At 43.0% G+C, this 1,153,433-nt stretch overlaps 2 protein-coding genes across 5 annotated transcripts; both read right to left on the bottom strand.

Moving 5' to 3' along the window:
- Positions 1–273,078: 273,078 nt before the first annotated feature.
- Positions 273,079–893,871, bottom strand: VPS50 (VPS50 subunit of EARP/GARPII complex). The gene is given in 29 exon segments (XM_029588894.1): positions 273,079–275,144; positions 289,418–289,607; positions 296,257–296,378; positions 309,800–309,958; positions 310,126–310,222; positions 323,376–323,524; positions 415,356–415,436; positions 422,502–422,623; positions 451,865–451,971; positions 456,211–456,256; positions 456,259–456,328; positions 514,588–514,761; positions 530,834–530,924; positions 531,694–531,792; positions 532,139–532,233; positions 545,786–545,889; positions 587,360–587,492; positions 600,057–600,197; positions 610,556–610,654; positions 638,404–638,446; positions 695,728–695,810; positions 708,406–708,441; positions 708,533–708,650; positions 709,132–709,202; positions 744,027–744,080; positions 788,148–788,219; positions 792,012–792,134; positions 870,911–870,979; positions 893,661–893,871. Coding segments are annotated over 29 exon segments (2,901 nt in total). The 5' UTR covers positions 893,694–893,871; the 3' UTR covers positions 273,079–275,024.
- Positions 893,872–934,787: 40,916 nt separating this feature from the next.
- Positions 934,788–1,152,602, bottom strand: HEPACAM2 (HEPACAM family member 2). 4 transcript variants are annotated; one of them, XM_029588890.1, is made up of 10 exons: positions 1,152,396–1,152,602; positions 1,112,572–1,112,922; positions 1,052,449–1,052,733; positions 991,334–991,633; positions 969,032–969,157; positions 968,926–968,950; positions 968,769–968,806; positions 968,175–968,248; positions 964,253–964,368; positions 934,788–935,529 (listed from the first exon to the last, which is right to left on the bottom strand). In XM_029588890.1, exons 1-9 carry the CDS (start codon positions 1,152,472–1,152,474, stop codon positions 964,255–964,257), a joined length of 1,392 nt encoding a protein of 463 aa, XP_029444750.1. In that variant the 5' UTR covers positions 1,152,475–1,152,602; the 3' UTR covers positions 934,788–935,529; positions 964,253–964,254. The 4 variants fall into 4 exon arrangements, with proteins under 4 accessions (XP_029444750.1, XP_029444752.1, XP_029444751.1 ...); XM_029588892.1 differs by having other exon boundaries at positions 964,253–964,326; positions 1,152,396–1,152,601; XM_029588891.1 differs by lacking the exon at positions 934,788–935,529 and adding an exon at positions 943,650–945,079.
- Between the last annotated feature and the right edge of the window lie 831 nt (positions 1,152,603–1,153,433).

The raw sequence follows: 1,153,433 nt of genomic DNA, 5'->3' as shown, positions 1-1,153,433 counted from the left end.
GGGGAAGGTGAGGGGAGGGCGAAAGCGAGTTCCCTCCGAGGCTGTTCCGATTTCGGAGCGGCCTTGGAGGGAATGGAGGCAGGCTGCGCGGCTCGGCGCGCGCCGGCTGCACAAAATTGGCAACCTTGCGCGCGCCGATCCTGGATTTTAGCAGATACGCGCAGCTACGCGCGTATCTGCTAAAATCCAGCGTACTTTTGTTTGCGACTGGTGCGCCAACAAAAGTACGCAAACGCGCATTTTTTGTAAATCTACCCCTAAGAGTAGTAACCATCACACCAGCAAGTTACCTCCATGCACTCTTTTCTTCATTTCCATCCTCTAGCCTTTAGGGATCCACAGTGTTTAACCCATGCCCCTTTGAAATCTTTCTCTGTTTTTGTCTTCACCACCTCCTCCGGAAGGGCATTCCAGGCAGCCATGGAGAGACACCCTCTCTATGAAGAAATATTTCCTGATGCTGGTTCTGAGTCGCCCTCCCTGGAGTTTTATTATGTGACCCCTGTTCACCCAGTTAAGGGGAAAGGACTTCCTTACCCCCCTAGTTAAATAGTATCCCTTTTAGCCTGTTAGCATATGTGATATCTTAGGGAACCAACAAAACAGAACCCCCATTTGCCCTTCTAGTCCATCCTCTGTGCCCCAGCAAGATGAATTATCCCCAAGTTACCCCAACCTGCGGGCATCGGTCAGCCAAATACTGTCACCATCCAAGGCCCCTGCTATACCCCAGCAAGGAACCCCTACCAGGTGCAACTATACCAAATCACACTCAGAAACACCAGAGTCTCCCATAGTCAATTGCTCAGCCAACCTGGCCAATCATTCAACGCTGCTTTTACAAAACGGCTTAGGTATTCCACACACTCCAACTAAAGGAACGACAGCATAACAATAAAATGTAACTATTGCAAACCAATTATCAGAGGCATGGAGCACATTTTAAAACCTGCGCATGCGGCCTACATTTGTGCATGCTACCCATCGTGCACAAATGTTCACCCGATTTTATAACATGAGTGTGCAGCCAAGCGCATGTTATAAAATCCGGGGTTGGCGCACGCAAGGGGGTGCACACTTGTGCACGCCGAGTCCTAGGGAAGCCCCGATGGCTTTCCCCATTCACTCCGAAGCCTGCCTCTGGCAGGCGTAACTTGCACGCGCCGGCCAGCTGCCGGTGCGCGATCCCCCAGCACGGCCGCTGTGCCGGAGGCCTCGGTCCCGCCCCGCCTCACCCCCGCCCCACTGTAACCGTCTCTTTTTAGTCAGTAAGGAGGTCCAGACAACTGATCCGTAAAGATAGACTTTTATTGCCAGCAAGATGCAGCTAAGACAAAGGCTCAGTACAACTGCATGCCACGCCCCCTTAGGAGCAAACCTTTATGCACTTTACAGTTCTTATCTTTCACACATGCGTTCTGGTTTCTGCTGAACAAACAATTTACAAACTGCTGAACAAGCAATAGCTAGCGTGGTCTCTAGTAGGTGTAGCTTAAGATCAGACTATTGTTTCGTCATTTAATTGACGTGTTAGACATTTTACATTGTCATTCGTATTAATACAATACAAAGTATTATTCCAAAATGGAGTTACGTTACGTTACGCTAAAAATTAGTGCGTCACTGCGTCACTACGCATTACGTATCATTTGCGTTGCAAATATTAGTATGTTCAAGATGGCTGTGCGTTTCACTGCTGGCATGATTAGTCGGAGGATGTTCAGCTGCTCGTTCGTACTTCAGGGGGGTCACGAAATTGAACCCCTTCATTCCCCCCTTTGATACTTCAACTTTGAAGAGAAGGCAGAAGTATCACTTTATATCTGAAGAGTAACTGAAACGACAATAAGAGTTAATACCAGTGACATTGAATGTGAGCCCTAATATGTTGTTAGGTCGTTGGTTGCTTCACGGGTTTGAGACGGGTGGACCCTATTGGTGTCACCCCCCTTTGTAGCCCGACTTACCCCAACAACACGTTGGCTCCATTATGGTAATGCTTAGAGGTTAGAGTTTATCAGACTTATAAGTTAGTAGTTAGGTACTCTTTATCAGAATCCGTATCCGAATCATTGTTAGTGTCGTAGTCAGAAGAATCAGATGAAGGAAATGTGGAGACAGACACATACTTATTAATCATCATGACGTGAGCAGCTGCTCGCCGATCAGCAATATGTTCAATCATGGATCGGAGATGTCTAAAAATAAGAGGGAGACAAATAGGAAAAAGAATGCATGTCAAAACAAGAAGTATCAGAGGAAAGAGGAGTTCTTTAAGGCCAGGAATGGAAGTGAGCCAGTTGGGTAAAGAACCTGTCCAGTCAAGAATTCCAGTCCACGTCTGCACGGGTACATGGGCCAGGCGAATCATGCGATCAGTGATCTCTTCAATGACTTTACTCTTGTCATCTACCTGTAAACAACAGTTAGAAAGATTAAATTTGCCACATACACCACCTTCCTGGGCTAGGAGGTAGTCTAAAGCCAATCGGTTTTGGTAAACAGCTGTTAAAATTTTAGTGTTTTGCTTGGCTAAGATGTTGAGAGCCAAGGCAGAATCATTTGTCAGGAGTTCCAGTACTGCTTGGAGTCTTATAATTCGATTGAGCATATAGATAGGTGTTCTATATCCATAAGAACCATCCTCAGCCCAGGTGGCCGGACCATAGTATTGTACAATTCGTTCAGGAGGCCACTCTTGATCTTTCCAATCTCCTATGGATACTTTGGGAGTGCTGCGACGTTTGTTGGGTCTCATGGGACTGTATACTGGAACTCCTAAGGTTTCTCCAGCAGTGATGGGAAGTAGGAAGAAACTTGGCCGAATTGTAGCCAAGAAGCAAGTTCCATACCAGTTTGTTGGTAATTGTTCATAGGCTCTTCGTCCACATACATAATAATAACCATCTGGAGCATTGAAAACGGTAGTGGCAATGCCTGCAGCTGTCCATGTCTTGTTCAAAGTCGAGTCAGTCCAGATGGGAGTTGGCATGGTAAAATTTTCAGTCTGCCACCATGTCTGGGTGGTGAGGTTGGCAGTAAGAACTCCTGTGCATGGAGAATTTCCAACAGGCACGGTATAGATGCGTGAATGTTGTCGAGAGATACATAGTCTGCCAATAACATCAGTCTGGAGTGCCCACTCATATGGATGAGATTTACGGTTATAGGTTACAGTGGTATTCAAGGTGTTAAGATCAGATTGGAAGGTTTCCTTGGCTTCCCATGGCCATTGCTCTCCTGTATCTGTCCCTCCACATACAAAACAGTTCTTGACTTCGAGAGAGAGAGCTATGTTTTCTGCCAAATTGACAAACAGGTTTTTCACTTGTTGAGAAATTGTATGTTTCTTTAATTCCTCAGAGGCATGAGATATTTCATCGAAGAAGGATTGATACCCCACCACAGTAGTCTGGTGAATAATTGGACGAGGTTTGTCTTTTCGCTGGGTGATGGTAATGTAGGTCATGGGGTCTTTTCCAGTTCCGTCGATACCAAATCCCCAAGTATCTTGCCAAGGGATTCCTTCACTTCTTAGAGGCCATTGTATCGATACTGTATTACCATTTACTGCAGTTAACCGTCCTATTCCGTGGCAGCCATGGTAACCTCCACCGGTGTAATCACAAACCAAAGCCCATCCTGACAGTGTCAGGTCCCCTCCGCATGGCAGCCAACTGGATGGATTAGCTGCCCGGTTGTATGGGCAGAGGTATTTGTGATTGTAGACATAGGAATTTCTCCAGGCTTGAGACCCACAGTGAAGTGCATTTGGGTGTTTGTCAATGGCTTCACAGGCATCGAACGTTATTGTGACAATCGTTTCACTTCCCATAAGAACCTTAGTGGAGTTGATGTAGTACAAGATGCCTTTTCCTTCTGGGACAATACTTGATGTGTAGCTCTTTGGTAGACCTGCAGTGAGGGTGATGCTGTAGTACTTAGGAGTGGTTGGGGTATGACATATGACTTTGCCAGTTTCTAAACATCGATGGAAGGACTGATAGCCTTGAGTAGTATTCAGGGCGCAAGCAGGTAGTGTGGCACAGGAAGTTGGTGGTTGAGATTGGTGGATGATTGTTGAGACAACTTGAAATCCAGTTTGAGTGGTAGTACGAATTAGCTTGATACATTCGGTGCAATTCTTGCTCAAGGACAGGAAAACAGATGTAGTCGGTGTACAGAAGAGTAGTAAGTGAATGTAGAAGATGGGTGCAACGTAGATCTTGGAAGTTGGAATCTGTGACATTGCTTTATGACGTAGATGGCTGCATTCATAAGTAATGGATTCTGAAAGGAAGGAAAGAAATGGACACATTAATATTCAGTTGCAGTTACTGATATCGTTTTACTCAGGACTAGCATTGGGCCTGCCTTGGGTGAATCTTAATCTGTGGTCTCCAATCCTGGAGACCTGCCAGTTGGCTGAAGCTGGTTTGAGACGTGTCCAATGAATCCATGAAGAACATCCAAAAACTTTGACAGCTGTCGGAGTAGTTAGCAATACAGTGTACGGCCCTTTCCATCGGGGCTGGAGGGAATCAGACTCATCCCAGTCTTTTATCCACACCGAATTCCCAATCTGGTATGGATGAATCGGGTTTAGCAGGACTAATGGTTCAGTGTCGCAGGTGTATTTTTGAATCGCAATAACTGTGTTATATAGTCCTTTGAGTTGGTTACTGAGAGACATTTCCCCTTGTATTTGCAGCGATTCAGGAAAAGATGGAAGAGGTGGAGGCCTTGCGTACATCATTTCATAAGGTGTTAAACCCGACTTCCGTGGGGTGCATCGGACATGTAGTAGAGCTAATGGCAGGATGTCTGGCCATTTAGTCTTTGTTTCCTGACACAATTTAGCGAGCTGATTTTTTAGTGTCCTGTTAGCTCGTTCAACTGCTCCACTACTTTGAGGTCTCCAGGCGCAGTGCAGGTGCCATTGGATGCCTAGAATTTGACTCAGGCGTCGCGTGACTTCACTGGTGAAAGCTGGTCCATTATCTGAATTTATCTGCCGTGGTAATCCATATCGTGGTAAAATTTTGTGGAGAAGCAATGTTACTACTTCCTTGGCAGTCTCAGTTCGAGTTGGTATGGCTTCGATCCATCCGGTATAAGTACAGACAGCTACCAGCATTGCTTTGTATCTTTTTGAAGCAGTCATGTGGGTGAAGTCGATTTGGCAAACTTGAAACGGAGTTGTTCCTCGCAATATATGTCCAGGAGCTGGACCAGGTCCATTTCTGGGATTGTTCCTTGCACAGGTAACACATTGATTAACAGCGTATTTAGTTAGCTGAAAGAGTCTATTAATGTAGTAAGTTTTTGCCAACAGGGTTGCTAATGCATCTCGGCCGAGATGGGTTTTATTATGGGCTTCCCTGACAACAGTCCATGCCAGGGCGTCGGGTATCCATACCCTATCTTCTTGCACAATCCACCACCCATCCTGCTGATGAAATTGTTCGGTTTGTGCCCAATCATTTTCTTCCGCTGAATAAATGGGGGTTTCATTCGTGAACTGCAGAAGTGGGCAAGTGGGAGTTGAAGTATGTGGTGATTGCACACGTGCTGCTTCTTTCGCAGTCTTATCTGCCCATTGGTTTCCTTTGGCGATGGGATCAGTTCTCCCTGTATGGGCTTTACAATGCATGACAGCTACCTTCTTTGGTGCCCATACAGAGTCTAGCAATTGATGTATCTCCGATGCATTAGCTATTTGTTTCCCTTCTGCAGTTAGGAATCCTCTTTCCTTGTATAAGGCTCCATGTACTTGGATCGTAAGGAAAGCGTACTTTGAATCAGTATAAATATTGACAGTTTTTCCTTCTGCCAACTGCAGAGCCCTTGTGAGCGCAATTAATTCAGCTTTTTGCGCTGATGTCCCTGGGGGTAGGGGCTCGGCTTCAACAATGTCGTCTTCGGAGACTACAGCATACCCAGCGACCCTGATTCCATTTATGACCTGGCTGCTTCCATCAGTGAATAAAGTCCATGCTCCTTGCCAGGGTTGGTCGCGTAAGTCGGGTCGGCTGGAATGTACTGTTGCCATAATTTCCCCACATTTATGAGAAACTGAAGTGGGGGTTGGGAGTAGAGTTGCAGGATTCAGGTTTTTACTGTCCTGTATTTGAATTTCTGGAGTTTCACATAATAACGCTTGGTACTTTACAAGACGTGAATTTGTCATCCATTTTGGTCCATGGGTCTCCAGCAGTCCTTGGATTGTATGAGGAGTTGTTACTTGTAAAGTTTGTCCAAATGTTAGCTTAACAGCTTCGGGTATCAGTAGACATGCAGCAGCAATGCTTCGGAGGCATCCCGGCCATCCTTTTGACACATTGTCCATTCCTTTTGACAGATATGCAACAGGTCGTTCCCATGAGCCTAAGGTTTGAGTCAATACCCCTATGGCCATGCCTTTTTTCTCGTCGACGAATAGATGGAATGGTTTCATCACATCTGGCAATCCTAAGGCAGGTGGTTCAATTAAGGCTTCTTTTAGTTGACGTAAGCTTGCCAGTTCGTTTCCTTCCCATTGGAAGGGTTGAGATTCTGCCTCTTTACCCCGCAGTTTGTCGTACAGGGGTTGGGCAATAACTGCATAGTTAGCAATCCACAGCCTACAGTATCCTGCAGCTCCAAGGAACGCCCGGAGCTCTTTCTTGCAAGTGGGTACAGGTTGATCTCTTATAGAACTGGTGCGAGAAATCCCCAGACATCGGGTTCCTCCACGTATTTGGAAGCCTAAATACTCTACTTCCAATTCACAGATTTGCGCTTTCTTTTTACTTGCACGATACCCTTTTGAGTACAACGTCTTTAGCAGCTGAAGAGTGGATACCGCACATTCGAGGTACGTCTCTCGAAACAACAGAAGGTCATCCACGTATTGTATGACTGGCCCATACTTTACTTGATACATCTTTAAATCTTTTGCCAGTTGCTCACCGAACAGCGTAGGTGAGTGCCTAAACCCTTGAGGCAACCTAGTCCATGTGTACTGCTGCTTTACTCCAGTATCTGCATCTTCCCATGTGAAAGCAAAAATCTTTTGACATTCCTCCGCCACCGGGACGGAGAAGAAGGCATCTTTGAGATCAATGACACTGTACCATTTTGATGCAGGAGAGACTTGAGCCAGGATTGAGTACGGATTTGGGACGAGGGCTACTAGATCTGCTACTTGACTATTCACTTTTCTTAAGTCTTGTACTGGTCGATAGTCATTTGATCCAGGCTTCTTTACTGGCAACAGAGGGGTGTTCCAAGCAGATCGGATTCGCCGGAGAATGCCCAAATCATACAATCTTTGCAGGTGTATCTGAATTCCTTGTCTGGCCATATACGGAATGGGGTATTGAGATTGATTTATCACCTGTGCATTCTGTTTCATCTCGATCCAAATGGGGGTAGCGTTGATGGCTATCCCTCCTGGGTTTTGTTCAGCCCATACTTTAGGTATACTGTCCATTAGCTGTCTGCGCTTTTCGTTGAGGACGGTGTTTCCTCCATATCGGTGCGTAGTAGTATGTTCGACTATGGGGAGATGTAATCTCCATTCTTCTTGGAGTGGACAGATGAGAGAGACTGGGTTATCAGCGAAGGATGCTCTTATTTCTCCTGTCGATTCGAATTGTAAGTTAGCCCTTAACTTACAAAGAAGGTCTCTCCCTATAAGGGGAACTGGGCATCCCGGGACGTAGAGAAACTGATGAGATACTAATTGTCCTCCCACTCGAACTTGTCGTTTCTGAAGAAAGGGAGTGATAAGTGGCTTTCCAGAGGCCCCTACAATAGAAATGTTTTTCGAAGTGGGCGTGGTAATAGCAGTAGTCATGACTGATCTTTGTGCCCCGGTATCTAACAATCCCTTAAATGTCTCAGTTCCTACTTTGATTTCTACTAAGGGATCGAATGGAAGAATTCCCTTCTCTAGTCATGCCTCACTACTGTCTTCACTAGAGATTTCTCCTACAGTCATCTGCCATTCAGCTTCCTTTGGTTTGGACGGAGTATATCCTTCCTGCTTCATTTGCAGGGACTCAGGGCATTCAGACTTCCAGTGTCCTTCTTGTCTACAGAATGCACATTGATTGGCTCCCAACGGCATCCTTCCACCCCTAAACGATCCTCCTCTACTAGCTCGTCCTCTGGGCGGTCCCCTCGAGGGTGACCTGCCCCTTCCTCTCGGCCCAGGATATCCCTGATAGTGCCTGGCCGAGTTTCCGAAATTCGTTTCTTCCAGCGCTGCGGCTAACAAACTAACACTTTCTCTTAACTTTCTACTTTCTTTCTTTTCTTTCTTGTCTCCGTCCGGCTCTCGGTTTACATAAACTCTGTCAGCCATGGCTTTTAACTGGCTAATAGTCATTCCCTCAAATCCCTCTGATTTCTGTAGCTTCCGGCGGATATCGGGACAGGATTGTCCGACAAAGCTCATCACTATGACGGACTGACTCTTGGGGTCCTCTGGGTCGAACGGACTGTATTGCCGATATGCATCCATCAATCTCTCCAAAAAGATTCCAGGAGTCTCGTCTTTTCCTTGCACCACGTCGTGGATCTTCCCCATATTCATGACTTTCTGCTTTCCTTTCTTTAAAGCTCCGAGAAAGGCGACTTGGTATGCAGCAATGCGGGCTCGCCCTGCAGCCGTCTGGAAATCCCAGTTGGGATCGGCGACAGGGGCATGCTCTCTCACTACTTCATCTGGATTACCGTCTGACCCGGCTCCCAGCCGAGCTGCTTCTTCCATGTTTAATTGTATTTGTCGGCGTTCTTCGGTGGTAAAAAGGATGGAGGCGAGATGCCGAATGTCAGCCCAGTTGGGGTTATGGGCTGCAAAAATTCCTCGTAAAAAATCTAGCATCTGATCTGGATTATCAGCGTAAGAGGGACCGAGCTGTTTCCAGTTAAAAAGATCGCTGGAAGTGAAAGGTATGTAAGTAAACAACTTTATAGTTTGCGTAGTATTATACTCGTTTTCTTCAGTAGGGACCACGGGAACTACGGTGGTTGTTTCTCTAATTGGTAGTTGCAAACTTGCGGCTTGGGTTTTACTGCGAGTGCCGCCGGACACGGACGACTCGCCGCCGTCTTCAACTTTTGCCGCCGCCGCTTCCGCTTCAAGCCGTACTTCGGGAATCGGCATTATTTCATGATCAACTTGGGCAGCGGCGGGAGCTGGGGGATCTGGTGGCGCATTATACGATTGAGGGCAGCTAGGGGCATAGGGTGGCGGCAGAAGATCTTCTGCGTCAGGCAGTACTGCAGGCGGCAGGGGTTTAATTTTTTTTTCTTGAGTCCGTGAGTTCCCTTGCACTACAAACATGGCCGCCGCAGATGACGCATGGTCCTTTATTCCTAAGATGGCCGCCCTTCCCTTTCTTTTCCGGTTTGAGGACTTCCGGTCTCCCATTTTGTTTACTTGCGCCACCATTATGAGGGCGGCTCCCTCCACTAATTTCTTTGCCCACTTCGGAGGATTCTCGATAACTGCAATCCAAGCAGTTATGTATGGCTTATCCTCAGGGCAACCCGGATTCTCTTCTTTCTCAACTATTTTCAGGACCCTTGTGGCCGTTTGGAAATTGAAAGTTCCTTCCGGAGGCCAATTTACACACAAACCGGGCCACCTATGGGTGCATCGCTGAACCATTCCGGGCTTCGTACATTTACGTTTATCGAACACTTCACTATAGTGTTCCGTCATAACTTTTAGTGGAGTTGAATAGCCCCCTCCCATTAGGATAGAATTCACAGACAAAGGAGGGAAGGGAAGACGGATAGGTAAGGGGTCCGTATCCGTCAGACACAAAAGGGTCACAATTGCCCCGACTAGAACGCGGTCGCCCGGTCTAGAACTGCGAGGCCATTCACTCTCTTTCACACAACAAGAAACCTATTCCCACTATCGTACGCGTTACTTCTTCTTTTTTTTTTTCCTCTTTTTATGCGCGTGGCTTTCGGAATGCAATTCCTACCAAACCACCGCTTGGGGTGTGATCAAAGCCCCCTCGGTCCCCTCACGGATGGACCGGTTATTTGCTACTCTTTTAGCTATTCTTCACTTTTCCCATCATTCCCATAATACTCGCCTGCAGGGTTCTTCCGATCGTCACGAAAGCCTTCTTCCCAGATCACCAGCCCAGAGGTCTCAGAAGAATTTCTGTGGAACGGTCCCCTCAGAAACCTGATCGCTGAACTCAGCGGTGGCCACTCACCAGGTGCGTCTGGGGGATCGCTCCGCCACCAAACTACCGGACCCACTGGGGGGCTAAAATAGCGTCCCCGGTACCTCCTGGCTGGCTCGCCAAATGTAACCGTCTCTTTTTAGTCAGTAAGGAGGTCCAGACAACTGATCCGTAAAGATAGACTTTTATTGCCAGCAAGATGCAGCTAAGACAAAGGCTCAGTACAACTGCATGCCACGCCCCCTTAGGAGCAAACCTTTATGCACTTTACAGTTCTTATCTTTCACACATGCGTTCTGGTTTCTGCTGAACAAACAATTTACAAACTGCTGAACAAGCAATAGCTAGCGTGGTCTCTAGTAGGTGTAGCTTAAGATCAGACTATTGTTTCGTCATTTAATTGACGTGTTAGACATTTTACATTGTCATTCGTATTAATACAATACAAAGTATTATTCCAAAATGGAGTTACGTTACGTTACGCTAAAAATTAGTGCGTCACTGCGTCACTACGCATTACGTATCATTTGCGTTGCAAATATTAGTATGTTCAAGATGGCTGTGCGTTTCACTGCTGGCATGATTAGTCGGAGGATGTTCAGCTGCTCGTTCGTACTTCAGGGGGGTCACGAAATTGAACCCCTTCACCACCCCTTTCACAAAGCCCCGGGATATACGCACGTCCCGGGGCTTGCTCGCATCGCCGGGCCTATGCAAAATAGGCTCGGCGCGCGTAACCCTTTTAAAATCCGCCCCACGTATTTGTAACAAAAGGAGAAAGAAACCTGTGAATCCCTCCTTTTTCTAGCATACCCCAAGCCCCCATCCTACCAGTGATCCCCCATGGCTCTGAACCAACCTGTAATGAGAGCTTTTCAGCATGTGCTTCAAACTGAAAAGGAGCTTTCCAGCCATCCCATCCCTACACACTCCATAGGACAAATTTAATCTCAAGTGGCAACCCAGGGCCAATTTAGGAGTAGCCTGGGAGGGAACTTCCCTACCCCCTAATCTAACCTTCCTGCCCCCCTAGCCCTATCCTAAACCTTCCCCCAAAATGGTTCTCCTACCTTTTGTACCTGCCTTGAGGGAGGCACAGGTTGTGCGCGCCGGCACCCTGCTGGCACGCAATCCCCCGGCACAGCGGCAAATGGCCACTGTGCCAGGGCCCTCTATCTAGCTCAAGAATTCAAAGTACAAATCTCATCTTTGTGTACCTTTCCTCAGTCCAAATCACATCAAATCTTTACAGATGTGCACTGTGCTGTTCAAAGCTCTGATTCTGCATGTAAAACTGTCCCCCAAACCCTAGACCACCATCAAAACCTCACCTCGAGTTACTAGTTCACCCTCCTACAGTGGAATAATTAGTTTACTTATAGGAGAACCTTATAAAGAGCCTCTCTTGCTAAAATAGCGCATGTTGTGGTATCTCAAAAATTTCTCCAACATTCCCCTTTTTTTATCACGGGAGCTATTCATGTGAAATTTATAGTAAAATGATGAATCTAGTCTTAGATTGTAAGCCTTCTGGGGACAGGTAAATATCTATTGTATCTAAACATAACATGCCTTGAGCTGCTACGGAAAAGCATGTGCTATGTATAAAATACATACATGAGATATTTCAATGCACAGACTTTGGGCTGGATTTTAAAAGGGTTACGCGCATAAGGTACGTGCGTAACCCTTTTAAAATGCCCCTGCACGCGCCGAGCCTATTTTGCATAGGCTTCCGGTGCGCGCAAAGCCCCGGGATGCGCATAAGTCCCGGGGCTTTCCCGGGGTGGGCATGTCGGGGGCGAGCCGCGATCCACGCATCATCGGGGGCGTGTTGGGGGGGGCGTGACGCGGCCGGCGCGTCATCCGGGGGCGTTGCCATGGGCGTGGTTTCGGCCCGGGGGCATTCCTGGAGCATGGCCACAGCCTCCGAACCAGCCCCCGGCCTCCGGACCAGCCCCCGGATCCGATTTCGGAGCGGCCTCGGAGGGAACGGGCAGCACGCGCAGGGCTCGGCGCGCAAGTTGCACAAATGTGTACCCCCTTGCGCACGTCGACCCCGGATTTTATAAGATACACGCGGCCACGGCCTCCGGACCAGCCCCCGGATCAGAACATGGTGCGCGGCAGCTGGCCCGGTGCACGCAATGTTACGCCTGCCTTGAGCAGGCGTAACTTTTGCGACAGAGGTGGGGGGGGGGGGTTAGATAGGACCAGGGGGGTGGATTACATAGGGGAAGGTGGGGGGAGGCGGAAGGAAAGCTCCCTCTGAGGCCGCTCCGATTTCGGAGCGGCCTCGGAGGGAACGGGCAGCGCGCACAGGGCTTGGCGCGCAAGTTGCACAAATGTGCACCCCCTTGCGCGCGTCGACCCCGGATTTTATAAGATACGCGCGGCTACGCGCGTATCTTATAAAATCCAGCATACTTTTGTTTGCGCCTGGTGCGCGAACAAAAGTACGCGCATGCGTAGATTTAAAAAATCTACCCCTTTATGTACATTTTCAAAGGGAAACGATTTTCTTTATGTGTAGTTGGCCAGTTAGGGGCAAAATTGCATGCATACACTTGAAAATGTATCTACATATGTTATTTTCATTCTCCAATATAATGACAGCCCTGGAATACCCCTTTCTAATGTAGCTAAAAGTGTGCATGCTATGGGGCAGATTTTCAAAGGCTACGTGCGTAACCCGAGAAAATCTGCCCCTGCGCGCGCCGAGTCTAAGCCCCGGGACGTGCGTATGTCCCAGGGTTTCGAAAAAGGGGCATTCCGGGGCGGGGCCGGGGGCAGGGTGCCGGCCCGGGGGCGGGACCAATGCCTCCGGAACAGCTGCTGTGCCGGGGAATGGTGCGCCAGCAGCTGGCCGGTGCACGTAAGTTACGCCTGCCCAGAGGCAGGCATAATTTCAACGATAACGGTAGGGGTGGGGTTTAGATATGGCTGGGGGGCGGGTTAGATAGGGGAAGGGAGGGGAAGGTGGGGGGGGAACGGAAGGAAAGTTCCCTCCGAGGCCTGTGCAGCTCGGTGTGCATGAGTTGCAAAATTGTGCACCCCCTTGCGTGCGCTGACCCTGGATTTTATAACATGCGCGTGACAGCGCACGCATGTTATTAAATCGGGCGTAGATTTGTTTGTGCCGGATTGCGCGAACAAATCTACGCCTGCGCGCAGGTTTGAAGATCTGCCCCTATGTGTACTTTTAGCTTTATTTGAGTAGGGAAATGTTCAATCAGATAATTTTACCTGAGAAAATTCCTATTTAACTGGGTAAACTACTTTGAAAATTGCCCTCCTTGATATCACTTAGCATGCAGTGCTATACATTTTTTTTCCAAGTGCACACTAAATATTACTCTCACAATTGTGTGCACGGGATTCATACAAAAACTGTACCACCCATGTGCTGTCTCTCAAAATGCCCTATATTAACCAAATAGCACAAGGATTTCATCACTTTGATACAGCCATCAAGGCTTCCATACCCTGATCATCCCCACCCCCTTTGACATATAGTGGCAAGGGTAATGCAATGCCCCAACACCTTCCCCAATAAGAGCAGAATGTCAGAGAGGGCTCAGTAATACCAAGATTTCCCAACAACAGAATGACAATGAGGGCTTTGCAATCCCAAATTCTACCCCACAATAAGAGCAGAATGACAGCATCTCTTACAGATTCCCCTTTCTGCTCCATGCTCCTGGATTAAAGGTCAAAAGGCCCATATCCAATCATCGCCTTCCTCACCCCAGATATCTGACTCCCTATTCCTTCTGATAAGTACCTCTAATGATCAGGGTAGAAGAGCACATTTAACACTGATGACTATCAAAATCCCACCAACTACATTCTTGTAATACTTTGTCATAGTGGAAGGGTTCTCAACCCAATCCTCAAGATACACCTAGCCTGTCAGGTTTTCAGGTTTTTTAGGCCTAGAAGACTGTGTTCTTCTTTAGCTGACTATAAAGATAAAGTGTCTTGTATGAAGGTTTTCTTTTTGGAACGTAGTTACCCAGTTTTGTGGTCCATAAGGTTTACAAGAGGGCAAGGTGGATCAATAGAGATCTCCTTTCACAACCTCAGGTTAAGGAAGGATGGGATAGGATTACCTGCATTTTGCCTTATTTGCTGGGCATTTATAGGTAAGGTTTCAATGGACCATCTTAAAACATTGGCATATTTTGCAGTCATACTCATTGTTCTGTGAGCATCCTATTTTCGCTTTTACTTGGGGCCATAACATCTGAGACATTGTAGTGAATTCTGAATTTCGGAGTGCCATAGGGCACTCTGAGGAAGTTGAAGCATCATATGGCCATTAACCCTGTGGAAAATGCTTGGTCTGTGCAAAAGTATTTAATGGTTCAGTGATCCCTTTTAAGAATTTATCAAAACATCTTTTGCATGTAAACACATCTTGAGATACAAAAGGGGTTGTGCATGTTATGTGGTGCCCTTGTCATTTGTTGTATTTGGGAAAGACAAGTAGAACTCTTAAGATTAGGATGATAGACCATCGGAGTGCTATTACTCGACATAAATTGGGCGCTCCCTTGGTGTCCCATTGTATCGCCCGTAATCATTCTTTCTCTGATTTGTATTTGCTGTATTAGAAAAGGTTGAACCTCATTCTCAAGGAGGTGATATTGACTCTTTTTTGAGGAGAAAAGAGCAACTTTGGATTTATTATATGAATTCCGTGCATCTGCATGGTTTGAATAAGGAAATTAAATGGTCAGTCTGTTGAGTATTCTGGCTTTGCTTAGAGTTTGATGTGCTGGCGTTAGTGAATACTGTGTGATTTGATTGGATGAATAGAGAAAGGGGTGGAATTATGACTGTATTTAACCATTAGTATTGCTTAGTCACCTTTTGAGCTGGTCACCATTTTTAAATGTCTTGCAAGTATGTTACAGCAAGTTGATAAGTCTGATGTGTTTATATATCATTCTTTTAAGTATATCTGTGGGTGCTTTTGTATTTTTGGGGGTTTAAGGGGGTATTTTTTGATTGTTTTTATCCTTGTGTAGGTAAATCATTCTCCCTGAGGCAGGCTTTTAGGACACTGAAACATGGGCCTGTGTCAGTTGGGTATTACTTTTGAACACAGTTTCGTATATAGTGATCAGATGAATCATTTAAAACTAAGTATTTTTTCACTCGTTTGTTTTTTGAGGGATTCTTAAAATCACTATTTGGATAGGGTTTTGAACCAGCAAATGAATGAGAGCTGTTTGTGCCTTTTGACTGACACCGTTTACAACCCATCGTGAGGCAAGAGACAATAGATTGTATTTGGCATTTTATTTCTTTATTTTTAAATTTTTCTTGACTTTCATAAATCAAAAGAAAACATAAGCAATAACATGAAATAAAATGTTCATATGCAAAGATTTTCACACATTACACACATAATATAATATATCATACTTAAGTTCTCATTATAGTGGGAGAGAGAAATAAGAAACATACATTAAGAATAAACAAAAAAAAAAGAAAAGAGATGAGAGGAGAGGAGAGGAAAAGAGATAAATTAACTATATGTTCGACCTTGACCCTTGACCTTGACCCTCAAACATGGCATTTATTTTCATGAACTATGGACTCTGGTACCTCCAGGTTAAAGCACTTTCAAGTTTTAACCCGTTTCTCTCTATCATATCTTCATAATTAATACTTGCCTTTATCTTCCTTCCAGCTTGTTTTAAGCTTCCAAGTTCTTGACTCCCGTTGATTGTAACTTTGACTTATTCCTATCTATGGTTATTTATTGTTTACCTGAATTGTTCCTTCAGTTATACCCTATGTTAAATGTAAACCGATCCGATATGGTTATTTACTATGAAGGTCGGTATAAAAAACTGTTAAATAAATAAATAAATAAATAAACATAATCAAGAATAATAATTCAAGTTGTAACTGATTTATCTAAAACAAATGTTTCTAAATGTGACGGTCATAGAATACAAATTTACTCTTCTGAAAAGAAATCAGGTATTTACAAGGAAATTTCAAGAAGAAGGTAGCACCCTCTCCTTAAGATTTAGAAATTTCTCTCTTCTCTTTTGTATTTCCCTTGAAACATCAGGAAAGATTTTTATTTTATGGCCACAGAAAGAAAGATGTTTATTCAAACAATATTTCTGAAAAGCAGAATCCCTCTCTGTCGGAAGAGAAAGACAAAACCAAGGTTGCCTTCATAGGAATAAAATCAATACAGGATTCCAAGAAATCAGAAACATCCAAGGTTTCTTGCCTAGTACCCTCTAAAATCCTATTCGAATGTGTTCATTGTTTAAGCAAATAATAAGCATAAGATATACATGGAATCTGCTCATCTGGGAAGCTTAAAATATCTTTCAAGTACTTTCTATATATCATGCTAGGAGGTAAGAGTCCAGTAATAGGACACTTCAGAAATCTCAAATTTTTAATATGAATCAAATTTTCCAAGACCTCTAATCGATTGTGAGTATACAAACTATCTTTTATAGAGAAAATACTAGCTTATTTTTCAACTCTTTATTTATAGAATTTTTTAATTTACAAACATAATTGTTTGTAACAGAAATATGTGGATATTCAAAATTACTGAAAACTACAAAGAAAAACTGTAATAAAATAAAAGTCCACTCCAAGCAGAAATTAAAAGGAAATTAAGGAGAAGAAGGAAATTTTAAGAGAACATACACCAGAAAAACTTTACTAAGAAGTAAAGGCATAATATAGTCCATCCAGCATTTATTACTAATAAATCAAGGAAGCACAGGGGAAGAAGTAAGAGGCATACAGGACTCAACAAAATATTTTAACTGTGTTCAGGAAGAAAAAAAACAAAACATTCATCTCCTTTTTTAATTACACATTTGCATGGAAAATGAAGAACAAAGGAAAAACCTAAAGAAACAACATCCTGGCGGAAAGATAAAAAAACCCCTTTTTGCTGAATTTGAGTAGCAGAAGCTAAATCAGGAAAAATTTTAACAGATGAAGCAAAAAAGATAACAGGATAATTCCTAAAATAATTTCTCATTACAATATTTAAATCTGATCAGGAAGTAAAGGAGACTAATAAAGTACCTCGATCAATAACATCCAAAGAGGAATTTTCAAGGAAATTGGATAAATCATTTGGAAAAGGAACATTAGCAACAGATCCAGAAGATCTAGCTTTTTAGGAAGAAAACAGCATGTATTAACAGATGGTAAAGTTTCAGGTGTAATTCCCAAAACATCTTGGAAACATTTTTTTAAGGTTGTATAGGGAATTTCTCCAGCAGCTCTGGGGAAATTGAGGAACTGCAAATTGAGATGTCTAACGTTATTCTCCAGGAATTCAATTCATCTAGAAAGGGACACACAATCCTTAACAGTGGCTACACTGAATTCCTGGACTGTCTTTACAGTGTCTTCAACAACAGAAACTCTAGAGGACACAGAGTTAACCTGGGTCTGTAAATCCAACAAATTTTGTTGGAAATTAGACGAGAATTGATCCATTATGAAATTTAAAGAGTTAAAGGTACTTTCCAGGTTCTTATGGCCTGGATTGGCCACTGTTGGAAACAGGATGCTGGGCTTGATAGACCCTTGGTCTGACCCAGTATGGCATGTTCTTATGTTCTTAAGTGAGGACCCAAAGCCAGCCACAAGATCCCACAGGGCTTCCAAAGTCACCACCTCTGGGTGAGCTGGTACAGTAAAGAACTCACCGCCTTTGATATTCCCTACAGATCGAGAAGGTAAAGATGGTAACAAAACTGGCCTAGGAGCCAAGGTCAACACTGGAGCCATCGCTCCAATATCCCAGATATAAAAGGGCCATTTTGGTGAGGGATCCCTTTATCCAGCAAAGGACTAGATCCATCAAAATGGAGTGGAGGAGTAGCCTAGTGGTTAGAGCAGTGGGCTTATGAACCAGGAGACCAGGGTTTGAGTCCCACTGTCACTCCTTGTGACCTTGGGTGTCACATTGCCTCAGATACAAAGTTAGGCCTGGATTCATCATTCTTCACAGAAAGGGGGGGGGGGTGAACCTGCAGCCTTTGCATCATGGTGGTGCACTGGCTTTAGCACTACTGTGAAAGGTGGTGATAATGTTAGTAACATTATTGCTGGCAGCAAAGACTCTGCCCCAATCTAATTTGCATGCTATCGCACACAAAAAGGGCCTTTTCATGTGCAATAGAGGCTTATTGCGTGTGATAAACCTTTGAAAAATGACTCCCTGTAGGGGTCATTTATCAAAATGTGCTAAGGCTTTTTTGCATGCGTTAAGGACTTATCACATGCGAAAAGCCCTGTTAATGCATGCGATAGCACCATATCGTATGGAATGGTGCAAATTAGGAAGAGTTAGGGATCATCTGTCTGCAAAGAGCTATTGCACAGACTTCACCTTTTTGGATGGTGTTAAGCTGTACAATAGCTGCTGTGTCTGGGCAGCAAGGTTTTATTGCCTTTAGCAATGTCCCCCGCAAGGCCTATTTTAGGTGAAGTGAAGGGGAAAGAGAGAGAGAGACTAGCCATAATGTCATCCCTTAGATAGGTATTTGTATCCCTATGGGTGGCCCACCTAGTAACTTGAGGTGAGGTTTAGGTATTAGTGTAGGGGCTTAGGGGCCACTCTGACATTCAAAGTGAGACGTACGAACAGAACAGTGGTCTCTTGTGAAGATTTGATGACCTACGGAGAGAGGAAACTCACTCCAAGATGATATTTGTGCAAGGTTCTCTCAACCTAGCTTGATGAACACTCTACCTGGGTAACATCAAGCTAGGTGGAGAGAACATTGCCCAAATATCATCTTTGGGTGAGTTTCCTCTCTCCATAGGTCATCAAATCGTCACAAGAGACCACTGTTCTGTTCGTATGTCTTACGTTGAATGTCAAAGTGGCCCCTAACCCCCTACACTAATACCTAAACCTCACCTCGAGTTACTAGGTGGGCCTCCCATAGGGATACAAATACCCATTTAGGGAGAGGACATTACAGTTACTCTCTTTCTCTCTCTCACTCACTCTCTCAGTATGTCACTTATTGCAAAGTCTGAAAATGTTATTGCAAATTGTGATAAACTGTATATTAGCATAACACACACCCCTTTTGCTATCGCATTTTGATAAATCCAGGCCTCAGTTTGTTAGCAAACGAAGGGCAGGCAAAAATACCAGGATGTCATGAAGTCACTCGAAGAGGATGCCCCAGAGGTTCCCGCCATGACATGGATAAAGACGTGGGTGGCGTGCATGCGCGCACCCTAGGAAGCCCTCAGGAGAAACATGGCGAACACCGTCGCCGTTGCGGGGATGCCGGAGAGAGCGGCATGAAGATGCGGCAGGAGCCATCTTCCCAAGGCTTGAGGAGAGAGAAGGAAGAAAGGTGAGGCACAGAGGTCGAAGCCATCTGAGACCGATGGATGCAACATGAACATAGAAAAGTATATAAAATATTGTGACTGATAATTAAACATAAGGCTGAGTCCTAAAGTTGAAATTATTACACGATGAACCTATTATGAAGGTCATTAACATTCATTATATGCTGTTTGATAATTGATAGTGTGAAGGATGGACTTTTGGGTAGTCTTAAATTGAGCAGCAGGTTAAAAACCTGGGAAACCACAGTTCAAAACCCACTTTGTCACCTTGGGCAGTTACTTTACCTTCTATTACCTAAGGTTCAAACTTAGGACCTGACTTACTAAGGCTTTTCTCTATTCTTGTGTCTGTTGGAAAAATGCTTAGGGGCGGATTTTAAATGCCGGCGCGCCTATTTTGCATAGGCTGCCGGCGCACACAGAGCCCCGGGACGCGCGTAAGTCCCAGGGCTTTTTAAAGGGGGCGTGTCGGGGCGGGCCCGAATGACGCGGCGTTTCAGGGCGGGACCGGGGGCGTGGCGCCGGCCCGGGGGCGTGGTCGAGGCCTCCGGACCAGCCCCCGGGTCGGATGATGGCGAGCCAGCAGTCCGCTGGCGCGCGTAGATTTATGTCCGCTTCTAGCAGGCGTAAATCGAGGAACAAAGGTAAGGGGGGGTTTAGATAGGGCCGGGGGGGTGGGTTAGGTAGGGGAAGGGAGGGGAAGGGGAGGGCGAAAGAAAGTTCCCTCCGAGGCCGCTCCGATTTCGGAGCGGCCTCGGAGGGAACGGAGGCAGGCTGCGCGGCTCGGCACGCGCAGGCTGCCCAAAATCAGCAACCTTGCGCGCGCCGATCCAGGATTTTATAAGATACGCGCGGCTATGCGCGTATCTTATAAAATGCAGCATATTTTTGTTTGCACCTGGTGCACGAACAAAAGTACGCGATCGCGTACTTTTTTAAGATCTACCTCTTAGTATATGAGGCCTGGATTTTCTTATGGTGCAGAGCTCATTGAATCCCACGGTAACATGGGGCGGGGGACAAAGCGGGGAACGGGCCTGCGAAAGCCGGCAGCGATCGCACCACCTTGAAAAGTGGTGCTATTGGGCGCATTACTGGTGGCAATAACGGATCTTACCTTATCGCTGCCAGCGATCTTACCGCCGTGTCCGCCCCGATGCTGCCCCCGACTCCTCCTCTTCCAGTCCCGACTCCGCCCCTATCAAGCTATCGTACACGAAAAGGGATTTTTCATGTGCAATACCGATAGAAAATGACCCCCTTAGATAGTAAGCTCTGTGGGGACAGGGAAATAACCCACTGTACCTGAATGCAACTTGCCTTGAACTACCAATAAAAATGTGTGAACTATAAAATAGCAATATAAAAATAATAAGTACACATTAATTTCAGCATATATACACTAGCACTTTTTCAGACCTATTTAGTGTAAACGTTAAGCTGTTACTGCACAGTTCAACGATTTTAGCTCATGCTAAATGGCTTTAGTATGAATGCCAAAGTTTAATGCATGGGCCACACAGTTACGCAAGATAACAGTGAAATCAAAATATAGAGTTTTACAAGTTAGACATGTATTCAGGAACACACAATTTCCTTGAGCCAGAACATTCATTTCAGTTTTTGAAAGTAATTCCTGTCAATTCACAGCATTATCTTTTATTTTCTTTTGCTTTGGATTAAACTCTCACACCTATGAGGACAAATGCCAGTGGGAGATGGTAATATAATCAGACTGCTTCTGCAGGGCACATTAAACTTTGGCTTCCCATTACATGTTTTAATCCAGCCAGTCGCAGGCTGTTGGACAGGAGATTTCAGTCCTCTAGTTGGAGCATGCATAAATGTTCCTGCTAGCTCAGAAGGAGAATGAGCTTCTCACTGATTTTTTTCTACCATTTTTCTTAGATAACAGGAGCTGCTTCCTGAACATTTCTTTTGCCATGAAGAACGGGTGACTAAACTTTGATTTTCTCAAAGGAAGCAGCCTTCATCTACTACTGCTGTTGTCTTGGTATTTTGACACTTTTTAATTTCTTCTGGTAGAATGTTTTCAAGAGTGAATTTGTGATTTAATAAAAAAGGAAAACAGTGTATAAAACATAGTCTCTAAAGCATAAAAGGAAGAGTAACAGTAACAATCAATAGTTTTTCCCATCTAGCCTGAGAACATAAGAAGTGACATGCGGGACAATGGTCCATCAAGCCCAGCAGCCTATCTCATAGAGTGGTCAATCTGGGTCACTTGCAAGTATGTGGGAGATTGCTTCTCTGTTTCTCATGCCCAGATATAGAAAGAGGCAACCCCCGTGCTTGGCTGGCTAATAAGTGTTAATGGCCTAGTCTTCTGGAAACTGCAACAGATAAGCCTTTCAAAAAATAAATAAGATAACCAAATGTTGTAAAAGTTCTTTTTAGTTATCTCAGCTTTTAGTATGCTCCCTAATTTTCTACTTTTTAATTTTGACAGTGCCAGGTTTTCTTTACCATAAGCAGTGCATATTGTATATTATTTTAAAATGAATAGTAGTGGAAAATAAGACATGCAACAGACCATAATTATAAGCCTAGACTATAAATGATTTATCACTCTATCAAAGATCTTATTTAGAAATGCTCATTTCTTATAAAATAACTTATATTATTAAAGACATGGCTGGTCTTTACAGAATCAATTGCATTCTGAAATCGTAGTGCGTCCGCCATGTCTTTAATAATATCAGTCCAGCAGGTGTGTTGCTGATTAGTTTATAATGTGTCTGCTCGTCATTCCACATTCTATAATAATATACAATATGCACTGCACTGTCAAAATTAATAAGTAGAAAATTTATGTCACTGGTTACACTGGGGCGGATTTTAAAAGCCCTGCTCGCGTAAATCCGCCCGGATTTACGCGAGCAGGGCCTTGCGCGCCGGCGCGCCTATTTTCCATAGGCCTGCCGGCGCGCGCAGAGCCCCGGGACTCGCGTAAGTCCCGGGGTTTTTTGTCGGGGGCGTGTCGGGGGGCGGGGCAGATCGACGCGGCGTTTTGGGGGCGGGAGGGCGGGACGCGGCGTTTCGGGGGCGGGCCCGGGGGCGTGGTTTCGGCCGGGGGCGGTCCGGGGGCGTGGCCGCGCCCTCCGGAACCGCCCCCGGGTCACGTCTCGGCGCGCCAGCAGCCCGCTGGCGCGCGTGGATTTACGTTTCCCTCCGGGAGGTGTAAATCCGTGGACAAAGGTAGGGGGGGGTTTAGATAGGGCCGGGGGGGTGGGTTAGGTAGAGGAAGGGAGGGGAAGGTGAGGGGAGGGCGAAAGAGAGTTCCCTCCGAGGCCGCTCCGATTTTGGAGCGGCCTCGGAGGGAACGGAGGCAGGCTGCGCGGCTCGGCGCGCGCCGGCTGCCCAAAATCGGCAGCCTTGCGCGCGCCGATCCTGGATTTTAGCAGATACGTGCATATCTACTAAAATCCAGCGTACTTTTGTTTGCGACTGGTGCACCAACAAAAGTACGCGAATGCGCATTTTTTTGAAATCTACCCCACTATGAATGCAGCACTATTATAATTGAGAGTGAAAATAAAACTTTTTATGCTCATTCAGCTAAATTGGTGCCAATTGTGCAACGTTGATTTTGGAATACATATGAACATTGCTGTTGATGCAGGTAAAAAACCAAATTTCTTTTTCATATTAAACATTTTTAAAATATAGATCCAATATTGCGTTTGACTATTAACTGCACACCCTTATTTTTCTATAGAATCCATGCATTAAGGGACTCACATTGTTATTGGAACGAATGCTCACGGCATATTGTAATCTAAACTTTATATCCCATTTAACTAAGAAAAATGAATAGAACAATGTCCCCCCCCCTTTTCTTCTTTATCTTTGTACTATATGAAAGGTTGATTTTCTAATTAACACTAATAAGAGTCTATTTCCAATGTATGCATACAATTGTTAATTATTCTCTCTGTACATCGGTGCCTACAACTGTTTTTCTTTCAAAATGTTCTATCTTCACCCATCAGTGAGATTTCTATGTTGTATTACTGTCTGTTTCAAATTGTTTTTATTTTACTTTTGAATAAGACTTTAATAAATGTTTGGTTTAAGTAAGAGTAATATGTAAATGAGATTATACATGATTTGTCGAATGTAATTACAGAATGTATACGATTGTGTATGTAATACCAATTATGAATTTTACTGATCTTTTGTAGCCCCTGATGCAGCCCATGTTATAGGTGAAACTCGGCCAGATTCGGGCGATTTGGATTACCTATTCTTGATTGTTTCATCCTTGATCTCCCTAATAAATATTATTCAAGAACTAAGACAAGTGGTCTACGTTTTCTCATCTGCTTCCTGGCATCTATAGACAGTCTTCCGTACTGTTTTCTAGGCAAACCTTTAGTCATGCACCCACTCCCCCAACTTCCAATTGGTGGAAGATCCAGCACAGTGGGATTGGCTCTGGCACAGCACCCCCTGGGCCTCACATTGGCTGTATTTTGCCACTCTCAAAATATTGGTACTCTAGGTGACTGCCTAGTTTGCATACTGGAAGTACAGGCCCTGATTATTTATTTTCATATTTATTAACTGCGTTTCATCTGAAGCTACAAAGCAGTCAGTCTTCGCCTTCAGTAAGGAGGTGGAAGAGTGAGATGATACTGATGGAACTGAGAATATACTATGTAAATGAGAAAACCAACTCCAAGCCTAAATCCCCAGTCCTTTCCCAAAATGAAGCCATAGGGGACCTACATCAGGCCTCTGCCCTTCCAGGGATTTTCTTTGGCTTCTTCCTAGCCAGGGATATTACTAGCATCAGTAGCATGGGATATACTTAGTTTTTATTTAATTTACAATATTTCTTGGGTCTACATGCTCCTTAGAAATGCTAAACTCTTTTTCTTGGATAGATCCTAACAAATATTTATGTCAGTGAATGCTCAAATCATGTCTTCTATTTACCTTCTTCCAATATAACTGTTAACTTTAATTTGCTTTCACTGAGTATCAAGGGTTTGAATAATCTCATTAAAAGAAAAAATGTATTTGCAAAAAAAAAAAAATCTTCAAGAAATTAATTTGTTTAAACGAGACTCTAAAATTGAATGATATGGGTTTTCAAGTTTTAGCCTTTTCTCCTGCTTTCAAAAAGAAAAATGGTGTAGTTATTCCTGTGAAAAAACATTTTAAGTATCAAACAATTTTTCGAGAAGCTGATATTGAAAGCCAATGGGTTTTGATTGTTTTGAATATTGGTAATCAAACTATTTCGTTTTCGATATTTATATACCCAATACTCTTACACTGAATTTTTTTGGAAATATTGCCCAGATCTTAACAGATCTGGATGACATTCCAATAGTCTTAGGTGGAGATTTAATTTTTATTTTTTTTTGCATAAACATTTTTATTGGTGAACAATAAAAAAATAAAAATACATAACAACTTTGTAAATTACTGGTTACATTTTTATGGAATTTTAAGCTACCAAAAATAGCAATTAAAAAACTCAAATCTTTTAAAGACCAATGAGAAGTCAATTTTCCAGATTTTACTTACTATTATTATTATGCTTCTATCCTGAAACAAGATTACTTATGGTTTCATTAGAATGATAGACTACCTAATTGACTACTAATTGAAGAGAATATTTATATCATTTTCTATTACATCTCCTTCCTGGCATGTACTGTATATACCGGCGTTACAGAATAACTATCCAGTACTGAGTGCTACCCTATTGGCTTTTAAGAAAACTGCAAATTTATTCAAGGTTTTCCTCACTTACAGGTCGATCCAGTAACGTGCAGTTAAAGATTGCCCGTCTGTAACGTGCTGGGAGCGCACAATACAGACGAGTAAGGCCATCCAGCCATACAGTCTCCAGTTTCACGCGTCCTTAGCGCTTCCTAAAATAAACACCTAACCCTTTCCGCACCCAGCATGTAAATGAACGAAAAAGCTGTATAATGAAGGAATTAGCTATTCCCCTCCGATACTGTAACGGGCGCTGATATTATCTCCTTAGGAACGCGCTGTTTTGCCGCGGCCTTAACCTGTTAGTTTACCGCCTCCCCCTAGTAGGAGTTAGGACTGTGTAACAAATCCATCGACACCGCTTAAGATACTCAAACACAATAAAACAATAAGCCTGGCACCTTCCTTGATGTAGTACGTCCCGGATGCCCCCCCCCCCCCCCCCCAGCGCGCCCGCCACTACCCCTTTCATCAGCTGCATCCACCCATTATGCCCCTCACGGGCATGTCCCGCTTCACAGAGCGCTCCCACTCAAATCCGTTCATGGGTATATACCCTTTCGCCCCCCTCACAGCGCCATGCTACCACTGCGACCCGGAGGAGGTGAGGCACAGCGGCGAAGACAGACGGGAGAGGAGAAAAAGCAGAGCCGAGCAAAGCGAAAGCGTGCAGCAAGCCGGCGAAATAGACCTGCGAGCAGAGGCAATAGCAGCGGTTCAGTAAGCCTGGCACCCTCCTTGATGTAGTATGTCCCGGATGCCCCCCCCCCCCCCAGCGCGCCCGCCACTACCCCTTTCATCAGCTGCATCAACTGCGACCCGGCAGTCCCGTGAGGCCTACAAAAAAAAAAATCCCCGGCTCCCGCGCCCCCGCACTGGCCCGCCGACTCTACCCCCCCCCCCCCCTCCTCCCGATCGGGCAGATAGGCGGCGGCGACGAAAACCAAAGCAATTTTTTTTTTTTTCAAAAAGCAACATCACACATTGCATAAAATAATTTCTCCAGCCTTAAAGCGACTTACTTTTGGGATCTGTCAAGATCCCAAAGTAAGTCGCAAAAGTAACTTACTTTTCTGAAGCCATCAGGAACATGATCTTAGCTCCTCCGGACGAAGACGAAGATGGCCGCCTGCACGGGGAAAGCGTGCAATTGGCCGCTGAAGACGTGACCTCACGTCTTCAGCGGCCAATTGCACGCTTTCCCCCGTGCAGGCGGCCATCTTCGTCTTGAGCTACGATCGTGATGGCTTCAGAAAAGTAAGTTACTTTTGCGACTTACTTGACAGATCCCAAAAGTAAGTCGCTTTAAGGCTGGAGAAATTATTTTATGCAATGTGTGATGTTGCTTTTTGAAAAAAAAAAAATTGCTTTGGTTTTCGTCGCCGCCGCCTCCTTGCCCGATCGGGAGGAGGGGGGGGGGGGTAGAGTCGGCGGGCCAGTGCGGGGGCGCGGGAGCCGGGGATTTTTTTTTTTTTTTTGTAGGCCTCACGGGACTGCCGGGTCGCAGTGGATGCAGCTGATGAAAGGGGGTAGTGGCGGGCGCGCTGGGGAGGGGGGGGCATCCGGGACGTACTACATCAAGGAGGGTGCCAGGCTTACCGAACCACTGCTATTGCCTCTGCTCGCAGGTCTATTTCGCCGGCTTGCTGCACGCTTTCGCTTTGCTCGGCTCTGCTTTTTCTCCTCTCCCGTCTGTCTTCGCCGCTGTGCCTCACCTCCTCCCGGAGCAAGGCTGCTTTCGTGCCCTGCTCCGGGAGGAGAGACACAGCGACGAAGCAACAAAGACTTTTCGTGTTTTTTTACACTTCCTGGTTCCTGTCATTCCAAATGCCATTTGAAATGACATTTGAAATGACAGGTACCGTCGCACCCTGGTTACTTTATAGGCGCTGTATTAAGCGCCTATACAGTAAAATGGGTTACCCGGCCATAACCCTTCCCTACCGCTTTAAAGCCGCGGCATGCATTTGCATGCGATTAGAGGAGAGTATCGGGGAGTTAGTGAAGAGAACTGTGGGTGCGGGGAGGAAGGGTGCGCCTGACACTGCCGCACTGTTTCTACCGCGGCCTTACTGGATCGACCTGTTAAAATGCCAATTTTAACCAATTGTAACCAATATTGTAAGATTACTGGTGACGTTGTTTCAAGGAAATCTTGGTCTGATAGAGGTATTTGGTCACTTCATGATTTAATATTTGATAGAAAATTCACACTTTTTGAACAGATCAGCTGAATCTTTAGTCTTACGCTAAACAATATTTTCAATGGTTATATTTAAAACATTGTATAATGAAAAATGGTATTGATCACTTGAAACTCACCAAAGATTTACATTTAGAGGATATATGTGTAAAGTAACTGTCTGGATCTAAACAAATTAAAAAAATTTTAAAATTATTTAAATCCAATGAAATACCAGTATGTAGATGTGATGCCGGAGGTGGACCCTTGGGCTGAGGTGGGGTAGATGCAGGTGGAGAGGGCTGATGGACGGAGGGCTGATGGACGGAGGCTGGATGGCGCTTCATCAATACCAGCCCTCGTTCCCTGCAGGTTGAGTCTTTGGGTACCAGGGCCGGCTGGACTTAGGTGGGCCTCCATATTTTGTCGAAGATGGAAGGATTGAGGTCATCCCAGAGGCAGCTACAGAGGAGAGTAAAAATCTGTACTGGACGAGACGGAGTCCCAGAGACCCGGGCGCCAATAGAACCAATGTCAGACAGTGGGCGCCCGAGCAAGAGTAGGCAGAAGCCTGAATAGTTCAAGACCAGGACATAGACTAAAGAGGCATCATAAGGCAAGCTGGAGTTAGGACCGGTGGCAATCTGGAACTAGTGGCAAGCAAGGCTGAGGTCTGGACGAAGAGAGAGTCAAGAATGTAGTCAAGCAATGCAGAGGTCTGGATCTGGAGAGAGACAACAGAGTAGTCAGGTAATGCAGAGGTCCAGGCTTGGAAAGAGTCAACGGCGTGGTCAGGCAAAGCAGAGGTCCGAGCTTCAAGAGAGTCAACATCATTGTCAGGCAAAGCAGAGGTCAGGGTGCAAGGAGGCAATCCGAGGATAGGTTGAGGATCAGGAACATAGGAATGAGGAAACCAGGAACAGGAGTCAGCGAGGATCAGGAACTAGGAACGAGGAGAATCTCTAGGAGGCAACAAGTACTCAACCAGCGAGGAGACCTGTTGCAAAGACGATCCTAGGGAGCGGAGCCCAGGCTTAAGTACCGGAGCTCCGCTGACATCATCATCCGGGGCCACGGCTTGGTTCCCACCATGGGCCCTACTTAAGACACAGTGATGCGCGTGCATGCCTAGGGAGGGGTACGGCGCTGAGTGGCGGCGTCACTCCGCGGGCCAAGCGGAGAGGCCCGATGCAGAGCACAAGTATCTGTAGCTGAGCTGGAGGCACCAGGGGCGGCCCGAGGATGGATCCAGTAGCCTACTGCCACCAGGGATAAGGGACCAGGCACTGGATTCACTTGAGAGAGGTGAGGGGGCTGATCCATGGGCTGCCGTGGCCAGCACGGATAACAGTACCCCCCCCTTTATGCCCCCCCTTGGAGGTCTGGGTTTGCCCAAATGGGCATGATGAAATTGTAGGAGAAGGGTTTTATCCAGGATGTTATGAGCTGGCTCCCACAAATTTTCTTCAGGGCCATAACCCTCCCAGGAAAGGAGGTATTCCCACCGGCGGCACCTACGGCGAACATCAAGGACTTCATGAACCTTGTAGGTGGTGTCGGTCTCAGCAACCAACGGAGGTGGCTGAGGAGCTTTTCACGAAGGCCAGGATAGGACTACTGGCTTCAGCAGTGATACGTGAAACGTATTGTGGATTCCCAATGTAGCTGGTAGCCGAACCTGATATGTATCTGGTCCAACATGACAAATGATTGGAAAAGGTCCAATACACCTTGGTGCAAACCTTTGGAAAGGTATCTTAAGTCGAATATACCGCGTGCTCAACCAGACATTCTGGCAAGGAAGGAACTCAGGAGCCGAGCGTCAATGCCTGTTCGCAGACTTCTTGGCCCGGGATGCGGCTTGGCGTAAGCAGAGGTTCGTCTGATTCCAGAGTGCCTTGAGGGCATCAGCAGTAGCTTGCACAGCAGGAGAGGGTACCGATAATGGTATGGGCAGTGGTGGTCGTGGTTGCTTCCCATAGATGATGTAAAAGGGAGACATACCTTTGGCAGCGGCAATATGGGAGTTGTGGGAAAACTCCGCCCAAGGAAGGAGTTCAGACCAATTGTCTTGACGATCGCTTATATAGGCATGGAGAAATTACTTTAAGGAGCGGTTCATACGCTTAGCTTGCCCATTGGTGTGTGGATGGTACGCTGTTGTTAAACTGATATTGATGCCAAATTTGCTATAAAGAGTGCGCCAGTATTGGGCAACAAATTGTGGACCCCTGTCAGAGACAATGTCCTTGGGTAAGCCATGCAGTCGAAACATGCGAAGAAAGAACAGGCATGCCAATTTGGGAGCAGATGGTAGGCCCGATAGTGGAACAAAATGGGCCACTTTAGAAAATCTATCTATAGTAACACATATGACCATATGACCCTTAGATGGTAGTAAGTCCATAATGAAATCCATGGAGAGATGCATCCACGGTTCTTCAGGAGCTGGAAGTGGCTGGAGAAGACCCCATGGTCGACCGACCAGGGGTTTTTGTTGAGCGCAAGTGTTGCAGGAATCGACATATGCTTTAGCATCAGAGACCATAGTGGGCCACCAGAAGAGCCGCTGGACCAGGGCTAGGGTTCGCCCTCTCCCTGGGTGATCGGCAAACTTAGAGTCATATGCCCACCGAAGGACTCTTTCAGGGAGTTGACGGGGCACAACAGTCTTCCCAATGGGAACTGGGTGAGTTGCAGACAGACAAATACAAGCTGGGTCAATAATATGACCAGGTTCTTCCAGAGTATCTTCTGGTTCAAAGGAACATGATAGGGCTTCCGCCCAGAGATTTTTTCCAGCTGGATGATAGCGAAGCTCGAAGTTAAATCTAGAAAAAAAAAAAGGCCCATCAAGCTTGACGGGCGTTAAGATGCTGGGTATGGCTCAAGTGTTCCAGATTCTTGTGATATGTGAATACAATGAATTTATGTTGAGCGCCCACCAACCACGGGCGCCACTCCTGTTCCGGAGATGGTTTACAAAGGTGATAAGTCACACAAACTGAACCAAATCACTGTGAACCTGGAAGATGTAGTAGGCCACATTGACAAGCTAAAGAGTAGCAAATCACCTGGACCAGATGGTATGCATCCTAGGGTACTGAAATAACTCAAAAATGAAATTTCTGATCTATTAGTTAAAATGTGTAACCTATCATTAAAATCATCCATTGTAACTGAAGACTGGAGGGTGGAAAATGTAACCGCAATATTTAAAAAGGGCTCCAGGGGTGATCTGGGAAACTATAGACCAGTGAGCCTGACTTCAGTGCCAGGAAAAATAGTATAATCTATTCTAAAGATCAAAATCGTAGAGCATATAGAAAGACATGGTTTAATGGAACACAGTCAACATGGATTTACCCAAGGGAAGTCTTGCCTAACAAATCTGCTTCATTTTTTTGAAGGGCTTAATAAACATATGGATAAAGGTGAACTGGTAGATGTAGTGTATTTGGATTTTCAGAAAGCATTTGACAAAGTCCCTCATGAGAGGTTTCTAAGAAAACTAAAAAGTCATGGGATAGGAGGCAATGTCCTTTCGTGGATTACAAACTGCTTAAAAGACAGAAAACAGAGTAGGATTAAATGATCAATTTTCTCATTGGAAAAGGGTAAACAATGGAGTGCCTCAGAGATCTGTACTTGAGTCAGTGCCTTTCAATATATATATAGAAATAATCTGGAAAGGAATACGACGAGTGAGGTTATCAAATTTGCGGACGATACAAAATTATTCAGAGTAGTTAAATCACAAGCGGATTGTGATAAATTACAGGAGGACCTTGCAAGACTGGAAGACTGGGCATCCAAATGGCAGAAGAAATTTAATGTGGACAAGTGCAAGGTGTTGCATATAGGGAAAAATAACTCTTGCTGTAGTTACACGATGTTAGGTTCCATATTAGGTGCTACTACCCAGGAAAAAGATCTAGGCATCACAGTGGATAATACTTTAAAATTGTCGGCTCATTGTGCTGCAGTAGTCAAAAAAGCAAACAGAATGTTAGGAATTATTAGGAAGGGAAAGGTTAATAAAACGGAAAATGTCATAATGCTTCTCTATCGTTCCATGGTGAGACCACACCTTGAATACTGTGTACAATTCTGGTCGCCGCATCTCAAAAAAGATATAGTTTCGATGGAGAAGGTACAGAGAAGGGCAACCAAAATGATAAAGGGGATGGAGCAGTTCCCCTATGAGGAAAGGCTGAAGAGGTTAGGGCTGTTCAGTTTGGAGAGGAGACGGCTGAGGGGGAGAAATGATAGATGTCTTTAAGATCATGAGAGGTCTTGAATGAGTAGATGTGAATCGGCTATTTAAACTTTCGGATAATAGAAGGACTAAGGGGCATTCCATGAAGTTAGCAAGTAGCACATTTAAGAGTAATCGGAGAAACTTCTTTTCTACTCAATGCACAATTAAGCTCTGGAATTTGTTGCCAGAGGATGTGGTTAGTGCAGTTAGTGTAGCTGGGTTCATAAAAGACTTGGATAAGTTCTTGGAGGAGAAGTCCATTAACTGCTATTAATCAAGTTTACTTAGGGAATAGCCATTGCTATTAATTGTATCAGTAGCATGGGATCTTCTTGGTGTTTGGGTAATTGCCAAGTTCTTGTGGCCTGGTTTGGCCTCTGTTGGAAACAGGATTCTGGGCTTGATGGACCCTCGGTCTGACCCAGCATGGCAATTTCTTATGTTCTTTTTTTCTGGATTCAGGAGCTGTTGGCAACTTCATCATGGAGAATTTGGTTTGCAAGTAAAATCTCCCAACTATCATACTGGCCAGAGCAATTACAATATCATCTGTGCATGGCAAATCATTCCACGGTTGCCTGTCTGTCACCACCTTACCTCTCATACTCCAGACAGGGCTCTTACACAGGGAGAGCATCTCCTTCTATGTACTTCCCCAGGCTGTGAATTGTATCATGCCCTAGCTTAGGTTCCATAATCCATCTCTAGACTGGGAAACTCTATAAATTGCCTGGTTGAGTATAACTTCCCACGAACATTGCCTCTTAGCTGTCTTTCCTCCAGTCTCTGTTATATGAACGTCTACCCCCAGACCTGTCAGGTCTTCCTCCTGAGTACTCAGCCTTTGCCGATATATTTAGTAAATAACAACGATAAACCCTATCACTGATTAGGTCATATGACTGCCTGAGTGACCTGCTCCCAAGCAAGATTCCTCCTCAAGGCTGAGTTTATCCACTTTCTATGAAGTGGAAGCCATGGCTAAAAACATCTACTGTAATGGGGTTTTATCTGCCCTTCCTCATCCCCTGATAAATCAGGATTCTTCTTTGTGGGAAAGAAGGATGGTTCACTCAGGCCATGCATGGACTACTGGGTTCTCAATGTGATTAACTGAAAGAATCGACACCCAATACCCCTCATCATGGAGTAATTCGACTGCTTGTGGGAGATGCAAATCTTCATGAAACTAGACCTCAGAGGGGGCTACAACCTTATATGCATTTATGAGGGTGACAAGTGGAAGATGGTATTCAACACCCGGGATAGCCACAATGAATATCTAGTCATGCCAATTGGCCTTTGCAACACCTCTGCCATCTTCCAACATATGGTCAACGAGATCTTCCAGGACCTCTTGTACTCCCATGTACAACATCCTCAACTTTTCATGTTCCATAGCAGAGCACCATGAGCATGTAAGACAAGTACTGCAGAGACTCCACAAACACCATTTATATGCTAAACTCAAAAAATGTACATTTGAGCATGAAAAATTTCCATTCCTGGGCTATATTGTCTCTCTACACAAATTATTGTCTCTCGGCATGGTCTCGGCATGGTCTACGAATGGAGCTGGTCAAGGGCTTACATCCATGACAATTCACTTCTGCTTACTGGAATACAATTAGAAGAAAACCGAATCTGGTTATTACTGGTCTAAATTAGCTGTCCTTATCAGCATGTCTATTAGCCTAGTTTTTCTCTCACAGCCTTAAGTATTTCTGCAAACTCCCTTTAACTTCTGCATAGTCTCAGTATTGCCAGTAACAAAGCATAACTAATGATGAAAATGTAACCTGAAATTTCCACTTAAGTTCAACAATTTCTTCCTATTTATGTTTTAAATCTAGCAATAATATTTGCCAGATTTAAAACAAGTCCAATTCTTCTTTATTAGTCAAAGGGGTACTCCGCTCTATAGGTAGAAGAGAATGATTAGCATATGTAATCATTGTCATGATGTTGGTAACATTGGAAACATTCTTCCTGCAAAGAGAAAAGAAGCATTCGCCACAGAAACAAAAACATAGTAGTATAACCAGAACAATAAAAATAAGAACAATATACTAAGCAATTTTCTTTCCCAGGCCACCAAACTTGATTCATTTCCCAAAATATCACAATCCAATTGACACCCTCCCTTTTACCACTGGGAGAATGGGCTTGTTTATACAAATCATCTACCTTTAAAATTATTTGTTGAATTTTCCCCAAATTATGACTATAAGAACAACAGGAAGTGTTTATTACTTGACATACCACACCTTTATACACTAGTAACATATCTAGGGCCATTCTGTTATTCAAAATAACTCCAGCTAAGGAAAGGACTTCCTATTGGATTTCTTTGAATACCTTTGCAGTTTCATTGGTCAGGGACTCAATAATAGAGGAAAGATTATTTACAAATTCTTTTAATTCAAAAACTCCTAGTGTGGGAACAGAGTTCAGAGGAATTGATGGAATGCATTATCATCAAGAATACCAACTGTCTTTTTTATTCGATGAGGGGGCCACAGGACATTCTATAGCCAACAAAGTATTCTTATGACTCCAATGGAAAGAGAAGAAGGGGACAACACTAATAAACTATGAAGCAAGTGTTAAATGAAAGCTTTAGGTTCTATCCTTATCATCTTTGACCTGTCTGCTGCTTTTGACACTGTTGATCACCACCTACTCCTTGATACTCTGTCTTCCTCTCCCATCACACTTTTAGCATTTCCTCTGGTGGTTCCTCCTCCAGTGTCATTTCACTATCAATTGGTGTGCCTCAGGGCTCCGTCCTGGACCCTCTTCTCTTCTCACTATATACTAATTCCCTTGGTGCTCTGATTTCCTCTCATGGCTTTCAATACCATTTTTATGCTGATGATTCCCAAATCTACCTATATACATCAGATATTTCACCAGAAATCCAGTCCTGGATCTCGGCCTGCACGTCTGACATTGCTGCCTGGATGTCCCACCGCCACCATAAACTCAACATGGCCAAGACAGAGATCTTTATTTTTCCCCCCAAGCCCACCTCCCCTCTTCCTCCTTTCTCTTTTCTGTGGATAACATGGTCATCGTCCATGTCCCATCAGTTCATAAACCTTGGAGTCCTCTTCGACTCCTGTCTCTCCTCTCTCTCCTTCTCTACTCATATCCAAAACACTGCTAAAACATGTCATTTCTTTCTTTATAACACTGCCAAAATCCATCCTTTTCTTTCTGAAGATACTACCAGAACCCTTATCCACTCTATCATTTCCTCCCACCTAGATTATTGCAACCTGCTCCTCACAGGTCTCCTGTCAAGCCATCTCTCACTACTGCAATCTGTCATAAATTCAGCTGTGCAACTTATCTTTCGCAAAGTCACTGTGCTCACATAACCCCTCTTCTAAAGTCACTGCATTGGCTCCCTATCCACGCCTGCATATATTTCAAGCTCAGCTTTCTCACTTACTTCACTCTGCAGCACCTCACTACCTCTCCTCTCTTATCTCTCTCTACACCCCTCCTCGTGCACTCCGCTCTTTGGAGAAGTCACTCCTATCCATGCCCTTCTCCTTTACTGCCAATTCCAGACTCCGTGCTTTCCACCTGGCTGCCCCGTATGCTTGGCATTGTCTTCCTGAACTGGTGCGTCATGCTCCCTCTCTTGCCATGTTTAAATCCATTCTAAAGACCCACCTTTTTGAAACCGCTTTTAAATCTTATGCCTGATTGTCTGTTTTTAGTCTTGACTAACTTTCATTTTTTTTTAACCAAGTCTCTTGTCCTGTATGTTTGTCTTATTAGATTGTAAGCTCTATTGAGCAGGGACTGTATTTTTGTATGTTTGTACAGCGCTGCATATGTCGTATAGTGCTATAGAAATGCTAAGTAGTAGTAGTAGCAGTATGCCCTAAATATGGGTGGGTGACACCTAGAGGTTTCTTTTTTCTTCCTGCCCCCTAAATATTTGTACCCTAAGCAATAGCCTTGTTCACCTAGGGGCTTATTTTCTAAGGCTATTGCAGCGCAACAGAAATGAATCAGAGCAGAGAGAGGAAAGGAATAAGAGTTATGCACAAATATAAAGTTAAAAGACATTGCATGATCAGTCATCAGTCAATGCCTTTAAGAAGACATAATATTGTACTGCCTTATAAATGATTTTGTACTTACTTAATTCTAGTAAGATGCTACTTGTAAGAGTAGATGGGTTATTAATAATTATGGCACAATGACCCTGTAAGCACTAACTTAAAAACTACTGCTTTGGTAATATTTTAGCTAATTAATACAAACATACTGCATGGATTATGAATTCTCATCCATTTGGGAAATTAATTTGCTCCATAAAATCATGTGGTTTTCCACTCACTGTGTAGCTTTGATTTTTACTTTGCAATCCACGACTTCAAAAATAGAAACTGGGTTTTGAGGGTGGGGGGGTGGGAGGGGAGAGTGCAAAACAGAGAGGTAACTAGAGTTTGTTTTCCATTTGATTTTCATTTACCTTGCTTCCTGCAATTGTAATTTTCTTGTTTCCCTGAAAAACGTATAATCAATCCCAACATGCATTGGTAAACAACAACAGATTCTGTCTTTGAGATGCTACTTGCTCATTTTTTCCAGAAATTAGAGTTCATTGCTAAATCCTATCCAAACTGTGTCTACAAATCATACTCCTTAATTGAAGAACACATAAAAAATATTTAATGACTCCTACAATAATTTTCAACATTTTGAATCCCTTAATGAGATGTTCTTGTATATTTCTGTCCAAGTACATTTTGACATTTTTCTAATAATGTGCTATAGTTGCTAAAACAGCTTTAGAGCATGAAGACTATTAGCTTATTTCTGTGCACATTAGCAGTAGGAGCAGGCATAATTGGCTCTCCCTAGATGTAAAAGATATCTATAGCATATTGCTCATCATGGCTTCATCATATACCTGATTCACTAAAGGTTTTTCCCATAGACACAAAATAAGAGAAGAGCCTTAATGAATCTGGTCCCAAGACTGCTAACTGAAATGGAAATACAAAAAATACTCATAATCATATTTTTGTCTCTGTGTATCAGCAACACCCATGTTACTGTAAAATATGTGTGTATGAAAACCTTGGAGATGGACAAGAATAATCCACACCTAGAAGTTAAATGCTAAAAGAAGATTGATTTTAGGCTCTAGAAAAGGTCACCTTACCTGGATTAATTTAAATGTTGTTTCCTACTATTCAGGTATTATTTCTGTGCAAGAAAAGAAAGCTGCTGGTTAGTTTATCATGAAACCAAATACTCCATAATATCCTTGACATTCAGTACATTGATGAAAGCAAAACTGTATCAAACTGTTTTCCTAAAACAAATCGTATACCATTTCTCTTTTAAATGAAACCAAGATTTCTCAGTGAAATAATGAATTTAGGATTAACCAAGGTATCCATCTCACACTATGTATAGGGGTCTATATGCAAATGAACATTAGCTAAGGTACTTGTAGAAACATTTTTACAGATGGAATTTGCATTATATTAGTATTACCACCAGCATTCCCAATGGTAACCCTAAGGATCATTAGTGCACAGCGGTGCACTGCACCTGCAACACCAACTTGAAAAATACATGTGTATTGTATACCACGTATCACCAGGCTGAGCAGGTCAGATTCTGACAGCCACACAACCTCAAAAGAACTTTCAGCACTTCAAAACATGGATAAAAATAAATAGCTGCACTGCCACTAGATACTGCTTTTTATCATGGTTTTGCTTATTTTTCTGTTTTAGGCTTACAGATTATTTTAAGACATTTAACTAGCTTTGGGGTCGTTTTCCAAAGGTATCACATGCAAAAAGTCCCTTTTCGCGTACGATATCTAAATAGGGGAGGGTTCTGGGCGGCGTCTGCACCAGAAGGGGAGGAGTCAGGGCGGCACCGGGGTGGACACCGCGAAGACATCGCTGACAGTGAAAAGGTAAGGAGCCTTATCGCCATCAGTAACGCGGCCAATAGCACCACCTTTCACGGTGGCGCTATTGGTTTGCGAAAGCCGGCAGCGATGGCACCAATGGTGGTGCCATCGCTGCCAGCTTTCACAGGCCCGCCCCCCGTTACCGCCGGATTTTCTAAGTTCTGCGAACTTAGAAAATCCAGACCTTTGTGTCTATACCTTTGTCAGGACCTGGAACGGGGAAATATACTCAGAACCTCTATATAGCTTCAATGTCTTGGGAGTTAGGGAGTGCATTTAGATTTCCCCTGGAAAGGGTAAGCATAGAAAATGTATAACTGCTAGTTGAAGGACTTATTTCCTTCTTTTCCCTCTGCAAGCTGCAGTCATTGGACAGCGAAAAATCTCAGAAACTGTAGTTCTTTTCCTTTTCAGTTTCTCCTTGCTTGTTTAATGTCTGCTATCCTCTCTGTAACCTTCTTCTTGCCTGACAGTCCTTAACTGCAGCCCCTTTCCTCCTCCTGGCAAAGGTTAGGATTATTTTGTTGCTTTGTTATCTTCTGCTGAAGCCTTGGAGATAAGGTTGCTCAGGGACCTTGATGCATCTACCATTTGCGCTTTTAATTTCCAGCGCCACTATTGATGCTGGCGTTGCTGCTCCAAGCTACACCTGGTACCCTTGGGTGGTCCCTCCTCTATTCTGGTTGTCTTCAATGTTCTTTCCAAATTCCCTTCCCTCACAGAGCGCACTAATTCTTGGTCGTGCATCTGATGCTTTACAGACCTTACCCACTGATCTCTACTGGCCCTCTTGGACTTTTTCTTCAAACTCCCTTTACTTGTGGGGGTTTTTTTTTCCGACTATTGTTCTCATCCAGTATTTAGCCTTCAAACGATTATATCTCAGAAAATAGCAGGGGCGGCAGAAATGCAGAACCTAAAACCTGGATGGTGCTCCTCCATTGTTACTGTGTCTCAGGTAATGGAGGCAATAACTGAAAAGAACTTGTGGCCTCTAGTCAGTAGCATCTTAGCCTCCAGTGAGGAAGTGGAGAAGGCATTGAGATTACACACAGCAAAGGAGAAGACCAGCTCCAAGCCTGAACAGTCATCACCTTCCCCTAAAGATGCTCTGTAGAAGTGACATCAGGCCTCCTCTAGGGATTTCCTATGGCTTCTCTCTGCCTAGGGCTTTGTACCAATTTGGTTAGTGTCCTTTAGCACACATTTGGAGCCTTTGTGGTGTTCTTACCAATGTGAGCTCTGCACCTCTCGTGGTGCTTTGTGGGTCTTCATGGCACTATTTCTGCTGTTTTGATCCTCTATTTCTGCCTTGGGGTATTTTCCTGCCTGTTTTGGTGCTTGTTCCACCTTCATGGTTCTTTGAGCTATTCTTGCCAATGTTATTGGAGCTGCTTTGCCACTCTCATGCAGCCTTGGGGTATTCTAGCCATTCTTGCTGATGCTTTACTCCTCTGATGGTGCCTTGGAAAACTCCTCTCATAGCTGGTAGTGTTGTGCCCCACTGCAGGACCTTGAGCTATTGATGCCACTATTGGTGCCACATTGACATAATCTTGAGGTGTTGGATGGTCTTCACCCTTCTAATGATGTCTAACCACAAGTTTCATTAGAAATGATTAGAAAACCCCAATTTGGGATCTCAAAATAGGCTACACTGCTTCCCTCATCAACTTTAATGGCAAATCAATGAACAAATGAAATTAATAAATTAAAGGTTATTTTGTTTGAAATGAACCAAGTGAATGATGGTGACCTATGAAATGAATAAACAAACCAAAATTAAATTTTTGCCTCTGCACATCCCTATTGTCTGTCTAATGTTTAAACTTTCTTTTCCAACACTCAGCTGATCTTTCATACTTCTTTTTGTTCTTCCTGATCTCAAATGACTGAAACAAGTGATGCAACTTTGTCAGCAACAATCTCTAATTAGTGTCAATGTTTTTTGTTAATTTTTCTGAGTTTTCCAATACCTGCTGAAATGTTCCTTCAATTTCCATAGACAATTCACATAAGTTTCAGTCTTTACCATGTTCCATGTTGCACCTTTCCTGCAAAGCATGTTCCTGTTGGGGAGGTGGACCCTTGGCCACAGGTGGTGTTAGCACCACCTGTGGGGGAAACATCCACAGGTCCGACCATCGGGAGGCGAGGCCGGATGGGAAGTGGAGGCCAGCTGGAGCTTCACCAATACCAGCCCTCGTTCCATGCAGGTTGTGCCCTTGGGTGCCAGGGCCAGCTGGATTTAAGTGGGCCTCCGCATGTATGATCCCATAAGGTTGGCCAAAGGGTGGCACACCAGCGCACAGCAGCTGTCGGAGAGGTCCAGCTGCAGATGTAGCAGATGGCGAGACTGGGAAGCTGATACAGGCGACTGGTGGGAGGCAGGCAACTTGGCACGGAGTCGAGTCCAGGTGAGAAGTCAAAGGCAGGCGGTAAGGCACAAAGTTGAGTCTAGGCAAGAGGTCAGAAACAAGGAAATCCATTCGAAGGGAAGTGGAAGGCAGGAACCGGAACAAGGACTGGAACTGAAGCAGGATCACGAACAGGTACTGGAACTGGAGCAGGATCAGGAACAGGTACTGGAACTGGAGCAGGAACAGGAACACAGGCAACGCAGAGCACAGCTGAACAGCGTGGAGACCTGTTGCCAAGGCAAGCTCTGACTGCCAGAGCCTGCAGATGTCATCAGAAGGGGCTGCGGTCGTGGTCCCTTTAAATCTAGTTGAGGTGCGCATGCCTAAGGCCATTGGGCCAGAAGGGAGATAGCAGCAGCATCTGGCCACGTGGCAGAGGCCTAGCCAGGCCTAGAGGAACTCACTGCCACGCAGGGAGGCCTGGGAGGCAAGGGAGCAGGGTGAGCATGGGAACAGCTGCCCGCCGCCACCGCCAGGGAGGGTGGGCCTAAACCAGAGGGCCGGCATCGGGGATGAGTGAACCCGACCTGTGGCCGCCAGAGAGAGCAACAGTTCCTCCATTCTGTTTAACTTAGCTGTATTCTCTGCCCACGTTTTATGTATAGATTGCCTCACATGTCCTTTAGACATTTTTAATTCCAGGCTCACTGTCAATACATATATGAAAAAACTATATAGTTGTTGGGGCCAACAGGAGCTCCTCTGCCATGCTGCTGCTCAGTCTACTGCATCATGTGATATGCCCCCTCCATTTTTTAGTCATTTTGGTCAATTAAACTTTCTATTTTTATTAAAGTTTATTTTGTAAATTTGTTTTACTTTAGTGTAAGGTTATGATCCTTTATTAACTATTTTGAAATAGATACCTGTGATTGGCTATCTAATAATGACATACTCATCATTGAAAATAGAGAAACAACTGGTTTCCCTCTATGTTTAAAATATGTTTGCATATTTTATTATTTTCTCTCATACTTTACTTTTAAAGCTAAATAGAGACAGTATAAAGTACTATACTTATAAGGTTACCCTATTATTCATATATGTGGAAAAGATCTGTGTCACCTTTCATATAGATTGTATTATTGAAACATTTTATTTTATTTATTTATTTAACACTTTTCTATACCGACCTTCATGGTAGGGACCATATCAGGTCGGTTTACATCAAAAAGGGGGAACTGTAACGAAACCGTAGGTAACAGGAAGAACAAAGTTACATTCAACAAGGGAGGTAAAACTTGGAAGCAAAGACTGCTGGAAAGAAAAGACTAAGGAACGAAGTGCTTAGGATAATAATAACAGCTGTTTTAAGAGTCAGGGTAGGCTCTTATATCGAGCTTGGGGATAGTAAGGGGATCCATTGTTCATGATGGCTTTTCGGTCGTCTAATGAGTGTCTGGCGGATCTGAGAAGGCCTGGCGGAAAAGCCAGGTCTTGAGTTTTTTTCTAAATGTTAAGAGGCAGGGTTCCAGTCTGAGGTCGGATGGGATGTTGTTCCAGATAGCTGGACCTGCTGTAGAAAAGGCTCGGTCTTTGGTCGAGGTGAGAAGTGTAGCTTTTGTAGGTGGGGCCTGTAGGGTTCCTTTATAAACTTCTCTGGTCGGTCTGTTGGTGCTATGGAGATTGAGAGGGAATTTGAGGTCCAGATGCAGATGATTGTAGATGGCTTTGTGAATTAGAGTGAGTGATTTTTGAAGGATTCTGTATTTCACCGGGAGCCAGTGTAAATTACGGAGAATAGGTGATATGTGATCTCCACGGTTGGTGTTAGTCAGAATTCTTGCCGCGGCGTTCTGTATCAATTATAGGGGTTTAGTGGATGAGCTGGGGAGACCCAGGAGGAGAGCGTTGCAGTAGTCTATTTTAGCGAATAGTAAGGCTTGCAGGACTGTCCTGAAGTCGTGGAAGAATAGTAGAGGTTTGAGTCTTTTTAGAACCTGGAGTCTATGGAAACAGTCTTTGGTTGTGGTGTTGATCGTTTTCTTTAAGTTTAGGCAGATGTCGAGTAGAACCCCGAGGTCTCTTACATGGGTGTGCGTGAGCTGGGTATTGAGGATGGTCTGAGGAGGATGGTTGTCTTGATTGGAGGAGATGAGGAGAAGTTCGGTCTTAGATGCGTTCAGAACCAGATTAAGATTGTTGAGAAGGATGGTGATCGATTTTAGGCAGTTGTTCCAGTGCGTGAGTAATTTTGTGATGGATTCTGTTATCGGAATCAGAATCTGCATGTCATCAGCATATAGGTAATGTGTTAGGTTAAGGTCCGTTAGAAGTTGGCAGAGAGGGAGGAGGTAGACGTTGAAGAGAGTAGGTGATAAAGAGGATCCTTGCGGAACGCCTAGTGAGGAACTAGTCGATGCCGACTCTTTATTGTTAATTTTGACTTTGAAGCTTCTATTACTAAGGAATGACGTGAACCAACTGAGGGCTGATCCGGCTATACCTATGTCTGCTAGGCGAGTCAGGAGGATGGAGTGGTTGACGGTATCGAATGCCGCCGAGATGTCTAGGAGTACTAGAAGAAAGGAGTAGCCTTTGTCTAATCCCATAATGATATGGTCTGTTAATGATATGAGAAGCGTTTCTGTACTGCAAGATTTGCGGAATACGTATTGGGATGGGTATAGGATATTGTGTTCTTCTAGATATTCTGAAAGCTGAGTATTAACCAATTTCTCTGTTAGTTTGGCTAAGAAGGGGAGATTTGAGATGGGGCGGAAGTTGGCCAGTTCTTTGGGGTCTAAGTTGTGTTTCTTGAAGAGGGGTTTAAGAGACGCGGTTTTTAGGCTGTCTGGGTACCTCCCTTGGGTTAAAGAGCAGTTTATGATGTTCGCTAAAGGACCAGAGATCTTGTTAGGAATCAGTAGCAGAAGTTTGGAAGGTATGTTATCTGCTGGATGGCTAGCTGGTTTCTGTCTCTTGAGGAGGGATTCGATCTCACTAGAGGACGTTGGTTCGAAATTATTGAGCTTGATTCCAGAGTTGGTGCGAGTGTTGGTGAATGTAGAGCTTGAGGTAGTCTTGGTTGGTAAGAGTGCCAGTGTAGTTGCAATCTTCTGTTGGAAGAAAGAAGCGAGCTCATTGGCCTTCGATTGTGCCTGATCATCGGGTATAGTTGATGGGGAAGGCTTTGTGATTTGAGACACATACGAGAAGAGCGCCTTCGCATCATATTGGAGATGGTGGATTTTGTTTGCATAGTATTCTTTTTTTGACTTTAGGATTGCGGTCCTGTAGTGATGGAGGGTTCCTTTGTATGTTGATAGTGTAGAGGAGTTTGGTGTTTTCCGCCATTTATTTTCTTTGTGACGTAAGACTAGTTTCAGCCGTTTGAGTTCAGAGGAGAACCAAGGTTGATTTCCTTTTTTTTCTGGGTTTATTGTTTTGGAGACTGCGGGGCATAAGTTGTTTGCAACTGCTTCTGTGATGTTGTGCCATGAGAGAACAGCTGAATCGGGGTTGGATAGATCCAAGTTTGAGAGTTCTTTCGCAAGATGGTCGCTGAGGATCTCAGATGCACAAGTTTTCCTGAAATGGATGGTAGATGGGTGCTGTGTGCTGTGAGACTGTTGTATTGTGGAGACCTTGGTGGTTATCAGAAAGTGATCTGACCATGGAACAGGAGTACAGGAGGGTGCTATAGAGCAGGTGAAATTTGAGTTGATAAAGATCAGGTCCAGCGTGTGTCCTGCTTTATGTGTCGGGTTGTTGATGATCTGCGAGAATCCCTTGGCTTTGAGGGAGTTGAGGAGAGCATATATATATATATATGAACATATATATGAGAGAAACATGTAACCGAAACTATATTGGCACTTTATTATTATTATTATTATTATTATTATTATTATTATTATTATTATTTAAAGCTTTTCTATACCGGCATTCATGATACAATCATATCATGCCGGTTTACAAAGAACAGGGGGTGCAATAACTTTGTTCTTTTAACATGTGCAGAGGAAGCAAAAGTTACAATATAACAGGGTTGTTGAAACTGGGGAAGGAAGGAGAGAAGAATAGACATGAATAATAGAATCTTTACAGAAGTAAATTAATTTACTTTGTAAGATAGTATGACCCAAGCTGAACATTAAATATATGTGCCTCTCTGTAAACCATTGTGATGGTGTATGACCAAACGACGGTAAAGAAAAGATTTTAAATAAAATGCAAAATCTGGAAAACTAACTGAGAGTATCAAACTAGCTTAAAGGGAGATTCTAAAAGAGAAGCTAGTTAAAATGTTGATCAGTTTCATATAAGGCAAAACATAAATGATGATTTATATTAGAGCAGTGAATTAACCCTCTCTCTAAAGACAGATTGAACACATCTATCAGTGAACCTACCAGAACTTCTCTCAGCTTGCTTAATATCCTAAGATATAGCCCATTTAACCCTATATCCATGTCTACTTTTAGCTTTGCTAATTCTATGCAAATTCTCTGTTTTGTAATGTTGTGGCAATTCCCCATTACACATATGCAGCCCTACAAATTATCAGTGATCAGTTTCCAATCCATTCTTTGCTGAACATTGAACACAACTATTTGTTCACTGAGTTTTGTATAGATCTTATTGATTGACAGAGGGTAAGAGTAGAGACTTGGGAGGGAGTGGGATAGTGGAATGGTGTGGGGTATGGGGATTTAGTGAATGGTGGGAGGGCAAAGGAAGAGTGGGGAGAAGATAGAGGGGATGCTGGGTGGAGGTTGAATGAGAGCAAGAGAGAAGAATGCCCCTGGGGTAATGCGCAGGAAGGGGAGTAGAGAGAAAGAGGAGGATTTCAGAGCAAAGGTGGCTACTGGCTAGGAGAAAGTGAAAGATATAGATTAGGGAAACTGTAATGGAGTTATCACCACCAAAGGAGGGGGTGTTATGCCAGAGTGGGAACTTGTGTTTTGTTTTGTTTTTAATGGAGGGACACCAATTTAGATTATAAGAACATAAGATATGCCATACTGGGTCAGACCAAGGGTCCATCAAGCACCAGTATCCTGTTTCCAACAGTGGCCAATCCAAGTTACAATTGGCAATTATCCAAACATCAGATAGATCACATGCTACTATTGGTTAGTGCAATTAGTATAGCTGTGTTTAAAAAAGGATTGGATAAATTCTTGAAGGAGAAGTCCATTACCTGCTATTAAGTTCACTTAGAGAATATCCATTGCCATTAGCAATGGTAACATGGAATAGACTTAGTTTTTGGGTACTTGCCAGGTTCTTATGGCCTGGATTGGCCACTGTTGTAAATAGGATGCTGGGCTTGATGGACCCTTGGTCTGACACAGTATGGCATTTTCTTATGTTCTTATGCCTATTAATTACTGTCATAGCAGCTTATGGATTTATCAAAACCTTTTTTAAATGCAGTTACACTAACTGCTGTAACCACATCCTCTGGCAATGAATTCCAGAGCTTAACTAAGCGCTGAGTGAAAAAGAATTTTCTTCAATTTGTTTTCAATGAGCTACTTGCTAACTTCATGGAGTGCACCCTGGTCCTTCTATTATCTGAGAGAGTAAATAACCGATTCACATTTACCCGTTCTAGACCTCTCATGATTTTAAACACCTCTAATATATCCCCCCTCAGCCGTCTCTTCTCCAAGCTGAAAAGTCCTAACCTCTTTAGTCTTTCCTCATAGGAGAGCTGTTCAATCCCCTTTATCATTTTGGTCATCCTTCTCTGTACTTTCTCTATAGCAACTATATCTTTTTTGAGATCGGGCGAGCAGAACTGCACACAGTATTCAAGATGTGGTCTCACCATGGAGCAATACAAAGGCATTATGAAATCCTCCGTTTTATATTCCATTTCCTTCTTAATAATTCCTAACATTCTGTTTGCTATTTTGATCGCCACAGCACACTGGGCCGACAATTTCAATTATTGTCCACTATGACGCCTAGATTTCTTTCCTGGGTGGTAACTCCTAAGATAGAACCTAACATTGTGTAACTGCAGCAAGGGTTATTTTTCCCTATATGCATCACTTTGCACTTCTCCACATTAATTGCATCTGTCATTTGCAAACAATCTTCCAGTCTCGCAAGGACCTCCTGCACTTCATCACAATCTGCTTGAGATTTAACTACTCTGCATAATTTTGTGTCTTCCGCAAATTTGATCACCTCACTCATTGTACCCCTTTCCAGATCATGTATAAATATATTAAAAAGCACTGGTCCAAGTACAGATCCCTGAGGCACTCCTCTGCTAACCTTTTTCCACTGTGAAAACTGACCATTTAATGCTTCTTTCTGTTTCCTGTATTTTAACCTACTTGAAATCCACAAAAGGACATCACTTCCTATCCTGTCGAACACCTTCTGAAAATCCAGATAGACCACATCTACTGGTTCAGCTTTGTCCACATGTTTATTCACCCCTTCAAAAAATGTAGGCGATTCATGAGGCATGACGTCCCTTGGATAAATCCATGCTGGCTGTGTCCCATCAAACCATGTCTATCTAAATGTTTTGTGATTTTATTATTTTTAATAGTTTCCACAATTTTTCCTGGCACTGAAGTCAGGCTCACTGGTCTATAGTTTCCCGGATCACCCTTGGATCCCTTTTTAAATATAGGGGTTACATTGGCCATCTTCCAATCTTCAGATACATCAGATGATTTTAATGATAGGTTACAAATTTTTATTAATAGGTCTGAAATTTCATTTTTTAGTTCTTTCAGAACCCTGGGGTGTATACCATATGGTCCAGGTAATTTACTATTCTTCAGTTTGTCATTCAGGCCTTACATATCTTCCAGGTTCACCGTGATTTGGTTCAGTTGATCTGAATCATCACCCATGAAAACCTTCTCCAGAACAAGTATCTCTCCAATATCCTCTTCAGTAAACACTGAAGCAAAGAAATCATTTACTCTTTCCGCAAAGCCTTATCTTCTCTAAGTGCCCCTATAACCCCTTGATCATCCAACAGTCCAACCAACTCCCTTGCAATCTTTCTACTTCGGACATATTTTAAAAAGATTTTATTGTGAATTTTTGCCTCTATGGCCAACTTCTTTTCACATTTTTTTCTTAGCCTGTCTTATCAATGTCTTAAATTTAACTTGCCAATGCTTTATGCTATTTTCTTCTGAAGGATCCTCCTTCCAATTTTTGAATGAAGATCTAACCTCTTTCACTTCACCTTTTAACCACGCCAGTAATCACTTTGCCTTCCTTCCTCGTTTTTTAATACATGGAATCCATCTGGTCTGTGTTTCTAGGATGGTATTTTTTAACAATGTCCACACCTCATGTTATCAAAGTTTCCCTTTTGAAAGTTTAGTGCTAGAACCATAGATGTATATACTGTCCCCCTTCCAGTCATTAATTCAAATTTGATCATATTATGATCACTGTTGCCAAGCGGCCCCACCACCATTACCTCTCTCACCAAATCCTGTGCTCCATTGAGAATTAGATCTAAAATTGCTCCCTCTCTCATTGGCTCTAGACTTTCTGACTACCTATTTTAACAAAACACACGAACACACTAAACAATATTCCCCAATAGTTTACTTCTCCCCAGTACTTTTAAGTTTAAAAAATGCCTCCAAGCACTACTTACTGATTCTTTCCAGCCACCAGCAAGGTGATCCTCTCCTCTCAGTGCTCCCACTGGATTGTGGGTTACTGAGCTCTTCTTTTTTTTGTGTTCAAAATGTGTTATTGAAGCATTATAAAAACAATATAAAACAACAAAAAAAGTTAACAAATTTAACTAGCACAGAACCAAAATACCAAGAGATATAAGCCAAGCTCTGGATATTACATAATATTAATATTAAAGAAACATGTGTTACTTAGAAGAATAAACTTTCAATGGATCCCATATCTTAAAGTTTTTAAGTAACGTGCCTTTACTTTCTGCAGCCATAAGTTCGTAGTTAGAATTTAAACAAACAGTATTTCACCAAAGGTTGAAATCAAATACTCTTATAATCTTTCCAATTATTTGAGATTTTAATAGCAATTGAGATTAGAAAATCCAAAGATTTTTCTTATAAATAGATAATAAAGAGGTGATGACTAAGGATTTCAAAATAATTATGGGAAATGATAAATCATTCTTAATAGGAACAATATGACAAAATCTATCCCATATCATTGACCAAAATAAATTTACATTAGGACAGAGGTTCCCAAACCTGTCCTAGAGGATCCCCACCCAGCTAGTCAGGTTTTCAGTATATCCATAATGAACATGCATGAGATCAGGGGTGGATTGCAGGAAAGTATCAGCCCGGGGGATTTTTTTCAAAACTGGCCCACATGGTATCTGTCTGATTCCCTTGTGTGCTTTCCTTGCAGGACGTGTTTCAATACTTCCCAAATGGACACCAAACTGACCCTTCAGAGGTACATCATGTGACTAGGAGCCTAGCAGAACTAAGCCAAAAAATCTGCAACATAAATTTCAATTTTTCCTAAATAACTAAGTAGAAGAACATACCCTAGGCCAGAGGTGAACAAATAGAGCTGCGGGCCCTCTTCCATCCATGCAATCAATTACCATCTTCCCCCAAGTCTAGTTAAATCTCTCATATAATTCTTGGATTTATGAGCTGGTATTAAAGCCTCTTGCCAACCAATCAGCTCTTGAATCAGTTGCCAAGTAATGTGCTGTATTTTAGACATTGAGTTGTGGACCCCTGGTCACTACAAGAGATGACTCCTCCCACAGGGCAGAGCCCTTTGGGGACTTGTAGTGATAGGCTGCTTCTTAGCAGTAATACACACAGCGGAGTGATAGACTTTATTATACAGCAATGTAGTTTGTGGCCCGGGGAACGGGCTGTGAACCCAGCCAGAGAAGAGTCTCTGATGGCGTAGTCCAGTCTGTACTCTGCTGCGCAGATAAAGAGACTCACCAGGTCTTGAGAGAATGATGGGTCCGGTAGTGCTCCACAGGGCGGGGTATGCCAAGAACCCAGGTACAGATGATATGCCAGAGAGGGTAGATCCGGTAGTGGTTCGCAATGCGGGGGTAGGCTGAGAATGTACAATAGCGAGGTGAGACAAGGCAGAGATAGACCAAGAGCTGAGATACTCACTCTGAGGCTGGAAGCTGCTGTAGAGAGGAACCCCCAAGGGCGGAGTTTCGGGAACGGAGCAAGATCCCTGAGGAATGGGTACCTTAGGCGTCCTTGCAGAAGCTAGTAACCCCGGAGGGTAGGAAGGAGCGAGGCAAGGTCCCCGAGGAGTGGGTACCTTGAGAATACTTTTGGTAGCTGGTATCCCCGAAGGGAAGGTAGGAGCAAGGCAAGGCCCCCAAGGAGCAGGTACCTAAGTCGTTCCGGAGTGAAGGTACACAGAGCAAAGGTGTCTGGTAGCAGGCAGAGATCAGCAGGGAGATTCCTTGCTAACTCGTAGTTGGAATGGAGAGCGGAGGCTAAATACCTGGAGGTTCCTTCCATGACATATTCAAAAGGAGTGCCGACGCACGCGCGAATGCCCTAGGTGACCTCAGAGGGAAAATGGCGAACGCAATCACCCAATCAGGACCGGGGAGCCGGAGACAGCAGCGAGGAGATGCAAAGGCAGCCACAAGACTTGCCAAAAGTCCAGCGGGGGTCCGGGAACGACCTCTTGCACTCGAGCCGTATTGCAAAATGGCGCTGGCCATATTGCCGTATTGCAAAATGGCGCCGGCCGTTTGGCCGGCGTACGGCCGTATGGCCGCTGGACTTTTGGCAAGTCTTGTGGGGGTCAGGAGGCCCCCCCAAGCTGGCCAAAAGTCCCTGGGGGTCCAGCGGGGGTCCGGGAGCGATCTCCTGGACGCGTGACGTCGGGAGCTAGGAATCAAAATGGTGCCGGCGCTACCTTTGCCCTGTCACATGATAAGGGCAAAGGGCCACCGGCGCCATTTCTCTTCACAGCAGTCGTGGCCAGAGAGCGGGACATCGCGCCGGGATCATCGCGCCGGGACCCCAGGTCATTTAAAACATTTTGGGGGGGTTCGGGAGGGTGGGGGTTTGTTTTAAAGGTTCAGGTGGGTGTTAGGGTTTTTTTGGTGTGCCGGTTTTCCCGCTCCCTGTTTAACGATACAATACAAATGCCCCTGACGATAAATCGTGGGCATTTGTATTGTATCGTGCACTCTAACGATTTTGGAAGATTTTTAAATTATCTGATGATAATTTTAATCGTTCAAAAACGATTCACATCCCTAGTTAATATAGCTGTGTTTAGAAAAGGATTGGATAAGTTCTTGGAGGAGAAGTCCATTACCTGCTATTAAGTTCACTTAGAGAATAGCCACTGCCATTAGCAATGGTAACATGGAATAGACTTAGTTTTTTGGGTACTTGCCAGGTTCTTATGGCCTGGATTGGCCACTGTTGGAAACAGGATGCTGGGCTTGATGGACCCTTGGTCTGACCCAGTATGGCATTTTCTTATGTTCTTATGTACAAGTGCATTCACTCTGCAGTTCCATCCTATCTCTTATCTTCTTTTATGTCTCACCTTCTGACCTCTGTTCATTGGTCAGGCTGCTCCTATCTGTCCTTTTCTTACATTGCTAAATCTGCATTCTACATATATTTGTCTTTCAGCACTATGTGACCTTCATAAGCTGGACTGTCTGGTTCCCACTTAAATACTCACCTCTTTCAGATTAGGTTTGTATCTAAAAATCTTGATTCTCCCTGATCTTTGCCTTCTCTCATTAAACATGCTTTACTATAATAGTTACGTGGTTACTAGAAAATTGTCGTTTGTCTGTCCATGTCCAATGTACACTATGATATAACAACACACAGGTCAATGTAATAGCTCTTCTTTATCGCATTATAGTAGTGAACACAAAAAGAAGAAGAAACACATTTATAGTGCTTTTTGCATTTATTTAACTTCACATATATTAAACACCTGTCTAACACTTAAAATCTCTCCAACACACACATACCTTCCCACACACACCACACATTAAAATATGTACTGCATTCTTATATAGTTTTCACACAATATTTCACAGTATCAATCATAAATACACAAACTTTTAGAAAATTAACATGTAAGTAATAATTATAAATACATATTGAATAATCATAACAGTCCATAAATCCTACAAAGATCTTTGTTTCACCCCCTTTTTTTTTAATGGGCTTCCTCAGGGACGGACTTTACGTTATGTAATCCTCAAGTAGAGGGAAGAGATTTCAATAAACAACAACTTGATTCCCTAATTCCTCTCGACCGTGTAATTTCACCCTTCGGTCAAAAAATCTTCACATGCATAGATGATTCTAAATAGAGAAATTATAAGAAAATATTAAGAAAATATTAAGAAACATGTACTGTATTGAACGAGAATGCACCAATGATTTAAATGACTATATGCACGATGCGACCCACCAGGAATACCAAAGAACCATACCTAAGGTTTATACAATGAGTTACTCCATCTGGACAGAATGTCCCACTCAAGATAAATCCACAACTCGATCATCACCTCATAAACGTTCCCATGATTGATTCTACGAACACAGAAAGATTAGTACATGGAATCAGTCTGAAAAAATTGCTTCAAAGAATCATTTCAAAAAGACAACCCATCACACCAAAGATAATTTGAATTTTATAATACTATACAATATATTCCAAGGGTAAAGATGAATTCACTACACCCTTGTACTTCCTTATAGATCAAATTCCAAAATAAATTCACCATCTAGAAAATGAAAAAATTCCACATAAAATCAGAATTATTTTCAGGACACTTACCCACGCCGTCTTCAAACCGAACTCACTAGTACCTACCCGGAAATGATGTCTACCCCTCAATTGAAAAGAGTGTAATGCTGTATGTCCTAAAGCTGTACCATATATACATACCCAAATCAGAAAATGCCTCCGGTTAATAATTCAATCAGGTAGGACTCCCCAGCTCACCAGATATACTAAACAGGGAGAGCTAAACCTGCTTACCTATTCACCAAGAAGAGAAAGTTATATCAATGCACTCCATTCTACTGGACCATTGAGTCCCTTAGGAGCAGAGGTGGACCAATTAAAAATAAAATGTTGTTCCATTCTCTGCAAAGCTGCTGATAAGTCCCCACTGTTTTTTAAATATACTCTATCACAAAGAACCTAATGTCCTCCCATGAATGTTGTAATTCAATCCATTGATCGACCAAAGGGGCATGTTCTTTTAAAGACCTAACCCGACTATGATGTTTTATAATTTGGGCTCTAATTGATCTACATGTTTGACCAACATAAATTAATTCACAAGGGCATTTGATGATGTATATGACACCACTACTATCACAAGTGAATAACTCTGGTAGCAAGTAAGAATGGTTTGCATTAGGGGGCTGAAATTCCATGCATTGTAGAACATGTCTGCACACCGAGCATGACCCACAGGAGACCTGTCCTCGGATATGATTTGGGTATATATATATGGTACGGCTTTAGGACATACGGCATTACGCTCTTTTCAATTGAGGGGTAGACGTCATTTCCGGGTAGGTGCTAGTGAGTTCGGTTTTAAGATGGCATGGGTAAGTGTGCTGAAAATAATTCTGATTTCTAGATGGTGAATTTATTTTGGAATTTGATCTATAAGGAAGTACAAGGGTGTAGTGAATTCATCTTTACCCTTTGAATATATTGTATAGTATTATAAAATTCAAATTATCTTTGGTGTGATGGGTTTTGTCTTTTTTGAAATGATTCTTTGAAATGATTTTTTCAGACTGATTCCATGTATTAATCTTTCTGTGTTCGTAGAATCAATCATGGGAACATTTGTGAGGTGATGATCGAGTTGTGGATTTATCTTGAGTGGGACATTCTGTCCAGATGGAGTAACTCATTGTATAAACTTTAGGTATGGTTCTTTGGTATTCCTGGTGGGTCGCATCGTGCATATAGTCATTTAAATCATTGGTGCATTCTCGTTCAATACAGTACATGTTTCTTAATATTTTCTTAATATTTTCTTATAATTTCTCTATTTACAATCATCTATGCATGTGAAGATTTTTTGACCGAAGGGTGAAATTACACGGTCAAGTGGAATTAAGGAATCAAGTTGTTGTTTATTGAAATCTCTTCTCTCTACTTGAGGATTACATAAAGTAAAGTCCGTCCCTGAGGAAGCCCATTAAAAAAAGGGGTGAAACAAAGATCTTTGTAGGATTTATGGACTGTTATGATTATTCAATATGTATTTATAATTATTACTTACATGTTAATTTTCTAAAAGTTTGTGTATTTATGATTGATACTGTGAAATATTTTGTGAAAACTATATAAGAATGCAGTATATATTTTAATGTGTGGTGTGTGTGGGAAGGTATGTGTGTGTTAGAGAGATTTTAAGTGTTAGGTGTTTAATATATGTGAAGTTAAATAAATGCAAAAAGCAAGTTACACTATGAGCAGTAATAATGGATTTGAGGTTTACTATGACTTTATCTAATTTGTGAGCTAAATTGTACTTTCTCCTTTGTATTTTTCAAACTGAGCATTAGTGCTGAACTTGGAGATCATGTACCAGGAAGAGGGGTTTGTGGATGCTAGGTTCTTCAGTGGCTCATTTGGGTCAAACGTGTATGACAGCATGTTCTCCATGACCACTCTGTGACTGCTGTCCTTTACATATGTACTTGCATAACCCATGGTTACAAAGAGCATGGTATTCTAGTGGCCCCTAGTGGCAAGTCTTAGAATTTTTGCTGCTATAAAAGATCATGCTCCATTTTGGTGTGAGGTCACTCCATGGAGACCTTGGAACTGGCAACTTCTGTTTCCTCAACATGCAGCCAAACAGGAATCCACCTCCCTGTAGAGCAATTTGAAGGCTCCAGAGAGGATAATGCCATCTATTTTTCTGGGATTCTCTGTTTCAGGCATGGACCAATTATCTATGTGTGAGTACCATGGAGTTGCAGTACTTCCACTGATAGTGAATTCTCACAGTTATGAACAGCATTGCATGTTGCGGGACTGAGTACATTGCATCAGGCAGTAATTTCATCTACTGATGTGCTGGCAGTTTTGGGATTCCTTTGAATATATTCAACTACCTCATATGTGGAAACTGCATTCTCTCTCTGTTAAATCTGTCAAGAAATAAATAAGATAGTTGGACTCAAAGTGAGTGAATCCCATAGTTTTATTTGGAGTTGCATGAGTGCATGGAAGGTAGAAGGACTGGATAGACTGTAAACCCAAAGTCTACCCCCTGTAAAATCCTAGTGATTTGGAAGAATAGTGTACTGGCAGGTTACACTTGAATGTAGCTTGGTGACTTTTGTCTGTGGTTTTTTGTTTTTTTTTTTAATTTGATTTGTCTGTTTATATAGCATGCAAGGGTAATAGGAGCTATTAGCTATTTTCTCTTTGTGTGAACCATAAGTTGCAACTTTTATATACACTGAATACCAACTGCTTGCATCTCTGTCCATTGTGACTGTGAATGTGTATTGTCTCATTTCCAATTCTTAATGTAGGGAGCTCAGCATGTAAATTATACACAACTATTCCCTAAAATCAGCAAGGCACTAGCAACAAATTAACTTTAACTTGCACATTAGTAAGTTAATTGGTCTTATCCGGCTCTCACTAGCTTTAAAAGAAATGCACCAAAGCCTCACCAATGTAGTCTGTGCTGAGAGTCTCAAGCAGGCCGGCTGACACAGGATCTGCTTCTGTTGCTGGCTGCTGGGACATTCAGCTCTGCTTCGCAGGAACAGCACTCAGCTGAGCTAGGGGACCGTGTCCCTAGAGGAGGACAAAGAAGGCTTGGCCCTGAAGGGTGAGGAGTGGCTGGAAGCACGTCTTGCTGCTTCAGATCTTCCAGTGCTCCCCTTTGCTTCCTTGTTCTCTGCATTATAACGGCTTAAATTTGTGTTATTCAGTGACAATGGAAATTACTTAAATCCACTAGTCACCATACAATTGGTCCACCTGGCCCTGTTTCTTTACAATTTTTTCTGAAAACTGTGAGATCGTCTCTTGGGCAGAGAGGCATTGACTAGAGGTTTGAAGCAAACATCTTCCTGATAAATTCATCACTGCTGATTGGTGGGTTTGTGTAGCTAGCCATGCCTAGTTATATCTGTTTTCCACACATTGAGAAGGTAATTTTCAAAGGAGTTACACACAGAAATGAAAGATACTATTGTAGCAATTTTCAAAAGCCATTTACTTGAGTAAAGTGCACTTTCTTGAGTAAATCCTATGGACAATTCAGTGGCATATATTGTAGCAACTTCCAAAAGCCCACTTACTCGAGTAAAGTGCATTTAAATGCGTAAAACCCAGTTTTGCACATGTAAATGCTTTTTAAAATCAGGCTCATGGTCTTTTATTGTTCTTGCTTTTCTGTGTGTGTACAGAGAAGAGTGTGGAGAGAAAAACAAGCTCCAGCATCCATTTTGAAGTTAGGGACTACATTTTGGCTGCATTGATAGTTCATTATAAAGTTTCTGGGTTTTGCTCTTATATTATCTGCAAAACAAGTATCATTCCTAATGTGACTACAGCTTGATGAGTATTTTGTTATATTGTCTTTTTTTTTTGTCTTCTATAGATTCTAACTTTCTGTTTTCATTTTCTAGTCATCTGTGTTATTGTTTCAACCTTATTTTTATTTTCCACTTGCTCTGTTTTGTATTTTCTGGAATGTATAGAGCCTATGCATTTGCCTCTCTAAAGAACTTGATCACTTCACAGTCCAAGTTCACCAGTGGATTCATGCATGCATGCACTAGGGCAATGGTTTTTAAACCTGTCCTGGGAGATTCCCAGTCAGTCAGGTTTTCAGGATATCCATAATGAACATAAGATAGATGTACATTCACTGCTTCCAATGCAAATTTATTTCAAAATATACATTGAAGCTATCCTGACAACCTGAGTCGATGGATAGTCCCCAGGATAGTTTTGAGAACCACAGCACTAATATTTACCTAGAGTGAAAGTGATGGCCGTTTTAGGTATGCAGCAGTTTCTGTTGCCTACTGTCTTACTTTCTATTACCTAAGTTGCCTTTTGTTTGCAGAGAATCCTTTCTGACTTAACTTTTTTATCTTTCAGCCCCACAATGACATGCAGGGGTTATCATGGGAAAAACATCTGTATGAGAACAAAAAGACCTTGAAGGAGGACTACTATATGCCCAAGAGATGCAGAGCAACACCCTGAATCTTTTGCATGGGTCTAGATCCCCAGAGTGGGCAATGAAAAGATGAAACTATAGTTTTTTCCTTATATGCGATAAAGATCTTATTATTAGCAATACTGTTGTATACAGTGTAATTTCATGCAGTTATAGGTGTTTTTTTAGTATGAATGGTGGGTATCAGTGTAAGTGTATGCATGCATGTGTACAATGCGTGTTTAAGTATTGTTTATATGAGATGAAGCATTTTAAGATGAAATATGATTGGATCACAGAAAATGGACATAGATAAGATTGGAAGCGAGATAAACCTCAAACAATTTTAAAAACATTGTGTTTGTGAAGAGCTAGCTAAATATAGATAAAGCGATGGGGTCAGACGGAAGGCAAGTAAGAAAATAAAGGGAACTTAGATAAGTTCTGGCAGCTCTGCTGGCTAACCTTTTCAATGCATCTTTAGAGTTAGGAGAAGGACTGTAGATGGTCAACTGTGGTTTCTCTTTACAAAAAGGAAGTAAGAAGGAGGCTGGAAACTAGAGGCCAGCTAGTCTAACCTCTGTGCTGAGTAAATTAATGGAAGTGCTGCTAAAACAGAGGATATTGCAGTTTCTGAACTCCAGTGCATTACAGCAGGGGTTCTCAATCCAGTCCTCAGGACACACCTAGCCAGTCAGGTTTTCAGGATATTCACAATGAATATGCATGAGTTAAATCTGCATGTACTGTCTCCATTTTATTCAGATCTCTCTCATGCATATTCAGAGGCATCATGGTTTTACCAGAAGTAGGTCTTATATGACAAATCTGACTGTGTTCAGCTTTGTTCTGTGGTCCTTTTCTTCCTTTAATAATAATGTTTTATATCATTAGGAGTTTAAGGAATTGAATAATTAATACTTGCATATGGTGATTTGAGATTTTGGAAAAGCATTTGGTGAATTTATTTGTGTATTCCTCTAGGGTTTTCCACCTGTCCACAATTTTCTTTTATGTTTAATTTGTTTATTGGTATATAAAGAACAGTAATACAGAAACAGTGTTTCCCAATACAGCATGATGTCTGAACATAAACACAGACCAAGTGGCTACTATATTGACAAGCAAGGGCCTCAATGACTACAATGTAATACACTGTGCAAATATGACATCCAGGAATAGACCTGTATTACCTATGAAAGCAGAGTAGAGAAAGAGGAAGGAAAGAAAGGAGAGAAGATATCAGCCAGAAAGTAGAGAACAGAAAAACAGAGGTAAGGTTTACACTTGGGAAATGAGAAGGCAACCAGTACTTAAGAAGTTGAGTTTGTATAATCTTCTAATGGCTTCCACACCCATATCCATTTCCTCAGTCTATTATATTTTATTGCCATGGCCTTCTCATACTTGTAGTACATACAAACTGAATTCCACCAGAGATGATGTAATAGGAAATCACTATGTTTCCAATTAGACATGATATCATGTAAGGAGATGGTAATTAGGAAGTCTAGTTTGGGGAGATGATAACTGGAGAGATGGGTTGGTACCCCATAGCACCACCAGGGAATAGCTAGGCAAATGAGGGATAGGTAATATTTTAGCTAAAGTTACCCAAATTTGTTTGCAAAAGAAGGAGACACTATCACAAGAATATAGCATATGCTCTAACATAGCCTTAGGTGAGTAGCAAGTCCAGCAAGCATGGTCAGAAAGGAGGCCAGCCCTGTATAATTTCCATGGCGTCCACACTGCCCGGTGTAAAAGAAAGAAAGAGGTTTGGGTTAAACTAGCGGAAAGAGAGATGCGAGTAGAGATGAGCCATAGTCTAGTCCACATAGAATCAGTAGGGACTATTCCAATATCTTCTTTCCAAGCTAAAGACAAGGAAATTTAGATTGGGAAATTTTTATTGTTTTATAAATTCTAGAAGCTAAGTGGCCTTTATGCCCATAATTCTGGTATAAATATATTAGATAAGGTTTTGGAGTCATACGAAATTGTAAGAAGGCCTGGGATTGAGTAATAGTACGTAATTGAAGCCATTCATAAAAATGGGATACGGGTAAGTCCCACTTCCTCTGAAAGGTCTCAAAGGAAACAAATTTCGAGTCCTCAAAAAGTTTGGTTAGATGCCAAATATTTTTAGACTTCCAGAAAGACCAATTTAGGGAGTGTCGGGCAATTTTTAGCGAAGGGTTATGCCACAACAGGGCAAATGAAGACAGCTGCCAAGAACCAAGATGGACAAGACGCAGTGAATCAAATTCTTTGAGGGCCCTGTATAGAGACCTTAAGATGGGGTTTGAAGGACATTGAGGCAACAACGTCATACCTGGGAAGCACGATGATGGATAGGGAAAGAGTAAAGGTGTCTCAACCGCTAGCCACCGGGGAGTCTCTCCTAAGGAAATACCGGGAAAAAAATAATGGTAGGCTTGTTGCAAAATAAAAGCCTGATGATATAGATAAAAATCAGGAAAATTAACCCCACCTTCTTCTTTCCTTCTCTTTAATTTGGATAGAGCCTGGGGGCCTTATTCCACCATAAGAACCTTACTAAGAGGTGTTCAACCTGCCTATAAAAGTCATTAGTGAAAAAAAATAGGTAACATAGAGAGAATATAGGTAATTTTAGGAGCAAGTACCATTTTGATCGTTTCCAATCTGCTCCACCATGTAAGGTGAAGGGGGGACCATTGCAAGATACTACTGTGGAGATTATTTAATATATGTAGTTCAGCATTACTAATAGTTTGATGTGGTTCCGGGTAAAATGTGTTCCCAGGTATTTCAGCCCGTGGAGAACTTTCTGAATCGATGGGTAAGAAAGGTCTATCATGGAGCCTAAATAATTTAAAGGGAGACGCTCGGTCTTATGCCAATTGATTTTATATCCTGATAAGGAAAATATATGTCAATTAGGCATAGCAGCTGGGAAAGAGATGATTCAGGATTATGGAGAAAAAGAAGTACATCATCTGCATAGGCTGAGAGTTTAAACACTTCTGATCCCAGTTGTATCCCTTCAATCCGAGAATCTTGCCTAATAGCAAGAAGCAGTGGTTCCAAGGCCAGGTTAAACAGAAGAGGGAAAAGGGGACATCCCTGTCTCGTTCCTCGATGAAGGGAGGAGATATTATATTATTAATATACAAATATGCCATAAGAGCATGATACAGGAGGCGAATCCAGGCTATAAATTGGGGGCCAAAACCAAATCGTTGTAGGGTATGAAAGAGGAAGGCCCACTCAACCCGGTGGAACACTTTTTCGGCATCTAGTGAAACTGCCACAGCAGGGGAAGGATACCTGTCCACAATTTTCAACTTTGTATCATGAAAAGGTTGTGCCGGCTTCTAATCACTTAGAGAGTCACTGAATCATACAATTTGACCACAGTACACACAAATGTAAATTTAGGGACATAAAACCTAGCAAGTACATTTTAAAGGCGCGCGTTTGCACCCATAAACGCGTGTATTGGGCATGTGAGCAAAAATATGCACAATGTTTATATCATGCATGCAACAAGGGAGAGAGAGAGAATGAGAGAGAGAGAGAGAAAAAGAGAGGGTGGGTTTGCAGGGGGGGGGGGCAGAGTTACAAGGGACAACAGGTCCTTGTGCTCTAGGCAGATCAATATAACACCGCCCTCCCCCCCCCAATACCCACCCTAAGTTGAAAGTGCCCCTCTTACAGTGGGAGATATATAGAGTGTCACATTGCCTCTTTAAGAGGCTCTCTCCTCTCTTTCTCTCCCAGTGCTCAGGATCCCTCAAAATCTCCAGACTTGGACCTCATTAGGACCAGTAATAAAGTTACACAAATAACATGGTACACATTACCAGGCTTATTAAAATGTGCATTGCTCACACATGTATGGGGCAGTTTTTGCACAAGCGCAAATCTACCTGTAGGTGCCTAAATTTGGCCGTAATGTTCATTTACCTAGAGTTAGACTCCTAAGTTAGGTGCCTACTGCCAAAAATCAGTACTCAGCACCTAACTTTTTTCTTTCCTTAACTCCACCCCATAGCTACTAGGGATGTGCAATCATTTGGGACGAATTAGGAAATGTCAGTGAAATTGCCTAATTCGTCCTGGTTCGGAGAACCCAAAAACCAAACCAAATTTTCCAGAAATTTCAGGAAAATTCGGTTTTCGGGTTAGTGCGCAGTAACGGGGGTTAGTGCGCAGTAACGGGAGTTAGTGCGCGCTAACTCCTGTTAGCGCGCGCTAACCTGAAATTCAGGTCCCCCGAATTTCAAAGGCCCGAACCACGGGAAATATGAAATTTCCTGCGGCAGGCAGAAAACAAAGCCCGAAACAAAAGGTTCGGGCTTTGCACATCTCTAATACCTAACTACTTGTTATGTCCCTAAATTTAGGTATTTAGTGAAACTGGGATTCTAAGTTTAGGGATTCAATTTTAGTAAATTTTAAAAACAGCCAATTTAGGAGCCAAACTCCAAAAATTAGGAGCATTAATCCTTTGAAAATCAGCATCACTGCCTCTTTAATAGCAGGATTTTTTTTGTCACAAAAACAATGTTGTCAGCCTTTTCCTTTCACAAGCAGTTTGTTGCAATCAGGTTTCCTATTTTTGCCTTAAACAAAGTATTGTAGTACATTGGTCCATTTAAATATGAAGCAATAAAGGTCAACAAATAAATTGCAGTGATTCTTTTTTATTGGACTAATTCAGTACATATGTGATTACCTTTTGAGAGCTATGATCCTTTCATCAGGTCAGTGACCAAACAGCATAGTTAAACTTAGTAGAAACAGTATAGAGTCAGCTAGGCCAACTAATTCAGCTTTACAATTCCCATCACCCCCTCAGAGGTCCCCTACGGTATGTTTATCTCATGCTTTCTTGAATTGAGATACTGTTTTTGCCTCCATCACAACCACAGAGATGCTGTTCCATACATCTACTACCCACTCAGTATATAAATATTTCCTTAGAAATCTATCCCTTTTCACTCTCATTTCATGACCCTTTTGTTCTAGAGCCTCGTTTTAATTAATAGAGGCCCACCTTCCGTGCACTGATATCTTGGAGGTATTTAAAAGTCTCTATCATATCTCCCCTATCTTGATTTTCCTCTAGGGTATACATGTTTAGATCTTTAAGTTTGTGCCTATATGCTTTAGAACGAACACCACTGACCATTTTAATAGCCACTCTCTGTACTGCCTCCAACTGGTTATATCCTTTCAATGGTGCAGCCTCCAGAAGTGCAGGTCTCACCAGAGAAGTATATAGGGCCAATATCACCTCCCTTTTTCTGCTGACCATTCTTCTCCCTCTGCAGCCAAGCATCTCTCTCGCTTTTCCTGTTGCTTTATCCACCTGTTTAGCCACCTTAAGATCATCAGATATGATCATCCCCAGATCCCACTCTTCTTTCATACTTAGAAGAATTTCACCCCTTTACTGTACCTCTCCCTTGGATTTATGCAGCCTAACGGGCAGATTTTCAAAGGATTACGCGCGTAACCGCCAAAAAGCTGCCCATGCCTGCCCCTGCGCGCGCTGAGCCTATCTTGCATAGGCTCGGCGGCGCGCACAAGCCCCGGGATGCGCGTATGCCCTGGGGCTTGCAAAAAGGGGCGGGGCAGGGCATGGCCAGAGCTTCCTGGGATCATGGGCCGGCCATTGGCCGGCGTACGTAACTTACGCCTTCAACAAAAGTAAGGTGGGGTTCTAGGTAGGGCTGGGGGGCAGGTTAGGGAGGGGAAGGTGCGGGGGGGCGGAAGGAAAGTTCCCTCCGAGGCCACTCCAATTGTGCGCCCCCTTGCGCGCGCGCCAACCCTGGATTTTATAACATGCGCGCGGCGTTATAAAATCGGGCGTAGATTTGTTCACGCCAGGTTGCTGATTTTGCACAGCCTTGCGCACGCCGACCCCGGATTTTAAAAGATACACGTGGCTATGCGCGTATCTTTTAAAATCCAGCATACTGTTTTTTAAAATGTACCCCACAGTTTTTTTCCCACGCCCCTTTGAAATCCTTCACAGTTTTGGTCTACACCATTTCCTCCAGAAGGGTGTTCCAGGCATCCACCATCCTCTCCGTGAAGAAATACTTCCTGACATTGGTTCTGAGTCTTCCTCCCTGGAGCTTCAAATTGTGACCCCTGGTTCTTCTGATTTTTTTCCAATGGAAAAGGTTTGTCGTTGTGTTTAGATCATTAAAACCTTTCAAGTATCTGAAAGTCTGTATCATATCATCTCTGCTCCTCCTTTCCTCCAGGGTATACATATTTAGATTCTTCAATATCTCCTCATAAGTCATTCGATGAAAACCATCCATCTTTTTGGTTGCCCTTCTCTGGACCGCCTCCATCCTGTCTCTGTCCCTTCAGAGATACGGTCCGGGTCTCCAGAACTGAGCACAGTACTCCAGGTGAGGCCTCACCAAAGACCTGTACAATGGGATAATCACTACCCTTTTCTTACTCGATATTCCTCTCTCTATGCAGCCCAGCATTCTTCTGGCTTTAGCTATCACCTTGTCACATTGTTTCGCCGACTTCAGATCGTTAGACACCATCACCCCAAGGTCTCTCTCCTCTGCTCCGTGCACATCAGCCCTACTCCCCCCATCGAATACAGTCTGGAGTATGTATAACAAGTGTCCATAAATTTTAACTTTGCAGTTCTTTTAGGTTTTGTTTTGGCATGGCTTTCCAACCAAAAGTCTACTCTTCTGTATGAACTGAAGAAAAATAATTTCACCTTATAGTGCAGCCCTAATACAAGCCTTAAGGGGGTCATTTTCTAGGAAAAAACCATATGGCCCATCTAATCTGCCCATCCATCCAATTTATCTAGCTATTACAATTCCCATCATTCCCTCAGTGATCTCCTGCATTTATCCCATGCTTTCTTGAATTCAGATACCATTTTTATCTCTACCACTGCCACTGGGAGGCCATTCCATGCATCCACTACCCTCTCAGTAAAGAAATATTTCCTAAGATTATGCCTGAGCTTACCCCTTTCACTCTCATGCCATGAGAGGCCTTGTCCTCAGCCTCCTTTCCGTTGAAAGAGGCTAGCCTCCTATGCATGGGAACCTTTAAGATATTTAAATTTTGAAACAGCCTTAGCAGATATGCACATAAAACTGCATAAGCAACATAATTTCACATATACTTTTATGCACATAACAAATAGGCATTTTGAGGGCAGAGTTGGGGGCAGGTTCAGGATTTAATTTTCATAATTTTAATTTTCAAAAATATACATGTAAATACACATAAACAGAGTTACACTTGCTCTCGAGCAGGTGTCACTTTGTGCATATATGTCGTGCACAGTTCTATGCACACCTGCAAATTTTCAAAGCAGATTTATGTGAATAAATGCACATTGAAAATTCTGGCTAAGGTTTGTGGGTAAAAAGTAAGCTGTTTGAAAATTATCCTCTAAGGAGTCAGTTTTTAAAGGGGTTTCACACATAAAAATAGCATATATGTATGTAAGTAGCAAGTATGTGCATGGATGCTATTTTATAAATGTTAAGAGTGCAAGTGTATTTTCCATTTCATGTGAACATTTTACAGGAAGAAAAAAGAGGTGGGCTAGGGGTGTTCCAGGGTGGGGTTTAGAAATGCAGGATAGTTGCAATTTTATAAGACATATACAAATTTACAATACCAAACTTATTCGTGCACTTTTACACCTGCTCATTTGGCGCAAGTGAAACTGGACTTGCCTGTTGTCTGCAGTTTTGTGGTGGTAAGTCTGAGTTAACTAGTGTGGATTCAGATGAAGTTGTAGAGAATCTAGGTGAACTGGAATTGGACTGGGTGAACTGCATGAAAGTATTTTCAAAACAAAGAACGTATATATAAAAATGTATAAATAAATAAATATACTTTATGAAATACCTGCCTCTGCATCTAAATTGGGGTCATTACGTGTGCATGTAATATTTTTTATGCATCATTTTTTTTACAAAATAGATAAAGTATGCATTTTCTTGCATTAGAAATATTTGTGCAAACTGAAATATGCACACCTACTTTCAGAGCAGAAATATACTGTATTTTATAAACAGTGACGCTCCCACCACACACTATATAAAATAATCTCTGCTCATCCACTTAAGTGTTAAATGCTGTACCATGGATAAGTTGAAAGTTAGGCTCCCTGCTAGAAAACCTAGCACAGAATTGTCTGTTAAATAGTATAGGTTTTCATCTCATGTATTCAAACTGACCAATTCACACTAATTGTAATGCATAAAAAATCCTTTTAACTACCTAACCCTGTTTCATTTGTGGTTTCTTTGAAGCGTAATTTTTCATTATTCCAGAGATCCATACTATAAAGAAAGCCAGTAGCTGGATATGCTATGCATGACATCTTAAAGTTAGAATTGTTTAACACCCCAACAGCTCAATAAAGACCTTTAAAACTGGCATGTAACACCCTCAGAGAGAAGATTTATACATTTTAAAAAGGTCAAATTGGACATCTGGATTACTTCCGTCTTTTTTTTTTCTCTTGCTTAAATCCCCTTTATTTGGGAGATTAATGTTGAACCATAAGGGCCTGATCTATAGAGAACATTATTCAGAGAGTACTTTGTACTGTCAAACCCCTGTAAAATATGTGGTTGAAACAATAAAGAAGTCAATCTCATTATCCACATCCTTGTTTTCAGCTACATAAAATACTCCATGTGGCTGAAAATATCTGCCTGGTTCAAGAACAATTCATTTAATATAAAATTAAAGCAATACCTGTCATATAAAATTAACAGTATATTTCAGTTTAAAAAATGTATTTTCCTACAATCTTAAATGGATTAGAGTTTAAAGTTACCCAAATTAAACGAAACAGAAATATTGATTGAGTTTACAATCTCTACTGTAAACTTTCATGGTAATAATGTTAAATGTTCTTTTGCTATCATATACTTCTATTCAATTACATGATATAAAACTATTTAGATAGACAGTTCCTAATTTCAAAATTTAAAAAAGACTTTTTTTCTATCTATCCTGCAAAACAATTAATCCAGTTCAAATTCTTCCAGTGGAGTTTTATGCTTGTCCCTCATTACTATTCCAGAATATTGGCTGGGTAAGTGAACCATCAGGGCAAGCTAGAGAGATAAAGTTCCTGGATGCAATAAAAGACAGTTTTATTGAGCAATAGGTTCAGGAACTGATGAGAGAGGGAGCAATTTTAGATCTAATTCTCAGTGGAGCACAGGATTTGGGACCTCATTTTTTAAAGTATCGCAGGCCTGCGATACTTTAGAAAATTGCGCTACTGGAGGGTGGGGGGTCGACCCGGGGGGGGCGGTCCTGCGCTAGCCGGCAGCGATCACACTGCCGTGGTGCGATCGCTGCCTGTTTCGCACCCAATAGCGCCACCATAGAAGGTGTAGCTATTGGGCGCGAACTAGGATGCGAAAAGGCGCCTACCTTTTCGCCGTCCGTGGCGTCTTTGCGGAGTCGGCCCCGGTGACGCCCCGACTCCTCCTCTTCCAGGGCCGACTCTGCCCCCATCCTGGTATTGCACGCGATAAGGGACTTTTTGCATGCGAAACGTCCCTTATCGCGTGCGAGCCACTTGGAAAATGACCCCCTTGGTGAGAGAGGTAATGGTGGTGAGGCTGCTTGGCAAAAGTGTTCATAATATGAACAAATTTGAATTAATGACTGGAATGGCGACAGTATGTAAATCCACAGCTCTAGCTGGTGAGCCTGACTTCAGTGCCAAGAAAATTCATGGAAAATGTTATAAAGAATAAAATCACAAAACATTTAGGGGGTCATTTATCAAAGTGCTATATGGCGTTTTCGCATGCAAAAAACGCCTTTAATGCATGCGAAAGCACCATAGTGCATGGTGCGATGTAAATGAGAAAAAGGGAAGGACATTGACTCACAGCTGTGTGTGTGTGTGTGTATGTGTGTGAGAGAGAGAGAGAGAGAGAGAGAGAGAGAGACCATGCATAATGCCTGCACACTAGATAGGTATTTATATCTCTATGGGCGGCCCACCTACACTCTCTCTCTCTCTCTCTCTCCCCCCCCCCCCCCCTCCCCCATGAAAGGCCCTGACAGCTAGGCTGGCTCTCCAGGAGCTTAAAACTACTAAACATGGTCCCCCCAGTGGTTGTATGTGGGAAATACGACAATTGTGGCACTTATCACAAAGTGCAAAAAAAGTTACCACAATTTGCGCTACACATTAGAGATGTGAATCGGAACCGGAATCGGTTCGGATTCCGGTTCCGATTCACATGTGGGGTTTTTTCAATCGGGCCCAATCGCAGTTTTGTTTATCGGCTACACCCCAGCCGATAAACAAAAAACCCACCTCGACTCTTTAAAAGTAACCCCTTAGTTTCCCCCACCCTCCCAACCCCCCCCCCCCCCAAAACTTTTTACAGGTACCTGGTGGTCCAGTGGGGGTCCCGGGAGCGATCTCCTGCTCCGGGCCGTCCTCCCGCTCCCGGGTCATCGGCTGCCACTAATCAAAATGGTGCCGATAGCCTTTGCCCTTACTATGTCACAGGGGCTACCGGTGCCATTGGTCAGCCCTTGTCACATGGTAGGAGCACAAGATGGCGCCGGCCATCCAGTGCTCCTACCATGTGACAGGATCCGGCCAATGGCACGGATACTCTGTCACATAGTAAGGGCAAAGGGCCATTGGCACCATTTTGATTAGTGGCAGCCAACGGCCCAGGAGCGGGAGGACAGCCCGGAGCGGGAGATCACTCCCGGGACCTCCACTGGACCACCAGGTACCTGTAAAAGGTTTTTGGGGGGGTCGGGAGGGTGGGGGAAGCTAAGGGGTTACTTTTAAAGGGTCGGGGTGGGTTTAGGGGTTATTTTTGAGTGCCGTTTTTCCTGCCCTCCCCCAAAACAATAAGGGAACCCCCACAATCAATATCGTGGGGTTTTCCTATCGTTTTGGGGGAGCCCCGATTTCTGACGATATTTTCAATCGTCCGAAGCCCGATTCACATCCCTACTACACATAGGGGTAGATTTTCAGACGAGCGCGAATAGCCTACTTTTGTTTGCACTCCAGGCGCAAACAAAAGTACGCTGGATTTTAGTAGATACGCGCGTAGTCGCGCGTATCGGCTAAAATCCTGGATCGGCACGCGCAAGGCTATCGATTTCGTATAGCCTGCGCGCGCCGAGCCGCGCAGCCTACCCCCGTTCCCTCCTAGGCCGCTCCGAAATCGGAGCGGCCTAGAAGGGAACTTTCCTTTGCCCTCCCCTCACCTTCCCCTCCCTTCCCCTACCTAACCCACCCGCCCGGCCCTGTCTAAACCCCCATCCTACCTTTGTCGGGGGATTTACGCCTCCCGGAGGGAGGCGTAAATCCCCGCGCGCGAGCGGGACTCCTGCGCGCCGGGCCGCGACCTGGGGGCGGGTACGGAGGGTGCGGCCCCGCCCCCGGGCCGTAGCCACGCCCCCGTACCCGCCCCCAAAACGCTGCCGACACGCCCCCGAAACGCCGCGACGACCGGGCCCGCCCCCCGACACGCCCCCGACACGCCCCCCTCCGAGAACCCCGGGACTTACGCGAGTCCCGGGGCTCTGCGCGCGCCGGGAGGCCTATGTAAAATAGGCTTCCCGGCGAGCAGGGCCCTGCTCGCCTAAATCCGCCCGGTTTTGGGCGGATTTAGGCGAGCAGGGCTCTGAAAATCTACCCCATAGGTATTAGCACAAATTGTGATAAACTGCCTATTACCATAAAAGACACCCATTTTCCTATCGCATGTGATATTTAGTGCATTTTTATAAATCCAGGCCTTAGATAGATATGGTTTGATGGGACACAGCCAACATGGATTTACCCAGGGGAAGTCTTGCCTCACAATCTCATACATTTTTTTGAAGGGGTGGATAAACATGTGGACAAAGGTGAACTGGTAAATGTGGTGTATTTGGATTTTCAGAAAGCATTCGACAAAGTTCCTCATGAGAGGCTTCTAAAAAATCTAAAAAAATCATGTGATAGGAGGTGATGTCCTTTTGTGGATTGCAAATTGGTTAAAAGACAGGAAACAAAGTAGGATTTAATGGTCAGTTTTCACAGTGGAAAAAGGTGAACAGTAAGTGCCTCAGGGATCTGTACTTGGACCGGTGCTTTTTAATAAATTTATAAATGTTCTGGAAATGGGTAACGATGAGCGAAGTGATCAGATTTGCGGATGACACAAAATTATGCAGAGTAGTTAAAACTCAAGTGAATTGTGATGAATTGCAGAAGGACCTTGTGAGACTGTAAGATTGGGCTTCTAAATGGCAGATGAAGTTTAACATGGACAAGTGCAAAGTGTTGCATATAGGGAAAAATAACCCTTGCTGTAGTTACACAATGTTAGGTTCTATCTTGGGAGTTACCACCCAGGAAAGAGATCTAGGCATCATAGTGGATAATATTAGAGATATGATTCAGCCGAACCTTTTGTTTCGGCCTTCGTTATTGGCCCGCCGCGGGAAATTGAAATTTCCCGCGGTTCGGGCCGGTTTTGTTTTGTCTGCCCCCCCCGAAATGGTGCCGAAACTCGCCTCAACCCTTCAGATTAAAAAAAAACAAACCAATGGTGTGGGCCATCCATTGCTCTTACCATGTGACAGGGGCCGACCAATGGCACCGATAGCCCCTATCATATGGTAAGAGCATTTTGATTAGTGGCAGCCAATGGCCTGAGAGGGGGAGATCGCTCCCAGGACCCCACTGGAGCACCAGGGATATTCGGTAAGTCTTGGGGGGTCGGGAGGGTAGGGGATTGCAATTAATTAAATCTGAAGGGTTGGGTTGGGTTTGGGGTCTGTTTGTTTTTTTAATGTGTCCTTTCTCCCCTCCCCAAAAACAATAAGAAAACCACACGAAATTTTGTGGGTTTTCTTATCGTTTCATCGCCCCCCAAAACGCATCGAAATAGGAAATATCGTTTCTATTTCCTATTTCGTCGCAAAACCAATGCACATCCCTAGATAATATATTAAAATCGCTGACCCAGTGTGCTATGGCAAGCAAAAAAGCAAACAGAATGTTAGGAATTATTAGAAAGGGAATGGAAAATAAAACGGAGTATGTCTTAATGCCTCTGTATTTCTCCATCGTGAGACCGCACCTTGAATACTGTGTACAATTCTGGTCACCACATCTCAAAAAGGATATAGCTCACTGGAGAAAGTGCAGAGAAGGGTGACCAAAATTATACGGGGCATGGAATGGCTGCCCTATGAGGAAAGGCTAAAGAAGTTAGGGCCTTTCAGTTTGCAGAAGAGACGACTTAGGGGGGATATGATAGAGGTCTACAAAATCATGAAAGGGCTTGAACAAGTTAATATAAATCGGTTATTTACTCTCAGATAATAGAAGGACCAGGGGGATTCCATGAAGTTAGCAAGTAGCTCATTTAAAACAAATTGAAGAAAATTGTTTTTCACTCAGCGCATAGTTAAACTCTGAAATTTATTGCCAGTGGATGTGGTTTCAGCAGTTAGTGTTACTGGGTTTAAAAAAAGTTTGGATACGTTCCTAGAAGTTAAATCCTTAAACTGCTATTACGGTAATTAATAAGCAATAGTAGATTGTGATCTAATGTTTGGGTACTTACCAGGAACATGTGACTTGGATTGGCCACTGTTGGAAACAGGATGCTGGGCTTGATGGACCCTTGGTCTGACCCAGTATGGAATTTCTTCTGTTCCTATGTTCTTACCTCCTCTGCAAGGAAACCATGAAAGTATTTATATGTCTCTATTATATCTCACCATAATACCTTTCCTCCAAGGTATACATATTTAGCTTGTTTAGTATATCCCCATATGTTTTGGAATGAAGACCATTGATCATTTTACTAGCCATCCTATGGACTGATTCCAGCTGGTTTATAGCCTTTTGAAGACGTGTTCTCCAGTCCAGAATTATTCTCAGTATTCCAAATGAGGTCTCAATAAGGACATATACAAGCAATATCACCTTCTTTTTTTCTGCTGACCATTCCTCTCCCTATGCACCCAAGCATCGTTCGGGCTTTTGCCATCTCCTCATAAACTTGTTTAGCCATCCCAGATCCATTTTTCTATCATGCTTGGAGGAATTTCAAACTTATACTGTTGTTGTTCTTCTTCCTTCAGTTTTTGTAGCCTAAATACATATTCCTGCATTTTTTCAGCATTAAATCTTAGCTGCCAGATTCTAGACCATTCCTCATGCTTCATTAGATCTTTCATGTTTTCCACACTTTCCTGGCTGTCTACCTTGTTTCAAATTTTGGCACCATTAGCAAAAAGACAAACCTTTCTTGATAATCCTCCTCAATATTGCTCATAAAACTAGGTAACCAAGGCCTATTTTTGCTTCATACCATTCATACAAACAAAAAATAACCTCTTTTGCTGCATTTTTGACATTCATTCTAATGAATAAACATCACTAAGAGAGATTATCTGTTTGTTTCTTGCAGAATATGTACTGCTGTGACTAGAAGCAGTTTCTTGCTTTCTCTGTGCCAAAGAGTCAGTGTAACAGTGCACTGATTCTTGTCTGTGTGACTCTTGCATTAAGTTTAGTTTCTTAGGGGAAAATTTTAAATGTGTTGCGTTACAAGGTCGAGCGTGAGCAACTTCTATTTTAAAACCAAGAAATTATTTGCATATGTGCACATTGAAATCGTCGGTTCAGTGTGCTGCGGCAGTCAAAAAAGCAAACAGAATGTTGGGAATTATTAGAAAGGGAATGGTCAATAAAACGGAAAATGTCATAATGCCTCTGTATCGCTCCATGGTGAGACCGCACCTTGAATACTGTGTACAATTCTGGTCGCCGCATCTCAAAAAAGATATAATTGCGATGGAGAAGGTACAGAGAAGGGCTACCAAAATGATAAAGGGACTGGAACAGCTCCCCTATGAGGAAAGACTAAAGAGGTTAGGACTTTTCAGCTTTAAAATCATGAGAGGTCTAGAACTGGTAGATGTGAATCGGTTTTTTACTCTTTCGAATAATAGAAAGACTAGGGGGCACGCCATGAAGTTAGCATGTGGTACATTTAAAATTAATCAGAGAAAGTTCTTTTTCACTCAACGCACAATTAAATTCTGGAATTTGTTGCCAGAGGATGTGGTTAGTGCAGTTAGTGTAGCTGTGTTTAAAAAAGGATTGGATAAGTTCTTGGAGGAGAAGTCCATTACCTGCTATTAATTAAGTTGACTTAGAAAATAGCCACTGCTATTACTAGCAACGGTAACATGGAATAGACTTAGTTTTTGGGTACTTGCCAGGTTCTTATGGCCTGGATTGGCCACTGTTGGAAACAGGATGGTGGGCTTGATGGACCCTTGGTCTGACCCAGTATGGCATATTCTTATATTCTTATGCATGTGCACGTACCAGAGAACGCAAAATAAAAAGGGGCAGATTAGGGATGGGTCAGGGGATTCCGGATAAGGGCAACATTTACATGCATAAATCCCGATTCTAAAACCAGCGCACATATTTACTTCTGTTCTTATTCAGGTGTAAGTCTGTAAAAACTTGTTATAGCCAAAAACTGACTAGGTGAGGGGTCTGGGTAAACTGGGGGAAGTGCAGGCTGAAGATCCAGTGGGATCTTGATGACCTAATGATAGACAGGGCAAACTGGTAGACTTAGTGGTCAATCTGGTTGTTTCCTTCACGCGTACATGTTTTAAAATTTGCTCACATGCAAGTGAAAAAGCCAACAAGTCATGAGGAAAGACTGATGAGAAATGTTTCCTCATGTACTCACTTAAATTAAGGAGCACATATATGTACATTAGGTGTATTTTAAATATTTGTTGACATTTTAAAATCCCAGCGTATGTGGGCGCATGCATGCTCATTTTAAAATTAACGTCCATGTGTATATAGTCATTCAGCAATCATCATCAGTTAATTCACAGTACTTTTCTTTTAACAAAATAGTGGGAAAAATATAGTGGAAACAGTACTTTTCTTTTAACAAAATTCTTTTAAAAAGATAGTGGAAAAAAAATAGTGGAAACTATTCTCAAGATCAAAATCGTAGAGCATATAGAAGGACATGATTTAATGGAACACAGTCCACATGGATTTACCCAAGGGAAGTCTTGCCTAACAACTCTGCTTCATTTTTTTTGAAGGGGTTAATAAACATGTGGATAAAGTTGAACCGGTAGATGTAGTTTATTTGGATTTTCAGAAGGCATTTGACAAAGTCCCTCATGAGAGGCTTCTAAGAAAACTAAAAAGTCATGGGATAGGAGGCGATGTCCTTTCGTGGATTACAAACTGGTTAAAAGACAGGAAACAGAGTGTAGGATTAAATGGTCAATTTTCTCAGTCGAAAAGGGTAAACAGTGGAGTGCCTCAGGGATCTGAACTTGGACTGATGCTTTTCTATATATATATATATATATATATATATATATATATATATATATATATAAATGATCTGGAAAGGAATACGAAGAGTGAGGTTATCAAATTTGCGGACGATTCAAAATTATTCAGAGTAGTTAAATCACAAGCTGATTGTGATACATTACAGGAGGACCTTGCAAGACTGGATGATTGGGCATCCAAATGGCAGATGAAATTTAATGTGGATAAGAACAAGGTGTTGCATTATAGGGAAAAACAACCCTTGCTGTAGTTACACGATGTTAGGTTCCATATTAGGAACTACCATCCAGGAAAAAGATCTAGGCATCATATTGGATAATACTTTAAAATCGTCGGCTCAGTGTGCTGCAGCAGTCAAAAAAGCAAACAGAATGTTAGGAATTATTAGGAAGGGAATGGTTAATAAAACAGAAAATGTCATAATGCTTCTATATCACTCCATGGTGAGACCGCACCTGGAATACTGTGTACAATTCTGGTCGCCGCATCTCAAAAAAGATATAGTTGCGATGGAGAAAGTACAGAGAAGGGCAACCAAAATGATAAAGAGGATGGAACAGCTCCCCTATGAGGAAAGGCTGAAGAGGTTAGGGCTGTTCAGCTTGGAGAAGAGATGGCTGAGGGGGTTATGATAGAGGTCTTTAAGATCATGAGAGGTCTTGAACTAGTAGATGTGAATCGGTTATTTACACTTTCGAATAATAGAAGGACTAGGGGGCATTCCATGAAGTTAGCAAGTAGCACATTTAAGACTAATCGGAGAAAATTATTTTTCACTCAATGCACAATAAAGCTCTGGAATTTGTTGCCAGAGGATGTGGTTAGTGCAGTTAGTATAGCTGGGTTCAAAAAAGGTTTGGATAAGTTTTTGGAGAAGTCAATTAACGGCTATTAATCAAGTTTACTTAGGGAATAGCCACTGCTATTAATTGCATCAGTCACCAACCAACCTCTTTCCCTTTTTAGCAATACACCAACTTACACATACAAGGGAATCCTTGTTTGGTGGTAATTTTGTACGGCGGTTTTTCGGCAAGGGTAACCGATTTGCAGTTATCCTTTCCTTGACCTCCGTCTATTATTCTTTTATTAAGTTTCAAAATATTTCTGAAGACGCTCTTTTTAGTGTGTTTTTTCAATGAATTTTTCTTAAAATCCCTTCTCCCCTGCTGCTTTTCTGACCCACTATAATTTTTATTTCATACTTATCAAGGTCGTCGGCTTTATTGGTGTCTCATGGGTACGGAGCTGCATGTCCGACACGGGCCATGTTTTGGCACTATGTGCCTGCTTCAGGGACTATGGGAGAGTGTGCTGTGTCCTGAACGGGGTTCACAGCATACAGTAGACCTTCAATATATAAAAATGTTAATTTTGAACAAAAAACTCTATTTCACATCCATTACTAGCTTTTAAATTTTTACCCACCTTTTCATTAAAAACGTACTTTTGGAAATTTCTTCTGTCTTACGTGCGACGCCTTCTGTGTTTGCACGGGCGTCTGGTCTATTCTGGCTGCTTTTATAAGCCTGCCTAGGGAGTCTACCTCCTGCTCTCAGCCAGATCGAGGCTATCTCAGTTGTGTACTATGAAACTGATTGGTTTTTTATTAGCTTGTATGTACGATCCAGAACACTGTGTATGACTAATATTGATCGATAATTATCCTTACAAAATATTCCTGCATGCAACCATACCAAATCGTGTTGTTTAGTGTTGTTCTTCTTAATTTTATGTTCTTGGCATAAACGGACCTGATGGTGAACCGCATCTAATTAGCAACGTGTTACCTACTCGTGTTGGGCGGACCTGGTGGGGAACCAGGCCGTACCACGTCCGCTGATCCTGCTTTATTGTTGAGAAACATTGATAGTGAATAGCTAATTTACAGAAAGGCGCGGCCCTATGCCCCACCTGGGAAACGCCTACTGCCAATCATTGTCACCCTAAAGCAGAACTAGCGGACGTGGTACGGACAGGTTCCCCACCAGGTCCGCCTGACATGAGTAGACTACATGCCACTAACCAGACGCAGTCCACCATCAGATCCGGAAATGCCCAGAACTAAAACAATTATGAAAAATAATATAAAACAACATTATTGGGTATGATTTTATATAGAGAATATCATATCACATTGATAAAATTAACACACTATACAAGCGAAAATGAAACGGTCTCCACAGTATTAAAGAGGAGTCTTAAAGAGAGTGCATAGTGAACAGCTAATCTACAGGTAGGCGCGGCTTTGAGCCCCGCCCGGGAAATGCCCACTGTCAATCAAAGACGTTTCTCAACAATAAAGCAGGATCAGCGGACGTGGTACGGCCTGGTTCCCCACCAGGTCCGCCCGACACGAGTAGGTAACACGTTGCTAATTAGATGCGGTTCACCATCAGGTCCGTTTATGCCAAGAACATAAAATTAAGAAGAACAACACTAAACAACACGATTTGGTATGGTTGCATGCAGGAATATTTTGTAAGGATAATTATCGATCAATATTAGTCATACACAGTGTTCTGGATCGTACATACAAGCTAATAAAAAACCAATCAGTTTCATAGTACACAACTGAGATAGCCTCGATCTGGCTGAGAGCAGGAGGTAGACTCCCTAGGCAGGCTTATAAAAGCAGCCAGAATAGACCAGATGCCCGTGCAAACACAGAAGGCGTCGCACGTAAGACAGAAGAAATTTCCAAAAGTAAGTTTTTAATGAAAAGGTGGGTAAAAATTTAAAAGCTAGTAATGGATGTGAAATAGAGTTTTTTGTTCAAAATTAACATTTTTATATATTGAAGGTCTACTGTATGCTGTGAACCCCGTTCAGGACACTGCACACTCTCCCATAGTCCCTGAAGCAGGCACATAGTGCCGAAACATGGCCCGTGTCGGACATGCAGCTCCGTACCCATGAGACACCAATAAAGGCGACGACCTTGATAAGTATGAAATAAAAATTATAGTGGGTTGGAAAAGCAGCAGGGGAGAAGGGATTTTAAGAAAAATTCATTGAAAAAACACACTAAAAAGAGCGTCTTCAGAAATATTTTGAAACTTAATAAAAGAATAATAGACGGAGGTCAAGGAAAGGATAACTGCAAATCGGTTACCCTTGCCGAAAAACCGCTGTACAAAATTACCACCAAACAAGGATTCCCTTGTATGTGTAAGTTGGTGTATTAATTGCATCAGTAGCATAGGATCTTCTTAGTGTTTGGGTAATTGCCAGGTTCTTGTGGCCTGGTTTGGCCTCTGTTGGAAACAGGATGCTGGGCTTGATGGACCCTTGGTCTGACCCAGCATGGCAATTTCTTTTTTTTTTTTTTTAATTCTTTATTTATTGTTTTCAAACATTAATACAATAAATAAAATTTATACTTGGAAATACAACAAAAGACAGGATCTTGGAAACATACATCCAGTTTAAATCCTAAGGTTAATTTATATAAAGAAAATGCCTTTGTTTGATATCTATTTGGGTAAATCATAGTGACAAATCAGCATATATTATAGCGGAGCAAATACTTAAATAAAGTAAAGAAAACAATTTCTAAGGAATGTTTGCATTATTTGATGACCTTCCTTATGCAATAAACCCGCAAACTAAATACCAAGAAGGCTTCTGAGATCCTCTGGCTCTGTAAATATATAGTTCTTCCCTTCCAACTTTACCAAACAACGACAGGGATATCTCAATATAAAGGATACACCCCCTCCCAATAAGTCCTTCCTTAACAATAAGAATTTTTTTCTTCGCAATTGTGTAGTTCTTGCACAGTCTGGAAATATCCAGATCTTCTGTCCATAGAACATTTTTTGATGATTGTGAAAGAAAAACTTCATTATCGTATCTTTATCTGTTATAAAGGCACATTGAACTAGTAAAGTACCTCTTGATGTTATCTCAAGTTCTTCTTGTGACTTTTGTATCAAATCTGAAATGTCCAAAGAACTTTCCTTATCAGTTTTTGGGTCCGAGGATGCATCAATTTTCTCTTTATCATCTATTGATTGTTCCTGTTCTAATTTCTTTTTCTTTTTACCCAAGTAAAAAGCTCTAACAATTATCGGAAGACATTTTTCAGGAATCTCCAGGATTTGCATCAAATAATTTCTAAACAACTCTGTTGGATTCAATTTCCTAATAATAGGAAAGTTGTTAACTCTAAGGTTTAATGATTTAATAGAATTTTCTAATCCTTCCATCCTCTTATATACTTCTGTTTCAACTATTATCTGATGGTTCTGAATTTTTTCTACTTGAGATATTCTCTTATCTAACTCCTTCATATCTTTTTCTTGTTCTACCAGTTTTTCAGAATTTTGCACTGAAATATTTGTGTTCTTCATAACCATTTCGGTTAATTTATTTATTGATGCATCCATCTTAACCAAAAAACTCCAGACATTGTCCAATGTAACATTAGCTGGTTTAGAAATCATTATATCAGAATTAATAACAACTTCAACATTTTTATGAGAATTGTTCTTTTCGTGTTTCCCTACTTTAGGGGTACTACAACTCCTTGGGAGGGGATGTAATTTACTTGAGATACTTTTCTGAGTTGTCCCTTGATCTACATTTACTATCACTTCTACATTTTCTTCCTGGTATAATTTATTGTCCAGAGCAGTGGTTTTCAGAATTGTTCCTTCCTGATTACCTCCTGGGTTCTCTGGGGATATTACTCCCCCTGTCCCAGGTGGAGGTGGTACTTCGGGTGTCCCAGGGCTTAAGGATGTTTCTTCGACCGGAAGGAAAATATCCCGCTCTGATATTACTCCTTCAATGGTCTGCTCTTCTGGGGAATTCTGGGTCATCCATTCAGAGACTGATCTCTGGCCTGAGTCTGCCATTATCACACCAGTTGGAGGCTTTAGTTTTGCCTTCCTCTTAGTGTGTGGCATATATTCAGCCAGATTCTACCACTTCCACATGTAAAAATGTTATTACTAATGTAAATACCTATACCTAATGTTATTCTCTTTCTTTTCTTCTCTCCTCCCAGTTCTATTACCTTGTTATTTGTAACTGCTTCCTTCTACACAAATAGGTTATTGAATTGTTTACTGTACACCCCTGTTATATGTAAACCGGCATGATGTGTTTGCAACATGAATGCCGGTATATAAAAATTTTAAATAAATAAATAAATAAATCATCAATAGGTAAATATATTACAATAGGAAATATAATTTCCCGGACAGGGTAGTATCTGATATGAAATGCAAACTATCGCTGTTGTCACTTGATGGAGGGTGAGATTGAAGTTTAAGGAGAACTAAAGGAGGTTTATATAATAATAAACATACACTTACGCTACAGTCCTCATATATATCCAGCTACATCCGGCTACTCCCGGCGAAGCCCGGCAATGCCCGAAGACGCGCGCCCCTTTAGCGCGCGGGTCTTCAGCGTGCCAGCGGCATCTGCGCGCCACTATAGTTCAAATTTATAATAGGAAAAATCAACTGACTTCCAGGTTTGGCCACGCCCCTCCGGCGGCGTCAGTCGCTGGCTGCAGATCTCACAAACCGTCGGGGCAAGTAAAACAGCTTACCCCCGGGATAATCAGCAAGCGAATAGCAGGAAAAACAGGTATGTCCTCCTTCTCCTCTCACCCTCAAGGAGCGAGAGGGAGAGATTCAATTTATGCAGGCACACTTCCGGGTCCGAGTTCGGCCACGCCCCTCCGGCGGCATCAGTCGCTGGCTGCAGATCTCACAAACCGTCGGGGCAAGTAAAACAGCTTACCCCTGGGATAATCAGCAAGCGAATAGCAGGAAAAACAGGTATGTCCTCCTTCTCCTCTCACCCTCCGCAATTTCTTATGTTCTCTTTTGACTGTGTGCCTACACACTAGGGCATACAAATATTGTAATGCTAAAAGTCCCTACCCAATAATATTATGTTGTATTAAATTCCAACAGTTCACTGGCATCAAGAGGTAAAAATGGCAATGGGTGAACAAGCAGAAAGCCTTCGCCTCCAGAGAGACCTGGGGCCAGTACAAGTAGCAATGAGGAACAGAATGAATGAAGACCAGAAGCCCTCCTACCAAGATCAGAAAGGATATCCTTTTATAAATGTATTATTGATTCATTTTTCCACATAAAGCAAAAATGTTGTTACAGCAACAAAACTGTGACAAATATATCTATATATATGCATATATGTGCCATTTTTGTTTCTGTAACAAAGTTTTTGCTTTGTGTATATATATTCCATATACAAGAGATCACATTAGAAATAAAAAAGAATAACAGGCAGCTAGATTCCCATTTAACATTAGTCCACAAGAGAGTGGAATTAATAAAACAATACTAAAGTAAGCAAATTAAAGGTTTATAGGCAGTAAGCGCTCACATTCGTAAACAAGAAAACAAAAAAAAAGCCATGATCAATTAGACATCCACCTTGATCAGGTAGAGAGTCCATCAAGCTAGGTTGAGAGAATCTTGCACAAATATCATCTTGGAGTGAGTTTCCTCTCTCCGTAGGTCATCAAATCTTCACAAGAGACCACTGTTCTGTTCGTATGTCTCACGCTGAATGTCAAAGTGGCCTCTAACCCCCTACACTAATACCTAAACCTCACCTCGAGTTACTAGCTGGGCCACCCATAGGGATGCAAATACCTATCTAGGGAGAGGACATTATGGCTAGTCTCTCTCTCTCTCAAAACAATGGTCCCCCAGTGGTTTAATGCAGGAAAAACAATAGGTATGGCATATCACAAAGTTTGAAAATGTTATCAGAATTTGCACTAACTTAGCTATTCGCATAGGTAATTAGTGCAAATTGTGATAAACTGTATATTAGCATAAAACACACCCCTTTTACTATCGCATGCGATACTTATTGCATTTTGATAAATCCAGGCCTAAGTTTGTATTAACTCAAAATCCACGAGAATTGATGGCGCTTGGGGATGATAAACTGCTAGGTCACACCATCTGCAGCTCCCACATGGGTAGTAAAACCCAAACCTCTCTTCAGTAGTTTCTGTAATGAGTTTCCCTAGTAAAATGCTATACTCCTGTTAGTGAGGGAAACTAAAGGTTCCCTACATAAGGGCATCAGGCAAAACTAGTACAGCACTGACTGTTCCATTCTGAGTAATGTCTGCAGATGATCTTTGCAGAACTTACTGTTTTAGATGAATCAGGTGAGGGATATGAAGAATTATATGAAGGGAATATTGAAAGTCTAGTAGTTGAGGATTGTTTGGAGAACCTAGCTAGTGGTGTGATACCTATAAGCAATCCTGTAGGGGCCAAGATCACCCACCTGGAACAGAAGGCAGTTCAGATCATGAGAGTGTCCTTGGTCTTTTACTTCTTGATCTGCCTTCAACCCCAGCCTCAGCAGCAGTAGCACTCAAGGATTCAGAGAAGTGATCCCACATAACATCAGAGGTGTGGATGCATTTTACAGTTATGGAGGATCAGATTTTTTCAGAATGCTTTCACTATTGAAAGTCACCAGTAGAAAGAATGTACTGGGACGTCTTTCAAACAGTGTTATGCTCCTTCATGTGCAAAAACAGTACTACTACTCATTAGTGTTGGTTTCAGGGGAGGCTGGCACTAATTTGCGACTCCATTTTCTACTAAAAGCAGCACAAAAGGAGGAAGAGTGCTAGATCAAAGGAGATGTCTACCTTCCAAATTGACTACCAAGCTCTTTCTTCAAGTAAAGTGGCAGGCCAGCAGTCACCACCCCCCGTATTCACAGCAATTCACTTGTTAGGGCAAATTGTGTTACCTTGAACCAGGATCTGCTTAGTTTGAAGCTGGTAGAGCTACAGAATTGCTCTGAGAAGTCCTAGCCCAGACCTCTGATTGCCTGGTGTATAGCCCCTCCATTGAGGATCTGTATTGGTCCTTGGGGGATTTAAGAGGTATACTGGGACACCTGGAATGTATTCCAAGCATTTAGATTGCTAGGAAGCCAAGTGATGTGGGATCCTGGCAGAAGACCCATGAGCTCTTCTCTTTGTGCATGCCTGATATTCCTATGTTCTATTATGTGATGAGAAACCCTTTAAACTCTGTGTTAATCCTGCAAGTAGAAGTAGTGACTCAAGTCTTGCCTGTGTTTGTCTATCAAGAGGAACTACTGTGAAAAATGGCCTGAACTGGATTTAAGCTTTGCCCTAACTATGTGTGTTTGCAAACTTGATTGAAGTTAAATGTTTTATATCTATAATGCATCATGAGTCAGGGAATATTTCTTTATTTATTTGTTTATCTATTTCCTTATCTATTAATAAACCAACATTGAGACCCTATTCGCAGCATGGTTTGTACTTCAGGGCCTTCCAACCTGACTCCGCCATTGAGAAGAAAGGGTGTTGCTCTACTTACTGTCCTGGGCTAGGAGGCAATTAACATCGCAGGTGTGAATATGGGCCATCAAAGAAATGTTTGCCCTGGATGACCAGCCCTAGTAGATGGTTGAGAATGTGAGATTTAAGTAGTTGCTACACATCTTAGTTCCAAATTTTAAAAATTCTCTTCAGGACAACATTTAATAGGCATATGATCCCTACCCTGTACACTCAGTGCTATGCCTGGATGCAGGTACAACTAGCCAAGGCAGAAGGAAGTAAGCGTATCCATTTCACCAGTAACATCTGGACATGCCAGAACACTATGCACATCTACTTGTTCCTGATGGTACCCTGATAGCAACTGGATGAGACAGGATCAGGCAGCAGCTGTAGCAGAGCAGATCAGCCAGGTAAAGGTGGGCTGTGCTGCACACCAAAGTGATGGAATTGAGCTATAGGCTTGCCCATATCTTAGTTATGAGAAGGGTGATGATGGAGGGCTTTTAACTAGGTTGGAAATGCATGACCAGTCTAAATTTGTTTATTACAGGTGGTGGTAGGAATGACCAGGGCAGTAAGCAAAGGGAACCACTAGGAGATCTGATGTTTTTGACTTGTTGTACCTGGCATTAAGGAACTCCCTGGGACTGGGAGCCAGGAAGCAGTAGCTGTGCCCTGTGGGAAATGATGGAGAGGTGCATAAAAATAGCAGGCATTTTAACCAGAGTGTGAAGGGTGGGCAGCAGCTCAATGAGAGACAGGAAGCAGTCGGGGCATCTGGGCACCAGTTAATTCAGTACATATGCACCAGGTAGAATTTCACCTATCTGATGATGCAGATGTTAGTGGAGTAAAAGACACCCCTTCACAGGTTGTCTGAGGATACCAAGATAAGTGTGAATCACCCCTTATAGTGTCAAGATTGGTTACACATGATACCATCAGCACAAGTCCTGAAACCTTCAAGGATGACACGAAGGACCCGAGTTCAACAACAGCCACCCTGGGCTAGGTCATCTCCATATGCATTATCCTGGAGCAGAAGTTATAGGATTTTTGGCAAGAACATGGATTCCTTGCAGCTGCAACTGCAAAATTGGCTCAGCGCCCGCACCTTTCACCCAACTCTGCCTTCTTTACATACCATCATGCAATACTATACAGAAATTCTGCAAGCAGAATTCCAGAAATTATAACAAAATGTCTGCACATTATGCCTCGCCCTTAATACATGAATCCCATAAGTTTTGCATGGGATAATAAATTCCAGTGATAAAATAAATCCAGCCTCCATGATGCAGCACAAAGTAATACAGTGTACTACCTTTACTTCGGAAGACCCATTATACAGTATGTAAAAATCATGGGCTGCAACCCATATTCCATTATCCAGAAAGATTTCTATTATCTGGAAATTGGTAGCTTTATATTTTCCATTATCTGGGACAAATGTCATTATCCAAAAATGCCATTCAACAGAACTTCCATTAGCCAGAAACACGGCATTATCTGGAATGAACTTGGTCCTGTCCATTTTGGATAAAAGATATACTGTACTTACATAGGTCTGCACTATGCATCAGTCCCATAAACTTAAAATCTCACGAGTGCCACATCCAAGGCATTCTGGAAGTTATTAAAATGAATATTAATATACCAAAAGTTCTTAAGTTTTAATTAGATGCATTACAATCTGGCCTTAGTTTTAAAAAGAGTTATTTTTACTTGTGACCTGTTTGATTTTATGTAAACCATTATCTGGAATTTAGGGTGATAATTGCATTAACCTTATGTGTTAAAACTTGAATTGCTATAATAATCTTCATTTATATTTGATCATGTCTCTGCCTATACCTATGACAGCATGAGGCAATAATAAGGATGCATGTCTTTGTGAGTTGTCAGATTTATTAACTCCCCTTGGCTTGCTTGATGAGGTCTGGTAGTACAGAAAATGATGAGGAGCCCACAGAGGATTCAGGATGATGCTGTCACCAGGTCATTCACCTCCATTACAGCATCTCACTCAGGATATCATTTCCACTCTATAGTCACTTCATTGATTCTTGTCAAGCAAAGCAATTATTAAAAAATTGTTTTCTTGACCTGTAAATAATTGTATAGTCTTGAACCGAATTCCTATATGCCTGACCTACTCTCTTCATGCATTTAAGAGGGTTTTTTTTTAATCACACCAGTTCTTTTCTTCCTTATTCCCAAATGCAGTCTATAGTCACAGGGTTAAAACTTGTGTCAGTCAGTTTATCTACTCTTGGGCCTTAAAAATAATTTCCAGTTATAGGGAACAATGGCTTTCAGCTTCTGGATCTTTGTTTCTACATAACTGTGAGTGACCTGGGCTTTATCTCTCTCTTTCTTCAAAAACTGCTGGTTTGGAAATCTAGAATATTATGTAAATTATTTTCCAATGCATTGCTCTCTATCTGAGGTCTGAGGTTAACTTCTGGCTACAATTCATTGTTTATTATTGGTGGCAAGCACTTTCCTTTTATTTTCTCAGACATCATCGTTCCTAGCTGTAAAACACTCAACAAGAAAGAGAAACCTCCAGATTTATTCTGCTTGACTAGTTGATGTCAGACTATGGGTGTTTATTTCCTTAAACTTTGAAACAGCAGCATGGTCACATGTACGCACATGTACGCTTGCTGGATGGGCCGTCTGGTCTTCTTTTTGCCGTCACTTCTATGTTTCTATGTTTCTATGCCAGATCGCACCTAGAGACACGGCCATTTTATAACATACATGTGCATATGCACATATAATATAAAATCGGCTGTATGCACCTACGTGAGCACGTAGTTTTCGATTGACGCGCACTTGTGTGCGCCAATGTCGGCTCTACCACATAAGTGGGGGCAGTTTATTAGATACGTGCGCCAACGCAATTACCAGTTTCCCCAGTCCATTCCCAGGTCACTCAGGTAAAGGATAGGACTTTCTAACTCCGCTACTTAATATGCCTCCCTTTTACTCTTTTAGCCCTAACCTTTAAAACCCCGCTAACCAGCCTAATTTGTTTTGTTTCATTACTTACACGCCATCTGTAGCAGAAGTAAAGTCATGCAGTAGGGGACTCCAGCATACACATTTCATGCTACATACCCGGACCACTCATCCCCCGCCCCTTTTTTACTTTTCCCATTTGTGCACATACCGGGAGATACGTGCGTACTCGGGCGCTTCTTAAAATCCATGGGGCACACACCGGTTCAAGATACTCACATATCTCCCGGCTTAGACGCTTGTAGGGCTTTTAAAATTTGCCTTTTAGTAAGCCCAGAAAAAGAGAGGGTCTATCTCCCCCACAATTCCAGTCATTTAAAATAATAGGTGAACCTACATTGCCAATATGTAGCCAGGAGGTTGAAAGGAGGGGCTGAGATGCAGATCCTAAAAGATGGAAACAGATATAGGTAGATAGAACCCTTTACATCTATATCTATAGATATAGATTGTTGCACTCACCAACCGCGGAACCCCTAGGCCGGCTCCTCTTGTCCGTCAGCACCTCCCTGCCGGTCCCCGGGTCCTTAGCTGCAGCGGCTTGTCTCCTCGGTTCGGCTCCACTCACTCTCTCTGTCGCCGGGGCCTCCCCGGCCTCGCCAGCGCATGGAACGCCGCTGGCTTCCAGCCCTGCCTGGGGTTCCCCTACGTGCACGGATCTAGCCGCAATTAAAAAGAGGCCAAAGGCGGGAAACCGATGCCAGCCCCGGAGGATGACATCATCAACCCGGGCCTATTTAAGGCTTTTCCGGGCTGACCCCAGACAGCTTGGAAATGAGTCTCAGTGTGCTACTTCCTCTTGGGATCCTACGCTACCTTTTCGAAGTACTCCAGTTCCTGGCTCCTGTTCCAATTCCTGACTCCTGTTTCAGTTCCTTGCTCCTCGTGCCTTCGCCCCTCGGACGGATCTCTCTGGCTTCTGAACCTCGGACTGGTCTTCACGTCACCTGCTAGCTGCCTGCCATTTTACCCTGGATTGGAATGCACCTTGCCTGCTAGCCACCTGCCTTTGAACCTCGGACTGGACTTCACCTTGCCTGATAGCTGCCTGCCACCAAACCTTGGACTGGGCTTCACCCTGCCTGGTAGCCGCCTGCCTCTGACCCCTGGGAACCTTGTCTCCGGCACCCCAATCCACTATGCCCCTTCCTGGTAGAAGTTGACGCCTCCTCAGAGGGGGTAGTAGCGGTACTGAGCCAGCATTCCTCCACTGGCACCCTCCACCCATGTTCCTTTTGCTCTAAACAGTTCTCTCCCACGGAACGTAACTACGGGATTGGAGATAAGGAGCTCCTGGCGAACAATCTCGCCTTTGAAGAATGGCGCCCCTGGCTTGAGGGGGCACAACACCCCATCACTGTATACATGGACCATAAAAACATAGAATACTTACACCAAGCTCAGTGGCTGAACCCCAGTCAGGCCCACTGGGCCCTCTCCTTCACCCGCTTCAATTTTACTCTTCACTACCGTCCCGCGGCCAAGAACCTCAAGGCACATGCCCTTTCCCGCTTGTTCATCGCTGAGGATGTCGACAAACCTCTGCGACACATCATAGACCCTGCACAAGTCTTACTTTCCGATCACCACAGCCGTTCCTCTGGGGAAGACGGTTGTTCCTCACAGACTCTGTAACAAGATCCTCCACTGGGCCCACGACTCCCACACTGCAGGTCACCCCAGACGAGCACGCACCCTCACCTCTGTCTACCACCCCTGGTTCAGGACCCCTTAGACAGGCTGGCTGTTGACATAGTGGGACCACTGGAAAGGAGCAGGCGAGGACATCAGTACGTAATTGTGGTTATAGATTATGCCACTCGTTTCCCCTGGGCTGTTCCCTTATGCTCCAGGTAATAGCCCAAGAACTGAATGTAATCCAACAGAGAGCATTTTCGGTTGCAGGACCTATACATTGGAACTCTACCTTATTGTATTTTATTTATATTTTGTTAAATTAGAATTATTTGTAAACTATTTTGATTAAATTTTATTTGCTATGATGGTATAAAAGAAGTTTTAAATAAATAAATATATAAAGAACTAATAAAAATATTCTACCACTTTGAGTTCCCTAAGGAGGACCTCACAGACCATGGGATGAATTTTATGTCCTGGGAGCTAGCCCACCTCTGGAATCAGCTTGGCATCAAACATTTGCACACTGCAGCCTACCATCCACAGACAGATGGGTTGGTAGAAAGGTTTAATCAGACTTTGAAAGCTATGCTGCACAGTTGCTTAGAGGATGATTCCAGTGATTGGGATAAGCTCATCCCCTTCTTGCTCTTTACCATCAGGGAAGTGCCCCAGGCATCCATGGGATTTACCCCCTTTGAATTGTTGTTGGGGCGCCAGCCTAGGGGTCTGTTGGACGTTGTCCGGGAAAGCTGGGGTGGAGAGGAAATGCAGCCCCAGAAGAGGAGGTGCCGCCCCGACTCCTCCTCTTCTGGGGCTGACGCCGCCCTGACTCCGCCCCCATCTTGATATTGCACGCGATAAGGGACTTTTCGCATGTGAAACGTCCCTTATTGCATGTGATCCGCTTGGTAAATGACCCCCATAGTGACTTATGTTAAGAATTTATGCCAGCGAACAAAAGTAGCCCTGAAGGTCGCTAAAGAAAGTTTGCAAAAGGTGCAAGATCATCAACATATGTATTATGACAAAGGAGCAAGGGAGAGACAGTTTCAAGAGGGGGATCAGGTCCTAGTGCTAGTACCCACATCTCCCAATCGACTAGTGGTGAAATGGAAGGGCCAGGCTAATTTAATAAGGCGTTTGGGGCGCCTGAATTATGAGGACAAAGTGGGTGCAGGGCATAACCAGGTATACCATGTGAATCTTCTCAAGCCCTGGATAGACAAGCCCTGATGGCGAACCCTCTTCCCATGGAAGAAGATGATTTGGGATCTCAGGTAATAGAAATGAACCGGGAGGGAGAAGTAGTGATAGGAGAAGAGTTAAGAGTTTCACAAAGCCTACAGGTTGAGACGGTGCTGAGGGATGCTAGAGATGTGTTCTCCCCTTTGCCAGGTCAGACGAAGTTGGTCTCACATAGTATAGTGACTCCCCCTGGGAAGGTAATCTAGAGAAGACCATACCGTCTACCGGAGGCAATGCAGGAAGAGGTCAACCGCTAGGTGGAGGAAATGCTACGACTAGGAGTAATTGAAGAGTCGTGCAGTTCTTGGTGTAGTCCGATAGTTTTAGTTCCCAAGACAGATGGCACATTAAGATTCTGCATAGACTTTAGAATGGTAAATACAGTCTCTAGCTTTGATGCCTATCCCATGCCCCGAGTGGACGAGCTGGTGGAGCGGTTAGGAATGGCGCAATACCTTACCTTACCCAGTATCCAAGGGCTCAACCTGCGGGGAACAAGGGCTGGTAGTGGCGAAGCTCCAGCTGGTCCCTGTCTTCCTCCGGCCTCACCTCCTGACATTGGTGACCTGCAGAGGATACCCCTCTCGGGTAGTGACAACACCAACTCGGGCCAAAGGTCCACAGTCTACGACGAGGTGGCAACATAGATAAAATGAAATTGACAGTAAAAATCAAAAAGTGCATTCCCTGTTAAGGACAAACACCAAAAAATTGAAGAGAACCCTCGATTACTGTAAATGGTGAATTTTAAAAGTCAGGCGCATGCCTAGACTAGGAGATATATGCATATGTCAGGCCTGTGTGCGCCGAGCGGATTTTAAAAGCCACCTGAGTGCGCGCATACTTACTGCTACACGCACAAATGAAAAGTTCCAAAAAAAAGGGGCAGAGCTTTCCTTGATTTCGCCTTGAAATTAGCACATAAATACTTATACACACAGGCATGCACCAGGGTCCCCTGCTGCATAACTTTACTTCTGCTTTGGATGACGTTTAAGTTGTAAAACAAAAAATTCTAGGTAGATCAGCTGGATTTTAAAGGTCAGGGCTAACAGGGTAGAAGGGAGACTATTAAACTAGAGGGCTTGGAAGTAAAAGCAGCATTTCTGCACATTTATTTATTTATTTAGAAGTTTTTATATACCGACATACACTCAGAGTACCACATCGGTTTACATATAACATGAACTTGGCATGTCCACTTAAAATTGCATGAACATGTGTGCACGGCCAGGCTGTTTTAACATGCGTGCATATATGTGCCTAGGTTATAAAATGGCTGCATCCCTGGGCATGGGCAAATGAGCACATGCAGATATGTGTGCCCACGAGCCGTTTTAAAAGTTATCATCCCTATGCATCAAAATATATATAATGAAAAAGTTGTCTTCATAGTGACAATTTATTAATAAACTAGTCCAAATTCTTGTTATGAATGAAAAAAAAAGCCCCTTCATACCATCACCGTAGTAGCTGTCTTACAGTTATATCATTCTGTGACACTGCTACATAAGCAATTATTGTAGTCATTACTAGGGATGTGCAGAGCAAAATTTTATGTTCATATTTTTTATGTCCGAAAGGGGGTCCCACTTGCGGCCAATATGGACATAAAAAAAATCCAATGAGTTGGGTATATGTACATATGTGCAAAAAAAAAATTTAAACCCCCTCACCCTCCTTAATCCCCCCCCCCAGACTTACCACAACTCCCTGGTGATCGAGCGAGGAGTGAGGACGTCATTTCTGCAATCCTTGGCGAGAAGCATGTGACGTCGGTGGCACGTCGAGTGACGCGGCATCACGTGATTCCCGGCGAGTTCGCGCCGGACGGCTCGTTCGGCCCAAAAAGAACTTTTGGCCAGGTTGGACTAGGGGCTTAATCAGAAGTGTTCTGATTAAGCCCCTAGTCCAACCTGGAAATTGTATGGGAAGAAAATGGGACTAGTTGATAAAGTAGGAATAAGAACATAAGAACATAAGAATATTTATTTATGTATTTATTTTATTTATTTAACATTTTTCTATACCGACATTCGCACGAGACATCACATCGGTTTCCAGACAACAGCAAATTCAGCCAACAGGGCTTTACATTGTAACTGATATTATAACTGGGGGGGAGGGGAGGGGAGGGGCAGGGCAGTAACTTGGAACTATATGAGTATGCTGGGAACAGAGGGGGGGAATAAAGGGGTTTATTTACAAAAAGCAGGAGTTATGTACATTCAATATATATTCTATTTTGTACAATCAATATACAAGGTGAGGGAGTGGAGGGGGGGCTAGGTTAGGGAGGGATGGGAATATGCCATACTGGGTCAGACCAAGGGTCCATCAAGCCCAGCATCTGTTTCCAACAGTGGCCAATCCAGGCCATAAGAACCTGGCAAGTACCCAAAAATTAAGTCTATTCCATGTTACCATTGCTAATGGCAGTGGCTATTCTCTAAGTGAACTTAATAGCAGGTAATGGACTTCTCCTCCAAGAACTTATCCAATCCTTTTTTAAACACAGCTATACTAACTGCACTAGCCACATCCTCTGGCAACAAATTCCAGAGTTTAATTGTGCATTGAGTAAAAAAGAACTTTCTCCGATTAGTTTTAAAGGTGCCACATGCTAACTTCATGGAGTGCCCCCTAGTCTTTCTATTATCCGAAAGAGTAAATAACCAATTCACATCTACCCATTCTAGACCTCTCATGATTTTAAACACCTCTATCATATCCCCCCTCAGCCATTTCTTCTCCAAGCTGAAAAGTCCTAACCTCTTTAGTCTTTCCTCATAGGGGTGATGTTCCATTCCCCTTATCATTTTGGTAGCCCTTCTCTGTACCTTCTCCATCGCAATTATATCTTTTTTGAGATGCGGCGACCAGAATTGTACACAGTATTCAAGGTGCGGTCTCACCATGGAGCGATACAGAGGCATTATGATATTTTCCGTTTTATTCACCATTCCCTTTCTAATAATTCCCAACATTCTGTTTGCTTTTTTGACTGCCGCAGCACACTGAACCGACGATTTCAATGTGTTATCCACTATGACGCCTAGATCTCTTTCTTGGGTTGTAGCACTTATTATGGAACCCAACATTGTGTAATTATAGCAAGGGTTATTTTTCCCTATATGCATCACCTTGCACTTATCCACATTAAATTTCATCTGCCATTTGGATGCCCAATTTTCCAGCCTCACAAGGTCTTCCTGCAATTTATCACAATCTGCTTGTGATTTAACTACTTGTTAAATCACAAGCAGATTGTGATTTAACTACTCTGAATTACAGAGAGGTGAAGCTTGCATTTTTAGTAACTGCATTTGTGAAAACTTCACAATGTGCGCGGAAATAAAGTTTAATTGGTTCAGTGGGCATTACAAGTCAAACTGCCAGGGGAAAAGGAATTCATACTGAAGTGCAAGGTAACTAGAGGTGTAACACAAGTGAAGTCTCTACTGAGTGAAATATAATTGCCTGGGTGAAATTGAACTGACAAGACAAGCTGGAGAAAAGCCAGACAAGCCTGCTAGATATGACAGGAGCGGTAAGGCTGCTTTCCTGTTTTAAGCTGATTTGTTTGTTGGTTGAAGACCATATAACAAATACCAGTGAACATGAAAACCTTGATGTAAGCATTTTTTTGTATCTTGAGGCAACTGCAGCAGAGTGGGATTGTCCTTAATTAATAAGTGATTACATCTAAACTTATTCAGAAGAAAAGCTACTTTTATTCAGGAAAAATGTGTTTATGAACTCACAAAGTGAAAATGTGAATGTCCATGGAGAGATAATCCTGTTTGATCAGCCAGCAAGGTGGTTTAAATTAAATGGGTCTTAAATCTGCATTTATTGGCCAATTAAAAGTTCAGGCTTTCACAGAAAAAATACTTTTTTTTTTAATTGAAGGAGAGCTATGGGTATGGGACTGAGCTGTTATAGCTGAGGGAGAAAAAGGAGCTGCCAGTCAAAGAATGTGATCTTATGTGCGGTAGCTGAGACATTACCTAGGAAGAGTATCAGAGGGAATGAGATGTGCTGATTGAATTAATTGAACTCTTGAGCAAAAGGGGAAGAACTGGCCAGACAGGGAATTCTTCTGCGTATGTCTGCACTGGAGATTTTTCTAGGAGCAGTATTAACAGCAGCAAAGTGGCTTTCTTGTTAACTCTAATCAATCCAAATCTTAAAGTCCTAGAGAAAAACTGGCTGTTTTTGTTTTGACTAAATCATTTTTTTGCTTGAAGAATCAACTTGATATCTTGATGAATGAACATTGTACATGTGCAGCTTTGAAAATAAAAACCACTGGGTGAAATATTGTTGCCACTTGGAACTGGTTAAGTCTACAAACTGTCCTACTGATTGCCCCTAACCCCCTACACTAACACCTAAACCTCACCTCGAGTTACTAGGTGGGCCTCCCATAGAGATATAAATACCCATCTGGAGTGCCTTTTTCTAGCACAGGTGATATTTAGTGCATTTTGATAAATCCAGGCCAATATCTCCTTACTGAATCTTTCAATGCACAAAGAAAATCCATATTTAATAGCTTAAAAGCAATCATAATCACCTTAATATGAGCTCTGAAAGTGATGGGCAACCAATGCAGCTCATAAAGTATCTGCGAGATATGATCTGTGAGTGCTACCCCAGACAGCCCATGAGTTGCCATATGTTGCAGTAACTGTAATGCTCCTGACATGCATTTTTGCTGAAGTACAGAGATTATTGCAATAACCAAGTAGTACAAATAAAATAGTAACACAGACCTAAACAATGTTTTAATTAAGATATTTTAGGGATCCTAGCACCTTTAATCTAAAAAAATGCTTTTTTTTCTACCTGATTAATCTGGGACACAAAGGTTAACTTTGAGTCAAATTTTTTGTCAGTCCACAGTATTGTAGTTTTTGCCACACTAAGAATTAAATGATTGGTGAATAAACCACTCAGTGTTAATAATACACTATAGAAAATTGTGTAGGAACGTCACCATCCACAGTAGAAACATAAAAATGTATATCAACTGCATACAGAAAATTTAATATGTTCAAACTCTTAAAAACAAAGCAGAGAGACGATATATATATATATATATATATATATATATTAATATATATATATATATATATATATATATATATATATATATATATATATATTAATCAGAACGGAAAACAAGGGAGATCCTGGTGTTACTCCCACTCCAATTTGTCGACATGTGGATTAATTGAACACACCATCTTCCATTTGATAAAAACAATTGAAACCACTGCAACACAGAGCCTCCTATCCCATTGTAACTGAAATAATCTAATAAGATTTTGTGATTCACAGTATTGAAGGCCACTGTCAAATCTCTATATAAGGCATCTGTTAATGTGTTGCGTCCGTAGGTCTCAAACGGCTTCAACCTCTGTGCCTCACCTTTCTCTCTGCTCTCCCCGCTAGCCTTGGGAAGATGGCTACTGCTGCGTCTGCTTGCCGCTCTCTCTGGTGTCCCTGGAACGGCTATGGCAAGGCTATCTGCCATGTTTCTCCTGAGGTCCTCCTAGGATGCGTATGCCCACGCCACCCACGTCTTTATCCATGTCATGGCGGGAACCTCGGGGGCGTCCCCCTCGAGTGACATCATGCCATCTGGGTATTTAGCCTGCCCTTCGTTTGCTAACAATTCGCGTTAGCAAGGATTGGAATGCCGCTGGAAGCTCTCTCTGCCCTTCGGGATATTTCATCTAACCTGGGTACCCGCTCCTTGGGGGCCCTTTCCTTTTTTTCAGATGCCTATCTGGGATACCAGGTACTCGCTCCTTGAGGGCCTGCACTCCCTTCCTCGGTGCCTGTAATCCAACTACTTCTGACTGCTGGGATCTACATCTATACAGCTACCAACTTACAGGCTGATACAGTAGTGCGCTCCGGCGGAGGACACTGTTAACCCGCGATTGGATGCACGTTTGACGCGCTAGCTTTACCCCTTATTCATTAAGGGGTAATAGTGCGTCGAAAATGTGTGTCCAACCCCACCCCCCCCCCCGAACCTAATAGCGCCCGCAACATGCAAATGCATGTTGATTGCCCTATTAGGTATTCCCGCACGATTCAGTAAGCAAAATGTGCAGCCAAGCCACACATTTTACTTTCAGAAATTAGCGCCTACCCAAAGGTAGGCGTTAATTTCTCCGGGCACTGGGAAAGTGCACAGAAAAGCAGTAAAAACTCCTTTTCTGTGCACCCTCCCACTTAATATCATGGCGATATTAAGTCGGAGGTCCTGAAAGTAAAAAAAAGTTAAAAAAAAATTTTTTTTGAAATCAGCCCGCGGCTCGCGGATTGAAAACTGGTGCTCAATTTTGCCAGCATCCGGTTTCCGAACCCGTGGCTGTTAGCGGGTTTGAGAACTGATGCCGGCAAAATTGAGCGTCAGCTGTCAAACCCACTGACAGCTGCCGCTCCTGTCCAAAAAGAGGTGCTAGGGACGCGCTAGTGTCCCTAGCGCCTCTTTTTGCTGCTGGCCCTCATTTGAATACAGAATTGCACGCACAGGAGAGTGGCCTGTGTGCGTGCCGGAAGAGCGGGCGAACGCGACTTTTACTGTATCGACCTGTTAGTGAGTAATCTAACCTTTATCAGTCTGTCTCATCTATAGCTCCGCACTGGGAACCTGCAACTGGAACTCCCTATACTACCGTGTGCTGCTAATATCTACCATTGCGAAACGGGTCTCCTCTGCCAAGGGTCCCTGGACTGCTACTACTGGATCACCTCACTACTACCACCTCTGGTGGTATCATCCAGCTGTATAATAAAAGACAAATCTCTGTCTTTGCATGTCTCGAGTCTAGCCTAGTACTGCGGCTCCTCACGGGGCTCCTCCCCGTGGGCGTGGTCATCACCGCAGTACCCAAGAATCCACTCCAATACCTCAAAACCATAACAGATTGCTAACTCCATGGATTCGGCTCAGCTCACCACATTGCAGGCCATTCCTGGCCTGGCCCAGCGAATCTCCGAACAACAGAACTCACAGGATAACTTGACTAATGCCTTTAACCAGTTGCATGCACAGATGAATACATTGACCACTGCAGGTAAAGAAGTTACATCGCCAGAAGTGACGGTCAAGACTACTGTACCTCTATCTGCACCAACATGCTTCTCAGGTGAAGTTTGGAAATGTAGAGGTTTCATCAATCAATGTTGCATGCACTTTTCTCTGCAACCTAATCATTTTCCTACAGCTTATGCCAAGACCACTTATATCCTGTCTTCTCTGCACGGAAGAGCGTTGGCTTGGGCCTCTCCGCTGTGGGAGCACAATGAACCTATCCTGAATGATCTTGCCGGTTTCCTTGAACTGTTCAGATTAGTATTCGATGACCCTGCCCGGTACACGACAGCAGGATCTACGTTGGTTCATCTGAAACAAGGCATTAAACCTTTACCAGACTTTGCCATAGAATTCAAGACATTGGCGTCAGAATTAAATTGGGACCCTAGCTGCTTGAAGACCCTCTTCTTTGAAGGCCTGAACTCCCAGCTAAAAGATGAGCTGGCGGCTCAAGAGATGCATGCGATCCTAGCTGAACTAATGAAGTTGGCAACAAGGATTGATCACAGACTTCATGACAAGGTCCAAGAGGCCAAGAGTCCCAGAAGACCACTTGAGGGAGAGACTCGAGTCAAGTCTATACCTAGGCCTATACCCTTGGGTCCTGTGGCTGGCGAAGAAGAACAAATGCAATTAGGCCGCAGCCATTTAACTTCCAAAGAGAGAAGAACGCGAAAGAGGTTGGGACTATGCATGTTTTGTGGACAAGCTGGTCATGCTGTACAAACATGCCCTATATGTCTGGGAAACTGGCAGACCTAAGTCCTGCGGAAGGACTCTTCTTAGATCTAACTGCACTCTCTCCTCCACTCTCGCTACCTGTATCCTTAATCTGCGGACCTCTAGAATATCAGACCCTTGCCTTAGTGGATTCTGGGGCAGGGGGAAATTTCATTTTGAAACGTCTAGTGGAACATTTGTGTATCCCCACCACCTCCATGAAGTCTCTGCTACTTTTGTCTTCTATCCATGGGGAGCCCTTACGAGGTGAAGTAACCCTGCTCACAGAACCAGTGAGCTTGTGTACCGGTGCTCTTCATACGGAGATTATTTCCTTCCTTGTGCTAGAGAAGGCCATGCACCCCTTAGTTCTTGGACTACTGTGGCTGCAGAAACCTATGCCACAATTCAACTGGGTCACTTTGGAGCTTTCACGTTGGGGTCCAGATTGCCATGGCAAGTGCCTGATGGAAGTTTCTCCAATACTCTGCACGCCAACTACCCCGTTACTGCCTGGGTTGCCGCCTCAATATGCATCTTTTCAAGATGTATTTTCCGAAGACGCTGCTGATGTACTGCCTCCACACAGATCTTACCACTGCACCATCAATTTGAAGCCTAACACTGAACCACCCAAAGGAAGGGTTTACCCTCTCTCCGTAGCAGAAAATAAAGCAATGTCAAAGTACATCCAGGAGAATCTTCTAAAAGGCTTCATAAGACCCTCCAAGTCTCCTGCTGGCACAGGCTTCTTCTTCGTGGGGAAGAAGGACATAAGAACATAAGAACATGCCATACTGGGTCAGACCAAGGGTCCATCAAGCCCAGCATCCTGTTTCCAACAGTGGCCAATCCAGGCCATAAGAACCTGGCAAGTACCCATTACGTCCCTGTATTGACTACAGAGGTCTAAACGAGATCACTGTAAAAGATCGCTATCCCTTACCACTCATCTTGGAGCTATTCAATAGACTACAGGGAGTCAAGATATTCTCCAAGCTTGATCTCAAAGGAGCCTATAATCTAGTTTGCATCCACTCTGGTGATGAATGGAAGATGGCTTTTAATACCAGGGATGGGCACTTTGAATACCTGGTGATGCCCTTCGGCCTGTGCAAAGCCCCGGCTGTCTTCCAAAACATGATGAATGACATTCTGCGTGATCTACTCTACAAATATGTCGTTGTATACTTAGAAAACATCTTGATATTTTCCCAGGACCTGAATACCTATCTGGAAGATGTCAAAAGAGTACTGCAGAGACTTCACGAGAATCGCTTATATGCCAAGCTATCTAAATGCAAATTCTACAAGGAATCTGTGCCCTTCTTAGGGTACATTGTTTTGAATAAAGGTTTCCATATGGACCCTCAGAAGCTTGAGAGTATTCAAAAATGGACACAACCCACTGGTCTGAAAGCTCTTAGACAGTTTCTAGGATTCACCAACTACTATAGAACTTTCTTCAAGAATTACTCTTCACTGACAGTTCCATTAACTGCAATGACGAAGAAAGGTGCCAATTGGTCTACGGAGGCTGTGACAGCATTTCAGAAGCTAAAAGTTGCCTTCTCAAGTAAGCCATGCCTCCGCCATCCGAACCCCGCACGGCCCTTCATTGTGGGTCGATGCCTCGGATATAGGCGTGGGAGCCGTGCTAAGCCAGACCAGTGACTCTAAAATTTTGCATCCATGTTCTTTCTTCTCCCGTTTCTTGCCTGCGGAGAAGAACTATGGCATTGGGGATAAAGAACTACTGGCGATAAAGATGGCATTCGAAGAGTGGTGCCCTTGGCTTGAAGGTGCACAACTTCAGATCACAAGAATCTGGAGTACCTCCATCACGCCCAGCGCCTTAACCACAGACAGGCGAGATGGTCCCTGTTATTCAACAGATTTGACTTTGTGCTGAAATACCGCCCTGGAGATAAGAACATCAGAGCAGATGCCCTATCTCGCTCTTTTCTCTCTGAAGACATACCTGATGAACCCCAGCATATCATCAACCCAAAGAGAGTTATTTTATCAGCTACACATCCGCTACCTCTGGGCAAGACCATTGTACCCTGCAATCTAAGACAGAAACTGTTAACATGGGCTCACGACTCAAAACTGGCTGGACATCCTGGTCAACAAGGAACTCTGGCGAAGCTACAGAAGTACTACTGATGGCCCACCATGAAGGAAGACACTTTTGCATATGTAGCTTCTTGCTCCAATTGCGCCAGACATAAACCTCCGCCCGGACGTCCTTGGGGCCTGCTTCATTCTTTACCAGTACCAGATGAGCCCTGGATACACATCGCCACAGACTTTGTGGTGGACTTACCACTTTCTGGAGGTAACAATACCATCTGGGTTACAGTGGATCGGTTCTCGAAGATGGTGCATTTTGTGGCTCTCCCTGGCTTGCCTTCAGCCATGGAGCTTGCTAAACTATTCATCAGCTACATCTTTCGCCTTCACGGCATGCCAAAACACATTGTCTCAGACAGAGTAGTCCAATTTATAGCCAAGTTCTGGAAGGCTTTGTGTAAGAAGTTCGACATCACGCTTGACTTCACCTCCTCATACCATCCTCAGTCAAATGGCCAAACTGAGAGAAAGAATAGAACACTCAAGCAGTTCCTTCATGCCTATGTTGGTTCACGTCAGAATGACTGGGCTGAACTGTTGCCCTAGGCTGAGTTTGCCATTAACTCCCATCCAGCATCATCTACTGAATCTACACCTTTTGAAGTGGTCTACGGATGACAAGCCTTAATACCTTTACCACTTCCACTTTCAGTGTCGTCCCTGGCAGCTCAATCTACTGCCAAAGATATCCAACAACTCTTTAGAAAGACTAAAGAGATGCTCCAAAAAGCTGGACAAATAGCTAAGAAGGGCTATGAAGCTCATCATAGCAAAGCTCCTGAATTCCAGCCTGGTGACAAGGTCTGGCTGTCTACCAAACATCTGAGACTCAAGCTACCATCAGCTCGATTTGCTCCACGCTTTGTCAGACCCTTTCCTATCCTTCGATGATTGGGTACGCTCACTTACAGTCTGAAACTTCCTCCAGCAATGAAGATTCATATTGCTTTCCATGTCTCGCTGCTAAAACTGCTTGTCCTTAGTGAGTTTTCCATCAAGACACCTGAACCTACTCCTGTTGATGCAGAAGAAAACATCGAGTACAAAGTTGATGCCATCCTTGATGAAAGAAAGAGAGGCAGAGTTTGGGAATACCTTCTGTAATGGGAGAGTTACGGACCTGAAGAAAACTCTTGTGAACCTTTGGCTATCATCATGGATAAAGAGATGCTTCGTCAATTCCATCGATCACATCCTCAAAAACCAAGACCAGGTAGGGGGTCTGGAGGGGGCCCTTTGAAAGGAGGTACTGTTGCGTCCATCAGTCTCAGACGGCTTCATCCTCTGTGCCTCATCTTTCTCTCTGCTCTCCCCACTAGCCTTGGGAAGATGGTTACTGCCGTGTCTGCTTGCCACTCTCTCCGGCGTCCCCAGAACGGCTATGGCGAGGCTATCTATCATGTTTCTCCTGAGGGCCTCCTAGGGTGCACGCGCGCATGCCACCCACGTCTTTATCCACGTCATGGCGGGAACCTCGGGGGCGTCCCCCTCGAGTGACATCACACCATCTCGGTATTTAGCCTGCCCTTCATTTGCTAACAATTTGAGTTAGCAAGGATTGGAATGCCTCCAGTCTGAGCTATTCTGCCGCTTCTGTGCTGCCGCTGGAAGCTCTCTCTGCCCTTCGGGGTATTTCATCTAACCTGGGTACCCGCTCCTCGGGGGCCCTTTGCTTTCTTTCAGGTGCCTATCTGGGATACCAGGTACTCGCTCCTCGAGGGCCTGCGCTTCTTGCCTCGGTGCCTGTAATCCAACTACTTCTGCCTGCTGGGATCTACATCTATACAACTACCAACTTACAGGTCGATACTGTAATGTGCGGTTGAAGATTTCCCGTCTGTAACGTGCTGGGAGCGCAAAATTCGGACGCGTAAGGCGATCCAGCGATACAGTCTCCAGTTTCACGCGTCCTTAGCGCTTCTTAAAACAGACGCATAACCCTTTCCGCACGCAGCATGTATATGATATGTAAATGAACGAATTAGCTGTATAATGAAGGAATTAGCTATTCCCCTCCGATACTGTAACGCGCGCCCCGACTATCGCTGCCATTTTGCCCCGCGTTTAACCTGCTAACTTACCGCCTACCCCTACCCCTGCGTTAGAGGCAGGGGTAAGGGTAGGCGGCAAGCTTTCCCCCAGCCCCCTCTCACCTGCCCTGGCCGCGTCCATGGATGCTGGCCTCCGGGGCAGCCCCAGTCCTCCCCCCTCCTCCCGAAGAAAAAAAAAAGCGAAAAAAGTTGCGAGAGAGAGCGAGAGGGGAGAGGACGGCAATCCTATGCTCGGCGACTTACTTTTGCAGCCCCCCTCCTCCGGACATCGTGGCTTCCCCCGTGCCAGTTCCCCCTCCCCTCCTCCCGAAGCAGGGCGCGAAAAGCAGCCTTGCTCCGGGAGGAGGGAAGAAGGGACTGGCAGTGTAAAGCGGCGAAGCGACTTACTTTTTGCAGCCCCCTCCGGACATCGGACGACCTCTCCTGCCTCCAGCTGCTCGCGAAGATGGACGCCTGCACGGCCGCTGAAGACGTGACGTCACGACGTTTGGCGTCAGGCATGTGACGTCACGTCTTCAGCGGCCGTGCAGGCGTCCATCTTCGCGAGCAGCTGGAGGCAGGAGAGGTCGTCCGATGTCCGGAAGGTGCTGCAAAAAGTAAGTCGCTTCGCCGCTTTACACTGCCAGTCATTTCTTCCCTCCTCCCGGAGCAAGGCTGCTTTTCGCGCCCTGCTTCGGGAGGAGGGAAGAAGGGACTGGCAGTGTAAAGCGACGAAGCGACTTACTTTTTGCAGCACCTTCCGGACATCGGACGACCTCTCCTGCCTCCAGCTGCTCGCGAAGATGGACGCCTGCACGGCCGCTGAAGACGTGACGTCACATGCCTGACGCCAAACGTCGTGACGTCACGTCTTCAGCGGCCGTGCAGGCGTCCATCTTCGCGAGCAGCTGGAGGCAGGAGAGGTCGTCCGATGTCCGGAGGGGGGTGCAAAAAGTAAGTCGCTTCGCACTTTTTGCGCCCTGCTTCGGGAAGAAGGGAAGGGGAACTGGCACGGGGGAAGCCACGATGTCCGGAGGGGGGCTGCAAAAGTAAGTCGCCGAGCGTAGGATTGCCGTCTTCTCCCCTCTCTCTCTCGCAACTTTTTTTTTCACTTTTTTTTTCCTTCGGGAGGAGGGGAGAGGGGTCGGCAATCCCGACTTCCTGGTATCTGTCATTTCAAATGACATTTGAAATGACAGATACCAGCGTGGCCGTGAAGCGTTAGGCCCGAGCACCCAGGTTACTGTATAGGTGCTCTATACCGTAAAATGGGTTGCGCGGGCCTAACGCTTCCCTAACACTTCGCAGACGCGGCATGCATTTGCATGCAATTAGAAGAGAGTATCAAGCGGTAGGTGAAGAGAACTGTGCGTGCGGGGAACGAGGGTGCGCCAGGCACTGCCGCACTCTTTCTACCGCGGCCTTAGAGTATCGACCTGTTAGTGAGTAATCTAACCTTTATCAATCTGTCTCATCTACAGCTCCACACTGGGAACCTGCAACCGGAACTCCATATACTACCGTGTGCTGCTAACATCTACCATTGTGAGACGGGTCTCCTCTGCCGAGGGTCCCTGGACTGCTACTACTGGATCACCTCACTACTGCCATCTCTGGTTGTATCATCCAGCTGTATAATAAAAGACAAATCTCTGTGTTTGCGTGTCTCGAGCCTAGCCCAGTACTGCAGCTCCTCACGGGGTTCCTCCCTGTGGGTGTGGTCATCACCGCAGTACCCAAGAATCCACTCCAACACCTCAAACCATAACATAATGAGAGTAATAACATCTCAATCCCATGATTTTTTTCAGAATCCATATTGTTAGAAATCTAAAATGGTGTTATCATCTAGATAATTCACCAACTGCTGTAAAACACACTTTTCGATAATTTTCCCAAGTGTTGGTATATTTGATATAGACATAATAATAGGTGCTATAAGAACTTTTCTGCACTGGTTTAACAACAGTCATTAGTTTCAACTGTCTTGGACATTTTCCTTTCACTAATATTTGATTTACATTACAATGTATAATATTAAAGGTATTTTTATTTAATCCCTTAAAAATAGTGAATGGATAAGGATCCAATAATGAGGTAGAAGCATTAAGACCATTAATCACTGCTGTTAATTCCAAAATGGTTACTTATTGAAACATAATAAACTTGTCTCCCTCTAATGAGATATTCTCTGCGACATTTTCTGACTCAGTAATCCCTAAACATTTTGCTTGCAAATTAGAGATTTTTTTAAATAAAAGAACTCTGCCAAATCATCACAATTGAAAAAAAAAATCGATTCCCCTGATCCTTTTTACTCAGATGGCTGAGACAGGGAGTCTTCAAATCTTTTTGTTAACCTAGACCTTTTATGGTCCTGACACTACTTCTTTTAAGCTTGCAAAGTACTACGCAGATATTGTCGTTTTATTTAATCTTCCTTTGTTTTTCTTAATTTTTCTAATTTTCACAATTTTCTCTTCTGCTCTTGCAAAGAAGTAATATACCACAATTGCTTTTTACAGATACTTCTAAAATGAATTAGTATCTTTGGTGCTACTGCATCATATGCAGCACCCAAAGAGCTGCACCAAATATGACAAAAATCTTGTAATGCTATTGATTCTGATAAACAAAACTGGGGAATACAGTCTCACTCCTTAGCAAATAACTCTAAATCTGCTGCTGAATGAATCTCTTTCTTTTCTTTCTTCATTAAGCAATCTTTACTCATTACACAATTTTTCATTGTAAACTGCAAAAGAACTTGATCAGGCTATTCAAATCCCCAAGTACAAACTTGAGTAATACAGTCCTTCCATTTACTATTGTAATGGCCCCTCCGGATATATTACCAGTAGTGCCCTGCTTGATCTCCTTTGAGCTAGGGATTTATTTATTTATTTATTTTTAGTTTTTATAAACCGACGTTCCTGTATAAAATACATATCACACCGGTGTACAGTGAAGTAAAAAACTGTCGCCACGTGGGCGGCTTACATTATAACAAAGTGATAGTTATACATTATAACAAAGGGATAGTGCAATTAGAGTGAGCAAAGAGATGGGGAGGATCCATTCATTGCAGCTCCTCCTTAAAGGGACCTAGAATGACTATACCCTGTAGAATAATTTATAAGCAGCTCTCTCCTGTGAGCTCTGGGGGCAGTGTTAGTTGAATTTTGCAATCAGAGGAGGGGTTTGGAGCTTTTCCTAAGTTGGATTTTTTTAGGCCTACTCTATGACCTGAGTAACGTTTGCTTGAAGTCTATGAGGCAGGTCGGGGATCTGCCCTGCTTATGCCCTCACTGATGGGTAGGGACTGTATCCCTGGTTTTGGTTTTGGGCTGTTGAGAGACTTTACTTTGTAAGAAGCCTGGTGGGACTCGTAGATACTGCTTTAAAACATAAGAGCAAAAGAAGTTGCAATACTGAGTCAGACCAAGGATCCATCAAGTCCAGCATCTTATTTCCAACAGTGGCTAACCCAGGTTACAAGTACCAGGCAAGTACCCAAACATTAAGCAGATCCCATGATACTGATGCCAGTAATAGCAGTGGCTATTCCCTAAGTCAACTTGATTAATAGCAGTTAATGGACTTCTCCTCCAGGAAATTATCCAAACCTTTTTTAAACCCAGCAACACTATATATCCTAACCACATCCTCTGGAAACAAATTCCAGAGCTTAATTGTGCACTGAGTGAAAAAAATAATTTTCTTTGATATGTTTTAAATGTGCTACTTGCTAACTTCATGGAGTATCCCCTAGTCTTTCTATTGTCCAAAAGACTAAATTTCTAAAGAAGTCTCTCATCAGGAACTTTCTCCAATGCTTTCTGAAAATCCAGATACACTATATCAACTGGCTCACCTTTATCCACATATTTATTTACGCCTTCAAAAAATAAAGCAGATTGATGAGGAAAGACTTCCCGTGGCTAAATCCAGGTTGGCTTTGGACAATTAAATTATGATTTCCTAGATGTTTAGTAATTTTGTTTTTTATGATAGTTTCAACTATTTTGTCCAGCACTGACATTAAGCTCACTGTTCTACAGTTTCCTGGATTAACCTTGGAGTACTTTTTAAAAATTGGAATTACATTGGCAACTCTCCAACCTTCAGGTACTGTAGATGATTCTAAAGATAGTTTACAAATTACTAATAGTATGTGTATAATTTCATTTTTAAGTTATTTCAACACTCCAGAATGTATACCATCTGGTCCAGGTGTTTTGCTATTCTTTAATTTGTCAGTTTGCTTTATTATTTCTTCCAGGTTCAGTAAGATTTGTTACAGTTCCTTTGAATTGTTATCTTTAAATATCATTTCTGGTATGGGTATTTTTCTTATATCTTCCTCAGTAAAGACTGAAGCAAAGAATTAATTTAGTCTTTCTTCAATGGCCTTATGTTTTCTAAATTCACCATTTACCCCTTGATTATCTAGTGAGTCAACTGATTCCCTTGCACACTTTCTGTTTTGAATGTAACTGAAAAAGTTTTATTATGAGTTTTTGCTTCCATGGCAATCTTCTTTTCAAATTCTCTCTTTGCTTTTCTTATTATTGCTTTGCATCTAACTTGCCAGTGCTTATGCTATTTCCTGTTTTCTTCATTTGCATTGATTTTACATTTTTTGAAAGATGTTCTTTTAGCTATAATAGCCTCTCTCACCTCACCATTTAACCGTGCTGGTAGTCATAAGAACATAAGAAATTGCCATGCTGGGTCAGACCAAGGGTCCATCAAGCCTAGAATGCTGTTTCCAACAGAGGCCAAACCACACCACAAGAACCTGGCAATTACCCAAACACCAAGAAGATCCCATGCTACTGATGCAATTAATAGCAGTGGCTATTCCCTAAGCAAACTTGATTAATAGCAGTTAATGGACTTCTCCTCCAAGAACTTATCCAAACCTTTTTTGAACACAGCAACACTAACTGCACTAACCACATCCTCTGGCAACAAATTCCAGAGCTTAACTGTGTGTTGAGTGAAAAAGAATTTTCTCTGATTAGTCTTAAATGTGCTACTTGCTAACTTCATGGAATGCCCCCTAGTCCTTCTATTATTCAAAAGGGTAAATAACCTGTTCACATCTACTCATTCAGGACCTCTCATGATCTTAAAGACCTCTATCATATCCCCCCTCAGCCATCTCTTCTCAAAGCTGAACAGCCCTAACCTCTTCAGCCTTTCCTCATAGGGGAGCTGTTCCATCCCCTTTATCATTTTGGTTGCCCTTCTCTGTACCTTCTCCATTGCAACTATATCTTTCTTGAGATGCGGTGACCAGAATTGTACACAGTATTCAAGGTGTGGTCTCACCATGGAGTGATATAGAGGCATTATGACATTTTCCGTTTTATTAACCATTCCTTTCCTAATAATTCCTAACATTCTGTTTGCTTGTTTGACTGCTGCAGCACTCTGAGCCGATGATTTTAAAGTATTATCCACTATGATGCCTAGATCTTTTTCCTGGGTGGTAGTTCCTAATATGGAACCTAACATCATGTAACAACAGCAAGGGTTATTTTTCCCTATATGCAACACCTTGCACGTCCATATTAAATTTCAACTGCCATTTGGATGCCCAATCTTCCAGTCTTGCAAGGTCCTCCTATAATGTATCATAATCCACTTGTGATTTAACTACTCTGAATAATTTTGTATCATCTGCAAATTTGATAACCTCACTCGTCGTATTCTTTTCCAGATCATTTATATATATATTGAAAAGCACTGGTCCAAATACAGATCCCTGAGGCACTCCACTGTTTACCCTTTTCCACTGAGAAAATTGACCATTTAATCCTACTCTCTGTTTCCTGTCTTTTAACCAGTTTGTAATCCAAGAAAGGTCATCGCCTCCTATCCTATGACTTTTTAGTTTTCTTAGAAGCCTCTCATGAGGGACTTTGTCAAACGCCTTCTAAAAATCCAAATACACTACATCTATCGGTTCACCTTTATCCACATGTTTATTAACCCCTATTGAAGTGTGCATTTCTTATTTTTAAGGGTTTTTTAGTTTTGCAAATAAAAACATGTCAAAAATATCTTGTCAGTATACTGGCAGTGTTCAAGAATCAAGTGCTACAAGTGTGCATCACAACAAATACTCAAGAAGTCCCCATCTTCTATTGTCCTTAGCATATTTTTCCTGTCTGTTACAAAGAAATGGCAGAAGAGTTCTGCCTCTTCAGTATAGCTGCCAACTGTCCAGTATCTTTCTCATGACTGATAGAATATTGCATTACCTGGGTGTGTAGCACAACCCACCTGCTCCCTAATGCTCAGTCCCCGCTGGAGCTGCTCTTTAACTCTGCCTCAGTCAGGTTCTATTAATGTGCCATCAGCGAGAGATAAACATATGTAATATCTGTGCTGGTCCAGATATCATTGGAGAAATGTATATTACGCTCCTCTGCCTTAGCCAGCTGTGCCTGCATGTGACTATGACACTGGTTGTACAGAGTGGGGATAACCTGCCTATTAAAGGAAGGGATTTTGTAATTGTGGGCCATGGATGATCAGCCCATGATCTCCATTATCTGCAGGGGTTGATCATCTATAGCAATCATTTCCCTGATGCACCTTGTTACTACTTTTGATGCTGCCTGCTTCTTGCCCTGGAACAGTGATAAAGAGCACCACCCCATTTCCTCTTTGGTGGGTTGCTGCTGCAGACACAAAGCAGGAGACAGCTGGCCCCGCCACCTGACTTTTGGAAGGGGCCATGAGATTAGCTTGGGAACTAGTCTTCCCCTTTTCAATCCCTTTCCTATTGTTTTAATTTGAGTGACAGAAGCGGTCCCATGAAGCCAATGCTAGCAGGTGCTGCTTCTGAAGGTGATGTTGCATGACAGTGTTTGTCAGATGCCCCACTTGCTTCCCTGGACTGATGTTCTTACTGCAGTGAATATATTGATCAAAACATGGGTCCTCCCTCACTTTAATATGCCTTCAGATCAGGGATAGAAATGACGGCAGAAGAAGACCGAACGGCCCATCCAGTCTGCCCAGCAAGCTACGCACTTTATCCTTTTTTATTTTTTTTTATCTTTTACTCTTTCCCACCTGTTACTATTGGCTTCCAGTACCCTCCAGCCCTAATTCCCCTCCACCCCACCACCAATGTAGAGCAGCGCCGGATCTGCATCCAAGTGAACATCCAGCTCAATTAGGGGTAGCAACCGCAGCAATAAGCAGGCCACACCCCTGCCCCGTACTCTTACCCACCCCTGTTTTTTTTGGGGTTTTTTTGGAGATGGCAGCCCTCCATCCTTCCGCTCCGTGAAGGTGGAACACCAACCACTGGCATCCCGCTCCGTGAATGCCTCTGTGGCTACTGCCGCTCCGTGCAGTGTTTTGCTGCCTCCTCTTTATTCACATCCTCTAGACTTGATGGATCCACAGTGTTTATCCCACACCCCTTTGAGTCCTTCACAGTTTTAGACTTCACCACTTCCTCCGGAAGGGCATTCCAGGCATCCACCACCCTTTCCGTGAAGAAATACTTCCTGACATTGGTTCTTAGTCTTCCTCCCTGGAGCCTCAGCTCGTGACCTCTGGTTCTGCTGATTTTTTTCTGATGGAAAAGGTTTGTCGTAGTCTTTGGATCATTAAAGTTTTTCAAGTATCTGAAAGTCTGAATCATATCACCCCTGCTCCTCCTTTCCTCCAGGGAGTACATATTTAGATTCTTCAATCTCTCCTCGTATGTCATCCAATGAAGACCCTCCACCTTCTTGGTCGCCCTTCTCTGTACTGCTTCCATCTTATCTTTGTACCGCTTCCATCTTATCTTTGTCTTCTGTTATCTCTTTTCTCCATCCTTGTAGGCAAATGCTGGCACTGGAGTTGAGGTTGTGGTGCATACCAGTGCAACAGGTGTGGACAGGTGTGGACATTGTTAAAAAATACCATTCTAGAAGCACAGTCCAGTTGCATCCAACGATTGCCAGCATGGTTAAAAGGTGAAGTAAAAGAGGCTATTTTAGCCAAAAGATCTTCATTCAAAAATTGGAAGAAGGATCCATCAGAAGAAAATAGAATAAAGCATAAGCACTGGCAAGTTAAATGTAAGACATTGATAAGATAGGCTAAGAGAGAATTTAAAAAGAAGTTGGCCATAGAGGCAAAAACTCACATTAAATTCTTTTTTAAATATATCCAAAGCAGAAAGCCTGTGAGGGAGTCTGTTGGACCATTGGATGATTAAAGTGTTAAAGGGGCACTTAGAGAAGATAAGGCCTTTGTGGAAAAATTAAACAATTTCTTTGCTTGGGTGTTCACTGAAGAGGATGTTGGAGAGATATCCATTCTGGAGAAGGTTTTCAGGGGTGATGATTCAGATCAACTGAACCAAGTCACGGTGAACGTGGAAGATTTGGTAAACCTGATGACAAACTGAAGAGTAGTAAATCACTGGATCAGATGGTATACACCCCAGGGTTCTGAAAGAACTAAAAAATGAAATTTCAGACCTATTTCAATTAATTTGTAACCTATCATTAAAATCATCCTATATACCTGAAGATAGGAAGATGGCCAATGAACCCCTATATTTAAAAAGGGATCCAGGGGTGATCCGGGAAACTATAGACCGATGAGCCTGACTTCAGTGCCAGGAAAAATCGTGAAAACTGTTATAAAGAATAAAATCACAAAACATTTAGATAGACATGGTTTGATGGGACACAGCCAACATAGATTTATCCAAGGGAAGTCTTGCCTCACAAATCTACATTTTTTTGAAGGGGTGAATAAACATGTGGACAAAGGTGAACCAGTAGATGTGGTGTATTTGGATTTTCAGAAGGCATTCGACAAAGTCCCACATGAAAGGCTTCTAAGAAAACTAAAAAGCCATGGGATAGGAGGTGATGTCCTTTTGTGGCTTACTAGTTGGTTAAAAGACAGGAAACAGAGAGTAGGATTAAATGATCAGTTTTCATAGTGGAAAAAGGTAAACAGTGGAGAACCTCAGGGATCTGTACTTGCACTGGTGCTTTTTAATATATCTATAAATGATCTGGAAAGGGGTATGACAAGTGAGGTAATCAAATTTGCAGATGACACAAAAATATGCAGATTAGTTAAATCTCAAGCAGATTGTGATGAATTGCAGGAGGACCTTGCAAGACTGGAAGATTGGGCTTCCAAATAGCAGATGAAATTTAATGTGGACAAGTGCAAAGTGATGTATATAGGGAAAAATAACCTTTGCTGTAGTTATACAATGTTAGGTTCTATCTTAGGAGTTACGACTGGGAAAAGAAATCTAGGCATCATAGTGGATAATACATTGAAATCTTCGGCTCAGTGTGCTGTGGCGGTCAAAAAAGGCAAATAGAATGTTAGGAATTATTAGGAAGGGAATGGCAAATAAAACAGAGGATGTCATAAATCTTCTGTATCGCTCCATGGAGAGACCATGGAATACTGTGTGCAGTTCTGTTCACTGCATTTCAAAAAGGTTATAGCTGCACTAGAGAATGTGCAGAGAAGGGCGATCAAAATGATAAGGGTCATGGAATGGCTGCCCTATGAGGAAAGGCTAAAAGAGTTAGGGCTGTTCAGTTTGGAGAAGAGACAACTGGGGGGGGGGGGGGGGGGGGGGGATATGATAGAAGCCTACAAAATAATGAAAGGACATGAACAAGTTAATGTAAATTGGTTATTTACTCTCTCAAAAAATAGAAGGACCAGATGGCACTCCATGAATTTTTTCACTCAGTGCATAGTTAAGCTCTGGAATTCATTGCCAGAGGATATGGTTACAGCAGTTAGTGTAACTTGTTTAAAAAATGTTTGGATGAGTTTCTAGAGGAAAAATCCATAAACTGCTATTACAGTAATTAATTAATAAGCAATATTAGCTTGTGATTTATCTAATGTTTGGGTACTTGCCAGGTCCTTGTGACTTGGATTGGCCACTGTTGGAAACAAGATATTGGGCTTGATGGACCCTTGGTCTGACCCAGTATGTTATGTTATGAGTAAAGTCAATAGTGGACCCTTGGGCCGGCTGAGGTGGACAGCGTCCACAGGAGTTAATAAGCCGGGAGGCGGCACTCAGCTGAAGCGGACTGATGGCGTCTTCACCCTGGAAACCCAAGACCCCCCCAGGAGGAGCCCGTAGGGGTCCGAGTCGCTGGGACTTAGGAGAATCGTGAATGAGTCCAAGGTTCAAGGCTGGCAGAAGACAAAGGAGAATCGTGAAGAAGACCAAGGTTCGTGGCTGGCTGAAGACAAAGGAGAATCGTGAAGAAGACCAAGGTTCGTGGCTGGCTGAAGACAAAGGAGAATCGTGAAGAAGACCAAGGTTCGTGGCTGGCTGAAGACAAGGAGAATCAGGAACCGGAGCTGGAGTCAGGATATGTAGACAGCAAGTAGAGCCCAGAGCTGGAGCCAAGGCACAGCAGGACCAAACAGAACCTGACCTGGAAGCAAGGCACGGCTGGGACAAGCTGGAACCGGAGCTGGAAGCAAGGCACGGCTGGAACAAGCAGGAACCAGGGCTGGAAGCAAGGCACGGCTGGAACAAGCTGGAACCGGAGCTGGAAGCAAGGCACGGCTGGAACAAGCAGGAACCAGGGCTGGAAGCAAGGCACGGCTGGAACAAGCAGGAACCAAGGCTGAAAGCAACGCTGGGAAGCAACTAAGCACACAGTAGAGTGACCCTCGTTGCAAAGGCAAAGCAAGGAAGTCAGACGCTGGTTTAAATAGCCGGCCAGCGTCTGACGTCAGGAACGGGGCGGTTCAGCACTTCCGGGTGCTGGACCTTTAAGAGCCCCCTGCTCGCGCGCGCGCGCGCGTTGCCTGGCAGTGGGAGGAGTCTGAGTCGTCCCTCGGCAGCGTCTCCACGTGGAGAGAGACGCTGCCATGCGGCCCTGCAGGCCCCAGGAGCAACGGAACGCGGCGAGACCGGGAGAGGCAGCAGAAAGGTAAGGACCCGGTCGCTAGCCTAGCGACCGGGACCGCAACAGTACCCCCCCTTTTACGCCCCCTCTTCAGAGGACTAGGCCTGTCAGGATGGTCCAGATGATATTGCTGTAGGAGAGTCTTGTCCAAGATGTTGCGGGCAGGCTCCCACGTATTGTCTTCGTCTCCACAACCTTCCCAGGCCAGCAAATACTCCCAACGTCTGTTGGCGAAACGAGCATCCAGGACCCCTCGTACCTGAAACGTAGGATCCCCATCCGTGGTGGTGGAAGCGTCGTCAAGAGGCCTGGGGTGGAATCTGGAAAGAATTACTGGTTTTAAGAGAGAGACGTGAAAGACATCATGAATGCGTAAAGTGGTTGGGAGTCGTAGACGGTAAGAGACCAACCCTACTCTTTCTGCTACGCGGAAGGGACCACAGAACTTGGGAGAGAGTTTCTTGGAAGGTTGCCTCAAATGAATGTTCTTTGTACTAAGCCACACTCGATCGCCTGGGAGGAAGGTGAATGCAGGTTTTCGGTGTCGATCATAGTAGCGTTTAGCAGTGCGTGCGACCTTCTGAAGACGGTGTTGAGTTGAGGACCACAATTTACTCAATTGGTCCGCGGACAATTGAGCAGCGGGTGAGGAGGTTGGTACAGGTAGAGGTAACGGTGGTTTGAGCTGTTTACCGTACACAATTTGAAAAGGGGATTTCCCCGTCGCCGTATGTATCTGATTATTATAGGCAAATTCAGCCCAAGGCAAAAGCTCCACCCAATTATCTTGTTTGTGGTTAATGAACGCTCGTAGGAACAACTTTAAAGAACGATTCATGCGTTCAGTTTGCCCATTACTTTGCGGGTGAAAAGCGGAAGAGAAACTCAACTGGATCTTAAATTTTTTGCATAAGGCTTTCCAATACCTGGCTGTGAATTGAGGACCTCTGTCTGAAACAATGTCCTGAGGCAGACCATGAATACGGAATACATGGTGTGTGAACAGAGAAGCCAGTTCAGTGGCGGAAGGTAATTTGGGTAAAGGCACAAAGTGAGCCATTTTAGAGAAGCGGTCCACCGTGACCCATACCACAGTCTTGCCTTGCGAAGGCGGGAGTTTCCACCATAAAGTCAGTGGCAATATGTGTCCAGGGTTCCGTGGGTATAGGTAACGGTTGTAGTAACCCTCTCGGGGGGCCATTAAGCGGTTTCTGCAGAGCGCAAGTGGGGCAAGAACTCACGTAAAGGGAAACATCACGTCGAAGACCTGGCCACCAATAGAAACGATTTATAAGATCCAAAGTTCTTAGTCTACCAGCGTGCCCCCGGTCAAGGAGTCGTGGCCCCAAGACAGGACTTCCCTCCGAAGCCTTTTAGGAACCGTAGTCTTACTTGAGGAACAAATGGAAGTAGTAGTTAGTTGAACACAGGCAGGATCCAGGATGGTTCGTGGAGAGTCGTCCTCTTCCTCCGGCTGACAGGTACGAGATAGAGCATCGGCTCGAACGTTCTTCTCCGCTGGTCGAAACTTGAGGATGAAATTGAAACGACTGAAGAAGAGTGACCATCTTGCTTGCCGCGAGTTTAGTCGTTGAGCTCGGGCCAAGTACAATAAATTTTTGTGGTCAGTGTACACTGTCACCGGATGATTAGCCCCCTCCAGCCATTGCCTCCACTCCTCGAAGGCTAACTTAATGGCTAGGAGTTCCTTGTCTCCGATGCCATAGTTACATTCAGCAGGCGAAAACTTTTTTAGAGAAGTAAGAAACATGGCATCAATTTGCCCGAAGTATCGTGTTGACTGAGCACCGCTCCAACAGCCAGATTCGAGGCATCGACCTCCAAGATGAAGGGTCGTTGTGGATCTGGGTGTCGTAGGCAGGAAGCGGCTAGGAATGCTTGTTTTAAGTCTTCAAAGGCAGCCGAGGCGGTAGTGGACCAATCGTGAGCGTTAACCCCTTTGCGAGTAAGCGCCGTGAGAGGAGCTACCTTCTGGAGTAATGTGGTATAAAATGCCTGTAAAAATTGGCGAATCCAAGGAATCGCTGTAGCGCCTTCAGGCCAGACGGGCGAGGCCAATTGACAATGGCCGCCACCTTCTCTGGGTCCATCTGGAAACCGGACGAGGAAACAATATATCCCAAGAACGGAAGCGACTCGCGCTCAAACTGACATTTTTCAAATTTAGCGTATAGATGATTGTCCCTTAGAGCCTGTAAGACTTGTTTGACGTGTTGGCGATGGGAAGAAAGATCTTGGGAATAGATCAGGACGTCATCAAGGTACACTATGACGAAGGAATGAAGCATCTCCCGGAGTACCTCATTCATCAGATTCTGGAAGACAGCAGGGGCATTACATAAGCCGAAAGGCATTACTAAGTATTCGTAATGTCCATCTCGCGTGTTGAACGCTGTCTTCCACTCGTCACCGGGACGAATACGAACCAAATTGTATGCTCCACGTAAATCCAATTTTGTAAAGATCTTGGCCCCCTGAAGTCTATCGAGCAGTTCTGGGATCAGAGGCAAGGGATAGCGATCTTTCTTAGTGATGGAGTTCAGACCTCGATAGTCTATGCACGGCCGGAGGGAGCCATCTTTTTTGGACACAAAAAAGAATCCTGCTCCTGTAGGGGAGTGCGAAGGACGAATGAACCCTTTGGCAAGATTCTCCGTAATGTAGTCTGACATTGCATGGGTTTCTGGCAGAGAAAGAGGGTATACCCTACCCCGCGGAGGAGTGGAACCAGGTAGTAAATCAATGGCACAGTCGAAGGGCCGATGGCATGGAAGCAGTTCAGCCTTTTGTTTGGAGAACACGTCAGCGTAATTCTGGTACGGCAAAGGAAGGTCCAGGGCAGAGTGAGAGAGTAATATCTCCGGTCTAGGAACGGGATCCAGGCAATTCTGGAAACAGGAAGGACTCCATTGCGCAATTTGGAGAGAGTCCCAATGGATCACCGGAGCATGTTGTTGCAACCAAGGGAGTCCCAGGACCACAGGGTGCACCGATTTATCAAGTAGCAAAAAGGAGATTGTCTCAGTGTGAAGCACTCCCGTCCGTAAAGTGAGAGGCATCGTAGTTTCAGAAATGGATCCAGGTAGAGGGGTTCCCTGGATAGAGGTAACCCGTAATGGAGGTATCCGGCGCTTAGTAGGTAGTCCTAATTGGTGTACCAGTTCTCTCCAGATAAAGTTCCCTCCGGCTCCGGAATCAATGAAAGCTAGAGTCTGAAAGGAGCCACCTGGATACTCCAACGTTATAGGAACTGTACATTGAGGAGTAGCATTAACATAGCCTAGGGGAACCTCCTCATCTCTCCCTAGACTTGAGCTTTTCCCGGTCTCGCAGGACACTGACCCAGGAAATGACCCTTAGTGCCGCAGTATAAGCACAGGCCTTGAGTACGGCGACGTGTCTTCTCCTCCTCGGTTAGGGGCGCCCGACCAAGCTGCATAGGTTCCTCAGAGGGGCTGTGGGAGGCTGATGATGTCTTGTGAGATAAAGTCAGAGACCTGGAGAAGGAGGGTGCCAAAGAGACAGGCCGACGAGGAACTCGACCCTCCTTAGCTCGTTGCTGCAATCGCCGGTCAATCCTCCCGGCCAAGTCTATCACCCCGTTCAGAGTGAAGGGCAGGTCGCGAGCCATCAGCTCGTCCTTGATACGGCCTGCAAGGCCTTCCAAGAAAATACCCCGCAAACAGTCATCCTGCCAGCCGAGTTCCATCGCCAGAGTACGAAATTCAATACCGTACTCCGCCAGAGAACGGGATCCTTGTCGTAGCTGTAGAATTTCAGTGGTAGCGGTGGTAGCACGAGCTGGCTCGTCAAAAGTCTGTTTGAAGTGAGTCACGAAAACCTGTAAATTGTGCAGCATGGCGTCCTGTTTCTCCCACATGGGAGAGGCCCATAGCATAGCTCTCCCATCGAGCAGAGACAAAATATATGCTACCTTGACGGCATCAGACGGGAACTGCCCTGGTAGCAAAGTGAAGCGGATGAAACACTGATTCAAAAACGCCCTGCACGATCTGGCATCCCCGGAGTATCGAGTAGGCGCTGGAAGCTGAGTCTGCGCGGGAGCTAGAACCGCCGGTGGAGGCGGGGGTTGTGCCACCGGAGGAGGATTGGCGTCCAAGCGACTGGCTAGGCGATCCACCGTAGCAGCCAAGACTTCCAGACATTGCTGTTGCTGCTGGATTCTTTGGGCCATGCCAGGGATGGCCTGCATAGGAGCGGAGTCCGCCGAGTCCATGGCCTTTGCAAACTGTTATGTTATGAGTAAAGTCAATAGTGGACCCTTGGGCCGGCTGAGGTGGACAGCGTCCACAGGAGTTAATAAGCCGGGAGGCGGCACTCAGCTGAAGCGGACTGATGGCGTCTTCACCCTGGAAACCCAAGACCCCCCCAGGAGGAGCCCGTAGGGGTCCGAGTCGCTGGGACTTAGGAGAATCGTGAATGAGTCCAAGGTTCGAGGCTGGCAGAAGACAAAGGAGAATCGTGAAGAAGACCAAGGTTCGTGGCTGGCTGAAGACAAAGGAGAATCGTGAAGAAGACCAAGGTTCGTGACTGGCTGAAGACAAAGGAGAATCGTGAAGAAGACCAAGGTTTGTGGCTGGCTGAAGACAAGGAGAATCAGGAACCGGAGCTGGAGTCAGGATATGTAGACAGCAAGTAGAGCCCAGAGCTGGAGCCAAGGCACAGCAGGACCAAACAGAACCTGACCTGGAAGCAAGGCACGGCTGGGACAAGCTGGAACCGGAGCTGGAAGCAAGGCACGGCTGGAACAAGCAGGAACCAGGGCTGGAAGCAAGGCACGGCTGGAACAAGCTGGAACCGGAGCTGGAAGCAAGGCACGGCTGGAACAAGCAGGAACCAGGGCTGGAAGCAAGGCACGGCTGGAACAAGCAGGAACCAAGGCTGAAAGCAACGCTGGGAAGCAACTAAGCACACAGTAGAGTGACCTCGTTGCAAAGGCAAAGCAAGGAAGTCAGACGCTGGTTTAAATAGCCGGCCAGCGTCTGACGTCAGGAACGGGGCGGTTCAGCACTTCCGGGTGCTGGACCTTTAAGAGCCCCCTGCTCGCGCGCGCGTTGCCTGGCAGTGGGAGGAGTCTGAGTCGTCCCTCGGCAGCGTCTCCACGTGGAGAGAGACGCTGCCATGCGGCCCTGCAGGCCCCAGGAGCAACGGAACGCGGCGAGACCGGGAGAGGCAGCAGAAAGGTAAGGACCCGGTCGCTAGCCTAGCGACCGGGACCGCAACACAGTATGGCTAACTTAACCGGGATATTCAGTGTTGCGGGAGCACCGCTGATCATACCCAGAAATCCTAAAAGTTAACCAGATAGGTATATCCAGCTAACTTTAGATCTGCCTTCTTCACAGCCAGATTTAGCTGGTTAGGTTTACCAGCTAACACCACTCTTCCCCGAAATGCCTACTGCCAGTCCCAGGAATGCCCCTGATATATATGGCTACATTCTAGCCAGATAAAGAGCTATCCGGCTAGAGTTTAGCCAGATAAATTGCCGAATATCGCAACTAAGTCACTTAGATAACTTTTCAGTTATCCTCTAAATGGCGTTTGAGTATCTATCCTGAAATGTTTAATTAATTGCCTTATTAGCCACTATTCTGCCTCTGCAGCCTTTGCTACAAATTTGAATAGCAATTGTTTTTATTTTCCATCCTGTTGAAATAGCTATTTGCTTCTGGCTGATTTCCAGTGGTGAATCAATCATTTGATATTATTTGATGGGATCTGTGTAACTGGTGCTACTTATTTGTACTCCTCATTCTAAATCTTCCTCTTAGTATCTTTTACATTGTTCTCTTGTCAATCTCTGTGATTCTCTCTCTTTGTCATACTTATGTCCTGTTATATTTGTTACAGTCTCTTCACCTATCATGCTTTCTTTCCTCTCAATCCATTACTACCATCTCCTCCATCTATCTTAGTACCACCCAACCTAATCTATTTTCTTTTCCTCACATCGTTTCTCCATCAGTCCCTTTGTTTTCCAGGCTTGTTTATTCAGAGGTAGAGCAAATGATGCCATTATTCTGGTGTGGCTCCTCATATAGGCCCCTGAGTGGATTTCCTCTGCTGACTCTTCTCTGTTCAGCAGTCTGTGTAAGACTACCACTGCTGCCACCAGCTCATGGTGCCTTGTAGCTTTAGGAACCAGTTTATCACAATTAATGCACCAGAGCTAGTTTTGCCACTGATGAATAGAAAATAGTAGCAGAGGAGATCATGGAACAAACAAAAGTAAGAAATAGTCTAAAAACCTTAGTCTACATTTTGCAGTATTCTCTAAATCAGTTCCTGATGAGAAACACCCTTCATGCTGTGCTGTCACTTACCCTTCGGTGTCTGTTACCTGCAGCTGTTCATTTGCTGAAAGTTTTTTTAAGCTATTTCAAAAAATATCCCTATAGACATTACAGCTGCATCTTAGCATAAATGCACAGCAATTTTAAAGTATATAATTAAATTTCACTAATATGCATTGATTCCATGATCTGCTTGCTAAATGTGTGCATTTTTATGTAGACCTATTTGCAAAGTTTCAGTATCTGACTTGCAATTCATAATTTAGTAATCAACAGGAAATAACACACATTATTTTGCCTTTCTATGGTAAAATGTAAAGGATAAAATTGCAATTCTCTAATATGTACCCATTCTATGATATACTTGCTAAATGTATGCATTTTGTCATGTAGACCCTTCTGCATAGTTTCAATGTTTGTCTTGCAGTTCAGAATTTGGTAATCAAGAAGGAATAACATTTATTATTTTTCTTTCCATGGTAAGATGTAAAGAATGGGAGAAGCTCTGCATCCATTTCTAGACCATTAGAACAGATTATCTACATATATTAATAGTCTAAAACATGCATGCAGTGGAGGAGCAGCCTAGTGGTAGAACAGCAGGCTATAAACCAGGAAACCAGACGTCAAATCCCACTGTTGCTCCTTGTGATCTTGGACAAGTCACTTTATCCTCCATTGCTTCAGGTACCAAATTATAGGGAAATACCTAAATGTAATTTGCTTAAAAAAGTGTAAAAAGCAGAATATAAAAATCTAAATGACAAAAAAGAACCAAGAAGAGAGGGAGCTATTTTAGATTTAATTCTTAGTGGAACGCAGGATTTGGTGAGAGAGGTAACTGTGGTGGGGCCACTTGGCAACAGTGATCATAACATGATCAAATTTAAACTAATAACTGGAAGGGGGACAATAAGTAAATCTACAGCTCTAACACTAAATTTTGAAAAGGGAAACTTTGATAAAATGAGGAAAATAGAAAAAAACTGAAAGGTGCAGCTGCTAAGGTTAAAAGTGTTCAACAGGCTTGGACATTGTTTAAAAATACAATCCTAGAGGTGCAGTCCATATGTATTCCACGCATTAAGAAAGGTGGAAGGAAGGCAAAACGATTACCATCATGGTTAAAAGGTGAGGTGAAAGAGGCTATTTTAGCCAAAAAAACATCCTTCAAAAATTGGAAGAAGGATCCATCTGAAGAAAATAGGATAAAACATAAGCATTGTCAAGTTAAGTGTAAAACATTGATAAGACAGGCAAAGAGAGAATTTGAAATGAAGTTGGCCATAGAGGCAAAAACTCATAATAAAAACTTTTTAAAATATATCCGAAGCAAGAAACCTGTGAGGGAGTCGGTTGTACCATTAGATGACCAAGGGGTTAAAGGGACTCTTAGGAAAGATAAGGCCATTGCAGAAAGACTAAATTAATTCTTTGCTTCCGTGTTTACTAATGAGGATGTTGGGGAGATACCAGTTCTGGAATTGGTTTTCAGCAGTGATGAGTCAAATGAACTGAACAAAATCACTGTGAACCTGGAAGATGTAGTAGGCCAGATTGACAAACTAAAGAGTAACAATTCACCTGGACTGGATGGTATGCATCCTAGGGTACTGAAGGAACTCAAAAATGAAATTTCTGATCTATTAGTTAAAATTTGTAACCTATCATTAAAATCATCCATTGTACCTGAAGACTGGAGGTTGGCCAATGTAACCCCAATATTTAAAAAAGGCTCCAGGGGCAATCCGGGTAACTATAGACCAGTGAACCGACTTCAGTGCTGGGAAAAATAGTGGAAACTATTTTCAAGATCAAAATCGTAGAGCATATAGAAGGACATGATTTAATGGAACACAGTCAACATGGATTTACCCAAGGGAAGTCTTGCCTAACAAATCTGCTTCATTTTTTTGAAGGGGTTAATAAACATGTGGATAAAGGTGAACCGGTAGATGTAGTGTATTTGGATTTTCAGAAGGCGTTTGACAAAGTCCCTCATGAGAAGCTTCTTCGCAAACTAAAAAGTCATGGGATAGGAGGTGATGTCCTTTCATGGATTACAAACTGATTAAAAGACAGGAAACAGAGAGTAGGATTAAATGGTCAATTTTCTCAGTGGAAAAGGGTAAACAGTGGAGTGCCTCAGGGATCTGTACTTGGACCGGTACTTTTCAATATATATATAAATGATCTGGAAAAGAATACGACGAGTGAGGTTATCAAATTTGTGGACGATACAAAATTATTCAGAGTAGTTAAATCATAAGCAGACTGTGATATATTACAGGAGGACCTTGCAAGACTGGAAGATTGGGCATCCAAATGGCAGGTGAAATTTAATGTGGACAAGTGCAAGGTGCTGCCTATAGGGAAAAATAACCCTTGCTGTAGTTACACAATGTTAGGTTCCATATTAGGAGCTACCACCCAGGAAAAAGATCTAGGCATCATAGTGGATAATACTTTAAAATCATCGGTTAAGTGTCCTGCAGCAGTCAAAAAAGCAAACAGAATGTGAGGAATTATTAGGAAGGGAATGGTTAATAGAACGGAAAATGTCATAATGCCTCTATATCGCTCCATGGTGAGACCACACCTTGAATACTGTATATAATTCTGGTCGCCACATCTCAAAAAAGATATAGTTGCGATGGAGAAGGTACAGAGAAGGGCAACCAAAATGATAAAGGGCATGGAACAGCTCCCCTATGAGGAAAGGCTGAAGAGGTTAGGGCTGTTCAGCTTGGAGAAGAGATGGCTGAGGGGGGATATGATAGAGGTCTTTAAGATCATGAGAGGTCTTGAACGAGTAGATGTGACTCGGTTATTTACACTTTTGAATAATAGAAGGACTAGGGGGCATTCCATGACATTAGCAAGTAGCACATTTAAGACTACTCAGAGAAAATTATTTTTCACTCAACGCACAATTAAGCTCTGGAATTTGTTGCCAGAGGATGTGGTTAGTGCAGTTAGTGTAGCTGGGTTCAAAAAAGGTTTGGATAAGTTCTTGGAGGAGAAGTCCATTAACTACTATTAATCAAGCTTGCTTAGGGAATAGCCACTGCTATTAATTGCATCAGTAGCATGGGATCTTCTTGGTATTTGGCTAATTGCCAGGTTCTTATGGCCTGGTTTGGCCTCTGTTGGAAACAGGATGCTGGGCTTGAAGGACCCTTGGTCTGACCCAGTATGGCAATTTCTTATGTTCTTATTCCCTTATTCAAAATAAATGTGTTATGTAACTTATTTAATCAGAACAAAAAGGCACAAGCAGTAAGGTACCAATACAAAATATATATCATGTCATTTCTGGTCAGTTGTATTTTTGAACCTCGTGATATGGGTGATATTGTATTTATTTATTTATTTATTTAATGATTTTTATATACCGAATTTTCATGCGAGCAATTCAAATTGGTTTGCAGTAGTTAGCAAATATTCATTTAAAAATATTTGCATTTCCAAAAGAAGAAAGGAAGTAGATGCATAGTTTCATAATGTAAATAAATAAAATAGTAAACTAAAAATAGTAGGCTAAATAATCATAAAATTTAAACAATTAGAGAGGCAGTATAGTAGGAGTAGAGATAATAAAATCATAAATATATTCATTACCTTTGTATAAAATCAGTAGTTTGAACTCATTATGTTAATAGCTCTTGGAAGGCTTTTTTAAAAAGGCAAGTTTTGATGCCCTTTTTAAATAATTTGATGTCTGCTTCTAATCGTAATGTTTTTTAATTTCATTAAAAAATGCATTTTTCAGTTGGTGGTTCAGGCCTTTGTTTTGCCTCAGATTGATTACTGTTGGTGGAGTTACCGGTTAAGTGTATTCACAGGCTGTAGGTTATGCAAAATATGGCAGCAAGGTTGATTTATGGTTATCCTCAAAGAGTCAGTGCAGCTCCTTTAATAAGGCAGCTATCACTAATTCCTGGTTCAACAAAGAGTCCAATTTAAGATCATGAATTTAAAGTACAACGTGACCAAAGGACAGGGGGCAAAGTACTTACAACAGCTGGAAGAGATTTACAAACCAAGGAGATGTCTCTGTTCAGCATCAGAGATCTTATTTAATGTTCTGACAGTTAAGGAGGTATCAAGAAGCACAATTAGCTGGAGACATTTTTCCTTCATAGGCCCTGAATTATGGAATTCAGCTCCAAAGGAGTTCCAGATGGAGCCAAATTATCTTTGGTTTAGGAAGAGAGTGAAATCTTGACTCTTTGTATGTTAGACCTGTAAGCAGTATATTCTAAATCGCTGGTAATTTAAAATAATTTTATTTTAGGTTTAAGTTTTTATTTAATTTGTATAATTTGTTATTTTTGTTTTATTATTGTTTATTGAGAAATATTGTTTTTGTTCAAACTTGTACACCACACCAACCGAGGATTCCCTCCGTGAACGATTAATAAGAATGAATAATTGAAATGAAATGTGCCTTTTAGGAGTGGGGAAGACAAAAACATTTTGTTTTGTTTCATTTTTTGGTGGGGGATTCCCCCAAATTTTATTTTGTATAATGTTTATTTCATTTATTTAGTTAGAAAAACAACAAAATAAATGTTAAAAAAAAGCCTCCAAAAATGGAAAAACAAAGAAATGGGGATCCCAAGGTCTCCTGTTCCCCCCACCTGCAAAAATGCCAGAGCCAGATCCTCCCCAGCCCTCTTTTACCCAGTTTGGGGGGGGATCCGCAGATAAGGTCTAGGCCCAGCTGAAGACCTAGGTCAAGGCACCAGAGTCATGCTCGGGTTTAGGCCAGGACTCTTGCTTTGGGTCTTGGCCTATTTCATAGACTAGTGACTAATTTTTTTAATTGTTTTTCAGAATTGGAGGTGTTCCAACTTTGCCTTTGCCTGTCTTCCTCAGCTCACTATCTCCAATGCGGGAGCCTGTGCTGCATTCTATTCTGCCGGATTTGTTGCAAATTACCAGCCACAGCAGCACCCCTTAGCCTGGTAGGACTTAACACCAAGCCCCCTATTGACATCACCTTGATGCCAGGATAAGAAGGATGGACAATCACTGGAGGCATTCCAACTTTGCCTGTCTTCCTTAGTTCCCTCCCTCCAATGCAGAAGCCTGTGCTACATTGTATTCTGCCTAATTTGCTGTGAATGACCAGCCACACCAGCATTCCTTAGCCTGGTAAGGCTTGACACCATACCCCCTATTCAGGCCCAGCACCTCTGGGTGTGCAAACCGTGAAATTGCACAGGGTAGCACAGCCGGGTGGGGGCAACATTGGGAACAGGAAGAGACCCGCATGGCAGCCAGTAGACCCCATCCCACTGACAGCAGAAGAAGCAGGAGGTCCACACGCCATATTCCAATGCACAAGAGGAAGCCTGTCCTCAGCTTCTCATGTGCCAGCCCAACAGTATTCAACACTGATAGTGTTAGCACTTCCTTTATGCTCATCTGGTGCAGGTGTCGGCATGCAGGAAGAGCTGGAAAACGCCTACTCTCCCCATTGAATGAGATACATTTCCATGCAGCAGCACAGTGGAGAACGAATAAGAGGCCCCATGGACCCTGCCTGCCTGGAGAAAAAGGCACAAGATGAGTTTTGGAGGTTTGTTTGGTCCCATTTGTGAGACTGACAATTTCTGAATGATTCAGAAACAAAATACTTTTGATGCAACTCCAACAATGCTCTCTGCTTCAACAGCAAGAGGTAACGGGGAATTGGACTCAAACAGCAACCAACCCAGACTTTGACGGTCTGGGAAACTGATAAATATGAGGGTGACTTGTATGGCATGGCAGGTACTACCATAAGCTTGCTGGGCAAACTGGATGGACCGTTTGTCCTTTTCTGCTGTCATTTCTATGTTTCTATGTAAGAAAAATGGCAAAACTGAAAACTGAAGATGGGAAAACAGAAAAACATGTTTTATTTTATGATGGAGAATCAGTTGCAGAAAAGATTGCAAATAAAGGTCAAATGGATGCATATATGTGTGTGTGTGAATGGGAGCCTGTCTGGGATGGATGTCTGTGTGTGAATGAAGGCCTGCCTGGGATAGCCTAGTGGATATGAATAGGAGCCAGACTGGGATGGGTATGATGGGTTTTTGGAATGGGTGGGTTTGTGTATGTGTGCGCACGTGCACATGCATGCATGCATGCATGCATGGGAGGCTTCCTGGTATGGGAGGTATGTGTGTGTGAGAATGGGAGACTGCCTGAGATGGGTCAGTGTGTGTGAATGTGAGCCTGCCTGGGATTTGGGTGGATGTAAATGGGATTCTGCCAGGGATTTAGGTGGGTGTATGTGAATTAGAGTCTACCTGAAATCTGACTAGCTGAGGGTGTGTGAATGGGAGTCTGCTTGCAGGTGTGGGTCTGAATGAGAACTTGCCTGGGTTGTGTGTGTCTGTGAAAGAGAGAGAGAGAATGGGGCTGCAGATGCATCCTAACCTGCCAGCAGGTGAAGAGGATGGCCCAGGACTGCTGGCAGATCCCAATCAAAGAAGAGCTGGAGACACCTGGATGTGTGTGAGAGAAAGAAGCACATGTGTGTGAGCGTTTGTGTATATATACAGTATATAAGAAAGAGAGGAAAAAATTTGTTCAGCCCACTCCCTCTAGTCCATGACAATCTCAGGAGACTAAAAATCAAAAGTTCCCAGGTATGGGGAGTGTGAATTTTTTAAAATCCTTTTTAGTTTTATTTTTTGGGTGTTATTTGACGTCTGTTGTTTTGAAATATTTTATTGGCGTTTGGGACATTTAAAAAAATTGTATGAGGTTTTAATTATTTGATCTTTTGTCATCTGTTTTTGAAATATTATTATTAGGATGTTTTTACTATTATGATTATGTATTTATTATATTTCTTGATTTTGTTTGATATTTGAGGAATGGTGATGGCTCTGGTTTTTTATTGTTGCACTGCATAGAGAGTCTGGCTTCTTGTTCCAGTTCAGGTTTTGTCATGTTTGTATTTCTACATTATGGTTGCTCTGTTATGTATTTGGTAAGGGTCTGTTTATGTTCTGCATTTGTGAATGAGGTGAGGTATTCTCCTAATAGGAAGTATATTAATATCTTAGGTCTTTCAGAGTGTTACGCCCACAGACAACACACAACAGGCATAATACCATATGGATTCCAAGTGGTTTTTTTGCAGGGATTTCTGGTTGGCATCACAGCAGTGCACGTAAATATAATGTAAGTGAGATTTTAATCCTAGAATACTCTACTTTGATATTTTTCATGTAAAATGTTGCTATAAATGCTTAACTCTTAACTGTGTGTGTGGAATGGGCCGGGGGTGGTTGGGTGAAGGGAATGTGTTGTGCAAAGTTACAAGGTTTGCCTAGGGCATCTAATTCCCTTGTACTGGCCATAGATTCTGGGGCAGAGGGTGAAAACCCGGGGGCTGGGGGAGCTGTCGGTTTTTAGAGTTTGTATTGCTGGAAAGAACTGGGCTTTTTTTTTTTTTGTGGACCTAGAACGGAGACTGAATGAACTGGGGGGATGGGGGCAGCACAGTAATTGTTCACACAGGGCAGCAAAAAGGCTAGCACTGGCCCTGCCCCTATTGACATCACCTGGGCACCTGGCTAAGAGGCACACAGGGCTGGTGCAATGTTATTGGACGCCCTTGTGCTGCCCCCCCGCGCCCCCCCCCCCCACCTGTTTCGGCACCGACTGTGTGCTTCTAAGGGCACTGAGCCGCAGGGGGCGCCAAAGAGCAGCCACGTGGTGCCGCAAGCGGGGCCTATCCCGCTCGTGGCAAAGAGAAATAGAAACAATCGGCGCCGAAACAGGTGGGGGGGAGGGGCGAGACACTGTGTGCTTCTCAGGGCCGCGAATGGCATGCTGCTTGTGGCCCTGAGAAGCACACAGTCTCCATTTCTGTTCGCCGCGAGCCAGATAGGTCCCGCTTGCAGCACCACGTGGCTGCTCTTCGGCGCCCGCTACGGCTCGGCACCCTAGGCAACCGCTGAAGTTTGCCTAATGGACGCGTTGGCCCTGGTGGAACGGACCATCATCGGAGGGCTTTCTCCTTTGTGCACCTCTGCGCGCCACAGTGAAAACCTTTTCGTTGAAGTTTGAATTGTTCTGCCGAACACAATCAATAAATCCTCTTTTTTTTTTCCTGGATACATTTTTGGGATGGACATTCATCATCCCTTCCATTGATTTGATCTCTCCACTGCTGTGACATGAATATTTCAACCATCTTAGGAGATATGGCGATATTTGCCACAAACATTACAAGAGAAATCACCATACTCTTCTCGCAAAATATATATTTAAATCCGACTTCTTTTATGGCAGTGATGTGTACGCTCTCTTTGCTAGCTCTTAATGCTCAATCTTTAAAAAATGAAACTCCGATCATTCATGATTTAATTGAATCAACACAACTGAACTGTCTATTAATCTCTGAATCTTGGCTCACTGATATATACACTGTTATACTTAATAAGATATGTCCAAATGATTTCATATCAATATCAGAACCCAGACCTAACCATTGAGGTGGAGGACTATTAGCTGTTATTAAATCTGCTATGCATTCTAGAAAAATACCAATTAACATTAATTGTCTATATGAAATTATACTTATCTCAACCTCATTAGTTAATCTATGTCTGGTTTACTGCCCTCTGGGAGTTTTAAAAACTGACCTCTCTCCACTACTTGAAACAATATCATCTTTACCTGTAGATTTAACAAACATCATTGTTGTAGATGATTTTAATCTGCATATTGATGAAATACCACCCTCTTTCAAAGCACAAACACTTTTAAATGTTATATCAGGACCAGGCTGGGAACAGCTGGTAAACTCAGCCACTCATAAACATGGTAAAGTATTAGACTTGGTTTTTGCAAACTCCAATTTTGTTGAGCAAAAACTACAGTCATAATGACTGACAAAATTCCATGCTCTGACTGTTATGCTTGCCGCCTGCAGCAGCCCCGCGGTATGGCCCTCTCACCTCTCTACACAAGCTTCATGCTCCAGCTCCTCATCGCTGGTGGCGGTGGGCCACCAGTCCTGACCTTGGACTTCCACCAGCACCTCCAGCCCTGCTCAGCTTCCCAGGACCTCCAGTCAGGATGCCTCCATCCGTCAGGCCTCTCCGTGGGGTTCACACAGAGACGTCGCCGGCAGCACGGCACCCCTCCCTAGGCGCGTGCACCAGTGAAACCTTTGAAGGGCCCGCAGCGGGAATCTGACCGCAGACCCGGATGTTGCTGTCAGTTCTCTCAGCATATAAAAGCTCAGGCAGCACTCCTCAGCATTGCCTTTGCAACAGGTCGCCTTGGTCTCCTGTTCCGGTTTCCAAGTTCTAGTTGCCTTGCACTTGTCTTGTTCCTGTGATTCCTGGTTCCTGTTCCTTGTGTTCATCTCATCTGCCTACTGGATCAACAACCTAGTTCTGACCTCTGCTACGCCTGACCTTGCCTGCCTTCTCCGTGCCTTGACCATTGCTATGTATGACTTCGCCTCAGACTTTCTTGAGTCTAGAGTTCCACGTTGCTTGCTACACCTTCCAAGTGCCGCCAGCTTCCATTCAAGCTTGACAGTGACGCCTCTGTCCCTATCCTCTGGACACGGACTATTAAGGCTTCAGCCTTCCTTTGCTCAGGCACCTTCATTTCCTTCTTGTCCCTTGGTGCTTGAGTTCCTGTTCCATAACCCGTCCGGGATAGGACCACGCTACCTGCTGGCTGCTGTCTCTAGGCTGAACCATCTCCTACCTGTACTCAACTTTGAGGCCTGCCTAAGTCCTGCCGGCCCCGGCACCCAAAGGTTCAACCCGAGGAGAACATGGGCTGGTATAGGTGAAGCTCCAGTGGCCTCCAGCTTCAGCCCATTCTGCCTGCTGACGGTGGGGACCCGTAGGTCCTTGCCTACGGGTTGCGTCAACCCCACCTCAGCCCAAGGATCCACCTCCTACACAACATTGACCTCACCTAATTTCACCAAAATGTGTGATTAGAGTAGCCAACTTTGAAGTAACTGAAAATAAGATGAAAATATTAAGAAGTAAGACATCCAATCCCAAACAATGTATTGAAATCTTGTTGCCTATGTTACCTGATACACCAGGCGACAATATTGTTGATGCTCTAAATGAATGGAATAGTTCCATCACAACCATAATGGATTCTATTGTCACAGAAAAACTCATGTTGACCCACATAAAAAACTGTTTTCCTTGGTTCACACCTCACTTAATATATATGAAAAGAATATTAAGACGTCATGAACGTCAATGGCACAAGAATCCACTCCCTGTCTGCAAGAATGCCTTTATGTTGCGTGTGGGAAGCTAGGTAACATCAAGGAGCACCCTGCAGCGCTTCTCACCCCACAGTCATGGGAGGGGAAGTGAGGGAAACAGCTTGGTCTTCACCTGGAACTGGAAAGAAGCAGCGATGTAAGTGCTGCGATCATTAGACCCGCCCCCCCCATGACGTCACTAACATCGGACCGTTAAAACAGCTTCAACACCAGGCGTTGCGCGCCAAAGGGGCTCTCCCCTTTGTGCACCCCTTCGTGCAAACCTTTGTGTATATGTAAAAATTTATATTTATGTTTCCTTTGTTAACTAAGCTGTTTCATTGTATTCGACTAAGGAATTTTTTCCTGTGTTTTCTGTTTCACTGTAAACCGGCATGATTTGCATTTAATGCAAGAATGTTGGTATATAAAAGTTAAAAATAAATAAATAAATAAATTTATCAAAATACAGGAAACAAATAGACACAGCAAAAAAAGCTTATTACTCAAGGAAGTCACATGATGTGGTGAACTTGGGCAGATGTGTGCTTCAGGGCTCTGGGTGTCATCCTCCTGTAATCATTAAGTAAACTATCCATCTGTGGCTTAAGTCAAGTGTTTTCTAGGCAGGGGTAAACTTGTCTATTGCAAGTATATGCAGAAAACACCAATGATTATGCACTTGAAATGGGAGAAAAAGGAGCGAGAGAAGTGAAAAGTACTCAGACAAAATGGCTGCCAATCAGGAACAAGTGAGTAGGCCTGTGCTGGGCAGCGACTCTATCACAGAAATATCTGCAGCAGTAGCAACAGCTTTGGATAGCAAATTAAACTCTATTTCAGAGCAAATCAATGAGTTAAAAGCTTTGATAATGGAATTTGAGCCTCAGCTAGAAACTGTGGAGGGGAGGGTATTCCTCTTAGAGGATGACTCAGTGGTGCTCACAAGTAGTTAAAAAAACAAGTGGATATGCAGGAGGATAAAATTGAAGACCTAGCAAATAGGTCTAAAGAAGTATTATCAGGCTAGTTGGCTTGGAGGAAACAATAGAAAATCACAACAAGCCGGCTTTCTTAAAAAAATGGTTGCCAGAGAAATTAAATTTACCAAAGTTGGTGGGAGACTTCAGGATTGAATGTGCACACCAACTGGGGAGTAAACACAATGGGGAAAGGTGACCTAGAATCACGATAGCTAAAGTGCTCAATTTTATGCACAAACAACTGCTGCAAACTTAGGGGCGGATTTTCAGAGCCCTGCTCGCCTAAATCCGGGCGGATTTAGGCGAGCAGGGCCCTGCGCACCGGTGCGCCTATGTTCAATAGGCCTACCGGCGCGCGCAGACCCCGGGACTCGTGTAAGTCCCGGGGTTTTCCGAGGGGGGCGTGTCGGGGGCGTGTCGAGGGGGCGGGCCCGATCCGCGCGGCGTTTTCGGGGCGGGCTGTGGCATTTCGGGGGCGTGGTTACGGCCCGGGGCGGTCCGGGGGCATGGCCGCGCCCTCCGGACCCGCCCCCAGGTTGCGTCCCGGCGCGCTAGCGACCCGCTGGCGCACAGGGATTTACGTCTCCCTCCAGGAGGCGTAAATCCCCCGACAAAGGTAAGGGGGGGGGTTTAGACAGGGCCGGGCGGGTGGGTTAGGTAGGGGAAGGGAGGGGAAGGTGAGGGGAGGGAACGGAGGTAGGCTGCGCGGCTCGGCGCACGCCGGCTATACGGAATCGATAGCCTTGAGCGCGCCAATCCCGGATTTGCGCGGCTATGCGCGTATCTACTAAAATCCAGCGTACTTTTGTTTTCGCCTGATGCGCCAACAAAAGTACGCCAAATCGCGCTATTTGAAAATCTACCCCATATTGTAAAATTTAGTCAGTGACATACCAAGAAAGACAAGTGCATATCTTCCAAGATTACTCGGCAAGAGTTTCTCTGCAGCATAAAGAATTCAGTCCACTTTGTTATGAGCTGGTAAAAATACAAATCAAATTCGTGCTGCAGCACCCAGCACACCTAAGAATATGGCATGCAGGCACCTTTCAGATATTTGACAAAGTGGAATCAGCAAAGTAATTTATTACTAAGTTACCTTGATTTTCCTAAAGAACTGCAGATTTCAAGTTTTAAAGTTTAAAGAACTCAAGTTACTGCATGTTCTTGTTATTGCCAATTTTATATTCCGGAAGTCTCGCCTCCGGTTAATCTGACAGAACAGTCCAGTTATTTTATCGGAATCACGTTATGGGGCAGACATGAAGCAGTCATTGTGACATACACAACCTCTCCAGTGGGTGGTTTGAAGACTGCTTCCAGTGTCCGTCCACCAGAGCAGGCAGCAGAGGATTAGGAGGAGGTATAAGAAAGGGTTTACAGGTGCTTACTTGATATGTATAGTCCTTTGATCATTTGGGAAGGAAATCCGTGCTGACTTATTCTAGTTCTAAGCAAGAGATAGCTCTATTGAGATGGGATAGTGTAATCTCAGCAGACCATGAAATGTGAAGAGAGTGGGGAAAGGTGATTACATTTCAAAGGGACTCATAGGTACAGAGCTCATACTGGAGACAGCCCCCTAGGACTTGAGGTGTACTTGTGAAACCGGCGGTTTTAACTGCATTAGAGAGCAAATAAAAAGTAACACCTCAAGTCAGAGGCTAACTGAAAGGACCTGGGCTCCTAAGTGGAGTTTCAGCTCTCATCCAAGGCTAAGAAGTTATGAAGCCCTATCGTAGCCGTACTGGAGATGACCTGATAATCCAGCTCTAAGACTTTTTAGGCAATTAACTAGGGGTGTGCATTCGTTTTGAACTTAAATGGAAAACGCAACTTATTTTTTTTTTTAACTTAAAAAAATGATGAGGCGTAAACGATCGGATTTCCAACTTATTCAACATAGCTATGTTGAATACGTTGGAAATCGCGATTGTTGATCTAAATAAAAATTTAAACCCCTCACCCTCCTTAATCCCCCCCCAAGACTTACCAAAACTCCCCAAGCTGGCCAAAAGTTCTGTGAGGGTCCCGGGAGCGGACCCGAGGGGAATCACGTGACGTCCGCGTCACTCCGTCGTGACGCCGACGTCACGTGGTCCATCGCGGTTCCGCTCCCGGAACCCTCGTTGGGCCCAAAAGGAACTTTTGGCCAGCTTGGGGGGGCCTCCTGACCCCCCCAAGCTGGCCAAAAGTTCAGTTTGTTCAAAACGAGGGCTCCGGGAGCGAAATCCCGGTGGACCACGTGACGGCCGCGTCATCGACGTGACGCGGCCGTCACGTGGTCCACCGGGATTTCGCTCCCGGAGCCCTCGTTTTGAACAAACTGAACTTTTGGCCAGCTTGGGGGGGCCTCCTGACCCCCCCAAGCTGGCCAAAAGTTCCTTTTGGGCCCAACGAGGGGTCCGGGAGCGGAACCGTGATGGACCACGTGACGTCGGCGTCACGACGGAGTGACGCCGACGTCACGTGATTCCCCTCGGGTCCGCTCCCGGACCCCTCGTTGGGCCCAAAAGGCACTTTTGGCCAGCTTGGGGGGGTCAGGAGGCCCCCCCAAGCTGGCCAAAAGTGCCTTTTGGGCCCAACGAGGGGTCCGGGAGCGGAACCGCGATGGACCACGTGACGTCGGCGTCACGACGGAGTGACGCGGACGTCACGTGATTCCCCTCGGGTCCGCTCCCGGACCCCTCGTTGGGCCCAAAAGGCACTTTTGGCCAGCTTGGGGGGGGCCTCCTGACCCCCCCCAAGCTGGCCAAAAGTTCAGTTTGTTCAAAATGAGGGCTCCAGGAGCGGAACCCCGGTGGACCACGTGACGGCCGCGTCATCGACGTGACGCAGACGTCACGTGCTCCTCGCAAAACCACTGGGAGGAATGGCTTCCTGACTCCCCGCTGGACCACCAGGGAATTTTGGTAAGTTTTGGGGGGGATTAAGGAGGGTGAGGGGTTTAAATTTTTATTTAAATTTTTATTTGCACATATGGACATAGACTCAACTTATGGAATTCTCCATATGTCCATATTGACCGCAAATGAGCCCCCCATTCGTCTTATGGACTTATGAACATAAACTTTCGGGCTGCACATCCCTTCAATTAACTATGATCTTGCAATGCTATGTTGTTGTTTTTTTAAATTTTGATAATGTTTGTTACTTAACAGTTCTGTGGGTACATTCAGATTTCCTGTGACAAGTTTATAATTTGTAGAAAGCTTAAGATAACATAGGCATTTAATTAAGAAGAGAAATGAGGATGAAACCAGCACACTTCTAAATGTGCCTCCTGCTCGCTGGACAGAATTGATCGTATATAAAGATGGGAGGAGAAGAGAAGGAAGAAAGGACAGGAAGGGAGGAAGGGGAGGGCAAAGTTGTATGACAGAGAGGGAAGCTGAAGGTAGTTTTGAATCTGGAGGGGAAAGGTTTTTATAGAATAACTCTCAGATTCATCAATAAAGGAGGATGCCTGGTGATCCTGTTTCTTGGAGGAGATCTGAGGTAAAAAAAAGACAAAAAAATTGAAAAAAAGAAAAGAACAGCGCTGAAACTGGGAAGAGATGATGAATTTGAAAAGAATAAAAGGTCTGAGGGACCCGCCCCTCCCCCGATGTCATCGCTCAAGGAACTGATCCGTTAAAAGCGTCAAGTCAATAGGCGTTTGTGCACCCCTTCGTGCATCCCCTAGTTTTAATATTCCCCTTGTTATCTTTATTCCCTTGTTAACAATTTCTACTTTATAATTGTTTTACATTTCTGACAAAGGTAATGTATACTTTTAATATAATTTGTTGATTGTTCTATGTAACGCTCACAGGCGAAGTTATGTTTTTATTGTAAACTGGTGTGATTTGTATTTTATACAGGAATGTCGGTATATAAAAGTTAAAAATAAATAAATAAATAAATCAGGTTCTACCTCGAATTGAATTTTGCAGGGATGTGAGGCAAGGCTGGGTGCCTTACATCTTAACATTGATGTTTTTTCTCTGGAGATTGGCAAGTGCAATTCATAAATTAATTATTCATTACAAATTATCTCTTGGAACGTTAATGGGCTGGAAACATTAGTTAAAAGGAAGAAAGTTTTACAAACTTTGAATAGGCACAAGATCTCAATAGCCTGTCTACAGGAAATGTACCTTTCTGAAACAGAAAGTAAAAAACCGGCTAGGGAATGGGTTAACTTGTGCTATTTCTTGGCATCCAGAGGGGAAAATGCGGGAGTGGCCATTCTTATACATAAAAAGGTCCATTTCCAGATGGAACAAAGATATAAGACCCGGAGGGTAGATTCATTATACTGCTTGGGAAAATTCATGGACAAGATATGACCATATGTAATTTATACACCCCTAATGAATATGGCCACCAGTTTAATGAGTTAACTTACTTCTTGTCAATACAAGGGGAGTTTTGTTTATGATCAGGGATTACAACTGTGCTCATGGCCCCTGTTGGACAAGTGGTCACATATCAAAGATCTAGGAAAGACGAGGGGGAGGGGAATTGCTTATCTATGTCAGGAATAATAGCTGTATGATGTTTGGCGAGTGCTGAATCCTGAGGATGTCTGAAGAGCACATGCCTCCCTGTTAAGGATACACTATGTTTTGGTCTTTTCAAAACTTTTTCACAAAGGTAAAAGGGGCAGGAATAGGTCTTCCTGTAATATCAGATCATTCCTTAATTTAGGTGGACTTTAAGCTACTAGAAGAAGAGAGAGGAGAACGACTTTGGAAATTCCCAAGTTATTTAAGGGAGGGATATTGAATTCCAAGCATTCCAATGTAAGAAATGGTCGGGGTTTGAGGGTAATAATGGTAAAAAATACAGAGACCTCAATACTGTATTGGGAAACAAGTAAAGCAGTTTTAAGAGGAGAACTAATTTCATTCGTATTGGGGAGGAATGGTAGATTGAATAAATCTTTCAGTTGAATGGAAACTCAAAATACCAAGAGAAATAAAGATGAGTATGTAAATATATTAGCGAACCTAAATACATACATATACCAAAGGACACAGTGAATGTTGCAATGCATAGAGCACAACTTTTTCTGTTTTGGTAATAAAGGGGGAAAATATTTGGCAAATGTAGTAAAGGTTTGGAAGGTGAAAACATTTATCGAATGGCTTAAGAATAGATGGCGCTATTGTCACAAAAAGTATAGATATTTGTAAAGTTCTGAGAAAATTCTATGAGATACTATACTCAGAAGACAGAGCAGGAGGTCAAATAGAAGAAGAGAATTTCTTTAGGGATTTGTAGTTGCCCCAAGTAAGGGAACAGCAACTGGAATTCTTGAATAGACCTATACAAACCCATGAGATTCTCAGGGTCATTAAATCCAGTAAATTCTGCAAAGCCTCAGGATTGGATGGGTTCACTTATGATTATTAGAAGATCTTAAGTCAATAAATTGTTTGATCTGTGTATAAATTTTCCTGGAGGCACTGAAATGAGATGCCTTCCCCGCAAATTTTAATAAAGTCTATATCACGGTACTGACAGGGAAAGACCCACTGTTACCTGCTTCCTACAGGCTTATCTCCACTGTTTCACCAATCTTCCCACACCACTTCATCACATCGCTCAAATCTTTCTAAATATCTTCCTTAAACCAGTAATATGGTGTTTTAAGCATGCTGTTGTGCTGTGGTATATATACTGCAGTGCATGAATTGGAATTCGGGTGGGGCCAAAAACATTTGGATAGTGATTGATTTAAGGAAGATATTTAGAGAAGATTTGAGCGATGTGAAGAAGCGGTGTCAGAAGATTGGTGAAAACAGTGGTACTTTGATTTAGAAGACAATATTGGAGTTCTGGAGGGATTTTGTCCGAAATTCACTTTGATGAATGTCCCCTGAAGAAGCCTCTTGAGGGTGAAATGAGGGTCTTCGTCAGGAGCCGTATGAGTTATACCCATTGAAGTTGGAAATTCAATCTACTTATACTGTGGGGAGCTGTAAGAGTTAAGCCAATTGAAGTTGGGAATTCAATCTACTGATACTGTGTTGTCATTGTCATTGTTATTATTGAATCTTACTGTGAATGTTGTGGATCCCGGCCACAGCAGACCATGGCCAGCCCCCCTATCTTTCTGTGGCAAGCCAGCACTCCCCCTGGTCGGCGCAGTGTTCCCTGCTACAGGGCCAACCGACTGCAGCCTCCCACGTGGCTCAAAGGCCACCACCATGCTTCCTGCGGAGCTCTCCCTAGGTGCATGCGCACGGGAGGTTCTGCCACTTAAAGGGGCCACGGCGGGAAACTTCGGCCCTGCCTCGACCGATGACATGAGGACTGAGGGGTATTTAAACCCTGCCTCAGTCCCCAGTTCTTCACCTTAGCAACAGGTCGTCTCCTCGGAGTGCTAGTTGTTGCGTTCCTTCGCTTCCTGATCCAGTTCTGATCCAGCTCCTGATCCAGCTCCTGTTCCAGCTCCTGCTCCTGATCCAGTTCCTGACCTTGCCCCTTCCTTCGTACTCCAGTTCCTGAGTTCCTCTTCAGCTTGATCTCCTGGTACTGACCCCTGGCTTGCTCCTCATCTTCGCTTGTCTGCTGCCTGTCTCAACCCCTGGCCTGGTTTCCTCGTCTCTACCCACCTGCTGCCTGCCCCGGATTCTCGGATCGGACTCTCGTTCTGCTTCTCTGCTGCCTGCCCAGACCCAGACTCCTGACCTCGTCTTCATCTCTCTGCTCCTGCTTCGCCGAGGCAACCCACACCTAAGTCGTGCTGGCCCCAGTACCCAAGGGCTCAACCTGCGGGAAACGAGGGCTGATATAGGTGAAGCTCCAGCTGGGTTGACCTCACTTTCACCACCTACCGGCGACGGGAACCACTGAGAGCCTTCCCTCTGTGGTGGCACTAATACTCGTCTCGGCTCAAGGGTCCACAACCATAACAGTGAATTTTGTATTACATGGCACAATTTACTGTAGTGGAAGTTTGTTCTCTTACTACATGTAATTTTATTTGGGATAATGAAACATGTATTAATGAGTGTGTATGAGTGTATTATGGTATGAGTGGTTGGGAATGTGTGAGCGTCAATTGGGGGGCATGATTATGCTTTAATTATTAAGATTGTGGGATAGCTTGTTGTTGAAAACACCACATGATGGGGGCATGAAGAAGATCTTTAAAAAGATAGTTTGTATAAGAATGTTAATAAAAAATGATTAGGTGATTGTGGAAATAAATGTTATTTTAACATATATACCTCTGATCATTTTGATGATGTTTATGTGATATATACAGAGGTTCTGCACTCATTTTGTATTGACCTTACACAGGATATATAGACATCCTTTATTGTTTTGCTAAATTTAGTGCTGCTAGTCCTTCATGTTGAAGGGGTTGTGGTTTGTCAGCTTCCTATTTGCATATGTGGTGGGACTGTCCAATAGTTGTTGATTTTGGTTACAGGTACAAGCTGTTATTCTACAGATAACTCATTTTACATTTCAGCTTATGGCTCCTTTCTGTTTGTTGGGAAGATAAGAGGATGCTCCTGCAAATAAGTGGACCCACAAGCTTGTTGACCATCTACTAAATGCTGCCAGGATAACTATTGCATATTTTTGGAAGTCGAGACCACAGTTTGGGCATTGGAAGCATGTGGTAGCTGATGTTGCCATCATGGAACGTATGTCCCATTCCCTTCATAATACTACATGAAAATATGAGCCCATCTGGAAACTTTATTGGACTTGGAGATTACTTTATTGTGAGGACTAAGTGTTAAGAACATAAGAACATAAGAAAATGCCATACTGGGTCAGACCAAGGGTCCATCAAGCCCAGCATCCTGTTTCCAACAGTGGCCAATCCAGGCCATAAGAACCTGGCAAGCACCCAAAAACTAAGTCTATTCCACGTAACCATTGCTAATGGCAGTGGCTATTCTCTAAGGGGCGGATTTTCAGAGCCCTGCTCGCGTAAATCCGCCCAAAACCGGACGGATTTACGCGAGCAGGGCCCTGCGCGCCGGGAAGCCTATTTTACATAGGCCTCCCGGCGCGCGCAGAGCCCCGGGACTCGCGTAAGTCCCGGGGTTCTCCGAGGGGGGCGTGTCGGGGGCGTGTCGGGGGCGGGCCCAGTCGTCGCGGCGTTTCGGGGGCGTGTCGGCAGCGTTTTGGGGGCGGGTACGGGGGCGTGGCTACGGCCCGGGGCGGTCCGGGGGCGTGGCCGCGCCCTCCGTACCCGCCCCCAGGTCGCGGCCCGGGGCGCAGGAGGCCCGCTGGCGCGCGGGGATTTACGCCTCCCTCCGGGAGGCGTAAATCCCCCGACAAAGGTAAGGGGGGGGTTTAGACAGGGACGGGCGGGTGGGTTAGGTAGGGGAAGGGAGGGGAAGGTGAGGGGAGGGCAAAGGAAAGTTCCCTCCGAGGCCGCTCCGATTTCGGAGCGGCCTTGGAGGGAACGGGGGTAGGCTGCGCGGCTCAGCGCGCGCCGGCTATACAAAATCCATAGCCTTGCGCGCGCCGATCCAGGTTTTTAGCAGATACGCGCGGCTCCGCGCGTATCTACTAAAATCCAGCGTACTTTTGTTTGCGCCTGGAGCGCAAACAAAAGTAGGCTATTCGCGCGCCTTTTAAAATCCGCCCCTAAGTGAACTTAATAGCAGGTAATGGACTTCTCCTCCAAGAACTTATCCAATCCTTTTTTAAACACAGCTATACTAACTGCACTAACCACATTCTCTGGCAACAAATTCCAGAGTTTAATTGTGCGTTGAGTAAAAAAGAACTTTCTCCGATTAGTTTTAAATGTGCCCCATGCTAACTTCATGGAGTGCCCCCTAGTCTTTCTACTATCCGAAAGAGTAAATAACCGATTCACATCTACCCGTTCTAGACCTCTCATGATTTTAAACACCTCTATCATATCCCCCCTCAGTCGTCTCTTCTCCAAGCTGAAAAGTCCTAACCTCTTTAGTCTTTCCTCATAGGGGAGTTGTTCCATTCCCCTTATCATTTTGGTAGCCCTTCTCTGTACCTTCTCCATTGCAATTATATCTTTTTTGAGATGCGGCGACCAGAATTGTACACAGTATTCAAGGTGCGGTCTCACCATGGAGCGATACAGAGGCATTATGACATTTTCCGTTTTATTCACCATTCCTTTTCTAATAATTCCCAACATTCTGTTTGCTTTTTTGACTGCCACAGCACACTGCACCGACGATTTCAATGTGTTATCCACTATGACACCTAGATCTCTTTCTTGGGTTGTAGCACCTAATATGGAACCCAACATTGTGTAATTATAGCATGGGTTATTTTTCCCTATATGCATCACTTTGCACTTATCCACATTAAATTTCATCTGCCATTTGGATGCCCAATTTTCCAGTCTCACAAGGTCTTCCTGCAATTTATCACAATCTGCTTGTGATTTAACTACTCTGAACAATTTTGTGTCATCTGCAAATTTGATTATCTCACTCGTCGTATTTCTTTCCAGATCATTTATAAATATATTGAACAGTAAGGGTCCCAAAACAGATCCCTGAGGCACTCCACTGCCCTCTCCCTTCCACTGAGAAAATTGGCCATTTAATCCTACTCTCTGTTTCCTGTCTTTTAGCCAGTTTGCAATCCATGAAAGGACATCGCCACCTATCCCATGACTTTTTACTTTTCCTAGAAGCCTCTCATGAGGAACTTTGTCAAACGCCTTCTGAAAATCCAAGTATACTATATCTACCAGTTCACCTTTATCCACATGTTTATTAACTCCTTCAAAAAAGTGAAGCAGATTTGTGAGGCAAGACTTGCCCTGGGTAAAGCCATGCTGACTTTGTTCCATTAAACCATGTCTTTCTATATGTTCTGTGATTTTGATGTTTAGAACACTTTCCACTATTTTTCCTGGCACTGAAGTCAGGCTAACTGGTCTGTAGTTTCCCGGATCGCCCCTGGAGCCCTTTTTAAATATTGGGGTTACATTTGCTATCCTCCAGTCTTCAGGTACAATGGATGATTTTAATGATAAGTTACAAATTTTTACTAATAGGTCTGAAATTTCATTTTTTAGTTCCTTCAGAACTCTGGGGTGTATACATTGCTAGAGGACTCACATACTATTGCTTTGTTGTTCTTCTTTTCTTAATTGTTTTTCTTTGTATATTCTGTGTCATTAAATAGAGTTACAAAAAGATAAAACCAGTTATAACAAATATAAAATATACTGACAGTAACTTTAAAACAGCCGTGCAGGCGTACATGCCATGCCCATGGACGCAGCCATTTTATAACATGCATGGGTATATGTGCAAACCTTATAAAATCAGCTGGACTTGTGTAAATATGTGCACCATTTTGTATGGATGTGCGCATGTGCCTTTTCTACTGCATAAGTGGAAGTGGTTTTAATATACATGTGTGCCGATGCAATTACCAGTTAAACCAGTTCCTTCCCACTTTCCCAGTTACAGGATAGGATTTCCTAAAAAACCCCCCAGCTACTAACCTTTCTTTTACTCTATCTGCTCCAACCCTTAAAATCCCACTGACTAGCATTTTTTTTTTTTGGTTTTATAACTTACACACCATCTATAGCAGAAGTAAAGTTACGCGGTAGGGAATACTCGTGCGCACTTGTGCACCTAAATACTTTCACACTGGTTTCCATGTAAATTCCTGGAACGTCCACGCCCTGCCCCTTTTTTTGGTCTTTTTCTTTTGTGCACGTACCGGGAGATACGGGCGTCCATGGACGCTTCTTAAAATACGCAAACCACATGCCAGCCTGAGAGACGTGCGTATCTCACTGATTTGGCACATGTAGGGCTTTTAAAATCTACTCCAGTAATTCAAGTCTCAATTTCCAAGGCATTTCCATAGGTAAACAGATGGGGTGGGTCACCAGAAGTACAGAAGGTGATTTCCTTTTGAAATTCCTATGCCTGCTTTCTTTGGCTTTTTCCTGCATATGCGTGGGGGGGGGGGGGGGGGGGAGCCTCTGCACTGACTGGCCAGCTGGCAAACTGTGAAAGAGAAAGTGGAACCCACACAGACGCAAGCCTTTGGCTGCAGCTGAAAATTGCCTTCCTTATCACTGGTGCTAATTCAAATGAAATGCTGTAAAGTGTTTTGTTAATGATTTTTCAGATGTATTTATTTGATTTATATTCTGCTTTTCAGCACTTCAAAGTAGATTACATTCAGGTACTGTAAGAATCTCTCTATCCACAGAGGGCTCACAATCTAACAAGGTCATTCATCAAATTGCATTATGGCATTATCGCGGGAGTTAGGGCCCTAACGCCCATGATAATGCCAGAACGCATGTGATAAATAACGCAGCGCGAGATGCATATGTAAATTTTAAAAATTTAGTCAAAAGGGAAGAGTTTATGAAAATGAGGGGTGATTAACATTGTGTGCAATAACATAATGCACATTCTCAAATGATTTAACACCGGAAATAACTACACCTTTTTTGGGGCATTATGCTGTACATGATGCCCAAAATGGGATTTGAAATACATATTGCAAATCCCGTTTCGAGGAGGGGAGGGGGACAGAGAGAGCCTTCGGGGAGGCACACATATTAGTCAACTTTTTTATACCACTGTAAGAGGGGCCATTCTGAGCTCAGGGTGAGGTTTTCGTGGTGGCCTAGCTTTTAGGGGTCAGTTTTACATGCACAGTCAGAGGTACGAACAGCACAGTAGACATCAGTGAAGATTTTGTGTGATTTGGAGTGATGACAGGTACCCAAAGATGAGATTTGTACAATGTACTCTCAACCTAGCTTGATACACTCTCTGCCTAGCTGCTATCATGCTAGGTTGAGAGTACAATGTAAAAATATCATCTTTGTGCAGATTTCTACTCTGCTGTTCTTTCCTTTGCTGTGCATGTAAAACTGCCCCCCAAAACCTAGGCCACCACCAAAACCTCACCCCGAGTTACTAATTGTGCCTCTTACAATGGTATAAATAGTTTGCTTATATGAGAGCCTTACAAAGAGTCAGTCTCTCTCTCTTTTTTTCTCTCTCCCTCTCCCTCCAGCAGCCCAAAATATGAAAAAAGCCTATCTGGGCACTTACCCTAACCACACCCCTTTTTTTAAATCATGGGTGCTATTCTCTCAAAATGTATAGCATAATGATGAAACTAAGTCTAAGTTTTTACCTGAGGCAATGGAGTTCTCAGGCATAAAATCATAGAATAATTTCTTAATTGCCAGGCTAATATATACTCGTTCATGACTGTGTGGTGTTTCAAGATAGTGTTCGGTCTTTTCATTTGCATTCAAGAAACCATTTGTTGCATACAGGAAGTCAAATTCACTGGATCAGAAGGCACTTGCTAGCTATGAATAATTATATTAGCAGAATATTTTTTAACATTTTTGAAAGGTTCATTAGCATATCACTGCCTCCCAGCACTAAAGGTTTGTCATGAAACATATGAGGAGACTTAATTATTTTTCCAATATCCATAATACATCCCCAGTAATTTTATAATTTATTACACAAAAGAAAACTATTCACTAACAAAGTTTTTTCAACTGTGTATTTAATCCAGGTCTCTGAATATAACATTTTCTTCATAAAACTTTTCACTTGATCTAGGCAGCAATTATGTTGTATTTTACATTGCATTTTCTTTAGTGCTGCAGCTGTAGGCACAGTATGGGCATTAATGAAGAAATGATTAATACCTGTCAAAGATACTTCTTGGTCTAACTCAGTTTGCCAGAAGCATTTAATTATTTCTAGTACTTCAATTTTGTGTTTATCTTTGCTCAGTTTATATCAGACTTATAGGGTATTCCCTATGTTACCAATTACCTTTAATATCTTGCTTAGCAAAACCTCTTTTAGAAAGCCGAGCAGATGTAAAATAATGAAACCACAGAGAGGACAACTTATATATAGATCTAGCTGCATTAAAATGAATTAATGCAGCAGGTAAAGGCATGCACACTGTTTCACAGATTGAATGCTCTTGCGAGCACTGGAAAGGTGCTGACTCAGGAGTGGGTAAGGTGGAAATGGGAAGGTACACATGGGGTTTTCAATTTGATATCCCCATTACGCTCTTGACCATGCATGCTTCGCATGTCCTGTAAAGCAGGTCATGGCATCGGACCTGGGTCCGGGCTTAGGCCCTGGCACTGGGACCCGGCCTCCGGATCAGGTCACAATAAGGTCCCAACGCGATTCGATGAATGATCCCCTTAGTGTTTTAAGAAATTACCAATCTGGACTAACACAAAAAAGACTAGCCTAAATACTGTTCAAAAACAACAATCTCTCACTAATCAGAAAAATGCATATTTATACACAATTCAAAATTCACTTAATCAATTCTGTTAGAGGAATTTTCAAATAATCTGCCTAGAACATTACATTCAGCTTTAATTAATAATCCCAATGAACAAATTAACCACATGGTAAAACACCACAATTGAAATCAAACTCCCATTGTTTAAAATGCTAAGACACATTAATGCTTGTAAACTTATCTCATGGAAAGTTCAATATTCTGTACTAAAGAATTATAAGAAAATGTTGGAAAATATTCTCCAGTTCTTCAGTGTCTTGCTATGTTACATAAATACTTTAATAAAGAAGAAAGCTCTTTATAATCCAAGAGCCTCTCCAACTTGATCTTTGTTCTCCTCAAAGACAGAAACCAGTTGTTTGCTGTTGAAAAGTGTACTGTATCCAAGCCTTGTTTCACACTTCACAAACAAAAAGGTAGAAAGTTCAATCTCATATTCTTATTTAAAATATCCAATCCCAACTATGGTAAACTGCCTTGAAACAGTTTTCGCTTACATCCTACCATGGTTTCAAACTCGTCCGACATTGCAGCACGTTGGCAACTACTTGCAGGGGCAAATCTTCCTAATTCTTTGGAAATGGCAGACTCTTCAGCCTGGAGAAGAGACGGCTGAGGGGAGATATGATAGAGGTCTATAAAATAATGTGTGGAATGGAACAGGTAAACGTTAGGGGTGTGCATTCGGATTGACCGCATTAGTAAAACGCAACTCATATTTTTTTTTTACTTAAAAAATTGATTCGACATAAACGATCGGATTTCCCACATATCGAACATAGATATGTTCGATATGTGGGAAATCGCGATTGTTGAGCCAAAATAAAAATATAAACCCCCCCCCCCCCCTTAAGCCCCCCCCCCCCCGACTTACCACAACTCCCTGGTGATGGAGCGAGGAGTGAGGACGCCATTTCTGCAATCCTTGGCGAGAAGCATGTGACGTCGGCGGCACGTCGAGTGACGCCGGCGTCACGTGATTCCCGGCTCATTCGCGCCGGACGGCTCGTTCGGCCCAAAAAGAACTTTTGGCCAGCTTGGGGGGGTCAGGAGGTCCCCCCAAGCTGGCCAAAAGTTCTTTTTGGGCCGAACGAGCCGTCCGGCGTGAACGAGCCGGGAATCACGTGACGCCGCGTCACTCGACGTGCCACTGACGTCACATGCTTCTCGCCAAGGATTGCAGAAATGACGTCCTCACTCCTCGCTCGATCACCAGGGAGTTGTGGTAAGTCTGGGGGGGGATTAAGGAGGGTGAGGGGGTTTAAATTTTTTTTTTGCACATATGTACATATACCCAACTCATTGGATTTTTTTTATGTCCATATTGGCCGCAAGTGGGACCCCCTTTCGGACATAAAAAATATGAACATAAAATTTTGCTCTGCACATCCCTAGTAAACGTTAATCAGTTGTTAACTCTTTTGAAAAGTACAAAAACAAGGGGACACACAATGAGGTTACTAGGTAACACATTTAAAACTAATAAAAAATATTTTTTTTACTCAATGCATAATTAAGCTCTGGAATTCATTGCCAGAAGATGTGGTGAAGGCTATTAATGTAGCTGCATTTAAAAAAAGGTTTGGACAAGTTCCTGGAGGAAAAGTCCATTGACCATTGTTAAGGTAGAGATGCAGAAATGCACTGCTTATTCTTGGGATGAGCGGCTTGGAATCCATCTACAAGTACCTTGGGATCCTGCCAAGTACTTGTGACCTGAATTGGCCACTGTTAGAAGCAAGATACTGGGCTTGATGGGCCTTTAGTCTGACTCAGTATGGCATGTTCTTATGTTCTTTTCTCTTTCCTGTGAATAATGCAGGAGATTTCATTTAAAGAATCACACTTTACTAAGAATTTGGTTTCATTGAATATAATGCTAACTCCACATTTAAGAATATCTGTCTGCATTAATATTCTTAAACATAACATCAGTTTGTACTCTTATGGATATGAGAACTGCATCACATCCATTTTTCCCATAATCTTTATAAAGCTATTGTTTATTTATGGTAAGATCTTAGACCTAGGTTACCCCACTACCACAGAGCACATGAAATGATGAGAGGAACTGTCCCAATATGGTAAGGGTCAGGATCTCAAATGTATTTTTGTGGGTTCAAACAATTTGGGTCATTCAGATAGTGAAGTGGATCCTGTTGAAAACAGTGAGGTAGAATAGTTTTCCCTGGCTATTCAGGTAGGGTATTGCCTTCCCTCCCCTCCCCTCTATGAACCTGACCCTATATTTCTCTAATAGTGCTGACATAGATAAAGTCTCAACAAATAAAGTCACATCACTCCAAGGTATTACCAAACTCTTAATTTTATTTCTGGATTGTGCAACCAGCTACTATTATGTACATTTTAGTATAGGATACACACTCACTACTGAATACTCAGAATTAATGGGATTCACAATCAGGGTAAAACCTACACTAAAAACAACCATCTTTTACCCCATGGGGGGAAAGTACCATACTCTCAGTCCACGCCTGAACAGAATTAAGATTCATCAATCCCTCTCCTTATCACCGACTCATTTTTTCATACTCCCTCTTGTTGTGGGACCTGGAGCTCAAAATACCAATTAGTCCTCTGGTCGCTCACACCCAACCTACTCCCACCCCCAGGGCTACTCACAACCTCTCAACTTCAGGCACCTTCTCTCTCATCATCCTGGGCCTCTCCTTCTGGCTTCTCCAGTTTCCTCCAAACTCCAGCTTTCACTGGGTTCCCCTTGACTCAGGGCACCTCTTCGCCGCCTCCTCCTCCTTTGCACTCTCCTAAGGGGTCTTTTCCCTTGAGGGGGAAAAGCCTTACAGGGCCTCGCTATCTTTTGGGAAGAGTCCCCCGAGTCCAGCAGCCTGCAGGCTGGAATCTCCAGTCTCCCTACATCCTGAAGGGTCCTCTCTCTCCCCAAGCTCCAACCTAGAAAGGGTCCCTCCCACCTATTTGCCACAGGATTTATACCTTCCTGGGATGCTTCCCAACCTATCAAAACCTCCCTAAAACACTAACACTCAGAAGCCTATCCTAGTAATCTAGTATCAAGTCAAGTGCCATTCAGTGGTCATTCCATAGTATTGCAATTGTAAACATTAAAACATTTTTTCCAACACCTCAGGCAAATTTATTTATTTTATTTATTTAATAACTTTTATATACCGACGAACGTTGGGAACATCTCGTCGGTTTACATAGAACAGAACTGAAATGAACTAGGTCTCCCCTACCCAAATATCCTGTACTACTAGAATAAAAAAATGATACAAATTTGGGTATCTCCCCACATACATATATAACTGGTCCCAGCATTTTAGATGCCATGATAATTAACATGTTAAATCTACATGTATTTTTCATTATAGATATAAAAACCTTCCCTTTCTGAGTCTGAAAAAGTGCCAAGAAAGATCCATACATGCAATATGATATTGCAGCAAATGCTTCAATACTACACTGAGCAGAATTGCCTGGAAAATTTTAAAGTGATTTTGAACAACTTGAAAGTATATGAAATTGATACAACTGAGAAGGTTTCCCAGCCCATAATTTGCGATAAAAATAGAACAATATGCTCCAATCTCATCTCAACAGAAATTCTAAAAGGTACAGGCGAGGCTATTGTAGGTGATTAACAGTGCACCAAATAAAGTTATGGACCAAGAATAAAATGGGAAAACAAGAAATCATCTGCAAGGGAGTACATTTACCGTATGCAAATCAATTAGGTAATAAAATTTAAGGAAACAGCAAAATGACTGACCACTGGTTACACTGATCTTTACTGAAGTCTCTTAAGTACCATTTTAGTAAACTACTGAACAATATTTGGGATGAAAAGGAACAAAATGTATTTTGATTTCTGTATATGGTGAAGATACATGCAAGTACAAAGTACCATCAGACTCTGTGCCTGTAATCCTTTTCCAACAACTAATCTAAATTGGGGGCTCACTTGAGAGTGCTGGAGAGAAGTTTTGATGAATGCTCTTAGGTTATTTCCAGATAGGGTGCAAAGATGTAGTCTTTCAAGACCCTTAGGCTTTTCGGAGAACTTCTGACAGTTTCCTGCAAAAATAGCCTATTGCCATGCATTCAGGTATCATTCAAAGGAAATCCGTTACAGGGGTATTAATACAGATTAATAAATTCAGTAGATGGTACACTTGAGCATAGTGCAATCCACACAGAAAATGACCTATGGTTACAGTTCAAATATCACAGCCATGGCATAATCTTGACCCACTAGGGGTTTTCTTCATCAACCTACCCCTAGCAAATAGGCACTCTTTGGAATGGAGCTTCCCTGGGTATCTCCTTATTGCTATCTGCCATTTGGTGTGCAGATTTCTGTAATCCAGAAGCTGAACTGGAACACTCTCCTGAACAGATACAGTTGAGCTCCTGCTGATACTTTGTTGAGCAGCAACTCAGAAGTAAATATTCTCAGTCTAGCAGTCCTTATTCTGACTCCAATCAGAAATCCATTTTCTACATTCAAGGAAAATCTTTAATGAAATGCAAGAAATATGGGACTAACTCCCTTTTTTTTTACTATTCTTCACCTCTTTTGGATCTCTCAATGTCAGGATGCTTCTCTTGGATCCCAGAAATCTCCTTCATCCTGGAAGGCATGAGGGATCTGAATCTGAGTCTCGGCAATCTTTCCAGGTTGGAAGACTGGGTGAAAAAACACAAGCCAAAGAAAGCTCATGAGTTTTGTTAAATACACCCTACAAAAGCCACCTCTCACTGGGAAGTGTCAGGAACACTCTACACTCCAACTCTTTGACCTCATACATCTAGTATATGGTGAAGACTCATTCATGTCTGCGGGAAGGGACACTGTGGTGAAACACTTACCACATCAATGCAGGCCGTTACAAAATTACCAAAACCAAATCTAGATAACATCTGACTAGATTACACCAGTCACTGAAACAGACAGACATCTGTTATAATAACGCCACTAAAAAAATAAAACAGTTATGTGGAACAGATGAAATAAAGCCCTCAGGTAAGTATAAGCCTTCAAGTAAAAGAACATTTATATATACGGTATATATAAATGTGAAAAAGGGCAGAATCTGGGAAACTATATATACACTAATGCCCATACTTTGAGAAGGATGAAATAAAGAATAGATGCCTGTAGTCTAAAATCAATCCTTTATTGAAGTGGAGACACAAGGGTAGCCCCCTTGTGTCTCCACTTCAATAAAGGATTGATTTTAGACTACAGGCATCTATTCTTTATTTCATCCTGACGGCTATTATAGATCGCCTTCCTTTGTGCTTTCTGGGTCCATACTTTGAGAAGTCCAGGCTCTAGAGGCATTCATGGAAGAGGCTGAGTTGGATGTAGTGGCTCTCTGAGAAACATAGAATTGAAGGCAGAAAAGACCAAATGGCCCATCCAGTCTGCCCAGCAATCTTAATTTTGAATTTGATTCACAGACCTTTAGTCTGGGCTCTTTCTTTGTCATTAGGCTTTCATTTCCCTTCTTGTGGTTCATAGAAATCCACAACTCGGATATAATTATTCCAGGCCATAAACTACTTAGAAAAGAGAGGGTAGGCAGAAAGAGAAGAGTGGTGCTACACATAAAATGTATTACAGTAGCAGACCTGCAGAGTTTACAAGGTAAGGAGGAGACACTGTGGGTTAATCTGAAAAGAACGAAGAGAAAATCTATCTATATTGGTATGATATAGATATCATACCATAGTATGATATCTATATCATATGATATAGTCATATCATATCATAGTCATATGATATGACTATGGTATGATATAGATATCATACCATAGTCAGAAGAAGTGGATATAAGAACATAAGAAGTTGCCCTACTGGGAGTACTCAAACATTAAATAGATCCCATGCCACTAATGCCAGTAATAGCAGGGACTATTCTCTAACTCAGCCTGATAAATAGCAGTTTATGGACATCTCCTCCAGAAACTTATCCAAATGTTTTTTGAACCCATCTACACTATCTTCCCTAATTACATCCTCCAGCAACAAATTCCATTGCTTGATTGTGCAATGAATGAAAAATAATTTTCTCCAATTTGTTTTAAATGTGCTATTTGCTAACTTCATGAAGTTCTCCCTAGTCCTTCAATTGTCTGAAAGAGTAAATAACAAATTAACATTTACCATATCTAGTCCTCTCATGATTTTATAGACCTCTATCATATCCCCCCTCAGCCATCTCTTCTCCAAGCTAAACATCCCTAACCTCTTTAGCCTTTCCTCATAGGGGAGTTGTTCCATACCTTTTTGGTTGCCCTTCTCTGTAACTTCTCTATTGTAGCTATATCTGTTTTGAGATGTGGCAACCAGAATTGCACAAAGTGTAGTCTCACCATGGAGTGAAACAGAGGCATTATGACATTCACTGTTTTATTCACCATTTCCTTTCTAATAATTCCTAACATTCTATTTGCTTTTTTGAGTGCCACAGCACACTGAGCTGACAATTTCAATATATTATCCACTATGATGACTAAATCTTTTTCCTGGGTGGTAACTCCTAATATGGAACCTAAAATTGTGTAACTAAAGGATGGGTTATTTTTCCCTATTTGCATCACCTTGCACTTGTTCACAAAAATTTCATCTGCCAATTGGAAGCCCAGTCTTCCAGTCTCTTAAGGTCCTTCTGCAATTTATGACAATCCACATGTGATTTAACTACTCTGAATAATTTTGTATTATGTGTAAATGTGATCATCTCACTCATCTATCCCTTTCCAGATCATTCATAAATATATTGAAAATCACAAGTCCAAGTACAGATCCCTGAGACACTCCACAATTTATCTTTTTCCACTGAGAAAACAGACCATTTAATCTAACTCTGTTTCTGATCTTTTAGCCAGTTTGCAATCCACAAAAGAACATTGTCTCTTATCCTATGACTTTTTACTTTTCCTAGAAGCCTCTCATGATTGACTTTGTCAAATGTCTTCTGAAAATGAAAATACACTACATCTAGTGGTTCACTTTTATCCACATGTTTATTAACCCCTTCAAAAAAGTGAAGCAGATTTGTGAGGCAAAACTTGCCTTGGGTAAAGCCATGCTGACTTTGTTCCATTAAACCATGTCTTTCTATATGTTCTGTGATTTTCTTCTTTAGAATATTTTACACTATTTTTTCTGGCACTAAAGTTAGGCTCACCGGTCTATAGGTTCTCGAATCAATATGACCTTTACAGTTACAGAAATGCATGTTCAATTTTGGTTGAGGAATGGGGGGGGGGGGCCTTATTTTGAGGTGGTGATGGGTCAATGTGGATGCTGCTTGGGCTGTGGAACTTCCTGTTGGGCTGTGATAGCGAGATTGTGAGCATAGCAGAAGCCCGCCGGCACAATCTTGGAAGCTGGGGTTGGCTGTAGGTGACGAACGGCTGTATCATGACAATAGCCATCCTCAAGGCTCTTTGGAAGGGGGGGGGTTTGACATTTAGTGAAACTCAGGTTGAATTTACTTAAAGTTGATATTGCTTCTCATGGGGTTCGGGTGGGGTTTCTAATATAAGCTGTGGCCATGTTTGAATCCTGTGGATGCGTTTTGTGTATTCTTTGAGAGAGGGAAACCAGAATCGTCCTGAACGCCCAAGCTATTGGAAGCATGGACAGGCAGAGCCAAACATTATTAATATGGTGTAGGGTCAGTATTCATTTCCATCCATTCAGACCTCTCTCTGGTGTGCTGCAATTTTTTTAATTAGTAGTAGGAAATATTTCTCCTCCCCCCATTTTCTGTTTCCTCATGTGAATTCAAACCAAGCAGAGGAATTGGAGGGACCCCTTGTATGGCTGATTGATATGATCATTTCTCCAGGTGGGGGATACCCCCTCTCTTTTAAATAGGAGGTCATTATTACCTTCTCACTCCCTTTTGAATTTTTGCAGTCCTGGTTTCCTGCCCTCCCTCCCCTGTTTTCTCTCTTTGTAATTTTGCTGGTTTTGATTTGGTATTTATTATCGCAGTGGTAGGTGACCCGGGCCCTGATTGTTTGATGTATAATCGCTGTGAATTTTATGATTACAGAAATGCACATTTGGTTTTGGTGGCGGAAAGGGGGGCCATTTCTTGAGGTAGTGGCAGGTCGGTGTGGATGCTGATCAAGCTGTGGAGCTTCCTGTTGGGCTGTGGTAGCGAGATTGGGAATATAGCCGAGGCTCACCGGCATAACCTTGGAAGCTGGGGTTGCTTGTAGGTGGCGAACTGCTGGGCCATGACAGTAGCCCTGGGGAAGCAATTTGGTGTTTTGCAAAATGCAAGTTGTATTTGGTTAAGGTTGATATTGCAGTTCATGGAACTCAAGTAGGGCTTCAATATACTGCAGCCATGTTTGAATCCAGTGGATGTGTTTTGTGTATTCTTTATGAGAGGGAATGGGAAGGAAACCAGGATCATCCCAAATGCCCATGTTACTGACCTCTGTTCCTTAATTCTGTAATTTCATTACAACAAGTTACAGAGTGCATCTGGGTCATCTTATCTGTCTATACACCGCACAAAGTGTGCTTCTGTTGATTTTTAAACTATAAATAAAAAAGAAAAACTCTAAAACGCACACATGACACCGGTGCTAGTTCAGGGAAAATGAACTGCATTTCAGTTTGTGTGTCCCTCTATTCAATTAATCCCTTGTCATGTGGTTTCAGTGCAAGATCTAATTACTGGTAATAGACTGAGGCACTCATACACAATCTACAAGGTCTGGATTGATCAGAATTTTCAAATGGTAATGGCTGAATTACACAGCTAAGAAATGCCATTTGTATTGTCTTACAAATAACATACATACTTTTCAATAGAAGTAGTTACTCAGTTTAACCAGAAGGTTACCAGTTTAGTCAGGTGTTCCCTTGTTACATATTCTGTTGCAATCTGCCTTGAACTCTTGGAAAGGCAGCATTATAAATTTGATAAATATGAGGTTCATATTCAATCACATTTTCAGATAGCAAAGGAGGGTCAAAGGAGGGTCATGTCCTAAGCATTTTTTCCATAAACACAAAATGGGAGAAAATCCTTAGTAAATAACCCCTTAAGCTAGATAAACTTATCTGGCTAACTTTGGAGGAATACTGAATAATACTGCAGCCATACTATTGAATATAGCCAGATATCTTAAAGCTGGATAACTCCAGGGAATAGAAAGACAGTGTCTACTGTCTATTATTGATAGCCTTTCCCTGTGTTCTCACCACAATCTGGAGAAAGGCTAAAAAGAAAGAAAGATGTCATAGCAGAGATGCCAAAGAGCAAGATTTTTCAGAAAGAGTGGCTGGGGTATAAATATGGAAAGAGCTGAATTTTTTTTGTTGCTTTGCACATGAAAGGAGCAACACAAAATTATTTCTAGCTTTCTTTGGTTTTATCTAAATTGCAGTTCTTTAATCCCATATGAAGAAGAGGATAAGAACTTGTATTTTGATACACAGGCCGCAGAGAATACCAAATTAACATTTGTGGATGCAATATCTTACATTTTATATATAACCAAGTGTTTCGTACATGATAGTTTTAATAAAGACACTTAAAGTAAAAGACTTTTGAAAACAACAACATGGAATAAAAAGGAAAGTTTCTATTTGCCATAAGTTAAATATGCTAAACTGCATTAACATCAGCTATTAAATCATGTAAACATGGTGTTTAATGTGCTTATTAATGGCCAGTGTTAATGGGATGCAAATGAGACATGCATTACCGCAGATGGTAAAGTGCACACATTAATGCAGACAGGGAAAAAAAACTTACCTAAAGGTAAGATTTTTATGTTAATGCATCTGCATTACATTTTGTACATTTTAATACCTATATTTTTGTTCTGCTAATAGGTAAGGAGCTATTTTGCATACTTTGCATCATATTATCCCATTAGCATATATTTGAATTAACACTGACGAAAAATAGTTTATGCACTGTTAAAACACTATAGCACTTGCTTTACAGTTAATATGCTTAAGCATGTTGGCCCCTGAGGGCCTAATTTACTAAAGCTTTTATACCATATTCACAGAATGATAAAAATGCCTTAGCAAATCAGACCCCCAAGGAAAAACTGTAGATAAGCTGTTTCCCAGAAATACAAAATGGCCCTAAATATCAAGACATTTTTAATGTTACACTAGACATACCATACCAATTCAAATAGCCTTAGGCAAGCATTTGATCTGGGATGCAGTGTAATGCTGTGTCTACTGTCTTATAAATTACTTTCCACTAAAAATCAAGGCCTATTTTGGTTTGTTTTTGTTAATTCTAATATATTCTGCTTCACTTTCTATTTTTTTTAAACACAGTTTAATAAGGTGTTAAAAAATTGCTGCTGTCATTCAAAGCAGCCTTAGAAAATACTATGAGGTCAATATTCAGCGAGTCTGTGGGTGAGAAAGGTGTCTGAGTAAAATTACCCAGATAATGTTAAACGGATATTGAGTGGAACATTTTCAAATATGTGTTTTTTGTTGAATACAAATAAATAAAGTTATGTAGGTAAAATTATCTGGATAACTTTAGAACAGGTTTTTTTTCTGACCAGACTTACCCAGCTAAGTATATTCATATATCAGCCCTTACTGGCTAAAATGTAGCCCTGCTTCTGGAATGCCTCCACCATGGGCTATTTTATTCCTACTTATTTTTAATGTGGATAGTGGAGACATTTGCAAAATTTAGCAAGTCCATGGGGGGAATATTCAAATCTCGGTATTTGTCTGGCTAACTCCAAATGTTACCCAGACAGAGCCCTTGAATATCAATCAAAATATTGTTAGTTCTAGCAGGGTCATTTTATAAGTACATTAGCTTAATGAATAATGTGAGATATGCAGCTTGACTTTGTGGGAATGCTTTCCATATGAAAACTCACCATGATTTACTGAGTTTTATAATAACTTTTAAAAATATTTTCAATCTTTAGGTTTTAAGACATAATTGTGTGTTTATGTTGGTAGGGATGTGTTGAGAAGGAGATGTACGTTTAAATGATGGTTTGCTACCTACCGTATATACTCGTGTATAAGTCAATCTCATGTATAAATTGAGGGTATTTTTTGGGCCCCAAAATCAAGATTTATCTACTATCACCCATGTATAAGTCAAGGGTAAAACCTAGGGGGCGTATGCAATAGTGAAATCATACTAAAAAACAAACCAATAACTTAATAAAATCACTTTTTTTTATTTTTTAAAAGCAGAATAAAGTGTCTAATAAGAAACATCATTTAACAACTTAAGAAAATGTCCCTGCTATATGAATCCTTGCCTCCCTTCCCCATGGCTGTCCCTGCTGTTTGAATCCTTCCCTTTTATTCAAATCCTTCCAAGTCCGATTCTTCATCGTTGGAATGTCTGAATAAATCATGGAACTGTTCTTTTTGGGATGCCATCAGCATAAATGTTGTCTCCACTGTCTCCATCTGTTGAATCATTATCCGATGCTGATTCGTCTTTGTCTTCATAGATGGCATCATCTTCTAATCCATCCATATAGCATTGCTAATGCCACATTTCAGGAATGACTTCTTGACCATTTCTGGTGGAATCCACTTCCAGGCATTTTTTACCCAATTCACTAACAAATCAGTGTATGGTTTCATCAGGTTCCCTCCTTTCATTAACTTTGCTTGACCAGAATACATCCATTGTTGCAACATATGCTGCAATTGGTCCTTGAAAGGCTTGTTGAGACGGACATCGAATGGCTGTAGCATTGATATCAGACCTCTTGGAATCACTGCTAATGTGATCGTCATTTTCTTTGCATCGTCCTTTACATCCTCTGTTACATGTGCACAGAACATAACCCACACCAATAGTGATGGTCATTATCTTAGCCCTGCGCCTGGTCACCTACCCCACACATCGCACAGCCACCATTTCATTCCTTCCTCATCCATCCAGCCTTTAGGATGAACCTGAACAGTTACGCCTGCTGGAATTTTTAGGTGCTTCGGCATCGTTTTGCTTTTGATTATAACCACCAGATACAGGTTTGTGCCATCTGCCAGGCAAGACAGGACCACCATGAAGTGGGACTTTTCATGACCAGTTCATTTTACAAGTATGGTCTTCTCACCAACGCCAGTTACAGTGCGATTGCCAGGCATATCAAATGTCATCGGCATTTCATTCATATTACCAATGTTATTCATATCGAAATGATTTTTTATTTTCTGCTGAATTTGTGGAACAAACAGATCTTTTCATCAAGCTGTTTAGGAAGTTTCTGTGAAATCTTTGTGCACTAATAAAAGGCACAATCCATATTTGTTCATGAACCGTGAACACCAACCAGACGATGCTGTGAATTCTTTCAGACTTTTGGTCGCTGAATAATTTTCTTCTTTTGCTATTTGAATCCTAATGCTCGAGTGAGTCACAATGTTGCCATTCTGTCTGCATCCCATTACCCAGTCATTCAAATCCTTTCCCAATCCTTCAAAAGGCTCAATTTTGAAACGTAAGGTTTTGTTTGACTTTGGCATTTCTAGCAGCTTTTCTTCATTTTTTTCACCAATCTCTGACAAGTTTTTCACTAATGTCAAATTCTCTTAGAGTTACACAATTATTGACCTCCTTTACATATTCTGTAATCTTCAGTTTCAGCAATGCAGTGTAAGATGCTCTCTTTTTCTTCCAGGGGTTCATTTTCCTGAGGATAAAATGTCTTTATTCTAATGGCTGTCCCTCCTGTATGAATCCTTCCCTCCCTCCCCTATGGCTGTCCCTCTTTCTGAATCCTTCCCTCCCTCCCCCTTGGCTGCCCCTCATGTTTGAATCCTTCCCTCCTCCTGATTCCTTAACTCACCCGCTGCTATCTGGCCACAACGACACTTGCTCAGGAACATCCTTCCTCCTCCCCCGTGGCCTCCAGTGTAGTGGCAGGACAGTTTCTCCCAAGCAACTCCTCCGGATCCATTGCTACTACTTTGAGGACGACTACAAACCTGCGGTCGTTCAGGCACTTCTTCCCTCCTCCCCCACGGGGTCCCAGTGGCGCGCTTTGAACCACGTCCTAAGTGCGCCAATCAGTCCCTGGCTTGGGACAGGGGAGGACGAGCCTGCTCAATTGCAAGTACAGTCATACCAGCACTTTGTAGTTTGACCCATTGATAAAACGACCACAATTTTAAGGACTGTTTTTGAGGGTAAAATTGTTTATCTTATACACGAGTATATATGGTACATTAGTAACAAAGGCTGAGCAAATAAAAGGAAACTAAAACATAATCAATAAAGTGCATATATCTATCTCTATATTTAGTTAGTTACTTATTTTTTAAATTTTATTACCCATAAAATCTCCATAGTTCAGTGCAGGTAACAATATACATACAAAATTAAAAATATCAAAAACATTAAAACATGTAATTAAAATACAACAAAATAATCATAATACCCTAATCATATACTACTGTAGACCATTCTGGATAAGCCTGCATGAAAGGAAATGCTTTTAATTTCTTTCTGAAAGCCTTGTTGTCATTTTCCATGTGCAATTCCAAGGGAAGCTTGTTCCACATTTCCAGTCCATTAATTGAAAAAGCTTTCTCTCTAGTACACGCCAATCTAAAATCCTTCACAGTAGGAACATCAAGCAATTTCTAAGCTTGCAATCGAAATGATCTTCTTGGTACATAGCCAAATATTCTCTCTGCTAGACAATTATCTTCCTCATAAACAGCTTTATGCAAAGTGATATACATTTTAAACTGTACCCTCTGGGCTATTGTCAGCTAATATAGCTGTTTCATACATGGTTTCAAAGCTATTTCCCATTGTAACCCAAAAGTAACCCTAACCGCCACAGACTGAATCAGGTATAATACGTTTATTAAATACTTCAGTAACCCCATATATAATGCATTACAGTAGTCCACTGCATGCAAAACTAAGATCTGGACAGACCACTAGCCTGAAATACATAGGTGTTAAATAATTACACAGTGGCCTCACCAAATGGAGCTTATAGAAAGCTACCCATAAGACATTTCTAATGTCTCTTAAATGATAGCTTACTATCAACTACTACTCCAAAATTATCTATACGTACAACATGTTTCCGTGACAAAGCATACTAACACAGAACCAAAACTATGACTAACAAAGAATTGTTTTTTGTAATATATTTTTGACTGACAATGAATGCAAATTTACAGACTGAGCACAGTGTAGCAGTGGCTAGGCAGGGGGCAATCTGGGTTGGCAAGGCTTCTTCACTTTGTCTGTTGCTCTTCTGTAGGACTAGGGTTAGGATCCAATTGGCTGCAGGCAGCACATGCACAGTTTGCCCATGTCCTGTGGCCAATTTAATTCTCCAGCTGACCCTAGACATTGGAACGGCCAATTGACCTGGGAGCTCCCCTCAGAAATTGTGGCCAGACTATGAGGTAGATTGTAAAAGCATTGCTCACGCAAAAACAGCCAGGAAGGTGCATGTATGTGCCCAGAATAAGGAGGCAAAAAATGGGCGTTCCAGGAGCAAAAGTATGTTACCTGCATATGAGTATGAGCGAGAGAGAGAGAGAGTGAGAGAGACTCTGTTTAAAAACAGTCTAAGAACATGCCATACTGGGTCAGACCAAGGGTCCATCAAGCCCAGCATCCTGTTTCCAACAGTGGCAATCCAGGCCATAAGAACCTGGTAAGTATCCAAAAACTAAGTCTATTTCATGTTACCGTTGCTAGTAATAGCAGTGGCTATTTTCTAAGTCAACTTAATTAATAGCAGGTAATGAACTTCTCCAAGAACTTCTCCAATCCTTTTTTAAACACAGCTACACTAACTGCATTAACCACATCCTCTCTCAACAAATTCCAGAGTTTAATTGTGCGTTGAGTGAAAAAGAACTTTCTCCGATTAGTTTTAAATGTGCCACATGCTAACTTCATGGAGTGCCCCCCTAGTCTTTCTATTATCTGAAAGAGTAAATAACCGATTCACATCTATCCATTCTTGACCTTATAAGGGTTATAATCCTTTACTGATGTCAATTTTACTATGAATACCTCTGACTGTATCTGTAACAACATCCTCCTAACCCCAACCCACCTCCCGAAACCCCACCCCAATTCAAAGTGTCCCCCTAGAGTAGTGCATGTATAGAGAGTATCAGACTGACTCTAAACAGAGTCTCTCTCTCTCTCTTTCTACTTTAGAAATATGTGCAGTAACAGTATTTTAAATGCCACACATGTACTTTATAAAATTGGTGTATTTCTGCTCATGCGTTTATGAGCACAAGCACATTCCTTTTAAAATTTACCCTTGTGTGAGTTGTCTCCAAAAATGTGAGTTGCGGCTGCCTGGAGGGCCCTACCTCAATGTTGCCACAGCTGACTGGCCTACAATAAATATCAATATTTTAGTGTAGTACACAGGCAAATATAACTACTAATGGGAACCTCAAGATATTAGTACAAAAAGTTATTTGAGATATCTTAAATAGAGAGCATGTGAAATCTCAGTATAGATAAACTGCCCATTTGTTAAACCACCCAAATGATGTACCGCTTAAAACTTAAATAATAGGTCCTTTTTAAATATTTTTAAACTTTTTTTGCGCCTCTAAAAGAGATTCTAAAATAAATAGCACCTATTTTTGTGGATAATCAATTAAGAAAAAACTTCTTGTTAAAATAATGCCAACCCGACATGAGTCTTGTTTCGTTGCTTCATCAGGGACTGGGGTCTGATCAATGGGTGAAATCAGTTATTGATCTCAATCCACATTATCATCTTAATATGAAACTCTTCCCAAATTTCATGATTCAGTATTTTGTTGAGCATGCGTCTCCTGAATCCACCATGGCCTACAATAAAGACAGGGCCATGCAGGAGCACCATTTCTGATTGCCTCTTGAGAAGTCTGTCCCCGTGGATGTCAGCAACATGGGGCCTGGTCAGGAGTCACTGGTCTCACAGGGCAGCTTGCACATATCAGAAAGTGAGTCCATGGATCCTGGCTGAGAGAAGCTGCTCACCATGGCAACATTCCATGGCCAATAAATCAGCACACTCATTGTAATCAGAGCCTCTCATCAAGCACATGACTCCCATAGGCTCTGATGCATGAGAGGAGGGGCTCCTTTATGTGTACTGTGACTGTGACATCTTCCAGCTGCTCAAGTCATACATTTAATGCATGAGACTTGCCGTGTCTTCAAACATTGCTTCCATAGATTACCGAGTTATACAGCTGTGGTTAGCAATCTTCTGGAAATAATCCAGTCCTGTGCAGGTACAAACATATTTGGGCTCTTGGAAATGAATAAAAACAAAGTAAACAGACAGGAGATTATGAATAAAGAGCTTCCTGGGTGCTCTGAATACCTTTGAGTCATGCTAAATATTTTTGAACAACCTATACATCTTTCTAATAGCTCCAATACCCCACCCAATACTATTTCAAGAGCTGTCAGATCCTCAGTGGGTTGGACTCATAGATAATCAAAGGACAAATAGGCAATTCTTACAAGCAGCTCTCTTGATCCACTCATAAGGGGGAAGATTTAGCTACAACTTATCCTCAATCCCTGAAATTAGGCTTGTTAAAGAATAAAGGTTTGGCTTTGACTAACTGTTGTCTTATCGGATATGCACCTCCAGACTTTATTGGTTTACAGGCTGCTTACTAGTTCTGCATTAGAAAATCTAACGGGTTTAATTTTGGAATAAACAGTGGAAACAGAATCAAGTGATTTTTTTTTATTTCTAAATTGAATATTTATTAGATTTTTAAATTTTCACCGTAAGACATAACATCTTAGGGGGTTATTTTTCAACTCGCGTTATGGCCCTTTTGCATACATTAAGGTGTTTTCGCATGCGAAAAATGCCTTAAAGCATGTGAAAAGTACCATAATGCATGGTGTGATACTAATTTTTAAAAGGGGAGGAGTTGGGGTGGAATTTTTGGGAAAAGTGGGCTGGCTTTGTGAAGCCATAGTGCACAGTTTTAATGCTGAAAATAACTACACCTTTTTCATTGGTGTTAAGCTGTGTGATATGCCCATTATGCAAATTGTGATTTTTTTTTTATTTTTTGCAAATTGCATTTGGGCATTTTTGAGATGAGGGGAGAGTTGGAGGAAGGCTCTGAGCTGGGGATCGGGGGGGGGGGGGGGAGGGAAAGCCTCTGAGGATAGTGCCATAGTAAGCAGCTATTTATGATAATATAGGAGGCCCACCTAGTAACTCGAGGTGAGGTTTAGGTAGTAGTGTAGGGGTTAGGGGCCACTTTGACATTCAATGTGAGATGTACGAACAGAACAGTGCTCTCTTCTGAACATTTGATGACCCTCGGAGTGAGGAAACTCACACAAAGATGAGATTTGTACAATGTTCTCTCAACCTAGCTTGATGGACTCTCTGCTAGGTAAAGGGCTTTATAGCTAGTCAGTCTCTCTCTCTCCCCCCCCCCCCCCCCTAAATATTTGGGCTTAAAAAACAATGGTATATCATTTCTCCCATCCCAGTGAAGATACAATGGCTGCCAATTCAGCAAAGGGTGTTATTCAAATTATATGTGATGATCCCTAAGATGTTGTGAGGCGGACCCAGTCCCTGAATAAACTGATTATGAAATATGCTCCAACTCCACCATTAAGGTCAGGCTGCAAGTCACATGAAAACCAGCATTTTCTGTTGCTGACTCTTCATTGTAGAATCCATCGCCAGTGAAACTACAGCCAGAGACTAATTTAATTACTTTTAGGAAATTGATTAAAACTATGTTATTTAAACAAGCTTTTAAATATTTTTAGCTAAGCAATATTAATATGAAGGCTTGAAAGAAAAGAGGTTTTGATATTTTCTTTTATGTTTTATAGTGTGGCTTCAGTATGCATAAATGTATGGATGTACCGTTATAATCTACATCTGGACACTGCAGAATATAAGTATTTTAAAATAAATAAATATACAGGAAAAGAGGGGTTTATGTTAAATACATTTTCAGCATGTGACATAGTAGGGTTTGGCTGCTAGTGTACAGGATTTGGAATTTAAGTATGAAGCCTTATTGCTGGACCAGTTAGTATATGCATATTCTCACATATATTCATTGTGGATATTCTGAAAATCCAGCTGACTGTGGGGTTACCATTACAGCTCTATGAAGCTCAGATCTAGCACCTAACATTATATAGCTGGCCTTAGTAATGAAGTATTGAAGTCACCCTAGATGAACCCACAGACAGGCAGGTACCACCAGTTGCTTCCCATCATGGAGTAACAATGAACAGAGGAATGTATTTCTGATTCTCTATAGGAAAGCAGTTCTGTCACATGGTCCACCTCAACACAGAAAGAAGACTTAATAATATAGTGGATCATGGCAGAAAAAGACTAATTGGCCCATTCAATTTGTCTGGTTATTCCTGCCCACACTGCTAAAGATTTATTGCAGTTGTCAGCCCTAAAGTGTGACCACTTGTATGATATTTCTTCTTATCCAGGAAACGTTGTCGTCTTTTTCATTTGCATTCCACCATCTTGATTACTGAGCATAGAAGAGTCCCAGTTTAGTTTACAGCCAGGACCCCTTCCTTCCCATGTCTATTTGTTTTATTTATTTATTTAAAATTATTTATATCCCGCACTTTCTAAGAATGAAGGCAGGTTACAAAAGTACATTCATAAAGGCACACAAAAACACCACTTCACATCACATAATCAATGGAATTTGACTCTAGATGGACACACCAAATATTTCTTAGCCAGTAAATATCCTTCCCAAAAAACAGGGACAGTGAACAGATCCAACACCAGTTAAGGTACATGTCCCTCAAAAGTCATATTAAACAGCAATGCTTTGAACTACTTTTTAAAAGTCTGAGCGCAAGTTATCAGTCGCAGCTGCTCAGGAAGAGAATCCCAAAATAATGGCCCTGCACTAGAAAACGCTCTATTATGTGTTTCTGTCAATTGTGCCAACCGAGGTGATAGGACCTTTAAAAGGACGTGCTGTGTTGAATGCAAAACTTGCGTTGAGTGGTAAATTTGCAGCCTTGTACAAACCCAATGAGACACATTGTTACTCCTCTACCCAAACCTTCCCACTCAGAAGAGTTGCAAGCATATTTAACTTGAAAGGAAGACCAGATCTTGAGACCACTAATATCTGTTCATCTTTTTCTTCATTTTTTGCTGTCCATTTATTTGTTGAAACATTTTTTATTTGAAAAGTGCACACAAACTACACTTAACAGTATACAGAAACCAAGCACCCAACAGGATGCGATACCAGTAACAAGAAAGAGTTTGGACCATTGCAGAACAATAAAGACATTTTTTTTTTCCCCGTGAAGGACCGCCCTGTAGCCTATAAGAAAGTCCCAACCTTATCATATAGGCCTTAACTAAGAACGCAATATCAAAAACAAAGAAGAAACAATGCCACCACCTGCCTGGCTGCCTCTGGTCCAGGCAGATGCACCTATAATCGTTAATAGCCCCTATGATATGCTAGAAACCTCCCCCCACCCTACCTCTAGCAATAACCCAAGAAACCTAACCCTTTAAGTCAGGAGCAGTTATAACCGTTCAAGACAAAACTCCAACTATAAGGTATTTAAAAATAGCCTCCTAGCCTTGCCAGAAAGACTCTGAATGTATTTGTCCCAAATAAGCAAAAATCATTTCCTAGAGTTGGGGGAAGCTCGTGCGGCTATTGATTCCATAGTTGCCGTACTGTGCAATGCATTCCTCCTTCACCTTTTTCATTTTTAATACTTTAACACAAACTTTCCATGTAAATACTCTCTCAGATATAAATTGCTAACCAGGCTGAAGCCTTTTCAGAAGGATAAAGGAGACCCAATGCAAGCAACCGGAAGAGATACAGGGGATCCTACACAAAAAAAGCCACAGCAGCTTCAAGATCAACTAATTCATTGCTGAAGATCCTCCAGAGAACCAGACTCTCCAGTGCAGCCACCTCAGGGAAGCAACTGAAAGAAGGATAAACAGACCCATGCAGTTCCCCTCTAATTCCAATTAAAAATAAACAAGGTTCCATGTTTATTATTGGAAGAATTATCAATGAAAACACTTCCTTTTTAACAAAGTTGGTTTAGCTTCCCCACCTGGCACCACCATTGTAAATCATTAGGCTCTTATAGCTCCAGAGAAGCACTTTAGCATCCCCATTCCTGGTGACTTAGGCTTTGAGTAATGGCGTTCACAATATGCTACTTGAGTATGGTTTCATTTTTACGTGGATGGAAACAGAATTTGAGGGTAGAGGGGGGAGGGAGATGGTTGCTCGGGAATTGTATTGTCCTTTTGTATGCTGTATTTTATTGATCTATTTTTTCTCTTTTTTTAAAGGACGTTTATTGGAATATAGTACTCCAATAAGCTAACACAACAAATGATAACCAATATTGTATAAAGACCCTCACAAGTATGAAAATGTAAAGTAAAGTTGACAGACATAGGACCTGATTTACATAGGGGTTTTTTTCCCATTCTGCGCCAATGGGAATAAGGTTTGCTAAATCAGATGTATGGAACCTAGCATGCTGAATTTACTTTCTGTTGCAATGACAACCTACAATAGATTTCTGGCTTTCCCTTCACTTTTTTGTGCGTATCCTATGTTTTCTTGAATTCCATGATTGTTTTGGCTTAACTACTTCCACTCAGAGACCATGCCATGCAGCCACTACCCTTTCCATGAAGATATATTTCCTGATGCAACTCCTGAAACTCCTCTTTGGAATTTCATACTGTAGCTTTGTTCTACTGCTGGGGTAGGCAATTCCAGTCCTCGAGTGCCGCAAGCTGGCCAGGTTTTCAGGCTACCCATAATGAATGTGAAAGAGAAGTATTTGCATGCAATGGAGGCAGTGCATGCAAATGCATCTCATGATTATTCAGTATGGATATCTTGAAAACCTGGATGACTTGATGCACTCGAGGACTGGAGTTACCTACCCCTGTTCTAGATCATTTTTTTTCCACTGAAAAAGTTTGTGTCCTGTCATTATTTACACATTTGAGGTATCTGAATGTATCGATTATAGTCTCAGCCCCACCCCACCCCACTCCCATCCCCATCTCTGCTTCTATTCAAGGGTAAACATACTTGGGGTCTTAAGCCTCATCTGATAGGACTTTTGGTGCAAGTCTGATCATTTTGTTACTCCTTCTCTGGACCACCTTTACCCTATCTCAGGGGTGGCCTGCTCCATTTCTCAAGGATCACAAATAGGTCATTTTCAGGATATCCACGGTTTCTGTATCAATGTTATCGGCTTGAATTATTTTACCGTAATCCCTAGTTCTTGGTAATTGTTCGCTGCTGAAGCTCTGTTACTGTTCAATGTAATTGCTTTCATTTTCGGAAGCACTGTTACGGTTACTGTTACTGTTCAATGTAATTGCTTTCATATTCGGAAGCACTGTTACTGTTCAATGTAAACCGAACTGATTTGTAACCTTTTACAAGAATTTCGGTATATAAAACTGTTAAATAAATAAATAAATATCCACAATGAATATGCATGAGATAGATTTGCATGAACTATATCTATTGTATGCAAATATATCTCATGCATATTCAATGTGGATATCTTGAAAACCATGCCTGTTTGGTGGCTCTTGAGCACTAGATTTGGCCACCCTGCTCTATCTATATCCTTTTAAAGCTCTAACCTCCAGAATTGGAAACAATACTTTAACTGAGTTCTCACAATTAACCTGTACAGAGGCATTATCACCTCCTTCTTCCTTCTTGCTATGCCTTTCTCTATCCACCCCAGCATCTTTCTTGCTCTGGCCATAGCTTTTTCACACTGCTTCGTTATCTTGAGATTATCCAATATAATCACCTTGAGGTCTCATACTCCCTCCCTCTCCATCCCTACTAAATATAATTCCCTGGAAAAAGGATTGCTGCTGGGGCTGCTGAGTTATGTACAATATAAGCAGAGTAATGAACAGTAATGCTGCTGAAGGTATTCCCACTGTGCTTTTTTTTCTGTTTCCTCATAACATTCTGCTTAACAGTCCGTAGGTAAGCATATTAAATGCTTGTCTGAACATAAAAGGTTTTTACTTGTTTCTTAAAAGTATCTGTGCATGCAATGAGGCGTAACTGTTCAGTTAGGGAATTCCAAAATATAAGCCCCACAACTGAAAAAGCCCTTTCCTGAGTTTTTGAAAGGGGAGCAAGACAAGGGGAGGGGGATGTCTAATAATGCACAGTGGGGAGACCTCAGTACCAGTGGAGGATTATAAATACATAATATAGCACAAATCCATGGAGAAGTTGTGCTATTCAAATGCTTGTGAATAAGCATGGCCAATTTATATTTAATCCTTCATGGAGCCAGTGAAGTGAGTAAAGAACGTAGTTTAATACGGTCCCATAATCTCGAACCAGAAATGATATGAGCGGCCAAGTTTTGCATGACTTGCAATGCTATTAATACATTTGCTGATAGCTCATATATAAAGAATTATAATAATCGAGGCTTGGCAGCACCAGAGCTTGAATGACAATTCAGAAGTCACATGGGCTCAGTAAAGACTTCAGACTACATAGCATGTGCAGTTTAGAAAATGTTTTCACAATAGCCTTGACTTGAGACCACAATTATATATCGGACTCCAGTTCGCATCTAGCATTCTCACTTGAGAAGCTATCATCATTACGGTACCTTCAAAATTAAAGGTTGAGAGGGAATCATTTATTTATTTATTTATCCTTTTTCTATACCGATGTTCATGACCTGTCACATCACATGGATATGCTGTATACATAGCCAGTAGTAGAAGATAATCTCACATAGAATCTTAAGGAGGCTCAGTAGCTGGAAAGAGTTAGGCCCTCAAGGCGCCAGTACCTGGTTCCAGGGAAAGCTCTGAGAGGGCGGTGGCAACTCACGATTGTCTGTATCTGTAATAGCTTCCAGGCAGTAGAGAATCTTCAGAGTGTTCAGGAACATGGGCCCTCGAGGAGTGAGTACCGGTTCCTATCTGCAATCTGAAATAGAGAAAAGAGAGTGAGGCCCCCGAGGAGCGGGTACCCCTGGTAAGTCCGAGGAGGCAGAGTAGCGTAGAGAGAAACGGGTCCAGATGAATCCCTGCAATCAATCCATATCAATCTCCTTGCTAACTCCAATCGTAAGCGCAAGTGAAGACCTTTTATGTTGGAAGCGGATGACTTCAATACAGGGGGACGCCCCTGAGATTCGCGCCCTTGCTGGTACATACTTCGGAGCGTGCGCACCCTACGTCATCAGGAACATGGCGGATCCGCAGCATCGAGCCGGTCCAGGGACGCCGGGGAGAAGCGGCATGAAGACGCCGCGGCAGCAAGCTTTCCATCAGGCCCGGAGGGAGTCGCCTCAGAGGTAGAGAGGGTGGAGCGAGGGTGAAGAGCAGGCCTGAACGCAACATAAACAACATATGGAAACCAGCATAGAGCTCTTCTTAATGAAGTCAGTTAGCATTTTAAATATGGCACTGTCAATGAGCTTTTCCAGAAATGGCAGTGACAAGATGGGATGATTGCTACCGAAACTCGATGGATCAAACAGCGGTATTCACTTCAAATCCTTGAAGGCATCCAATGGATCAGGTTTTCAGGACATCCCTAATGAATATGCACGAAATAGGTTTGGATGCAATTGAGACAGTGTGCATGCAATGCTGTTTCATGCATATTCTTTAAAGATATCCTGAAAACCCAACCTATTAGCAGCCTTCAAGGACTAGAAGTGAATACCACTGATCTACAACACATTGTGAAGTAAAAGAAGTATTATCATCTGTAAGGAACTGTTTTCTTTTCTTCAACAAATAGAATATTAACAAATATTGCATATAAATATTATAAATAGGTACCAATTTAATTTAAAAATATAAATGACAAGGAATGTAGATTGCATAGTAAATCAATATTACATAAAAGCAACAACTAGCATTAACTGTTTTACGGTGTATTGTCTCTTTTATTCTGATGGGCACGTAACAGATTCTGTGCTATTCACTGAACAATATTCAGTGAAAACTGGAGAAAAATCATTTTCCTGCTGGTTAGAGGTCAGAATACATATACTAAGAGAAATAAAAATGTTAGAAATGTGCTTAACTTGAAGTCACATGGATTAACTAACATTTTACTCTTTTGTATTGACTCTCAAGAGACCTACAGTCTGGGAACAGAATTGTAACTCTGTAATAAAAATGGGTAAACTTTCTATTATTGTTCCTGTTTACTAAGCATGCTCTTGTTCACGACAACTAATTTAGGAGATGGGATTTTCTGTTCCATGTGATGAACTTCGTACCACTCCAGAATTTTAATTCCTCATTTATTCTGTGCAGTTTTGATTTTTCCTCTATATTCTATAATTTGATTAGTCACCTTTTTAAGTGGTGTCCGGTTCAGGGACGCACTTGCCTACATGCACAAGTTAGCAGGTCCAGCAATCTAAAATATGGAACATTTAGATGATGAATGCATGCTATTATCATTTACAAGGTGAATGAAACCATGAATTTTATGAAAAAGACTGAGGAAATATAGCCAGTACATCTATTCTTTTATCCAAGTTTATAATGAGACTTGAAAATGAAGAGAAATTGATTCAACATTATTGTTTGTCAGGTCTCCTCCAGTAATTTTATTTATTTAAAATATTTATTAACCTCCCCTCCATAGTTTGTGGCATGATACATAATTACATACATTTATTAAATATCCATAAACCTGATTGTTTAAATTATCAGTAAAACAACAAAAATGTTATTTTACTTGTATTGTTATAAAAATTTGCTTTAGTTTAGTTGTGTTACGACTGTTGCTGCTCGACGTCTCCACTCTGCCCTCCTTACCTCTCTGGCGACTCCTCCCGCGGTTGATGGACGTTTGGCTGCCGCAGCGTCTGCCTGCTGTCCTCTCCGGCGTCCCCGGTCCGGCTTGGGTGCTGCCTCCCACACGGCCCTGCTTCAAATACTTTCTTTGGCGCGAACCTCAGGGACATCCCCTTATGATGACTTCACGCATCCAGGATACAAAAAGCCTACACTACTGCTAGCTAATCGAGTTAGCAAGGAACTCCTTATGGATGGGATTGCTCTCCATACCTAACTACTCTGCCTCTCCATTATTGGACTTACTCTTTTTGGGGTACCCGCTCCTCGGGGGCCTCTCTCTTCTCTTTCATGTCGCTGTCTGGAACTGGTACTTGCTCCTCGAGGGCCCACTTCTGCCTGGAAGATATCACTGCCTACACCATCAGTGAGTTCCCATCTACTTCTCTCAGAGCTATTCCCTGGAACCAGGTTCTCGCTCCTCGAGGGCCTGCCTCTACTCTAGCTCCTGTGATTCCTACCGAGAGAAACTGCTCTGTGAGTACTCAACCAACGAGGCTCTATTCCAGAACCCTGCATATACTTCATTGTACTCATTATCTCAGTTTCTCTTCACTACAGCACAGCCATTGTGGGATCGCTGTTCCAGAGCCCTGAGGGACTACAATCCCAGCTTGGCTTCATCTCTGCTCACTACTGCCACCTCTGGTAGCTCCTCAATACTGTTAATAAAAGATCTATCTGTGGTGTGTCTCCTAAAGCTGAGCCTGACCTGTGGCCCCTCATGGGACTTCCCCCCGTGGGCGTGGTCTGCAGCCACAGTGTCCAAGGGTCCACCCAAAACCTTACAAGCAATAACAAATTGATACGGAACTAAGTATGAAACAGCAAATATTTCTAAAAGTAAGGGAAGGATACGCCAAACTTATGACTCTTAGAAGACTAAAACCACTGCTAACACCAACAAACTTCCAATCAGTGTTACAAGCTTTAATTTTTGCAAGCACTGACTACTGTAATGCCCTTCTACTGTGTTTACCTTACACCACAATAAGACCAGTCCAGATACTACAAAACACGGCTGCTAGAATTCTGACTGGTAAAAGTAAAAGAGACCATATCACCGAAACCCTAGCTGAGCTACACTGGCTACCCATTGAGCAAAGAATACAATACAAAACACTATGCACCATACATAAATTAATACATAACGAAAAAGCAGAATGGCTGAACATAGCCCTTCGCGTACACGTCTCCCACAGGAACCTGAGATCAGCAAACAAAGCACTGCTCACTATTCCTTCAGTCAAAACAGCAAGACTAACGCAAGTAAGGGAAAGGGCTCTATCCTTAGCAGGACCTATAATACGCCGTTAGAAATCAGATTGCAAAGAGACATCAAAACATTCAGAAAAAGTTTAAAAACATGGCTATAGTATTTAAACAAGCGTACCACAAAGAGCATGGAGAGTAGAATCCAGGAAAGTGTAGTATGCAGTCAGTAGGACACCCACACACATCACCTTGCTCAATATGTCTGTATTTTATTTTACATTCTCGTTTTAACACCAAAGATAAGATTTAACAATTAATTCAGTTTATAGCTGATAAAGATAGAAATGGACATGTTTTATCACACCCAACAATTAGTATTTATTATGAAACTATGTTACTGTACCCTGATGGCACCTGTTTAAGTTGATGTAATTTAAAACATTTAGCAACATTAATTTATGTGCCTTATTGTGATGTATAGAAAAGACTTTAAATAAATAAATCAATAAATCATGATGATATACTTTTGTCAGCTGTGATGCTCCATTTTTGCAGTTTCACAATTTATACTTTGTGAAATTGGCTGGTGCTACATAGAGCTGACCAGTGAAATGAGACAGGAGTCTTCTTCTCTTCCTTTCACTGTTCTCCCTTTTCCTCTCTCCCTTTTACCCCCCATGTTCATTTATTTCCCCTCCATCTATTATTGCCTCCCTCCAACCCTTAGCACCAAAAGGATCAATGGCAGAAAATCAAATAAAAATAAAATAAAGAAGACACAGCAAATGAATGTGCAATTCTGGCCCTACTTCTCTGCCTCCTCCTCCACAGTGGACGTTGTTGCCCCAACCAGGAAAAGCCATCCTTATGCCATTGCCTCATTTGGGAAGTGGAAGAGAGGTATACAGCTCCACCAATTCCTACCTTTTATACTAGGGCTGCATTTCACCTTATTGCTGGTGCCAGCTAGGGGATTGAGGGACATAAAATTGACCTGAAGGACACATAAGAACATTAGCTATGCCATACTTGGTCAGACCAAGGGTCCATCAAACCCAGTAGTATCCTGTTTCCAACAGTGGCCAATCCAAGTCACAAGTTCCTGATAAGTACCCAAACATTAGATAGATCAGAAGCTACTATTCCATATTAATTACAGTAATAGCAGTTTATGGATTTTTCCTCTAGGAACTTATCCAAACTGTTTTTAAACCCAGTTACACTGACTGCTGTAACTACATGCTCTGGCAATGAATTCCAGAGTTAACTATGTGCTGAATGAAAAATAATTTTCTTCAATTTCTTTTAAATGAGCTATTGCTAACTTCATGGAGTGCCCCCTGGTCCTTATATTATCTGAGAGAGTAAATGATTTACATTAACTTGTTCAATTCCTTTCTGATTTTGTAGACTTCTATCTTATCGCCCCCTCAGTCGTCTCTTCTCCAAGCTGAAAAGCCCTAACCTCTTTAGTCTTTCCTCAAAGGGCAGCTGTTCCATCCCCTTTATCATTTTGGACGCCCTTTTCTGTACCTTCTCCATCGCAACTATATACGTTTTGAGATCCGGCGACCAGAATTGTTCACAGTATTCAAGGTGCGGTCTCACCATGGAGTGATACAGAAGCATTTTGACATTTTCCAATTTATTCACCATTCCTTTCTTAATAATTCCTAACATTTTATTTGCTTTTTTGACTGCAGCAGCACACTGGGCCGACGATTTTAATGTATTATCCACTATGATGCCTAGATCTCTTTCCTGGGAGGTAACTCTAACTCCTAAGATAGAACCTAACATTGTGTAACTACAGCAAGGGTTATTTTTCCCTATATGCATCACCTTGCACTTGTCCACATTAAATTTCATCTGCCATTTGGAAACCCAATCATCCAGTCTCGCAAGGTCCCCCTTAGAAATGACGGCAGAAGAAGTTCCTAGGTTCAGTGGTCACCTTGGGAAACAAAATTTCCACAACCTCTCACTGCTGTGGGATCTATCCTGCCAAGCTGGCTATATTCATATCTCTATGGGTGTTGTGGGTGCTTGTGCACCCTGAATATTGTCTCCTACAGTCCTATAGAATGGGAGCTGAGAATTGCATGCTGCAGGGCTGCCAAGGAAGGCAGGAAGGAAATGTTTCTGTCTCCTTGCTATTACTCCTTCCTTCCCCTGTAGCCTGTTAGCTGGCTGTGGAATGTCTGACCAGTGGGCTTCGGTGGAGGACAGGCATTGCACATCTATCTCTCAGATACTGTTCCCGCCTTCCCCTGCAGCCAATGGCGGACCAGAGAGCAGCATCAGCAGTGTAAGACACGCAGACGTTCTGAAGGAGAGCATTAGCACAGGCTGTGGGGCCAGAGAGAGCTGAGAGAGGGGCCATGGGCAATGAGAAGGGGACCACAGCTGAGAGAAGGGAAAAGGGGATACAAGCTGGTGGAGGGAACATGGGCTGTGATAAGAAGAGGAGTATGGGTGAGTGGTTAGGTGAAGGAAATTTTTAAAAGGAAGAGATAGATAAAGACTCAGGAATTGGCAAAGGATCTGTGGATGGGGGGGGGGGGGGGGGGGGGGCGAGGGGGACCGATAGGTAAGGTAAATCAAGAGAAGGGTTGTGAGGAGTGAGGGTATCATAGTAGTAGAGAGAAGGGGGGGGAAGGAGGTTAGGAGAAAGATGGAAGTGGCAGGAGGGGGTGAGACTAGGGTGGAAGTGAGAAAAGATAATGCACTGTGGAGTGACAACCAATGGTTAGAAAAAGTTATACACATGGAAGTAAAATAACAAATGATTAAGAAATGAGAGGAAGGCAAGAAAATAAGCTTTAAAATAAAAAGGAAGGAGAGGAAGCTAGGAAAATCCAAGAGACAGGATAGATTCAAACTACAGACACAACAGTTGGAAAACTGTTTATTTGGTGAAGATTTCTGTGCTAGCTAGGGAGGCTCAAGGGTTGGGGGAGGGGAGGTGGTATCAGCTCTTTGCTTCCAGCCCTGCAGTCAGGAGGGTTAAGGAGGTATTTTACTGGAAAGATGGGGAATGGGAGGGGGGGAGTTGTGGTGGCATGTGGTAACATAGCCTGAGCTGTTTTAAGTCTCCATGAGGCCCTGGGCAAACTTCACTAGGATGGGCCCCTCACCAGATAAACATTTTGCACAATTTATAAACCATGGATTCAGATGATCCTTGTTAAGACCTAAAGAAGATAATATGGCATGTTAATTAGCTAGCTTATTTTATCTTCTCTTCTTTTTACTTTTTTAAACCATTTTTATTCTTTCTTTAATATTTTGGTGGGACCAAGCTGGGCCCCGGGCAAGTGCCCCATTTGCCCTATAGATAAAACGGCTCTGATCATAGGCACCAAAATATCTGTTGAAAATTGGCAGCTCCAGTATTGCGAGTTGCTGTAGTCAGGTCTTGAATTGAAATGAACATCATTCCCCTTGTTACAAAAGTAAACACAACATTCCCCTGCCATATCCCACAGGAGACAGGATTCCAAACTGAGGGCAGGAAGCACCACATGCAGCTGTGGCCCTGGAGCTGGGGAGATATTAACTGCTGGGCTGCTAGGCCTCAGGACATACAAGTAGTGGAGTGTCTCCTGTGGACTCCGCAGGCTTGGGACTGGCTCTGGCCTGCAATCTGTGAGCGCCGAGAGAAGTGCTGCAAGGGATAGAAAGGCAGGAGCGGTTCCAGAAAAAAAAAAGAGTGCCTGGGTTCAGGGAGTGCAGAGGAGAGAAGATGAGCTGAGCCTGTAAATGAATGAAAGCCTAAGAAGCAGATGAGGGGGTGGGAATTAGTGAAGGGATGGCTAAACCAAGCCTGCAGAGGAGGGTAGTTGGCTAAGGAGGAAACTGGTAGGGAGTGGAGGCTTGGGGAAAGGATCTGAAAGGGGAACACGGGGAACAGAGTAAACAGCGAAAGAAACTTGTAGCTACATCGCCATTCAGCACTCCTTGGGCAGAGTTTTAAAAGCGGTGAAGATTATTAAGACCTTGTTCGTGCCCGGGTCTGCATTTACTCTTTCAACAAAGCATCTGTGTTAAGTGCTTCAAAGAACCGCGGGCGGCTCCGCTGACCTGCGGCATAGGATCTCTAACTGCTGCACGTTTACCCCTTACAGATGCTTCTTGCAACACGAATTGGAGCTCAGCGCTTAGTACACTCTGACTCTTATGTCAAGAGTTTCAGTTGATCCCTCAAACTAAATACAATCACCCCATGGTATCCTGTATTGAGACGCCCTAGTCTTTAAGACTTACAGAAGTCTTGGTGCCCCTGACGCAGCCCTGACGCGAGACGAGGCCGTGCCGGGGCCCTCGTTTTTATACTGTTTTTGACTGTGTATTTACAAGCGTGTACCACGTAGGTGACTGTGTTTACAATGAAAATTTCTATGCTGCTAAGAGATATTGATCAGTGTATATTGTCTGCCACACGTTTCTTTTGCTGTATTTTCCCTACATGTGTCAGCTGTTTACTCCGCCCCTCCCTTGTGTGCTTTCGCCCAGGGGAACAGAGTATGCCAGGTCAGTGGGACATGGGAAGCAGGCATCCTAAGGGGATGTAGGGAGTGGAGCTAGAAGAGGGGAATTAAACCTCCCCCCAACCCACCTACCTCACAAATATAAAATTCAAAGTAATCCCCATTCATGAGGGGGAGAATTAAGAGTGTAGAGACAGTAAGGAAAAGAGGCGGAAGAGGAAATTGGGTGAATGAGAGAAAAGGGGGTTTGAGAGAGTGTGGTGATGACAGGAAAGAGTAGGGGAAGAGAATGTGATGTGGATGGGTTGTTGGTTGAGGGTGGGGGAATGGAGCAGGAGGGAGGAGACAGGTGGGCATGAGCTGAGACTGGGGAAATGAATGAATTGTGGAACTTTGAGTGCTGCTCTGGCTTTCCTTCTGGCCACACAATTCTTCATGTTCGCATTACCTGCTTTTCTCTGGCGTTTTGAATACAGGCTGGTCAGTCACACTCACAACCCACAGTGTTCAGGTTTTTTCTTTTTTTTTTTTTTGCTGGAGACGCTGTAATTTGTGTTGAGTTCAGCACCCTTAATCATTTTCAAAAGTTGGCTCCTATGGCTATATTTATTTCACCTAGGGCAACTTGAGTCTTTTGCTCCCTGTCCTATGTTTCCCTTATATACTTTGTTTCCTGTACCTTGCCCTGACTTACATGGGAGTTTAGCATGTCTGAACTGCTACATGACTAAAATACTAACAGAGATTTTGAAGTAACCATTTTATCAATCTGGACAGTGTTTCCTTAAAACAATAGATTAGTATAATTTATGGCACAGCTAGTAGATCAGATTATAAAAAATAGTTTGGTCTGCCTCATGACTCAGGTCATAGTGCTACAATATGGAGGATCCAGGTTCAAATCCCTTACATCTGAGTAGCCAACTCTGGTCCTTAAGAGCCACAAATAGGCCAGGTTTTTCAGTATGACCACGACGAATATGCATGAGATAGATTTGTATACAATTGAGACAGTGCATGCAAATCTATCTCATGCATTTTCATTGTGGATATCCTGAAAGCCTGGCCTCTTTGTGGCTGTCGAGGACAGAAGTTGGCCACCCCTGCACTATAGTTTGAGGCCACGAAGGTAGTATGCTCTGGCAGGGAAGAAATATGGGAAGGGCTACTATGGCAACTCTTTCTGGCCAACAGTCATCATTGATGGAGAAACTTGGAGTACCCAGGAAGGAGAAAAATTAGACAGTGTTTTGGGAGAAAAGGTATAGAAAAATCCAACAAAAATTAGCTATAATTCTGTCTGAAACAACAGAGGCATGGGCAATTGGAAAATGATACCATTCTGAGGGGAGACCTGTAAGGTGCAGCAGATGCTACCATAAGCTTGCTGGGCAGACTGGATGGACTATTTGGTCCTTTTCTGCATCATTTCTATGTTTGACGACATACCTAGAGGCCCACAGCAAAGAGTCCAGGTCTTGCATCAAAGAGCACAGTACCCAATGTAGCGGATGCTGGTAGCACATGGGTCAGAATCCTGGCAAAATGGAATCAAGAGTTGCAGGAGGAGGTAATCGGGGTCAGGACCCAGGGCAGGGACCTGGGATCAGAGTACCAGGAGTCAGGTTCCATGCAAAGACTGGCATCAAAGTTTCAGGAGCCAGCAGAACAACAAGCAGGGATCAAACTTCCTGAAAGCTTAGTTGATCCAGCACATATTTGAGTCTCTGCAGGGTTCAAGTACATGCCTCAATTAGGGCTCCATCCTTGGTTCAGCCAATTCCCTCCTGCTAGAACTGTGGTCTGTGACTGTTGATCTAAAATCATCTTTATGTTGCTGGCTCTACCTCCTGTCTGGTTTCTCTGGCTCATTCTTGGAAGACTGTCTCTGGTCTCACAAGCCACTGGTTCTTGCTGCAGAAGCCTCAACACATTTTTCCTAAACAAACGCTAGAGTTATGTTTAGGGATACTGACCTTGAAAAGTTCAATGCAAATTATTGCCCTTTCCTCTTCACTTATATTTCTTTCAGATTGTTTAGATTTGTAAAATAAGAGCACAAAAGTTAGTAAAAAGTTCATAAACACCTTTCTTTTGGGTCAAAAACACACATGGGGCAGATTTTAAAAGCCTTACACGCGTAGGGGGGTTACGCGTACCGAGCCTATTTTGCATTGGCCCTGGGACGTGCGCATGTCCCGGGGCTTTGTGAAAGGGACGGGGCGGGGGCGGGACCGAAACCTCTGGCACAGCAGCCGTGCCAGGGGATCGCGTGCCGGCACTCGGTCGGACGGCCCGAAGGCAGGCGCAACTTATAGAATAAAGGTTGGGGGGGGTAGGTAGGGCTGGGGGGTGGAAGGAAAGCTCCCTCCAAGGCTGCTCTGATTTTGGAGCGGCCTCGGAGGGAACAGGGAAAGCCATCGGGGCTCCCTTAGGGCTCGGCACACAAGTGTGCACCCCCTTGCACGCGCCGACCCCGGATTTTATAACATGCGAGTGGCTGCGCACACATGTTATAAACTCGGGCGTAGATTTTTGCACGCCAGGTTGCGCGCACAAATCTACGCCCGCGTGTAGGTATTAAAATCCGGCCCATAGTCTATGAAATTTGCATATCTAGAATTGGATGTTAGAAACAATGATAATCAATGAGCATACCCCTTTCACTGGAAGTCACCTTCAGAGGCTCTTGAGCCCTAGCCAACTCATTGCAGCCTCTGGAAAAAAGCAGAATTTATTTAGAGTCCTCATAAACAAATTTCAGTAAAAGGCAGAGAAATCAAAAGTACAAAGTGCACAAATTGCCCCACACCCTGAAGCAGTATCTTAGACAGTTCACAGTTCTTAAAGTCATTATTCATGGTCCTTTCATGCGCCTTGAGCCACCAAACAGAATTTTCCAAAAATCGCCTATGGGGACCTCTTTCTTCCTCATGCCTCAATGACAGATAGGAAACCTTTTCTCCTTTATTCCAAACACTCACTACTAGTTCTAAACTTTCCCAGTCCGAATGGGTTAGAGGATCCTTCTCCTTCCAGATGGTCTGCTACCCTTAACAGAGATAGATTATTCTGTCCAGCTAATCAATAAAACCCATGGCCAAGCACCAACTTGGGCTGCCCCGTCCCCAGAGTGCAAAACAAGACAACTTACTCTCAAACCAGGCTCCTCAAAGCTCCCCCCAGTACCTCATGGAAGCCCCGTATATAGCACCCCACTTTGCCCATCCCCTTAGGTGTAAGAATCCTCCTATCATTCTGACTATAAGCTAACGCCCAATGAACCACCCTGTGAAGGAGTAGCCTTACTACCCCTCCTTAACCTACACAGGCCCAGGCTAGATGCCTGGGCCACTTTAAATCCCACAGAGAGAAAGGGTTCTGTGGTGAGACCCAGCTGGGGATGTTAAGAGACAGATCCCAGTGGGGATCAGGAGACTAGGCCCAGAACTGCAGAAGAAAGCAGTTCCTGTGTAACAATGCTTTCCTAAAAGTGAAGTCTGTATCACTTGGTGATTGGTTCTGTGTTTACTGCTGAAGGTTAGTAGATATGCTGGAATTTGATGTACCCTGTAAATAAAAACATAGAAAGAAGTCTTGACAGATCATTTACAGTTCCACCCTCCCATTGGGGGAAAGTTCTTCATTTTACCAAATATGACATTTTAGTGAACCTAGACAGAGGTCACAAGTGCTTACCAGAAATACATCTTTGGAATCTTCATTTTTTGATAGAAAAAAAGCATATTATGTGGGACAGTCTGAACATCTGAAAAATTACTAGAATTATGTGTTGCTTATGAAATACTAGAGTTATCATCATATGAATTCACTTTGTACTTATGGATACTAGTTATAACACTCACAAAAAGTTTAATAAAGAATTTTAAAAATGTCAATTTGGAATACCAAGCAGTAAATTTTATATTTGGCTTGTCAGTGTCCATGGTACAAACTCTAGTAGCTGTCTTTTCTGTGAATTGTACCAATTTTTATTAGGCTGATGTTTTGGCTTTGATAGAAATTTTTGTACATTTTTCATGTTAAATACAAACTCAACATTGCATTTCATGTTTTGCTAGATAAAAAACTAGCCATCGCAGAAAGATTAAATAATTTCTTTGCTTCAGTGTTTACTGAAAAGGATATTGGAGAGATATCCATTCTGGAGAAGGTATTCATGGGTGATGATTCAGATCAACTGAATCAAATCACAGTGAACCTGGAAGATGTGGTAGGCCTGACTGCAAACTAAAGACTAGTAAATCACCTGGACCAGATGGTATACCTACCAGGGTTCTGAAAGAACTAAAAAAATGAAATTTCAGATCTATTAGTAAAAATTTGTAACCTATCATTAAAATCATCCAATGTACCTGAAGATTGGAAGATGACCAATGTAACCCCGATATATAAAAAAGGATCCAGGGGTGATCTGGGAAACTACAGACCGGTAAGCCTGACTTCACTGCCAGGAAAAGAATAAAATCACAAAACATTTAGATAGACATGGTTTGATGGGACACAGCCAGCATGGATTTACCCAGGGGAAGTCTTGCCTCACAAATCTCCTACATTTTTTTGAAGGGGGTGAATAAACATGTGGACAAAGGTGAACTGGTAGATGTGGTGTATTTGGATTTTCAGAAGGTGTTTGACAATGTCCCACATCAGAGGCTTCTAAGAAAACTAAAAAGTCATGGGATAGGAGGTGATTTCCTTTTATAGACTGCAAGTTGGTTAAAAAACAAGAAACAGAGAGTAGGATTAAAAGGTCAGTTTTCACAGTGGAAAAATGTAAAAAGTGAAGTGCCTCAGGGATCTGTACTTACACCGGTGCTTTTTAATAATTTTATAAATGATCTGGAAAGGGGTACAACAAGTGAAGTGATAAAATGTGTGGATGGTACAAAATTATGCAGAGTAGTTAAATCTCAAGCAGATTGTGATGAATTGCAGGAGGATGTTGCGAGACTGAAAGATTGGGCTTCCAAATGGCAGATGAAAGTTAACGTTGACAAGTGCAAAGTGATGCATATAGGGAAAAATAACCCTTGCTATAGTTTCACAATGTTAGGTTCTATCTTAGGAGTTACCACCCAGGAAAGCGATCTAGGTGTCATAGTAGATAATACATTGAAATCGTCAGCCCAGTGTGCTGTGGTGATCAAAAAAAGCAAACAGAATGTTAGGAATTATTAAGAAGGGAATGGAAAATAAAACGGAGGATGTCATAATGCTTCTGTATCGCTCCATGGTAAGACTGCACCTTGAATACTGTGTGTAGTTCTGATCACCACATCTCAGAAAGGATATAGCTGCACTGGAGAAAGTGCAGAGAAGGGTGACCAAAATGATAAGGGGCATGGAATTGCCCCCATGTGTCTTAACCTCATGTTATTTTATGTCATTCTTTCTACCCTGCTACCATGTGTTTGCAGTGACTCACCTGGCAACTTTATGCAGTTTTAAGAAAGATATTTCCTATCTAACTTCACTTAACTTTGCTATCAACAGTGTGCTATACTGAACCTGACTGTCGGTATTTTATTTAGTTGAGTACCACAAGATTCATCAGCCAATGGCAGCAGCCAAAGAACAAGTATTCTTGAGTTTCAAAAAGGTAATCAAAGTGCTTCTAGTTACATAATTCCTCTGCACTTCTTTTTGCTAGTTTGCTCCCAGTTTTTCAGATAATGGATTTTGTTATGCTGATTGTTCTTATCTATTTGTTCCAGTGTAATGATACTTGAAATTTTGTTTGTATGATTGCTCACACTCTTGTTGTGCTGTTTGCTCTTTTCTACCATCAGTTTCTGACTGTGCTATTTTGTATGCTAATTTGTTATGGCTCTCACTCACCATGCTGACGTCTCCTCCCCTCCCTCTCTAACATTCTCCTACCTCCCTTTATCATTGGCAACTTCCACATACATTTGGACTCCACTGACTCTGTCACCTCACTCCTATCCCTCTTCTTTTCCTTCTGTTATTCTCTGTTCCTTACAATAGGCGTTGCTACAGGATGGCAAGAGGTGGCAAGTGACACCCCAAACCCAAGTTTGGGCAGATTGGGCAGGGATTTGTGTTACTCCCACTCGATCCAATGCAATACAAACACAGTCATTCATAATGACTGTCACATACAGCCCCCTCGCCCCTGATCCAGAAGCAGGATCAGCATTTAAGCGGCGCACGTCATCTCCTGCTGCTGTCGGATCAGTTTCGTGGTGGAAGCTGCATAATTGTCTTGCTGTTACTTCAAGACTGGCACCTCTGCAGTAGCAGGAGTTGAGCTTTGCTGCTCTCGTAGATGCACAAGACCTGGACTCAGTGAGAGAGCAGTGGGAACTAGTGTTGCTTTCCCTACTGCTCCTCTCAATTCTTGCTGGCTGACCGGGCGAGCGTATTCAAAGCTCGCTGTTCAGTGACCCCTCCTGTAGGCTGATCTCATGATGAATGAGATGAGCCTATAAGAAATGAATGTGTTTACCCAACAGCCAGCAGAGACTGAGAGTAGCAAGGGGGATAGCATCAGGGACTAGGAAATTAGTGGGGAGAGAAAAATTGATGGGACTGGGGGAAGGAGGAAGAGAAAAACTGGAGGGGAACTGATGGAACTGGTGGAGGGGGAAAGAAACTAAAGACTGGGGGAGAAGGGAAGAGATAAACTGTTAAGGGGCTGATGGGATTGGGGGAGGGGAACAGAGAAGCATCTGGGGAATTGAGGAGGCCGGGGAAAGAAAAACTGGTGGGAACTGATGGAAGAGGAGTTGAGAAGGGGGAAGAGCCTCTGGGGGATGGAGGGGTGAAAGGGAGGGAAAGCCTCTGCAGAAAGGGGTGAGAAGGAAGAAAGAGCCTCTAAAAGGAAGGAAGTGGGTAAGAACATCTGGGACATGAACAGGATAGAGCCTTTGAAGAGAAGAGAAGAGAATGAGAAGAGGAAGAATGTCTGGAGAGAGGGAGGGATTAAGAGAGTGTGAAGGATCTGGGGGAAGGGGCTCAGAGGCAGTGTAAAGAAACATGCCTGGGAGGGGGTAGGAGACAGAGGAAAGGTACAGGTCTGTGAAGGCTGATAGTGTGTGGAAATGGGCCTGGGATGGAAGTTAAATAGGGGGATAGGAAGCTGGAGAGGAAATAGGAGAAAGAGAAAATGCTTGGAGTGGATGAGTCGGAGTAAAGGAGATTGGGCTAGTGAGGATATGAAAATCTGAGGAAGGTAGATGAGGGCTAGGGAGAGGAAGCCTAAAGAGGGTGGAAATGGAGGATTAAAAACTGGGTGAAAGACAGGAAGATTAGGAGACTAAGGAAAGAGAGATGGGGAAGGGGAGTGGGGCTGGAGGCTGGGGACAGGGTAAGAGTGAAAAGTGAAAAGTGAGAAACTATGGACTGAAGGGTGAGAGAAGGGGAGAATAGGGTATAAAATATAGCAATGGGTGGATAGAGTCTGAAGATGGGGAATAAATGATAGGGAAGGATCAATGTCAGAGAAAAATGTGGAGAAGAAAGAAAAGAAAACAGGAAGAGAAAGAAGAAATGGAAAATGAATAAGAAATCCTGACTGACACAGGAAAGTGGAGAAGAGAGATCAGAGTCAACTAACAGGGTCATTAATCAAAATACTTTATGTCATTAACACACGCATTAACGCCATAACACATGCAATAATTGTACTAGTATGTTGCACTGGAAGTGGAGTCTTGGACTGAGGTGGGGTTGCCGCAACCCATAGGAAGGGTCCTACAGGTCCCCACCATCGGCAGGCAGATACCAGCCTTCGTTCCCCGCAGATTGAGCCTTTGGGTACCGGGGTTGGCTGGGCTTAGGTGGGCCTCCGTATTTCGTCGTCGATGGAAGGATCGAGGTCAGCCCAGAGGCAGCAACAAAGGTATGGTAAAGTATGTACTGGATGAGGCGGAGTCCCGGAAACCCGGGACCAAAGGAACAAAGGTCAGACAGGGGGCGCCCAAGCAAGAGCAGGCCGAAGCCTGAGTAGGCCAAGTCCAGGATGTAGACTGAAGAGGCATCGTAGGGCAAGCTTGAGTCAGGGCTGGCAGCAATCTGGAAGTGGTGGCAAGCAAAGCTGAGGTCTGAGTGAGGAGATAGGCAGTGGTGGCAAGCAAGGCTGAGGATTGAGCGAGGAGATAGGCAGTCAGGCAATGCAGAGGTCTGGGTTTGGAGAGAGGTGACGTAGTCAGGCAATGCAGAGGTCTGGGTCTGGAGAGAGACAATGGCGTGGTCAGGCAAAGCGGAGGTCCGGGCTTGGAGACAGCGGCGTGGTCAGGCAAAGCAGAGGTCCGGGCTTGGAGAGAGTCAATGGCGTGGTCAAGCAAAGCAGAGGTCCGGGCTTGGAGAGAGTCAACGGCGTGGTCAGGCAAAACAGAAGTCCAGGCTTGGAGTCAATGGTATGGTCAGGCAAAGCAGAGGTCAAGGTGCGAGGAAACAATCCGAGGATAGGTTGGAGAACGGGAACAATGGAACGAGGAAACCAGGAACATGAGTCAGCAAGGATCAGGAACACAGGAATGAGGGGAATCTCTCAAGAGGCAACGAGTACTCGGCCAGCGAGGAGACCTTTTGCAAAGGCAATCCTAGGAAGCGGAGCCTGGGCTTAAGTACCGGAGCTCCGCTGACATCATCATCCAGGGCTGCGGCCAAGTTCCCACCATGGACCCTACTTAAGACACAGTGATGCGTGTGCACGCCTAGGGAGGGGCATGGCGCCGAGTAGCAGCATCTCTCCACGGGCCACGCGGAGAGGCCCGACGCAGAGCACTAGGAGCTGTAGCTGAACCGGAGGTACTAGGTCTGTAGCTGAGCCGGAGGCACCAGGGGCAGCCTGAGGAGGGAGCCGGTGGCCTACCGCTGCCAGAAACGAGGGACCAGGCACTGGATTCACTTGAAAGGGGTGAGGGAGATGCGGGTCTGCCGCGGCTGGCACACTTAACATAGTGAATGGCGTGAATGCAAATTTTGTGAAGGGGTGGGATTAGGGAGGAGTTTGGGCTGGATTTATGAAAATGAGGGGCAATATCACACCATGCGATAGTATAACACATGCTATCGCATGGTTTAAACACTGGAAATAACTACATCATTTTTCCTGGCTGCGCAATATGTCCGAAATGGCCATAACGCAATTCGCGAAAAATTTTTCAAATTGTATTCAGCCATTTCTGGGCTTGGAAGGGGAGAGTGAGAGGAGTAGAGAGAGAGAGAAAAAGAGGCCTTCACAGTATGCAACTATTTATATGTCCTAGCTAGGACAAGATAACATAATACAAAATGTCATCTTTGTGAGAATTTCTTCACTCCAAATGACATCAAATCTTCACCGAGGTGTACTTGTTGTAATTATGTGTGTTTGTGGATCCTTGGGTGCTGTGGAGGTGACATGCCCACGGGAAGGAGCCCCGTGAGGAGCCACAGCACTGGGCTAGATTCGTACTACACAAACACAAGAGTTCTTTTATTAAACAGCTTGAATAGAACCACCAGAGGTGGCAGTAGTGAGGCAGTCTCGTAGTTGCAGTCTCACCGACCTCAGCAGAGGGAACCCTTCTCTCCTAGATGACATCAGGAGGTTCCGCAGCAGGTCTTCCAGCAAGGAGATACTGTGGATGAGATAGACTGAGAGTTAGAGTACTCACTAGGGGGTAGATTTTGAAAAACTGCGCGATCGCGTACTTTTGTTTGCGCAGCAGGCGCAAACAAAAGTACGCTGGATTTTATAAGATACGCGCGTAGCCGTGCGTATCTTCTAAAATCCTGGATCGGCGCGCGCAAGGCTGCCGATTTTGGGCAGCCGGCACGCGCCGAGCCACGCAGCCTGCCTCCGTTCCCTCCGAGGCCGCTCCAAAATCGGAGCGGCCTCGGAGGGAACGCTCTTTCGCCCTCCCCTCACCTTCCCCTCCCTTCCTCTACCTAACCCCCCCCCTACCTTTATCCATGGATTTACGCCTCCCGGAGGGAGATGTAAATCCACGCACGCCAGCGGGCTGCTGGCGCGCCGAGACCGGACCCAGGGGCGGTTCCGGAGGGCATGGCTACGCCCCCGGAACGCCCCAGCCCGAAACCACGCCCCCGGGCCCGCCCCCAAAACGCCACGTCGTTCGGCCCCGCCCCCGACACGCCCCCTTCCAAAAACCCCGGGACCTACGCGCGTCCCGGGGTTCTGCGTGCGCCGGTGGCCTATGGAAAATAGGCGCGCCAGCGCGCAAAGCCCTGCTCACGTAAATCCGGGCGGATTTACGCGAGCAGGGCTTTGAAAATCCGCCCGTAGGTGTTTGCTGTTGATATGCGATTCCACCAGGTCGTTGTAGAAGGTACAGGCACCGAGGCAGGGAGAGCAGGCCCACGAGGAGTGAGTACCTGTTCCCTGTAAGGCACCTGAAATAAAGCAGAGGGCCCCCGAGGAGCAGGTACCCAGGTTAGCATACCCCGAAGGGCAGAGAGAGAGAGCTTCCTGCGGCAGCAAGGAAGCGGCAGAGTATCGTAGACAAGAACAGATTTGAGTCCTTGCTAACTTGGGGAGTTGGCAAATGAGTGAAGGTAATATGCCCGGATGGCGTGATGTCAGCATGAGGGAACGCCCTCAAGGTTCGAGCCAAGGGTGGTACAAAGATGTGGGTTGCACGCGCGCACCCTAGTAGGTACCTGGGAGGAACAATGGTGGGAGGCTGCACCATAGCCGTTCCGGGGACTCCAGGAGGTCAGCTTGTAGATGCGGCGGTAGCCATCTTGCCCAGGTAAGCGGGAGAAGCCGTGAATAAGGTGAGGCAAATGGGGTGAAGCCATTGAGGACCGACGGACGCAACAGTACCCCCCTTCAAAGGGCGTCCATGCTGTTTCCTACCAGGTCTTGGTTTTTGAGGATGCAAGTGATGAAAGTCCTGTAGCATCTCTTTATCCAGGATATTAGACATTGACATCCAAGAGTTTTCATCAGGGCCATGCCCATCCCATGGCAGGAGGTATTCCCATACTCTGCCTCATCTTCTCACATCAAGAACTGCATATACTTTATATTCGATGTCTTCTTCTGCTTCTATAGGTGTAACATCAGGTATCTTGTTGGAGAACTCACTAAGGATCAGTGGCTTCAATAGTGAGACGTGGAATGCATTGTGGATCTTTAAAGTAGATGGTAGCTTCAGACTATAGGTGAGATTGCCCAGTCATCAGAGAATGGGAAATAGTTCAACGAAATACGGAGCGAAGCAAACTGAAGGAAGTACTTCGTGGAAAGCCAGACTTTATCACCAGGCTTGAAGTCTGGAGCCTTATGTGATGGGCATCATATCCTTTCTTTGCTCGAAGTCCTGCTTTAACAAGCATCTCTTTAGTCTGAGTCCAAAGTTGTTGGATATCTTTGGCAGTAGATTGAGCTGCCGGGGACGACACTGATAACGGAAGTTGCAGTGGTGGCAGTCATCCATAAACCACTTCGAATGGTGTTGATCCAGTGAATGTTGCTGGATGAGAATTAATGGCAAATTCTGCCCAGGGCAACAATTCATGCCAATCATTCTGGCGAGTCTTCACGTAGGTACGAATGAACTGCTTCAGTGTCCTGTTCATCTTCTCTGTTTGCCCATTAGATTGAGGATGATATGCCGATGTGAAGTCGAGGGACTTCACATCAAACTTCTTACATAGTGCCTTCCAGAAGTTAGCCGTGAATCGGGCTCCTCAATCGGAGATTATGTGCTTAGGCAAGCCATGAGGTGGAAGATGTGCGTAATGAATAGCTTGGTGAGCTCCATGGCAGTAGGTAAGCCTGGGAGAGCCACAAAATGAGCCATCTTCGAGAACCGATCTACAGTTACCCAAATGGTGTTGTTTCCTCCTGAAGATGGTAAATCGAACACGAAGTCTGTGGCAATATGTGTCCATGGTTCTTCTGGCACTGGCAAGGGTTGGAGTAGACCCCATGGTAGCGTCTTCTGTTTAGCGCAGTTAGCGCAGGAAGTGACATAGGAGAACTTGTCTTCCTTCATGGTGGGCCACCAGTAATAGGTCTGAAGTTTAGACAGGGTTCTACGTTGGCCAGGGTGTCCTGAAAGTTTAGAGTCGTGGGCCCAAGCCAATAACTTCTTTCTGAGGTTCTTGGGTACGATGGTTTTTCCTGCAGGTACTGAGTGGGTACTGCCAATATGACCTTCTCTGGGTCAATGATGTGTTGTGGTTCCTCTGGAATGTCCTCAGAGAGGAATGAGCGAGATAGAGCGTCAGTTCTGATATTATTATCTCCAGGGCGGTACTTGAGCACAAAGTTGAATCTGTTGAAAAACAGAGACCATCTCACTTGTCTATGGTTCAGGCGCTGTGCGTGGTGGAGGTACTCCAGAATCTTATGGTCTGTGAAGACCGTTACTTGATGTTGCGCTCCTTAGAGCAAAAGGCGCCATTCTTTGAATGCCATCTTAATAGCCAGAAGCTCCTTATCTCCTATTCCGTAATTTTTCTCTGCAGGAGAAAAGCGACGGGAGAAGAATAAGCAGGGTTGTGGAACTTTTTAATCACCAGCCTGGCTTAATACGGCCCCTATGCCAACGTCTGAGGCAACGACCTCCACGATGAAAGGCTTGGAGGGTTCTGGGTGTCGAAGACATGGCTTGCTTGAAAAGGCATCTTTTAGTTTCTGGAATGCGGCTATAGCCTCTGGAGACCAATTAACAACCTTGGCACCTTTCTTCGTCAAAGCTGTAAGCGGCACTGTAAGTGAAGAGTAATTCTTGATGAAGGTCCTGTAATAGTTGGTGAAACCTAAGAAGCATCTGAGAGCTTTTAACCCAGTGGGTTGTGCCCATTTCTGGATACCCTTCAGCTTCTGTGGATCCATTTGAAAGCCTTGATTGGAGACGATGTAGCCTAAGAAAGGCACTGACTCTGTGTGAAATTCACATTTGGATAGCTTGGCATAGAGATTGTTCTCATGAAGCCTCTGTAGTACTCTCTTAACATCCTCCAAATGAGTGGTCATGTCTTGAGAGAAAATCAAGATGTCGTCCAAGTAAATAACAACACACTTATAGAGGAGATCCTGGAAAATGTCGTTCATTAAATTTTGAAAGACAGCCAGGGCGTTGCACAGGCCGAAGGGCATCACTAGGTATTCAAAGTGGCCATCCCGAATGTCGAAGGCCGTCTTCCACTCATCACCAGCTCAAATGCGAAGTAAATTGTAGGCTCCTTTCAGATCCAATTTGGAAAAGATTTCAGCTACTTGTAGTCTGTCAAATAGCTCTGATATCAGAGGCAGAGGATAATGATCCTTTATTGTTATTTCGTTGAGGCCTCTGTAATCTATACATGGACGTAGTGTACCATCCTTTTTGCCCACAAAGAAAAAGCCTGCACCAGCAGGGGACTTGGATGGTCTTATGAAGTCTTTTTGGAGGTTTCCCTGAATATATTCGGACAAAGTAAATGTACACGTATAAAAACACTTTGAAAATCAGTGTAAATTATGCATGCTATGATAAAATTACCTCTAAAATGTTAGGGTGTTTTTGTTTAGATGCATCTTGGCTCACATCCATGGAAGTATTAGCTCTCAGAAAGCTTGTGAAGACTTGATAAATCTTATACATATTTAATACCCAGGAAAAATATATTGGATTTGGAAAAGTTCATTCTTATAAATAAGTATTAGATATGTGGTTTTATAGAACAGGATCAACCCATTTTTAATAAATCATAACTAATTTTCGTACATAATCCTAGCTTATAGTTGTACATTTTGTAAACCTTTTATAATATTGCTAGAAGTCATTCAGAATCCTAGGTCTTACCCAAGAATATGTAATACTAATTATGCTAACTAAAAAGGATATAACTAATCTTACCCTACTGAATTGCGAACGATAAACTGATGTGCATGCATATTTTATAGAGCTTTGCCACTGTGCACATTGAAGTAACAGAAGATGAATTGCAGGGATACACGCTCAATAGCTCAGAAAAAAACCCTGCAGTCTTAGGATCAGTTTAAGAGGGTCAAATGACTGTAGCAAGTCGCACAGCAAGCGCAAAACAGAGGAATCTGACCAAAGGCATAAGCTAATTGCACTGTCCTCCATTCAGAGGGCTTAAGCCCTAGCATATGAAAACATAGTATAAGAATATACTTAAAATAAAACAAATGGAAATGTGCTATAGTGTGCTACAGGGTTTGTATTCTGTCATTTTCATTTCAAAACCAGGGATGGTAACTTTTAAACAGGTGCTCAGGCTCACATGTGCACGCATTCATCGGCCAGCGCCCAGGGACATGGCCACTTTATAACATACACACATATATGCGTGCATGCTATAACGTAGACAGACCACGCACACACGTACACACAATTTTAAGTGGGTTGTGCTCTTATGCCCGTAAATGCCGCTTCTACTGTAGACATGCATGCCAACGCCATTTCCAGTTTTCCCAGGTTGTTCCCAGTTCGTCCAGGTAAGTTGACAGAAAATAGCAAGTCTTGGGGAGGTCCCCCCCAAGACTTGTCAAAAGTCCCTGGTGGTCCAGCGGGGGTCCTGGAGAGATCTCCTGCACTCGGGCTGTCGGCTGCCGGTATTCAAAATGGCGCCAATAGCCTTTGCCCTTAATATGTCACAGGTAACCCCTGTGACATAGTAAGGACAAAGGCTGTCGGCGCCATTTTGAATACCAGCAGCCAATGGCCCGAGTGTAGAAGATCACTCTGGTACCCCCGCTGGACCACCAGGGACTTTTGGCAAGTCTTGGGGGGGGGTCAGGAGGGTGGGGGGTTGTAGTAAATTAAATTTAAAGGGTTGGGATGGGGGTTTTTTTGGGAAACAAATACATATGTAACTATTGAACGGATCGGGGTCCCCGAGAATGGATGCAACAGATTTGGGTCTTGACGAATACGAATACCGAACGGGATGAATCTGTCCCTGCTGCATCCCTAACATTTCCACTTTAAGAGGGGCACTTTCAACTCAGGATGGATTGGGGGGGGGCGGTGTTACAAGGGTCTACAGACCCTTGTGCCCTAAGCAGACTAATATAACACTGCCCGCGCCCCCCCAAAACCTACCCTGAGTTGAAACTGCCCCTCCAGTGGAAGATATATAGAGTGTCAGATTCTCTCTCTTTCCCAGTATGATCACTTGTGCAAGTACATGCATAAAGGCTGCACACATATGTGTGGCAGGGATATTTTAAATGATACATGTGAACTTGCATACACAATATAAACGAGTGTATATGTGATTATGGGTGCATGCATGCTCCTTTTAAAAATTGGCTGCTAAGCAATATACTTTTCACAAAAGCAATTTTAACTCATTTGAGAAAGGTTATTATGTTGACAATGAAGTGATGTTCATTTTACTTTAGGGTATTTAAACCATCATGTTTTGTGTGTGCAACTGATTTTATAGTGAGCAGTGATACAAAATCCCCAAGGCAGTTGCAATTTAAAACAAGGATGCCATGTTGGGAAGGAGGAAATCAGAAAAGATGGTTTTCCATTTGCACATATGAACATTGAAATTTGAAAACTGCTGAAATGGAGATTCAGATATTCTTCATTACACTGAGATAAATGCTGTTTTTGAGACCATTGATTTAAAAGTATTGGCCAAAAGAATGAAGCAATTACCTTCCAAGGCTATTTAGACTTACGAAGGTCTCTATTTTTTTCATACTTCTGCAAATCAGGAAGATTAGTTTGGGTAGGACTTCGATTTCTTAGATGATACTGTCACATCTACTGATATAGGGGTAGATTTTCAACTTTGCGTGCGCGCACGTCCCGGCGTGCACACACGGATGTACCAATTTTCTACCATGTGCATGCCAGCATGTGTATGACAGAAAATCTGTGGGCCACAGAGTGGACTGGGAGGGAACTTCCCTACCCCTATACCTAACCTCCCGTCCCCTACCCACCCCCTAATCCCTACTTTTTTCTTTTTTCCTTCTTGGTTACACAACTTACTTCAGCTACCGAGCTGCAGAAAGTTACGCGCACTGGCAGCCAGGTCTTCGGGGCAGCAAACAATGGTGCTGTCTAGGCCCATCCCCCACCCAGAACACACCCCCTGGCTCATCCCTTAGACGGGACCCGGCCCTTATTCGCGTACCAGCAGGCCAGGATTTACGTGCACAGGCGGTTGAAAATCTACCCGAGATTTTATAAAGTGCACGTGCTTCCCGGCACGTGTACATGTTATAAAATACGTGAGCTGCACGTACATCCGTGCTCGTATGTATGTATGGGAGGCGTTCGCAGAGGGGGGGATTTTTGCAATTTCCACACGGCGGTGCATTCCAGCCTTCCCCAGTTCCCTCCCAGTCCGCTCCAATTAAAGAGCGGACTGGGAGGGAACTTCCCTACCCCCTACCTAACCTTCCTTCCCCTTCCCCTCTCTTCCCCACCCCCTAAACCCTATATTTTTCTTTTTTCCTTCTTTGTTACTCAACTTACTTCAGCTCCCGAACATGCCCCCCGGCCCGCCCTTCGAAGAGGCCCAGCACTTATTCACATACCAGCATTTATGTGCGTGGCTAGGCCGCTTCAAAAATTCACCCAGCGTGCACACAAGGCCCAGCCACATGTGTAAACAATGGAATTTACTTGCGCGGACAGTTGAAAATCTACCTGTAAGCTTTTAGTATTTATTTATTTAGATGTTTTATATACCATCGTTCCAAAAGAAGATCACAATGGTTTACAAAATCAGCATTCATATTCTTGGATAACATTCATATTTTAGGTCAACACAACAGCAAATACATTTCTAGGTTAGCACATCAGCTTCAGGTACAAGTTAGCTAGAGGGCTATGATCATGGTTAGTAACTCATACACTCTATTTCATTATCCTTCATGTATTAATCAGTAAGTTGTCATGTTCCACTTTACATCGTTCAGTACTTATCTGCTATTAATAAGAAAGGGTGTGAAACAAATTCTGTTTTGTTTTTTTTTTTGTTGTGATATAGATTATTTGACACCTTAGGAGTGTATTATGGAAATGAAAACGGCATATTTGAAATTTGATGAAGTGCAGCATCTCATTTCCAAGCCGGTGTGGAATCGTCAGACAACTGGAAAGATTAGCATCAGAAAGGAGCAAAAATATATTTAATATAATTAACAAAATTTCCCTTGAGGAAGCGAAGAGAGGTCCCCCCATCTCAAAGTCTTAAAGGTCAAGCATCCAATTTTAAATTAGGGAGACTGGGAGCCATTGCAAGACTAGAAGCAGAGGAGTAATATGATCGTACTTTGATGTACCAAAATTAACTTAGCTGCTGTTTTCTGAACTGTTTGAATTTGCCTTAGTTGAATGGAGAAGAGACCATGGAATAAAACGTTACAATAATTCAGTCAAGACAAAATTAGTAAATGATTCAATGTTTTAAAATCAGCAGAATCAAGAAATGGTGGAAGTCAATGAATATATCTTAGAAAAAATAACTTTGCCAAATAGGCAATATGATTGGAAAATCTCAGCAAAGGGTCAATTTTAACACCTAAAATAGTAATGACATTTTTAATCTGTATAGTATTGCTAGCCATGAAAGGAGAAGGAAGCTATCTATCCCCTGTTCAGTTGATCCATGTTACTTCCCTTGTTTAATGTATCCGCATTTTGAGATGCTTGTTACTGTTGTAATGTAAACCGAAGTGATATGTAATTTTGCTACATGAACTCCGGAACATAAAAATGTTAAATAAATAAATAAATAATGAAAGGATTGACTTTAAGTTTGGATGATTTCAGCTAATCAGCAATCTTGGGCCTTGATTCATCAAAATGCTATAAATGTTGCATGAATAATGCCTGTGATACGGAAAAGGGGCATGGTAATTTTTGAGTTACTACAACATGCACTATTTTATTGCTTTGCATAGATATTTTACCACAATGAATTTATTTTGGGCTGCTGTGAGAGAGAAGAGAAAAGAAAAAGAGACTCTTTATAAGAGTTGCATATAGGTCAACTATTTATATCCCTGTAGGAGGGTCAACTAGTAATTTGAGGTGAGGTTTTGGTGGTGGTCTAAGGTTTTGGGGCCAGTTTTACATGAACAGTCAGACATACGAACAACACAGAACACATCAGTGAAGATTTGATGTGATTTGGAATGAGGAAATTTACACATAGATAGGATTTCTACAATGTACTCTTGCCCTAGCTTGATGCACTCTCTACCTGGGTGCTATCAAGCTAGTACGAGGATTTCAACCCATAGCTGTGACACCCTGGAAGAAATGGGGTAAAGTAAAGCTATAGAGACTTTAAACTACTGGGATAACCTTGAACTATGTGTGCTTAAACCCAGCTCATCAACTGGGGTAAGAGAATTTGAAGCAGTAGTTGTGACACCCTGAACATATAGGCAATAGAGACTGGAGTATCTGGCCTGGGAAACCTCTGAGAGTGGAACTGGGAAACTGCAAGGAGGAGTCAGTCAGCAGGACTGTGGCAAAGCATCCCCCAGAGGCTTAATCAGTGGTTCAGTTTCTTATGTAAATAGAGAATTCCAGCTGGAATGGAACTGGGAGCGTGGCTGTGGCACAAACCCAAGACAATGCTAAATATTGAGTTACTGATTACTAATATATATAACCTGAAGTGATATAATGCTAAGTCCTTCCTAATAACGTGAGATTAGCTTGGCTAAGCCTTTCTCCTTACATGCATGCTGCGCTATTAAAGGAAAGTTACCAAATTCACTAGGTGTTTTTTCCTTTGGTACCATTTGGTCTGGGGGATTGGAAGTGCTCCTAAGAGCTCCCGAGTTTTGGGCTTCAATAGTTTTTGGTGCATTGGCCACATGGAGAAGTGTATGGAAGTCAGATGAGTGGTTTTTTTTTTATTGTTTTCAAGCCAGCTGATTTACCAACCTCTTGTCTGTGTCCTGCCTCCTGCCTTCCCTCAATGGCAATGTTTCTTTTCCAGATATTTTTTTGATCTATACCTTCTCCTCATGACTGTCTGACCCCCTCTCTTGTTCTTCCCTTTTTGTTTTGTGTGTTGGCCTCTGCTTTCCTTTCCTCCTGTGATTCCTTCACTCCACATCTGTATTGCTTGGCTTGGGGCTGTGCATCAATCTTCAGTGCAAGGGGGAGTCTGGAGACAGTCTCTGATATATCACATTCTCACTTTGTGTTATTCTTTTTTTGTCACTATACAGCAACTTCTTCTGGCACACAGAAGTGGCTCCACTGGTTAACTGATTATTTCTAACCACTGGAGTACAGTCACAAGGATTTTCTGTGACTAAGAGTCATCTGCAAACGGTTCCAAGTATTGTGTAGACTGGGATTGAGATCTGAAGTTGGAGCGGTAAAGAGCTTCCATTCACTTGTTACTTTTTGTGACTTTGACAGTGGCTATCTGATACAGTAACTGTGTGGAGATATGCTACAGATGTATTTATTTTTGCCTTGGGGAGAAAGGAGTCTGACTGGCTCCCCACCAAAGTTGGGTCTGGCAAAATTCATGTGGGATACTGCCATGAGGATGTTAAATATTTGCATAAATGGAACAATGGGTCGGATCTAACATGCCAGGAACACACTCAAAAAAATGTTACTTTTTTAGGGTCCTCAGATGAGTTTTCAGGTGATGAGAGGGATTCTGGTTTTCAAAATGAGCCAGTGCAAACTTTAGTTTAGATGTTTTGAGCTTACAGTATTGGGGCAAGTTGAATCATGGAGAGAGATTAGCAACTTGAGATATGTGTCAACCTCTTAAGGGTTTCAAAAAGGTCTCAATATGTAGTGCCTTATCAAACAGTGCATCGCTGATTCTTTTAAAGGGCCCGCGGCAGGATGCAAGGCCAGATGCCGATGTCATACTCTTCAGTGTATATAAGCTCAGGCCTTGCTCCATAGCATTGCCTTTGCAACAGGTTTACTTGTACTCCGAGTACTTGTTGCTGATAGATAATCCTTTCTACTTCGTGTTCCTGTCTCCAGTGGTTCCCGGTTCCTGTCTTCCCTGTTCCTGCCTTGTCTATGTGTTGGACTGACTCTCTGGATTTCGACTCTGCTTTGTTTGACAACTCTTCAGCCTATCTCCAGCCCCGGACCTCTGCTACGCCCGACTAGTCTTCAGCCTATCTCCAGCCCCGGACCTCCGCTATGCCCGACTACTCTTCAGCCTATCTCCAGCCCCGGACCTCTGCTACGCCTGACTATGCCTGCCTTCTCCATGCCCTCATCATTGCCTTGACTGACTATGCCTGCCTTCTCCGTGCCCTGACCATTGTCTTGATTGACTACCCTACAGACTTCTCCGTGTCCACAATTCTACATTGCTTGCCACGATCTCCATTTACCGCCGGCCCTGATCTTAGCCTGTCAGTGATGCCTCCTCTAGCCAATTCCCTGGATATGGACTTTCTGTTGTGATTGTCAGTTCACGGCGCCCTCTCTCCGCCCTCCTTGTCTCTTTGGTGCCTCCCTCTTCGTCCATGGGAGGATTGGCTGCCGTGGCGTTCTTCTGCCAAGGTCCTCCAGCGTCCCCGGACCGGCTGGACGCTGCGGACCGCCATGTTTCCTGGAGGCCTGGGGGCGCGCACCCGGCACGGCCCCAACTGGAGTGTCGGCGATGATGCGAGCCTCGGGGGCATCCCCCGGGGATGACGTCACCTGCGACGGATATGTGGGGTTTTGGAGTTTGCTACACATCGAGTTGGCAAGGGTTACTCTACCTAAGCTACTCTGCCTCCTCGGACTTACTAGGGGTACCCGCTCCTCAGGGGCCTCGTTCTCTCCTTTGTTTTTCAGGTGACAGTATGGAACTGGTACTCGCTCCTCGAGGGCCCTCATTCCCAGACTTTCTCGCTACTCTCTTCTGCCTGGAAGCCATCACTGCCAATTACATCAGTGAGTTACCAGCAGTGAGTTACCATCGCTCTCTCAGAGCTTTCCCTGGAACCATATATTCGCTCCTCGACGGCCTATATATTCCAGCTCCTGGGCTTCTATGAGACATTGTGTGAGTGTTACCATCTGGTTCAGTACATGAACTCTGCATACCCTGCCTACTCACTATATTTCAGTTTCTCTACAGCTCTGCCTCCAGGGATCGCTATTCCAGTATCTGAGGTACTACAGCCCAGCCGGGCATTCCAGCTCACTACTGCCACCTCTGGTGGTTCAGTATACTGTCTAATAAAAGAACTAGTGTGTGTCTGTCTCCATACTCTGAGCCTGACCAGTGGTCCCTCTCGGGATCTTCTCCCAGGGGTGTGGTCATCTGCCACCGGTCCAAGGATCCACCCACTACTCTTCTAAATAACAACAGATTCCTAATCCCAAGCAGACTGTTAACTCTGAATTGAACACTTTCAAGGCTCCGGCCTTTCTTTGCTTGAGCGCCTCCAGTTAATCTCTGTTCCATTGGTGCCTGAGTTCCTGTACCGAATCCAGTCCAGGTTAGGACTACACCACCTATCGACTGCTGTTTCTGGGCTGAACTACCTTTCTTCTCAAATCAACCTCGAGGCCCACCTAAGTCCTGCTGGCCCCGGCACACAAAGGCTCAACCTGCTGGGAACAAGGGCTGGTATAGGTGAAGCTCCAGCGGCCTCTACCTTCAGCCCACTCCACCTGCCGACAGTGGGGATCCGTAGGTTCCTACCTATGGGTTGCGTCAACCCCAGTTCGGCCCAAGGGTCCACCTCCAACGCAACAGAATGTTAACCTACAATTCACATACAATGTGAGTTAACGTTTTGGACATCTTAATTAGTTATACAGAAAAGGGCTGTCAGTTTTCTATTTTCCGGAAGGAGACAGATCACAACACAATGCTGCATTATGCTAATTGTCATCCAAACAAGTTATATCAAAATTTACCGGTAGGGCAATTTTTAAGACTAAGAACATTATGTTAGACTTCAACTGACTTTAAGTCTGGGCATTAGAAATGAAGGAAAGATTTAGAGAACATGGTTATACAATCAGTATAAGAGAGGATGGTGGGCTAACCCATACACCACCACCATTTTGGTTCCTATCCCCCGATGTCACGAGCGTAGGAGATCGCTCCCGGACCCCCGCTGGACCCCCAGGGACGTTTGGCCAGCTTGGGGGGGCCTCCTGACCCCCACAAGACTTGCCAAAAGTCCAGCGGGGGTCCGGGAATGACCTCCTGCACTCGAATCGTGTTGCCGTACGGCCGGCGCCATTTTGCAAAATGGCACGCGACCCGAAACTCACTGTCTGCCGAGTGTGCGAGCCCAGCCGGAGGGTGTGCCGCCAAAGCTCTTCCCCCCCCCCCCCTTTTCCTCTTCCATATATAGCCACGACACTCCTCTCCTAAATGCTGGCGGCATGCGGCCCAAAAAACAAACCGGCCTTTCCACAAATGCAGACTCGACGCTCCATTCAAAACCAGCCACCCGCGAAACGATCGCGGGACCCGGCGTGCTCTCCCCCAAATTCGGGCCAGTCACAACCATGAAAGGAAAACCTCTGGAAATCCCGACACCAGCAACCCTGCACCGACCAGTCCGCTCTCCTCCTTAACGCCGATGTAGGTAAGCTGGGGAATGCCGCAAGATAATCTCTGGGTGAGGGGAGAAGAAACAGGGTGGACCTGTAGAACTGCTGCCAAGGATGCCCGCTGTTTGAAAAGGGGTTGATCCCGCCGGTTGGGAGTTTATCAACTCTAGCGGGCATCCAATGGGAGCTTCGGTTCCTTCCCTCTCCTTTTCCTTTTTTATCTTACCTTTCTCCCCCCTCCCCCCATCCCCCCTAGTCTTCTACTCTTCCCCTGCTACTCTGTTCCTCTTGCATAATCTTCTCCCTGCCCTAGCTGATCCCTGTCTCCCCACCCTTCCCCCTCCCCCCTCTATCTAGCCTGTTGTCGGCTGCCCTACACCTATTGTGCCTGCCCACAGACATTCATCTGTTTTCGCTCAGGGGGCTAAAGTCTTAGAAAAGCGCTCAGGCTCTCATGTTTAGAGATGGCTCCTCCAGAGCAGGGTTTAGAGACATTGGCAGGGCAGAGCTGGGGCGCTCGTACTGCTGCTGCCTATTCTGTACCTGCTCTGTGAATAAACAGAGGACTTTGATATCCTGTGCCATCAGTCCAGCACATTTCATAAGCATTATATTTACTAGGGGGCAAAAAATGTTTTAATAAAAGGGATTCTCATATATTCTATTTTAGTCCAGACTAAATTAGGGCTTATAGATTGTATTAAGGTAGAACTGTGTTATAAAATGAATGGTCTTTAAATTAACGAAATTGAATGCATAGGATCTTTCACTGGGATATAATATCAAAAGAAATTCACTAGAGAGCTTCAAAGTGAAAATATCAATTATAAATTGTAGTATACTTATTCAAGACCCTTGTGATATAGGGTGTGCTGGGAAAGCATGAGGAATGTAAGAATATGATTATATGAACACAAGAACACAATTCAGACTTAGAATACTCCTGGGTCTAGATGATTTCTTCTGGAAGACCAATCATTATCACAACAGAGATTTCAACTTATTGACCAAATTAGCTCTTTTAGCAAAGCAGATAATTGAGAAAGGCCTGAAATGAGAGAGAAACTTACATTTGCAATCAGAATACTATGCCCACTGGCAGGAATGAAAAAATGAATTTCAATGTTTTCTTGTCAGTAAAATAATGACTTTGGAGATACTGAGACCTATAAAGATCATTTGTCATTTAATTTCTGAAGCTCTAGCATAATAATTTATAATTTTATGTCCCAATGCCCCTGCTAGGCAGAAAACTGAAGTGGGGGTTTTGTAAATTTGAAGTTTGAAGATCCCGATTTTTGGCAACCCTTAGCATCCAGACTCTGAAGAAGCATGGATATAAAGCAATTCTGTAACGTCACTATTCAGTTTTAGAATATTTTGTTGTTAAAGTTGTTGGGGTTATTATTGCATCCTACGTAAAAGGTTTATGATGGGGGAGGTGAGGGTGGCTGGGTAGAGGGTTGAGCTGTCCTGGTAGCTCGAGTGTCACGAGCTTGTTCAATTTCTGAATTAGGTCCCTCTACTCCCTGGGCCAGTTGGGGCTGGGGATGCCGCAGAGGGAGAGCTTCCACAGCCCCTGGAAGGTTGGGGGGGGGGGGAGGGATTCATGGTCAATGCTTGATTGTAGGATTCTAGAAGGAGCCCTGGTGCTCTATTAGCCAAGGAATGCTACCACAATGGCCAGCCCTGCTAAATAGGGGAGGGGGAAATCCCTGAAAGTTGTGGATGAAGGTTCATCACACCAAATCCCCGGCTCTGGGTCTGACTGAGCTGATCTTACAAAGGAAAAGGAGGAAACTGCTAAAGTCCAAGTAAAAAGAGTATCATGGGGCTGATTCACCCCCTATCTTTTTTTTGGCTCTGGAGGATAAACATCTCAGAAAATTAAAGGTTTCCCCCAAATAGTAACTGTCCTAAAAGAGTTTATTTGGGAAACATGTGGACTGGGAAAAACTTGTTTGGCCTGGCTCCAAAAAGAAACTTGGAGTGTGCAGGAGGCAGAGCCAACACAGATGTTTCATTGATGCCCTCCAATTTGCCCGCAGACAGGTAAACATGGGTTTATTCATTCACATAATTATGTTGTGAATCATTCTCAGTATGCCAGTTAGTAGACAAGTTATCCAGCTAAAGTTAGTTAGATAACTTGGACACTTATCCCTTATATTCAACAGGATAAACATACCTATTTAATATGCTTTCTTAAAATTATCCAGCTACATGTAACTGTCGCTATGGCCACATGGAAACAAGGCAAGGCAAGAAGGCCACGAAGGCCACACAGTAGAAGGAATAAGCGCAAGGTTGACTAGAGGAAGGAGCTGAGGTGACTCGATAATGAAGCCCCAGGAATCTGTGAGGGAGGTTCTTATAGGGCTGAACTTGCTGCGTCATGCAGCCTTCAAGGCAGTGGCTAGAACAGAAGCCCCTGCTGGTGGTGAGGCTGCCCTAGCAGTCGAAATTTTAACACTCACTTCTTGTCACTGTCTGTGCAGTTCATGCAGGTGCTCTCTATGGAGCCCCTTGTAGTTCAAACAACTGCTGTATGAACTTCAGGGACCCCTAACAGGAAGGGAGAAGAAGCCAGCAAGTCAGGAAGAAGCTTCAGTTTTACAATACTCGGGCCCAAACACAGACAAGGTAAGTGAGGGGAAGAAAGGCAGGATTAAGGTCCTAGCTCCTGGGGAGGGGGGGACAGCAGGAGATGAGATATGGAGGAATAGAAAGAAAAGAGTGCTGACTTACAGGGAGGGGGAATGGGTGTGGGTGAGCAGGAAGGGAGTAAGAAAGAAAGAAAGAAAGAGAGCAGGGGCTCCAGATGGTGGGTAGGGGAAGAAGACAACAGGGCATTCCAGACTGAGCACAGAGAATGGAGAATCCCAGCCTGGGTGTTGAACTTGGGTATGGAAAGGGAGGACAGGCACTCGGAGATTGAGTGGGGACTTGGGGGACTAAGGAGAGAGCAGGCATTCAGAGACTGGGTGGGAGAGTGGGGATTAGGGGATTTGGGGGAGAGCAGACATTCAGAGATTGGTCGGGGGAATAGGGATGAGCAGGCACTCAGATTGGGTAGGGGAAATGGGAATTTGGAGACTGAGCAGGGATTGGGGAGACAGAAGGGACTCCGCAGTTTGGTGGGGGTATGAGTGTGGGTGCGTTAGATGAAGATGTATATGAGAGATGAGGCATGAGAAGGGAGGAGTTGAAATATGATATGAAGGACCTGGAGGACTGGGGAGAGTGTGAGAGGCAGTGGAAAGGGATGGGGTGGTGGGGGTGAGATAGGGAAGGGCTGGGCATGTGAAGGGTTTCAGAGAATGAAAATGGGACAAGAGAGGAGGTGAAAGAGAAATAATGGGAGCCTGGGTAGGAGATAAGAGGCTGGAGACAGAGGAGAGGATAACTGAAACAAGAAGCTGGGGCTAATGAGCAGATGAGAGGTAGAGGACAGTAGTTGAGGGCTGAGGAAGGGTTGAGTACAGATGGTGAAAATGGGAGAATAAGGAAGGAATGAGTGAAAGGCAGAGGGGAAAGCAGGCTGAGGAATGAGTGAGAACAGGAGGAATGGAAAAGGGTTTGGAAGAGTGAGAGCGGAGAGATGAGCTGCTAAGTAGGTGAGATGAAAATGGAGAGACCCAGGATTGGAGAATCAGAGAGGGGTGAGAAGGAGTGAAAAGAGATTAAAGGGAAAAATCAATGTCAGAGAAAGGAAGATCAGATAGAGAAGAAGACAGGAGGGGAGAGAAGAAATTAAAAATCTAAAGGAATCCTTGGAAGTTAGGAGAAGATAGCCAAGAGGAAGGCAAAAAGCGACTGGGACTAATGTGATTAGAAAAATAAAATGTCCAGGCCACAAAGGTAGGGAAAAAACACTTTATTTTTACTTTAGTGAATGGAATAAGTCAATTTGGGAATGTGCACTTTTTGTATTGTATTGTGCACATCTTGCATTTTGCCCAGGACAGGAGGAAATGCAAATCTGTTTTGCTTTCTCCAGTATTACACTGCATGCAGAGTTTAATTTTTCAGGGCTTCTATTTCATATTTTGTTTCTATATTTCTAATTTCTAATTTGTGGTCAGATATTCTGCATTTGGTGACCTTCTGTGTTCTGCATGTGTGACTGAGATGCAGGATTCTGCTAGCCTGTAGTTTTTGTGTACGAATCTATAGCAGTCTAACTTGTTTTACCAGTAGGAGGTATATTGGTGTTCTAGGTCCTGGTGTCATATTTGCAGTGCTACTTTATCTTGGGTAGGATTGTTAGTGTTTGAGTCTGACAATTAGTGATGTTTGGGTATGACAGGTTTGACTATGGGATCCAAGTGTATTTTTTTCAAGGTTTTGTATTGCTTCACAATGTGCCTAATAGCAAAGGGAGATTGTTTTGCTGTTACTGTGGTGACACAGAATTTATATGTCGAGTATTCATTGTAATATTTAAAAATGTGAAGTTCAATGATGTGGGTTTTTTTAGGCTTGTTTTTGGGGTGGGAGGGAGAGCTTTGGTGGTGGTGATGGTAGTGGAAGCTAATTTTGATTGAGCTTATTTATTTTGGAAACATTACCCACCTTATTGCTCTATTGCCTGAAGTAAATTACAAAATCTTGGCAGAAGTTGGGGGAGGGGCTCGAAGGTTTATGGGCATGAGTCCTAGGTCTTTTAAGTACTTAACAATACCATTGTCAGTGATACTCAGGAGAGACAATGCTCCCATATGGAAGACACCTCAGTAAATTCAGAGGAAGTTCATTACTAATTCTCATTACTTTTTTCGTACCTGGGAAATACAAATTAATACCCTAAATGAATAAAAAGTACCCCAAACATTTTATTTCTTTATATTATATGCTATAACACAACAGTATGACAAATGATTAAACTCATTACTTTAGAAAATAAATACCCAAGCAAGTTGTAACAACCAAATAGCCCTAGAAAAGTGGGTATATTAATATTTACAAGGCACCCTATAAAGCCCAGAATGCATGTGATCACTAATCAGCAGATCTCGTCTGTAAAGTCGCAAGCAACATGACAGCTAAAGGACCCGGAGGATGCCCTGTGACAATAAAATCAAAAGGCTCTGTCAACACATTGCCATAGTAATTTAAGAAATTCAAACTTCAAACTACCTTCCCTCTGGAAACTTTAATTTTGCAGCTGCCTACATAGATGCAAAGTCAGTTACCCGCGGGCTTTACATCATTTTTCGTAAGTACCTTCCCTTCAAAACATATCACAGCAAAACTACACGCACACATTAACACCTGCTGATTTGTATCTTTTTTGAGGAAAAATACACACATATTTTTGCTTTTTCAAAAGTATGAGCGGAAGTGCAAATCCCTCCCTAATTCCACCTCTGGAAACACCTCTTGTCACTGAGGGTAAAAGTGCTTGCATATAGGTACAATGGATGTACTTATACCCATATATTGGGTAGGAGGTTTTGCAAAAATACATTTTCATGGGTAAAGCAGTGTTTTATCTGTGGAAATGACTTTGAAAACTACCCTCTTATTGAGTTACATGAAAATCAGATGATTTTGTTACCATTTAGTTTTTAAAATGATTGAACTATATGGAAAAGAGAAAATGGGAACAGGTTTTATTGTAGTTGTATGCAAGTATGCAGTTTTTGTATTAGGGAAATCTAGATTTAGAAGCATTCTCAGTATTTTAGAAAAAAAAAACACACGTCATAGTTTTCTGAGAAAAGTGTGTATATTTTTGGAAGTCATATTTCCATCCTATTTATTGTGGAGATTTTGATCGTTTAAAACTTAACATGCCCACATTTTGTTCCTCTGTTTCAGCTTTTCCATTCCAGTCATTCACAGATTTATGCATTTCCCCGGGCGCTGTGCATTGCAACATGCCATAGAATGTATCTGTGATGGGTAACATATTGCTGATTTTTCAAAAGAGTAAACTGAGCTTGAAAAGATGTCAGCAGGGACTGGAGATTAAGTGAGAACAGCACAAGTGCTATTTATTTATCATCTCTTACTTGTTTCTGAACATTTAGGTTAACGTTGTCTGGCTTATGATCATAATGATGGTGGTGATTTTTTAAAATTTCTTTTATAGAATACTTTCACTTCTGGTCGACAGATGATTCCAGGTTACAATGGGCATCATCTTCATGTCCTTTCTCCCTTCAGCCATGTCAGGAGAGACAATCAATTGACTTTTCCGGGCAGAGTCTGACCTTGATTTCAAATTATCTATTTCTATCTATATCTATATATATAATATATATAAATATAGATATGAATCTTTATAACCTATAATCTATATATATATATATCTATCCATCTATCTATGGCCTGGATTTATCAAAATGCACTAAATATCGCATGCGATAGGAAAAGGGGTGTGTTTTATGGTAATAGGCAGTTTATCACAATTTGCGCTAATACCTATATGAAGCGTTACCTTAGCGCAAATTGCGATAACTTTTTTGCACTTTCTGATGTGCCAAAATTGATGTATTTCCTACATACAACCACTGGGGGGGGTGGGGGGGACCATGTTTAGTAGGTTTAAGCTCCTGGAGAGCCAACCTAGCTGGAGGAAGGGGAGGGAGAGAGAGAGAGAGGGAGAGAGCGAGCCTAGCCATAATGCCCTCACACTAGATTGGTATTTATATCTCTATGGGAGGCCCACCTAGTAACTCAAAGTGAGGTTTAGGTATTAGTGTAGGGGTTAGGGGCCACTTTTACATTCAAAGTGAGACGTACAAACAGAACAGTGCTCTCTTGTGAAGATTTGATGACCTTTGGAGTGAGGAAACTCACCCAAAGATGAGATTTGTGCAGTGTTCTCTCAACCTAGCTTTATTTATTTATAACTTTTTATATACCGAGGTTCAATTAACAGGATTAATTATCACTTCGGTTTACATTACAACTAGCGAAATTAACAACGACAGAGTCATGTTTTACAGTGAACAGGGTAGAAATAACTTGGATAACTTGGATTAAAAAAACAATGAACAGGGAAGAAATACTCTGGAATGACATATTCTAGGATACATAGTTGATTGATAATAGCTTGATGTTACCAGGTAGAGAGCCCAGCCCACTTGGCCAAAATTCCCACCCCAATATCCTCCCCTTTTTCTCATTTGCATCGCACCAAACGTTATGGTGCTTTTGCATGCGTTAATGGCATTTTCACATGCATTAAGGCATTTTTGCATTTGTTAAAGGCATTTTTTGCATGCGAAAATGCCTTAACGCATGCGAAAACGCCATATAGCACTTTGATAAATGACCCCCTTAGTCTATCTATCTATCTATCTATCTATAGACAGAAGAGGATTGGAAGCATTATCAGGAAAATCACAGGGAGACAGCAAGGACAGTTAAACTACAACTGCCCAAACAAAAGAAGATATTGTCCAATCCATAAAAAGAAGTGATAAAAGATATATAAGGGCAAAAGAAAAAAACTAAAGAGGAAATAGTTAAGAAAAAGGGAAAGTTTGATTTGAGAAGAGGAAGAGAAGTAGGAGGTGAAATCGTAAACAAGTTAGTTTGCTCTATGTTAACAAAAGGGGAAGATAGCAGACCTAAGGCAGGAAAAGTTATTATTAAACATGAAGAGGTTAATATTCAAAGCTGGCCGTTTAAGTAACTTGCCAACTATAACTTATCTGGTGAAGTTACAAGGTATATTCAGTGCCATGGCTATTTCGCAGAATATATGTATATATATTTGCACTCAGCCATGTAAGTAATAACCCGCTAAGTTTAGACCTTGTCTAGCTTAGCTGGTTAACTTATGCGGCTAAGACCAAATATCGCTAGTTAGCCGCATAACTTGTATGACTAATTCACTCCACACTGATCCACCCACCACATGCCCAAAAGATATGTCTCAAACATTTTAGCCATATAAGTGGCTTACGCAGCTAAGCAGCAGCTGTTGTAGATAGGTGTTGTTATGCTCAGGCTTGTGAACCCTTGGGCTGACGGGAGGATGGAATACCTTAGGAGGAAGATCCGTAGGTTCTCCCGTCGGGTGGCGAGGCAGGAACAGAAGACGTGATCAGCTGACCCTCGGCACTGGGACTGAGGCGACTGTGGAGGCAGACGAAGAGTTGTGACGTCGAGGAAAGGAACTGTGTCTTCGCCCCTGGAAGCCTGCGGTCCCCCCAGAAGGACCCCGTAGGGACCCGAACCACTGGGACTTAGGTGGACCTTTGAGAGGCCAAGGAGTCGAGCGTTCGGTGCAAGGGCTGACTGGAGCTTCACCCCTGGAAGCCCGTGGTCCCCCCAGGAGGAGCCCGTAGGGACCTGGGCCGCTGGGACTTAGGTGGGCCCTTGGAGATGATGGTCAAGAGGAAGTCCAAGGTCAAGTGCCAGAGGGTCGTTGCTTACCAGTCCGAGGTCACACACCAGGAATCACCACTTGCCAGTCCGAAGTCACACACTAGGAATCACCACTAGCCAATCCGAAGTCAGGAACACCAAGACAAGACAGGAACAAGGATCCGAAGTAGAAGAACTCACCGAAGCAAGCAGACCTGACTAACCCAAAAGTTGCCAAGTCAAGGAATGAGCGGAGGAAGCCTCCTTTTATGCTTCCTCTGCTCTGGCTCATAAGGAACAGCTGTGGATAGTTAAAGGGATCAGGTCCCTTTAAATCCATTGAGGGGGCGCGACCTCGCACCTATGTCAGCCATCTTGGATCCGGGCCACGGAGGAAGGCATCCCGACGCGGTGAGGGGAGAGCAAGGCGCTTCCCCTGCCGACAGCCACCATGGAAGCCCGCGCTGGCTTGAGGGTGAGATGGCCCTGACTCTCTCAGCTTCCTCAATGCCGCCGGTGGCAAGGTAGGGGGCATGGCCATGGCTGTCTGCGGCCACGGGACACAACAGGTGTATATTCAGCAGCTATTACTTAGCCATATAAGTTATACACTTGTCTAGATAAATAGCACCAAACACACTTTGAATATTGACCTCTTCATGATTACAAATCCATTTAAAGGTAAGGAAGAATTGAAGTACAGTATTTAAACCAGGATAATCTATTATATTTCTTTTAGAGGGGGTTTTATATTTGTACTACATTCAAGTTCAAGAGTTGGGGCTTCACTCTTCTTAGCCATATAAGTTTTATTTTTTTATTTTATTTTTTATTTAAAAGGGTTTATATACTGCTTTTACAACTAAATTGGTTGGTCAAAATGGTTTACATGTAAAAAAATATACATAGTTAAAATTGAAACATAAAAACACAACAATAAAAATTTTAATTAAAAAGATAATAAACTATATAAATTGAAAAAAAGCTGAGCAGGGGGTCGTGGGAGGAGGATCGGTGATCAGTGAATATCATTGAGATGGGATCTTAAAGGTAAGGGAGTCTTGAAGTACAGTATTTAAACCAGGATAGCCTAATGTATTTCTTTTGGAGGGGGTTTTATATTTGTACTACATTCAAGATTGAGTTGGGGCTCCACTCTTCTTATCAGGAAAATATGCCTGATAGCGAAGAAGGCCAAACTTATGGCTTAGTCTCCGATACTGTCTCTCACGTGCAGCACCATCCCTAGGCACCCCATGGCTAGGTGAGATTTAGGTTTGTCCATAATGAATATATATATATATATATACATATAAATGAGATATATTTGTATACCATGGAGAGCCGGTATATGCAAGTTTGTGTTACGATTCTGCTCACAGCTAGTCCATGAACAGCCTCTCACCTCCAGCTTGCCTGCTCCCTGATGCCATCATCCTGCCCTCGCGGCATGGAGCTGCTCTCGCTACCCACGGCAGGGAGTGCCACCTCCTGCTTCCTCTTCATGGCTAGGCCGCCGCCAGTGTTTCTTCAGCAGCTGGAGCCGCCCCTAGCTTCTTTGCTGCAGCAGGAGCCACCTCTGACACCTCGGGCCTGCTCCTGCTTCACAGCATGGCTGCCGCTGTCCCTGGTCCTGTCTCCTTAGGCGTGGGGCCGCGCCTCTCCTCCGGATTTAAAGGCCAGTTCTCCTGGCTCCTCCTCGTGATGTCATCTTGGGTGTTCCTCTTTAGCTCTACAAAAGGGCTCAGTCTTCAGTCCTTCGTTGCCTTCGCAAGGAGTCAGTCATGGAGCTGGACTGCTCCTGGATCCTCTGTTCCAGCTCTTCGGTCCAGAAATCTCCAATGTCCTCCTCTGCTTCTTCAAGGTACCTTCCCCTCCCTTCCCCTACCTAACCCACCCCCCTCCCCCCGGCCCTATCTAAACCCCCCCCTTACCTTTGTTGCACGATTTACGCCTGCTAAAAGCAGACGTAAATCTGCGCTCAACAGCAGGCTGCTGGCGCGCCATCACCCGACCCAGGGGCTGGTCCGGAGGCCTCGACCCCGCCCCCGGGCCGGCGCCACGCCCCCCAGGCCCGCCCCCGCAACGCGTGTCACGCCCCCGAAACGCCGCATCATTTTAGGACACGCTCCTTTTACAAAGCCCCGGGACTTACGCACGACCCGGGGCTCTGCGTGCGCCGGCGGCCTATGCAAAATAGGCACGCCGGCGCGCGAGGGCCCTGCACGTGTAAATCCGGCCGGATTTACGCGCGCAGGGCATTTAAAATCCTCCCCATAGTGAATTCACTAATAAAGGACATTAATTAGACACATTCCTACTCCCATAGCAACCTAAAACTTAAGTAGGAACTGAACAAATTTGAGATGAAAGCAGCAGTCCAGCAGCAAGAGGGGTGCTTCCCAGTCTTTTGCATCGAGCGTCACATGTATGATTTTTTACCCACTGGTGAGAAGTTGTACATGTGCATGCGATGCAATGAGCTCCTGTCCCATACTCTTTCAGACCTTATGTACAGCGTTATTGAGGTGTTTCCACGGCCTGTTCGTGGTGGTCATTATGCTGAACAGCTTGGTCGCATTGAACAGCGTTGGATTTTTATTTTAGACACTGTTACCCCTAAGGGACTCAATCGGGAGATCGAATGGTTCTTATTTACTTAGATCTGTTATGACTAAGGTTGGTTGTGTATAATGCTGTTTGGGTGCGCTACAGGAACGGGAACCAATGAACGGGGTCCTTTGATCCACGTGATTGGTTCACCTGTAGTTTTGGCGCCATTGTCATTCTTTAAATACCTGTCAGTGTTAAGGGAAAGTGCGCTCCCTGCCAAATTTAAGCATACCAGCTGTCAGGTGATATTGTGGTTTAACTTTTCTGTACTTTTGTTCGGTTATAAGTCCTATATTGTATCCTGATTCTTTATTGATGTATTTCAGTATTTCGTATATGAATTCCTGGTGGCGTGCCCTCCCGATGCAGCCCTAGGCGAAACACGGGACCGTGTCGGGGGACGCCGTAAAGTTCTATGCGGTATAAACCAGTGGAGTTGCCTGATTGAATGAATAAAAACCTCTTTGACCTTTGAAAACTATTGTGAGTACTTTGTCAGGATTGACAACGAATCTGGACTTTTCTGTACTATGAGACTTCAATTACCCCAATATTGACTGGGTAAATGTATCATCGGTACATGCTAGAGATATAAAGTTCCTGGATGGAATAAATGACTTTTTTTTTTTTAATATATTTTATTACATTTTTCAACAGTTTTTACACTTCATGAAAAATAAGAAATTACATTTTTATGGAACAATTGGTTCAGGAACTTACAAGAGAGGGAGCAATTTTAGATCTAATTCTCAGTGGAGCACAGGATTTGGTGAGAGAGGTAACAGTGGTGGGGCTGCTTGGCAATAGCGATCATAATATGATCAAATTTGAATTTATTTATTTATTTGTAGAGTTTTATATACCGTTATTCGGTAGAGCCATCATAACGGTTTACAAAATATGCAATTATCATACAATAAAATGGAGTTAACATAGTAGTTGGGAACAGTAGAGTTTTGTGAACAATATACATTTTTTCTTGGTAGCTGAATAACAGTAGATTGAGGAGAACATTTTCAAAACGAATCAAGTGAGAGAGCAGGGAAGGGTACATGTAAGATATGTGCGCCCCTGAAAACCTACCCCTGCCTCCCCCTGCGAGTGCCGAGCCTATCTTGCATTGGCTCAGCAGCGCGCACAAGCCCTGGGACGCGTGTAAGTTCCAGGGCTTGAAAAAATAGGCGTTCCAGGGGCGGGGCAGTGGGCAGGGCGCCGACCCAGGGGCGTTCCGATGGCAGGACCGAGGCCTCCGGAACAGCCACTGGGCTGGGGGATGGAGAGCCGGCGCACGCAAGTTACACCCAGGGGCGGATTGTGGGAAAATAGTGGCCCAGGGGATTTTTCTCCATACTGGCCCATGGGTACCCAATTACACATACAATTTGGTGAGTCACCAAATATAGAATAAAGGGACCATAAAATATATACAGAAATGCACAGACAAACTGAACTGGAAATCACAAGAAGTTAGACTGTATGTAATGCAGCAATGGAAAAACAGAAAATACCATCATTCCTTATAAAACATCAAACAATAAAATCAAGAACTATAAAACATCACAATATTATTTTTTTTTTATTAAAATTTACTATTTATTATTTATTATTATTTATTATTATTTATTTATTATTATTATTTATTATAAATAGGAAAATCATACTAAAAATATATATTTCAAAACTGCTGATGAATAGAACTTCCAGTAATTTCACTCAGGGAAATTTTCAAAAATGTGTATATAACACCAATAAAATATTTCAAAAAGAACAGACATCAAATAATATTCAATAATTAAAACTAATAAGGATTTTAAAAAGCCCCTGCTTTCCCCTTCTGTGCGAGCTCTTGATTTCCAGCCACCTTGATATTGTCGAGGATTAGGAGGTTATCCTCTCTCTCACACACATACTCACATGTCCATTCTCTCTCACACATACACTGTCACATACTTACACATTCATGCTCTTATATCCATCATAACCTCTCGCTCTCACTGACACTGACACACTCTCAGGCTCTAAGATACTCTCTCCCCCTCCACATACAAACTCTTACTCCCTTGGATTTTCTCATACACAATCATGCTCTCACACTCACTGGCTCCCTCACATACACACAAACACAGAAACACACACACCCAGGCAAGCTCCCAGTCATTCTCACACATAAGACCCCCAGGCAGGCACCCATGCATTCACACACATACACCCCCAGGCAGAGTCCCATTCATACACATGTACACACTAAAGGCAGACCTCCCCCCCTCCCTTTTGCCAGCAACCTCGGAACCTCTCTCATTCCTCTGCTGCCTCTGTCACTGCTGCCACATGGCTATTGGGGAGGTGCCGATTGCTGCTACTGACACTGAAGCCCATTCTGCTGCCTCCTCTGTGCAGGCCCCGTGGGCTTCCACTTTCTCCATGCTGATCTCGTACATTGTGAGATCCGCATAGAGAAAGTGCTATTCTTGCACATTCCCAAAGATTACATGTGCCAATCACTAACAAGTAATTTCTTTTTTTTTCACCTTTGCTGTCTGAGTTTTCTAATTGGTTGGTCACAGGCTTTTTTTTTCCACCTTCCCTTTCTTTTTTTTTTTTTGCCAATTCCTTTTATATTGTCTTTTTTTCTGTTTTCTTTTCTCTCCATCTTCTTCCCTCAAACACAGAGTCAGGTTCTTATTCTCACATGCATTTCTCTCTCTCACACACACACACACAGGCTCTCACTGTCACATGCTCTCATATAAAATCATTCATACACACAGTCTCTCACTGGCACATGCTGTCTGACTCATACACCCAGGCTCTCTCTCACTCCCACAAGCTGTCTTGCTGAAGCACAGGCTCCCACTGTCACATGCTGTCTCTCTCACACACACAGAGGCTCTCACATGCTGTCTCTGCAAACATTCAGGTCCTCACTCCCACACACAATCCCTCAACTTATCTCATATATGCACACACACTCTACAGACCCTCAGCCTCTCTCTCACCTCTGGGCCTCCTCTTCGTGGGTCGCCGCTGGATGGGCTCTGCAGCGGCCCTGATCTTCTCGGGCCGCGGTGGCCCTGCTACTGGGCCTCTTCCTCTTCTCGGGCCGCTGAGACTTGGGATTCGTGGCAGCCCATAAGCGCTGCTCCTCTTCTGCATGCGCTGATGCTCCTCCTCCTTCCTGCCCAAATGGCTCCGGCAACGTTTACTTCCGGGGCCACACAGGCAGGAAGGAGCAGGAGCATCAGCACGTTTAAACGCGATCTTTTTCTTCGGGCCGTGGAGACGTGAGCCTCACCACGGCCCTGCCGATCTGCCTGTCGCAGTGCCACATGAGCCTCCCTGCGCCCGGGGGCATTGGCTCCCCTCAGGATACCACTGCTCGCGGTGCCCCAGGCCCAGGCCTAGTGCTTCCACCGGCCCTGCCCTCAGGTTTCTCTTCGGGCCGCAGCGCCAGCAGACCCTCTTCTTGTCTTTGGCCGGGAAGATTAAAAAAAAAAAATCATGTGATGGGAGCAACCGGCTCACCGGGGGAAGCCCGATCCCCCAATAGGCCAAACCGCCCCTGGTTACACCTGCCCAGAGGCAGGGGTAATGTCTTCAATAAAGGTCAGGGGGGGTTAGTTAGGGCTGGGGGGTGGGTTAGATAGGGGAAGGAAGGGGAAGGAAGGGGGGGGGGGGCGTGCGCCAACCCTGGATTTTATAACATGCACGCGGCAGCGTGTGCATGTTATAAAATCGGGTGTAGATTTGTTCACGCTGGGTTGCGCGAACAAATTTATGCCCGCGCACATGTTATAAAATCTGGCACAATGTTAAGTTTCATATTAGGTGCTACCACCCAAGAAAGAGATCTAGGCGTCATAGTGGATAACACATTGAAATCGTCGGTTCAGTGTGCTGCGGCAGTCAAAAAAGGAAACAGAATGTTGGGAATTATTAGGAAGGGAATGGTGAATAAAACAGAAAATGTCATAATGCCTCTGTATCGCTCCATGGTCAGACCCCACCTTGAATACTGTGTACAATTCTGGTCGCCGCATCTCAAAAAAGATATAATTGCGATGGAGAAGGTACAGAGAAGGGCGACCAAAATGATAAGGGGAATAGAACAACTCCCCTATGAGGAAAGACTAAAGAGGTTAGGCTTTTCAGCTTGGAGAAGAGACGACTGAGGGGGGATATGATAGAGGTGTTTGAAATCATAAGATGTCTAGAATGGGTAGATGTGAATCGGTTATTTAATCTTTCAGATAATAGAAAGACTAGGGGGCACTCCATGAAGTTAGCATGTGGCACATTTAAAACTACCGTATTTCCACGCACATAACCCGCGGGTTATGTGCGTTTTTACCTACCCCGCATGCCCCCCGCGGGGTATAAACGTGGGCGGGTTATCCAGAAAAAATTTTACAGCAGCGGTTAACATCTCTCTCCCCCCGCCCCGGCGGGGGGAGAGAGATGTTAACCGCTGCTGTAAAATTAGGCAATTCAATAAGGCAATTCAATAAGGCAATTCAGGTATTATTATTATTATTTTTTTAAATTTATACGATACCGTAATAGCCCCGAAAGAAATGCTGCTTAGGTAGAAGGACAAACGCCCTGTATCAGGGCCGCCACGCGCACAACTGTAAACGTTGCCAAGGGAGCGCGAGGTACAAATCTCGCAACACTGTAAGAGCTGTGCCATTGGCTGGGAGAGAAGAGAGGGGCGCTGCGGCAAAATCCCTGCAGACGACCGCTGGCAATCGGGACGCTGAAGAAGGAAGGCTGAGTGAAGGCGCGTGCTGAAACAAAAAGGAGAGCACTCAAGCCCTGCAAGGAACACAGCGATGCGCGAGGAGGAAGCCGCAGCAACCCCTACACGCGTCCGGTGGTGTCGAACGTCGCAGGAGCAAGGCAAGAGTGAAAGCACGCGCCGAGCACAAAACTGCAGGTAACCCGGTGATGTCTGGATCGAAAAGGGGAGCTCCGCTGTAGGCTCGCACCCCGGGGCAGGCCATGAAAATGCTGGGCATGGGGCTGTACACGGCGCGCAGAGTGCGCAAGGTCAGTGTGCGGGTTATATGAGGAGGCGGGGTATATAAAAACTTTTTTACATAAATCTTGAAAACCTGCGGGTTATGTGTGTGGGCGGGTTATATACGTGGGCGGGTTATTGTCGTGGAAATACGGTAATCGGAGAAAGATCTTCTTCACTCAATGCACAATTAAACTCTGGAATTTGTTGCCAGAGGATGTGGTTAGTGCAGTTAGTATAGCTGTGTTTAAAAAAGGATTGGATAAGTTCTTGGAGGAGAAGTCCATTACCTGCTATTAATTAAGTTGACTTAGAAAATAGCCACTGCTATTACTAGCAACGGTAACATGAAATAGACTTAGTTTTTGGGTACTTGCCAGGTTCTTTTGGCCTGGATTGGCCACTGTTGGAAACAGGATGCTGGGCTTGATGGACCCTTGGTCTGACCCAGTATGGCATGTTCTTATGTTCTTTCATAAGACCTGAAGAATATTTTAAAGCATAAGAAAACACAAAACCAAATTTGCCATAATCTTCTGTTATCTCATTTCAGGCACTAGGCAGTGACACACTTGGATTATCAGTCACTCTTTCATCACTCGGGCACTAGGATGGGCAAAGACAAGGCCATTGGGGATACATTTGGGTATGGCAATTTATGGGTGGTCTGTGACATGGAAAGGGTGCCCAGGAATGATGTGGGACCAACTGATGCCTTCAATCCTACAAATGATCAGGGATCACCCGCCCCAATGGCATGCATATTGTACCTAGGGGGAAATGACCTGACATCTACACGCAGCATTGAGCTCATACAGAAGGTACAAAAAGATTGCATTCCATTTCCAAATTAATGCCCGGAACATGCATAATATGGTCCTGCATCATCCCCAGGCTAGTCTGAAAGGGCGAATGTTCACACCAAGCCATAGAAAAAACGAAGCAAAAAATAAACAAATGGATGACTCAATTCATGCCAGTTATCGGGGGCTTTAGCATACCACACAATATGATAAAAGAGCAATGCCCAGGATTATTGAGGCCAGATGAGGTCCATTTTTCCGAAATAGGCTTAGATATATTTAACTCCAATTTGCAGGACGCACTCGAAGCTGTTCAACACAGAGTTAGCTGCAGCACAAGCTGGGGAGGGGGGGGGTCCATCCTGGTGATGGAAGCCTCATCACCGGGAGGATAAAAAAGGGAGGACAAAAAAGAGGCTAAGCAGGAGAAGCCCGCAACGTATATTAACTCAAAATGGGGCGCTGCTATAAAGTTCGACAGTTTTCTCCGCTCACTTTAACGGCGAGGGACATATAAAGACAGCAAGCATCGATGTTGGGGTCCCGGACTTCTACGGAACGGGCCCCCAGCCAAGTCACAGGCCCAGAGGCTGCTCCGGATCAATGGCCTAGCTTGATCAAACTAGTCGAGAATACAATGTACAGATCTCATTTTTGTGTACCTTTCCTCACTCCAAATCACATCAAATCTTCACTGATGCATCCTGTGCTGTTCGTTCCTCTGGCTGTGCATGTAAAACTACCCCTCAAAACCTTAGACCACCACCAAAACCTCAACTTCAGCTACTAGTTGACCCTCTTACATTTGTATATTTATTTATTTTATTTATTTATTTAGTAACTTTTATATACCGACGAACGTTGGGAACATCTCGTCGGTTTACATATAACAGAACTGAGCAACAGGCTTTACAATTTTTGCGTAATTAGATAATTAAATAAGGAACATTCAGAGCATACAAATAACAGATTAGATTATATAAGTAAAATTATAAAAGTGTGATACATGAAAGAGGTTATCTAAACGGGGGTGGGGAGGGGGAGATTCTGATATATAGGGGTGGGGAGGGGGGGAGATTCTGATATATAGGAGGGTATCCACAATTAAAGGAGGTAAATATACACGTGATTGGGAACAAATTTTTTTATATAGAAGTTTTTTATATACAATATGTAGTTCTGATAAATTCACTTTATGGGGGGTGAGGGGGAAGAGGTAGTTTAGAGTAGAGGGAGGGGGTGAAAAGGAGGTGGAAAATAGGTGGGGGGAGGGGGAGAGGTTAGGAGTTGTAGGGGGTGGGGTTAGAGTGGTTGTGTGAATATAAGGGGTAGAAGTAATTGAGGAGCTAGGATTGGAGACCCATAAATAGTTTACTTATATCAGAGTCTTATAATCTCTCTCTCTCTCTCAACAGAAGCAGCCCAAACCATGGAAATGCCTGTATGGGCACTTCTGTTGTGTCCGTCGGTTCCCGATGCCCTCTCTCCACCCTCCTCACCTCTTTGGCGCCTCCCTCTTCGCCCACGGGAAGATTGGCTGTCGCGGCATTTCTTTGCCGAGATCCTCCGGCATCCCCAGACTGGCTCCACGCTGCTAACCGCCATGTTTCCTGGAGGCTTGGGGGTGCGCGCGCGGCGCAGCCATGACTAAAGTACCGGCGATGGCGTGAACCTCGGGGGCGTCCCCCGAAGATGACGTCACCAGCGACGGATATTTAAGGTCTTAGAATTTGCTAATACATCAAGTTAGCAAGGATATGGATTTGTTCTATCTATGCTACTCTGCCTCCTCGGACTAACCAGGGGTACCCACTCCTCGGGGGCCTCACCCTCTCTCTCTTCCTTTGTAGATTGCAATCTGGAACCGGTACTCGCTCCTCGAGGACCCTTGTTCCCGGACTTTTTCGAATTCACTTCTGCCAGGAAGTCAGCACTGCCTACTACAGCTGTGAGTTATCATCGCTCTCTCAGAGCTTTCTCTGGAACCAGGTACTCGCTCCTCGAGGCCCTATACATTCCAGCTCCTGGGCTTCTATGAGACATTGTGTGAGTCTTACCATTAGGTTCGGTACATGAACTCTGCTTACCCTGCCTACTCACTAATTTTCAGTTTCTCTTCAGCTCAGCCTCCGGGGATTGCTGTTCCAGCTTCTCAGGGACTACAGCCCAGCCGGGCATTCCAGCTCACTACCTCCACCTCTGGTGGTTCAGTATACTGTCTAATAAAAGAACTAGTGTGTGTCTGTCTCCATACTCTGAGCCTGACCGGTGGTCCCTTTAGGGGGTCTTCCCCGGGGGCGTGGTCATCTGCCACTGGTCCAAGGATCCACCCACAACTCTCCTAAATACTACAGATTGCTAACTACCTAGCAGATTCACAACAACTTCACAGTTTGTGATGTGAAAATATCATGGGTACAATGCTGTAAAATAGCACACGTTATAGTATCTCAAAAATTACCATAATCAAACTCCTTTTTTATCATGGATGCTATTGATGTGAAATTTATAGTAAAATGATGAATCTAGGTTTTAGTTTGCTAGATATGTTCCTTCTTTTGGCTGAGCGCTCCTGTTAGTTGAGAAACACGAATGATTGCCTGTTGCTAATAATGTTTGGGTTTAATCAGGTTTGTCCCCAGTTTGATTTTTCTAGAGAATACTTGCGGGCTGATGTTGGGGGCGGGACTATATAGACGTGATGTCAGCTTTTGCTCTGTCTCCATCTGCTGGCTGAGGTGCATATCCCACTTGTTAGGATTAACCTACCTTTCACTAAAGTAATGGAAATTATAAGGTAAGTGGTAATTTCTTCATTCAAAGTTAAGTCACAGACCATCCTTCTAGATTCAGCATATAACTTTTTTGTGGAATGAATAAAATGCTCCCCATTTTTTTTTAGACCCTATGCATATTTTAAACTAACTTTGAATATAAAGAACAGACTTGTTAAACAATTTCATTGCCTTGACATTGCTGCAAAATTTTTATGGAATCTACCTTCTGAGCAAGTAGTTAGAGCAATTGTTGAGAACAGCTTTAGAGGACCTGTAACATAAAGACTCACATCTTGTGTCTCTTACACAAGCACTTTATTGTCTTGGTTTGTTTTCTTCCATTTTCATTTTTAATATTCTCCATTAAAAAGTACATTTGTTTTACGGACTCATGCCTCCATGAGTTTAATACAATGGTTTGTACCCTATTAGTAACACAGAAGAAGCTTACACAACTATGCAGTAGATTGGAAAGAGTAGTTATTCAAAGCCTTTTCAGTGGTTTTCATTCTGGTTTGTTATAATTTTCATATCAATTAACTAAAATAACTGAAACTTGCAGCAAAGTCACAGTTTGCTGTAAAAAGCATGGATGCCATGACCGCTGTGACAAAGTCTAATATCTAATTACAGGAATAATCTACAAGTGATGTGACAAGAGAACAAATGAGGTCTGAAATGAATCCTAATGCCTTGTTTCTCACACAGTGCTGTGCATATAGATATATCTCCTAGGACAGACAGTCCTGAATTCATGTTAATGTGTACAGTAATAGCCGCGGGCTTATCTGTTTAATCATTACAGCACTCTTTCCTGGCAGACTGCACCACAATTCGGGAAGTAGGCTGTTGTGTAAGAACACAAGTGATTCAGAAGAGGAGTTTTCCCAAAGGAAAAGTTCCTTCTAGCAGATATGCGGCTATGCCTGTTTGTTATTAGTTGCAATCACAAAATTGACAGCTCTCATGCTTATTCCAGCAAAAAAATACTGTCAACCAAAGTTTATGAAACTAAAGATTGACTCGAAGAACAGCAGAACAAACAAAATTCTGAAATCTTAAGTGAAAAGTTAGTCATTGTCTTAGTGAGAAGTTCTGGGAAATACATGCCCAGACGTAAGAAAATAGTGGGAAAATAAAAATTATTGAGCAAGTTTGTCTGATTTTATATTCTTTTTTTTATGCTATGCTTTTATTATGAATGTGTGTGTGTGTGTGTGTACATTGCCTAGAGCCTGGCACCAGGTGACTAATAAATAAATAAATAAATATGTGTGACGTTTACATCCCTGATAGAAGACTTATTATTGACACTTATCAGTTATTTCATTTTTTATTTAAAAAATGACCCTCTAGCTTTATTTTAAAGTAATTTTATTTTTTTGCAAGATCAAATTTGTCTATGTTGTCTACATTGTTGTGATTCTTTCACTTTGTGTAGATACTATAAGTATGTAAATTCCCATGCTCAACCTAATACTTTCCTCCCCAAGCACTTCCCCTCAAATGTATTTTACCTTAACTTTCAAGCTTGTTTCCTACCACTACCCTCCGTATTACTCTCAAGAATGCCAAGAATATGTTAAATAACTGTTGCACTGGAGGTGGATTCTTGGGCTGAGGTGGGGTTGACGCAACCCGCAGGCAAGGGCCTACGGGTCCCCACCATCAGCTGGTGGAGTGAGCTGAAGCTAGAGGCCACTGGAGTTTCACCTAAACCAGCCCACGTTCCCCTAGGGTTGAGCCTTTGGGTGCCGGGGCCGGCAGGACTTAGGCGGGTCTCAAGATTGGACGTCAAAGGTAAATAGTTCAGCCCAGAGACAGCAGTCAGCCAGTGGCTACAGGCATAGTATTATCCTAGACTGGTCCCAGTACAGGAACCCAAGCACCAAGGAACAAGAATTGACTAAAGGTGCTTGAGCAGAGAAAGGCTGGAGCCTTAGGTGTCCAAGTCCAGAGGATAGGGACAGAGGCGTCACTGTCAAACCTGAATGAGAGCTGACAGCAATGGGAAGGTGTAGCAAGCAATGTAGAACTCTGGACATGAAGGAATCTATAGCGTAGTTGTTTATAGCAATGGTCAGGGCACGGAGAAGGCAGGCCTGGTCAGACGTAGCAGTGGTCAAGGCATGGAGAAGGCAGGCATGGTCAGGCATAGCAATGGTCAAGGCACGGAGAAGGCAGGCGTGGTCAGGCGTAGCAAAGGTCAGGCACTCAGGAACACAGATCAAGGAAACACGAAGGCAATGAGTACTCAGAAACAAACAGTGAACCGAGGAGACCTGTTGCAAAGGCAACCCTTCAGCGCGAGGCCTGAGCATTTATACGCTGAAGGATCTGGCGTCAGCATCCGGGTCCACGGCCAGGTTCCCGCCGCAGGCCCTTTAAAAGGTTTACTGATGCCTAGGGAGGGGTACGGTGCTGCTGGCGGCATCTCTCCGCAAACCCCACGGAGAGGCCCAACAGATGGAGGCATCCTGACTGGAAGGCCCGGGAAGTGGAGCAGGGCCGGAGGCGCTGGCAGAGCCCAAGGTCAGAGCCAGCGGCCCACTGCCACAAGCGATGGAGAGCTGAAGCCTGGGAGTTGCTTAGAAAGGTGAGAGGGCTGCTCCGCGTGGCTGTCGTGGGTGGCGAGCGTAACAATAATGGCCTGTACTACCTCTACTGGTAGACTGTTTCAGGTCTTATCTTCTGCTATGATCAAATATTAAATCTTACAAGATCAAATATTAAATCCAACACCCAAATTCCTTTCAGTATCTTATTACCAAGTTTTCTAATAACCCACACATCTAACAAAACTAGTAAAGTCATTGTCTAAAATATTTGATCTCCCCATGATTAGTGACATTTAAGTTTTAGCCATGATCTCTCCATATGAAGAGTGTGCAGACCAAAAAATGTCATTTCATTTCATGTTATTGATTCATTCATTCATTAAGAACATAAGAAATTGCCATGCTGGGTCAGACCAAGGGTCTATCAAACCCAGCATCCTGTTTCAAACAGAGGCCAAACCAGGCCACAAGAACCTGGCAATTACCCAAACACCAAGAAGATCCCATGCTACTGATGTGATTAATAGCAGTGGCTATTCCCTAAGTAAACTTGATTAAGAGCAGTTAATGGACTTCTACTCCAAGAACTTATCCAAACCTTTTTTGAACCCAGCAACACTAACTGCACTAACCACATCCTCTGGCAACAAATTCCAGAGCTTAATTGTGCGTTGAGTGAAAAAGAATTTTCTACAAATTAGCCTTAAATGTGCTACTAGCTAACTTCATGGAATGCCCCCTAGTTCTTCTATTATCCAAAAGTGTAAATAACTGACTCATAGATACTCGCTCAAGACCTCTCATGATCTTAAAGACCTCTATCATATCCCCCCCCCCCCTCAGCCGTCTCTTCTCCAAGCTGAACAGCCCTAACCTCTTCAGCCTTTCCCCATAGGGGAGCTGTTCCATCCCCTTTATCATTTTGGTTGCCCTTCTCTGTGCCTTCTCTATCGCAACTATATCTTTTTTCAGATGCGGTGACCAGAATTGTACACAGTATTCAAGGTGCAGTCTCACCATTGTTAAACGCCAAATTATCCTTTATGACGCTTACCCAGGGATACAAGAACACTTAGATTTTGTAGAAAGTATAATTTTTTATTGATCAATATAAGTATTCTTGGGAGATGCTGATGCCACTTCTCTGACAAAATGACCACGAGCATCTCATTGTATACATGAACTGATCCTTCTTTTATAGGTAAAATACAATATAGTATTAGGTTAGAAATTCTAAAAGTGCGTGATTACCCAGAGAATCATTTACATAGATTGTCATGTCATGAGCATGATAGATTATCCCTAAATTATCCTGATTATTTCTCCAAGGTGGAGCCCATTTACCATCACTCTTTAGATAGTCCTTTTTTTCTGTTGGAATCTTGTTGGTCAGGGCAGTTATTACATCTTAGACTGTGTTTACAGATGCCCCTGTTAATGGTGCCCCTGTAGTGACAGTCTAGCCTGAAGTTCCAACCGTTTCCTTCTGCTTTTGTGACCCTATCATTAGGCATCACAAAGTGTCGCCAGGTTCAACTGCTGTCCAGGTGTCCTTGGAATTCCTGCAGGTCAGGCTCAATAGGACATTTGAATTTCACTAGCCAGAAAGGCTAAGATAGCAGAGGATTCTGGGTCAGTTGCCATCTCCATGTTGGTCTCAAGCTCAGGCACACATATCACCATGGAGCGATACAGAGGCATTATGACATTTTACGTTTTATTAAGCATTCCCTTCCCAGCTGGGACTGAGCTGTTTGGAGGAGGGAGAGATACCTTGGTCTGGAAAAGATATTGCCCTGCTTTCCTGAGCATTGCCATCGCTATCAGAGACCCAGGTACCCGATTCGGAGCACCTGTGACGTCATATCCGGCTGACGCCGGGGAGGAGCCTTAAAAACCGGCTCGCAGCAGCGTGCAGATGCCGCCAGCGTGCAGCTTTATGCAAGAAAATTGCAATATATTTTGATTTCTTTATAGACCTCTCCTACCTACTTTAGCTTCCGGTCCCCACAAGGGGTAAGGTAACAATATTGGTTATTTTAACAGCAAGTCTTTTGGTCTATTCTCCGGGACTGCCTTGTCTAATTTGCTACAGTAATGCCTCATAAAAGGAAGGGTAAAGTGAGAGTTTTTCCTTCAGAACCCTCGCTACCTTTAGACCAAAGGGTCATCACTGACTTTGTTGTTTCCACTCCTGACCCATTGCGTGTAAGCCTCATTGGCGAAATAAGTAAAGGAGGAGCATCTTTTTCACCAGGGGAACTATCACTTATGCCACCAGATCCTAAGACACCACTGCTTGCATATCCTGTTGATGGTTCCACTGCTTGGGGGGGGGGGGGGGGGGCTGCAAATATATCTGCTGACCCCCTGATAGAAGGAGGCACAGAATCAAATCAGGAGGGAGAGACTGATGTTGCAGAGGATTTACATCCATCAGTCTCCCTTGGAGAGGGAGAACAGCATATGGGAAGCGTACCCCCTGGGTCTGCAGATATTCTAGACTCCTCTCAGATATTGGAAAGACCAGCAGTAGTGACATTACATTCTCTCTGGGACTTGACTGCGGGGCTAATGAAGGTCTTCAGGGAACAATCTCAGCAGACAGATGTTGTTTCAACTAAGTTGCATATAGTTGCTAGAGACCATCAAAAAATTCTTGAAGATCATTCCTCTACTATAGAATCAATTGGTTCTGATATAAAAGAATTGAAAAATGTAAACGCCTCGATAATTCGAGAGCATATGGCTATTAGGAGAATAGAATCCTTGGAGAACTATTCTCGTCTATTAAATTTAAGGGTTATAAATTTTCCTAAAATTTTAGGATCACCTATTTCTATTATAGTGAGGAAATATTTCTTGGAAAATTTAAAAATACCAGAGGAAAAACTTCCAGTGCCAAATAGAAGTACATTCCTCCCATTTCAAAAGAAACAAGGTTTCTTTATTTATTTTAACATTTTTCTATACCATCGTTCAGTGGGTACCGTCACAACAGTTTACAGTAAGACACATAAAAATGATGCTCAGGTATATCAAGTTACACAGGTGCCATTAAGGTTCAGTAACATAGTTTGAAAATAAATATTAATTGATAAGTGTATAAATCCTGTCCATTTCTCATTGTAACAGTTTTGGATATGAGATTAGCTTTATCATTGTACTTTTATCCTTTATTGATGAACTAAAAAAAAAAGCTTAAACTAAAATAAATAAAATTACACACATATTGGTTTTGGTTATGTGTGTGGTTGCTCAATTGTTTGTACCTTGCATTCCCCTGGGTACTATTCTCCTTTCTCTTTTTGATAAGCTTGTTTAAAGAGCCAGGTTTTTTAATTTTTTCTAAAGGTTTTGCTGTTACTTTGTAGTCTTAACTCCAAGGGCATGGTGTTCCATAGTATGGGTCCTGCCAAGGATAGTGCTCTTTCTCTTACTTGTGTTAGTCTTGCTGTTTTGATTGATGGCATAGTAAGAAGTAGAGATGAGCTTCGTTTTTTTCTACCGGGTCATTTTTTGAGTCGGACGCTTCTGGGCAAAGTTTGTTTTTCCTAGGTTAGTCTTTTGGAAAAATGAACAAAAACGAAATGGGGAAAAACGAAATGGGCCCAAAAAACAACGCGGGAAAACGAAACTCAAAAAAACCCACCCCAAACATTAAAATTTACTATAATACATTAAATATACCCCCCCATCCCAAACCCTCCCCAAGACTTACTAACATCCCTAGTGGTCCAGCGGGGTCCCATGAGGGATTTCTCCCTCCGTGCAATCAGTCTGTCTGGCCTGCCTAGATCAAAATGGCGCCGATAGCCTTTGACCTACTATGTCACAGGGGCTACTGGTGCCATTGGTCAGCCCCTGTCACATGGCCATCAGTGCCATCTTATGCTCCTACCATGTGACAGGGGCTGACCAATGGCACCGGTAGCCCCTGTGACATAGTAAGGTCAAAGGCTATTGGCGCCATTTTGATTACTGGCAGCCGACGGTCCGAGTGCAGGAGATCGCCCCCGACCCCCGCTGGACTTTTGGCAAGTCTTGTGGGGGTCAGGAGGGTCCCCCCAAGACTTTCCAAAAGTCCCTGGTGGTTCAGTGGGTCCAGGAGCAACCATCTGCACTCGGACCGTTGGCTGCCAGTAATCAAAATGGTGCCGATAACCTTTGCCCTTACTATGTCACAGGGACTACCGGTGCCATTGGTCAACCCCTGTCACATGGTAGGAGCACAAGATGGCACCGATGGCCATGTGACAGGGGCTGACCAATGGCACCGGTAGCCTCTGTGATATAGTGGGTCAAAGGCTATCGGCGCCATTTTGAAGCGAGGCAGGCCCGAAAGTCAGACGGCATGGAGGGAGAAATCCCTCGCGGGACCCCACTGGACCACCAAGGATGATAGTAGTAAGTCTTGGGGAGGGATCGGAATGGTGGGGGGGTCGTATTACAGTAAATTTTAATGCTTGGGGTGGTTTTTTATTTTTAAAAAAATTAAAAATTAAATGTGCCCCTGCCCCCGTACAAACCCGAAAAACTAATTTTCCTCATAGTTCGGGGAAAATGAGTTTCAGGGTTCGGGTCCCCCGACCCACGACGAATTAGGCAATTTCATTGAAATTGCCTAATTCGAGATAAACAAACCACATCTCTAGTAAGAAGTGCTTTGTTGGCTGATCTCAAGTTTCTGTTTGGGATGTGTACACGAAGGGCTGTGTTCAGTCAATCTGCTTTTTCATTATGTATTAATTTATGTATGGTGCATAGTGTTTTGTACTGAATTCTTTGTTCAATGGGTAGCCAGTTGAACTCCGCCAGGATTTCTGTGATGTGTTCTCTTTTGCTTTTGCGAGTCAAGATTCTAACAGCTGTGTTTTGTAATATTTGTAGTGGTCTTAGCGAAGTGTATGTTAGACCTAGTAGAAGGGCGTTACAGTAATCAGTGCTTGCAAAAATCAATGCTTGCAGTACTGATCGAAAGTTGTCAGTTGTTAGAAGTGGCTTAAGTCTTCTAAGCACCATGAGTTTTGCGTATCCTTCCTTTACTTTTAAAGAGATATGTTGTTTTAAGCTTAGTTCTGTCTCAATTATTACTCCTAGATTCCGTATTTTATCTGCTAATTCTATTTTTTGGTTGTTTTTGAGTATAATTGGGTTTTGAATGATCTCAGTATTTTTACGTTCTAAATGTATAAATTCTGTTTTCTCAATATTAATTACTAATTCCATTTGGTTTAGTAGTTGTTTGATGATATCTAGATACATGTTCGCTATCTTTAATGTTTTTTCAATTGTGTCGTCTATGGGTAGTATTAATTGGATATCGTCAGCATATATATAATGTGTGATGCCCAGACCAACCAGCAGGTGACATAACGGTAAGAGATATATGTCGAAGAGTGTGGCCGATAGGGCTGAACCCTGTGGTACTCCTGTTTGAAGGTTTATCTTTTCTGACATTATGGGGGTCATTTATCAAAATGCAATAAGGCGTTTTCGCATGTGTTAAGGGCTTATCGCATGCGAAAAGCCCCGTTAACGCATGCGATAGGCCCTTACCGCATGCAAAAACGTGTTTAATGCATGCTATAGCACCATATCGTATGGTGCAATGCAAATTCAGAAAATAGGAGGAGTTAGGGGCGGAGAGTGAACTGGGTTAGCCTGTCTGCGAAGAGCTATCGCACAGCCGTAATGCCGATTTTAACAACACCTCTTTGAATTGCGTTAGGCTGTGCGATAGCTGCCGTGACCGTGCAGTAAGGTTTCATCGCCTTTTGCGATGTCTCCTGTAAGACCTATTTGAGGTGAATTGAAGGGGAGGGGGAAAGAGAGAGAACCTGGCCATAATGTCATCCCCATAGGTAGGTATTTGAATCCCTATGGTAGGCCCACCTAGTAACTCGAGGTGGGGTTTAGGTATGAGTGTAGGGGGTTAGGGGCCACTTTGACATTCTATGTGACACATACGAACAGTACAGTGGTCTCTTGTGAAGATTTGATGACCTTCAGAGTGAGGAAACTCACTCCAAGATGAGATTTGTGCAGTGTTCTCTCAACCTAGCTTGATGGACTCTCTACCTGGGTAACCCTTTTAACCCCCCCCCCCCCCCCCCCGCCACCGAGCCTATGCAAAATAGGCACGCCGAGCCTATTTTGCATAGGCTCGGTGGCGCGCTGAAGCCCCGGGACGCACATAAGTCCTGGGGCTTCGCTAGGGGGGGCATGTCGGGTGGGCGACGCGACGATCGGGGCGTTCCCGGGGCGTGGTGCCAGCCCAGGGGCATTCCAGGGGTGTGGCTGAGGCCTCCAGAACAGCCCCCGGGTCGGGAGATGGCGCGCCAGTAGCCCGGAGGCAGGCGTAACTTTTAGAATAAAGATGAGGGGGGGTTTTAGATAGGGATGAGGGGGGTGGATTAGGTAGGGGATGGGAGGGGAAGGTGCGGGTGGGTGGAAGGAAAGTTCCCTCCGAGGCCGCTCCGATTTCGGAGCGGTCTCGGAGGGAACGGGCCGCATGCGCTGGGCTCGGCGCGTGCAAGGTGCACAAATATGCACCCCCTTGCGCGTGCTGACCCCGGATTCTATTAGATAAGCGCGTATCTTATAAAATCCAGCATACTTTTGTTCGCGCCTGGTGCGCGAACAAACGTACTCGCGTGCGCTGTTTCTTAAAATGTACCCCAATGGTTTAATGTCATCAAGTAAGGTAAGATTTGCATCAATGATGATCCCCAAACTTTTGTTCCATAGAGGGGGGAGATTTTTTTCTGAATTTCATTTTATTGAAGGGCTTTTTCAGAGGTTGTTTTTTTAATTCGTTTTAGAAAATAATGCACACAATTTGAAAATAAGAGATACAGGTACCCCTATATAGAGCAGAAACTTTAGAATTAAACAATAAATAGAAATTCTGCTAGTGTGGCTCTTATGATATCATATATCAGAGGTGTAAATGACCATCATATATATGTCTGTTATGTTAATGGCTATTTCAGTAAAGCCTATTTTGGCACAGAGACCTGGTATTTATGGTGCAACTGGCTTTTTGGTATCACAGATGGATATTGTGCTCCAAGGCTCTACCAAAAAGCCAGTTGTACCATAAATACCAGGTCTCTGTGCCAAAACAGGCTTTACTGAAATAGCCATTGACACAACAGACATATATGATGGTCATTTACACCTCTGATATATGATATCATAAGAGCCACACTAGCAGAAGTTCTATTTATTGCACAATTTGAAAATAGCATGCACTATTCAAATATCAGGCAAATAACATGCACTATTTGCTGAAATGAATGAAACAAAAAAATCCAAATTTCAGAAGGTTGTTTTGTTTGAAAATTAAACAAGGGTATATCATTGTATTTTTCATTTCATTTTCAAATGAAAGCACATCCTTTTTCCATACAGGTTGTAAGCACTGTGAATCTTTCTGGTTGTGGTGAGGTTGGCACAGCCTATGAGCTGACCCCCATAGGCCCTCACCAACAGCTGGCAGAGGCTGACTAGCAATAGACTGGTCTAGGGCTTCACCTGTACCAGGCCCTTTCTCCGCAGGTTGAGCCCTTGAGTTCTAGGAGCCAGCAGGACTTAGGGAATGGTCTCTTGTGGTATAGCAGAGGCAAAGGTCCAGGGCCAGGCGGCAATCAGAATAGTCAGAATCCAGGCAAGGGATCAGAGGCAGGTGGCAATCAGAATAGACGGAATCCTGGCAAAAGATCAGAACCAGTGGTCAGTCCAAAGGAAGATGAGGAGGAGACAAGGAAATGATCCTATAGCAAGGACCTGCTCTCCAGGTGATGCATTGTCCTCTCACACTAAGGACAAATCTCCCAGGACTTCTGCCCAGGAGGGAAGGGTTATGTCGGTCATCATAGTTGGTGATTCAATTATTAAAAATGTAGTAGGAGCAATGGACGGCCGGCGCCATCTTTTAAAATGGCGCGGGCCATCCAGTGCACTTACCATGTGACAGGGGCCGACCAATGGCACAGATAGCCCCTGTCACATGGTAAGAGCAAAGGGCCATCGGCGCCATTTTGATTAGTGGCAGCCGACAGCCCGAGCGTGGGAGAATGCTCCTGGGACCCCTGCTGGACCACCAGGTATTTAAAAATTTTGGGGGGGAGGGGGTCCGGAGGGTGGGGGAATACTAACAAACTCATTTTAAAGGGTCAGGTTGTGTTTTTAGGTTGTGTCCTTTCTTCCCGCCCCCTCCCATAATGATAAGAAAACCCACTAAATTAATCGTGGGGTTTTCTATCGCTATCGGGGACCCCCCGATATCTGACGATATTGAAAATATCAGACGATATTTTCAATCGTCAGATAAACAATTCACATCCCTAGAGCAGCTTTTAAACTAGAACAAGGGGGAAAGTCGACAGTCACTCAGCAATGCATGGTTCAGAGGAATGTGTCTTTGAAGGATATTAATGAAACAGGGCATCCCAGCAAAGAGGTTCCAATAAAAGCAAAAGTAGTCTATGTGCCTATAAGTAAAGAATCACCTGAGCTAAAGAATTCCAAATTATCCATATTAACTGAAAAGCACTATACTTGGACCGGTGCTTTTCAATATATTTATAAATGATCTGGAAAGGATTACGATGAGTGAGGTGATCAGATTTGCAGTTGACACTAAATTATTCAGAATAGTTAAATCACATGCAGATTGTGATAAATTGCAGGAGGACCTTGAGAGAGTGGAAGATTGGGCATCCAAATGGCAGATGAAATTTATTATGGACAAATGCAAGGTGCTGCATATAGGGAAAAATAACCCTTGCTGTAGTTACACAATGTTAGGTTCCATATTAGGAGCTACCACCCAGGAAAAAGATCTAGGCGTCATAGTGGATTACACATTGAAATCGTCAGCTCAATGTGCTGGGGAAGTCAAAAAAGGAAACAGAATGTTAGGAATTGTTAGGAAGGGGATGGAGAATAAAATAAAAATGTCATAATGCCTCTATATTGCTCCATTGTGAGACCACACCTTGAGTACTGTGTGCAGTTCTGGCTGAGACATCTCAAAAAAGATATAGTTGCACTGGAGAAGATACAGAGAACATATTGAAGAAAATTCTTTACCATTCAGCGCATAATTATGCTCTGGAGTTTGATGCCAGAGGATTTGGTTAAGGTAGTTAGTGTAACTGGGTTTAAAAAAGGTTTGGACAAGTTATTGGAGAAGTCTATAAACTGTTATTTGTCAAGATGACTTAGGAAATAGCACTGTTTATTGCCAGCAACAGTATCATGGGATTTATTTAATGTTTGGGCACTTGCCAGGTAACCTGGATTGGCTACTGTTGGAAACAGGATACTGGGCTTGATGAACCCTCGGTCTAACCTAGGGGGCGATGCAATACAGTGCGTTCAGCCAAGCACACTGTATAACCCGCAATCGGATGTGGATTAAATAGGCGCTAAGCCACCCCCTAATGCAATAGGGGGATTAGCACCTATTTAACGAGCATCCAACACGGAGTGAATGAGATAGCACTCATCACATGTAAATGCATATGAATGAGGCTATTACTCATTCACTCCAAATGCAAAAAAATAAATGTGCGTCTCGAGCAGGCATTAATAGCTGAGCACATTGAAAAAAAGAACAGAAAAGCAGAAAAAACTGCTTTTCTGTACTTTTTTAAAAGTTAAAAAAATAAGAAAAAACCCCTCTGCCGGCCCTTTGAAGACAGATGCCGATATGCTCGGCGTCGGTTTTCATAACCGGCCGGCTGCATTATGAAAACCGACTCTGATAAACTCGGCATCGCCTGCTTTCCGCATTTCATATTGCATCAGCCCCCTAGCATGACAACGTCTTATGTTCAAATCTTTGCATGTGCACAGATATAATTGAAGATGGTATGAGATGCATAAGTATTCCTACAGATCTTGGAGAAAAAACAATTCATGTTATCAACCATATCTTACTAATTTTCCCAAAGAGAATGAATGTTTGGAAAACCCAGCCATTCTCTTTCATTTTTCTATTAAAGCAAATTTTGATGGGTTAAATTTTCTGTTCAAAAATGTTGCATTCCTGTCACTGCAACTAATCTGAAAGAAGCTATGTGGATGATTCGTTTATCAAAAAAGGTGTGCAGGATCGGAAGGCAGTCTCTGAAAAATTGTCTAAACCTGATATTCCTTAGTTCATGTGAAATGTATAGAAAAATTACAATGTTGCAAAAACAGCAAAGCAACTAGATCCATAAGCTGTGACGTTTTTAGTAAATCATGGAAGTAGCATTGAAAGAAACTAGGTTTACCTAACTAACCCCTAGATCAGCGGTTCTCAACCTGTGGGTCGCGACCCCGGAGGGGGTCGAACGACCAAAACACAGGGGTCGCCTAAAGCAGGTCCCCAACCACCGGTCCGCGGACCAGTACCAGGCCGTTGGGGTTTTTTGCCGGTCCGCGGCGCCGCGGCTGCTGCGGGGAGGCGGGACGAAGCTGGAGACCTGCCTCCTCCAACCCCAAAAGGGAAGAGACATGGCCCAAAAAGCTAGCGCGTCGCAGTAAAGTATATTGCTGGAGCCGCGCAGGCAGGAAGGAGGTGTATCAGCCACTGCAGGTGCTCCTCCTACTTCCTTCCTGCCCGCCCTGCCCCGGAAGACAAATGTTGCTGGAGCTGCACGGGCAGGAAGGAGGAGGTGCGTCAGCCGCGTGGGTAGAAGAGGCACTTCAGCCGCGTGCAGAAGAGGAGCAGCGGGGCCAGGAAGACTAGGGCCGCTGCAGAGCCCATCCTGTGGCAACCCGTAAAGAAGAGGCCCAGAGGTGAGAGAGAGGTGTGTGCGAGTATGAGATGAGTTGAGAGATTGTGTGTGAGAGTGAGTTGAGAGACTGTGTGTTTGCAGAGACAGCATGTGAGAGCCTCTGTGTGTGTGAAAGAGACAGCATGTAAGAGTGAGAGCCTGTGCTTGAGCAAGGCAGCATGTGGGGGTGTGAGAGAGCCTGTGTGTGAGACTCAGACAGCCTGTGCCAGTGAGAGACTGTGTGTATGAATGATTTCATGAGAGAGAGAGCATGTGACAGTGAGAGCCTGTGTGTGTATGTGTGTGTGAGAGAGAAATGCACGTGAGAATGAGAACCTGACTGTGTGTTTGAGGGAAGAAGACAGGTGGAGAGAAAAGAAATAGAAAAAAAGGCAATATAAAAGGAAATGGCAAAAAATAAGAAAGGGATGCAGATGTAAAAAAAAAATACTTTTTACTGATTGGTACATGTAATCTTTGGGAATGTGCAAGAGTAGCACTTTCTCTATGGCGGATCTCACAATGTACGAGATCAACATGGAGGAAGTGGAAACCCACGGGGCCTGCACAGAGGAGGCAGCAGAATGGGCTTCAGTGCCAATAGCAGCAATCAGCGCCTCCCCAATAGCCACGTGGCAGCAGTGGCAGTAATTAGATTAATTGTTTGACTCAGCTGGAGGGTGACAAAGTATGAAGTGGGATGTGAAATCAGCTTGATCTGGTGGAGAATTAGGATTGCTGTTACACATGAACTGTATTTGGCAAACATAAAGGGAGCCAGGATAATCAATTGATGCCTGCAGCTGAGGACTGATTCATTATGACTCATGTAGAAATTAGTGCATTTTCCAGATTAGTCTGCATAACACAATTCTCAACATTCAGCATTATTTCTGCTGCATAGAGTTTTATCTGAGAGGCTCTGAGGTTGTGAGGGAGCCAGTAAGAGTGAGAGCATGAGTGTGTATGAGAAAATCCAGGGGAGTAAGAGTGTGTGTGAGTGGGCGGGGGGACGGGGAGAGAGTGTCTTATACCCTGAGAGTGTATCAGTGTCTGTGAGAGTGAGAGGTTATGGTGGGTATAAGAGCATCAATGTGTATGTATGTGACAGTGTATGTGTGAGAGAGAATGGACATGTGAGAGTATGTGTGAGAGAGAGAGGATAACCTCCTAATCCTCGACAATATCAGGGTGACTGGAAATCAAGAGCTCCCATGTATGGACAGCAGGGGCTTTTTAAAATCCTTATTAGTTTTAATTATTGTGTGTTATTTGATATATGTGCTGTTTTGAAATATTGTATTGGTGTTTGGGAAATTATAAAATGTATATGATTTTAATTAATAGAAATTCTATTTATCAGTAATTTTAAAATAATCTTTTATTAGTATGGTTTTACTAGTATAACTGATGCTTTATGTTTAATTTTATTGTTTTATGAGGAATGGTGGTTCTGTTTATAAATGTCATAATAAATAAGTATGCACTAAAATCCAACCCCATCCATAACCCCGCCCCCATATGACCAAAGCCCCACCCTTGCTCCGCCCTCACCCCGCCCTCGTGGGGCGAGGGCAGGGCGAGGGGTCACCGCAACATGAGGAACTGTATTGCGGGGTCACGGCATTAGAAAGGTTGAGAACCACTGCCCTAGATTCATGAAACCGCGATGTATTTTTCACTGGAGGGGGTCCCACTATCATGCAGAAATGCATTGAAGCTGTATGGTGCGTTCTTTTGATTTTGCAGCCAAACACAGCGGCACAAAAGAGTGCGTCGAGCAGCCCTGTACCGTGATGGTGGCCCTAACCTCACGGGACTGCCATCGCCTTAAAGGGCTGCTGGCCTGAAAAAAGAAATGGCTGCAAATGTGGAAGTTGAGCGGGGGTCAGTGCTGACCCCAATCTCAACCCGGAGCCCCAAGTCAAGGAGGCCCCGGCTCCTCCAAAATGTGAAAAAAAAGTTTTATGTATGCGGGGGGCGTACATTTACGTCGCGGTGCCCCTTCTGATACCCACGCACCCAAAGTGCCCACATCTAAACTCTTGCTCCCCTGAAAGCCCAACGCTTAAACCCCCCCCCCCCCCCAACCTCAGCCTCCTGGCAGGCTATCTCCCTCTCGCTGCACCCCAGCCCCCCTGGAAAGCTAGGCCCCCGGCCTTAGGGAGGCAGGGGATGGGGGGTTGATGTAGGCACTTCAGGAGGATGGGTAGCAGAAGGGGGGTAGCAGCCTGAAAGTAATTGTTTGTTGGGGGGTCCACCGCTGCCACCACACACATACTTAAAACTATTTTCCATTTTTTATGGAGTCAGGGCCTCCTCAACCAGCGCTAACCCCCACTCAACCTCTCCATTTGGCCGGGAGTTTATTATTATTTTTATTTTTCTGCCAATTTAAATGTGCGTCCAAAGCCTCCGGGTCCCGGGCCTCCTGCTGCAATCTTCCACTTTTCAATGAGGTGGTGTTATTTTCTCGCAGCTGACCACTTTCTCGGTCAGTTGCAATAAAATATTTACATCAAATTGACTATGTATGACCTTCTTTGCATGCATTTGCGTTATTCATGCATGGAAATTGTGTGCAAAGAAGGTCATTGGAGTAGGGGAGAGGGCATCTGGGAAGGGAGATGCAAAATATTGCTCGTTGGAGCCCTAACATGGCTTGATGAATCATCCAGTAAAGATTGTGATGTTGCCCTTTTAAAGCTGACTTTACTGTGCTGAGAGCACAATAAGGGAAAGAAATCAAAATTGAAAGGAAATTTCCTTGATCTTTGTGATTTCTTTTTGAAGCATAACAAAACTTTTAGGAAACGCAGGCAAGGTATTTCAATTATACAGGCCATGAATTTCAAATTGAAGTCTGAAGATTTGGTTTGGAAAGAAACTGCACAAGCAGTGAATAAGGACCTTTTTTTTTTTTTTTTTGCTGTAACTGCTGATGAGGCCAAGTCATTGAAGACAGAGTAGCTTGGAGTTTTATCCAATACACTGAACATCTAGAGATTAAAGTGAGGTCCCTGTGCGTCATCAATGTTCATCTTTCCTAAATACAAACGGCATTTAGACAGATATGATGAAAGCTTTTCAGACAAGTGGATTGCAGAATGTGCCAATAATTGCTCAGTCTTCTGAGGGCTCCTGTGTGATGTGTCAGGGCACATAGCTCGAGTTCATCAGCAAATGAAAGAAGACCATATGTTTGCAATGCATGCATTTCACGTGCAATGCATGCGTCTCACAAATCTAAGCACCTTTCTTCAGGGCTATAAAGTAAGTCATAAAGCTGAAGGTTTTCTAAGTGAGTTTGAAAATCAGTATTCAGTCTTAGAGGAGCCTGCCACTCAGCAGGTTTTTCTCAGCACTCAGACATTACAGGCCAGTGATACACACTGGGCATGTAAATGGAGATGTGCGTCTTCAGATAAAAGTCAATGTAACTGATTTCAGGGACCGGTATGGAAATTATCTAACTGAAGAGAAAGACGATGGCATTTGTATTAAGGTAAATAAACTATTTCCATATTAATATAATGCTTGTATATCTCTAAAACTAGGGAGATGTGATTCATAGTAACATGAAAGAGCATGGTTCTGTTGATTCAATATTTGGTTTTTATGCCAATTTTGATTTTTAAGTGGTAACTAGTAAATATGTTAAACTTAAAACAAAAAATTAAAGGTGACTAAATAATGAACATAAACTGCATTTACAATGTCAAGAACACTGTAATTTAAATATCACTAGCAACTGTAAACTAGAGAAGTTAATCCTATGCCTATTATTACTGGTATTAAAACCCCTGTCCCCTCAAATACAGAAAGTCAAACTATGCAAAGCTTGAGCAGAGGATGTGTGGGAGGCTAAATAGCAGTAAATAAGCTGATAATGAAGAAATAATGAAGCATTAGAGTAGCATGGGGCAAGTCACAGAATGCATTATCAGCTTCATTGCAATATGCATAAGTCTCATTATGCCTTTTTCGACATGCAAAGTTGCTCCAGTGATATTGGTCTCTTATTTTATTTATTTGTTTATATTCCACTTTTCACACTTTTTTCAGCGCTTCAAAGTGGATTACATTCAGGTACCGTAGGTATCACCCTATCCCCAGAGGGCTTACAATCTAAGGGGGTCATTTTCAAATGCTTATCACGCTGGGGGAGGATTCGGGGCGGCAAGGGGAGGAGTCGGGGCGGTGAGGAGGCGGACTTGGCGCGCACATGTTATAAAATCGGGCATACATGTGTGTGCGCCGGGTAGCGCGCGCACATGTACACCGCACGTACCTCTTAAAATCTACCTCTTTATGTTGAACACCACTTCTGGACGCCAGTGAGTATTTTTCCAGTTGTCTATTCCAGCTAGTGACTGAAAGGAATGGATGGACACTGGGTTGCGTCTATTTTCTACCACTTCTACTCATTTTGTTTTCCTTGCTCCTCTTCTGAACTATAATATTGCACACCTTAGCGAGATTTTCTACCTAGGGTGTGAGATGTGAGTACACCAAAGAATGAATACACCCAGGGCCCCAGAAGAGAATTCTTGCTCCCTGTCCAGACACAAACCCAGACACATGGCACCCCTACTTAAGGATAACACACCAGAAGGGGGACCTACTACACATATATCTGTCCTTTTGATTTCCTTTGATGATGACATTGTCATTGAGGTTCTGAGTGAGATCCTAGTAGTCTGGAGGGCATGTATAAGCATTGCCTTTCTCTAAGATTGGTAGGTCCGTCTCCTCTTAGAGCCTTGAACATCAGTGTTAAAGTTTTGAATTTCATTCTCTATGGTACTGGTAACCAGTATAGTTTGCGTAGGATGGGTGTGATATGGTCACGCAGTCTGCATTCTTCTATTAATAGTATAGTGGAGTTTGTATTATTTGGAGTTTGTGGAGGCCCTTAATCTGTTAGAGCTTTGTAAAATGTTTTGCAGTAGTTCAGCCATGCGGTTACTCTAGCATGACAACTTGGGTGTAAGTTTGTCTTCTGAATGTGCAGGCACAGTTTTTGTAATTTCTGTAATTGAAAATGGTAGCTGTACTCTATTGTCTGGATTTGTGTTAATATGGTAAATTATGAATCCAGTAAGACCCCAAGGCTGTTGATCTGTATTTTTAATGGGAGCTTATAAATTCCAAATGGAATTTTCAGATCAGGGACTTGTCTGTGCATGTTTCATACCCAGAGAATCTCCATTTTGTTGGGATTCGGATGACATTTGTTGTTATTTGCCCCTTGTTGGATGGCTGTAAGGCATCTACTTAGCTTATTTATAGCTGTTTGTGGATCTGGGTCCACATAGATTTAGGAGTAGATTTTCAAAGGGTTACATTCGTAACCCTATAAAAACGCTCCGGCGCTCACCGAGCCTATTTTGCATAGACTCGGCGGCACGCACAAGTTACGCCTGCCTTGGGCATTTACTCTTTCGGATTTATTTACTCTTTCGGATAGTAGAAGATATTTACTCTTTCGGATAGTAGAAGATATTTACTCTTTCGGATAGTAGAAGATATTTACTCTTTCGGATAGTAGAAGGACTAGGGGACACTCCATGAAGTTAGCATGGGGCACATTTAAAACTAATCGGAGAAAGTTCTTTTTTACTCAACGCACAATTAAACTCTGGAATTTGTTGCCAGAGGATGTGGTTAGTGCAGTTAGTATAGCTGTGTTTAAAAAAGGATTGGATAAGTTCTTGGAGGAGAAGTCCATTACCTGCTATTAAGTTCACTTAGAGAATAGCCACTGCCATTAGCAATGGTTACATGGAATAGACTTAGTTTTTGGGTACTTGCCAGGTTCTTATGGCCTGGATTGGCCACTGTTGGAAACAGGATGCTGGGCTTGATGGACCCTTGGTCTGACCCAGTATGGCATTTTCTTATGTTCTTATGTTCTTAGGGGGGATTTAGGTAGGGCTAGGGGGTGGGTTAGATAGGGGAAGGGAGGGGAAGATGGGGGGGGAGCGAAAGGAAAGTTCCCGCCGAGGCCTTGGAGTGCGCACAAATGTGCCCCACGTGCGCTCCTTTAAAAATCTGCCCATTAGGCTTTTTTTGTCAAAGGCTCAGATCAGCTAAGCCAGTAGTTTGAGGTAAATGTTGAAGAACAATAGTAACAATATGAAGTTTTGGGGGACCCCACAGTTAAAGATTCAGGGTGCTGATGTATCAGCAAAATGTACATATTGTTGCTTGTTTCACAGAAAAGACAAAACAGGTTAGGACATTTTCTGCTTAGGCTGGCTTCTGCTTTTTGAGATAACATGATCTTATGTTCTAGGGCAGGAGTCACCAACTTTTCACAAACCAAGAGCCAAGAAACCAGAATGCATAATACTGAAGAGTCATATTTTCAAGAGACAGGAAGGGGGTATGATGGTAGGGAGATACCAACAAGGAACCCTCGTCTTCTCATCTCCACTTGTATCTCTCTCTCTATCTCTCTCAGGATCCCCATCCTGGCCCCGTCAGTCATGCTCATTTCTTCCACCAGGCTCTCTCTCACTTGCTCTCAATTCCATCACCCTGTCCTGACCAGTCTCTCTTTCTCCATCCCCAGCTCTATGATTACTAATCTCTCTCTCTTTTTTTCTGTCCTCCATCTTGCCCTCAACAGTCTCTCTCAATGCCCCACCCTCAATTCTATCATGTCCCCACAAGTTTCAATTCTCTAACTAGTCTGTCAATCTCACCTTGTTTCCACCATTCTCGCTCTCTCTCTTAGAGTACCTCCACCTATACCCACCAGTTTCTTTCAATCCAATCTCTCCTTGTTTCTACCAATCTCTATCTCACTCAGTCACCCCTCCCATCGGTCTCCCAATCTCTCTTTCTCTCTCACTATTCTCCCATCCTGTGCCTAATGATTTTCTCTCAAACACTCAACCTGTTGGGACTGCTAACTTAGCAGTGCTAAACCTCTGTCATTGTTCTTGTGGAGGGTGAAGGAAGTTACGCTGGGACTGTTGAAGGAGAGGCAGGTGGGAAAAGAGTGTCTCTCTCTTTCATTCTCAATTCTCCCACCCTGTGCCTACCAATATCTCTTTCTCTCTCTCAATTCTCCCACCCTGCTCCCACCAGTTTAAATTTTCCCACTAGTCTCTCTCTCTCATTCCGCTATCCTGTTTCCACAAAGCTCTCTATCTTTCCCTCTCTATCAAACCATAGAGGAAGAAATGTGATGGCAGCCAAAGACTGTATGGCCCATCTAGCCTGCCATCCATTTGTCAAAATGGCACTGAGCTGGCCTTACCCCTATCATGTGATAGGGGCAAGGCCCAGGAATCAGACCATCTTTAAAAATGGCACGGGCCATCCAGTGCTCCTACCATGTGACAGGGGCCAGCCAATGGCACGGATACCCTGTCACATGGTAAGGGCAAAGGGCCATCAGTGCCATTTTTATTAGTGGCTGCCGATGGCCCGAGAGCAGGAGATCGCTCCCAGGACACCCACTGGACCACCAGGTAATTTTCAAACATTTGGGGGGGGGGGGGGTCAGGAGGGTGGGGGAAGCTAAGGGAGCTGTTTTAAAGGGTCGGGGTGGGTTTTTTGTTTATCGGCTCAGGCGCAGTCGATAAAAAAAAAACCCGATCGGGCCGCACGAAAAAAATTCACGATGTGAATCGGAACCGATTCCGATTCGCATCCCTACTGTTTAACACATATCACCTTATCATGGCTTAGCAAATCCAGCTATTACATTGTGAGTCCTCTGGGGGACAGAGAAATACTTACAGTACCTGAATGAAATCTGATTTGAAGTACCTGAAAAAGCAGAATATAAATCAATCAATAAATAAAAAAACCTCTCCGTTGGGTTTTTGTATCCTAAATGCATAACTCTGGATTTTTTAGCATTAAATCTTAGCTGCACAACCTAGACCATTCCTCAAGCTTTGCTAGATCCTGTCTCATATTTTACACATCTTTCTAGCTGTCTATTGTGTTGCAGATTTTGTTATCATTGGCAAAAAAGACAAACCTTCCCCTACAATCCTTCTATAATATTGCTGATGAAAATGTTGAAAAGATCCAGTCCAAGGACTGAGCACTAAAAATGACCCCCTCCTCAGAGTGAACTCTGTTTCCCATTACCCTTTGTCGCATCCCAAATGTCTTCCTCTACCAACTACTAAAGAGGAAATACAGAGCTTCCTGCACATGCTCAGAGTTTACAGTGGGAGGAGGTCAGTATCACTTAATCCAGATAGCAGCAATATATTAGTTAAAAAGGTTCTACATTCTGATTTGTCCTCTGTATGGTTTCCATGCTATTTTGTCCTGCCTCAGCTCTGAAAAGGCTGTGAGGTCCCACAGGCAAGAATTGATTGCTATAGATTCCAGATTTTTTTTTTTTTTTTTGCTCAGCAGCACACAACCATAGACTTCAATGGGCCATAAACGCCAATGAGAAACATAAACAAATGAGACAAAAATGTTCATCTTATTTGCGGGACCCCCTCCATATGTTTCAAACAAATGCACATCCTTATTATTATTCACAAGTAGAAATACAAAACAGTGCTTGAAATAATGTGACATTATGTAGCATACTGTGTGTTATGTGAAATCACAAGATTTGAAAAAATAATTGTTCCATTTTTTAAGTATGGAAGTAATTTTGTAATGTATTTGATCAAATGCCCTTGCAATTTGTTTTATTTCACATTGCTTTTTTTATTGACCTTTATTTCTGAGAACTCATTATATCTTTATGAGTTTCAGAAAATAGAAGTGTCATTAGAAGAGGCATAGCATGCCATTGCTGAAGTATTTTAAAGAAAATAGACATATAGGTTAAGATTTGAGGGTCTGGGTGTCAGATGCAATTGTAATTGATTTTGCCAGTACTGGTGTTAATGAACTATTATAAGCACTTACTGATGGAAGCTGTGTTTTTGAAAATGGTTTTAACTTAAAAACTAACAGGGTCATTATTCAAAATGTGTTATGGCGTTAACGCCATAATGCATTTGATAATAATGCTAGTGCATGGCATGAACTCAAATTTTGGGAAGGGGCAGGATTAGGGAGGAGTTTGGGCAGGATTTATGAAAATGAGAGGCAATATCACATGGTTTTAACTGCACCTTTTTTCCTGGCAATAGGCCAAATTATAATAGAAAGAGCACAACGAATTGGGAGATGGCGAGAGGGAGAAATGAGCCCTCGGGTCGTGAATGCAAAATTTTTAAATGTTATGCACAAGCAGAGGATCATTCAGGCATGTTGCAAGTGGCAAAAAATCACTTATGAGACACAGCACATTCAAATTTTTCAGGACTTTTCACTGTAAGTATCTTAACAAAGGAAGGAATTTGCTCAAATATGCACCTCGCTAATTTCAAAACAGATACGATTTGTTCTATAGTTCCCAGCCCACCTGCGCTTTTGGCATGAAGGCACTTCAAAAATGTTTGATACCGCCGAGGCCACCAAAAGGTTTCTGCAAACTATTTAAATGGTGGATTCAGGGGCTATAAGTGATGGCGGGAAACCAGTGTTTGTAAATGCCAGCAAGAATTTTCTCAAAAAGGAATTCTCACATTATAGACCCAAATGGAGATAATTTCAAATAAGTACAAGTTTCTAGGAAGGATTTACTTGCCAGTTTTCATCAGGAGTATTTGCTTGAGACTTAAAGGGAGATCACCAGGAATGGTCTATCATTTCCTGTTTTAATGGAAGTCCTAAGCTATTTTGAATGTTAGGCCTGCAAGAGAACTTTCTATTTTGCCTGGCATTATACATTTTGGTACTATATGCTTGGCGAAGCTTATCAGATGACTACTTTTAAGTTTGATAAATGTTCATCATATGTTCTTTTCAGTGTTACTGAATTAAGTGATACTATGGACTTTAGAAGAGATCACCTGGAATGGTCCTCCTGGGAGATAACTTTGAAGATTGGTTTGTTCATTTTACATTTTTCTGATCCAGAGAGGAACGAGGACTGTCATGGGTCACATATATCTGGGAGTCTAAGTGGACAAATAGAGGCGGATACTCAGCTTGGGATGTTTGCACTGAATCAAATGCAAAGGTTACCCTCTGGCAGGGTTAACATGTCACACAGGTTTAGTTGCATAGTTTTCTGATGATGTTTGATACCTTGAGGGGATTTGTAAAACAGGGGGCTTTGAATGACAGGAGAGGGTGGTGCTCAAACACATTGAAGTGACCTCTAGCTCTTCCATGGAAGAGCAACTTGTAGATGGAGAGGGAGTAGTGAGGAAATTGGGAAGGGGAGGTCAAGGGAGCTTGGGAGAGAGAATTAAAATAAGTTCCTGGGCATCAGGGTCGCTTGAGAATCAGCAAGGGAGAGGGAAGAAGAAACAGGAAAATACAGGTCTGATATTCAAGGTAATAGTCAAATATGGGAAGAGGAGGCTAAAACAGATGAGATAATAAGACAGGTTTTGATTATACAGCGATAATGTCTCACAAGACTATTGGATTGGATTAGAATGGAGATGTTCAGGCTGCGGGGCATCTCCTATAGTATAAAATTGGAGATTCAGTAATACAGCTCACCTTTAAACCTATATAAGGGATGTCTCCAATTAAAGTTTTAATGTGGAATGTCTGAGGGGCGGGCTCTGTGGTAAAGAGATATAAACTATTTCGTGGAATGAAGCGGTTCAAGGAGGATATTGCTTTTCTTCAGGAGACTAGATTATCTGAACAAGAACATGCTAAATTGAAACAACAATGGGTGGGGCAAGTTTTCTCTGCTTCTGCAGATACTTGTTAAAGCGGTGGTTGCCATTCTTATTAATCATTCTCTCTCTTTTCAGCATCGGAAGGTAATACAAGACCCAGAGGGGAGATATCTCATAGTGAAGGGCTTATTGTTTATTTATTTATTTATTTTAAAACTCTTCTATACCTTCGTTAAGTTAATTCACCATCTCAACGGTTTACAGAAAGGCACAATAAGAAAAAAAACAAACTATAATTGGTATAGATTACAAATTATTCATGTGCCAACAGAGTACGGTAACATATTTTAATAAGAAAAGACTGTGTGTTAATTAAGGCTTATATGTCGGTTGAAAAACTGTCAAGCGGTTCAAATCTAGCGTTCATATGCAATTGGAGATATTAGAGGAAAAAAAACTGATTACTTGGTGCGTCCTTATCTTTCAACTGTTTTCCTCCTTCTCTTTGTCTTTATAAAAAGCCTGTTTAAAAAGCTTATATATGGCAACAACCCAGGTAGAGTGATCAATTTGGTTAAACAGAAAACAGGAAAAACCTATATTACTACCGTGTAAGGGGGGGGGGGGGGGGGGGGCAAGAAATTGGTTCATTGTACAGAAGACTATTGTTTGGGAAACAAGTAGTGTTGGGTTCTGTTATTGCTCCTAATATTTACAGATATAAATGTTTTGTCACTTTGCCAAATCTTCTTGCGCAATACTCTGATACCTCTTGCATCGGGAGGAGATTTTAATTATATTTTTGACCCCACCATAGACAAATTACCTGCCAATGTAAAAACCTCTGGCTCACGTACCCAGGGAATGCCCTATCTTGGTGATTCTTTGGATCTGATAGATGTTTGGAGATTGCTTTACATCCAGGTCTTAAAAGTTGAAATTGGGCAGCTACAAAGTTCTGATCATGCCCCGGTATGGATGGATTTAGAAGGTATAATCCCAGGTAATCAATACAAATTGAGGAGATTTCCACTGTATTTGTACAAGGATAACAATTTTGGGACATAGCTTAAAGAGAAATGGGCAGTCTGTAGCACTTTTAATGCTCAACATCAGTCTGAATCCCTTTTATTTTGGGAAACAGCCAAGGCTGTATTAAGAGGAGATATTATAGTGTATCCAGCATATAAAAAGCGGGTGAGAATGAGAGATATTTTAAGATTAAAAAGGTAATTACGGAGAGAGAGGGAGAACCGGCTCAGGAGAAAACGAACCTGCCGTTTCAGCTGAAGGTACCCGGGGCTTGTTGATTGCATAGCCCGACGGAGAACTTTGTCAGCTGAGCCTCCAGTGACATCAGGGGGCGGATCCGGAGTGAAGCCCTATAAGAACGGGACTTGTGCGGCGAACCCTGAGAGAGAGGGAGAACCGGCTCAGGAGAAAACGAACCTGCCGTTTCAGCTGAAGGTACCCGGGTCTTGTTGATTGTATAGCCCGATGGAGAACTTTGTCAGCTGAGCCTCCAGTGACGTCAGAGGGCGGACCCGGAGTGAAGCCCTATAAGAACGAGACTTGTGCGGCGAACCCTGAGAGAGAGGGAGAACCGGCTCAGGAGAAAACGAACCTGCCGTTTCAGCTGAAGGTACCCGGGGCTTGTTGATTGCATAGCCCGACGGAGAACTTTGTCAGCTGAGCCTCCAGTGATGTCAGAGGGCGGACCCGGAGTGAAGCCCTATAAGAACGGGACTTGTGCGGCGCGTAGCAGTCGCCGGTGCGTCGCAAAAGCCACGCGCGCACAAGGGGCACGCACTCACAGGCTTCGCCTGGTCTCGCCTGAATTGCCTGGAGGCCAACCCTTCGAGAAACGGTATTATTATTTTGTAAACTGTAAATGTAAAATTGATCTCCTTACTTATCTCCCTAGAATATCTTGCATATATATCATAATATATTACATAGTGAAGTTAAGAGTGATTTAAAAAAAAAAATTTTTTTCCCTGGTTTAAATGCCTCCAAAAAGAAAGGGAAGGGTGAGGGTTTTTCCGTCCCTCCCCTTACCCTCTCCGATTCAATCTGAAATCACCCAGTTCTTAACTTTGTCTGCTTTTTTAAGGGAGGGTAACGAAGAATCTGGTGTGCTGGAGAGTCGGGGAGGACTCTCCATGCCGACAGAGGAGGCCTCCCTTAGTCCTCATGTAGGACTACCACCTGCACAAAGAAATGGGGAAGGGAGTGTAGGAGAACCTCCTGATCAGAAAATCTCTCCTTCATTAGAAGCGGGATTATCCACTACCCGCAAAGAAGGTTTAGAGTATCAGGAAGTGATAGGCCAAGGGGCAGAAGGAGGGTTGGTGTCATCATACCCTCCCAAATATGGGACACAGCTAATCAATGGAACCCCCCCCCCCTCCCCACTCCCTTAATACGACCTGCAGTTGTTACCTTAGAAAATCTTTGGGAAATGATAGCTGGAGTATCAGAAAAGATAAACGGGCTAGAAACTAAAGTGGATGGGATAACTGCGGGAAATCAAAAAGAATTATATTTAGTAAATAAACAACTCAAAGATTCATCCGAACGTTTAAAAAGGTTAGAATTGAATGAAAAGAAGCACAATGAATTTCATTTAGCGGTGGCTAAAGATGGTAATAATGTTTCTCATAGGTTAGAAAATTTGGAAAATAATGTGAAAAGGTTAAACCTAAGACTTTTGAATTTTCCAAGAATAATTGGGGAAAGTCCACTAACTTCACTTAAAAAGTTTCTAATAGAAACCCTTGGTGTCGAAGATCATTCATTTACCATAATAAATTGTTATTTTCTCCCTAAATCAAAGAATAGAGTTCCGCAGGGTTCAGATCAACTTTTTCAAGGGGACTTAACAAATTTCTTGCAAGATTCAAATGCTCAAGTAATAGATTGGGGAACTTTGCTGGCAATATTTTCTTCTACAAATGATATTAGTTCAATTATGAGGAAATATTTCAGCAAATACCCCATAAATTTTCAAGACAAAATTGTAAAGATATTCCCAGATTTATCCGCATCCACTCAGTTAAGGCGGAAAGCTTTTTTAGAATTCCGCAATGAAGTCATAGCATTAGGTTTTTCCTTTGCCCTAAAGTTTCCATGTAAATGTATGATTAAAAAATTAGATGAATTATATATTTTCTTTACTCCAGATCATCTTAAAACCTTTATTGAACAAAAGAAACTGACTACTTCATCTCCTCTATCTAATGTGTAAATGATTAGTTTGCAGCTATGTATTGTTTCTTAACATTGTAATGGTATTTCCTAATATCTCCCTAATCTGATATTATTATGCAACCTCTCATAGTTGTCTTGTTTAGAAATTGAGTTAGCATAAATTGTTAAAACAATAATTTTTCTTTTTCTTCCCTTAAGGGTTTAAAGTTTTTCTATGTTTAACCAATTTGATTTGTGATTTTCTCTAAATTCATGTTATGTGATTTATGGAAAAATTTATAAATAAATAATTTAAAAAAAAAAAAAAAAAGAAAGGTAATTACATAAAGACAAACCACTTTTTCAGCGGAATCCTACCCCATTACTAAAAGACAATATCTAGCGACATAGATTACATTGAATACTCTATTGTACTAACGTGCAAAAAAGAGTATGCTTTATTATAAACATAACATTTTATATATGGCAACAAACCAGGTAGAATGATGATCAATTTAGTTAAACAAAAAACAGGAAAAACCTATATTACTACCATGTGGGGGAGGGGGCAGGAAATTGGTTCATTGTACAGAAGACATAAGTCAAATGTTTATAAGTATTATCAAGATTTATATACTGCGGAGGTAGGAAACTATGAGGCGACAAGGGAATATCTACAGGCCTCTTCTTTACCAAAATTGTCAGAAGCCCAACTGGCAAGTTTGAACTCCCCTGTTATATCAGAGGAAATTTGGATGGTGATTAAACAGTCCAAATTTTAAATCTCCAGGATTGGATAGATTACCAAGAGATTTTTTATAAGTTGTTGTCTGGTGAGATAAGTAAATCGCTGGTACCGGTCTTTGAAGCCTAAAACAGGATGTGATCTTACATCACTTGGAGCATACTGGCCATTATTGCTGTTGAATTATGATATGAAACTCTTAGGGATGGAAATGGCTGATAGGCTAGCTCCTTTTTTTAAGGATTTGGTAAGCACTGAACAATCGGGTTTTGTGAAGGGAAGGGCCTCTGTCATGAAAGTATGGAAAATATTTGCTACAATGGAGTATGTTTCTAGAAAACAATTAAAATCCCTGCTGATCAGCTTTGATGCCAAAAAGGCATTTGATAGGATAGACTGGCAGTTTTTACTTGAATCCTTAAAAATTTGTGGATTTGAAGGAACATTTATGACATTCTTTAACTTGTTAAATAGTACCCCAAAGGCAAATATCTTAATGGAGTATTGTCTTCTGAATTTGCTCTTAGCCGGGGAACCAGATAGGGTTGCCCAATGTCTCCCCTGCTGTTTGTCTTGACTCTAGATCCTTTGCTTTGGCTATAGGAAGTAATCTTAAAATAAAGGGGATCCACATGCACTCCAGCCAGTTTAAACTCTCAGCCTTTGCTGATGATTTGTTATTATACATTTTGGAAATGGATAGATCCTTGGAAGTCTTATTGAATATGGAAGTTTGGCACGCTTTAAACAAAATCTTGAAAAATCTGAGGCATTAGCAGTAGGTGACTGGTCATTACAGAGCTAGCAAAAGAATTTTCCATTAAAATGGGCAGAGGACAAACTATGCTATCTGGGGATTTATCTCATGAAAGATTTAAATTTACTCTATAAATAGACTTTTAGGAATCACAAACAACATTAGCAGCCTGGACCCCACTCAACATTTCTCTTACAGGTAGAATATATTTATTTAAAATGGTAATTTTGCCCAAATTATTATACGTGTTAGGGCTACTTCCTCTTTATTTAAAAAGACACACCATAAGTTTATATTGGAGGGCAATGAGACAGTACTTGAGGGGAAAGAAACCCTGAATAGTGATGAACCAGCTGAAGATGCCTTGAGGGAAAGGTGGGTTAGGGAACCCAGATCTTAAACACTATAATAAGGCAGTAAATCTGCGTATGTCGGAGATTGGCTTCAGGAGACAGCATATATTTTGGACAATGAATTTGAAGCTAGGCTGATATATCCACTTTCTACAACATATGTGGTACTCCTGCTCAATAGTCCACTGCCTGCTTTTTACGATGTCATTGTCTGATTGAGCCAATCTGTAAGTCATGGCAGTGGTTGCTGGACAGATTGTATTTAAATAAGATTAGATCCCCTTTCTTACCCTGACGGCTGGATTTTAAATGCCTGGCGCGAGTAAATTCCAACCTTTACGTGTGTGGCCGGGATTTATGCGCGCCTGGCGAATTTTCCTTGAGGCCCAGCCACACGCGTAAAAGCCAGTATGCACTCACGTGCCGGACCTCTTGGAAGGGGTGGACCCGGAGCGTGTTTGAGGCGGGGCCAGGCGGGGGGGCTGGAACAACGGCCCTGAAGTAAGTTCAAGGAAAAAAAAACAAAAGGGAGAAAGGGAGGAATTAGGGGTTGGGGAGGAGAAGGGAAGGGAGGTTAGGGTAGTTGGTAGGGAAGTTCCCTCCCAGTTCGCGCCTTAATTGGAGTGGACTGGGAGGGAAGGCCGGGATGTGTCGCCGCATGAAGTTTCCTAAACCTTCTTCCCCTTTCGCGCAAGATTACAAAATCTGGCGCACATGTGCACGCAGCCCAGCAATTTTCTAACATGTGCGCACCGGCATGTGCATGTTGTAAAATCGGCGCGTCCATGTGTGCACGCCGAGTAGCGCGTGCACATGTACGCCCTTAGAAAATCTACCCGTTAGTGGGCAATGGACAATTTATTTCAGGAATGGATCGGGGAAGTTTTACAGAGTGGTAATCCTGCGGGCTGAAGATGGATGGGCAACTGGTGAATGAGCAAGGGGTCATTTATATTTTTGCTGAACTATGAACAGTTTTTGATTTGAAAGAGATTACTTTCCCTATCTCCAGGTTCATCATTTTGTCCGATTTTTGAGCCCATCCAAATTGGCAAAAGAGCGTTGGATACTACTGCAGGAATGATTTGAAACTGAGGATCCCGGAAGACACACCCTGTCTTCTCTTCACACAGAAGCAGACTGGGATCTCCTAAGACTCAAAAATAAATGGGAAATAGAACTACAAGAAACTGGGGGATTACTTACCAACTTGCAGCTGAACTCCCGGCCTTCCACCAGGCACGGAGGAGGACAACCAGGGTCCTGTCCAACAGGATTTAAGCAGCGAGCCTACTCTTCACCTTCGGGGATTACTTACCAACTTGCAGCTGAAACCCCAGGCTTCCACCAGACATGGAAGAGGACAACCGGGGTCCTATCCAACATGATTTAAGTGGTGTACCAGCTGTTCACCTTCGGGGATTACTTACCAACTTGCAGCTGAACCCCTGGCCTTCCACCAGACACGGAGGTCGACAACCAGAGTCCTGTCCAACAGGATGTAAGCGGCAGGCCTGCTGTTCACCTTCGGGGATTACTTACCAACTTGCAGCTGAACCCCTGGCCTTCCACCAGACACGGAGGTCGACAACCAGAGTCCTGTCCAACAGGATGTAAGCGGCAGGCCTGCTGTTCACCTTCGGGGATTACTTACCAACTTGCAGCTAAACCCCCGGCCTTCTACCAGGCACGGAGGAGGACAACCAGGGTCCTGTCTAATAGGATTTAAGCAGCGTGCCTGTGGTGCGCCAAAGCCATGTGCCAAAGGGGCGCGCCCCTTCTGACGATTCTCTCCCTTCATCAATATGAGCAAAAAAAGAAAGGGTAAAGTGATTTCAACCTCCCCTATAAATCCCCCCATAGTCTGACCTATGGATCAACATCTTAGAAGAATATCAGCTCAGAGGGAGAAAAGTGAACTGGAAAAAATTGAAATTTCAGGTGAGCTATCGTTAAGTATGGGTGGTAGGACTCTTCCCCCTGCTCCTCACTTAGAGTTCACCAACGTAAATTCATAGAACTTGATGTTTCAACAGATTGTTCAAGTTGACCTTTGTGCACTAACTTCAACTAGCACTCCAACAGCTGCAGGTCAAGTTTTGGATACTTCAATCAATGTAGGCTTGCATATTGAGAATGAAAACGCTGGATCAAGGGCCCCAATTCCAGAACCTGTCATCATGTTTTCAGAGAATAAATTGTCTGGTGACCCGAAAGAACCTGAGAATGTAACTTTCAGAGACATATGGAGAGTAGTCTCTTGGACTGATACTGCATTATCCGTAACTGTCTCTCAATTATCTGATTATTCTACTAAAGCCTCCAACATGGAGCATAGAATAGCTGCAATAGAGGGACAACTGGTTACTATCAATCAAACCACTAATAATATACAGTCTGTTCTAGAATCTAATATTAAAGATAGTCTATTTTTACATAATAGATTAGAACAGTTAGATAATGTAATGAGATATAAAAACTTAAGGTTTGTGAATTTTCCGAAAACCAGATTATCGTCTTTGGTTGAATTGTTCAGGAAGTATATTAATGAAGTATTACAGATCGCTCAGGATAGATAAATTAAGTTTTCTAAATATTGTCTTCTTCCGGAATTTAAACCTGCACAGGGCACTGAGGGAGGCTTTGATAATGTTGTCTCAAATAATAGTCGATGTATCTGAGTTTCTTCAGGACTCACAGGATACTATATCCAAGAGAGCAATTTTGTTGGTTACCTTTGTAACAGATATAGATAAGGATTTAATCTTTAGACAATACTTTAAATTTAAATCAGTTGAATTTTGCGGTCAAAAGGTTTTCGTTTTTCCAGATGTCTCTCAAGAAATACAATTTCATAGAAGACAGTTTCTTTCTTATAGACAGGGTATGATTTCTCTTGGGGCTACTTTTTTCCTTAAGTTTCCCTCCAAGTGTTTAGTAACTTACCAAGGGAAATCATATGTGTTCCTAGATCCAGCTCATTTGGAGACATTTTTGAATGACAAATCTTCTGTGAACACTGAACATCAAGTTACTTAACAGGGGTTAGTAGTCATATGGAAGAAAAATTCAGCTGCAATGGTTGTGATATTGCTTTCTTTTTATATGCCTCTGAATTCACCCAAGAAGTGGACTTGAAGTCTGCTTATTATAGAAAGGATCATATTAATTTATTTATTTATTTAAACACTTTTCTATACCGACCTTCCTGGTAATGACCATATCAGATCGGTTTACATCGAACAGGGTAGAAAACTGAAACAACAAAAATTAAACATATGAACGGAGGTAGCAAAGTTACATTCAACAAGGAAGGAGAACTTGGAGGCTTAATCAGCTAGAAAGAGAGGCCTAGGGTGACAGAAAAACTAGAAAAATAATACAATAAGGTGAGTGGGCTAGCGCTTGATGAACTTTGAGGTACAAGGTTCCGTCGATCATGAAGGAATTAGGTCATCTAGTGTGTATCCGGGGGATCTGAGAAGGCTTGGTGGAAAAGCCAAGTCTTCAGTTTTTTCCTAAATGTTGGTGTATCCTTGATTTTTTTTTAGTTTCTTTGAATGGGCAGAATATTCTTTTGTTGTTAACATGGGGAGGGAAACACCATGTGCTCGCTTGCCATCCCGTGCAGCCCCCCAATAAACACTCAACAACCTGTTGGCTTTAAAATAGACCGCAGTTTATTAACCAACTAACCCGAGCCCTTACAATAACATAAACTATACAACAACCCCTCCTCCAACGTCCCCTTTCCCCCACCCTTTACCTTGATTCTCCACCACCTTGACCCCAATGGTGGAGCTTCCCCTCCCCCCTTATCCGCTTGCTCTGCCTCGAATCAGTGAGAGCAAGCTCTACCGTGAACCTTAGCCCCATGGTTCTCCGGTCATCCCATGTAACATCCCCCCAAACTACACGGGACACACCACCCCTCCACCAACCAACTCCCCCCTTCAACATTCAAACATAACATGGGCTTGGATTTTCCACCACTACTGCAACAATTACATCATATTGCACATATAACATAACTTTCCGATATATAACCAGGGTGGGCGGGCGGGACAGCAATTCGCGAGCTCCCTTCCTGCCTCGCCACCTTCGAGCTCTGCTGGCTACCTACCCTCGCATCACGGGCTTGGGCCAGTTAGGGAGTAGGGATTCAAATTGCACTGGCAACCACCTGAAATTCTTTTTTTCCCCTCCCCCCCAGTTCTCCTATCCCCTTTCCCGCCTATCTCCCTGCCCCCTCCCCCTTTCCTCTCCCTGCCAGATCCCGCACTCCCATCTCGCGCGCTTTCCCCCATGTTATGGCCGCGGCTCGGGATGAACCCTTGCCGCTTGTCTTTTATTTATGTAAATGACTAATAATTCAAAAAGCTAAAATTAAAAAAAAAAAAAGAACTACAAGAAACTATTCCCATGCTCACATGTAAGGCATGTTTTGCTGGTATATCAAAATTAACGGGAAATGTACAACTCAGAGAGATGCAATTTAGGTTTTGAAATGTGCTTTTCTTTCACAAAGTCAAGCATATTTGGTGTGGTGGGGAGGGGTGTTCCATGGGGCGGGGTGGAGCTGGAGACGGCCTGTACTGTGGCCATTTGCCGCTGTGCCAGGGGATCGCTGGCGTAAGTTCTAAAACAAAACAAAAAAAAAAGATAGGGCCTTTTAAGGGGTCGGGGAGGACAGGAGAAGAGGGAGGGAGTAGAAGCAGGGGGGCAGGGAACTGAGGAAGACTGCGATGCATCGTCGCATGAAAATTGCACTTTTCAACGCACTGCCTTGGATTTTATAACATGCGTGCACCGGTGCACGCATGTTATAAAATTGCGCATATGTTTTAAAAATCTACCCCTAAGTGCACTTTACTCAAGTAAATGGCTTTTGAAAATTGATACAATAGTAGTTACATTTATGAGGATAAATACTTTTTAAAATCAGGCCCTAAGTTCTTTTTTCTCCAGACCCTGTTTGCGAGATAAATCACTTTTAGCTTACATAGAATCTCTCCTCCCTCTGTTCAAGCATAGGAGTAGACTAAACATTCAGAGGAAAAGTTGGATCATTTTTAAGCATAAACAGTGCATAGTTCATCTGTTATGAAGGGAAAGAACAAAATATGGTCATCTTTTTTCAATCAAATACATTACCACGGTAGCTCTAAAATTTGTTAATGTACATATGTTATTATGGTTGTTAACAGCAAGATACAGTACGTTTGCAGAGTGGCCATTTAAACAGAACTGTTAAATTAGGGAAAAGGTTAATAGCTGGCAAAAGTTACATCTGTTGCTTTTTTTCTTCAAGCAACAAAATAGTTGTTTTCAATTTTATTCATTTATATTCTCTCTTTCAAAAACATTTCTCAACCCAGCCAGAATAATATGTTGAAATGGCTGGGAGAATTTCTCTCTTTTTTTTCCCCATGGTACATTATCTAATCACACTCTCAGAACACATACAGCACACGTATCACAACCAGAACAACTCCAGTCAGGCTAGTTCATGAACATGCATAGTGATAATGGCCTTCATATATCAAGCTTGAGTCCATTCTGACTTTTCCTTCAATGTTCACAAACAAAACTAAAAGATTTGCAAGCACTAGTTCTTACGGCAGAAGCAATTCTGGAGTCTTTGGAGTCTCTGAAGACACTGCTTTTACAATTAGGTTAAATAGATTAAAATATTTTAATTAATACTTCAATAGGTTAGTTTGTTTAGCGGCATAACATCTTCCTAATCAGTTAAAATTATGATTTTATCTCATATATGTAAATGGATTCAAATTCTTTTAAATCATGTGATTTCTAAATTAAGCATAAGGCTAAGAGGGTGTGCAGGCACTGACCCTTGCAATGCTTTTTAACCCTTGGCATATATCAGCAATGTAACAGTTAAAGGAAAATACACAAAAGGTTATTGGTACATAGGGAAAGATTTTCTTCCAGGACATAGGGAGGGCATAATCAGACTAATTCCTGAGACTGTAAAAATGATCAGAATCCAAAGAAGGATTTTAAATGGCTCAATCATAAAAAGGTGCAACAGAGAGCATTACTTAGGATAAAAAGAAATTATTTTGTACTCTTCATAGTTTTGAAATAAAAATAGCTATTTTATTTCTTTGAATAAAAATCATGAGTACAGTAAGACATTTGTCTCTACTCTTAAAGATGAATTTTAAAAGCCCTTTGTGTGCCAAAGCTGGGACATATGCACAGAAACGGGCTGGCGCACGCCACACAATTTTTAAAAGGCACAAATCTCCCAGTGCATGCACAAAATGTTTTTTTTTTTAGAAAAAGGGGTGGGGATTAGCTTGGTCTGGGTGAGGCATGGGCATTCCTGGGTTTATGAATGAAACCAGCTCATAAATACTCACACAAAAGTATAGCTTTACTTTTGATATGGATGGCTGGTAAGCAATAAAATAAAAAAAAATCTAGGCTAGTCAGCGGGGTTTCAAGGGTTGGTGCTAAGAGGGTAAAAGGGAGGCTATTTAACTAGGGGGATAGGAAGTCCTATCCCTTACCTGGGTGAACTGGCAATGAAGTTGGGAACTGGTAATTGTGTCGGCATGCATGTCTACTAAAATTCCCCCACTTATGTGGTAGAGATGGCATTTGCATTCATCCATATAAAATTATATGCACATGTACATGCATACAGTCTATTTTATACTATACGTGCATAAAAGCATAACATTTTATACCATATGTGCATAAACTGGCCAAGTATCTCAGCGTGAGCTGGCATACATTTGTACATGTGCGTCCGTGCACCAGTATCAAAGTTATCCTCTATATTTATATCTGTCAATGTGGTTTATGAGAAATTCCAGACAGTTTCTAGTAGTCTTTTCTAATGTCCTATTTCATCCCCCATACAGAAAGCAGATGTGTCAGGCAGTGGAAGGGGCTGAGAAGTGCTTCCTCCCATCTTTAAAATAAAAACTTGGAAAACTGCTATGAAAAAACATAATAAAGAAATTACTCCAACCTAAGAATTGATTCCATCCTAAGAAATTGAAAAGACACACAATAACAAGACAATAACAAAATACACAATAAACATTATCATAAACATGAGCAAAAGAAACTTAATATACATACTATACTGCCCCCTTTTTTTCCAGAAGCTAGATTGTACTGCTGAGGAAAAATCACTTACCAGTTCCAAGCAAGCGCAAAAAGGTGATGACAAAAATATATTAAAACAGACTGACCTTAAATGCATCATTGGCCTGGGGTTTCTGGCATATAATTGTGGATCTTTTTTATCTTTTCCCTCTTATTTGCTCCACAAAAAAATAAACAAGGATATATCTGTTTCAGTACATTGCTACCAAATGAATTTTACATGCAATATTACAATATTACATGGAGAAGGCCACACTTTTTAACAGGCTCTCATTGGGCATTCCAAAATCCATTACATACAGTTGGACTTATATATTGTTTCCACATACAAAGTCAACATGGTAAAGCAAAATATGTTGTCAGCATTTAGTTTGGCTTGACTAACCATAGTCTCATTTCTGCATTTTATTCCAGCAACTTATGGGGTAGATTTTATAAATGTACGCACGGGCGTACTTTTGTTCGTGCACCAGGCGCGAACAAAAGTACGCTGGATTTTATAAGATACGCGCGGATCTTATAAAATCCGGGGTCAGCGCGTGCAAGGGGGTGCACATTTGTGCAACCTGCATGCGCCGAGCCCAGTGCGCGCTGCCTGTTCCCTCCGAGGCCGCTCCGAAATCAGAGCGGCCTTGGAGGGAACTTTCCTTCCACCTCCCCTCACCTTCCCCTCCCCCTTCCCCTACCTAACCCACCCCCCTGGCCCTATCTAAAACCCCCCCTACCTTTGTTGGCAGATTTACGCCTGTGGAAAGCAGGCGTAAATCTGTGCGTGCCAGCGGGCTGCTGGCGTGCCATCACCCTACCCGGGAGTTGGTCCGGAGGCCTCGACCATGCCCCCGGGCCTGCGCCACGCCCCCAGGCCCGCCCCTGAAATGCTGCATCACTTGTGGCCCGCCACCAAAACGCCGTGTCACTCATGGCACGCCCCTGACACGCCCCTCCATACAAGCCCCGGGAATTGCGCGCCGCCGAGCCTATGCAAAATAGGCTCGGCATGCGCAGGGGTGGTTTGGGGTAGGTTTTCTGGGGGTACGCGCGTACCCCTTTGAAAATCTACCCCTATGTCTTAGGTAATGATTAGTGACGACAATAGGAATCGGATGATAACAAGCCCTTTATTAAAATGCCCGACTCTGGCCGAGTTTCACTCCCTTGCTTAGAGCTGCCTCAGGGGCAATTCATTTTACCAGGACTTGATTTGATCAATGCGGAAAATATCGTATTGATTGTGCCTTCGGTGCCGATGTGTTCTCACTCGAATAGACTTTCTCTAATCAGCATTTCTTAGCTCGTCATTTTAAATTTGTCATGTACAGAACGTTTTGACTTCAAAGCAGCTATTACGTAGCAACACTATGCTGATTAGAGAAAGTCTATTCGAGTGAGAACACATCGGCACCGAAGGCACAATCAATACGATATTTTCCGCATTGATCAAATCAAGTCCTGGTAAAATGAATTGCCCCTGAGGCAGCTCTGTGCAAGGGAGCAAAACTCGGCCAGAGTCGGGCATTTTAATAAAGGGCTTGTTATCATCCGATTCCTATTGTCGTCACTGTTACACAGCTCACTGGATCGGCTACCGCTTTGTTTTTTAGGTAATGATTAGCCAGATCAGCATGTCCTAATTTTTTATTCTAATTATCTATAAGCACAGCACATTTTTTACTGATAAGAAAGGATAATACATTTTTGTCAAATTAGGAAACCTTGACTTTTGCTCCTATTTTTTTTCTTGAAAACATAGCAAAAACCAGTCTGATGAGTATAACTTTAAAGAATATTATAAGCCAAATTTGACATAGAGATATAATAAAACTTTATTTTGTCAAATGTCCACAGATACACACCCCAACCCAAACCCCACATACCTATACTCACCACCACAGTCTCTTATACACAAAATTCACTTATACCACCTCATACATCTCTATCCTCTACTACCCCCTCACTGCCCTAATACACACATACAATCTTACTTCCCCAATACCACCAATCCCCTACAATGGGATTGATTAGCCTGAGTCTGACTGCTCTGGCTAAGGATGCATTCAGAATCTAGACCTTTACTGGTCTCGGGGTTCTCACAGTGACACACATCACATGACTGTACAACAGATGTAAGAAGTAAACTCTAGATGTATAGGATCAGTGGTAAGGGAGTTAAAATTTCAAGAAAAAGCCAGTATGTTTTGTGAAGTCATACTTGTTTCTCAAAGCACAGTTTAAGATGCATAGATGAAGAGAGTATAACTAGCAGAGGAAGGGGAGGCAGATAGAAGAAGGACAGACGGTGAGAGAGAACCCTGACCAACAGAAGCAACTGAACTGCCCTAATAACTGTAAAAAAAAGTATTTGTACTATATTATCTTTGCAATTATTGCCTTTTTTGAATCTTTGTATTCTGCCTTGCTTTCTGGAATGTAACCTAGCATTAATAATAATAAACACTGTTATCCCAATATCTATTGTGTGCTGACTCAGAGTGTGAGTGTGGCCTTCTGTTTTTTTAAGTAGCAGATCCTATTGGGGGGGGGGGGGGGGGGGGGGAGGCGGGTGAGAGGCCCATGCATGATACCACTTTGTGTCTTGAAGTGTAGGATCTCACCAGGGGAGTTGCCTGAGGGATACTGTCCTTTGTGCCTTTATAGTTTACAACACTAACACAGTGAACCTACAATACTTCCCCCCCCCCAACACATACAACCCACCCAAACATGCCCATATCACCACCTATCCATATCCATACCCCTATGTTTATAATGTAATACATGATGTTACTAAGATCCCTTCATTAGACAATATCTGACATTGAAAGAAAGGCTGAGCACAAGAAGCCCTGACTAGTTCCAGGTCATACAATGGCAATGGCAATTACAGGATTCAGACTTAAGGTGAAGAAGAAGGAAGGGCTGCAAACCTCAACACACCATTCTTTAAATATTAGGCTGCCCTGCTAGCCATTTAAGGTAGCGAGATTAGTACACTTACCAAAAACATAATTAGATCAGGATGCATCTGTAAACTGATTTTTTTTTTTATTTTCTCTCTTTTGTCTTTTTCCTCAGATGCTGCCTCTTAGAAAATGAGAACCTTGACTACTGTCTTTTTTTTTTTTTTCCAAGGAAAACTCTTTTTATAAGGACATGGTGCTCACAGTAATGGCATGCTGATTCTTGTGGCTGCAATTTCAGTTGTGAGTATTTATCCATGTAGGAAGATCTGAATCTGTTGCTGACTGCTCTTTTAAAAGGAATTCACTGTAGCAATAGATAAGCTGGACTGCCTGCAGGCACAACAGCAATTACATGCTCTCACTTACAGGAAATGTGCCTTTGAACCCACATTTATAATTGTACTCAGAGGATTTCAAGAGATAAAGAGATGTTTGCTCTGCTGGGGTAAGAGTAATGTGCTATTTAAAGGGTTGTCTGGAGACACTTTTTAAAAATGAAACTTTCAGTGTCAGCATGTGACTATTCTGAGGTCCTATCTGCTCAGTTTAGTAATTGGAAATCAAATTTTTTTTTTCACTCAATTGCTGTTCATTCAAATTCAATACCAGCTCAAGGTGAGGTTCTTCTCAGAGTCAAAATCATTAGCCAACAGCAATAATGAATTCAAGTTAGCTTACTAAAGAACACATCCCTAGTTTTCCTTTCCATGTTTTTCTGTACAGTTTCTGTGTTTGAAAGCATTGATGTGACTGTTCAGTATATCGGCAAGCAGCAAAGTTATTGGGATAAAGTTGCCTGGATAACTTTAGTTAAATATTCAATGGAACTTATCTTCTGCCAAATATACTCAGCTCATGTTAGCAGAATACATTTATCCAGGTAACTTTTCCACTTTACTGAATATTTAAAAATAAAGTGCAGGCTGTAGTGGCTCGATTCCTGTTTTCCCCTTCTTAATAAGGACACCACCCTTGACTCCATTCTGAGCAGGGATTGGTCCGACTATCACTGAAGAAACTAATCCTGGCTGGAGTGAAGTGAATACATTAATATTTAAATGCTGGCACCTGTTAGCCGTACCAGAGCTTAGATATTCACCCTATAGGAGGAGGTAAGAGTATCTTCTTCTCCCACTGAGGTACTGGGAGACTTTTGAGGGCTCAGGGGTTAGTACCCTACATTTTTAAGAAGGGGAAGACAGGATCGGGCCCCAGGGCTGCAAATGTTTTTTGTTTTGTTTTTTTAACTTGGGGTTTGGGGTGTTCTCAGGCTACTACATTTCATGGCTATTTTATTTTAAAAAACCCTACTAACTTTGGCTGGGATATTCAAGGGCAAATAAGTCCCATTGAACATATGTGGTTAGATTTAAAGTTATCTGGGTAAACTTACTCAGAGAATTTTAGGCCTGCTCTCTACAATGATCAGACTTTACTGGGTACATTAAAGCCATGCCCACGGATCACCCCACGCTGCCTCTTTAACATCCCAATATTTTTTTTGCCAGGTATACCCAGCTAAAATGTATCCAGTTAGTGGGGAAAGATAGTTAAAACCCCAGGTTTCTTCAGCTAAATCCCAAACTTATCTAAACAAATCCTTTTGCATATCAATGACCTGAAAGCTATTACCCAAAAGCCATAGAAAAGCTTTTGGTGCTTTTCATACTATCAGTTGAGTAACGTTATTACTAAAAATAATTCCATATATTGTTAAACTCCTACAGTCTTTCTCTCCTCGCCCAGTCTGATCGCCCTTGTTCATTGTAACTGCATTTTTCCTTGCACAGGTTCCAGTTGCTAATTTATTTTGCACCCCCTTGTTCAATGTAAACCAGCATGATGGGATTGTATCTTGAATGCCGGTATACAAATAAATAAATAAAAGTAGCCACAAACAAAGTGGTGTTAATTTTACTCATCATCAGTGATGTACTAAGAGGGGTGCTAGAGAGGCAGTCTGCCCCAGGTGGCAGCCAGAAGGGGGATGTCATTGGGAGGGATTAATACTGCCCTCCACTTTTTTTTGTATTCTTTTTCTGCTGTGTGTCTCTGTGGTCAAACAGGAAGTAGCAGCCTGTGGCTGCCTGTTGGCTGCACCCTTGATTGTGGCAGCAAAACCAGAGGGGGCCAATGAGGAGGCAGCCTGCGGTCCACAGAGCAGGTAGGGGGCCTCATTGATGAGGCCAATCATGGAGGCAGGTAAGCAGCAGCGCAGTCTCATTAGACTGACGATTTATAAGTGGAAACACAGCATGGGGTAGAAGGCTTTGGAGGGAAGCAAGATCCTACCGTCTACACCCTCCCCGTGTGAAAAGCAGGCCAGAAGAGAGTGTGGGATCGGGACAAGATCTCTTTGAAACCAGCTTCTGCGCCTGTGTGAATCCAAGGGCAGGTGATGGGAGGAAGTGTGCGCTCTGTGCATCCATTTTTCTTAGGATCGCAGTGCCAGCTCAGCATTTCAGTGGAGCAGAAAAATATGCAGTGAGCATGAGCAGTGACAGTGAGAGAGTATGAGAGGGGAGAGGGGTGGAGGAGCAAGACTGCTGGGGACTGGGAGATCTGGGAAAGGAGAGGTTGCTGGGGAGTGGGGGGGGGGTCTGGGAGGGGAGAGGGGGTGGAGGAGCAAGACTGTGGGGTCTGGGAGGAGGCTGAAAAGCAAGACTGCTGGGAATGAGTGAGTGCAAGATGCCAGAGAGCATGGGAGTGTGTGCACATGTGTTTATGAGAGCCAGACAGCCTGAGAGAGAGTGTGTGTGTGTGTCTAAGCACTAGAGGAGTATAGACATCCATAAGAATGCTATGGAAGGGAAGGTGTAGGGAGAGTTTTATCTGGCAGATATTGACTGCAACATTCCTACTGTAGAATCAGAAGTAGAAAGATTCTGAACTACCTACAAGGGTCACTCCTCAAGCAAATGGTTACAGAATCCGTAAGAGATGGGACAATACCATTTGCTTATCATATATTATACAATGGTTATTCTCCAATAAGCTCATATTAAATATGGAAAAAACTGAGATAATCATCTTGAGCTGTTTACCTCTTCATGAAACTCCATCTACTTTTGAAGACAACACTATTTCACTCACTACATGGGCTCATTATTTATTTATTAAAACATTTATTATCCACCTATTTCATCACAGTCATACCAGGCAAATTTCAGTTACTTGGAAATTAAAACACTACAATATACGATTAGAAACATAAAACAAAATAATCTAGGTGTTATTTTAGACACAAACCTTTCAAGATGACTGCAAATCAAATCTCTAATTCAAATTGCCTTTTACAAATTACAGATGCTGGAGGAGGTTAAAACCATTTTTATGTCCTCATGATTTTCGGGCAGTATTACTCTTATCCTTCCACATCTTGATTACTGTAATTCTGGTTTCCTTGGCTTGCCAGCAGCTACATTTTTGTACACTTCAGATTGTGCAAAATTCTGCTGCACATATATTAATTGGCACATCCATTCATGAACATATTAAACCTGTTTTAGTTCTCTTCACTGGTTGTCAATCCAGTAGACAATTAAATATAATGCGGCTATGTTAATATACAAGTTGCCGAGTTGAAATACCTCTCCCTGGATCAATGCTGTTTTGCATTTATAAATCTACCGTGTGGCTTATTGGAAATACCTTCTACTCATTTAGCTCCTCTGACTGAGACGTACAACATTCCATTTTTTGGAATAGTCTTCCTGATTCTGTACACATGCTTCAAGATACCCAGGCCTTTGGGAAAGCATGCAAAGCTTTCTATTTATGCAGGCCTTTTCATTGGAATCTCACTAGACAGTCTGGCAGCTATTTTGGTGAATTTTAAAACTTTGAACTTGGATAGTTTATTGGAAATATTACATTGATATATTTTGGATATTTCACATCTTTATGCGGGTTGATTAGTACTTATATGGTAGTTTGTTTTTATTGTTGCTAAATTTTTATGTATGTTTGTCTGTTCCCCACTTTGAGCATTGGTCACTTGGGATATAGGTCTTTAATAATAAATACATAAAACTGGACATAGTATTTACAAAAGAGAGAAATGTTTCCCGTGTCACCTGGTCTTCTAAGATCCAGTGATCATCAATGTTGTATAGTATAAGAGAGGGGACACATAAAAAGGTCATAGTCCTGAATTTCAAGAGTAATGCTAGCAAATTTTCTAAAATAGAGGAGTGCCTTATGAAGGCACTGCAAGGATGGGAAGATCTAAGAGAAATAAATGAACAGTGGATTAAAGTAAACTAAAAGGAGTCATTGTAAGGGCAACAAATCTGAACATGAGCATACTTGACTTTCCCATTTTTTCCTCCACCCCTGGGCTATTGCTTTGACATATAAACACATGATGTTTGTTGGAAAATAATAGCTGCTATTCTATTGTATGCATTAATTAAATTATTAATTAATATACCTAAGTCAATATCCTATTGTCAAGTTGGATTGCCTACTTTGAAACAAAGCCAGCTCCCTGCTTGCTTCAAGAAGAAATTGTCCCAGGCCTTCAGTCATATTAAAATTTAGAATGACCTAAGTACCAGAAGGGTTGCACCAAGCTTCCTGCTTGATCAAAGTGTACACTGAAGTCTGCCAAGGGATACACCTCTAGAAGTTATTTCCTGGCCCATAATAGGAACCCACCTACTAAATATTAGGTCTTCAGGCTTATCTTTTTCTCAAAATCCACCCATTAGGTTAGATACTCTACTCCAAGTGTGGCTAATGATGTAAACAGTTGTCATTTGCTAACAGTATGCTACTAATTGATCTATGCTGTCAAAGGTTATTTTCTGACACTGACCTCACCTCAGATGTGATTCAAACATTTGACATTTGCTATAACTATGGTACTAATTGACCAATGCAAACAAAAGTTCTCTTTTGCAACTGTCAATTACAAGTGGAAATCTGGGAGATCGATCTGTACAGTCCATAGTATTAAGACGGCTGAGGGCCATAGCAATGCTTAAATAGCCCTTCCCATAGTCAGATTTGACCTTCTTGACCATATAAGTGTTGTCTGATTTTGTTACTGTAATGATACTAGCAGATAGGCATCCCCCATGCCAGCAGAGGTCCTCACTAGACCACACTCAGACCTGCTCTAGCATTCGCCTTGAAGGCTACTTGATGCTGGGAGGTCAGCCCTATAAACACTCTCAGCTCAGGGCCTTATCATCGAGTTGCCCTGGTTCCTTGTTTTGGCCCTCCTTGAGATTACCTTGCCTTGCCTATGGTTTGCTTTGCCTGTGTGTTCTTGTGTTTCTTTCCTTATTCTTCTGCTCTCTAGGACTCCTGGTGGCCTAGCTTGCCTGTGTATTCCTTGCCCTACTCTTGTCCTTTCTAGGCCTTCCAGTGGCCAGCTTGTCTGTTTAGTCTTTCTTGCTATAATCCTGTTTTGCCTTGCAGTCTGGTTCTGTTTTTCTCTGCCCTTGTCCTACCTTATTCTTTGCTCTACATTAGGTTCTCCAATGGTTTTTCTTGTCTTTGTGCCCTAGCCTCATTCCTTGCTCTAGTTAGACCTTTCAGTGACTGTTTTTTATTTGCTTGGCTTTCCCTTGTGTTGTACCTTGTTTCTGCCTTGCTCTGTGTTTAGCTCCCCTGTTCCTGTATCCTTGCCTGTCCTGTTTCCTTCCTATCCAAATCCTAGTCTGCCTTGTTCCTGACTGAATCTCTTTTCCAAGTTGCCATTCTAGTGAAGTCCTGCCAGCTGCCAGAACCGGTGGGCTCAACCCAAGGGGAGGCAGTTGATCAGGCAGAAGAATCTGCACTGCTCTACCCTTGGGTCCTGTATTGCTCCAGCTGGGGGCACACCTTCAACCAGCCCGCCTTGCCCTGACAGTTACTGCTGAGGCTTGAATTATAACCTGTGACAGGTGTGGGGAAGAAGATGCAGGCAAAGTGGAGAGGGAAAAGAACTGGGGGCATGTCACAATGTTATGGTACTATTCATGTGCACATCAGCACAGGTGTGGGATTATGAGCTTGGCTCCTGACAGTTGGCAGGCCACGTCAGGGGTTAAATCTATCACCACGTCTAACTGTCCTTTTCTTGGGCCTACGCTTAGTGCAGCAGAAATATTCCAACCGCAGTTAGCAATAGCTTGTAAACAACCCCCAACAACCCCCATCTGCCACTAGCTAACAGGAAATCAGTCTGCACGTAGACATATCTAGTGCAAGCTTTTAGCTGCCCCGAAACAGCTCTTGGCCTACTTGCTCTTATGTGGGTTTCACACTTAGGAAAAATAGGTCAACACAGCACAACTGCCTCATGACCAGCTGGTGACCTCCCCACTCCCTGCCAGAATACAGTGACCGCTTGCACCTACTTAGTAAAGGTCAGGAAAGACATTTATGGTAGAATAGAATAGATGCATGTATTTAGAAGAACCAATGAAATAATAACACGTATGTATGCTATGCTATGGAATTATGTACAATAAAAGGGGAGGCTTCCCAGAAGCCGGGAGGACGCTTCACCATGAATACTGTCTGAGGTGTCTTCATTGCTGCTAAACCTTGCTGCTGCTACACACAGGAGCTGTATTTTAATTATATTATTGATAAGACAGGCGAAGAGAGAATTTGAAATGAAGTTGGCAATAGAGGCAAAAACTCATAATAAAAACTTTTTAAAATATATCCAAAGCAAGAAACCTGTGAGGGAGTTGGTTGGACCATTAGATGACAGAGGGGTTTAAAGGGGCTCTTAGGGACGATAAGGCCATTGCGGAAAGACTAAATGAATTCTTTGCCTCAGTGTTTACTAATGAGGATGTTGGGGAGATACCAGTTCCAGAGATGGTTTTCAGGGGTGATGACTCAGACGAACTGAACAAAATCACTGTGAACCTGGAAGATGTAGTAGGCCAGATTGACAAACTAAAGAGTAGCAAATCACCTGGACCGGATGGTATGCATCCTAGGATTCTGAAGGAACTAAAAAATGAAATTTCTGATCTATTAGTTAAAATTTGTAACCTATTATTAAAATCATCCATTGTACCTGAAGACTAGAGGGTGGCCAATGTAACCCCAATATTTAAAAAAGGCTCCAGGGGCGATCCGGGTAACTATAGACCAGTGAGCCTGACTTCAGTGCCGGGAAAAATAGTGGAAACTATTCTCAAGATCAAAATCGTAGAGCATATAGAAAGACATGATTTAATGGGACACAGTCAACATGGATTTACCCAAGGGAAGTCTTGCCTAACAAATCTGCTTCATTTTTTTGAAGGTGTTAATAAACATGTGGATAAAGGTGAACCGGTAGATGTAGTGTATTTGGATTTTCAGAAGGCGTTTGACAAAGTCCCTCATGAGAGACTTCTACGAAAACTAAAAAGTGATGGGATAGGAGGCGATGTCCTTTCGTGGATTACAAACTGGTTAAAAGACAGGAAACAGAGAGTAGGATTAAATGGTCAATTTTCTCACTGTAAAAAGGTAAACAGTGGAGTGCCTCAGGGATCTGTACTTGGACCGGTGCTTTTCAATATATATATAAATGATCTGGAAAGGAATATGACGAGTGAGGTTATCAAATTTGCGGATGATACAAAATTATTCAGAGTAGTTAAATCACAAGCGGATTGTGATACATTACAGGAGGAGCTTGCAAGACTGGAAGATTGGGCATCCAAATGGCAGATGAAATTTAATGTGGACAAGTGCAAGGTGTTGCATATAGGGAAAAATAACCCTTGCTGTAGTTACACGATGTTAGGTTCCATATTAGGAGCTACCACCCAGGAAAAAGATCTAGGCATCATAGTGGATAATACTTTAAAATCGTCGGCTCAGTGTGCTGCAGCAGTCAAGAAAGCAAATAGAATGTTAGGAATTATTAGAAAGGGAATGGTTAATAGAACGGAAAATGTCATAATGCCTCTGTTTCGCTCCATGGTGAGACCGCACCTTGAATACTGTGTACAATTCTGGTTGCCGCATCTCAAAAAAGATATAGTTGCGATGGAGAAGGTCCAGAGAAGGGCAACCAAAATGATAAGGAGGATGGAGCGGCTCCCCTATGAGGAAAGGCTGAAGAGGTTAGGGCTGTTCAGCTTGGAGAAGAGACGGCTGAGGGGGGATATGATAGAGGTCTTTAAGATCATGAGAGGTCTTGAACGAGTAGATGTGACTCGGTTATTTACACTTTCGACTAATAGAAGGACTAGGGGGCATTCCATGAAGTTAGCAAGTAACACATTTAAGACTAATCGGAGAAAATTCTTTTTCACTCAACGCACAATAAAGCTCTGGAATTTGTTGCCAGAGGATGTGGTTAGTGCAGTTAGTGTAGCTGGGTTCAAAAAAGGTTTGGATCAGTTCTTGGAGGAGAAGTCGATTAATGGCTATTAATCAATTATACTTAGGGAATAGCCACTGCTATTAGTTGCATCAGTGGCATGGGTTCTTCTTAGTATTTGGGTAATTGCCAGGTTCTTGTGGCCTGGTTTTGTCCTCTGTTGGAAACAGGATGCTGGGCTTGATGGACCCTTGGTCTGACCTAGCATGGCAATTTCTTATGTTCTTATAAAGGAATCATGCACGGCTCCCAGGATACTGGCCATCAAATCTAGGATGCACATTTGAGCATCACAGACCACTTGCATGTTGTTGGAGTGGAAGAGCTTTCTGTTGCGGTATATCTCTTCCCTGTCATGAGATAGAATGATGGCCACGTGAGTGCAGTCGATAGTTCCCAGAACATTGGGAAAGTGTGAAGGCATAAAAACCTCTCTTCAAGTCCATCAAGTCCTGCCTTTCACGAGGAAATGCTATGTAGCGATTAATATGGTCAGAGACTTCTGTGATGACCTGGTTCAAACAGAGTGGAAAAGTGTTTTGGGACATTCTCCCCATGACCCCTACTATCATTTGGAAGGAGCTGTTTGCCATGAAATGCAAGGTGGCCAACAGTTCGGTGACATCTGGCACAGCGTGGGACTTTTAGGTGGCCGGATCCAAATCCCCTTGGATTTCTTCATATAATTCTAGGATAGCCTGAGAGCTGAGGCGATACCTGCAACCCACATAGTCCTCTGGCATGCCTAGCAAGGATGTTCATGGAGAGAACATATGCTCCCTGCATCTCCTGCGCTGTGGCTGCCTTCTTGCCAGGCGCTGCCCTTGGTCGCAACCCTGCAGGGCCTATGGCTCTGCCTGGAATGCAGGACGTTCCCTAGGAGGACTTGGAACTGTCCTTGCCAGTTCGTAAGGTTGTTGTTTTGCTTGTTGGCATCTGAGGTGAGCCTGCCGACGTATCCAGAATCCCGCAACAATTAAACTCGCCAGAAACATTATGGCTTTAGGAAGGTAGTCCAGGAAAGAACAGGTGTCTTTATTGGGTCTGGAAGGCCTGATAGGTATGTCCATTATCCTTCATCTTGTATTTGCACGTGATAATCAATGCGATAATAATGTGATCTGCGATATCAGCCGCGATAAATACTTTTTTCATTGTATCACAAAAAAAAGTAGTTATTTCCAGTGTTAAATCCCACAATAGTATGCATTACTCTATTGCATGCTCGCTATAAGACCCTAATTTCCATTTACTCCACCCAAACTCCTCCCACTTAAATACTAATTTACATTTGCATATGCATTTTGCGATACGGTATTTATCACGCATGTTAGGGCCCTAACATGCGCAATAAGGCCCTAATGCGAAAAGATAAATTACCCTGTTAGGAGCTGAAAATCACAGCTACGCACCTACCCTTTCCTCCATTCTATGTCTGCCTCCGTAAGTGCCTACTTTTTAGGATCTTAACTTTAGGTGCCCAGGCCTAGGCAATATTCAAAGCAGTCTATTTAGTTTCCTAATTTCCAAACTCAGGTACCTAACCCCTTTCTGATGGATTTTAAAAGTGCTACATGCACCAAAGCTGGGAGATATGCGCGTGATTCAGAAAGGCGTGTGCTGCGCGGATTTTAAAAACCATGCGAGTAAGCACATATCTCCTGGTATCACAAAATAAAAAGTTAAAAAAGGGGCGCAGAATGTGCGGAGTTTGGGTGGGCATGGGAGGGCTGAGTCTGTACCATGAAGTCTGCACATAAGTATATATGCACACAAACGCGTGCCACGGTGCCCTACCACATAATTTTATTTCTGCTATGGACAGCATCTAAATAATAAAATAACAACAATTAGTCAGCAGGGTTTTAAGGGTTGGGGCTAATAGGGTAAAAGGGGGGCAAGTTAGCTAGGAGGTTTAGGAAGTCCTCTCCTTTACTGGGGTGCACTGGGAATGGACTGGGGAAACAGGTAATTGAGTCAGTGTGCGTATGTACTAAAATTCCCCACACTTATGTGCTCAAGTCAGCATTTGCCCACATATGCAAGTGTCGGTTTGAAGTCATGCGCACATGTACGCGCATATAGCTGATTTTATAATATGTGTGTGTATCTTTAATGGATATGAATAATAAGGAAAGAATAATTGAGCCACACAAGATTTATTATATAAGCTTACTAAATTCATTGTTTACCCTGTATAGTTAATCAGATAACCCTAAACAGAAATACTCACTACCATTTGAGAGCTATAATCACCTGAACTGCTTCAAAAGTCATGACAAATTTAATTCTTAGCAGGGTGTTTCTCAGTGCTCTCAGCACTTCTTGTTACAATCATCTTGGTTTGAGCTTCTATGCTTATAGTTTTGTATGTGGTCATCATGAGTGGAGTTTAGCTCATTACCATGTGTATCTGGCTCATTAGTGGCTGGTGTATGATGCTGAGCATCTCATTGGCTAACAAGTTCATAATCAGTGGATTAGACAAAGTTCTTGACCTAAGGCCTACCCTGCTTATGTTAAAATTCATTGTCAAGTCTTATTTAGCTAGAATTTATTTCAAGCTTGATTGGTTGGATAGAGTTCTGAGCTGTTTAGAAAAGGTTAACAGAATTTTCTTTAGGTCTGCATCTGCGGTTAGTTGTCCAGATGCCTTCCTGCAATGTGCTGAGTCCTGTCTGGTACAAGTCCAGCTTGCAATCACTTCATGATGATTACATATATCTCTTGTGATTGATTGCTCTGCTAATTTACCATAAACATTCACAAGCAGCTGAATTCAAATCTGTCCCATCTGGTTTTTCTGCTCTGTGGATTTTAGCTGCTAAGCTTATATGTATGTCTCTCTTTCTCTATGTAACCTAATCTTATCTATAGGATGTGGGCAAAAGACAAAAGTAGTGGTGCATGCAGAACAAGGATGCTCTTAACTCAGGCTGCATAGAAAGCAAAATTCATTCACATTGCCTGGCTGACACATCGAAAAGCAGTATGCCCCAAGTCAAAGAGCTACCCTTATCATATGTGCTAAGGGAAGGGTCCATAGATTCTGTAGTAATAAATTACTTTTAGCATGAGCTTGCAATAGCTGCCAGAGGTTTGACAAGTTATCACAGTAGGCAATGTTACCATGCTGCTGAAAGCTATGGAAGGATATTAAGACCTCCCTTGGTGGATAAAGACCATGAGGTTGCAAGAACAGAGATACACCAGCTGTGAAATCTTAGACCAAGAGATTAGAATGTATGATGGAAGGCCTATGATATACTGAAATACATCTGTCATGTTTTGCATTGCCTTCTAGGATACCTAAGTCTTGCCCATCTGCAACAGTCATGTTCCATGATTGGCCTCCCAAGATACCTGTTTACAGCAAAGCATGAACAACATGAGACTGGTCAAAGAGCATAAACATTGCTACAGGGTATCATCAACAACCAATTAGCACCTCTGCCACCCCATCAGTGTTGAATTTCCAAACAGAAGACCACTGTCATGAGCAGAACCAATTTGGCCAATTAAACAACAAAGCAATCCCATCTGCTGCGCGGAGATGGACCCTTGGGCTGAGGTGGGATTCACGCTACCCATAGGAAGGATCCTACGGGTCCCCATCATCTACAGGTGGAGTGGGCTGAAGGATGGAGGCTGACTGTCGCTTCACCAATACCAGTCCTCATTCCCCACGGGTTGAGCCTTTGAGTACCGGGGCCGGCTGGACTTAGGTGGGCCTCCGTATGTCTTCGCTGATGGAAGGACAGAGAGGTCAGCCCTGAGGAAGCATCAGTGGAATGGAGAAGTCTGTACTGGACGAGGCGGAGTCCCGGAGACCCGGGTGCCAATAGAATCAAAGTCAGTCAGGGGGCGCCCGAGCAAGAACAGGCCGAAGCTTGAATAGGCCAAGTCCAGGACATAGGCTGAAGAGGCATTGTAGAGCAAGCTGGAGTCAGGGCCAGCGGCAATCAAGAAGCAGTGGCAAGACAAGGCTGAGGTCTGGACAAGGAGAGGATCAATAGTGTAGTCAGGCAATGCAGAGGGTCAATGGCGTAGTCAGTCAATGCAGAGGTCCGGGCTTGGAGAGAGTCAATGGCGTAGTCAGGCAATGCAGAGGTCCGGGCTTGGAGAGAGTCAATGGCGTAGTCAGGCAATGTAGAGGTCCGGGCTTGGAGAGAGTCAATGGCGTAGTCAGGCAAGGCAGAGGTTATGTCCAAGAAAGCAATCCGATGAAAGGTTAGGAATCAGGAACGAAGGAGAACAGGAACAGGAACTTGCGAGGATCAGGAACCAGGAACACAGGAGAATCACCAGGAGGCAACGAGTACACAACCAGAATGGAGACCTGTTGCAAAGGCGATCATTGGAAGCCAAGCCCGGCCTTAAGTATCGGAGCTCTGGAGATGTCATCATCCGGGGCTGCGGCCATGTTCCTGCCATGGACCCTTCATAAGAATTAGTGATGCGCGCGCCTAGGCAGGGGCACAGCGCTGGATGGGTGTCTCTCCACAGGCCACGCAGAGAGGCCCGATGTGGAGCACAGGAATCTGTAGCTGAAGTTGAGGCATCGGGGGCAACCCGAGGACGGAGCTGGCGGCCCACCACCGCCAGGAATGAGGAACCAGGCACGGGATTCGCCAGAGAGAGGTGAGGGGGCCGAACCGTGGATCTGCTGTGGCCGGCATTCATAACACCATCTGCCTGCCCGGCTTGTGGCACCCAAATCACACTTCCTTACTGACCCATTTCAGTAAGGAAGTTTGAAATGCCCATGGTAGGTTAAGTGATTCACAAGATTAGATCTACCAATCACATAGGGTTGGTTCTGGATCCTTTCAGTAAGAATTATAATTACTATAATATTGTGCGGGGATACAAGAGCCACAGGGTCTCGCGCAAAACTTATGGCCATATCAACAAATGCAAGGAGATTGTAAATGTATGCGGGGAACTGGGAGATCATGACCTGCCCACAATATTACAGTGTCACTTTTGTTAGGTTCCTCTAAAGCTTGCCTACCTGCATTAGAGGCTAGGCCTGGGGTGCATATAAATCACACAAATTTGCCTGCATTAATGAGATTAACCACAAGGTAGCACCAATGCTGTGCAAGCTATGCCAATGTTTTATTGAATACTTGAAGAAATGTCCTGTCTGGAAAAACAACTGGTCATTAGCTGAAAAGCAGGTCGGGGAAGGGAAATGGGAATGAACAGCAACTACTGCTGGAGGCTGTCAGATAACACATCTATAACGATATGCTATATGTACCACTCTTGCATAAGTAGAATACTATTGGCAAAAGAAAGGAAAATTGGTTCTTTCCTGCTAATTTTCGTCCCTGTAATACCACAGATCAGTCCAGAAAAGTAGGTTTTGCATCCCTACCAGCAGATGGAAGCAGAGAACACAAACTTTGAAGCACTGCTACATAAACGAGAGTGGCACCTGCAGTCCCTCAGTATTGATCTGTTCCCAAGCTAAGACTGGGAGAGATGTTGCTAAATAAGCAAGAACAATTTTGGATATTTACACTTAATTTAGTAATGCTTTATGGACTTGATGAGAGGGTTCAATGGCAAATTATAAGTTGAATAATGAGTGACACTGGTAGTCTAATAGTTAAGATTTGAAGTGATTGGTCCATATAATAAGGTATTGTTAAGTACAAAATGACTACTCTTCTCAATGTATAGGAAACATTGGGACAGAGGCAGTATGAAATACTCCCAATGCAAAGGTGTCCTTGAAACATGAAGCTGTGTCAAGACAGTTTTAATATTTAAGAACAAGATAACTACTGTGAGCATAGACATATTAAGTGTGAGAAGATAATCATGATTTTATTTGCATTGAGAAATTCTAAAAAATAGGATCAAGCGTAAGATCAATGACCCATGATTATAGTGGGGGATCTGCGCTACAGCAAAAAATATTCGCATAAGTAAAATGTCCCATATATGAAAGTCTTTCTCCAATTTTTCAGAAAAGACTGTCTCAATTTGGTTATGATTTAGAAAGATTGGATTATTATATGTTTATATTGTGTTTGGATCATTAGTACCAAGTTAAACACAACATCTTTCTGCAAATGTAAATGCATAATTACTACTTTCTGGGGTTTTTTTTTCACAAATTGAAAATAAAAAACATTGAATATGGCACATGGAAAGATTTGGATACTCTTGTAATTAGTGTGTTAGCAGAAATAAGTTCCAAACATTTCTGGTAGCCAGATGAGTCTTTCTATTCTTGTCTTTGGAATTTTTCCCACTCTTCCATGCAGGACTTTTCTAGCTCATTGATATTCTTGAGTCTCCTTGCATGGACAACATGCTTGAGATCTCCACACAGATTTTTAATAATATTCAAGTCTTGGGACTGTGAAAGCCAAAACCTTCATCTTTCTTTTCTGTAAGTACTTCATGGTTGATTTTGAAGTATGTTTTAGATTGTTGATTTGCTGAAATATCCAGCCTCTTTACAGCTTCATATTCTTCAAGGACTGTGAAAGATTAGTTTCTAGTATATATTGATATTTACTTGAATTCATTCTTCCTTCCATCTGCACAGAATTTCCTGTGCCACTGGCTGTCACACCTCAAAGCATAATAGATTCACCCCCATGCTTAACAGTTGGCAAGGTGTTCTTTTGTTCAAATGCTTCACCCTTTTTTCTCAAAATTCATCTTGTGTTGATGTGGATGAATAGTTTGATTATAGTTTCATCAGTCCAAAGGACATTATTTCACAAAGACTTTTCAGTGTTTTGCTTTGCATGCTTTAGATGATTACTTTTATGATTAAAGAAAATATTTTCTTCAGACAACTTTCCCATGCAGATCATTGTTGTATAAGCAATGCTGTACTGTGAACCTATGAGCAACTATTCCAGTCACAGCTAAACTTTTCAGCAGGAAGTTTGCAGTGATCTAAGGGTCCTCTTTTGCAGATCTGACTAATTTTCAGGCAATTCTATCAGATATTTTTCTTGGTCTTCCAGAACTTGCCCTGACCTCAAAAGTTTCATGTAACTTTCCTTTCTTAACAATGATTCTGATAGTTGAAATTGCTAGCTGGAAGACTTTGGAGGTTTTCCTTTACAACTTTCCCCTGCTTTCAGGCCAATACAGTAAAAGTCGCGGGAGAGCGGGTGAGCACCCACTCTCCTGTGTGCGCAAGTTAGTATTCAAATGAGGACCCACAGTAAAAAGGGGCGCTAGGGACACTAGCGCATCCCTACCGCCTCTTTTTTGCCATGAGCGGCGGCTGTCAGCAAGTTTGACAGCCGACGCTCAATTTTGCTGGCGTCGGTTCTCAAACCTGCTGACAGCCACAGGTTCGGAAACTGGACACCGGCAAAATTGAGCATCCGGTTTTCAACCCGCGAGCCGTGGGCTGATTTTACATTTTTTTAAAAATGTTTAATTATTTTTTACTTTTGGGACCTCCGACTTAATATCGCCATGATATTAGGTCGGAGGGTGTACAGAAAAGCAGTTTTTACTGCTTTTCTGTACACTTTCCCAGTGCCGGCAGAAATTAACACCTACCTTTGGGTAGGTGCTAATTTCTGAAAGTAAAATATATGGTTTGGCTGCACATTTTACTTACTGAATCGCGCGGGAATAACTAATAGGGCCATCAACGTGCATTTGCATGTTGCGGGCGCTATTAGTTTGGGGGGGGGGGAGGGGGTTGGCTGCGTGTTTTCAATGCGCTATAACCCCTTACTGAATAAGGGGTAAAGCTAGCGCGTCCAAACATAGATTAACAGTGTGCTCCGCCGGAGCGCACTGTACTGTATTGGCCTGTAACAGTAAGTGAATAACTCATTTTCAATTGCTCAGATAGCTGCTTAGAGGAACCCATGTTTGTTGAAATTAGGCATAACAGTGGTGTCAAAATATTTGTTCAATCATGAAATTGTCTTCACCTAAATGAAGGCTGAAGAGTTAATTATTTTGGTCCTTATTAACAATTTAAAAAAATAATAATAATAAATTAACTGGAAAAGTGACCAAACTTCTGCGCGTGTAATATTCACTTTTTATATTTTCAAATGAAAAAATAGTAATTTTGATTAAACATTGCAGAAAGATGTTTTCAGTTTTGTATCATGTAGAGATTATGGGCCAGATTTTCGGAGGGCTTACACGCACCGGGCCTATTTTCAAAAGGCGCGGCGACGTGCATAAAGCCCTGGGACGCGTGTAAGTCCTGGGGCTTTACTAAAAGGGCAGGAAGGGGCAGGGCGGTCCAGGTCAGAGGCTCCAGGCACAACGAACATTTGCCACTGGGCCAGGGATCGCGCGCCGGCAGTTGGCCGGCGTGCACAACTAACTTCAGCCCCAGGGCTGAAGTAAGTTTTGAAAGAAAAAAAAGACAAAACAGGTAGGGGGGAAAGGGCGGGGGAGGTAGGGGAAAGAAAGGGAAGGTGGGGTGGTGGGTAGGGAATGGGGAAGGCAGCAGGGCTCGGAATGGGCGCGTGCATGTTATAAAATCAGGTGTACATGTGCGCGCGCACACGTATGCCCGCACACAGCTTTTAAAATCTATCCTTATGTCTGCTTCAGTTCATTTTGAGATTTGTTCAAACAATTTGATGAGGGGTGCCTATACTTTTGCATTCAAATTGTAACTGCTCACCAGGTGGGGTTCTGCTGCTAGGGCTTCCTCCGGTGGTTCCTCGCTGCAATATCCCAACATCTCACGATGTCTGGATGTGGCTTTAAGCAAAGGTGAGTCCATGCACACTTGGGTTGTAAGCAGAACTGTTCAGAAAAAGCAAGGGGTTTCCCAAAATAAAGTCCAGCCAGCTTGTGCTTGGCCATGCACCCCAGCCTAAAGTAGCACTGGCCTTGAACAGTCAAGAGTTCGGCCTTATCTGGGACCAACAGCTCCTTTACAGTCATGCCCTCTGACTGTGCCTGTCTCCGCGGTACAGCCTACACTAGAAAAAGCTTTTAAACTCTGGCGCTAAAGCCAGGCTCTATCCTAGCCCAATGGTTCCTCTGTAACAGAGTTCAGTTCTAGCTGTGCCCGTCCAAGCCATACCACCTATAACAGCCAAGTCCTTAAATATAGTTCCCTGAAGCTTGGCCTGCTTTCAGGGTTCTAATTCAGTCACAATCCCAGCAGTCCCCTTCCCTTCCCCAGTTCAGGTGTCTCCCCAGAGCTGAGGCGGATTGCCTCCTCCCCCCTTCTGTAGGAAAATCCAAAAGCTGAAGAAAACACATTTCAAGCAAAACACATGTACTTCAGTGTTTTCCTACTCCACCCCGAAAATCCACCAGGGCTTACTGCTGCCATTAGTTGCTCTCTTCTCCGCTGTCCTCCTCCTCCTGTCACTCCCACCAGTCTCGTGTATGTGGCTGCTCTCTTTTAATCAGCCCAGCACCTGGATCCTGGCCTTATTTAACTTCCTCTCCCTTCAGTCCCTTTGCCTTCTGGAAGTTGTAATCCTCCTCTCCCCCGGCTGAGCTTTTGTCTAACTCAGCCCTCTTTTGCATTCCATTCCATTTTAGCTGTCATAATGGGACGTATCTCCCATTACAATATTTATGTGTATGCATCTCTGGGAAGGTGAGGTATGTGTGTGTGTGTGTGTGTGTGTGGGGGGGGGGGGGGGGGGGTGTCTGCATTTGTGAAGGGGTGTGCACATGGATTTGGAGGTATATGTAAGAACATGAGAATTTGCCATTCTGGGTCAGACCACGGGTTCATCAAGTCCAACATCCTGTTTCCAACAGTGGCCAATATAGGTTACAATCATCTGGCAAGTACCCAAACAAATAGATCCCATGCTACTAATGCCAGTAATAGCAGTCCCTTAACTTGTTTAATAGCACTATAGAGACTTCTCCTCCAGGAACTTATCCAAACCTTTTTTAAAATCAACTATGCTAATTGCCCTAACCATATCCTCCAGCAATGAATTCCAGAGCTTAATTGTGCATTGAGGGCCGGATTTTAATAGCTAGGTGCTGGCGTAGATTTGTGCGCACATAAATCTACGCCCGATTTTATTACATGCGCGTGCAGCCGCGTGCATGTTATAAAATCCAGGGTCGGTGCGTACACGGGGGTGCACATTAGTGCACCTTGCGTGTGCCGAGCCCTAGGGGAGCCCTGATGGGTTTCCCCGTTCCCTCCGAGGACGCTCCGAAATCGGAGCGTCCTTGGAGGGAACGGGGAAACCCATCAGGGCGCGCGCGCCGGGCCTTTTGAAAAGAAAATAGGCCCGGCGCGCGTAGGCTTTGAAAATCTGCCCGAGTGAACAAGAATTTCTCTGATTTGTTTTATGAAATGCCACCTAGTCCTTCTATTATCTGAAAGAGTAAACAACCGATTCATATTTACCTGTTCTAGTCCTCTTATGATTTTATAGACCTCTTATTTTCCCCCTCAGTTGTCTCTTCTCCAAGCTGAACAGCCCTAATCTCTTCAGCCTTTCCTCACAGGGCAGCTGTTCCATCCCCTTTATTATTTTGGTCACCATTCTCTGTATCTTCTCTAGTGCAACTATATGATTTTTGAAATGCGGAGACCAGAATGGCAGACAGTACTCAAGATGTGGTCTCATCATGGAGCATTACAGAGGAAATAGGACGTGTTATTCACCATTGCTTTCCAAATAATTCCTAACATTTTTTGCTTTTTTGACTGCCACTGCAATCTGAGCTGTCAATTTTAATGTATTATCCATAATGATGCCTAGATCTTTTTCCAAGATGGTAATTCTTAATATGGAAGCATGGGTTACTTTTCCCTATATGCATCACCTTGCACTTGTCCACATTATATTATATCTGCCACATGGACAAAAGCCTTCTGAAAATCCAAATACACATTTATTGGTTCATTTTTATCCACAGGTCAATTAACCCCTTCAAAAGAAAAAAATGTAGCAGATTTGTGAGGCAAGACTTAATTTGGGTAATTCCATACTGACTGTGTTCCATTAAACCATGTCTTTCTAAATGTTATGTGATTTTGTTCTTTAGAATACTTTCCACTATTTTTCCTGGAACTGAAGTCAGGCTCACCAGTCTATAGTTTCCTGGATCACCCTTGAATCTCTTTTTAAATATTGGGGTTACATTAGCTACCCTTCAGTCTTCAGGTAGAATGGATGATTTTAATGATGGGTTATACATTTTTACTTATAGATCTGAAATTTCATTTTTTTAGTTCTTTCAGAACCCTGAGGGATATACCATCTGGTCCAGGTGATTTGCTTCTCTTTAGTTTGTCAATCTGGCCTACTACATCTTCCAGGTTCACTATGATTTGGTAAGTGTGTGGTTTGTCTTGGAGGTATATGTGGATGTATGTGAGATGGTGTGCAATATGTCTGTGTGGTGTGTTGAGGGGTATGTATGTGTATATGGAAATATGTATGGGGAGGGTGTGAGCGGGCTGTAATGTATAAGGGGCAGTTTGCGTTTGGGAGGCATCTTGAGTATATGTGTGGGGTGTGTGAGGGTGTGTGTGTGTGTGTGGCTACATGTGGTACTGAAGTGGGAGGTTGTGAGAGGGTGAATGGTGGTATGGTGTAGTGTTTGTGTATGTGATGTTCATGCAGTCAGGATGTGTGTGTGTATGGAAGCGGTGATATGTGATGTTGTCTGGGAAGGTGGCTTTAATGATGCCATCATTCACCAGCTGCTTCAGTTTTTTTCATTGTCTGTCAACATTTTATACCCTCTACCTATCACAGAAGAGCAATGAGGATTTATTGGAAGGGTTAGTTCTCCAAAAATACTGGCCCAATGTTTCTGAACTAGTTTTTGAACTCCCCCCTTTTTTTCCAGTGAGCCAAATGTAGTGGTTTTCCATTTCTTTTTTTTGTAGAGTTATTTTGCTCTCAGACAGACAGGGGTCTATTTTATATATATTTTTCTAACATTCCATATATTGCAAGACATAAATGAAGTGTATGCAACACCCCAAAGAAATTATTACCATTCTCCCATTTTTAATTTCTATTATACTTTAAAAATTCTAAATTATGCATACATTTAATTCCTTTATTGCTGCACTTTATTTTCAGGCTATGAACAAATATCTTTTAAAAAGTGCACTGGTGTATGAAGTATGACTCCCTCTTCATTTTGGACATTCTATTTATTAGATTCCTTGGCATTCAAATATTAGTGATGTTTTCATTCTGAAATACACTGACTACATGATGCATTTAAGGCTGTTGTTCAAGCAGCTCAATACAATTCTCCCTATTCTGAAATCTCAGAGCTTTTCAGAAACACCTGCATCTATTATTAATATTTAGAGAACTAAAGTTAGCATAATGATAAAAAGCATTGTCTCATTCTTTTACATGTCATACATTATACTGAAATTAGACCTCAAAACAGAAGCAACCATATACCCCAAATGTTCAACAAATGCACAAAAACAGGGATCATGGAAAAAATAAAGCAATAAGCTTCACAATGAGTCAAACGGGAACCTCCAACATATACATACCGTTACCATTAAATATGTCTAAACATTCTCAACATTCTCTTTTGCACTGATGAAGTTGCCTCTCCACATAAATGTATCAAACTATATGGAGTTGTCTCATCCCCAGTGAAGCACTAGGCAAACTAGGTGATTGTCTAGGGCACTATATGTTTGGGGGTAGTCCAGCAGCCACTTATTGCTTCCACCAGACCTGCTCATAATTGTGAAAAAAAATTGTCCTGACTCCCGACACTGGTGGCAGCTTCAGGGTCTAGGCGATTGGACCTCCCTTCTTCCAGCCCTTGGAGACTGGAACAAGAAATGTGTTGTGGGCCCACGTAGGCAGGATGGATGCCCAACCATCACAGCTGGAAGGAGCTGGCCCGGAAGAAAAGAATGTGAGAGTCACACACTGCAGCAGTGAATTGATTGCGTGGCTGAAGAGAGGCAGCAACCATTGTCTGATGACTGAAGGCAGAAACATAAAAATGCCCCCAAAATTTATTCACAAAGTTTCAAACTCAGACTCCATATAAAACAATTTAAAAAATAGTTCAATAACAGTTTAAAAAAGATCCAGAAAAATAGCATATCAAAAGGGTGGAGCTACATCAGTAATGGCCAGGTCCCAATAGCAGATGTAGCAATTCCAGAAATTAGCATCTGTTTTACCATATGAAGGATTTTCCCCAAAGTCTATACGATTTCTATATAAGGATGTACTATTTTTTGAAATGTTTTAAATGGAATGTGAATTAGAAGTTTTAAAAATAAAATTTGGGTACAAATGATTACTTTTTACTAGGCACTGGCCTTGTAGTAGCTGACTTTGCATGATTCCCTCTTTAGTCATCAGACAGTTCCATGTAGTTTGGTACATCAGAGTGTTTGCAATACTAAATGTTAACAACCTGCATATGTTAACAAATTTCACAATGAACCAAACAAGTCTTTAATTTATTTTTTCCATAGATTATACTGAGTCATTCTTACCCAGTGTTTTATCATTAGTGTATTACTTAGTCTAATTTTCTGTTAATTATTGTTCTAAATTCATTTTCAAACAAACCTTTGACATTTACAATTAGATACAAAGCAGAAATGGGTTTCATTTTAGGGACAGGCACACTTTCTTCATGTGTGGGAAGTACATAATTAGAAGACATTTTCCATAATATTATACACCATATGTCCGAAAAGCACAAGCTACAGAACAAGGAAGAGAGACCACTATTCATTTTCTAAGCAAAAAGTCCATCTACATATTTAAAACATAGTGCTTCTTTGACAGAAACCCCATTCATGGAATCATCAACAGAATATTCTCTTGTATAATATACATATAGCAATGGTATGTTGTAACAACATCCTTTAGTAAATAAGTAACAAAGAAAAAGCAAAAAAAAAAAAAAAAAGATATTTATATGATATCTCAAAGAAAGAGAATGACTTTGCCCCTTACTTCAATGAGAAATCACATATACATTGTGTTTTAAAATATATTTCTTTAATAGGAAGCTGGCAGCAGTCCTTAAGAGATTCATTTGAATTTTTGGTCACCGAAGGAAACCGGGCTGCTGTTTTCAGATTATCTTTTAGGCCTGTCTATGTCATCAATAGCAGCAAGTAACTTCTGCCTTGCCTTCTTGTTGATATGCGATCCCAGGCAAACATTCACCAGATTTGTTAGTTGCTTGGTGGAATACTCCTGGCCAAGAGAAACACAATTAGTTTATAACGATAAAAGGAAATGCTACCTACTGATCTAGACAAAGTGAAAAAGTTATGACCAGCTGACTAACGTTCTTGAAAATAAGCAGCTAACCAAGAAGTACAGTGTGGGGTGAATTTTAAAAGCCCGACGCTTGCCAAAACAAGGATATACGTATGTCCTGCCAGTGCACGCCAAGCGGATTTTAAAAGCTGCCAGTATACATGTGTATCTCTCCCAGTATGCGCACAAGTGAGAAAGCCCAAAAAAAGGGGTGGGGCATGGGCATGGTAAGGGCGGGACGTGGGTGCTCTGGGACTTTAACATGAAATGTGTGCACACATATTCACAAGCACAACCTCGCGGGTGGATGGCAGGTAAGTAATAGAATAAAAAAATCTAGGCTAGTCAATGGGGTTTTAAGGGTTGGGGCTAACAGGGGAAAGGGAGACAACAAACTAGGGGAGGTTGGGAAGTCCTATGTCTTAACTGGGCGAACTGGAAACAAACCCTTATCAAATTGCCCCACTTACACAGTAGAGGCGGCATTTGCACGCACATGTGCACGTCCAGATAAAATTGTGCGCACATGAATGTGCATTCAGCCTATTTTATACCATGCGCGCATATACGCGTGAATGTTATAAAATGGCCATGACCTTTGGCACGAACCGGCATACGCATGTACATGTATGCCCGTGCCCTGGTTTCAAAATTACCATCCCTGTGTGTAGATACATATACAACCCTACCAAACTATTCATGTTTAACTACATTAATACCAACCAGGTGTTCAAAGTCACATCATGTATCTGCTTTTTGTAAAAGTAAAAATACACATAGTCAGGAAGCAGCAATTTCAAGGATCATAGACTTTTCAGAACCAGTACACAGTATCGATATGCACAGCGTCCCGTGCTTACATGTTGCTCTGCTGATTAAAATCACTGTGCAAAAATGAGCTATTTAGGTACTGCAATTTGGGGAATTTCATACCTACTCAGTTTACTGCTGATACCGTCTTAGTTCATAGTTTTCTCTGGATTGCAATAGTACACTCTATATTCGGTACAGCGGGAACCCTAGTGCTGGCTGGCTGTGGCAGGCTACCATTTTTTTCTCTGGTCTTATTGTATTTGCTTATTCATGTAGGATGCTTCTATCAATATCTTTGCATATCTACTGAGAACTAGTCATAGAACTGACATTATTCCTCTGCAGAGGGTTAGGCAAATATAGATCCAAAAATAGTGATTTACATCCTCCACAGCCAAGACAATACGTCAATTTGTTAAATAAAATCTGAACATTACAGAGGTAAACTTTTGGATTATATCGTGATTGGTTCAGAAATATTAACCTATAGTGCTCATAATAATTTTTGCTTTATTGTAGGCACTAGACAATAGGTGATATAAATTGGGAAATATGGCAGAACTAGAAAATGCAAAGAGAAAGGCAATATAAATGGTAAAAAGGATGGAGTGACACTCTTATAAAGAAAGGCTCAATAGGTTAGGACTCTTCTGTTTAGAAAAGAGGCTACTGAGAGGGAATATGATAGAGGTTTATAAAATCATGAGTCGTATGGAAGAAGTTAATTTTCTCTTTGAAACTATACTAAGGCTAGGGAACAGTTGATGAAATTAACCGTAGCAGATTTAAACTAATATTATAAAGTATTTTTTTCTGTCAACATTTAAACCTGCACTATTTGTTGTGGTCAAGGAAGTCATAAAGCTGGGTTTAAAAATGGTTTGGACAAGTTTCTGGAAGATAGGGAAATTAACAATTATTAGGTAGATGTGGCGTTCACTATCCCTTGTTTCTGGGAGTGAACAACAGGGAATGGATCTCCACATCAGGATCTTCTGGGAAGAACTGAATTGGCCTTTGTCAGATACTGCATGATGTTCATGATGGTCCACTGGTCTGACAAAGCATGACACTATTTATGCTCTTATATTCTGCTTACCTTCACTAGAACTTGCACAATTCTGATGTCACATGTAAAGAACTCTACTACACTACCAGAAATTGTATAAGTAAATTATTTTTCAAAGCTATGCTGCAGTTTTGTCAGGTAGGAGTGGAGCAGGGAGTTATGGAACAAGCTATAAAATATAGTGACCTGATGACTGAAAATGTTCCTTTCTTATGTAATGCTGTTTGATAATGGATATTGACTGTGTCACTTTGCTAATGTATCTCACTGTGAATGTTCATTTTGTGAGCTGCTGTGGGCCTCAGTATCAGTGGCATATAAATGAGTAAATAAATAAATGCCTGTTTGAAAATGTAAGTGGAGGAGTAGCTTAGTGGTAAGGGCAATAGGCTGTGAACCAGGGTTAAAAATCCCACCATCACTTCTTGTGACTTTGGGCAAGTCACTTCACCCTCAGATGCAAACTTGGACCTAGATTCATCAAAATGCTATGGTTATTGCGCCAATAATGCATTTGATAAAGAAAAGGGGCATATGTATTTAAATTGTCGGCCTCAGCATTGCATAAGTAAATATCGCACGCGGCACTGAGTTATTGCACATGGCGCTGCGGCTTTGCATGCAGTGTTGCGTTGTCATACAGCATGTTGCGTCATCGCGCAGCGTGTTTTGTTTTTTTTTGCTACAATATAAATACTGGCTTCCTGCACATGCCTCTTTGAGGATGGGTCAGGAGTTTGGTTAGAGGAGGTATGTGCTGTTGGTGGGTTCTAAGAGATTTATAGTGATTACTGATTGTGGTGTCTTGTTTGCTGTTGTCCTCTGTTTCCCTTTACTTTTGTCATCTTTGTCGGAGTGAACGTTTTTGTTTGTTAGTCCAATTTGTCAGTCTGCTTTTTGTGTGGATGTGGCGAGGAGGAGTGGAGGTGGTGAGGAGGATGGATAGGTGTTGAGGAGTGGAGGTACTGAGGAGGTGAGTGTGTGTGTGATGGGTGTGTGTGCTGAGGTTGAAGAGATGTGTGGAGGTGGTGTGCTTGGAGGTTGTGGAGAGGATGGAGCATGAGAGGGCTGGGGAGAAAGGAGAGAAGAGGAGATAGGATAGGAGGGGAGGGGGCGGAGAGGGAGAGATGGGATGCAGGCAGGAGTGGCAGGGGAAAGAGTCGGAGTAGGAGTAGAGAGAGGCAGCATGGAAGGGATAGGAGGGTGCGGGAGGGGGAAGGGTCTAGTCAGGTAAGTTCTGGTGAAGAGTCGGGCAGAGAAAGGTTAGACAGAGAGGGGGCAAGGAAAAGGGAAAGGAGTTGGCAGGGCAGATGCGGGGGGGGGGGGGGGGGGGGGGAGGAAGAGAGTGGTATGGAGAGTGAAGAAAGGGAGGACACCTCTCTGGAAGAGAAAGTGGCACCCCCTTCAGACAGCTAGCTCATCTAAGGGCCATAAAGTTCAGCATGCAGGAGAACGACCTGGTGATTGCAGGGGTCCTGCAAAACTATCCTCAGCTGTTTGGCAACTGGGTGGCCATGACGTCTAAGGCAGAGAAGGGGCAGACATGGCACAATCTGGCGCAATCCATCAGCAGGCAGGGCGGCGTGGAAAGAAGTGGGAAGCAGGTTGCCCACCGATACAGGGACATTAAGGCCCAGCTGAAGGCCAAGGTGGTGGCGAGAGTCAAGTACCAACTTGGCTGGAAGAGGAGTGCCCTGTCCAATCCAGCTGACTCAGATGGAGGAGTGACTGATGGAGAGGCTGGGACCAGATGTGTTGGAGGGCATGGCTGAGCAGCTGGACACGATGCGAGCTGCAGCAGGTAAGTTCACCTCACCCATAAATGGGCAGGCTGCAAGGGGGGGGGGCACACATCATTTGGCATAAAATGATCACTATGCAGAAAAGCTAAGTGGACCTCTGATGCCATAAAATAAGGAATACATGCTGGCATATGTATTTACATCTTCTTTTTTGTTTCTTCTCTTTTGTTAACACAGCTCTCGCGCGCCAAGCTCCTGGGCCAGGCATGCCCAGGACCCAACTGGGAAGCTCCCAGGCTGAGCTGGGATGCCCCTGGGAGCATCCACCCACTCACAGTACTCCAGAGGCCCTTACTGATGAATGCGGAAAGTGTAGTGAGGAGGAGTAGCATCCTGTAAAACAGGATTCACAGCCATTGCTGTTGCTATTTATTTATTTATTTTATTTATTTGGAAGCTTTTATATACCGATGAACATTGGGAACATCTCATCGGTTCACAGAAAACAAAAAATTCAGCTAACGAGCTTTACAGAGAACAATGAACAATCCATATAAAGTTGAACATGGCAAGGGGACAATAACATAGAGGCGAATAGAACTGGGGTACATTGAAGACTTAGAACTGAAGAGTATACAATAAGTTTGGGATCAAGCAATGCTTAAATACATAAGATTAAATAAGAAAGAAGGTCATAAGTTAGATTAACTTAGTGTTCAAATATCTAAGTCAGAGTAACATAGGATTAAAAGGGGAGGAAGGCAATTACGAGTAAGCTTGTGTGACAGGGAAGTTGACCTCAACAAGCTGACCTCAACAAGCCCACTTCAGGTATCCCTCAATCTGTTCACATTAATGGAGGAAGGCAACCTTGACCTGCACCCTTCAGAGCCGCATGTACCATAAGCTAGCACCCCATGGCAGCATGTGGATCCATCATCCCCAGGACCAGAAACATTTGTAGCTTTCACTGTAAACCTAATACAATGGGTACTTGCTAAGTCTTGCTACGCTCTGTCAGCTGCTGCGTCACAAGTAGGGATCAGTAGCAAGGGACTACCATCTGCTCTACAATGTCCACAGACAACCACCAGACGGCCTAGAGGGATACTGCTGGAGCTGGGGGCAAGGCTCAGAACCACAGTGGCTCCCACCCAGGTACTTCCATGGCTTGGAGGTCTGTATAATACATGTAAGGTAAGGATGCCTTACAGGTAGCATACAGATCCCAAAGGCAGGCCACTACAGGAATGGTAGTATCTGGAAGTCTGCCTGGAAAATTGGGCATCCAAATGGCAGATGAAATTTAATGTGGATAAGTGCAAGGTGATGCATATAAGGAAAAATAACCCATGCTATAATTACACAATGTTGGGTTCCATATTAGGTGCTACAACCCAAGAAAGAGATCTAGGTGTCATAGTGGATAACACATTGAAATCGTCAGTACAGTGTGCTGCGGCAGTCAAAAAAGCAAACAGAATGTTGGGAATTATTAGAAAGGGAATGATGAATAAAACGGAAAATGTCATAATGCTTCTGTATCGTTCCATGGTGAGACTGCACCTTGAATACTGTGTACAATTCTGGTCGCTGCATCTCAAAAAAGATATAATTGCGATGGAGAAGGTACAGAGAAGGGCTACCAAAATGATAAGGGGAATGGAACAACTCCCCTATGAGGAAAGACTAAAGAGGTTAGGACTTTTCAGCTTGGAGAAGAGACGGCTGAGGGGGGATATGATAGAGGTGTTTAAAACCATGAGAGGTCTAGAATGGGTAGATGTGAATCGGTTATTTACTCTTTTGGATAGTAGAAAGACTAGGGGGCACTCCATGAAGTTAGCATGGGGCACATTTAAAAAAAATCGGAGAAAGTTCTTTTTTACTCAACGCACAATTAAACTCTGGAATTTGTTGCCAGAGGATGTGGTTAGTGCAGTTAGTATAGCTGTGTTTAAAAAAGGATTGGATAAGTTCTTGGAGGAGAAGTCCATTACCTGCTATTAAGTTCACTTAGAGAATAGCCACTGCCATTAGCAATGGTAACATGGAATAGACTTAGCTTTTGGGTACTTGCCAGGTTCTTATGGCCTGGATTGGCCACTGTTGGAAACAGGATGCTGGGCTTGATGGACCCTTGGTCTGACCCAGTATGGCATTTTCTTATGTTCTTATGTTCTTATGGTAAGCAGCACCAGCAGGATCCCTCTATATCCTGAGCTATGCACCTGTGCAGATCGTGTACCACACACTACTCACTCACTCACTCCTCCTCCTTACTTGACACACAGTAGCTGACACATTATTCCAAGAGTCACCAACTACACAGCGTACTGGAAGTCAACGTTTGGTTACTGTAGAAATAAAGCTTGTACAGTGTTTCGGAAATGGTGTCCCTTCCCTTTGTAGACAGATATAGGCACAGCATATCAACTTTTGCATACATAAGGTACTGTCCTTCATATGGATGAAAGACGCTAGACCTATTGTTCCACTGTGTACACAGCACAGACTGAGTGTTAAAAAAATGAGGGCTGGAGGACGGTAAGCGGGTCCTCAGGGCCATACAACTTCCTTGCCCGAGCCCCGGTTAGAAAGAAGAAGAGGGAGGGGGGGGGGGGGGCGGATCCAAGATGGCGATCTTGGGAGACGAGGGTATGTGAATCTCTGGTTAGCATTGCGATTTTTTGGTACCTTTTCCTATTGTTGGCCTTGGAAGATGCCACATACCAAGCGTAAAGACAGTGTAAGAGAGGGTGCCTTGACCCCAGTAAAACCCGTGCTAATTCAAACAACGCTGATGGGCTTCCAATCACAGACGGAGGTTACAGCCCGGGAGAATCCCGCTGAGCAAAGGGACGGAGAGCAAGTGCCATTGGTCCAGGGAGATACTACTCTAAGTCCCGGGGCTCCTACAACTCCTACTCCACCAAGTTATGCTGAGATAGCTGCAGACCCAGACTTACAGCGAGGATAGATGGCGTCGTTTGAAGTAAGCCCTATCGGGGAGGGAGCAGCTGGAACAGCAATGGCGTTAGAGAGGGCGGGAGGCCCCTTCATCTCCTCCCCACAAGTAGAAAGAGGTTTCGGCAAATGAGTCGGTTCTGGCGAGATTGAAGCCAGAACAGTTGTGAAGAAAGCCCAGTCCCAAAGGAACCAAGATACTCAAGGTATATCTCTTTCTCATGCATTAACTTTGTTACCTTTTGAGCCAAGTGAAAAACCAAAGGTTGTTACTATGGATTTAATATGGCAGGCGATAAGGTCGATGCAAAATGCTATAGTAAATTTGTCTACAAATATAAAGAAATGCAAACTGCTCTATATAATCTAACACCAGAAATAAATCAACATACTGTGAATTAGAGTAAAGTGGAAGAAGAAATAAAACAGATAAAAAGTATGCAGTCTTCAATAATTAAAGGAGAAACTATACTTGAGTATAGAAAATTCCATACGATATAATAACTTAAGGATATTAAACTTTCCCAAGTGCAAAATTATCTCTCCAAAGGAACAGTTAAAAAACTACTTTCAAGAAATATTGTTATTAACGCCTTCAATACCAGTGGTATTGAAGGCATATTTTTTATTGAGGAAAAATGAACAACAAAATGAAAATTTACAAGAAGATGGAACCTCATTGAATGTCACAGAATTGATAGACACATCTTATAGCTCCCAAGTTGAAATGCAAGGAACTTTATTGGTGAAATTTAAATTTTCAGAAGACAGAAATAAGGTATTAAAGTTATTTTTAAGTAAAAGCTCTTCTTTATATTTGGGGCAAAAACTATGGGTTTATCCTGATGTCTCTAAGGAGACTCAGTTAAGATGTAAGAAATTTCTAGTGTTGGCTAACCAGGCTAGAATTTTGGAATACAGTTAAATATTAGATTTCCTTGCAAATGTATAATGAAAATTGATGGAACAAGATTTATTTATTATGAACCTGAACAGTTAGAGAAATACTTAGAGATTCGTCGGAACCTTGGAACTGAGCTAGTTACATCTTCTTCTTAGTTGTAAGGAAAAGGAAGTGTACTCCATAATCTCCCAATTGTTTGAATTTGAATTATTTGGTATATTTTGCTCTAAAGAAGGATCCTCTCCCATATTGTTTTGTAACAGGGAGATACAGATATTTATAATTTGTAATGTTGTTATGGTTATAATATTTGTTCCCTTTTAGGGATAATATATGTTCCCTTTTAGGGACAATATATGTAATGATGTGATATGTACTCCTGATTTTTGATTATTTCTATTTGAATTGTATTCAAGTTTGAAATTTGCAAAATTAAAAATTAAAAAAAATAAAATAAAATGAGGGCTGGTGTGGCAACCTCTACATCACCTGTGCATGATACGAGCAATGGAGAGGTGGCAAACGAGAAAACTGAGAGCAAAACAGGACTATGTAATAGGAATGCCATAACACCTGTGGCATATGGTGAGCAAAGCAACAACCACACCCCCACAGACACACAAACCCATGCATCAGGTTTCTCAGTACATGCAGAGTGTAAAATAGGATGATGCAATGTACTCATCTGAATCAGCCCTAAAGAAATAGCATTACCTGCTCCTTTACACTGCCTGTTCAATGCATCACATCATTCAGACATTCACTGGCCAGTTTCTTAACCAGCACTACCTCCCTCCATTAATTTGCAAGCCCCTGGGCCAGTGCTAGGTGTGGGTAGGCAGCACCACCCCATAATAACTGCACTATTTGACCTACTCCGATTAGTTGTTGCTAAAACATCAGTGTGGGGGGGAGGTCAAGCTGAGAACATCAGGCAAATGTTAAGTCTAATATTCAAGTTGTACAACATATTTGATGTTTCACCATGCCCACCTGCACAACTCTGCCCCTGTGTGAAGACTACAGATAAACTGAGAGTATACTTGGGGAGAATGACCATTCCTACAGTTGTCCATATGTTGGCCTGTGAGAGGCACACTTCTCCAGAAGGCAATCAATCAGTGCTGTGTCAAAGCTGTCTGTGCTCACTTTAGGAAACATACTGCCTAAGGGGTATTGGATTGCAGGGCCAAGAGAGCAGCCTCCAAATCCACACCACCCACACACAACCATTGAGCAAACCACACGCAGCAATCAGTCACCGAGTTACACACTCACTTATGTTAGCAGTATGGACTGCATGCCCCTACAGATGGAAGGCCCATATTCCTGCAATGTTTGTCATTAAACAACACAGGGGTGTGCATAACTGCTAATGAAGCTGTGCAAGTCCTTCCTATCCATACATTATCTATAGCTGCCCTCAGGAAAAGCTTCAGTCAGAGGCATATATCACCCCTACTTAGTGTGATGTTCTGACATGGTGGCACAAAATGGGTGTCTGTCAAGCTAGCAACACAAAGCCCATCACCTATCATGGCAAGCACATGAGATGTGTGGGAGCATTAGGCCTATAATTTCTGCACTGTGTGGCGTTTACTATGGAGGCAGCATGTAGGCTCATAACCGGTTCAGCTCAGCAGACTTGGACAACCCAGAATGTAATACACAGAAGACTACATGGACTGTGTAGGAACATACCTGGCCTGATCAGAACTAACATCAGAAGTCTGTGACACCACTTACTGCTGAGGCTACAGCATTTTACCTGTTCAGCATTCCACAGACGTCATCACACGCCTGCGCATCACCAACAGCATGCAACCATGAAAGCATGGAAATCTGTGCAGTGATTTTGGTAACACAACTGTATCCAAACTATTTGGGACAGGAATGCTCTGCCTATGTGCTTTAACATGGCTCGCAGATCACAGCTGCAGCATAACACATAGTAGGTATAGATTAAGGGTGAAGAATGTGGCTATGTTCAGGGTACGTGTATATGGGCCTACTGCGCCACCACATAACTATCGGTGATACATAACACAGTATGACCAGGCAGCAACCTGACATCTTCCAATCAGAGTTAGGCTATGTCTGACAGGACATTTAAAGGCAGGAGGTTCACACACTGAATTTTCTGTGGCAACAACAAAAGAAACGCATGAAGGATAGCATTGTGTCTTACAGATGTGAGTGGCAAACCACAGCATCCAGTAAGACTGTATAAGGTAGCCTGTATCTTTGCTGAGTCTTAAAGGGTGATTACCGTGCCCAAAATGGCTTTCATATTGTTGTTGGCCACTATATGTGCAGGCTAGCTGTAATACCTGTTCTGTGCACTTTATACCATGCAGAAATGTTTCATCAAAAGCTGATTTACTGATCGATTTTAAAAGTCCTCCGCGCGCCAAAGCCAGGAGATATGCGCTTGACTCGGCCTGGCACATGCCACATGAATTTTAAAACCCACACGGATATGCACATAAAATTTTCTCACCAAAAAGGGTGGGGTATGGGCATGGTCTGTACATGGCATAGGCAGGGCCCAAAAAACAGAGAGGAAGTCGGTCTAGGAAAGCCGTGAGGAACAAAACAAAGAGTAGCCGAAGGTCCTTCGAAAATGCTTTATTGATTGCCCGACTCTAGGCCTGAGTTTCGCCCATTAGAGGGCTGCTTCAGGGGCTGAACAGGCTTAAAAATGGCATATTCTTAAGTTGACTCAAACAGTTGGATTGCATCACAGGCTTATCTTACAAGTTTATTCTGTGCACTGATGCAAACAAATGTTGTGTATCCATCGCAAAAGAATCCCTTTTGATTCTTGTGCGATTTCAGATGCATATTGAATTTTAAACTGCTCTTAATTACAATCGAGTGCGTTTCCCGATTGATGGATGGATACACAACATTTGTTTGCATCAATGCACAGAATAAACTTGTAAGATAAGCCTGTGATGCAATCCAACTGTTTGAGTCAACTTAAGAATATGCCATTTTTAAGCCTGTTCAGCCCCTGAAGCAGCCCTCTAATGGGCGAAACTCAGGCCTAGAGTCGGGCAATCAATAAAGCATTTTCGAAGGACCTTCGGCTACTCTGTTTTGTTCCTCATGGCATAGGCAGGACATGGGCGGTCTAGGTCTACACCAGGAAGTTAGCACATAAGTAGTTATGCGCACAAGTGCGCACCAGGGACCCTTACCGTGTAATTTTACTTCTGCTATGGATGGCGTGTAAGTCGTGTTACAAAAAAAACCGAGGTAAAAGGGAAGCAAGTTAGCTAAGGGGTTTAGGAAGAACTGGGGAAAAGGCCTATTGTGTCACCGCGCGTACCTACTAACATTCCCCCCATTTACACGCTCGAGACTGCATTTGCATGCACATGTGCGCATCAATATAAAATTGTGTGCACATGTATGCGCAGATTTTTTAAAATGTGCGCATATACACGCGTTTGTTATAAAACTGATGCATTAGTTTTAAAAATGGGAAAAGTATGTATGTAAGTCCAAATCTTGCCTCAACTCTGGCCCCCAAAATGCCTGCACTCAGACCAGATAAATTTACAGACATAGAGGACAAACATGCGTATGTTTTCCCATATATCGGGCAGACGATTTTATAACAAGCCATTTCCACTCTGGTAAAGCACTTTTACCTTCAAAATTAACCTCATTGCTTGTATATCACACTGGCTGGCATGCTATTTCTACCGTGTAAAGCTGTACCCGTTAGCTTGCCTGCATGTGACTGCTGATGGATCTCCATGTTTCAACTACTCTATCACATTATACACTTGCTGTTGCTGTAGGTCTCTCTCCTGTATCAGGAGCTGCATTTTCTACTCATCCAGAGTCCAAGCATTTCACCTCTAGAACGTGCTTAGGTTAGATGGATAGGAGGAGGACTCAAACCCTAGTTTCCTGTGCTGCAGTGTGCAGTGCTGTAACCAAGTAATGGTACTGACCAAATTTATGACTTCTAAATGTTTTTCTGTGCACTAAGAAAAGTTGAAAACATTTAAAGGTGAACTTTGAAAGTCATAAATGTGCCAAAACCAGGAGATGGGTGTACATTTAGCACATGTACACCTGATTTTATAAGCCACCTACATACACGCATAAGCACCGATGCACAAATATCTCACAGAAAAAAAGGGGCAGAATGTGGGCGGGGCATGGGCATTCGGTGGGGGGGGGGGGAGGATGGGGGCAAGAGATATGCGCGTATGTAGTTATGTGCCTGGGCGCGTGTCCAGGACCATTTCAGCGCAAAAATTACTTTTGCTATGAATGAGGTGCAAATCTGAATAAAACTATTTCTAGGCATCTATGAAGTGTTTGATGGGTCTGAGTATACTCAGGGGAGTGAAGACTAAAGAATCAGGGGGGAGGGGTCTTGATAACCTAGCTATAGACTGAGCAAACTGGTAGATGAACTGGTGAAACTAGTCATCTCAAAGCTGACATTTCCCTGCTATGCGCATATATATTTAAATTAGGGGCACACATACATGCCCTCAGCCTATTTTATAACAAGTGCGCGTACCAGCATGAGGATATAAAATTGAAGCGCATCTGGCTGCACATCCAAACATACACATCCATTTTAAAGTTACCATCCCTTTCTGGATTTTTTGAATTTATTTTGAAGATGCGCCCATGGCATTTTCACCCATATAAAATTCCAACAAAAAAACAAAACTTCACAACACAATGCTTAAGAGAACCTTATATATGATTATTCCCGGATGTTAAAAATCGGAGGAAACAAGACCTTAGCGCCTCATGCTTGTTCTGCATAGAACATTCAGCATGTAAGAGGTAACTTACAATCATGGGTCTTTAAAAAACCTCCAACCTCCAAGATACCCACTGAATCGCCATTAGTGGTTTTGGACCGCAGCAGAAAACAGATTGGATGTTAGATGCCGTGGTTCAGAAGTAAACTGCCTTGATGCAGCCTCACGGCGAAACATCAGCTGAGAACAATGAATGGATTCAGTATACATCCGGCACAGCTATAGCATTCCTGAATGCACCAGTCAGAGAAGTTTAAAGTATTATCGTGTCCGGAAGATTTTCTGAAATTGAGTTTTGAAAGAAATATCATCTTTAACTTTGAGCAACAGTGTTTTCAAACATAGAATATTATGCATAATTGCAATTCAACGTACGAGTTTTAAAGAAAATATTTAAAAAAATGGACTAAAAAAATATTTGGTTAAATAAAAGTCTTGGAGGTTGGAGGTTTTTTAAAGACCCATGATTGTAAGTTACCTCTTACATGCTGAATGTTCTATGCAGAACAAGCATGAGGTGCTGAGGTCTTTTTTCCTCTGATTCTTAACATCCGGGAATAATCATATATAAGGTTCTCTTAAGCATTGTGTTGTGAAGTTTTGTTTTTTTGTTGGATTTTTCAGCTACTTCAAAGTTTCTGTTTCAGTGGGTTAGCCACCGATGGAGGAAGCAACGGGGCTGGAGGGATTTCTAGGCTCCGCCAGCTGAAGAGTGCTCTGGCAGCACTCCCTCTGGTTATCCCACACTAATCTCCTACACCCCTATCCACTCCCTCCCTCCCACCCCACTACAACACCTACGCCCTACCCTCCCAGTCTCTCCAGAACAACTGCAAAGCACACATCTGAGGCTTCTGCAGAACACAGTGAAGGTCAGGGAGTCATAAAATATTCTCTTTTAAATATCTAGGCAATTCTACTTGTCTTTCTATTACTTTTTGTACTGGCAATTTGTACACTGCTGGGGCTGTGGAGCCACAACCATTTCTTTGCAGCTAGGCAGGGTGTTTTCTGCAGCATCTCTAGTCCTGGCTGGCTTAAGAAGACAAAGCTGAGTTCTGGAATCAAGTTAAATCTCCTTCAGGACACTGCCCAGCAGTGCCACTTAGCCAGTGGGCTGACCCCTGGAAGAAATCCTACTGACAAATGGCTTAGAGATAGATTTAAAAGCCTACACATGCCAAATCAGGGAGATATGCACGTTTTTTCGGGCCGGCGCACATATTTTAAGAAGCGTATCTCCCGGTACACGTACAAAAGAAAAGGTTCAAAAAAGGGGCGGAGTGTGGTCTGGGCAGGGCATGGGTGTTTCCCTACCTCGTAACTACTTCTGCTATAGATGGCATGTAATTTATAAAACAAATATAACTAGGCTAGTCAGTGGGGTTTTAAGGGTTAGGGTAGGTAGGGTAAAAGAGAGGTTAGTTAGCCTTATTCTATACCTGGGCAAAGTGGGAACGAAGTGGTTTAACTGGTAATTGCTTTGGCATGCGTGCTTATTAAAATCCCCCCACTTACGCAGTAGATATGCGCATCCATATAAAATGGTGCACACGTTTACGCGCGTCCAATCGGTTGTATAAGAAGCGCGCATATACGCACACATGTTATATAATTGGCTGCATCCATTGCTGTGAGCCGGGATATGTGCATTCATGTACGCCTGCGCGGCTGTTTTAAAGTTACTGTCATAATGTGCATTAAATATACATAGACAAATATAAGTGAACAAAAAATCACCACCATCACCTTTGAAAGTGTACTTTATGCTTTTGTTTTTGGTACTGCCAGGAGTGGGCCTATCACTAAAGAAAAATACAGTTCCAAGAATAACAAATTCAAGGTTAGTATAGGATGAAGAAGAGGGTAAGACAATATATAAACAGTAATAATTAAGTTTCAAAGCTTACTCTGTGCTCCTTGATCCATCGTTCCATGTCATTCTCTGTCAAGTAATAGGCTTTAATGTAGGTCTCCACAAATTCCTTATCAGGAATGGGTCTAATGTCTGTCAGCTTTTCCAGTTTCAATAAAAACTGCTGGAAATCTAACTGCATCAAAGCACGTCCCTCATTGCTGCACTTCTTCACATTAGCGTAACTAGGATGAGTCAAAAAGAGTTAACTCGCTGACATTTAGGCTGTCAAAAATCGGTTTAAGAAGACTCTTTAAGGAAGAAAAACAAATTATGTATTTATTTTAAACTGAAATATTTATTTTACACCACATATAATTCAATTTAACATAGATTCAATTCAGATTAGGATCTGTGTAAAGTGCAGATTTGTTGGAAGGGTCAATTAAAACTTATGATAATGTGAAATAACATTACACTTCAATGGATTTCTATTAAATATTGAATGATAAGAGCTGCATTTTCATTAGAGATTTACATGCATAAAATCTGGTTTTCTCCACATAAATGGGCTTTTGAAAAATGCCCTGGGGAGGCTAAGAGGAGGCATTCCAGGAGGCGATGTTGGGGCAGAGAAACCAATTTAACACATTCTCTCCATTTTCGAAAGTATGCCCATAAATTGACACCTACACTTTCCAGCTGCTAACAAACAGATGTAAACGTATAAGTGTATATTGCCTGGGTTCTCATACCCCTGCTGATTGCATGATTGTGCACATAAGTCCGCTTTGGAAATATTCTGGCTAAAATCTACAAACAGACTTGCCTGACACTGGCTGTTATAACATTTCTTTCCCTATGGGTAACAAGAAACAACAGATTCTGTAACTACACTTCAACTCTGATTCTAACCTTTATCAAGTTCTTTGCAGCTTCAAATCAGTTTAATTTTAAACAATTAATTACATTTAAAACAGTGATTCATCTTTGCCAAAAAGTCAGCTCTGAAAAAGTCTGCTAGGAGTGGATGGAATTACTAAGTGGCACTGACATACAGCCCAAGGGAAATAATCTGATAATATACCAGCATGACAAACTTATTTTTAAATACAAAGAGAGATTTGTAGCTGTATTGTATATGTTTTTCATACGTCTCCACAGAGCCCTTCATCAGATACACATCACAGGTCTGCTATAAATTATATAAGTTGGATACACTTTCAAAAGAGAGCAAGGGCTCTCTCATTTGGGAAATCATGTTGCAGAAAGGCTACTGGAGGAGCAGGGCAATGTTAACAAATTTGTAAATAGAAGAGAAATGGATTATAGTCCATTTTCTGATAGTAGAAGAGACAGAAAATGGACCATAATTCATCTTCCAGGAAAACAATATTCTCAAAAACGTGATCACGCAACTAGAAGTGTTTTATAAAAATTTACATAACTGCTATAGACCCTCAACAGGGAATTTTCAAAAATTGCAGATGGTTGTAAGAAAGCTATTATGCAGAATTTAAGAAGAACTGAGCCTTATACTCCCTTCACTCACTGATAACTAATGAAATAAGCATGTTAATTAACAGTGTATTTATTACAGTTCTAGGAAGATCACAAATTTGTTCTTTTTCATATCATTTGAGAAAATCAGCTTGTAATCACTGTTGCCTGTTAATCATTCAGTTATGTTTACAGTCACCAAAATATACAGATTAACCCAATTCTTAGATCAAATAAAGGCAAATATATTACCAGTGCTAGTTTCCTTTTCTATTTCTGCCACTGTTGGCTTTCTGATCAAGGCTACTGGCCAACACTGGCAGACAAGGAAGCAGTTTAATCATGGGCTACAAAGAGAAAACAATGGCAATTGGACAAAGAAAGGGGTAGACAATTTTCAAAGTCATTTATGTGGGGAAAACAGAGTTGCTTACCTGTAACAGATGTTCTCCGAGGACAGCAGGAAGTTAGTCCTCACACACGGGTGACATCATCAGATGGAGCCCCAATGCGGAAAACAAGTCAAAGTTTCTAGTATGCATATACCTTGTGTCCACGCAGAGTTCCTCTCTAATCTTGTAACATAAGTTTATAATTAAAACAAAAAATAGGAGAAAACTCTCTCCATGGGGTGGCAAGTGGGTTTCGTGAGGACTAACATCCTGCTATCCTTGGAGAACACCTGTTACAGGCAAGCAACTCTGCTTTCTCTGAGGACAAGGAAGATAGTAGTCGTCACACGGGGTGAATCTCTTGCTACAGGCTGCTCCCCAGCACAAAAGGAGACCAACAGTCACCCAACCATGTGCCAACAGGCACAACAAAAACAGTGCTTTTGGTAACAGAAGGGGGAGACAGCTTGAACCCAAACTACGGGCCCTAGGCAGGGAGAGTTGGGTTCTACACCTCAAACAGTTTCCGAAAGACGGACTGGCTGAACCTACAGTTGTGTCAGCCATCCCTATCCAGACAATAGTGAGATATGAATGTGTGGAAAGAACTTCACATCGCAGCCTTGCAGATCTTCTCCATGGGAAGTACTCACAAATAGGCTACTGACACTGCCATTACTCTTGACAGAATGAGCCTTGACATGACCCCCCCAAGATACAGTCCTACCTGGGCATAACAGAAGGAGATGCAATATGCTAGCCAATTGGATAGCATCTGTTTGGCAAAGGCAACGTCCAACCTATTCCGATCAAAAGAAATAAAAAGTTGGGTGGACTGTCTATGGGCTTCTGTCTGCTCCATATAGAAGGCTAAGGCTCGCTTGCAGTCCAAACTGTGCAGTGGTCGTTCACCTTGGTGCGAATGGGGCTTGGGAAAGAATGTTGGAGTGGACTGGTTAAGATGGAAGTCTGTTACCACCTTAGGCAGGAAAGCGAAGTTGCTTACCTGTAACAGGTGTTCTCCTAAGACAGCAAGATGTTAGTTCTCACATGTGGGTGACATCATCTGATAGAGCCTGACATGGAAAACCTTTGTCAAAGTTACTAAAAGCTTTGACCAGCATACTGAGCTTGCCCAGCAGGCCGTTATCCGCACGTCCACGTGAGATCCCTCTTCAGTCTTGTAACATAGATGAAAATACGAGCAAAAAAATAAAACAACAAATCGTAAGGAGAACCCAACTCCATGGGGAAGCAGGTGGGATTCCTGAGGACTAACATCCTGCTGTCCTAGGAGAACACCTGTTACAGATAAGCATAAGAACATGTCAAACTGGGTCAGACCAAGGGTCCATCAAGCCGAGCATCCTGTTTCCAACAGTGGCCAATCCAGGCCATAACAACCTGGCAAGTACCCAAAAACTAAGTCTATTACATGTTACCGTTGCCAGTAATAGCAGTGGTTATTATCTAAGTCAACTTAATTAATAGCAGGTAATAGCAGAACTTATCCAATCCTTTTTTAAACACAGCTATACTAACTGCACTAACCACATCTTCTGGCAACACATTCCAGAGTTTAATTGTGTGTTGAGTGAAAAAGAACTTTCTCTGATTAGTTTTAAATGTGCCACGTGCTAACTTCATGGAGTGCCCCCTAGTCTTTCTATTATCCAAAAGAGTAAAAAACTGATTCACATCTACCCGTTCTAGACCTCTCATGATTTTAAACACCTCTATCATATCCCCCCTCAGCCGCGTCTTCTCGAAGCTGAGAAGTCCTAACCTCTTTAGTCTTTCTTCATAGGGGAGCTGTTCCATTCCCTTTATCATTTTGGTCGCCCTTCTCTGTACCTTCTCCATCGCAATTATATCTTTTTTGAGATGCGGCGACCAGAATTGTACACAGTACTCAAGGTGCGGTCTCACCATGGAGCGATACAGAGGCATTATGACATTTTCCGTTTTATTCACCATTCCCTTTCTACTAATTCTCAACATTCTGTTTGCTTTTTTGACTGCAGCAGCACACTGAACCGATGATTTCAATGTGTTATACACTATGATGCCTAGATCTCTTTCTTGGGTAGTAGCACCTAATATGGAATCTAACATTGTGTAACTATAGCATGTGTTATTTTTCCCTATATGCATCACCTTGCACTTGTCCACATTAAATTTAATCTGCCATTTGGATGCCCAATTTTCCAGTCTCACAAGGTCTTCGTGCAATTTATCACAATCTGTTTGTGATTTAACTACTCTGAACAATTTTGTATCATCTGCAAATTTGATTACCTCACTTGTCGTATTTCTTTCCAGATCATTTATAAATATATTGAAAAGTAAGGGTCCCAATACAGATCCCTGAAGCACTCCACTGCCCACACCCTTCCACTGAGAAAATTGTCCATTTAATCCTACTCTCTGTTTCCTGACTTTTAGCCAGTTTGTAATCCACGAAAGGACATCGCCACCTATCCCATGACTTTTTATTTTTCCTAGAAGCCTCTCATGAGGAACTTTGTCAAATGCCTTCTGAAAATCCAAGTACACTACATCTACAGGTTCACCTTTATCCACATGTTTATTAACTCTTTCAAAAAAGTGAAACAGATTTGTGAGGCAAGACTTGCCTTGGGTAAAACCATGCTGATTTTGTTCCATTAAACCATGTCTTTCTATATGTTCTGTGATTTTGATGTTTAGAACACTTTCCACTATTTTTCCTGGCACTGAAGTCAGGCTACTGGTCTGTAGTTTCCCGGATCCCTTTTTAAATATAGGGGTTACATTAGCTATCCTCCAGTCTTCAGGTACAATGGATGGATTTTAATGACAGGTTACAAATTTTTACTAATAGGTCTGAAATTTCATTTTTTAGTTCCTTCAGAACTCTGGGGTGTATACCATCTGGTCCAGGTGATTTACTACTCTTAAGTTTGTCAATCAGGTCTCCACATCTTCTAGATTCACCGTGATTTGGTTCAGTCCATCTGAATCATTACCCATGAAAACCTTCTCCAGTATGGGTACCTCCCCAACATCCTTTTCAGTAAACATCGAAGAAAAGAAATCATTTAATCTTTCCACGATGGCCTTATCTTCTCTAAGTGCCCCTTTAACCCGATCATCTAACAGTCCAACTGACTCCCTCACGGGCTTTCTGCTTCGGATATATTTAAAAAAGTTTTTACTGTGAGTTTTTGCCTCTACAGCCAACTTCTTTTCAAATTCTCTCTTAGCTTGTCTTATCAATGTCTTACATTTAACTTGCCAATGTTTATGCATTATCCTATTTTCTTCTGTTGGATCCTTCTTCCAATTTTTGAATGAAGATCTTTTGGCTAAAATAGCTTCTTTCACCTCCCCTTTTAACCATGCCGGTAATCGTTTTGCCTTCTTTCCACCTTTCTTAATGTGTGGAATACATCTGGATTGTGCTTCTAGGATGGTATTTTTTAACAATGACCACGCCTCTTGCACACTTTTTACTTTTGTAGCTGCTCCTTTCAGTTTTTTCTATTTTTCTCATTTTATCAAAGTTTCTCTTTTGAAAGTTTAGCACGAGAGCCGTGGATTTGCTTACTGTATCCCTTCCAGTCATTAAATCAAATTTGATCATATTATGATCACTATTGCCAAGCGGCCCCACTACCATTACCTCTCTCACCAATTCCTGTTCTCCACTGAGAATTAGATCTAAAATTGCTCTCTCTCTCATTGGTTCCTGAACCAATTGCTCCAATAAAGCTATCATTTATTCCATCCAGGAACTTCATCTCTCTAGCATATCCCGATGATACATTTACCCAGTCAATATTGGGGTAATTGAAGTCTAACACAAGGTAAAGGAGTCGGTGGAAAACCACAATAATAATCTAATGACAATAATTTGTGGAAATCGAAATATTTATAATTAGTAGCCTAAGAAGGTGTCAGCAAGCCTGACGTTATATGTCTTTATGATAGACACTAACCGGTCTACTCAATCATTCACCTTCATCATTTTTTAATTCTGCAAAAATTATTTTTATAGAAGTTTTTTTCTTTTTAATTTAAAAATCCTCCATCCATGAATTTCAAGATGAAGTAGACTCTTATCAAGCAAAACATTCTTATCGCCCTACACAGGCCGGTGTTTCCCTAACTCAGCTTCATCAGGGGCATTTTCAAAGATTGTTTTAGCAAGAGTCAGTTATCATTCAAACAGGGACGAACGTCTCGACCATCTTGTCAACAGTGAAATAAACAGCTACGAGTTCCTGCTATATATATTATTTATTTATTCATTTTTATTTAATGTGTTTTGTATACCGTCATTCGGTTTCGCCATCAGAACGGTTTACAGAGACATGCAATAAATTTCAACATTATCATCACATAGCCTTATCATGTGGTGTAGGTTAATAGCATCTGCTAGATTCTTGCGCATCAAGTTATTACATACTGCAAGTTGTTACTACAAGTTGTTACATTACTGCAGAGTGTTATATACTGTATAGTGACACATACTGCAAGTTATATCCAACTGTAAAGATATTTCCTACACGCTGTTACATACTGTAAGTTTTTCTTATTGCCAAAGTATTTCCTATGCATTCATATTACTTAGCTGGGGGTGTATCTTTTTTTAAGAGCTATGCTTCAAAGTTGTCTGACCCATTCTTTTTACAAATTTGTTTACTGAAGTTACTAAATAATCCCATTTGTATTTTTTTAAGAAAACCAAAATATTTTCTAAAGAGTATTTAAGATCACGTAAAATATGTTTATTTGATTCTAGAGTGTGACAGGGAAACAGGTAATCCTAGTGATTTATGGGATCTTTAATCCATGTGCTGCTATGCAGAACCAATTTCATAATGTAGCAGGGCTCAATCACATACGTCGTTCTGAGAGTGAGGGCAATATTAAAAAAAAAAACCTGTTAGCATGGTGTTTGTCATATATTGTTTTAAAATGTAAAAATATAATAGAATAGATTTTATTAACAACTTACCCTTCTACAATTGTCCTATTAGCTAGTCGGATGCAGTGCTCCCAAAGAGTATTAGATACTGGCAAGGGTATACGAACTTGTTTGGAAACTTCAGTCAGTCTTTTGTTAAATTGTTCAAATTCCTCGAAAAACACAAATGACATGCATTCTCATGAATACCACAAATGTAATGTCGATCAAACTGTTCACTGTACATTACTGCTGTCTTAGCTACAATTCTCCTATTTAACTAGACTGCGGAAATATATTACAAGCAAATTTATAGGCTACAATATCACATGTAACCAAAAAGGTTACATTCCGTATACTCTTCTATCATGTGCTCTGATTACATATTTTTGAAACAATCAAACATAAGATTTTTCAAGCAGAAATCCTCTCTAAAAGCTGCTAGCAACACTGTTAATGTTGCATGAATCAAGCATTATGGCTCAAATAGGGGATATGAGTTAGTTATTTATCCCCCTTTATGCTTCACATTTTTATACAATTGAGAAGAGGGAGAAGAAATCAATAGTTGATGAACTGAGAGGTTGGCAATTGTGACAGCAGGCTGGAGACTGAAAATAGCAAGCAAGAAAAACTCATATGTGCAAAGTAAGCTGGGTCAATACTTATAAATTATAGTTTTTATTTTAATTTCAAGAGATAAAAATAGTTAAAGCAACCTGAACTCCGTGAACAGTGGTGAACACAATGACAAATAAAAGCACTATGCAAGAGCTACTATATTTGCTTGTCGAAGCATAAAATTAAAAATCTGTATCAGAAAACAAAACAAGTGACATCAAAAACTGCTTAACTCAAAACTTAGATTTGAAATAACATCAGTGAATTCTGAAACACAGAAACATTAATAGTCACTCTACATTCCTAAACAATGATTATTGTAAGCTCGAAAAGCAGGACAGAAGATGGATCACTCTATGCATGCCTTATATCTTTCACCCTTTACTCAAGCACCGCTTGCCACTGTCAGAGACTTGATGCTGGGTTAGATGGAAGGTTTTTGTTTGACTGCTGGAAGCTTTAGTAGGTGACAAGCTGGGTTACTGCCTGAAGCCCCATACTTTAGGGAAGACGTGGGCAAACTATGGCCCACAAGGTCAAACTAGCCCATCATCAATCTTTCTTCCAGCCCGCCTGTCTCTTCTAAAATGTATATTATGTGTGGCCCACGTGACTAATCTCATGCAGGCAGGAAGGTCAAAGGCTACGTCGGTGCTATAAAATGACGTGTTGGTGGGGTTCCCATCCCCCGCCAGCGAGAAGAAGATAGCACACAGTGGAGTGATGTGCTGGTGGGATTCCTGTTACCCGCCAGCAAGACGAGGCCCTGTACAGCGATGGGCCCGAAATTGATCTCCCGGCCAGCACACAGATAGCAGGAAAAAGATGACCTGAAGCCGGCAGGAAGGGTGAGTCACATGGTGGGTTGGACAGGGAAAGGGTATGAGTAAGGACAGGAAACAGGTTGAAGGTGGTGAGTGACAGGAAGAGGAGGGAAGAGAATGAATGGGGTGAGGGAGAGGGTGTGTGACTGAGAAGGCAGGGAAGGGAATGAGTTGGGGAGATCCAGTTACTAAAAGAGAAGACAGTGAGTGGGAAGAGAGAGAGTGACTAAAAGGGAAGAAAGTGAATGAGGGGGGAGTGACTGAGAGGGAAGGGAGTGAGAGAGAAAAAGGGGCGAGTGACAGAGGGAAGGGAGTTAGCGGGAAGGGGGTAACTGACTGCACGGGAAGGGAGTGAACATGAAGGAAGGGTAGGTGACTGGAGAGTGACTGAGTAGGAGAGGTGAGTGGGAAGGAAGGAAGGGTGAGTGACAGAGGGAAAGGAGTGAGGGAAGAAGAGTGAGTGACAGAGGGAAGGGAGTGAGGGGGAAGGATGGATGAGTGATAAGAGGGAAGGGGTAAGAATGAGGGAAAGGAAGGGGATTGCGAGAGTGAGTGACAGAGGGGAAGGAAAGGAGTGAATTGGAGGGAGGGATGAGTGACACAAAGGGGAGGGAATGAGGGGTGAATAACAGAGGGAAGGGAAGAGGGTAAGTGGGTGAGAGTGACAGAGGGGAGGGAAAGGGATTCAGTGGGAGGCTGAGTGTCTGACAGAGGGAAGAGGGTGAATGACTAAACGGTGGGGGAAGGGGAGGGAATAAGTGGAAGAGGGGAGTGAGAAGAGAGGGTAGAAGTGTTTGTTAGTGTATGTGTATATGAGAGAGAGAGAGGAGAAAGTGTGTGTGTTCTCCTACCTCCCCCTTCACTAATCCATTAGAATCTCAGGGTGAATGGAAATCAAAAGTTCATAGGCATGGAGAAGGGGGACATTTTTATTTATTTATTTATTTAAAGGCTTTTATATACCGAAGTTCATGTACTAGTACATACCGCGTCGGTTTACATAGAACCGACATTTTATCCTTATTTCTTTTACATAGAACCTTATTTGTTTTATATAGAATCCTTATTTGTTTAAATAGAACCGACATTTTATCCTTATTTGTTTTAATTATGGGATGTTTGATATGTCTGCTGTTTTGAAATATTTAATTGAGTTTTGGGAAATGTTTAAAGTGTGTATTTTGTCCCTATTAATTATTATATTTCTAGTAAGTATCAGTTTTGAAATATTTTTATTAGTATGGTTTACTTACTATCATGACTGATTTTATATGTCTTGATTTTGTTTATGAGGAATGGTGATACTGCTGTTTTTGCATAATTGCACTGCATATGAGTCTGGCTTGTAGCGGTTTCCAATTTAGGTTTTTCTCAGCACCTTTTTATTTATAGCCTTTTTATTGTGATTTGGTGCGGATCTGTCTATGCTCTGCATTTGTGACCGAGGTGAGGAAGTCTGCGAGTAGGGAAAATGCTTTGTACCTCTTGGGCTGAATGTTTTCCCAATGTTTGGTAGAGGCTGGGATCCATGATTGAAGGGACTCTCTTGGATGCTAAAAATGATGGTCCCTAAGCCTGCTGGATGCTAAAATGCCTGCAACAAGTGCTTAGGGTTTGATTGTTGTGTAGCGGAGCTCCAAGAGGGACCCTCCTCAGCCCTCATTGTGTTTTATAACTTGTAATGTGGCCCTAGCAGAAAAAAGGTTGCTCACCTCTGCTTTAGAGGTCCCAAATTGCCACAATAATTTTTTCTTTTTTTTTGGGGGGGGGGGGGGGGGGGAAGGTGGAGGAAATGAAATTTTTGCAAAGAAGTGATTAGTTTTACTTTTACAAAGTATATAACAAAAACTACAAAGGCAGAGTTAGAACAAATGTAATTCCAGATCTACCCACTACTTTTGATACAAAAACGCAGTGTCATACAAAGTTAATGCTTATATATGAACCTCTGAAGCAGAATTATTTTGGAACACAGCAGTTGTCTTGGGTCACTACAGCTGAATTAATTTAACCTGGACACATTGACTTCTGTCTGAAGATAGCTCCTGTGGATAAGCATTAAGGGGCAGATTTTAATATCTACGCCCAATTTTATAACATGCGCGCGCAGCCGCGCGCATGTTATAAAATCCAGGGTCGGCGCACGCTAGGTGTGCACACTTGTGCACCTTGCGCGCACCGAGCCCTAGGAGAGCCCCGATGGCTTTCCCTGTTCCCTCCCCCCCTAACCTTTGTTTTGCAAGTTGCGCCTGCCTCCGGGCGTAGGTTGCGCGCGCCGGCCGAGTGCCCATTTTATAATCTAGGGCCTGAAGATTCGTTCCAGTCACATCGCTAAGGCCTCCATTGCCGGCTGCTGGGGAAGAAGGATACTGGCACCCAAAACTATCTTTGAAGGCAGATGACTCTTCTCTTTTTGGGCCGGTTTAGCGGCCATCCGGTGCCCTAACTATTGCCCAGGACAAGGAAGGGATGGCGGGCAGGTAGTAGAAGGGTATCTCCCCCAGTCGGCGGTACTAGATCATGTTGAAGCAAACAATTAGGTCAGTGAGGAAGAGTGGGGCCCTGGAGCGAAGCAAGACATATCTTGTCGCTCATGTCACATCACATGACCTCCTTCTCTGATTTGTTTTAAATGAACTACTTGCTAATTTCATGGAGTGCTCCCTAGTCCTTGTATTATCCTATGAGTAAATAACCGATTCCCATTTACCCATTCAAGTCCTTTCATGATTTAATAGGCCTCTATCATATCCCCCCCTTCAACTGTCTCTTCGCCAAGCTGAACAGCCCTAACCTTTTTAGCCGTTTCTCAAAGGGGAGCTGTTCCATCTCCTTTATCATTTTATTCGCCCTACTCTGTACTTTCTCCAGTGCAACTATATCTTTTTTGAGATGCGGCCACCAGAACTGCACACAGTATTCAAGGTGCATTATGACATCCACCATTTTATTTGCCATTCCCTTCCTAATAATTCCTAACATTCTGTTTGCTTTTTGAATGCCACACCACACTGAGCCACCAGTTTAAATGTATTATCCACTATGACGCCTAGATCTCTTTCCTGGTGGTAACGCCTAATGTGGAAGCTAACATCGTGTAACCACAGCAAGGATTATTTTTCCCTATATGCATCACCTTGCACTTGTCCACATTAAATTTCATCTGCCATTTGGATGCCCAATCTTCCAGGCTCATAAGGTCCTCTCTACAATTTATCACAATCCGCTTGAGATTTAACTAATCTGTATAATTTTGTGTCATCCACAAATTTAAGCACCTCACTCGTCGTGCCTCTTTACAGATCATTTATAAATATATTAAAAAGCACCGGTCCTAGTACCGATCCCTGAGGCATTCCACTTTTTACCTTTTCCAGTGTGAAAAAAGACCATTTAATCCTACTCTCTGCTTCCTGTATTTTAACCAATTTGCAATCCACAAAAGTGTATCACCTCCTGTCCCATTACTTTTTAGTTTTCTTAGAAGCTCTCCTGAGGGACTGTTGAATGCCTTCTGAAAATCCAAATACACCACCATCTACTGGTTCACCTTTCTCCACATGTTTATTTACCCCTTCATAAAAATGTAGGAGATTTGTGAAGCACGACTTCCCTTAGGTAAATCCATGCTGGCTGCGCCCATTAAACCATGTCTATCTACATCTTCTGTGATTTCATTCTTTATAACAGTTTCCATGATTTTTCCCAGCACTGAAGTCAGGCCCACCAGTCTATAGTTTCTTGGATCTCTCCTGGAGCCCATTTTAAATATCGGGGTTACACTGGCCACCCTCCAATCTTCAGATACAATAGACGATTTTAATGATAGGCTACAAATTTTTACTAATAGGTCTGAAATTTCATTTTTTACATCTTTCAGAACCCGGTCAAGGTAATGCACTACTCTTCAGTTTGTTAATCTGGCATACTACATCTTCCAGGTTCATCATAATTTGGTTCAGTTCATCTGAATCATCATCCTTGAAAAACGTTTCTGGTATGGGTATATCACCAACATCCTCTTCAGTAAACACTGAAGCAAAGAATTTGTTTAGTCTTTTCGCAATGCCCTTATCTTCCCTAAGTGCTCCTTTAGCCCTTCAATCATCTAACAGTCTAACCGATTCCCTCGTAGGCCAATTTCTTTTCAAATTCTCTCTTAGCCTGTCCTATCAATATCTTATATTTAACTTGACAATGCTTATGTTTTATCCTATTTTCCTCTGATGGATCCTTCTTCCAATTTTTGAATGAAGATCTTTTGCCTAAAATAGCCTCTTTCACCTCACTTTTTAACCATGCTGGCAATCATTTGGCCTTCCTTCCACCTTTACTAATGCATGGAATACATCTGAATTGCGCTTCTAAGATGGTATTTTTAAACAATGTGCACGCCTGTTGCATACACTTTACCTTTGTACCTTTCTTTTTTTTTTTCTAACTATTTTCCTCATTTTGTCAAAGATTCCCTTTTGAAAGTTTAATGCTAGAGCCATGGATTTACTTACTGTTCCCCTTCCTGTCATTAATTCAAATTTGATCATATTATGATCACTATTGCCAAGTGGCCTCACCACTGTTACCTCTCTCATCAGATCCCAGTCTCCACTGAGAATTAGATCTAAAATTGCTCCCTATCTTGTTGGTTCCTGAACCAATTGCTCCATAAAACTTTCATTTATTCCATCCAGGAACTTTATCTCTCTAGCATGTCCTGATGTTACATTTCACCAGTCAATATTGGGGTAATTGAAATCTCCCATTATTATTGCACTGCCAATTTGGTTAGCTTTCCTAATTTCTCTCAGCATTTCACTGTCCATCTTATCATTTTTGGCCAGGTAGACGGTAGTATACCCCTATCGCTTTTCTTCCAACGCACATAAGATTACTCCCCATAAAGATTTGATTATGCATTTAGTCTCTTGCAGGATCTTTTTCTGTTGGACTTTATGCCATCCTGGTCATAAAGCCCACCCTGCCATCAAGTTGCTCCTCTCTATCACTGCAATATAATTTGTACCCTGGTATAGCACTTTCCCATTGATTATCCTCCTTTCAGCATGTCTCTGAGATGCCAATTAAGTCTATGTCATTTACTGTTATATGCACTATCATTAACCCCATATATCTGTATCCAAGTTCCATCTACCTGTTCATTGTAAGACATTAACTTGTCATTGTTTCTGTTTAGAATGTAAACCGAATTGATCAGTAACTCTGTTATTGGAAAGTCGGTATATAAAAGTGCTAAATAAAAAAAAAATAAAAATCTTACTTCTTAGATTTCTGGAACTGGCGTACAGACATTTCAAAGTGTGCTTTTACTTATAATTAACAACCGTTGTGACGGTCCCCACCAAATGACGGTATAGAAAATGTTAAATAAATAAATAAATAAACCTGCTTTTCAGTTGATAGGGATAATTTGGAATCCTTTAGCTCAGGTGATTCTTTACTTATAGGAACATGGACTAATTTTGCTTTTATTGGAATCTCTCTGTTGAGATGCCCTAACTCTCTTGTTTTATTAGTATCCTTCGAAGATACCTTCCTTCAAACCATGCACTACTGAGTGACTATTGGCTTCCACCTTGTTCTAGTTTAAAAGCTGCTCTATCTCCTTTTTAAAGGTTAGCGCCAGCAGCCTGGTTCCACTCTGGTTAAGGTGGAGCACATCCTTTCGGAAAAGACTCTCACTTTTCCAAAAGGTTCCCCAGTTCCTTACAAAACTGAATCCCTCTTCCTTGTACTATTGTCTCATCCATACATTGTGACTCGGGAGATCTCCTGCCTCTGGGGACCTGCACATGGAACAGGAAGCATTTCAGAGAATGCTACCCTGAAGGTTCTGGTTTTCAGCTTTCTTACCTAAGAGCCTAAATTTGGCTTCCAGAACCTTTCCCCCACATTTTCCTATGTTGTTGGTGTCCACATGTACCATGACAGCCGGCTCCTCCTCAGCATTGTCTAAAATCCTATCTAGGTGATGGCGTGAGGTCAGCCACATTCACACTAGGTAGGCATGTTATCAGGCGATCCTCACACCCACCAGCCACCCAACTATCTACATTCCTAATAGGCGATCCATCTTCCTCAAGATATGCCTCTTGACATCCAAGGGCCATAATAAGTGATATTCCTCCACATCTCTTTTCCTGTCCAGAGATGGCAGAGAAATGGACTGATTCAAGTGAAAATACAAGACCACTTTTGGCAAAAAAGAAGGAACAATATATGCAGCTGTATAGCCCCGGAGTCACTCGTAGAAATTGCTCCCGGCAAGACAAAGCCTGCGGTTCGATACTGGACACATAGAACAAATTGCCACAAGAAACACTGTTTTCAAGGTCAGTAACCTCAAGGAAAGGTGATGCATTGGTCAAAAAGTAGAGCCTGCTAAAAAATCCAAAACTAGATTAAGACTCCACTGGTAATCGCAAGAGAGGGTGAAGATGCTTCACTCCTTTCAAGAAGTGGGCCACATCTGGGTGAGCCATCAAGTGTCCACCATTTACCTTACCTCAGAAACAGGCAAGAGCCACCACCTGTACATTTAATGAATTAAGGGCCAACCCTTTACTCAATCCATCCTGCAAAAATTCCAAAATGAGCGAGATCTTAACTGAAAGAGGAAGAACCACTTGATCTTCACACCAAGCCTCAAACGCTCGCCAAACCTGCACATAGTCTAAGGAAGTAGAGAACTTTCCTGCTCGTAGCAACGTGGCAATCATTGCAGTAGAATATCTACGCTTCAGCAACCCAGCCCTCTCAAAGGCTATACCGGATTCAAAATCGAGTTGAATCTTCATGAAGAACAGGTCCTTGCTGTAGCAGATCTCTGTGTGCCAGAAACAGGAGGGGAGAGTCCACCAGGAGCCTTCACAAATCTGCATACTATGGCCTTCAAGCAGCACAAGTTAGAGGGAACACCAGGCTGAGATGCCCGAATATGACAAGCAGCACAGAGGGTAAGGCACTTAGGTTTCTTCACTATAGGCGCCATCAGTCTATCAGTACGCTCTAACAGACTTCTGAAAGTGTATGTCCAGCTGTATTCGTGCTGCAAAAAATAGGTGCCCAAAATTTAGGTTTCCAAAATTTAGGCACTCAACACTGTGCCTCGATGTGCGTCCAAAAACTGAGCTCTCATGAAGCCGCTCAAATTATGTGCATAGATAAGTACATGCATATGAATGACCAGATAGATGCCCTAACCAACTGCATGCCCAACCAGGCGTCCAACTAGGCGAACAAACTGGGCGCACAACTGGATGCACAGCTGGATGCATTAGTATGAACTGACGGAACTGAAGAGGGCAGCCTAACACGCAGGAAAAAACAGGCAAAATGCCAACACGGTATAGCACGTGGTGAACCAGAAAAGCCTGAGAATGGGGCCTAACCAAAACGCTTCTCAACCCGCGGAGCTGTCCACGTCTCCTAAGCTCCCCCGGAAGTGGGAACGAACATCGAATTGGCGCGCTGAGCACGGAGACTGGAGGAAGGAGGAATCCCTACAAAACTCCCCTCCTCAGTTTTGTTTTGTTTTTTTTACCCTTCCCGGCTGAGTACAGAGTCAATCTCCGGCTGTGGAGGTAGAAGGTATATACCTTCACCACCTTGCTCAGCTTCCTGCACCCGCTTGCCTTTCAGCTCTTTTTTTTTTTTTTTTTTTTTTTACAGCTAAGTCCATGCTGGCTGAATACCAGCCACCAGACCAAGGCACACATTGGAGGGAAGGATCAAAAGATATCACCTCAGGAATTCTTGCCTGAGGGAGGGACCATTAGGTATCACCACAGGAGAGCGGGGGGAATAATTTTCCTCCTTTTCTCCTTTTAAATTTTAAGCAATCCCCATTAGGAAGATGCACGTCCACCAACTGCCGGTGAATGAGAATACTGGCAGGCTGATGTCAGTGCAGGGCTACATATACCGTGAAGTTAGCTTTGCACCGTCTCCATCTACTGGTAGAGGTGCATAATCCACTGGATCCACCTGTCTGAATGTTAAGAAATCTGGATTAAAATAAAGTAAGGACCTTGTAGTGCGCACATCGGGAGAGCTGGAAAAGAATGCAGGGGGCTATTTAGATGTGTTGCCAGCAGTGTGAATTGTGCCCACCACCTCTTTTTTTTGGGTGAGAGCCAATGTGGAACAAAAGAGCACCGCTCCCCTCTCTATACCCCTGAACTGCCAGTGATGTCATCAGCCTGAGACTTCCATCTGCTTAAACTAAGGCCCTGTGATGCGCAGCCATTGGTATGCAGCCGAAGTCATGCACCAAAGGGTGCAACCCTAGGCTCTGATGGGAAGGAAAAGAAAGGGCAAAACAATAACATCTTCATCAAATTCTTTAACAACTCTCGGTCCAATGGACGAACATGTCTGACGCTTGATTCAGGCGCATAGTGAGGACTTGAGTTTGGAGAACCCTTCATCTGGGATCTTCTTAAGTCCAGGTGATAACCCACCTTCACCCCAACCACAAGATCAGTTATCTTCTGCACCTGTTTATTTGAATTTGGACATAATGGCACATACATCCACTATACATGTGGCTGAGACACCTGGAGTAGGGAACTTTGAAGGGACTAATAAACCTATCAAGTATAGATAAGTACAAGTAGATTGCTATCAGCCCTTCTTCCATCAGTGATTCCTCCTCCTGTGGTAGTTACAGGAGGGTTAGTTGAACCTGAAAATGTTTCTTTACTGGACGTTTGAAGGTTAGCTGCAAAGTTAGATCATAATTATTCCCAGTCTGTTTCCTAAATTTGCACTTTTCCTTAGAGATGAGATCTAAGATGGAGGAATTTGAGATTAAACTGCATGATTTGGAAGACTCTGTATCAATATTATCACCTCAGGTGGCAACTCTTCAGGCTATATCTGTATCCTATATAAGGATAGTTTATATATCCATAACTACTTAGAATTATTAGAGAATAATCAGTTAGAAAATTTGAGATTTTTGAATTTTCTTGAAACAAGGTTAACGTCAGCACTAGAAATGTTTAAGAAATATATTAATATGAATTTGCATATTTCTGAAGTACCTGTGTTACGAATGATTTACTATCTACCTAAGAAAAAAATAATGAATGAAAGAGAGGGTGGGTTAGATAGATTGGCTTTGGATAGTCTTGGGGTGTCTACTTTTTTAGAGTCTTCTATATATGATATATTGACTAGAGCTACTTTAATTTTGTCTTTCTGCTCTGAAAAAGATAAAGACTGTTTAGTTCTTGGACCCTTAGGCCAAGGTGAGGCTGACACAATCTGCAGGGATGAGCCCTGTACTTCCCCACCATTGGCAGGTGGACCCAGACGAAGCAGAGGCCCAACTGGAGTTTCGCCTTTACCAGCCCACATTCCCCTCAGGTTAAGCCTTTGGGTGCCAGGGCCAGTAGGTCTTAGGTGGGGGCCTCTGCTGATGGTGGTGAGATCCGTTGAGGTCACTTGGTCGGATTAGGCATAAGTGAGGCATATCTAAAGGCAGGCAGCATAGAGTATCTGGTTGTCAGACAGTGGTCAGTGGCAGGCAGTGTTCAAGAGTATCCTGGAGTCAGGCAGTGATCAGTACTGGGTATCCATCTAAAGGAAAAGGAGGGATGGATGGGCAGGACAAGAGAGTAAGGAGAGACCAGGTAGGCAACATAAGACTCAGAGAGGAATGCTGGACCTGAAGGATGAAGAAAATGAGCACTGAAACTGAAGACGAGAGATACTGTGACAACACGCATAACTAGCAAGTAGGAAAAGCTGTTGCTGAAGTGCTAGAGCAGTGACAGGAGAGGCCTTTTATAGGCTGATGAGGTGATGTCATCAGAGAGTGCCTCGAGCCTTTTCCCACCATGGGCCCTTTAAGTAAAGTGTCATTGGGCACACGGTCTAGTAGGAGCGGGGTCAGCTAAGGATGATGGCATCCCACCGAGTGGTTCGTCACCGGCGTCCTGCTGCGTAGAAGTGTGGTGGCCTGCTGTGTAGGTGCCGGGGAGAGTGTTCCGCATCAGAAGCTGGAGGGGCAGGCCCCGCTGGAGCTGTGAGTGCAGCTGTCCATGGGATTAGCCCATGGACCTCCAAACGTAACAAAGACTTGGTCTTCAAGAATATTCTATTGTTGGATTTCCTCTTTTCTGGTCAAAAGTTGGCAACGCAGGCCCGTAGAAAACAATTCCTTTCTTTACGGCAAAAAGTATTAGATAGAGGTGCAACTTTTTTCCTTAAATATCCCTGTAAATGTTTAGTGTCTTATCAAAGTAACCAATTTGTATTCTTTGATCCTGTCCACTTAGATCATTTACTTTTGGATAAGTCCAGGTAAATATAAATTAGGCTGATCTATGAGTAATCCAGTTGGGGGTATAGGTGAGTATTAAAGTTGATTTCCCACCCCCTTAGCCTCTCTGGTAAGTAATCTCTCCTATCAGTTGACTTGTTATGATATATCATTGTTTTCCTTTTCAATGCTTATATAAAATTCATTGGTATTATTCATATATTTTGAATTATTTCATTTGAAGTAAATGAATTCATGAATAAAGATTCAATTGTTAAAAAAAAAAAAAAAAGCTAGGACCTGTATGTCGTCCACACACATGGAACAACTATGTAAATGTAAACCGGAGTGATAATTAACTCTGTTATTTGAACTTCGGTATAGAAAAAGTTATAAATAAATAAATAAATAAATATCCTAGATCTTGGATCAATGTCACCAGCGACACCAGAAATAAACTGAATAGGACCGGAGATAATTCTGATCCCTGTAGCACACCACATGTCATTATTCTGGGTTCTGAATACTTTTGGTCCCAGCTGACTTGAAAGGAACATTCCATTAGAAAAGATTTGAACCATGCTAAAATCTTTCCAGCCAATCCCCATCTCCATAATCCATAATAGTAGCAAATCATGATCTACAATATCAAAAGCTGCACACTCATGTCAATTTTGGCCATGAGTTCATTCGTTCCATTATCCATATTTAATCTTTCTTCTTCCGTTAAGGCCACTAAGGCAGTCTCAGTACTGTACTCTTTGTGAAACTCTGATTGTCTCGGGTGTAGTGCATTAACCGTTATGAAGTCTTCCAAATGTGCAGCAATCACGTTCTCAATAATTTTAATCACAAAAGGTAGATTTGATACAGGATGTTTCATATCTAAGGGATTCTTTTTTTTTTTTTTTTATACAGACCATATCTGGGCTTTCTTAAGGGAGGGCAGCAATTTGGACACTTAATAAATTTATGTTGCCAAGAGGTGACAAAAACTTGGTCAATGCTAATTTCTTGGTTTTAATCAGTTTAGCAGTCATGGAATCCAAGGAAGATATACTATTATTTTTCAAGGATAAAACCTTTTCAAAACCCATCTCCAGCACTGGATTAAAAGAAATCCATATGCTTTCCTCCAGAATCAGCCCCTTATCTGGCTTATTATACTAATCATCTTCCTGCCCCAAATAACAAAAGATGTTCTTATGATGCATCTTCTACATTCTCTCCATACCCAGTACAGATAAGGGTTCTAACAAACTCCAGTCTGATAGTATCAAATTTATTTTGTAAAATAATCAGCAAAACCTCAGCTATTAACCTAGAATCTTCTGGAGCACCATTTCTTTGTATTTCTTCCTCAATGGATATTAAATAACTCAGGTCAATTTTGAAAATGTAGGTAATCCTGCAGGTATTTTCTTATATTAGTGGCTTAGTTATAGGCCCCCCTACGATAGCTGTTAATTAAACAATATGGTAGTTCCCACCAGAGGACAGATAGCTCTCTTAAAAAGAAGATATCAGCATGGTATTTTGATAGGTTTAATTTTCTTTGCTAAATAAGATACTATGAAGAAAGGCATCCATTAAACTTGCATCTAAATGTCATCAAAGAAAAGCTTTATCAACTCGCCAATTTTAAAATGGCTGCTCATCACAAATGAAGTCACATTACTGAAAATCTAACACCTTCTTATTTTTTGGCTACTATTTTCACATAGACTAAGACACCCAAAGAGAATATTATTAGAATTAAACTTAATCATTTTTAAAATGACTATATTGAGATCCAATTTAGATGTTTTTCCTCCCTCTTTTTACACAGCTGCTGGTTTCTTGAAATCTAATTTAAAGTTACCTTTAAAAGGGCATCAATGTACACATTGTGTTGTGACATGATTTCTTTCACATCCCATTTCACATTCGCCATAAGCAGCAGCATCTGCTCATAATCAATGGCTTTAGCTGCTACAATCCAGTACGTTGGTTTACGGAGTTCACTGGCAGTTGACACAGTCTGTAGCAGAAATGGTTAACAAAACTGTTACGACATTTTTTATGACCAAATAACATGATAAAAGTTACTTCAAAGAGAAAGATGTTAGCATTTAAAAATGAAGCACAGTGCAATACTATTATGTTCAAGAATATTCTGCTAAAATAACACACTGGTAGATTTCTGACCTGAGAATAGAACTGCTGGAGGAAAGGTTTCTTGGCTGCTGGCATCACAGCATCAAGATGCATCTGAAGGAATTCAAACTGTTCAGCCAAAAATACCCTAAGAAATAAATAAATACTGCTGTGATATAAATACATTTATTGTATGATATATGAACTGCAACATTTTTTAACATTCTATTATGCTTTTCAACAGCCTGATCAACACAATGGACAAGTTTTGTGCTTATAAAATTGGACAAATAACCCCTTCCCTTTATATTCTTTCCTTTCCTACTATTCACAAAACTTCCAATGTACCTGGTTATTAATCATAAAACTTCACAGAAGATACATGACCATTCTGCACGCGTCTACCCTAGCTCTAAACCATTTGTAGTGATTGAGGTAAGCTTAGATCAGTAATTATTTTTTCTTTGCACTGAAATCTTGCTTAAAACATGCTTGAATGATCTCCAATAAGACAACAATTTTCAAAGGAATCTAGGTGCCTAACAATGGAGTGAGGGACCTCGAGCTCTGGATTTGAAATTTCCCCCAGTCACAATTGCAAATTATAACTGTTTAGTTTCATAACGCAGCTATATTTAGTGGCTGTAAATGTAGGTATTTCTGGGGGCATCTTTTGGTTGGGGGAGCAAAGTATGCGTGAAAACCACTATCATTTATCACCTAGAACCCTAGTCACACAAAGAGCAGGGGCAAAGTAGGCAGGTACTTTGTGCCAGTATAATTTTAAGCCAATTTTCAGAGAAACTATCCGGGTAATTTCTCTTTGAAAATTAGCTAAATATACCTGGGCACAAAAGTACCTGTGTACTTTGCCCCTGTCAACTGAAAAGCAGGTTGTTAGTACAAATAAAAAACACATTTTGAAATGTCAATGCCAGAAGTCTAACAAGTAAGCTGGGGAGAATCAGAGTGCACAGCAGTGAATGATGAAACAGACTTAACTGGCATCTCAGAGACATGGGATAGTGCTGTACCAGGTTATAAATTATATCACAACTAGTGGTACCCGGCCACGCGTTGCAGTGGCAGAGTCAGGTTCTTTACCCTCCCTTCCCCTTCCCCTTGCTCATTTACCTCAGTCACTCATCCTCCTCCCCCTTTGTTCACTCACCCCCCCTTCCCTCCCCTGTCCCCACTTCAACTCTCTCCCCTCAAACTCCCCTCTCCCCTCATTCTTCCTCCCCTGACACTCACCTCCCCCCTCATTCTCCCTCCCCTCACTATCACCTCCCCCCCAGATCAGAAAACCTTTGTCTTTCTATTTCTCTGGGAACCCCCCACCCCAACCCTTTAAATCAAATAATAACCCCCCACCCTCCTGCCCCCTCCCAAGACCTGGGACATTTAAATTGTTGGTGCTACATGTGGTCTGTCCCTGGGCATCTGTGCGCGTTATGTAGCCAAATAGGGGAGTGCCTAACCAAATTTGCACTTCCAAATTTGTTTTGTGGTCTGGGGAGGGCTATTTTGGTGCGTTCCCGAGATTGTGCAAGTTTAGTGTATGTAATTGTGTGTGAACCTCCCCCTTCCCCAAAAAATCAACCCTATGAGAAAAGTTCTCGTAAACTAACCACCCCACACTCTCCTGCCCCTCCTCCCCAGCCCTGCGAAAAACAGTAGCCCACCCCCTGCCCCCCCCAGAGTTGCCAAATTAATGAAACCTGCTCCCCCCTCGTGACCCCTCCCCAAGATGTTCGCAATAAATTCATTACCACCCCCCACCCTCCAGACCCCCCCGAGACCTGATAAAAATGTCAGTCGGTGGAGCGGGCGTTCAGGAGCGGTCCGGGAGTGATGTATTGGCGTTGGTCCATCGGCTGCGAGCACTGAAACGGGTTCAGACGGCCCTTTGCCCTTACTATGTCAGTGGGGTGGAGCAATGGCAGTGGTAGGTCCTCTGACATAGTAAGGGCAAAGGTCCGCCGGCTGCCAGTCCTGAAAATGGCGGCGAGGGGCCCTCGCCCTTACTATGTCACATGGGCTACTGCTGCCACTGGTGTCCCCGAGTGGCATAGTAAGGGAAAGGGCCGTCGGCGCCATGTTGATTGCTGGCAGCCGACGGCCGTAGTGCAGATGTGTCCCGGACCGGTCCTGGCCCCCCGCTGGAGCCTCCCGGACTTCTGTCAGGTTTTGTGTGTGTTGTGAGGGCCAGGGAAGTAAATCAATTTGGCATGTGTGTGGGGGGTGTGAGGAGGGTGGTTTTGTGTGTGTTGGGAGGCTGTGTGAAGTAAATCAATTTGGCATGTGTGTGTGGGGGGTGTGAGGAGGGTGGTGGGTGTATTTTATTTGTAAAGGAAATAGTTATCTTCTGGCGAAAAAAGTGCGCGAATGTGTTAAAATGGAAATGAAACGTGGACCTGGACTGGCAAAATGATTAGTGTAGCGTGTGTTAGTATAAGGTGTAACAGATGGCGCTTACGTCCAGCAGATGTTGCTGTTTTCTCGAAACAATTTTTAAACCTATTTTACCTGTCACAGGTGTGACATATCTGTAATGTAAGTACAGAAGAACCTTCCTGTATGCAAAATGAAGGTTGTGTCCAAATTTGAAAGCAATCGGTTCAGTGGTTTCTAAGATTAGCGATTTTGTCCAAACTATTTAACATTTTTATTTATACAGATGATAGGGTGAAACAGCTTTTGGGGGGGGGGGGGCAGGGGTGGTGCTTTATGTCCAGGATGGCATAGAGTCTAACAGGATAAAGATCCTGCAAGAAATTAAATGCACAATTTAATCTTTATGGGTAGAAATCCTATGTATGTTGGGGAAGAGTATAGCGATAGGAATATATTATCATCCACCTGGCCAAAATGATAAGATGGATGATGAAATGCTGAGAGAAGTTATGGAAGCTAAACAAACTGGTAGTGCAGTAATAATGGGAGATTTCAATTACTCCAATATTGACTGGGTAAATGTAATATCAGGATATGCTAGAGACGTAAAGTTCCTGGATGGAATAAACAACTACTTCATGGAGAAATTGGTTCAGGAACCGACGAGAGAGGGAGCTATTTTAGATTTAATTCTTAGTGGAATGCAGGGTGAGAGAGGTAACAGTGGTGGGGCCACTTGGCAATAGTGAATCAAATTTGAACTAATGACTGGAAGGGGGACAATAGGTAAATCTACAGATCTAATACAATTTTCAAAAGCGAAACTTTGATAAAATGAGGAAAATAGAAAAAACAGAAAGGTGCATCTGCAAACGTTAAAAGTGTACAACGGACATGGACATTGTTTAAAAATACCATCTCAGAAGCACAGTCCAGATATATTCCACGCATTAAAAAAGGTGGAAGGAAGGCAATACGATTACCAGCATGGTTAAAAGGTGAGATGAAAAAGGCTATTTTATCCCAAAAAAAAATCCTTGAAAAATTGGAAGGATCCACCTGAAAAAAATAGGAAAAAGCATAAACATTGGCAAGTTAAATGTAAAACATAGATAAGACAGGCTAAGGTAGAATTTGAAAAGAAATTGGCCACAAAGGAAAAAACTTGTAATAAAACCTTTTTGAAATATATCTGCAGGAAGCCTGTGAGGGAATCAGGTGGACTGTTAGATGATCGAGGAGTTAAAGGTGCATTTAGGAAAGATAAGGCCATCACGGAAAGACTAAATAAATTCTTTGCTCCGGTGATTACTAATGAGGATGTTGGTGAGATACCCATTCTGGAGACGGTTTGCAAGGGTGACAATTCAGATGAATTGAACCAAATCAAGAAGGATCTGGAAGATGTAGTAGGCCAGATTGACAAACTGAAGAGTAGCAAATCCCCTGGGCCAGATGGTATACAACCCAGGCATCTAAAAGAGCTAAAAAATGAAATTTCAGACCTATTACAAGTAATTTGTAACCTATCATTAAAATCATCCATTGTACCAGATGTTTGGAAGGTGGCCAATGTAACCACGATATTTAAAAAGGACTTCAGAGGTGATCTTTTTCCTGGCTGGTGGTTCCTAATATGGAACCTAACATCATGTAACTACAGCAAGGGTTATTTTTCCCTATATGCAACACCTTGCACTTGTCCACATTAAATTTCATCTGCCATTTGGGTGCCCAATTTTCCAGTCTCGCAAGGTCCTCCTGTAATATGTAACCTAACATTGTGTAACTACAGCAAGGGTTATTTTTCCCTATATGCAACACCTTGTACTTGTCCACATTAAATTTCATCTGCCATTTGGATGCCCAATTTTCCAGGCTCGCAAGGTCCTCCTGTAATGTATCACAATCCACTTGTGATTTAACTACTCTGAATAATTTTGTATCATTCGCAAATTTGATAACCTCACTTGTCGTATTCCTTTCCAGATCATTTATCAATATATTGAAAAGCACCGGTCCAAATAAAAATCCCTGAGGTACTCCACTGTTTACCCTTTTCCACTGAGAAAATTGACCATTTAATCCTACTCTCTGTTTCCTGTCTTTTAACCAGTTTGTAATCCATGAAAGGACATCGCCTCCTATCCCATCCCTTGTTTTAGTATTATTTGAAATGGTACATAACCTTCTTCTATTACCTGTTCCATCACACACATGATTTTATAAACCTCTTATCATAATTCCTTCTCTCTCATCTCTTTTCCAAGCTGAACAGGCCTAACCTCTTTAGCCTTTCTTCACAAGGCAGCTTTTCCATCCCCTTTATCATTTTTTGAGCCCTTCTCTGTACTTTTTCTAGTTCTGCTATGTCTTTTTTGAGATGAGGCAATCAGATATGCATGCAGTACTCCAAGTACAGTTGCACCATGGATTGATGCAGTGTTAACATGCCACTGTCCATATTGTCTCCATTCTTCTCCAAATAATTCCATTCTACTTGCTGTTTTGACTGCTATTGCACACTAAGCTGAGCATTTCAAAGTATTGACCACAAGGACTAAGAGGTCCTTTTCCCAAACTGGTGATTTCTAATACTGAACCCAACATTGTGTATTTGTGGTTGGGATTATTTTTCCTTTGTACTTGTCCACATTTTTCCTTTGTACTTGTCCACATTTTTCCTTTGTACTTGTCCACATTTAATTTCATCTGCCATTTAGATGTCCAGTGTCCTAGTCTCAGAAAGGCCTTCTTCAATTTCTCACAATCCATTGCTATTTTAATAATTTTGAATAATTTTGTGTCATCATACTTAACTCGTTGGTCCCTTTTCTAAATTTTTAATGAATATGCGACTTCACAAGTGGTTTGGACAAGTTCCTGCAGGAGAAGTCCATAAAATACTACTAATCAAATTGACTTAGGGAATAGCCACTGCTATTACTGGCATTAGTAGCTTGGGATCTATTTAATGTTTGGATACTTGCCAGGTACTTGCAACCTGGATTGGCCACTGTTGGAAACAGGATACTGGGCTTGATGGACCCTCGATCTGACCCAGTATGGCAACTTCTTATGTTTTTATATAATTTGTAACCTGGTATCACAGTGTCTGATTGCTTATCTTCCTTCTACTAGGTCTCCGAGATGTTTATATACCACACAACCACATTACACTTGTCCTACACAAACTGTGCTGGTTACCAATACCATACAGAACTAAATATTAATCCCAATAAAAAAATCACTAGAAGAAACATACAAATTAACAACAACTTACCTAAACAACATAAAGGAAATACTAATTAACTTAAAACTCATCCTCAACTTCGACAAGACTGAAATGATCTTATTAGACAGAAGGAACAACTCTTCTCAAATACCACCTCTCAGCCTAATGAATCAAAATACAGTTATATCTCCAATCAATCATGCTCGCAACCTCGGAGTAATAATTGACAGGGAACTTTCTATCAAAAACCATATCACAAACATAACAAAAATCAAAGACGGATATCATAAATGTCTTACACTCCGTCATTTAAAACCTTTTCTTTCCAAGAATGATTTCAGATCAGTCCTTCAATTACTAATTTTCTCCAACATAGATTACTGTAACTCACTCCTTTTCAACTTACCCCTACACACTATTCGCCCACTCCAGATCCTACAGAACGCAGCTGCAAGAATCCTCACTGGATCAAAAAAGCACAACCACATCACTCCAACACTTATCTCACTACACTGGCTACCAAAAAGATTCAGGATTGAATACAAAGTACTATCCATCCTACATAAAATTATATATGAAAAACAAGAAAATTGGCTAAGCTCCTCAATAAAACTACATACCCCAAACAGAAACCTCAGATCAGCAAATAAGGGACTTCTAAAAACACCACCCACGCATTCCAATCAACTCAACTCAACACAAAAGAGAGCAATATCTCTAGGTAGCCCAAAACTCTGGAACTCCCTCCCAACTGAACTCAGAACTCAAGAAAACCTAAAATCCTTCAAAAAAGATCTAAAAACATGGTTGTTCAACAAAGCATACCAACTCACCCAATGATCAACACAACAACATCACCCTCCACTCCAACCGGAAGAATAAAATGAATAAAAGAAACTCATCACAACTATGTATTATAACTAAGAAGTGAAACGTAAAACAGAACAGTATCTAACATATGATACCCCTATGTTTAACAACAGTTTGAATCTTGTTGAAACCCTGTTTATCCCCCCTTAACCTTGTAACCTTCATATTTTTGTAAACCATTATGATGGCTTTATGATAATGAATCCGAAAGATGGTATACAAAACTCGATAAATAAATAAAAATAAATAAATCAAAACCTGGTCACTGATGTTCAAGGCTCTAAGAGGAGATGGGGCTATCTATGTCAGCAAAAGGTTATCCTTAATCTTGCACTCCAGACCACAAAGATCCTCACTTGGATCCTCAATGTTAACTCCATCGTTAAAAAGAAATCAAAAGGACACCCACAACAGATCCTTCAAGGGAGCAATACCTGCCCTCTGTAACTTCCTCCTAGAAGAGCTCCAACAAATACATGACTTCTCCCACTTCAGGAAGCAAATAAAAGCCTAGTTCTTCTGTCAGGCTTTTAATGCCAACCTATAACTCAGAGCTGCTAAACTAATTATGGAAACTGAATGGCATCAGCAGTATCTCTACTATGTTGTTGGAAGAGCTGTGTCAGTGTTGGTTGAGCCCTCTAAATCTAGTCCTATTGTACACCTTTTAATTGCCAAACTGAAATGTGATTTTTGTTTCTCTTTCAAATTTGTTATACTCCTTTCTCATTGCGAAGCTGGAAATGACCTCTGTTTATATGCTGCTATTCTATTATGCTGTAAACTACTTTGTGCAAATTTCATATTCTTAAAAGTGGGTAATAAATTCAAATAATCAATTATATGTATATCTTCATTTAATATAATATATTCTAACTCTCCAATTTTTTTCTGACTTTTGGCAGTTTCTTGTAAAGCTGAATACAATACAACAATATAGTTACATGAATTTTTTTTCTACAAATACACACTTGTAACTGTGCTACAGTCATCCTCAGCAGACTCTGCAGTAGCTCAGGTGTAGATTGTGTGGCAAGGGGCAGAACTTCTGTGGCACAGTTTTTGATATTCTGCAGCAATCCTGTGGCATATTTGCATAATTTAACATACATTTCTATACTGTTTAATATATGAAGAGCTGTTTTAAATATCTTTCTATTTTTTAAAATAAAGTACATTTTTAAACTTTGTTGCATGAATTGGTTAATTTCTTTTTTCCCCTTCTCTAATTCCTCTAATTCTCAGGGGAGAAGAGCCAGGAATTGACCAGCAGCAGCTCTCTGCTGCTGTGACATCTGCAGCATGCTCCTCAGAGAAAGGTGGGAGATCGAAAGTGCTGGTTTGACTCTGCTCCACCACAGGGAGAAGAAAAAGTTTATGCCCTGTGGGGGATAAGTAGACAGTGTCACTTATGGGCCTGGCGAAGAAGACAGCATAGGTAGCATCACTTGCTGGCCAGCAGCAAACAAAAGAGTTGGCATCCCATGATCTCAGAAGAAGAGTCAGCCGTGTCCACCGAGATCTGATGGAGGAGGCAGCAATGTCCTGCCAGGTCTAGGCATAGGAAGAGAGAGCAGCACTATGCTCTGTTGGTGTACATTTTTGGTGACGTAATATTTTGGTTGAGAACTGCTGGTGCAGTGAATGCTTTTAGAGTTTGCCTCAGATTCCTGAGCTCTTTAAGAGGTCCTCAATTGACTATCAGGGGACCTTCAAACAGCTCACTAAAGTTCAAATAATGCCCAATTAGATATCATAAGTGATATGCCCTATACCTTGAAAACACCTGTAGTTCAAGTGTGGATCACTAAGGGGTACATTTTAAAACCTGGCACGTGCCAAAACTGGGAGATATGCGAGTATGTCTGGATGGCGTATGCCGAGTGGATTTTAAAAGCAGCCCTGGTATGCGAATCTCCCAGTATGCGCATACGTGAGAAATAACAAAAAAGGGGTGGGGTGTGGTCTGTGTGGGGCAAGGGCGGGGCATAGGCATTCTGGACTGTAACATGGAATGTGCTTGTAAATATTTGTGTGCACAAGCGCACGCTGGGGTCCCCTGCTGTGTAACTTTTCTACTGCTATGGATGGTGTGTAAGTAATAAAATAATAAAATCTAGGCTTGTCAATGGGGTTTTAAGGATCAGGGCTAACAGGGGGAAAGGGAGACTATTAAACTAGGAGTGATGGGAAGTCCTATTCCTTAACTGAGTGAACTGGGAATGAATTGGAAAAACTCCCTATGGCATAAGCACGCATTCCTTAAAAAATTCCCCCACCTACGCAGCTGCGGCGGCATATGCACGCACATGTGCGCGTCCATATAAAATTGTGCGCACATATATGCGCGTACATCCTATTATATACCATACATGCAAATATGTGAGTATGTTATGAAATGGCCATGTCCTTTGGCATGAGCCAACATATGTGCATACATGTGCACCTGCATGTATATGTTACTGCCCCTATGTATAATGTTCATGAAATACAACACTGCCAATGAGTGGTAGTATCCTACTACTAAGATGCCAAAACATTTAGCAAAAAAGGATTATTTTTGTTGTAGCAATCATTTACCTGCACAATATATTGAAAACACGAGTTAGTGAGTGTTAAAACAGAAATACATGTTCTCATGGAGAACGATGTCTTTAACATTAGAATATGTCATATTCCATTAATTTTGCAAGACGTAGGCAATGTTATTAGATATGGACCTGCTTTAAGTTTTAAACAACCAACATGTAAAATAAAACAGTCATATTTTTAATATTAGATCATGGTCAAAGTTTGTATTCTAATTAGGTAATGAATATGATCACCAAATGAAGATCAAGTTGGTCATTTGTTTGGGTGAACAGTACTATATGCTTTTTGAGATCAGACTCACTAGAGATTAGTCTTGTTTAACAATGCTTTCATGCCATAATATTTATAAGGTTAAGGTAAAATGGAAAAAAGATTAAGTGCCTGATTTTAAAAAGCATTTACATGCTCAAAATTGTGTTTTAGACAAGTAAATGCACTTTACACGTGTAAACGGCTTTTGAAAATTGCTACAATAGTGCTTTACATTTATGCGCACAACTCTTTTGGAAATTCACCTGTAAATTTCACTATTATGTCCAAAACAACAAATATGAAATGATAGTCTATATTTAAAACAACATCCTTTTTTGTATTTAGTAAAACATAGCTTAAGAAAATGAAAGAAAAGTCTTGCATTTTCAGTTTGTAGAATTATGCATTATTATTACAATAATGGGATTCTGTGTACCAAGGGGCATTAGCTAAAGTCCATGTAAGATGTGCACTATTTGAATGAGTATTAGTGTTACTGCTGGTTCCTTGATTGTAACGCTAATGTGCCTGTAAATAATTAGCATAAAAACAATTGAAATGTCCTCATTAGGTATTAATATGTAAAAAAGCAAGTGTAGCCTTGGTCCCAATGAGGATAGTTTGAAAACTATCTCCTTTGTACACTATTCAACATTAATAGGTACGAGAGTTAACAGGGGCTACCTAAAGCTGGACAGTTAACTGCAAATTAGGAGGTGTAGTTAACTTACATGTTGATGACTGCATGAATACATGCCTCTGATCCACCAACCTCCCATGTCCCAACCTAAATTAGGGCCTCTGGAGTAGCTCCCCCATCCCCCACCCTCCAATAGCTAAAAGGGCCTCCAGGTACTATAAATACCCCTTCCCTGCAACATCAAGGGTCTTTGGGTTCACCCTCATTACTCGCCATCAACATTAAAAGGCCACCTGGGCCCCCTACAGAATTAAAAGTGCCTTCCAGGCCACCGATCCCTGCCACATAAAAAGGGTTTTCCAAACCCTCCATGTCATAATATAGAAGGTCCAAGAGAGCCCTTTTGATTTCACAAGGGTAGAGGATTGAATGGGTTATGAAAGATACTGTTGATGTTATAGGGGGCCCAGAAGACCATTTGATGTTTGATGGGCAGAGAAGAAAGAGCAGGAAGAGGTTAGGGCCCAGAAGAAAACTGGCACCCTACTGTCAGTAAAGATCCAGAAGACCTTTTGGAAGGGTGCATGGAATCTGGGTTTGGGTGTGTGGCCAGAGACCCTTTTGATGCAACTGGGGCTAGGAGATACGGGCTGAAAAAACCCTTTGGTATTTAGGGATGTTGGGTATGAGAGAAGGAGAGACAGGAGGTTGGACTGGAAGACCCAAATGATGTTCTGGGGCATGTAGGTTCTCCAAACTAACCAGTCCTTTCATTTTGGGCAGGTTAGTACAGGAAAACCTAAGTTGTCTAATGCAACAGTGTTACCATTGCTGAGATGTTTCTGACATGGTCACCATAATGCACTGGGCTGGATTTTAAAAGGGTTACGCGCATAAGGTACGCGCGTAACCCTTTTAAAATGCCCCTGCGCGCCCCGAGCCTATTTTGCATAGGCTTCCGGCGTGAGCAAAGCCCCGGGATGCGCGTTAAGTCCCGGGCTTTCTTGGGGGAAGGCGTGTTGGGGGGGCGTGATGCGGTCGGCGCGTCATCCGGGGGCGGTGCCGCGGACGTGGTTTCGGCCCAGGGGTGTTCTGGGGGCGTGGCCGCGGCCTCCGGACCAGCCCCCAGACCGGAATATGGCGCGCGGCAGCCGGCCCACACAGTTACGCCTGCCTTGAGCAGGCGTAACTTGTGCGACAGAGGTAGGGGGGTTTATATAGGGCCGGGGGGGGGGGGGGGGTGGATTAGGTAGGGGAAGGTGGGGGGAGGCGGAGGGAACGGGCAGCAAGCGCAGGGCTCGGCGTGCGCAAGTTACACAAATGTGCACCCCCTTGCGCGTGCCGACTCCGGATTTTATAAGATACGCGCGGCTACGCACATATCTTATAAAATCTGCCGTACTTTTGTTCGTGCCTGGTGCGCGAACAAAAGTACGTGTGCGTGCTCTTTTTAAAAATGTACCCAACTGTGTTCAGCATTTAATTATTTCTGCATATAGTAAATGATTGCAGATAAAGAGCAAAATGACCCATTTAGTCTGCCTAGTTGAGATTTATCCATCCTGAGTAGATGCACAAAAATTCCCTTATTCAACTCAACACTTTCTCCCACTTCTCCATGTCCTTCATCTGATCTTTAAACCAAAACTGCCCTCCACATCCATCTTAAGAATGCCCAAAATTTGTTACAGTGATGGTCATCACTTCTTCTGCTGGTAGGCCACCTCAAGACCATTGCAACACCAGTGTTAAAACCCAGCAAATAACTTACATTACCATGCTGATTTTAACAGGGGTTAGTACACAGACCCAGATCCCAACTGAGGACCCCATGACAATTGTATGTTTATAGTTAAATATTCCCTTTATTCAACTACCAACACTAGAAAGCTTCTTTAGAAGATCTGTAAATACTGAAAGAGCTGTAATTAATTTGCAATATCCTTTTTATACAGTAGCATGATTGTTCAATGCTTTTAAATTAAATGGAGCAGAAAATGTACAGCGACTCCCATTCTGGAAACTTGCAGACTGAAACTTAAAAGGAAAGAGGACAGTTTCCAAAGATCTCAAAAGTAGTCGGCAATTTTACTCAAATTATGTTGTTTGAAATTCTTTGAACAGTTACCCTGGGAATTGAAATGCTAGTAAGAAGGTCACAAATGATTTCACACTCTTGAGACTAGCTCATAAATGTAAGCAGGAGTATCAAAAAGGCCTGACAGAGACCAGGTGGACAGCACTATGTGCATCTATTCAATTCTTTATAGAATGGCAGCATTGAAGAAAGCTATTAAAAACCTTTAAAAATGTAGACAAAGCAAGATTTTTGACAAAATGGAATGAGAATTTTATATTTAACGTGAATTTTTAAAATGCAGCATGGCACGTGATTTTTGCAATAGTTGTGGAGTTTTCTTTAAACTTACTTTCTTCTTATCTGGCAGCACCAATACATTTATTTTCACTCATATCAACCCAGAGTACGAAAAAACCTAGCAATCTTCATGACAAATGGAAAAATGACTCATGATGATATTTTAAGTTTTTTCAAAATCGAATCTAAGCTTCCAATCACTGCTGAATATATTATACATTGAAAGCTGCATTTTAAAAGCCCGGCATGCGCTGAAAAGGGCAGCGCGTGGATGGGGATTTTAAAACACCCGCAGCCAAGCGCAGATCCTGCCATTCTTCTGCTTTTCAAAAAGCACAAGAATGGCTTTTTGAAAAAGAGGCAGGGAATTGGCAGGCCAGGACAACACCATTAGGCACTGTCCCGCTGAAATGCGTGCCGGGAGCCGACTGGACCGCACAAGTTGCTATTGCTCCAGACCGCGGGTAAGTACAAAAACAAAAAAATCTAGGATAGTTAGCGGGGATTTAGAGGTTGGGGTTAGTAGGGGAAAAGGGAGGCAGGCTAGGTAGGAGGTTTACGAAGTTCCCTCCCAGTCCGCTCCTTTATTGGAGCAGCCTGGGAGGGTACTGGGGAAAAGGCCTATTCCATTGCCGCGCACATCTACTAAATTCCCTCCTACTTATGCTTGCAAGAAGGCACTCGCACGCCAAGATAAAATCCTGCGCATGGGTAGCATATTTTATAACATCCATGTGTCAACACACTCATGTTATAAAATCGGCCGTCCATGTGCGTGCGCCGGCAACCGTGCACACATGAACCTCCGTGTGAACATTTGAAAGTTACCGTCTAAACTAATAAACTATGGGCCAGAAACACTTTCAACAATTTTCTCTTGCTCTTCAACTATTAGACTAACTTTTAGACAATAAGAAAATATGTTTTAAATAACTTACAAAGATTCTGTGGCTACCACTCTTTCTGCAAGGCCAAACAATGTCTCACCAGTTGTCAAATCCACTAGGTGACTGAGATGTGGGCTTGGCACTTTTTCCTTTCTCTCTTCAGAGGCTGTAATAGTGCTAGTGGTATCAGTTGATACTTCCTGAAAGGGAAATGCAATTTTTGAAATCAATATTTGTAATAAATAATCAAACTGTACAAGAATAATTTTTATATATTCATTCTGGGGTAAAGTTTGAAAGCCCTGCGCGCCGGTGCGCCTATGTTGCATAGGCTGCCGGCGCGCGCAAAGCCCCGGGACGCACGTAAGTCACAGGGCTTTGCTTTGGAGGGCGTGTTGGGGCAGCGCGGCATTCGGGGGTGTTCCGGGGGCAGGCCATGGGTGTGGTGCCGGCCTGGGGGCGTTGCAGGGACGTGGCCGAGATCTCCGAAGCAGCCCCCGGGCTGGGGAATGGCGCAGCCAGCAGGCGTAACTTTTTCGACAAAGGTAGGGGGGATTTAGTTAGGGATGGGGGGTGGGATAGATAGGGGAAGGGAGTGGAAGCTGGGGGGGGGGGGGGGGCCGGAAAAACTGTTCCCTTCAAGGCCGCTCCGATTTCGGAGCGGCCTTGAGGGGAACGGGGAAAGCCATCGGGGGTCCCTTCGGGCTTGGCGCACGCAAGGTGCACATGTGTGCACTCCCTTGCACGCGCCGACCCCGGATTTTATAACATGCGCGCGGGTTGCGCGAACAAATCTACGCCCGCGCGTATGTTTTAAGATCTGCCCCTCTGTTTTTCGTATCAGAAGTTCAATGTATAACATTGTTTAACAGGAATATCAGAAAAACATCTATGCCATCTAAACAGATATCGACTTGCTTGCATTTTTTGCCTTAAAACATACCATGAGTGTATGCATAAATTAGGATAGGAGCAGAAATCACATAGAAGAGGAACTAAACCAAATCAAGAAACACTATACCAATTCACAAATGGAAGAATGGAAACATTTTGGTAAAGTTCTCCTGGGCACCTGGAAGCACATATCTATATCCCTTGGAGGTCTATATTCAGATTACTTTGCTCTGATATTTCAAAGTTAGTCGGATAAGTTTATCTGGCTAACTTTAGGACTGCTTTCATTCAGTCCTAAAATTATCGGGTGAACTTAGCCAGGTAACACTGAATATCGGTGTTTATCCAGCTAAGGGGGTCATTTACTAAAGGGTTGATTTTAAGACTCGTGCATGCTGATTTTATAACATGTGTGCGTCGCCGCGCGCATTTTATAAAATACGATATCAGCACACACGCATGTGCAGGCGGGTTCACACACACGCTTCCAATGGGGGAAGATTTTGTAAAGAAATATGTGGTGACGCAATAGGGCCTCCCCCAGTTCTCTCCAATTAAGGAGCGGACTGGGAGGGAACTTCCCTATACCCATACCTATCTTTCCTACCTTTTCCATTCTCCTGCCCGACCTCTATCCCCTACCTAGCTACCGTATTTTTTTGTTTTTGTTTTATAACTTACCTGCTCTGATGAGCAGAAGTTAAGTTACGCACGCTGGCCGGCTGGCCCCCGCCCCTTTAACATAGCCCAGTACTTCGGCGCATATTGAGAGATACATGTGTGGCTGGGCTGTTTGTAAAATGTGCGTATCCCCCAGTTTTTGGGCACGTGGGCTTTTTAAAATTTGGCCCTAAGCATTTTTCCCATAGACACAAAATGGGAGAAAACCTTTAGTAAATGACCCCCTTAATTAGCTAGATTGTTGACTCTGCCTCAACGTATGTTGCTAACTTTTTAGCTAGATAAAAAGAAATTGGCCGGATATTATAATGGCACCATTTATTTGACTAAATCCAAACTTAGCTGGACAAATGTCAACAGATATGGGCCTCTTAATAGTTACTCATTATGCTTTAAAGAAATATTTCAAATAATGGTTATTTCTTCAGAGTACAGTACATACAAACAGGTTTTTCTTCATCATGAATGATAACTGTGTTCCACAGCCCTTCTTTCATGACCAGATCAGTTAATGCAAGAAATAAATTCCATTATTTCATACTTGTGATGTCCCATTTATCTCTACAATCCAACTAAATAGGACATTCAAGAAATAACAGAGTAACATAGACTATTTAAAGGCATTTGTATACCGTTTTTTAAAAATAAATTTTATCAAAACGGTTTACAAGAGTAAAATAAACATAAAATAATCAAAAATAAAATGAGTTTTCAAATATACATAAAATAAACAATAACTAGTCAGAATGCTAGGATTAGAAACTTTTATAAGATAAAAGATTTGATGCCATGAGCTTAATTTTTTTCTAGGTGGAGGGGTGGGGTGGAAATGATAGAAAAAATAAAGATTGTATTAATATTGCAGGGGGAGGGGAGTAGGGAGGGGAATGACAAATTGAAAATATGGAAAATGAGGGTTAAAAAAGGGTACAGATGACTATGCAATTATAGTTTGGCATAAGAGTAATCGTTTAATTAGATGAGATGTTAAATGCAAGTTGAAAAAGGTGGGTTTTGAGAGATTTTTTAAAATGAGAAGGGTTAGATATTGAACGTAGGGGGTTTGGTAAAGAGTTCCAAAGTACTGGCCCGGCTATTGAAAAGGCCCTTTTTCTGGTGAGGTCTAATCTAGCTTGTTTGGGAGAGGGGATATCTAGGAGATTTTGATTAAGTGATCTTAAATGTCGTGTTGGTTTATAAATCCAAAGTAGTGAACAAAGCCAAGTGGATGTATGATTATGAATTAAACTGTGGATAATGGAGAGAATTTTGTATTTTATTCTGAACTTTATGGGTAGCCAATGTAGAGATTGTAAAACAGGGGAGATATGATGACGTGGAGAGGTTCTAGTTAGTATTCGGGCAGCAGTATTCTGAATCAGTTGGAGTGGGTAGAGTGAGGAGTCTGGTAATCCTACATAAAGAGCGTTACAGTAGTCTAAACCAGAGAAAATTAAAGATTGAAGGATGGTTCTATAATCTCGGTAGAAAAGTAAAGGACGGAGGTGTTTTAGAAGTCGTAGCTTGTAGAAAGATTTTTTTGTGAGTGAGGAGATGTGTTGTTTTAGGGAGAGGTCTGAGTTTATGTTTACGCCAAGACTTGTGGCAGAACGTGCTATAGGAATAGAAGTATTATTAATTGTCAGATGTGATGGTGGACCTAATGAAGAATCGGAGATGGAAGTTAAATGTATAAGTTCGGTTTTTGAAGGGTTTAATTTTAATCGATTATGAGAAAACCAGGAGTTAATGGTAGCTAAATAGAGAGAGACTAGGGATAGAGTGGCTGACCATGATATTTTATATGGGACAAAGAATTGGATGTCGTCTGCATATATTTTGAATTGTAAGTTAAGGGAAGATAAAATATTGCATAGAGGGAGAAGATATATATTAAATAGAATGGGAGAACGTGATGAATCTTGAGGAACACCGGAATTAATGGTGTGAGGGGCGGAATGTTGTTGATTATAGTTAACTTGCTGGGGTCGATTGGAAAGGAATGATGAGAACCAATTTAAAACTGTACCTGTGATACCTATGGATTTGAGATCTGAAATGAGAATCTGATGATTAACGGTATCGAATGCAGCTGATATATCTAAAAAGACTATGATGTAGTCTGTATGGCAGACTATGGCAGCAGATAAGGCCTACAAGTCTCATTTAGATTGCCTATTCCCTAATGTAATACCACAGAGTCAACCTGGTTTCAAACTTTATGCTCACATTCTGCAGCTAAAGATGGTCTATGCTTATCTTATGCTTTTTTGAATTCTATTACTATTTTGGCTTTTAGCATTTCTACCAGGAGCCAGTTTTATGTAGTCACAACCCTTTCTCTTATTCTAGAGCTTCCTTTACACTAAAAAAAAATGTACTTGCTTCTTGTACATTATTTATACTTTTGAAAATTCAGACCTGGCTTTTTGAATAGGTCTGTGCTAACTGGGCAACAGCTAAGATGGACCCTCTGATGTCAGAATAATGTCTATCTACAGTCAAATGCAAATATGAGAGAGAGACTTTGCAGTTGCTGTGTATGTGACCAGTTTGACAGATTTGCAGGCCATGCCTGTCTGGATGGAGCCATTGAAGCCAAGAGAAATATAAGAACAATTGGTGCTGTGTGAATCTGTGTAGCCAGAGCACTAGGGGCTTCTTTTTATGGCTCTGGGCCAATCGCAGAACAGGTCTTATCAGTTCATTGTCAGATGTGAACAACTGGTAGTTGCCATTCTGACCGCTCCCTGAACCTGGAGAAAGAAAAAGGACTTGGAAAAGAGCGTGAAAGACAGCCTATCAAAACCTTAATTGTATATTCACCTGACTATGCATGAAATTGCTGAATTATGCATATGTAAACCCTTAAAAGCAGCGGGGAGCAAGCACTCAGAGTTGGTCGATCGTTAACCATCCAGAAGATGACCCATTTGAGTGCTGCTACCTCCCCCCTGTCTTGCCTCTCTGAACCCTGGGCAGAAGCAACTTGCAGAGCCAAGGGTATAGCAGAGCCGGTCCCACACACTACTGGAGAGCCAAACAACCTCTGTTGCTTCAGTGACATAGGCTGCCCTCTCTAGCTCATGCCGAAGACCGGAGAAGGCCCGAGACCACCAGATCAAGGACCCACAGAGCATGAGTCACTGCAAGTTCCATATTGGTGGGAAACTGACGGTTCCAATCCTGGTTTAGTGGGTTATGAAGTTAAGGCTCTTTAGCCCTTTGATATGCAAATCCAGGATAGAGATGTGATGCTAGCATTAATTCTGTAATCTGATAAGCAGCGGATGACAAGCATGCTTTTGTAACTACTGCATTCTTATTTTTTGTTTCCCTAATGATAAGTTCTGTTTCTGTATTAGTGTCCTTATGGAAGCCCTTGAATAAATAAGATTTTCCTCAGATAAACGCTCAGGATCTGTATCTCATATTAATTGGAGGGATTGCTGGAAAAAGGAAGCAGGAAATCCCCCTACAGAATGTCAGGTTTATCTTTGTCTTATTGGTGTTTTTGTTTTTTTTTAATAAACTTATGCACGATGATGTTTTTAATGTTATTGTAATTCACCTTGAACTTTTCAGGGATACAGCAGTACATCAAACTAAATTAAATGATATATTTGAATGCCTCTATTATATCCCCCTTCTTCATACTTAGTTCCCTAAGTCTCACTTCATAGGGTTTATGGTGCAGGTTGCACCAATTTGGTAGCCCTTTCATGGACTGCCTATACTTTGCCTACATTCTTTGGGACAGAGTAGTCAATTCTGGTCTTCAGCATATATCTATAATGAATATGCGTGAGATAAATTTGCAGATAATGAAGGCAGTGCATGCAACTCTATCTCACACATATTCACTGTATATATCCTGGAAACCAGTCCAGTCTCTTACTCTTGAGAACAGGAGTTGGTTGCTCCTACTTTAGGAAATGTGGCTTCAAGAATTGAACCCAATGCTTCAGAGGACATGTCATCAAAGACTTATATAGAAGCATTATCACTTCCTTTTTTGTACTGATATTAGCTCTTCCTATGCACTGTAGCAATTAAAACCCTAGCATGGCAAGCTGCACAGTACTATGCAATATTCATCATTAGCTTGCATTTTCTTAATCCTATAGAAAATAAAAACGTTCGGTTGTATCACATTATGGAATGTCAAAGTTATTTTAAAAATTTCATGATGAGTTTAAATTTAAGTGTCACTTCTTTAGAATCATCAGGGGTTAGAACAATTGACCATACTTTTACCTTTTTTGCAAGTATCCTACTGTACTTTAAGATTCCACTGTTATAGTGATCAAGGACATGATACACCAGAGGTATCTCTTTTAAAGGCTGAAATAAAATACCCCCATCTTAGTTACTATAAATACAGAATTCTCTCTTAGCTCCATGGGATACATTTTCAAAGGCTTAGAGATAGATTTTAAAAGCCTTGTGCGCACAAAAGCGGCCACATAGTGCTTAAGTGGGCCATGCGGGAGCTATGTAAAATTTAAATAGCCGGGAAGGGCAGGGCATGGGCGTTCCAGAGGCAGGGTCAGCAATGACATGCATAATCCCCAATTTTCCTCAGCCAGTGTCAATGTTACCGCCGTAACTTTGCTACAGCTCCTTAGTAGGTGTAGGAATCCAGCAAACAGAGAGTGAGAGAGAGAGCCTCTTTATAAAGCTCAGCCTGGCACTCAATATATGGACCTTTTTAAGGAGGGCACTTTGATTCAGCCAATGTGCATCCTTTTAGTTATAGCAAAAAGAGGAGTTCCCGAGGAGCACAACTTGGTTAATGGATTAGACTATATATGGTATATACAATTTTAAAAAATATATGCAGTAGGCTCTTTGTTGCCCTGTATGTTTGTATCTTATAGATTGCAAGCCTTATTGAGCATGTACTGTCTCTTATGTGTTTTTGTACAGAGCTACAAATGATGAGTAGCACTATAGAAGTAAAAGACCAGCGGAGCAGGCCAGTCCTGCGCCGGTGGCATAACATTGGTAAAATCGCGCGAAAAAGGCAGGCCGGGAATCAGGAGGGGGAGGGGGAAAAGGGGGGATGAGAGACAAGAGGCAGTGAGCGAATAGGAAGGGAAGGGAGGGGTGAGGATTAACAGTTGCGGGAGAGCGGGGTTTCAAACCTTGGCCAGGGATTGGTAAAGGGGGTTGATGACATGGCTGTATTGAGCACCACAACTGCTGGGATCAGCAAGAGAGAGGCGCGCTTGACCAGTTGTTCCCTATTTTAGTGTTCCAGTGTAATCGGGTATACATTGAGGGCGCATATTAAAAAAAAAAAAATGCGGAGGGGCCGTGAGCGAGGCAGGCCTGTAGTGCACAAAGCACCTCAGGGCAAAGGAGGGCGTCATGTGTCGGTAGTGGCGAGATTCGCTAGGCCTGTGTCCGGGGAGGCAGGGCTAGGCGTGCCCAGCCCCCGGCTTCTAGTTTGGGCAAAAGCAGCCCGGAGATAGGGCTAGCCTCCGGGGGAGAGATATCTCGGAGTGAGGAGCAGGTGGCCGCAGGGCTCCCGCTCAACTTATCTTTGAATGCGACAGGGAGGGATTTTCTTACTTCACCTAGACCCCTTCCGCACTACCTCCTCTGCCCTACACACCAGCAGGTCGCAGGCAGGGAGCAGGGGCCCGTGCGAGCATCAGCGAAAGAAGTGCAGGGGGCCAGGTTGTTAGCTGGGCCGAGGCACCTACCCGCTGAGGAAGGGGCAGGACATGCGAGGTGCGAAGAGATGGAGGTCGGGCAGTCCTTCGAAGAGCAAGTGTCAGCAGTGGAAGGCAGCACGCAGGAATGACGGAGGAGGAGAAGAACAGGGGAGGAGCCCGAGGAATTAGAGGTCGCAGCAGAGGCAGGTACATAACAGGTGCCGGGGACGTGTGTAGCCGCTATGGAGAGCGGGGAGCAGCTCAGGAGCCATGCGGTGAGTGCGGTCATCGGCCACAGGGGGGGGAGTGCCATGGGTGAAGGACTGAGGGTTAGTGGATCGGGACTTGGGGGTGCCGCAGCAGGGTCCATGTGGCCCTTCAGGGTTTGGGGGTTGGCCAGATTGATCACAATCAGTGCAGGGGAGAGAGGGAGCAGCCAGAGACGGGGAGAGAGGGAGGGGGGCATGGGGAGAAGTTGGGAGACTTTCTGCAGATATTGGGTGGAAGGGTAGCACAGGAAAAGGGGGTGCAGGGAGGTTGGGGGCCTCGGTATTAGGATGGATCCTGCAGCTGGTGCATTTGCCTTCTCAGGGTATGCGGAATTGGAGTCACCGGGACCATCTACAAGAGAAGCTTGGAGGGAGAAGATGCCGGCATGGATAACAGGATGGGAGAGGCAGATGGTCGCAGAGAAGGCGAAGAGGGAGAGGTCACGTTCGGGTTATGCGGAGCAGCAGCAGGTAAAGAGGTTACGGGGCAGACGCAAAAGGGAACAAAAAAGAGCAGGAAGAGAAAGAAGGAGTCATCGGCAGCGTCGAGCTCTGATTCTAGTTCTTCAGCAACATCCTCCTCGGATTAGAGTGAAGCCGGGGGGGGGGGGGGGGGGAGGGAGTAGGACCTAGCCAGGACATGGGGCACCTGGCCTTGGCATCATTGACGGAGTTATGGGAGGGGGTTCCTCAGAAGTTACGCAGAAGGATTAGGAAACGGAAGTATGTGAATATCTTCCAGTTACTGGAGGGTAGAAGGGGGTAGTAAAGGGAGGAAGAAGAGCAAGAAGAGCAAGAAGAAAAAGAAGGGTGGGAGCGGTGGGGGGGCCCAAGGTTTCCAATAACATTCTGAACTGGGTCAGGAGGTTTTTCCGGCTAGCTAGCATGGTGGGGCATTATCAGCCCGGGCAATATGGGGCGCTTCTTGCATATGGGGACAGTATTGTAGGAGCATTTAAGGATTACAAGGGTTGGGCATGGCTAAATTATGATGAGAAATTCCAAGACAAGATGGCGGGAAATAGGTTAATGTCATGGGGCTCGCAGGATATAAATCTTTGGTTTACGCAGATGACGAACAAGAGTGCAGGGAACGTTAAGCGAGGGGGGACCGGAGTGCAGGGTGGGCTGGGTACAGGGACTGGTGGTGGGAGTGGGACCCTTTTGTGGCACCAGGAACGTCATTAAAGGGAGTGCAGCCCAGAAAGGGGGTGCAGGGAGCGGAGACGTGTGCTGGAGATTCAATAGGGCAACTTGTTTGTTCCCCGATTGTAAGTTCCGGCATGCATGTTCCACATGTAATGGAGCGCACCCTGTGTCCAAGTGCACACAGCTGCTATCCCCACAAAAGGGGGCAAGCACTGAGGGCACATTACAGAAGGAGGATTCCCCGATAGCGTTGGATCAACTGGAGAGATGGTTGCAGTGCTAACGGATAGGGAGGGCTTCTTCCTTTTGGTTTCAGGGATGGCTTCAAGATTCCATAAATAGGACCTGGCCATGGGGGGAGAGTGCGCAATGCTAGGTCGGGATCACAATTGGCAGAGGTGGCAAGAAAAAAGCTGGAGGGGGAATTGAATATGGGGCGTTTTGCAGGGCCTTTTTGGATGCCACCTTTTCAGAAGACACTGAGAAAAAGACCCAATACTATATAACATGTAACCAAATCCAACTAATATTAGACCTGTTATATGTTCCACGAGTCTCTCTTGATAATATTCAGCCCTTGAAGAAGGAGCCTGCCTCCGAAACATTTAGATGTCGGCTGTACAAGATCGACCATAGAACAATACAAGATAAGTGACGTTAAAGGCTTCATTTTTGGCCATTCTAAATGCGTCAATTTTTGAAGTGGACATTTAATCATAAAGAGCTACACCAGACTGAGGTACCTAATGATTTTGAAGCCCAAGGCTCACAGACACGATAGCTAAACTATCTATTAGCATCGTATGAAGGTACACTCGACCTTTTCAGAAGATGCATTTATCGCCGCTGGCGGTTATTCCCAAGAAGGCAGTGGGGAAATTGGAGAAATTACTTACCTGATAATTTCGTTTTCCTTAGTGTAGACAGATGGACTCAGGACCAATGGGTATAGTGTACTCCTGCTAGCAGTTGGAGACGGATCAGATTTCAATCTGACATCAGCCCCTAGTACATATACCCCTGCAGGAAGTGCAGCTCTTCAGTATTCTCCTCGAAAAGCCTTATGGATATATGTGTGACTGACTGATTAACTTAATAATTTGGTTAACTTGGATAACTTCATAACTTGGTTAAACGTTAAACTTGATTAACTTGAACTGGTTGATTGACTATAGCTGAAGACCGCCAGTGTACTCAACCGGAAAGCGTCGACACCCGGCAGGGTGGATGCCCTAGGTAAATGAAAAACATGGCTTACCCTTGAACATTTGAGGGCCCTGCATGAAGGCAGCCAAGGGTGGGATGCTGAGTCCATCTATCTACACTAAGGAAAACGAAATTATCAGGTAAGTAATTTCTCCATTTCCTAGCGTGTAGCAGATGGACTCAGGACCAATGGGATGTATAAAAGCTACTCCCGATCCGGGTGGGAGGCTGCCCATGACCCACTTAGCATTGCCCTTGCAAATGCTGTGTCCTCCCGAGCCTGAACATCCAGATGGTAGAATCTGGAGAAGGTATGGATAGAGGACCATGCAGCTGCCCTGCAGATCTCGGCAGGTGACAGCATTCTAGTTTCTGCCCATGATACTGCCTGGGCTCTGGTAGAATGGGCCTTGACCTGTAGAGCTGGTGGCTTGCCAGGTTCTACGGAGACCACCTTGATGACTTCCTTGATCCAGCGGGCAATGGTTGCCCACGAGGCCGCTTCCCCTTGTCGCTTTCCGCTGTGAAGGACGAAAAGGTGGTCCGTTTTTCGTATGGGCTCGGCCATTTCCCGGTATCTGGATAGGAGTCTGCCGATGTTGAGGTGGCGGAGACTACGGGCTTCTTCCGAATTCTTCCGGCCATCCGTCGTTGGTAGCGAGATGGTCTGGTTAAGGTGGAAGTGTGAGACCACTTTGGGGAGGAAGGAGGGGACCGTGCGTAGTTGGATGTACCCCGGGGTGAGCCTGAGGAACGGCACACGGCAGGACAGTGCTTGTAGTTCCAATATGCAGCGGGCTGAACACACCGCCAGCAAAAACACCGTCTTCGAGGTTAACAGGCGAAGGGACAGGCCTCATAGGGGTCTGAAGGCGGTTCCCGCTAGGAAGTCCAAAATGAAATTAAGATTCCACAGAGGTACCAGCCACTTTAGTGGTGGGCGAATGTGTTTGACTCCTTTCAGGATGCGTGACACGTCCGGGTGAGAGGCTATGCTGTCGCTCTCGCACTTGAGCCGTAGCATGACAGGGCAGCCACCTGTACCTTGATGGAGTTGAGGGACAGGCCTTTCTGTAGTCCGTTCTGTAAGAATTCCAGGATCACGGGAACTGTGAAAGAGCGTGGTTTGATGTCGTGGTCTTCGCACCAGGCTTCAAATACTCTCCAGATCCTTATGTACTTTAGTGATGTGGAGAACTTGCGTGCTCGGAGGAGGGTGTCGATTACCACCCCTGAGTACCCGCTCTTTCTCAGGCGAGCCCTCTCAATGGCCAGACCGTAAGAGAGAATTGAGCTGGATCCTCGTGGAGGATCGGACCTTGTTGTAGCAGGTCCCTGTGTGGGGGGCAGGGGTAGGGGGTTCCCTGCCAGCAGTCTTCTCATGTCTGCGTACCAGGGTCTTCTTGACCAGTCCGGAGCCACCAGAACTAGTCCCTTGTGTAGGTGTATCTTGTGGATGATTGCGCCCAGTAGGGGCCACGGCGGGAAGGCGTATAGTAGAGTCCCCGGGGGCCAGGGCTGTACCAGGGCATCGATCCCTTGGGACTGCGGTTCACAGGATGCAGAGAAGAGCGCTGAAACGCTCTTATGGAGAGCACCTCGATCTAGAGCGTGTGGGTTGGCAACTGGCTTGGTTTAGTAAGAGGGGCATGGGTTGGGATGAACTCTTGCCCTTCCTGCAGGAGAAAGTAGACATGTGGGGAACGCCCAACATCCTACTTATACATCTGGGGGGGAATGATATATGATCCAAATCATGCCAAGAGTTAATAACATGTATGAAGAAAGATTTGTCCCAAGTAATGATTCGGTGGCCGCGGGTGAGTTTAGGATGGTTGGATGTCGTAGTCCGTTTAAAAAATAAAGGGGAGGCGCTGTGGAATAATGGTGTTAAGAAGTTGAACCGGCAGATGGGAAAGAGGATGAGGTGGGAGGGGGAATTTTGGGTGAGGTATCAGTGGGCATGGGAAGTGGAGGCGGGATTGTTTAGTGGGGATGGGGTCCATTTGTTAGATGTGGGGATGGACCTGTTTAATAATTCCCTGCAGGAAGGGTTGGAGAAGGAGATCAGTAGGTGGTAGGAGGCTGCAGTGGGGGAACAAGTCGACATAGGTTGTCTTGTCTGTGGCAAAAACCCGAGTCTAGGTTATATTGGAATGCCTTGGCGTATTGGAGTTGGGGGAGGGGGGAGTATCTCGTGTAGTTTGGGGGGGCTACTACATGGGATGGCCGGTGAATTACGGGGCTAAAGTTCATGGTCAAAGCTTGCTCTCGCTTGTTTGAGGCGGAGTAGGTGGCATTTGGGGAGGGGCAGCGTTTCACCACTAGGGCTAGAATCCCATCCCATTTTCAAATGTTTCAAAAAACTATTTCATGGTCACATTTATGGTTAATATAGAGGTAAAATTAGAAAAAACAATTTATTAAGGTTCAATTTTTATTTTGGCACAAATACACAATGAAAACAAAATTATTTAGGATCAATTTGTACTCAGTATTTTATTTGTTGATTGCTTATGCTCGACCATCCAATGTATTTATTTTATTTAATACTTTTATATTCTGCAATTATTAAGATATACAGTGCAAATTATAAAAATGCATACAAAATACACAATGGGCTAGATTTTAAAAGCCCTGCGCGCGTAAATCCTCCCGGATTTACATGCGCAGGGCACTCGCACACCGGCGCACCTATTTTGCATAGGCCGCCGGTGCACGCAAAGCCCCGGGACGCGCGTAACTCCCGGGGCTTCGTAAAAGGGGCGGGAGGGGGCGTGTCCGGAGTCAGGGGGCGGTCCGGGGCGGGTCCGGGGGCATGGCAACGGTTCGTGGGCAGGCCGGGAGGGCGGTCCCGAGTCCCCCGGCACTGCGGCCTGTGCCGGGGGATGCGAGGTGGCGCGCGCAAGTTACGCCTGCTTCAAGCAGGCGTAACTTGCCCAACAAAGGTAGAGGGGGGTATTTAGGAAGGGCCGGGGGGTGAGTTAGGTAGGGGAAGGGAGGGGAAGGTGGGGGGCCTCGGAGGAAACGGAGGCAGGCTGCGCGGCGCGCGCGCAGGCTGCCGATTCTGCGCAGCCTTGCGCGTGCCGACCCCGGATTTTATAAGATACGCGTGGCTACGCGTGTATCTTATAAAATCCGGCGTACTTTTTAAAGATTTACCTCACTATATACAATACTAATATACAAATTAAAATAAACAAACATTTCTAAAACTCATGCATTAAAAGTTTGCTTAAAAAGGAATGCTTTAAACAACTTCCTGAATTTTAAATAATCTAGCTTGCTGTGAATTTCCAAAGACACGGTATTCCATAATTCAGGGCCATAAACAAAAAAAGCTTTAGATCATGTGGCATGTAATTTATACAACAGAAGGTACAGTAAACAAACACTGTGCCAGAGACTGCAAGATTCATCTAGGAGTATACCACAAAACCTTATGTTTTAAACAAAAAGAATCAGGGATGGTATCTTTCAAAGAGGTGCATGGGATCACAGTGATGCGGCAATTTTATAACATAAGTGCAAACGTTATAAAATACCCTTGGTGCACATATGTGTGTGCCTAATTTTGCAAGTAGGTTTGCACAACCGTGGAAATCGGGTTTTAGCTGTGAAAGTCAGGGAATTTTAGAACCGGCACGTGTCCATGCCAACACCAGTTTCACCAGTTCCCCCACCAGTTCCCCCAGTGAAGAGCTAGATCCTCCAAACCCCCCTGGTTTAATAGCCTGCATGCCCCTCAGTTACCTCAGACCCTTTAAACCCCTCAGGAATGGCTTTTTTTTTTTTTTTTTAAATTACACCTCCTCCATAGCAGAAGTAAAGTTATGTAGCACTAGACCTGTGCACACATCTCTTGGACCTGACCACACCACACCTCTTTTTGATTCTGAGAGAGATGTGCATGCAATGGGAGATATGTGTGCATGTATACAGCAGGCACATGTAAGCCCTACATATGTGCACATCTCCTGATTTTGGAATGCGTTGGGCTTTTAAAATTCATCTTTAAGTGAATAGCTTAATAAAGTAATGTTAAAGACTTAAAATTAACCCTTTGTAAAACAGGCAACCAATGTAAGTCCATTAAAAGTGGAGTAATCAATATATTCCCTCCATTGCTATCATAACAGTTCATACAGCAGCATTTTGGACCAATTGTAAAATATGAAGCAAATATTTAGGAAACTCCATATATAAGAAGCTGCAATAATTTAAATGAGTTAAAATTATAGCTTGCGCTAAGAACCTAAAATCCAAAGAAAAAAGTATATTCTTTAAGGATCTAAGCAAATGCAACTTAAAAAAAAAAAGTTAAGCATTTTGCTCCTTAATATGTCCACAAAAAGAAGTCTTTATGGACTGAACTTATATATACTTTAATAATAATGCAGCAGAAAGAAAATGAACAGTAGGTGGTCTAAACCTTAAAAGCAATGCTATGTAGTGTGAAGAATAAAAGTGATCTACGTTAGTAACCGAAAATAAAATGGAATATGTATTCTTCAAACAACTTTGTGGCATTAATGTATTTGAAGATTAAATTATGAGCCTTATGTGTTTCAAAAGGGAGCAAGGATACCGTACAAAATACACAGTATAATATTTGATCTTCCATATTATACGGTTTCAGAATTATAGGGGATAAAAATTAAGCTCTCCAGCTTCAAGGTTTCTTGAGCTCTATGAATCTCTTTTTCTGTCAGGAACAAGAACTTAACAAGTCAGAATAAAAAAAGAATGAGTAATGCATATTTCAGTATATACCAATATTATATGATTAGCTTGTGGATCAAGATTTCAAGGCTGAGGAATTTCACATTTTTATGGTTAAAAATCTCTTAAGCATGGTATTAGATTTGTGTCCAGTAAGGTACATCCATCTATAAACTGTAGTAATATGGCAACAAATCAGGGCCATCTCTGTACACAAAGAATGATTGCTTACTAATAGTTGTTATCTGAAGAGAGTAATGGATAAATGTTCAAAGTAATTCTAGCCACCTAACTGTGGAGTTAGATGGCTAGAGAATTCCCTGCCAAAGGGTAGATAAATATACCCACCTAGTTTCAATAGGCAGCTATATTTACCCACAGAAAAAAATGGGAATTATGGAAGTAGCACTGGGGCAAGAAATTTACCCGTAGATTCATCAAAATGCTATAATTTTCACAAGGATAACGCCCATGATAAGGAAAACAGGCGTGGCTATGATAATTTTAGAATTACCGCACTGCACACTAAGTGCTTCACATAGGTAGTTTTTGCACCCAGCGATACAGAGAGAGAGAGAGACTCTTTATAAGGCTTTCGTATTAGTCAACTATTTATATCACTACAGGAGGGCCAGCGAGTAACTCAAGGTGAGGTTTTGGTGGTGGTCTGGGGTTTTGGGACCCAGTGAAGTTTTGGGACCTCAGTGAAGATTTGACGTGATTTGGAGTGAGGAAAGTCAAACTAAGATGAGATTACTTCAATGTTTTCTCGCCCTAGCTTGATAGTACCCTGGTAGAGAGTCCCTGGATACAGTAATTTCTTCCTCTCCCACTGGCTCTGATGCTGAAAGTTCTACTCCCTGAAGAAACGGTTCCCTTCCCTTCCAGCCTGATGATAAAAGATCCGCTCTTCTCCAAGGATGACAATCCCTTCCCCTCCTACCCAACATTTTACTGCTGAAACATCTGCCCCTCTCCCACAAAGGTTTCCACGCCTCTCCCTTCCAATCTGGCACACTGAGGTTGAAAGCTCTACCACCTTTCCCAATCAGCAATCCGCCCAACACACTCCAGTACTAAAAGCTTTGCATTTCCAACCAGTAATCTCCTTCCTATTCACCTGGCTCCACAATGCTAAAATCTCTCCCTAAACTTAGACAGTTATAACCAGATAGCTATCTTGGTTGCGCATCTATTTTTTGGATAGTTACACATATGGGTCACATGACTGCATCATGTAATATTTCAGGGAAGCTTCTTCATATTTTAGAACGAGTTGGCCAACTCCAGTCCTCAAGAGCCATAAATAAGCCAGGTTTTTTTTTTTAGGATAACCACAACAAATATGCACGAGATAGATTTGCATGTACCTCCTAATCTTTCTGCATCTGGTGTTTTATTTCCCCCTCTATCTTTGTTTCATCTCTTATTGTCTTTTCTTGCATTCTTGTTTCTCTTGAAACTTATATGTCTGTTTTGCTTTTTCTTGTCATCTCTCCCTCAACTGTCTCCTTTTCTCTCTCCTTCACCAAAACAACCCAACTTCAATTTTTTCCCTTCTCTCCATTTCTTTTTCCTACATAATCCCTTTACGGTTATCTTTTTCTCCCACCCTGCTTTCCAAGACTTTCTTGCACTTGGTCTTCCTTCATGAGTCACCCATAATATTTTCATTCCTACTCTACAACTGTGAAAGGGGCTTGCAGAACAAACTGTGATATGAGCAGTCCATGGCACCAGTGACCTGAAAATCCTGATCTCTGTGACACATCACTGGTATTCCCCTTTTCTCGGAGTGAACTCTGTTTACCACTACCATTTGTTACCTCCTACTCAACCAATTTCTAACCCTTAGTCACTTTATAGCCCATACTAAGGGCAATCAGTTTGTTAAGTTATCAGTGTAGAACCATGTAGTGTACTTGTTAAAACCCAAGTACACTACATCTACCATGTCCTCCTGATCTAATTCTCTAGTATCCAGTCAAATAAATTAGATTCATCTGATAACACCTATGTTTGGTAAAATCATACTGCCTTGGATCCTATAATCCATAATTCTAGAAACTGCATTATCCTCTGTTTTAACAGAGATTCTATTGATTTACTCACCACCAAGGTCAAAATAATCAGCCTGTAGTTGTCAGCCTTTTCATTACTTCCATTTTTGTGAAGAAGAACCATGCCTGCCTGTCTCCAGTTCTTTTCTTCCACTCCCGACTTTAAAGAAGCATTGAAAAGATTAGACAGTGGAGCTGCCAGAACTTCCCTAAATTCCCTTAATACCCTTGGATGCAACTCACTGGCCCCATTGCTTTATCCACTTATAGTATATTTTTAGCTCCTTGTGAACATAGCCTTCTGATATCTATTCTGCCTTTTGTGACTAATCAGCTACTTCTAAGCAGATCACATTCAGGTACCGTAGGTATCTTCCCTATCTCCACCAATATATAGTATTGTCACTTCAGGCCATGGCAGGATGTGCTCCACCACGGCCCAGCCAAGCATCCTGCACTGGAAGGGGGCGAGCTGTGCGCATCCACAGGAAAAGTTGTGCACAAGCTAAAATGCAGCTTAGAGCTGCACATGTGCGTGATCGCAGAACGTTTCCCACGCATGCATGCAGCTTAGAGGGAACATTAGTGATGGGCAACGGCACTTATTGTTTTGGGGAAGAGCCATCTTACATCGGAATTGTTGAAGACTTTTAAAAGCTAAGTAAATTTTGAAAATTTTGAAATTTAAAGCATTACACTGGGCAACAATGAAAGTGTTACTGACCTAAAAAGGTCGTACTCTGTAGTATCTTGATGTGCTGAACACGAATATGACCATGAAAAGTTTTTATTGGCTCTCGTTTTGAAGATATTTAATATAGTTCACTTTCTATGTTTAGTCATGTAAATTTATCCAGTAGGACTGTAAATAAGCCTAGAATGATGTAATATTGCATCATATTGCATAATACCATCATGCACACATCATCCAGAGTTTATTACATCATTTTCTGATGCAATGCAGTTCTACTGCCATGCTGCTGCTGAGTAAGCTGACGTCAGCAGTGTACTATATGAAGCCCAGTCAGAAAGGGTGAGCATCTGAAATATTCATGCTGGCTGACTACTGCTGGACACTCCGCAGAGATGCTCCCGAACAGATGTACAAGAGACGAGCAAAGAAATCTAAGACGTAGTCTATGACTTCATTTTTCAAAAGGTATTAACCGCAGGTCTCCTACTATTGGCATACAATTCAAGATGTAATTATATTATTGCATATAACAAAAAAACTAGAGCCAATTTTGCATTTTCACAGTCACATTCATGTTTAGCACATGGAAATTTATAAGAATTGACTAATTTCATTTCAGTAACATGACTTTTGTGAAAATTTGTTGCCCTGTGAGCTATTGGCATACAGTTCAAGATGTAATTACATTATTGCATATTACAAAAAAACTAGAGCCAATTTTGCATTTTCACAGTCACATTCGTGTTTAGCACATGGAAATTTATAAGAATTGACTAATTTCATTTCTGTAACATGACTTTTGTGAAAATTTGTTGCCCAGTGTTATCATTGCAATATTACCATCGGTGATTTTCAAAGAATGGAACATTGTTACATCATGTTAGGGGACAGAGCGATTTAATATCGGAATTGTCGGAGACTTTTAGAAGCCAAGTAAATTTTGAAATTTAGAGCATTATCATTGCAACATTATCATCTGTGATTTTCAAAGAATATTAGTTAAATATATGAAAAAATTTGGGTCATTTTGACGGTGATAAATTTAGGAGGTGTGCACACACAAATACTTTTTAAAAAAGAAAAAAAAGTTAATAAAATAAAGGTATGAGTAATATACTTGTGTTGAAGCCATACTCAAAATATTAAAAGATTTGTTCTAAAAAATGGAGGTTGGAAGGTAGTTAATGATTAAATTAAAGAAGGCATGATGGTGAGTGCTGTATAAATTTTATGACACTTCCATCCATCCTCATAATAAATTTTTCAAAATCATTTTTTAATAAGTTTGAGTCGGGCAGCAACACTGGTTAGAAAATATATGTGATTCAGGTAACATTGATGGCCTGAAGTGAAGCAGAGGCCAGCTGGGCTGTGGTGAAGCCCATCCTGCCACGGCCCAAATTGAAGAGGCGGCTGGCAGAACCGTGGCAGTGCCCATCCCGCCATGCCCCAAAGAGAAGAGAAGGCCGACGAGGCCATGGTGGAGCCCATCCTACCATGACCTGAAGTGAAGAGGAGGCCAGCGGGACAATGACAGAGTCCATCCCGCCCCAGCCTGAAGCGAAGAGGAGGCTGTGTGTGTGTGTGTATATATATATATGTGTGTGTGAGAGCTTGTATGTTTATGTGAGAGCCTGTGAATGTCTGTATATGTTTGTACGAGAGCCTGTGTGAGATCTTGTGCGCATGTATCTATGCTTGTTTGTGTAAGTGCCTGTGGATGTGTGTATATGTCTGTAAGAGAGCCGGGGAGGCAGATTTTATAAATCTGCGCACACGCGTACTTTTGTTCACGCACCAGGCGCGAACAAGAGAATGCGGGATTTTAATAGATACGCGTGTAGCCGTGCGTATCCATTAAAATCCGGGGTTGGCGCGCGCAAGGCTGCCCAAAATCGGCAGCCTGCGCACGCCGAGCCGCACAGCCTGCCTCCGTTCCCTCCGAGGCCGCTCCAAAATAGAAGCGGTCTCTGAGGAAACTTTCCTTCCACCCCCCCGCACCTTCCCTTCCCTAACCCACCCCCCGGCCCTATCTAAACCCCCCCTACCTTTGTCGGCAAAGTTACGCCTGCTTCCAGCAGGCGTAACTTTGCACGCACCGGCCGGCTGCCCCGCTCCATGGTCCCGGGGGCTGGTCCGGAGGCTGCGGCCACGCCCCAGGAATGTCCCCGGGCCGAAACCACGCCCGCGGCGCCGCCCCCGAAACGCCGCGTCACTCGCGACACGCCCCCTGGCGCGCCCCTCCATGTAAGCCCCGGGGCTTGCGCGTGTCCCGGGGCTTGCGCGTGCCACCGAGCCTATGCAAAATAGGCTCGGCGCGCGTAGGGGGGGGTTTGGGGTAGGTTTTCGGGGGGGTACGCGCGTACCCCTTTGAAAATCTACCCCTATATGTGTGAGAGGCTGTGTGTGTGTGTGTGTTTACAGACTGTGTGTATATTTTGTGTCTATAAGAGCCTGTGTGCAGGTGTTTGTGTGAGTGCATGACTGTGAGAGCCTGTGTGTCATCCACAGGCTCTCATAGGCATATGCATATACACATACAATGTGTGTGTCAGGAAGAGAGAGCCTGTGTGTGTGAAAAAGAGAAAGTGTGTGTGAAAGTATTGGCATGTATATGAGAGAGGGAGAGTCTAAAAGAATGAAAGTGTTAGTAAGCGTATATGTGTGTGTGTGTGTGTGAGTAAGGAAGAAAGAAAAGATACGTTTGTATGGCCCTACCTCCCTAATGCATGATAACCTGAGGATGACTGGACATCAAAAGATCCCAGGTATGAAGAGCAGGAGATTTTTGTAATCCTTATTGATTTGAATTATTGGGATTAATTTGATATTTCTATTGTTTTTACATATATTTTTAAATATTAGAACATTATTTAATTACTGGTTTTATTCATCAGATGGTTTAAAATATTTTATTGGTACTTTTGGGAAATTTCAAACTTTTTACTTATTGGATATTTTATTCATCAGAGATTTTGAAATATTTTATTGGTGTTTAGGAAACAGAAGACATTTATGCAAGTTTTTTTTAAATTATTGGATGTTAGTTGTTTTCACATTTATTCTTTTTATTAGCATGGTTTTAATATTATGAATGTTTTATATCTCTGATTTTATTGCTTGATATTTTGAGAGGAATGATGATGTTTCTGTTTTTCCATTTTGTACTGCATAACACAGTTGGGCTTATGGTTTCCAGTCTAGTTTTTGTTGGCACATTTCTATTCTGTATTTGGTGAGGGTCTGTGTATTTTAAAGGTCCAGTTCTTGAGTAACTTTAATTCTTGTGAAAATGATGGTACTTATCACTGGCTTTTATGCACTATGGTTATCTCTTCCTCATTTCTATTTTAAACAGAAGTTTGCTCTTTATTATTTTCATTTGTATATAGAAAGTGGTTTTGAATGTTCTTGCAGAAAATATTTTTTCATTCACATATTTTACTGTAACTGCTGTTCGTAGATTGGGTGATTAGTTTAAGGGATTAGATAATCTTCCCTTTACAAATGCTGTGAGCATAAATTTGAGCTTTTTGCATCAAAGGAAGTAGTGCTCATAGGGTAATATAGAAGGTGTATTGTGTTCCAGGGCACATAGCAGAAGCAAATTTTCTGGTGCACCACCAACTTCAGCAGTCACCCTTCGCCTCTGAAATTGTAATAAATACAAATCTTAGTTTCATTTATTTAAATGTGTTATAAGTAACATTAACACCAAAAATTTCCTGTCTCCTTTGGTATTTACATCTCTACTCTGCAATTCATACTTGAGATGCTTATGTATTTATTTTTCACAGACTCTTCAAGATGACTAATTCTGCACTACATATGTTATTAGGCATAGACTACTTTCAGAATGATTCGACAAGTTTACCTATTGTGATGAAGCAAAGATGTTGAGTTATGGAAGTTGCATAAACCCAAATTTATATTAATATAATTATTGATATTACTATGTGACTGGAGCTAGCTACAGGAAGCCTATAAGAAGTCTGAAACAAGTACATAAGTAAATAGATTTTTATTTTCCTTTCAACAACAGTTCCTTCTCAAACAGCAGAATTCTATGCTTGTGAGAGTTGAGGGACCAAGATGGCTCACTGAGCAGTCAGCGCTGAGACGCTCACACTGGGTCGCATTGCTCTGACTTGATATGCCCCACTCCGGCAGAAACCGCTGGGCTAGGGAAGGTGGAGTTTTACCTGCTACATCGGAATCTCAGATTTTGGGCCCGATGGACGTCCATGTGCTGCGGGGATCTTTGGCACCGGGAGCCGGCTCGCTGGAGGACTGCTGCGAGGAAGTGGATCCTGATGTCTTCCCTGAGCTTATGACATAATTTTCCCCGGTGCAACGGAGTGCCCCAGGAAACCCCACTGAGACAAGAGCAGTTTTGGCATTTCAAGAATTGGCATCGGTGGACGCTGAAGGAAATAGATTTCAACAGTCTCTAGCTGGTGAGGCTTCAGGAGGGGATTTGAAACCACTTGACGCACTCAGAGATCCTGGGGACTGTGCCAACAATGCTGCAGTGGGGCAATTTGAGAAGAATCTTACAGAAAATACTGGAGCTGCAATTTCTGACTTGATAAGCCCAGTTTCATTTACCTTGGAATCAATTTGGGAGCAATTCAGGAACTGAATACAACTATTTCCAAACAAATAAATCCCTTGGTCACCTCTTTAGGTCTGTTAGACCACCAATTAAAAATGGTTGAAGGTGGGGTATCCACCAATAAAAATTCCTGTTTGAATCTCAAACTGAAAATTGGGAAAGTTTCAGAAATCCAGCATTCTATTACTAAAGGAAATCAAGTCTTAAGTAACAGACTTGAACAACTGGAAAACCAGATACGTGGGAAAAACCTTCATATTATAAATTTTCCAAAAGACTCTACAACACCTCCTAAGGACATGTGGAAAAATATTTATTAGAAGTTCTTAAGATTCCTGAACAAGCTTTGCCCTTAATATCTAGGTCAGGGGTCGGGAACCAATGGCTCGCGAGCCAGATGTGGCTCTTTTGATGGCTGCATCTGGCTCACAGACAAATCTTTAATAAAAAAGTAAAAATCTAATAAAACCCCCCACGACCTCCAAAATTAATTTACTACAACCCCCCACCCTCCTGACCCTCCCCCCCCCCAAGACCTGCCAAAAGTCCCTGGTGGTCCAGCGGGGGTCCAGGAGCGGTCCGGGAGCGATCTCTTGGACTTGGGCTGTCGGCTGCCAGTAGTCAAAATGGCGCCGACAGACCTTTTCCCTCACTATGTCACTGGGGTCGACCAATGGCGGCGGTAGCCCCTGTGACATAGTAAGGGCAAAGGGCCGTCGGCTGCCAGTAATCAAAATGGTTTCGACGGCCCTTTGCCCTTACTATGTCACAGGGGCTACCGCCGCCATTGGTCGACCCCAGTGACATAGTGAGGGCAAAGGGCCATCGGCATCATTTTGACTATTGGCAGCCGACAGTCCAAGTCCAGGAGATCGCTCCCGGACCGCTCCTGGACCCCCGCTGGACCACCAGGGACTTTTGGCAGGTCTTGGGGGGGCCAGGAGGGTGGGGGGTTGTAGTAAATTAATGTTGGAGGTCTTGGGGGGCGTCAGGAGGGTGGGGGTTTTTGTTAGATTTTTACTTTTTTATTAAAGATTTGTCTGCGAGCCCTGGACCCCCGCTGGACAACCAGGGACTTTTGGCAGGTCTTGGGGGGGGGTCAGGAGGGTGGGGGGTTGTAGTAAATTAATTTGGCAGGTCTTGGGGGACGTCAGGAGAGTAGGGGGTTGTAGTAAATTAATTTGGTAGGTCTTGTATGGCTCTCACTGAATTACATTTTAAAATATGTGGCGTTCATGGCTCTCTCAGCCAAAAAGCTTCCCGACCCCTGATCTAGGTTATACTACATCCAACAGTCTAAAAGGGTTTTTTCAGAACAAAAGGGGTTCAATATTATATCCCCAGTGGATTCACCAATCTATTGGGGACAACCCAGAAAGACCTGATTTCTCCAGCACACACTTGTCACCTTTCTACTGGAATCTGAACGGGACTGATTATTAAAATTATTTTTTCGTCATCGTTTGGATACTTTCTTTGATCTTAAAGTAAATGTCTATCCTGATTTAGCAAGACAGACATAAAAGAGAAGGAAACAGTTTTTATTATTGAGGCCAAAGGTATTGGAAATAGGTGCACTATTTTTGTTAAAATTTCCCTGCAAATGTATAATTAAGTACCAGAATGCCTCGTATATCTTCTTTTTACCTTCCCAACTAATTGACAAAAATGCAGTAAGGTCGCATTGCCAATTACTTTATCTTCCTTTCCTATTGCCATAGACTAAGCACAAGAGCTTGGCATAGGTTCCGTTGAAACTAAGTATGATCCCCGATTAGCCAGTCTGTTTCTTATTTGCATTATTTCTTGAGGTTGTGATAGGATCCCTCTTTTAATGGACTAGGATATTGAGAGAATTTTGTTTTTTTTTCTCTATTTCTTTTCTTTCTTAAAATTATAAAGGAAACTGTTTTATCTATTTTTTCCTGTAAAAACTTTCTTCTTTCATAATCATTTATTTAATTTTTGTCTCTGTGTTTACAACTCAAGTGTTTTACTGGAATGTAGTTGGAAAAATCATAAATTAAAAATTAAAAAAAAATAGAATTCTATGCCTGTGAAGTTCCAGTGCACATGTACAGTAGCAATTAAATACAGGTGGGCATAAACCTTATCTATGCCACCACGAAAACACTTTACTCTGCTGTCTCATAATGCTGCTAACCTTCAACAGCATGCTTCTCAGCGTTCTTACATGAATAATCTATACTAGTATGGCAACATTGCTAATCTTTGCCCTGTCTGGTTGAGTCTCTGTCTGCCTCTTCCATTCCAAAAGAGACTTTACTGTTTCTAAGTAAATCTTTAATTAATCTTAACTGTATTGCCCAATTACTTCCATGTTCCCCCATGGTCAGTCCCTTTTCTCCTGATTAGCTTTAGGTGAATGCTTTCTGAGACTCCACTGTCCAGCAGCCTCCTGGTTTTAGTTTCTCTTTCTTAAAGCAGCATTATCTCCGGGATTCTTTTTATAGTGCCCTCTAGGTCTCCTCTGGCTGGCTGGGTACCTCCCAGTATCGGGCTATGTGAGGTACCCACCTCATCATATCCTATTATATTTTCTAATGTCTGCGGACTTTATTATAAGGGGTGCTAATTATTCTACTGTATCAATTTACACATATTAAGACACTTCTCTGTTGGCATGGGAGAGACACTACAGCAGTCTTTTTAAACTGAAGTAATATACTCTATACAGCCAATATTGTTGGTTCCCTTTGCCCCTCTTTTGATGCCTTTTGGGTTTTCAGGCCATTGCCGTTGGTGCCACAGGCTGTTCATGCCACAGTTTGTACTGTATGCCTCTCTCACACTGCTTTGGGATAGTTCATGCCACAGTTTCTGCTGCTTTGCCCCTCTTGCGGTGCCTTAGGGTCTTGTTGCCTCTTCTGTTTATGCCTGCCTACAAGTTTCATAAAACTTGGATGGAAGACCGCAATGTTAGAGTCAAAAATAGGATGCCCTGCTTCCCACACAGACTTTACTGGAAGTGAAAAAAACAACATAAAATAAATAACATAACCTATGAAATGAAACAACATAAAATGGCAAATGAAATGATACGACATTGCTATGCACACCCCTAGTTTTGGAAGGGGTGAACACATGACCTAACTCTTCTTCTCAGATTGCAGCTACAGTGACATTTGCCTATACAGAATTTCAACCATTCATTAATTCCAGTCTAATTTCTTTCTATTACACGTGACAAATTGCTAGCTAAGATGAAAATGTGAATGAAAATGGAATGAAATTTCATTTAAACCCTTTCACCTACAAACAAAAGAAATGAGCCAATAAAAAAAAATATAGGATTTGCTATGAGAGGACAAAGATAAACAGATAGGGCCGGATTTTCAGAGGATTTACGCACGTAACCGGTCTTACGCACGCCGGGCCTGTTTTAAAAAGGCCTGGCGAAGCGCGTAAGTCCCGGGGCTTGCAAAAAGGGGCGGTCCGGGGGCAGGGCGGTCCAGGTGCGGGAGGGGCCAGAGGCCTCTGACACAGCAGCCATTGCCACTGTGTTGGAGGATCGCGTGCCTGCAGGCTGCCGGTGCGCGCAACTTGCGCCTGCCTAGAGGCAGGCGCAAAAGGTTAGATAACAATTTTGGTGGGGTTAGAGTAGGGCTGGGGGGAGAAGGTTAGGGGAAGGGGTGGGAAGGTTAGGTTAGGGGGAGGGAACGGGGGAAGGCAGTGCGGCTCGGCGCGTGCAAGGTGCACAATTGTGCATCCCCTTGCGCGCGCTGACCCCTGATTTTATAACTTGTGTGCACCTGTGCGTGCAAGTTATAAAATCGGGCGTACATGTGTACACAACGGGTAGCGTGAGCACATGTACGCCCACACACTGCTTTGAAAATCTACCCCATATCTAATGTAGTGTCTGTTTTCAAAAATTAATCAGACAACACTTGAACCAAGAAGATTTGGAAGTCGAATAAAAAATAAATAATTCTTACTAGCTTATATTCACAATTTTTTTTTTAAGGAAAACACATGGGAATTCTGTTTAAAATTTAGAAGCTTTTTAGATTGCTTTTTTTCTAATTTGTGATCTTCTTACAGGAAAATTAAATGTATTGACAGGCTTGAGTGCATTCAACAACAAACAGAACAACAGTACACAGGTGCCTGATAGCAATGAAATAGTTAATTTAGTTGTCTTTTTTTGAAAGATTAATAATGGAGCATAATATCAAATACCTCTCCCACTTTCTTTTAATGATTCAAGCTTTGAAGTATTTCAACATTTAATTCCTGTAATTAAATCATTTTTTGAATATCCATCTGCAGAGTATGACAAAGCAGTTATAAAGCAGCACTCAAAGTTAAAGGACATGCATTCAAGGTGAAAAACATGAAAACAAAGATCTATAATAACCATAAAACTGCAGTACTTTGACTCTTAAGTGTTCTCAAAACAGGCAAAAGTAGATGAGTCCAAGAGAAACATCTTTCACTTTAAACTGCTTGCCAAGACAATTGATAAAATGTGCATTTTCAGGGACATCACCCATACAATAGGTATGCACTCCAGAAGCATGCCCAAAATTATTGGAAGAAACACAGATACCCTGGTCTATAATAAGCTGCTGTTATTCTTAATCACTGTACATGTATTTTGTTTTCCATTATTTGAAATGTCCATCCAGGGTTCTGACCAACTTTCAAGTATCAATAATTCATATGTCAAAATAATAAGGCAAGTAGAAATGATATTTAGACCTTGTTTTCAGGGATAAAAACATGTTCCTCTCCTTTGCTGGGCAGCATAGCTCAAGCGTTATCTGTGTTGCTTGGCAATGAGGAACACATTTACCTCCAAAATCAAAATCTAAATAAGTAATTGCTCCAACCTGCCCTTTTTAACGTTACTTTAACAAGAGAACTATTGATTTTTTGAAGATTTGGCCAGAACACTGATTGAAAACTATAAAGCTATAACATTGGAAATATAGTGCTATTTTTCCTACTTCAAAATAAAATGCTACCTTTTCACATTAAACTTTGCTTCCAACAACAACTCCCCCCCCCCAAAAAAAAAAACCAAAACAAAACTTTACTGAATTGGGATTTACAATATCATGGGAAAGCAGTTCCTCACTAATGAATGATAGCAACATGAAACAACAGTTGACAAGTACAAACTGTCTTGCACTAGTGGATTTAGGGATAATTCTCAAAGTCATTTATGCGGATAAATAGCGACTTACATGGTTAAAATTGCCTGGCTGAAGACTGCTGTCAGAGCAGTTTAAAGAATGCATAAACCGAGCACCCTTGGTATGAAACATAGAAATGATGGCAGAAAAAGACCAAACGGCCCATCCAGTCTGCCCAGCAAGCGCCCACACTTATTTTTCCATAATTAGCTGTTTCACCAACCACCAAGCTAAGGGTCCTTGTTGGTAACCTTTTGATTCAAATTTCCTGCCACCCCCTGCCGTTGATGCAGAGAGTAATGTTAGAGTTGAATCAAAGGTGAGGCATAAGGCTTAATGGTTAAGGATGGCCCCTAAAGTGACTAAACTGAGTGGGAGGTAGCAAAGGGTAGTGGTAAATGGAATTCACTCCGAGAAGAGGGGTGTTACTAGAGATTGGTGCTTGGATTGGTTCTTTTCAATATTTTTTGTAAGCAACATCGTGAAAGGACTGTTAAGAAAAGTTTGGCTTTTAGCAGATGATACCAAAATCTGCAACAGGTTAGACAGTGAAGAAGGTATGAAAAACATGAGGAGAGATCTAGCAAAGCTCAAGGAATAGTCTAGAGGTTGGCAGTTAAGATGTAATGCTAAAAAATGCAGAGTGGTACAGTCTATGGGGTGAAATTCTTCTCAGCATAGAAGAAGAGTGGGATCTGGAGGTGATCATATCTGATTATCTAAAGGGGGCCAAACAGGTAGATAAGCTAATGGCAAAAGCTTAAAGGATGCTTGGCTTCATAGAGAAAGGAATGGTTAACAGAAAAAAAGGAGGTGATATTTCCCCTGAATAGGTCCCTGGTTAGACTTCATTTAGAATACTGAGGCCGCCTAGGCCTTCTTAGTGTTAGGCGGTTTATAAATGCAATAAATGTGATTTTGGAGACTGCACCTTCAAAAGTGGTCTTCATGCTAAAGCAGAAAGGGAGAGACTTATAGATCTAAACATATATATGCCCTGGAGAAAAAGGCAGGATAGGAAAGATATAAATATATCAATACCTCCAATGTTTCCATGCAAAAGAGGTGGGTCTCTTTCAGTGGAAAGAAGGCTCTAAAACAGGAGCAAGCAGCTCTGGTTCGGGAATGCCACAAACCGATCTGGTTTTCAGGACATCCTCAATGAATATGCATGAGATATATTTGCATACAATGGAGGCAGTGCATGCAAATATACCTTATGTATATTCTTTGTGGATATTTATTTTAAAAGTTTTATATACTGCACTCTACAACAGGATTTGATATCCTGGAAACCAGACCTGGTTTTGACACTCCAGGATCGACGTTGCCCACCCCAGCTTAAAAACGAGAACACATGGGATGGGGATGAAAGGTGGGAGACTCAGGAGTAATCTAAGGAAACATTTCTTTACAGAGAGGGTGGTAGATGCATGGTACAGCCTCCCTGTGCATGTGGTAGAAACAGGAACAGAAGTAGAATTCAAGAAAGCATGGAACAAACATATAGGATCTCTGCGGGAGTGGTAGGGATTGCAAAGTTGAATAGTTGCTGTGGATGGGCAAACTTTGTCTGCCCTCATGTTTCTATATATAAGGGACATTTTGTTTCCCCTTTCTAAAGTAGTGTACCAATAATCTGGGGAGGTTCTGTGCAGAGATAATTGAGAAAGGTTTGGGTTTTGCTCTCCTATGTGGGAACAAGTAGATGGTGTAACCTAGCTGTTTCTCATCCCAACGCAGTAAAGAAGTTGGAAACCACCATTCTTCTCTGTGTGTTTATTGGATGCAAAGACTGTGTAAATTGGCAGTGCTATGAACCAAAGGATGGAAACAGGGTTTGAGTGCCAAGAAGCAGGCTGTAAGAGCTTGTGAGGGAGTATATAGAAAACTCCTTCGGACTACCTTAAAGGAACAGCCAGAAGCTGGGGGAGGTGGCTGGTCAGGCGGAAGACCATGCCGGCTTTGCCTTAGAGTCTGGCCCTGCTCCAACACCTACTGTGAGCTGAACCAGTCTTTTTACTGAGTGCCATTTTTAGTCAGCATTGATGACAGAAATGTTTGGGCAGAGACCGAGGGTCTTTAGTGCCCAGGGCCAATTAATTTGTGTTGCCTCCCCCACACCCCTTCCTTTCCTCCTTGTAGAAATGCTTAAGGTCACAGTAATAGAAACACCAGAAAAGAAATAAACTGGCAGACTGTTGTGAATAGCCTATGGAGCACAGAAGAATGACTGGATGTAGGAGAGCAGTGAAGCCACCCAGTGGATCAGCTCAGAGTAGTGAAACGTTTCTCAGAAGACATGCGGATGACATTCGGCCTGGATAAATGCACTAAGGCAACTTTCTGAAAAGGAAAATTAAGTAAAACTGAATATCTGGAGACTATAGCCTAAAAACTGTTCAAAATTCAGCTGCAAGAATAGTGGCTGGGATCCCAATTTGTGAACATATATCACCCATGTTGATGACATTACAGAATATCCTTTAAGATTCTAATTATATTTTTTAAGGAGTTAAATGGTTTAATTCCTTTCAGCATTAATACTGCCTTAAAGCTTTACTGCCCAGTAAGAACCCTAAGATCTTCGAGTCAGAATCTTTGAAAGTTCCGTCAATCAAAATCATCCATTTGGATGAAACTCGTGAGAGACTCTTATGTTCAGGAATTATGGATTATGGAATTATGAATTATGGAATACCCTACCTTGAGATTTAAAGGAAGAGTCTTCCCTTTTGAAATTTAGGAAAATGTTAAAGACCTTTTTGTTTTCACAGGCTTTTTCCGAGTAGTGCATTACTGAATAGAAAAAATCAGCCACCATTAAAGACAGCATTTGTGGTTGAGAAGCCACACAACATAAGAATATTTTTACAAATGTCAATATATTGTGAAAGATAAGTGTGATATGAGTAGATAACCACATTAAATAAGATACAGAGTACTTTGTTGGGCTGATAGATGAATTGACTAGTCTGTGTGATTTGTTTCATTTTAAGTATACTGGATTTTATGAACATTTTATTGTAAACCACTTAGAAATTATGATTTGCGGTGTATACGTTTTAAAAAAATAAATAAATACAAATATCTAGGAGTGTATGAAGGTGCACAAATTCAGTACAAGTTACAAGAGAAAAGACCAGTAAAAAATACTATAGGAGAAAGCAGGTAATTTTGAAAAGTGCTTTTAACAAGAAATAAGTGGTTAGAGCTATGGGCTACAAGCCTTGAACAGTTCATGTCAACATCCATTGCCACAGGTACAAACTTAGACCTGGATTTATCAAAATGCACTAAATATCGCATGCGATAGGAAAAGGGGCGTGTTTTATGGTAATAGACAGTTTATCGTTCTCTCAACCTAGCTTGATGGACTCTCTACCTGGGTAATATCTAGCTAGGTTGAGAGAACACTGCACAAATCTCATCTTTGGGTGAGTTTCCTCACTCTGAAGGTCATCAAATCTTCACAAGAGAGCACTGTTCTGTTCGTACGTCTCACTTTGAATGTAAAAATGGTCCCTAACCCCTACAGTAATACCTAAACCTCACCTCGAGTTACTAGGTGGGCCTCCAATAGAGATATAAATACCTACCTAGGATGAGGGCATTACGGCTAGGTTCTCACTCTCTCCCCCCTCCCTCCCTCTCCCCTGTGGTTGTAAGGGCCCTGACAGCTAGGCTGGCTCTCCAGGAGCTTAAAACTACTAAAAACAGCATGCACAAAAACATCACAATGAGCGATAAAGCCCTATCACACAGCTTTACGCAAATGAGAAGTGTGTAGTTAAAATTCACATTACAGCTGTGCGATATGGCTTCGCAAAACTGTGAGCCCAGCCCACTTGGCCACAAATCCTGCCCCAAACTCCTCCTAATTTTCTCATTTGCATTGCACCATGCGTTATAGTGCTTTCGCATGCATTAAAGGCATTTTCACATGCATTAAGGAATTTTCGCATTCGTTAAAGGTGCTTAACGCATGCGAAAATGCCATATAGCACTTTGATAAATGACCCCCATAGATTGTGAGCCCTCTGGGGAAAAGGAACTATCTACAGTAGCTGAATGTAATCTGCTTTGAAATGTCTGAAAGGCAGAACACAAATAAATAAATAAATGAATGAATAAATAGAATATTTTTTCAATTTTACTTGTAATTCTTACTCTTTCCTTTAGTTTTGGAATGGAAGACTTGTCTAAAAAAGATCTTAAATAATTCAACATAAGAACAAGAAAACGTGTCCATGCCCATCAAGAAATCTATAAGACTCAGTGTTTACCGAAACTATACACCCTGAGAGCTGAAGGTAGTATGAGCTTTATACATATGGACCTGCTATTATAGGCCTTCAAGTATACCTAACAGCATCAACAGATCCTAATACTGAAAAAAAGCACTTAAATACAAAAGCGGCAAAAACTGATCTCCATCTGTAAACTTGGACAATCTTTTCGGCAAGTGGAAGAAATAAATGAGACTTTATCACCATATGATAGGAAAGAGTTATGACAATGGAATTTGCAAAATAAGAGAAAAAAATACTCTTGCTGCCTCTCCCCTCTCAGACCCCAGCAGTCTTGCTCCCCTGCCCCGCTTCCCAGACCTCCTAGCCAAATTTATATGCAGCACAATAATGCAAAAACAGAATCATCATCATTCCTCAAACAAAATCAAGAAATATAAATCAATCATAATAGTAAACATACTAATAAAAACAATATTTCAAAACAGATGACAAATAGAGAATCTAATACAGGGATGGCCAACTCTGGTCCTTAGACAGGCCAGGTTTCAAGATATACAGAATGAATATGCATGAGATAGATCTGCACGCAATGGAGGCAGTGCATGCAAATCTATTTCATGCATACTCATGAGGCTATCCTGAAAACCTGGTCTGTTTGTGGCTCTCGAGGACTGGAGTTGACTACCCCATATCTAATAAATAAGAAGGGGATGATAATTTTGAAACATGCATGCATGCGCCCATAAATGCATGTATATGGGCACACACAATTTTACTATAGTATTTTATAACATGCGCATTTCACATACGCATATATTATCTTTATCAAAGATTTATGAATCGCCTGATGCAGTAGACCCTAATAAAAGTAAAATAAAACATATAGAAATAAAATATATTAAAACCAAAATAAAACCGATAAAATACATAGTACAAAAAACAAACAAACCCCAAACTAATAATCAAGCCAACAGACTACAGCAAAGAATGTAATTATAACAAGTCAAGTTTCAAAGACTACAAACAGATAAAGTGCTGCCTGGCTCAGACAATTTTAAAAGTCTATCCGTAAGCCAATTCAAATAGATAAGTCTTTGAAGAAGAAATGGTTAGGGCATATCATAAACCTTAATTTACTGGGTAAATTATTCCAAAATTCAGGAGCAGCAACCTAGAATGCTCTTTCACATATTTCATCTAAACATTCCATCTTATGGAAAGGAACATTCAGTAAACGTCTATGAGCAGAACACAAAGTCTGGGTCGGAATAAAAATTCTCAAAAGGGTATTTTTGCAAGGAAAAGAATCAAGCCTTAAAGGCTGAAAACCATGACTATAATTTTATACAAAACCCATTGTTAATTGGGCAGCCAATGTAAAGACCGCCTCACAGGAGTAATGTTTTCTCGCATGTTTATACTGGTAATAAGACGATCTACCAATTCTGTAATAGTTGTAACGCTTTCAAGGCATAAACTGGTAAACCCAAAAACACAACATTACAGTAATCAAGAAGAGGAAGTATTAAAGCTTGTACAACAGTTCAAAAATCTGAGGCACTGAGTAAAGATTTTAAACCACAACGCATTCTTAATTTAAAAAACCCAGATTTAAAAACTGAATTAATTTGTCATTGAAAGGATAGTCTGGAATCAATCCAGATGCCAAGGCTTTTAACATGTGAAGAAATGGGTAAATCAATATTGTCAATGTGAAGAACATAAGGAAGTAAGCAATTACATGAATGATAAATCGTCAAAAATTCTGTTTTCTTAAAATTTAAAGAAAGTTTGTTGACAACCAAGCTTTAATAGTAGATAGAAAGCTAACATGGCAGATGTATCAGCCCATGAAGACTATACGTTAATAAAAAACTGAATGTTATCCACATAAATGCAATATCCTGCAAAGAGTCCTGCAAGAAACTTTCCAATGGGTGCCAAATAAAAATTAAAAAGCAGAGATAATGCAGAATCCTGGGGGGTACCGGTGGATAACTTATGCCACTGCGAAGATGTACTGACTATTCTTACTTGATATGAGCGATAAGCTAAGTAACAATCAAACCATTTGAGAACATAACAGAAATCAAAATCTGATGATCTAGGGTATTGAAGACAGATATGATATACAAAAACAAGCAGATATTCTTGGCCATTGTCTAGTGCTCTTTATAATGTGCCAGTAGTGGATGTCAGTAACATTTCTGTACCCAAAGCCTTCTGGAACCCAAATTGAAAAAGGTACAGGATACACTGTCTATCAAGAAAATCTGACAACTATTACAAAACTAAACATTCAAGAATCCTGACAACATAGGACAGAAAAGAAATGGGTCTGTAGTTTGCTACACATGTGCGTATATATAGGCCTATGCGCGAAAACATCCAAATGCACTGAAACCAGGTATTTAAATGCATTGAACACGCATGTTTTACCCACCTATTTTAAACACATACACTCATATAACTTACATGTGACAATAAACGAGGACTTACTTTCATAAGTCCTGATTTGCACGTGTAACTCCGCCAATTTTATAACATGTGCATGTCGAGGAAATTACCAGTTTTACCAATTGGACCACCAATTCACCCAGTCCTTCTCTAGGCCATAGAGACTCTCCTGGTTCTTCAGCCTGAGCTCCTCCCAGTTTACCCAGGCCTGTTCCTTAGTCAATAATATTTATTTGTTTTTATTTAACATTTTTTATATACCGAGGTTCTGGTAACAATGTTACTAATCACTTCGGTTTACATATAACTTTGGGGTGACATAACATATGTGTCTTACAGAGAACAAGGATATGAAACTTGGAAATATTAATTTACAAAACAAATTATGAGAAACAACAAATTATGAGAAACAAATTATGAGAAACAACAAATTATGAGGAACAGGGATATGAACTTGGAAATATTAATTTGCAAAAACAAATTATGAGAAACAACATTTGAATTAAAGCATCTAGCGTACTAGCGAATATTATCTGTCAAGTGAAAAAAAAAAGATATGTAACAGGAGGAATAGTAGTTGGCAGGGGAAATTACATTTGATTCTGGATTAAATTAGGCAGTGGAAGATTTGATGTGATGACCATGGTAGGAAAGTGATAGTAAAGTCCAACTCAAGTGAATGCTTGGTTGAATGCTTGGCATAAGTGATAATGCTTGGCATAAGTGATAATCAACAAACATGTTGATTATCACTTATGCCAGATAATTAGCAGGTATAAAAATACAAGGATAAGTTGGAAAAGGTGTCTCAGGATCATTGCTATCATTGCCATGCATAATCTGGCCACTGAGCACTGCAGACAGTCTCAGACTTCATCCTGAAGAGCAGTGTTTGTGGGGGGACCTAGCTCCACCTCTTGACTAATCAAACAGCAGGGGCCTTCTATGCAGAAGGCTCTTCACAAGGGCAAGTAACTAGCCAGTGCCCTCTATGATGAAAAATTTCACAGGATACCAAGCAAGATGGCAGAGACATGGAGCGGGAGAAAGAATGAGAGGAGGAGGTGACAGAGAAGATGCTCTTGAGCACTTCAAAACAAATCTGCCTTACTTTACTCAAGGTAAATGTATTTTCAAGCAACCAAGGAGACCTGTTGCAAAGGCAACACTTAGGAGCGCTGCCCGAGCTTAAGTACGCTGAGGGTGGTGACGTAAGCATCCACGTCCGTGGCCAGGTTCCCGCTGCGGGCCCTTTAAAAGCATTAGAGTTGCTGGTGTGCGCGCCTAGGAGGAGGCGCAGCACCGTCAGTGGCGTCTCTCCTCGGAGCAAGCAGAGAGGCCTGCTTAGAGGAAGAATCCTGGCTGGAGGTCCCGGGCAGCACGGCAGGACCAGGGACACTGGCAGGAGCCCGAGGTTGAAGCCGTCAGCCGACTGCCACCAGCAACGTAGAACTGAGTGCTGAGGTCCATCTGGGAAGGTGAGAAGGCCGCGCTGCGGGCCTCCTGTGGGCGTCAAGCGTAACATTTTTGGGTTTCCATGCAAGGGAATAGCATGAGCATACTACTTCTGACATTTTAGACTACAACCACATTAAAGGTTCTGCATTGCTCCTTAAGTGGCTTTATAAAGTGCCCATTAAATTCTTTTGCAAGCATATGATAAATTTGGTTTTGCTGAGTTTTATTGCAAGGGCTCTTTGGGTAGAAAAATTTCCATATGGGACAGTATTTAAATAATCTATAGTTTGCTTAAAAACTCAAATAAAATAAAATACATACTTTACAAAGCAGATACCAATTTACTAGGAAGGGTGATAAATTGAGATTATATGTTGCATGAGGTAAACAGTGCACTCATAATTACCCAAGATATTATGCCTGGCTAAGGATTATTTTTTCAAGAATTAATTTGCTACAAAGGGAAACGCTTCACAAAGATGCCTTGGCATTTACTGAGCTGTTTGCCATTTTGTTTTTATTATTTTATTTGTAAATTTCATTACTACAGATAAGGATATTATTAACAAAAAAGATTACAATCAATTAAAAAGTTATAAAAATAAAGAGAAAAAATCCTCCTTAAAAACCTAGGCCACTATTTATAGGGAACTCAGGAAGAAAATACAAAAATCTATAACCAAAGAACGTCTACTGCCAAAGTGAAAAAGCCAGACAGAAAAATGAAACAAGAAAAATTATTCTTCATCTATGGATGACTGTAATTCACCCATTTTCATTTTGGAGGCCTGATGGCAGTTCTCAACAAAGATCCAATTGCTCCAGAGTAGTTTGCTAGTTTAATGCATCTAGCCAATGCACTGAAAAATGCTGTCATCACATACCAATTAGATTCATATTGGAAACCAAATATGTGGCTTTTCTGACATATTTTGAGGTGTAATAAAAGATTTTCAAGTAGCAGGTATATTAAAATACCTTTGAAAGGATGAAAAGTAAAAAATTAATTTGACAGGTATTCACAGTTTTCAAAAACTGTAGAATTTAAAAATATATATTTAAACATATCATGCCATTTCTTAATTTCAAGTGTTATTTGTAGCACCAGTTGAAATGTTATGAGGATGTCACAATACTTGATTCATCTGAATTAGGATCTATTTCCTTGTGTTGTTATGAAAAATATAAGGAGAGTTTTTCTTCTTGAAATAGTCAAACTAATTCCTGTTAACTCTTTTCATTTTAGTGATTTTCACCACACATCCTTATGACAGGGCTTCCCAAGGTTGTCCTGGTCTTAACAGGACAGGTTCGGGAAATCTTGTCTGTGCATAAACGGCCAAATTTTAAATCGGCCACGCGAGTAAAAATAGCCACTTACATGCGTGGCCGTGCCCTGCGCGCATTTTCAAAAGGGCCCGGCCACGTGTGTAAGTGGTGATACATGCACAAATGCCGGGTCCTGAGAAAGGGGCGGGCTGAGGGCATGTTCTGGGCGGGGAGGGGTGGGGAGGGGTGGGGCAGGGTGGAGGTTGGCCGGGACAGTGGCTATTAACCATTGTCCCAGGGAAGCACCACCAGAAGTTGGCCAGCGCACGCAAAACACTTCTTCTCCAAGGGAGCAGTAAGTAGTAAAACAAAACAAAAAATGTTAAGTCGCTGGGACAGGTTTAGGGAGTGAGGAGGAGAAGGGAAGAGGGAGTGGACTGGGAGGAAAGTGGAGACAGGCAGATTGTGTCGCTGCTCATCATATGCAAAAATGTAGTCCCGTCTGCACGTGCCACCCACATATGTGCGCGTGGAATGTAAAATCCGGAGCACACGTGTGCGCGGCCAATAGATTTTATATCATGCCAGCGCACGCATGTTATAAAAACGGCGCGTCCATGTGCACGCGCCGGAGACCGCGTATCTTTTAAAAATCTACCCCAAAATGTGCATGTAAGATTGTATCCTGCTTAATACCCTTGCATGAAAATCTCATGCAAATGAAGATATTAACTATTACCTCCCAGGACAGAGAGGTGGTGCCTGCTTAACTCGCATTTTCTTAGCACTGGAAATTTTACTCCTGATCTGAGATAGAGTAAAATTTCCAGTGCTAGTTAAGCTGCCTTATAGCTACATTGTCCTCTTCACCATAGCCATCCACAACACCCCCAAGAAGATCACCCTGAACGGCATCTACCATGGACCATTTCCCCATCTACTGCGAGAACAAGCAAGGATGGCAGAACACCATCATCAAGGTGGAGACCCTCAGCCCAGATGATGGCAACACCATGTGAGGCAGCCCTCTGAGAGCTCCATCCCCGAGGATCACCTGCCCCCTCCCCAGCAATGGCCTGCCAGACTTCAGCGTGGAGAAATCACGACAAGCAGAAGAATATGCAGGCTGTATCACCTGGCTGGAAAGCTGCCTCTGCTACAACAGGATTAGACAGGAGGAGGAAAATGAAGGAAAAATCCTCAGTACAAATGAATGAAGGCTCATGGAACCACAGGCTCAGTAGAAGTCAAATCTAATTGAGCTGAAAGCCCAAACCAACAGGAGGCAGCTTCTGGTTCAAAACCAAATCTAATTTATTTAACAGATATTGATTGAAAAGATACAATGGCATTGTGTGCTTTGTTTGGGCTCCCAAAAGGAGTGGGCACAAGCTTTTAGTTTATGAAATTATGAAAAATTAAATAGGTACAATCAGGTATAAAAAACAGAATGGTGAAAAGAGTTCCCACATTGCTCATAATTCTGCAGGAACTTATATTTCAGCAAATGATTATTTTAAATTAAAAGCTCCACCCAAAAAATATACAAGTTAGCTTACCAGAGAATAAAAGCTCTCTTTAAACATGATAAAATGCATATTTTAAGGTTAGGTAAAACTGATGGGAATTAGCTCATACCTGCTAAATTTGGAACTTGATCCAGTTTAGTGAGCCATTTTCGACAAGATTCACACACATAGGAACATAGTTACACATATAGTGTGAATGGAAAGTCTATACTCATTTCTAAAATGTTCACTGTTTGTTGCCTTATAGCCTGGAAATAAAATGCATTGAAATAGTGTTTGCTCCATTTATCCACATGCAGTATACCCAAAGTGAAAAATAACTCCAGAATTTCTTAGAAAATGTAGAAGCCAACAGATTGGTTTGATAAAGAGCCACCCCCTCTTGTAGCTTAGTAGCTCTGGTGTATCCAATCATCTTCTAAAGCACATACCAAGTGAACTGATCCCACCTGTGTTGAACTGTATTGATTCATATGATAGTATGCATGTAATATTATCTTGAAAACCTTAAACATTCAAGTTCAAATAACTTAAAGGATGGAGTGAAAAAAACGGAACACTCATTCTGCAAAAACATTTAAAAGGTATCACTCATAATTTGAAAGTGACCTTTAGCCCATCATCATGCTCCATAAAATATACTCTATAATCCCTTTATATTATTAATTCCATCTCCAAAACCTACAAATATTTTTTTCAGATTATTAAAACCTATCATATAGGTATTACCTGTCATACAATAATATTAATTCATAATTCAAAGTATCATGCAATAAAATATAGTAACAAATGTTTCACAAATTCCCAGCAGTTTTTCATGTATTTACACGTACTTCAAACACTTACAATAATGCATGCAGTCTTCATGTTTTCCCAATGCTTAATTCTTTCCCAAACTCCTTCGTCTACTAAATTGATGAGACTCTTATAGCTCTTCCTAATTGCTGCAGATCTCATTCATTTCCATTCGTACCAATAATTAACAGATAGGACAGGGAATTAATGGGTTTGAAAAAATCATAAAGAGACAAAGCTAATGCAAGGAAAACAACTTTTCCCTCCTACCCTTACTGAAGACATATGAGGAAATCCCTCATTTTAATGGGGATGGATGCAGTGGGGGATATCACCTTAAGTAATATATGCCTTGGGGGCTTGTAATGTTGAGTACAGAGCTGGATCCCAACTTGAACCTAGAAGTCACGTTGGACTGATTTCTCCAGTAAATGCTCAGTTAAATAAGAGTGTAGTTAAATGTGGGCCCCTCTGGGTTTTATGGCAGGAAGGTAGTGAGCCATGGAAGGGCAATGCTTGGTGGGATATTGACTTTTATATCTTACCTTTATTTACTTCCCTATGGAGTGAACTTTCAAAGGAGTAAGTGCTTATAAAAGAAATTTAGAAAAATCCATTTACACACATATAATACAGTTTTGTGCACGTAAATCTTTTTGAAAATTTCCTTCAAAGTATGAAAATAATAACCACAATAATTTGATAGAGTAGGAGGAAATATCGCAGGCAGATACAGTGCGCAAAATTTCATTCTTGGCCATACTGGGGAGATGGTGCCTTTGCAGCCTCAGCCACGTTACACTAAAGAGGTGGAGCTCCTATGGGCCTCACAGGGCCAAAAATGTAGTTAGTGGAAAACGGGAGGAAGTTTTGGAGGATAGAAGGGAAGGAAAAAAGGGCTGGAAGGAAAGGGGGAGAAAGGAAAGAGAGAGATTGGGGAAAGAAGAAAAAAAAAGAAAAAGGGAAAGGGAGAGGACAAAGCTGGGAGAATGAAGAAATAAAGGGGTAGATCTTTAAAAAGTATGCTGGATTTTATAAGATACGCGTGTAGCCGCGCATATCTTATAAAATCCGGGGTCGGCGCACGCAAGGGGGTGCACATTTGTGCAACCTACGCGCGCCGAGCCCAGCGCACGCTGCCTGTTCCCTCCGAGGCCGCTCCGATTCCTCGGAGGGAACTTTCCTTCGCCCTCCCGGCCCTGTCTAAACGCCCCCTACCTTTGACGGCAGGGGTAACTTTGCACGCGTCGGCCGGCAGCCCCGCTCCGTCCTCCGGTCCCGGGGGCTGGTCCGGAGGCCTCGACCACGCCCCCGGGCCGGCGCCATGCCCCCGGGCCCGCCCCTGAAACGCCGCGGCACGCCCCCGAAACGCCGAGTCCTTTTGGGAACACCCCCGGACATGCCCCCTCCCGCCCCTTTTTGAAAGCCCCGGGACTTAGGCGCGCCGGCGCGTGAGGACCCTGCGCGCGTAAATCCAGAAGGATTTACGCGTGCGGGCCTTTTAAAATCCGCCCCAAAGTGAATTCTATCCTCTCCCCTACCCAAAAAAGAGCAAACTAAGAAACAAAACAGAAGCAGAGTAAAAACAAAGGGCAACATCCCCCTAGAAAAAAAATTATAAATTGGAAAGAAAAAAATGTTTTCTTTAGTTCCTAATAGTGCTTAAGTTTTCTAAATATTTTTACCATGGTTATCTGATAATTCCATGGAGCTATGTATAATTCAAACAGTTATCCTGCAGAATTTGACTGTCTTAAATACATGAACTCTTAAAAGTAATGTCATTGTTTTCTTAATAGTAGTTTGTGCTTGAATGACAGCGGTTCTACCCATTAAACTGAAGAATAAGAGGGGGTGGGACATTTTAATCTCCATCCAAATCTTCTCTGCTACTTATTATGGGTCATCACAGATGTTCATTATAATTTATTCTCAGTCAGCAAGAGGTTGACTTATAAAACATATGCTTGTTAAAACATTAATTCAACAGCTGCTTCTCCACCCATGGATAAAACACCAAACTAAGATACTGTGCAGAACACAGAGAAAAATACATGGCTATGCTTTGTATATGGTTAAAGAAAAAAATTATGGGCACACTTAACCTCTTTCAGACCATAAAGCTTTACAGGTGAAATGGGTCCTACTTTTTCCTCAGAAGAGTTATTTCAAAATGATCAAATATAAAATATGAAAAACACTGAGGAAATATTTTAACATTTTAGATTTGTTGCAACTGAATGAAAAAGCTCTGTATGCATATACATGAAAGCATAAATCATACATGTTTTAAGATTTCAGAGATGAATCAATATGGCTTTAACTGTTCAACTAAACATAGGAATTTCTCTATTAGATATACAGATGAACGTGCCACTTACATTTAAGCGGTAGTTAAAAAAAAAAGTTCCAAACTTTACTGTAAAAGCCTCTGCTACGGGTCTATGCCCTTAGGTACAAAAAACAAATTCAGATTATTTTCTCCCCAAATGATGGCCGAATTTTGGGGTGGATTTTAAAAGGGTTACGCGCGTAAATTCTAAAACAAAAGTAGGGGGGATTTAGATAGGGCTGGGAGGCGGGTTAGATAGGGGAAGGTGGGAGGCGGGGGGGGGGGGGAGGGAACGGGGAAAGCCATCAGGGCTCCCCTAGGGCTCAGCTCGCGCAAGGTGCACAAGTGTGCACCCCCATGCGCTCGCCGACCCCGGATTTTATAACATGCACGCGCATATTATAATATCGGACGTAGATTTGTGCGTGCCGGGTTGTGCGCACAAATCTACGCCCGCGCGTATGTTACAAAATCTGGCCCTTTGTGTTTTATATTTTTAAGGTTGCACAATGAGTTAACCCTTTTCATGCTTTCATACTTGAATTATTATTGAACCATTTTTTGTGACTGTTGTAAAACAGCTTTATCTAAATAATTTTTTACAAACACAGCTTCATTCAAAAGGCAACATAGGTTGCAACCACAAACATCAAATCAATACATGAACATCACAAATCCTCACATTCTGCTTACTCTCTATAGCTGGGGCAGGATTTCCTGCTCCACATCTGATCTCAGGAGAAGAGTCCAAACAGTGTCAGATGAGAGGCCCCATATGTAAAAAAAAAAGGGCAAAAACAGAGACAAGAACCTAGTACAGAATCCCTCCCCAAATAAGGCCAAGAGCATACTCAAGTAATGTGTTTGTTCTAATAATCCCAGAACCGGCCTCACATTTTATCATGCTACACACTTCTGTATGTTTCAGTATGTGAGATAGTTTCTCTATCAATGCTGAGGTGACTTGCCCAAGGACCCTGGTTTCCCTGGGTCATAGACCGCTGCTCTAACCACTAGGCTACCCCTCCACTCCATCTGGAAGCAATCGTGTACCTGCCTGATGCAGCAATTGCTCAACCAGCAACCGTCTGACATTAGTAAATGGCAGCTGCTCCATCTACCCAACAAACAGAGTTCCAGTGTTAGGGAAAGATCAGCACGTACTATTTTAACTATATTTGCTTTAGTACTTCGCCAAAAAAGTGGCCACCAGTGGGCATGTCCACCACATTTGAAGATAGGAACCCTCCAATCCACATCCCCTCCAGCACAAATGAGAAGAGTTGGGAGAGACGATTAAAAAAAAAAAAAAAAAAAAAAAAAAGGACATCTATAGGTGCGATGCAGCAGCTTCAGCATTAGCTCAACTTGTCACCTGCAGATCGAGATAGAATGAAGCTGATCTCCAAATGCTCTTCCAATCTGCTGTCCCCAGTGAGAGCTGGAGGTCATTGTTCCAGCACTCAATAATAGCCAGAGGGGAATCATGCTCAACCAGACACTCCAAGATTGCTTTTATTTATATATTTTTATTTATACAATTTTCAATTATTATTACAAGAATACATCATGCATTGAAAAAAAAAAAAGATAAGAGTGAAATATAAACATAAGAAACAGAATCAGGAAATATCAATTACTCTTACATTTTCAAAGTCTACAAAGGGATATCCCTTCACACAATTTTAAGAAAAAATCCTAAGACAAATAAAGGAAATAGTAGTAGTTATAAACGGAGATTTCAATTATTAGAGAACATTCAGCCAATCGTTGGGGGGGGGGGTACCGACATGCGCATATTATAGAATTGGGAGGCCGCACACAAGGGGGGGGGGGAGACTAATGCAATTTCTGCGTGGCGATGCATCCCGGCCTTCACGAGTTCCCTCCCAGTACAGGACAGTGATCAATGGTGCTGTCCCAGCCCGCCCCCTCCCCACCCACCCCTTCAAAGAGGCCTGGCACTTATGCACGTACCGGGGTTTACATGCGTGGCTGGGCCCCTTTGAAAAAGCACCTGGTGTGCACAAGGCCCGGCTATGCGCATAAACCTTGGGATTTATGCATGCGGCCCTTTGAAAATCTACCCCTTTGTCACACAGGAATTGAGACAATTGAGATGGTAAATAAGAAACATGAGATACCCTTAAATTTTACTAAACATTTACAGGAAAATTTTAGTAGGAAAAATGCACTAATTTCTAAAACTCTGGGTCTCATTAATAGGAACTATTGTATTTTCTTCTGGGTTTGCCTGGAAACATCTGGGTACATCTGACCTTTAACTGTAAAAAGGTATCAAGCCGATGTTTAAAATAGAGCCTTAATACCCAGTTTTGGTCTGGTTTCAAGACAAAAGATACCACCATAGTGTCATTTTCCACCAAAAGACACTCTGATATTTCCAATAGCCCCAAAATATCCATATTAGATCATACTAAAGGCTCCATTTCTTGCAAGCCTACTTGTACTTGGTTGCCCTTTTCAAAGAGCACAAATGCAAAGATTTAGATGTAGGAGGTATCACTTGCTCTGGGACTTTAAGTATATCCATAAGATATCTCTTAAACATGTCTTTAGCAGATATACATGGTAATTTGGGAAAAGTAATAAAACAGAGATTTTTCCCATGAGCAATATTTTCCAAATTCTCTACTTTATTTTGGAGAGATTGATTCTCTTTAATTAAGAGTTCCTGAGTCGATCTTATTCTTTGAACTTCCAGTTTAAATTCTTCAGACTTATGAGCTAAGGATTAAGTAGCAGCTTCGAAATCTGATGGGTTTTTTTCCCATTTTCATTTACTTTCTGTATTAATAGATTCAATTGTAAAGAGAAAGGAATCCCAAGATTTTCTATTGCTTCCCAAACAGTTTATAAGGTAAAATGTTTTGACCTTTCCAAAAGCGGTCAAGTGGTGAACAGCTGAAGCTCACCAAGATTGCTTTATACAACTGAGAGATACCCTCTTCTTTGAGATGTCTTCTTGGAGCAACACCTTCTCCACAAAGGATGAGATCCTGAACTCCCCCCATCCTCTTGTAAACACTCCAATACCTTCAGCATGAAAGGAAGAAGAGTACTCCTAAATCTCAAACTGGAACTGCAGGTCCAAGGATTTAAAAGCAACTCTTCCCCTCCTCCCACCACTGACCCACAAATTTCAACCCCACTTTCCACCAATCATTCCTTGCAAAACGTGTGTGGAGATAGAGAAGGATGCCTCCCTCAAGGGAGAAAGTGAAGATACCAAGCATAGCAGGATATTAATGTTCTCGAGAACTGCTCTTCAAATTTTAAGAGAATGTAATATCAAGGGAGAGTGGTGTGTGGCTGCAATAACAAATAGGAAAGGTCCACTCCCTCAGCCTACTTCAGCTCTAGCGGGTACCAAGAAGTATCCATATCTCAGTGGTAACCCAGACCAAGGCCCCTTGCAGTCTAGCAGCCCAATAGTATACCTGTAATTTAGGAAGATCCAATCCATCTCCTTCCTTTTCCATAGTGTACTTAAATTTTATCCATGGGAGTTTGTCAGGTAAATAGCAAGGGGCATGCTGAAACATGCACATTAACTGATGCTTTTATTGTGGAATGCATTAACCTGGCATCAAAATAATTTTGCAGACTGGGGTACAACTGCAATGAACCTACTAATATGTACTCTTACTCTCAAAAAACTTAAAGTTATGCTTAGTCATACGGTAACAACATTTTTGTCAAAAGTAATCAGTGCACTGCATGATTACAAATGTACTATTAATTTTGCATAACCAATTTTTTTTTCCCCAGAGAGCCATTATGGTTTCTGAAGTTTGTGAGCTGGACTTCTTCATAATTGTAGACTTCACATTTCATATTTTTTAAACTTAAAACTTATTAGTTTAAAATAATGACAATTCATATTTTGTCAAAGCTTATTCTGTGAGTAAAACTGCCATACATCTTACATGCGTCAAAGTATAAAAACAAATGTTTCCTCCCATATTTACTGGCTCTAGCAGAGAGTTGGTACAGAAATATATTATAGTGTGTCTAACAATAATATAATAATGTCTATGTAGTAGAATGTTTGAATTTCTGTAGAACTAATTATTAAAGGTACATTCATTATCCTTTCTACTGATTGAATGGGCTCATTTGTATTAATATTTAGGTTTTAACGAGCATAAAGCAGGAATAATGTTCAGATACATAAATTCTCTTTTAGAGACAGTATGATTATCTATGTAGTAAGACATCATAAAAGAAATTAGTTTTATTTCCTAACATTCAGATGTATTAGCAAAGAGCAGAAAGTATAGCATCCTTCCTTCTTGATTCCTTAAGATGAACTGAACAAAACACAATTTCAATGAGACACACAATAACAGTAATGAAACTGAAGGAAAATGAGTTAATTTATAGGATTTTGGAAGAATCATAGATGTGCTCATTTTTACAGTTCTTTGATTTCTTACGTATAACATAAATTATTACTATATTGAATCTTCTGTGTTCAGTAGCCACAGGGCAATTTACACTGCAACAAGAGCTTGAGGACTTTAACCCATTGGGAGCCGATATATTAGGAGGCAGCAACATTTCATTATGATTTGAACTAGACATGAAGGCCTGGAAGACTGATCCTACCACTCAGATGGGCATACAGGAGCCCAGGAGTAAATGTCAGTGCTGCTAATACCATGGATAGTTCTATAAAAAAGACCATCCCTGGCATTGAGGGCTTCAGCTGTTTTATGGCAGCAGTCAGGAAACGGCTGCTTATTGAATTGCAGAGACCTTAGGATGAAGGTCTTCTGTCATAAGAATTACTTTGTGAATACATTCATGAGGCTGACTGTAAAGGTAGCCATGGAACACTGTAATGGGTATACCAACAGATAATATATTCTATCGATGGTGCATACTATTAAGGGGTGCACAGAATAGCCTGTTGTGTGCTCCTCAGTGAACTGGCTCCAACATTTCATTGTTGTCTACTAACATTATGATCCTCTTTGAACTGGCTGATCAGCCATGAAAGGCAGAATAGAAACCCCAAATTAAATTAAATTAAATCTTTATAGGAGAGTTGTCATACCTGGCTATTAAACAGAGATATGTAATAAACTTTGTGTGGTGTTCCAGGCATCCTGACTAGCCATATACATTCCTGAAACTGAGTTAAGATGATCAAATACAAGCAAATGTCCGAAAGGAAGCTGAGATAAAAGATCAACAAAATTACTACAGCAAATTCAAACTAACACAATTTAATTTATAAAACAAGTTTATCATTCTTTGTCGAGAGCAACTTAAAAAGGAAATAGCTTGCATGTAAAGCGTTCTTTTTCATTATTGATGTTAACTAATAGAATTTATTTAAAATGTGAAAACTGAAAATTAGATATAATAAAAAATACTATCAAATATAATAAAGCAAGTTTGCCTACCTGTAAACAGGGTTCTCTGTAGACAGCAGGATGAATCAGCCAAAATGCATGGGAGATGTCATCTGATGGCTCTGACAAAATCAGCTCTCAGTAAAAGACAGAGTTGCCATGCATGCACACTGCCTCTTGAGCACCTCAATCTCTTCCACAGCTTAAGCTTTAGTGAGGTAGTCAATGCTCCAGGGAGGCAGGTGGATATTAAATATGTCTGATTCATCTTCTGTCTACAGAAAACCCTGTTTTCAGGTAAGCAAACTTGCTTCCTACCTCTTCCATTGACAAGCAGACATGAATCAGCCATAACATTTATTTATTTTTTTAAGAGTTTTTATATACCGTCATTAAGTTATTCACCATCATAACGGTTTACAATAGGGCACCTATATCAAAGAAAACAAATGGGTCGTACATTACATGGATGGTGCCATTAGTTTTCGGTAACAAACAGGAGTTTTATATCCAAAGGTGTTTTATATGGGGGATTGAGTGTTTCATAGCAATTTGTCCTGATGGTTGACTACAGTTAAAAAAAAGTTTGAACTAGTTCAGTTAGGAGCATTAAGTGAGACATTTGGTGCTTTATGCCGCTACTCCTTATTTAATTGCCTCAGGGGAATCTCAAGCTGAGGGGTTGCAATATGGAGCAATTACTGAAAACAGGAACCCTGAATCTCATCAAGTGGAGCATAGATTACTGGGTGAACAGACTTCGCAGAACTTCTTGTCCAAAGTTAGTGTCTCCTTAGGACATACTGTCCAGACAGTAGTGGGATATCAAGGTGTAATGTTTTAAGAATGTTTGTAATTATGATTGTATTAGTGTAATCTGCACTGAACAAGAGGAATTGCAGAATGCAAGATGTTAAATAAAAATAAATACATAAGTAGTGGCTTTGAATAGGACTTCAATGGAAGTAGCCCAGACAGTGAACCACTGAAGTCGCCAAGGCTCTCACTTGAAAAGCCTTGACAGTGCAATCTGTAAGCCAGCCATCGTGTAACAGTGCATTACTCAGATTGCTAACCAGTTAGACAAAGTTTGTTGGGCAACTGCCAAACATGAACAGTTGAGAAACTTGACTATGAGGTTCCGTCCACTTTAGGACCCCAGGGCTTTTTTGCAATCCAAAGACTGAAGAACCCAGTCTGTTACCTGCAGTCTTGGAAAGAATGCTGGCAGCACAATAACTTGTAGGGATGTGCATTTGTTTCTTTTGTTTTTGTTTTAGTGTGCACTAAATTGAATTAGGGTACTTAAAGTGATTTAGTGCACAGTACAAATGAAAATGAACCAAAGAAAAAAGAATAAAAATGAAGAGGGAGTCACGTGATGTGATGAGAGGGGGTAAAGGACATGTTCCTTGCGAGCTCCAGGACCCCACTACTCTATTCTATTAAAAAGTGTCTCAATTCGGATACTTGAGATCCCATAAGGTGATCCAGCAACCAGATCTAACACTGAAGAACGTAAAGGTGATTGCTGATGCCGCAGTAACAACGTATGGCTTCAAAAACAGTGCAAAAAGACAAGACAAAAACAGCGATGGGGAAAATGATGGATGCAGTGAGTAAACCACCTTCCCAAACATAAATGAGGTGGCTAATGCGGTACTATTGGCACTTGAAGATAAATTTGTAAAAATAGATGCTCGGTTTGATGAGACTTATGGAATCGAGTAAATGCCTGCAGGAGCTGGAAACTAATATGACGGGCCTTGACGATCAGGTAGTAAAACTAGAATCAGAAGTGACCATGTGGAAGTCTCTTGCCAAGAAACAATGGGAGCAGTTGGAAGATCTACAGAATAGGTCTCGTAGGAGCAATTTGAAATATATTGGCTTTCCAGAGTCAGAGACAAAGAATTGGTGCATATCTTGGAAATATGGCCTGCCCGGGCCCTCTCTCTGTTGGAACAGCATGGCAACGTGAATGTGGAAAGGGCACACCACCTGGGAGTCCAAGCATCATATAAAAGCCATCCCCAATTAGTCCTAACCAAGTTTTTAAATTCTGCGCACAAGCAGGAAATACTCCAGGCTTATAGGAGGAATTGAGACGTTGCATATGAGAGTTCTGCAATCTTATCTTTCAGGATTTCTTGGTGGAAGTAGCGGTGCAGAGGAAGACTTTTTCCTTGGCCTGTGAAAAACTGGTTAAATTAAATATTCCTTTTTCAATATTGTACCCGGCCAAGTTCCTTGTGATTTGTGGCAATAAATTGATAGTTTACCAGTCAGCTAAAGCCACTGAGGAATTAATCAAGACCCTGCAACTGGCTGAACCAGTTTTACCAGGGTCTGTTGGAAACTAAATCTGGCAAGGGAACAGTAGAGCCATGCGTTACAGATTTAAAAGTTATAGTTGCATTGGTGAGACTCATTAATTTGTTTGTGGGTTCCTGAAAACGAGCACAGGGCTGTGGGTTCAAACACAGTCCCACCAATGGGTTGGCCTCCAAACATCCCCCAAGGACCTCCAGGGTCCTGCACCCCACCTGGGGAGACACAGACCCAAGAAAATATGGATCCAGTTTTTGCTAAGCTGGGATCAGGGCCCAACCTTGTGGCTGGAGCACGACTCATGGATGCAGGAACTGGAGTTGAAGCTGTAGACTGCTGAAGCTGGAGCCATGGATGCAGGAACTGGAACTGAAGTTGTATAGACAGCAAGCACTGATTTCACTAGTGCAGTAATATGCACTGGAGCCATAAAGACAGCTAGTGATGACTTAACTGGTACAAGAACAGGAACCTGGGGTTAAAGAAGCAGCTGACACAGACTTCACCAGAGCAAAAACAGGCACTGGAGCTGTAGAGACACCTGGCACTGACTTTATCGGTGTATGGACAGGAACTGTAACTAAAAAGGTAGCTGACAAGGAATTCACTGTTGTAAAGGCAGGCACTGGAGCTGTAGTGACAGCTGGTACTGATTTCACTGATGTGGAGGCAGGAACTGGAACTGAAGATGTAGCTGATACAGAGTTTACCTGTTGACTGCACCAGTGCATGGAAATGGAGTTGAAGTAACATGCCGTAGCATTCACCAGTGCAAAAGCAGGCACTAGAGCTGTAGAAACAGTTAGAACTGATTTCACCAGTGCAAGGACAATGACTGGAGCAAATGGGACAGCCTGGCATGGAATCTTTAAATCTGTTGGCAAATGAAACTATTAACAAAACAATGAACCTCTGAATCAACCCCTACGAATATAATATAGAACTAGAATATTGGGGGATATGGCTTTTTTGGCAAAAGACAATTTGTCTGGTGCAAAATGTAAGATTATAGCCACAGAAATGTCTTCAGCTAAGACCCAGTTAGTGCACCATGATAGCATATTCTTTCTTATTTTAAATAAATGTATTTGTTCAATTTTATTTCTTTTTCTAATGCAAATAAAATGATAAAATTCAGAGTCTATGATTTGACTTCTCATACCTTTTTTTTCCCCAACAATCCAAATGCTTGGCAGAACCTAAGTACCAGTATGCTTCTAAAGCAGCAGAATGCTGTTTAAACGTTCAAAGCCGGTGTTCTTCTGTAGCCAATGCTGAACTTGTATCTCTTGTAATGAGGTGCTAAGAACAGAGACCAGGCATTGGTCTATATTTGAGCTTCAGATTGCAGTGACGTTTCCATGGCATACCTGATCAAGTCTGAAGTTACACTGCCTGGTCTAGCTCTCCCAGAATACAAGGCAAAAATGCATCTGCAGCAAGTTCCAGGCCTGCAAGTCCCAGGGTCATGAGTTCAAACACAATTGACCATGACATTCTTAAACAATGAATAGTTCAACTCATGCCTCAAAATATGATGTAATTAGAAACAAGATGGCAGAAAAAGACTGTATGGCCCATCCAGTCTGCCCATCTGTCCAATTCATTTAGCATTATAATTCTTATCACTTCTTTAGAGATGCCATGCTTTCTTGAATTCAGATACTGTTTTTGTCTCTATCATTTTCCACTGGGAGGCTGTTCCATACATCCACCACCCTGTCTGTAAAGAAATATTTCCTAAGATTGCTCCTGAGTCTATCCCCTTTCAACCTCATCTCATTATCCCTCATTCTAGAGCCTCCTATCCATTGAAAAAGGCTCACCTCCTGTGCTTGGAAACCTTTGAAGTATTTGAATGTCTCTATCATATCTACCCTGTCTTGTATTTCCTCTAGGGTATACATGTTTAGATCTTTAAACATGGACCGACTCCATCCTGTTAAATCTTTTTGAAGGTGCAGTCTCCAGAATTGTATGCAGCATTCCAAGTGAGGTCTCATCAGGGACCTAAATAGGGGCAATATCACCTCTATTTTTCTGCTGACCATTCCTCTCCCTAGGCACCAAGTATCTTTCTGGCTTTTACCGTCACTTTAGCCACCTGTTTGGCCACCTTAAGGATACAAGTATCCCCAGATGCCGTTCTTCCTTTGTGCTTAGAAGAATTTGATCTCCACACTGTATCTTTCCCTTGGGTATTTGCATTCTAAATGCATTACTCTGTATTTCTTAGCATGAAATCTTAGCTGCCAGACCACAGAACATTCCTTGAGCTTCACTAGATCCCTCATGTTTTCCACTTCTTCCTGGCTATCCACCCTGTTAGATTTTGGTAGCAATGGCAAAAAGACAAACCTTTCCTGACAACCCTTCCATTATGTTGCTCACAAAAATATTGAAAAGAACGGGTCCAAGGTCAGATCTTGAGGCACACCACTAGTAACAACCCCCTTCCCAAAGTAAACTCCATTTACAACTACCCTTTTTCACCTCTCACTCAGCCAATTTCTAACCCATTAAGTCACTCTAAGATCCATACCAAGGGCGCACTCTTTATTTATAAATCTTCTGTGCGGACCCATGTCAAAGGCCTTGCTGAAATCCAAATACACTACATCTAGATCTCTTCCTTGATCCAACTATCCGGACAGCCAATCAAAGAAATTGATTCCACAATGCACAAAATATAAAGTGCTGAAGGGCCTTGACCAGATTTTAACATGCTGCAAGAAATTGTAAGATGGAATTATGCAAGGAAGTTTCCTTACTAGACTGAAGACAGTGTCCTGGATCCTGTCAGCCTGCTTATCCTTTAAATAAGGAGGACAAAATCCATAAAAGATAACACCAATCTTTTAAATCTAATTGTAGTGGATGTAGGCAGCAAACGAAGCTCCAAAAATGAAAGGGTAGCTCTCTCCCTACGATTTTACCCCAAATTATTCTAGCGACCAAGCTCTGGCTAATTTACAACTTCCTAAGCAAACAATCTAACAGATCTATAGAAAAGTCATTATAAAAATTTAATTAGGCAAATTATAATACAGACAGATACTTTTTAGACTGACACTCTCTTTTCAAACGAGTGGAAATTATAATTCAACACTGTAGAAAACTGATTACTGCCTTGGATTGTATTAAAAAGTATAGCCTTCGCTGGCCTGATGCCTCAGTGGAAAGCACTGTGCACTTTCATGCTAAAAATTAACGGCTCAGTTCCCAAATTGGGTCATGCAGCCTGGGTTTGTTGTGGCTGGGCATGCTACAGAAGAAGGAAAACTCTTGAAAGCTAGTAACAAATGTATTAAGCTAGTACAATAAAAATATGTTTAATGAACGTTATTTCTCCATTTTTTAAGTTTAAAAAGAGTATATCAACAGGTAAGTATGAAACAATAACAAACCTCGATTTAATGCTTAAGTATGTGTCCTGCTTTTTGCACAGTACTACAAGAACACTTTGGCAATGAGGGACAAGCAATTCTGCTCCTTAAATTCTTTTAGTTGTAATGCTATGATTATTTAGGCCGTTCTATTTAAAACACAGATTTCATGCTAAGTGAGGAGCCCCTGGCCTTGACAAAAGATTGACAAAGGACTAGGGAGTTAAGTATTAATTATTTTATTTTTAATATTGCAGTGACAACAGGAGTATTCTAGCCATAGTAAAACTACCATGCTACATAATATTGTATTTCTCTATTATCTTCTGTGGTGAGAAACCTATTTCAATTTGTTGCCCCTGTTCTCAGTGTGCGATGAGTATTAGGCAGCACTAATGCTTGAATACTTCAGATATTATGAGTATCTTCATTTAGTATTGCCTGGTCAAGAACACATATATACACACAGATCTACAAGTGCAAGGAATGCTAGTTGCATGAGTCTGTTTTCTTAAAATGCTATATACTGAAGTATGCACCACGTATACTAGTTACACCCTTGAGTTTCTGGCACTTTCTATGTCAGTCATAGATGTCCTGAAGTCTACATCATGCGCTAATCTCAGGCATTTGCTGTGTTGTGCTATCATCCTTTTTTATTTTTGTTGCTATTTTCAAATACTAAGCAAACAAACTCCAAACCCCAAACCTTTGTTTGCAGAAGGAGCAGGAATATCTCCACCAACAAAGACGCAGCGACACAAAGAAGTTGATACTTAAAAGCCAACCGGCTAACTTAGCCGGGATATTCAGTGGCAAGGCTGCACCGCTGAATATACCTGGATAAGTTTAAAGTTAACTGGATAGGTTTATCAGACCCATGCGATAGCAGATCTAACTTATATGGCTAACTTAGCTGGATGAGTCTGAATATTGGCACTTATTTGTTTAAATTAGACAATAAGCAGCTCCTCCCTGTTATGCCCCCAACCCGCCCACTCCTTAGCTGGATAAGTGGCAGCCCCTGAACAGGGCCGGATATCCAGACATCATCACTTAGCCAGATAAGACCCTACTTATCCAGCTAAGTGGCATTGAATATCAACTTCAAAATCGTATAGTAGGTACATATACTAATATAAAAAAAGATCACAAATCCGTGCTTTACATACACATGCACACACAAAGCACACATAACCTGTTTGTACAGATGTTTTATCTACTTGACTGCACATTTAGAAGGAAAAAGAAAACTTGGAACAAGTCCCTCTGGCCAATTCGTTGTAAGATGCCATCTGTAAAACATGATCAAGTTTCTTCTCTGCTCATCAGTCTCACTTTGGTTACTGCTTCAAACTAATTATGGAACAGAAGACCAGTAATGTATGCATGAACAGGGAGGTCTGTTAGTAAAACAGAGGAGTTTAACTAAATAAAATAACTTCCAAGTTATATCCAGTTCCAAACCTGAGAAATCACTACTAGAAATTTGATGGAGATCTTGTACAATTATCTAGGAGTCTTTCACTCTCATCATGCCCTTGCCACAAGAAACCAAACGCAGAGAAATTTGAAAAGTGGACACTCTTATTTACATTCTGTCATTCCCCTTTCATTGTGAATAAGAATTAATTTTTTTTTTTTGCTTAAGGAGACTGTATCAGTGGTTTTTAAACTAAAAATATATATGAAATAAAGGCTTATTATTCCCAAAGGAATGATCCAATAAAGAAAAGTATAACCAAAAGGAAAACAGTGGTGACAATCCCTTTATGCAAATCTCTAGTGAGAGTTCTGAAAGTTGTATTTCTGGAGGCAGTCCAGAATAGATTTCTCAAAGTACTGGATAGTCTGCACCACAAGTCCTACAAGATGAGGCACTGACGAACGAAGTTTATGTATGTGCTGGGACGGGATGTGGGATGGGGAGAGGAGGGGTGGAGGAAGACATGGCAAAAATATAAAAGTACCTCAGCAGTACTGTGCAAAAAGCAGTATAAAGAATACACATTTTTGTAGAAGAGGAAACTTTAGAACAAGGAGTCGTGGTAAGGTGGGAGATACTTTCTTACTGCTGAATCCATGTATTTGCTCACAAAAAAGGGGAGGTGAATGCATGGGACAACTTCACAATGCAGGCGAGAGAGACAAAAATCCAGAGAAAAGTTAGGATATTTCAGTATAAATGGGACATAGGCAGACTAGATAGGCTCTGAGGCTTTTCTATACACCATCAGAGTCTATGTTTTTATGCATGTTTTCAATAGTTATATTAGTACTGGAGAAAACCAAAGACTGCAAGCTCTTCATATAAAGAAGGAACCTGTGTGTGACATTGAAAGCACAGATATGACATCTTTGAATAATTGTTAATTGGCTCAACAATACTTTAAATCTACAGTGTCAATCACAAAGATATCAGAGCTAAATCACATACATAGTCACAATCCACTCTCTTCAAGCCCTGTTCAGTGGATTTGTAATCCAGGGGGAGGATATCTTTCAGGGCCTAAGGTGTTAACTGTGTCAATACTAAGGGCATTTAAAACAACCAGGTGGACACGTGACAGGTGTCCCAACATAAAGTCTTTACTGAAGCATTGGTGTAATAAAATGAACCTGACATAGCACACACTTTTCCTTTGGTAAAGCCACAATCTAGAAATAAATACTTGAATAAGCAACTACATGGTTCCTCCTTTCTGTAATCGGGTTCTTCTTATTCCTTTCTGAAATCTAAGACCTCCATCAACTATTTCAACTGGAATTTAGGGACTTTCAGAACTCTGTACATTAAACACACATTCCCTCTAATTTAGAGTTCTTTATAAATGGTACCTAAGTAATGCTATAGCTCTGGTTGAATCGTTTTGTTCACTTTCACTCTTCTGTTTCTTTTTTGCATTGATATACCTCCTATGAGAAAACTCCTTGTGTCCCTCCTGCTTCCACTGGATACTGGACAAGTTTTCTCAACTTCTCTAAGATTTTTGCCATGTACGAACTGACTCTCTTGGGCTGATGAATCAAATAGGAAATAAACAAGCCTCTAAACAAAAATAGAAAGGAAGGGTGGAAAAATTTCCTTTCAAACTGAAGCTCCAAAATAAAGTTTTTACTAATCTGAAAAGATAAAATCATTAAAAACCTCTTAAATCTCCACAATTCAGTGGCTAATCCCCAGGTCAACCCGATCAAGAGCAATCAATATACCTCTCCTCCAAGAACCTATCCAACCCTTTTTTAAACCCAGCTACACTAACTGCATTAACCAAATTGTCTAGCAACAAATTCCAGAGCTTAATTGTGCATTGAATCAAAAGAATTTTCTCCGATTAGTTTTAAATGTACTACTTGCTAACTTCATGGAGTGCCCCCCTAGTCCTTCTAGTACCCGAAAGAGTAAATAACCAATTTACATCTACCCATTCTAAACCTCTCATGATTTTAAAGACCTCTATCATATCCCCCTCAGCCGTCTCTTCTCCAAGCTGAATAGGCCCAACCTCTCTAGCCTTTCCCCATAGGGGAGCTGTTCCATCCCCTGCAAAGGTGCAGTGTTTGGCTCAGGAATGGACATTGTTCAAAAATATCATCCTGGAAACCCAGACCAGGTGTACTCCACCCACCAGAAAAGGGAAAGGAAGGCCAAACGACTCCTAGCAAGCTTAAAAGGTGAGGTGAGAGAGGCCACAATATTCAAAAGAACATCCCTCAAGAAATGGAAAAGGGATCTGAATGAAGAAAATAGGAAACAGCACAAGCAGTGGCTAGTCAGATGCAAAGCACTCACAAGGCAGGCAAAAAAATCTGAAAAAAACCCTGCCACGGAAGCAAAAACTGACAATAAAAACTCTTCCAGGTACATTTGAAGCAGAAAGCCCACGAGAAAGTCAGTTGGACCACCAAACAACAAAGGGGCACCCAGAGAAGACAAGGCCACAGCGGAGAGACTACATGAATCTCCCGCCTCAGTCTCCACCAAGAAAGACATACGGGAGATACCTACGCCAGAAGGGATATCTATAGGTGACAATTCAGAGGACCTGAAACAAATCCTAGTGAACCCAGAAGAGAAGAGAAGACAAATCCACAAGCCAAAGAACAGAAAACCATGTGGTCCAGATGGTATACATCCCAGTGTTGAAAGAAGTGAAAAAATGAAACTGCAGACATACTATTAGTATCTTGTAACCTATCTTTTTTATTTATTTAAATCTTATTAATCCAAGGATGACAAGGTAACTATCAGCAATTCTAACAATGATAAGATCATCAACAATAGATCAACATTTTTCAGATTTTTATTTTATTTTACAAAACATGCAGAGAAATAATGAATTGCAACTTTGAAAATTTACTTTGAGCATACTGGTTTACAATAAACATACTGGAGCCTATTTAAAATCATATGTGCGCAGGGTACATTTGTGCGCGCTACCCGGCGCACACAAATGTACACCCGATTTTATAACATGTGCGCGCTGCCACGCGCATGTTATAAAATCCGGGGTAGGCGCGCAAGGGGGTGCACACATGTGCACCTTGCATGCGCCAAGCCCGAGGGGAGCCGCGATGGCTTTTCCCGTTCCCTCCGAGGCCGCTCCGATTTCCAATTTGGAGGGAACTTTTCTTTCCGACCTCCCCAACTTCCCCTCCCTTCCCCTATCTAACCCACCCCCCCAGCCCTAACTAAATCCCCCCCCAGAGGACTCAGGACTGCCTCCGGACCACTGCCACACCCCCAGCCCTGCCCATTTTTGAAAGCCCCGGGACATATGCGCGTCCCGGGGCTTGCGCGCACTCCTGAGCCTATGTAAAATAGGCTCAGCATGTGCAGGGGTAGGTTTTCGGGGGTTACGCGCGTAACCCTTTGAAAATCTACCCCACTGTCTGGAACAGGGAGTTGAATACTTTTGTAAGCTACTGTATTTTCACCCTCCATAATCTTCCCATCCAGTTTTCTGCACAATATCTGCTAGTATAGTCTGCAAATATCCAGATATTGGTCTATGTCTTCTCCTTTTATAGATTTCTCTGTTGTATATAATTCCTGATAAAACTGAGCAATTCGATCTCTAATTTCATTATCTATAATTGATCCCCCTACATATTTAATTATCAAAATCAGACTCTGTGACAATTGCCAAGCTAATAATTTACTGGATTTCCTTCCTTCTTCAGAATATTCCTGGCGGGACATATCTACCTTGTACTGAATTTCCTCACATAAGGTAGCATTCAGTTTACCTCTTTTCTCATCCAACTCTTTAAGAATCTTATAACTCCCACTTAGTTTATGCCTATTTTCTAAGTTTTTAATTGAAGTTACTAAATCTAATTTCTCTTTTTGTTTCTTAACGGCCACCACCCTGGAGATCAGTTTAAAACAATCCCAAAGTATCTGCTCTAAACATCACCCATATCATTAAGCTGAAAATAGTCTCGAATATCTTCTCCCACTCCTGCTCAAATATGCTCATCACTCAATAAAGAATTATTGAATCTCTAAAACTGTTGTTCGCTCTCTTTTTGTAATAGCATAAATACACAAAAGATTGTGGAAATGTCGGACCAGGTGATAGGGCCGATTTCAATTCTTTTACAATCTTGTACACACAGTTTATTAATAAGGAATAAATCTATGGGGTGGGGGCACCCCAGTCAGGATCAAAGCATTTCTGAATGGCTTCCAGCATGGGGAAAAAACAAGAGGCTTTATGGAAGGAAACCAAAATAGGATTTCTCTTTACCCAGGAACTCCAAGCATGGTCAAGGTCTGGGAATCAGAGCTGGCAATTCATCTCTGTGAAAGAACCGCAACATAGTTCTATACTGCTCTAAGCCGAGGAAGCCAGAGGACACGCTGCTGCTTGAGAGGCACTCTGACACAGAAAAAAATAGAAGCATCCAGACCGAGAGACACCCGAGGATTACTTACGGAGCCACCTTCCCCTGCTGATGAACAGTTAGGGGACGTCCAAGGACAGGCGCCCCACCTGAGACATCTTCAGGCACACCCCATCCAGCTGAGAAAAAACAGGCTTAGCCAAAAACAAAGGAAGGCAATCACACAGAGCCTCCAAGCAGTGCTGGCACAAATCAGTGGGCACTCCTGGTTGAGATGCCCGAATATGACAGGCAATGCAAAGGTAAGGGGCTGAGGCTTCTTAGGCACATGCGCTATTATGGCCGACAATATGATGAGTGGCGGCCAGAGGTGTGCATCTAGCTGCTTTTAAGCACACTCACTTAGGCACTCAACTATGCGCCCAAAAATTATGCGTCCAAGTCTTAAGCGTGCACACCTAGGTGCTCACCCAGGCAGCCAAAATGAAAGTGCTCAAAAAAACTTAAGTGCGCAGTGCCACTTGTTTGCTGGCATAGCACGCTGCCAATAGGCAGCGCTGAACATGGGTGCTCAGAATTCAAGGTTTTATTGTGCGGCCAAAACTGGGTGCACAACTGGACGTACAGCGAGACTCACACACCGGACTGTCAAGCCTGTAGAATGCAGCTTCAGAAAACGCGCAAAAAGCCACTGTGGCCTATCACACTGCATGCAGCAAAAAGCCTTGGACCAGGGCCTAGCCAACAGAGGCTGCTCAACCTGCCAGGCTGCTTATGCCCCTTGACTTCCCATGGAGTGGGATGGGTGTCGGAATGGTGCGCCAAGCTCGGAGACCGGACAGGACGAAGCCTTGCACAGTAAAACCTCTCACTAAGTTTCTACACATTATTTTTTTATTTTATTGTTTTAAACTTACCGGAGCTCAGCCTTACCTGGCTCAGAACAGAGACAGTTTCTGGCTGCGAGAGGAGAGGGTATATGCTATCACCACTGCGCTTGGCTTCCTGCACCCGCTGCCTTTCAGTTGCATAAGCAGCTAAGTCCACGCCGGCAAAACCAGCTACCGGACCAAGGCACACCTCTGAGGGAACACTGAAATCACCACAGGAATTCTCAGCTGGGGGAGGGACCATTTGGATCACCGCAGGAGAGCGGGGTATTCATTTTCTTTCCAAAATTCTCCTTGTTAAAACTGAAGCAATCCCCACTGGGGAGATGCATGTCCACCATCTGCTGGAGCTGGAAATGGAGAATACTGGCGGGCTGAGGTCACTGCAAGGGTATATACACTGTGACGTCAGCTTGCTCCGTCTCCATTTGCTGGTAGAAGTGCATAACCCATTTGTTCTGGATTCACCTGACTGGATGCTAAGAAATCATGACTTTTTTGTTTCTATTGAATCATATGATTTTTGACTATAGGAAACTAATTAGGTTTTAGATCTCATTAACAGTCAAGCAAACTCCCTCCACTATCCGGCACATTGTGATTTACCATAAAACGCTTCCAAAAACACCCAGAACCTTTACAGAAGATCTGCCATACCATAATAGAGCTAACACCAAGGACTCACCCAGTAAGAACCTTACTTCAGGGCCTGTGGCTCCTGTTAGCTAAAGTCCTTTGCACAACAGTCTCCTGTCCCCACACACCTGGCTGACCCATTTGCCCAATTTCTAAACACTTTTCACTGCTTAGTGGTTTACTAAATTTCTCTGATTGCCATAAGTCTAACAAGTCTTGACAGATGTACTTTTCTCCTTCACAGCTGCTTCATTTTCTAATCAAAACTCTTTTCTCTTCTTTTCATGGATAGGATCAAAATTCCAATCCATGCTATTTGCATATAGTCTGAAACAGCAAACACTTCCTCCAACCCTCCCCCACACAGTCACCTCTCTGTAGATAGAAAGGGAGAGAGGGAGGGAAGGAGTAGTGGAAAACTGGACAGACAATTTTCTGCTAAACATTATCAATTCATAAATCAAAAGACAGAAAAATGAAAAAAAAATAATTCAATATATCAGTATAAAAATTAAAATGAATATATCATGTACATATGAAATAAGAACGTGTGAACTAATACATAAACAATATGGAAAAAAGATATATATACAGTATATAAAAGTCCTGACATGGGATTTATCATGTTTTGGCAGCCAATGCCTGCTTCAGAGGAACATTATAGATATTTAAACTTTCTTTCCAAAGACAAAACATTCTTGTTGTAAAAATTCTTGCTGTAAAACCTAGGAGACACAGAAGAGTGAGAGATCCAATGGAGCTGTTTACTATACATCCATATATTTCTTCAAGCAAGTGATATATCAGTTTCAAACTTTATTTATTTTATTTTATTTATTTTTAATTTTTATATACCGAGGTTCTTATAGAGACTACAAATCACTCCGGTTTACATATAACGATAAACTGCCCAACAGAGATAAGGGGCTTTACATAGAACAGTGGCACATATGGAACAATATAACTGGATGACAATTTAACATAATGATAATAAATAATATAGTATAGTTTAACATTGTAATTAATAGAATTATGTAATATAATCTGTATAATTTAACTATTTAACTTGGATATAGTGACATATTAACCATGCCAAATATAAATAATAAGATTAATTTTTAGAACTCAAAGATTGTTGTCCAGTTGCAGAGACCTGAAGGTAGGACTTGGTATGGTGACCATAATTAGGGGATACTTCTTATTTGGGAAGACTTTCCGTCTTGGTAGGATTGTGAGTCTGGGAAGGATTGTTGGAAAAGAAGAGTCTTTAGTCTTTTTTTGAACTCTTGATGATTGGGTTCAAGTCTTAGATTTGGGGGGAGCATGTTCCACTGGTGGGGGCCTGCTAAGGATAGCGCTCTTTTGCTCAGAGATGATTTTACTTGTTGGGCATGCAGTGATCCTTTGTAAGCGCTTCTGATTGGTCTAGAAGATGTGTGCGGTTGGAGTTGAAAGCTTAACATGATGGGAGCTATTTTGTTTGTCGCTTTGTGGATGATTGTGAGTACCTTATAGAGTATCCTTTGTTTAATGGGAAGCCAATGTAGGTTACTAAGGATTGGGGTGATGTGATCTTTTTTGTTAGTGCTTGTTAGAATTCTGGCAGCAGAATTCTGTACCATCTGTAATGGTTTGATCGTGTTGTTGGGTAGACCTAGTAGCAGGGAGTTGCAATAGTCGAGCTTAGATAATATAATGGATTGAAGTACTAGCCTGAAGTCGGAGAAGTAAAGGAGGGGTTTAAGTTTTTTGAGGACTTGCAGTTTGTAAAAGCAGTCCTTCGTGGTATTGTTTACGAACTTTTTTAGGTTAAGATGATTGTCAAGCCATGCTCCAAGGTCTCTGACGTCCGGTGAGAACATGTTATTAGCGTTTGGTAGAGAGAGGCTAGAAGAGATTGTGAAGGGATCCTGAGAGACAATGAGCATTTCGGTTTTATTGGCATTCAATACTAGGTTGAGGCTTGAGAGTAATTCCTTAATGGGCTGTAGGCATTCGTTCCGGTAAGTGATGGTTTTTTGAAGGGATTCTGTAATCGGGGAAGGATTTGAATGTCGTCTGCATAGAGGTAATGGGTAAGCTTGAGGTTTGAGAGTAGGTGGCAGAGAGGGAGGAGGTAGATATTGAATAGGGTGGGAGAAAGTGAGGATCCTTGCGGGACTCCTTGCTCTGTAAGGATTGGATGCGATTCTTTGTTGTTTATCCTTACTTTGTAGAATCTGTTGCTTAGGAAGGAGTGAAACCATTTGAGAGCTGTGCCTTTGATCCCTATATTAGCTAGTTGGTCTATAAGTGTAGTATGTTTTACCGTATCAAACGCCGCAGAAAGATCAAGTAGAACCAGCAGGTAAGATTGTTTTTTCTCCAGGTTCACGAGGATGGTATCAGTGAGCGATAATAAGAGAGATTCGGTGTTTAGTCGTTTTCAGAAGCCATATTGAGCTGGGGATAGAATGTTATGATCTTCCAGATATTCTGACAGTTGCTTGTTGACAATTTTTTCCATCAGTTTGGCGATGAGTGGTAAGTTTGCAATAGGTCGGAAGTTAGCTGGGTCTGATGGAGAAGCATTTGGTTTCTTTAGTAACGGTTTCAGGATTGCCAATTTTAACTGGTTAGGAACTAAGCCTTGAGACAGGGATGTGTTGATAATTTCTGCTATTGGTTTTGAGATGGTGTTTGGTATGGCAATGAGGAGATTTGTTGGTAATGGGTCTGATGGGTGTGAGGATGGTTTTAGTTTTTTGAGTGTATTTTCAATCTCCAGTGAAGAAGTGAGCTCGAATGAGTCCAAGCTTGTGTTTTGTTGCGGCACTGTTGTTAGATGGTGTGTTAAGGTGGGGCTATTGGATGTAATTGAATGGGTAAGGTTAGTGATTTTTGTCTTGAAGTAGTTGGCTAGTTCGTTAGCTTTGTTGAGCGCTTGGAGGTCTGGGATAGTGGGAGGAGATGGTTTGGTTAAAGAGGAGACGTAAGAAAAAAGAGCCTTTGAGTCGAAAATGAAGTTGTGTATTTTTTTTGCGTAGAATTCTTTCTTTATTCTAAGGATAGTATTCCTGTAGGTGTTGAGGTGGGATTTGTAGATGGTTTGTGTCGAAGTGGATGAGTTTTTTCTCCAGCTTTGTTCTTTTTTTCTAAGAGATTGTTTGAGGGATTTAAGTTCGGCTGTAAACCAAGGTTTTCTATTGTCTAATGTAGGTTGTATGGTTTTGGTTGTAGTTGGGCAGATTTTATCTGCAATTTTATTGTTAATATTGATCCAAGAGGTGGTAGCAGTTGTTGCGTCTGTGAGGTCAAGTTGATTTAAAGCTTCGGACATCTTTTCACTGAGTATGTCTAGAGAGCAAGGTTTCCTGAATTGGATGGTGGATTTGGTAGTGATTTGAGGTGGTGGGTTGTTGATCCTAAGGGTTGTGTGGATGACTCTGTGGTCTGACCATGGAACTGGTAAGCAAGTGGGGTTGGTGTGAATGTTGAAGGGTTCGTTAATAAAGATGAGGTCCAAAGTGTGGCCTGCCTTGTGGGTAGGACTGTTGATAATTTGAGCGAAGCCCAAGTGGTTGAGTAAGGAAAGAAAAGTTTGGCAGTTGATGGATTGTGGAGTAGCGTCTACATGTAAATTAAAGTCTCCAAGGATTATAGCAGGTTTGTCAGTGTTTATGTGTTTGGCTATAAGTTCGATCAGTGGGGAGGGATCCAGTTCTAAGGTACCTGGTAGGGCGTAGACTAAGGCTATTTGGATTTGATCCGATTTAAAGAGGGAGAATTCTAGTTTGGTGGAGGCGTTAGTAAGTTGTAAGGTTATATTAAGTCCTTTTTTTGCTGCAAGGAGGAGTCCCCCACCTCTTTTTTTGGGTCTGGGGACAGAAAATAAGTCATAAGATTGAATGGGCAGCTGATTTGTAAGTACAGTATCTGTGTGTTTTAGCCATGTCTCTGTAATTGCACAGATATCTGGGTTGACTTCTATGAGATAGTCACTGAGGATGTCCATTTTTTTGGAAAGAGACTGAGCGTTGAATAGAGTTAAGGTAAATAAAGAGAGTCCTAGGATTTATGTTATAGGTGATATCATTATTGGTAAAAGCCTTTGTTGTCGTGCGATGTGATGAATTGCAGGTTTTGTGTGCTTTCTGAGATTGTGCCAGATTTTGGGTATGGTGCAGAGGTGCATTGTTGTGGTTCAGTTGGTTGGGAGCAATGTTGCGATATTGAAGATGCTGTGCTAAGTATTGGTGAGGCTGACTGAATGCTGGACTGAATGCTGGAGAATGCTGAGTGAATGCTGGAGAGGCTGACTGAATGCTGGAGAGGCTGGAGGCTGGATGAATGCCGGAGAGGCTGGATGAATGCTGGAGAGGCTGGATGAATGCCGGAGAGGCTGGATGAATGCTGGAGAGGCTGGAGGCTGGGTGAATGCTGGAGAGGCTGGATGAATGCTGGAGAGGCTGGAGGCTGGGTGAATGCTGGAGAGGCTGGGTGAATGCTGGAGGGGCTGGATGAATGCTGGAGAGGCTGGATGAATGCTGGAGAGGCTGGGTGAATGCTGGAGAGGCTGGAGGCTGGGTGAATGCTGGAGAGTCTGATTACATGCTGGAGAAGCTTGTGAGTGTTGGAAAGGCTGTTATGTGTATGGGCCCTGGAGAATTAGGTCGCTGGACGAATGGTTGGATGAAGTTGATGTAGCGTGCTTCGGTAGTGTAGGCTGGGTTGTGTGGCAGAGTCGTTTAGCATAGGTGGTTTCTTGTTGTGCTCAGGTTCACACGAAGGGGCACACAAAGGGGCAAGCCCCTTTGTCGTGCTCCTTCGGCGCGCGACGCCTAGCTGGGTGGGATTTAAAGCTCTGCCGAGCTTTAACTGGTTGGCTGGCTACTTTATTTTTGGGCGGGTCTTAGCGTGTTTCCCTGCTTTTTTAATATTTTAGTTTGTCTTTTTATATCTTTTCGTTGAGTTGTGTCCGCCGGATTGGGCCTCGGCGCGCGCGGCTGGCGTTGGGGTCCCCCGGGTGGGGAGGCCGAGCACTGACCTGACCTTCCCCCGGTGGGGCTCCGGCGCCGGTCGCGCAGGTCTTCGGTCACCGCGTGTAGCAGGAGGAAAAGGCTCCCCTGAAGCAGGCACTAGCTGCTGAAACATGATAATTCATATGTTATCTCTCCAATTTTTCTACCATTCCCTCCCTCTCCTTTTTTCCATTTGTGTGGTAGTTGAGCCTCTATATTTTTTGCACTCCTCTGCAAACGCTGTAGTTGTGAGGAGATCCCTACAGTACACTCCCTGCCTGCTGGGATTTGGCCCCTTTTGGAATCAGAGACTTTGTTGAGATATTTGCTAACTTTTGAGTTTCTGGTGTGAAACCCTGAATCCTTGGGTGAAGGTCATTCCTCAAACTTGAACACCAGGAGATGAAGACCCCTGTGTCTCCCTTCTAGTCCAGAGAAGGGGCAGGAGTGACAGTATCACCCTCGAGTGAGATTTTTGGCTTTGATGAGATTTTTCCTGTTTTGCTCTGTGATGAGGTTTCAATCTACCCCTCCTCACTGGGAAGCTGGGCTGTAGTAGCCTGGTTTCTGTTTCCATCAGACATTCCTTCTAGGGAGGTCATATTCCTGCCTTATCTTCTTTCCAGCTTGTCGCAAGCTTCCAAGTTCTCTTTCCCTGTTGATTGTAACTTTGACCTATTCCTACCTATTGTTATCTTTCGTTTACTTGAATTGTTACTCCAGTTATACCCTTGTTAAATGTAAACCGATCCGATATGGTTATTTACTATGAAGGTCGGTATAAAAAACTGTTAAATAAATAAATAAATAAAATCAGGAAGAAGGAGCAAGATCTGGGAGACCCTCAAGAGGATTTCTCCCTTGGGACACAGGACACAGATTGGGGAGAAGGAAGATCTGGACATTTGGATCTAAGGTAGGATTTTTCCATGATGTGGGATTCCCTCACTTATAGGGCAGCACAACTGGGACAGCTTACACACTCAGCACCGGAGTGTCTAGTGAAATCCCAGAAGTTGAGGTAAAGGACATCTACACAGAGGAAGAGAGTATACAGTCCAATTGTAAAGCACTGGGATTGGACATTTATTTGAGCAGATCAGTAAAATTATTTTGAATACCCAATCTATGTCCCACCTGTCTGTCTGAGTCACAGCACATCATCACAACATCTCACAGAGTTATAGCAGAGCTTACACTTGGGGAAGATACACAACAACGCCTCAGCCAAGAAGGTCTGCCATCAATCCCAGAGAAAGGACTCACACCTTGCGGGAATAAGAGAAGGGAAGAGAAATAACAAAGACAGCTCCAGAGAATAAATACTTTATGGTCCTAGGGCAGGGGTGGGCAATTCCGGTCCTCGAGGGCTGCAAACCAGTCGGGTTTTCAGGATATCCTTAATGAATATGCATGAGAGAGACCTGCATACACACTGCCTCAGTTGTATGCAAATCTATTTCATGCATATTCATTAGGGGTATCCTGAAAACCCGACTGGTTTGCAGCCCTCGAGGACCGGCCTTGCCCACCCCTGTCCTAGGGGAAACATCAAAACCCCAAACAAAGGGTTACATGATAAAGGGGATGGAACAGCACCCCTATGAGGAAAGGCTAAAGAGGTTAGGCCTCTTCAGCTTGGAGAAGAGACAGCTGAGGGGAGACCTGTTAGAGTTGAATAAAATAGTGAGTGGATTGGAATGGGTAAACGTGAATTGGTTGTTTACTGATTCAAAAAGTACAAAGACCAGGGGACATGTAATGAAGTTACTGGGTGATAAATTTAAGACAAATAGGAGAAAATACCTTTTTTACTCAATGCATAATTAAACTCTGGAATTCATTGCTAGAGGATATAGTGAAAGATGTCCGTGTAGCTGGGTAAAAAACAAGTTCCTGGAAGAAAAGTCCATAAACCATTGTTAAGCTGGACTTGGGGAATTTCACTGCTTGTCCTTGGGATAAGCAGCATGGAATCTATCAAACTTAGGAAACCTGCCAGGTACTTGTGACCTAGATCGGCCACTGTTGGAAACAGGATGCTGGGCTTGATGGACTTTTGGAATGATCTAGTATGGTAAATCTTATGTTTTTATGGTTGTCTTCTGCCTGCAATGTCAACCGTCCCCTCAGGTTGAACCCTCAAGTGCTGGTGGTTGGCAGAGTTTAGGTGGTAGGCTCTGAATTAGGACTAAGCAGGAATGCAGTAAGAGGTACAAGTGAACACTGGATTCAGAAAAACCAGATGAGATGAATCATGAGAAGCGAGGAAGCGAGGAATATGCTGGAGTCAATTCAGCAAGACAAACTCTGGAAGCAGGATTTCAATGTGGGAGCTGGAAAATGCAAACCAAGCTTTGGCAACCTGTTGACTGGAAGGCTGGAATATATATGCATCGAGACAGGAAACAAGAAGACTGCCAGCAGGAAGTGTGGGTCAAGGAACTGGGAGAACTGACCAGCTAGTCGCTAAAGCCCACAGAGGCCTCTTGCTAGTGGGAGGTAAGAACTGCCTATTGGGATCGCTCAGGAAGATATTTGAGTGGACATAACAGAAGAAATCAAAGAAGAGCTAATCTGCTCTCTAATACAATCTCTCCCTTCCTGTTTTTTTAATCCCTCTGGACTGTAAAACCTTATCAGTCATCTTAACTATTTACAGCATCAGCAAAGAATAAAATAGAAGAGAAAAAAAAAAAGAAAAATTCATGTCCCTTGAATGATGTCTTGCTTAGAGAGTGATAGTGGGTCCTAAAGAAGAGACACAAAGGCTTTGCAGCCATAGATAAAGGTAAAATTAGTTGAAAATCATGTCATCCTCAATACATTTCATTTCAAAATATTTAATGGACCATTGAGAAAAACAGGATTATCATCTTGATATTTGGAGAGACTCCCAAAACCTTAGAAGCCAGCATCAGTTCCCTCCATGTTTGAACTAAAACAAAAAACAAATGGTAAAGTCTAAAAACCCACAATATTCCAGAAAAACTGCAGCACTGTTTCACACAGAATTTGTATCACAAAAAGTTTTCACATTACTTTGTTGAAATACCGATGTCAAAATTGTCAAGCAAACATGGAATATTTTTTTGTGCAAAGTTAAACTACCCCACAAATTTACAAGTCACTCTACCCCCTCACAATTCTATACATAAAACTATTAAAACCTGGTCAGTGAACCCAAATTAATTCTAAAACTATCAAATGATGTAAACAAAGTACCAAGATTAAATATGAATGAGCATTCTGACATATAAGTATATATATTTTAACTGGAAAAGTAATTTCACATTCACAGCAAAGCTGAGCTGGGGAAAATAATAGATGCTCAGTTTTGCTATGAATGTCAAATTATTTGGTGCCAACAATATTTGAATAACTCTGTTATATATTCAGTGCAACTACTTTTTGTTCAAATTAGTCTGGATAAAAATAGAAAATATATAGCACAGCATACTTTTGAATTTAATTGCAGATTGCTCTCCACAAGGCAGAAAATAAAAGGTGAAAGCATGCATGTTAAGAAGGCAAAATTCTTAAAGTCTGAAATAATTTGAATTATTTTACTTTTATTAATCTAGACTTCTCAAGTGCTCAGTATCATATCACCTGGAAATTATATTTGAAAACTGATGAGTATGTCTTATTTACTTCTGTCACAGTTATTTCAATAAATGAACGGACTCAACAAGAACTTGGGTTATGTGGAATCAAGTATCAGAGATTTTCGGCAGATCTTGTATTGATAATGGAGAAAGGATAACTGCAGACATACAACAATTTCAAACAAGGTGCTCTAAGGTCACAAATATATATAATTAAGGTAACTGACAACTTTGCACTTTATGCAGCAAAATTTTAGAATCAGGGTTAATGCTTAGCACAATTTTTTTTTTAGATAATAGCACTATTTGCCATATTGGACTAAAATGGCCTAGCACTGGCTTTGCACACGGTGTTGCTTTCCATATGGATATAAAAGAATGATTATTCATTATATGATGGAAATAGAGCAAAAATAAGGTTGGAGCTGGTGCAAAATGTGGTATAATAAACTGTGCCAACAAAACAGAGCAGCATTAAGGAGCAAAACAATGGAAAAAGTTGTCCTTTAGGCCAAATGGGTTCCAACTTGCTTATGCAGACCTTATTTACCAGGCATTTTTCCATAGACGCAAAATAGGAGAAAGGCTTTATTAAATTGGCCCCTAAACTTTTGCTTACGACACAATTATGCATTTACATTCAGTATCATAACTGCAGTGACTGCTAGCAGGAAATTTGCATTCATTGGCAACACAAAAAAGAGGGGAGATAATTTTCAGAGCCCAAATGAATGAGGTTTTTTTTTTTATCTGGATAACATATTATTGAAATGACCCTCAGCCTATTTCATGCACACGTGCAGTGCCAGCCATGTAAAATTATTAAGAGGTCAATATATATTTTTAATTCTTTATTTATCATTTTTAAGTTGTTAACAAGTTAAAACAACTTGACAATAGAGATCAAGTTAAATATAATAAGAAAAAAAAAAAAAGGAAATATGAGATCTCGATTAGTACACTGTTAGTCCATAAGAAACAGAGGATCCAATGAAAATAAGAGAGGAAATATTATAAAGAAAAAAAATCCAATCAATGCTAAGGGCAAGAATCTTCTAAAATATTCAAGACGCTATAAATCCCAGAGGTTACTGGCTAGGTGTTAAGGGTACAGTATCCTTTCTGGCTCTATCATTAAAGAAAATATTTAACTGGGAGGGATCAAAGAGGACCTATTTAACTCCTTGAAACTTAACAACACATTTGCATGGAAAACAGAGCCAAAAGAAAGCCCCCCCATATTCAGAGCTGCAGGATGTATCAACAAAAATCATTTCCTCTTAATCCGAGTTATTTTGGACACATCAGGAAACATAAGGATCTTAAGCCCTAAAAAGGGAGTATCTCTCTTACAAATAAACAGTTTCAAAATAAAGTCCTGATCAGAATCCAAGGCAAGGTGACAAGTAAAGTAGAAGGTACAATAACTTCATCCACCGAGTTTTCAAGAAAAGAAGAAAGATGAGAAGAATCACGCAAACCGGGATCAGCAGGAGCATCCCTCACTTGAACAACTTTTGGATTCACGGGAACATAATAGGCTTTGGAAACTGGAGGAAGCAAGCTTTGCTTAATGGAGATATTTTCCATAAAATATCTGCGTAGCATCTCCCCAGGAGTGGTAAGCCTTTTTTAGGAACATTAATGATCCTAATATGCCGGTGATGTACAACATTTTCAAGCTTCTTCTGTAAGTGCAAATGACCAACTGAGATCGTTTCAACAGAATTCTGCAAGGCTGCCTCCTTGCTCTCCCAAGAGTTTACTCGCGGTATAATTTCAAGCAACTGAGAACAAAAAAGCTTGATGTGAAACAAACTGGGAAATTTGATTAGAGAGGTTTGCCATGATACTGTGTGCTGTCAACATCGGCGTCTTAGAGCTTGAGCGGATGCATAAAAGCTCGACTAAACATAACAGCCATTTATAAGGCGTTTTTCAAAAACTGTGAAAGCTTCAAACATTAGAGGTGCATGCGTCAAGATTGATAGATTTTACAAGACATCAAGATAAGTACAGTTATGGACTTCATATTGTGATATTGAAGGAGCATTTTAGCCGAAAGGAATAAGAAGGAATCCTGAGGCTATTTTTGAGAGGAGAATGAAGATATAAAAGGGTTTTTATACAGAAAAATAAACACGGATTTTAAGAAAAAAAAGAAAGAAAAAGAAAAAAAGAAAGGATTAGATACATATCAAGATCAAAGAGAGGATTTTTCAGAACTATGATTGCAATAACTGGTGTGGACTCAATGAAACATTAGGTCTGAACCAGTGCTGAGGTCTTTTCTTCTCTTAAGAACAATAATTTTAAGAAAAAGGTTTCGATGATTGAAAGTTCATAGAAAAGGACATGTATGACATCTGCAGAGTCTGACGCAGAAGAGACCTCATCAAGGTCAGCCTGAACAGCAGCAGCATACTGAGGAAAATAAAATAAAAATGCAGAAAAATTCCCCACCCCTAATCCCAACATAAGCTTGAACTCAAACTCTGCTATCCCCTGCTCTCACTCATGTCAATCTGCAAAAACACATTAAAGTATAAACGTTGTATGTTTGCCTCTCTATACTTAATGGGCCAGATTTAAAATGGGTTATGCGCATAACCGGGTCTACGCGCGCCAGGCCTATTTTAAAAAGGCCCGGCGACACGCGTACGTCCCGGGGCTTTACAAAAGGGGAAGTCCAGGGGTGGGGCGTGGGCAGGGGTCAGGCTCCTGGCACAGCGGCCATATTATTTCTGTTACTCTGTCACAACACTGTCTACTCTACCCTCTGCCTCCCAGCTGTACCAGCATTTGAAATTACTGAAATGGAGTCTCTGAAAATTGCCTACCCTATGTGTGGCTAAAAATATGTGCGTAGTGGCACTTTGTCCATAATTTTGCTTGCATTACGGAGAGGCATTCTGGGGGCGGGGTTAGGTTGAAAAGTACATGCCTGCTTTGGATATTCAAACGTTTGTGCGCAGTTTTACACAGAAAAAGTACAAAAACAGAAAGCAGTTTCATATTTCTGTGTGTACATTTCCTTAAGCAATTTTTAAAAGGAAAGTTGCGGGGCTGCTGTAATCTGGTGAAGGAGCCCCGGGTGAGCTGTCTGCTGCAATTGGAATTTCCCACTTGCCGTACCATCAGTGGGAGGAGCCGCTACAGGACGCCCATAAGGTCGGCGTCAGGAAGGCTCCCAAGTGCTCCTGTAATCTGGTGAAGGAGCCCCGGGTGAGCTGTCTGCTGCAATTGGAATTTCCCGCTTGCCGTACCATCGGTGGGAGGAGCCGCTACAGGACGCCCATAAGGTCGGCGTCCTTAGGCGCGCCACTGCCGCCGGCGCAGCCCGCGTGCCTAAGGGGCGCGCGGCTTTCATCGGCTTAGATCGGATGAGAGAGGGGATCCTTTTGAATTGGATTACAGCCATCACAGAGGTTGAATAAGCATTGCATGAGTGAAAACGGACTGCCTGCAGGTGTGTATAAACTTTTCTTTTTTGACTGGTCATGCCACCTAAACGGAAGGGGAAAGTTAGGGTGTTCCCCTCTCTACCCCTACCTACAGCTACACAGCAGGAAATTGTCCACTTTATGACCTCTCCTGCACTAAAACCAGCAGCCAAAGAAACCGCTAATTCAGGCCAATTGGGAGGTCGGTCTGAATCTTTGGAGGAGGCTTCGCTGAGCCCCAATCTAGGATTACCACCTGAGTGGAGAGCTGTTGAAGGGACTCTGGGAGGCTCACATGTTCAGCCTACCACTTCGAGATCCTTGACATCGTTTGAAAATTGTGTAGGAGACCCAGGTGGAGAAAGATCTAATTTGAGCTTGATAAAAGATCTGAAGGTGCAATCTACTCAGGAAACTGAGTTAGATAAAGAAAATCAAGCTACAGGTGGTGTGGATACCTCAGAGACTCTAACACGTCCCACTGTGGTTACGCTGGAGTTATTGTGGGATATGATGGCATCAATGGCATCCAATTTAAAAGGGCTAGAAAGAAAAATGGACTCACTTGTAGGGAAAAATACTCAGGAAATATCGGATATCCATAATGTTTTAAATAATTCAGAAGCTAGAATTAAATCTTTAGAAGAAATGGGGAAAAAGAATGTAGAATTTCAAGTTGCTGTTGTAAAAGATAGGGATTTTCTCTTAAGACGAATGGAACTGTTTGAGAATAATACTAAACGATTGAATCTTCGTTTATTTAATTTTCCTCGTGTTGCAGGTGAAGTTCCAATTGAAACTTTACAGAGGTTTCTTAAAGAAGTATTGTCCTTTTCTGAAAATGAATTACCTGAGATTAGCTATTGTTATTTCTTACCTAAAAGAAACCCCAATTTGAATACAGAGGAGACTCCCTTTCAAGGGAATCTCACAAACTTTCTAGAAAGTACTAGTAATCAGATTATTGATCGGGGTTTATTATTAGATTCCTTTATGAATTTAATAGATTTGAACAAAGTGATGAAACAATACTTTAATAAATATCCCATCTCTTTTCATGAATCTATGGTTAAGATTTTCCCCGATCTATCAGTAGTCACACAGTCAAGAAGAAAAAGCTTCTTGATGTTTCATCAAGAAGCAATTAATATGGGATATTCGTTTATACTGCGTTATCCCTGTAAGTGTGTAATTAAAAAACAACAAGATGCTTTTATTTTTTTCATGCCTGATCATTTAAAAAATTTTATTGAACAAAGGATAGCCACAGTATCTCCAATACCCAGTGAATACATTGAAAATAGGTGCAGGTATTACAATGCAGAAATGTGAAAAGTTTTTTCCTGTTTATATCTCCCTTTAGTTACTAAACCTCTGGTTTTACAGATTAATAACAAGGAAATTACTATTGATTATAGCATAAATAGTTGAATATACTTTGAAACTGTTTTCATGTAAATTGAAATTTTGAATATGAATATGTTCTGTAATTATATTGGAAAAATCAATAAATATATAATAAAAAAAAAAGGAACGTTGCGGTTTGAAAAACTGGTGCAGACTGTGGAAAAAAAGTACAAATGGACTTTGCACTTAGGCACCCAGTTTGAAAATTGCCCTTTTAAAAGCTACACGGACATCTTTCACTATATCCTCTAGCAATGAATTCCAGAGTTTAATTATGCATTGAGTAAAAAAGGTATTTTCTCCTATTTGCATCCCTCATTTCTACCTCCAAATATCACTCTTAAGTGCTTTTAAATGTTAGCACGTAGAGTAATGCACTTCTAAGTGCTTAAAACAATATCATATTGTTCAGAAAACTAAAATCCATTAAAAACGCATTAAATAATTGCTTGTCACAAAGCTCCATCAAGGCAATGTAAGACAGGTGCAACCATCAGCAAAAGACAATCACAAAATGCAATAGAATAAACTTACAGTTCCCAGTGGTTAAAGAACTAACTTGAAACTATTTATCAGATTAACCAAAGCCTATCTAAGGTCCGATATCTCCCATGACATCATTCTCAATGTTTCCTAGTGAAAGTTCATTAACAGACTAAAAAGTGCTGCTATAAAGTGTTGACCTAGAGGACACAACATAAGTCCATTGCCTCAAATAATACTGTATAAAGATGCATCTATCTGGGTACGGGGGGGGTTACCTACTGACAGTGTAGGTCAAACATCTTACTCTTTACTGAAGACTATTTTGTTCCTACTGCAGCTCTCAAAAAATTGAACTGAAGCTGAACAAGCAAAGAAGATTAGCATCGAGGGCAAAGCATCAAATCTAATTGAACTGGAAAAGTATAATTCTATGTAAAGTTCAAATTCTTTAAGCACAGCAGCTAATGCTCGCAGAGCACAGGATTACTGTATGAATCAGCTTTGAGCTGTTCACCTACAAAACTCCAGAATTATGAGAGTTTATGTGATCAGAAATCTTTGATCCATTAAAACTGCATAAAAACATGACCAGGCATGGCACAGATTATATTCCCGAGATCTGAGCATATCAACTCCATACTGTCATAAATATTAACAGTTTTACTAAAATTGATGCAAAACATAACATTTCAAAGGTGAATATACTAATTTATATAACAGAAGTCAGGGGGAGGGGGGATGTATGTTTGTCCTGGCATTCACTCTGTGCATAAGTCAAAAGGAAATAGCACGCACTGATTGCAAATAGCATGCACTACTTGTATTAAGTGTGTGCTATTTCCTTCTAGAGCAGGGGTGGGCAATTAATTTTCCCATGGGGCCGCATGAGAAATTGGGATGGTTTTAGAGGGCCGGACTAATATAATTAACTCAGTTCTACCCAATACTGTATATAGTATATATACTATCCCTTCATAAACAAACAGTAAGTTAAATACAAAGATTCAATGAAAATATGGAGGACCTAATTACATCATTCCCCCCCAGCACATCTCTGGCCCCCTCCACACTCATTCCCCCCTCCCAGCACATGTCTGGCTCCCCCACACTTTCATTCCCCCCTCCCAGCACATCTCTGGCTCCCCCACACTCTCATTCCCCCCTCCAAGCACATCTCTGGCCCCCATAGTCTCATTCCCCTCTCCCCACCCCATCCAAGCACATCTCTAGCCCCCACATACTCATTCCCCCTCCCAACATACTAATTCCTCCCCTCCTGATACCTGGCTATAGCTGCACACTCTGGATTCCTTTCCTGTTGCGCTCCAATGCCGTGCTCCTGGCCTTCGCGTTCCGCCCACGCGCGATACTGTGCAGTGCTGGCTAGGTCTGCCCACAAAATATGCTCCTGACGTGTGCATCAACAAGGCTTGCAGCTCCTGCTCTGATTGGCTTACTGCTGCAATTATAGGGATAGGGTGCGCCTGCTATGGACAGGCTTCATCGCAGCAGCAGCAGCCAATCACTGTAACATCAGAGCACATGTCCCACCCAACAAGCCCAAAAAAACGCGACTGGCAGAAAAAATAGCCCAATTAAAAGCAACCCACGAATCGGAAAAAAAACCCGCGAATGACTACAAAAAGAAGCCCAATCTCGCGGTAAATGAGCGAGGTTGGCAACACTGGAAGGCAGCGTGCCTTGGCTCGAGTCACTCTCTCCCCCCCCACCGGACGCTATAAAAAAAAGTTCATTCTCCGCTCCCTGCCCCTTTTGCCCAGCACCGGCCAATCGGGGAGTGAGGGAGCGGAGAATGAACTTTTTTTTTTTACAGCGTCCGGTGGGGGGGAGGGAGTGACTCGAGCGAAGGCACGCTGCCCGATTGGCCGGGGCTGGGCAAGACTTGAGCGAAGGCATTTTTTTACAGCTGAGCTCTGTGCTGCTAAATCAGGCGAGCTTCCTGGAACTTAAAGCAAAGGATTCGTAAAGAGGAAAAAGCAGAGGCTGCCCAGCTGAACCCTCCACCATAGCCACGACCTGCACAACTTTCACCGGGTATTAGATAAAGGACCACGAAAGGTGGAACTGTGACGGTACAAGCTTCCTGCTTTTCTTTTATGTAGGAAAGAAACTCGAGCGAAGGCACGCTCCCCGATTGGCCAGCAACGGCCAATCGGGGAGCGAGGGAGTGGAGAATGAACTTTTTTTTTTACAGCGTCTGGTGGGGGGGAGGGAGTGACTCGAGCGAAGGCACGCTGCCCGATTGGCCGGTGCTGGGCAAGGCTTGCCTCATTCTCCGTCTGCTCTCAGCAGTGGGTGGGCCGGTCACAGACAGTAGGTGGGCCGGATTCGGCCCGCGGGCCGCCCCTTGCCCAGGTCTGTTCTAGAGGAACAAGTTACAGTATTTCCATAGCAGCTTGAGGCAGCTAAGATCAAATTCAGCAGTGCCAGACATCTCACTAAGAACATAAGAAATGACCTACTGGGTCAGACCAAAGACCATCAAGCTCAGCATCCTATCTCCAACAGTGGCCAGTCCAAGTCACAAGCAGCTAGCAGTTCCAAAAAGTAGATCTATTTCCTGTTACTCACTCTCAGGGACAGCAATAGCTTTCTCTAGTCTACCTGGCTAATAACGTGGAATGGACCTTTCCTCCAGGAACTTGTCCAAACCTCTTTTAAATCCTGCTAAGTTAGTGACCTTGATCAAATCCCCTGGCAATTGATTCAACAGCTTGATTGTGCGTTGCGTGAAAAAGTACTTTCTATGATGTTTTAAACCTGCTGATTGCTAGTTTATAGTGTCCCCTTGTTCTAGTATTATTTGAAAGGGAAACAACTGTTGTTTATTCACCCCTTCTACCCTTATCATGCCTCTTTTCCCAGCTGATGAGTCCTAACCTGTGTAGCCTCACATTACAGGGCAGCCATTCCAGTCTCTCTGTCATTTGTGATGCCCTCCTCTTCTACTTCCACTATGTCTTCTTTGAGATGGGACAACCAGAACTGTACACAATACAACATGGTGCAGTTACACTATAGATCAATATAGCGGAAATGTAATATTTTCTCCTTTATTCTCCATTCCTTTCGGACCTTTTCTAACATTCTATTTGCTTTATTGACCCCTGCCACATACTGAGTTGAGGATTTCAATGTATTCTCCACAAGGTCTTTTTATTGGATGGGGACTCCTAATATGAAATCCAGCATAGTGCAACTGTAAATTTAGATTATTTTTCTTTATGAACACCACTTAACACTTTTCCACATTAAATGCCATCTGCCATTCAGATGCCCAGCTTTCTAGTCTCGCAAGATCCTTCTGCAGTTCCTAACAATTTGCTGCTGATTTAGCAACTTTGAATAATTTCATATCATCTGCAATGTGATCACCATACTTGTCGATCCCTTTCCAGATTATAAATTCAAGTTGTTTTCCAGAATATACACAAATATAAACTTAGAATTAATTCATTTCTAACTTTAAATTACATAGAGGATTAATTCAAGCTCTATTTCCAAAAACATATTCAAATATGAAATTAGAACTAAATTCTAACCTTAAACTAAACACAGCCGGCCCCAAACACTCTTCCTACTGTGCACAGCAAAACTACGATTTCAGCATTGGAAGGAGGTGGATGAGGAGTATGGCGGAAACGTCTGTGGTAGCTGGATCGGCTCATGTGGGCTGGAAAATGTCCTTAGCCTGAGAGGTATGAGAGGTGAAAGGGGAAAATGCTGCTGGGGTCAGATTGGAGAGATAGGGATTCAGTATGCTGGGGTTAGCTGGGAAGGGACTGAGAGAGAAAAGCTGGGGTCAGATTGGGGGAGGAGGAGAGAGCATTCTGGGGTTGAACAGGGAAAAGGGGAGAGAAGAATAGAGTGTGCTGGGTTTGGGCTAGGGAGAGGAAGGACCGAGGCAGGTTTCGAACTGGGGGAGAGAGAGAGAGAGGAAGAATGCTGGTGTTGGTTGGAGCAAAGAATTGGGGTCAGGGAAGTGGGAAAGGTGCACATTCCTTAGTGTTATCCTGGCAACCGACTGGCTAGGGGCTCTCAAGGACCAGAGTTGCCCACCGTGATCTTGATCACAGCTGCATTATTTTTCCATACCATAAGCCAACCAGAGCAGTAGCAGTAGTATAAATGTTTGTTACCAAGGCAGCTATGATACAATCTGCCACGGTGGGGCCATTCTCATCTCATATTATAGTCACTCACATAGGAATGGTAGCAACTAACTCTGGATGTCGAATGGAATATATATATGGCTGTTTTATTTAATTATACTTGTAAGCTATCAAAGTATCTAGTCTAGTACCTAAGCCTTACTATATTAAAAATATGCCCAACTATGCTCCTCCCATCCCATACTGGAAGGGGTGGGTCTAAGGAGATGCATGGGAGGAGCCTATCCCAAAGCTAACAGGAATCACCTCTGGACCAGTCGACCCACCACAAGCAAGCAAAGTCATAGTCCTTCCAGGAGGCAGTATTGACCAGCCCAGGTGGCAACAAGGCTGCCAGACCTCTGGGTCCTGTAGTGCCCATATTGGGGCCACTGGTCTGTTGACATACAAGGGCCAGGCCAGACAATAGAGAGACTCCAATCATGACTGTAAAGTCCTTAAGTTCAGCCCTTCCCACAACTAAAGCCCTTCCACCCCTAAGCTTGTGTACCCCATCTCCCCAATGCTCTGATTGATAATTCAAACATAACCACCACGATGAATATAGTTAAACAATGTTACAAAGAAAACTTGCAAAGAATAAATTAGCATAACACAACCTACTTAGACTATTCATATCAATCTATAATGCTCAATATATAATAAAAAAAAATAAACCAAAAATAAAAATAGAAAGTCCAAAAAAAGAAAAAAAATAGAGGAAAAATCAGAATAGAAACAAATATCACAGAAATAGAAAAAAATCAGAAAAAAACAGATCATTCTATCTCCCAATTAAGACTTGCAGGGGGACAAAAATCTTAAGTTGAAGATCGAAAGTTGTTCCCTATGAATAAGATATTCCAAAAAATTGCCACAAAGGGTATGAGGGGTATTTTTTTTCTTTTTGATTAGATCCTAGAGGTCTTGTGCGCCTAACATATCATTAAAAATTATTTATTTTCTTTGAGCTTCCCTCTGTTGATTGGCTTTAATCACAATATGTTGATTGGCTTCCTCTCCAGCTGAAACTCCTCTCTGATTGGTTTCTGCTTGGCACGCTTTTCAGTCCGATTTCATATTTTTCAATACCATTCAGCATTTTTCTAGCAGAAGCTGTTTTGAATTGCAGACATGTTTAGCTTTGCTTACTCTGTTTAGACTTCCTTTGATGTTGATCTCTTTTTGACTATTGTAGCTGGTATTGGTCTGAGAGACAATCTGATAAACTTGACATATCCTATTTTTCTTGTTGTAAACTTTATGAGACCTTTGATGATTGGTCTATCCCTCCTGATGCAGCCTTAGGCCAACAGGGGTAAGACATGACCAAATAAGTTCATTAGCCCCCCCCCAACACACACATGCTAGAATGCTCGCTGTGACGGCAGAAATCAAGACTCAGTGATGATGGTAACATATGGATTGGGGGAGGGGGGAGAAGTAGGAGGTGATGTCATGTGGTTGCGCAGTCAGAAGTGTCATAAGCAGTGATACCTCCTCCAACCTTGTGGTCTTGCCCGCCCCAAAGCAGAAAGAAGGCAGTGACCAGGGAAGCCAATCAATGCCACTGGCCCATGTATACGTCAGTGGCTTGGAGGTGAGCAGGGACACCCTCCCCTTTTCCCAGGTTACACAAGGCATCGTTGACCCAATATGTGCTTTTTTTTTTTTTTTTTTTAATAAGAATTCAACTAGGAGTTAATACAGAAAAACATCAAAGTTCTTCTATATTATTTTGGTTTATATTTTAATCCTGAGAAAATATTATTACTTAAAGTTATATACAACACCTTTTTTCTTAGTCATATCACTACTAGAGAACTTAGTAAATACTTATGGCTCATTTGGTCAATGCAGACAAATCATTTTGTCCATGGGCCAGATGGATGGATAAACAAAACATAAAAATGCCATTCTAGCGATACTTTCGCTTCACTACTTTGTAATGATAAATAAAATAATCTTTCAGATAGGTTATTTAAAACATGTTTATATTCCGCTTATATCAAAATATGTACTAAGTGGATTACATGATAAAATTAAATTTATAACATTGTATTACCAAAACACCATAAAAGGCTGCATCAGGAAGGACAGACCGATCATCAAAGGTCTAAAAAATTATGAGGCCAAGACTCAAAATCAAAAGATTATTCTAAAGAAATGCTCCAGGAAAAGCCTAATGTCCAAACTATACAATATCTTGTTGGAAGAACTAAATGATAAAAAAAAACCTCCAAACACTAGGATTTAGAATGAGTTATTCCAAAAAACTAATTGACCCACAGCGATGGAAAACTCTCCATAAGCAGAGTTTCTAATGCTCATTTGCAACTGTCTGTAAATAATGCTAATATAAAGTCCTCCTCAGAATATATTTGATCCTAGAGAAAATGCATCATTTATGCATGTTCCATTCGGCATAAGGCTGGAGAGGTTGCATTGATAATGGAACTTTCATCCACGTGTTAGGAATGCTCAGTCCAAAGATACTGTATTTTTGATCATCTGTTGGAGATAAGTTACAAATTAATGCTGGATCCAAGAAGAGCACTACCTGAATTCACATAAAGGAAAACAAGGTTAAGACCACACACCAAACTGGTCTTACTCTTATTGCAGGCAGTCAGTATGGCACTGACAAAGAAGTGGAAAACACCAAATGGCCCTGAAGTTGACTAGTGGTTAGGAGATACAAGTACTTAAAGGATAATTGCATCACTTACAAACAGGTACACCCAAAATGTAGCTATCTGGACTATCTTTTGCTGGAGTAATGGAGACCATCTTGGAATTTGACACAGGATATCAGAACCTATAACCAAGCCCATCAACAAACGAACCCCAGAAAATGACATTCTGTTAAATAGATTACTTAATATAACTCGATACTTCTCAATGTCTGCTATGACTTAGATGATGAAATCTTATGTCTAAGACACTGTGTTAGCAAACCTATTGTATGTGTAATAACTAAGAACTGGGAGAATAAACACAGAAATATATGTGTGTGTGTGTATATATATATATATATATATATATATATATATATATAAATATATATGCATATATGAGATACTGAATTACATCAATATGTAAAACCCATGCACTGCCTCCATAACATGCATATTTTCTCTCATGTATAGTCATTGTGGATATCCTGAAAACCCGACTGGCTGGGGTGTCCCCAGGACAGGGTTGGTAACCACGGCACTATATTAATACTTCGCACTGGGGATGGCCAAATCTAGACCCCGAATGGGAACCACTGATATAGTGTAAACAGCTCAATAGGGATCTGAGTAAAGGTGATGTTAAAAACAGATTTAAAAATTTAAAACTAAAAGAGAAAAAATATATTAAGACCAAATAATGAACACCTAGGCATAAGAATAACAGACAAATCAACCCAGATAAATCCCAAAGAGATATTTTTGGGAATCCAGCAATGCTGTGTTGTTAAATTGAAGTTTCTTCACATTGGGAAGCTACAATTTTAGTCTTTTATTTTCCTCTATATATTTTCCTTCTTACTTTCCATTTTCCTCTCTCTTTGCAATTTTTTCCTTTACTTTCCTTTCTCTCCCCATTCCAGGCTCTTCTTTCCTCCACCCTATTTCTCTTAAAGTCTCCTTCACTCTTCTTCAAGTTCCTTCCCAGGCTCCTGTTTCCCATCCCCTCCCTTTTCAAGTTTCTCTCCTTCCCACTCTCCCCTCTCATTTCAAGTTCTTCTCTCTCCCCACCTATTCTCCCTTTTCAATCTCATCCCTGCCCTTTCCATATTCCTCTCCTCGCTCCCTTGCCTTTCAGGTTTCTTTCGGCATCCACCCTCCATCAAAGTTTGCTTTCTCGTCCTTCCTCTTCAAGTTTTTCTGCCACTTCATTTTTCATGTTCTTTCCCCTCTGCTTTCTTGAAATGCCGAGGTTCCTTTCCTCACACCCTGATCTAAAGTCGGAGCAGTGGCAGTCACAGACGGGCTGGTATTATGGAGACAGTGCATGCTGCACGTCTCCCTGGTTGTTCCTCCTCTCCCGGTGTGTGTATTATGTTAAAACAGGAGTACAAGGTGGTAGAGGCGTATGTTTACCATGGCTATGCAATACCGACCTGCCTGTAGTCACCAACGCTGCTCTGAGTGGAAATAGATGGAGATTGGGGGGGGGGGGGGGTGTCTGCAGCTAGCAGAATGCTTTGCTGGACTGCAGCTGATCCTTCTCCTCTCCCTGAGTTAAAGTGGACAGAGAAAAATACTAACCCATTCTGAGTCTTGAAATAACAAAGACTATAATCTCTTCTGAACATTTTCATTAGAAACTAGGAATGTTCATTTTAAAGTTTGAAATGGAAAAAATTAATATACTTCACACTAGAAACATATAGGAAGTCGGAAATTTGGTTCCTTTTGCTAACCTTTACTAAGTAGCATTCTAAAATATTATCCAAACCAATTAATTCGCAAAGCTTTCAATTCCTTTGCAGTTAATTCAAGCTCTTTGTTCTTCCTATCATTTTCTCTCTCATTTCTGATAATTCTTGTTATGTTCAATTCCTATGTTTCTTTGATTCTGCAAATTTGATTTTGTCTTCTTCAAGAACATTTATAATATTGTATAAAGCATTTTATATGGTCTAAATTCACACATTTTCATTTGGACTTCATTACATCGATATTCTATATAAAATGTTTTTTGCCATAAAACTTCAATAAAAATTAGTTATTAAAATTGCATTTCTAAGTGCATTCCCCAAAGTGAGGCATAAGTTTCAAAAATTGTAGAAGCATGGACAGCAAAGTAAGGATGATAAAGCAGCCATTCAACTCAATGCCCAGTACTTGTCCTGTTTAATATATTTTTGTACTTCTTTTTTGCAATTAAACTTTTTCCATATGCCACAAATATGGAACTGGATATAACTCATTTGAAACTCCAGCAGACTCCTGTTGAGGTGTGGTGACCTGCAGGTTGAAAAATATGGATGCTAGTCAGCTGGGACATTTTTGAAAGCAATTTAATTTCTTCTTGCATAAATATTTAATTCTCTAGCTACACTGTGCTTGTATTTCTCAGAGCAAATTATTCCTTGCACTTTAGTGGCTATCAAAACTCTTATTAATTCATTTTTAGATGCAAAGGAAAAACTCATATGTATGCAGTATTTTCACTTATTGCTAAACTTTTAATAGTGAAATATTATTTTCCGGTAACTATTTATCATACTTTGGGTTGCCCTGCTTCACCAAACATTTTTCTTGAGGATAAAACCTTTGACCAATCCTACAGCAGAACAAATACTAACATGTCTAGCATTCAGTTGGGAACATGGTTTGGTGTATACATCAAAATTCCCAGTGCACCTTAAATGATCTACATGAGCACATGCAAGTTCAAAATAATAAGATGCAGTGAAATGCTCTGAAGCCGAACACTGTTGAGATCTATGGAGTTGCGACCTATGGATGCCTAGCTGTTGCTTTATGTCTCTCTTGATCAGTGTGAAGACACTTTTACAAAATCACCTCAAGAGGGCCCAGGTGACTTAAGTTCAACCAGGGAGGAAGGTCAGCTCTCCTGGTTTGGTCATTTCGGAGTATGAAGAACCTTGTAATTAAGCTCTTTTGAGCTCAATATAGCAAGGCCTCATTTTATTTATGTATTTATTTAGGGTTTTTATATACCGATTTTCTTGATACAGATCAAATCAACTCGGTTTACATAGAACGATAGTACATTAACAATAACTAGTCAAACCTCAAAAGAGGAGACAGATTGGGAGCAGAAGGTAAAAAGTTACATTATAACAAGGGTGAGTAACTTGGAATTGGAAATGAAGAGAAAGATAATCAAAGTAGAGAGATATAACAGAGAGAAAGGGGCTTGGAGCCAACCTCAGGAGAATAACTCTAGCATTATAACATGATTATATGATATTCTGCTAGTTATTGAAGCACAGCTGATTGGATAATATCTTAGTAGAATATAGTCTAGGAGACAGGAAAGGCTCTACCGAAAAGCCAAGTCTTCAGTTTCTTTTTAAAATTTATGAGGCAGGTTTCCTGTCGGAGGTCTGGGGGTAGTGTATTCCAAATGGTGGGGCCTGCTGTTGAAAAAGCCCGGTCCCTGATTGTTAATCTTTGTACCATTTTGATTGAGGGAACATGAAGGGATCCCTTATAGGCATCTCTCAAAGGTCTAGCTGAAGAGTGTAATTTGAGAGGGTGTAGTAGGTCTAGGGGAGTCTGGTGGTGGATGTTTTTATGGATGATGGTGAGGGATTTGTGAATAATTCTAAAATTAATTGGAAGCCAATGTAGGTCTTTTAGTATAGGCGTGATGTGATCTCTGCGTTTAGTGTTGGTCAAAATCCTTGCAGCTGCATTTTGGAGTAGTTGCAGAGGTTTTAATGTAACAGCTGGTAGACCTTGTAGGATCGAGTTACAATAATCGACCTTAGAGAACAGGATTGCTTGGAGTACAGTCCTGAAGTCATGGTGATATAGGAGAGGCTTAAGTTTTTTGAGCACCTGTAACTTGTAGAAGCATTCCTTTATAGTATAATTTATAAACTTCTTTAAGCTCAGATGATTGTCAATTATAACTCCAAGATCTCTAGCATGAGTGATGTGGGAGGTAGTGTGCAATTGTTGTAAATGTAGACTATTTTCAGGGGTGATAAGCAGGAGTTCAGTCTTAGCAGTATTTAACACCAGGTTGAGGCTGGTAAGGAGATGGTTAATAGTTTGAAGGTGAGATTCCCATGATTTGATTGCTGAGTCCAAGGAGCCTGTTATAGGAATCAAAACTTGGACATCGTCTGCGTATACGTAGAATTTCAAATTTAGCGATGAGAGGAAATGGCAGAGAGGGAGGAGGTATATATTAAATAGGATGGGAGATAAAGAAGAGCCCTGGGGGACTCCATGTGGGGAGTTAGTGTGAGGAGATTCCATGTTATTGATTTTAACTTTATAACCTCGATTACTGAGGAATGAGTCGAACCATCTGAAGACAGATCCTGAGATTCCTATGTCGGATAGCCGGTTTAATAATATAGTATGGTTGACTGTATCGAAGGCTGCAGAGATATCAAGGAGTGCAAGCAGGAAGGAGCATCCTTTGTCAATTCCCAGGTATACTTGATCAAGGAGTGATATGAGGAGTGATTCCGTACTATGTTCTTTCCGAAATCCATATTGTGAAGGATGAAGGATATTATTTTCCTCCAAGTAATTTGATAGTTGATTATTTACTACTTTCTCCATGATTTTGGCTATAAACGGTAAATTAGATATTGGTCGATAGTTGTTTAGATCATCTGGGTCCAGGTTTGGTTTTTTGATGATAGGTTTGAGAGTTGCTAGTTTGAGAGTGTCTGGGAAGATACCTTGTGAAAGTGAGCAGTTAATAATGTCTGCTAGGTATTTAGAGATGGAGTCTGGTATTAGAAGCAGTAATTTAGATGGGATATGATCTTGTGGGTGAGTGGAGGGTTTCATTCTTTTGAGGATAGTTTCCACCTCTGTAGAATAGGTGGGCTCGAATGTTTCCAATGCTGTGAATGAGTTGGGGCGGTAGAGGGGATCTAAAGAAGGTGTGATAGGATTGGAGGGTAATCTAGCCAAGGTATTAGCGATTTTACTCTGGAAGAAAATGGCCAGTTCATTGGCCTTTGATTGTGCTATATCATCAGAAATTGGTGCTGAAGTAATCTTGGTGAGGTCTGAAACATAAGCGAAAAGGGCCTTTGCATCGAAGAACATATCATGGATATGGTGGGCGTAAAAGTCTCTTTTGGTTCGCAGTGTCATGGTTCTGTAATGGTGGAGAGCTGCTTTGTAGATGGCTAGGGATTGAGGGTTGGGGGAGTTCCGCCATTTCTTTTCCTTCTGTCTTAGGCTTTGTTTTAATGTGCGAAGCTCCAAAGAGAACCATGGTTGTTTATGTTTCTGAGATGGATTGATATTCTTTGATGATAGAGGGCATAGATTATTTGCTATGGTTTCAGTAATATTTTGCCAAGAAAATATGGCTGCGTTAGGGTTCGAAAGATCCAAGTTGGGTAGTTCTTTGCATAGAGAATTATCAAGGGCTTCTGAAGGACAGGATTTCCTATAGTGCAGTATTGTTGGTAGCAGGGGTGCAAGGGATCCTGTCGTCGTTTTAAAAGTGGAGGTGATCATAAAGTGGTCTGACCATGGTACTGGAAGGCAGGAAGGGGATGAGAGTTGTATGAGGCTATTATTTGTGAAAATAAGATCAAGGGTGTGACCCCCTTTATGAGTGGGTTGGGTGATAATTTGGGTAAAGCCCATGGCTGAGAGTGAGGAAAGGAGAGCTTCGCAATTAGATGATTGAGGCCTGACGTCAATGTGTAGATTAAAGTCCCCAAGGATGATGGAAGGAGTATCCAAGGTCAAGTATTTAGCTATGATTTCCACTAAAGGCGATACATCGAGGTCTAGCACCCCAGGGGGGGCGTAAATGAGGAGGATCTGGAGAGTTTTTGATTTGAAAAGGCCTGCCTCCAATTCAGATGTTGAATTGATGGGTTGCTGGGTAAGATTAAAATCTTTTTTGGCTGCTAAGAGAAGTCCTCCTCCTTTTTTCTTTTGTCGAGGTATTGAAAAGACGTCATATATCTGGGTGGGAAGTTGATTTATTAAGACTGTGTCTGTCGGCTTCAGCCAGGTCTCTGTGATCGCACAGATGTCTGGTTTGGAATCAAGCAGGTAGTCATGTAGGATATGGGTTTTTTTGGTAATTGATTGCGCATTGAATAGAGTTAGAGAAAATAAGGCTAGCCCGAGGAATTGGGTAAGTGGGGAGATCATGACTGGAATGAGGTTTCTATATGGTTTGAATTGGTATTGCATTGGAAATTTCATCTTAGTAGAGGGACAGTGGTATAGGATGGGTATTGTGTATCCTTGCATCATAGGTGGAATGAGACTCTAACCTCGTCAGATGTTGGCACGTAAATTTATTCTTTAATCTTTGTATGTGTGTGGGAAAGGGAATGTAAGTTTCCTGTGGAGTAGACTGTCAATAGATGAGAGCTGGTCTAGCAAAGGAATGTAATAGAGGATTTTAGTTCCTCTTGGGAATGGTGGAAGGGTCCGCTTTTCAATAGGAAAAGTTGTAGTATCAGGAGGTATTAGGTTAGAACATAGGTGGTCGATTTAGAGAGAATAGAGTATTTCACTGCGGGGCCGCACCACGGGGCTGCACGAAGGGGCGCACAAAGGGGCCAGCCCCTTTGTCGCGCTCCTTCGGCGCGCGACGCCTAGCTGGTAAGAAGATTTAAAAGTCCCGCCGGGCCTCAGCCGATTGGCTGCCCTGTAGCCGTCGCCTGATTGGATGCTTGTGCTGGGGAGGGCGGGGTTCGGGCGCAGCGAAGTCGGGGCCGGGATCCTGCTGTCTTAGCCTCGCGGTCGGCGGCGGCTCTGCCTGGGTGAGGAGCGGTGAACAGAGAAGGCCTTACCCCGGTGGGAACGCCGGCGCCGATTGCGCAGGCCTGACCGCTGGATGAGCCGCTTCTGCAGACGATCCTAGAGGCAGAGAGGGACTTCGCTTGCTGGTAAGAAGATTTAAAAGTCCCGCCGGGCCTCAGCCGATTGGCTGCCCTGTAGCCGTCGCCTGATTGGATGCTTGTGCTGGGGAGGGCGGGGTTCGGGCGCAGCGAAGTCGGGGCCGGGATCCTGTGTCTTAGCCTCGCGGTCGGCGGCGGCTCTGCCTGGGTGAGGAGCGGTGAACAGAGAAGGCCTTACCCCGGTGGGAACGCCGGCGCCGATTGCGCAGGCCTGACCGCTGGATGAGCCGCTTCTGCTCTCATAAAGAGCCTTGGGTCAATGCTGTACCTGGCTCATCAAAGTAGTCGGCTTATGGGAGGAGAATGAGTCTTGCTTCAACCTTGCCTCACACTGAGGCAATGAAGTTGCTGAGGAATGCTTTCAAATGCTACTAACAACAGATCTCATGTCCACTGATCAAAGACACTTGCTTAAAGCAAAAGCAGTTCTGGAAGTTGCTTAAAAAACATGTCAGCTCTGAAAAGTAATGAGTTAAATACAAAGGCATCTTGAAAAATTGTTTCAGCACTGAAATTGAAAACATTTTCCTGAACGCCATTCAAGCAAATGGCTAAGGAGAAAATAATACTGAAGATAAAAATGTTTAAATGACGATAGAAAATATGCATAGAAGCCTGAGAGAGGTAATATTTATGTTGACAAAGACAAAACAGAATCGATGACTGTTTTCTACTAGCTCTAATACTACCTAGTGACATGAATTTTGTGAAAGTTTTAAGACTTTGGAAATGCTAATTTTGTAACCCATCAGTGTGACAATTACTAATACTTAAGCTTACACAAATAGGCAGTGATGCATTTTAAAAACTATGAAGTCCATACTGAAAAAGGTTTGTCTGGGTAACTTTTGACCCTGAGATTTAAACTTGCTGCCATGCTGAACGGTGAAATTTTACTGGGGTAAAAAAGAGGGAAGACAGTAGGCATTCTGGAAGCATGGCGTGAATTTATCCTGGTAGCGCCAATATTCAATATTATCCCGAAAAATGTAGCCGGGTAAATTCTGCTGAGAGAAAATCACTGCCCTGAAGTTGCTCAAGTAAGTTTAGGTGTTTATTATATTCAGTGGCAGACTTAATCTGGGTACCTCCTGCCTACTATCCTAGCAAGAGTTACCTGGGGAACCTTGGGCTCATCGCACCACTCGATATAGACATCTGTGTGGGAGTTGGAAAGAACATGGGTACTTTTCCAGGCAAATCTCCTTTTACCAGTTCTCAAAAGGAAAATGTGTGAGTACTTTCCCTTTCAAACTTCTCAGGAAAATGTAATTGCAGAGATTTGCACTTACTTTTTCTGGCAGAAACCACATATCTTGTTGCCTCTCCCGGCTTAGATCCGTGCCGGGAACATTTCCGCAAAAATGTGGGTAAAAGCATGCACACTGAAATCTTAGTCGCATATAGGATGAGCAATTTTCAAACAGCCATTTTACATGGGAAAATGGCTTGTCAAAATTGCCTTCATAATGGCAAAAAAAGCCATTTTTAAAAAATATATTTCATATTTCAACATTTCGATTACAAACAAATTATACACGCTGGCGGGTCAATAGCAGTAAGCCGGTAAGCAGAGAAGTTATTTGAATAAAGTTACCTGGATAACCTCAGCTGGATATTTAGGGGTGCTCATGTAGGTAAAACTGTCCCTGAATATACTTATACGCCGGAAAATACGGTAATTTAAAATTGTCCTGAATTGAGCAGCATTGATGGCCCCTAATCCATACCTTAAAAAAATGTTGCCAGAAATCCCTACCCCCTAATTCCCAATGCTGTCCGGAAGCGAGGCAGGAGAGGCTGTCACCTGCTCCTTCTCTGCTGAATAAGTGCCGGTAACTTTTCAAGTTATGTGCACAAAACCTGAGCTTTCAATATTCCATCCGCTGACTGCATACATTGTGGATGCATTCCAGGGAGGGACTAAAAACCTAGCTGTTGGCGCACATACAGTATTCAGCACTCTTTGACTAAAGTTATGCACATTAATCTGATCAGAGAAATCAAAGTCAAATTTATCTGGGTAAAGCTGCATGCATAACTTTAGCCATATTCAGTGTGAGACTTATGCACAAGGCCTGCTGAATGTTCAGGAAACATTTTACATTTAGTTTTTCCCAAATAAATTTGTTGCTCGTTGGCCTACTGAATATTGTCCTCTTAGCATTAATTTATTAACTGGCCTTGGGCAATGATTGGTCCCCTTTATTGACAGCTGTCGTGATAATGACTTACCTGGTTAATATTTAACCATTTGGCAGAGCACGAAATTCAGCCTTGGAGTCCGTCTAGCTAATTTGAAAATAACCAATGCTCCCAGTAATGGGATTTATACTTCTAAATCAGTTTACTTGGTACTTGAGCCAGTTAAAATGTAGAAAATTAATATATTGCCTTTTAAGTGTTCCTTTTCAATGCAGCCAGAATCAAATAATCTAATTGCTACAATAGTTTTCTTCCATACAACTGTAAGGAAGAAATCTAAATCACTAAAATTTAATTATCTGCCTAGAGGTATGAGTTCTCAAGGTCACAATGTGTTGCTAATGCCCTCAAACATGCACCAAACAAAGCTAAGAAAATACAGAAGTGATTCTAGAACTGACAACTAATTTTTCATAAATTTAAGAAAATATGAGTTTAAATTGACTCTTGGCAACTTGGTGTGCACTATAAAAACAAGAATTCAATTTACATAAGACAGCATGAAATCTCTTGTGTTATTTATCCAGAACCCTATGATGTCCTGTAAGAGTCTTTCCATGAAAGAAAAACTATGAATTTGTAACACGTTTGTACAGGCAGGTATTTAAATTGTGAAATATCTATGGAGGCTTATCATTTCCTGCCAACCTGGTATCTGTAAAAACATGCTCTGTATCCATTTACCATTTATTGAAGACTCATTGTGCAGTAGTCAATTTCAATAATGATGGTTGTCTTGCAATTCTGACTTTTAATAATAAACACAAACCAAATAGCCTTTATGATGAAATTGCATAGAAGTTAATGTAGAGATTACTTACCTGATAATCTCGTTTTCCTTAGTGTATGCAGATGGACTCAGAACAAGTGGGTATACCATGCTCGTGCTAGCAGTTGGAGACGGATCTGACGTCAGCACGGGTACATATACCCCCACAGGAAGTGAAGCAATTCAGTAATCTTCCTTGCAAAGCTGTCATAGCTCTATGAGTACTGACCGATCGATTAAACAGGATTACCCTGACTGGTTAATAGTAGCTGGGAGACCGCCAGGATTCTCAACCGGAAGGCGTCGACACCCGGCAGGGTGGATGCCCTATGTAGGAAAATAGGGCTTACCTTGAGCCTGTGAAATCCCAGGAATATTGGCAGCCAGGCGGGATGATGAGTCCATCTGCATACACTAAGGAAAACGAGATTATCAGGTAAGTAATCTCTACATTTCCTAGCGTGTACAAGATGGACTCAAAACAAATGGGATGTACAAAAGCTACTCCTGGACTGGGAGGAGGGCTGCCCTAGGTCCGTGCAGGATTGCCCTCGCGAATGCGGTGTCCTCCCGGGCCTGGACATCCAGACGGTAGAATCTGGAGAAGGTATGGAGGGGGACCACGTCGCCGCCTTACAGATCTCAGCCGGCGACAGCATCCGGGTTTCTGCCCAAGAGGCTGCTTGCGCCCTGGTAGAGTGAGCCTTGACCTGTAGAGGCGGTGATTTTCCCGCGTCTACATAGGCTGCCTTGATAACTTCTTTGACCCAGCGGGCGATAGTTGCCCGTGAGGCCGCTTCCCCTTGCTTCTTCCCGCTGTGTAGAACGAACAGATGGTCCGTCTTTCGTATTGCTTCGGACACTTCCAGGTATCTGGACAGTAGCCTGACGATGTCGAGATGTCGTAGAATACGACCTTCTTCTGACTTCTTCAAACCTTCTGTGGTAGGTAAAGAGATGGTTTGGTTGAGGTGGAAGTGCGAGACTACTTTGGGTAAGAAGGAAGGGACTGTGCGAAGATGGATGGCTTCTGGCGTGATTCGGAGAAACGGATCATGGCAAGACAGTGCTTGTAGCTCTGAGACGCATCGTGCGGAGCAAACAGCCAGCAGGAACACCATCTTCAAGGTTAACAAACGGAATTTCGAAGAACGCTCAGCGAGCGTGAAGGAGCTCCAAACTGCTTTGGAGACGGAAATTACTGAATTGCTTCACTTCCTGTGGGGGTATATGTACCCGTGCTGATGTCAGATCCATCTCCAACTGCTAGTACGAGCACAGTATACCCACTTGTTTTGAGTCCATCTGCTACACACTAGGAAAAATTACATTAGTCTCTATTCTCCAATTTTAACATAAATAAGATGGATGATAATTTTTAAAATGTCTGGTGATTATGATGAAGAATATGATAAAAATGAAATGCTGTTATATCATTAAAATTAATGGCTGAAGAGTTGTTGCAAGTTTAATACAGAATGATAGAAGTAGCCAGAAAAAACCTTACTACAACCAAAAAAATGGTCTTGATTCATTGTCATTCATCTCCAAGCCATCAAAGAAAAGGCACAGTTAAGAATTCTTATCTTTCCTGAGCTAAACTCGTTTGATTAAAAAAAAAAAAAAAAAAAAAAAAAGAGCATGGTATGAATTCCATCACTTACCAGATCAATGAGACTCTCCTGTATTCGGTTTAGGGTGGTTCTCAATCTGCTGCTGCTCAAACCCAGTCCAGTGGATTCATACTGAAAGACAGAGGAACACAAGCTAGAAAACCTCAAATTTTCCTTGTTATCTTCTGGTCACCCAGCGCTTTCCATCTACAGGAAGCTTGTTAATAAAGTGTGCATAAACGGAAAAGTTTGCTCTGCTTATTTAGCAACCTTTATGACCCCTGGGCCCTTTGCTCTAGTCAGCTCATGGAAAATGTTCAGTGGAACAGCCTCCCTGTGGAGATGGTAGAGACAAGGACAGTATCTGAATTCAAAAAAACAAGGTATAAACAGAGAAGATCTCTGATAGAGTGATAAGGATTGCAAAGATCAATAGCTAGTGTGGATATGCAGATTAGATAAAAACATGATGCAGAAAAAGACCATACAATTTATGTCCATACTATTCTACAATAACCAAGAAAGATTCCAGAGGACTTTTGTAAGGCTTCCAGTTTGTCAATTTGTGTTTTTTTTTTTTTCCAGCAAAAATTCATCCCTGATCCTGAAATTTAGGAAGAATATTTATACTAAATGAGTGAGAATTACCCTCTTCATGAGTGGTAAAAATTGCCTCTACTCTATTAAGATATGTCACATAATGCTATAGATTATGACTTAATCAATACAGGTGGTTTTATTCTAGGCATGCAGTTGCAATAGCTTGTTCATGAGTCTTTGACATTTTTCAGTGACCAAACAGACCAAATGGGAGTACTGGTAATAAAATGGAAATTATTCTCTTAACTCCTATAGCAGTCAGGGCCTGTGGGGACAACTGCTTGGGGAGTCAAACTGAGACCAGAAGCTTCAAGTTGGAAGCTGCATCATTTTGCTTTCTGTTCTAATTCCTCTCTCTCCTGCAGTTGTGTTTTTTTTGTCCAGTCTGAGCATTTCTCCAGCAATTAATGAACTGAAATGCACATCTCACCTGTGATGTTTAGTTTATCATGTATATCAGTCTACGTACTTTACAGATCATCAGGCCTATATAGTTCAACAGTCTATCAAAAACCTTCATGGAGATTAGATCCTAACTACTGTAGGAATTAACAGAACAGGAAATGACAGAAAGGAAAATTCTCATTCTGTTACACTACCCAGCAGCTACGAATTACAGATGTGGCATAGCAATCTCTCATAAGGTGGGAGGTCAAGGCAGCTTGGAGAACGCGACTCTCAAATACTACGTGTGATATTCCTCCACATCTCTTTCCCTGTCCAGAGATGGCAGGGAAACTGATTGACTCAAATTAAAATCCTAGACCACTTTTGGCAAAAATGAGGGAACATTACACAGCTGTATCGCCACCAGAGTAACCTGTAGAAGATCTCCCAGCAAGGCAAGGTCTGCAGTTTGGATTCTCTACGTGCGGAACAAATTGCCACAAGAAACAAATTGCCACAAGGAGAGGCTACGCATTGGTCGAAAAGTGGGGCCCACTAAAAAATCCAAAACTAGATTAAGACCCCACAAAGACACCGGTAACCGCAAGGGAGGCCAAAGATGCTTCACTCCTTTTAAAAAACGGGTCACATCTGGATGAGCTGACAAGGGTCCACCATTCACCTCACTTCAGAACAGGCAAGAGCCGCTACCTGTACCTTTAATGAATTAAAGGCCAACCGTTAACTCAGTCATCGTGCAAAAAATTCCAAAATGAGCGGGATTTTAACAGAACGAGGAAAAACCACTCGATCTTCACACCAAGCCTCAAACACTCGCCAAACCCACATATAGGCTAAGGAAATGGAGAAATTTCTCGCTTGTAGCAAGGTGGCAATCACTGCAGTAGAATAACCACACCCTCTCACAAGGGTCATAAAGTACGACATAATCCAGTTGGATATTCGTGAAGAATAGGCCCCTGCTGTAGTAGATCCCTTGTGAGCCAGAAACCGGAGAGGAGAGTCCACCAGGAGCCTTCACAAAACTGCATACCATGGCATCCTGGGCCAATCTGTGCCATCAGAAGCACCATTTCTGTGTGACTCTAGATCCTTTGAATCATTCTGCTCAACATGGGCCATGTGGGAAAGGCATACAGCGGCTTCCCTCCAGCCACTTCTGCATGAGGGCATCGATTCCCAAGGACTTTTTATCTCTTCTGTGACTGAAGGATTGTGAGAAGCTACCAAAAGGTCCAGAAACAGAAGGCCCCAGCAATCCACTAAAAGTTGGAACTCCTCATTTGACAATTCCCATTCTCCAGGATCCACTCTGACTGCTGAGAAGGTCGGCTCTTACATTGTCTTTTCCTGCAATGTGTGAGGATGAGATCTCCTGAAGATGCACTTCCGCCCATTCCATATGTTGGGCTATTTCCTGCAACACTTGCTGGCTCTTGGCTCCTCCCTGACGATTGATATAATCCACTGTCATCGCATTGCCTGACATTATCCAGACTGCTCAGCCCTGCAAGCGGTCGCTGAACCGCAAGCATGCCAACTGGACGGCACAGGCTTCCAGCTGACTGATGCTCCAGAGAGACTCCTCTGTACTCCAGCACCCTTGCGTTGTCAACTCCTGACAGTGAGTTCCCCAAACCTAGAGGCTCACATCTTGTCATGAGTACTAGCAAGTCCAGTGATCATAGGGAAAACCCCCTTTCTTAGAAGATCCACCTGTAACCACCACTGCAGTTGTATGCAGGTCTCCATTGGAAGGAGAAGCCGAATCAAATAGTCCTGAGACTGTGGGCTCCAACGAGCATAGCATAGCACACTGAAGGGGGCGCATATGTGCCTTTGCCCACAGCACTGCCTCCAGGGTTTCTGTCATCAATCCGAGTACCCGCAAATAAGACCAGACTGTCGAGCATATATTGTTCGTCAACAGACACACCTGTGCTATCAGCTTCTGAATACAGCCTTCTGGCAGAAACATCCTGCCCTGCTTCATGTTGAACCGAACACCGAGATACTCTAAGGTCTGGGATGGCTGAAGATTGCTCTTGGTCAGGTTCACCATCCAACCTAGCTCCTGCAACAAGGAAATCACCTTGCGCGAGACCTGAAGTCTCTCTTCTAGTCTCTTGGCCCAAATCAGCCAGTGGTCTAATTAGGGGTCCCTCGCTTATATATTCGTGTTCACTGTGGTATTTAATTTCGTGCACAGTGGTTGTGTGCATATGTAAAATAAAAAGAATTTGATTGTAAACTTATTGCTCAGAATAATTTTTTGCCACACATCTTTCTGTTGCTATTTATCTATATGTGTGTGCTATTTACTCCACCCTCTTCCTGTGCTAATTACGGGTGAACCAGAATCCCATCCTTTCTCAACTCTGCCGCTACGACCACCATAATCTTGGAAAAGGATCTGGGCACGGTGGCCAAACCAAAAAGCAGTGCTCGAAACTGCTAATGTCGTCCAAAAATTGCGAAACGCAGAAATCGTTGATGCTCTAGCCAGATGGGAATATGAAGATATGCCTCTGACAAGTCCAGAGACATCAGAAATTTCTCTGACAGTACTGTCATTATCGCTGAGCGTAAGGTTTCCATGCGAAAACAAGTTACTTACAAATGATGGTTGACCCCCTTGAGTTCTAGGATGGGACAAAAAGAGCCCTCCTTTTTGGGCACAATGAAATAAATGGAATATCAGCCCACATTTTCTTGTGACATGGGTACTGGAACTGCAACCCTCAACCTGAAGAGCCTTGAGAATATACACTCCATTACCTGTCTCTTCTGAGGAGTTGCAGGAAAACATATGAAAATGTCCCGTGAACACTGCGAAGCTCCAGAGTACAGTCATCTCTCATCACCTCCAGAACCACTGGTCTGACATGATCTCCACCCACCTCCAATAAAAAGGAGAGAGGCGATTCCCTATCTCCTGCTCCCAGGTGTAGATCAGCACATCTTCATTGGGAGACTCGGGGGGCTCCACTACCCGAGCTTGTGCCCCGTCTGGGCTGCCTGGGACGAAAGGACTGAGACATACCCAAAGGTCAAGCCTTCTGAAAGGTTGCTCCTCTGTAAGGTCAAAAATGTTTGAAACCCCTAGTATGACCTCTCATGCAGGAGAAGCGCAACATCTGTTTCTTATCGTCTAGTAAGCGAGGAACCTGGGACCCACTCTGTTTATTGGCCATTTTTTTTTCAGCTCACTTCCAAACAAGAGTGAACCTTCAAGAGGCAATATTGTAAGGTTAGATTTCAAAATTGCATTTGCCGAACAACTTCTAAGCCATAGCTGAAGCCTGGCTGCTATTACCAAAGTCACCTCTCTGGTCAAAGTGAGGACCAAATTGCAGCCCACATCAGCCAAAAAAGGCAGCTGCTGGATCCATCACTGTCCTGGAACTTACACCAGATTCATTGACCTCCTGAGAGAGAAGTAAACAAGAGCAAGCCGCCAGGGAACAACAAGAAGCTATCTGCAAATTCACTGCCATCGCTTCAAAGGCCTGCTTAAGGATAGCATCAACTCTCTTATCCTGTGCAACCTTCAAGGCTGCTCACCCTTCTATGGGGATAGTCATCCCTTTTGGTAATGGCACACACAAGCATATCCACTTTCAGGAAACGCAATTACTCTCTCGCAATCGGATCCAGGGGTTTCAGTCCTTATAAGGCTCATTCCCCCTTTAAAATTTGGTTCCGGGGTGCCCCATTCAAGATCAATCAATTCTTGAATGGCCGAAACATGAGTCTTTATGCAAGGAAATCAAAATGGGATCTTTTTTTGGCTCTGACATGGATTAAGCCCCCGGTACCCAAGCATCTTTAATGTCTGGGAAATCAGAGCTGGTAACATCTCTATAACAGAAATGCAACATAGTTCTATATGACTCCAATCCTGGAGGAATTTCCACATCCTCATCCGTGCCATCTGGGTTCCTACTGGGGAGACCTGTAGCAGGTCTAGGCATACTCTGACACTTACCCGCAGCACCTGGTGTGCGGGAATCTGCAGACTGCAATCCTGAACTGATAATCAGATCTGGGCCGAAGACTGCACCTGAGCTCCATGCCAAAATCAGGGAGTATCGGTCCTACACCCACTGAACTACCTTCCCCCACAGTTCCAAAATCAAGCGACACCTATGAAAGCTCTTTTTTCCATTCCCGCATCAAGCTGGGAAGAACCAGGCTTAGTAAAATCAGATGGAGGCAATTCTCCCTGAGCCTCCAAACAGCGTTGACACAAGTTAAAGGGAATACCAGGCTGAGATGCCTGAATATAGCAAACAGCCAAAGGGCAAGGCGCTTAGACTTCTTTGCTATTGGCACCATCACGTTGTCAGTACACTCTAACAGGAGTGATAACCGTGCGCCCAGCTGTGTTAGCGCTGCAAAAAATAGGTGCCCAAAATTTATGCACCTAAACATTAGGGGCTTAACACAGTATTCTGATAAGTGCACAAAACTGAGCTTCCACCAGGACGCTTAGAAAGTGCGAGTAAATAAGTGCATGCATGTGAGTGCACGCATAACTACTTGCCCAACTAGGCGCACAAACTGGAAGAACTTCTGCACCCACAACCGGGTGCAAATGCACGAATCGACGTAACTTAAGAGGGCAATCTAATGTGTAAGAAAAACCACACAAAAACTCTACAAAGGCCTACCTAACTCAAGCCTGACAGTGGGGCCTAGAAAAAAAGGTTGCTCAACCTGTCAAGTTGTGCATGTCTCCTAAGCTCCCCTAGAGGCAGGAACGAACATCGGATTGGCATGCCGGGCAAGAAGACCAGAAGGGAGAGGAATCCCTACTAAACTCCCCTTCTTTACTCTTCCTTTTTTTTTTTCTTTTTTAAATTACCTAAGCTCAGCCCATCCAGCTGAGTTCAAGGTCGATCTCCGGCTGCAGGAGCAGCGGGCAAGGACCTTCACCGCTGTGCTCGGCTTCCTGCACCAGCTTGCCTTTCAGATTTTTTTTTTTCTTTTTACAGCTAAGTCCACAAGGGCTGAAAACCAGCTACTGGACTAAAGCACTCATCTGAGGGAGGGATCCAAGGATATTACCTCAGGAATTCTTGACTGAGGGAAAGACCATAAGATATCAGCACAGGAGAGTGAGGCAATTTAATTTTCCTTCTTCTTTTCTCCTATAAATTTTTAAACAATCTCCAGTAGGGAGATGCACGTCCACCATCTGCTGGAGACGGAGAATATTGGCGGGCTGATGTCACTGCAGGGGTATATATATCGTGATGTCAGTGATGCTCTGTCTCCAACTGCTGGTGGAGCTGCTGGTGGTCCTGGAACCACCTGTCCGTATGTTAAGAAAGACAGGGTTAAAACAGATTGTTCAGGAAAGAATATATCAGATACACACATACATAGTTAGAAATGTGTTTAGATTTCTTATGATTATTATTTTAAGTTTCTTATGATGTTTTAATTTATTTTAATTATATTGTTGTGTATGGCATGATATTGATTGTTCATCGCTGTGAGCGATTTTTGATCTGGAAGAGCGATTCATAAATGTTATTAAATTAAATTAAAATTAAATTATTCATAAGAACATAAGATATGCCATAGTGGGTCAGACCAAGGGTCCATCAAGCCCAGTATCCAGTATCCAACAGTAGCCAACCAAGTCGCAAGTACCTGGCAAGTAGCCAAACATTAAATGAATAGATCCCAAGCTACTAATTCTTATTGATTAATAGCAATTTATGAACTTATCAAAACCTTTTTTTAATCCCAGCTACACTACCGTAACCACTCCTCTGGCAATAAATTCCACAGCTTAATTATGCACTGCATGAAAAAGAATTTTCTCCGATTTGTTTTAAATGAGCTACTTGTTACCTTCATGGAGTGCCCTCTAGTCCTTGTATTATCCGAAAGAGAAAATAACCGATTCACATTTACCTGTTCAAGTCCTTTCATGATTTTGTAGAACTCTATCATATCCCCCCTCAGCCATCTCTTCTCCAAGCTGTACAGCCCTAAGCTCTTTAGCCTTTCCTCACAGGGGAGCCATTCCATCCCCTTTATTATTTGTTTGTGTAGACATACAACCTCCCCAGGCAGTTAAATTATTGCCCCTATAAATTATATAACTGCCTGGGGAGATTGCATGCCTACACATACACACACATACACATAGATAAGGAAAATAAATTAACTTACCATATCATTTCGGCCAAAAAATGTATAAACTGCATACAAATAGTAATCAAAGAGCTGGGACATACAGTGAATTACATCAAATGCGATTGGTTTCAGAATGGTCATCATCTGCATGTATTTTCCTTTAAGAAACAAAAGAGTTCATTTTTCATTAGCCAATATCAATAATCACTAGCAATTTTACTGTATAAGATTGCTTAAAAATTAAACAATTAGTACATTAATTTATGAACAGAATGATGCCTTTATTTATAATATATGGTGACAAATATTACAATTCATCAAATACTGTATTATCTCTCAATATTATAAAAATATTAAGGACTCCAGGTGAGCACTGGGGCATGTCTGTGCATGTGTGTGCATGTTGTCACACAGGAGCCTCTAACATTTTTATTGAGTTGGGGAGGAGAGACAGCAGAAGTGAAACAATGGCTGAAAGGGAGCACAGGCCCTGTCAGCAGAGGAAGGGAGCAATGGTGGTGAAGAATTGGCTGACAGGGGAGCTCAGGTCCTGTCAGCCAAAGAAGAGAGGAGCAGCACTGGTGGCAGCAAAGAAATGGCTGATAGGGAGCTCAGGCCTCATCAGCCAACCCCCTGCCGAAGCATGCTACTCTTCTGTTGAGGCAGCTTGGTTCTGTCAGCCAAAGAAGAGAGGAGCAGTATTGGTGGAGGCAAAGAAATGGCTGATAGGAGCCAATGCCTCATCAGCCAAAGAAGGGAGGAGTGCTGGCAGGGAGACCACAACCAGCTGCTGAAGCATGCTGCTCTTCTGTTGCCACAGCTTGCTTCTCCAAAGTCCCTCCTTAACTTGCTGACTGTGTGGTCGAATGCACTGCAGTAAGGTGGGGGGGGGGGGGGGGGGGGGGGGAGAGAAGAGGAAAAGAATACAAGTTGGTGTGGGAGTGGAAGGACGAGTGGGAGTTCACACTTCCACCCACATTCGCACCACAAGTGAATAAGAAGGGAGGGACTGAATGGGAGAGGAGAAAAGGGGAGTTAGTGACTGAGAATGAAAATAGGAAAGGGGATGACTAGGAGGCAAGGGAAAGGAGGAGTGACTGAGGGAGAAGGGAAAGGAGGAGAATCACTAAAATATCACTGACCCAAAAGTTCTCATGTATGTTTCAAATCATGCACATTTTTTTAATGCAGGGATCCATATACTTTATACACATATTTTATAAAAAGTATATGCATATATTTTATGAGTTAAATAACTGTAACATATGTACATAATAATCCTCAGTTTATGCACAGAGGCAGGTATTTTATAAAGTTGGCTGATGAATGCGCATTTCTTGCTTATGAAAACACTTGTTCATATACTTCCAAGTACCAGTGAACAGAGACCTCCACCAGCTGATGCAGACCTTTACCAGTTCACTCATTTGCTCCAGACCTCCTACCCAAAAAGTGCAGATGAAAGTCAGATTTAATATTTGTGACTTGATTAGCAGATGTAAAAGCATGTGTGCAGGTTTGATGGTATATACACGTATTCCATTATTAAAATACATAAACATGTGCATCCATCCAAACCTCACTCCGGAATGCCCTTCTTGTATGTGCATATCTTTCAGCGCAGTAACAATACGTGCGTACTCCCACCTTTCTGAAAATTCAGTTACTGCACACTGAGGCTATTTACAATTGATGCATGATATGCACATTCTATGTGTATTTATATATTTTATGTATGTTTCGATGTATCCTGCAGGCTATAAATCACCATCTTTGTGTAAATCTTTGAAAATTTACTCCTTAATGTTTAATAATGTGGTTGGTATAGGAAGATCAAAGGAGAACAAAGAATATCATCTGATAAGCTCATGAGTACAGCACATCTGGTTGTGAATTTCCCTTAGCCCATGTCTGATCGCATCATTTTGCCGAGCTCATCTAGAGCAGAGGTGAGCAAACTGGGGACAGGCCTCCCCGGGGGGCACACTGGTTGCCCACTCAGGAAAGAAAAACAATGGCTATGTTGTTGAGTCTTGCTGCCATGGAGGTACTGCAAGCTCAGAAGGGAGGTAAGCTGCCAGAAAGTAGTAACATCATTGTAAGCTTGCCATGGCTTAGCCATGCGTCTCTTTTGGTGGGCCAGGAGAGGATCTGCTTTGACTGTGGTGGGCCCAGGTGGGGAAGGAGTGGGGAAAAATTTGGGCAGTTTTCTACTACAAGTGGATGTACTAATTTCACTGTGATGTGCAGGTGGATGTGGACTTTGTAATTATCTCTATGTCTGTAAACAAATCAGACATTGTTGGTACCACAACCAACTTTACTGTTGCTTTGAATTAATCATCTGGAAGTTGAGCCCTCTGTGAAGAGAAAGTACAGTGGTGGCTCAAAGTAAAATCTGTGATCTGTCTCAAAATGAATGGCATGGAGTGTAGACCAAAAGGAAAATTTCAGAGGCAGCAAATAGGGAACCTGAAGAAGTATACGACCGGATTTAAGTATCTGGCATTTTGTAATGATGAATGTTAGTTCTTATTATTTTATTTCAAGTAAATGTTTTTTGGTCATTTAAAAGGATGATTTTCCATTTTTACAGAACAGCATGACATTATAAGATGCAACTTTATCCCTTATGCCTGGTTATTTGAGCATACAATAAGGTAAACTGCATAAAGATGGAGAAAGAAAAAATAACAGTGAACTATATACTAGATGTTTGTTTATTCTAGCTAATAATATCCATAAGTACAAACATTACATGCATGTAGGAAATTTAAAAATATTTAAAACAACAAAGTTACCATATAACATTTTACTCAAGAAGAAACTTGGTTTATTGAAAAATGCTGGTGTTTGTTGAGTAGGGGAGACTCTGATTAATATTAAATGTGCTATCCACTAAACTATCCAAAAAAAAGGTCCAGAAAATGCTAAACACTTGTGTGTAGTGATCCACTAAACTATGACACTTAGATCTCTTTCCTGAGCTACCACCCAGGAAAGAGATCTAAGCTTCACTGTGGATAATACATTGAAACTGTAAGTTCAGTGTGCTGTGGCGATCAAAAAAGCAAACAGAATGTTAGGAATTATTAGGAAGGGAATGGTGAATATTTATTTATTTATTGCTTTTCTATACCGATGTTTGTTGGCACTTCACATCGGTTTACAATAAAATATATAAAGCATAGAAATAAAATACGATACAAAGTTACATTTAAAATTTCAATAGTTAATTAACATATGCAATAAAATAAATTTAAAAGTAACAAAAACATAAAAACTAACAACAATCCTAAATATTAATAGCTTAAAACTATTGTAAATATAAAAACTATATAAAAAGACTCTGCTTTAAGGATTTGAATGCCAATGTAGGTAAATAGGAAAAAGCAGAAGTTGCTTACCTGTAACGTGTTCTCACAAGACAGCAGGATGTTAGTCCTCACATATGGGTGACATCACAGGATGGAGCCCAATCACAGAACACTTTTGTCAAAGTTTCTAGAACTTTGACTGGCACCTACTGGGCATGCCCAGGATGGCACTAACCCTGCAACCAGCAGGGGTCCCCCTTCAGTCTTATTTGAAAGCTACAGGCAGTGCCAAAAAATAAAATAAAACATTACGAACCCAATACCGCGGGGCGGCGGGCGGGTTTCGTGAGGGCTAACATCCAGCTGTCCTGTGAGAACACCTGTTACAGGTAAGCAATTTCTGCTTTCTCACAGGACCAGCAGGATGGTAGTCCTCACATATGGGTGAGTACTGAGCTGAGGATGTCCGAGAAATGCACCAAATGTACCCAAGATGTGCAATAGGCACAAGGACTGGGGTGGAATTTGGTAGAGGGCATCCTGAACCCTAACGGGCAGGCGGAAGGGTGTTGGTACATCAAGTTGCAAAGAGGTTGCACAAGACAGACTGGCCAAAGATGAAATCTTGTCTTCCAGCCTTGTCTAAACAATAATGGGCTGCAAAGGTATGGAGAGAACTCCAGGTAGCAGCCCTACAAATATCAGGAAGCAGCACTGAGCGTAGGTGCGCTACTGAAGTTGCCATGGCCCTGACAGAGTGTGCTTTAACACGGCCTTAAAGTGGAATGCCTGCTTGCTGATAGCAAAAGGATATGCAGTTCACTAACCAGGAGGAGAGAGTCTGCTTACACACAGGTTTACCCAATTTGACGGAATCGAAGGAAACAAACAATTGAGTGGATTTCCTGTGGCCAGCTGTATGGTCTAGATAGAATGCTAGAGCACATTTACAGTCAAAGGTATGCAGAACCTGTTCTCCTGGATTTGAATGGGGCCTGGGAAAGAAGCTGGGTAGTATGATGGATTGATTGATATGAAACTCTGATACTACCTTAGGCAAAAACTTAGGGTGAGTGCGGAGTACTACCCTATCATGCAGAAGTTTAGTGTAAGGCTGGTAGGTGACTAAGGCCTGTAACTCACTAACTCTGCGAGCGAATGTAATCGCCAAAAGAAAAATCACTTTCCAAGTGAGATAGAAGATCACAGAATTGGAGAGGCTCGAACGGCGGTTTCATGAGCCGACCCAAAATCAGGTTGAGGTCCCAAGTAGGGGCCAGAGGGTGCAGTGGAGGTTTAAGGTGGAGCAAGCCCTTCAGAAAACGTGTTACAAGAGGTTGTACTGAAATGGGAACATCCCCAACACCTTTATGGAAGGCAGCTATCGCACTGACATGCATCCTGATGGAAGAAGTTTTTAGCCTGCTTCTGACAAGTGCCAGAGATAGTCTAGAAACTTTGTGGTGGAACAAGTCAAAGGATCAAGGGACAGTGAGAAATACCATGACTTAAACCTGTTCCATTTGTAATAATAAGATTTTCTCGTGGAAGGCTTTCGTGAAGCAATTAGGACATGGGAAACTGGGTCTGAAAGGTTGAGAGGCTGAAGAATTAACCTTTCAACATCCAGGCAGTCAGGGACAAGGCCTGAAGATTGGGGTGGCGTAGGCACCCGTTGTTTTGAGTAATCAGAAGCGGGTCCTTCCCCAGTGGAATGTACCTGTGAATGGAGAGGTCCTGAAGAATCGGAAACCACACTTGGCGTGGCCAGTAAGGGGCCATGCTTCCCTTGTCGTGACGTAATTTCACGAGAGTCTTTGAGAGAAGTGGATGTGGAGGGAATGCATATAGGAGACCGGTTGCCCATGAGAGGGAGAACGCATCTCTTGGTAGTGAGTGTTGGCTGCGAGTGAGAGAGCAAAAGTTCTCTATTTTGTGGTTTTGAGGTAACGCAAAGAGGTCTATGTGAGGGTAACCCCAACATTGGAATACTGAGTCCGCTACTGAGGGGTTGAGGCACCACTCGTGCGGTTGAAAGGTGTGACTCAGCTTGTCTGCCAACACATTGTCCACTCCCGGCAAGTAGGTGGCCTTGAGATACATCGAGTGGGAAAGGGCCTCCGTTCATATCTGTGCAGCTTCCTGACACAGGAGGTAGGAACCCGTTCCACCTTGTTTGTTGATGTACCACATGGCCACCTGGTTGTCTGTCTGAATCAGGATGACCTGGTTGGAAAGGCGATCCTGAAACACCCTGAGAGCATATTTGATTGCTCTTAGTTCCAGGAAATTTATTTGGTGTTTGGCTTCCTCTGGAGACCAGGTGCCTTGAGTTTGCAAATTGGAAACATGTGCTCCTCAGCTGAGGTTGGAGGCATTGGTTGTAAGGGTTATTTGAGGATCTGGAGCCTGGAAAGGAAGGCCTTGGAGGAGATTGGACTGATTCTTCCACCAAGCTAGAGATAAGCGAAGTGGGTTGGTGATGTGGACAATGGCTGACAGTGGTTGAGATGAATGTATCCTCTGAGACCTTAGAGTCCACTGCATGACTCTCATGGCGAGGCGAGCCATTGGAGTGACATGTACCGAGGACGCCATGTGTCCTAGCAACACTAGGAAGTGACGTGCAATTGAGCGTTTTCGAGACTGCAGTTGATGGGCAAGAGAAGTGAGAGTGAGAGCTCGTTCTCGAGGAAGAAATGCTTTTGCTTTGAAGGTGTCCAAGTCTGTTCCTATGAACGACAGGGTTTGTGATGTGACTAAGTTGGACTTTGGGTAATTGATGAGAAACCCTAGGGAAATCAGGGTATGCAAGATGAGATGTAGGGACATCAGAGCAGCTTGCTGGGTGGGAGCTCTGATCAACCAGTCGTCGAGGTAGGGGTAGACATGGACACATTGAGTCCTGAGGAATGCTGCTACTATTACGAGGCACTTGGTGAAGACTCGTGGTGCAGATGCCAGGCCGAATGGTAGCACTCAGTATTGATAGTGCTTTGGGCCTACCAGGAATCACAGAAATTTGCGATGAGACAGAGTTATTACGATGTGTGTGTAAACGTCCTGGAGGTCTAGAGAGCAGAGCCAGCCTTCCCTTTGCAGAAGGGGAAGGAGGGAACCCAAGGTTACCATCTTGAACTTTTCTCTCTGTAGGTACTTGTTTAAGGCATGAAGGTCTAGTATTGGGTGAACGCCACCTAACTTTTTTGGGATTAGAAAGTACCGGGAATAGAAGCCAAGGCCCTGTTGAGAGTAGGGCACTGGATCGAAGGAGGAGGGAGACCTCCTGATCCAGGAGTGGTGAGTGATCGGATGTTCCCCATGTCAGCCGAGGTGGGGAGTCCAGCGGAATGGCGAGAAAGTTGAGATGATAACCTTGAGTGATTATGGCAAGAACCCACTGGTCTGAGGTGATTGTGTTCCAGATGTTGCTGAAGTGGCACAATCGACCTCCCATTGGTATATGCAGTAGTGGAGGCTGAATGCTGCTCTCTAGGAAAGAGTCAAAAACCAGACGCTGAGCCTGGCTGAGGGGTTGTCTATGGTTTTTGCCTGCGAGGTTGCCTGGACTGGCCTTTCTGGTAAGGCTTAGTAGAGCGACCTTTGGATGGTGGAGGATAAGATTTCCTTTGGCGGTAGAAAGACTTTTTGGGATCCTTTCTGAATGTCTGCTTAGCAGGATATTCAAAAGGCAGCAAGGAGAGCTGGCGAAGAGTCTCATGGTAATCTTTGAGCTGTGCCACTGCTTGTTGTATCTGTTCATCAAAAAGATTGTCACCAGTGCAAGGCAAGTCAGATAGTCTGTCCTGGACCTCAGGTCTTAGGTCCGAAGACTTTAGCCAGGCCCACCTCCTCGCAGAAATAGCTGTTGCTGATACCATGGAAGCAGTGTAAAAAATATCATATGCTGATCTTATTTCATGTTTGCCCGCTTCTAATCCTTTTAGAGTCAGGGCATGTAATTGCTCTTGAGACTGCTGAGGCAGGCACTCAGCAAAGTCCTGTATTTGTTTAAAGAGGACCCTGTTGTACTGGGTCATATAGAGTTGGTAAGAGGCAATGTGGGATATAAGCATTGACCCTGAAAGAACGCCGACCTATGGCATCCAGCAAACTTTGCTCTTTCCCTAGAGGGAAAGAAGAGTGAGGCTTGGAGCGTCGGGCTTTCTTTTGGGCTGACTCAACAACCAATGAATGGTGATCCAATTGGGTTTTTTGGAAACCTGGAGTTGACTGGACTAGGTATGTGGTGTCCGCCTTTCGGTTAACTGGTGCCACCGAACCAGGATGCTCCCAATTCCTCTTCAGAAGATCCAAGAGGACATCATGGATAGGGATAGAGGTGATTTCTTTAGGAGCATCCAGAAATTGCAGAAGTTCCATCATCTGGTGTCTATCATCTTGTTCTGACTGAAGTTGAAAAGGAAGCAATTCAGACATTTCCTTCACAAAATTAATGAAGGACATGTCCTCTGGAAGAGAATGCTTCCTGATTTCAGTAGGAGAGGGTGGTGATGGTAAGTCATCAGTATCCTGGGACGAATCATCGGTCCATGTGTCATAGGGTTCATCACCAGCACCCCTAGGATCCTTAGAGGGATGGAATGATGGTATTCCTGAAGGTCCTGGTTGAGGCACCAAAGGCGTCACCGGAGGCATCGATGGGCGGATCAGCGGCATCGATGGTAGCAAAGACGTTATCGGTGACATTGATGGCTGAGGCATCGGTAGGACTCCTGATGGAAGAATTAATGGTGTTTCTCCTTCTTCTGTTGATGAAAGAGGAATTGGGGAGGAGGGCTCCGGGCCCATCGGCGCGGCTACGTACTTTGTGCCTGGTGCACGAACAAAAGTACGTGCGTGCAGAAATTTATAAAATCTACCCCTAGGTGCAGTCTCACCATGGAGCGATATAGAGCCATTGTTACATTTGCCATTTTATTTTCCATGCCTTTCCTAATCATTCTTAATACTCTGCTTTTTTGATAGCTGCCACACACTGAACAGAGGATTTCAAAGTCTTGTCCACTATGAAGCCAAGTTTGGGTGGTAATGCCTAATATGGAGCCTAACATCGTGTAACTAAATGTGGGTTACTTTTCCCCATGTACATCACTTTGCAGTTGTTCACCTTAAATTTCATCAGTCATTTAAATGACCAGTTTTCTAGTCTCGCAAGGTCCTCCTACAATTTTACACAATCAGCTTGTGATTTAAGAACTCGAATAATTTTGGTGTCATCTGCAAATTTGACCATTTTACTTATTGCTCCCCTTTCCAGATCATTTACAAATACATATAAAAAAGAACGTGTCCCAGAATAGATCCCTGAGGCACTCCACTTGTTTAGCTTTCTCCACAAAAAAAACCCCACAGCAAGACTGAAACCTCTTTTGCTGTATCTGCCACAGTTATCAGTTCAAAGCAAGACCTCCAAAACCTCCACGATAGTGCCTCCACAGGAGTTTAAGGAGTTGCTTGCTACTACTATTATCACTGTAAAAACACATACGAGACAGTCCCTGCTTGGTAGAGCCTACAATTTAGTCAAGACAAACATTTAAGACAAAAGAGACATTTGGAATTTTATTTAAGTAAATTGTTAAAATCAATAAGGCTATGTGCAGGATAATCAGAGATTAAGATTTAAAAGTAGATTCAAAAATTGAGTTTTTAAGACCGGACTTGAATAAGGCTAGAGAAAAAGCAAAACGCACCAACTCATAATAACATAGGAATATAAGATATGCCATACGAGGTCACACTAAGGGTCCATCAAGCCCAGTATCCTGTTTCCAAGTCACAAGTACCTAGCAAGTACCCAAACATTAGATAGATCACAAGCTACTATTGCTTATTAATTACTGTCATTGCAGTTTATGGATTTATCCTCTAGGAACTTATCCAAACCTTTTTTAAACCCAGTTACACTAACTGCTGTAACCATATCCTTTGGCAATGAATTCCAGAGCTTAACTATGCACTGAGTGAAAAAAAATTTCTTTTGATTTGTTTTAAATGAGCTACTTGGGGAGCCGGGAATTGGAGAGGAGTGAGAGGCAACCAGGTCCGGTTGGTGAGATATCTGAGAGCCGCCAAAACATCACGGAGTGAGCCACGGAACAGCAGCAGGGCCCCGGTGCCTGGACCCGGAACGAGGCACAGTGAGTGACGTCAGAGGGAGGCGCCCACTGCTATAAATTGAACAGTGGACACAGCCGTACCTTGGGAGCCGGGAATTGGAGAGGAGTGAGAGGCAACCAGGTCCGGTTGGTGAGATATCTGAGAGCCGCCAAAACATCACGGAGTGAGCCACGGAACAGCAGCAGGGCCCCGGTGCCTGGACCCGGAACGAGGCACAGTGAGTGACGTCAGAGGGAGGCGCCCACTGCTATAAATTGAACAGTGGACACAGCCGTACCTTGGGAGCCGGGAATTGGAGAGGAGTGAGAGGCAACCAGGTCCGGTTGGTGAGACATCTGAGAGCCGCCAAAACATCGCGGAGTGAGCCACGGAACAACAGCAGGGCCCCGGTGCCTGGACCCGGAACGAGGCGCAGTGAGTGACGTCAGAGGGAGGCGCCCACTGCTATAAATTGAACAGTGGGCGGCGCACTGCCGCCGCCGGCGTGCTGCCTAAGCTTAGGCCAGCGAAGGTTGGAAGGTTGCCACTGCATTTGACCCAGACCTAGAAGTTTCCTCGTGCTCTCTTTCTCCACTAAATTATGTCTCTTCAGAAGCGTGAGTAGAGCCTTTAACTTGTTTTTTGTAACATTTCCTAAAAATAAATGCCTCACACGAAAAGAAAGGGCAAAGTCAGGCAGGATGCCTGTAAGGCCTGGCCCGGTACAGACAATCTTAACAGGCTACTACTCACATACAGAAAATCTAACCCCGGAGAGTCCCATTGCAATAAGGGATGAGGAGCAAGCATCTTTATTGCTGGGATATACCAGTCTCAGTCCCGGGGCCCCAACAATACCGCCACCACCAACTACCTGTGCAACTACCACTGAGCCAGGTTCATCAATAATACGGAATGCGTCACTAGGGATGAACCCGTTCGAGGAGGTTCAAGGTGTAAGAAACACAGAGTTGGAAGATCTTGGAGGGCAGGTCTCTTCGCAATTGTTGGTGGGGCAAAGAATTGATACTGATAGAAAATCTTTGGTATCTGGGAGAAGTCTGCCGTTCTCCCACCCTGGGACTAGTTCTATACAAGAACTTCAGAATATTTTAAATATGTCTTCTACTACTAGTGCTAGCATTGGTGAATCTAAGCATGTCTCCTTGGAGATGTTATGGAATGCTATATTATCTTTACAAAACAATATTGCTAATTTGAATGTCAATATAAAAGATATGCAGAATGTCTTACTTAATATAAATCCCATGGTTGTAAAAAATGGTGAAACTCTGGTAAAAGTAGAGGAGGACATAAAAATGATAAAAAATGTACAAACATCTATAATTAAAGGGGAAAACATATTACAAAAAAAAGTTGAGAATCTGGAAAATATGGTTCGTTATACAAATCTTAGATTTGTAAACTTTCCTAAATGTAGAATGACTTCTCCTAGAGAACAACTCAAAAATTATTTTATTGAAACCTTGCTATTTTCACCAGAGAATCTCCCTCAAATATTGAATGTGTACTTCTTAAATGAGAGAATTGAAGGAATTGAAAATATGAATAGAGAATCAACACCACAAGAATTAACTCTAAATGTCACAGATTTAATAGAAACCTCATATTCAGCTCAGATAGAAAGTAGGGGAACTTTAATGGTTAAATTTGCCATCTTGTCAGATAGGGATAAGGTATTAAAAATTTTTATGCAAAATAGATCCTTCTTATATCTAGGCCAAAAAATATGGGTGTACCCAGATGTGGCAAAAGAAACTCAAATTAGACGGAAGAAGTTTATTATGTTAGCTAATGTAGCGAGAACATTTGGAATTCAAGCAATTATAAGATTCCCATGTAAATGCATAATGTGAGTAGATCGCATAAGATATGTTTACTATGATCCTGTTGATTTAGAGAAGTTCCTGGAAGAACGTAGATCCCAGAGGGAGGGGGCGGAGGCTTCAACCTAATTCTGTTGGAAGTAAAAATGAATCTGTATTCCTTCTGATCTATTTCATTTTTTTTAGTCTTATTTTTTCTTTAGACTTGTCCACCGGCTCTCCAAACATTTATCTGGTAATAGGAAAGAAGGGAATTATGTTATCTAAGGTTTCGTTATGTAATAATGTATATTAACTCCCTTTTTCCTTCTAAAGAATTCAATGTTAATATTGAATTGCAATTTGAATGGATGTTTTTTTTTTTTAATTATAATCCATAAATAAAGAATTAAACAAAAAATGAGCTACTTGCTTACTTCAAGGAGTGTCCCCTGTTCGTTCTATTATCTGAGAGAGTAAATTATCGATTTACTTAACTTGTTCAAGCCTTTTCATGATTTTGTAGACTTCTATCATATCCCTCCTCAGTCGTCTCTTCTCCAAAATGAACAGTCCTAACTTCTTTAGCCTTTCCTCACAGGGCAGCTGTTCCATGCCCCTTATCATTTTGGTCGCCCTTCTCTGCATTTTTTCCAGTGTAGCTATATCCTTTTTGAGATGCAGTGACCAGAACTGCACACAGTAGTCAAGGTGCGGTCTCACCATGGAGCGATACAGAGGCATTATGACATACTCTGTTTTATTTTCCATTCCCATCTTAATAATTCCTAATATTCTGTTTGATTTTTTTGATCACCACAGCACACTGAGCCAACAATTTCAATGTATTATATATTATTATGCCTAGATCTCTTTCCTGGGTGGTAACTCCTAAGATAAAACCTAACATTGTTTAACTATAGCAAGGGTTATTTTTCCCTACATGCATCACTTTGCACTTGTCCACATTAAATTTCATTTGCCATTTGGAAGCCCAATCTATAAGTTTCGCAAGATCCTCCTGCAATTCATCACAATCTGCTTGAGATTTAACTACTCTGCATAATTCTGTGTCGTCCGCAAATTTGGTCACCTCACTCATTGTACCCCTTTCCAGATCATTTATAAATATATTAAAAAGCACCGGTCCAAGTACAGATACTTGAGGCACTCCATTGTTTACGTTTTTCCACTGTGAAAACTGACCATTGAATCCTAATCTCTGTTTCCTGTCTTTTAACCAACCTGCAATCCAAAAAAAGGACATCACCTCCTATTCCATGACTTTTTAGCTTTCTTAGAAGCTTCTCATTGATTAACCTAGAAGCCTCTCATTGATTAACCTAGTTTCATTCAAGAATTAACTAAGCTAATGGTTTCAGCTGGGGATATTTTTATTATGCTGGATGGAGACTTCACACAACCAATTGATTTACTCATAGACAGTCAATTATTAGATTGTGTCCTTCCAGGTCGCTATGATGTCCCATGATGGATTAGCTGTCCATGGACGATTTTACATACTATGGATAAGGAGTTCACTTTTTGTGAAAGACTTGAATTAACCATAGAAACAAGAACTCAGAAAGGCCCAGCTCAGTTTACTTAACAAATTTAGGCCTAGATTAATCAAACTGCTATAAATAAAGCAGAAATATGGCGAATTAGCATTCCACGATCAGAAAATGGGCATGGTTAGGGAAATTACTGATATACCGTATTGCATATGAAAGTTTTGCAACTCATGACACTTTATCTTGTCGCTCATCATTTTACACGTTGCACATCAGTTTACGTCTGGTGCATTATTTTCTTTGTTTATATATACCTGCTTCCTGCAGCTGCCTCTTTAAGGGTGTGTTAGGTATTGGAGAGAGAGGAGAGGAGGTTTGTTGGTTAGAATTTAGGTGGAGTTTCATAGCAATTTCTGAGTGAGTTGTCCTGTTTTGTGTTCTTATCTGTTTTTCTGTACCTATAACTTTTGTCTTTATCTGTGTGTATTTGGTTTGTCAGTTTGTCCCTTTGTTTGGTGGTGGATTGAGGAGTAAGGAATAGTGGAGGAGTGAGGAGCTGAAGAGAATGGAGCCTGAAAGGCATAGGGAGAGAAGAGAGGTATGAGGAGAGGAGGGAGTAGAGGAGGGAAGGAGAAAGGAGAGGAGGAAGGCAAGAGTGGTAGGAGGAGCAGGAGTAGGAACAGGAGTAGAGATAGGGAGGAAGGAAGGAATAGGAGGCGTTGGGAGGGGGAAGGAGTTAGGCAGTGAGTGTGGTGGAAGGAGAACGGAAAGGTAGGGCAGGACAGAGAGGGCAGGGGAGTGGAGTTGGCAGGGTAGGTGCAGGGTGGGGGGAGTAAGGGAGAGGAGCAGGAAGAGGGAGAGAGAACAAGGAAAGTGTCACCCCTCTGGAAGTGGCAGCTAGTCAGCCTTGACTTTGCACCTACAAGTTCAGTGTCGAGGATAATGAGCTGCTGATCGCTGGGGTCCTGGAACATTACAACCTGCTGTTTGGAAAAATGCAGTGAAGACATCCAGGGCAGCCAAGGGCCAGATATGGCACACCATCACCCGGCACAGAGGAATAAAGAGGATCGGTGAGCAGGTGGCCTACCCCTACTGGGATGTTAATGCCCAGTTGAAAAACAAGGTGGCAAGCCACAACAAATATCTGCACCTGATGGGAGGAGAAGCACCTTGCCTGATAGTTTCGACCCATAGGGAGGAACACCTACTTCAACAGCTGGGACCGGATGTGTTTGAGGGGATGGATGAGGCTCTGCACACAATGTGAGCAGGGGTCGGTAAGTTCACATCACCTGTAAATGTCATGTCTGCTACAGATGTCCATACATTTTGGCATAAGATGTTCACATTGACTGATGCAAATTGCACATCTTATGCCGAACAGTACACGTGCACTTCTTAGAATTCATACTTATGTCTTCTTCTTTTTTTCCACAGCTCTCACCTAGCTGAGAAGCCCCAGGGACTAGCAACATAGCCTTGCAGCTTGATGCACAGACCCAGTGGAGCAAGGAAGAGGAGCAAAAGCAGCAGCCAAGAGAATAGCACCAGCTATTGGCTCAGCACTACATCTTGACACAGGCCTAAATCTCTCTTCCTTTATGAAGGGGACATCCCTGTCATGGGAGGAAGCTGGCCAGTCCCCACCTGCCTCTAGCATGCCATGTAACCAGTGGGATGCACCAGACACCCAGCCAGCTCAGCCCACCAGCCCAGCCATGCCATTACTGGAGCCACAGACCGTGCCTCAGCCACCCCCAACTACTGTACCTGCAGCACCGGACTGTGCAGTCCAGGACACACTTGACCACATCAAAAGGAGACATGGGCTCCATCTGTACCTTATATGGGCAGAGATGGTGTGGTTAAAGAGGACTTAGATCAGCCACAGACAGGCTGAGCCTGCACAGACTGCGGTCCTTCTACAGGGACAAACCAACATCTTCACCTCAATCAACAATTTGACCACAGCACTAACCTAACTCATTCAATGATTGGCAGAGCCTGCACCCATACCATCCCCATCCTCCCAAGAGTTCACTCCGTGCAGCAGTCACGGCTCTCAGGATGGCCCAGGGGTAGGCTGCCCAAAGAAATATCAGCCCCAACCACTCAAAAGCCCCATGGAGTAAAAGACCCATGATGCCCACCATTGTAAAGGCTCCAAAAATTCACTAAAAGATGACATGTCCAAATAAGCCAGGCCAGTCCTCTATAGAGTTCCTGTGCCAGCTACATGGAAGACACCTGCTGGGCCCATCCTGACTAGAGTTCCTGTGGTGGCTAGATGGAAGAAGCCTGCTGGGCCTGTCCTGACTACAGAATTCCTGTGCTGGCTTGCTGATGTGGATGGTCTATCTGCCTGTGCTGTCCTGCCGCTTACTTGTTATGCCCTTCTCTATGATTTGCCCAAAATCCTGCCTCCCTGATGCTGTCTCCAGTCACAGTCCTGCTGCTGGTGTCTCTTCTCATCATGTCTCATATCTCCTGGTCCTGCTGCTGGTATCTCTTCTCATCTCATCCTGTTGCTGGCTACATGCATGCTACATGCTGGTTGCTGATTCCATGCTAGTTTCTCTTCTCATCTCATCCTGCTGCTCCCTCAATACTACTATTTCTTCTTAACTCATCCTGCTGCTGCCTCCATGCTGGAGACTCATCTCTTGGGGCTCCTGCCTCCATGCTGTGCGCTTCAGTCCTAGTGCTGCTGCCTCCATGCTGTTGTCTCAACTCCTGGGGCTCCTGCCTCCATGCTGCACTCTCCGATCCTGGCCCTGCTGCCTGCTATTTTAAATTTGCTGCCATGATCCTATAGGCAATATCCCAATTCATGCTAACAGGGACAAGCAACTAAGATGGACCTTCTGACATTAGTAAAAATTGCCAGTGGCCTATTTGGGCTATGCACAGCTAAATGAAGAGGAAAATGGACTTTGGCATTTGGCTGTGTACAGCCAAACACAGACATGAGAAAGTATTCTCATTACTGTGTATGTGACAAGCCGAAGAATGTATTAGCCTTGCCAATTGGTGCAAAAATAATATTGGGGCCTCTTTTTATGGTCCTAATGTCTATCCGGGATCAGAGTTTATCATAGCTCTGTCAGCCCTGTGAAACTGTTATTCATGAGAACTGACTGCTTGTTGAACTCCACAGTGAACAAAGAACTGAGAGAAAATAGCGGGAAGATGCTAATTAAACTCCTTAATTATGCATTCACCTGACTATGCATGAGTTGCTGAATTTGCATAGATGAGCCCTTAAAAGGGGAAAGTTAACATCCCTCTGGGTCCGCTGGGTGCTGTCCATTCGGAGCCCATTGTTACTCCTCTGAGGAGAAGGAGGCGATCTGTCTGAGTGCTGTGGCCATCTACCCCTGCTTTGCTGTGCATCCTGGGCCAAGGTGACATACAGCGACAAGGTCTAAGAGACTTGATAGTGAACGGTGGCTGAGATTGTCCTCTCTGATTCTGTGCCGGAGACTGGTGAAGGGAGGGACCTCCCCCGACCAGCCCAAGAATGAAGTTACTATCTGTCGCATTTCCTACCCCAGGGGTTAGTAAGGAAGAGTTTATTAGCATTCAAAAGTAAGTTTTGGCTAAGGAGAGGTGAGATCAGCAGAAATTAAGGTAATTTGATATGCACTGGACATTAAATATGCTTTAGTAACTTATAGTCTGTGTCCCTAATTGCCTGTGTGTGTACTGCCTGATGAAGTGTTAAACTTAACCCTGTGTAACCTATAATAAAGGAGACTTGTTTTTATTCAAATAGTTGTGTAAGTTTCTAACAATGAACAAGGAGGGTCGCTGGTAAATAGTAAGTACATATTTTAAGGGAGGTGGGGTTAAAAACCGAATAGTTCTCCCTACAGCCCTTAAGTTAAGTTGTCCACTTTGAGTGCACCCTTGCAACATGGACTGTCTGGGACTTCTGTTGAACTTTGCTGCCATGGCCCTTAGGCTATCCCCTTTGAGTGCACTCTTTCAACAAATTCTTTGGGCCTTCACTTGATATCACTTAGTTGTGTGGGCATCAGCTTTAATTTTAGAGCTATACTGTAGCTATTGGGTTGCCACCTCCACATAAGAACATGCCATACTGGGTCAGACCAAGGGTCCATCAAGCCCAGCATCCTGTTTCCAACAGAGGCCAATCCAGGCCATAAGAACCTGGCAAGTACCCAAAAACTAAGTCTATTCCATGTTACTGCTGCTAGTAATAGCGGTGGTTATTATCTAAGTCAACTTAATTAATAGCAGGTAATGGACTTCTCCTCCAAGAACTTATCCAATCCTTTTTTAAACAAAGCTATACTAACTACACTAACCACATCTTCTGGCAACAAATTCCAGAGTTTAATTGTGCGTTGAGTGAAAAAGAACTTTCTCCGATTAGTTTTAAATGTGCCACATGCTAACTTCATGGAGTGCCCCCTAGTCTTTCTATTATCCGAAAGAGTAAAAAACCGATTCACATCTACCCGTTCTAGACCTCTCATGATTTTTAAACACCTCTATCATATCCCGCCTCAGCCGTCTCTTCTCCAAGCTGAAAAGTCCTAACCTCTTTAGTCTTTCCTCATAGGGGAGCTGTTCCATTCCCTTTATCATTTTGGTCACCCTTCTCTGTACTTTCTCCATCGCAATTATATCTTCTTTACTGTAATCATGATTTTGCAAAGGCATAAGATCATAATATTGTATATGTCATATTGCCATTTGTTACAATGTATACACAGCTCTACTAAAGGTGCTGGTTATTTCAGTTACAATGTCATTTGCTATTTGATATCTTTTCCTTGCAGAATGTGATTTCAAAGACACTGAATTGCTTTGTTTCTGGTGACTACAAATGTTGTTTAATAAAGTGGTCACATACATTGAAACTTAATTTTGTGGCTGTGTCTTTTCATTGTATGGTTTTTGTCTTAAAGGTTCACTAGGTTAAAGGTTTGGGACCCACATTATCTTGTTGCTAGAGTACCATTAGTGATTCTAACTAGGCATATTTCTCACATGCAAAACCATATGGCCTAGGCCATAAAACTGAAAGCTCATTGTATGCTCTCAAGGAAGACAGCAAGAAAAAAATAGGAATTTCATTACTGTGGAGCTTCACAAGTGGCTCATGTTGCCTTCTCCAGAGAGCATGCTATTACATAAGGCAGATTTATCTGAAGGTCTAACCTACCAGTGTGTAGATATGGAAGCGTAAGCTTCGTGATGCGTCCTTGTGTGGCAGTATCACTGTCTAGTTATCAGGATAACTTCTACAGATACGTGGGTAAGTAGGCCTCAGTCTAGAAAAATAGATCATCAAATAGAGGTCTTGGCAGGCTTCCTTCCACTACTCCCCCTGCCCCCATCAACCTGCTGGCCCAGACCTCTCCCCCAACCCATGTAACTGGTGAAAATGAAAGTACCTGGCATGATGGCACCATTTACCTTCCCCCTTCCCTCTATTCCTACATCCTCAAAAGAAGCTGACATCTAAATCCCTCCCCAAACTACCACTGCCTCCTGGCAGCTGAATCTCTTCCAACCAGGCACAACCCCCAATACCAACACAAAGAGGCCCACTCTAGGTACTGGTTGGGAGAGCCTCAGATGTTGGGGGGGGGGGGGGGGAGGAGTATATATTACAGGCAGATAATGAGACTTATGTGGCGAGAATGTAGCCGGAGAAGTGGCTGCATATATCACATTAGTTGTTTACAGTGCTCTTTTTACAGTTGGCCATATAAATTGCAATTGCTGATGGACCTCAGGATATATCATAGAAACATAGAAACACAGAAATGACGGGAGAAGAAGACCAAACGGCCCATCCAGTCTGTATCATTTTGTAATATAGAGAAAGGGGTGTATATCTACCCACATAGCATGTACACTGCTGTCTCTGATGCAGACAAGAATTACAGGCTTTCAACATGTTCCACAGCACCAGTGCACCACACACAATAGTAGCAGGGATATGTGTTCATTGCAATACACTGAAACCTGTATCTACAGGTGTGCCAGTCCCACACAGTATACCTGCATTGCAAAGGAGAAGCTAGGGATATTTGTCCTTGAAAGACAGATACTGGGAGCAAGGTGAGCTTTACTTTGGCAGCACAGTTATAAGGCTACACTGCAGGAGTTACATAACAACAACATAAGATATGCCATACTGGGTCAGACCAAGGGTCCATGAAGTCCAGTATCCTGTTTCCAACAGTGGCCAATCCAAGTCACAAGTATCTGGCAAGAACCCAAACATTAGATAAATCACAAGCTACTATTGCTTATTCATTACCATAACAGCAGTTTATGGGTTTTTTTTCTCTAGGAACTTATCCAAACCTTTTTGCTAATTTTCTGCCAACTACAGGCAGATATCTACTCATCCAGCAAACTGGTACTGTATATCTGAGCTCTTATACTGCCAACTGTCACACCCCTCTCTCAACTGAATGAATATACAGTGTCAGGCGAATTTGGAACATTTGGTTACAATGCATGAGGCCATTTTCTCCCCGCCTACACATTAAGATATCTGTAGCATCCATTGTTAAACGTGGAAGCACAGGATTGCTTGTGTCAAACGATACTTTGTGCTCTAATGTATGTATTGGTGTGGTAAGGAAGATAACTACGAGACCTATATCACCCCCAGACATAGATAAAGACAGAGGCTAACGTAGCACATAATTCACCCAGACACACACACACATCTGTTAGGACATTGTTGTTTATAGATGATGACCAACAGGCAAAGTAACATTATATAACAATTTGCCGAAGCTGGTTGTCAGTCTATGTGGTCTGCCTGGCTTCTGCAGGGGGACATGGGGGTTCCTCAAGTAAATCTGCAAATATAATATACTGCGATGCCATACAGTACTGTAAATGCATAACTGGAGAGGTTTGATGGACAGAAGCACCACTTATCTATGAGCCAACTGTCACTGTAGAGGCCATCTTTAAATTGTTCAAACAGGCCAGATTGCCTAAGTATAAAGGAATGATGCGCAGGTTCCGGGTACCTGACGGCCACGTCAAGGATGTGCAGTCATGAGTCACAGACCACTTGTACATTGTTAGGACCTGATGCAGACAGTGGGAAATAGATGTTTGGGACATTCCCTCAAGGACCCCGACTGTTGTTTGGAATGAGCCAGATGCCATAAAATGTAGGGTGCACAATAGTTTATTGAGGCCTGGTATAGTACAGGACCTTTCTGTGATCCAGATTCCCTCTGAGTTCTTAATATAATTCCATGATAGTATGAGAACTGAGGTGGTACCTCATAGCCACGTTGTCCTTTGGCATCCCCAGCAATGTGGTGCATGGATGAAAGATATGCTCTCTATACCACCTACATACCCTCTTGCGTGGCAAGCCCTGATGTGGGCCAGCACACTCTATCAGTGAAGCTTGCAGCTCTGGCTCCAGTATAGGAACTTCCCTAGGAGGCGTTGGAACCTCCCTTCCATGTTGTAGTAGTTGTTGAGCAGTCTGAAGCAGCCAGTATCCCACCACTAGTGCACTTTCTGCTAATATTGTAGCTTTTGGAAGACAGGGTAGGTAATAAAAGCTGTTTTTACCAGGGCTGTGTAGGTGTGTCTGAGAGCACGACTCAGTTTATCGCTCACGATAATAGCTGTGATCCCCGATAACGGCCGCTATGGTGTGATAAAAACTTTTATCCAACTGTACAGCAAATCAAAAAGGTGTTATTTTCCAAGTTAAATCTCACGTCGTGCGATATTTTTTCACAAAATGCGGTAGGAGTCCCTCATTTACATAATTTTCTAGCTTTTGCATATTCATCAAATTTACATAACACATGACATGATAAACATTGCTTGTCTATCGCACATTAGATCCCGTTTATCACACGATGAGGCCCTAATGTAGCTTGATGAATGTCCCTATTAGATTGCAGCAGTGTGTAGGGTTTTTTCAATTTTAAAATGAGAAGTATCATTAAAGGCTCTCAGGTACTAGTACCCACAATTTCCTCACTAGTATTCAATGCTAGTTCTTCACTGAAGGAAAATAAAATGCTAAGAGCTGGAGTTCCTGGTCTAAAATCCTGCTGAATCTTAACTATTTTATCAGAGATGAAGGATGCAAAGGCCGCAGCCTTGAAATCTATGATAGAAGAAGCAGCAACATCTGTTCTAGCTAAAAAAAATGCTTAATAATCTAGAATAATCTGTCTAGAATGCTTATAATTGGATAGAAGGCTAAATTAAATAAGCAATGTACAAAATTAACTATTATTGCGTTTAAAAAAATTGAAATATCAAGACAATAAATTACTCCATATAAGAGCTAGTTATTCAATCTTTATGCAAAAAGCTGGATATGATGCTAGTAATAATTAAGCATGCCTTCTTCTGCCCTAATACTTAAAAGGGAAGAGTAGAGAGAGAATTAGCATTGTATGTATGAATCAGAATAGGATAATAATACAGGATCCTGATATTTTAAAGGTTTTTGATCCTATTATTCCAAATTATATGTATTCCAGGTTGAGGATAAGGCTGTTCAATATTCAGAATTTTTAGTATCCTGGGAACATAGTTTGTAATATATGTGGCATGGAGGAGTACCCTAGTAGTTGGAGCAGCAGACTTTGAAATGGGGAGACCATGGTTCAAGTCCCACTATCACTCCTTGTGACCTTGGGCAAGTCACGTTACCCTCCATTGCCTCTAGTACAAACTTAGGCCTGGATTCACTAATGCCGCAAGGCTTAGTGAATCCCGGCGCTAACAGGGGGCAGTCCTGCCCTAGCCGGCAGCAATCGCACCGCCGCCGCGCCGAATAACTACACCATAAAAGGTGTAGTTATTCGGTGCGAAATAGGCAGCGAAAAGCCTCCTTACCTTTTCGTCGTCAGCGCAGTCTTTGCAGAGTCAGCCCCGGTGACGCCCTGACTCCTCCTCTTCCGGGACCGACTCCGCCCCGATGTAGCTAGCGCAAGCGTGCGTTAACCTTAGAAAATAAGGCCCTTAGCTTGTAAGCCCTCTGGGGATAGGGAAATACCTGCAGTATCTGAATGTAATCCACTTTGAAGTGCTGAAAAAAGTGCGAAAAGCGGAATATAAAAATCTAAATAAAATGAAATGAAAGAGACATTTAGACTGATTACCAGCCTGCTTAATATGCAAAGGTTCTGGCTTTGAGATTAGGTATGATAGCCCCTCTTCTTAACCATGGGGATCAGTCAGGATTTAGCCCAGGTAGACTCACAGCGAATAATGTGAGGAGAGTTTTGAATTTAATGTGGTGGGTTAAACATCAAAGAATACCAGCGGTCCTGCTGGTGGTGAAGCCAAGAAGGTGTTTGATAGGGTACACTGGCTCTATTTGTTTCAAGTTTTGCTTAAAATGGGATTAGAGCCTTGCTTTTTGTCCTGGATTAATGCACTCTATAACCAGCCAAAGGTAGAGGTATGAGGCAGGGCTGCCTGTTATCTCCTCTATTATTTGCTCTCTCCCTAGAATCATTTGCTGAAAAAATTAGAAGTGATAGCTCCATTAGAGAAGGGTTAGTGGGAATTCATAAAAGGATGACATTATTTACTGATGATCTGATGTTCACACTTACAGAGCCGGAGGGTTCTCTTAATATTCTTTAAGGTTAATGAAGACAAATCAGAGGTTTTAAATCTAATTCTGGGTGTTGACATAGTCGGTAACTTGCAGAAGTGTCTGCTTTTAAGTGGACGAAAGAGTTTTTTCAAATATCTTGGGGTCCATACAGGTACAGATTTGGGGAGTATATGTGATTTAAATTATGGTCCTTTAGTGAAAGGCATTTTTCGTGATTTGGAGAGATGGAATCACATTCCTCCTTCTTGGTTAGATAGAATTTCTCCAATTAAAATGAGTATTCTACAGAGATTTTGCTAGTTTTTTCAAATACTGCTGGTTCTCATCCCAGTGGGAGTAATAAGGAGTTTCCAGAGGAAGCTTTCTCCATTTCATCTGGAGAAGGCGGCCCCCAAGAGTGGCATGGAAGGTCCTATATCAAACTAAGTGTCAGGGTAGTTTGGGGGTCCCGAAATTGGCATTTTATTACGCAGCCTTGCAGTTACGGGCGATATTGGAAGGGCACTATAAGGTGAAATGTAAAGTATGGAGAGATTTAGAACGTGACATGTTAGGGACTCCTTCTATGGAGATATTAATTTGGCCACCTGAGAATACAGAAATTTGGCTAGCAAGGGTTCTCCCTTAACACAACTAACTCTTGAAGTATGGCTGCAATACAGAAAGAGATTGGTTGGGGATAAACTGTTTTGGCACCGTACATCCTTTCTGTTCAATAAGCTTTTTCTTCCTGGAGAGTCAGTATCGACTGCTTCATACTGGATGTGACTGGGTATTGAAATATTAGAGTAAGTCTGGGATGGAAGGGCTTTTTGCTTATTTGAGGTAATGCGGCATACATATCCAATGGAGGAGAAGGATAGATTCTATTACCTGCAGTTGGTACCTCTCGCCAGATCTAAGGGAGTAATGGAGGATCTCCAAACAAATAAGACAATGTTTGAAGTTTATTATGCCAGAGCTGATGGGATTAATAAATTGATCTCTAAAATAAATGAGTTATTAATTGGAGTCCTAGATCAAAAATCAAAACATATTATAGCAGGGGAACAGAACTTTCATACTACTATAAAAGATTCTGCTTGGGACTTGTGCCTTCAGTTGATGGGGAGAAGCTCAGTGCCTTCCTTGGTAGTGGGAAATGGATATAAGATACTATATAGTGGTACCTTACCCTGTCAAAGTAGGCAAGTATGTTCTCAGGTATCTCTGATCGTTGTTGGCGAAACTGTGGGGAGAGAGGTAATATCTATCACATATGGTGGGAATGCGCAACAATGGTTGGCTATCGGGGTATGTTTATTAACTTAATTACGGAGATTACTGGATATAGGGTTCCGAGGAATCCTAAACTTTTATTGGTCACATTACAAACATGCTTTAGGAGAACAGATTAGGTGACTGATGCAACATATCATTGTGTCAGCACGTGAATGTTCCACAGAAAATAAATCTATAACTGAGGCTAGCTCTACCGTTCAATATGTATAAACTAACAGCCTGTTTGTATGATCTCATTCTGAAGTTTGAAAAAATATGTGCACCCTACATTAGTTGGAAGGAAGTTCCAAACTGGGCTTGGCAGATTCAAGTTGAAAAGCAGAATATTGGATAGTCTAATATAAACCTGTTGGAGCAGTATGGAGATTTGGTGATACTGGGGGTGGGATGGGGTATAAGGCGGGGGGGGGGGGCGGTTGGGTGGAATGGGAAGGTGTTGTGCTATAAGGGTTGTGGCAGTTGGGGTTGGAGATGTAAGAGGGGGGAGGGAGAGGATGGAAATGTGAAAAGTGGATGATGCAGCAAACTGATATATTCCTTGTGGTTATTCTTTCTACATTGTATTTTGCAACTATAGTTCTATGTTACGCCTGTGTAGTGCTATTAAGACAATTTGAATAATTTTTGCTAATATGTTTGCATATTGCTAATCCGTAAATTACAAAAAAAAAAAAAAATCCCTCGACTTACGCAGTAGAAGTAACATTTGTGCGCACCCACTTAATATTGGGCACACGTATGCCCGGTCAGTCTATTTTATAACATGCACACATACTAGAAAACCGGTGTCCCTGGGTGTGGGCCCATGTGCTTGTTTAAAAGTTCAATCAACAATGTTCCACAAGTATCCAAAATCTTGTGCTAGGAATGATGGTAACATATGTGCAACCAAAATGTTCATCACAACCTCTTACTTTAATAAAAATTAAAGACCCTTAGACAAATGACCATCATAATAGGCTTCATCGTGTAGTGAGACCACTTTAATGCTCTTTGACGCCGACACGTTCAAAAAATGTTGATACATCAAACGCTTTAAATTAGCCCTTTGAAGAAGGACACACTGTCCGAAACACGGTCCCATGTCGGGCTTTGCATTACGGGCATTGCATCGCTAAGGATATCCGGTATTGTCAATGATGAAGATGAAGATATGAAGAAAATAAGGATTGAAATTTCAGTAATACGAACTCTCTTCTAATTCAGATAAGTGTTGCTATTAACAGACTTATTGAATCATACTCATTGACTTTACACTTTTTGAGAATTTTGATAGTACATCATTTTTTTTACGATTGAAAAAAGTCTTAAACAATTTTGTCTACATACTGTGGATTTCTTGGTGAATATGTTCATCTTCTGATAACCAATGATTATAAATAAGGCCGAGCATTAAAGTGGTCTCACTACACGATGAAGCCTATTATGATGGTCATTTGTCAATTTAAGCATCTTTAATTTTTATTAAAATAAGAGGTTAAGTGGTGTACCATTTTTGTTGCTCATGTTTCAAAGTTACCATTCTTAATTCTCTAGCCAAGAGTTGGCCAACCTTTCACACACCAAGAGCCAAGAAATCATAATACACAGTACCAGAGAGCCTCACATTTGCAAAAGATGAGGGATTGTGGGGAGGGGGAAGCTCTCTGTCCAACAGTATCTTTCCCTCTCTTGATCCACTCACCCTGCCCCCAAGATCTCTCTCCTTCAATTACATACTGTCCCCAGTAGTCTCTCTCTTTCTCAATACCAAATCACATCCCCACCAGTCAACCTCATTCTGTTCCCATTAGCCTCTCTCTTAATCCCCCCACAAGTCTCTCACAATACTTCCACTATGTCCCTCTGAGTTTTTCAATTCTTTCATTCTATTCCCACTAGTCTCTCAATTCCTCAATCTGTCCTCGGTCTTTCAATTCTCCCATCACTCTCTCTCAATCACCACACCCAACTCAGTCCCTTCCTGACCCCAATCCTCCAAAAATCTCTCTCTTAATCCTCCCACTCTTCCCAAAGTCTTTCTCAATCCTCTCGCCTTGTCCTCACCAGTAACTCTCTCAATACTCTTGCCTGTCTCTGACCAGCATTTTCGTTCTCTCCCCCTTTACTGTTAGTGTCTGGTTTTCTCTCATCCCCATCATGCTCTCAATCACCCCAGCATAATATTCCCCAAACCCCACAAGAACAATATCAGGGGCTCAGCAGCTCCAGCATCAATACCACCCATCCCACGTGCTACTCTATCCTCCTCTCCTCATCCTATGTCTACCATCAATAACTTCCCTGTCCCCATCACCTCTTACTCTCTCTCTCCCTCCACTCTTTCCCCCTTCAGTGCTCTCTCTCATACATCCTCCACCATTACCTCTTCTGGTTCTTACACCCACCACCTCTCCCCCCAAATTCACCTCTTTTCAAATTATTCTCCCCAGAAGCATTCACCACCCCCCCCCCGACATATGTCTCTCTCAAATCCATCCCTCTCCAATCACCACTCCTGGTTCTCTCATTCCTCTACCCAATCACACCTCTAGCTTCCCTTTTTGCCTTTGCCCCATCACCCCTTCCGGCTCTGTTATCCCACTTCTCCTTCACTCCCTCTAGCGCTCTCTCTCTCACTCTCCCTTCTACCTTCATTACCTATGATTGTCACTAATCCTCATCCTACCTTCCCTTTGTTATGGTTAAGCGGTGTTTGGGTGGATTCTTAGGTACTGTGGCAGATTACCTCGCCCACAGGGAGGAGCCCCGTGAGGCGCCACAGCACCAGGCTAAACGCAGGATGCACAAACACAGAGCTAGTTCTTTTATTAGACAGCTGAGATGTACCACCAGAGGTGGCAGTAGTGAGGTAGTCTGATATTGCAGTCTCAGGACCTCGGCAGAGGGAGCCCTTCTCACCCTGTTGGTATAGGGAAGTCCGGTGTAGGTTTCCCAGCAAGGCTGCACTGTGGATGAGATAGGCAGAGAGTTAGATTACTCACTAAATGGTTGCTGTAGCTATGCGATTCCACCAGGTCGAAGAAGTTGGTACTTGGGACCGAGGCAGGGAGAGCAGGCCCTCGAGGAGAGAGTACCTGATCCCTCTAAGGCACCTGAAATATAGCAGAGGGCCCCCGTGGAGCAGGTATCCAAGTTAACAATACCCCGAAGGGCAGAGAGAGAGCTTCCAGTGGGAGCACAGAAGCGGCAGAGTAGCATAGACCGGCCGAGACCAATCTGTTGCTAACTCAATGAATTAGCAAATGAGTACAGGCTATATACCTGGATGGCGTGACATCAGTGGAAGGGAACGCCCCCGAGGTTCGCACCATTGCTGGAATAAAGACGTGGGTGGTGTGCGCGCACACACCCTATTAGGCCCTTAGGAGGAGCATGGCTGGAGGCAGCACCATGGCCGTTCCAGGGACGCTGGAGAGTTCGGCTTGTAGACGCGGCGGTAGCCATTTTCCCCGAGGAAGCAGGCGGAGCTGTGAACAAAGTAAGGCAAACGGGGCGAAGCCGTCTAGCACCGACGGACGCAACACCCTTTCACTCCCTCTGGATCTCTCACAAACATATCTTCGTCACCACCTCTGCCTCATCCTGATGCTATTTCTGTTTTTTCACCCTCCCTCTATTCACTACCACTGACTTTCTTGCATACATACCCTCCCCCCCTGGACTTCTTACACCCTCCCACTGACTTCCTTCTTTCTTATGAACCCTTTCTATCGCCATCCCTGGTTCTCATGCCACCTCCACTCTCCCCACATGGCTCTCATATAACACCTTATCCCAGCTATCTCACTCTCTCTCTCACTCCGTTTCCTCTGCCCAAGTTCTGGTCCCCTCCCACCTTCTGCAGAATATGTGGTAGCATGTATCTTAGAGAGGAAAAAGATATCAGTTGGTCCAGTTTCATTGCTAATGTCAGGGAAATAGGGAAGGAAATAATATTCACCTCTCATCCTCTCCACAGCATAAACTCCTCCTTGTGTTGTTCTCCTTAACTGTTGCAACATTCACTCCTTTTTATGTCACTGCCCTTAGAAGATTCTGTACGACTTCTCTATCAAGCATTCATCAACTACATTCACTCCCTTCTCCTCTCATCCCCTTTCAGCATTCATCCCCTTTCTCTTGCCACAAATTATTCTGGCCTGACTGGAGCTTTGGGTGACCTGCTTCTCCTCTCTGCTGTCAGCTGAATCCTAAGTTATGTGGGCAAATTGAGCTGCTGGGCATGGAATTATGTACACTCGAATCCTCCCCCCCCCCCGACAGCAGACCAGAGAAAAGCCCTCTACTCCAGGTAGTAGATGGAGTGGGGGTTTAGACAGGCTGGGAAGAATAAGGAGCTGAACTGTCAGCTCCATCTTCACCCGCTCCTGTCCTCCACTATTGTTGATTGCAGAAAGAGGTGGGGGTGGAGAAGTGAGGTGAGTAGAGGAGCATGGATAAGCAGAGAAAATACTCTGATCCCTTCCTCAGCCCCTCCCTTCTGTCGCTGTAGCAACCAGCAGTACTGTCAGGTCAGGAAGGGAGGGGGAGGGGAGACGAGATTGGAGCAGAATGCCTCTTCTCTGCTCTATTCTATTGTTGTGCTATCTGCTCTAGTCCTTCTCCTCTGTCTTCTGCAGTGCTGCTCAATTGCCATGTGGCCAGGAAGGCAAGAGCTACATTTTCCACATGAGCCACAGGTTGGCCACTTCTGCAATAGCACTACTAGATGTACTCAGAACTTTATAAATGAATATTCAAAAACAAAGATCGTAAATGACCACAAAAGTGTAAACATATGGGTTGAGAACTATGTCCTACAAGTCATGGGGCAGGTTTTCAAACCTGCGCGCGCGGCCTAATTTTTGTGCGCGCTACCCGGCATGCACGAATGTATGCCCGATTTTATAACATGCACGTGCAGCCGCGTGCCTGTTATAAAATCCAGGGTCGGTGCGTGCAAGGGGGTGCACACTAATGCACCTTGCGCGTGCTGAGCCCTAGGGGAGCCCCGATGGCTTTCCCTGTTCCCTCCCAAGTGGCTCTGAAATCAGGGCAGCCTCGGAGGGAACTTTCCTTCCAACCCCCTCCACCTTCCCCTCCCTTCCCCGCCCCCCAGCCCTACCTAACCCCCCAACCTTTATTTCAGAAGAGTTGCGCAGGCCTGCCAAGCTACGGCGCGCGATCCCCCAGCACAGCTGCTGTGCCGGAAGCCTTGGTCCCGCCCCTGCCCCTTTCACAAAGCCCAGGGATATACGTGCATCCCGGGGCTTGCACACATCGCCGGGCCTATGCAAAATAGGCTTTACGTGCATAGCAGTTTTAAAATCCGCCCCCATATTTTCAAAATAACAAAACAAAACAAAACTTTAAGAAGCAAATTTAAAAAGAACATTTAGAGTAATAAGAGGAACATGTCCAAGTTCAATTACTACTAATATAACTTTAAATGTGACCACTGCAGGCAATTCCATGGAATCCATCCACAAAAGTCACGAGGTACTGATAAAATATACATGGGCATTAAACTGAAACTTTTACTTAAAATTCTGTTGCTTAGGATGAGAACAGTACTGCATTTTTAAAACAGTAACAAAGGGCTCTAAATAAAACTGTACAATTAAGGAATAAGACTTTCCATTTCTGCTGATATTTCAGGTTTGGTATAAAACTATTTTGAAGCTGAATGAAATGAATGCATATGACGTATTATAAAGAATCATAAAATAACTCTACTTACCAACAAGTCGTATTACATTCAGTGTAGTGTTGGTTAAGATTGGTGCATTTGCCTTGTTCAGACTATAATCCGATCTCTTCCTGCTTTTTAGGGTTTCTCGAGAAATACTTAATTAAAAAAAAAGATAAAGTTGTTATCCAGAGTAGTCTAATATTGCTCAAATTAAAGTAAAACAATGCATAGTTCATTCAGCTAACATTTAGAGACCACAATAGTGTTACTTGTTGGCTAAACAAACCACTCCTTTACAGGATTTGAAATTACAACATGTCAATGTGTTGTACCTCAGAATTGAACAAATTCATTGATTATGCAAATAGGAATTTGGATTCACGTTCACTGATTCTCTTAAGAACTGGAAGCAATGTATTTATTCTGAGGCCAATATAACTCATAAATTATATAGCTAAATGCACTGTTTTAAAAATTCACAGTACTTATCCAGCTAAACTTTAGCCAGATAGGTCATTATCGGCTAAAAACTAGCCAAAGAAGTAATAAGTGTTACGGGGATGTTCAAGAGTTAGTCAAATATGGTGCTTCTTGCCTGGAAGTGTAAGCTATCAGTATTGCTGTGAATAGGAAATGTGGTAAATTATGCTGCAAGAAGTGCCAGCTGGGATTGCAGTAGCAGCACACCACAATCCCAGCTGAAAACAGAGATTGGCAAAGGTACGGGGAGGATGGGAGAGTTAGGGCTGAGGTGAGGGAGAGAGAGCGCGGAGGGCTCTTTCTTGGGATAATATGTTGAACCAGAGAGTGGGCATGGAGAGGAAGACCGACCCCCGACCCCTTCTACTTTTTGAGTTAAAATCCTCTAGTTGTACTTGGGAGGAGGAAAAAAATCAAGTTCAATGTGTGCCCTGCTTTATGGGTTGGTTCATGAACCCACCAAGTTAAAATTAGATCAGCCATAGATATCAAAAACTGAGACCCTGAAGATTTAGATGGATGATCATATGCATGTATATTGAAGACCCCTAATAATAAAAATTGGGAACTTCTTGCAGAGCACACATTAATAATCTTGGATAACTCTAACAGAGAAGAGTAAGAAGAAGGTAGAAGATGATAAATAAAACAAATATTAAAAATACGCCAACCTTCTTTCTGAAGAAATAAAGATTTCAACCCCGACACAGAGATTAAACTTAACTCATTTGATTTCAAGATTAAAAAAAAAAAATCATGACCACTTGCCCTTCCAATTTATGAAAAAAAAGAATAATTTGGAGGACATGCTTTTTCAAGTAAAGTGCATCCCTTGGTTTTAGTTGGGTTTCAATTATACAATAAATATTAAGTTTGTGATTTAGCATCGAATCATAAATTAAAGGGTATCTAGTCAAAGCTGAATAAGCATTCAACAGACCAAAATTAATCGAGTTGACAGAGGAACCAGACTTTAAAAAACTGGCACTCATATTAAACTCAGGATGAATCACCACTAGAAAACTAGGTCTAAAAGAGGAGGAAGAATAGGACTGTTGTACCTAAGTACTCTACTTAAGCAGACCTCTATATCAGGTCGATACTGTAATGTGCGGTTGAAGATTTCCCGTCTGTAACGTGCTGGGAGCGCCCAATTCGGACGCGTAAGGCGATCCAGCGATACAGTCTCCAGTTTCACGCGTCCTTAGCGCTTCTTAAAACAGACGCATAACCCTTTCCGCACGCAGCATGTATATGATATGTAAATGAACGAATTAGCTGTATAATGAAGGAATTAGCTATTCCCCTCCGATACTGTAACGCGCGCCCCGACTATCGCTGCCATTTTGCCCCGCGTTTAACCTAACTTACCGCCTACCCCTACCCCTGCGTTAGAGGCAGGGGTAAGGGTAGGCGGCAAGCTTTCCCCCAGCCCCCTCTCACCTGCCCTGGCCGCGTCCATGGATGCTGGCCTCCGGGGCAGCCCCAGTCCTCCCCCCTCCTCCCGAAGAAAAAAAAAAAGCGAAAAAAAGTTGCGAGGAGAGAGAGAGAGGGGAGAGGACGGCAATCCTACGCTCGGCGACTTACTTTTGCAGCCCCCCTCCTCCGGACATCGTGGCTTCCCCCGTGCCAGTTTCCCCCTCCCCTCCTCCCGAAGCAGGGCGCGAAAAGCAGCCTTGCTCCGGGAGGAGGAAGAAGGGACTGGCAGTTGTAAAGCGGTGAAGTGACTTACTTTTTGCAGCCCCCTCCGGACATCGGACGACCTCTCCTGCCTCCAGCTGCTCGCGAAGATGGACGCCTGCACGGCCGCTGAAGACGTGACGTCACGACGTTTGGCGTCAGGCATGTGATGTCACGTCTTCAGCGGCCGTGCAGGCGTCCATCTTCGCGAGCAGCGGAGGCAGGAGAGGTCGTCCGATGTCCGGAAGGTGCTGCAAAAATTAAGTCGCTTCGCCGCTTTACACTGCCAGTCCTTTCTTCCCTCCTCCCGGAGCAAGGCTGCTTTTTGCGCCCTGCTTCGGGAGGAGGGAAGAAGGGACTGGAGGTGTAAAGCGACGAAGCGACTCACCATTTGTAGCACCTTCCGGACATCGGACGACCTCTCCTGCTGCTCGCAAAGATGGACGCCTGCACGGCCGCTGAAGACGTGACGTCACATGCCGTGACGCCAAACGTCGTGACGTCACGTCTTCAGCGGCCGTGCAGGCGTCCTTCTTCGCGAGCAGCTGGAGGCAGGAGAGGTCGTCCGATGTCCGGAGGGGGCTGCAAAAGTAAGTCGCTTCGCGCTTTTCGCGCCCTGCTTCGGGAGGAGGGGAAGGGGAACTGGTACGGGGGAAGCCACGATGTCCGGAGGGAGGCTGCAAAAGTAAGTCGCCGAGCGTAGGATTGCCGTCCTCTCCCCTCTCTCTCTCGCAACTTTTTTTTTCACTTTTTTTTTTGCTTCGGGAGGAGGGGGAGAGGGGACGGCAATCCCCGACTTCCTGGTATCTGTCATTTCAAATGACATTTGAAATGACAGATACCAGCGTGGCCGTGAAGCGTTAGGCCCGAGCACCCAGGTTACTGTATAGGCGCTCTATACCGTAAAATGGGTTGCGCGGGCCTAACGCTTCCCTAACACTTCGCAGACGCGGCATGCATTTGCATGCAATTAGAAAAGAGTATTGAGCGGTAGGTGAAGAGAACTGTGCGTGCGGGGAACGAGGGTGCGCCAGGCACTGCCACACTCTTTCTACCGCGGCCTTAGAGTATCGACCTGATTGTTGGTTCGCCATAAAAAGAACAGGAGGATTAAAATCCCTATATTTAGGGTGCAGCCATGATTTTTGTGTCCCCATTTACTAATTATATTATCCCATAAGGGGGTCATAATCCACAATTTGGGAACAATTGCACTTGTTTGAAAAAATGATCATGTCTACCAAATTCTGGGGTGTGTTGTGGTCTAGGTTTTCTGTCTCCTGATACAAGCCCTGTATAACTGAAGAACCTACTCTTCATAAGCTGCACTCTGGGATGGAAACTTCCAAACTGGCTTGTGGGCATCGGCTTGTGTCCAGGGATGTGGCTATTTTATAACTTGTGTGCATATTATAAAATAACTTAGCTGCATACACATGTGCACCCAATTTTAAGTGGACACATGCATGGTGTGCAAATCCCACTTCTACCGTGTAAGTCGGGGGATTTCAAAAGGGGTGTACGTCCACACCATTCTCAATTTACCAGTTTGCCCACCAGTTTACCCAGTTAACAGCTAGGTCCTCCACCCCCCACAGTTTGATAGCCTATACTCCCCCTAGTTACCCCAGACCCTTTAAACCTCTCAGAAATTGCACGATCATTTTATAACTTACACGTTATCCATAGCAGAAGTAAAGTTATGAGGCAGAGGACCTTGGTGCACACTGGAGCGCGTGAGTATTTACATGCACATCTCTTGCCAAGGCTCCAAAATGTCCATGCCCTGCTCATGCCCAACCCACACCACACCCCTTTTTGGAAACTTTTTAGATGTGTGCATTGCAGCATTTACACATGTATCTGGGTGCTTTTTAATATATGGTCCGACTTAATTGCACATTCTACGATTGATGTGCACTGGGCTTTTAAAATTCACTTTTTAAACGATTCTGATTTGAGGTCTGTGACCATAAGAAAACACATAAAAGAGCATAAGTAAATGATAATGTCCAGATATAATTCCAGAAATTTCAGAAAGTGGCTACAATGATCTGCTGTTTTAATAAACACCCAAAATATAAACAAGACACAAATATATAAAGATGCTTTACATTAAGCAAAAACCAAACTCATTTGAAAACATTTTTTTCAATTTAATATGCAATAATACTTATTCATTTCTGATTTAAAGTGTTAACAAATGGAGGCTTTAACAGATTATAAGGGTTTACCTTTTAACAGGAGCATCTCCTGTCTGTTCATCCACATAATCTCTTTGAGTTCTTCAGGAACATCACTATCACTGTCATACTCTTGATAAGCACTCTTATCCAACTCATCAGATTCATACTAAGGAGGGAAAGAAAACAACAAATTTAAGGTCTTAATACATATGCATTCCTATTATAAAAGAATACTGACCCTTTTTGAGACACTAACTCTTAAATCAATCCAGGGTGGCCATAATACAAACCTAGCTCTTAACAAAAGGTGAAATGGAATTTTGTAAGCATGGTGCAAAAGCTCAGACTGAAAAAGCTTATCAAATTGAACGTGTTCAATTTTTTTTTTTTTGGACAGCAAGTCTTTCCCTTGTTAATTTTGTGAGTCTGCCAAATGACAGCATTCTAAGATATGCAAGTCTGTAAACTGTTCTGTTGGTTTAGCAATTGATATTGCTTACTGAAGTTAACAAGCTCTGCAACCAGATGTAAAATCAATTAACAGGGAAACCAATTAACTAATTTTTGTAATTTATTTCCTATACTGTACTTTGATCACAGTTAAATAGAATCAGAAACCAATTTAAACTGAGAACAATTTACTGATATAATTAGCATTTCAATGGAAAGACTAATAACCTGGACAGCCGCAACTGTCCGTTGCTGGGGAGAAGGGGAGGGGTGGGGGTAAAGACGTGGTAATACACACTCAGATATACAAAATACTCTGTAAACCAGATGTGGAATGAAATTGGCCACAATTTTATTACAATAAACAGTATTAACAAGCTTTGTACCTGAGCCATAACATAGGCAAGCTATCTGAGAGTCCTCCACTGTGCAGGCAGCACCTCACTTCCTGCCCAGGCCCACTGCAACCAAACAAGGCCTTTCGCCATCCAGGAAAAAATCATAGGGCGTTCCGGTCACCCACCGCATCCAAGCAAGGCGACTGCCCCATCGAAGGGTGTGGGTGTCCGGTCTGCCACTACACCGGGGCCAGTGGATCCTGGCAACAGACAGTCCCCCTCACATTGATGTTGTTTATCACGTGCTGTGCACTGCCTCTAGCTAGACTCCTCCCCCCCCCCCACCCCCACAAGCTCAGGTACACCCGCCATAGGGCCCGAATAGCCAGAAGGCTTATCTTGGACCCTCTACCTAGCTGCAGCCAATGGCTAGGGACTTTTCAGGCGAGGGCTAGGAACCTGTCAGGACTCTGTGTATGACATAAGTCAAGTTGGCCAAGAACAGGTCCTGCCCATATCTGAAAGGTATATCTTCGGTATGAAACAGTACCAAGCAATCTACGCACATCCAGATATGGTGTCTTATGTGCACACCACCCTGGTGCTCGACAAAATTACCAATTAGCTTGTTTAATTTCTTCATCCAACATGTCCAGAGTGGAGAGTCGAGGAACTAGCGGTGAGGGATGATTTCCGACCAGATGAGCGTGGTGCTGGGCATCAAGGACAGGATGATAGCGATGTCATTCTTCATATTATCTAGGAGCAGGCGTCCAGGCGTGATTCCCAAGTCATTGCCTCCAAGGTGTATGACTATAGTATCTCTGGAGGGGAGAATTTTGTCAATTGCTGCCGTATCAGGGGAACCAGCTGATCCACACAAGCCCCTGCGACCCAGCCATCACACTATGCCATCTTCTCAGCGTTACGCCCAGCTGTTGGCCATGGGTATTTCTCTTTGCTTGCTGCTCCGCCCAAAAAACAAGAGTGATTCATATCACTTGATGCCGCCACTGAATGCCTGAAAGACATAAGGCATTAGCTGCAATGTTGCAAGGGGGGTACAAGAGAATACACTGGTGTAATCCCATGAGTCACCACCAGTGCCTATGGTGCCATTGGATGCCCACCTAATGTAGGATAGATACACCGGGGAGCGCCATCTGTTGATACGCTGAATGGCGGTGCCTGGCAAACCAGATGCCACTGCGCACGAGGCCGCCCCGATTTCGAAGGAGTGAGTCCCGAACTGCTCCGGCTTCAGACTGGCCACATCCAAAGTGTGCTTGAGGATGGCGTTAAACAAGTACGTGTTTAGCGGGAATGAGTTAGCATGCAAAAGAAATTGCGAGTCCCTGGAAGGTCTGCCCACCTTATATCACTCAGTGTTGGCCACCAGGCATGTAGCCAGGGCCAGTACTTGAGTTAATGTGACCGACTGCCCCCTGCCGAGTTGATCGGTCTTGGATCTCCAAATCTTGATATTGAGCTTTCCATTTGCAATGGAAACATCGCAGGTTTGCAGACCGGAGCGATTGTGTTGGGTACTAGCTGCGGCAACAGGCTCGCTCACGTGACACATGACAAAGAATGCAATGCAGAAGGCAGCTCAGAAGAGGACCAGTAACAACTGAAGGTACACAGCACCACAGAGCAAGCAAATGATCGTGGAGAATTGGACAGCGTGCATCCGGAACTCGCGGATTGTGTTTGGCCAAACCCGCAAGGACACGCCTGATGGCAAAGTCCCTAGCCGGGTTGGGCAAACTTTGAGCCTTAATGAAAAAGATGTAATCCACCAAATTGGCTTGAACTGTGCCTCAGGACGCTTGGCCTACACGAGGTATCCCACCAGTTTGTGTGAAAGACCAAGGCTCTTGGGAAAGGAGATGGTTTCCAGAAATTCCACGACGTCGTTGTATCCCCTCAGATATGCTCGCCAAGTTGATGGTGCGATGAACTGCCGCAGCAGGTTGAATGCATCCCGGTCCCAATGCTCCAGAGGTGTGTGGGAATTGGCATCGCCTGCTCCTTGGCGTCCGAAGCAAGTCTCCGGAAGTCTTCCCACTTAGAACAAGACAGTCAGCAATCTCAATGTGAAGGCCGGGGATGTGTTTCTCCCGCACCAACAAGTTTACCTGTTAGCACTTCAAAACCATCTACCTAAGGAGTTCCATGACGGGTGTACACCTAGCGGACTGCCAATTAATTACATGTACGACCGCTTGGTTGTCACACCAAAATATCACCTTTCTGTTCACTAGCCGCTCTTGCCAAAGGTGGAGCACTACCACTATCAGGAAGAATTCCAGGAAGGTGGTATTAGCCATGATCCCCGAGTCTACACAATTGGTAGGCCATGTCTCAGCACACCAGCTCCCTTGACAGTAAAGGCCGAAGCCAATGCCTCCAGAGGCATCTGAGAACAGCTGCAAGTCAGAACTGGATACAGATGGGGGCAACCACATTACTGAGCCACTGAATTTGACCAGGAATTTCTCCCATACTGCGAGATCCTCATGTAAGGCGCGGGTAACTCGCAAGCGGTGGTACTTCTTTGTTACTGTCAAGGAAGCATTAATCAATCGGTATAGGAATGCCCGCCTCATTGGGATGACCCTGCAGGCAAAGTCCAGGCTCCCTGTTAGGGATTGCATGGTGGCCAAGGTCAGTTTGTGAACCAGACAAGCACCTTGGATCAACTCCCAATGTAGGATGGTGCTGAACATCTCGAGGTGCGCACACGAAACCGAACACCCCAAGGGCATTCATTTATCAAAGTAGTAAGCGCCCTTGAAGCAGAACCTTAATAAAGGGAAGTCGTCTGGATGCACTGGCAAGGGCCGGAATACAGACTCTATATCGACCTTCACCATGAGAGCCCCTTCCCCACTGTCCCTGAGGAGGTCAAGTGCACTTCGAAGGAAGCATATTGGACTGTACATGCCTCCTGTGGGATGAAGTCATTCACAGCCCGACCTGCTGGGTAGGAGAGATTGTGTATCAGCCTCAATTTACCCTGCTCTTTATTAGGCACCATCACTAGTGGTGACCAGATCATCTTAAGAACATAAGAACATGCTATACTGGGTCAGACCAAGGGTCCATCAAGCCCAGCATCCTGTCTCCAACAGTGGCCAATCCAGGCCATAAGAACCTGGCAAGTACCCAAAAACTAATTCTATTCCATGTTACCGTTGCTAATGGCAGTGGCTATTCTCTAAGTGAACTTAATAGCAGGTAATGGACTTCTCCTCCAAGAACTTATCCAATCCTTTTTTAAACACAGCTATACTAACTGCACTAACCACATCCTCTGGCAACAAATTCCAGAGTTTAATTGTGCGTTGAGTAAAAAAGAACTTCCTCCGATTAGTTTTAAATGTGCCACATGGTGTGCCCCCTAGTCTTTCTATTATCCGAGAGAGTAAATAGCCGATTCACATCTACCCATTCTAGACCTCTCATGATTTTAAACACCTCTATCATATCCCCCCTCAGCCGTCTCTTCTCCAAGCTGAAAAGTCCTAACCTCTTTAGTCTTTCCTCATAGGGGAGCTGTTCCATTCCCCTTATCATTTTGGTAGCCCTTCTCTGTACCTTCTCCATCGCAATTATATATTTTTTGAGATGCGGCGACCAGAATTGTACACAGTATTCAAGGTGGGGTTTCACCATGGAGCGATACAGAGGCATTATGATATTTTCCGTTTTATTCACCATTCCCTTTCTAATAATTCCCAACATTCTGTTTGCTTTTTTGATTGCTGCAGCACACTGAACCAACGATTTCAATGTGTTATCCACTATGACGCCTAGATCTCCTTCTTGGGTTGTAGCACCTAATATGGAACCCAACATTGTATAACTATAGCATGGGTTATTTTTCCCTATATGCATCACCTTGTGCTTATCCACATTAAATTTTATCTGCCATTTGAATGCCCAATTTTCCAGTCTCACAAGGTCTTCCTGCAATTTATCACAATTTGCTTGTGATTTAACTACTCGGAACAATTTTGTGTCATCTGTAAATTTGATTATCTCACTCGTCGTATTTCTTTCCAGATCATTTATAAATATATTGAAAAGTAAGGGTCCCAATACAGATCCCTGAGGCACTCTACTGCCCACTCCCTTCCACTGAGAAAATTGTCCATTTAATCCTACTCTCTGTTTCCTGTCTTTTAGCCAGTTTGCAATCCACGAAAGGACATCGCCACCTATCCCATGACTTTTTACTTTTCCTAGAAGCCTCTCATGAGGAACTTTGTCAAACGCCTTCTGAAAATCCAAGTATACTACATCTACCGGTTCACCTTTATCCACATGTTTATTAACTCCTTCAAAATGAGCTGAAGATAAGCAGGATACTCTGTTCTTTCCACATTTGTTTTTATAAGACATAAGGCTGATGAAGGCCTGTGTTTGAACCTTTTGAGAATCAGGCAGTACCACTTTCTTTAATTGGCCATAGCTTAATGAGTTGCAGCTGGTCTGGCTAATGTCAGAGTTATAAGTGCAAGTCAGAATATTCAGCACTTACAGATGCTGGATTAGAGCCAGAGAAAAGTAAGAATATAAGGAATTGCATTTGGCAGAGTTCTTTTAATGAGCTGCAGACTTGAAAAGGTAGCCAGTTGATGTAGTCTCCAATGTCGTTACTGCCTTCCATTTTTCATGAAGATATCTAATAGAAAGGAAGGTCTATGAGGAAAATATTTCCTGTACAGAATATTTTTCTTTATTTCTATCTTTGTTACTGCAATAAATAATTGTCTTAATTAATCTATGTAATGCTTATGGCTATGCTGTGTACTTATTACTGATATTCACTTTGATATTGTTTCTCTTTACTGATTTTATACCATATTTTTTATTATATATAGTAAACTAAGTTTTGCTTTTACAAGCTGGTGTATGTGTTCTATGACTTAATATACTACCACTCCTCCAACCTTTCACAAGGGTTAAAAGGGGTACTTAGGGATGTCAAAGCCATAGCAGAGAAACTAAGTGAATTCTTTGCTTCAGTCTTCACTGAGGAAGATATAACTGAGATACCCTTGCCAGATATGATATTCAAAGGTAATGAACAGCAGAACTGAAACAAATCTCAGTTTACCTGGAAGACGTAATAGGGCAAATTGACAAACTAATCAGTAGCAAATCACCTGAACCAACTGGTATACATCCCAGAGTGTTTAAAGAACTGAAAAATGAAATTGTGGACCTGCTTTAGTAATTTGTAAACTATCATTAAAATAATCTATGGTACCTGAAGACTGGAGGATTGTCATTGTAATGTCAATTTTTAAAAAGGAATCCAGGGGTGATCCAGGAAACTACAGACCAGTGAGTCTGACATCTGTGCCAAGAAAAAACAGTTGAAATTATCATAAAGAACAAAACTGCTGAACATATAGATAGGAGTAATTTAATGGGAGAAAGCTAAAATGGATGTAGTCAAAGGAAGTCTTGCCTCACCAATCTGCTATATTATTTGGAGGTGTAAATAAACTTGTGGATAAATGTGAGCCAGGTGATATAGTGTATCTGGATTTCCAGAAAACATCTGACAAAGTCGATCATGAAAGACTTCTTAGGAAATTAAAAAGTATTGGGATAGGGAGTAGTGTCCTATTATGTATTGGAAACTGGTTAAAACAGAGAATAGGGCTAAATGGTAAATTTTCCCAATGGCGAAAGGTAACTAGTGGAGTACCCCAGGAATCTGTTCTGGGACTAATGCTTTTAATATATTTATAAATGACCTGGAAATGGGACTGAGTGAGGTGATGACACAAAATTATTTAAAGTTCTTAAATCACAAGAGAACTGCGAGAAATTGCAAGAGGACCTTACAAAACTGGGAGGCTGGGCATGCAAATGGCAAATGAAATTTAATGTGGACAAATACAAAGTGATGCACTTAGGGAAGAGTAACCCAAATTATAGCTACACAATACAAGGTCCCACACTAAGAGTCAACATTCAGGAAAAGGAGCTAGGCGTCTGTGGGGAATTATGAGCTTTGCTCCTGATGGCCAGCAGGCCATGTCAGGGGTTAACTCTAACTTCCCTTCTCTCTGACCTTTGCACTGAATGCAGCAAGACTAGCACATCTTAAATCTCTAGCTTATAATTAACCCTCACTGCCTAAGGAGAGGATATCTAGCTGCCACGTATTCAGCTGCAGGCAAAAGACAGACACATATATGGTATAGGCTTCAGCAGCCAATGAAATGATCTGTACGCACCCCCTGAGCCAATGGTCTAATGACACGTCTGTATGCTATGGCCAGGAGAGCCAATGATGTGAGGGCACATTTGTATGCTATGGATGTATGTACAATAAAAAGGGACCCACGGGAGTGGTCAGCCCTTTTCCTTTTTGCCATCCTGCCTGATGTGTCTTCATTGCCGCAACAGGCGTCATCATTGATAATATGTTGAAATTTTCTGCTAAGAGTACAGCAGCAGCCAAGAAAGAATGTTAGGAATTATTAGGAAAGGAATGAAGAATAAAACATAGAATCTCATAATGCCTCTGTATCGCTCCATAGTGTGAGTTCATCTTGAATATTATGGGGAAGATTTTAAGAGAAGCGCACGCGGGGTACATTTGTGCACTACCCGGCGACAACAAATGTACACCCAATTATATAACATGCGTGCGCTGCCGCACACGTTATAAAATCCAGGGTCGGCACATGCAAGGGGGTGCACACTTGTGCACCTTGCACGCGCCGAGCCCTAGGGGAGGCCCGATGGCATTCCCCTTTCCCTCCAAGGCCGCTCCAAAATCGAAGCGGCCTCGGAGGGAACTTTTCTTCCACTCCCCCCCACCTTCCACTCCCTTCCCCTATCTAACCCACCCCCCAGCTCTACCTAAATCCCCCCTTCCTTGTTTAACTTTTTATACCTGCCTCTGTCAGGCGTATCTTGCACACCCTGGCTGGCTGCCAGCGCGCCATCCCCCGGCACAGCCGCTGTGCCGGAGGCCTCAGTCCCGCCCCCGGCCCGGCACCACGCCCATGACCCCGCCCCCTTCCGCCCCTTTTTCAAAGCCCCGGGACTTACGCGCATCCCGGGGGGTGTGCGCACTGCCGAGGCTAAGCAAAATAGGCTCAGCGCGCGCAGGGGCAGGTTTTCGGAGTTACGCGCGTAACCCTTTGAAAATTTACCCGAGTGAAATTCTGGTTACCACATCTAAAAAAAATATAGTAATTATCAATATTAGAAAAGGTACAGAGAAGGGCAACCAAAATGATAAAGAGGATGGAATGGCTCCCCTATGAGGAAAAGCTAAAGCAATGAGGACTCTTCAGCTTGGAGAAGAGACAGCTTAGGGGAGATATGACAGAGGTCTATAAAATAATGAGTGGACTGGAATGAGTAAATGTTAATAGGTTGTTTACTCTTTCAAAGAGTATAAAGTTAGGGGACACACAATGAAATTGCTAGGTGATACATTTAAAGCTAATAAAAGAAAATATGTTTTACTCAATGCATAATTAAGCTCTGGAATTCACTGCCAGAGTATTGATGAAAGTTATCAGTGCAGCTGAATTTTAAAAGGTTTGGACAATTTCCTGGAGGAAATGTCCATAAACCTTTATTAGGGTGGAGTTGCAGAAAATCACTGCTTATCCCTGGGATAAGCAGCATACTATCAATCACCTCTGGGGATGCTGCCAGTTACTTTTGACCTGGATTGGCTACTGTTAGAAACAGGATACTGGGTTTGATGAACCTTTGGTCTGACCCAGTATGGAAATCTTAAATTTCAAAAACACTGAACAGGCTTAGAAATATGACACTAAGGAGAACTCAGACTCCTACAAAATTCCCAAGTCCTTTACCACAGATTTTGTTTCACCAACACAGATCCTATATTTATCACCACAGAACAGGAATCAACAACCGATCTTTCTGCCTTCAAAGTTCTGACTTAATATTTAAAATCAATAAATTATTTAAAAAAATAATTGAAAACTTCTAAAAGGCATTGATCTAATTCCAATATGGTCTTCACCCTATCCTTAGAAATTAGAACAATAATTTGTATGTCATCAGCATAAAAATAACCCTTTAAAATTAAGGGTCCGAAGCAGTTTTCCCAAAGGTTGTAAGAAAGCATTGAACAGTGGCGACAAAGGTGATCCTAGAGAGATACCACAGCAAAACTCAACTGGAGACATAAAAATTCCCTTTCACAGCTATCTCTTACACCACTCTAACAGGTTTGAATGATCCACCAGGTCAAAGGCTGAAGAAAGATCTAACAAGATCAAAAGAACCTGAAGACTCCCATCAATCCTACTGAGAATATATTCATTAATAGAAACTAACATTGTCTCTGTACTATGCTGCTTCCATAACCCTGCCTGGTTACCATCTAATCTTCCTGCTCAAGTTCATTTGTACTGCAGTCTTCATTCAAAAGGCTTTCTGCAGTTTTGCTTAGTTTTCCTCTAAGGAAGATCAATTTACTATATTTGTCCAGGCTAAACGTCATCCTGATGTCATCTGAGAAGCTCTGCACAACTTGGAGTAATTCCACTAACTGACGACTGCAGGAGCTGTAAAGCTTCAAGTAATCTACAAAAAAAATTGAGATGTTATCTGTGGGTTATTAGTATCTCTAGAATTATGGCTGAATTCATAGTTTAAGGATTAGTGTTAGAAAGAAGAGTTGGATTCTCCCTGAAATATTCTTAACCAGATCTTGACATTATGAATGACAAATTGTTCATCTTCATAATCCAGATAAACGTTAGCCATATTTTCATGGCAAGCTTGATGTACTCAATTAATACAGGGTTCACGCTGTACATTTTAGAGTAATTTATTTTCCAAGAGCATGGGATGGTATAAAAAGTTTTCTTATAGTTAATCCATGCTATACTAAAGTTTTGATTTTTTTTTTTTTTTACAGCTGGCCATAATGGCTTTATTCAGCATCAACTGATCTTTGGTTCCATATACTTCTCTTCTGTTGCTGTGATGTTATTCAAATGCATGTGATTGCATATTCTATCTATATTTAATGCAGTGAACAATTTGTAGATTGTAGGTAGGCACATTATTAGATTATTGTTTTGGGGGATGCTACTTGGGTCTTCCTTTAGAAGGAGAAACATTTTTCCAGTTATTAGCCATTGCGATGTTAGTCCTGGCTGTCTGATCAATTGATTTTTGCAGTTTGCTAGGTCTTGATGAAGAGATGTTAAACATTTTATCCAAAAACAGGACAATCTGGGCTAGTTCTTCTAATCTGGGTCTCTTTTTAACCTTGTTTCTAGCTGTTTGTTTGTTAATTCAGGCCATTCCATAGTTTAGATGTTTTCCTTTTCCATATTCTGCTGTATACTTAGTAGCCATTTTGCCCATTCTAATGCTGAGGCTAAGGGTGGGCACCTTTTTATCCTAGGCAACGTCCTTCCTTTCATATTTCAATATTAGTGGTTGCCTTGTTGAGATTTGGTCTAGATGTTATACAATGAGGTTACCACATAAAGGCACTCAGCAAGATTTGGTGACAGAAATGCACTCTATTATTCTCTTCCCCTAAGAAATGCACATCAATGATTAATCATGGACATTGACGTTTGGACCTTTGTTTGTCCAACTACGACCCCAGCTTCTTTTTTGTTTATATCTATCTATATAAATAGATACATAAAATTATGTCTACCCTCATCTCCTGGGTTTTATTTTGTATTTTCTGAATGATAGACTCTTTTCTCTTACCATTTCTACTAACTTCAGAAAACCTTGGGCTCTTTTTCCTCTTTCCTAACTTGCTTTCAAAGTCCATGATATGGAAGTCACTTTCATTGACTCCAATCCCTAATAAAACAAAGGGCCATAGACTGTGCATTAGATAACTTTTAAAAAGGACACAGTTTGAATGGGAAAAGATATAAAAAGGATATAGTGACAGATTCTAGGGAAAGTAGCTATCCAGTGACTTAATTTGACTCCCAAATGTTTAGGAGTCAGGAAGGAATTAAATTGGCCACAGAAGATTAGTATGGCTGGGGGGGGGGGGATTTCTAATCATATTCTGAATTACTACATAAAGAAAACAATTAGACAACTACAAATCTGTCTACGTTAGATATTTGATCATCAGTTAATGCATCTAATTATATATTGTCATGGAACAAGACAATTTGATACTGTTTGCCTTTCTCTCATGCCAAATTAAAGCTGATCTGGAGCTATGACCTAGAAATCAAGTACAGCCTACCTTATTCTTAGGATGAATTTTAAAACTATTTTATCATTGACTCAGAATGGGCAAATGAATTTGAAAACAGAGCTTCTGTGTCCACCACCACCACCACCACATGTTCCCACAATTCAATTCTAAATTATCTGTATCTATTTAATTGCAAGGGGGAAAGAACCCATGATTTGCACAGCTGCAACTCTCACAGAAGCCAAAATCTAATATTTAATTAGCTATATTTCATGCAGAGAAGTGAATCTGCACAGGACTTTGCATCTCCTATGCTTATCTTTAAATCAACCCTCTGCCCACTGTGTTTGGGAAAATGTCACAATTTCAAATAAACTGGAATTGTAGCTCACCATAGCCTTTACAATTAATAAAGTAGGACAACAGACAAAATGACAACATGTCAGCATGAGAGCTAGATTTGAAATGGAGGTGACAGAGAATAAGCAACTGATAAATAAGAGTCAGACAGTACACAGGTAGAAAGGCAGAGCCAGTCATGAAAGATCAGAAAGCAAAACAAATCAGCAAAATTCATCCATGAGGGAAAGACATTTTTTGTGCACAGAATATATATATATTTTATTTTTCATTTACTAATATTTATGATAGTAATGCTCATCTTTAAATAAATAAATAAATAAATAAATTTAGGAATCAAATAAAGAATCATTTGAAAATGCAATTAGAAAGGGCTTAAGAACATTATGATCCCCTCTGCTTTATCAATCCATATATTAAGAATAAGTAAACAAAAGACAAAATGTCTTTAAAATTCCCTTTTATAGTAATACAACATGACTTTCTGTTGTTGTGAACTATAGCTTTACAAAGTACATGCACTCAATGATACTGCCAAGTTTTAAATTTATTACATAATCATATTTATAGATCATCCTTCTCTTGTGGGAGACGAGGCAATTTATAAGCAGATTAACATCCTTTATATAATTAGTCAACAAATAAAAGCATCAGAATTCTTAAAGAAATTGCATACATAAAAACTTCCTGTTTACAAACCGAAATAGAACATCAATGGAAACTAATAACCTTTAAAAAAAATTCCCATAATTTGCATCAACCTCCCCCCACAATCCATTACTGGAATTCATATTATACTCATCAAATCACAAGATCTACAACTTCACCTTAAATATAAGCTTAACTACATCTATTTTTTTAAAGCATCATAGAATAAACATGTCTTAACATTAGAAATTCTGCTAATAAAGCAAAGAAAGATGAAATAAGATAGTATATTTCCAGGACATGCCACATATGTAAAGCATGAGTCCATTTAAGTACTGATAAAAGCTCTGAAAAGCACACTAGTTTCCTATATTAATGAACAAGGCTAAGAAAGATTAATTAGGGACTGAGATGGACTCCATTGCTAAAAATATTGTCAGTCAAAACAAAGTAAGGGGCATGAGAAATAACTTTTTACTGCAGAAATATGTCTCTATGGGTCCTGGCTCAGAAGGAGAGAGGACAGCCTGCTGAAAATGGGCAGTGGTGATTGCCCTTCACCCTACTTGCTCTTTGGGACAGAGTGATCACTGACGTCACTGCCCAGGGACATCTGCCTCTCCAAAAAACGCAGTAGCGGTGTGCCCCTTCTGTCGGATTTGTGCTTGAAAAGTTTAGGCTTTCAATGGGCAAGAAAAGGAAGGGAAAATTTTTTCCATCGATATCTTCAGTTCCCATCAAAGGCCCAATGGACTACAGAGAAGGGTGACCAAAATGATAAAGGGGATAGAACAGCTCCCCTATGAGGAAAGGACTAAAGAGGTTAGGACTGTTCACAGCCTGGAGAGGAGATGGCTGAGGGGGGATATGATAGAGGTGTTTAAAATCATGAGAGGTCTAGAACAGGTAAAAGTGAATCAGTTATTTACTCTTTTGGAATATAGAAGGACTAGGGGGGGCACTCCATGAAGTTAGCAAGTAGCACATTTAAAACTAATCGGAGAAAATTCTTTTTCACTCAATGCACAATTAAACTCTGGAATTTGTTGCCAGGGGATGTGGTTAGTGCAGTTAGTCTAGCTGGGTTTAAAAAAGGTTTGGATAAGTTTTGGGGGGAGAAGTCCATAACCTACTATTAATTAAGTTGACTTAGAAAATAGTCACTGCTATTACAGGCATCAGTAGCATGGGATAGACTTAGTTTTTGGGTACTTTCCAGGTTCTTATGGCCTGGATTGGCCACTGTTGGAAACAGGATGCTGGGCTTGATGGACCCTTGGTCTGACCCAGTATGGCATGTTCTTATGTAGTTTGGCAAGAATTAAGTACCAGACTGGACAGAGACTAGGAGACAGGGTTGTCCCTAAAATGGGGGCATACAGCTTGCAAGCCACTGCAACCAAAGAATGGCACCTCTGTTGCGGGGTCCCTCGTCACCCAACTCCCTCAGCCATGGATATGCAATAGGTTGAAAGGCATACTTGCCAATTAGATGGACTAGAACTCTCCTCACTGAGGTAGGGTCCTGCAGGTGGGAATGGCTGGCAATTGTGGTCCTCCACGAAAAATGCCCATTGAGCTGAGCATGTATCAAAGGTTTCTCCCGGATGGGAGAAACCCCTAATCTTCACTGGGGAGCTACCCCAATAAAGAGACTCCTAATATGATGAGGAGACCGAATCTGGAATGGCTCCCTTGTGAACTAGACTTGCTGTACCTTAGGATGACCGAAGAATAGCACTACTGCCCGACCGGTTGTCGGATCCTGTAAGGAACAGAGAGTGACTACCAGTCAGAAGCACTGACATTCCTTCTCCGGGAAACGGACAACGAGGAACATCCCTTGTAGGGGTGGAAAACCAGGCATCCAGACAGGGACCCATATGGATCGCCCCAGAAACTCAGTCGCATCTCCCCCTCCTGAAGCGACAGGAAAGCAATGGGAATTGGGGCCTCATGATCCTGAAAAACCTTTTAACTCTCTAGGTGAGAGTTGAGTTATAGTCACTAATCACTGAGGTTCAGAAGTGACCAATCTGCCACTTGCAGCCACCCTCAGATGGGGTAGGCCACCACAGTAATCAAAGGAGGGACCTCAGCAAAAATGGTCCAATGACCACTGCTGTTTTCACCCAGTCCTTGCCTACATGGAGATGCACCAATTCAAATGAATTGAGGCTCCACTTTGGCGATAAACTTGCCCCAGGGGCTTCTCCACAAAGGGATTTCTAACATGGGAGGGGTCGAAAGACATAGTCCTCCTTCTGAGGAAGGGGAAGACTCTTGATACTACCCTCCTAGTATCTACTCCCATAGGAGTTCGACTAGGGAAGCAGGGAAGCAATGGCTGTGGCGTACAACCTGTTGTGCTCACCATGAGGGAAACACACACATACCCCCCACAGAGTAGAGGGCAACTGGAAGAATAATGCCCTCTGCTGTAAAAGCACACAGACTAGTACTCATACAGTGATATCCCATCCTACGGATGGCGGCACACCTATGAACCCACTTCATTTTTGTGGGTAGAATCCCATTGCACAAAAGGACCGAGAACCACCAGGTAAAGACTCAGTGGCAGCGTGCAGCCAAACAGCAATCACAGACTGTGATGGCAAATTCCTCGCCAGGTACAGAACAGAAGAGGAGCTGAGACCTTGATGTGATGATGGAAGAACCCTGGTATGGCTGTATACTGCACAGACAGGTAGAATGCCACCTGCCAGCACCGAGATGCTTGGAGTAGACACCCTGCCGTACATGACAGTGCATGCTGTGCTCCATTATCACATTAACTCCCAATGGAATGGATAGGAACAGTGTGACAACAGCTCCCAAATACCACTGAGGCTCTAATTATGATGTGGCAGTGGATGACGTTCTATGGCTTCGCCCCCATGGTACCCGAGTACCTGATAACACTCCAAGAGGCTGAACGCAATCCTTGAAATTGTGTCAGGAATGACTCACCGCCGTTTCCTCATGGAACGGCAGTAGTAAAGCCAATTGCGACTGACAGTGCCCCTGGTGCTCTGCGGTTATGTCCTGCAACATCTGATCACGTCTACTGGGGCCCACCAAGGTGACAGCACCCAAAAACCCAATAGGGCTCTCGTGCTCGACAATGGATCGCATCAATGGCACCAAAGGAGGCTGCACCCAGGGCTTCGATGGTGCTTGAACGTGTCTTGATCAATTCGACGGTATACAGCACCATCCCCGGCACCACAAGCGCACACGGACATCAATAGCCCGGCGGCACCCATGGAGACCCCAATGCCTGAATGCATTGATGAACCAGTGGTATTCAAGAATGCCAGGGGTGCCTGCAGGCAGTTGCTCTGCAGCCCCAACATGCTCCTTCAGTGCCCAAAAGAACTAATGACTGTCGGTGCCATTGATGGTTCCCCTTTGCTCAACTATACGTCCAAAGGCATCGATGCGGTGAGCTCAATGGCATCCTCACCAGCGCTTATGGCTGATGATAACCTTGCTAGAGATCATTAGAACCGATGGTGCATAAAGCCAGGTGGGGCCTCTGATGCCCCCCGATCCCAGTGGCTCAGGGTCCCCAAGATCATCCACATCCATGTTGCCTGATAACTGTAGGCCGGAGATGGGACAGCCTGATGCCCCTCGGTGTCCCATCTGGATAGCACAAAGGAGCCTCGAAGGCACTGGAAAACTTTGCCTGGATGCCTTGGTGCTCCAGGGTGCCTTGAGTAGAATGTGATCCCAGCGCTTGATAGCACCAAGTCCGAAATCCTGTCGCTCGAGGGCTTTAGTAGCACTCAAGGGCTCCCAGGCCCCTACGATCCATGACCTAATCGCCCAACCTGATGGGAGATTAGGGTGTTCGATAGCAATCCCAATGTGCCATTGATGGTGCTCAACATCAATAGTGGCAATGAATGGCATCACTGTTTAACACGCCCGATGGCCTCCATGGCGGCCTTGCATATTGAGGGCATCTGCTATCGAGGCTGCTCCGCACTGAGCCGGCCATGAAGCCATGCAGCTCAATGGCCTCAAGGGTGGCCATGGCATTGATGAAACGCCCTTCAACAGAATCAAGAGCGGCCACAGCATCGAGGCCACACACCTCGACAGCATCGAGGGCGGCCATAGCATCGAGGCTACACACCTCGATGGCCCACGCATGCACCTCTATGGGATTGAGGGCATTGATGGCCTTGAAGGTAGCTCCGATGGCATCAAGGGGGACCATGACGCTCAATGATAGTCCTGGTCCTCGACACTTGAGGTCGGTGCTCCTATTCCACCATATCGAGGCCCAATGTGTTTGATGACTCCAGTGCATTAAGTCCACAGATGCCTATGGCACAGAAGGCCCTTATGGCATTGAGGGCAGACATGCACCTCGATGGCATCGAGGGCCTCCCAGCACCTCGGCAGCATCAAGGGTGATCATGATGCTTAATAGCAGTCCTGATCCCCAAAGCAGTCCTGACATCAATGTGTCAGATCATCAGTGCACCGGTCACAGATGCGGTGTGGGCAGGCATTATTGGGCATGGCACCGAAAGTACAGCAGCAAGCTGCTTGCTCAGGCTCCTGCTCACCCTCTCTCACAAGGAGACTGCACTGTTATAACAGGCAAGTAGGAGGGGAGGCAACGTCATCCAGGGCTCCTGCCCTTGCAGACTGTTCCTTTAAATATGGGGAAGATGAGCTCTCCCCCCTACAGGAACGGTGTGGTCCTCGATATCTTCACTTTCAAACACAGATAAACTGCAGATGCAGTATTTATTTAATAAGGGATAGTATTAGACTCTGCCAGGCTGCAGAGCGTCTAAGGCTCGCCATGTGCTTGGCAGACAGTGGAAAGAAGAGGAAAAAAGGAAAAGAAAAAAAGAAAATAAATCTACTGTAAGTTAAGGGAAAGAAAAACATCTGCAGCTCTAAAAAAATCACTTACAAAAACTGTGAGGAGACAGCAAAACTGAATACTGTGACACACATGGCTCCCGCAACCACACAGCTCCATGGAAAAAAAGAGACTGAGGAACTCAGCCTAGGGGGCAGGGTGATAACTACAGTTGAACATGCTCAGTAGGGCATGTTTGAAAGTTCTAGAATCTTTGAGATCAAAGTTCTGGATCGGGGCTCCATCCGATAATGTCACCCATTTATAAGCCATCCTGCTTTTCCTCGGAGAACCTGATTTTTTTTTTTTTATATGCCACTTTTCACACTTTTTTCAGCACTTCAAAGTGGATTACATTCAGCTACTGTAGGTATTTCCCTATCCCTAGAGGGCTTACAATCTAAGGGGGTCATTTACCAAAATGCGATAAGGCGTTTTCGCATGCGTTAAGGGCTTATCGCATGCAAAAAGCCCCGTTAACGCATGCGAAAACGTGTTTAACGCATGCGATCGCACCATATCGTATAGTGCGATGCAAATTCAGAAATAGGAGGAGTTAGGGGCGGAGAGTGAGCTGGGTTAGCCTGTCTGCGAAGAGCTATCGCACAGCCATAACACCGATTTTAACTACACCTCTTTGAATTGCGTTAGGCTGTGCGATAGCTGCCGTGACCGTGCGGTAAGGTTTCATCACCCTTTGCGATGTCTCCCGTAAGGCCTATTTCAGGTGAATTAAAGGGTCTGTCTGTCTGTCTCTCTCTCTCTCTCTCCCCCTCTCTTAACAATGGTCCCCCAGTGGTTGAATGCAGGAAATACAACAGGTCGGCACTTATCGCAGAATCTGAAAAGGGTATCGCAATTTGCGCTAACTTAGCTCTTCGCACAGGTAATTAGCGCAAATTGCGATAAATGCTATATTAGCATAAAACACGCCCCTTTTGCTATTGCATGCGGTACTTACCGCATTTTGATAAATCCAGGCCTAAGTTTGTATCTGAGGCAATGGAGGGTAAAGTGACTTGCCCAAGGTAACAAGGTTCGTAGCCCACTGCTCTAACCACTAGGCTACTCCTCCACTCCTGTACTGCAAAAGTATGTAGAAAGCAGTTTTTGCAATTGAAACAGAAAGTTGTAGCAATGGGAGCTTCTTTTTTCTTCAAATTTCTATGCAAATGCTTGGTAACATATTAAAAAAATATAGTTTTATTTTTGTTAACCCATTGCATCTCGAAACCTTTGTTAAAGATAAGGCTGAGGATTAGGTGTTATTGGGTAGATTAAATTTGTATTAGCTCCTTATTGGTTTAACTAAGATCTAGCTACGGCTGTGTTTCCCTCATAATGTAGAAGATTGGAATTATTGAATACATAATGTCTTTATGTTTATCATTTTCTTTTTGTGTGTGTTTTTTCCTTTTGTAATCAATATTCTTCATTTATTTACTTATTATAAATAAATAAATATAATGAAAACATGTAAATTTAAAAAAAAGTCTCTATGGGGCCATTCATTAAACTACAATCAAACATTTTTGTGCAATGAAACAGTTATCCAATTTCAATAAATATTTTTCACGCACTATATTACATGAAAAAAAAAAGTGTCTAGTCAGAAAGATTCTAAATTAAGTGAAAAGCAGAGTTGCTGACCTGTAATAACTGTTCTTCCAGGACAGCAGGATATAGTCCTCACATGATGTCATCAGACGGAGCCTTGTCACAGAATACTTTTGTCAAAGTTTCTAGAACTTTGACTGGCACACTGAGCATGCCCAGCATGCCATAATCCCTGTGGCCACAGGGGTCTCCCTTCAGTCTCGTTTGTAGCAAAAGGTGCAAGTGAAAAATAAAATAATAAAACGGTTTTGGACCCAACTCCGTGGGGTGGCGGGTGGGTTTCGCGAGGACTACATCCTGCTGTCCTGGGAGAACACCTGTTACAGGAAAGCAACTCTGCTTTTTCCCAGGACAAGCAGGATGGTAGTCCTCACATATGGGTGATTAGCAAGCTACAGGCTGACTCATATTTGTTTGGACCAATAGAGTACAACTGGTGTAACAGGCACAACAACTGGTGTACTTTTGGTAAAAATGAGGCAGCTTGAAAATCACAGCAGATGTATGTGGAAGGAGTTGTGATTATACTGGAAATAAATTCTTCAAGACAGATTGGCCAAAGGCAGAGTCTTGACGTCCTTCCTTGTCCAGGCAGTAATGTGCTGCAAACGTGTGGAGAGATCTCCATATTGCAGCTTTACAGATCTCAGCAATCAGTACTGAACGATAGTGTGCTACTGATGAGGCCATGGCTCTTACGGAGTGTGCCTTCACTCATCCCTGAAGGGGAAGGCCTGCTTTCTCATAGCAGAATTTGATACAGTCTGCTAGCCAGTTGGAGAGAGTTTGTTTGCCCACTGCAACTCCCGGTTTGTTTTTATTGAAAGAAACAAAGAGTTGGGTGGATTTCCTATGGACTGCAGTGCGGTCTAGATAAAATGCAAATGCACGTTTACAGTCCAAGGTGTGTAAAACTCTCTCGCCCTGGTGAGAGTGAGGTTTCAGGGAAAAAGGTGGGCAAGACTGTAGACAGATTTAGGTGAAAGTCGGTTACCACCTTGGGAAGGAATTTAGGGTGAGTACGGAGGACCACTCAGTCATGGAGGAACCTTGTATAGGGTGAGTATTTGACAAGGGCTTGTAACTCACTGACCCTTCGAGCAGATGTAATGGATGGAAGAAATTTAACATCACAGGAGTGCAAAGGCTCAAATGGAGAATGCATGAGTATTGCAAGTACTACGTTTAGGTCCCATTCGGTAACTGGTGGTCTTAGAGGGGGCTTAAGTTGTAGTAGGCCCCTCATAAACTGACTCACAAGAGGTTGCGCTGTTATTGGGGCATCCCCTATTCTCTTGTGGTACACTGAGATGGCACTGAGTTGTACCAGTACCGAGGAAGTCTGGAGACCAAAGTCTGAAAGGTGCCAGAGATAGTCCAATAGAGATGAAGTGGGGCAGGAAAAGGGGTCGATACCTTTTTGCATGCACCACACATTAAATCTGTTCCACTTGGAAAGATAAGATTTCCGTGTGGAAGGCTTTCGTGAAGCTACAAGCACTTGAGAAACCTTAGTTGAAAGATTGAGCGGTTGTAGGATCAGGCTTTCAACATCCAGGCTGTGAGGGATAGGGTCTGAAGGTTCGGGTGGAGTAACATGCCATGGTTTTGAGATTGGGCGCTGTGCCCAGGCGAATGGGTTCTCGGATGGAGAGGTCGAGAAGAATGGGAAACCATACTTGTCGAGGCCAGAATGGGGCTATGAGTATCACTGATCCCTTGTCCTGTTTTAGCTTCACGAGAGTTTTGGCTATTAGTGGTATCGGAGGATACGCATATAGGAGGCTTGTGTTCTAGGGGCAGGCAAAGGCATCCATGGCTAATGTGTTTTGCTGCCTGTGCAAGGCGCAGAATCTGTCCACTTTGTTTCAGTTCGGATGCAAAGAGGTCAATGGTTGGTTGACCCCAGCGTTGGAAGATTTTGCTCGCTACACAGGGTTCCAGAGACCACTCCTGGGAATGGAAATATCGACTGAGGCGATCTGCTACTATGTTCTGTATGCCTGCTAGATAAGTGGCCCGTAGATGCATGGAGTGTGCAAGGGCCCAGGCCCAGATCTGCGCAGATTCTTGGCAGAGCAGATAAGAGCCTGTTCCTCCCTGTTTGTTCAAGTACCACATTGCAACTGTGGTGTCTGTCTGTATGAGATCAGTCTTGTGTGAAAGGCAGTCCTTGAATGCAGATAGAGCATAAAGTATAGCTCGAAGCTCTAGGAAGTTGATTTGATACTTTGCTTCGAGTTGTGTCCTTTGCGTTTGAAGGTTATTCACATGAGCTCCCCAACCCAAGTTGGATGCGTCCGTGGTTAAGGTCAGTTGAGGAACTGGTTGCTGGAAGTGCAGACCTATCAGCAAGTTGGCTCTATTTGTCCACCAGAGAAATGACAGACGCAGTTGGTCGGTTACATAGACCAGGGATGAAAGAGGTTGAGTGGCTTGAAGCCACTGAGATTTCAAAGTCCATTGAGTTATTCTCATGGCTAGCCTGGCCATAGGAGTGACGTGGACCGTGGAAGTCATGTGGCCCAGCAACGTGAGGAATTGATGGGCTGAGGCTGTTTTGTTTGTGCACAGAGATGTAGCCAGTTTGGAGAATATGTCTGCACGGTCATTGGGCAGGAAGGCCTTTGTGACTGTGGTGTCCAACTCTGCTCCGATGAAGGTAAGGAGGTGAGATGGATTCAAGTGGGATTTCTGGTAATTGATCGGAAATCCTAGCAAGTGTAGAAGATTTGTAGTGAGCTTTAGAGAGTTGAGAGCTCCTTGCTTGGATAGACTCTTTATTAGCCAGTCATCCAGGTAAGGAACACATGGACGGTGCTTCTGTGTAGATGTGCGGCAGCCACTGCTAGGCACTGAGGCCAAACCGAATGGCAGAACTCGGTATTGAAAATGTCTGCGACCCACTATGAAGCACAGGTTTTTGCGGTGATGTGGGAATATGGTGATATGTGCGTAGGCATCCTGAAGGTCCAGAGAACAGAGCCAATCTCCTTGCTGTAGTAGGGGAAGCATGGTGCCGAGAGACACCATACTGAATTTTTCTTTTTGAAGGAATTTGTTGAGATTCAAGAGGTCTAGGTTGGGGCAGAGACTGCCCGATTTTTTGGGAATCAGAAAATAACGTGAGTAGAATCCTCTGCCCCTCTGTGTCAGGGGGACGGTTTCAACCAACCCTGGTTCGCAGAAGGGTGGAAAGTTCTGATTCTAGAAGCAATGTCTGGTCTTTTCAGGCCCACAGTGGATTGGGTGGAGAGTCTGGGGGTACTGTGAGGAAGTTTAAACAGTATCCCTGAGCTATGATGGATATTACCCATTTATCTGTTGTTATGAGGTGCCAATTGTGTTGGAAGTGGGGCAATTGGCCTCCTACAGGTATTTCTGGGTTTGGGTTAATTGAGGAGTGGCCGCTGTTCTCTGGAAACGCATCAAAATCTGGAAGCTGGACCAGCTTGTGGGGCTGGTTGTGCTCTGGGTGCTTTGGGCTGGTGTGTATGTCCCCTTTGAGGGGCTCTGACTAGTCTCACTTGAGATGCAGGAGGATAGTATTTGCGTGAGCAATGGAATGGTCTTCTGGGGTCCCTTCTCATGCTTTTGCGGGATGAGGAGGGAGCGTCCATAGTGACGGTAGACAACTGACGTAGGGTCTCATAGTGCTCCTTCAACTGAGCCACTGCATCCTGTATTTTTTCTCCGAAGAGACTGTCTCCAGTGCACGGGAGATTAGTAAGCTTATCTTGGACCTCAGGTCTTAAATCAGAAGCTTTCAGCCAAGCCCATCTTCTAGCACTGATTCCTGTTGCTGACAACCGGGAAGCAGTCTCGAAGGAGTCATATGCCGCTCTTACCTCATGCTTCCCTGCTTCAAACCCGTTTTGGATGATAGCAGTCAGGCTTTCTTGCTGCTGTTAAGGCAAGTAGTCCACGAAATCTAGGATTTGCTTCCATAGATTTCTTTGGTACTGGGTCATATACAGTTGGTAGGCGGCTATACGGGATACCAACATGGAGCCTTGGAAGATTTTTCGACCCAGTCCATCCAGGAACTTCTGGTCTTTACCAAGGGGAGTGGAGGAATGTGGGCGTAATTGCTTAGCCTTCTTCTGTGCGGATTCCACTACAACAGATTGATGAGGCAGTTGTGGTTTCTGAAAACCTGGGGCATGTTGTACCAAGTATGTTGCATCTGTTTTCCTGTTGTCTGGTGGAACAGTGCCAGAATGCTCACATAGGTGGTGCAGGAGGTCCAACAGGACTTTATGTACTGGAATGGCCATAATTTCCTTGGGGGCAACAACAAACTGCAGAACCTCCAATGTCTTGTGATGGGTGTCCTCTTCCGTCACTAGGTTGAAAGGGATGGTTTCAGACATTTCCTTGATAAAGTTGGCGAAGGAAAGGTCTTTGGGAGGAGACCTCCTTCTTTCTTCTGGAGGAGAAGACTCTGAGAGCAAGTCCTCTGATGTAGAAGTATCTGTGTTCACATTCTCCCATGGGTCATAGGGAGTTCCTGAAGGAGGGAGAATGTCCAACATTCCAGGGCACGTAGGCATCGATGGAGGCCTCGATGCCTTCGATGGAGGGTTTACTGGCAACGATGAAAGCTTCGATGGAATCGATGGCATCGAGGGGAACGGAGGCCATTTAGGTCCCCGAGAGCCCCGATGGACCTGGAAGTGGTTCCGGCATTGATAGAGCTGGAGCTGGACTAGAAGTTGTGTCGTCTTCCTCCGAGGAGCCCGGAATAGGTATCGGGAGCTGCGGAGGTCTCAATGGCCGACTCGGTGCCGATGGAACGGGCTGAGTCGGGAAAGCACCAATGAGGGTATCGAGTCGGTCCAACAAAGGTGCAAACATCGATGGTTCCGGGGTCGGTGCTGGTATGGGGCCAGTATTGATGGCGGTTGCAGGTTTTGGAAAGCATCGAGGACTGCCTGGTGGACAAGGATGTCCAGTTCCTCCCTGAAAGCTGGTGTGGATAGCGCAGCTACAGGGGGAGGCAGGTTAGGGGTTACTGGCCAATCCACAGGAATTTGTGGAGGCTCAGTACCCGGCACCGATGTCGGTGGGGAACGCCTCGGGGTCTCAGGTGCAGAGGAGGATGGAGGCTCCTAACCCGGGCCCTCTTCGAAGGCGGCTCAATGGCTATTGATGCCGCTTCAATATCGGTGCTGGCACCGGGTGTTTTCGTCGATGCCAGTGGCGATGCTTCCTTCAGTGCTCAGTCCGGTCTTTTCCTGGCACCGAGGATGATGCTACCGAAGTCCTGGATGGCATCGGTAACAGACGGTCACCGTCTCCCTGCTGCTCCCAGCGAGGTTTGTCGATGGAAGGACATTTACTCGCCGGTGATGCCTGGGCAGAAGTCGATGGAGTTAACTTTAATTTAAAGAGTCTCCATCTTGTCAAGACAGGCACGTCTGCCTTTTGGAGTCATTTGTGCGCATTCGGGACACCGGCGTACATCATGCGATGGGCCCAGGCACAAAACACACACAGTGTGAGGGTCCGTGATCGACATTCTTCGAGGACACTCTGGCCACGTTCTGAACCCGGTTGCCCTGCCGAATAAAAGGGCGCAAAATGGTCGGTGACCTGCAGAAACTGAATGGTAAGGTGGCAGGAACCGACCGGAGACACAGGAAAAGTACTCATTGAGCGTCGGAGGGAATGGAGCGCGATGGAAGACCCCTGTTAGGGAACTTTTAAAGAAGTAAATTTCAAGTTTTTCTGGAGGGAAAAAGGTGAGAGAAATCTCGCAGAGCTCCTAACCCGCGAGGCAAACTGCAATGTGGAAAAAAAGAGACTGAAGGGAGACCCCTGTGGCCACAGGGATTAAGGCATGCTGGGTATGCTCAGTGTGCCAGAAAACGTTCTAGAAACTTTGACAAAAGTATTCCGTGACAGGGCTCCATCTGATGACGTCACCCATATGTGAGGACTACCAACCTGCTTGTCCTGGAAGAAATTAAATGATATTTATATATGTATGGTAATGAAGATTTATTGCAAAGTTACAAAATCAAATGCTATTCATTAAACTGTGATAAGCTCTGAAACCAAAATTATTTGGAAATAATAAGATTGTTAACAATTGCTCCAGCCTCATGATAGAGCCTCGTTGACATTCTATATCAAATACCCAGGAAAAATATGTTTCCCTTTTGCAACAATGGAGTTGTCTGGACCACAGTTGCAACAAATAAATAAAATAAATAAAAGAGCAGGATAAAACTTACTCCTTGCAATGACTACATCGAGTGGTAGGCCTCTGAAACAGGCAAAAGCCGCAACATGCACCTTCAAGGAATTAAGGGCCAATCCTTTATTCAATCCATCCTGCAAAAAGTCCAGAATGAGTGGGATCTTAACTGAATGAGGAAGAACACCATGCTCCTCACACAAGCCTCAAATACTCTCCAAACCTGCACATAGGTTAAGGAAGTGGAGATCTTTTGAGCATGGAGTAAGGTGGCAATCACCGCAGAAGAATATCCATGCTTCAACAGCAGAGTCCTCTCAAAAGCCAAACCGTAAGACAGAACAGAGACAGATCCTTGTGAACAACCGGTTCCTACTGCAACAGATCCATGTGCGGCAGAAGATGAAGGGGAGTCTCCACCAGGAGTCTTTGCAGATCTGCATACCACGGATGCCTGGGACAGCCCGGCGATTTTGAGAATTATCCTGCCCAGCAAAAGCCACGGAGGAAAGGCATACAGCAGCTTGTTCTCTGGGCCAGACCTGCACAAGATCATAGATACCCAAGGACTTTGGATCTCTCCTGCGACTGAAGAATTGAGGAACTTTCTCATTGCGAGTAGTCACCAGCAGGACTAGAAATGGTGGTCCCCAGCGATTCACTATCACCTGAAATGCCTCTTCAGACAATACCCATTCTCCTGGGTCCAGATTCTCCCTGCTGAAAAAGTCTGCTCTTACATTGTCTTTTCCTGCACTGTGCGAGGCCGAGATCTCCTGAAAATGCACTTCTGCCCTTTCCATAAGTTGGTCTGACAAGGTATCTGGGGTCCCCTGTACCTCAAACACAGAAATATGAAAATCATTAACCCCTGTATTATTCTAAACCCTGAGATGACCTGTGTACAAGCCGTTTCTAAATGTAAAGCAGTTTTTAGTTTTAACTTTTTTTTTCTAAAGAATACTTTTTTTTTTTTTTAATTTAGCACCTGCAGTTGCTAGAACTGTGAAATCAGCCAGCCCTGTTAAGATAAAGGACCCTTCTGATTTATGTCTAGTATAGCAGAGTTCCCAGGCATGACAGAGTTCCCAGAGTCTGTCTCTTTAATTAGCATTGGACTCTGAATAAAACTATAATGATGTCTTTTGACCATTTACAATTAAGATGGACATATACCTATTGCATTTAATGTAACATATGCAATTGTTAGAAGTATTATATGCTTAATACATATATATATTAAAATTAGAGAAATGAAATCATGTACTCTTTTGTCAATTAGATAGAATTACTATAATAGATCAAAGCACACAAGTGTCTTAATGTAGTGTTTCTGATGTATTTTATAGCTATAATTTCTTGTACATTTAGTGTTTTAGTAACTTACGAGATTAAAAGATTTCTAAGTTATCCAATCATGGGCTTACTGTAAACTATTAAATGTCCACAGCGAAGAATGGTATATAACGTGTACAGTCCAGGTACTCGGGGCTGCTGCTATCCTATTCTGATCAGAGCATGCCCGAGGCTCTGACAAGAATTTTTAACTTTTTGGTAAGCAATCACTTTGAATTTAATTTTTGTATCATATGACTTGTTCTGACAATTACATTTTATCAACTGAATTTAATTATATACTTTTCTCATGTAAAATAACAATTATATTCTTCTTTTGAGAATATGTCTCTGACTGAGTAACTTGAGTGATTCTGATCTCATAAAAATAATTAACTGAGCTCAATAAATACATTAACTCTTAGGAGCACTAATGTGTTAATTTATGTAAAATGGTTTTCTAATGTCAGGAGAGTAACCTTTAAGGGCAATCCTTAATAATGTCTTTCTTCTTAGAAATACCTATCAGAACAAGAACTGAGCCAGGTCTATCTCTTGCAACACTTGCTGGCTCTTGGTTCCTCCCTGCCAATTGATGTAAGCCCCTGTCATTACTCAGACTGCTCAACCCTACAAACTTCTGCTGAACTGCAAGCAAGCCAACTGGAATGCCTGGGCTTCCAGCTGACTGATGTTCCAGAGAAACTCTTCGTAGTCCAGAGCCCTTGTGCTGTTAGTTCCTGACAGTGAGTTCCCCAGCCCCGGAGGCTTGCATCTGTTGTGAATACCAACTAGTCCGGCGATGTCAGGGAAACACCCTTGCTCAGATGATCTGCTTGCAACCACCACTGGAGGTGAGAGCAGACTTCCATCGGCAGGTGGAGTCGAATCGAATAGTCCTGAGACTGTGGGTTCTAACAAGACAGCAGGGAGTGCTGAAAAGGACGCATATGTGCCCTCACCCATGGCACCACTTCCAGGGGTGCCTCCATCAAACCAATTACCTGTAGACAGGACCATACTGTTGAGTGTATAGTGTTCACCAAAAGACACACCTGTGTCATCAACTTCTGAATATGAGCTTCTGGCAGGAAAACTTTGTCCTGCCTCCTGTTAAATCAAATAACCAGGTATTCCAACAACTGAGCAGGCTGAAAATGCTCTTGGCTAAGTTCTTCACCCAACCGAGCTCCTTCAACAGAGATATTACCTTGCGGATCACTAGGCGGCTCTCTTCCAGAGACTTGGCCTGAATCAGCCAGTCGTCCAAATACGGGTGTACTAGGATTCCATCCTTTCTCAACTCTGCCACCACCACCACCACCATAACCTTGGAAAAGGTTCTGGGAGCGGTGGCCAGATGAAAAAGGCAGCACCCGAAACTGATAATGGCAGCCCAACACTATGAAACACAGAAAACATTGGTGCTCCAATTGGATGGGAATATGGAGGTACACCTTGTATGGAATATCGACCCATATTTTCTTGAGACTGAGCAGCCTTGACAGTGTACACTCCACTGCCCGCTTCTTCTGCGGGGAGTGGCAGGGAGACACCATGAACACGTCCCAAGAAACACTGCGGAAACTCCAGCGCATAGTCCTTCTCATATCATCTCCAGGACCCACTGATCCAATGTGATCTCAACCCACCTCTGATAAACAAGAGAGAGGTGACCCCCTATCGCCTGTTCTCAGGGGTGGGTCAGCCAACCATCATTGGGAGGCTCGGAAGGTTCCACTCACTGAGCCTACGCCTCACTTGAGCTGTTTGGGATGAAATGACTGAGACCTACCAAAATCCTAGTCCTCTGAAAGGTCATTCCTCTGTAGGGAGGAAACTGCTTGGAACCTCTTAGACACCCCCTCATACCAAAGGGACATAACTGTTTCTTATCCTCTGGCAGCCGAGGAACTGTGGATTCGTCCCACTTACTGGCCAGTTTCTCTAACTCACTCCCAAACAAGAACAAGCCCTTAAAAGACAATTTTGTAAGATTAGCTTTGGAGGTTGCATTGGTTGACCAATTTCTCTGCCCAAACTGATGCCTGGCCAGTATTACTGAAGCCACTCCTCTGGCCGAGGTGTGGATCAAATTGTAGCTCACATCTACTAAAAAAAATAAAAGTGGCAGCGGGTTTCATAACTGCCCTGGAATTCACTCCAGGAGGCACTTGTGCAGCGGTCACTAAGCTGCCATCCCTTGCTGAGGAATCAGTCAAGGGAGTTCTGAGGTTAGGCGTCCCTCTTGACATGTCCTTAACCAGACCATCATCAGGCTGGGAAGAACCAGGTTTAGTAAAATCAGAGGAAGATAATTCTCCCTGAGCCTTAAGCACTGTTGGCACAAATTAGAGGGCACTCCAAGCTGAGATGCCTGAATATGACAGACAGCACAGAGGGAAAGGCGCTTAGGTTTCATAGCCACTGGTGCCATTAGTTTATCAGTATGCTTAACAGTCAAATTAATATGTGTGTCTAGCCGAGTTCATGCTGAAAAATGTAGGCGCACAAATATATTATTTATTATTTATATTATTTAAAATTCTTATATACCGCACGATTAGGCAGGTATCTGCCTGTCTAGGCGGTTTACAACATTACGTTCATAAAATTAGGACAAACAATAAATTAAATACATGCACACAAAAGTTAGGTGTCCCAAGTTTATGCACTGCAAAACCAAGTACACTGTCACTGCTCCAAATCTGTATCAGAATGTGCGCACAGGTAGCGTGGCCAAAAAATGCACAGCTGGATGCACTGTGCACACAGACAGTCCTCTAGAGGGCAGCCAAACATGCAGAAAAAAGCGTGCGACAACACCGCCACGACCTACCATTTGGTGCCCAAAAAGAAGCCTAACAGCGGGGCCTAGCCCACTTGGATTGCTCAACCCGCCAGGCTGCCCAGTTCACAAGAGTGTGAACAAACGTAGAAATGGCGCGCCAAGCACAGAGACCAGAGGAAGTCCTAGAACAACCCCTCTTTTCTGCCTCTTACTGTTTTGTTTTAAATATACTTGAGCTCAGCCTTTCCTGGCTGAGTACAGAGATGGTCTCTGACTGCGGGAGGAGAGGGCATATACTGTCACCGCCGTGGTCAGCTTCCTATACCCGCTACCTTTTAGCTGCTTAATTCAGCTAAGTCCATGTTGGCCAAATAACCAACTACTGGACCAAGGCACTCATCTGAGGGACCATGGAAGTCACCTCAGGAATTCTCAACTGAGGGAGGGACCATTAGGTATCACCGCAGGAGAATGGGGCAATGCAAATCTCCAATTAATTCTTCTCTAAATTTTGAAGTAATCCCCAGTACGGAAATGAACGTCCACCATCTGCTGGAGACGGAGAATACTGGCAGGCTGATGTCACTGCAGAAATATATATACTGTGATTTTAGTTTGCTCCATCTCCATCTACTGGTAGAGGTGGTCCTGAATCCACCTGTCTAGATGCTAGGAAAGTGTAAAGGCTAATTCATGCTTGCTTGTCAACAGACAAAGGAAAAGGTACTGCAACTATGTAAACAAAAATAATGTACTCTATTACTGTGCATGATAACATCAAGACCCTTTTCCAGTAGAGGGATTTTCAACTAGCATTTTATATCTCTCTGAATCTTGTACTGTAGTGGAAAGCAAAGTGCTCTTGAACTAAGACTATGTACTTAATTTATTCAGTATTTTATTTCTAATGTGTAAATGATTTTTAAGAATTTCCGAAGAGTGCATCAATGCTTTGGTCATTAAACAACGTTTCATACTATATAATATGTACATTCTAGAATGGAGAAATTACTTACCTGATAATTTCATTTTCCTTAGTGTAGACAAATGTATTCAGGACCAGTGGATTATGCTTCCCTGCCAGCAGATGGAGACGGAGCAAGCCGACGTCACAGTGTATATACTCCTGCAGTGACCCCAGTCTGCCAGTATTTTCTTCAAAAGCAACTGTGGATAGACTAGCAAAAAACTTAAAACAGGCAGGCATAAACTATACTCAACCAACAAGAAACACTGAACTCACTTAAGAACCTAGGTACCCCAATCTAGGGACTGGATGAACATTTGCCACTAATCCCTTGGGACCGAGAGCCCCACAGGAGTGTGTATATATATATCTTGCTCCATCTCCATCTGCTGGCAGGGGAGCATAACCCACTGGTCCTGAGTCCATCTGTCTACATGCTAGGAAATAACATTTAGAAAAACTAGAGGGATCTAAGATGGCAGCCTACAGTGAGTAGCTCACATCTGTGTTCTGCTTTTTCCTGCAGACCTTATTTTCTCATTTAGGCAAGCAAACGGGAAAGCAGTAGACTTACCCCACTGAGTTCAGAATATTTTCTCCTGCCAACCCAATCAACAGGTTCATGGTATGGAGGGACAGTGGCTCCAAACCAGTGTCATTGGGGGAACCCTTGGGGGAAGTGGAGCTGTTGGCTCTCCCAGCTATTAGTGAATCTTTGACTCCAGAATGCAGAGATTCACCACTGGATCCAGCTGCTTGGAAGAACTCTAAAGCATCTGCAGCCAGAGAAGGAAGTGATGACCTAATGGATCAGCAGCAATATGTGAGGAAAACACAGGGAGCAGCCTCAGCATAGAGGCAGGATGGCTTTTTTGTGAGGTTCTCCCATATCTTAGAAACCTGTGGCCTGGACTGTCCGACGGAAGTTGGAGGCATGAAGAAGAGGGCAACTATGGGATTGGTGCGCCTTTCTGCATTAGATCAACCCACTGCCAGAGCTTGGTCTGTTGAGGCCCTGCAACTACTGCCAGGTACTAAAGGTTTCTGATTAGAGAGACCAGCAGAGTTCACTCTAGAATCAATCTGTCTGGCCATTCTGAGCCAAGGGGGTACGTACTCTCACTGAGCAAATTGCTCCATTGTCTGGTGGCTTAAGAGAAGCAGAAGGAAAAATTCCGAACTGTGAATAAGCAATTACTGCAAAACAGTGCCTTGATTAAACACAATTTGTTTTCAGGAATAAAATGGAGAATCTGGAGAATCCTAGTAGGAGTTGTAACTCACATTTGATTCATTTTTCATGGTTGCCTTTGATATATCTATTGGATTTGATTTAAAAAAATACCCTACTGAAGTACTACACATTCCATCATGATCTCTTCCTCCCATTGTCAGGATATACTATCTCACTCTTTCTGGAAAAGGATAGAAGGTGTCAAAGGAGGGCACATGGAATTATCTCAAATCTAGGATAGCTTGGAATTGACAGTCTTACTATAGAGCTTGGAAAAGAACATTGCAATAGCTGCAACACTAATTGTAACTTTTGCAAATCAGGACTGAGTTTAGCATCTATATTTTAAAAATATTGGGGTAGACATTCAAAGCTGGTTAGAATTAATCTGGCTATGTTACGATGTATGTTCAGCGGCACAGCTAAGCTGCTGAATATACGCGCATCTATAAGTCTACCCGGCTAAGTTTAGACCAGCTCTATGGGGCATCTAAACTTATATATGTAAGTTATATGGCTAACTCACTCCGCTCTGCCTCTGATCCACCCAGTGCATGCATACCTTTTTGTGTGTGTAACTTTCAGCTGTAGAAGGGACTTATATGGCTAAGAAGCTGCTGCTGAACGTAGGGGCATATTCAGCAGCCGTTTCTTAGCCACATAAGTCCAGCTTATCTGGCTATATAGTGCTGAACATGTTTTGAATATCAGGCCCATTGTGATGTTATACTTTTGAATATGACAGAGGAAAAGGAAACTTTTTCTATCATTGTGATCCAGAATAGTATATCTTCCTATTTTCTTCAATTCCCATGTAAATGCCAAGTGAAGTATCAAGGATCTAACTCTATTTTCTTTGAGCCATTTCAGCTTATTTTGTTTCTTGGTGATAAGATAGTTCAGGAGGTCTGAAATGCCATACATTTGTTCCAACTGATATCTCTGCTTGAATTGGGTCCATTACGTGCTTCAATGTTCTCTTTTTTTTCTAGGTCTGAATGACTCCAATGTTTTTTTTTTGGCTTCAGGAGTTGAGATCACTGTAATTTGTGGACTGGGTTATTATTTTCATTATTTTCCTACGACTTTTCTTTGACATCCAATATTACTACACCTGTGTTGTTTATCTCAAGAAGTTTTCTTGAGCTCTATTATAAAATTGCATAAATAAAATATTTTACAAAATCCCAAACACTAAAACTAACTTTAGGATTACTTTAGCTCAGGTGAATTATGAAATGTTATGTTTTCTTTGGAAATTTTAACAATCATTACTGATAACAATATATCAATGTTATAAGGGAGGAGGTGAAGTAAACTTTTAGATAAATGTTTTGTAGTGTGAAATTAACATAAGTTTACTAGTAGTAAAAGCCTATTGCATAGGTGTGCCATGTGGTTAGTAGAGATGGGATTGGACAATTCGGAGAGAGGCAGAGCTGGAGGGTATAGCCAGAGAGAGGAGTGGAGCTCAATTTCCATATGTGGTAGAAGATAGTCAATTAGACAATACAGAGAGAAAGGCAGAGCTGGAGTGGGGCGGAGTACAGGGAAGATGGGGACAGAGCTCAATTTAATTTCAGTGATGCAGGTGTGGGGTAACTTTGCTCTTTATGATAGTTAGATAATATGACTCACACATTTTAGTCCTGGGGGAATTCTGCATTACTGCAGAGCACAGAATTTGCGCAGAATTCCCCCCTGCACAGAATTGCCAAATTCTGCACAGAAATGCCAGATTTTGCCAATTCTGCACAGAATTGCCAAATTCTGCGCTGAAAATGGCAGAGGAGACTCAGGCATGCCGCGAACGGAGCACACTGTTTGTGGCGAAGATGAAGAACCCTGGAGTGCCAAATAAGAAGGCCCCGGCATGCCACAAATGGAGTGTGCACACCATTCGCGGTGAACATGAAGGCCCCAGCGTGCCTTGGGACACACTCCATTCACGGCAAAGATGAAGGCCCCGGTGAGCATGAATATATGTAGAGAGGTGTGTGTGTGTGTCTGTGTGTGTGAGGAGGAGGGGGTTGTGAGGGGGGGGGGGGGGGGGGGAGTGAAGGATGAGAGATGAAGAGGGAGTGGAGAAGGGGGAGGGGGTGAGAGACAGACAGCAGGGGGGAGGGGGGAGAGACAGAGAGCAGGGGGGTGAGCAGGAGGGTTTGAGAGAAAGCAGGGAGGTGTTTGAGTGTGGGAGCCTATATGAGGAGATTGTGAAGTAGTGTGTGTGTGAAATTGGGAGCTGGTGTGTATGAAAAAGGGATCGTGTGTATGTGAGGGTGCTAGCCTGTGTGAAGGGATTGTGTATGTGTGAGACAGAGCCTATGTGAAGGGGTGCATGAGAGAGAGACATAGGTAGCCTGTGTGAGGATGTATGTGTGAGAGAGAAAGGGAGCTTGTGTGGGTATGTATGCAAGAGAGAGGGACCCTCTATGAGGGGGGATGTGTGTGTGTGTGTGCGCGAGACAGTGAGGGAGCCTGTATGAGGATATGTGGATGTGCACTAGAGAAAGGGAGCATGTGTGTGAGAGAGGGAGGGACAGAGGGAGCCTGTGTGAGGGGCAGTACTGAGAATGGGGTCAAACTCTGGAAGTGGAGATAAGAGTGGAAGGGGGTGAGCCTAGAGGTGGAGGGGAGAGATACTGGCAGGTGGTGGAGTTGGGGCCTGAGAGGGCAAAGTGGCCAGGGGAGTAGGGAGAGAGAGTGGAAGGGACATTCTTACAGTGTACTTCTAGTATTTCTAGTATTTCTGTATTAATTTAAAATGTTATTACTTAAAAATGTGTTATTTTGACCAATATAAAGTTTGCAGAATTTTGCAGAATTTTAAGTTTTTGTGTGCAGAATTCCCCCAGGAGTAACATCTGAATAGTCAGATATAAAATAATCCTTTATCAGCTTAAAAAGGAATGGGGTGAAATATGATTCTTAAATCCCTCTCAACTGGTTAGTTTTATTTCTTCATGACAGACTCAGATGGTTTCACCTTTGTCCTTAGCTTGTGGAGACTTCTTTTGGTGGGAGAGTAAAGTGCACATTGTAAGCTGCTGCTCAGGGCTTATTGTCTCTTTTTGTTTGAAATCTCATTCAAATAGAGTGAGTTCTTCCTTATAGTGGATTACTGTATGTATTAGAAGTTTATTTTATTCCTTTGGTATTTCTTATGTTTTCAATCTCTAAGCATATTCTGTACAACAATTTTTTCTTGGTTCTTAATTTAAATCAAATAAAAAGTAAAATAAAAAATGTATTAAGCATTCCAAGTTCCCCCGCTATTCCTCATCCTGTTTAATGTCCACCCATCAAGGGAGTCTAGTATCTCTCTACTTCTAACCAAGACTGCTGATGAGATACTGTAATCCACATTTAGCAGGTTAAAACCTCCCACCAGCACTAGGTCCCCTTATTTTCCCACCTTTTGGATGCCTTTGGCCAGACCTCTGTCTAGTTCCTTTTTTTGAGCTGGAGATCTGTAGACTACCCAGTTTGTAAGAGCCACAATGAAGGAGTTTTCTTACACTTATGTACACCATTGGTAGTCATTTTATTTCTCAGATTGCATGATGGCTGCTCTCATAGCTGACAGAGAACAAAAAACAAGACTTTGTATGTACTACTAGTAAAATTGAGCTATATCCATTGTCAGGATGAATAAAGAAGTGTGCAAAAGCTTATGAACTGCAAAAAGGTATTAGGAATCCCTTGATACAATTTGGAGAACAAACTGCTAGCCAAGTTTTGAGGGCTGACTTATCCATCTGACATCTTTACACATAACTGAAAACTTTGTATCTATATCTTGTAGAAATAAACTGCATGAATATAGAGGTGTGCAACATTGATTTATTTGCATTTATTTAATCAATCAAGGCAAAGTTTTTACCAAGGCTTATTTTCTGCAAGGGGCATAAAACCCATCAATTTATGTTGTTGGGGTTTATGCTTTGGTAAACTGACATTCACACTGTGCTCAAGATTCAAGTGTTGTAGATGTGATAAGTTTTCCTTTTAGAGATCGCCTACCGAATTTGTATCATAAAAGCATCTTACACAGCATCTATCAAATTAAAATGAAGTAGACAGTATATTGAAAACAAAATAATAGATAAGAAGTTTTCTCACTTGCAGTTAGAGACAATTAGATCTTTTTTATGATTAAGCAAATGGTTCCACATTTGTAATGAATTGTTTATCCAGATGTAAGCTATTCATAGATCACTTAAACCCAAGTCTTTCATGCAGATGGTTATATAGTAGAATATATGAGACAACATTCTAAATTAAGTAGAACATTAATAAATGTTACATACTGTTGTATGTTACTCTATAGTCTGGTATCTGTCCTGCCCTCCCCTCCCCTTCCCTTCCCCAATGACCTCATCACCGACACTGGCCCCTTTAAGGGGCGAAGACCAAAGCTACCAAGGGAAAAATACCGCAGGCAAGAGCAAGGAAGAGTAAGGAGCCCCAGAGGTTCATTTCCTCCCCCTTCAACAGCTCTCTCTCCAGCTGCAAGAATGAAGCTCATCTACCCCATCCCCCAAGACCTGGTTGCTGTTGCTGGCCCTTTTAAGGGGTTTGGCCTTTGGTGGGTCCAGCATCAAAGGGCCATGCCAAAGGATGTGCCCCTTTGTGCATATCCCTTCATATGCAACTTTGGACAGAATTTCAGGAGGATTAACATTAAAAGGTAGCCTGCAGAAAACTCCCAATGACCAGAAAATGACTGCACCACCAAACCATAAGAAACTATTTTAATACCCAAGCTATAATACAACTCTCATTCAGAGAAATCATCTAAATGAACTATCACTGATACAACCTTCACTCAAAGAAACCATTTAAATGTTATATCCATGATAAAACTGTCACTCAGAGGAACCATTTGAATGTTCTTACTGTGATATAACTTCCACTCAGAGAAAACATTTCATTATTCTGTGACACAATCTTCAAACAGAAAAACCATTTGAATGTTCAGTGATACAATGCTCAACCAAAAAGAAACTTACACTACAACTTCAAAGATTAAGAAAGAAAAGCCAACACTATGAAGCTTCAGATTTGATCAATCTATATAATCAAATACACACTATACACATATAATAACCCCACCCCACAACCACCACTCACACACACAAACACACCCATCCATGTTGAGCATAGTCTTTTCCTCCTGGCTCAGTGACGAAAAATAAGTCAAGACTCCAATCCAGTATAGCCATTTTGCTTATTACGAGTGAATTACAAGGAAAAAAACTGCCTACAGAGAATCTCTCTCATCAGAGTTCTACCATTCGTTACACGCATTACTCCTCATATAAAGGGGAATTTTAAAAGCCCAACATGCATAAAAATTAGAGTATGCGTGAGCAGATTTTAAAAGCTGCCTGTATATACACATACATGCCGCTGTGTGCACAAATGAAAAATTTCCCAAACAAAAGGGGGGCGTGGTCATGGTCTGGGTGAGGCATGGGCATTCCTGGATTTGCACATAAATACTGAACATGCACTGGTGCACACCAGGGTCCCCTGCCTGTAACTTTACTTCGGCTATGGATGACGTATAAGTTAGAAAACAAAACACCTAGGCAGATCAGCAGGGTTTTAAAGGTCCTAGCTAACAATGAGGAAAGGGAGGCTAATAAATTGGGGGGAAGGGGGGGGGTTTGGAAGTCCTATCCCTTAACTAGGCAAACTGGGAACGAACTGGGAAAACTGGCAATAGAGTCAGCATGCGTGCCTTTTAAAATCCTCCCACTTACGCAATAGAAGCAGCATTTGTGCACACAGACGCAGCCCCTTAAAGCTGAGTGCACATGTGTGCAGTCAGGCTATTTTATAACACACCTGCATGTATATGTGAATGTTATAAACTGGCCGTGGGCCGACGAATGCGTGCACACGTGCGCCTGCGTGCTGGTTTAAAAATTATCATACTGTTTTAGACAAAGAAGGCATTCAGCCAAGCTTTAGTCTGGCATTACTTATAAGAAAAAGCATCAAGCTTCAGAAATGTAACAATTTTCTCCACACTTATATGTTTGCTACTGATAAAAAGAACACATAGCTCAACTGAATCATGAAACTCTGAAGCAAAGCAGTTTCTCATAGATATCCTGTCTAGTTAGAAGAAGATATGCTTTTCTAATAACCAGTGACTCATGCTGCTTCCTTTGAGCTGGATCGAAAAGTAAAAGTATAGCTAAATAGAAAAATGTTTTTAACTCTTTCACTTCCATCACCTATGATCACATAAAAGACCAATCATAAACACTCAAAAAGAACACAACCCAAAGACCAGACACCCAATCAATATACCAAACAACCCTACAGCGTCCAACCCTCAAATAACCCAATCAGCATTATCATGTCCCAGGATCAATACTACAACCCTGACTCACCAATGTACAAACTGACTCCCAACCCCCAAAGACCCAGACCGTTTGTCACTATCAGTCACACATTCAACCCAAAGTCATGGGCAGAGTGAAATACGCAGACACTGCCACATCAATGTCAAATCAAACTAGACATAACATAGACAGATTGAATTTAATACCTATCGCACCAGAACAGAATGAGGAAAAACAAATAAAGGAAAACCAAACACATGCAAATACTTCAACGCCAGAAAAAAGAGTTTTCTACTACTATATTGCCCTCCCACAACCCTAAAAAAAAAATTATAAAATTATCAATCAGTTGACCAAATTAGCACTGGAAACATCACACCTCTTGATACTGGGAGATTTTAACTGGCACTTTCAGAAACCAAAACACAGTGCAGCCTCGAATCTATCCTCAACACGTGTACTGTATTAGACCTGCACCAAATGAACTCTGAACCTACCATGCTGGGCACCTCAATGACTAGTGAGAGGATCCAGCCACAAGCTCAAAACAAACCAGTGAGCTGGTCTGATCACTTTGTGATCACATTTGATCTGAACTTATGGTCAGCCAACATAACATCACAAAAACAAACTCGGAAAAAGGGAAGGAAAATCAATACTAATTTAATGAAATTCTAAGCACCAAATTAACAGCCATCTAAAAAGAGCCAATTGATAAATAAGCCATGCCATCCCTCAAATGTCTCAATTAAAAAAAACAACCCACCAAAAAAAAACCCAGAACCAGAGCCTTCAAAGAAGCAGGATCAAAACTATGGAACACATCCCTCTCTAACTGGATAGAATCAAGGACTGCACATATGTCTAATGCCAACTGCAAAAATGGCTATTTATCCAGCAGACTAGCACCTTCTAACAGAATTTTTTTTCAAGGTATTAATAAACATGTAGATAAGGTTAACCAGTTGATATAGTGTATTTGGATTTTTAGAAGGCATTTGACAAAGTCCCCCATGAGAGATTCCTCACAAAATTTGACAAAGTCCCCCATGAGAGATTCCATTTGACAAAGTCCCCCATGAGAGATTCCTCACAAAATTACAAAGTTGTGGGCTAAGGAGGCAGTGTTCCATTGTGGATTGATAACTGATTAAAAGGCCAGAAACAGATGGAAGGACTAAATGGTCAGTTTTCCAGATGGAGAAAGGTTGTTAGTGGAGTACTACAGCAATTGGTACTAGGAGCTGTGCTGTTTAACATATTCATAAATGATCTAGAAAAGGCAACGACGAGTGAAGTAATCAAATTTACAAACAAAAATTATTCAAAATTGTTAAAACAGAAGCAGATTGTGAGGAACTGTAGAAGGATCTTGTGAGACTAGGAGAGTGGGCAACTGAATGGCAGATGAAATTTAATTTAACAGTTACTGTTATTTCTCGTCTATCCTATTTAATTATTGACCCTCCTCCCAGTTTCTAATTCCCTGTTAAAATGTAACTTCCATACTTTACCAGTTTTGATGTAAACCGGCATGATGTCCACAACTAATGCCGGTATATAAAAATGTTTAAATAAAATAAATAAATAAATAATGCAGAAACGTGCGAAGTATTACACATAGGGAGAAATCATCCCACCTACAGGTGTATGACGCTGGGTTCTATATTGGGAGTCGCCACCCAGGAAAGTACCTTGGAGTCATTGAGGACAACATATTGAAATCCTCTGCTCAGTGTGCAGTGGCAGTCAAAAAAAGCAAATAGAATATTAGGAATGATCAGTAAAGGAATGGAGAATAAAATGGAAAATATTATTGCCTCTGTGTCGTGCCTCTATACCCCTACCCTCAAGGCCATACACCTCACCTCCACGAAGGAACGAGCCCTATCTATTGCAGGCCCCGCCCTCTGGAACACCATGCCCCCTGAACTCCGCCTAGAGCCTTGTACACTGAAATTAAAAAAAAAAACAAAAAACTAGACATGGCTTTTTAAACAGGCATATCTGGAATAGGACACCTTTTACCATCTTCCTAGTTCTCCTGTTTAAGGCGAACCCGTTTTATCACCTGATATTACTCCTGCCTTTTCACTGTATTCCAGTCCTCACGCTTTTTAGACACATCCATCACCCTCATTAGACATTTCCTTTATAACAATTACCCCCTTCCTTTTAGAGCCTTACCACCCTTCAATTTAACCTCCTAACTATGCTTTTACCCTGCTCTTTTGTAACTTTTGCCTCTCTCATATTAGAGCCTTAGCAACTCCTTTTTTATCCGTTTAACTATGCCATTTACTATGCTCTATTATATAAGGCACCTCGCCATTAGTACCCATTTAATAGTCTCTCTCCAGTACCCAATTTAATCTCTTAAATATGTTATTGCATGTTATATTGTATATTAGTAAGTTCTTTTCCAAGTTATATTGTTTTTCCTGCAAGGTACGGTTCCTCCAACAGTTAATTTCCTGTTCTTTTTTTTTTTTTTTGTCTCTTTCCTCCTTTGTATTCTTGCTTGGCTTCACCCCCTGCTCCCCTCTCCTCGCCCCTGTTTTTTGTATTTCACTCAGTTATATGTAAACCAATATGATGTATCCACGAATAAGTAGAATTCTGATTGCCCCATCTCAAGAAAGACATAGCAAAACTAGAAAAGGTACAGAGGAGAGTTACAAAAATGATGAAGGGATGGAACATTTCTTCTATTATGAGAGGCTATGCAGGCGAGGGCTCTTCAGCTTGGAAAAGAGACAGCTGAGAGAGAATATGATAGAAGTTTATAAAATTATGAGTAGGGTGGAACAAGTAAAGAATGGCTATTTACCCTTTCAAATAATACTAAAACAATGGGACATTCCATGAAACTAACAACCAGCAGATTCAAAACAGATTGTAGAAAATACTTTTTCACTCAGCACACTGTCAAGATGTGGAATCTGTTTTCAGAAGACATTATCAAGGATAGCAAGGTTCAAAAGAGGTTTGGACAAGTTCCTGGAAGAAAAGTTCATAACACATTATTAGCCAGGTAGACTGAAGATAGCTATTGCTATTCCTGGAAATGAGTAAGAGAAATTAGATTACGTCATGGAATTTGCCAGGTACTTGGGACCTGGATTTACCATTGGTGGAGAAAGGATTCTGGGCTCAATCCAGCATAACAATTCTTATGTTCTGAACTATCATCTACTGTATTAACAGCCTACAATGCAGGCAAACAACCTGAAATATGTTTCCCAATACTTCCTAACCTACAACACAATGCACTCATTTGACTAACCATCCAGTATGTAATTCACTTTGGAGTGGTTATCCAGCAAAGAAAAGCAGAATAAAATTACAAAATTCAATAATTCTAATTCTAATTAATTATAATTCAAAGAGGACAAAAACATCAGCATTATCTTTCTATTTCCAAAGCAGAGTTAGTTTACTACTCACAAAAAGGAACAATCACCAGCAAACTGCAGTTTCCTTTTGTTTTATATTATTTTCCTGTCTTTTTAAATGAAATAGTACTGCATAAGTTAATCACTTTACTTTACTACAACAAACTATAAACTCTGTGAAGTAATAAAGAATGCAAATACTTTGCTCATTACACATACTTCACTTAGATTCTACAGATAATAACCTTTAAAGGGATAATTTTGTAACTGCACTAGCATAAAATCTAAGGGTTCTTTTTACCTGCAGACTTTATACCAGCTTGCAATTATCCCACCAAAACCGCCTGCAGACAGTTACACGAGCTAACGTGTGCATGTGGAAAAATGACATGCATACTTTTGAAAATGCAAACGTTCTGACGGCAATTTTAAAACATGTGCAGGGGGTCATATATATATGCAAATGGACACACAGGCATACATATGTTGGAATTTTAAATCGAGTACATAGTTACACGCATATTATTTAAAATACCCCTAGCGCACGTATGTGTGCTCCTAATTTTAAGCCGTTACTTGAGCAAATGTATTTCACGTATTTTCCTTAGGACTTTGTCGACTTTAACATGCGCAGGTAAGCGGATTTTAAAACATGCTCATGTAGAAGGACAATCCCAGATTTACCAATTGGTCCACCACTTTGCCCAGTCTGTCTCAAGATCATCCAGATTCTTCAGCCTGCCCTCCCCCCAATTGACCCAGACCCCTCACCCATGCATTTTAGGCCTAAACAGAGATTTATGCAGACTTACAACTCATAAACGGCAAGAGTAAACATGTGCGGCTAACAGTCCTCTTTGAGCTTTGGCCACCAGATTTAAAACTGGGATTTACATGCGCCTGGAATGCCCCTACACACACCAACTCCACCCCTTTTTTCTTCTTTACTCGCGCACATGCATATACACACATAATTTGCAGCTTTTAAAATACACGTATATGGGGCTTTTAACATGAGCAACGCCTTTAAAATTCACCCTTATGTGTGTAATTCGAAACCCTACCCACAAGAAAGCTTCTTCAAATTGTAAGTAAAATATGCAAATATAGGCCTTATGCACGTACTTTCACCTACATTAATAGGCAGGCAATTTTGTAAAAGCTTTTTTCCATGCACAAAGCATGGTTTTATTTACAGAAATGGCTTTGAAAATTACCCTCGAAATCAACTGGATCACTTTTACCTTCACAAGCAATGCTATAAAAGTCTGAGCAAACAGCGCAAGCCATTGCCCCTGTCTACCAATGTATTATCACAGACTACTAAATGGATTTGTTTATGGTGGTACTCCGCCTTGAGTGCCCTGGAGAAAGGAAGAATAGAAAAAGAACATTAAAATAAATAAGAATTGATGCTTCCTAGCTTGGTGTACTGACATACAGGCCGATACAGAAAGGTGCGCTCGGCTGAGCGCATCATTTAGCCCCCGTTTGGCTATGCGTTTTAGACGCACTATTATTACTGCTTATACTGTATGGGGTAATAGCGCACGGAAAACGCGCAGCCAACCCCCCCCCGAAACTAATAGCGCTTATCACATGCAAATGCATGTTGTTGAGCCTATTAGTTAGTCACCCGAAATACAGAAAGTAAAATGTGCGGCCAAGCCACACATTTTACTCTCAGAAATTGACACCTGCCCAAAGGCAGGCGTTAACCATAGACAGCACCGGGTAAGTGTACAGAAAAGCAGAAAAAACTGTTTTTCTGTACACCCTCCGACTTAATATCATAGCGATATTAAGTCAGAGGTCCCAAAAATAAAAAAAACCCAAAAGCTTCTTTTAAAAAAAACCTGCGGTTCGAAAACGGATGCTCAATTTTTCCAGCGTCCGTTTTCCGAATCCGTGGCTGTCAGCGGGTTCAAAAACCGACGCCAGTAAAATTAATCGTCGGTTGTCGGACCCACTGACAGCCGCCGCTTCCGCTAAGGAGGTGCTAGGAATGCGCTAGTGTCCCTAGCGCCTCCTTATTAGCGCAGGCCCTAATTTATATAGAGAATCACATGCCCAGGAGAGGTGCCTGGGTGCGCATCGGGAGAGCGGGCGCTCAACACGGAGCGCCGGCTCTCCCGCGGGTTTTTTTTTTTTTTAATCGGCCTGATAGAAAAGGCAAATCCTCAGATACACATTATAAATCTTAAAATGAAGGAAATTTAATGAACAATCATTAGATAATTGTTTCTGCTGTTCACAATTCTGCTTTGTAAAAATGCATTACTTAACATATAGCGAATAAGCAACATGGAGTCAATCTTTGATGGGTTAATGTGCCTAACTTTGGGAGGTAGGCACTTAAAGAAGCATCTTTGAAAATTGACTAGTACTGTTTCACTAGGCTTCTAAATTTAGGTGATTAAAAAGTGAGAGACAACAGGTGGAGTGAGAGTATAAAAAAAATATAGGCACTTAGGTCTAATCTTTGGTACTAGGTATCTAACTTATGCTCCTCTATCTAAGCAAATGAATTACAGGTCTAAATTTAGGTTTTTAAGTATTAGAAGCCCAAACTTAGGGAAATATTTAGCAGAAAAATTAGGCTCCTATGTTTGGATGAAAATCTAACTAAATTTAGAGACTAAGCATTTTTTGAAAATTGATTCATAGAGCATGATGTTCTGTTTACTCATTCATTTTTGGCATCATCTGATGCATAGGACACCTACTTTTTGTTTTTTTGGGGGGGTAGAGGTAGGGGGACAGACATTTCTTCCTGCTCCTTTGGGTTTCCAGCTCATTCAAAACTGAGGCATCTACCTGGAGATTTTTTTTCTCTTATCCTTAATATCCATTCCCAACTCAGCCCATCACAGCAACCATCCAAAGCTAGGAGCCATGAACTAGGGCTTCTTCTAGAACCCTGCAACTGAGGATCCTAAATCTGACCACTAGGTATCACTGCTGCGCAATGATTAGGACTCTCACCCTACAGCAGAGATGGGCAAACTATGGCCCACAGGCCAAATCCGGCCCATCACTAGATTTCATCCATCCCATCTATCTGTAAAAAAAATTAACATTATATGTGGCTCGCGTGTGTGTCAGGCAAAAAAAGAGGGGCTGTCCTGCATTGCAGTGCTGTACACTGACGTGCTGGTGGGGTTCCCAACTTTTGGGAAATGTTTAACCTTTTTTTATCTTTATTCTTAATTATTATATGTTTTATTTTTCATCTGTTTTGAAATATTTTCATTAGTATGATTAATTTTGTATTTCTTGATTTAGTTTTATGAAGAATGGTGATATTTCTATGTTTGCATTATTGCACTGGCTTGTAGTGGTTTCCAGTCTGGTTTTTTGTTTGCATCTTTATTTTTTATACTTTATGGCCTTTTTATTCTAATTTGGTGAGAATCTGTCCATGTTCCACATTTGTGACCGAGGTGAGGTAATCTGCTAACTGGGAAAACATCTTGTACCTCTTGGGTTGAAGGTCTTGCTAATGTTGGGGCCAATGCAATACAGTGCACTCAGCCCAGCAGTCGGACGTGAGTTGAATAGGCGCTAATGAATCCCCTAATGCAATAAGGGGATAAGCGCCAATTCAATGCGCGTCTGACGCGGAGTGAGTCTAATAGCGCTAATCACATGCAAATGCATATGATGAGGCTATTAGCATTCACTTCAGATGCAAAAAAAAAATGTGCAACCCTAGCGCCTCCTTACTAATGTGACCCCCTAATTTAAATATTGCATGGTGTCCCCCTTGGAGACACCTTGGGCACATTAAGAAAGCGGGCGCTGACTGTTCAGCGCCCGCTTTCTGCGCATATTTATTGCATTGGCCCCTAAGTTAGAGACTGGGATCCATGACTGAAGGGGCTCCTTGGGTGCTAAAATGATGGTGTTTAAGCCTGGTGGATACTGAAATGCCTGCAAGCAAGTGCTGGGGGTTTGATTGTTGGAGCTTCAAGGAAGGAACACCCAACCTCCCAGAGCTCTAAGGGGACCCACAGGCTTCGCTGTGGTCGATAACATGCATTGTGGCCCCAGAACAAAAAGGTTTGTCCACCCCTGCCCTAGGGGCTGTGAACCAAGGGACACATATTTGTTGCGTCCAGTTCTGTGTATTTTGTTACTGTCATATTGCCACTTTTCCTTCTCTTATGGGAGGATAATCTCTTGCAGAGAGTGTTCTTTTAAAAGGATGCTATCAAATAATACGAATATTAAACTAAGTAGGTGTCATGCCAAGCTAAAACGTTGCTTCATTGATAGACACTGAATTTTTTTCTGGAGTAAATAACCTTTGTTGTTCAGCAGATAGGCAATTTGAACAAATTAGGGTTTTTACATATTTAACAGTATGCCATTAACAGTGTCATTAATAATGTGATCTTTTACTGTAATTATTAATACTCTTTTAGAAAAAGAATTGCATTCTTATGGGAAATTAGAAGAGATACCCTACAGCTGTCTCTTGCAAATATGGACTTACCTACTTTGCGAAATTTCAAGGGTGACACAGTTGCACTTCTTTTATTTACTATATATATTTATAAAATTTATAACCTGCTCATGTCCATGTGTTCCAGGCAGGTTACATTAAAAACATATATAAAAATATTCAGGGTAATATAAAAAAACATAACCAACCAATAAATTATACATAAAACCCAAACAATATATCGATACAAAAATTAAAAATATCAATAAATACAATACTGACAGCAACAAAAAGTCTAGAATGAAAATATCACAAATTAAATCAATGTTTCAACATCTGGACAATATTCAAGGTTTAAATCATGTTTCAAAATGCAAATCGTGATCCTTATGTGAGGATTCCCGGCCCCCTCACCTGTGCCAGCCAGAGGCCCGGCTTGGCAGCCGCTCCCGTCCACAGACTCCGCTCGAGGCCTGCTCCTGTGGTGCCCCGAATGCGCTGACTCCTGCTCTTCGTGGTCGTCCTCCTAGGACCAGCCTGGCGTTCCCGGGATGGCGTGGGTGCTGCCGACCGCCATCTTGTTTCAGGAATCACCTAGTTGCACGCGTACACCCACGGGCCACCTTTGTACATGTCATGGCGGGAACCTTGGGGGAGTCCCCTTCGGATGACATCATCTATCTGTTGTACTTAAGCAGACTGGCCCTTCGGTTTGACGAGTTAGCAAGGAGTTCCCTCGTTGCTGAATTCCGCTCCATCCTTGGACTTCCGGTTCCAGATTCTACACTTGGCGTGAGACACTCTGGGTATCCGCTCCTCAGGGGCCCTGCCTCGTCTCTGGCTATCTGCTCCTCGGAGGGCCTTCCTGCCTTGGACTTCTATCTGTCCCGCTCCCCGGGACGTCTCCTGGAACTATCTCCTGTGAGTACCTTACTGCTACGGACTTCAACTATACCAAGCCTCGTTGTGGGATCCTCTTCTGTGTACCCCGTACCTCGGGCCACTACCACATCATTCCAGGAGGAACCACTTCGATATACCCTGCACTGCAGGTCATTACCACACCACTGCTACAGGATCCTCATCGGGGTTCCTGCACCTCGGACTACCATCTCATTACCACTACTGAGACACCTCTCCAGCGTACCCCGCTCCGCGGGCCACTACCAGATCTTCATATCAGAGGTATCACCCTTGGGTATTCCCCTCTGCTCAGAACTATACTTATATAGCACCTCCCGCTCCGCAGGCTGTGTCTTTCTCTTCTCTGAATAAAGACTCTTTTCCACAGCTGTGTCTGACACCACTGAGACCGCGCCTACCGACGGTGAGGCTCACAGGGCTCCTCCCTGTGGGCGGAGACACCTCTCACCTCGGTCCAGGGTTCACGCTCTTACAAGTTATAACAATCGGGAGGGAGTGGATGTGTTGAGGTAAATTTTATAACTGTGCGCATTGGTGTAAAGTCTGTGACTTCTTTTTATCCACAGAATATACATGTGCACTTTCCCCTTTAATTACCCATTAATTTGTGCATGGAATTTTTTTCAATGAAAAATGCGTGCAGAGTTTTGAAAATGCAAAACGTGTGTGTATAATTTCAAATCTTGACCACAAGAATGCCTCTTCAAACTGTAGATAGAAGCACGTGTGTACAGGCTCACACATTTTACCCACATATTGGGCGGACAATTTTGAATAAGTCCATTTCTATGAAAAGCATTGTTCTAACCCAGTGGTCCCCAAACCTGTCCTGGAGGGCCACCAGCCAGTCGGTTTTTTGGGATATCCTCAATGAATATGCATGAGAGAAAATTTACATGTTATGGAGGCAGTGCATGCAAATTTTCTCTCATGCATATTCATTGAGGATATCCCAAAAACCCGACTGGCTGGTGGTCCTCCAGGACAGGTTTGGGGACCCCTGTTCTAACCCCAGAAATGGCTTTCATAATTACCCTCTAAAAGATCAGTTCCCTAAATATCTAGGCAAAGGACAGGTAGCTAGTTCTAAAAGAGTGGAACGATTGTGGGAAAAAGAGCTAAGTGGTGCTCTGGAAGCACAAAAATGGACACAATTCTGAGTGAAATCACTATCTATGCCTTTGAAACAAACTCTGTACTTTGTAGCTCATACAACTGTATAAATTCCAGTCAAAGCTTAACAAACAGGGTAATAAATATTAGTTCTGAGGGATGGAAATGGGAACTTTCTGGCATAAAAATGTAATTAATTGCTCCCAATGTAAGAAATATTGGATAGACGTATGGTCAAAAACCAGAGCTATTGTGGGCTTTTAACACTATTTCTCATGTCAAACTAATTTCTGTTTTGCAATAATCTGGGACTGGAGACACTGTGTTAACGATGGTTTCTGTCATTTCTTCAGGAAAAGGAACAACAAGTTCAATATAAAGGGGCTTCTTCAGCTTAGTATGTGTGTATTAATGGCATCCCCCAGGAGTCAGCATTCTCTGCCACTCTATTTAAGGTGTTTATACAACCATTAGTTCAAGCAGGGCGAGCCTGTCTTGCCCTGCGGACATAACTGTAGTCAAGAGAGCGAAAGGAAGGGCGGGACATTAGGTTAAAGGGGAAGGAGGAAAAGGGGGGGGGGAGGGAGAGCGAGGAAGACAGTAGCCAATGGGGGGAGTGGAATTCAAATAAGAGAACGGGATTGGCGGGTAGGGAGGAAAAAGGAAAGGAGGGGGAAATAACTGCCAGTCGGTGAGGAATGACCGAGGCAGCAGGTTGAGGCTTGTTTTGTCTTCAGGTGGGGTAAGCAGAGTAATTAAAAAAAAAAAAAAAAAAACCCATTATTAATTGATTAAGCCCTCATTTAATGTATAAGTAATATGGGGAGCCGTACCTAGGCTACCCTTATCCCATTCCTAGGTTGGTTTGCCAAGTGGAAGTTGTACTGGCGGTAATAAATAAAAAAAAAAAAAAAGTTTGGTTATAAGTTACTTGCCAGCTAGTACTACTAATTCCCTGTAAAATATACATAAATATACTTACCGACTTAATTTTCCACTACTGGTTTGGCCCCCATTTATATCCTCCACTTGTAGTAATTTTCCTGCCAGTGCCTCGGCATGCCTAAAAAGGCCAGGGATCGGGGCCGCGCCCCCGTGGCTCCTGCCTCCCGCCGAGCAGCCAACCCACCCGCCCAGGCCTCTCTCCTGCCTGCTCCGTCTCCTCCTCGCCGGCCCTCGCGCGCTCCCCCCCCTCCTGGCCGGCTCGGCCCCCCCCCCCCTCCCTCGTTCGCCGTTTCCCCCGGCGGTGCCTCCCTCCCACGGCCCCCTGCCGGCGGATTCCGGCGAAAGCGGTCCCGAGTCGGAGGACCCTCCGCCCCCCCCGCCCGGCGCCGATCCCGATGATTTTGCGGCCGAAATTTCGCTCAACGCATCCGCCTTAGAATTCAGTTTCCTGCCATCGGCCAGCCCTTCCCCCCCCCGCTCCCCTGTTGCACCGGTCACACGCGCTTCCTTCCCGCCCCTTCCCCGCCCCCCTGCGCCTGTACCTCGTCGCCGCCCCAGTTTTCGTGTGGCCCATCCCAGCGGCTCGCCCCGCTCATGCCTAGGCACCCCCCGCCCCCCGAGCCCCACGGGAGCGGCCCGCCCTCGCGGCCGCCCCGGCATGCCTGCCCCCCCGCCGCGTCCTCGCCTCCCTCGTCCTTCCGCCCCGGGGAAGCGCAGCGCCAGCGTTGCCTCCGGCTCCATGCCGCGCCCTCGTCTGTCTCGCCCCAGCGCCTTGGGTAAGCGCAGCGCCAGCACTGCCTCCGGCCCCACCCCCCTCCCAGCCAGCTTGCCTCCCCCGGTTGTTCCAAAGGTGAGTATGGGTGGCAATTGGGACGCAGCGGGCCCCAGTGAGAGAGGGGAGGAATTTCACGGGCTTAGCAATGCCCCACCAGTCATTTCCCGGCGCAGGGGTTTCATATCTGGGGATTGCAGCAGGAACTCTATGGCACGGGGTAGGGGGTGGTCGCGGGCTATCCAGGGCGGCACAGGAGTTAGGCACAGTTCACTACCCAGCGCTGCCCACAGAGCACCCGCGCTGCCACAGCGGGGGATCGAGTGTGCCCCCGAGCGGGAGGGATTTGGGGGATGGCCGGCTTGGAGCGAGCGCCCGGCTGCACCTGGTGTGAAGGACGTTCACCCTTCCCCAGGGGTTTCTGTTGTTAGGTACCCTGACCAGGCGGGAAGTAGAGCGAGCAGGGCAGCCGCTATGCCCCCCCGGGGAGAGCAGGGGTTACGAGGAAACGAGGGAGAGGGAGACAGAGGTGGGAGAGAGGTGTGTGTCATTTCAGATCCGGATGATGAAGCGTTTCCAGGAACATCAAGTCAGGAAGCTTGGAGGGAGCGGGAGTTTCCTGGTGGATTACCTCGGCCGGTGCGTAGTAGATCTGGCAGCACCAGGAGGAATCCGGTGGATGAGCAGTGGAGCGGAGAGTCTACTGGCGCAGGTGAGAAGGTGCAGAAGTCTAGCAAGAAAAAAGGGGAGCCCAAACGCAAGAGACCTCTCTCTCCCTCGAGTTCATCTTCTAGTGACTCTGAGTCTTCAGAATTTTCTTCGGATTCGGGCCCCACATATAAGAAAATACTGGAGGAGGGGCCGTTACATGGAGTTGGGCAGACAGCTAGTGCTACGCTGGCCGAATTATGGGAAGGGGTCCCTAGGAAGTTGCGCAGGAAAATTAGGAAGCGACGGTATGTGAACATTTTTAGATTGTTGGAAGGGAGGAGGAGGGCGAAGAGGGGTAAGAAGAAAGATAAGAAGAAGCATTCTAGGCCAAAAGGTGTTAAGGTAGCTAAGAATATAGTGAACTGGGTGCGTGGATTTTTGAGGCTTGCCAGTGTAGTTGGGCACTATGACGCTTCCAAATATGGGGCTTTGCTATCGTACGCCGATAGTATCCTTGGAGCGTTCAGAGATTATGAAGGTTGGGCATGGCTCAACTACGACGAAAAATTTAGAGACAAGATGGCAGGCAACAAAGGGATGTCCTGGGCGGTTCAAGATATTAATTTGTGGTTAACACAAATGACGTACAAAGGGACCAGCGGGAGCAAGGTTATGAGTACAGGAAGTGCAGGTACGAGCGGTAGTGGGGGAGTAGGGTTCAGTAGTGGGTTAGGTCAGTCCTTTCGTACGGGAGGTCAAGCCCTTCGCAACACGTCAGGTGGGAAGGCAAAAGGGGCGGGAAACGATACCTGTTGGCGATTTAACAGGGCAGTTTGCTTGTTTCCCGACTGCAAATTTAGACACGTGTGCTCAATTTGTGGAGGGGGACACTCAGCCCTTAAATGCGGTCAAGGGAGTAGTGGAACTCCAGGTAAAGGGGGAAAAGTGTAATACCTTGCTTAGCGTGGCGGACTCTCCAGTGTCGGTACAGGCAATGACCCCTTGGTTGGAGAGGTATCCGAATAAGCAGGTCGCAAAGTTTTTAAGGGACGGGTTTAGGGCGGGTTTTGTAATTCCTTACGAAGGTCCAGGGTTTGGGGGCACCGGTAAGAACGCGCAGTCGGCTAGTATGCATGCACATTTGGTAAGGGAAAAGATAGAGGCGGAAATCCATATGGGTAGGGTGGGAGGACCTTTTCTTGATCCACCGTTTGTTCACATGCACTTGTCCCCGGTGGCAGTTATACCAAAAAAGGAACATGGGAAGTTCCGTTTTATATTGAATTTATCGCATCCTTCGGGTAGTTCAGTGAATGATTATATCCCGCGGAGTTGTTGTTCAGTTAGTTATGCTTCATTTGATACAGCTGTCAGCTTAGTGTTAGCGGCGGGGAGGGGTGCGTTGCTCGCAAAGGCGGATATTGAAGCAGCGTTTCGCTTACTACCTATTAATCCGGCCTGTTTTCCTTTACTGGGTTTCCGATTCGAGGGGCGGTATTATGTGGATAAATGCTTGCCGATGGGATGCTCGGTGTCTTGTGCTTTTTTCGAAGCATTCAGCACATTCCTGCATTGGGTTGCTGAACAATGCACGGGGGGTGGGGGTATTTTGCATTATCTTGATGATTTTTTATTTGTGGGTGAGGAGGGGACGGAGAGATGTCAGATGCTATTGGATGGTTTCCTACAGGTAGCACGCCAGTTTGGGGTACCGATTGCGGCGCAAAAGACGGAGGGCCCGGTTTCTAGTTTGGTGTTTTTAGGGATAGAACTAGATTCCACAACTTTAGAAGCGCGTTTACCAGCAGATAAGTTGAACACGTTGAAACGGTTAGTAGGGTCTACCAAGCAGTTAAAGAAAGTGACGTTACGTCAGATGCAGTCCCTGATTGGTGTGTTGAATTTCGCTTGTAGGGTGATTCCTATGGGTAGGGCCTTTATTAGACGGTTGTCCTGTGCAACGATTGGCATTAGAAGTGGACATCATTTCATTAGAGTGACGTCTAGAATAAAAGAAGAATTGGGAGTGTGGGAGGCTTTTCTGGCTTCTTTTAATGGAGTTTGCATTATGCAACAGGATGAGGTTTCCAATGCGGAGCTGGAGCTGTATACTGATGCAGCAGGAGGGATTGGATTTGGCGCATATTTTCGGGGACAGTGGTGCGCTGAGCAATGGCCGGAAGAATGGAAGGAGCAGGGCTTAACAAGGAATATTACCTTTTTGGAATTATTTCCAATTGTGGTGGCATTATATTTATGGGGAGGGCAGTTGGCGAACAAAAGAGTGTTGTTTTGGTGTGATAATTTAGGAGTGGTACAGGTAATTAATCGTCAGTCAGCAAAATGCCCTAGGGTATCCGAATTATTACGGGAATTGGTATTTCGGTGTTTACAGTTGAATCTGACAATTCGTGCGCGACATGTGCCGGGGGAACTAAATGTGATAGCTGATGCTCTCTCTCGTTGCAAGTGGCAGGAATTTCGAAGAGCGGCGCCTGGAGCGAAGGACGTGGGAGAGAAGCTGCCAGATCAGCTGTGGCGGTTGGGTCGCAGGCTTGGACGCTAATTCGGAAATCACTGGCGCAGTCCACTTGGAGGGCTTATGTGAGGGGATATGGGGTGGTAGGGAGCTATCTAAAAGGAGAAGGCTGGCACAGTGGAAGGGTACAGGAAGATCAGCTGGTTCAATTTATTTTGTGGGCCAAGAATAGCGGTTATTCTTTGGCGGGGGTACAGGCGCACTTGACTGGATTTTCCTTTTTCCAGAAGTTATATGGATGGGGAAATCCGGGAAATAGTTTTTTGATTAAAAGAATTTTAAGGGGCTGGAAACGGGAGCAAGGCGCGTTGCCTGACATGCGTCTTCCCATAAGGTACAGGGATCTCAAGATGATAGTGGAATGTTTGCCAGAGGTTTGCTGGTCTGAATATGAAGTGCTGTTGTTTCGGACGGCGTTCATATTAGCTTTTTTCGGAGCTATGCGGGTGGGAGAGTTGGTAGCCTCTTCCAAATTTAATACTGGAGGTAGGGGTTTGAAGTTTCAAAATGTCTGGGTAGGTGACGGGATAGTTACACTGTGTATCCATCGGTCCAAGGTGGATCAATATGGTAAGGGCCAATTAGTCAGATTAATTCCGGCAGAAGACGAGTGCGTGTGTCCAGTGGGGTATGTCACGAGCTTCATGGTAGTTAGACCTGTGGTGGATGGGTTATTCTTGGTTCATAGGGATGGATGGCCGGTGACGGTCTATCAGTTCGTTCAAGTTTTGAAGAAAGCGTTGAGGTGTTTAGGTTGGGAGGGACGACATTTCACGTCACACTCGTTCCGGTTAGGGGCAGCGACTTCGGCGGCGGAAGGAGGATTGCCGGATAGAGCGATACAATCCATAGGGAGATGGAAATCAAAGGCTTTTAAGTCTTACGTTCGGCAGGAGAAATAAGGGCGGATGCTTTCAGGTCAAACACTTCAAAAAAAAAAAACAAAAAAAAACCGTTAAAAAAAAAAAAAAAAAAAATATATATATATATATATATATATGACTTAATACCTTTAAGGAAGGGAGGGAGGACATGGATTAAAGGTGTATGTGGATTGGGGTACCGGTATTCATTCTGATGTGTTCTTTTCAGAAAGAAAGTCAGTGCGGGGGCGGCAAGAATGTGTCTGGGTCGTGGGCCATTCTTTTATCCATTGGGCCGCGAATAGAGCGCAACACAGACCGTATGGACTGAACTTGGAGTTGGAAAAGCGGAGTTGGAAAATCTATTGGCTCAGTCATCGAGGGATGAAATGGGACAACTTGTTATCATTTGTGGAACAACGGGCATTACATCTGGAGCATCCCAAAATTGCGCTTATTCATTTGGGGGGAAACGATGTGGGAGTGGGATCTTGCAAGGACTTGATAGTTAAGATTAAGAAGGATTTCGGTACTTTGATGAACGCCATGCCTGATACACATTGGGGGTGGTCGGACATCATTGTTCGTTCCAAATTCTTACAGTCTCATTTATGGTGTAGGGGGGTTAAAAAGTTAAATACGCAGGTTGGTAAGTGGGTTGTCAGGCAAGGGGGTTTTTGGGTGAGACACGAGTGGGCTTGGGAGGTGATCCCAGGGTATTTTCGTTCGGATGGAGTACATCTTTCGGATGTAGGTATCGATTTGTTTAACACTACGATACAAGAGGGTTTAGCACAGTTAATTGGTAATATGAGGACCGCAGTTGGGGGGAAACAATGACAACTAAAGTCGTTATTGTTTTATGGCGGTAAACCCGAGCCTCAAATGTTGTTTATTGCATTGTGTTGTTAAATTTACAAAGGGGGGGGGGGAATCTTGTGCAGTGCGGGGGGGCTGCTGCACGAGATTGCCAAAGAGCAAGAGGGGGGGGCCGATGCTCGGAGGCTTTACAGGGGGATGCTCTACCACTGGAAACGGTGGGGGGCGCTGTTGGACTGTTTACTAGGGGATGCTCTACCACTGGAAACGGTGGGGGGCGCTGTTGGACTGTTATCCGAATTGAGGGGGGGGGGGATTGTTATATGATATTATAAGTACTTGGCGAGGCTCGGGTTAATATAATAAACTGCGGCCTTTATTACTCCAAAGAAAGTGTGATGTGATTTGTGGGAAAGTGTTGAAACAAAAGGGGGGTTATGAGGTGGGGGGGAAAGGAATGAGTGAATCTTGCATCTAGCAGTTAGTTCAAGCAGGGCGAGCCTGTCTTGCCCTGCGGACATAACTGTAGTCAAGAGAGCGAAAGGAAGGGCGGGACATTAGGTTAAAGGGGAAGGAGGAAAGGGGGGGGGGGGAGGGAGAGCGAGGAAGACAGTAGCCAATGGGGGGAGTGGAATTCAAATAAGAGAACGGGATTGGCGGGTAGGGAGGAAAAAGGAAAGGAGGGGGAAATAACTGCCAGTCGGTGAGGAATGACCGAGGCAGCAGGTTGAGGCTTGCCCACCCTCCCACCCGGTACTTTGAAAAGTGTGTTTTCGGGGAATTGTTGTATTCGTCGCAGTGGCGGTAAACCCGAGCCTCAAATGTTGTTTATTGCATTGTGTTGTTAAATTTACAAAGGGGGGGGGGGAATCTTGTGCAGTGCGGGGGGGCTGCTGCACGAGATTGCCAAAGAGCAAGAGGGGGGGCCGATGCTCGGAGGCTTTACAGGGGGATGCTCTACCACTGGAAACGGTGGGGGGCGCTGTTGGACTGTTTACTAGGGGATGCTCTACCACTGGAAACGGTGGGGGGCGCTGTTGGACTGTTATCCGAATTGAGGGGGGGGGGGGATTGTTATATGATATTATAAGTACTTGGCGAGGCTCGGGTTAATATAATAAACTGCGGCCTTTATTACTCCAAAGAAAGTGTGATGTGATTTGTGGGAAAGTGTTGAAACAAAAGGGGGGTTATGAGGTGGGGGGGAAAGGAATGAGTGAATCTTGCATCTAGCAGTTAGGAAGCCTGTTAACCTCCCTAGGGGTGTTTTACTGTATATATGCCGATGATGTAGAATGTTATTTACCTAGAACCATGGTAGTGGAAATTCCAACTGATGAATGTGGTCAGATCACGAATTGTATTAAAAAGTGGATGGTCAATAGTAATCTATGTGTAACTTTAATAAACCTAACTGGTAAATTTTAAAAAGAATGCATGTGTGCCCATAAACATATGTATTGCAGCGCAAGCAAAACTATGCCTCATTTATAAAGTACACGCATAGCATTTAAAATATTGTTGCTATGCATACTTCTACAGCCTTTACACACATACTGAGAGAGACACACACTCTATATAGGGTCAGTCTGATACTCTATATAGAGGTACCATTGTAGAGGGGCACTTTGAATCGGGGTGGGTTTTCGGGAGGTAGCTTTGGGGGATGTTGTTACAGACACATTCAGAGGTGTTCATAGTAAAACTGACAGCACTAAAGAATTATAGTCCTTATAAGTGATGAAAAGTCTAACAAGAGGAAGTGATTTGTACACTGCAGTTCTAGCTGGGTTGTACAAATCTACTCCTTTTCATCACTTATAAGGTCTATAATTCTTTACCAATGTCAATTTTACTATGAATATCTCTCAATATTTCTGTAACAACACCCCCCCAAGCTACCTCCCGAAAACCCACCCTGATTCAAAGTGCCTCTCTAGAGTGGTACCTATATATATATATAGAGAGAGAGAGAGAGAGAGAGGGGTTCTCTCTCGCTCTCCTTTCTAGAGTGGCACCTATATATATATATATAGGTGCCACTCCCTATATATAGGGAGAGGCACCTATATATACGCTCTCCCCCCGCCCCCCCCCAGGTTCCTGCGCCTTGTGAGGAGCAGTAGCAAAGTTATACAGGCAACAAATGCGTGTTGCCTTTGCAAAATTTGTGGTTATATGTGTCAGCCTTGGCCCCAGCACGCCTATGACCTGCCCCTTTTCCGCCTCCTTATTCTGAATGTGCATACATGCATGAACGTGTGTCCTTTCTGGCTTTAAAATTTGCATTGCTCATGCAAAAACGACCACGTACATGCTTTGGTTATGGAAAAAGCCCCTTTCCTTTAATCCCTATAGGGACTACACAGGATGTTTTGTTAGTGGATCTCAAATCAGAAGTACAGAATTTGAGCGTTTGGCTAGACTGTGAGCTTTCTCTTATGTCCCAGCTAAGGAGAGTAGATAAAATGGCATTTTTTAAGTTATATTTACTAAACCTCTTCACCTGCTTCTCTCTCCTCAGGATTTCAGAATGGTAGTTCAGGCAGTTGTGTTTAGCAGTCTGGACTATTGTAATTTCTTGTACTTCGGTGTGCCCAGGTATTTACTAAAGGTGCTACAATTAGTCCAGAATGTGGCAGTTCGAGTTATTTATGATTTGCGTAGGGGAACGAGTACTTCATCTTACACAAAGGAGATACATTGTTTGCCAATTTATCAGAATAGTATTTAAAGTACTCATCTTGGTGCATAAATCAGTATATTTAGAGAATTTATGCCTATCAGACAGAATACACTGGTACTGTCCAGCAGCTCCTCCCAATTCCTCCACCTTCAGTCTTTCATTTAAATAAGACTAGACAAAAAGCTTACTCTATAGCAGCACTGATCTTATGGAATTAGCTAGTATTGGAGTTGTAAATTGAACTAGATCTTATGAATTTCAGGAAAAAGATTAAGGCAGTATTATTTCAGCAAGCATTTACTAAATAATGAAAAGTGACGTGGCAATAATTGAGGAGCAGTTTTGAGAAAAGGACCAGACCTCCAATGACCATGAACAGTAGGAAGGAGAGTCTATTAAAATAGGAGAAACATCTCCAGGTAGTTGTGATTGAAGGCTCATGCCATTAGAATCCCAGTCCTGGTTCCAACTAACAGGGTCATTTATCAAATCGCGTTTCGGCGTTTTCGCATGCGTTATGGCATTTTCGCATGTGAAAAACGCCTTAATGTATCCAATAAGCACCATAACGCAGCTATTTATGCTACTATAGGAGGCCCACCTAGTAACTCAAGGTGAGGTTTAGGTAGTAGTGTAGGGGTTAGAGGCAACCTTTACATGCTGAGTGAGACGTACGAACAGAACAGTACACTCTTGTGAAGATTTGATGGCCTTCGGAGTGAGGAAACTCACCCAGACATGAGATTTGTACAATGTTCTTTCTCTCTCTCTCTTCAGTGATGTGGGCATTTCTGTTTGTACCTCTTACCCCCCCCCCCAAAAAAAAAACAACCCCACTCCACGTCAAAAGTGCCCCCTCTTACAATGGTATAAATAGTAGGGTGATATAATGGTCTCTACAGAAGAGCTCTCTCTCTCCTCCGCCCCAGTGGTGAAATAACCACTTTGCAGGTAGGAAAATGCAATTATGTAGGTATTACCGAAAAGTTAATGCTCTTTGCGGTTATACCTATGCGAAGCGGTAAGATAACGCACATTACAATAAATAGGCTATTACCATAAAACACGACACTTTTCCTATCACATGCGATATTTACAGCTGATTGATAAACCTAGGACTAATGTGCAAATAAAAGGAGAAAGGCCCACCCCTCCTTCAAAATACAATAAAATAAGGAGTTTTTAATGAACCTTGGGAACAAGTAGATTTGTATACATTGCAGACAATATAGACTTTAATTTCCAGACCTGTAATAGGTGATTTAAGTAAAGGCTATTCATAAATTTTTATTATTGTTTCTTTCTTTTTTGTCTGTATGTCACAATGAAAAAAAATAAGAAAAATCTTATACACGCAAAGAAAGTTCAGTACCCACTATACTGGTTTGGTATTAAAATATAAATAAAGACTTTAAAGAAACAGATGACATTTCCAATGTCATAGTTTCATATTGTAATTACAGTAATTTACAGTAATATTCTAAAAAAGCTCTGTGGAAGTCATTTAATTTTTCCCATTGCACTATAGAAATATTTGCCTGGGTACCTCTGTATGAATAAAAAAGAACATTAGTCTGTACGCCTCCTTTAAAATAAAGACACGGTAGATTAACCAAAAGCACACAACAAATGATGCCATAAAAATTCACTATTCATCAATATTGCTGTGCTGTGCAGCAGATAATTATACATTATTAAATTGTCTTAGTAAAAACACTGGAGATTTATATTCTTAATACGATGAAATAAAAATGTTAGCTACATAAATTTTCTCCTGTACTATACACTAAACAATTCATTTTGTGTGGCCCTAAATTAAAAGGTCTTGCATATTTAATAGAGAAAACACCATGTAAATAAATTCCTCCATACCCCATTAGCAGCCAGTACATCTTCTGTCTCATCATCTTTATCGGCTTGAATCTCAAAAGGGTTTCCTCCATTACAATACTGCTCAAACAAGGATGCTGCTGCTGAGACTGCTGAGGAAGGATGCTTACTAGGTGACACGGATGGAGATCGCGATTGTCCCAGGAATTTAAACTCCTATAACAAGAAAGTAGAAAACATTTTACATAATGCAATCCAGTATATGTGCATAATGCTCTCTCTCTGTCTATATATAAATATATAGATATATGAATATTAAGTTAAAGAAACAAGACAGAAAAATTTGCACACAACTAAGCAAATGTTCTGATTAGCTGAGAGCACTCTCAAATACACAGATCAGAATTTTGACTAATCATTGTTAAATCTATACATCAAGGAATGAAAAGGCCCTGTTGGTAAAAGTGGCTCTCAGAAGGGACCAGCCAGATGATACAGCAGCAAGAGATCAAAGTTTGATTCTAAAGCCCAGCTTCTGCTCCTGTTGCGACCGTTGCTGCCCGACGTCTTCACTCTGCCCTCTTTACCTCTGTGGCGACTCCCTCCAGGTCTGAAGGACGGCTGGCTGCAGCAGCGTCTCCCTGCCGTCTCTCTCCAGCGTCCCTGGGCTGGCTCGACGCTGCAGATCCGCCATGTTGCCTGAAGCCTAGGGCGTGCGCTCTCCGAGTGAATTACCAGCAAGGGCGCGAACCTCAGGGGCGTCCCCCTGAGATGACGTCATCCGCTTCCAATATTTAAAGGTCTCTGATATTGCTACTAGTTGAGTTAGCAAGGACTCGAATCCGTTCCTGTCTAAGCCACTTTGCCTCCTTGGACTTACCAGAGGTACCCGCTCCTCGGGGGCCTCGCTCTCTCTCTTTGCCTTTCAGGTTACAGACAGGAACCGGTACTCGCTCCTAGAGGGCCCTCGTCCCTGACTATCTGCTGATTCTCTTCAGCCTGGAAGTCATCATATTCTACATCATTGTGAGTTACCATCGCTCTCTCAGAGCTTTCCCTGAAACCAGGTACTCGCTCCTCGAGGGCCTATCCTTTCCAACTCCTGAGCTCCCTGAGACCAATATGTGAGTGTTGTCATCTAGTTCTGCTCATGAACTCTGCATACCCTGCCTACTCATTGTCTACAGATTCTCAACAGCTCAGCCTTCCAGGGATCGCTGTTACAGTATCTGAGGGACTTCAGCCCTACCGGGCACTTCAGCTCACTACTGCCACCTCTGGTGGTTTCAAGACCTGTTTAATAAAAGAACTAATGTGTGTCTGTCTCCATACTCTAAGCCTAGCTGGTGGTCCCTCTCGGGATCTTCCCCCGGGGGCGTGGTCATCTGCCACCGGCCCAAGGATCCACTTACTACTATCTCCGGCAGTCTATAACAACAGATTGCTAAGTCCGCCTACGGAATACATCAGATTGACACTCCTATCTGATTGCTCCTCCCATCAGCATAGTGGATCATGACAGCTCCTGGGATAATTCAGTAATGTTCACAAGGGTGGTAGAAGGAGACACTGCTTGCTGGGCAGACTGGATGGGCCATTCGGTCTTCTTCTGCCATCATTTCTATGTTTCTATACAGCAGTTCACATCTACTGGCTGGCTGAAGTTGACACTTGAGCCAGGCTCCCAAGAGAACGTGGCCTCTTCCCCTTAATCAGAGATGTATGGCTGCAATGACCAGACTACATGGGAAGGAGTTAAAATGGGGGAAAAAATGTAAGGCTTCATTTACTAAGCATTTTTACCATAAATAAGCATGGGAGAAAAGCGTTAGTAAATCAGGTATTTAGGCAGCAGAAAATGAAGGTTCATGGTGCTGTAGCACTAGCAGGCTTATGACGACATATACGGTACATGTCACTTTTTCTATTTTTTATCATGTTATATTTTTCCATTATGCGTTCATATCTTTTTATGTTATTTATTTATGTATTTATTTATTTATTTAAAACTTTTTATATACCGGTGTTAGTGTGTACATCACATCGGTTTTACATCATAACAAAAGCTGATTTATGTTGAAGGCTATTGTAAAACACGAGCTACATACATTATTTTTTAAATAAATAGGCATCACTGGTTCTAATCAAACTAGAAGCCCAAAAAGAGTAGGAATAAGCAGCCAAACTGAAGAACACCTTTATTCATACTAGCCAAAGTTTATCATAAATTTCAATAAGTAGCTATCTTGCAAAATCGACAAGAGAACAAAACAGTATCAAGAACTTTACTTTTCAATTCTTTTCACATTTTTCCTAAGTGTATTTTTACTATTTTTCTAGAAGTTTGTGGTGGCATCTGAGGGTTTCCTCTAATGTATTCCATTTTTTAATTAATTTTGTATTGCATTTAGCTGTCTTAAGCTTGTGATATATTGTGAACCGTTTGCTGTAGAACCTACTTCAGAAGTCATAACCCGGGTAGCTATGACCAGCTATTTGCACCAAAAAAAAAAAAGGGGGGGGGGGGGGGGGAGAGAGAGTTTGAGATGATAACTTCACCCAACTGACTCTCCATAAACGAGACAGAATACTGACAGAATAAAGATCTAAGTACCCAAGTCATAGCAAGTAGATCTATTAAACACTTCTTTTGGCAGGCAGTGGACCCAAGGCCTGCCGCAGCCAAGCAAAGCCCTGTCCTTCTGAGTGGTGTCCCTTGTGGGTATTCCCAGTCACCCATCACACTCAAGCAAGATAATTGCCCAGCTGATGGGATATCCAGTCTGCAGCCACACTGGGGCCAAATGGAAAACACCCCCTCCCAGCTTGGGTAGCCTTAGGGCTTGCCCAAGACCCTCCTCCAACAAAAACTGCCACCAAAAGACTAATTTCCCAACACCACCTTGTGAATGGCCCATATTAGTACGTTCAGGAAAAGATCCTGCGCCATGTTAGAAAGGTATATCACATCTCCTTGGAAAAGTTGCTAACACACAATGCAGAGCCAGTCATGGTTTATGTGCAGACCCCCATGACATTCTGTAAATTTCCCTATTTACTTATTAAGTTTTGGTATCCATTGCCCCCGCAGCTGTAAATCCTGAAACCGGAGAAGAGGGATGATCTTGGACTACACAGCCCTCATGCAGGGCATTAAGGCCGAGATGCATGCCATGTCATTCCTCAAAGTATTAAGGAGCAACTGGCCAGGAATGTCCCCCAGATCATTTCCTCCCAGGTGGATGAAAAGCACGTCGGGAGGAGCCAACCTGGCCAACTGCTGCGGCAGAAGGCGAATGAGCTGGTTCCAACACATTCCTCTTCTGCCCAGCCATTGCACTACTACGTCACAGGACACAAAACCCAAGTGTGCACCTGCAGCACCTTTCTTTGCGCGGTGCTCAACCCAAACCACGAACAAGTGCCCCGTGAATCATGCCATCCATCGCCACCAGTAAACCCTAGAATGAAATAATCATTAGAACAGTTCGCCATACATCGCTCTCCCCTCATGCTGTGACTCGCTACAGTGCACAATGGCTCAGGAAACTATTCACTTGACTGTTGCATGAAAGCTAAGTAGGGGGCACCACCTGCCAATGAGTTGTATAGCAAAGCCCAGAAATGGCAGTGTTAGAGGTGGCCCCAATTCGGAAGGAGTGCATTCTGAACTGCTATGCCTGCATCCTGGCTGCACCCAAGGCTCACTGTAGAATGGCATAGAATTGGGATCTGCTCAACGGAAGTGAGTCGGCAGGCATTAAGAACTGGATCGCTCTTACATGCCTAACAGAAACATAGCACGAGGTATTCGTTACAGGACATATGGGCAATTCTGGGACTGCAGCCAATGCAACAAAGTCCCGTCCCATCCCATCTGGTCTGTTTTAACCTTCTTATCCACATTAACAATCTGCCCCCGCCAATGGAGGCATACTAGCTCAGAGGCTAGAGCAGTCATGCCTGTGGCTTGCCGCTGCCAACAACTCACTAACTCTAAGAGCGACAAAGAATGCAATAGACAACACTAGATTAAAATGATCTGCCATCACTGAAGGCAAGACCTGCCACAAAGCCAGATAGGTGTTCATGCAGAATTGGCCTGTGCCTATCAGGAACACTGGGCTTTGACCTGTCCCATACTACCAGGACACATCTAACCGCAAAGTCCTTGACTCGGTTAGGTCAGCCCTGTGCTTTGGCAAAAAATATGTATCCTGCCAAGTTGGCCTATACTGTGCCCCGTAATGTGCTGCATTGTCTGACTTGCACTATGTATTGCACTATACTAAGTGGTAAGTCGGGATCCTGAGACTGATCAATAGCATCCAGAAAGTCCAAGACTTTGTTTAAGCTCTTCAGGTTGGCACACTAGTGGATGAGGCGATTGATTGGTGCAGCAGGTCAAGTGCCGACCTCGCTCCAATGATCCAGAGGTGTGCCGGCACAGGCATCCCCGATTTCTCAGCGTCTCGAGCCAATCTCCAGAGTCTTCTCACTTGCAATGAGAAGACAATCAGCAATCTCATTCCGTAGCCTAGGGATATGCCGCACCCACACAACCAGGTTTAACTGCAAGCACCTCAAGACCATCACCCTCAGCAACTCGGAAACTGGAACATGCTCAGTGGACTGCCAATTGATGATCTGTATGATGGCAAGGTGATCACACCAAAATACCACCCTCCAGTTGGCTAGGCGCTCACCCCAAACAGGCACTGACACCACTACTGGGAACAATTCTAGGAAGGTGATATTTGATGCTATCTTGATGCCTCCCAGTTCTCTGGCCAGTCTCTTCACAGCAGGATACTTGCCAATATAAGCCAAAACCAACAGCTCTTCAAGTGTCTGAGAAGAGTTCTAAGTCAGAACTAGACACTGGGGAGGCAACCATCTCACTGTGCCTTTAAAGTTGGCCAGGAATCTTTCCCACACCAGTAAATCCTCCCTCAGTACGTGTGTAACACTCGGACTAATTCTTCTTACATACTCTCATAGAGGCCAGGATCAATCTGTGCAAAAACGCCCTACCCATAGGAATCATGTAGGCAAATATCAGGCTCCTGATGAGGGACTGCGCAAATGCCAGGGTCACTTTGCAGGACTGGCGAGTGTGATGAATGAGAGGTGACAGCTTCTGGGAACTTGTCAGCAGGAAGTCTGGAAACCAAGGAATGTAAGCACCCTGGTTGATGGCTCTAATTTATCTACTGCCAAAGGGACACTGAAATCATACACCATTCTTTGAAAGCCCTGAACAAAGAACTGAGCATGAGCATGAGCAAGAACTAGAAGGGCCGACAAATAGGAAATCATCTAGATAATGCATTATGCTTGTTAAACCTATGCAACAAGACAACTCCCAGTGTAGAAGGTGCTAAAGGCCTCAAAGTAAGAACATGAAAATGGAACAGCCCATTGGCAGATACTTATCAAAGTAGTATGTACCCACAAAGAAAAACCCCAACACAAAGGGAAGCTACCTGGGTGTACAGGTAAGAGCTGGAAGGCAAACTAGATATCTGCTTTCGCCTTGAGGGAACCCTCCACACAGTCCTGGAGGAGGGCAGTGCACTTTTGAACAAAGTGTATTGCACTGTCCAGACCTCATGTGTGATGAAGTCGTTGACTACTGACTGGCCAGGTAAGAAAGGTTATATATTAGCCTATAGTTACACGGCTTCTTCTTTTTTTGTATTTAAAAGCTTTTATTGGCAAGATATCTTACAAGGTCAACAACTCTCAATTACAATACACATTTGCCATTAGTTTCTTATATTCATTTACAATATGTAACATGGTACATCAATTATTTACCTTATACACAGACATAACCATACACATATTGTTCCCCCCCCCCTCCCCCCACCAAGTGCATTACTCTGAATACGTAAGGTATTGTAATAACACAGAAAACATAATAAGCAAGAAAATGAAGTTACTCTCTACTTCACAAGGTACCAGTACCGGGATGCTTGAATTGCGAGATGGCTCTGTAACCCATTCACCATCAGGACTCAACTATCATCTAACAGTGCGGATGGTCTCAACAGTAAGTATAACTCTAGCAATGACCATTAGTGATACACCAGGTTGTGAACGGCCCCCATACATTCTGGTATGCTTTCAGTCAGTTGTAGCGCAATGTTATTATATGTTCCAAATTCTGTAATATTACGCAGGCGTCTAATAATAGTCTGTATCGGGGGAAGATCAGGACGTTTCCAATAGCAAGCTAACTCGATATGGGCGGCTATATATATCTGTTGGCATAGTCGTTGCTGAGGAACTGTCAGCCCTTCAATGGTTTTCCCTAACAGAACAATATGGGGCTCATTAGTGCCCCTTACCTTGACTAGTTGAGCAATCCAGTCTGCAATATTCCTCCAGTATGTTATAACTACTGGGCACTGCCACCAAATATGAAAATAATTGCCTACATGGCCGCAGTTCCTCCAGCAGCTATTAGATATGTCTGGATACATCCTATGCAGTCGGACCAGGGTATAGTGCAACGGATATAATATCTTCAAACAGTATTCCTTTAGATTGGCTGATAAGGAATACTTACGAGCCCTGAGAAATATCTCTTCCCAATCATCAGAGTCAAGGGGTAAATCAAGCTCCGATTCCTAGGTCAGCATGAAGGCAGGTTTACTGGTCGGCTGGCCTTGAAGCAGTTTATAAATTTTTGAAACTGCTCCCTTTACCCCATGGGCTTGCATGCAATAAGACTGAAACTTAGATTTACCCCTAGTAAGGTAGTGTGAGTTTTGCAGAGTGCGAAGAAAGTGGGAAATTTGAGCATACTCCAAAAAATTTAGGGGGGTATGATTATGCGATGTCAGTAAAGCTTCTAGGGATATGACTTCCCCTTGTTGTAAGAAGTGCCCCATCTGGAACAATTCCCAAAGCTTTCCATGCAATAAAGGCATTTCTGGGTAATCCAATAGGAAATGAAGTGTTATAGAATAAGTGGGAAAAGTGATGATATTGTGTATCTCCAACTAGTCTCGCCCGTCACCTTGCCCAAACTTTGAAGGTCATTTGGAGGGATATCGGAATGTCTGATATGTCTCTCCATGTATGTCGTGGTTGCCAAGGCATTGCGGATATTGGCATTTCCCCAATAATATGTTGCTCAATCAGTTGCCAGGGCTTGTCTGGGTATGGTTATGGAGACTCAAGAGGGCCTTTAACTGAGCAGCCGCAAGGTACCAACTAAGATTTGGCACTCTCATGCCTCCACTCACTTTAGAGTGATAGAGAACTGAGTGTGCCATCCTCGGCGGTCTTTTTTTCCAAATGAAATCAAAGATTCTCCATTGTAATTGCCGTAATATGGCAGGCGATGTTGCGAGCATAGCGGTGGACCCTTGGGCCGGCCTAACGGCGTGAGATGGTGTGAGAGGAAGTACACTCCGCTGAAAGACGTAGGCCGGGAGGCGGTGCCAAGCTGAACGTAGAACTGAAGTCTTCAGCCTGGAAGTCCGAGAATCCCCCTGGGAGAAGCCCTTGAGGTCCTGGACCGCTGGGACTTAGGCGATCAGCCTAATCTCATGGTATCTAGCATACTTACTAGAATTATCTAAGGAAAGGTGAGGAAATCCTTATTCAACTCCAGATAGGCAATGCTTTCCACAGCACCTGGATCCACTACTTTTTTCACCCTTACTAAAGAACTCAATCAAGTTTATCTGGAAAAAATCTTCTCTTTGGTGCAATCATTGGGCCCGGATTTTAAAAGGGTTACGCGCATACATATGCATAACATAGCCTATTTTGCATAGGCTCGGCAGCGCGCGCAAGCCCCGGGGCTTCGAAAGGGGGGGTGTCAGGGGAGTGCCGGGGGCGTGCCGGGTGGGCGGCGGCGAATTTCGGGGCGGGGGGCGTGTCAAGGACGTGGACACCGCCCAAGAGGGGCGTGGTCGAGGCCTCCGGATCAGTCCCCGGGTCGAGTGATGAATGACCCCCTTAGTTATGTATCTAAGTCTTGACAGTGCTGGCCAAAAAAATAAGACTCCATGCCCATAGACCAGCTCAAAGCAGAAAATAAATCTGCCGACAACGGTAGGGGGGGGTTTAGATAGGGCCGGGGGGGGGGGGGGGGTGGGTGGGTTAGGTAGGGGAAGGTGCGGGGGGGGGGAGAGAAAGTTCCCTCCAAGGCCGCTCCGACTTCGGAGCGGCCTCGGAGGGAATGGGCAGCGTGCGTAGGGCTCGGCGCGCGCAAGGTGCACAAATGTGCACCCCCTTGCGTGCGCCGACCCCGGATTTTATAAGATACGCGCGGCTACGTGCGTATCTTATAAAATCCGGCGTACTTTTGTTTGCGCCTTGTGCACGAACAAAAGTACGCGCGCGCGTAAGTTTATAAAATTTACCCCATTCTGTCTACACTATCTTTTTCTTTAGCAGTGTTTTCATATTTTTGCCAACTACTGTTAGATTCCTCCCTCTAGCTCCTTTTCTGTAGTGGGATAACAGCTTCTCCCTTATAGCCCTTCAAAACCTCTCTCATCCTCAAGGAAAAGTTGAACAGAAGCATTGTCAGTACAATTGAGTTTATTTAGAATTCCCAGGAGTATATCATTGGAGCCCATGGCTTATCTACTCATTTTCATAAGTATATCAAGTACCTCTACCTCTGCAATTTGGTTAATAATCATTTCACATTGATCAATCTTGTTTTCTACTTTAGATCCATTGCATATCTCTTCTGTAAATATCAAGCAAAATAACTTATTTTGACTATCTGCCAATTCTCCTCTTTGCAAATCTGATTTTCTCCTTTAATCTTCACAATGTTTTTCTATTCATCCTTTCTGTCCTCTTTCATTACTGTGAGGATTTTTTTTTTCTATTTCTTGTCAATGCAGAGCTCAACATTTGGTAAAAGTAGCTAAAGCAAAATGAAAGTTTTCACAGACATAAATAAACCCTTACATACATGACATGTCTGTGAGCAAAAGACTCATAGCTTCTTTAATAGATAGATATTTACACACTCTCTCCAATTCCATATAAAGCTTTTATCAGAAAAAAACAAGCAGGATAGGATTCTATAAAACTAATCAACCCTAGAAAACATGAAAAGGAGCACACACAAATGCTAAGTAAATTAAACCCTGATGTGGCCAAGTTTTGATGAAGTTATCTTTTTCAGGGAGTTTAATCGTCTGCCTACCATAAACATAGCAAACACTCATGCCACCACATTACTGGCTGACTACTGGGAGAAATCAAGCAAATCTTACATGAGTCAGAAACTGCTTCTAAGAAATCAACCTAACATTTTACAGAGACAAAGCTCACAATAACCTTTTAAGAAAACAAAGTAAATAATTACAGTTAGCTTTCTGTTAAAGAGACAGTTAACCTTTTAGGACCAAATAAAACGTATGCTGTTAGTTGGGTCCACCATTTAGCACCACACTCACATTAAGGGCTTTTTTAAAAAATAACTTTTCCTCATTCTGACAATAAGAGAACAATTTTCAAAGCCATTTCCCCGGGTAACTAGCTTTTTAGTTGGGTAAATCGACACAGCTGAAAACTGCCTTCCTCAGTCTGGCTACGAGTACATGCAATTTCTATAGTGCTTCTGCTTGTAGAAGGAGGTGCTCCCAAAGGCATGATTAGGGTCAGGGGAGTAAAACATCGCACTTATATGACATCTTTACAAGTGTGCTATTTTACTTCTCTTGCCATATGCACAACAGCCCTGCAAAGTATGTGGCTTTCTTTTTACATGTGTAAAAACTACCTGCATTGCTTGAAAATTAATGTAAATCTGTGCATCAAAAGAGCCTGTGTATTTTATATCTATGTGGCAATTTCAAAATTGGCCCCTATTTGTTTTGTGTCTGAGAGTCAAATCAGACCTCGCTTGCAGCAACTTGGTATTAGCAATATGCAGGTAAAAGAAAAAAAAAAGGTTTGTTTTTCATTTTGTTTTGGGAGGGGTTGAGTGGGTTAGGGTTTTTTTGTTTCATTTAACATGGACTAAAACCATTCAGAGCTCACTAAATGATTTAGTGCGCAATAAACAAAATAAATCCTTACTTGGAATGATTAACAACTGGTGCGCTTTTATCGTTAGGTCTTAAATTATTTCAGCAAGCACTAAGCAAAACAATTTGCATTTAGCTTCTAGTTTGCTTCCCATGTTGTTATATATTCAAAAGAACTTTTTAAAAATTGTATGCCAGACATGTTTTGTTACCTTTTAATAAACAGTTTTAAATATAAAAATGATTCCCTTAAATTTGTACAAGTAGCCGATTTCTTATGGGAAAGTATTTTAATAAAATATACATGACCAATGTTAAACAGTTTCCAGTGTCAAAGCCTGTATTTGATAAGTACACATAAGCAATGTTTTCCAAGAAATATTAGCATTTCTTAGAAGCAGTGTAATGCATTTGAAGGATTATAATGTTCATTAGATGAGCTCTGCTCTCATGTTTAATTGCTTAAATTCTTAACCTGTGAGCTTGGTGGAAAAAAATGAAAAGAATAAGGGAGAATCCATGACAGGTGAACTCCCCTGCTGAGCTCCATCAATGTTCCAACCTTACCCTCCGTACCCTGTTACTAATGGTTCATCATGCAGAAAAGAAACGGCAAGGATAGGATGTATTCACTTCTACTCTTTCCCTCTATGTGGGGTTTGATGGATCAACATGTTGCTCAGCAGGCAGATAGAAGCTGAGTTTCTGCTGGCAATGTAGTTAGTGGGTAAGCATCTGGCAAGGCCTACTCAGATTTGGAGACATCACTAAGCACTGAATTACAACCCCCTCTCTCCCCTGGTCTTCTATGAAAGTGGTGTAGAGCGGAACACTGGGGAAGGCAGCTTCTTCCAAAATGGTGTAATTATCCTCTCCTACCAGAGATGAAACCCAGGACTAGCAAATCACGGCATAGAAACAATTCATAGAGTTTGCTGGACCTACTACTGTCTTGGTAATACTGGATACAGGGACCCCCCATGGCGGATTGGGAGTCTTGTTTGAGATTTGTGGTACAACCAAGTTAGATAAGAAATGCCTTCTAAAGAAAACTAAACAAACCAGTGCAAGAGCATTTACATGAACAGTACCACAGCACAACTTTTATTAACAACTCAACTCACAGAGAAATAGGAAGCAAGCAAGTAGTATGGAAGCTCTCGTACAGGGTTGGACAACTCTGGTCCTCGAGAGCCACAAACAGATCTGGTTTTCAGTATATCCACAATGAATATGCATGAGATAGAATTAAATACAAGGGAGGCAGTGCATGTACAACGATCTCATGCATATTCAATGTGGATATCCCGAAAATCTTGCCTGTTTGTGGCTGTTGAGGACCGGAGTTGGCCACCCCTGCTCTAGAAGCTCAAAACAGTTCAGTACTAGCCAGGGCTTTTCTTTTTATGGTACATGCCAGTATAAACTACAGGCAACCGTTTCACTTAACTTGCATGCCCTGACAGCAGTGATGATTTGCACATGGTGGTGTCAGTCATTGGGGGAGGAAATAAAAAGCAAGGGCTGCCCCTGCTGAACTGGGGCAGCTTCTCCCTAAGGCAAGGCTTGTAACGGAGGAGGAAGCTAGGGCCCAACAATCATGGCAGTTCCTCACTCCACAAGTCTGCGGCACTCAAACCCTCCCCTCGCCGTATGCCAGAACAAAGGCTCTGAGAAGGAAAAGGAAGCCAGGGGACAGGTTGACTGGAACAATCCCTCTCGGAGACTGTACTGCCTGCCAGCCCACCGAAAGTCTCTGCAGCTCCCAGGACTTGAGGAAGAAGTCAGGACCAGATGATCTTGGCAGTTCCCCCCTTTCATCGAACCTGCACTGCCCACAAACCTAAGGAAAGGTTAGGGCTGCTTCTGCAGAGGAAAAGGAAGCTGGAGAGGGTCAATCACCTGCAGTATTCCCTGGCCTAGGAGCTCTGCTGGGAAGAGCAGGGCCTATCTTAGCTGCCACTTCCTCTCACTTCTCCTACCCCCATGGGACCTAATCAGAGATGAGGAAGTAGGGATGCAAGGCCCATTGTGCCTGCACCATCTTCCTGAAGGAAGAGGAAAGATCTGAGAAGCAACAGCATCAAGCAAAAAGGTGAAAAAAAAATCACAACTACATCTTGATGACTTAGTGAAAGGAGTAAGAGAGTGGGGGATGAACTGGACATAGACAGACTTTGGATAATGGTGTTGCCGTGGTGTGGAGGAAAAATAGATCGCCGCTCCAGGTCTCCAGCAGCTTGGCACCAGTGGCAGGAGCTCTGTCTGGAAAGGAAAATGAGGGAGAGAAGAGGTGTGATGCTAGTGAATCCCCTCTCTTTTCCCAAAACCCAGAATCACCCCTCAGGGGAATACTGGGTCTCAGGGAGAGAAAGAGATGGGCTTCTGCCTGCCTGCCTGCTGGGAGGAGGGAACGGAGAAGAGACAGAAAGGGCATGCTGCTTGCTAGATAGAAGAGTGATCCTGTGTCTAGGGGAATAAGAGAGGGGCTCAGGGATTAGAGGTACTGGGCAGAGGGTGAGAAGAGAGGGAACAACATAGTGGGAGGTAGAGTGGGAGATGTAACTTTAAGGCTGCTGAGCATTAGTCATTGTGGCTGACTGGGGGGAGGTGCTGTTATGTTAAGGGTGTCGAACCTCCATCATTGTCACTTTGATGCCAAGCCTCCGTTTTTATATGTGTATGTTTGTAGGAGATCTTATGTTAGGATTGCCAGTCTCTGTTGTTTTTTTCTTTTTTTTGGGGGGGGGGGGGGGGGGAGGGGGGAAACAATTCTGTTAAGGCTCAAAATATCCAGAATATGAAAACAGAAAAAAAATAGCTTTTTCCTTTTAGTTTAGTGATTTCAATCTGGCAGTTTTTGGAATGTGAATATGTAGCATCTTTGATAGCTTTCTATGTTGCACAGTACAGGAGGAAATGCATTTTAGTTTTTGTTTCTCCACTGTTGAACAATTTGGTTTCTTAGGGAATCCAGTTCAGGTTTTTGTCAGCCCATCTATTTTCAAGTTGCAGATAACTTATTCTGTATTTGATGAAGATCGCTCTATAGTTTGAATGTGTGAGTAAGGTAATGAAGTGTGCTGGCATGTAGTTTCTGTATAGGAAAGGGTTCCATAGTAATCTAGTTTATTTTGTTTTCCTAGTAGGAGGTATATTGGTATTCTAGGGCCTAGTGTAATATTTCAGTGCTGCCTTTAATAATACGGTTGCTATTTGAGTCCTGTGCTTTTATGCTAGGATTTGATGTTTACTAAATAGGTTCTAAGGTTTCCATAAAATTAAGTATTTCAGATTTGGCAACACCGTTCTCCTACTCTCGTGTTTGTGTGCTAAACTGGTTTGTATTATCATACTGGAGATATGATAGAGCATACAATGAAAAAAGTTATTTTTCATCTGCTGTGCTTAAAAAAAAAAAATCAGATGATAATAGATGAGGGTATGTCCTTTTTTGTCTGTATGACCGAGGTGAAATAGTTTACTAGGGGTAGTTTCTGTTTAAGGATCTGTATCATTTGGCATGTTCTGTTTTCCCTCATTGTTGGAGTTAATGTTTTTGTATGACATAAAATGAATAAAAAATATTTGGAATAAAAAGAGATGCACTGGTGTTTTAGGGACCAGTGGAATATTTGCAATGTTAACCTTTCATAGGCTCTATAGCCGGATGCAGGATTGGGGCTACCTTAGGGGATGGGGTCCTGAGTAGTGGCCCCCACCCCAAGAACAGCCCTGCATGTGCTTATCAGCACATTCTTTCCTAGGAAAAAAGTACTGTTGCTATCTAACTCAATACAGTCCAGCACAGTGATATGAGACTTTCAAACAAATCTTCTCCTGGATCATTGCTTAGTGGCCTGGTGCCTGATGGAGGGAGAGCCTGTCCCTCTGCTAATGGTAGGCTTTCCTGCCTACTTTGCTTGGAAAAAGTTGCACAGGAGGGTGCTACTTGCACTTCAGGTAATCACCATTGATGAGATATGGAAGACTATTATCCAGTTAAAAGCATCTTTGGCAGGACATATTAATGATTTGGAGGCTTTATAAAATTGACTAAAGTCAAAATTATATATAAGGAATAAAGTTTAAAGGTCAATGCTAAACACTGGTAAACCTTGTAGGACCAACAGGATCTCCTACTTATTCAAAATAACTGTGTCTTCATAGGAAGATTGAAAACCTGGAAAATGTGATCAGAAAACAATCTTCCTTTTTCTTAAAATGTCTAAAATTTCTATGCAGGAAATGTTTAAATGTTACTTCCAGGAAATACTAAGTTTAAAAGGCATCAGAAAAAGCAGACAGAGGCTGGTCTAAAGGACAGTTTTCAATGGACAGCTGAACCTAACTCAATTTTACGAGTCTTCCTAGAATAAAGGAATTAACAAGGCTACCTTGATAGAAACGTTTGTTTGAGAGCCCGATAAAGAACTGAGTCGGAAAAGTTTATTTCACTGTAAGGATAATGTGATACTAGGTTTCAAAGTTTAGGTTTTCCTTCATGTGCGCCAGATATTCCAAGTTAAGTGTAAAATGTTTTCAGTAAAGCATCAGGAAGCTTTTTCTTTTGTGGGAGGTTCTTAAAATTCCCATGCAAGTGTCTGATTCTATATCAGGAAAATGGCTATGTATATGTGGATCCTCATTTTGAAACTTTTAGAAGGATAAGGTTAGTTGTAGGTTTCTGATGTCTCTTAGGATTTATTTTCTGCTTTGAGCTGGTCAATGGGCATGGAGTCTTATTTTTTTGGCCAGCACTGTCAAGACTTAGATACATAACTAAGGGGGGTCATTTATCAAAGTACTATATGACGTTTCTGCATGCGCTAAGCACCTTTAACGCATGCGAAAACGCCTTTGACGCTTGCGAAAGCACCATAACGCATGGTGCGATGTAAATCAGAAAAAGGGGAGGAGTTTGGGGCAGGATTTGTGGCCAAGTGGGCTGGCTTCACAATTTTGTGAAGCCATATCGCACGGCTTTAATGCGGATTTTAACTACACCTTTTTTAATTGCGTTAAGCTGTGCGATATGGCTTTTTCATGCTTTTCGATGTTTACGCAAATTGCATTTTTAGTATTTTAAGCTTCTGGAGTGACAGCCTAGCTATCAGGGCCCTCAGAGGGAGGGAGGGAGAGGGAGGGAGAGAAGAAGAGAGCGAGCATAGCCATAATGCCCTCACACTAGGTAGGTATTTATACCTCTATATGAGGCCCACCTAGTAACTCGAGGTGAGGTTTAGGTATTAGTGTAGAGGTTAGGGGCCACTTTGACATTTAGAGTGAGACATACGAACAAAACAGTGCTCTCTTATGAAGATATGATGACCTTCGTAGTGAAGAAACTCACCCAAAGCTGAGATTTGTGCAATGTTCTCTCAACCTAGCTTGATGGACTCTCTACCTGGGTAACACTGTACAAATCTCATGAGAGAACACTGTACAAATCTCATCTTTGAGTGAGTTTCCTCACTCCGAAGGTTATCAAATCTTCACAAGAGTGCACTGTTCTGTTCATACGTCTCACTCTGCATGTCAAAGTGGCCCCTAACCCCTACACTAATACTTAAACCTCACCTCGAGTGACTAGGTGGGCCTCATATAGAGGTATAAATACCTACCTAGAGGGCATTATGGCTAGTCTCTCTCTTCCCCCCCCCCCCCCCCCAGTGGTTGTAGGTAGGAATTACAACAATTCTGGCACTTACCGCAAAGTGCGAAAAAGTTTTCGCAATTTGTGGTAATGCCTATGCGAAGTGCTAAGATAGCGCACTTTGCGATAAACAGCCAATTATCATAAAACACACGCGATATTTAGTGCATTTTATTTTATTTTTATTTTCACTTTTTGAAAGAATAGTATTTATTATTTTGCTCATTATTGTAAACCGTTTTTGTTCAAAACTAATTTGCTAAAGACGGTATATAAAAAGTCTCAAATAAAATAAATAAATATATTTTGATAAATCCAGGCTTATGATATTTGGGGCATAGTCAATTTATTAGGACAGTTTTTAATTCCTCTGACATATCTGATGGATTGGATCCTTCCTACAAACTAGGGACTTGAATGATGTAGAAGCTTCCTAATTATTTTCTTCAGTTGTGTTATTTTCCTTTATTAAATATTAATATTATCTTTCTATGGCACTTTACACTATGAGAGATATGTTTCTTGTAATTATTCAATTTAAAAGCAACAAATATAAATAAAACAAACTAAATAAGTTAGAAGAGATAAGAGCATATTAATATTTGAAGGTAGCACTTACATGCAGCTGCAAAATGATAAAGCTCGACTTCACTGGGCAAAGCTCCCAGGTCTCATTCTCTAAGAACATTCTCAGTTCTTCAAGACGTGTTCTAGGGGGAAAGGATAAACTGTTTTTTAAAACTGACTAAGATCATCATAGTAAGCAGCAAACTGTTTAAATCAACTCAATAGTGAACAATAGTGAAACCGCATAATTCAAAAAACATGAAAAAATATTTATTAATGTGAACTATTACTTCTTCAAATAATAACATTAAAATAATCCAACTGAGCTATAAAAATGACAGACTTTGCAAACGCAACTAGATCACATGCCGCTGATGAGCTGATTTTGACTGCTGGCAAGTGGATGGACTAAAGCCGAAGGACCGGCATAGCTAGCTACAGGGAAAATTCCTCCCTTCCCCCCCACCACTGAGCAGAAATAGTATGGCAGAGCCATCTGTGGTAGTGGGAAACACTCAAATGAGGCTAGGAAGCGCCATAAGTGTCTTTGGCCATAACCTGGATTCCGGGGAAGGGGAGGGGAGTTGAGAAATGCATCTTTGAAACAAAATTGAAGCCTAGAAAGCAGCAGCAGGGCTACAGGGAGGAAAGGACTGCAGCAGGAGCTGGGGAGTAAAGTAAACAGGCTAAAGGGCTCAGGAGAGTGTGGAGAGTGAGAAGGATGGGTGGAGTAGGGTGACAGGCCTGCAAGAAAAAGAGAGGAATTGTGAGGGGGGGAGTGGCCGGTAGCATAAACCCATGACAATATTTTTCCATACTACATCAAGGAATCTGAAAGCCCCAATTACTACTAGTTTTCCTTTTTCTCTGATTCTTATAGACTGAGATTCCATTGCCAATCAATAGACTTACCGGTGATAGTTCTTGAAATAATTAACACTTTGCTTTCTTATTGATTCCTGTAAGACTTCAGATTTGCTTCCACAAAACTCTTCTCCAACTTGCATCAGCCTGTGATATGAAAAGCAGTTTCAGGGCAAAGAATTCTATTTAACCTTGGCAAGAAACTTGCAGTTAGAAATTAGGTTCATACCAAAACATCATTCAGAACTGTAGTGTTGCAGTAACTGCAGGCAAATCTGTGGGATATCTTTTGCCTGCTGGAAGTTTGAGCTATTAGCACTATATGGCATCTAAATGAAATACTAATTAATACTCAACAATAAGTAACAAAGATAGGATAATTCACATGAATCAACCCATGCTTACTCATGTTTTAAATACAAGACTCATCAAGATTAAAATGGTTTAATTAAATCAAATGAAAATCAGTTTTAATTGAAATGCTTAAGATTACCTGCTGATTATATCCAGTACAAAGATGAAATCATCATATTTAAAGTTAGACATGTCAGTGCCAAGAAAATATGTTTTCACTTTCAGCTGAACATCCTGTAAAACAAGAAAATTATCAACATCAGTATTAATGTAATACTAAATTTTATTTGGCATCTACGGGTTCAGTTTTTACATATGGTTTCGTTTTATTCTAATCTATGTTAAAATAAAGATAACAGAATGCTTTTATTGACTGTATGCTTCAGTGAGGAGAATTTTTTCTTTTACAATTCTAATATTTAAAGGGCAGAGAGCAAACGTAGAGTAGTACATTCTCATAAAGAGAATTCTAAACAGATTATTTCCTTGCTAGGATTACTTAGAAGCAACTGTACAAATTTAGGGCCAAATCCATACCTTTACTGTAAAAGCATAGAAGGAAAAAGAGAAAAATAATGTTTCTTACTTAGAGATGCAAAGAGGAGGAAAAAATTCTAGGAGGTAAGAAATGAGTCAGGAAACTAAGGAATTTTCATGCATATATGTTTAAAACTTTTCTTAAATATCAAAATACTCACTATATATTTCTCTAGTTTCTTAAAACCAACAGTACAGCTTCAAAAAAATACAACAGTAGTTCAGAATATTCATAAAGTATATGTGATTGCTTTATTGCAGTTTATGCTTTATTATTATACTAGCCGTTAAGCCCTTAACAACAGGCTACATTAAAATGTTTTTTTCTGTCCATTTCCTTCCCCCTCCCCCCTCATTCTCCCCCCTCCCCTCATTCTCCCCTCACCCTCTATTCTCCCTCCCACCTCCCCCCTCTAGTCTCCCTCCTTCCCTCTCACCTTCCCCCTCCCCTCCCTCCCCCCTTCCCTCAGTCACTCCCTCCTCCCTCCCCCATCCCCTCAGTCACTCCCTCCTCTCTCCCCCCTCCTCTCAGTCACTCCCCCTCTCTCAGCTCATTAACAACCTCTTTGGATGGCACAAACGGAAGATCTCTGGGGGAGGTCCCTCCCTCCCTCGCACGCGCCGCTCCTCACCACCGCTACTGCTCCTCCCAGCGCCATTTTTGTTACAGGCAAGCTCTGACCGACGTGCTCGCCCGCGCATGCGCGGTAGAGCTGCTCTCTACTGCACATTTGCGGCACGTCGGTCAAGCTTCATTTATCTAGTACATAATTGTGCTGACTTTTAAGAATGTGCAGTCACTACTGTTATCTGCTGTGAGCACTCTTATCTGTATAGGCAGGCTAAACATTAAAATAAAGTATAGTAATATATTTCAGTAGGGATAGTAGAAGAACAGAGGTAGGATATTCTTAGACAAATCTGATCAATTTCTTTGACGAGAGTTGGATCAGGGGAGAGCACAAGATATAGTGGATTTGGATTTTAATAAGGCCTTTCACATTGTTCGGAATAGGCCAATTTATAAATAAACTGATCACTCTTGGTATGGGCCCTAAAGTAATTAACTGGGTTAGAAACTAGTTGAGTGGGAAGCAACAAAAAGTAATGGTAAATGGAACTGATGCCAAGGAGAGGAGAGTTACCAGTGGTGTGCCATAGGGATTGGCCCTTGAATTGGTTTTTGTATGCAATTTTGCGAAAGGACTATTGAGAAAAGTTTATCTTTTTGCAGATGATACCAAAATCTACAACAGGGTAAACACCCAGGAAAATGTGGAAAACATGAGGATGGATCAAACAAAGTCTGGCAGCTAAAATTTAATGCTAAAAAATGCAGCATCATGAATTTGGGTTGCAAAAGTCCAAGGGAGTAGTACAGTTTAGGCGGTGAAATTCTTCTATGATGAATCAAAAGAAAGATATGGGGTTCATCGTATCTAATAAACACAAGGTGGCCAGAACAGTTGCATAAGGTGATAGAAAAAGTCTGAAAGATGCTTGGGTGCATAGGGAGAGGAATGATCAACAGAAAAAAATGAGGTATTATTGCCTTTTATAAGTCCCTAGTAAGATCTCATCTGGAATACTGTGTACAGTTTTGGAGACTGCACCTTCATAAGGATATAAGCAGGATGGAGTCGGTCCAGAGGGTGGCTATTAAAATGGTTAATGGTCCTCACTGTAAAGCATATGAAGAAAGACAAAGATCTAAACATGTATAGAACAAGTAAGACAGGGGAGATATGTTAAAGACATTTAAAATACCTCAGAGGAATCAATATATAGGAGGCAGGTTTCTTCCAAAAGAAAGGGAGATTCTGAAACAAGGGCTCATGGGATGAGGATGAAAGGAGATAAACTGAGGAGTAATCTAAGGAAATATTCCTTTACAGAAAGGATGGTAGATACATGGAACTGCCTCCCAATGGATGTGGGCTTCAGCCCATGTTTCATTATGCAAAAATTGGCTGGCTTTATATGTTCTGTTATCCAGAAAAATTCCCAATACCTAAATTCTTTTAACTTGAATTTTTATTATTAGCCTGAATTGAAACATTCTGGATAAAAGATGCTCTACTGTATATAGATGAATAAGAAATAAGAAAGTAAACTTGTGATTATATAGATTCATTGATAGGTAGCACTTGGAATATGAACTGAGTTCTGGACTCCACATTTTGGAAAGAATGCCAAAGCATTAGCCAATAATTAATTAGTAACCATATAACCCAGTTTACTGATGATATTCTATTTAAAAAAAAATGTAATATAGAAGTTGATCTTCAAATGGTTTGGCTGGCTAACTGGAGTTAGCCAGGGAAAAACCCAAGATTTCAATATTTCCCACTGTTTCTTTCCTAAATTACATCTGGGCAACTTATTGCCTGGATAAAATGTACGCAGGTAAAACGAGGAGGCACAGGGAGCATTCCTGGGATGCAGTTTCACTTGAATATTAGTATCGTCAGGACAAAGTTAGCAGGGTAAGTCTAGTCAGATAAACAGCTGTCCTAAAATTATATGGGTCACTTTACCTGGATAACTGTAACCTAACGTCATCAGAGTATATTTTGCAGTTATCCATGGAAGTTCTACTGAAAATCTGATTCATGTTATCTGAGTAACTTTTTCCAGAGCTGCCTACCAGCTTTGTCAATATAGACCTCAAAGTTCTTTTACTTAAGTAAGGCAGAAATAAAAAGTTATGAAGCTTCTATGAAATAACTAAATTTCCATCATTTCGGAGGGGCAAAAAAACCTAATAAACTGAACTTTTACATTAAATTTATATACTATCTGAAATAAAAAGTTTTATTAGTAAGTATCCTTCACTCCTTTACTATTCAGATTGTGCAAAGTTGTTGCATTCCTCTCTTCAGTTTCTCTTCTGATTTTTCTTTTTATTATGGTTTGAAGCAAAGAACTGCTTCCAAATTACAATTTCTCATATAGATAAAATTAGGCTTATGTTTGAAGAGAGTTTTTAACCAACTGCTTCCATCCAGGTACAAAAAAAACTTAGATTGTAAGCCCTCTAGGGATAGAGAAATACCTACAGTACCTGAATGTAAACCGATGTGATATCTCAGATTGAATGTCTGTATATAAAAAAAAAATAATAATAAAAAAAAATAAAATCTATGTTATAATATGCAGTTATAACTGAACTTTCTCAGAAACCATAATTCCTGTCATCGAAAATGATATACTAATTTAGAGGTCATGATACATAGATTCTCCATAAAATACCACTTTTTTAAATAAAGCTGAACTAATATAAGAAAATGATAAAACAAAAATATTTGTTATTCAAAAAGCATTGTGGTTTGTCACCGCAGTCTACTGGGAGAGGAGGAGTTCTGGTAACAGCCTGGTTAGAAGAGAGGGGGTGATGGATTACTAGTGGAAATGGGGGGGGGGGGGAGGAGGAATAATGGTGGAGGCACAAAGTGAAGAAGATGAGGAGTGTCAGCTTTTGGGGGGAGGAGATGTGATTGTGGCAGTAGTTAAGAAGTGGAAAGGGGGCCAATGGTGAAAATCCGGGGACAGGATGAGTGATGGTGGCACCAAGAAAGGAGGGAGAGGAAGCAGAAGTGATGGTAGTGGCATGGGGCAGGGAAGGGGAGAGGAAGAGTGATGGTGGCAAGCAACCGGGGACACAGGAGCAAGGATGGGGGTAAGAGTGGAAATGCAGGGCATGTGAGCAGGGTCTGCCTACAGTTCTACAGGATTGCCTTCAAATTAACCCCTAGATTTATCAAAATGCTATAACAACGCATGCGGTAAGAAAAAGGGGCTTGTTTAGGGGTAAATTTTGAATTACTGCACCATGCACTAACATAGCAAGTGCGTGGTGGGGTAACTTTTTACATCCCATGATACTTCTATTTCACAGCTTGCAGAGAGAGAGAGAGAGAGAGAGAGAGACTGACTATTTATAAGGCCTTCATAGTAGTCAATTATAGTAGTCCATCAAGCTAGGGTGAGAGAACATAGTAGAAATCTCATTTTTGTGAGACTTTCCTCACTCAAATGACATCAAATCTTCACCTTGGTGTACTGTGCTGTTCGTATGTCTCACTCCATAACTAAAACTGGCCCCTAAACCACCACCAACACCTCACCTAGAGCTAAATATCTGGCCCTCCTATACAGATATAAATAGTTGAATACTGTAAAGGCCCCCCCAGAGGCTCTCTATCTTCTCTCCCCTCTCAAGCCCAGTAAAGGCTGAAATGCAATTTGCAAAATTTATTGTGAATTGCGTTACGGCCAATACGGGCATATCACACAGCTTAACGCCTCGAAGCCATTAGGTGGTCCTTGCCACTCCATGTTCCTGCCATCCCAGGATACCCACATTCGGAGGTCAGCTTCTTAACATCCACTTCCTCCCTCCCAAAAGTGGCAAGCCTCAGTGACAGTTTAAGCTCTGGGTAGCCTGCACACCTCCAATTAAATGGACTATTAGGCCCTCTCCAAGTTCAAGGTGGAAAAGACTCCATGGTGTGTGTATGTGTGTGTGTGTGTGGGGGGTGCATTACAGGTAAATGTAATTAATATGGACACATGTAAGACAGCATAATTGATGTAGCACACTGTCATGTTTCACACCTCTGCCCCTCTCTCAACGCTAGGTATAAACAGTGAGCAGACTAGAGGGAATTTTAGAGTACAAGGCCTGAGGCCATGCACACTAAAGCACATCCAGTCTATTCTCAAAAGTGCCCCTTCTCAAGAGTGGAAGTACCCGATCACTGCTGTCCAAAAGCAGTGTGTGCAAAATAAATGCGCATACAGGGCCAGACCTGGGGTATGGACAGCTGTGGTAAGTGCAGGACCAACAGGACCCCAGAGTCAGAGCTTGACGGAGGGTAACATAGAACATCACTCACTGAGTCGCACACTGACAGACTTATCTTTTCAGTACGGACTACCTGCAGCACTTCATGCATCTACACATGGGCAATGCGTATGTTCCTGGAATCTTTGTCATCAAACTACATAGTAGTCAGTGGATCCTTGTCCCTAACTGCTAATGAAGTATTCCGAGTCCTTCCTCGGCACTGATTATCTATACATGGTCACATAAAACCCATCTGTCAGAGGCATACATGACACCTATTTTTTCTGAGGTCCTGACATGGGCCTCTCAAGGCCTTATGTAGCAGTAAATGCGTGTCTGGCAAGAGACAAACTCAGTAAAGTCATCATGGCAACCACATGAGACCTCTGGGAGCAGTATTCAATTCTGCCGGGGCTATAACTTCCTGTATTCTCGCGAGAAGAGAATACAGGAAGTGGTAGCTGTTGCGTTCATGCCTCTTCTCGCCCATCGCTCCACCCTCTCTACCTTGGGAGCGACTCCCTTCGGCTCTGACGGACAGATGCAGCCGCGGCTTCTCTCTGCCTCTTGGTCCCAGTGTCCCCAGGCTGGCTTGACGCTACGGGTCCGCCATGTTCCTGATGACATAAGGGCGCACGCGCTTCAGACTTTGTACCAGCAAGGGCGCGAACCTCGGGGGCATCCCCCCGTAGTGATGTCATCCATTTCCACTTTAAAAGGTCTTTGTTTGCTAACCTCTAATGAGTTAGCAGTTGCTTCGGCAGTCCACGATACTTGCAACAACGATCCGAGTCAGCAAGGGGAATCCTTCTCCACTGCTCGGCCTTTTCAAACTTACCAGGAGTACCCGCTCCACGGGGGCTCCACTCTCTCTTCTTGATTTCAGATTGCCAAGACGGGATCCAGTACTCGCTCCTCGAAGGCCTACATCCTTGAATACTCAGAAGACTCCTCATTGCCTGGAAGCGATCGCAGACGTGAACACAGTGAGTTCTATTGTAGATAGGAATCGGTACTCGCTCCACGAGGGCCCATGTTCCTAGAATCCTTTACAGACTCTCTTCTGCTCTAGAAGCCATTCCATATACAGCTATTGTGAGTTCTTATTACAGACTGCTTGTGGGAACCAGTGCTCGCCTACGGCTCCTGTTCCTAAATATACTGAAGACTCTCTGTAGCATAGAGACCATTGCAGACATCTACTATTATGAGTGTACACCATCTTGTATCCAGTATACCCTCACTACTCACTACTTCTAGTCTCTCTCTACAGCTCAGCGACCCAGAGATTATATTCCAGTATCAGAGGGACTTCAGCCCTGCCGAACACATCAACTCACTACTGCCACCTCTGGTGGTCCAGCTTCCAGACTAATAAAGAACTATTTGTGTTTATCTCATATTCTAGCCTAGCTGGTGGTTCCTCTCGGGATCTCCTCCTGGGGGCACTGTCATCTGCCATCAGCCCAGGGATTCACCATTTCCTCCAAGTGGTCATTCCTTACACTACTATCACTCTGGGAGCCAACCACTACCGACCACTAACACCACTTACGGAAGTATTATATAAATAGCTACCTTCTCTTTCTATGGGACTTGCCAGCAGCCTATATATAACAGATTGCTACTCCGTAGCGGAGGCATGATAGATTGCTATCTCTGTAGTGAAGTACAATATACCTATTGTTAGCTCCTCTCCTCAGAAGAGTATCATTGAACAGATTGCCAACTCCTCTTCCCTGGGGAGTTGATCCATAATAGATTGCTATCTCCTTCCTTACAGGAGCAACTAACCGCAGTTTGCTAACAGATTACTAACTCCACCCTCCTGGCAGGGTAAGCATTACAGATAGCTAACTCCTCCCCTCTGGAGGAGCAGATCATGACAGATTGCTAACTCCTCCCCCTTTCTCTGTTATCTTTGACTCCTCCCCCTGCTTCTGTTATCTTTGACTCCTTCCCCTGCTTCTGTTATCTTTGACTCCTTCCCCTGCTTCTCTGTTATCTTTGACTCGCTCCAAGGAATTTGCATCATGTAAATATGTAAATGTTACCTCGCGAGTTATTGTTACTTCTCTAGTTTAATTTTCAGGCTCCCCCTAGAGCCTCCTGCCCTCGAGTTTCTACTATTGTCCCTCTCCCACCCCTGTTCATTGTATTTTCCACCAACTGTTGAGATGTAAACCGATATGATGTGCATTCTAATGTCGGTGTAGAAAAGCTGTTAAACAAACAAATAAATAAATAAATAAATAGATAGATAGATAGATAGATAACTCCACCCTCCTGGCGGGGTGAGCGATAACAGATTGCTAACTCCTCCCCTCTGGAGGAGGAGAGCGTAATAGTAGCACCACGAATGCTGAATTAGCTTGGGGCCAGCACAGGAAGAGGAGCTGCGGAATGGCCGCTCTCCACACAGATGCAACCGGCTGGCAGCAGCTGCACTGGAGGAGGAATAACCCATGGACCCTGCATGTGTGGGTGAGTGAACGGGAGGCTGCCTGTAGCACTGCATCCCGTGTAGTATGGAGGCAGCTTGTAGGCTCATGAAGTCATAAGCTGACAAGTGTTTTGATAGCCTGAATGCTATACACAAAGCAGATCAATGAGAGTGTAGGAGCACTCCTGCCCTGCTCAGCACTAAGTGTAAAAGTTACTTACACCTCACAGGGTGGGTGCTTGGTTTTTAGCTGCCCTGTGGGAGCATTTACTGTGCTACCCCCCACCCTCCTTTTCCACACACACAGTTAAGAGTTATGTGTTTATATTTTACATGAAAATGATGAAAGTACTGTATTTTGAGAACAAAAGAGCACTGACATTACATTTACATGCACTGGTGTGATGACAACCAGAAATCCCTGCAATATTGACTTTTATAACCCTTATGGTATTAGGCCTATTATGAAGTGTGTCCTGTGTGAGCTTCACCCTATGAAAGCTCTAATACTGTTACACGCTTCAGAATTGGAACATGCATCACCTTTGTCACACATGCCGAACATAAACAAAGCCTCACTAAATAGAGAACAGGGTAAGCATTAAGTAGAAACACAAATATGCATACCAAAAACGAACAGGAAACCGCAAGAAGGCACACACTCTATGCAGTGCAATAATGAAGAAACAGAACCAGCACAAATCTTCTAAGAGCTACCTATAAAATCCACCGAAAATTGTAATTCATAACCATAACAACTAAAAACATACAATTATTATCAATTCACACCATTTTTAGGAATAAAAGTTAAAATTTTTAAAAGCTAGTATACAACTTGTTTATATCTTCCCAAACACCCAAAAATGTTTAGCAAACACCTGAGACAGCAAGTAACACCTCAACATTAAAAGTAAAAAGGATTTCACACATTCACCATCTCTATACCTGGACATTTAGGATTATGTTACACAGGGATTATTGTCGAGTAGTGGGAGTGGATTGCACAAGCTTCTCTCTTTCTTATATACAGACATACACACAGGATCCTACACACATACATTCCCCGTCAGACAAACCCACAGGCATCTTGAGCTCTTCTTTGGTTGTGATCAACCAACAGGCCCAGGGAGTCATCTTTATTTCAGCTGCTGGCAGGTTGGGATCCAGCTGCAGCCCAATCTCAATGTCTCTCACACACACTTATACACACACACACACACATCACAGGCAGCCTCCCATTCACTCACACACACATGCAGGGTCCATTGGTTATTCCTTCTTCGGTGCAGTTGCTGCTAGCCTGTTGCATCTGTGTGGAGAGTGGCCATTCTGCAGCTCCTCTTCCTGTGCTGGCCCCAAGCTAATTCAACATTCACGGTGCTACCACCTCCTGTATTCTCTTCTCGCGAGAATACAGGAAGTTATAGCCCCGGCAGAATTAAATACTGCAGGGCCAGCACTGGAGGAGTAGCAGCCAAATGGGCTTCCTCTGCTGAGACCTCCGGCTTCTGCCGACAGTGGGATGGGGTCCACCATTAGTAGCACGGGCTTCTCCATGCTTCCAATGCCATGCCACTGGCTATGCTGGTCTGGTCAATTGCACAGTTTCCACACCCGGTGGCTCCTGCCCTGACACCACATGAAGCACAGCATAGAAGATAGCAGCTGTTCTTGATTCCACACAAGTATTTATTTATTTATTTAGCATTTTTTATATACCGAGGTATAGCAGAGTTGCCTTCACTCCGGTTTACAATTATAACAACATTAAAAAGTAGTGAGATGCATGTGGATGAGCAATGGGCTGCAACCATAAAACCACGGAAAAGTGTGGCTTGACGTTGCAAGCGGAAGTATCTGCAAGATGTTTGGCGCTGGAGTCCTCAGACTATATGCTTTAAGGGTGTTCACAGAATGCACTGCGAACTAGCTATTGTTCAAAGCAAAATACTCTTCTGCATATGTTCAGGGTACATACATACAGCTACATTACATGACTATCAATAAGCCATAATGGTCAAGGGGCTTGCAGCGCCATGACATCTCTATATCTCTGTAAGGCTAGCTGTGACATGTCAGTTGAAGGCAGGAGGTTCAAACACACCTAACAGTTGCCTTCTAGGACATCAACCTTTGCTCAAGAGAAATGTGTGCACTCTTAGAGTCATTAGAAAGTATAAGGTGATGGAGACATCTCAGAGGTCATTGGAAAATGTAAGTGAAGGCAGGATACCATTGGATTCACACTTCTGCCCTCAGAGAGCCAGCTATGCATCCTGGTGCAGGTTTGCCGAGAAGGTAACCAAACCTATATTACATCACAACAGACAAGGTCCTCAACTTTGGCACATTATCATTGACTAAATGTATAGGTAGGTGTAGTACGGTCCATGTGTGTTGGGGTGCATGCTACCACCAACATGTATGCTACCCTGGAAGGACGTGCACATTATGGAATGGCATCAGGTAGCACAGGCGCTTTACCCAAGGCTGTAAGGGAAGGCAAGCTACTAGAGAACTCTGATATCAGCATTAGGGTTGCCAACTGCCTCCAATTTACAGGAGAGGTTAATCTTATCCTGGTTTGGAACACATTACCTGCAGGGATTTCACCTTATTTGCCTATATATTTTCCAAGCAAAAGCCAGACTATCAATATCAGCATACACGTGGGTAAGTCCAGGACTGGAGTTACATATCCAGGAAAGCAGGATCCATTTGGAAAAGGTATTCAACAGTGGTTTGGAAAATGGTGATGCAGTGTTGTCATCTGTGTGTTGGCACACCCATGTGACAGTAAGACAAACCAGTACAGGTGTATAACTTCACATGCACACGTTTCCCAGCAACCGAATAAAGCAGTAAAATGGGAAATATATCATTGAAACCTTTAACTATCTAACTGTACCTTAAGGCTGTGCCTTTATGCTTCAGAGGTATTAGACATTTTATGCATTTCTTGAGCTGTAGCTCTCTATGCTCCTTGAGCAGATGGGGTGCCATTAACACTTGTGCCACTATGTAATCCATGTTAGCGGTACACTAAGGTCCGGTGGGGCAGACCAGCAAGCCACATGGCGCTAGCTAGGCCAAAACTCTCATGCCACATATGCATCTTTTTCTATCACAATCAGGTAGAACAGATAATGGCACCCACATGTATGTGTGATTTTATGTTTACTGCTGCATTGTGAAGAGAAATTGTAAGTAGGCATACATGTTTTCCATTACACAGAGACTTACTCAGAGAAGCAGTGAGAGAAATAAAGCTGACAGCGAGGAGAGCAGCAGCTAACAGTCTTCTGCACTCCCTTCCATGGAAGGGGATGTGGTAGATGAGGGCTGTCAGGAAAAGTAGCATTGTATAAGGTTTTGGCGAATCTGGCTGCCACTTAGCATGCTCTATGGATTACATAGTGGCTGTCAGCTTTATTTCTCTCACTGCTTCTCTGGGTCTGTAATTCGGAAAACCCACTCAGTGGTACAGGCACCTTCTTGTATGCCTGCAGGTATCGGGTGTGGGGAGCAGGGTGAGTCTTTCATGACCCTCAGGTGCTTTGGTAGTTGTCTTGTGAGGTATGGCGTCATGGGTCTGACTGCAGGCCTTCTGGCTGCAGGGATGGCTTTGTAATTCTTTAATGCTGATACCAGAGGATTGACCCTTGGGGCTATTGGAAGATGAAGCTTTTGGAAGACGGGGGAGACAGGGCTGTTGGAAGACGAGGGAGACCCATTAATGCCATGTGGTGGGTTCCCATCAAGGAAGTAGATTGTTGGATCTAGTGCAAATTGGGATTACAGATTAAGTACCTCCTCATCTAAAGGTCTGGAATCTCCCTGTCTGTGGACATGCTGAAGGCAGCAGGCCAAGGCCTTCTGGAGCACTGGTAGCTGCCCTCCCGCCCAACCCTGATCTTGGCAGAAAGGGCTCAGCTGGCCACAGTGGTAGTCATTCAGAATAGAGAGCCTATTCTCTGGCTTATGAGTCTGGTTTGCCCACATGGGGCCTCCCACTCACCAGATCCTTCAAAGCAACAGTATCAGACTTCGTTGCCACAACAAGGTTTATTCCTACAAGGTGGACACATGCAGCAGATGCACGATAGTTAGGGTCAGTAGTCCAACTTACATGGGGGAATGTGGCAGGAGACCATGTATGGCACAGGAATCAACAATGAGGGCAATGGGGAGCAATTAGGCTATTCTAAGGGGCTAAATAGAGCACAGCCTGGAACTCAATGGAACAACAACTGAATGCTTCCTTCTCTGTTCAGCAGTGCTGTCTGTGATGTAGCTGCCACAGGAGGTTCTCAGGTTGATGTATGAAGAGAAGGACATACAGATATTTGAAACAGAGACTTTACTGTAATTATATAAAGTCCTAGAGAAGACCAGTTGATCAGGGATTTGGCTGAAAATAGACTGTACGCATAACTGAAGGCAGCCTTTCCCTTGGGGATTTTTGGTATGGCAAGCCAGTAGGGCTAAGATACCACACTTCTCCTACTCTAGTTAATATAATGTTTGATACTAGGGCTGAGTTCTGATATATATTTAAATTTACTAATCACCTTCTCTACATTCAACTTCAGGTAACTTACAATCCACTTAAAAACAAACAAGTAATTTTCATACACTTTACAAACATAAATGTCATGGGCCAGATATTCAGAGCCACGTAGATGGTTAAGTTCAGACAGCCAGCTGGGTGACATTGTCTGAATATCCGGGCACAGTTGGCAGCTGCCACTTAGCCAGTTAACTTTTAATCCAGCTAAAAAATTAGCCAGATAAGCAAGGAGAAGGGCAGGAGAAGGGCAGGAGCATTCCAGGGCAGGGACACTTATCTGGCTAACTTAACTTAGCCAGATAAGTGCCAATGTTTAGCATTATGCGACTATTATACGCATGAGATTTGTCGTCTAGTTTAATTTAACATTTTTTATTATGTATGTGTTTCTGCAATCTGCTCTGGACAAATTTTCTATTTGGAAGTTGTGGAATATAAGCATTTTAAGTAAGTAAATAAATAAATTAGCTGGATAAGTCTAGGATTGTTATTCAATTGTCTTAAAGTTAGCCAGATAAACTATAAGACAGCTGAATATATTCAACACCATATCTGAATCACTGAATATCTTTGCCAAGTTAGCCAGATAAGATTATCTGTTTAACTTGTGCAGCTGGATAGTACTTATCTGGCTAAGTACTTACCCGGTTAAGTAGCAGCAGCCTGCACCAGATAGTCGGATAAGTACTGACTTATCCAGCTAAGTATCAATGACAAACCTTGCCAGATAGCCGGATAAGTCAATATGGATCTAGCTAAGTGGCGGTGGCTGTCACCACTTACCTGGGCAAGTCAGTACTTATCCACAAAGTGTATTTTAAGTGCCAGCGCAATAGTGCTAGAAATTTTACTCCATCTATGACAATGAGGTTAAGTTTCCAGCGTTAAGAAAATTCTGGCAGGGCTAACGCACCTCTTTACACTGGGAAGAAATGCTTAATGCCCTCATTTGCATGGGATTTCCACTCGAGGGTGCTAAGTGGTACTCCCATTTTAGAACTTCATTTTGAGAGTATAAAGCTCCTTGCTGCATTGGCAGTAAAGTTTACGCTCACAAAATGAGGGTTCAAATGTACGCAAAGCTGTGCATTGTCCAGAAAGCAGCTTTCTGCATTGGTCTGGCTTTGCTTTCTCCCCCTCTCTCAGTTCTTCTTGGCTGTGAGAAATATCCACCTCAACCCAGTCAGATTGAGAAACTGCTGTAAGGTAGCCATAAATTTGTCTCAGACTTTCCCTGCTTCTTTTATTATCTGATGCTGCAACTTGAAACATATCTTGAATTTATTGACTCAAGAGCAATGAAACGGTTATATTTAAGCTATGGCAGGGCTCACTTACAAAAGGAATTTTAAAAGTTTTCTCCCAGGATAACAATAAAACCACAAACCTGCCATATACGTGTTAGTCCATGTTCTAACTTCTTTTTTATGTAATTGCGATCAAAATTTGTTTCTTCATTCCCCACTGTGCTACTGCAATCTGAAATAGAAACTGTAAAACAAACAGGTAGAATTAGATTTGATGTAATTTGTAATTTTATATCTGACATGGACCATTTTGATTTCGTGAACATGAAGCAGGTTGACACTGTTCTAAACAGGATTACTTCAAGGAGAGGCACAATGTAGGGAAACAGTTTAAGAAATCTTAACAGCAGCATCTTTAAAATAAATTGCTTAGTGATGACACGTAAACTTTGGAAACATTATAAAGTGCACAAGTATGTTACTATCTTATATCCAAATAAATATCTTTATACTGAAGAGCTAAGCTTCCTACATGGGTATATGTAGAGTGACGTCAGCTTTGAAATCTGACTCAGTCTCCCATCTGCTGGCAAAAGAGCTCAATACCCATTGGTCCTGAGTCCAACCGGCTACACGCTAGGAAAATATCTTTTTACAATAAAGATGCGGCACCGGGTCAGTGCACAGATGCTGCCGATAACCTGGCGCCGCACCTGGAGCGAGGGAGAGGAACATGGGAGAGTCACTCATTGAGCCAGGCCCGGATGGCTCAGCGGTGTCCACTGTGCATTGGCGGCGCGCGGTGATGGCATTACGAGCTTAAATATGTCGGCTGGCACTGGCATGCGCCAAAGAGTGGTTGGGCCAGCCCAGGCGCATGGGTAGCTGGAAGCAGGACGGACCAAGGCAGGAAAGGACTGTGCCATGGGGGAGGGATCAGACTGAAGGGGCTGACCAGTCTGCATCCAGAAAGCCCACTGGGCAATTTGAAGCTAGAGGCAGGTCATGGGGGCAGAGTCAGCAGCGCAGGGAGGCTAACATGGCGCATGGCTTGTGTTCCGTGCCTTTTGCTCCTGCTCCCCGTGCTGCTGCCTTCTCTGAACTCTACCCACTCACCCAGGTTTAGGACCATTTTGCAAATGGCTAGTCAGATTCTGCTGTTAGCATGTTGTCTTTCATTGTCGCAGCTGGCGCGGGGGTACGTAAGCCAGGAGGGGGGAGGGGGTATCTCTGATGGGACATAGTACATCACATGCGGTTCACTATTTTTAGATACTCTAGGGAGCTATCTGCTGTCAGAGCTGGTTGGCACCGGAGGAGCAGCGGCAGAACATCAGTGGGGCAGTCACCTTGCTTGTGTGACATGGGTTGCCTGGGAATGCCCCGGAGGAAAAACTCTCGATAGGACAGGGCTTTGCTTGGCTGCAGTGAGCTCCGGGTCCTGAGGTGATGCACTGCCTGCCACAGGAGGCGCTCGAGAGAATGTCTTATGTCATGTCTCAGGTACTAAGGGCTTTATCGTACATCTGTTTTACAACAAAAGATGTGGCCAATTTTGTACCAAACCATTATCTGTCTCTATTCTTATGGGACTCTGGGAGCGAAGGGTACCTTCAACCTGCTTTTCGTGACAAGCTAGTCATGGCTACCCCAATTAGAGAATGAAGTATAACTGAATGAAGTGAAAATACATAATTTTCCTTTCCATTTTTGTCACACATATAGGTAAAAATTTTAAAAAGCTGGTGATCTGCAAACAGTTTAGTGGCATATTATTGTCTTGTAGAGCACTATGTTCACCGGATTTACTTTAAGTAATACTTTTATTTTGCTAGCTCTTCAAAATTGTATTAATTATTTTGTATAACTCTCGAAAACTTTCAGCAATAAAATAGGTCCTTGATACCCTCAAAGAAACCCATCACGTTAGAATTAACAAAGGCAGTCATGACACCTTCCTGACAGCTTCTTAAACCCAGTCCTAAGAATTACACATGGACAACAGAAATGCACATATAATTTTTTTTTGGAATAAAGGTCACGGCTTTATTTTAATAAAACAGCAATAGTCTACAGCATATACATGGAGTCCTAATTCCCATTTCCAAATTATCTGCTTATCTTTGGACCAGCTGAGCTGTCTCTACCCTTGTCACCCTACCTGCCATAGAACCAGGTAAGCTTTCAGCTTTCAATACCACCAACTGGGCACCCACCTCTTTACTGACTAGCTACAACTGAATTCAGAATGAGCCATGTGGCTTCCGTGGTCACCAGGCACCATGCAACACACCAGCTGGGCAGGTTAACAACACTAATTCTTGACACTGCTTTGAATGTCCAAGATGAGAAACCTCCCTCCACTGGAGCAGCAGCCCCACAGGACAATCTCTTGTTCATTGTTGGTTTACAGCCACCATAAGACGTTTGGCCTGGGTAATCTGCCACAGGCATGAGGCAGTCTCTGAACTTACCCTGCATTTTCTAACAATAACCTGCAGCCTGGAAAACTTTATACAAACACAAGAGTCCTTTCCAGAGACACTTAGAGGGAATTATTGAATATGTCCAAGTTGCATTTTTTATTTTGTCTGTGCTTGCTGAATACAGGACGTCCATTCATAGTCTGTGTTATGCAGCATATGATGTCCAAGAAATAAGTATAGTTAATATTCACACTGGAGTTGTTTATAAGAAAATCAATGTTTTCATGTACAGTAACTACTTAATTTGTTATTAAGCATGCAAATTAACCGCTTTGTCTACCTCATAAATGAATACTACTGAAACATAAATGTACTACATAATATTTCAGATCATTAAGTAGAAAGGTCTTGTTTTATCACTGATTATTCCCTCAGGCACAAATTAAAAGACTTGATGTGTCAAGTCTTAAATGCTTTAAGCTAATTGCCTCATCTTGAACATTATATACAAATGCAATTTCTTCATTAAATCTTTTTACAGTTAAAGATGTTTGTAGCACGTGGGTCTGGGATAGTGATGTTTGGCAGCTATAGAAGATGAACACTTTTCTTGTATTTGTATACTCTGAATTCATTGACCTGATTAAGGAAGCTTAGCTCTTAAAAGCTAATTATAAATTCATTAAGTTAGTCTAGTGAAAAAGTATTACCTACAACTTATTTAATAACAATTATTTCTATTTATTTCAAATTAAATTTTAAACAGTTCTAGTCGTTTTCATTACTGTAATGGTCATATACAATTTCAACACAGTTGGCAGTAAACAGTGCAAAACATGCTCTGGAAGAAAATTCTTTTTTTAGGCTGAGTAAACAAGTTGTGAGCACCAGCAGCCACGGAAGATGGGGGAACAAGTTCCATCCAGGTTGGGAGCATCTCACTTTTGTAGACAGAGCAGCAGGCTCTCAGAACTGGACACAGAAATTATCTGATATCTAATGTAGCCTGTCCGCAGTACATTCAAAATGTAGAGGCCTCAGAGCATCATCTCCTCATGGTGTGCTCAAGGAGGATCACTGTCTAGGAAGTTGGATTGCATGGTCTGAAAGTCTGAAACAGCAGCTAGGGTGCAGGTAGAGACTGAGGCTGAGGCCAGAGCTCTTTCTCTGGTCCTCTCTTTCCCACAGCTTAGGATGTATTCAAGAAACTTATCTATTTGATGTTAATGACAACTGGATGTTGAAAAATAGCTGCTAAAACAATAGCTCTTTGGTATTTTGGCACACATTAAACAATCAGGGAGAATACACAACAACAAATAGTCTTCAGCCGGCTCTATAGCTCTTGAAGGCTTCTCAGTTTTGAGCTGCTTGGTTATCAGGAACCACAGGGCCCAAATGCAAAACAGAGATGAGGGAAAGGGAAGTATAAAATCACACAAAATTAAGCCTTATCTTCATATTAAAAAGCAATAATATGGGTCAGAATGGTGGCCAAGCAATAGTAAACTCTTGTGCAAATAACATTTAGTATTAAGTGCACAAAAGCTGAGAGAGGGGGGAAGTAACACGTGCACTGTTGAAAATGTCATGTATGCACACTGTTTCCCTTCTATAATCTAAACATGCCCAAAGAAACACCTCTTTTCAATGCAGGTATGTGTGAACCCCACACATACTTTTGGGCAGCAATTTTCGGCCAGGCCAACTTACCAAGGTAAATGACTGAAAATTGTTCTCTACTGCTTATAGTTAATAAATATTTTTGATGTTCACAAATAATTTGAAACCAAAACAACTTAAGTATAGACCTTTCTCAAATGCAATCTTTAACTCATAGCAGCCACGACTGTAGTGTCGTCCTGTCTTCGTCCTCCCACTCCGCAATCTCCTGCCGCCCCCGTTACCGCCGAGTGACCCATAGCCATGCATGGATACATTCTTTAAATCATAGGAACAACAACAGATATGGATATTGGATAAAAAAAGGCCGCAGTTTTATTAACCTTATATAGATACCCCTAGACAAACTGGTACCCGAGCTGATATGTCTGTTGCCAAAGACCTGGCTACACCACCACCTCTGCTGCCTGCCATAGCCATCAAGCAAGGCAGCATCGAACATGGGCCCCTGACCTTGGGTGTATGAAACGCCCTCTGTGCATCACCCAAGGCGCCATTCCACTGCTGACCTGGACTGTGATGCCGCCTGCATCACATCTGAAATGCCCCTACTGGCCCGGGTAACCACCACAGGCATGAGGTGGTTACCCGGGTCATGAGGGCCCGGGTAACCACCACCGGGCCATGAGGTGGTTGCCCCATGCCCCCCACCAACATCTAACCGCGGCCAACTTCAATCCCCAAAACAAACTCTCCATAGCCTCCTGCAGGGTGATGTTGAATATATCATAGCGACTCTGTCTGACCTAAACAAACCTCTACATTGGACATCCACCTTTTCGAGCCTTATCTGGCAAGCACCCAGCTTGCGGTCCATAAACCGATCTGACGGTGACCTTCTTGCATCCCCTCCTCTGACTTCTTAAATGCGGGAACGAAGCCTCTACTTCGGCCAAGTCATTCTCAATCCTCATAATTAGCTGCTTGCTTGATAATTAGTCAAGGCTGTTGCCCCCCAAATGTGTTATGATGGCAACTGGAGCTGCTATCGAATCCCTCAAGCGCTGAAGAAAAGGGAAAGAAATGGTCCCATCGCATCTTACCCATTCATGTTGCGCCAGCCCGCAAGGTGCCAATCCGAAGGGCAGTCCACAGGGGCACTCACCGGCGCAGTTCTGCAAAATACTGTTAGGCATTATGATTAGATGTGCTCGCCCGATCCATCCTATCTTATGTATTGATTGCTGCTGATCTCCATTTTCTCATCTGACATTTGGTGTCCAGAAGAATACCCGCTTGTGCAGAGTTTGTGACCGTTCCAATCCTAAAGGAGTGTGTGGTAAATTTCCTGACATCCAGTTCCATTCTTGTTAATACTTTTTTGAGCACCGCTAAGAACTGATATCTGATTGATGGGACCTGGTCGGCGTGCACCAACCAGTGTACACCCCCAAAAGGTTATTTGCGGCATTTATGGTTTCCAAAAGGAGAAGTAATTTGCCTTTAGTAAACCTTGAGTGGGAACTGATCCCTGGCTTCCCTGGTTCAGGGCCCATTGCTCTGAACAATAGGCTACTACTCCACTCCATGGGATTGCCCGTCTGTACTCTTTCAAAAGAAGGCCAGACATGCTAAATGTCTAACCACCGAGCCTCTGAATGCCCATTTCCTTGGCCAATGATACATACTTACCCTCAGGTCATCATCACTGGGACTGATATCCGAGCCGGTATGGTGATTGCCGTAGACCAGGCTAGAGGTCTGCCCTATATAAATTAAAGAGCACGGACATAAAATGGCGTATATCACTCCTGCTGATTCACAAGTAAATACTTCCGGGAGAGTATATGTATGTTTTAAATTTGGATGTTTGAACTTCTGTATCTGTAAAACATGACAACAAACAGAACATCCCCCACGCTGCAATTGTCCAACCACGTTCTCATCAATATTGCGGGATTTTTTAGATGTTTTTTTTAAATTATCCCATAGATTCTTCCGTTTTTTGATGGCAAAAATAGGGCATTCATCAAAGACTTTTAAAGGGGACAAAATCTTCCAATGTTTTTTTATCAAATCTCTGATTTTTGAGGACTTGGCTGAATATGGAATTGAGCAAATCGTTCTAAGGGGAGTCTCTTTGTGCGCTTTAATTAATAAATTGTCCCTATTAGAATATAGTGCCCTTTTATAGGCTTTTTTAATAATTGATCTTGAATATCCCCGAGTCACAAATTTGTCACTCAAAATTAGAGATTGTTGTTTGAAATCTTCAACAGACGAACAAAGTCGTCTGTATCTCAAAAATTGTCCAGTTGAAATATTATCTTTTAACTGTCTAGAATGAAAACTCCGGGAATGTAACAAATTATTTTTATCTGTGGATTTTCTGTATATCGTAGTTGCAATTTTATTGCCCACAACATATACCTTCATATCTAAAAAAGGTACCAACGTTGAATCTATATTAAAGGTAAACTTTCAATGCGGATTCCCTCCATTCATCTCCTGCCAAAAAACCTTCAAATCATCTATTGTTCCCCTCCAGATTAAGAAAACGTCATCGATGTACCTAGCCCACCAAACCACTTTATTCCACCATAAAGACGTATATACCACTTTACTCTCGAAATCAGCAACATATAAGCAAGCCACCGTAGGTGCAATTGGAGAGCCCATAGGAATTCCTGAAATCTGTAGAAAAAAATGTTTTTTGTAAGAAAAAAAGTTACAAGTTAACACCATCTCAGCAATGTTCATCAAAAACTGTAACTTCCTATCCGAAAACTCCATAGCTGTTAATTCTCCCTTTATCATTTCCAATGCTGCGTTTTGGGGTACATTTGTATAAAGTGCTGTGATATCAGCTGTAGATAATATCTCCTCCGAAAGAATTGAAAACTGTTCTATACGATTAAGAAAATCTATTGAATCTTTAATATATGAAGGTATGGATAACAGTTTCGGTTGTAATATCCTGTCCAAATACTTTGCTAAAGGTTCCAAAATCGAACCAATGCCGGACACTATAGGTCTTCCTGGGGGAGCCGTTAAAGATTTGTGTACTTTGGGGAGAATAAAGAAATGTGGGATGACAGGGTGTATCACAGACAAAAAATTAAACTCTTTCTTAGAAATGAGTTTACTATCATATGCTTCTTGTACAAGTTTGTTCACCTTTTCGTGTACCTGAGACGTAGGGTCACTATTCAGTTCCCGATAAAAATGGTTATCTCTTAACTGTCTCATTATTTCAGTATCATAATCAACTTCATCCATGACTACCACTCCTCCTCCCTTGTCTGCAGAAGTAATAGTGATGGAATCATCATCACGTAAAAGTTTCAAAGCCTGCCATTCATCTTTAGTACGATTATACGAAGGAAACTCAATCATTTGTTCTAATATAGAAAGATCGCTTAAGACTAGAGTCTGGAATGCTTGTAACAAAGCACTTGGGGGAGTGGGAGGTATCCATCGAAATGGTTTATACAATTTATTGTCCCCTGTATCAAAATGTGTATCACCAAAAAACTCTCTAATCTGTACAAGAAGCATATGATGGTAAACTCATTTCTAAGAAAGAGTTTAATTTTTTGTCTGTGATACACCCTGTCACCCCACATTTCTTTATTCTCCCCAAAGTACACAAGTCTTTAACGGCTCCCCCAGGAAGACCTATAGTGTCCGGCATTGGTTCGATTTTGGAACCTTTAGCAAAGTATTTGGACAGGATATTACAACCGAAACTGTTATCCATACCTTCATATATTAAAGATTCAATAGATTTTCTTAATCGTATAGAACAGTTTCCAATTCTTTCGGAGGAGATATTATTATCTACAGCTGATATCACAGCACTTTATACAAATGTACCCCAAAACGCAGCATTGGAAATGATAAAGGGAGAATTAACAGCTATGGAGTTTTCGGATAGGAAGTTACAGTTTTTGATGAACATTGCTGAGATGGTGTTAACTTGTAACTTTTTTTCTTACAAAAAACATTTTTTTCTACAGATTTTTCTACAGAATTTCTACAGATTTCAGGAATTCCTATGGGCTCTCCAATTGCACCACCTACGGTGGCTTGCTTATATGTTGCTGATTTCGAGAGTAAAGTGGTATATACGTCTTTATGGTGGAATAAAGTGGTTTGGTGGGCTAGGTACATTGATGATGTTTTCTTAATCTGGAGGGGAACAATAGATGATTTGAAGGTTTTTTGGCAGGAGATAAATGGAGGGAATCCGCATTTAAAGTTTACCTTTAATATAGATTCAGCATTGGTACCTTTTTTAGATATGAAGGTATATGTTGTGGGCAATAAAATTGCAACTACGATATACAGAAAATCCACAGATAAAAATAATTTGTTACATTCCTGGAGTTTTCATTCTAGACAGTTAAAAGATAATATTCCAACTGGACAATTTTTGAGATACAGATGACTTTGTTCGTCTGTTGAAGATTTCAAACAACAATCTCTAATTTTGAGTGACAAATTTGTGACTCGGGGATATTCAAGATCAATTATTAAAAAAGCCTATAAAAGGGCACTATATTCTAATAGGGACAATTTATTAATTAAAGCGCACAAAGAGACTCCCCTTAGAACGATTTGCTCAATTCCATATTCAGCCAAGTCCTCAAAAATCAGAGATTTGATAAAAAAACATTGGAAGATTTTGTCCCCTTTAAAAGTCTTTGATGAATGCCCTATTTTTGCCATCAAAAAACGGAAGAATCTATGGGATAATTTAAAAAAAACATCTAAAAAATCCCGCAATATTGATGAGAACGTGGTTGGACAATTGCAGCGTGGGGGATGTTCTGTTTGTTGTCATGTTTTACAGATACAGAAGTTCAAACATCCAAATTTAAAACATACATATACTCTCCCGGAAGTATTTACTTGTGAATCAGCAGGAGTGATATACGCCATTTTATGTCCGTGCTCTTTAATTTATATAGGGCAGACCTCTAGATCCATAAGATTGCGCATTATTGAACACAAGAGTAGAATCAGGATGGAGAGAATAAATGCCCCATTGGTAAAGCATTGGATGGATGCTAAGCATGAGATTGAACAACTACGGTTTTTTGTTATCAAAAGGATTGTGTTGCAGTGGGGAGGTGATTTATCGGCAATTTTGGGAAGAGTGGAGCAGAGATTTATTTTTGATTAGCAAACCAGTGCACCTCATGGACTTAATGGTCCAATTGAATGGCAAGCATTTTTGTAAGTGGATGGCTTTGTTAGCAGGATTATGTGGAGGTTCATTGATTTAGGATAGAAATCATTAATTGCAGTGATTCGTAGGGGTTTATGCAATGTCCTATAGATGGTAGTAATTAGGTAAGGTGTCCAATTGAAGTATTACTTATGGTACTAATTGGTGGTCCGATAAAGATGTTGCCAAGTCCTATGGTTTTACATCATGCTTTTGAACGTGATGCCGTCAGTTCCGGAGGAAGCGTGAGTATGCAGTCGGTTGAGCGCCTTGTTCAGGTAACGTTAAGCTGCTGTTATATTGTAGTTTTTTTGTTATTCCTTGGTTGCAGGGTTGGCTACCGGGATTAGCGAAGTGTTGTACTAGATGTGAAGCGACTTTTTCCAGCATTTTGAAAATTGAACGGATTAAAGATTATTTAGACATGACAACGGTGGTTGTATGTTTTAAGCGGTGAAAAGTTGCACTACGTGTGGAGGTAGATTTTTTCTGTTTTTAGCTCTTTTGGTAGGTGTGGGTTAGTTTTTATTGGTTAAAATTGTGGCTTCAACATCTTCATTGATGGGTTTGTTTATACAGAATGAATTAGAAACGAATAGTGGCGAGAATTTCCCTGATGAAGCCCAGATGAGTCGGGTGAAACAAGGAGTCCTTGTCGGGCAGGTCCAGCGGACGGTGTCACCTTTATGGCTGTGATGATTGGAATGGAAAAGTGTTCATTGTCGGAATATGAGTAGAAAAAATGTTGAAGAACTTAATATATCGGCAGGGTTTTAATAAACATAATGTATATTTAAATGTAGATTACATTATACTCTAATAGACACTTTATATTGTTAATCGAATCGAAATTACAATCTGGTGATGGTGCATTACATTATGGTATAATGTTTTTATATGTGTTGAATGATTGAGGTGTGGAGGAATGATTGTGCTAGAGAGCATTTATTGTTTAGATAGGAGTGTTTTTATATATATTTCTATGAATAAACAATGTATTGTTGAAATTGAATGTTGACAGACCTTTGAGTTCTCTTATTGTTCATATAACTATTTAGAGAGAGAGAACTGGAAGTATAAATTACCCTCAGTATAGTGTACCTTACATCTCTCTGTGGCAGGAAAAAAGATCCTAGGTGATAAATTCAAATCCTATGCCATATGGCATTTAAACTAGAGGACAGGGTGGCAGAAGGAAACTGCAATGTCACCCCCCCAAATCTCAAAGTGAAGGGGATAACAAAACTCATCTGAATAAGGCACAAAAGAAGTCAAAGAAGAACAGTAACCTGAAGGAGAAAAGCTGGAAAGCTATGAGCACAAATGCTTGTAGTCTGGGCAATAAAATCTCAGACCCGCAAGTGCTAATGGTGGAAACAGATCTGGAAATTGTTGTTATTACAGAAACATGGTTTTTGGAGTCCATGACTGGGATATAGCTATCCCATCTGGTCCCCCCACGGTTACCTACCCCATAAAATATATCAAATATGCTGCAAATGGTCTTCAGGGAAAAAGCAATCCCTGCAAAGTAGGGCAAAGAAGAACATCATATCAGCTAGCGCCAGTATGATCTCTGGGGTCACCAGGGCATGAGCGAATGGGAAATTCCTCCTACCTTAAAGACCATTTGCAGCACATTCAGTGGGTTAGTTGTTGTTTGAGGTACCTGGATTGGATGGCTCCTACTGGGGTTCGGAGACCCTTTCTAATGAAGGGGGTATTGTTGGACTGCAATGGTCCTTTAATCCATTTGAGGAGGGGGGAAATCGGGACACAGAAAGCCCCTTGAGCACACAGGGAATAAGAGAGGGCAGGCAGACCATCAGCAATTTATAGTAAGCTAACATAATACTAATGAACTGATTTGTATAAATTTGCATGCCACGTAGCTTATTAAAATATTTACTGCATCACAGCCTTTTTTGTGTTAATTGCAGTGCAAGCAATTGTGCTACCATTAAAACATGTTAATGCAAATTTAACATGTTAGATTCTTAAATAAACATTTAGCATGCATTCATGCATTTTCTGAGACAGGTCCCATGGCAGCTTATACAATGCAGTGACATAAGAGCAGTATCTCACTTTTTGCTTGCCTTTCAGTTTCAATGCATGATTTTAATACATCAAGTATATTTTAAATCAATAAATTATGATTTTGTCCATTTCAGGTAGTTTTCAAATATCTGATGAGTACTATATTTGCTGAGCCTTTTAGCACTTTGCAAAATATGTTATATTAATAATTTCAAATGCAAGTATCTGTTGCAGTCTGGGAAGCTGCAGTCCAGGTGTGAACCCTTGAGCCGAACTACCCTGAAGGCAGAGTAGGTCGGGAGGCGGAGCCACAGGCAAAGGTCTTCACCCGGGAACCAGGAACCCCCCAGGAGGAGCCCGTAGGGTCCTAGAACCTTGGGACTTAGGAGACAGTACAGTCTCTATAGAATGAAGGCCTGGGCAATGAGTAAATCACAGAGTCCAGTAAACAGGGAGCTGGAAGGCCCAGCGAGAGCGGGGCGGTCAGAGAGAGTCCCTGGCTTGCTGAATAGAAGCAGTCTGTGAGCAGGCCCGGGGTCTGTAGTATGCCGTGGAGCGGAGCAGATAGATAACAGGAACAGAGTCTGTAGCGTATTGTGGACTGTGACCAGCTGAAGGCAGGACTGGAGTCTGTAGCGTGCAATAGAGCTGGAACGGGTGGTGAGTAGGAACGGAGACGAACCCAAGTCAGGCTGGCAGCCAGTAGAAGCAGTCTCAGGAACAGGCAAAGGTCGGAGGCTGGCGGCAAGCAGGGGCGGAGTCGGGCACAAGCTGAGGTCAATGGCAGGCGGCAGGCAAAAGCGGAGTCAGGAACAAGCTGAGGTCAACCGGGAAGCAGAACAGCAGAAGCGCAACTAAGAACTACTAACAGTAGCGACCCTCGTTGCAAGGCAATGAGAAGGCAGGCGAACGCCGGTTAAATCAGGCTTGGCGTCGTTAACCCAGGCGGGGCCAGACTTCCGGCGGCCGTGCGTCCATAATGCGCGTCCTCGCGCGCGTGGCAGCAGCAAGACGATCTGGCAATGGCGGACGCCCTGGAGGCCTAGCGGAGCCGCGGGAGCAGCGTTCTCCCCATTGGAGGTGAGCACCAAGCACAGCAGATAGAGGGGAAGCGGTGGAGACCGCAACAGTATCTCAGTCTAAATCTACCCATATAAAATGAAAACATGAATACATGATTATAAAACCATATAAACTGCATTATGTATGCAAACTGAAGAGAAAAACGGATTAAATTAAAGGATTAGCAAAAATTATGTTCTTCAACCCACAGTATAACTGCAATCATTAATGAGAATACCAGATATTTCAGTCTTTATTACAAGCAGTATTGCCCAATCAAATTCTACATGCACTGAGCTTTGATAAAACTGAAATTGTACTTTCAATTTTCAACTAATTTTATAGGAAAAAATGGTAATTCTCATAAATCCATATCATAGACTGTGATTTTAACTTCCACAGTGTAAATGTCAAAATTTAGCTAGCAGTAATACTAAACAATATGAACGCTGTGCTCCAGTGACCATGTATGTTCTAAGCTTTCCAAAGTTCTATGTTTTGAAGAGAAAAAGGACAGAATTATTAAAAAAAACTGCTATCTATTGCAGCAAGAATGGCTTTTCTAACAGGAACTCAAACCCTTTGAAGGATTCATGGTTTTCAGCCGATACCTTCCCATGTTAGAAGTAGTTTTGCAGGTAGGGCACAAAGCAGCAAAAGGCCCAGGCTCAAATCTTATTTCTCCCACATAACCCTAAGTTGCCTTTCCTTCCAATTCAAGTTTGGTAAAATGTAGTGAAATAATATCTTTGTTCTACTGCTTTGGGTCTAATGTAACACTGACAAAGTAAAAAAGGAAATAAATATAAAGATTTTTCATGACTATATGAGAATCATCTCCCAGGAATTCTAAATAAAGTTTCAGGAAGAAACAAATATAATAGGGTACCAATTTTTTTTTTTTTACATGGTTAAGAGAAGGTGATGCTTACAAATAATCCCCAGTTTTCAGTAATTGTACCTTCACATTTTTCATTATCTTATCTATAAGACCTGAAATATGCTTTTTTCTAGGAAATTACCAATTATAAAATACAGTCATTGGAAAATTTGGAATGTGAGAGCTGATTCCACCAAAGGGCAACTATGAGAGACAAGTCAGTTCAGGAAAAGATAATCCAATAAAACAGGTGAGTGATAAAAAGAAAAGGTCAAGAGCAATGGAAGCAAGAATGTGGCTTAAATTTAGATGATGGATAAAAAGTAGTGGGCAGAACATGACAAAGACTACAGCAATAGACATGAGAAAGGATTTTGAACCTGTTGTGAATGTGGAAAAGAATCTGTAAAGGTCAGTCTTGCAAAAATAAGACAGTAACGTGTATGGCAGGCAGGTAAGATGAACAGCACAGTTCAAAAGGAAATGAAAAAGGTTGAAGAAGAAAGAAAATTAAACTGAAAGATATATCCATAGGCAAGTATCTTGGCAGCTGGGATAGTGATACCACTAAATTAATTGTAATGAGGTGGCAGTTGAAATTTCAAAAAAGAAGGCAGGATGGCACTGAAGGAGAATGAGAAGTATAGAGAGGAACATTTTCAAAATCCCAACTAGTGTGAAGGTCCACAGGTACTTTTGTATCTGTGGACCTTCAAGTTAGATTTATAAAGAAACTGTCCGGTTTTCCCTTTGAAAACTGGATAGTGTGGTTGCAATGGTAGTCCAGTTCAATTTGTGGAAATAAAAGTTAACAAGCAAAAAAAATAATCAAGATGATACCTTTTTTTCTTTTTTTTTTTTTTTTACTAAAATTATGAGTAAACAAACACTCCCTATATTAGGTTGATGGAGGGGCTTTTATGTTAACAGACTTATAAGAAGGTGACCAAAGCAATAGAATTATACCTGTCAGTGAGTTAAATATGGCAAGCTAATGCTTTTAGGCCAGTTGTGAAGTGTTTCATTATTTTAACATTAAATGTCTTATTTTCCTGCATGGTTCTGAAGCTCCATTCTAGCATTCTAATCAAAAGGTCATTGATGCAATGGTCTGCTCCCAAAAAATGTTCCCCCGTGAAGGTGTTGCCTTGCTTTTTTCAGCAATGCTGCATCCCTCTTCACATTTTCTGTATTGAATTGAATAATACAATATACAAATATAAATCAATATTTAATGTATCAGGAACAGTGACGGATTCACTGATTGAACATGATGTAACCTAAGGGTTTGAATATTAAGAACATAAAAACATAAGATATGCCATTCTGGGTCAGACCAAGGGTCCATCAAGCCCAGTATCCTGTCTCCAATAGTGGCCAACCTAAGTCACAAGTACCTGGCAAGTACCCACACATTAAATAAATCTCAAGCTACTATTGCTTCTTAATTAATAGCAGTTTATGAATTTTTCCTCTAGAAACTTATCCAAACCTTTTTTAAACCCAATTATACTAACTGTGGCAACCACATACTCTGGCAATGAATTTCACAGTTTAAATATGCGTTGAGTGAAAAAAAAAGTATTTTTTTGTTTTAAATGAGCTACTTGCTAACTTCATGGAGTGCCCCCTGGTCCTTCTATTATCTGAGAGAGTAAATAACCAATTTACATTAACTTGTTCAAGTCCTTTCATGATTTTGTAGACTTCAATCTTACCCCCCACTCCCAGTCAACTCTTCTCCAAACTGAACAGCCCTAACTTCCTTAGCCTTTCCTCAAAGGGCAGCCGTTCCATGACACTTATTATTTTGGTCATCCTTCTCTGCACTTTCTCCAGTGCAACGATATCTTTTTTGAGATGTGGTGACCAGAACTGCCACAGTATTCAAGAGGCGGTCTCACTATGAGCGATACAGAGGCATTATGACATCCATTATTTTATTTGCCATTCCCTTCTTAATAATTCCTAACATTGTTGCTTTTTTTGATCACCACAGCACACTGGGCTGACGATTTCAATGTATTATCCACTATGACGCCAAGATCTTTTTCCTGGGTGGTAACTCCTAAGATAGAACCTAACATCGTGTAAGTACAGCAAGGGTTATTTTTCCTTATATGCATCACTTTGTACTGGTCCACATTACATTTCATCTGCCATTTGGAAGCCTAATCTTCCAGTCTCACAAGGTCTTCCTGCAATTTATCACAATCTGTTTAAGATTTAACTACACTGTATAATTGTGTCATCTGCAAATTTTATCACCTCACTCGTTGTAGCCCTTTCCAGAACATTTATAGATATATTAAAAAGCACAGAACCTAGTACAGATCCCTGAGGCACTTCACCGTTTACATTTTTCCACTGTGAAAACTGATCATTTAATCCTACTCTCTGTTTCTTGTCTTTTAACAAGCTTGCAATCCACAAAGGACATCACCTTCTATCCCATGACATTTTAGTTTTCTTAGAAGCCTCTTATGTGGGACTTTGTTGAACACCTTCTGAAAGGGGATGAATGGGCGATTTTTTTTTTTTTTAATGATTGATATTTGAGTTTCTTAATTTATATGATTCATAGATAACTTAAGGTTACAGATTTGTAGCTAACTGCTTGTTGCTTTGGGAAAACTGGCTGATATAGGGATGAACTGAATGAATTTCTATTAGGTGTTTTTGTAATGAAGTGAGAGGAATTATATTAATTGGGTGAAAGACAGAAGAACAATATTTATTGGATTGTTTCTAGATGGATGTTAGTATTTAAGTCCACAGATTAGTTTAAAATGCGGTAATGTATTTTGAATACCAAGATATTGGTAGTGGTGTCCAGCATGATATAGGCTGCCTGTCTTGTCCCTTGATACAGAAATAAGTTTTACTGTTGCAAGAATTTGATTCTTGTTGTGTTTATGTATTACATATTTTATTTCAAGTATGATATTTCTGGACTTACAGCAGTTTGAAAGAGATTCCCTAAGGAAGCCTGGTGCAGGCAAAACATGTCAGGTAAATGTAATTGACTATTGTGTTGATACAACTGAGCCATTATTGAACAGGTGACCACAGTTTTTGCTGATTGATCATTTGGGATTTCCATTTTCTTTTTGGAGTAATAGTCCTTTGAAGTTAGAACACACTTTGGATATTTCTCCAGTGAATTGTCAGGCACTTATTCTGAAGGGGCAAGACATTTGTTCATTTTTCAACACTGAAAAGGGGATTGTCATTTTTCTTTTGGGTAGGGTTTTTTTAATGGTTTTGATGTATGTGATATATGTGTTGTGAATGTGTATTTTGTATGTAATTTTAACAATATTGTTTGTTATATTAAATGTTCATGTTATTAAATAAATTGTGATTGATATTTTGACAAAATTTATTTCTATTACATTAACATTCTCATGCTGTTATTTTTTTTTTTTTTATAGAACATCACTGTTTTTATTGAATACATTATAGAGAAGAAGCATGAATAGAATCCTCTTATCTTGACTTTCCTATGTGGGTAACTGTGGCGTCCTGTGATATGAGTTGTTATACTTTGCATCATGGTATATTGCAAGGATTTGTGCCATTTTCTTCTTCCTGAAACTTGAGTCTTACTAGTTTTTGCTTCAGATTAGTGATTGCCAGAAGCCTAGTACTGGTGGAACAGGGAATATTTCTTTCAGTGACTCATTTTCCAAGATTAGTGACTATAAATCTTTTACGACACCTCTCAGTTTTTTCCAGCTCTGGGTTGTGTGTTGCTACAAAGGGTACTCACTCTGTGGCTTTCCTTTTGTTGTAATGCAATATTGTCAGAGCATATACAGTGATACAGTATGGCTTTTTGTATGTGAAGGATGGAAGCTGGAACTGTGAAGGTAGCTGTATCTCTCAGCTGGTTTTCTATATACAGTTGTCTGTAGATGGCCATTGACTGAGATTGTGGAATCTAAAATTTTAACTCTTTCCATGAAGTAATTTATTTTGAATCTGACTGAAGGATGGAAAACATTAAAAGAATTGAAAACTTCTCATATATTCTAGATCAGCAGTTCTCAACCGGTGTGTTGGAGCACACTAGTGTGTCGCAAAGCACTGGCAGGTGTGGCGCACACCCGCTGCTCTCCCCCCCCCCCCTTCCCTTTCACCTCTGCGAGACGAACACTGCTGCCGTTCCTGCCCAGGCTATCATCACATTCAAGCCCCGAGGGGAACGGCAGCAGTGTTTGTGGAAGCCGGCAATAGGTACATTAAATCACATTTGATGCTGGCTGGCCACTTTGCCAGGGCCTGCAGGAGTACGGCACTGCTGCCGCCCCCCGGCTCCGACCTCCCCTTCCTCTCGCCAGCGCGACACCAGCAAGAAAATATAAAATTAATAATAATCAAACTGCAAAAAAAAAAAAAGGCTGGGGTGGGGAGAAAAGCATAGAATTATATTCTCAGCTGATTGCTCTGGCACAAGCAAACAGTTGAGTGCTGCCTTGTTAGCGCTGTGGGGCTGGGGAGGATACTCCTGCTGCAGTTTCCAGCCTGTCAGGATTCTGCTTTTAACAGCAGCATACTGGCTACCTTGTGCTGTAGCTGCTATGTGTGCTGTGGGTGGGGATGAGTGAGACTGAGAGTGAGCCAGCATGTGTGTAAGTGAATGAGAGAATGTGTGTGCAAGAGAAATGTGTGAGAGCAAGAGATTGCTCAGGAAAGTCACTGGTGTGTGAGAGAGACAGAGAGATTGGTCAGGCAGGTGACGTGTGTGTGTGTGTGTGAGTGTGAGAGAGAGAGAGAGAGAGAGAGATTGGTCAGATAATGGAGATATGGGAGACCATGGTTGGAGCCCATCCCACTCATGGCCAAGGGGCATGAACACAAGAAAGGTCCAGGAGATTTGCCTGCAGGTGATTAGGGTGATGCGACCTGAGTGTTTGTGTGAGTAGAATGCTGTAAGGGAGGGTGGGTGTGTGTGCAGAATGACTGCACACAGGAGGGTTTGTGGTGTGTGATTTGTGGTGTGTGATTTGGAGCCTGAATGAGGGTATGTGTGTGACAGAGGGATTTTGAGAGGCTGAATGTTTGTGTGTGTAAAAGGGAGCCCATAAGAAGGACTGTGTGTGTGAGTATGTAAAAGAGAGAAAAGGCCTATGTGAGGGTGTTTATGCAAGAGAGAGAGAGAGAGATGGAGCCTGTGTGAGGTTAGTGAGTGTGTGGGAATGAGAGACAAGAAGCCAGTGAGGGTGTGTGCATGAGAGGAGGACAGAGGAAGTTTGTGTGAGAGGAGGAGTGTGCACGCGAGAGAGGGAGCCTGTGTAAGGGTGTGTGAGTGTACTACTGCTGCTACAGTTGCTTACCTGTTGCTTACCTGTTACAGGGTGTTTGAGAGAGAGAGGGGGGGGGGGAACCTGTGTAAGGGTGCATGTTTGTGTGTGTGTGTGAGAGAGAGAGAGGGAAGAGGGAGCCTGTGTGAGGGTGCATGTGAGAGAGGGACAGAGGAAAACTATGTGAGGGGGTATGTGTATGAGAGGGACAGATTGAGCCTGTGTGAGGGGGTGTGTGTGAGAAAGTGGGATAGGGAGCTTATGTGAGTGGCTTATGGGAGAAGGGTCAAACTCTGGACATGGAGGGCTGAGAGGTGGAGACTGTGGAAGGGATTGAGCCTGTAGTGTGAGGGGAGAGATGATAGAGAGTGGAGGAGATAGAGTCTGAGAGAGCAGAGTGAAAGGGATCTGACCAGGGAAGTAGGGAGAGAGTTTGGAAGAGACACTCTTACAGTGCACTTCTAGGGGAATTCAGCTCAAAAAATTTAAGACTGCATCTTTGGGTAACAACTTTTCTGTAATGAATTATAAGTTAATTACTCGAAGATTGATGTATATTGTGTTATTTTGACCAATATAAAATTTGCAGAATTTTAAAATTTTGTGCACAAAATTTCCTCAGGAGTACTCTGTGATCTCCTCTCTTCCTATACCCAAATCCCTTACCCTCCCTTCCTCTGCAGGCCCAGTGTATGTAAGAGAATGATAGTTGGATAAGGAGTTGGAAGCAATTTGCTTGGCTCCCCCCCCACCAACCAAAAGGCGTCCTGCTGCCCCTGCACTTATTCCATTCCCATTCTCTGCTTCCCTAATTTTGTCCAAGATTTTCTCAACCTGGTCCGACAGTACTGTGATTAATAGTTCATGTCTATTTATACTAATTAAAATACGCTGATCGGTAACATACATACCCCAAGTTCTCCTTTAAAAATGTATAGGCCCACCGTATTTGAACCTGATTTAATCCCCACCTACTTCATTCTTCTCAGTCACACCCTTGCTGCAATTACTCATTTCCTATTTGTTTTCTATTGTGTCTCTTATCTGATAGTTTTGACTAGATTGTAAATTCCAAAGCGTAGGGACTGTCCATCAAGTGTGTCTGTACAGTGCTGTGTAAATCTGGTAGGCACTATACAAATGATGTAACATACACCCCCCCCCCCCTTTTCCTTCCCCTCTCTCCATTCTTTTTTCTAAGAAACAATCCTATCCAGCACGATAATCTGCACATTATTTTTACCGCGGCAGAGATATCCATTTGCAGTCATCTGAAACCTACAAATCAAGAAGGGTTATGTTTCAAAAATATAATAATTTTAGTACTTCTAAAATGCAGCTCCTCTGGTGGCAATGTAAATGACTATTAGATTGAAAGGAAAGCTGCCACAGCAGAAGCCAGAAAAGCCAATTCATAATTTCTCAACTAAAGTGAATGTTAACTGGAGTGCAATCCTTTCTTTTCTAATTCAATACAGAAACTTATATTAGTATGAGCAGCTACTAGCCCACAGGCTGTATGATAAGCAATGGATGATTGATTTTAAGCAAAGCGGCTCTGTCATGTTATTTGGTGCTTGACATGGTTTTAAAAATTTTATGACTGTGAGGCTATGCCCACTTAGAACATTGGGTAATTCTGGGGTACAAATTTTTTGAAAATAAATAATGTAAAGTCTTGAGATCTGCTCCTCGTTGTAAACCGAGATTTGGTGTTATATTTCATTGTGTGAGCCATTAAATTTGAAATTAAATAAAATAATGGCAGGCCGGGGAAGTGATTCAGTAGCAAGAATTCAGAACAGCTACGTGGAGGGCCAAGGTTCAATTCCTGGCCCAGTCTTGTGCTGTCCACACTGTGGATGTTGTAGAAAAAGTATTCTCAGCCCCTGGAAGGTGCAACAGCAACACCTGGTGGCCAAACTTAAAGGCTCATGAAAGCAGTGCACCTGAGGGCAACTTAGTGTGTGGCCCTTTGCTGAGGGCAGTTGCTGCAGTGAATAGGCTAAGGGGGAGAAATGCCTGATTATTTGCAATTGAAAGTTCACAGCGCCATGGCCCAACAAAGGCTGGTTCTGAATGACCCAGAGGCAGAAGGAAACTGTGGGCCAAATAATAAAAGATTACCGTACATACAAATATAGCATGGATGCACATTTAAAAAGAAAAGGCTTTTAACATGATACACATCAAAGAGTTTATTGAAAGCTTAATTATACTGATGTAACTTTATGGTAAGATGAGCTTTAATTAAATTAAATTGCCATAACATAGCAAATAATGCAAACTAACCTATGCTAACTCTTCAATCAAATTATACTCAATAGAGAAAAGGCCCTTAAGCTCTAATAGATTCCTACATTGTTGCTTTCAACTCCAAAGAAACATTCCCCTGGCACAACTTTTATCATTAGCATGAATTACATTTTGAACACTTGAAACCCCCACAGTACAAGCAGTTTTAAAATGCGCCAAAAATCCTTAACTGATTGAACAAATATTCTGTATTTTTATTACAGTATATATCCTTTGTTTTCTATTTGTCCCTATTTACGAGTTTCTGCTGCTCCCCTGAAGACCTTCTGTAGGAATAAGACTTTTCCCCTACTCCTCCGCCCAAGACCTTATATTAATGCCTCACTATTCAGAAGATAAAACAAGAGGCAGCATTTAAATTATGACCTGAGAACATATTCCCTCTTGTTGAACACAAACAATATTCACCTCCACTGGGCCACTGACTGAAAGCCTGAATAGCTAGACAAACCATTTACAGTTGAGTACTATATACCATACACAGTTTCAGAAGCACATATTACAAGCAGACATTCTCTGAATCAAGGGCACATTCTCTAAAGATAAGCTGCTGGGTTTTTTTTTAATTTTCTATGCAGATAAACAATCCACCAGGAACTCTGGGAATATGCATGCTTAGAAATGATATCACATATATTACATTTAGGACTTCTGATTTTAGGTGTTTATAAATTATAAATTTAGGTGCCTATTTTCCAGCTAATTAGTGGTTCCTTGGGGAAACCAAAAATTGGTGTTTATTTGTATTTTTGCAGCACAGGTACAATTGCTGGGTACCTTTTCCAGTTGAATCAAATATATACATTTGTGCAGCTGAGGAGTTGTTAGCATGGGAAAGCACTAAAACAAAGCGAAGGACCCAAGGTAGGCAAAGGAGAGGTGAGAAAGTACTAGGGGAAGTGGTGTTTTTCAGTGTTTATCTAATAATCACCTACCTATTTTATTTATTTTCTGCATCGGGCTGTTTTATTGGCATTTATCGGTTAAAATCTAAAATCAGAAGCCTTAATTATATTAAACACATTCAATTCCAAACCTAGGTGCTTCTAGCGATTGAAAGAAATTGTAAGAAAGCAGCTTAAAAAAATTAAGGGGGGAAAGACCCTAACCTGCAATATATATTATATATAGCTATGCCTTTTTTCTGGCCTGCTGCCTGTTCCTTGTAAACCGGTACGATGTGCATACGGCTATCGGTATATAAAAAATGTTAAATAAATAAATATTTTTGTGCCTACGAAGTTTCACTGGGAATATACTTCAGATGAATATACACATGAGGCGAAATACTCACATGCAGGTTAAAAGGTCAAATATTCTAGCTTGAGTGTTAATTAAATCAGGTCTAATATCCAGCTCCTACAGTCGGCCGCACTTTAGAACAGCGGTTCTCAACAGGTGAGTCAGGACACACTGGTGGGTTGCGAGATCCTGGGAGGGGTGCCGCAGGAACAGCAGGAGGCTGCTCTTTCCACATCAGCCTGGGTGGAAGTTAAGCCAACTTCCCATTTACTGGATACAACAGGAGGCTGTTCTTGCTCCCTTCTCTCCTTTTCCTGGCCCAGCAGGAAGCTGTTGCCTCCTACTTCACCCAGTTCAGAACAAGACATTAACAACTTCTGCTCTTCTGAGCCTCATGGGATACTCGCATTATCTTCCCCTGCTAGACCCGGAACTGATGCTGCTGATGGGCCCTTCACCCTGCAAGGCCGGAAGTGATAGAGACAGTAGGAGCACAAAGATGAGGAGCACTGCCAACTTCTGCTGCTGCCTCCTCTCTCCAGTGGTTCTTGCCCTCATCTGCTGCTGGTAAGGAGGGAGGGAAAATCTGCACTGGAGGCTTTTCTGCTGGATGGGAGCCAGGAGGAAGGGGAAATGAGGGTGCTGCTAGGCAGGAAGGGGTGGGGGCTACTTGGCAGGTAGGGATAGTGGAGAGGTTGTGAGTGTGGATCCTACTAGGCAGGTGAGGAAGGGGAGAGGGTTCAGGTATTGCTAGACAGGAAGGGGTAGAGGAGAAAGGCAGTGTGGATGCTGCTAGGTAGGGAGCGGTATCAGGAGTTTCATGGGTGGTGTGGGGAGAACGAAGGCAGGCTGCTGGGAGTGGAGGAGTGGGGTAGAAACATAGGGCGGGGGAGGTAGGGGCTCGGGAGTGCTGGGTAGGAAGGTCTGGGGAGATAGGGGATTGGGGCTGCTGGATGGAGGAAAGATGGTGGTGTGGGGCTGTTGGGCAGGGGCATTAGGGAGGTCAGGGGGATGCCGAGCAGGTAGGGATAGAAAAGAGGGGGTTGGAGTATGCTGGGCAGTGAGGGGGAGAGGGAAGGGAGAGAGCAGGGAGAGAAGGATCGTGGGGAAGAAGATGTAGGGAATGGTCGGGAATGCTGGGTAGGGATGTGAGTGTGAGGAAATGATTGAAATCGAGCAGGTGGGAGAAGTGAACGATGAAGGGGGCACAGAGGGGATGGGGTACAAGAGCCATATGATGTCAGTTTTGAGAATGTGGTTTTTTTCAATCTTTGTACTTTGCTTAGTGCAGGAGGAAATGTATTTCTGTTTCCAGTCGTCAGCTATGCACTGCATTCAGAATGACTTCTCAGAGTTTGCATTCAGGTTCTTGTCTCTGCATTTCTATTTTGTGGTTTCTATTCTGAATACGGTGAAGGTTCTTTTGTGTGTGTGAGACCAAAGTGAGGTGTTTAACAGCATGTAGAGATTTGTATCAGTCTTAATTGTTGTGTTTCCTCAGCAGGATATGCATTGGTTATGCACTGCTGTCTTTTCATAGTTAGGGCTTTTGCTATTTGAGTCCTTTTGAGTTTGTGCTGCTATGGTATGGCAGGTTTACTATACATGTGCTGAATGGTTTGGTTATTTTCAGGTTTTGTATTATTTTACAATGTGCCTGGTAGTAGAGGGAGTTTGTGTTGCTGTTACTGAGATGACAGAATCAGAAAATCTTTTTTTGTGTAGTGAGATGTATGGGGAAATGTCCTAGTTCTGCTCTGTACCCACTGTTGGGGGGAGGGGGCCGAGGGGCTTCCTGTAGATGGATATAGCCCCATGACAGTCATGCGTTGTGTGTGTCTCATGCATGTGAGCATCATCTCTAAGGTGTGTCCAGACAGAAAAAAAGGTTAAGAACCACTGCTTTAGAAGGTCATTTTGCTTCAGTAATAAAAGTACACATTTTATATTTGGCCACTTTTGGAAGAGGCATTCCTGAGGGAGCGGTGAGGTGTTTTGGGCATAATCAGAACATAAAATGTATGTAGATTATTTATTTTATTTATCTATATTCTACTTTTTGGCACTTCAAAGCAGATTACATTCAGATTGCATTTTCAGGTCTGTGTGTGTTATTTTGCAAAATAAATCTACCTGCAAAAAAAAAACAACAAAATAGACAGTGCAAATGTTCTCAAGTATTTTGCATCTTCAGCAAATTTCAAAGTGAAAATATAAGTGTACTTTCTCTTTGAAAACTGCTGCAAAGTCTGCAGGTAAGAAGTTCCCGTGAACATGGTCCCAAGGCAGTCTGAAAACTGTCCCCCTTAATGTGCAACAGAACATTCCTAAGTACCCAGAAAACTCCTCCTATATACCAAATAATACCACAAAGCAACAGGTAATAAATAAATAATTAAAATGGAGAAATTACTACTTACCCTGATAATTTCATTTCCTCTAGTAAGAGCAGGTCAATCCCAATGAGTGGGTTATGACCCTCTACCAGCAGATGGAGACGGAGCAAAAGCTGACATCACAGTTATATAGTCCTGCCCAATCAGCCTGCCAGTATTCTCTCGAAAAGCCAAACTGTGGACACAACTGATTATACTTGAACATTATCAACAGCCAACCATTCATGTTTCTCAACTAACAGGAACACTGAGCTCAGCCAAAAGAAGGAACATATCTAGCAAACTAAGGGCTAGAGAAACCAATTACCAGTATTCCGCAAAGCACAGGCATAGCTTGCTCGAAGAAGGCTAACTACAAATTTAAACATCAGCAGCCGAGAACAGATCTGAGATTGACCCGCCCTTACTAGAGGAAAGAAAATTATCAGGTAAGTAGTCATTTCTTCTTCCACCTCATTTAGGCAGGTCAATCCTAACAAGTGGGATATACCAAAGCTAATCTTGAAAAGGGCAAGAGGCTGCCTGCGGTCCACTACATACCACCCTCACAAACTTGGGGTCCTCCCTAGCCCTAACATCCAAGTGGTAATGTTTGGAGAAGATGTGCAAAGATAACCACGTGGCCGGTCAACAAATTTCAGCAGGTGACAACAAAGTTCGCTCACAACACCGCCTGAGCCTTCGTGGTCTAATTTGCTTCAGCTAAGCAACTTAAGCAGCCACACAGGCTGCCGTAAAGACCTCCTTAACCCAGCGGGCTATCGTTGCCTGTGTCACCAGAGCTCCCTGATTACCTCCTTCATGGAGCACAAACAGGCAATCAGACTTCCGAACAGCTTTAGTCATCTCCAAGAACTACAGTAAATGATGCTCGACCATCCAAGGCAGGCAGGGAAATGGACTGATTCAAATGAAATTCCAAAACCACTTTTGGCAAAAAGGAGGGCATAGTCCAGAGCTGAACCATATCTGGAGTCATACGGAGAAAAGGCTCACGGCAGGAAAGAGCCTGCAGCTCACAGACTTGATGTGCCGAACAGGTTGCTACCAGAAAACCATCTTCAAGGTAAGCAGCCGCAAGGAAAGAAAGCGTTCGAAAGGTTAGACCTGCCAAGAACTCAAGGACCAAGTTAAGGTCTCACAGAGGCACTAGAAGCCACAATGGGGGGTGAAGATGCTTAACTCCCTGCAAGAAGTAGGTCATGTTCGGATGGGAAGACAAAGGCTCTCCATTGACTCTCCCCCTATAACAAGCCAGGGCTGCAACTTGAACCTTCAAGTTGTTAAGGGCCAATCCCTTATGCAAGCTTTCCTATTAAAACTCCAAGATCAAAGGAATATCCACCTTGAGCAGCTGAGTACCTCGCTCAGAACATTAGGCCTCAAAGACCTCCAAACTCTAACATAGGCTAGAGAAGTAAAAAATTTCCAGCCCAAAGTAGAGTGGAAATTACAGCAGGTGAATAATCCCACTTCAACAAGCGAGCCCTTTCGATGGCTAAACTGTAAGACAGAATCGACCAGGATGCTCATGTAGAATGGGCCTGACATTTATCATTCATCTCAGATACTTCTATTGGTCCACCTTCACATTTAATAACAAACGGCATATCGATTCCAATAACACACCACGCCACAAACTTAGGAGTTATCATAAACACGGATTTATCAATGAAACAACATATCTCTTCTTTGACAAAAAAATCCTTTTACAAGCTGCAGCTCTTAAAACGCCTTCGCCCCCTTCTCTTTCATCATGATTTCCGAACCATTCTACAGTCCTTAATCTTTTCTGGTCTAGACTACTGTAACGCTCTTTATCTAGGATTACTTGACTCTTTAATTTACCCTTTACAACTGGTTCAGAATAGTGCAGCCCGCATTCTATCTGGCGTCTCTCTCAGAAATCACATCACACCTACTCTTCAATCTCTCCATTTGTTACCCATAAAATACAGGATAAACTACAAAGTACTCATGGCTTAATACATAACTCTTCCACATGGCTCTGCTCTTTACTTCGCAAGTATAAACCCACTCGGCACCTAAGATCACTAACACAAAATCTATTAGACATTCCTTCACCTAGACAGGCAAGACTAAATATCACCAGAAGGAGGGCTTTCTCTGTAGCAGGACCCTCCCTCTGGAACTCTTTACCGAAGCCCCTTCGTCTACTATCAAATCCACAACATTTCAAAAAATCTCTAAAAACATATTTATTTCAACTAGCATTTAACATCTCACCAATCCACTCAACTTTCACTACTCAATACCAGTCTCCCTCCCCTACCCCTTTATAGTATTTCCTCTCCCCCTTCTACGTTTTCAAATATAGTTACAATCACTCCCTTCCCTATTTCCTGAGAATATCCCTCCCTAGATAACTACCAATCCTTTCCTTGCCTTCCCCTTCCTATGACCACAAAGCGACCCATGGCCCAATCCCCATTTATTAAATGTTTTGTTAATTTGTTACTTACAAGTTATATACCAGTTTATGTATTTTATTCTTTTAAGTTATAGTTTAATTTTAATTTTGTTTATTTCATATTTTTGTAAACCGTTTTGATAAAAAATTTATTTTTTAAAAAACGGTATATAAATGCTTTTAAATAAAATAAATAAATAAATAGATCCATCCGAGACGGTAGCCTGAGGGGACTGCTCACCAGAAGTCTCTGGAGATCGGCATACTATGGCCTTTGAGCCCAATTGGAGCCACTAAAAGGATGATTTGGTTTAGCTTGCAATCTTCTGGACCAACCTGCCTATCAGAGGCCAGGGCAGAAACGCATACAGAAGGGCACAGTATACCCATTGCTTTTGGGTCTCACCTGCGACTGAAGAAGCATGGAAATTTTGCGTTGTTGAAAGTCGCCAACAAGTCTAGATCCGGTAGGCCCCAGCGGTTCACCAGAAGCTGAAAGGTCTAGTTCGCCAGCTCCCATTCTCCTGGGTCCAAGTTTCTACTGCTGAGGAAATCGGCTCTGATATTGTCCTTTCCAGCAATGTGAGAGGCGGATACACTTCGGATATGCTGCTCTGCCCACACCATGAGCACATCTATCTCTTCCAACACCTGTTGACTCTTGGTTCCACCCTGATGTTTGATATAAGCCACGGTCGTCACATTGTCAGACATTATCCCAACTGCCCAAGTCTCTGTCTCCTTGGCAAACCTCAGGCATGCCAAACAAACCGCTCGTGCCTCCAGTCTGTTGACGTTCCACTGCCGCTCTACTGATTTCCAGCACCCTTGCACCACCAACTCCTGACAGTGAGCCCCCCCTCAGCCCCAGAAGCTTGCAGATGTTGTGAGTATCAACCAAACCGGCATTGTCAGGGAAATTCCTTTCCTGAGATTATCCATGTATTACCACCAGTCCAACTGGGATCTCACCTCTAACAGAAGGAGCAGCTTCACTGCATAGTTCTGCAACTGTAGACTCCATCGGGAGAGCAATGCATGCTGAAGAGTGCATATATGTGCCCTCGCCCAGAGAATCACTTCTAATGTGGCAGCCATTAACTCCAGGACCTGTAGATAAGACCACATGGTCGGATGAACAGAGCTCCGCAGGGACCAAATTTGCAGCATCAACATGTGGATCCAAGTCTCCAGCAGAAATACTCTGCTCTGCCTTGTATTGAATCGAACCCCGAGATACCCCAGGGTCTGAGATGGCTGCAAATTGTTCTTGGCCAGATTCACCACCCAGCCTAATTCCTATAGCAAGGAAAATTCCTGCAGGAAGCGTGAAGACTCTCTTCCACTGTCTTGGCTCGAATCAACCAGTCGTCCAAATAGGAGTGAACCAGAATGCCCTCCTTGTGAAGGGCCGCAGCTACCGCCACAATGACCTTGGAAAAGGTCCTGGGCACCGTGGCCAGTCCGAAAGGCAAGGCCTTAAACTGGTAATGATTATCCAGGATAGTAAATTGGAGGAACCGCTCATGTTCCTGCCGGATGGAAATAGGCAGATATGCCTCCGTCAAATCCAGGAACTCTCCTGCTTCAACAGCCATTATGACTGAGCGCACTGTTTCCATTCTGAAATGCATGACTCGTAGATGTCGACTGATGCCCTTGAGATCCAGTATGGGCCAAAACAACCCTTCCTTTTCGGACATGACAAAATAAATGGAATTACAGCCCATATTTTACTGTGATTCAGGAACAGAAATCATCACTTTCAGATTCAACAGCTGTTGTAATGTCACTTCCACTTCTACCCTTTTCTGAGGGGAGTGCCATGGAGATACCATGAAGGAATCTGGAGCAATGCAAAGAAATTCTAGAGCATACCCGTCCCAAATCACTGCGAGAACCCATTGACCCGAAGTAATCTGGACCCACCTGTGATAAAAATGGGATAGACGACCACCTATCTCCTGCATCACCAGGTGAGCCCGCAAATCTTCATTGAGAAGAACGAGGGGCTCCACCTGTGGAGCCCACATCCTTTCAAGATCCTCTGGGGCAAAAGGACTGAGACTTATGGATGGGACAGGACCTCTAGGAAGAACCTCCCCTACAAGGTCGAAAATGGTGGTAGATTCAAGAGCGGCCAGTCACCCGAAAAGAACAGGCAAAGGGTTTCTTGCCCTCTGGCAATCAAGGGACCTGGTTGTTTCCCCAATTCCTTGCCATTTTTTCCAATTCACTGCCAAACAAAAGCAAGCTTTTGAATGGCGGCTTGGTAAGCTTGAACTTTGAAATAGTATCTGCGGACCAGTTGTACAGCCACAGTTGTCACCTGGCCTCAATAACTGAAGCAGCTCCTCTGACAGCTGTGCGTACCAGGACACAGCCCACATCAGCCAATAAGACTGCCCCCGGTTCTACCACAGGTCTAAGATCAGACCCAGCACAGATGCAAGGTAGCCCAAGCTACCAAGGCACAACAAGAAGCAATTTGCAAGTTCATCATCACTGCCTCAAAGACTTGCTTTAGGATAGCCTCAATCCTCCTATCCTGTGCATCCTTCAGAGCCACACCTCCCTCTACTGGGATGGTGGCCTGTTTCATGACAGAACATACCAAGGCATCCACCTTAAGGAAACACAACTGCTCTCTAGCCTGTGGATCCAAGGAGGTATAAACCTGTCAAGACATGTTCCCCTTTAAAAGATGCTTCTGTCGCACTCCAATCCAGATCAATCAACTCCTGGATTGCATCAGGAGGGGAAGAAACAGAAGCCTTGCGCAGGTTAACCAAAATAGGATCCTTCTTCTGTGTTCCCAAGGAGTCAGGCCCAGCCACTCTGAGGGTCTTCAAGGACTGAGAGATCGAACCCGGCAACTCATCTCTCTGAAAGAAACAGAGGAGTGTTCTATACAGCTCCAAATCTGGGGAATGTCCCCTTCCTCACCAGGAGAGCACCCCCATCATCATCTGTATCATCATGATCCACCTGTGTTTGAGATCTGTCAGACCACAATGTGCCATGGCGCTTGACTGTGGAGACAGGCGGAGGAGCACTTGAAGTGCACGGAACTACTTTAGTAGGTACTGCAGGTTCTGAAGACCGGCTCTGTAGTAATATCTGCAATCCCTGGAAGAATTTTACCCAGGAAAATGAGGATGGGTCCATTCCAGGCCCCATAAGCCCAAAACTGACGTCCTGAGAGCTAATGTCCTCTGAGGAATCAACCCGCGGAGCAAGAAAGGGAGGTTACACCCCCTCCGTGACTCCCTCAGTCCCGCTCTCCTCAGACTGAGGAGATGGACCATTGCCGGCAAAATCAGGAAGCAGCAAATCTCCCCAATCATCCAGGCAGTACGGACACAGACTTAAAGCAAGCTCTGGCTGAATAGCCCTGATGTGGCATGCAGCACAAATAGATAGATGCTTAGTCTTCTTCACCACAGGTGCTATGGCTGTAAGCATGCAGACAGATAAAGGCTCGCACCTAGATTATCCACGCATGTAAGCCACGTCCAAAATGGACATATAAAAAATGTGCATCCAAGCACACATGCTTAGGCCACTCATCCAACTGGACACCCAAATTGGATGCCCAGTACAGACACCTAAGCTAGACGCACAAGATGTGCATCCAGAAGGAAGAATGCTCAAACTGGATGCCCAGGCAAGAAAGAGCGCACACACGGATGCAGAGGTACACAAAGACAGCATGCAGCAAAAAACGTACGAAATTACCCCGTGGTCTAACACATTGAAATGGGAGAAACCTGGGAGCGAGGTCTACCCAAACGGCTGTTTAACCCACCATGTCTGCACTATCTCCTTACCTCACAGAACTCCACAGAGACATAAGCGGAACAGCCGAACACCAAGGAAACAGACCTTTTTCCTGCTTTCTTCCTTGTCACTGTCTTTTTTTTTTTTTTTAAGTAAAAAAACTTTTACCTGAGCTCACACCTCCCTGGCTGAGAGCAGGAATGGATCCTGGCTTTGGGGGAAGAGGGCTAAAGCCTTCACCACCGAGCTTCTCTCAGCCTGCAACTGCTAATTCGAATTTAGGTCCACGCCAAACAAGGCTATCAGACTGAGGGCACTCTACTGAGAGAGGGACTGTACACTATCACCTCAAGAGGCAAGCGGTGCTATATAGACAACTCGTCTTTCCGATTATCTCCTTTTCAACTTTGTTGGGTTTTTTTTTTTTTTTTTTTACTCACAGGCAATCCCTCAAAGGGAAATGTGTGACTGAGAATACTGGCAGGCTGATGTCAGGGAGGGACTATATGGCTGTGACGTCAGCTTTTGCTCCATTTCCATCTGCTGGTAGTAACCAACTCATTTGGACTGACCTGCCCGAATGCTGAGGAAGATCCTTTTGACAGTTTCCTCCTGCTCCTTTGGGTTCCTAGTTTATTTGGAACCAGAAATAAGATATGACATCATAAGCCTTCATTTGCAACCACCTAGGATATTTTCCCTTAATTTTATACCCCCTCCCAACTGAGTCCAGTTATGGCAGCTACAATCCTCAGGTGGGGGCCATGGAATCATGACAGTCCTCCAGAAACCTGCAATCATGGGCCTTAAATCCGTCCAGTAGCCACTGTCTTAGCACAGCAACTGACATCCTACCCACCAGGGGCTGTGAATGCTGCCTCTACAGCATCCCCAATCTAACTGGAGAACAGAGGATCAGAGCCTCCAATCCCTCCATATAGCAGTGCACAGCACTGCAATAAGCCACCATACTGGCCCTCCTGTACAGCTTTTAAACATTCCCCTTATTACAAAAAGAATTTTAGAACTCTTATCTATTAAGTCCTTTTCCATCTCCCTTTTATATTCCATTCAACCATTTATAAACTATATATAAATATAATTACTTGACTTGTCCAAATCCTTCAATAATCATGAACGAGTGAATTCCTCTCATAAAAACACTTTGGGGACCATTTAAAGAAGTACAATTATGCTCCTACTAAAAACTATTTATCCTGAGAAGGTACATGTCTGGGAAACATATTATTATAATGAGAGTTACTGAAAGTGGAATGTATTGTACTGTAAAACTTAAAAAGCTACAGCTCTTTTCAGTAAGAGTCTTTACTATATACCCGATTAAAAATCATTATTAAGCATTTTGTATGCTCCTCCTGATTAATACATTGTTTTATTGCTTTATAACATTTAATTTGTTTGGTCTATAAACTTAAATAGAAGTACAAAATTCGTTATGGGACAATTTTCACACTGCCCGCATTGATACTATACATCGATTCTCAAAGGGAAAGTGCAAATTAAACAGCAAATATAATGATACAATGTGTTATATAGCTGCTAACAAAGTTTTGAGTGTAGACCCCCCAATCCCCCACCTCCCCAGATCAATAGGGCATTCATTTTATGCAAACTAGGTGAACAAGGTTGGCACACTTAGCAATAAAAAAATAAAATCCGCTTAACTACTTAGCAAAAGTATAGTAACAAAAGTGAAAGGGTAAGGAGAATCCAGGAGACATAAACTGGTGAGGCAGTTCAATGAAGAAAAAAAAAAACCGCTTAAAAAAATCAGTATTAAGGAAGCTGTTGATACCATCAAATAAAAGGTTTCCAAATCTGTACATGAGCAGCCACCTTGTCCTTCTTAACGGCCGAAAGATAAGATAAATGATGAACAAGACAGCCTCAACACCAGGCGTCGCATGTGGGAAGCCAGATAACATCAAGGGGCACCCTGAAGCACTTCTCACCACACAGTCATGGGAGGGGAAGTGAAAGAAACAGCTTGATCTTCACCTGGAACTGGAAAGAAGCAGCGATGTAAGTGCTGCAATCATTAGACCCGCCCCCCCATGACGTCACTAACATCGGACAGTTAAGACAGCCTCAACACCAGGCGTCGTGCGCCGGGCGTCGCACGCCGAAGGGGCGCGACAAAGGGGATCTCCCCTTTGTGCACCCCTTCGTGCAAACCTTTGTGTATATATAAAATTTATTTCTATGTTTCCTTTGTTAACTAAGCTGTTTCATTGTATTCGACTAAGGAATTTTTTTCCTGCTTTTTCTGTTTCACTGTAAACCGGCATGATTTGCATTTAATGCAAGAATGTCGGTATATAAAAGTTAAAAATAAATAAATAAATGCATATTTTCCTTTTGTAAATTGCCCTGGGGAAAATGTACCCACAGGCGCTTTTTCCCCTACCTTTTTTCTGCAGATAACTTTTTCCATAGAAAATAGCATGCATGGATATGAAAATGCAATCTATATGCATGGTTATCCCCATCTGAACAAAACTAATGCCCCTGGAAACCCATCATCTTTATGCAGGTAAGAGCAAGTTTGCTTACCATAAATGGTGTTTTCCGTGGATAGCAGGGTGAATTAGCTTTGCTATTTGGTCTTGATAGCATGGCTAATTCACCAGATTACGTGGCTAATTCAATCTGCTTATCTGCGGAAGAGAGCAAGTTTGCTTACTATAAACGGTGTTTTCCGTGGATAGCATGGTGAATTAGCCACATAATCTGGTGAATTAGCCATGCTATCAAGACCAGATTACATGGCTAATTCAACCTACTTATCTGCGGAAAAAAATGGCAAAACAAGTGTACTTTAGCCACATAAGAGGGCAGCAATTTTCAGACAGCCTTTTTACCTGGGTAAATCGGTATTTAACCAGGTTAATAGTTTTTTAGAATTGTCCTCCATAACAAAACAGCCTCCTAAGGAATCTTGTTTTTAATACATTTCAGGATTGTTTTCTCTAAAATAATTAACATACAGTGGCTTGAAAAGTTTTTGAATCCCTAAACTTTCAGCAGTTTTGTGTGGATTTCAAATGACACTTCCACAGATTGTTCCAGACAGTATGTTTATTGCAAATCAGTATACTCAAAGTACATTTTCAAAGTCACTATTCGTTATTTCTCTGCATTTTTTGTAAAATAAAATTAAGAACTAGAAAAATGTTGCTTGCATTCAACCCTTCAGACTAGTACTTGCAAGAAACACCTTTTGGTATAATAACAGCTTTAAGTCTGTTGGGGTAAGTTTCTACCAGCTTTGCACACTGTTTGGGAGTGATTTTTGTCTATTCGCCTTGGTAGATTTGCTCCAAGTTGTTCAGGTTGGTTGGATGATGGTTATGGACTGCAGTTTTCAAATAGTGCCACAGATTCTCAATTAGACTGAGATCTGGACTTTGACTTGGCCATTGTAGAACATTCACCTTTTTCTTGTTTAACTACTCCTGTATTGCATTGGCCTTGTGCTTGGGATCACTGTCCTGCTGAAAGGTGAACTTTCTCCCAAGTTTTAGTTATTTAGCAGACTGTAGTAGGTTGTCTTCCAGTATCTCCTCGTATGTTGCACTATGCATACATCCTTCAATTTTAAAAGATGCCCAGTCCCTATGGAGGAAAAGCATCCTCAAAACATGATGCTGTCACCCTCTTACTTTACTGTTAGGATGATGTTTGCTGAAGAATGGGCAGTGTTAGGTTTGCGTCACACTTAGTGTTTTTAATTTTGGCCAAAAATCTTTATTTTTGTCTCATCTGACCAAAAAACCTTATCCCACATTTTAGCTGTGTCACTCTGATGCTTTCTGGCAAACTCCAAATGTTCTTTGGTGTATATTTTGTAATTCAATAATGGCTTCTTTCATGTTGGCCAGTTGTATGCGGAGATCTTGATATGGTTGACTGATGCACCTCCACTCCAGTCTCAGCCACTGAACTCTGTAGCTCCTTCACAGTGACTGTTGGCCTCTCTGGCTTCCTTCACAAGTCTCCTTCTTACTCTGATGCTGAGCTTTGAGGGACAGAATTGTCTAGGCAGCGTATGGGTGGTATGATGCGGCTTGCATTTTCTCACAAATGAGCCAACACTACTCACTGGGCTATCCAAGAATTTGGATATTATTTTGTATTTTCCTATCTGTGCAAGTCTATAACTTTAGCCTTAATTTCCTTAGAATTCTCTTTGTTTTCACAGCTTTCCTTCAGATTCACAGTCTGAGCAATGCTACTGGAATTAGGTGGTCTTTTATCCAGAAAAGCCGACCTTTGGGTTTTTTGGGGTTTTTTTTAATGATTCACAAGTAGAGGCCAATTGTTAAGGCAATATCTTTCATCTGTGTAAACTTGGTGCTCTTCAGCACAGGAGTTGAATACTTATGCAAGCAGCATCTTTCAGTTTTTAATTTTATTTTACAAAAAATACAGAGAAATAATGAATTGTGCCTTTGAAAATTTACTTTAAGAGCATACTGGTTTGCAATAAACATACTGTCTGGAACAATCTATGTTAAGTGTCATTTGTAACCCATATAAATCTGACTTTTTTTAAAAAAAAATTTTAAATCATTTTTATTGAGAAGACGTGCAATACATAATCACAATACAAACTTACAAAATATGTGACTGGCGAAAGAGGCAAGAATTATACACCACAGGAGCTAAGACTGCGGCTATACCCTTCATGATACTAAGCCTCATATAAATCGTAGTGCAAATCTTCGTTTTAGAAATTCAAACTCCCATCCCCAGTCTGATACACTGAGCAGTCCACCTGACTGTCCATTCATTCATCCATCTAGTCAGTCCATCCAAACCCATACAACACATTCATCCCCACCCTACCCCATCCCCTTTCCCCCTGAGACCAAAGAGCCTTCACCGAGCGTATGAACATAAGAAGCTTGTTAGATTGTATTGAAAAACAAACATGTAGAGTAACGTCTACATCTCCAGACAGCCCCACTATGCTTAAGCTAGAACCTGTTTCTCAGGTAAGAGTTCCATTCCAGTATAAGTCCAGGGTGTCAAATATATTTGCAAGTTATTGTATATCAGATTAAATGATGGCCTAAAATGCTCAGCTGACTCAATCAGTCTACTCAGTTATTCCTGTACACACTTCAGAGGTACATCCCACCTGCCAGAAGATAAAGCATGACCTCTTATAATATATTTCTCCTTATACAGGACAGTTTGTCATCTTCCTCATTTGTACTTCACCATCCATCATAGGCAGATATATGACTTACCGTATTTTTCGCTCCATAAGACGCACCTGACCATAAGACGCACCTAGGATTCAGAGGGGGAAAATTAAAAAAAAATAAATAAAATTGTGCTAAACCGGCTCTGCGTCTGGGCGTCTTATGGAGCAAATTAGGGGAGTGCATAGCTTTTTTTTTTCTCCCCATTTTGTTTTCGGGTCTGGGGAGGGCCATTTCGGTCCACTCCCCAGATCAGAAAACTTTTCTTTCTCTGGGAACCCCCAAACCCCCCCCCCCCCATCCCAACCCTTTAAATTAACAACCTCCACCCCCCTGACCCCCCAAGACCTGCCGACTTAATTTACTGCAAACCCCCACCCTCCTGACTCCCCCAAGACCTGCCGAATTAATTTCCTGCAACCCCCCACCCTCCTGACCCCCCCCCCAAGACCTGCCAAACGTCCCTGGTGGTCCAGCGGGGGTCCAGGAGCGGTCCGGGAACGATCTCCTGGGAGTGAGTCGTCGGCTGCCAGCAAACAAAATGGCGCCGACGGTCCTATGCCCTCACTATGTCACTGAGACCGACCGCTGCTATTGGTCGGTCTCAGTGACATAGTGAGGGCATAGGGCCGTCGGCGCCATTTTGTTTACTGGCAGCCGACGGCCCTATGCCCTCACTATGTCACTGAGACTGACCAATAGCAGCGGTCGGTCTCAGTGACATAGTGAGGGCATAGGGCCGTCGGCTGCCAGTAAACAAAATGGCGCCGACGGCCCTATGCCCTCACTATGTCACTGAGACCGACCGCTGCTATTGGTCGGTCTCAGTGACATAGTGAGGGCATAGGGCCGTCGGCGCCATTTTGTTTACTGGCAGCCGACGGCCCACACCCAGGAGATCATTCCCGGACCCCCGCTGGACCACCAGGGACGTTTGTCAGGTCTTGGGGGGGTCAGGAGGGTGGGGGGTTGCAGGAAATTAATTTGTCAGGTCTTGGAGGGTGGGGGGTTGTAGGAAATTAAGTCGGCAGGTCTTGGGGGAGTCGGGGGGGGGGGGGTGTTAGATTTTTGTTTGGTTTTTTTTTTATATTCGCTCCATAAGACGCACATACATTTTCCCCCCACCTTTGGGGGAAAAAAAGTGCGTCTTATGGAGCGAAAAATACGGTAGTTTATATCTACCACGCCACCTTACCCATGTTTACCAATAGAGCTTTGTAATAATTTAAACAGCTTCCAATACCAAAATGGCCAGTGCCTGAGCATCTGGTCTCCTAGGATCCCTGCCAGATGGACCTGGCTTTCGGGCCGATACAGTACAGCGCGCTCCAACGGAGTGCACTGTTAACCCGCCATTGGACACGAGTTTTCGACGCGCTAGCATTACCCCTTATTCACTAAGTGGCCAAAAACACGTGTCCAACTCGCCGAACCTATTAGCGCCCGCAACATGCAAATGCACGTTTTTGGCCCTATTAGTTATTCCTGTGCGATTCAGAAAACAAAATGTGCAGCCAAGCCGCACATTTTGCTTTCAGAAATTAGCGCCTACCCAAAGGTAGGCGCTAATTTCTTCGGGCACAAGGAAAGTGCACCGAAAAGCAGTAAAAACTGTTTTTCTGTGCACCCTCCGACTTAACATCATGGCGATTTTAAGTCGGAGGTCCCGAAAGTTTCGAAAAGTAAAAAAAAAAAAAATTTGAAGTCGGCCCACGGCTGTCGGGTCGAAAACCGGACGCTCAATTTTGCCGGCGTCCGGTTTCCGAGCCCGTGGCTGTCAGCGGACTCAAGAATCAATGTCGGCAAAATTGAGCGTTGGCTGTCAAACCCGCTGACAGCCGCCACTCCAGTCCAAAAGGAGGCGCTAGGGACGCGCTAGTGTCCCTAGCGCCTCCTTTTGCCTGTTTTTACCGCTGGGCCTCATTTGAATAGAGAATCGCCCGCTCTCCCGCGGACTTTACTGTATCGGCCGTGAGTACCTGCATTTCAGCTAGAATTTAAAGTCATTACTGTATTTGCAGTTTGCCAGACAGAACCAGCTAATAGTTAATTCTATCATCCCATCCCAATCCAAACAGCTACCAAAACTAATGTGGCTGCTACCTTAACATTCAGCCTCCTATCACGTAGCAACATAGTAGTTTCCAGGAAATAAGGATCTCTTGGTCTATCCTGTCTTTCCAGTTGCCCATGTGTACTGTGTCATCACAGAGTCTCCTTCTCCCTTCCTTGTCCTTATCACCATCCTCTGTGTCCCAAGAATAACTAAATTCTGTCATTGCTTTAGTGATTATCAATTTTTGCACTTGATTTGTTATGGTAAGAACATAAGAACATGCCATACTAGGTCAGACCAAGGGTCCATCAAGCCCAGCATCCTGTTTCCAACGGTGGCCAATCCGGGCCATAAGAACCTGGCAAGTACCCAAAAACTAAGTCTATTTCATGCTACTGTTGCTAGCAATAGCAGTAGCTATTTTAAGTCAACTTAATTAATAGCAGATAATGGACTTCTCCTCCAAGAACTTATCCAATCCTTTTTTAAACACAGCTATACTAACTGCACTAACCACATCCTCTGGCAACAAATTCCGGAATTTAATTGTGCGCTGAGTGAAAAAGAATTTTCTCCGATTAGTTTTAAATGTGCCAAGTGCTAACTTCATGGAATGCCCCCTAGTCTTTCTATTATCCAAAAGAGTAAAAAGTAAATAACTGATTCACATTAAATTCTGGAATAATAAATCATTTATATGGCAAAAATATTAGTTAGCTTCTAGTCTGATATGAAAGGAGGTTGGCTAGAGGGAAGGGGTCACTGTATTTTAAGATACTGTAAAAAAAAGAAAGCATACATAACATCTTCTTTAACAGTTTAAGAAAACCGATCTGATAAAATTGAAATTGATACAATTATGTTGAATGCCAGGATTTGTAGTTCTGCATATTTATAAACAGTATTATTTATCAGGCTCATGTTATACTTATATTTATAATGTTATATTTACAATCAAGATCCCTCTAAACATTTGTAAAAATAATGTAAAACAATGTAATACAAAAATATGTGCTAGCAAAAATATAACAGGATGGAGGAAATTACGCTAGTAAGTGACACAGGCAATACATATAGCATATGTACATATAGAAAGGAAATAAAAAGAAAAACTAAACTATTCCTAATAACATGCTTATGCATTGAACAGCAAAAATAGAAAGATAAGAAACGATGACACAATAAATCAGAGGCTCACGTCCCTTGTTCCGGTCCCCAACAAGTAAGTAGTACAGCCCCAGTGTTGCCCCTGCAGAAAGTTGGCATAAAGTTTAAGAAATTCTCTCTCAGGTGGAGGACAAACTGTGCAGGAGAACAGATCTGCTTCTAGCTGTTTTCCATCTTTTCCACAGTTGGAACTGGGAACAAAGCTTTTATATTGTACAGTACATATACATGCATAGCTCAATTTCTTTGTCTTTAGCAGTTCTAAGCAATAAATCATATTGCCTGTTCTCAATTTTTCACTTTTTGGTGGAGGTTATTCTGTCCCTATACATTCATCTAGATGTCTTCCAGTCCACTCTCTCTAATTATTTTTGTTTTTTTCCAAATAGTTTTTATTAACAGCAAGAATATGCATCCATGCGCCAAACAGAACGGTATATTGCAATCAATTACAGCAAGGGCATGTTACAACAACATAGCATGTCAAACGGTTACAAAAAACACAAACCGATCCGCGGAACGCAAATAATGCAATCCCCGCTTTTGTTTTGTTTTTAGCAACCCCCCACTCTCCCAACCAGTCAGCCCAGGGCTTAACCTCATCCCCTACATGCATCCCAACCATACTCATCGTAACACCCACATTCATCCAGGTTGCCCTTCCCATACATTCAGACCAGCAGCCCCAAACATGCATAAACACCCCCCCTCCCTCTCGTCCCCCCGAGACCAGGGAATTCAATCGCATAATATGGAGTTAACAGTTTCCAACAATCCAGTTTGTAACTCCTAGGGTAGCAGTGCAAAAGATGGCTGCCAGCACTCCTCATATGTCTTGTCCCGTTTGCGACTTCTGGCAGTGCAATCCATACGCTCCATTTGCATAAACATTGCCATCTTATAGTGCCAGGCCACAACGGAAGGCGATGTTGTCGGCTCCACCCACACAGATAAGATTGTTGCATGCTAGCAAGGTGGCCACATGCCCAAACTTTACCTTAGAATAATTACCTGGCGGTAGCATATGGAAAGGGTAGGTCATCAGAATAAAGCCTGAGGCATGTGTGGCAATACCAGTACAATGAGTGATAGTGTCCAGCACAATTTCCCAAAACTGGGTAAGCATCCAGCATTGCAGGAGACAGTGTAGCAAAGACCCCTCCCTCCAGGCCACATTTAATGCAGAGCATCGGTGAGGACCATCCTGAACCGGCGGACATCATCATAATAAGCCAGGTGGAGAATCCGGAACTGTAGCTCGCGAAGCCCCCACATCCGGGTTATTGGCATGCAGGATTTTGAAACAGTTCAACATGTAATCTGTCGTTATATCCCAGGTCAGCATAATAGACCACCGGCACAGGAAATCACGTGCTTTGCAAGCCTGGCCCAGGACTTTCCATCCCGCAATATTGTTATTGAGACAAGCTACGTCGAAAACTTTAGTTGCATAGGTGGTTTCCGAGGCCACCATCTCCCTTGTCCACGAGAGGGTTGCAGATAGTGGCGAGCTTGTAAATATGCAAAGAAATACTGTGGCGACAGATGATAGTCCTTAGACAACGTTTGAAAGTCCAAAATATTATGGGACTCCGGGTCATATAAATGAAAATTAAATACTACTCCACGGCTGGCCCAATGCTGGAAGATGTCACTGCAGTCCTGGCCCGGCAGAAACTCGGGGGAAGGGGGGGGGGGGGCTGCGGCACTCAGATGCCGCCGGAAGTCCACTCTCTCTAATTCTAATACAATTTACTTTCATCCCAATAATTTTTAACTCCAGTCCTCGTGAACCAGAAAACTGATCTAGCCGAATATTCATACTATGTATTTGTATAAGTTTGGTCTAAGAATTAGGTTATTTAGCATATTTGGTTACATAAGAGCATAAGAAATTGCCATGCTGGGTCAGAGCAAGGGTCCATCAAGCCCAGCATCCTGTTTCCAATAGAGGCCAAACCAGGGCACAAGAACCTGGCAATTACCCAAACACCAAGAAGATCCCATGCTACTGATGCCAGTAAAAGCAGTGACTATTCCCCAACTAAACTTGATTAATAGCCGTTAATGGACTTCTCCTCCAAGAACTTATCCAAACCTTTTTTTTAACCCAGCTACACTAACTGCACTAACCACATCCTCTGGCGACCAATTCCAGAGTTTAATTGTGCGTTGAGTGAAAAACAATTTTCTCCGATTAGTCTTAAATGTGCTACTTACTAATTTCATGGAATGCTCCCTAGTCCTTCTATTACCCTAAAAAACAGACTTGTTTGTGGATACTGTAGACCAAACATGGCAACACAGTTTGAAAATTAGAGAATCAACGATAATGCTGAGGTAAACTATGTCACACTGTTCCATTACAATAGCACTGACCATCTTTCTTTGCAAATGTATATCACAATATTGACTTAGTCTAGGACAGGTGATTATTTAGTATCAAGAACCAGCAGTGTATACATGTCCATGTAATGCAAAACACAGAAAATTAATAAGTTTTAAATTAATAAATCAACACCTACCAGAACCTGGAGCCATTTCATCACTGTCATGTTTTTCATGCCACTCCATAGTTCGATAATAACTAAGCATGACTTCCCAGAGGGCTTTGCAGAGGTCAGCAAGACATGGAATATAGCTGTCTGATGTAATATGCTATAAAAATAAAAATAAAAAAAGAGTCAAATGAGAATCATTCTTGCATGATATGTTTCTAATTTATTTAATCAGAGGTACCTCTATGTGGAATAGTACCTGAAAGCACAAATTAAATTATATCAAATATACTATTCCCTTGTACAGGCTTGTCTGCATTAATTTTAAAAATATTGCCACTAAATGTCACAAATGTTCACATATAAAATGTATTCTCTTACATACTCACATACTAAAACAAGCTCCAACAAACAGGGTATTCAATTTGAAAAATAAGGAATACTGTCTGTCACAATGTATATTATGCATGTTTATAAAATGAATTTATAACGTTGGCCTGAGAATCAGTCTAGAATAACTATTTGAGACCAAGCTTTACACAAAAAAAAAACAAAACAAGATTTTGTAGGGGAAAAATTCTCTACAAGATCTGCAAGCTAAAAATACTTTAGAGAGTAGCACAACTACGTTAGGCAAAACAATGGAGCTACTGAAAGCCAGACTGAAAAATATTAAATTGCTTTTCTTAAAGCTAGCAAGAAGCAAGGTAATGCAGGCAAGGAAATAAAGTTACTATACTCTATAATCACCCAAAATGGGAAGCAATGATTTATACAGGTTGATTTCAGCAAGTGAAAAAAAAGCTAAAATAAAATGTATTTATTTATTTAGCTTATTTATATACCGTTTTACCAATGTAAAAATTGACCAAAGCGGTTTACAACAATATAATTACAATCAAAACTCACTTAAGATAATAGAATAAAAATAGAAATAAAAATAGAATAGCATAAAATAAAAGAAGCATAATAGAATAAATAAATAAACAAAGTTTGAATAAAAATACAGTTAATAACGATCAATAACGTAAAATTTGGGTGAACTTGAGATAGTAAGTAATTGGCTGCTACATTACAAAACCAAAAGAAGGAAAAAAAGAAAAACGAAAAACTAAAGATGATAGGGACATCATTCAGTTCTTGATAATGGTTAATATGAACTGACTTCATGACAATTTAGTTGTTAATTGGTAGTTTCTATGTTCCCCGAATGCTTCCTTAAATAAGTGTGTTTTTAGTGCTTTCTTAAACTCTTTTCGATTAGAAATTAATCTTAAGGAGTCTGGCAAGGCATTCCACAGAATGGGGCCTGCAACAGAAAAAGCTCTTTGCCTTGTTATATTTAAAGCGGCCTTTTTCACTGAGGGAACTTCTAAAAGAGTTTTTCCTGCTGATCTAAGTTCTCTCCCAGGTCTATACACTCGCAAGATGGAACATAGCCAGATGGAATCTGTGCTATATAGCAAAGAGTGTATTAAGGTGATGATTTTATAACGTATCCTGAATTTGACTGGCAACCAGTGAAGTTTTTGCAGAATAGGGGATATATGCTGCTTTAGAGGGGTGGCAGTAAGGAGTCTGGCTGCTGAATGTTGGATCAATTGCAGAGGTCTAATTGCTGTATCAGGTAGACCTATGTATAGTCCGTTGCAATAATCAATGCCAGAAAAAATCAATGCCTGCAGCACTGAACGGTAGTCATGAAAAAATAATAGGGGACGAAGTCGCTTTAACACATGCAATTTGAAGAAAGAGGTTTTTACTATCTTGGAGATGTGTTGAGATAGAGATAAATTGGAATCAATCCATACTCCTAGATTGATACTAGTTTGGTAATTTGTATGACATCTTTACCTAAAGTTATATTAGCAGGGGGGGCATTGCTAGAATTTGATAAGAAACTGAGATAAAGGATTTCCGTTTTCTTTTTGTTCAATTTTAAGCGATTGTGAGCCAAAGGATTTCCGTTTTCTTTTTGTTCAATTTTAAACGATTGTGAGCCATCCATTGTTCAATTGTACTGATGTATAACTGAATCAATGAAAACGTCTCTGTCCAGGATGATTTATATGGGATAAACAATTGAATGTCATCTGCATAGAGCTTAAAGTGTACATTCAAAGATGATAAGATATGACACAGAAGTAAAAGATAAATGTTAAATAAAATGGGCGATAATGAAGACCCTTGTGGAACACCTGTTGGTTGAATGAAAAATTGGGAGGAACAAGAACCAATATTAACTTGACAGGTACGATTGGATAGAAAACTCTAACCATTTTAACACTGTGGACTGTATTCCTATATGGTGAAGGACTGACAACAGTATTTTATGATCCAGCGTGTCAAACGCTGCTGAAATATCTAAAAAAATCACAATGTAGTCAGTATAGGAATCAAATCCCCTGAGAAAGGTATCAAATGAGGATAAAAGTAGGGTCTCCGTAGAGTGCCCCTTTCTGAATCCGTGTTGGTTCGGATTTAATATGTCAAACTCAGTTAGTTAATCTTTAAGTTGGTATAGAACGACTGATTCCAAGACCTTTGCTAAAGAGCATAGGGAAGCAATAGGTCTCAGATTTGAGAAATCCACAAATGAAGAGGATTTGCTCTTTAAAATGGACAAAATTGACGTCTGTTTTAGCAACTCTGGGAATTTCCCTGTTCTTAGTGACTGATTGATTATCAGGCACAAATGATCAGAACAACTTACAGCAATGTTTTTAAATAATGTGCCCGTGCAGGGATTTATTGGAGAATTAGATACTTTTTGCTTACTTATGATCTTATGAATGGCTATAGGAGAAGTAGCATGAAAATCCGTCCATTCAGAATTTACTGCTTGTTGCTTACAGATGGGATATGGCAAGGTAATGAATTCTTGAGCTATGGTTTTGATCTTTTGTTGAAAGAAATTTGCTATTTGTATTTCAGGGGTTATTATTGAATGGTCAGTTGTTAGTGATTTTACTATATTAAATAATGTAGCTGGATTGTTATTTGCCATTGCAATTCTATTGGCATAGAAACTTTTCCTAGCTTGGTTCACTTCCTTTCTATATAATTTTAATGTGTTATGAAAGTCAACCTATGTTGTAGCGGTCTTCTGTTTTAACCAGGCACGTTCCTTTTTCCTTAAAGTAGTTTTCAACGCACGAATCTTGGTATTATACCATAAGGGGTTGGGATTTGTTTGGGCTTTTTTTTGTGTTGTCAATTTAAATTTAAATGGGGCCAGAGCATCTAATGTTTTCATTATTGATTGATTCCAACCCTCCACAGATTTATCTACGTTCTCTGCCAACCCAGAAGGTATATTAGAAGAAAATTCATTCAAAAACTCTTCGGACGATATGGTTTTTCTTTTTTTAATTTGTTTGGCCATAACTCTTGAGGTTTTGTTTTTTTTTTTACTGGAAATGAGACTGAGAAAGAGATTAAATGATGGTTTGACCAAGGAACAGCTTGGTTTTTTAAGTCATCAGATGGTACATTCATAAAGATGGATTATAAAAAACTAAATCTAGAATATCACCTTTAATATGAGTAGACTCAGTGATTAATTGAACCCAACCCATTCCAGACATAGCGTCTAAAAAAAGAGGTAGTAGAGATGGATGGAGTATCATTTTTTAGTTGCAGATTGAAATCCCCTATAAGGATGGTATCATGTAAATTTAAAGCTAACGAAGAGATAATCTCTAAAAATTTTGATAAATGAGTATTTAAAGTTTTTGGTGGACAATATGTTAAAACTACATTAAAGTACTTTGTGGAGAGAATTAAGATCTCAAAAGGATCAGTGTTAGCTATCAATTTCCTTATAGATTTAAGAGAATCTTTCACAAAGGCTAGCACACTTCCTCCTTTGCGTCCGACTCGTGAAGCTGAGAAGGCACTATAGCCATTTGGACATATACCATTTACTATTACCGAATCAGTTTCGGCAAACCAGGATTCAGTTATGAGCAGACAATCTGGTTTTTTCTCAATTAACAAATCGGTAAATACAGGAGTTTTTTGCTTAATCGATTGAGCATTACAATATAAAAAGGTTAATACAGGCAAAATAATGGAGGACATTTTTAAAGGGGGGATACGAATTAGTGAGGTTCTATTAATATTAACCTGTGTGGAATGACGTTTTTTATATTTAGTCCATTGTCATTATTTACCATATCCAGTCACAGTTGGAATTTCCATATCGAAACTTGGGAGGACTCTCTCTCTGCAGCTGACTCTGGAGCTAACGAAGGGGCTAACAAAGGGGCGCCTCTGGTGTCGCCACGCGCTTTTTTAAGCAAAGTCGCCCCTCGATGATGTTTTGGAAAGGGGGCAGAATCAGACAAGCTGGCCAGCGAAGTAGCGCGGAATGGCACGATTCAGCAGGGATGACAACAGCTTCCAGTGGTCAATTAGAGTCCTGCTCCAGCAGGTAAGGCTGATACAGCAGTCCAACAAGCAAAAAAGCAAAAAAGCTCTATATGTAAAGCAAACTGCTCACAATAAAATGAAAGCATGCAACTGATCCTTGCAGCAGATGCATGAATATAAACATTTTTAAATACACATACACAGCCAAATTTTGATATACCCCAAAACAGAGGAATTAATCCTAAATGATGAACAGAAAATTTGCCAAAATTAGTATTACTACTCCCACATTGGATTTCAAAGCCACTGGGCAATTCTACAATTCAAATCAAAAGATCCATAAACATAGAACTATATTCTTTAGTAAATAAAGTTATTTGAGACAGACAGAACTGCAGTCTGAAAACAAAACATGCTTAGAAACTCATATTCTGGCAAAGAAAGATTATCCCTTGAATTGCTCAGATATAACATTTTATTTATTTATTTATTTATTTATTTGAGGTTCTTTATATACCGACATTCGTTTAGTAACATCATGTCGGTGTACATTCAACAAAACTTTAGCAGCAGCGCTGGAACAGATAGAAAATAGCGGCAGTGCTTTACAATTAATATTCAACTTAGAAAGGACATTAGGAGATTATAACAAGGAAAAATTGGATCAGGGAATGCAAACAGGGAAGGGGAGGGAGAGGGAAAATAAAGGAAGAATTAAGAAGAATATATTAACGTTAATACATATGATAAATACATTAAATACATTAGTTATAATAGATTACTAGGCATCAACTTTATAGAGATATTAGAGAGGAGTAAATTATGTAACTCGAAGGATAATGCATAATTACAAATTTACATAAGTTTGGTCTCAGGGAGAAGCAAGGGGGGAGTAGCTGGAAGTGAAGGTGGTTGCTTTATGTGAAGGCTTTTAAGAATAACCATGTTTTAAGTTTCTGCTTGAATTTTTTTGGGCATAGTTCCTGATGAAGGTCAGGTGGCAAACTGTTCCAGCAGGAGGGGCCAGCTAAGGCAAAGGCACGTTTTCTGGTTGTGTCGAGTCTGGTAGTTTTGTGAGGGGGTAATTGGAGTGTAGCTGCGTGTTGCGGTCTGGGGGTTCTGGAGTGTTTGCGGAACTGTATTGCGTTATTGAGCCAGTTCATGTTCTCAGTGTATAGGGTCTTATGTATTAGAGATAGGACTTTGAAGGTGATTCTTTGAGCAACTGGTAGCCAATGCAATTCTTTAAGTATGGGAGTGATATGATCTGACCTTCTAGTATTGATGAGGATACGGGCCGCAGCATTTTGTAACATTTGCAGCGGTAGGATGGTGGAATTGGGGAGGCCTAACAGAAGGGCATTACAGTAGTCGAGTTTAGCAAATAGTAGGGATTGCAGCACTGTGCGGAAATCACATTGGTATAGGAGGGGTTTAAGTTTCTTAAGGGTATGCAGTTTGAAGTATCCATCTTTTATAGTATTATTGATATGTTTTTTAAAATTAAGATGGCTGTCAATAGTGACGCCTAGGTTTTTGACATGTTCAGTAGAGATGGCTAAAGGGAGAGGTGAGAGTGTGGAGGATTCTTTGTTGTTGCCTTTGTTGGGGGAGATTATCATGAGTTCGGTTTTGTCAGGATTGATGGCTAAGTTGATGCTGGTGAGGAGTGCGCTTATATCTGATAGGGCAGTTTCCCATTTTCTGAGGGCATTGGTCAGGGAGTCAGTAATTGGGATGACAATTTGTACATCATCAGCATAGATGAAGTACAAGAGCCCAAGTTCAGAAAGGAGGTGACAGAGGGGGAGGATGTATATATTAAAAAGGGTAGAAGATAGGGCAGAACCCTGGGGTACTCCATGGTTTATGTTGTATAGTTGAGATTCTTTGTCCCCGAAGAAGACTTTGTATTGTCTATCTTGAAGGTAGGATTCAAACCAGCGCAGTGGGGTGTTAGCTATACCTATTTCACTGAGACGGGAAATGAGGATATTGTGGTTTATGGTGTCAAATGCAGCCGATATATCAAGCATGGCTATGAGGTAGGAGTGCCCTTTGTCAAGCCCAGTGAGGATGGCGTTGGTGAGTGAGATAAGAAGGGTTTCGGTGCTAAGATGCTTACAAAAGCCAAATTGAGTGGGAGCGAGAAAATTATGCTTTTCCAGGTAATCTGTGAGTTGTGTGTTTACAATTTTTTCAAGGATTTTTGCTAGGAAGGGTAGATTGGAAATGGGCCGGTAATTAGAGAGGTCAGAGGGCTCAGCTTTGGGTTTCTTTAGTATGGGTTTAATGATGGCTTGTTTCATTGGTGTGGGAACTTCTCCATGGGTAAGGGAGCAATTGATAATATTAGCAATGTGTGGAGCAATTATTTCAGGGATAGATATGAGGAGCTTTGTAGGAATAGTGTCACTAGGATGTGTGGCTGGCTTCATTTTTTTAATGGTGTTTTCAATTTCTAAGGAGCCGGTGAGATCAAAGGAATTGAAAGTGGCATGCCGATATTGGGATGAGTTGGAAGGAAGATTGTTGTTAGGAAATCGGGTCATGATTTTCGCGATTTTCTCATGAAAGAATTTGGCAAGTTCTTCACTTCTCTTTTCAGCGTCTTTGTCTATGTGGGGTGTAGTATTGGGTTTTGTCAATTGGGCTACATATGTAAATAGCGCATTGCGTTAAATTGCAAATCATGAATTCTTTTGGATAGTATTCCTTTTTTGCATTGTGAGTTTGTTCACGGTATTTGTTTAAGATTGTTTTGTAAACATTACGTCGTGAGAGAGAGGGGTCATTACGCCAATCTCTTTCTAGTTTCCTAAGGGTGCATTTGAGACTTTTTACTTCGGGAGTGTACCAAGGTTTTTTTGTTGTATTGGGGGGTTTGATTTTCTTAGTGCGTAGAGGGCAAATTTTGGTTGCAACAGTGTTAGTTAGAGAGTGCCATGTTGCGAGTGCAGTGTTAGCATCAGTAAGGTCAAGGTTGTGTAGTTCCTTGTTGAGAGCATTGGTAAGCTCATCTTTTGCACATAGCTTGCGCACCTGAATAGTTTTACCTTCTGTTGTTTTTTGAGATACATTGCGTTGGAACGTTAGGGTGGTGTGAATAAGGTGGTGGTCTGACCAAGGTATAGGGGTGCAGATGGGTGAGGTGGCATTAATGGAGTCGTTAGTGAATATCAGGTCTAGAGTATGGCCTGCTTGATGGGTAGGGCCTGACAGGATTTGAGTAAATCCCATAGCCTTTAAGGCTGCAATAAACGTTTCAGAGGCAGGTGAGAGAGGTAGGGCATCAACGTGTATGTTGAAGTCACCCAGAATAATAGCTGGTGTGTCAAACTTGATATTTTGAGCAATACATTCGATGAGGGGAGAGGGGTTTTTTTCAAGTATGCCTGGAGGTATATAAACAAGACAGATCTGAAGGTTGGGTGATTTAAACAGGCCAATTTCGAATTTCGTGTTGATTTGCACAGGATATGAGATTAACTTTAGTTCTTTTTTGGCAGTAAGTAGAAGTCCACCTCCCTTTTTTTTGGGTCTAGGGATGGAGAAGATGTCATATGTATTGATGGGCAGTTGGTTAAGTATGACAGAATCAGTGTCTTTCAGCCACGATTCAGTTATGGCACATATGTCTGGTTTGTCGTCCAGTAGTAAGTCATGTAGTATGGAGGTTTTTTTTGTGATGGATTGTGCGTTAAATAGTAGAATGGATAGGGTCGTGAGGCCTAGGAATTGAGTGAATGGTGTGAGCATGATTGGGATCAGGTGCCTGTTAAGGTGTTGCAGTTTATGGTGTGTCTGTGTGAAAGGTTGTTATTTGTGTTTGAGTATGTGGATAGGATTGCCAATCATCTTGGAATGAGATATGAATGCTTTGATAGTGTTAAATTCCTCGGACAGGATAGTGTATGGGTGCAAAGAGAAGAGAGAACTGAGGGAAGGGAAGGGGTAAGAAGAGCGAGGAGAGATTAACAGAATGCGGGGAACGCAGCAGGGCCACGCAAAGGGGCACGACAAGGGGCAGGCCCCTTTGTCGCGCTCCTTAGACGCGAGACGCCGGCGCGAGACGCCTGGAGAGAGCTTAAAAGTTATATAGGGTTCCAACAGCCGGATGTGAGGTCAGCCGGGTGGGCGGTTCGGTAGCGTCGTGCGGCGCGGTGGTAGGCCGGTCTCAGGCTCGGGGCTCGGGCTCGGACCCCGATGGGTCACCCGTTATTCTTAACCTCTTAACCACCCGTTATTCTTAACCTCCTACTGTTAAATTCAGAACCAGAGGCCCTCAGCAATATCTATATAATTGAGGGATAAACTTAGAAACACTTGCATAGTTCACATAAAGAACTGATGTGTTATGCCCTATTTTGTCTGCTAAGAAAAGCCATAAACTGTCCTTTAAATGAAGTGCTGACCATGCACAAAAATGCAGTTAAGACACCTTGCATTATCAAGTTCAGAGGCATCACATAAAAGGAAGTACCAAGATGCTGAACCAAAAACTGCACTGAAATGTATGAACCAGTTACAGTCAAGTGCCTTGCTCAAGTTGCTGAACAGCAAAATGTGTGAATTTACTGGTACTCTTGATAGTTTGAAATGCCATAAACAGCTGAAGCAGATATACTCAGAGTTATTATATTGGCATCTGAAGCATGGCAAAATATCATGTACACAAAATTACTATATACTGAAAGTTAAAAGATGAAACCTATATGAAGTGAATATATAACTAACACCAGAGATATATGAAGGAGCCTTGCACCAGAAGGGTATTGAACAATTCTGAAGTGCAGAAATGAATATCAGCATGCTTGAGATGCCAAGGCAGGCTCAGGCTTTGAAAGTAACAAATCTGAAGGAACCGATGCAGTCTCAAGAGCTCAACATCTCTTGTTTGTATCCTTTAAAAGGAATCAGCCTACTAAGATTCCAGTTTTTTTTTCTGGATCAATACGGCAACTAGAATGCAGCACAAATCAACCCAGTGTGAGGAAAAGCAATAATCTCAGACTACAATGATAGCACTAAAGTACTAGAATTTATTATTTTTACTATGCTATACTTAAATATATTTTTATTTCTGTGACATTTACAATTTTATTTAAAACATTTATTCCCTCTAAGATTTTTTTTTTATTTTATTCTCTTGAGTGATAAAAATGAATGGATGAAGTTGATAGCAAAAGTGCCTCAATGCCCTCCATTTTGTGAATACAAACTTCAAGGAGGATACAAATCGAAGAAAAATATTTTCCATTCAACGCACAATTAAGTTCTGGAACTCATTGCGAGAGGATGTGGTTAGGGCAGTTAGTGTGGCTGGGTTTAAAAAAGGTTTGGACAGGTTCCTGGAGGAAAAGTCCATAAAATGATATTAATCAAGTTCACTTAGGGAATAGTCACTGCTTATTACTGGCCTTCCTCCAAACTTTGGCTGTCCGGGAATGAAGAGGTCAGATGCACTTTGGTTGCAGCCCTTTAAAAGGGCCACGACATCATCAGCTCACGAACGCTCCTCCCCCCTCTCCCTGCTGGCCGGGGAAGAAGAGGCCAAATGCACCTCGGTCGCAGCCCCTTTAAAGGGGCCACGACATCATCAGCCCATGATCACTCCTTCCCCCCTGACTCCCACACCACCATTGCATCGTGCCGGGCCGAGGGAGGAAGTGAAGCCATACCATGGCTCAGGTAACTGCCTCCCCCCGCTCGCCACAGCACCAGAGTCCATTCCTTTTATCTTCTATGATTAAAAAAAAATAGAAACTTAAAAGTGAATTTTAAAAACCCGGTGCACACCAAAACTGGGAGATATGTGCACAAGTTGGGCTGGCGGACGTCAAAAAGATTTTAAAAGCTGCCTGTATACGCGCGCATTTGCCGCTATGCGCACTAACGAAAAGTTCCAAAAAAAGGGCAGTGAGTGGGCATGATCTGGGCAGGCCCTGGGGATTCCTGAATTTAAAACAGCAATTTGCACTTAAATACTTACGAGCACTGGGGTCTCCTGCCATGTACCTTTACTTCTACTATGGATGACAAGTAAATTATAAAATTAAAAATATATAGGTAAATCAGCAGGATTTTAAAGGTCAGGGCTAACAGGGTAGAAGGGAGGCTATTAAACTAGTGGGTGTTTGGAAGTCTCATCCCGTACCTGGGCAAACTGGGAATGAACTGGAAAAACAGGTAATAGCATCGGCACGCGTCTATTAAAATTCCCTCATTTATGCAGTAGAAATGGCATCTGCGTGCATAGGCGCGCATCCGCTTAAAACTGTACGCACGATCAGTCTATTGTATAACATGCGTGCATATGTTATAAAAATGGCTGCGTCCCTGGGCTTAGGTAGATGAATGCGCACAATTGTGCACTCGTGCACCTGTTTGAAATTTACCAACTTAGAACACAAATGTTCTTAAATGCCAAATAGGAACTGGATGAAACCAAAACAGAATTTAAAATTAATTAGTGTTTCATATGGTGTACTCTGTATGAGTAATGAACTTTTAACACTGGATGAAAGCCTTCAGGAGAAGTCAGTCTGTTCTTAATTTACCCTTAATATGTTAGCTGGACTTATTTTAGGACACCATAAGTGCTTTGTCCCTGTTCATTTTTTTTTTATATATATATATTATACTTGTTTCATTGTAACCCACTTGGAATTTTGTAGAATGCGGACTATAAATCTTTTAAAATAAATACATACAATAAGGACATCACTATACATAAATACTGAGTTCCATTTTCTTCCTTGGAATGCCCCCTTCTTATCTAGCTAAATTCTAGCCAGGTAACATCTATATGAATATGGACCTCACTTAATATATCTATATCGATACATATAAAAATATAAAATAAAAAGCAAACATTTTCTTTTCAGGTGTAATGAGTTTTCACTACTTAAGGGGGAAATTTTGACTAAACCATGATGCAACAAAATACACACACATTTTGGTACGCACATACCTTTTAATCAATTTTCAAAAAGGACACTATCCATATCTTACCCTTTTGAAAATTCTATCAAGATATGCATATGCAAAGTGTGCAGGTACTTTGCCCTTGTTATTTCTGCAGGCAGCAGAATGGTGGTAAAATTAAAAAAAAAAAAATGTACATTTGAAAATGCACATATGCAAGCATTGTTTACTATCCAAGCCTTACCCCACCAATCCCACCATCTCATAGGAATGCCTCTCTTTAATTTTTTTTTTTTTTTTTTTTTTTTTAAGTATGGGTTTTGGGAAAGCCCCTGCATACGTTTAGTCAGGCAATTTTCAGCCAGGGGAATCTATCTAGAATGAGGGGTGGAAGATGCATGGAACGGCCTCTCAGTGGAGGTGGTGGAGACAAAAACAGTATCTGAATTCAAGAAAGCATGGGATAAATACAGGGGATCTCTAAGGGAGTGGTTAGAATTAAAATGCTAAATTCATTGGGCGGATGAGCAGCCTAGATGGAACATGCGGTCTTTTTCTGCTGTTACGTTTCTGTTTCCCAATAACTATTTTATAGTTACCCAGCTAAATCTGACCAAACGCTTAGAAAACTGCCTTCTACGTATTATATAGGCATATTTTCTACTGCAGACATGCTGGAATATTTACAATTCAGACCATAAAATCTTATGCATTAGTTTGATCACTATGATATAAAATTGTAACAACCACAGTTTCTTTCCCCATTCCACATCAGAAATTGTCATGCTATTGTCACAGTAATCTGTCAAAGTCAGCCACCTCAGATGTGGTTTTAGATTGCATTATTCTGATACACTATAACGGTAAAGTATGTGGGATACAGTTTGCATGAAAGGTGTTCTAGACATCAAAATGAGCATGAAGAGCTGCAACTCCCTGTACATTACATTTCACACTATAGCAATATTTTTTATATGGACTACTATATATATTAAAATCCTATTCTCCAGTCTACTCTGATGAAGATTGATGATCCAAATTAGTAAAGACTGTAGTCACTACAATTACACTTCAGTGTTTGTATCATCAATATGGCATTCATCTGAGTCACTAGTGACGTATTATCAGAATCTCTTAGAATGTAAAGCTGCTAATCCTGACTACCATGAACTTCTAATATTTAATTCTGACATCTTTCTCCCACTTCCCTCCCCCCCCCCAATTTTGAAATCATTTAAGTTTAATTATAACACAACACTATCTGCTCTTATTTTGTTGAATCCAGTAACGTACATTTCAATTACAATAGCTTTTCTCCCATTTAAATAAAAATAAAGTCAAAGATTCATGATCTTGATACTTAGAAACTTTTCCTGATCTCTGCAATTACAGTAAGTAGAAATCTGATTCAGTTACTACATACCATGCAGAGATCCTTGTACTGTAGCTTCTGAAACTTGGTATCTGTGTTTCCTGCACACAATTCTACATATCCAAGGACAACTTGGAATACTGTATTGTGAATTGCCTGTGTGAAGTGCATATGCAGTTGATCCATTGCAGTCTAGAAAGAGTACATAGAAATACATATTTAAGTTGGCATTGATTCATGGACATCAATCATGTTATTTTATCAGAACCTATATAAACAATAAAACAAATTATGCCAAAATTTACATTAAGATAATGCATTATGCTTACCAGGATAATAACATACTAATATATCATGTTGTTACAGAAAATATTTACCTTTCCCCATATTCTGTTTCTAGGTTTGCCTTATGTAGATAATACATTCAGTGCAATAAAAATAAAATGGAACATTCAATCCAAGTTAACCATACTACTTCCATATGGCAAATATTTATAAAGCCTCATCTTAAAATAAAGCAATTTAGTACATTTCCAATTGTACTAAATTATATGCAAATACTATGCTACTTATGGATAATAACCAAAGAAAGATACAGTCCCAAAGAAGCAAATACCAAATATGCCTGGAGATGCAAAACAGTAGCTTCGGAACGGAAATTCATTTTAGTTGCTATATAAACCATACTCCTAAGTAATATAATTTTCCTAACTGCAAAATAAATACATTTAATAGAATTTTGTTTAAAGGTACAAAAAGGCACAGCCCCTGAGGCAGGGAATCTGTCACTGCACAGCAGCCTAGTGGCTCAGACTCAAGACACATATATAAGGGAGCAACAGTCTGTGGGCCCCTACCCAAGGACCGTGGCTGCAATATCTATATTAGATGGATTGAGTTTTAAAAAATGAGAACATTCGTCAAGTAGTTGCAAATGATGGCTTATGGCATTATAGCTCAGTAGAGGCCAGTTCTGAAGGGCTGGGAAACCCAAGGGAGCTGGAAAAATCTGCCAGTTCAAAAAAAATGCACAAGAAAGGTATAAAAAGGCAAAATGCTTTGGTCATATAATCTGTTGCCTTGTGTTAACCGTAAGACTTGCATTTTACACCTGTAAACTACAAGCATAAAAAGTAAACTCTTAGCATAAAAAGTAATTTTAGCACATCTACAAACATCTAGCAGAAAAGAAATCTTTTGAAAACTACTTGCAAGTGTCCAGAAATGTAAACATTTTCTAGTATTTTTTCCAACTCATTAAATAATAATAATAATAATAAAGACTACAATGTAAATAAAACCTAATTCAAAGGCAAATGGCTCATCATCTACCAATAATATCAGGTCACAGGGATAAAAGTAGTGCTGAGATTGAAAATATTATTGGACATGCACAGAGAATGGGCAGGAGAAGTGGGTAGACTAGGTAGATACTGTAATCTCTGTCTTCATATTCTCTGGTTCTATGAATTCAAGCCTCTCTAATAGGGAAGATTCATGTATACTTCTTGGGAATGCCTTTTCTCTCATCTGCCCATACCATAAAAACAAAACAAAATCTAATGCTACAATGGTGCCAGAAAATATGGACATAATACAATATAACTTTATTGGATTTGGGGTTTACACCTTTATAGGCAAGGTTAAAATCCATATTCAAAAGACATTTAGACGGATAACTCAAAATGTTATCCATCTAAATGGCAAGTTCGGCATATTCAGCCACTTATCCATTTAAATTCTACCCACATAAGTTATCCAACTAGAATTCAGCTGGATAAGTTGGAGGTGAAGCGTTGAATTAGATGGATAAGTTATCCGACTAACTCTGAAATTCAGTTAGCCAGATAACTTATCCAGCTCACTCTGGTCGGCCCGTAGGGCTGTCCTAAAGGTAGCTGGATAAACTTATCTGGCTAATTTTAATAAAACTGGCTATATTCAGTGGCATGAACTAAATTAGCCAGATAAGTTTATCCAGCTAATTAGCCAAGCTGCACAGCGGCTCAATATGGATTTGTTGTTTTCATGAATGGAGAAAAAAAAACCACTACATAACAGTTTGCACCAACAATCATGGTAAAATTTAAAATTTTTTAAAACTTTTAACTAGTCAGGAAAATGAATTTTGCAGTGGTCTACAAACTCTGCAATTATTCTTAGATCATGTCTTAAAGCAGAGGTGCTCAAACATGTCCTTGCAGGCCCTCCAGCCAGTTGGGTTATCCAGGTACGGGAGGGAGACCACAACTGTAGAGGTGCTCTGCCTTCGGGTTCAGGACAGGTGCAGAGGCTTATGGGAGGGCCGGTGTGCTCAATTTAAATCAGGGACAGTCCACCCATCTGGACTATGAGCATGGGCATCTTTCCTTTCTTAGGTCTTCTCTTTTTTCTTCCTCCCATCGCTGTTTCTTGTACTCCAGCACTTTTGGGGGCACCTGCGGAGGGAAGCACTGGATAATTGGCCCCCTCAGAGATCACAGGCCTGGTGCTGTTCCACCTGTGGTTTTTTGCAATGGTCCTGCCAGCAGGCTGTTGTGTGTGCAAAGGCTTGTGTGCAGGAGGTTCACGGTGGCTGGCCTCCATCATGTCCTGCCCAGGCACAATAGTACAGCGGAGACAGGCATGGGAGAAGGTGCATTTGTCTGAATAGAGGACTGCTCTTTTGGTGGCTTTTAGTGATTGGTGCTCCTCCCCCCTTCCCCAGGCCCTTTGTCTTCACCGTGCATCTGTGTCCCTCTTGCTAGGCTTGAGGATCTGTCCCCAGCATCCATGATCTCTCTCTTTGCTCAGGTGCTTGCGAGGTGAGCAGAGGTTGACGGTGGGGGACAGAGCTAACAGAGGGCTGGCGATGCTGTGCTTCTGGGCTGTGGGATCTCTCTCTTCCACACTGCTTTTTTTGTGGGCATGTGCAGTTGTCCAGGGTCATACCATGCTATGCCATGTCATCTGACCCTCCCCCACAGCAAGCTTGGTGCAATAGCGCAGCATGGCTGGGTCAAGCAGATACAGGTGGGTATGTCAGATGCGGACATGATCCGGCTTGCTTCCCCCCATCCCAGCAGTCAGGATCCTAAGATCAAGGAGCAAGCTGCATGACCTCCAAATCCAGCCAGAAAGGCGGGATGGGTAGGCAGGCAGGAAGACGAGTAGCAGCACAGGTGGGCAGGCAAGACACAGAAGACACTGAAGAACTGAAGACTAACCACTGGTCGAAGACAAAGACGAGGAACTGGGGAACAAGGGCCAGCAACTGAAGAGAAGACCAGGAATGCAGGAATGAAGTCCAGGAACACACACAGAAACACGGAGGCAACTGCCACTACTTTGCATAAGTGGACCTATTGTCGAGGCATGGACTGAGGGCTGCGATGTCATCTAAGGGCACCACGGGGAGTTTCCCACCAGGGGCCCTTTAAAGCTGGGGATGTTGCGCACGTACCTTAGGAGCTGCATCAGGTGAATCGGCAGCATCCTGCTACAAGTGGCATCAGCCTTGTTTCAGTATTACAGCCTGCCGCATTGCAGCCTGGGGGGGTCTGTTTCAGTGTAGGAGCTGGAGGTAAGAGCGGCGGTCTGCAGGGTGGACCCGAGGACTGCCGAACGCAACAATCACTTTTTTACATCTAACTTGTAAATGCTTATGCTCTTCCCTATTTTCCTCAATTGGGTCTGCATTCCATTTTTTAAGTGGTGCCCTTTCCCCTTTAATTGCCTCTTTCACTTCACTTTTAAATCACGCTAGTCATTTGGTTTTCCTTCAATCTTTTTTTAATGCATGGAATTAATTTTGTCTGGGCCTCAAGGATAATAATTTTAAACAATGTCTACGTCTCATGCAACTTTTTAACCTTGTGGATTGCTCTTTTTAGTTTTTTCTAACAAATTTTGCATTTTATCGGTCTCCTTTTTTATATGTAAATGCTACTTAAGTAGTTTTCCTTAGTATTCGCCCTCCAGTGAATATATTAAATTATATTACATTATGATCACTATCATCCACCCAAATCTTACACCAGCACCTATGGTTCCACTGAGAAGTAGACCTAATATAGTCCGTCCCCCCCCCTCCACCAGACCCATTGGATGCATGACCAACTGTTGCATGAAGCAGTCATTGATGGCATCTAGGAATTTTACCTCCCCTTTCATGTCCTGATGTGATGTGACATTTACTCAATCAATAATAGGGTACCTGAAGGCTTCCATTATTTATTTATTTGTTTATGTCCAAACATTTGATATTCCACTTTTATCCGGATCGGACTCTAAGTGGATAACAGTAAATTAGAGCAGTTTAACAAGTCCGTATAGGAGTAGTCGCTCACACATAACTGTGAAGGAGGATACAGAAAACTCCCTCAGCCTACCTTAAAGGACTGGACCCAGCTGTCTCGCTCAGTCCTCCTTAAGGTTGAGACCCACGGGGAATCCTGGGTGAAGGGAGGAGCCCTTCACAAGAATGTAAGACCTCAGGCCTAGAAGGGTTAGACAAGACCCTGGAAAGAGAGAGAGTCCCACCATACGAAAAGACTGGCTACATTTGAGGTTGAGAGTGACATTGTTAAAACCTGCTAAGTTTAAAGTTGGGAACTTGCCTGAAGTCAAGGTGAGCTGCCTCCAAGTGTTTATTTTTGCTTTGCACTTTCCTTTGTTAATTGTGAGATACCTGAAGCCAAGGTGAGCTTCCTAAGTTATTTTGTTTTGCTATGCACTGCACTTTTGTGTGTTGTCACTGTAAATAAACTGAACTTAAGGAAAAGCCAGAATCAGCCTCCATTTTTCCTCTGGCTGTCCCCAAGCCGCTACTGCTCAAGTTACCACAATAACCGATAGTTCAGAGTTATTTTAATTTAATATAGTACAAAGTACAGGCCAAACTATGAAAGACTGTGCCAGAACTAATATAAATTAACTAAAATAACAAATAGTATAACTTATCAGAGACAGACTAAGTAAAATAACTTAATTAATATAACTTAATGGAGATAGACCAAAGTAATAACGCAGACTGATTGCAGTATCTACGAGTGGCCCAGAAATATTGTTCTGTAACAGTGTCTCGGAGCTTTAGTTGTCCTCATGATAAGTTCATTGGTTGCAAGATTAGATCATTTATCAAGCAAACTGGGAGAATGCCTTGTCAAATAGCCATGCCTTTGCTTTCTTTCTGAAAGTTAGGTAGCATGGTTCAAGTTGGATGGAAAGTGGAACCATGTTCCAGAGTTTCGGGGCAGAACAGCTGAAGGCCTTCTTTTATTATTCTGTTGCTCATTTTATAAGCTATTCTAATCACTGTTAGCATTTTGCGGTCTGTTTTCTCATCCAGACCAAGCAAGCGGTAGAATATCTCCACTACTATATTTTCCCTTGGAATTTCTATCCATGAGTATTCCAGAGGTTTCCTGCAAAACTATTATCCTGCTTGATTCTATGCCATCCTGAATATATACAGTACTACCCGATCATTATTTTTATCTACCCTGTCATGTCAATATAAAGTATACCCTAATATCACAGTGTCCCTTTGGTTATCCTTCTTCTACCAGGACTCTGAAATGCTTATATCTTCCTTTAGTACCATACATTCTAACTCTCCAGTCTTGTTTTTCAGACTTCTGGCATTTGATTACAGATATTTTAAAGTAGCTCTATTTGTATTTCTATTTTTATAGTACCCACAACCTGCTTAATATCTGATGATACAGGCAGTTTTGAGTCATTTTTAGCTGTGTGCTCTGCATTTAAATACATATGGTTTTTAAGCTTTTACAATCGGCTCTCTGCTGGGACATTCTAATTTACTCAGTTTGCCCGTATCTTTTGAAGGTGCCTCCCTTTGAACCATGCACTGTTAAACGACTGTCGGCTTTCCCCCATGTTTTAGTTTAAAAGTTTTTCAATCTCCTTTTTAAAAGTTAGCATCAGCCTGGTTCCACTCTGGTTAAGGTGGAGCCCATCTCATCAGAATAGGCTCCCTCTTGGATTTCCTTTTGTCTGCTAGTCTCCCTGCTTCATACCTGTAATGTCTCCTTTTTCATACCTGGAACATCTCCGGCTGAAGTCTGACACCATCGGGAGGCATCTTTTGACTGCATAGAGGCGCCCTATGGTATACCAAAGCCGCGCACTCCTAGGTTTGATTGACTGTCTGCTGCCTTCTGTGCTTCGAGACTTTTTCTTTTTTTCACTTGGTATGGGAAAAAGAAGGGGTCAGGTTTGTATCTTCCCTTCCTTATCTTAGCAATCTGCTGCTCCCCAGATGTTCGCAGGACACCAGGCATCTTCTTACTCAAGTAAGCTTTTCATTGCTGGCAGCATAAATGGGACAATGTAGGGTCAGCTAGAGATGAAGACATATTTAAGCCCTTATTTCCCAAACCCTCCTCCTGCTCCGGGTTTTGACGGGGTCCGTCAGTCTTCCAGTGGGTCCGTTGTTGATGACGCTGAGAGAGGTTTTGTCCCGGGAACTTCTTCATCTGATCAGACTGTAGGTGCAACTTCAGGACCCAATTTGCAGAGGCCAGCAAACACTGGGCTTGAAGATGTATGGCGAGCTTTAGTTCTTTTGGAAAATGCAGTAAGAAAATGGATTCTTTCACTTTCATTGGATTGTTTAAAGGGACAGTTTGCAGTTTCCCAAACAACTGAAGAACCTGATAAAAGATTGAAGAATCTTGAATCTCATGATCTCAGTAATCAAGAAGTTAGATCAGCCCTAATCAGTGATTGTTCTTTGATTAATAGATGTCTTGAGTTGTTTGAGAACAGATGGAGATCTTTTAATCTCAGTTTGCTTAATTTTTCATGTTCCCCTCCGATTGGTCTTAAAGAGTTAATTATAAAATATTTAAAGGAGATTTTATGTATATCTGAAAATAATTTACCGACTTTCACTAAGATGTATTATGTCCCTGTTAAAGGGAGAAAAAAACAGTTACGAATAGTAATTCTGACGAGTTTCAAATTTCTTGAGGCTCCCTAAACTTGACAAATTTTTTAGAACAATCCAAGAAAGTGATTCATGAATGGGCAACATTGTTGATTTCGTATTCATTTGTAATAGAAAAAAAAGTGATCTTGAGATTGTTTTTCACTAACGAGAATGCCCTGGTCATGGGTCAGAAAATCTGGATCTCTCCCGATGTCTCAAGACAGACTCAACACCAGCAAAAGGCTTTTTTCCAGTTGAGAGAAAAAATTGATTTTCGGGGAAGAATTCTATTTGCGTTATACCTCTAAGGAGGTCATTTACCAGACGGATCGCACGCGATAAGGGATGTTTCGCACGCGAAAAGTCCCTTATCGCGTGCAATACCAAGATGGGGCGGAGTCGGGGCGTCACCGGGGCTGATTCTGCGAAGACGCCAAGGATGATGAAAAGGTAAGGGCCTTTTCGCGTCCTATTTCACGCCCAATAGCTACACCTTCTATGGTGGCGCTATTGGGTGCGAAACCGGCAGCGATCGCACCGCAGCAGTGCGATCGCTGCCGGCTAGCGCAGGACTGCCCCCTGTTTCGGCCCCCCACCCCTCATTACCTAAAGTATCGCAGGCCTGTGATACTTTAGAAAATGAGGCCCTAAGTGTCTAATTAAATTACATGGAAACAAATATTCCTTCTTTGAACCTAATCAATTAAAAATGTGATTGGATAGCAAGTTAACTGTGAATCCCACATCTACATCAGTGCTCAAACATTTATTATTTCACGTTAAGGCCCTAACTACACCTTTTTTCTGCTCGTTGTGCCCACTATAGCTGTGCATTACCAGGAAAAGATTTTTATCATACATGCTGTTCAGGCAAAGGAGAGAGAGCGCCTCTGTATAGACCAATATGTCACCCTACTATTTATACCTCTGTAAGAGGGGGCACTTTTAATGCGGAGTAGAGTTTGGGGAGGGGGTAGGAGGTACGAACAGGAAAGCACACATCACTGAAGATTTTCTGTCATTTCAATTGATGAAAGGTACAAGAGGAGTTGAATTGTATAATGCACTCTCTACCTAATTTCAAACAAGCAACAAACACGCTCGCTCTCTCTCCTTTGCCAGAATGGCATGTGCGATAAAAACATTGTCCTTGTATGGTACCCGCGGTGTACTAATCAGCGCATAAAGCGAAAAATAGCGTAGGTGTGATACATTTATCACAGCTTGTAGAAATTACCTATGCAACGAGGGAGCAGGGAAATTAGCCTAACCACACCCCCTTTTTATTGCGGGCGCTATTTCTGCTATATTTATAGCATTTTGATAAATCTAGGGGTAAGTTTGTTGGAATGTGGAACTGGTAATTAAATTTTGCAGCTTTACTTGTAACAGTTTTCCTTTATGAGGTTGTTCAGTGGGTCCATCTCATTTTTTGTGGTTATGAATATATGATTGCAGTTTAAAGTATTTTTGTTTGCTTATATTGCTTTATTTTCTTGGAAGAGTCTGTAAATTGCAATTACGTTTTTCAAGTAGTATTGCTTGTAAACATTTTTGTAACATGATATAAATAAAGAGTTAAAAAAAAAAAAGAACAGGCTCTCTCTTCTCCAGAATGTTCCCCAGTTCCTAACAAACCTAAAAACCTCTTCTCTACACCATTGTTTTATCCACACATTAAGAATGGATAGCTTCTATCTTACTGCTGAGCTTCTCTCTATATCATAAAGGCTGAGTAATGAGTAAGTATGTCTCAATTTAAGGGTTAAATGCGATTTAAATGATTAAGGAGAAGATATGTCTCAATTTAAGGATTGTTAATTGTGATTAAGGTTTTTAAATTTATTAGATGTCTTTTAAAATCTATGGGATTTAAATTTGATAACTAATTAAAATTAGTCACTCACTAAAATCAAGGTTAACTGAATGTTATTTTAAGCGACTGACTTATTTTGAAGACTTTTCTCCTAGTGTGAGTGATATCTTTATATCAAAAAATGAGAATGGAATGAATGGATGGGAATCAAACTAGTTGCTCTAGAACCAATGCTTTTGCCATTTCAGATCAATTAAGTAATCTTTGCAAACTCACAATTTTTTTTTTAATTTATTTTGTATTAGGTTTTTTATAATACAATAGCAGGTCAAGATATGAAAACAGAAAATAATAGTAAACTTATTTCCAAAGAAATTGTAATACATCCTTAAATTATCAAGGTCCTTAACGCGGGCCTTCCTTTTAGTATGTGGCATTATAAGAAACGCTATAGCCAAGAGAGAAAGTTCAGAAGCCGACAGTAAAAAAGTTCATTGTTTAGATGTATATAGTTATAGTTTTATTGTTCTTTGCACTCCTTGTTCTAATGTAAACCGGTATGATGTGATCTGATCATGAATGCCGGTATATAAAAAACCTAAATAAATAAATAAATAAATGTATATCTCTGAGGCCGCTGCAAATTAGAAAATCAATAAAGAGCTCATAAATCAAATTACCTCCAAGTGCTTCTCCGGCCTTCTCCGGACTAAGCTGGACAAAGCCGCGCGCCCCTTCGGCGCGCATGGCTTAGGCGGCGCGCCGCAAACACAGTTCTTTTCAAATGAAGAAGTACTCCTCCCACTAACCAGTGGGACCAATGAGAAGCAGGTAATGTTGTAAGGCTCACCGGGCATAGCAGGAAATATGTGGTGGCAGCGCGCCGCAAACACAGTTCTTTTGAAATGAAGAAGCACTCCTCCCACTAACCAGTGGGACCAATGAGAAGCAGGTAATGTTGTAAGGCTCACCGGGCATAGCAGGAAATATGTGGCGGTGGCGTCGCGCCGCAAACACAGTTCTTTTGAAATGAAGAAGTACTCCTCCCACTAACCAGTGGGACCAATGAGAAACAGGTAATATTGTAAGGCTCACCGGGCGTAGCAGGAAATATGTGGCGGCGGCGGCCGAAAACTCACAATTCTAATATTGGCAAATACTATTTTTACTAGCTCACAGATGAAAGTCTATTTTCCCATTACACAGACAATTCTATATTTTATTAGCTCAGAGAACCAAAGTCTGTTTTCCCATTACATAAACAATCCTAACACTGGGAAAGGAGCTATGATTTTATGATTACTATGTAAAATCCAACAGAAAAAAATACATTAGCATTGGTACAGGTTGTTATATCACTACAGCATCATAGCTCAGTTCAAAGATTTAAATATTTAATACATATCAAAGTACATACAAAATAGTTTAACTCCTACTGAAATTACACAAAAGGAGATTAGCAAATATGCATAAATATTAAAATCTACCAAGTCAAAATGAGAAAAAAAAACTAATTTAAAAATAAAATAGAGGCAATTAACCAAACATCTACCCTATATTGTCAGGTATATTGCTTCAATTTTTTATTTACATTTTTTTAAGCTTACCTGGCAATCTGGGGATTTTATTCCATTTTTTTGATATGAGAAAATAACTGATGTCATTTGCCCATAACATTTCAATTACAGCAATTAAAATGATTACTGGGTACTCTACACATGCTTGAAAGAAATAGGTTTTATTTAAATAATTAGGTTTCTTGCATAATGGTAAACATTTTTCTTTAGATTATGAACTGACCTGTGTTTTTCCCAATAGTCGGTATGCCTGCTGGACTTTAGTATAATGGCTGACATCAAAATTCTTGCAGATTTTGGAGAGAGCTACATCTAATTGTTCCTTTAAAAGAAAAATCCATTAAAAATTTAAATATATGTCCAAGGAATCATTTTTTTATATTACTACATGATATCAGTTTATTCACATACCCATAATTATGCATTTTAGTAACTTATTATGAACAGAACAAAATAAGAAAACAAGATCTGACATGTTGAGTCAGATAAAGGTACATTGAGTCCAGCATAAATTCAAGTCACAAGTTACCCAGAAGATCACAAAGAGTAGATCCATTTGTTATTGCTTACTTCCTGGGAAATGCGGGAACTTTCCGAAAATTACCTAGCTAATAGTGGTATATGGACTTTTCCTCCAAGAATTTGTTCAAACCTCTTTTAAACTATGCTAAGTTAGCCATCTTAAACAAAATCTCCGGCAACAAATTCCACAGCTCAATTGTGTTGAGTGAAAAAATATTTTCTCCTCTTTGTTTTAAATGTTAGTTGCACAGAATATCCCCTTTTCTTATAATGATTTGCAAAGGTATATAATTGTCCCCTATGTATTTATTCTACCCCTCTCACAATTTTTAAACCTCTATTATATCCTGACAGTTGTTGCCTCTTCTCCAAGTTAAAGAGCCCTAAGCTGTCTAACCTTTCTTCATAAGAGAGTCATTCCATCCCCCTTGATCATTTTTATTGCCCTTCTCTCTACCATTTCTAGTTCTGCTTCATATATTTTAAGATGGGAAGACCAGAAATGCAAACAATACTCAGCTGAATAATCAATGACCATGCTGAAGCCCAGAAGAAAAACAAATGTTGACTCAAAAACTGAAAACTGTTTATATTTCTTGAAAAACAAATTAGCATCTTTCCCATTCAACTCAGATTTGGGAAAAATCAGTTCAATGATACAAAGCTCAAAATTTTGAACACAGTGTTGTCGGAAACAATATGAATATCTACAGATATGTTTTCAGTGCAGGTCCTTAAACAATGTCTATATGTTGGATAATTCAAGTTAGTAAAATATAATGGTAAAATTCAAGTAAAAACTGTAGAAGATTGGACACCAATATGCACGCACTAAGAGAAGGAACTTGGCTGGGTCTTCTTCCCACCCTTGTACGTGGACTTGATCAATAATGCAAGTCAGAAAAGGCAGAGTTGCTTACCTGTAACAGGTGCTCTCAGAGGACTGCAGGATGTCAGTCTCCATACGTGGGTGGCATCATCCAATGAAATTTGGTATAGAAAACATTTCAAATTTTCTATAATTTTGATTGAACTCTCTGAGCAGCTCATGCATGCATTATACATGGGGCCCTTTCTGTCTTATAACATAGAATAAAACCCATGAAGTGGAGACCCAACTCCACAGGGAGGTGGGAAGGTCTCGTGAGGACTAACATTCTGCTGAAGGACAGACTGGCCAAACTTGCTGTCATGTCAGCTATCCTTATCTAAATAGTAATGTGATGTAAATGAGTGAAGGAACTCCACGTTGCAACTCTGCAGATACCCTCCATGAAAAGTGCTCGCAAATGGGCCACTGACGATGCCATGGCTCAAACAAAGTGACCCTTGATATGACCTCCAAGATGCAATTTGGCCTGGGCATAATAGAAGGAGATGCAGTCTGCTAACCACCTGGAAAGCATCTGCTTGGCAATGGCGATACCTAGTCTGTTCTGGTCAAAAGAAACAAAATGCTAGGTGGACTGTCTGCTCCAGATAGAAGGCCAAGGCTCTCTTGCAGTCCAAAGTGTTCAGGGCTTGCTCGCATTGGTGCGAATGAGGCCTGGAAAAGAATGTTGACAGAACGATGGACTGGTTAAGATGAAAGTTCATCACCACTTATGCAGAAACTCAGCTTTGCTTCAGTCTTTGCCTGTGGCTCTGCTGCAGTCTTCATCTCCGCTTCAGCCTCAGCCTTGTTTCAAATCATCAGCCTTGCTGCATGCCAATAGCCTTGCTCAAAATATCAGCCTTGCCTCAAGCCATCAATCGTGTCCTTACCTGGCTTCAGCCACAGTCTAGTCTTTGTATGGACTTTTGGACTCAGTCATAGTCTGGCTGTAGCAAGACTCGCTCAACCGCCGCTGGCATAGGTCTCAGGATTTGATCTGCGAGGCTGTGTCAAGGCAAGAGAGGTTCACACATACGCAATTCCTTATAAAAAATTAGTGTAAGGTGTATAAGTCACTAAACCTGAGCTCACTGACTCTACGTGCTGAAGTGACTGCCACCAAAAATATGACAATCCAGGTCAGGTACTTCAGGTCACAGGAGCACAGTGGCTCAAAAGGAGCTTTCATCAGCTGAGCTAAACCCATGTTGAGGTCCCAGAACACAGCAGGCCTTAGGGAAGGCTTCAACTGAAACAGACCCTGCATTAAATGTACAACTATAGGCTCTACAGAGATGGGCTTATCCTCTACACCATGGTGATGTGCACCAATTGCACAAAGTTGAACCCTAACCGAGTTAGTTTTCAGACCAGATTCAGAGAAGTGTAGAAGGTAGTCAAGCAGTTTTTGTGTTGAGCAAGAGAAAGGATCTAGGGACTATTGCTCACACCACACGGAAAACCTCCTTCCCTTCAGCCATATGACTTTCTAGTGGAAGGGTTTCTGGAAACTAAAGGAACACGAGACACATCTTCCGAGACAGCTTGATGGGTTGAAAAATCAAGCTCTCAACAACCAAGCTGTAACATGGCCTGAAGGTTTAGATGTTGCAACCAGACCCGATCCGGATGGATAACTTCCAAAGGAGTGGAAACCAGGCCTGTCTCAGCCAATGGGAGGCTATGAAAATTACAGACCCTTTATCTTCCATGAGCTTCAACAAAGTCTTCACCACCAGCAATGCTGGAAGATACATACACAGGAGACCCAGGCTTCAAAAAAGGCTAAAGGCATCTGAAGCTAACTTGCCATGTGTCCTGTACATGGAGTAGAACTGAGGAACCTTACTGTTCCAAGGGGCCATGATCAGATCAACCTCCGGGCTTCCCCAGAGATGGAAGATCCAGTTCGCTAGACCATTCATAGGGTCTGAAGGAGCAACTCAGTCTCTCGCTATCCCATTCTCTGTACCAGCCAGTTACATGGCCCTGAACACCATCCTGTGGGAGTGACCCCATGACCAAATCTGGATCCCCTCTAGACACAGGAGATAAGAGTCCACACCTCCCTGCTTGTTAACGTAGTACATTGCCACCTGGTTTTCTGTCTGGATCAACACAATTTTGATAAGACAGCCAATCTCTGAAAGCCCACAGTGCATACCTGATTGCCCGTAGCTCCAGAAAGTTGATTTGGACCAGAAATGCTAAGTGCTAAGCTCATCTACATGGCTCCCCAGCCTAAAGTGGACACATCCATTGTTAGGGTAATTTGAACCTGAGGAATTTGAAAGGGTATCCCCCATTCCAAAAAGGAAATGAGTCCTGGAGGGACAGATGCAGACCCACAAATCCTGAGTGGCCTGAAGCTACTGGAACCTCAGGGTCCATTGGGGTCTCCGCAGGTGCAGGCATGCCAAGGGAGTAACATGTACTGTTGTGGCCATATGGCTCAACAGTCTCAACCATATGCCATGCTGTTATCTACTGACTCTTTTGAATCTCCGCCTCGATGGCCTTCAAGGTGATGGCTCATGGTCATGACAGAAAGGCCTTGGCCTGAGCCGTGTCAAGCAGGGCTCTGATGAAATCCAATTGAGATGATGGGTTGAGATGGGACTCGGGGTAGTTGATGACGAACTCTGGTGACTACCACACATGGATGGTTGAGAACATGGACCCTTCAAGTCCCTGCCCGAGAGGTACTCTTGACCAGTCAAACATCCAGAGAAGGAAAAACGTGAACTCACGGTTTGCACAGTGTGCTGCAACCACAGCCAGGTATTTTGTAAAGACTCGCAAAGCAAATGCAAGCCCAAATGGCGGAACATGGTATTAGAAGTGGTGTTTTCCAACCATGAATCAGAGATACTTCCGGTGGCTGAAGAAGATCTTGAAGTGAGTGGAGGAGTAGCCTAATGGTTAAAGCAGTGGGCAATGAACCAGGAAACCAGGGTTTGAGTCCTGCTGTCGCTCCTTGTGACCTTGGGTAAGTCACTTTACCCTCCATTGCCTCAGGTATGAACTTAGATTGTAAGCCCTCTGGGGATAGGGAAATACCTACAGTACCTAAATGTAAACCAATGTGATATGTCAGATTGAATGTCGGCAAATAAAATAAATAAATACATAAGTGAATGTGTCTTTAAGATGAAGGCAGCATAGCCAATCCACTTTTTGTACGAAAGGGATCAAGGTGCCCAGGGAAACCAACTTGAACATTTCTCTTTTAGAAATGTGTTCTAGGCACTTAGATCTAGGATAGGACTGACCAGCTCCTGTTTTCTTTGAAATCAGGAGGTCCCAGGAATAAAATCCCTGCCCGCTCTGCCCTGCTGGAACGGGCTCAGCTGCTCTGGCCATTAAAAGAAAGAAGAGCTCCGACAGAAGCACTTCCTGATGTGCTACCAGTCCTGAAAATGGACCTGGAAGTAGATTTGGTGGGGAACTCAATAGGTTTAATTTGTATCCTCTGTGAATGATGGTCCAAGGTTATACTGGGCCATTGGCTCACGTAGAACCGCAGCCTGCCACTTGACTGGAAGGTCGGTTGCCATAGTTATCCTGGGGTTGGCTACACCTTCTTTGACCCAGTCAAAATTCCATCCCAGGAGTTGACTGAGGCACTGGCTGGTTCTTTGAGGCCCTGTTGTCTTGGGGCCTGCTATTGTCGATGAGGCTGAGGCAGTGGAGGATAGTGTCTCCTTGGGTATAAGACAGACTTACTTGGGCAAGAACTTGAAGACTTCTTGGCGAATAAAATCCTAGATCTAGAAGCAGTCATGTATGTTGTTGTCACGGAGACCTGGTACACAGAAAACCATAAATGGGATATAGTTATACCCAGCTACAATCTAATCAGGAAGGACAGAGTAGGAAGGAAAGGAGAAGGCGTGGCATGATATATATATATATATATATATATATATATATATATATATATATATATAATAAAGAACAGTATTAAAGCAACAGCATTAGTGGGCTTATGAGGTATGGTGGAGGCACTATGGGTTAGTCTGGAAAGAGGGAATGGAACACTTGTTTATAGTGGTGTAATATACTGACCTCCATCATACACAGAGGAGATGGATAGAGATTTAATGGAGAATATTCAAAGGATTACTGTGAAAGGGGAGGTGCTACTGCTATGGAATTTTAATCTTTCAGATGTTGATTGGACCACCAACTGCAGTATATTCTAGAAGCAGAAAGATCCTGAATTTTCTGCAAGAAGAACTGTTCTGACAACCGGTAATGAAATCCACATGGGAGGGGGGCATTACTGGACCTGGTTCTTAACAACGGGAACAATGTGTCTGATGCTGTAGTGGATGATCATCTGGGAATTAGTGACCATCAGATGGCATGGTTCAATATTAGAATGTAAGAGATGAAGTTTCCTTCTAAGCGACGGCCCTAGACCATAGGAAAATTAATTTTCTCAAAATGGGGGAGTACCTCAAGAAGTCATTAGTTGGATGGGAAAACCTAAGGGAAACAGAAGGGCAGTGGGCAAAACTAAAAAGAGATGATATAAGGGCAACTAATTTTTTGTTAGAAATGCAAATACAGGGAAGAGTAAAAAAGAGACCATTATGGTTTTCTAAAGAAGTAGCTGAAAAGATAATGGAGAAAAAGTTAGCATTCATAAACTACATGAGATCACAGAAAGAGGAAGACAGATGACAATATATGGAAAAATAAAGAGAAGCTGACAGCCACGGGTTCGGAACACGGACACTGGCAAAATTGAGTGTCCATTTTCCAACCTGTGGGCAGATTTTTTTTTTTTTAAAGATTTTAATTTTTTTTTATTTTTGCGGCCTCCGACTTAATATCCTTTGGTATGAGTTAATTTCTGAGAGTAAAATGTTTGGCTTGGCCACATAGTTTGCTTTCTGTATTGCAGGTGAATACCTAATAGGCTCATCAACATGCATTTGCATGTGATGAGCGCTATTAGTTTGGGGGGTGGATGGCCGCGCTATTACCCCTTACTGTATAAGGGGGGGGATGGCCGTGCTATTACCCCTTACTGTATAAGGGGGGGGATGGCCGTGCTATTACCCCTTACTGTATAAGGGGTAATAATAGCGCGTCAAAACCGCGCGTCCAAACGGGAGCTAACAGTGCCCTCGGCCGAGTGCACCGTTCTATATTGGCCTGCATGGAAGGGCCTGGAGCAGAACCACATAAAACAAACACAATTAAGACTGGAAGTGAGATACACCTCATCGAATTTCAGATCACCATAGTCGTGAGGAGCTAACTAAACTTAAAGTAGTTAAGACAATGGGGCCAGATGGGATACATCCGAGGCTACGAAGAGAACTTACAGATGTCCTGGCAGCTCTGCTGGCTGACCTTTTCAATGATTCGTTAGAGTTTGAAGTAGTTCTAGAGGAATGGAAAAGGGCAGATGTGGTTCCTATTCAGAAAAGTGTAACTAAGGAGGTGCCTGGGAACTACAGGCCAGTTAGTTTGACCTCTGTGGTGAACGAATAATGGAACTGCTGCAAAAAAAAAAAAAAAAAAAGGGGGGGGTAATAGTTCAATTTTTGAAATCTATTGGATTGCAAGATCTGAGGCAGAATGTTTTTTGGGTTTGTTTGGTTTTTTTCACCAGTGATAAAGCCTGTCAGACGAATCTGATCAATTTCTTTGATTGGGTGACCAGAGAGTTGGATCAAGGGAGAGCACTAGACATAGTATACTTGAATTTCATCAAGACCTTTGACACGATTCTGCACAGAAGACTTATACATAAAGTATGCGCCCTTGGTATGGATCCTAGAGTGACTGGCTGAGTAGAAAGTGTCAAACGGTAGTAGTAAATGGAGCTTTCTTTGAGGAGGGGGTTGCTACCAGTTGTATTCCTCAGGCATCAGTCCTTGGACTGGTTCTTTTCAACATTTTTGTGAACATTAAGGAAGGCTTGTTGGAGAAAGGTTTGTCTTTTTGCCAATGATACTAAAATCTGTAACAGAGTGGACAGCCAGAAAGGAGTAGAAAACATGAGGAGGGATCTAGTGAAGCTTAAGGAATTGTCTAAAGTCTGGCAACTAAGATTTAATGCTAAAAATTGCAGAGTAATGCAATTAGGATACAAAAATCCAAGGGAAAGGAACAGAATTAGAGGTGAAATTCTTCTAAGCACAAAGGAAGAGCAGGATCTGGGAGTAATTGTATTTGAAGATCATAAGGTGGCAAAAGAGGTAGAGAAAACGATGGTAAAAGCCTGAAAGATGCTTGGCTGCATAGGGAGAGGAATGGTCAGCAGAAAAAGGGAGGTGATGTTGCTCCTGTATAGGTCCCTGGTGAGACCTCACTTGGACTACTGTATACAATTCTGGAGACTGCACCTTCAAAAGGATAAAAACAGGATGAAGTCGGTCTAGAGCGTGGCTACTAAAATGCTCAATGGTCTTCGTTCTAAAGCATATGAGGATAGGCTTAAAGATCTAAACATGAATACCCTAGAGAAAAGGCGAGATGGGAAGATATGACAGAGACATTCAAATATCTCAAAGATTTCCATGCACAGGCGATGAGCATTTTCCAATGGAAAGAAGGCTCTAGAATGAGAGGTCATGAGATGAGGTTGAAAGGGGGTTGACTCAGAAGTAATCTTAAGAAATATTTCTTTACAGAGAGGGTGGTGGATACATGGAACAGCCTCCCAGTGAAAGTGGTGGAAATAAAAACGGCATCTGAATTCAAGAAACCATTGGATAAATACAGGGGATCTCTAAGGAAGTGATGAGAATTAAATGCTAAATTAATTTTACAAATTTGCAGATTGAATGAGCCATACAGTATTTTTCTGCCATCATGTTTCTATAAATGAGGAGGCTGAGTCTTGAATGCAAGCAGAGAGCTGCTTGAGTGCTACATGGTGATCACAGATTTGTACCACGGCACCCTTTATTTTATCCCCGAACAGATTCTCTTCCATGCATGGGACATCAGCAAGTTTTTCCTGCAACTGCTAACAGAGATCCGAGGCACGTAGCCAGGCGATTCTGTGAGTGCCAATCCCTATGGCAGAGATTCTTCTGCCACCTTGAAAACATCGTAAGTCAAACAGACCCAATATTTTCCACACTCCAGACCTTTATGCACCAGCAACTGGAGGGTGTCTTGCTGCTGAGGAGACAGCTGCTCGGCTATCTCCTGCACCTGAACATAAGATATGCCATATTGCGTCAGACCAAGGATCCATCAAGCCCAGTATCCTGTCTGCAACAGCAGCCAATCCAAGTCATAAGTACCTTGCAAATACCCACACATAAAACAGATCCCATGCTATTAATGCCAGCAAAAGCAGTGACTAGACCCTGTTTCAGGATGTCCTGCATGTATTGGCCTATGTAGAGCTATGCAGGCAATGAGCATAGCTCCATGAAACAATTTCTCCCAAGCATATCCATGGCCCTCGGATCCTTTCCTGGGGGCACCAACAAATGGGTCTGAAGATGCTTGGCCTTCTTAAGAATAGATTGCTGTGGCAGCTAATGCTTTTCGAATCTAGAAGCCTTTTGGATGAGATAATCATGTGCACCTTCTTGTTAACGTGAACCACGAAAAGGGGGTTTTCCCACATCTTCATAAGCAACAGTATAAGGATTTCATGCACTGGAACTACCACAATTTCCTTTGGAGGCTTCACATACTGGAGTATATCCAGTATCTTGTGACAAATATCCTCCTCCATGTGTAAACGGGATGGCCTCCGCCATCAACTGGACAAAACCTGCAAAAGAGAAATCTTCCGGAGGAGACTTTCTGCTGCCACAAGGAGGAGAGGAATTGGAGGGGACGCCATTCGAAGCCTCGTCATCCGAAGCCTCAGAGGAGCACCCCTCAAGGGTCAAAAGAATCGTCCTCACTGCCATAGGCAGGGAATGGATCCCTAGGCACTCGGATCTTCGATTAGTGGTATAGGAACAGACTCATCTCGTCAGGTGGGCTTGGACACAGAGGCTGATCCAGACTTCAGGTGAGCTTCCTCCTCTGAGGAACCATGGACGGCCACCGGACCGGTCGCTGGCATCTCCAATGCCATCGCAGGCACAGACACTGATGGCGGTTTCGGTGGGATACCAATAAGCTCCTGAAGGGAGCTGAGCAGAGGCTCAAGGAGCGATGGTGCAAGACCCGATGAGGTCAGTGCTCCGATGCCAAGGCCCTGCATTGCCTTTTCCACATCTGCTGCACCTGCTTTCCCGGATCCTCCTCTAAAATCTCCAATGCCAAGATGGACTGGGATCCAGAAGGCGAACCAGATTATCTTCAGAACCGAGAGGAAGATCGGTGGTGGACAATGGGACCCATGGAGGCAATGGCAAACCCTAGAAACTATGGAGGACTGGCACTCCTCCCCATGGGGTCGCTTCAGAGGCATCACAGCCAAGCAGTGTGTCCCTGTGCCCAGCATCATGCATTGATATGAAGCAATGCTGATGGCTTCTTCAGCTTTCCTCAATCCTCAGCTTGGTCATTCTCCAGGCCGAGGCTGATGAACCCAATGCCTTTGGGTTGGATGAGCTGAGTGATGGCTCATCTCCAGAGTCCCTGGAAGTCACCAATGCCAATGGAGCCAATGGCCCTGCCTTCATTGGCTCTCTGGCCATCAGAGCAGCTCTGAGGTCTTTCAATATCGATACATATCAGTCTTCCAGAGCCCGAAGTGTTGATCCATCTTCTCCAACCAGTCCCAACATTCTTTAGGGATCATCTGTGTGCATTTGTAGCAACCTCGGATGTCATGTGACACTCCCAGGCAGAGGACATATCTATCTTGGTGATCCATGATAGACATAGACCTCCTACATTGAGGGCATCACTAGAACCGTAATGATGACATGGTGTTGTGAAAGAAAAGGAATGTGATATTGAAATCGATGGCTACTGCCTTCATTGGCTGGTGGGCACAGAGCGCACACTGTCCCGGGGATCAACATGAAAGGAAACTTACCAAAAATGTTGAAAAACCGAGGGACCTATGCCAACTCACGCAACCCCAATATCTTGCAGCAAATATACACCAGGAAAAATTGAGAGACTCACTCTACCGTGAAACACCGGGCTCCGCGGAAAAGAAAAGACTGAAGGGACCACGCATGGCCACTTGATATAGTGCATGCCTAAGCATCCTCATAAATGCTCAGTCAAAGTTCTAGAAACTTTGAAATAAAATTTCCGTGCCGGGCTCCATCGGATGATGTCACCCGTGTGTGAGGACTGCCATCCTGCTTGTCTTGGAGAAAGTGTGCTACTGTGAAATAAAATGTGAAACTATGAGAGCTTCTTCCTGCTGATGTTTCAGGCAGCTGTTATCTACAGATTGTCACACATAAAACACATACATAAAATTTTCCTAAAATACTAGTGGAATGGACCTCATATTTATTCTCATACTTTATTTCATATCATTACTATTTTACTGACATATACTTTTTTTAAATTCTACATATATTTCCACAATTACATAAACATTATAGTTTCTGTAAAAAATGATATGGTACCAGAGGAAAGAAAAACAACTAAAACTGAAATTTACCTTCAAAAAGAAAATTTAAAACCCTCATTCCCATTATATTATACCTCAGAAGGAGAAATCCAAATCAAATTCAGGTAATTCTAACAAATAAGTTAAATATTTCCTTTAAGACCATAACACCTGAAATTACCTTTATGCATCTTCTATATTGTTGGACTTAGCTCTCACTGAGATCATGTCTCATTTCCTACTCAAAAACATTTTATGCCTTACCTGTGTAGACTTGGCTACATCAGGAAACATTGCTATTCTATGACCTAAAAAATATGGGTCCATATTCAAAGGCATTTAGCCACATAAATTGTGAATTATCCAGCTAAATGCCAACTTTTGAAAATTTCCCCAATTTATCTGGCTATATTTTAGCTCAATAATTCATTATCTGGCTAAAATTTTGCTGTATTATATGTTCTAAGGGGTTCTGGGATAGAGCTAAGTTAGCTGGATAATTCTGATATTGAATGTTAGCCAGATAACTTTTCCGGCCAACACTGCTCATGCTGTAGAATAGTCCTAAAGTTAACTGAATAAATGTATCCAGCTAAATTTAAGTTAGCAGGATATCTGTCTAACTTTGCAAGCCAGCCACTGGCTGAATATTACCCCCATAGTCTGTTTAGCTTGAAAGAACTTTTTTAAAGTCCAATTTTTTTCAGGTTTGACAGCAAAAATGATCAACAGAGTAGCCTTAGAGGAGATTTCTAATTGAGAATCTTGCCATCCATTGATAGTTCAGTTCTTGATGAAACATTTACAACAGAGGTTCACTCTGGAGCAGAAGGAAGATAAAATACTTTGTCCAACTGGCAGGATAGATTCCAAAGGATCATTCAAACTTTCCTGACAGAATCTTTTCGACATATCTTAAAAAACTGTAAAACAAGACTTTGGGGAATTTAACAAATGTACATTTCTACATTGTTTTTCTAGTATTATCAATGTATAATATTATCATCTTTGATTAAAGCAACTTCACATCCTTTGCATTTCTTTTTGCTCAGTCTCAACCAAAGTCCATTTCTGTCCTAAACCACTTACACATGGGTTTTCACCCAAGTATGTAGTTCAGTGAGAGACATTAAGTTATAATGAACTCTCTTTGTCAGGGATTTGTCAATGGCAGTACACAGAGTCCAGAGTTATTATTGCAGATTTTACAGGGAGTATCTGAAATTCTGAAATCTGTAGCTATGACCAAGGAGATAACAACTCCTCCTCATCCAATAAACTAGCAGAGGGCTTTCTGTCATGCACATGGGACTCAGTCTCATTCCCAGATCTTGTTCCTACTACTGTAGCTCTTGCTACAGACACTCCTCCTAATCCTGGTGGCAATTGGGACTTAGTAAAATGTCCATCACACTGGGATCTGGTGTCAAGGCACCAAACCCAAGCCTTCTCGAGTCTTTATCTTGAAGCAAGAGGTCATAAACCTATCCAAAGTTCACTGGGTCAACTGAGGTAACAAGATGGGTTTTGACGGAAAAACCCAAATTTTTGAAGGAAAAAGCTCTGCCTCTTTTTGCCTAAATACATAACACATACCAAAAATACAAGACCTTCCCTACAAAACGTTGCGCTCCAGGAGATTTGAAGACTTACTGTTCAAGGAAGGATTTCTACTGTTCTTCATTTTCTTGATGTACTCCAAAAAAAGTTTCAAGGGCTGTGCCCCTTTGCTACACAATCTGACTGAATGCCACTGGGCTCAGTCTTTTATGTAGATTGGTCTCTGTTTTGTGATGTCAGAGCAAGGGAGATCTTTCCTCAACCCGTGGAGCCAAAACTGAGTGCCATGCATCTCTTTTCCCTCTCCTAGAACCGTACGGTCCCTCCAACTTGTGCTTGAGTTACTGATCAGGTCCATAAACACTGGCCGAGGGAGACTCATCACTTACACACTTTAAAACCAACAGGTCTCAATTTTAAAATGAATCTGTCAGTGTTTTAATGACAATTATTCTTGACTGTTTTGTTTTTTCAAAGATACACTGCCCTCCTGGATCATTCACAGTTATCAGCTATCAGATTTCCCATTATATCAGATGCATGCCATACATGGCCAAGGATGATATCAGCTCAAGTTTGGTTCAAGACAGCTTTATCATCTTGCTTTTTTTTTTTGTTTTTTTGCAATCCAATATTGTTAAATTTGTGACAGATATGGCTCTAGTTTCAACAGTTGTGAGAAGATGAACATAGAGGTTTAGGACTCTCTCCTGAGCTATGCTTTCACCAAAAAATTGGCCAGTGACATTATTCCTAGTGATAGCACAATTAGATTAACTATTTCCAATCCACACTGTAAAAGGACTTGAAGATGTAGAGTATCATCTTATCCTCTTCAGGGAATTAGTTTCCTTTTTGATTTTTATAAACACTTTTTGGTGAAGCTTATCAAATTATACAAACATCTTTGAAATGTCACAAATGAGATGTTTTTGTTTCCACCAAGGGGCAAATGATTGATACTGTCAAGTATTGCTAACATATAGAGCTTAACAGTAGTGTCTGATAAAAGAGTTAGTTAACTGTTTATTTAACTTGATAGGCAATACAATGTGTTCACTACATGTAGACATGAGCTATACAGCTTGCACTACGAGATAGATCCCATACGCTCCATACAAGTTTCAGTCTTCCTTAACCAGAGACTGTGGAATAAGAGATGGGATTCAGGTAGGGTTAACCAGACCAGACCCAGGTCTTCAGGAGGAAGGCAATTCCTGTAACATAATACTGTCCAAACAGTGAGCTGAGATGAAGCTGAACTGTGAGTACTGAGGGAAGCAGTACTGAACTCTAGGTAAAGAGAGTATTCTGTTCTGAAGGGAAAACAGTCTACTGTGGTGTTTGTGTGAAGCTATAATAAATATAAATATTTTAAGAAAGGCTAGAATCAGACTAGTTTGTCTTCAGGCCTGTGGTGATCACCGCTTGTTCCCACAATACAAAAAAGGAATATTCAACAACTTCTTACACTTGCTTTGAACCATTCTGAACACAAACTCCCTTATTTCAATCAAATGAATTAACTCCTATTTGAGTTCTACTACTATTCAAGTCTACCAAGAGTGTATTCCCTAAACAATTATCATACTTAAAAGCATCTTTCACCCACAACCTTGGGAAAAAAAAAAGACTAAAAGATGAAAGAAATGTCTGAAATTATTTTATAAAACAAACTGTAAATGCGTAGTAAATAACACACACATACAATTGTATAATAAGAAATAGAGGAATGTGTGGCATTTCAGTGCAACTGGTCAATACATGAAACTACAATTTTATTAATTTTAAGCCAGCAGGAACTACACTTTGAGACAACATACATTTACTGATAAAAGTGAAAAAGGCCCCGACATAATCCTTTTCAACCCTAGATGTGGCGGTCCTTGCAGACATTCTTTACTCGCACAAGCCCAGTCTTCAACGGAGCTGTTCTCTGAGCTGAAAACTGCAGCACAAGTTGTTTCCAGCAACTGCCTCAAGCAAATTAATCCTATACTGACTGACCCTTTGAGGGTGGTTCCCTGTGGAATTGTTCCTCCACTATTTTCCTTCCTTTTATGAGATCTCAAATGCTGTTTTCACAGCACTTAATAGCTGTGCTAGCCCAGGACTCTCACCCTTATACTGTTAAAGTTTGATTTGAAAGCCTGCCAGCTTCCCCTGATACAGCCATTGTGCGAAACATGGCCGTGTCGGGGTTAGGTTTTTTTTCACTTTTATCAGTAAATGTATGTTGTCTCAAAGTGTAGTTCCTGCTGGTTTAAAATTAATAAAATTGTAGTTTCATGTATTGAACGGTTGCACTGGAATTCCACATGTTCCTCTATTTCTTATGAAATTATTTTATATCATTTGAAAGTGTTCTACTGGTGAGAGAATTCCTGAAACAGAACTGGGTTGTATTTCAGTCGATTTTGGGTAAGAAAGCTTACAGAAAATATACCTATACTGTTATGGGGCTAATTATGTTACATTCATCAGCCACACCAGTGGATTGTAAAGAAATATGCTACAGGAACCAGCAGCGAGTTGATGGAATTCTTTAATAAAATTATTTATTTATTTATTTATTTATTTATTTATTTATTTAACAGTTTTATATACCGACCTTCATAGTAAATAACCATATCGGATCGGTTTACAATTAACAAGATACAATAATACATTTAAAACCAATAATACATTTAAAAACAATAATACATTTAAAACCTCAGGTCTAACTAGAGAACTCCACAGGCCTTTATTTCCTTTGTCTAGCTTGTTGATAAGATATATTTTAAATCATTCAATTATTAAAATATAGAATGAATTGAAACCACTTTCATCTGATGCTGCAGGCCAGTAAAGATAATACAAAGTTAAAAAAAAATCTTCAATGCAGTTTTCTGACACCACCTCCAAATTTAACAAACCATCAAAACCATCCATTCTTCAGAGGAATAGCCCATTTTACAGATTTTGACAATTATACACCTAGTCTTTCTACAATGTTCAATAATTTCCCTTTATAGTCTCCAGGAAACCATGCTTCAGAAGACACCATAAGCACGCAAGCATTATGAAATCTGTTATGATATCCAGCCTATAAAAGGCCCCTCAGGTACAAACAGATTGTGAGCCCTTTGAATGTATCTGTATGCAATCCGCTTTGAAGTGCCTGAAAAGTTGGAATGTGAGGATAACTGAGCAAAATTTTATGGGCTAGAGCAAGAACCATGCTGGCTCCAGCCTTTTCTCATGCAATTTCACCTTTTATTAATATAGGCAGCAGATAATACTAGCAATAACTGCCAACCTTCGCAGAATACGCACCTCACAACTTCTCAGAGAGGGTCAGGAGCTCCTACTCCTGCAGACATGGGGGCCTCCTGATCCCAGCTGGGCTCTGCCTCTTAACCTGCCCAGCAGGGTCCCACCCACAGAGGCCTTCTCCCTCTATGGGATTTAAGGTGGACCAAGCACCTAGCCTAGTCCTGCACAGGTTAAGGAGGAGTAGTAAGGCCACTCCTTCACATGGAATATAAATAACATCAAATAAATACCAAAAAAGTAAATGACCTTCAGCTCCAGAAGTGATGTGGTCAGATTGTTTTATAATATCCTTTACATTTTATACTCACTTAAAATCTTTTTCTACAATAGGTAGTTGCATTAACCATTTTACTAGGGGCACGATTGATTTAAACGTACAAGGGGAAGAATGGGAGAGTGCTAAAGGCAATTTAGATTTTACTTCTACTGATGATTTACTAAAGTCTCTTTAGGAGAATTTAACCGTGATATTAAATAAAATTTCCCCAATTAAATTATTTGTTTTGCCGTTAGGACAGAAACGGGTTCCATGGTTTTCTGCGGCCCTAATCAAGCAGCATGCTGAAAAGAAATGCGTAAGAAGAAGAGGCAGTTGCTGAGACAAGAATTTCTAGATGCTAGAAGCCAATATAGGCAAGAATTAGAGGGAAATCAGAGGGAGCATTATAGGAATCAGCTTCATGTTTCTTTCAATCATTCTCAAGCATTATTTAATTTAATATCACATTTGACTGAACCAATAAAGTTTAAGGGCAATACAGTTTTTCTGCTTATTGTAGGGATAAGTGACCAAAATAAGATTAGGGTTAAATACTGTTTCTCAGTCTCAGCTAATGATTCTAAATCCCAGAGATGGCTATACTTAGCCTAACTTTGAGCCTGTTGCCTCCACTATGGTTGCAAAAATGTTATTTTTGAAAACCTTATTTAGTCCCTTAGATGTGTGCCCTCTATGGGTTCTGTGTAGTTTAGGTGGGGAAATGTTAAGGACCATTACTATGTTAGTTAATAGTTCCTTGGAAGAAGGGAAATTGCCATCCCAGCTCAAGAGAGGGACTGTGTGTCCTTTCTTGAAAGCCATGCATCTACGCGCCTTAATGATCTCACCAGTTATCGCCCAATTTCAGTCCTTCCCTCGTTAGGAAAAGTTCTGGAAAGAGTGGTACTAAATCAGTTAATGAGCTATGTTGAGGATAAGACCTTGCATGAGCGTCAGGGCGGGTTCAGGAAAGGGCATGGAACAAAGTCCTTGCTGATCTCCTTTTCTGACTTTGTTTTGAGAGAACTGAACCAGAAGTGAGAGGTTATACAGTAATAGTAATAGATGTATTCTCAGCCTTTGATTCAATCTCCCACAGGATATTGGTGCAGAGGTTAGGAGAAGAAGGTATTGGTGGGAAAGTTTATCAATGGTTCAGTTCTTAGAGGCCACAAACACAAAGAGCAGTGCTGCGAACCTATATGAGGACAACTCTAGAAATCACAAAAGGTATCGCCTCAAAAATATCTCTATTTCAAGGTTTTTCACCATCCATAGATTATGTATATATTAATGAAACAACGGGATCGCATCAGCAAGCCTCTTGACGACGTGCTCGGTGCAACCAAGCCGTCCGGTCTTATCTATCACTTGCGACCCGTTGCTGGAAAGTATTTGTATCGTGTTTGCCTTCCGGCAGTCTCAGCAAAAATTTTTGTGTATGAATTAGAGGACCATTAGGACCATTAGAGGACCAGTTCTTAGAGGACCATTTGCAACAGGTCAGAATAAGTGAACAGAGCTCTGGTTGGGACCCAGTGACATTGGGTGTCCTCTAGGGCTCCTCCCTATTCCCAGTGCTTTTTAACTTTTATCTGCTCCCACTCTATGGTTTGCTTCAAGAGCTAGGGGTTTTCTTTATGATTTATTCAGATGACATTCAGATGATGTTTCCGGTGAGGGGGGCTTGGGAGGATATGTTTGCTACTGTTCAGAATGTCTTAACAAGAGTAAATGTTTGGATGAATACAAAATAGCCTTTTACGAAATGTTTCCAAAATGGAGTCCCTCCACATATCAAAGGATACTACAGTTAATTTTCCGGTTCATTTACCGCTTGACAGTTTGGCTATCCCTATATTGGCTTCAGTAAGGAGTTTATGGATGTAACTGATTTTTCATTGTCCATTGTTGTGCAAGCTGAGTTTTTTCATCAGTTGTGCCACTTGAAGTACATTCTAGATAAAGATGTTATTCAGGCTTTTGTTTTTTCCACTTTTGACTACTTTAAGGCCCTATATTTGGGGCTAACAAAATGTCATCTTAGGGCATTGCAGTAAGTCTTAAATACAGCCGCCTGTTTGCTAACCAAGACACCTTTGAAAGACCATATCACCCCAGTGCTGAAGGCCCTACATTGGCTTCCAATTATCCAAAGAATTAAGTTTAAGGTTTTAACTTTAGTATTCAGAGCCATTCATGGCAGGGAGCAGAATACCTGAGGACATTGGTCTGTTGGTACCCCCTGGCTCAAGCCCTGAGATCAGCACAGGGCTCTTAGCTTTCAGTTCCGGGGCTAAAACTGCTAGGCTGCAAGAAACTAGACATCAGGCCTTCTCCTGGGCTGCTCCATCTTTGTGGAATAGTCTTCCTGGGGAAATTCACCAACTACAAGAATATTGTAACTTTAGGAAGCAGGTTAAGGCCTACCTATATTGTAAAGCATTTGAACCTACCTGAGGTTGTTCTGTATGTTTTAATTAATTGTTTTTTTATTTATACATTTGTAAATTTATTTTTTTTTTATTTATTTAGAGTTTTTATATACCGGCAATCATGAAAACATATCTTGCTGGTTTACATAGAATGGGGGTGCAATAAAATACATAGAACTTAAGAACAAAGAACTAGAACTGTGGTGACAGAAGGTACAGTTACATTTAACAATATATATTCTATATATGTAATCTTGTAAACCGCCCAGAACAGGTGTCTATGAATGGGTGGATAATAAATTGCTGTAAACCGACAAAACAAAATAAATAAATAAAGTTGCTTGTACTTGCATACATGTTATTTTTAGATACATCAAAAGTATGTGCATTTACACGCGCAAAATTGGGACAGTCTAGAGGGCTTCAGGAACGGAACCAAGTTATGCAGATAAGTTGCTATTTTATTAAAGATTTATGCAGGTACATTTGGAAGCATTTTTACAATTTTGTACCAGCTAATTAACTAGAGTAGCTAATATCCAACTTGTCCTCTGCTATTTTTTGGTGGAGGTCTGGGTGAACTGCGGCAAGTTTAGTATGAGGAACTAAGAAGATCTCAATTACCTGGAGGACTGGGTGAACTGGTAGAGGTATTGACAAACTGGTGATTTCAATTACATGCTCGTGTTTTAAAATATACCTACTTCTGCACATAAATCTGGGTTTAGGGACGGTAAACTTCAAACCGGTGTGCAGGCACATGTATACATGTTCATCGGTCCAGGCCCAGGTACGCAGCCATTTTATAAGATAAGTGCATATATGCGTGCATGCTATAAAACAGCCTGACTCTGCGCATGTGTGCGTGCAATTTTAAGTGGAAGCGTAACTATGCCGTTTTTATCTTGTAAATGGGGGGATGTTAAAAGACACATGCACCAACGCCATTACCGGTTTTCCCAGTTCGCCCAGGTAAATGATAGGAATTCCAGCTCCCCTAGTTTAATAACCTCCCTTATCTCCTGTTAGACCCTACCATTAAAACCCAGCTGATATGCCTATAATTTTTTGTTTTATATCTTACATGTCTTCCAAAGCAGAAGTAAAGTTAAAATCCAGGAACGCCCATGCCCTTCCCAGATCATGCCACGCCCCCTTTTGGGAATTTTTCATTTGTGCATGCAGCGGCAAGTATGCGCGCAACCAGGCAGCTTTTAAAATCCGCTCAGCACGCGCCAGCCTAACTTGTGCACATATCTCCTGGTTTTGGCACACATTAGGCTTTTAAAATTCACTTTACGCGAGCAAATTATATTTTTTCACCATAAAATACAGACATGTATGTTTATTAAAATACAGAAAGTATATGCTTTCAATACATTGCAGGTATTTCGCATCACCAGACATATGCATATTTTATAATCTATGTGTACCAGATATGTAGGTTATAAAATTCTGTAGATATTTGCACAGCCACATATGCACATATATGGGGCCATGCAGAGTTCTTTGAAAATTACTCTCATAATCTAATATGAATTTTTTTTATTGTGTGGGTATGTGATGTTTTATTTGATTTTATGTTTTATACATCGCTTTAGCAAATCTTTTGAATCGGTAAGGCAACTCAAATTTTATTAAATAAATAAATATGTAGGACAATTCATTCATTTTGAGTTCAATATAATGTTCAGAATGTATTTTCTAATATGTATTGAGAAAACATACCTCATACCTTCAGATAACACTGAAACCTAGGATATTTATTTATTTATTTATTTATTTATTTTTAACTTAACAGTGTCACTTAATCAGCTCTATTCTTTTAACTTTAGCCTTAATAGGCTATATTCATATGGCCACACAAGGCTGGATAACTTTAAACCTAACCAGCAATATTCAAAAGATAGCTGGTTAGGTTTAAAGTTATCTGGCTAAAAATAGGCAGATAATTTTAATTAGGACTATTTAATGGGACATTTACCCAGTATAACTTGACTGGCTAAATTAGTTAGATATTTTAAGTTATCAGTTCTACTTTTTTTTTTTTTTTTTTTAATATTGGCCTCATCAGTTTCCACTCAGAATAAAAAGAGCCTACTTTCTGGAATATGCACATCTATGGTCGGTGTACATGCATGGATCCAAAAATACCCATGTACTCCCAACACATCCTGAAAATTTGGTGTGGATAGGGCAACAAAAAAACTATTAGGGACACACATACACACTGCAACCTCATAACTTTCATTTCCTTTGGAAAGTAGGCTTATTGTGGACCTGATCACAGTTACCCAAAAAGTCAAAGATAACACTTCTTCAAAGGAGAAGAGTAATTTCTTTTCCCTAAGAAACCAGTAATTGCTAGGGATAAAACCAAATAAATGATTTCTTCTGTGAGCAAAGAAAGCTGATAAGACTTGGAACTCTTGATTTCTGGTTGTATAGAAACAAGTCCTTGTTTATTTTACTTTTATATGAGTGCTCTTCAAATTGCTGATTTAAATTACAAGTAACAGCAGACTAAGGGTGAAAGTGTATTTGCCTTAAAGCTGTATCTGAGAAACTGTATTGTGTTTGGAACAGTGGCAGTCTGCACATTTAAAATCCAATTCATGCTGAAAAGTCTCCATTCTGACATATCCTGGTAAATATTTTGTTATACCTCCCCATAACATGTGTGTCACAACACAGAAAAATCTCAGATCTGTTCTGTATTTCCTTTTTTCTGCTTTCAAATTAGTTAAATCAAAATAAGGGGTATTCCCAAAGCTATTTACCTGGGTAAACAGCAATATACCAGGATAAATTGGCCTCAGTTAGGCTAATAGTATGTCTGGGAGTTCACAACATGCATACCTTTAGCCAGATTGTGAGGAGGTACATTATGTTCCCTACAGAAAACATAGGTGTAAATGTATTTGGGAATGTTGTACCCATGTAGTCAATTTTCAAAGAGAAACTATATAGGTAGTTTGTTTTTTTTAATTTGCTAGAAAGTATATTTGAAATAATGTGAACTATTCATAATTCTTTCACTTCTCTGCACTCCACACCTACTCCCCCCAACCCAAAAAATACAAGTCCAAAGAATGGCTACTTTTAAGAGGAGAAACAATGCGGAAAGCACAAAGATGTGCACGACCAACATTTTCTTTTCGTTTTCTTTTGTTTTTGGTTCGCTTTTTGTGCAAATCTAATGTCTGTGGGAGTTTGATATATTTTGTTTCTATTCATTTGGGAAAACAGTGCACCCAATTTACAAACAGGGTACACAATTTGCAAATATGGCATAGTATTTTCCAAAACAATTTTTGTGGTTTTCAGGGCTATTTCCAATTCATTTCAGATTTAACCAAACAAAAATGACCATTTTTGGTTTGAAAATACCATACATTTTTAAACAAATGCACTTCCCTGGTATTTGATAAAATAGTTACTAGCTTTTAAATCTTTAAACACGTGACAAGTCTGTAATAATATGGAGTTGATTAAATGCATCCAATACTGCTTTCAACTGGGGAGTTGAAAGAGTTTTCAACTGGGGAGAGATTGGCCTTGTTCTCCCAGCAGTTTTTTATTTATTTTTTTTACTTAACTGGCTACATGTATAATATAATTGATACAGTGTCAAGTTATCTGTATAAACTTACCTGGATAACTTTAAGAAAGTATACTCAGAGGCATAGCCTAGTATATTCAGTGGGAGACTTGTCTCGAAGTCAGGGTCTTTTCCATACCAACACTGGCCGTCCGTAATCTATTCAGTTTAAATACAAGGAGGTTCTCTACGACAAGGGTAGGCAACCCTGGTCCTCAAGATATTGGCATACTGTTAGGATTTCAGCTGCTATGCAGCCTTATCCTACCTTCTTGTCTCCTGCAATATCACCTCCCCACCAGCAGAGGCCCTCAGTAAGCCTCACCTCTAGTCTTGTCCAGTTCCTCCTCACTGTCTTTACCATGCCCAAGCCCCAGCCTTATGTAAACCCTATCTTGCCAGAAGCTCCCTATCTTCTCATGGTGTCATTTCTGGCTCTGTGACCTGACCCTTTTATTCTTGTCTTGCCTTGTGGACTACATGCATTCTGCCTTACCTTGTGGCCTATGGGCCTTCTTGCCTTGCTTTGTCGGGGCCTATGGGCCTTTTAGTATCTTGCCTTACGGCCCTTGGGCCTAACATGCCTTGTTCCCTGTCTTGAGGCCTCTGGCCTATTCTCTCTTGTATCCTGTCTTGGGGCCCTCGGGCATATTCTGTCTGTTCCAAGTCTTGCTACCTTTGGGCTTTCATGTTCTGCATTTCCCTTGTCTGTCTTGTCTAAGTTCTGCCCTACACACCCCTTCTCCATGTTTGTGGAAAGAATCTCATAGCACAGCAAGGACCAAGCACCACCTGTTAGAAAATGGAGGCAGAACACTGCCAGAAAGCAATCAAAGTGTGTGTGATGGCACCCTCCTCGATAGTGTCCCATAGCATCCTAACATTTGAAACAGATGAGGAGCTGACGCGACAATGGCAGACCCACTTACCTCTGGCACGGCTGTGCATGGCACCTGACTGACAGAATGCCATTTACCTGCACCGCAGGCACTTGAGGAGCATGTATATGCTCCTCAAGTGCCTGCCTGGCACCATGCGACTGGAGCCCTTACGTGCCATAGGCATCAACGGGTGCCGTCGTATGCCATAGTCTCCATGGGTTCATGATGCACCAGAGTAATGGCATCAAGTCCCATGGGCCTTGATGCAGTGGTAGCAACTTCAAGGGTCATTGCGCCCTCTGCTCCTCGGTGCCATTGGGGGTGTGGATACAACTCAGTGCCATCGAGGGGAGCAGCCAACTCTTGGTGCCCTCGAGGGGAGCATGTATATGCTGTACCGGACCATGCATATGTTCAACTGTTACTAGTGCCACTGGGGCGCTGACCATGTAGTCTATGGTGGTGGCTGGCTTTCTGTGATTCAGTCCCTGAAATGCAGTCCTGAAGGATCATCGCCCTTTCCATCATGTAAGTGTCAGGCAAGCCCAGGGTGATTGGTGGTGCCCATGGTGCCAATAGATGTATTGTCGCTCACCCGTGACAGATCGCCTCTAAGGCACCACACAATGTACCCCCCAATTCAATAATGCCTGACCGCCATACAGGTGCTCGACCCATTTGGCATATAATGCCATCAATAGTGCCCCAGGCGGCTTCAAGTGTCGAGAGCCTGGTGGCACAGATGGTGCTCATGGTACCAGAAGGCACAGGGGATTTGCTAACCCCAAAGACTGAAACATTTTGATGGTCAACATTACCAATGAAGATCCCAATGCCCGAAGGAGTTGATGGTCCAGTGGTACTGATTATGCCTGTGATGCCAGAAGGCAGAGGCTGTGCGGCACCATCACGCCACATCAATGCCCAAAGAAACTGATGACAACCAACACCATTGATAGTTGTCCTTGCCTCCCTAGGGCGTCAATGTTCTGAACTCGATGGTCCCTCGCTGGCACCCTTGGCTAACTATAACCTCAACAACAACTACAGCGCTTGTCCACACCAATAGTGCTTGAAGCCTGGCAGTGCCCCTGATGCCAGACTCCAGTGCCTCTGAATGGTGGCTCAGGGTACCTGAGAATGTTGGCATTCATAGTGCCTGATGTCTGTACGCCATCAATTGCACACCATGAGGCCCCTTGGTGCCCCATCCGGTCACCGCAGAGGGATCATTGGCCCAATGCTCAATAGCCTCGAGGGCATTTGACCATGCTGAACCCTGGATGCCTTGGCACTCAAGGATGTCTTGGATCGGTGGTGACCCTGGCACTCGATGGTACAGAGGCCATCCAAGACACGAAGCTCTAGTCATCCAAGGGCTACTGTGGCACTCAAGGGGCTCTCAGGACCCCCGCACCCCAATGGCTGATAACCTCGAGTGGGGCCAGGGTGCTTGATGGTGATCCCAGTGCCTCCTAATGACAAGGGTGCTCGACAACGTTGAGAGCGGTCACACAGGGCATTGTAAGCAACTCACCTGATGGCCTTCATAGTGCTCAAGGACATCGGTTGCAACATGCCTGATGACCTCCATGCCCCTCAGGTGCATCATGGGCAGCCCCACCCCTCGAGGGCACCAAGAGTTGGCCGCTCCCCTCGATGGCATTGAGGTGTATCCACACCCCCCAATGGCACCGAGGAGCAGAGGGCACAATGACCCTCGAAGTTGCTACCACTGCATCAAGGCCCATGGGACTTGATGCCATTACTCTGGTGCATCAAGAACCCATGGAGACTATGGCATAAAAGGCACCCGTTGATGCCTATGGCACGTAAGGGCTCCAGTCGCATGGTGCCAGACAGCACCCCTGGTTGATGGCCCTTACCGCATCAAAGGCAACTACACACTCAATGGCATCGAGCCATGGCACCACAATGGTGTCAAGGGTAACGCTCTGTAGTTTTGGTCCCTGGCACGGTCCTGATATCGACATGTCTAATTATCGGTGCGCTGGCATGCAAATGCGCGGACAACCGATACAGGGCATGGTAACGAAGGTGCAGTAGTAACGCTGCCTGCTCAGGCTCCTGCTCACCCTCTCTCACAAGGAAACTGCAGCACCATCCCTAGCAAGCAGAAGGGGAGGCTACGTCATCCAGGGCTTCTGCCATGGCGACTAGTTCCTTAGAATGTGGGGGAGGATGAGCTCTCCATCCCACAGGAACAAAGCAATCCTTGATCCTTTCACTGTCCAAGTCTCAATCGATGCCGATGGACTGGTGAAACACAGAACTCCTGCCCAGCTAGAAATCAGGCGAGTCCCAGGCTCAGCAGCCTACACTGTTCTCTCACAGACTGAATTCTGTCAGTCCTGCCACCACCGGACAAAGGCATAAAAACAGACAGAGCAAGGAGAGGACACAGAAACTAAATTGTAGGTGCAGTATTTATTTTCTAAGGAATAGAATTAGACTCTGCCAGGCTGAACAGCAACTAAGGCCCGCCATGCAACTGTCAGAGTTGAAAGGAGAGAAAAATAAAATAAAAAAATAGTAAGTAAGGTAAAAGAAATAGAAAAAAAGCTGCAGCTCCAGAAAAAATCACAACAAAACTTGTGAGGAGAAAGCAAAGCTGAATACAGTGACTGCACAGTTCCATGGAAAAAAAAAAAAAGACTAAGGGACTCTGCCTAGGGGGCAGGGTATTAACTACAGCTGCACATGCTCAGTACAGCATGTTTGAAAGCTCTAGAATCTTTCAGTTCAAAATTCCAGGCTGGACTCCCTCTGATGATGTCACCCATTGTGTGAGGACTACTACCATCCCACTTGTCCTCAATGAAAATAAGAGTACTCAGTTGATTCAGAACCAGACAAGACAAAACAAGAGTAATGATGGGGACTCTCTCTGAAATAATTCCTTGCTGGATCTTGATGTTAAGGGATGTCAAATTGCCTGTTGGGTTTGGGAGGAAGGAAGTTGTCATCGCCACTTCGACTCTTGGTCGAAGTGGCGATGACTCCTCCCACGGGGAGGGGCCCCGTGGGGAACCTCAACAATAGGCTAGACTCAATAGCAAGCAGACAGAGGAAAGGAAGCTTTTTATACTGCTGTGATGAAGATGATACTTGTCCAAGGAACGGACAGTGCCGTAATCCAGCGATATCACAGTAAGGCTCCAGATAGTCTCAGCAGTAATGTAGTTGATGATCTTACCCAGATGTAGCGAAGGTCCGGTAGTGTTCCGCAGCACGGGATAGGCCATGAACCTGCAGGGTGGAGCGAGGAGAGCTTGGAGCGTAGAAGTACTCACAGGGTAGCAGCGATGACAACTTCCTTCGGTAGTCGAGTGAAGAGGAGGACCCGTGGTCCGAGGTGCAGGATACCCAGAGCAGGATAGGCCCTCGAGGAGCGAGTACCTAGGAGCACCGAGGGTACCTGGAATAAAGCAGACAAGACCCCCGAGGGGCGGGTGTCCTGATGGTTAGGCTGAATAACCCCGGAGGGCGAATAGAAGCGAGGGGCCCCCGAGGAGCGGGTACCCAGAGCTTCAGTAAGTAGCGAAATACCCCAGAGGGTAGTGAGAAATCCAAGCGAGCAGCTTAGAAGCGGTCAGAGTAGCAAAACTGAAGTCCTTGCTAACTTGTATAGGAGCAGAGGTTTAAATACCCGGAGGTACTGACGTCATGCGGTGGGGCCGCCCCCGAAGTTCCCGCCATGACGTGCTTAAGAACGTGGGCAGCTTGCACGCCCTAGGAGGCCTCAGGAAGAAGCATGGCAGATGGGGACACCAAGGGTTCAGCAAACAGCAGCGAAGGCAGCCATCCTTCCGAAGGAGGAGGAGGAGAAAGGTAAAAGAGAGGTGAGGCAGAGTGGTCGCAGCCATCTGCGACCGAAGGACGCAACATTGCCCATCTTCATAATTCAGATGGAGTGTAATTTTCTGCATCTTTATTATGAACTTGATAGACTTGATCACTCCAGGTTTTAATACAACAATAATACAGAAAGGAAAAAGATAGGGAGGAGTTTCCCCTTCTAGAAACATTTTTTTTCAAGTTCTCACTTACTAGCATTTGTTTTAGTCCTCTCCTTTATATTTTAATTGACACCAACCTTTAGCTAGCTGTCCCATCTGTATGCTACCTGCTTCCTATCAGAGAAAGTGATATTGCTTAACTGTAATGACAGCAGCACAACAAATCACAACCCACTCACCTCTACTAGAAGTTGTTCTCTACTGTTAATACATCTTAGTTATATTTATTTATTTTATTTATTCACAAAATTACTATACGACAGTCATATCACTCTTGTGTTCAACATGGTTTACATCTCTTGTACAATTTTCATAAAAATAACAACACAATAATTCAGTCTCTTAAAAAGTACACTCATTAAAACAGTAGCCGCCAATTGACTGGCTATAAAGTAAACTGAGGAACAGGAAGTCTGGCAACACATGGGAAACCCTCATGCATTCCTACAAGCTTTCCTTAAGAGCTCTGAAAATGTCCTCCATCGTGTCAGTTCTTGCGATTCAACCATGTAGCTCATTAGACCTGCTTAGCAGAGAATATCTCTGCTATAAACAGCAAACTCCTTCAAGGAGCATTAGGCTCAGTATTAACATTGTGATACGTACATTCTTTCATAGTTAAATGAGATATTTAAAATGACACTTGTAACTTGTTTCTGATTAGCCTCATAGAAAACCTGAAATATGTAGAGGCATTTACTTTTCATGCAAAAAAAAAAAGTGTTATGATTAGCAGAAATCACAACTTCTGCCTGAGCATGTTAGCTAAGTCCTATAAAGCAACATAAACCTCTCAATACTAATTAAAGAAAAAAACAAAGGTTTTTTTTTTAATGAATCAGCTAAATAATGCTTACATTCAAATGTATATGGTTCTAGACAGAAAACCTAAAGAAACTGGCATATTTCCTGTACATACTGTGAGGTGTAATAAATGTAAGCACTAATTAGAAAACACACTCATAACACTTTGCAGCAAAATGAAGAAATTAAACCAGCCACCAAAATATGTTAAAGGTCCCAAAGTACATGAACATACCCACACTTCAAAATGCAGTAACAGATTTTACCTCTATTTGTTCTAAAGTGTCTTGCAGCTTTGAATTCAATTCACTGAAATAAAAATGATAAATTACTGGTTAGTTCAGTTAGTTTCTCTAGATTTCAAGATACTAATGTATCACTGCTTACATTCTCCCAAAAAACAAGTACTCTTAAGACCCTACAGTAGACATCTCTGGTCCCTCAGAGCCACAAACTGGTCAGATTTTCAAGATGTCCACATTATATATTCATGGAATATATTTACATGCACCACCTCCACTGCATGCAAATGTATCTCATGCATACGACTATCCTGAAAACCCAACTGGCTGGTGGCATTAAGGACCACAGTTGCCTGCCCCTACACGAGAAACACTTGTGTTTTGTCAAACAAGTAGTTGATCTAACCCTGGAAGTCAAGTCATATAATAATTAGATTACCGTATATGATCCAACTTTAAAAAAAATTCTAGTGTAACACAGGATCCATATAGAAGTCCAAATTCCACTAGCCTGAACATGCATCTGTGATTAATGGTCTACAAAACTTTGTTTTCTTTGCTGCCACAGTAAGTCATGAAAGAAACTTAAATTTTAATTCAGTGGTAGTTAAAGATACTATAGATAATTCCTACATAGGTTAAAAAATAAATAGCAAAGAAATTCACATACCTCACTAGTATTCTGACTACAAAGCAAACTCACAGGCAAAACTGTTCGCCAACATATCTATTCAATATGAATACCATATGACAAACCTAATGACATTACTATGTCCAAACATTCAGATTCACTTTAAAAGAGGCACTGCTTCTTTCTGCACTGCCTCCATACCTTTTTGAACTATGGTTTCCAGAACTGGATACAATATTCAAGATGAGGTCTCATCAATGACTTGCACAAAAGCATTTTCACCTCTTTTTTCCAACTGGCTATATTTCTCCTTATGCACCTTAACATTCCTTTGGCTCTGGCTATTGACTTTTCATGCTGTTTTACAACCTTCAGATTACTAGATATCACAACTCCAATTCTGTAGATATAATTCTTACCTCTCCCAATCATATACTGCTCTATTTCTGTACCCCTAATCGCATGACACTATATTTTTTTCCATTGATTCTTAGCTGTCAAGTGTGGTAACCTATGCAGAAGTAAAAGGGTTAAACTATAACTGAAAATAATTGGAAAAGGCAAGATGGAACAGGCTGACTAAATGCTTAAGGTTAAAACTATAAAAAAAAATGTGTCCGGTCTCCAAATCATCTTCTGGTTATGACAACACTTATCTAGTTCCTGAAATTATCCTAAGCTTTAGATGGTTTGCTCTAATTGGTAGTAATAACATAGTTGTCATATTTACCATTTTATGTAATAACCCCAGGAAAAACAGTATAAGAGTAACTCAGGAGAGAGAAGATGGAAGAAAGGTCATATGGGAAATGGCTGTTAACAGGATTCAAAAGAAAATATAGGAAGAGAAAGTAATGAACCACATGAGAGCAGAAAAGTGAGTAGGAACTCACAGGCCAAACAAGAAGGAAACCAACAGTTAAATACAGAACAATCCTAAAAATAGCAGAGGATAAGAACTTGTCTGTAGAAATGACACATATTCATAAACTAGTCCTAAATCTAAAACATGAAGCTTAACCAATTAGGAAGCAGGTGTATCAGTCTGGAATTATTTAACTTTTTCTTTGCTTGCCGGTAGAAGCTGTTATTTTCAATAAGAAATATATAAGGGCTGTTCTTTATTCTAAGAGGAACCTTGCTTGATGAATCTGCTGTAGTGTTTAAAAATTAGATTTACCTGTCCTATCTAGTCCATTATACAAACCTCTCTCTATAGAGGTGGAGTAAGTGAACCAAAGGTATTAGCAAATGGAAAAAAAGAATAAAACTAGTTGAGATCTGGTGAAAAACATCCTAAAGGTGGGAAAGAAGGCAGAAGTGCTGATTGCTGGAGATTTTAATCTACAGGATGTAGACTGGAGAATCCCTTTTGCGGAATCTGCAAGAAGTAGAGAGATAGTGGATGCCCTTTAAGGGGCTCTGCTCAAACAAATGGTAATGAAACTCACGAGGAAGGGTGTGCCACTCGATCTAGTGCTCAGAAATGGAGATGTCGTCTCTAATGTCCAGACAGATGTCTGCCTGAGCACCAGTAATCATCAGACCATATGGTTTGATATTACAAATAAGATTCAGAGAAGTCACACGAAAACCAGCGTTTTAAATTTCAAAAATACAGACTTTAAAATAAATAGGGATGTACCTAGAGGAATAACTAGACGACTGGGAGAAAATGGGCAAGTGGAACAATAGTGAGGCAAATTAAAAGGAGTTATTACAAAGGCAACAAATCTATATATTAGAAAAGTAACAAAAGTGCAAGGAAAAAGAAAACAATTTGGTTCTCAAAGAGGTGGCTGAAAAAGTAAAGGCAAAAACAACAGCGTTCAAGAAGCATAAAAGATCCCAAAAAGAGGAACAAACAGAACAATACCTGGTGAAACTGAGGGAAACGAAGAAAAATCTAAAAGCAAAAGGTCAAGTAGAAGAAAGAATTGTCAAACAGGTAGAGAGAGGTGACAAAACATTTTTCAGATATATCACAGAAAGAAGGAAGGCTCGAAGTGCTATAGTGAAATTGAAAGGTGACAAGGAGCAATGTGTAGAGACAGGCGAAGAAATGGCAGAAATATTAAACAAATATTTCAGTTCCATGTTCACTAAAGAAGACTCTGGAGAAGGACCATTGCTGATTGACAAGTCTGTAGATGGGAATGGGGTAGACAACTCCTTTTACAGAAGAGAATGTACAGGAAGAGCTAGGAAAACTGAAAGTGGATAAGGCCATAGGGCTGGATGAGGTACATCCCAGGATACTATGAGAACTCAGACATATCCTGGCAGGTCCACTGAAAGACCTGTTCAATAGATCCCTGGAAATGGAAGTGGTACTGCGTGATTGGAGAAGAGCAATTGTGATCCCACTTCACAAAAGTGGAGGCAGAGAGGAGGCTGGAAATTATAGGCTACTTAGATTCACCTCTGTGGTAGGAAAATTAATGGAGACTCTACTGAAAAAAAGGATAGTGATCTATCTACAATCCAGTAAGTTGCTGGACCTGATTCAACATAGATTCACCAGGGGAAGTCCTGTCAGACAAACCTGATTGATTTTTTTGGTGGGCAATAAGAGAATTAGATTGAGGAAGAGCACTACATGCAATTTACTTGGATTTCAGCAGAGCTTCTGGTATGGTCCTGCATAGGAGGCTTATGAATAAGATGAGAATCTTGGGAGATGGTACCATGGTGGTAGAGTGGATTACAAACTGGTTGACTGACAGAAGACTGACAGAAGACAGCGTGTAATGGTAAATGGAAACTACTCTAAAGAGAGAATGGTGTTAAATGCCACAGGTATCGAATTTGGGACTGGTTCTGTTCAATATCTTTGTAAAAGACATTGTGGAAGGCACAGGAAGTTTGTCTATTTGCAGATGACACTAAGATCTGCAACAGACTGGACACATCGGAAGGCATGAAGAGAATGAAAAGTGATTTAGGAAAGCTTGAAGAATGGTCAAAGATTTGGCAACTGGAATTCAATACCAAGAAGTGCGGAGTCGTGTATATCCGGTAAAATGCAGTAATCCAAAAGAATTGTACATGATGGGGGGGGGGGGGGAATAGACTGATGTGCACAGACCAAAAAAGGAATCTTGGTGTTATAGTGTCTGGCGATCTGAAGATGGTGAAACAATGCAACAAGGAGAAAGCTAAATCCAGAAGAATGTTGGGCTGCATAGAGAAAAGAATAACCAATAAGAAAAAGAATGCCCTTGCTTAGGCCCTTGGTAAGGCCTCATCTGAGTACTGTGTTCAGTTCTGGAGACCATATCTCAAAAAGAACAGACACAGGATTGAGGTGGCACAGAGAAAAACAACCAAAATGGATTGGGGTCAGTATCGGAAGACTTATGAGGAGAGTCTGAAGGATCTAAATATGTATACCCTCTAAGAGAAGAGATGCAAGGGAAATATGATACAGACCTTCAGAGACCTGAAAGATTTTAAAGATGCATGAACTTCAAAATGTTTCAGTTGGAAATAAATCAATAGAATTAGGGGTCATGAAATGAAACTCCAAGGGGGCGGGGACTCAGAACCATCATCAGGAATTATTTCTTCACAGTGAGGATGATGAATGCCTCAAATGCCCTTCCAGAGGAGGTGGTGAAGACAAAGAGTCAAATAATTCAAAGGGGTATGGGATAAATACCGTGTATCCTTAAAGCTAGAGGATGGAAATGAAGAAAAGCGTGCATGGGGGTAACTTGTTGGTGTGGCGATTTTTACCCTCAACCAATAAGCTTTGATGCAACTGCAACATTGTTCTCCATTTAAATGGCAGAGGAAAATGGGAATTGGAGTCAGACAACAACCAATGAGAGCCCTGACTTTTATGGTCTGGGGAACTGATAAGCTGTACGGAGCAGTAGTTACTATCCTTAATGGAAGGCATGGGATAACTATCTTTAACCAATAAGCCTTGATGCTTTTGCCGCATCTGCAACATTGCTCTCCATTTTGACGATGGGGGGGGGGGGGGGGGGGGAGGGAGATGAAAGAGGAATTAGACTCATATGACAAGTAACACTGGCCCTGATTTTTATGGTCTGTGATATTGATACGCAGGGATAAGGGAAAAAACACAGGACAGCTTCTAAGGCCAAGACCATAAGTAAAGCCTGTCAAGCAGCACTGTCTAAATTTTCAAGAAGGCTCATTACTTGGTAAAAATTATGCTAGCATTAAATGTTTATGAGTTATCATAAGGCTTGGGGATAACTGCACAGAGCAGCAGTTGTTTCTCTTAAGAGAAACAAGGGAATAAAATGCACAGCCCGGCAGATACTACCATAAGAAGCTTGCTGGGCAGTATAGATGGACCATTTGATCATTTTCTGCTGTCATTACTATGTTATTTTACTATGCATGAGAATCTGTAAATTACATCCATCACAGCTATGCTGGCTTCTGGTCAACCAGTACACTGTGAATAAAACTATTTTGTGTTTATTTATTTAATAAAAGCAAGGAATCCAGAAATATTTCTTCATTTTATTGGGAAGATTTGCAAGGACAAGGCCCTGTAAAATCTTCTATGTATGTGGCATACAAAATGGAAACAAGATGGATGCTTGACCTGTTTTTCTCTATACATATGCTGACAAGCTGGACCTTTCTGACCTCATAAGCAAATGCCTTGTGTGAGGCCACAAACTTATTTGCAGAGTTGTCCTGAAACAAAGAAAGGACTATGTACCTGCAAAAACAGAGCTGGCAAAGCGCCTCTCCTTCTGGAGTTCAGAGCTTTACTGTTCAAATCCCCAGTTTGGTGTTTATGGGCTTATCAGAAAATATGCTTGCTCTGCAAAATCTGTTCAGTATCAAGTTAACAAAGGATGACCTACAGAATTTGGAAAAAAAAAAACCACCACCACAAGAGTGCTGGACCAATCAAATGGCCAAACTGAAGAAGAACTGTGGTCTCTATTAATGAGCTTAGAAAGGGAGAGGAATATATAAAAGAGGTGAGATAAAGAAACAGGAGCTTCTTGGCAACAGAGAACCTCAGCACACATGCTGACACCTTACTGCCCACTTCTTGCTTGGGGAAGGAACTTTTGCAGTTGTCTCTAAGATGTGCTAGTTTAACACCCAATGGAACAGACACCTCTCCTGTCATGAGGCAGCCACAGATGATCCTCCAGCTGCCAGAAGAAGAGCTTAACACAAACACTGCATGGAAGGTATGGGTATTTGTTTCTACCCAGGGTTTAATTCAGAATGCCACATTGGTACTTTAAGATGCAAATAACATTTGATTTAGTATGCTACTGCTTCACTGGTTTTACATCTGCAGAATATTATTCTATTTATTATCTTTTCTGAATCCCTGAATCATGTACCTTCCGATTAATCAGTTATAGCAGTAAGAGTTTTGTATTAGGTCTAAAGAAATTCCTAATAAAATTCCCATTATCTAAGACAAACAGTATGTTTTATTTTCTAATAAATTCAAACAAAATATGACGGTATAGTCATATATATGAATTATATATAGGCACCATACCGTACTGATTGAGGAAAGGTTTTGGTTACAGGTGATAATGTACAAACCTAGGGGGTCATTTATCAAAGTACAATATGGCGTTTTCGCATGTGAAAAGCACCTTTAACACTTGCAAAAACACCATAACGCATGGTGCGATGCAAATCAGGAAAAGGGGAGGAGTTTGGGGCAGGAATTATGGCCAAGTGGGCCAGATAAGATTTGTACAATGTTCTCTCAACCTAGCTGGATGGACTCTCTACCTGGGTAACATCAAGCTAGACTGAGAGAACATTGCACAAATCTCATTTTTGGATGAGTTTCCTCACTCTGAAGGTCATCAAATCTTCACAAGAGAGCACTGTTCTGTTCGTATGTCTCACTTTGAATGTCAAAGTGACCCCTAACCCCTACACTAATACCTAAACCTCACCTCGAGTTATAAGGTGGGCCTCATATAGAGGTATAAATACCTACCTAGTATGAGGGCCTTATAGCTAGGCACTCTCTCCCCCCCCCCCCCCCCAGTGGCTTTAGGCAGGAACTGCAACAATTTGGGTACTTACCGCAAAGTGCGAAAATGTTATCGCACTTGGCGGTAATACCTATGCAAAGCACTAAGAAAGCGCACTTTGCGATAAACAGCCTATTACCTTAAAACACACCCCTTTTCCTATCGCATGCAATATTTAGTTCATTTTGATAAATCCAGGCCTTAGATTGTAAGCCCTCTGGAGATAGGGAAATACCTACAGTACCTGAAGCACTGACAAAATGTGAAAAGCAGAATATAAATCTAAATAAATAAATAACAGAAAAAAAGCTCTGGAATGAGGGTGAAAAGGGTAGACTCAGCAGTAATATAAGGAAATATTTCTTTACAGAGAAGGTGGTGGATGAATGGAGGAGCCTCCCAATAGTGGTGGTGAAGACAAGGACACTATCTGAATTCAAGAAAACACAAATTAAGCACAAGGGATCTCTGAGGGAATTTTATTTATTTTAATTTTTATATTCTGCTTTTCACACTTTTTTCAGCATTTCAAAGCAGATTACATTCAGGTACTGTAGGTATTACTCTATAACAGGGTACCATCAAGCTAGGGTGAGATAACATTGTAGGTATCTCATCTTTGTGAGACTTTCCTCACTCCAAATGATGTCAAATCTTCACCGAGGTGTACTGTGCAGTTTGTACGTTTCACTCTGCATGTAAAACTGGCCCCTAAACCCTAAACCACCACCACTTCACCTCAAGCTATCAGCTGGCCCTCCTATAGTCACATAAATAGTTGAAAACTGTGAAGGCCTCCCCAGACTCTCTCTCTCTTTCACTCTCTCTACTCCACTCCACTCCTCTTCCAAGCCCAGAAATGGCTGAAATGCAATTTGCAAAATTTATAGCAAATTGCGTTACAGTTGTTTCAAGCACATTGCACAGCTTAACGCCAGGAAGTAAGGTATAGATATTTCCAGTGATAAAAACATGTGATAGCATGTGTTATGCTATTGCACAGTGCGATATTTCCCCCTCATTTAATTAATCCCGCCCAAACCCCTCCCTAATCCTGCCCCTTCCTAAAATTTGCATTTGTGCCATACGATAGTAATCTTATCGCAGTTTCATGAATGACCCTATAAGTAAAATGTAGCCTCCAAAGATGAACACAGTACTTAAGATGAGGTCTCACTAGACATCTTATACGATTACTACTACTTCCTTCTTTCAAATTTAAAGATCCACTTTTACTCACACTCATCTTCCCCTTGAACTCCTGAGATAAACTAATCAAGAACAAGAAAACATGTATCTTGCATACCATGTCCGTTCTGAATCCAATGTATAGTAAGCAGAGCGTGAATAGCAGATCTATTTTTAATATTCCGATGTTCAATGATGCAAGGTTTCATGTGTTTAATCATCTTCACAACATATAGAGTTGTATGCAAAAGCTTAGGTATCCCTTGGTCAAATTGTATGTCGCAATGAACTTCTAAGAGAACAGAGGCTAACACAACCCCTACATGGTACAAAGTTAAATACAACACATTTATGCAAATTTTAATGCAAAATTACTATCTGATGATTTTAACATTGAAAATAATAAAACGGTGAATAAGGCATATCCTTGTATATCCTTCCAGTTGATTAATTACTACTTTTAAAAAAAGACCCAAAATATTGACTCAATAGGCCTTCAAGGAGTCAAGTGAAGACAATTTCACTGTTAAACAATAACTCTGACCCTTCTAAAATCACAGATTGTTATTGCTGTTCTGTCTACTTTCAACAACCATAGGCGCCTCTAAGCAGCTGTCTGAATATCTGAAAATGAAGATATTTAATTCTTACAAAGCAGAGGAAAGCTGTAAAAAAAATCTCTAAATGCTTCCAACTAGCAATTTCAACTATCATTTGTATTTTTAGTAAAATATATTTATCTCAGTAAAATCCAATACAATGTATTTCAAGAGAATGGACATGTTGCCTCCTCATGTTAAAATGGTTGGAGAAACCTTTTTTAAAAAAAAAAAGATCCTCTAGACTCACAGATGGAGAACTCAAAAATCAAATAATAGTGCATGTTGACCAATCAGGTAATCAATCCAAGGGAATAGTGCAGTAAGACTATATGAAGAATCCACACAAAGAATCAAAGTTGGTGAAATAAATCTTTTACTTAGTACGGCAACTCCACGATTCAGAAATTACATGTCATCCAATTTTGAACAATCCCCCAACATGGACCCGTGTTTCGCTGTGTGGCTGCGTCGGGAGGGACAGCAGTGAATTCAAATTTCTTAACCAAACTTCGGTGAGTCCCTCCTGATGCAGCCACAAGGCGAAACACGGGTCCATGTTGGGGGATTGTTCAAAATTGGATGACATGTAATTTCTGAATCGTGGAGTTGCCGTACTAACTAAAAGATTTATTACACCAACTTTGACTCTTTGTGTGGTTTCTTCATATAGCCTTAGGGGCGGATTTTAAGAGCCCTGCTCGCCTAAATCCGCCCAAATCCGGGCGGATTTAGGCGAGCAGAGCCCTGCGCGCCGGTGAGCCTATTTTACATAGGCCTACCGGTGCGCGCAGAGCCCCGGGACTCGCGTAAGTCCCGGGGTTTTCTGAGGGGGCGTGTCGGGGGCGGGCCCGAACCGCGCGGCGTTTTCGGGGCGTGTTGGGAGCGTTCCGGGGGCGGGCCCGGGGGCATGGCCGCGCCCTCCGGACCCGCCCCCAGGTCGCGTCCCGGTGCGCTAGCGGCCCGCTGGCGCGCGGGGATTTACGTCTCCCTCTGGGAGGCGTAAATCCCCCGACAAAGGTAAGGGGGGGGTTTAGACAGGGCCGGGTGGGTGGGTGGGTTAGGTAGGGGAAGGGAGGGGAAGGTGAGGGGAGGGCAAAAGAAAGTTCCCTCCGAGGCCGCTCCGATTTCGGAGCAGCCTCGGAGGGAACGGGGGTAGGCTGCGCGGCTCGGCGCGCGCCGGTTATACGGAATTGATAGCCTTGCGCGCGCAGATCCAGGATTTTAGCGGCTACGCGCGTATCTACTAAAATCCCGCGTACTTTTGCTTGCGCCTGATGCGCCAGCAAAAGTACGCCAAATCGCGCGGTTTGAAAAGCTACCCCTTACTGCACTAGTCCCTTGGATTGATGATTTAACGTGCAGTAACTCTCCTCCTATTGTTTGTGGACCAATCAGATAAAACATCCAAATAAACAATCATTATAGCATCTGAGGAACAGATGCCCACACCTCTCATGGCTCCAACCAGTTTTGTATCTATTTATTTACATGACTCAAATATTTATTTGTCGATTTTTATATACAGTCATTCAGGTTTGCCATCACAACGGCTTACAATTGTCAGTGGGAGAAGGGAGTATTAGCAGGTTAGCAGATCATCGTATTCAGATTCAAAGTTACAATATACAATTACAGATTTACGTTAGATAGTACAATATGTTCTGTGAAAGGTTATAGTAATGTTATGGTTAGGATGGTTGCCATGCTAGTTATAGTTGTGAGAGTCAAAAATTGTAACATTCGCTTGTAGTAGCTAATGTGTACTTCTCTCGTTTGGTTTGATGGTTGCAAAACCAGATGTATGGTTTTCATTGAGTATCTAATAGGCTTTGGTAAATAGCCGGGTTTTTAGGTCCTTCTTGAAGGTTTTTAGGTTGGGTTGTGTTCTTATTTTGATTGGCAGGGAGTTCCATAGCTTGGGACTTCCAATGGATATGGCTCTTTCTCGAGTTGTGGTGAGTCGCGTGGTTCGTGTGGGAGGAATTTTTAGGAGACCTTTGTTTGTCGAGCGTAGGTCTCCTTTTGGAGTGTGTAGTTCAATAGTTTTAGATATCCAGCTGGTTTGCAGTCCTATGATTGTTTTATGTAGTATTGTTAGTATTGTGTAGTACTGAAGTATTGTTAGTATTAACAGATGCTCCCACAAAAATCAGATTTAAATAATAGAAAGTCAATACAAAACTAACCAATCAACCTTCTTATTAAGAACATGCGGAGAGACTGTCTTTAAAGATCAGATACTGCTCATTCTATAGTAAATGCTGGTTGAAATTTCTATCCCCAGTTTTGTTCCCTAGTTGATTTCAAGGTCTTACAACAATTTTCTGACTAAATCGAGCATACTGTAATTTTCTATCAACATACATGGACTTAACAGGATAGTGGGCTAATTGTGCAATACAGGCCCCATTTGTTTTTGTGTGTGATATTTTTAGTAGTAAGACTAGTTAGATCCCTAAATTTCTCTTTAAGGTTTTCTGTAAACTTTATTTACATCTACAAAGTATTTTATATATGTTTTTGATAACATAAAAGTGTATGTTTCTTGGTGTTACAAGAACAATCAAAATGTGTGCAGAATACAGAAATACTTAACTGCTAATAGCTGATAGCTCTGTGACAAAAATTACATCTCCAAAATACATTAGAAGCCCAATGTTTATTATATACAACATAACTACAGTAAAGGTAAACAACTTCACAACTATAAATTAAGACAAAATTTACTAGCACATTCAGAGACTGGGAAAACCATTGAGAATAACTTGAGAAATCATGGGTTCTTTAAAGTACTTCAATGTGTTCTGAAACTGAATCCTTTAGTTTCAGGTTTGACCTAATGTACAATAAAAGTGATTGTCTGAATTACAAAAGAGAAAGGAGGTCAAATTGGATCTTAGCAAAAAAAAAAAAAAATTCCCGAGAATATGCATTGGATTTTGTGTCAGCTTTATAATATTATTGATTGCGGTTGTGATATCAAGTTGTAATGTGAACTGCTTGTATGTTCAAATCCGATTCAATAAAAATAAATAAAAAAGTGACTGCCTCTAACTACAACCAGCAGCAATCGTCTAATGGTACAGTCTACACAAAATGCACGAAGGATAAAAATAAGCTTAACTGAGCAGAATAGCAAAACCTTGAGTGTTTTAATACAGCTTATCTGATAAAAATGAAGCAGAGTGTTTTCTCAATACATATATATTGAATGAATATATTCCTTGATCATTTGTTTCAATGCTGATTCAAACCTGAAGAGTCAGGGGTTACAGTTATCAACATGAATGTTTTATATTCAACAAAAAACAGTCAAGTGGTTTTTTAACTTGTTAAAAGCCAGCATACAGCTACTTATCCAAGAGATGGCATTTGCAACAGAAACTAATACAATTGCAATATGTACGTTGGTAAGAACTTAAGAGTATCAGCATCAGGTAGACTATATAAATGTCCACATGCTCATACCAACATATCAACAATCTTACTTTCAATTGGAATGTGGGAGGAAGCAAGGATGGGTAGCATTAATGTTTGCCTGCTTTCCAAATGTCTGGATATTAACATGCATTAAAGCAACTTCAATAAAGAAAAATTTAAAAAAAAAAAAAAGAAGATATTAGCAAGCATAAGAGGTAAAACAGACTTTTAGTGTGGCAAGATAGTCTGCCTAGAAATAAAAAGGTTGAAGCACAATTATGTTTTTTGTGTATATTTTTATTTTCTATAGAATTTCCCCAAATACACAAAGCAAATGGTCTGGAAAGAGTTGGATCTTTAACATTTTACAAATTATACTGCAGATCCTCTGCCAATAAAAAATAAACTGAAGGCAAGCTCAGAGGATCTGCAACATGTTGGCAGGCATACCACAGCTTTCCCAGCAATTATGGCTTTCTATTGAGTACCTGGAGAACAGGGATGCCAGAGGAAATACTTAGATGGTAAGTTTGTTTCTTTGCCAAAATTATTTCTTAATCAAAATTTAAATTAAAACATATTTCCAAAATATTTAGAGACAGCATTGAATAGATGTTTAGAATAACCAAAACATGATTTAAAGCTCATAGTAATGTTGCACAACATATTATGCACAGTTTAAAATACTAGCTTTAACATCTTAGCCATCTTTGCAGGAATCCTTTTTTCTTTTCAACTACATTTTCGATAGCCCTAATAATATTTAATAACAGATTTAGGGGGAAAAAAACAAGAAAATAACCACTTTAAACTATGCTAATGCAGATCTCAACAAAAATACATATTTGACTATTTTTATGAACCCCATCTGTCAAAATTATTTGCTTTGATTACATTGTATCATTTAACAAAAATGTCTTCATACAGAGACAAAATTAAAACTTATAGAAGTAAATTCATCCACAAATTGGCTAATAATACTAGAAGAATGAATTTTGTAAAATATTAACTAGGGTAAAGGAAGATATTCAGCCACTATCAAAGCAGTTTTTAAAGTCATCTAAATATATCTGCAAGGGGTCTGAAAAAAGATATTTGCAGGATACAGGTGGCGCTCACCAATACTCATCATTATCAAGCTCTGTTCTACCTCCATTCCCAACCACATCATGCGATCAAACGCACCTAGCTACACAAGTGTTATTCACTTCCTTGGGGCCTCTAAATAAATTAATTCTTGCTCAGGGCAGGAGTAAATCTGGGTAATTTCCCTTTTCTCTGAGTAACTTCCTTTTTTTTCCCCTCTGATAGGGAAGTGTGCAAGCTAGTCCTGATATACACTTTTACTTTGTGCTATCCCCATTCCCACTGAAAGTCAAACACAGGCTCAGGAAAAAAAGATCACTACTATTTCTCACCAATTTTAAAGAGACAATCCTCATGATCATGGTTGCATGGCATGGCTCTTATCTCTTGAAATGCAAAACTGATATTCCCTACCCACTGCGTAAACATCTTCACTCACTATCCACACATTTCCTCCATTCACACCTCTTTCTTAAATGACTCTTACAGGTATAAAAAAGGTGAGCTCTGTGCACAGGTACTTAAACTTTTCAGACCAAGCATTCATGTGCGCGCACACACACACAAATAACTAAGCCTAACAAAACCTTCAAAAGACATCAGAAATCCAGACAAAAAATCTTTTCTGAAAAAAAGCAATTAAGATTTTTGCCCTTCTCAAGGGCAGTTCTAGACCAAGAGTAAAAAGCCTTCTTAACAGCCTCCATAGGTCCTCATCCTCCTGCTCCCAAAGGCAACGTATCAGAATGACCAGGCAGACTGAAAGAGGAAAAATAAGGACAGTCAGTCAGGATGCCTTCCATACCAACCAGCAAGCAACAGGTGTAAAGCAGGAGCAAATGGCATTCCTACTCTGACGACAAGTCCCAGGGAGGGCATACATGCAAGCATTGGTGTAATGTCTGAAATGCAAGACACTGATTCTTTTGAGAGCCTGCTGCTGAATGATTTGAGTAATCAGTAACACAGAAACATAGAAATGACGGCAGAAGAAGACCAAACGGCCCATCCAGTCTGCCCAGCAAGCTACGCACTTTATCCATTTTTTCCCCCTTTTTTTCTCTCCCACCTGTTACTATTGGCTTCCAGTACCCTCCAGCCCTAATTCCCCTCCACCCCACCACCAATTTAGAGAGCAGCTCCGTATCTGCATCCAAGTGATCGTCCAGCTCAATTAGGGGTAGCAACCGCTGTAACAAGCAGGCCATACCCTTACCCCATACTCTTACCCACCCCTGTTTTATTTTTTTGTCTGGTTTTTTTTGTTGTTTTTTTTGGAGATAGCAGCCCTCCATCCTTCCGCTCCATGAAGGTGGAACACCAACTACTGGCCACTGGCATCCCGCTCCATGAATGCCTCTGTGGCTACTGCCGCTCCATGCAGTGTTTGAATGCCTCTGTGGCTACTGCCGCTCCGTGCAGTGTTTTGCTGCCTCCTCTTTATTCACGCCCTCTAGACTTAATGGATCCACAGTGTTTATCCCACGCCCCTTTGAAGTCGTTCACAGTTTTAGACTTCACCACTGCCTCCGGTAGGGCATTCCAGGCATCCACCACCCTTTCCGTGAAGAAATACTTCCTGACATTAGTTCTTAGTCTTCCTCCCTGGAGCCTCAGCTCGTGACCTCTGGTTCTGCTGATTTTTTTCCGACGGAAAAGGTTTGTCGTTGTCTTTGGATCATTAAAGTTTTTCAAGTACTTTAATGATCCAAAGACAACGATCCAAAGACAACGAGTAGAAAAGAGAAAGGGAAAAGCAAGCTTCCTTACCATAAACAGGGCTCGCCAGCAAGATGAATTAGCCATGACACATGGGTGACATCATCCAACAGCAGCGAACTGACTCTTCTCTCCTTGCTCATACAGCTTTTGCACTATTAAGCTTACACAGGAGTTCCCACATGGGTGCTGCCTCATGAGCCCCTCAATTAATTGTGGAGCTTAGCTTAGCTTTAGCTTGATAGTCGATTCTTCAGGGAAGCAGGAGGGTACTAAATATGACTAATTCATCCTGCTGTGTACAGAAGACCCTGTTTACGATAAATAGACTTTCTTGCTCCATTAATAAGCAGGGCTGAATTAGCCATGGCACGTAGCAAAGTCTCAAGCTGAAGGCTCCTGCGGAGCACTTTACTGGAATAAACCCAACCCACACCCCACAGTGGAGAGTGGATTACTAGATGAAAAGACTGCAAAAACTACTTGTCACTTCTTGAAAGATTGTCCAGCCAGTAATGGGATGTAAAAGTGTGAACTGACGAATAGGTTGCAACTCTGCAAATGTCTTCGATAGGCACGGCTTGCAAATGAGCTGTTATGAATTCTCCTGTAGCGGTGCTAGGGGAGGCTCCTCACCCTCTCTTCCTGGAGGCCGCTCCGAGGCCGGGGTCTCACTACGAACTATCCAGGATTTGCTCCAGGGCCTGGGAGGCCTCGATGTCCTTGGGGCCTGCCTGAGGCTTGCTTGCGTCTGCATGGACTTCCTGGTTCGGGCCATGCCCTTCTCCCTAGTGGCCGGCCCGCAGCACATCTCCTCAGTTATAGGGCCAGCTAGGTGTGGTCAATCCAAACTCCTCCCAGGGAGTCGCCTGTCTGCAGCCCTATAAAAGGACTTCAACTTCCAGTAAGCGTTGCCTTCGCAATGAGCCAGTTGAGCTGAGCCAGTCACCTGAGGAGCTTTTCCCTCCTTTTGGACTCCATGTTCCTGCTTTTGCTTGCTGTTCCAGTATTCCAAAGGATCCCTCTTCATTTTGTCTCTACTGTTCCTGATTCCGGTCTCTGATGTCCTGATGTTCTTGTCGTCCTCTGTCTCGGACCTCCGGATGTTTCTGAAGGCCTGATGTCCTTGATGGCTAGAGGTCCTTTTGTTCCTGATCTTCCTGATGTCTGTTCCTACAATGTTCCAGCTATCCTAGTCCTCCAGGTAGCCACCCTGAGGGTAAATCCGTTCCGTCTGGTTCCTGTTTCCAGTCACTGGAGTCTTTGTCGGCTGGATTCCTTTCCTGCGCTCGTCCCGCTCTCCGCGTGGTCCGTGACCAGCCTCCTTAGGCTGTGTAGGGCGCGCAGTAGGACAGGGTGGTCCGCGACCAGCCCATTGGGTCCGCCCGTGAAGGTGGGCTGTGTAGGGCACCCTGAGAGACAGTGCCAATGTCTACCTTCCCAGCCCTCATCTGTGATGTCCTCGCATCAGCCCTCATCTGTGATGCCTTCGCATCAGCTCTCGTCTGTGAAACCCTCGTCTCAGCCTTCAAGCTTCAGCCCTTGTCCGCCCATGTCCCTTGTCCGGCCTGCCGCCTGTGCTACTCCCTGCAGCAGGTCCGAAAGGGCTGGGAGTAGTCGGAGGACCACTCAGAGACCAACCTTGTGTGGTTGGCCTCATCCAGGCATGCAGGTCAGCAGGGGCCTGGTCAGCTTCGACCCTAGATGAGGTCCGTCTTACCGCATGGGGCACACCTCTCACCCCTAGCGCTCCCAGCCAATGGAGCGCAACAGATTGCAACGGCCTCTGAGCTTCCCATGCTCAAGGCCGCCCTTTCTGTAACATGAGCCACAGGGGTAGCCATGGTTCTTCTCTTGGTGAGTTTTGGCAGAGTCTTTGATCTGGAGGCCAGCCAAAGCAAACCAATGGGCGATACATAGGGAGTTTCATTTTTGGTTTTTATATTTTTTTTTATTTTTCCTGGGAATTTATCAGTGTTAATTTTGACAAAAACAAAAACAGGAGAAAATCAGTGTAAAAAAAAAGTTCATTTTTCCAAGAGAATATCAGAATTTATTTGGGTGGATAGAAACCTCCCACTGTCCCATTCCGCCTATATAACCTCCCCTCAACTAGCTCTTCAGGTGATCCTAATTCTTTTACTCTTCTCCCCAGCATTTCCTCTTTTTCTACCACTCTTATTCCGCTCTTTCATTTCTCCCTTCTTTCCAAAAATCTCCTCCCCACGCCCAAGAATCCTCTCAAAAACCCTCTTCCCCCCCCCCCCCCTTTCTCTCGCCCCTCACACAATCCCTCCTCACCCAAACATTATTCGTTCTTACTGCCTTTGGTGATTCCAGGCTCCTTCTCCCTCCTTCTCCCTCCATTTTCAGAAGCATGTTCATGTTCCTGCTCTCCGCAGTACAGCCCGACATTGAACATCTGAGTCTGCACTAAGTCAGAGAGGCAGTGATGTGCCAGAAAACCTCAACTGGTGAGGGGGCTGCTGTTCATCCGTGCTTGGATGGATGACTGCGAAGCCATGCTCTGGCAGATGCTTCGGATCCAGCTCTACACCCCAGGAAAGAACTAGAAGCAAAACATCAGCCAGAGCATGGCTTCACAGTCACATTAGGGTGAAAATCAATTCAAACCAATTTTCACCTTTGGAATAATCAGGGAATTTTCAGGTGAAAATTGCTTTAAATTGAAAATGAAGGTCACTATCGATACAGTATCCTAGCCAGTGGCAACAGCTATTTCCAAGCGATAGACAGACAATTTGGCACCTATGGCCAAATGAAAAACTGCGCCCTCACCATTTACACAAAACATGACACCACAAGTTGGGAGACTCTAGTAAATGTTTGTACAGAAATGTTCAAGGCTTGTGCAAGGGTATCAGGTGCTCTACGTGAATCTTACAGCCTTGTGGCCCACCTCCACCACTGTTACGCTCTCCTCACATACCATTAAAATTATGCATTTATAATAACAGATTTTACATGAAATAAGATAGCCAAATTACAATCTTCTGAGGTAAAAATATCTCTTACAATATGAATATTATGGTTATATGCACTACTGTGGTGCCAACCAGAAAACTCTGCAAAAAAGCAAATGTCACTTGGAACTTTAACACATCATGGGCATGGGTTTGGCCCTCATAAAGCCATAAGAAAACAGAGTTACAATACAATAAGAACATAAGACTTGCCATACTGGGTCAGATCAAAGGTCCATCAAGCCCAGCATCCTGTTTCCAACAGTGGGCAGTCCAGATCACAAGTACCTGGCAGGATCCCAAGGAGTAGATAAGATTCCAAGCTGCTTATTCCAAGAATAAGCAGTAGGTGTCCCCAAGTCCACCTTAATAATTGTTTATGGACTTTTCCTCCAGAAACTTGTCCAAACCTTTTTTTTTTAAATGCAGATACACTAATAACTTTCACCATATCCTCTGGCAATGAATTCCAGAGCTTAATTATGCATTGAATAAAGAGCAAACAACTGATTAATGTTTACTCGATCCATTCCACTCATTTTTTTTAATCTCTATCATATCCCCCCTCAGCCATCTCTTCTCCAAGCTGAAGAATCCTAACCTCTTTAGTCTTTCTTCATAGGGGAATTGTTCCATCCCCTTTATCATTTTGGTCGTCCTTCTCTATTCCTTTTCTAATTCTGCTATATCTTTTTTGAGATGTGGTGATCAGAACTGCACATAATACTCAAGATGAGGTTGCACCATGGAGTGATACAGAGGCATTATGACATCCTCTGTTTTATTCTCCATTCCTTTCTTAATAATCCCTAGCATTCTATTTGCTTTCTTGACTATTGTTGCTGCACACTGAGCAGAAGATTCCATCTTATTATAAAGCTGCATCCGCGGTTACAGTCTTTCATGCATAAATGAATGTGCTGCATGGACTCTGGCGGTGCAAACAGAAATATTACTCACCTACCCTCGTTGAAAATAACAGACTTTGAAGTAATGTAAAGAATGATTCGCTGCATAAGCAAGGTCTTAAATGTAATGATGCCAGATGATAAAAAACAAAAGAGTACCATGGTTCCAGAAAGAACTTCATGACCTGAGGCGAGAAAAATGCAGGCTGGTGATAGGAGAAGGAACAAGAATTCTTGATTCAGTAAAGTTATTTTCCTGAGCAAGAAGAATTATTTCTCAGACTTAATTGATAAGCACAGTATAGACCAAAGCAGTTATTCCAAGTGGTCAAAGGTTTGCTTCAACAGACTGAAGCCCTCAAAGGAAGTCTGTGATAAATTTGTCCATCATGTCTCCAAAAAAAATTCTTAGGCTTAGAGAAGATTCAGGTAGAGAATTGGAACAGAGGATAACTAAATGAATAGCCCAAGTAAGAAAAATGCTCTTTAATAGAGAATTATTGGAATTCCACCATATTACAGCCGCTGAGATGGCTATTATTTTGAGTAGTGTTAGGCCCACATCTAGTCTACTGACCTGCATGGTTGATAAAAGCAGCTGCCCACGATCAGAAACAAGTCATTAGAGCAGTAAAATAGCGTGTGCTGTGGTAACTCAAAAATTACTTTTTTTTTTTTTTTTTTTAAATCGCAGGCGCTATTCATGCAAAATTTATAGCAAAATGATGAATCTGGGTCTACGATTATAAGCACTCTGTGGAAAGGGAAAATACCTACAGTGCCTGAATTTAACTCACCTTGAGCTACCACTGAAAAGTCACAAGCCAGATCTAAATGAATGAATAAATAAATATATAATTTATTCACTAAATTAAGTTCGTTTTCCTATTGGACTTAAGTTCCACTTTTGATACAGTAAATTACTGTATTCTATAGTGACATCCTGCTAGCCTGGGCATCTCAGGGACCGCTTTAAAGTAATTTGCTTCTTCTTTAAAAGAAAAAAATCAAATCGTGGCCCTGGAAGAGATTGTATCTGGTTTATTCCCAATGGCCTGTGAAGTCCCACTGGGATCCATTATTTTACCATTACTGTTCAACATCTGCCTAAGCCCACTGGAGTAATTAATCCAGATATTTAACAATCAATGCTTCCTCTGTGCTGACCATGTTAAGTTGTGTGCCCCTTGGGACATAACGCTTCAGCAACTCTGGGGATTCTCACTATATGGTCAGTTACTCAAAAGTATGCTCAAATTGAACTTGGTCAATATAAAGATAGTTAGGAACTGTAAATACTTCCCAGTATCACCTTACCAGATGGCATTTTCATCTCAGTTCACAAAGTTTATGTGCCATCAATGATTAAAAAAAAAAAAAAAAGTCTATGGTACCCCATATTAAGCCTATAGGTAAATTATGCTTTTAACACAGATTAGTCAAATAGTTAAATCCTTTTTTTTTTTTTAAAAGAGTTGATCTGATTAAATAGTATGTGCCCTTATAATTAAGACTAGACTACTGTAATACTTTATTAGTAGATCTTCTGAAAAAACATTACTAAATGTACAACTGATAAAGAATGCAGATCATATCATTGCAGGATGTAAATTTAGGGACATAATTATTCCCATTCTAAAAATTCTCTATTGGGTACCAATAGAGTACCACATTTATATTAAAATTATTTGATTGTAAAATCTAAGAGAGGTATAGGTGCTGGATACCCAAGGAAATGAATGATTTCATGCAGTCCAAGGCATCTCCTGAGATCTTTTCAAGAGGCATTGTTATCTGAGCCATCATTGAAAGAAATGTGCATGTCAAGCACAAGATGCAGAGCTTTCAGATGCATTATGCCTCATCTCTGGAATACATTACTTCCTGACTTAAGGGTGATGAATGACTGTCTGATCTTTAGGAAGCTGCTAAAAACCACTCATTTATTGAAGCTTTTAGCTGATAGAGTTATTTTTAGAGCTATATTGATATTGCCTGGTCTGTGGTTTCTGCTTTATGCCTAAGTGAGGTTGACTTTGATTATTTTCTCTGTTACATGGATGATTGTTGTATTAGTATAGGGCTTATTGCCCATTAGATTGTTGATGCAGTATGGTATCTGGAATTAGTCTGTTAATGCTAAATTGAGGCTGACTGACTATTTTTTTCTATTACATGGTAACATAACTATTTTATTAGTACAGAGTTTACTGGGTTGGTTTTTTTTTTATTAGTCACATAGTTATGTGATTTTGTCTCTCTCATTTAGATGTGTTATATTTATATTATAGGTCTTTGACATTCATTATATGCTATTTGTATTTTGCTACATTTTATGAATATTTTTTATGCTGTAACTCACCCATAGCAACTTGTGTCAAATGAAAAATAAATCAAAACAAATCAAATAAACAATGTGGCAAGATTTTTAATGATTATTCCTCAGAGGTGATGATGGCTTTCTTCTACTATTCAGCCATAATCTATATTTTCTACTGGGGGAAGACATATAAGATTCAATAATGCTGAGGCAGAAGCAGAATTTCCTCGATGATGTATCAGTTCTGGGGTAAAAAAATGATTTAAATGGAAGAAAAGCTGGCCAAGCAGCAGTGCCTAGAAGATCACTACATTCCCACCATCCTCCTATGAGATAATTAGGAAAAGAAAGCAGCATAGAAGAGAGATGTTATGACCGCTGGCCGCATGCGGCAGCAACCGACCCAACTCACGTCATGTATTGCCCTGTTCTCCTCTCTGGATGAATTCGTGGCTGTGGCTAGCCGCTGTCACTGCTTACCTCCAGACTTTCAAGACTCCTTGTGGCGGCTGGGATGCCGCCGACCCACATGCCAACTGTGGGCCTTCCTAGGCGCCTGTGCGCGCCACCGGGCTTCTCTTTTAAAGGCCCATTGGCAGGAATCTCAGGGGCATCCCCGACTGATGACATCACAAGTTTGGGATTTATAAGCATCTCCCTTGGCCTACGCTAGCTGACTTGGCAACGGGTTCCTTCATCTCACTGGTGCTTGTTCCTGTCTCTCCAGACCCATGGTTCCTGCCTTGGATCTCCACTTGCTGATCTGGACTCTGGCTTGGGTACCCGCTGCTCGAGGGCCTGCATGCACTTCCTTCGGGAGACCTGGTCTCCAGGCTTCCCTGTTCCTCAGGGTAGCTCCTGCACTCCTCGCCAGAGGTCCTGCCTGTACGCAGAAAATTCAAAATATGTTTTTAATTGTATTTACAACCTGTCTAACATTTGAAATGGTTAGTTTGGAATCTTTAATCTCTGTTTCTTCTTTTTTTAAATGCACTTAGGCTAGTTTTGCCTCTATCACAACTTCACTAATGGGATATTCTAATGTTCCCAATATGCCAGTATGCTTTGAAGGCACCATACTCTCAACAATGTGCTCCTGATTTAGTTTAAAAGCTGAAGAATGGATTGAAAGGAAGACAAATAAAATGAAGGTTGAGAAGGGTAGACGAAACCACAAAAACAACTAATGAATCAACTGTTTATGTACCAGATGTTATATAAGCAGCAATGAATGGAGATACAAATGTAATGACTTAGAACATTTTGCGATAATATTCTACTCAGTTGGAAGTGGAGGAGCTTGTAATCAAAAAATGGAGATGTTTTTGGCTAAAATGTGGCCACAGGATGACCTAGAGACATTTTTCATCCCTTTAGAAAGGGTGGCTGATGCAGCGGCCTGGCTTTATGAACACTGAGCAATTCAATTAGCAATGTGTCTGACTGGGAAGGCACAGGCAGTCTACTGAGCTTTATGCAACCAGCAGACATTAGTGTACCGAAAATAAATAAGACATCAAGAAAACAAGGACAAGAATTAACTAAATAACTAAAGCAAACTGAACAAGAATTAATAGGGAAAGCTAAACAATGGAAAGATCCAATGTTAAAAATAATTTTGGAAAGCTGGCTATAAAAGAAGATGGAAAGGTCAATTGACATCAGAAAATACTATATTCTTATTTTGAGATAGAGTGATGCAAGATTTAAAACAAGAGAGCAGAAATTGAGGAGACCAATTTTGGTACTGAGGGTTTTTAAAAAAGAAATGATGTTGGTATATAAACTACTGGCAGTGGCGCACATGGGATATGCAGGCACTTTAGCAAGGCTATTACAGATGTTTTAATGAACAGGAATAATTGAATACTTTAAGAGATATTGTAAGGCCTCTCCCGAGTGTCAACCATTATTATCAAAAGCAGGAAAAAAGACTTAATACCATTACTTATTATAGGTCCATTAATCAGTAAGTTATGGATATAGTGGAGAAAAGTTCAGGGGCATATCAATGAGTGTGTTATAGATTATACAACACAATATACAGGGGCAGTTCCTCTCAGCCAGTAGCATGAGAGATGGTTAAAGTATTTTATCAGATTGAAATACCAAAAGAAATATTAACTGATAAAGGAACAAACTTTATATCAGCCTTTTTAAACAGGCTTGTCTCTTTGTTATAAAACAAAAAAAGAAAGCAGTGTACTATTCACAAACTAATTTCTCGCCCTCATGTACGAGAGGTTTGGGGTATGGACTGATTCAAGTGAAAAGCAGAAAACTGGGATGTGTTCGCAAGACTACTTTGTCTTGGAAAAATTGTATGTGTGGAAGGTGCTGAACCAATGCATGAGGTTCACTCATTCTGCATGCAGAAGTGGCTGCAACTAAGAATAGTACCTTCCAGGTTAAGTGTTTGAGAGAGGCCAATTCTAGCACCTTGAAGGGGGCATTCATGAGAGGGGAAGTACCATAATGATATCCCAAGGAACTGTAGGTTTCATAATTGGTGGGTAAAGATTCAATAGTCCCTTCATAAATTTAGAAACCAAAGGATGGAGGGAGATAGAATGCCCATTCTCCTGCACATGATATGCAGCGACGGTGCTCAGGTGGACTTTGACCGAGGAAGTTGCAAGATCCGAATGTGACAAGTGATGCAAATAACCCAAGAGATGTCGAAGGCTGCAAGTAAAGGGGTCCAAGACATGTGCGGCACACCATTGTGAGTAACAGTTCTATTTGAAGGAGTAATTGCATCAAATTGACGGCTTTTGAGCGGAGAGAAATACTTCCTGAAAAGACTCAGATAGGGAGAATTGATTTGGGATCAAGCGCTCAACATCCAAGTGTCAGGAAAAGTGAATGCAATATGGGGTGTAACAGTCTGCCTCCCTCCTGAGACAGTAGGGCAGAGGACTGTCTCCGAGTCTGTCAAGAGAACTGATGGATAATTGAACTAGTTGAGCAAACCATGGTTGTCTGGGCCAACCTGGGGCTATCAGTATCATGTTGGTTTGGTCCCAGATAACTTTCTGAATGGTAAATCAATAAATGGTTTTTGTTAAAAAAAAAATGTACATTACTCCCTCTCCCAATGGCAGGAGGAACACTTCCGGGGTATCCCACTATTGTCTGACATTTATGGCTTAGAAGCAGTCAAGCTTTTTGTTGGCCTCCATTGCGAATAAGTCTATCCATGGGCTTGCCCAATGTCGAGTGCATAGAGGGCTCTCTGTGTTTTGATTTAGGGGGGAAAATCGGTCACATCCATCAACACACGTCAAAGCGGCGTCGAGATTAATCGACACCCAATCCATACAAGAGGCGCTCACTCCTAAATGACTTGCTCTTACCACTCCCAGATGAAGGGAAAGAGTGGTGATGGAGTTGGAGCTACAGAGTTTCAATTTTCACCACCCTCATGGGAATATACATCCACTGGCAGGACAGTTGGCCTAGTCATGTTCAGGGCCCAATCAAAGGTAGCATGTGTCATGGCACTCAGAGACATGATCTGGCCCCAGGAACAGGCCTTGAAGCCACTTGTGGATCTCTTTGCCATCCCCAGGGCTATTACTACTTTTTTTTTTTTTTTTTTTTAAATCCCTTGATGGGAGAGTAGCACTGAAAAATGCTGTTGTTGGGCTCACCGAAGTGAGGAAAAGAGGAAATAACACCAAGAAAATGCAGAGAGAAAAAAATCACCATCCGTGCAGAGCATGGACAAAACAGACTGAAGAGCTGCAATGACCTCCCCTCCCCACCCCACCCCTGTGCATGCCTGGTAAAACTAAAAGCTCTAATAGCTTAGGGAAACAGCTCTGTCCAGGGCCAGAAGGCGCTACTCACAGATATTTGCTAATTCAGCCCTGCTTATCAATTGAGAAATTATTATTTGCCTGATAATTTCCTTCTACTTAAGTAGATAAATGGATTCAGGACCATTGGGTTATGCATCTCTACCAGCAGATGGAGACGGAGCAAACTGACATCACAGTATATATAGTCCTGCAGTGTCATCAGTCTGCCAGTATTCTCTTCAAAAGCAACTGTGGACAAACTAGCAAAAAACTTGATTAAAAACAGACAACCATTTCTGTATTCAACCAACAAGAAACATTGAACTCAGGCAAGAACTTATGCATACTAGTGTAGGGACTAGATGAACACTTACCAGTAATCCCCTAGAACATGTATAGCCATACAGGAGGACCATCACACAATCATTCGGCAGCCCAGGGAGGGAAGCTGAATCCACCTATCCACCTGAAGGAAAAGGAAACTATCAATAGTAATTTCTCATTTCCTACCATGTGGATAGATGGGTTCAGGACCAGAGGGATGTACCCAAGCTACTCCCGAATAGGGTAGGAGGCTACCCACGGTCCAGTCACCACTACATGTGCAAAAGCTGCGTCCTCCCGGGCCTACACATCCGGACGATAATACCTGGATAAGGTGTGTAAAGAAGACCACTCGCACCTCGGCAAATGTTGACAGGAGACAGCAATCTAACCTCTACCCATGACACTGCCTGAGCCCTAGTGGAATGAGCCTGCGTAGGCAACGGCTTTTCAGCATCCACATTAAGGCCATGACCATCTTCTTAATCCAGCGAACTGTTGTAGCCCGCAAAGCTGGTTCGCCCTGTTTTCCCCCACCATGTAGGACAAATAAGTGATCTGTTTTTCGGAAAGGTTAAGAAACCTCCAGATACCTCACGACATGTCTCTTGACAGCCAAGGACAGCAAGGAAATGGACCGATTCAAGTGAAAATCCGAGACCTCTTTAGGCAAGAAAGAAGGAAAAGTATGCAGCTGTATCGCTTCTGGAGTCACCCAAAGGAATGGCTCCCACAAGACAAGGGCTGCAGTTTGGAAATTCGATGCACAGAACAAATTGCCACCAGAAACACTGTTTTCAAGGTCAGTAACTGCAAGGAAAGGCTATGCAGTGGTCGAAACATAGGGACTGCCAAGAAGTCCAACATACAAAGAACTGGCAATCGCAAGGCAGGATGAAGGTGTTTCACTCCCTTCAAGAAATGAGTCACATCAGGATGAGACAATAAGGATTCACCATTCACCTGGCCCCTGAAACAGGCAAGAGCCGATACCTGTACCTTCAAGGAATTAAGGGCCAACCCTTTATTTAACCCATGCTGCAAAAATTCCAAAATGAATGGGATCTTAACTGACTGAGGAAGAACACCCCGATCTTCACACCAAGCCTCAACACACACCAAACCCACACATAGGCTAAGGAAGTAGAGAACTTTCAAGCTCATAGCAAGGTGGCAATCACTGCAGAAGAATATCCACGCTTCAACAAGTGAGCTCTCTCAAGGGCCATACCACACGACAAAACCAAGTCAGATCTTCGTGAAGGACAGGCCCCTGCTGCAACAGATTCCTGTGCAGTGGAAGACGAATGGGTATTCTACCAGGAGTCTTCACATATCTGTATACAATGGTATTCTGGGCCAATCCAGTGCCATCAGGAACACCATTCCCCTGTGCTCTTTGATCTTTCGACCTATTCTGCCCAACATAGGCCAAGGGGGAAAGGCTTACAGCAGCTTGTCTTCCATCCAGACCTGCACAAGAGCATCAATACCCAAGGAACATTGCGACTGAAGTATTGAGGAACTTTCGCATTGCAAGAAGTCGCCAGCAGATCTATAAACAGAAGGCCCCAGCGATCCACTAACAACTGGAACGCCTTGTCCGAAATACCTATTCTCCTGGGTCCAGACTCTCCCTGAGAAAGTCTGCTCTTACATTGTTTTTTCCTGCAATTTGCGATGCTGAAATCATATTTCTGCCCATTCCACGTTGGTCTACCTCCTGTGATAGCTGCTTGCTCTTGGTTCCTCTTTGCCAATTGATGTAAGCCACTATTGTTTGACATTATTCGGACCACTCAACCCTGCACTCTACTGCTGAACTGCAAGCATGCCAACCGGACTGCCTGGGCTTCCAGCCGATTGATGTTCCAGAGAGAACACTCTGTATTCCAGCGCCCTTGCGCCATTAGTTCCTGATATTGAGCTCCCCAACCTTCGACAAGTCCATCAAAGTCAAGGAAACTCTCTCTCTTAGATGATCCATTTGCAGCCACCACTGGAGGTGAAAGCAGACTTCCATCAGTAGGTGGAATCAAATGAAATAATCCTGAGAATGTGGGTTTCAACAAAACAGCATGGAGCGCTGAAATACACGCATATGCACCCTTGCCCACGGCACCACTTCCAGGTTTGCCATCATCAACCCGAGTACCTGTAGATAGGACCACATTGTTGGGCATATAATGCTCATCAAGAGATGCATCTGAGACATCAACTTTTAATACAAGCTCTTGTCAAAAAACCTTTGTACTGCATCATGTTAAATCGCACACCTAGTGTTCCGTCCATCAGTCTCAGACTGCTTCGACCTCTGTGCCTCACCTTTCTTCCTTCTCTCTCCTCAAGCCTTGGGAAGATGGCTGCTGCCACATCTTCATGCCGCTCTCTCTGGTGTCCCCAGAATGGCAACGGCGACAGTGTTCGCAATGGTTTTCCTGAGGGCCTCCTAGGGTGCGCGTGCGCACGCCACCCAAGTATTTATCCACGTCATGGCAGGAACCTCGGGGGCGTCCCCTCTGAGTGATGTCATCACATCCTGGTATTTAGCCTGCCCTTCGTTTGCTAACAAACTGAGTTAGCAAGGATTGGACTGCCTCCGGTCTAAGCTGCTCTGCCGCAGGAAGCTCTCTCTCTGCCCTTCGGAGTAATTCATCGCTAACTTGGGTACCCGCTCCTCGGGGACCTTATGCTTTCTATCAGGTACCTATCTGGGATATCGGGTACTCACTCCTCGAGGGCCTGCTCTCCCTACTCTGGTGCCTACTACTGAACTACTTCTGCCTGCCGGGATCTTCATCAATACAGCTATCTACTTCAGGGTGTAGTAACCCTGTCAGTCTGTCTCACATTCAGCTTCATCACTCGGAGTCTTCATCCGGGAGCTTCCTCTGCTACACTGCGCTGCCTATCATCTACTCGAGTGGGGGACTGGTCTCCTCCTCTGCTGAGGACCCCTGGACTACTTCTACTGGGTTACCTCATTGCTGTCCGCTCCCCGGGCAGTACCATCAAGCTGTATAATAAATACAAATTCTCTGTGTCTGCATGTATAGAGTCTAGCCTAGTACTGCGGTTCCTCACGGGGTTCCTCCCCGTGGGAGTGGCCATCACCGCAGTACCCAAGAATCCAGTCCAACACCTCAAAACTATAACACCTAGATACTCCAACAACTGAGATGGCTGAATACTACCCTTGGCTAGATTCACCACCCAACCGAGCTCCTGTAATAGGGAGATCACCTTGCAGGTCACCAGACAACTCTCTTCCAGGGACTTGGCCTGAATCAACTAGTCATCTAAATACGGGCGAACTAGGATCTCATTTTTTGTCAGTTCTTCTGTCACCACCCCCCATAATCTTGGAAAAAGTTCTGGGAGTGGTGGCTAGACTAAAAGGTAGCCTCGGAAACCAATAATGGCATCCCAACACCACAAAACACAGAAAAGATTGTGGTCCAATCGGATAAGATTATGGAGGTATGCCTCGGACAAATAGATCCAAGAAAGTCAGAAATTCCCCCGACTGCACAGCCATTATCACTGAGTGCAATGTTTCCATGCAAAAATGAGTCACCCACAAATGACAGTTGACAACATTGAGATCCAGGATGGGGATGAAAGGAGCCCTCCTTCTTGGACAAAACGAAATTAATAGAATATCGGCCCATATTTTCTTGATATTTGAGCACTAGAACTACAGCCCGCAGGCTGAGGAGCCTTGACAGTGTACACTCCACTGCCTGCTTCTTCTGCGGGGAGTGACAGAAAGATACCATGAACACATCTCTAGGAACACTGCGAAATTCCAGTGCATCAATCCCAGTCCCCACTGATCCGATGTGACATCAACTCACTTCTGATAAAAGAGAGAGAGGGGCGACCCCTATCTCCTGTTCCTGGGAGTGGGTCGGCAAACCTTCACTGGGAGCGTCATGAGGCTGCACTACCCAAGCCCCCACCTCACCTGGGATGTCTGAGACAAAAGGACTGAGCCCTGCCAAAAGGTGGAGTCCTTTGAAAGGTTGTTCCTCTGTCGGGACGAAAACGCTTGGAACCTCTGAGATGACCCCTCATACCAAAAGAGTATGGCGATTGCTTCTTATCCTCTGGCAACCAAGAAACCGGAGATTTCCCCCCCTTCCTGGCCAACTTTCTCTAATTCGCTCCCAAACAAGAACGAGCCTTTAAAAAGCAATTTCGTAAGGTTAGCCTTGGAGGTCGCAATCGCCAACCAATTCCTCAGCCATAACTGGTGTCTGGCTGCTATCACTGAAGCCATTCCTCTGGCATGGTGCGGACCAAATCGCAGCCCGCATCTGCTAAGAAGGTGGCGGCAGGTTCCATAAATGCCCTGTAAGTCACAACAGAGTTATCAACCTCCTGAGAAAGAGGCAAACAAGATCAAGCCATCAGGGACAAGTGGAAGCTATCTGTAAAGTCATTGCCACTGCTTCAAATGCTTGCTTAAGAGTGGCCTCAATTCTCCTATCATGCATATCCTTCAAGACCTCTCTTCACTCTACAGGGATAGTCATCCATTTAGAGATGGCACTGACAAGGGTATCCACTTTCGGGAAACACAGATGCTCTCTTGCCTCTTGATCCAGGGGGTACAGGCCTTCCAAGGTCTAAGCCCCTTTAAAATTTGCCTCCGGGGTATCCCATTCAAGCTCAATTAATTCTTGAATGGCCTCCATAACTGGGGAAAAACACGGTACTTTATGCAAAGAAACCAAAATAGGATTTTTCTTTGGCTCAGACATGGAATCTGCTCAAGGAACTCCCAGCATTTTCAATCTCTGGGAAATCAGGGCCGGCAATTAATCTCTATGAAAGAACCATAACATAGTCCTAAACGGCTCTAAACCCAGAGGAATTTCCCCATCATCCAGAGAGTCAGGATCTGCCTCATCATCAGTGCCCTCTGGATTCCTGACAGGAACACTTGCAGCTCGAGAATTACTTCAGCGCTTAAACATAGTACCGGGAGAGGCCAGAGGAACTGAACAGACAGGATTGGATTGGATGGGGCTGAGGACTGTGCCTGAAGGAAGGGTTGCAATCCCTGAAAGAATTCTACCCAAGAAAAGGCAGAAGGATCCATGCCAAAACTAGAAGGCACTTGTGCAATGCCCACTGAGCTGCCGTCCCCTGCTGAAGAACCAGTCAAAGGAGTCCCAATATAGCAAATGTTGCTTACCTGTAACAGGTGTTCTCACAGGACAGCAAGATGTTAGTCCTCACATATGGGTGACATCACAAGATGGAGCCCAATCACGGAAAACGTCTGTCAAAGTTTCCAGAACTTTGACTGGCCCCTACTGGGCATGCTCAGCATGGCACTAACCCTGCAGCCAGCAGGGGTCCCCCTTCAGTCTTGTTTAAAAGCTACAGGCAGTGACGAGACATAAAATAAGAAAATGTAACGAACCCAACACCGCGGGGCAGCGGACGGGTTTCATAAGGACTAACATCCTGCTGTCCTGTGAGAACACCTGTTACAGGTAAGCAACATTTGCTTTCTCACAGGACAAGCAGGATGGTAGTCCTCACATATGGGTGAGTACTGAGCTGAGGATGTCCGAGAAATGCACCAAATGTACACCCAGGTGTGCAAGGCACCAGGACTGGGATGAAATTTGGCCGAGGGCATCCTAAACCCTACCGGCAGGCAGAAGGGTGGGGATTAGAAAGTATCGGGAATAGAACCCTAGGCCCTGCTGAGAGTAGGGTATGGGTTCTATTGCCTTGGACTGGAGAAGGAGGGAGACCTCTTGATCCAGAAGGATGGAGTGATCGGATGTTCTCCATGTCAGTAGAGGTTGGGAGTGTGGTGGCACGGAGAGAAAGTTCAGATAGTAACCCTGAGCAATTATCGCCAGTACCCATTGGTCTGAGGTGATTGAGTGCCATATGTTGTGGAAGTGGCACAATCGACCTCCCACTGGTATGTGAGGCAGTGGAAGCTGGCTGCTGCTCTCTAGGTGGAAGTCAAAAACCTGAAGCAGGCCCTGGTTGAGGAGCTGCTTGTGGTTTTTGTTTATGTGTTTGACGAGACTGTGTTTTCTGAAAAGGTCTCGTGGCACGGGATCTGGTTGGTGGCGGGTAGGACTTCTTCAGGCGGAAGAATGACTTTTTAGAGTCCTTTCTGAAGGGCTGTTTAGAAGAATAGTTGGAAGGCATCAGAGAGAGCTGTCTCAGGGTCTCATGATGGTCCTTAAGTTCCACCACCGTCCGTTGAATCTGTTCACCAAACAGATTATCTCCTACACAAGGGAAGTCGGATAACCTGTCTTGTACCTCAGGGCGAAGGTCAGAAGACTTGAGCCAGACCCACCTTCTCGCCGAAATAGCAGCTGCAGATACCCTAGTAGCAGTATCATAAGATGATCTGATCTCATGCTTGCCTGCCTCAAAACCCTTGTTTACTATGGTTTGGAGCTGTTCTTGAAATTGCTGAGGCAAGGAGTCCATCAACTCTTGTATCTGCTTTAAAATGACCCTGTTATATTGGGTCATATAGAGCTGATAAGCGGCAGTTCAGGAGATGCCAAACTCGGCGACCAATGGCATCTAGAAACTTCTGTTCCTTGCCAGGGGGAAAAGAAGTGTGAGGCTTTGACCTCTTTCCTCTCTTCTGTGCAGATTCCACCACTACAGATTGGTGATCCAATTGTGGTTTCTGAAAGCCCAGAGCTGACTGCACCAAATAGGTACCACCAGCTTTCCTGTGCACTGGAGCAATGGAGCCAGGAGATCCAGAAGAACCTGGTGGATAGGGATGGAGGTTATTACCTTGGGAGCATCCAAGAATTGGAGCAACTCCATCATCTGATGCCTATCATCCTGTTCAGTCTGTAATTGGAAGGGAACCAATTTAGACATTTCCTTCACAAAATTTATAAAGGAAAGGTCCTCTGGAGGAGAACGCTTTCTACTTTCAGTGGGTGAAGGTGGTGAAAGCAAATCATCGGTGTCTGGTGAGGAATCATCAGTCCAGGTATCATAGGGATCAGCATCTGCCCCTCTAGGATGTAGAGGGGGACGGGATGGTGGGATACCTGTAGGTCCTGGTCTAGGCTCCGAAGGAATAATTGGAGGCACCGATGATGGTATTGAAGGCACCGGCGCAGGCATTGAGGGCATCGATGTTTGTCTCTACGATCCCCTCGGTCCTGAGGGGGAATAGAGGGTGTCGAAGGCCGAGATTTTGTCGATGCCGGACGGTCACCGGTTGGTGGACGATGCTGGTGCGAAGTTGACGGTGCCGGTTCCGACGACATTGATGCAATGGACAGAGTCGGGGTTTGAGCACGGAAGAGAAGTTCCATCTTCTCCATTCTGGCCTTGCAACCTTTTGGTGTCATTAGGGCACATTTGGTGCAGGTCAAGACATCATGCTCTTATCCAAGACACATTACACAGACTTTATGGGGGTCTGTGATGGACATGGTGCGACTACAGTCCGGGAACAGACGGAACCCCGATGCCATGGCAAAAGATTGAGCCGCGGTATGGTCGATGGCCAGTAGGCCGCGAGGGCCAAACTTGACGGTAATTGACGGAAAAACGGGTAAAAACTTACCGGAGTACCGCGGCTTGAAAAAGTTAGAGGAGGGACCCCTGTGGGGCAAATTTGGTCAGTGTGGGGGGAAGGGTTGATATTGGGCATTGTTTGGCATATTTTGAGGTGTCTAGTAAAGGGGTTTTTCTTGTTTGTTTTATTTAACATAGGTCTTACATGGGTTGATTTTAACAAGTCTGGTTAGTATCCTTATTGAAGGGATGTATTTACAGTTTTTAACAATAGGATAGGATTAGATCTAGCAGGTATCTGAGGAGGCACACAAAGCATGGATCTGATGATGATCCTCTGTTTCCTTGTCACTTGAGTTTTAGTTTTTTAAAATATTTTTAAGGTCTAATAATTGTAGAATTCCTCGAGGGTGGTTGTATCTGTTTTTCATGCTGAATGTGGTTCATGTCTATCTTTGTATTATCAATTTCTGTTGTGGTGTTGGTGGTCTTTTCTTGGTTTATGTACATTTCTGGGGAGCTCTGATGTACATGGTTATTTGGTTTTGTTATTTATTTATTTAAAATCTTGTCTATACCGTCGTTAAGCAGATGCCGTCACAACGGTTTACAATAAGGCACAAATTAATGTTGCTAAATGTATTAAATTATATCAACTAAACAGCTGTTTCATAATACATACTAATTGGTGGTTGTGATAAATCATGTCCATTCTTATCCGTATCAGCTGTAGCAATGAATTAATAATTATATCTTATCCTTTGGTGTTGAAAATAAAATATAAAATACACACGTTGAATAAGGTGATATGTAGGTTGTTCATTTGACCGCAACTTCCACTTCCCTGGACTCTATTCTCCATTTTCTTTGTGATATGCTTGCTTAAATAGCCATGTTTTTAAACTTTTTCTGAATGTTTTGATATCCCTTTGCAATCTGATTTCTAAAGGCATGGTGTTCCATATTATAGGTCCTGTTAAGGATAGAGCCCTTTCCCTTACTTGCTGTTTTGACTGAAGGAATAGTTAGTAGTGCTTTGTTTGCTGATCTCAGGTTCCTATGAGGGACGTGTACGCGAAGGGCTGTGTTCAGCCATTCTGCTTTTTCGTTATGTATTAATTTATGTATGGTACATAGTGTTTTGTATTGTATTCTTTGCTCAATGGGTAACCAGTGTAGTTCAGCTAGGGTTTCGGTGATATGGTCTCTTTTATTTTTACCAGTCAGAATTCTTGTAGCTGTGTTTTGCAGTATCTGTAGTGGTCTTATCGTTGTGTATGGTAAACCCAGAAGAAGGGTATTACAATAGTCAGTGCTTGCAAAAATTAAAGCTTGTAACACTGATCGGAAGTTGGTAGGCGTTAGCAGTGGTTTTAGTCTTCTATGTGTCATAAGTTTGGCCTATCCCTCCCTTACTTTTAGAGATATATGTTTGTTTCATACTTAGTTCCGTATCAATTATCACTCCAAGGTTTCATACTTTATCAGCTAATTCTATTTTTTGGTTGTTTTTGAGTGTGATAGGGTTTTGAATGATCTCTATGTTTTTACGTTCTAAATGTATGAATTCTGTTTTCTCTATATTAATAACTAATTCCATTTGGTTTAGTAGCTGTTTGATGATGTCTAGATACATGTTGGCTATGTTTAATGTTTTTTTCAATTGTATCATCAATGGGAAGTATTAATTGAATATCATCAGCGTATATGTAACATGAGATATCTTTACCAGCCAGCAGGTGACATAAAGGCAGCATGTATATGTTGAATAGTGTGGCAGATAGGGCTGATTCCTGTGGAACTCCTGTTTGAAGGTTTATTTTTTCTGACATTACTTCCTTGATCTGTACTTGGAATTATCTGTTATTTAGGTATGATCTGAACCATTTGATTGTTTTGTTGCTTAATCCAATTTATTCTAATCTATTTAATAGGATGTCATGATTTACTGTATCAAATGCTGCTGATAGGTCTAGCATCACTAAAATGTAATGTTTGCTGCTGTCACACCTCTCATGATGTTATCTGTTAGTGCAAGCAGTAGTGTTTCAGTGCTGTAGTTTCTGCGAAAACCATGTTGTGAGGGGTACAGGATATTATTGCTCTGTAAGTGTTCTGCTAATTGATTTTGTATAGTTTTTTCTATTAATTTTGCAATTAGAGGTAGGTTTGACACTGGTCTATAATTGCTCAGGATGAGTGGATCGCTGTTTATTGTTTCATCTGATATGGGCTTGTGGTATGTTTCTGCAGCCAGTTTAACTTTAATATCTGGCTGACAGTAGCTAGAAGTGTTTAGATATTGGCTATTTTGTTGTCGCAATATTCTACAAGTTGGTTACAACAGTGTATTGCTGTGAAGTTGTGGAGGAAAATGACAGTAGGTTAGTTATTGCCTAGATTCTTGCTGGAAGTGATTTTAATTGCATACAGAATAAAACTTGATGAGAATACTCCTTTAATGAAGTGAATATCTGAAGGGACCAAAGCTTTGAAAGATATTACTTGTGATCTTAACTTGATAGATATTTGGCATGGCTATGATTCACAATGAATGCAATTTAAATCTTTATTTAAAACCCCACAAAACATCCTCAAGTCTAGACAGCTGTTAATTCTCCATGGGATTTTGATAAATATTACAGTCATAAGAACATAAACTGCCATGCTGGGTCAGACCAAGGGTCCATCAAGCCCAGCATCTTGTTTCCAACAGAGACCAAACCAGGCCACAAGAATGTGGCAATTATCCAAACACTAAGAAGATCCCATGCTACTGATACAATTAATAGCAGTGGCTATTTCTTAAGTAAATTTGATTAATAGCCATTAATGGACTTCTCATCCAAGAACTTATCCAAATCATTTTTGAACCCAGCTACACTAAATGCACTAACCATATCCTCTGGCAACAAATTCCAGAGCTTTATTGTGCATTGAGTGAAAAAGAATTTTCTCCAATTAGTCTTAAATGTGCTACTTGCTAACTTCATGGAATGCCCCCTAGTCCTTCTATTATTCAAAAGTGTAAATAACCGATTCACATCTACTCGTTCAAGACCTCTCATGATCTTAAAGACTTCTATCATATCAGTCTGAGATAATGAAGATTAATTTTTCAGATCATAGAGCAGAAGTGATAGAACACATTTTGGATCAGATTTCTAAAAGACCTACTAAATGGACATTCAATCTCAGCCTTTCAAGGAAAGATACATTTCTCTCTTTCATTACAGCAGAAACTGGAGAGTTGTAGGCATGAAACTATACTGGTGGCATGCCATCAAGGATGTGTTAGGGTGCCTTGAAGGCCTATATTAATAATAGGTAGGAAATTTCTTTTGGAGCTGCATGGAAGAAAAGTATGCAAGCCAAACACTAAAGCCCGGATTTTCCACGCTCTGTGCGCTTAAAATCTATCCTTTATGCGCGTGGCCGTGCCTTGCGCGTGCCGAGCCAATTTTCAACAAGGCCCGGCCACGTGCATAAAGGCCGGTACGCGCACAAGTGCCGGGCTTCCTGGAAGGGCCGGGCCAGGAGGCGTGTTCTGGGTGGGGAGAGGCAGGCCAGGACAGTACCATTGTTCACTGTCCCGGAGACTCACATGCCGGTCGGCGCACGCAACTTACTTCAGCTCGGGAGCTGAAGTAAGTTGCAAAATAAAGAAGAAACAAAGGAAAAGGCAGGGTTTAGGGGGAGGGGAGGAGGGGGGAGGGGATGGGATGGGGAAGGGAGGTTAGGTAGGGGGGTAGGGAAGTTCCCTCCCACTCCACTCCTTAATTGGAACAGACTGGGAGGGAACTGGGGAAGGTCAGGATGTGTCGTCGCACAGAAATTGCAAAAATGCCCCCCCCCCCCCCCCTTGCATGAACTTCCCGCACACATGTGCATGGATTATAAAATCCAGCGCACATGTGCCTCCGGCCCATGGATTTTCTGCATGATAGAAAATCAACGCATTAATGCGCCGGGAAGCGTGCACACATGGACGTGTGTACGCAAAGTACAAAATTTACCCCTGAATGTTTAGCCAAATATTTGAGCTCCTAAAGAAGCAACATAAGAGATATCCAACAAAGGAACCACTGTGAGATTTGGCTGTAGTCAGGGCAAAGTCTATAGATATAACTATTCAAGTAGTTGAGAAAACAATTTGGAGAATCAGTCAGACTTACTTTGAATATGGTGAGTTTCTAGCATATGGCGTCAAAGTTAGAAAACAACAGAATCTTATTTCTGAAATGTGGGATCACAGGGGCCAGGTTTGTATGAAACTTCAGGATACTAGCTAAGCCTTTATTGATTACCATCATCAACAGTTATATGTGAAGAACAGTGCTATAAAGCTACAGAAAATACTTTTTTATTTTTTTAAGAGGGCATGCTGCTGCCATAGATATCTCAGAAAGCTAGAAATGTTATTAATTCTGAAGTTGAGTTAGAGGACATTAAAGAATAGATCCTACATTTATTACCAGGTATATCACCAGGTCGACCCAGATGGTCCAGCTAAATAATTTTATAGTACTTTTTGGAAGGTCCTGGCTTCTCTTATGAAATTAGTTTTTGCTGAAGTTATTGAGCTACAGAGATTAATGAACTTGATGAGTATGACCTTCATCTTGCTAGTTTCAAAAAAAAAATAAAAAATCTCGCAGACCCTCAATTATGTGCAGCATAAAGGCTCATTTACCTGTTCAACACTGACTGTCAATTTCACTAAGTTACTATCAGGCAAGCTAGAAACAGTACTATATGTTAATAAAGTATTTCTTATAGGCAATCAACTGATATGATAACACTCAAATATTCATTATATCTCACCTTTAGGAACCTCACAAATAGTGTTATCAGTCGATATTGAAAAAACATTTTATAAGTGCAGTCAGTGTTCATATTTAGGGTCCCTGAGAAAATGGAACTTTTTGTTTTATTTTTGTTAAACATTTTATATTAATTTTTATGCTAGCTTTGTATTTTTTCATTGACTGTTACATATACTGTTTTGAGTTCTTTGCTAAAAGGCAGTGTAAAATACAAATAAATACATATTTTGGGAAGCCATTGGAGCTATGTATGCTAAAACCTTAAGCAGCAGTATGTAATAAGAGATATAGGTTATCAGAATTATTATTGAGTGGTGGCCCTCTGTCTCCTTTACTGTATGAGCTAGTTATGGAACCACCTGCAATAAAGATACTCTGATGGACACTTTAATAGCAGATTAGGGAAGAATCTCACTATATGCTAGCAATTTCCTATTAAAACTAGCTCATCCAGAAAAACACTATTAGAATTACTAGAAGAATATGATGCCATGTCTGGCTAAAATGTCAGTTTTAAGTTTTTGTTAAGTTAGGTTAGGTTAAAAAGATTTTTCTTCAACATGATGCTAAATAGGAAACTAAGGGCCTGATTTTCAAAAGCATTTTCACACTTAAAAATGGATTTTACACGTATAAATGAACTTTATTAGGTAAGTGGGCTTTTAGAAATTACTACAATATATGCTATTGAATTGTCCATAGGATATCCATGTGTAAGTACACCTTATGCGAGTAAATGGCTTTTGAAAATTGGTACAATAGTAGTTACATTTACACGTATAAACCCTTTTGAAAATTACCCCCTATGGCTTTAAATACCTAGATATCCAGGTACCTTTAGAGCTAACTCATTTTTTTCAAGTTAAACTATTATAATACAATTCAGGAAATGAAGGTAAATTTAAATAGTGGACATCCTGCTGTTTAGGCTAATGGGCTAAACAAATGCTTTATTTATTTATTTAAACAATTTATGTTCCACTGATCCACAAATCTCAGATTACAAGTAACATACACAAAATATTTAATTACAACAATAATACATCACGAAACAGCAACTGATTACAAAACAAATAGTGAAAAACAATAGAACAGAGTCATGAGAAGAAAGACAAATATTCATTAACCAATGAACCCAAGTTCTTATTTATTTATTTATTTGGCGGTCACTTTTATGCTGCGGTATCACAGAAAGTCAATGTGGTTTACAAACTTAAAAGCACATCTTTAAACAAAATTTAAAACAAAACTAAACAAAAAAAATCAGGAGTCACCATACTGAAACCTCATCTACAAATTACTCACTAAGGGGTAGATATTAAAAGGAACGCGCGGGCGTAGATTTGTGCGCGCAACTCAGCACGCAGAAATCTACGCCCGATTTTATAAAATGCGCGCACAGCCGCACGCTTGTTATAAAATCCAGGGTTGGCGCGCGCAAGGGGGTGCACACTTGTGCACCTTGCGTGCACCGAGCCGCGCAACCTTCCTCCGTTCTCGAAATCGGAGCGGCCTCGGAGGGAACTTTCCTTCCGCCCCCGCCCAACTTCCCCTCCCTTCCCCTATCTAACCCGCCCCCCAGCCCTACCTAAACCCCTCCCCCTTACCTTTAACTTAGAAGTTGCACCTGCCTCTGGATAGGTGTAGGTTGCACACGCCGGCCAACGGCCGGCCCGCAATCCTGGGCATAGCGGCAAATGACCACTGTGCCTGGAGGCTCCGGCCCTGCTCCGCCCCGCCCCGCCCCCTTTTTCAAACCCAGGGACATACGCGCGTCACCGGGCCTATGCAAAATAAGCTCGGCGTGCGCAGAAGGAATTTTAAAGGGTTACGCGCCTAAGTATTCTATTACATACCTTTACATTCCCACTGAAACTTCTAAATTGTGCTCCAAAATGCCTCTGAACAGCCAGTTTTTAATAATTTTTTTAAAGATGAGGTAACCACCTCAGTTCTCAACTTTCCTGACATGCTGTTCCACACTATAGGATTGCCCACAGAAAGTTCTGTTAAGAAAAGCTAGAGAGAAAAAGATACATTTTAGCTGCTTTCTGAACCGTAACAAGTCATTCTCTGCTCTGATCTCACCTGGGAGAATATTCCAAAGTATAGGCCCAGCTATTCTGAAAAATTGTTTATGGGATACCTATAGATAAGCTTCCTTGAAAGAGGGTTTTTTGAAGAGATTTTGAGTAGCTGAGAAGAGACACTGAGTAGGACAGTACCTGCATATGGAAGAAACAATACAGAAACAGGGTACCAGTCCATGTAAAGCCTTGAAAACCAAAGTAATGATCTTAAATGTTACCCTCCAAGAGACAGGAAGTCCATGGAGGTCAGCTCGAACAGGAGAAATATAGTCACATAGCAAAGAATCGGAAACGAGATGAGCAGCAGAATTTTGATAAGTTGGAAGGCCTTCAAAGGAGACTCAAGAAGACCCAAGGAAAAAAAAAACATAGCAATAATCCAAATAGGACAGAATGAAAGACTGAGTAACAGTCTGGAAATCTGAGTTAGATAGATAATATAGGCTTTAAAGAACACAAAATCTGCAGTTTGAAGTAAGATGACTGAACAGAGCATCTATGTGAGGATGCAAGGAAAGGAAGGAATCAACTATAACTTCCTAGATCCCGAGCTTTAGCTTAATAAGAATGGTGTGCCCCTCAAATGAAAATTTCTCAGGAATATTTTTATCTTCTACTCTTGATAGAAATACTACTACTGTTTGTTAGGTTGGGTTTTTTTTCTTAAGAGCAAGCATATTGTTTGACAGTCAATCTTTATGGCAGAAAGGCAAAATTGTCACTTTGCCTAGTGCAGAAGCAAACACAGAAGAAACCCAATCTGGTTACAATGACTAACTTACCCAAATTATTTTTTTTTCAGATAATCCCAGTAAATATTTATAATATAGTTTTTAAGGAACTGAAAAGTGAAATTAAATCATTTTGTAAATGTATAAGGGTGAGACTGAGATTTTGTTAATTGCAGGATGCTTGAGAAGATTAGGGGGTGACTCTACCTTACTGACATTGCTATTTTGGCTGCATTATTGATATATTTATTTATTTATTTATTTATTTATTTATAGTTTTTTATATACCGCCGCTCATCAGAGATATCACGTCGGTGTACAGTGAACAGGAACTTACGCCGGAGCGTTATACATTTAACAAGTGTTAAATATATGTTAAAAGACGATTGCAGACTCTCAGGGCATTGAATGGTTAAATCTAAAGGCATTGGCAGTTTTCCCTTATAAGTTGTCACAAATGCCCTTCATTCCAGGCAAACTGCTAGTATCAAACAACATGTCTTAATTAATGATACTTTGCAAGTGTAGTATAAGATGTGCAAGATTAATAGAATAAAGAAAAAATGAGATCTTGACATTAGCTAGTATTTCTGCAAATCCAGGATTACATCTAGCTTTGCCTCCTGAAATGAAACTCTGATGATCAGAGGCTGGCGTAAAGCAATACAAACATCTGTTTCACGGAAATTCTCTAATGATTACGGACATTTTCTTCTACATATAACCTTCCAACTTATTGCTGGCTTGTCCATAGGCAGTTGCCCATTTCTTTATGAATAAATATAATTTACAAAATGTAGCCAGACTTCTTACCCCTTGGGAACATCAATTTTCTGAGCTTTCTGAGAAATATTCTAGGCTTAAGGAATTTTACAAAAATAATGCAAAATGAGGAAAGAAAGGTCTGTTTATGTGCATTATGGTCAGAAGATCTTGGAAAGGCAGATATTCCTGAAAATTTGGATAGCACTTGTGTAAATGTAATTAAAGTTGCACATTGTGCGAGGCTTCAAGATGAGCAATAATGAAATATTCATTACATGCATCCAACTTCTTATAAGTTACACAAGAGGAAACTTGACAGATTTCCATTATGATGGAAGGGCTTTGCGGAGGTGGTTCTACAGGAGATATCTTTTGGAAAAGCTCTTTGATCAAACAATTCTGATCTTGGATAAAAAATGAGTGACTGTATGGGATACTCTATTGTAAAAAAACATACTTTCAGCATTGTTTGGAGTGGATATGTAGGATCTGTTAAAGCTCAGAAGAGATTGTTCCATATGATGTGCAGCTCATATGTCCTTTTTAATACATTGGAAGCAAGACCATTCACTTGCAATACAGTCTTCAACAGACAGTTTTCTAATTTTGATTAATGCTGAAAGAACACTGCTTGTCAGGTGAGTTTATCACCAGAAAATTATATTAAGCTTGTGGGAAGGTTTGTAAAATCTCTTTAAACATACTAGATTATACATATTAGTTGCACATTCAAAAATATACATGGGCTGGAATTCTTCAGTCATTCACTATCCCTATCGAAAGGTTGATTTATATGCTCTGCAGTCCTGTTTGAATCGGCTGAGGGATGGGTGAAGATTTCAAGGAGCTGACCTGCCACACTGGGGAGAGGAGCTTTACCAACAATGCTCGCCTCCCTGCTGCAAGACCCGTCATGCTCCTCACCTGCTGGATCTGTTGAACTCTGCCCCCCCCCCCCCCTCCTACTGCTATCATCGCAGGCCAATCTTAAAATGCAGCCTCCTTAGGGAGCGAGTTAGAAGTAAATTAGATTCAGCTATGTTTCTCCTTGCCATGGAATTGAAGATTTGGCTGAGAGGACTTTAATGAGGCAAGGAAGAAATATCTGAAATTTGTTTGGGACTTGATGTAGGAGGGGGATAAAAAGATTGGTTAGCATATTGGTCGAGTGGTTGTTAGTGATGAGGTGATGACTGCTCAAACCTTATTGGGGGGGGTGATCATATTATCTGGCAGATGAGGGTTTTTTTTCATATTGTTTCATATTCTATTATGTATTTATTTACGCATGTAATTTTAGAAATGTATTGATTTATATTATGTATTTTATTTTGCACTTAATAGTGGGGATTTAGTATTTATTAATGTATTGATGTATAGGATTATGCATCTTGTATTTGATTAAGTACTTTTATTGCTGACAACCATACTAGGTGGTCCTTTGGTGGGCGAGAAAGTCATTATATAAACGTCAGATTAGATAAGGTGCCATTGACTTTTATTATTGATGCTATTATGGCAAGATATGTATGTTTTAGTTCAGTGGTTCTCAAACGTATCCCCTCGTGACACACCTGACGGACAAAGCTCACGTGTGACACACTGTTCATTACAATACACAGTGGAAGTTTAAAAAAAGGCCTCATATTACTTTTATTGTTAAGAATGACACAAGGGAAAGATGAGTACTCTCTCTGAACAGAAATTACATAAATAGTAAACCTCCCATACCAGAACAGCACAAACTTCCAGCACTCAAACAGTAACTGCCTTACCTAAGAAAAGGCAACTCTGAAAATATTACACCGGGTCTTAAAACTCTAATACTCCTCCTATTAGGAAAATGGAACAAGCTAGACTGCTATAGAACCCTACACAGAAACTGCACCCCAGCAGAATACCTAACCTCAGTCACATGTGCAGAGCAGACCCTCACCTAACAAAGAATAAAGAGACCATAAAGCATAAATACAAACAGGCAGACAAAAACTGAACTGGAACCTGCAACAAGTCAGAGACTCTGTATGCAGTGCAACAAAGGAAAAAGAGAAACATCACCGGTCCTCATAAAACAAATCAAGAAATATAAAATCAATAGCAGTAAAACTATTAAAATAAAAAGAACAGATTTCAAAACAGCTGATGAATGGAATACCCAATAATTAAAAACTTATCTAAAAAATTTAGACACCAATAACATAATTCAAAACAGCAGACACAAAGACCCAATAATTAAAAATAATAAGGATAAAAACATGTTCTGCTCTCCATATCTGGGAACATTTGATTTGCAGGTGCCCTGAGATTGTTGTGAATTAAGAGGAGAAGAGGAGGGGGGGGGGAGGGTGGCTAGCAACTTTCTCCTCTCTTTCAGTCACACACAAGGTCTCTCTCTCACTTACACACAGGGTCTCAATCACACATATACACACATGCTCTCTCTCTCTCTCTCACTTATACACACAGGCTCTCAGTCACATACTCACAGGTTCTCTCTCACTTACACATATACGAATTTTAAATTGCCCGTGCACGTAAAATACGGGGGTTACGCGTGTGGCCAGGCCTTGCATGCATTTTAGAAGGAGCTCGGCTACGCACATAATCTTCGTTACGGCACAAGAGCCGGGCCAAAGAAAAGGGGTGGTCCGGGGGACTGGGAGGGGCACGCAACTTGCTACTGCTCCTTTGGAGGAGCAACAGATGGATGCGCATGTTATAAAATTGCACATCCATGGATGCACGCGCGTATGTTTAAAAATTTACCCCATAGGTTCTCAAATCACACATTCATGCTGTCTCACACAAACAGGTTCTTAATCATACACTTACACACATGCACTCTCTCTCTCTCATACACAGAGACTCTCAGTCACACACTTACATGCATGATGTCTCTCATACACACATGCTTGCTTGCTTTCTCATTTTCTCTCGCTCTCCGCCCCCCCCACTGAAGAGCAACTAGTGGCAGCAGCAGCAGCTTCCTCTTTTTACAACCCTCACAGCCTCGAGAAAAGAGTCCCATCAGCCACAGGGGCTGACGTTACTCCAGGCTGTGCTGCTCTTCTCTTTTGGGCCGATGCTGCACGCACTTATACCTTAGCATGGTCTCTTCTTCCCATGCGCGTGGCCACTGCACACCACTTCCTCTTCTGGGCCATGGGAGCGAGAAGAAGAGAGCATACTGCTAGTATCGCCGATTCCAGCCCTCCTGCCGCATTCCACTCAGGCTATCAGCATGTCACGTCCAGGTGAAGGAAGAGTTTGCATCTCGTTGGGGCAGGAGCATTTGGGTACCAGGAAGTATGGCGACACACCTGCATGTGCTTGGTGACACACTGATATGTCGTGATACTCTCGCTGAGAACTGCTGATTTAGTTAATTTGGAAAATAGAAATAAAATATTTAAAAAAAAAATTCTAAAACAAACATCCACATAATACCCCAGAGAATCTACTTTGGCATGCCTGTTTCAATGGGATTTCTTATGTACTAAATTCTTAGCTCATCGTTTGTATGTGAGAAAAGCTTCCTTTCTTTTTAAACTCTCAATTCCAATATCTTCAAACCACATGGTCTCACAGAATCTGATACAATGATTCATAACAATATTTAAAACAGCCATTATCTCTTATATCCATGAGGAATATGTGATCCCCCAACCTCAATGATTGGTTACCAAACAGCCAATGATATAGCTCTCCTTATAGTCATGTAGATGCTCAGTCGTTACAGAAGCAGACCAAAGAAAATTGTTTTTTAAATTAGGTCATATCAACTCTAAGTAATGATAAAATACAGAAAAATATTATACTTTGAAAAAATGATCATTCATATATTTAAACAAGCAACACTTAGTGAATGCATGTTTATCAGAAAATGAGACTACAAAGTCCAAACAATTCAATTTTTTATGGCCAGCTAATTCAAGTAAGTTAGACATCACTAGCAAGAGCATCATCATAACTAGGCAATCCAAACTGGCAAATATGCCAGTTAACTACAATTACCAAGAATGCTTGCAAAGCCAGATGAATCAATACGCATCCCCAAACACATTCAGCCATGACTAAATAAACAAAACAATATATTTACATCACCAGCTGGTCTGGAGCATCAAATAATAAAATGAACACCACCAGGATCATATGAGGCAGAACAAAATACTCAGGTGTCTGTAACACTCCAAAACAAATTAATCCAATGCTTGCCATTTCAATTATCTTCAGAAGTTAGAAATTCTTGAAAATGTACTTCATGCAGAGACAGAGCCTAAGGGACTGGAGCTGGGCAACAGGAACACAGACTGGATTCTGAAGGCTGACATTACAGCATAGAGCCTTGGCCAGAGCTGGGGATTTGCTGGCAGTGAAAATCACCTCCCTAAGGACTGGGAGTTACAGATCTTTGGAGTGTGGTATATGAAGTCCATGACTGCAGTTGGAAAGAGTAACCTGTGGTCGCAATTTACAAGCTGGAGAAGTTTGCTAAATAGAGCATGTATCTTTCAGTTTCAGTGAGCCAGCCTTAGTGGAGTTAATCGACAAATTCAATAGTGCCTGAGATGAGTTGTGGCTGAAATGCAAATGCAAGACATATATTGGTGTTAAAAGGGGAGATTGTGGTGATTTAGCTAAAATAATTTAAGGCACTAATTCTGTTGATTCATAATGCCTCACAGACAGAATAAAGGGCTTAAAAGACCCAGCTCCCACACCACTAAATGAATAAAAGACATTAATATAGGTATCAGCCTTGATATATCACTATGTTACTCATTCACAGACAGCAAGTGTATGGGGTACAGGAAAGGGCGGCCTCTTGTAGTGTCTCCAAAATATGTCACCCTGCTCCTGGGAATCCAGCTCCTTAATGAAAACAACTCTTTTTTAGACCCCAGAAATAGAAGAGCATTAGATGGAATCAGATGATAGAGATGTGTCTGCAGCATCTGATATGGTGTATTATGATTGGGTCCTCTCTCCTCCTAGGTTCATCAAAATGCTATTTCACATGGATAACGCCGGCAATAAGAAAAAGGGGTGGGGTTATGATCATTTTACAATTATCGCACCATACGCTATGTTAGCACTTCGCATAGGTAGTTTATCACAACATGCGGTAACGTTTTTGGGAGCCTAGATTGGGGGGGGGGGGGGGAAGAGGGAGAGAGAGACAGCGAAAGAAAGAGAGAGAGACTCTTTATAAGGCCTTCATAGTTCTGAACTATTTATATCACTACAGAAGGGCCAGCTAGTAACTTGAGGTGAGGTTTTGGTGGCAGTGTAGGATTTTGGGGCTAGTTTTACTTGCAGAGTGAGACATATGAACAAGCACAGTAGACCTCAGAGGAGATTTGACATCATTTGGAGTGAGGAAAATCACACAAAGATGAGATTTCTTCAGTGTTCTCGTGCCCTAGCTTGATGGACCTCCTATAGCAGTATAAATAAGTGACTACTATGTGTGCCACCCCAGAACCTCTCTCTCTCCATTCCGCTCCACTCCCCAAGCCCAAAAATGCTCAAAATGCAATTTGCAATCTTTATCGCAAATTGCATTACAGCCGTTTCAGGCATTTCGCACAGCTTAACGTCAGGAAAAAAGGGTTAGCTATTTCCGGTGTTAAAAGAACATAAGAACATGCCATACTGGGTCAGACCAAAGGTCCATCAAGCCCAACATCCTGTTTCCAACAGTGGCCAATCCAGGCCATAAGAACCTGGCAAGTACCCAAAAACTAAGTCTATTCCATGTTACCGTTGCTAGTAATAGCGGTGGCTATTTTCTAAGTCAACTTAATTAATAGCAGGTAATGGACTTCTCCTCCAAGACGTTATACAATCCTTTTTTAAACACAGCTACACAAACTGCACTAACCACATTCTCTGGCAACAAATTCTAGAGTTTAATTGTGCGTTGAGTGAAAAAGAACTTTCTTCAATTAGTTTTAAATGTGCCACATGCTAACTTCATGGAGTGCCCCCTAGTCTTTCTATTATCCGAAAGTAAATAACCGATTCACATTTACCCATTCTAGACCTCTCATTATTTTAAACATCTCTATCGATTCTCCCCTCAGCCATCTCTTCTCCAAGCTGAAAAGTCCTAACCTCTTTAGTCTTTCCTAATAGGGGAGCTGTTCCATCCCCTTTATCAGTTTGGTCGCCATTCTCCGTACCTTCTCCATCACAACTATATCTTTACTGAGATGCGGCGACCAGAATTGTACACAGTATTCAAGGTGCAGTCTCACCATGGAGCGATACAGAGGCATTATATAGAAACATAGAAACATAGAAGTGACGGCAGAAGAAGACCAAACGGCCCATCCAGTCTGCCCAGCAAGCCCCCACATCCATTTGTTTTCATAATCTGTTACTCTGACCGCTGAGGTCAGGGCCCTTATTGGTAACTTTTTTGTTCCAATTCCCTTCCACCCCCACCATCGATGCAAACAGCAGTGCCGGAGCTGCATCCAAGCGAAGCATCCCGCCAATTGGTTTGGGGCAGCAACCGCCGCAATAAGCAAGCTACTCCCATTTGTTTATCCTGCATGTGCAATTCAGCTATTGTTGTTTGTCAGAATAAAAATCCTCTTTACTTAATTCCCTCTGTTGCTGAAGCAGTGAGCTGCGCTGGATACTTATTCCAAGTCAAGTATCAGGCTTAATTGATTCGGGGGAGTAGCCACCGTAACAAGCAAGCTACACCCATGCTCATCTGCCTACCCAGACCATGCAACTCACTCCCTGTTGGTTGATGCTGATATAAATCATCTTTTCTTCATTCTCTCTGCCGTTGAAGCAGAGAGCCATGCTGGACATGCATTGAAAGTGAAGTATCAGGCTTATTTGATTTGGGGTACTAACCGCCGTAACAAGCCAGCTACTCCCATGCTTATTTGTTTACCCAGACTATGTAATTCATTCCTTGTTGGTTGATGCTGAATATAAATCATCTTTTCTTCATTTTCCCTGCCGTTGAAGGAGAGAGCTATGCTGGATGTGCATTGAAAGTGAAGTATCAGGCTTATTTGATTTAGGGTAGTAACCGCCGTAACAAGCCAGCTACTCCCATGCTTATTTGTTTACCCAGACTATGTAATTCATTCCTTGTTGGTTGATGCTGAATATAAATCATCTTTTCTTCATTTTCCCTGCCGTTGAAGGAGAGAGCTATGCTGGATGTGCATTGAAAGTGAAGTATCAGGCTTATTTGATTTAGGGTAGTAACCGCCGTAACAAGCCAGCTACTCCCATGCTTATTTGTTTACCCAGACTATGTAATTCATTCCTTGTTGGTTGATGCTGAATATAAATCATCTTTTCTTCATTTTCCCTGCCGTTGAAGAAGAGAGCTATGCTGGATGTGCATTGAAAGTGAAGTATCAGGCTTATTTGATTTGGGGTAGTAACCACCGTAACAAACAAGCTACTCCCCTGCTTTTTTGTGGATGCAAATCCTTTTTTCCACAATTCCTCTTGCCATTGAAGCATAGAGCAATATTGGAGTCGCATTAAATGTGTGTATGTTTATTGAATAAGGATATTAATCTCCAGGTAGTAGCCGTCATTCCCACAAGCAAGCCACCCCTTGCCTCTTCTCTTCATTCACATCCTCTAGACTTTATGGATAACCAGTGTTTATCCCACGCCCCTTTGAAATCCTTCACAGTTTTGGTCTTCACCACTTCCTCCGGAAGGGCATTCCAGGCATCCACCACCCTCTCCTTGAAGAAATACTTCCTGACATTGGTTCTGAGTCTTCCTCCCTGGAGTTTTAAATCGTGACCCCTGGTTCTGCTGATTTTTTTGCAACGGAAAAGGTTTGTCATTGTCTTTGGATCATTAAAACCTTTCAAGTATCTGAAAGTTTGAATCATATCACCCTTGCTCCTCCTTTCCTCCAAGGTGTACATATTTAGATTCTTCAATCTCTCCTCATAAATCATTCTATGAAGACCTTCCACCTTTTTGGTCGCCCTTCTATGGACCGCCTCCATCCTGTCTCTGTCCCTTCAGAGATACGGTCTCCAGAACTGAACAAAGTACTCCATGTGAGGCCTCATCAAGGACCTGTACAAGGGGATTATCACTTCCCTTTTCTTACTCGATATTCCTCTCTCTATGCAGCCCAGCATTCTTCTGGCTTTAGCTATCGCCTTGACATTTTCCATTTTATTCACCATTCCCTTTCTAATAATTCCCAACATTGTTTGCTTTTTTGACTGCTGCAGCACACTGAACCAAGGATTTCAATGTGTTATCCACTATGACGCCTAGACCTCTTTCTTGGGTTGTAGCACCTAATATGGAACCTAACATTGTGTAACTATAGCATGGGTTATTTTTCCCTATATGCATCACCTTGCACTTATCCACATTAAATTTCATCTGCCATTCGGATGCCCAGTTTTCCAGTCTTGCAAGGTCCTCCTGTAATGTATCACAGTCTGCTTGTGATTTAACTACTCTGAATAATTTTGTATCATCCGCAAATTTGATAACGTCACTCGTCGTATTCCTTTCCAGATCATTGATATATATATTGAAAAGCACCGGTCCAAGTACAGATCCCTGAGGCACTCCACTGTTTACCCTTTTCCACTGAGAAAATTGACCATTTAGTCCTACTCTCTGTTTCCTGTCTTTTAACCAGTTTGTAATCCACGAAAGGACATCGCCTCCTATCCCATGACTTTTTAGTTTTCGTAGAAGCCTCTCATGAGGGACTTTGTCAAACGCCTTCTGAAAATCCAAATACACTACACCTACCGGTTCACCTTTATCCACATGTTTATTAACCCCTTCAAAAAAATGAAGCAGGTTTGTTAGGCAAGACTTCCCCTTGGGTAAATCCGTGTTGACTGTGTTTCATTAAATCATGTCTTTCTATATGCTCTACAATTTTGATCTTGAGGATAGTTTCCACTATTTTTCCCGGCACTGAAGTTAGAATCACTGGTCTATAGTTACCCGGATCGCCCCAGGAGCCTTTTTTAAATATTGGGGTTACATTGGCCACCCTCCAGTCTTCAGGTACAATGGATGATTTTAATGATAGGTTACAAATTTTAACTAATAGGTCAGAAATTTCATTTTTTATTTCCTTTAGTACCCTAGGATGCATACCATCCGGTCCAGGTGACTTGCTACTCTTTAGTTTGTCAATCTGGCCTACTACATCTTCCAGGTTGACAGTGATTTTGTTCAGTTCGTCTGACTCATCACCCCTGAAAACCAACTCCGGAACTGGTATCTCCCCAACATCCTCATTAGTAAACACGGAAGCAAAGAATTAATTTAGTCTTTCTGCAATGGCCGTATCTTCCCTAAGAGCCCCTTTAACCCCTCAGTCATCTAATGGTCCAACCGACTCCCTCACAGGTTTCTTGCTTCGGATATATTTAAAAAAGTTTTTATTATGAGTGCGTGTGCAGAGTGCCCGGTCCCTTATAGGACCAGGGGCGGGTCCTAGCTCCGCGGTGCGCCTTGATTGAACGTACTACTAAAGGAAATGCCTGCCTGCACTTCCTTGCCTTGGCAATTGGGTCGACACCGTGTGTGTACTGAGTTTGCCTCCGTGTCTCACAGCCTGTTCCAGTCTTGTTCCAGCGACCTCGTGTTCCAGCATCTGTCTTTTCCTGCGTTCCTCCAGATAGTACCTCTTGAACTGACTCTCTGGTACTGACCTTTGCCTGTCTCCTTGACCACGCTGATCGCTGCCCGGATTCTGACCTTTGCCTGCCTCCTTGACCATGTCTGACCTCTGGAACCTGACCCCTGCTTTGGCTCACTACTCTTGGACTTATTCTTGGAACTTGACCCCTGCTTTGGCTGACCTCTCTCGGACTGATCCTTGGAACTCAACCTCGGCTATCCTTGAACACGCCTCCCTGATTCTGGCCCTGCTCCTAGCCTTGTCATCGCAGACACACTACTGGCCTTCCTTGATCCCTCAGGCCTCCAGTCAAGACTTCGACTGCGCACCCTTGATCCTGGTGGGCACACCTCTATACTTCCTATCTCAGAGACCCTGTAAGGCCCACCTAAGTCCAAGCAGCCCGGGTCCCCAAGGGCTCCACCTGGGGGGAACCTCGGGCTTCCAGTGGTGAAGCTCCAGCTAGCCTCTGTCTCCTCCTGTGCTCCGCCACCTGGTGGCAGGTGCTTCCTGGGACCGACCTGGTAGCCGTTCTACCCGGCTTCAGGACAAGGGTCCACCTCCAAGCGCAACATAATTTTAGTAATTTTTTTCTCTCTCCAAAACTGGGTTGAATATGTTAGGATGAATGTTGGCAAGATCTATATGAAAATGTATTTGTTTTATTTAGGTACACATGGAAGGCTTGCTATATAAGCTAACAATAAACTGAAAAATGTAACAAAAGTGCAGTTAAATAAAGAAAACCCATTTTGGAAAACTACTTTATGTAAGGAAAATCAAAAAACAAAATTTACCTTAAACATACTCATAAAACCAGCAAATAACTACCTCTCTAGACGATCAACATAGCTACTAATGCTAAAAGCTAATTAAATAACTCAATATCCCAGCTTCCAACCCTATCAGAAACCTCCATTTTGTTTTTTTTATTTTCTTTATGGTTATCCTCTGAAGCAGGCAAAGTGCTGCCGAAACCCCTTGGTGTAAGACACTGTGTGTGTATTAGCTGTGTCTCATTTTGCGAGAGATTCCTGTTGATATGTTAAGATAAGCATTGTTTATTCTTCAAAAAAAAGATGCATGTCCTTTAATTTAAGTTTAGTATATTTGTCATCGAATGGTAGATGGTTTGAAGCCACATGCTGTTCTATAATTCTGTCTAAAGCTCACTGAAGGCATAAGACAGCAGAGTGAATCATAAGTATTTTCCATCTTTCTAATATCACTTTGGAGTCATTGTAGAAGAATTTTATAAAGTGCTATTGGTTTCCTTTGCTCCTTTGCTGTTTATTTTACTGCACATGAGAGATTTTGCTCGTTTCTGTTTTTTGTTATGAGTGTGTAAGTTATCCAGATAAAGCTATTCAGATGCTTCTATTCAGATATACAGCAGCAGACGTATCTGGATAAGTCCTGCTGAATATCTGGATAAAGTTATCTAGTTAACTTTATACAGATAACATTAAAACAGCCTTTTTCCCCGATCAGACTCACCTGCATAACTTTAGTCAGAGAGCACTGATTACTACTTCTGATTAGTTAAAGTATTATCACTCCCTGGGAATACCTCCAATGTCACCTCTTTTATGCAAATACATTTTGTGCAGGCAATGATTTCCCATATAAAATTTACCCAATAAACAGGGAAGACAGGGAGAGTAATTTAAACCATGAACATTTTTCCAGTTAATTCCCAAAGTTAGCCAGACAAAACTTTTGAATATGGACCTCTTGGTTTCTGATTATGCACAAAATAATTGAAACGCAGTATTAACCAACATGAATCTATTTAAAACATGCATCGAGTTTTTCAACAACATCCTAAGTCAGTGGTATTCACTTCCAGTCCTTCAGGCCGCAAAAGGGTCCGATTTTTATGATATCCCTAATGAAAATGTATCAGATAGATTTACATTCAGTTGAGGCAGGATGCATGCAAATCTGTTTTATGCATATTTATCAGGGATATCTGAAAACGTGACATGTTTGTGGCCCTCAAGGACTGGAAGCAAATACTACAGTCCTAATGTGTTCGCTACAGAATGTAATATATTAGATCAGTAGATACCTTCTACATCAGTGGTTCCCAAAGTTGTCCTGAGGGACCCCCAGCCAGTCAGGTTTTCAGGATATCCACAATTAATATGCATGAGAGATATTTGAATGCACTGCCTCCGTTGCATTCAAATTTATCTCATGCATATTCATTGTGGATATCCTGAAAACCTGATTGGCTGGGGATCCCCCAGGACAGGTTTGGGAGCCACTGTTTTACATTATATTGATGATTGTATATACCCTTTTATCACAGACTTTGAGGATCATGGCCTATTACATGACAGATTTTCTTGGGAAAAAATACTACCCAGAATAACGTGCACCAACAGAGTTCAATGTTCAATGTTTTGAATTTAAAGAACTTAACATATCCCACCAAGAAGCAAAGGCATGTGCATGATAAGTCTATAAGTCTGTCCTAGAATTTTCCCTGACCCTTGAAGCACATAAGCATGAGAACCTTTGGGTGCTCATAGCCATGGAGGAGGCCCTCAATGATGTTTTGAAAGCATCATTGGTCCAATGAATCAAATGCTTCCCACACACCTCACCATTGTTGAACAAGGGAACAAACTTGTATGCTTTTTCTAAAAGGAGAAATCTGGTAAAATGTTATGCCCCTTAGAGTATGGAATGAAAGTACTCAACCATGAAGAAACTATGCAAAAAAGCATTAAATTAAATTTAAAAAAAACAAACTATCTTCCATAAAAATCCCAAGTCTGTGGCTCACAGCAAGGGGATACTAAGGAATGAGCTTTGGACATCTTTGCCTTTTTCAGGGAGGATTCAAAAGCACAGACTGATGTGGTAACTGGACCCTGTTGAATCCTGGAACTTTCTGGATTTGGTTTTAGTGTCCACTTTCTTTCCCAAAGGATCCACAGTGAATGGGGTCTTCTACATGTTTTACTACACATCCTAATGGAGTTGATGGACCAGCACTATCACCAACTTCTTGGGGGCATTGAGGTACCTAAGCAAAGCAGGTAATGGTGCCCTAGACTCCTCAACCTCGACCATAAAATGAATGGTTCCAGCCATTCTCTGTATGAAAGAGTAAAATGAAATGTCTATAAGGGGATGTCATGAGATTAATCTTGCTAGAAACTAGGTTCTCCATATAGATAAGTTTGGTTCCAAGACACTTAAGATTTAGATTCCATGATTCAAACTGAATCCGCACTCTAGAAAAGCATAAACCCTGAAGCTATAACCTCAATAGGTTTCTCAAATGATTCCTTGAGAACTGGAACTGTCCAGAAAGAGGCTGAAAACTGGAGAGACTTCTTCCTCTGAAACTGCCTTGCTTCTATTCATGGATTCACTTGTCTAATCTCTCTCAGATCTCACTTATACCAACATTGGAGTAGCCTCATCAGAAGAGGTCTCGTCCTCTTATGTAACCAGAGGGCAAATACCAATAGTAGTCAACTCAGTCCCTGAAGTCTGATATTACTAAATCTCAAACTAGCAGGAAATCCTCAACTACTGAAGCAAACATGACAGCTGCCGGCCTCCTTTTGGTTCTCTGCACCAGAGGGTACTGGTGATGATGCTGCAGTGCCTTGCCATGATGCTTAGGCTTCAAGGCCCAATCCCAAGATACTCTTCTCAGATGTCAAATAGTAGGAGAGGAAAGGTTCCCTGCTGCTGGACCTATATTTCAATATTGGTACCAAGGACAAGTGAGACATCCTCAATGCTGATATATATAGCGAGTGGCTGATGCAACTCCATGGTCTTTCAACATTCGTACCCTTGATGCCAATGGAATTGCACTGTACCTTTTGCTTGAAGCAAAGGTTTCTTGAAGTTTATCTTCAGAGATTGACTCTTGGTGACATATATGAGCAGATGTGACAGCAAGGAACATCCTGACCTGGTCCTAGATCACAAATGCATACTTCCTGATGGTTGGCTACAGACATCTTGAAGTCACTAGCCTTCCTCTGGGACACAGAAAGGAAAACAAAGGATGTGAAATCAAATATAAAATTGTCCTTGCTGCTAACTGAGGCTCACTGAAGACAAAAAGTATCATGGCCTTGTGACCATGAAGAAAAGAATGGAAACTTAAGAAAAGGCTGAAAAGGCTATCAGGCACTATATATCAGGCAAAGGAGATAGAAAACACTGACCACATTTTGAGCAAACTACATAAAAATCTACATCAAGGCTTGCTAAGGAAGAGAACACGTCCAACTGACATGGAGTCAAAAATGAATCGAGGGGGCTTTGTGAGTTTTGTTTGCACAGCAAATTCTAACATGCCCAGAAAAAAAATCTGAAAAGGCTTTTCTAGCACTCTGTAAAAGACTCTGTAAGACTTGTCTACACAGTCGCTTTCGGATGACATCACCGACTTGTGTGGATTATTTACCCTGCTTGTACACCGAGAAATAAAAGATTCAATTTTTTTAAAAATTTAATCCTCAGGAGGCAAATTTTTAAATGCATTTAACCAGGTACGTTGGACTGATAGCAAAGTGTCCTCTTCAAATCCAGCGAAAAGTGCATTCAGCTTTCACAGCATGCACATTTTCAGCTATGGTAAGAGGTGTTCCTGTGAGCACGTTTTAAGTCAAGGGAAAAAAAGACTGTGCATACATTTAATTTCCAAATGTATGTGTGCTATTTTGCTCCTGTGCCTCCACTGCCCATACAAATAACAGATGCAAAGTATGCAGGCACCTTTAGCTGACTTAGAGGTAGATTCTTCATTTTGCTATAAATAGCAAGAGAGAAAGAGAGAGAGAGAGAGAGTGCCTCTGTAGAGGCTCTCAAAAAAGAAGACTATTTATACCACTGTAAGATGGGCACTAGTAACTCGGGGTGAGGTTTGGGTGATAGTTTATCATGCATAATCATACGTACAAACAGCACAGTTACCATCAGTGAAGATTTAATGTGATTTGGAGGGATGAAAGGTAAAAGAAAAGTAGCTTTGTACCATGTTTTCTCTACCTAGCTGCAATCAAGGTAAGTCAAGAGTAAAGTGTAAACATCTGCTCTTCTTTTACCTTTTATCCCTCCAAATCACACTAAATCTTCACTGATGGTAACTGCGCTGTTTGCATGTATGACTGTGCATGATAAACTATCCCCCAAAGCCCACCCCACCCACCTCAGCCCAAGTTCATAATGCAAGAGATGTAGTTATTTCCCGCGTTCAAACCTGAATTGCTATGCATTACCTTATCGCACAGAACGATAACCAGCCCTCATTTCCATTTATTCTGCCGAAACTCCTCCCACACAACGACTAATTTTAAATTTGCATTCGCATTTCGCGATGTGGTGTTTATCACATGTGTTATGATGTTATCATGTGTGTTAGGGCCCTAATGCTATTTAATGAATGACCCTCATAGTTTGAACTTCCCAAGTTTTAAATAGAAACACCTTGGATAGTTTTTCTTTGAATATTTGCAAAAGTACATGTGTTAAAAACACCCACCTATGGGCCGATACAGTAAAAATCGCGGGAGAGCGGGCGAGTGCCCAATCTCCTGTGCGCGCGATTCAGTAAATTAATTTATTTAAAATAGGGCCCGCGGTAAAAAGAGGTGCTAGGGACACTAGCGCATCCCTAGCGCCTCCTTTTTGAGGAAGCGGCGGCTGTCAGCCGACGCTCAATTTTGCTGGCGTCGGTTCTCAAACCCGCTGACAGCCACGGGTTCGGAAACCGGACGCCGGCAAAATTGAGCATCCGGTTTTCAACCCATTTAAAAAAAAAAATTTTTTAATTTTTAACTATTTGTAACTTTTGGGACCTCCAACTTAATATCGCCATGATATTAAGTCGGAGGGTGTACAGAAAAGCAGTTTTTACTGCTTTTCTGTACACTTTCCTGGTGCCGAGAGAAATGAATGCCTACCTTTGGGTTGGCGCTAATTTCTGAAAGTAAAATGTGCAGCTTGGCTGCACATTTACTTTCTGAATCGCGCGGGCATAACTAATAGGGCCATCAACATGCATTTGCATGTTGCGGGTGCTATTAGTTTCGGGGGGGTTGGACGCACGTTTTCGGCGCGCTATTACCCCTTACTGAATAAGGGGTAAAGCTAGCGCGTCAAAAACGTGCGTCCAAATGCGGGTTAACAGTGCGCTCCACCGGAGCGCACTGTACTGTATATTGGTCTGAATGTTTGCAACTATGTGGGCTGTTTGAAAATTGCCCCATAATGTTTTTTAGAAAATGTCAATTTGTAATGCATATTTTAGTTACACCACATAACTATATACACAGTGATAAATTAAATTTTAAGAACCATAATTATATTTAGCACTATTCTTCAATCTTAATGGAAAAAAACAATACAGTTTATCAAAAAGTTAACTACATAATCTTTATTCCAAATTCAAAATACTAATCTCCTATATCTAGTTTAAATGTATCTTTTTACCTGTGACTGTAAAACATAGCCTGTAAAACAATCTGTATTGAATCAGGTATCATTCTTTCCTCATATCTAGCAATGAGTACCTGCTAATTATTTTGTAATGTTATCAAAGTTCCATTTCTTGTGCTTTTCAAAGTTAAAATACGATTGCAATAAGTTAACTCTCTATAAATAATAATTAGTTTACGGCCTTCTGTTAAAACTGTATATTTTATCCTCACACTCACTGCCCAACCACTAAAAAAAAAAATCACACACAATCCTACCTTATACAGCTGTAGTGTTTAAAAGTGCTGGCAGCCTTCTGACATTCCAAGCAGAGCTGAATGGCCCCAGGATAATCCTCTTCCTTAGAACAAAAATACAAGGATGAAAGTGTCAAAAAGAGGAAAGCGATATGTTGTGCAGCATTTGCTTAAAATAAAAAAAAATAGAAAAAAAAATAGTTATGTACAGAAAATGATAAAACTGAAATATGTAATTCATATAGAAACATAGAAATGACAGCAGAAAAGGACCAACTTTTCCATCCAATCTGCCCAGCAAACTTATGCTAGCATCTGCTGCATCTTGCAGTTACCCCTAAGTTCATCAGTTTCCTAGATCGTTAAAAGTCAGGGCCCTCATTGCTTCCTGTTCGAATCCAATTCTCCTTTTCCCCCTGCTGTTGAAGCAGAGAGCCATGAAGGAGTTGCATCAAGAATATGAAGGCTTATTGGTTAAGAGTGGTAAGCGCTGCACCAGCAAGTTACCCCCATGCACTCTTTTCTTCATTTCCATTCTCTAATCTTTAGGGATCCCACAGTGTTTATCCCATGCCCCTTTGAATTCTTTCACTGTTTTCATCTTCACCACCTCCTCCGGAAGGGCATTTCAGGCATTCACCACCCTCATAATACAAGACTTTAGTTAGTTAGAAAAATGTATGTTTCATAGCTAAAGCAGTTTTTTCTTCAAGAATTAGACAAAGTTTTCCCTTCATTTCTCTGAAGACTACATATACCATTTATATTACCAGCATCCTCAAAGAACTCCAAAGTAATCGTTAATGAAAATACTGCAACAAAATAATATTGATCAACTATTACTATACATTTATGCTATACTAACCAGAAAAACAACAAAAAAAAGTTCAAGCTGATGAAAAATTAACCATCTCATTTGTCTGGTGCTATAGAAATTTAGATACAAAAAACAAGATTACATATCACACAAACATTTTCTAAAGCTCGATTTCATGAATACCAGAGGAAGATTACCATACTTTGAAAGAGAATATAATAATTTCAATAGCAGTTAAACAACTTAATTCTACAATCACTGTTCTCCATCTACCTACCAACTCATACAGCACGGACTCAATACTACAGATCTCAACTAACGAAGAAAGGTATGTCACCAACAACTGTCATTAACACAACTCAAATAATCACATCAGCCCACAGAGCCCAAATCAAAGTTTTACTCAAGCTGTATACTTTTAAAATTACTCCAATGACAATGTGTGGGAATTCCCACATCATTGGTGAGTGTATGGGGCCATTCTCAGTTCAATAAAAAACTAGAAAATTTATAAAAAAAAAAAAAAAACAACTCTTAGAGCAGGCAAGTGGAATTGAGAGAATAATGTATGCTGCTGTCCTCAAACATCTTTGCTTTCTTCATGGACAAGTAAGATACAAAAGTCCTCACACACGGGAATATGAGCAGTAAATTTGAAAGCCTGAGATTAGACTCAATATACCCTGGTTTATGAAAGAGGTTCAATTCCAGTCAAATTATGCACAAAATTAACCTATTTGGGGACATTACACCCAGGGGTAATCCCTAGCTACAAGTTGCCTTGAAATAAAAAAGAGACAATACAAAAATGCTGATGACCAACAAACACATGCTATTTTGAATTTTCTTTTTTTTTTTTGTTTGAAGAAATCTGACCAAACCTATTGTTGCTTCAGGAATCTCTATTCAAACAGTAATAAGATGTGAATGTTTGTAACTGAGCTCTGCTTTTTATCTAAAATCTACTGAAGATACGCTATAAATTTCCACAAATGTGAAATAAGCAGCTCTATATGTTTCAGTGTCAAACAGCAGGTCATGCTGTTATAATGAAATAACTATACTCTGTCTTCTATGTTGTGAAATGTAAATCAAAGGCTCTTTATGGTCTGAGGTTTCTCTCTTTAGGTGTCAGTTTGTTAACCAAAAATTCGTCATCCCTTTTTTATTCCTAATAATCTAATGATTAATTCTCCGAGTTTCTCTGCTTCAAAGAGCAAAAGGGGGAAGGGAAGGTATAGCATAGGCCTCAGAGTACCTTCCTTATTATTAGAATATCTCTATTTTTAGGAGAGTTTTATTCCAAACTAGACCAATTATTCCATGTTCTTTAATGGAGAAGCTTTTTGAGTTATCACTATCTATTGTGACCTTGGGCAAGTCACTTTATTCTCCATTGCCTCAGGTACAAACTTGGATTGTGAGCTGCCTGGGGACAGTGAAAAAACTACAGTACCTGAATGTAATCCACTCTGAAGTGCCAAAAAGCAGAATATAAAATCAGATAGATAAATAAATGTCATAGCTTTGTAGATCTCTTCTATGGAGGCTGATCTCAAGTGGGCCACCAAGGCTGCCATGGCTATAACACTGTAAGCTTTGACATGCCCATCTAGAGTCAGACATGTCTGAGTACAACAGAAAGAGATACAAATCTGCTAGCCAATTAGTGTACATTTGGACATAGCAATTCCAAATCTATTGGGATCAAAAGAAACAAAAAACTGGGTGGACTTTCTAAGGACTTCAATCCACTCCAGATAGAATACTAAGACTCTTCTGCAAATCAAACTGTATATAGCTTGTTCACCTTTATGGACATATGGTGTGGGGAAAAATACTGGAAGGACAAATAACTGATTGATTAAAGTAGAAATCTAACACTATATAGGTAAGAACTTGGGATATATGTGCAGAACCATCCTATTGTAGAAAAAATTTCTATAGGGCAGATAAGTCACTACAGACTGTGCGTGTCAATAAGACCTTCAATGTCAAGTATTTCAGCTCACTGCAGTCTAGTGGCTCAAAGCGAGTTTTCATCAGTTAATTCAGTACCACGCTGAGGTCCCATGGCACACTAGGAGACTTGATGAGAGGCTTCAATAGAAGCAAGCCTCGCCTAAAAAGAACAACTAAAGGTTGTATTGAGATGGGTTTACTTTCCTTATGATAAACACCAGTAAACACCATCTACACTAAGGTGAACCCAGAGGGTCCAACACAATAATCTGAGTGTTAAACTGTGTGCTGGTTTCCAGCACACATTTTTAACGCTAATGATATGCTAATGCTAATGCATTGAGAGTTAACATATAAAAAAAGTAAAATGTGCGTTCGGCACAGGCCAAACATACATTTTAACATAGGGAGGGGAAAGCTGTCTCTACAAGTGGCAGCAGCCACCACCACCACCACATAGTTGGATAAATACCATCTTATCCAGCTATATGGTAGCAGGAAGCAGCTGTAAGTTGGAAAAATCGATGCTTATCCATCTATCTGGCACGAGTCACCGCTATATAGCCAAAGTACTTGACCATGTAGCCTACATTCAGAGATGAATTTTCAAAAAGCCTGCATAAGGAAATTTTCAAAAAGCCTGCATAAGGAAAATGGTAACATTTGTTGGCTTTTGGTACCTTCCTGCAGATTGATGTACGCCACAGACGTTGCACTGTCCAACATTGGGGTCGATTCAGTAAAATGCGCGGGAGAGCCGGTGCTCCGAGGCGAGCATCCATTCTCCCGACCACGCCCAGGCCACTCTCCTGAGCGCGCGATTTTGTATTCAATGAGGGCCTGCAGTAATAAGCAGGCACTAGGAACACTAGCGCGTCCCTAGCACCTCCATATTGGCAGAATTTTACCGGTGTCGGTTGTCGAACCTGCTGACAGCCATGGGTTCGGAAAATGGATGTGGGAAAAATTGAGTGTCCGTCTTCCAACCTGCGAGCCATGGACTGATTTTTTTTTTTTTTTAAATTTTTGGGCCTCCGACTTAATATCGCTATGATATTAAGTCGGAGGGTGTACAGAATGCAGTTTTTTCTGCTTTTCTGTACATTTTCCCGGTGCCGGCCGAAATTAACTCCTTCATTTGGGCAGGCGTTAGTAAAATGTGCAGCTTGGCTGCACATTTTACTTTCTGTATCGCACGGGACTAACTAATAGGCTCATCAACATGCATTTGCATGTTGCGTGCGCTATTAGTTTTTGGGGGCGTGGACACGTGTTTTCCTTACGCTATTACCCCTTACTGTATAAGGGGTAATGATAGCACATTGAAAACGCACATCCAGACGGGGGCTAATGCTGCGCTCGGCCTGAGCGCACCGTACTGAATCGGCCTGATTATGTGGACTGATCAATCATGCAGGCTGTCGCCGAACTCCAGCCAATTGATGTTCCAGAGAGACTATTCTGCATTCCAGCGACCTTTCGCAGTCAGCTCCTGACAAGTCAGCTCCTGACAGTGAGCTCCCCAACCAAGGGAGGAGGAATAGCCTAGTGGTTAGAGCAGTGGGCTACGAACCAGGAGACCACGGATCGAGTCCCGCTGTCGCTCCTTGTGACCTTGGGCAAGTCACTTTACCCTCCATTGCCTCAGGTACAAAACTTAGACTGTAAGCCCTCTGGGGATAGAGAAATACCTACAGTACCTGAATGTAAACCAGTGTGATATCTCTGATCGAATGTTGGAATATAAAAAATAATAAATATATATATATAAATATAATCTATTGTCTGTACTAGCCAGTCAGGTTGTGTTAGGGAAACTCCCTTCCTTAGATATAGAAACATAGAAATAACAAGAGAAAAAGACCAATCAGCCCATCCAGTCTGCCCAGCAAGTTCCAACACTTATTTTCCCATACTTATCTGTTTCACCTACCACCAAGTTCAGGGCCCTTGTTAGTAACTGTTTGATTCAAATTTCCTGCCACCCCCTGCCATTGATGCAGAGAGTAATGTTAGAGTTGCATCAAAGGTGAACATAAGGCTTAATGGTTAAGGATAGTAACCGCTGCATCAAGCACCTGCAGCCACCACTGCAGCTGGGAGGAGAGCTCCATCGGCATGTGGAGTCGAATCAAATAGTCCTGAGACTGCAGGTTCCACCAAGACAGCAGGGAGCACTGAACAGGATGCATATACACCCCCTCGCCCATGGTACCACTTTCAGGGTCCCCACCATTAATCCAAGGACTTACAGGTAGGATCATGTGCTAGCAAATTCTGAATTTGAGTTTCTGGCAGGAAAACCTTGTCCTGCTTCATGTTGAATCGGACCCCGAGGTATTCCAACGGCTGAGCAGGCTGAAGACCGCTCTTGGCCAGGTTCACCACCCAGCCGAGCTCCTGCACGGGGCAATCACCTTGCGAGTCACCAGTCGGCTCTCTTCCAGCAACTTGGCTCAAATGAGCCAGTCGTCCAAATATGAATGTACTAGGAACCCAACTCTGCCATAACTACTACCATGACCTTGGAAAAGATCCTGGGAGTGGTGGTAAGACCAAAGGACAGTGCCCGAAACCGAAAATGGCATCCCAGAACTGTGAACCACAGAAAGCATTGCTGTTCTAGTCAGATGGGAATGGGAAGCTACACCTCAGACAGATCCAGAGGGGTCAGAATTTTCCCGACTGCCCAGCCATTATCACTGAGTGCAAGATTTCCATGCGAACATTTTTCACGCTCAGACGATGGTTGACACCTTTGAGATCCAGGACGGGACAAAAAGGGCCCTCCTTTTTGTCCCGTCCTGGAATATTGCCCCATATAACTGGAACCACAGCCCTCAGGACTGCATGCTTCATCTGTGGGGAGTGGCAGGGAGACGCCATGAACATGTCCCAAGGAACACTGAGAAACTCCATCACATATCCTTCCCATATCACTTCCAGGACCCATTGATCCAATGTGATTTCAATCCACCTCTGATAAAAGAGAGAGAGGTTTCCCCCTATCCTCTGTTCACAAGGGAGGGTCAGCGAAACTTCATTGGGAGGCTCGGGAGGTCCCACTACCTGAGCCTGCACAACTTCTGGGTTGTCTGGGATGAAAGGACTGAGGCCCACTAAAGGATCGAGTCCTCTGAAAGGTCACTCTTCTATAGGGTCGAAAATGCTTGGATCCTCTATTATGACCTCTCATGATAAAGGAGCGTGGCATCTGCTTCTTATCCTTCAGCAAACAAGGACCCGATTATTTGCCCCACTTACTGTCCAGTTTCTCCAACTTGCTCCCAAATAAGAGTGAGCCTTTAAAGGGCATTTTGGTGAGGTTTGCCTTGGAGGTCGCATCGGCTGACTAATTGCTCAGCCATAACTGATGCCTGGCCACTACTATTGAAGCCACTCCTCTGGCTGCAGTGCATACCAAATCACAGCCCGCATCCGCCAAGAAGGCAGCGGCTGGTTCCATAACTGCCCTGGAGTTTATCCTCAAGTCATCGACCTCCTGGGAGAGAAGCAAACAAAAGCGTGCCACCAAGGAACAAGAAGAGATTTGCAAGGTCATTGCCAATGCTTCAAATGCTTGCTTAAGGATAGTCTCAATCTTTCGATCATGACTGTCCTTCAAGGCCCCTCCTCCTTCCACGGGAATAGTGGTCTGCTTGGAGACTGCACACACAAGTGCATATACCTTCAAAAAATGTAATCACTCTTTTACAACTGGATCCAGAGGGTACAGGCCTTCCAAAATTCAACCCCCTTTGAAATTAACCTCTGGGGCACGCCACTCACAATCAATCAATTCTTGAATGGCCTCCATCACGGTGAATAAACAAGAGGCTTTACACAAAGAAACCAAAATGGGATTTCTCTTTGGCTCAGATACGGAATCCGCCCTAGGAACCCCGAGCATTTTCAGGGTCTGGGAAATCAGAGCTCAATGAAAGAACCATAGCATAGTTCTATACGGTTCTAACCCTGAAGGTTTTTCACCAACCTCTAGAGAGTCAGGATCGGCGTCATCATCCTTGCCATCCGGATCTCTATTGGGAGTCCTGCTGCAGCTGTAGGATTATTTCGACGCTTAACAGTAGGCCTAGGCAAGGTTCCTATCTGTGACTCTGCTCTGGAAGCATTGAACACGGCTGAGAACTGCGCCTGAAAAATGAATTGCAATCTCAGGAAAAATTCTACCAAGGAAAATGTAGTAGTATCCATACCAGGAGGTCCTTGAAGTGTACTTACTGAGCTACCATCCCCTGCTGAAAAACCAGTTAGGGGAGTTCCAAATTCAGGCGCCCCACCTGATGCGTCTTTACCCAGGCCTACATCCAGCTGGGAAGAAAAAGGCTTAATGAAATCAGAGGAAGATAATTTTCCCTGGGCCTCCAAACAGCACTGGCACAAGTTAGCGGGGACTCCTGGCTGAGATGCCTGAAATATGACAGGCAGTGCAGAGGCACATAGGCATAGGCGCCACTATGGTTGACAGTGCACTAAGCGGAGACTGGAGGCATGCGTCTACCTATGTTGTTTTTTTTTAAGATGCCCAAAAATTCTAGGCATCCAGCCTAGGCGTCCAACACTTAGGCGTCTCACACCTAGGCATCCTTACTATAAGTGCCAGAAAACTTAACCACACAGAAATGCACAACTTGTGCAGGCAAAGTGCAGCCACTAAAGGCACCGCTTAACTTGGTTGCACAGACTACAAGGCCCGACTAAGCAAGCAAAAACTGGATGCACAACCTGGATGTCCAGTTAGATGCACACAACAAACCAATAAACCTGTAGAGGGCTGCCTATACAAAGTATGTGAAACGCCATTGAGGCCTACCACACGGCGCACAGCAAAAGAGCCTCAGAGCAGGGCCTAGCCTACAGAGGCTGCTCAACCCGCCAGATTGCCCACATCCATCGACCTCCCATGGAGTGGGACGAATGTTGGAACGGCACACTGAGCACGTAGACTGGGGGAAGGTGGAAGCCCTACACTAAGAAACCCTCCTTTCTCTGTCTCTGTAAAAAAAATGTTTTAAACTTAAAGATTTACCTGAGCTCAGCCTTACCTGGCTGAGTACAGAGACAGGGGTGAGGGTATATGCCATTACCACCACACTCGGCTTCCTGTACCTGCTGCTTTTCAGCTGCTTAATCAGCTAAGTTCATGCTGGCTGAAAAACAAGCTACTGGACCAAGGAACTCATCTGAGGGACCACAGAAATCACCTAAGAAATTCTCAACTGGGGGAGGGACCATTTGGTATCACCGTTGGAGAGCAGAGCGAGTTTATTTTCCTTATTTCTTCTTTTTCAAAATGAAGCAATCCCCAGTAAGGAGATACACGTCCACCATCTACTGGAGATGGAGAATACTGGCAGGCTGATGTCACTGTAGGGGTATTTACACTGTGATGTCAGTTTACTCCATCTCCATCTGCTGATAGAGATGCATAACTCACTTGTTCTGGATTCATCTGACTGGACGCTAAGAAAGGTTAAATTAGATGTTACCTGTTAATTTGATTTCTTGTAGTCCTGATAGACCGGGCTTCACGAATGGGTTATATCCTCCGGCCAGCAGACAGAGGCAGAGACAAAAAGCTCAGAACTAACATCACTCCCCATATAAGGATCTGATGCTTTAGCTCCTCAGTAGTTCACGCAATAGCTAAAAACACCTGGAACTTTACCTTGGAAGGTATATCACACTCCGATGGGATCATAAGCTTATTTATAGTTCTTTGGGGCAAGGACCCCGGCTAGCTCTCCCTTTTGGCTTTTTCCCCAGGCTGTGGATCCTTTTTATTAGGGAAAGACTTAACATTCAGGGCCCAAGTGCTTTGGGTGACTGACTCCTTAGAATATAACCCCTCCCGATGCACGAGAATGTGTAATACCCGGATGTTATCGGGAGAGGTTATATTCTAAGGCGCAGCTGCGGCATCTGAGCCTCTTTTTGAAGGATTGAAGAAGTCAGTAATGGCGTTTGGAGCCTGAATGAAGGCGAAATAGCTGTGCATCAACGCTCCCCAGAGAAGAATGGGAGAAAATATCCCCAAATCCAGGTATGCCAAGATTATAGTGTCATACCCAAGAAGACTTGAGGCTATAATTGCTGCAAAAGCTGCATTAACAAAGTATTGAGTAAAGGGTCTGAATACTTATGTAAATGTGATACTTCAGGTTTGTTTGTTTTTTTTATTAATTTGCACAAATTTCTACAAACCTTATGTAACCCCACCCCGGTGTGAGTGTCCTGCATAGATATGGTCATAAAATAATGTATAAGTTCTTTGGGGCCGGAACCCTGACTAGCTCTTCTCTGTGCCCCCTTCCCCAGGGTGTTAATCCTTTTTGGTGGGGGGAAAGGTTTACCTTCCTCCAGGTTATCCCTGGGAGAGGGGTAATTTCTTTTCTCTGTAAGTGCTGCGTGCCCACGTACACTGGTTGTACTGGGTTAGTATCCGAAATGAAAATCTTTACTGATAAAATAGTTGCAGTTGGAACAATAAATGTTTCCAACACCACAGTCTTTCTCTCCTTGGTTACAATATTCATCTCTATCTGTGCAGGAAGTTGTTTTGGTTTTTTTTTTTTGTTTGTTTGTTTGTTTTTTAACAGGCAAGGGATCCGACCACCCTCCTGGGATAGGTAAAATGGAAGTCCCAGTGGGAAGGGTAGCCCTTAAGTTGGTCAGGAAAACCCCTTCCAAGGTGGCCCAAAATCCTATCCTTGCACAGAAAGTAAACTTTCTCTCTCCCCAAGGGCTGAAGACTCTGGTGGGTATCCTCTAGGATCTTTACAGGTCTTTTACTCAAGTGTAGCAGCGTTTCCAATTCCTTAGGTTTATCAAGGTCTTAGTCTCTCCTCTGGACCTCTGATGGGAGAGATCTCTGGATGCATCTTACCCTACTCCAATGCAGGAAGGCAGGGATAGCCTAAACAATCTTCCTCCTGGATGTCTCAACTTAATGTCCCTTTCCCTTAACCAAAGTTAACACTGGAGTTTCCCCTTGCAGCGGGTCACCACCTCAGATGGGCAGGTCTTCCCTAACCCTGGGTATCCCAAACACAGAGTTCCCATATCCAAACCATCTAGTGAGTAGACTGGCAGGAACACCCTCCCGACCCTGATCAGGACTCCTAGGCTGGATTAGCCTGTTTCCTCTGAATGGGCTTGGAAAACACGAAAAAAAAGGTAAGCTCTTCAATTGTCTCCTAACTCTCCAAAAATTATAAAGGACTGCCCACAGACTCTCAGGAGAGAGCTGTTATAAAGCCTATCAGGTGGACGGCCATTCCCAGACCCCTCAAAAAGAGAGGCTGAATTTGAATGCATCCTCCCACCATTCACTAACCTATTCTATCTAGTATTCCCCAGGGCTTACTAGTAACCGACAGGAGGGTTGAGTTACACTGATTTTTCTTTATTATTATGGGGTATTGTGTATAGATTAAGAAAAGAAAAAATGCATATTATCCTTTTTAGAAAAAGACTGTAATGTAATAAATGTGGAAAAAATGAAGGGGTCTGAATACTTTCTGAATGCACTGTATACATATTTCCACACATTTATTGTCAGCACCAACAAAAACAGAAAATAAATTGTTGAACTTGGTCAAATTGGGTACATTTACCTTCCAGGGGTCTGGTCGATTTAGCTGTTTTTCTGTAGGATCTTAGATGTTTCCCCACCACTAGGGACCGTGCTAAGGGGCTGGAATGCTAAAATGCACGGGACTTGAAGTCAAGCCAATTTCCCGAAAATCAACTGCAGCCAAAGCTACAAGTTACCACTTAACAAGTGCAAGGCAGGTTGTGTACACCTGCCCCCAGCTGCAAAACCTAATCATTAGGATAGCTATTCACTTGCTCCACCGCTAACTGGGCCTGTCTCCTGTTGCTGTGATGCACTCATCAAGGAGATTCTCACAGCTGTACCAAATGAATGGCTTCAGACCTGCAATGAGCCACTTCTTTCCAACATAATACAATACATAGATTTCTCCCTTAAGAAAATATGAGTGTTTTTTGCTGTGAAGAGAGAAGACAGACACTACTGGGCTCTTAGGGCCGGTGCTATTACCCAGCTAACCACCACTCTGCTCAATTACAGAGTCCATCTGATTACCTGATATTGGTTCACCAGGATAGTCAGTTGTTCAAACAGCACAAGCCCAGCACAGCTGTTTCCCTGCACGATTCCAGCCCACCTAGTCGTGCTTGCGGTATAGTGCACACACCATGCTAAAGAGAGTGAAATGATTGCACAAGGTCACAAGGAGTGGCAACAGGATTTTATGTAAACTTACCAGGAGTGTTTTCTTTCTCCATCTTCGGCTCCTGCTTTACCAGGGAAATCAGTGCCTTGTCTGGCCTGTCGCCCTGGGAGCATAGTCCACCGCTCCTGCCACTGAAGCCACTGGGAACTCCCCTCCAGTGCTTGCTGCTGGGTACTGTAACTCAAACTCCACCGAGGAGGTTCCCATGGGAGGGTAAGGACAGACTGAACATTAATACTTTTACAGTGAATGAGCTCCTCAAGCCCCCTCAGTGAGACCAACCTTCCTGGTTGCTCTGGGGAAGGGAAAATCAGCCCTTGGGAGGACTGTTCTCCCAGGTGGGGCCCCTCCCGTTCTGGCTACTCTAGGGACAGCAATCTTAGGAAGGCTGTTGCCCTGGAGCCACTTTTTCTTGTTTGCTCTGTGTAGCTGCAGTACCAGTCCCATAGGTCTACACATCTGCTGAGGCAGAGATAATAACGAGGAGCTATGCCAGCACCAGACTCTTATATGGGGAATTAAATCAGCACTGAGCTTTTGGTCTCTGCCTCCATCTGCTGGCTGGAGGACAAAACCCATTCATGTAGACTCGTCTGGCAAGACAATAAGGTATATTATTTGAGTTTGCATAATTTGCATGCTAAACCCCACATTTGTAAACATATGTCAGTCATTTCAAATTTTTCAACCCTGACATTATTCCTTTAATACAGGTCAACTCCAATTTTTAGACGCCACAAACAGGCCTGGCTTTTAGGATATCCACAATGAATATATATGAAATGTATTTTAAACAATAGAGACAAAGCATGCAAATCTATCTCATGCATATTCATTGTGAATATCCTGAAAACCAGGCTTGTTTGTGGCTCTTGAGAACCAGAGTTGACCACTCCTGCTTTAATACAATGTTGTCATTCTATTTATTTATTTAGATTTTTGTATTCCACTTTTTGGCACTTCAAAGTATACATCAAAGTGGACTACATTCAGGTTATTTTAACAGAACAATTCAGAGTATTTTCATAGAACTGAGAATACTATACCTTTACTAAATAGATATGGGTTTCCTGTCCTTAAAATGACTAAAGAAAAAATTACTTCAGTTGGTTTTTATCTGCGTTCTAATGCCCAATACTTGGGACCTTATTTAATTTATTTATTACTACTGAGGTTTAATGTAACAATGTTTTGGGTTATATCGTAGCACTAATAGATGAAAAAAGAAAATACATCCAAGAAAAAAAAACACGTAACTGCGAAAAGTCAACATATTGCAGGAAAATGCAAGATAAGGAAAAATAATAATTTCAGAACATCTAGATAATCTAGACAAACTGTGATACATCAAAAATGAACCCCATCTCACAACACCTAATTTCACCAAACCAAAAATAAATAAATATTTGACATTTTGTCTTTAAGAAAACAAACATTTTAAAAGACCTTGCAAAAGCCCTGACTTAGCTTGTTTTGGAGAAATGTACTGCATTTTTTTTTTGTTTACTTTGTAAATCTTTAAAATTCTATAAATAAAATGCTTCTGTAGTTACTGCAAGAGGAACAGAGAGGTTTGTAAATGATATGGAAAAAATGTGATTACAAGCATTTAAAAAACATACATTTCTTCAAACTTACCTCTAACATTTCACTTAAGCGCACGTCAGTTCTTTGCTAAAAAGATAAAATAAAACAAAAGATATTTACTGCAATATATTCATACAGTAAGGAAAATATTAAATTAGCATAGAATGTTTGTCTTTACCAGTGTTTTAATTGTTCTCAGAGACTTCAGCAATCCAATTAGCAATTGCCTTTTCCTTTGATTTGCAAGAAGACCCAGGCTAGCTTGAGTAAAACCTTCTTTTGCAATATTCAAATACCTACAGAGATGAACATTAAAAAATTTAAATATTTTAAGCTGCCACACAGAGCAATTTTCTCTGCTGTATGCACTTGGTACATAAAGCTGCCATATGTCAGTGAGACAGTCTAATCCACAAACAAGGAAATCAAGAAACAGAACTATAGCAGCTTTGATGTATGCTTTAAGATCCAGCTAAAGGAAAACAAAATTTGAAGTAATTTATATTCTGCAACAATCAGGATGCCACAAATAATTTATATTTGATTCTTGTGGCATCCAGATTAGTTCCACCATAGATTCACTAAGCCTGCAGAACTATTTATGTTTCACCTCCCAAACTGTGCATTTAAATGAAGAAACTGATTGACAGCTTGATATTCTTATGTAAAAGCTAAATCTTTTAGCTAGAGTAAAAACGTTAAGTCAGCAGATAGGCATTTTATCCTTACAAATTTTGCAAAATCAGACAGGTGCTATTAAATCTATAGCTCACTTACCTTCTCCCATTTGTACAAATGACAGCAGCTAGCTGAAGGCTGGTCTGTAATGACGTAACTCGGTCAAGTTCCTATAAAACATGTAGTGGGAAAGTTTAGAGTCAGTTCACTGCCAATGAATTAGATACCCTTTCACTCAAAGGACGTGAAGACTCAGACATAAAAGTTCAGAAATACACGTATTTGTAGATCCACATCGTTACCTCCAGAACAAGAGAAATACATGTAAAAGGTTATCACTGGAAAATGTTGTAAATGTGCCTTCTTCTTAGTATAAGCATTTAACTGTGTCAAACCATGCCAAAATAGTGGCATGTCCAATGTTCATTGCTGCCAGTCCAACTTCAAACACCCTTAGTGGGCAATCATTGAAAAGAGTGTTCACACTCTGGGTGTGTGTGTATTGGTATCCAGAAGGATCCATGGACTGTGGCCCCAGACCAAAGACTGTCATTGCATTGACTGAACTAGATGAGAAGAGGAAAGGGTTAAAACATGGAACAGCTGCAAATAAAGGTTCATGGAGCTATAGCCAGAGTAGAGGCAGACATCAATTGAGATGGGAGCCCAAAGGAGGAGGAGGAAATTACTAGCCATGAAAACAAGAATAAGATGATAGCATTATATAAGATCCAATTTTTTCCCCTGTTAAGCAGTAACACTTCTTCCATTATTTTTGAAGCTCATAGATCCTTCTGGATTACTACTGGTAGCAGGGGCTCCAAGGTTAACATGTGTGAGCACTGGGCCACCCTCCACTCACCCTATACAGGTCTTCACATCAGTAGTTTTTATTTCTGACACTACCTCCTGTCTCTTCACTGTCTCCTTGGCCTGTCTCTGCTGTTTCTCACACTCCCTCTGCGGAGAAGGCCGCTACTTTATACGAGAGTAAATCTCTCAGGCTGCTGAAGAGCAAATAGGCTTCCGCCCAGTCCAGGCATTCCTGAACTTTGAAGGTGTTGAGAGGAAAGAGGATACATAATTACCTGCCAAAAGTCCACTTTCAGGAGTATTTGAATCAGCTGTTATTAGATACAGGTGGGCTTTAATTTATTCTGAGGCTTGCTATAGCAATCTTTTCACCACAGCTAATTTGGGTTTGCTATGCCAAAGGATGTCAAGACTTTTGCAATCAAGACTTTTTATTTTTTTATTCTTAATTGCTTTTTCAATATTTTTATAATTGTCTTTTGTATTTTTTACACAGCAGAATGTGTCTATGCAAAACTTACTAATTAAAGTAGACATCCCTTACCACAAATGAAAAAAAAATAGAAAGTAGATTTGCACACAAGTCAAATTACACACTTCTCCTGATTCGTTATAATAAGTTCTCTTATATACCGAAAGCTCACTATTATTTTTACAATGATCATTTGTGGAAGAATGAAAATGCAGGTTTCACAGGCAAAGTATAAAACAAAGTTCACATATGCATTGGATCATTATAGTTACTCCGTTTTTAAGAAAGTCTACTGCTCTAAACATAATAGCAGCACGTTCGACAGGTAAAAAAGAATAAAAGAATCATCAGCGTGAACAAAAACAAAAATATATCTTTATAATACAAATTCAAATATTTTAATTCATAATAAAAATAATATTCACAAGTTTTTGTCAGTTTAAGAAAAAGCAGCATAGTTCTGTGCAACTACCAAGGCAAGCCCTGCCAGCCAAAAGAGCAGCACCAAAGGCAAATCTTGGAGTACACATCCCTCTAGCCCTCCTGGCTGACAGAACATTTGTAGCCCAGGTATGTATCTGGCATGGGGAAACCTAGCAAAGTTTAAAATATGAGGGGAAGTGACAAATAAAGCTGAAAGGTTACATTTGCAAAACTAAAACCTATATTTAAAATAATGTATTGTTGTTAATTTTCCTGGGATTCATAAAAGTTGCTTGGCTGGGCTGGCCGGATGGCTCGGTGAGTGTGCACTGAACACTACCATGTGAGAGACCTGGGTTCAATTCTCGAGTCCAGCTTCTGCTCATCAGGGCAATCAGGGTTGGAGATATTGTGGAGGCAGAATTCACAGTCCTACTGGGAGAAGGGCATCTCAGTCATTGCATAGTACTGAAAGCTCATTGCCAGCCTCAACATGTACCAGAGGGGTCCTGGCCAGGGACTATCACTATGATGTCAGGCTAGACAGGAGGAGGGAGAGAGTTCAAAATGGAGAAAAATTCCAGGTAGTTGCAAATGAAACATTAGGAAGCTGTGCCCCAATACGAGCAGCATCTAACTGAGCTGGAAACCCAAAGAAGTATGAGTCAACTTCCATGCTGAAATAACATTTTAAAAATGTTGCTTCGTTGTAAAGCAAATGCACATATTTTCTCAAAGTCACAATGACCTATAATATCACAAGTTAACTAAAACTGCTGGAACTGATTGCCAAAGATACAGAATTCTCGCCACGATGACATTAACAATATCTGAATTTGCCACGACAATTGTTTAAAATACCACTGGGTATCTTACCTTTTCAAAAATATGTCAAGGAGATCTATTTATTTAAAGTGAATAAATCTAAGCTATATACCCTGCCAATTACTTTAAGGTGTTTCAAAGCAACTTAGAGAGCTTTGTACATTCACAGGTCCTTGGATCGCAATAAAAATCCAATTTCAGCACTCAATAGAAAATAGCTTTGAAAGATAGTATAGGTCATCATACCAACACTGGTCAAAGCAACCAAGGCTATTAGTATTAGTAACACCACTGATCTTGGATATTCCAGAAAAGCAATTTCCATTCTTTTTACTGAGAATACAGATTTAGTAAATTACAGGCTGGAAGAACAAGCTGTACTCAAATGCAGCCAGCAAAATCAAGAGACCACCAGACCAGACTGAAGGGGAAACGTATTAAAATGAGATAAGGCATTAATTGTGCAACAATTGTGTGATAAACACCTCGCCCTAGGAATCACATTTGCCTACATAAATGTAGTAATGGCCAAACAAATGAAGAATAATGAGCTGATTAGTCATTCTGCCAATATTTATTAAAGTGCAATAAGTGAAACGGTATTTATGATGTAATAAATAAATTAGAAAAGATATCCAGGAGGCATGAAGTGCATATCACATCAAACATAAAAACCCATACCTGATCAAATAACTAACATTTTATTTATTTAGAAGAATCGCTGGTCTGCATTTCCACAGTCCTAAGGGTTACAACAAAACATCATGTATCAAAAAATACAAAAATTATTTCCACAATGAAAACAAATAAAAACCCCTACTCACCCTACACTCTTTATTTGTCAGTCCTCATCCCCCCGCAACCAACCAACACGAAACCTCTTGCTATGTTCTAACTGTGGCAACAGAGGAAAAGGGAAACAAAAGAGAAAAAGAAGAAGGAAAGAGAGAAAAGGGGAACAAGTCCAGGAATAGCAAGGAAAAAATCAGGAGAGATTTCAGTGAGCACCACTGCTGAGAAGACCAATAAAGGCAGTACAGAAGCAGGACTTTGAGACTCAGGATCATTTTGCAGAGTTTTTCTGAAGAAGACATCTTCAGTTACAAACTAAACAACTGCCATTATGATCTTATATGAGAAAACCAGAGATAACACTGATCCTTTGGCAGCCAGGTCTCATGTCATATCCGGCCCTGTCAAGCTCTTGGGCTCTCTATATTTCCTAGCCTCTAGGTCCTTTCAATCTGCTGGAGTTGTACTTGGAGGAATGGTGCAGTCCAACTTCTCCAGGTGGTTTACTCAAGTACTACATGTCTTGCTAAAATGAATTAGGAATTATATCATTTTCCTAATCAGAGGGTAAAACTGCAGGCTTTCAAAGGACTTTACTACAATGATTATTGTTGTTAAGACATTTATGCTGTACTTCCACTTTGAGTCTTTTGGATAAGCAGTGTGTTTAGACAGACAGACAGACAGATAGATAGATAGAGATAGATATAGATATACTGCTTATCCAAATATATATATAAATATATATATATATATATATTTGACTAATAAACAAAGTTCTATATCAAAGCTAGTCTACCTAACTGTGATGTTCATGTGGTCTTTGGTTTATTCAAAGTAAGGAAAGGGACTGGAGACATGATATCTTAAGTCATCTGTTTGCACACTGGCACAAGGAAAAAATCACTCTCAAAGGATACTTGCAGTAGTTCCCCGAGTTGCTTAACAGACAATAGGGACTATAATTCTTCTAGTTTAAAAGAAATGCCTCTGAAATGATCCAGATGTAAATGGCCTCCTTGTAAACGGAATATGTTTAGTAATGAAACTCTGAAGCTGGAAATACGCTAGAAAGTCTTGCGCCTGAAAGTGAAAATTCTCCTGGTGATATTGAAAGGAAAACATATTGTTACTGGGGAGGTCAATGAATTCATAGAAACAAATTTGGGAAGCAAATTCCCATTGGGATACCGGTTTCATTGACACTCCCACTGGGAACTTCTGGTTGCCACAGATACGGAGCCATAGAGTTGATCTCAACGACAGTCCCAGCAGTTTCCATAGTTCTCGCCAAGCAAACTGCATGTATTGAACCAGGATGTTGCTTGCGAGACTGCCCGGAAGCCCCCCCCCCCCCTGTGTATATACTAAAAACTCAGCCCAAACGAGTATACCGCCACAGCCTTCTCATCTGTATCCACGAAGCTGCTGGTACTCATCAGCCAATCTCCCAGTGTTCTCAAGGAGCATGCTAAGTTGTAGTACCGAAAATTTGGGAATCCCCATCCCCCTTTGGCATCATTAATTCTTTGACTGACACCCTTGCCCTGTGCTCTCTCCAGATTAATTTAGTGCTTATCTGTGTCAGGGTCTTGATGTCTTTAATGGACATAATAATGGGAAGCATCTGCAGAGGATATAGCAATTTGGGAAGAAGTGTCATCTTCAGTAGTGCAATTCTATCCATAATTGATAGTGGGAAGTTCATCCAGCCTTGCATACTGGGGGTCCCTGTGTATGTAAACCCCTAAAAACTTAAGCTGCTCCATCTCCCAATGTAACAGGGATATGTCCCAAGATGTTTGCAGATGTATGTCTAGTGCTACTGTTTTTTTGAGATTTAGTTTGAGCCCCGAGAGGGGCTCGAATTCTCTAAAGAGACCCAAAATCTCTGGTAGCAGCCTCTTGGCATCTGATACAAAAAGTAGGACATCATCTGCGAAGAGGAATGTAGCTAGTAGTGGGACACCCCGATAGGTCACATGTCCCCAAAGTAGTGTGTCTAGCTGAATAATTAATGGCTCCAAGGATAAAATAAACAAGAGGGGGGGGGGGGACAGGAGGCAACCCTGTCTTGTCCCTCGCATGAGCAAGAAGGGGTCCGAAAGAGTGCCATTAACGCACATCTTTGCCTTGGGGTTACTATATAGAACAGCAATCACTTGGTAAATGAACCCCGAAAATCCATATAGCTGTAGGACCTGCATGAGAAATGCCCAAGATACCTGGTCGAAGGCTTTCTCTGGTTCAAATCCTATGCTCTCCACTTTTGTAGTATAAGTGAATGAATTTCTTTTTCTCTGGAGGGAAAAAGAAAGGACTACAGTGCCTCTTACAATATGAAATGCAAAACTTCAACCATGAAAACTGACAGCAAGTCAATTAGGAGTTAAGCATAGTATTCTAAAAGAACTTCTTCTACACATCCAAAGTCTGAGACCTACACCCAAGAGACAAAAAAAAAAGAGCCTTAGACTTGTTAGCTCTATTCAGGGACAATTCAACAACTATAGATTGATGTGGTAATTGTGCTTTGTTAAACACTGGACCTGTGTCCAACGTTTTTCCACCAGGAAGCACTAAGAGAGGGGTCTCCCACATTTTATTCTGTACAACTTGGAGAAACTGGTGAAAGGGCACTGCCAACAACTTCTAAGTGGCATCAAGGTAATCTGAGGAAATCAAGACACGGTGTCCCAGACTTACCTTCTACCTCTAAATTAAAGGGAATGGCCTCATCCATTCTCTGAACAAAACCTGGAAAAAAATAGATTATCAGGAGGAATATACTGCACACCTGTGGAGAAGAAGAGTCTGACAAGAAATCTGGTGAATATTCCTCATTAAAATAAAATGACTCAGACCAGTAACCAGTAGTCCAGGAATCTTCAGACTAAAACCGAAATCCGGGAAGGCACCAACCCTAAATTCACAATCTTGATAGGCTTGTGTGATGGTTCTTTGGACTTTAAGGACAGTCGGTACAATACAGTTGGGAGGGCTTCCCTCTCCAGTGTAGTAAAGTTTCTCTTCAATACGGATACCTCCAATTCTGAATCTTAGTGCTGAGACATCAAAGTCAGTGTAAACTGTTTAGTGTCTATATGAGGGCCTCAAGTATCTGCTCTGTCAGCGCTGTAGTAGTTGTGAGATGCTTGATGCTGGCACCCCTACATTCTTGAGGTGCCAAAAGAAGAGCCTGAAAATCTTCTTATCCAATTTCTCAAAAATTGCCGAGGCCAAAACTGATGGGAGTCTCAACAGTTGAGGACTTAATCTCCAGTGTAAGCAAGAGGAAAGTGCCATTGGTTTTGATATGAAACCTTGGAGATCACTGCTATTGAGTCTCTGGTGGGGAGGTGTTTACTTCCAGATTAAGCTACTTGGGAGGGCAGATAACTACTTCTGCAATCTCTCTGTTCTTGGACTTGAACACCAATGAAGATAGATGCTGATATTCAGTTTCAAGTCTCTTTGAGTCTGAATTCAATTCCAAAGAACCTTTCTTGTGCATCGAGTGGTAAAGTAGGGAAGTTCCCTACTCCTAGGTCTCTTCTTGGATCCTGACTCTGAGAAGACATTTGGCCCCTCAGTGCTAAAGGATTACCAACAATCAGTGCAGTTAATGATAACTATGCCTTCGGTACTAATAAGAAGACATTGTACTTGTACATTTTCCAAAGATATCAAGGAGACATAACTTTCAGAACCCGGCAGCCATGAGTGACATGTTTGAGGATATACCACAACCAGGTTCATCATGCTCTAGGCCCAGAAAGCGTATGTAATGCATGGTATAGGCGCAATACTATTTCACACATATTGGACTTTCTCAAGGGATCCAATAAAACTCCTGGACCGCTGACTCAGCCTGTTTTGGCATTCTCTTGATTTTTCTAGTTGTGTCAGAGTATGGTTTACTCTTCCTGTTTGTACTGATTTGTTACATTATATGGTTTATTGTACGTGATATAGAGTAAATCTAAACAAATCCAAGCGGTTTACATTGGATCCAGAGCTGGATCTCTGCACTGGCTGCCAACTTCTGAAGTCAATTTCAGCAGTCCAGTTGTGTGTGAGATTGACTCTGAAATAAATTATAGACTTCAGCTCTTATAAGCTTGTGAAAATTGGTTACAGTAATTTATCAAAAAAATGATTTACAAAAAAAAAAACTGTCCTATTTCCTTTAATAATGACATTCTCAACAAGAGTCAGCTCAACCTATAAAATCAATAAACCATTACCTATTCATACTAGTACAGCTATTATACTCCTCTCACAATGGTCTCATACAATGTATTAGCTAGTTCATAAATGCTGTAATATAGTGTTTCAGTCAATAAAAGCTGAATCCTAATTGAAAATGTGAAAGAAAAGTGTTTCTATGTGTCATTCAAATATACTTCAAAATGGTCACAAATGTGACTAACTACACTGGATGCATTAACTCACTCTCACTCTCTCTATACACACACACACACACACACATACACACACATTGTGCCATTCACATAACACAACAAACATATTAAGTTCATACTTTTCTTGGGATATATATAATAGATAATAGATATAAACAACATGATCAATTTTATCTAGAGAAGAAAAAAACAAATGTGCATCAAGAAGGCAAAGAGAAAGGTATCATTGCTGATGCTAAGCATACACCATACCATCTTAGGGACTATTACTCACAACAGAGATAAGCTCTGATATGCTCTTCAGTGGCTGTTTGAAGGCACTTAAATTGTACTAAAAACAGACTGGCAGCCAGGCAGAGTTAACAAAAAGAAAATTCCTTTTTAATTCTGTATATCTGTGTCTTCTTCCCAAGAAATGAGTTAAAACAGAACTTGCTCTTAGTTACTACTTTTAAGAAGGGCAGATGTCATTTTTCATAAAAGTGGTGACATGGAGGAGGTGGAAACTACAATCCAGTTAATCTGACCTTGGTGGTAAGAAAATTAATGAAGGCTCTACAGAAGGAAAGAATAGTGAAGTATCTTGAATCCAGCGAGTTACATGATCCAAGGCAACATGATTTTCCCAGAGAGAGACTGATACCAGTTTGATCAATCTCTCTGACTGAGTGACTAAAGAATGAGATCAAGGGTAGATGTGCTATACTTGAATTTCAGCAAAGCTTTTAATACCGTCCCACATAGGAGGCTCATAAATAAACTGAACAGCCTTGTGCTGGGCAGAGGTGATGAACTGAATTAGAAACTGGCTGAGTGATAAAACAACAGAAGCAGTGTAAAATGGATTTCACTCTGGAGAAAGAAACAAGATGAGTGAAGTGCCTCAAAGATCTGTCCTGAGTCCAGCTCTGTGCAATATCTTAGCAAGTGATACTGTGGAGGGATTGATAAGAAAATGTTGTCTTTTGGCAAAAGGCATTAAAATCTTCAACAGAGTAGGCAATAGTGATAGTATGAGAAATGATCTAAGAAAGCTCAGGATGAGTGCTTGGTAGCAATAGTCCAATGTAATTACTACTTACCTATAATTTCCTGTTCTTTAATGAGGATAGGTGGATCCACGACCATCTCCGTCTCCATCTGCTGATAGAGGTTATGCACCTCTATCAGCAGATGGAGACGGAGCAAAGCTGATGTCACAATATATATACCCCTGCACTGACATCAGCCCGCCAGTATTCTCTGCAAACGTCAACTATAGACAAACTAACAAAATTTGATTGTTAACAGACAACCACTCCAGCACTCAGATAACACTAGTCTAGAAACTGGGGCAGAGTTCAGGGAAAGAGGGAGGGTAAACAGTTCCAATCTGGCAGGCTTAGCCAGGTGAAAGAGATTTGCAATTAAAGGTGTATACCATTTGCTAGCTGGTAGACTGGCTCTCAAAAAAAGAGAGTATATGAAAGCTGGTATGTCCTGGAGCAAAGCTAGGAGGATTAATGCCAAATGTGAAAGCCTGCCTTCATTTCTATGGACTGAGGAACAGTTGGACTTAAAGCCAAGGTTTTCTCTTACTCTTGGGCCGATACAGTAAAACCCGCGGGAGAGCCGGCACTCCGAGGCGAGCGCCCGCTCTCCCAACACACGCCCAGGCCACTCTCCTGGGCGCGCGATCAAGTATTTAAATGAGGGCCCACGGTAAAAGGAGGCGCTAGGGACACTAGCACGTCCCTAGCGCCTCCTTTTTGACAGAAGCGGCAACTGTCAGCGGGTTTGACAGCTGACTATCAATTTTTCCGGCGTCGGTTCTCGAGCCCGCTGACAGACACAGGTTCGGAAAACAGACACCGGCATAATTGAGCGTCCGTCTTCCGACCCACGGGCACATTTAACTTTTTTTTTTATTTTTGGGGCCTCCGACTTAATATCGCTATGATAGTAAGTCGGAGGGTGTACAGAAAAGCAGTTTTTTCTGCTTTTCTGTACACTTCCCTGGTGCTGGCCAAAATTAGCGCGGGAATGTCTAATAGGCCCATCAACATGTATTTGCATGTTGCGGGCGCTATTTGTTTCGGGGGGGTTGGCCGCGCATTTTCGACGCGCTATTACCCCTTACTGTATAAGGGGTAAAGCTAGCGCGTCAAAAACACACGTTTAAACCCGGGCTAACAGTGCGCTCCACCAGAGCGGACTATACTGTATCGGCCTGAGACTGTGAGTACAGAAAAAAAAATGTTTTAAAACACTGAACTAGGACTTCCAGTTATGCTGTAGGAGGGGAGACAGCAACCCACCGGAGCTCCTGCCATTCCTTCCTGCTGCGCAGTAAGCTTCATTTTTGGAAATGTCATTGAGAAAGATGCTAGAAAGCGATCCTTGCCGTCGTTGTGAGAAGATCGGGCCCTAGCGGTCAAAACATCAAAAGAAGCCCAGAAATGCCAGACCAGAACAGGTCAGTGATTCTGCCTCTGAGGAGGAAATGGTGGGCATGCCTCCTGAGGTGACGAGGCAGCCTCTATTCGTACGTGGATGGAGGAATTTTCCAAAAAAATCTCTACCAAACTAGTCTGAGGAACAGGATGGAAAAATGATGAATCTCGAAATGGCACTTCTTGTAGCAGGCACTAAAATAGATCAGTTAGAGCGGCGATATACCTCTGCACTGGAAAGGATTGACGAGCTTGAAAATTGATTGTGTCAGAGCAATTTAAGAGTGCTTGGAGTCCCCGAGTAGGCAGAGGGAGGTGACACAGTTGGGTTCTTTGAAAAATGGCTTCCCAGCGTCCTAAAGCTTGAGGGTGAACAGCCTTGAACTGCACATTGCACCATGATGCCAAGCCCGGCAGCGGGAGGCTGTCCCCAGGCTGTTATTATCAAACTACATAATTTTTGTGACAAGTGGAAAATTATGAATGCAGTCAGAGAACTTCGGGACATTAAATTCCAAGTCTCACGTATAATTATTTTTCAATACTTCTCCGCAGATCTGCAGCAAAGAAGGCAAGCCTTTAGAGAGGTCAAGAAGGAGCTGCAACATCTGAATTATAAATACCCAACGCTGTACTCCGCTCAACTCTGGCTCATCATGAATGGCCATCCAGTCATCCTGGATATGGTAAAAGTGGCAGAAAAGTAGATTCAAGATGCTAAGTGCTCAGGCTCGATAGAGCGTTAGAAGGGAGCCTGTGAGTGCTCTGTCACCCTACACAGCACATGTCTTGGCTTCTGGTGGGAGGCTCATAGGGGCATTCAGAGAAGTTTCTTCCCTTTCCCTGGACACTGCATCTTCCCACTATGAAGATCTAACTGATGCCAGACACTTTTTTCACATGATATGGTTCCAGGGCCACCCCTGGGCTACAAGTTTCTTCTTTTTTCTGTTATTGAGCTGCATTCTGATTATCTTTTCCCAGATAGAATGTACTTGCTCTGGACAGGGCCTTAGCTTGGCTGGCAGGGGTATCATTAGACCTAATCACACTGAGGGGCCTGTTCATGCCGCTAGTTTCGGCGATTTATTTTCTGCCCAAATATTGCTCGCAAGTTTGCGCAGTGGTTATGGGCTGGTTTTTTTCTGTTCCTGCTCAGGCCTCCTTTTATTTTGTGCTTGTATTATGGGCGCGCTGCCATAGGAACTGTTCTCTCGATTTGTGATGCTCTATGATCCTGCTTTAATTTGCAACAGGAGGACTTTGTACGCATGATGGCGGTTTTGCTTTTTTGCCTATGTTCCGATACCTGCTATTTGGCTCCATATTTGTTACTTTTTTAATATACTGCTTTCTATATGTCAACTGAACTTTAGATAGGGTGGTTTGGCAATGGTTGTGATGTTTACCTATTCTCAAATCTTTGCTTCTGTGGGAATTTGTAGGTTAGGTTAAGGGGTGGTGAAGGTTTCTAGGAGTTGGGGTTAAAAAGGTGAGCGGACTGTCTTCTCGGTCCTGATTTCCTTCCCACCGTGAGAACACAAGGTCTATTGTTTGGGGTTTGAAGGTTGCTCTGGGTATGACATGGGGCTCAGTATGGGTGGGTGGGGAATATAGAATTAGTGCAGGGTGGTTTCTGTGATTGGTTATGTGGGGGGATGGGGGCTTAGTTTGTTAGTTGTAGAAAGGTATGTGGGGGGGTGGTCAGTGGTTGATGTTAGTTTTTTGGACATCTATACTTCGGGGGGAGGGGATTAAATGGCATAGATCTTTTCTCTATGTACTATGAGTGAGATGGTACTGCTGACAGCTAGAATGTCTAACTTTCATCACTCGCTTTTACTGGCTGGCCTGCTGTGGCCCCGGTCTTCGAGCACCTGTGCAGTATAATCCGAATTATATCCTTTTTCAGATGCATGTTCACTGTTTTGAACCATGGCAGTATGCTACCTCTCTCTGAATGTTAGGATGATGTCCTCTCCTATAAAGCGGAAGCATATCCTCAACTTGGCTAATCGTTATAAAGCTCAAATTTTGATGTTACAGGAGACCAATCTTACTGACCAACAACATGAAAAACTTAGGGTTGGGTGGGTGGGCCAGCTCTATTATTCTCTTCATATAACACCAGGAGTAGAGGGGTCTGCATACTTATTCATAAGGGCCTGCCCTTCGTTGTTCGCCGGATGCTGGTGGATGAGGATGGCAGGTTTATTATGTTAGAAGGTCTATTACACTCTGTCCCTTTCATGCTGGTAAATGTATATGCACCAAACACTGATCAATCAGAATTTTTTCATGCTTTTAAAGATAAAATAGCAACATTTGGGTTTGATCATGTATGAATGGGCAGAGAATGGAATCTTTCTGATCCGTTGGTTGATAGGACTTTTTAGTCCAGATCCTGCATTCCTTCTAATTTGGGATTCCAGGACCTTATTACTACTTTTAACCTCACAGATGCCTGATGACAATTTCATCCCAGAGACCAAGATTACACAATTTACTCCCCAGGCATGGATCCTATAGTAGGATAAATTTTTTCTTATGTACTCCTAAAATATCTCATTTGAATAGCAATCAAATATTGTCTTGTACCATCTCCGACCACTATCCAGTGGAGCTTTGCTTCACTTTTGAGATCGCCCAATCTAAGACCTTTACTTAGAGGCTTAATACTTCTTTGTTGGGAGACAAAAGTTTCCCTGACTTAGTTAAAGAGGTGGTAGAGGAATTTGACCTCCACAATCCAGAGGGGGACTATACGCCAGTATTGCACTGGGAAACTTTTTAAAGCCTTCTTTAGTCACATTAAGTGTGAGAAAATTCAGAAGGAGTCTCTGTTGCTGGTTGAGATTGAAGATTTACAGACTCAGCATAAGCGAACTGGATCTCGCAAGACTCTTCTAGCCCTGGACAAATGTAATGAGATTTGCAGTCTCTGGAACTCTATAAGATTGGGAAGACCCTGAAGTATACTGAGCTCCGATACTATGAGCATGGGGATAGATCAGGGGCTTCCTGGCTAGGGTTGCAAAGAGCATATAAATCGCATATAGCCCAAGTGTGATGGCCTTTGGAGGGCTCACTACTAATACCCACGAGGTAGAGAAGGCTTTGTACACTATTTCACTAAACTCTACAAGGCACCCGGTGAATGTGACAGGCCTGAGATTTATAGGTTCTTGGATAATTTGGGCTTAACATCTTTACCTGATGCCCAAAGGGAAATGCTGGCTGAGCCCATTTCATCATTTGAAATACAAGCTGTGGTTAAGGCTTTAATGGGTGGAAAATATCCAGGGCCAGATGGGTTCTCCATTGGTTTTTTTCAAAACCTTTCTGCCCCCAATCTCTCATTATCTTTTGTGGGTTTATAATGAAGTGGGAATGGAGGGTCAGTCACTGGGCACCATGGCCAATGCTACTATAATGTTCATCTACAAAAAGGGAAAGGACGCTCTGGAGTGTGGGTCTTACAGGTTGATAGCTTTGCTTAACTCAGATATAAAAATACTTGCTAAGGTGCTACAACTCTGTCTCGAGACTTTGCTCCCACACCTGGTGCACCCTGATCAGACTGAATTTGTCAAGGAGTGCAACTCCATGTCTAATACCAGGAGGCTGTTCAACCTTTTACATTTGGCTAGATTGAAAGGGTTGGTGGGGGTCATTATCTCGCTAGATGCTGAGAAGGTATTTGACAACCTGACCTGGCCTTTTTTTTTTATTTGTGGTCATGGAGAAGGCTGGTATACCTGCCGGTATACCTGCCAGTATACCTGGGTTCAAGCTATGTATGATAAACCAAGGGCACATTTAAGTATTAACGGGTCCCTCTATTCCTTTTTTGATATTGCTAGAGGAACGCAGTAGGGATGCCCTCTTTCTCCCCTACTTTTTGATTTAGTATAGAGCCTCTTGCAGCCACTATTAGACAACACCCTGACATCTCTGGGTTTCGATTCGGGGCAGGAATCACAATATCTCCCTTTACGCAGATGATCTGTTGATCTACCTGACATCACACCTAAAACATCGGACCCAATGCTACTGGATCTATTATCGATGTATGGCTCCCTGGCGGACTATAAAATTAATTTTGATAAATCCGAAATATTTCTGTTAGGTCTGAAAAAGGTGGTCCTGGAAGCTCTTCGGGGCTTTAGAGTGGTTGAACATGGGTTCCAATATCTTGTGATTTTTGTTTCCAGGGCCTTTAAAGATATTTACGTGAAGAACTATGCCCCTTTAATAACCCAAATTAAGCAAACACTGCAGAGTTGGGAACATTTGACCATTTCCTGGACAGGTAGAATTAATCTTTTAAAAATGTCTTTACTTCCTAAACTTCTATATTTGTTTCAGCACGTCTCCGGCTCGATACCTGTTAATATTTTCAGTGACTTGAATAAGTGTATCTTGAAATTTATCTGGCACAGTAAAAAGGCTAGGATAGGACTGAGACATCTTTGGTTGCCCAAGGTGCAGGGAAGTATGGCTTTACCTATCCTTCATATATACTACTGGGCATCCAAACTTCTTTTCATGAAAGCTTGGTCGAGGGTCGAGGCTTCAGCTGGAGAAGCTTCAGGCTGAAGCGCTTAACTTAAGGGATGCTGCCCTTTTTGCCTGGTGGCTCCCCCAGTAGTAAAAGGATTTGTAGGAAGAGTCCTATGCTTGCTCATACTCTCCAAGTTTGGCATCAGTTGCTCACGTTTTTGGGACGGATGGACACTCAAGGTCTCGCACATTGCCTTTATATATGAGAACCCAACTTTATCAGCCTATACGTTTTCTCCAACCTTCAAAGACTGGAGAGACAATGGTCTTATCAATATAGCTCAATTATGGGATAAGGAGGGGTTTGTTACATATAGGTCTCTCTGTGATGATTATGATCTCCCTCCCCACTCACATGCCTCTTATCTTTAGCTAAGAGAGGTGTTAGGGAATAAATTTGATTTAACCAAGGTGTTGCATCCCTTGGATGGGTTAAAGTACTTTATGAGCAATCCTGATGCTACTAGAAAGGGGAATTCTTCTTAGTAAATATGGGAAAGAAACACCACATTCTCTAGTTGATGCGTGGAATCATGACTTAAACTTGATGCTTGACCATAGGGCCTGGAAGCATACATTTCCATGTGTGCTAAGAGGACCAAATTGATGATTAAACTGTTGAACAGAACCTACCACACCCCTGTTTTTCCACTCCAAGTGTTTTCAGAATGTGGAAATGCTTTGCTGGAAGGGGTGTGGTCAGATGGCTTCTTATATTCACATTTAGAAGTTCTACCTAGTGGTTAGTAACTTCTAGAAAACGATTACCCAGAATGTTGTTGATATTTTAGGGGCATCTGCTCAGTAACACCTGAATTAGGACTATTGTGCCGCTGGACTAGGGCAACTGCTTCTAGCAGCTAGCTTTACGATGGCTACTTTTTGGAAGACCAGCCTTACCTTACTATTGCGCACTGGAGAACACAGGTCAAGAACATTGCAGACATTGAACTGTTATACTTTGATCTTAAAAATGAACACGCAAAATATGTTTGTATATTGGTCCATACCACAAATCTTTAGAAGCTGTTTAACTATTAGTTGGTCTGCTATTGCATGTGCCTGCATTTCTCGTGCTGTCTTAACTTCTATGGTGGGGTAATTTCAGCTGTCCTGTTTGTACTGATTCCAGAATTTGTACCCTCTCTCTGGATGCCATATCTCTTCTGTGCACTATAGAGGAGTTTTACAAGTTTATGTTTCTTAATGTATGCTTTGAAAATGTTAACAAATAAAGAGTTTAAAAAAATGTTCAGCTTCTTCTGAACTAAGGGACTGCTTAGCCAATTCTGAGTGGAACCATAAGCTATATCTGAAGAAAGGACAGCAAATTGCTATTATTGTTTGGACTTTTAAAACCTATATTTTATAGTTGTTTCTTGGAACAAAAGTGCCAATTTGCATATTTAAACATACTTCCTACTTAAAAGATTCCCCCCCCCCCCCCAAATACTCTACCAGGGTAACTGTCACACTTATCATGATATTTACATTTTTTTTTTTGTAATTGACAATTTTTTATTAGAAGTAACATGGAAAACAGGTACAATAATAAAATATGCATACAAACATCAAGTTTTCTATACTGAACTCCCAGCCCGCCCCCCCCCCCCCCCTTCAGTACAATAGCAATTCAACACATACCTGAGGATAAAAGAAAGGAAAAGGTAGCAAACTCTGCTATACTGACATTTCCACCCAAAGTGCACAAAATGAAGGAGAAGTATGTGCACAATAAATCTTGGAAAAAAGAATCTCAACCATTAGAAGAGCACCCCCCCCCCCCCCCCCCAAGTATCACCAATCTCCTACAAAAAGTAAAAAAAAGAAGAGAAGAGAACAATGGACAAACAAATGATGGGTTGGTTATCACACTAAGCAGGTAGCCCTTGGGCTTTGATCCACAATACAAAAGGACCCCAAACCACTTCATAGGATAATAAGCGATTGTGGCATAATACAGTAAGAATCACCAAGCGATGATAATTATGTAAGCGAGAAATGACCACCTGGATAGAAGGCACGTCTGGTCACTTCCAATATCTGGCCAATTAGTGTTATAGGTTAGACTGCGGAGTTAGCAATCTGTCAGTGATCTGATAGCGATTTGCTAGGGAGTTAGCAATTAGTTGTATGTTTGCTGCTCGAATTAGCAATCTGTTATGGAGAAGATGCTTGATGGGAGGAGCAATCAGGTGGGAGGAGCAATCTGTAGAGAAAGTTCTGTGTAGCGGGCTCCTGGAGAGGGAGGAGTCAGCAATCTTGTAGTGTCTCAAATATCGTCTTGCTAAGGTGTAGCAATCTGTAATGAATCTGATATAGTTGTGGGTGGATCCCTGGGTCGATGGCAGATGACCACGCTCTCGGGAGGATACCCCAAGAGGGACCACTGGCTAGGCTGGAGTATGGAGACAGACACATTATTTCTTTTATTAAACAGATTAGTAGAAACCACCAGAGGTGGCAGTAGTGAGCTGATATGCCTGGCAGGGCTGTAGTCCCTCAGATACTGGAACAATGATCCCAGGATGGCTGAGCTGTTGAGAAACTGTAGAAAGTGAGTAGGCAGAGTAGGCAGAGTTCATGAACAGAACTAAATGACAAAACTCACGTAAGGTCTCAAGTAAGCTCAGGAGCTGGAAAGGATTAGGCCCTCGAGGAGCGAGTACCTGGTTCCAGGGAAAGCTCTGAGAGAGCGATGGTAACTCACATTTGTTTGTAGCAGCAATAGCTTCCAGACAGTAGAGAATCTTCAGAGTGTTCAGGAACATGGGCCCTCGAGGAGCTAGTACCGGTTCCTATCTGTAATCTGAAAATAAAGAAAAGAGCGAGGCCCCCGAGGAGCGGTTACCTCTGGTAAGTCCAAGGAGGCAGAGTAGCTTGGATAGCCAAAGCGAGTACGTAGCCATATGCTTAACCGTATCCGTATCCGTCCTTGCTAACTCGGTTTGTTAGCGTTTTCAAAGACCTTTAAATATTGGAAGCAGATGACGTCATCTCAGGGGGACTCCCCTGAGGTTCGCGCCCTTGCTGGTACAAGAGTCGGGACGCGCGCACCCTAGGCATCAGGACAAGATGGCGGAGTTGCAGCGTCGAGCCAGTCCAGTACGCCAGAGGGAGACGGCATGGAGACGCCATGGTAGCCAGCCGTCCATCACACCCGGAGGGAGTCGTCACAGAGGTAAAGAGGGCGGAATGAGGGCGTCGAGCAGCGACGAACGCAACAATTAGCAACGAGCCGCAATAAATACTTGCTGCCAGAGACATTGAGAACTTTTATCCATCCCAGGAACTGGGATACTAAGTAAAATATGTCAAGGGTCAGAAATAACTGCCACTCCCAAAAAGTGTGAAATCCAATCCATAACTTGCTTCCAGAAAAAGACAACTACCCCACATTGCCACCAAATATAAAAAAAGGTGACAATTTGGCCACACTTCTTCCAGCACTCATTTGTCAGAACAGGGTACATATGATGCAGTTTAGATGGAGTCACATACCATCGATACAGACGTTTATAACAGTTCTCTTGCAAGATAGCAGAAATAGAACATTTACTGGCATATTAAAAAGCTAAGTCCCAATCCTCAGTGCTCAAACAGTCACCTAAATCTAATTCCAAAGCTTGCATATGCTTAAAAGGTTCATGTAATTGTCCATTAAGGTGGTTATATATTTTGGATATGAAACCTTGTAGCTGATCTGCTTGATCACAGAAATTTTCGAATAGAGACTTGCTCGAACACAAGGTACCAGCCCACTTCGTGGATTCTATAAAATTCCTAAGCTGAGCCTAAGCTAAAAAATCCACACTCCCCATTTGGTATTTATCCCTTAAATCATTAGTATGTATAAAAGTACCCTGGGAACAATGGTAATCAATGCGAGTAATACCAAGAGTGTACCAAGTAGCAAATACCCACAGGAAAGATGGTATTGTGAAAAAGGTGAGTGAGATAAAAGTAGGAACTAGGACTAACTAGGTGAGATTTCCATTGAAACCAAACCCATATAGTGTTTTATAATGCATAGGGGAAAGCACTGCAATGGACGCCAGGAGGATTTTGGTTGCCAGGGAACAGTGGATAATGGCATTACACTCACTAGAGCTTGTTCAAATAGAACTCACTATTTCACGAACTTCCTCCTATGTATAATCAACCAATGATCAAAGTTGGGAGGCCGCAAAATGCTATATTAGATTAGGAGTGGAGGAGTAGTCAAGAGCATAGGATAGTAACAGTAATAAAAATAGGAAGAGTCGTGCACAGATAAAGGAATGAGGCAAAATGTTCATTTTGACAATAGCTATATGTTCCAGCCAGGAAACCTTTTCCCTATGCCACTTGTCCAGATCATCATCTATGGCCTTCCACAGGGGAATATAATTTAATGTAAATAAATTGGACAACCAAGGACTGATACGTACCCCCAGATATTTAAGTGAGTTTGTGGCCCATTTAAAATGGAACTTCAGTTTAATATTACGGACTTCTGAACTCCACAAGATTAACATTCAGAAGTTCAGATTTGTCAAGGTTAACCTTAAATCTGGATACCCCACTAAAAATGCCTAACTCAGATACAATACCCTCCAAAGATGAACAAAGATCAGTCAGTGTAAACGAGATATCATCAACAAAGAGTAATAATTTAAAGTGTAAATCTCCCAATCTAACCCCCATAATGTGAGGAGACATTCAAACTCTGGTAGTAAAGGGTTCTAGAAATAATACAAAGAATAACAGTGACAAGGGGCAGCCTTGCCTCGTACCTCTTCCTATTCCAAAACCATCCCCATAAACACTCGAAAGTTCACATAACTTCACTATCCATTGTAAAAAGAAGGGCCCAAAGTGCATTTTCCCCAAGGTTTTAAATAAGAAGGGCCAATGCACTAAATCAAATGCTTTTTCAGCATCAATGGAAAGCAAATGGATTGTTTTGCCTACTGACCCACCATAAAAGGTCCACAATTTTGCGGACATTATCGGCCACCATGCGATTGGGTATAAAGTCATTTGGGCAGAGTGAACTAATGAAGGCATAAGCAAATTCAATCTTTCAGTGAGAACTCTGGTCAATATCTTCAGATCTAAATTAATCAGTAAGACCCACAAAGAGTGGGTTTCTCTGCCAGGTTTTGCTATAACTGAGATCTCAGTCACATTGGAGTATACTGTAAAGGAACCTCCTTCCCTGATATAATTAAACATGTCTGTTAATGGGGTTGGCAAAATGTGGGAATATTTCTTGTAATAGCCGCTAGAGAACCCATCCAATCCTGGGGATTTTCCAGATTTTAAGTTTGATAACATGTAAAACTTCTAGAGTGCTAATGGGTTTATCAAGAAATTGTTGTTCCATACTGAGAGAAAGAGCTAAAATAATCATCTATATTAAGGTCGTCAATATCCCTATCTTTACTATAGAGAGAAGCATAAAACAATGTAAAGCAATCCCGTATGTCCGAGAACATAGTGACCACTGCCCCATGTGTATTTTTAATTTCAGCTATGCAACCTTGTACAGTAATGGCCTTCATTCGTCTGGTTAGATAACGACCAGCTTTATTACCCCCATCATAATAGACCTGTTAGGTTAAGTCAAGTCGATGAGCTAACAGTTCATCTTCAAGAGAGTGCAGCTTAGACCTAACCAAAGAGAGTCACTTAAAAATAGATTTAGAATGGGTCGCTATATGCATGTGTGACAAATGGGAAATTTTGGCTAATAAAATAATTTGAGCCTTTTCTCTTTCCCTCTTACGGAATGTGGCATAAGAAATAAGGAGGCCCCTCGCCACAGTCTTGGAAAAGTCCCAAATCACCCCCATAGACATAGAAGTATGGGTTTGAAAGTACTCTTGCAATTGCTCATCCAAAAATTTAGAGAAAGAATTATCCTTCAACAAGCTTTCATTTAGATGCCAAAAATGTTGACCTTGATCCAGATCTTGAAAACGTACATCAATCCAAGTTGGCGCATGATCCGACCAATTTATATTCCCAACTCCCACAGTCACCATCCGATTCTGCAATACCTTACCTATAAGAAAATAATCAATACAGGAGTATGACCCATGAGGGGGGGAATAAAAAGTATATGCACGTGAAGTGGGACATCGTTGCCTCCAAATATCAGCAAGACTCCATTGGAACATTAAAGAGGGCAAAAACTTATTCGTCCCTTGCAAAGACGAAGTAACTGGGTTTGAAATATCTAGCTTTGGGTTTCTAGTAAAGTTAAAATCTCCACCTAACATTAGGAGTCCCCCTGCATGAGCTAGGAGGACTTTGCTCTGTAAAAATGAATACTGGGCAGAGTTAGGAGCATAAAGGCTAACTATTGTAAAAATGTCCCTGCCCACCCTTAATTTTACCAGACAATATTGACCTGAAGGATCAGCAAGCTAGAAAGCAATTCATGAGCCAGGTTGCAAGAAACTAAGATACCCACCCCAGTATATCATGCCCCTTTAAAACTTGCTGCTAAAAATATATGTGGATAGTTTGGAAAAGATAGAAGATGTTCATTTCTCTTCCGTAAATGTGTTTCCTGAATTAAGGCTATGGAAGCCTTGTGATAAGTTAATCCTTGAGATAAGAGGTGATGCTTTCAATAAGTGTTGAGACACTTGACATTCAAGGAAATTATCCTTTAAATCAATAAGATATAAACATGCCCGTACTGTGATGCTGCGCTCATCATACTGTAACCAATAAATGCCATACCATGCTCTCAGAGAATGTAAAAATACAGAGATAAATTAAGACCTCCCCTCACATTCCCCATAACCCATATGAGCCACCTTACCCAACAGGCGGATCATTCCATTCCCAGGGAAGAATACCATCAAAACAAGAAGAGCTTCCAACCAAACTCTCCCTGCTATGCTTTGAAAAGAAAACAAAATCAAAAAATGTCCCCTGCAAAAGATGCAGGGGACATTATTAGAACTGTATAAAGCAAGCAACCTGAAAACTGCAAGTCAGAACGAATCACAGATTAAAAGAGCACAATCCAAGCAATCTGGAAAGAGAAAAGTCTACAAGTCCATCAGTCCTGGTCAGACAATACCGAACAGGAGTTCTCAGAGTGTTGGCAAAGCCTCCTTCCGCCTCTTCCTGCCCGGTGCCAGTGTGGATATACATCCGTCTTCAGCATGGTGGATGCCATTTTGGGCACCATGAAAGTAATGTTCAGATTCGCTTTTTTAAAAGCCTCTTCAGCTTCAGATATTGACTTTAGCCAGTAAGTTGAGCCTTTAGACACAAATTGCAGACCAAAAGGGAAAGTCCAACGATAGCAGATACACCCTGCTCTTAATGAACTCGTCACCTCCTTCAGCACATAACATTTGCTCAGCATCAAAATGGGCCAAATCGTTAAAAATAGCCAACGTGTGCCCCTCAGAGATCCACTTCTTTTTCCATGCTGCCTCATAAACTAAAGACTTTTGCACATATCTGTGAAAGCAGAAATTGTTGACTCTGGGGCGATTATCTGGCCTGGAGCCCAAAGCCCCAATTGTGATAAGCGGGAGAAGAGGATCTTGCTCTGCAGAGCTAGTCGCACCATTACTGAGCAGGAAGCTACAAAGTTTTAATGCAATATCTCCTACATCCGCAAATTCGGGAGTGTCCAGTACCCCACGAATCCGCAAATTGCAGCGCCACGATTGATTTTCTAAACCTTCTAGCTTGTCTGCTACAAGCTCGTACTCAGCCTGCTTTTGCTTGTGTTGTGCATTGATAGTAGTGAGCGCCTCACAGTGACTCTCCACTCTAATACCCAGCTCGTCAACTCGTGTTCCAAGTGCTGCCAGTTCCTCCCGTAACTCCAAGATCAAGGTCAGCAATTCAGTTTTATGTTGTTTCAGGTCGGATTGCAGTTTAAGGAACCACTCCCGTAACTCATCTCGGGTTGGCAAATCAGCAGAGCCCGAGCCTGTGGCGATGCGACTCAAAGAGCACTCAATGTCTTTCCCACTGGTATCCTCTGTGGCCTTTGCAGCTTGCTCATCGTCACCTCCTGAAATCTCCTAGGCATGTTTGCTGAAGAAGTGCTTTAAATCAGCCATTTTTCTTTTAGCTGCCATCAGAGAGGTAAAGTGAAGGAGATAGCAGTATAAATGTCCAAAAATGCAGAGAATTCAATAATCAGGGGAGAGGAGCTCATCAGTTAGGCAGTCCTCTTAGTTGACATTGCTAGAGCGCCCCCCTCAATATTTACATTTTAAGTTACAGTTCTTGCAAATGGACAATTAATTAAATGAAGAAGGGAGATCAAAAGCAAGAATAGATTCCTCTCAACTTGACTGCAACTCAGCAACTAGAGATTTGGAAGGGTGGCTATAGCAACAGAGAGTTTGAAGAATGAGAAATTACTATTTATCTGATGATTTCCTTTTCTTTAGGACAGTCAGATGAATCCAGAACAAGTGGTTATGCACCTCTACCAGCAGATGGAGATGGAGCAAATTGACATCACAGTATATATACCCCTGCAGTGACATCAGCCTGCCACTATTTTCTTTAAAAGCAACTGAGGACAAACTAGCAAAAATCTTGATTAAAAACAGATAAACATTTCAATACTCAGCCAACAGGCAACACTGAGCTCAGACAAGAATGTAATAACACTAGTCTAGTGACTGGAGTAACACTTACTAGTAGTCCCTGGAACACATAGGCCCACAGGAGGATCATTATGCAATCATTCGGCAGCCAAGGGAGGGAAGCTGGATTCATCTGACTGTCCTAAACAAAATGAAATCATCAGGTAAGTAGTAATTTCTCATTTCTTAGCATCCAGTCAGATGAATCCAGAACAAGTAGGATGTGCTCAAGCTACTACCGAACAGAGCAGGAGGCTGCCCGCAGTCTAGTCAAAACTGCATGTACAAAGGCCGCATCTTCCCGAGCATGAATATCCAGATGATAATACCTGAAAAAGATATGTAAGGAGGACCATGACGCAGCTTGGCATTTGTCGTCGGGAGACCACAATCTAACTTCTACCCATGACACTGCTTGAGCCCTAGTGGAATGAGTCCTAACCTGACTAGGTAATGGCTTCCCAGCAATCACATTTGCAGCAGTGACTACCTCCTTAATCCAGCGAGCTATTGTAGCCCACGAGACTACCTCTCCCTGTCTACTACTGCCATGAAGGAGAAACAGGCGAACCAACTTCTGCAAAGGCTCAGTAACCTCTAGATACCTGACAATATATATCTTGACATCCAAGGGTCGCAACAGACAATACTCCTCTACATCTCTCTCTCTGCCCAGAAACAGCAGGGAGGAGGACTGATTCAAGTGAAACTTAGTGAACACGTTCAGTAAAAAGGAAGGAACAGTACACAGCTGTACCGCTCCTGGAGTCACCTGGAGAAATGGCTCCCAGCAAGACAAGGCATGCAGTTCAGAAACTCTGTACACAGAACAAATTGCCACAAGGAACACCATTTTCAAAGTCAGCAACCGCAAGGACAAGAGTACGTAGCAGTCTAAACGTAGGGCCTGCCAAAAAATCCAAAGCCAAATTAAGACTCCTTAGGGGCACCGGAAACCACAAAGGAGAATGAAGATGTTTCACACTTTTCAGAAAATGGGCCACATCAGAATGAGTTGACAAAGATCCACCTTACCTGACCCCTGAAACAGGTGAGAGCTGCTATTTGCACCTTTAAGGAACTGAGAGCCAAGCCTTAATTCAAGCCATCCTGCAAAAAATTCCAAAATAAGCAGAATATTGACCAAGGAAAGAAGAGTACCTCGATCCGCACACCAAACCTCAAACACTCTCCAAACGTGCACATAGGCCAAAGATGTGAAGAACTTTCTAGCTCTTAGCAAGGTGGAAATCACTACTGCAGAGTATCCACGTTTCAGAAAGCAAGCCCTTTCAAGGGCTATACCGAAGACAAAATCAAGTTGGATCTACATAAAGAACAGGTCCCTGCTGCAATAGGTTCCTGTGCATGGGAAGTCAAAGCAGCGAATCCACCAGGAGTCTCTGCAGATATGCATACCACAGTCTCCTGGGCCAATCTGAAGCGAACAAGAGCACCATATATTTATTTTAAAAATGTATATACTGCTTAATCAATGGAGGTAGGTCAAAGCGGTTCCAAAAAAACATACATAATTTATCACAAACCAATATAAATAGTCTAAATAAATAAAATAAAAATTAAATTCACATAAAGGTCATTAAGCGAAATACAATAAAAAACAAAACATAAGAAGAAAATCATAACAGTAAGGAATTCACAATGAGAGGGTGTGAAGGAGGGACAAGGAAGCTGAGAGGAACTTAGTCTGCAGAAGGCTGCTTCTAAGTGATTGTACAAAGGTGAGTCTTTAGATTTTACTTAAAATCTTTGATGTTTGATTGGAGCCTGAGATCAGCTGGGAGGGAATTACATAAGGTGGGACCAGCTACGGAGAATGCACGGCATCTTGTGAGGTCAAGTCTAGCAATTCAGACAGTAAAAACTTCAAGCAAGCATTTGTTCACAGAACGGAGCTGTCTAGACAGATGATATAGTCAGAGAGAGATGCATTGCTAGATGGCTGAGGATTTGTAAAGAAGGTTATGAATTACAGAGAGGGTTTTATAATGTATACGTTGTAAAATGGATAACTAATGCAGGGAAAGAAGAATAGGAGTAATATGATCTCTGATTATCGTACCAGTGAGAACTTGAGCAGCAATATTCTGTACCAACTGAAGTGGATGTAAAGCAGAATCTGGTAAACCTAGTTATAAGGCATTGCAATAGTCAAGTTCAGTAAGGATCAAGGCCTGTAAGACGAGGCAAAAGTCATTGGGGAATAACAGTGGTTTTAACATTTTAGAAGGTGAAATTTATAAAAGGAGTTTTTTTTACAACAGAAGAGATGTTATGAACCATAGATAGTTCAAAGTCTAGGGTGAATCCTAGGTTACACACCTTGGTAGATATGACAATGGAGTGGTTATCAAAGTTGATATAAGGAGGGTGGCAGGATGACTGGAGGATTGTAGATAAATGCAGAATTTCGGTCCCTCTCTGGCATTCGATCCTTTGAATCAATCTGCCCAACATGGGCCACAGAGGAAAGGCATACAGCAATTTGTCTTCCGGCTACTCCTGCACTAGGGCATCGATCCCCAATGATTTTGGATCTCTCCTGAGACTGAAGAATCGCACAACTTTTCAATTGCAAAAAGTCACCAACAGGTCTAGGAATAGGGAACCCCCAACGAATCCGAATCAGCTGAAACGCCTCATCTGATAATGCCCACTCTCCTGGGTCCAGATTCTCCCTGCTGAGAAAGTCTGCTCTTAATGTGTCTTTGCCTGCAATGTGCAAGGCTGAGATCATCTGGAGATGTACTTCGGCCCATTCCATAAGCTGATCTATTTCCTGTGACACTTGTTGGCTCTTGGTACTTCCCTGCTGATTGATGTAAGCAACAGTCGTTGCATAGTCCAACATTGTTTGGACCATTCGACCCTGCAGCCTGTCGCCAAACCATAAACGTGCCAAATAGACTGTCACCACAACCCTACACCACCATTCCCAAAGCCAACAGAGGATAACTGATAATTGCTGGCAGTGATGCAGGGAGCAGGCAGCAAGAGGCCAAGTTGAAGGCTAAGACCCCTCTTTATACCCACAACACAACCCATCAATGACAACTCATCCCATCTCCAGCAAAGCTCTAGCCACAGAGATGCACACAAGCTGGTGGGATCTGCACAGCCCAGAAGTGCCAGCTGTCCATGCAGATGAGGTCAGTGACTCTCGCCTGGCAAATCAAACAGCTGAAACCCTCCTTCACTTCCCCCCAGACCATGATAAGTGAAGGTTGTGTGGATGGCCAGTTGCACAGGGATACATATTACATGCAGCGTTTGTGAACATGGTGCAGTTACACATTTTTTCTTTTAATATATACAATATTTTTGTTTACACACATTACTTGTGTTATAGCATGAATAGAACTATTTTGCCATCCATACAACTAAAAACTCAATGAACTGCTAGCACCATATTATAATACGCAAGATTCGTAAATAACATTGCTACAGCATAGATGTGCATTATTTGAGCAATTAGAATCTTTAGGTTGGATATTTCATGGAAGTTATATTACTTTTGAAAACAGGTTATATGGAATATTTCTGGTTGCTGGTGACCAATAGAGAAATTACTTACCTGATAATTTCGTTTTCCTTAGTGTACACAGATGGGACTCAGGACCAATGGGTATAGTGCTCTTCTTCAGGCAGATGGGAGACGGCGTCAGATTTCAAAGCTGACGTCACTCTAGATATGCCCCTGTAGTAATCTCAGCTCTTCAGTATTCTCTTCGAAAAGCCATTGTGGATATATCTTCGTTTAAATAATGTGATTAAACTTGATTAAAACTTGATTGAACTGGTTCAATTAATTTCCAAACTGGAGACCGCCAGTGCACTCAACCAATTAACGCCGACACCGGAAAACTGTGTGTCTTGAACTATGGGTTGGCCGTGGCTTACCCATATTTGCTTAGACTCGAGTTTTGCTATCCGAGGTTCCCATTTTCTGGAGCAGCCATGGGCGGGATGCTGAGTCCATCTGTCTACACTATGGAAAACGAAATTATCAGGTAAGTAATTTCTCCATTTCCTAGCGTGTAGCCAGATGGACTTAGGACCAATGGGATGTACAAAAGCTACTCCCAGAGAGGGCGGGAGGCTGCCCGTGGCCCACTTAGTACTGCCCTCGCGAAGGCTGCGTCTTCTCGGGCTTGAACATCCAGGCGGTAGAACCTGGAGAAGGTATGTATGGAGGACCATGTTGCCACCCGACAGATCTTGGCGGGTGACAGTAGCTTGATTTCTGCCCAAGAAACTGCCTGTGCCCTCGTAGAATGAGCCTTAACATGTAGTGGTAAGGGCTTTCCTGCCTCTATGTAGGCTGCCTTGATTCTTCCTTGATCCAGTGGGCTATGATCATCCGCAAGGCCGCTTCTCCTTGTTTCTTCCCGCTGTGAAGAACAAACAAGCGATCTGTTTTGCGCACCAATTCCGATCTTTCCAGGTACCGCACTAGGAGTCTGCTGACATTTAGATGGCGAAGAAGGTGTGAGTCTTCCGAGTCCTTATGTTCATCCAGAGATGGTAGTGAGATGGTTTGGTTCAAGTGAAACTCGGAAACCACTTTCAGTAGGAAGGAGGGGACAGTGCGCAGCTGTATGGTTCCAGGCGTGAACCTAAGGAACGGTTCCCGAAAGGATAATGACTGTAGTTCGGAGATGCGATGAGCTGAACATATTGCCACCAGGAATACCGTCTTCAATGTTAAGAGGCGTAGTGACAGACCACGTGCTGGTCTAAAAGGAAGCCCCAGCTAGGAAGTCTAATACTAGATTGAGATTCCATAGAAGCACCGGCCACTTCAGGGGTGGTCAGAGTTGTTTAACCCCTTTCAGGAAGCGGGACAAATCCGAATGGATTGATAGCTGGAATCTGTCCACTTCGGCTCTGAAGCAGGACAGTGTGGCTACTTGGATCTTGAAGGAGTTGAGACACAACCCCTTCTTCATACCGTCCTGTAGGAACTCCAGAATCATGGGAATCTTGGCTGTCCACGGGAGTATCCCACGGTCCTCGCACCAGGCTTCAAATACTCTCCAAATGCGAATGTAAGACAGGGATGTGGAGAACTTGCACGCTTGGAGCAGGGTGTCAATCACGGCCTTTGAGTAACTGTGCTTCTTCAGGCGAGTCCTCTCAAGTGCCAGAGCATAAGAGAGAATCGAGACGGATCTTCGTGGAGAATCGGGCCCTGCCGGAGAAGTTCCCTGTGTGGAGGTAGGCACAGAAGGTTCCTCCACAAGGAGTCTTTGCATGTCTGCGTACCATGGGCGTCTTGGCCAATCCGGGACCACTAGCAGAACTAATCCCCTGTAATGTTCTATCTTGCGGATGACCTTGCCCAGTAATGGCCATGGAGGGAAAGCATACATTAAGTCTTCCTCTGGCCAAGTCTGGACGAGAACGTCAATCCCTTGGGAGTGTGGCTCTCGTCTGCGGCTGAAGAACCTGGAGACTTGGACACTGAGATGGGTGGTCAGTAGATCCATGGCTGGGAGCCCCAATGATTTACTATCAGTTGGAAAGCTGTGGTCGACAGCATCCATTCTCCCGGGTCCAGGCTCTCTCTGCTGAAGAAGTCGCTGAGACGTTGTCTTTTCCTGTGATGTGGGGGGCCAAAATCCCTTGTAGGTTTATCTCCACCCATGCCATGAGAGGGTCTATCTCCAGAGACACCGGCTGACTCCTGGTTACTCCCTGGTGGTTAATGTAAGCCACTATTGTAGTGCTGTCCGACATTACTCGAATCGCTTTGCCTCAGAGTCTGTGGCTGAATCATAGGCACGCTAGTCTGCTCGAGCTTCCTGGTGGTTTATGTTCCATTCCACCTCTTCCTTGTTCCATTGTCCCTGGGCCATCAGTTCCTGACAGTGGGCTCCCCACCCTCACAGGCTTGCATCCGTGGTGAGCAAGTTTCAGTTCGGTGGGGATAGGCTTACTCCTCTGCTTAGGTGGTCTTCCTGTAGCCACCACTAGAGCTGAGATCATACGTCTGCTGGTAGTTGGAGGCGAATTGAGTAGTCCTGGGACACTGGATTCCATATGACAGTAAGGATTGCTGGAGAGGTTGCATATGGGACCTTGCCCACAGGACGACATCCAGGGTTGATACCATGAGGCCGAAGACTTGAAGATAGTCCCATACCTTGGGGCGTGCATTGGTCATCAATCATCGTAATTGTTCCATCAGTTTCCTTCGCCTCGGAGGAGGGAGGAAGACTTTGTTCTGTTTGGTGTCGAAACAGGCCCCCAAGTATTCTAGAGATTGAGAGGGTTGCAGACTGCTCTTGCCCGTGTTCACGACCCAACTGAGTTCCTGCAGTAGGCTCTTGACTCTACTGGTCACCTGCCGGCTCTCTTCCGAAGACTTTGCCCTGATCATCCAGTCGTCCAGGTAAGGGTGTACCAAGATCCCTTCCTTCCTTAGTGTTGCGCCACGATCACCATAATTTTGGAGAATGTTCTGGGGGCGGTTGCTAGGCCAAAAGGCAGCACTCGGAACTGGTAATGGTGACCCAGTATCGCAAAGCATAGAAAACGCTGGTGGTCCTGATGTACTGGAATGTGAAGGTAGGCTTCGGAGAGGTCCAGGGAAGTTAGAAACTCACCTGGTTGTACTGCCATTATGACGGATCGAAGAGTCTCCATGCGGAAGTATAGTATCCACAGATGCCGGTTGACGTTCTTGAGATCCAAGATGGGCCGGAATGATCCTTCCTTCTTGGGAACGATAAAATAGATGGAATAGCGCCCCGTATTTTGTCAGGGCGTGGGAACCGAAGTTATTGCCTTCAGACTGAGTAGTCTTGTTAGAGTGGTTTCCACTGCCATTCTCTTGGTGTGGGAGTGGCAGGGTGACATCATAAATTTGTCTCGAGGGATGCTGCGGAACTACAGAGAGTAACCTTCTCGAATAATATTTAGTACCCATTTGTCTGACATTATCTCGACCCATCTTTGGTAGAAGAGGGCAAGTCGACCCCCTATCTCTACTTCCTGTGGATGGGTTGGCCCATTTTCATTGTGGAGCACGGTTGGAGCCTGTCCCTCTCTTGGTCTGTCGGTTCCAAAAGGGCTGGGGACCATCGGGAGCGACGAGGTGCCTGGAACTGCGAGTTCCTGCGAGCCTCTGCCCTTGGTTTTTCTGGGAGAGGGACGCTGAGATCTTTTATTCCTATCTTCTGGTAGCTGAGGCTCTGGGGATTCGCCCCATTTGCTGGATAACTTCTCCAATTTGCTTCAGAATAAGAGAGATCCTTTAAAGGACATTCTTGTGAGATTCACTTTAGATGTCGTGTCCGCAGACCAATTCCGTAGCCATAGTTGTCTTCTGTCTGCTACTACCGAGGCAATGCCTCTGGCTGAGGTACGCACCAGGTCTAAGCTTGCGTCCGTCAGGAAAGCTGCTGCAGGTTCCATTGTCTCACTGGTATACGTTCCAGAGTTATTTGCCTCTCTCGAGAGGAGCAAGTAGGAACGTGCCACCAGTGCACAGCAGGAAGCAATCTGCAGTGTCATTGCTGTTGCGTCGAAGGCCTGCTTGAGGATGGATTCCAATCGTCTATCCTGTGTATCCTTCAATGCAGCCCCTCCCTCAACGGGAATCGTTGTTCTCTTTGAGACAGCACAGACCACGTTCGGGAAATGCAGGCATTCCTTGGTCGCTGGCTCTAGAGGATATAGGGCTTCCAAGGCCCGACCTCCTTTGAAGCTGGCCTCCGGGGTATCCCACATCAGGTCAATCAGTTCCTGGATGGCTTCCATCACTGGAAAGTAGCATGAGGCCTTACAAAGTGACACCAAGATGGGGTTCTTCTTTGTTTCTGCCATAGGGTCCGTGCCTGGAATACCCAGCATCTTCAGAGTCTGGGAAACAAGGACTGGTAATTCATCCTTTTGAAAGAAGTGAAGCATGGTTCAGTATGATTCCATCCCTGGAGGGATTTCTCCTTCTTGCAGGGAGTTGCCCTCATCATCTGAGGTGTCTGTGTCCCTGTCAGGGAAGTTCTTGGTTAGGCGAGGCATGTCTCAAGGCATCCGAGCGGGGCTGAGAGGATCTTGTGCTTCCAGCAGGGGTTGAGCCCAGGGCGCAGCCGGGGCTGATTGCGCCTGAACGAAGGCTTGCAGGCATTGGAAAAATTTCAACCAGGAGAAGGTCTCTGGGTCCATGTTAATCCCAGGGGGAGTCGGAGTAGGAACCCCAGAGGTGCCTTCCTGTGGAGACGTCATCTCGGAGATGACCAGATCTGGGGAGCTATCATCAGTAGTAGTTCCGGACCCATCCCCCGAAAGTAAGGGACCAGGCTTTGGTTCCCCCTGGGCTTCTTCGCAATGTTGACACAGGTAGGACTCAAATTCATGCTGCGCGGCTCTTATGTGGCAGGCTGTGCAAAGAGAGTGCCTTCTGGCCTTCTTGGGCACCGGTGCCATTGTGTTTGCACGTGTGCAGTTGTAAACGCGACTGTGCGAGTAGTTATGCACACGGGTGTGCTCAGTTGTGCGCGCGTCTCAGTTGTGCATGCCGCTGTGTGTGTAGCTGTGTGTGCGTCTGTATTGGACGCGCACAAGTTAGGCGCATCGGTCACCCGGCCTGCCCCGCACGTACCGCCAGTCGAGAAGGGAAGATGACGCCGACGGCACCCGTGCGTAAGATGGTGCCCCTCGAGGGTCTCCACGTGTGTGAACCCTTGCACCAGATCGGGGCCTAGCCCTGATTGGGGTTCCCTTTTTAACCTTGCCAGAAGAAGAATTCGGTACAGCAATCTGAGTTCTGGAGACCGGAGACCTGAATTTAAAGATTTTTTTCTTACCTGATCTCGGCGCTTACCAATCGTATGCCAGACGGTCTCCAGCTGCGGGGGGAGAGGGAATTACCTTCACTGCCGCGCTCGGTTCTGCACCTGCTGCCTTTCAGCCACACTGGGGGCTAAGTCCACGCCGGAAACCGGCTATCGGACCAAGGCACACCTCTGAGGGATATCGGAGATCACTTCAGGAATTCTCGACTGGGGGAGGGACCCTTAGGTATCACCGCAGGAGAGCGGGACTCGATCTTCTTTAAGGTAAATTTTGTTTCTTCTTTGCTGTAATTCTTAACACTATTCTAGTGTGTGGGATAGTGTCCGCATCTGCTAGGAGACAGAGAGATTCTGAAGAGCTGAGGTTACTACAGGGGTATATCTAGAGTGACGTCAGCTTTGAAATCTGACTCCATTTCCCATCTGCTAGCAGAAGAGCACATAACCAACTGGTCCTGAGTCCATCTGGCTACACGCTAGGAAACTAGAGATGTTGAAGGTCAAAGGATTAATGTACATAGTCATTATACAAGAATTATCTGCTCCAGACATCATTCTTACTATGAAACTTCTTAAACAATAGGAAGGTATGAATACCATAATTTTCTTATGTGTTTATAGGGGTTGGTATTTCCTGGTAATTAAGGCCAAAAATTAGAATGTGTTTCAAATGGTTTAAAAAAGCATGCAGTTCAAAAAGTTGGACTGAATCAACCACACATATATGCATAAGAAGCACAATATGGAGGTATGGAGCAACTATATATGCTGTTCCTTACTTCAAAAGATAACTTTTAAGTTGTTTAAAGGCTGTTTTATTAAAAACGTTCCAAAGTACCAATACAGTTCCGTAGATACCATATTTTGCCAGAGAGGCTGCGATGGGAGAGACAAAAGGAATGCACCATACATCAATTAAGTCTATAAGTTCCACTGTTTAAAACAGAGTATAATACCGAAAGTTCTGACCTATTGCTAATGATTCTGAATAATTTAAAATATTTATTCAATTTCACCTACAAGTGAATAATTTTTATAATTTTCAAATGCATGCCCACAAAGGAACTCTGGTCAGCCGAAATGACTCTTCTTTCCTCTCCACTGACTGCTGCCAGATTGTCCTGCACTTTCAGCTGTTATATATCAAAATTTGGAACAACTAATACTGTGCCTACAGCCATCCTACTCTGAGTTCAGGAAAAAAGCTACAACGTGGCTTTTCAGCCAAGCCTTTCCCTAAGACCCACATCTTCAGCCAAACTACCTGAACTTCCGACGAGAGACTGTGCTATATGCAACAGGGAGACAACTGGGTCTTGAAACTACTCACAAATGGGTTTCTTATGCTGAATCCCAAAGCTATGCTAAACTGCAAATTCTGATCTGACTGAAAGCTGTTCTAATGCCTCTGTTAATTTCAATTTTACTGAAACCAACTTTGGGAAAAGGCAAAATATCAAATATTCATAAATCAACAGGACTGCTCAAATCTACTGCTCTTTAAATCTGGTTCTGAATGGGGAAAACAAAAAACCTAAGCCCCATTCAAAACTGGGAGCTTTATTTATTTATTTAAAAATATTCTATGCTTCATTAAAACAGAGTTTTAATGAAGCATAGCTGCTTCCATAAAAACATTCAGAATTAATCAACTAAAGATGCTTAGAAATCAGCACAAACTAAAACCAGTACCCTTCTGAATATAGAATCAAAACTATCAGCAGCCCACTAGCTTGAAGAATGCTCCTGACACCTTTCGATGAGTTTTAATTACAACTTCAGTTAAACGCTTCCCTAAATAAAATGTTTTAAAAATGCTTTTTACATGTTTTAAGGCATATCTCCTTCAGGAGAGCATCAGGGAGTTAATTCCATAATATTGGGCCTGTTACTGCAAACAGCCTCTCATATGACTCTGCTAATCTGACAAGCCAGGCGGAAGGCACATCCAATAAGCATTGTCCGGAAGATCGAAGACTTCTCACTGGCCAATAAATTTCTAATAATGAGCTAATGCATTGCAGGGCTTCAATGCTCAGTGCCTTAGGAATCATTGATAAGATCTTAAATTGTACCCTCCATTCCATCGGCAACCAATGAAGTGAATACAAAATTGGAAAAATATGTTCAAAATGAGTGGTCACCGTAAGAATGCGTGCTACAGAGTTTTGAATTATTTGAAGAGCTTTAATGCAGACTGAAGAAGGCCAAAATAGATGGAATTACAGAAACCTAGTCTAGTTTAAAAAAAATATATATTACCAGCTAGTAAAAAGCAGCAGGTAGCCACTGGTATACATGAACAACACGGCTCAAAATTAACAGCAACTGAAATGTAGTTGTTATCACAAAATTCTTAAGCAATAGCTTGTATTTTACTCCAGCGCACACTCTCTCCCTCTCTGACCAGACCTCCGTTGGAATTGTGCAAAATCAAATATGACCAATGTGATCTCTACATGGAACGACGGTATATAAAATGTCTAAATAAGTAAATAAATACAGCCACCAACAATTTTCTTTTGTTACAGCCACTGCAGATGAAGGAATCAACCAACATTAAATATTTTAGGAAACTTTTGTCAATGTGTTCACCAAAATATCTGTTGGAAGAATGCTAACACTAGGGAATGGGGTTCTGCACTCACACCAAAGAGGAATAATAGAACACCTTCCTAACTTCAACGTCAAGTTCAGTTTGAAAGGTTCTCTGCTAAAATTAAACCATTTTAGTGCTGCTTGGTTAATATAGCAAAGTATTAATCAGAGGATTTTTTCGAGTAGTCCATCACATAGGAAGATTTTCTTACCTTAACATATGAAGGCTGCTTTTCAAGGATCAAATCTGCAACTTTCTTGGATACCTATAAAGAAATTTAAAAAAAAAAACTCATCTGTAAGATAGAAAATAATTTAATAGTTCCAACACGCCAAAGATTCACAATATTTATAGCCAGTGTAGTTCCAATGTGGCTCTGTCTACAAGGATCAAAGAGGAAAAGTGTTTTTCAAGTAGGGGTCAACTTCTTCCCTTTGCTCTAATTGATTCAGTATGGTGATACTAAAAATGGAGTCAAAAACTTTTTGCATATGTCCTTATCCATTTCTTATTGGTATCGCTCCTTAGATTGTAGCACGAAGAGTTCAGAATGAAGTCATCATAACATGATGAAAAAACTTTAATCCTACAATATTAGATAATATAAGAGACCCAAAGTGATGCAAACTAAGAACATAAGAAATTTTCATGCTGGGTCAGACCAAGGGTCCATCAAGCCCAGCATCCTGTTTCCAACAGTGGCCAAACCAGGCCACAAGAACCTGGCAAGTACCCAAACACCAAGAAGATCCCTTGCTACTAATGTAATTAATAGCAGTGGCTATTCCCTAAGGGGCGGATTTTAAAACGAGCGCGAATAGCCTACTTTTGTTTGCGCTCCAGGCGCAAACAAAAGTACGCTGGATTTTAGTAGATACGCGCGGAGCCGCGCGTATCCGCTAAAATCCTGGATCGGCGCGCGCAAGGCTATCGATTTCGTATAGCCGGCGCGCGCCGAGCCGCGCAGCCTACCCCCGTTCCCTCCGAGGCCGCTCCGAAATCGGAGCGGCCTCGGAGGGAACTTTCCTTTGCCCTCCCCTCACCTTCCCCTCCCTTCCCCTACCTAACCCACCCACCCGGCCCTGTCTAAACCCCCTCCTTACCTTTGTCGGGGGATTTACGCCTCCCGGAGGGAGGCGTAAATCCCCGCGCGTCAGCGGGCCTCCTGCGCGCCGGGACGCGACCTGGGGGCGGGTCCGGAGGGCGCGGCCACGCCCCCGGGCCGCCCCGGGCCGTAGCCATGCCCCCGGGCCCGCCCCCGGAACGCTCCCGACACGCCCCGAAAACGCCGCGCGGTTCGGGCCCGACACGCCCCCCGACACACCCCCTCCGAAAACCCCGGGACTTACGCGAGTCCCGGGGCTCTGCGCGCGCCGGTAGGCCTATGTAAAATAGGCTTACCGGCGCGCAGGGCCCTGCTCGCGTAAATCCGCCCGGTTTTGGGCGGATTTACGCGAGCAGGGCTCTTAAAATCCGCCCCTAAGGAAACTTGATTAATAGCAGTTAATGGACTTCTCCTCCAAGAACTTATCCAAACCTTTTTTGAACCCAGCTACACTAATTGCACTAACCACATCCTCTGGCAACAAATTCCAGAGCTTAATTGTGTGTTGAGGGAAAAAGAATTTCCTCCGATTAGTCTTAAATGTGCTGCTTGCTAACTTCATGGGCACCTAGAGAAGATAAGGCCATTGTGGAAAGATTAAAAGATTTCTTTGCTTCGGTGTTTACTGAAGAGGATGTTGGGGAAATACCTGTTCCGGAGAAGGTTTTCATGAGTAATGATTCAGATGGACTGAAGCAAATCACGATGAACCTAGAAGATGTGGTAGGCCTGACTGACAAACTGAAGAGTAGTAAATCACATGGACCGGATGGTATACACCAGAGGGTTCTGAAGGAATTCAAAACTGAAATTTCAACCTATCATTAAAATCATCCATTGCACCTGAAGACTGGAAGGTGGCTAATGTAACCCCAATATATAAAAAGGGCTCCAGGGGCGATCCGGGAAACTAGAGACCAGTTACCCTGACTTCAGTGCCAGGAAAAACAGTGGAAAGTGTTCTAAATATCAAAATCACAGAACATATAGAAAGACATGGTTTAATGGAAAAAAGTCATCATGGCTTTACCCAAGGTAAGTCTTGCATCACAAATCTGCGATTAGTAGAGGGCAGGATTTGGAGCACAGGATTTGGTGAGAGAGGTAACGGTGCTGGGGCCACTTGGCAATAGTGTTCATAATATAATCACATTTGAATTGATTAGAAGGGGGGACAGTATATAAATCCATGTCTCTAGCGCTTTCAAAAGGGAAACTTTAAAAAAATTAGAAAAATAGTTAGAAAAACCTGAAAGGTGCAGTTACAAAGATAAAAAGGCGTGGACATTGTTAAAAAATACCATCCTAGAAGCACAGACCAGATATATTCCAAGCATTAAGAAAGGTGGAAAGAAGGCAAAACGATTACCAGCATAGTTAAAAGGTGAGGTGAAAGAGGCTATTTTAGCCAAAAGATCGTCATTCAAAAATTGAAAGAAGGATCTATCAGAAGAAAATAGGATAAAGCATAAGCATTGGCAAGTTAAATGTAAGACACTGATAAGACAGGGTAAGAGAAATTTTGAGAAGAAGTTGGCCATAGAGGCAAAAACTTACAAAAAAAAAACGTTTTTTAATATATGTCCGAAGAAAGAAGCTTGCAAGGGAGTCTGTTGGACTATTGGATGATCAAGGGGTTAAAGGGGCACTTAGAAAAGATAGGCCATCGCGGAAAGATTAAACAATTTCTTTGCTTCAGAGTTTACTGAAGAGGATATTAGACAGATACCCATTCTGGAGAAGGTTTTCACAGGTGAAGATTTAGATCAACAGAACCAAATCAAGGTGAACCTGGAAGATGTGCTAGGCCTGATTGACAAACTGAAGAGTAGTAAATCACCTGGACCGGATGGTATACACCCGTGTTCAGAAAGAACTAAAATTGAAATTACAGACCTATTAGTAAAAAGTTGTAATGTATCATTAAAATCATCTGATGCACCTGAAGATTGGAAGATGGCCAATATAACCCCATATTTAAAAAGGGATCCAGGGGTGATCCGGGAAACTATAGACCGGTGAGCCTGACTTTAGTGCTGGGAAAATCATGGAAACTGTCGTAATGAATAAAATCACAAAACATTTAGATAGACATGGTTTGATGGGACACAGCCAGCATGGATTTACCCAAGGGAAGTCTTGCCTCACAAATCTCCTACATTTTTTTCAAGGGGTGAATAAACATGTGGACAAAGGTGAACCAGCAGATGTGGGGTAGTTGGATTTTCAGAAGGCATTCGACAAAGTCCCGCATGAGAGGCTTCTAAGAAAACTAAAAAGTCATGGGATAGGAGGTGATGTCCTTTTGTGGATTGCAAGTTGGTTAAAAAATAGGAAACAAAATAGGATTAAATGGTCAGTTTTCACAGTGGAAAAAGGTAAACAGTGGAGTGCCTCAGGGATCTGTACTTGGACCGGTGCTTTTTAATATATTTATAAATGATCTAGAAAGGAGTACGACGAGTGAGGTGATCAACAAAATTAAGCAGAGTAGTTAAATCTCAAGCAGATTGTAATGAACTACAGGAGGACCGTGCGAGATTGTAAGATTTGGTTTCCAAATGGCAGATGAAATTTAACAAGGACAAATGTAAAGTGATGAACCCTTGCTGTAGTTACACAATGTTAGGTTCCATCTTAGGAGTTACCAACTAGGAAAGAGTTCTAGGCGTCATAGTGGATAACACATTGAAATTGTCAGCCCAGTATGCTGTGGCGATTTAAAAAAGCAAACAGAATGTTAAGAATTATTAAAAAGCGAATGGAAAATAAGGAGGAGGATGTCATAATGTCTCTGTATCGCTCCATGGTAAGACAGCACCTTGAATACTGTGTGCAGTTCTGGTCACCGCATCACAAAAAGGATATAGCTGCACTGGAGAAAGTGCAGAGAAAGGCAACCAAAATAATAAAGGGGATGGAATGGCTGCCCTATGAGGAAAGGCTAAAAAACTTAGGACTGCTCAGTTTGGAGAAGAGAGGACTGAGGGGGAATATGATAGAAGTCTACAAAATCATGAAAGGACTTGAACAAGTTAATATAAATTGATTATTTATTCTCTCAGATAATAGAAGGACCAGGGGGCACTCTATGAAGTTAGCAAGTAGCTCATTTAAAACAAATCGAAGAAGATTTTTTTTTCACTCAGCACAGTTAAGCTCTAGAATTCATTGTCAGAGGATGCGTTACAGCAGTTAGTGTAAGTGGGTTTAAAAAAGGTTAGGATAAATCCACAAACTGCTATGATGATAATTAATAAGCAATAGTAGCTTGTGACCTATCTAATGTTTAGGTACTTGCCAGGTACTTGTGACTTGGATTGGTCACTGTTGGAAACAGGATACTGGGCTGAATGGACCCTTGGTCTGACCCAGTATGGCATATTTAGGGGATCTTCTGCATTTATCCCATGCCTTTTAAACTGTTAACAGTTTTTGTCTCTACCACGTCCATTGAGCACAGTTAGAAATCTATGTTAGTGCTAGTCTGATAACAAAACAGTGGGACCGATTCATGCCTGCTGTTTTTAGCTATGGAGGACAAATACCCCTGGCAATTTGAATTTCCCCAATAGCAACAGTCCTCAAGAGTGTGCCTGATATCAACAGAGCAGTTTTGCATATCCAAAAAAGCATAGGGGCAGATTTTTAAAAAATACGCGAGCGCGAACAAAAGTATGCTGGATTTTATAAGATACGCGCGTAGCCGCGTGTATCTTATAAAATCCGGGGTCGGCGCACGCAAGGGGGTGCACATTTGTGCAACCTGCGCGCGCCGAGCCCAGCGCGAGCTGCATGTTCTCTCCGAGGCCGCTCGGATTTCGAAGCGGCCTCGGAGGGAACTTTTCTTCGCCCTCCACCCACCTTCCCCTCCCTTTCCCTACCTAACCCACCCCCCCGACCCTATCTAAACCCCCCCCCCCTTACCTTTGTCGGCCAAGTTACGCCTGCTGAAAGCAGGCGTAACTTTGCGCGCGTCGCCGGCAGCCCCACTCCATCCTCCGGTCCCGGGGGCTGGTCCAGAGGCCTCGACCACGCCCCCGGGCTGGCGCCACGCCCCCGGGCCCGCCCCCGAAACACCGGGGCACGCCCCCTCCCTCCCCTTTTTGAAAGCCCCGGGACTTAGGTGCGTCCCAGGGCTTTACGCGCGCCGGCGCGGGCCTTTTAAAATTCGCCTCATAATGAACTTCATGCATATTGTAATCTAGAGAGCAGGGGATTGCTTAAATCCCAAAATAAAATCGGGGAGGGGGGGTTTCATTAAGATTTTCCCAGTTGTATATGGCCTATCTACACTATTTTTCTTTTTATTTATACTTTATTGAATTTCTTAGATACATTCACATGAAATAAGAAAAGGAAAATCGTGCGTTACAGCAAGAATCAAGATTTACCTTATAATACAGGAAAAATTATTCTGTAACAATCACATTACAGACCCCATAATCTATAGGGGAGCCATTTTTCAAACAAAGGATACAAATAAATGTATTCGCCTGAGGCAGCAAATAACTTTTTGCCCAAAATATTGCAGGTCCTTAGTGAGAGCTAAATAACCCTAGTGTGAAAACAGCACGAAAGTTGAATAATGGCCCAAATGAATCAGATTTTGTCAAACAGACGGTCTGTACATTACCTAAGGCAAAAAATGTGCTTCTCCAAACCATTTTTTTTAAAGTATGAATGTATAAGAAACAAACCTGGGGTCAAAAAGTAGAGGCTTAGGAATATGACCAACGGAGGTACAAATATGCTACAAACAGGTGAACTGATATTGTGAGGAAAGTCATCATTTAAATCTGAAAACTGAGAGAGGAATAATGGAAATATAAAACCAATAAAAGTCTAATTAAAATCCATTAAATGTATTCTTTAATAATCAACAAACTAAAAACAAAGCATAGGACTCAAACCTGAACAATTATAGAAAAGTCCCACAGGCACGCTTTCCAGCTCAAATGGGCTCCAATGTCAGGTGGTATAGAACTAAGCTATGAATGCCACTGCAGCAGCAGAGCTCTTGCTCCAAGTCCTTTGCATTTCTGCCAGAAAAAAAAAAGCTACATTTGCTGTACAGATGTAATAGGTAACACTGGAGTCCATTCGTTTGGAAAGGTTACCAATGGGACTTTTCTATAGTTGCTCAGGTTTCAGATAGATTTATTTCTGTATTTACATTTAGCTCACATCTTTTCACTGGAGGCTCAAAGCAAGTTACATTCAAGTACTGTAGGTATTTCCTTGTCCCCAAAGGGCTTGCAATCTATCAGGCCGAAACAAAAAGAAACGCGGGAGAGTAGGCGCTCCGTATTGAGCTCCCGCTCTCCCAACGCGTGCCCAGCCACCTCTCCTGGGCACGCGATTCAAGTCGCGCTAATAAGGAGGCACAAGGGACAATAGCGCAGCCCTAGCACCTCCTTATTAGCCGGTAGAGGTGGCCGTCAGTGGGTCTGGACCACTGACGCTCAATTTTACCTACGTCAGTTTCCGAATCCGCTGACAGCCACGGGTTAGGAAAACGGACGCCGGTAAAACAGAGCGCCCGTTTTGAAAAACCGCTGACCGGCGGGCAGATTTTAATTTTACTTTTATTTTATTTTTTTTACTTTTTGGTTCCTCCGACTTAATATTGCTAGGATATTAAAATCAATTAAGCGGATATTAAGTCGGAGGGTTGCTCAGAAATTAACGCCTGCCCTTGGCCACACATTTTACTTTCAGTATCCTGGGGACTAACTAATAGCCTCATCAACACGTGAGCAGCGCTATTAGTTTTCGGGGGGGGGGGGGTTGGCTGCGAGTTTTCAACGCACTAAACCCCTTAGGGGTAGATTTTAAAAGGTGCACACGGGAGTAGATTTGTTCATGCAAACTGGCGCGAACAAATCTACTCCTGATTTTATAACATGTGCGCGCTGGCCTCGGAGGAACTTTCCTTTCGGCACCCCTCACCTTCCCCTATCTCAGGGGTCCCCAACCACCGGTCCGCGGACTGGGACCGGGCCGTTGGGGATTTTTGCCGGTCCGCGGCGCTGCCGCCAAGCACCGGCAGGTGTGTTGCGTGTTCCCGGGCTCTCCCGCTGCTCCTCCTTCCCTGCTGCCGTTGCCGCTGGGTTGTCAGCACGTTCAAGCCCAGCGGGAACGGCAGCGGCGTTTGAGGAAGCTGTGGCACCCGTGGCTGGCCTTTTCTTCTTCCCGCGCCTGCCCCCCCGTGACCCGGAACAGGAAGTGGTGTGCGGGAAGGAGAAAGAGCCGTGCCGCGTGGAAAAATAGCGGCAGCAGCATTGGCCCCCGTGTAATCGAATCAGTAATCGGTAAAGGAGTCAGCAGCATGAGCCTCCCGCAGCCGATGGGATTCTTCTTTCTTGGCCTGCGGGGGCTGCTGCAGCTCCCATTTGTGCTCCCGGGGGGGGGGGGGGGGGGGGGAGAGGAAGTGAGTGAGAGAAAGAGAGAGAAGCAGCCAGCCTGCCTATGTGTGATTGACTGGTCAGAGAGCTGATGTGTGTGTGTGTATGTGAGAGACAATGAAAGTGATTGCTCAGGGAGATGACTGATGTGTATGTGAGAGTGTGAGACATTAGTCAGGGAGGTGACTGATGTGTGTGTGTGTGTGTGAGAGAGAGAAAAAGCATGGAAGTGAGAAGTCTGGGTATGTGGGAAAGCATGGGCGTAAGAAGCCTGGTGTTGGCGGGAGAGGGGGTGAAAGAAAGCATGGGAGTGAGAAACCTGGGTGAGTGTGCATGCATGAGAGAGAGAGACTGGTTGGTAAGGTGACTGGTGTGTATGAATGTGAGAGAATGTGATTCAGGGAATGAGAAGCCTGTGCATGTGGAGAGTGAGCATGGAAATGAGAGAGACTGTTGTGTGTGTGTGTAACAGAGAGAAAGTGATTATGGGAATGAGAAGCCTGTGCATGTGAAGAGAGTGAGCATGGGAGTGAGAAACCTGGGTGTGTGTGAGACACAGCATGGGAGTGAGAAGCCTGTATATCTGAAAGAGAACATGGGAGTGAGAGACTGGTGAGTGTGTGTGTGTGTGTGTGTTTGAGAGAGACAGAGAAAGTGATTATGAGAGTGAGAAGCCCATATATGTAAGTAGAACATGTGAGTGGGAAGCCTGTGTGTGTGTATGGCATGAGAGAAACTGTTCAGGAAGGTGACTGGTGTGCGTGTGCCAAAGACTGGGAGATGATTGGTGTGTGAGAGACAGAAACTGGTCATGGGGGCATGACTGGTATGGTGTGTGTGTGTGAGAGACATGGGCACTAAGGAAGAGGACAATGAGTATAGAGCTTAGCTTCTACTGCTGCTTCTGGTGTGTGCCACAGCTCGCAGGGAAGGGGAGTAGGAGAGCTGCTGGAGGAGGTAAGTAAAGGTGGCTTTTTAAGTTTATTTTTCTTGACTGCCATTTTAATTGTGTGATGTCTGCTTTTTTGAAATATTTTATTGGTGTTTTGAGCATGTTTAATACTTTTTATGAGTTTTTAATTGTTGGATGTTATTCTGTTCATAGCTATTTTGAAACATTTATTCTGCTTATTAGTATAGTTTTACAATTATTTATGAGTGGGGATCTATAGCTGCTTGCTAGTTCTGTTTTCCTAATAAGAGGTGTATTGGTTTTTAAGACCTGATTTAATATTTGTAGTGTTGCCTTTTCATAGATAGGGTTGCTCCTGTTTGAGTGTATTCCATAATACAGGTGTAACTGTGTGCGGATTAGTTTATGTGCATTACTACAGATCCTGGGAGTTTGTTAGGTCAGTTCTGTGTCTGTTACCGAGATGAGATATTTTACTAGCATGTAAGCGTTTGTATCGGTCTTATTTGTTGTGTTTTCTCAAGAGGACATGCATTGGTGGTAAACTGCTGGCTTTTCATAAGTAGGGCTATTGAGCCTGGAAGTAGAAGGAGTTTGAGTTGCTGTTACTGAGATGACACCAGAACCAGAATATCTTTTTTGTAGGGTGAGTTGTATGGGGAAAGTCATAATTCTGCTTTACATCCATTATTGTGGGTCAGGGGGGTTCCCGTGGATGCAAACTGTAATTTTACATCTAGTCCCGTGACGATCATGGGTCAGTGTGTCATGCATGTGAGAACCTATGGTGAGTTGAGTCACATTCACATTATAAATGTCATAATTAAATAAGTGTGCACTAAAATCTAACCCCCTCCATAACCCCGCCCCCATATGACCAAAGCCCCGCCCCTGCCCCACCCCCACCCCGCCCTGCCGGGCCATGGAAAAATGGTCTTGCTTGAAGCCGGTCCCTGGTGCAAAAAAGGTTGGGGACCACTGCCCTATCTAACCCAACCCCCAGCCCTAATTCCCCCCCCCCTTTATTTTACAAGTTATGTCTGTCCGAGGCAGGCGTAAATTGCGTGTGCCGGCCGGCTGCCGGCGCGCCATGTTCCAGTCTGGGGACTGGTCCGGAGGCCGCGGCCACGCCCCCGGAACGCCCCTGGGCCAGAACCACGCCCGCGGCCCCGCCCGTGGAACGCTCCCGATGACACACTGGCCGCGACACGCCTCCGACACGCGTCCCAGGGCTTGTGCGCGCAGGAGGTGGAAGGGGCAGCTTTTCGGGGGTTACTTGCGTATCTTACGCTCGTAACCCTTTGAAAATCTGCCCCTTACTGTTTAAGGGGTAATAGATGCGCAGCAAAAATGCACGGCCGAGCACACTGTACTGTATCGGCCTGTATGCTTGTATCTATGGCAATGGAGTTTGAAGTGACTTGCCCAAGGTCACACGGAGCATTAGAGAGATTGGAACTCTGGTTTCTCTGGTTCTCAGCCAGCTTCTCTAACCACTAGGCTTGGTATTTTGTGCACATACTTTCTGCACACAAAATACAATTCATGTGAACAATAAGTATTCTGCACAGAAAGTACTGTTTTTCCGCACATAAATCACACATACAAATATCAATGGATTTTTCCACAATGGACTGATTGTCACCAAGTTACAGCTAAAAAGAAAGTATTTTGGAGCATTCAGTAACAGGTGGCATTAAAGGATCTCTAGAACAGTACAGGGGAATAAAGTCTGACACAGCAATTGGGCAGAGAGTACTATGCACAGCTGGGCAAACGCCCGCTCTCCTGTGCATGCAATTCAGTAAATAAATTTATTAAAATTAGGCCCGGCGGTAAAAAGAGGCGCTAGGGACACTAGCGCGTCCCTAGCGCCTCTTTTCAGACAGGAGCGGTGGCTGTCAGCAGGTTTGACAGCCGACGCTCAATTTTGCCGGCGTCAGTTCTCAAGCCCGCTGACAGCCACGGGTTCGGAAACCGGACGCCGGCAAAATTGAGCATCCAGTTTTCAACCCGTGAGCCTATTTCAAATTTATTTTTCTATTTTTTAAACTTTTTTAAACTTTCGGGACCTCCGACTTAATATCGCCATGATATTAAGTCGAAGGGTGCACAGAAAAGCAGTTTTTACTGCTTTTCTGTGCACTTTCCTGGTGCCCAGAGAAATTAGCGCCTACCTTTGGGTAAGTGCTAATTTCTGAAAGTAAAATATGCGGCTTGGCTGCACATTTTACTTACTGAATCACTCGGGAATACCTAATAGGTCCATCAACATACATTTGCATGTTGCGGGCGCTATTAGGTTCAGGGGGGTTGGATGCACGTTTTGGACGCACTATTACCCCCTTACTGAATAAGGGGTAAAGCTATTGCGTCTAAAACGCGCATTCAAATGCCGGCAAACAGTGCGCCTTCTACCCCCTCCCTCCGTCGGAGCACACTGTACTGTATCGGCCCGTAAATTTGCTTTTATTGTTCTATATATAATTTTATTTACATTGGTAAATTTTTAAGAAAAAATATTTACGATTTATTCCTGACACAGGCAGATCTGCCAAAATACAACCTGTCAGGATCTTATAAAGAACCAGTTTAAAGTTTTGTCTTTTTTCTCATTTCTTATTGTAGTTTACAATATTTTATGTCCAATATTGAGACTTTTTTACTTTATAATAAATGTAATTGATTTTTAATTTGATTTTTATTGGTCTTGCATTCCCTGCACTCTCCTCTTACTTTTATGTTACCTGTGGTGCAATCTACTTCTGTTGTGACTAAACCTGAACCAGTCTGACCATTCCTTTCATGGTTTACAGCCCAAAAAAAAAAAAAACCAGAGACTTGGCTTTTGTTCAAGATAGTCCTGCAGAGTTAGATGGTAACTGTTCCAAATTCATTACTGTAGAAATATTACAGTATATACAGTGTTCAAGAAGAGATCAGTTGTGTCACTGCAGTCTACTGTAAAAAAAATATTGTGCCAATGACCAAAAAATGTATTAATGGGGGATTTTCCGAGACATGTGAAAATATTTTTTCCAATTCATTACCAAGAAAGTTTAGATATGAAGAAGTAATTTTAAAACTGCATACTTTAAAAAAGTAGAGTGATTTCAATTATGGTAAGGAACAAAGCAAGTGGATGGAAATAACTAGCAAGAGCAGTGAAACAAGTAGCAAGATTTTCAAAGAAGCATGCAACAACAGTGTAGGGGATGGGAGTCCAGGTAAGATGTTTTTTAACAGCCTGGACAGCTTCTAAAGGCAAGGTGGCTGAAAGTGGCAAGGGAGAAGGGAAGTAGAGGAAGAATTAATATGAAAGGAATTAGAAAGGCAATCGAGAGTATGAGAGGTAGAAGAAATGATGAAATGGCTCAAATCATAGTTACTTTCACCTAGAAAAGCTAGATCCGAACCAATAATTAGGTTTTTGTTTCAGAAGGTAGCCATGGAGGGAAACAAAGCTAATGTCATCTGAAAAGAATACAAGGGCTTCCAGTTCATTTGCTAACAAGTATGAAGCATAGGATTTGTTATTGTCTTCTAAATTAATATTTTTAACTCTTTTGAATAAAATTCTAAATTTCATAATGGACTATCAGGCTTGCAGTACACCACTTTTTCCAGTTGTTCATCAGTGGGTTTCAGATCCTGGTACTCATCTTTACTTGAGGACCTTTAGTAATGAAAGAAAAAAGGCAATTCTTGCAAGGATAGTAAACAAGAGCTGCAGGATATCAAAAGAGTGAGAAACAGGGAGAAGGCTAAAAAAGCGGAAGTCAAGAAATAGATCAGGTTTCAGGGTTGAAAGCAAGCAAGAATCTTTGAGAATATAGGTATGATGGAACATTTTCTAGGAGGCATCATGCCAAGGAAATAAGAAAAGAAGATTAAGTAATGGCAATGGAGTAAGTTCAAATTCCAAGCCCCCAAGGAAAGATTTCAGAAAAAGTCCCCTCGCTCGGTGAAAATTATCAGAGAGCGGAAGAGTCCATCTCTGAGAATCAAGGACCAGGCGGAGGGATGTTTCTAGCTTTCTCAGGTCTTCTTCCCTTCTATCCCCCTCCCAAGCTCCTTTCTCAAGTCCTCCTCCCTATAAAGGAGTGGCTCTAAAACCCTTCCTTAACCTGAGCAGGGCCAGATATTTAGCTTGGTCCACCTTAAAAGCCAGAGAGAGAGAGAGCTCTGTGAATGGGACCTTGCTGGGCAGGAATAAGGGTGCGGGCCTTGCTGAGAACTGACAGCACCTGTGTCTCCAGGAGAAGGTAGCTCCTATCACATCTCTGTCCTAAGGTAAAGGCTGTATGAGTTATGCTGCTGAAGATAAGAAGATTGTATGCTGAATGTTATACTAAAGCTGGAATCTTGTGTGGCTTATGTCTCCAGCTTAAAGTTTCTCAGCTATCCCACACTCCCCTTTCTAAGTACTATCCCCCCAAGACCCAAATGAGTCCTCCTCCCACTCCACCCTATTCTTCTCTAGTCATCCCATCATCTAGCTGGTGCTGTGCCATGCAGCACAAAGGAGACTGAATGGTCCTTCACCCTAGAGCTACAGCACTCTTCAGAAATCTTCCAGTGACACTGATAAGAGAGAAAGCCAGTTTGGGACCTGTGCGCTGGCACATGCCCCCTTCTTTCCTGTTACCACAAAAATCCATGCAGGGGGCAGGCTACTGCCGGGTCTGTGAGCATATGCACGAGTTCACAAGCCCCACACGGGCTCCCTCTCTGATCAGTGCCACGCAAAGATCATTGCGGGGTGCTGACCCTGTTCTGCAGATCCGAGGTAGAGGTCCATTCAGCCTCCTTGTGCTTGGGCCCCCCCTCGCATTACAAGGACTGCTTGGATGGAATTTACACTAGTGAGGAGAGGGTTAAATTAAAAGATTAAAAAAGTAAAATAACCAGTGGAACTGCAGGAGTGCCTAGAAAAAGTGAATTACCAGGGAGGGTATAAATATGATAAAGGAAAATCATCCTTATTAGGTTATATACACGTTTAACACAATTTCCCCAACACTTAAGTTCAATATTTTCTTTTCTGTAAAACAGGTTTTTTATAATCTGACATTTTTGTTATTTATTGTTAATTTTATTGAAATGTCAATGTTTTATGCTCATACACCATTTGGGTGATCATTGATCAGGAAGGCAGTAAATAAATTATTGGAAACAAACAGTGCAGCAGCCTGCTGTTCTTTCTTTCATCCATCCTTTCATCCAAAGCCACTCTTCATTAAGCACATTTTATAAACCTAATTTCCAGTACAAACCTGTAACCCCACAACCTTCTCTTTCTTCTCTACCAGAGCAAACAAAAGAGATTTTTGAAACGTTTCATCATTTCGTAACACTGTAAGTTATAGCTACCGGAAAAGTGAATCTTGCCTAGCACAGAACTAATAATAAGATCAATTTCTGCATGCACCAGTCTACAGCAGAAAGAAATTAAAAATGCCAAGATCCACCTGTATAGCACGAGCTATATTTAAATTGTCTTTAAACTTGCAAGACGTACAGGAAATGAGAATGACTGAATAGCAAGCCAATCTGAAGACTACAGAAAAGGGTTTCAAGTAAATGAGAACCAAGCCGAGAAGAGACGAAGAAAGACATTCGAAATTGAAAATAAGTCAGGCACACTAGAAATGCTTGATATGTACCTTCCTGCTTTACACACATTAAAAATAATGTTAAAAGCCTGTGACTAACTGAAAGGGGAGAAAATACTATGAATGTGATGTCATACAAAAGCTGCTGTAAGAAGTGTTTACTGAAGCATATCACATCATTACTAACAATTCATGAAGAGCCAGATTTATAAAAGGTTTTCATCTTGGGTAAAATGTGTATGTGTGTGAAGTGAAAGGCTTTTTAAATCAATTCTAAGGTGATTAATTAGTGAAGAGTGGTCAAACATTTGAGTCAATGGACTAGCATACTACAAAAAGTCCATGCGACAGAGCTTTAGTGTAACATAAAACTTTGTTATTCAGGCTCAATAAATATTTAAATAAAACGGTGATATCAGCATTGTTGTTTGTTTCATGTTTTTTCAACCAAAGAGTTCAAAATGTGTTACAGGAGCTAAGATATTACATACTGAATCTTACATGTGCAAATAAGAGCCATGAGCCTAGCATCAGTAGGCTATAATTACATAGGCACATACTTAAACAGGCACAAAGTTGTAACAGCACAGCAGTAACAATTCTATACATTTTTCAGTTCTTCCAATTGGTGTGGGGAGATGGGGAAGACAAGAGCCAATGTCTGTTAGGAGTTGGCCAGGAATGGGGATCATCGCTTTGCTTCTGGCTATGGGCTCAATGCTGCTTGAAAAAGGGGTCTGAAAGTTAGTAGGTCTGGGGCATGTCTAACGTACAATGAGAAAAAGTTCCATAAAGTGAAGGCTGATTCTCACAAGGCCCTCTTTCTCATGCTCGTGAGGCATATTTCCTTGAGGGATGGCCCAGTTAAACAGGTGTGTGACAGTGAGCACAAGTGGGCATTTTGATGTATAAGTGCTGGGATAGCTGTTAAGGTACAGAGGTTTATTTCCATTGATAGCCTTGTAGGGCAGAATCAGAATTTTAATTTGGCATGGTAGAGAACTAGGATCCAGTAGAAAGTTTTCACAGACCCTGTGATTTTGTCACATTTTCTCATGCTCCTCATCGTTTGTGCTGCAGAATTCTGCAAACGTTGCAGGCGATTGGTTAGTAAAGTGCATCTCAGTAGGCCAGGACTCAAGGAGTGGTCAGATGTGTCGTAACTGGCATAGGTAGAAGAATGCTGATTTGGCCACTGTTAGGACTTGCGCATCAGCCAAAAGTTTAAAGTCAAGTAGAAATCTAGGCTCCAGCACTGACAGCTACAGAGAAGAGTCAAATCAGCAGAGGTTACCTTTGAGTTTAGGCAAGAGGGGCCTTCTTTACCAAATTCACAGTATTTCAATCTTTCGTGGGTTTAGTTTTAATTTGTTTTGCTGTAGCCAGGTAGAAATATTACCTAAGCAGATATTTAGGTTAATTAATTCATCAGGATCTGGACTAAGTGGGGCTACAAGCTGAATATCATCTGCATAGGAATAGTGATATTGTGGGCGCTGATGAGTTTAATTAGCGGGAGCCATGTAGATGTTGAAGAGGATGGGTGATAACAGATCCTTGTGAAACTCCGCAGGGGAGCTGGTGAGCCTGCAAAAGAGCACTTACAAGGGAAACAGACTGTATAAGGTTTTGGAGGAAGGATTAGAACCAGGTTAAAGCTGGGCCCACCAGCCCCAGGGCCTTCATGCAGGACAGTAGAATTTTGTGAGCTACAGCGTTAAATAAAAATGAGAGGCCAAAAAACACTAGCAGTACTTTCAAGATTAGTCATAGTTCCTCCATTAAGCCTATTAGTCCCATTTCAGTGTTGTCATGGAGTCTAAAGCCTGATTAATATGGGTCTAGGGCACTTGTGATTTGTAAGAACTTAGCTGGAATAGAACTGCTTTTTCAATTATCTTGCTTAGGAATGGGAGCTAGGAAATTGAATTGCAGTTGCCTAGGTCAGCTGGGTTTCTTAAGGACTGGTCAGATTACAGCTTTTTTTTTTTTTTTTTAGAACATTTGGTAGTTAACTCTCTGCTAAAAGTGCACTGATGATAGCTTTCAGATGGTTCAGCAGGCCAGATTGGGCTAAGCTGATGATTCAAGATGGTCAGGGTTCAACATGGCAAGTTGTTGCTCTGGTGTTGGCAAGGATGGTGTCAATATCATCCTCAAAGAGCAGATAGAAGGTGGAGGGAGTCTGGGGTGAAAGGGCTTGTATTGCTGAGAGTGAGTTCTCCTTTGGAACTGCATCCAGCTCTGATCAGATGCTGGCAATCTTCTCTAAAGAAGTAAGCTAGATTGTTAGAGTGTTTTTCCAACATCAGTATGGATGGGACAGTGGGGTGGATCGCAGAAGCTTACTGAATATAACGAATCTCTGGAGGAGTTTTTTGCATGGTTTATTCTTTTGGTGTACTATACTTTTTTAGCATCAGACACTGTTCTATTGTGGGTAGCATGTCGTCTACATTCATTCCTATCTTCCTAAATGGCTGATTTCCACCACTTCCTTTCCAGAATTCTCCCAGTTTGTTTTAACTCAGTTCATTTGAGAATCATGGGGTGGATCTGGCATTTTTGACATGGCAATTTTTTTTAATAGGGCATTGCTATCCATGGTTTTCTTTAGATCTGTGATCCAGGCATTGACTAAGGAGACAGCTGAGGTGGGGGGATTATTTTGTTTCAGTTTCTGGAGAATATTTAAGAATGTTTCTAGGTTTACATGTAAAGTTGGTCTGACTAGCATTTTGGCATTTTCATTATATGCGTTCCAAGTTGGCGGTGGCATGAGGATGAGTTGCATGATGTGGTCTGTCCACGAGAGCTGTGTGGTCTGTGGAGTCTTGAGTGAGAGGTCTTGAAATAGCTGATGTGGTTCAAGAATCAAGCTTAGAGTGTTGCCTGCTTTGTGAGTGGGTTTGTCAACTCGGGTTAGGCTTAGGGCTTCAAATGAATCAAGAAGTTGTGGATGGAGGCTGGTGCAGATCACCTGCATGGATTTTAGTCCTAAGGAGGTTTAGGATTATCTCTGAGACAGTTCATAGCAGATCTTGTACGGCTTCATCGGTGGGCAATGAATCAAGAAAATCCCCCACTTGGGATGGGTGCTTGCCTATAGAAAAATAGATTCTGTTTTTTTAATCTCTCATGTGGGAGTGTACATTTGGAGATCATTACTCCCAATGAACATCCTTTGCTGGTCTGGCCATTATTTGCTGCGATTCCCTCAGAGATAAAATGACTGAGCATTGGGATCTCAATTTCATGTAGGGGATTAGGCATGTAATCTGGCAAGTGTCCCCCTTGGTCAGTGATGTTTGGATACGGGCAGGCAATGCAGTGGAAGATAAGAGAGAGCAAGGCACATCTTGGGAGAGAGTGGGCGACAGCATATCTTGAAGGTGAGGGGGGAGGGAGTGACAGTCTTTCCTCCAGCAGGAATTCTAGGGATGATCCGCTGGATTCCAGATGGGTGGTGTTTTCAGTAGTTTGTCTGAGGTTTCTGGTTGTGTCTTTGAGATGTGCACAAAGGGGATTGCCCATTGGTGCAGACCTTCAGCGCCAGGCCCAAGGGTGGGAGGTTTTTCTTTGGTGTAGCCCTTTAAAGTGCTTGGTGGCCCATTGGAATGACATCAGCAGGGTGAAGCAGAGGGTGTCAGCCAGGTCTGGCAATGAGAACAGGCTGTGGGTCATGCAGGAGGGTAAAAAGATCTCTGGCAGAGATCGAGTCTGGTATAGATTTCAAGAAAAAGAAATAATTTTGATAATCTACAGTGAAAATGTTCAATTCAAAAAAAGTTCATTACTGTGCCAAACATCCGTGTCCTGCTTTTAAATAAGTTTTAATATCTTCATGTTATTCATAGGCACATGGATTATTCCTAGTTTTGAAAAAGCATACTGCAAACAAAAAATATTTCATGTATTTCTTCAGAAACAACATGGCAAGGTTTGCATTTAATTTTATAATTCTCTATCTTCCAACTCAAAACACTCTTTAAATATCAGTATTTCAACCTTTTTTAAGTTGCTTGATTTGCAAGGAATCTATGGTCATGTCTCTTGAGGACCAGAGCTGGCCACCCTTGCTGTATAGAATATACCCAGATATATCATCTAGTTGCTGTCAAAATTATAGTTCAACAGGTGATTTGCCACACATATGGTTGGGATATTCAAAACTTAAATCATTTTGGAGAGATTTTCTGATAGTGATCTCCAGAATTGTACTCAGTGATATGCCCTGAAATTCTGAGACTTTTATTCTAGGATTCTCTGTTCCTGTGGTGGGGAAAAGGAATGGTAAATTTATCTCCCATATTTAAGTAGCAGCAAAGCGTACCACTACATCCAACTTAAACAAACAGAGACCCCCAAACAACTGATGACTGGTTAGTCCAGGTTTGGGAAGGGTATACAATGGACATAATGACATATGATAATAGGGGACTTCCTTACATACTTGATGTAAAGCATGGAGTCATTTTCTAGATGTAATGGACACAAATATAGATAAAGAGATTTTTTTGGTTAACTAGTTATTTTGGGATGAATATACTGATTCTCTACTTAAAACTTCATTTATCATCTCCAGTTTTAAGAGGTAAGGAAAGTTAGATTAATAGTCTAACTGTGTAGAATTATACCTCTAATCACATTATTCTTTTTATTGCTATATAAAATGTAATACGGAAAAAAAAGAAATATAGGAAATAGGTAGTCCACGGTAAAGAAAATAAATTTAGGCTTGCAGTTAACATCTCTATTCTCCAGTATTTGTAACTGAGTACACATTTCATATGCTTCTATAGCTCCGTTACCATAGGTATAAAATATAGTAGGAATTAACACACCAGTATTTCTTTTTTATGGAAAATTGGGCTACAGTCTCTTCTTAAATAGAAAGATGCTCTCATATGACCAAATGTATGAAATGGTCCATATTAATAATGTGTAACACAGCTGAGCAAGTCAATACAGCAGTTATAAAGCCACAAGTCAGCAGATTCCTGTCAATTGATAACTTAAAATGTCCAAAATTTACAGGAGCTTGCTGATATTTTGTTAATGCCACAGAAAGCTGTCGGAACATGTTCTTTAATATGTCATTTTTATCACAATGCACTCAGCTCTTTTACGCCTACACACTTCTAAAATATGACTCAGAAATCGCTCTCTCATCAGTGCACAAGCAGAGATAAAGCAACTGTTTTGATTATTCTCTTATACAAAAGAGATAAAATACCGTTGTTATAGATAATTTAATGAGTTCTAAATTATGGGGCCTATTCATTAAAATACACTATTTTTAGTATGTATAAAACCCCAATTAACATGGGATGCCCCAAATTTTTAGATACATCCACTAAAATGTAGTCTCTTTAGTGGGTATGCAAAATTAGCATGCACATCAAGCCAAAAGCTTTAACCTATGCATGCTACATCCTTAAATTCCCTATGCTAATCCGCCAAAAGTGATTTTAGTGCATACCCACTAACATTCATTGGGACCAGGTTAGTGAGCACATAAGGGATTTTGCGCACTGTATACAATTTCATAAACACACAAAGCTTTAATGCACAGGCTTCAAAATTAACAACTAGAAAAAAAAATACAGTGGCTTGCAAAAGTATTCTAGTCCCCCCAAAATAGTCAGCAGATTTGTGTGGATAACAAATGACACTTATACAGACTGTTCCAGACAGTATGTTTTACTGCAAACCAGTATGCTCTTGAAGTAAATTTTAAAAGTCACAATTCATTATTTCTCTGCATGTTTTGTAAAATAAAATTAAAAAATGAAAAATGCTGCTTGCATAAGTATTCAGCCCCGGTATTGTGGAAGCTCCAAGTTTAACCAGATGAAAGATATTGCCCTAACAACTGGCTTACAATTGGCCACTACCTGTGAATCATTAAAAAAAAAAAAAGGTCAGCTTTTCTGGATAAAAGACTCTTTAATTCCAATAACATTAGTCAGACTGTGAATCTAAAAGAAAGTGAAAATGAAGATCCAAGAGCATTCTAAAAAAATTAAAGATAAAGTTAATGACATGCACAAGATAGAAAAGGCTACAAAACAATATCCAAGTGCTTGGATATCCCCATGAGCATTGTTGGATCAATTGTGAGGAAATGGAAGATGCATCATTCCACCCAGACACTGCTACCTAGACAAGGCTGTCCCTAAAAATTCAACATTAGAGGGATGAGCAGACTTGTGCGGGAACCAGAGAGGCTGATGGGGGGTTGTCTAATTGCTGGCCACAATTAGCCAACCTCAGTTAGTAAAAGAACTGTTAGGAAAAAGAAAGGCCACAGAGAAGGAAGATGTTTACCACACCTGCTGCAAATGCTGTTATTATTAGAGAGTCTCCTCTATTTGTGTCTGGTTATTGTTACTTCTAAAGGCTATGCAGATGTTTATGCGCTGATCCCATGAGAACTGGTAATCAAGGCCATATAAGAAATTGAGAGTTGCAGGGCCCTGGGAGACAAACACCAAATAGCACCAAGCAGATGTGCTGAATTATGATAAGAACAATAAAAAGGAGGGAGGACTCACTCTTGCTCTAAGCCAGGTTAGAAAAAGTTCTATACAGATAAGCAGAGCTGTAAGAATTTCGTCGTCCTTGTTGTTTGTCAGACTGCCGGAGCTGAGAGAGCAGACGGATTTGCTGGGCCCATTTCAATTGCCGTTAGGAACATAAGATTTGCTATCTTTATATGTATCTTTTAATATTTTTCTAGTATTTATTATTTGCCTGCAATCAACTTTCTAGTACTTGCTGTTATTTATCTTACATGTTATTATTCTTTTGCTTAGCAAGTGCTCAAATAAACTTACTATCCAATACCTGGCTTTAGTGTATGCGTGCATGTTTGTCTATGTATTGGAGAAACACCGAGGTTTAGAAGCCCCTAGGTATCTCCCTCTTTCCTGAGAATTAGCCTTGAAGTAGGCCTGAGGAAGTACAGGCAAGCCCCTCGGTATATTCTCTGAGTATGCGCATGAGTGTGCAGCTGAGCTCAGAACAGACGCCAACAATCACTCTGAAGGAGCTACAGAGTTCAGTGGCTGAGGCTGGAGTGGAGGTGCACCAGTCATCCATATCAAGAGCTCTGAATACAACTGGCCAGCATGGGAGGGTGTCTAGAAAGAAGCCACATCAAAGCATGTCTGGAGTTTGCCAGAAAGCATCACAGTGATCCAGCCAAAATATGGGATAATGTTTTTTGGTCAGATGAGACAAAAATGGAGATTTTTGACCAAAATTAAAAACACTGGGGCAGATTTTCAAAGCCTACGTGTGTAGGGGGGGTTACGTGCGCCAAGCCTATTTTGCATAGGCCCAGCGACACGCGCAAGCCCCGGGACGCTTGTAAGTCCCGGGGCTTGGAAAAATGGGCGAGGTGGTCCGGCGGCGTGGCCAGAGGCCTCTCCACTACCACTCGGCTGGCGTGCACAACCTACGCCTGCCCGGAGGCAGGAACAAATAACAAAATAAAGGTTAGGGGGGTTTTAGGTAGGGCTGGGGGGCGAGTTAGGTAGGGGAAGGGAGGGGAGCCGAAGGAAAGTTCCCTCTGAGGCCGCTCTGATTTCGGAGAGACCTTGGAGGGAACGGGGAAAGCCATCGGGGTTCCCCTAGGGCTCGGCATGTGCAAGGTGCACAAGTGTGCACCCCCTTGTGCGCGCCGACCCCAGATTTTATGACATGCGCGCACATGTTATAAAATCGGGCGTACACTTGTGCGCGCCGTGTTGCCCGCACAAATGTACACCCGCGCGTAAGTCTTAAAATCCGGCCCACTATAGGTTTGCACCATATAACACTGCCCATTCTTCAGCAAACACCATCCTAATTGTAAAGTATGGGAGTGGCATCATCATGGGGATTGGGCATCTTGTTAAATTGAACAATGGGCAGACAACCTGCTTCAGTCTGCTAAAAATCTAAAAGTTGGGAGAAAGTTCACCTTTCAGCAGGACACTGATCCCAAGCGTCATCCAACTAACCTAAACAACCTAGAGCAAATGTGCCAGGGCGAATGAGCAAAAATCACTGCCAAACAGTGTGCAAAGCTGGTAGAAACTTACCCCAACAGACTTAAAGCTGTTATTGTAGTAAAAGGTGCTTCTACCAGGTACTAGTCTGAAGGGTTGAATACTTATGCAAGCAGCATTTTTCAGTTTTTAATTTTATTTTACAAAAAAGGCAGAGAAATAAAGAATTATGACTTTGAAAATTTACTTTAAGAGCATACTGATTTGCAATAAACATACTGTCTGGAGCAATCTGTGTAAGTGTCATTTGTAATCCCCAAGCCTCACACAGAAAAGCAGAAAATACTGCTTTTCTGTGGTTCCTCCGACTTAATATTGTCACGACACGAAGCAGAAGGAAACAAAGCAGCAGAAAAAAATTAAGTCTTTAAACCGGTCACATTAGGAAGAGAGATACTCAATTTACGAGCGTCTGTTTTCTGAACCTGTGCACAGCCATGTCTCCTGGCCGCTCGATGTCATGGACGCATGAGAACATAAGAACATAAGAAATTGCCATGCTGGGTTAGACCAAGGGTCCATCAAGCCCAGCATCCTGTTTCCAACAGAGGTCAAACCAGGCCACAAGAACCTGGCAATTACCCAAACACTAAGAAGATCCCATGCTACTGATACAATTAATAGCAGTGGCTATTCCCTAATTAAACTTGATTAATAGCCATTAATGGACTTCTCCTCCAAGAATTTATCCAAACCTTTTTTGAACCCAGCTACACTAACTGCACTAACCACATCCTCTGGCAATAAATTCCAGAGCTTTATTGTGCGTTAAGTGAAAAATAATTTTCTCCGAGTAGTCTTAAATGTGCTACTTGCCAACTTCATGGAATGCCCCCTAGTCCTTCTATTATTCGAAAGTGTAAATAACCGAGTCACATCTACTCGTTCAAGACCTCTCATGATCTTAAAGACCTCTATCATATCCCCCCTCAGCCGTCTCTTCTCCAAGCTGAACAGCCCTAACCTCTTCAGCCTTTCTTCATAGGGGAGCTGTTCCATCCCCTTTATCATTTTGGTTGCCCTTCTCTGTACCTTCTCCATCGCAACTATATCTTTTTTGAGATGCGGCGACCAGAACTGTACACAGCATTCAAGGTGTAGTCTCACCATGGAGCGATACAGAGGCATTATGACGTTTTCCGTTTTATTAACCATTCCCTTCCTAATAATTCCTAACATTCTGTTTGCTTTTTTGACTGCTGCAGCACACTGAGCCAACGATTTTAAAGTATTATCCACTATGATGCCTAGATCTTTTTCCTGGGTGGTAGCTCCTAATATGGAACCTAACATCGTGTAACTACAGCAAGGGTTATTTTTCCCTATATGCAACACCTTGCACTTGTCCACATTAAATTTCATCTGCCATTTGGATGCCCAATCTTCCAGTTTTGCAAGGTCCTCCTGTAATGTATCACAGTCTGCTTGTGATTTAACTACTCTGAATAATTTTGTATCATCCGCAAATTTGATAACCTCACTCATCGTATTCCTTTCCAGATCATTTATATATATATTGAAAAGCACCGGACCAAGTACAGATCCCTGAGGCACTCCACTGTTTACCCTTTTCCACTGAGAAAATTGACCATTTAATCCTACTCTCTGTTTCCTGTCTTTTAACCAGTTTGTAATCCACGAAAGGACATCGCCTCCTATCCCATGACTTTTTAGTTTTCGAAGAAGCCTCTCATGAGGGACTAGTGCATCCTTTTTAGCGCTTCGAGCGCCTAGGAGAGGTGATTGTACGCGCATCAAAAAAAGTGCATCCACTTTGGGGACACACTTTTAGTGAGTCAGTACTGCATCAGCCTGAATACGTTTACCAAAATTACATTTGTGCTGCCAACATAGCTCAGCACAATGTATTGTTCTATTTGGAGGACTATTTTAATTGAATAAAAATTAATATTCCAAAAGTACGACATACAGATTAGTCAAATGTCAATCCTAAATTTTAACTGGCCACACAAAACTAGAATATCCTTATGGACAATTTTATATGAACCAGAACAAGTAAGAAGCCGATTTGCTCTAAGATACAAGACTAAAATTATTTCATCTTCTGTTGACAGAACTATCATATCAACCCATTTAGAAAGGATGTTTCAACTGCGTGCACGATTTTTATGTGACAGAACAAGAGAAACAGCATTTTTGACAGTCATTGAAAAGGTCAATTCAGTGCTACTTGTTAAAAGAACCCTTCAGACAAAGTTGTTTTCTAAAAATGAGAATTTGGGTTAGCATCATAAAAAATGATGGCAGATAAAAACCAAAAGGACCATCTAGTCTGGCCAAACCTGATGCAATACTGCTTTACTGTCACACCCTCATAAACAAGGGCCTTCAATGTTTAGCCCATGTTCTCTCAAATTCTAATACTTATTCCACATATCCACTAGCCCTTTTGTCTGAAAGTATTTGCTGTGTTGTTACTCTGGAGCCTAACCCCTTTTAGCCACATACTATGACCTCTTGTTCTAGAGCATTACTGCCACTAGAAAATGCTTCTTGTGTATTATCTGCATCTTTGAGTTATTTGACTATGTCCATGAGATCCAATCCCTCTCCCCCACCAAGTGCAGGTTCTTAAGTCTCACTTCATAGGGTTTATGGGCTAGGTTCTGCAGCATTTTTGTAGCACTTCTCCAGAATGTCTTTGGTCTATATCCTTTTGAAAAGACAGCCTCCAGAACCACACACAATACTCCAGATAAGAGTCAGTATTGTGGCCTACGCACAATCGGGCCGAGCGCACCGTTAGCCCTCATTTGGCCGCGTGTTTTTGACGTGCTATTTTTACCCCTTATACAGTTAGGAGTAATAGCACGTCGAAAACGCACGGCCAACCCCCCCGAAACTAATAGCGCCCGCAACATGCAAATGCATGTTGATGAGCCTATTAGTCCCACGCGATACAGAAAGTAAAATGTGCAGCCAAGCTGCACATTTTACTCTCAGAAATTAACGCCTACCCAAAGGCAGGTGTTAATTTCAGCCAGCACCGGGAAAGTGTACAGAAAAGCAGAAAAAACTGCTTTTCTGTTCACCCTCCAACTTAACATCATAGCGATATTAAGTCGGAGGTCCCCCAAAATAAAAAAAAAAAAATCTTAAAAAAAAAAAAAAAAATCTGCCCGCGGGTTGGAAAACGGATGCTCAATTTTGCCGGCGTCCATTTTCCGAATCTGTGGCTGTCAGCGGGTTCGACAACAGACATCAGTAAAATTAAGCGTCGGCTATCAAACCCACAGACAGCCGCCGCTTCTGTCAAAAAGAAGGCGCTAGTGTCCCTAGCGCCTCCTTTTTACCGCAGGCCCTAATTTGCATACTTTTCATTAGTGAATCGCGCGCCCAGGAGAGTGGCCTGGGCGCTCGCCGGCTCTCCCGTGCGGTTTACTGTATCGGCCCAAATGTAATTTAGCAAGCCTGCTTGATATAACTAGGTAATGGATCTCTAGGTACTGTACAACAGTTGACCCCCAGCCTTTCAGACTCATTGATTTCTGCCTGCTACGATATCCTGAACCATTTTACATCTTTGCACTAAACATTGCCCTAGGAGTTACAAAGGGAATACTCTGCACATCAAAAGCCACTGTAAAGGGAGGCACTGGGAACAGCGAAGCACATAACAACTTGCAAGCCTTTGTCTATTTAAGGATAGCTAATTTATGAAAAGACAGACACATATCCACCCCAGACTGCCATAGTCATTCAGACACACACACACACATCCACATCAACACCTCTGCCCCCTCTTTTTATGCTGAGGCACCTTTCACTGATACAGATATACAATGCACTGGAAGTCTTCATAACCTTGCACATTTTTCTCATTCTGCTGTCTAAAAAATACAACGCAAAAAGACATTAAAAGTTTGTTTCACTAATCTACACAACATATTCTATGCTTTTATCATGAAAAAAATTGTAAAAATATTCCAAAAGTAATTACCATAGGAATAAAAAAACACTCTTTGCCATTATAAACCCAAATGGGCTCTGGTTCAAAACTTACCTTAACAATGCCCATAATAAATTAAACAGAGCTCATCTGTGTCCACTCACAGTGGCTGAGTTGTGTCAAATACTCCTGGATAAAGAATCAAATTATAATCTTCTGTTGTATGAAGTGAATTTGAAGGAAAGGTCAAAACAAGCCGAATAAGGAGCTGCCAAAATAACTCTGCATAAAGTCATTCAGAGGTACAGATTTGTGGGAAGGCTATAAGAAAATTTCAAATATGTTTGAATATCCCTTGGGATATTATCAGGGTCATCACTATAAAGTGGAAACAGTCCGAAATCATCAAGATACTGCTGCTATCAGGCCAAAAATCAGTAGCCATGGGTTAAGGAAACTGTTGCAGAAGATCGCTGTGAGGCCTAAAATTTAAAAAAAAAAAAAAAAAAACTACAGAGATCTCTGGCTGAGACTGAGAAAATGTTGACTGTTCAACAGTTTCATGACTATTACACAAACACGGTAAAACACACACAGGGATATTATAAAATAATCCTCTATCTAATGAATACATATAAACAGAGAATGAATTATACATACAATTTTTAAATACAATATATGTATAAACTTTATTAATGTCACAAAATCTAGAACATCCTATAAACAATTAAAAACTATCACAAGCAACCTCCAAACTCTCACATTCACACGCTTTAAAACCTATAGCACCTGTAAACATAGTGACCAAACATACACGTTTTAATTTATACAAATATTTTTTACACCAATATTCTTCAATATCTTATAACCACTAATGTCAGTAGCGATTGTATTCTATATCCACTCCCCACTTATAAATCAATCTGAAATTCTTGTCCGGGTTTCCCAAATCAGAATACTCTTCTGATCTCCTTCATAAAAAATGATCACATTTCTCCTGGTCCATACTGTGCAGGGTCTGGCCAGAGCAATGGGGGGGAGTGAACATCGAGCCACAGTAACATCAGGCTTAAGAGCAGAAAGAAGGGCCTGTAGGAGCAGTGGAGTGCCAGCTTCTACTAGCATTTGGTGGTGGGGTAGCCAGAAACTAAAAAAGTCAGATCATTCAGTGAATTGACAATTATAGGAGAGAAGCAGCAAATTATCACTGCAGCAGTGCACTGGGCCAAGTGGCACTGATGCTGAGACCAATCAGTGCCATGCACATGCACTTGTCTCCATCCTGTCAACAACTTAAGGCTCAGAGCATGATGCTTTTTTTTATGTTAGAGTGATAGACAGAAACTAACCATAATATCGCTGTATTTGACAGAGAAAAAAAATATTATTTAAATAAATAGAAAGTATGCAAAACATTTTACAGAACTATATTACTATATACCAAATATATAAAACCTAGAAGTCATGCAGTGAATAAAAATATGTAAGCCTACAGTAATATTTAGTAACTGCAGGGCAAAAACAGTTTTAAAAGAGATCCTAATTCAAGATAGTTAGTAACATTTAACAAGAATATCGTTAGCTATATGATGTCTAAAGTTTAAAATGGTAATATCTGAACGCGAAATGTCAAGTTCTGTGCAGTTTCTGTGTTTTCATAAGCAAAGAATAAACACTGTAATGTTTAAGCACAGTAGTGCATTGTACAATGAGAAATATCCCAGATGTCTACAAAATCCACATTCAAAACCTTGAATAACCAATTCGGTCTTTCATCCTTCCACGGCAGAGAAAAAGACTTTGAATTATGACTGGGTAATAATAATTGTGTATTATGCTTACAAATTGCTTTCCAAATAGCACAATATATTATTTATAAAACTGCTATTACTTTACAAATTTATTTCTGATGCAATTATTTGTATTCATGATGCAATAATTATCTTGAATAAATGTGTATATACTACATTACAAACTGCAATACCACTTATACAAGGAAAAGAATAATTTCTAAAAACCGAAAAGTTATTTAGGTATTATGCAAGCACACAAAACAAGGGCAAGTTGATTTACAAGTCAAAAATCCTTTCAGATTCCATGCCAGCGAAAATTATTTGATATAATACAATATAAGAATGAACAGTACAGTAAGTACAGCAATCAATTCTACTTCTCTTGATCCATCTTGACTGTCACCTGTCTATGAAAGCAACCACTCAAACAACAATGCCTATTTTATGTGTGACTAAAACTCCAGCTGTTTGGTATTGTGACCTCCAATAAATAGTGTAATGATGTTTGATGTGAGACATTTCACTTCTAAGTAAAGTGCTACAATTTATCAACAATAAATACAAAGTACAGTATTTATTTATTTATTTGATTTATATTCTGCGTTTTGGCATCTCAAAGCAGATTACATTCAGGTACTGTAGGTATTTCCCTATTCCCAGACAGCACAACTATAAAGCACAGCACAGCTACTATTGTTACATATTCCAAAACAAAAACGAACAGGATTTTGCTTGTTTATCATTTCATTTTCCCTAGTTAAAGGTTACAGCCACCATCCCTATCTCCACCACTCCTGCCTCCCAAGGCCTCTTACCCCATCCACGAGGGTCATCAAAGTCCAAATGGGCAGGAGCAATCCCCAGTCAATCCTGCCCTGCCGAGCATTGCCTCAGGTAGAAAACTTAGATTGTGAACCCTCTGGGGATAGGGAATTACCTACAGTATCTGAATGTAATCCACTTTGAAGCGCTGAAAAAAGTGTGAAAAGCGGAATATAAATCTAAATAAATAAAATCTTTAACATATGGCATCACTCCTCCACCAATTTGACTTGGTCTGTCATTTCAATATAATTTGTACCCTGGCATCACAGTGTCCCATTGGTTATCCTCTTTCCACTAGGTCCTGAAATGCCTGCTATATCTATATCACCATTCAGCACCATACAGTCCAACTCTCCAATCTTATTTTTTAGACTTCTGGCATTCACATATAATCAATTCAAAGTATGTTTTTAAATTGTATTCATAACCAGTCTAGGAGTTGAAATGGGTAGTTTGATGTCATTTATCTCTATCTGTTCTTTATTTAAATGCACCTGGGCCACTTCTGCCTCTATCACAAGCTATCTATTGGGATACTTTAACTTCCTCATTATGCCCTTATCCTTTGAAGATACCTCACACCAAACCACATGCTCCTGTCAGCTTTCCCCCATGATTTAATTTAAAAGCTACTCTATTTCCTTTTTAAAGGTTAGCACAATCCACCTCAAAAACCATGTGCTTAGTGTCTCCTTGGTAGTATACCAGCTAAACACCTTGGGTCTTGAAGACAATCCCCCCCCCCCCCAACCCCAAACAGAGAATCCACACCAGAGTTTGGAAGAATAAATAAGGGACTCTGTTCTAACGTGGAGTGGTACCCCCAGCAATACGGTGTATAATGGCCCCTCATCTCCCTAAGCAGCCCTTACATCTTTCTAGAGAGGGCAGTAAAGGTTATATCCTTAATCCTCACCTGAATTCCCTACTCAGAGTCATGGCCTTCTGCGGTCAGTTCCTTACTCCTGACTGGTTAAGTCTCCAAAATTCTCCACAATTCCAGCAGCCTCCTACACCTCTCTTTCTTAAAGCAGTATTACCTCATCTAGAATTTCTTTTCTACAATGCTTTCTGTGGCACATGCCAGTTACTTTGTCCTCATTTCTGAAATGTTTCTCGCAGTGTAAGCTACTCACTTTATCAAATCTGTATATGAATGTTGTATTAAATAATATTGTGATTGCTCTGTATTGTGTCCTAAAAATGCAATAAAAGTTAAGTGGCCTATATACTAACCTGCATTAAAATAAGGCCATCCACAGTACCCTACTGATTTTAATGCATGTTTTAAACTACGTTTTAACATGGTATATACTAAGCTAATAAGAAGAATTTGGCTATGCTATTTATTTGCCATTTGAGGTAAATATGTTCATTTTATTTATTTATTTATTTAACGCTTTTGTATACAGCTGTTTGTTTGCACATCACATCGGTTTATACTGAAACAATCAGAAGAATGAAAGGAAGTTACATTTTAACAATTTGAACAACAATAGGATAGGGAGTTGCATTTTAACATTTTGAGCAACAATAGGATAGGAACTAGAGGTGGGGGAGATTAGAGGCAAGACGTCAATAGGAACATGTAACTATAATATCATAACAGAGGACATTATGGAAGGAAAACAGCAAATTTGAAAAAGGGTTTGTGGGGGGGGGGGGGGTAACAGTACTTGTGGGTATGTGTGGAAGTGTGTGTGAGGACCATTGGTAGGCTTGTTTGAAAAGCCAGGTTTTTAATTTCTTTTTGAAGTTTTGATGTTTGGTTCAAGAATTAAGTCGAGGGGCATTAAGCTCCAGATGGCAGGGCCGGCAAGGGATAGTGCACGTTCGCGAGTCAAGGATAGGTGTGTGAGTTTGGGCGAGGTGATTGGTAATGTGCCGTTATTGGCAGATCTTGTGGGCCTTCGGGGGGGTTGGAAATAGAAGGAGGTGTTGAACCAGTTTATATTTTGGTTGTATAGAGTCCTGTGAATTAGGGTAAGACTCTTGAATCGTATTCTCAGGTGTATGGGTAGCTAATGAAGGTGTTTTAGAATAGGGGTGATGTGATTGTTTCTTCTAGTGTTTGTAAGGATTCTAGCTGTGGCGTTTTGTAACATTTTGAGGGGCTTTAGTGATGTTGCTGGGAGTACTAAGAGTAAGGAGTTGCAGTAGTCTATTTTGGATAGGATGATTGCCTGGAGGACTGTTCTGAAATCGTTGTGATAGAGGGGGCCTTAGTTTTTTTTAGAACGTGAAGTTAGTAAAAGCAGTCCTTCATTGTTGAGTTAATGAATTTTTTTAGGCTCAATTTATTGTCAAGTGTGAATATGACACCTCGGTTTCTTACATCGCTTGCAAAAGGAGGGTAGGCTTGGTTGGGGGAGAGTTCAGTCGGGGTTTTATCATTTGATTTGTGGTTTATTATCAGGAGTTCAGTTCTGGTGGCGTTTAGTGTTAAGTTCATTTGCGTGAGCAGTTGGTTGATGGATATGAGATAGTTGTCCCAGAGTAGGAGAGATTTGGAGATGGATTCAGAGATGGGGATGAGGATTTGGATGTCATCTGCGTAAATGAAGAATGTGAGCCCTAGGTCAGTTAGTAGATTACATAAGGGGAGCATGTATATATTGAAGAGAGTGGATGATAGGGAGGAGCCTTGTGGGATGCCTTGAGTTAGTGGGATAAGTTCGGATTCATTGTTGTCAATTTTTACTTTATAATGTCTGTTTTCCAGATATGATATGAACCATTGAAGTGCGACACCAGATAGGCCAATTTCGATTAGTCTGTCAATGAGGATTTTGTGACTAATGGTGTCAAAGACCGCTAAGATATCTACTATTGCTAGGATGAAGGACTGTCCTTTATCTAGTCCTCTGAGGACAGTGTTGGTGAGGGAGATTAGTAGTGTCTCAGTGCTGAAGAACTTGCGGAAACCAAATTGTGAGGGGTGTAGAACATTGTGTTTCTCAAGGTGTTCGGTTAGCTGCTTGTTAACTACTCTTTCCAGGATTTTGGCAAGGGAGGATCGATACGGGTCTGAAGTTGCTTAGTTCTGAGGGGCTCAGTTGGGGGTTTTTTAAGATGGGTTTGACTAAAGCTCCTTTTATGTCAGTTGGTAAATGTCCCTGAGTTAGGGATGTATTGATGATGTCTGCGATGGATCTGGCTATTATGTTTGGGATGGATTTTAGTGATTTTGCTGGGATTGCGTTGGCTGGGTGTTATGATGGGTTGATTTTTTTATGACCAACTATTTCAGAGGAAGAGATGGTCTCGAATTCTTCAAAGGTGGCGTCTGGGATTTAGGGGAGGGTAATTTTGTTTGGTATGGTGGGGGGGGAATTTGGTCATAATGTTAATGATTTTGTCTTTGAAGAAGAGGGCAAGATCGTTGCATCTTGTTTTGGACTCATTCTCAGACATTAGTGGTGGGGATATTTTTGTGAGGTTGGTAACATAGGAGAAAAGGGCTTTTGGGTTAAATTGGAAATCATGTATTTTTTTTGTATAGTAATCAGGTTTGGTTTTGAGGATTGCTGTTCTATAGATATGAAGGGTGGTTCTGTATGTGGTCAGAAGGCTGAGGGTGTGAGAGTTTCGCCATTTCTTTTTGATTTTTCTGAGTTCGCATTTTAGATTTTTTAGTTCGGGTGAATACCATGTGTTTTTGTTATGACGGGAGGGTTTTAAGCCCTTGGTTACTAAAGGACAGAATTGGTTGGCTATGTTGTTTGTGATGGTGTTCCAAGTTGTGAGGGCGGATTCAGTGTCTGTTAAATCTAGGTTGTTAGAGCTGGTGGGAGTGCTTCGATCAGGACATCTGTTTTACAAGGTTTTCTGAATTGTATTTTGGTAGTGTAATTAGGAGTAGTGTGAGTTGGTGCGTTTATGGAGAAGTTTTCGTGAATTAGTGTGTGATCAGACCAAGGGACAGGGGTACATACAGAGGATTTAATGTGTGGGTTTATGAAGATTAGGTCTAGGGAGTGTCCTGCTTTGTGAGTAGGGGAGTCTATAATTTGTTTGAAGCCTATGGCTAAGAGTGAGTTAAGGATCGCTTCACAGGTAGGGGTTAAGGGGAGGGTGTCAACGTGTAGATTGAAGTTGTCAAGGATGATGGCGGGGGTGTCAATGTTCTTAGTAATAAATTTGATGAGGGGGGAGGCGTTGTGTTCTAGTATGCCAGGGGGTGCATATACCAGGCAGATTTGGAGTTGGGTGGATTTGAAATAGGAAATTTCATAGTTTGGGGCTGTGTGTGTATTCTGAAGTTTGAAGCTGTGTTCTTTCTTTGCCGCTAAAAGGAGGCCACCTCCTCTTTTTTTGATCCTAGGGACAGAGATGATGACATAAAGGTGGGTCAGAAGTTGGTTGGTTAGGACTATGTCTGTTTGTTTGAGCCATGTTTCGGTAATGGTGCATATGTTGGGTTTGTGATCTGTTAGGATGTCAAGGCTTCCCTTTAGATGTCTTCTTGCTTAGGGCCTCTCTAGTCCCCCACCAGCCCTCTACCAATGATAACTGCAACCACCCCCCCCCCCACTTCTGATCTCACCACCCACCCAATCCTCCCAATGAGAGCCACATTAATTTCCCTCCAACTGCTTTGACCCATTCTCCCAGCCCACTCTGATGGCGTTCACAATTACCCTTTTCCACACTGATACACCTTCCTGATTGCACCACCATCCACTTCAACTCCCCCTTCCCAATCCTGCATTGCTGACAATCTGCTGCTCCAATCCACCAAGGGAAAACATGAATGGCAACTACAATCTCTCCCCTTCTGATATCCTCAATGGCAACCACAATCTCATGCCCTTCTGATTCCCTTGACGGCAAATACAATCACCAGCCTCCTTCCAATCACCCCAATGGCAACCACAATCAACCCCACTTCGATTTTCCCATAACAACCACAATTCCCACACCCTCCTACAGCCATGCCTATTAACTCCCCTGCTCTTAAATCACACAGGTACACATTCCCCCCTCACCGCAGCCAGCTGGAAGACACAGTCCGTCCTGCCTCTCCTCCAGATGTCCGAACGGCTTCACAGTTTGAATTTTGCATTATACACAGTCTTATGGCACTGCCATTCAGACATGAGGAGCAGCCAGAGGATGAAGGTAGGAAGCTCTTAAGCCAGCTGATGGGGTGGGGGTGGATCCCTGATGAAGAGGGGTGGAATCAGAGGGGCAGGTGATTGTGATTGCCATTGGGGATCAAGAGGGCAATCAAAGTAGGAAGGTGCTGCAGAATCAAAATAGAACCAGAGTTGAGGGCCATTGTGGGGAGGAGTGGGAGACAATTTTGGTTTCCATTAGGGGATCGGGAAACAGGAATAGAAACTGGGGATTGTTGTGGTTGGCATCAGGGAGGAATGGTGGGTAGGCACGATAATACCTTAGAACCAGCCTGAGACCAGGAGCTAAGTTTGCCACACTAACAAAGCCATGGTAAATTTAACTCCAGTTACCACACATTAATAAAAAAAAAAGAGAGATAATTATCCTATTTACTTATTCAGCATATGTGTCTGAATGCATCAATAGCAGAGCTTAGAGCACGGGCCACTAAATGATTAAAAAAAATAGAAATATGTTAAAACACTGATACACCAGTACAGCCAGGGATGCAAAAATCCCAAGTGACTACATTTCATTCCTGGCTCCCACGCAGGAGATGACAAGTTTACAGCTTTAGCACCAGGTAAGACACACTGAGAAGGACCAGCCACTATTGCCTAATGCAGCCCTTGCTGAGCCATGGAAAGGAGGTCCTGCCACTATTTAGATGGCAAGAGAAGGGGGAGAAACTGGGGGAGAGAAGGAGAAGAAAGGGGAGAGAACTGAAGAGGATAAGAGGCTATATGACAAGGAAAAAGAGAAAAGGATTGAGAAAAAGGCTGATAGAAGAAAGCTAAAAAAAAAATCCTCCCTTGTCCACTCTTTCTTAAAGTAGCATTACCTCTTTTCTCTGTTTTTCTTTCGCCTCTAGAATTTATTTTTTTTTACAGTGCTTTCTGTGTCACATGCTAGCTACTTTGTCCTCATCTCTCAAATTTTTCTGGCGGTACTCACCCTTCATCAAACTTGTATATGAATGTTGTGTTTAATAATATTGTGACTGCCTTGTATTTCCAAAAAATAAGAATAAATAAATAAATAAATAAATAAATAAATAAGAAAGAAAGAAAGAAAGAAAGAAAGAAAGAAAGAAAGAAAGAAAGAAAGAAGCAAATTTGCTTATCTATATACAGGGTTCTCCATAGACAGGATAAATTAGCCTCAGGAATCCCCTCAGTCTCTTGTAAAGCTTAAGTTTTAGAGAGCTGGTCAACCTTTTCTCTTTTTTCCTCTTGTCATCCAGCCTTTTAGCCTCTAGAATTCCCTCTACCCTTTCTACTCCTTCTCTCCTGATCTAAACAGGTAGGTAATAAGTATGGTTAAGTCATCCTGCTGTCTAAAGAAAACCCTATTTACAGGTAGGCAAATTTGCTTTCTCTGTCAACAAGGAGAGCTGAATTATCCATGAAATGTGACAGAGTTGTACAGAGCAGAGTTGCTTACCTGTAACAGGTGTTCTCCTAGGCAGCAGGATGTTAGTCCTCAGAAGTGGGTGACATCATCAGATGGAGCCCAGCACGGAAAACGTTTGCCAAAATTTCTAGAAACTTTCACTGGCACACTGAGCATGCCCAGCATGTCATTATCCACGCAGGATCCCTCTTCAGTCTCGTAATATAGAATTACAAAAAAATAAAACAACAAACATAGGAGAAACCCTCCACCGGAGCCGGCACCGTCAATGCTGGCACCGTTGCTGAAGCGGTTGGACTTGCTCCTCAATGTGCTGCCGACGCAGCCTGAACCGGTGTCCCGAGAGCTCTCGCTGCCACGGGAGACACTAGGGCGACCTCGATCGGAGACCATCCATATTGGGAATTCCTCCGATGAAGGAGGGCTGTCTGGGCCTGTGGTTTCTTATCCAAGGCCAACGCCATGGCTGATATTGCTCGAGTTGCCAGGTCCATTGATGCCGCTGATGCCTGCGGTGCCTCCAGTGGCCTTGGGGCTCTCGGCACCCCCAGTGCCATGGCCCAAGGCACTCGCGGCAACCCTTGGGGGTCATCTGGGCACAGAGCGAACACCCCTGGATGTCATGCGATGACCCCTGGCACAAAATGCAGACCTCATGAGGGTCTGTAATGGACATAGTCCGTGGGCAGTGGGGGCATCTGCGGAAACCAGACAACACACTGAAAATAGTTAACCGACAGGCAGTCAATGGCCGGTGGCCACCGGAGGACGGCACTGTTTTAATCGACCACAAAGAATGGGTAACTTACCATAATGCCCTCTAATTAAGGCCAGGAAGGATCAAGGGATCCAGTGAGGAAAAAGGAATGAGAAAGCTTGGAAGTAGAAGTTTTCCAAAGAAAAAAACAGCACGAGCTCCACATCCGTGAGACGATAGCTCCGAGGAAAAAAAAGAGGCTGAAGAGGGACCCCACATGGACGCGTGGATAGTGGAATGCTGGCCATGCTCAGTGTGCCAGTCAAAGTTTCTAGAAACTTAGACCAAATGTTTACATGCTGGGGTCTATCTGATGATATCACCCATTTGTGAGGACAACCATCCTCCTTGTCATAGAAGAACAGAAGAATTTACTTAAAACAACCTGGCCCCACTGGCGAAGAGTTGACTACTAGGAGAACAGGCTGCGCAGAATATGATATCCAGACAATAATGGAATATGAAAATGTGCACAAATGACCAAGTAGCAGCTTTGCAAAAGTCTTCAGTAGAAGTGTCCCAAAGATGATCCACTGAATTTGCCATGGTTCTTACTCGATGAGCCTTGACAGAGTCTGCAATCTGTAGGTCAGCCAGTGCATAACAGTGTGCAATACCATCCACTCACCAACTGAACAGAATGTATTTGGCCACTGCCATTTCCAGTTTATTGGGGTCAAAGGACACATTAATTGAGAAGTTTGACAATGAGGTTGATTCCTTCTCAATTACTACTAATAAACATATACAGTGGTGTACAAAACAAAACTATAAAAGACAGTCCCTACGCTGTAGAGCTTATAATTTAATCAAGACAAACATACAGGGCAAAAGAGACTTGGGTAATTTCATTTATTAAGACAATGGTTAAAAATTAATGAGGCTATAAGCAAGATAGGCAGGTGTTAAGATTTAAAAGCAGCCTCAAAAAGGTGGGTTTTTAAGATTGCAATTAAATAAGGCAAGGGGGAGCAGGACACACAATCTCAAGAAGACTTTGTTGTGCCACTAACCATGCTGAGAGCTCCCTTACATTGTACAAGGGGGGAGGGGTGGGATGGGGAGCAGAGATGAGTCTGGACTGCTCTGTAGTGATCTCCGTGAGTCCTTTTGGACTTTGAGTGGGGTTTGGAATTTGTAATGATGAATGGGGAGGGTAATGAGGAGGGAGGGGAAGTGCAGGGGTGGGTGGGGGGCGGGTTGGGTTATTCTCCTATGGCTTACTAGTGGGATGGTGTTTTGTTAATGGTTTGTCAAAGTATGATCTCTCATTCTGCACTGATGTTGATCTGGAGTGGGGGCCTTGGCTGGGAGGGCCTTCATGACAAAGGGGAAATTCATTCCTTTCATATAATGTCGATCCCTAGGCTAATAGCTGATGGCTAATAGCGGGCTGTGATTATTCTCGTGGAATGTGTGAGGTTTTAATTCACCCATTAAAATAACTAAAATTCTGTCGCTCCTAAAGAAACATGCGGCTGATATAGTTTATTTACAGGAAACACATCTTAATGATCTGGAGCATCCAAAATTGGCTAAGGCATGGGTGGAGGAAGTACATTTTGCTTCGGCCACTACTAAGTCAGCTGGGGTTGCTATATTGGTCCATAAGTCCCTCCCACTCCAGATAAAGACATTTTGGACCCTTTGGGAAGATATGTCATTTTGGTCGCGGAGCTATACCACATCCCGGTTGTATTATGTAACATATATGCCCCTAATAATCCAAGACTCGAGTTATTTCAAAATCTGTATGGACATCTGGCTCCCTATTTGGAGCATGCCATTGTACTAGGAGGTGACTTTAATAGTATTACACACCCGTTCTTAGACAGAGTTGGTGTCCAAAATGGGGGGGGGGGGGGGGGGCAATCCGGGAAGGGGATACGTTTTCTGGAAAATGCATTGCACCTGGTGGATCCATGGTGTACCTTAAATCCGACTGCCAAAGACATCACGCATATATCCCGGGCCCGTGCATCACAGTCCAGGATAGATTATATCCTAATTAGTACTAGTATTTTTTCTAAGATTGTTGCGACTGGTATAGAAGAGATAGTATCCAATCATGCCCCTGTTTGGATTGAAATGACATGGAACCCTGACCCCCCTCATTGTCGTGGTTGGCGATATCCTTACTATTTAAATGATGACCCTCATTTTAGTCTTACCTGCGGGATACATGGATGGCTTATGTTCAGACCAATCAAGAGCATTTGAGTAATCCAATTCTGTTTTGGTACGCTGGGAAGGCTGTTCTCAGAGGGGAGATTATATCTTATACTGCCCGTCGACGGAAAATAATGGATAAACAATTGTTGACTCTCATTTCACAGTTGAAACGAGTTAGAGGCTCCCTGCAAAACTCCAACACCAATGCCAACCGAGAACGTTATTTTGCTCTTCAGAATACTATTAATACATTGCTCCATCAACGAGCTAAGAAAAGTATACTTTACCATAAATTTTGCTTATTTCAATTTGCATTGAAGCTGGTAGAATGATGGCAAATTTGATTCGTTCACAATGAACCCCTCATCAGATACTGGCCTTACAGGTCCCTAGGAGCAAATAACCCAGAATACCCCCACTATTTTGTCCACATTCCGGGACTACTAAGCTAGGCTGTATTCAGCTAGTCCTGTCTCTATGGCGGCCTGTGAATTCTGTCAAGGTCTTAATCTGTCTTGCTTAAGTCCGGAGCAATTGGCTTGCTTAGACGCTCAGATTACTGAGGACGAGGTTCGCCTCACCATTAAATAGGCTAAATGCTGCAAAGCACCAGGCCCTGACGGATATAATGCTGAATTCTATAGGGGCTTGATCGATATGGTTACAACGCCTCTTTCCCGTACCTTCAACTCCTTAATACACTCTGGATCATTCCCAGCTCATATGAATGTGGCACATATCACTTTAATACCAAAACCCAGTAAGGATCCTACACTCCCAGAGTCCTATCAACCGATTTCTCTCCTGAATATTGATCACAAGCTTATGGCAAAACTTATGGACGAGCGTCTGGTGGGCCTAATGCACTCTTTAATTCAACCAAGCCAGGTGTGCTCTGTACAGCAGCGGTATGCGCTTATGAACATTAGGAAGGTGATATCAGCGATGGCCTTATGCCAACAAGTGGGGGAACCTTACCTAGCCGTCAGCTTTGATGCTGAAAAAAAAGGCTTTCGACCGGGTGGAATGGAACTACTTGTTTTCTACTTTACGTTCCATTGGTATCAAGGGAGTTTTTTTTAAGGCAATTCAGCTCCTATATCATGACCCTATAGCCATTTTGCTCGCTAATGCATCCCATTCTGCTCCCTTTCCCATATACAGGGGCACACTCCCGGGTTGCCCTCTTTCCCCCTTGTTGTTCCTATTGCAATTGGAACCTCTTCTATTGGCAATACAAGGGGATCGAGGGGCGAAAGGCATATGGGTTCTGCACGGAAACCTTTAAATATGCTGCTTTTGCGGATGATATCTTGGCCTTTTTAACCAACCCCCGTCAGTCTTTAAATGCGCTGTTATGGTTGTTCCATAGATTTGGAGAATTCTCGGGGCTTAAATTAAACATAGGCAAGTCGGAGGCAATGGCCTTCCCTGAATCGTTACAAGACCACTGGGGGAATTGTTCCCATTAGCTTGGGCGGATACTAAACTTAAATACTTGGGGATCATAATCCCTTCCCATTTGCCAAAGCTTTATGAAGTGAATGTGCTCCCACTTCTTTGGACCTCCGTGACCCGTCTAGAAGCTTGGAGACATCTCCTATTATCGCTGATCGGGCGAGTTAACTTATATAAAATGGTTCTCCTTCCCAAGTGGCTATACCTCTTTCAAAATTTACCCTTGGTGCTTAAAGGGCGGGATTTGAAGATCTTCGATGGGGCATTACGTTCCTCTCTGTGGCGTGGTAAGAAGTCACATATCGTACTTCGATATCTTCAGGTGTGCTGGGGGCATGGAGATCTGAACGTGCCGGATTTAAAATTATATAACTTGGCTGGTAATTTACGGCTGGTGCGGGATTGGCTGCTGGGAGAGTCAGCTTACATCAATCTGTTGACTGAGAAAATCTTAATGGGGAACCTGGATCCACGATTTGTATTACAGATGGAGGGGTCTAAACTGACGCTTCCTCCCTTATTAATGCTAATGCTAGCTCCGATTCGGTGGGTGTGGAAGCTTGTTGCCAAGAAGCTCTCCTTCCCGGGACAATGTGCTTATTTCCTCCCTATCAAGGGCAATACAGATTTCCTACCAGGGTCTAGTACGGCGGGGTTCCATGATTAGGCTTCCAAGGGCATTGTCTACTTAGGGCATGTATTAGATGCCAAGGGTCAGCTACTACCCTTCTCTTCTCTGTCCCTACAATACAAATTTATCAAAAACCCATATATTTTCCTATCTACAACTACATCACTACATCAACTCGCTGCCTGCTCCGGTAAAGCTCCCTCAAACGTTTTTGAATCTGGAAGAATTCTTTTGCTCTTGCAAAAGAGCGGAGCCCTTCTTTGTCTCACTATTATAAAAAATTGACTAATCACAGGGGTGATGAGATATTCACCTTGTTACAATCCCGATGGAATAAAGAGGCCGAGCATTTAGTAACAACGGAGCAAATTAAGATGGGCTTCTGTTCCATACCGGCTGTTTCCATTAATGTTTATTATAGAGAATTACAGTTTAAAATTTTGTGGTGAGCCTATATACCGCCTAGTGTTGCGGTTCAGTACCAAAGCCAGGTATCTGCTCTCTGTGGGAAGTGTGGAACAATGGTGGGGACGTTCATGCATGTTTTTTGGGATTGTCCTCTGGTCAAGTGCTACTGGGTGCACATACTACAATATCTATCCCGAATATTGGATGTCAATCTGATACCTACTCCACAGTTGGTGCTTTTTGGAATTTTACTAGCCTTTGTGGTGCGAGGATGGGGAGCCCAGGTGCTAGTACGGAAGGCCTTATGTGTTGGGAAAAAAGTAATTCTTCTTCAGTGGAAACTCCCTGCGCCCCCTTCTTATTGGACATGGCGAAATCATCTTCATGGCATGTTACATATGGATAAAGAACTGGCCAAGACATTGTGTCAACACCAGTTGGAGATTTCTGCATACCTAGGACCCTTATATTCAAACCTTACTGCATCAGCCCAGGAGTTTAATACTTAATAATTAGGCGCATATAAGATGAGGGATCTATTATACATCACTGTACTGACTACGGGTTATATAGGTTTAAGTGAGTAAGTCATGGGAGAATGGGATCTCAAGAGAGGGTTTATTGAGGGGGGATGGGGCAAATAAAGGGGGGGGTGGTAATGAGGGGGAGGAATGGCTCCGTCTTCTGGATAAAATGAGAGTGTTTTGTGTCTAGTTGAGGTTACTCATGCTTGATTGTTAAAGGTTCACTTTTTTACTTCTTATGCGTGATGCCACTGTTAGACTGTTTATGTTACACTCAATAAAAATAAAATCTCTCATTCCCATGTTCAGAATTCACACTGTGGTTTTAACCACTTTTTACCCAATTTGGAGACTTTTCACAGTGGATCTGGTGATTTTCTTCAAGTTGGAGGTGGCAACACTACTTATGATGGATCCAGAGCCCAGTGTGACCATGAGGAGAGCTTTTCCTCCACCAGGGGTCCTCAGCTAGCCCCACTCCCAAATCACCACTTTCCTGATCATTTGATGCCTCAGACCTACTTAACCCAGCCTGTCTAGTGCCTCTTCATTCAGTCACCTTGGTTCTCTGATCTGGCCAGCCTTACCTTGTTACTCTGCTTTGTCTGGTTATTCTTTCTCGCCTTGTGGCCTACCCAGGCTTCCTGCCTTCCCTTGTGGCCTCTCTTGGCCTCTAATCTTGCTCTATATCCTCCCTTGGCCTCTTGTCTTGCACTGGGCCCTTCCAGGCCTTCTGGACTTGCTTTGCAGCCTCTCCATGCCCTCCTGGGCTTTTCTGTCTTACCTTGCGGCCTCCGGACTTACTAGGATTACCTTGCTCAGACTCGTGCCCTCTTAAGCTTTCCTGTTTCCTGTTGCCTGTCTAGTCCTGTCCTTGTCCAATCCTTGTTCAGTCCTGCCTCTGTCCGGTCCTTTTCAATCCCTTGTCTATTTCCCAGGCCTGGTCCTTATCCTTCATTCCAGCCAGTACCTGTATAAAGCTTCCAGCCAGTACCTTTTCTCCGGCTTCCATCCAGTATCTGAAGCACCATGATGTTTGCCAGGAGGAAAGTCCTACTGGCCCCCAGAAACCAAAGTCTCAACCTGCAAGGGAGGGGTTTGGTTAGGTAGAAGACCAGCTCTAGCCCTGCCTTACAGTCTTGTACCACTTCTGCGGGGGTGCTCCCTGATTCCAGCCTGCCAGACTGTGACAACCCCACCTCAATTCCCTGTACTGTCTGATGCACACCTCATACCAAGACTTGGGGCTGTTACCCATCGGTGCCTTCCAGAGGTGAAACTGCTGCACCCTGTGGAACATATGACCACAGTTGTAACAGTTCACATCTAGTTTCAAACTTTAATAACAGATGGAGAAAGAATGTCCATGATGGATATTTGGTGCATGCAGATGCAGGCCTTAAACTCATTTTCTGTGGGCTTCTCCAACTTTGACATGACTATTTTCTTTTTTCCTTTTATTTTGAAGAATTTAAAAGTTCCACGGAGAGGCTGCTGAGGCAGCAGTAAAAGAATTCACAAGGAGGCATAAAAACAAAAGAGGCACTAGGCTTCGAATATTATCTATAGATGCAAAAACATTTTAAGAGAGAGATGGTAAACATCCGTGCAATAGCTTGGAAAAACAAAGACTGAGGGGCTCATGAGACAGCACGTGTGCACGAGATTTTCTGCACATGCTCAATAAAGCTTTACTGAGCCTTGAGAGATAAATCTGTTTGGCACTTTTTGATGATGTCACACGTGATAGCTAATTCAGCCCTGTTTGTCGATGGAGAAGAGTGAATTATATAGTAAAAAAATCCTTTTTCTCTGGCACCTAAAAATTTGGACTGGCAACTTTTCTAAATTTTTTCATCCGAGTATAATAGATATTAAAATAGAGAAAACCATATTTCCCTCAAACTATGTACAAGTATGACTAACAAGCTTCTCAAATGTTCATAGAATTACATGAAAAGAGATGTTAACAATAAGTAATGATGAAACACAAAGAACTGCATTCTCAAAATGTCTTCTCCCACTTCATTTCTATAATAAAAATATTTTAGAACAGGGTTCAATAGATACACTTCACCCTCCACTCTTCTATATTTCCAAATCTACTTCTCTCACAACAGGAGCTAAGGCAGAGAAAATGGCCAGGAAAGGCAAAGCTTGTTAAAGGAAAGTGATAATCTTGTAGATAAAGCACTGAACTAAGAATCAAAATAATTCTTGGTAAATAAGCTCATTTCATAGCTGCCACTGAGTGTCTGTGTAATTACAGTTGAGTATTTTGTGTACATATTAAGATACTCTGTCTACAGATCAAAGACTCCCATGATGCAGTTTACTATGAGAGTTATCTGCAACATATTTAGATACAACCCAACAGTCTATAAGCGTAAAATGTTTTAGATAAGTTTCAGAAATGTATATAGGAAGGTAACGGAGAAGGTGCCAGGATCTATGGCAATGTATGATTCTTCTTACATATTGTGTATTGCTCTTCAAGATTTTTTCAGGGAATATTGTATTTAAAATGCCCACTGTACAAAAGTCCAAACCATTCCTGCTTTTATGCTGAACTTAGCCACACTTAAATAGGTAAGAAGCACTGAGTTATATATGTAAAGCATGTTTGGACCATGTTGAGATGATAGATGCTAAATATCCAAATGATTATTACCCTGGTTATTATCCCATAACAGCTAGTAAAAGATGAATGCCTAAAGGATCTCTGTTATTCAAAGATAGAGACTGGATGATTAATGTAGCCAGGTTTAATGGAGTCCTTATACCGTTCCACTTCATACTGGTCCACCTTTTATCATTCTGATTTTCTGTCTCACCCTACTTAGTGTGCAAATGTCATAATTTGGGGATAGGGTGCTTCATTTAGTTATTGTCCTAGCCATAGTATATGTGAGTTTGGCTTGGTTGCTGGAAAACCACAAATGATACAACATCCTTCAGTGCTTTTTCTTTCTCACAAATTATTATGCCATCTGATCATCCCAGTTTAGCTATCTTTAAAATTCAATTAGATTACAAAAATCCAATTAGACACACATAATTTTTCAATGTTACTACATTTCAGATTAACATGGCATATGAAGAACAAATTTGTGGGTGTCTCAGAAACATATATTATAACATCTCTGAAGTATTCTTACATTGCCCTAATGAAAAGGTATTACCCTGATTCTTTGTAGGTTGTGATATGACAGATTCTACTTACGGCAGCTTGTTGTTGTTTTAGTCTGTCTCTATTCTGTTCCAGTTCTTGTAGACTAAGAACAGGAGGAAGCTTCTGTATATAGAAATAAAGCCATATTGAAAAATAAAATAATTGTATTTGACAGTTACAACTTGACAACTAAATTTACTGACATTAAGAAAAAATGTGCTCAAATTTTGCAATCAATAACAAATGTAATAAAATAGGTAAAAACCCAAGCAAACTATATAAGTTATATGGCATATTATGTGGCTACTTAATTACATAACTATGATTACATGTGCAAAAGCAATTTACAATGTGTAAAGCAAATACAAAAATAGGACTACCATCCTGCTTGTCCTGTGAGAACAAAAATAGCATTTCCTTATCTGCAATAAACCTAATGATATTTCATAAATATTTTGCCAAAACTAATTGATATTCCAGGGGTAGTAATTCTAGTCCTGGAGTGCCACAAACAGGTCTGGTTGTCAGGACATCCATAAAATGAAGTTACTTACCTATAAACAGAGGTTTTCCAATGGATATCGGTCCTCATACATGGGTGACATCATCAAATGGAGAACGACATGGGACTCTGACTTCAAAGCTTCTTGAAACTTTGAGAATGCCACATTGGGTGGGCATGTGCAGCCCATGATAAAGCTAAGACTTGGGAAAACCAATTTGAGGAGAGGCAGGATGGTTTTGTGAGGACTGACATATTGCTCTCTATCGGAGAACCCGTTACAGGTAAGTAACTTCACCTTCTCCGAGGACAAGCAGGATGGGGTCTCCCAAGCTACAAGCCGTCTCAAACAAAAAGATAAAGGGAAAAACCAAACAGTGCCAACAGGCAATATTGTTTTGGGTGATGACAGGCCAAGCTAACATTTTATGTTTTTTGTTTGTTTGTTTTATGACAGTCTGAACCAAATTAACAGGCCCTAGGAGGGAATGAGTTGGGTTCTACACCCAAAAGAGACACCTAGGGCAGGCTGCTCAATACTTACTGTTGCATCTAGAGTCCTTCTGCAAACAGTAGTGAGATGTGAGCGTGTGGAAAAATCCCACACCTCAATTTTACTATCAACACAGTCATGGCTCCAACACTAAGTACTGACATGTACCACCAAACCCAGGTCTTCCTGGGCATAACTAAAGGGGCGCAATTCACTAGTCAAAAGAAAGAATTCTTGGCTACAATAATTTCAGGTTTATTAGTGTCAAAGAAACTAAAGTTGGATGGACTATCTGAGGGCTTCAGGCTATTCCAGATAGAAGGCTACAGATCACCTGTAGCCCGAATTGCAATGTCAGTTCACCTTTGTGATCTTAGACACAACCACAAGTGAAAACGAAGGAACATGAGTAGAACTATTGTATTGCAAAAACTTAGTGGAAAATGGAAAGTCATTAGACTGAAGCTCATTGACTCTGCATGCCAAGTGACTACCACCAACAATTATGAACTTCCAGAAGAAGTACTTCCATCTATAAAAGCCCAGTGGCTGAAAATGAGCTTTTAATAACTGGATGAACAACACATTGAGATTTCATAACATAGTGGGAAGCTGACAGGGACTTCAAAGGAAGCCAATCACACATAGAAAAGCCTACAACTAAAGGCTGTACAAAGATGGATTTATTTTCTACATGGTGGAAGAAAGTATCAATTTCACCTTAACTGCATCGGACATCAAACTAATGCTGAGAAATATAAATAATACTCAGGTGTTTTTTTTTGTGAAAACAGGAGAAAGGATATAGGGCCTCTCTCTCAAACTATTCATAAAACTTTGCCATACCACACCATAGGATTTCCTCTTGAAATCCTTTTTGGATGCCAGAGGAATTCAAGATATGTCACTGGCAGATTCAGGGGTTGCAGGATACCTTCTCCACATCTAGGCTAAGAGGCTTAAAGAAAAATAATGAGAAGAGACCGAGTTCAAGTCCGTGCTGTGCAAAGACAAAAAATGAGTGAGGAAGCTACTAGGCAGCTCCTGCACATGTCTCAGTAGAGTTCAAAGTTTTACCAGCTACAGAGATGAGTCCATTCAATGCCACCAGATGATACCACCCACATGTAATGGCCAATTCAGCCTTGCTAGCGACAGAAAAAAAAAAACCATACAAAAGAACAGACAAATACATAAACAATCTCCAAACAAAAGAAATATACCTGCCAGAGTCATTATTAAACTGCTCTAATTAGCCCTAAACGTTATCAAAGGGATGAAACATCCAAAAATCGCCAATGGTCTATGCAAAAGCTTGCTGAAAAAGATGTCTTAAGCAATTTCTGGAACATTTTTGGGCATAAGACAAAGATATTCAGACAAAGAGTTCCAAAAAATTGATCCTGCTATAAAAAAAAAAAGCTCTTTGATAAGTCTCCACAAGATGTGCATGATGAAGTGAAGGAACATCCAGAATACCTCTTTGTGAGGACAATAAGTACATGCATAGGATTATAAACATTCAACACTGCATTCATCCATGAGAAGCTGTTTTCACTTAACATCTTGTGTGTTAATATGGTGATCTTATATTTAATTTGCCATTCAACTGGGAGCCAATGTAACAGGCAAAATTGGAATGCTTGCACTCACAGGCCCTTGTCTGGAGATGTTCCAGAAAGCCGAGTTTTGTAAAATTTGTAGTTCTTTTAAAGCAATAGCTGGCATCCCTATGTAGATTGAGTTACAATAATCCATACTGGAGAACAATAAGGCTTGAAGGGCAGATTGAAATTCCATCAAGTTTAATAAGGACTTGAGCTTGCGCAATACTCACAGATTAAAGAACTCCACTCTGATAACAACTTTTACATGGTAATGGATCATTAGGTTTGGATCTAGAATGACCCCAGGCATTAAAAGTGAGATTACAGAAAAATTACTTGAATTTAGGAAGCTTGTGAAAGACATGGCTATTTCCTCAGGTTTTTAACTGATTTTATAGAGCCGATTTTATAGTTTATTGGAAATTAAGATTAGGTAGGCTCTTTTAGTTCTATTTTTTTGTATTGCTTTTGAATTTTATGTGTTTTATGTTACATCTGTTTTCTGAATTTTGTTGGCTTAATAGATGATTTGTATTGTGTATCATTTTGATTTTATGGAAAAACAATATATTAAATAAGACCTTATCTTCTTTTATATGCATTAAAAGAACCACTAGATTTATTCCTAGGACCTGTAAATAAACTCTGTGATAAAAAATGACTTACATTTTCTCTTCTTCAAAAAGTAATCAAAGATTCATCACTAATAATAATTTTCAAACTGGATCCATGTTCAAATTGCCTCCTTTTATATACTTCTAACTTGTTCCTTTTGTTTCTTGTCTGTAATAATCCTAACTGTATCTCTCTCATTTTAACCCTCCTATGTGCTATTAATTCATTCTCTCTACTACAATTATATGCAAGATTCTGTCTTTAGCTGATTATCCACAGCTTAAAAATCTATTAGCGATTTGAAAGACTGCATCACTAAAATCTTCTTGTGGCGGATCATTTCTGCTGTTCTTAAAGAATAGGCAAATTCCATGGCATCATGTGGTGGTCGGTTTCACTTCTGGTTCTACTCACCATTGCAGTTTCATGAGACTAAAGTATGATTTTTAGGACAACAGTTTATGTGAATACTATGGTGCTGATGTACGTGGGGACATTTACTTACACTACAGTGAGGACACATTTTTATAAAACATGTTTGGTCAAATGTACTAAGCATTTTTCCACCATGGACACAAAATGGGAAAGTCCTCTCATACAACAAGCCCTGTAAACCAAATGGGTTACCAAAAAAAAAAAAAAAAAAAGAGACTCAAATTTATTTCACAAGAAAATATTTAATTTGATGTCATTCTCACCTCCAGTTCATATTTGACCATATCAAAGGAGTCATTGGAAAAATATACTTCATCAATGCTGTTAATGATTTCTTGTTCCGCCTGAGGATCGGTGGGCTGCTCTCGGAGTTCTCGCAGCTCCTCCTTTACACACAAAAATAAATTTGAAAAAATAAATTAAAGTTACATGTGTTTTATAACAGAATATACTTTGAGCTACACAGCACATTTTCCCAACCATATACGGTCTTCTTAGGCAACCGAACCACAACACTGGAAACCAACAGATTCCAAAATCACTTGAGACTTGTGGTAGAACTTTCCCACCCAATCTAGCATTTCTCCATATGTTTATGTCTCTGGTACCTACAATTACCAAAGCATGACAAAATCCCCAAATTTTAAGTTTCTTTTCATGATACACTTTTAAATGTCGTCCTACATATACCTCCTCTTAGGGCCTTATTTGCCAAACGTATCGCACGCGAAATGTCCCTTTTTGAGTGCGATACCAAAATGGGGGCAGAGTCGGCCCCGGAAGAGGAGGAGTCGGGGCGTCACCGGGGCCGACTCCGTGACGATGGTGCGCACAGCGAAAAGGTAAGTGCCTTTTCGCTGCCTATTTCACTCCCAATAGCTACACTTCCTATGGTGGCGCTATTGGTGCGAAACCAGCAGCGATCGCACCACGACGGTGCGATCGCTGCCGGCTAGTGCAGGCCCGTCCCCCGTTTCGGCCCCCCGCCCCTCATCTTCTAAAGTATCACAGGCCTGCGATACTTTAGAAAATGAGGCCCTTAGTCATTCAGCAAAACGAAGAAAAGTAATTTAAAATTAAACAAGTAAGGAAAAAAAAACCTAAATTAGAACTAGAGAAAAACACACTTTTCACCCTTCAATCCACAGCTTTCAGCACAGTGGAGCAGCAATAGTCAGGGTCATTCATCAAAATGCGTTATGGCATAACGCATGCGGTTTTTTTTTTTGGTTTGTTTTATCACATAGTGAGATGCATACGCAAATTTTTAAATTGTAGTCAAAGGGGAGGAGTTTGGGTGGGGTTTATGAAAATGAGAGACGTTTAACATTGCATGCGACAGCATAACGCACATTATCACGCCAGAAATAACTACACCTTTTTTCCTGGCGCTAAGGTATGCGATATGCCCGAAACGCATACCTTTATCACAAATCCCGTTTTGGGCAGAAGAGGAGAGAGGTGGAGTAGAGTAAAGTAGAGCAGATTAAATTAGAGTGGCGTGAGCACCTCTGGGATGGCCCATGTATTAGTCAACTATTTATACCACTGTAGGAAAGTCAACTAGTAACTTGAGGTAAGGTTTTGGTAGTGGTCTAGGGTTTTGGGGCCAGTTTTACATCCACAGTGAATCGTACGAACAGCACAGTTCACATCAGCGAACATTTGATGTGATATGGAATGAGGGAAGGTATACAAAGATGAGATTTCTACAGTGTACTCTCGCCCTAGGTTGATAGCACCTAGGTAGAGAGTCATCAAGCTAGGGCAACAGTATATTGTAGAAATCTCATCTTTGTGTACCACCAAAACCTCACCTCGAATTACTAGTTGACCCTCCTACAGTGATATAAATAGTTGACTTATATGAGAGGCTTATAAAGAGCCTTGCTCTCTCTCGCTTTCTCCAGGAACAGCCCAAAACAAGGAAATGTTAAAATTTATAATGTGGTAGGCAGTGTTTTGCATTTAAACCTTCCCTAGGGCACAAAAATAACTTGTCACAGCTCTGTTCATATTCAAAACTTAAATTGATCCTTCATGAAATTGTCTTTTCATTAAATAAGCCCTGTGGGGATATGGAAATACCTATAGTACTTGAATGTAATCTGCTCTGATGTACACTATGAAGTGCCAGAAAAGCGGAATATAAAAAATCTAAATAAATTAATAAATACCATTTTAGAATGAGCTGGGTTAAAGAAGGCTACTTATAAGAAATGTTTTTAATATAAAATCCTTTTTAAGCAAACTGCTCAGACAGCTGTATAACAAAACACTGAAAAGAACTGACACAAGCTAAAATTACAGTAACTCAATTCCTGAAAATGCAACCATATGAATCCATTCACTCTTTGAAAGCCCTGCTGCTGTAATATAATGCCCATTTCTAACCAAAAGAGTACTTCTTAATGAGCAAAAGATTCAAACAATAGGTTCTGCAACATTATGACCTTGTTTTTATTTTCACTGTAAGTTTGATATAGGACATAAAAAAAGCTGGTTGGCACATGACCTCACAGGAAGGGGGGGGGGCATTCAGGCTATTGGTCCAAAGCAGCTAGCTCACTGGAAAAACTGATCTATGATAACCTGGATTTCCAACAGTAAGTGAGCTACTAGTGCATAATCTTCTGCAAACAAGACCCTGACCAAAGATTCCACCACCTTAAAATAAGCTTGAAGATATCTCAGGTTCAACAATCCTTCATGATTGGATGTAAACTCCCTAACCCTGTCCTGGAGGGCATCCAGGAGCGCCATGGAAAAGATAACAGAGAAAAGTATTGGCATCAGTACACAGCCTTGTTTTGTGCTATTTGAGACTGAAAGGGATACGAGAACCCCCACACCTTGGACAGTATCCTTTCATGGAAAGATTGAATGATAGAAACAAACTTCTCTGGGCAGCCAAGTTTCTGGAGGACTTCCACAGGCTATTGCAACTGACGGCATCAAAGGCTTTTGTCATGTTTAAGATCTATATATAGATCTCGATTTTGCTCAAGGAACTTTTCTTGAGTCTGCCTGGTCAAGAGCACCATGTCTATGATCCATCAGCCAGATCCAGATCTACACTGCGATTCTGGAAAGATGCTATCCACAAGTTGTTCCATTTTATTGAAAATTACTCTTGACGGCATTTCTCAGCAATAGAAAGCAGATATCTTTAACTGTTCATCTTCCTATTTATTCCTATCCAACAAAACTTTAAGTTGGTTCTCTTCCTATCTCCATAATCGTATCTACATGGTAAAGGTGGGCCAGGTAACTTCAGATAAGATACACTCTGACGTTCCTCAGGGATCGTCCTTATCTGCCACGCTGTTCAATTTTAATATGTTACCACTTTGTAAACTACTTGCCGCCCTAGGGATTTCATATTACCTATATGCAGATATTATGCAGTTACTTATTCCAGTGAAGGACATGATTAATTTAAGGGCACTTTCAATCAATGTGTATGTGTCATCCATACAACAACTGTTATTCCATATGAAATTAAAACTGAATCACCAAAAGACTGAAATACTCTTAATTAGTAATAAGATTGATGCTAACTTGCCCATGTTTATAACATTGATTCAATTGATATTACCTTAATAAGCTCGGCCCATGACTTTGACATAATTATCAATAGTGAGCTGAGTATAAAAAATAAATATGATAATAAAAGGTGGTTTAAAAAGCAACATATTTTTTAAAAATTGAAACTTCTACTTAATCCTGACGATATTAGGACTGTCCTGCAAGCATTGATTTTTTCTAAACTTGACTACTGTAACACTTTACTCTTAGGCATACCCAATAATACTCTAAGACCACTTCAGTGTTGCGCGGAGTGGTGGACACCTGGACCGAGGCGAGGTTCGTGCCACCTATAGGAGAGGAACTCCTATAGGTCCTCATCATCGGGAGGCAGATACAGGTGGTGGAGACCCAACTGGACCTTCATCTATACCAGCCCTCGCTCCCCGCAGGTTAAGCCCTTGGGTGCCGGGGCCAGCAGGACTTAGGAGCGGGTCTCCGGACGAAGACTATCTTGAAAGCGAGGTTGGACATAGCAGAGGTCGGGGCCAGCAGCTAGCAAGAGAGATGTTGAGCAGGCAAGAGGTCAGGGCAGGCAGCAGACTACACAGAATCCAGGGACGAGCCGAGTCGAGAACCAGAAGAGCAAGCTGAGGAGACGAGGAGCTGGAACAGGAACATGGAGCAGGACCAGGAACACATGGAGCAGGAACAGGGACACGCGGCGCAACCAGCAGCTCAGAGCAGAGCGGGACCTGTTGCCAAGGCAAGGGGAAAATGGCAAGGCAGGGTATATATACCTGCCCTGCCCCACGTCATCTCTGCGGGCCACGGGGACCTCCTCACTGTTGGCCCTTTAAATGGAGGCGGAGTCTCGTGCGCTAAGGAACCCGGCAGCATTGGCGTCAGGTTGCGGTGCGATTAGAGGCGGGCCGCAGCGGCAGGAACCGTCGACGGGAGCCGGGGAAGAACGGGACAGGCGCGTATCCTCGGCCCCCTAAGGTGAGGAGACCCAGCTGCGTGGGCCCACAGCCAGGGCACCTAACATTCAGTTATTGCAAAATGCAGCAGCCAGAGTTTTGTCAGGTGTAAGAAAATTTGATCATATTACCCCCAACTCTTATAAATTTGCAATGGCTCCCAGTAAAATATAGGATTGAACACAAGATCCTTTGCTTGATTCATAAATCAATATTTAATGATGAAATGAAATGGGTAAATGCCTCCCTTCATTTTTACACGTCGCAATGTAATCTAAGATCAGCAAACATAGGTCTGCTTTCTATTCCAACGGTTAAAACTGCACATCTGAATAAAGTAAGGGAAAGAGCCTTATCAGTTGCTGGTCCTATTCTCTGGAACTCAATTTCAACTGAGTTAAGATTAGAGACGAATTTTAAAAAATGTAAAAGAGATTTAAAAACCTGGTTGTCTAGCCAAGCTTTCAGAAATGAGTTAGCTATATAATAGTTGAACAGTATCTAATGAATCAGACTTTCTTTTATTTTAATCTTATACGATTGTTTATTTTAGGTTTATTTTTAACCTGAATTTTGATCCTAATTTTAGTTTTATTTTAATTTTTATATTTGAACTGGATTTCCATTTTATTGTTTTATTTACTGTAAAATGTTATTTGATGTAATTTCTGAATTTATATGTTGTATACTGTTTTAAGTGACTTTTATTTATATGCTGTAAACTGGTATGAATGATATACAGAATATCAGTATTCAAAATAATATAAATAAATAAATAAGCAAAGAATCATAAAGGTTCTAACAGATAAGTACCAGGTCTTGCTGTACTCTAGTTCATAAACTGCTATTAATCAATAGGGTTAGCTGACTGAGGTTCAGGGAGGGAAAAATATTTAGAAAACTTGGGCATCAGTCAAAACATTTTAGAACCTACAGCAAAACTCTTTATTTTGTAACCTTTTTTGGCTCATTATTTTTGTCTATTTTTTAACTTTTTTTAAATGCTTTTTTTTGTTTGGTTTCTTGTTTTATCTATATTCAGATTTCTTTATTCATTTTTGCTCCATGTTTGTCTATTTTTTGTTCTTGCTTTCTTGCTTTTTCTTCCTTTGCGATTTTTGTTTTGGCTGTTTTGGGGTTTTGTTTTTTTTTTACTTACCTAGTTTTACTTTTTCTCTCCCTTATTGATTATCTTCCCCACTCCTTCCAGGATCTCTTCTGTGATGGCAGGAAGCAGACCTAAGCCACAGTCCCAACAGCACTGTTCAGACAGGCACAGGGATCCAAATTTTAGTCACTTGGAAATTTTCTACCCTGCTGAGGTTGTCTCTTAGTTGCACACCATAATTAGTAAAAGGGAACAACAAAAAGTGTATTTATTTTTTCACACAAATCTTTTATATTTTCAGTTTTTTACCCTTTTATTTATTTATATGATTTAATTTTTCAGGCACTTCAAAACTGCCTTGTATAAAGTTGCTTCTCACCTTCTTCTTGCTACCTCCTTTCCCAGGGTGAAAAAATATTTAACAAACTCGGGCAGCAGCCAAAAATTTTAGGAGCCACAGCAAAAGATTTCTGGGATTCCAAGAGCTGAAGGGAATGGCAGAACTTTGGTCAAAAATATAAGCACTGAGAAAGCAACACATTTTTGTGTAAAACAGGTTAATAAACAAAAAGAGATTGTTATGGTTCTTTAAGAACAGAAATGGTAAGAGCAAAAAGCTATACTAGTCTGAATATAAGAGGATGCTACATATAAAACACCCCCCCCCCCCTTATATTTGGATCAATATCATAAAAATAGAGATAAGCTAGCTTGGTTACCCAATGAAGACTTCTTTCTTGGTCTTTGGGAGCACATATGGTTAACATCATGTGAATCAGTGTGTCAAGGATTAGCAGGCTGGAGTCAGAGAGCATCCCAACAGAGGCAGTACAGGGCAAGACTGGAGCTCATCTAATTGGAGAAAATTCTTTTTCACTCAAAGCACAATTAAGCTCCGGAATTTGTTGCCAGAGGATGTGGTTAGTGCAATTAGTGTAGCTGGGTTTAAAGAAGGTTAAGTTCTTGGAGGAGAAGTCGATTAGCTGCTATTAATCAAGTTGACTTAGAAAATAGCCTCTGCTATTATTGGCATCAGTAGCATGGGATCTACTTAATGTTTGCCAGGTACTTGTAGCCTGGATTGGCCACTGTTGGAAACAGGATGCTGGGCTTGATGGACCCTTGGTCTGACCCAGTATGGCAATTTCTTATGTTCTTATGTAGAATCAGGATCCCTTTTGGGCAGTGGTCTTGGACTAGACTAGAGCATACTTGACACCGAAGCGCTGAATCAGGTTCTCTGGGGTACCAAAATGCTGAATCAGGTTCTCTGGGGTGCTGATGTACTGGACTAATATCTCTGGAAAATTGAAGGTCCGTGGCAGAAAACCTTTGGTGCTGAATGGTTGTGTCGGCATCTCTCCGGGGCTGGGCCGCTGGCTAGGGGCCTCTCCAAAGCTAGGCCACTGATTCACAGCCTCTCAGGTGCTGGGTGGCTGGCCCACATCTCTCAGGCACTGGGTGGCTGGGCCAGCATTTCCTGGTTGCTGGGTGGCTGGGCCCGCATCTCTTGGGTGGCTGAGCAATATCCCTCAGGCACTGGCTGGCTAAAACAGCATTTCTTTGGCACAGGCTGGCTGGGACAGCATCTCTCTGGTACAGGTTAACTGGAACTGCATCTCTCTGGCCATGGTTGTCTAGAACAGTGTCTTTCTGGCATTGGCTGGCACAGCCAAAATGGAATTCCTCAAGAAGAGGATCTGCTGAACTAGTTCTCTCCTGGAGTGGAGTAGATGGAATGGACTCTTCCTGGAACTGAGGCACCACTGAGACTGGCAGGGCTTCAGAAGAAATTACTATTCCCTCAGGCTGGGAAGATAAGATAGGATGTGCAGATGATGTTAAAAGTATTTTCATACGGGCCAATACAGTACAGTGCGCTCCGGTGGAGCGCACTGTTAGCCCGGGTTTGGCAGCATGTTTTCAATGTGCTAGCTTTACCCCTTAAACAGTAAGGGGTAGAGGAGGACCGGAAGGCTCATCTGCATACTGCTCCCAGCATCCCTCGGGAGAGGAGTCCAGAGGTCACCGCGAGCGATCCAGGGATTGACTTCCACAGCCCAGCTTCCAGAGGCCCCGCAAGGTTTGCAGTAGAGGAGGATCGGAAGCGCGCACCGTTAGGCGCGCGAATCTCAAATCCCTCTTTTGAATGAGTGAAGATTAATTCAACCGTGGTTTAAGAGGATTGGTAAGTATAGTTTTCAGAAATCTTTGGGTTTATAAAAGTTTGGTGAACGGTGAAATTAAGGGATATATTCTTTAGAGTTTTTGTGTGTCTGAAGTAATAAGCAAGCCAGAGATAGTTAATTCTAGTGTCTGTCTTTCCCACCCACTCAACACCTGATTTTTAGGCACAAGACACTTTCTCATTAAAAATCAATCAGGGTCTTATCTAAAACATAATATTGTACCAGCCCTTATTGAAAGTTTAATTATCCCCTTGTAGGACACTAGCTGATTAATTACTAAATTCACCTGTAAATTTAAAGTACTCTCATTCCAACTCCCTTATTATCCTAAACTTAACTAAGAACTCAATAAAACTAACATGAAGGCAGCAGTCCAGCAGCAAGAGGGGGGCTTTCCAGTCTTTTGCATTGAGTGTCACATGTATGATTTTTTACTCGCCGGTGAGAGATTGTATGTGTGCACTCGGTGCAAAGAGCTCCTGGCTCTCAGGGAACGAGTTCGATCTCTGGAGGCTAGAGTAGCAGACTTGGAAGAGCTGAGGGAGACAGAGAGGTACATTGACGAGACCTTCAGGGACATAGTAGCCAAGTCCCAAATCCATTCTGGCAGCCCCAGTGCTGCCTTGGATCAGAAAGGTCTCCCAGTAGGAGAACATCACCCTGGTGTAGCAGGAAGTGATCCTGTAGCAAGGACCTGCTCTCCAGGTGATGTATTGTCCTCTCGCACTGAGGACAAATCTCCCAGGGCTACTGCCCAGGAGGGAAGGGTTAGGCCGGCCATCATAGTTGGTGATTCAATTATTAGAAATGTAGATAGCAGGGTGGCTGGTGGACGTGAGGACTGCCTGGTAACTTGCCTGCCTGGTGCGAAGGTGGCAGACCTCACGCGTCACCTAGATAGGATTATAGACAGTGCTGGGGAGGAGCCGGCTGTCGTGGTACATGTGGGCACCAACGACATAGGAAAATGTGGGAGAGAGGTTCTGGAAGCCAAATTTAGGATTTTAGGTAGGAAGCTGAAATCCAGAACCTCCAGGGTGGCATTCTCTGAAATGCTTCCTGTTCCACGTGCAGGTCCCCAAAGGCAGGCAGAGCTCCAGAGTTTCAATGCGTGGATGAGACGATGGTGCAGGGAAGAGGGATTCAGCTTTGTAAGGAACTGGGGAAACTTTTGGGGAAAGGGGAGACTTTTCCGAAAGGACGGGCTCCACCTTAACCAGTGTGGAACCAAGCTGCTGGCACTAACTTTCAAAAAGGAGATAGAGCAGCTTTTAAACTAGAACAAGGAGGAAAGCCGACAGTCACTCAGCAGTGCATGGTTCGGAGAAATGTATCCTTGAAGGATACTAATGAAACAGGAGAGTTAGGGCATCCCAACAGAAAGGTTCCATCAAAAGCAAACATAGTTCATATGCCTATATGTAAAAAATCACCAAAGCTAATGATTACCGAATTATCCCAAACAACTGAAAAGCAGGTTGTTAAAACAAGCAAAAACCACACTTTGAAATGTCTGTATGCCAATGCCAGAAGTCTAAGAAGTAAGATGGGAGAGTTAGAGTGTTTAGCAGCAAATGAGTAGATTGACATAATTGGCATCACAGAGACTTGGTGGAAGGAGGATAACCAATGGGACAGTGCTATATCAGGGTACAAATTATATCGCAATGATAGGGAGGATCAACTTGGTGAGGGTGTGGCACTTTATGTCCGGGAGGGTATAGAGTCCAACAGGATAAAGATCATACAAGAGAGTAAATACTCAGTAGAATCTATATGGGTAGAAATCCCATGTGTGTTGGGTAAGAGTATAGTGATAGGAGTATACTACCGTCCACCTGTACAAAATGGTCAGACAGATGATGAAATGCTAAGAGAAATCAGGGAAGCAAACCAATTTGGCAGTGCAATAATAATGGGAGATTTCAATTACCCCAATATTGACTGGGTAAATGTAACATCAGGACTTGCTAGAGACAAAGTTCCTGGATGTAATAGATGACTGCTTCATGGAGCAATTGGTTCAGGAACCTACAAGAGAGGGAGCTATTTTAGATTTAATTCTTAGTGGAACGCAAGATTTGGTGAAAGAAGTAACAGTGGTGGGGCCACTTGGCAACAGTGATCATAACATGATCAAATTTAAACTAATAACTGGAAGGGGGACAATAAGTAAATCTGCAGCTCTAACACTAAATTTTAAAAAGGGAAACTTTGATAAAATGAGGAAAATAGTTAGAAAGAAACTGAAAGGTGCAGTTGCAAAGGTTAAAAGTGTTCAACAGGCTTGGACATTGTTTAAAAATACAATCCTAGAGGCGCAGTCCATATGTATTCCGCGCATTAAGAAAGGTGGAAGGAAGGCAAAACGATTACCATCATGGTTAAAAGGTGAGGTGAAAGAGGCTATTTTAGCCAAAAAAACATCCTTCAAAAATTGGAAGAAGGATCCATCTGAAGAAAATAGGATAAAACATAAGCATTGTCAAGGTAAGTGTAAAACATTGATAAGACAGGCGAAGAGAGAATTTAAAATGACGTTGGCCATAGAGGCAAAAACTCATAATAAAAACTTTTTTAAATATATCCAAAGCAAGAAACCTGTGAGGGAGTGGGTTGGACCATTAGATGACAGAGGGGTTAAAGGGGCTCTTAGGGAAGATAAGGCCATTGCAGAAAGACTAAATGAATTCTTTGCCTCCGTGTTTACTAATGAGGATGTTGGGGAGATACCAGTTCCGGAGATGGTTTTCAGGGGTGATGACTCAGACGAACTGAACGAAATCACTGTGAACCTGGAAGATGTAGTAGGCCAGATTGACAAACTAAAGAGTAGCAAATCACCTGGACCGGATGGTATGCATCCTAGGGTCCTGAAGGAACTCAAAAATGAAATACTGATCTATTAGTTAAAATTTGTAACCTATCATTAAAATCATCCATTGTACCTGAAGACTGAAGGGTGGCCAATGTAACCCCAATATTTAAAAAAGGCTCCAGGGGCGATCCGGGTAATTATAGACCAGTGAGCCTGACTTCAGTGCCGGGAAAAATAGTGGAAACTATTCTCAAGATCAAAATTGTAGAGCATATAGAAAGACATGATTTAATGGGACACAGTCAACATGGATTTACCCAAGGGAAGTCTTGCCTAACAAATCTGCTTCATTTTTTTGAAGGGGTTAATAAACATGTGGATAAAGGTGAACCGGTAGATGTAGTGTATTTGGATTTTCAGAAGGCGTTTGACAAAGTCCCTCATGAGAGGCTTCTATGAAAACTAAAAAGTCATGGGATAGGAGGCGATGTCCTTTCGTGGATTACAAACTGGTTAAAAGACAGGAAACAGAGAGTAGGATTAAATGGTCAATATTCTCAGTGGAAAAGGGTAAACGGTGGAGTACCTCAGGGATCTGTATTGGGACCGGTGCTTTTCAATATATATATAAATGATCTGGAAAGGAATACGACGAGTGAGGTTATCAAATTTGCGGATGATACAAAATTATTCAGAGTAGTTAAATCACAGGCAGACTGTGATACATTACAGGAGGACCTTGCAAGACTGGAAGATTGGGCATCCAAATGGCAGATGAAATTTAATGTGGACAAGTGCAAGGTGATGCACATAGGGAAAAATAACCCTTGCTGTAGTTACACGATGTTAGGTTCCATGTTAGGAGCTACCACCCAGGAAAAAGATCTAGGCATCATAGTGGATAATACTTTAAAATCGTCGGCTCAGTGTGCTGCAGCAGTCAAAAAAGCAAATAGAATGTTAGGAATTATTAGGAAGGGAATGGTTAATAGAACGGAAAATGTCATAATGCCTCTGTATCGCTCCATGGTGAGACCGCACCTTGAATACTGTGTACAATTCTGGTCGCCGCATCTCAAAAAAGATATAGTTGCGATGGAGAAGGTACAGAGAAGGGCAACCAAAATGATAAAGGGGATGGAACAGCTCCCCTATAAGGAAAGGCTGAAGAGGTTAGGGCTGTTCAGCTTGGAGAAGAGACGGCTGAGGGGGGATATGATAGAGGTCTTTAAGATCATGAGAGGTCTTGAACGAGTAGATGTGACTCGGTTATTTACACTTTCGAATAATAGAAGGACTAGGGGGCATTCCATGAAGTTAGCAAGTAACACATTTAAGACTAATCGGAGAAAATTCTTTTTCACTCAACGCACAATAAAGCTCTGGAATTGGTTGCCAAAGAAGGTAGTTAGTGCAGTTAGTGTAGCTGGGTTCAAAAAAGGTTTGGATAAGTTCTTGGAGGAGAAGTCCATTAATGGCTATTAATCAATTATACTTAGGGAATAGCCACTGCTATTAATTGCATCAGTAGCATGGGTTCTTCTTAGTGTTTGGGTAATTGCCAGGTTTTTGTGGCCTGGTTTTTGGCCTCTGTTGGAAACAGGATGCTGGGCTTGATGGACCCTTGGTCTGTCCCAGCATGGCAATTTCTTATGTTCTTATGTTCTTAATAATGCGTCGAAAATGCGTGGCCAACCCACCCGAAACTAATAGCGCCCGCAACATGCAAATGCATGTTGATGGCCCTATTAGTTATTCCCGTGCGATCCAGAAAGCAAAATGTGCAGCAAAGCCGCACATCTTACTTTCAAAAATTAACGCCTGCCCAAAGGCTGGCGTTAATTTCTGCTGGTGCTGGGGAAGTGTACAGAAAAGCAGAAAAAACTGCTTTTCTGTACACCCTCTGATTTAATATCATAGCGATATTAAGTCGGAGGCCCCAAAAATTAAAAAAAAAAAATTTTAAATCGGCCCTTGGTCCGCGGGTCGGAAGACAGATGCTCAATTATGCCGGCATCCATTTTCCGAACCCATGGCTGTCAGCGGGTTTGAGAACTGATGCCAGCAAAATTGAGCTTTGGCTGTCAAAACCCGCTGATAGCTGCCGCTCCTGTCAAAAAGGAGGCGCTAGAGTCCCTAGCGCCTCTTTTTACTGTGGGCCCTAATTTGCATAGGCCACCCTCCTGAATCGCACACCCAGGAGAGTGGCCTGTGCGGGCGCTCACCGGCTCTCCCACGCGTTTTTCTGTATCGGCCTGATAGTGATTAATGACTGAACAGAAGTACAGGACTTCCGTGAAAGCAGTACTGTAGGTGTGGTGGGAATAGGACTGGTGTTAGTTTCTGAATCTTGTATACTCAGGAGAGATCCAGAGAAGGCCAGTATAGGAAAGGCACACACTGCATTCCTATGAGTCAGCGCTGATCTAGTTAGCAGTTTGTTACCTGCACATGATGTCTGCTAAATTCTCAGGACTGAATCAACTAGCTCTGTTTCAAAATTTCTACCGTCTGAGAACGGCAGAAAAACCGAAGAACTGCTGCAAACAGAAACAGAATTTGCCCTTGCTAGTAAGGGATTTAAATTAAGCTGGCAAGTTGTAATTGAATTACCTTTGCTTTTCAAGAAAGATGTGCTGGGTATAAAAGCAGAATTAACCTTTACGGGTGTTGGTTTTAATTCTCTGTGGCTGGATTTACCTGTTCTGAGTGTATATGATTTTCAAGGGAGCTTCCATATTAGGTTGCATGCTGGCAGACACTGGTGTTCATGGCTTGGAAGGCATTTTTAAAAACCCCACATCTAAAGCAGGTCTGTGTGAAGTAAGAGCTAGCATACTGACCATTTTTGCATCTCCAGCTGTCTGGATTAAGGAAATGATATTGGTAGCACTCAGTGAAGGTTGGAGGACTCCAAACTTGGCAAACAGGGTAGACAAAACAAGGCCACAGAATTTAGAATGACTTCAGTTGGTGGGGCAGGAACCCAATTGTTAACATCTATAGCAGAATGATTTAAATCTGTACAGAATTCACTAGGTTGACAGGGAGCCCTGCACCCACTCCTATGGAAGTTGTTTGGCCTCTTCATTCTGTCAAGGATTGGCAGGCTGGGGTCAGGGAACAACCCTACAGAGGCAATACAGGAATGCAGGACAAGAATGGAGCTGGTCATGTGCCTAACCAACCTCCTACCCCCGCTGGTTGTACCCTTGGGTTCTGGGGGCCAGTAGGTTGTCCTCGGTAGAGCATCAGGGTGGCAAGATGAGGCAGGCTGGACAAGGCAGGGCAGGTTACAGAGCACAGGCTGAAGCTGGATACAGAGAGCAGGTTGGGGCTTAGACACAGATCACAGGCAAGGACAGGACTAGACAGGGACCGGACAGGGACAGGACAAGGACAAGACTGAAAAAAGATTGGGCAAGGACAGGACTACACAGGCAAGGGAAACAAGAAAGTCCAATAGGACATAAGGCTGGCAAGGTAATCCTAGTAAACCTGAAGGCTGCACAAGAAGACAAGTAGGCCCAGGAGGGCACAGGGCATGGCAGGGAGCCTGAAAGGACACAGAGCAAGGACAGAAGACCTGTAAAGGCCCAGAGCAAGATAAGAAGTCAAAAAGCAAGATAAGGGGGCCTGGGTAGGCCACAAGGCAAGGCAGGAAGTCTTGGTAGTCTACAAGGCAAGACAGAATAGCATAGAAAGAGTGGCCAGTTCAGAGAGCCAAGTTAACTCAATGAAGAAACACTGTTGCACTGGACAGGCTGAGTTAAGTAGGGCTGATGCTTGGGCATAGTATAAGCAGCAAAGATGTAACTGGCAAAGTAGTGAACCAGGCTCGCTGAAGACTCCTGGTGGAGTGAAGATTGTTCAGCAGGCGAAACTGTGACACACTGGCTCACAATATTTTTTAAATTTGTATTTACTAATATTCTATTGGGTGTGGCCCCTTTAAGAGCTGGGTTCTAGCAGCAGCAGGCCTTGGAGTCATGACCGTCCAATGTTTTATTTCTTTTTTCTCCTCTGTGCTCTATTGTGCTAAGAATGAGCGGCACATTAGCAGCAGCAAAGCTATGAATGCAGAGCTACATTGCTGGCTGGGGCGTGCAGAAGGACGTCAGGTCACACAAGCAACTACAGCATCAAGGTTGCTGCTGTGGATCATGCTAGGAAGCAACCACAGCACCAGAAGCAGCCAACTCTTCTCAAGTGATGAGAAGAGTCTAGCTTCTGTGGAGGATAGTGGCAGCGAAGGCACATTCCAACTGTAATATCAAAGTCCCAGAGTTATGATCTAAAAAGTCCTGACATGGGCCGTGTTTCGAAGATCAAATCTCTATCAGAGGATTATCATAAACTATAAAAGAGACGGGCCTTTAAAGAAATTCACACAAGATAAGTTGTTGAACTTTTTATTTGCAAATATCATTAAAAAAAAAAAACAACTTACAAAGGACTTGGACCAATGATTAAATATAAAGCAGGGAAGGTCTGATGGCCAGAAGTGCTTATTAATGACAGTCCTTCACCTACAATAATATACTGTTGTGTTCCTTTGTTGTTCTTATGGATTATATGCTATTTTAAAAAATCATGTCATATTTACGCCAATATAATACAAAATACAAAGGCAGAGTAAGACAGACAAAATTAATAGAACAATAAAGTGATGCAAGAAAGATGATAGATGAACAAAGGATAGTAAACTGTCCTATCAGTAAAATGAGGCAATTTTTTTTTTTTTTTTAAAGATATATGAGAGAGAGGCAGACATTGCAATCAGCACTTTTTACTAAAGTCTAACTACAACATCACACCTATCAATTCCTTCCTCTAATTTACTTATGGAGTTAGTGTTTTAGTGTGAGAAAATTTGCCATTTCCTCCCCATCTTGGCTACTGTCAGTGGTGCAATAGCACTGTAAAGCATAAGTTTAAAAAACTGAAAAACAGATAACTCATCAATAAAAATTTTCAAACATACTATCACCTGTTTTCTATACATATTTTGGAAATATTGCAAAGGAGGAGACATTTTAAGCTTTTGCCATTTCAGCAGAAAGCTCTAATTACTTTACTCCCACACAAACCAAAAGGTCTGAAACAGCAGATGTGACTAAGTAATTGGTCTTACTGAAATAAGTAATGGAAGCAACCTTGTATTAGAAGTGGAAGATGAACTGTACCTCATCTTGGAAAAATTCTGATTCAAAGGGCAGATAATAAACATTTCTTCCACCTTTTCATATACTTTTAGATCAACCAAGGAATCTTTTCTCTCTGTAATTTATTATTTTTTAAAGAATGAATAGCTTTATTAATGATTGCTTATGTTCTACCTCTCTCCTTTAGTGGCATGTTTAACAAACTGCACAAAAAATGAACCCAAAACAACCTATTGCTAAGGCAAGTCATATTAAAATGAATAAATCCCAGAATTGTATTTCTTTTCCCATCAAGTGGACACAGATAGAACTTTAAATTCCTTGTACTCCCATAAGCCTTTAGCCGTGACATTCAAACTTGTATCAAATGTTCTATTTTAGCCTTTTACATGATCTTCCTCCCCAAAAAGGGAAACCAAAGCAGTTTACTTAAAAAGGCTTCACACACAAGAGTAGATGTCTAGTGAACAGACTCAAATATCTCATGAGCTTGTCAGACTTGTTTTTGCAAAATGAGAAAAAAATGCCCACCAAATATCTCCAGGTGCTCAAGGAACCTACAAAATTCAGGAATTTTGCAGTACTGTACCAGCTGCAATCAGAGAGGAAGGAAATCTCAACATAATAAGACACTATGTAACTAAGCCCATTGCCACTGCTGACTTATCCTCTGCCTCCTCTGGTATGCTTATTGAAATTGTTCAACCTCAGGGACAGTGCTGTCACTAGGCGAACAGTTGCCTAGAGAAGCGCTTCTCAACCGGTGTATCGCGACACACCAGTGTGTCGCCAAGCAGCAGCAGGTGTGTCGCGTGCTACCAGCCTCCTGCTGCACTTCTCCCCTCTTCCTTCACCGAGTGAGAGGCAGGCTATCTTCCACTGCTGCCGTTACCACCCGGGCTATCAGCACGTACAAGCCTGAATGGGAACAGCAGCAGTGTTAGTGGAGGCTGGCAACTACGGCTGGGCCTTTTCTTCTTCCCGCGCCTGCCCCCACCCTAGCCTGGAACAGGAAGTGATGTGCAGTGGGGTGCGCGGGAAGAAGAAAGAGCCATGCTGCATGAAAATGTAGCAGCGGCAGCAGCGGCCCCAAAGCAAAATCAGAAGCAGCCAGCAATCGGCACATGAGACAGCAGAATTAGCCTCCCATGGCCGATGGGATTCTTCTTTCTTGGCCTGCGGGGGCTTTGAGGAGGAGGCTGCTGCAGCTAGCATTTGTGCTGTGGGTGTGCGGGGAAGGAAATGAGAGAGAGACAGACAGCCTGTAAGTGAGAGAATGCATGTGTGATTGAGTGTGCATGTGTAACTGTGGCTGAGAGCCTGTGTGTAAGTGAGAGCATTTAATTGAGATCATCTATGTAAAGTGTGTGAGAGAGAGCATGTGTGTGATTGAGAGAAACTGGTCAGAGAGCTGATGTGTGTATATAGAAGAGACAATGGAAGTGACTGGACAGGGAGATGACTGCAATGTGTGTGTGAGAGAGAGAAAGTGATTATGGGAATGAGAAGCCTGTGCATGTGGAAAGAGTTAGCATAGGAGTAAGAAACCTGGGTGTGTATGAGACACAGCATGGGAGTGAGAAGCCTGTATATGTAAGATAGAACATGGAAGTGGGAAGCCTGTGAGTGTGTGTGTGTGTGTGTGTGTGTATGAGAGAGAGAGAGATTGATTGGAAAGGTGACTGGTGCGTAGGTTAGAGAAAAAATGGTCGGGAGATGATTGGTGTGTGAAAGACAGTAACTGGTCATGGGGGTGTAACTGGTGTGTGTGTGTGTGTGAGAGAGAGAGATAGAGAGACTGGTCTTAGGCACTAAGGAAAAGGACCACGAGTACAGAGCTTCAGCCACTACGGCTTCTGGTGTGTGCTACTGGCCTGCAAGGAAGAGGAGTAGGAGAGCTGCTGGAGGGGGTTAGTAAAGGTGGCTTTTTAAGTTTATTTTTCTTGATTGACTGCCATTTTAATTACTGAATATTATGTGATGTGTCTGCTGTTTTGAAATATTTTATTGGTGTTGGGAGAATTTTAAATAATTTTTATGAGTTTTTAATTGTTGGATATTATTCTGTTCATAGTTGTTGTGAAACATTTATTCTGCTTATTAGTATAGTTATACAATTATTTCTGTGTTGGGATCTATAGCTGCTTGGCTAGTTCTGTTTTCCTAATAGGAGGTGTTTTGGTGTTTAGGGCCTGATTTAATATTTGTAGTGTTGCCTTTTCATACGTAGGGTTGTTACTGTTTGAGTGCATTCCATAATACAAGTGTAACTGTGTGCGGATTAATTTATGTGCATTACTGCAGATCCTGGTAGTATGTTAGGTCGGTTCTGTGTATGTGACCAAGGTGAGGTATTTTACTGTATCAGTCTTATTTGTTGTATTTCTCAAGAAGACATGCATTAGTGATAAACTGCTGTCTTTTCTTAAGTAGGGCTATTGAGCCTGGTAGTTGGAGTTTGTGTTGCTGTTACTGAGATGACACTAGAACCAGAATATATATTTTGTAAGGTGAATTGTACGGGGAATGTCATAACTCTGCTTTACATCCATAATTGTGGGTCAGGGGGGTTCCTGTGGATGCAAACTGTACTTTTACATTTAGCCCTATGATGGTCATGTGTTCAGTGTGTCACGCATGTGAGAACCATCTGTCAGGTGTGTCCCGACAGAAAAAAGGTTGTGAACCACTGGCCTAGAGCACCAAACCTTGGGGAAGGGGAGGAGGCCAGCAAAATCCAGTCAATGCCAGGCCCCCAGCTAGATGGGCTCTGCTGGTGGCCCGGAGCCTAATATTGCTGGTGGCCCGGAGCCTAATATTCTTAAGACAAGAACCCACACAAGATTTGTTAAATAAATGAGTTCTCTTTTGTAGGTTTCTTCCATTCCATATTGGATGTTGCCAGAGAATCCCAGGGAGAGAGACTCATGTCCAGAGGATTACTGGAAGCCCAGGAATTCCAGCCATGAAAAGAACAAAGATCTGGGTTTTTCAGCATACCTATTTGGCACACAAGGATGGCTTCTTTTAAAAAATGAGAAATCAGTCTCATGCATGTCATTTAAACATTGTGCAATATAATTCAGTAGGGATCCCAACTCAGATGCTTCAGTTCTTCCTGTCCCCTTTCTCTTCCTTTTAAATCAGAGGTTTTGTCTACATTTTCGCTGTTGGACAGTGAGTTCTTTACATGATAGGCAGAAGTTTTAAAAAAGGTCCCACCTGCTGTGCGGCAACTCCCTCTCTGAGGGAGTTTGCTCTTGTCTACCATAAGGACATCATCACTGATTCATCACAAGGGTGTCACGTGTGTGAAAGAATAGCCCAAATGGTTCAACTTGCTACTAGGGCAACATGGGAATCCCTAACCTACAGTGAAACTTATTCCCAGATTCAGCCAAGAGAAGCTATTGCACCAAAACAGTCTCTAGGAACTACCAATAACACAAAAGATAGGAGATTCACTCTGCTGATACAACACATAGCAAGTGTGTCCTGCAAAGGTTTGCAGTCCAGACCAAGATCAAGAAGTCAATCAGGGCTAAACATTAGAATTCAAACCACACTGTGCAGGATCCAATGACTCACTAGTCCCTAAACTACAGAATGTGGACTTTTATTGGTCCCAGATCTTGTACTTGCACATCTGCCAAAACTGGTGGCCACAGGGGCTCCACACAAGCCCATTATGAAGCACAGCTCAGAAACTTGATAAAAATAGCCAATTCCAGACAGTACTAGGGCCAATATTCAAAAACCCCTAACATCTCTTACCCAGCTAAAATTAGCCGGACAAGTTATCCTGGATATTGGGCAGGATAAACCTCCCATTAAATTTCCCAAAATAAAGTTATCCAGCTGCCTTTAGCCGAATACTTTAAAACCTAACCAGCTATCTTTGAATATTGCCAGTTAGGTTTGAAGTTGTTAGGCTAGAGGCAGCCAGCCAATTTAAGGCTTAACAGATTATATTCAAAAGAATATGGCAACACTCTTTAAAAAGAGGCAGCACGGTACCCTGCAATCCCAGCTGCTCCCAATCTTGTTCTGACAGCAATGCTGGAAGCATGAGCTTATGCTGTCAGAGTAACATTGGGGCACATAAGGTGGTTTCAGAAGGTACCGGATGGGTGAGAGGATTTAGGGTTAGCGTGCAGGGAACGTGTGTTGGGGGGGAGGGGGGGCATTGATTTCAGAAGTTGCCTAATTGGGCAAGGGGCAGAAATGGGGAAGAAGGCCAGCATCAACTTGTCCTATTTTTCTTTTTAAACAGGACTTGAAGGGGCTTGGCCTGGCAGGGCAGGGTGTATTTTTTACATATATTGAATAGGGGCTGGGAACAGGGCCGACTATTAGCACTTAACTGGCTATATTCTTTTGAATATGGCTGGTTAAGCCTTAAGTTATCTGGCCACATGCAGCTACATCATTTTATGACTGTTCTGAAGCAAACAAAGTTAATCCAGCTAATTTAGCTGGATACAGCTGAAAATCGGCTAAGTTAGCCAAACACCAGAATGCTTAATCCAGCTAAAATTTACTGGATAAGTGCCCTAGATCTTAAAAAATAGGCATTTAGCTGGATAACTCACAGTTCTCCAGTTAAATGCCTTTGAATATGGGCCTGATTGCTATTGTGCGGCTGCAACAGCCAGAGAGAATATTGCACCAGCTGCAGTTACTCCCACTGGAAATCCTGCTATCGTGGTACTACAATTTACACCAACTGAAGCTTGAGAAAGGGCCCAGACAGGAGGAGGAGAAACTTGACAGGATGTGCTGACATTTCCTATTTTATTGTTGTTGGTCTATTATACCAATTGGTACAGAATGCTGTGAAGTTAATGGTACACACAGGTCTAGTAACCATATTGATCCTGGAGAAAGGCCCTATGAGGTTTGAGAAGCTCATATATTAAATATTTTTAGATTATTCTTAAATTGGTCCTATAAAAATATCACAACCTAAAAAGATTACAGCTTAATTATTTACTTAGCAATACTGCCAACAGCAAAAAAAAAAAAAAAAAATATTCCAGAAAATATACTTCTCAATTTCCCATTATCTAGTGAATTGGAATCTCAGGTGTAGCTGAAGCTTTTATTGCCCAATTGTGTCACCTACTGGATCATTTGTGCAAGTACAAGGAACTAACCAAGTTACTGCACTTTTCAAAACAGGAGACATTTCAGTGATTTCTTACAATCTCACTGACAGCGTGGACAGTGGGGACAATTCACTGGCTTTCCATAATGTTTTGGAGATCAGCCCATGCCCTATCCTGCTGTGAGTAAGAGTACCACTGCTCCACACTGTGCATGTTTTTAATGTATTTCTATTAAACCTTATAATCCACTGTTTCAAGAAAAAATCCTACCCACAGCAAAGAGCAGGTTTTTGGATAAAAGGCATTACTTTGAGAGAGAAATGAGGAAAAAAGAAAGGCAAAGCAGCAATGGCAGAGAAAACCCTTAAAATGTAATACTGTATAACTCAAATCTCCCAATTATTCTCAATTTTAAGCAACATTAGAATCGCTCAGCCAGCATATGGTTACAAGAAGAAACAGGGAGGAGACAGTGGCAGCTAGAAGGAAGGTAAAGATGGGAGCTACAGCAGCAGGAGAAATGCAAGGATAGGATCAGTAATTGCGGCAAGGAGTGGACAGGAAGAGCAATAGTAGCATAAAGGTACTTGAATGGGGAGAGCTTCAGCTGAGGGAGGGTGTAAGGAGGAGAGTATTCATAGTATGAGGTTGGGAGTGACTGAGAGTGGAGGTTGCAGGATGGCTGATGCAGGGTTAGAGTCATAAAGAAGAGGCAGAGGCGGGTGTTGGATGGAGCTGTAGCAATGGATGTGTGAGCGCCGATTGTTGTGATTTCGTAGCAGCTGGAAAATTCTGGTGCAGAAGCCAAAGTCTGCTGCACCTACTGCAGAACTGTGACAAACTAGGAGGCTTGGATATATGTTGTATAGTGGAAAAAGGATCTTGAAATTTCTCTTTGTAATGCTGAATTATCGTATGTTAAGAGAATTTTTGGGAAAATGAGAATAAAGTTGCGTATCAGTAGCATCCATGTTATTGCAGTAGATACGGAAAATGGGTAGACCAAGGGCTTTGTGATCTTTATCTGCTGTCAAGTTCTGTATTACTATGTTACATTAAGACAGTTATCAATATGAAAATATAAAAAGGGTGCCTTGATGAGTTCTAAAGCCACCCCTTATCAAATGAACAAGCTGGGCTTTGAACATTTTGATAGGGATCAAAATAACATGGTACAGAATATTCCATTTCAGTAAAGAAAGGTAATTTGGCAGGCCATACAATGCCACTAGTAAGTATGCTGCATCAGGACTCAAGGATGTTTCAAGGTCCGTCTGGAGAGTAGCATGATCTTCTCCAACAAAGGACACAAACCAAGGTAATAATTGCAAGTCCCACTTGAGCCAGGGAGCCTTCAATAGTCTGCTGTCTCAGAGGAGTCCCTCCAGTTTCACCTGAAGAAACAACAGTGAACTCTTCTCTTTGCTTTTGACCATAGCTCCAGAACGAAGCAAAGTGAAAGAAAATGGTAAGCAACAGCAGCCCCTCCAGGCATGTCTTCCCCTCAAGCTGCCCATCCTCTCATACTATTTATTTAAAAATGTATAGTCTACACATCTAAAATCATAAAGAGTACCACAGTGTCCCAATACTTATATCCTTCACCAAGAACCTTTCAGATAGATATACCCATTAGGCTTCATTGACCATCATAATAGGTGTCATGGTATAGCATAATTTCACTTTCATACTCAACCTTATATTTAATCATTGGTCAATATTGATGCATTATTTTTGTTGTATTTTTTGTTTGCAAAAAGCTTCTCCAATAGTGATACCACCAATAATGTGCACTTTTTATGATTTAATGCTAATACTTAGCTTAGTATATAGAAGCTACTGTTTGTATGGAAGCCACTTCTTTCACATAGTTCCATAAAGCCGCCCAACACGGAGCCGTGTTTCGGATTACAAAACAATCCTTTTTCAAGGGCTAAATCACTGAAACATAAAATAGGTTCAAAATTAGATTATAAAAAGTTGTTCTCTGTTACTGTTGTTTTCTTCTACCCCAGTTCGATGTAAACCGATCTGATATGGTATTCAACCTTGAAGGTCGGTATAGAAAAATGCTAAATAAATAAAATAAATAAATATACTAAGCTAAGTATTAGCATTAAATCATAAAAAGTGCACATTATTGGTGGTATCACTATTGGAGAAGCTTTTTCCAAACAAAAAATACAACAAAAATAATGCATCAATATTGACCAATGAATAAATATAAGATTGAGTATGAAAGTGAAATTATGCTATACGATGACACCTACCGTGTTTCCCCGAAAGTAAGACAGCGTCTTACTTTCTTTTTACCCCAAAAAGTCCCACTATGTCTTACTTTCAGGGTATGTCTTATATTGGAAAAAACCTGTATGACATCCCCCGAAAGTAAGACGTAGTGTTCAAAAAAAAATAAAATGTTTTAAATACCTGTCGGAGGGCCGCGTGGGTCCAGGCGGCCGGCGGGAGCCGGGTGGTCGCGTGTTAAATCTAGGCCGCGGGCGGGTGGGCGCTTGTTCCAGGCGGCGGGGGGATGCGCGTTAGTTCGAGAAGGGCGGCGGGTGGTCGCGTGTTAAATCTAGGCCGGGTCGCACAGGCGCGCATTCATTCACTGCCGGTGGGGGCAGCCCCGGCAGCCCCCACCGGCAGTGAATGAATGCGCGCACAGGCCCACAGCGCCTGTGCGACCCCTGCGATTCGGCGCTGGGGGCTGCCGGTGGGGGCTGCTTTCGGCGCTCAAGGCAGTCACTTCCGCGCATCCACCCGCCCCCCCCCCCCCCCCGGGAACAAGCGCCCACCCGCCCGCGGCCTAGATTTAACACGCGACCACCCGGCTCCCGCCGCCAGCCGCCTGGACCCACGCGGCCCTCCGACAGGTATTTAAAAATAATTTTTTTTTGAACACTACGTCTTACTTTCGGGGGATGTCTTACATTAGCCGACCCCCCTAAAATTCCCACTACGTCTTACTATCAGGGGTGTCTTACTATCGGGGAAACACGGTATTATGATGGTCAATGATGGTCAATGAAGCCTAATGGGTATATCTATCTGAAAGGTTCTTGGTGAAGGATATAAGTATTGGGACACTTGGGTACTAATCACCATCGGTCCTATCCAAAGTAAAGAAGAACTTTATATCTGTGGTCATTGAGTTAGCCTACACATCTACCATTCTAGATGGCTCACAAATAAATATACATAATTAAATACATAAAATACAAAAACAAAATACATGGATCATAAAAATGTAAAAAATCAATATAAAATACAATACACATTCCATACAACGCAATCAACAAATACTTGCAATAAGAGTCAAATAAGCAGTCCAGAGCACACAAACATAATTCCAGAGCTTGCTATAACTGTACTAACTGCTAAAAAATACAATACAGCTTTTCTCATCAGGCCTCTAAATAAAAATTGACAATAGAATAAGGTGAAATGTATACTTAGCGGTTAATTTCCTTTCTTTTAGCCCTAGCAGACCACTCCATACAGGTGGGATGTGTCCCCTGACCAACAAATGTAGGCAGAAACAAAAATTCATGTGCTGACATCACTCCCTATAAAAGGGTCTGGTGCTACCTTAGCTTCTCAGTATGCTATGCCAAAGCTAAAAATCAACCAGCTGCCTTTGTTAATTTTGGTTACCATTATAACTAAAACCTATTACCATTGCTAATATCTCCTTCTTGGATATTAGCCCTGGAACCCAAATTTCAGCTCCAAGTTCATAAACAGGACTGCTGCTGTCAGCATCGTCCTTGCTGTTGGCTTTCTGAGTCTAAAGCTTCCCTGGAACTACAGAAAAGAAAACAAATGGAGAGACATTACTCAAAAGAATAATTTTAGTAATGAAACCAAAAAGGTCAGGGCCTGAGGATGACATCTGCTCTCTTCTCCCAGAGCTATGTTTCTCTGCTGGAAGAAAGACCCTTTTTTCGCTAATTTTTATATGTATATCTATAGGTACTATTCAAGAAAACACTATCACAAAAACAATAATGATATTCCTTCCAAGACAGCTTCTTTCATATATTTCAAGTTGTAAAAATCTACTAAAGAAAAAACAAAGATTGGGGAAAAAGCCAGCTCATAACTTACTATATAGTAGCAAGCAAACCCCAATTCAAAAAAGTGTTGCAAAAGAATGTTTTTTTGTTGAGTACTCAAAAATGTGAGAAGTTATAGTGAATACTAAAAAGTATGAAAGCACGTCATTTAATCTTGCCTTATTATAGGACAATATGTTGACTGAAAACACCACATGTGTTTTTATTGTTGATATTTATAGCTTGATGTTAATAAAGAGGTATTGCAGCTCAGTGTTAATGAACCGTTTACCTGTTTACCAATACCTTGAATATGTCTCACTACTACTGAAAAGAAAGGAGGGCATATTGTGCACAGTGATCCCCTTTCTCTGTAGGATTGCCAAAGGTCATCCTGGAGACAGACTTTCCATCAAGTCTCCAAGATGTTACAATAGCAAAGCTTGAAAGGAAGTGATGGCAGATCCCTTCCTAAGTAAGCTCTTTACCAAGTTGATGGAGACCTCCCTCAGTGGAAGTCTTATGATCTTGACTCCTTGGAATAATTGTATCTACTGTGAGAGAAGGATGAGATAGTTTTTATTTCTCCATCCCTTGCAGCAAGCTAGGATCTGATCCTGCCCTACGTGAGTCTTGTTCGTCATGTCCTCTTCCAATAATCTTTGAAGGCCACGATAGAGTGCCTGGACTCTGAGATCAGGAAAACTGTACCTCTTGTAAAGCTGACCCTTCATGGGCTCCATCCTCTAAGTCTGCTAAACAGTCTGCTTTCACATTGCCACCAGTCATAATCCATGCTGTTACCTTTCCACCCTATGTAGCCCGGTTCTTTAACAGGCAATGTTGGAAAAAGAATATCATGCTCTTCTTGGTAAGAATTATTTGACCAAGGTAAAGGAGCATCTCTGAATGCCCCTCCCAGACTAAGATCAGGGAATATATTGTCTTCCAACTAATACATCCTCCCAAGACTGGATGTCATCCACTGGTCCTCCCAGGAAAAATGACTTCCCTGGTCCCTGCTTTCCCTTTTTCCTACTAGGAGCTTGCTTGTTTAACAACTTAACGGGGTTGACCTGAAAAACCCTTTATGGAATCATCTCACCTGACCTCTAGTAGGGTCAAGGCCCCTTCTGCAAGATCTTGCACATCAAGGTCTCCAGCGTGTCCAATTCCAACCCATAATCATAAGATGATTTTGTTAGTTCTGCAAAGAAACTCCATCCTAGACCAAATGTAACTGACCAAATGTGACTGCTTAATTTGCAGCCCATGTTCTGGAATTCTAGATAGCTGTTCTTGGTCCTTTGCCTGAACCTGGCTCCTTTTGGCCCTTATCCAGAATTTCTGTCTCGCTTCTGCTGGTTTTGAGCATACTCTCCTCTCAGCCTAGATGGCTTATGCCAACAGTTCCACTGAACCCTGAGGAAAGGTCAAGATCTATTTCCTCCTAGAAACAAGTATAAGTACCTCCTAAAACAAAAAAAGCTAATGCCTGCTTACAGTATAAGAGGAGCTAGTATTTCTCCTTAGAAAGAGAGACTTCACTACTCCTTGCTGAGGCAGAGATAAACTGAGGAGCTGAGGCAGCACCAAGCCCTTTTATAGGAAGTGAAGTCAGTGCTTGATTTTTTTTTTTGTCTCTGCCTCCATCTGCAGGAAAGAACATAAGAACATGCCATACTGGGTCAGACAAAGGGTCCATCAAGCCCAGCATCCTATTTCCAACAGTGGCCAATCCAGGCCATAAGAACCTGGCAAGTACCCAAAAACTAAATCTATTCCATGTTACTGTTGCTAGTAATAGCGGTGGCTATTTTCTAAGTCAACTTAATTAATAGCAGGTAATGGAATTCTCTTCCAAGAACTTATCCAATCCTTTTTTAAACACAGCTATACTAACTGCACTAACCACATCTTCTGGCAACAGATTCCAGAGTTTAATTGTGCGTTGAGTGAAAAAGAACTTTCTCCGATTAGTTTTAAATGTGCCCCATGCCAACTTCATGGAGTGCCCCCTAGTCTTTCTATTATCCGAAAGAGTAAAAAACCGAATCACATCTACCTGTTCTAGACCTCTCATGATTTTAAACACCTCTATCATATCCCCCCTCAGCAGTCTCTTCTCCAAGCTGAAAAGTCCTAACCTCTTTAGTCTTTCCTCATAGGGGAGCTGTTCCATTCCCTTTATCATTTTGGTCGACCTTCTCGGTACCTTCTCCATCGCAATTATATCTTTTTTGAGATGCAGTGACCAGAATTGTACACAGTATTCAAGGTGCGGTCTCAATATGGAGCGATACAGAGGCATTATGACATTTTCTGTTTTATTCACCATTCCCTTTCTAATAATTCCCAACATTCTGTTTGCTTTTTTGACTGCCGTAGCACACTGAACCGACGATTTCAATGTGTTATCCACTATGACGCCTAGATCTCTTTCTTGGGTAGTAGCACCTAATATGGAACCTAACATCATGTAATTATAGCATGGGTTATTTTTCCCTATATGCATCACCTTGCACTTGTCCACATTAAATTTCATCTGCCATTTTGATGACCAATTTTCCAGCCTCACAAGGTCTTCCTGCAATGTATCACAATCTGCTTGTGATTTAACTACTCTGAACAATTTTGTATCATCTGCAAATTTGATTACCTCACTACATCTACAGGTTCACCTTTATCCACATGTTTATTAACTCCTTCAAAAAAGTGAAGCAGATTTGTGAGGCAAGACTTGCCTTGGGTAAAGCCATGCTGACTTTGTTCCATTAAACCATGTCTTTCTATATGTTCTGTGATTTTGATGCTTAGAACACTTTCCACTATTTTTCCTGGCACTGAAGTCAGGCTAACCTGTCTGTAGTTTCCCGGATCGTCCCTGGAGCCATTTTTAAATATGGGGGTTACATCAGCTATCCTCCAGTCTTCAGGTACAATGGATGATTTTAATGATAGGTTACAAATTTTTACCAATAGGTCTGAAATTTCATTTTTTAGTTCCTTCATAACTCTGGGGTGTATACCAACCGGTCCAGGTGATTTACTACTCTTAAGTTTGTCAATCAGGTCTACCACATTGTCTAGGTTCACCGTGATTTGGTTCAGCCCATCTGAATCATTACCCATGAAAACCTTCTCCAGTATGGGTACCTCCCCTATATCCTCTTCAGTAAACACCAAAGAAAAGAAATCATTTAATCTTTCCGCGATGGCCTTATCTTCTCTAAGTGCCCCTTTAACCCCTCGATCATCTAACAGTCCAACTGACTCCCTCACAGGCTTTCTGCTTCGGATACATTTTAAAATGTTTTTACTGTGAGTTCTTGCCTCTACGGCCAACTTCTTTTCAAATTCTCTCTTAACCTGTCTTATCAATGTCTTACATTTAACTTGCCAATGTTTATGCATTATCATATTTTCTTCTGTTGGATCCTTCTTCCAATTTTTGAATGAAGATCTTTTAGCTAAAATAGCTTCTTTCACCTCCCCTTTTAACCATGCCGGTAATCGTTTTGCCTTCTTTCCACCTTTCTTAATGTGTGGAATACATCTGGATATTGCTTCTAGGATGGTATTTTTTAACAATGACCACACCTCTTGCAAACCTTTTACTTTTGTAGCTACTCCTTTCAATTTTTTTCTATTTTTCTCATTTCATCAAAGTTTCCCTTTTGAAAGTTTAGCACTAGAGCCATGGATTTGCTTACTGTCCTCCTTCCAGTCATTAAATCAAATTTGATCATATTATGATCACTACTGCCAAGCAGCCCCACCACAGTTACCTCTCTCACCAAATCCTGTTCTCCACTGAGAATTAGATCTAAAATTGCTCCCTCTCTCTTCGGTTCCTGAACCAATTGCTCCATAAAGCTATCAATTATTCCATCCAGGAACTTTATCTCTCTAGTGTGTCCCGATGATACATTTACCCAGTCAATATTGGAGTAATTGAAGTTTAAAAAGTCCAAAAGAAGAAGGAGCAAAAACCTTGCACGTAAGCAAGTATCACAGTACACTGGTGCAGGATAATAAATCTTTAATCACCACAAATTCTATGGTAGTTGTAGGCAGTTCCAATAATGAAAGATCTGAAAGATCTCAATGCTGATAATGGCGACTCCAAAACGTTCAAATAACAGCTTTTAAATTGATCCCCCCAGGCTGCGTCGGGGGGACCAAGGGTATATTTAAATCTTTGAAAGAATACCCGGAGCGCTCCGGGTATTCTTTCAAAGATTTAAATATACCCTTGGTCCCCCCCGACGCAGCCTGGGGGGATCAATTTAAACGCTGTTATTTTGAACGTTTTGGAGTCGCCATTATCAGCATTGAGATCTTTCAGATCTTTCATTATTGGAACTGCCTACAACTACCATAGAATTTGTGGTGATTAAAGATTTATTATCCTGCACCAGAGTAATTGAAGTTTCCCATTATTACCGCACTACCAATTTGGTTAGTTTCCCTAATTTCTCTTAGCATTTCACTGTCAGTCTCACCATCTTGACCAGGTGGACAGTAGTATACTCCTATCACTATAGTCTTCCCCAACACACAAGGGATTTCTACCCATAAAGATTCAAGTTTGCATTTAGTCGCGTGCAGGATGTTTATCCTGTTGGACTCTATGCCATCCCGGACATAAAGCACCACACCGCCTCCCTGGTGCTCCTCTCTGTCATTGCGATATAGTTTGTACCCCGGTACAGCACTGTCCCATTGGTTGTCCTCTTTCCACCATGTCTCTGATATGCCAATTAAGTCTATGTCATCATTTACTTCTATACATTCTAATTCTCCCATCTTACTTCTTAGACTTCTGGCATTAGCATACAAACATTTCAAAGTTTGTTTTTTGTTTGTATTTTCATTCTGCTTTTTAATTGATAGGGATAAGTTAGAATTTTTTAGCTCAGGTGAGTTTTTAGTTACAGGCACTTGGACTACTTTTCTTATTATTGGAACCTCACTGTCAGGATGTCCTAATTCTAATGCATCATTAGTATCCTTTGAAGATACCTCTCTCCGAACCATGCGCTGCTGAGCAACTGTCGGCTTTTCCCTTTGTTCTAGTTTAAAAGCTGCTCTATCTCCTTTTTAAAGGTTAGCGCCAGCAGTCTGGTTCCACCCTGTTTAAGGTGGAGCCCATCCCTTCGGAAGAGACTCCCCCTTCCCCAAAAGGTTCCCCAGTTCCTAACAAAACTGAATCCCTCTTCCTTGCACCATCGTCTCATCCATGCATTTAGACTCTGGAGCTCTGCCTGCCTCTGGTGACCTGCACGTGGAACAGGAAGCATTTCAGAGAATGCTTCCCTGAAGGTTCTGGATTTAAGTTTTCTACCTAAGAGCCTAAATTTAGCTTCCAGAACTTCCCTCCCACATTTTCCTATGTCGTTGGTGCCCAGATGTACCACGACAGCCGGCTCCTCCCCAGCACTGTCTAAAATCCTATCTAGGTGATGCATGAGGTCCGCCACCTTCGCACCATGTTATCAGGCGATCCTCACACCCACCAGCCACCCAGCCATCTACATTCCTAATAATCAAATCACCTGCTATGACGGCCAACCTAACCCTTCCCTCCTGGGCAGTAGGCCTTGGGGAGAAATCCTCGGTACGAAAGGACACTGCATCACCTGGAGAGCAGGTCCTTGCTACAGGATCCTTTCCTGCTGCACCAGGTTGATGCTCTCCAATCATGAGATCTTCTTCCTCCAAGGCAGCACCAGGGCTGCCAGTCTGAAGTTGGGACTTGGCTACTATGTCCCTGAAGGTCTCATCTATATACCTCTCTGTCTGCCTCAGCTCCTCCAGGTCTGCCACTCTAGCCTCCAGAGATCGGACTCGTTCCCTGAGTGCCAGGAGCTCTTTGCATCGCATGCACATGTACAACTTCTCACCGGTGGGTAAAACATCATACATGTGACACTCGATGCAAAAGACTGGGAAGCCCCCCTCTTGCTGCTGGACTGCTGCCTTCATCTCAATTTTGATCAGTTCCTAGTTAAGTTTTAGGTTGCTATGGGAGAAGGAATGTGTCTAATTAACGTCCTTTAAATGTATTAGTGAATTCGCTATATGTCTGTTAGTGGCCTACAGGGGTCTGATCAAACTCTCAATAAAGCTTTTGTTGTTGGGTTTTTTCTTTTTTTTTTTTTTTGTGAAAGTGGAACCTTCCTATAAATTAAAGGATGAGCTAGGGTTGGGAAATACAAATAGTCTAACTTCAGTTAGTCAGCCAGAGTGACTCACTGCTCTCTTGATTAACAAATGTTGATACCTATTCAAACCAAATCACACTACCTCAACACCTTTCCAAGGTGAGTAACTGAACTGAACTTTTCAACCTTTTTACTTATGTATACACTGCTCCTAGCTTATTTCTAGCTTCTGGCTACTTTTTGGAGTTTGGTTTTTTTTGTGGGGTTTTGGTTTTTTTTTTTTAAATATAAACACTCAGTTCTGCTTACTAGCTGCCTTACAGACTTTTAAAAATAAACACACTACCTACTGCTTACTAGCTGCCTTATTGACTGACTATTTAACAATACAAACAGTTTAACTTGTTTATTCACTGCCTGACTATTAAAAGCACAAACACACTAAATAATATTCCCAAATAGTTAACTTTGCCCCACTACTTTTAAAAAAGACAAGCAAAAACTTACTGATTCCTTTCAGCCACCAGCAAGGTGATCCTCTCCTCTCAGTACTCCCACTGGAATGGTAAGGGACACATCCCACCTGTATGGACTGGTCTGCGAGCAGCTCTTTGTTAACTCATTAAAAACTAACTCCTTTAAAATTGCTTTTAACAGAGTCAGGCAATAGAATATTGGGACTTCAATCCTTCAGGTATGGAATACATAAAACTGGACCAGCTACTTCAAACAAACATTCTTTTTAAACACTGGATTAAGATGGAAGATCCAGTGTATCAAAAGCCACAACTGCATCTAATAATACAAAAAAGTCAGTTCTATTATCAAACCCTTTCAAAATAACTGTAGTCATGGATAACAGCAAATGGATAACAGCAACAGTTAAAGGTTCAAGACTTCACCATATCCATGGCTCTATATTTTATAATTAACAGTCCTTATGTGTCCTTATAAACAATCATCAAGTATTCTTTTTCAATTTTTTTTTCTTGCACTTAAAAATAACCACTTAGCTTGTAATCTTCAGAAGCTGATGAGTCTACCCCAGCACGGGACTGTGTTTGGATGGTTATCTGCTTCAGGAGGTAAAACATTGCTCTTAAATCCCATTAAGGTTCTCAAAACATTGGCTTCCTGCTCAACATCCCAGAGCTTTTGATTAAAAAGCAAAATATAAATCAACCAAACAACAACAAAAAAATCCCATTCTGTTGCCTGCACTGCAGCTGCACTCACTGGCCCCGCAACTTGTATATTGGGGCACCTCCCTCACTGCCTGCAGCCCCTCCCCTCTCCTCCAGGTGAGGTCATTAATTGTACATGTGCAAGCACGATGCAATGATTACCTGGAGCACCTAATATTTTTATAATATAGAGAGATTTTATGTTGCTGGACACATTTTTTTATTTTTGGTCATTTGGAGCCATTGTTTATTTTGGGCTGGCTGATAAAATTGGTACTATGGATTTGAAATTGATGGGTGGTTATTTTGTTAATAATAGTGACTAAGTAATGAAGGGCAAACACATTTCACTCCAGCTCCTTTGTTAATGATTCCTTTAGTTGGGGCCCCATGGACTGTTATCTCATAAAATTTCCACCATGTAAAGCTTCAACACATGTGAGTAAGTCCATATGCACCCAGGGTATTTTAGAAAATAAACCTCAGAAAGGAAAAGAAATGTGTTTATCCTTAGTAGAAAATAATTCTCAGAAATGTAATTCTTCAAATATTAATCTAAAGTACAATTCCTTTTCAAATTTACTAGATTTATTTGATTGGGTGACTAGAGAATTGGATCAAGGAAGAGTGCTCGATGCAATTTACTTGGATTTCAGCAAAGCTTTTGATACGGTCCTGCATAGCTTGTGAATAAAATGAGAAGCCTGGGAGTGGGCGCCAAGGTGATGAAGTAGATTTCAAACTGGTTGACTGACAGAAGACAGCGAGTAATGGTAAATGAAACCTACTATGAAGAGAGAACGGTGTTAAGTGGAGTGCCACAGGGATCGGTTTTAGGACTGATTCTGTTCTATGTCTTTGTAAGCGAAGATATTGAACAGAGAAGGTAAAGGTTGTCTTTTTGCCGATAATACTAAGATCTGTAACACAGTGGACATGCCTGACGGAGTAGACAGAATGAAAAGTGATTTAAGAAAGCTTGAAGACTTGGCAGCTGGGATTCATTGCAGAGATATGCATCTTAGGTGCAGTATTATAAAAGAGCTGTATGTGATGGGGGTGAAAAACTAATGTGCACGGACTAAGAGATGGATCTTGGGGTGATAGTATCTGACTATCTGAAGGCGGCGATGCAGTGTGACAAGGCAATAGCTAAAGCCAAAAGAATGCTGGGCTGCATAGAGAGGAATAACTAGTAAGAAAGAGGAGGTGATGATGCCCTTAAACAGGTCCTTGGGTGAGGCCTCACCTAGAGGACTGTGTTCAGTTCTGGAGACTGTATCTCAAGATAGGATGGAGGTGGTCCAGAGAAGGCCCATCATAATAGTGTGGGGTCTATATCGGAAGACTTATGAGGAGAGGCCGAAGGAACTAAATATATATACCTTGGAAGAGAGGAAGTGCAGGGGAGATATGATGTAGAACTTCAGATACCTGAATGTTTTTAATTATGCATGTTCCTCTAATATTTTCCGGAGGAAAGCAAACAGTAGAGCTGGGGTCACGATATGAAACTTCAGGGGGATGTCGCAGAACCATCAGGAAATATTTCTTCACAGAGAGAGTGATGGATGCCAAAAATGCCCTTCCATTAGAGGTGGTGAAGACAAAAACAGTAAACAAATTCAAAAAGGCATGGGACAAACACTGTGGCCCTCTAAAGGCTAGAGTTGGAAATTAAGGAAAGGGTGCATGGGGGTAACCAGCATGGAGCAGCAGCTATTATCCCAACAGAAGGCTTGAGGCTTACTACCCTTAAACAACTAGCTTACATGATTTTGATGCAACTGCAGCATCGCCCTCCACTTCGATGGCTAGGGGGGGAGGGGAAATTTGATTTAGATGACAACCAATGCCAGGCCTTGACTTTTACGATCCAGGCTACTGATATGCAAACACTAGGGGAAAAAGCACAGGACTGCTTCTACAGCCAAGGCAAAAAGCAAAGCATGTTCAAGCAGTAGCATTATATGTATTATCAGGAAGGCTGCCAACTCTGTAAAAATGTTGTTAGCAGTAACTTTGCATGGGTTTGACAATTGCTTGGTTTTGAGTTTTAATATTACTATCCTTAACAGAAACATAGGGGTAACCTGCATGGAGTAGCAGTTACTACCATAAGAAGCTTGCTGGGCATCATTTCTATGTTACTATGAAACCTATACTATACTAAACATATTAGCAACTAAAATAGATGCAATTTCTATTTAATTGGGCTTGATGGTATCTCAGATTGGAGAGATAGGAAAAAGACTGAGGATAAAATAATTGTTCTTTATTGCAATAAGAAAATTCAGAGCTTGCATGTACATGATACAGTTATTACAAGGGACAATACTGATTTGCTATGCAATTGGAAAATCTGGAAAATTTGCATAAAATCTGATGCGCGCTTCTGTCATGGGGTAACACTCCAGTTATTCCTCTGGCCTTTTCAGACCATCTCTGGACACTATACAAATGCTGCCACTGCATGTACATCTGCACTTGTTTTTGTTCCCATCTACACTGCCTGGTATGAGTGGGCTCCTGGTTGGGAACCTGGGAAGGATCTGATGAATCTTGGCTCCCAGTACGCCAAGCTTTTCTTGCATACATCCTTGTGTCCTAGCTACTACAGTTTTGTTCCTTCAGAGTGCTGTCCTCCTCTGCTCCAGACTCTCTCTAACCAGAACTGTCAGCAAATTTGGCTCTTTTTCGCCAGTATTTTCTAAGACCCCAGGTCTCGGCCCTCATTGGGGGATAGAACTTGTTCTCTTTCCTTGAACTCCTTCAAGAATTCCTTTTTTCTATTCCTGTGTCGTCTTTATTTCAGCTAACTGTATTAGTTTGCTTTCTTCTTTATACCTAGGAATGTAGTACCAGACTTAGCCAGAAGCATCTCCTATATACCCTGGTCACAACTTCCTTTCAAAAATATTTTAAATATTCAGTTGGTGAACATCTTCCACATAACTGTAACGTGGGTGGTAGCTCCTAATATGGAACCTAATATTGTGTAACTATAACATGGGTTATTTTTCCCTATATGCATCATCTTGCACTTGTCCACATTAAATTTCATCTGCCATTTGGATGCCCAATTTTCCTGTCTCTCAAGGTGTTCCTGCAATTTATCACAATCTGCTTGTGATTTAACTATTCTGAATAATTTCCTGGAACTGAAATAGAAACAAATATCTAGCAGAAAATAAGAGGACAAAATATTAACTTTGATAGTAGTCAAAAGAACTATGAGATTGTGCATTATCTCTGCTTGCCTCTCCCTAGGCTGCATTTCCCTCCTGGAAAAAGGGGCCCTTACTTCCCTTCTTCTCCTCATGCCTTTTCTATATGTAGAGACTTCATTTTCAATTTTTATTTTATTTTGCTTGGAATTTTCAATCTTATAACAAAAGATGTCAGTTAAAAAATAACTGCTATATCACATAGGAGAAAATCAGTGGAAAAATCATTTTTCAACCGATTTCTTTTTTGTTCTAACATTGAAATTCCCAGGCAAAATAAAATAAAAACTGAAAACGAAGGTTCTTATATATCTGTTATCTACATATATATATATTTTTTTTTACCAACATTCCTTTCTCAGGGTAGGCGCTGGACTGGTCTGCCAGAACCCAAGGAAAGAGAAACTGTGCAGAGCCCGTTTGCCTTGGTGCGAATGAGATGGGTTGGACAAATGACTGGTTTAGATGGAAATCCGTCACTATCTTAGGCTGGAACTTAGGATTTGTGTGCATGACTACCTTATCGTGGAAGAACTTCATGTAAGGCGGATGCGACACCAAGGCCTGAAGTTTGCTGACCCTGCATGCCGATGTGACCGCCACCAAAAAAGATGACCTTCCAGGTCAGGTACTTCAGGTCACAGGAGCGCAAAGGCTCAAAGGAAGCCTTCATCAATTGGGACAAAACCACACTGAGGTCCCAGGATACAGCAGGGGACTGCAGGGGAGGCTTCAGCTGAAGCAGACCCCATATAAAGCACTCCATTATGGGCTGCACCGAGATGGGTGAACCATCCACCACTTGGTGGTAGGCACCAATAGTACAGAAATGTACCCGGAATGAGTTGATCTTTAGGCCAACTTCCAAGAGGTGTAGAAGGTAATCAAATAGCTTTAGCATGGAACAAGATAACGGATCCAAGCCGTGGTGCTCATACCAAACGGAAAACCTCCTCCACTTCAGGCCATAAGACTTTCTAGTGCAGTGGTTCTCAACCCTGTCCTGGGGACCCCCCCCAGCCAGTCGGGTTTTCAGGATATCCACAATGAATATGCACGAGAGAAAATTTGCATACACTGCCTCCATATCATGCAAATTTTCTCTCATGCATATTCATTGTGGATATCCTGAAAACCCGACTGGCTCAGGGGGTCCCCAGGACAGGGTTGAGAACCACTGTTCTGGTGGAAGGTGAAGGTTTCCTGGATGCCACCAGAACCCAAGACACATCATCCAAGAAGTCTATGGGCTGCAAAATCATCCTCTCAACATCTAAGCAGTTAGGTACAAGGCCTAGAGGTTGAGATGGCGCAGTCTGCCCTGATCCTGCATGATGAGGTCTGGGGAGGTCCCGAGACTGATCAGCTCCCAGAGGCAGAGATCTTGCAAGAGAACCAGATCTGCCTCGGCCAATAAGAAGCAATGAGGATCATGGTCGCCTGGTCCTGTTGGAGCTTCTGGAGAGTCTTTGACACTAGCGAAAGCGGAGGATATGCATACAGGAGGCCCATGCCCCAATGTCAGGTGAAGGCATCCGATGCTGGATTGCTGTTCTCTCTGCACAGGGTGCAGAACTGACCTACCTTCCTGTTGTAGGGGGAAGTGAAGAGATCCACATCCGGGGATCCCCAGACACCACAGATCGAATCCGCAACCTCCTGCTTCAGGGACCACTCATGGGGACGGAAGGAATGGCTCAGGTCGTCTGCCACCACATTCTCCATCCCCGGCAGGTACATGGCTCGTAGAAGAATGCCCTGGGACAGAGCCCAAGACCAGATCTGGACCACTTCCTGGCAGAGGATGAACGATCATGTGCCTCCCTGCTTGTTGAGGTACCACAACATATATGACAGACACCTCGCTTCCTGAACGGACCATCGACTCTGGGTGCAGAGACGCTCCATATGGGCACCACAACTCATGTTGGAAGCATCCGTGGTGAGCACAATTTAAGCCGGAGAAGCCTGAAAGGGCATCCCTATCATCAAATTGGACAAATTCTCCCACTACGACAAGGAGTCCCAGAGTGGCGGAGTAATATGGATGTGCACCCAAAGGTCCTGGAAGGCCTGGCGCCACTGGGACCGCAGGGTCCACTGCGCTCTGTGCATGTGTATACGAGCAAAGGGAGTGACTTGGATGGTTGCAGCCATGTGCCCCAACAGACAGAGCATATGGTATGCCAAAACCTGGTGACTCTGAAAGGTCACTCTCGCCAGGGACACTACAGTGAGTGCTCAATCCCAGGGCAGAAATGTCCTGGCTTGAGCTGTGTCAAACCTGGCACCAATAAAGTCCAGCTGAGGCAACGGGATGAACCAGAACTTTGGGTAGTCTCCAACTCCCAAATGGTGTAGTGCAGGGGCTGCAGTGCTCCTTCCTGGGTGGCATTCTTTATAAACCAGTCATCCAGGTAGGGAGTGTCTTGCAGTCGCAACCGTCGCAGGTAGGCCCCTACCACGGCCAGGCACTTGGTGATGACATGGGGGTGCAGACGCCAGACCGAAAGGCAGCTCCCTGTACTGGAAGTGCTGTTCGCCCACCACAAAGCAAAAATATTTCCTGTGCACTTGGGAAATTTTGATGTGGGTGTAAGCATCTTTTAGATCGAGGAAGAAAAGCTAGTCCCTTGTTCGCAGAAGCGAAATCAGGGCACCAACGAGACCAACTTGAACTTTTTCCGCTTCAGGAATTTGTTCAAGGCTCTCAGGTCCAGAATAGGATGGAGTCCCCCTATTCTCTTTGGAATCAGGAAATACCTGGAGTAGAACCCACTCCCTCATTGCTGTGGCAGGATGGGCTCAAAAGCCTTGGCCATTATGAGGGCGGAGAGCTCTGTCAAGAGTACCTCCTGATTCACTGAAGGGCCCCAAAAGGGACATGGGGGAGAGTCCAGAGGGATGCCCCGAAAGTTCAACCTGTACCCACAAAGAAGGATGGCCAGGACACACCAGTCCGAGGTGAAAGACTGCCAGCAGTCTGCAAAGAATCTCAGTCGACTTCCAACCGGAGGGCCTCCGTCGAGAGCACTGGTGGCTGGCTTACACTCCCCTCCCAGCCAGTCAAAACCCTATGGCGGGGCTTTGCTGGGGCGTGGTTGAGCCCTATGGGGCTCGCTGTTGCCTCCGGCGAGCCCTGGGGCCAGCCCACTGAAACCTCACCCTGGTCGCCGGCAGGTAGTACCTGTGTAGCTGGTAAAGGGAGTACCTCAGCCCTTGCCATGAGGGCTTTTTGCCTGAAGACTGTGGGTCCAAGGGGCTGGCGGATCTCATGAATATTCTTCAGCTGTGCTACTGCCTCCTTAATCTTATCCCCAAAGAGATTCTCTCTCATTCAGGGCAAGTCCGCAATGCACTTTTGAACCTCGGGACGAAGGTTGGAAGCCCAGAGCGAGGCCATGCGGCAGACTCCAATGCCTGCTGCGGCCACTCTCGCCAATGTCTCAAACACATCGTATATGTACCGGACCTCATACTTATCACATTCTAATCCCTGCTGGACCACTTTCAAGAAGTTCTCCTGCAGTTGCTGAGGCAGGCTCTCACAAATCTTGAACCTGCTTCCAGAAGTTCCTGGAATGTTGGCCCATATCCAACTGATAGCAAGCAATGCATGGAACCCTGGAAGACCTTCCTCCCCAAGGCATCCAGAGCCCTGTGTTCTTGGTCCGAGGGAGCAGAGGCATGGATGCGAGAACACTTTGCCTTTCGTAGGGTAGACTCCACCACCACGGACTGGTGCAATAGCTGGCGACATTCAAATCCCATGGCTGGCTGAACTAGATACACCTCATCGGTCTTCCTATTCATAGGCGGTACAGAGATGGCGTGCTCCCAGAGCCAGACAAACAATTCCTTGAAGATGTCATCTCTTTAGGTGCATCTACAAACTGGAGGCCTTCCAGCATCTTATGCCTGGAGTCCACCTCAGTCAGGAGCTGGAAGGGAACGGATTCCGCCATGGCCCGCACAAAGCCGGCAAATGTCAAGTCCTCGGGAGGGGATTTATACCTCTCCTCCAGAGACAGCTTAGAGGGTAGGTCATCGGAGTTAGGAAAAGAAGACTCAGAGGTGTCCTCTCCCCACAGTTCATTTGGAGCTTCCTCCTTATTGAGATCACCCAGGGATACCGGTGGGGGAACGCTCACTACGCTCTTGGGACAGGGCACCAAAAGCCTGAAAGGCACAGGGGGTACCGCGGGCATTGGAGACATCGAGGGCATCGATGGACCAAGTAGGGGCTCGGGCAATGCCAGCCACGGCGACGGTCTTGGAAGAGGCGCCACCAGGCTCGACGGTACTCCCTCATCTGAAGAATCGGCAAAGGGAATGGTCTCCATCAGAGGCAGCATCGGTTGCATCAAGCAGGGCACCAAGGGACATATCTAAGCGCTCCAGCAATGGTGCCAACATCAACGGCCCCAATGGGACCAGCGGCTCAATGCCTTGTAGGGCTCAGCCGAGCGACAACCGTACTTCTGCATTCTAACTCCTCCTCGAGAGCTGTCAAAGAGAAGACAAATAGAGGAGGAGGTGGTGCTATCTGGTCTCCCTGTGGGAGACCGATGTCTGGCACCCCGTATCGGTGGGGACCACCTCGGGCTTTCAGCCACAATGGAGGGTGACACCTCCTCAGCCGCGGCCGCTTCGAGGGCATCTTGGCCAATGCCGGTGCCTTCCCAAGCTTGGTCCTGTGCGAGGACGGAGACTGATAACGGTGCTTCCTCGCCTTCCCACAGTGCTCGGCCCAGTCTTTCCCTGGTGCCAAGGGAGATAACAACGATCTGGACCTGGAAAGGGAGGAATGAGAGGTAAGCCAGTCCTCAGCATCTAATTCAATATGGGGACCCGGCGATGGAGAAGACAGTGTGGCCCCAATAGCCACCAGACCCTCCTTCCCCAGAAGCATCAACGACCCGACGTCGAAGGATCGAACTTCCTGGGGCCCAACAACTTCTCCAATCTTATCTAGGCACACACGGCGACTCTTGGGGGTCATCTGGGCACAGAGGGGACATCCACTGATGTCGTGCAATTCCCCCAAGCACAGAACACAGACCTCGTGGGGGTCTGTAATGGACATCATCCGAGGGCATTGGGGACATCGGCAAAAGACGGACATCATGCTAAATAAACAACCAACGAGCGGTCAATGGTCAGCGGTCACCGGGGGGTGAACGCAAAACTCACCGCAAAGCCCAATAACTAAGGCCAGGACGATGTTGAGGGACCCGGCCCAGGGGTGGCAGTTTTCCAAGAAACAACAGCTCCACATCCTTGAGATGATAGCTCCGTGGAAAAAAGAGAGACTAAAGAGGGACCTCACATGGACATGTGGATAGTGGCATGTTGTGCATGCTCAGTGTGCCAGTCAAAGTTTCTAGAAATTTTGGCAAAAGTTTTCCGTGCCGGGCTCCATCTGATGATGTCACCCACTTGTGAGGACTACCATCCTACTTGTCCTAGGTGACTAGGATCTCCTTTGGATCCTTCTGTTTTAGGATGTTCCTCTTCTAACTCTAGACTGAGACACTTTGAAAATTAAGGGGTTTAGCTCCTCGTCCCTGAAGAGTCTTGATGGTTAAAACTGCTGTCTTCACAGTTAACTCTTCCTGCCAATCTCTTTGGGAATCTTCCTCCTCCTTGTCTGAGGAGGAGCCTTCTTCCTCACAAGCTTCCTGCTCTATCTGCAGCTTCAGTCTTTTGCCCAGCTGGGCTGTTTGCTTTCTGTCCTTTATCTGGCAAAAGGCTTTATGCATGGCTATAATAAATTTGGGAGTAAAATCTTCCTCCTGCTCCTCCTCTTGCTACCCGTTACCCTAGGAGCAAGCTTGAGGCTGTGGAGGAGTGCCTTGATCATCTGTCACCCCCAGGTCTGGCAGTGCTGGAGGTGACTATGAGATGATGGGCAGGAAGACCATCCCCAGAAGGGCCTTTCTGCTCTCCTGCAGCTGCTGCGTTTATACCCTCCTCCTCCTCCTATAAAAAGAGCCTGCGACACTGGCTACTCAACATGCTCCACAAGCATTACATTTGCGGCTGGGTTCCATCCTACCTGAGGAGTCTTGTTTGTGGCATTACTGGCCTGCCTCTGCCTTCCACAGAGTGCTGTGTCTTCAATGCTGGCTTTTTTTTTCCTTTAAAAGGTACAGTTCAATGGTTCAATTTTTGCCAGAAAGGGAAACCTCAACCCTGATTGCCCTAGGGAAGAAAGAGCAGCTACTTTCATCTGAATGTCGTCCCTAAGGAGTTCCCGCTCGGCCCTAGCTTCCACCAAGGAAATCAACCTTCCAATTAGGCTGTTGCTCCAGGAACCTTCTTCCTCCATTTTCCTGCTGCACCAGATTACATCTACCATCAGGCTAGAGGCAGAATATTATTGATTCCTTCCCTGCTACACCAGACTATATAGGGAGGGCCATCAGATTAAAATCAGCTTGCTTTCTGCCTCCATCTGCTGGTAAGAGGGATAAATCCCACTTGCCTGGACTGGTCTGGCAGGATGATGAGGAATGTTCACCTTACACAAATTTGGATTGATAAAATCTAAGATAGAATTCAAGTCTGGTATTTAGAATCTAAGATGGTAGTTTTTACTAATGGGGGTTGCTCTAGAGGACTTTGAGGAGGTACCAGACTCTCTCCCTTTTCATTTTAAGTTTGGAACCACTGGTACAGAAACTATTGCAGACAGTAAATATAAAAAGGTATTAAGATTGGTGATCTAGAGATGACATTGGCTCTTTACTGATAATTTACTATTATTTATCTAAGAGCAAGTTTCCTATCTACCTGCAGTAAAGTATTTGTTGACATTCTTTGTCTCTTTCTCAGACCAGAGAATCAATTTAGAAAACTCTGTAGCGTTGGATCTTGTGGTTTATTTGAAAAATAACTTTCCAGGTCATTTCTCTCTTGCCTGGGCAAAAGATACCGGTAGTGATAAATACTTAGGACTGTAGATTCTCACAAATTTAGGCCTATTGTACACTAAAGTTTTAGACCTTTGAGAGATACTGAAAAAGGAAAATTGGTTCTTACCTGATAATTTTCGTTCCTGTAGTACCACGGATCAGTCCAGACTCCTGGGTTTTACCCCCCCTCTAGCAGATAGAGACAGAGAAGTTCTAAAGGTCTCTGACGTATATAGCAGGGCGCCACCTACAGTCCATCAGTATTGCTCAGTCACAAAGCAGAATGGATGTAAAAACCCAAACTAACTACATACACTAACCTATAGCCTTTAACTGGATCACTAATCCCAATTGGGAACAGAACCCGATGACTACAAAAAACAAGATTGATCTGCAGATGAAAAGTATACAATTGCTGACAGAGCGGACTCTCCATTACCTGTATGTGCCGAGTGAGCGGGACGCTGGACTGATCCGTGGTACTACAGGAACGAAAATTATCAGGTAAGAACCAATTTTCCTTTCCCTGTACGTACCCGGATCAGTCCAGACTCCTGGGACGTACCAGAGCTTTTCTTACCTGGTATGGGATCCGGAGAAGCCCGCTCTCAGCACGCCTTCTCCAAATCCACTGGCATCCAGAGCCTGGACATCCAGACGGTAATGTCTAGTAAAAGTATGTAAAGATTTCCATGTGGCCGCTCTGCAAATCTCCTGTGGCGAAATGTGCTGACATTCTGCCCAGGACGCCGCCTGAGAATGTGTAGAATGTGCCCTAAGACCCATCGGTAAGGGCTTACCACGCAACAGATATGCAGAATTTATAGTCTCCTTCAACCATCGGGTGATCGTTGTCTTAGACGCCATATTACCCCTTTTGGGGCCACTCCAAAGTACAAAGAGATGATCCGAGACACGAAAACTATTAGTGACCTCCAGATAATGCATCAAGGCCCTGCAAACATCGAACTTCTTTAGGTCCTTAGCAAAAGGATCCAACCAGTTCAAATCTGAAAAGGATGGAAGCTCTATTGATTAAGATGAAAGGAGGAAACAACCTTTGGCAGGAATGAAAGAACCGTTTGCAAGGATATTCCGGAGTCAGAAATCCTTAAGAAGGGTTCCTTGCAGGATAAAGCCTGAAGCTCAGATAATCTACGAGCCAAGGAAATTGCCACACGAAACACAACTTTCAAAGTAAGGTCCTTTAAGGTTGCGCGTTTCAAAGGTTCAAAGGGCGCAGCACACAAAGCTGTGAGGATTAAATTTAAATTCAAGGATGGACAAGGATGTCTGAATGGAGGGCGTAAATGTTTTGCTCCCTGAAGGAAGTGAGAGACATCTGGATGCGCCGACAACGCTCGACCCTGAATGGTACCACGTAAACAACCAAGAGCATCTACCTGCACCCTCAAGGAGCTATACGATAAGCCCTTAGCTAAACCAGCTTGAAGGAAACACAAAGTATCCGGCACAGACGCCCGTGTAGGAACAATATTGCGGTCTAAGCACCAAGACTCAACAACCTTCCATACTCGAACATAAGACAGAGAAGTGGAAGTTTTACACGACCGCAAAAGCGTAGTCACCACAGCATCCGAATAACCTTTACCCTTAAGATGCTGGCTCTCATAAGCCATGCCATGCTGCTAGACAAAAGCGATCGACTGGTCGAACAAACGGACCCTTGATGAAGCAGGTTCGGAAGTTCTGGGACCCTCAGATTGACCAGATCCGCAAACCATGGACAACGCGGCCACTTGGGAGCCATTAGAATGATGTCTTCCGGATGTAGTTCTACCCATCTGAGCACTTTGCCGATTAGGGGCCAAGGAGGAAACACATAAAGTAGAACAATTCGTCGGCCAAGGAAGCACCAGAGCATCTACTCCCTCCGCCGCCATGTCTCTGCGGCAAGCAAAGAAGCATGGAGCTTTGGAATTCTTGAATGTCGCCATGAGATCCATGCAAGCAGTACCCCACCGGTCGCAAATTAGCTGAAAGGCTTTATCAGCAAGTTCCCACTCTCCTGGATCGAGATGATGTCGACTGAGAAAATCCACGTGAACATTGTTGACCCCAGCAATGTGGGACGCCGCTATGCTGACCAAGTGCTTCCGCACAACTGATCAACTAGTGAGTTTCCAACACAACAGATTGGCTCTTGGTTCCTCCTTGGCGATTAATGTAAACCACCGTGATCGCTTTGTCGGACAGTATGCAGACCGACTTCCCCTTGAGGAGCGGAAGAAACTTCTGTAAAGCCAGTCAAACCGCCCTGGTTTCCAACTGATTGATGGACCATTGAGATTTCTCTTGGGACCACTGTCCTTGTACTGACTTTGTCAGATACACTGCCCCCCAACTGTAAAGGCTGACATCCGTAGTCACTACCATCCACTCCGGAACCACCAAGGGAACTCTGCGGGTCAAGTTTATTTATTTATTTATTTATTTAATTTCTTTTACTATACCGATGCTCAAGACTAGGTCTTATCGTACCGGTTTACAATGTAACTGAGGGGAAACCAATTAACATCAAGGTAGAAAGTAAAGTTACATTAAACAGGGAGCAAGTTGTCTGAAAGTAGCCATCAATCCAAAGTTACATTAAACAGGGAGCAAGTTACATTAAACAAGTTACATTAAACAGGGAGCAAGTTACATTAAACAGGGAGCAAGTTACATTAAACAGGGAGCAAGTTACATTAAACAGGGAGCAAGTTGTCTGAAAGTAGCCATCAATCCAAACTGAATCAAGCAGTCTCCATCAGTGAAAGGGGAAGGTGAAATTGTTTGGATACCTGGTTCCATCAGGAAAGCAACACCGATTGCAAAGGTCGCATGTGAGCGAAAGCCCAGGGAACCAGTTCCAATGTCGAGGTCATCAAACCCAGGACCTGTAAATAATCCCAAACTTTTGGAGGATGCTTGGACAACAATACTTGCTCCTGACCTTGTAATTTTAGAATGCGTTCTGACGTCAGGAAAACTCTGCCTTGTCGTGTATCAAACAGGGCCCCCAGATATTCTAATGACTGGGAGGGAATTAGCCGACTCTTGGCCAGATTCACAACCCATCCGAGCGTTTGAAACAACTGAAGCACCCGTTGGATCGCTTCCTGGCAAAGGACCTCAGACTTCGCTCGAATCAGTCAATCGTCCAAATACGGATGAACCAACAACCCTTCTCGACGAAGCTATGCTGCCACCACAACCATTATTTTGGTGAATGTCCTGGGTGCGGGCGCTAGGCTGAAAGGCAGGGCTTGAAACTGGTAATGATGTCCCAGGATTGAAAATCGCAGGAACCTCTGGTGATCGAATCAGATCCCGATGTGGAGATACGCCTCCGTCAGATCAGAGATGGCAGAAACTCCCCTTGATGGACTGTAGCGATGACTGACCTCAACGTCTCCATACAGAAGTGAGGTATCCAAAGACACCTGTTGACCCGCATTAAAATCGAGAATGGGCCAGAATGTTCTTTCTTTTTTTGGAACCACAAAGTAAATGGAGTAACGGCCCCTTCTTTGTTGAGACGGAGGAACAGGAATGATTGCGCCGAGGTTCAACAGGCGCGGTAACGTCTCTTCTACCACCTGGTGCTTGGTTATGTACCTGCATGGGGAAACCAGGAACTTGGGACTGGGACAGCATGCAAAATCTAAAGCATAATCGTCTCTTATCACAGACAGAACCCACTGGTCCGATGTTATTTTGGGAAGAAACAGAAAGTAATCGGTGTAAAGCAGCCTTTATTGGAATAAGCCCGACTCTGGCTGAGTTTCGCTCCCAAAGGAGCTGCCTCAGGGGCTATCGTTGTTAAATGTCTTCAATTGCGAATGATGAATGAACAGTCAAATATATACACACAATCCAGGCTGAGCAACTTGGTGTTATAATCTTTAACACCTGTTGAAATCACATAACCTGTTGGGTGATTTTCGACATAATTTTGTGTCTAGACCAGTATTAATACATTCCTTTCAAAGCCTGTTCTAAGAACACACATTTTTTGCATTCAGAGTTCGAAACAGCCACTGTAAAGCGCATAATCTTGTGTTTATCCAGAGTTGGGCTTATTCCACTAAAGGCTGCTTTACACCGATTACTTTCTGTTTCTTCGCTTATCAGCATCTTGGATCGGCTTCCGATGTTATTTTGGTCCACTCCTCATAAAACAGAGACAATCTGCCTCCAACTACTGGAACCAAGGAATGGACCGGCATCACATCATTGTGAAGGCTTTCCGCCCTGTGTGGACTGGGACATACCCTATCTGCCGAAACGTCAGCCACGAAAGGACTGAGACCACGACTGTTGCCTATTGGAATTTTGTCGAAAGGAGGGAGTGGGCGCCCGAGTAGCTCTAGACTTTCGACCCCCCCGAAACAGAGATTTTGAGGAAAAAGAACCCCTTTGCTTCGGCCGATCTTCCAGCAAACGATGAACCTTATTCTCTCCTAGAGACTGAATTAGATCCTCTAGCTCCTTACCAAACAGCAGTTTGCCCTTGAAAGGAAGAGATCCCAGCCGGGACTTGGAAGAAACATCTGCCGACCAGTTTCGTAGCCACAACAGATGACGGGCGGAGACAGCCGATACCATGGTTCTAGCAGATGTGTGGAGTAAATCATAAAAGGCATCCACACTATAAGCACTGACAGCTTCAAGACGGCCAGCTCGGAGGGCTTCCACCTCTGACAGCGAATCATTGGCCTGAAGCTGTAGCAGCCAACGAAGACCCGCTCTCAAAGAAAAATTGCTACACATAGCAGCTTGGACGTCAAGTGCCAAGACTTCAAAAAGTTTTTTAATTGAAGCTCCAGCTTTCTATCCTGCAAATCCTTGAGAGCAGTTGCACCTGTAACCGGGATGGTGGTCTTTTTAGAAACAGCCGACACCTCTGCATCCACCTTGGGAATACGAAGCAGCTCTAAAGCTTCCTCTGGTAAAGGGTATAGCTTGTCCATAGCCTTTGCAACTTTCAGACCCAAGTCTGGGGTGTCCCATTCCCTGAAAATCAAATCGTGGCTGAAAAATGAAAAGGAAAAGAGAAGGGTGGTCCACGGAGTCCCAACAATACTGGATCTGAAGATCCCAGCCGAGGTTCTTTATGGGGAGCCACAATACCCAACTCCCCTAAAATAGCAGGAATGAGAGGCCCTAACTCTTCCTTCCTAAAGAGTCGGACTACCTTCGGGTCGTCCCCTACCACAACATGGGACACTGGTCAGGGTCCCCATCAGACCCCCCGTGGAGGCTGCGAAGGCTGAGGAGTCACTAACCTCAAAGGCCGCTTAGGCTTAAAGGGTTCAAGCTCATCATGAGTTGGCCCGTTTCTTAGGCCTGGCCAGAGAATCCGATAGTAAAGATTTATCCCGCGCTCTCTTTTTCCCTGCTCTCAGTGCCTTAAAAGCCCTGTGGAGAAGCAGTACAAAATCAGATGAAAAAGAGTCAGAAGAAGAAGCATCTGTATCCCCCCCTCGGGGATATCCGTGCTGACTTTTGCGCCCAGCCCTCTTGAGTTGTCTCCCTCAGGGACCATTGTTTGAGGGGATAAAGGCGGCGGGAGAATTCCCTCCCCCGCCGCTGACAGGGCCGCCGAGTTCGCCGACTCGAGCGAATTCAAAATGGCACTCGTTCCCGCGCTCAGTGGGAACGGGATGACAGAAGGAGACTGTAAGTCCTGAAAAATGCTGGAGACCGAGTGGACCCGTAAAACAACCCCCTTAGGGGTTGTGGAGGCTCCCTCTCCACCAGAAACACAGAATAGAGGCTGTCCCTCGACAGGTGCGCGTGCGCGCGCACTGCTCCACAAGCCCGGCAAGTTAACCTCCGCGACATTTGTACCTCAAAAGAATTCAAACTTTCACCGCTAAAAATAAACAAAAACGACGGCGAAAAAATTAACAGAGGGGCCCGTCTCGACCGCGAGGGAAGGGAGAGTCCATGTAAAGGAAAAAGTAAATTTACAAAAAAGAAAATTTTTTTTTTTAATTTTATGCTCGCCCGATAGCCTCTGGGTCCTGGTCCAGCTGGGGGGAGTGAGCTGGGCTTCCCCGGTATCACCCCCAGTGCTGCACTAGACTGTTAGAAGGGCCCTCGACCCACAGCCACAGCTGCCTCTAAAACCAAGGGGGATGGTCCTCTCAGAATCTGACAACCCCTGGGAGACTGAAGCCTGTCTCACTTCTGTCCTCTTTGAAGAAAATATTTCATAAAGAAAACTAATTAACCTTACTCTTATTAGTTTCTTTTTCTTTTTTTTTTTAAAGCTATCTGACTATCACAGACTGTAGGTTTTGCTCCTGCTCCATCTGCTAGAGATAGAGAAATACTGACGGACTGTAGGTGGCGCCCTGCTATATACGTCAGAGTCCTTTAGAACTTCTCTGTCTCTATCTGCTAAAGGGGAGGCAAAACCCAGAAGTCTGGACTGATCCAGGTACGTACAGGGAAATTACTTATTAGCTGCCACAAACTTTTGTTAAAATGATTATCCTTCCAAGATGGTTATATATTTTTCAAGTAGTCATTTCTAAATTGTCTAGTTTAAAAATTAATAGAGCCATCTCATACTATTTGGAAGATGAAAAACACAGTTATTATTTAAAAAGCTTCAGCCAGCAATTAAAGATGAGGAAATGGAAGCCCCACATTAGAGCTGCAGTGATTTGACATTGGAGAAAAAACTGGTTAAAACATTACATATAGGCTGAACAAGGCAATTCCCTCTCGATCTATTATTTTGTTTCAAACAGTCCATTGGACCTGGACAACAAGAAATAAAATTTAGAAATTCTCCTCTATTATCTGTGTATCTTCAAACTAGCTGCAGCACTGCTTTTGAACCAGTACTGCACTGTAAAATACTCTTTAAACTGGGAAACTGTGGGGCCTGTATCAATTGCTCAATTTCTTTCTGTTGATGGGAAAGCAGTCAAATCTTTTCAACAGCTAAGAAAGTATATAACTTTAGTAATAAGGAATTTAATGCCTTCTTTCAGGTGAGATATTATATTGATTCTTTACTTAGAGGGGATAATACAGCCTTTGCAATAACTTCAGCTGACAAAGTAATCTTAGGACTCTCTCATGACAAGGGAATTATTTCCCATCCGTAAAAGTGATTAACACATTGCACTGGCCCACTCACTGACCTGTCAACAAAATGGCAGCATAATATGGAGCTGGAAGTGGGATAGATTACTTAGGACATAGTTTTACACCATTAATCTGAGATAACTGCATTATAAATTCAAACAGAGAACTTTAATCTATCTGAAGTGGGCACTGACAGCTGGTATTGCACGAAATGGCAGTTGTTGCAAGTGTGGTGACCCTGATGATTCATTTATTCACTGTACTTGGGTTTGCTCTTAAATTGCTGATTTTTGAAACACTTTTTTGTTTATCAATGAAATAAATCAGCATAGCAAACAGTTTTAAGTACCACACCAAAAATTAGTTTTTGTCACAGGATAGACTCTTGCTTTTTCCCCGTCGATAGCAGGGCTGAATTAGCCATGCTGTCATGGGAGTCCCAAGCTCTTGATCACGCATGTAGGTATCTGAAATCATGATTTGCGTGATCTAATACGACCTGGATAGTTGAATAATGAATTATTCTGAAATAGAGTGCAGAACCGCTCTGCCCAGTTTTGCATCATTAGATGACTGTTGATCTAGGCAGTAGTGCGATGTAAATGCATGGAGAGAAGACTAGGTAGCTGCTTTACAAATGTCACTTGGTTGCACGTATTTTAAGTGAGCCAATGAGGTCGCTACTGCTCGTACCTGATGAGCTGTTGGTGCTGAAGGAAGAGATAATTCATGTTTATCATAGCAGAATTGAATGAATTTTGTTATCCAACTGGAGATGGTCCTTTTTGTTACTGGCGATCCCATTTTCTCAGGATGGAAAAGAGACAAATAGTTGTGATACCCATGATAGGGAGTGCGTTCTCTGCTTATAGTAAGCTAGAGCACGCTTGCAGTCTAATGTATGTAAAAAGCGCACACTTTCATTATTGTGAGGTTTAGGGAAAAACATTGGCAATTCAATTGACTGGTTTAAGTGAAATTGAGAGACCACTTTCGGAAGAAACAACGGGTGAGTTCTCATGACTACCTTATGATGATAGAACTGAAGATATGGGCTGTAGTGAACTAAGGCCTGAAGTTCACTGACTCGACGTGCTGAAGTCACTGCTACTAAAAATACCACTTTCCATGTAAGGTATTTTATATGAGCCGATTCCAGCAGTTCAAATGGAAAAGCATTAGTTGTTCTAGGATCAGGTTTAGATTCCATGGGATTGGAAGCTTAGTAACTGGTGGTCGGAGGTGTAGTAAGCCTCTTAGAAACCGGGAGATCAATGGGTGCAATGAACTTGACTGTCCCTGGTGTGGTCTATGATAGGCGGCAATAGTACTGAGATGAACTCTAACTGTTGCTGTCGCTAGTCCAGTTCGATATAAACTGTGAAGGTAATCCAGAAGGGCCTCTGGCGAATAGTCCAATGGTTCTATGCCTTTAGATGTGCACCAAGAGGAATACCTTTTCCACTTGAATCCATAAGCTGGTGTAGTGGAAGGCTTTCTTGAGTTCAAGAGGACTGCTTGTGCCTCTAACGAAATTCCTTGTTCTGTCAGGAGGATCCGCTCAGCCTCCATGCTGTCAAGTGGAGGGATGTGTGCATCGGGTGTTGAAGAGTACCATCTTCCTGTGTTAGGAGATCTGGAAGATATGGTAATCTGATTGGTTCTGTTATGGAGAGGTCCAGGAGATAAGTGCACCACGGCTGTCGGGGCCAAGCCAGGGCTATTAAGATTAGTTGTGCTGCATCCTGGATACATTTTTGTATTGTCCGGGTTATTAGCAGAATCGGAGGGAATGCATACATTAATTCTTCCGTCCAAGGGAGTAGGAATACATCCTGTGCCACTCTGCGTTGAGTGGGCCAAACCGAGCAGAATCGAGGAACCTTCGTATTGGCTTCTGTGGCAAAGAGATCTATGGATGGGATTCCCCACTGAGCAAAGATATCAAGAGTCACTTGGTGATTGAGAGTCCACTCATGAGGATAGAATACTCTGCCGAGTCTGTCTGCTCGTGTATTTATCGCTCCCGGTAGGTAAGTGCCTGGAGGTGAATGGAATGGCGATGCGTATGGTGGAAGATGAACAGTGTCTCCTTGCAAAGGGTCCATGAACCTGACCCTCTTTGTTTGTTTATGTAGAACATTGCTACTTAGTTGTCTGTATATACCATTACCCGTCGACCTTTGAGCTGTGGAAGAAAGGCTCGAATGGCATTGCGAATCGCTCTGAGTTCTAACAGATTGATCTGTAAGTTCTTTTTGTAGTGGGACCATAGGCCCTGCGTTTCTAAGTAATCTAAGTGCGCTCCCCATTCTTTCCGAGAGGCATCCGTGGTTAACACGATGTTGTGTGGGGGAGTGCTGAATAAGGCACCTTTGGTGAGCGTGGTCTTGCTGAGCCACCAAGTCACATTGGTTGCCATTGCTGTGGTGAGATTCACCCTGTGAGTTAGGGGTTGAGAGTGTTGTATCCACTGACATTTCAATCCCCATTGCAGATGTCTCATGTGTAAACGTGTATTGAGGACTATAAAGATGGCTGCCGTCATGTGTCCCAGTACGGTTAATATCTGGCGTGCCGAAGGTCGCTGCATTAACCGTAGGGCACGTAGTAGTCTCTGTATTTCCAAGCGTCTGTCCTCTGGCAGAAAAGCTTGGTTTCAAGTGGTATCCAGTCGAGCTCCTATGAATTGTAGGACCTGAGTCAGGGTCAAGAACGATTTTTAGTAGTTGATGACCAGTCCCAGTTTGTACAAACAGCGAACTAACTGCTGTTGATGTTGCAGTAGGGTAGATGGGTTTGATGCCACAAGAAGCCAATCATCGAGGTATGGAAACAATTTCATACCCTTCTGCCGGAGGAAGGCCACCACCACTGCCATGCATTTTGTGAATACTCTTGGGGCTGCTTAGAGGCCGAATGGAAGAACCACATAATGATAATGGTTGTCCTTGAACTGAAAGGACAGGTAACGCCACGAAGATTGGTGTATCGGGATGTGGGTATATGCATCCTTCAGGTCTATGGAACACATCCAATCGTTGGGTTGCAGAAGAGGCAATATAGTCTTTAAGGGCACCATCTTGAACTTTTCCTTTATCAAATATTTGTTCAAATCTCGGAGGTCTAGAATTGGGTGGAAACCCCCCCCGATTTCTAGTATGGTGAAAAAAACCCTTGTTGTGGGCTGATAGAGGAATGGATCTGATGGCTCCTTGTTGTTGTAGCGATTTTATTTCCATCGCTAACTGTTTCTGATGGCTCCTGCAAGTTGTTGCTATGAGATGCGGGAGCGGGGGTAGTTGTGCAAATGGTAGTTGGTACCCATGTCGTACTTTCTCCAGCACCCAACTGTCTGATGTTATGGCAGTCCATGCCACTATCCTTGATGCAATTCTGCCTGGCGGTGTTACAGATTGTGGTGGTGGCCTCTGCATCACTAAAAAGATTGTGACTGTTTGGCTGGGGCAGATGGTTGTTGCCCTGTGCCGCGTTGAGATCTAGCGTGACCTCTTCCTCTTTGCTGTTGCTGTTGTCTCAGTAGCTGTTGGTAGGGTGCAGGCCTGTAGGATGAATATGACTTGTATGGCCTTCTAGTGAAAGATTGCCTATGTGCGGATTGAAAATATCTCCTTTGCAGCAGAAGTGATGATGGCGTCGCTAGAGACTGGACCACCACTGCCTGCTCCTTGAGATTCGCTACCGTCTCTTGGAACTTATCTCCAAAGAGATTTCCCCCTTTACGTGAGAGGTTAACAAGTTTACTATGTACGACCAATTCTTGCTGCAAGCATGGAGGATTGAAATACCTTTCATACAAATTCATCCAGGCAGCGATTCTCCCTACCTGGGGAAGCCGAAGCATGGCAATTTTGACTTTTTAGCCTTTTGCATGACCGACTCGACCACTATAGAATTATGAGGAAGTTGTGGTTGTGTGTAATATGGGGACTGCTGCATGCAGAATTTTAAATCCGCTTTGCGTGATACTGGTGCCGTGGTAAGCGGTGTCTCCCCACATCTTTTCCAAAACCCTGTCCAGAACTGCGTGTGATGGTAATGATGTCGGCTCTGCCGGTAAATAAAAGATTTTAAGTAGACCTAAGGTCTCTGATCTTGGGTCTGGTACCTTTTGTACATTTAATTGGAGGATGGACCCCATCTTTTCTAAAAATTTGATGTATGACAAATCCTCCGGGGGAGAGTAGGGTTCCCGAGGTTCATCAGGTGTTTCTGAAGGATAACCTGTGGACGTGTCTGGAGACATCTGAGGTGATTGAAAAGGTACAGGAGATAGTATCTGTGTGGTCGGGGTTGGCGGAGGGGTCCTTACTATGGGTTCCGGCGTTGGCTCCTTCGATGCCGAGAGCGATCTGGTTGGACTAGCCACAGGAGATCGAGGGAGCGCGAAAGCAGACTGCAGGGAGTCAAAGAATCCTGAAAGTGCTAGCAATAAGGTTGAGGAAAGCCTGCTGCGCTTGCGGTGGCATATGAGGCTTCGATTGTTTTGTCTTGCAACCTGGAGATAGAGCCGCTAATAAGATGTCTTCTCCTTCTGTTCCCACCTTTTGTGGTTGTGGAATGAGATCTTTAGTTAATTTCCTCTTTTTTGTTAGAGGTTCCTGAAAGGCGTGGCTTCTTTCACTATGTGAACGCCTTGAAGAGAGGTCAGAATAAACCCTTGAGCTAGAAGTGGCAGAGGAGGAGGATCTGGATGGTAGCTGCATGCCCTCTTCCTCTGACGAAATTTCACAAGTCAAATGTCTTGATAATGGCGATTAAGGAGTGGAGGCGAGGGAATGGGTTCGCGTTGTGTCCCTTGAGTGGCTCCTGTGGCTGTCTTTAGAGCGATGTCTAGTGTGTGCGCCTGAGATAGAGGTGTCTGTCCTCTGTTCTCCTTCTGCGCCCCTTTTTCCTAAGGTGGAATGCAAATACGTCGATTCCCTGTAGGGCTGCGTTGTCTTTGATCTTTCTCCCACCTTTGTTCCATCCTTAACCAGAAGTCCCCCTGTTTTGGGCAATCCGTGCTGCCTTGTTATAGCCTGCTTCGGCCTATGCGTCGAGCCTTTGTGTGAATGTGCGTCGTGCGAGTTGGGCGCCGTAGTATGCGCCAGCGTCGACCTTCGCATCGAATGCGAGTCATACATCAAGCTATCGGCGAGCTTCGGGCTTTGACTGTCGACACACTTCAGGTTTCGAATCCGGTGCGTCGGTTCGACGCCTTGTGTCGATGGCTTTATCGTCTTGGAAGCTGATGGAGTCGTTGTCGACGCCGATTTTGATTTTTTCCGTGTCGAGTCCGGCGCATCTGGCCCTTGGCTCTGTGTCTTGACTCACGTCGTCGGAGCTTTTTGCGTCCCTATAGTCTTCGACCCTGATGGGGTTTGTGATGAGACCTATATGCTGTTCTGCCTCTCTTGGTCTCTTTAGGCCTATCCCGCCCTCCAGTCCTGGAGGGGGATGGCTCCATGGACGCGGCTCTCCTCACCTGTGGGCCCTTCGTTTTTTCAGGTCCTGGGGAGGAATGTGCCTTTGACGGTGAAGCATAAGAGGCCCGAGCCCGGGCCTTTAGATCTTCTATCTTCTGCGCCCATTGTCACTGGGCCCTCGGAGACATTTTCCCACGTACTCACAGGTCTCCTGTGGATGGTCCGGTCCCAGGCATCTAAAACACTGATCATGTCCATCTGTTATGGACATGATCTTGCCGCAGGAACAGGGCTTAAAGCCAGATGGCCTCGGTGTCTTTTGGGACATTCTATTTTTAAACCAAATAAAGTGAAGCTGAGGAGTACGAAGCTCCACACGCGTTCCCGCGAGCAGAAAGAAACAGACTGAGGAGACTGTCGTTTCCTGCGCGGGAACTCATGCGCAGCCACACAGAGCAAAGCTCTGTTTTCTTCTTAGGAAGCTCCGCCTCCCGAGCCCTGATTGACAGTTCCCATGACAGCATGGCTAATTCAGCCCTGCTATTGACGGGAAAATATATATATATTAGAGGATCTATGCTCTGGGACTCCAGATCATGGGCTCTCAGGCAGGAAAACCTCCAACCCAGGACCCATAGACCAGAAAGCTTCACACACACGCACCCACCCCACTCTAATCCTCCCAACCCACTAAGCTCCTTCCAAATACTGATGCACTGCCCACCCAGCCCCCCTCACCAACATACACCCTACTCTAGTGCCTCCACACCAATTAAGCCTCTCCCGAACACTGACCCACTCCCCACTCAAGCCCCCACTAAGTCCCCCACCCTTATCCACACCCACATTAAGCCTCCTCACCCCCTAATATAACCCCACCTCCCTACTCTAGCCCCCCAACCACTAATGTAGGAATCTATGCAGGTCTGAAAGGGTTAACTGCAATTTTAAGGGGGGAGGGGGTTCACTTATAATTGCAGTTAACTCCTTCAGGTCTTCTACCATAATTAACACAACCCAACTATGCCTACCCCTCCCATACCCATCCCACTCACTCAGTCACCCCCAACTCTCCACTCTAGCCCTCTATCCTGCCAATGAGACCCCCCTCCCATCACACATACTTCAAAGACATAGATTTGAAAAGAATAACATCCATTCAGCTGAGTTCAGGTTGGCCTTTTCTGCCTGTTCTTTTGAAGGCAAAGCGGTGGCCAAATCAGAGTTCAGAACGTCTTTTAAAAAATAGGTTTTTAAAAATATTTTAGCTCAAGCAACAAATAGATGCAAGCACTCTATATAATACTTTTACCTAAGCAATAACTAGGCATTGGATTCCAGCAGCAACTCTTCATGGAAGACAAACACTACTGGGCTTCCAGGAAGGAAAAAGGGCTTTGGAGCTGGAAAAGATTGGAGAGCTGCAGGAGAGCAGCAAGAGAAATCCTGTGCCACTGATGGCACAGGTTCCACCCCCTCTCCACCAATTCATATATATTCTGAAGAGGCATGACCGTCTGCACAGAACTTATGGGCACATGTGTTCCTCTACTGAAGTGAGCTGTTTCAGACAGACTATACGTTTGTATGTAGTTATGATTCTGTGAATATAGCTGTAGTTACACCTACACAAAAGAGTGTTTGTGAGCTTTGGACTATAACAAAAAAATAAAAAGGAAACAAGGTGTGAAAGAGAGAGAAAGCAAAACAAATATATAAAAAAAGCAAAGGCTATAAAAATTTCCTTGCTAGTTGCAGTAGGCCAAGGCATTAACTGTGGAGAAGAAGACCTAAAGTAGAGAGATAGGGAAGAAATGTTGGAACAGATAACAACTAACAGCCGAGAAGATAGTCCCTTCTAGGGACAGGGAAATACCTATGGTAGTTGAATGTTATTCATCCTAAAGTGGCTGACCAGTCAAGAGAGATGGAATATAAAACTAAAAAAAAAAAAAAAAAAAAATCAGAAATGAAATTAGTGGAATAAGAGAAACAAGAGAAAGGAGATGAGAGAAAAGAGGGAGGAAATATGGACTGCAGGGAGAGGGCAGAGATGCAGGGAGAAATGAAAAGAAGAAAGATGGCGCAAAGTGTTGCACTTGATAACATAAGCATGACCATTCATTTATCACATGCCCGATGATATGAGAGAGAAGACAAAATATTTCTAGCCTTTTAGACAAAACATGTGTACAGCTCTCCCCTAAATTTTGCTACTGTCCAACTTAAAAACAAATTTTTAAAAGAACCCTGACAAGGTATAATATAAACATACAGGACCACACTCACTCGCAACCACCCTGAACATAAATGACTCCAAGACAAATAAGTTGGGAAAACAAAGGCCGCAGCTTTATTCACAAATGGTCCGAGCCCTAAAACATCGACCATTTATTGTCAAGGGATCTCAACATTTCCTCCCCCGTCTATCCGCCACTCCGGCAGGATAGCCTTCACCAGCCACCCGGCTTACATAATTGGCACTCACTCCAAGTTCCGGCCTCCGTTGTCCTCCGACAAGGAGCCAACCTGAGTGGACCCCTGCCTCCGCCTGCCAGGGGTCTGGCCCCAGCAGTCCCCGCCTCCTTCCAGCAAGGGACCACCCCCTGACAACAGCCCAGTTGTCAACCATCACATGTCTCCTGTTGAAATCCCTTTACCATCAACCATCGCTTTAACTCTGCTGGCTCGGACCAAGCGCCCCAGCTACGACGACCTGCCCAAAACACAACTTGTTCAGTTCCATATACAAACAGTGAACAATATCTCCAAATAGGGTGGGTGGGAGGGAAGCAAAAACTGTCTCGCCTACCCGCCGCCGAACGACTAACTAATGTTCCCTCCTGAAGCTCTGTAACTTCAAATAGCTTTCCCCCAATCAGATTCCGTCCCCTCACCCCCCAGCCAATCACAAGCTGCCACTCAACCTCCCGTCCTGCACTACCTTCCATGCACCCGGCACCCCCCCCCCCCCCTCCTCAAACGGACCTCCAACCTCCCTTCTCGTCCCCCCCCCTCCCCCCACCAACGCTCCTCGAGTGCGCCCTTCGTCATATTATGTGATCTCCGTGGACACAAGGTCCACTTTGACCGTCAAACAAGTACGAGCTGCAGCTGCAGCAATTCCTCCTTATAACACTCTGGATGGTAACAGACTAGTTGTCAGCAGATAAGGTCCTCCTGACCCCATCTAGTCTGCCTAGTTAGCCCTGCCTGCTGTGTCACCACAGAGTCTATGGGAGCTCCAACCATCACTCTTCCTTGCCTTTGCATCAAGTCTCTGGTTGTAAATGTCCAAAGTATGCTTCAGATCCATCACTAGTTTGCTTGCTACCACCTCTGCTGATAAGTTATTCCAAGAATCCACCTTTTCTATAACAGTAGTATTTTCTCATATTTTCTCCTATCCGCCCACCCTACCACCTCACAGAACTCCTTGTCCTTGAGCTTTTATATATATGGATAGAAGCCAAGAAATATGAATCTGATAAATCAATGGCTCTCAATATACTGTAGTTCTTCATGGAATTCAAATAACTGATTTTCATGAATGTGAAAATGTCATATCTACATATATTTGACTGAAGAATCAGATAAATGTGCATATTTTGGTTACCCTGAACAGCAAAACCTGCTTACAGGCCATGAACTCTGGAGTTCAGAATCACGGCCATTAATAGAGATGGGCCAAAAAATCATGACCAGTGACTGCAAACTCTGCCCATTATCAAGACATTCAGCTCAGATGAAGCTTTATGGACCACAATCACAGATTTTAATACTTCAAACACAGGAAATTGGGGGGGGAAAGGAGCAAATGGTTATTTTCAATTTGCTTTGTGGGACTTCTATCATGACCTTCATTCCAGCTGGAGATAAATACACATAAAATGGGTAGGGATAGCAATCACAAGTTTCAGCCCATCTCTAGTTTCAAAAGGATTTACGGGACTTGGAGTTATAGAAGCATTCAAAGAGCACATTACTTAGAACAAACTAATTACTCTCTGACCATCGCTCTGAAAATCCATGCCTGGCAGGCAAACTAAATGGTATTGGAAGAAGGTAGCATCTTCAGCCTCGACTGAAGCCCGCAGGAGGAGGCCACAGTGTCCCACACAACAGGGCTGCAGGAAACACAGTGAAACGGACTGCAAATGTGTTAACGCTGATGGAGGAGGGGGCGAGGGCTGCAGAGAGGGAGGGGGCAAGTGGAGGAGAAGAATGAGAGGGCTTTATGTGGAGGGCTTTATGTGGAGGCAGGAAGGAAAATAAATTATTTATCTTGTCTGCGTATAGAAATGTTAAGTAACAAGTGAAGGAGGAGGACGAGAACAGTAAGAGAGCTGCACTGGGAAGAATGGGTGAAGGAAGGGTAGAGTGAGAGAACTAAACCAAGAAAGTGAAGGGAGGGGAAGGGGGATGAGAAGGAAAGCACTGCAAGGAAGGGGGGGAAGAGTGGAAGAAGCAAGAGCGCGTAATCCCGGGCAAGCATGACAGGGAGAAATGTTGAAATGCCTGAATTTAGGGCCCAGATTTTAGATGGCTGTCAGTATGGCTTGTTATACAAAAGGATGCCTGCATTCATGCCATTACAACATTAATGCTGTCAGTGTAATCTCTCAGACTGGAGACATCTCCTAACACAAAAGAATTTGGATTGCTGAAAATTGCCAGCTAACAGCATAATGTGCTTTTACATCATTTGATCTCTATCTTTTCCTGTTAAAGAATCAACTACCAGGCTTCTACAAGATGTCATGTAACCGATTATCCCAGCAACTGTCTGAAAGAAAATCCTGACTTTTCAAATGATTCTAAATTCTTACAACATGAATCTCCTTTCATTGCTCAGGCAGCAGCTAACATAAAGCCTAATGTATTTCCAAAGTGCAGTGACAAGCAGCCCAGGGATTCAGTCTCAGCTCTACAGGATACTAATTAGAAAACACAGTTTTACTTACTCCTGCTGTTCTCACTATGCTGGATGAAATGAAAAGAAAAGGAAATGAAAAAAAAATATAGCAATTAGGCTAACATACTAGAAATAGGTTCTCCTACCCGCACAGCTGGTGGATCTATTCTTTCAGAAAAAGTAACATAGTTAAACATTTTATCAGGTCTTACATCAAAGACTAATTTCCAAGACCCTGGATGTAAAATTATATTTGCAATTTAGTATAATGTCCACGTTCACCTGAGAGCTAAAATATATCACCCTTTTCCTCCGACTAGGGCTGGCAATGCTCTGGGTTTGCCGGCTCTGACCCCGGAGTAACTCCAATAGTCTAGCTGCAGCTCCAGGATGGCTGTGGAGCCCAGAGAGACCCTCAGATCAGCTCCAGGAACTCCTTTTATGGCTCCAGAACTGTACGATTGAACCTAGCACTGCAGGTCCAAATTACAGACTGAACCAAAAGTCTGCAGGCCTAAGTAGCAAGACAAAATGGAAGTCTAGCCACATGACTGCTCTGCAGTTTAATATGAGATTGGGTGAACTGCACAGAGAGAAGAAACTGGCATTGTTCTTCCCATCAGAATCTGCCTGCACCTTACAATTCAGCTGGTACCACCAGAATATGAACTGCTAAGCCATGACCTTTACTGAAACTTTGTATCTAGCCATGACGTAATCATTGCTTGAGAGAAACCCCCAAAACCTGCCAGCATTTCTGTGAGAATATGCATATATGTACCAGCTCAGATGATAACATATTATAAGCCCGCCAGTCTAGAGATGTTGATAATATCCAATCAAGATCAACATATGGACACTGTGCATCTGACTATGTATGAACTGCTAAGAAGAAAAAAGATCCTAGATTTATAGTTTCTACACTAATTGCAGAACATTTTCCCTATTCAATTGCTGTTGTTCAGCTGAACTTTATGCCCATGAATTTGGCAGAATCCAAAACTTTCTCAGAGATCTAATCAGCTCAAGCCAGGGTTCAAAGCTGATCTCATTCCTGTCTAAGCCCTGGGCAAGAAAAGCCTTCTTCACTCTGTTCCTGCCTGTTTTACTTGCAGAAGTTGTATAAGCATTCTGGGTTTTGATGCCCTGAGCCTGTGGCAAAACCTGTCATTTGCGAGCATGGAGGTTGAACTGCCCTCTGTCTGAGACAGGATCCCATATTCTTCAGAGAAAGTGACCCGACGGCAAAGGGTGAGACAAATCGGCTCAATTCCTGCTTCAGCTGAGGGTAGTTAAATGGCATTGCATTTGCTAAGTGCAGGACGGCCCTGGGTCAAACACAAAAGTTGTCATCATATTTCTAACTACAGTATTTTGCTCTGTTAAACCAGATACGTAAATCAAATTATATCTACCATATGAAACCATTGTATGCTGCTAATAAAACCAATTATCTTCCTCACAAAAGGTATACATTTCTGCTCCTTTTTATATGAGTTTGGATCACAGGTTATCTGTCCAATATCAGATAATCCATCACTGCAGCTCCTCTTATAGGAACAGCTCCAAATTGCTGCATCAGTTCTGGATGATTTTACCAAACTCCAGCTCTGGAGTCATGGAGAAAAAAATATTTAAAAAAAAAATGGTGCTGTAATAAAGTTAATAACATTTTCTATCTGATATTACTGGATAAGGTACAATTAGATCTTACTTGCTAATTAGCTTTCCTTGAGTCCTGCAGACTCCCTCCTTTCAGCAGATGCGGGCAGAGTGCCAAAACTTTCCTTCTGGAGTCACCACCATACACGCTGGGCCAGCAGAAGGGAAGTCAGTAGTCTTTTGCCAACACACGGTCCATATTATCAGATATCTCTTGCTTTCCTTTCTTTTTTTTTTTTTTAAATCCAAGGAGACTTATCAGCTCGTTACCCGACCTGCTCCTCGACTGTGACATCCCTGGTTCCTTGGAACTCTAGCTCCCTACTTCCTTCAGTAGAAGGTGTCCATACACTTGAAGAAAAAATGTATAACATGAAATTACAATAAAGATAGGACAGCAACTTCCCTTCACATCACGCAGTGCTCTCTTGTTTGATTAACTGTGCTCTGTGTCCACTTGAACGCGCTCCCAATTTCCCTTTTTGGTGGGATCTAGACTGGTCCGTCAGGACTCGAGGAAAGCTAATTAGCAGGTAGGATCTAATTGTGCCTTCTGCTTCGTCCTGCGCTGCCTCTAGAACTCCTGTCGCAAACTTTGTCTCCTCCCGCTCGTAGAAATGCAATCAATAATGTTTTGTGAAGGTGCGCATGGAAGCCCAGGAAGCCGCCCTGCCCATCTCCATGGGAGCTATACTGCCCTGTATTCCGCCCATGATGTTGCTTGTGCCCTTTTGGAATGTTCTCTTGTTTTTCATTAGATAAGCCGCAGCTATCCCTTATCAACCTGGCGATTGGGGCTTTGGACACCACCTCTCCTTTTCCTAAGGCCTGAGAACAGCACAAATAGCCAGTCTGACTTCCCGAAGTCTTTAGTCACTTTCAGGTATTAGTGCTCACTAATAAAAATAATGTCTCTGATGTCTAGACAGGTGCCCACCTGAGCACCAGTGATCTTCAGACGGTATGGTTTGATATTACAAATAAGATACAGAGAAGACACATAAAGACCCGAGTTTTAAATTTCAAAAATATAGACTTTAACAAAATGGGGATGTACCTGGAGGAAAAAACTAGAAGATTGGGAGAAAATGGGTGAGGTGGAACAAAGGTGGGCCAAATTAAAAGGAGCCATTACAACAAATCTATATATGTTACAAAAGTAAACAAATGTACAAAGAAAAAGAAACTGATTTGGTTTTCAAAGGAGGTGACTGAAAACATAAAGGCAAAAAGAACAGAGTTCAGGAAGTATAAAGGATCCCAAAAAGAGGAACCCAGGGAAGAATACCTGGTGAAACTGAGGGAGATGAAGAAAAAAAAAATATCAGGAAAGCAAAAGATCAAGTGGAAGAAAGGATGGCCCAAAGAGATACCGAGAGGTGATAAAACATTTTTCAGACATACCAGAGAAAAAAGGAAGGCCCAAAGTGATGTAGTGAAATTGAAAGTTCACAAGCAGCAAGGTTTAGAGATAGATGAAGAAATGGCAGAAATATTAAACAAATGCTTCAGCTCTGTGTTCACTAAAGAAATCCCTGGCAAGGGCCGTTGCTGGGTAACAAGACCATAGATGGGAATGAGGTAGACAACGCCTTTTACATGAGAATGTATGGGAAGAGCTAAGAACAAACAAACAAAGTGGACAAGGCCATGGGGGCCAGATGACTTACATCCCAGGATACTATGGAAGCTCAGAGATGACCTGGCAGGTCCGCTGAAAGACTTTTTTAATAAATCCCTGGAAAAGGGAGTGGAGCTGCAAAATTGAAGAAGCGTGGTTGTGGTCCCACTTCACATAAGTGGTAGCAGAGAGGAAATTACAGGCCAGTTAGCCTCACCTCAGTAGTGGGAAAATTAATGGAGACACTGCTGAAAGAAAGAATAATGAACTATCAACAATCCAGTAAGTTGCTAGATCTTAGACAGCATGGATTCACAAAGGCAGTCCCGGGGAATTCGGCGCTACTGTGGAGCTCAGAATTTGCACAGAATTGCCATTTTCTGCGCAGAATGTGGCGAAGATGGAAGAGGACCCAGCGTGCCGCGAGCAGAGCTCGGCCTGCTCTCAGCGAAGGTGAAGACATATGTGTATGTGTGTGTGTGCAAGAGGGGGAGGGTGGTGAGAGACACATTGTGTGAGGGTGCATGAGTATGGGTGCCAGAGAGAGGGAACCTGTATGAGTGTGTATGTGAGAGAGAGAAAGGAAGCCTGTGTGGGTGTATATGCAAGAAAGAGAGGGACCCTGTATGAGGAGAAGTGTGTGTGTGTGTGTGTAATAGAGGACCCTGTATAAGGAAAGATGCGTGTGTGCGAGACACAGAGGGGGAGCCTGAATGACATTGTGTGTGTGTGAGGGGGTGTTTATATGCACTAAAGAGAGGGAGCCTGTGTGTTTCAGAGAAGAGACAGAGCGAGCCTGTGTGTGACAGAGAGAGACAGAAGAAGCCTGGGTGAGGGGCAGTACTGAGAGAGGGGTCAAACTCTGGGAGTGGAGATAGTGTGGAAGAGGTTGAGCCTAGAGGGGGAGGGGAGAGATACTGGCAGGTGGAGGAGTTGGGACCTGAGAGGGCAAAGTGACCAGGGAAGTATGAAGAGAGAGTGGAAGGGACACACAGTGAACTTCTAGGGAATTTCCGCTCAAAATATTTAAAATTCTGCATATTTAAGTAATAACTTTTTTCTGTATTACATTTTAAATTAGATTACTTAAAGACTGTCATGTATATTGTGTTATTTTGACAATATAAAATATGCAGAATTTTAAATTTTTTGTGCAGAATTCCCCCAGGAGTAACCAGGGGAAAGTCCTGTCAGACAAATCAAACTGATTTTTTTGATTGGTTGACTAGAGAATTAGATCGAGGAAGAGCACTCAATGTGATATACTTGGATTTCAGTAAAGCTTTTGATACGGTCCAGCATAGAAGACTTGTGAATAAAATGAAAAACTGCGGAGTCAGCGCCAAGGAAGTGGAGTGTATTACAAACTGACTGTCAGGAGACAGCAAGTAATGGTAAATGGAACCTACTCTGAAAAGAAAATGGTGTTAAGTGGAGTGCTATAAGGATTGGTATTGGGACCGGCTTTGTTCAATATCTTTGTGAGCAACATTGCAGAAGGGATAGAAGATAAAGTTTGTCTATTTACGGATGATACTAAGATCTGCAACAAAGTGGACACACCTTGAAGGAGCTGAGAGAATGAAAAGTGATTTAAGAAAGCTTGAAGACTGGTTGAAGATTTGGCAGCTGGGATTCAATGCCAAGAAGTGCAGAGTCATTCATCTGGCATGCGGTAATCCAAAAGAGCTGTAGTGATGGGAGGTGAAAGACTGATTTGCATGGACCAAGACAGGGTTCTTGGGGTGATAGTGACTGGCAATCTGAAGGCAGCAAAGCAATGTGACAAGGCGATAGCTAAAGCCAGAAGAATGCTGGGCTGCATAGAAAAAGGAATAGCCAGTAAAAAAAAAGGGAGGTGCTAATGCCCTTGGAACAGGTCCTTGGTGAGTCCTCATCTGCAGTACTGGAGTTCTGGAGACCATGTCTCAAAAAGAATAGAGACAGGATGGAGGAAGGCCAGAGAAGGGCGACCAAAATGGTGTGGGGTCTGAATCAGAAGACTTATGAGGAGATCCTGAAGGATCTAAATATGTAAACCCTGGAAGAGATAAGGTGCAGGGGAGATATAATACAGACCTTCAGATACCCGAAAGGTTTTAATGATGCACAAACTTCATGATGCACAAACTTTTCCACTGGAAAGAAATCAATAAAACTAGGGGTCACAAAATGAAACCCCAGGGAGGAGAAACTCAGAACCAACTCCAGAAAATATTTCTTCCCCTTCCAGAGGAGGTGGTGAAGATGAAAATAGTCAAAGAATTCAAAGGGGCATGGGATAAACACTGTGGATCCCTAAAGGCTAGAGGATGGAAATGAAGAAAAAGGGTGCATGGGGGTAATTTGCTGGTGCGGCAGTTACTACCCTTAACCAATAAGCCTTGAAACTTTTGATGCAACTGCAACATTACCCTCCGCTTCAATGGCAAGTGGAAAATGGGAGTTGGATTCAGACAACAATCAACAAGGGCCCCGACTTTTACGGTCTGGGGTACTGATAAATATGGGGTAACCTGCACGGAGCAGCAATAACAAAAGGCAATGGATTATTACCTTTAATCAATAAGCTTTGATGCTTATGATGCAACTACACCATCACTCTTCACTTTGATGGCAGTGGGAGGGATGAGGGACGGGGAAGAAGAAAAGGAATTGGATTCAGACGACGACCAACACAGGCCCTTGACTTTTATGGTCTGCGGTACTGATATGCAGACATAAGTGAAAAAGCACAGGACTGATTCTAAAGCCAAGTCCATAAGCAAAACACATCAGCACTGTCCAAATTTTCAAAAAGGCTCACCCCCCAGTAAAAATGTTGCCAGCAGTAGATTTTTTATGGATCATCATAAGGCTTGGGAATAACTGCACGGAGCAGCAATTGCTATTCTTACGAGAAACATGGAGGTAACCTGCACGGCATGGCAGATACTGCCATAAGAAGCTTGCTGGGCAGTCCAGATGGATCATTTTTTCCTTTTCTGCATCATTACTGTGTTACTATGTATCTTAGAAGGATTGTTCGGACATCTAGGCACCTCAAGTTCTTACATTTCCCTACATACTCTGCTTTCTGAATCCTGGGAGTGTGATGGCCTGATTGAGATGAAATTCTGACATAACTTTAGGAAGGAAGGGCGGTACTGGCCTGATTGTCACCTTCTCTTTTGAAAAAGACAGGTAGAGATTCCTGCATGACAGGGCCTGTAACTCCAATATCCTCCATGCTGAACAAACAGCTACCAACATTACTGTCTTCACCATCAGGTCTTACAGGGAAACTTTCTCTATGAGTTCAAATGGTGCCTTGGTTAGTGCCTTCAATATGAAATTCAGGTGTAACAGCCTTTTGGATGCAAGTACAAAACGATATTTTGATTATTACTATTTTTGGTATCCAACTTATAGTACCTTTTTGCCTACTGGAATGTTGGGAAGAACATCTACCAAACAAATAACAATGAACACTTATCATACAGTTATTGTACGCTGCTAGGATCACCTTTGCATATTTCTGGAAATCTACACTGCAACTTGGTCAATGGCAACAGATGGTAGCGGATATTGCAATAATAGAACAAATATTATGCATGTCCTATTGTGGCACAATGCTCTTCCGAGGGAGTCTCACCTGCTTTGCTCCCCTCAGGAAGTGCACCACATCTGGGTGCGCAGCAATGGAGGTCCCCGTAAATGGACCTCTGAAGCATACCAAAATGACCTCTGAAGCATACCAAAATGATAAGGGGAATGGAACAGCTTCCCTACGAGGAAAGACTAAAGAGGTTAGGACTTTTCAGCTTGGAGAAGAGACGACTGAGGGGGGATATGATAGAGGTGTTTAAAATCATGAGAGGTCTAGAACGGGTAGATGTAAATCGGTTATTTACTCTTTCGGATAGTAGAAAGACTAGGGGGCACTCCATGAAGTTAGCATGGGGCACATTTAAAACTAATCGGAGAAAGTTCTTTTTTACTCAACGCACAATTAAACTCTGGAATTTGTTACCAGGGGATGTGGTCAGTGCAGTTAGTATAGCTGTGTTTAAAAAAGGATTGGATAAGTTCTTGGAGGAGAAGTCCATTACCTGCTATTAAGTTCACTTAGAGAATAGCCACTGCCATTAGCAATGGTTACATGGAATAGACTTAGTTTTTGGGTACTTGCCAGGTTCCTATGACCTGGATTGGCCACTGTTGGAAACAGGATGCTGGGCTTGATGGACCCTTGGTCTGACCCAGTATGGCATTTTCTTATGTTCTTATGCAATTGCCACTACCTGTACTCTTAAGGTATTTACTGCTAGCCCCTTATCCAGCCCTTCTGTAAGGATTGTAGAATTGACGCTATCTCTATCTTCCTCAGAGACAGCCTTCTATCTTTACACCAAATTTCAAAAACCTTCCATATGTGGCTATAAGTGAAGGAGGTTGTCCATTTTCTGGCCCTCAGGAGCAAAGAGATTACCTGACTATAGTAACCCCTTCTGCTACGTCCTCATCTCAATAGCCAGGCTGTAAGAGAGAGAATCTTTCCGGATTCTCAATAACCACCAATCCCTGCCTGAGGAGCACTGGTATTCCACTGATTGGTTCTGTCACCTTTATTCTTACTAGGTCTGCATACCAAGGTCACCTTGGAAGTCTGGCACTACCACCACCACCCATCCTGGATGTTGCAAGATTTTTCTGATCACCTTGCCTACCACTGGCCAAGGCGGGAATATGTACGTCATCCGGTCTACCAGCCAGGACTGGGAATAATGTTTTTATTCCCTTGGATCTCCATTCCTTCCTTCGGCTGAAGAACTGACTGGTCTTAATTTTTCTCCTTGTGGCCATCAGGTCCCACTGAAGGGTTCCCCCACAATTTTACTATGAGCGTGAATGCCTCCTGTGCCAGCTCCCATTCTCCTGGGTCTAGCCTCTGCCCACTGAGGAAGTCTACCTGGAGATTGTCCATCCCTCCTATGTGAACTGCTGAGATGTCCAGAAAATGCTTGTCTGCTATTTCCATTATTAGAGCCGACTCTATTGCTAGGGATGCACTTCTTGTGCCCCCTTGTTTGTTCACAAAAGCCACTGTCATGGCATTGTCCAAATAGATCTGAATCGCTCTGTTCTGCAGTTATGGCTGAAAGTGGCCTAGAGCCAGCCTGATCTCTCTCAACTCCAGCACAATGGAGGAACTCAGACTTCTTGATGCAGCCAGGCTCCTTGGGCCACCTAATCCTGGCAGTGTGTTCCCCACCCTTGACAACTAGTGCCTGGGGTTACTGTTGACCATTGTAGGGGAGGATCCAGACTGGATCATCTGAGCAGATTGGTTGAGTCCAGCCACCGCTGCAGGCTCTGTTTGCTTCGAGGCACAAGATGGAACCTCTTGTCATACCATTGGCTCAGTGGCGACAATCTGCTTAACAACTGCGCTGAAATGGGCCCACAGCACTATACCGATCACTGTCACCATAGACACCAGGACCTACAAATACCTCCACACATAGGGAAGAGGAATCTGTTCCTGCAGTTTCCTTACCCTTTTCTCTCAAACACATGTTCCATGTTTTCGTGTTGAAGAGCATGTCTGAGATGGCCAGAACTGGTTCTTTCCCCTGTTCACTACCCATCCTAGACTCTCTAAGACTTTTATCGCTTTCTCTGCCTGCTGCCCTTCCTAGAGTGAGCCAGCTCTTATTAGCTGGCCATTCAGGTAGGGGTGCAATCTGACCCCTTCTTTCCTCAGGAAGGCTGCCTCCACTATCATCCCCTTTGTGAAGGTTCTTGTCACAGTTACAAACCTAAAGGGGAGTGCTCTGAATTGATAGTGCTCACCAGCAATTTTGAAGAGCAGATAGTTCTGAAAATTCTTCCTGATGGGTATGCCTCTGACAGGTCCAAGAAGGAAAGGAACTCTCCCTTTCTTACTGCCACTTTCACCATTGTCCGTGACTCCATATGAAAGTGAGGTACTATCAGTGGTAATTGACCTGTTTTACGTCTAGCACTAGCCAGAAGTTTTCTTTCTTTGGTACCAAAAAATAAATGGAATATACTCCCTTACCCTTCTGTTCTTTTGGTACTGGTGTAATGGTTTGTAATCAGACTAGCCTGTATAGGGTCTGAAAGACTGCTTCTCTTCTGTTTGCCTTGAATGGGGAGGAAATAAACAAATCTTTTATTGGAAATTTTAAGTCTGGGTTATAGCCTCTCTTTATAATATTAAGAACCCATTGGTCCTCCATCACCATGGCCCCAATTGTGGTAAATGTTTTGCAACCTGCTTCCCACTTGAGGAGTGGTCAAATGGGCCTTCACTTGTCATTGTGCACTCTTGTCATTGAGCAATATTCAGGTATTTCCTTCTTTGGCAAATGGCCTACTTCCCCAAAAGGGCTGCGATCTGCCTGGGGTCCTTGATGGGTGGAAAACTTGCCCTCTACCGGCCCTTTGTCATAGTCTCTGGGCCACCATCTCCAGGACCCTCCCTCTGGTGAATCATCTGGGTGTCTTTGGGACATCAACCCTCCCCAATCTTTAACCAATTTCTCCAAATCTTCCCCGAAAAGTAGTTTACCTTTAAAGGGTAACTTCCCTAGCTTAGTTTTGGATGCCGAGTCTGCTGTCCAGTTTTTCTGCCAAAGAAGTGGCCTCTCCATGACTTCTGTTGCAGCCTGCTTGGCTGATACTTTTGTAAGATCATATAAGGTATCCGCCACGAATGCCACCACGGCCTCTACCAGACTCGTGTCCACCGTATTGCAAGAGGCCTCTGCCTCTTCCAGACCCAAATTAATAAAGCCCTAGCTAGGGCCACCTGGAGGGCCAGAGCTGAACCCTCAAAACCCTTTTTTAATAAGGTCTATACCTTCCTGTCTTGGGGGTCTTTCAGGGCTGCTCCCCTTTCTTTTCTTTCTTTTTTTTAAGTTTTTATTTATGCATTTTAAAGATAATACAAAGCAAGTAATCTTTGTACAGCAACACTGGAGAAAAAAAAAAGAAAAAGAAAAAACAAACAATTTCACAATCAGGAAACATAATAATCTCCAAAATGGAAACACTAATCCAGGAGGGGGGGGAGGATTAGAAACAATATGAGGAGAATTTCAGTAGAATAATTCACATAAATAAAGACGGCAAGATAAAACCCCATAATATTACAGCCTAAGAGGGTTCTTGGATGACTAAGCAGGCATTCTTCTTGGCCTCTAGGAAATCCCGTAGCTGATCTGGGCTAAAGAAAATAAAAGTATTAGCATTTATCTTGAGGACACATTTACATGGATATCGAAAGAGAAAATTTGCACCAATAGCCAAAGCATCTTGTCGTATATTCAAAAAAGCTTTATGCCCCTCTTGAATAAGTTTAGGCAAGTCAGGGAAAATCCATACTAGGCCCCTATAAAAAGAAACATTAAAATGCTGAAAATAATGTTCCATAACTAAGCTTAGATCCTGTTGAGAATAGAAAGAAATCAGGAGTATGGATCTATCAGTCATTTCTTCCGATGAATTCTCCAAAAAAAGCAGTGAGGTTAGGCAAATCTGCTGAATTAGGAGAAGTAAATGATTGATCCAACTTCTGTTTATATGGAAGAAACATATATTTAGTTAAAGCAGGAACTTTATCGGATAGGATTTGTAATATATCCAAAAGAAATATTTCCTCAATGTAACAATTAAAAGTTCTCCAGAAACTTTGGAGTGGAAAAACGTTCAGGTATCATAGAGGCATTCACAGATTGCAGATTCTTAATATCATTTCCCATCGCTTGAATAGACAAAGAATGTTCCTGTAGTAACTGCTGGTGATCTCGAGCCACAGATTCCAATTCGATGAAACACTGTCCAGACGCTGGGACTGATCCTGGAAGACCTGTGAGAGACCCGCAATCAAATCCCAAAGTGAGTCTAGAGTAACTATCACTGGTTTGGTAATGGCTGTAGAGGGTCTAAGTGGTAAACAGTCGCCAGTTGATACAATTCCAGAAATGACTTCCCCTTCATGAGGGAAGGCTAATGGTTGGGCTCCACCAACTGCACCTTAACCCACGGGTACTACCTCCCACGGTGAGATTCCATAAGACCCTCCAGCCTGCGGTGGACCGTAGTCTTCCTCAGACTGGGGTCGGTCGGCATAGACCTCCGATTTTCCCAGGGCGATGGCCCCATACAGGAAAGCAGTTAACAGTGGTGTCTTAGGGTCCGGAGGCATAAGAGAGACTTCCCCAGGCGAGAACGGCACTCCTTCCTCCGTTCCGCCAGCGAGGCTTACCCGCATAGTTTCTGGGGTAGAAGTGATGAAGTCCGTGATGACACGTTGATCCAAGGGGAGTGAGGATTCAAAAAGAAAAATTCTCACCCTACCCTTCCTCTTATGGGGCATAATTTGTTGTGGAAATCCAGCGAATAAATCAGGAAAACCGGAGCCGAAATGAACAGTGTCTACCTCAGGCTGCCATCTTGGGTCCTCCCCCGCCGCCAGCTGCTCCCCTTTCTAATGGGATTGTTGTCTTTATGGCCAATGCCAAAATGATAGCATCTACCTTTGGCAGGTTCAACAAATTGTCCTTGTCCTGATGCTCTATAGGCTATAGCTTTTGCATATAAGTCTTGAATCTGGGACCTCCCATTCTACTGCCAGGATGATGTGTTTTGCTGAATGTATGGGAAAAGCCTTTGGAGGCTTCTTTATTCCTGTCAAGATCAAATTATCTTTCACTCCAGCCTTAGGCTTGTGCTTTTTCAAACTCAGCATATATGTGACCTTTGAGATCAGAGCCCCCAGCTCCTTAGGTCTAAACAGGTGCACTGCTGAGTCCTTAATTTCTCCTTCCTCCTGCTCAATCACCTCTTCTTGCAAGGAATCCTCTTCCTCCTCTGGCCCCCTTCACTCTTCCATGTTGGGCCTCCAGCCTTCCCAGGTTGCCTGTATTATGTATGGGTTTATCCCCTGGATCTCCAGCAAAGCTTTGCTTCTGCTTTAACTGCCAATAGGCCTGGTGCATGGCCAAAATGAATTCTGAAGTAAACTCCGAGGCCTCCCCCTGAGTAGACCCCAGCTGTTGGAGCTACTTAACTGGATCTGTCCTTCCTTCTGATGCCATGGAAGAGTGCCTTGATCATCCTGACATCAGCTCAAGCAATGCTGGATAAGACGTACTTGCCACACCACATTGCTCATTTGCTCCAGCCCCACAATCTTCCAACACCAGGGCCTGCTTATCATCATCACAATTAAGGCACAATGAGCCTGTAATGCTAGGAACCCAAAGGGCCCCGCATCACACACACTTACTCCACTTCTCTATACCTGGGATTGGATGCAGCAGCTTCAGGCCAGGCTGCTTTTTTTTTTTTTTTTTTTAACTTACAGTTTGGTTGAGCTCAGAAAGAAACCAGAAACCAGGAGACCAAACCACCTGGCTGCCTTGAGGAAGGAAGATCAGACCTAAGGGAGGCTGTGTCTCAAGGGGTTCCCCACCCCAGCTCTAGCTCCTGAGTAAAGTAACCTTACGAAAGGCTGTTGCCTTGGGGCCACTCCTCCTGCTGCTGGACCAGCTTCATGCACCCTTCACCATCTGCTGGAAGCAGAGACTACTGAGTTCCCCTCTGCTGGACTAGGCTATATGGTGGTGACATCAGAAGGAAGCATTCACACTCTGCCCCCATCTGCTGGTAGGAGGGAGAATGAGAAATAATTATTGTATTATTTTGTTTAGGAAGTTTGTTTTAGTTGTTTTAGTATGCCATTAATGTCATACATTTAAAGCTTCTATGCCAGTTAATTGTTTAAAAGAGAATTTTTTTTATTCTTAGGAAATGAATTACATAGTGCATTTTGTTATTTTCAGTACTCTTTGTCAAGTGTAGCAGCTCAAGCTCCAGAGCCCTGCTTCATTCTGAATCCAGCTCCATTCTAGCTTTAGAACATAGCTAAAACAACTTACCAGCTCCTCTCTGGTTCCAGGTCTTGGGAATCAACTCCAAGCTCAGATCATTCCTACCTCTGACCTTCCAGATGCAGTGAAGTTGTGACAAGTGTTCAAGAAGAGACCTAGAGGTCGCTATATTTTTGTTTTATATATAGTGCTAGTGTTTAGCATTAAATACACATGGGAACCACTTTATCTGCTAGTAAGCAATAATAAATGATGATGCTGTAGAATCCCTTAACCTGATTAATTTTAAGCCATTCTAATGTTTGCTCTGGGTTTCCACATTCTTTATGACAGAAGGTAAGCAACAAACTGTGGCATAATTATACAATCTTGTTAGGTTTCTTAGATCAGAGTAAAATACACTTATCTTAACAAAAATATATATTTTTAATCTGTTTCTATGGAAAATCGCATTTGAATGTAAGGATGTCTAATATTTCGCATAAGAGAACCTTATAACCACAATACAAACAGAAGAACATAAACCCTTCTGTTTAAAATTTGTAAAAAGCTGACAAGTTCCATAGCTTTTAATGAAACAGCACTGCATTTAAAGTAGTTTCAGGAGTCCTTATTCATTAATATGGTGTACCATGACAATACTATAGAGCTATCACTGAGCTGCCATGCAGTTCTACAAAAGAAGGCCAAAAATAAACCATATGAGTCCACATTTAGGTGGCATTCTGGAATGTCATGGAGTGAAGCACCGCGATCTTGCAAGGAAAAACTGACACGTGCCACAGCAACAAACACCTTTGAACCCAGCAGAGGTCACTGTGGGGTTCAGCTTTGAAGGAAGCTTTACTTTCAACACACAGCTATCAGCACATGCATTTGTACATTCAAATTGGTGAAGAAGAAAAAAGAAGGAAATTTGAATAATCGTATAGGGCAGAGGTAGAGTGGCTTGATCCATAAAGTTAATTTCTTAAAATCAGAAACCTTGTGGATTAGCATAGGGCTCAAAAAATCCCAGGACAGGTTACCATGGTACCTAGAAATTACCCCATGGCGTCCAAGATTTTCCTGCCTAATATAGACTAGTGAGGTCGAGTTCTTCTGATCTTTCAGCATGGTTGCCACTACTACCTAAGAGTACACTCTAATTCGCAGCAGTGCCCTTACAAGAGCCAGACCATAAGACCGAATGGAGATGGGTCTTTCATCTGAATCAGACCCTGCTAAAGCAGTCCCTGACCTCTGGGGGGCTGCCATGCGGTCCCTACCAGAAGCCTTACCAGGTCTGCATACCACCGTCTTCTTGGCCAGTTTAGAGCTACTAATATCACCTCTGAGAGGTGAACTTCTATTCTCTTTATAAACTTGCCTATGTGAAGCTACGAGGGGAATACATACAGGATCCTGCCCTTTGGTCATGGCTGGATTAAGGCATCTTTCACCGAAGCCTGCCTCATTTTTGCTGCATGAAAAATCTGTCCGCCTTGGCATTTGCTCAGGTTGCCATTATGTCCACTGTGGGCAATCCCCATTGCTCCACTGTCCTCTGGATAGTTTCCTGGCTGAGCTCCTATTCACCTGAGTCCAGCTTGTTACTGCTGAGAAAGTGTGGTTGTGTATTTTCTCTTCCTGCAATGTGGGATGCTGACAGCCAGAGCAGGTTCTCCTCTTCCCAGCACAGAATCCTGCTCACTTCCTCCACAAGCCTGGGGCTACGTATGCCCCCCTTGCTTGTTTATGGTATGCCATTACCATGGCACTGTCCAAAAGGGCTCTACTACCTTCCCCCTTATCCTTGGTAGGAAGGCTTGGAGTGCCCATCTGATAATTCTTAGCTGTAATCTGTTTATTGGCCAGAGAATCTCCTCCCTTGATCAACTCCCTTGGGCCAGATGGCTCTGACAATGTGCTCCACAATCGGCCATATTGGCATCTGTAATTAGCATTATCCAGTCAGGGGTTTCCATGAATGCAGCTTTTGTGAGACTGATGGGACCCAGCCACCAATCCAGACTCTCTTCTGCTGCCTAGGAGATCCAGAGATGCTGGTCATAATTCTGAGAGGCTAGCAACCACAGAGCCAACATTGACTGTTGTAACGGGCACATATGTGCCCTGGCACAGGGGACTACATCATGGCAGCCTTTATAAGCCCCAGCAGTTAGAGGTAGTCCAATATCCTGGGTGAATCTAGAGTACAAAATAATCTTACCTGCTCTATAATCTTGGAGTCTCCCTTGGGTGGCAGGAACAAACATCATTTTCTTGTGTTGAAGAGAATAGCTAGATACTCTAATGATGGAGAGGGTTATACAAGTTACTTTTTGCGTAATTTACCATCCAAACCAGCCTCTCTAGAAGCTGGATCACCATGGCCAAAGCCTGCTGGCCCTCCTGGGCAGTTTTGGCTCTGATGAGCTAATCATCCAAGCAGAGATGAACCAATATCACTTGCTTGCACATTGCTGCAGCTATGATCAACATGATGTTAGTAAAGGGCCTGGGGACCGTTGCAAGCCTAAAGGCTGAAACTGAAAATGATGGCTTAAAATGCAAAAATGAAGGTGCATTTGAAAGAAAGTCCAATGATGCCAGGAACTCTCCTTTCCTAACTACCGCCATGATCGAGTGGAAAGTCTCCATTCTCAAATGTGGAACCCTCAGATACTTGTTGACCCCTTTCAAATCTAGGATGGACCAGAAGGTACAATCCTTTTTTTGGAGCTAAAAAATAAATGGAATGGGCCTATTAGTCCCTTTCCTGGGGGAAGGGGGGCGGGGACTGGTCCTATTGCTTTCAAGTCCCACAATTTTTGAAGGGTCAACTTTTCTGACAATTTCTTGGTTTGTGACGTGCAGGGGAAAATCATAAATATGCATGGCACTGGGTCAACACACTCTGGCATGTACCCTTTTGAATTATGAATTATGTCCAGGTCCTGCCTGTATTTGCTGCTGTGTCAACCTAGAAAATGTTATGAAAAGGTACTAGATTACATATTTGCCAATGTGTTGATGTGTTGATTTAGAATATGTATGGATATGATCTAGAACATGCATTTGCTGTAATGTTGACCTAGAATAGGAATGTTGACAAAGCATGTGAATGTCGACCAAGAATTTTAATGCTGACTTTGTAAACTGTTGTGATCTTCTTTTGGAACAATGGTATATAAGTCACCTTAATAAATAAATAAATTGGGGCCCACTCTGCATAATACCATTCTAAGTGTCCCCCTACTAGTATTACTGGCAGAAGGGCCCACCTGATATCATTGTGGCGGGCGTCTTCTACCTGCGGCTGCTGGTGGGTCTCTCCTTGGCTTTTTGACCTCTCAAAAGTACTGAGATTTGCTTTCTACAGTGTATACAGTTGCTAAACCTGACATTTTCCTTTTATGTTTGTACCTAAAATGCTACCACCTAGGACCCCACATCCTCTGGAGGTTTTTGGGGTTTGATTTTGCCCAGATCCCGTACCAAATTCTCCAAATCTTTCCCAAACAGAAGTTCCCCATTAAAGAAAAGCTTGCACAGTTGTGCATTAGAAGCAGAGTTTGCCGCCCAGCTGAGCATCCAAAGCAGTCTCATAGATACCACTCCATTCTAGAATCCATTCTAATCAAGTCAAACACTGTGTTCGCCAAGGCAGCCACTGCTGACTCTAGGAGGGCAATTTCTTAATTCTTGAGCTGCTGCTGAATCCAGTGTAAAACAGCCCGAGCTACATAGCCCCTGCAGATCAAAGCCTGGACTGCCAAGGCCCCTGTAGAGAAGGCCTGCTTAAGGACTGCTTCTATCTTCCTATTCCGAGGCTCTTTTAGCACTGTACCTCCCACTACAGGGATGGTAGCTCTCTGGCCATTGCCGACACCAGTGCGTCCACCTTAGAATTTGCAATAATCTACTCTTCTCCTTTGCAGGGTCCTCCCTGAAGGAACTCCCATTCTATCAGTACCATCTACCTCAGGGCTTCATGAAAGGGAAGCCCTGAGGATGGGGTCACCATTTGCCATATCATCCACCTTGGTACTTGAGATTTTCAATGCCACCTGGACATTGGCAAAAAGGGATGCAAGCTCATCCTTTCAAAATAACCTCACTATTTAGCACTTTCTTCTTCCAATGAGCAATCTACGTCCTCCTGTGACCTCGGAGGTGTGCTTGCGCTCCTGACTCGTCCGCCAACTATCCTTCTTCCCCAGAATCCAGAGTGAAAGTTACAGCAGTGGAGGCATTTATTCTTAACACTTCCTGTAAGCATTTATGGGCCCCGCTCATTCCGCCAAGGTCCCCAGACCTCTGCATGGCACAGAACGCGTGGTGAATTATTAGTACCAACTCTGGGGGAAAATCCCATCTGGTGGGCCCCTGACGGGGTCTGACTCCCTTGCAGGGAGGCTGGGCTAGGGCCATCACAGACTGGGTAGAAGAAACCAGCTACACTAGCTACTTTCTTGGCCCCCACATGCACATCTGCATCCTTGGATCATAATTGCCATGGACGAAACTATTCACTTTCCTCTTTGTATGGTTTTTGGGTTTTGTTTTTTGTTTTTTTATAGTGTGCAGCCACCTCCACGCGGTCCCGTAGGGCTGTCTTTCTCTCCTGCCACAGCTTGCAGCTGCCACGGCTTCCTCCCTCCCTCTCTCTCCCAGTTTCGTTCATTCAATTACTCACCACCTCTAGTGAATTGATGCAGGGGCCATGGAACACAGCCACACACAGCTTGCAACTGTGTCTACTGCAGTTCATCATCTTGCTCTCTTTAGTGTGCTGTCTTTCTCTTCTTATTTTTTTTAAAGAAGGAAAAACAGTAACTGAGTATCTGAGCCTCTGCAGTGGCTGGACGAAAAGAGCTTGAAGAGTTGGAGGGAGGGAGGAAGAGAAGGATCTCAAGCCCTGGCAAAACAAGAATTTTTTTTTTGGTTTAGGGCCAGGTCTACCCAGATCCTCTACTCCAAAGGAGGTGCTATGGGAAATTGTGCATCCCTAGCACCTCCTTGACATCGAGTGCCCAGGTGAAGTGGCTGTGCACGGGTTAGGAAAACAGACGCTCGTAAATTGAGCATGTTTTCCTAACCTGACAGCCATCAAGACTTTTTTTTTTCACGTTGCTGCTTTCTGTGGTTCCTCCGACTTAATATCGCCAGTATTTTCTGTTCAACATTTGGAGCTCCTCAAGACTTAATGCCAGCACTGGAGATGGAGTAAATTTTTGAGGGTTAAAATGTGCACATCGGGCACACAGTTATTTATTTTATTTTTTTATATCGGGGGTACTAGCTAATAGCCTCATCAACATGGCATTTACATGTGATGAGCGCTATTAGCTATGCCCTGGTTTGGACACACATTTTGGACATGCCAATCCCCTTATTGCATCAGGGGTTATGAACATGAGTCCAAAGCGCGCGTCCAACCGCAGGTTAATCTGTGCGCAAGCCTGCCAGTGTGGCTACAAGGTCCCTGTCCTGGTGAGAGAGATCTCAAGCCACAATAGTTTTTATATGTACCCCTCCCCCACCAAGTCTTGTAACTCAAACAGCGGGAGCATGGCAAGGGAGCCCAAGTCCACTGTGTGATATGGAGTGATACTGTTGAACACTATGCAAAACAGTCTTCTAATTATGACTAACTGTTTCCCTATCAAGCTTTCAGCAAATGGATGGAGGGAAAAAAAAAAACAGGAGCCTGAAAGAAAAAAAAATATTCTGGAGAGTTACGAGAGCTTCCTTGGAGCACCTTTTCATTTAAAAGATTATCTACCTGGGGAGGTAGCCATACTACAAGTCTGTTCAGCTAACACACTGCTCCGAACAGGTCATAAAACTATTCCTGAAATCCGCAAAGTTGCTCTACAGTGCAGGGGCAAATGGACTGGGACACTCCAGAAGTGTGCCTGTTCTAAATCTGGGGATGATACCAGATCACAACACAAATTCTATTACATAATGGAGCTCAGAGGATAGTGGCAAGAGCAGTAAAACCTAGATTACATGCTTAAGTCACACAAAATGCAAGTGAAGTGTTAGCTATGTAAAAACTGGCATATAAACCATGTACACCATACCTTACTAGGAATGCGAAAATTTTCAATCGGACTCAGGTCATGTACATTCTCCTGAGGACTTTTGGGGCCCTAAAAAAAAAAAAAAAAGTTTACTAAATGTTAATGCATTGTATGCATCAATTAATAAACAAGCAAACTTTACCAACAGCACTCTTACTAATTCTGATAAGGATATCACAAAACAACCCAAAGCAAATCAGTAGAAGGGTTTCTGTCCAGTGGTAGACCAGTATGGACATGTTCTACTGTCCACCGTCTTTTTCCTGATCAAGAAAGAAGTACAGCAATCATACTTGAACTTAATCCTAGGTCTGTTTCTACTGTTCCTGACGGATTTCCAATCATGCTTACAAAAGTAATGTCAGAACCTGTAAAAGTAAAGTTTATCTGAGTTGAAAGCCCAAAATTGCCATGGGCCAAAAAAGGAGGGTCCCAACGCGTTATGGTACAATTTTAAATGAAAACCCCTGAATGCATGAATTCTACAATTCCCCCAAGACTTATTCATCAGAGATTAAATGCATTCAGCATGTATTCCTACCTTCTGCCTACTACCCCACCCCCCCAAAAAAAAAAATTGTTTTGTGGAGGGGAGGGTGACAGACGTAGGAGTACATTTTGAGTGCATATCTCCCCTGGCACATGCACATCCCTTCACCGCACCCTAATGCAACCCTCTCATTCTCCTCCTCCAATCCACAACCGTTCTCTCCCCCCATCCCAACCAGCAACAGACCCCTCTTTCCTCCTCCAGCCCCCACTCACTATCCTCATCTCTTCACCTTCCCTCCCACTCATTTTCTCTCTTCACCTTCTTCCCTGCAGCCATCTCACACTCTCTCCTCCTCTCTCTCCACTGCTGAAAGCTTCTCACTCTTTCCCCTCTCCACCCTGTATTCTTCAGATCTCTTACTCTTCTCCAAAGTCAAAATATTCCAGAAAACCTGCATCTCTAGTGTGTGGATGGCCTCATCTTGGCCACACAAGGAGCCATCTTTAATGAACTTAAATGCATTCTGAACAGGGACTTAAACATGTTGGAAGAATACTTATTTATTTATTTATTTATTTATTTAAAATTTTTATATACCGACATTCATCCAGGATATCATATCGGTTCACATTGTAACGCAAAACAAACGCACGGCATGGCGCTTTACATTGAACAGTAAAAAACATGATAACAAGGCATTAACGAGAGGGGGGGAACAATAATATGGGAAGTTTTGCAATAAAATTATATACAAGAATTGCAATTATATACATATGTACAAAAGAAAGAAAACTATGAGGTTAATTTTAATCAGGCTAGGAGATAAGATGGGGAAGAGAAGGGAGGAGAGCAAGGAAAGAGGGGGGCAGAGAGAAAGAAAAGAAGGTGGGGGAGAAAAGGGAGGGGAGAGTGGGGCGGAAGAAAGGGAAACAGGGGAGGAGTGTGGAGAGTGGGAACAGTGGTGAGGTATAGTGAAAAATTAAGTGTATGCTTTTGCAAAGAGCCAGGTCTTGAGCTTCCGCTTGAAAGATTTGAGGCATTCTTCTTGCCGTAGTTCAACAGGCATTTTGTTCCAGAGGGTCGGCCCGGCTATCGATAGTGCACGGGCTCTTGTGGAAGTGAGTTTATAGAGTTTAGGAGAGGGGATAGGCATGGTTGCTAGATGTGCTAGTCTGGTGGGCTTATTAGACTGGTGTAAACGGAAGGATTCATTGAACCAGTTCATTTCGGGATTGTATAGGGCTTTGTGGATGAGAGAGAGAGCCTTATATTGTATGCGGGAGGCAACTGGAAGCCAATGTAGGTCTTTTAGAACAGGTGTAATATGGTCATGTCTACGTAAATTGGTCAAGATCCGGGCTGTGGTGTTTTGTAAGATTTGAATGGGATGGATGGCATTATTAGGTAGGCCGAGGAGTAGGGAATTGCAGTAGTCGGTTTTGGCGAAGATTGTGGTTTGGAGAACTGTACGGAAATCGGGGGGATGTAATAAGGGTTTGAGTTTTTTTAGTGTGTGGAGTTTAAAGAAGCCATCTTTTAGAATGTTATTTATGAATTTCTTTAGTGTGACGTGACCATCAAGAATGATACCCAGATCACGGACTTGTTGAGTAAATTGGAACTGAGGAAAAGGGGGGAGGATCGGTTGGCTTTGGGGTGAGATGAGCATACTTTGGGGCTTTGGGGTGAGATGAGCATACTTCCGGAACTGGAAACTTAAGTCAAACTTAAAAAAAAACCACCTGTCACTGCTTTCCACCCTGACAGCAGGAATGCAAAGAAAACCTTGAATGTACATATTTATGGCAATAAGGCAAAGCATGATTTCACCTCAGTCTCTCTCAGCCTGATGCTTGAATGCACATTAACTTTTAAGGGCCAGCTAAATAAACATGGTAGCTGAGGGTTAATTTGATCCAAAAATTGGTAAACACAAGCTAGAAAGCATCTGCACCAGTGCTACAGATATCAACAACAGCCCTTAGGAACTCAGTAGCTGAATTCTGCACACCAGTATCGGCCAAAGTAGACACACACAAATTCTCAATGTTTAAATATTGTAATGCAACATTCTGTGGAACCCTTAAATCTACACCGGTACTGTGGCTGTCAATGCTAACAGATATTGTACCTCCATCTATCCACTGCAATACTACTATCCTCCGAGAATACCAGCATATTAAGGCTGATGAAAATCCTCCTATCCACCAAGACCTTACCAATCTTCCTCATCAGTGTTTAAAGTCACATAATCTATTCTGAACCCATGCTTTTATAAGCAAAGTAATTTTAACCCTGATGAAACAAAGAGAGCTAGATGAAGAATATAGGAGGTTATCAACAAACATCTTGGGGAAGACCCACCATAGAAGGTCCCTGGTTTGGATCTTCCATGTGGGCTATAGACATCTCTAAAGCTCTGTTAGAGGTAAATAACTCATGCATATATGAAATTAAGATCTTCACTAGATCATGGCCACCAAGAATAGACTATGATACTATTAATAATCCAATAACAGATTCATAAATGATAAAAGAGATATTAAACGCATTCAGTTTCCCTGGGCAATGATCTTCAACATCTCAGCAAAAAGAATTACAGTCACCGATACATCAGCCATACATAAGAAGATTTGTCTATGTACTGAAACCCTTCAGTATATGACTACAGCCTTATCACATCTTAAATATTCATACTTTACAATCATAAAAGTAAACATCCATCATCATGCATTTTTCTTCCATTCCCAAAGCCCGGATTGCCAGTTGCCAACTATTTCAGTTACTGAAGTGTAAATATTTATGCAACTATACTCAAATCAGAAAAAGCAATTCAAGTATAATCACTTTTAGCCATTGGTTCTTTCCTCATCTTCCTTAGAGTTTGACATTGAAGACAATGCTTAAGACTTGCTTATTTATTTTTTCTTTTTAATTACAAATCAATTTTAATTTTAGCCAATTTTCTTATTTTAGCATATTTTATCAGCCATGTCAGATATTAGTTGTTTTAAGAGAGACAACTGAATATTTCTGACATCTAGGAATGTATTTAATGTTACTTAATTTTAGTTTATGCTATGACTGTATGTATGCTTACTGCATGTCGGAATTTATTGTGTATGTTTTGACAGAGCTTCGGCAGTAAGCAATCAATAAATGTAAGTAAATAAATTTAAATTACCATAATGAAATAAAACATTGTACTTTGAGAACTAGTTTAACAAAACATTTTAAACTTGCTTTTACTTACATTTATAATGTAAATCTCAATTCCTTCCCTTCTTTTATTGTAAATTCATTACCTCAAGCTCACATTATTAAAGGTTACACACACCCTAATCAGTCAGAGGAGTCACTACTACTCCAAATCTGGTGATATAATGTAACATATAGAATTTAAACAATATAATTAAATTATTGGTATGGGAGACCTCATCCTGATTTAGGTAAATAAATCTCAACACTTTTCAAATGTGGAAGGACCCCTTTCCAGCCCAGGAAAAGCAAATAACCTAAAGCTAAAGAGACAGCCCATAGCACAGGATGGCACAGCTACAGTATTAGAAAAGTATTTTTATCAATTCCAATGTATCGTTTACAGCACAGTTTTTTTTTAAACTAAATATACTTTTAAAAAAACATTTTCTGAGAGGGAGGCAGCAGCTGTACAGACATATGTGCAAGAGCTCAATGATGGCTTCTATTTTTTTGTTTTATCATTTTAAATATACAGAAGCATAAACTTGCAAACAATAGCAAATACATAGTAATAATCACAGGAAAAGAAAAAAGAAAATCCCAACCCAGCTAACAGGCCACAATAAGAGGAGGGGGACCCAGAAAGGGAGTAAAAGACAGGAAAAGAGAAAAAATCTCCGTTATAAGGAAAATAAGAATCTTCCAGTGAGAACGCAATGTCAATCCAACATATTAACCCAAATCAAAATGCCCTCCTACAGAGTGGGCAAACCTATATTAAACTTGATCTGGAGCTCGGGAATTAATAAAGTATCTAAGCTGGATAGGATCCAGGAAAACACATTTCTCTGAGGAAAAACTAACATTGCATTTACATGGAAATCGCACAAAGAATCGAGCCCCCAGATCAACAACCTCTTGTCGCATATCAAGAAAGGCCTTCCTGCAAGCCTGAGTGGCCCTGGAAAAATCAGGGAAAATTTGAAGCCTGCCACCTATGAAAGAAATATTCATAGCTTGAAAATATAAATGAAGAATCAAGTCCAGATCAAAATTAGAAGAAAAGGTCACAATTAAGGTAGATCTATGTGACATCTTCTGATGTAGTCTCAAGAACAGTAAAGATGCCCAAAGATTCACCTCCAGAATTCAAAGCATCTTGAGCAGCACCTGATCCAGTAGACCTTTTAGCTGGAAAAAGATAGTAGGCCTTACGGATCGATGGAAGAGCAGATTGAAAAAGCCCAAGTACATCTTTCATATAGGTCTTGAAATGTTCTACAGGAGATATCATTGAGACCACTGGAAAATTTAATATCCTGAGATTAGAAGATCTTGCAAAGTTCTCTAGTGACGTCAACCTTTGATGTATTACAGAGTTATCTTGAATCAAGGTGTTATGAACAGACAAAACTTTACCCAAGTCTCTTTCCAAGACAGATATTTTTTCAGTGTGAGCAGAGGCAAGAGTCTCCTGAATTTGTATTCTAGATAGAAAAGTATCTGCTGCACAAAAGCAAGCACAATCTAGATATTCTTCAAGATTATGGGAGAGGACGCATGAACGGAAAAGCTCAAAACAGAGATTGCAGCAGGCTCACCTTGATGTAATTTAGATGGCATTCCTCCTTCAACAAGCTCCACAGCTGTGACTGAGGATCCAACAGAAGACTGAGATGTCCCTGAGCCTTTATGAATCTGCAATTTTCCTGCGCCAAATCCCTGCTCACCCAGGCTTCGAGCAATCACCACTGGCACCCCCTGGTCAGTATCTGGGCTATCCTGGCCCAAAGTAACATTGACAGACAGCGGCATTTCTTGCAGCCGCATCAGGGAAGACGGAGATCTATCATCAGGACTAAGTGAGATGTCCGGAAACATTTCAGGCCGGTGTTCTACTCCCTCGGAGACTGAGACATCGAAGACTAGCCCCGGAGTTGAAACAAGGAGTAGCTCCGAGATCGTCAATTGATGCAAAAGACAGTTTGCAAGGAAGCAGGGTGATCCCCTCAAAGCCTTCTGTGTCTTTTAACCATACTGTAGAGTGGAAAAAAGAACGAGGAAACAAGAAACTCCAGAGCGCTCTTACATAACGTCCTCACCCAATGCCATCTTGGATCCCCCTACTGCTTATATTTTATTTTATGTTTAAACACTTTTTATTATTATATGTTATTTTAATACTAATTTTTAGTAAGCAAGAACTAAACTTTGAACATGACAACCAACTTAACAATAGCATATGTGTCCCCTATTGACAATCGTAGGAATGCCTTCACTATACATTGAGAATATCTCACTATTTTATGAAAAACCCCTTTTCCTCACTTATACCATTCATACCACACATAAAGCACATTTTCATTATCATTTCACATACAGCAACTAATCCCCCTCCTATTCATTCATATACTAGGCATCAGATAATTTTTTAATCCACCTTTAACATTATTTTCGCATGAACTAAAATATCCCAGTTGAAATAATAAAATCTTTTTTCTGTATAATTCTCTTCTCTTTAGCATTTCCAAAGAGACTTGATGCTGCATTACTGATTTCCAGGTATTGAAAGAAAGCAATTCTTCACTATGCCAATATGAGAGAATTGTCTTTTTTACTATGGATGGGCACACTAATACCCCTAGCAAATAAGTGTAAATACAACATTTTACCTTCCCACAGGACAGATCTCTCTCAGCTCCAACAAGATTGCAGTTTATGGCATTCTGTAAACATATGACATAGATGCCCACTAAAGTAATTACATTTTAAACATACATCAGACGACCACAATGCATCTTAACTCCCTTTGTTCTAGTAATCTAAACACGATGTAAAATTTTAAATAGAATTTCTCGTAGGTTAGCTGGTAATAAATACCAATAAACAACATTAAAAGCATTCACGATATCTGCATCCTTCTGCTCCATCCTCAGTTCTTCATTCCATTGAGTAACCAACTTCATTAAATGAGATGTATTCAGTTGTTTTTTCAAATGCTTCACCCATACACCAATCTTATTGAACCTGGATGTAGTCTCAATAAATGTTTCCTCATCATCAGTAAATGATATCCTGGCACATCTGTAAACTATAGTGACGGGCTTGGTGTAGCCCAAATGTGCTGGTACCCAAAACTGGGTCATTTTGATTTTGAACTGATTTCCATCAAGTAAATAAACTTATCACAGTTTGATGCCTACCCAATGCCACAAGTAGACGAGCTAGTGGAATAACTAGGAAAAGCCCAATATATAACCACTCTTGATCTTACCAAAGGATATTGGCAAATCCCTCTTAAAGAATCCTCCAAAAAGAAAACTAACCTAAGGGGACTTTACCATTTTACCAGGATGCCATTCGGCCTTCATGAGGCCACCACCAGTTTCCAACACTTAATCAACCTAGTGCTATGGCCCCATTGAGAGGAAGGGCTCCGGGAAGTAAGGGTGTCTGTCATCTGATGCGGAGGCCCTCAGCATCCAGTAGTGTTCCAGTTTGTCCTGACTGAATATCCTAGGTCTGTAGCCCAGCGGTTGCTTGTGTGTAACAAGGCAGCTCTAGTTCCACTCCTCAAAAGAAGAAAAAGAAGAGCAAGGAAAAACACAAAAGGCTGAACTGGCTTCTTTGTAGTCACCAGGTCCCACGGTCCCCTGTATAAAAGGAACAGTCTGGTTCCTCTCCCACTCCCATAGAGGTAAATTTCCATTTCAAAAGTACACCAACAATGACAGGATGGGAAAAAGGCCTGGTCCAGGGTCACCTTATGAGCTCCCATCTACTAGTACTGGGAAGGTGCCCAGAACAACACACTCTCCTATGAGTTCTTAACAGCCAGAGGCTGTATAACATCTTTTCCTCATCCCCGGCTTAACAAGGGAAAACAAAAGAAAGCAAAACTCAAACACAAATGTATGCCCTTTTTATGCCTGGGGTTATATAACAACTTGTCTTGGAATTACTTAAATTCCCCATCAGTCCGGTTTATCAAAAGATGACCTTAGTCAATGACCATTTCATAGTTCTCCTCTGTGCAGCATACATCGACAATATTGTCATCCAGTCTCCGAGCTGGGAGTCTCAACTTCCCAGGGTAGAGGCAGTGCTAAAGTCATTAGGGGCAGCTGGGTTAACCATGAATGCAAAAAAGTGCAAGATAGCCTAGATGATGCACTTCCCTCTGCACTATGTAGTGGGTCAGGGGGAGGTACACCAGCTGATAAAGTTGCGAGTATCCAGGATTATATGCAACCACAGACTAAGAAATAGTAACACACCTTTCTTGAATTAGTAGGGTACTATAAGAGCTTTATACCCCACTTCGCTAGCCTAGCTAATCCCCCTCACCGAGATGTTGAAAAAAAAATACACCTAACCAACTACCCTGGCTACCTGACCCTCAGGGGGTCTTTGAAGTCTTAAAGGCCACCCTCTCTAGCAAACATGTCTTGAAGGGGGTAGACTTTAGCAGATGCATCCAGGGTTGGTTTCGGAGCGGTTCCTTCTCAAGAACACAAAGGTATAAATCATACCATACTGTACCTCAGCTGGAAGTTGTTGCCTCATGAAAGAAAGTATGCCACAATAGAAAAAGAATGTCTGGCCATAAAATGGGTGTTGGAAACACTAAGGTACTATTTACTGGGGAGACAGTTCCAGTTAGTACCCGACCACGCTCTGCTGAAGTGGCTCCAACATGATGCCCGTTTCTAGATTGGACTTTTTTCCCTATCCTGTGTCTGTTGGTGTGCATTTTCAAGTGGACAAAAACTCCTGTGGGAGAGGAACCAGACTATCCCTTTTACACAGTGGACTGTGGGACCTGGTACCACACAGAAGCTGGTTCAGCCTTTTGTGTTTTTCCTTCTTCCTTGCTCTTCCTGTTTTTCTTTTTTTGGGGGAATGGGGCTAGAGCTGCCTGGTTTCACACCAGCGACCGCTGAGCTACTGACCTAGGACATTCGGTCAGAATAAATTGGGATGCTACTGGATGCTGAGGGCCTCCACCTCAGATCATCTAACAGTCCAACCGACTCCTTCACAGGTTTCCTGTTTTGGATATATTTAAAAAAAATGTTATTATGAGTGTTTGCCTCAACAGCTAACTTCATTTCAAATTTTCACAGCTGGTCTTATCAATGTTTAACATTTAGCTTGACAATGCTTATACTTTTTCCTATTTTCTTCAGATGGATCCTTTCCAATTTTTGAAGGAAGTTTTTTTTTTTTATAAAATAGCCTCTTTCACTTCGTCTTTTAACCATGCTCGTAATTGTTTGGCCTTACTTCCACATTTCTTAATGTGTGGAATACATCTGGAATGCGCTTCTAAGATGGTATTGTTAAATAATGGTTTTACATTTATTAGTGTACATTCGGAATGGGGATGCAAGTACTAAAGATTTTTGACCAATGTCCATGCCTGTTGTACATTCAACCTTTGCAACTTTACCTTTCAGTGTTTTCTAACTGTTTTCCTCAGTTTATCAAAGTTTCCCTTTTGAAAGTTTAGTGCTAGAGCTGTAGATTTACATATTGTCCCTCCTCTAGTCAATTCAAATTTGATCATGTTCATTCATGGACAAACCCAGCCTGCAGTGGGACACAATGGAATCAGCACAACCTCGCTTCAGCATACCACATGGCCAGCACGAGACAGCAGGCACTGAGCCGGAGCAGCCTACCAGCCCCCTCATGCCACTTCTGAAGGCCCAAACCTCAGCTCCGGCCATGATGAGCACAGTACCAGCACAGAGTACAGCACCAGCATCAGCACCGAGAAAGCCCTCAATGCACGAGCAACTGGACCAAGTAGAAAGGAGTCACAGTGTCCACCTGTACCACATTTGGGCAGCTAGTGTGCCTGATGAGGGCTGTCAACGGCCAGACACAAACCCTGAGTGACCAGAAGGCAGCACAACAAGCTCCACAGTAGCTACCTCCATTAATAACCTCACCAGCTTCCTGACCCTGATTCTCCAACAAGTGCTGGAGCCTGCACCTGTTCCTTCACCAGCATCCCATGACTCCCCGCCATGCAGCAGTTCCCGGCCCAAGAGAAGACCCAAGGGTAGGCCCCCCCCAAAGACATGCCTTCCACAAATGGCAAGCCACATAGTGGCAAAAGGCCATGAAGGATCCAAACTGCTGCCCTGTAACGCCTAAGGACAAGAATTGTCAAACAAGCCTCTTTATAGAGTTCCTGTGCCTACTAGATGGAAGAAGCCTACTAGGTGCTTTCTTACTTCAGAGTTATTTATTATTTATTTTATTTTAGGGTTTTTTCTTTACCGACATTCGTGGGGACATCATGCCGGTTTACATCGAACAAGGGTAAAAAAATGAAAACAAAGTTACAAATAGCAAGGGAGTAGAAAACAGGGAGTTGAAACAAACAGGCATAGCAATATATAATAATGACAGCAGTACAAAGTTAAGCAAAAATAGAGTTGCTGTGACATCTAGATGGAAGAGGCCCAAAGTCAGTGGTTCATATAATCTCTTCTATTGCTAAGATAACATATCTCTCATTATCAGAAGGAAAGACCCTCTCCCGTTAAAATGTGCAGTTGTTAAACCTGTTCTAAAAAAGAAAAATTCTAATCCCGATATTTTAGATAATTTCAGACCTAAATCTAATTTTCCATTTATTTCTAAGATTCTAGACAACGTTGTACAAGCCCAACTCACAGAGCACACTGATTAAAATATATTATTTCCTTCACAATTCGGTTTCAGAAAACACTTCAACACTGAATCATTATTGCTTGCTCTGTCAGATACCGTATTAAGGGGATTTGATGCTGGCCAATCATATTTACTCATACTGCTTGATCTCTCAGCCGCCTTTGACAGTAAACCATCAAATTTTAATTCGTCAGTTGTCTGAAATGGGCCTTAGTGGCATCACTCTGCAATGGTTTAATTCATACTTACAAAATCAATCATTTCAAGTGAGAATTGACAATTCATTATCAGAGAAAACTAGTTTAGATTCCGGTATGCCACAGGGATTGTCTCTGTCAGCCACTCTCTTTAACATTTATGTTACCATTATGTCAATTATTAGCTGGTTTAGGTATCATGTACTACTTATATGCAGATGACATTCAATTTCTGGTACCAATCAAAGATATGATACACAATACACTGAAATTAGCTGAAGTCTACATTTCTGCAATTAAAACATTAGTTCACATGAAATTGATTTTGAACCTCAATAAAACTAAGATTATATTTAATGGAAAATTGAGAGTAAATAAATCTTTTTTTCAAATGGATTCTACCAAAACTGAATTAGTCACACATGCATGAGATTTAGGAGTAATAATTGATAGTGACTTGAATTTGAGAAAGCTTGATAGTAGAAAAATAAGAGATGGATATAACAAACGTCTCACATTAAGATGTTTAAAATCTTTGCTCACTTATGAGAATTTTCATACGGTCCTCCAAACACTTTTATTTTCAAACTTAGATTATTGTAATGCCCTTTTTCTTGGCCTCCCAGCATGTACATTAAGACCGTTGCAGCTATTGCAGAATGCTTAACTGGATGTAGAAAGTTCGATCATATTACTCCAACTTTAATTTCCTTGCATTGGTTACTGGTAAAATTTAAAATTGATTTTAAAGTTTTGTGCCTTTTACATAGCTGTATTAATGGCGAAAAAACAGAATGGCTTAATGCGGCAATCCATCTTTATACACTCCAAAGAAATTTAAGATCATCTAACAAGGATCTTCTAATGGTACCTTCTGTACACACACAGCACATCTTAGTGAAGTTAGGGAGAAAGCCATATCAATCTCAGGACCCAAATTATGAAATTCCTTACTGACAGAATTGAGGATGCAAGCAGATTTTATGCTTTTTTTGTTTTTTTTAATTTAAAAACATGGCTACTTAAGAAAGCTTTCAAGGACATGGAATAACCAAAATTATTGTGGCATGGATGTTTCTTTTACTAAACTTGAATGAGGCATGCTTTTTCATTTATTGTTAGTTTTAAGTTTGTTTTATATTATAATATTGTTTTTATTTTGATAATTTCTTTTTTTATAAATTCTATTGTATTTTTTATTATATGGATTTTATTTTCTATTCATTGTAAACCGTCGTGATTGAATATGGAATGACGGTATATAAAAGTTTTAAATAAATTAAATAAGAATTGTTTTGCGGGCTAGATGGAAGAAGCCTGCTGGGTCCATCCTGGCTACAGAGTTCCTATGGTGGCCTGATAATGGGAATGGTCTGTCTGCCAGTGTTGGCCTGCTGTCTACTTCTAACGCCCTTCTCCTTGCTCTGCCCATATTCTAGCCTCCTTGATGCAGTCTCCAGTCACAGTCCAGCTTCTGTCTCTTCTCATCTCCTGCTCCTAATACTGGTATCTCATCTCATCCTGCTGCAGCCTCCATGCTGCTGCCTCTCTTCCTAGGGCCCACAAAGCAAAGCGGTAATTGGTCTAGGGTAGCCACGGATGTGAAAAAACAAAAACAAGACCTATGTCTTTCAATTGAATAATATCTAGATTATGTACTCAGGCACAATGTGTAATTTCTGGAAGTATCCACTGGTTTAGTTATTGATAACATGTGACTTTAAAAACATATTTTGATCAGTAGTCCTCAAAGAGTCTTTATATCCAGGGTTAAGGGTGTTGTATTGTGCTCCATACGATGGCACCTTTCAACGAAAACAATCTGTAACCAACTTCAGGTTTTTTAAAGAACACAAACACAATCTTATTGGATACTTCCAGAAATTACACATTGTGTCTGAGTACATACTCTAGATATTATTCAATTTAAAGAGTCCCTGATGCAGCCATAAGGGCGAAACTTGGCCAGAGTCAGGTGGGTTCTGTTCTAATTGAATAAATCTTCTTTCCAAGGCATCGGTCTTGTTTTTGTTTTTTCATCTCCTCCTGGGGCTCCTGCCTCCATGCTGATGTCTCCTCCTGGGGCTCCAGCCTCCATGCTACTGTGACCTCTCCTGGGGCTCCTGCCTCCATGCTGGCCTCTCCAGTCCTGGTCCTGCTGCCTGCTACTTTATATTTGCTGCCATGGCCATGTCCATTAGGCTGTCCCCTTAAGTGCACTCTTTCAATATGGTCTGCCTGGCACCTTTTGGTTAACATCACATAGTTGTGCTGCTATCAGCTCTAACCTTAGAGCAATACTATAACTATTAGGGTACCACTTCTGCTTTCTATCTTCTTTGCTGTAATAATGATTGTGCAAAAGGATAAGATGCTAATACTGTTTATGTAATGTTGCCATTTGGAACAATGTATGTAGAGGTCTACACTCAATGTGCTGTTCATTTCTGTTACAATGTCATGTGCAACTACATATCTTGTCCTTACAGAATGTGATTACTAAAGAAGTTAACTTGCTTTCAGTCTGACATATATTGTGTAATAAAATGGTCACAGGTTTGAAAGAACACTTTCTGCTTGTGTTTTTATTGTGCTTTTTTCTTAAGAGTTCACTATGTCAAACTTTTGGAATCCACATGACTTTGCATGCTAGAGTGCCATTGGCCATTCCAAGTAGGTATTTTTGTGGCAGGCAAAACCATATGGCCTATGGCATACAACCAAAAGCAGACTATATGCTCCCAACGAAGACAGCAAGAGCTAAACAGGAAGCTCCTTACTGTGGAGCTTCAGTATTGGCTTCAGTTGCTTCTCCACAGAGCATACACTTAGCTAACTGTTGGGTACATGACCATGTATGTGAGCTGGGCACTAGCTAGCTAGTGTTCACCTCCATATGCAGTCTGTTAGCTGGGCACTAGCTAGCTAGTGTTCACCTCCATATGCAGTCTGGTAGAATAGGTGTAGAAATGTTTGGCTAGAGGTGCAGTAGTTATGTCTTCACTCTGTTAGGGTCCAATCGGTTGTCTAGCTATGTGAAGGTCATAGTGCACCTATTACAAACCACTGGCTTCGAAAATTGTGAAGCTATCACCTCTGACCAAATAATAGCCTTTCTATCTGGCTCTGGCACTAAATGCTATCATGACATAAGTCTTCAGTCAGAGGGCTACTTAAAAATGACATAAAACCCTAGGTGTGTTATCTCTAGGGAGCATAAATGAGCAGCTGCAAGTGGCCGAGCCAAAGGGTACATAGTGTACATGTAAAGCTTGTGTGGTGCTATGGACAAGTTACACTAATCACCCTACAAAACTTAACATTGGGCCCCTTACCTGAGTCCTCACTCCACCTAAAAGGCAATCTGGACAAAACCCTTTTTAGGTTCCACATCAAACAAAATGTCTTCTACTTGTTGGCTGCTCTAATACTGTGTCAGCAGCTGTGTGACAACTGAGGAGGAGTGAGGGAATTATGTAGCTTAGAGAAATCTAACAGGCCAAGAGCAGACAGCTAGGAGGCCTGCTGTTCCTTGGGGCCAGGCAGACCTCCAATCACATGACACTTCTAGAAACAGTTGCCCCATACATTCAGCATGACAGGTATTCTAATGATATATGTAAAGAGCAAAAACCACTGTATAACAGGACTAATCATACATAAGCCAAAATTATTTTTTTCTTTTTTCAGACCCCCCTCATCAGAAAGGCTTCTAATATCTTAAAGAATTCTAAGAAGTGCCTGCATCAAAATGTTTTCATTGAAGACTTTAAATGTATTAACAAAAAAAATGAGACCAATGATTACAAGCAAATCTGTTTTGGTCACTTCAATGGTCTAAGTGAATAAGATAATGATTCACTAACCAAATGTAAGTGATTTCTACACCATCCTGACTTTAGATGAGGGTCTCAAAAATGAAGAAAATAATGTTGGCTTATGTATGATTAGTCCTGTTATACGTGGCTTTTGCTCTATACATACAGGTTTTCTAATAAGGCAAGTTGTAGGCTCCTGAGGTCATCAACTGACAACAGCTTTTCTAGCATTTATGCTAGACATAGAGCTAATCATTGAGAGTCTATCAGAACACCTGCCCTGCTCACCACTAACTGTAAAAATGACAAACACCTCATGAGAGACAGCCTATAGGACAACAACTCCTGCCAGCCATAAAAGCCTTGAAAGATAGTGACTAACCTTAGAAATGGACCTTTCTGAAACCTGTTTGCCCCAGAAGTCCTCAGCCTCTGTGCTTTAAGGGTGGCCATAGATAGCATAAGGACTGTAACTGCTACTAGCTATCGCAACAAGCAAACTACTCTGTATATTTTATAGGTACATACATACAGCAGCACCACATGACTAGACCAGCCAAGGGCCTTGCAGCATCATGACATCTCCATATTTGACAAAGGCTACCTGTGATGTGTCAGGTGAGGCAATTTGCTTTTAACACAATTTTGCATTGGGTTCAATGATGTGAACCTTTTCTTAGGAGATATGTGGGTGCTCTTAGAATCATTAAAAACTATTTTGTGTTCTTGACATTTCTGAGGTGACTTGCAAATACAAGTGAAGGCATAACACCATCTGATTCCCACTACTGTCGTCACACAGTCTGACCAGCATCCTTGTCTAACCTCCCCGAGAACCTAACCAACATGATATTCAGCAGGCAAGGCCCTCACCATCTGTACATAATAGTTGACATTTTGCCTAGGTAGCTGTAGCAGAGTGCATCTGTGTATGGGTGCATGCAACCACAAAGAGGTATGCTAGCTTGGAATGACCTGTGAGTATTATGAGTGCCACAATGTTGGACAGCCGCTTTAGAAAAGCTCTAACTGAAGGCCTGCTAGGTTGGCACTCTGTCATCATCATTGGCTCTGACACAGCTGAGACAGTGCTGTCAGCAGTGTCTTTGCAGGCCCATGAGACATAAGGCATCCCAAGTACAGGTGCATAACTCCACCTGCACACAGTTGCAGCTATGGAATGAGGCTGTAAAATGGTAACTCTGTGACTGATACTTTAAACTATCTACCTGTAGCGTTAGAAGGTGATTTAAGCTCCAGAACTACTTGTGATTTATAGGATTTCTAGAGCTGTTGCTCTCCATGTTCAAGGCCCAGCTGGAGTTCCTTCACACCTATAGCACTATCTCACCCACATGCGAAAGCTAGGTCAGGGAAGCTAGGGGTAGGTCCATCAAGCCAAATGACGTAAGCTAGGCCAAGCTATGAACACTGTGTTGACAGCCTACACCAAATATCTTGCGACACATGCCTCTTTTAGACTACCAGTCAGAAAACACTAGGCCAGCCACATGTATTTGGTGTTATCTTTACTTTGATTACTATTTTTCAAATACACTCTACTACTCCATTGTCAAGATAAAGCTTAAGAAGGCATACGTGGTTTCTGTTACATAATGACCCAGATAGAAGAGTAGTGAGTCAAAGCAAGGTGACAGAGAGGAAAGTAGGTGCAAATATTCTATTGGTCTCCCTTCCATGGAATGGGAAGGGGTAGTTGAGGCCTAACAGGCAAAGAAGTGTTCTATGAGGCTTTGACAAAGCTGGATGCCACTCAGCATGGTGTCCTCTGCTTGTGTGAGTGCATATGGGGGATCCAGAGGTAGATCTTGATGTATTTCCACTGATATCCCATGGTGTAGAGCAAGATTATGAAATACACAGCAGAGCAGCACTATATCTTCTACTTTGGGTGGGGCATACTTTAAAGCTCCACCCATTTTGTCCAAACAGTGAAATCTATTTTTGAGTACTCCAAATGTGCGTTCTATGACACAGTGGGTAGAACATAAAGCCTCGTTGTACCTTGTCTCCGCTGGAGCAGTGGTCCCCAACCTTTTTTGCACCAGGGACCGGCTTCAAGCAAGACCATTTTTCCATGGCCCGGCAGGGCGGGGCAGGGGCGGGGCTTTGGTCATATGAGGGCGGAGTTATGGAGGGGGTTGGATTTTAGTGCACACTTATTTAATTATGACATTTATAATGTTAATGTGACTCAACTCACCATAGGTTCTCATATGCATGGCACACTGACCCATGATCGTCATGGGGCTAGATGTAAAAGTACAGTTTGTATCCACGGGAACCCCCCTGACCCACAATAATGGATGTAAAGCAGAATTATGACATTCCCCATACAACTCACCCTACAAAAAAGATATTCTGGTTCTGGTGACATCTCAGTAACAGTAACTCAAACTCCTTCTACTTCCAGGCTCAATAGCCCTACTTATGAAAAGACAGCAGTTTACCACCAATGCATGTCCTCTTGAGAAAACACAACAAATAAGACCGATACAAATGCTTACATGCTAGCACAATATTTCATCTCGGTAACAGATACAGAACCGACCTAACATACTCCCAGGATCTGTAGTAATGCACATAAACTAATCTGCACACAGTTACACCTGTATTATGGAATACACTCAAACAGGAGCAACCCTATCTATGAAAAGGCAACACTACAAATATTAAATCAGGTCCTAAAAACCAATACACCTCTTATTAGGAAAACAGAACTAGCAAGCAGCTATAGATCCCCACACAGAAATAATTGTAAAACTATACTAATAAGCAGAATAAATGTTTCAAAGCAGCTATGAACAGAATAACATCCAACAATTAAAAACTCATAAAAACTATTAAACATTCTCCAAACACCAATAAAATATTTCAAAAAAGCAGACATCACACAATTAAAATGGCAGTCAAGAAAAATAAACTTAAAAAGCCACTTTTACTTACCCTCTCCAGCAGCTGTCCTACTACCCTTCCCTGCAGGCCGTGGCACACACCAGAAGCAGCAGTAGAAGCTAAGCTCTATACTTATGGTCCTCTTCCTTAGTGCCCATGACTCACACACACACCATACCAGTCATGCCCCCATGACCAGTTTCTGTCTCTCACACACCAATCATCTCCCAAACAGTCTTTGGCACACATACACCAGTCACCTTCCTGAACAGTTTCTCTCATGCCATACACACACACAGGTTTCCCACTCCCGTGTTCTACTTACATATTTGGGCTTCTCACTCTCATAATCACTTTCTCTGTCTCTCTCTCTCACACACACACACACTCACCAGTCTCTCACTCCCATGTTCTCTTTCAGATATACAGGCTTCTCCCTCCCATGCTGTGTCTCACACACACCCAGGTTTCTCATTCTCATGCTCACTCTCTTCACATGCACAGGCTTCTCATTCCCATAATCACTTTCTCTCTGTTACACACACACACCAGTCTCTCTCATTTCCATGCTCACTCTCCACGTGCACAGGCTTCTCATTCCCTGAATCACATTCTCACACACCAGTCTTTTCTCTCACACACACCGTCACCTTACCAAGCAGTCTCTCTCTCTCATGCATGCACACTCACCCAGGTTTCTCACTCCCATGCTTTCTTTCACCCCCACAACACCAGGCTTCTTACGCCCATGCTTTCTCACATACCCAGACTTCTCACTTCCATGCTTTTTCTCTCTCACACACACACATCAGTCACCTCCCTGACTAATGTCTCACACTCTCACATACACATCAGTCATCTCCCTGAGCAATCACTTTCATTGTCTCTCACATACACACACACACACACACATCAGCTCTCTGACCAGTCAATCACACACAGGCTGGCTGCCTGCTTCTCTCTTTCTCTCACTCACTTCCTCCCCCCCCCCCCCCCCGAGCACAAACGGTAGCTGCACCACCTCCTCCTCCAGCCCCCGCAGGCCAAGAAAGAAGAATCCCATCGGCCGCGGGAGGCTCATGCTGCTGTCTCCTTTACCTATTATCAGCTGCTTCGATTGCTCGGGGGCCGATGCTGCTGTCGCCGCTGCTATTTTTTCATGCGGCACAGCTCTTTCTCCTTCCCGCGCACCGCGTATCACTTCCTGTTCCGGGTCAGAGGGGGGAGAGGGCGGGAAGAAGAAAAGGCCAGCCGCGGATGCCACAGCTTTTTTTTTTTTTTTGCACCGCTGCCGTTCCCGCTGGGCTTGAACGTGCTGATAGCCCAGCGGCAACGGCAGCAGGGAAGAAAGAGCAGCGGGAGAGACCGGGAGCGCGCGACACACCTGCCGGTGCTTGGCGGCGCCGTGGACCGGCAAAAAACTCCCACGGCCTGGTCCCGGTCCGCGGACCGGTGGTTGGGGACCCCTGCACTGGAATGCTGGGAATAGCAACAGGGGTGAGACGCCAAGTCTGCACCCGTATCCCAAATCTTCTGCAGCAAACACAGAGTGGGGCATCATTCACCTGACAGTCACTTTGCGATATGGCTGCCAAATCACAGCATGCTATAAGACAGTAGAAGCTAACCTCTAGCTTAGCATGAGCCTTAAAAGCCTAAGTGCATGCCACCTTTTCCTGTCACACTATATGACCACTATAGCAGTAGCTGAATCTGTGTCAGATCTTCCAGACTAGTAAACTGCATCTGGGGATTCCACTAAATGAATGGCAGCTCCTTACAACCAAGCTAAGGCTACTCGTTTGTTACAGTCATCAAAACCTGAAGCAGTACATCAGAGCTGCCACACCTATCCTAGCAGAAAAACCTCTACCTTGTGGTCTGAACGTGCAAGTCCCTGGCTGCTCTGCACTATGTCCTCCAGGGATACAAATTTGTCAGCCCTGACACAGGGAATATGCCTGGCCCAAAAAATGCACAGGCTGCTGCTTCTGGTTTACCTGTGTGATGGGCAAGACAAACTGTGCATGACATCCCGGCTGACCCATCACTCTTAAGGCGCACCTCATCTGCTGGTACTTGCCTGTTATGACCTGGTCCAGACAGTGGGAAAAAGTGGTTTAGGACATTCTCCCCACAACCCCTACTGTCATTTGAAAGGAGTCAATTGCCATGAACTGCAGGGTGGCCAATAGTTTGGTGAAGACCGGCACAGCATCGGACTTTTCCATTACTGGATCCAGATTCCCTCTGATTTCTTCATATAATTCCAGGATAGCCTGAGAACAGAGGCAATATCTGCTAACCACATAATCCTCTGGCATGCCCAGCAATGAGGCTTGTGAAGGAAATATGTGCTCGCCTGTGAGCCAAGTGCTGCCGTGGGCCCCGACCCTCTCCCTGCAGGGCCAGTGACACATGCTCCGGTGCAGAGACTTCCTCAGGAGGGGTTGGAACTTCCTTTGCCTGTTCTTGTGGTTAATGTTCTTCTTCTTGTTGTCTGCGGCGAACCTCCTAAGCATTCATTATCCCCCAACAAGAAAACTTGCCACAAACATTACGGTTTTAGGAAGACAGGCCAAGTAAGAACAGGTGTTTTTATTGGCCCAGGAGGGCCTGGTAGATGTGTCTGATAGAAGGCCTCATTTTATCACACGCGATAATAGCCGCGATCCTCTATAACAGCCGCAGGCATGCAATAAAAACTTTTTCCCCTTCTACTTCAAAAGAAAAGTTATTTCTGACATTAAATCCTGCGTTAATGTGCATTAAATTTCTGTGGAATTCAGTAGGACACCTTAATTTACATTAACTCCTCCCATTTGCATACTAAAATTAAAATTTGCATGCTAGATTACATTGCACTATTTATCATGCACACAACACGCATTAGACCCCATTTAACACGTGTTCGGGCCCTAAAGCAAGTTGATGAATGACCCAATTAGAAAGATCCACACAACAGTGCAGGAAGAAATTCTTAGATATATTTCTTGAGGTGTTTTTCTTGGGAGCTAAATGCTTTATTCCTCATCCATGCAAATGTGTTGTGGTATTAAATGCTGTGGAATATGTTTTTTGAGCCATTGCATTTAAGAGTCTTTTCAGACTCTAAACAGGAAGTTACAAGTTAATTCATGTCTCAGTACGGTGCCACTAACACACATATGGCAAAGTTGTCCAATACAGATTAATAGAATACTTCTCTTTTTTTTTTCTTTTATGATAATTTAGGCTGTAGCCCCATGGACTTTTTCTTGGCTTTCCCCTCTATATTGGTCTAATGGGATATGTGTTTATCTTTAAATGAGCTCTTATTGTTATTAATAAATACTGTGATTTTGGGGTTTGTAATATTTGCATATCCCTTTTTCTTTCAAATATTATAGCATTAGAAATCAAATTCAAAGAATATACTTAAGGTATCATTGTACCAGTATGTTGTGAGTAATAATGTCATAATAGAGGTGATAGATGATTAGACCAATTAATATGATGCTGCTTCACTGGGTGTGCAGTGATGTACTGTATATTATAGTGCTTAACATCATTATTCCAATTGTTTAATACATGTGTACATGTTGGGGGTTGTCAGTTTTTATATTTTGGCTGTTATATATATATATATATATATATATATAAGCATGCTCATGTGTCAATGGACTTATGGGAGCAAGCAACAACTGCTCTTGTCAGTATGCTGCCTTAGAGGAACGCAGTTCTCTGCAGATCAATTTGGAGACTCCAAGGAGGATTATGCAGTTTTTTTCTGGGACTCCTCTTGCCAAGCCATGGGGCAAGTTATCTGCATGTGAGCACCAAGAGGATCCAACAGTTCCACTATGAGTGAATTCTCAAAAGCATGCGTGGCACAGTCGATGGCTGGACTATTAAAACGCATCAAACAGGGTTAATATCTATTGATGCCCTTATAGTTTTGAATTCTATTAAATGCAACATTCTACCTCATGTCTGGAACCTACATTCTCCTTGTGTCACTGTGTCCAGAAATAAGCAAGACAGTTGGATTCCACTGGAGTGCATTCCATAGTTTATTTCGGAGTTGCATGGAACCATGAAGAGTAGAGGGAGCAGGACAGAATGTACACCCAAAGCCTACCCCCATGAATAAAATCCTGATTTGGACAGATGTAGATGGTACACTAGTTATAGTGGGGTATCAGCACCCCTTAAACAATTGAATAAACTCAGTCCATGGTTTTCTCACCTCTGTGAAGCAATAATTAAAGGCAATTCTGGAGGAAAAGCAATTTTACCAGCAGAAATTGGCTCCTTGATTACTGTTCACCCTGGACATAGCATTTTTCAACAATACAAGTATTTTTACTTGCATGCTGCAGCGTTGAACCAAAGGGCACTGTTTTGATTATACAAAACTACATGTGTTTTGTTCAGGAAAATTACTTGCATAGAAAGCAAGCACAAATCTCTGTCGGTAATTTTTCCATAGGCAATAATCAAAACAAAATTACTTGTGGAGTTTGGTTTGATATTGGTGTAAACCCAATGGTTAAAGTTACTATGGACACTTTTGATTATTGCCTCATAACATGTTACATAATATTGGTCAATTAATACCAGAAGAATCCTGCTCCTTCATCATGATCAGATGAGCTCATCTGACCAGCTTACAATAAATATTATGTAAACATATTTTACAATGAAACTGGACAAAAAAATTTCTGAACAAAACCTGGTGAAAAGTGAATATTTTTCTTAAAATGACTTTGTCAGCTGAGAAAAATATTGAAAACTGAACAGTACAGGAAAAAAAACATTCTCAATATTTTCTCTCCTAAAAACTATGCTGCATAGGTTGTGCTACATCATATTTCCAGTTCGGTATTTTTAACCATGTGTGTTGGACATATCCTAAAGAAAACTTTCAGTAGATCTTGATGTATTGGTAAATATCACTGCTTATAACTTTCTACAGTAACAGAGAAGATTCCTATTTGCTATAAATGTATGATCAAAAATGCATTTCAAATACAGTTTGAGAAATCCAAATACAAGGAACAGCAGAATTGTATACATAATGTTGAATATTTGATTAAGTTCTTAGCAGTTTAATATCTACACTAACCGTCCTCCCAAAAAAATAATTAAAACAGAAACGGACCGTGTAGAAGTAAATATTTATTTACTTAAAAATAGCTTGGTTGCAACTGTAAGAAACCTGCAAATATCAGCAAATTACAGTCTGGTTCATACAGGAAATAAAAAGCAAAAATAATCTCGCAAAGAAAACCAATCCCTTCCAAGGCAAAAATCTACTACTGGTCTTAATTTTCCCCTGATGAACATGTATACAAGCCTTTAATGAGAACGCTGGATATCTGCAGGACGGCCTAAAGCCGCACCAACATCTGCTACTAGGCTGGAGTGTGTTACTGTGCAAACAAACAAATCACTACCTGGGGAATCATAAAGGACTTGATCTTCTGCATCCTCCCGCAAATACTGTCGTTATTTCATAAGGAAAAATAACCACAAATATCCTTCACAGCAGTATATTATAATCCAAATGACATCAAAGTAGCCATTTTGCAGGCCACGTGACCAGTCGCAGGGACAGGTTTTTGAGTTGGCGAAGCGGTTCCCACTCCGTATTCCGGGAGTTGTAGTCCTCTGAGGCATTAGGCTAGCGTCCTTGACTGATAATTTCAGTCTGAAGAAAACTGCACTTCCCACAAGTCTCTCTTCTCTGACGAGTCAGCTTGGAGAATACACCACGCAGAAAACGTAGATGAAACAGCTGATAGGAACTAGGAAGGAAAGGTGCGGGGAAAGGACCGAGCTGAGAAATCGTAGATAAATAGTGAGATACAGGCACAGTCTCTGATTCAGATAACTTTATTCGCATAACACTTTTACAGGCGTTACCAAAGTAATACGTGTCTGGCACGCTCGGTAGGAATCACAGGGTTAGCAGTAAATAAATTGTCAAACTCCAGTAATTCGTTTCTCTTTTCCTTGCTGTTTTTTTTTTTTTAAGTCTCATCATTGTTAGAACATCGATGTTGAAATGCAAACCACATGAAAGTGAAAACTGCTCCAAATTGTAGCAGGCGTCTATCTGGGGTTTTGGTTGTTTGTCTTTTGTTTTTGTTAACTGCCAGTCTCGCAGCATTTTGTACACATTTAATTTCCTGTAACTTGTGTTTTTCTAGGCAAAATTATTAGGGCTTCGGCGAACCTCAAGTCGGAGTCTTTTTTTTCTACTTCCACAACAAAAACTCGGGAGAGAAATGATTTCGAGAATTTTTGTTAAAATGTGCACAATTGTTTTGATCAGCCAGTTTCTTCCTGTGCCTTTCTACTTGCTGCTCAGTCTGAACCAGTGCTGGGATCTGGCACCATGGACCTTCATTCACACTGCTTTTCTGTATTTTTTTTTTTTTAACTTAAAAAAAAAATACCTCGGCAAACCGCCGAGTTATGAAGGCAGACGCCGGTAGCCGCAGTTAGCAGGTAGCCGTCACGTTAGCAAGGAGGCGCTAAGGTCGCGCAAGCGACCCTAGTGCCTCCTTGCTAGCGTGACCCCTTAATTTGGCTATAGCATGAGGCCCCCCCCTTCCGGGGGCCACGCACACATTAAGAAAGCGGGCGCTGAAAAGTCAGCACCTGCTTTCCGCATTTAATATAGCATCGGCCCTCAAGTCAGGGTGGGAGTGCCATGTTGCCTTTTGAGGCAGTTTGTGAGACTGCAAACACGAAAGCCCAAAAAGGAAGGGGGGGTGCCAAAAGCAATGCTTGCTATAGGGAGGAAGGGAAGGGGAATTTGAGGACCCGAGCCAGCAGACTGAGAAGAGAGAGATTCAAACTTTTGAATGCTATAGGTGCTATGCTTCTGAGAACCTGAGAATACTGCTGACCATTTATGCTTTGCTGATGCTTCCCGTTCCTACTTAATGCAGACAAGAATAAGTATTTCCTTTTTGTCCTGTAGTCTAGTTCATACAGGTGAGATGTGCCCTCCGGCAAGGAGATGGAAGCAGAAACAAAAATTCAAGACCTGACATCTCGCCTTATAAAAGGCCTGGTGCTCCCTCAGCTCTTCAGTATATCTCTGCCTCAGCAGATGTGCAGACTGCTGCAGTAATAGATAGATGGATTCTTAGTAACTTGTTCCTGCCGTGTCTTTAGCAGCAGGAGCTGCAATCTGGGCTTCCAGGAAAACAGGCAAGAGCCCTGAAATATCCTGGTGGAAGCAAAAAGCCCATGAAAACAGTCAGAGCCTTGAATACAGGCAAAAGGTCCTGGAATCAGAAGCACAGGAAAAGGGTGGAAACAGGCAAAAGTCCTGGTAAACACAGACTCCCAGGAAAGCAGACATAGGGCAGGAATTGAAGAAGAAGACTTCACAGGTAAGTCTGAGGAGATCAGCATGTCTGTTTGAATGAGAGAGTGTTGGTATGTTTAAGTTGGGCTATGGTACCCATTTACCATTGTGAGCCACCTTCAGGTAAAAGTAGCTATGCTACTTTGGAGTACTTTGGAGTAACAGGTTCTCAGCTAAGAGAAATTCCTTTGAGGGTGTTTTACCAACAGGCAGGCAAAGCCAATTAGGAGTAGCAGAAGTGCTAATGAACAAGATGTAGAGCTGCAGATTAAAATCTTGGAACCTGGTTGTGAGATCCAAATTCCAGTGCTTTTTCTTACTCCAGCTCCTGGCTAGGTTCTGGTTTTTAGAAGATTCAGTACCTTGTTCGAAAAAAAAAAAACTCTTTTACAGCCTGTAGAAGGTTGTAATGGCGTACAAGGAAGACAGAAAGGCAGTGGTACCCAGTCTTTTGGCAGGTTCAATAGCCTGCTGCCTGTGCCCCCAAATTTTTTTTTTAATTTGGGGGTTTCATTTAGTATATATACATATATTTATATGTGTTATGTCTGCCGCCGTGGCCACCCACAGCCGACTCGACTCACTTCATGTTATGCTTGGCCCTCTACTCCTGGTACCCTCGCGACCGTAGCCAGTCGTTGCCGCCGCGTTCCTCACACACCATCTGTCCTCCCTTTAAAGGGCCAATGGCGGGAACTTCAGGCTCGTCCCCGGCTGATGACATCACGGGCCCGGGATACTTAAGGACTACCTCCATCCAACACTAACTAACTTGACAATGAGTTCCCTGGTTCCTAGCTGGAGCTTGCTCCAGTACTCCGGACCTGTTGTTCCTGCTCTACAGATCCCTTCCCTTCTTGCTGGTATTCTGTCACTGTACTTCCCGCTCCTCCGGGCCTGGCTCAGCACTTCTACATCTGGGACCCTGTCTCGACACTTCCCGCTACTTGGGGCCTGGCTCAGTGCTTCTACACCTGGGACCCTGTCTCGGCGCTTCCCGCAGCTCGGGGCCTGGCTCAGCGCTTCTACACCTGGGACCCTGTCTCGGTGCTTCCCGCTCCTCGGGGGCCTGGCTCAGCGCTTCTACACCTGGGACCCTGTCTCGGCGCTTCCCGCTCCTCAGGGCCTGGCTCAGCGCTTCTACATCTGGGACTCTTGTCTCTGCGCTCCAGCTCCTCGGGGTTGTCTCAGCACCTCCATATCTGGGACCCTGGATCTGTGCTCCCTCTTCTCTGGACCACCCTCAGCACTTCTGCATCGGGGATCCTGCTTCAGCGCTTCCTCTCTTCGGAGCCTGGGTCAGAGCTTCTACATCACGAGACGCTGTCTTTACGCTTCTGCTCTGGACCTGTTTCAGCGCTTCTACATTACAGTATGTAATCATATATTAGTGAAGAATAAGTATTTATAGCAATCAAGCCATATATTTACCTGCAGGCTGCCTGGCTGTATTTTTGTACCATAATGAGCAGGAGAAACATTGCAGTCGCTTTCTGTTACGCTCGGAGGTGGACACTTGTCCTGGAACAGTGGAGAACGGCTCCCTGGTAGGGACCAGGAAGCACCTGCCCCCAGGGGGCAGAGCACTGGAGGAGACAGAGGCTAGGATGAGCTTCACCACTGGAAGCCCGAGGTACCCCCGGGAGGAGCCCATAGGGACCCGGGCCGCCTGTCAGTACCAGTGAGACAGTCCGGAGGTACCACCTGGGGAGACGGACAGACGAACAGGAACAGAAGGACGCTGGAGTAACAAGACTGGAACAAAAGGATCCTGGAATGAGACTTGGAACAAGGTTCAGACGCAGTAACAATCTAGCAAGACACTAACCCAATTGCCAAGGCAAGGAAGTACAAGCAGGGACTTCCTTATATCAGGGAATCAATCAGGGCGCACTGTGGAGCTAGGACCCATCCTTAGCCATACAAGAGGCTGGGCGGTCCGCACGCATGCGCATAGGGGCATGGCCAACACTAGGGATGTGAATCGTTTTAGGACGATTAAAATTATCGTCCGATAATTTTAATATCGTCTTAAACCGTTATGGAACACAATACAATACAGATTCTAACGATTTATCGTTATAAATCGTTAGAATCGTGAGCCGGCACACTAAAACCCCCTAAAACCCACCCCCGACCCTTTAAATTAAATCCCCCACCCTCCCGAACCCCCCCCCAAATAACTTAAATAACCTGCGGGTCCAGCGGCGGTCCGGAACGGCAGCGGTCCGGAACGGGCTCCTGCTCTGAATCTTGTCGTCTTCAGCCGGCGCCATTTTCCAAAATGGCGCCGAAAAATGGCGGCGGCCATAGACGAAAAAGATTGGACGGCAGGAGGTCCTTCCGGACACCCGCTGGACTTTTGGCAAGTCTCGTGGGGGTCAGGAGGCCCCCCACAAGCTGGCCAAAAGTTCCTGGAGGTCCAGCGGGGGTCAGGGAGCGATTTCCCGCCGCGAATCGTTTTCGTACGGAAAATGGCGCCGGCAGGAGATCGACTGCAGGAGGTCGTTCAGCGAGGGTTCCGGCGCCTCGCTGAACGACCTCCTGCAGTCGATCTCCTGCCGGCGCCATTTTCCGTACGAAAACGATTCGCGGCGGGAAATCGCTCCCTGACCCCCGCTGGACCTCCAGGAACTTTTGGCCAGCTTGTGGGGGGCCTCCTGACCCCCACGAGACTTGCCAAAAGTCCAGCGGGGGTCCGGAAGGACCTCCTGCCGTCCAATCTTTTTCGTCTATGGCCGCCGCCATTTTTCGGCGCCATTTTGGAAAATGGCGCCGGCTGAAGACGACAAGATTCAGAGCAGGAGCCCTTTCCGGACCGCTGCCGTTCCGGACCGCCGCTGGACCCGCAGGTTATTTAAGTTATTTGGGGGGGGGTTCGGGAGGGTGGGGGGTTTAATTTAAAGGGTCGGGGGTGGGTTTTAGGGGGTTTTAATGTGCCGATTTTTCGATTTTTCACAATTTTTAACGATTTTTCACGATATTTTACCCCCCCAAACGGCAACAATACGATTCCCTCCCCCTCCCAGCCGAAATCGATCGTTAAGACGATCGAGGACACGATTCACATCCCTAGCCAACACAGCCTAGGACGCTGAGCTCCGGTGTGAGGCCCGGCGACCGCCGCCGCAGGACGCCGAGACCTGGAAGCGCAGCTGCCGTTAGGGAGGCAGACCCAGGACCTGCCGTGGAACCTTGGAGGCGAGTAGGTCCATGCACGGGCCGGGCGCAAACGGGGTGTGTAACACTTTCCCTTTTGTGTGCTTTATTTTATATGTTTAAAATAATCCCCGTACGACATAGTGAGGGCAAAGGTAGCGCCGGCGCCATTTTGAAGATTGGCAATACGGCCCGAGTGCAGGAGGTCGCTCCCGGACCCCCGCTGGACTTTTGGCAAGTCTTGTGGGGGTCAGGAGGCCCCCCCCAAGCTGGCCAAAAGTCCCTGGGGGTCCAGCGGGGGTCCGGGGCGATCTCCTGCACGCGTGACGTCGGGAGCCAGGAACCAAAATGGCGCCGGCGCTACCTTTGCCCTGTCACATGATAAGGGCAAAGGGCCACCGGCGCCATTTCTCTTAACGCAGCCGTGGCCAGAGAGAGGGAGATCGCGCCGGAACCCCCCCCCCCCACTGGACCCCAGGTAATTTAAAACATTTTGGGGGGGTTCGGGAGGGTGGGGGATTTGTTTTAAAGGTTCGGGGTGGGGTTTAGGGTTTTTTTGGTGTGCCGGTTTTCCCGCGCCCTATTTAACGATACAGTACAAATGCCCCTGACCATAAATCAGGGGCATTTATATTGTATCGTGCACTCTAACGATTTTGGACGATTTTAAAATTATCTGACGATAATTTTAATCGTTCAAAAACGATTCACATCCCTAGTATATTATAAGGGCCACGTGCTTATGACATGACACATTCAAGCTCACACACACGCGTACGTTTGCTACTGCTTGTTTACGCGAGAGAATGCAAACTTTTATTTTCACTCGGGTGTTTTCCGTGGCTGGGCTAGTCGCTCTGTGTAGGTGGACACGAGCAGGGCAGGAGATGGGAGGGAGTGTTTCAGGGATAGACTGGGGCTTACTGGTGGAGGCTGAGCAAGTTATATGGAGTAATACCACCTGGCTAGCAGGTTTTGAATGAGGGTTTAAAAGGGGTAAGGCAGGGTAATCAGATTTTCAGGTGTGCACTGGTGCTTACTGAAATAGGGAAGAGACAAACAGGAGGCTAGGAGACTGTTGTACTTACAGCTATTGAGAGGGATTCTCATTCTTGGTAGTCTCTTTTTAACATTATGATTACAATAACTGCAAGGGTTCTCAGATCAATACAGCGGAGAAGAGAAAGAGAGAGGAGGAGAAGAATACACAGGAGGAGGAGATACCCCTTGCACAGAGTTTACAGTACTCGGACACAGTTTCTGGATCTATCAGAGGAGAAAGTAATGCACAGGTTCGGATTCAACAAGGAAACCTTACAGTCTCTAGGCCAACTGTTAGAGGCAGAACTGCAACCTACATCCAAAGGGGCCATGCCTTGCCAGTACATGTCACTACCACTCTGGCCTTTTTTGCTACCGGCACCTTCCAAACACTTCTAGGGGTTACATCTGGAATCACTCAGTCTGCCAACGCTAGGTGTATAGAGCAGGTCCCGCCTTGCTCAGGAATACACAACACTTTATAACCTTCCCTTGCAGAAGATAGGAGCAACAACTAATGACCAATTTCTATCAAATTGTCTTGGGAGCTATCGATTGCACTCACGTCCCCATAAGGGTACCAGGAGGAGAGAAGGCTATGTACCTCAACCTCAAGGGCTTCCACTCCCTAAACATGCAAGTGCCCTGCATCACCAAGGGCATCATCATGTACATCGTGCCCGGATTCCAGGATCCGCTCATGATGCCTACATTGGGGCATGGATTGGGATGGCCACAGCCCAGTCTCCTACTCTCTTCCTACTAGCTGGACTGTGCTACCTGTAGCTCTGACCTCGCCTCCCGACGGTGAGGCTCAACAGGGCTCCTCCCCATGGCCGGTACCACCTCGGACCAAGGGCCCACTAACATACGATTCATAACATGCTGTTGTTGCTACTACTGGGTCACACGAGCTTTCCCCGGGAAGGCACGGAGCTCTCACAGTCTCTGCGCAAAAAAAAAAAAAAAAAAAAATGAAGTTAAGGGCTTGACTTTTCACTCCTCAGCTGCTTCATGAAGTCCGGTATAGAAATATATTAAATAAAATAAATAAAATAAGACTAGAGGCTCTGCACCTTAAGTAACGTGCCTACGGTTGCCAACTGTCTGGAGCTTTACATCGGGAGTGGGGAGGGGGTGGGTAGCAAGGTAGTACATTCCTGCGCTGCGCGCTGTCTTTGCTCTCTATGCCCATGGCTTCTTTTTTGCTGCTGCAGGCCCACTCTGGCTGGTGGTGCATTCGGCTGCCCACCATCAGCCAAAGGAAAAGGAAGGGAGCACCTCTGTGTTAGGATAAGTAAATGAGTGAACCCTTTGGCCGAGGTGAGAGGTGGAACCACCCAGGGAGAGGAACCCCGCTGTGCCTCACCATCAGAAGGTGGAGCCGCGGCTGCAGGATGGGAATACAGCAGACGTAGAGGTGGAGACGTAGAGGGTGACCCCTGGAGGTGGGCCACGGAACGGCAGCAACTGCTGACATCAGTCTTGCTTGAGACTAGAGTCAAAGGAGGAAACGGCACTGCCCGAGGAGCGGGGTTGCCGGGAAATACAGTCACTGTGACACACTGAATCAGTAGTGGAGAACTGCAGGGAGTTTCCTTGGTGGAAGAACACAGTAGTGATCCGCAGGGGTTCCTCAAATACACGGCACAGGTCCGCAGAGCAGGGGGAAACCCGGAAGTGAGTCCTCACGGCAATGGTCCACAGAGCAGGGTACACCGACGAGGATTCCCAAGTAGCAATCAGAGCAGTGATCCAGAAGTGGTTCTCACAGTGACAGGAAGTAAGCAGAAGTCCCGTAGAAGGCCTTAGGAGAAAGGCAGACTGGAAACCGGATGAGAGGCCCTCCGAGGAACGGATAACCAAGAGACGAGGGGGGCCCCCTGAGGAGCGGGTACCCAGTAGTGTCACACCACGGAAGCAAACCGGAACAAGCTGAGTAGAAGCTGGAACAACAGCAAGTGAACTCGTTGCCAAGTCACCAGCTGTCTGGGCAGGCTGGATTAAATATTAGAGCAGAGTGACGTCATCTGATAGGGACGCCCTCGAGGTTCCCGCCATGACGTGGTTAAAGCTGCTTGGGAAGGGGTAGATTTTCAGACGAGCGCGAACAGCCTACTTTTGTTTGCGCTCCAGGCGCAAACAAAAGTACGCTGGATTTTAGTAGATACGCGCGTAGTCGCGCGTATCGGCTAAAATCCTGGATCGGCGCGCGCAAGGCTATCGATTTCGTATAGCCTGCGCGCGCCGAGCCGCGCAGCCTACCCCCGTTCCCTCCTAGGCCGCTCCGAAATCGGAGCGGCCTAGAAGGGAACTTTCCTTTGCCCTCCCCTCACCTTCCCCTCCCTTCCCCTACCTAACCCACCCGCCCGGCCCTGTCTAAACCCCCATCCTACCTTTGTCGGGGGATTTACGCCTCCCAGAGGGAGGCGTAAATCCCCGCGCGCGAGCGGGACTCCTGCGCGCCGGGCCGCGACCTGGGGGCGGGTACGGAGGGCGCGGCCACGGCCCCGGGCCGTAGCCACGCCCCATACCCGCCCCCAAAACGCTGCCGACACGCCCCCGAAACGCCGCGCCGACCGGGCCCGCCCCCCGACACGCCCCCGACACGCCCCCCTCCGAGAACCCCGGGACTTACGCGAGTCCCGGGGCTCTGCGCGCGCCGGGAGGCCTATGTAAAATAGGCTTCCCGGCGCGCAGGGCCCTGCTCGCGTAAATCCGCCCGGTTTTGGGCGGATTTACGCGAGCAGGGCTCTGAAAATCCGCCCCGAAGTGCGTGCGGGCGCCTAAGAAACCCCATGAGTAAGATTGCGGTCGGGAGCTTCCATGCTGCTCAGATAGGCCCAGGAATGGAGGCCAGAAGGCCGGTGGTAGCTGGCCGAAGCCGCTAGTTCGCCCAATGGAGCCGTCTGTGGCTGCGGAGCGTAACACTCTCTGTCATTGGAACAGAGCAAAACAAAAAAAAGTCTAGTAAGGCCGTTGGCCTAAAAAAAAAGAAGTCCCACGGGGCTGTTGGCGGACCCCATCCCGCCGGCAGCCTGAAGAAGAAAAGAGGCCCTTGCTGTCGCTGTCAGCCAGAACAAAGAAAAATGCCCTGCAGAGCCATCGGCAGACTCCCATCTCTCCGATGAACCAAAGAAGAGGAAAAGACCCAGAGGCCCTACAAGCGCATCAGTCCGAAACAAAGAACAGCCCCATTGGCACTCCCTATCCTGCCGGCGACCTAAGAAGAAAAGGGTCCTGGTGCCGGCAGGGCTATCGGCTAGAAGAAATAGAAAGGCCCAGCGGAGCACAATCCCATCCATAAAAGAAATCCAATTCTTGGGATCTGGCAAGTGCCACTTTCTTATGCCTCGCTTTCATCACACGTCTATATAAACACAATTTAAGTTACTTTACAAAGTGGTTTTAATTTTCTGTGAGTTACATAAAACAACATTCTGAGAATGTTATACCCCTGACGGTGTTGAGATGTTCAGTCCACGGCTTCATAGATCTAGCGATGTGCTCTAGTTCATCCCAGAATACTACAGAAAGGAGGTGAAATGGCCATAGAGGCAAAAACTCACAGTAAAACTTTTTAAAATATATCCGAAGCAGAAATCCTGTGAGGGAGTCAGTTGGACTGTTAGATGGTCAAGGGGCTAAAGGGGCTCTTAGAGAAGATAAGGCCATCGTGGAAAGATTAAATGATTTCTTTGCTTCGGTGTTTACTGAAGAGGATGTTGGGGAGATACCCATTCTGGAGAAGGTTTTCAGGGTTTAATGATTCAGATGAACTGAACCAAATCACGGTGAACCTGGAAGATATGGTAGGCCTGGTAGACAAACTGAAGAGTAGTAAATCACCTGTACCGGATGGTATACACCCCAGGGTTCTGAAGGAACTCAAAAATAAAATTTCAGATCTATTAGTTAAAATGTATAACCTATCATTAAAATCATCCATTGTACCTGAAGACTGGAGGGGGGCTAATGTAACCCCAATATTTAAAAAGGGCTCCAAGGCCAATCCAGGAAACTACAGACCGGTTAGCCTGACTCCAGTGCCAGGAAAAATAGTGGAAAGTGTTCTAAAGATCAAAATCACAAAACATATAGAAAGACATGGGCCATGGTTTAATGGAACAAAGTCAGCATGGATTTACACAAGGCAAGTCTTGCCTCACAAATCTGCTTCACTTTTTTGAAGGGGTTAATAAGCATGTGGATATAGATGAACTGGTAGATGTAGTGTATTTGGATTTTCAGAAGGCATTTGACAAAGGTCCTCATGAGAGGCTTCTAAGAAGAGTAAAAATTAATGGGATAGGTAACTATGTTCTTTCATGGATTACAAACTGGTTAAAAGACAGGAAACAGAGAGTAGAATTAAATGGACAATTTTCTAAGTGAAAAAGGGTATACAGTGGAGTGCCTCAAGGATCTGTACTGGGACCCGTGCTTTTCAATATATTTATAAATGATTTGGAAAGGAATATGACGAAGGAAGTAAGCAAATTTGCAGATGATACAAAATTATTCAGAGTAGTTAAATCACAAGCAGATTGTGATAAATTGCAGAAGGACCTTCTGAGAACTAAAAAATTGGGCATCCAAATGGCAGATGAAATTTAATGTGGATAAGTGCAAGGTGATGCATATAGGGAAAAATAACCCATGCTGTAATTAAACAATCTTAGGTTCCATATTAGAAACTATCACCCAGGAAAGAGATCTAGACGTCATAGTGGATAATACTTTGAAATCATCGGCTCAGTGTGCTGTGGCAGTCAAAAAAGCAAACAGAATGTTAGGAATTATTAGGAAGGGAATGGTGAATAAAACAGAGGATGTCATAATGCCTCTGTATCGCTCCATGGTGAGACTGCACCTTGAATACTGTGTACAATTCTGGTTGCCGCAGATCTAGAAAGTTATAGTTGCGATGGAGAAGGACTAGGGGGAACTCCATGAAGTTAGCATGTAGCACATTTAAAACTAATTGGAGAAAATTCTTTTTTACTCGACGCACAATTAAACTATGGAATTTGTTGCCAGGGGATGTGGTTAGTGCAGTTAGCATAGCTGGGTTTAAAAAAGGTTTGATAAGTTCTCGGAGGAGAAGTCCACTACCTGCTATTAATCAAGTTGACTTAGAAAATAGCCACTGCTATTACTAGCATCAGTACCGAGGGATATACTGTTATTGTTTGGAATAGATGTAGGTGGATCCTTGGGCCTGTGGCAGATGACTACGCCCCCGGGGAAAGATCCCGAGAGGGACCACCGGTCAGGCTCAGAGTTTGGAGACGGACACACACTAGTTCTTTTATTAAACAGTATATTGAACCACCAGAGGTGGCAGTAGTGAGCTGGAAGCACCCGGCTGGGCTGTAGTCCCTCAGAAACTGGAACAGCGATCCCAGGATGCCAGAGCTGTAGAGAAACTAAGTATAGTGAGTAGGCAGGGTATGCAGAGTTCAGGAATAGAACCTTGATGGTAACACTTACACAATAGTCTCTAGAAGCAGCCCAGGAGCTGGAATGGATTAGGCCCTCGAGGAGCGAGTACCTGGTTCCAGAGAAAGCTGAGAGAAGGATGGTAACTCACTGGTGTAGGCAGCGATGACTTAAGAACATAAGAAAATGCCATACTGGGTCAGACCAAGGGTCCATCAAGCCCAGCATCCTGTTTCCAACCGTGGCCAATCCAGGCCATAAGAACCTGGCAAGTACCCCTTCCTAGCAGAAGTGGTATTCAGAAGCAGGTCTGAGAACGTGGGCCCTCGAAGAGTGAGTACCGGTTCCAGACTGTGACCTGAAAGGCAAAAGAGAAATGAGGCCCCCGAGGAGCGGGTACCCCTGGTAAGTCCGAGGAGGCAGAGTGGCTAGGAGCATAAGAAAACCTTTCCTTTCCTTGCTAACTCGATTAGTTAGTGAATTCAGAGACCTTAAATATCCGGTGCGGATGACGTCATCTCAGGGGGACGCCCCTGAGGTTCGCGCCACTGCTGGTACTTGAGTTGGGGCGCGCGCCCTTAGGCTTCTGGGAACATGGCAGAGTGCAGCATCTTGCCGGTCTGGGGACGCCGGAGGAGGGCGCCAAGATGACACCGCGGCAGCCAAACTTCCAACAAGCAAAGAGGGAGTCGCCACAGAGGTAAGGTGGGTGTGGTGGAGACATCGGCAGCGACGGTCGCAACATATACTTAGTTTATGGGTACTTGTAGCCTGGATTGCCCACTGTTGGAAACAGGATGTTGGGCTTGATGGACCCTTGGTCTGACCCAGTACGGCAATTTCTTATGTTCTTACACCCCTGTTCCCTCTGAGGTGTGTTAATGCTGGGAAAACCCTCACTAATAACAGGCTGAGTCTCCCTCACAGCAAATAATGTCTGTCCTTTATTTTATTTTCCAGAGATCGATGAGTCTAACAGAAGATGTAAGGAGAGACATCCTGAGGAGCCCACTAAACATCTGGAAGTGACTTAAAACTGTATCAGAGTAAGATGTAGAGGAAAACTGCCCATGTTGTGACTGGGAGGAAAACTGTTGGAATCTGTGCAAGCCAGAAGAAAGGCTGAGAAACATGACAGGAGACTCCACTGAAAATGTGACTCCCTGTGAGCAAAGTACACAACACCTGAGAGAACAGGCTGGGTTGAAACTCTCTTCAGGCAATGAATGTGCAAGTAAAGTAATATTAAATGTTCACCAGAAGATTCATACAAGACAGAAAATATTTCCATATAGTGAATGTAATAAATATTTTATTAATCCATCACAAGTGAAAATGCAGCAGGAGATCCAAATAGGAGAAAAGGTTATTTACATGTTCCAACTATGATAAAAGCTTCACTTGGAAAACAAAATTGAAAAGGCACCAAAGGATGCACACAGGAGAGGAATCATTCACTTGTACTTGAATGTGATAAAAGCTTCAGTTCGAAATCAGAACTGAAAATGCATGAAAGAATTCACACAGGAGAGAAACCATTTGCAAGCAGAGAGTGTGATAAAAGCTTCAGGTTTTATTCAAACCTGAAAAATCAAGCAAGGATCCCACAAGACAGAAACTATTTGCATGCACAAAGGGGTAGATTTTCAAAAAACGCGAATAGGCGTACTTTTGCTGGCGCATCAGGCGCAAGCAAAAGTACGCTGGATTTTAGTAGATACGCGCGGAGCCGCGTGTATCCACTAAAATCCTGGATCGGCGCGCGCAAGGCTATGAATTCTGTATAGCCGGCGCGCGCCGAGCCGCGCTGCCTACCCCCGTTCCCTCCAAGGCCGCTCCGAAATCGGAGCGGCCTTGGAGGGAATCCTCTAACGCCCTCCCCTCATCTTCCCCTCCCTTCCTCTATCTAACCCACCCGCCCGGCCCTGTCTACACCCCCCCCCCTTACCTTTCTCCGGGGATTTACGCCTCCCGGAGGGAGAAGTAAATCCCCGTGCGCCAGCGGGCCTCCTGCGCGCCGGGCCGCGACCTGGGGGCGGGTACGGAGGGCGCGGCCACGCCCCCGGGCCGTAGCCACGCCCCTGTACCCACCCCCAAAACGCTGCCGACACGCCCCCGAAACGCCGCGACGACCAGGCCCGTCCCCCCGACACGCCCCCCTCGGAGAACCCCGGGACTTACGCGAGTCCCGGGGCTCTGCGCGCGCCGGTAGGCCTATGTAAAATAGGCGCACCGGCGCGCAGGGCCCTGCTCGCCTAAATCCGCCCGGTTTTGGGCGGATTTAGGCGAGCAGGGCTCTGAAAATCCGCCCCAAAGTGTGATAAAAGCTTCAGTGCAAAATCAGAACTAAAAATGAAAGGATCCACACAGGAGAAAAACTATTTACATGCACTGAGTGTGATAAATGCTTCCCTAATGAAATATATTCTGAAAATACATTAAAAAATCCACACAGAAGAGAACAATTTATATGCATGTAGTGTAAAAAACTTCATGTTTTGTTCAAAATTGAAAAGGCATGTAAGGATCCACAAAGAAGACAAACCATTTACATGCTGCGAATGAGATAAAACCTTCCATGGGAAATTAGAACTGAAATTTCATGAAAGGATCCACACAGGAGAGAAACCATTTATATGCACTAAGGGCCGGATTTTAATACCTACGCGCTGGCGTACATTTGTGCACGCAACCCGGCTTGCTCAAATCTACGCCCGATTTTCTAACATGCACGCGCAGGGGGAGGAATATTTGTGCAGTTAAAAAACCACCAACAAAAGAAGAAACAGAACAGTTTTGGAGAGATTTGTATGAAGATCATGTAGAGCATGGGTGACCAACTCCAATCCACAAGAGCCACAAACTGGCCAGGTTTTCAGGATATCCTCAATGAATATGCATGAGTTAGTTTTGCATGCACTGCCTCCATTGTATGCAAATGTATGTCATGCATATTCATTGTGGATATCCTGAAAACCTGACCTGTTTCAGGCTCTTCAGGACTGTAATTGGCCAACCCTGCAGTAGAGCATTAAAAAAAGAGGAGCCCTCCTATGCTCCAGAACTGATGACATTACTCTCCCCCAGGGAGAGATCGCTGCTAGCAAACCCAGCCGTTAGGCTCCTACAGAAGTGAGGAGACCTGGGGCTATTGGAGGACGTCAGCCCGATGGAATTCCCATTGAGGCATGAAGCCCTGCAGGAAGCTGTTGCGGCTCAGCAATTCAACTTTGGAGCAGGCGAAACGTCCACCAGAGTGGCAGGATTGGGGCCTGGAGAGAGCTCTGCTGTTTTTCCCTCTTTGCAACTTAAAACTCTGGTAAGACCACAAACTTTCACATTGGAGCTTATCTGGGAAGCAATTAATGATCTAAATAAGAATATGGTGACAAAATATGTTTTGTTGAATACAGTGAAAGTTACAAAAATTAGAGTTGATAAAATTGAAGAAGAAAATGCTCAAATTAAAAGTGAACTGTTAACAGTTAAAGTCGATCTGGGAAAAGTAAATGATTTACAATATGCCTTAGTAAAGGAAAACCAGATGTTACAACTTAAAATTGAGAACTTGGAAAATATTTCAAGGAGTAAAAATATCTGGTGTATCAACTTTCCTAAGCTTCCGATGTCAACACCAACTCAACTCTGGCGGAGATATTTAATAGAAGTGCTTAAACTACCAGAGGCCACACTACCTATTATCTCCAAAATATATTACCTTCCACCATTGAAGAAAACCACCAGGGAAATAATAACTAGAATATTCCAATGCAAGAATTTCAACCAGTACAAGCACCAAGTATAGTCGTCTCCGCAATATTAGAAGATTCTGAGAGCAACCTGGCAAGACCATCAACACTGCTCATGACTTTTATGCTAGAGTCTGATAAAGACTGGGTATTTAGAAAGTATTTCCTAAATAGATCAGAGGAGTTCCTGGGTTGCAGAGTTCAGATGTTCCCAGATTTGTCTAAGCAATCCCAAAAACGTAGATGACAATTTTTATTGTTAAGACCTCAAGTCGTGCAACTAGGGATGTTCTTTATATTGAAATTCCAATATAAATGCTTAATAAAGCATAGAGGTAATTCATATATATTTACTCCACCATCTCAGTTAACAGAATTCTTAGTAAATAAAGGTAGACAATTGCTTAGCTCTTCACCAGGCCCTGAATAAGGGCACTTCTATAGTGGAAATTAGATCTCTCAGAGAAATGTAAACTGTCCTATAGCTAAATTATTTTGCAGTATATTATATTTCCTGAAGTTGTGTAATTTTGGTTGTAATTGAGGGCTTGTCAGACAGGTAGAAATTTCATGTAATATGATGTTTTCAATATTTGTTTTCTTTGTTCTACCTGTATTTCTACTCAAGTAATTTTTGCTTGATGAATACATATGTAAAAGATATAAACAGAGAGATGAGCCAAGCAAACGGGCCCGTCTACCACCCATCGCAGAAGGTATGCAAACCATGGTCGATGCGGCCGCTCAGACACTACCAGAATCACCCTGCCCAGATGAATCTCAATGCACCGCAGCACCTGTCCTATGAGTGGCCATGGAGGAAACACCTACAGCAAGAGGTGTGTCGGCCACTGTTGCACGAGAGTGTCGATGCCCTCTGATCCAACCTCCCTTCTGCGACTGAAAAAGCGATCCGTTTTCACATTTGTTGGGGTCGTCATGAGGTCTATCATTGGTTTACCCCACCTTGCTTGCAGCAAGGCTTCCGCTGACAACTCCCACTCCCCTGGATCGAGACGCTGTCCTGCTGAGGAAGTCCACCTGCATGTTGTTCACTCTGACCACATGAGATGCAGCTAGCCTCACCAAATGTTTATCTGCCCACACAAACAGCTCCTGCGCCTCCAGGGCCACTAGATGACTCTTTGTTTTGCCTTGACGATTGATGTACGCTACCATCGTCACATTGTCCAAGAATACTCACACTGACTTGTCCCGAATGAGGGGAAAAAATGCTTGCACATTGCCCTGGTTTCCAGTCGATTTATCAACCAAGCTGCCTCTTTCCAGTGATCACTGACCCTGGGCTGACTTCCCTTGACAAATTGCCCCCCATCCAGAGAGGCTGGCATCGATGGTTACCAGTACCCAGTCAGGTATTTCCAGATCCATTCCCTTCTCCAGATTGTGCCGTGACAACCACACGAAAGACTGGACCTGGCATCCTCTGGCAATGGTAAAGGAAGCTGAAATTCCTCTGACAGTGGACTCCAATGGGATAACAGAGTCCTCTGCAGAGGATGCATGTGAGCAAAAACCCATGGCACTAAATTCAGCGTAGAAGGCATGGACCCCAGGACTTGCAAGTAATCGCAGACTTTGGGCACTGACAGGCTCATTAACCGAAGAACCTGACTCTGCAGCTTGAGCTCTCTCTCAGATGTCAGGAACACTAGCTGTGAATCGAAGCATGCACCCAGATACTCCAAAGATTGGATCGGCTTCAGATGACTCTTTGAGAGATTCAACACCCAGCCCAATGCTCCCAGAAGCTGAAATACATGCTGGACTGAGTGACCACACTCTGCCTCCAATTTCACTCGTATCAGCCAATCGTCCAGGTATGGATGGACCAGGACACCATCCTTCCTGAGTGCTGCCGCCACTACCACCATCACCTTTGTAAATGTGTGCGGTGCCGTTGCCATCCCAAAGGGAAGAGCTCAAAACTGAAAATGTTCTCTCAGAACCATGAACCTCAGGAATCTCTGATGATCGGGCCGAATGGGGATAAGAAGATAGGCCTCTGACAAGTCCAAAGATGCTAGAAACTCCCCTTTGTGCACAGCCGCTAATACTATGCTCAGCGTCTCCTTCCGAAAACGCAGCCCATGGAGGGCTGCATTTACATTCTCCAGATTGAGAATGGGTTGGTGTTGCGTGTGTCGGTCTCAAACGGCTTCAACCTTTGTGCCTCACCTTGCTTCCTTCTCTTTCCTCAAGCCTTGGGAAGATGGCTACTGCCGCGTCTTCATGCCGCTATCTCCGGCGTCCCCGGATCGGCAATGGCGACTGTGTTCGCCATGATTTCCTGAGCGCCTCCTAGGGTGCGCGTGCGCACACCACCCAGGTCTAAAACCACGTCATAGCAGGAACCTCGGGGGCGTCCCCTCCGAGTGACGTCACTGCATACGGGTATTTAGCCTGCCCTTGTTTTGCTAAGAAACCAAGTTAGCAAGGATTGGATTGGATTGGACTGCTCCAGTCTAAGCTGCTCTGCCGCTTCCAGCTCTCTCTGCCCTTCGGGGTATTCTCTCTAAACTGGGTACCTGCTCCTCGGGAGCCCTTCTACTCTATTTCAGGTACCTATCCTGGGACTCCAGGTACTCGCTCCTCGAGGGCCTGCTCTCCCTAATCTGGTGCCTGCCACTGATCAAGTTCTGCCTGACTGGACCCTCAACTACAGCTACAGCTTCAGTGAGTACTACCTTCAGTCTGTCTTCAGCTTCAGCGCTCCGCTCTACATCCGGGATCTGTTCCTGATATGCTGTACTGCCTACCATTACTTGAGTGAGAGACTGTCTCCTCTGCTGAGGATCTCTGGACTACTTCACTGGGGTATCTCCACTGCTGCCCGCTTCCTGGGCAGTGCCATCAAGCTGTATAATAAAATTAACTTCTCTGTGTTTGCGTGTATTGAGTCTAGCCTAGTACTGCCGTTCCTCACGGGGCTCCTCCCCGTGGGAGTGTTCATCACCGCAGTACCCAAGAATCCACTACAACACCTCAAAACCATAACAGATTGCTAACTCCATGGATTCGGCTCAGCTCACCGCTTTACAGGCCATTCCGGGCCTGGCCCAGCGAATCTCCAAACAACAGAATTCGCTGGACAATTTGACTGTTGCCTTTAACCAGTTACACGCACAGATGAATACACCGACTGCCGCAGGTAAAGAAGTTACACCGCCAGAAGTGACGGTCAAGACTACAGTACCTCTATCTGCTCCAACACGCTTCGCGGGTGAAGTGTGGAAATGTAGAGGATTTATTAATCAATGTTGCATGCGCTTTTCTCTGCAACCTAACCATTTCCCTACAGCGTATGCCAAGACCACCTATATCCTTTTGTATCTGGACGGAAGAGCGCTGGCTTGGGCCTCACCGCTGTGGGAGCACAATGACCCTATCCTGAATGATTTTGCCGGGTTTCTTGAACTGTTCAAGTCAGTATCTGAGGACCCTGCCCATACTCGACAGCAGGATCAACTCTAGTTCATCTAAAACAAGGTAACAAACCTTTACCAGACTTCACCATTGAATTCAAGATGTTGGCTTCTGAATTACATTGGGACCCTAGGTGCTTGAAAACCCTATTTTTTGAAGGCCTGAACTCCCGGTTGAAGGATGAACTGGTGACTCGTGAGATGCCTGAGACCTTAGCTGAACTTATGAAGTTGGCAGCGAAGATTGACCACTGTATTCGTGACAAAGTTCAAGAGGTCAAGAGTCCCAGAAGACCACTCCAGGGAGAGACTCGTGTCAAGTCTGTACCCAGGCCTACACCCCCAGGTCCTGCTGCTGGCGAAGAAGAACCAATGCAATTTGGCCGCAGTCATTTGACTTCTAAAGAGAGACGATTCCGAAAGAGGTCGGGACTATGCATGTATTGTGGACAAGCTGGTCATGCTGTACAAACATGCCCTATATGTCCGGGAAACTGGCAGACCTAAGTCCTGTGGGAGGACTCTTCTTAGGTCTAACTGCACCCTCTCCTCCAGTCTCTTTAATCTGCGGGCCTTTGGAATTCCAAACCCTTGCCTTAGTAGACTCTGGGGCAGGAGGGAACTTCATTTTGAAACGTCTAGTGGAACACTTGCGGATCCCTACCACTACTATGACGCCTCCATTACTATTGTCCTCTATTCATGGAGAGCTCTTACCGGGTGAAGTAACTCTGCTTACAGAACCAGTGAGCTTGCGTACTGGTGCTCTTCATACAGAGACTATTTCCTTCTTTGTGCTAGAGAAGGCCATGCACCCTTTGGTATTTGGGCTACCGTGGCTGCAGAAACACATGCCACAATTCAACTGGATCACTTTGGAGCTTTCACGTTGGGCTCCAGATTGTCATGGCAAATGCCTAATGGAAGTCTCTCCAATACCCTGCATGCCAACTACTCCGTTGTTGCCTGGGTTGCCGCCTCAATATGCATCTTACCAAGATGTATTCTCTAAAGAAGCTGCTGATGTGTTACCTCCACACAGATCCTACGACTGTGCAATCAATCTGAAGCCAAATACAGAACCACCCAAAGGAAGGGTCTATCCCCTCTCTGTGGTGGAGAATAAGGTGATGTCAGAATACATCCAGGAGAATCTCCAGAAAGCTTTCATAAGACCTTCTAAGTCTCCTGCCGGTGTAGGATTTTTCTTCGTGGGGAAAAAGGACGGAATGTTATGTCCATGCATTGACTACAGAGGTCTGAATGAGATCACCATAAAGGACCACTACCCGCTACCTCTCATCTCAGAGGTATTTGATAGGTTACAGGGAGCCAAGATATTCTGCAAGCTTGACCTCAAAGGAGCATATAATCTAGTTCGCATTCGTGCTGGCGATGAATTGAAGATGGCTTTTAATACCCGGGATGAACACTTTGAATACCTGGTGATGCCCTTCGGCTTGTGCAATGCCCTGGCTGTCTTCCAAAACTTGATGAACGACATTCTGTGTGATTTACTCTACCAATGTGTCATTGTCTACTTAGACGACATCTTGATATTTTCTCAGGACCTGCAATCCCATCAGGAAGATGTCAAAAGAGTTCTGCAGAGACTTTGTGAGGACCGCTTGTATGCCAAGTTGTCTAAATGTGAATTTCATAAAGAATCAGTACCCTTCTTAGGTTACATTGTCTCAAACAATGGTTTCCAAAAGGACCTTCAGAAGCTTGAGAGTATTCAGAAATGGCCACAACCCATGGGCCTAAAAGCTCTAAGATGATTTTTGGGATTTACCAATTACTACCGGACCTTTATTAAGAATTACTCTTCATTGACTGTTCCATTAACAGCTATGACTAAGAAAGGAGCCAACATTGCTAATTGATCTATGGAGGCTGTGACTGCATTCCAGAAGTTAAAAGACACCTTCCAAAGCAAACCTTGTCTTCGCCATCCGGACCCTACTCGACCCTTGATTGTGGAAGTCTATGCCGCTGATGTAGGTGTAGGGGCCGTGCTAAGCCAGACCGGCAATTCAAAGATCTTACACCCCTGTTCATTCTTTTCCCAACACTTCTTGGCAGCGGAGAAGAACTACGGTATTGGGGATAAAGAACTGCTGGCAATAAAAATGGCATTCGAAGAATTGCGCCCCTGGCTTGAAGGTGCCCAACATCAGATTACTGTTTACACTGATCACAAAAATCTGGAGTACCTCCGTCACGCTCAGCGCCTCAACCATAGACAAGCGAGGTGGTCCCTGTTCTTCAACAGATTTGACTTTGTGCTAAAATACCGCCCTGGTGACAAAAATGTCAGAGCAGATGCATTATCTCACTCTTTTCTCTCAGAAGATGTACCTGATGAACCTCAGCATATTATTGACCCGAAGAGAGTGATTCTCGCAGCTACACATCCGGTACCCCCGGGCAAGACCATTGTACCCCGCAATCTGAGAAAGAAATTGCTAAGATGGGCTCATGATTCGAAACTGGCCAGACACCCTGGTCAACGGCGAACACTGGCCAAGCTACAAATGTATTATTGGTGGCCCACCATGAAAGAAGACACTCTAGCTTACGTAGCCTCCTGCTCTAATTGTGCCAGACCGAAACCGCCGCCCAGATGTCCTTGGGGCCTGCTTCAACCCTTGCCAGCACCGGACGAGCCCTGGACCCATATTGCAACAGATTTTGTGGTGGACCTGCCACTCTCCGGAGGTAACAACACCATTTGGGTTACAGTGTACCGATTCTCGAAGATGGCTCACTTCGTGGCTTTCCCTGGCTTGCCTTCAGCCATGGAACTTGCTAAGTTATTCATCACCCACATCTTCCACTTACATGGTATGCCAAAACACATTTTTTCTGACAGAGAAGCTCAATTTCCAGCAAAGTTCCGGAATGCCTTGTGTAAGAAATTCGACATCACACTTGACTTTACCTCTGCGTATCATCCTCAGTCAAATGGCCAAACTGAGAGAATGAATAGAACTCTCAAACAGTTCCTCCACGCCTATGTCATTTCACGACAGGATTATTTATTTATTTATTTATTTAATTTTATAACTTTTATATACCGGCATTCGTAAAAAACATCATGTCGGTTTACATGTAATTGAGAAAGGAAATTACAATGATAGGTGGAGGAAAGATAGATAGTTAAAAGGTAAGTTAACTTTACTGTGGTGCCAACGTGCGTCACAGCTAAAAACGAGATTACATATAATAAACCATATTAGACAAAATTAGACATATAATAAATATAATAAACCATATAATAAACCATATTAGACATATTAGACATATTAGACATATTAGACAGTATATATACATATAATAAACCATATTAGACAAAATTAGACAGTATTAGACAAAGTTAGACAGAAATTAATTATGTACAAGGGGAGGTGGTGCGAGGGGGTGGGGGTGAAGCGCAGTGGGGAGGTGGAGGAGGAGGGGTTGAGGGAGGCGAAGGGTGGCAGGGGAATGAAGGGGCAAGATAGGGAAGGGGGATGGAGGGTAGGGTGGTGTAGGAGGGGGGGGTGTCATATACGTGATATGGCGATCATTATGAGTAATTGTACAAGAGGCGGGGGAGAGGGAAAAGTAAGAGGGGGGAGGAGGAGGGGGTGGAACTGTACAAGGGAGCTGTGGGTAGTGGTGGGAAAGGTGAGTTGGTAACTGTAAAGGAAGCTGCTTAGAGGAAGGAAGGTGGTGGAGGTGGGTGAGGGGAGGAGTGTGGGGGGGGGGCAGGGGGCAAGGGGAAACTGAGGGGAGGTGGGGAGGTAAGAGTGTTGCGATAGAGTCACAGCGCTAGGATTGTGAAGTGTTGGGATAGGCCTGTTTAAATAACCAGGTCTTGATTCCTTTTTTGAATTGATTAAGTGATGGTTCTAGTCGGAGCTCGGCGGGGAGGGAGTTCCAGAGGGTGGGGCCGGCAATGGAGAAGGCTCTCTCTCTGGTGGATGTGAGGTGAGCAATTTTGAGTGAAGGGGTGTAGAGGGTGCCAGCAAGGGAGTTTCTGGTGGGGCGGTTGGTCTGACGGAAGTGTGGCATATCTTCGATCCATGGGGAATTATTTTTGTAAAGTGTGTTATGTATGATAGTGAGTGTTTTGTATTGAGAACGATAGGTGATTGGGAGCCAGTGGAGGTCTTGAAGTATGGGAGTGATATGATCAGTCTTTCTTGAGTTTGTGAGGACGCGGGCCATGGTGTTTTGTAAGATTTGGAGGGGTTTGATTGTGGAGGAGGGAAGGCCTATTAGCAGTGAGTTGCAATAATCAAGTCTTGATAGCATGGTGGTTTGCATAACGGTACGGAAGTCGTGTACGTGGAGGAGAGGCTTCAGTTTTTTGAGGGTTTGAAGTTTATAGAAGCCCCCTTTTAGGAGCGATTTGATGTGGGATTTGAAGCTTAGTTGTGTATCTAGGCAAACTCCTAGATCTCTGACAGTGGGCGGATGCGTGAGATTTTGTGAGGTGTTTTTATGCGTTTGGTGGTTGGAAAAGCTGGGTTGATTAGTAATAATAAGAATTTCGGTTTTTGAGGTATTTAGTGAAAGGTGTAGGTTGGAAAGGAGGGAGTTGATAGATGCAAGGCATGTCTCCCAGAAGTGCAGGGTTTCGTTGAGGGATTTTTGGATGGGGATAAGTATTTCTAAGTCGTCAGCGTACAAGAAGAATTTTAGTTCCATTTTAGATTACTGGGCTGAACTGTTGCCCTGGGCTAAATTTGCCATCAATTCGCATCCAGCGTCATCTACTGGATCTACACTATTTGAAGTCGTCTACGGATGACAACCCTTACCACCTTTACCACTTCTACTTTCTGTGTCGTCCCCGGCAGATCAATTTACTGCCAACGACATCCAGCAGCTCTGGAGAAAGACTAAAGAGATGTTCCAAAAAGCAGGACAAAGAGCAAAGAAAGGATATGATGATCACCGTAGCAAGGCTCCTGAATTCCAGCCTGGAGACAAAGTTTGGCTCTCTACCAAACATCTGAGACTTAAGCTTCCATCTGCTCGATTTGCTCTTTGCTTTGTTGGACCCTTTCCTATTCTCCGACGATTGGGCTCTCTTACCTACAGTCTAAGACTCCCTCCAGCTATGCAGAATCATAATGCATTCCATGTGTTGCTGCTGAAACCGCTTGTTCTTAGCGAGTTTTCCACCAAGACACCTGAACCTACTCCATTTGATGCAGAAGAAGACATTGAACACAAGGTTGATGCCATCCTTGATGTAAGAAAGAGAGGCAGAGTTTGGGAATACCTCCTGTCATGGGAGGGATACAGACCAGAAGAAAACTCTTGGGAACCTATGGCTAATATCATGGACAAAGAGATGCAGCATCAATTTTATCGATCGCATCCTCAAAAACCTAGACCAGGTAGGGAGTCTAGAGGGGGCCCTTTGAAGGGGGGTACTGTTGCATCTGTCGGTCTCAGACGACTTCGACCTCTGTGCCTCACCTTGCTTCCTTCTCTCTTCTCAAGCCTTGGGAAGATGGCTGCTGCCGCTTCTTTATGCCGCTCTCTCCGGCGTCCCCGGATCGGCAACGGTGACGGGGTTTGCCATGATTTCCTGAGGGCCTCCTAGGGTGCGCATGCGCACCCACCCACATCTATAACCATGTCATGGCAGGAACCTCGGGGGCGTCCCCTCCGAGTGACGTCACCGCATACGGGTATTTAGCCTGCCCTTGTTTTGCTAACAAACTGAGTAGCAAGGATTGGATTGTTATGTTTTCGAGGTGTTTGGTGGATTCTTAGGGCAACAGTGATGGAGACTCCCATGGGGAGGGGCCCCGCGGGGAACTCTAGCACCAGGCTAGACTCGGATGCACAAAACACAGAGATAATAACTTTATTATGCAGCTTGTAGAGTTCACCAGAGGTGACAGTAGAGAGCAGTTTCTGTAGTAGCAGTCTGGGATCCTTGGCGGAGGAGACCCGTCCCACAATGATGGCGTGAGGCCGAGTAGATGTGAATTGGTTATTTACTCTTTCGGATAATAGAAGGACTAGGGCTATTAGTTTTGGCGGGGTTGGCCGTGCTTTTTCGACGCGCTATTACCCCTTACTGTATAACGGGTAAAAATAGCGCGTCGAAAACGCACGGCCAAACCGGGGCTAAATGTGCGCTCAACCAAGTGCACCATACTGAATCGGCCCGTTTGTATGGAACTTGAGCTCCTCCTCTCTCACGCTGCATTCTCAAGCTCCTCCCTTCTCATGCTGTACTCTCCAGCTGTGCCCCTCTCTCTCTCTCACGATGTACTCTCCAGCTCTGCCCCTCTCTCTCACTGTATTCTCCAGCTCTGCCCCTCTCTCTCTCTCTCACGCTGCACTCTACAGCTCTGCTCCCCTCTCTCACGCTATACTATCCAGCTCTGCCTCCCCTCTCTCACGCTGTACTCTCCAGCTCCACCCCTCTCTCACTGTACTCTCCAGCTCTGCCCCTCTCTCTCATGCTGTGCTCTCCAGCTCTGCCTCTCTTTCTCTCACTGTACTCTCCAGTTTCACCCCTCTGATGCTGTGCTCTCCAGCTCTGCCTCCCATCTCTCGCACCGTATTCTCCAGCTCCACCTCTTTCTCTTGCCGTTCTCTGCAGCTCCGCCCCTCTCAATGTACTCTGCAGTTTCACCCTTTTCTCTATCAGAATTGCCCAGTCCCCTCTGCTAGGGCACCCACACTCCCATAATTGTGTGGCTGTGGCAAGGGCCACAAAATTCAGCTCTTGCCAAGGACCAAAAAATTTGATGGCAGTGAAATAGCGCATTTACCCTCACCTGCCCACCCCAGAAGAGAAACATTGATGGTAGTGGATGGTGCATTAACCCCCTTAATCCCCCACCCACCTGCCCCCGAAGAGATGTATTGGTGGCAATGAACAGCACAATTTCCCCGCTACCGTCCCCTGGATGTCCTCACTCACTGGCTTCTATCGGACAAACAGGAGGAGGAGGACGGAGACCTTGCAGATCCTTCAGTACATCCTCCCTTCTCCCCCGCTGAGACCTGAACAATGAAGTTTGAACCCCTAGGTTCAAAGCAGGATATTCAAGTCCGCTAAGGGAGGAGGAAGGATGTATCACAAATACTGCAGATTCACTGTTCTCTTCCTCGTTTGCAGATAGTGCCCTCTGAGTGAGGGGGTCCATGGGCATGGGGAGGTCCTGTAGATTGTTAACTTGAGATTGTGGGCTGGAGGGAAGAGAACAAACTCACTGGGGACTGGGGAGGAGGGGAAGTGAGTGAACCAGGGGAAATGGGGGAGTGAACTGGGGATGAGAGTAGTGAACCAGAGAAAGTTAAGGGTTTGTGTGGTGGAAGAAGGGAGGAAGGTAATGTATCAGGGTGAGTGAGGGGTATGGGAGGAGTGAAAAACCATAGAGGGGGAGAGAGCCAGGGGGGAGTGAGGGGCTTGGGAGGGGAAAATAATTTGAGTGACCAAGGGGTTTATAGGGGGGGGGGGGAAGAGCCACGGTGAGTGAGGGGATCAGGTGGGGAGAAGAAGTGAAGGAGAGTGGGTCAAGGAGGCTTTTGAAAGGGGATCAGCTGGGAGGAGCAAGTGAAAGAGAAGGGTAAAAGGGGCTTTGGAAGGGGATAAGGAAAAGAGAGGATGGGGGTGTGATTCTGCTACCAGAGGAGGGGGTCTTAAAAGGGGGCATACTGTCAGGATTCCGCCTAATATGCAGACTCCACACCAGCAGAGGTCATCAGCAAGTCCTGCTCACAGCTGGTGTAGCCACCTCCTCACTGATCACATGGTATGGCAGCTCTAAGCCTATTTAGCCCAGCCTCTCCAACACTCCTTGCCTCTACATCGAGTCACCTTGGCTACTTGACCTGACCACGCTTGCCTTGTGGCCTACATTGGCCTCCTGCTTTGCTCTGTGGCCTACCTTGGCTTCCTGCCTTACTTTGTGGCCTTTTAGGCCTTCCTGCCTTGCTCAGTGACCTTCTGGGCCTATCTGTCCTGCCTTGCAGTGTTTGGGCTTTCTAGGTTCACCTAGCCCAGCCTTGTACCCTATTTGGGCCTTCTTGTTTATTATTGTTTGTTCTGGTAAGGTTCTTGTCCATTCCTTGCCTAGTCTTGTCTTGTCTAGTCCTTGTCCTGTCTGTCCCAGTCCAGTACAAGTTTCCAGTCCAGGCCTTGCCCTCACTTCTAGCTCTTATTTGCCTGTCTTCAGTCCCAGCATTGTCTCCTGTTTCAGGTCTTGTCTCCAGCCCCAGCCTTTCCTTGATTCCTGCCATTGCCTCCAGTCCTGCCTATACACAGCCCTTGCCTGCCGCCAGTACCAGCCTTGTCTCCAGCTCCCAGCCTGTACCTGTATCCACCACCCAGCTTGTCCGGTTTCAGCAAAGTCCTGCCGGCCAGCAGAGCTCAAGGACTCAACATGCGGGAGAGGTGGCTGGTATAGGCAGAAGACCCAGTCTGGCCTTGCCCTAGAGTCTGGCCCTGCTGGGGGAAATCACAGCCCAGCCTGCCTGACCTATGACACTTTATCTCAGTGGTCCCCAACCTTTTTTGCACCAGGGACCGGCTTCAAGCAAGACCAATTTTCCATGGCCCGGCAGGGCGGGGTGGGGGTGGGGCTTTGGTCATATGGGGACGGAGTTATGGAGGGGGTTGGATTTTAGTGCATACTTATCATTTAATTATGACATTTATAATGTGAATGTGACTCAACTCACCATAGGTTCTCACATGCATGACACACTGACCCATGATCGTCACGGGGCTAGATGTAAAAGTACAGTTTGCATCCACGGGAACCCCCCTGACCCACAATAATGGATGTAAAGCAGAATTATGACATTCCCCATACAACTCACCCTACAAAAAAGATATTCTGGTTCTGATGTCATCTCAGTAACAGCAACTCAAACTCCTTCTACTTCCAGGCTCAATAGCCCTACTTATGAAAAGACAGCAGTTTACCACCAATGCATGTCCTCTTGAGAAAACACAACAAATAAGACTGATACAAACGCTTACATGCTAGTAAAATATCTCATCTCGGTAACAGACACAGAACCGACCTAACATACTCCCAGGATCTGTAGTAATGCACATAAACTAATCCGCAAACAGTTACACTTGTATTATGGAACACACTCAAACAGGAGCAACCCTATCTATGAAAAGGCAACACTACAAATATTAAATCAGGTCCTAAAAACCAATACACCTCTCATTAGGAAAACAGAACTAGCAAGCAGCTATAGATCCCCACACAGAAATAATTGTAAAACTATACTAATAAGCAGAATAAATGTTTCAAAACAGCTATGAACAGAATAACATCCAACAATTAAAAACTCATAAAAACTATTAAACATGCTCCAAACACCAATAAAATATTTCAAAAAAGCAGACATCACATAATTAAAATGGCAGTCAATCAAGGAATATAAACTTAAAAAGCCACCTTTACTTACCCCCTCCAGCAGCTCTCCTACTCCCCTTCCATGCAGGCCATGGCACATACCAGAAGCAGCAGTAGAAGCTAAGCTCTATACTCATGGTCCTCTTCCTTAGTGCCCATGTGTCTCACACACACACACCATACCAGTCATGTCCCCATGACCAGTTTCTGTCTCTCACACACCAATCATCTCCCAAACAGTCTTTGGCACACACACACCAGTCACCTTCCTGAACATTTTCTCTCATGCCATTCACACACACACAGGCTTCCCACTCCCGTGTTCTACTTACATATATGGGCTTCTCATTCTCATAATCACTTTCTCTGTCTCACACACACACACATACACACACTCACCAGTCTCTCACTCCCATGCTTGTTCTCTCCACATGCACAGGCTTCTCATTCCCATAATCACTTTCTTTCTCTCTCTCACACACACACACAAACACACACCAGTCATCTGATCTCTCTCATGCATACACACACAGGCTTCCCACTCCCATGTTCTCTTTCAGATATACATGCTTCTCACTCCCATGCTGAGTCTCACACACACCCAGGTTTCTCACTCCCATGCTCACTCTCTTCACATGCACAGGCTTCTCATTTCCATAATCACTTTCTCTCTATTACACCCACACCAGTCTCTCTCTCATTTCCATGCTCACTCTCCACGTGCACAGGCTTCTCATTCCCTGAATCACATTCTTTCTCTCACATTCACACACACACACACACACACCAGTCTCTTTCTCTCACACACACCGTCACCTTACCAACCAGTCTCTCATGCATGCACACACATACAGACTTCTCACTCCCATGCTTTCTTTCACACACGCACAGCCCCCCACCAACACCAGGCTTCTTACACCCTTGCTTTCTCACATACCCAGATTTCTCACTTCCATGCTTTTTCTCTCTCTCACACTCACATACACATCAGTCATCTCCCTGAACAATCACTTTCATTGTCTCTCACATACACACACACATCAGCTCTCTGACCAGTTTCTCTCAATCACACACATGCTCGCAATCACACACAGGCAGGCTGGCTGCTTCTCTCTCTTTCTCTCACTCACTTCCTCTCCCCCCCCCACCCCCGCACAAATGGTAGCTGCAGCAGCCTCCTCCTCCAGCCCCCGCAGGTCAAGAAAGAAGAATCCCATTGGCCGCGGGAGGCTCATGCTGCTGTCTCCTTTCCCAATTACCGTCTGCTTTGATTGCTCAGGGGCCGATGCTTTTGCCGCCGCTGCTACTTTTCCACGCGGCACGGCCCCATATGCCAGGAAGCTTGCCAGCGCCCCTCTCCCATGTTGCCATGTCTACAACCTCGACTGCAGCATGCCGGAAACACCACCGGCTCCAACCTCCACAACCGTCATGCCACCAAGCCTCCATGCTCTTTAAGTGCATGTGCGCAATATACGCTCACTGGTGAGAAACCAGAGTCGGCACCCTCTGAAGACATAATCCCTTCAGACCTATATAAGCCTTAGTCTTGCAATAATTCAGTAATGGGTCTCCTGCATTGTGTGTAGGGTATGTTGTTGCTCCTGGTTCCTGCGTTCCTATTCCTACCTCATCTCTGCAGCCCAGCATTGCCTCAAGTTTCAAGCTTAGCTCAGCCTTGCCTCATCTCTCCAGCTCAGCCTGTCTTGTGTCCTCAGTCCCCCTTGCCTTATCTCCCTGCATTCTCTGGGACTGACTTCTGGATCTGACCCTTGCTTGGACATTGACTATTCTTGTTTGCCATTTGCCTCTGACTCTTGCCTGGACACTGACCATTCTTGCTTGTCACCAGCATCTGACTCTAGCCTGGTCCTGGATCAACACCTATGCCATTGCAGAGACTCTCGCTTAAGACCTGACCACCCCCAGAACCCAAGGACTCAACCCAAGGGGAAAGGGGTTAGTATAGGTGAAGCTCTTATTCAGTCTCTCTCTTGCGTAGCTCTGCCAGCTGTCGGTGAGGGCCTACGGGCACTACCCCATAGGCTGAACCAACCTTACTACAGCAGCAAGGGTCCACAGCTCTTAAAATTTCACCAGACCCTAGGAGCCAATACACTTTCTATGTGTAGCATATAAAGTGCTGGTGCTTTATCTTTTACCAGGGATGTTACAGGTCTGGGTCCGAGTCTGCGTCTACAGAAGGAAGAAAATCTTCTGGGGCCTTGGGCACAATCACTCTCTGGCTTACTCACAGCTCACACTCTAGGTAGAAAATCTCAATAAGGTGCAACAGGGTCCCGAAAAGGAGCAAAGAAACAAAATAGGTAGAAAGTAAACTCAACCCAGTGTCCATCTATTCAACCCTTTCACTGGAAGCAGCAGGGAAAACATTCTCAAAAGGAGTCCAGAAATGGTGTTCAACATAAATCCTTTACTGCAAATTAAAGAATAGGGTCCAGGCAAAGACCACAAAAATTGAGAATCAGCATACAGCAGAAAACCAAAAATAAAACACAGGATTTCCTTGTCCATGGTGAACTTCTTATCACTCTCCTATCTCTTGCACCTTCCTCCTCGGTCAATATATCATTGCCAGTGGGGTGAGTCAGCTAGAGTGTGACTTCCAGCATCAGCCAATCTGTTGGAAAAATAGCCCTAATCCAAAAGTATAAAAAATGAGTTTCAAACTTCCCCAAATCTTAAACTGTAATCCAAATTTCCAAATTTGAGGCCCTTGATTCTCCTTTCAAAGGTCTCTCATTCTCTCTCCACCCTTGCTTGTCTGCTCACTTGGGTAAAAAGATATCCAATCTCAATCCTCAGGGAAACAGGGGGCCCACCTTTCCTTTCAGACCAAGAAGACAAAAATCTTCATAATCAAGCACTTCTCCACAGTTGAGACTCTGGATGAATCTAAAAAATAATTCTCCTTCTCTATCTCCTCTCTGCTCTGAGAGCAAGGGGTGACCTCCAGCTCCTAGCCCATCTCTGTTGAAGTCCTGGGAGGGATCTCTGGTGCCTTCCTCCTGGCTTCTTCAGCTGTGCCTGACCCTCTGACTATTGAGCATGCTCCAAGAAACTTTATACACCCTTGAAGCCTATCCCCCAGAAAGGTGAGGTTTTGGCATCGGGAGGATTCAAAAATGCAAACTCACTCCCACTGCCCATAGCTGAAAACAAATCTTGGGATTATATTTAGTGATTTAGGCATAGCCCCATCACATATGGAAGCCAGACTGCTATAGACCCTCAACATTGAAACTACACACTAGGAGAATCCCTTACCTCAATTACACATGTAAAACACAGAGAAATCCTTACCAAATACAGAATAAGGAACCACAAATTACAAATAGAAACATGCAAATAAACTAAATGTCACAGCTGAGGGTCTGGCTAGAGCTGAGGAGCCCCCATGAGGGCAGCACAGGACTTCAGGACAGAGCAGAAAGAATCTTCTGCCTATACCATCTACTTCCTCCACAGGACGCCTTGGGTTCTGGCGGCCGTCAGGACTTAGGCTGTGGTCGAAATCAAGGTGCAGGCTAGAACTTGGAGTGGATACGATGGCAAGCAGGGCTGGAGACTGAGGCAATGCATGATTGGACACTGAGCCACGGCAAGGCTGGAGACTTGGGCAAGGCAGGAGATTGATATTGAGTCAAGGACTAGGCTAGAAAAGGACAGGACAAGACTAGACAGAACAGAGAACGAGGAAAACATAGGCCCAAAGGCAGCAGTTCAGAAGGCCTGTAGGCCACTAAGCATAAGACCCAAAGACCAGACAGAGAGATACTAGAGAGCCCGTAGGCTGCAGGCTAGGCAGAAGGCCTGAGAAGGCCACAAGGGTAGGCAAGACAGAGCCAGAAGGCCTGGAGGCCACAGAGCAATACAAGGTAGAATAGGGCCAAGCAGGGAGTCGAGTAGACTCGATGACAAGGCATTGTGTATTGCAAGAGGCTGGGTTAAATAAGCCAAGTCTTGCAGAGTCACGAGCTCATGGACACTATGACTGGAGGAAGAGTAGGTGTAGCTCCATGGGGACCTCTGGTGGTAGCAAGGCTGCATAGCAAGCAAAATCCTAACACTAAACCAGAAATCCCATGAAGACAAGACTACAGTAGAAAACTGAAGACATCATCACTCCTGCCTTCTGCCCCTACCCCTGTCCTCTCCATATGCTGCCAGTCCTAAACCTGGACTAGGACCAAAGGTGACCTCTCCTCCTGCCCCACCCTCTGTCCAGCACTTCCCATGACTGCCCCAACTCTGCCCACCATCGCCCTGACCTTGCTGTCCCTAATACTCTGCCTACCCATCCCCCTGACTCCTCTTCCCTCACTCTTCCCCACCCTATATCCACCATCAGCCTGACCCCACTCTTCTTTTAACCTCTGCCCATCATCCTCCTAGCCCCATTCTTCTACCACACTCTGCCCACCACCCGTAACCCTGCTCTTCCCCATCCTCCCCCTGATCCTCGCTTTGTCCACCATTACTTTGACTCCGCTCTTTTCTCATCATCTCCCTGAACACCTGCCATTCTCTCCCACCCCCCCGACCTCATTCTTCCTCCACTCTCTCTCCACCATCCCCCTGCGCCTCATAAACTAAACTAAGCCTACCTCCTAGTCTCCTTACCCTCTGCTCATTATTTCCCTGACCATTTTTGCAGCGTACGCTCTCTTCCCCCATCACCTTTTGCCTATCATGACCTCTTTCCCTGCATAGCACCCTGAACGTTTTCAGCAATCCCGGGGCATTTTTCTCATCCTCCTGGCTCCCAGACAGCAGTCCCTACCTCCTCCTTACCATGGCAGCTCTCTCCTTTGGCTGGTCAGCCCAGTGGGGATGACAATGAGTTGCGGGACCTGGAAGAAGAAAGCAGAAGTATCTCTCCTCCCACACAATGGAAGCAAAGGGAGGCAGTGCGAGGGAGGCAGGAGCAGCAGCAGAAAATGAAGCAGGAAACAAGCGACGGCAGCAATTCCAAGCAGTCCAAGTTGCTGCTGCATGCGCCTCTCCTGCTTTTTGTCTCTTCATCTGCGTGAAAGTCAGGCCTAGCAGCTGTGGGACAATCTGAGGCACAGTAGAGCAGTGCAGTGCTACCCGAAGCCAGGAAGGAGAGGTTGAGGATATGAAAACAAAATTTGGCAGTGGCCGTGGATGAGACTCAGGGCACCAATCTTTGGGTACGGGGCATGGTTCCCATGTGCCCGGTGCTAATGACACTTCTGAAGTCTTCGATATTATATGTGTTAATTTCTCAGTAAAGATCAATTATGATGGCTCTACCGAATGACGGTATATAAAACTCAACAAATAAATAAATAAATAGGCTTCCATCCAGCCCAGGCATTCCTGAACTTTGAAGGCTCTGAAAGGAGTGGAGATAAATAATAACCTGTCATAAGTAAACAAAGACTTTGATGATTTCAAACTTTTACATGTCTAGCTTAAGGGCAGTGTTGTTTCCCATTCAAATGAGCTTCATTAATGAACAGGGAATCATGAACTGGCAGTGATTCCAGTGCCTCCAGGCCCTCCAACTGCTGCACCTTTAAGGAGCTGAGGCAGATTGGACTTGACCCTGCTCACTGAACCAAAGTGAGGAAGCACAGGTCCCCCACGTCCCACCTATGGCTATGCCTCTGCCCCAAACAGAAATACAGACCCTGAAGTCAAATCCCCCCCCCCCCCCCCCCACACACACCCTTACATTCAATCTCCCCCAAGGCAAAAACACGTTGAGGCTCTCTTAAAACATCCTTCCCTCTCTACCCTAGTGATCAAACGCTAAACGGGCTTCCAAGCATGTAAAACCCCACTCACCCTAGATCCCTCCAAAATCTTCATTTGGCAAGAGGGAACTGGTGCCAGTTCCAGTATATCACTGCTTACACTTTTGCCTGCACATGGCTTTGCATGGAAGTCAGAGTGTCAGTGGTGGCATTTTGGATTTGCTACTACTGGGGATGAGTCGGGGTTTGGTGGCTCCACAGGCCCATTTAGAGATGGTAGATGATGGGGGACTCCAGGTATAAGTCCTTTATAAATTGTACATATTTTGGCTGTTACATGCACATTAGCATTACCATCAGGGAACCGGCGGTAATGCTAATACACATGCAAACTGCGCACAGTGAGAAAAAAAAGATGTGTACTTCAGCAGTGATTAGAATCAGCAGCCAGATGTGGTCCAGAGACAGCACTCCTGCCAGTCAAGCAGCAGTTTCATTATTTTGTCCTTTGATCAGCAGTTGTTCCTTTGACCACTAGAGGGAGTTTGTTACATATCTTTACCAAGTCCCTGTCCCCACAAGCACACAGACACAGGTAATTTAACATATTATTTATCTTTATTAATTTATTTCCTTAATTACCTATGTTGCCTAAGATCTATTAAAATCCAAAACTGGACACAACTGTGAGGAAACTGTGTCTCAGCTGGGACCAGAAGAAGCAATCCTGTGTTTCAGAAACAGAAGCTCCATTCATCAACCAAAAAGAGGATCTTCTACTCACCAAGCAGCAGAAGCTCTGCAATCTGTCTTCAACTATAATTTTATCTGTCCCCATTTAAGGAGGATCATTAAAAACATGTGATTCTGTAAAAAATAGGCAAGATTAAAAAAAAAAAAAAAAAGCTGTGCCCTCTGTTTTCAGTGCAGTATTTAAGAAGATATACTCGCCCTGTGTGAAATAAAAAAATGCTGTGTTACATTGGCAACTTTAAAATTCTCCAAGCAGTCTTCTAGATATTTCTATACCATTGTGGGAGCAATCAAGTTAGCAAGTTTGAACCATAACTAAGAACATTTTGGTTTAGCTCTAAAAATAATGACTGGGTGGGGCAAAGATTCATTCAGCATTTTCTGTTACACCTGATGGTGTCGGAAATACCTATAAGAGGGTAACTTTTCAAAGCCATTTCCATGGTTAAAACAATGCTTTGCTGGGGAAATGGGCTTTCTAAGAATTGCCCGGACGGTACACTTTTCCTGCAGTTTCAAGAGGCATTCCCTGGGGAGGGGTTTGGAATTACACACGTACTTTTGCATTTTCAGAAGTATGCCCGTAAGTTTTCTTCTGAAAAACCACTCACACAACTTAGCAGGTGTAAATGTGTGGCGTTAGTTTTTCTGGAGTAGTTTTCAAAGTGAACGTATGTACATGCACTGTCCCTTTGAAAATTAATGCAAACTGCGTGCACAGTCTTAAAAATACTCCCATAGAAGCTGATTTTCAAGTGATTTCTGTGAGTAAAAAAACCTTTCACCTGTCTAAATTGGCTCCCTGAAAATTGCCCGCCCTCTATGTGCACGCAAACTTTTAGCTACATTGAGAGAAGCCATTCCTGGGTGGGGAGGGGGGTTATGTTTAGGTCAGGAGAGGAAAAGTGTTCACATAGATGGCATTTTCATATTTTCACACACATTTTTAAAACAAAATTCCACCCATAAAGAGCTGGTGCAAGTGATCACTCATATTTTCTACCCATGACAGTTTTTAAAGTGAAAGTCTGCATGCATGCACTTTTGGTTTGAAAATTGGTGCAAAGCCCGCGGGTAAAAAGTATACATGGTCTTTGTTCCAGTGCAGACAGGGGAAACTGTTAATAAGGTTCACTGTTTACCGGAGGACAGACCGCAGTCTAGGGGGGCTGCCCCTACCCGGTCACGGTTTTGCGGTGGTCGCCAGCCTCGAGGCTCCCGGGGATCAGTCTCTTCTTTTCGTCACAGTGCCCAGTGCCAACAATCTTATTCGCAGTCCTTTCACAGGCGCCGTTTCGGTCGTTCGGGCGCCGGTCAGACTGTGCAGGGGGGCAAGCCTGCACAATGATGGGTGGCCGGTCCATTCCTCCGTTCCCAGAACAGGGGGGCGTCTCAGCCGATTTTACAAGGAATGGGTCCTAGATGTGATAAAACACGGTTACGAATTAGATTTTTCACGCCGGCCGTTCCCATTTTTTCTGGTATCCCCTTGCGGGTTCTCAGCGAAGCACCGGGCGGTACGGTCCACACTGGCTCACCTCAGGGAGCTCGGCGATTGTTCCCGTCCCGGACAACGAGCTTCGCAGGGGCCAGTATTCCATTTACTTCGTGGTAAAGCAGGAAGGAACGTTTCGGCCTATCCTGGACCTGAAGGGGGTCAACAAATGTCTGTGGGTTCCTTGATTTCGAATGGAAACTTTACGTTCCGTGATCGCTTCTGTGCGTCAGGGGGAGTTTCTGGCCTCCCTGGACCTCACGGAGGCGTATCTCCACATTGGCATTCGGGCGGAGCATCAACAGTTTCTTCAGTTTGCAGTGCTGCGGCAGCATTTTCAATTCCAGGCACTCCCGTTCGGCCTGGCCACAGCGCCTCGAACATTCACCAAGATTATGGTGGTAGTGGCAGCGCACCTCCGAAGGGAAGGTTTGTTGGTGCACCCGTACTTGGACGATTGGCTGATTCGTGCCAAGTCGGAGACGTTCTGCCAAGCGGCGATCCAGCGGGTACTCCAGTTGTTGGACAAACTAGGTTGGATAGTCAATGTCTCCAAGAGTCAGCTGAAGCCGTCGCAGTCACTGGAGTTTTTGGGAGCGTTATTTGACACGCCTCAGGGAATGGTTTCTCTCACGCAACACAGCACTACGCTTACACGTCCCACAAAGAAATCTTAGATCAGCCAACAGAGCTCTACTAACCATCCCCTCAGTCAAGAAAGCAAAACTTACCCAAGTTAGAGAACGAGCCCTTTCCTTGGCCGGACCAGCATTATGGAATTCATTGCCACTTGAAACAAGATTACAAAGTGATTTAAAAAGCTTTAAAAAAAGTTTAAAAACATGGCTTTTCAAAAAAGCATTCTACAATATGAATGGGGAACAAGAAGTTTAAAGAAATAAGCGAATGAACATCTACACAAAGCTAAAGTCACCCTATTAGCATAATTGAATATCCATCATCATTATAGAATAACTTAAGAAACTTGCAGTTTAAAGTTCAATTATTGTATGATTTCCTATTAATCATATAAAAGACAAGATCCAGATTTCACATTATATACCTCAGATTATGAAAATTGTTACCGTAAATGTTTTGGCACTTTGTTAGTAAGAATTTAATCAAATATATATATGCGTGCCACCCTGTAAACCGTTGTGATGGTGCACTACTAAACGACGGTATAGAAAAGATATTAAATAAATAAATAAATAAATAAATAAATAAATAAATAAATAAGACCAGATGTTCAAATTGCAAGCGCACATTTGCAGATTGTTATCCAAGCAGGTGCCCATTGTCTGGGACTATTTGCAGGTGTTGGGGTCCATGACGTCGACACTGGAATTGGTGCCTTGGGTGTTCGCCCATATGCGGCCTTTACAGTCAGCGTTGCTCTCCCGATGGAACCCGGTCTCGGAAGAATTTCATCTGCCCTTGCCCCTCACACAGGCAGCCAGGGACAGCTTGGATTGGAGGTTGTATCCGACCAACTTGAGTCGAGGTGTTCCTTTAGAGATCCCGTCTTGGACGGTCATTACCATGGATGCCAGTCTGCTCGGCTGGGGAGCGGTGTGTTTATGGCGCTCAATACAGGGGCAGTGGTCACCTCAGGAGGCATCGTGGTCCATAAATCGACTGAAAACCAGAGCAGTCCGGCTGGCTCTTCTGGAGTTCCTTCCACTCATTCGCAGTCGGGCAGTCAGAGTGTTGTCCGACAACGCGACCACGGTGGCGTACATCAACTGGCAAGGGGGAACCAAGAGTCAGGCCGTAGCGTCCGAGGCTCGTCTCATGTTCGCCTGGGCGGAGCAACATCTCAGTTGTATAGCAGCCTCCCACATAGCCGGGGTAGACAATGTTCAGGCCAATTTCTTGAGTCGGAATTGGCTGGATCCCGGAGAGTGGGAGCTAGCGGAGGACGCTTTTCAGCGCATTTGTGCTCGGTGGGGCACACCTGCGGTCGATTTGATGGCAGCCTTCCAGAATGCGAAAGCGCCTCGGTTCTTTGCTCGAAGGCGGGAGATGGCAGCAGAGGGAGTAGATGCTCTGGCTCTGCCATGGCCGACGGAGGTACTACTCTATGTGTTTCCACCGTGGCCACTCATAGGAAAGGTGTTATGGCGGATCGAGGCACATTCGGCGGACGTTGTACTGGTGGCACCCGAGTGGCCACGACGCCCGTGGTTCGCAGACCTTCTGAACTTGGCGGTAGAGGAGCCTCTTCGTTTCCCGTATATTCCGTATCTCCTGCACCAAGGACCCGTGTGTTTCGACCAGGTCAATCGCTTTTATCTAGCGGCCTGGCTTTTGAGAGGCAAAGACTGAGGTCCAAGGGCTACGCGGAACCGGTGGTCTCTACTCTCTTACGTTCCCGGAAGACGTCTACTTCTTTATCCTATGTAAGGGTCTGGAAGTTGTTTGAATCATGGTGCCTGGACCGGGATGTGATTCCTACGCGAGCAGCCGTGCCGGATATCTTTCTGTTTCTGCAGGACGGTTTGTCTAAGGGTCTTTCATGTAGTTCCCTGTGGGTCCAGGTGGCGGCGCTGGGTTCCTTACGTGGTTTGATCCAGGGGAAGCCTGTGGCGGCTCATCCCGATGTAGCGATTTTCTGTGAGGGGCGAAACATCTGTGGCCTCCAGTTCGTCAGTCTTGCCCGTCCTGGAATTTGAATCTTGTCCTTCGGGCCTTGTGTGGCGCTCCGTTTGAGCCTCTTCGCAAAACCACCTTGAAGGATTTGACGCTGAAGGTGGTGTTCTTAGTGGCCATTGTTTCGGAGCATCGAATTTCCGAGCTTCAAGCTTTATCGTGCAGGGAGCCCTTTTTGAGGATATCAGAGTCAGGAGTATCCTTGCGTATGGTTCCCTCCTTTTTACCCAAGGTAGTTTCCTCCTTCCATGTCAACCAGACGGTGGAGCTACCGTCATTCTTGCAGCTCGCTGATTCGGATCCCTTGGCTAAGGACCTCCGTAAATTGGATGTGCGGCGCGTCCTATTACGTTACCTGGAGGTGACTAATGCGTTTCGGGTTTCCGATCATCTCTTTGTGCTCTGGAGTGGTCCGAGGAGGGGCAATGCGGCGTCCAAGACTACCGTTGTGTGGTGGTTAAAAGAGGCCATCAATTCGGCATATATGCTGCAGGGTCGGTCTCTGCTGTTGGGGCTACGTGCCCATTCTACTCGCTCCCAGGCCACTTCCTGGGGGGAATGTCAGCATATCTCGGCGGAAGAAATTTGCAGGGCGGCTACGTGGTAATCTTTGCATACTTTTTCCCGACACTACCGTTTGGATGTCAAGGCTCCCGGCGCGGGGGAATTTGGAGAAGGTGTGCTTAGAGTGGGCCTCTCTGGATCCCATCCCAGGTAAAGTGTGCTTGGGTACAGCAGAACAAACAAGAAGGCTCCGATATTCTTCCTGCCTGTGAAGATCCTGTCTTTTTGTACTGCTTAGAACTTTGGGCCATTAACATGGGGGATTTTGGCCTGTGCATGGAAAAAAATGTAAAAACTGGTTACAGGTAGGTATTAAAGTTTTGCTTTTACAGATGGCATGGGAAATAACGGGAGGAGGCTGCCTACTGCACTATTTCCCTCAAAGCTCATTTACATATGGATAGGTGCTAATTTTAGCACTTTCACCTTAATGTGATGGGGGATAGACGTAACAGGAATGTTAAGACCCTTTTGCATGGGCTAAAAATAGCACTCTGTGCAATGAGGTTTTAACATGCCCGTTAAACTTTATTCCACAGCTAATAATGAAATGCTGCCTTAAAGGAAGTGACCGTTCCAATGTCAAATAAAGACGTATACAATTAAAGGCCATAGTATATAAAAATATTCAAAAGAACAAGAAACAATGAAAGGTTTTATCAAGTTGCTGCTGTCTTCTGATATTTCAGATGTAATACCATTTTCTTGGGTGAGTAAATGCTAAATATAATTCCATTTATATTACTTTTTTTATCCAGTTTGTCACTGTTTCTTTACTTGGGTGGTTTGGCTACAAAAGCATCTCAGAGCAATAACACCCCCACAAGTAAGATGTGCAAAAAGTATAGTTTTTTTGTTTTGCAAATAATTTTGTGGTAAAACATTTTCACTTTTATATAAAAACCTTAGCCATTAAGTTTAAGGGGCAATGATTTGAGCAAAGTCAAAAAGTGGTGAATTCTAATAACATTCATAGAAAATTGTGAACCAAAATTAATAGGTTACAGCTAATAAGAATCTATAGATGTATGAAAAATACAGTTTTTGTTTTGTGAATATTCGTTTTTGCACTTTTCACACTGGGTACAACTATTTTTTTGCACACCTGTACAGTGTTAACTGTGTTATTGTCCTTCTTTCTGTTCAACGTCTTTACTGCATATACCACAAAATAAGTTTATTAATAGTTATTTATAGAGTTCAATCAATATGCATAGAGAAGGGAGATAACAGGCAAGTCATAGAAGACAAGTTACAAAAAAGGAATACAAATACAAACACATTCAGAGGCTGGCAGATCCCTACTCAAAGAATTCATTATCTAGGTGAAGTGCCTTAGCATCAGATAAGGCACACATGGGTCTGTTTATTAAAGGGCGAAAGGTTTCTCTGGATACCACATCATACTGGAGAAACCTATCACACATTATATCTGCAGCATTGTAGTAGTATTCACCAAAAATTACTGGTCACAAGTAAGTCGTGAAATATTTGCCATCATCATGTCTAAATGGAGTTATCACGTCTAAGTCAACATATTGTGCCTGAAGTATTCACATTTTATTAAAGCTGAGCAAGATTTTGCAGATAATGTAAGAAAACAAACATGTGAATCTTATATAGCTAGGCATTTTGTGGAAAATCTTTGGCAGTGCTTTGAGATGGAGAGAAAGCATCTGGATGTAGTAAATATGAGGTGCACTGAGTTGATGAAAATCTATCAAGTTCAGAATTTGTATTTGTGTTTTCTGTCTATCATACTCATGCATCTCTGAGTGTGTGATTTTTTTTTGTGAATTTTTTTTTTTAACTGTCAATCCTAAGTGTTCCTTATTTCGGGTGTGTGTATGTAGTGCTTGAGATGAACAAATGGCATGTGAGAGGAATGAGAGTTGGAGTGAGAGGTGCATATTAGAGGGTATGAGAGGAAAGAACTGGAAAGAAATTAGGAGTGGAGGAGCAGGAAAGGGCAAGAAAGTAGAGGAGTGGCCTATATAGCAGCAGGCAGAGAAGGGCATGCTCAGGCAACCAGTGATAATCAAAAGTCTGATGAGCCAAATCCTGAATGTATCAGGTCAGAAGGCACTAGTGCAGCAGCTTAGACAAGGTCACAGATTTGCAATGTTCATGTCAATAGCAAGAATAATGAGCTGCTGATAGAAAATGTCCTGGAGTTCTATGAATTACTGTTTAAAAGAGAGTCTGTCAAGAAATCCATGACGATCACAAAGGAATGTGGTCCAATTTCACTAGAAGTGTCAGCAGCTTGGGAGTGACCAAAAGTACATTGGTCATTAACAAGAAGTGTTTTCAGACTTAAAAGACAGGTGAAGGAGATGTCAATCAAGCACTTTTGCCATGCTGCAGGAACTGGTGGAGGGCTGCCAGAAATGTATCACTCTTTATCACACCAATGGAAGAGAGACTGCAAAGCATACTGACACCTGAGGCCATTGTGGGATGCTCTGTGGACATGGACGCAGCTGTAGATCAGTCTGAGAAGGAAGCAGAAAAGGGGTAGGGAATTAGAGTCACATATACACCTACCAAATAGGAAAACATGTAATTTACATTTTTATAGCACACACTTTACTGGCCTTTCCATATTTATCTCATGATGGCAAGAGGGAACCACATTACGGTGCTGACAGTTGCATGCATAGTAGGGGTGTGCAGAGTCAAAAAATTTGTTTTGTTTTGCTCATTCATTTCAGAGGTCACATTAAACTGTCAGGTTTGTTTCAAATGAAAAAAAAACTTTGTTTCATTTGTGTTTTTGTTTTACATTGAAGTTAATGGGGGAAGCAATCAATAGGCCCAATTTACTTCACTGTAAAAGAAAAAAAGGGGCTGGGACCTAGGCCTAATGCTGGGGCCAGAGCCAGGGCCAAGGCTAGGTCTCAGGACCAAGATCAAGGCCTGACTCTGGGGCCTGGTTCCATCATTTAGGCCTAGGCCCAAGCTCGATGATGTGGCCCTGCCTGAGGTCAGGTCCTGTCACTAAGGTCCAATTCTAGGTCCTGTCACCGAAACTCAGGCCTGGAGGCTCAGGACCAGGCCTTCCTCCATCATCTTTTTTCCTCCACTGAATGAAAATGATGCACCATAATGCCACCATTGCAGTGCCTTCCTCCCCAGTAGATGTTGCCATTTTGATGTACATCCATACATTTTAAGGACCGTATATCAAAATGGTGCCATATGCTCAGGAGGAAGGCACTGCAGTGGCATCAATGTGGCGTGTCCTTCAGCCGGACATTATCATTTTTATTTGAGAGAAGAAAGAGGACAATGGAAGGCCTGATCCTAGGCTTCTAGGCCTAGGCATGGGCCTTGTTGATGGGACTCAGCCTCAGCGACAGCCTCTGGTATTGTGCCTAGGCCTCAGCAATGGGACTAGGCCTCAGCTTGGTCCCGCTAGAAGCCCATTTTTCTTTTGTTAAATTGCACAAATACGAAAATACATTAAAATTTTGGAGTATTTTTGATGGATGCTATTTTCATTTCCTTTGTAAGGAACCGAAAATAGCCTCATTTGTCACATTTTACTCATTCATTTAAAACAAATGCACATTCCTAATGCATAGCAGAAATCACAGGTACTGTCAGGCATGGTAAGGATTGATTACAACCCTGCTGGTACCCACTGACTACTTGGGATGAAAGAATGACATTCATAGTTTTGCAAGCATCACTTAATCATGCATCATTTGCTCAGTTAGTCTTACACAATCACTACCAAATAATGCTTCTGAGAAGGCTGCATCTAGAAAATCTAGCATCTCACCCTAAACCCTCATCAGTTCACACTGGCCACCCACCCAAAAACTGTAGCCATACTTTATAAATTAGCTCCCTTCACATATAAATTGGGGTTATTATACATGTATGTTCTATTTTTTAATGCACCTAGAAGATACGTACATATGTATAAAAAACTTAAAACCTGGCTCTTTAGCCAAGCTTTTCCAGGACCATGATCATCATTTTTTCCCCTCCAACCAGCAAGAGCATATCTTCTTCACAAACCCCCATTTTCCATACCACTACCTACTTCGGTATCTAATCTCTTGCTGCAGGACACTTGAGACTTTCTCACTTATACGTTATAATTTTTATGCTCAATAAGACCTGTCAACTTAATTGTTTAAGTCTTTTTCTTTTCTTTCCTTTATCTTTTGGTCATCAATGTTACAACGTTATTGTTAAATTTTGAACTTATGTACTCTGTTCCAAGTTTCATAACCTTGTTCTATGTAATGCCTTTTGGCAATTTTCATGTTCTGTTTCAATGTAAACCGATGTGATCTTTATTTCATATAGGAACGCCGGTATATAAAAATCTAAAAATAAATAAATGTATATAAAATAGGAAAAGAAAGTATGCACGTTCTGGCTGTGGAAATATTTGCACATATTGAAACATACACGTGTACATTTGGAGCATTACTACACAGTATTTTATAAACTGGCTTTTGAAAATTGCTAATTTAACATGCATAACTCCTTTGAAAATTCACTCTATAGAACTGAATTCTCAAAAGTTTTGCTACAATATATGCTACTTTTATGTGCATAACCCCTTTTAAAATTATTTATTTTCTGTGCATATTACCAGAAGACATTATGGAGTCTATGCACTAAATCTTAGCATGTGTACAAAGATTGTTTAATACACCTGTAATAGTATAGTATGCCCTAAACCAGGGGTTTTCATCTTTGTCCTTGAGTTCCTCCAAGCCAGTCTGGTTTTTCAGATATCCACAATAAATATGCATAGGATAGATTTACATGCACTGCCCCAGTGACAGATTTAGGATTCTCTCACTCCTAAGCACTGTTGGTACCATAGTCCCCCCTATGTACCACAGTCCCACCATTCCTCTCCCCTACTCTCCATTCCCATGAGTATTGGACAACAGGGAGCAGCAGGTCTTAGATTTTTGGGCCACTGAGGTGGCTAGAAGTAGTGCAGGGAGTAGCAAGTCTTCATCTCCTGTGGATCACAAGTGGAGGGAGGGTGGTCAGCGCTGGCAGCTTCACTGTTCAACTCCCAGGGGCTATACTGGGCTGGAGGTGATGCCAGAGCTTTCAATCTTTGGGCACAATAGGCCACATTAGAAAAGAGGTGGTGCCAGTGGCTTTACTCTTTAGCTTTCCCATAGCAACAGGATGCAGCAAATCTTTGACTCTACATGTCAGCTTTTTGTCTCCCTTAACAGAGGCATATGATGCCTTTGCACTACTTGCACTATATGGAAAGGTATCTCATGCATATTCATTGTGGATATCCTGAAAAGCAGATTTGCTAAGCTCCTGTTGAAAAAAATGTATATGACTTTAATAGATGTTCCATTTGTCAGCAGTTTTGAAATATTTATTCTTTTATTAGTGTGATTCTACTATTATAATCGATGCTTTATGTTTCTTGATTTTATTGTTTTATGAGGAATGGTGCTTCTGCTTTTCCATTGTTACATTGTAGACAGAGTCTGGCTTCTTGTAGTTTTCATTTCAGTTTTTGTCTGCATACTGCTGGTTCTAATATATGATCCTTTATTCTGTATTTGGTGAGGGTCTGTCTCTGCTCTGTGCCTGTGACCAAGGTGAGAGATTTTGCTAGCGTGTAGGTTCTGTGTAGGGATCTATAGCAATCGGGCTTGTTTCGATTCCCCAGTAGGTGATGCATTGGTATTCTGAGACTCAGTGTAATATTTACAGTGCATGCTTTTTCACAGGCAGGGCTCTTGTTTGAGTTCTTGATGTTACTACTGTTATGTTATAATAAGTTTGCTATATAGGTTTTGAGTGTCTTTTTTTGTAGGTTTTGTATTAGTTCACAATGTTATATATACATGTGGTGTCGTAATAAAAAGCGGCATGGACATGGGTTTGGAAATAGCCTTTTAAGACTCATGTCAAGCTATAGCTTAGCTTCTAATATGTAACAGCATGCTGTGGGTTGGCAGCGATATCACAAAGTCACAGTGATGTGAGTGATGCAGCCATTCTCTCTTTGCTGCAGGAGATTTGGGATATGGTTGCAGGTCCTGGCTTCTCACACCTGTTGCTATTCCCAACACGCCGGCGGAGATGAGGGCAATGAAGCCTTATGTTCTACCCGCTGTGTCATAGAATGCACCTTCAGAGTTATCAAAAGTAGATTTTGCTGTTTAGATAAAATGGGGGGATCTTTAATGTATGCCCCACCCAGAGTCACTGAGATAGTGCTGCTCTGCTGTGTATTCCATATCTGGCTTTACAGTATGGTATCCCAATAGATGTCATTCCAGATTTACCTGTGATCTCTCTTGTCCCCCTGCAAAAGCATGGGAGACCACAAGGATTGGCAGTCAGCTTCAGCAAACGCTACTTTGCTGTTAGTCCTCATCTACTCCTTCCCCTTCCATGGTTCGAGCTGGTCTTATCTGTTTTTTTACTCACAGGTCCTCTGACCAGGTCAGTGTGTAACAGAAACCACTTAGGCATAGTTAAACAACATCATGGTAATGGTGCAATAGGCTGTAGTAGACAAAGTAGACACAAAATAAACGTAACATCAAAAAGATGTGGCTGGCCTAATATATATTCATAGTGATTGTCAGGCCAAAAGAGTCAAATCTCCCAATAGAGTTTGTGTAGGACTGCCAAGACATTGTACAGAGCTTGCCCTAGCTTGTGCCTTCTCGCTTGACTCAACTACGCCTTTGACCCTGTTCTAGCCCTCACATGTTGGTGAGATAGTCGCATAGGTATGATGGAACTCCAGCAGGGCCTAGGAATTGGAGACAATTGCTCTAGAAGTCATAGAAATCACAAGTAGCTCAGCTGCTTAAAGGCACAGCTTGAAGCTACAAGTTGACAGTTACAATTATCAATCACATACTTGACATGTTACATCCAGATTCCCTATCTGACATCCATGTGCATCTGAATATATCCACATGTACATCGGATGCATAGTGTCACATGGGCCTGCAAAGAAACAGGTGTCAGCACTCTCAGCTGTTTCTGAGGCAGTGCTGACATTGAAGTGCTCACATAGCAGGCCTTCACTTACAGCCTTTTGGGAAGCACATGTCAACTATCATGGCACTCCCAAACTTCTTACTGGTCATTGCAAGCTAGCAGATCTCATAGGGGTTGCGCACGACCATGCAAGCTGGCCCTGCTATACCTAGATAAGCAGTCAACTTTCATATACAGATTGTGAGGGCTTTGGGCTGTCATGTTGGTTGTATTAGCTGTTTGGGAAGGGTGTACAAGGATGTTGGTCTGACTATCTGAAGGCTTGATTGGGAATAGGATGGTGTCATGCCTTAACATGTTGTTGAAAGCCACTTCTGAAGTGTATAGGTCATGCTGCCAGGTGTAGACAATCTTCTGTGAGGAATAATGACTCTGACTACCTCATTAGCAGGTAGGGGCAAGGTTGGCATAGACATCATTGATGGTTGATGATGAACAGACCAGGAACAGCAAATTTGGGCCTCGGTAGGTAACAAAAGTGCTGGAGATAGTCTGTAATCAATGATGTCCTAACAGACGTGTGTCTGGGTATGTCTGGGTGGGTGACATGCTGTGTTAACCTCTGACTATATCTGTGTCTGGGGTTGATATGGGGCTCGTAGTTAGGTTCTTTAAACACCAATGCATACACCAGAGCATGCACTATGTATGCATCCAAATAGCTCACATTGGCTTTTGACACAAGTATTTCTGTGCTTCCACTCTTTATGATGGATGCAACAGCTATGTTAATGTGTAGATGGGGAGAAAATGGCCTCACACATTATAACCAAACATTTCACCTTGGCCTGCCACTGTTTAATCATTCAGTTGAGATGGGAGTGTGAAAATTGGCAGCATTAGAGCTCAGATAAACTGTGCCACTTTGCATGATGAGCTGCCTGTAGTGTACACCTCTCCCCCTGGCACCAAAGACTCTCCCACCCAGTACCTAGAGTGGGCCTATTTGTTTTGGTATTGGGGTGTGCCTGGTTGAAAGAGCGGCTGCTCCTCAGGAGGCTGTTGTGTTTTTAGGGGGGATTTAGATGATTTAAACATTGGGGATTCAGGAATGGAGGGAAGGCAGAAGGCAAATGGTGCTGTCTGTTGCGTCTGTCGGTCTCAGACGGCTTCGACTTCTGTGCCTCACTTTTCTTCCTTCTCGCTCTTCAAGCCTTGGGAAGTTGGGTGCCACCGCAACATCATACCGCTCTCTCCGGCGTCCCCGGATCGGCAACAGCAATGGCGTTCGCCATGTTTCTCCTAAGGGCCTCCTAGGGTGCGCGCACGCATGTCACCCACGTCTTTATCCACGTCATGGCGGGAACCTCGGGGACGTCCCCTCCGATTGATGTCAGCACATCCTGGTATTTAGCCTGCCCTTCGTTTGCTAACAAACTGAGTTAGCAAGGATTGGATTGCCTCCGGTCTAAGCTGCTCTGTCGCTTCCCAGCAGCTGCTGGAAGCTCTCTCTCTGCCCTTCGGGGTAATTCATCGCTAACCTGGGTACCCGCTCCTAGGGAGCCCTTCTTCTCTCTTTCAGGTGCCTATCTGGGAAACCGGGAACTCGCTCCTCGAGGGCCTGCATTCCGTAACCTAGTGCCTGTATCCGATCTGCTTCTGCCTGCCACGATCTTCATCAATACAGCCAACTGCTCAGTGAGTAACTAACACTCTCAGTCTGTCTCACCTTCAGGAGTCTACATCCGGGTTCTGCCTCTACTACCCTGCGCTGCCCTTCAGCTACCTAAGTGTGGGACTGTTCTTCTCTGCCGAGGATCCCTGGACTGCTTCCATTGAGTTGCCTTCACAACTGTCCTACCAGGGCAGTACCATCAAGTTGTATAATAAATACAAATTCTCTGTGTCTGCGTGTATATAGTCCAGCCTAGTACTGCGGTTCCTCATGGGGCTCCTCCCTATGGGAGTGGCCATCTCCTCAGTGCCCAAGAATCCACTTCAACACCTCAAAATGATAACACTGTCATGCCAGGTATCTTCATGTTCCCCAGATTAATGGGTTAGGGGAAGGGTCTGGCCAGTAGGTTGATGATACCTGGGAGCAGGGTTTACAGGAGGCCTGCCTGGACCCCTATTTGATATTTTCTTTTTCTATACAAAGGCCTTCTTACCCACTTATCTGTAGAAGATATGTTGGTAATTAGACAGTGAGCCTGCTTCTCAAGGCTGCATCGCTTGAGGTTTACTCTGCCATATGATCATGCTGGCAGGTTAGGCTTACAGAGAATCCACCATATGTAGCTGCATACATTTTAGGTGCATAGATTAGGTGGCACTTTTATCTTGCTGATTATAGGGGACAGGTTCTGCTGCTAACTGGAGCTGCATCACTTGTCCACTACCCAGCCTAATGATTATGCACCTCTGTCTACTTGCAGCCTTAGCAGATCAACAACCCAAGACAGTGCAAGGATGGGAGCCAGTCTGCTGAAGTCTGCCTGGTCCTAAGCAACAACAGGCCTCATCACTGACTGCTCTTGGGCAATGGGGAATCTCTGTCCTCCACATTTCTGTGACTCATCCTAAATTGTCATACTGCAACCTCTTTAAGTTTTATATAGGGGCCACTTTCTAGGATGACATGGGCTTCTAGCAGGCTGCAAGTAGATGACATCCTTTTTAAATGGTCATACCTAAAAAAGGTTTTTATTGAGTGCATTTTAAGTGGAGTGAGGGCAAAAGTAAGGGGCCCTAAGTAATCTTCTGTAGGGTTATTAGTGTCACTTTGCCTAACACCATACAAGAATTACATGTACACTATATACTCTCTGGGTCTGGAACCTGCAGTGGCACATTTCTGATCCCTACTAAATGAACAAACCTAGTGCTTTATGTACTTTTCAAGTAGACTTCTGACTAAAAGCTTATGTGATTTATTTTATTTATTTATTTATTGGGTTTTTTTATACCAGTGTTCAAAATTAAGTATCACATCGGAACTAGACAGTGAACTAGACCCAGCGAGAAGGCCCATTGTTTGGTCATATGTGATAGATCTTCACAATGGAAGAGGCCAAGGGTTTGTTATAGCTGCACTATGACATTAGCATAGCTATATAACCTATTGTTCACCAACAGAGTGAAGACATTGCTACAGCAACTCTAGCCAAGCATTTCTATATCTATTCCACTGGACAGTGTATGGAGATGAGCACTAGCTACATAGTGGCCATCTCACATACATGTCCATGTACCCAAGAGTTAGCTAAGAGTATTGGAAAAGGCAACATGGGCCACTTGGGAAGCTCCACATTAAGGAGATTCCTGTTTTGCTCTTGCTGTCTTCCTTGGGTGTATACAATGAGCTTTCTGTTTTATGGCCTAGGCAATATGGTCTTGTATGTGAGAGATATGCCTAGTTGGATAGACCAATGGCACTCTAGCATACAAGGTCATGTGGGTGCCAAACCTTTTACCTAGTGAACACTTAAGACAAAACAAAATTACAATGAAAGGACACAACCAGAAAGTGAAGTTTTAAAGCATATGAGCCCTTTATTAAACAACATTTCTAGTAGACAGAATCAAAGCAAGTCAACATCTTTGGTAATCACATTCTGCAAAGAAAAGATATCAAATAGCACATAATATTGTAACTGAAATGACCAACACATTTAGTGGAGACATGTACATAAATTGTTACAAATGGAATATGACATATATATAGTATTATGATCATATCCTTTTAAAAATCATGATTATTGCAAAAAATCTAGAAAATAGAAATGGCAACCCAATGGCTACAGTACAGCTCTAATGTTAGAGCTGATGCCAGCACAACTATGTGATGCCAAGCAAAAGCCCAGAGCATTCTTGTTAAAAAAAACTATACTCAAAGAGGACAGCTTAAGAGCCTTGGCAACAAAATTCAAGTAGCGGGCAACAGGACCAGGACCATAGAGCATAACATGGAGACAGGAGCCCCAGGAGATGACACAGCAGCATGGAGGCAGCAGTAGGATGAGATGAGAAGAAACAGCAGCAGGATCATGACTGGAGATCACATCAAGGAGGCAGAACTATGGATAGAGCATAGAGGAGGGCATAACAAGTAAGCAGCAGGACAACATAGGCAGACGGTAGACTATACCCATCAGCTAGCCAGCAGAGGAACTCTGTAGTCAGGACGGGCCCAGCAGGCATCTTCTATCTAGCCAGCATTGGAATTCTGTAAGGGTGGGTGCAGTAGTCTTATTCCATCTAGCCAGCACAGGAACTCTATATAGAGGACCTTTCTGGCTCGTTTGAACAAGTCATCTTTGAGTGAAAATTTTCACCCTTTACAATGTGGGGCGTCTTCAGCCTTTTCCTCACCTGGGCTTTTGGTTGGTTGGGGGTGGCATATGTTTTGGGGGGTCTACCCCTGGGCCTTCCCAAGAGCTGGGGTCTGTTGTGCAGAGTGGACTCCTGGGAGTATGGAGATGGAATGGATGCAGGCTCTGGCAATCTTTGAATTAGTTTTGATATGGTGGAGATGGTGGTTAGGCCCTGTGTAAGGGCTGTTGTCTGCGCTTGCATGGTGTTGGTGTGGCTGATTTGAGCCCTCCTCAATCGCATCAGCTCTGCCCGTATATGGTGCAGTTAGAGCCCATGCCGCCTCTCGATGTGGTCAAGTGTGTCTTGGACAGTCCGTTCCGATGCTGCTGGTGCTGTGGTTGGTGGTGACTGAGGCGCTGTCTGTGGCTCCAATGCTGACATGTTTGGACTGGTGGGCTGATCTGGCTGGGTTTGTGATGTATCCTACTGGTGACATGGTGTATTGGAGGTAGATGGTAACTGGCCACCTTTGTCCCATGCAAAGGGATGCCCCCTCTATGAAGCTGGAAAGGTTTAGGCTTGTGTCCAGGTGTAGGGGTAAGCCAAGGGGTGGTTGAAGCAGTTCTGGCAGCTGCTGCTGCTCCTTCTCCTTTTCCTTGCTCCACTGGGTCTCAGCATCAAGTTGCAAGCTGAGAGCTGGGACTGCGCTGCTGGTCCCTGTGGCTTCACGGCTGGGACTGGGGGTTTCCTGGGTGAGAGCTGTGGAAAAAAATAAGACATAAGTGTGAATGCTAAGAAGTGTACATGTACGGTTTGGCATAAGATGTGCACTTTGTATCAATCCATCAATGTGACCATCTCATGCCAAAACATGTGGATATCTGTGGCAGACTTGACATTTACAGGAGAATTGAACTTACCAGCCCCGGCTCGCATCATGTCCAAGGCTTCGTCTATCCCCTCGAAGACATCCGGTCCCAGTCATTGAATGAGGTGCTCCTCCATGGGCATGAGGACTATCAGGTAAGGGGCTTCTCCTCCCGTTTGGCACTGGTACCTGTTGTGGCTTGCCACCTTGCTTTTCAGCTGGACCTTTGTGTCGCGGTAGTGGTGGGCCACCTGCTCTCCGGTCCTCTTAATTCTGCTGCTCCGGGATATGGATTGGGCGATGTTGCACCACATCTGGCCCTTGGCTACCTTGGACATCTTTGCTGCACAGTTCCAAAACAGCATGTTCTAATGCTCAAAGACCCTGGCGATGAGCATCTCATTGACCTCGATGCTGAACTTGTATGCGCGAAGACAAGTCTGACCTGCTGCCTGGCTGCCAAATGAGTGGGTTGCCACTTCCACTTCCAGAGAGGTGGTGTCACGCTCCTGACTCTTGCTCCACTTCCCACTCCCCTCACTTCCTCCCCCCTGCACCTGCCCTACCAACACCCCTTCCCTCTGCTCTCTCTGTCTACCCCTACCCTGCTGAACTCCACCCACCATACTTGCCTACCTATCCCCTTCCCTTTCTTTACTCCTATCTCCTTCCTATCCCTTCCCTCCTCCCTATCTTTACTCCTGTCCCCACTCCTCCTCCTCCATAAGAACATAAGAAAATGCCATACTGGGTCAGACCAAGGGTCCATCAAGCCCAGCATCCTGTTTCCTACAGTGGCCAATCCAGGCCATAAGAACCTGGCAAGTACCCAAAAACTAAGTCTATTCCATGTTACCATTGCTAATGTCAGTGGCTATTCTCTAAGGGGTAGATTTTAAAAGAAGCGCGATCAGCCTACTTTTGCTTGCGCATCAGACTCAAGCAAAAGTACGCTGGACTTTAGTAGATACGCGCGGAGCCGCGCGTATCCACTAAAATCCTGGATCGGCGCGCGCAAGGCTATCGATTTTGTATAGCCTGCGCGCGCCGAGCCGAGCTGCCTCCCCCCGTTCCCTCCAAGGCCGCTCCGAAATCGGAGCGGCCTCGGAGGGAACTTTCCTTTGCCCTCCCCTCACCTTACCCTCCCTTCCCCTACCTAACCCACCCACCCGGCCCTGTCTACACCCCCCCCTTACCTTTGTCGGGGGATTTACGCCTCCCGGAGGGAGACGTAAATCCCCGCGTGCCAGCGGGCCTGCTGCGCGCCGGGCCGCGACCTGGGGGCGGGTACGGAGGGCGCGGCCACGCCCCCGGGCCGTAGCCACGCCCCCGTACCCGCCCCCAAAACGCTGCCGCCACGCCCCCGGAACGCCGCGACGACCGGGCCCGCCCCCCGACACACCCCCGACACGCCCCCCTCCGAGAACCCCGGGACTTACGCGAGTCCCGGGGCTCTGCGCGCGCCGGGAGGCCTATGTAAAATAGGCTTCCCGGCGAGCAGGGCTCTGAAAATCTACCCCTAAGTGAACTTAATAGCAGGTAATGGACTTCTCCTCCAAGAACTTATCCAATCCTTTTTTAAACACCACTATACTAACTGCACTAACCACATCCTCTGGCAACAAATTCCGGAGTTTAATTGTGCGTTGAGTAAAAAACTTTCTCCGATCAGTTTTAAAAGTGCCCCATGCTAACTTCATGGAGTGCCCCCTAGTCTTTCTACTATCCGAAAGAGTAAATAACCGATTCACATCTACCCGTTCTAGACCTCTCATGATTTTAAACACCTCTATCATATCCCCCCTCAGTCGTCTCTTCTCCAAGCTGAAAAGTCCTAACCTCTTTAGTCTTTCCTCGTAGGGAAGTTGTTCCATTCCCTTTATCATTTTGGTATCCCTTCTCCGTACCTTCTCCATCCCACTCCTGCCCTCCTTCTCCCTCCTCCTGTCTTCCCTTCTTCCCCCTCTCCTCATACCTCTCCTCTTATTTCTCCCCATGCTTTCCATGCACCATTTTCTACACCACTCCCCACTCCTCCACCATTCCTCCACCACCACATAAAGACTGACAAACTTGACCAACACACAAAAACTTCTATACACAGATAAACACAAGAGACAAAGGTAAAGGTAAACAGATGAGAACAGAAAACAGGACAACTCACTCAGAAATCACTATGAACTACCACTAAACTCCCACCAAGAACTCACCTCCTTTCCTCTCTCTCCCATGCCTGACATCCTCAAAGAGGCAGCTGCAGGAAGGTCACATATATAAACAAAGAAAATAACACGCAAGACACAAAATGAATTGAAAAGCGTAAAATGACGCACAACATGATAAATTATCGCAAGTTGCGCAACTTACCTACACAATGAGGTATATCAGATATTTCCCTAAGTATGCCCATTTTTTTATCGTGGATGCTAACGAGCCATATTTCTGCTTTATTTATAGTATTTTGATGAATATAGGCTTTAGATTGTAAGTCCTCTGAGGATAGGGATGTACCTGAGTGTAATCTACTCTGCAGTGTCAAAAAGCAGAATATAAATTTAAAATATTTAAAAACTACATAGAAGAAACTGCTATTGTTCTTCTATCAAACATTTGTTTGCACCTTATAATTTAGCTGGTACAGTAGACATACGGAACTGCTAAGTCATGTCCTTGGTGGAAACTTTGTAAGCCAGAGAGAAGAAAGACTTTGGGGCTTCAGAGATTCTGATCAGTTGCTGCTGCTGCTGCTGCTGCTGCTTTTACTTGCAGACTGAGAACTTTCTCTGTTCCCTTGCTGCTGTTCATGTGAACTCTATGTCCATGAACTAATCAGCATTGAAGATTGGGTTCAAAGCTTGACTCAACCTTGCCACGACTGTGGAGTGCTTGAAAGTCTTGTGCTGCCTGAGCCCTTCTCCCCATTCCTGTCGGCTTAGTTCACAGAGATATCTGTGAGCCTTCTGAGTTCTGCTTCCCTGAGACTGTGGCATTTACCTGCCATTTGCCTGCATAGAGCTTGAGCTGGTGAGATGCCCTCCGGTTGAGACAGGATCTCGAACTCTTTGGGAAGAGCAATCGCAGTAGCAGAGGGTGAGAGAAATTGGCTTATTTAATCTTTTAGCTGGGGATAATTAGTTGCATATTGACAAGTGCAAGCTGACTTTGAGTTAATGCAGGTTTGTTTGCATAACTTGTGCCATAAGATAGCTTTGCTCTGTTAAATCAGAAACGTAAAATTACATTTACCATATGAACCTTTGTATCCCTAAGCTGTTGCAATAAAGCTATCATTCTCAACCTCCAGAAAGGTGTAGACATTTTGCTCTCTTAAAATGAACTCGAGTCCTTATTTTATCTGATTAAAATGTCAGATAAATCATGTAAGAGACTAAAATCCCTTACAATCATGTAATGAATAGGCAGCCAGTGAAGTGAGACCAAAACTGCTGTAATATGCTCTATTAATCTGGTTTCAGACAAAATTCTTGCAGCCAATTTCTGCACCATTTGCAAAGCTCTAGTGGCAGAGTATGGAGACCCAGCATTACAAGAGTCCAAATAATTATGGACTAGAGCCTGTAAGACAGACTTAAAGTCTTCTAAAGACAAGAAAGATTTCAATTACTGAACAAATCCTAACTTTAAAAAGGCAAAGATAAAGATCCATCAAAAATAATCCCCAGATTCCACAAGTGTTGAGAACTTGGAACATCACATCCTTCAAAGAAAATGACTTTAGCGTGTTCTCAGATCCAAACCACTGCAACATCAAAATTTCCAATTTGCTGACATTTAAGGCCAATCTGTATCACTTAGGTAACCTTGGCGAAGGTATCAGAAAAGAGCCAGTAACCAATTGTCAAGGTTGCCAGAATCATACAAAGAGAAGCGATAAAAAGATTAAAGAGCATGGCTGACAGGGCAGATCCTTGCAGCACTCCAATATATGAAGACCTAGGAGTAGACACATCAGACCCTATCTAAATATCTGAACACAACCTTCTAAATAGGAAGTAAACCATTGTAACACCACATCTGAGATACTCAAGGTTATTAAACCTGCCAGCAGGATACGTTGATCAACCGTATCAAAAGTGGTTGAAATGACAAGAAAAGTCAAAATATAGCTTGTATTGATGTCAAACCCTCTATGAAAAACATCTAAAGTAGAACGTTTCTGTTCTGAGCCAAACATTTGGGTATATTTTAACTCCTTTCTTGAGATCATGTTGCTCTTGTACTCTCCCCTCATCACTGAAAACCATCCCTAGTTCTGGGCTTAGTTTTATATAGTTTTGAAGCCAAGAGGCAGAACCATGAGGGAAATTAGACAGCATGCTTAATTTAGCACGTACATGCTATTTTGTGTACCACAACACATTAGTGTTCAGATGCTATTAGCATTCAGACACTATAGTTTTGATGTTAGTGCACGTTAGGAATGCTATATTTTAGTGGGTGCCCTAAAAAATTAAAAGTGAATTTTAAAAGGTGAAAGTATGCCAAAATTGGGAGATATGCACGCATTTAGCACGTGCGCGCATATACCCAATTTTATAAGGCGCCCAGATGCGCGAAAAAGTGCTGATGTGCAAACATCTTGTATCAGAGGAAAAAGGGGCATAGTGTGGACATGATGTGGGTGGAGTGTGGGCGTTCTGGGGGTGGGGCCAAGAGATGTGATCTTCATTTGGAACGACGGTATATAAAAATCCCTAAATTAAATAAATTAATAGAAAATGTGCGCGCAAATACAAATATGCCTGGGCATGCAACCAGGTCCAGTGCTGCGTAACTTTACCTCTGCTATGGAGGGAGGTGTAAGTAAAAAAATCAACAGTTACAGATGTCTGGGGTAACTGGGGGGAGTGCAGGCTAAAGAACCAGGGGGAGTTGGGAGAACTTAGATGAACACTGGGTGAACTGGAGAATGAACTAGTGAAACTGGTCATGGCGTGGATGCCCGCCTGTGGTAAAATTCCCTCATTTACACAGCTCAAACCTGACTTTATGCTGCTGGGTGTGCACAACCTTAAAATTAGGTGCACATATACGCACACCTAGGCTATAACATGTGGGCCTATGTGCGCACATGTTATAAAATGGCCATTTATCTGGATGCATGCCGACACATGCATATGTGCACTCACATGCCCTTTTGAAAGTTAGTCTCTAGTTTTAATGTACACACAAAATTTAATAGCAAGTGTGTGCTATAACATTTTAGCAAAGATTTTTTGTGAATAGGCTCCTAAAAGTGATTTCAATTATTCCACTGTCAAATTGTAATTTTGTATCTGTTCCTTGCAGATAAGGCATAAAGCAGATAATTATTTTTACATGAAGTATAATGACAACAATATATTATGAGTTTAATTTTCAAGGACATTTGTGTGGGTAAAAAGTGTTTTACACTCATAAATTACCTTGTACAAAATTGCCTACTCAATATGTGGGAAAACTTACATGTGTATGTCCTGTTCATGCATAATTTTACCTGGACTGAGTGGAGGCATTCCCAGGAGTGGCGATAGGGAGGAGTTTGCGCTTACATGCCTACTTTTGGATTTTAAAAGCATACACACAAATTTTCATGGGAAATTTGTGTGGACATTTTAGCAGGTCCAACTTGTACAGATAGATATGGTGGAATAATTTTCAAAGTAGACTTATGAGTAGAAGTCTGCTTTGAAAACTGGTGTAACTTATTTGTGTATTTGCCAACTGACTTATGCATGATATTACACAATTACCCCCTGTATGTACATTGTATAAATATGGGATGCAGTATGTCAGCAATACTGTACAGACTGTTAACCAAATATTCAGTGACTTGGAAATGTAATAGACAACTAAACATGAGACAAGCACTCCAATACTGAAGTCAAAATATATCTACCTCAGTAATAATTACTCCAATGCTACATTATTCTGATTCTTATATCATCACCACAGGAAGAATCCTTAAAATGTATGTGTTTAATAAGCTTATGCTCATAATTTTAAGATGCTACAAGTCCTTAATGTATATATTTGGCTAACTTATTTTACACACGTAAGTCCTAATTCATCTTTTGAAAATGTACAAGTTAATGTATGGCAGTGCTATATATGATACTCTTTATTACAGAGATAGAGGGCCTGCTTCAAAGAGAACTTTTCCCATTCTCTGCTTATGCAAAATGTTTTTACCAATTATGATATACTGGGGTATTTTTCAAAGACTTATGTGGGAGTTGTGTGCGTAAAATCAGCATATACATGCATAAGCAGCCTCTGTGCATGGTTAACACATTTTCAGAAGGGTGGGAGTTTGTGTGTTCTATCTCTGTTGAACAGAAAAATATACACTTACAAATAGGATGTTGAGAGAATTGTTTGGAAGTATACATTCATTTACATATTTTGTAAACAGATTGCATACTTGCATCATCAAACACACAGGCATGTTTTTGCACCTATTAATCAAGTCACAGATATTAGAGCTGACTTCTCTTTTGTCTTCAGTCTTTGAGTGAGGGGTCTGTAGCAAATGGTGTAGGGGTGGGTCAACAAGTGGAGGTTTTGATAAACTGGTGCTTGGAAGTACATACACAAGTAAGTATTTTTCATAAATGAGATATTATTGGCATATGTATCAGCCAACTTTATAAAATATCTGCCCCAGCATATAAATTAAGGGTTATGTGCAAATGTTACACTTATTTAATATGTAAAATATATGTGTATACTTTTATAAAATAGATGTATAAACTATGTACATCCCTGCACTAAAAATGTGCTTGTAGTGAAACATTCATGCATACTTTTAGGGAAGTGATGTATGGTATTTTATAACTGGTGCAGCTCCCATTCTACAGTTTATAAAAAGGTGACTTTAGGTGCACCTACTTCTGTGGGTATCTGCTGACTTATTCATGCTATTGAAAAGTAACCCTCATTGTCTAACATAGACCTAGGTTCATAAAAAAGCTATAAATATAGTGAAAATAGCACCCGCGATAAAAAAGGGCGTGGTTAGGCTAATTTTCAGTCTCCCACATCGCATCCCACATGCCACATCATTTTACGCAGCTAGCGGGAAATTAGTGTGTGGTGAGTTATTTTTTCAGTTTATATATCCTGGCTTTCTGCAGCTGCCTCTTTGAGGGTGTGTCAGGCATGGGAGAGAAAGGAGAAGAGAATCTGATTTGATTACCTAAGCGCGTTGTCTGTTTTTCTGTTGCCATCTGTTTCCCTTTACCTTGCTCATTGTCTTCTTTGTTGGAGAGAAAGATTTTGTTAGTTTGTCCAGTTTGTCTATCTTTTGGTGCGGAGTAGTATAAGTGGAGGAGTGAGGAGGAGTGGTGTGAATGGAGGAGTGAGGAATGGTGTTGGTGGAGGAGTGGTGTTTGTGGTGAGGAGGCATGAGGAGGATGGAATGTGAGAGTCATGGGGAGAGAGGAGAGGCGTGAGGAGAAGAGCGGGAGGAGGGAGGAGAGGAGATGGGAGGACGAGGGCAGGACTGCTAGGAGGAGTAGGAGTAGGGACAGGGACAAGAGTTGAGATAGGCAAGAGGGAAGGGATAGGAAGAGGCGGGAGGGGGAAGGGGATAGGTGAGGACGGAGGAAGGAGGATGGCAGACTAGGGATAGAGAGAGAGAGGGCAGAGGGGAAGGGAGATGGGAGGGCAGGAAGGGGGGAGGAAGTGAGGGGAGTGGAGTGGAAGGGAGAGTAAGGAAAGGGAGGACACCTCTCCAAAAGTGGAAGTGGCAGCCCCTTCTGGCAGGCAGGTAGCAGGACGCCCTCATCTCAGGGCTAACAAGTTCAGTATCCAGGATGGAGCATTATGTCATGCTGTTCGGCAACCGGGTGGCCAAGATCTCGAAGGCAGCCAAGGGCCAGATCTGGCGCAATGTAGCCCAGGGCATCTCCAGGCTCAGCGGAGTCCAATGAAGCGGGGAGCATATGGCTCACAGGTACTGGGACATCAAGGCGCAGCTGAAAGCCAAGGTGCAGGCCAGAAATAAATATATACAGCAGATTGGAGGAGGATCCCCTTGCTCCATCATCCTCACCCCCATGGAGGAATGCCTTTGTGCAAATGCTGGGACTAGATGTCTTCGATTGCTTGGCTGAGTGGCTGGATACCTCGTGCGCCACTGCTGGTAAGTTCATTTTTCCTGTAAACGGGCAGGCTGCAATGGGTATACACATTATTTGGCATAAGATGCTCACAATGGTTAAGAAGCAAAGTGCACCGCTGATGCCAAATGAAAAAAGGATTCTTGCTGCCATTGGTACTTATTTTTTGTTTCTACATCTCTCGCCTATGAAGCTGCTGGGACCAGCCAGGAAACCTCAGGGACCAGCAGCACAGCAACCCTTTTTCATAGGGCCTTCCTGATGGATGCCCAGACCCAGGAGAGCGAGGAGGAGCAGCAGCAACTACAGGTTAAGGAGGCATTGCAGATGCTCAACCCCTGGGTTCACCCAGCCCACTCAATGTGTCCCTCAACCTCTCTGGCTTCATGGATGAACCTAGCCTTCAGTGGGAGCCAATAGATTCCCACAACCTCGAGCCAGCACACCTCACCGCCAGCCTGAAGCACCACACCCTCAGCAGGAGCAGCCCTAAAGCCCCGACATGCCACATTTAGAGGTCCAAATTCCTGCACTCCACACCACCATCATAGCACCGCACCAGGCCCAGCACCAGCATCAACTACAACCCCACCGCCAACAGAGGAGTCCATGCACAAGCAGCTGGAACAGCTGGAAAGGAGGCATGGGGGTACACCTCTGACAAACACGGGCAGAGTTAGTGCACCTCAGGAGGGCTGTCAATAGGCAGAACTAGATTCTGCAAGATCAGTCTGCCTCAAACACGCAGAATATTAAGATGCTAACCACGGCAGTCAATAGCATGACGAACATGCTGATGCAGATCCTGAAAAGGATGCCTGAGCAGCCATCTGAGTCTTAACAAGCATCACTGGAATCCACACCCCACAGCAGTCCCCAGGCTGACAGACACCTGAGGGTTAGATCCCAAAAGACATGCTCCCCCCCCCCCCCCTCAAAGTGGCAAGCCATGATGTGGCAAAGGGCCATAAAGGACCAAAGGTGGTGGCAATGAATACCAAATAAGAAGAGGTGTACCAACAATCCTGGGCGGGCCCCTCTACAAAGTACCTGTTCCAGCTAGATGGATGAAGGCAGCTGGGCCCATCCTCTCTACAGAGTACTTGTGCTGGCTAGATGGAAGAAGCCTGCTGCTTCTTGGGACCTGGTAGACTTCCATAGACTAGCTAGCACCCCTGTACTGGCATGGCTTGGGGATCTGTATAATACATGTAAGGTAAGGATGACCTTATAGGTAGAATCCAGATGCCAAAGGCAGCCCACTACAAGGATGACAGTCAGTCTGTGGAAGTCTGCCTGGTCCCAAACAACAGCAGCAGCCCTCTACGCCCTCAGCTCTTCACCTGTGGACAGTCTCGACAAGACACTACTCCTGTACTCCTCCTCCCTAGTTGTCACACAGCAGCTGACACTCTGTTCCAACAGTCACCAACTACAAAGCGGTGTTGAAGGGAAAGGTTGGTTAGTGTACAAGTGAAACGCTGAGAGTGCTAAGCAAAACCTGTCCCCTAGATTCTACAGCAGATATGTCCACACCACCTCTGTGTATGCACAGGAACGCTATTGACCTACATATGGCAGAAAGAAAGTAGGCCTACCCTGCCTGCATATATAGAGTTCAGAGTGAGTGTCAAATGATGCGACCTGGGGTAGCAGCCTCTATGTCTACTGTGCATGATATGATCAACAGCGAGGAGGCTAAGGAGACCAGTGACTGCAAAAAGAGACTCTTAAATAGGATTGCCACCAGGCCTCTGACACCTGCCAAGCAAACCAACACCCCCCCAACACACACACAACTCCCCTGAACCGGGTACCTCACTATATGCTTCCACTAAACCCTCATCCAAACCATTCATCTGAATCAGCTCAACATCGATGGCATTAGGTGATCTTTGCCACTCCACATTCCATCCATCCCAGCATACCCACATTCGTGGAGAGCTTCTTAACATCCACTTCCTCCCTCCCAAAAGTGGCAAGCCTCAGTGACAGCTTAAGCTCTGGGTAACCTGCACACCCCCAAATAACTGGACTATTAGGCCCACTCCAAGTTCCAGGTGGAAAAGACTCCGTGGCGGAAGGTGTAGGGTGTGCATTACAGGCAAATGTCAACTAACATGCACACTTGTAAGAATGCATATTTGATGTGTCATGCTGCCAAATTTCACACCTCTGCCCCTCTCTAGTGAATGGACATGGCGAAATTTTAGAGTACAAGGCCTAAGGCCATGCATACTGCAGCCCATACGGTCAACTCTGAGGCGCCCCTTCTCAAGAGTGGAAACACTTGATCATTGCTGTCCAAAAGCAGTGAGAGCAAAATTAAGAACATAAGAACATAAGAAAATGCCATACTGGGTCAGACCAAGGGTCCATCAAGCCCAGCATCCTGTTTCCAACAGTGGCCAATCCAGGTCATAAGAACCTGGCAAGTACCCAAAAACTAAGTCTATTCCATGTTACCAATGCTAATGGCAGTGGCTATTCTCTAAGTGAACTTAATAGCAGGGAATGGGCTTCTCCTCCAAGAACTTATCCAATCCTTTTTTAAACACCGCTATACTAACTGCACTAACCACATCCTCTGGCAACAAATTCCAGAGTTTAATTGTGCGTTGAGTGAAAAAGAACTTTCTCCGATTAGTTTTAAATGTGCCCCATGCTAACTTCATGGAGTGCCCCCTAGTCTATTATCCGAAAGAGTAAAAAACCGATTCACATCTACCAGTTCTAGACCTCTCATGATTTTAAACACCTCTATCATATCCCCCCTCAGCCGTCTCTTCTCCAAGCTGAAAAGTCCTAGCCTCTTTAGTCTTTCCTCATAGGGGAGCTGTTCCATTCCCCTTATCATTTTGGTAGCCCTTCTCTGTACCTTCTCCATCGCAATTATATCTTTTTTGAGATGCGGCGACCAGAATTGTACACAGTATTCATGGAGCGATACAGAGGCATTATGACATTTTCCGTTTTATTTAATTAATGCACACACACTGCTCTGGTAAGGTAGGGACCTCTGAGTGCAACAGCACGTCATTCACCGAGTCGCCCATTGACACACTTATCTTTTCAGTATAGACTACCTGCAGCACTTCATACACCTACACATGGGCAATGTGTATGTTCCTGGAATATTTGTCGTCAAACTACATTGATGTCTGTGGCTGCTTGTCCATAACTGCTAAAGAGGTAGTCTGCGTCCTTCCTCGGCACTAATTTTCTATACCTGGTCACATAAAACACATCTGACAGAGGCATATATGATACCTACCTTTGGATGGCACTAAATGTGTATCTGGCAAGAGACCAACATAAAAGGCCATCAGCCATCATGCCAACCACATGAGACCTCTGGGAGCAGTAGGCCTATACATTCAGTACGGTGTGCCATGTACTAGGGAGGCAACTTGTAGGCTCATGAAGTCATTAACTGACAACAGTTTCTCTAATTTTAATGCTGTTCACAGAGCAGATCATTGAGAGTGTAGGAGCCCACCTGCCCTGCTCATCACTAATTGTAAAAGTGATTTACATCACATGAGGCACAGCGTAGAGGACAGCAGCTCTTCCTGATTCCCCACAAGTCGTGACAGGCATGTGGATCAGCAAGGGCCTGCAACTATTAAACCACTGAAACTTGTGGAGTGACATTGGAAATGGAACTATCCGCAACCTGTTTTGTGCTGGAATACTCAGCCTATGTGCCTTAAGGGTGCTCACAGATCGCAGCAGGACTGTAAGAGGTACTAGCTATTACTCAAAGCAAAATACTTTGCATATTTTCTGGGTACATACATATGTACATACAGTTCACCACATGACTATAAGTGAGCCATAGCCGGACAAGGGCCTTCAGCACCCTGACATCTCAGTATCTCTGAAAAGCTAGCTGTTACAGCTGATTTGAAGACAGAAGGTTCAAACACACCTAACCATTGCCTTCTATGACATCAACCTTTGCTCAGGAGAGATGTGTGTGCTCTTAGAGTCATTAGAAACTATAAGGTGATAGTAACATCTCCAAGCTCATAGGAAAATACAAGGGAAGTCAGGATACCATCTGATTCCCAATCCTGCCTTCACAGAGCCAGAAGTGCATCCTGGTGTAGGCTCGCTGAGAAGCTAACCGAACCTACATGACATCACAACAGCCAAGGCCCTCACTTTCTGCACATTATCATTTACAAATTGCATAGGTAGATGTAATACGGTGCATGTATGTCGGGGTGCATGCAACTACCAAGAGGTATGCTACCTTGGAAGGACCTGTACGCATTGTGGGAATGGCACCAGGTAGCTGTTATGGTTTTGAGGTGTTGGAGTGGATTCTTCGGTACTGTGGTGATGACTACTCCCACAGGGAGGAGCCCCGTGAGGAACCACAGTTCTAGGCTAGACTCTAGACATGCAAACACAGAGATTTGTCTTTTATTATACAGCAGAATGATACCACCAGAGGTGGCAGTAGTGAGGTGATCCAGAGGTAGCAGTCCAGGGGCCCTCGGCAGAGGAGACCCCTCTCGCAATGATAGTATAGGGAGTGCAGGATGCAGGTTCCCAGTGCTGATCTGTAGATGAGACAGACTGAAAATGTTAGATTACTCACCAAGTTGGTAGCTGTATAGATGTAGAAGTAGTTGAATACAGGCACTGAGGCAGGGAGAGCAGGTCCTTGAGGAGCGAGTACCTGATCCCTGATAGGCACCTGAAAGAAAACAAAGGGCCCCCGAGGAGCAGGTACCCAAGTTAGAGAATTACCTCTAGGGCAGAGAGAGCTTCCAGCGGCAGAACGGAAGCGGCATAGTAGCTTAGACCAGACAAGTCCAATCCTTGCTAACTCGATTTGTTAGCAAACGAAGGGCAGACTAAATACCCGGATGGCGTGATGTTACTCGAGGGGGATGCCCCCGAGGTTCCCGCCATGACGTGGATAAAGACGTGGGTGGCATGCGCGCACACCCTAGGAGGCCCTCAGGAGAAACATGGCGGATTGCCTTGCCATTGTCGTTCCGGGGACGCCGGAGAGAGCGGCATGCAGACGTGGCGGTAGCCATCTTCCCAAGGCTAGTGGGGATAGCAGAGAGAAAGGTGAGGCACAGAGGTCAAAGCTATCTGAGACCGACGGATGCAAGAGTAGCACAGGCGCTTTCCCCAAGGCTGTAAAGGAAGGCAAGCTACTAGAACACTCTGATGTCAGCAATAAGGTTGCCAGCTGTGGAATGAGGCATTAAAATGGGGACTCTGTCATTGAAACCTTTAATTGTTTACCTGTACCATTAGGCTGTGCCTTACAGCTTAAGAGCTATTTGATATTTACAGCACTTCTGGAGCTGTAGCTTTCCATGCTCGAGGTCAGGCTAGGGTGGCATCACACTTGTGGCACTATCTCATCCATATGTGCGCACTAGAATGGGGTCCGCTAGGGAGGGTCTGCAAGCCACACGGCACTAGCCAGACCAAACTATGAACACTTTGTTGGCAGTCGTTTACAAACTCACATGCCTCTTTTAGTGTCACTAAAAGGCAGAACACATTATGGCAGCCACATGTATTTTATGTCATCTTTACTTTCAGAACTGTTTTTCCAGCACACTACATGGCTCCATTGTCAAGACAAATCCTTAGTAGGGATAAGTATTTTCTGTTACACAGTGACCCAGACAGAGAAGAGTGAGAGAAAGAAAGATGATAGCGAGGAGAGCAGCAGCTAACAGTCTACTGGCCTCCTTTCCCTGGAAGGGGATGTGGTAGGTGAGGCCTATCTGGCAAGTAGCATTTATAAAGATTTGGCGGAGCTGGCTGCCACTCAGAGGGGTGTCCTCGGCTCATGCAGGGACACATGGGGGATCCTTGGGGAGATCCAGAACTATATCCATTCGTAGCCCATGGCGTAGAGCAAGATTATGGAAGACACAGCAGAGCAGCACTATATCTCCAACTTTGGGTGGGACATACATTAAAGCTCCACCCATCTTGTCCAAACAGCGAAATCTACTTTTGAAAACTCCGAAGGTGCGTTCGATGACACAGCGGATAACACATAAGGTCTCGTACCTCATCTCTGCCGGTGTGCTGGGAATGGCAACGGGGGTAAGAAGCCAGGTCCTGCCACTGTACCCAGAAGCTCCTGCAGCAAAGACATATTTAAGCCATCAATTGCCACTTGCAGATCTGGCTTGCAAACCACAGCATCCTATAAGACTGTATAAGGTAGCCGGTACTTTTCCCTGAGTCTTAAAGCCTGATTTGTCTAAGCAGTGTGCATGTCACATTGTTCTGGGCCAGTATATGTGCTGGATAGCAGTAGCCAAAGGTAGCTCAGCTATTGTGGAGTACTACATTGCATCTGGGTATTCCAATAATTGCGTGCCAGGCCCTCGCAACTGAGCTAAAGCTACTGATGTGTAGCAGTCTGCCAACCTTGAAGCAATACATAAGAGCTGCCACATCAGTGTTAGCTGAAAAAAACAGTGTGATTATGAAGGTCCCTGCCTGCTCTGCAGTATGTCCTCCATAGAAACCCATTTGTGAGCTCCCACATAGGGAATATGTCAGGCCACTGCACAGGACACTGCTTCTCCAAGGACTTTTCAGCTTGGAGAAGAGACAGCTGAGGGGGGATATGATAGAGATGTTTAAAATTATGAGAGGTCTAGAACGGGTAGATGTGAATCGGTTATTTACTCTTTCAGATAGTAGAAAGACTAGGGGGGCACTCCATGAAGTTAGCATGGGGCACATTTAAAACTAATTGGAGAAAGTTCTTTTTTACTCAACGCACAATTAAACTCTGGAATTTGTTGCCAGAGGATGTGGTTAGTGCAGTTAGTATAGCGGTGTTTAAAAAAGGATTGGATAAGTTCTTGGAGGAGAAGTCCATTACCTGCTATTAACTTCACTTACAGAATAGCCACTGCCATTAGCAATGGTAACATGGAATAGACTTAGTTTTTGGGTACTTGCCAGGTTCTTATGGCCTGGATTGGCCACTGTTGGAAACAGGATGCTGGGCTTGATGGACCCTTGGTCTGACCCAGTATGGCATTTTCTTATGTTTTCTTATGTTTTTTCTTATGTTCTGGTTCAGCTCTGTGAAGGTCAAGATAAACTGTAGGCGACAATCTGGATGATACATCACTAACCGGCCACACGTGATTATGCAGTATCAGCAGAGTGGACACTTCAAGCTCCCAATGGGAGGATAGGAATAGGGCCATTTTGAAAATGAACACATTGAACGTGTATAGTGCCAGTTCACACACCAAGCTTTAGGGTACGTGATTGTTTGCCCTCACAAGATTAGCAGGCCTCTGCAGCATGGTGAGAAAAAGCCAGGCCCTGGGGCAATGACTTGCAGATGTAACTGTTCAAGCCACTTGTCATGGAAGTGATACTGTTGCCTCCCCCCCTAGCCACCCCCCATGTCCATGCCGTTTGCCACAAACACATAGCCAGAGACAGAATATACAAAGAAGCGTCTCTCTTACCTATGAGCCAACTGTCACCACAGAGGTCGTCCTCAAAATTTTCACCAGGTCAAATTGCCCAAGTATAAACGAATCGTGTGCGCCCGGGTAGCTGGCCACCATGTCAAGGATGCACATTTTAGCATCACAGAACACTTGCACGTTGATGGAGTGGAAGAGCTTTTTTTCACAATACATCTCCTCCCTCTGATGGGGTGGAATGATGGCCATGTGAGTGCAGTCGATAGCTCCAAGAACATTGGGAAAGTTTGCGAAGGCATAAAAGCTTCTCTTCAAGTCCATCAAATCCTGCCTGTCCCGAGGAAATGCTTTGTAGTAATTAATGTGGTCAGAGACTGCTGTTATGACCTGGTCCAGACAGTGGGAAAAAGTGGTTTGGGACATTCCCCCACGACCTCTACTGTCGTTTGGAAGGAGCCGGTTGTCATGAAATGCATGGTGGCCAACAATTTAGTGAGACCTGGCACAGTGTGGGACCTTTCGGTGACTGGATCCAAATCCCCTCGGATTTCTTCATATCATTCCAGAATAGCCCGAGAGCTGAAGCAATACCTGCAGAGCACATCATTCTCTGGCATGCCCAGCAAGGATACTCATGGATGAAAGATGTGCTCTCTGTATCTTCTCTGCTGTGGCCACCTGCGTGCCAGGTGCTGCCGTGGCTCAGCCTCCGGTGCAGGGACTTCCCTAGGAGGGCTTGGAACTGTCCTTGCCTGTTCTTGAGGTTGTTGTTCCACTTGTTGTCTGCAGCGAGCCTCCCGAAGCATCCAATATCTCCCAACAATTAAACTTGCCGCAAATATTATGGCTTTAGGAAGCTAGACCAGGTATTGGGGCAGGAAGGCCTGGTAGGTGTGTTCATTATAATTCCTCCTTTTATCGCATGCGATAATCGCTGCGATAATATCCGCGATATTGGCCACAGGAGCGCGATAAATAGTTTTTTCACCGTACCACAAAAAAAAAAAAGGTGTAGTCATTTCCCGCATTAAATCCTGTGATAGTGTGCGTAACTCCATCACACTTCGCACTACCAGTCCCTAATTTCCATTTATTGCGCCCAAACTCCTCCCACTTGAATACTCAAGTTTTAATTTGCATACGCATTTTGCATGCGATAATACCCTAATGCGAAATGATAAATGACCCAGATAGTTTGGGGAAATGGACCATGAAATGAACTTATATAGTATGTGCCCCAAATTATAAAACATAGCATACGTTTGTACCAAAGGTATCCTTTAAGGTACTTATAAAACACCTCTAATCATATTTATTTATTTATTTATTTATTTATTTATTTTGAATTTTTATATACCGATATTCTCGATACACATATCAAATCAGATCGGTTTACATTATAACAAAACAGTCGCGGTTAAGGCGTTACATTGAACAATGTGACTGAACAGTAGAACGTAAAAGTTATATAGTAATAAATGAATCATCGAACAGTTGTTTGAAAGACGTAACAGGATAAATAGGGTAAAGTAAAAATAAAATAATAGTAATACAAATAAAAGTAATACATAGAGCTGAAAACAAAAGTTCATGGTCGTAGAGTGAACTAATGCATCTACTAGGGTGTCTATCGTAACATGTGAACTGTCCAAATCAGGCGAAGCGGGCCCTAGGGAAGTGAGATCATGGGACTCATAGTGAGATCAAGGGTACCATAGTGAGATCATAGGTTCCATAGTGGACTGTTATGCCCTTTGCCCAGTGTCAGAGTGTTCTTGCGACTCCGGGAAGGCTTGTCGGAAGAGCCATTTTTTCAGGTGTTTCTTAAAAGTTTGATGACATGTTTCTAGGCGAAGCTCCGGAGGCAGTGAGTTCCAGAGGGTGGGCCCGGCTGTAGAGATTGCTCGTTTTCTTAAAGAGGTTTTTACCAGAGGAGCATAAAGAGATCCTTCGTAGGCGTGTCTGATAGGTCTTTGTGATGTGTGAAGGCGGAGTTGCGAGCTTAAATTGAGATGGGCAGTGCCGATAATGTCTTTGTGGATCATCATTAACGTTTTGAAGGCGATCCTGGATTTTATAGGGAGCCAGTGAAGGCCACTTAGAATCGGTGTGATGTGGGCTCTTTTATTTGAATTAGTGAGTATCCTCGCCGCTGCATTCTGGACCATCTGTAGGGGTTTGATAGTTGTGGTAGGAAGGCCTAGGAGGAGAGAGTTGCAGTAGTCTAGCTTTGTAAGAATGATAGACTGGACTACTAAGCGGAAGTCGCTGAAGTGCAGGAGGGGTTTCAGATTTTTGAGCACTTGAAGTTTGAAAAAACATTCTTTAGTAGTGTTAAGGACGAAGGATTTTAAGTTGTATAGATTGTCGAGTCACACCCCTAAGTCTCTGACCGAGGGGGAGTGGTTGATGAATGATTTTGCGAATTGGGTTGCGCTATGGGAGTTGATGAGAGTGTGATTTTCGTCTGGCGAGATGATGAGGATTTCAGTTTTATTTGAATTGAGGATAAGGTTCAAGCTGGAAAGCAAAGTATTGATAGACTGTAGGCAATTGTTCCAGTGTGACCAGGTTTTTTTGCAGGGATTCAGTGATAGGAAGGAGTATTTGAACGTCGTCAGCGAAAATGTAATACTTTGTTTGAGGCTGGAGAGTAGGTGGCAGAGTGGTAGCAGATAAATGTTAAAAAGTGTGGGGGAGAGTGATGATCCTTGTGGGACTCCTCGGTTTGATTTGATTGGGAGTGATTCTTTGTTATTGATCCTGACCTTGTAGAATCTATTCTCCAGGAACGATTGGAACCAGCTATGTGCTTCTCCTTGAATTCCTATATCAGATAGCCGTTCCAGTAGGATGGCATGATTAACCGTGTCGAATGCTGCAGATAGGTCGAGAAGGGCGAAAAGGTAAGGTTGTTTTCTTTCAAGATTGAGAAGGATGGTGTCGGAAAGCGAAGAAAGTAATGCTTCCTTATTTTGTGATTTCCTGAATCCTATATATATCTTTATAACTGTTGATTGGAAGTGGAAGTGTATATCTTAATTAAGAAGAATAACACACTACTATCATGGGAAAATCTCAATGTAACATTTATATTACTCTGTTCTCTCTTTTCACAACAAAGCACAAAATCTACCCTGCCCTCTATACGGAGTAGCAAGAAATAAATATTTGCTAGCTCCTGCTTTTACAGGCATTATTAAACTGTAGGTCGAGGACATGGCTTTCCCTTATTTAATATAAACAGATTTGGAAGTTTGATTTCAGCTCTGTTCTATGATAAACAATGGGAGGTTTGTTTTTCTCAACAAACCATATACAATGGCTATTGAAGCTAGAGATTGTGAATGCTTCCCACTTTTAACCTTATTTGTTAGAAATAGGAAAATGTGGCCTATATGAATAAAAATAAAAACATTCTAGTCCATGCAGCAAATACAGTATAAACAGAAATGGAGGGCTTTGATATCAACCAAATACTTTGACTTACTTTCAATGGTCCGAACAAGACTGCTCAGGAATATGCTGGATAACTTCATAGACTGTGCCATGTACATCATATGACTGGACAAAATCAGAGCAAGAAACATATTTATTACTTGGTACCTGATAGAGAGAAAAATAGCAGTTTGGTTATGATGCGTAAAGATGGAAAAAAATCAAAGAAAGCAAATGGAAAAGGCTGTTCAAGTTAGAATTTTGCTCACTAATGGGCTGATACAGTAAAAATCGCGGGAAAGCGGGCAAGCGCCTGCTCTCTCGGCACACGCACAGGACACTCTCCTGTGTGCATGATACAGTAAATTTATTTATTTAAATGAGGGTCCGCGGCAAAAAGAGGCGCTAGGGACATTAGCGCGTCCCTAGCGCCTCTTTTTGGACAGGAGCAGCGGCTGTCAGAGAGTTTGACAGCCGACGCTCAATTTTGCCGGCATCGGTTCTCAAACCCGCCGACAGCCACGGGTTCGGAAACCAGACGCCGGCAAAATTGAGTGTCCGGTTTTCAACCCGCGAGCCGCGGGCCCATTTTAAATTTTTATTTTTTACTTTTTTTTAACTTTTGGAGCCTCTGACTTAATATCGCCGGCAGAAATTAACACCTACCTTTGGGTAGGCGCTAATTTCTTAAAGTAAAATGTGCGGCTTGGCTGCACATTTTACTTACTGTATCGCGCAGGAATACCTAATAAGGCCATCAACATGCATTTGCATGTTGCAGGCGCTATTAGGTTCGGGGGGGGGGGGGGGGGGGTTGGATGCGTGTTTTCAACACGCTACTACCCCTTACTGAATAAGGGGTAAAGCTAGCACGTCAAAAATGCACGTCCAATCGTGGGTTAACAGTTTGCTCCGTCGGAGTGCACTGTACTGTATCGGCCTGTAAGGAGGTAATTTAAAAAGGAGTTACATGTGTAACTGTAACATACTATCATAGCAATTTAAAAAAGTAATTTATGCGCATAAAATGCACTTACACATGAATATCCTATGGACAATTCACTGGCATATATTCTAGCAATTTTCAAAAGTCCACTTACATGGGTAAAGTGCATTTATATGTAGAAAATCCAATTATAAGCATGTAAATGATTTTTTTAAATCAGGCCCATAGGGTCTTTGGGTCTTTTTCAGTTTTACTTTAAAAATAAACTCTTGGAGTGCCATTCTTAAAATATATATATATTGCATGACTTTCTATTAGCTGGCAAGGGACGTGTAGACCAGATTTGTATTCACAGCATTTTAGAATGAGCTTTTCAATAGAATTTACGGGAAAATGTCTACAAAATGCACAAGGCTAATTTTGGTCTCATCACTCTCTTACTGGGATTCTAAAACATCGAAATAGAGATTAATTGTGTGTTTATGCATTGGGCATTCACTTTATTTTGTGTGCACTGTTTTTTGTTTTGTTTTGTTTTTTTTCATTTCAAAAGGAGCCACCACTAAGCATTTCTGCCTACAATGATCTATGAATTATCATCTGAACAGGTACCACAAAGGTCTTACTGCCTAATACTGCTGCTAATGACTTCCCTGTGTATTGCCTTTATTTATTTGTATTGCATTTGCATTTCTATAGCACTTCCATACCAAAATATAGCGAGAAAAGCAAATATGAAGCAAACACAGATACAAATCAAAGTCAAGATCTGAGTCATCAACAAACATTACATTATTTAAATTTTCAATGGTTCCCTTCTCTAGAACATCTCACAATACAAACATTATCCCAGCAGAACATAAATCAATGGAAATGATGAGAGTACAAATAATGATGGAGATGGCGGAAAATGTTAATTAGTGTAGGTGGGTCTTGAATCTACTGTGCACCTGGAGAAAGAAGGAATTTTGACTTGGATTTGGATTTAATTACCCGCCTCTCCAAACCCATGCTCAAGGCACATAGCGATCAGGTACAGTAGGCAGGTCCCTTCCTCAGAAGGCTTACAATCTAAATTGGTACCTGAGACTTTATGGTGGAAATGTAGTCCAACTGAAGTTTGAGGGGAGTGGGGTCAAGAAAGGGAAAGCAGGAAAACATGAAGATGTCTGATGAGAAGCAGGAGAATGATAAGTAATTTGGACCAAGAAGTGAAAGAGACTCAGGAGGAAAGGTTAAGGTGGAGTCAGGACAAACATTGTGTTATACTTCGACATAACAAATTTAAACAAGAAGCTATTTAATGAAACGTTAATAAAGAGAGACTAAGATAGGAGAAACATGAGCATTGAGAAATACACATGATTTCAGTTCTATAATTGTAACGAAGTTAGAAAGGTAGATGGTAGAATATGGAAAAGATAACCAAAATATCATTTGTATGGTTTAAACAAGGTAGAATTAGTGGCTGCGTGCAAATGTATCGAACGACAAATGAAAGAAAATTGTGGGGTTTTTTTGAATGTTAATGAATATCTAATGCTTAGTACAGAGCGAAATTTAAAAGAAATAAGCCATGTGATAAATACATTTCTGTCAGAAGATATAACAAAGAGGAGAGAATGAGTTGAATGAAACCTGGAGGAAGGGCAGGTATGGTAGGTGAATGTGAAAAATATGTACTTCTGTTTATGAAGGATTCAGTTGGAGGACACATAAGGCTGTCCAGTAAGAAACAGCAGCAAAGCACAGAGTGGAGGTCAGATATCCGTTATCTGATGACAGATGTTTGCCATCATTAGCACAGGAACAGTTAAAAAGAGGGATGAATGAATGAATGTATCGAATGTACAGATGGAGAAAATAAGTGGGGTTACAAAGAAATCCCCGGGGAACTCCAGCAGAAACGTGGAAAGCAGCATTTGCCATTGAACATTAGTTGTGGAAAGGAGGTGATAAAAGTGTTCAGCTATCCCTGCTTTAAAACGAGGGTAGAGACCTGGTGATAAGAGAATGGTCACAAATAATTGGTACTAAGAAAGAGTTGCTAAAAAAGAAAGTAGTGTGAATGGGGAACTGGGGATATAGTTAAGAGAAGATGAGACTGATAATGGAAAGATTAAGTAAATCACAGAGAGGTCCATATGTAAATGATTTGTAATCAGATTTTCCCCACACAAATCTGGCTCTTTAAATTTATCCTCTCCCTTTGGTCCAGATAACTTCGTCTGAACAAAACATTTGTGGGGACAAAGTTACCCAGACAAAAAAGGGATGGGGCTGGAGGTGAGGTGAGGGTGGGTTAACATACTTAGCCAGATAGCACCATATTGAGCATTATCTGGCTAAATTTGTACAGAAGAGTTATTCTCTCAAATAACAGGTCTAGTTATCTGGATAACTGTACCTGGATATTCAGCAGGACACGTCTCTGGATAAATTCTACTTAACATCTGGGTAAAGTTATCAGGATAAATTAGCCCTTCAGCGGGGATTTGAATATGGCCCGTCGTCTACTGTAGTGTGCATACATATGTACCAGAGGGAACACAAAACAGAAGAATGTACATTGAAAGTAATAAGCAACTGGGAATGATCAAAGTGAGTATGACTGAAAGGTTGTTTGGCAGAAGTAAGGAAAGCAGTATTCCTTGATGCAACTGATTCTACAAGTGACTGAATGGAAAGGATATGTGACTCTGGCAAGCTACAGGGAAGGACATTACTGAAATGTGACAAATACTGAACAACTGAAGCCAATAGAACTTGATTACATGGAGTACATTGATGAAATATTAAAGTGCAGTTGTCTTATAACTGATCCCATGCACCAAAAATCACTATGGAAAGGTGAATAAGTAGTATTTATGATTATCGGCAATACCAATTTCTGGAAGGAGGTGCTTGGTTCATTTTTTTGAGAAAGCTATATAAATAACTCCTTTTAAAATCTCAGTTGACTTACTGACAAAGTTTCAATCCTTGACTAACATAAGTAGAAGAACTGAATACTGAAAAGCAGGCATACCTTTGGAGGCACTGAATTGTCTGGGAAAGAAACAAATTCATAAATTCCAAAGTCATCCAGAGCATCTTCATGACCTAACATGGAAATGGATATGTTAATTAAAAAAAAACAAGTTGAAGTGCGTTTGATGTACTAGATATGGTTTTCTGTTTTGTTTTGTTTTTTACTTTGATGTTTTATATTTTTATTTGTAAATTATAGATTGTAAGAAGGCAGTATAATCAAGATTATTCACCTAAACTAAACTTAAAATAAGAGTACGTACTTGTATTTTTTTAAAGTCTTTATTTAACAACTTTTGTCAGCGTACATAAAATCTTAGTATAGCCCTATTACATGTCTTATAACTATTTGAAAATAACAGTCACATATAGATGCAGATATCTGCATAAATGAAAGTACAGCGAAGTTAAAGCAAATAAACTTTACGCTAGCTACATAGAGACTACGCATGCACATAGAATTCCATATACGGGCCCCAAAAGTACTTGTATTTTTGTAAACATGAAACAGCAGTTATTTTCATAACAAATTTAATAATATTTTGCAGACACTACTATAACAAATATGTTAGATGTTACAAAATGTTCTTACCTGAAAATATCTGTGTTTTTTTGTACTCTGTTGCAGGCCTGAAACAATGAACATGCATTTCGGTTAGTTTGTGCCTCAGTGATTCAGACAACTGAGACACAATGAAACCTTCCCTGTAAGAAAGGCTGCGAACTGTAGGAATTAGAGAATATTCTACCTTCTCTCCAGCTTCTGTTGTATCACTGCAAAGAAAAGAAGTACTATCAAATATTTTTGTGATTGCATTTGAAAACAAAGCTTGAAATAGATTTATTTTAAAATACCTTTATGTAGGTGGTATCTTTTCCATAGAAACAAAAGGCTCATAGAGAAGATTAAAAACAGTGAAATTCCAGTTATTGCTGCTAAAGGTGACAAGGCATTTCCTTTCTGGACAAGCTTCTCATGATCTGTAGCAAAGGAGAGAATGACAGATGGTGTTAAGTTATAGTTCACAAATTTTACACTTCCTTTGTGACTTACATGTTTTTCAGGCAAAAGTGGAACAGTGATAAAGCCAACCATCAAAGGTAATAAGTCAATCAACAAAGGAAGGGTTAAACAGTTCAGAATGTCCATGTGAAGGAGCCTATAAGAAACTCCCTTAAACAATCTTAAGGGACCAGCCACAGGTATCTGGCCCGGTCCTCCTTAAGGACCAATACCGCAAGGGATTCTGGTCCAGAGGAGTTCCATCTAGCCTGGGTTAAGTTGACAGGGTTGAGAGGGGTTAGAGGGGCCTAGGAAGCAGAGAGAAAGCTACTGTATGCAAGGAAGTAAGGTGAGCAGTGTCCTTTGTTCTGACTCCTTAAGTGAAGGTGTGATGCCACATTAGTTTTGAGTTTGTTTCATTGTAAATAAAGTGCACTTAAGGAACAGCCAGAGTCTGCTTCCTGTTTCCTCTGGCTGTTATCAAGCCGCCTATTGCTCAAGCTACCACAGTCCACCATAATTTCAAAAGGTTTTAACCATTTATTAAGTGATTTTATGATATGTGAGCAATACATCAATCCTTTTTGCAAGTCAGGTTAAAACCATTTGAAATTGTGGTGGACTTTCTGAACTGTTTAACCCTTCCTTTGTTGAATGACTTATTACATTTTTTTAAACACAATCTACAACTCTTCTCATATGACAGCAGCCTGTACATGCACGTACAATATAAAACCTTAATGATTTTGCACACCCTAGTTTACAGTAACAACACATCATGGCTCTCTGCATCATTATATATCTACATCCCATGCAGGAATCTCCGCTTTACAAATAAACTCTTACTCCAAGTTCCTTCACCTAAACAACCAGATTAGTTTCCACCAGGGAATGTGCATTTTCCATAGCTGGACCCATACTTTGGAATTCAAGACCACCCGAAATGCAATTAATACAAGATAAAAACATATTCAAGAAAGCCCTCAAACATCACCTATTTCTCCAAGCCATTCCCAATTTATGTAATTCCTGATATTCTATTTAGTCTCTTGTTTTATTATATGTTTTGTTCAATTTATGTTTTAATTTATTTATATTTGTTTGTTTTTATTTTAATCTAATGGTAATATGTATGTATCATTGTAATCCACCCCGAACTTTGGAGGGGCAGGCTATAAATACTTTTAAATAAATAAATAAAGTATGTTTCCAAATATATTATGCCAATTATAGTTAATTACACAACCTATACATTATGAGAGAGTGCTGGAGTATGATGCTTCTTAGGGGAGTTTGTATCAAAGATCTCACACACTAATCCTCTAGCAGGCACAGACAGGTCTGGTTTTCATTATATCTAAAATATATAAAATGACCATAAACTGCATGCAAATGAATCCTACAAATATTCATTCAGGATATCTTGAAAACCTAAGGTGATCATACAGCTGCATATCAAACATCTCAACCTCTGGTTCTCAGGTGTCACAAACAGGTCTTGCTATCATAGCAGGGTTGATTTAAAACAAATCTGAGCCCCCTAAATTTAGGAACCTAAATTAGGTCCCTAAGGCCAGGATCCATCATTCCTCGCGGAATGATGAATCCTGTGAAAAAGGGGGCGGGCCTTCGAAAGGCCGCAGCCGTTTGCACTGTGGCAGTGTGATTTTGCCGGCCACGGTGGGGCTGGCTGCAGCCTTTTGCAGCGAATAGCGACACCGTAAAAGGTGTAGCTATTCGCCTTGCTACTGCCGGCAATAATGTTCCTCACATTATCGCTGGCAGCAGTGCCGCAGCCGACTCCTCCCCCTCCCCACCACGACTCCTCCCCTCCCCCTAATTTGCATTATATCGCATGCGATAAGGCCCTAACGCACGCGATAAAGTTTTAGTAAATAACCCCCTAAGTTAGGTACCTATTTTCAGCCAAACTGAGGCCCCTAAGTTTTCAGCTCAAAATTCACCTAAATGTAGGACTTAAATTTAGGCTTGCTATTCATTTACCTAGATTTAGGGACCTAAGTTAGGTCCCTAAATCCAATACGAATAAAAGAGATCACATCACCCCCATTCTCAAGCTCCTCCACTGGCTGCCTATAAAGCAAAGGATCCTATATAAAGTACTCACCGTAATTCATAAATCCATTCACAATATCTCTCCTCTTCAATTATGTAACCAACTACGCCCTCACTCCTCCTCTAGACCCATCAGAGGAGCATATAAAGGCACACTCTATGTACCTTCAACAAAATCCTCGCATCATAAACGTGCCATATCTACAGCAGGACCCATTCAATGGAATGCGCTCCCACCAGACATTCGGCTTGAGTTCTGCCACTCTTCATTCAAAAAAAAACTTAAAACCTGGCTCTTTAGCCAAGCTTTTCCAGGACCATGATCATCATTTTTTCCCCTCCAACCAGCAAGAACATATCTTCTTCACAAACCCCCATTTTCCATACCACTACCTACTTCGGTATCTAATCTCTTGCGGCAGGACACTTGAGACTTTCTCACTTATACGTTATAATTTTTATGCTCAATAAGACCTGTCAACTTAATTGTTTAAGTCTTTTTTTTTTTTCTCCTTTATCTTTTGGTCATCAATGTTACAACGTTATTGTTAAATTTTGAACTTATGTACACTGTTCCAAGTTTCATAACCTTGTTCTATGTAATGCCTTTTGGCAATTTTCATGTTCTGTTTCAATGTAAACCGATGTGATCTTTATTTCATATAGGAACACCGGTATATAAAAATCTAAAAATAAATAAATAAATAAATAAGTTATGTGCCTCATAGTGAAGATCTGTGCTACACTCCTAACTTGTTTTCCTCACTCAAACTCTGCCCCTATAGTCACTCATTTTTTAGGGACTCAGCCCTAGTACATTTTTAAAAGGGTCAGTTTAGCAGCCTAACTCCAAAGGTTAGGTACCTAAACCCTTTGAATATCATCCTCAGAAGGATTATATAGCTGAGTGTTAAAAAGAGACAGGCTGGAGCCAGTGCTGGGTTCACCCCATTCAACCCTACATTCCATGCATGCACTGGAGTAAAATCAGGACTTTCTCAGCCTTTCCCTTTTTGACACTGAATTATATGATCACTCTGTGAAAACAGGAACTATTTGTAGTCCTTGAAGACCAGACTTTGAATCTCTGAAAGTACTCTCACAATAGAACATGACATGGTAATATGATTCAGGTCTGCATAATAAGTCACTAAGTTGAACATAAACTGAATATTGAATAGTTACATTAATTATAATGTCACAGATTGGCAACATGAAGTTTTAATAGGGCAAAAGTACTCAACTTGCTCTTTGAGATCCACAAACAAGTCTGGTTAGTAAAATATCTTCAATGAATATTTGTAAAATATATTTATACAAGCCGTTAAGCCCGTTAAAACGGGCTACATCCCTCTGTCTCTCACCTCCCCCTCATTCTCTCTCCCCTCACTCTTCACCACCCCCTCCCTCCCTCACCCACTCCTCCCCACCCTCCCTCTCCTCTCACTCAGTCCCTCCCTCCCACTCAGTCTCACTCACTCCCTCCCCCCTCTCTCCCTCCCTCTCACTCACTCAGTCCCACTCACTCACTCAGTCCCACTCCCTCTGTCCTCTCCCTCCCTCCCTCTCTCTCCCTCAGTCCCACTCCCTCCCTCAGTCCCATTCACTCCCTCTCACTCAGTCCCCTCTCCCTCTCACTCAGTCCCTCCCCCCCAGTCCCTCCCCCTCACTCAATCCCTCCCTCCCACTCAGTCCCTCCCTCCCACTCAGTCCCTCCCTCTCACTCACTCAGTCCCACTCCCTCCCTCTCTCTCCCAGTCCCACTTCCTCTCACTCAGTCCCCCCTCTCCCTCTCACTCAGTCCCACTCCCTCCCTCTCACTCAGTCCCTCCCCCCAGTCCCTCCCCTCACTCAATCCCTCCCTCCCACTCAGTCCCTCCCTCTCACTCAGTCACTCCCTCCCACTCTCTCTCTCCGTCCCTCCCTCCCACTCAGTCCGTCCCTCCCTCTCTCTCTCTTCTCCCTCCCTCGCTCCTGGCCGCTACCGCCGCCCGCTGCCGCCGCCGCCATCGCCGCCCGCTGCCGGTACCGCCGCCGCCCGCTGCTGCCACTGGACGCCGCCATTTTTTTTCTTTCTGACGCTGGCTCAGACCGACGTGCTCGCCCGCACATGCGCGGTAGAGCTGGTCTCTACTGCGCATTTGCGGCACGTCGGTCAAGCTTCGTTTATCTAGTAAGATGCATTTGGTCTAAGAACATGGGTAATTTGCATATTTGTTATCCAAAAATCAGACCTGTTGTGGACTATTATAATAATTTACCTGAAATTGTTTCATCTCCAGGATTCTATGACATTTTATTGACCATAAGAGTAAAAGTAATTATTTCAATTATTATACTGTTAGGGGCACTGGCACATAACTGTTGACATTTAGTGAACTATTTCAGCATTGAGACAAGCTTTGTCACATCAAATGTTGGCTTGCTTTAAGATTAATGGGGCAAATATACTAAAATGTGATAAGGAAAATGCAATAATACTGTGGTATTTCTGGAGGGTATAAGTTGGAAAAAAATCTCATCACCTGCTATTGCATGCAAATTTCATCAAGTATGAAAGCATGCATCTGACAGGATAGTTTCTTGATATAGGGCCTCTGGTTGTGTTCTACCTGCAGCACCAGAGGGACAGGGAGAAGGGAAGAGAGAGCGAGAAGGAGAACAAGGAGACAAGTGAAAAAGGGAAAGAGGCCAGAAAGAACAAGAGAGATGGGAGGGAAAGCCTTAGAAAGTAACATTGGACATGCAGGTATCACAGAGGCAGGACTGATAGGCCTAGAACCACTCTGCTAGGTTTTTCTGAAGCAGAATTAATCTTCTGGTACAGACTGAGCTCAAATGTCATTATGGCTTTTACTAGATAATTAGAGATGATATTGATCCATTGATTGCCAGGTCTTATTTCATATCAGGCCTTGTCATCCTCTTGAGCTCTTTAAATTTTCTGGCCTCTGGGTCTTTTCAATCCATTGTGGTTGTAGTTGGTATTTCAGTCAAGTACTATAAGCCCTGCTGCCCTGAATTATAGTTATATAATTTTTCCTAATCAGAGGACATAATGGTAAGAACTCAAAAGAAGCATTCATGTCATCACCAGCCTATCTATTTTCTGCTGGAAGTGCATTTTAAAAGGAAAATGGCCTACTTAAGTCAGAAGCACTTTAATTTTATGAATGTGCAAGTGTTTGTTACATGCAGATGAACTTTCTGAATGTGGTGGTCAAGAACCCTGAGTTTTACCTGAATTCTTATATCTTTCATCGCTCCACCCTCTTTCAGCAATTTGAAAATTACATGTACGGCCAAGGATGGCTGCTGGGTGAGGATACTTTCTTTCTATTAGCACTTTATTTCCATGCATTCAGTGAACTAACATAGTGACCACTCTTCTTTATATTTTCATTTTATGTATTTTTACTGCCTTATCCCCATCTGCAAGAGCTATACCATCTCTATGCACATATGGTGACACCACAAATATTTCATGCTTTGAAGTGATCAAACTATTAGATTGGTAGAAACATACCATATGCACCCATACATTATTACATCATACTCTTTCTGTGGATTTCCATTAAAGCATAGCTTATTGTATCTGCAGCACTGGTAGTTGCCTAACCTAGATCTCCCTCACTTCTCTGTTTTTCGTTTCAAAGATGCCACAGAATATGGTTGTTGGCCATGGTTGCTCACTCTTGAAGTTTTAATAGGGCAGAAGTACATAGCTGCGGTCTTTCAGGATCTACAAACAGATCTGGATTGCAGAATATCTTCAATGAATGCTTGAACATTTTTAATGAAAAGGGTGGGAATTGATCTGATGTTATATATTTGTTAGGATGTAATTAGGATTAGATGATTTATTTGTGCAATAAAAATACATGAAAATGTATATTTAATTTTTTTGTATTTTCATTATGATTTATGAATTTTCATAGATTAATGAATTCTTATTTTTTTTGTAAGTGTTTCACATCTTAATGTGTTTCTCATGGATTAAGAGAATATGTAGTTTTCAAGCCATTTAATTTTCTTCCAGTTTGGATTCATCCTTTTGCTGAATAAAAAGAGATCAAAGAGATCAAGAAGAAAAGTTATCTGATAATTTATCGGACATAATAGAGAAATCTTTCGAAACTATGATTGAGGATCGTGCTTCGCTCTTGGTAACGTTTGTGCAGCAGGTAGAAAGAGATAAAATCCTTCAATTATATTTCCGCAAACAACAACTATTTTATGGAAAGCAAATTAGGATGTTTCCTGATATTACAAGAAAAATGCAGGAGAAGAGGAAAGCTTTCCTACTATTGAAAAATGAAGCAATTGCCAGAGGGGCTAAGTTTTATCTTAGATTTCCCTGTAGATGTATAATTGTATACCAAAATAATAGATATATTTTCATGGAAGAGGAACAGCTGAGATAGTATCTGGACTCCCACTCCTGATAACCTCGAGAAAGAGTTGGTAAAAAAAAAGGGAAAGGTGTAATATTTATGCAGTTTTTCTTTTATATAAGATTGTTATAATCTGCTGTAATGTGAGCCCTCCGAGAATTCCTATAATATTCAGATAGAATAATTTTCTTTTTGATTTGCAGATTTGGCTTTGTGTAGCATTGCGAATATGTGTTTTTTCTTTTCTGATTTTTCTATATGCATTGGTTCAATGTAATATTGTTTGAAATCAATAAAAATTAAATTAAAAAAAAATTATCTATTCACCATGCTGCTGAATAGTGTTCTCATTATTTTCCATGAAAAAGTATCCACATGAAAAGCAGTACCTCTTCAAATAAAAATGAACGTAGTTTGAAAGCAAAAATATGTCTGTGCTTTCAGTTTGAAAACTGGTGCAAAATTCATCGGTAAAAAGTATTCACGAAGTTTGTTTCAAACCAGTTTGAAAATTGCTGTTTTAGGCCTAGACTTATCAAACTGCACTAAATATTGCAGGTGATAGGAAAAGGGGTGTGTTTTATGGTAATAGTCTATTGCAAGGTGTGTTATCTTTGCAGTAATACCTATGTGAAGTGCTAAGTTGTTAACTTTTTGCACTTTGTAGTAATACCTACATAATTGTATTTTCCTACCTGCAAAGTGCTTATTTTACCACTGGGGGGGGGGAGGGGGAAAGAGAGAGAGAGACTGAGAGAGAGAAACTATCTACAATGCCCCTGTAGTAGTTAGCTATTTATGCTACTATAGGAGGTCCACCTAGTAATTCGAGGTGAGGTTCAGGTAGTAGTGTAGGGGTTAGGGGCCACATTTACATGCAGAGTGAGACATACGAACAGAACAGTGCACACTTGTGAAGATCTGATGTCCTTCGAAATGAGGAAACTCACACAGTGATGAGATTTGTACAAAGTTCTCTCAACCTAGGTTGATGAACTTTCTACCTGCGTAACATCAAGCTAGGTTGAGAGAACATTGTACAATCTCATCGTTGTGTGAGTTTCCTCACTCCAAAGGTCATCAAATCTTCACAAGAGTGTACTGTTCTGTTCGTACGTCTCACTCTGCAAGTCAAAGTGGCCCCTAAACCCTACACTACTACCTAAACCTCACCTTGAGTTACTAGGTGGGCCTCCTATAGTAGCATAAATAGCTGCTTACTATGGTGCTACTCCCAGAGGCTCTCTCTCTCTCTCCCCCCTTTTCTCCCAAAATGGAATGTTTGAATAAATTTCAAATGTATTATAGGCAAATTGCACAGCTTAACACAATTAAAAAGGTGTAGTTATTTTCGGTGATATTGTGAGTTATGGCTTTGCAAAGCCAGCCCACTTTTATGGAAATCCTGTCCGACTCCTCCCCTTTTAAAAATTTGAATTGCACCATGAGTTATGGTGTTTTTCGCATGCAAAAACGCCTTAACGTGATTTGATAAATGACCCTGTTATTTAGACAATAAAATAAACAAAGAGTAACAACTACTTGTCAAATGTTGTACACTTCTGAATGTATAAGGCACAGTGTTCTAACCTTTTTAAACAAAGGGTTATCCCTGGAGTATCTATAGAAAAACATGATTGTCCTATGTACTGCAAAATCTCCTTAGATGGTACCAACAGTCTGCAACAGGGGTGCTGCAGTGAAGAGGTCATGAGATTCCATTATATCTTCAGATGAGGATGAAGCAGTTGAGTGGTAAGTTTCTCATAGAAGGGAAAAAGTAGGAACTAGGACGGATGGTTAGGAGGCAGTCTTTTTCCACCAAAACCTGGATCGCTCTATCAGGCCTTTCCACCTCTGATCTGTGGCCCTCCAACATGGGTGTTCCTGTGTGGCATGAATGAAATGGATGCAGTGCAAGAGATGGGAGTAGATTTCAGTGGATGAGGTATACAGTGATGTTGGGTCACCTGAAGTCTGTTCACTGGTATATGACAAAGATCATTGCTGTCCTTTTATTTCATCTCATTTTTACACTTTTATACCATGTTCCTTCATAAATGTGGTTTTCATCAAAGATAAATTCAATAATAAATTTAGATCAGCAATAAAATTCAATAATTAATACACTAGCATTCCCTAATATACAGAGATAGCCCATCCCCAACTCTCACTGAGGCACAAGTTAACCTGTAATACATACTACAACAATTAACAATTACGATTACAGGTAAAACTCACAAAATATCCATCCCACTGCTGAGCCAAAACCCATAATATTCCAAAGGTGGAGCCCCAAATAAACACAGTATCTTCGGTCCAAAAGCAAATGACTAAAATGTCATCTCATCCCATTGATGTGATTCATCTATGAAAGACATCAGCAAGCATTCTGAGGCTAGAAGATGAACAGCAGTCTGGGCATGGATAGCTTCATTGAGGTTACCTTGTTTTAGTTAAATGCTGATTACTTTCCTTAGACCTTTGTTGAAACTTATCCCTCCTGGTTCCCCAGACAAGGGCACAAAGTCAGTGATGAAACAGCCTTTCAGTTTCAAAACATAACATTTATTAATCCACAGAGAAATCTATAATCGCCGGCAGGTTTTCATGCATGCATACAAAGAGTAATAGCAGAAACTGAAGGAAAAGCAAGATTTGCATGAAAAACCTGCCGGCGATTTTAGATTTCTCTGTGGATTAATAAATGTTATGTTTTGAAACTGAAAGGCTGTTTCATCACTGACTTTGTGCCCTGTCTGGGGAACCAGGAGGGGTAAGTTTCAACACCTTTAAAGCCCTCACACACTGCCTCCAGTCATTGCTGCCCCAATACTACTGGGTGTTTGTAGGGGAGGTATGGTTGGAAGACATGGCCCTCCTGAGTTAGGGCTGGCAGATTCCTTGTTAGCATCAATGGGATGGATATGCCAGTTCTCCTCCTTGCAGACTCTTCTGACAGGATGTCATGTGAGAACATGGGTCAATCATCCTTGGGGTATATGACACAGCCTCCATCATGAAACAATCACCTCCCTGCTTTGATTCCAGCTACACAGTGGCAGAGATGTGGTCCATTGGCATGGATTTTCTTTGGGAGTTCAGGGTGCTCTTTGTGAACCCTTTTGACCTGGAAAAAAGTTATAGAGATGAGTAAAGTTTGTTGCTGGAACACAGGACTCCCTTTCACTTCCATCAGAAACGTGAAACTGGGGAGGCCTAGTGGCTCAGTGGCAGTGTTGTGCACTGCCATGCAGAGACATATGGGCCTGATTTCTGGCTCTTTTGTTCTCTGGGTCAACTATAGGGGCAGCATTCACAGTAACTGTGGGGGAAGGAGTCATGGTCATCATGCAAAGGTGCCATCTAGTGGCTAAGTTTAGGGCACATGATTGCAGGGTTCCAGAAAGGCCTTGGTACATGGCCTCAGCTGAGGGTTTCACCGCAATAGCTGGATTAAACTTTGTTGGAAGGAGATATAAAATATGAATGAAAATTCATAGTGCCGGAGTCCAGCCCCAGTTCTTTTTAAACTGAAAGCCCAAAAAGGAGGAGGAAACTTTGGGTGAAAAAGAAATGTGGGGATAATCTACAACAAAATCCCAACCCTGAAACATCCATGCTAGTGCCCCACCAAGTCCCCAACCTTCCTAAAAGACCCTGCCCCAAATTTGTCCCCTATCAAATAGTCTCACCCTCTAGGCACCCACCCAGGCCAAATGTTCTTCCACCTGCTAGGTCCGTAACCTCATACAAGCTTGATAGGCAGGTCTGGATCCATTACCAACCATGCAGAGAAACTATAGGACTCTCTGTGTGCACTTTATTTGTGTTCTGGTAATGCAGGTAACTCACCAACTTGCCCATGATGTACTGCTGATGCTAAATCCATGGACTCTGCAAGGCCAACAGGACATCTGGACCCAAGGTACTGCTCTGGGGTGAATGGGAAAGACATTGCTACCCCCTGTCTTCCTCTGATAGTCATACATCTTTGTGCACTTTTCTTGGAAGCCACTCCTAATGCCTGATATCAGTGTTTAACTCGTTTCATTCTCCTGGTCTGCTGATGTCAGATACTATTAGTTTCCAAATGAGCATCTTTGCTGCCAGGGAATTTCTTGCTGAATCTCTCCCAACGAGCACATTGTAGTTTTTCAGTATCATTTCCAATATATGGTCATTTTCTTCTTTAGTGAAGCAAAATACCTGCTAGCGTGGTCATGCACTTGCCTCTAGTGCTTGCTCCAGTTTCTGGATCTGTTACTTCATCAGCTCTTTAGCACTTTCCTCCTCCTCAACCTCTTCCTCCTTTGCTTATGGATATGAAAATTGTATCATCTTTTCAAAAGCACAAACAAGTAAGTACTCACCACATATTTTAGGATTTCAGGGTTTGGAGGTGGGAGCTGTCCTAATTATTTCCTTCTACTCACCTCCCATTCTGGTACAGCTGCTCCTTGCCTATGCCTTACCTCTCACCCCCACCCAACTCTAGCCAAAGTATTGCATTAGTAACATTGCCCTGGCTCAAAAAGTCAAACTCTATACTCATCAACCAGAGCAACTAAAATATAATTAACCCAGTCTGTAGCCCAAATGTATGTAAAATATTGTCATGAATATCTCTTGTCAATAATTTGCAAACCAAGTCTAATTGTGGGTCTTGAGAGCCAAGTTTGGGGAACTACTGCCCCAACCCAGAGCCCCTCTTTCAAACTCCCTCTTCTTTTTATTTCAGCACCTTTTTCTATAATATACTTGTAAGTAACAGACTATCTGCCCATTAAAAGCAGTGTGCCAAGGTTTTGAAAAAACTTAAGCACATATTTAATTACAAATTCTGATGAACTGCTGCAGCTGTGTTTGCTTTTTTTCTCTTACCAGTGATAATTACAGTTTTTTTTATTTGAGACTGCATTGTTTTATGCAGAGCTGCAACAAACAGTAACTTCTATCCAAGGTGTCTGAAACCATAGAGATTTCACCTGTGCTGGCAGACTTTGGTTGCCTCTTAACAATAAACACCTACCACCCCTGTGTGCTTTAATAATAATAAGTGATTAAGCTCCGTATGCAGGTAAAACTGGTTTGTTAAACTTTCTGAGAAGCTGATAAACTTTAACCATAAGCTACTTTATTCAAAGAACTTGATTGATCTCTTAATTTTGAGTTCACTATAACTAGAAAAATGCAATAAACACACAGATTTTCTGTGAATAATTGTGCAGAGCAGAATAAAATTATATCTCTGTGCATCGGGCTGTAATGCAGGATGACAGGACTCAGTATACCATCTGTGCACATTCCCCATCATAGCTGCTTTACAATTTCTAACTTCATGAATAAGAACATAAGAAATTGCCATGCTGGGTCAGACCAAGGGTCCATCCAGCCCAGCATCCTGTTTCCAATAGTGGCTAAACCAGGCCACATGAAACTGGCAATTAACCAAACACTAAGAAGATCCCATGCTACTGATGCAATTAATAACAGTGGCTATTCCCTAAGTAAACTTGATTAATAGCAGTTAATGGACATCTCCAAGAACTTATCCAAACCTTTTTTGATCCCAGCTACACTAAGTGCACTAACCACATCCTCTGGCAACAAATTCCAGAGCTTTATTGTGCGTTGAGTGAAAAAGAATTTTCTCCGATTAGTCTTAAATGTGCTACTTGCTAACTTCATGGAATGCCCCCTAGTCCTTCTATTATTCAAAAGTGTAAATAACCGAGTCACATCTACTCGTTCAAGACCTCTCATGATCTTAAAGATCTCTATCATATCCCCCCTCAGCCATCTCTTCTCCAAGCTGAACAGCCCTAACCTCTTCAGCCTTTCCTCATAGGGGAGCTATTCCATCCCCTTTATCATTTTGGTTGCCCTTCTCTGTACCTTCTCCATTGCAATTATATCTTTTTTGAGTTGCGGCGACCAGAATTGTACACAGTATTCAAGGTATGGTCTCACCATGGAGCGATATAGATGCATTATGATATTTTCCGTTTTATTAACCATTCCCTTCCTAAAATCTTCAGGATGATCAAGTGAATTCCATGAACTTCTTTTAAAAGAAAATCACAAAATGAGAAGTGGAATAAAAAAAATTTGCTTAGGGTCCTAAAAACATCAAGCATGGATTTCATCAGATTGGAAAATTCACTTAATTTTTTTTTTTAGGATCCAAAACAAAAGTTTTCAAATCCACTTAGGACTTTTCAGACACACTTTGGATTGTCCTTTCCTTTGGATCCACTAGAAAAATCCACTGTCTTTGCCCGGAGGATCTTAGGAAAATCTAAATTTCATTTTGAACTTGAGCTAAGCTGATAGTCATATAATTTGAGCATGACCTCAAATTGTTTGCCAATTAATGGTAGAGGCCTGCTATAGAGAAAGAACAGCACTATATAGCACAAGAAATAGACTGTAGGGGTGGGCAGAAGAAAAATATTCAGTTTATTCATTCATTTTGAGGGCACTTTCATTCGGTTCATTAGTTTAAAATCAAAATTTAATTTATTTGTTTTATTTGTTTATTTGTTCATTTGTTTACAATTAAAATCTACGGGGGAAGCACTGCAGCCTAGTTTGGGATCCAAAATGAGAGTTTTTTCAATTCTAATAAAACTGGTGGGTAATCATCATCAGAAGGGTGAAGGCATTCCAACACATTAAGACCATGTCAACGTGGCAGCAATGGTCATATGATTATTCTAAGACACTGTAAAAGGGCAAAGGGGTATAAGCAGTGACAGGAATTCTCCAAGACACCATCAGAGAAGCAAAGAAGCAGCAAGAGTGGGAAGAACACCCAAAGCTTCAAAAGAGGGCACCAGCAACAATTGCATCAGCATAAGAAGCAAAGTGGTACCAAGATGGCATCAACATTTAGTTGAAGGTACTATGAAGGGGAAATAAAGCAGAAAAAGTGGTAGGAAAAACCCCAAGGCACTGATAAAAGGACAAAGCAGCACCAAGAATGGCATCAACACACCAAGGCACCCTGAGAGAGGCAAAGCAGATTCCCACAGTGGCAAGAACACCTCAAGCTGTAGAGTCTGGGGGATAACATCAAGGCAGAGTGACAGCAAGATCCTCCAGGTGCAAAGTCTGGGTATGGCAGCAATGCTGAGTGGAAAAAAGAACCCAAAGGTATAGGATAAGGGATATAGCAGCAAGGCAGAGTGCCATTAGAGATGTCTGTCTTCCTGTTGAAACACTTGCCACTTATCAGATTTAGTTGAAGAGAATGATCACTTTTGTGACATAAGCTTTTATTACATTCCCTGCTTGAAACTGATCTTGCTGCTGGATGGAATTTTGGGTTTCTTGTGAAATTTATATGTAAATGGTGTCTCATCAGTGGGACTTTCCTGGTAATCTGTGAAGTTTGCTTTATTAAGAAATCTTATTCCATATTCTGTAGCTGACTGTTAAGTATCCCATACTTGAAAAGAACATTTTAGATCTCCAAGAGGGGTTGAAGTCTAATCTTTCCTCTAATAGTCACATAGCTGTTCAATCCAAAGGCTCATGAAGTTTGTCTAGGGCATTGTTTCTCAATCTGGTCTTAGAGTATCCCTTAGCCAGTCTAGCTTTCAGGATATCCACAATGAATATGCATGGGAGAGATTTATATGCCCTCCCTTCATTGCATGTAAATCTACCTTATTCATATTCAATGTGGATATGGTGAAAACCAGACTGGCTGGAGGTACTCTAGGACCAGCTAGAGAAACTTAGGTCTGGAGGAAAAGCCTAGGCATACCTTTTTGCCTCTTTCTCAAGATTCCCTTTTGAATGGCTACTGTCCAAGATTTGGAAAATACAGATTGTGGCATGGCCTGAGTAGGGAGCAAGGCCCATGTAATTTACATAGCATGCATTCTGCACCAATATCAATTTCTGGGGATGATTCAATCTGTTCCAAGATCTTCTAAAACTCATAAATTTCAAACCAGATTTTTGTTAATTAAGGATTTCATATATTGACTTATTTTTTTTTACTAACAAAAAACCCTAAACCTATTAATATTCCTATAATGATTGGCATGGAAGTGAGCCCTTTGCTCTGTGGTGTAGTTGACGCAGCCTTGTAGGTGAACATATGAGGCCTACACTGGCAGCTTATTTATTTATTTATTTGAAATTTTTTTATACCGACATTCATGTAAAAATACATATCACATCGGTTTACATCGAAACGACTTTGGAAAAATATTACATTGAACACGGGTTACATCGAACTGGGACCAAGGAAATTTAAATAAAATTGTTGACAATTTTGGGAAAGAAACGTTACAACAAACCTGGGTTAATCGAACTGGGCCCAAGGATATTTAAATGAGACTTCTAAAATATTCTTTAATTAAGGAAGTAAGTGGTGAACGAAAGAGAAAAGAATTACTTATAAGACAGAGGAAGGGTAAAGATCTAGTATAAGGGGGGGGGGGGGGGGTGAGGAGAGTTTATGGAAATTTAACAAGAAGGTTACAAAAGGTGTGAATGCGCCCTGTAGTGGGACAGTCTGGAGCTTCACCTATACCAGCCACCTCCTCTGGAGGTTGAGCCCTTGGGTTCTGGTGTCTGACAGGACTTACGGTGGTTCCTAAGGGTGGAGGAGAGAGCAGAAAGTCCAAGGTATGCTGGAGTCAAGACAGGCAGCAAGCTGGAGATATGAAGATAGGCCAAGGATCAGGGTAGGCAGTGAGCAAACGTGGCCAGGTCCAAACAAGGGGTCAATACCAGGAGATCAGAACGGAATAGACAAAGAAACACAAAGGTACTGGACAAGACAAGGAGAAGGGGATGAGGTTGGATGAGCCAGGCTTGACAAGATAGAGGTGGACAAGGCAAGGCTGGAGAAGACAAGGTTGCATGAGGCAAGGATCAGGAACACAATGCAATTGGGAACACAGAAGCAACACTCGCTTCTTAGCAGACGGAGAGCCGTAGCTAAGGCATCCGCTGGAAGTCCAGGACCACCTTATACAGTGAGGCTGGGTGATGTCATCTGAAGGTGCCGGGTCACTATGGGCCCTTCAAGTGTAGGTCTGGGAGGAGCAGGAAGATTGTGGGGCCTGGATGCCATGCTGGCATGCGGGCCACACCATGCAGCCCTGACTTGATGGAGTGATGTCATTGCTTTGGGCAATATTGCCCAAAGCAATGAAAATGCAGCTCATGGGTTCTTCCCACGAGCTGCATTTTCTAACAATACCCCCATAAAGCACCCTCCTCAGTTTTCTGGGCCTGGGTTTCCTGGGAAATCTTTTATGGAACTTAAATATCAACTGTAGAGCCTGAAGATTGGAGGCTGGCTCCCAGGAATTTTCTTCAGGCCCAAAGTTTTTCCAGGCAATGAGGTACTGAAGTTGATTGCTGACCTTCTGGGAATCTAAGATTTCCTCGACTTTGTACTGAGTATCTTCTTCAGCAGTGACTTCTGTGGGTTTGAGAGATGGTCTGGATGGCTAAGATAAGATCGACTAATTTAGCAGGGATATATGGATCATGTCATACATGCGGAGAGACCTGGGAAGTTTGAATTTGTAGGTCACTGGTCCTACCTGCCACTTAACAGTAAACGGTCCCATGAATCTTGGGGAAAACTTCAATGAAGACATCTTAAGGTATAGATTTTTAATATTAAGCCATACCAGGATTCCAGTTTGACGTGGAAGTGCTGGGTGATGTGTTTTATCCACCTGCTTCTTCGCATGTTCTAAGAGATAATGTGTTTTCTGCCAAAGATCTTGGTGCTTGTGTCCTAATAAGTTGGCTGCAGGGCAGGTGACTGAGACTGGCATAGGTCTGAGTGTACGAGGATAGCAGCCAAATACTATGTAAAAGGGAGAGGAACCTGTCGAGTTACTCACAAATTTATCGTGGCAAAATTCTGCCCACTACTGTCATTGGTTTGCATAAGTTCTAAGGAAAGCTTTGAGAGTCTGATTCATACTCTCAGTTTGCCCATTGCTCTGGGGGTGAGAAACTGAAATAAAATCAAAGGAAATCCCAAATTTCTTGCATATGCTTTTCCAGAAGCGGGCCATAAACTAGTCTCCTTGGTCTGAGAGGATGTGGAGACGGAGGCCATGCAACTGTAAGATACAGTATGTTGGACAAAGAAATAGGCCAATTCAGGCGCTAAAGGGTGTTGCAGGAATGGACCCTAGGACTGAGGTGGAGTTGGCACAACATGCAGGGAGGAGCCCTGCAAGACCCCACTGTTGGGAGGTGTAGCTGGCTGAGGCAGAGGCCAAACCAGCGCTTCACCAATATCAATACACAGGTAGGAGCAGGGACACTTAAGATGAAGGCAAAGGATGGAGACTTACCACGAAGAAGACACAAGACTGACGTCTGACCACTAGGAAGACAAGGAACATAAGCACATGGACCAATCAGCAAACACAAGAAACAGGAACAAGAACCAGAGACTCTGAGCCAGGAACAGGACCACACTGAGGCAAAGCAGTACTTCAAGGAATTCGACCTATTGCCGAAGCGATGGAGGGGCATCCAATGCAGCTTTTTACAATGCAGCAGAGGTGATGTCATCAGGAGGCGCCTCTCCCAGATTCCCACCAATGGCCCTTTAAATTCAGTGCGATTGGCATGTGTGCAACCTAGGTAGAATGGGGCCAAGAGTTGGCGGTATCCTGCCACATGTGCAGAGTGGCATGCAGTTGCACCGTAGCATGGCCTGTTGCCGTGTTGGGTGGAGGAGGCAGGGTCGGGGTAGCTTTAAGGGATTCCAGCAGCAGAGGTAAGTGCAGCAGCTCATAGGAGGAGTCTGAGAGCTGCTGATTGCAACAGTCCCCCCCCCCCTCTTAAACCCCCTCCCTGAAGGTCTCGGTTTTCTGGGATAGAGGGCATAAAACTCCTTTAAGAGTTTAGTATCCAACATATTGGAAGCTGGTTCCCACGTGTTTTCTTCAGGACTGTACTCCTTCCAAAAAATGAGATATTCCCATATCACCCCTTCGAAGGGAATCCATGATTTCTTCCACTTCATAGACTTGACTGTCTTCACTGTTGAGCTCAGGTGGTATAGATGGTGCCCTGGAGGGCCAGGAAAGTACTAATAGTTTCAACAAGGAAACATGTAAAACATTGTGAATGTCCAGCGAAGGTGGCAATCTCAGTTGGTAAGTAACAGAACTGAGTTGGTGGAGAATCGTAAATGGTACAATAAACTATGGAACATAAATGGAACCCTGAGGCGGATATGGTGGGTGCTTAACAATGATTTTCTCCCAGGTTTAAACTGTGGAATGGGCCTCTGGTGCATGTTGATGAATTTTTTGGCCCTGTCAGCTGCTTTCTCAATCATTTCGGAGGAACCGGTCCATAGATCTTGGCATTCCTGTGCGGAGAGTTGGGCTGCAGGAGATGGTACCACCACAGGAGAGATAGAGGAAGCAAGGGTTGTTTCTCATAGACTATTTGGAAGAGCGACAATTTCTGCCCAGGGCAGCAGAGAGGCCCAGTTGTCCTGGTGTTCATTGGCGTAGGCCCAGAGAAAGGTCTTAAGGGTGCGGTTTGTGCACTCAGACTGACCATTTTCCTGAGGGTGATACACTGTGGTGAAATCCAGAGTAATACTGAACTTCTTGCACAGGGATTGCCAGTACTTGGCTGTGAACTGCAGACCTCGGTCAGATAATATATGTTTGGGAAGTCCATGTAGCTGGAAGACATGGAGCGTGAATAATCATGCCAGTTCTGGTGCCGAGGGAAGTCAGGAATTGGGGTAAAGTGAGCCATTTTTGAGAAGCGATCAACCACTATCCAAATTACCATGGTGTTATTTGAGAGCGGTGAGTAAATGGGTTCAGTGTTCCCTGGGGGTTGGCAACGGCTGTAGCAACCCCGAAGGTCGTCCTGACAGAGCTTGCAAGTGGGACAAGAGTCCACGTAGGCCCGATCATCATGTTTCATCTGAGGCCACCAGTAATACTAGTGGAGCAGTGCAAGGGTTTGGGCCCACCCTGGGTGACCTGTGATGCAGAAGTCATGGGACCATCTTAATATCTTTTCTCAGAGTTTGCAAGGAATGACCATCATCCCTGGAGGGACAGACCTGGTGGCGGCCAGGAGGATCCACGCAAGATCAGTAATGTCCCAGGAAGGTTCCAGGGTATTCTTTGCTTGGAAGAAGCGTGAGAGCGCATCTGCTAGGATGTTTTTTTAGAGCCAGGTGATACCTCAGCTCAAAATTGAAATGTGCAAAAAATAGGACCAGTGGGCCTCGGGTGCGTTCAGTCATTGCACATGATCGAGGTGCTTTAGATTTTTACGGTCTGTGTAGATGGTAATACAATGCTGAGTATCCTCAAGCCAGTGACATCATTCTTCCAGTGCAAGTTTGATCTCCAGGAGCTCTTTGTCGCCGATTCTGTAGTTGCGTTCGGCCAGTGAGAATTTTCTTGAAAAGAAGGCGCAATAGTGGAGATCCCCTTTAGCGGAATGCTGACTTAAAACTGTCCCTACTCCCAGGGTGGAAGTGTCTACCTCAGCTAAAAAGGGGTGTGCAGGGTACAAGTGATGAAGACAGGGTATTTGTAGGAAAGCAGCTACAGCTTCAGGAGGCCAAAGCTTAGTGTTAGCCCCCTTAGAGGTGAGGGCTGTGAGAGGAACGGCAATCTTGGACTAGTTAGTGAGGAAATACCAAGAATCTTTGCAAGGCCCGAAGGCCGGTTGGCTGGAGCCAATCCAGGATACTTTTAACTTCATCAAGGTTCATATGAAAGCCTTTACTGGATACAATGTACCCCAGGAAGAGAAGTCTTTCTTTTTCGAACAAATATTTTTCTAATTTCACATATAACTTATCTTGCAGTTGCTGAAGCACTGGCATACATCTAGGTGATGGGAGTTGTGATCTCTAGAGAAGAATAGGATATCAATGAGGTGCATGACAACATAGACATACAGGAGGTCCCTGAAAATCTTGTTCATATCCCATGCTGTGAGCTGAGGCCTGGTTAGACTGAACAAAAAGAATTTGGATTATGGGCAGCTCTTGCAGTGAAAGCCTTGTGCACCCAGCCCTGAACATTGCACATGGCCAATGGGCTTCCAGTTTTTTGGCTGGAATAAGCCAAAAAACTGGAAGCTGGACTCCTTCCCTCTCCCATCCCATTTTTCCTTTATCCTCCTCTCACTGGGCTTGGATTCTGTTACTCGTGGCCAATCACGGGCTATCCCTGCAGCCAGCCGCCCCTACCTCCGATGCTGGGAACCACCGACAAGATGCCCTCCTGACCCGAGATGCAGCAGGTTGCCATATGACTCTGGACGCACCATGCGGGGGTCGCCGCTCAGCTGAGCAGGCATCCCTAGGCGCACTCCTCCCACTGACATTATCAGGGCTTCCTTTTTAAACCCAGCCTGAACCTGATTCTGATGCCTCAGCAATAGGTCCTACTCCTTATGAGTAGCTGGTTGCTTCCTGCTTCCCTGACTTCTGCTTTCCTCTTCTGGTCCTGTCCTGGTGTTCCTGCTCCCTCATCTTCTGCTCCCTTCTCCTTGGATTGATTTTCTGGTTTGGACCAGGCTTGCCTTAACTTGTCTTCTTCTTGGACTGACTTCAGGCCAACCTCGGACCTACTCTCGACTTAGCTTGTGCTGCTGCCTGCCCTGACCACGGTTAGTCTTCACGTTTGCTGTTCTGCTGCCTGCCCCGACTTCGGCTTGTTTGGATCTCCGCTTAGCCTGCTCCTTTTTTCAGATACTACGCTTTCTAGAGGCCTGCGCCTAAGTCCAGCTGGCCCCGGCACCCAAGGGTTTAACCTGTGGGGAATGAGGGCTGGTAGTAGTGAAGTTCCTGATAGGCCTCTGCACCTGCCGACTTCCACCTGCCGACCGTGGGGACATACAGGGCTCTGCTCTGTAGGTGGCGCCAACCTCACTTCGGCGCAAGGGTCAAACGACATAACAGATCCTTTTGGATACTTCTCCCTACTTTTACTTCTTAAAAAATTACTTTGGTTTTTCCCCTGCCTTGCTAATAAAGTTTTAAAAAAAGGACGACTAAATAAGGAAGAACTCTGTAAGCAACAGTTCTTTAGAGATGAGTCAGCCTCTAATTTTCAAGGTACCTGGTCACAGCAGAGTTGCTTCAGCTGAGTTGGGGAAGCAGGGAGAGATAGGTCCGTGGCAGCAGAGCACTGGAAGAGGTCCATGCTAGGCCTCAGGTGCAAGGTGCATCAGCAGCAAGCTGGAGGACTCAAACAGCAACAATACTACCTATGACAATGCAACACTGCAAATATTACAGCAGGTTCTAGAGCATCAATATAGCTCCTACTTGGAAAACACAACAACAAGACTACTATAGATGCCTACACGCTAGCAGACTATGATGTGGGCTTAGCAGTTCCACTCCTTGAATTACTTTGCCAGCACCACTCTCTACCTTCTGCCCAGCACTAGTATCTCCTGACACCCTCTCTCTTTCCCTCTGGTCTAAAGGACAGCTTCTCCCACTTTCTCCTTCACTGCCCCCATTTCCTCTCTCTCTCTTGCTCTCTATTTCTCCCCCATGCCCCTATCAGAGGACCAGAGATAGGGAGAGAATACAGAGAGGATAAGAGGAACAGGAATGAGGAGAGAGGGAGGGAGGGAGAAAGGACTAGTGATGGGGATCAGACTGGAGATGAGGAGGCTGAGAGGATTGGGGATGTGGAGAAAACGGAGAGGAAAGAGAATTGGGGATTGGGAGAAAAGAAAGAGGGCAGATGGTTGATGGGGAGGATGGGGGATCTGAGATGGTAGAACTGGAAGGAGAGGGAGTAAGGGAGAGAGATTCCAGGAACTGGAGGATAGTCTGGTATCAAGGGTCAATCTGTATTGGGGGGAGGGAGGTAGGTATTCCTGCTCCTACTGTTGTTCTGCACCCTCTCACATCGCCAACTCTTCTCTAGCCTCTTTCTCTATCACCCGCCTCTAATCCTCCATTCCCTCTCTCACACACAGCCAGCATTCTTCCAAACTCACCAGCTTGCAAGCCTCCCATCCCAATCAGCCATTCCCTCCCACCAACCAGCCTGCCTACTCTCAGAAGTCATTTGCCACCCCCACCACAACCAGCCTATCCTTAATCAGTCATTCCCTCCACACCAGCATCACTGTTGTCAAAGCAGGCCAGCTAACTTGCCTGCATCCAATCCCTCCAGTAAGCCAGACAGCCTGCCTCCACCACTATCCTTCAACAAGTCTGCCTGCCTGCTTCCAATCACATCCCCTGCAGTCTGCTTCCTGCCTCCAGTTCCCCCATTCAAGCAGCTCTCTATGGTTTGAACTGTGCCAGTACCTCTTCTCTAATGCTGAGCTCGCTGTTTGTCCTGCAAGATCAGTGCAAGAGTAGACTCAAGCTAATCTCACAAGATTTAGACTGTGAGCTGAACACTAGACTAGAGGCACCGGTATCAGCTGTTTACAGCCAGGGATGGGTGAGAAAGAATGAAAAACTCCATTCCCAGTGGAAGAAAAAGTTGGTAGGGTCAGGGCCTGGAGAGACCACCACATTTGGACACCTAAGGGTCATTGTAACATTCCAGTGTCAGAAAAATTCACTATTTCTATATCTCAGAACAAGTATCAAGTTTTATTTGTGTATCAGGTTTAGTAATGTAATAGTCTACTTCTTTTGATAAATGTTAACCTTACCTACTATGGAAGTGATTATAACCGTGAATTGCATTTCATCTCGTTTCCCAGTCACATTGTTGTAAGCCTGGCACAAATAGTCTGTTGTTTTCTGGGTCACTTTATCAGACGCAACCTCAAAATGCGGCCCATACTTCACGATATGCGTAGTATTATCAGCCCTTCGAATCCAGGAATAAATATTAGGTGGATTTGAGTCTGCTGAGCAAGCGAATAGGATGTCTTCTCCAATGTCAACAGTAAACACTTCCCCAACTTTCAGTCCTTTGTCTGAATTTACTGTCAGGCCATACGGCCCATCTGTATTAATGAAAACAAAACAAGAAAAACAATATAGAACAGACGTATTAATATCTAAAAGCATACACATATCTGCCTGTGGCACAAAACTGGCTCTGAAACTGTTTTTTAAAGCTGGTTCAATGCAGCTGCTTTACTACTGCTGAATATAAAATCTATTTTATTGCAATGATTTTAGCCTTTTTTTGAAGATAGCTCATTTGTTTTCCATTTTATCAGTATTCATTTATATCTAATACTATAAAATAAGTAGAAAACTCAATCCATATTAGTGTCCTTCCACTTGGTTGCATTATAGGTCTCAACAACTATCAAAAAGACTTGTAAATCAATCACACTCCATGCTGGAATGCACCAATATCTCACTAATTGACTTAGGTTTGTTGTCAGTGGATGGTTGTACTTGGAGAAGTGTTAACTTTCCTTTCTCAAGTTCACCCCAAAATGGGAGGCATCTTCAACATGCCTGTTTCACATTAGCAATATCATTAATACCCTAAGATGCAGGCATATTCATCTTTAGTAACTAACAACAGATAGAAGCTGCATTTTCAACTCTGATTTTATGATCTGGCCTACTAATCACTCACTACCCAAGATATATTGGATTTTTTATTGATAATGTTTCTTGAATCTTACTTATTGTGCTCTCTCATTCCAATTACTTGTGGCATATAACAGTGTTATCATGCATTCTTGTGATATTCATCTCATATTACAATACAGTAATTGAGATGTTTATGAGCATAACAACTCTATGTATGACAAATATAATAAATGACTGATAAAAGAGTCAGAGTCTCTGGGCATGGTTATATGGGATAAAATCCATGACTTCAATAGTATAAAAATAATACATGATACAATGGGCAATTTCTAAACTAGGATAAAGACCATGTGAACTTTTTACCCAAAGACTTGACACCATTTCTGAAAGGGAAAGTATGCATGTACTTCCTCTTTGTAAATTGCCTCAGATACAATGTGTGTACAGTCATTAGCACATGCTTTTTATTCAGTCAGAAGTTTGCTTGACAAGCACTTATATGCATAAAAGTGCTTTCTAAAAACTACTGTAGGGGATACCAGACATTTTACTATTGTATGCAGCAAAAAATGAAATCTGACTTCACAATATGAACTGTATTTCACCAGTAGAATACCAAGAGGATGAACCTTTGGCCAGAAACTTTGGCTAGAGAGTTATCTTCTTTGCCAGCTCAGCTGTTTAACAAAAACCCTCTGATGGAATAACAACTTTTCTCCATAAACAGAGGTTCAAGGCAAACAGGCCAGGTGTATGTAGAAGAAAAGAACTGCAGCAGAGACCAGTTCTGCCTAGCAAAAGAACATGCCAGTCTTGAAAGGCAGACTTATCAGACAGGTCAATTGGCCTTCTGCGCCGATTGCGCAGAAGGCCTGCGCAATCGGCGCCGAGCCCCACCGGGGGAAGGTCAGGGCCACACTCTCCCCACCTGGGAGGCCCCGGCGACGATAACGCGGCACAAGTAAAGCTTCTTACCCTGTAAGTGAAAGGAAAACCGCGCCGCGCCGAAAACGGGAGCCCCGCCCTCCGATCCAGCTCCTCCAATAGGAGCCAGCCCTGAGGGGCTTTAAATCTGTATTCAGCCCAGCGCCGCGCACCGAGCGTCGCGCGCCGAAGGAGCGCAACAAAGGGGCAGGCCCCTTTGTCTCGCCCCTTCATTTAGCCCCGAGGAGGCCCGAGCCATTCCCGCGGAAGAATCTAATTCTACAATAAATGTAGCTGCTAATAAATGTACCGAGCTAACTGAGTCAGCTGTCTGGAATAAAGTCATCACTCAACCAACCTCATCCATTCCAGTCTCTCCAACGTCCACCAAGACTCTCCTACAAGCAACTCTCTCCAACAAACAACTTCAACAAGACTTTCCACCCCTTCAGGACTCCAGCATCCACACAGCATCCACTCAAAACTCAACAAACCCACTCTACAACTCCACTCAAACGAACCCAGCATCCACTATAACAACACCTACAATAGCATTTAAAAGGAAGCCACGTCACCCGTGGGTTCATGAGCCCTTCACATTGGCCTCTCTTCTCTGGCATTCCATTGCTACTGCTCTACCGCCTCTCATGCAAACTGCCACACATTCAAACATTGCTACTGCAAACAGTCTCTTCGCTACCTACGCACATGGATCTCGATCCACCCCCCCTTTCCCACCAGCAGTTTTCCAGCATTCATCCAACCTCACCTACAAGCCTCTAGCATTCATCCAACCTTACCTGCAAGCTCCTAGCTTTCTTCAAGACCCACCTGCAAGATTCCAGCATTCATCCAACATTGCCTGCAAGCTTCTAGCTCTCATTCACAATCTCTCTAATCCCGCAACATAGTTCCTACAAATGGCCCCTTTTTTCACAATTCCAATTCTCCAACATAATACTCCACCTAAAAGAATTTCTTTCCGACATGCTCAACAACACAACCTCAAATCCCTCTCTTCAATTATGATCACTCCCACTACTCAACTTCTAGGCCTCACCCTTTTTTCTTTAAGCCTTTTCAATGCTCAATCTCTAACGAAAAAGTCTGTAATTCTAAACGACTACCTCATTGAAGTGAAACCGGAGATATGTGCAATCACTGAAACGTGGTTAAAACCATCAGACACAGCAATAATCAATCAATTACCTACAGAGGCTTACGATTTCTTCTCGCTTCCTCGTCATAAAAAAAAGGGAGGAGGTATTCTTTTAGCAACCAAAAAGGACCTCAGATTCTCTCTGCAACAGTCCAATTCCAATTCAAAACTTGAATTCGGCTTTTTCACCTCAGACATGCTCCAAATCCTTCTCGTATATGCTCCCCCAGGACTCCTGGAATCAGATGCCTCACCTCTGATCGAATTAACCACTTCCCTTATCAACTTAGACTCGCCATCTATCATTCTAGGCGATTTTAACATGCACGTTGATAACCCTACACCATCTCCTAACTGTGAAACTCTACTCACAGCCTTCTCCGCACTAGGCTTCACTCAATTAGTTAACAAACCCACCCACAAAGCCGGCCACACGTTAGACCTTATCTTCGTTAACGCTGCAATTAAGCCTGTATCTCTCCCCAATTGCACAAAGGTCCCATGGTCAGATCACTACCTCATAACAACTTCATTCTCTATAAAGGACACGAGCCCGGTTTGCATCCCTTCGCCCTCCTTCACATATAGGAAAACTTGCTCCCCAGAAGACCTCAATAATCACTTATCACCACAACTCCACCAACTGGACCTTACTGATCCGAACTCAGCGCTTCGATCATGGAATACTATCACCGAAAACATAGCTAAAAAGCTATGCCCTCCAATAACAAAAAAACCTCACCATAATTCCTCCAAAAGACAGCCCTGGTTCTCATCAGAACTAAGAAAGCTCAAACTCCAACTAAGACAAAATGAAGCTAAATGGCACAAAAACCCAGGAACCAACACCCTTTCAATCTACAAATCTTCTCTTCATCAATACAAAGCAAGCACCTTAAGATCCAAGAGGGACTACTACGCCTCTAAGATACACGACCTTGTATTCGATGCCAAAGCCCTCTTTAGCTATGTAGCCAACCTCACACAACTAAACCAGTCAGAGATTGCACATGACCAAGCTCAATCGAAAGCGGAAGAATTAGCTCTATTCTTCAGCAACAAAATCAACAGTCTTCTATCTAAGCTCCCCACTAACCCCACTGTACCATTAACCATGCCTCAACCCGCAATCAACAATACTCGGTTAGAAGAACTTGATACAACTTCATCCATTGAGATCCAAGGAATTCTAAGGAAAATGAAACCTTCCTCTCACCCTTCAGATCACATCCCGGCTAAACTACTACTATCAATTCCAGATTCTATCTCCAAAATCCTGGCAGACATCATAAATTGCTCCCTCACACAAGGATTCTACCCTGACAACCTCAAACTAGCCTCACTCAAACCCCTTCTCAAAAAACCAAATCTTGACTCCAACGATCCTAACAACTTCCGACCGATAGCTAACCTCCCCTTCATAGCCAAAATTATGGAAAAACTGGTCAACTCACGACTCTCAAACTACATTGAAGACAATAACCTCCTATTCCCATCACAATACGGATTCCGCAAAACCTTAAGCACGGAAGCCCTCCTCATCTCCATGACTGACCACATCATCCTAGGCCTAGACAAAGGACAAGCCTTCCTTTTGATCCTACTCGACCTTTCGTCAGCATTTGACACGGTCAATCATTCCTTCCTCATCAACCAACTAACAGCCATAGGTATCTCAGGCACTGCCCTCTCGTGGTTCAGAACCTTCCTCAGCAACAGAGGATACAAGGTTAAGATTCACAATAAAGAATCCTCACTTTACCCCGCGTCAGTAGGAGTCCCTCAGGGCTCATCCTTGTCTCCTACCTTGTTTAACATTTATCTGTTACCCCTATGTCAACTTCTCACTGACCTCAATCTCAAACATTTCCTCTACGCTGATGATATTCAGATCCTGATCCCCATCAAGGAGTCTCTCGCGAAAACACTGTCACACTGGGAAACATGCCTCCAAAACATCAAACAGCTTCTCACAAGCCTCAACCTGATACTAAATTCATCAAAAACAGAACTTCTTCTCATCACACCAGAAAACAGCTCCTTCACACCCACTCATACAGACTTACCTAATACCACACAAGTGAGAGACCTAGGAGTTCAAATTGACAATCACCTAAACCTGAAAGCTAACATCAACAAAACCACCAGAGACTGCTTTTATAAGCTCCAAGTTCTGAAAAGAATAAGACCTCTGTTCCACACACATGACTTTAGAACGATTCTACAATCAATCATCTTCGCAAAGCTGGACTATTGTAACACCATCCTGCTTGGTCTCCCCTCATCACACACCAAACCACTACAAATGGTCCAAAATGCCTCCGCCCGTATACTCACTAACACCAGGAGAAGAGAACACATAACCCCTATCCTGATGGCCCTCCACTGGCTGCCCATCCACTTCAGAATAATCTACAAGGCCATTCTCACCATATTCAAAAACATCCATCAACTAGCCCCAATTGATCTTCACATCCCCCTCCGATTACACAACTCAACAAGACCGACAAGAGTTGCTTACAAAGGATCACTTCAAGTACCACCAGCCAAAACCACCAGACACATTACGCTAAGAGATCGGGCCTTCTCCACAGCCGGTCCTACCTTATGGAACTCCATTCCCCCAGATCTTAGAATGGAACCCAACATCTCAATCTTCAAGAAAAGACTCAAGACCTGGCTATTCACGCAGGCCTTTCCTAACTCCAACATTTCTTAACCCCCATCAATCAACACACTTCGCTTGCAATACCATTAAGAGCCTCCTCTTACAATGTTATTATATGTAATTATCTGATCTGCATTTTCCTTCTTACTCCAAGTTCTATATTTCCCTGTTATATGTAACTGCTTTTTCTGCACTATTGTTCAAGTTGTTAAGTTTATTTTAATTTGCACTCCTGTTTCTTGTGAACCAGCATGATGGGACAATCGTCTTGAATGTTGGTATATAAAACAACTTAAATAAATAAATAAAATAATTCACAGGTAAACTCTGTCACAGACAGGTAAGCGCTCTGGTCAAAAAGTCACAAGATTGAAATACAAGGTTAGGTCAGCTCCCTGGTCAAGATGTCACAAGACCAGACATCACGCAGCCGGAGGACCACAAGATCCGGGAGAGGGGGGGGGGGGGGGGCAGCAGTCCAAAATGAAGAAAAGACCCATTTTGTGCTCCTGTTTATTATTTATGAGCGCCTACATATGCATATCCTGCCTTTTAAAAGCATCAGGGGAGAGAGGCTTGAGAAAGGATGGCAGCAGCAGAAGATGATCCATTAATACCTGAAATGACACCTGAGTCATATCTCCTTGCCCCTCCCCACAGCTCAGCAAACAAGCTCAGCATTCCGGAGAGCACTGCATGGATGGAGCTACAGTGTCTCCTGGTTCTGCAAACCAGACATTGACAATGGTGAGGCTGATGGTAATTTTCTAGAGTTATGGGGCTAGTTAGCTACATTTATTAATTAACACCCTAAGTAAGTCAAAGCTACTCTAATGTGTATTTACCTGAGTTCTATATGCTAAGCTTTATTCACTATCAGTAAAGGCTGTGTTAAGAATTGTAGTGTAAGTTTCTGATATACAGTAAGTGGCATAAGTGGTGTATATTGGTCTGAGCAAAATGTCTGATAAAAAAAAGGCCTTACTCTGAGGCAAACAGTAGTTCTTTCCTGGGCTTATCAGATCGCATAGAAGGTAATAAAAAAGGAAACTTCAGTAGTGCTGCCCCTCCCCAGAAACAGGGAGAGAAAAGGGGAGGGAGGTAAGCGAGCTGTCTTCACAGGCTACAGAATACCCTTGCTTTCCTACATTACTACTTGGGATGTAAGTGTAAAAGTATGCGTATATGCAATTTTGTGCTTACTTTTACATTCCCAGGGCTGGACTTGGGAATTTTTAAAAGTATGCACATAAGCATACTTGAATACATTTATATTTTCTCCCAAGCAAGGGTAAATGCGTGTGCCATGAAGAGGTACACGTGTACTTGCTAATTTTCAAAGCAGACTTAGGACTGAAGTCTGCATGGAATTTATACACGTGGACTTCAGCTGTACACAAGCTATTATAAAGTACCTTGTATCAAGTGAATTTTCAAAGAAGTTAAATCATGTAAATGTAACATACTATCATAGCAATCATCAAAAGCCATTTATCCACATTAAGTGCACTTAACATGGGTAAAACCCATTGACAATTCAATGGCATATATTATAGCAATTTTCAAAAGCCCACTTACACGGGTAAAGTGTATTTACATGTGTAAAACCCAGTTTAAAGTGTGTAAATGCTTTTGAAAATCAAGCCCTTAGTACATACATTTGAAAATGCAATTCACATGCATACTTTGCCTTCCCTGGCCCAAACATGCCTCCATTGTGGCTAAAAGTCCGCACATTGTGAAACAACATGCAGAATTTCAGCTGTATTGATGATGAGCAAGTATCAGACAGCTGATTACCACCGAGTTATATGCTTTTATTTACCCACAGAAATCACTTTGAAAACTGGCTTCATATCTTTTACATTTTTATGACCCTACTATAAATTTTCTTTATATTATGGTAAATTAATTTCATTTCTTATTCCTCAGGGCAATGCAAAGCAGTCTGAACTTTTTTCTTCCCAGTGGTGACAGGTTTGTAAACTTTCATGTCATTTCAAGAGTAAAAAGTCAACATTTGACCTTTGACTTATTTACTATCGACCCAATTATAAAAGGACCACTCGCATAAATAATAGGGGTTATGCATGTGGCCGGGCCTTGTGTGTGCCACACACATTTTCGGAAGGGCCCAGCCATGCGCGTAACCCCTGTTAAGTGCCGAAGTGCTGGGCCTCTCCAAAGGGGCGGGGTCTGGGTGGGGAGGAACAGGGCAGGGGGTGTAACAAAATTAAAAAATTAGGGATAGGTACGGTTAGGTTAGGGGTCAGGGAGGAGAGGGGAAGAGGTAGGAAGGGTAGGGTTAGGAATAGGAAAGTTCCCTCCCAGTCCGCTCCTTAATTGGAGCGGACTGGGAGGGAACTGGGGGAGGCCCAATTGCATTGCCATGCTTAGCTTATAAAATCCCCCTCCCCCTGCATGCACATGCATGTGCACATTTTAAAATTTGGCACACGTGTGCGCAGCCATTGGATTTTATAACATGCATGTGCCGCGCGTGAATGTTATAAAATCGATGCGTCCATATGTGCATGCCGGGAACCGCGCGCACGGTTTTGAAAATCTACTCTTTAATTTGTAAACAATTTAATGTGAGAAATGAATGAAGGCAAAGGATTTGAATAAAATCTAAATCCAAAATGAGAAATAGGCTTGGTTCTTCCAAACTGTCTTGAGCTCTTCTTTTAGCTGGGATTAGTTTCATGTGCAATCTGGATTAGTTTAAGTATCCTTACCTGCAAGATTTTTTTTTTTTAAAGTAAATGTTTTAATTAAAACAAGGATACAATTTTCTATGAGAGCACTTTAATCCGCATGGTATTTTACTTTTTACCAAGGGGTCGATTTTACAAGGAGCGATTCTGGTACGCGCACATGGATGCACTGATTTTATAACATGCCCGCGCCGCTGTGCGCATGTTTTAAAATCCAATGGCCGTGCGCGCATGTGCTGGCGGCCTGCGACTCGCACGCGCGCAGGGGGGGGGATTTTACAAAGCAACATACGGTGACGCAATCGTGCCTCCCCCAGTTTCCTCCCAGTCCACTCCAATTAAGGTGGACTGGGAGGGAACTTTCCTACACCTAACTTTATCCTTCCTCCCTCTTCCCCTCTCCTCCTCGCGCACCACACCTACCCTAACTATCCCTAATTTTTTTTATTTTAATACGTACTGCTCCTCCAGAGTAGAAGTAATCTGTGCGTGCTGGCTGGCTGCCGGCGCGCACTTTCCCAGGACAGCGGCTAATGGCGTCCCCGCCTGCCCCTGCCCTGCCCTTCCCCTCCCAGACTATGCCCCCCTCCCCCCCCCCCGGGCCTCCTCTTTTCCCTCGATTGGCACTTTTGTGTGTACCGGGGTTTACACGCATGGGCGGGCCCATTGTAAAATGCATGCGGCGTGCGAAAGGCCCAGTCACATGCGTAAACCCTGAAATTTATGCTCATAGCCATTTTAAAATCTGGGCTCAAATGAACAAGATACTTTTTTTTTTTAAATCATTATTTAAATCTAATCACAGAAGACAGCCAGTAATTCAGAAGGGAGGACCACAGAAACAAACATAGATTTTGTCAGCAAAAAGGAACCACTTGATCCACCCGTTTACCTTATTGTGCTATCTGCTGCCCCTGATCCTACTTGATCTCTGATTCCCTCCCACCCTTGACCTGTGTCCATAATTTCTGGACTCAAGGCCAGAGCAACAAGAACACTCAGACTCAGTACAATAGTACAAATTGAAATTTATTTGGCTTTACCAAGTGTTCCTGGGAGATGCGATATGCCCTCTATCTGTAATAACTAGCATCTCCCAGAATAACAGGAATGGCTCTCCTATATAGTCAAAAATACATCATTACGAAGTTTCTAGAATCACATGACTGCCCAAAAACTCATCTACAAAACCACATGATGCTGTTGTCATGATAACCTATTATGTATAGGAAATGCTTGTGAGGACACCCTTCATTCATTTGTAAAAATCATATTCTTTACTTGTCTTCCCTGAAACCACCCTTCCACCATAAAAGTTCCTTTATCAACACGGCTTTGATGCACTCTGTTCTTCTGTTCTTCTCTTGATATTCTTTGTTGTGTAAACAAATCGCAAGTCTCTGGCCTGAATAGGAAGCTCGGCATGAATTTGTTTTCTGGAGCCAGGACTTAATTAAAACTGTAACCTCAAAGGATCTTCTTTTTCACCTGGTTCCTGTCCGTTGAGATATACATTTGTAAGACAAAAGCTTACATCCTGGTTTCATGTGAACCCAGCTTCATTGTATTATGAAGTAAATGTTGCCTTTGAATAGGCCTCTTCCTGTTGGTGCCAGTAGGTCTATCTCAGGGACATTCTGCAAGTCATGCTCAGAAAGGCACTCAGAGTTCATTCACCTCTGACAGGCCACAGTACAGCAGAGGCGTCTGGGTATTTTTCCTTCCTAATATTGTGTATCTGATCAATCATATTCTTCACCTGCCATTAAGTGCCCTTTGGGGAGTTTAATTCCCCGGCATGTGGAAATCCCAGGAGACATATTATATGTGCGTGGCTGGGCCGCGTGTGCGCCAAATGCATTTTCAAAATGGCCCAGCGAGATACGTGCGGGAGTGCCAGGCATTTAAAAAGGGAGGGGCTGGCCGGGACAGCACCAATTTGTGCTGTCCCGGTGAAGTGCGTGCCAGCAGCTGGCCGGCGAGCGCAACTTACTTCTGCTCGGAGGAGCAGGTACGTTTTTAAAGAAAAACAAATAGGCTAGGTAGGGTGGGTTTGGGGGTGGAGAGGGGAAAAGGGAGGAAGGTTAGTTGGAGGGATAGGGAATTTCCCTCTTAGTCTGCTCCTTTATTGGAGCGGACTGGGAGGGAACTAGGCAAAGGCCCGATTGCGTCACTGCACGTTTTTTACAAAATACCCCCCTTTGCACATGTGAGTTGGAACTCGTGCACATGGTTGCCCGCGTGTCTTTTTAAAATTTACCCTTTTGTGTCTATCCCAAGCATGCTATCACTATTTTGGCAGTGAAAAAGTAATTTCTCACATTTCTTCACAGCCTCCCTCCCTTTAGTTTCTTAACCCAGTTTCTTTCCCTTGCCCTTTTACTTCTCAATCTACAGAAAAGGTAACTATCTAGTAGGGATGTGCAATCATTTAGGATGAATTAGGCAATTTCAATGAAATTGCCTAATTCGTCCTGGTTCGGGGAACCCGAAAACCGAACCAAATTTTCCCGAAATTTCAGGAAAATTCCATTTTCGGGTTAGTGCGCGCTAAAATTTTAACGTTAGCGCGCACTAAAAGCATAACATTTTCAAAGAGAGGTGAATTCATTCATTTATTAATAGTGAACAAGATACTCATGGTAGACAATGGGGAGGGGGAAGGAAATTAACTTTCAGGTAATCTTAGTTCAACTGAGAGGTAGTGTAGAGATGGTACTTACAATGCTAGAAAACTGGTTGAAGGAACTCCTGCGTTTCCATCTGAGATTACTTCCCTCAATGGAAAACAATCTGGTGGTGCATCAATCACCATGTCAGAGGTATGTGGAAGGAAGGATTAGAAAATTCCTCAATGGATTACTTGCCAGGACAGAAATGAACTCATCATGAACTGTATGCCCCAACTCCACTCCCCTCTCTACGCACATACAACCCACTCCTCACTCTCCTCCCCTACCCCACATATAGCCCTCTCACTCTCTTTCTCTACTCTCCACTGCAGCCCTCTCAGTATCCTATAATTCAGGGGTAGCCAACTCCGGTCCTCACAAAAGGGCCTGATTTTCAGACTATTCATAATGAATATGCATAAGATAGGTTTGCATTCACTGCATAGATTTGCATAACAGTGCCCTCCTTCCTAAGGCCCCCCCGGGGGTTTGGGTTTTCGAGGATGTGTGGCATGGAACTGTTTGATAAGGTCCTTATCAAGGATATTGGTGGCAGGCTCCCAACTATTCTCTTCTGGCTCAAAACCCTCCCAAGACAAGAGGTACTCCCACTTTTTTCCACATTTCCTCACATCAAGGACATCTTGGATTTGGTATGTCATGTCCGCCTCAGATGACAGTGGTGAGGATCCGGTGGATTTATGGAGAAGCCGGACAATACCAAGGGCTTTAATAGCGATTTGTGGAAGGCGTTGTGGATTTTGAGAGGCGGGCAGCTGGAGTTTGTAGGTGACTGGACCCAAACGGCGGAGCACAGAAAGGGGCCAATGTACCTGGGAGCAAAGCGAACCGAAGGCAGCTTGAGTTGAATAAACCAGGTGCTGAGCCACACCTTGTCGCCCGGTTTAAACTGGGGAGTTTCACGATGATGTGCATCAAAGAACTTCTTTGACCTTCGGGCTGCTTGCTGAAGCAGCTGCTTTGTGCTGTTCCAAAGTTGATGAAACTCCTGGGCAGTCGACTGGGCCACTGGTGAGGGAACAGATAGTGGAAGCGGTGGCAGAGGCTGACGTCCATAGACCACCTGGAACGGTGATGAGTCGGTGGATGCGGACTAATGTGAATTCAGGGCGAACTCCGTCCAGAGAAGGAGGTCGGCCCAATCATTCTGCTGTAGATTAACATAGACCGCAGAATTTGTTTGCCATTGGCTTGGGGGTAATAAACCAAGGTGAAATCTAAAGAGATGTTGAACTTTTTGCAGAGAAATCTCCAAAATCGGGCCGTAAACTGGACTCCACGGTCCGAGAGGATATGTTTGAGAAGGCCATGACACATGGCGAACAGATGATGAATGAACAATTTTGCCAGCTGTGGTGCCGAAGGGAGACCAGGCAGAGCCATGAAGTGGGCCATTTTTGAAAAACGGTGGCGGTGACCCAAGTGGTGTTGCCTCCAGAGGAAGGAAGATCCACAATGAAATCTGTCGCGATATGGATCCATGGCTCACTTGGAATAGGTAGCAGTTGCAAGAGTCCCCACGGGCGTCCCACTGGAAGCTTATGGAGGGCGCAAGTGGGGCAAGACTCTACATAGGCCTGTGTGTCTTTCTTCATAGTAGGCCACCAGTAAAATCATTGAAGTGTGGAGAGCATTCTTGACTGCCCTGGGTGTCTTGCAGTCATGGAGTCGTGAGCCCACCGGAGAACTCTGATGATGAGCGCAGGAGCTACCCCAAGCAGCGGGGAAGCCTGGAGACCCGGTCTCCCAAAGGAAGTGCAAGCAGGCCACCGAGAAGCGGGTATCCCAGTCAGAGTCCAGATCAGCTGGTAGAGATCCAAGGCAGGAACCACTAGTCTGGAGAAGCAGGAACAAGCACCAGAGAGGCGAAGGAACTCATTGCCAAGTCGGTTAGTGTAGGCCAAGGGAGGTGCTTATGAATCCCCAGCTTGTGATGTCATCAGCTGGGAATGCCCCTGAGGTTCCCGTCATTGTGCCTTTAAAGGGAGACCCGGTAGTGCATGAACACATGCGCCTAGGAAGGCCTGGAGTCGGTGAGTAGGTCGGTGGTGTGTCCCAGCCGCCACTAGGAGTCTTGAGAGCCAGGAGGTACATGGCGATAGCGGCTAGCCATAGCTGGGAGATCACCCTGAGAGGAGAGCAGTGCAACACATGACGTGAGTTGGGTCTGTATAATTATGTGCTATCAGATTATATGCTGTAATCTGATAAATGCTGTAATCCATAATTTTTGTAGTCCTTATAATAAAATTAAAGTTTATTTGGGTAACTTTCAAGTCTCCAAGAATTATATGGATTCATTTGCAAGTCTGATTGCATATTTTGGCATTGTTACCACCCCCCATAAGGCTGGTAAACACAGTAAATGTGCACGCTTTTTTCCTAGTGTGCACTATTTTGAAATGAAAAATCCAAATCGCATTCAGAATTTTTAGAATGCATCATTTTTTGGTTTGCATTTGGAGCAAACTGAAAATGGACTCATCCATCACTATTTACCCATTTGGGACTGACATTTCAGAATCCGACCTTTCCAGGAAGCCAGATCTCCTCTCTTTTTTCAGTACAGTACTTTTCCTGTACTCACGTAGGCACAAACTGTTAAACTGCAGGTTACACTGTAATGTAAAGCATGGCATCGGTGCCAGGTAGTGCCTGATTTGTTTCTACTCTTTGTTAATTTGTAAACAATTATTTCCCTTTTCAAAAAGGAGCCCTGGCCCCCGATGACTAGCTTATAGACCCAGAGCATGCAGTTAGCACAGCAATGTCTAGTATTATTAGTAGTAGGGGTTGGCTACTTGTCAGAGAGCATGGCAGCAGAAAGCCCCATACACCATCCACCAGTCACATCATGAGCAGAATCCAAAAGTGCTCCATATGACATTAATCCCCACCCAGAAAAAAATTACAGAAGTAACTACTGCTGTGATAGATAACAACAAGGAACTTCCAGTATGCTATAAGCTACAGTGTTTAGTTGGGGGCAACTATAAAAAAAAAAGATTATTAGCCATCAAATCATTTAAAACCCTCACCCTCATGCACAAAAAAATAAACAACAACAACATGAACTGGCTAAACAACGGAATACAACCTTACCCTACTCAAAGAACTCTCAGATCCACCAACACTGGCCTCCTAGCCGTACCCAATCTCAAATCTGCACACCTCAACGTCACCCGCAAACGAGCCATAACAATTGCGGGCCCCTCCTTATGGAACTCCCTCCCCACCTGTCTCAGAAATGAACCTTCATTGCAAGTCTTCAAAAAACACCTCAAAACATGGCTGTTCCTAAAAGCATTCCCACCTGACACGTAACCTACCCAAATTCAACTGCAACACACCACGCCCCCCTACACAAGCATCTCGCATCACCATCTTCCCTCCCTTGCACCACCTTCCCCCCTCCTATCCCCCCCATTCCCCCCTTCAACCCTACCTGCCAACCTAACCTTAATATATCCTCATCAACAAGTCATTTATGTACATATGTTATATACTACATCAAATGTTCAACGTAATCCTGTTATTCCTGTTATAATTTGTATAATTTGTTATATTTATTACAATGTTACAATTTATTATTTTTATTACAATGTTATAATGTAAAATAGGGCTGTTACTACCCTATTCTTTGAGTTATCTGGAAACCGATGTGATATCTCGATCGAACGTCGGTATATAAAAGAAATAAATAAATAAATAAATAAATAAATAAAGCAATTTTTCATACTACACTTTATTAACTTTTCAGCACATATGTCATAAGAACATAAGATTGCCATACTGAGTCAGACCAAGGGTCCATCAAACCCAGTATCCTGTTTCTAACAGTGGCCAATCCAAATCACAAGAACCTGGCAGGATCCCAAAGGGTAGATAGATTCTTTGCTGTATATTTCAAGCTGCTTATCCCAAGAATAAGCAGTGGATTTCTGCAACTCTAATTTAATATTGGTTAATGGATTTTTCCTCCAGGAACTTGTCCAAACCTTTTTTAAATGCAGCTTCACCAATAGCTTTTACTACATACTCTGGCAATTAATTCCAGAGTTGCCAGAGTAATTATGCATTGAGTAAAAAAATATTTTCTCTTATTAGTTTTACATGTACCTAGTAACTTCATTGTGCATCCCTTAGTTTTTGTATTTTTTGAAAGAATAAACAAAGGATTAATATTTACTTGTTCCATTCCTCTCATTATTTTATATACCTCTATCATATCTCCCCTCAGCCATCTCTGCTCAAGCTGAAAAGTCCTAACTTCTTTAGCTTTTCCTCACAGGGGAATTGTTCCAACTCCTTTAACGTTTTGGTTGCCCTTCTCTGTATCTTTCCTAATTGTGCTATATCTTTTTTAAGATATGGTGATCAGCACTGCATACAATACTCGAGATGAGGTTGCACCATGGAGCAATACAGAGGCACTGTGATATTCTCCATTCCATTCCTAATAATCCCTAGCATTCTTTAACTTTTTTGGCTGCTGCTGCACACTGAGAAGAAGATTTCAACATATTTTCAACGATAACGTCTAGATTCTTTTCCTGAATGGAGGCTCCTAATGTGGAACCTTGCATTGTGTAGCTATAATTTGGATTACTCTTCCTTAAGTGCATCACTTTGCACTTCTCCATATTAAATTTCATTTGCCATTTGCATGCCCAGTCTCCCTATTTTACAATGTCCTCTTGCAATGTCTCACAATCCTCTTGTGATTTAACAACTTTGAATAATTTTGTATCATTGGCAAATTTGATCACTTCACTTGTTCCCATTTCCAGGTCATTTATACCTCTATTAAAAAGCTGTGCCCTCAGAACAGATACCTGAGGCACTCCACTATTCACCTTTCTCTTTTGGGAAAATTTATCATTTAGCCCTACTCTCTGTTTTCTATCTTTTAACCAGTTGGCAATCCAAAACAGGACACTGCCCCATCTCATGACATTTTCTTATTTAAGAAGTCTCTCATGAAGGACTTTGTCAAATGCTTTCTGGAAATCCAGATACACTACATCAACTGGCTCACCTTTATTCACGTTTATTTACACCCTCAAAAAAATGTAGAAGATTGGTGAGGCAAGACTTCCCTTGGATAAATACATAAGAACATAAGAAATTGCAATACTGGGTTAGACCAAGTGTCTATCAAGCCCAGCATCCTGTTTCCAATAGTGGCCAAACCAGGCTACAAAAACCTGACAAGTACCCAAACACTAAGAAGATCCCGTGCTACTGATGCCAGTAGTAGCAGAGGCCATTCCCTAAGTCAATTTGATTAATAGCCATTAATGGAATTCTCCTCCAAGAACTTATCCAAACCTTTTTTGAACCTCATTCTATGGCAACAAATTGCAGAGCTTTATTGTGCGTTGAGTGAAAAAGAATTTTCTCCAATTAGTTTTAGATGTGTACTTGCTAACTTCATGGAGTGCCCCCTAGTCCTTCTATTATCCAAAAATTTAAATAACCGATTCACATCTACCCATTCTCGACTTCTCATGATTTTAAAGACCTCTATCATATCCCCCCTCAGCCGTCTCTTCTCCAAGCTGAACAGCCCTAACCTCTTTAGCTTTGCTCATAGGGGAGCTGTTCCATACCTGTTATCATTTTGATCACCCTTCTCTGTACCTTCTCCAGTGCAATTATATCTTTTTTGAGATGCAATGACCAGAATTGTACACAATACTCAAGGTGTGGTCTCACCATGGAGTGATACAGAGGCATTATGACATTTTCTGTTTTATTCACCATTCCCTTCCTAATAATTCCTAACATTCTGTTTCCTTTTTTGACTGCTGCAGCACACTGAGCTGATTTCAATGTATTGTCCACTATGATGCCTAGATCTTTTTCCTGGGTGGTAGCTCCTAATATAGAACCTAACATTGTGTAACTTCTGCATGGGTTATTTTTCCCTATATGCAACTTCTTGCACTTGTCCACATTAAATTTAATCTGCCATTTGGATGCCCAGTCTTCCAATCTTGCAAGGTCCTCCTGCAATTTATCACAATATGCTTGTGATTTAACTACTCTGAATAATTTTGTATCATCTTTAAATTTGATAACCTCACTCATCGTATTCCTTTCCAGATCATTTATAAATATATTGAAAAGCACAGGTCCAAATACAGATCCCTGAGGCACTCCACTGTTTACTCTTTTCCACTGAGAAAATTGACCATGTAATCCTATTCTCTGTTACCTGTCTTTTAACCAGTTTGTAATCCACGAAAGGATATCACCTTCTATCCCATGACTTTTTAGTTTCCTTAGAAGCCTCTCATGAGAGACTTTGCCAAATGCCTTCTGAAAATCCAAATACACTACATCTACCGGTTTACTTTTATCCACATAAGAACATAAGAACATGCCATACTGAGTCAGACCAAAGGGTCCATCAAGCCCAGCATCCTGTTTCCAACAGTGACCAATCCAGGCCATAAGAACCTGGCAAGTACCCAAAAACTAAGTTTATCCCATGCTACTGATGCTAAATGGACAATTTTCTCAGTGGAAGGGAGTGGGCAGTGGAGTGCCTCAGGGATCTGTATTGGGACCCGTACTTTTCAATATATTTATAAATGATCTGGAAAGAAATACAACGAGTGAGGTAATCCAATTTGCAGATGTTACAAAATTGTTCAGAGTAGTTAAATAACAAGCAGATTGTGATAAATTGCAGGAAGACCTTCTGAGACTGGAAAATTGGGCATCCAAATGGCAGATGAAATTTAATGTGGATAAGTGCAAGGTGATGCATATAGAGAAAAATAACCCATGCTATAGTTACACAATGTTAGGTTCCATATTAGGAGCTACCAGCCAAGAAAAAGATGCGCATCCCGGGGCTTGTCGCGCCACCGAGCCTATGCAAAATAGGCTCGGCGCACGCAGGATGGTTTTTAAAGGATTACTTGCGTATATTATGCGTGTAACCCTTTGAAAATCTACCCCTTAGTGTAGCTGTGTTTAAAAAAGGATTGGATAAGTTCTTGGAGGAGAAGTCCATTACCTGCTATTAATTAAGTTGACTTAGAGAATAGCCACTGCTATTATTAATCCTACTCTCTGTTTCCTGTCTTTTAGCCAGTTTGCAATCCACGAAAGGACATCTCTCTCTCCAAAGCCTATTTTGTATCCTCACTTCTTATTCCTTCCCTCTTCGGGTTTTGTTTCTTTCCCTAAAATACCCTGTCTAGCAACCTGTCTTACTCCCTTTTTTGCTGCTTCCATGGAGCGCAGGAGTGCTGACTTAAATGGTAACTTTCATAGCGGCATGCAGGCATACATATGTGCATATCTGTTGACCTGCGCCCAGGGATGCAGCCATTATATAACATAACTGCGTATATGCATGCATGTATGTTATTACCCCCATATATCTTAATTATGTTATTACCCCCATATATCTTAATCCAAGTTAATTCGACCTGTTCATTGTAAGACATTTACTTGTCATTGTTGTTATTGTTTAAAATGTAAACCGAATTGATCAATAATTTTGTTATTGGAAAGTCGGTATAGAAAAATGCTAAATAAATAAATAAATAAATGTTATAAAATAGCCTAACTTGTGCACATGTGCATGCAATTTTAAGTGGATGCGTGCCTGTGTGTGCAAATGCTGCTTCTACCACATAAGTGAAGGGATTTTAAAAGATGCACACGTTAGGATTTGTAGGTATGTGGGCCTCTGGGCCAAGGTGAGAGGTGGAGTCGCCCACAGGGAGGAGCCCTGTGAGCCTCACCATCGGGGAGGTGAGGTCTCAGTGACGTCAGACACAGCTATAGATTAGAGTCTTTATTAATAGATAGAGAGGCACTGCCCAAGGAGCGGGGACTGCAGGAGAAAGTCTCAGAGTCTGTGCAATGGGGTATAGCCAAGGGAATATCTCTGTAGTGAAGATACGGTAATGGTGGGGTACACCGATGAGGTTCCTCAGTAGAAATGATAAAGTAGCGGTCTGTGGAGCAGGGTATGCTGGAGAGGGGTCCTCAGTAGAGGTGATACGGTAGTGGCCTACAGCACGGGGTACACCGATGAGGGTTCCTCACTTAGTGATGACACAGTAGTGGTCCACATCATGGGGTGCGTCGATGAGGGTTCCACACTAGAGATGGTATGGTAGTGGTCCGCAGCGTGGGGTACACCGTTGAAGCAGCAGGTCAGACGTAGCTGTGGCTACTCGGGCGGGCTCATCAAAGGCCTGGCGGAAGTTCGTGATGAACAGTTGTAAGTCCGTTAGCGAAGAATCATTGTTTTCCCAGAGGGGAGAAGCCCAAATCAAGGCTTTCCCATCAAGCAGGGACAGGATATATGCCACTTTCACCGCATCCGAGGGGAACTGCCAAGGCAACAAGGAGAACCGTACAAAACATTGGTTCAAGAAGCCGCGGCAGGCCCTTAAATCACCAGCATAACGAGAGGGTGCCGGTAGCTGAGTCACAGAGGAGCTGTGACCCTCGGGGGCCCCGCCAGCAGAAGGCAAGGACTCCAGGCACGAGGATAGCCGTTCCACCGTGGCTGCCAAAGTATCTATGCAGCTCTGGTGCTGTAGCATCCTCCGGGCCAAGCCCGGGCAGATCCGAGGGAGTGGGTACATCCGCCGAGACCATAACAGATGGAGAATCTGTTATGGGAGTCTCTGTTTAGTGGACACTTGGGCCGACCTGCTGGAGACTGGGAAAGGTGGTCAATGTCTCTGGTGAATAGCAGGCCGGGAGGCAGACGTTCAGGCAGGATGTAGATGCTCTTCACCCTGGAAGCTGGTGCTCCCCCGGGAGGAGCCCGTAGGAGCCCAACCGCTGGGACTTAGGTAGCTTCACCCTTGGAAGCCAAAGCCCCCCTGGGAGGAGCCCGTAGGGACCTGGCCGCTGGGATTTAGGTGGGTTGTGGATCAGGACAGGTATTTTCAAAATGCCCGGCGGCGCGCGTAAAGCCCCGGGACGCGTGTAAGTCCCGGGGCTTGAAAAAATAAGCGATCTGGGGGCAGGAGCGGGGCCAGAGGCCTCTCCTTGGCCGCTGGGCCGGGGGATCTGCCGGCGCGTGCAAGTTATACCTGTCTCTGGTGTGTGCACAAATGTAGGCCTCGCGTGTACCTTTTAAAATCTGCCCCTAAGTAAACAGCCTTGATTACATCTTCTGGCAAAAGATTCCACAGCTTGACAGTGCGCTGAGTGAAAAAGTACTTTCTACGATTTATTTCGAATCTACTGGTGGCTACTTTCATGGATTGTCCACTTGTTTTGGCATTATTTGAAAGGATAAATAACCATCCTTTATTTATCTGTTCCACCCTACTCATGATTTTATAAACTTCTATCATGTCCCCTCTCAGCCTTATCTTCTCCAAGCTGAAGAACCCCTATCTACGTAGATTCTCACCATTGGAGAGATGCTCCATTCCCTTTATCATTTTTATTTATTTATTTTATTTATTTATAGGCTTTTCTTTGCCGACATTCGTGAAGCACATCATACCGGCTTACATTGAACTGAAAAAGGAGGAAATACAATGAACAATAACATATCATAGTTAAAGGCAAACGGTGTAAAATATGATCAACATAAAAACATTATAAGATTATATATAATAACATAAAAACTGAATAGGTAGGGTGGAAAGTAGAAAGAAAGAGAAACTTTGTACAAAAAAAACCAAACAATTTTATCTTTAACATTGAGAATGTGATACAGGGGTTACAAAATGCAGAAATTCCAGGGGGATAGGGTGAGGGTACATATGGAAAAGGAGAAAACGGGGAGGGTGAGTGGGCACAAGAGGAGAGGGGAGGAGGTGAGGGTTGGCAGTGGGAGTCTTAGAGAGGTCCAATTGGGAGAGGGCTACGTAGTGATTGAGTCGGGGTATGCTTGCTTAAAGAGCCATGTTTTGACTCCTTTTTTGAATTTGTTGAGAGACACGGTTCTATTCGGAGGGAGGGGGGGGAGGGAGTTCCAGAGGTAGGTGCTAGCTATGGAGAAAGCCCTTTCTCTGGTGAGGGACAGATGCGCAGCCTTCAGGGAAGGAATGTGTAGGGTACCTGCATGAGCACTTCTTGTGGGGCGGTTGGAAGTGCGGAAACGAGGCATTTCTTCCATCCAGGTGTGGTTGAGTTTGTGTAGTGCGCAGTGAAGAATGGTCAGTGTTTTGTATTGTGAGCGGAAGGAGATGGGCAGCCAGTGCAGGTCTTTTAAAATTGGAGTAATGTGTTCTGTTTTGCGGGTGTTTGTTGCCTTCCTTGTATGTTGCGGGTGTTTAGTCGCCTTCCTTCACCAACCCTACCAAATAACTATTTGCCATGTCTTTATTCCTGGCCTCTAAATGGGTCAATCAACCACAATGATTTTACAACTTTCCTTTTTTATATATCCTGCCATTTATTTCTTGTTACAAATATTGGTTTAGGAAGATTAATTCCTCTGTCATTGTATCATAAGAAAATAAAAAATGCCATGCTGAGTCAGACCAAGGGTCCATCAAGCCCAGTATCCTGTTTCCATTTTCCAACAATGGCCAATCCAAGTCACAAGTACGTGGCAAGTACCCAAACTTTAGATAGATCATAAGCTACTATTGCTTATTAATTACCGTCATAGCAGTTTATGGATTTATCTTCTGGGAACTTATCCAAACCTTTTTTAAACCCAGTTACACTAACTTCTGTAACCACATCCTCTGGCAATGAATTCCAGAGCTTAATTATGCGCTGAGTGAAAAAGAATTTTCTTCAATTTGTTTTAAATGAGCTACTTGCTAACTTCATGGAGTGTCCCCTCGTCCTTCTATTATCTGAGAGAAAATAACTGATTTATATTAACTTGTTCAAGTGCTTTCATGATTTTGTAGACTTCTATCATATCTTCCCTCAGTCATCTCTTCTCCATACTGAACAGCCCTAAACTTATTTATCCTTTCCTCAAGGGCAGCCATTCCATGTTCCTTATCATTATGTTCGCCCTTCTCTGCACTTTCTCCAGTGCAGTTATATTCTTTTGAGATGTGGTGACCTGTGCTTCTTTTGTGAGATTCACTTTCCAGAGTTCTATAGTACTTACAGTCCAAGGGCAAATGTTAGCTAGCTGACTGACAGCAGGATTTAGTACAGCATCTTATGATATGCTTTTGAGGTTGCTCTCTGCATTAATGGTGGGGGTGGAAGGGAAATAGAACCAAAAGGTTACTAAGAGCCAAGAGTAACAGATAAGTATGAGAAAAAAAAAGTGCAAAGCTAGCTGGGCAGACTGGATGGGCCATTTGGTCTTCTTCTGCTGTCATTTCTATGTTTCTATATTTCTATGTTTAATCAATGACTCTTCAATCTTTCAATTCCTAATTGAAAAATGAAGTGAATTCCTAACTTATTTTTCCAAATTTTTAATGATCAGGACCAGGCAAAGAATTTTCAAATTCCCAGAGTATAGTATGCTAAACATAGCCATTCAAACCAAATTTACATTTTCACCTACTTTATCCAGTTAAAGCTATTTGGGAGGCAGAAAAGACTGTAACAAGAGGTTATCTGATAGTAGATCTAAGAAAAAGAAAGACAGGGATCTTGAGACAAAGGGAATGAAGAACATAATCAGGTGCCTTGAGCTTAAATATAAGAAAGCTAGATCTGAGATATCTGTGCGAAACAGAGTTAATTTATCTCACTATTAAATGAGAAAATCAAATGGTTGATGAAGCTTAAATAAGAGATCTTAATGTAAAAAAAAGGAAACAAGCCAGAAGGCATTTTAGCTTGGCTTATGCAGGAAATTAAAGCCACCTGCAATATTAAAAAGCTAGAGATAGTCTCTAGGCACAAAAAATATGAATCTGTTTTCTGTGTAAATGTTTGCTTGCTGTGGGAAATATACAGTAAATTTTATTTGAGCCATCACAGTAATGTTTCTTCCTAGATTCTAAAAGACAAGGTGAGCCACTATCTATCAGCAGAGAATTGGTTTCAGATGGTGATGGTTTTGTTTTTATGTTAAGGCTAATAGAATTTGATTTTTCCCTATGATAGAGTTTTCCTTTTATCTTTTTCTTTGTAATGTGCTCCTCAGTATTTCAGTGCAAATCTCCTCTTATTTAGTGGGCTAGCTGAGGATAGGTAGATAATATATCATATGAAAGCAAAACCCATTTAAACAGGTAAAAGACTCTTTCCTTAGGTAAAAGGGCTTTTTTTTATCATTGTCACCCTCCCTGGTGGTTTTACCCACATTGAGTGGCACCATTCCCGGGATAGGAATAGGGCAAAGAATGCAATAATGTATGCAGTTTTATATTTTAAAAACTGTGGGCCTGATTCATCAAGGCATTTTCCCCATAGACACAGAATGGGAGAAATACTAAATTATTCAGAGTAGTTAAATCACAAGCAGATTGTGATAAATTGCAGGAGGACCTTGTGAGACTGGAAAATTGGACATCCAAATGGCAGATGAAATTTAATAAGGATAAGTGCAAGGTCGTGCATATACAGGGAATAATAACCCATGCTGTAGTTACATGATGTTAGGTTCCATATTAGGAGCTACCACCCAGGAAAGAGATCTAAGCGTCATAATGGATAATACATTGAAATCGTCGGCTCAGAGTGCTATGGCAGTCAAAAAAGCAAACAGAATGTTAGGAATTATTAGCAAGGGAATGGTGAAAAAACAGAAAATGTTATAATGCCTTTGTATCGCTCCATGGTGAGACTACACCTTGAATAATGTATACAATTCTGGTCGCTGCATCTCAAAAAAGGTAGAGTTGTGATGGAGAAGGTTCAGAGAAGGGCGTCCAAAATGATAAAGGGGATGGAACAGCTCCCCTATGAGGAAAGCCTAATGAGATTACGGCTGTTCAGCTTGGAGAAGAGATGGCTGAGGGGGGATTTGATAGAGGTGTTTAAAATCATGAGAGGTCTAGAATGGGTAAATATGAATCGGTTATTTACTCTTTCGGATAATAGAATGACTAAAGGGGCATTTAAAACTAATCGGAGAAAATTTTTTTTCACTCAAGGCACAATTAAACCCTAGGATTTGTTGCCAGGGGATGTGGTTAGTACAGTTAGTGCAGCTGGGTTTAAAAAAGGATTGGATAAGTTCTTGGAGGAGACGTCCATTACCTGCTATTAATCAAGTTGACTTAGAAAATAGCCACTGCTATTACTGGCATCAGTAGCATGGGATAGACTTAGTTTTTGGGTACTTGCCAGGTTCTTATGGCCTGGATTGGCCACTGTTGGAAACAGGATGCTGGGCTTGATGGACCCTTGGTCTGACCCAGTATGGGAAGTCTTATGCTTTAGTGAATCAGGCCCTGTGTATGTTGTTTTGAAAGGAAAATGTAACAAAAGAAAAAGCAGGTGCGAAGCTTTATAGGCAGTTTTCCTTAAGCAATTATCAAAGGGAAAGTATGCTTTTATTTTCCCTTTGAGAACTGATCCAAAGTGCACAGGGAAAGGTACCTAAGGACTTTGCAACAACCTGCCAACATTTAAAAATTGTCCCTATGAGGTCAATATTCAAAGGCTTTGTCCTGCTAGCTTCCTGAGATTTGATTATTCCCTCTTCCCCACCCAACTGAGTGGCTAGATTTTGTCCTGGTAACTCCTTACCCACACAAAATTTAGCAGCATAAAGTGAGGCAGTGTTGAAGGCGTTCCAGAGGCATGGTTACATTTTAGCTGGTGAGCACTGAAATCCAACGCTAGCCAGAATTTGAAGTGATAACAGCAATTAAAGCACTGATGCTTGGATGAGCTGCAGGACCCAATGTGTTTAGTATAGATGATTACATAGGTTTGTACAGTTAGCTCTCATCTTGGTCAGAGATTTTCAAGAGACAATGGCACAATCCCCACATTCATAATTATTGCCTTAATTATCAAGGTTGAAGAATTAATTATCAAGGAAGCAAAGGCCAAGAAGTCTTCTTCTTATAGACTCAGATCTCTGTTTAATACAAACCTGAGAATATTAACTAAAATCCTGGCACACTGGCTTGAAAAGTAATAGGAAAATGAATCCGCAGAAATCAAGATTTATAACCAATTAACATGCTTACAATAATATTCTAAAGTTAATTTGTGTGCTCCATTTAACACAGAGAGAAACAAAGTCAGCTGCCATTGCATCACTGAATGCAGAGAAATCCTTTAACCATGTGGAATGGGAATTTCTTTGGCAGATCTTGAAAAACGTGGGATTTGGGAATAAATTTATAGGAGGAGTGAAGGCCTTGTAAAGTTATCTGATTGCACATTTCCAGTCTGCAAGAGGAAATAGATGTTGCTGGAATGGACCCTTGGACCGAGGTGAAATTGGCACAACCTGCAGGGAGGTCTCCACTGTCAGCTAGCGAAGCTGGCTGTGGCAGAGGCCCAACTGGAGCTTCCCCTTTGGTTGAGCCCTTGGTTGCCAAGGCCGGCAGGACTTAGGTACAGGTCTCTGTTGATGAGGTAGAGATCCATGGAGATGGTCAAGTCACAGGCCAGGGTCCAGGGCAGACGGAGTTCAGTTCTAGACTAGAATCAGGCAGTGGTCAGTGGCAGGCAGAGTTTAGTTGTAGTCGAGTGTCAAGCAAGCCGAAGTCAGTACCAGAGATACATCTGAGGGAAGACGAAATGGATAAACAGGAAGGGAGGTGAGGAATAGCACAAGCAAGTAGGAGAAGACACTGAAGAACTGAAGACTGACCACAAGACAAAGACACAGGAACGAAGACCAGGAATATGCTGAGGTAACTTGCTCAACTGAAGATAGTCGACCTATTGCCAAGGCCTCTCCACACCGGGACACGGTACACCTGGTTAGACTGGGGTAAAGGTGAGAGCAGCAGTTTTTGGGGGCTAGCCTGCAGACCGCTGATTATAACAGTACCACCTCTTAAGCCTCCTCTTGAGGCCTTGAGTTTGTGGAGGTACCAGCGAAGAAAGCTCCCTTGAGTACTCTTGGTTTTCCTGGCTCGAGCGGTATATTCAGCAACCAAATGATTGAGTTTCTTCACTAGTTCATACAATTCTGGGGAGGGAAGCAGAGCCACTAACAAAGGGATGATCTTTTTTGGACCTTGCTGGCGAAGGCAGGCATTACCATGAAGGTAAAGAACTCTAGCACCTTCTCAAGCTCTTGGTCGGTAGAACTAGGCAGGGCTGTTGGATTACTTTTGCACACTTCTCAAAATCGGGTCTGTAGAATTTGTATCTCTTTCTGTTTGTCATTGATAAAGGTTTCAAGTTTCTTCTTAACAAATTTGTGTTCCCTTTCCACATTTTTTCATTCAAAGCTCTTCTGTTTCAATTGTCCTTACAATTGTCCATAGACAATTTTAAGCATATTTTCCGGGAGACACTGCAGAGAGGTTTGGGTTCTACAAGACTCCATACACGGGGTTAGAAATGTCAGAAGGGTGCAATCTATGATTACTGAGCGAGCCAAGACTTCAGATGCCACACAGGATTCAGTGCATCCAGGTCCCCACTGGGAGAGTTCCAATGTGGACCAATTAAACTGTGGCTGATGTCGCCGGAACATGGCAGTCCTAATATAATCGGACTCATGGCTCTGGATAGTAAAAGGAAGCTAATAATCTCTGTGTGAGTAGAACCAATTCATAGAGTGAGTGGTTCGGTGGAGTGGGTCACCAGTCCCAGAAGAGTGTCTCTGAGGACAGACAAGAGTGCCAGAGGAGGAGTTATAAGGATTGTAGGAATCCAGAACCATTCAACAAACTTGTGCTGTATGAAATTTCCTCCAGAGCTGTAATTCACCATGGCATGAGTGGAGAAGCTTATGGAGGACTGTTCTAATGAGACTGGCAGGAGAGGCTGGGGAGTCAGGGTAGTGAAGCTTAGCATCACTCGCCCATTCTTGCTGGGCATTGACCTAAGATGTGTCCTTGGACCACACAATATAGGCATAGCCCCCAATTGCCTACGTTAGGTCTTTTCCTCCGGAGAGAGGTGGCATCGGCCTAGTTGCATAGGTTCTTCCTGTGGATAGGACACCAGAGTATCTATGTCAGGTGTGAGTAAGGGTTGGAAGGGTGGAATCTGAGGAATTTTCTTATGTTTCGAGCAGTTCTCTTGAACTCTTTCCTGAAGGTGCCTGTCTGTCTTCCCAGTGAGGTCAATGAGCACCTCCAGAGACGTGGGCCTCTCTCAAGCAGCAAGCTCATCCTTGATTTGAGGCAATAAGCCTTCTAAAAAGATTGCTAGGAAGCTGTCTCCCTGCAAATTCAGCTCTGAGGCCAGGGTTCCGAACTCGATGGTGTACTCTGCCAGGGTACTGAAGCCCTTGCGGAGATAGAGTAGATCAGACCTATGGTAGTCATTCAACCAGGCTCCTCAAAGATTGTCTTGAATTGATCTATGAAGTGCTGTAAATTATGTAGCCGAGAATCTGCACGATCCCAGAGGGGGGAGGCCCCATGCTAGCGCATCCCCATCCATCAGCAACAGAATGTTGGTGGTTTTAGTCAAATTGTCTGGAAATAGGGGTGCCTGTAGTGCAAAGTGCATTGGGTACTGATTCAAAAAACCCTGACATTTCTGAGGATCCCTAGCATACTGGAACAGTGCTGTTAATTGTAGAATTGGCCGGTTGGTTGCTGGGACTGCTATTGGCAGAGGCAGAGTGGTGGGTACGGACAAGGTGTCCATCCATGCAGCAAGGCAATTCATGTCTACAATAACCAGTTCCATCTGTAATGCCTGTAGTTTCTGGGCTAAGACGGGCATGGCCTATATCACTGATAAATCTGCCAGGTCCATGGCCTCAGCAATCTGTTGTGGAGTGGACCCTTGTCCAAGGTGGAGTTGGCACAACCTGCAGGGAGGAGCTCTGAAGGTCTCCATCATTGGCTGGCAGAGGCTCAAGAGGAGCTTCACCTATACCAGCCCTTGCTCCCCTTAGGTTGAGCCTTCAGGTGCCGGGGTCTAGGCACAGGTCTCTGCTGACGAGGTGGAGATCTGTGGAGATGTTTGAGTCACAGGCCAGGGTTCAGGGCAGGCAGAGTATCAGCATAGTGAAAGACAGACAATGGTCAGGGCAGGCAGCATTCAGGTTTCATCAAAGTCAGGTGGTGGTCAGTGGCAGGCAGAGTTCAGTCATAGTCGAGTGTCAAGCAAACCAAAGTCAGAACCAGAGATCCATCTGAGGGAAGATGGGATGGATAGGCAGGCTGGGAGGCAAAAAACAGCACAGGCAGGCAGGAGAAGACACTGAAGAACTGAAGACTGACCACAGGATGAAGATGAGGAACTCAGAAATGAAGACCATGGACTGCCAAGGCGAAGACCAGGAACACAGGAACAAAGACCAGGGACAAAGGAACGAAGACCAGGAACATGCTGAGGCAACTTTTTCTACCTAAGGTAGTCGATGTATTGCCAAGGCCTGTCCATGCAGGGATGCGGTGCTCCTTGCTAGACCAGCATAAAAGTGAGAGTGACGGTCCAGGGGGTGGTCCATGGGGCGGACTGCTGATCATAATAATAGACACTTGCTCCCTTGCTTGTGCTAACAATCAAGCCCTTTACTTCACATGTTAAACTTTACTAGTTTATTGGGGGTATGAAATGCAAGTGTGTGGAACAAAAATTGGTAAGCTGGGCTATGTATAGCTTAGATCCTGTGACCTCTAATTACTAACTTAAAAATGAATGGAATTTGGTGCTCTGTCTGGTTTTAAAGTTAGAAGTTATGTCCATTAAATTAGATGACTTATCTGCCTCTAAATTAAGATCTCCTGCCCTTGAGATAAACAATGGGAGATTTGAATACCTTGGAATTTTTCCTTCTGATTACTGGGAAAGATGCTATAAATTGAACTACAACAGGTATCTGACCATATTCAGTGAGGATTCTTTAAAATGGATCAATACATAGTTTAGTTCTTTAGGGTCTATTAATGTAGTTCAGATGAATTGGTTATTCAGAGGCTGATATTCAGCCATGGAGCTGCTATTTATGTTAGCCTGATATAGCTATCTGGATAACTTAACAGGGATATTATGTGACTAACTCTGACCTGCCCCGAAATGCCTCCCGCCGACAACTGGACTGCCCCCGAATTTAGTTGCATACAGCTTCAAATATTGCTGCTTTAGTTTTCAGTTATCCATCTAAATGGCTTCTGAATAACTACCTCCCAGAATTCTTTATATATTCTCTACATTTCTGCTGAGCCTGCCTAAATACTTTTCTGTAATACTTAGTAGGATAGGTGGAGATATTATATAGAAAGCTAAGAAAACCAGGACTAATCTGAACATTTTTCAGAGACCTAGGAAAGATAGTGGTCTGGGATTTCAAGACTTCCAGGTTTATTGCCGGGCTTTCTTATTCAATATCCTTGCAATGTGGAGTAGACCCAAATCATGCTAGCATTGGACTGAGACAGAGGGGGCAGACACACAGTACTTCTCTCCTTGGTCTATAACTGTGAGGCACAGACACAGTTCTTCATATTCAAATGCCAGGGTTTTATTTGCAAACATGCACAGTACCTGATCAGCAATCTATTACACAGTTTTGTGAGTGTGGGTGTTTTTGTCTGGGTCTCGTCATATCAGATTGCTTCACTGGTATTCCATGTTCAGAGTCCAGGTCTACCCTGCAGCAGCAGAGCTTTGCCTTCCAACTCCACTGTACAGCCTTTAGCCATCAAACTGCCTGAACACTGGGTCTTTTCCAGCAATCCCATTTGAGCCCTCTGAGGGCCCTCTGAGGGCCATATCCCGGGCTAACACAAGTCTGAGGCTGCCTCAGTTTAAATCACTCTGTGACCTCACTAGCAGGTGTAGCCTGGTTGAAGTGCCATCAAATACCTTTTCACCCTGACGGTATCCCAGAGTAGATATTGGAGTGGGTTCTGGACCACTGCTCAACAGTTGAAGAGTGTATGCAGAAAGATGGGAATTGGCCATCTCTTTACTCATGCTTGTACTAGCATACCTGAACTCATAGAACTCTGCTTGGGAGGATTACAGAGAAGTGTGAGGAACGTCCCTCCTATCTGCTTTCTTATGGTTATTTAATGAGGGTGTCTGCTGTACATGAAATCATTTTCAAGAAAATTTGGTCTGCAAGGCTTTCCTTTCTTTCCCTATCTGCAATTGAAGTAAATGTCTTTGTCCCTTCAACACACACAGATGCTCACATGCCATTTTACCTGTCAGCTCTCAAAGGAGGAAGTAGCTTCTTTTTTTTTTTTTTTTAATTTTGATCTCAAGGAAGATTCGGTTGAATACCCACATCATTGAGGAGGGAGAAGGAGGTAATCCCTTCTTGATGGCACAGATGTGGGTATGAGAATTAGGGGTGCAGATTTCCACCAATGGTTGACAAAAGATCTTTGCTTTAAGTCGCAAATGCTCTATTTCAGCAAAAATATGTGATCAGCAATATAAGATTTTATAATGGGCATATCTTACATTAATATGCATTGTTAGTAAATAGGCTCCAGTAATGGCCCCAATGGCAAATAGGCCCCCATTAATAGGTTCCAAATCATCAGTGCCATAGAAGTTTCAGGATTTTTGCACTGAATTCTTGTGTTTATGTAGAAGTATCAATACAGACAGAATGAGAAAGATGCATATCTGACAGGGCGGGACTATACTGGTGTTGTTTACCAGATAGAGGGGCCGATGCAATAATCTTCGCGGAAAGAGGGTGGTGACTTTTCAGCGCCCGCTTTCTTAATGCACGCATGGCGCCCGCAAGGGAGGGCCATGCAAAATGTAAATTAGGGGGTCGCGCTAGGAAGGAGGCGCTAGGGTCGCTTGCGCGACCTTAGCGCCTCCTTGCTAACGTGACCCGCTGTGGCTGCCGGTTAGGAAGACCAATGCCGGTAAACTCAGCTTCGGTTTTCATAACCTGCCTGTCTACCAGTAATGAAAACTGACACCGAGTTTATCAAGTTTATCGGCGGCCATTTTCATTACTGGCACATGGCAGGTTATGAAAACCGAGGCTGAGTTTACCGGCGTCGGTCTTCATAACTCGGCGGTCTGCCAAGTTATTTTATTTTACTTTAAAAAAGAAGTACAGAAAAGCAGTTTTTTTCAGCTTTTCTGTATTTCTTTTCAATGCGCTCAGGTATTAACGCCTGCTTCAGGCAGGCGTTAATATATGAGCAATAAATGTGCATCTGAGACGCACATTTATCTTTTTGCATGCGGAGTGAATGAGTAATAGGCTCATTCACTCCGCGTTGGACGCGCGTTAAATAGACACTAACCCCCCTATTGCATTAGGAGGTGGATTAGCGCCTATTTATCCCGCGTCCGGCTGCGGGTTATACATGCGCTTGGCTGAGCGCACTGTATTGCATCGGCCCCTGCTTGTATTGCATCGGCCCCTGCTTGTAGAAAGCCTGAGAGCTCTGAACACTTTCAGTAAATAGGTCCCATTAATGAGGCCCATTTATTAACAATGTGTGTTAACGTAATTTAGTACATAAACCCATAAACTTGCAAAAAGCCTGTAACGTTGGAAAGTAAGTCCTAAATTATTACTTTTTTGCATCTGACTAAATAAGCACATTTTACATTGCCATTCTAGGCTTTTACTTCCTTCATCAGTGCTGAAAATGTAGAAGAGCTTGAGGATACTTAGCTTCCCTTTTCATTTTGAACTAACATCTCTAATTTGCTGCTAGGTACCTTCTGTGACTAAATAAAGGTCATTGCCCTCAGCACAAATTCCCCTAGTTGTTCCTTACGGCTTAAGCCCTGCCCTTTATCATCTCAATTACAGTGAAACTGAATGTGGTCCAAAATACACAGATGTTTGTTATTCAAACTACTGTACTTATTTTTAAGATCAACAAATGTTAAGAAGCAGCTCATTTGTTTGCTGTATACATTATAATACATACCCCAGCCCAAGTTAAAGGTAAGTGAGTGATTGGATTCTTTGGGGTTTTCTCAAAGCAAGTGCAAACAGTCAATGAACTGTAAACATATGTACACGTTTTGAACACTGGGTTGACAAAATAGCTATCATGTGCTCAAGCATGCATCCAAAAGTATGCCATCACATATGCTGCAGATCACTATATTCCAAATTTCTAGGAATGAAGTAATGGGATTATCATTTAATTATAAAAAAAAAAAAGGTCAACAAACAAGTTACAAGAGATATCTTTTAACTGGACTAATTTATATTCCTTGTTGTCCTTATTGCCTCATCGGATTCCATAAAGACATTTTAAAAAGCCATAGAAACAGACTTTACTGTAGAGTAGACTGCATAAAGCACCATAGCTTATTTTCAGCTAACCACAACCTGATCTGAAAGTGTTCAGAATTCTCAGGTTTTCAGCAAAAACATTTTGTTAAAAAAATTATCCAGTATGCCATACCAGTATACTCCTTCTCAGTCAGCATATACCTTTCTCCTTCCTTTTGAATTTGTGATAAAACATAAATTCAAGAATTCCGTGCAAGAATCCTGAAACCTATACTGCACTGCTGATTGGGGAGTTGCCTGGGAGTCTTTAGTTTTCAATAAGAAAGAAGATATAGGAAAAAAGGCCTACTATAAAGGGGGGGTATATTGTTTATACTGCAGAATTTCCTCAATGCCAATTATGTCTATCTCATCATTCACTGCTATACATTCTAACTCTCCCATCTTACTTCTTAGACTTCTGGCCTTGGCATACAGACATTTCAAAGTGTGTCTTTTGTTTGTATTAACAACCTGCTTTTCAGTTGATAGGGATAATTTGGAATTCTTTAGCTAAGGTGATTTCTTACTTTAGGCACATGGACAACTTTTGCTTTTATTGGAACCTCTCTTTTGGGATGTGCTATCTCTCTTGTTTCATTAGTATCCTTCAAAGATACAGTCCTCCAAACCATGCACTGCTGAGTGACTGTCGGCTTTCCCCCTTGTTCTAGTTTTAAAGCTGCTCTAGCAACTTGTTCCTCAATGCAAATGATGTTCCATCTTCCGTCTATGTCCAAGCCTCAAGTCCAGAGTCTGCTCCACTCTTGGCGTGGTCTGTGACGAGCCCACGGGCTGTGAAGGGCATGCAGCGGCACAGGGCTCATTTGAACCTGAACCCAAACCTGAACTTGAGTCTTCATCTACATTCTAAGTCTTCAGTGCCTTCATCTGCATTCCAAGTCTTCAGGTCCTTCGTCTTGTCTAAATGTTCAATACCTTCATCTAAGTTCTACATCTTCAGTGCCTTCATCTATGTTCCCAGTCTTCAGTGCCTTTGTCTAAGATCCAAGTCTTCAGTGCCTTTGTCTAAGATCCAAGTCTTCAGTGCCTTTGTCATGTCCATGTTTCCAGAGTCACCTTGTGTCCTCAACCTCCACTGATGCACAATCTATTATCAAATGGCAAGTCTGGAAGGGCTATCGAGTGGCCAGAATGCCACCCCAGAGAGCAGCATTGAGTTGCTGGGTCTCACTCCTGTGTGTGCAGGTTCAGCGGAGGCTTGAGTGTACCAAGTCTCCAAGTGTTCCAAGTCTCCAAGCTTCTATCCAGCCTGTGCCTGGATGTGCTCACCTACTCAAGGCATGTACCTTGAAGCCTCGAACTGGGGTTGTGCCATGGCCAAAAGACTCATATTCATGTCTGCTGCAAAGCGCCATCCACGCTTGTAACAACCTGGAAGATGTACTAGGGCAAACTGATAAACTAAAGAGTAACAAATCACTTAGACCAGATGGTATATATCCCAGAATGCTGAAAGAACTGAGAAATGAAATTGTGGACCTGCTATTGGAAATTTGTAAACTATCAGTAACATCATCTATGTTACCTAAAAACTGGCATTGCCAATGTAACACCAGTTTTTAAAATGGGATCAAGGGGTAAGCCAGAAAACTACAGACCAGTGAGTCTGACATTTGTGCCAGGCAAAATGGTAGAAACTATCATAAAGATCAAAATTGCTGAATAACTAGATAAGCATAGTTTAATGGGACAAAGCGAAAATGGATTTAGCCAAGGGAAGTCATGCCTTACAAATTTGCTACATTTTTTTGAGGGTGTAAATAAACATGTGGATAAAGGTGAGCCAATTGATATAGTGTATCTGGATTTCCAGAAAGCATTTGACAAAGTCCCTCATGCCCTCATGAGAGATTTCTTAAAAAATTAAAAAGTCATGGGATAGGAGCAGTGTCTTATTGTGGATTTCCAATTGGACAGCAGGACTCAATGGTAAATTTTCACAATGGAGAAATGTGGAGTGCCCCAGGGATTTGTTCTGGGACCTTTGCTTTTTAATATATTTATAAATGAACTGGAAATGGGAACAACAAGTGAGTTTGCGCGTCCCGGCTGCGTGGGTGCCGCGTCCAGGCCTGCTCACCTTGCACTGCCCTCCACTAGATCCAGTCTCGCCACTGCTGCCAGCTCCCGACGTCCCCGACACTCACCACGGCCCTCTCTGGCTTCCTCTACGCCGCAGGCCTCACAGCAGAGCTCCCATCGGGACTCCGCGTCTTCGGCCGCCTCAGCCCCGCCCCTAGGCATGCACGCGGCCAACATCCTCAGTTTTAAAGGGCCAAGTGCAGGAAGACCAACTCGGATGCATCCCGATGACATCACATAACCCTAGTATAAATAGCGAGGCCCTGTCCCCAGGACTTTGCCTTGGCAATCGGGTCGACACCTTGGTATACTAGTTGGCCTAATCCTGTGTTCCAGCGTTTCCTTGATCCAGTGTCTCCTTGATCCAGTGTCTCCTTGATCCAGCGTCTCCTTGTTCCAACATCTCCGTGAGTTCTAGTGTTCCTGTTCCCTGTGTCCTTACTCAGGTAGTACCTTCTCGGACTGATCTCTGATACTAACCTCGGCCTGCCTGACTACTCTCTTCGTCTGCTGCCTGGAACTGAGCACTGCCTGCTTGATCACTCTCTTCATCTGCTGCCTGGAACTGAGCACTGCCTGCCTGACCATTCTCTTCGTCTGCTGCCTGGAACTGACCACTGCCTGCCTGACCACTCTCTTCGTCTGCCACCTGGAATTGACCCTCGCGCTTGGCTTGACTATGCTCAGACTGACCTTGGTATTGACCTCTGCTTTGGCTGACCTCTTCTGGACTGATACTCTGGTTTTGACCCTTGTGCTTCACCTGGACACTCTTTTCTGGCCTACCGTGACTACCAGACCAACCTGCTCGGATTCCACCCGTGGCCTTCATCCGACTAGACCCGCAAGCGCTGCCTACCTTGCCCGGAGAGCTTTCCTGAACTGTTACCTCCCTGAGATCTCTGGAGCTTCCAGTCTGGGTCTAGTCCATCCTCTCTGCATCAGCCGCGCACCCTTGCTTGTGGTGGGCACACCCCTCCGCTACCTCTCCGGGAGACCATCTGAGGCCCACCTAAGTCCAGGCTGTCCAGGTACCCAACCTGTGGAAACCCCAGACTGTTATTGGCGAAACTCCAGCTAGCCTCTGTCTCCATGTGTGCTCTGCCTCTTGGTGGCAGGCGCTCTCTGGGTCCGACCAGAGGGCCGTGCCAATCCTGCACCAGGCCAAGAGTCCACCTCCAGCACAACAGTGAGGTGATCAAATTTACCAATGACACAAAATTATTCATAGTTGTTAGATCACAAGAGGATTGTGAGAAATTGCAAGAGAACATTGCAAAACTGGGAGACTGAGCATGCAAATGGAAAACAAAATTTAATGTGGACAAGTACAAATTGATGCACTTAAGGAAGAGTAACCCAAATTATAGCTACATAATGCAAGTTTCCACATTAGAAGTCAGCACTCAGGAAAAGGATCTAGATGTCATTGTTGAAAATACTTTGAAATCTTCTGCTCAGTGTGCAGTTACAACCAAGAAAGAAAATATAATGCTAGGGATTATTAGGAAAGGAATGGAGAATAAAACAGAGAATATCATAATGCCTCTGTATCACTCCATGGTGCGACCTCATCGCAAGTATTGTGTGTAGTTCTGGTCAGCATATTTCAAAAAAGATATAGCAGAATTAGAAAAGGAACAGAGAAGGGTGACCAAACTGATAAAGGGATGGAACAATTCCCCTATGAAGAAAGGCTAAAGAGGTTAGGACTCTTCAGCTTAGAGAAGAGACGACTGAGGGGAGATATGATAGAGGTCTATAAAATAATAAGTGGAATGGAACGAGTAAACATTAATCAGTTGTTTACTTTTTTGAAAAGTACAAAGACCAGGGGACACACCATCAAGTTACTAGGTAATACATTTAAAACTAACAAGAGAAAACATTTTTTACTCAATGCATAATTAAGCTCTGGAATTCGTTGCCATTAATGTAGCTGCATTTAAAAAAGATTTGGACAAGTTCCTGGAGGAAAAGTCCATTAATCATTATTAAGGTAGAGTTGCAGAAAACCACTGCTTATTTTTGGGATAAGCAATTTGTAATCTGTTTACCTCTTGGGATCCTGCTAGCTGGCTTGGCCATTGTTGGAAACAGGATACTGGGCTTGATGGACCTTTGGACTGACCCAGTATGGCAAATCTTATGTTCTTATGTTATGTTCTAAGTAACCAATTGTCTAGTGCAATCAATACAGATATCAAAATATAAACACAGAATTCTGTTGCACTAGGAAACCCTTTTCTCTAGACTCCTCTCAATGTATTTTTTTTTAAAGATTATCCCAGTCCTGGATCTTTCTCTGCATTGGTACTTACTCAATAGTGTGCAGATCTCTATCTTCCAGCAGATGGAACTGGATAATTCTCCTGAACAGTTGCAGATGATGAGCTCATGCTGACTCTTTTAAGCAGCATCACTATAATAGGTTCACAAGCCAGGCAGTCCTTCCTCTGATTTCTGCCTGGAAATCCACTTATTAAACAGTCAAGGCAATCCTCATAGTAGGAAAAGGAGTACAGGACTAACTCTCCTAACATAACTAATCACCTCTGGTCCTCTTACTCTCTGGATGCTCCTGGACCCCAAAAACATCCCCAAAATCCTGGAGGCCTGGGCACTCCACTGCTAAGTCCCAGCTACCTTCCAAAGATAGGAGAGAAAACAGGGAGCTATAATGGGTTCCTAAGATTTACTGCAAGAAAAAAAGTTGGAAGGAGCTTTGCTGCAAGGTAAAACCAATTTGTGGACGTTGACTTATATTAAGCTTAAACTATTTGACTACTGAACTACTTGAAATTTAACCCTGCTGAAAAGGCAGGGTTATTTTGCATTTAGAACTGCTCAGCTTTGAATCTACTGTGTGTTGGGCCTCAGTAAATAAAACTGTGGGCGACGTTTGAATCTCACTTCTTTATGGATTCAGAAACCAATTCTCAAACTTTCCCTGTGGGTAGACAACTGTTTACTCATGGGGAAAAAAAACCCCATTGAAAATTGCCCACCCTCCTCTGTGGGTAAAAGTATTTTTGTGGTCACAGTGTGGGTAGTTTTACTTGTCAAGCCAAATAAGTGGCGGGAAGGGAAGGAGTTAGGTTGAGGGAGGGAAAGTCTACACAGGTCCAGATGTGCATGCTCAGAATGGTGCTCCGTCCCCATGGCTGGCCCAGTTTTCAAGGGTAGGTTACCTGCAGGCGGCATAGGCTATTTAAAAATTGTCTTCATAGTATTCACCTGCAGCAGCTTGCCAGGTCTGTCCCTGAACCTCAGGTAGGAAAGCTGATTGGCTCCCTCTGTGTACCAAGAGACAATGGTCAAGGGCAGAAGCCGTCAAGACAGTAAGCACTCCAGAGGATCAGAGCTGGGGCAGGAAAGAATTCACATGCATACTTGTGATTTTCAAACTTGAGTGTGTAAATCCACATGCAAAGAGTTTTACCTGCTTGTGCAGGTCTAGGTTTGTGTGTGCCGGGGGTTCTGCATACACTTGGGAATTTTTCAAGGTAGATGTATGTACATTAGTCTGTATTGAAAATTCTCTGTAAAGTCCGTGGGTAGAAAGCACCAGTAGATTTTAGCCTATGCCAGTGGTTTGAAAATTATCCTCATATGGGCAAGAGATGCTTCACTCTTGTTGCCAGCAGCTAGTCCTTCCTAATTAGTAGTGTAGTCCCTGCTTGGCCACCAGTGTGAACTAGAAGTCTAATGGGTGGGTCCATGTGTTAAAATGTGGAATTTTATAGCTTGGAGTGTTAACTAAAGGGTCAGAGGTGTTTTGAAGGGTTCTTCTATCCTTTGCACTGTGGAATCTTCTAGTAAGAAGGTTCAAAGGAAATTCAAGGTGTGTGTGTGAGATTTAGTTCAGTGACAGGGTGGTTCTTCCCTTAGAAAGAATGGAAAATCTTGGGGGGGGGGGGGGGGGGGGAGGGAAGAGAAATGTATAAAACTTCCTCCCACGAGGCACAGAGATTTTCAGGAGTAGGAGTTGGAATCTGGTGCTGACTAGAGCACCGAAAGGAGTCCTGAAGTGTGGAATTGAAGCCACTAAGCAGGAGCTGTGCTGGAGGCCAGAAGAGATGGCAAGGAGACTGGGTCTGGCCTTGGAGCTCCAGTTCAGGGTAACTTGAACTGCCTGAAGAAAGGGGAAGAAGTTATCTTGGGCCATCTCTGTCAAGTGGCTTGGGAATTTTCAAGAGAGACTCTGCAACTAGTCACTGGTACCACAGAAGGCTTAGGACAAAACAGCAGAGGGCTAACTTGGGGAGTAACTTACACTGTACAAGATCAGAAGTTTGAAGACTGAGTGAATTTTTGGTCTGTGAAGTTTTGTATTTGAACTATTTTCCTGCTGTTTCTACCTGCTTTTGTTGTAGACTTAATGGTTTATTCTGATTGAAACTGATTATTTTTTCAAATAAACCTTTTTTTTCGGTTGGAACACCATTCTTGTTTGGACTGTGTGTTATTTTTAGAAATGGCCTCGGCCCAATTGGCCTTGCAGAAGAGCCTCCCCTATTCCATAGAACGAAAGACAGAATTCCTTCACCCTGGATGAGTGAATCCAGTGCTCTCCAGTGCTGGAAAGGTTACCCCTGGTCTAAGTGGGGGAGGGGTTACAGCAGGCTCGGTTTTTGAAGCCTGAAGTCCTTTTCACAAAATTCCACTCACTATTCACATAAAAGTATAGGCAAAATCATGTTTCATTCACCACAAACTGATTTTAAAACAGGAATTTATGCACAGAAACTAGGGCTTCTCCAAGTTAATACTTATCAAAATTACCTTGAAAATGTAAAATGCTGAACTTCTGCTATATCCGCTTGGAATAAAGCACCCCTTGCTCCCTTATGCCTATCTCCAGAATATGGGCCAGATTTTTAAATCTACGCCCAATTTTATAACATGCACCCATAGCTGCCCCTGCCCCGGCCCGCCCACTCCCCACCCATTTTTTCAAGCCCCGGGACATACGCGCGTCCCAGGGCTTGCGCGCATCGCTGGGCCTATGCAAAATAGGCTCGGCACGTGCAGGAGCGGGTTTTCGGGGTAACACGCGTAAAATACGCACGTAACCCTTTGAAAATCTGCCCCATGTGTCTTGATCATCTGGTTCCCAGAAAGCCTGTCAGAAGCCCATTTTCAAGGACCTTTCCTCATCAGTGAAATCCCAAATCTTTGGATATTTACAATAATACTTAAAATCCTTATTTTATTAAAATTCTGCATAGAAGTTAGTTTTTATTAACTGTTTTAGATTTGTGTATGTTTGTTATGCTTTCTTTGTGTTTGATTTTATGATTGTTTTATTGTGAGCCGCACTGATCAATTCTGTATTGGATTTGCAGGGTCTAAAAATGTGTAAATAAATAAAACATTACATTTAACAAACTCTTAGCCTTGCTTGAAATACCACAACCTGGCTAGATCCACGATACAACAATATTATGCTGTGATTCATGACTGTGACAAGTTTTAATTTAAAATCTGGGCAAGTCACTTTACCTTCCATTGCCTCAGGTACAAACTAGATTGTGAGCCCTTTGGGGATAGGGAAATAACTACAGGACCTGGACATAATCGGCTTTGAAGTGCCAAAAAGCAGAATATACACGAAATAAATAAATAAAAGCTAAGGACAAAAAAAAGAAAAAAGAAAAGGCATCAAATGGTTCTACTCTTCCCCTGAAAATAATTGCACCTGCTTCTGCAGCTGTGGGCATGGAAGGGCTTGCTCAATAGCTTACAGTAATTATAAATATTAATAGGATTCTCTTCTGGTTCAGCCAGTGGTGAAAATCTCTCTAATGATTAGATTTGCTCAATAAGGAACTGAAAGATGGTAAAGAAGCCATAAACATCCTCTGGAGATATAAAATAAGGTGTTTTCACATTTTAGAATCCAATAACAAATCGTATAAATAAGGCAATTTTTATCACCATTGTTATTTAGCATTCCAAACAAAGCCTTTTTGTGTAACAAAAGCAAAATACTATTTTTCTCTTTTTTTTTTCACATCTGGACTCATTATTCATCCCAACACCTTTTCCTTGGGAAAAATATTTCCATTTCCACTTGCAGACTGTTCTCAAAGAGCAGAGAAAAAAAAAATCATTGATCATGAATGTTCAATTTAAGTCCACTTATAGTTTGAGTGTCCTCCGTATGCAGATTGGTAAGAAATGCCAGAATTGCTGTGGAGACACAACAATTGCGTGACAAATGATGCTTCATTACCTGCTGCCATAAAGTACTCTGCAGCTGTTAACAGCAGAAAAACATCTGTATTCAACACTGCGCTGACAAGTTCTGAGTTGAAGACAGAATGTTTTCTTTCAGAGTGCTATGCAAGATTTTGTCATTGCACTTATATCTTCCAATGCACTTTTAAGTTTACTACTGAAAAAACAGAATGAGAACAAAATTATATGCTATCAGTTGTGCTGAAACATTGCCATGGTTGATTTTTTATTTTAAAGAAGGAATACTGAGGATTTTCAAAGAATGTTACTGTAAATGATCATTGATCTCTTGCCAGAGGAGACTCTGATTTTGGAAACAGCATGTTCTTTTTAAAAATAAATCTTTTTCTGTTATATATGTAATAAATTATTGATCCTGTTTTTCTATGTATTTCGTTAATTTATTAGATTTAATCTCCTTTACTATTTTACAGTTTTAATAATTTCTATGTTTTATTTTATTCTGTTTGTAAACTGTTGTGATGGCCTTGTTAGGAAGCGCTAGGAGAGCTATTCCACTTTCCAGGGGTTTGTGTGTTCTTGGACCCCGGCTCGACCCAAGAGGAACTCCGAAGAGGTGCCAAGGCAGGCGAGGCATGCCCGAGCATGGGCTGGACAGGAACAAGGCTGGACAGAAGACAGACGATGGAATCCGGAGCAGAAACAAGACTGGAACGAAGACAATGATGACCGAAGGTACTGATCCTCCACCGGACCTGCACACTTCAGGAAGACCAATAACGCAATGGTGGTCTTTGAACAGTCCTCCGACCGTTCCAAGCCCTTTCAGACCTGCCGCTGGGTAACGGCAAGAAGCGGCAAGCCGGACGGAAGTCAGGGCAAACGAAGACTGGAACATGAAGATTCAGACGAAGACTCAGGCGAAGACGTAGGTACTTGGACAAAGACTGAAGACAAGGTACGGTAGACGAGGAATCAGGAGCGAGGTTCTGTAGATAAGGAGTCAGGGACGAGGTTCTGTAGACAAGGAGTTAGGAGCGAGGTACTGTAGACAAGGAATCAGGATCAAGAGCTGGGTTGAGACTGCGACACAGCGCGTCCTACACAGCCCACCCGCGGGGCTGGTCGCTGACCACGATGGACCAGACGTAGACTCTAGACAAGATAGTGGGATAACTGAAAAGAGCATGTTGCAGAAACTGTAGAGGCATGCACTGGGGCGCGCCTTACACAGCTGCCAGTGGCTGGTTGTGGCTTACGCTAGTACAGTACAGGTTCTGGCAGTCTTAGCATGGACGGAGCAGGCTCAAGGAATCCGAGGGCCAGCAAAGTTCAAGACACAGAACCAAGACAGGACTTGGCTTCAAGCAAGGATTCAGGACCAAGACAAGACTTGGCTTCAAGCAAGGATTACCCTCCGGAGGCTTGAGCTGCGGTAGTGAGGAAGGCATAGTACTACGAAGCACCCTACTCAGCACACCCGGGGGATGGTCGCGGACCACGACATGGCATGCCAGGAAAGGTGGCAATGAGGAACCAGAGGTACAGGAAATCTGGACTGGATCACAGACATCAGGAACAGGAGGCAGACATCAGGGTTGGATCACGGACATCAGGAAGGAAGGACAGACATCAAGACTGACCGTGGACATCAGGAGCGGAAGACAGGACATCTGGAATGGATCAAGGACATCAAGACAAGACAAGGAGCTCCAACGAAGAACACAGAACAAAGGACCTTGAAGAAGTGATGGAACAGCGAGACTCCGGAGCAAAGGATAGGAAGATCCCAGGAGTGTCTAACTCCTTGCAAAAGCAAAGCTTGAATGAACGCTGGGCCCTTTTGCAGGGCTGAGAGGACTACGCCCAGGGAGGAGCTCACAGGGGCCACACCTGTCTGGCTCTTTAAATACAGAAGAGAGCATGTGCCTGCGCCTTAGGAGATCCAGGAGAAGAGCAGGAAGCAGAGCAGAGTCATTGGTGGTGTCCCTGCCATGTGGAGGGCCCGAGATGGGAGAAGAAAAGGCTACAGAAGCGGCTCCCTACCACGAAGAAAGAAGGAAGAGCAGGCAGGCTGCAGGTACCGGCAGGGACGGCTTCCTGCTGTCAGAAGGAGAAAGGAAGGCAGGAAGGCTGCAGGCACCGGCAGGGATGGCTTCCCTGCCAGCTGAGGACCACTGGAGCGGCTCGAGCCGTGAAGAGATTCGACGGGGGCAGGAGAAGCAGCAGCGGCGGCATCGGCTACGAGAGAAGGTTCCCGGCAGAGCACAGCCCTGTCGCACAGGGCAGAAGACTCCGCGGCCTCCGGACCGCGGAGGACGGTGTCAGACTGCCACGCTGGAACATGTCAGCGGCCCTACTGGCCACAAAGGTAGGGGCTTGCCCGTGCTCGTCCCGGGCAGGTTCATAACAGGCCTGTTCCAAACATCGGTATATAAAAGCCTAATAAATAAAAATAAATAAATGTTTCACTGTGCTTGGAAAATGAGAATCTGGCTTCTGATGTTACTGCAAGCATAAGTGGTCAATATTCAAAGCCATTTAGAACTCACCAGATATACATCTAAATAACAAGATTTTGAATATTGAGCCACTTATGCAGCTAGATTTTAGCCAGATAAATCATTATTTACATAAAATCTAGCCAGATAAAAAAAAAGAGGAGTTTCAGGGGCATTTCAGGGAGGATTTAAGTTATTCAGCTAACTTACGGGCCGATACAGTAAAATCGCGGGAGAGTGAGCAAGCGCCCGCTCTCCTGGCGCGCGCACAGGCCACTCTCCTTGCGCGTGAATAGGTATTTTAATTTATTTATATTAGGCCCGGCGGTAAAAAGAGGCGCTAGTTTTTACTGCTTTTCTGTGCACTTTCCCGGTGCCCGGAGAAATTAGCGCCTACCTTTGGGTAGGTGCTAATTTCTGAAAGTAAAATGTGCAGCTTGGCTGCACATTTTGCTTTCTGAATCGCGTGGGAATACCTAATAGGGCCATCAACATGCATTTGCATGTTGCGGGCGCTATTAGGTTTGGGGGGTTGCACGCGCGTTTTGGACGTGCTAAAGCTAGCGCGTCCAAAACGCGCGTTCAAATGCCGGCTAACAGTGCGCTCCGTCGGAGCGCAGTTAGCCGGCATTTGGACGCGCCCGCTCTCCCGATGCACACCCAGGCCACTCTCATGGGCGCGCGATTCAGAAAAAAAAATATTAAAATGAGGGCCCACGGTAAAAGGAGGCGATAAGGAGACTAGCGCATCCCTAGCGCCTCCTTTTTAACAGAAGCGGCGACCGTCAGCGGGTTTGACAGCCGATGCTCAATTTTACCGGCGTCGGTTCTTGAACCTGCTCACAGCCACAGGTTCGGAAAACGGACGCCAGGAAAATTGAGCATCCGTCTTCCAACCCACGGGCCACGGGTAGATTTAAATTTTTTTTTATTTTTTTTACTTTTGGGGCCTCCGACTTAATATTGCTATGATATTAAGTCGGAGGGTGTACAGGAAAGCAGTTTTTTCTGCTTTTCTGTACACTTTCCCGATGTCAGCTGAAATTAAAATGTGCGGCTTGGCTGCATATTTTGCTTTCTGTATCGCGCAGGAATAACTAATAAGCCCATCAACATGTATTTGCATGTTGCGGGCGCTATTAGTTTCGGGAGGGGTTGGACGCGCTTTTTCCACGTGCTATTACCCCTTACTGTATAAGGGGTAAAATAGCGTGTCGAAAACGCCCGTCCAACCGGGGGCTAACAGTGCACTCCGCCGGAGTGCACTTTACTGTATCGGCCTGCATGTTAGGGCCCAAACGCCTGCAATAATGCCACAATAAATAACACATTGCAAGATGCTTATGCAAATTTTAAAAATTTTCCCAAATGGGAGGAGTTTGGGTGGAGTTAAGGCAGAGTAAATTAAAATTAGAGGTGCTTGGCAGCTGTTTGGCCCTAATCACGCCTGCATTGCCAGAGAAAAGAACTTTTACCGTGCCTGTGGATACAGAGTAAAGAACTTTTTCCTTGGTCCCTGGACCCTGTGACGCTCGGAGGAGGAGACCGCCTATAAAATCGGTGGGGCTGTGGCAGGAAGCCGCAGCTGTTTGGCCCTAATCACGCCTGTATTGCCAGAGAAAAGAACTTTTACCGTGCCTGTGGATACAGAGTAAAGAACTTTTTCCTTGGTCCCTGGACCCCGTGACGCTCGGAGGAGGAGACCGCCTATAAAATCGGCGGGGCTGTGGCAGGAAGCCGCAGCTGTTTGGCCCTAATCACGCCTGCATTGCCAGAGAAAAGAACTTTTACCGTGCCTGTGGATACAGAGTAAAGAACTTTTTCCTTGGTCCCTGGACCCCGTGTCGCTCGGAGGAGGAGACCGCCTATAAAATCGGCGGGGCTGTGGCAGGAAGCCGCAGCTGTTTGGCCCTAATCACGCCTGCATTGCCAGAGAAAAGAACTTTTACCGTGCCTGTGGATACAGAGGAAAGAACTTTTTCCTTGGTCCCTGGACCCCGTGACGCTCGGAGGAGGAGACCGCCTATAAAATCGGCGGGGCTGTGGCAGGAAGCCGCAGCTGTTTGGCCCTAATCACGCCTGCATTGCCAGAGAAAAGAACTTTTACCGTGCCTGTGGATACAGAGTAAAGAACTTTTTCCTTGGTCCCTGGACCCCGTGACGCTCGGAGGAGGAGACCGCCTATAAAATCGGCGGGGCTGCGGCACATCGCCGGCGCGTTGCCAAAGCCGTGCGCGCCCCTTAGGCGCGCGCGGCTTTGTCCGGCTTTGTCCGGCTTAGTCCGAGCGTGGACGGAGTGGAGGCGGAGGATATAGGTCCTCTCAGCTGTCTGAGAACTAAAGCGTGAGTAATATTGTGGGAAAGTTACCAGAGAATAAATTTAGAGACTTATGCCCCATACAAAGAGAAAGGGGAAAGTCAGAGGAGACCCTCCAAATCCTCTGACCAGTACCCCCTCGCAACTTATCATAGGTAAATTTTTTCCACGAACTGGTCCCATAAATCCAGGTGAGACCCCAGGCGTTGGTGAGAGTATAGAGCAAATACGATCACCTCTGGACTTTAACATCTCATTGAGCCCTGGAGAACCCGGGACCCCTCCACCGCCTAGCCTTACACAAGCTCTTGTCTTGGGAGGTGGCCTACCACCCATTGGGTTGAGTGGATCCACCCCTGATGGAGGGAAAACGGAGAAAGAAGGTGTGAGGCCCAATAGTGGGGGGAATATAAAAGATCCCCCTCACAATTTTACCACCTTTAGCGATGGAAGGGAGGGCAGAGGTTATGGAGGAGAGTAATGGACCCTGCCCTCAAGGAGCAGTAAGATTAAATAACTCTTCGGGCTCACAGTCACATCCGATAACGCTGGAGACTATTTGGTCCACCCTGACTGACTTGAAAACATTAATTTTGTCCCTAAGTGCAACTGTTAATGGAACAAAAGATCAGATATCTAAAGTGGAACCTTTAGTGTCACAACATCAAGAGAAATTAGTTAGTATGTCTACTAGGTTAGAGCAAGTTGAGAGAGTTCAGATAAGTCTGATACAGGCAGACCCTATAAACACAAAGAAAATAGAGAACATCGAAAACCTTTTGAGGTATAATAACTTAAGAATTTTAAACTTCCCTAAGGTGAAGTTAATTTCTCCTTATGAGCAGTATAAACAATACCTTATGGAGAATTTGAATTTAAAAATAGGAGAAATTCCAATTATTGAAAAAATCTTTTTTGTTGTGATGGGGAAAAAGAAAAATGAAGTAAATCAACATAATACTCAACAAATAGAAGTAGGTAATCTGACGGCCTTTCTGGAACAGTCAATGACTGAACAAATAGAATATCGTGGCACATTGTGTGTGAAATTTCAGAATAGTGGAGATAGAGATAAGATATTAAAACTTGCATTAATAAATAGGGAAAAATTATATTTAAATCAAAAAATTTGGACATACCCTGATATAACCAGGACGACTCAAGTACGTAGAAAACATTTCCTACAAATGAATCCTGAATTAAATTCTATTGGTGCTCAGTATATGTTATATTATCCCAGTAAGTGTGTGGTAAAATACCAGCAGGAAAGGTTTGTGTTCTTTGAACCTTTAGAGTTAAGAAAGTTTCTTGATGCTAGATTGCCTGTTACTGTATCCAGCCTGAGTTAAATAATAGAAATGGAAACCACAAATATTTTCCTATACAGTTTACCTTGTTTTTGCTCATTTTATTAACACGCAATGGTTCTCTTTTCTTTATAACGGGGATAATACTGTTTATATAGAGTGGTAAAATAATACTATCTCTTTTGTATTTTGTTATTTCTTGTACCCATTCTAATGGCAAGCGGATATTGCTGTCTGTATTGTTAAAAATTGTATAAATAAAGAATTAAAAAAAAAAAATTAGAGGTGCTTAGCATTGCATGCAATAGCATGATGCACGTTTTCACGGGTTTTAACACCAGAAATAACTACATCTTTTTCCTGGCGTTATGCTTTGCAATATGCCCGAAATGGGATTTGCGCTAAAAGTTACAAATCCTGTTTCAGAGGGGAGAGAGAGAGACAGACTCTAGGGAGGCCCACATATTAGTCAACTGTTTATACCACTGAAGGAGTGGCAACTAGTAACTCGAGGTGAGGTTTTGGTGGTGATCTAGGTTTTGGGTGGCAAATTTACATGCACAGTCAGAGTTTACGAACAGCACAGTACACATCAGTGAATATTTAATGTGATTTGGAGTGAGAAAAAGTACATAAAGATGATATTTGTACATTGTATTCTCGACCTAGCTTGATAGCAGTTAGGTGGAGAGTGCATCAAACTAGGTCGAGAGTACAATGTACAAATCTCATCTTTGTGTACCTTTCCTCGCTCCAAATCACATGAAATCTTCACTGATGTGTACTGTGCTGTTTGTACCTCTGACTGTGCACGTAAAAGTGCCCCCCCCCCCCAAAAAACCTCACCTCAAGTGACTAGTTTCCCCTCCTCCAGTGGTATAGTTTACTTATATGAGAGCCTTATAAAGAGGTTTTGTCTCTTTCTCTCTCTCTCTCTCTCTCTGCCCAAAGCATGGTTGCAATGTGAAAATATTGTAGGTGTGATAAATGTAACACCTTGTGATATCTGGGGAGTGGAGGACAGTACGCTGAGCTAGTGGTGGGGTAGAAAAAGCAAAAGTGCTGAGTGAGTGGGGGTGGGGAGCGTTAGAAGAAAGAAGAGATAAGAGGTTCTGGGCAGGGGGAGAGGGAAGAAACTGAGGAGAAAGCTGTGCCCAGAGCCAAGGTCAGCAAAGAAGGGTGCACTGTGCTGGAGTTGCTGCCACCGGTAGGAGGGAATGCTGCGCTGGAGCTTCCGCCAGAATCTTACGTTGAACGGGGACAAGACCAAAGGTTCGCTGGAGCTGGCTCTGGTGACGGGATCTCTGTGCAGCAGTACCTCTGCCACTGGAGTTATCATTACCCATGCCCAGCAACATGGTGCTCAGCAGCATTGTGGCCCGGCCATGCCCAACTTTCATCGCGCTTCAAGGGGTCGTGCTCTGAAGTTATCATTTTTTAACCTTACGATTTAAATTCCAATCCCAGTCTCTTGTGTTGCTTAAACAGTTCTAGAATGAGCAAGAGTGCATCACAATTCCTAAAAAGCCACATGATTCCTGATTAACAGATTGTGTAAGACTGCTGTAGCCAACATCTCAATCACATATGGCAGATGCTAGGGTTATATATTATTCTGCCAGGAATAGAAAACCTATTACCACTGTATGCCAAGGAAGAGAATGCTGAAATTACACATTATGGTGGTGACAGAAAGCATTTAGAGAGCAAAAGAATAATCTAGTATATTTTTTTTAAAGGACAATTTGAACAGAAAGGGGATACATTTCACAGATTTACGTAAAGGTTGTGCTCGTAGGCTCAGCATATACACACCAAAGTGGCCTTGGTGTGCAGTAAGCACATTTTCAGAAGGGCAAGAGTCCGAGCCTACTGGTGCTGCTGGGCGGAAACATATTCATGCACAACGAGGGAGTTTGGAAGTCCGCAGACATTTGTGTATCATAGATGGAATCCATGGCACATATCAAACATGCGTGCATGCTCTTGCTCCTGCTAACCAAGTCCTGGCTATTAAATCTGACTTCTCTTCTGTCTGCAGGTTTTTGAGTGGGATGTCTGCAGCAAGCGGGGGAGGGTGTGGGCGAGCTGGTGAAGGTCTCGGCAAACTGATGGAGGTCTCGGCCCAACTGGTGCTCAGAAGTGTGTGCCCAAGTGAGTATCTTTGTAAGCGAGACGTGCATATCGAGCCAACTTGATAAAATACCTGCCTCTGTGCATATACTGAGGGCTATTATGCGTAAATGTTATATTTATTTAATGCATAAAATATATGCATGTTCTTTTACAAAACAGGTGTATAAACTACGCAGATTCCTGCATTAAAAAGCGTGCTTGTGTTGAAACATACACGAGAACTTTCGGAGCGGTGCTACACGGTATTTTATAGACCGGGGTTCCCACTGCACGGTTTCTAAAATACAGGTATAACTCTAGCATTCTTACCTATGTGTGTGTGTGTGTGTGTGTGTGTGTGTGTGTGTGTGTGTGTGTGTGTGGGCTGAGTTATGCACAGCATTGAAATGTACACTCAAAAAATTATACAAAATTAAAGATCTACAGTACTTCATGTAACAAAACATGAGAGATCCGAATTTAATCATCTTCTTTAAAAGAAAGAGAAAAATGATTCTAGAAAATAAAAATGACTTGGAAAATAAAGAATGCTTTCATTTTAAGAAAATACCTTCTTCCTCTTTTCCCCAGGTACTTCCTTACAGAAGTGACTCTTTTGTTTCTGTAAAACATGTACTAAATGACTTGTAAAATAATAAATCATCTGTTCTTAGGAGGAATTCACTGCTGTGAGAACACTGTTGCTCGCTCTCGTCACCATGATACTGTTAACCATCTTGTTTCCTAGCAGATGGCAGATACTTACCTTTTTATCACCCAACTCCCCCACAGCAGCAACATATGGTGCCCTGAAGCCTACTGAATTGTTGCAAATATGTTATGGACAATTCGTAGGTGGCAGACTAATAAAAAATTACTGAACCAGCAGATGTTTCTAAAGCCTGCGTGGAACAGAAATGAGTAGAGATAGGGCCCCTGATGGGCTGGGATGATAAAAGAACAAGTGCCAAAGAAATATTGTTACAGAAGCAGAGTACGAGTGCAGAATTCAGAAGACGCAATAGGGTATTAAATCTGTTAATCTTTCCATTTCCCAGAGGTCTTCTTTCTTGACCTTCTACAACAAAATCCAAACAAGCATAGACTTCCTCTGCTCGATAATTTCCTCAACTAACACAAAAGATTAATACTAGGGATGGGAGGACTGGATTAGATTAAATCAGTAGTGCAGAGTTCTGGTAGCCATATTGTCTTATTAATTTCCATTCATCAACTGTCTTTCCTCTTGGGCCCAAAGACAGTTCACATAAGTTAACAGAAAATTAGCTATCATAATAGAACAGAAAAGATGACACTCAGTAACAGATCTTAAGTAAAATATACAGGGTCAGTGCAAGGGTCTGTAGTGCCCTAGGCAGACCAATATAACACTGCTGCCCCCACCTCCCCATGCACCTCGCCCCCCAAATCCACCTTTAGTTGAATGTCCCCTCTGACAGTGGCAGATATAAAAGTTATGGTCTCCCTCTTATAGTTCTCTCTCTCTCTCTCACTCACTCTCAAACTGCATACACCATGACGCACAAACCTAGCAAGTGCTCCAGCTGTCAGCCCTTGTTTCACATTTTGAAAATGGTGCCTTTGTGCACCCCTGGCACCGCCTAATCCCGCCTAATGGTTGCGTCGGCCATGAATGTATGTATATATGTATGTCATACTCAGGTGGGGCCATAAACTTAATAAAAAGTTTTTGGGGGCAGGGACACCTCCCTTGCTCTCCTTTTTAGCTCTTTCCCCAGGGTGTGGATCCTTTTTCTGGGGTGCAAAGATTTACTTTCAAAGCCCAAGTTCTAGGGGCGACTGCCTCCTTCGTGTTGTCCCTGGGAGAAGTGCCACTTTCTTCACTGTGTGTGCTGTGTGCCCAAATAACTACACTGGATTCACTGGGTTAGTGTGCAAAGTAAAAGGGTTTACTGTTCACACACTGATGAATACTGGCACAATAAACATGATTCCAGCGCCACAGGCTTCCTTGTTTTCTTTATAGTCCCGTTTTCTCTATCTGTGCAGGAATAACTTACACCAGAGTCCAAAGCTTCCAGACTCTAGGGTTTGGATAACTAGAGCTCTCAGGTGGGCAGAGTATCCCTTGGTTGGGCAGGAGACCCCTACTGAAATATCAAAAAAGGAGAATTCCCTGTCTTTGCACAGACAGTCCAAGTCTCTCTCCCCAGGGGGGGTGAAAACACTGGTTGGGTGCCCTCAATGATCTTTTTAGATTTCTCACAGACTCCGTTCTCTTCTCTGGATCCCCGATGGGAGGGATCCCTGGGTAGAGGTGACTTTCCCTGCTCTGTTGCAGGAAGGAAGGGGCAGCCAAAAACAATCTTCCTCCTGAATCTTTTAACTTAATGCCCTTTTCCCCTTTCAGACAAGATTAACCCTGGAGTTTCTCCTTGCAGCCTGTGACAGACACCTCAGTCCTCATTGAGGGCTTTGGAAGGCAGGTCTTCCCTAACCTGCACAGCCCCCAGAAACCAGGTTCCCCATTCCCTGAGTCCAGGGAGTGTACAGGGTTTCACAAGGCTCCCACCATGACAAATCTTAAACCCTCAAAACAACCCAGAGGGACGTCCCAGTCGGCTAGAGAGCAGATTGGAAGGAAAAACCCTCCTGACCCTGGTCAGGATCCCTAGACTGGGTCAGCCTGATTCCTCTGACTGGGCCTGAAAATTACAAATCAGATTAAGCTCCTAACTACCTCCTAACTCTGCAAAACCCATAAAGGCCAGCCCACAGACTCTTGTGAGAGAGCTTTGGGAAAGCCTTTCAGGGAGACGGCCATTCCCGACCCCACAAACGAAGGGGCTGAATTTCAATAGATCCTACCCCATGCACTAACCTAAGCTCTAACTAAGGGCTCACCCAGACCTTAATGGTAACAGACTTGCTGTTGGTTACATATACACACTGCATTTCTTTTGCTTTTCTTTCCACATTCAATTAAAATAGAATCTTGTAGTGATTTTCACAAATCTCAAATGATACTTATTAAGTTGACATGGCAAATTGTGCTTTTTTTGCTTTCCTACCTCATTAAAATTTGTGAAAACTGAAATTTTCTGAGCCTTGGTGACTTTTCTGGAATGAAATGTCAAAATGTCATCTTTTTTTACTTGTTGAGCTGAGTTGCCAAACTGAGGGGAGAAGGAAAACCGTGATGTACCTGACTTTAATAAGGTATTATGAACTGTGGCCTGTTGAAATCTGACCTGGATTTTTACAATCAGCATGTGCTTCCATATTTGTGCACCAGCTGTCCAACTGTATAATAAATAGAAGGAAGATCTTAACTCATCCTATCTGAATATGGGGTCACATTCATTAGAAGGGACAGTCTAGTTTGAAATACTTTTTTCTGTACGATGGGTACCCATGTAGGCATTATTCCTCTTTCTATCTCTCTGCTGGCTGGGATTGTCTCATCAGCCCTGACCCAATGACCTGACCTGGCACCACAGATTTATACGCAACATGAGTTGCTTATGCATGGCGATGGAATTTTCAACATGCAATCATGTATTTCCCAGGGAACATGGGTCTGAAGTAAGTCTCATATGGGATATTGCAGTTTAAAAGGATTTTGTACTTTTCTTGTCCATGTTGAAGATGTATTACTAGAATAAAGACATTTCATAACCAGTGCTCATACCTGGGAACTCTCTGGATATTCCCTGGAGACCCATGACATTTGCATCAATTGCAGGGGAACAGTGAAAAGCTCTGGGCTTCTCTGTTTGCTGCTCCAGCCACTCCCCTTCAGTAAACCTGCAGACAGGGGAGAAGTAAGCCTGGAGCATACACATTGTAGGCATCATGTGATCATAAACTGCAGCTGTGAATCCAGTATTTGGGACTCAGCTGAGGGTAGAGTAAAGGTGCATAGGTTTGTAAACTGTGGCCTACAGTATAAGGAGCAAAGAGAATGCTGGGGGTCATCCCTAGAGGGAGAAAAAGTGATAACGGTGGCAGTGAGAGATAGAGTAGATGAATAAAGAGGGGGGTGGAACAGAGAAAATTGATGGGATGAGGGTGAAAGGGGTTAGACTCAGGAGTAATATAAGGAAATATTTCTTTACAGAGAGGAGGATGGATGCATGGAATAGCCTACATGTGGAGGTGGTGGAGACAAGGACAGTATCTGAATTCAAGAAAGCATGGGATAAGCACAGAGATCTCTTAGTAAATAGTATTCTATTTTTTTTATTTAGGAATTTTATATAACATCCTTCCAAATGAAGACCACAACGATTTACAATAATATCATTCATATTCTTGGTCAACAATCACAAGCTGTGTGTTAACAATTCACATTCTAGGTTAACACCGTAATACATACTTGTTCTGGTTCATATTCATACATATTTTAGGACATCACGATTGTAAGGAATTAATCTAGTTCATATTTGTCCATTTTTGGTCAGCCCAACTGTAAATACAGGTTCTAGTTCTACTAACAATATATTTTACATTGTTCATTACTTATTGCACTCTCCACTAACATTATTTCTGATACTGTCATTAAAATTATCAGCATATTGATATTTTACATTAATTGTTTGCTTTTCTAAAGAGCCACGTTTTCAGTTCTTGTTCGAAACTCGTTCTTTCCATTATCTGACGTAATGACTCTGGAAGAGAGTTCCACAACTTGGGGCCTGCTGTGGAAAACATTTGGTCTCTTATTTGCATTAGGTGTGTGTTCCGAGTAGAAGGCACCATTAGAAGTCCTTTGTTTTGTGGGCTTAGGGCTCTCTGTAGTGTGTAATGTTGAAGTGTCACTCCTAATAATAAACATGGGTTAATATTGTTGATGATGTTGAAAATTAGAGTTAATACTTTATAATGGATTCTGAATTATACAGGAAGCCAGTGTAGTGCTATCAGTGAGGGGGTGATGTGTTCGAATTTCCTTGTCCCTAGTAAATAAATAAATACTGGGTCAAACAAGTTCCATTTCACTTAGTCACATTTTTCTTCAGGCTCTTTTGTTGGTAAGCAGGTGGAGAATTGTGATTTTACTGTATTTATTTTTTTAATAGCGAGGTAGCATATTCATTGCATGAGGTTTTTGAAAAGTCATGGTTCTCAGAGATGGAGGAAGTTGGGTCCTTGATTTGATTTTTGACTGTTTCAAATAGTAATTTGAAATTAAATATTACACCATGAATGTGTTTTGCATGGTATTCTTTTTTTGCTTTATTGATTTGTTTATGGTATTTTGTTAATAGAGATTTGTATTTTTCTAGAGATATTGTAGATTGCCATTTCCACCATTGCTTTTCAGATTTTTCCAGCGTATTCTTAGCTCATCGCTATACCAAGGTTTCTTTTGTTTAGTTGTGTTGCCTTCATTTTGGAACATTTTTTCCTGGAATTGGGCATAGAGTATCCACTATTTCATTGATGATTTTATCCTAGAAGTCGAAAGATGAAGTGGCATTATGGTGCAAAAAAAATCAGTTATTTTATTTTTTATTGTTTCTTCGAGTATTTCTGGTTCTACCTTTTTTCTGTATGTAAAATATTGGTTATTTTGTAGGTTTGTTTGTTGTGTGGTGAGAGGAGTTACTTCTGCATTTATTAGCTGGTGATCAGTCCAGGGCAATATGTAGGGAAGGTAGAGCTGAGCGGTTGGTGTGGAAGGGCAAACCAAATAGGCCGTTGCCTTTCTATGATATATATTATTTCCCCCCACACACACACACACATTCACACATTGCTAAAGAACAGCAGTCTCAGGATGACCACAACTCAAAAGTCCCCAGGAATGCCAGTTCTATAAAAAATAACAATATAAAGTGGAGCATACAATAGAATCTATTGATCCCATTTTCTCAAAAAATAAAGAAATACCAGAGAAGTCTTTGATACAGCTTCCTTTCTATGGTAACATAGTAATATAAAAAACACAATCTGGCCCATTCAGTCTGCCCAGTTATCCTGGCCACATGGGTAAGGGTACAGTTTAGCTACCAGCCATAAATCATGGCCACTGGCAAGATTTCTCCTTTCCCAGGACACTTTTTGTCTTGCTTCTTTGTACTCCATCGTCTTGACTTAAAAAACATACAAGATCTCCACTTAGTTCTCGCTGACATTCACCTATGCCATGCCTAACCACAAGACTCTGAAATAACCTAAATTACCAGTTATACTAGCATAGCCAATGCCCAAGTATTTGGCCTCCTAGGTCTCCTGCGTATTCTGCCAGACAGACCCAGCTGCGTGAGTGCCTGCATTTCCACCAGGACAGGGGTGGCTAACTCCGACCCTTGAGAGCCACAAACAGGCCTGATTTTTGGAATGAATATGCATGGTATAAATTTGCATGCACTGCTTCCATTGTATGAAAATCTCACACATATTCATTGTAGATATCCTGAAAATTGGTCTGTTTGTGGCTTTCAAGGACCCGACTTTATCACCTCTGCACTACAATTTCTAATTAATTGCAGAACTTACATTCTACCAGCCAGACCCAATTGCTAGTTTCTTTCTATTATCAGAAGCATGATCTAAATAGCTGCTATTACTAGTGAGCCTTCCAGGTCCTTCATGTAACCTGCTAGACAGACTTGGCCATTTAAGCACCTACATTTCCCCTAGGACTTCTAGTTCTTACAGAATATGCAATCTGTCAGACAGACCCAGCTGCTGTTCAGTTCTACTATGGCAACCTGTTAGACATTTTAAAATGTGTTTTACATTGCAGTTAGTATAGATCTTTTTGTAACTAGTTCATTTTGAAGTATATTGGACCTATGATATAAACTAGTTGCTTGCCTGACATTGTACTTTATGATTACCTGGCATGTCGTCAGGGTGGATGGGCTTCAGTGACAATGCCTCAAATGGCATGAGAACCTGACGGGTACATGGTAAACATGGGTGATCCTTTTTAATCCAAGAGTAATATTAAAAGGTTCAGATTAAAGAGGCTTCCTTGTATTGTATTGGATAATACCTCTAAGAAATCATTGATCAAAGAGTCCAGGAGTTCTGGGCCCTATCAAATCAGGGTGCTATGTAGTTACAGGTTCTGCTGCCTAGCTGAAAGGGGCCTATATTTACCATACTCAGCATTTATTAAATATTATGTTATATCCACAGCTTTTTAGAATGTTCCTTTACTGAATCAGATGTGGATGCACATTCCAGCTTGCATAGAAGAGTAATATTGTTGCAAAGAGTTGTTTCAGCATTTTGAAGCACATCACACTCAGAAACAAAAATAATGTGACAGGTACATTTTCAGTGAAAGAATGTCAGTAGAACATTTTGTAACCGATCTCAAACCTAATGTAGAGACCCTCTAGGACAGGGGTAGCCAACTCTGGTCCTCGAGAGCCATAAATAGGTCAGATTTTCAGGATATCCACAATGAATATGCATGAGATAGCTTTGCATACAATGGAGGCAGTGCATGCTAATCTATTTCAGTTATTATTTATTATTTCGACCAATTCATATCTTGTACTCTCTCAGGATCAAGGTGGGTTACAAATTAAAACATTCACAAAATACCATAAAGCATTATAAAAATTAAAACTCATTAAAAAAAACAAAAAAAAACAGAAACAAAATATCATTTGAGCAAAATCACAGTTAAGTGAAGGCTTCACAAAAGAGAAGTGTCTTTGAAGTCTGCTTTAAATAGTTTCAAACAGTGGTATAGCCAGGACTGATTTTTGGGTGAGCATAAGGTTAACATGGGTAGGCTGTAGGCATGCAGGTCTGAAACCTACTAGTTATATTTTTATTAATAAATAATGCCGTATACTGCACCATACAATGGCTTTCTAAGTAGTCTGCAACAGCCATTATGCATCATGCATGAAACTTAAAAAAAAACCATTTTACCTCAATTATTATTTCAAGCACTTACCAGCATTAAACATTCCTTATTAATCTTTATTAATTTATTTTATATTTATTGCAGTTTATAAATGCACAAGTATATCATGTAAAAAGCAAATAAAACAAACAGATCCAACCAATCATGTAATAAAACAAAAATCAATGTTTTCTTTCATGGATCCTCTTTGCAGAAAGCCAGAAATCATCATAACTACATTAAAATAGCAATAATCAGCAAAACAGATACAGAGCAGAGCTAGGACAATTCATATTACAACCAACATGAAAAAAAAATTCAAATTCTGGTGTCACATCAGCAAAAAAATATCCTTCCATTGCTAAATATTTTGTGAAGTAACACAAACTCCTGCAAAAATATGAAACATCTAGAACCTTGCCATACCATACAGTCACAACACTGACTCTCAGGATTCAAATAACAACAACCTTATGAAAAAGCAGCAATGCAAATACTACACCAGGCCCTAGAACATTAATACATCACCTACTGGAGTAACAGAACAAGCTGGACTAATACAGAGAAGCTACAAGCTAGCAGAAATACTGCGCTTCAGTCACACCACAGGCAAACAGAGACCGACCCTTAACTAATATAGAAATAAGAGACTACAAATTAGAAACAGAAACGTGCAGACAAAACCAAAATAGAAAGTCTGAGCAACTAGACTCTGAACAGTTGAATACTGAAAAAAAAAGCAAAATACAAAAATATAAGAAATGAACATTCCCAAAGATGGCATATTCCAATTGCTAAAATTTCAAAATAATAATTTTTTGACATTTGTTGTCTGATCTTTGTATTTATCTAATCAGTTGGTCCCAGTCTCTTTTTTCCCAAATTTCCCTTGTTGGTCTATTTCCTAATTCCTTTTCAGGGGCTCTCTTCTTGTCCTGTTTCTTTTCCTACTGTCTTCTGCCCTTCCTCCCTGACACACACACACAGAGGCTCATGCTTTCTCTCACAGACTTGCTTAAACACACACAAGCTCTCAACTCTCACATGCTCTACCACAAACACAAGCTTTCACTCTCATATACTCTTCACCCTACACACAAGCTCTCACTCTCACATGCTCTACCACAAACACAAGCTCTCACTCTCACTCCCCAGCTCCCATTCTCACACACACAGATGCACAGCGAGGTTCCCATTCTTATACACACACACACACACAGACACACCCAGACTCCCATTCTCACCCACAAACAGATGCATGCTCAGGCTCCGAGTCCCACATACATATACGCCCAGGCTCCCATTCTCACCCCACCCCACCTCCCCCAGATTCCCATTCTAATCCACACACACCCCAGGCTGCCATTCTCACCCCCCCCCCCCCACATACCCCCAGGCTCCCATTTTCACCCATATATACCCCCAGGCTCCCAATCTAATCCACACACACCCAGGATCCCATTCTCACCCACACAAACACCCAGGCTCCCATTCTCACCCACCCCCACACTTCCAGGCTCCCATTGTCACCCACATAGACATGGGGCCTTTTCATTAGGCATAGCCAAACTCCTACTTCTGCTGTTATGGGAATGGGATCCCGTGATGGCCTTGCTGCTCTGGCCTTCTTCTTTGCTATCGTGAGGATGTAATCCCGCGGCAGCATTGCTGCTCCAGTGTCAGACAACCCTTGTTGAGTGGGCCTGAGCCCAAAGTGGGTGATCCATGGCCCACCCAGGCCCATCTGTGGCTAGGCCACAGGTTTTAAATCAGTGAGAGATCTTAGATTTTCAGGAAGAGAATTCCACATGGTTGGGCTCGCTACTGAAAAAGCTCTGTCTTTTGTCTCAATCAGATGGGCAATATTCATTATGGATATCCTGAAAACCTGGCCTGTTTGTGGCTTTTGAGGACTGGAGTTGGGCACCCTGCTCCTGATCTCCACTGGATAGCCCTAGCTTAAGCTCTGGGATTAGAGAGTAAGCAGCGGGGTGCACCATTCTGAACAGCACTTCCTCTGAGACCTGCTGGAATGATAAGCTCCCCCAAAAAGGGGGTAGAGTGGAACTAGGAAATAGGGAAGAGCACAGTAACACTAGAGAAGCAAACAAATGGTGTGTACAAAAGGGAAAATAGAAGAAACAGAGTGGGTCAGTGGGAGCACAAGGGAAATATTTAATGAGTCTGGAAGAACAGAGAGGAGAAAGGAAAACTGGGAGAGCAAAGGGAAAAATACAAAGTAGAACAGGTAGGAACCAGAGTCACACAAAAGATTTAAGGTGCTAAAGGTAACAGAGCAGGAAGAGTCACAGTGGGAGGATAAAGAGCTGAGATAGGTTTTAAACTGAGTTTGTATGGGACAACAGAGAAATTAATTCTCAAATTGTTTTATTTTAGAAGAGAAAAACCATATTATAGTAGCTAAGTACCACCTAAATATAGCTTCTCAAACCCTGTTTTGTAACCCCTGCTTACATACAACATGATAGGGGTGTGCATTCGTTTTGAACTTAAATGTAAAACGCTACTTATTTTTTTTTTTAACTTAAAAAAGTGATGAGGCGAAAACGATCGGATTTCCAACGTATTCAACATAGCTATGTTGAATACGTTGGAAATCGCGATTGTTGATCCAAAATAAAAATTTAAACCCCTCACCTTCCTTAATCCCCCCCCCCCCAAAGACTTACCACAACTCCCTGGTGGTCCAGGGAGGAGTCAGGATGCCATTTCTGAACTCCTTTGCGAGGAGCACGTGACGCCGCGTCACTCCGACGTGGCGCCGACGTCACGTGATTCCCCGCGGGTTCGCTCCGGGACCCTCGTTCGACCCAAAAGGAACTTTTGGCCAGCTTGGGGGTGTCAGGAGGCCCCCCCAAGCTGGCCAAAAGTTCCTTTTGGGTCGAACGAGGGTCCCGGAGCGAACCCGCGGGGAATCACGTGACGCCGCGTCACTCCGACGTGGCGCCGACGTCACGTGCTCCTCGCAAAGGAGTTCAGAAATGGCGTCCTGACTCCTCCCTGGACCACCAGGGAGTTGTGGTAAGTCTTTGGGGGGGGGGATTAAGGAAGGTGAGGGGTTTAAATTTTTATTTTGGATCAACAATCGCGATTTCCAACGTATTCAACATAGCTATGTTGAATAAGTTGGAAATCCGATCGTTTTCGCCTCATCACTTTTTTAAGTTAAAAAAAAAATAAGTAGCGTTTTACATTTAAGTTCAAAACGAATGCACACCCCTATCATGTTGTATGTAAGCAGGGGTTACAAAACAGGGTTTGAGAAGCTATATTTAGGTGGTACTTAGCTACTATAATATGGTTTTTCTCTTCTAAAATAAAACAATTTGAGAATTAATTTCTCTGTTGTCCCATACAAACTTTTGGCCAGCTTGGGGGGGCCTCCTGACACCCCCAAGCTGGCCAAAAGTTCATTTTGGGTCGAACGAGGGTCCCGGAGCGAACGCGCAGGGAATCACGTGACGCTGCGTCACTCCGACGTGACGCCGACGTCACGTGCTCCTTGCAAAGGAGTTCAGAAATGGCGTCCTGACCCCGCTGGACCACCAGGGAGTTTTGGTAAGTCTTGGGGGGGGGGAGGGGATTAAGGCGGGTGAGGGGTTTAAATTTTTATTTGCACATATGGACATAGACTCAACTTATGGAATTCTCCATATGTCCATATTGACCGCAAATGACCCCCCCTTTCGACTTATGGACTTATGAACATAAACTTTTGGTCTGCACATCCCTACAACATGATTCATTTTATTATCACTCCTGTACTTGGAGAGTGAGTGGAGTGCTTCTCCCTGAAGATCACCAGAGGCCACCATAAGCTTACGTAGTACTGAACCAAGTGCATCTCCCTGCTTTCTAATTCTTTTACCTCTCATTGAGGTATTTCTTCACTGATAAAGTCCACCATCATCCACTAAGGGCATGGTGGCAGCTTTCTAATGGAGGGTCCACTATGGGATCAGGAGCAAATCTTCTGTTCTTATCTGCTCTCTTGCACTATGGGAGTAGATGAAATCTCGACGAGGACAGTAGGTCTAGGGCTGAGCTTCCAACCCTCCATCCTTACTGGCCAAAACAAGAATCAACTTTGTTTCTCAGTTTGTCCTTTCATTCTGTGTATCTAAAGTATTCACAGTGGGGAAAAATATAAGCAGATAATACTCACTTGTGAATTATAGATCAAATGGGACAGATTTATTAAGCATTAACTCCCGTTTAGTTCTAATGTAAAAAGTGCTCTAAATGTATTTATGAAAATATTCCAATATTTTCATTGGGGGGAAACTGGGCAAAACTGGTACAGACACGCAATAAATCTGCCTCACGACTGAGAAATAAGAGGATGGACTTGCTTGTGCCATAACAGCTTGTAACCTCAGCATGCCACACCTTCATTAAAGAGGAAGTCAAATATAAATCCATGCACATACTCACAGTAGATAGTTGGTGTAATCGGGTCACTTTCCATCTCACTGACAGGATTCTTTGCCAAGCAGCTGTAATTTCCAATATCATCCTTCATGACGGGAGCAATAAAAAGTGTGTCGTTGTTCAAAGAGAAGCTGTAGCTGGGGCTGGCTGTCACAGGCTGCCCATTTTTCAGCCATTGGTAAGTTATCCTGGTGCCTTTTCTCACAGAACAGGTTATCGTGATATTCCCAACATGCTCCACTGCGCCAGACGTTGGCTCGCTTCGAATGACCGGCTTTGAGACTGGTACTGCAGCAAAAAAGAAAAGAATTGGCGATCCACATTCAGTCTTCAGACTGTACTGTTTGCCGTAACTATATTAACATTTTCAATACCTAATAAAAGGATTGAAAGGCTCATGAGTGATTATTTCCAATAAATGTAAGAATGTATTAAGAATCAAATTTTTTTAGGTCTAAAGTTTCGAAAGCTTATTCAGGTTAAATGTGAATTTAGTATACATCCAAATTGGAAAGTTATACATCCAGGGACAGCTTAACCATTAGGCAGACGAGGGTGCCAGGTTCCCTGTGGCAAAATACAGCAGCTGTCATGGGAAAAACAATAGGTCCTCACAGCCGCACAAACTCACAGCGTCATCAGTGTTTTAATCCCTTTGGCTTCACATCTTTATGTGTGCACAAATAAGCAGCTACGCGAAGTACTACTTTTTACCATGGCTTTATTTATGCTTGTATGGTTTTTTTTTCAAGTGGTTTGACATACATTAAGTGTGCACCTCTGACAGGACCTGGGCTTTCAGTTTTGTTCTCAAGGGCCTGAGGTGCAAGGAACAGGAGAGGAGGGCCTGAGGCTGGAGCTGAGAAAGTAAGGAAGAGCTGCTCTGCTCCCTAACCCAGCCCCTCCCTTTACAGGCAGTTTCAGGGAACAGGAGTGGACTATGAGGCTGGAATCCAGGAATAGATTTAGGATTTTGCTGCTTCTAGGCACTTATGGTGTTTTTACTCCCCCGTCTTCTCTAAAGATCTGTTACAGAGTAGCAGAGGGCTGTTCTCTGATGAATGAGCTTCAGCAGAGCTGGAACCTGGCAAATGTTAGCCAGCCTGCTGCCTCCTAAACGTTTGCCAACCTATCGACAAATCCAGGACTGGCTGGAATGGATGTCAAACGAAAGAAGAATTCATTTTTTTCTGCAGATTTCTATTTCTAATTTACAGTCCCTTAGTCTATATTTGGTGAGGGTCTTTCTGTGTTCTATATATGTGATTGAGGGGAGATATTCTTCTAATGCAGTGGTAAGCAACTCTAGTCCTTGCGTGCCACAAGCAGGTTGGGTTTTCAGGATATCTACATGAATATCCATTAGATACATTTTCATGCAATGAAGGCAGTGCATGCAAAGTCATCTCATGAATATTCAATGTGGATATCTTGAAAACCTCACCAGCTTGCAGCATTCAAGGACTAGAGTTGCCTAACCCTGTTCTAATACTATATGTAGTTTCTGAATAGGGATCTGAGGCAGTCTGGCTTTTCCTGTTTTCCCAGTAGGTGTGCTATATACACAATGAGTGTGTATTTTGAAGTTCTCATGTTAGTTGACAGAGTGTCTGCTAATAAGATAACATGGTCCCTGTCTTCAATTAAACTGCACACATAAACCCAGCTTTGAGACATAGAGAGGGTAATTTTCAGCGGCCTCTATTGGACTGAAGTCTGCATGTGGAAATTACATGGAAACTTCAACCTGAATTTTCTACACAGACTTGCTGTATGTGCATAAATCCACTTTAAAAATTCCTGGGTATGCGCAGAAACAGTGCCAACAACATGAACGCACACATTTACATCTGTTCCCGAGTAGCCATAAGTATGTGTGTGTGTGTGTGTGTGTGTAGATTTATGTGCATAAATGGATTCCCTGCCCCAACTCCATCCCCATGAATGCCTCTTTATTTGTGTGCAAAATCACTTTAGCACTCATTTTTATGCACACAACCCCTCCGAGGCAATTTTCAAAAGGCCAGTTCTGTGCATACAACAGGCTTTATGCATGTAAATCATTTTGAAAATCACCCCTAAATGTTTTCTCTCCTCCCCAAAGCTCTTATTTGTCTTGGCTGTCTGTGTTCACTAGATTGTAAGCTCCTTGTAGCAGAGTCAGTCTTTTATGTGTATCTGTGGCACTATATAAATATTTAATAATAGTAATAGTAGTATTTGTGTACTAGGGCCTTTTGAAATATTTTTCGTAAGAAGGATTGTTGCTGTTTGAGTTTTGGGAGATAGTGCTGTTTTGATCAGGCAGATTTACTATAAGTGACTTTCTTGCAGGGTCTTCCTTTATAAAATGTCTGGTAATGAAAGGAGATTGTATGACTCTTATCAGGGTGACAAAAGAATATGAATTTTTTTTTTTTGTGTGGTGAATAGTAAGGGGAAACATCTGAATTTAGCTCTGCCAACCATTTCAGAGACTACTTTCAGCCAATTCAGTTTAGATTTCTTTTCATTTTTAAATTTATGTATATCTTGATTATTTATTTTTTTTTGCAGTCTACCCCCCAAAATCATAGATACCAAAGAATCTTCTAAGCCTCTGTTCTCTGTCTATCTTTTTATCTATCTAATCCCTGTCCCAATATGATTTTGGGCATAGGGGCTCCTGAGGAGGCTCACAGCTAAAGTTACCCCCATGAATTCCTGGGATTCCCAAATCAACTCTTTCAAGGCCCTTAGGGTTTTCCCTCACAGGGTCTCTTCTGCTCATCAGTCCAGTCACAAGCACTAAAATCACCACATGGACATCAGGACTGTGCAAAAAATAAAAGTTCTTTACTGGCATAGAAGTGATATACCAATGGACCAATGCTTGTGCAACACAATCTCCAAAACACATGGAAAAATAAATCTTAGTCACTGTCAGCAGCAATAAGTAATTGCCCTCTCAAAACAGGTCAGCAAGGGACAGGATCTCTCCTCCCTTTGTGGCCTCCTGAGTAAATGCTGTGAAGGCAGCTCTCATTTTATCAATCAGCAGCTTCTAAACTGGGGGGACTTCCTAATGCAGCTCACTATCAGGTGTTTTTTTTTTGTCTTGTATTGTTTTCTATATTTTGTATTCAATTTTTTATTAATGTAATTTTGTGCTTTGCTTAGTGCTATTGCTTAAGACATCAACCAATTTTAATAAACAAAGAACTGACTCCTCTTCAACCAGGAACTTCTTAGATCTCCTTCCTCAGATAGGTAGCTTCCATTTTCTAAATTCCCACTGGGACAAAATTCCTTTTCTTAGTAAGCACATTACCAAAACCACATTACCGAAAACTTCAAAGACAAATGAGGAATTTCCAGCACATCCACTTCCTTTAACTTCTTCTCTTCAGGCCCCTTAGGGTTCTCTCTGTTGTACCCAGGTCCTCTTTCCTTCCTGGAAGTACTGAGTGCCCCTTCCTTGGGGCGCAAACCCCTCCATTGAAAAGGAATTCTTTCTCTAGACTCCCCTCAGTTCTGAGAAAGTCCTATTCCAGGTACTTTCCCAGTGAAAGGAAAGATCACACTCTTACCAGCCTGTGGGGAGGTAGCAACCTCAGGTTGTGATGGGCAGACTGGCTTCTCCAGACTCCCTCTCAGTAATCCCTTAACATCTCCTTTTCCCTACTGAAAGTGTTTTATATGGGCCCAGCAGTTTTAGCAAACTTACAGGCCGAAACAATACAGTGTGCTCAGCTGAGTGCACTGTTTAACCCGTGGTTGGACGCACGTCCACAACCCCTTATACCATAAGAGATTCAGCACATCCAAAATGCACATCCAACCCCCCCCCCCCCCCCCAAAACTAATAGCGCTTATCACATGCAAATGCATATTGATGAGGCTATTAACTCTTCACCCCAGATACAAAAAAAAAGTGCACCCGATCCGCACATTTTTACGCTCAGAAATTAACACCTGTCCTAGAGCAGGCGTTAATTTCTGAGCAGCCCCCTCAAATATACAGAAAAGCAGAAAATACTGCTTTTCTGTACATCTTCTGACTTAATATCGTGACTATATTAAGTCGGAGGAACGAAAAGGTTAAAAAAAAAAAAGTGTGCTGTGGTCAGGTTAGGAAAAGGGACACTCAATAAATGAGCATCCATTTTCCTAACCTATGGCTGTGCACAGGTTAGGAAAACAGATGATTGTAAAAATGAGCAGCCGTTTTCCTAACCCACTGACAGCCACTTCTCCTGGGCGTCCACTGCCAAGGAGGAACTAGGGGCACGCAATTGTCCCTAGTGCCTCCTTTTTAGTGCAAGCCCTCATTTAAATATCGTATCTGCGCGCCCAGAAGAGGTAGCTGAGCACCCGTTTTCCATGCGTCTTTATTGTATTGGCCTGATAGTGCACCTCCCATCATGTGTGTGTATGTGTGGGGAGCTGCTACACCTCCTAACACACTGCTACCTACACTGACCTCATAAGCAGGGTAAGGTCAGTTGAGACTACTGATCCTGCACTACCGGTACACCAGGTCTGTTGAGGCCACTGAGGCCATAACAGTGAGGGGCAACGCTACTGGTAAGGGGCAAATGTGGGAATCCCCTTACATATATAAATATGAAACAAAGTTAAACATTTATAATGTCCAACCCTGGCTAGAGTCACCAGAAAGATCTGGAGAGTTGGATTTGCTCTTCCCCCAAAGGGAGATCATTTACAGGACAGGAGCCCCGTACACACTGTGTTTTGCAGGGTGCAAGCTCCTTCCTGTGAAGGACGAGATTATGAGGGGTATAAAAGCACTTCCCAGGAGGCACAGAAAGGAGTTATAGAGGGAAGCGGTGGAGAGAGTTCTGGAGGAGCTGGGACGAAATGGACTTTGTGTAAGAGAGAGTATGGGGATTTCTAACCTAGGAATCCTACTAGGGAGAAGAATTGAACGGTGAGTTCACCAGCGACAGGTTCAAGCTGCTTGCAGCCTCCCAGGTGTGAGGTGGTGGTGTAGCTGAAGATTAAGCAAGATCACCGAGAGTCATCCAGAGGAATTCAGTTTCTACAGAAAGGGGAATTGATCTTTGCTGGGAAGGCCCAGAGTGAAAGAAAGTAACCAGAGAATTTCATGGCTACAGAAATGCTACCCTGAAGTCCTTGGGTTTGAAGACTGATTTCTGCATTAACATTTAAACTGCACTGTCTTTTTGAATGGATAAGTACTTGCTATTCACTAATTTAGCGATTATGCAGAGCATGGGAATGTAGATCATGGTGTATAATGTTGCCAATTTGGGCTGAGTGTTCCAGCTGGAAAGAGGTATGAAAGGATCATCCTGCCAGTAGGAGGTGGGAGGGCCCAGGGAGTGTGTGACTGGATGGGGGTGGAAGGGGGGTATATTTGGAGTGGAGAGGGGCTTGGAGGATTCTGAAGCCCTCCTCCATACTACCATTTAAGTGAACTGCAGCAGAAAAAAAGGACAATGCAGCTACCGTGTGTAACAAGAGCTGCCAGACCAGGGAAAGCCAGAATGAGATTTGAAAGCCTGCCAGACCCCTTACAATGAAGGTGCTTAAATGACCATTGAATAGATAAGTCAGAGACTCAGGTAGGGGATTTCCATGTCAAAGCCCCCTTAACTACTTCTGGTAACTTGCAGTGAAACATTTTAAAAAACAAATGATGGCAAGATCCTAAGTTATAAAACTTTGGGGCCGATGCAAAAAACTTGTGCTGAAAGCGGCGCTGTATACTCAGCGCCCACCTTCATAACGCGCCCCCAGGCATCTCTCCTGGGGGCACGATGCAATATTTAAATTAGGGCTCGCATTGTCGAGGAGGCGCTAGGGGCAATTGCGCGCCCCTAGCACTTCATTGACAGCGCAAGCTGGAAAGAGGTCTGCTGTGGTGGCTGTCCGCCGGTTAAGAAAGGAGGGCATGGAGTTGGGTACTCCAGCAGCAGATTAGAAGGTGACATTGAGTCCCCTAAGAGGGCATGGACCCCAACGGTGGACTGGGAGGTGGAGTTGAGTCCCCTAAGGAAGGCACGGACCTGTCAGCGGAGTGGAAGTGGTGCAGAGGAGATGGCAGCAATTAAGACACAATGGACCTATTTGATTAAGCAGGAACACAAGAGGTCCCTCCTATTGTATATGGTGGCATACTGTGTGGACCAGCAACCCCACGTAGCCAAATATAAGGAAAGTAACTTTCAAACAGGCACACATGTCCGTGCATTTGCAGGCTCACGCCCAGGGATGTGGTTATTTTATAACAGACACGTGTATATGCATGCATGTTATAAAATAGGCCGAGCGCACACACAATTTTAAGTGGGCGTGTGCATATTCGCATAAATCCTGGTTCCACCACGTAAATGGGGGGGATCTTAAAAGGGGTGCATGTCCTCGCCATTGCCAGTTTCACCAGTTCATTCCCAGTTAGCCCAGGCAAGGGATAGGACTTCCAAACCTCCCAAATTTAATAGCCTCCCTTTCCCCCTGTAGTCCTGACCCATAAAACCCTACTAACATGCCTAGATGTTCTAATTTTATTACTTACAGGCCATCCATAGCAGAAGTAAAGCTACGTGGAAGAGGAGCCCGGTGCAGGCTTGTGCGCATGCGTATTTACGCGCTGGCTTCATTGAGAAATCCAGGAACACCCATGCTCTGCCCGAACCACACCCACACCCCACCCCTTTTTTTTAGAAAAACATTTTTGTGCGTGCATTGGGAGATATGCACATATCCGGGCGGCTTTTAAAATCCACTCGGCATGCGCCAGCCCAACATTCGCAAATCTTCCTGTTTTGGCGCGCGCGTGCTTTTAAAATTCACCTTTAAATGTTCTTGCTATTTTGTAGAAATGTATATAGTTGCATGGCCTGAGACTAATAACCACGAGTTGGTAAGGGTGCTGTCTGATGCCCTGTTAGCGATGTGCATGGTCATGTAGAAATGTATATAATCATAGAGTCTAATAAACCTGTATGTATTTGTACATACTGCCAGTCTTCTTCACAGTCCCTTTTGTTTTCCTGGGGTGAAGAGAGGGAAATCCCATCCACTGACACCTTCTTCCCCAGGTGGAGGCTCCAGGCGCCAAGAATGCGAGTTCTGATAGAGTCTGCCCTGGGAGGGGGGCTTCCTCTAGGTCGGTCCCGGACCCAGGAACACCCCACAAGGGAAGCATTTGGGCTTCTGTTGAGGGAGATGGAGAGATGCCTGAGTAATCAGGGACTGCCAGTTTGGGATGGTTCTTAGATTGTGGGCTGGAAAGGAGGGATTTTTTTCAAGGGTGGCAGGTCATGGTCACTAAGGGGTTAGTGTGCCAGATACTAGTCCCTTTATTCCCCTAACCAATTATAGCCATATTTTGGGTAGTAACTTAGCTGTGCACATTTTTTTATTTTTATTTTTTTAGCATACTTCAGTAAATAAGAGCAAATAAGCCAATGATCTCCCTATTTCAATAACTTAAATACAGTGCATGGTTGTAGCACAGACAGGGCTTGAATTGGATTCTAGATGAGGGATAAGCTGTTTCCCTTAGCAACTGAACCTCAAGCCAGCAATGGTAGATCTGAGATCCTGTGAGCCATAATCCTGATCAACAAATCTGAAAAATCACGTTCTCAAGAGAGCAGATGGGCCCACAGAACTTACAAATCATCAAGCTCTGCCACAGGAAATAGTTCCCAGTATCTGGAGCTCTGCACCACCCATGCTGCCATGAAACTGAACTATTGGACATGGGTATTCCTATTTCCAGTCAAGTTTGCATTCCTGTCTTTAGTAACCATTGAGTTCCTTTCTCTGGTAACCCAATGTTTCTGATATTCCCCAGTTCCAATCTCTGGTTTTCCGTGTCTCTGGTAAGCATGTCCGTGTTTCCAGTCAAGCCTATGTTCCTTTCTTAAGCACCTTGTGTCCCTGCTTTCAGTAACCTCAATGTGCCTACTTTCAGTGTCTCCTGTCTGTACTCTAGCGTTCCTGTTTACAGTACCTCCTCTGTTTGTCCTCAGTGTCTTCAATCTGTTTCACACTAAAAACTTCTGCCTGATGTCTGACTGGATTAAGAAACTGGTTTTCTTGTTGATTCAGACTTACCATGATTTTTTGAATTAACTCAGTAGGGAACCTGACATAAATTTGTTCAGACTGACCAAAGAGATAACTCCCATGGCCAGGGGGTAAATCAGTCAACACAGAAGCTTTTGTGGCGCCATATGAAGTTAAACGGTTCAAACAAAGCCCTCCATTATCACAGAAAATGGTATCTGGCAAGAAAAATGAAACCTTTTTTCACCATGATCATTAAAAAGTGGCAATCCCTTAAAGAGAGAGAATGATGATACAACTAAAAATATTAAAATGGAGATGCCTTCATTTACAATGCAATTCTTTTATTTCAATCGATGAATTAGAGCAGTGGTTCTCAACCTTTTTTCTGTCGGGACACACCTGACAGATGGTTCTCACATACATGACACACTGACCCATGATCGTCACGGGGCTAGATGTAAAAGTACAGTTTGCATCCACGGGAACCCTCCTGACCCACAATAATGGATGTAAAGCAGAATTATGACATTCCCCATACAACTCACCCTACAAAAAAGATATTCTGGTTCTTGTATCATCTCAGTAACTGCAACTCAAACTCCTTCTACTTCCAGGCTCAATAGCCCTACTTATGAAAAGACAGCAGTTTACCACCAATGCATATCCTCTTGAGAAAACACAACAAATAAGACTGATACAAACACTTACATGCTTGTAAAATATCTCATCTCTGTAACAGACACAGAACTGACCTAACATACTCCCAGGATCTGTAGTAATGCACATAAACTAATCCGCACACAGTTACACCTGTATTATGGAATACACTCAAACAGGTGCAACCCTATCTATGAAAAGGCATCACTACAAATATTAAATCAGGCCCTAAAAACCAATACACCTCTTATTAGGAAAACAGAACTAGCAAGCAGCTATAGATCTATAGCTAAAACTATACTAATAAGTAAAACTATACTAATAAGCAGAATACATTTTTCAAAACAGCTATGAACAGAATAACATCCAACAATTAAAAACTCATAAAAACTATTAAAAATTCTTCAAACACCAATAAAATATTTCCAAAAAGCAGACACATCACAATATTAAATAATTAAAATGGCAGTCAATCAAGAAGAATAAACTTAAAAAGCCACCTTTACTTACCCCCTCCAGCAGCTCTCCTACTCCTCTTCCATGCAGGCCGTAGCACACACCAGAAGCAGCAGTAGTGGCTAAGCCCTATACTCATGGTCCTCTTCCTTTTCTGTAGATCCCCTTCTCCCGCTCTGTAGCAGTTCCAGTAATTTCCCAAAAAAGTCTTACAGGCCAATTCAGTAAAGTCCGCGGGAGAGCAATACAGTATTCAAATGAGGCCCGGTGGTAGAAACGGGCAAAAGGAGGCACTAGCGTGTCCCTAGTGCCTCCTTTTTGACAGGAGCTGTCAGCGGGCTTGATAGCCGACACTCAATTTTGCCAGCGTCGATTCTCGAGCCCATTGACAGCCACGGGCTTGGAAACCGGACGCCGGCAAAATTGAGCGTCCGGTTTTCGACCCGACAGCTGCCGGCTGACTTCAAATTTTTTTTTCTTTTTTTTAAACTTTTTTTACTCTTCGGGACCTCCGACTTAATATCGCCATGCTTTTCTGTGCACTTTCCTGGTGCCGGAAGAAATTAGCGCCTACCTTTGGGTAGGCGCTAATTTCTGAAAGTAAAATGTGCGGCTTGGCTGCACATTTTACTTTCTGAATCGCGCGCGAATACTTAATAGGGCCATCAACATGCATTTGCATGTTGAGGGTGCTATTAGGTTCGGCGGGTTGGACGCGCGTTTTCCGCCCCTTACTGAATAAGGGGTAAGGGAAAACGCGCGTCCAATGACAGGTTAACAGTGCGCTCCATCGGAGCGCACTGTACTGTATCGGCCTGTAAGTTAGCTGCGCAACATCCCTTTTACTTGTTTCCTTTCCCCCGTTTAAAGAGTTCCAGCAAGTTAAAGCAGTTTTGTATTACTGCACAGTCTTTCCTGTATTATCAAAGTTACCTTCAGCTCTATCAGTACAGCTTCCAGGATGCTTGTGTGTGTGTAGTCTCTCTTGTCCACTGACAGGACAGGCCTCCTCCTTCTCCCTCTTGGGCCTCTAAAGATTTAGAGGTTTCCAAGCCACTCTACTCTTGGAAAACCCTGCCTCCAGAGCCCCATAATTCCACCAAGCCCCCTTCATTTGCATCTCGGGATTTGTAGTCTTTTGTTTATATTTTGCTTTGGGAACCTCGTCTTTTACTACTCTAGCTTTTCCTACTCCAGGGGGTCACTCTCCCCCTCCCTCAGCAGACATGATGGGACAGATATATCCCATTATATACCTCCCCTCTTTCAAAGACCTCTCTTTGCGGCCCTCTTTTAGCCAGGGCTACTGTTTCCCTGGAAAAGAAGTCTGCATTAACATATGTTTTCCTTGCTTTGTGAATCAGCCTGAAGTCATATGCCTGTAAAGTTATAATACCAGCGGGTTAGCATAGCGTGGGTATTTTTCATCAAATGAAGCCACTTTAATGGGCATGATCAGTCACTAGTGTAAATGGGCAGCCTAAGAAGTAGCACCTCAGACTTTCTACTGCCCACATGATAGACAAACATTCCTTTCTCATAAATGAATAATTGTTCTCATTGTCTGTTCATTTTCAATTCAAAAACAGTACATCTGTTCCTCACCCTCCCAAGGCACACGTCATTTTTTAGGGAATTAAAAGCTTTGGCAGACCCAGGGGTCTACTTCACCTGATTTGGAACTGACTCCTCCTGTGCTGCGGAAGTGGACGCTGCCTGTTTCTTACTCCTCATCTGAGGCAGGAAATCGCAATGTCGATTGGCCAAGGCAAGCAGGATGGGGTGGGCAAGTGGCTGGATACAGGAAACAGGCTGAGCAAGAGCAGGTGGTGTCACGAAGAAGAGATGTTAAGAGTTAAAAAGGACCGGAGATGGTAGAAAACACTGTTGAGTTCCTCCTTTTTCAACCGCACAAGACCAATGACGTTTCTTTCTTCTGTCCGGGTCCAAGCAGATTGGTTTTGCTGCAGCACCCAGAGATTTCCGGTATTGGCCCGGAGACCCGGTAATGTTTTTAGAATTCCAGAGTCTCTGGGCCAAATCTGGAGAGTTCCCAGGTATACCCATGGGGGTAGTGAAGGCAGTTTTCTCTTTTAACTTTTTTTCTAAGGGAATCTGGCAGTATCCTTTAGTTACATCTAGTGTTGTAATATGTTTCATTTGGCCTAACCGGTCTAACAAGTCTTCCACCCAGAGCATGTGGTAAGCATCAAACTTGGAAATCACATTTACTTGTCTTAAGTCTATGCAGAACCTACTTGGCCCATCAGTTTTCGGAACTAACACTATGGGGTTTGCCCAATCACTTCTTGGCTCCTTGATGACCCCTAACTTCAGTATCTTCAGTACCTGTTCATCTATTTCCTTCCTCTTAGCCTCTGCCTTGTGCCTACTCAGGCTTTCTTTCTTGCCTTATAGCAAACCTTGGCCTCCTACCTTGCCTTGTGGTTTACCTTGGACTTATGCCTTGCTTGCTGCCTACCTTGGCCTTCTGTCTTGCTCTGTGGCATTCCAGGCCTACCTGCCTTGCTTTGGGCCCTTCCAGGCCTTCTGGCCCTGATCTGCAGCCTTTCAGACCTGCCATATTCAGTACCCTCTTGGGCTTTCCTGTTCTACCTTGCGGTCTTTGGGCCTCCTAGGTTCGCCTAGCCAGCCTTGTGCCCTGTTTTGGCTTTCTTGTTTCCTATTGCCTGTCTAGTCCTATCTTCTCCAGTCCTTATCTTGCCCTGCCTAGTCAAGTCCCTTGCATGCATTCCCAGGCCTTACCCTTGTCTCTGGTTTAAGCCTGCCCTTGATTCCAGCCTTGACTCCAGCCATGCCAGTACCTAGATCCAGCTCCCAGACTGTACCAATTCCAGCTCAGAGTCTGTACATAGTTCCAGCTCCCAGCCTGTGCCTGTATCCATCTCCCAGCTTTTGCCTACATCATTATGATGTTCTCCAAGAGGAAAGTTATACCTGCCCCAGAATCCAAGGCCTCAACCTGCAGGGGAAAGGACTGGCTAGGCAGAGGACCAGCCCTAGTCCTGCCTTGGAGTGCTGTGCCACTTCTGCTGAGGTGATCCTGGATTCCAGCTTGCCTGACCATGACAAGATTTGAATTTTAAGTGAAAGTTCATTTGCTGAAAATCACTGAAAGTTTGCAGAGTGATTTATTGAAATGACTGCTAGTAAAATGCCTATGAGTCCTGAAGCAGAAGCTTTCCTCCTGGAGTATAGTTTGTGTGTGTGTGTGTGTGTCAGGCCTCTACAACCCCATAAATAGACCAATCCCCTTGCCAAGAAAGTATCGGGCGGGGGCGCAAGGAGGTAAACTACACATTTGAATTTAAAGCTATGGCTTGCTTTGCATAAAAGTTATGTGATATATCTCAACAGGATATTGTGTGTGGCTGATTGCTTTATGAGTTGTGTGAAAACTTCAAATGAGTAATTTAATCCCATTTAAAAACTAGGCTGTAGTAGCAACTGAAGCCTAGCTAGTAGTATAAATTGAGATCTTCCTACAAAAGCCCAAAGCTTGACTAAAGAGAACCTCTGGTGAAGTTTGAAATAGTGGGATAAGCTGCTATGAGTTGGGTTTCTGAGAGACTTAGGCTGCAAGGGGAGGAGGCTCAAAGAGATAGTTCTAGGTTGTAAAACCCTAATGGTATCATCATCTTGGAAAGCTAGTAGTATTAAATTCCTATTTAATTATGTCCCAAAATTTAGCATTTTAGGGATATTAAACTTAGTTTAAGCATTACCTCATTCCTTCAAAGGAAAAAATAGATAAATGCAGAGAGAAGTTCAGCATCAGAATGGGGGCTAATCAGTTACTTGCACCAAATGGCACATGCACAATTATTTTCACAGGAGCAGTGTGTGACAATGGCCATCTGTGGGTTGCCCGAGGAAGGATCAACCTAATGTCAGGAGAGGTGAATCCAGTATGGTGACAGTAAAAGCAAGAAAGATAAACGTCTTCCTATGCCAACCACCTTCTTCTTGGATTGAGCCCTCAGGAGCTGGTGGCTAGCAAAGGGATGAAGAATGGGGGTAGCCCCTGATATAAATGTGACCAACTCTTCAGTTTGTCACTAGATGGCCCTAGGTCCTTCGCCATCTGGACTAGTAATACCATGGGATTTTCCATTCTCTTTCAGTCTCTCCACTGAGCTGACTGTGATTGGCTATCCCAAGGGCATAAGGCAAAGTTAGGGAAGTATAGAGGGGGTCTTATTGAGTTAGAGGTTGAGGAGTAAGGAGCTTTTTTTGTTTTCTCCCAGCTGAGTTGGGTCCACTAAGCCAGCTTGGTATTTTTCTTGTTTTTAGAGGAGATCCATTCTCAGTACACTCCCTGTCTGAGAGGGTCTGCCTCTCTTTTGTGGAGAATGAAGGTATTTGGTAGTTTTATAAATTTGTCTTATTCTGGGGAATACCCTGTGCTTTAGGAAAGGAGCAACTGTCTCCAATCCTGAGAACAGGGGCTGGAGATCTGTGAGCAACCCCCTCTGCTCCCTAGAGGATGCAAGACCAGTGACAACACTACCCAGCGTGATATATTTTAGATAGAGACTTTTGGATTGTTCCTCTTTTTGTTCGTGTGGAGGTTTTTGTCCCACCCCTCTGCACAAACTGGTAAAGTAGATAGAGAGCTATGAGCTGGACTAGAATAGTTGGCCTCTCTTCTCAAGAGGTCCATTAAGGTTGTACAATCAAGCTTTGGGAGACTCCCAATCGGATCTCCACCCCAAAGGGATCAGGACACAGGCTGTGGACTTCAGACTGAACTTTGGACTCGGGTAGGATATTTTCATGGTGTGGGCGCCCCCCCCCCCCCACTAGGATTCTTCCTCTACTGGGCTGTTTGAGTAGGCAATGGCAACCTACTTCCCAGGAGCTGGAAAGATGGACACCAGCATCCCAGCAGGGACCCTGTATAAATAGTTCAATTAAACAGTTTAATTTGCTAAATGTTTGTGGGACAGTGATTGACCTTTTGAAAATAATCAGTAAATATTATTTGAACACCCAGTCTGAGTCCAGCATATCTATCCTTGTTGAGAACACCATAACAGAAATATACACACAACATAGAAGGGACTCTCCATCACCTGGGCCACAGAGGATTTTCTCTTCCCCCACAGAAAGAGCTCAGTCCCTGGAGGTGCAGGAAGTAGGGGAAGGGTGGCGAGAGCAGCCCCGACTTATAAATACTTTTATGGCCTTAGGGAAACCAACAACACCCAACTAAGGATTACATAAACAAGGAGTTTGGCATTTAGAAAGAATGAGGAATTTGAACACAACAGGAATCCAAGAGCATGAAGAGTTAAGGCAGGAACGCAGAGGACAAATAAAATAGAGACAATAAAGTCTTCTGTATAGTGGTAATGTGAACAGAGCTAGAAAACAGAGACCAGGAACTAGACCAAGCTTTAGCAATTGACTGAGGAAAAGCCTGAGTATAAATATATGTCTGAGGAAGGAAACAAGATGGCTGCTGGGGAGACAGCAAAGCTAGGGGAACTGGACAGATAGTCCAAGCAGTTCACAGTGCCACCTGCAGGCCAGATGTGAAGTTGGTAATGGATCCACACACAGTATCTCCAAATGGATTTGTTTTTGTGCATACCTTGATAGGAATGAACCTCTTTCAAAAGCTATGGTATGCTGGAATGATCTCAGTCTCTCAAATTTACTGTTAATGTTCTTCTTGATACCTACAATGTGGCAAAGAAAAACTATTTCTGGAGTTCATAGGATGTAATATGTATAGATAAAATATTAAGGTGCACTTTTTAATCAGGTCAGTGGCACCTAATTAAATTAGGACTATTTCTGTATCTTTCTATCACCTTTTCTTGGTGCTCTTGGTACTTAAGGATCTTCTTTCTGTATGATCCACAGAATAGTCACTTGGTACTGACCCTTCTGTCATTAATGGTGTTCTTGTGTTTCACTGCTTTACCATAATGTCAGTTTTCAGGGCTGGTGCTTCTATTAGGCAAACTAGGCATTCATCTACAGAACCAAAATTTGAGGCAGGGGAGAGGAAGGTGGTAAGCAAAATCCTACCAGCACAAAGCCCAGAAGAGGAAAGCCAATACTGGCAAAGAAGGGAGCACCGTGCTGGTGCTGTCGCCAGTAGAGGGTACATGACTGAAAATTTGCCTAGAACGCCAAATACTCTTGCACTGGTCCTGCCAGTTTTCTAGCATTGAGCTTCCTATCAGTTGGAATGAGACTATTCCATCTGGTCACTACGTCTTCGTTCACTACAATTCTGTTAGGAACATGGTCCCTATGTTTTTCTAGAACAGCGATGTCATAGTATTTACATAGTTTCCAGTGGATGAGCCATGCCACTTTATCATGCATTTCTGGATGCAGGCAGTGATGGATTTTGGATTTGGCCATGCCTAGGCATTGTTGGTGATGTTGCACTCTCCCCCCCCCCCCCCCCCCAGACATGGAACAACGGAGCAGAAGATCTAAGGCATAGTCTTCTGTGTTCTTTTCAGTTTGCTCCAGGCTCATCTTCACCCCTCATGCCCCTGAATGAGAGGAGAAAAGGGGCTGGATTAGAGAGTAGAATAACTTTTCTTTGCTCCCTTCTATGTGCTCTGGCCTTACCCCTCACTTGCACAGTACAGGAAGGGAGAGGTTGGAATAGGGAAGGGAATAGAGCAGGTTTTTCTTTGCTTTGTCCCTTACAGCCTCACCCTGCCCCTTCCTGTTCTCTACTTTAGGAGGAGAGGGCTGGAACAGGAAGAAGAAGGTTGCTGAATAAAATTCAGCATAGCTAGAAGGTGGTAGATCTTCAGCTGGCCTGCTGCCCCCCAGATTTTTGCTGCCCTAGGCACAGGCCTAGTGTGCCTATTGATTAATCAGGGCCTGTATACATCAGCTTGTCACCCCCACGAATGAGATGTGTAACCCTTTCCAGTTCTGTTTTACAGAATCTGTTTCTCTCTGTTTTACCATTCTTTTCTATGCTGGATGTGAACTATCTTGTCTGTAGTCCACTATCCTGTTTTGCAAATATCAGTCTCTCATCTTTACATCTAAGTTCACCTCTCCATTTCTGTGTCAGGTTTTGATCTGTGTGGGGATTTTGCCTTTGATTTTCCTTGTTTGCTGATCTGATTCTTTTTAGAGTTTTTCTCTTGTTTTGCAAATTCTGTTGCTTCTTTTCCCTCATATGCTGATGGATTCTCACTCATTCCCTCTATTTGCTGGAACACTTGTCCACGTCTAAGCATGGAGACTGATGGCAGTTGATCACTTTCATACTTCAGCACTTTTGGGGTATCTGGGTCTGTTATATGCCTGGAGACCTATGACATTAGCTGTGTATGTGTAATCTGTTTCTATAAGACCCATTATACTTTCAGTTCTATAATTACCTGGATTGCAAGCTGATTGCTGGCTTGCATCTTACTCTGTACTGTTAAAGCATTTATCAATATCTGTTTCAAACTCCTGCACTACTGCTTGTTGATCTTTTCTCTCAATGATTTGTGTTTGATTGTTGTATCTTCCTCTGCTTCTAGATATTTATACACTGTATATCTTCCTGCTTAAGTTCTTTTATGTTGCAGTCTTCAGTCAACAAGATTTTTAGTTTTATTTAGCTTTCCTCTAAGGAATGCTGCCTTTGTACATTTATTCAAGCCAGGTGACATATTGATGTTATCCTAGAATCTCTTCATTCTACAAATAGTAGGTGAGATGTTAAAGGTTGGGTATTAGTAGCTCTCAGTTTAAGGCTAAATCTCTATCCCAAGGAGTTAATGAGAGTACTTGGTAGATATAATGCCAGATAAAACAAGAGCAATGACAGGGAATCTGAAATATTCCTCACTAAAGATTGATATTAGCAATGACAAATTGTCCATCTTCATAATTCAGGTGAAGTGTAGTCTGCCAGATTTTCATGGGGAACTCGATATACTCTCAGGTTTCCTCTATACATTTATTAAGGGCCATACACAACCACTAGCTGGCTGCACAAGTTATCTAGATAAAGATATCCAGCTAACTTTAGATTTGCTCAATAGCAGGTCTAACTTATTTGGCTAATCTAGCCGGAAAAGGCTGAATATTGGCACTTATCGTTAGCCAGATAAGTAGTTCTACCCTGGAAAGCCCACATCCTGCCTCCCACTTAGCCAGATAACTATTCAACTGGATAATTAGTTATCTGGCTAAGTGGTAGCCACTAGGGTTGTATAGTGGTAAAAAATGTGTTTTGATTTTCATTTAGCTTTCAGGGGATGTTTCCCCCACAAATTTCAGGTTATTTAATGTTTAATTCATGTTTTTTGTTTGAAAAAAACAAATCAAACATTAAAAACAATAAAAACCAAAAAGGAAAAAAAAAAAAAGGAAATGGGGCCACCCAAGGCCTCCCATCCCCACCACCTACCCCTCCCACCCCGAAAAATGCTAGGGCCAGGATTCTCCCCACTCACCCGGTCTGGTGGGGATCTGCTGGCAAGGTCTAGACCCAGGATGAAGCCTCAGTCTTGTGTAGGCCTAGGCCACGGTAGGTCACCATGATCTCAGCCTAGGCTCTATGTAAGACCGAGGCTTGGAGGTCTGATCCCAACGCTTTGGACCTAGGCTGACACCAGGGACTCGGACAGATACCCCAGGTTTTGGTTAAATACTGAGCCCATAAGGAAGTTTTTGCCAGTGAAACATGTTGGGCTGGCAGTGTTTGTGAAGCTGTGTATGTGATAATCTTCACCCGATTTGCGAGTATTGTTTGAAGTGCTTTTGCATCTTGTGATTTGACTTTGCTGGTGACATTTTCTAATTGCCGATGGAAACCTCTGCATGAAAAATGTCGATGAAGCAACAAAAAGTTTGGATGTTCCTTCATAAGACTATAATAACTCTTGGGCATGTTTCCTAGTTCCTCAATTTTTGAAATCAAATAAGGAACTTTGAGTGAATACAGCAATTAATTTGCTTGAAGGAATTGTATACCTTGACATTTTTTCATTGTCATCAGATCTGTTCTAAGCATTAGAGTTTAAGGTTATTTACACTTTCGAATAATAGAAGGACTAGGGGGCATTCCATGAAGTTAGCAAGTAGCACATTTAAGACTAATCGGAGAAAATTCTTTTTCACTCAACGCACAATTAAGCTCTGGAATTTGTTGCCAGAGAATGTGGTTAGTGCAGTTAGTGTAGCTGGGTTCAAAAAGGTTTGGATAAGTTCTTGGAGGAGAAGTCCATTAACGGCTATTAATCAAGTTTACTTAGGGAATAGCCACTGCTATTAATTGCATCAGTAGCACGGGATCTTCTTAGTGTTTGGGTAATTGCCAGGTTCTTGTAGCCTGGATTGGCCACTGTTGGAAACAGGATGCTGGGCTTGATGGACCCTTGGTCTGACCCAGCATGGCAATTTCTTATGTTCTTATGCTCTTATTTATGAATATGTATTGAGGGAATACAGTGTTTTAGGCAGTATTGTGAGAATGCTGTATAGTTTGATCAGGTGGGATTGAAAAAAGAGGGGTTTCTTTTATATATGTTTAGAATGATTAAATATGGTTGGATGTGTGATGTGTGGCTGGGCTTTTTGCAGTGTATTTGAAACTGATGGATATGTTGTTTGTTGGTGATATTAAGGTAGCAGAAATTTAGGATTAAAGTAAAATTTATGTTTTGTAAATCTGAATTATGCTGGATGAGAATGTTTAGAAAAGAATAACATTTTGTTGAAAATTGTACCACACATATAATTTATTTTTGTTGATATTTGAATGTATGGGAACCTCTTGTATTTGTTTTCTGTCTTCATTCAAAACCTTAAACACCAGTACTAATATTTTAAATTGAGCTTGCATAATAATAGACAACTAATGCAGATCTAACAGAGGAAGTGTAACATGCTCATATTTGGAAAGGTCTGTAATTAGGTTGGTGGTAGAATTCTAAATAGCTTGGAAAGCTCTTTTTTTGCTGTTTTGGCAGACCTATATAAATTGAGTTACAGTAATCCAGGATATAAAAAATGGATACTTGCACCAGTATTCAAAAATCAGCAACAGGGAGCATGTATTTAAACTGTCTTACCATTCTCAGCTTAAAATAACTGCTGTTATTTGTGGTTTAAAACTTAAAGCTGAATTGATGAGAATTCCGAGATCTCTAACGTCAGATTGAAATGGGAATACATGCTTGTCAACAGATAAATCAGGTACATTAGGCAGTTCTGGCACATGGCTCAACCATAACTCTTCTGTCTTATTTAAATTCAGAGCTAATTTATTTTCTGTATCCAAAACAGAACACCCTCAATACAAGTTGCTAATATAGACAATGTCCCCTGCAGAGATCGGACAATGAGGATAACCACCTGGATATCACCAGCATACATTTTATATTGCTCCCCAAATATAGAAATTATCTTCCCTAAGGTGCTCAAATATACATTGAAAAGCACAGCTGAGAGTGCTGATCCCTGTGACATGCCAGTTTTAAACTCTTAAGGATGAGATATGGTGTTGGGTGTGCAGATCTGATATGTCTGATCTGTTAAAAATGACTCAGACCATCAGAACACAGTTCCCCAACCCCTATTGATTCAAGTCAATCTATTATCCATGTATGTGGGATGCTAGCAAAAGCTTTCTTATACTCAATCCTATATCCTTGATACTGTATGCTATATTGAGGTTTCAAACTTTCTTGAAACTGGCTATAATGAATTTATTCAAATGCTCTTTGGTTCCATGTGTTCCTCTTTTGTTATCCTTCTGTTTTATCACCATGATATTATTAGAGTCAATATGATTGTATATTCTGTCTGGGTCTATTGAAGTAACTTAGTAACATAATTAATGAAGGCAGATAAACACCAAAATGGTCCATCTAGTCTGTCCAGCAAGTTTCTTAGGGTAATAACTGCTACTCCGTGCAGGTCCTACCATACAGAAATGATAACTTTAGGTGTAACGGTAGTTAGCCGAGCTTCATTTCTATTCCCTAGTCACTAGGGATCCTCTGTGTTTGTCCCACACCCTTTAGAATACCATTACTAGTCTTATCTTTACCACCTCTTCCAGGAGGGCATTCCATGCATCCACTACTCTTTCTATGAAAAAATATTTCCTGATATTACCTGAGTCTTCCACTTTGGAGTTTCATATCATGACCCCTAGTTTTACCACTTCCTTTCCATTGGAAATAGTTTGATTTTTGTGCATCATTCATTTCTTTCAGGTATTTGAAAGTATGTGTCATATCTTCCCCATTTCTCCTCTCCTGCAAGGTATTCATACTTAGTGTTAATGCAGCATGATTCAACTTGATGCTTTGAACTTTCCTCATTATCTTTGGTATCCTCAATCCTTTGACACCTCTACACATAGTGATTTAAGTTTTTCCTTTATACATTTTTTCTAAGAAGGAGTTGTTATCTTTCTTCTTTCTTTCTGACCTTGAGTCCTTGGTAGGATTCTCTCAATAATTATTTTCGCTGCACAGGGAAGCCAAATTGTGTTTTACTAATCTATTAGGAATATTTGAAGGTGTAAATAAACTTGTGGATAAAGGTGAGCCAAGCAACATAAAGTATCTCGATTTTCAGAAAACATTTGAGGTACATTACAAAGTCCTGAGATGGGAGGCAATGCCCTACTGGTGATAGGAAACAAAGAGTAGACTTAAATGGTTAATTTTCCCATTGGAGACAGATGAATAGTAGAGTGCCCCAGGAATCTGTATTAGAACCAATATTCTTTAATGTATTCATTAATGATCTGCAAAAGGGAGTAAAGATAAAGAGTGAGGTAATCAAATTTTCAGATGAGACAAATTATTCGAAATAGTTAAAATACAAGCCGAATGTGAGGAGTTGCAAGAGGAGTTTGCAAGACTGTGGAACTGGGCAATTGACAGATAAAATTTAATATGGACAAGTGAAAATGATATGCTAAACTAATGGTTCTAAGGAAGTTAAAACCTTTATTAACATTAGCAAACTTTCGAACAGTGCTACAAGCACTAATATTCGCAAGCACTGATTATGTTACAATTCCTCCTGTAGCTGCGCCACAGGAGGCCTCTCACCTTTTCTCTGGAGGCCGCACTGAAGCTGGGGCCTTGCCTGGACAGTCTATCCCGGTTTTGCACCATGGCCTGGGAGGCCTTCCTTGCCATCTGGGCCTACCTATGGGCTGCTCTGCTTCCTCCTGGACTCTCTGGTTTGGGCCTCGCCCCATCTTCCTAAGGGGCCAGCCTGCAGCTCTTCGCTTTAGTTATAGGGCCAACCGGGTGTGGCTCGTCTAAACTTCTCCCAGGGAATTGCCTGCTTCCTGCACTACTAAAGGACTTCGCTTTCAGTTCTGCTTTGCCTTGCATTGGAGTTTCATGCTCCTGGATGTCTCTCCTTCCAGCACTCCGTCAGGCCTTTGTTCTTCGTTGGAACAAAGGCCTGATGTTCCATGTCTTGTCTTATTACTGTCCGTCCCCTGTTCCTGATGTCTGTGATCCAGTCCTGATGTTCCTCGCCTGTTCCTGATGTCCTGTACCCCTGGTTCTTCATTACCACCCTTCTGGTGTGCCATGTTGTGGTCCGTGACCAGCCCATGGGTAGTGGCTGTGTTGGGCGCTCATGGTACAAGGCCACCTTCACCTGCGCAAGTACAAGCCTCCGGAAGACTTCCGCTTCAGTCCACAGTTGTCTTAGAATCCTTGCTTGCTTCCGTCCCGGTCTTCGGAGTTCCTTGCACTGCATCCGGTCATGCCAAAACACTCTGAATGAACCTGTGCCAGTCCAGTGTGGTCCGTGACCAGCCTAGGAGGGGCTGTGTAGGGCACGCCTTGGTCCAGACGTCTACAGAATCTTCGCCATGTTCCAGCTTCAGTCATTCCACACCTCGTCTAGAGCCTGCTTCGCTTGCAAGCGTGGTCCGCGACCAGCCCATGGGTAATGGCTGTGTAGGGCGTGCTGCGTCGCAGTCTCAACCCAGTCCTTGATCCTGCTTCTTGCCTGCAGTACCTTGTTCCTGTGTCTTCGTCTGAGCACCCAAGTACCTTGTTCCTGAGTCTATGTCTAGAGTCTCTATATTTCAGAGCCTCCGTCTGCCCTCATCCTCAGTCCAGCCTGCTACTTCTTGCTGATACCTTGTGGCAGGTCCAAAAGGGCTGGGAACCGTCGGAGGACTGTTCAATAACGAACACTATTGTGTTGGCTCCAGAAGCATGCAGGTGCGGCAGAGGGTCAGACCGTCCGTCTCCACCCATGCTGGGACAAGCCTCACCTACCCTCGGTGCCGAGGCCCAAGGGCACACAATCCCTCAAGATGGGATCACTTTCCTAGCGCTCCCCTCCTATAACAGAATGCAAGGCCTTCTCGAACAGGAAGGCCTTCTATAACAGATTACTGCAACGCTCTGTTTTTGGCATTACCATATATGACTATAAGACCACTTCAAATATTACAAAGTTCTGCCGCAAGAATACTCACATGTAAAAGGAAAAGAGATCACATTACTAAAACACTAGCAGAATTACACTGGCTACCTGTAGAATATAGAGTACAATATAAAGCACTATGCACAATACATAAATTAATTCATGACGAAAAAGCGGAATGGCTTAACACAGCACTGCGTGTACATGTACCACAGAGAAATCTGAGATCGGCTAACAAAGCACGCCTAACTGTTCCTTCTGTTAAGACAGCAAGACTTACCCAAGTCAGAGAGCGAGCACTGTCCTTAGCAGGACCCATACTATGGAACTCAATGCCTCTTAAGATAAGATTGCAGAGAAATTTCAAACTATTTAAGGGAAGTTTAAAAACCTGGCTTTTTAAACAGGCATTTTGTAAAAAGAAGGGAGAAAAGGAAAGTAAATAAAGCAGGCATCATAACATCAGCACTCAGCACTTAGTTTACTATGTGCTTATTTGTTATTTTAAAGGCTCATTGATAACCTTAGATAAAAAATAGGCATTGCAAGAGAGACTTACATATAAATTAACCATGATACATGTATTCAAAAGAACAAGACATATGACATTCATCAAATAGTCTTTATATTGGAATTTTTTGTAACCGTAACTTTGTTGGCACTTTCATAACATATTACCCATTTCAATTTTTTAGCATTACTATATGTGCCTTTTTGTAAACCGTTGTGATGGTATATAACTTAACGACGGTATGGAAATGATTTTAAATAAATAAATAAATAAACATATAGGGAAAAATAATCTCTTTTCAAGTTATGGGTACCTGTACTGTGGAAAGGAATACAATTCTTGTCAATCTAAAGTCACAGCACAGAAAATGAAGAAGGTTCTGGCAATGTGAGAAAAACTAAGAAATGAACCCATTTGTAGTGAATTTACAATGCTGGCCACAGAGTTTTCCAGTTCTTCCTATTTGTGAAAACCAAGAAAACCTCAGAATGGTAAATAGTCATTCTGAAAAGGTAAGAAGTGGGTTGAGTACCCAAAAAGGGACTTTTCATTTGTATCAGGAGGGTGGAGGGAGGGGTAGCGGGTGGTCATGGTTGAAGAGGATTAGAAGAGGGGCCAGGTGCTTGTGGAAGGGCTTCTATTGTGGACTGGGAAGATGTAAGGGGTATCTGTTGTGAGCTAAAGGGGTCACTGGGCCCACAGGGAATTATACTATAGATCAGGAGTGGGCAGTTAGGAGAAGGATTGGCACCCTGGATTGGGATTCTTTGGTGTAAGGAATGGGTTGAGGGATCCCATGTGTTAACTAGCCCTTGCACTTTGAGGGGCCAATGCAATAAAGGGCACTCTGCCTAGCACACAGGTTTATACGCGGTTGGATGCAAGTTTTGGATGCGCTAGTTTAGCACCTGATGTAATAAGGGGATTAGCGCGTCCAAAACGCATGCCCAAATGAACGTGTAGCACTGCTCATCACATGTAAATTCCATGTAGATGAGGCTATTAGCTATTACCCTGATGCAGAAAATCGCTGGGCGCCTAATGCACACTTTTTAATGTGGGAAATTTAAATCCAGCCCCGGAGCTTACGTGAATTCGCGAGTCAAGGGCTGAGAAGAAAATTTTAAAACACTGTCCTCTGTGGTTCCTCTTAATAATATCGTTGTGATACTTAAATCTACTGCTTGCAATGTTTAAGAATAAAAGTATAATGTAATGGCTTGATGAAAAAAAAATTCTGGCCACACAATATGCATGCACAATAAACTTGCTCCAGGCCGATTTTGCCCCTTGCTATTCTGGGTGTACATTGTGCCTGTATATTGAGTGAAATCAACCTGAAGCGGGATAAAACGGATACAATTGTGAGTGCCAGAGACATTTAAGTGCTAGGGATGCTCAATTCTTCCCTAGCACATCCTTTTTAACGTAGTAGCTCATTTAAATATTGCATCGGGCACCCAGGAGATGTGGCTGTGGTACATTAGGAAAACAGGTACGCGATACAAGCACCGTATTAATGCACATCTTATTGCATCAGCCTGTCAGCCAGCTAGTGCAGGGGATTTTGATGTGCAAAGCATGCACACGCTACAAGGCCCATGCTCACTATAGGGGAGAACTTTTAACATGTACACCTTATGCATATCATTAATTTAGGGTTCAATTTTCAATAAGCTGCTCAGCAGCAACAATAATATGGTTATCTTGAAATTTCTTGTCAAATCTAAACAGCTAGATATGAGGCTGAAAATTCACCTAAATCTAGACAGATACATTTTATCTGTCTAGATTTCAGCCAGCTATTCCTGCAACCAGAGTTGTCTTGCTAAATTTAGCTGGTCAGTGCTAAATGAAAAACCCATCCCTGGAGCACCTCCAGAACCACCCCTTTTTATTTGGATGGCTAATTTGTGTAACCTGGAAATTTCAGCAGAAATAATTTAACCGGTCAGTGGGGGGACATTTTTCAAAGTCATAGGTATATCCAGCTAACTTTCAAAGGTACTCAGCTAAACTTTTTGAAAATTGACTGGTTAGTGGCTAGGATGCATAGGAAAGTTTAGTATCTGGTTTAGTGACTCATCCCCAAAATCTCAAAAAGTGTTTAGATCACTGATGAGGAAGGGATGACTATCTACCTAACTATCTGTCCTCCAGACAGAAATTATACATCTTCTGCTCTCCTCAAAGATAAACTGGACTATGCTATTTCTTGCCACCCACTTCAGTAATTCAGGCAGACATCTACAGGAGTGGTTCTCAACATGTGTGTCAGGACACATTGGTGTGTCACGAGATCCCAGGAGGTGTGCCGCAGGACCAGCTATCTCCTTATCAGCCTGGGTGGGGGCTGGTTGACTTCTCTTATATTGGGCCTGATGGGAGGCTGCTCTCACTTCCTTCTCCTCTTTCTGGCCCAGTGGGAGGCTGTTTCCTCTTTCACCCAGATCAGAGCAAGACATTGCCAACTCCTGCTGTTCTGGTCCCCGATAGAACACAAATTTTATCTCTCCCTGCTGAGTCTGGGAGCGATGCTGCTGCTGATGATCTCTTCACCCTGTGGAGGGTGGGGGAAAAAGGAGGTTGGAAATTCTGGGCAGATAGCAGTGGAAGGGAGAGGGGATGTGGGGGCTGCTGAGCAGGAAGGGATGAGGAACAGGGGGTAGCTGGGCAGGGAGGGGGTAGAGTGAGTCAAGCAGGGAAGAGGATGTGGGATGGGGGTGGGGCTGGGAATGCTGGGCAGGGATGTGAGTGTGAGCAGACGATTGAAAGGGAGTATTTGGGAGAAGTGAAGGATGATGGAGACAGGGAGGGAAAGTGACAAGGCGTACAAGAGCCATAATATGTCAGCTTGGGGAATGTGCAGTTCTTCTCTCTTTGTATTTTGCTTAGTGTGGGAAGAAATGTATTCCTGTTTCTAGTTCTCCAGGTTTGCACTTCTTGCAGAAAGGCTTTTTGAGGTTTCCATTCCAGTGTTTGTCTCCACATTTGTAATTTGTGGTCCTTTATTCTGTATTTGGTGAAGGTTAGAACTGTATGTGTGAGTGAGGTGAGGTATTTTACTAGTATGTAGGGATTTGTATCAGCCTTATTTGTTGCGTTTTCTCATTCTCAATAGGATATGCAGACAGCAATATCTCTACCTATGAAAAGGCACTGCTGCCTTTTCATAGGTAGAGATATTGCTGTCTGAGTTCTTGGAGTTAGCATTGCTATGGTATGGCAGGTACGCTACATACGTGCTGTTTGTTTTTTTCTTCAGGTTTTTGTATTGTACAATGTGCCTGTAGTAAGGGAGTTTGTGTTTCTGATACTGAGATAGCTCCAGAATCAGAATATATTTTTATATGGTGAGTTGTATGGGGAAATCTCTGCATCCATTGCTGGGGACCTGGGGAGAGGGGGCGGGTTCCTTTGGATGCAGAGTATATGTTTACATTGAGCCCCATGATAGTCAAGTGTTTAGTGTGTCGTGCCTGTAAGCATTATCTGTCAGGTGTGTCCCAACAGAAAAAAGTTTGAGAACCACTGATCTAAATATCCTGCCATGCTAGAATCTCTTTGTCTCTAAACTGGGAGCGTGCATGTGCTTTATTTCTAGATTTTGGGAAAATCTGTATTTAACAGACCAAGTTTACAAGACAATTGTGGAATTTTTGATTTAGTGATTCATATGATTTGCCCACTATCCAATGGGACATTTTTAAAGCAAATCTCAGGGGAAAAACTCTAGTGTTAGAAAGAATAATCTAAGGAAGCACAACCTGCACAATTTGGAAAGAAAAATGAAATATAAAGGGACCTATGCACTGCAGTCCACGCTATTTAGAATGCCACACAAAAAAGCATATTATGTACACAGACCCAATCATGCAACATAAACCATTCTCAGAGGATGTTGGCGCATACATCCTACAATTAACCCCTACGTGCATATAAATGAAGGAAGGGAAGATGCAAATGATACTTTAGCAGGTGCTCGCTAAATACTAGGTATGCTATTTTACCACATTATTTATTACAGGCTACCTAAAACCTAAAATTGAATACCTGCCTCAGAACAGGTATTAACGCTTTGCTTGCATGCTATTTCAAGGGTTCAGAAAACAGCATGCATTGAGAATTGCAGAGAGAGGAGACAGTGCTATTAGAGTAGGAGATATTGTGGGAGATGCGGAGTAGAGGATGGGGAGAGACAGAAGAGAGAGAAGAGAGGAAGAGGTCTGAGAGGAGACACTAATACACACTGGAGCATGTCTAAAAAACAATCCCATGTTCATTTAAACTAGAACAAGTATTTTCAATCCAACGTTCACTAATGACTGTTTTCAAACATGTGATGCATAAAGCACAATGTTGTAACTATTTTCAATAAAAGTCCATTCCACAGGTTTCAATCAAAATCTGTAATTGTGCTGAAACATTGCAATGCATGCATTCTGTGTCCTGTGGTCTGAAATGATACAGTCTACAAGACAGGTGTTTCAGCAGAGACAAGATTCCAGCAGTTGAGCCTTCTGTTCCTCAGAGAAGGCATCACACGGGAACTAGGAGGGGTGCTCACGAGGCCACATTTTGCCACCCAAGGTTGGATGTCCTTCTCCAGCCTTTCCATCTTCTGTCTGTGGCCCTCTGAGATGACCACTTCTACATGGCGTGGATGGAGTAAACATTATGGAAAAGGAGAGCAGTTTTGTGGGGGGAGACACACAGTAGTAGTGTTTTTGTCTACTTTCTCCTTTGTTCTCTACCATCTTGAGCAGATCAGCATACAAGATTCCCCCACTTAGTTTGCATCCTGTACTCATTCCCATTTCTAACCCCAAAAATTTGTAATGACCTATGTAACTATCAATATGAGCGAGTCTCTTGTTCAAGCATCTAAGCCTCCTAGATCCACTGCATAACCTGCCCTAGACAAACCCAGATATACAAGTGACTACATTTCTGCTAGGACTTCTAGTTATTACTGTACTTGTGGTATTCCAGGCAGACCCAACTAGTAATTATTTCTGTCATTGCAGCCAGCCAGCCAGACCCAACTGCATGGTTACCTGCATTTCCACTAGCACTTCTAATACTTCATAGTCACTTGCCTTCCACTACTTGTATCATTCAAATAGGGCCCTTTAAACATGTGCATTAGATAGCTCTTCCATTATCACTTCAGTTTTTTGCCGCTAAGGATCCTTTGTGTGTATTCTATGCCCTCTTAAAGTTTGCTCCTGTTTTAACCTCCACCATCCACTACAGGATGGTATTCATGCATTCACCACTCATTCTGTGAAAGCATGTTTTCTGTCATTGCACCTAGGTCCCTCTCTCTGAGATCTTGCTAAACTAGGGTTGTACGCCCCTCTCTAGCTTGAAACCAGACTAAACATGTTGACACCATACTGCCCCCACCAAGCTCCCTACTCCCTTATCTTCCTTCTCCTGGACAACTCTCTGGCTCCTTTTCATCTCCAAGACATGTTTCAGGCTCATTCTTCACCTCCCTTCTTTCCCCCTCCAGATGTGCTCTCAATGCCCACTCCCCTCTCCCATGCTCCCTCTTCGCATATCTCTTCATTTATTCTCCCCCCTCCCCATCCCTATTTCTCTGGGGTATGGGTGAAGCCTGAGTCCCTTCCTCTTCCCAGAATCCGCCCCAGGGATACCCCTTTCTTTTCTTTTGCACAATGTTATTTATTTTACTTCTGTTCCTGGGGGTGACATGCTGTGGGCCAGATTTTATAACATGCGCGCGGGCGTAGATTTGTTCGTGCAACCCGGCGCGAACAAATCTACGCCCGATTTTATAACATGCGCGCGCTGCCGCGCAGAGGGAGGCAGGAGTAGGTTTTCGGGGGTTGCGCTCGTATCTTACGCGTGCGACCCTTTGAAAATCTACCCCCGTGCGTACTCTCTCTTACCCTCTTCATGTCTACGTCACAATTCATTCAATGCTAGAGATTTTTTAAACTTGTAGTAATGTGCTGGTATCCTCTAAAGTGGCTTTGGGGTTCAACAAATATTTGCAGAATGAACTTATTGGGGATTACTAAAAGATGGAAAAAATGTGAGAAAAGGCATGAGAGGTCTATGTGAAACCTGCATTACGGGCTATTTTCTTTGGTACAAGACATTGCAAGTTTCAATGTCTTCATTCCTCATTCACATGTTGTGCTTTATTGCTTAAAAGGCAGTCTAGACTGATTTAAAAACATCTCTATACTCAATGCTCAGGTAGTTAATAAATGTTGGTTTATCACTCTCATATATGTTATAGGATAAGGAAATTTTGGATGGGGATTGGGGAAGGAGTAGGGATATACTGAATATTCAACGTGAACTTCCATTTCAAATTTAAATTCATCCTTTATAACGGAAATGATAATTCATGAGCAGCAGCAGGCCACCTGCACAGGTGCTGCTAGTAACTATGGCAATTGTACAATACTGGCCTGCTCAGCTACCACCATGGGAGGGGTCAAGTTGCACAATCCCATGGGAGCCAGCATGAGATCCCATGGCTGATTACTTTCCCCCTGTGAAGTCATGTGGCCAGCCTGCTTCTGGGTTGGGCTGCCATATCTGGCAGCTCATGAGGCTGACTGAGATTGATCCACCCCCTTTAGAGACTGTGACCTATTGGTTACCAAGGTGCATTGGGGGGAAAGGCAGATGGGGAGGATAAGAAGGGGGTGCCACTGCTGGCCCAGCTTTTTCCTCCTGGACTTTGGTGAGTTGCCCATCTATGCTCTCACCCCTCTTGTCTTGGCTTTCCATTGACTGTGGTGTAGATAGTAGATTAATTTTATCAGTTAGATGACACAGATTGTTGGGCTAATTATTTTCCAAGCCACATGGTAACTGTTTAAACATACTTACATCTCTCCTGAAGTCTTTGCCTGTTGGGGTGTCAATTGCCTCTGTTTGGGCAGGTACCAAGCCCGGGTGAAGGGGTTTCCTAGGTTGAGCAATGGTAACTACTATAAAGGTTCCCACTAGCACAGCTGGAATTGTCTACTGCTAGGTCACTACCTTCTCATGGGGTGGTAGGCTGGTGACTCTTGGTGCTGCTGTGTCAGAGCACTGGAGGGCTGGCAGACTTACTTGGATGGAGCAAGTTGTCCAGTAAGATTTGTCCAAATTCTCCACACTGGGATCATGGTAGTGCTAGGTTGTGTTGGAGCAGCAGATCCAACCCTCTTTCCAGGAAGCTACTAAACTGGGAGAACTCAGTTATATGGATTAGATTCTTTTGTCAGGGATTCAATAAAGCTGTAACCTTTTCTATAATTTCCAGTTGAATCATTGTGTTGGTGTATTCATTGAGAGTTGTGTATGGTCAGGGGAGGCTCAGGGCAGCCTGCGGCCTGAGGCGAGGCCACCGTGATAAAATATTTCAAACAACACTAAATAAGTAAAACTAATAAGGCTTTTAAAAATCCCCCATGCTCCATATCAGGTTGCTTTTGATTGAAACTCACCCTGAGATTGTCATAGATTAGTGGATGAAGGGAAGAACAAACAAACTTTCTTGTCTGCCATATAAGCAATGGTAATTCACACAAAGCCAGCCACCCATGCACTTTTTTTCTCTCTCAAAGACACCCAAACCCAGTCACCCATGCACTCTCTTTCTTTCTCACAGACACACAGACCCAGCCACCCATGCACTCTCTTTCTTTCTCACAGACACACAGACCCAGCCACCCATGCACTCTCTTTCTCACAGACACACAGACCCAGCCACCCATGCACTCTCTTTCTCACAGACACACAAACCCAGCCACCCATGCACTTTCTTTCTTTCTCAAGGACACCCAAACCCAGCCACCCATGCACTCTCTTTCTTTCTCACAGACACACAGACCCAGCCACCCATGCACTCTCTTTCTTTCTCATAGACACACAAACCCAGCCACCCATGCACTCTCTTTCTCACAGACACACAGACCCAGCCACCCATGCACTCTCTTTCTTTCTCATAGACACACAAACCCAGCCACCCATGCACTCTCTTTCTTTCTCACAGACACACAGACCCAGCCACCCATGCACTCTCTTTCTTTCTCAAAGACACCCAAACCCAGCCACCCATGCACTCTCTTTCTCACAGACACACAGACCCAGCCACCCATGCACTCTTTCTCACAGACACACAGATCCAGCCACCCATGCACTCTCTTTCTTTCTCACACACACCCAAACCCAGCCAAGCATACACTCTCTTTCTTTCTCTCAGACACCCAAACCCAGCCACCCATACACTCTCTTTCTTTCTCACAGACACACAAACCCAGCCACCCATGCACTCTTTTTCTCTCTCACACACACCCATGCATTCTCTCTCGAATATACAAACTCAGTCCATGCTTTGCTTTTCTTTGGGTCGTTAGAAGGATGGGATCCATTGTGCTCCATGGGGCCTTTCTATTTCTTCTAGCCAAATGTCCTACCAGCACCAGGCCCCTTTTCTTCTTAGGCTGCCGGCTGGATAGGGAGCGCCGACGGAGCTGTGCTTTGTTTTGGGTTGACGCTCTTGTAGGGCCTCCAGGCCTTTTCACTTCTTTGGGTCATCGGCGAGATGGGAGGCTCTGCAGGGCCTTTTTCTTTGTTCTGGCCAACAGCAACAGCAGGGGCCTCTTTTCTTCTTCGAGCCTCCGGCAGGATGGGGATCCACTGGCGGCCCTGTGGGACTTCTTCTTTTCTTTAGGCCAACAGCCTTGCTAGACTTTTTTTTTGTTTGTTTGTTTGCTCTGTTCCAATGGCACAAAGGGGCCCTCTTCCTTTTCCTTGGGCTGATGGTGGGCAGCTGAATGAACCACCAGACAGAGCATGCCTGCAGCAGCAAAAAAGATGCCACAGGCACAGGAAGCAAGGACAGCGCGCAGAGCAGGAACGGATTACCCTGACACCCCCCCCCGTCCCATCCCATCGTGAAGCTCCGGACAGTTGGCAACCCTAGGCGCGTTGCTTAAGGTGCAGAGCCCCGAGTCTTAGCTCTGGTAATGTAAGGCATTGAGTCAAAAGAGGCAGATGCTGCAGTGGCATTTTTTTGGGGGGCCATTTTTTTCACCTCAAAATTCTGCCGCTTGAAGCGGTCGCCTCACCCTGCCTCATTATAGAACCGCCCCTGTGTATGGATAATTGCAAGGGCCTGGATGAGTCACAGCTGACAGTTACTTTCTAGAACTACATGCTGGTTGGAATATAGTATTTGATGTAAAAATACAAAGCGTAGCCAAAAATTATGATCAGGGGCGGTTCTGTTGGAAACAGGATACTGCGCTTGATGGACCTTTGGTCTGACCCAGTATGGCAAGCTTTATGTTCTTATGTTCTCTTTTTTTGTTGTGATTTGATTCTAACCAAGTGAATTGTAATTACTACTTTAATAAGTGTATTCCGCCTGGAAAAGGAGTGAAATTAGTGAATTTAAAATGAACTAGTCATGTGCATTCCTTGTTATTTGAATTCCTGCTTGTCCTGGATTCTGAAAAACTGAAGGCTTGCTCAGGGAACTGATTAAAAGCCAGGGTCTGTCTTTGGTGGAGGAAAAAAACTAATATGCACTAATTAAATACTGAGAATTGGAACCAAAGGGGCTGGAAGTCAACACTGATGGAGACTCACCTGCCTTAATGCATGAAGGGGCATTAAAGAAAAGCGAGTGTCTAAAAGTCATGCTGAGCACGCAGAATAAGATTGCTGGTGAAATGCTAAGCCACGCTAGAACCCCAGTGGGGTTTGTAAAGAAGAAGTTTCTTTTACCTAGAACCAGAGTGACTTTGGACAGTCTGGCAGGGGATCGTGACGAAAGCAGAAGGGCAGGGGAGATAAAGCAGTCCTCGTTCCAACTAAATGGAAATTGTCTAAAACAATTGATTGAATGCAGGCCTTGGCTGCATGCTTATCAGAATATATTTTTTACTTTTTGTACCCTGGCTCATTACTATAGAACTATTTTTTTTCACTGTTTGCATTCAGTTCTCATTTCAGAGTCTCATCTTTAGAATCTGTGACTTTTGTAGCACTAGGGGAAAAGTTGGATCTGGTTTCCTTGAGGATTATGTGTGTGAGAGAGTGTTAATATTTGAAAGAGAGAATGAGGGAGATTGTGTGTGTGTGTGTCTGAGGGCAATAGCCATTATTTTCAAATCTAGATTAATTTATTGGTATAAGAAAATAATTAGTTTTAGAATAAGACAGTCATTTCCAAGCTCTATTACTAGTTTTGAGGGTATACAATGATTTTTACTCATATGTGGACTGTACAGTAAATACGTTATTCTGTAAAGCTGTGTGTGAGGTGTTCAAATTCCCTTACATCTTAAGACAAAGAGGATCCAGGTTATGGCCCCTTCTTCTGACATGATGCAAACACTTATACTTTTCAAGGTGGTTATAATTTGTAATTTTCTTTAACAAAAGTGTTTTTTTAATCTGTCCTTTCTATATAAATCAATAGTTTTAAAATAATTTACAGCATGTTATATCTATTTTGATTTTCCATACTTTTATTCAACATTTCAAAGCAGATTACATTCGGGTACAGTAGATATTTCCCTATCCCCACTAGCTTATCATCTAAGCTTGTACCTGAGGTGATGGAGGGTCCTAAACAGTCGATAGATCCCATGCTACTTATTCAGTGTTTTTCTCTGCAGACCTATCCTGCACAAATAGTAGGTAAAAAGTCTGCAAGTAATTTTGTATCTGTGAACCTTGCTTGCTGGATTTTCAAAGAGAAACTCCCCGTGGAGTTTCCCTTTGAAAGTTAGCTTGCAGATTAAACTACTGGATGCAATGAAACTTGCCCCCTATAATCTGAAAGGTGTTCAAGTGGTCTAGATAAAATAATTTGATTATCTCAGACCAGTTTCCAGTGGACAAGTGATCATATCCCTAAATATCCGCCCATGCAATTGGCTCTGTTACGTTTGGTGGCTCACGGGACTGACCTAGATTCGCCGCACCTACCCACATCACAGAGCAACACTGCCGGAGACCTCCTGCCACAGCAGAACACCACCATCGCTGCATGCTGCCAACTGCCACTGACCCTGCCAGGCCTCCACTTTCCCTTAGGCATACATACACATATGTGCATGCATAATATAGGCCCCGCAGCAGGAAACACTGAGTGGTGCCATGTGACAATGTCAGCCCAGCCAGGCTATTTAAACAAGGGACCTGCAGCATTACCTCGCCTTAGCAATGGGTCTCCTGCCTAGTAGCAGTGCATTTTGCTCCTGAGTTCCTGGCTGCTCCTGTGCTCCAGCCTGCCTCATCCAACATTGTCTTGCCCTGCTGTCTCATCCAGTGTCTCCTGTGAGACTTCATCTGTCCTTGGCATTATCTCCTGGACCTGACCCCTTGCATTGGACCTGACTATGCTTGCCTGCCACCTGGGCCTGACCTCTTGCATTGTACCCTATCTACACTTGCCTGCTGCATGTCCCGACCATTGGCCTGTTCCTTGTCCTGACCCCAGCATGCCTCCACCACCCTAGGAACCCACCTAAGTCCCGCCGGCCGCCAGAACCCAAGGGCTCAACCTGTGGGGGAGGCAGCTGATATAGGCGAAGCTCCAGTCCTGCCTCATATGTTCACTTAAGAGACTGCATCAACTACGTCACAGCAACAAGGCTCACTCTCACATCGCTCATCACAGGCTCTATTGATGGCAGTCTCAGCTGAGAACTGTAAACTTCTGTTCTCATACTTCCAGGACAGATTGTATGTGTGTGCTTTTCATTTCTCCAAGAAAAGCAACAGTGGGTTTTAAAAAAGGGCTGGATTAACCTGTCCTGAAAAACATAATCAGTTGTTAACCCTAACAAAGCAGTCAAAGAACAAACAGGCATGGAGACTTAGATTCCCTCTCATTCTTCTAGGCACAGTCTCTCCAAAGGTGAGTTGAGGATCGATTAAGGTCTGTAGTAAACGGGACTGGAGATGGAGATGGAAAGACTGGATGGGTCTTATGACCTTTATCTGTCAACATATTCTATTTTCTATGTTTCATTGCTGGCATCGTATGAAAGTTTGCACTGCCATTGCCTGTGCTATACGTCTTCATTGGATAAATGGAACATTTAGGTTTCTAGTGTTCTAGTCAGTCCAACACCTTTCAAAACATTACATTTCACTGGAAAAATAAACATTTTTTTTAAAAAATACTGAATAACAACAACAAATCTATTGATGTGTTGTGGGCCTACCCGCGACAGGTGTGGGCAGTCCCCCCTACCTTTCTTTGTTTGAGTGCGGCAGTCCGCCACCGACACCGTCCTCCGCGGCCTGGAGGCCGCAGCCGTCTCCTGCACTGCGCGGCAGGGCTGAGTCATCTGACGCTTCCTCTTGCGGCTGGAGCCACTGCCAGGGTTCTCGCACGGCAGGGAAGCCGTCCTTGCCGGTACCTGCTTCTTCCTCCATCTTCGCAGCAGGGAGCCGCCCCTCTTCAGCATCTCCACGTGGCAGGGATGCAGCCAGCGTGTCTGTCTCTTGTTGTTTCTCCTTAGGCGTGGGCGCATGCCTCAGCTTGACTTTTAAAGGGCCAGCAGCGGGAAAAGCCCTGTGGCTCTCTGAGATGACATCATCAGCCTGTTCCTGCTTCAGCCCTATAAAAGGGCCTTGCTGCCATTCTTCAGGGCCTTCGGATTGGGTTTTCACAGTGTGTGATCTTCCTTCCGATCCAGGTCTTCCGTGGTCTCCTGTGCCTCGATGGATCTTCGTTCCATGTTCTTCGTATTTCTGATCTTCGTCTCATTGATGTTCCTGGTCTCGTCCCTCGTTGGAGCTCCCTCGTCGAATGTCTTGTGTTCCTGATGTTCCAGTCCTGATCCATGTCCAGATGTCCTTATCCGTGTCCAGATGTCCTGATGTCCCAAGTCCTGAGGTGCCATGTTCCAAGTCCTGATGTCTGATGTTCCTGTCCTGAGGTGCCATGTCCCAAGTCCTGATGTCTGGTGTTCCTGTCCTGAGGTGCCATGTCCCAAGTCCTGATGTCTGGTGTTCCTGTCTTGGCTCCATAAGTCTCATCTTCAGCTCTTTGTCTAGTTTCCAGGTCCCTTGTCTGTCCACTTCTCTTGGCATGCCATGTTGTGGTCTGTGACCAGCCCATGGGATGGCTGTGTAGGGCGCCTTGTGGTACAAGGCCTTCTTCTCGCCTGCAGCGCAAAGCTCCGGGAGACTTCTGTTTTTAAAGCCTTGTTCCTGAGTATCTTGTTCCCGGTCTACGGAGTTCCCTTGTGCCTGCTTCCATCCATGCCTAAGACTCTGCCAGAACCTGCTCCGCTCCAGCGTGGTCCATGACCAGCCACAGGCGGCTGTGTAGGGCGCACCCCGATGCAGGCCTCTACTGAATCTTCACCATGTTCTAGTCTAAAGTTCCACATCTTCACCTGGAGTCTGCTTCGCGTTCAGCGTGGTCCGCGACCAGCCATGGGCGGCTGTGTAGGGTGCACTGCGATGCAGTTCTCACCCAGTACTTTCATCTGACTCTTGAATCCTTGCCTGAAACTTCCAAGCAACCTGAATCCTTGTCTGAGTCTTCTGAGTGTCTCACATCCTTGTAAGTGTCTCCTGAGTTTCCTGAATCCTAGTCTGAGTCCTCCTGAGTCTTCTGAGTTTCCTGAATCCTTGTCTGAGTCCTTCAAGTCTTCTAAGTATCCTGAGTCCTTGTTTGACTACCCAAGTCTTCGTCCGAGTCTCCTGAGTCTTCGTCTAAGTATCCAAGTCTATGTCTGAACCATCTGAGTATCCAAGTCTTCATCTGAGTCTTCATGTTCCTGCCCTCAGCCTCCATCTGGCCTCACATACTTGTCGTTCCCTAGCGATGGGTCCGGAAGGGCTATTGAGTGGCCGGAGGGCTACTCTCGAGATCAGCATTGCATTGCATTACTGGATCTCATTGTTGCGTGTAGGTCCAGTGGAGGGCTGAGTCTGCCTAGTCCTGTTCTGGAATTCTCGCCTTGTCTTCACTTCAGACTCACTCCTGCTCCACCTGTGCTCATATCAGCTCACCTCTTGCGGTGTGTCTTGGGGCTCCTCCCTGAGCCATGCCATGACCCAAGGGCTCAAATCTTCCTTAGATGGGACCGTGCCTTTGAGCTCCTACCCGGGCCGGAGGGCAGGCTCTGCAACATGATGTTATTATAACAAGATCCAAGGCCACCATATCAGTAGTAGTTGGAGGCTTCCCTAGATGATAAACCTTTTCACTTTTCTCATACTCTTCCTAGTGGCAGGAGGCTCCCAGTAATATCTTCCATTTAACAACTTCAGTGTTATAATAATGAAACAAACTGTTACTTGGAGCCAACATTGTGTTGGGTTTTTTTTTTTATAAAATTTACTTTGTTTTGCATGCAGCTGATTTTTTTTTCTATTATTGAGGTAATGGAGCTGAAGCAGCAGTTATTTCAGAGTTCTAACTTCAGTTAAGTCAGTCAATTACTCTAATTATTCTCAAGTTCTTCTTAAAGGAAATTATCTACAAGATATCCTCCCCCAGTTATCTTGCTTATGGTACCAAATGTTGAAACATCTGGGATAGACTACAGTATATCTCCAGCAGTGAAAAACGACCTCTCTGCCTTTTACTCTACTTCCACTGTGCAAGAATTTTATACAGCCCTCCAAAATTTCCAGAAAAACTCCTAATAATCATTTGACCTAGGCAATTGTGTTTCCCAAGCTCAAGCTTTAATCTCCTTTTCAAGTTCCAAGTTTTCAGTATAATATTGCCAACAGGCAGATAATTAACTACATGTATTGTGCCCCTTTTCAATATTTTTTTCTCTATAGAGAAAACTCTCATCAACCTATCTGTGGTCGGCAATTCTTATTTACACCCTGACATGCATCCTTTTTTCTGTATGCCTTGCTTTAACTCTATAATGTTATTTAGCCTAATAGGCACCTACCTTTGGAAGTTAGGCCTCTAAATTGGCCCTTTTGAAAACTGACTAGGACTTGGCACCAGGGTTGCCAGCTGCTCAAAGTCATAATGCCAAAAACATGGAGACCTTAAAAGGTCACCTCTGGTCTTCTCAATCAACACCCAAAGTTACTATTTTTCAATTTTTTATGCAAGTAAAAAGTTTAATACACTTTAATTATAGAATTTGTTCAGCCAAATGCTGAGACTACAAACCCAAACCCGACATCAGCTGATGTTTCATTAGCACTAACTGCTTCAGGGGCTGAAAGTAGAGAGAAATATTTAGTTTTAAATGGTGTTCGGTACGAATGCTGGCATCCCACCCAATTGTTTGTAGTCTCAGCATTTGGCTGGACAAATTTGATAATTAAAGAGAGTATTAGATTTTTTACTTGCATAAAAAATTGAAAAATAGTTACTTTAGGTGCATGATCAAGACCATCAATGGTGACCTTTTAAGGTCTCGTGCGTTTTGGATTTGCTGACACCCTTAGTTCACATTAATGCAACATTTATAGTGGATTTAAAAACTTTAAGCTTGCAGCTCTTAGTAACTGCTGAATTTTATTTTGAGCTACATTGGAGAATTTTTTCTGACTCAAAGTCATAATGAACAGGCTCATCCAGTCCTGATTTTCGATATTACATGTAGGAACTTGTAGTTTTAATTTTCTTAGGGAAATCAATGGGACAATCAGAACTATAAATCTCTGCATGCCATAGGGTAAATCCAGGACTGTATTAATCTGTTCCTTGACATAGATCCAGATGGCACAACTGCATACTTAAACCTAGGTGCCTGTTTTCACTGGGCACCTATATTTGGGTACCTGAAAGGCGAATGGCTACAGGAGCAGAATTAAGGCAGGGAAAAAAAGGCATCATGTACTGATTTTCAGCATTAGGCATTGAACTCAGGAGGTAATTTTAAAAGGAGTTAGGTGCGTAAATGTAAATTCTATTGTAGTAATTTTCAAAAGCCCACTTAGATGGTAAAGTGCTGTTACGTTCGTTGACCCTTGGGCCGGTTGGGACAGAGGATGAAATGCTGAGAGGGCTTACAGCACGCGTCCCAACCAAGAGGCGGTTCAGAGACCTGGAGCAACTGGAGATACTGGACTTCGGTAGAGTCCTATGTGACCAAGGTCTCGGTACCCACTGGAAGGATGGCTGCCGTCGGACCTTAGATGAAAGAAGAATCTTCGCCCTGGAGACCGGCACTCCCCCGGGAGGAGCCCTTAGGAGTCCAGCCGCTGGGACTTTTGGAGATTCACCCTGGAGACCGAAGTCCCCCCAGTAGGAGCCCGTAGGGACCCAGCCACTGGGACTTAGGCGACTCCTTTAAGATGGAAGATGGTCCGGATGCAGGCGCCTCCTGCAGATCGTGGGTTCCAGACGGCTGGCACCTCCAGCAGGTCGTAGGTAATCCAAAGGTCGGTTCAGGAGTCTGAGTCCAAAGGACGGTCCGCAGCCAGGCCAGGGGTCAAAGTCCAGAGAGCGGTCCGAAGCCAGTCCAAGGGTCGAAGTCCGAAGAGCAGTCCAAAGCCAGTCCAGGGGTCGAAGTCCGAAGAGCGGTCCAAAGCCAGCCCAGGGGTCAGAGTCCAGAAGAATCAATCTAGCGAGTAGGGCAGAGCAGAAGCGGGACAAAGAACAAATCAGGAACACAGCAACAGCAGGCCGAAGACCAGGAACCTTGTTGCAAGGCACTGGAGTGCTCTAGCTGCAGGGTACTTATCCCCTGAAGGCGTCTGACGTCATCCAGGGCCAGATTGAGATTTTCCCGCGCTGGCCCCTTTAAATGGGGCTCCTCCCCACGTGCGCGCGTCAGGGGGCGGGGCCAGCCGCACCAGAGCGTCGGCATCTCTCCCAAGGAGGGAGAGACGCCCTCCAGCGCGTCTCTCCCGAGGAGGGAGAGACGCGCTGGAGGGCCTGCGAGCCCGAAGAAGATCAGAAACAGGCCGGGGAAGGGTGGAAACAGCCCGGGCTGCCCCCAAGGTAGGTGGAGGGACCGGAGCACGACCCGGGACCGCAGCAAGTGCATTTATATGCTTAGAATCCAGCTGTAAGAATGTAAATACTTTTGAAAATTACCTCCTTAAAGCTGGGCAAATTAATTACAGGTCCAAATTACAGTGCCTTAAAACATAGGGTCCTAAATTCAGCTGAATATTTCCCTAAGTTTAGACACCTAAGTGTAGCAGTGAGCGGTTTCTGAAAATTCATGTATGTGTCTCTTCCAAGCCACTCCAAAAAAAATATTTCAATGAAAGTGTTTTATCAATGGCAAAATGTTTCATGCAATGATTTCATCATCAAAATCCTCCAATGGTATTGCATAGCCCTCAGGAGACTTTCAGAATTCTAAAACCATGATGAATAAACAGAATTTCACTTCCCTTCCTAGTGCTACTGTGAATAATATTAAATAGGAGCACTCACATGCTAAATATTAAAAGAAAATATTTCCAGTAGCTTAACGTTTCACTGCTATGAACGACAAAATGAGCTGGGCTGTAATTTGATCTCCTATTATATTTGCTCTCTTTCTGTTTCCAATCTTCAACAAAGTGATAGATTTCAACAAATGAATTTATAACAAAGATCAAAGCTTTCAGAGCTATTAGATCATTTCATTATTGCAAGATAATACAACAGAGCAGCCTAGAGTTCATGAGTGCTAAGAACAATTTAAAAAATGAGATGAAGATAGATAAGAATTGCAAAACTAAAATGAATCTGTGACAACTGAAGACTTCATATGCAAATTATATTTTCAATGAAAAATTTCACGACTCTCCCTCCAGACAGCAGGAAAAGATGCTTGAATTAACTAATAAAAAATGCATGGAAGTTGCATTTATACTTTCCAACATATGGAATGTTGGAAAGAATTACTATGTAAAAGGGCTCCCTGTCCATCCACCTATATGTATGTAGGCAATAACTCTCCCAAAACAAGATGGAAATTCAACAATTTTGGTGTGTAGGAAGAAAATGTGAATATCTCAAACGAATTCAGAAACCAGAGAACCAAGCTGACAAAGAAAATCCCCATTGATTTTGATGGGGAATTATTAGAAGCTGTTTGAACTGTAAGAATGCCGATCAGCACTGCATTCCAAATGCCCCCCTCACCCTACCAATACTTTGCCACAGAGCAAGCCAGGCAGAGAGAGACAGAGGCAGGAGAAATAACTGAAGTAAATGGAAAAGAATGGAACAAAAAGGAGCTTCCAAAGTATGTCCCCTATGTCCCCACATGATCCCCCCCACCACCACCATACACATCCCACTATATACCTCCCACACACATGAATACACACACCACCATTCACACACATACACCCTTTCCACACCCCTACACCCCTCACACACTACACACATACACCCCTTCTACATATCTATGTTGGAAAGTTTTCCTGAAGTGATACCTCTGCATAGTTTCTCTACTTGCTTTAACATTATAAAGTTACAAGGGGGCAGATGCAATACAGTGCACTCAGCTGAGCACACTGTTTAACCCACCGTCGGACACGGGTTAAATAGGCACTAATCTACCCCCTAATGCAATAGGGGGATTAGCGCCTATTTAACCCACATCTAACGTGGAGTAAATGAGACAGCGCTCATCACATGCTCTTACTCATTCACTCCGCATTCAGAAAAATAAATGTGCGGCTCAGATGTACATTTATCGCTCAGGTATTAACGCCTGCCTGGAGCAGGCGTTAATAGCTGAGCGCATGTAAAAGAAGTACAGAAAAGCAGAAAAAAACTGCTTTTCTGAACTTCTTCAGTAAAAAAACAAAAACAAAAAAAAATACCTTGGCAGCCCGCCGAGTTATGAAGACCGACGCCAGTAAACTTGGCATCGGTTTTCATAACCGGCCGTCTGCTCGTAATGAAAACGGACGCCTCGGGTGCGCCATGCGTGCGTTAAGAAAGCGGGTGCTGAAAAGTCAGCGCCCACTTTCCGTGAAAATTATTGCATCGGCCCCAAGGATTCTTTGTTTCCTACTATATGCTAAATATAAATAACAGATCTGAAATTTTGAATGCTGGATAATTTTAAACCTGTTCCAACATAGTCCTAAAGTTATTTGGCTAACTTAGCCAAAAACAAACTAAAATCAGCTAAGTTAGCTGGATATCTTAGGGGCAACCCTGAAATGCCTCTTTTTTTTTATCCAGCTAGATTTTAGACAGATATTGACTTATCTGGCTAAAATCCAGCTGGATAACTGCCCTGATGTTCAAAAACTTGCCATTTATCCAGATAATTTGTGAGTTGTTTACCTAAATGCATTTGAATATGGACCTCTTTGATTTAAAAAGCATGTGCATTCATTCTCCCAGCAAATCTATGCACACCAAACAGCAGGTGTAATTGTATGCACATAATTTTGCCGGGATAATTATCCAAGCAAACATAGATGTGTAAGTAGTTTTTAAAAAAAATTGATGTAACCTGGGTGCATAACAGTCTGCACATTTTTATGTGGGCTATTATTAAATTATCCCATCTGTGAACTCAAAACTTCCATCCTCCACCTCATAGTGTTGCTGAGATCTCTCATGGCACTGACACTGTTAGTTCTGATGGTCTTTTGATGGCCAGAGATTTGTGTCATGATAGTGTGGAACTCTATGATGTTCCAGCTGTGTTGCTGCATGTCTTTCCAAAGATGATTCGGTTTTCTTTATGGTTATTTGATTTTAAGTCAAACTATCAAGAAAGCAAACACCTTGATCGCAAGGTCAGCCGCCGGCTTTTGACCCTCTGCAGACATCGGCAGAGGAGAGGGGCAGGGCCTCGAGCCCCAGCTGACATCAGGGCCGGCAGCAGAAACAGGAGACCTGAATCATTCATCTGGAAAGGCCAGCTGGTGACAAACAGCCAGATGTTCCGGCGAGAGGTAAGGCAGCTAGAGCCACTGCTTGTTGTGCAGCTTTGTGCTGGAAGAAAGTAAGCTTTCAAAATGGGCAGAAATGACTCTTTGGGAACCAGCCACAGTCACTAATATATTTCTTGAAGATATGAAGAAGTGATACACTTTTTGCCACAAATTTATGGGGGAGATTTTCATGCAGCCCGTATATTTGTGAACTGCCTGAGTCATTTTAATGTGTGTACTTTATATAAATCTCCAAAGAGAAAGTAGCCTTGCTGTCTCTTTTTGAAAATAGGCAAGTGCAAAGGGCACACAGGGAAGGCAATTGTTGAAGAGGCTTCTGTGGAGAAAGTAGCATTTTCCCTGCAGAAAAGGCCTTTTAGAAAATTATGTGACCAACGCATGCATAAAATTACGCACATACACACCGTATGCACACACTTTCATGCGCATAGAGGAGAGGCATTCCAGGGTGGAGTCTGGGACTTGCGCATATAGGGCCAGATTTTAAAAGGGTTATGGGCGTAAATCTGGGTCTACGCACGCCGGGCCTATTTTAAAAAGGCCCGGCAATGTGCGTAAAGCTCCGGGACGTGTGTAAGTCCCGGGGCTTTACAAAAGGGGCGGTCCGGGGGCTGGCGCGTGCAACGTGCGCCTGCCAGAGGCAGGCTCTAAAGGTAAGACAAGAGTTGGAGGGGGTTAGAGTAGGGCTAGGGGGGGAAAGGTTAGGGGAAGGGGTGGGAAGGCTAGGTTAGGGGCAAGGGAATGGAGGGAAGCGGCGTGGCTCGGCGCGGACAAGGTGCACAATTGTGCACCCCCTTGCGCACGCCGACCCCAGATTTTATAACATGCGAGCCTGCACGCGCATGTTATAAAATTGGACATACATGTGTGTGCACGGGGTAGCATGTGCACATGTAGGCCGCGCGCGCTTCTTTTAAAATCTACTCCATACTTCATTGTTTTTAAAAGTATGCATATGAATTCTCTTACCCAACCTACTTGCACTAAATACAGGTGTAATTACGGCATAATTTTTAAAGCGGAGCTCTGCGTGTATGTTTGCTTTAAAAATTGGTTTAAATTATGCATGTATTTGCTGGTTAACTCATGTGCCATGTTACAGAATTACCCCTTACAACCACTAAAAGATTTAAATGCATCTGTGCTTTTAGCGCTTATTTGTGAGGGCTAAGGAGGAAGGGTGGCCTGTATTTGAAAACTGAATGTTTTCTCCTCTGACATGAACATGCTCATAGGAGCATCTCTTTTTTACCCTGAGCTGCACAAGCCTCTCATACTTCTAGCTGCATTTAAGGAGGGCAATTTTCAGTCAGGCCATTTTAGCTGGGTAAATGCTTTTGAAAATTGCCTTCTCCAGCCCTGAAGTTCTACTTATTCAAAAAATTTTGCATGTTCTCCAGACTTTTTCTTCTTCCCAAATTATCTTGAACTGGTTTAGCAAATGTTGCTTACCTGATGTAACAGGTGTTCTCACAGGACAGCAGGATGTTAGTCCTCACAAATGGGTGACATCGAGGATGGAGCCCACCACGGAAAACTTCTGTCAAAGTTTAAACAGAACTTTGACTGGCCCCTACTGGGCATGCCCAGCAAGGCACTGACCCTGCAGCCAGCAGGGGTCTCCCTTCAGTCTGATTTTCAAAGCTACAGGCAGTGCCTAGAAAGTAAAAATAAAACGAACCCAACACCGCGGGGAGGCGGGCGGGTTTCGTGAGGACTAACATCCTGCTGTCCTGTGAGAACACCTGTTACATCAGGTAAGCAACATTTGCTTTCTCACAGGACAAGCAGGATGGTTGTCCTCACAAATGGGTGAGTACCGAGCTGAGGATGTCCCGACTTGCACCAAATGTACCCAACGGTGTGCAGCAGGCACAACAACTGAGGAAAAATTTGGGAAAGGGCATCCGCACCCTACCGGGAAGGTGGAAGGGTGTTGGTACATCAGGTTGGAAAAAGGTTACGCAAGACAGATTGGCCGAAGATGGAGTCCTGTCTTCCAGCTTTGTCCAAACAATAGTGGGCTGCAAAGGTATGGAGAGAACTCCAGGTTGCAGCTTTGCAGATGTCAGGAAGCGGCACCGAACGAAGGTGTGCCACTGACGTCGCCATGGCCCTCACAGAGTGTGCTTTAACACGGTCTTGAAAAGGAATGCCAGCTTGCTCAAAGCAAAAAGAAATGCAGTCCGCCAACCAGGAAGAAAGAGCCTGCTTACCCACAGGTTGTCCCAACTTATTAGGATGGAAAGAGACGAATAATTGAGTGCTCTTCCTGTGGGAAACTGTACGGTCTAGGTAAAAAGCTAGAGCCCGTTTACAGTCTAGGGTATGCAGGGTCTGCTCTCCAGAGTTGGAGTGGGGCCTGGGAAAAAAAAAAAAAAATAGGTAGTACGATAGATTGATTGATATGAAACTCCGAAACTACCTTAGGTAAAAATTTAGGGTGAGTGCGGAGTACCGCCCGGTCCTGCAGGAGCTTAGTGTAAGGCGGATAGGTAACTAGGGCCTGTAATTCACTAACCCTGCGAGCTGAAGTAACAGCCAAAAGGAATAACACTTTCCAAGTGAGATATTTCAAGTCACAGGAGTGCAGAGGTTCGAAAGGAGGTTTCATTAGACGACCAAGAACCAGGTTAAGGTCCCAGGATGGGGCCGGAGGACGCAAGGGTGGCTTTAGATGGAGTAAGCCCTTAAGAAAGCGTGTTACTAGGGGTTGCACTGAAATAGGATTACCCCCAATACCCTTATGGAAGGCGGCTACCGCACTGACATGCATTCTGATAGAAGAGGTTTTAAGACCTGATTCAGAGAGATGCCATAAATAGTCCAAGAATTTGGAGATTGGACAGGAAAGGGGATCAAGAGACTGAGAAGTGCACCATGATGTGTATCTTTTCCATTTGTATGAGTAAGACTTTCTTGTGGAAGGCTTTCGTGAAGCTATCAGGACTCGAGAAACGGAATCTGAAAGGTTAATGGTTGAAGGACTAACCTTTCAACATCCATGCCGTCAGGGACAAGGCTTGGAGGTTGGGATGGAGGAGGCATCCGTCGTTTTGAGTGAGCAGATGCGGGTCCTTTCCCAGAGGAATGTGCCTGCGGATGGAGAGATCCTGGAGTATTGGAAACCATACTTGGCGTGGCCAGTAAGGTGCTATCAGGATCATGGTTCCTCCGTCCTGGCGTAGCTTCACGAGAGTCTTTGACACAAGAGGGAGTGGAGGGAATGCATAGAGCAGACCGGTTGTCCACTTGAGGGAGAATGCATCCCTCGGCCGAGAGTGGTTGCTCCGAATGAGAGAGCAGTAATCGTCCACTTTGTGGTTCTGAGGGGACGCAAAGAGGTCTATGCGGGGAGAACCCCACTTGCGAAACAGAGAGGTCGCTACCAGAGGATCGAGTGACCACTCGTGTGGGTGGAAGACACGGCTCAGCTGGTCTGCCAATACATTGTCTACTCCCGGTAGGTAAGTGGCCCTGAGGTACATGGAGTGGGAGAGGGCTTCCGCCCAGATCTGCGCAGCTTCCTGACACAGAAGGAAGGAGCCTGTGCCTCCTTGCTTGTTTATGTACCACATGGCCACTTGGTTGTCCGTCTGGATTAAGATTATCTGACGAACGAGATGATCTTTGAAGGTGCGGAGCGCATAGCGGATTGCTCGAAGTTCCAGGAAATTGATCTGGTGTTTGGCTTCCTCTTTGGACCATAACCCTTGGGTTTGAAAGTCGTCCACATGGGCTCCCCAACCGATGTGAGAAGCGTCGGTGGTTAGGATTACTTGCGGGTCCGGTGGAAGAAAAGGTAAGCCCTGAAGGAGGTTGACCTGAGTCGTCCACCAGGTTAAGGATAGGCGCAGCGCTTGTGTGACTGTGACTATGGAGGACAGAGGCTGAAAAGCTTGAATCCATTGGTGTCGTAGAGTCCATTGTGTTACTCTCATGGCTAGTCGGGTCATGGGAGTAACTTGAACCGAGGATGCCATGTGTCCTAGGAGAATGAGGAACTGGCGAGCCGTGGCAGTGTTCTGAGACTGGAGCTGGCGAGCCAGGGACATTAGGGTGTGGACCCTCTGAAGAGGAAGGTAAGCCTTTGCTTGTAAGGTGTCCAAGTCTGCTCCAATGAAGAATAAGGTTTGAGACGGGACTAAGCAAGATTTCTCGTAATTGACAAGAAAACCTAAGGAAAGGAGTGTTTGAATTGTCAATTTTAGGGAGGATTGAGCTATCTGTTGGGTGGAGGCCCTGATTAGCCAATCGTCCAGGTAGGGATAGACGTGGACACCTTCCTTCCTTAAGAATGCTGCTACCACTACGAGGCATTTGGTAAAGACTCGTGGGGCAGAAGCCAGACCGAAAGGTAGGACACGGTATTGATAATGGTCGTGGCCTACGAGAAACCGCAGATATTTGCGATGGGATTGTGTGATCGCAATGTGGGTATAAGCGTCCTTGAGGTCAAGAGAGCACAGCCAATCCCCTCTTTGTAGCAGAGGGAGCAGCGCGCCTAGGGTTACCATTTTGAACTTCTCTTTTTGAAGGTATTTGTTGAGGGCTCGAAGGTCCAAAATGGGACGTAGTCCCCCTGATTTCTTTGGTATTAGGAAGTATCTGGAATAGAATCCCTTGCCTCGTTGAGAGGGAGGAACGGGTTCTATAGCATTTGATTTCAGAAGAAGAGACACTTCCTGTTGTAATTGAGCCAAATGGGTGGATAGACTCCACGCTTGAAGAGGCGGGGAGTCTGCCGGAAGAGTTATGAAGTTGAGGTGGTAACCCTGTGCGATAATTGTTAGCACCCACTGATCTGAGGTGATCTGCAACCAAGGTTGTAGAAAATGGTACAGTCGACCTCCTACAGGAATGTCTGGAAGAGGGGTTTGGCATGTGTTCCCTACAGGGGAGTCAAAGGCCAACCGCAGGCCCAGGAGGAGGGGCTACAGTAGGCCTTTGTTTCCTAGGCTGACGCGGCTGAGGCCTAGTAGAGGATCGAGCTGGACGAGGCCTGGCCGATGGAGGGTAGTAACGGCGTGGCCGAAAGAACGACTTCTTAGAGTCCTTCTTAAGTGGTTGTTTGGAGGAAACCTCAGACGGAACAGAAGAAAGTTGTTTCAACGTCTCGTGGTGATCTTTCAATTCAGCTACTATTTGCTGAATTTGTTCTCCAAACAAATTGTCCCCTAAGCAGGGTAAATCCGCTAAACGATCCTGGACCTCTGGGCGAAGGTTGGATGATTTTAACCAAGCCCAACGTCTGGCCGAGATGGCAGTAGCTGAAACCTTTGTGGAGGCATCGAAGATGTCATAAGCCGTTCTGATCTCGTGCTTCCCCGCTTCAAATCCTTTATTAAGAAGGGCCTGAAGCTGTGGCTGGTATTGGTCAGGTAATGTGTCAGCAAAATCTTGCATCTGTTTAAGGATGGCTCTGTTATATTGCGTCATGTAGAGTTGATATGAGGCTATGCGAGAAATCAGCATAGCTCCATGGTACACTTTCCGTCCCACACTGTCTAGGAATTTATTGTCCTTGACCGGCGGAGTGGAGGAGTGTGGCTTGAGACGCTTGGCTTTTCTTTGTGCGGACTCCACCACAACAGAGCGATGATCCAGTTGAGGCTTTTGAAAGCTTGGTGCTGACTGGACGAGGTATGTGGAGTCAGCCTTCTTGTTAACTGGTGATACAGATGAAGGAGATTCCCAGTTTTTCTTTAAGAGATCGAGAAACACCTGGTGAATGGGCATGGAAGCGATGATTTTTGGAGCGTCCAAAAATTGAAGCAGTTCCATCATCTGATGTCTGTCATCGGTCTCAGATTGCAGCTGAAAAGGTACAATTTCGGACATCTCCTTTACAAAATTAATAAAGGAGAGATCCTCTGGAGGAGATCTTTTTCTACTCTCTGTAGGAGAAGGCAGTGATGGTAAATCTGTGTCAGAAGATGTATCATCACCCCAGGTATCATAGGGATCACTTGGGGGTTGAAGCCCCGATGGACCTGGTTGAGGATCCGAAGGCATCGAAGGAAACCTTGGAGGAACCGGTGGTACAATCGGTACTGGGAACGGCATCGAGGGTTTCGGTGCTGCCGATGGAGTCGGTGCCGGTCTTGGAACCGATGGAGCCAAAGGATAAATCGGTGGAGATATTCGAGAAGGCACCGATGGGACCACCCCGGAAGGGGGAATCAGGAACGGTGTTTCTCCCGCCGATGAAAATCCAGTTGGAGACGATGGCGCTGTCGGTGCTACTGGAATTATCGATGGGAGGGCATGTACAAGTGCCTCCATACGTTGTAGTAGCGGTGCCAGCGCTTCCACCAAAGGTTCGGTGGTCGGTTCCTTCCTCGGTGGCGGAGTCGGTGCCGGGGTCGATGCCGGTGGCGGTGCCGGAATCGGTGCCGGAGACGGTGCCAATGGAGGTTGGAATCTTTGCATCGCTTTCTCGATGGCCTCCTGGACCAGCCGGTCCAGTTCTGCCCGGAGACCAGGGGTAACAATACCCGGCTCGACGGGAGAGGGAGGCTGAGGCAGAGCCGGAGGGACCACTGTAACCGGTGGGATCACGGCTCCCACACCCCGAGAGGGTGAGGGTTTCCTCGATGCCTGCGAACGAGACGTGGACGGTGCCAAGTCTGAACGAGGCCTCTTAGTCGGTGGCTCGGCTTGTTCAGAGGTCGATGACTGTGGATCCTCGACAGGCCGAGACTTGTGCCGTCGATGGCGATGCTTGTCCTTCCGGTCTCCTCGCTCATCCGGGGAGGGGACAGGAGTCGACGGCCGAGAAGTCATCGATGGTGGACGGTCACCGGAGGGTTGACGATGGTGGTGCAACTTCGACGGTGCCGGTTCCGATGACGTCGATGCTATCGATGGCGTTGGGGTGGGTGCATGGAAGAGGAGCCCCATCTTCTCCATCCTGGCTTTGCGACCCTTAGGTGTCATTAGGGCACATTTGGTGCAAGTCAGGACATCATGCTCACTACCCAAACACAAAACACAAACCCTATGGGGGTCTGTGATTGACATAGTCCGGGTACAATCCGGGCATCGACGGAACCCCGTCGCCATGGCTTAAGGCCAAATTTAGTCGCGGGCTCGGTAATTTCCAACAGGCCTCAAGGGCCAAATTCGACGGTAGTCGAAGAAAAAAGGCAAAAAACTTACCGGTTTCCGCGGAGGTGACAAAAATTTGTCGAAGGGAGACCCCTGAGGGGCAAATTTTCTTCGGAAAGAAAAATACCGAATTCCTGTCAGGAACGTGGTAAGAGAGCTCCTTTCACCGCGTGGCAACTGCTGCGCGGAAAAAAGAAGACTGAAGGGAGACCCCTGCTGGCTGCAGGGTCAGTGCCTTGCTGGGCATGCCCAGTAGGGGCCAGTCAAAGTTCTGTTTAAACTTTGACAGAAGTTTTCCGTGGTGGGCTCCATCCTCGATGTCACCCATTTGTGAGGACAACCATCCTGCTTGTCCTGTGAGAATACATGTATCTGCTTATCAGATATGGAGCCTGATTTAATAAGGGTTTTTCCCATTTTGTGTCTATGGGAAAAATGCTTAGTAAATTAAGCCCTCACAGCATTTTTTTCGTAGTAGTATTTTGCATTGAAACCTGCCCTTTTAGGTGATTTAAAGATTTTTTTTCCAAACAATTCACCTTAGAGCCTAGTGCTTACTTTATTTCTATAATAGCTTGCAAAATTAATTCAAAAGTTACATCACTGGACATCATTTGGATCTTAACTAAGTGCTTTATTTATTTTATTTATTTATTTAAGTTTTTTATATACCAACATTCAAGACGGTGGTCCCATCATGCTGGTTCACAAGAAACAGGGGTGAAATTATAATAAACTTTATAGCAGACAACACCAGACTAAAAACTCAGCTCCTACTTAGACAATTCCATTAAAGCACTATCACAAGCTACAAACAGATCTGAATCCAGTTGGACATCTTTGTCTGATTGGAAAACCTTGGGCAGCGAAGATAACGGATCTACAGCTCCATCCCACTTGCCATCTGAGACAGCCTGAGCCCATCGGTCCCACCCCATGCTACCTGGAGGAATTTGGAAGGGAAAGACATCCGTTTTCTCTTTTCTTTTCACCACGGAAGAGGAAAAAAATGCCAAAAAAAAATTAAAAATAAAAGGAATTTAGCCTACACACTCAGAAGACAAGACAGAAAGACAAACAAATTAGAAACTTGTGCCCACTCTCTCATTTCAATCGATATAAAGGTATGAAATAGAAAGGGCCAGATAAGCAAGAGGACATCACACTTATGTGACCGACAGCCAGTCTGGTTACCAGTAAGCCCTGGGGTATGTCAGGCAGTACAGTTAGTGATGAAAGATAATTAGGGGAGGATCTATGCAGTGCAGCCCCTCCCTTTGAGGGTGCTGGGAAGGACTTTCCCCTCCTGTGAGGTTATATAGCAGCTTTCTACAGAGAGCTCGGGTGGAGGGCAGTATAGTTTGTATTTTTGGAGGAAGACTGGATAATTTTTCCCGCGGTTGATTTTTTACCTGCCCGGAGGCCTGGGCTCCATCCTGCCCAGGACCCTATGGGACAGATTGAGGACTCCACTGTTGAAACCCTCTCCATAGGTGCAGAGTGATTGTCCTGGGACTAATTTTGGGAATTTGGGACTTTTGCTTGGTAGGAGCCTTGTGACACACCTGGGCCTTTCCTGGATTCAAGGAACGGGAACCTTGTGTTTGGGACTCCCAGGGAAAGGGAAGACCTGCCCTTCAGAGGTGGTACCTGCTGCAAGGAACAACACCAGTGTTAGAATTTTTGGGGACAAGAAAGACGTTTGGTTAGTGGCCCAGGAGGAAAGTTTTTGCTTTCCTTCCTGCTTGGAGCGAGAAACAGCCCAAGCTGCTCTTTGGACACATGAATCCACCCATTTGGGATCCCCACAGGAAAAAAACAAAAAACAAGAAAGAGAACAAGAGTAAAGATCATGAAAATCTGCTAACTCTGAGTAAGAACCTATTTACATTACTGAGGACACCCATCCGGTGTCTTCACCCTGGGAAGAGAGAGGTTTGGACTCTATGTAAGGACAGGATTTTGGCCTTCTTTGGAAGGGGTTTTCCCAACCAGTTTAGGGTTCCCCTGCCCATGGGGACCTCCATTCCAACTAATCCAGGAGGGTGGACAGATCTCTTGCCGACAAGGAAGACTCCTGCAAGATAGAGGAAAGAGCCTGTAAAAGAATTTAAATTGAGAAAGTGTTGTGGTGATTGGAAATAAGTTATGTTCCATATTCCAGCTGATTTTTTTAAACAGTAAAGAGACTTTGATTTTGGACACTAATAACTCGTCTCCAGCATGGTGACTGGCACCTGCAACACACGTTTAACAAAACAACAAATAACCATCTCCCAGGGACAAAGATTGTAGATAAAGGCACCCCTCGCATTCTGGGCCCTGAAAAGATAACTACCCCCTCCTCCCCCCCCCCCCCATCCAACCAAGGATCCATGCTCTGGGAAAAAGAGACTGTATTTTAAGAGCTAGCCAGGGTTCCAGCCCTGAAGAGATATTAAATATTTTTATGGCGCCATTGGAGTACAGCCCACTTCTAGAGGTGGGATTACACTTAGAATTTGCCAAATTCTAGGTAAAGAACTATCCTTTCCTGGCTCCAGTTGCTCTCTTAACAGCACTGATGAAGTAGTTGTTAGGAGAGCTATGGAGATCTGGCTTCCACATTTGTGTGGGTGTGGATAATGGTGGTGGGGTAGGGGTTCCTGCAACACATTACGTTTCTCACATGGTCTATTTAGTGCATGGTAAAGTGAGATACCATTCCATTGTTATTTCTGATAACATGCTAGAAGTTACCAAGTGATATTTTTGCATATATTATCTTAGTACACAGGGATCAAGCTATCCAGTTTTACTGCTTGGTAATTTTAATTAGTTATTGTGTCTAAATTCCCAAATTATTGCAATATAGTACATGTTGGGGTAGATTTTCAAATAGACCTAGCTGGCGAAATGCAAAAATGAACTCCTGCTGAACAACTAACCAGAGTCACATGTGTTCTCAAAGCAGCTATGTTAAGATGTTTAACATGTGGGTGTTCCCAGAGGTCTAGCTAACCAGAGTGAATTTTCCAAGCTAGCTGGGTAAGATAGCTTCCTATCACCATGTGTACTAAAGGCCGGCTTAAATCTAGTTGGTTATGTTGTAGCTGGATAGATTTATCCAATGTTTCAGTCGTAACTTAGCCAGCTAAGCTCAACTAAGCTTTTCTTAAACCTAACTGGCCAGATATATCGTCACTAAACAGGTTGTTTAAAAACTGAACCCATACCTCTTTGTGTGTATGGGAAAAATGCTTAGTACATGTGGCCCTATATATCTCAGTAGGGTACTTTGAGTATCAAGAGTGAATATCTAGATTTTGAAAATCCATTCAGCTTCTTCTGCATTTAATAATAGACATATAGAGCTAAATATTGAGCAGAGCAGTGCGCAACAAATTACCTGAGCAAATGTACCAGGGTAACTATAGTTGAGATATTGATCAGGAAACCAATCCCACTGAATATACCCAATTAAGTTTAAAATTATCTGTGCAACTTTCCCCTAATAAATCTGGACCTGCTTTCAAAACAGATGAAAATTAACCAGCTAAACCTAGCCAGACAAAGCTGAATATCCATGCTATCTGCTTAAGTTCAAGCTCCTCCCTGGAACATCTCCATGCTCCCTCTTTTTATCCGGGTAAACCAGGTAATGACTTACCTGGCTAAAACTTACTCATTCCAAAGGTCGGAACATGTAAAAACTCAGCTGGACCAACCCCTTTGAATATGGACTTCATAACTTCAGACTTGAATGCACATCTGTGTACATTTGAAAATGTAGATCCCTAAAGTCAAGGCATTTACTGGTTTAAGATGCTAAACAAGGCAGGAAAATAGCACCACATGCACTCTTCTGGAGTTCAGAAATGTATACAAAAGATAATAAGGTGCTCCTTATGCATGATAACTAAAGGCTTAAAAATGCAGGACAGTATCTCTGTTGCTCTGTACTGGTTTCTTAAAAGTGAAGTGTTTTTATGTTTTATTTTTATCTGGAGAAGTTGTCTATATAAACATTCTTAAGCAAAAATGTTAGCTCTGTTTAATTAACTGAAAAGAGAAAACACCCCATGTGAAGCCTTAACTACCATGACCTTCTTCATAATAAACCTCATTTACAATTTCTCTATGGTAACTTTGTGCAGTATTTGTTATGGTAGTCAAAACCAGTCTGATAAGTTGACTTCTATCCTGTTTGCTAGTGGGTGGAACCTCTATATTGTTGAAATGAAAGTCATCTGTAATTTCTTAAAGGTCAATTCATCCAAAGGCCAGAAAGAAGGCCATGGGGAATAATTATTTGAAACGTTGGTCAAATATTTAAAATGTTTTCCTGAGATTGAAAATGGCAAATAGGCCATCATTGAACAAGTAAGATATGTGAAACTGACTCTGGTCCAAGCCATGGAATGACTTATCAGTCTCAGTATCACTGTTGGTCATGCTAAAATTGCTCTGACATTGGTTCTTTATAGGAAAAGAAAGAAGAAGCACACAGAGCATGTACAATGAATAATGTAAACTCCATGTAAGAGCAAGAAAGCAGAAACACTTGCTCACACTTCAGTCTTAGATATTTATGCATCTGGCTGGTCCATAGCAATCAATGATCAAAAATGCATCAGTCACATTATACAAGAACTGCTCTTACAAACCCCACTCCCCAAAAAACACCAATGGGTTAGAAAGCTTCCAAGTATAGACTGTGGATCTTTAATGCCAGTGTAACCCCACCCCGGTGTGCCAATCCTACACGGATGGGGCCAAAAACTTATTTATGGGGACAGGGACCCTGACATAGTCTCTTTATTGGATGGGGTGAAAGTTGCCTTCAAAGGACCCGAGTGCTAAGGGTGTCTCTGGTATGTTTGTGTGCCCCAGGGAGAGGAGCATCCCATGGTGAAGTTCACATTGTGGGTCCAATATGCAAAAAAACCACTCCAGACTCCAAGGTGGTGTCCAAAAATAAAGTGTACTTGCAGATAAGCAGTGGTAAATGGGCTCAATCTATTCAGTCTTAGCCCCACAATTAATCTGGGTACTACACAGTTCTTTCTCGCAATCTGTGCAGAAGTATCTCTCACAGGCACTCAGGGTGTCCCCACTTTCAAGCAGTAAAAGGCGTGGAGGCCCTGGCTTTTGGTGGTGAGGCAGGGATTCCTCTCCAACCCTAGATACAAATATGCAAAACAGTCTTGGCACAGAGAGCTTCAAAATTCTTTCTTTCTCTCCCCAGGGTGAAGACTCCTGTGTGGTGTCCTCAGTGTTCTCAATGTATTTGCTACTCACAGTTTTATGTTCTCTTGATGCTTGAATCCCTTATGGGAAGAATCTAGATGAACAGCAGCTTCTAATGTTCCCTTCAGATAGGAAGAGGCAGTCAAACACTTCCTCCCCTTGTAAACCAATTTAACACTAGAGGGTCTTGGCACTGGATCACCACCTCCTCCTTCTTCACTGAGGTGTAGAGGGGCAGGTCTTCCCTAACCTAGGAAGCCCCAACAACAGGGTTCCCCAATTCCTGAGTCCAGGTGGTGCACAGAATTTTACTAGGCCTCCTATGAAGAAAATGCAAAAAGCCCAAACTATTCCCAGAGGGGTAACCCAAATAGTTAGTCTGTAGATTGGATGGAAACCCTCCCAGCCATGGTCAGCTTCCAAAGGCTAGGTTAGCCTGCTTTCTTTGACTGAGCCTGAAAAAACAACAAAGGCTAAGCTCCTGAACTACCTCCTAACTTCACAAAACCCATAAAAGACTGCCCATAAACTCCCCCTAGGGAAATGCTTAAAAAACATCTCAGCGGGATGGCCATTCTAGACCTGCCAATGGGAGGGGCTGCATTTGAATGGTATCCTCCCCTTTACAGACCTACACTGCTCTAGCTGGAATTCAGGACTCTCCCAGGGCTTACTGGTGACCGAAATTGGCTATCGGTCACACCAGCTACTATTAACATGTTAAAAAAATCTTTTCCTTCTCTATATGATCTTTGTCCTTCTTTATTTCATTTAATTTTGGTTTATGCCTTTAAAAAAAAAAAACAACTGTACTCAAAATGTTACAACATAATACAAATAGATAATCAAGTTAATACAATACAAAATAAAAATAGCCTAACCATCAAATAATACAAACAGTATAACAATCAAATTATACATAAATAATACAAACACATTAAAATAGATAAACAATATACCAGTCCCTCCTAGAGATGTGAATCATGTCCTCGATCGTCTTAACGATCGATTTCGGCTGGGAGGGGGAGGGAATCGTATTGTTGCCGTTTGTGTGTGTAAAGTATCGTCATAATCGTTAAAATCGTGAGCCGGCACACTAAAACCCCCTAAAACCCACCCCCGACCCTTTAAATTAAATCCCCCCCCCCCAATGCCTTAAATTACCTGGTGGTCCAGCGGCACACTAAAACCCCCTAAAACCCACCCCCGACCCTTTAAATTAAATCCCTCTCCCTCCCGAACCCCCCCCCCCAAATGCATTAAATTACCTGGGAGTCCTCCGTAGCGGCGGTCCGTGGCTAAATCGGGGGAAGGGGGAAAGCACGAAAACCGGCACACTAGATCGTGAGGTCTTCAGCTGGCGCCATTTTTCAAAATGGCCGCCGCCATTCACGAAAACGATTCGATGCAAGAGGTCGTTCCGGACCCCCGCTGGACTTTTGGCAAGTCTTGTGGGGGTCAGGAGGCCCCCCCAAGCTGGCCAAAAGTTCCTGGGGGTCCAGCGGGGGTCAAGGAGCGATTTCCTGCCGCGAATCGTTTTCCGTACGGAAAATGGCGCCGGCAGGAGATCGACTGCAGGAGGTCGTTCAGCGAGGTCCGGAACCCTCGCGAGATTTCCGGACCTCGCTGAACGACCTCCTGCAGTCGATCTCCTGCCGGCGCCATTTTCCGTACGGAAAACGATTCGCGGCAGGAAATCGCTCCTTGACCCCCGCTGGACCCCCAGGAACTTTTGGCCAGCTTGGGGGGGCCTCCTGACCCCCACAAGACTTGCCAAAAGTCCAGCGGGGGTCCGGAACGACCTCTTGCGTCGAATCATTTTCGTCTATGGCTGCCGCCATTTTGCGGCGGCCATTTTGAAAAATGGCACCGGCTGAAGACCTCACGATCTAGTGTGCCGGTTTTCGTGCTCTCCCCCTTCCCCCAATTTAGCCACGGACCGCCGCTACGGAGGACTCCCAGGTAATTTAATGCATTTGGGGGGGGGTTCGGGAGGGTGGGGGATTTAATTTAAAGGGTCAGGGGTGGGTTTTAGGGGGTTTTAGTGTGCCGGTTTTCCTGCCCTCCCCCTTCCCCCGATTTACGATTTTTTGACGATAAATCGGGGGAATTGGTATTGTATCGTGGCCCTAACGATTTTTGACGATTTAAAATATATCGGACGATATTTTAAATCGTCAAAAAACGATTCACATCCCTAGTCCCTCCTCCACAAAAGAAAAGCCCTGCAGCCTGCCATGCAGAAATAGAATGACAGCTGTTTTGCTCCTGAATGTACAGCAGTGATAGTATCCTTACAAAACACACCTTTCCCTTTCAAGGACCATTCAGTACTTAACCATTGCAATACTGTAATAGGCTCAATATCTCACAATTACCTATAACACAGGACAGCAAGGCTGAGGAATTGGCCAATGGAGCCTTACCTGTCATGGAACATGCACAATGGCTCCATCTATGCACCATCTACCCTGAAAGACTCCACAGAGCATTCCGAGAAACAATGTAATAATAGAGGGAGTAGTCATGGGGAACGCTGCCTTTATTTATGCCACTATTTCTAAGTTGAAGGTTCCAGGAGGCAAATATAAGTGTGTGGGTGACTAATACCTAGTGGGCCAAGTAGGAAGAGAGGGGAAGGAGTTAAAACAGAGGACATTAATGGTGTATCCATGGTGGCTCCACTGCTTGTGTATCCCAAATATTTTTTCCTGAGATACCAAAGAGACATCAGTGTGCTATGGCAGTCAGAAAAGCAAACAGAATGATGGGAATTATTAGGAAGGGAATGGTGAATAAAATGGAAAATGTCATAATTCCTCTGTATCGCTCCATGGTGAGACTGCACCTCAAATACTGTGTACAATTCTGGTCAGCACATCTCAAAAAAGATATAGTTGCGATGGAGAAGGTACAGAGAAGGGCGACCAAAATAATAAAGGGAATGGAACAGCTCCCCATGAGGAAAGACTAAAGAGGTTAGGACTTTTCAGCTTGGAGAAGAGATGGCTGAGGGAGGATATGATAGAGGTGTTTAAAATCATGAGAGGTCTAGAATGGGTAAATGTGAATTGGTTATTTATTCTTTCAGATAATAGAAGGACTAGGGGGCACTCCATGAAGTTAGCATGTGGCACATTTAAAACTAATCGGAGAAAGTGCTTTTTCACTCAACGCACAATTAAACTCTGGGATTTGTTGCCAGAGGATGTGGTTAGTGCAGTTAGTGTAGCTGGGTTTAAAAAAGGTTTGGATAAGTTCTTGGAGGATAAGTCCATTACCTGCTATTAATTAAGTTGACTTTGAAAATAGCCACTGCTATTACTAGCGACAATAACATTTAAGTTCAAATTTTAAAAGGTGCGCGCAGGCGTAGATTTGTTCGCGCAACCCAACGCGAACAAATCTACGCCCGATTTTATAACATGCGCGCGCTACCGCACGCATGTTATAAAATCCAGGGTTGGCGCATGCAAGGGGGTGCACAATTGTGCAACTTGCGTGCACTGAGCTGCGCAGCCTTCCTTCGTTCCCTCCGAGGCCGCTCCGAAATCAAAGTGGCCTCGGAGAGAACTTTCCTTCCGCCTCCCCCCACCTTCCCCTCCCTTCCCCTCTCTTCCACTTCCTAAACCGCCCCCCAGCCCTATCTAAAAAAAACCCCATACCTTTGTTGAAGAAGTTACGCACGCCGGCCAACCTCTGGCCTGCGATCCCGGGCACAGCGGCAAATGGCCGCTGTGCCTGGAGGCTCCGGCCATGTCCCCTCCCCACCCAGGAGCGCCCACACCCCACCCCTTTTTGCAAGCCCCGGTACATACGCGCATCCCGGGGCTTGTGAGTGTCACCCGGCGCATGCAGGGGCAGCTTGGGGCAGCTTTTTGGTGGTTACGCGTATATCTTACACGCGTAACCCTTTGAAAATTTACCCCTTAGTTTTTAGGTACTTGCCAGGTTCTTATGGCCTTGATTGTCCACTGTTGAAGACAGGATGCTGGGCTTAATGGACCCAGTATGGCATGTTCTTATGTTCGATTGTCTTTAATCTCCTAAATAAACTCTTTTACAGCAGTTTATATTTGGCAGATTCTGACTATCTAGCACTATTTTTCAATTGAAGGCTCCAAATGCCAGAGGTGACTCAACCTCTATGTGCGCAAATACATCCAACAATATTTTGTTCATTCTTGTATCTGTTTAAATTGTGAAACAAAATAAAAATTCATTGATAGCTAACAGGGCCTAATTCATTAAAGTATTTTCGCATAGATACAGAATGGGAGAAAGGTCTTAATGAATCAGGCAGTAAATTAGGTAGCTATAATTGGAGATATCATAAGTTTGGTTTTTTTTCACTTAAAAAATAGGAGCATAGTTGAGTTCAAGTTTGGCTTGTAAATTTTGAGAATAAAGAATGCAAACATATCCTGGTTTATTTCACCAAGGTCATCAGTGGTACATAGTACCGGTTTATGAAGCAGATAAGAAACACTGTAGATAGAATTAATAATTTACTGTACTTATCTACTGGACTGATCTGGCTAAACTGGGACCTCATTTTGCATTCATTTCTGTAAACAATGACAAGCCCTTTCCAGATATCATTCTTATCCATCCAGTTTCCATACTTGTCATATAGAAAGCTTACACAAGCTCAGCCAAATGAATTAAGTTAAAATATCATACAATATTCAGTTTAGAACAAATTCACAAGTACTGAACATATAAAAATGAGTTAGCATTTATCTGTCAGTAGATTTTTTTTTTTTTTGTGCAGACTCATTGGTTAATAGCATATATCATAAGCAGTCAAAAACATATTGATATTAGTGGCTTACCATTAACAGTAACTTGGATATTCTCCTGTGCTGATACCATCCCATTACCTTTGACGTTGACTTTTACGATGTAATTGCCTTCATCACTAAAACTTAATGGATTGATCAACAGAGATGCATTAAGTGGTATCAAAGTGAATTTGGGTTGATATTCAAAGTCCGGTACCACAGATTTATTCACAGAGCTGAGTAAATATCTGGAAAAAGACTGAGGTCTCGCAAGCATCCATATGATCTGGATTTCTGAAGCAGTAGTATTGACATCATAGTGGACAGGCAGTACAAGTGGCTCTCCCTCAATACCATGGACAGTGTGTGATGGTACTTTCAATGTAAACGTCGAGCAAGTGCCTGAATAAAACAAACCAAACCAAAGCATAGTTAAGCCTGCACCTTTTAAAAGAATATGATTTTTATACATTATTACAAAATGTCTTCAAGCAAGCACAAATATCTTCAGAAGATTGGCTAATAAAGGAAAACCTCCACTAAATAGAGCAGGCATTGTAGACTTATGGTTTAGACATACATAACTGAGGAACCTGGAGATTAAAACTTGAATCCTACTTCCACTGAAAGAAAATAAATTAACCTCACTGTGCTCACAATTAGAAGCTTTATGAGGCTTTCAGTTTCAGAAACCACCGGAAATAACCAGTGGTTTCTGAAACTGAATTTATTTTTGTTAAGGTGGATTTTACTATTTCTCATGCAAAGTATTGTGATTGCCATGCTAGTTCACTTGAATATGTAGACATATGGGCCAAACAAGTTGTATGTAATCCTTTTTATTGGAATAAATAGATTTGTGACTACCTTTAGAGAACAATCCTCCCTTCACTGACCTGACGAAGGGATGATAAACTCTGTAAACTAGTCTCAGGTATGAAGTATCACCTACAACTTGTTTGTTGATCCTTATTCCTTGACAATGATGATTCCATTAAGACTTATTAATATGTTCAGATAGGAAAGTGCTTATAGTTGAAGTGGAAATACAGTAAATGTGAGAGAAAAAAGCAGTTACAAAATCACAAAGCCAACTGACAAGACAACAATTGCTGTATACACACTCATTCATCATAGGCATGCTGCTCAGCCTGCGGACACTTGTGCCCAACATTATGAGTGCTGGAATATGCATACAGAATGAGAAAGTTCCTCTCAGTTTTAAAATCAATGCCTTCATTAATTTTGTTTATGGTGAAAGAAAAGCAGAAGTTAACATTTGTTCCACTGCAAAAATGTGGAAGTGATAACCTGCAAAGTTAGCTGAGAATATTTTAAAATTAATCAAATGGTTTTATGCTAGGCTCTATAAAATGTGATATACAGTGCATTGTCATTTTTATTCTTCTGAAACCCTGTGGGAATATGAACAAGGCAAAACCTGAGTACATTTAAATACATGGAAGCTCAATTCAGCAGTTGTTCTCTCTATTCAGAGCTGGATTAAGGGGCGGGCCAACAGGCAACTGACAAGGGCACTACCAATAGGACACTGAAACTCACCAGCCACCATCCATCTCTTCTTCCTGCACACTGCCACTACACTGATGATCTTCTGCCACATGCAGGGAGAGGAGCAGGATGGAGGCTTGTGAGGTTTCAGCGTGGGAGAGGACAGCTGGTGAGGCTGGAAGCCAAATTACTAATCTGCCCTGAGAGCCAACATGTCTCAGTTCGTCTCTACCTCTATTCATATGAAAATGGGTTTTTATTTTTAAGACTTTTGTTCTGCATGTGCAAGAAGCAGGCCCAAACAAGGCCTAACTAGGTAGACCTGTGGCCGATCATGGTAGAAACAGGATGTCTACATAGATATTCACCTTCCCCTCATTATGTTTACATTGGCCCTAATGGGCCAAGCTGTACGAACTCCCTTCCCACAAACCCCTCCATATAGTAAATTTTGATGGGGGGGGGAGTCTCAACTTGCCCAAACTCCTGTTTCCCCATTTGGTTATTTTGTAATCCAAGGTTCCCTGCTGGCCCACTCCCCACCCGCTCACATTACTTGTTCCCCACTGGACCATCAAAAACCCTACTGTGGCAAGGTAACCTCTTACCTGCTCCTGGTACTTCCATCACTGTTCTGCTATGACAAGTGCTGGAAGCGTAAACTGAAGGTAGCATAATGGAGTGGAGGGTAGGCATTGGGCTGATGGCCCGCAAATTACTTAAAAAAATATTTTACTTTATTTACCTGAATATCCTTTGAAGATATCTGAATAAATACCAAATTATCCAGCCAGTAGTCTAGAGGTTAGAGCAGTGGGCGCCAAACTAGGAGACCAGTGTTCAAATCCCACTGCTGTTCCTTGTGACCTTGGGCAAGTCACTTTATCCTTCATTGCCTCAGGTACAAACTTAGATTGTAAGCCCTCTGAGGATAGGGAAATACCTACACTACCTGAATGTAATCTGCTTTGAAACACTGAAAGAAGTGCAAAAAGCAGAATATCTAAATAAATAAAAATGTAAACAGCTATATTGAGACATAGCTGGTAAGGTCTTTAAGTTATCTGGTTACATGTAGCCAGATAACTTTAACCAAGTATATTCAGCAGGACTGAATATATGGGACTGATTATCTGGGTAACTTTAGCTGGATAACTTGTTCATTAAATGGCCTACTGAATATGGATCTCTATATTACTCTGATTCTGTAGAATCGTCACTGGCTGCCTGTACAGTATAGAATAATGTTTATAACTCTGTTCTATTTCATAAAGCAATATACCAGGAAAATGTCATATAATCTGGCTGGGAGAAGGTCGAATTAGTTGAGATTGGGAACAATTTCTTTCCAGCAATAGCTCAAAAAATGTGGAATTCCTATGCTCAGAGAACTGAAATTAATTTCTGATTGTCTGTTGTTCTTAAAGCACTGTAAGGCATGGCTGTTTTCCACTGCATTTGTAGATTGAGAAATATTCTACTTGGCATACTTTTGGTTAATTTTGTTAGCTAGTTGATTATTCGCTATTTTGGTTTAGGTTTTATCATTGTGTTGCATCCGTTGGTGCTCAACGGCTTCGCCCCGTTTGCCTCACCTTATTCATGGCTCCTCCCACTTACCTGGGCAAGATGGCTAACGCCATGTCTACAAGCCAATCTCTCTGGCGTCCCCGGAATGGCTATAGTGCAGCCTCCTGCCATTGCTCCTCCCAGGTACCTACTAGGGTGCACGCAAGTGAGCAACCCACATCTTTGTACCACCCTTGGCGCGAATCTCGAGGGCGTTCCCTCATGCTGACGTCACGCCATCCAGGTATATTACCTTCACTAATTTGCTAGCTCCCTGAGTTAGCAAGGACTCGAATCCGTTCTTGTCTACGCTACTCTGCCGCTTCCGTGCTGCCGCAGGAAGCTCTCTTTCTCTGCCCTTCGGGGCACAAGCTAACCTGGGTACCCGCTCCTCGGGGGCCCTCTGCTTTATTTCAGGTGCCTTACAGGGAACAGGTACTCACTTCTCAAGGGCCTGCTCTCCCTGCCTCGGTGCCTGTACCTTCAACAACGACCTGGTGGAATCGCATATCAATAGCAAACACCTAGTGAGTACGCTAATTCTCAGTCTATCTCATCCACAGTATCTCCTCGCTGGGAGACCTGCTGCAGAACTTCCTGACATCACCAAGGAGAGAAGGGCTCCCTCTGCCGAGGTCCCTGAGACTGCAACAACTAGACTGCCTCCCTACTGCCACCTCTGGTGGTTCTCTTCAAGCTGTCTAATAAAAGAACTCTTGTGTTTGTGTAGTACGAGTCTAGCCCAGTGCTGTGGCTCCTCATGGGGCTCCTCCGCGTGGGCATGGTCACCTCCACAGCACCCAGGGATCTACCAAGCACAATAATCACAACACATTGTATCTCTGTTTATATTATATGATGAATTCATATGCTTTTTTGTATTGTTCACTGCCTTGAGGTGACATATATTTAATAAATATAAATATAAATAAATATAAATATAAAATATTTTCAAGCAAGCCATGTCTTCGACACCCAGACCCCTCCAAGCCTTTCATCGTGGAGGTTGATGCCTCAGACGTTGGCTTATGGGCCGTATTAAGCAGGGCTGGCGATTCTAAAGTTCCACAACCATCTCATTCTTCTCCCGTTGCTTCTTTCCTGCAGAGAAATATTACGGAATAGGAGATAAGTAGCTCCTGGCTATTAAGATGGCATTCGAAGAATGGCGCCCTTGGCTCGGAGTGCAACATCAAGTAACAGTCTTCACAGACCATAAGATTCTGGAGTACCTCCGCCACGCACAGCGCCTGAATCATAGGCAAGCGAGATGGTCTCTGTTTTTCAACAGATTCAACTTTGTACTCAAGTACCGCCCTCGCCCTGGAGATAAGAATATCAGAGCTGACGCTCTATCTCACTCATTCCTCTCCGAGGACATTCCAGAGGAACCGCAACACATCATTGACCCAGATAAGGTCATATTGGCAGCTGCCCATTCAGTACCTGCAGGAAAGACTATTGTACCCAAGAACCTCTGAAATAAGTTATTGGCTTGGAGTCACGACTCTAAACTTTCAGGACACCCTGGTCAACGTAGGACCCTGTCTAAACTTCAGACCTATTACTGGTGGCCTACCATGAAGGAAGACACATTCTCCTATGTCGCTTCCTGCGCAAACTGCGCTAAACAGAAGACACCGCCGGGTCGTCCATGGGGTCAACTCCAACCCTTGCCAGTGCCAGAAGAACCATGGATACATATTGCCACAGACTTCATGGTAGAAATATCACCATTTGGGTAACCGTCGATCGGTTCTCGAAGATGGCTCATTTTGTGGCTCTCCCAGGTTTACCCACAGCCATGGAGCTCGCCAAGCTATTCATTACGCACATCTTCCACCTGCATGGCATGCCTAAGCACATATTCTCCGATCGTGGAGCCCAATTCACAGCTAACGTCTGGAAGGCACTATGTAAGGAGTTCCATATTTCTCTTGACTTCACCTCGGCATACCATCCTCAATCCAACGGGCAAACAGAGAGGATGAACAGGACACTCAAGCAGTTCATTTGTGCCTACCTGAATACTCGCCAGAATGATTGGAGTGAACTGTTGCCCTGAGCAGAATTTGCCATAAATTCTCATCCAGCAACATCCACTGGATCAACACCATTTGAAGTGGTCTACGGATGACTACCTCCACCACCACTGCCATTTCCGTTATCAGTGTCGTCCCCAGCAACGCAATCTACTGCCAAAGATATCCAACAGCTTTGGACTCAGACAAAAGAGATGCTTGTTAAAGCAGGACTTCAAGCAAAGAGAGCATACGATGCTCATCACTGCAAGGCTCCAGACTTTAAGCCTGGTGATAAAGTCTGGCTTTCCACGAAGCACTTAAGACAAACTTCCTTCAGCTCGCTTTGCTCCTCGCTTCGTTGGACCATTTCCCATTCTCTGAAGACTGGGCAATCTCACTTACAGTCTGAAGCTACCATCTACTTTAAAGATCCATAATGCATTCCATATCTCACTATTGAAGCCATTGGTCCTTAATGAGTTCTCCAACAAGATATCTGAAGCTACACCTATCGATGCTGAAGAAGACATTGAATATAAAGCAGACGCAGTTCTCAATGTGAGAAGACGAGGCAGAGTATGGGAATACCTCTTGTCATGGGAAGGGTATGCCCTGAAGAAAACTCTTGGACACCAATGTCTAATATCCTGGATAAAGAGATGCTACAGGACTTTCATCATCTGCATCCTCATAAACCAAGATCTGGTAGGAAACAGTGTGGACACCGTTTGAAGGGGGATACTGTTGCATCTGTCGATCCTCGACGGCTTTGCAGTTTGCCTCACCTTATTCACGGCTCCTCCCGCTTACCTGGGCAAGATGGCTATCACCGTGCCTACAAGCCAACCTCTCTGGCGTCCCCTGAATGGCTATGGTGCAGTCTCCCGCCATTGCTCCTCCCAGGTACCTACTAGGGTGCGTGCGCGCATGCAACCCACATCTTTCTACCACCCTTGGCACGAACCTCGAGGGTGTTCCCTCATGCTGACATCATGCCATCTGGGTATATTACCTTCACTAATTTGCTAGCTCCCCGAGTTAACAAGGACTTGAATCTGTTCTTGCTACGCTACTCTGCCGCTTTCGTGCTGCCGCAGGAAACTCTCTTTCTCTGCTCTTCGGGGTACATGCTAACCTCGGGGGCCCTCTGCTTTATTTCAGGTGCCTTACAAGGAACAGGTACTCGCTCCTCAAGGGCCTGCTCTCCCTGCCTCGGTGCCTGTACCTTCAACAGCAGACCTGGTGGAATCGCATATCAACAGCAAACACCTAGTGAGTACGCTAATTCTCAGTCTATCTCATCCACAGATTCTCCTCGCTGGGAGACCTGCTGCAGAACCTCCTGATGTCACCAAGGAGAGAAGGGCTCCCTCTGCCGAGGTCCCTGAGACTGCAACAACTAGACTGCCTCCCTACTGCCACCTCTGGTGGTTCTCTTCAAGCTGTCTAATAAAAGAACTCTTGTGTTTGTGTAGTACGAGTCTAGCCCAGGGCTGTGGCTCCTCTCTGGGCTCCTCCCCGTGGGCATGGTCACCTCCACAGCACCCAGGGATCTACCAAACACACATAATCACAATATATTGTATCTCTGTTTTTATTATATCATGAATTCATATGCTTTTTTGTATTGTACATTGCCTTGAGGTGACATATTTAATAAATATAAATAAATATAAATATAAAATAATATAAATATAAAATATAAAATAATAAACCTTTCCCTAACCAAAGGGAAATACCCTGACAACTTAAAATCAGCAATCATAAAACCATTATTAAAAAAAAAAACAACCTAGACCCTGAGAATATTCAAAATTACCGACCAATATCACATTTACCTTTCATGGCAAAAATCTTAGAAAAAAGTGTCCAAATACAACTATCCAACTACTTGGACACAAACAACATTCTTCACCACTCTCAATTCGGATTCAGAAAAAACTTAAGCACAGAATCCCTAGTGCTCGCACTAAATGACACAGTGCTTAGAGGTTTCGACAAAGGACAGAACTACCTATTAATCCTCCTGGACCTATCAGTGGCCTTCAACACTGTTAACCATGATATACTAATTGAAAGACTAGCTGAAATAGGAATAATGGGTAACACGCTTAAATGGTTCTCTTCATACCTAACACAGAGAAGTTTCAGAGTAATGTTCAACAACTCCCTCTCAAATATAGTGAACCTCAACACAGGAGTACCACAAGGATCCGCCTTATCAGCTACAGTCTTCAATATTTATCTTCTTCCAATTTGTCATACACTTGAACGCCTTGGACTGATACATTTCTTATACGCTGACGATATACAAATACTGGTCCCTATACAGAAAACTCTACAAGATACATACGACAGAACGTCTATCTACCTTAGAGAAATAAAAAAGCAACTAAACAAAATGAAACTAATAATAAACATAGACAAAACGGAAATAGTCATTCTAGACAAAAGGAACAACAATGCCCTCATGAAACCACTCATAACAGATAACCAAAAGACTGTAATAACACCGGTCATCTATACAAGAAATCTTGGTATCACCATTGACAAGGAACTATCATTCAAAGCACACATAACCAACAGGATTAAAGAAGGATACCACAAATTACTGACACTCAGACGTCTTAAAACTTTCCTCGCGCAAGATCATTTTAGAACAGTTCTACAACTACTCATTTTCTCTAACCTAGACTACTGCAACACCTTTCTTCTTGGTCTACCAATCTCTAATATATGTCCATTTCAAATATTGCAGAATGCAGCTGCAAGAATTCTGACTGGAGCAAAAAAACAGGAGCACATCACACCAATACTACTGGCTTCCGATAAAATACTGAATAGTATACAAAGTAATGACAACACTGCATACAATTATCATGGGACAACAAAGCAACTGGCTAAGCAAATACATTATAACTCACAATCCAAAAGGAAACTTACGATCAAAGAACAAAGGCCTTCTAAAAATCCCTCATGCAAGAATCACGCGACTAAAAACAACAAGTGAAAGAGCCATATCCTTCGCCAGCCCAAAACTATGGAATTCACTACCAATTGGATTAAGAACACAACCAATCATTAACATTTTCAAAAAAGAATTTAAAACCTGGCTATTCACAAGAGCATTTGCAGAATCACTCAAACAGCACACAATACAAAAAGCACAACACAATGCAAAAAAGGAAAAATCACCAACCAAGTAACAACAGCGTGTAAGAACCCTTCCTGCAGAAAGTAACACATTGAAGTATGCAAGAGTTCGGTATATGTAATAAGTTGTTATCAAAATGAACTATTATGAACTTTTAGAGCTAAACAATGTAAATAATTTCTCTACAATTAACGTCTCTATAATGATGATACTGTAAGTTGCTGCATGTCTATGTAAACTGATGTAAGTAAACCATTATGATGGCGAAACCAAATGACGGTATACAAAACACCTTAAATAAATAAATAAATAAATAAATAACAACAAAAACCTTCTTTAACCCAGACCTGGTCTCTAGTAACAGAAATGGAATGATATTAGAGTAGGTAAAAAAATAGATCCTTAAAGAAGCTAGGACTTTGTTTTCTTTTTATGATCATATTTATTGATGGATGGTGGGGGAAGGAGAGTTTATTTTCTTTGACTAATTAGAAGGGAAGAAGACTCCAGAATAAAAGGTTTATGCTCAAGAAAAGAGGAACGAAACTGGATGTGAGATTATTGTTTGCCTGGAATACGGAATAGGGCCTGTGGAGTATTCACATCAATTTGAAAGAACCATACTGCATGTGCTAGTGAATCAATATTTGATGCCATTTTTCAACTGTATCCCACTAATGGATGGGGTTAGGATTTCGCCTGGTACAGAACCTTATTTTACCTTCTTGACTCCTGCAATGATGCCTCTTTACCAGCAAAGGCCCTCAGTAAGCCTCACCACTAGCATTGCCAAGTTCTTCCTCACTGCCCTTGCCATGTCCAAGTATCAGCCCTATGTAACCCTTGTCTTTTCATGGTGTCACTCTGGGCTCAATGACCTGACCCTTGTTTCTTGCCTTGCTTTGTGGCCTTCAGGCCTTCTAGCTCCTTGTCTTGCCTTGTGGTCTTTGGGCCTTCTTGCTCTGTGCCTTGCCTTGACTTGTGGCCTTCATGCCTTCAAGCTTCCTGCCTTGCCTTGAGGCCTTTGGGCCTATTCTGTCTTGTCACTTGCCTTGTGGCCTATCCAGGTCTTCCTATTACCTAGTGGCCTATGGGCCTCTTGCCTTGTTGCTTTCAGGCTTATATGTTATCTTTTCCTTGTTATCCTTCTCTGCCTTGTCAAAATCCTGCCCTAGTCTGTCCTGTTGGTCTTGTCCTGTCTATTCCAAGTATCCTGTCCTGTCCTGCCTATATCAGAATCCTCTCCTTGCCTTGTCTAAGCCTGTCTCTTGTCTAGTTTCAGGTCCTTCCTAGTATTCAGTCTTGCCTTGCCTCCATGTTCCAAGCCAGCGGTTCTCAACCGGTGTGTCGCGACACCCTAGTGTGTCGCCAAGCGCCGGCTAGTGTGTCGCGTGCTCCGGGTCTCTCCCACTGCTCTTTCTTCCTTGCTGCCGTTGCCGCCGGGCTATCAGCACGTTCAAGCCCAGCGGGAACGGCAGTGGCGCTAAAAGAAGCTGTGGCACTTGTGGCTGGCCTTTTCTTCTTCCCGCGCGCCCCCCCACCCCCCCGTGACCTGGAACAGGAAGCGATACGCGGTGCGCGGGAAGGAGAAAGAGCCAGCCCGTGCCGCGTGATAAAGTAGCAGCGGCAGCTGCATCATCGGCCCCCGGGCAATCGAAGCAGCCGGTAATCGAGAAAGGAGAGAGCAGCAGGAGCCTTCCGCGGTCGATGGAATTCTACTTTCTTGGCTTGCGGGGGCTGGAGGAGGAGGCTGCTGCAGCTACCATTTGTGCTCCGGGTGGGGGAGGGAGGAAGTGAGTGAGAGAGAGAAAGAAGCAGCCAGCCTGCCTGTGATTGAGAGCACGTTTGTGAGTGAGAGAAACTGGTCACAGAGTTGATGTGGTGTATATGTGAGAGACAATGAAAGTGACTGCTCAGGGAGATGACTGATGTGTATGTGAGAGTGTGAGACATTAGTTAAGGAAGTGACTGATGTGTGTGTGTGTGTGTGTGTGAGAGAGAGAGAAAAAGCACTGAAGTGAGAAATCTGGGTATGTGAGAAAGCATGGGCGTAAGAAGCCTGGTGTTGGGGGGGGGGGGGGGGGGGGGGGGGGGGGGGGGGGGGGGGGGGGGGGGGGGGGGGGGGGGGGGGGGGGTGGGGGGGGGGGGGGGGGGGGGGGGCGGGGGAAGGGTGTGTGTGTGTGAAAGAAAGCATGGGAGTGAGAAGCCTGATTATGTGAGAGAAAGAGCATGGGAGTGGGAAGCCTGTGTGTGTGTGCATGCATGAGAGCGAGAGACTGGTTGGTAAGGTGACGGGGTGTGTGAGAGAAAGAGACTGGTGTGTGTGAATATGAGAGAAAGAATGTGATTCAGGGAATGAGAAGCCTGTGCAGTGGAGAGCAAGCATGGAAATGAGAGAGAGACTGGTGTGTGTGTGTGTATGTATGTGTGTGTGTATGTATGTGTGTGTAACAGAGAGAAAGTAATTATGGGAATGAGAAGCCTGTGCATGTGAAGAGAGTGAGCATGGGAGTGAGAAACCTGGGTGTGTGTGAGACACAGCATGTGAGGGAGAAGCCTGTATATGTAAGACAGAACATGGAAGTGGGAAGCCTGTGTATGTATGCATGAGAGAGATCAGGTGACTTGTGTGTGTGTGTGTGTGAGAAAGAAAGTGATTATGGGAATGAGAAACCTGTGCATGTGAAGAGTGAGCATGGGAGTGAGAAAACTGGGTGTGTGTGAGACACAGCTTGGGAGTGAGAAGCCTGTATATCTGAAAGAACATGGGAGTGGGAAGCCTGTGTGTGTGTATGCATGAGAGAGATCAGGTGACTGGTGTGTGTGTGTGTGTGTGTGTGAGAGAGAAAGAAAGTGATTATAGAAATGAGAAGCCTGTGCATGTGGAGAGAACAAGCATGGGAGACTGGTGAGTGTGCGTGAGACAGAGAAAGTGATTATGAGAGTGAGAAGCCTGTATATGTAAGTAGAACACAGGAGTGGGAAGCCTGTGTGTGTGTGTGTATGGCATGAGAGAAACTGTTCAGGAAGGTGACTGGTGTGTGTGTGTGTCAAAGACTGGGAGATGATTAGTGTGTGAGAGACAGAAACTGGTCATGGCATGACTGGTATGGTGTGTGTGTGTGTGTGAGACATGGGCATTAAGGAAGAGAACCATGATTATAGAGCTTAGCCACTACTGCTGCTTCTGGTGTGTGCCACAGCCTGCATGGAAGAGGAGCAGGAGAGCTGCTGGAGGGGGTAAGTAAAGGTGGCTTTTTAAGTTTATTTTTCTTGATTGACTGCCATTTTAATTATTTAATATTATGTGATGTGTCTGCTTTTTTTGAAATATTTTATTGGTGTTTGGATAATTTTTAAATAGTTTTTATGAGTTTTTAATTGTTGGATGTTATTCTGTTCATAGCTGTTTAGAAACATTTATTCTGCTTATTAGTATAGTTTTACAATTATTTCTGTGTAGGGATCTATAGCTGCTTGCTAGTTCTGTTTTCCTAATAAGAGGTGTATTGGTTTTTAGGGCCTGATTTAATATTTATAGTGTTGCCTTTTCATAGATAGGGTGGCTCCTATTTGAGTGTATTCCATAATACAGGTGTAAATGTGTGTGGATTAGTTTATGTGCATTACTACAGATCCTGGGAGTATGTTAGGTCGGTTCTGTGTCTGTTACTGAGATGAGATATTTTACTAGCATGTAAGTGTTTGTGTCGGTCTTATTTGTTGTGTTTTCTCAAGAGGACATGCATTGGTGGTAAACTGCTGTCTTTTCATAGGTAGGGCTATTGAGCCTGGAAGTAGAAGGAGTTTGAGTTGCTGTTACTGAGATAACACCAGAACCAGAATATCTTTTTTGTAGGGTGAGTTGTATGGGGAATGTCATAATTCTGCTTTACATCCATTATTGTGGGTCAGGGGGGTTCCCGTGGATGCAAACTGTACTTTTACATCTAGCCCCATGACGATCATGGGTCAGTGTGTCAGGCATGAGAGAACCATCTGTCAGGTGTGTCCCGACAGAAAAAAGGTTGAGAACCACTGTTCTAAGCCTTGCCTCGCCTGCCATGCCTGCCTGCCTTATCCAGCCTGCCATGCCCTATCTGCCTTGTCCAAGCCTTGCCTACAGCCTTGCCTGTCCAACCTTGCCTGTTTGGTCTTGCCTGCCTAGCCACGCTGTCCAGCCCTGCCATGCCTAGTCATGTTTAGCCTGTATGGACTCACTATGATGTACTGCTGCTGCAGAGACCTACTGTCTCCCAGAACCCAAGAACTCAACCAATGGGAGAGGGGGCTGGCTAGGCAGAAGATCGGCCCTTGTTCCATCCAGAGTTCTGGCTTGCAGTCCTGTGCCGCTCCCCAGGTGGATTTCCCAAATCCAGAAACCCTGAGAGGTGATTAATAACCAGTATGGGGTCAGTTTTCAAAAATTGCTTGGTGCCTAAATTATAGTTGCTTAAATTTAGGTGGATTTTCAGCTGAATTTAGGGACCTAAATAGCACCTGGTTAGGATAATGTTCCTAGTACCACATAGATATTTTACCACAGTTTGGGGGGGAGAGAGAGAGAGAGCGAGAGAGATGCTCTATGTGAGGGGCTTATATGTCAACTATTTATACCACTATAAGAGGGGCAACTAGTAACTCAGGGTAAGGTTTTGGTGGTGGGCTAGATTTTGGGGGACAGTTTTTTATATGCACAGTCAGAGGTATGAACAGCACAGCAGACATCAATGAAGATTTTATGTGATTTGGAGTGATGAAAGGTACACAAAGATGAGATTTGTACAATGTACTTTCTAGCTAGCTTGATGCACTCTCTAACTAGCTGAAATCAAGCCCCAGCTTCCAGAGGCCCCGCACCCTTTGCAGTAGAGGAGGACCGGAAGGCTCATCTGCATACTGCTCCCAGCATCCCCCGGGAGAGGAGTCCAGAGGTCACTGCAAGCAATCCAGGGATTGACTTCCACAGCCCCAGCTTCCAGAGGCCCCGCACCTTTGCAGTAGAGGAGGACCGGAAGGCTCATCTGCATACTGCTCCCAGCATCCCCCGGGAGAGGAGTCCAGAGGTCACCGCAAGCGATCCAGGGATTGACTTCCACAGCCCTAGCTTCCAGAGGCCCCGCACGCTTTGCAGTAGAGGAGGACTGGAAGACCCGTCTATATACTGCTCCCAGTGTCTCCCGGAAGAGGAGTCCAGAGGTCACCGCAAGCGATCCAGGGATTGACTTCCACAGCCCCAGCTTCCAGAGGCCCCGCACCCTTTACAGTAGAGGAGGACTGGAAGCGCGCGCCTGATGGCGCACAAATCTCAAACCCTTCCATTAACTGCGTGAAGATTAATTTAATGGTGGTTAAAGAGGATTGGTAAGTATAGCTTTCAGAAATTTTTGGGCTTATAAAAGTTTGGTAAAAGGTGAAATTAAGGGACATATTCTTTAGAGTTTGTGTGTGTCTGAGGTAATAAGCAAGCCAGAGATAGTTAATTCTAGTGTCTGTCTTTCCCACCCACTCAACCCTTGATTTTTAGGCATGAGACACTTTCTCATTAAAAATAAATCAGGGTCTTATCTAAATCATACTATTGTACCAGCCCTTATTGAAAGTTTAATCATCCCCTTGTAGGACACTAGCTGATTAATTAGTAAATTCACCTGTAAATTTAAAGTACTCCCATTCCAACTCCCTTAGTATCCTAAACTTAACTAGGAACTCAATAAAACTAAGATGAAGGCAGCAGTCCAGCAGCAAGAGGGGGGCTTTTCAGTCTTTAGCATTGAGTGTCACATGTATGATTTTTTTACCTGCCGGTGAGAGATTGTATGTGTGCACTCGGTGCAAAGAGTACCTGGTTCTCAGGGAATGAGTCTGATCTCTGGAAGCTAGAATAGCAGACTTGGAGGAGAAGAGGCAGACAGAGAGGTACATTGATGAGACCTTCAGGGACATAGTAGCCAAATCCCAAATCCAGTCTGGCAGCCCCAGTGCTGCCTTGGATCAGAAAGGTCTCCCAGTAGGAGAACATCACCCTGGTGTAGCAGGACATGATCCTGTAGCAAGGACCTGCTCTCCAGGTGATGTATTGTCCTCTCGCACTGAGGACAAGTCTCCCAGGGCTACTGTCCAGGAGGGAAGGGTTAGGCCGGCCATCATAGTTGATGATTCGATTATTAGAAATGTAGATCGCAGGGTGGCTGGTGAACGTGAGGTCCGCCTGGTAACTTGCCTGCCTGGTGCGAAGGTGGCAGACCTCACGCATCACCTAGATAGGATTATAGACAGTGCTGGGAAGGAGCCGGCTATTGTGGTACATGTGGGCATCAACAACATAGGAAAATGTGGGAGAGAGGTTCTGGAAGCCAAATTTAGGATTTTAGGTAGGAAGCTGAAATCCAGAACCTCCAGGGTGGCATTCTCTGAAATGCTTCCTGTTCCACGTGCAGGTCCCCAGAGACAGGCAGAGCTCCAGAGTTTCAATACATGGATGAGACGATGGTGCAGGAAAGAGGGATTCAGCTTTGTAAGGAACTAGGGAAACGTTTGGGGAAATGGGAAACTTTTCCAAAAGGATGGGCTCCACCTTAACCAGAGTGGAACCAAGCTGCTGGCACTAACTTTCAAACAGGAGATAGAGCAGCTTTTAAACTAGAACAAGGGGGAAAGCCGACAGTCACTCAGCAGTGCATGGTTCAGAGAAATGTATCCTTGAAGGATACTAATGAAACAGGAGGGTTAGGGCTTCCCAACAGAGAGGTTCCATTAAAAGCAAACACAGTCCATTTGCCTATATGTAAAAAATCACCGAAGCTAATGATTTCCGAATTATCCCTACAAACTGAAAAGCAGGTTGTTACTACAAGCAAAAAACACACTTTGAAATGTCTGTATGCCAATGCCAGAAGTCTAAGAACATAAGAACATAAGAAAATGCCATACTGGGTCAGACCAAGGGTCCATCAAGCCCAGCATCCTGCTTCCAACAGTGGCCAATCCAGGCCACAAGAACCTGGCAAGTACCCAAAAACTAAGTCTATTCCATGTTACCATTGCTAATGGCAGTGACTATTCTCTAGGTGAACTTAATAGCAGGTAATGGACTTCTCCTCCAAGAACTTATCCAATCCTTTTTTAAACACAGCTATACTAACTGCACTAATAACCATATCCTCTGGCAACAAATTCCAGAGTTTAATTGTGCGTTGAGTAAAAAAGAACTTTCTCCGATTAGTTTTAAATGTGCCCCATGCTAACTTCATGGAGTGCCCCCTAGTCTTTCTACTATCCGAAAGAGTAAATAACCGATTCACATCTACCCGTTCTAGACCTCTCATGATTTTAAACACCTCTATCATATCCCCCCTCAGTCGTCTCTTCTCCAAGCTGAAAAGTCCTAACCTCTTTAGTCTTTCCTCATAGGGGAGTTGTTCCATTCCCCTTATCATTTTGGTAGCCCTTCTCTGTACCTTTCTCCATCACAATTATATCTTTTTTGAGATGCGGCGACCAGAATTGTACACAGTATTCAAGGTGCGGTCTCACCATGGAGCGATACAGAGGCATTATGACATTTTCCGTTTTATTCACCATTCCCTTTCTAATAATTCCCAACATTCTGTTGGCTTTTTTGACTGCCGCAGCACACTGAACCGACAATTTCAATGTGTTATCCACTATGACACCTAGATCTCTTTCTTGGGTTGTAGACCTAATATGGAAGAAGTAAGATGGGAGAGTTAGAGTGTATAGCACCTAATATGGAAGAAGTAAGATGGGAGAGTTAGAGTGTATAGCAGCAAATGATGAGATTGACATAATTAGTATCACAGAGACTTGGTGGATGGGAATAACCAATGGGACAGTGCTATATCAGGGTACCAATTATATCGCAATGATAGGGAGGATCAAGTTGGTGGGGGTGTGGCACTTTATGTCCAGGAGGGTATAGAGTCCAAAAGGATAAGATCATACAAGAGACTAAATGCTCAGAAGAATCTATATGGGTAGAAATCCCATGTGTGCTGGGTAAGAGTATAGTGATAGGAGTATACTACCGTCCACCTGGACAAAATGGTCAGACAGATGATGAAATGCTAAGAGAAATCAAGGAAGCTAACCAATTTGGCAGTGCAATAATAATGGGAGATTTCAATTACTCCAATATTGACTGGGTAAATGTAACATCAGAACTTGCTAGAGACATAAAGTTCCTGGAACTAACATGAGAGGGAGCTATTTTAGATTTAATTCTTAGTGGAACGCAGGATTTGGTGAGAGAGGTAATGGTGGTGGGGCCAATTGACAACAGTGATCATAACATGATCAAATTTAAACTAATAGCTGGAAGGGGGACAATAAGTAAATCTGCAGCTCTAACACTAAACTTTCAAAAGGGAAACTTTGATAAAATGAGGAAAATAGAAAAAAACTGAAAGGTGCAGCTGCAAAGGTTAAAAGTGTTCAAGAGGCATGGACATTGTTTAAAAATACAATCCTAGAGGCACAGTCCATATGTATTCCACACATTAAAAAGGTGGAAGGATGGCAAAACGATTACCATCATGGTTTAAAGGTGAGGTGGAAGAGGCTATTTTATCCAAAAAAAACATTGAAAGAAGGATCCATCTGAAGAAAACAGGATAAAACATAAGCATTGTCAAGTTCAGTGTAAAACATTGATAAGACAGGCGAAGAGAGAATTTGAAATGAAGTTGGCCATAGAGGCAAAAACTTATAATAAAAACGTTTTAAATAGCAAAAAACCTGTGAGGGAATCGGTTGGACCATTGGATGACCAAGGGGTTAAAGAGGCTCTTAGGGAAGATAAGGCCATTGCAGAAAGACTAAATCAATTCTTTGCTTCTGTGTTTACTGAGGATGTTGGGGAGATACCAGTTCCGGAGATGTTTTCAGGGGTGATGAGTCAGACGAACTGAACGAAATCCCTATGAACCTGGAAGATGTAGTAGGCCAGATTGAAAAAACTAAAGAGTAGCAAATCACCTGGACTGGATGGTATGCATCCTAGGGTACTGAAGGAACTCAGAAATGAAATTTCTGATCTATTAGTTAAAATTTGTAACCTATCATTAAAATCATCCTTTGTACCTGAAGACTGGAGGGTGGCCAATGTAACCCCAATATTTAAAAAAGGCTCCGGGGCGATCTGGGTAACTATAGACCAGTGAGCCTGACTTCAGTGCCGGGAAAAATATTGGAAACTATTCTCAAGATCAAAATCATAGAGCATTTAGAAAGACATGGTTTAAGGAACACAGTCAACATGGATTTACCCAAGGGAAGTCTTGCCTAACAAATCTGCTTAATTTTTTTGAAGGGGTTAATAAACATGTGGATAAAGTTGAAGTGTTAGATGTAGTGTATTTGGATTTTCAGAAGGCGTTTGACAAAGTCCCTCATGAGAGGCTTCTAAGAAAACTAAAAGGTCATGGGATAGGAGGTGATGTCCTTTCGTGGATTACAAACTGGTTAAACGACAGGAAACAGAGAATAGGATTAAATGGTCAATTTTCTCAGTTTAAAAGGGTAAACAGTGGAGTGCCTCAGGGATCTGTACTTGGACCGATGCTTTTCAATATATATATCTAAATGATATGGAAATGAATGCGACCAGTGAGGTTATCAAATTTGCGGATGATACAAAATTATTCAGAGTAGTTAAATCACAAGCAGACTGTGATACATTACAGGAGGACCTTGCAAGACTGGAAGATTGGGCATCCAAATGGCAGATGAAATTTAATGTGGACAATTGCAAGGTGTTGCATATAGGGAAAAATAACACTTGCTGTAGTTACACGATGTTAGGTTCCATATTAGGAGCTACCATCCAGGAAAAAGATCTAGGCATCATAGTGGATAATACTTTAAAATCACTGGCTCAGTGTGCTGCAGCAGTCAAAAAAGCAAACAGAATGTTAGGAATTATTAGAAAGGGAATGTTTAATGAAACGGAAAATGTCATAATGCCTCTATATCACTCCATGGTGAGACCGCACCGTGAATACTGTGTACAATTCTGGTTGCCGCATCTCAAAAAAGATATAGTTGCAATGGAGAAGGTACAGAGAAGGACAACCCAAATGATAAAGGGGATGGAACAGCTCCCCTATGAGGAAAGGCTGAAGAGGTTAGGGCTGTTCAGCTTGGAGAAGAGACGGCTGAGGAGGGATATGATAGAGGTCTTTAAGATCATGAGAGGTCTTGAACGAGTAGATGTGAATCGGTTATTTACACTTTCGAATAATAGAAGGACTAGGGGGCATTCCAGGAAGTTAGCAAGTAGCACATTTAAGACTAATCAGAGAAAATTCTTTTTCACTCAACGCACAATTAAGCTCTGGAATTTGTTGCCAGAGGATGTGATTAGTGCAGTTAGTGTATCTGGGTTCAAAAATGATTTGGATAAGTTCTTGGAGGAGAAGTCCATTAACGGCTATTAATCAAGTTTACTTAGGGAATAGCCACTGCTGTTAATTGCATCATTAGCATGGGATCTTCTTAGTGTTTGGGTAATTGCCAGATTCTTGTGGCCTGGTTTGGCCTCTGTTGGAAACAGGATGCTGGACTTGATGGACCCTTGGTCTGACCCAGCATGGCAATTTCTTATGTTCTTATGTAGAATACATTGTACAAATCAACTCCTCTTTTACCTTTCATCACTCCAAATGATAGAAAATCTTCACTGATGTCAACTTTGCTGATCATACCTCTGACTGTGTATGTAAAACTGCACCCCCAAACTTACCCCACCCCTCAAACTTCACCCTGAATTAATTGTGCCTCCTCCTACAGTGGTATAAATAGTAAACTTACATATTGGTCGTTCTCACTCTCTTTCCCTCCCTGCCCGAAATGGGATTTCCGATAAATCCCGCTTTGTCCATAACACAGAGCTATTACGGGCATAACATTGGGGGAAAAGGTGTAGTTATTTCTGATGTTATGTTATTGCATGTGATATTAAGCACCCCTTGTTTACTTCTCCCAACTGAATACATTTTTCAAATTTGCATACGCATCTCACGATGCGTTATTTATCGCGTGCGTTATGGCGTTATCGCAGGCATTAGGGCCCTAACAACCTCGATAAGGCCCTAAAGTGATTTGATAAATGACCTCCTAAGTTAAGTGCCTAGCATTGAAAAATCAGTGCTACATACCTCACCTAACTCCGCCCCTATAGCCGTCCACATTATAGGCACCCTAAATTTAGGTGCCTGGAAAAAGTAGACATAACTTTAGGAACTCAGCCCTAGTCAGTTTTCAAAGGGAATAATTTTGGTTCCTAACGCCCAAAGTTAAATACCTAAACTCTCTGAAAATTGACTCCTGTGTTAACAAACACAGCTATAATTCTTAATACCATAATATTTTATTATAGTGACTGGAGTCTGTGTTCATTGCTTTGATTTGTGGTCTGTATTACTGACATTAGATGCTAAATACATACTGCAGAATACAAGAAAATATGGGGCTGATGAAGTATAAATGCTTTACCCCATTTACTGGGCCTGCTGAATCACAGTAAATTGCATTATTGTGGCAACAATAAATGTCTTCATGGTCGCCTACATAAACATGATGTGCCCCTCAGTAAGTTCTTTGGGGTAAAAATTGGACTTCTCTCTTCTTCCTACAGATGAGGCCCTTATTTAGAGACACAACTCAGTTAGTTGACCTAAACCATCAAGGCATTCCAGATATGCATATGAGAAGTACATTCAAGATATACATAAATCCATACAGCTAGAACAACTCTTGTGCTTCTACCTGACCAGCTGCAGAATTCCTTAGCAGCTGACTGCCACAGGTTTTTTAATAGCTCTTGGTTTGTGCTGCACCTTTCCAGCTAGGCCCAGGCCTTGCTGCTGCTTTCAAGACTTGGTTTCTCACTCACCCACTTGGCTCCTGCTCCTCTTTCACTGACTATTTTTGTACTGTTTGATTCTCTTTGCTCCTTTCTTCATTTCCCAATTACTTACACCTGGCTTTGCAGGCAAAAGTTCCTTTGAAACTATAATGCCCAACAAGCTTTACCCGACAGTGACATCTCCTCTAGTGCTTCCTCTAATGGCCAATTGCCCATGTATGCTCCCTCACATGAAAAATGAACTGTTTAGGTATTCTCTCTTATATACTAAAATTCTATAAGTGCAGTATCTACTGCAGAAAATTTAAGACAGGTAAAAAACCTCAGGTAGCATTACAGATAGATTTCGTAATATATAAAAGGGCACACCTGACAGGATAACTTTTTTCAAGAGCGTGAACCCTCTGATGGTGCTCTGGCTACAGGTATGGTAGCAAAAGGAGAAAAGAGAAAGAGGTGTTTCCCCTCCCCTCCCATATTCTTCTTGAGTGCGGAGGGAGTGGAGTGATACCGTGGAGCTTGGTCATTCCTGACACAACTCACTGCACACTGGCTACAGCTCTAGGCGTTCTTTCCAGATAGATAAGGGCAGTCTCTTACTCCTGTAAACACTCTTCACCTGGATTTTCCTAATGACTGCTTCTGAGGATTTCTGTACTCAATGAGATACCCATTGTGCCTGCTGCACCAGATGGGCATACTCTCCTGTTCCCTCCTCTGGGGTTGTCCTGGAGGAGTTCCTGTTTCTCTCTTCTCCTCAGTGGTACCAGATGGGTACATTCTCCTGAAAAGTTTGCCTGGTGACATGGAGTAATGTTGAATGAGCAGAACCCTGCTCATCCAGTGGAAGGGAGACAGGCTTTCCTGTCTCCCTTCCAGTCAGCCCCTAGAAGAAAAAAACCTCAAATATCCCCAAAACAGTACTCTTTCCAACAAGGGACAAGAAGCCCTAAGGACAAAGGCTATCTTCCAATTCTTGGGGAAACTTTACTCCTTTACTTAGTCCCCGATTTAGGACTGTACTTCCCATTAAGGGGTAGAAAAGTTACAGTTTTCCTCTCTAGAGTCTAGAAAAACAAGAGAGAAAAACAAGATAGTAGCTTCTTTAACAAGAACACTATGGTGCTGCAAAGCACTTGTACAAGAGAGGTAAAAATTTGCTTCCTTTAATTGTACTTTCTAGCTGGCTTCTGATTCTGGAAAACTCTAGGGGTCACTATATTAAAGCGCAGGAATAAACCATTGTTGCACATCCCACAGGAGGGTGCTTGACAGACAGCTTGTTCCACCTACCTACTCTCACCAGCCACAAAATATCCATTCTACTAGGGATGGACCCAAAGAACAACAAGGAAGTTGATCTATCAAAACCGAGAGATAACCAAAAAAAGAGATAGATCTCAAGTCCTTCAAATGATCTTTATTGTATAAACAACAAATTTTCAACAAAATCCTGACTCAAGCCAAGTTTCACCAAAGGGCTGCTTCAGGGGCTGTGTTGGCAATATAACTGTCATATAGATAGAATAATGTGGGTTTGAGCCAAACGTCTGGCGGTATCCTGGACCACACACATAAAACTCGCTGTTGAGGTATCTCTCAGTTTATTATTAAATATTTCAATATTAAAGATCATTTGAAGGACTTGAGATCTATCCCTTTTTTTTAGTTACAATCTACTAGGGAAACATTGCTCTAGTAAGGCTCCAGTGTTTCCTTACACAGGGAAAGGAATAAGAAAGGGAGGAAAAAAACCTAGGAACAGCAAATGTGTCAAGAGATCTCCCTTGCAGGCACCACTGCTGAGGAGTTGCACAGGCAATGCAGAGCCAGGTTTTCTAGGCTGTACTGTACTGTACTGTGCCCCACCTGTTCAGGTTCCAGGATGCCCTTCAATAATTTTCATGGACAAGCTGGATAAGACATGACGACTCTCCGGTAGTCTTGATAGAGTAAGCTAGTATTTCAGATACCATCTGCCGGAGTAGTCATTTGCAGTCTCTTCTTCAGTGGTCCACAGTACCCTGGTACCGTGCCCAAACTGGTGACAGTACTGACTATCTACTTCTATATCTTGCCCTTTACTGCCATAAACATCTTGCTTTCTTTAGCAACACATAGTAGTACTGCAGGACCTGGTCAAGATGATGTTCATACTTCTTGCTGCTGAAAAGTATGTTAAAGGTTTTCTTGTTGTCTGTGATGCCCATTCTATATCCAGTGATTTAGGGTCATGAGTCAGATCCATCCCTTCCTACCATCAACTCTGTCTCCCCTCCCTCCTATTCTCTCGTCCTCCTCTCTTTTTCTACAAACTCTTTCTTTTCCTCTTCCCTCCAGCAGCTCTCCACAATCTTCAAGCAGCATTGACAATTGGCTTTTATATTTTTGCGGAGGCGGTAGTGCATTCCTGTTTATGTTGTCACTGTCATTTGGTCAAATTAGCAAATGCTCCTTTCCCTAGCAATTCAGACTTTCCACATAGAAAGCATAATGCCATGCAATAAATTTGCATTTCAATAGCTTAGCAGAGAATGCAATATCTGCCTTTTTCTTCTGATAATTGTAGTAAGTTATCCTTAGTAGCCTACTGAAATTATCAGACTTGGCCAATATATCTTAGAGATGCTAAACAAGGCCAACTAAAGCACATGAATCCCTTCTCAATGTTCAATATTTAATTATCCCATCTTACTCCCCGGAAAACCTCTCTTTGCTAGACATAAATCAACAAACAGAAAATATTAGAAGTCTATTATCATTTGTCCTTCAAGCACATTATTTCCAAAAATTAGACACTTGTAAATTTTGGAACAAATTATCTTTAGCTTCAATATCACTCAATTAATTTATTAAAGATTTTAATAATGTGCAGATAGGACTGACTCTGTTCTAAGGCTATCATACTTGCCATGCACCATGGGAGATCTTGGTTCAGATGCTCTGTCTTATGGAGCTGATTGGACCTGGACATGCTGCAGAAGCAGCATGCTTAATCCCAAAGAGGGACATGAAATGGCTGTTACTACAAACGGGATTGCTACTAGCCCACCAACTGCACTAAGAGCACACTTCAGAAGAAGTATCCTCCCTGCTCTGTGACCAGTGCAAGAAACACCAGAACCACTCAGATAGCACCATCTGGGCAGGGGTGTGTGAATTGTGTGGCCACACAGAGTGTCATACATGAAGGAGCTCCTGTCCTGCTTCTACCCTTAATCTCTGTGGTGTTGCAGGTCTGTAAATGACAAGACACCACTGCCAGCTGCTTCTTCTCTGACAGTCTTCAGGAATGATTCTTTACAATCATCCCTCTCCTCTCCCCTGGTGCAATATGCCCTCCTGCCATCAGGAGGAAAGCACTTTTTACCTGCTTACTCCTCTGTCTGCTCACTGTGAAGCTTGAGTTGCATGAGGCTTCACAGTCTCACCGGACCTACCGGTCCTGTTAAGCATCATGCTAAGGAAGAGGAAGCAGGCAGAAATATGTAAGAATCACCTTGTTAGGTTTTGTAGGTTTCGTGGACCCTTGGTCCAAGGTCGGGGTTGACACTACCTGAGGAGTGGAGCCTCTCAGGTTCCCACCATCGGTAGGTGAGGTAGACTGGAGACACGAGCAAGTGGACCATGGCTGTGGGCCAGGAGAGAGGAGAGGTTGACGAGCCTCCTGCATCACAGCCACGTGATCGCAGGTGCCTGCATAGCAGCAGTACTGCGGGGAACCCCGAGGAATGAGGAAGGAGAGAGAGTCAGTCCAATGATATCACTGTGCTGGGCAGGACTGAAGAGATGATATACCAGAGAAGTTTCACTGAATTGGAGATGCGCTGGGCAGGCAGTGAGGAACAGGAAGCGCGTAGACAGAGTCTCTGGTAACACAACGTAGAGACTACCCTGAGGAGCAGGGAAGCGTAGAGACAGGATCTCTGGTATAGCAATGCAGAGGCTACCCCGAGGAGCGGGGGAGCATGGAGACTGATCTCTGGTGTAGAGATGCAGAGGCTGCCCCAAGGAGTGGGGGAGCGTAGAAACGAATCTCTGGAGAAGCAGTGCTGGAGCTCACCCGAGGAGCAGGGAAGCGTGGAGACGGACCTCCAGGAACAGAAGCGCCGAGCAGGGCCCCCAAGGAGCGGATACCCAGAGTCAGAGTCCAACCAGAGAGAGCAGGGATCCAAGGCAGGAACCGCAGGTCCAGAGAACAGGAGACAAGCACCAGAGGAGCTCAGGGAACTCGTTGCCAAGTCGGTTAGTTTAGGCCAAAGAGGGTGCTTAAATATCACAGGCTTGTGATGTTATCAGCCGGGGATGACCCTGGAGGCCAGATGGCATGCGTGCGCACCTAAGGAGGCCCGGAGTCAGAGTGTGGGTTGACAGCGGTGTCTTTGCCGCGACTCGAGGTTCTTCGGCAGCGGACAGGGCCGCGAAGAGGAGAGCAGCGCTGGGAGCTCCCGGCAGGAGGGTGAGGAAGGTCGGTCGCGAGTTCCGCGGTCGACCAGTGTAACACACCTTCACTGCTTTCTTCACTGAGGAAAGGATTGCAAAGAGGAGAGAAAACAGAGAGTTAACACGGGGCAGAGTGATGAAAGGGAGGGAGAATGGGGGCAAAATGAATGGTTGGAGAGAGCTGGGAGACAATAAGTAGGGGGGCTGGAGGGATGAGCAAGGGAGGCTGATGGGGTGTTAAAGTGAGCAATAGGGGCTAAGGATTGAGCTGCAATTGTTTCTTCAATTTGCATCTTCGGAGCTCACTGAGTCCACTCCCAGGTCAGAGTCTCTTGCTACCAGGAATGGGAAGGAAGCCTCTTCCCGGTCTGAGACTGAGGTGTCACTCGGCCTGCATTATCGGTGAACCCGAGCATAGTGGCTCTGGGTGCCGTGGCTGACCCGGAACAAATGGAGTCACTGGAGGAAGGAGCACAGTTGGTCTCCCCCCTCCCCCCGGCATGACAAGGCTTTTGGATTTGGCCTCGTTATCTGGTGAAGCAGGAGGTAGTTTGAGGAAGGAGTCAGCTGGAGTGTTGGTAATGTCAAAGGCCTCTGGTGAAACCAGATTGCTTCTCTTTCGCTCCTGCAGCCTGGACCCGGTGTGGGGGTTTGCAGAGGACAAGGTGAGATTTCTCTAGCGGCCATCTGGAATGCTATTGGCATTATGAACTCTTCAATTTCTAAAAGGCTTGAAGGTGTTGAATCTCTTTGAGAGAGGATCAAAATCACATTGTTAGGGTAGAGCAAGTTGTTAATACCCACACTGAGAAAATAAAGGCATGTGATGAGACCTTAGCATCTGTACAGGTTTCTAATATGGCATTAATGAAGGACAGTAATAAAATACAAAGTGAGTTTGAAAGTCTGGAGAACAGTCTGAAGGCTTTGAACCTTTGGATTTTTTCCTAAATCCTCACTGATTAAGCCGAAGGAATAATTCAAGTGATATATGGCTGAAGTTTTGAAAATGCCTTCTGAATCTTATCCTCCTTTAAATAAAATATACCATCTGCCTCAGAAGAAACGAGTCATGAACCCTGCTTTTCAATCAGATGATGTTCAAAATCAGATCTCTACTGACACTCTGGACCTAACTGCCTATCTTGAGACTTTCAATGTGAAATAGAAACTAGGACCACCCTATTGATTTCCTTTGTCTTTGAATCTGATAAGAATTCCATCATACGTCTTTTCTTTAGAAATAAAAATGCTGTGTTTATGAATCAAAAGATTTGGATTTTTCCCAATGTTTCCTTTCAAGCTCAAGTAAGATGCAAGAACTTTCTATAGTTTCATAAGCAAGTTCTTGCTTTAGGAGGAGAATTCTTTCTTCACTTTCCTTGTAAATGTTTAGTAAAACTTGAGAATACACGCTGTGGGGTAGATTTTAAAAGCCCTACACACGGCAAATGAGGGAGATACGGGTGTTTCTTGGGGCGGCGTGCGACGCATGTATTTTTAAGAAGCATCCATGGACACACATATCTCCCAATACATGTACAAAAGAAAAAGTCCAAAAAGGGGTGGGGCATGGGCATTCTGTGAATTTAAATGGAAACCAGGGCGTAAGTATTTATGCACACAAGTGCGCGCCCAGGGTCCCCTACTGCATAACTTTACTTCTGCTATAAATTGTGTATAAGTTCTAAAACAAACAAACAAAAAAAACTAGGCTAGTCAGTGGTTTTTAAGGGTTGGAGCAGGTAGGATAAAAGACAAGTTAGTTAGCTAGGGGAGTTAGGAAGACCTATCCTGTAACTGGGCAAAGTGGGAATGAACTGGTTTAACTGGTAATTGTGTATATTAAAATCCCCCCTGTATGCGGTAGAATCGGCACATGTGCGCATCCATATAAAACGGTGTGCACATTATTGCACGCCCAGCTGATTTTATACCTGCCCTTGACACAAGTGGTCCAACTGTAAACAGAATGAGCATGGTGCTGACAGCACATCCAGAGTGGCCTCAAGAATGGGCAGGAATCATATCTCAGCATCCTGCTGCTTCTCCTGCCGCCTGCAGTTAATTGGTTCTCCAGTGCAAAATGAGCCAATTAGCTGTAAAAGGCCTGAGACGTAGCAACGTGCTGAGAGAAGCTTCCTCGTGCTCCCGTTATGGGGGTGGTGCCAGCACCATGTTGAATCTGATTTGAAATGGACCCGCTGGGTGATAGGAGAGAACAATGGAGGAGAGGAGAGCAAAAGAAAAAAGAACAATGATGAGGAAGGAAGAGAAAGACAGAAATGGTTGAGGTGGAAAGAGACAGGGGAAAGAGAGAGCAATGAAATACTGCAAAGGATAGAGAAAGGAGCTCATGAGTAATGGATGAAAGCCTGCAGATTGGGAGAGGGGAGAGGAGAACAGCAATTGGAAAAAAACAAACATGGGCAGGAAGGGAGAGAATAATGAAGGAGACAGAAAACAGTGGATGAGGAGGGGAAAAGGGGAGGGGAAAGGGGAACCTTGATGAAAGAATGAAAGGGTAAGGGAAGAGAGGGGACAATGAAGGGGGGTGAGAGAGAGAGCAATGGATGGAGAGGGGAGGTGAAAAGGAGATGAATAAAGCAATGGATGAGAAGGGAGAAAAGGGCAATTGATTGAGGAGGGGGAGAGGGATAGCAATGAAATCAAGAGCAAATTGGTGGAGGGAAGAGAGTAATTGTGGAGAAAGCAAATACAATGAGTAGGAAGAGCCAGGGGGAGAAACTGGGGGAAAGAGGAAAAAGAGTAATGGATAGGATAGGGAAGGGGAAATAGAGAGCGGAACAGCAATGAAAGAGCAGAGAGGGCAGAGGGTACTAAAGGGAATAGAAAGAAAGGAGGGGAAGAAGGATGAAAAGTTAGAGACACGAAAAGAGGAGAGGGCAAAGGGAGAGAGCAACGGAGAGTAAGGCATGGTGTGGGGCAACAGACAAGCACTTATATAAAGAGGGGAAGCCAAGGCTAGAGGAGGGAGGAATCTGGTTTGCCCAGGTAGGAAAACAGGAAGGAGGGAGCACAGCGCAACCCATGTGAGGGGAGGAGGAGGAGGAGGAAACAGGCCCCCTGCTACCATGGAAACTTGGCAGGAGGGTGCGATGGAAGGGGCTAGGGAAGGGTACAAAGAAGGAATGAGGAGCAAGGGGATGGAGGGATACAAAGGATTACTCAGTACACTGGTATCTAGTATCTGGTCAGACACTCTATCCTTAGTTTCCCTTTATTTATCTACTATCAATTCCTGGCTTTCCCATAATCGATTAAAACTAAACCCGGCAAAAACTGAACTTATACACTTAACTTCCATTTCCAATTCTTCATTAGGTCCACCATCACATCTGACAATCAATAATGTCACTATTCCCATAACACGTTCTGCTGTAAGCCTCGGTGTAAACATAAACTCAGACCTTTCTTTAAAACAACACATATCCTCACTTACAAAAAAATCGTTTTTCAAACTACGTCTGTTAAAACACCTTCGTCCTCTACTCTTCTACCGAGACTATAGAACCATCCTTCAATCTTTAATCTTCTCCGGTCTAGACTATTGTAATGCTCTTTTCTTAGGAATGTCAGACTCTTCATTATACCCACTTCAACTGATCCAAAATGCTGCAGCCCGGATACTAACCAGAACTTCTCTACGCCACCATATCACCCCTATTTTACAATCGTTACATTGGTTACCCATAAAGTTCAGAATAAAATACAAAATCCTCTCCATTATTCATAGCTTAATTCATAATCATAATCATACATCCACCTGGCTCTGCTCACTATTACGCATATACAAACCAACACGACATCTAAGATCACTTAACCAAAATTTACTAGATATCCCTTCTCCTAAACAAGCCAGATTAGACCTCACCAGAAAGAGAGCCTTTTCAATAACCGGTCCAATACTCTGGAATTCTTTACCAAACCATCTCCGCTCAATATCCAATCCTTCTCATTTCAAAAAATCTCTCAAAACCTATCTTTTTCAACTTGCATTCGTTCACCAATATCTAACCAATTCGTTCACCAATATCTAACCTACACTCATAAACTCAATTACACCCACCACAACCTCCATCTATGCTATTTATAAGTACAACATACCTATTCACCTCAAGAAAAAACTTCCAACTCATACGTCTCCAATTAACATACCCCCTTTTTCCCTTTATTACCACACAATTTCTACATTGTACTTTTTCCCTACCCCCCCCCCCCCCCCCCGTTCCCTTTTCCCCAAAAACAATAAGCCCATGGCACCAAACTTTTATTTTTAAAGTCTTAAATGCTAGCGCCCTGTCTAGCCATTGTCTATTTTATGTAAAGTTTAAAAAATTCTATTTTATTTTGATTATTTTAATTCTGTGAACCGTTTTTGACAAAATCTATTTTTTAAAAAATGGTATACAAATGCTTTTTAAATAAATAAATAAAATAAATAGTGTTTTTAGTGCTGTTCAAGTAAGTTCGATTCAAGTTTTACTATTCTATATTTGAAGCAATAAGGAGGAGAGAGGGAGGCAAGATGGCAGCTTTCCTCTAGCTTTAGGGAGGGTAATTTTATAACTGTCCATGTGGCAGTAAAGTCTGTGTGTACCTTTTTACTTGCAGACTTTACCCCAAATTTTCAAAACAAACTTAATGCACATAAGTTCCCTTTGAAAATTCACATTTAAGTGACCTGAAGTGTGCACAAACTCACCCACCGAAAGTTATGCATGCTTTATCGACAATATAACTTGTGTGGGTAAACGTATTCGCACACTTATTCAAGTCCGAAAGTATGCGTGTAAGTACCAACTCTACCCCAGCTCTCTCCTCTGATAGCTTCCCAGCATGCTTAAAAGTATGCATGAAATCGGGTTACGCACATACTTTTATGCACACTGAGTCCCAGGCTATTATAACAGCCAGGTTTTATGTGTAGAAATGGCTTTTAATATCAACCCCCAAATGCCTTGCTACTATGTGCTACATTAACTTGCTCCCTGTATTTCTAATTTGCCTCTGTTTTGCCCCCTTAACTATTTCTGGCTAGACTCAACCTTAGAGATCGCCATTTTTTAATCTCATCTAATAATTAAAAATACTCATCAAGTCAAATACATAAAGCATTTTTTCCCCATTAGACATACAATAAGAAAACCTTTTAGTATATATCTGGCCCATTGTTTGGAACACATTTTGTAAAGGCCATTCAATAAAATGCATATTTTGCTGAAAACAAAACACTCTTTTTACATGACTCACACTGTTCCAAATACAAACACGTTAGTCTTTACCAAAGTGACCTCTTGTTGGAACACTGAATAATCCAGGTTTGCTTCTACCTCATAGCAGTAGCACAACAAAGCTAGTGTTGACAGATAACAGTGTATATAGTTGTATAATAAATAAAAGCATGGGTTTATATTTAGAGTTAACTGTATGAGGTGTCTCTGCTCTTGAGAATTTTCAACAGACTGTGAATAATATTCTTTCTCTTTCATTAGATAGACATGGATGGACTGCAAGTGATTATTGTACACATACTACATGTTCCTTAAGCATTTAGTTTGCAACAGCAAGTATTTCAGGTGCCAGCATACTTCTAGCTAAGTGACTGTGCCACCTTTGATGTTCCAGGGATGAACTCTTTGACTTTTTACCCTCAAATCATCATCAAGGTTTACAATTGCTTGTTAAACCTGTAAAATCGGGACTTAACTTGGAGGGTGGGGAGGGGACGTAGTAAGAAGTAGGAGGTGTTCAGTTTGAAGCAGGGCCAAACTTGATAGGGCAGATTGGAACCTTACCTGATAGACAGGTAAGGTTTTAATCTCTATCAGCTTACCCATCCCTAACATTGAACATACTGTAAATCATTATAATAACATATGCACAGGAGTCAAAGCATCATTTACTGCATTTAAAATAAGAAATCGTTTTCTCTTTTTCTCTCATTTTTCAGAACCAGATTTTCTGAAAACTCATTTATTTCAAGAACAGGAAAAAGTATATCTGTAATACATGGGAAGATGATGAAGAGTCATTAGCAGGAAGATGAGGGATTCGAGAATGAAATGACTTAAGGACTAATATTGAATAATTGCCAGAGAGGATGATTTGGGTAGCCTTGATAAGGTGTTGGCATCCTCTAAAGTGGCATCAGGGTTCCATCCATGTAGGCAGAAGACGAAATATGGGGAAAAGGGGGCATGGGGAAGGATAAGGGATATATTGAATTTCCATTTATTTCCATTTCAAATTATTATTTGGAAATCAATTGCAATAATGAAAGACATTTTTTGCTTCTTATTAAATATATTTTACTATTTTGCGCCTTAAAACTCATCTTTGATAAATGTAAGAATAGTTCCTTCCTAGAAATACAAACTTCATGGCATACAGTATGTTTGGTAAATAAGTAGAAAACTGTAACAGTCATGAAAATTCAGGAACTCCGGAAACCCGGAGATCAGTGGATCCCAGGTGCAGTCTGCAATTGCAACCTTCTTTCTGTCATTAGTTAAAATATATCATATGCTGTGGTAGCGTGCCTCCAGAAGAGTCAATATTATAATCACTTAATGGAAATTATCTAACAAATATCTTGTGAATTCAATACAAATTTATGAACACAAACACCAAGAGAAATAGTAGGCTTGGTTGGGTGGAGCTGTTGCTATGTAGTTAGATGGACTTTAACGCAGAAAAATGATCACCTAGTTTCAGTAAGTTCTAATATTTAATATAATAAAAATGACAGGAGGTGGGTGGCATCTTATAGGCTAATCAATTTGTTGTAGCATGAGCTTTCGAGGTGAAAGTCCACTTCTTCAGAGGTAATGGACCTCTGAGCTGTATCATTCACTTTTGTTTTCTTTGTTTAAGAGACAGTGATTTATTTTTACAGAGCTCATGCAGACCTTTCTGAGGGTGTATCACTGGAGTAAAGACACGGTACAGCACTAGGTTTATTTAGTACACACTGCAGTGCTGGGAGCACTATTTTAACACTAGATAAATGCACTTTCCTGCAATACAACAATGAGCATGTGCATTATTCGAGATGCATCCCTGAAATGAGCCAGTCAGATAGCGCCGACCTGCTGGGAGCAAAGTTAGCTGGGTAAAGAAATTTTCCTGGAGATGGCAAAATGAGTAGAATATTACCAAACTTTGCTGAGTCAGTTGTGTGAGGGCAGCTTCAAGCTTTGCCAAATCATTTTTTTTTTTCAAATTAAGGGACACCTTTCAAAGTCTGGGAAAACAAGCTCATCCCCAGATCCCAGAAGCACTAAATCTACAGTGCTGTTTTGAGAATGCCTCCAACTGTCTTCCCTTCAAACATTTTAGGCAGCTTTAGAAACCCTGTACACCCATTTTCTCTCTTCTGCATACATTAAGAGGGCAGTTTTGAGAAGCCCACCTAGCTGCAAAGTACTCAGCTACTTTTACTGTTCATACTTTTGCATTTCATATAAAAAGAGAAACTATGGGGCTGATGTAATAAGCTGCGTTCAGCGAAGCGCACGGTTTAATCCTCAGTCCTGCGCACAATTTTTGCACGCAAACTTTACTCCCAATACAGCAAGAAGTTTTGCACACAACGTGTATACAGGTTAGTGCCGCCCCCCCCCCCCCCCCCAATGTAAATTTCATGATAATGAAGGCATTAGCTATTACCCCCCAATGCAGAGAGGTGCGCAGAATTTCATGATCTTTTACGATGGAAATTGTACTCCTGGTCAGTGGTGAAGTGCAGTTTCTAGCACTAGTGTTAGTCCATTGGGAGTTTGTGGCATACAAAAGGTTATTTGTTCGCATAAATCTTCCCTTCCTCGCCCAATATTTTTTTTAAATGTCCCCACATTTACCCGCCTGATATGGGGATGGCCGACTGACCGGGGTGCTACCAGGCTTGGAAGCTGCTGGTCCTGGCCTTTGCCTGGCTGTGTGGGTGAGAGCTGCAGTTGGGTCTCTCCCGTCAGGGGGGTGCTGAGGAGGCTGCCACCTCCACCACCACTAGCACAGCAGAGGGAGCAAGAGGAAGGACAAACAACTTCCAGTGTGTTGGGGAGGGGGGGGGGGGTGTTTCCCTCCCCCTCTCTCCTGCCGCATGATTTATGCATTCAAACAAGCAGAAATAAAATATTTTTATGAGCATAAAACATGATCTGAAAGACTCCCTCTTCCTCCTGCCGAAGCAAAAGGCCAAATGCCTGGGTTTGCCATCCTTTTTTTTTTTTTTTTAACTCCCCAGGCATTAACAAACCATTAGCTTACTGCATCGAGAGTTCATTTTTAATAGCAATTGAATTGCAGCACACAGTCTTAACGCCTGGCTTATTAATTCAGCCTTTATGTGGGCAGCATCCCGTTGAAAATGAGCTATCGCGCAGTATGCATGCTGAAAGCACCCCCGTACTTTGCATCTGCTCTATATGTGGGGGCGGTGGAGAGAGAAGATAGCTTGCATTGCATACTTCTGAAATGGAAAAGTACGCACGCTGCATAACGCCCCTGGCCTAAACATGCCCCGGGAGATGCCCCTATTTAATGCAGCTAAAAGAATATGCATTGCGAACCCTGTACACACTTCTTTAGCGGCTCTGAGGAGGGCAACTCGCAATCAGGCCAATTTACCCATTTCAGTTGCTGTTCACCCATGTCAATGGCTCTGAAAATGTTTCTCTTAGCCATGGGTTCTTGGCAAGTGCCACAAATGGGTCCTGGCTTCCAAGATATCCTCAGTGAATGTATATCAGATGCGCTGGCCTAGAAGTGATCCAAGAGCAGGTCTGAGCTGGATATTTTGGTTCCGCCGATAACCAGGCCTGCATGCAGCCCATAAGGACCTGGAGTTGAGAGCTCCTGCAGTACGCGCTTGCCCTGTCGCTTTATATTTAGTAGAGGGAAGACACAGAGCACACTCTCACAATTCTGGTGCTATTTAGCATTGGCAATACAATGTCCCTTTGTACTAGTTTTTTAAAACAATTGACCAAAAGCAAGGAGCCGTCCAGAAGTGCCCTGCTTAACCCAGCTTGTACCAGGCTTAACTGTTTGACTCCCTCCCACCCCTGGGGCTTGTTTTCTAATAAAGACTGCCTAAAGTACCATTGGCAGCGAGATAAATTAGTGCATTGGTAAAAGTCAAGAAAATACAATTCACCAATTCCCATAATGAGGACTATCCAATGTAACTGCTGTGGAGCCTTTATTCTGAGGGAAAGCATCTGGACACTTAGAGCTTGCCCAATTTGTGCACAACTCTCTTCCTTGAAAAAGGAGCTGTCTGAGATTAAAGATCAATTAGCTTCAATTAAAAGTAATACACCCACATTGCATTACTCAGAACATAATTCCCCAATATCACAAAAAAACCAGGAGTCAAGAAAAGGAGATTCATTAGGCTCAGGTAGGCCCCACAGTCACCCATTTTTGACAGATGGGCAGCCAACAGGTACACCCCCCCCCCCCCCACTCAAACAGGTCATTAAGTTCTTTAAAATCCAGGAATACAGTGGGCTCAGGTAGAATTAGACCTGTGATGAGGAGACACACAATGTACCAAATGCAAAAAGAACAACAAGCCATCTCTATATTAAAAACTGAAGAAGTTCTTCAGAAAAACATTGAAGTGTTACCAGAAATGAGAGAAAAAACACAATGCATGCAGTATTTCATGATCCATAACCAAAAGAAAAATCTAATTTAGATGAATAACTCTGTCAACAGTGGCACAACTAAAAAAAGAGAGAGTGAAGTGAATAGCAAATCTCAACTAATATCTTATAAGGAGTCCAGGAAAAGCAATAACCTTAAAGAGAGTACCTGGAAGGCTATGACCACAAATGCTCATAGTTTGGGAAATAAAATCCCAGATCTGCAGGCCCTAATGGCTGAGGCACAATTGGACATTGTTGCTATCACAGAGACATGGTTCACAGAATCTCATGATTGGGATACAACAATACCAGGCTATAACTTGTTAAGGAAGGACAGAGAGGATAGAAAAGGGGGAGGTGTGGCTCTTTATGTCAGAAACAACATCCAAGCATCTGAGCTACAAGGAAGTTGGGGTAAGGAAGAAGCTCTATGGCTCGACCTAAAAAAAGATGACGGAGCATCCATTTATATTGGAGTGGTTTACAGGCCTCCAAACCAAAAGGAAGAGCTGGACAGAGACCTGGTTGAAGACATCCATAAGATAGGTAAGAAGGGAGAAGTGGTGATCGTGGGTGACTTTAATATGCCAGATGTAGACTGGAAAATCCCATCTGCAGAAACTAAAAATAGTAGAGCGATAGTGGATGCCATGCAAGTATCTCTGTTCAAACAAATGGTGTTGGAACCCACCAGAGAAGGAGCTATACTCGACTTAGTGCTCACTAATGCAGATAATGTCTCAGATGTCCAGGTGGGTGCCCACCTCAGCAGCAGTGATCATCAAACGGTATGGTTTAATATCACTAAAAGAATAGGGAAAAGAACCACAAAGACCCGAGTTTTACAGTTCAGACTTTGAGGAAATGGGGAAGTACCTGGAGGAAGAACTTAAAGGATGGGAGAACGAGAGAGATGTGGATCAGCAGTGGACCAATCTAAAAGGAGCAATCACCAAGGCAACTGCTCTATACGTTAGAAATGTAAAGAAAAGCAAAAGAAAATTGAAACCTATCTGGTTCTCAAAGGAGGTGGCTGACAAAATTAAAGCTAAAAGAACAGCATTCAAGATATATAAAAGATCCCAAAGGGAGGAACACAAAGAAGAATATCTGATTCAACTGAGGGAGACAAAGAAATTAATCAAGTTGGCAAAAAGTCAAGCGGAAGAGAGGATTGCCAAGGAGATAAAAAATGGAGACAAAACATTTTTCAGATACATCAGCGAAAAGAGAAAGATCCAAAGTGGTATAGTGAAATTGAAAGGTGGTAATGATCAATGTGTGGAGGGAGACGAAGAAATGGCAGAAATATTAAACGAATACTTCAGCTCTGTGTTCACTAAAGAAGACCCTGGAGAAGGACCATCTCTACACAACAAAAAACTGGTGGGAAGTGGAATAGATGAAAATCCTTTTACAGTAGAAAATGTGTGGGAAGAGCTAAAGAACCTGAAAGTGGACAAAGCCATGGGGCCTGATGGGATTCATCCAAGCATATTGAGGGAGCTCAGAGATGTTCTGGCGGCTCCGCTGTGTGACCTGTTCAATAGATCCCTAGAAACAGGAGTGGTGCCGAGTGATTGGAGAAGAGCGGTGGTGGTCCCGCTTCACAAGAGTGGGAACAGGGAGGAGGCTGGCAACTACAGACCGGTCAGCCTCACTTCGGTGGTGGGAAAAGTAATGGAGTCACTGCTGAAAGAGAGAATAGTGAACTATCTACAGTCCGGAGAATTGATGGACCAGAGGCAACATGGATTCACCAGGGGAAGATCCTGTCAGACAAATCTGATTGACTTTTTGACCGGGGTAACCAAGGAATTGGATCGAGGAAGAGCGCTCGATATCATATACTTGGATTTCAGCAAAGCTTTTGACACGGTTCCGCACAGGAGACTGGTGAATAAAACGAGAAGCTTGGGAGTGAGTGCCGAGGTGGTGACCTGGATTGCAAATTCGTTGACGGACAGAAGACAATGTGTGATGGTAAATGGAACCTTCTCTGAAGAGAGAGCGGTTTTAAGTGGTGTACCGCAAGGATCGGTGTTGGGACCGGTCCTGTTCAATATCTTTGTGAGCGACATTGCGGACGGGATAGAAGGCAAGGTTTGTCTTTTCGCGGATGACACTAAGTTCTGCAACAGAGTGGACACGCCGGAAGGAGTGGAGAGAATGAGACGGGATCTAAGGAAACTGGAAGAGTGGTCGAAGATATGGCAGCTGAGATTCAATGCCAAGAAGTGCAAAGTCATGCATATGGGGAGTGGAAACCCGAATGAACTGTATTCGATGGGGGGGGAAAGGCTGATGTGCACGGAGCAGGAGAGGGACCTTGGGGTGATAGTGTCTAATGATATGAAGTCTGCGAAACAATGCGACAAGGCTATAGCAAAAGCCAGAAGAATGCTGGGCTGCATAGAGAGAGGAATATCGAGTAAGAAAAGGGAAGTGATTATTCCCTTGTACAGGTCCTTGGTGAGGCCGTACCTGGAGTACTGTGTTCAGTTCTGGAGACCGTATCTACAAAAAGACAAAGACAAGATGGAAGCGGTACAGAGAAGGGCGACCAGGAAGGTGGAGGATCTTCATCGGATGACGTACGAGGAGAGATTGAAGAATCTAAATATGTACACCCTGGAGGAAAGGAGGAGCAGAGGAGATATGATACAGACTTTCAGATACTTGAAAGGTTTTAATGATCCAAAGACAACGACAAACCTTTTCCGTAGGAAAAAAATCAGCAGAACCAGGGGTCACGATTTGAAGCTCCAGGGAGGAAGATTCAGAACCAATGTTAGGAAGTATTTCTTCACGGAGAGGGTGGTGGATGCCTGGAATGCCCTTCCGGAGGATGTGGTGAAGACCAGAACTGTGAAGGACTTCAAAGGGGCGTGGGATAAACACTGTGGATCCATAAGTCAAGAGGCCGCCAATGAAGAGTGGGTGACTCGCCAGAATGATGGCTACTGCCTGGAGACAATACCCTTATTCAATAAACGTACACATGCTTACTGTGACTCCAACATCGTTCTAGCTTCAACAGCAAGAGGAAATGTAGAATAAAGGATCTGCACTCACAAAGGGGGGAGTAGCTGGCTTGTTACGGCGGTTACTACCCCAAACCAAATAAGCCTGTTACTTCTATTTCTATGCATATACAGCATAGTTCTCTGCTTCAACGGCAGGGGAGAAGAAAAAACTGATACTTCACGCATATCCAGCATAGCTCCCTGCTTCAACGGCAGGGGAGAAGAAAAAAGGGTTCACACTCACAAAGCGGGGAGTAGCTGGCTTGTTACGGCGGTTACTACCCCAAACCAAATGTGCCTGATACTTCACTTTCGATGCATATCCAGCATGGCTCTCTGCTTCAACAGCATGGGAGAAGAATAAACTGATACCTCAAGCATATCCAGCATAGCTCCCTGCTTCAACGGCAGGGGAGAAGATAAACAACCAATAAGGGCTGTATAACATAGTCTGAGTAAAACAAATAAGCATGGGTGTAGCTTGCTTATTGCGGCGGTTACTACCCCTACTACCCCTAACTTATCAGCTAGATATTCACTTGGATGCAGCTCATCACTGCTTTCTACATTAATGGTGGGGGTGGAAAGGAAATAGAACCAAGAGCTAAGAGAAACAGATAAGTATGAGAGAAAAAAGTGTGTGAAGCTTGCTGGGCAGACTGGATGGGCCATTTGGTCTTCTTCTGCCGTCATTTCTATGTTTCTATGTTTAGTGCTAAATATTTGATATATCATCTCACGGGGATCTTAATATTCAAGCTGCTTAGAGTCTGAATATATTGTCTTAGTGCTTTTCCATAAGAAATGAATCTTAATAAATACCGGCAGTTTTGAGAACATTTGTCATAGTTTCCCAATGGCACGGGAACATTTGATTAAAAAAAAAATCACTGTAAATAGTCTCTGTGCCTTCTTTCCCTTTCTGCCTTTCTCTCTCCCTCTCTCTCCTTCTGTCTGTTTTGTCACCGACACGTTACCATTTTTCTCTGCCTGTCTGCCCTCCTGAATTACTGATTTACCTCCATCTAGTTCAAAGGGAAATGTAAATATCTCCTTCTTGTAAAGTTTTGAATATTGGTGATAACAAAAATGCATGCGAAGAAGGTAACTAAAGTATTCCTTCCACGCCATTAATAAAATCATAGGAAAAAAAGGGTTCTTATCCTCTAAAAGATTACTAAAAATGAAAACCTGTTGCAGTTGCCCACCTGCTAATTTATAATAGAAATTGCATGCGTGACCCGCACCAAAAATGAATTTGAAGGGGCTGAAATTAGAAAGTTATCACCCAGATCTGCACCGTGTCAGTAAGCCTAGCACAAGGCCCTGCATTTTCTTCCTCAGCACCACGCCCTGTTTCACAGAGCAATGCAAATTTTGTTATCTGGCCACTGTGATGCCTCTGATAGCAAACGCCAGCAGAGTGAGGAAGTTCTGGGGAGCAAAAGGGAGAAGTAGTCAGCACAAGTTGGCTGATAATGAATGCAAAGGAAAGGAAGGGATTTTCTGGCTTTTGGTAATAAAAAAAACACATAACAGTTCTTTAAAGCCACGTCCTCTACAGTAAAAACACAACAATGATACAAAAAACCCCCAGCATTTTGTTACGATGGCTTAGAGGGGAAAGGCTCCTCAGTTGTACTGCCCCAAATTAACAATAAAAGGGCACTAATACAGTGAGTCGCAGCTGATGAAGGGATCTGGGTGGTCTGGAAAGCTCATTTACTTCTACATCTTGGACCAGTTAAAGGTATCACAGTCTACAATGATTCCAGTGGTATGTATTACACACAGAACATGAAAGATTACAAATAAGTGTGGTATCTGCACTTCCTTGTAATATTCAATAATAATAATATTCCAATAATTGTTTCCCCCCCCCCTTTGGAAAAAATATGGTCATCTCCAAACTGCCTGATCACAAAATTGCTTTGGTGTGTAATGGGTTAAAATACCCTGCTTGCACCATGAAATCAAATAGAATTCATTAACTGTGGAAACCCCCCATCAAAATCATAAAGAAATCACTTTCTTGTCTCTTAAAAGATAGAAGAGGCATAATGAAGAGTTAGATTATGCATTAGGGAAAGATGGTAGTGGGGGAGGGATTCAGCTCTGAAAAAGTCATCTTTCTATTCTTTAAAAAGTACAGTTTGATTGCACGTGGGCTGATCTAATAAAAAGGAATTAATAAAACAAAGCCGAGGAATTCTTTGGACTTCTACTCGTGCCGCTCTAGTTATATTTAAAAAAAAAAAAACCCTCCATAAGCAGTGCTGTGGTGTGCATTAACAGGTACGAAAGAAAACAATGAACAAAAGCCAGGAACAGAATAACCACAGCAAGAAAATGATAGTCACTTGAATTCTACTTTATAAACAAACCTAAACTTTGACTGTTATAAGTTAATGTTGTACCTTAAATTTGTATTAGAAAGCAACAGGAAAGCAAGAAAAGTTTTTTAAATGGATTAAAGAATATTTCAAGAGGATTCTTTAAATTACTTGTGATATTCTGGTGCAGGAAGCAGATACCTCAGCAGATACTCATAGTTAAAACAGCCAGTATATAATAAAATCTTACCTAGGAGCAGAAAATAGATTTTGCATTTTAAGAAGCAAAATGTCTTGCTAAAGGACTCCATGAAGGCATCCTGTCCCATGTAAATATCACCTTGTGGTAAGCGCTAAGTCCGTGCTTGGGCCAGCAGCTGCCGGTTTATTTGCCAGGGAAATCAGCAAAGAGTTAACAGACCCTATCCTGTCTCTTGCCTAGAGTGATTTGAATATGTGTCTATTAAAGTACACAGGGAGGGGGAAACACCTGATGGATCAGCCTTCAGTATCTCCATTGCCTGCAACTCTGTCATCAGCTAGCTCAAAGCATATTTACTGCAAATATTGAGCCTAATAAATAAACGACTCGATAGAAGTTGATAAATTAGTAATGCTCTCTGCACCATATGTGCCTATTTACAACAGTGTCTCTGGAGATTAAACTGACACATTATGAGAATGAGTCCCTTAACTGCCTCTGTTAGTCTGCTCTCTGTCTTCCAACCCCTACCTGGCTGGTCAGCTGGCTGGTGACTTTTTATTGCACCCTGAGTTACGGACCAGAGAGAAGCAAATGCCAGACTCGGGACATGAATATATTTCTAAGACAACAGGATAGTGAGTGTCTTATGATGATGGACAGTAGTAATCTAATACTAAAAACCTGCATTAAAAAAACCACACTAACCAGATCTCCCTGCTAGCGCGGCTTCCTGCATTGCTCATGATTAGATAATCACCTCCTTTGCTTGCCATTAGCATGCACTCGCTCAGAAAAATCCCCCATGCACAAAACCCTTATTACATACCCATATAGGGATTTGCGTGGGAAAACTCGCGTACGAATGCATGTATAGACGTGCACAAACCCAGTAAGCAGCTACTGCAAGAACCTATCTATGGCCTAGATTTGCTAAAGCACTGCGACGTCGTGAATTGCGTGGTGCAGAGGGCCAGGGGGCAGTCTTGTGATAGCCGGCAGCGATCGCACCTCCGCGGTGCGTTCGCTGTCGGCATCACGCCGAATAACTAAATCTTTTATGGTGTAGGCAGCGATACGGACGCT

The sequence above is a fragment of the Rhinatrema bivittatum genome, chromosome 2, assembly GCF_901001135.1.
Source record: "Rhinatrema bivittatum chromosome 2, aRhiBiv1.1, whole genome shotgun sequence".
Lineage (NCBI taxonomy): Eukaryota > Metazoa > Chordata > Amphibia > Gymnophiona > Rhinatrematidae > Rhinatrema > Rhinatrema bivittatum.
This window is presented reverse-complemented; position numbering and strand designations above follow the sequence as displayed.

What these genes read in the sequence shown, in the direction of transcription:
- HEPACAM2 (XM_029588890.1), bottom strand. Translation starts at nt 1,152,474, where the DNA reads ATGGGACAGGATGCCTTCATGGAGTCCTTTAGCAAGACATTTTGCTTC. An exon ending in GATTACACCAACTATCTACT is followed by an intron (nt 991,634 to 1,052,448) that starts GTGAGTATGTGC and finishes TCATTAATACAG; the next exon opens with ATGGGCCGTATGGCCTGACA. An exon ending in CAACAGAAGCTGGAGAGAAG is followed by an intron (nt 968,807 to 968,925) that starts GTAGAATATTCT and finishes TCATTGTTTCAG; the next exon opens with GCCTGCAACAGAGTACAAAA.